At 51.7% G+C, this 1,148,101-nt stretch overlaps 5 protein-coding genes, 7 long non-coding RNA genes and 1 other non-coding gene across 46 annotated transcripts; 8 read left to right on the top strand and 5 right to left on the bottom strand.

Moving 5' to 3' along the window:
- Positions 1-23,205: 23,205 nt before the first annotated feature.
- LOC113596540 (uncharacterized) lies at positions 23,206-29,092 on the top strand. Its single transcript, XR_008295779.1, has 3 exons — positions 23,206-25,077; positions 28,022-28,177; positions 28,817-29,092. It is a non-coding gene; the product is annotated as an uncharacterized LOC113596540 (long non-coding RNA).
- Positions 29,093-33,793: 4,701 nt separating this feature from the next.
- On the bottom strand, positions 33,794-61,435 carry KBTBD11 (kelch repeat and BTB domain containing 11). 8 transcript variants are annotated; one of them, XM_027049991.2, is made up of 3 exons: positions 61,283-61,417; positions 46,995-47,275; positions 33,794-40,574 (listed from the first exon to the last, which is right to left on the bottom strand). In XM_027049991.2, the coding sequence occupies exon 3, from the start codon at positions 39,796-39,798 to the stop codon at positions 37,762-37,764; it is 2,037 nt and encodes a 678-aa protein (XP_026905792.2). In that variant the 5' UTR covers positions 39,799-40,574; positions 46,995-47,275; positions 61,283-61,417; the 3' UTR covers positions 33,794-37,761. The 8 variants fall into 8 exon arrangements, with proteins under 8 accessions (XP_026905792.2, XP_026905795.2, XP_026905796.2 ...); XM_027049994.2 differs by lacking the exon at positions 61,283-61,417 and adding an exon at positions 60,839-60,936; XM_027049995.2 differs by lacking the exon at positions 61,283-61,417 and adding an exon at positions 47,412-51,690.
- A 13,895-nt stretch (positions 61,436-75,330) lies between these two features.
- Positions 75,331-187,294, bottom strand: ARHGEF10 (Rho guanine nucleotide exchange factor 10). 7 transcript variants are annotated; one of them, XM_053216212.1, is made up of 29 exons: positions 187,078-187,241; positions 161,481-161,548; positions 153,698-153,847; positions 152,818-153,105; positions 150,418-150,481; positions 145,834-145,910; positions 143,710-143,766; positions 136,934-137,097; positions 134,706-134,822; positions 132,097-132,211; positions 128,827-128,933; positions 124,761-124,838; positions 124,353-124,532; positions 122,573-122,689; positions 120,569-120,661; positions 117,175-117,345; positions 115,406-115,551; positions 111,109-111,281; positions 106,213-106,328; positions 105,700-105,827; positions 105,438-105,538; positions 102,680-102,801; positions 100,680-100,766; positions 96,536-96,726; positions 95,873-96,030; positions 91,214-91,356; positions 86,991-87,165; positions 79,955-80,077; positions 75,331-77,113 (listed from the first exon to the last, which is right to left on the bottom strand). In XM_053216212.1, exons 1-29 carry the CDS (start codon positions 187,224-187,226, stop codon positions 76,602-76,604), a joined length of 4,170 nt encoding a protein of 1,389 aa, XP_053072187.1. In that variant the 5' UTR covers positions 187,227-187,241; the 3' UTR covers positions 75,331-76,601. The 7 variants fall into 7 exon arrangements, with proteins under 7 accessions (XP_053072187.1, XP_053072188.1, XP_053072194.1 ...); XM_053216213.1 differs by having other exon boundaries at positions 120,569-120,658; XM_053216219.1 differs by lacking the exon at positions 187,078-187,241 and adding an exon at positions 182,311-182,471.
- On the bottom strand, positions 182,918-183,001 carry TRNAR-UCG (transfer RNA arginine (anticodon UCG)). The gene has a single exon. It is a non-coding gene; the product is annotated as a tRNA-Arg (tRNA).
- Positions 187,295-217,531: 30,237 nt separating the features above from the next.
- On the bottom strand, positions 217,532-239,645 carry CLN8 (CLN8 transmembrane ER and ERGIC protein). Of its 5 annotated transcripts, XM_053216211.1 has the most exons (4): positions 233,525-233,675; positions 226,004-226,674; positions 224,075-224,208; positions 219,257-219,434 (listed from the first exon to the last, which is right to left on the bottom strand). In XM_053216211.1, exons 2-4 carry the CDS (start codon positions 226,544-226,546, stop codon positions 219,401-219,403), a joined length of 711 nt encoding a protein of 236 aa, XP_053072186.1. In that variant the 5' UTR covers positions 226,547-226,674; positions 233,525-233,675; the 3' UTR covers positions 219,257-219,400. The 5 variants fall into 5 exon arrangements, with proteins under 5 accessions (XP_026905806.1, XP_026905807.1, XP_026905808.1 ...); XM_027050005.2 differs by lacking the exons at positions 224,075-224,208; positions 233,525-233,675 and adding an exon at positions 239,281-239,645 and having other exon boundaries at positions 217,532-219,434; XM_027050006.2 differs by lacking the exon at positions 224,075-224,208 and having other exon boundaries at positions 217,532-219,434; positions 233,525-233,674.
- On the top strand, positions 233,783-239,645 carry LOC128314297 (uncharacterized). Its single transcript, XR_008295778.1, has 3 exons — positions 233,783-233,953; positions 236,613-236,821; positions 239,313-239,645. It is a non-coding gene; the product is annotated as an uncharacterized LOC128314297 (long non-coding RNA).
- Positions 239,646-242,497: 2,852 nt separating this feature from the next.
- LOC106969190 (uncharacterized) lies at positions 242,498-259,522 on the top strand. Of its 7 annotated transcripts, XR_008295769.1 has the most exons (6): positions 242,498-242,758; positions 253,301-253,663; positions 256,614-257,252; positions 257,969-258,215; positions 258,336-258,670; positions 258,787-259,520. It is a non-coding gene; the product is annotated as an uncharacterized LOC106969190 (long non-coding RNA). The 7 variants fall into 7 exon arrangements; XR_008295770.1 differs by having other exon boundaries at positions 256,614-257,306; positions 258,336-259,522; XR_008295774.1 differs by having other exon boundaries at positions 253,301-253,382; positions 258,336-259,521.
- Positions 259,523-259,722: 200 nt separating this feature from the next.
- Positions 259,723-1,030,264, bottom strand: DLGAP2 (DLG associated protein 2). Of its 9 annotated transcripts, XM_027049960.2 has the most exons (16): positions 1,030,116-1,030,264; positions 931,926-932,031; positions 848,786-848,840; positions 598,217-598,249; positions 421,378-421,443; positions 374,697-375,766; positions 364,768-364,979; positions 324,995-325,142; positions 316,203-316,422; positions 288,567-288,916; positions 287,541-287,582; positions 281,476-281,561; positions 278,611-279,026; positions 268,887-268,978; positions 262,875-263,027; positions 259,723-259,996 (listed from the first exon to the last, which is right to left on the bottom strand). In XM_027049960.2, exons 2-16 carry the CDS (start codon positions 931,938-931,940, stop codon positions 259,778-259,780), a joined length of 3,177 nt encoding a protein of 1,058 aa, XP_026905761.1. In that variant the 5' UTR covers positions 931,941-932,031; positions 1,030,116-1,030,264; the 3' UTR covers positions 259,723-259,777. The 9 variants fall into 9 exon arrangements, with proteins under 9 accessions (XP_026905761.1, XP_053072182.1, XP_026905760.1 ...); XM_053216207.1 differs by lacking the exon at positions 421,378-421,443; XM_027049959.2 differs by lacking the exon at positions 931,926-932,031 and having other exon boundaries at positions 1,030,116-1,030,255.
- LOC128314295 (uncharacterized) lies at positions 272,097-282,269 on the top strand. Its single transcript, XR_008295776.1, has 2 exons — positions 272,097-279,911; positions 282,065-282,269. It is a non-coding gene; the product is annotated as an uncharacterized LOC128314295 (long non-coding RNA).
- Positions 308,742-312,579, top strand: LOC128314294 (uncharacterized). Its single transcript, XR_008295775.1, has 2 exons — positions 308,742-310,053; positions 312,181-312,579. It is a non-coding gene; the product is annotated as an uncharacterized LOC128314294 (long non-coding RNA).
- On the top strand, positions 704,179-707,488 carry LOC128314296 (uncharacterized). The gene is made up of 3 exons (XR_008295777.1): positions 704,179-704,926; positions 705,063-705,607; positions 706,833-707,488. It is a non-coding gene; the product is annotated as an uncharacterized LOC128314296 (long non-coding RNA).
- A 5,332-nt stretch (positions 1,030,265-1,035,596) lies between the features above and the next one.
- On the top strand, positions 1,035,597-1,106,959 carry ERICH1 (glutamate rich 1). Of its 3 annotated transcripts, XR_008295767.1 has the most exons (7): positions 1,035,597-1,035,726; positions 1,054,161-1,054,307; positions 1,061,908-1,062,060; positions 1,079,924-1,080,418; positions 1,082,629-1,082,823; positions 1,095,284-1,095,541; positions 1,106,042-1,106,959. XR_008295767.1 is itself a non-coding variant. In XM_027049953.2 (6 exons), exons 1-6 carry the CDS (start codon positions 1,035,705-1,035,707, stop codon positions 1,095,289-1,095,291), a joined length of 1,020 nt encoding a protein of 339 aa, XP_026905754.2. In that variant the 5' UTR covers positions 1,035,597-1,035,704; the 3' UTR covers positions 1,095,292-1,095,552. The 3 variants fall into 3 exon arrangements, 2 of the variants coding, with proteins under 2 accessions (XP_026905754.2, XP_014921180.3); XM_027049953.2 differs by lacking the exon at positions 1,106,042-1,106,959 and having other exon boundaries at positions 1,095,284-1,095,552; XM_015065694.3 differs by lacking the exons at positions 1,095,284-1,095,541; positions 1,106,042-1,106,959 and adding an exon at positions 1,086,975-1,087,501.
- Positions 1,106,960-1,110,161: 3,202 nt separating this feature from the next.
- Positions 1,110,162-1,114,846, top strand: LOC106969193 (uncharacterized). Its single transcript, XR_008295695.1, has 4 exons — positions 1,110,162-1,110,729; positions 1,111,111-1,111,293; positions 1,111,435-1,112,036; positions 1,113,132-1,114,846. It is a non-coding gene; the product is annotated as an uncharacterized LOC106969193 (long non-coding RNA).
- Positions 1,114,847-1,148,101: the final 33,255 nt, after the last annotated feature.

The raw sequence follows: 1,148,101 nt of genomic DNA, 5'->3' as shown, positions 1-1,148,101 counted from the left end.
CTAGCTTTTAATGTAATAAATGTTAGTTAAATGGGTATCAAATAAACACAGGTAGTTGGTGTGTTACCTGTTTAGCACCTTCTCGAAGGAGACCAATCCTGCCCTCGTCCGTGAGCCCCGCAAGACGGTCCATCGTGGGCTCTGCCCCCTGCCCACAGGCACGGCCCCACAATGCGGAAAGGACGAGTACAGGGGCCCGTCTCCCATCAGATGGCATCGCAGCCAACTGAGTCCCAGGAAACTAGCCTCTTCTGAGAAAACAATCTCATTCCAGGGAGAGACCATCTCCTGACGGGACCAGAGGTGGACCAGCTTCTCATGCTCCTCACCGTCCATTTCAGAATTGCCCCGGCCCCTCCTATAAGGTAGGGGCTCACCTCCTAGAATGCTGCCCTAGGAAAGGCGCACCGTCTCAGCCACACTACGTAGGGAAGCCAAACACTCATCTGGACAGAGCAGGCCCCTGACGGGAAGAGAGTCCCCCTCACTGAGGGGTGAGACCCATCTGTCTCGGTGCAGCCATCGCTGTCCTAGAAGATGACGGGCACTGTGAGGGGCACTTGCGGGCAGGCTGGGACCCTGCCCGTGTGCTCAGACACGCCATATGGCAGTGGCCGCTAGACATCCCCTTCTACAGGACCACCAAAGTCTCTGCTGAAGCTCCCTGGACGCAGGCTCGTATCTTGCGCGACTCAAAGAATCCTGACAGACACATAGGAAAAACGATCAGCGATTTTATTTCCAAACCCACAGCTGGAGTTTGCGCCATGTAAACGATAAGCAAAATCGGCATCAGTGAGAAGTCTCAGATGATGTAAAAAAGGACACGGGACGCTAATAAGTGGCATCCGATATTTTCCATCAGAGGAACCGGGTACGGTGCGTGGTTCACGGGGCAAAGTCAAGTCCTCAGGATTTCATTAAATTCTAGTGCAGGGCCCAAAACTGATATTCAGGTCACAAAATCTATTTGAGTATTTGAAAAAAAGAGCAAAATTGTTCTTAAGGTATTTTACTAACTTCCATATACTCTTAGGAAGCAACAACCAAAAAAATGGCCTGATGTATTTTAGAAAATGTCTATCCGACAGGCCGGATATTCGTAACTGTTCTACATTACAAAGGATGAGGCCACACAGAAAAGGAGCATCCAGGGGGCCACGACGTGGGGGGTGGCAGAAACACGGGCCCTGGCACGCCAAGACTTGCGCCCAGCTTGGCCACCTGTGAGCCACGCGGCCCGTGGAACGCTCCTTAGCTTGGATTTCCTCGTCTCTGAAGTGGGTCCCCCAGTGCTGCCCAGAGACAGCATGTGTCCGATACGCGTCAAGGCCCTAACGGACAGCAGCTGCAGTGACGGGCTGGGGTGCCGGACCCCCAGACCCAGGCTTCCCTGACTCCCCCTCGACTGGTCATCTCTCTGGCACAGGGGGTGTTCATTTCATCCCAAAGAACTTGATCCCGGTGGTCTGGCTGCAGTAGGAAGGAGCTGCCCCCGGCCCGCCCAGCCCGCCCGGCCCTAGGCTTCGGCCGAAACGGGTGTCCTGCCCCAGCTCAGCTTACTGGCTCCGTTCAGCTCTCTTCCCAGCAGCTGCCACCTACACAGGCCTCACAGGGCCGTGCCCCCCTCGCCACGTCCACGAGGGTCCCAGTACGTTCGCCTCCTGGCCCGTGAGCATGCGGAGCTCGGGGCTGCCCATGACGGCTGGCTTCACTTCAGATCTGAGCTAGTGAAACTAGCCACAAGACACGCCACAAGTGCCACACGGCCATCTCTGCCTCGATCCCATTTTAATCTGCTTAAAATACGAAACTTCTGCGTGAAATCTCTTAAATAACAATCTGATTCTTAAACTGGGCAAAATCTGATTCTTAAAATGGGGGGGGGCTCAGTCGGTGGAGCGTCCGGCTTTGGATCTCATGGTTCGTGAGTTCAGGCCCCACCTTGGGCTCTGTGCTGACAGCTCAGAGCCTGCTTTGGATTCTCTGGTCTCCCTCTCTCTGCCCCTCCCCCACTGTTCTCTCTCTCTCTGTCTCTCTCTCTCTCAAAAATAAACATTAAAAAAAACAGGCAAAGGACTTGAATAGACATTTCTCCAAAGACAATGCACAGATGGCCAACAGACACATGAAAAGATACTCAACATCCCTCCTCATCTGGGACGTGCAAATCCAAACAAGATACCACCTCACATCTGTCAGAACAGCTAGCATCAGACAACAACCACAAAAACCCAGAAAACAACAGTCGGCGAGGATGCGGAGGAGTTTGAGGCCACACGCACTCCTGGTGGGTGTCTTTGTATTGTTTCCGCTGTGATCATTTCTGACAGTTTGTTCTCATCGCCCCAACAGGGACAGCCAGCTTGGAACACCTGGTGGAGAGGTTTCCACATCGCTTCCCTGGGCGTCTGGGTGTCAGGTGATCTCCCCGCGAAGGCGAATTACTAGTTCTCCCCTCCTCCAGACGTGAAGTAGACCACACTTCTGAACATACAAGTACGTCTCTTACCCCTCTATCCGTAACACAACTGCTCCTGTCGGGACAAGACTCTTACCCAGAACAACTACAAATTCAGCTTCAATACAAACAAGGAGGGGCGCCTGGGTGGCTCAATTGGGTAAGCGTCCAACTTCTACTCAGGTCACAATCTCACAGTTCATGAATTCAAGCCCCACATCAGGCTCTGTGCTGATAGCTCAGAGCCTGCTTGGGATTCTCTCTCTCCCATTCTCTCTGCCCGCCTCTCTCTCTCTCTCTTTCTCAAAAGTAAACATTTAAAAAAATTTTTAATATAAATAAGGAAAGAGATGAGAGAGAAAGAAAAAATAGATGTATGAGAGATCAGATAGCTGATAGATGATAGACAGATAGAAGATAGATAAGGTGGGTCAATCGATCGATCAGCCAGGATGAGAGATGCTAAGGCCCCTAGAGAGAACTGTGTCTTCCCGCACTCTGTTCTTGACCTTGGACATTTTCCAACTCCTGGCTGGCTGAAAGCTAGGAAGGCAGAGACCCGCTCTAAGAAGCTGAGAGAACAGTGGAGCTTTCTAGCAGTGTCACAGGGCTGGGGAGAGAGAAATTGGAGCCTGAGTCAGAGGACGCGTGCAGGACGTGAAAGGCCAGGATGCAGGGAGAGGGCGAGGCCCACGGATGTGAGCCCAGGGCGCAACACTGACTTTCACCACAATGCACCGTGAGAGCAAAAAGCAAACAAAAAGTAGTAAAGCGGCAAAGCAGGGTTTCCAGTGGGTCCATGGTGCTACTGAGACTAACACTGGGGTTTAGACCCTCCAAAAAGATAGGGCCTTCTTAAACAACCCAGGTTCTCCATGGGGACCCCGAACAGAGTGGGGGCACCCTGGAGGCAGAGGGCCTCCTGCTCCTCCAACCGGCTTTGCTTGTCCTCAGGACCCGGTGGATCCAGGTGCCATCTCCCCGCTGCCATTCAGGACAGGTGGCCCCATTCCATGAGACCAGCATCACTCCGAACCCGGACAATATCTCTAAGGCAACTTCAGTCATTCAGGCCAAGTTCACTAAACAGGAAGACTATTGTTTGCTGTGGGTGCTGTAATGACTGTCGTGATCTTGGTGGCTTAAAAAGACAGAAATGTAGCCCCTCCCCGTTCTGGAGGCCAGATGTCAAAACTCAGTATGTCGGGGGCCTGTGCTCGCTGCAGGCTCCAGGAGGGATCCTTTCTCCTCTCTTCCAGCTCCTAATGGCCTCCTGTCATCCACCACTGTGGACGCCTCTGTCTTGGGCACCTCGGTGTCTGTCTCCACGTCTCCTTTCCTGTTTCTGTGTCCTTTTCTGTCCCTCATCAGGGCACTCACATCGGATTTAGGGTCTACCATAATCCCGTATGATCTCAGAACAATCTTTAACTAATTATATCTGCGGGAACCTTACTTCCAAATAAGATCACATGGTGTGTGGCCAGTGGGTGTGAATGGGGTTGGGGGTGGCTATTCAACCCAGTATAAAGGCCTCCAGAATATGCTAATCACAGGGGGCAGCTACATCAGTTAAGTGACGGAGTCCTGACTTCGGCTCACAGTCTGTGGGATCGAGCCCTACCTCGGGCTCTGCACTGACTGCACAGAGCGTGCTTGGGATTCTCTCTCTCCCTCTCTCTCTGCCCCTCCTCCCTCCATCTTTCCTGCTCTCAAAGAAATAAATAAAAGCTTAAAAAAAAAAAAAGAATAACCCAATCATATAAAAAGAGCCCAGATTTCCAAATCGTTGGAATTATCATACACATTTTTTTAATATCTGTAATTACTATGTTCAAGAAAAAACGGGAATAAGATGGAGAATTTCACCAGAGAACTGTATTTTTTAAAGAACAGCATGGATATTGTTTGTAATTTACTCCTTATTCTTTTTGAAACAGACTCTATTTTTTAGATCAGTTTTAGGTTCATGGCAAACTTCAGTGGAAAGTGCAGAGGTTCCCATACACCTCGTGTCCCCATATGTGAACAGCCTCCTCCACTATCAAAATCCCCACCAGATGGTACCTTTGCTGCCACTGATGAACCCACACGGACACGACATCATCATCCAGAGTTTACATCAGGGTCCCTCTTGGCAGGGTGCTTTCTGTGGGCTTAGCCAAATATATAATGGCATGCGTGCACCATTACAGTGTCACAGAGAATAGTCCCACTGCCCTCAAAATCCTCCTGTGCTCCACCTGTCCAGCCCTCCTCCACCCCCACTGATCTTTTCCTGCCTCCACAGTTTTGCCTTTCCCGGAATGTCAGAGTTGGAATCACACAGTACGTTGTTTTTGCACACAGCCTCCTCTCCCTCAGCATCAACATTCAAGGTTCCTCCGTGTCTTTTCACTGCTTGAAGGCGCATTTCTTTTTAGTGCTGAATAATATTTCATTGTCTGGATGGACCACAGCGTCGCCATCACCTACTGAAGGACATTCCAGCTGCTTCCAAGTTTGGGCAAGGATAAATACAGCTGCTATCAACATACATGTGCAGGCTTTTAGGTGAACATAAAACTTTCAATTCATGAAACTTGTTTTCCTGAGTTTTCAACTCATCAGCACCACTGCTGGATCACATGGTAAGAGAATGTTCGGTTTTATAAGAAACCACCAAACTGTCCTCCAAAGTGTCTGCACCATTCTGCATTCCCTCCTGTGGTGAGTGAGAGCTCCTAGGGCTCCCCCTTGTCACCAACCCTGGGTGTGGTCAGTGCTCAGGCTCTGAGCCTCTCTAACAGGAGTGAGGTGATACCTCAGCGTTGTTTTACTTTGCATCTCTGTAATGACATGTGCCGCGGAACATCTCCTAGGCTTACTTGCCATCTGCCTGTCATCTTTGCTGAGGTGTCTGTTCAAGTCTTTTGCCCATTTTTAAATCGGGCTTTCCATTTTCTTGCCGAACTTTACAAGTCGGCACTTTATATATTTTAGATATCAGCCCCTTATCAGAGATGTCTTTTGCAAATATTTGTCCCCAACTGTGACTTTCTGCCCAATCTCTTCACAATGTTCTGCACAGAGCAGAAGTCAGTTTTTCATTTTAATGAAGTCCAGCTGATCAATTATTTCTTTCATGGATCATATCATTGGTGTTGTGTCTAAAAGTCACTGCTGTCCTCGAAGTCATCTAGATTTTCTCCCAGAATTGATTTTTTTAAGGGATAAAAAGAAAATTCTAGAACTGAAAAATACAACCAATGGTAAGAACTTAATAAAGAGCTTTAACAACACTCCGTTGCTCTCCCTCTCCCCCTCTGGCCCACATGCCCTCCCATGCATGGACTCCACGCCCTCATGTGTGGAAACTCCCGGAGCTCACAGAGAGTCTGGAACACTCTGGATGCCCCTCAGGCAGGAGGGCGATCTCCTGGTTCATGGGATGTTTGCACTGACTCAGCAGTTGGGCCACCATGAGCCCCAGGAGAAAGGCTGCTCGCACATGTCCGTGAGCTCCAGAAGGTGGAACACAGATCTAACTCACTAAGTAACACAGAAAATGTTAAAAAGATCCAAGTCAAACTTTTGTATGTGAAAACGGCCACGTCTGAGATATTTTCAGTGCGCTGATGGGGTTAACAGCATATTATTTCAGAAGAAAAGGTCAGTGAATATATTAGAGATATAACAACAGAAAATATGCAAAATAAAACAACCAGGCAAAAAAAGGCAGGAAAATAAAAAGAGCCCCCGCCCCCAGGACAAGCCTGGCCCCCACCACACACAGCAGTCAGGAGGCAGCAGACCCCTCTTGGGCCAGCATGATGACCTCAAAGTCCCCGTCACACAGGAGTTAAATAGGTTCCAGGGCCCCCTAACATCATGCAAAGTCCCTCCCCCTCACCTTATGCAAATAACTTCTCCTCCCCCGTGGGCCCCGCCCCCCACACCTGCCCTGAGGCTCTTCTCTCGCCCCCACCCTCTACACCATTGCTTCTCAGTGCCCCCCCCCATATGTCCCCATAGTCCCCAAATGTCCTCCAACCTCCCAGACCCTTTCCTCGGCCACACATCCTGCTGCAGCTGCTGACCTGTCCTTCCAGCCAGACCTTGGAAAGAGCTGCGTACGGTCACATTTTTCCATGCATTCACCGTCCCCAAACCCTTTGTCTAGTCCAGCCTGCCTTCCACTCCCACCACATCACACCCCAAAATAGCTGGATGTCACCATGGCCACCAAATCCAGAGTCTTTGTCCTGCTCTCCCGCTGTCCACCCGTCCCCATCCTCCGAGCCCGCCGACTGTCTTCCCGCCTGGAGTCCATGCTCCCTGGGCCCCTGTCCCTGCCTCCAGCCCCTGCAGGGCATGGCTCACGCCCCCTCCCTGCTCGTCCGCAGCTGGGCCACGGCTTTTGAGGGGCGAGGCTTCGATGTCAAGCAACCTCTCCGCCTTCTTCTGAAGAGTAAATGGAACCTCAAACGCAACAGGTCAAAGACCAAACTCGTGCTCTCCCTGCAGCTCCCCATCTGGCCTCTGGCAGCGTCCCCTACCCCTGAGTGGCACCAGCCGTAAGCCGTGGACACCTTCCTCAGGCCACACATCCCAGGCGTCGTCCCTCCTGGATACCCCGTCCAGCCTGCCACCCGCCTCCGTCCACACCGCCCGGGCGCCACCTCGCCCCGCCTCCCGCATCCCACCGCGTGCCCCAGCCGGCTGCAAACTGTCCTCCAAACCAAGTCCCACACAAGTGTCTCAGAGGGCACACCTGGAGAGTCACCCCGTGGCACCCTCGCCAGCACTCTGTCTCACCCACAGCCCCGCCTGGCCCTGCCTTCCTCCGCACGGTCCCTCCCGCCTCTTCCGGCCCCCGGCCTAACTCCCGTTCAGACTCCCCCTCAAACGCCCATTTCTCAGATGCCTTTTCCCACCCCAGTCTGTCAGGTTCCTTTGTGACACATTCCCGAGAGCCGTGTTTCCTTCTCCCAGGGGCCCTGCCTCGACTGGCAGCCACACATTCCTTACGGCCACCGCCCCGCACGACCGTCTCTCCAAGCCGACCGTGAACACAGGGTGTCTTCCCAACCCCCGGAGGTGCAGAGATACATACACCTCAAGAAACATTCGCTTCCCGAACCAGTAAACCAAATAAATTCGCTACTGTGCCTCCTTTTTTATCAATAAGAAACTGAGTGGTGATAAAACCGATAGCCTTCCCCAAACATCAAAGCAACTAGATTGGTCGGTATTTGGGCGTCGCTCAATGGCTCTGTACTGAGGCCCGAAGTTTTTCCATGTTTTGTAAATCAACACAGCCTAGGAAACCTGGCAGGCAGCCCTCGGCAGGTATCATATGTGCATTCTGCCCGGCGTGACCTCCGTCGTACCCGTCGACGAGGTGGGGTGTTGGGGCCCAGGGCCGTGGACACACGTAGCCCGGCTCACCTAGCAGTTACAAGTTCCTCTCTGACTCACAAGGATCTTCCGGACCAGGTAGGGGGTTAACATTTTCTCGGCAGAGAGAAACCCAAAGGGGGTGCGGAGATCCAGGCGGGAAGAAGAGAGGCCAAGACCGAGGTCACGTATGGTTTGCATTAGACCACCGCAGGCTTCTGCATCTCGGTAAAACTCAACACGAGCACCGGGTGATGTACAGAAGTGTGGAGCCATCATATTACACGCCTGAAACTAACAGAACACCGCATGTTGACTGTACTTCAATGTAAAGGGCGAAAACGTGGCCGTGGATGCGATACGCACGGTTATATTTAAAACCGTACGAATCGTCCACCTGCCCGAGTCAAAACCATACAACGGGCTTCTTTCTCCCGAACGAACTGTACCCAGTGACCACAGGGTTGTGAGAGACAAAAGTGGCTGCAGATCCCCTGACTTTGACTGAAACGGTGCCTTGTGCATCACAGAAACTCAACAAGTACCTTTTTTTACCCTGTAGATTCTATTTACAGGTTTCTATTTACAGATACGGCCCTCCATTAATGGGAAGTTTATCTCTGCGATGTCATTAAATAATCACAGCGAGGCTACAGAGGCCGAGATCTGGCCACCGAGCCCCGAGCCGGTCGTCAAGGGCACTGGCTCCGGGCCTGGCTGGTAAGTTTGCTAATCTGTTGTCAAAGCTGCGTGACCCGGGCAGAATCTCCTCGACCGCCCTGGGCCTTGGCTTTCCCGCTGGTAAAGTGAGACTTGGATTACATGATCCCCGTTTAAGCCCCAATACGCTACGATTTCAATCCCGAATGATCATGTCCAGGGAAGGGAGCGTCCCCGCACATGGACACAGTCACCAGCTGCCTGGCTCCAAATAGGATCCAGGAAACAGGAACCAGAGCACAAGCCGGCCACGCCAAGAGGATTCCATTCCGAAAGCACTTAATGGCTTAGAGATTACCAACAATGCGGCCCAGCCATGTGCTTGGAAGATGAGTGGTCGTAATAAAATAAAAATGGATGGAAGGCACTCGTGCGCACATTCAGCTGGCAGGGCCGGCCTGTCCTGGCGGAGAGGGAACCAGCCAAGTGCCCCTGGGCTCCAGGAGAGGGTGGGGCGGCTGGAGGCTGGGACAGGAAAAACTGTCCGGGGTCACAGGGCTGTGCAATGACTTTGAGCCAAAATTTAAGTATCTTGATGTCAAGGCCATCGCTATTCAGCCTCCAGGGAGGGGTGGTTTCCAGGTCAAGGTCAAGGTGAAGGCCATGATCCTGTTCTGCACTCAACTCTGGCCAAACCTCCAGGGGTAGTTACTGGGTCACATCTGCTGAGACCCTCCCTAGGCTTGATGCATAACGAAAGCAGGCTCTGGGGGCAAATTCTTCTTAAATCCGTGAAAGTCAGAAAGAGTCACTAGAATCCTGTGTCACTTCCCTGGCATTGCTACTCCCAGCGGGGTGGTCTGTTCCTGCTTCCTAAGGGCAGGCTGTGCTCGGGCGGGGGCCCCTGTGATGAGACTGGGCTTCCGCACCGGGCGAGGCACGGAGGCATCTCCCCCAGGAAGCTGACGCTGTGATTACTCCAAATCTACCGGCCCACGCAAACCTTAAGACTGTGCCCTTAACAGCTGTCCCCAGTTCCCCCGGGACAGCAGAGAGCATGGCTTTTTCCACCCGCATAACGAGGTGGGATGAAGGAAACTTTCTTCTCGGGGTTAAACGGAGGTCAAGGCAACACTCACCCATCATCCTCAGACGGCTAAGCTTTTGGATGTGCCTGGCTTAGGATGAGCCCTGCTCTCCAGCACATTCTCAGGAACTGGGTCCTCACGTGGTATCCGGCTCTTCGAGTCTGTTTGCCGTGGGGAAGCTGCCATCGCACAGCGGCCTCTTCTCCCAAGGGGCTCAAGCGCCAGCCTCCAGCAAGTCCCTCTGGGGCCACCGCCATCATGCCAAGACACCCATCAGGCCACAGGCAAACTGACTAAAAGGAGAGATAATGACGCCGAATAAGTGGCCGTACACGTGGTCCCGGACTGACACTCCAAGCGTGCATCCTAGAGATGGTCACTGATGAGCCCTGTGACATGAGATCACACAAATATGCAGCCTCCCACTAGATCGCAGGCGGTGAAAAGATAGTAGTCAAACAAAGCAATCACTAAGATCTACCTCACCCCCAAGCGTCCGTGGTTCTGTTACAACGCGGGGACCACCCAACCCATGACCCACACGGGGACCCCCTCAGCAGTGGGAGAAGGGACCAATAATCAATACGCTGCGACAACGGGCGTGTATCTGCCATCACCCTGTGAGGGGTCATTGTCATGTCAACTTGACCGCGCCCAGGGAGGCCCGGGGCGCTGGCGATTTCCGGGGTGTCTGTGGGGGTGCCCCCAGAAGAGATCAGCACGTGAGCGGAGAAGCCCTCTGAGATACAAGCGGGCAACATCCAATCCGCTGAGGCCCGAAAGGAGCCCCAATCCCCTCCTTCTGCGGGGCTGGGACAGCCGTCTCCTCCCTGCCTCGGACCTCACGTCCCTGGCGCCCAGGCCGTCGGGCTCGGATGGAGATCTACAGCGCCGCTCCCGGTGCCCAGCTCGCAGACGGTACACAGGGGGACTTGCCGGCCTCCCTCACCAAGGGAGCCGACGCCGTAATAAATCTTACTTCCATCGACCCAGCGACCGACCTGTCCATCTACCCGTGGCGGACCGGTTCTTTTCTTCCGCCGACATTAACACACAGCCTCGTTATAACCAACATGAGATGAGCATCCAAGAACGGGACAGTGCGGCCACCTCACACTTTGATCAACGGTCACCACCGCAGGAGGCACGCTGCATAAAAGGGAAACACAGGCAGGCTCTCTCTGGGCGAAGGACAATTAAAATGTTTCTCCAAAAGACCAACGTTTGTGCGGGGTCCACGTCGTGCTGCCTACTTTGCCCGTGAGCTCTGTACTTAGTTATTTTCTTTTATAACTACGCGGTGCTTACACAGAGTCATGTCACTGAACCTGGGCTTTCGATTATCATCCTTCCTTAAGTATTTTATTATTATTATTATTTTTTATTCTTGAGAGAGACAGAGAGTGGAAGTGGAGGGGGGGGAGGGCAGAGAGAGAGAGGGAGAGAAATCTCAAGCAGGCTCCACACAGCGCAGAGCCCAACGCGGGGCTTGATCCCACGGCCCTGGGATCACGACCCGAGCAGAGACCAAGAGAAGGACGCTGAACCGGCTGAGCCACCCAGGTGCCGCCGTCACCCTTCTTTAAAAGCACGTCTTCCATCAGAACAGACTTTCTTACTTGCAGAAGATTCTGTGGGGAAAACGGACACACACCACACCAATGGCATAATATCTTAAGTTAATGGAAAGTTTATGTGCACAAAATTCTCGTTACCACCAATTAGGCATAAAACCACAAGTCCCAATGCCAGGGGCCCAAGAACACTCACTTATTCATAAATTAAAAGATGATCTTTCTGAGTTAAATTTGGGAGTGATGTCAGGAAACTGAGCAAATTATTTTTAGATACGTACATAGATACGTTATTACTGTCTCACCCCGGGAGAGGTAGAAACTAGTCTCATTCTCTTGTTATAGTTCAGCGATGTCCCTGCACATATAATAGATACCCAATAAGTACTTTTTGATTTGGTTGTTTTAAAAAAATAATGAAATAAACTGAGCTAAGACATGTGGTCAAGTCAGGGATGGAACCTGCTTTTAAACTATGAAATGTAAAACTATAATTATCAACTACTAACTGTTCTGATATACCAAGGCGATGATATAAAATATCAACAATTAACAAGATATGACTCAAATTATTATAGTGTTTTTCTCATTTTTTAAATGTTTATTTTGAGAGAGAGAGAGCACGCACGAAGATGGGAGGGGCAGAGAGAGAAGGAGATAGAGAATCCGAAGCAGGCTCCAGGCTCTGAGCTGTCAGCACAGAGCCCGATGTGGGGCCCGAACCCACGCACTGTGAGCTCATGACCTAAGCCGAAGTCAGATGCTCAACCACCTGAGCCACCCAGGCGACCCATTATAGTTTTTGAATTCAGTTTTACATTTTATTTTTAATTCTCTGTAGATTATCAGGTACTATTTCTTCAATCTAAACATTCTCAAACGTTTTGGTCAAACACTCTGGAGCCCTACGCACCCTTAAAAATGACTGATAACCCAAACGGCGTTTCTTTATGTAGGTTGTATCTACCTACGTCGACCACACTAGACATTTAAACGGAGAAATTTTTTATAAAATTTGTGTGCTTTTTTCATTTTAAAGTAACAAAAACGAACCCATTATATACTAACACCAACAACATATTTATGAACAATAACGATATTTTTGAAGACAAGAAAACATCTAGAGCGGCACGTTTTCGTATTTTTGCCAATCTCTTCGACGTCAGGCTTAGGGAAAGACAGCTGGGTGTGTGTTTGTGCATTCGGTGTTGGGACCCAAGTGCGGGCTGAGATGTGTGGAGGAAACCCAGTCGGGAGCAGGGTCAGCCCCGTCAGACGGCTGTGGACGGTCTTCCTCATCGTGCTCTGCCACACGGCAACTTCCGGAGGATGAGCCGCGACGTGGGATCTGAAACCACACCAGCCCCTTCGACAGCTCCCACACGTGGGTAGATCTTCACCCACGCAGAACCTGGTAACGTCACACATTGGCCATTTGGAAAATAACAGTTCACTGAATTATGCAATCCACCCAAATGCCATCACCCGGAAGCAAAAACTCACATTGTTAAAACAATCACTGACCTTATCAGCATTATGCAAATGATTCGGACCCCTCGGCTCCCTAAGAGATATCAGAGATCTCCCGGAGACTCCTGGCCACACCTGGAGAAGTGCCAAGCCAGCCTCTTTTAAAGTTCTGCACTTTCCAGGCTTGGGAAATCTCGCCAAAGGGAGAATTCAACTTACATCCACTAGATGGAGCTCCAAACCCTCAAAACCATCTTTGTCCTTCTAAGGGGGAAAAAAATGTACCCATATCAATAACTTTGAGAAGAAATCCAAAAGCACTTTATGAGAGAGAGGGAAAACATTAAACAAATTTAACTAATTTTATTTCTGGGGTACCTGGGTGGCTCAGGTAGTTGAGCATCTGACTTGATTTCAGCTCAGATCATGACCTCACGGTTCATGAGATCAAGTCCCACATTGGGCTCCGTGCTGACAGCTCAAAACCTGCCTGGGATTCTCTCTCCCTCTCTCTCTGCCCCTCCCCTGCTTGCACATGCATGCTCTCTCTCTCTCAAATAAATCAACTTTTAAAATTCTATTGCCAACAATCTTTTGCAATTTTGGGAAAAATTATATTAATCCTAACTTGGCTCCAACTAGTCATAGTAATAGTATCTAACCAAAAACATATCAGTGTAAAGAACTCCAAGTTGATTAATGGCAGATTAGTTGTTTATAACAACTCTTACACTGAAAATAAACTTTGGAATATCTGAAGGTGTGTGTGTGTGTGTGTGTGTGTGTGTGTGTGTGTGTGTGTATGCTGTGATGGTTAACTTTAATGTGTCAACTTGGCCATCCCATGGTAACTAGATGCTTGGTCAAACACCAGTCTAGATGTTGCCATGAAGGTATCTCTTAGACAGGATTAATAGTTAAATCAGTAGGCTTGGAGTAAAGCAGATAACCCTGAATGGTACTGGGTGGGCCTCATCCTATCAGTTGAAGGCACCGATAGGAAAAAGACTCACATCCTCAGAAGAGGGAATTCTGCCCATGGATCACCTTCAGACTCAAACTGCAACTTCTCCCTGGGTCTCCAGCCTGCTGCCCAGCTACAGGCTTTGGACTTGCCGAAACCCCATAATTGTGGGATCCAATTCCTTACAATGAATCTCTCTCTAGGTCTGGTTTTTACATTTGATTTTATGTGTTATCTTCTGTTGGTTCTGTTTCTCTGGAGAACCCTCATTTTCTCTCTCTCTCTCACTCTCTCTCTCTCTCTCTCTCTCTCACACACACACACACACACACACACACACTCACACACACTCACAGACTCACACACACAGAAGAACTGACCAAGAATTTCACAAGGAATACCAGCCTAAACAGAAAAGAATAATAAAGTCCTACACGATGAGTATGGAAACAATTTTTCCTTGATGGCTTCTGTTAATCACACACACACACACACACACACACACACACACACACACAAAACCCTTTCATTTGACGGCCTCACTTAGGAAGGCAGAAATAAAACTCCCGTGGCTGAGAGGAGGTGAGGAATCTGGCGGGCGACCCCCTCCCAACCAGGAAATCCAGAGGGGCACAGGTCAGGGTGAACACGGGGCAATGCACAAAATCACAGCCTCGGGTCAACCCCCCAGTACCATCACGAGAACCTTGTGCCTTGAGCTTGGTTGAAGGGAGTCCCAGATTAATGGTTCCCACCCCCGCCCACCCCCACCCATCCCCGGCAACCTGGTGGAACTAAATGAAACAAAAAGGAAAAGGCACCTCATTGGCAGGAACAAATGGTTCCTACAATCTTTCAAACACAGTAACTAGCACATTGTCAAAGAGAAGGAAAGATCCATGACAACTACCCCATGCATCAGAGACAACAGACAGCGAAAACAGATTCTCAGAGACTTCTGCCGTGGCCGGCATCAGGCAGACACAATATGCTATAAACCGGAGAACCATACGCTCTTAACAGATGTGCTTACGGCATTCGCCATCAGGGAAATGCACATCAGACCACAATGAAACACTGCATGCCCGCTACATGGCTATGATGTTCAAGGCTGATGGTAACGAGCATCGCAGAGGACCCGAGAAAACAGAACTCACACACACCGCTGGTCGGGAGTTTAAACGGTGCCCCCGCTCTGGAAAACCGTCGACGCCGCTCCCAGGTACGCACTCCAGAGAAATGAAACCAGGGGCCCACACAAAACCCATGCATGAGCGCTCACAGCAGCATGGCTCGTCAGATCCACAAAGTGGAGACAGCTCGACCGTCCAACAGATGATCAACAGGTAAAATAAGACGTCGCGTACCGGTCGTGAAGACCCCCTACTGGGCGATTCCATTTAACGAAGGGTCCAGAAGAGGCCAATTCTTGGAAGCTGAGAGAACTTAGTGGCTGAAAGACTGAGGAAAAAAGGGGAGTGACCATTGGCGGGGACAGGGCTGATTTGGGGATGAGGAAGACATTCTAAAGCTGCCCATGTGATGGGCGCACAGCCCTATGAATGTGCTACACACCAGGGGATCGTACACTTTAAATGGGAGAAGTGTATGGTACGTGATAGATACAGATATAGATATAGAAAACCTTGGATTACGAGTGCTCCGCAAGACGAGCAAACATTTCTAATAAATTTTAACTTGCTAGACGAGCGATGTCTTGCAATTCGAGTCGTACATGACACCAAATGTCACATGATCACAACTGAGCCAATGGTTTTTGAAATTTGCTTGGATGTACAAGTGCTTTAGGTTAAAAGCATGTTTCTGGAACAAATTATGCTCACAAACCAAGGTTTTACTCTGTGTGTGTGTGTGTGTGTGTGTGTGTGTGTGTGTGTGTGTAGCCATGGGGCTAAAATATATGCTAAACCACTGAAATAAAAGGCAATCCTGAAGGTATCTAACACAACAGGAAACCATAAAAAGGCACACCTCAGATTTTAAAATAACCAACTAGAGCTCTCAGAAACAAAAATTAAATAGCCAAAGTCAACAACACAATGGGTAAACCTAACTGCAGATTCGTCACATTTCACGAACCGGAATATGAATCAGAATAAATTATCCAGAGACAAAACTGCTAAGAATATACAGAATAATGTGAGAGCTATACAAGGTAGAAAGTAAGACATTCTAAAATCTGCTTTATTAGAGATTGACACAGAGCCAAAATGTGAAGAGACGATAACATCTTTCCAGAACTGATGCATAATACCAATCCACAGATTCCAGAAAACTCACAAATGCCAAGCAGAAGAAAGACAAAGAAATCCACACCTAAACTGACTGTGACAGAGACAGAGAGGGAGGGCGAGCCGACAAAGAACCAAACAAAAGCGGAAAGGGGTCCGGGGTTACCTGCAGTTTGAGGACAGTGGACCCTCCACAGCAGCCACCGAGAACAGTGACGCCGGAGCGGTGTCCTCTGCGGCCATGGGGAAGCAGCTGCCCCCCGGAACCGTGTCTGACAACCAGAGAGCAGATCCCCTGAGAACAACAGCAGTGCGGGCGACGTTCCAGACAAACAGCCACTGAGAGACTTTCCGAGCAGCAGAAAACGCTAAGGGTGTAACGCAGACGGAAGGAAAAGGGCTCCGGGTGGGAAACGTACAGGACAGAGCTACAGGGCAAAGAAAGCGGTGAACCATCCCAATCCTATAGAAATGCTCGTCCATGAAACTCACGGAAAAAAAATTGCTTTAATTGGGTTGAGTTTTATAAGACCTCGATGACATCCTAATGGGACACGCACCGTGGCCCACATCACCGGCATTAGCCTCATCTCGGGGAAAGAGGGCATGCGTGTTTTTGTACACGGCCCAAGTCAAACGGCTTTTGTATTTTTAAAAGGTTGTAGAAACAAAACCAAACACAATAAAGAAAAATACGGACAAAGACCAGTAGGTCCACCGAACCTGAAATATCTACTGTCTGGCCCTTTATGGAAAACGTTTGCTGACTGTTGGTCTGGAGTATTTCGATTACAGGGTGGTGTTCTTTGGATTTGCTTTCTTTTCTTTTCTGTCCTAGATGCAAAAATATTTTCACTGAAAAGAGCAGCTTGTTTTTCTCAGGCAAAGAAAATGTGGTCATAATGGGAGAATGTGGCAGGAGGTGACTTAACAAATTAGACCCCAGGAGCCAAGGATGAGGTGTCACTTGAAACGTGATGTCCTTAACTTTGCTAACAAAGTCACCTGGGAGCTCCTGGCCACATCTGACAAGCAGCTTCCCCGTCGTGGGTCTGTCTGCCACGTGGATGGCCACGCTTATCTAACAAAAGTGAGTTTCTCCTAAAAACAAAATTTAAACCCCATGAAATTTGAATGACTGGACAGAATTGCTGGCATGTATGAATTTATATTTGAAAATTTCAAATGGAATTATTTAGAGATATACTTCTTTTTTTTTTTTAAGATGGATGAAGTCCTTTTAACATATGATGCTAGAACAGCTGGGTATCTACATGGAAAAATATATACCCGGCACATGCCACACATGAAATTTAGTACGGGGGCGCCTGGTGGGGCTCAGTCGGTTGAGCATTCGACTCTTGATTTTGACTCAGATCATGATCCCAGGTTGTAGGATCGAGCCCCGTATCAGGTTCTGAGCTGACAGCATGGAGTCTGCTTGGGATTCTTTCTCTCTCTCTCTCTCTCTCTCTCTCTCTCTCTCTCTCTAAAACAAAACAAGTAAAAATTAAAAATCTTAGTATAAATTTATATTATACAAAAATTTAGTATACACGCACAAAAATTGTGGAAGCAGAGATATAGCCCTAAATGTAACAGTAAAAGCTATAAAGCTCTTGAAGAAAATATAGAATATCTTTGCAACTTGGGAGGAGACAAAGACTTCTTAGGTCACAGAAAGTAACACCACGAAATAGTAAAATTGATACGTTTAGACTTCATCAAACGAAAATACTTCTGCTCATGACACAACATCACTGAGAAAACTTAATGGACAAACCTCAAATTGGGAGAAAATATTCCTTAGAATGTATATCTGACAAAGAATACATATCCAGAACACAGAAGAAGTTCTTACAACCCAGTAGTCACATGAACAACCTGCTGCGGTTTGAACGTTTCTATCGTTCCCCGCCCCCCCCCCACTCTCCCCCCACCCCGCCAAAGTCATGGGTTGAAATCCTAGTGCCCACTGTGTTGGAATTAGGGGCCTTTAGGACGTCTCAAATCACGTGGGTGGAGCCCTCATGAGTAGGATTAGCCTCTTAAAAAAGAGACCCCCCATAGCTCCCGAACTTTCCACCATGTGAAGTTACAGCAAAGAGACAGCCACTTATGAACCAGAACGCAGACCCTCACTGACCAGAACCAGACCAGCTGGTGCCTTGATCTTGGACTTCCCAGTCTCCAGAACTGTGACATTTTACTGTTCTTTATAAGCTACCCAGTTTATGGTATTTTGTTATAGGAGCCCAAATGGACACAACCCAGTTAAAAATTCAGACAACACTACACAGAGGGAGATAGAGAGACAGACATAGAGATATGTAGATATAATTAGTCATCAAGGAAACGCAAATTAAAACCACAATGATACCATTAATGTAATGATACCAGTAATGATACCTCATTAAAACTGCTAACATTAAAAAGACTGACAATACTGGGGCGCCTGGGTGGCTCAGTCGGTTACGCATCCGACTTCGGCTCAGGTCGTGATCTCACAGTTTGTGAGTTCAAGCCCCGCGTCAGGCTCTGTGCTGATGGCTCTGAGCCTGGAGCATGCTTTGGATTCTCTCTCTCTCTCTCTCTCTCTCTCTCTCTCTCTCTCTCTCTGTCCTCCCCCTGTCGCACTCTGCCTCTCTCTCTCAAAAATAAACATTTAAAAAAAATTTTTGTAAAAGACTGACAAATACCAAGTTTGGCAAGGATATGAGGCAGCCAGAACTCTCGGGCATCGCTGATAGAAATGTAAAACTGTACAACTGGGGCGCCTGGGTGACTTGGTCGGTTAAGCGTCCGACTTCGGCTCAGGTCATGATCTCATGGTCCATGAGTTTGAGCCCCGCGTAGGGCTCTGTGCTGACAGCTCGGAGCCTGGAGCCTGTTTCAGATTCTGTGTCTCCCTCTCTCTCTGCCCTTCCCCTGCTCATGCTCTGTCTCTCTCTGTCTCAAAAGTAAATAAACGTTAAAAAAAATTTTTTTTTTAAAAACTGTACAACCGCTTTGGAAAAATATTTGGACGTTTCTTACAAAGTTAAACATACACCTTCCCTTTGGTCTAGAAATTCTAGTCTTACAGATTTTAGAGGTAAATATTTCAAAAACATTTACAAATATGACATCAGAATGCTACGTGCCTATATACACACACCCACTCACACGCACTCACACATACATACACGTGTACATACAGACACACATACACACGCATATACACACACACACAGACACGCACACACATATACACACTGTAAACCAAGTTAGGAACACCACTGCTCACGTGATAAATCAGCATTGGCTCCAAGGGCATCTTAGGCTTTGTAAATCAACTGCTCCCACACATTCCCCATCACACATCACACTCTTCCTCCGCCCGAGGAAACAATACACACCAGGCACTACTAGGGGAGGAAAAGGATCTAGAATATTAATTCTTTGTTCTCTCCAGAATTCCAACTCGCCACTCATTAGTCTATTGATGTCATCCCCAACGCCCTCAGATGTACATATGCATCCATATGTCTGTATATCCCCGTATTTACAGGAAAAACTAGCTTCCAACGGTCTATAATGTTCCCGTTGCTAGTTGGGTTTTCCAGGGATAACCAGCACCTGGTACAGCCACAAGGCCCAGGGGCCATGTCCCAGTGCTGGTCTATTCCTGCAACAAAGGGAAAAGCCAGCTGGTTCACTAGATTTTTCCCAGCAGCAAAGTTCTGTGTTGTAATGGTTGATTTATACCAGTGAGAGCCACCCAAAATAGTACCTAAACTTTGTATCTACACTCGTGTAAAGCCAGTGACATTTCCAAAACCTACAGGTCTTTTGGGGCGCCTGGGTGGCTCAGTCAGTTGAGCGTCCGACTTTGGCTCAGGTCATGATCTCACGGTTCATGAGTTCGAGCCCCGCGTCAGGCTCTGTGCTGACAGCTCAGAGCCTGGAGCCTGCTTCCGATTCTGTGTCTCCCTCTGTCTCTGCCCCTCCCCTGCTCATGATTTGTCTCTCTCTGTCTCTCAAAAATAAATATTAAAAAAAATTTTTTTTAAGTCTGAAAAAAAAACCCAAAGCCCTACAGGTCTTTCTACTACAGGCTGCCCAGGGTCCCAGCCAGAGAAAATGCCTGAAGACTTGGCCGGAGCAGGTCCGTGCACAGATCGGGGAGCTGGCGCCCCGGGGACAAGCCCGGCGCACACAGCTCACGGCACCCACACCACCCTGGCACAGCGTCCAGGAAAGCCACAGGGACCCGGCCCCTGCCGCGTGAGTCTCCCACCCTGACGACCCCCATGTCCTCTGTCAAGTGTTACCCACATTGCAGAAAAATCTCCTGTAGGAGCCAGGGGTGGCCGTGAAGGGACGAGCCCGTGACTGGGGACAGCAAAACAGAGGACTAAGCTGGGTCTAAGCTGGCCTCGAGACTCCATGCCTTTCCACGCCCACACCTGTTCACCCAGCGGGTCCTGGGTGCACCTGCTCCGAACAGGGTTACTCAAGCGCTGAAGATCAGGCTATGTTCCAAATGCCCTCAGAGAGGCCGCAGGACCCAAGGGGGTTCACAGAAGCGAACAGCCACTGGCTGGTGACCCGTACTGAGGTGTGGACAGAGCAGGGAAGGCGCCCGGGAGCCCAGCCAGGGTTGTGACTGAGGCCAGGTGATCCCGGAGGAGCTCATGAGAAGGTGACTCTGGGGTAAAGACCCCCGGTCCTGGCTTACACCGCACACAGTCCTCTCTTCCTTCATATTAAATGATTCTATGGTTGCTAAAAATAACGTTTGATATGTTCTTCCTCTCAGATTGCTGATTTTTTAAATGTTTATTTTTAAGAGGGGGTGAGGAGGGGCAAAGAGGGAGGGAGGGGCAGAAAGAGAGAGAGAGAGAGAGAGAAGAGAGAGGATCTCAAGCAGGCTCCATGCCGTCAGCACAGAGCCCGACACGGGGCTCAAACCCATGAACCGTGAGATCATGACCTGAGCCAAAATCAAGAGTTGGACACTGAGTGACTGAGCCACCCCGGTACCCCATCAGATTGCTGATTTTTCACATTGTGAACATTAGGTGTGATTTTTCTGCCTGCTTATAACTCTAGGCTGACATCTGGGTTTCTCCAAAAGGCTGCTGATCAGAGGAATCCCCTATGTCCACTCATTATTGTGACTTCTGGGACATCACGGCAGGCACAGAGAGAGGGACCCACTGCGCATTATATTCTTAACACAAATACGTGTCACTATAGGACTTAAGTCATGCATTACCTTTGACAAAAAAAACGCACTTGAACTCTTTAGTTAACCAGCATTTATTACATGAAGCTACTTAACATAATATTAAATGTATGTAAAAGGGTTTTGAAAATACATTACATGCCCTGACTTGTTTCACAGTAGCTGTAACATGATTTAAAATAGTTTGGTTATTTCCCTAATTCAATGTCCTGAATATTTTCGGGCGTCCCAGAAGTGTAATTCTCCGTGTTCCCCAGAAGATGGAGGAATCGGAGGCACGCAGGCCTCTCGAGGTGGCCTTTCCAGGGCGAGACAGACCCCAGACTCACACCATCTCAGAGCCAGCAGGGCCCGGACCCAGCGTCGCATCTGACCCACGTGTTCTGCGGTGAGAATCCTGACCCCGAAATGCAGCGACAGGTGGCGGCGGGGTCATTTGGACCACGACGGACACAGGGGCAAACAAAACCTCTCGCGCCACTTGAAGTCGGGCAAGGTACCCAGGATGTGCACATCTATATGGGGACTTCACGTGGAATTCAAAAGGGAAAGGATACAAACTATTTTTAAAAGTAGAAAAGCCACCAGATGAAGCCCACGGCCGAGGGGGGAGCAGGTGGGCTCGGGGGCTCTGCCTCCCGGGGTTCACTCAGCCGCCCGGGCCGCTCTGGTGCTGGGACAGCTGTTTGCCCCGTGAGGGCTGGTTTTGTGTCCAGCGACACCTGGATGCCCAGACTGAGCGGTACTTGTGGGTAGTCCGAGGGTGCTTCCCAGAGGGGTGAGCACCGCAGAGGAAGAGCAGTGGCCGTGACGGTCCCCAGCGTGGGCAGGTGTCACCCCCTGCACGGGGCCTCCCTGCTCCAGCTGGACACGCGTCTTTTGCCGACAGCACGCCCGCCTCGTGGCCTGCCGGACAAGGACCGCAGGGCTCCCAGCCCCCGTAACGCAGCAGCCAACACGGCACAGCAAATCCCTCTCTGGCAATGTATGCGTTTCTCTTTGGTTCTTTCTCCGGGGAGCCTGACACAGCCTCCAGGTTCGCTAAGCAGAGATGACGAGTTATGCCAGGAGAGCTGGGCCGGGCGGGCGAGCAGACAGGGGGACGGACGGGGATGGCGGGACAGGGGGACGGACGGGGATGGCGGGACAGGCGGACGGACGGGGATGGCGGGACAGGGGGACGGACGGGGATGGCGGGACAGGCGGACGGATGGGGATAGCAGGTTACAGATAACAGATGTGCTTCCACACTCCTAGTAAGAAACACACGCATGTTCCAGGGTGGGACACGTGCACGTGTGTGTGTGTGTGTGTGTGAGAGAGAGAGAGAGAGAGAGAGAGAGAGAGAGAGAGAGAGAGAGAGAGAGAGACAACTGCCCGCCCTGACTGCAGGGGACAAGCTCTGATTTTTTTTATTCTTCTACTTTGACTTGTACCTGTTAATTCCTTACAATTGTGTTAACAATGAAAGGGTTTTGCAGGAAGCCTCCCCGCTCGTCCATGCTGGGCCCGGGCTGTCCTCACCCCTGCGCCCTCCCCTCCACAGCTCGTCCAGGACGCTGTCAGGCTCGGCATCTGTCAAAATGACATCTACTAATGCTTTTAATATCATCTCTTCCTTCCTCGAATCCAAATCTCTGATGCATTCAACCCAGAGAGGCATTTGTATTGCACCAAATAAATGATTAGTGAGCAGGCAGAGAGAGACAGAGACAGAGACCCAGAGACAGAGACACAGAGAGAAACAGAGAGAGACCGAAACAGAAAGAGACAGAGACAGCCAGCAGAGACAGAGACACAGAGAGACAGAGACAGAGACACAGAGACGGAAAGACACAAAGAGACAGAGACACAGAGAGAAACAGAGACACAGAGAAACAGAGACAGAGACAGAGACACAGAGACACAAAGAGACAGAAACAGAAAGAGACAAAGACAGAGAGAGAGAGAGACGCAGGAGGGGGTAGGGAGGCATCCATCCTTCAGGGCTGGGATCAAAGAACGACTTTCTGTCTCCACTTACCCATCACTCCTACCTTGACCTCTTTTGAAAAGAACGGAGGCAGCCACATCAAAGAAAACTCTGATTGTTAACAAAATGGTACAGAATTAACAAATAAGTGTTCTTTTTCTCCACTGCAGTGACCTCCTTAAGCAGCAGAGGCCACTAAGAGTCTTCCCGTTTGTCCCTGGACCCCGTCCCGCCAGAAGGCGGAAACAGTGAGGAGATTCAGGCCAGGGCCCAGAAGAGAAAGGGCCTTTGTTCTCCCCGGAGCCGAATCGCGCTGGCTTTCACACACACACACAGACACACAGACAACGGACACTTAGCCCTCTGTGTTTCTGGTTCTCAGTATTCACAGACGGTGACCCAGGGCAAGGACGACGGAAGGGGAACAGCATCTTGTGTGCAGAACCCGCCCGGAATTCAGTGCCGTCATTTGTAAAAATCCTTCCAGGAAGAGGAAGTGAGGGCCCCAGCGGCAGAAAGGCCCACGGGGGGAACAGGTGGAAACCACCAAGGCAAACGTCCGTCCGTGCAGCACCCGAGACGCGAGATTCTGTTCAGCCCCGTGCCGGCCGTGTGTGCGTGCCAGGCCGGTCCCCACCAGTGTTCGCAACCCTGCCGTAGGAGGCACCTCCAGGACTCTGCTGTCCTGACCGAAGCTACGCAAACCGGCCTCACGATGGATCGGCCCCCGGTGAGGCACCCTCTCGGATTCTCGAGCAGACGGTGTGCCCCCTGCCCCGCGGGCTGTAAGTCAGACTGAGTCGCCTGTTGAATCCCAAAAACCACCCAACATTTTCAAGAGTAAACATTTCCTAAACAGCAACAGCTGTGGGGCAGCATTTAGCTGAAGCAGGACCCGGGTCCTGACCTCGCAGTTCCCAGGATCGCTGCCTGAAGGGGAACAGCATTGTTAGCCTAACAGACTTTACGTGGAGTTAGTCCTGCATTATTCCAGACGCGGTTGTCTAAACCCGGGGGAACGTGGCAGCCTCTCGGGGCCTGTGCAATACTATTTAAATGGCTCTACGATGCTGATACCGTGGTGGACACGATGTGCATTTTGATAAGCGCAATGGTATCATTACTGCTCAGAGTTTAGAGAGTTTCCGGATTATGCCACCGGAGCAGAAGGAAATGTCTGCAGAATGAACTACCAAGGTGAGCATCCGGTTTGCAGAGACACCAGAGGACCCAGGTCTGGATCTCACTGCTCAATGTGCCTGAGAACTGCAGAACTCCGGGCAGATGGGACTACCCAAACCCGGGCACTGGGACCTGGAGCCTGTGAGGCTGTGTCCTGGGGGAGCGCTGGACCCACCCGCGAAAGTCCCGTAAGAAGCCGGGAGCCTCCAGGAGAATTCACCATCCAGCCAGCGCATGACCCCACTTAGAGCATTTACTGGAAAGGACTCGGAGCCCTGACCGCTATCTCTGGGATGTGTACGCCCCTCCCACCCACAGGAGCATCTTGCCCAAGGACCTGAGAGCCGTTCCTTAGAAACGGAATCATCAGGAGGGACCTCCGTGTCCTGGTCCCTGCAGAGAGGGTGGGGTCCCAACTCAGGTCACGGCCAGCAGGCAGGCACGCCCGTCTCCTCGCATTAACACTGTGCAGCCCTCTGCGGGTGGTCACTGTGCCCACTTCCCCATCCCTCCTCCCTCAGTGCCCCTTGAAAACACCATCACCTCGCACAAATGCCACTCTGTGCCCTGGCTCCTTCTCTACTGTCAGGAGGGACAACAAAACCTGGTGTCACCACGGTGATGTCCAGCAGTGACGGCCTGACGTGCTTCGGAGGTCAGCAGTTCAGGCACCCACAGCCGTGCCTTTCCCGTGGCAGGAGACCAGGGGCCCCCACCGTGTCTTCTGGGCTGCGCTGACAACCTGGCTTCACACCCACCCCCCTCACGACAGGGCATCAGCCTCTCTGACTGCTCCTTACGGCACACATCACATCCTTCGTCAGGTTTGTGCAGCTGACTTGAAGGTAGGTTAGACGGTGTATCAAGAGAACGTGTTTCAGTGTGGACTTTCTTAACACAGAATATGCTCGTGGTTCCTTTTATTAAAAGGAACTCGATAACACATTAGCATTTACACATCCTGTACCACTGTTAACAAATATTAGACACGCTGTTTGTGAAACTGCTAAAGGCTCATCCCCAAATAAGAAACCGTCAAGAAAAAAATTAATGGATTTAATTTCTCAAGTTAAAGATTAGTTACTACTCCGTAAAAGATCCCCACCCCCCCAAAAAAATGCTCACAGGTAGAATGTGAGAGAACACATTTAAAACCCCTAAAATAAGCCAAGGGGCAGTGCCTAAAATCTACGAGAGATTGTAACTCAACAAAGAAAAATGTACAGGGGAGCCTGGGTGGCTCAGTCGGTTAAGCGTCCGGCTTCAGCTCAGGTCACGCTCTCACGGTCCGTCAGTTCGAGCCCCGCGTCGGGCTCTGTGCTGACGGCTCGGAGCCTGGAGCCTGCTTCGGATTCGGTGTCTCCCTCTCTTCCTGCCTCTCCCCCACTCTCTCTGTCTCCCTCTCTTTCTCAAAAATAAATAAGCATTAAAGAAAAATGTACAGAGAAGGTAAACAGGTCACAGGTCGCAGAGTGGGCAGGTGACAGGGACACAAAGGGCCCTCAATCCCGTAACCCTCAGAGAAATGCAGATTAAAACAAGAGGGAGCCCTCTCCCGCCCGACGGTCAGACATGGGGAGGCCACACGCAGGCGAGTGCCGGTGAGGATGCGGGTAGGTGCCGGGCGCCCAGTGATGGCAGGACGCGAGCGCAGCCGCGCAGAAAGGCCTCTCACTTGAGCGGTATCTTATCACCGTGCACGTGCCCGCAGAGCTGCTGCCTGGGGTGTGGACCGTTGACGAGCAGTCCTGTATCGCGGGGGCACCCGAAGGGCTCATCCCGGGAGGGCTACTAGGTAAAGGACAGCACGTGCACAGGCTGGGTGGTGTGCCCGGCTCGGGAGGAGACGACGAGTAGAGAGGCACATCCCGGGAGGTGGAGACCAGGCGTGGACGGCAGCCTCGTGCATCCTCCTGGCACCGCAGCCGGGGCAGACCCTCGGGATCAGACAGCGGGCCCCGCGCCGCCCGGTCACCAGCCGGCCTCGACGCGGCCCCTCCTCGCTCACGCAGAATCCGTGGACGCACAGGTGCAGCCGGCGGCAGAGCCGTGCTGGCTGCAGGGCGAGGGGGCCACGCCGTCCCCCACGCCCCCCGCCGTGCCTCCCGGGAGGCAAGTCCCTTCACTGCTCCAAGCAGGAGGTGCCGCAGCCTCAGACGTGACAACGGCCACCGCACGCACCACGGAGACGGGCCAGCGGCCGACGGCGGCGGGACAGGTCGACAGCAAGCAACTCAGGCAGCTTTCTTTTTAAACGCGAGAAGACAGACAAGACCCAGTCAGTGCCGGACACGTCTGTGTGTCTGCACACGACAAGGACGCGCGTCTGCACGTCAGCGGGCGCCGAGGCCCGTTCACACTCCGAGACCAGCTCATCCCGGGCACAGCAGGACGTGGGACATGTGCCACCAGGACGGCGCATCGGATCCGCCGCTCAGGGCGCCCACGCCCCGGGACAGCCACAGGCACACACACGCCGAGGGGCAAACGGGGAAAGGAAAGGGCAGCCCAGGCAAACGGAAGCCGGGGGCACGTGGGTCTGACCCGATTTGGTTTGGGGGCAGACCCTCCTACAAAAGGACTGGGAGCCTGTCCGCCGAAATAACGAACTCTCACTGCTCACAGCTTCTTCGGAGTTGCCCTGACGATCGCACTCCTGGCTGGAAGTTAAGAAACAAAACACACGAGCAAAGGAAAAGGGAAAAAGGAAAAAGGGAGAGCGAGGCGAACCCGGAAACAGACTCTTCACGGAGACCACCGCCGGTTCCCAGGGGCAGGGGGGGATTCAGAGCACAATTAGCATAAGGAAGAATAAAATAAAATAACTAAAAAATAGAGGTTGCCCTGACACGAATGTTTCTAGAAAGATATAAACGGCCAGTGAAGGGCTGTGTCTCTGATGGCGCGGGGTCTGTGAGCTCCGTCGGCGGGGGGGGGGGGGGGGGGGGGGGTGCTGTGGGCCGTGGCTGTGCTCACGCCTGCCGGTGGGGGAAGGGGGACTCGTGAACGCACCTGCTCCTCGGTGGTCTCGGCAGCCGCACAAACGGGGGCTGGGTGCCCCCCACGGGCCAGGCACTGGCCGAGGGTCCGGGGACACAGGGGAAGGGCAGCCCACATCTTCGCAGGGCTCGCTCCGGTGGGGACAGCAGACACACAGGTGCCCGGCTGAATAATAACAGTGAAGACGTGACATGCGGGGCATTAACACAGACCGGGCGTCATCCACGTTAGGAGTGAGAACGCGGGGCAAACGGGTTAGGAACATGAGGGACGCTGACGGTGAAGTCACGCTTACAGGACAGCACACAGCGGATTATAGTAACACAGACGCCATCTAACTAGACGCTGATGAAAACCACCCGCGAAGGCAAGGCCTTCCCAGCGAAGAGGCAGTGGCCGAGGGGCCCCCAGTGCCAGTGCCGCGGGGGGAACAGCCAGGCAGCCAGAACGCCTGGAAAAGAGGAGGGAAAGGCAGGGAGAGGGTGCGGGGGGGGGGGGGGGGGGAGGGTAGCGGGATTCTCACACAGAGAGTCGTGACACAGAGGCTTTTTCTTTTCCAGAAGCAACTTTATTCGTGCCGGCCCTGCTCAGGTGGGTTCGTACCCGGAGAACTGAGCCCCGAACACCACGTGGTGTAGTGTTTTAAGCTTTTTCGATTTCTTTGTCTCCCATACATGGGAACACACAAACATGCAGTGAGTGGTCTCAGTTTACAAGTTCGTGAGGGATGTTGTCACGTGGGCACACGGCCAGGTTACCCTGAAGCTCTCTCCTTTTCTCTCTCCTTAGGGAGGGGACCCCACCACAGTGGGGGTGGACCGAGGAGCCCCTGGGCCGGGGCTGAAGTCTCTACTCCATGCTGAGGCGTCAGCATGCTCCCGGAGAGTCTGAGGGGACGGCGAGGGACGTCCCTCAGACAGACGCTCGGCGTGACAACAGCCGAGGGTGAGGTTCACGTCAGACCCTCTCCACTGATGTTTAAAATCCATGCGAGCCCAGCCTTTCCACTCAGCACCAGTTCGGGTCTGAAGGGGGCAGGAGATCTGGTCCTGGGAGTCGAGCAGGGGGTTCCGAGCCCTCACAAAGGCAGCCAGAGGCCGAGGCCTGAACGTCTGTGGAGTGGGGCCAGGTGGAGGCTTTGATGGCACCCAAGCCTTGGATGGCACCCCCAGAGAGGAGGTGCCTCCAGGCCACCAGAAAGGGGACGGGAGACAGAAGGGCCTCGGACGGGCCAGGGCAGGGAGCAAGAAGGGAATCCTCAGGGACGGGAGGACAAGGGGGTCCTGTGTGGAGCCAGGCCCGGCCCCTGTGTCCTGTCTGCCTCTGGGACCCACGGTTGGCGGGCACTTTGCTCTGTGTTAACGGACCGGCGGCCAGGGCAGCCCAGAGCTTAGGGCCGACCCTCAGAAGATACACAAGTGGTTGCTGAATGACTGACTGGTCGACGAGGCTCCAATGAGTCCAACGAAAGCCTCACCCGCCCTCACAGCCCAGACAGGACAGCATGACCCTCCCCCTGGGCTCCTGACTCTCACTGCTTCTGACACAAACAAAAACTCATCGCAACCGCTCTTTAAATTTTAGCCTCGCGGTCTGTGAACAGAGTCTGAAACCCCAGCGGTGTCTGTGCACTGAGCCTCTGGTCCGTGGTTCTCGAGCAATCCCTGCAGTGGGCCGCTCTGGGGGGCATGACTCCAGGCCACATCCACGTGAGGGGTGAGTCACCCCCACCGTGCGGGGCGGGAGGCCGAGGGCACAGGGGGCTAGTGAACGTGCCCACGGCCAGAGGACGGTCGGGCAGCCCTCACACGGTCTGGCCTCCGCCACGCTTACTCAGCCTGTGAGTAATAACCACACGACAGGGGGGGGCACTTCCGATTCACCTGCCGACCCTGCGCGGTGCTGACCGCAGAGAAGGCTTCATAACTGATGCCCAAGGGCATGAGCCCTTGACTGCAGGCGCGGCAGGTCAACGGCCGCTGGGTCACATCCTGGGAAGGAGAGCACGTCACCCTGTCTGTCTTCAAGACATCGTCAAGGAGGGCTGTGGGGTGCTGGCAGGGTTCATGCTGTGTCCCCACACCTGGAACAGAACCTGGCCCTTACGAGGCGCTCGCTCTTGTTGAGGGAAGGCACCGGTCGGTCGACACTTGGAGAAAGTTTCCGGGCACCGGGAAGGAGAGTCCAACCCCGGGGTCACCTTGGAACCGGTGCACCTGCACAGGGCCCGCATATGAGTGTGGGTTCACTCACACCTGGATGGCACTGCGGGCCACCCCAAGTCAGGACCCGAATCCGGGAGGGCTCTGCTATGCCGGTGGGCAGGCTGTCCTGAGCTCTGGAAAGACCTCACCGTGCTGAGTGTCACCTTGGGGACCATGAGATACCTACCCCACAAATGTCTGTGAGGCGTGGAGGTGATAATGTGTGCAAAGTGCCCGATGTGGCCTCTGCCTATGGATGACCCATCAGTGAAGACCGTTCACTTAAACAGTAAAGTATCTGATAGCTGGGTGCTCTTAAATGCTTTATAACTGGTGGTGACTTGCTTTGCAGAGATGGTTTGGTATAAAACTTAAGTGGCTGCTACGTGATCTGGGGAGCGAGGTCGCCCCAAGTTCATTTACAAGGTGGCTCGTGCCCCCTTTTGGCGCGGAATGATTGCGTGTGCCTTTACGGCTACCGAAAATACGACAAAAGGTCATGACTTCCGCCCAAGCTGACAGAGAGAAAGGACTGGGGGAGAAGGCAGGGTTACTGCCGACCGACCAGCAAAGAGCACCCATCTGACCGTGAATTTCACAGCACGCTGCACAAAGGGAAGTTACACGGCTGACAGCATGTGGGACCCAAAATCTGACAAACTGCCAGGCAGAATTTAGGTATTCGTGGCAGGACACAAGCATCCACGCTGTCACTTATCACGCAATTGACCAGAAATCTGGCTGGGAAAGTGCTGTCCTGCCCCCGAGACAGCCGTTATAATTAATCCAGTGTTCCCTACCATCACCCCTGCTGCCTACAGAGCTTCAAACACTGCATCTGTTTTGAGGAATAACCTTTCAAAAATAACTTGCACACACACACAAAAAAAGATCGACACACACAACATCTAGATGGATCTCAGAACATCGTGCTGAATGAGGGAAAAGGGATGACGACAAAAGCAAATGCTATATGTCTCCATTTCCATGAAACTGAAAAACGGGCAAACGGATCTATAGGGACAAGGGCAGGACAGTGACTGCCCGGAGCCAGGGCGCTGGGGTGTGGGAGCAAAGAGGCACGAGGGAAGCCACGGGTAAGGGACTATTCTGTGTTTTGCCTGTGCTCTAGATCCGTGGACACCTACGTGCATGTATGTATATGTTTTGTCAGAAGTCCTTGAACCGTGTACTGGAAAGGAGTATATTTGTTCTGTGTATCTTTATCTTAATAAAGTTGATCTTGGGGCACCTGGGTGGCTCAGTCGGTTGGGCGACCGACTTCGGCTCGGGTCATGATCTCGCGGTCCGTGAGTCCGAGCCCCCCCGCATCAGGCTCTGTGCTGAGAGCTCAGAGCCTGGAGCCTGTTTCAGATTCTGTGTCTCCCTCCGTCTCTCTCTTACCCTCCCCTGTTCATGATTTGTCTCTCTCTGTGTCTAAAATGAATAAACGTTAAAAAAAATTAATAAAAAAAAATAAAGTTGATCTTGGGGCGCCTGGGTGGCCCAGTCGGTTAAGCATCCAACTTCGGCTCAGGTCGTGACCTCACGGCTCATGGGTTTGAGCCCCACATCAGGATCTGTGCTGACAGCTCAGAGCCTAGAGCCTGCTTCAGATTTGTGTCTCCTCTCTCTCTCTCTGCCCCTCCCCTGCTCGCTCGCTGTCTCTCTCAAAAATAAACTTTAAAAAAGAAAAAACTTACACACACTTTACCCTAATTGCCAAAGCTTAGAGGCAACCAAGGTGTCCTTCAGCAGGCGGATAAATCAGTAAACTGAGGTACGTTCAGATAACGGAATAGCGAACGCTAAAAAGAAGTGAGCTATCCAACCATGAAAGCATGCAGGAACCTTAATGCGCGTCGCTCAGGGAAAGAAGCCGATCTGGAAAGACTACTTACTGTGTCATTCCAGCTCCAGGACGTCCTGGAAAAGGCAAAACTACAGACACACTGAGAAGATGAGAGGCTGCCAGGGGTCGTGGGAGGAGGGAGGATGAACAGGTGGAGCACGGAGGGGCTTGGGGCAGTGAGACCAGGCTGTGTTACTCTATAATGATGGACACGTTTGTCCAGACCCACAGAATGAACACCAGGAGTGACCCCACGTAGACTATGGACTCTGGGCGATGACGACGACGTGTCCGTGCAGGTTCATCAGCGTAACAAATGCACCGTCTGGTGGGGGTGCTGGGGGTGGGGGATTAGGGACTCCTCGGTTCTGCCAGAGGCGGCACGTATCACACCCGCCGGGAAGGTTCACTGGCGTCCCCAGATGCGGAACATTCCCTCTGGTTTCTCAGCCCAGTGTTACTGGACTTTGACATCGCAGGTCTTGGTAGCTGCTTGGGATTCCCTTACTGTAAGTGAGTTATAATAAAAAGCTCTTTCTTAGCTCCTTCCTTTACCCACATGTGGTTTGTGGCCAGCACAGGCTCACACCCCAACGTAACACCGCAGGTGGGGTCTGCCGTGGTCGTGAGTGACGAGGGGCGGGGCAGGCCAGGGAGACATGCTAGCAGAGAGGACAGCCGGCCCGGCACAGCCCTGGGCTCCACGGGGACCACCTCACTGTTCAGGCCCCACGTGTGCACACGGCCAGGAGCACCGGAGTTACCTGTGCTGTTTGTTAAAATGCGAATTCCTGGCCCCACCTCAGACATCTTGCCTGGGAATCTCTCATGCTGGGACCCAGGAACTCGTATTTTTAATTAGTTCCCAGAGGGGGGCGCCTGGGTGGCTCCGTCGGTTAAGCGTCTGACTTCGACTCAGGTCATGATCTAAGATTCGTGAGTTCGAGCCCCGTGTCAGGTTCCGTGCTGATAGCTCGGAGCCTACTTGGGATTCTCTCTCTCCCTCTCCCTCTGCCCCTCCCCTGCTTGCCTCTCTCAAAATAAACTTAAAAAAAAACCCAAAATTCCCGGAGCAATTTGCCCAGACCGTGGGGTTTGAGAAGCCCTGCCCTAGTGGGGCCCTGTGGCAAGTACTGCACACGCCTGAGCTCGTAAGCACTCTGGGGGGGGGGGGGGGTTACAATCCCAAGTGTTCAAACAAGGACATGTGATGGTTCGCGAAGCAGAGGAGTCTGTCCTGCATGTTCAGCAGGCGGGGGACAGCACTACAGCTCAAAACGAACTGCAAAGGACCCCCTTTCTGTGTGCTTTTCCCGCCGAGTTGCAACCAGCAGAGAGGACAGCTTCAGGGAGTGAAAGGGCAACCTGCAGTGACCCCTCGCCAACCACGGGTGCCCACCCCCCAAAACACTCCCATAGTGCCACTAGGGGGAATTCCTTGGGTCATGGTCGAGGGCATCCAACTGCTGCCCTTTGGTTGCTGGAGTGCTTGCAGGCACCTCCCAGGAGCTACCAGACCATTCTAAAGGCCACGCAGTGCCCAGATCACTGTTGTGTTAGCGCCAAAGGGCAAGGACACCACCACTGGCAAAATGGGTCCCCAAGGAAGGTCCTCAGCGGGCCTTTGTGGTCTCTAAAGAGTTGAGTGCAATGGACTCTCCTTTGCAAAAACATTTAATTTGTCAGAAGTGGTTAAAAAAAAAACAAAAAACCACCACCGTCCCTTCTCACTGAGCGAGAATCTTAGACTAATGTGAACTTTTCCCACATCCTTCATCGGCCCTGACTTAGTTACAAGAGTCATCACCTCAGTCTGAAAAGCCCATGGGTGTTGTGGCATTCCGTCTAATTTAAAAGATGCGAAAGGCCAAGAAAATCATTCCAATCTATTATCAAAATCCCAAAACTCAGGGGGAAAAGTTGCAGCTGTGGAAAAGTTCAGATCTAATTCTATTTTTGCAGGGGTAAAAAAAATGCTATGAAGGAAATTATAGACGGCAAGGTCGGGGTGGGGAGCATCTTAGTGCACCCTTGCCTCAGGATGTGCTTTTAGCAACACCGCCCCCTTCCCATGAAGAAATGTTTTTTAAGAGGAAAACACCTAAATTTTTAAAGAGCCCTTCCACATTAACAATAACACAGGTCCATGCTCATGGGGAGCACAAACTAGAAAGAAACCTTTGGGTCTATAAACCACATTCCCAGGAGGCTACGGGAGCACGGTGACCCAGCGGTGTGGCTGGCATCCCGACCATGATGAGCCACCACCCGTGGCCAAGGGGACAGGGGAGGGGGAGGGGGAGGGGAGGTGTCTGCACACATCCTGTAAGTAGTAAGAGACCCCGGTACCTGAACCTTGGAGCTGCAAACTCCTCCTTCATGAGACCCCAGCCCCAAGCCTCACAGGCAGGGCTAGAATCTTCCCAGCCCAGGTGACCACGTTTCCCACGGGAAGGTGCCTCACCTGCTGCTCTGCTCTGAGCGGGGAAAAGACGGGCAACTCTATCACAGACTTGAGGAGCTGGTTTATTTCATCTCGGCATACGCAGACACATACAAGGTTTTACAGCATTTGTGCCCAGGTGGTGAATACCAAAGCGTTAATAAATACATTAACTGCACGCAAGCATCAGCTGGCCTGAACCGGGCCACGAGCAGGGACGGTGGGTCTCTAATCAACGCCACACTGCAGTTGTTTGTGGCTTGGAAGAGTTTTGGAGGAGCCTCGGTATCACGTGAGAACACATCCAGCCTGCACTTCAGCTCATTGTAAGTGATTCACTGAGCACGCGCAGAGCAGCTGTGCCCGCAGGTGGGGCGTGAGGGCCGGTGGCCGCCGGGCATTTCCCCGTGTGCGGGTCGAGTGCCGACTGCTTACTGACGGGGAGGCGGGCGCCCCTGGACCGGGTGCTCATTGTGAGTGCCACCGTCTTCTTCGTTTCGTTAATGCCCAGATAAAACATTTTGTAAGCCAGGAAAGCATCTGAGATAAGACAACACAACACAGCACCTTTGCTTACATTCACCCCCACAAGGTGTCACAGCCGGCTGCGTCCAGAAACTACCTTGACTTCAGGAAAAACGGCAAAGGGCCTCCAACACATCCCGTTTCCAAAGCTTGCCCAGGAAGTTACCCGAGAGACCCACAGACGAAGCGGCTGCTACCAGCATTACTAAGGCAACAGTGGAAAGCGACAGAAATACAGCAGAGGGCTCCGCTTCTCAGGCGTCTGCGGCAGAACCCACGCTGTAAGATCTTTCACTGGAGCCAAAGCATGTCCACAGCTTCGGCTAGTTCTCTTAGAGAAAAAGAGAGAGGGGCCACCAGAGACGCAGAACTCCAATCAGCAGGTCCCGGACGCAGCTCCAGAAAGCTGCCGAGCCGTCCGCGCCGGTGCTGAGGCTGTTCCCGAGACCAAGAGAAAACCCAGGAAGTGAAGCCCGTGTCTCTGGCTTTCAAATGAACCTCGACGGACAGTACAAAACCACTACTGGTAACCAACCAAAGCATCAAGCTTTCATGTCCACCACAGTTTCCCCTGACGATGCCACCGCTCTCTCAAATCTGTAGAAATGTCAGCGTGCGGGGATGAATTGTATGAGAACTGTGGATGGTTGTCCTCCAGACACTGGCTTCACTTGCCGCTGACAGATCGGTCATCAGGAGCATGTCTGCACCTACACGGGTAACGAGTTACACCAAGGCATTCCCGCACAGTGCTGGGTGCAGACTCGGAACATCACGTGGTACACGAATAGACCCCCTCCTGGCAACAACAGCCCTCAGAGGCCAGTCCCCGCAGGGACTGCCCGCCGCCCCCTCCCCACGCAACCCTCCGCATCGGCGACCCCAGAGGGATGGCTTTTTGGCTCATGTGACTAGTACAAACCCGTGCGGCTGCACCTGCAAATACCGCCCGCCCCCCGAAAGCAAAATCAACTGGTCCTCCTGGCGTGCCAGGTCCTGCAGTAATTTTTATGAGGTATTCCTATTTAGAAATAAGACACAGAAGATTCTACAGCCCTCACTCACCCTTAGGCCTCCCCAGATGTCCTCGGGCATTCCACCGGGACGAGCCCCCAGGGCTCCACGGCCAGTTCCCCCCGGAAGCGCCGCAAGGTCTAGGACCAGCACTTCTTTATTAAATCAAGTCACAAAACAAAATACAGAGCTGCAGGTGGGTGTGTGATTGCAAGCCTGTCTGCACCGGACACCCGACGCTCCCCAAGTCCCCCGGTACCCCCTGTGCGGGTGACTCTAGTTCGGAAGTCCCCTTCCGTGGCATTTTGTTTTTGAACAGTAAGCATCACAGGAATGGTTTCTCAAGCAAAATCACAGTGATCATATTTCATGAATTCGATATTTAAGGAAAGAAAATATTAGCCTGGTTCCATGTCATATAAAAGCTTTAGCATAAATATAAGAACATTCTAGAGAAAAATGTGCTGCGATACATTTCTTTCAACGAACCTTGTGTCCTTTTGCTCTAAATTCTCTTTCTACTATCATTTCTGCATTCTGCTCCTATAAAAGGCCGATAAAGTCAGGCAACAGGATGTCTGTCTGTCTTAAGATGCTTAACCAGGCTGCCAAGCTGTCCTCCTGGTTGGTGAGCAGAGTCACGAGCAAGCACACAGATCACCAGAATGAATAAACTTGTAACCGAAACCGTAAACTTCATTCCTCTGGCACATGCATCAAGATGAAACCGGTCATTTCTAAACATACTTAACCGGTAACTTTCATAACCACAGACTCTAACCTGTTTCCCAATTACCCACTATTGCTACAGAGAGGTCAACCCCCATCACTGGATGAACAAGTAAGGAGCCATAAGGTGTGTATGATTCCATCTAATTACATGCCAGTGACTTTCAATGCAAACTTTTCCCGTCATAATCAAAGAGCGGATTGGGTTCGGAATCCAAATCACCTCGCCTCCATTTGTGAGCACGTATCGTACCCTTAAGTTCTTAGTAAGTAGTAAACTCAGTCTACACCGATCTGGAAAGTAAAATGTTATAACAAATGAGGATCGACGGATTTGTTTTTAATGCTTGTGATCCCTCAAAGTACTGAGCTCCACGCTAAGTCTACTAGGGTATTTTGGAATTCAATTAGAATTCCCGTAATTACTTACTATTTACGTTTTAAGTAGATGTTATTTTCCCTATGCTAATATGCTTTTTGTCACTCTGCTATGTTTTCTTAGAGTCATGCTTAAAAAATTAATTTCCCTCATCAGAATTACATAACATATATTGGGAACACCGTAAATAGCGGGTTCCAAATGTGCCTCCATGTTGGTCTTCGGAAGCATCAAAAGGAGTGGTTTTAACCTTCTTTCTCTGGGAGGGAGAGATAATCAATTCTTTGAGCCCATTACAATACATGAAGGTGGCTGAGAATATTCAGACACTGTCTATCAAAGGCTCCTCTTCCAACAGACAGGCGTCCTTGTCAGTCAGCTTTCCCTACTCATGATCTGCTCTTTGGGAAACACTCATTCACCAAAGATCTAAAATTCAAAAAAGAGCAAATCATTACTATTTCATCAAACATAATCATTAAGATCCTTTGACTTGAAAACATTTAACCGTCAGGGGATGCCTGGCTGCCTCAGTCGTAGAGCGTGTGACTTCTGATTTCTGGGTTGTGAGTTCCAGCCGGACCTTGGGGGTAGGTACCACTTAAAAATAAAATCTCAAAGTATTTAAGCATCGTAAACTGCTCTTGAGAGAGGGGTGGGAGACCCACCCTCTGTGGCATCTGCGGTAGACACGGGAAATGTCTCTGCTGGGTGCTGGACAAGAGACCCCACCTTCTTGCGAAACCTGGAACAAACCCAACCCACACTTGAGCTTATGATGACATGAGCTTTTTAAGTAATTAGAAAAGGTTTAAGAGTTCTACTTATCAGTTATAAGGGGCCCAACGGCAGGGTGGCCCTCTCTCGGTGGCTCACCAACACAGCTCACGGTGGCCGACTTCAGGGATCTCGCTGCAGCCTGGTGGCCCCCGAGCCAGCTACTGCGCAGGCTCACGTCCGGCCAGCTCTCCACTCCGCCCGGGAGCGCACGTGCCCCCGAGGACCCGGGCGCACCCCCGCCCACCTGGGCACGCTGTGTCCCGCCCACTGTACCCCAGGCCTAATCTTCCCAGTCCTTTTCCTTCTCCCTCAGGTATCCCGTGTCATCCTTGTAAGCCTCCCTATTTGCACACAGCTTACACCGCCGACCCCGTTAAGCAAAGCGACGCGAAAAGGAACGCGGAATGGGGCGGCAGACCTTAAGACAGCGCTGCGAAAAATCTTCAAGGCCGCGCGACAAGCTTCCAACTTATAAGCGTTTCAGTGGTCCCCGCGGACAGCGCCCACTCTCTCTCTCCCCGCCCCCCCTCCCCCTCTCCCCACTTGAATCTCGGCCCACGGGGGGCGTCCCTGAGGGAGATGCCCAGGTGGCCCCAGCCCGCCCTACGCGGCGCCCTCCTCGCCTCGGTCCGGCTTCTCGGGCAGGTTGAGCACGAACGGGAAGAGCGCGCCTCGGGCGTCCAAGGGGGCGCGGAGCGGCGCGGGCTCGAAGCTGCCGCCCTCGCCCGCGCCCACGTCCGCGCCGGGCTCGCTGTCCCGCGGGGGCACGAAGCGCCAGGTGCCCGCGCGGCTCACGCAGTAGATGGCGCCGTCCAGCGCGGCGCAGCGGAAGGGCTGCAGGCCGGACGGCGCGCCCGGGGGCCGCAGGTGCGCGGCGCAGCGGCTCCACTGCTTGGCCAGACAGTGGTAGCGCAGCACGCTGACGCCCCCCGCCGGCGCGGCGGCCGCCTGCGAGTCGCCGCGGCCCCCGCCCAGGTCGAAGCGGTAGATGAAGCCGTCCAGGGCCACCATGGCGGCGGAGCGCTCCCTACTGCTGCTGCACGGGCACTCCTGCCACTCGTCGCGCCGCGGGTCGTACTTGAGCAGGCGGTAGAAGAGGGAGCCCCCGGACACGTAGATCTCGCCGTTGCAGGTGGCGGCCTCGTGCGCCACGGCGAAGGCGCCCCGGGGCAGCGGGGCCACGGCGGCCCAGCGGTCGGCGCGCGGGTCGTAGCGCTCCACGCTGAGCAGGCACTCGCCGCCCACGGCGTACAGGTGGCCGTCCAGGGCCAGCAGCTGCAGCTGCGAGCGCGCCTGGCGCAGCGGCCGCACGGTGCTCCAGCGGTCGGTGGCCGGGTTGTAGCAGAAGACCTGGTCCGAGGGGCGCGCGCGGCCGTCGGGCCCCGCGGGCCCCACGCCGCCGGCCACGAAGAGGTAGTTGTAGAGCACGCACAGCCCGCAGCCCCGCGCCGGCGCGCCCTCGGGCAGCCGCGTCAGCTCGCGCCACTCGCCGGCCGCCTCGTGCAGGCAGTATACGGCGGCGTCGCCGCGTGCCTCGGCGTCCCCCGACGGGCTCTGCGGGCGGCTGCCCGCGCGCTCCCCGGCCGGCCCGAGCGCGGCGGCCAGCAGGCGGGCGCGGCCGGCGCGCAGGCGGCGGCGCAGCAGCAGGTCGCGCTCGGAGCCCGACAGGCGCCCGAACACGGCGGGCTCGCGCAGCACGTCCAGGTAGTGGTCGCTCATGAAGCGGTAGGCCGCGTCGCGGAGCTCCGCCAGCCGCTGCCGCTTGGCCGCGCTCAGCACCTCGTAGCAGTTGGCCAGGCTCAGCTGAGGAGCCACGGCGTCGGTGGCGCGCTGCACGGCGCACGGCAGCTGCAGGCGGCGCGCGCCGGCCACCACCTCGGCCACGTTGTCGGGTCGCACGCCCGCCATGCGGCCGCTGTACGCGTAGGCCAGCAGCAGGCGCAGCGCCGCCCAGCCCACGCCCTGCACCCGCAGCACGTCCCGCGACGCGCGCGCGCGGAAGTAGTCGCTGCGCGCCGCCAGCACCGCCTTGTGCGCCCGCAGCCGGCGGCCGGACACCTCGATGACCAGGTCGGGCTCCCCGTGCGCGGGCCCGACGCCGGGGGGCACCGGCGCGGGGTCCCCGGGATCCTCCGGGGACGCGGGCTCCTCCAGGGACGCGGGCTCCTCCGGGGACGCGGGCTCCTCGGCGGACACCGGCTCCTCCAGGGACGCGGGCTCCTCCGGGGACGCGGGCTCCCCGGGCTCTTCCGGGGACGCGCGCTCCTCGGCGGACGCGGGCTCTTCCGGGGACGCGGAGTCCGCGGGGGACGCGGCGCCCGCGCTGCCGACCTCCCACTGCCTCTCCACCACCCGCTGGCCGCTGCGACGCGAGGGCGGGGGAGTCGCTGCGCCCTCCGCCGCGGAGGCGCGAGACTGCGGCGGGGAGTCGTCCCCGGAGCTGAAGCACAGCGACGCGCTCAGACTGCAGGGTGTCTGCGCGTCCGGTGGCTGCAGGCTGCCCTCTCCCGGAGCTGCGGCAGCGCCGCCCCGGTCCCCGGCCTGGCCGCACGCTCCCTGCGCAAAGGCGTCCCCGGCCTCGGCCCCGCGGCCCTGGTCCTCCCGGGGGTAGAGGGCGCAGGGGGGCACCGGGTTCTCCATGGGCCTGCCTGCGCTCGCCGCCGCCGCGGCCCGACCCCCGCTCAGCAGCCCACCATGACCGCGCCCTGACTCAAGGTCGGCGGTTCCTCTGGGCTCTAGCTGCGCAGGCTTTTCCTGGCCCGCGATCAGATTTCACTTCTGCGTCCACAGCCCCCGTGGCGCTCACACAGCGCTGCCCTCTCCCGCGTGCAGGAGGGGGTCGGCCCTGGATGCACTCGGCTGAGCTGCTGAACCGCAGGCACGCTACCGCTGGCCAGCCGGGCGTCGGGGTCTCCGTGGCTTGGTCCCCAGGCCACAGCACTGATGCTTTGATGAGGGTCCCGCGCAGGCACCGGCCGGGTATCCGCGGCTCCGTCCCCAAAGCACTGGGCTACTGGGTACGGCTGACCCACCGGGGCATGCCCCCTCCTTCCGAGTCAGTGTTCATCACTCTGGGTCTCCTCACTGGGTCCGAGGACAAACACCACCCAGGCAGGCTGTCTCTAAACTTCAGAAGGGGGACTTGAACTCGGGCTTCGGTAGCGAGCCCCCCCACGGAGCTTTTATTTGTACGACTCCCATTTATATTAGTCTCGCCTCGCAGCATCAGCAGCAGTCCTGATGCGTCTGCGTGCGCACTGTTCACCCCCGGGGGGTGTCCATAATTCACTTGCCCAGGTGTTAGAAAAACACAATTACTGCCCTGAGAGCTGGCCTTCCTCACGGATCCATCAGGAGCCTCTTCCTTTGTGGAACATCAGGTGTTTCCATATGGTGTCACCACACTCTTCTTGTTCCTGTTTATGGGAGAGAGAGATAGAGAGAGGGCGTTTGAATGTGCACTTTTCAGTGGGGTTATTCTGTGTCAGTGGGGTCTACTGCGCTGCCCCTGACTTTCAGGTTAGGGGACTCACGTTTGGTGGGAAAGGGGTTTGTGACTTTGGGCTGCTGGAGAGTTTGATGGAGAAGATATACAGAATAATTTAGGGATTTTTGGAAGTGTTCTCTCCCCTGTTCCTGCCCTGACTGTGAGGCCCCCGAAAGAGAACCCAATTCAGGCAGAGGGCTTTAAACACATAGGGTTGATCTGAACAAAACTGCTCATTTTGCGGCTAAAAAGCAGTCAAATATCAACAGCTTATTTTCAAAGTAATGAGATGTATATGTAAAGAACGGTCAGTGAGAGAGCATAATTGACCTTATTAATTGTATTAATATGAGTTTTCCTACAGTCTTTTCCAGCTGATTCAAATTAAGTGGCAAAAGATACTGGGAGGAAGGACCTGCTCTGGAGCTGGCCTCAGAGGCCTAACTCCGAAATCGGTCTGCACTGCTCATTCTTGGAATCGTGTCTTTAAAACCTCAGGGAAGCAATTCCCCACAAACAGTCCATGCACAGCAAAAGAAAAGCCAAAGCAACAACAACAAGAAGAAGAAGAAGAAGAAGAATTAAAAAGGAAGTATGTGGAAGGCAGATGTGAGCACGTGCAGGTGAACCGTAAAGTCATGAAATATCTTTCCCAAGTTGGCAAAACCTTCTGAGACTCCCCAGCCTGGAAGGATCTTGGCAGTTTTACCATGAACGTAAAGGGACGGCCCGACCATGTCCCAGCTTTCTAAAGAAGAGCACTTACAGGGAAGGAAACCACATGCAGGATGTGTTAGCCTCTCCACTGAGATCCATGACAACCACCTTCCCTCAACCTCTCCTGGTTTCTACCTCGCCTACCTGGTCCTCATAAACGTTCAGGGTTCAGCATTTACACTTGCCTGCCCTGTTCCTCCTGCTGCTATTACTAAAAAACTATTCCCGGGGCGCCTAGGGGACTCAGTTGATTACGTGTCCGACTTCGGTTCAGATCATGGTCTCCTGGTTTGTGAGTTCAAGTGCCTTGTCGGGCTCTGTGCTGAAGCAGCTCGCGGAGCCTGGAGCCTGCTTTGGATTCCATGTCTCCCTCTCTCTGCCCCCCTCCTACTTGTTCTCTTTCTCTCTCCCTCAAAAATAAACAAACGTTAAGAAAAAAAAAAAAACTTTCCCATTATGTTAGCAGTAAATGTCTTCAAGTTGAAAATTCAAGACATTCAATTCTCTCTCTCTCTCTCCCTCCCTTCCTCTATCTCTCCTTTCCAGATATCTTTAACAGTAACTTTCAGGGTACGTCCGCTGTGTGCAAAGCAGAGTCCCGGGACACAGGGAAATGCAGAGTAAGCTGAAACCCTGGCCTGCCCGGGGGCGCGGGTGGTGGAGGAGGCTCTCCTGTTTACTCAGCTGTGGCCCAGCCCCGCTGTGGTGCAGGCTCAGTGCTGTCCATCCCGGCCCCAGCGGCCATGCCCCGGCAAGGTGGCCGTGACCGCTGGCCCACAGCGAGGCAGCGTGACAACGAACTGGAAACCTGTACGCACTGTGTAAGCAAAGCTCGTGGTGTCTCCCCAGGGACCCAGTGGTGCTTTCTCATCAGTGAGGTCACTCAAGGGAAGGTTGAGATGTACTGACAAATCGTACTCAAACTTCATAGATGCAGAGAACAGACTGGCGGCTGCCAGAGTCAGCGGTGGGGGAAACGGGTAAAAGTATCCACCTGTGAACCTTCACGTCGGGCACAAAGTCAGAGGGACTGGCTGTGTTCTCAGGCTCGTTCTTTCACACTTCTGCACTCCGCCTAAGACCGTAGACCTCAGAGAACCAAGCTAGTATTTTATTTCTTTTTGTGGCTGAGAAAGGGCCCCAGAACTTCCTGGTTCTTTCTCTGGCTGGACTCGGTTCAAAGAAAACCCTAAGAGTTGTCTTCTTGTAAATCATCACAGACTGAAAGGAACGGCAGAGAACAGGACGCATTTTTAAAGCTTACGCTTGGGGCTCTGTGTTTTGAAAGCCCTACAGCATGAGTGTGAGGCCCAAGAGACTCGGGCTGGGAAGCGTGGGGTATGTTGTAGCTACAAGGAAGCACGGGCTCTCGCTCCACAAAGGAACCAACACAATCCAGAGCAGCCCGTGGTGTGGCCCGCCGGGGCCGTCTGCTGGCCTGGGAGAGACGGAACTGGTTCTCGGCCCAGCCACCCAGAGAAAGATGAACAATCCTCTCGAAAATCCTGCCTCTAGAGTTCTAGTGACAATACCACGTCTACTCCTCGGCACACGTGAAAGTTGTGAAACTGTCCTTTTGAGGGATATTTGCAGCAGAGACGGTTTCATGCTGTTCCGCGGACGCTCGCGCCCCAGGCTCCCCGGGCACCCGGCTGGGGTTAGAGCCAGTGGGCAGAGGCCCCCTTGCCTGGATATCAGTGATGCGGCCACGAGAGCCCCTCCCAGCTCAGCCACGTGCCCAGCTGTGCACCCCGGGACCAGGTCAGTCCCTGCTCACGTCCAGCCAGCCAAGGCGATGCCGCACACGGGTGTTACCGGCCGGGCCCCAAGACGGCCTGCCACTCGACGTCAGGCACGGTGATGCCGAGTTAGGAGCCGGGAGGCCAGCCCTCCCCACCCACCCCCCACCGGAAGCTCCTGGCCAGCGCTTCTGGAAGACGGTCCCCGAGCACCACTTCGGGCCTCTTCCGAGTCTCTCCCAAACCTTGAAGCATGGGCGGGTCAGAGTCCACAGGAGAAATGAGGACATTACGCAGAGGGACCACTTCCTTTCCCGAAAGGTGTTAAAGAAGCTCCACAGGAGTAGCTCTGTCTTCCCTCCTCCCTGAATGGCCCGTTGCTGTGATTTTGCCTGAAAACAGATGGGGAGTAGGGACGCCTGGGGGCTCAGTCGATTAAGCGTCTGACTCCTGATCTCGGCTAGGGTCATGATCTCATGGTTCGTGGGATCAAGCCCCATGTCGGGCTCTGTGCTGACAGTGCAGAGCCTGCTTGGGGTTCTCTCCCTCTCTCTGCCCTCCCCTGCTTGTGTGCATGCACACTCCCTCTCTCTCAAAATGAACTTAAAAAAAAAAAAAACAAACAGATGGGGAAGAGTCAGCCCGTGTTGCATCTAACAGCCCTGAGGCCTCAGCAATCCTGCTGACGAGGTTATCGCCCAATTTCCGTGGGCTGGGAGTCACAGTTTTCCCTCCATGTGGTGGTTGGTTCTAGAATCAGAATTCCAGTAAGGGAGTCCTGCAGGACTCTGGGCAGGGTGCCCGTCCTGGCCACATGAAGTAACCGAAACCCCGCACCCGGTCGTGGCATCAGGAAGGACTTCTTTCCCGAGTGATCGCCGTCAGGTGTTGCCCCGAACACTGCTTCTGGGGGCTGCTGCGGCAGATGGTGAAAAGGGACGTGTCAGGGTGGATACGTAGGTGACAGTGACAGGCTCCCTTCTTGACTGTAGTCAGAAAGTGTTTCAAGAACAAGTCTTATTTAAATGTCATTTATGTAGCGTTTCTCCCTGAAGGAGTTTCTTCTTCACAGAAACCTTAACCAAAGTTTTACAGTTTCTTTCCATGAGTTTCTTCACTATGAACAATGAATTTTTTTTAATGATCGTACGATATCCTAATGGGAACATTATTTGTGTCTCTAACGTGGAAATTAGTTGATTTAAAATTAAATATGCTTCATTGTAATATAGGTTGCTAAAAAGAATCCTTTAAATGATTACAGTCAGCTTTTAAAAAAAAAAAATGTATTTGTCGGGGCGCCTGGGTGGCTCAGTCGGTTGAGCGTCCGACTTCGGCTCAGGTCATGATCTCGCAATCTGTGAGTTCGAGCCCCGCGTCGGGCTCTGTGCTGACAGCTCAGAGCCTGGAGCCTGCTTCGGATTCTGGGTCTTCCTCTCTCTCTGCCCCTCCCCCACTCATGCTCTATCAAAAATGAGTAAACATTAAAAAAAATTTTTAAAAAAACTGTATTTGTCAATCGACTTAGGAAGCTTATGTGAGTTTCCGTGACACGTACTGCTTGTAAGGAGCTCCTCCTGGGTGCTGTCCACGTCCTGCCCAGCCTGTTGCTCCATAGACGTCTCTATCCACACCCGTTAGGTCCCAGAGGCCCTGGGGACAGCGCCCATGCTGTCCCCACTGTGTGCCTCCCTCAACACCAGAAAGACACCATCCTCCTGGTAAGCAGCCAGCACTCGATGTGAGGTTCATCAACAAAGAAAGCCATAAACAGAACTGTCACAGAGTCTTACAAACTCATAGGAAGCTCCAGGAATTTTCTATTGGATTAAAGAATGTGTTGGTTTGCCTCGGCTGTTCACACCAATATTACTTTTCAAGATGATGTCTTCTTTGGGCCTCAATTAAAACAGTTGGCAGTTTTGGAGGGGGCCTAGAGCTGGTGGGTCAGGAGGGAGCCCAGGCTGTAGATGAACCGATGTTCCGCGAGGCTCTGATCTTCACCCCAATGCCTGGTTCATGTTTCCTCTTCGTAGTACAGAGTGGAGTTTTAGGAGGGCCATCACACTATGTGTGCAGAATTACAAAGTCCAAAGCCAGGTGTGAAGAAGCATCGATCCCAAGGTGCTTCTTCATTTTGAAACACATCCCAGTAACACTGTTGTCTGGCCACCAAGAGCACGGTGCTGCATGGTGTCGGAAGACGTGACAAGTGGTCCACAGCCAGTGTGTCTGGGAGAGAGCTACGAGGTCTCAAGCATGGATATACTCAGTGAATAAAAGAAAACTAAAACCAACTTAGGTAACATAGTCTGTGTAGTTTAGAAATGGACAGGGTAGGAGTGACTGGGGGGGGGGGTGGGCTCAGTCAGTTGAGCGACCGACTTCGGCTCAGGTCATGATCTCACAGTTCATGGGTTCAAGCCCCACTTGGGGCTCTGTGCTGACAGCTCGGAGCCTGGAGCCTGCTTAGGATTCTGTCTCCCCCTGTCTCTGTGCCCTTCCATGCTCGCTCACTCTCTCTCTTTCTCTCTCTCAAAAATAAACATTAAAAAAAAGAAAAGAAAAGGAAATGGACAGGGTGGCTGGTGACATACTTTGGTGAATAATTTGGTGAGTAAGTGGTGCCCTTCGGTAGGTCCACTGACATTGGGGTTTATGTGACCACACTACAATGTATGATTTTTACTTTTTATGAAGGAGATTCCTAAAAGCGCAGATGAACTGTAACACAGGCTGAGCACACACTAGTAGGGATAAAAACGATAACTAACATCTCTTGTGCCAGGCATGGTTCTCCTGTGATAAATCATGCAACCATGCACAACCCTCACCACCGTCCTGTGAGGCCCTTGCTTTCACTAGCCCCATTTTACAGAAGAGGGAAGGAGATGTGAAGCAATCTCACCCACATCATACAACGAACCAACCACGCGGCTGGTAAGTGGCAGAGCCAGAGTGGAACCAGCGCCCTGGCTCAAGTGCACCCGCCCCAGAAGCACCACGCCCAATGCTTCCGCACGCGCTACTGATCGCCCACGAGGGGACTTCCGTCACAGCTGCCAGCTGGGCGGACTGAAGCCCACACCGTCTCCAAACGCTCTGGCCGTTGCCCAGGGCGTCCCATCCCGGGTCCTAGTAACTCTGGGTGCCCCACCCAGCTCTGAGAATAAAGCAGTCAGCGGCGTGCGCGCACCTGCTCAGAGCACTTTGGCGGAAGTCATTTAGGGCAGTTACGATCTTTGTAACTTTAGGGGGTGAATCTTTGGCAGGGCTCACTTGCACCAAGTAAAATTTCAGAGAATTTCCTGAATAACAGGTGTATGTAACAGCTCTTCCTAAAGTCCTGAGGCCAAGGCTGGTGAAGGAGGCTCTGAGCTGTTCCCAGGACACCTGTGCCCTCGTGCAGGTCTGTATCTTAGATCCTGGGCTGACGGGTTCCCCCTGCCCCAGGCCAGCTTGGTCAGCATTTCAACTACAATCCCGATCCTTCTTGAGCTCCAGCCCCGTGCACCCCGTCCAGTAGAAACCGCTCGCCTCCCTTCCCTGTGAGGTGGTGTGGTCTGTGTTCCCAGAATGTCTTAATTTAGCTCCACCTAGTATCGCCCCCCATCTGCCTGTGCACCACCCTTTTCTAGAACGTGAAATTTGGGACAGAAGATTTCATTAGTCATTCTGCCTTTAGCACAGGGATGGGTTCTCCAAGCACAACCAGTAAACGCTGGATGGATGGATGGATGGATGGATGGATGGATGGATGGATGGAAGAATGGATGGATGGCGCTAACTAGGTAAACAACAAAAAACAAACTCTGAAAACACATGGAAGTTCGGAAGCTGTACCAAGGATGACACACATTACAGTTTTATCAAGGAGCGAGGATGCTGCTGACAAAAAGAGTTCTTGAAAGGGATTGGGGGTTGAAATAAAGATGGGCTTTCTAATCTCCTCCACAACTATGCCGGGTTCTCCATTTCCTAGATAAACGATACTGCTCTGTAATCCTAGAAGATGCGGGTGGGTTTTAATTACAGGGCTGCTCCGGGCCCGGCCCGCTCCTCGGTGCCGGGTTCAGCGGAGCACGGCCTCAAGCCAGGTCTTTTGCGGCAGTGACACATCAGCCTTCCAGTTGATGCAGGAGGAGAAAGGGCCTTGCCTCCGCGGGTCAGGGAGCTGAAATCAAAGGAAAGCTTGTTTTCAGTAGAAGAAAAGGAAGCCAACACACAGAGCAAAACCTAGGAGATGGAAAGAGAGGCCCCTGGACCGAGCCGTGCCCACAGCCAGCTGCACCCCGGGGCTTCTGACGTACGTGAGCTAATAAGTTCCATCTGTAGCCTATGCTGACTTGGGTGGGATTCCCGTCCCTGGAAACCACAGTCAGACTGGCTGAAGACAAGAACCGCAGCGCTGCATCGCCCAGGGGGTTAAGCGGGACGTTTAGAGAGAACCGGGCACAGCACAGCTCCTGCCGGGAAAGCAAGCACAGCGAGGTCCCCGCCCCGACAGCAGCACAGAAAGCCTCGAGCGGGACGAAGGAGCGCGAACAGCCCCACCCGTGTACCCAGACGAGCCCCCTCGCGATCCATGCGTGAGGACAAGTGTCACCACCGTCTTGATTCAGTAAAGGAGAAAATGCCTGAAGCCCAGACAGTTCGAGTTCCTAGTCTCAGAAAACCAAAAAAATTAGCAACAGACCCAAACCACGGCAGCCTTCTCTTTTCCCATGTCTGGAGCGTTGACCGCGTGGCCTCAGGAAAACCTTCCCCGGGCTCATTCCATGTGTTCACCAGCGGAGCGGGCCACGGGAGCCACGGGGGCCATGGGGGTGAGCACCCCTGCCGGTCAGCCCGAGGCGTCCTGCTCCAGGCGCTGTGCTCCCGGCTCTGAGGGCAGCTCAACAGCGCTGCGCTAAAGGCCAAGGCATCGCGGGCTCTCTGGGCCCACATCCTTGGCCGTGCTGGCAGCTCGGAGCCCGGAGCCTGCTTCGGATTCTGTGTCTCCCTCTCTCTCTCTGCCCCTCCCCTGCTCACGCTCTGTCTCTCTCTCAAAAACAAATAAACGTCAAAAAACTTAATAGAAAAAAAAGAATGCAAACTCAGAATCTGTTTAAATAGAAGCATCTCTCTTTCTTCGTGGGTCAAGATTCAAGAATCATGGATTTGGCCCAACATCCAAGTGTGAGCACTAAGGTTACAGAATCACTGACAGTCTGCAAATTGTAGCTATAAAATGCAGTTCTGAGCAGTATTTGGGTGAACCTGGCCCTTTCCGAGTAAATCTGTTCTGTGCCTCCACTGAAATAAAGTGGAGTGTCCCACAGTGACGGAAAGCCGGAAAATAAGAGACTCCCCGTGCCAACTCAATCCCGGTTTTTCTCAGTTGTGCTGTTAACTTCCCATGGATCCCTCAGCACCGATAAATAACGAACAATGTGCATTCGTTGGCTCATTCCTCGTTGATCACGTTGCACACCCACAATGTAGCAGGAAGTGTACGACATACCAGGAAGCACCGAGGAACACAACAGGTGTGGCCCCAGGCCCCATGGCCCTCACGGGCTCGTGAGGAAGGTGAACCTAAAGCCGTCACATGAACTCTAATGGAAATACAAACCGTGGCGGGTGCCATGAAGGAAACACACACTTCTGAGAGCTGATGATGGTGGACGGGATTCCTACTCTGGGATGGGGAAAGAGTCCTCCAAGAGTATGGAAGGTAGGCTGACGGCTGAGAGGGGTAGCAGTTAGCAGGGAAGGTGGGAGAGAGCAGCCACGGGGAGGTTCTGGGGTGAAAACAAGCCTGACCGGTTCTAGAAACAGAAAGCGGCTGGCTGTACTGCGGAGGACCAGCCACGTCCATGGAGCCCCTCCGTGTTGGTTACAGTGGAGAGCCACTGATGGTTTGTGAGGAAGTGCAGGGAAGGTGACCTGGCAGCGACCGTGCTCAGTCCTGTGTTTTAGAGAGAATGCTTTGTGTCCTGCTGCACAAATGGAATTCACTAGACTGCTTTTAGACTACTCTCGTGTCTGCCAAAATCACTATATACATGAAAATGAGCTAATTTACATGACTATGAATACATCTCAAAAACACAACTTCGAATTTTTGAGGGTTTGCAGTTGGTACAAAGATACCATGCAATACCGTCCACATCCTGCACATGAAGTAAAATCCTGTAGGTTGTTTACAGGATGTGAAAAGAAGAGGAAGGAATCTGGCATAGAGGTTACTTCCCAAGAAGGAAGGAAGGGGACGTTTTCCCAGCTTGGTATCATTTGGTTTTTCTGGAAATTTAAAGCATCCAAGGCAAAGGATAACTTGTCTATTTCCTTTTACACATCATTTATGGTGTTTGAGATATTTCACAACTTAAGATGTCAGATATTCCTGTTTGTTTAAATGGCTATCAGTCCTTATCAATTCGTGAATCTGGCTTCACTGAAAATTAATGGAAGCCATACGACCTTAATCATAAGCAAGCAGATTTAATCAACAGATAGTAACTTACTTCATTCCTAGTGCTGGAGTGCTTGATTAACTTATTCAGGATGCTTAAAATTGTACTGGAATTGAAATATGGTGACATTAAGTAAAAACTCACATTTTGTCATTTTCAAAGTTTTAAGCTCTTGGATTTATAAAAGGAAGCCTTGTCCAAGATCAGACCGGATACCTAAAGAGTTTAATTAAAACCTGTGCAGAGTCCTGGGAGGTGGGGGGCACCTGGGCGGCTCAGTTGGTTGAGTGTCTGACTTCGGCTCAGGCCATGATCTCACGGTTAAGTTGGTGGGCTCAAGCCCCGTGTCGGGCTCTGTGCTGACAGAGTGGAGCTTGCTTGGGATTCTCTCTCTCCCTTTCTCTCTCTGCCCCTCCCCTGCTCAAGTTCTCTCCCTCAAAAATAAACATTAAAAAAAAATTGTTAAACCCAACTATGCAGAGTCCTAACCCAGTGCCCTAGCTATCAATGTCATTGTTTATCTACCGTTGTTGATACACATTGAAAATAAGGTAGAAACCCTTCTCTCCAACTTCTGCTCTGGTTTGATTAAGACATAATGCAGTCTTTCCTTCCCACTGCACCTGCATCACCAAAACATCCAAAAACATCCTCAAAAAGAGGATGTTATTTAGCTTGTACTTCCTCCTCGGGCATGGCTGTTCCTGAACAGTGAGTGTGACTGCCGTGGGTCCAGGGAAAACGCCTGCGATGTGCTTCAGGTCACGGACGGCCACGCAGAACAGGCTTTCTGCCCAGTGTCCAGGCGGACGTGAAGTGCCAATTGCTCTCGCTGATATTTTAGCCGCTACCTTTGAAGGAGAAATCAAGACAAAAGGTCTGACGAGTGTGAGTTCACGTGTGTGAGCCACCAGACAGACCACTGGGCGGTCCAGACACAGCCAGGTGAGTGCAGATGCAGACGCTAAAGGTCAATCTGGCCTGAGATTGAATCTGAGGAGCCTTTGTGCTATTATCTGCTGTCTTTGCAAACGCTTTGAACATCGGACTGAATGTGGTTTCTAGATGAAAGTCGCCAACGTCTCGACGTGTCTTCATTTTGTCCCTGGGAGCATGAAGCTAACGCGAAGTGAGTTCAGAGCGAGAGAGGAAACCAGTCTCACGAAGGTGATGATTGTAGAAAAAAACAGTCCCACTTTGCAGATGCAAAATACAGTAAGACATCGGAGTGGCTCTGGGGAGGCTGCGACTTCGGTGTGTGACCGTGAGGCACTGGACAGCGTCCCCCGCAGTGTGTCCAGTGTTTGAAATTCCAGGAGGACGTGGACAGTTGCTGTGTGTCAGGCCTGGACAGAGGCGACAAAACCAGTGGCGATGAGCCTCCCCGCACAGAATCGCAGCACAGCTCGTGTCTCCTCGTGGGGAGGGTCAGCGCTTCCTCGGCAGGTGACCTCTCACAAGGAGCCAAGGCCACACGCGGGGCGTTCCTTCCAGGGACGCTCGGCCTCTTCTCCCGACACGTAGCCTGTGTTTGCAGCCACCCTTCTGTTCGGGGGTCTCTGCAAGCCGCCCGGCCCCTCAGCCCAGCCCCCAGCGACAGGAGCTCCAGAAAAGGGCTTTCAGCTTTTAGAGATGTTTCTGTGGACGCTAGGACAGAGTGTGGACCCCTTCGGAGCAGGAGAACGCAGTGCTTTGTCAAACTGCCTTAACCCAGAGTGCACGACCCGCTGAAAGCAGGAGGGGGGCGGGACGCGCCTGGGGGCCACGGTGCTCACACAGGCTCCCTGTGCGAGGACGTGCTGCTCAGAGACCCGATCACCTCGGGAGACCTGCGCCTGGCATGTCCGAAGCACTCACGACACGGACGGAAGCCCCACTCTGGAAAACCAGAGCTCTGAGCACAAGGACTTCCCACAGCATTCCTATCTGCAAAGCCCTGGGATAACAGACCAGGAATTTTACCAACAAATTCCGTCGTGTTCATAGGCCCTCGTTAAAAGCTACATTCTCGAAGTTTCCAAGCATTTGTGAGAACGCCTCGACCACAGTGACTCTAGAGACCAAGATCACAAGGCGGCACATGCCACTTACAAAGCAGTATGTGGGTGTGTGTGCACGTGTACATGTGTGTGCGTGTGCGTGCGTGTGCACATGTGCATGTGGGAAGGTGTATGCACATGTGTACATGTGTGTGTGCACGCGTGTGCACGTGTATGTGGGTGTGTACGTGTGTGCATGTGTGCGCACATGTGTATGTGGGTAGGTGTGTGCACATGTGTACGTGTGTGCACGCGTGTGCACATGTGTATGTGGGCGGGTGTGTGCACATCTGTACACGTGTGTGCATGTGTGCGCATCTGCATGTGCGTGGGCACATGTGTACATGTGTGTGCATGTGTGTGTCCTGTGTATGTGGGTGTGTGCATGTGTATGTGTATGCACATGTGTGTGTGCACACGTGTGCACATGTGTGTGGGTGTGTGCACATGTGTATGTGGCTGGGTGTGTGCACATGCATACATGTGTGTGCATGCACGTGTGTGTGTGGGTGTCTGCACAGGTGTGCATGCGTGTGCACGTGTACGTGTGTGCATGCGTGTGCGCACATGTGTATGTGGGTGTGTGTGTGCACGTGTACGTGTGTGTGCGTGTGCACATGTGTATGTGGGTGGGTGTGTGCGTGTGTGCACACGTGCACGTGTGCACACAGGGGAAACCACAGAAAAACATTGAGAAAAATACCAAAAAGTCTAAAAAGCTTGTTTGTGGCAAGATGATGTGTGACTTCTCTTTTCATAAATTTTGCTCCCCTCAAATTGTCTATCCTCAGCAGGTACTACTTTGGGAATCAGAGACATTATTCTACATGCACAGCCCTCTATGCACAGATGTGCACATATGCATGCCCGTGTGTGTGCACACTTGTGTGTGTGTGTGTGTGTGTGTGTCCGTGCACAAAATTAAACAACACTGACTCCGGAAGGGTCCCAAAAGGAAGGGCCCTCGGTGAAGAATTCAGTGAGATGGCCAGGCTTTCAGGCTTAGGGTCCTGAAAAGAAAACGTCACTTTCAAAAGTCAAATTCTGCTAAATCCGGGGCCTGCCGTGGGCTGCAGGTTTGCAGGGAAAACAGTCTCACACAGCCTGCTGGATGTCCAAATGTCCAGCTCCAGATCCCGTCCCCAAACCCAGGCCTCTGGGGACCCCGATGTCCCCAGTTCTTCAGGCGCCCTGCCTTTTGCTTCAACAGGGGAAACCTGAGACCAGACGGGTCAAGTGACTGCTCCAGGCCACACAGCGAATCAGCACTGATGCTGACCTGGACTCACGACCCCATGAGGAAGTGTGCCCTGCTTCCTGTGTGGTGTTCTCTCAATTTCAGGAGGGCGGAAGTCTAGGATCCAGCCATTTGTACAGATTCCTACAAAGCCCACGACACCACAGAAGACAGGCCACGCGGCCAGCAGTGCATCACACTGACAGCTCCTAGAGGCTTCGGGGCCGAGGCTGGTGCCTCCAGGAACAGGTGGTAGCAGGACAGCGTGAAAAGACGCTACCATGCCCCTGGGCCTCTGCCGCCGAATGCCACCTGCTGTAGCAGGGGGACCGGCGGGGGGCGGGGGGGGAAGAGCTCCACAGGGGGTGGTGGGGGCAAGCGCCTCTCAGTTCACACCCCGTGTCAGCACACCCAAGGCACCCACAAACCACCAACTAGAGCCACACCCGAGCAGCATGAGATTTGGGACCACGGCCTCCCCATGGCCTTGGGGCTGCTCGTGGAGACATACCCCAGGTGCCTGGAGTTCACTCAACGTTCCCCCTTGTGGTTCACAACCTTTGGTTCATAAACTGGGCTTCTTTCTCCCATCCCAGTATTTCTCCTTAAAATACCCAATGGGGTGCCTGGGGGGCTCAGTCGGTGAGGCGTCTGACTTCGGCTCAGGTCATGATCTCGCAGTCTGTGAGGTCGAGCCCCATGTCGGGCTCTGTGCTGACAGCTCAGAGCCTGGGACCTGCTTCGATTCTGTGTCTCCCTCTCTCTCTCTCTGCCCCTCCCACGCTCATGCTCTGTCTCTCTCTCTCAACAATGAAAAAACACTTAAAAAGTTAAAAAGAAATCCAACCTTCACATAAGGTCTCCTTAATAAATAACAAAAGTGCTCACATCAAAAGCGAATCATGCTGTCTGCCTGCCTTCAGGAAACGAAGAGAACTGTTCTTTACATCTCGGCTTCGCGATCAAAATGACAACACACGTGGCTAAAATTACCGAACCCAATCTCCACGTTCGGCCAAAGCGGCTTCCCAGCAGCTCTGGGGGCAGTGACCGTGCAGTGAGTGCCCCATGCAAAGTGCCAGGAGTGATGAATGACAAGCTGTGGCATGAACTAAGGCACAGACTTCTCTTGCCCCGGTCACGTTTCACAGCCGCTATCTTGTCCCGGGACAGAATTCCACAGCCGGCATCCATCCTTCCAGGGCAGAGGGCAGGGGAGACCGGCTCTCCCCTGCACCACAAGCTCCCCGCCCGCCGAGAACACGATCCTTCTGGCAGAGACACAGCCCACGCACTGTCCAGGGCCCTGTCGGGTGGGCTTCCTTCTCACTAAGTCATGCATCCGTTCACAAACGCACACTGACGGAAGCCCACGGAATGCCGGGCCACGAAGAATCCTGGCTCACAGGCTCCCGCTGCAGGGGGGACGCCCAGCCCTCATTCATCAGCCCCCCAAGCCCACCGGGTGCCACCCCACACAGGGCGGGTGCAGGACGGGTCTCCCGGGGCTTCTGGTCCGGGAGGCGAGACAGACCCCTCCCCCGCCACCTGTCCCCAGTGACTGAATGATCACAGATGGGGGGAGCACAGGGGACAGACCTCCCCGGCACGTCCAGGGATGCTTCCCAGAGGAAGCCAGGTGTACCTGGGGGCGAACAGGACGAGCAGGACTTGAGAGGAGGACAGGAGGCCTGAAGACGTGGTCCCTGCACACAAGCTGTAAGATGGGCACGGGGGGCACTGAGGGAGCCGCTGGCAGGCCATCAGGAGGAATGGGGCCCGAGGGACACACGGCTGGCACGCCCTGGCCCCCCCAGTCCAGCCCGTCCCACGCTGCCCTCCCCAGGGGATGCTGACCCCTTAGCATCCTCTGGACCTGAGCAGCCACGTTGCAAACAGCAGCTGCTGGTTCTCGTCCTCGTGACACCCACACCTGGATTCCCATGCCCACACGGTGGGGGGTGGGAGGTGTCACTGGAGCGCCCAGCCGGAGGGGCCACCAGAGACAGTGGCAGTGCTCGCCGGCAGGGGCCCCTGCCTGGGTTTTGGAAGGGCGTGTGCACCTGCGAAGGATCTGTTTGCATTTCCCTCAGCTGAGTGAGGCACAGAGGACCCTCCCTGCAGATCCCTGCAGAGTGTGACCAAAATAAACCCTGCTGTTTCGAGCGGGTCTTCTGGAATGACTGGTTGTGCACCCCACCCCCACCCCCACCCCGGGGCTCTCGGCCAGGCAGGGTGCTGGGTCGGAAGGACGTCCAGCAGCTGAGCAGACGCCTGGCAGCCAGCGGGTCCCCCGGGGGCCAGGCCCCTGCCCCGAGCCCCCTGTGCTGGGGCGGCAGAGGGGCTGAGGGCACAGCCAGCCTCGCCGAACCGACGGCCTCAGGGCGGTCTCCACGCAGGTCTCAGTGATGCTGCTGAGGTCTTTCTTGGTGTCGCAATGGAAGGAGAGGAGACAAGGTCCGGGAAGGAAGCAGTCAGTTCTCAAGTGACACTGGGACCAAGCAAATATCAAGGAACCGGGCCTTGCTGGGGGCTGGGGTCGAAAATAAAACGGGCCCGTTTCCCAGCCTCTCCAAGAGCGTCAAATTAAGGAGCTTCAAGTAAGGGTCAAACCCAGATCCTTTGTGGAGGCCTCGTAAATGTCGGACGGGGCGCCTCGGCGTCTCTCAGACAGGAGTCCCCTGAGGCGCTCCTGCCTCGTGGACACTAAACTGCAGCTTTTGGGAATTTCAGGGACTTTTTTTCCGAGCAGCCCTGGCCCAGCGGAGGTCCAAGGTAGACCGAGGACCCACGCCAGCGACATTCGTGACCGCTGCTTCTGTCAAACGGCACGAGTCCCAACAGAGCCACAGGCGGCCCCCCGCGTCTGCAGCACAAACAGGAAGAGGCACGACCGGCGTGGACTCCGTGGGGCAGAGACAGCACAAGACAGAAACAGGAAGCAGGCTGAGAAAAGCGTCAGCTGCACACACCAGGCATTTCTTCTGGACAAGAAAGGGTGACTTCCAAGGGAGCGCCACGAATCCAGAAGGCAAGGCCAAGAGCAATGGAAAAATCGTCCTCAGGAATTCGAATCGAGCCCTTTCCAGGAACTGCCAGCTTGGGCCGGACTGCAGCGCAGGACGCACGGGCCAGGCTCTGGGGGCCTCCCACATCCGCTGGGGAACAGGCGGGTGTGACGGGGATGTCCACGTGTCTGCGTGGCTGGGCCCCGGTACCCAGATGCTCCCTCAAGCACCCGTCTGCGTGGCTGGGCAGGCACCATTTAGAGGGAATGATCGCTTAAGCTGGTGGACTTGGCTAAAGGCAGAACCCCCTCCCTGATGCAGGGGGGCCGCATCCAACAGTTGAAGGCTCGGAGCGGGGGAAGGGCTGAGGTCCCCCAGGAAGAGAGAAGCCTGTCCCCGGATGGCCCTCAGGGTCCAGCGGCGGCCCCTTCCCTCCCCGATCCCCTGCCTGGCGGCCGCCAGCCTCACCAGCCCCACGGCCACAGGAGCCCGTACCTTAGCAGAAACGAGTCTGTCTCTGTCCAAGTACGAACATCCTGCTGGTTCCAGCCCCAGGGCCCGCGGCATCTGTCCCACACGCGTCTGCCACTGCATGTCCGGTGTGGGGCAGGTGGCTTGGGGCGTGGGTCCTCACGTGAAGAGCGTGTCCACGAAGCTGCACTCCTGACCAGCAGCCAGGACGGCTCACGCGCACCTGGGCCTGATTTCGGTGACGGGATGCTGGAGCCTGAGCCCGATGCCATGACAGGATGAAGTTGGGGGACCCGACGGGGGGTTCGTGACACTGCACGCGGGAGGAATAGGAAGTTAGTGGCCAGAGAGTGGGCTGCGACACAGGGTATTTTCCAAAGATGGCCCCACGGACGTTTCCCGTCCAGCACGATCTTCTCACCACGCGAGAGGACACTCGCCACGGGAGGTGAGGTCCACGTTCCCTGCCTTCGAACCTGGGCAGGCCGGGAGCTCCCGTGAGGTGACACGGGGGGACTTCCAAGCCTAGTCTGGGAAAGGAGGCACGGACTCCCCCCGGCTCTCCCTCCTCAGGACGTGGTCCTTGGGAACCGTGCCTCGACGTGGACGAGGTCCAGCGCACTGAAGCGGCCAAGCTGGGAGAGCACCGGGAGGGGCCGCAGAGAGACAGGGACGCTCCAGGGGCCCCGCCTGCCTGAACCAGCCCCACCCGGAGCCCAGACAACAGAGCTCAAGGCTGTGCGGGCTCTAAGCCACCATGTACCGCACCGCCCGCCGAGTGGTACAGAGACGAGCCGTCCTCACGCCGCAGATCTGTAAGCAGATTGTTCCCGTGTAAAGCCACCCTGAGTCTGCTGACGTTGCTACACAAAAACATCAGAGACAACAGATACTTATTTCTCACAGTTCTGGAGGCTGGGAAGTCCCAGATCAGGGGGCCAGCATGGCTGGGTGAGGGTCATCTGGGTGGCCGACTTCCCGCTGTCCTCACACGGTTGAGACAGACTCCTGTCTTCTCGCAAGGGCACGAACCCCATTCATGCGGGTTCCATCCTCCTGACCTGCTCACCCCGAGGCCCCACCTCCAAACACTATCGCAGTGGGGGTTAGGGTTTCGCATACAGCGGCGCATGCGGGCGTTTGTGGGACAACCAGAGCAACTGGGGTCTCACAGCCCATGTGAAGAATTGTGGGGTGCAGCTTTGACAGTGGGAAGCCACTGACGCCCCAACACGGTAAGATCTGTGTTTGTAAATGACTGCTCTGACCACCGTGTGACAAACTGACCAGAGGAGACAAGAGGAATGTGCAGAGCCCAGACGGGGGGCTCAGCCACAGTAAAAACGAGAGAAGACGGTGACTCAAAGGTAGGAGGTTCCTCATTCACACACTCGAGGGACCTCACAGCCTAAGACTTCGTAATACAATAGTAATAACAGCATTAACGCTGGCACTGTGCTTATCAGCTTATGAAACGTTTCGTCTACATCATCTTATTTGGTGATTTCCCTTTATGATTCGGTAGATCTCAGCTCTGCAAAATTAACCCATATCCTACTCCATTAAGCCCTAAAGTATGAAGCCCCATCAATTTGCATAAATGAAATATCACAATAACAAAATTATATGAAGTTACAAATTACGACTCTCTGCTCTGGCCTTCCTTCAGTTTTCCAGTGTGCCCTAGTCCTCACCACAGGGCCTTTGCACACGATTCCCCCTGGGACCTCACCATACCATCCTCCTTTGCCACTTCTCACCCTTCAGATCTCAACTCAACATTTCCTTGTTATGTGCTTTCATGGTTTATTCCTTTCCTTCAGAATACTTGTCTTGATCTGTTACTACACAAGAATTCACACGGTCACGTTTACTGACTTTCATCTCGTTAGAGTCTAGGCTGCAAGGGGTTGGGAGACTGGGTCTACTTCATTCATCACCGCCCCTAGAATTGTGCCTGACCCACGGAAGGTACTCAGTAAATATTTGTGAAAGGAGGAAATTAATTTTTAATTGGTCAAACATTGCATAAGACAGAGAATGGCTTCAATTTCCAAGGCACTGTTTATTTTAATATCGTTTCCAGCAGGAGCCAGGTTCTTGGCAAAGGATAAACTCCTAGAAGTTTTAATTTTATTACAAAAGTTATTGCTGCTCTTTGCGAACTATTTTGCAAATATGTGCTGGGTACCAACACTGTAATTTCAACATAATTACAATAACTGCAAGAGAAAAACTCCAATCAGGGCCACGGTGGAGACAATAATCCCTTGAACTCCAGAGAAGAGCAGATCTTATCCTGAGTCACCAGGGGAAGATGTGTGAAATGACACGGGGGCTTTCTGCCCTGCAAGCGGACGGCGTCACAGGCGCCCCTGAAGCCCAATGAAGCCACAGTCCTCTCGGGTCACAAAGCTCAGATGTAGGGAGGCTCGGGGGCATTACAGCTGCCTAAGTGATTCCAGATTCTCTGCAAAGCTATTATTACTGAGCAATTTATGCTGTTGGCATTCAGAAAACAACAGAAATATGATTCCAGATGGAGGCGTTCAGAGCTTGGAGAACCTCTGTTCTTCCGGAACAGGAACAAAGACTCCAAAGGTGTATTTTAAGCTAAAAAGAGACCTTTTCCTTCCCACCGCCGTTTGTACCGGGACTTAAGGAGGTGGAAACGGAAGCAGTGGGGACTGTGTGCAAAGACATTCATTGATGAGGCCAGGGCCTCACCACTCTTCCAGATTCTTCTAGAGTCAAGGCTGGGCCTTCCCTGAAGGGACGCCCAGATAGCAAAAAGGCCAGAGGATCGTATACAAAATCTCCCTGCAAGCATGTAGTCTCGGGCAGACATCCGCACTATTTTTTTCTCCCTTCCCAAACCGAGATTGCCTTAAACACAAGCAACATCTTACAATTTTGCTCATTCTGTTCTAATTATATTACCAGCAATATCTGTGCAGTCCACACTAAAAGCTCAAGAGACTTATCTCATTAAAATTTTTGCTTAGTTATCCCCAGAAGAGAGGCTCCCAACGCCAATTACCATAAATTTGCAGGCAAGGGCCATCCCGGGAGCAAATCTGGTGGCAGGGGAAGGCTGGCTTCTGTGGTTTTTGGGGTGTGGAGAGGAGTATTCTAATAATAGGACGCCATTAGCTCAGGATAAAAGGCTCAAGGGCAGCGCTGGCACCCATTAGGAGTTCCTAATTAGAGTCTGAGTAACTGCTATTTAATGAGATGGCGAGAGGTGCCCAGAGAACAGGCTGGGAACAGAGCGAACTCCCCACTCCCTCGGCACTTAAGGGGGAAGGGCAGGGAATTAAGAGCGGATGCTCACGCCTTCAGTGTTGTGCGTACAAATGCAGGTTATCATATTGTTTTTCCTTTTCCCTTAACATAAATGTGGGGGGTGGAGATAGAGAATACGGTTTCGTAGAAAACTAAGAGGTGCTGGAATTACTCAAAACCCTCCTTGTTTAAATGCTCTGGGAGCCTTGGCTCCCGAGCCAGCCCCTCCCCCAGACCTGCCCGGTCCCGCGCAGGGGGGTCCCCAGCACGTGTGGGTGCGGACGGGCCGCGCGGCTGGCATTCAAACTCCCCTCCGGACGTCTTCCAGTCGGTGGCGCAGGCAGAGCTGGTTCCGCGCGCCGGGTATTTCGACGCCGCTCCTTGTCATGCCCCCACCCCATCGTGATGTCGGGCACGTTCGCACAGGCCACCGGCGCTGGCACGGGGCTGCCCGGCCCGGTCGGGGGCACAGGCTCCGCGAGAAGGGAGCGCAACCGCGAGCAGCGGCGGCTGAGGGCGACACCCTCGGGGCGGGAGTGCGACCCCGGGGGCGGGGTCTCGAGGTCCCGACCTGCGGCCACAGGGCTCAGAGCGGCCGAGGGAGGAGAGACGGCGGGGCGCGTCCCTCCGCTCTCCCGGGTCCCCAGTCCGGGAAGGACCCCTCGCCTGCTTCCGGGGACCCGCGAGTAGGGCGCCGCGCACAGGCCCTGAGAAAGCGGGGATCCTCGGCCGCGCCGGCAGCAAACGTGGCCACAGCGCACTCCGCCCCCCCCCCCTCCACGAGCGCTCCGCGGGGGCGGCGGGCCTCTGGGGGGCCTCGGGCTGGGCCGAGCTGCTTGCGGACACGCGTTGGGCCGCGGCGCTCCCGGGCCTCCGGGGGCCGTCTCCTCGGCGGCGGTCACCGCGGGGACAGCGCGGGGCTCGTCGCCCCCGAGACCCAGCGCGGCCGCCGATTCCCAGCCCACTCCCACCGCACGCCCTGCGGGGAGGCGGCCACCCGCTTCCCGGGGGAGTCCCCGCGGATCGGACACCCGCCTCCACGCGGGCGCCCGGGGGCGAGACGGAGGTGCGCCCAGCCCACTGCCCACACCCCCACCGCCAGCAGGGCCACCACGGCCACCTCCCCCCTCGCCCACCTCCCCCGCCTCGGCAGCCACCCCCTTCCCGCCCCTGCTGCCCCAGTCCCGCGCCTCCGGGGGCGTCTGGCCACCGCCTTCCTTCCGCGGGGCCCACCCCTACCTCGAAGCTCCGCGCCTCGCCCTCCACCCCGGGGCCCACCCGAGCCAGGACGCTGAGCCCCAGTCGGTGGTCTCCGGCGCGCATGCGCGCGGGCATCTTCCCGCGCACCTGTGAGAGCGCCCGGGGGCGGGGCGGCCGCCTCCCGCGCACCTGTGCGAGCACCCCGCGGGGTCCCGAGCCTCTTCCCGCGCGCCCGGGAGCGCCCGGGGGTCTTCCGGCTCTTCCTGCGCGCCCGGGGGGAGGGGGTCCTCCGCTCCTTCCCGCGCGCCCGCGAGCGCCCCGGGCCCCTCCGGCTGCTGCCCGCGAGCCCCGGGGCCCTCCGGCGCGGCCGGGCCCGGGCCGGCGAGCCCTCCACCCCCCCGCCCCCCGCCCCCGCCGCTGGTCCCCGGGGAAGTGCGCCCAAGCCCGGCCCCCGCGGGGCGGACAGCGGGGCCCGGCACTCACCCTCGTCCGCGGACGCTCAGCCGCTCCGGGGAGCGCGCCGAGGCTCGGAGCCGCGGGGGCGGGAGCGGCCACAGCCTGGGCCGGGCGCGCGTGCACACGGGCGCGCGGCCTCCGGGCGGGAGCGCGAGCCCGCGCCGCCGCGAGTCCCGGCTCCGGGGAGAGGGTTGCGGCTCGGCTCCGGGGAGAGGGTTGCGGCTCGGCGCCGGGGCCTTCTCCGCGCGCCCCGCCCGCCCGCCGCCCGCTTAACCCTTTCCAAGAACCCCGGGACTTCCTGCCGAGACGCGGGCTGCAGGCGTGGAGGGCGGCGCCACCTGTCCCCACGACGGCCCCACGGCCGAGGCTGGGCCCCAGCTGCGCCCCGGTGTGAGTGAATCCCCGCAGCCACCCCGCGAGAAGCGGAGAGCGGGTTCCCGCCGGCGCGCTCGGGGTTTCTGCCCCCGACCACACTCTTTTGTGTCCTGCTTCCCCTCCCCCGCTCCTCCTCTACAAAACCGTGAGATAAAATGTAGTGTTTACATATGTTTGCAAAATTGGGGACGCTGCGTTGTTGGCATATTTAGTGGTTAAAAACCTATTGCCTACCTCCTTACAGATTCCAGGATAAAAGACAAAAACGTTGCGAACGCTCAGAGGAAACTGCTGAACTTTGTTCTTCTGTCTGGAAGTGTGGCCTCAACCATCTCCCGCTCCCTGCAGCTGGGACCTGGCGTAGGGCCACGGGGGACCCTCTGGACCTCACCGAGAACTTGAAGTGTTAGCTCCACAAAGCCAGTGGACAAGGGAGACACTTCCTCTGACTTCAGCTGCTTCTTAGTCCTACATACAGCTGCTTCCTGCCCAGGTCAGTTCTAATTAAGACTGGACCCCTGATGGCAAATGCTATTTTTAAAAGTTTTGTGCAAAAATTATGATGATTACATTTCCATAGGCCCAGAGAGCCTCAGACTTGACTTTTTTCAAATTTTGCTTTTGACAGCCTTTGCCGGTTTCATACACTGCGAGGCTTTTGGATTTCAGCGCCAGAGCTAACACCCTAAGAACATCCTTAAAAAACGTTTTCATTCTGCCAAGTGGAATACTTTACCTCGGGATTTGGATCAAAGGAAGCAGAAACCAAGCAAACTACTGGGATGTATATTTTTAAATTATCAGTTAACTATACCAGAAGCAGATCTTTTGGGGGCTGAACTCATTCCCATCATGCTCCATTTTTGTTTTGTTCTATTTACTCCAAAAACATTCCAAAATCTACTGGGATCTTTTTTCGCGGATGTTCTGTTCACCTTCACATGGAGACTGTGTGTCACTAGCTCACCCAGCTCCATTGGCTTAAAGATGCCTGGAGTGGAGTTTTAAACTTATTTCCCAGCAATGCCTCCAGCCCTTACCCCCATTCTTTCAGGGGAAGCTTTAGGCTGACCCACAGCTTTATAGCCTCATCCACGTCCCCCACCCACTTTTGTGGATTAGAATCCAGTGGCCCCTAAGTTTTCCCCAACCAAAGGTGGAGTACTGGCCTGTCTTCTCTACCACTCTCCAAACTTCCAGAGATCAGGTACGTCGCATTTAACTTTTCTTCCCGCGGGATCTTACTATGCTTGCCATATACTAGGTTCTTAGTAAATGTTTATTGAATGAGCGAAAAAGTAAATGAATTAACTTAAAATATTCATCCAACCCATATGCCATCTGGTAGATAAGGTGTGTGGGGAACCCCATCCATTTTCAGACTTTACATGTTTTATTTTTAAAAACGTACTGTGGTCCCAATATGGCCAATGGAAATTGCCGGGGAACGATCCATGCATTTAATTAGGAAGTCATTCAAACTACAGGGACATCCAGAGTCCCTGAAGTCAAACATGGGATCCAACAATACCCAGAAGAAGAAGGACTTGTCATAAACATTAAATAACGTCCATTCCAACAGTATTTCAAGAATATTATTATTTTACTGTTTTAAATTTTCCACTGCTCAGAAAGAGCCTTACCACGCATGGCACACTTGAAGAAGTGTATAAACGAGCCGTGCAGAGCTGTATGAGGTATAAATGAAAATGTAAGTGAAACTCAGAATTGCCCTGGGTGAGATGGTGCCCAGCCCCCTAATAAATGCAGCGTCTCCCGGCCTGGGCACCAGGCTTAGGGGACTCTGACCCCCATCTGGAAACTGCATGGGGAGAGCAGAGAGCACAGCTTTGGAATTCAACAGATGGGATTTCAAACACCAATGTCACCATTTCTCCATCTTAAGAAATTTGCACACAACCCCTGACCTCTCTGTGTTCTTCTGTCCTCTTTTGTCTGACCAAGGTGACACATGCAAGGCATTTAGCGCAGTGGGTCTTAACTCTAGCGGGAGGACAGCCCCACTCGTCACCTGTGACTTTGTCACTGCCCCTCTGGCTGAGTGTCAGCAAATACTTTCTGCGCTCCCAGTTCTGTGCTTCTGCGTGTCGTTTTCATCACACAACACCCAGTACTTACAGAAGATTCAGGAGGCTGGGCAGTCCAACACTGGGCCCTGTTTGGGTGCTGGACACCGGTTTTCTACTCGTGCTGATGCCAGAGAGCAGATAGTTTCCCCAAAGCTTAATAGCCCATAAGAGTTGACGCACTCCTGCCTTCCAATAAAAAGCAAATAAATTCCAGTAGCTGCCAGGAATCGATCCCGTTGCTACATAGCACTTTGAGTCTCTTGGCATGAAAAATTTACCAGAATATCTGTGTGTTGGTGTGGAAACATCAGTCCCCGCGGCCTTGAAAAATTCTGCCCGTGCTGTACGAACACGAAGCCGTCTCCTACACAGAGCTCCCCGAAATTCCCCTGGCCCCACCGTGACTACCCCCTTCGGCTCTGATGGCTCTGGGTCTGTTTGCAGTGTCGTGTAAGCCATTTCTTCAACATGGTGAATATTCTCCTCAGGCCTGAGTTTTCCCAAGCATCTAATTAGCCCGTGCCTGAGAATGTTACACCCGAAAAAGAGGAATGTAAGTGCCCTGAAATACTGTTGACGATTGGCCATTAACTGGTTGTGTACTGACCGTGTACTTGTGATGTCACTGCATACATTTTCTGTTACGGACAGTCCTGGGTTTAGGAGAATACCTGAGCGGTCCTGATCTGAATAGGACAGTGGAGACCTGTCTTTTTAGCCTCAAGCCCCAGGGCCAGCACTGTGAGCAGATGAAGCTGTGCTCGGTGCTGGTCCAGTCGGTGAGAGGAGGAAGCCTGATTGTGCTGAGTGTCTCCCTCCTGCCGTCCTTCATCACTGTGGGCAGCGGAAGGGGGGGGGGGGGTGGGGGGTTGCTGGCAGGCTACCAGGAGGCCAACAGTTCCTGTCAAGTGAGTCAGGACTGCAATCCCTAAGGGCCATGAAGTTCATTAGTGCTGATTCTGGTAAACCTTCTCTTGGAAAAGACATACCAACTGAACAGTTATTTTTAAATACTTTCAAGGCATGTGTTTATCCTGTTAGAGCAAGTTATTTACAATCAAATACGATCTCACATGAATCTTTGCGGTATACCGACACGTAAGCGTGCATGTAACTCCGCAAAATACCCAGGTGTAGATACACGCACTGCCAGAGGGCAGTTTTACAGTTGAGGGAACGAACTCTCTCTCAAAGAGTCCAATGTCACTTTCGTGTCACGTGCGGCCAAGCAGGGATGCTAGTCCTGCCCAACCCCGGGCCCTTCTTCACATTGACAGTGAAACACCGTCTTTCCGAATGAATGAGTCCGATCTTCCGAGTACAGATCAAGGAGGAGGCACAAAACCATACTTTGTGTAACGGGAATCGATATGTTAAAAATAAAATTGGTTTCCTAGTACATCTCAATGGCTTCATCCTGCCACACTGATTTCACCCCAAGCCCCAAACACTTTGTGCTGCGAGTGAAGGGTTCACTTTTCCAGCCGAAGCTGCCCGGTGCGTGAGTCGCCCGAGGCCGGGGCGGGGAGGGAGGGTGTTGGCCTTGCAACCTGGGGGATGGGTCCTTGTCTGCCTTAAAAACCATTCTGCTCAACACTCCTACTTCACACAGTGGGCCTGCAGGAACCTTCCGGAAGGGAATCTCCTGCTGCTTGCCCACTGCTCTAGTAGGTTAGGGCCAGGACGGGAGTTCTCTCCTGGACAAGCGGCACTGGGGACGCCCAGTGGTATGGGTGCAGCAGGAGGGCCCGGTGCCTTTACCGCCACGCCGGGAAGGCGGTCCCCAGAGCGGGGTGCCTGCTGTTCTCAGATCAGTCTCTTCTACAGCACAGTTCTCTCACTACACAAGGAATGCTCGTGGGGCATCTGGGTGGCTCGGTCAGTTAAGCAGCAAGGTCAGAATCTTGCGATTCATGGGTTCGAGCCCCACGTCAGGCTCCTTGCTGATGGCCAGGACTCTGCTTGGGATTCTGTCTCGCTCCTGCTCTCTGCCCCTCCTCTGCTCTCTCTCTCTCAAGATAAATAACTTAAAAAAAAAAATCCGGTTAAAAAGAAAACAATGTCAGCAATGCCTTAGGTGAGGTGCAAGGTTAAATGAGACAAAAACCAAAATCAAAATGGAAGCACAGTGTTACTGTCTCCCACTGATAACACAGGGACTGCAAAAAAAGGTTTTTTTTTCAAGTTTTCACACAGTAAAGGTCTAATTAGGAAATCTCAAAAGTATAAACTAAATAAGGACACCTTATCCAATTAACCCCAACTTAAAGGTTCTTATGGGTTAAGTTGTGTCCCCCCAACCCCCGATAAAGGCATGTTGGAGCCCCAGCCCCTCAGAGCATGACCTTATTTGGAGATGGGGCAGCCAACTGAAATGAGCCCCTTAGGGCAGGCCCTGACGGAAGGTGAGCGGGTCCTTCCAGAAGGAGACTCTGTCACAGACGTGGACGGGCACAGAGGGAGGCCGAGTGAAGGCAGAGGCAGAGGCTGGAACGATACGGCCACAGCCGAGGATGCTGGTGAGCTCCGGCCCACAGACGGAGAGGCCGTGACGCAGGGGTGCCAGCCTGGCCTACGGACCGTGGGAGGGCGCGTGTCCCCTGCCCCGGCCTCCCGCGGCCCTTCCTTACGGCAGCTCTGGGAAAGCAGGACAGGGGTCTGGGGTCTTCGCCTCTCAGACGGTCTGCTGTGGGGGAGCACGTGGCTGTTTTCCTTGTTTTTAACCCGTTGAGGACTGGCCTTCTCAAAATACGATACAAATGAATGGGTGGACAAAGGAGAGTTTGGCAAGGATACACAATACAGACGGCCACTTCCTCGCGATGCAGCTAAATGGGCACACGGCATTCCATCAAAATGTCACCTGCGTCTCTGCTCCGCACGCGGCCTGGGGACAGTCGGGGACCTGGCCCGGCTGGAGGATGTGGGTCTGAGGAGCAGCAGGCTGCCGGCTGGTCCTCGAGAAGCCCCGGGCCACGGCACCCAGGGCGGCACGGCTGGGCTCTCCCGCTCTGTCTGTCCGGACCTCGACTTCCCGTGGGGTTGGGCAATGGGCTCGCGGAAAAGTAGCCACGGGGTGGGGGAGGGGTGGTCACAAAGGGGCTCTAAACTATTTCCAATAAACATACACAGAATCCGGGGCGCCCGGGGGGGGGGGGCTCAGTCAGTCAAACACCCGACTCCTGATTTCGGTTCCAGTCAGGAGCTCACGGTTGGTGAGCTCGAGCCCCACGTCGGGCTCTGGGCTGACAGCGCGGAGCCTGCCTGGCATTTTAGCTCTCCCTCCCTCTCTGCTCCTCCCCCACCGGCTCTCTCTCAGGATAAATGGTTAAAAGTCTGTACGTGGACACGGAACCTGGCGGCCGGCCAGGCAGGCCTCCGCGTCTTCCAGCACACGGCCCCTTTCCCGCCGCTCCGGGGTTCGGCCGGGTGCCCGCCAGGAGAGCGCTCCTGAGGGACATCGAAGCCGGAGGGCCTATGTGAACCCTGGCCTTTCGGGTGCGCGATGCTCTGGTTTTGTGGTTACAGAGATGCTGGACGCTGCTTCCTCGGCCCCCTGCTCCTGCGCTCAGCCCCCCAGAAGCAGGGGACGGCCTCGGCCGGAGGAAGGGCCACCTGGCGCAGCTGCAGGGGACGGGACCCCGCAGCTCACAGTCGTTCTGTGCCGCCGCAGGAGGCCCGGGGCCACCAAGCCTTCCCAGCTTCCCCTGCCTTCCTCCCGAGAGGCCTCTGCCTCCTGCTGTGTCTCCCCTCCTCGGGCATCTTTGGGATCCCGCTCGGGAGGGAGCCTCCGTGGGAGGGGACCCCCGGGTAAGCAGATGACGGCACTGAGCTCCTGCGATCACCCGGACCCTTCCAGCAAGGCCGAGCCGGGCGCCTCCGGGAGCCGCCGGACGAGATGGGCGGAAATGTCCACGCACAAAAGCGGTTGCGTTACGGGAGCCTCCCCGCTGCACCTGTGTCGCACCTGACACGGTGCGCGTCCGGGGGCTGCTCCCAGCTCTGCGTCCAGGCCCGCTCGGGGCCGCTCCGAAGCCTGTCCGCCACCTTTCCCCAGGCCGGGCCCAGACCCCGCTGCCCGGTGGGCGCGAGGTCCCAGAGCCGCTGGCTGAGGGTCCGTCCCCACCCTGCCCGCCAGGTGTCCTGGGCCGGGACCAGCCTGTCATCAGAGACATCCTCGCCTGACGACTTTGTTGTTCGTGCCTTTTATTTCCCCTTGAACGTCTACTGTTTTGCTCTTAGAAAGGAAGAGAAAACATAAATGCGATTACTTTGGACAAGTGTGTTTGGGGAATGAGTTCCACAGAGACTCTGCTGAGCCTCCAGTCACCCCACTGTCCCCTCAGCCCGTCCCCCTCTCACGCCCCCTTCTTTCCCACACGTCACCTCTCTTCTGCCAAGCGAGGGGTCTCCCTGCCCGGCCACAAGGCTGGCCTGGGCCTCAGGCCTCCAAGGGGACGGGAGAGGGTTCGAGGAGGCTGTGTTCAGAAGGGACTGTGCCGGCTGCAGGGATTCACTGCCCTCGCCCTGTGGGGCCGTGAGAGTTCACGGGGTCCGCTGCAGAAAAGATGCCATGGGCAGAGCTCCGGGAAGGCCAGGGGACTCGGGAGACGGCTGTGGCCCCAAACCACACCTCAGCCGCCTTGGAGAACAGTAAGGTGTCATTTTCACACGGCCTGCGGCCGCAGGGCCTGCATCTGGCTTCTGCCCTGAGTCCTTGGGCACTGGAGGCCCACCAGGCAGCAGGCGTGCTGTGGGAACACCCGGCGGGCTGCAGGTGTCAGAGACCCCCGACCACCACCTGTTCCATCCAGGCAGAGCACAGTGCAGAAAACAGGAAGTCAGGACGCGGTCCCCACACCTGGGGAGCCCGCTCCAAACCACGTAAGCCCTGCTGGGTCAGGCGGTACCCGGTGACTCCTGAACAGAGCGCAGCGTGCGGCAGCCCGGGGGAGCTGCTGGGACACGGGGCTGATGGTCACTCCGCGGGTTGGTGCCCCTCTACCCGGCTGTAAGGAGACCTTTCAGACGGTCCGCTGTCCGGTGCCATCTTGCCCTTCGCCCCGGAAGGTGTCCCGCAGAAGACGAGAAGCCTCCGCAGGATTCCTCCGGGCCGCCAGCGTGGCCGCCATCTGACGGCACCTCTGCGTGGCCTAGTCCTGCACGAATAAGAACTCACGTTTTCAATCCACAGGACGGTGCGGGTTCCCTGTGGTCGCTGTGACATGTTGCCATAAAATCGGTGGCTTCAAACAATACACATTTCTTGCTTACGGTTCTGCAGGTGAGAAACCCAACCTGGGTCTCCCCAGGCTAAAGTCGGGATGGTGGCAGGGCCGGTTCCTTCTGGAAACGCCAGGGGAGGCCCCGTTTGCTCGCTTCTCTGGCGCGCACAAGCCCCTTCCTCGGCTTTGCCCCTGTGGCTCTCTCCCTCACCCGTTTCCTTCTCTGACCCGCCCGCCTCTCCCTTGCAAGGACCCTTGTGATGGTGCCTTTGCCCCCATGATCGAGTCTCGTCCCCTCATCCCAAGATCCTTAATTTAGTCACATCTGCTAAGTCCCTTTTGCTGTGTGAGGCAACAGGGGGTCTGGGCACTAGGATGTGGGCATCTGGGGGCCGTCGTTCGGCCCGGCACACGAACTCGCCGAGATGAGCGAGATCTGCAGAGGCGTGTGCACAGCACCGGAGTGGCGTGGCCCCGGGTGGGTGCCCCGGCCTTGGCCCTCCCAACCAGGGCCTGGCCCGCTGCAGGCAAGCAACACATCCTTGTGGAGAGAATGAACGTATCCAGTAAGTGAGAAAACCATGGGAAGATCAAAATAATCGTGGCCTGCAGGACGGCGTGGTGGAGACGGGTCCAGAGGGAAAGCGCTTTCCGGAGTGACGGCTGCCCGACCACAGGCCAGGCACTGAATAGAGACCTTCATCCGTTATTTTATGTAAATCTTACCAACCTCCTGCATTTTACAGGTGACAGAATTGAGGCTCAAAGAGGTAATTAGCCCGAAGCTGCATGGCCAGCAAACCTAAGTCTCAAAGCCACCGTCTGAATGTCAAAGCTTGTGTTCTCAGCCCCCCATCTGTACTTCCTGAAAGCTGAAAGAGGTTTCAGGATGCTGGCACAAACCAGGACAGTGGCTTCAAATAATCTTCTGGTCGCTAACTTTGGCAGAATGAATGCTCCAGCTGCTCCCGGGGCGGGAAACGCAGACACACACAGCAGCCGGCACACGGGTTGCGTATGCTTCCTGGCAATTCAGAGCCCCGATCGCCAACTGTGGCCCCTAGAGATCCACAAACCCCAGGTGATGGATCCTCGTCTGGAGAAATCCTGTCCTCTGAGGAATTCCGTAGCGGAGTCAGTCGTGGATCTTTGTGCGGAGACCAAAATTACCATTTGTGTAAATCTGGACGTGCGCACGTTGAACTGGCCCAGAGTAGGGTGCCGAGAATAGCGCCAAAGCCAGGCGGACGCAGCGAGACGACAGGGACATCTGGGGACAGAGCAGGAATCCCGTATGTTCACACCAAAAAAAGAAATCGAGCAAGCGACCTTCCCTGGAGACGGAGAACGTGAAGAATTGGTGTGGCCTCAGCTCCGTCGGCCGGGGGCCGTCTGCGCACGGGGCGTCCAGCGTCCCCCCTGGCCTCGGCCCGCCTGCCGCCCTGCCTGGATGAGAACCACCGAACTGGACACAGGACACGAGTCCCACACAGTTGGCACCACAGGAAAAAGAAAAGCAGTAACTTTTTGATGAGCAGAAAAACGTAAGAATAACTCCTCTACCACTCACCGACCTAGAGCAAGGCGCACAGGGCTCTCCATCTGCGTGCGCGCCATGCACCAGCAGCCCTGCACCTCAGAACCTTCTAGAATTTGCCTGTCAGCGGCTGGGACACACTTTACTGGGTCCCCCGGCTCTGCTCAGACGCTGTACGGGAGCAGACCTTCCAGAGCAGGACCCTCGGGGACCCCGCCCCTCCCCCAACCTCGCTCTGCCCTCCCCCTCGCTCCCCTCCCCCACATTCATCACTGCCTGGCCCTGGGCTCTGCCTCAGCCCTCAAACCGCACTCGAGAACACCACACGTGGCCTACGTCTGGTCATCCTCTTAGAAGGCGGCTGGCTCCGTGACACTCAGCTGATGCGCTCCATCCCGGGTGGTCTGTGTGAACCAGAACTTCTAGAGACCCCGTGCATCATAACCGGAGACAGCCTGGTGGGCACATTCAGCCAGCAAGCCACTCGTACGGGTGATCTGTTATCTCTGGTGTTGACAACCCAGCCGAGGGAAAAGCCCCTCAATCACGCGGGGCCTCGGGTCTCCGTGGGCACCACTGTGCGGGTACGCTGGCCGCCCTTCTGCCTGTCCGCTCCGCGGCCTGGCTGCGCTCCCGGCAGCCCACCCACACGATCCCGGCCAGCGGGGCCCCCGCCAAGGGTCTGCACCTCCCCCTTTCTCCCCACGGTTCCCACCCGGTCACCCCAGTGCCGGTAAATTCCGGTCCTGGCCGAAGGCCGACCCAGTCCTGCTGTCTGTCACCAGCGTCCGGCTTCCGCGGCTCCGTGCCCAGTCCCCTCTGGCGGGACGCCCGGCCTCTCCCAGCCGCGGCGTCCTCAACCACCCAACGGGGCACAGACCCCCTACCTCCCACGGCGGCTGTCTTTCATAAAACCACAAAGCTGTGCCCACATGGTGTCTGCCAACAGGAGGCGCGGAGAAATGCTGTTTCAAGAGTCAGACTCGAGAAAGTGTCCCGTACGGCAAGATGGCCTGTGACGCACGGACGGCTGCTCAGTCCCTGCGCCAAGTAGGCAGGGACCACAGCCCTCACGGCACAGGTGAGAAAAAGTCACCTGAGCTTCCCAGGCCGCCCGCTTCCTGCCCTGGCTGGGCACTCCCGCGCTGGGGGCCCAGGGCTCGGCACCTTCTCAGGAGGGACAAGGGGCCGTGTCACCGACTGCAGGTCCGGAGGGCGAGGGACACACCATGCAGACGCCTAGAAGGACCAACGCGGAATTCTCCCCCACGAAGAGGCGGCAGAAGGGTGCCTTCAACCCAACAAAAGCTGTCAGGCACCAAACAATTCACCAACCCGCTTTTCAAGGGTTAATTCTTTCTGAGGCTCTTTGGAGAGAGCCAGCAGCAGGGAGCAAACTCAAGCCAGACCCAGGCCGAGAGGCTGCCTCTCTCTCTCTCTCCTCTTCCGCCCGAATAAACATTGTGCAGACAGGCCCTCGCAGGCGAGCACAGAGGCGAGTGTGCAAGCTGAGTGTGTGTGCGTGCACGTGCCCAGGGACAGCAGGCGAGGCGTGAAAGAGATGCGGTCTGGAAAGGGGGGAAGCGCTCTGCGCCCCGAAGCAGAACCACCACGCTGGGTGTGGGAGGGGTGCTTTCCAAGGTCTCAGGCAGCCGGAAACGGTCCTGAAACTGTGCGGTCGGGGACCCTTCACGGACGGGTGGCTGGCCACCATCAGCAGCACACCTCGCTTCCCTCAATACACCTGCGCCCCGGCGTGGGACAGAACGCACTTCCCCGCACGTAAATCCGAAAGTCACCCGAAAACTATCTGCTCTCTAGGGCTTAAGCTGTGTCCGTTTTATAGGAGAGAAGACCGGCTAGAAACTACCCCACTTTCCTCAGGATCTAGGACACGCTTATCAGATTGAACCCATAAAATACTGACATACAGCAGCTTTGGGACACGATTTAGGAAATCAAATATGAGGACTCCATTTGCAAAATCCCATCTCTATACAGCCTGTGAGAAATACCCCAGAAAGTGGGGCATCCGGGTGGCTCAGTCGGCTGAGTGTCTGACTTCGGCTCAGGTCATGATCTCACGGTTCATGAGTTCGAGCCCCGCGTCGGGCTCTGTGATGACAGCTCGGAGCCTGGAGCCTGCTTCGGATTCTGTGTCTCCCTCTCTCCCTGCTCCTCGCTTGCTCATGCTGTCTCTCTCACTCTCAAAAATAAATAAACATTAAAATATTAAAAAAAAAAAAAAAAAAAAAGAAAGAAAGAAAGAAAAGAAATACCCCAGATAGTGAAGTGAGTCGCCCGTTCGTGACCAAGGAAACGCTGCTGGAGAGCAGGCCCCAAGCCGCCTGGAAAGCCAGCCAGCAGGCCCCGAGTTCACCACACCAGGAAAAAGGCACCGGAGTCTTGGAAGGAAGCCTCTCGCCCAGCTCTTCCCCTGTGTGTCTGCTGGGTTGGTGGCCGGGGCTTCAGAGGGCGGCAGCAGGCCCTGGCCGAGGCTGTTAGGACGTTTCCTCTCTCTCTGCTGGAAGGAGGGCCTCTCACGGGCCCGGGGTTTTTAGCACTTCTGCAGGGAACAGGGTTATCTCAGAAGCCAGGCGCCCCCAAAGGCTCAAACTGCGGAAAAGGCTGTGCTCCCAGCCAAAGGGGCAGACACAGGAGGTGGTGCGGGTAGAGTCCAAATGGATGAGGTCAGAGCTGGGTCCCTGCAGGGGACTCTGGGACATCTGCGTGTCAGCTCAGAGAGGGGGGCTCGGAGCCACCAGCCCTGCCCAGCTACCCGGGACGGGGGGTGGGGGTGCAGAGACAGGAGGTGGGGGCGTCCCCCACGGGGTGGGGGGAGGGAGACAGGAGGTGGGGGCAGGAGGAGATGGGGGTTGTCTCCAACCAGGATGGGGGGCAGGAGGTGCCTGTCACAGCCCCTGTCACACCCCTGTGTCCGTCTCTTACCCTAAGTTTTCCTGGCACGCCATTATCCGCTGAGCTTGTGAGCCGGGCTGGGCCCGGGCTGGGCCAGCTCCTGGAGCTGAGTCCCTCATCAGGTCCAGTCCAGGCTCGGGGCACGGAGACTCCGGGGGCTCCCTGCTGTGCAGGTGGCCGAGTGCCAAGGAGCCTGAGGACAGGACCCCTGGCACCACTTAGATTTGCAGATGTACTTGCCCCCCCCCCTCCCAGAACACAGAGCCCCCATCCTGCCTTAACTGTTCACAAGAACCAGATGTCCTCACTTCTTGCCCAAAAGTGCACACCAATCCTGCAGGCACACCGGTCAGAGTCAACCCCACAGGACGAGTCCACACTTCCGGGTTGGCTCCTGGTCCCTTTGGGGGAATGACAGCACCCACCTAACACGGGGGCACCCTGGCCGTGATGGAGGGTCTCGCCCCCCGCCCCGCCCCACCCGTACTGACGTCCCTCCCCCTCGGCCAGCACCTCGGCAGGCTCGGTGGGGGGAGCCGGGCCCCATTCCCCACAGCACGGAGCACGAGGGGCCTCCTGGGTGAGCCCTGAGCTCCCGAGGCCCCTGGGCGGCGGGACGGCCATGCAGGGGCAAGTCTCCGGGTGCCGGGTCACGGCCCACAGGGGCCCAGCGTGGGGTCGGCTGTCTGGGGAAGGGCCCCCTCTGGAAACGGGGCCAGTACTTCAGCAGCACATAAGGCTCCAGAGACAAGCACCACCCTGGGGGGGTGGGTTACGGGAGTGCCGGCGACTTGGGCTACACTTTACCCCTTGGGGCCGCAAGTCCAGAGCGGAGGCCGGGCGGGGCGGGTGTGCGGTGGGGGCTCCCTGGCTCACAGATGGTCTTCTCACTGTCCTCGCGGTCCTCACCGGCAGAGGGGCTGGGAGCTCTCCGGGGACCCTCTCCGGTGTGCGTTGATCGCGGCATGGGGCGCCACCCTCGCCACCTCAGCATCGCCCTCCTCCTGACGTCACCACCTTGCGGGGTGAGATTCCAACCTAAGAGTTTGGGGGCACCCATCCACGGCACTGGCCCAAACCTGGGTCTGACCCTGGCGGTCCCAGGATGCTGCTGGGGGCCAGGCGCCAACCACACGCGGAGCCGCTGAGGCCGCCGGGCCGGGGGTGTGAGGGGCCCGAGGGAACCGGGCCTCGCCCCGAGGCAGGGAGGCAGGGTGGGGAGCCCCAGTTGGAGGAGCCAGGGCCGTGCCAGGCTCCTTGCGAACCAGGCCCCAAGCACCAGCGGGGCCCTAACTCTTGGAGCCCAGGAAGAGCTCAGGGAGCCACAGGTGAATCGGGAGACAACTATGGCCCCAGAGAAAGGCCGCTTAGCGCCCAGAGCCCCTCACAGAGCGGGACCGCTACCACGGGAGCACCCTATGTGGCGTCACACGGGGTTTTTTCTAATGACGTCATCGATGTTACAACCTAAATGCAAACCTCCACCTGTACGGTCTCGTTCTCTCCTTATTTACGCCAGAATAAAACCTACTGGTTTGGAGTTTTCTGAGACAGTATCAGGTCAGAGTCCTTCCGTTCCCCCGGCCCGTGAAAAGACCGAGAACCTTCACGGCTCCTGCCGCACAGACGATACGGAGCTCAGTGGGCTGCAGACGCGGCCTTTGTGTTTTACACGAAATTCATTCAACCTGCGACGTCACTCAAAATGTAAAACGGCGAGTACGTGAGTCTCTTGGAAGTGTCTCAGCTCAGCACCCACCTCAAGTCACAGCACTGTTTTCCTCTCATGCTGGGACTGTCTCTGGAACTCGTACTAAACTCCCAGGCCGGCAGGTGGCCATCCTGAACTTGAAAGGGCCCCTCAGACCCCCCCCCCCCCCAACTGCCCCTTTGTGTTTTATGGGGAAAAAAGGCAATTCGAATACTGTATTTTTAAATAAAAAGACTTTATTTATGACTTCAGGTAGCAGCTAACAGTTTAAGAAAGCTTGGGGAGAGATTACTTTCGCGTGGGGGTATATGTGCACCTTGGGAAATATTTGGCTAAGGCATAAAATTAGCATTTTTTAGTCATCTGTAAAGTGCTGAGAAGTTTATCTCTGGTGATGCCCGCATTAATGTTCTCAAACCGCTCAGTGAGTACGACACGGAGACGTAAACCCACGCTGCACGGGACGGGGCCCACTGCTCGCCCGCACGCCTCGACCACGCGGGGGCTTTGTGACCACAGAATGCAAGCCTGCGTGCTTGCAGGAGGCACACTGAGGCAGTGTCCCCGGCCTGTGTCCCACCCCAGCAGGGACACACCCACACTCTCTAGCACCATGAGTAACCTCAGAAGGCATATTCGAAGCAGGCACCGAGGTCCAGGTCAGCAGGTGCGGGAAACACCCTGAAAGAGCTGAGGACACGCTCAGTGTGCATCTCCTACGAGAGGGAAACGTGCATTTCTAATGTGGGTATTGATGCTCCTTGCGAGGAAGAGGGAAGGATCTTCTGGTGTGGACGCTCGAGTCTAAATGTTGATAAGGTATTGAGCATTTTGGTTCAAAGCCGAACGTTATTTGTGAAACGTTACAGACGATATATTGACTAAAACATTAACTGTTAATCTTTAATAGAAAAAAAAGGCAGTACAAAAATACTACTTTGTTAAAATACACAACACGCACATTATGCCGCTTTGGAAAACCCACTTCACTTCAGAAAGCAAATACCACCACCTGGACGGGGGGGACGTTAGCTGGCTCTCTTCAGCGTTACGGACTCTGTGCTGGAATTTAAAGATATACAATATAAATAAAAGGAGAGACTCTGAATCGAGTAAGGTTACTCTAGGAATTGTTAATAAGTTTCTCTACGACGGAATAAGCTGTATTTCCCCATAAGTTCTGAGTCCGCGAACTCTCTAAGCAGCAGGGCCCGCGAGTGGGTGCGGAGCGTCTGTGTTTCCACGTGGTCTGCCGCGCTCGCGAAGCACGCGGTCACCCCCGGACGTCAACACGGCTGCAACCCGGCCTGGTCCTCTGTCCCCTCACGGGCGTCTGTGCTGGCTTCCGCTCCGGAAAACACCACCGCGACGGTATTGCACATTTCTTCCCCCAAGACGTGATTTACCCTCAACCAGTGTAGACACGGCTACAGCCCTCGGGTCGCCTGGCTTGGCCGCAAGGACGCGGCCACCCAGATGGGCCGCGGACTCACGCGTTCAGCAGGGGGATCTGCCAGACCATGATGGAGGCGGCCAGCTCCTCAGGGCGCTGCGGCCGGGCCTTCCTGCTCACCCGCCGGTGGCCCTGGCCCCCACACACCACCAGCACCGAGCTGGCTTTCGCCCTCCTGACCCGCCGCCCTCTGCTCGGCAACATGCTGGGGAGCCGCAGGAGGTCGTAGACGACGCTCTCCTCCGCTCTGGGCTCCAGGGAGCCTGAGCCCTGCGACGGGGTCAGGGACCCGGACGACGAGGAGAAATCGCTTCTGTGGGTCACGGAGCCCAGCGAGCCCCCCAGCCAGACGGCGTCTGGGCTGCTCTGACTCAGGCCGGGGCCCGGCCCCTCGCCCGGCAACACATCCTTCTGGTCTCCGTCCTGGGGGTCTGCGCCGGGTGGCGGGCTGCCCGAGGGCTTGTCCTTGTCTGTTTTGAGGGCGGCGGTGGCCATGACCAGGAACTTGACGGGCCCGTTGTGTGCATGGTAGGAGACCATGCCTCTTCCTGGGGGATGGTGAGGGGGGGGAGGGGTCATTCAGCAATCTTCAGCAATCACCGCGTGCGACAGCCCAGAGGGGGTCAACACGCATCTGCCCCCGTCTAAACCACAGAATCCCACACACGCCTGGGACACCGACTGACCAGTTAACACGAGAACAGCTTCTCGAAACCTCGTGGATTTTTAGTTAAGTCCACGAAATCTTCCAGAATGACGGGCTAGGATACAACCCTGGTTTTCGTCCGCAGCAGCTCCGCCCCGACACCCACAGGGGACTTTTCACAGCAGCGAAACAGCTATTTTCCTGTTCTCTGTATAAATGCCTTCTCACTTGCTCTACAGAAACATGTTTAATTTTTCTAAGTCTTGATTGAAAATTTAAATGCCAGGGGTGCCTGGGTGGCTCAGTCGGTTAACCATCCGACTTTGGCTCAGGTCACGATCTCGTAGTTTGTGGATTTGAGCCCTGTGTTGGGCTCTGCGCTGACAGCCCAGAGCCTGGAACCTCCTTCGGATTCTGTGTCTCCTCCTCTGTGTGCCCCTCCCCCACTCACACTCTGCGTCTTGCAGTAATAAACATTAAAAAAAAAATTAAAAAAAAAAAAAAAGAAAATTTAAATGCCAGAAATGTGTCAGTTTTAAGAACAAGATGCCTAAGTAAACGGCCAGTAGCTTCCTGCCATTTTCTGTTACAAAAAGGTTCTAGGAGTTACTTCTGTGGTTTTAATTACATTGGGGACTTTTTGATTTAAAAGTGACGTGAATTTAATTTTAAAACATCACCTAAGGGGCGCCTGGGTGGCGCAGTCGGTTAAGCGTCCGACTTCAGCCAGGTCACGATCTCGCGGTCCGTGAGTTCGAGCCCCGCGTCAGGCTCTGGGCTGATGGCTCGGAGCCTGGAGCCTGTTTCCGATTCTGTGTCTCCCTCTCTCTCTGCCCCTCCCCCGTTCATGCTCTGTCTCTCTCTGTCTCAAAAATAAATAAACGCTGAAAAAAAAAAAATCACCTAATCCAAGAGCACGTGTCAGAAACTTCCTATAGGTCTTTTTCGAAACAAAGTTTATTTCCCCCCGAACGTCCTGACCCTATGTTGTCAGGTAGGAACAGGGTGTCAGCACTTTTTAAGTGGTTCACAGGTGAGGGGACCAGGATGGGAAGCATGTGTCCCTTTGTCACCAGACGCTTTAAGGCTGACACGAGGCCCTAGCCCTCACCTCCACCCCTCCTTGGCCAAAGCAGATTAAATCACAGGATTCTTTAGCCGGTGTGAGTGGCAGTGGCCAACTAGTAGGTGCTAGAGGGAACCTAGAGGGGCAGGAAGGCTTGACCCCAGCTGGGGAGGTGTGATCTAAAAGTTACAGAGGGACAGACACATCATATGTTATGAGGCAATTATAGAAAATGGAAAAAAAACCAGTAAAATCACAAGTTTGGTTTTTTCAGGTACAAATTGGCAAAACTATACAGAAAAATCAACAGAACGAGGGTGTACGACTCAGGAGAATAGTCAGGTATGTTGTGAGGGAGGGGCCCCTGTGCCAGGGGCAGGGGCAGGTGTAGCGTGACCGCTTCATCAGCACGGTCCAACCTGTATGTGTTGGTTACGTGCAATTTCGTGTAAGTGCAATACAGAGCTCAGAATAAAAACTGAGATTAAGAAATGAATGACCGGGGCGCCTGGGTCACTCAGTCAAGTAAATGTCTGACCCTTGATTTCGGCTCAGGTCACGATCTCACAGTTTCGGGAGTTCAAGCCCCACATCGGGCTCTGCCCTGACGGCACAGAGCCTGCCTGGGATTCTCTCTCTCTCCCTCTGCCCCTCCCTGCTCGTGCTCTCTTTCAAATAAATAAATAAACTTAAAAAAAAAATCAACAAAATTGGAAGCCTTAGCGCCAACAGGTGGCTCCTGAACTTAGGGAAAGATAAGTCTGTTAAAGCCCGTGGAGAAAAAAAGGTTTTATCTGATGTCACATGAAATACTCTAAAGTTGTCAGTAGGAAAAAACTATAGAAACAGAATCTTTATTGACATTTTGGTGAGTTTCCTACAAATCTTTTTCTTCTTAGAGTTTTTCCCACATCACTGATGTTACATCATCAACGTAAAATTTGAGATCTTGGTTTTACTTATGGAATTGACGTTTTGTGTGTATCATTTAAAGCTCTCCACAAACACATTTCTACTGACTATATCATATACCAAAATGGCAGTGCAACCATTTTCTCAACTGTCTCTTTCCCCCTAATTTTAAGTTGTTTCCTATTCCGGGCTACTAAAAATTGAATGCTGTATCGAGTATCTTTTTTGCATCTGGTTTTTGTTCACGGACTCGGCTGCTTACCAAGGCAGATTTCTGAACTGAAAAATCCTGAATCCAGACACACAAGCCTTTTCAGGCTTGTGATCTAAAATGCCAAATTGCTTCCTGAAAATCCTGTACCCATTTGAACTCCTAGCAACGTTGTGCAAAAAAGCACACCTCACGTTGTCCAGAGGCTGGGCTTCCTTCCTGGCCACATAAAATAATAAAAAGCATCCACTCCCACTGAGCAAAACCATACAAAAACGACAGAAACTAACAGGTGGCAGTAAAGGTAACATGAAAACGTGTTTGGGGGGAAAGATTCTCCCTGGGCCACCAACAGAAACAGCAGAAAAACAAAAGCAGGAACTGATTCCAATTAGCAGACAGTCCAGAGTATGCCAGAAAAGAAGGGAAAAAAGAACCCCAGATAATCTACACGGTTTAAGCAGACCCTCCCCCCCGGCTGCAAAAGCGCAAGGAGGCAGACGGGCTCAGCGAGCTGACGGGATGGGATGGTGCGTGCGGAGGGGTCCACTCACCGGTCACTTTGGGGATCCCCTGCAGACGAGGCACGGGCAGGGCCACCACGAAGCCCAGGCTGGTGCCGACCATGAGCAGGCCATGGCAGACGAGCAGGCTGGTCACTGACAGGCGCTGGTGCCCTGCAGGGGGCGGGGGACGGAGTCCGGTGTCTGCAGCAGGTGGGGGCGGGGCAGGTGCTCACCCCCACCCCCCGGAGCGCTCCCCGCCCAGCCAACCCCCTCCCCACCGGCAAGTGGCTCTCCAGCTACACACTGCACTCAGTCCCTGCCCATCCAGGAAGAGGAAGGCCGCAAGCCGAGCATCGTTTCGGCCCTCCCCACCCCTGCCTCCTAGAAGGAGAGGCCTCGCCTCACAGGTGACACAGAACTAACACGTGATCTGTGTTCTGTGTTCTACGTCATGCGCCCAGCACGACTCCCCTACTAGTGCCCCTCGGCACAGCTCATCAGTGACAGCAGGTGACACGGAGCTAACACGCGATCTGTGCTCTATGTTCTACGTCACGCGCGCCCAGCACGACTCCCCTACAAGTGCCCCGCGGCACAGCTCATCAGTGACGGCAGGTGGCACGGAGCTAACACGCGATCTGTGCTCTATGTTCTACGTCACGCGCGCCCAGCACGACTCCCCTACAAGTGCCCCGCGGCACAGCTCATCAGTGACGGCAGGTGGCACGGAGCTAACACGCGATCTGTGCTCTATGTTCTACGTCACGCGCGCCCAGCACGACTCCCCTACAAGTGCCCCGCGGCACAGCTCATCAGTGACGGCAGGTGGCACGGAGCTAACACGCGATCTGTGCTCTATGTTCTACGTCATGCGCCCAGCACGACTCCCCTACTAGTGCCCCTCGGCACAGCTCATCAGTGACAGCAGGTGACACGGAGCTAACACGTGATGTGTGTTCTGTGTTCTACATCATGAGCCCAGCACAACTCCCCTACAAGTGCTCGTCGGCACAGCTCATCAACGACAGCAGGCCACACCCCAGGCTTCTGTCGGGATGGGGAAGGACGTGGGACATGGTTTGGGAAATGTCATATGAAATGGTGGCACCAGGAAGGCCTTCACGGCATGGCCCTTGGATCAGTTTGGGTTACAGCCACGGCCCTGTGGCCCAGAAGTGCACGGGGCCGCCTGGCTGGTCTCCTGTGGGCCTCTGCCCTGAAGGGTGCCGGGGGTGTCTGCGTGATCACCACCACTCCACGGGTGGCACCACTCTGAGCGAGACACACGGCGACCCCCGGCCTCTCTCTGCCAGCTCGAAAGCCGGCGCGTGGACCAGACGGCGTTCCTTGTGTGTGAGGCCACGGTGGCACCTCAGCTGACATGACCCCATCCTGCACAGACAAGGTTCCTTCCAACATCTCTGCATCGACCTCAAGTTCACCTCCCGTAAGAAACATGGCAACAAGTGGCCTGGTACCAAGGCCAAAGCTACATTAACACGACCGTTTTTACGAATTATTTTGCAACGGCAAAAAACAAACAAGAAGGGGCGCATGGGGGGCTCAGTCGGGTAAGCATCTGATCCTTGGTTCCGCTCAGGTCATGATCTGGCGGTTTGTGAGTTCAAGCCCCGCGTTGGGCTGTGCGCCGACAGCACAGAGCCTGCTTGAGATTCTCTGTCTCCCTTTCTGCCCCTCCCCACTGGTACACACTCTCTCTTCCACTCTCTCTGAAAATAGGTAAATAAGCTTAAAAACACAACATCTACAACGAACAAAGATCTGGTTTTGTTTCTCAACACAGACTTACATCCTGTTTTACAAGCTCATGATGGCTTACGTTCCCAGGACTTCCGAACGTCTGACTGAGGGACGTCGTTCTGGAGATGGGTGGGTGCTGCGTGAATTCTGTACACACCACAGAGCACAGGTGCACAGGCACCGTCAGACGTGATGGGGCCAGCGGACGCGGCTGAGGGATGAGATCCTCAGCACCGTTCACAACCGCCATCAACGGGTGACAAGCTGGGGGGTGTCCACATGCTCGCGGTAGATACTCCAACAGAGGCAGGGAGCGGGGGCAGCACAGAGCCTCTAAGAGTGGGACGCAACGCTTCAGCAGGGTCCCTCTCTCTGCACCGGCACCCAGAACACCCCACAGGCAGCAGACAGGGCCTAGCCGCTGGCTAACCCGGGATTAGCTGCTGGCTAACCCAGGACCACTTAATCCAGGATGGCAGCAGGAACCAGGATACCAAACCCCATCCTCAGTTTTGCTTCCTAATTCACAAATCATCTTCAGTCTGGTTTAATTTGCTGACTTCCCCTAGGATGTGGTCATTGAGTATTTCTTTTTAAATTATACTGATTTTACTTTTTTTTTAATCCTAATTTGGCCATCATACGTGGCCACGTCCCTCCTGGAAGGCAATGCGTTCGCTCCGTGGGGACACAGAAAGGCTGACTTCACGTGACCTCTCAGAACTTCTCCGTCAAAACAGTCTCCCTGGAATATTCTAGACAAAGCAGCAAAACGTGCTGCTTGCATCGTGGGGTAAGTAACTGAGTGGGAGCCCCAAGGAACAAGGCCCCGTGACACGCTTTCGCTGTAAATTCTACACCAGCAATCTGCTCTCCCAGGTGTGTGTGCTCATCCGGAGGCTGCGTTATCCCGTGTTCGACCGCGTGAGGGCCGATGTGCTGTACGTCACGGAGCCTGGGTGTGATGGTTTTCAGAACAGAGCTCTACCCAGAGGCAGCAGACGTGGCCCACTCAGCACAGCCACGTCCTCCTCCAGGAAAAGCACGCTGGGGCCTCCAAGAATTATTCAGGTTACGTGAAGTTCTGTTAACTCCCAAAAAAGGTGTGAATTACGAGTGCATCAATTTTGTGTTCGATTTTTGTTCTTTCTGGCTTGGGCAGTCTTCATCTCCAGAACCTACTGGAATTTCATCGTCCGGTAAGGGCCCAAAAGGGTAACTTCACATATTTCTGCCACGTGTACACAGCGAAACCCATGTGGGCAACCCATGAACACGACTCTCGGACGGAGGCTCCGGGTACGTGCCAGCACTGGACGTGCAGGAGTGCAGGCAAGCCGCCGGCAGTCACAGGCACCAGTGTCCAGAGAACGACACGGCCCAGCGGCCTCCAACCAGCGCACCTCCGTGCCTATAGCGTGAACACCGAGTCCCCCGAAGCCGCAGCCAACTAACGCTTGTCTCCAGGAAGCACCGGCCTGAGGGTAAGACCACCGGTAAAAGTTCAAGGGAAGACGTGGGGCTTGGGCCTTCTCATTCTCTACATCACAAAATGCAACGAGAATCAGACCAATTTGGGGGCACCTGGGTGGCTCAGTCGGTTGATGTGGGCTCCGGTCATGTCTCAGCGTCGTGAATTTGAGCCTTTGCATCAGGCTCTGTGCTGATAGCCTGGAGCCTGCCTGGGGTTCGCTCTCTCTCCGCCCCTCCCCTGCTCTAGTGTGCGCCTGCTTGCTCTCTCTCTCTCTCTCTCAAAATAAATAAATAAACTCAAAAATTTTTTTAAACATCAGACCAATTCTGGACCACGTCTTTCTGAGGACTGTACCCCACAGCCACTGAGGAGACGAGACAAAGACAACAACATTCCGAGCGTAGCGGACTTGGCTCTAACCACCCACCCCCCTCCAAGGCCGCTACGCAACCTTCACAGAGAGTCTGAGACGCAGGTCAGGCGTAAGCTGCCCCCGGACGTTGGTGAAATTCGGGAGAACACGCCTCACCCGAAGGCTCCCGCCCCGATCTGGCCTGGAGGCTTGCTGGCTCTCCACAGCCTGACGGCGACACGGAAATGAAGACCCACGACCGAGGGGACGTGTGCTGTGACCACAAGGACAGAGCCGAGCCCCGTCGGACACCGGCGTCCGGCCTGTGGAGGGTGGGCTCGGGGAAGCGTCTCACCGCACAGCCTCTCAGTCCCACCAGAGCCCAGGTGGGTCTGTGACAGCACAGGAGAGCCACGCAGAGGGAGGCGAGAGAGTCATTGACTGGAGAGTGAAACCAGTCACGAAAACGCTCGTGAGAAATGAAGGAAACACCCCCATGTGTGGGTCTGTAAACGCAGCGTGGACGTGAGGGCAAGTGAGGACAGGGACAGAGCTCAGCCCTACAAGAAGGGGCCCAGCCCGTGGCGCTCGTGGGCTAGCCTGTGGGGGGTCTGGAACCGCCTTGACCTTGAGCAACAAGGGCAAGATGGCAGCAGGTCCGGGGCTCCCCTGGGGCTGCTTGGCCAGTGAGGCCAGCAGGGCCGCGGGGTCAGGACTCTGGGGGCTCAGAGGGCAGTCCCCCGGACGGGCCGGCCGCTCACGGGCACGACAAGAGCCTGCCCGACACACCATCTGATACGACGGATCCAGACTTGCACACACCTGCTCCACCACCTGGCGTGCAAAAGGGAACACACCAGGTCCCCAGGGAAGTGCCCGTAAACCAGCGTTTTCTTATACGCAAGCTCATAAATTGTGTCAATCCGTGCTCCTCGCAAAACAAAAGCGCCCTATGTTACTTAAGAAACGATTTGTACACAGCTCGTCCTATGGATTAAATCTCCCGACCACCACACACGCGTGCACATGTGGAAACCATGAAGTGGAGAATGCGTTAGCTTGGTTGCGGCGAGCCCTTCACGACGTGCACACGTGTGCAAACAACAAGCCACACGGCCGGTGCGGTTTTACGTGCCAGTCACCCCAGTACAGACACGAAACACAACCAGGGAGCAGCTGTCCCTCGCTCGCCGAGCCCCAAACAAACGTGTCTTGTCACCGTCCCCGCTTCCCACTGTCCTCTCTGCCCCCAGCCGGCCCGGCCCACCTTCCAACTGCAGTGTACTTCCCCTGGTCAGAGGCCAGCCTTTCTGGAACCTGAACCCAGACTATTCATTTCTCAATGTGTCAACGGTGACCGTTCCTCCAGTACCTTCCGCTCAAGCTACAGACATCTTCAACACTGTCACTGACCCATCTGCCACCAACCCACCAAGTAGCCACCAACCCACCGCCAACCCACCACCAAATCTGCCCTGAGTCTGTAAGAATCTGAGAACTTGTTTCACTACCGACATGAGCAGGGGACCCAGACAACTTCTAAGAGCTTTTCTCCACGCTTACGTACTTGCAGAATTTAAACGTCATCCGACACGTAATCCCGATTAAGAGGCAACTTGATCGGGGTTCTCTAACCTGCTCAGCCTTTCGTGAACTTTTCCAAAGTGAATCCTAAATTCAGTGCCTTTACTATCCTGGTTCTCCCTGCTCTCAAACACCAGCAGCACAGCTCCTCCTTCACACGTACACACACACACACACACCCACACCCACGCACAGGTGTGGTGCACACACCACACCCACACTCACCCACACCCACACTCACGTGTGCAAAACGCTCACGTACACACACACACTCTCACCGCCTGCGAGCACCCATGCACACAACACCCCCAGGTGCATACAATGCGTGCACACGCGCACACGCCGGCACTCGGGCTGTGCGCGTGGCCGTCCCCCGCCCGGCGCTCCTCTCCTGGCCGCTTGGATACGCACTGCAGGGCTCTCTGCGCTCCTGACGCCCCCTCTGACTCTGCACAACCCTCTCACCTCCTGACGGTGGTACCTGACTCTGTCTGCCCTGTCCCCCTGTCCCTCATCGCTCGCCGGGAGGGCAAAGTCCCACACAGGCCCCTTTCCCGACTCGTCGTCCGCATGCAGCCCCTCCTTCCAATTTCCCACAGGGCTCCTTCGCTCAGCACCACACATGCTAGCTTCCTCCCAGCCGGCTCTGTGGGACCCAGTGTCGCTGATGACTTCACGTTCTTCCCGAAAACCCAGGCCCCAAATCTCAGGCTTTCTGGCCCTTCCTCTCCCCAGTCGGTCCCGCCGCAGGTGACTCTGCTCACTGCCGCTTGCCGGGGTGCGTCCCTCGGGACCACAGGACGGCCCACCACCCTCCCGTCCTCGCAGCCCGCTGCCGGGAAGCCCCTTCCACACTCATGACCGCACAACCTCCCCAGCCTCCTCCTTCCCTCTGCCCCTCCGCCCTTGCACAGCAGCCACCTGCTTACGCATGTCCGTCACACGTGGACGTGCCCCAGCTACAAGCCCGCACACACCAGCGATGCGTTCCGTGTACGACCTACACGCGTGCAGGCACCAGGTACGCGCTCACACACACTAGCTGCACGTTCGTTTATACATGACATACACACACGTTAACTACACACCTATATGTACCAGATATGGGAATACACTCTAGCTCCATGGGTGTCCATACCAGCTACACAAAATACAAACGTATACATATTGGCTAGAAGCTTATACACACTGGCCACACACCGGCAACATGGTCCTCGCATGCGCTAGGTGCCTGTTTGCACTTACTGGCTACACGCTTATGTACACACTTGCATATGTGTTTATGCAGACACATATGTATGTACACACACTAGCTACACGTTCACACGTGCCAGCCACGTGCACACACATACCAGCCACATGAATCTACCCACATGAGCCACATGCACACGCACACGCGAGCCACACATGTATACACACTCGCCACCCAGACACACACACACACACAAGCTACTTGCTGCCCCACAGCCGCACTCCTGCACCTTTGCTGGTTTTGTCCCCTGTCCCACCCCCCCCCCCACCCCCGCTAGCGGCATCCTTCCTGCTCTGTGCCTGGTGGCCTCCCAGCCGAGAAGCTGCGTCTCTGGCTTCCCTTGGGAGCTGTCCCCGCCCCAGCAGATCTTTTCCTCCTCTCTGTTCTTCAGCTTGCTCCCAGGGTGGAGTCTTACCAGGCTTAACTGGCGCACACGGGCTATGATCAACGGCTCCTGACCTACAAAAGTGGTGCTTGAATACGGTTCCATGCCAGCGCACAGAGTCGCGGTACGCACAGCGCCCTCGCCCGGAAGAACCGTGCCTGGAAGGGCCGCGCTTGCGCGCCAGCGCCCTCGCCTGGAAGGGCCGCGCCTGCGTGCCACGTCCCCCGCCGTGTCCTCCCTCGGGGGACCCGCCCCCCCGCCCCCGGGTGCAGTTACCTGGCAGCATATGGTGCACAGGCGTGGCTATGTTGATGTCCTGCAGATGCTTGAGCGTCTCCGTGTGGAAGAGGCGGAGCGTGGACCCAGAGGTGAAGGCGATCCAGATCCCCACGCCAGCGACAACCATGTGAGAGACCACCATGCCTTCTTCCTGGTGGGCGTCCAGCTGATTCTGGAGAGATCAAGGAGAAGCGGTGGACGGGGCAGCGGGTGCACCTGGAGCCTTGCCCACCGCGGAGGCAGAGCCCAGCAGTCCCCGGGTGGGGGGCGAGAGCAGGAAGGCGGGAGGGACAGAGGGACGGAAGGCCCGGGAACAGGGAGACATGATGGCCAAAGGAGGCCGGCCAGCGCCCCCGACTTTGGTGGGGAGTCAGCAGCCCTCCCCCAAATCCTGAGCAGGAACGGAGGTCCACACCCCGGCCTTGGGCGGCCCCGAGACGGCCTGTCTGACCCCACCGCTCCCAGCGCTCCTGGGCTGCCCACGGTGTCTGGGTTTGCAGTCGCCCCTTGCCTGCCCACAAAGGCCGCCCGCTACTTCTCTGTGTGACCAGGTCCTTCCCCCCGGGCTTCTGGCCGCGCTCTGTCCCGTCCACATCTCCATCCGGACAACCCTGCTCTATGGGGACCCACAGGGGCAGATTTTGTGACTTGGTCCCAGCGCGGATGGGCCAGCACTGGGCAGCTGGCGGTGTTGTCTGCTAGGTCTGGAGGAGAGGTGTGAGCCTGGAGACTCCGTGTGAAGACACAGGGTCCTCAGGGCAGACCAAACCCCACACGATCCTCCCCACACGGTCCTCCAGATGAAAACCCTGGAGGCTGAGCCACACGGGAAACAGGTGGGCTTACTTCTCTGACTCAAGGGCTGGTCCCAAAAGTCTAAGCACAGGGGGCGCTGTGCAGAGCCCACTGAACTGCCCGCCTTCCCCGGCTGCTCCTCTTGGGCTCATGACATGGTGGTCACTACTCCCTGGGGGAGGAAGGCACATCCGGGGGGAGGGTCGTGCACGTTACGGAAGCTCGGGAATCAAGGAGTACAGCCACGTTCTGTCCTTGCCGCGGACACTCCAGGAAAGACGAGATAGCACAGGTTGCTGGCCCTCAAATCCCGGTTTCTAATTCAGCAGGCTGAGGGTGGGGCCCAGAACTAGCATTTCCAGAATGTTCCGAGGGCCCGCCGCTGCTCCACACCCCCTTTATTCCACTGCTTTCCGGCAAGTTACTTTATCCATTCACTGCAGTTTGTCCTCCTTTCTGTCCCGAGTCACGTCACAAGCGGCCTTGATGTGCTCCCAAGATGCCGCGGGCACATCTCGGGTGCTGCTGGTGCACGCTGTCCGCGACTGCCCGCTGACGTGTCTCCTGCACTTCGCGGCCGGTGGCCTGTCCTCCCAGAACCAGCTCGTCCTGCAGGCCTGCGGGTCCTGTGGGCCCCCCGCCCATGTGCGTGGTCTCCAGCAGCACCCCCTTCAGAGGGGCCGGCAAACCGGCCTTCAGAGAGCACGGACTTCCTGACATCGGTGGCTCACGTGACATCCACCCGGCGTGGTGGTATCCCTGCCCCGGCCAGACGTGGCTGCTGTCGTGGGACGCCTCCCGCCCTGGCGGCCGTCTGCGATGCTCACAGGGACCGAGGAATAGCCCTGAGCTCGTCCGTAATGAACGTGAGGTCCCTTCCGACCCCACCTGTGCCACCCTCTCTTCCCACCAGGCTCTCAGGCTCCCCCGACCTTTCTCGCACGTGACGGGCCTCCCTCCTCACAGGCTCTACGTTGTCTCCTTCCAGGAATTCTGCTCGGCTGGGACAGCCGGCGGCATAGGGCTCTCGGGCAGAAATAATCCAGCGTTTCTGTCCTGCCCTGTGTGTCCCTGGCATCAAAGCCACGATTCCGCGCTTTCCTGCCAGCTGCCTGGTGCGGCCAGAGCCACCGCTGGCTGACTTTCTGCCAGCTGCAGGAGGTGGGGTCTTGCAGGACGCTGGACTGGCACATCAAGGACAAGCCACAGAAAAGCTAGTTGTGGTCCAACGGAAAGTGCATCGACCTCGAGCCCGTCTGGGACCCAGCGCGTCCAGGTGTGGCACCTGGTGACTTTCCGAAGGCCTGCTGTCCTATGCCGCCCTCGGGGGTCTCGCGCAGTCTAACACCGTCCACCCAGGCCCGCACGGACTCGTTGTTACTCTGACCGCGGTCAGCCCACACTCTGTGACGTGAAGGAGCTCCTACAACGGGCTGGAGGCTTACGGTCCACCTTCTGACGTTACAGAATCTGCCACCAAGCGTGTCCATGAACAGGTTTCACGAATGTCTTGAAATGTGTCTCAATGAGTGCTGGCAAAATGTCTTCAAGCCCCTGTCCTGGCTGAACCAGTGATCCTTCCTAAGGAGAGTCTAGACAAATATTTTTGGAAGTCCATGATGACTAAAGTTGATCACGAGTTTGTGGAGATTGGCAACAGTCATTCCAAAATGCCCTCAGGGCCCTCACGGGATGACGGGGACCCTCCCCTGAACAGATTCCTTTCTCTACCACCTTGGGTGTGATGCTCAGAGGAATTTTTATCTGTGACAGGATTTGTTTCATTGGTGGAAAAAAAAAAACCAAAACGTTTGCTATCTGAGTTCCTTTAGAGTAGAGGTGAGAAATGGTCATGTGTAGACAGAAAATAATTAGGTACATGTAACTTTTAATAAAAAAAGAAATATATAAAATGTGCAAAAAATTCAAAGGTATAATAAGTAGAATTCTTTCTCTCTCATCCCTGCTACCCTGCTTAGGACGGCTTTTTGTGTGTCTCTGAAAGTACACACACGTGCACGTGTTAAGCAACTGCTAACAACAGGTAATACATAAAGCGCTCTGCGGGCACCCTCTGTACGTGTATGTTCACACAACAACACTCTGCAACCTGCCCCTCCTCCGCTTAACTGAACACCTGCCAGCGCTGCCCGCTCTTTCCTAGTTCCCCCACTGGTGCTCGTTGGGTATTTTCAATTATTCGTGGTATCACACAACGCAGTGATACGTCACCTCACCCACACATGCATGAGCTTATCTAAGGAGCAAACGTCTAGCGGTGGCATTGCCAGGAAAAGGACTGAGCCCTTTGAATGCCAGACGCCAACGCGGGATTGCCTTCCAGAGACGCCGCACAGGGGCCTCCCTCCACTGGCTGAGTCCCGGAGCCCTGGACTTGCCCGGGGCCAGCCACGACGTGCCAACGCTGGAAAGTGAGAACGTTTCACCTTTCGCCCATTTGAAAAATGGCTCCTTGTTACAACAAGCGCTTTCTAGAGATGAGGCTAACGCACGTACGCCTGTACGTACGGGTAAACACGTGTGTGAGTACACTGGCCGGGTGTACGAACACATACATGTGCGCTGCAAGATTCTTAGTTTAGTGCCCTATTCGTATTTTCCTCTACGCTGCCTTATGTCCTCTGAACATTTTTTACTAGCTTGGCTTCTTTCTCTTAAAGTTAATAAGAATTCTCTTTAATAAGAACATTACCTCTCAGCCACAGATGTGGCATATATTTTCTTCATTTTCATTTACAGAAGTTTCTATACAAACACACACTTATTAAATGTGCACAGAAAATGTTCTAAAACCGCACCAAATTTATTTTCTTTATTATGGCAACTTCGAGGCATGTGTCATGCTTGGAAAATCTCTCCCGCTACAAAGTAATGAGAACATTATACTGCTTTCTATCTAAGTTTATGATTTTGTTTATGTTTTTAAAATTACCTCCATCTGTAAAGTTTACAAGGGAAAAGGCTCGGGGCCAGAGGCACGGCTCCACATTTCCACATGGCCCATTGTCTCCTGATCCTTTGTTGAATAACCCACGGATTGCACTGATTGGAAAAGGCCACTTCGATCAAATGTCAAGTCTGTCCATGTCCTTGAAGACTCTCTATTATGTTCGTACTGAGCACGTTTTTTAAAGTAACGTGTTTGTGGTCGTTAGCAGATAAACAAGCAACAGTTCTTTCATGGGCGCGTGGCTAGAGGACGGGTAGCTGAGTTATCTACTTAATCTGGTCTTTCCCAGATTTCCCTCCCAAATCTAGGAGGATTTTCTCTCCGTGCAGGGCCACATGCAAGAGGCTGCCAGCATCAGCTACAGGCCAGAGGCCCTCTGACCACCAGCATCGGAGGCTAACTGGGGCCAGCTCTAAGATGCGTCTCTTCTGTGCCACGCACTCAAGGGGCTTACCTCTATTGTGTGGGTCTCGGCGCTGATTGTAAAAACTTGACCTCCCGAAGCTGCCCATAACGTGTCCTCCGTCATTACGAGACTTCTAACTGGTAGCACGCCTAGTTTTATCACTGTCTGAGGTTCAGGACTCCAGGATCCATCTTGAAAAACAAAAATTTTACTTTCAAATTCAGTTATCTGTACACAGGGAGTAGGGACGGGATCCCAGCTCATTTTAAGTAACAGGCAAAATATCATCGGTGATCGTGACGTTCACACTTGGTGCTGGGCGTCCAGAGTTCCACGAGCACCATTTCCACGAGGCAACTCAGCACGGTGGCAGAGCCCGGAGTGCGCACGACCCCAGCCCGGCCACCTGGCGCGTGTCCCGCACAAACGGCCCGTGAGGTGGCTGTGACAGTGTGAGGCATGACGAGGTGATCGATCAGCTCAGCAAGGTGCCCGGCGCCCGGGTATCTCATATGCCCTGTCATCTACAACGCCAATACACGAAATGACCCCGTCGTCAGGAGGAGGGTCCACACCCACACGGTGTGAGCCAACGTCCACACCTCCCGCTGCCTGCTCGCTCTTTTGAGCTTTCCCTTGATACGCATCCTGTATCATCAGGATGGACCGTATCTTCCCTGCATTAGAACAGTAAGTCAGAACTGGGAGGAGAGGCTTTCGCTCGCTACGGTCCTGAAGCACAGGCCCTGATGAAATATGTCGCTTTGCAAATATTTTCAAGGATCTAAGGATGAGGTCTGTCATACTTCACATGAAGTAGAGTCAACAAACAACTTGGAGAGTGGTAAAAAATATGTAAAGCAAGACTAGACACACGTTTCCAACGTGACTACATAATTGTCCTGTGAAAATTTAAAATAAATTTTTCAATTTTCAAAGCAACCACTAATTAAGCCATCATGCCTAAAAACATCTTTAAAAAATTGTTTTTTACATTTATTTATTTTTGAGAGACAGAGAGAAACAGAGCACAAGTGGGGGAAGGGCAGAGAGAGAGGGAGACACAGAATCCCAAGCAGCTCCAGGCTCTGAGCTGTCAGCCCAGAGCCCAACGCGGGGCTGGAACCCATGAACCGTGAGATCGTGACCTGAGCTGAAGTCAGACGCTTAACTGACTGAGCCACCCAGGCGCCCCTATGCCTGAAAGCATTTAATGGTTCATCCACCAGTGCCTCTGGCTTCCTAATCAAAACAGAGCTTTGCTCAGGGGCGAGGGCACAGTCTTGGTTCCGAACCGAGTTCTGGCTTCTGTGTTCTAGATCTGAAGCACTGAAACTTTTAATCCAATCCCTCTTTATGAATAACTTTAGCTGAGGTTGTGCAACCACCAGGAGGCAACCAGGCAGGTTCTGAATTCCATGGCACACTTTCAAGTTGTAATTCAACTTAAGTGGAGATGCTTTTATGCTACAATTAAGGCAAAAGATGTTGCAGGACAATGACTGGTTCCCGTGGACAATGACCTGTAAAATCATTTGTAAAATCCGCACTGGACCCGGAGTGTCATCGCGCAGTTACACATGCGTGCACACACAAGCACACGCTCACTAGCAGTCACACGTGCACATACATACACACAGAAGCACACGGGCCTTTTCATCCGGGACTCAGAGCCCTTTGAGACCCCGCAGTCTCCACTTCGATGGGATCACAGAGGCTCCGAGCTGAGGTGCGATTCTCCCCAACGCTCGCACGGGACCGAGGGAGCAGGGCTGTGGATCCCTGCTGCCCCTGCCCCGCGGGGCCTGCCCCCCGATGTGGCCACATGCTCCGAATCAAGACGCCTGCTGCCAAGTTATTTTGGTTTGGGACTAACTTCCAACAATTGAACTTTGTTTTCCGACCCCCTAAGTCACTCCTTCTACAGATCCCGTGCACAAAGTCCTCTGAGGGCCATGGGGAGGGCACAATGTCGGTCCCTGGGATGCGGGCCTCAGCTCCGGCTGACACGCCACCCGTCTGGGGACAGCCTCTTTCTGCAGTCTTCCCTCCAGACCTGAGTCCTCAACCAGGCTGTGCAACCAAGCTGGGTGCAAACCCATGCCAATGACATTTCGAACCCACACTTAAAAATCTGGAAATTTCCTACAGAACTTTCCAGATTTCGAATGCCCTGAAAAGTCAGATGCTTGCAGCAGTGCCTGGCTGAGAAGCAGCCTTTCCCCCTCCGGCTAGGCACATCGTCACCCCTCAGAGAACACGACGGTGGGGAAGAGACACCTCTCCAAAGAAGACATTCAGACGGCGGACAGGTACGTGAACTTGTGGTCAGCACCACACATCATCAGAGAAATGGAGTGAAAGCACAATGGGCCATCGCTCCACACCTGTGAGGATGACATCATCAAAGACACAAGAAACAACAGGTGTTGGCGAGGATGCGGCGAAAGGGGGACCCTCGTGCACAGCTGGTGGGAATGCAAACCGGTGCGGCCGCTCTGGACGACAGTGTGGAGGCTCCTCAGGAGATTAGAAACAGAACTACTCTACGACCCAGCTGCCCCACTTCTGGGCTCTTACCCGAAGGACACGCGAACAGTAATTTGAAAAAGCCCGTCTGCCCCATGTTCACACGGCATTATTTACAATCGCCAAGACACGGAGAAGATCCAAGTGTCCCCCAACGTGTGAATGGACAGAGATGTGCTATACATACAACGGAATATCATTCGGCCATAGAAAATGAGCAAATTCTACTGCTTGTAACGTAGGAGACAGGTCAGACAAAGACAGACAAACCCGCTAATGGCCCTCGGCCGCCCTCAGGAGGGGCACAGACCCCTGCTCCCTGCCCTTTCTAGCCTGCGCCCTTCCCGGGGTCCCGCAGCGGCCCGGCCCCCTGGCCGAGCTCCACAGGACGGGCACCTCCAGGCTGGCTCCACGGCCTTCCCGCACACAACTCTGACCCCAGCACCCCCAGCGCTCTCTGGGTGCCCTGAGAGCTATGTTCACCTCTGGGTACTGTTCTGTTCGCCCCCCCGGCGTGAGGAGTAGGACCTGTGCCCATCTGCAGCTGCTGGTGACCAGCTCAGGGTCCCCTGAACCAGCCAACGCTCAGACTGTCCCTGAGATGGTGACTGACCCCAGTACAGAGCCGGGGGAGGGGGGTTCCCGAGGTGGACCACAGGCGGGCAGGAGCCAGGGCGGGGGTGGGGGTGAGTTCCCGAAGTGGACCACAGGTGGGCAGGAGCTGGGGGGGGGGAGGGGTGTTTCCGGGTGGACCACAGGTGGGCAGGAGCTGGGGGGGGGGGTATTTCCGGGGTGGACCACAGGTGGGCAGGAGCTGGGCGGGGTGGGGTTCTTGGGTAGACCACAGGTGGCAGAGCCGGGCGGGTGGGGGTGGGTTCCCGGGGTGGACCATAGGCGGGCAGGAGCCGGGGCGGGGGGGGGGTTCCCGGGGTGGACCACAGGCAGACAGGTGCCGGTGGGGGGGGGCATTCCCAGGGTGGACCACAGGAAGGCAGGAGCCAGGGTGGGGGATCCCGGGGCGGACCACAGGCAGGCAGGCAGGTATCAGGAACAGAAAGGACCCAGGGGGGCCAGGCAACCCCCATTCCTTAAGGGGCCTCAGCCCTTGGCTTCCCTCACTCAACCCTTCCGATAAATTTGCCATTTTACTTTTCCTCGTCGGGGACCCAACTGGACACGGGGCTGCCCAGTTGCCATGAAAACCAGCCAGGATGTGCAAACCGCCCGGACTGGGCAGAGGAAGGGTAGGTAGGGCGCTGAGCACTCACACGTACCGTGTCAGGTGGGGCCCCGTGACAGGATCAGCGCCCTTGCAAGAAGGGGACGCCCCAGAGCGCGTGCTCCGTCCGCCGCGTGAGGACCCTGTCCCGCGGTGGGGAGGCGCCCTCCACAGCAGAAAGCGACTCTCCCCAGGGACCCGCTGCCACACCCTGCTCAGGCCCCGCTCTGTGGCATCTGCTATGGCGCCCGAGCCAGCCAAGACACGACGTCTTAGTGCTGAGGCCCCGGGGCGGCAATCCCACATGTCCATGTAACCCCTGCTAGCCAGGGGTGAGGTGAGAAGGAGCCCCTGAGAACAAGAGCTTCCGCAAAGGGGCGACAATCCGTCAGATCAGTACTGGCAGGAGCAGGTGTGGACACAAGGCCCCCTGCCTCTGCCTCTGAGAGCTGCAGCCCGGGGGGACCCGGGGGCCCCGGGGGCCCCGGGGAAGAGACGCCCACCGGCCCCTCTGCTGTCACCGGAACCCACTGGAATGCTCAGCCAAGCCTGTGACAAGAGAAGGAGCCTGAGGAGGAGGGACGATGGCCGGGCTGGTGGGCTGGTGACAACCTCGCATAGCCGCTCACCCGGATGGCCTGCAGTGCCCCCCCTCCCCCGGGTAAGAGAGCCTTGCGGGGCCGGGGGACAGAATCGTGGCTGCGGGGAGACAGACGCACACAGAGGAAGGTCCTTGGCGGCCTGCTAAGGGGTCACCAGGAGACCGTCCTCTGAAACAGCTTCCCGCCTGTGCGGCTGGGGTGCTCCTTCCGGGGCTGGGAAGTCACGTGCCCGGGACAGGTGGGGGTAAGCGCTGGCGGGGATGTGACCCAGAAGCACACAGCTCACTCCACAGCAAATCCCCGGACACGGCCACGAGACCGGCTGCGCAGACGCACACACAGCCCAGACGCAATTACCTTCCGCCTTCTGGTAGACGGCCACGGCCCCGTTGACCAGGCCGGCATACAGGCTCTGGGCCGCGCAGGCAAGGCTCATGACCGTGGACTTGTCCGGGGTAAAGAAGTGCTGCAGACGCACCTTCTTGGAGCCTTGGTTGCTCTTGTAAATGGAGATGCTTCGAGAGAAGAACGCAAACCTTGTCAGTGCATTTGCTCTGGAAGGAAGGGCAGCCTCATCTCATCACAAAGTGCTCGTGACGACGCCCCAGCCCTTCCCGCCTCCTCCCGCCCTGGGCAGAAACGCTGCTGCCTCTCAGTCCCCTTCGCTTCATTTTAAAGGAGAAGGTCTGGGTTACACAGATTTTAAAAAATTACTTCTTTCAATCTACCTTAAAACTTCGTATCGGGAAAACCATGTTAACTTTCCTTTAAAAGGTGTCTGTGTTCAATATGTTTACAGCACAGACTCTGGCCGTGTTTTTCCCAAAACGTGAAGAGAAAGGTACTTTTGAAATCAGGGATAAGAAGAAACACGTCAGGGGAAGCGCCAGGCAGCACGGGCGCACTTGCTGGCCGTGTCAAAGGTCAGCAACCCCAGCCACTCTCGCCACGCAGTGTCACCCAACAGATGGAGCAGGTGACCGTCCGGCTCCTCGTCACGGAGCGGCACGCGGGGCTCACCTCCCCTCCTCAGTGCCCAGGCAGATGGTGGGCACGCCCGGCGCCCTCCCGGCCGCGACCCCGGGTTCCGCAGGGATGAACACCATGCACAGCGTCCGAGACTCCACGTTGAAGCACTCGATGACTTTGGGGCTGGAGCTTTGAAAGGAGACGATGGCGATCTGGCCCATCTGACTGGTGCAGCTTCCAATCTGAGGTAGGGGTGGGTGGGGGAGAGAGGAGCGGCTAAGAGCTTCCACAGCAGCTTCGGATCTGAGGCAGGGGTGGGGTGCGGAGGAGCACTGGGAGCTTCCACAGCAGCTTCGGATCTGAGGTGGGGGGCGGGGGGAGGTGCACTGGGAGCTTCCACAGCAGCTTCGGATCTGAGGCAGGGATGGGGGGGAGGAGCACTGGGAGCTTCCACAGCAGCTTTGGATCTGAGGCAGGGGTGGGGGGGAAGAGAACTGGGAGATTCCAAGGCAGCTTCGGATCTGAGGCAGGGGTTGGGGGGGGAGGAGCACTGAGAGCTTCCACAGCAGCTTTGGATCTGAGGCAGGGGTGGGGGTGGGGAGGGAGGAGCACTGGGCGCTTCCACAGCAGCTTTGGATCTGAGGCAGGGGTGGGGGGGGGAGGAGCACTGGGAGATTCCAGGGCAGCTTCGGATCTGAGGCAGGGGTTGGGGGTGGGGAGGAGCACTGGGAGCTTCCACAGCAGCTTCGGATCTGAGGCAGGGATGGGGCGGGGAGGAGCACTGAGAGCTTCCACAGCAGCTTCCAATCTGAGGTGGGGGGTGGGGGAGGTGCACTGGGAGCTTCCACAGCAGCTTCAGATCTGAGGCAGGGGTTGGGGGTGGGGAGGAGCACTGGGAGCTTCCATAGCAGCTTCGGATCTGAGGCAGGGGTGGGGGGGGAGGTGCACTGGGAGCTTCCACAGCAGCTTCAGATCTGAGGCAGGGGTGGGGGGGGGAAGAGAACTGGGAGATTCCAAGGCAGCTTCGGATCTGAGGCAGGGATGGCGGGGGAGAAGCACTGAGAGCTTCCACAGCAGCTTCCAATCTGAGGTGGGGGGGGAGGTGCACTGGGAGCTTCCACAGCAGCTTTGGATCTGAGGCAGGGGTGGGGGGGAGGAGCACTGGGCGCTTCCACAGCAGCTTCAGATCTGAGGCAGGGGTGGGGGGGGGAAGAGAACTGGGAGATTCCAAGGCAGCTTCGGATCTGAGGCAGGGGTTGGGGGGGGAGGTGCACTGGGAGCTTCCACAGCAGCTTCGGATCTGAGGTTGGGGGGGAGCACTGGGAGCTTCCACAGCAGCTTTGGATCTGAGGCAGGGGTGGGGGGGGGAGGAGCACTGGGAGATTCCAGGGCAGCTTCGGATCTGAGGCAGGGGTTGGGGGTGGGGAGGAGCACTGGGAGCTTCCACAGCAGCTTCGGATCTGAGGTTGGGGGGAGCACTGGGAGCTTCCACAGCAGCTTTGGATCTGAGGCAGGGGTGGGGGGGGGAGGAGCACTGGGAGATTCCAGGGCAGCTTCGGATCTGAGGCAGGGGTTGGGGGTGGGGAGGAGCACTGGGAGCTTCCACAGCAGCTTCGGATCTGAGGTTGGGGGGGAGCACTGGGAGCTTCCACAGCAGCTTCAGATCTGAGGCAGGGGTGGGGGGGGGAGGAGCACTGGGAGATTCCAGGGCAGCTTCGGATCTGAGGCAGAGGTTGGGGGTGGGGAGGAGCACTGGGAGCTTCCACAGCAGCTTCGGATCTGAGGCAGGGGTGGGGATGGGAGGAGCACTGGGCGCTTCCACAGTAGCTTTGAATCTGAGGCAGGGGTGGGGGGGAGGAGCACTGGGCGCTTCCACAGCAGCTTCGGATCTGAGGCAGGGGTGGGGGGGGGGAGGAGCACTGGGAGCTTCCACAGCAGCTTCAGATCTGAGGCAGGGGTGGGGGGGGGAAGAGAACTGGGAGATTCCAAGGCAGCTTCGGATCTGAGGCAGGGGTTGGGGGGGGAGGTGCACTGGGAGCTTCCACAGCAGCTTCGGATCTGAGGTTGGGGGGGAGCACTGGGAGCTTCCACAGCAGCTTCAGATCTGAGGCAGGGGTGGGGGGGGAAGAGAACTGGGAGATTCCAAGGCAGCTTCGGATCTGAGGCAGGGGTTGGGGTGGGGAGGAGCACTGGGAGCTTCCACAGCAGCTTCGGATCTGAGGCAGGGGTGGGGATGGGAGGAGCACTGGGCGCTTCCACAGTAGCTTTGAATCTGAGGCAGGGGTGGGGGGGAGGAGCACTGGGCGCTTCCACAGCAGCTTCGGATCTGAGGCAGGGGTTGGGGGTGGGGAGGAGCACTGGGAGCTTCCACAGCAGCTTCGGATCTGAGGCAGGGGTGGGGGGGGGAGGTACACTGGGAGCTTCCACAGCAGCTTCAGATCTGAGGCAGGGGTGGGGGGGGGGAGGTGCACTGGGAGCTTCCACAGCACGCGGAGGCCTGACACTCCATGGCAACGAGAGAACCGACATGCCCACGAGGGCCGGCGCGATTAAGAGGGTCGGGGGCGCCTAAACAATCTGCCGTCAGAGCACATTTCTCTTCAACTCACGGGGCTACTCTTCCCGTTAATTCTCGTAACAGGAGGGGGGTTTCAGCTTTTTACAATTCGTGTTTCCATCCCTGAAAACCCGCGTCCCCAGCACCACACAGGTGACGGCCAGCTCAGGCACCACTTGAGTCCTAAGTACATGAATACCGAGTCTCAGCACTTTAACACTAACGCTCACCTAGGAAAACGAGCGCTTGAGACGAGGCAGCGTCAGAACACCTCCCCACGTGGTCACCAGCGTTCGCGTGCGAGGCCGTGTGCGGGCGCCTGTGACACCTGTGTCACCGCGGGGAGGCCCACGAACCTATCTGCTGGGTCACTGAACACACTCGGCAAACTTCGTTTCCAATTTGAAGTTAAACTGTTGGTTTACTTATTATTTTTACTTTTGAGAGAGAGACACACGCGCAGAGTGTGGGTGGGGGAGAGGCAGAGAGAGGGAGACACAGAATCTGACACAGATTCCAGGCTCCCGATGCGGGGCTCAAACTCCTGAAGCACGAGATCATGACCCAAGCCAGTCGGACGCTGAACCAACTGAGCCACCCGGACGCCCCCAACTTAAATTGTTGTTTAAGTGGGAAAGAGTGGGATCTTGCTCTCGAAGAACTGACCCCACAGAGCTCGCGAGGTCCTGGAGGGGAAAGTTGGCCGGGTAGGTGGTGTTTAGGCTTCACAGACCCTTTGTCCTTCGCACCGGCTTTGCAAATGTTGCCACACTCCCCTGACCCCTCCTGAGATGTCTCCATGCTCACATAAGCGTCCTGCTCGGACAGCCTTCCAGGCGAACGGTGCCACCAGCTGGCCCTGCTCTGACCGGCAGGGGCGGGGTGCGACCAGGAGAGGGAGTGAGGTACCCATTCCACGTCGGACTGGTGGGAAAACTCTCTTAACGTTCAAAAACCTTAGGGAGATAAGCCCGTCCCACCCTCGGTGGCTGAGTGCACAGAACAGCCCGTTAGTGAGGCGGCCCCTTCTGCCCACTCAGGGAGGCCACTGACCACACAGAGGCGCTGGCTGGGGGCAGGAGAGGTCGCCTGAGCGCTGGGCACCTCGGAGCTGTAAGACAGCAGGGCGCCCGTCGGGGAGGAGCCCGTCGGGGGAGCGTAGGGAGCGGGGCACAGGAGACCTCAAAACACAGTGCATGGGGACGCACTTTGGGTGCAGGAACCAGAAACCCCGCTTCAACTGCAACGTAGTCCAAATGCAACACTTCATTTGGAACAAATTAACTACTAAGTTTCCAGTGTAAAGAAGCCAGCAACGGCTTGGACAGGGAAAAAAGAAATCTCGTGCGATTTAACTGAAGAAATATTTAAATTCCCACATTCGTTAAGTTGGTTGAATCTACCCTGGTAAAGTTTTAGATGAGAAAGAAAAGGCAGGGAGACTCACACATCTTTCCTGAAAGTGTTCAGTCCCCTCTCCTGGTCCATGACTTCCGTGTTTATAAACACAGCCCAGGACACGCGGGCAGCGAGAAGGCGTACCAAGTCTGAACCTTTCAAACCTATGGCTTCTCGTCACGCGGCCCATGGACCCTGATTCTTCAGGGACCCGCATTAAAGACACGCAGCGCGTCTTACCCACAGAAAACCGTGCGCCGTGGACGACGAATCCGGCTGAACCTCATTATTCACACAGGGCTCAGGATTGTAGGCGGCACATTCGATCTAGCGGGAATAAAATCAAATGCCCACATTTAACACAGGACCAGGTGGCGTCCAGATGCCACGGTACCTTGAGCGGATGAGACTTCTGACACTGAGACACAAAAACCGCAGGTGATTACGTATTAGAGATTAGAATGGGAGGAAAAAAACAGACTAAAATCGGCTTTTTGGAGGCAACCCTCTAAGGAGCCACATGGGTCATCACTTGAGTATCTTCGGACCCCAGGACATGCTGCAAACGTCTTGGGGCGCACAGGCGGCTGCGGCGTCCCGGATGCTGGTGGTGTGGGCATGCGGACGCACGGTCCTGCCCTCTGCCTGCCAGCCCGCCTCCCTGGGGAGCCGCAGGGGGCCCAGGCTCCAGACCCAGGTGTTGGCCTGAGACCAGGAAGCAGGAATGTCTTTACTTGTTTCTCACGGGAGGACACATCCACATGTCCCCGAAGACACCCGCTGTGGTGCCTCAACAGGCAGCACAGGACCATGAACAAAACAGCCCCTCGACCCAAACTAGCTTCAGCAAACAGTGTGCGACCCTTCAGGCAAACACGAGGCCTCTGATTGTGACCCACTGTAGGAAGTGGATGCCACCCTCTGACTGTGACCCACTGACCGTGACCCACGGTGGGACCTGGAGGCCGCCCTCTGTGACCCACTGACAGTGACCCATTTTGGGAACTGGGGGCCGCCCTCTGTGACCCACTGACCGTGACCCACTGTGGGAACTGGGTGCCGCCCTCTGACTGTGATCCACTGACCGTGACCCCCTGTGGGAACTGGGTGCCGCCCTCTGTGACCCACTGACCGTGACCCACTGTGGGAACTGGGTGCCGCCCTCTGACTGTGATCCACTGACCGTGACCCCCTGTGGGAACTGGGTGCCGCCCTCTGTGACCCACTGACCGTGACCCACTGTGGGAACTGGGTGCCGCCCTCTGACTGTGATCCACTGACCGTGACCCCCTGTGGGAACTGGGTGCTGCCCTCTGACTGTGACCCACTGACCCTGACCCACGGTGGGAACTGGGTGCTGCTCTCTGACTGTGACCCACTGACCGTGACCCACGGCGGGAACTGGATGCCGCCCTCTGACTGTGACCCACTGACCGTGACCCACTGTGGGAACTGGGGGCCGCCCTCTGACTGTGACCCACTGACCGTGACTCACTGTGGGAACTGGGTGCCGCCCTCTGTGACCCACTGACCGTGACCCACTGTGGGAACTGGATGCCGCCCTCTGACTGTGACCCACTGTGGGAACTGGGTGCCGCCCTCTGACTGTGACCCACTGACCATGACTCACTGTGGGAAATGGATGCTGCCCTCTGACTGTGACCCACTGACCGTGACCCACTGTGGGAACTGGAGGCCGCCCTCTGACTGTGACCCACTGACCGTGACCCATGGTGGGAACTGGGTGCCGCCCTCTGACTGTGACCCACTGTGGGAACTGGAGGCTGCCCTCTGACTGTGACCCACTGACTGTGACCCACTGACTGTGACCCACTGTGGGAACTGGGGGCCGCCCTCTGACTGTGACCCACTGACTGTGACCCACTGTGGGAACTGGAAGCCACCCTCTGTGACCCACTGACCGTGACCTACAGTGGGACCTGGATGCCACCAAGCCAAGGGCAGCTGAGCCCACAGGTCTGAGACGTGTGCCCTGGGAGGACTAAGGGTGCCCTGCAGAGGTCAGATGCACGACAAAGCCCCAGCGCCAGGCCGACGGCTGAGCAGAAAGGCAGGCCTCGCCTTCGTGCTCTAATGATCCTAACTGGCTCCCCGCCACACAGCCATGGAGAAGGGGAAACCGTAGTTGACTTGGGGTGACAACATGGGGCGCTGTCCCCACCCAGACCAAGAGGGCACATAGACAGTGGGCCCTGTCTCCCGGTCCACCCTCCTGTCACCTTGAATTCCTGCTGCTTGGCCACCGTCACTGCCATGTGTCCCACGAGGAGGGGGTGTCTCTCCTTCTTAATCTGATTCCCGTCATCCTCCACGCAGAACCAGCCCATGTGGTTCTCCTCCTCTGTGGTCAGGTCAGAGAGAATGGGGAAGGACAGCTGAGCCATCAGCAGCTTCCTGGGGGCCCTGTGGAGCCCAGGCTCGGGCCACCCTCCCCCCCCGCCCCCGCCTGTGTGCGTGGACCCCAGGCTCGCCGCCCCCCTGCCCTGCGTGCATAACCCAGGCTCAGCCCCCCAACCCCACCCTGCACGCGCAGACCCCAGGCTCGGGCCTGCTATCCTGCGGGCAGACCCCAGACTCGGGCCCCCTGCCCTGTGTGCGTGGACCCCAGACTTGGGCCTCCTCTCTTGAGCACGGACTCCAGGCTCGGGCCCCCCTGCCCTGTGCGCACGCACTGCATGCTCAGCGCCCCCCTCCCCTGCACTGAGCATGCAGACCCCAGGCTCAGGCCTCCTATCCTGCGCGCAGACCCCAGGCTTGGGGCCCCCCACCCTGCGTGCATGCACCCCATGCTCAGTCCCCCCCCCCCCGCCGAGCGTGCGGACCCCAGGCTCAGGCCTCCTGTCTTGCACACAGACTCCAGGCTCGGGGCCCCCCACCCAGTGCACATGCACCCCATGCTCAGCCTCCCGTCCTCTGCCCTGAGCGCATGCACCCAATGCTCAGCGCCCCCCAACCCACACACTGAGCGCACGGACCCCAGGCTCAGGCCTCCTGTCTTGAGCACGGACTCCAGGCTCGGGCCCCCTGCCCTGCGCGCACGCACCCCATGCTCAGCACCCCCTCCTTTGCCCTGCGCGCATGCACCCCATGCTCAGCACCCCCCCTGCCCTGCGCGCGCACCCCATGCTCAGCCCCCCCCCGCCCTGCGTGCACGCACCCCATGCTCAGCCCCACCTCCCCTGCCCTGCGCGCGCACCCCATGCTCAGCCCCCCCCCGCCCTGCGTGCACGCACCCCATGCTCAGCCCACCCCTGCCCTCGGCAGCCCCTGCCCCTGCCCTGCACGCACGCACCCCATGCTCAACCCCCACTCCCCTGCCCTGCGCGCACGCACCCCATGCTCAGCCACCCCCCCCCCCCACATTGAGCATGCGGATCCAGCCTCGGGCTCCTGCCCTGGGCGTGTGGACCCCAGACTCGGGCCTCCTCTCTTGAGCGTGGACCCCAGGCTTGGGCCTCCTGCCCTGGGCGCATGGACCCCAGACTCGGGCCTCCTGCCCTGCAGGGGATAGCAGAACTAAACATTCATCTCTGGACAACAGCACAATCTTTCCTCAAGGGAAAAGCAGTATGTTCGCTGCTTTATCTGAGAAAGCACGTCCGTCCCGCGTTCCGGTGTGCTCCCCGTGACCGCGCTGGCGCAAAGGGCTGAGAGATGTCACCTGTAAAGCACCTGAGGCTGTTTTTCTTGATCCCCCTTTTTTTTAAGCAACGGAAATGTCCAGATTCAAATACCACAGATACAGCGAGAGGGTTTTTGACAACGGGACAACAGTATGGGACAAAAAAAAAGTGGAAACGAGGACATATTTTGCTATAGACCAAGTTGCCCATCTCAGCTCTGGGCTCTTAATGAAAGCTCTTAAAGACACAGAGAGCTCGTTTCCAGGTTCAGCTCACTCCTCAGGGAGCGGGCCGTTTCCTGGGTTGTGGACTTGCTGAGGAGCCTGGCCTGATGAAGCATTAGATTATTCAGGAAGGAGGGGGGCTCACGCGGGGCGAGGGCGCTTCAGTCATCACAGCTCCGGGGGCGAGAGCACCACAAGGGCCCAGTTCCCTTCTGTGTCTAATTTTCATTTAACGACCACGTCTCAAAGAGAACTGCACACACGTGTGCACGCGCACGCACTATCCAGCGTGAGCTGAGCAACAGACCCGTGTGTGTGAGTCACACACATCTCCCTACGCAGGCCTAGAGAGAGAGGTCTGCCCGATAACGTGGATGGAAAGACAGCAAGGCTTTGGACAAAGGAGCAGGAAAGTAACCATGAGGTCAACTTGTCTCGGATCAAACTACAGGACTTCCTTTTTCTGCTGCAGGATTGTTGAGTGACTACTCGGTGCCACCCTATACTTTCTCCCAGGTTAGGGAGGGGGAACCACGGCTAGACCCAGACCCGACTCCCGACTCCCGGGCCACAGACTCATGGGCCTTTATCGCGAGTGCTGGCAGTCTCAGCTGATGTCAATGTTTTGTTACAATAAAAGGGGCGGCTTACTTTTTTCTAGGATCCCTAAATTATAACATAGAGGTCTTAAAAAATCACTCATCCTGGAGCCAATTTTTCCCGTTTAAAAACATTCTTTCAGGGACACCTGTGTGGCTCGGTCGGTTAAGCACCTGACTTCAACTCAGGTCATGATCTCACGGTTCTGTTCGTGAGTTCGAGCCCCATGTCAGGCTCTGTGCTGACAGCTCAGAGCCTGGAACCCGGTTCAGATTCTGTGTCTCTCTCTCTGCCTCTCCGCCGCTCGTGCTCTGCCTCTCTCTCTCTCTCTCAAAAGTAGATAAACATTAAAAAAAATAAATAAATACATTCTTTCAGGTGAATGGATGAATCTATCGTCGAGGTCATTCTCAACCTGGTTTTATCCTCTTAGGCACATATTTCACCGTCACGGAGAAAACCAGGGGACCAGCGTTCGCAGCCTGGTCGCGCGACCATCCCTCACTTAGCTCCCATCAGCCCAGTCTTACCCAGGGCGAGCTTGGCCATCTTCAAGTTGTTGGTCCAGGACTCTTTGATGGCAGGCGTGAACGTATTGAACACAGCCGTGAAGAACGTGGGCCGCCCGGACCTGCCAGGGACAGAGGAAAGGCATTCGTGTCCCGCAGTGTGCCCCATCCGGGACACTGCACCCTGCCTGCCAGGCGCCATCACCAGCCCATGAAGGCTGGCGTCACGGCAGAGCGGGCTCCCCGGCCGGCCAGGGAGGCCCCTGGCAGGGTCACTACTAACTTGTCCTGCTTCCCGGGAAGCTGTAACTGGAGTCTGCAGCAGTCCGCAGCCCTGATCTCCTCTTCTTTCTTCAAGATGAGCCTTTGTAAACCTGACGTCCAGTCGTGGGCTACTGACTGGTTTAGGTTCTGCCAACGAAACACATACGCGCACGCTTTACGTGCGTGGAAAAGGTGGGGCCGGCGCAAGGAGGACAGCAAGGCGGGACCAGGAAAGTTCAGAGGAGACAGTAACGCTCTGTTGGATTCCAAACACGAACCCGGGGCTCGGGCCGCGTGCCGGTCTGGCTCAGACATGTCTGAGAGGGAACTGCTACTCAAGGCCACGTGCAGACGGAGGACGGCGACCCTGAAATAGTCCCGCCCCACCCGAAACGGGAGAAAACACGCAGTCGGACTGGTTCTTAAAACCACCGTAATCGTCACGTCTGGTGGGACCCGGAGGCACGGCCACGCTCTGACAAGGACTCACAAGTGACAAAAGAATTCCGAGTCACGCGGCTTCGACCGTTACCTGATAGTTCCCCTTGAGGTTACCGATCAGCTGAGAAATCTGACCGATGACGTTCAGGTCATGTAGGAGGTTCTGCAGATCCTGGTACAGCTGTCCCGGCCCCACGTACACCTGGTCTGCAAAACAAGCAAGCAGCACGCACCTGAAGCGCCGTCTGCACCTACGCTGGCGGGGGGAGAAAGCACTAAAATTAAGATTCCGGTCGACTTAGAATGTTTTTAAAAAGTAGGTACTTCCAAGCACTTGGTGGTTGTTCCTTTTCTAAGTTTTAACTGTGGAACGATTTCAGACATAAGAAAGACGCACAGAGGTCCCCCGCGTACGCCCTTCGCCCTGTGTCCCGGGACGCCGCGATCTCACGGAGCCACGCAGACACAGCACTGCTAAGTAACCTGCAGCCTCCCCACTCACGTCATCTCGGTGCGCGGTCCCACGCGCACTTAGCTGCTGTGGTCTCCTTAACTCTCCTCCAGTCTAGGCCCGTTCCTTGGGCGTCTGTCTTTCATGACCTCAACTTTGTGACCCGAGCCAGTGAGCTGTTTCACGGAGCATTTCACGCTCTGGCTCTGACGGACGGTTTACCGCTCTGGGTGTTCTCTAAGCCTTGTTGATGTCATTGCGGTAAGCGGTGTCTACACATGGCACCGGACCCAAACCAAATTTCCCGTAACCAGGGTCATCCGACACCAGAGTGGGCTCCCCAGTGCGCTGTCTCTAATGTGAACAACAGGAACACAGACAGGACTCTCGTGTCCGGGGGGAGGGGGGAGGGGGACAGCGTCCCTCCAGGGCCCGCCCCCCTGCTGCCCTGGACTCAGGGCGGCCTGCAGGTCACAGGATGCAGTTCCAAGTATTCTGTCACTTCCCCCCACGGTCACACAGGCAGGATTCGCACACAGAACCACACTCACACCCCACACTTCGAAGGACGTGCAGTGGTAGCCACACTTCTCTCCCACGTCCATGGAAGTATACCGCCTCGTGTCCCCTCGACAGTAACCGGCAACAGGCAGAGCAGGAGCTCCGACCCAGGGACAAGGGGAGGCTCCGCTGGGTGAGCAAGAGGTGTCTCTCGGGGTTCGTGTTTCCGCGGCACCAGCTTCGTGGCGTCAGCCCGCGAGCCAGTGGTCAGAGCTGCCCTCAGAGCTCAGCACGAGGCTGTGCCGGGTTGGGCATCGACACTCGGTAAATGAAATTGAGTACGTGTGTTGTTAGCCAAAATTATCTTAAATTACAAACGTACTGTTAGGGAAGAACAGGATGTAAAGTTGACCCATGTGACCACGGGGACGGTTTTTCAGGCGTGGCCCAGAAGAAACCAGGTCTCCTGGTTGGTTCCAGGCTCCACTGACCGTGACTCAGAATCCTTAAGAGTTGTGAACAAGGTGCCCTGTGTTTTCATGGTGCGCGTGGCCCAGCACATGAGGCGGTGGGGGGGACAGAGATCTGAGGCAGGTTCCGAGCTGTCCGTGCAGAGCCCGCCACGGGGCCCCACAAAAATCTGCCGCACTCTGGGCAGGTGCCGGTCCGGCCCGCCCTGTGTGCCCCCGAGGACGGACAAGTACAGCCATGCCGGTGACTTTCACACTCATCTTCAGGGACGGCGACGGGACGGAATCCTACACAGTCGCACGCACTCCCCCACAACATGCTCAGCCTGCACCCATTTCTCCAGACGTCTGAAGAGCTTCTCCTAGGGACGTGTTCAAAGAGGCGATGGTGGGTCTCCTCCAGTGAAGACCCCATCCCCTCCCCGGCCCCCATTAGCACAGTTCCCTGAAAACTGGGGGTGCCCCAGACGTGCCGGTGAACGGACGGAGGCTGTAAGGACCCTGCATGAGGAAAACCCTGGGGCGCCTGGGGGCTGAGTCGGGTAACCTTCTGACTCCTGATCTCAGCTCAGCTCACGACCTCACGGTTCATGAGTTCGAGCCCCGCGTCAGGCTCTGTGCTGACAGCGTGGAGCCTGCTCGGGATTCTCTCTCTCCCTCTCTGCCCCTCACCTGCTGGTGCACGTGAGCTCTCTCTGTCTCTCTCAAAATAAATAAATGAACATTAAAAAAGAAAGAAAGAAAACACCTTGTCTCTGGCGACAGGTGAATTCATTCTCCTGTGAACGCACTCCCAGACAGGCTGCGGCCCTGTGCACGTAACCCCGCCGCTGGGGTGGAGGCGGCAACGGGGGCTCTGAGGTCGCCAGCTCTGACTCACAGTGTCCGTGAAAACTTTTCAGTCACCCCGGAACAAAGCACGGAATTTTGCGAAATACCTTCAAGAGGCCTGTTTTCTGCAACGAAGCCGTGGAGTCGCAGAGGACCCGGCACGCACCCGGGGGCACCAGCCCCCAGCGCAGACGTTAGCACCAATGAAACGTCACGGGTCGGGGAGGCGAACCCAGCGGCTCTTCTGGGGACGAGGCGTGTGTGCGGCTCCTGGGGCCCACGCGCGGCGGCCACGCCGGCAGCTCCCGACAGTGGTTGCTACGCAGTGACGCCCACACTTCATCTCCAGCACTGAATAACACACCGAATTTTCCGGGCTGGCTTTCAGAGCACAGCCATTCCAACAGCAGGAGAGTCATGGGGCTATCCACAGAGCACAATCGTTCCTACTTCGCAGCTCGAAATAATCGAGGCATGACAAATCAAGAGAATCAGAAGGAACACAAGCAGTGTGGGCGCATCTGAATCCGTTCTATAAAAACCCTGAGCCGCTGGGTACAGGCCTGCTGCACCGTGACTCGTGGACGGGCACGGTTCTATCTGCACGAAAACTAAGCCGCTCGCTGGCCGCAGGCTGGTGCGAAGGAGATCAATACTATGGATTGGCTACACAGACCGGGTCACTTTCTGGCCCCAACAACAGACTGTCCCTCGTTCCTGCTGAGTCTGGACCGGGCGGGATGACCCCTGCTGAAGAACTCGCCAGTGACCACATTCCTAGCCGGCGCCTCTGGAGCACAGGAGCCCAGACGCCCTGCCCGGAAGCCTGAAATTGCCCCGGAGAAGCCCGACTTGAGTTCGGTCTTCTAACGCACACGGAATCCACACGTTTTAATTTGTTAAAAAAAAATTATCTTTAACCTGGAAGGCATTTAAACCACCAAACACATTTACTCCACACCGGTCTTTTCGGAGCCCAGAGCTAAAATTGCAATCCACCCTGTGGACAGGGAAACCACGGGACTGACGGCCACACAGCAAAGCTGCACCCCTAAACCTGGAACCCAGCAAACAGACGTCCCACAGCCGTCCGTGTGTGGGGACCTCCTGAACTGTAGTCTCGGTGCCCACCGGACCCCCAGCTCTGGGCAGTGTCTGTCCACCGGTCACCGCCAAGGTAACGCCCACTGTCCACGTAAGGTGGGTGAGCCATACCGTAGGAACACCATGATAAAAACGTTAACGCTGAAACAAGTAACACGTCCAACACAGAACTGACACCGTTAAATGACTGTGTCAGGAAACCGGGACATCAGGGTGGGCAGTGACCCTGCCAAGTGCCCTTCCCAGGACTCCAGGGCCACGAACACTGCTTCCTGGAGCTTCCTTGAGGCCTTTCCATCTGGAAAGCTGCGTCCAGAAAATTCCCAATCAAACCCTTCCATGGCCACAGTCTATTAACGATGGGCGATTCCTCCATGGACGGACAAGCACGTTAACTCTTTCTCCTGGAGAAGCTGGTATCACCTGAACATCACCAGCCACCTTCATTCTGCTCTTTGTTGTTCTGAGAAACAGTTTACCAAGTAACCAGCAGTGATTCAGTTTTCCTTCTCTGACCCAATGCTTCGTTCTCCCGGCGTCTGACCGCACATGTAACAGAAGCCACGAGAGCAAGAGGAACATAGGATGAAACATGGGACAAGGACCCCTAGGCCCCAAAGCAGCGTCTCAGGTCCCCAAGTCCACGCAGCTCCACACTGACCTTAGAGCCCTTCCTTTCAGACGCGACAATCCCTAGGTTGCCTGGGTGGCTCAGTTGATTGAGCGTCCGACTTCAGCTCAGGTCATGATCTCACAGTTCGTGGGTTCGAGCCCCACGTTGGGCTCTGTGCTGACACCCAGGAGCCTGGAGACGGCTTCAGATTCTGTGTCTCCCTCTCTCTGCCCCTCCCCCGCTCATGTTCTCTCTTTCAAAATAAATACTTCAAAAGCATTAATGTTTAATATAAAGGCTCATTCCATGCATAAAAAGGCTTACTGAAAGTTCCCATTCATAACTCGGGCAGAGGCCAGCAAGTGACTGAAACTCAGCCAGGTTTTATTTGGATTAAAAGAGAGAGAGGGAAGGAGAAAGTCATGAATACTATGCTATGTCCAAAATCCACAGTCCAAAGACCACAGTAATATTTAGTAAGAAAGATTACACAACTGTTGAAGCATTGCCAAAGTTATCAGGACACCCTTGGCTCATCTCACCCCATCAGGCGCAGAGGCCAGCACCCCCTCCACGAGGAGCCTGGGGAAGAGAGAAAGGCCTTCCCGGGCTGGTCCATGCAGAGCTGAACCTACAACCCAGATCCACACACTCAAGGATGTCCTGTGTGGCAACTCAGTGCACACTCAGGAGACAGGAGCCAGAGCCCTAACTGCTTATGTGGGAAATGCAGAACAGAACAGAAATCAAACCTGGGGAGACTGAATGCACCCATGTGATGGGGCTTCCCCATAAACCCACAGGATGCACACCAGTGGAGACAAGCTCAAAGATGAGGGTTCAGTCTACACTTGTCAGCCAACATAAAACACAGGCGCCAAAGACGACATCATCCAACGGCTTGACCATCTACCTGGGTCCTTGGATTCATGTTGAGGCCACGGAAACAGGGTCTATTAGGTCAGTGCAGATGCCAGCCCCACGACGCACAAGCACGTTAGTAAAAGTGTCACTTACTTGGCTTAGCGTTGGCAACGACCGCCAGGCTCTCAGGTGGGTACACCGGGGGACACCTGTTTTCTCCAGCACCTTCATTATTGCCGTACTCTATTACTTCTACGTGTCCGAGAGGAACGCTCCACTTTAACAAATACCTTTGGCTGGTGGACATCGTGCTGCTGTCCGAGGTGCTGAAACATCATTATTTCATGGTTAATTAATTACGTGCGCAAGTCTTGATACTTTTTATATCCCTTAGTCAGGAGAGTAACATACACCTATTGAAACATCCTGCTCATGACCTTCTTACTAACAGTTACCACTTGGTTCCATAATGAGGCCTCCCCTTAGATGAGAGGGTAGGAATTTTTCACTGTCTAATCCAGGAAAACGGGAGAACACGAATGCTGATCTCCCAGAAAGCTCTCAGTTTCCCACAAGAGCTTAGAGGGAATGAACTGGAAGACCCCTGATGACTCTTTGAGCAAAGATGCTCGTGGATTCTGGCAAATACTGTTAACAGGGAAACTCTCCTATGTGCACAGAGATATTCTCTGGTCATTTCATTTGAATGAACCTTAAAGTTCCTCGTACTGTTGGTTGTGGTATAAGCATTTTAATAAGATTAAATTGTGTCATCATACTCCATGTTTATAATACTTATTGACTTTGGGGGCAGCTGGGTGGCTCAGTTAGTTGAGCATCCGACTTTGGCCCAGGTCATGATCTTGTGGTTCAGCCTGGAGCTGATTCTCTGTCTTCAGATTCTGTGTCTCCCCCTCTCTCTGCCCCTCCCCTGCTTGTGCTCTGTGTGTCTCTTTCTCTCAAAAGTAAACAAATATTAAAAATATTTTTTACTTATTGACTATGTAGAAATTACACACAAAAAAATCCCATGACCTACAGAGACTATTTTCTTCTTTAATGATAAAATGAAGCACGCAGAGAAACATACCAAGCATACTGGTTCAGGTAGGGGGAAAATGCCAGAGCAGACACCTGTGTGACCACCCCCCAGTCCAGGCTATAGGGCTGCCAGCACCCTGAGGCCCTCCATGTGACCAGGAAAACCCCACCCCTCTGAAGCAATCAATGTTCTTACTCCTACTGATAATCAGTTTGCTTTCTTTGAGATTTTTTTTTTCCAATCAAAATGTATTTGGGAATAACCAAAATGTCAGACAGCATGCTTTAAACTGAAATCCTTGACCTGATAGGAGTCAGCTGGGACCAAAGCTCCTGGACTCCTCTCTGCTATGAAAGGGTTTGCTTTTCAGCTTGTAGCCCACACGGGAAGGGGGAGAAGGCAGAGTTCAGACGCTGGTAGGAAATGAAAGACTGAGTTCTATGAATTAGATGTGCTTTATATTTAAAAATGAAGAGGTTTGTGAACTTGACCTCAAATTTCTACCCATCCTATTTGAATCAAAAATCTTTGCTTCTGCAGAGGTTTGGGATCTCGATGTTCTGAGGTTATCAGGGGGTCTCCTGGGGCTATTTTAACATCTCAGCCAGAGCAAAGTGGGTCCTCCTTCACCACCTTCCAGGAGAGTCGCTGATAACACATCAGTGGGAACTGAACTGTTCCTCTTTACTCACTTTGTAAAAAGGTGTCAAAACTCGGGATCTATGCCACAGCCCGGGCATTATTTTAAAAAATAGACCTGGCAGCTAACACAGCCACATCCATTTTTAAGGGTTCATTCGTTTCTTATTCGGCTTGAAATTTTTAAAATTACATACAAATTTCAAAAGAACCAAATGGACGCGGCTCCTTTGGTGGATCATGCACCTGGGCTGCCCACGAGACGCTGCATAATGCCACGTGCAGGGAGGGTGGCCCTCCCACTACATTCAGACAAAGGTTGCTTGCAAACAGCAAATACGTTGGGCAAGAAACACCCACATCTGCTCTGTGCTGAGCTGTCTACAAAGTCATCTCACTGTGTGACCTCATCTTTCATGGTGGCACCTCCTGGGCAGGCAGGGGGCGTCTGGGGCAGCCTCGCCCAGAGCCAGTGTGGGGAAAAGGCACTGGCTTCACCTGGCAATGGGGGGTGGGGGCGCTTCCTGGGCAGTTAAGCCTGGGAGCCATGCTGCTAACCACGTGCCATTAACTTCCGTGTTGCAGGAAGCAGCACACGGGCTGGGAAGCCAAGAGCAGAAAGGTCTTGCTGGGGAGACACACCCCGCAAGCCTCCCCGGGCGTCCAGACTCGGCACACACCTCACAATGCACGGACGCCACTGGCTGCTCCTTTCTACACGTGGACGAAGGCAGGGACCAGACCACGCCAAACGTGGCTGCTTCCAGAGGTCAAAGTGTGGCCACGGCAAATCGAACGATAAACGCTGAGCCACTGACAGGGACCAAACAAACAGGATTCTTGCCAAAGGGGGTGGTCGTTTAAAATCGGTAGATTTCCCAGGGGCGCCTGGGCGGCTCGGTCAGTTAAGCCCCCGACTCTTGGTTTCGGCTCAGGTCACGATCTCACGGTTTCGTGAGTTCAAGCCCCACATCAGCTCTGTGCTGGCAGCACGGAGCCTGCTTGGGATTCTCTCTCTCTCTCTCTCTCTCTCTCTCTCTCTCTCTTTCTCTCTCTGCCCCTCCCCCACTCATACTGTCTCTGTCTCTCTCAAATAAATAAACTTTAAAAGAAATAATAATATAAAATAAAATTGGTAGATTTTCCAGCCTTATCTCATAGCTGCCTCAGATCAAGTGTGGCCGAGGAGGAGCCCTAACAGAGGTGATGGCTACTGGGCAGGACCGTGCCAGGCGCTGAGCTGAAAGTCTGACGATGGTCCTGGGCTGGACCCTCACAGAGGTCCCAGGGGTGGCTGGCTTCCCCACCATATGAGCACGGGTGTGAGGCTCAGTGAGATGGGGTGGTTCCCAATGTCCTGAGAAGGCCGGGCTGGGACAGGGCTGGAACCCAGGCTGTGCAGCGTAAGCCCATAGAGACTCTCCCACCCGGCTGCCCGCTGGGGCCCCACTCAGCCTGTGCTGGGGAGGGCCTAATGCCTGGCTTCCGCTGGGAGGGGAAGGCCTCACTGTCTCCCTGGCCAGTCTCCACGCTGTAAACACACATGGTGGGCGATTTCAAGCAGGCAGTGGTTTGGAAACCATCTCCCAAGCTCCTGAGCGTGAATAGCAATCCCTCTCAAGCCATGACGAGCTGGCTCAGGATGTCAGCGTGTGTGACTTTATAAAACACCCGGAGCATTCAATTCAAAACATGCCATTTTACCTCAGTTCCCTTACAATCCACCTCTACGTGTAACTTCTCAGATTTCGTCAACCAGCTACAATATTCTAGGTGTTGGGGAGATTTTTTTGTAATCTTTATTTATTTTTCAGAGAAAGAGAGAGTGAGTGAGCGCAGGGGAGGGGCAGAGAGAGAGCGACACACACACAGAATCTGAAGCAGGCTCCAGGCTCTGAGCTGTCCGCAGAGCCCGACACAGGGCTCGAACTCTCAAGCAGTGAAATCATGACCTGAGCCGAAGTTGGATAGTTAACCGACTGAGCCCCCAGGTGCCCTGGGGAGCAGTTCGAATGATAAACAAATTTAAGTGTAGGAAATGCTGAAGCACTATACCCTCGTTTCCTTGGTTTCACAGTGAACATAAATGCCTCCAATATAATCATGTAAAATGCACTCATCAAAAATGTATTCACAGAGAGGCAGCTAAGGAGAAAAATCTGAGTGAGCAATGATACAACAAGACTGCAGAATGATTTAGGAGGCAAATAAAAGAAACTCAATGTAGCTTCTGGTTCCAACGTCGGCCTTACGTTTAAAGAGAAATAGACCAAACGTCCCTAATCTCCTCCAGCAGTGACCTGGCAACTTAACAATGGACCCCTTTATTATTTTTTTAATTTTTCAAGTGTTTATTCATGCTTTTTAAGGGAGTGACAGTGTGAGCAGGGGAGGGGCAGAGAGAGAGAGAAGGAGACAGAATCCAAGGCAGGCTCCAGGCTGTGAGCTGTCAGCACAGAGCCCGACATGGGGCTTGAACCCATTGTCCCTGAGACCATAACCTGAGCTGACGTCGGACGCTTAACGAGCTGAGCCCCCCAGGTACCCCAACACTGCACCCATTTAGCCCTCAGCTTCTTGGGGACCCGACTCTCCGCAAACCCTCGGCTTGATTGGGACCTGGCCCCCCGCAATCCCAGGAGAGGGGACGAAGACGTGCACACAGACCAGCGTAGCACGGACGGGAGCGATCACGGAGTCACCCACTCAGCCGGGACGCGCCCCGCACGCGAGCGTGAAGATACCCCGGTGGCCGCGGCGGATGCTCACCGTGTGCTGACCGTGGCACACACCAACACATCACTCAGCATGAAGATCCGACGCTCCTTGGTTTTCATGATCTCCCCTCTGTCGTTGTACACGGTTTCGATCATATCGTCAGACCGCACGAGGTACCGATTCCCACTGCTGAGAAGCTGAACATTCAAGGTCACGCTCGACACGGTTCCCACAACCAAGTTCATCAAAAGAAGAAAACAGGTGAGCAAAAGTCTTGCAACATATAGGCATATAGAGTGTCAACGTTTACAGATTTTTCCTCACAGAGTCCATGCACTTTCAAGGCAAGCATGCTTCATATGTATGCTATTAAGAATTCAGAAAGTGGCTTTTTTCTTAAGCTAAATAGTTGTATGGCCAGCGTCTGCAGTTATCCTGAACAGCGAGAGGAGACTAACCCTGTCCTCGTAAACACAATGTCTCCGGCAAGGAGGGCTCATTCGTTTCCACCTGGCGCTCCTCATATTCCCTTCTCCTTAGATGACGTGCCCGAGTGCCTGCTCCATTCCTCACATGCCGCCGTCCACACCTGGCCACCACTCTGTTCTTTACAACACCGCGCAGCCGAGAGTACTTACGAGCGCAATGCTACTTGGTCTTACTCTTCCCAGGGTAACAATTATGGAAACATCTTTGCTTCTTGTGATTCCCCACATTTTATTTCACTGAGCCAAACACGACACCCTTGGTCTTCGGAGACATGCTTTGTATTAATTAGTAAACTGAAGTAAGTCACACAGAAGTCGGACTTCTTCCAACAATTCAGCCCAAAAGGACATCTGGAACCCTCAGCCCAGATGATCAGTAGCATGTCTGGATTGTAAATCTGCAGCGGCCGAGCTCACCGCCTACCTATTCTTGACGTGCTCACAGGGTAACGGGGCTGTGCGCACAGGTACGGAATCGGTAGGGAGCGACAAGGCTCTGCCTCCTCGTCCGCCTGGGCTCACTCTGTGCCGCATGGGTTTGCAAACGCTGTGACCACAAGCGGGCATGACTCTGAACCACGCAAACTGTCATTTAATGCAATTTTTGGCTCATAGAAATTCCCATACAAATCACTTAGAAAATCAGGAAAACCCATTCCTTAAAACGTAATACAGTAAAGTTCTCGTAGTTAAACTGAGTGTCACTTTGTGCTCAGAAATTACCCCTAATGACAAAAACGAAAGGTGACATTAGCAATGATACATATGATAGATAACTATCTATCTATCTATCTATCTATTGACAGCTCCTGTCAATAACTTCTTCCGGGGGCCAGAGCCATGCACAGCTATGGAAAAGCCCACCTAAAACCAGCTTAGTGTTGCAGGAAAAGGACTTGTGAACGTAAAGAGGAAACAGAGCTCTGCCCAGGAGCTGCTTTCCTGCCATATTTTGGCCCGTTTCCATGACGAACACAGCTTAGGACACGCACAGACGGGTGCAGGTGAGAACATAAGCAACACTTCCTGATTTTATCATGACCATCCAAAAGGAAATACTGCATTCTGGCAACAGATTCAGCTACAAGAGCTGATGGGAACCGCCATGGCGGTCCCGGACCCGTCTGCAGGTCTAATGACAGTGGGAGCCCCTTCCCCGAGAAAATGTGCCACAACCCGCCTGACGCTCCCCACTGGCTTCCAGACCAGGTCTCTGGGTCACGGCGTCACTGCAAAGCGTCCACGAGATTAGTAGCAAGCAGGTGACATATGGGTGGCTCATTAGTACAAAGCAAACCGAACACCAGCCCAGACCGGGACGCCTTGGGCAACCTTGTTCAGGTATCGCTCGTTTATGGCTTTGGCCACGTGCTTGATCTCACAGCGCTGGTCAGCGTCCCTCTTCCTCTCGTTGAGCTTCTCCGCCAACGTCTCCAGCTCCGTCAGCGCCATCTGAAGGGGCAGCCGGTCAGGGTGCCCTTTGGACGTGTTCTTCAGCATGTCCTTGGGGAGAGGAAACACGGTGAATAGGGGGCACGTGCTTGCTGGTGTGGAGGCGCAGACGGCTGCACAGGCACGCGTCCAGCCAACACCCGCGTGGCGCACAAGCCGGCAGCGCTCGGGCTACTTGTGGGGAGGAATAGAATGAGCACGGCGGCCAGGATGGTAAGCTAGCTGACTCACGGTTTGGCTGAACACCAGAACGGCTCCTTGTGCAAAAACAAACTCACTCAGTGGCTTTGCTGATGGAGGAAGCCAGCGTTTTCCAATAACAGGCACCATAATCACAGGCACGCCACATCTCGGAAACGTCCCGTGCCCGGCAGCGGTGTTCAAGGTCACGCCTAGACCGTTTCCCTCCGGCGGAGCCGGACCAATGGAGCCCGGCCCCACGCACGGCTCCAGCTGCTGTGTTTCAACAGGTCCGCTCCCGAACGCCAAGTGGGCACGGCTGCTGGGGCGCCTCGGGCCGCAGCCCCGGCTTCCCCGCACATGGCAGGGCCTCGCCCCACCCCGGGCGCCCCACCCCTGCCAGAAACCTCTGTCTACGCCTGCAGGGCCACAAAGGGACGAGCAGGCTGCAGGAAGGATGTGCGGCAGGGAGTGACAACGTGGTCACCAACAGAATGACGTCACGTGGGTCAAACACAGGGGAGGCTCTCAAGAGCGACATCTAAGTGACACTCCTGACGTCACCACCTCGATTCCACACAGGCCCTACCGCGTTCCAGCTGCCACAGACGACGTGCTGACCTCTGCCGAGGGAGGCAGACGCGTGCGGACGTGCCCCCCTCGGGCCAGCCTGGCCCTCCGCCCGGCCTCCCCACGCTAACACCTGCTTAACCCGGGCTTGAACTCAACGGCACCCTCATCTTCTAAACCTGCTTTTCATTCTTTATCGGGAAAAAACAAAGCACCGCACAAATGATGAAATACTTCTGGTCTGAACGAACACTGTATGCTGAGCTGCGATACATCTGCGCCCCCGTGAGTCACATCAAATCCTGGCAAGGGAAGTCGACAGTCTCACGATGGGTTCTGGCTCCACCGTCACCTGCTGGCAGCATCTACGTGCTATCTGAGCGCCATCAGGACAAGCAGCAGGGAGGACCCGCCAGATGCCGGGACAGAACCATGTGAGGGAAGAGGGGAGTCCGTCGTTCTTTCCGGACTGTTACTTATTTGGGGACAACGCAGGACAGGAGACAGGAGCGGGATACAGCGAGACGAATTCCAGGAGGACCACGTGTCGGAACCCGCAGGCCCAGGAGACCCGGGAAGGTTCAGGGAAGGCTGTGGGGTCCTGGCGCCACAGGGGTCCGGGCCCAGGAGAGCCGGGGATCAGCACACAGACAAGGAGGGCAGGGTGCTGACGGGTCACAGGAGTGGAAGGAAGCACACCAGTCCCCAGGCCGTCCCTCCCCGCGCACTGACAGTTCAGGAGGGAGGGAGGGCACTGTCCTCCAGCTCCTGGGAGCCGGGTCTCCGGGCGCCCCCACGCAGCCCTCTCAGGTGCACAAACTTCACCCTGTCCAACTCCTGCTGTGTGTCTTCCTAAGTAACCCGGACCCTCCCTGAGCCGCCCCCAGAGTGAACCCTGAGGGACAGAGGGCGGGCCACCAGGGAGCCTGCTCACGCATCTGGAGACATCACGGGTGAGTCTCCTGGGTGCCCAGGTAAGACGGGGAGGGGTGGGGGAGGAACACCACAGCCCCAGGAAACAAGGGCGGGGGGGGACAGCAACGCGCCTTTTGTAAGGGGACTGCTCTTAGACAAAAATCAGAGAAACGTCACCCAGGACCATGTCCTTGCTCTCAAGCAGTACGAGGCTCAGAGCTTGTCCTGAGATGCTTTTGTTCTGTTGCCCACGGCCTTCTCACCCTTCTGGAAAAATTGATTTTGGTAAAGCCCTGTGCCAAAGGTTTGCCGTCGTTTATTAACGGCTAACCAAAAGCCGGAAAGCCAGACTGCAGACTACGTCCGACTTTAATTAACTAAGGACGAAACGCTACTCACGAGCGAGGTGTGATGACCCGACAGTACCTCAGCGCACGCGGAAATGCGGGCGACCGGCGATCACTTAGCAGCACGTCACTAAGCGCGGTCTGCCCAAGCACTCGAACATACACCGCACCGGTTACAAGTGCTTCCGTCTTTGCTCTTGGCGCCTGGGTCGTGACCTACCGACCGCCAGCACCTGTGGCCCGGGAGGCTGGTCCCCGTCTAGCTAAACAAGGAGCTAGCGGGTTTCTGGATGTGACACCTTTCTTCCTCACCACCCTCTGCCACCCTCTGCGGTGGACCGACGCAGGCCTGGAGCCTCACGTTCGGAGAGCCTGGCAAATACTTGTCAACTGGAGGAATAAAACGCGTTTCCCGGATATTCTGATCTCAGGGGGAAATCATCGGGCTTTTGTTATTAACATTCTGACCCAGGCACTTGGAAACCAGACACCTGATCTAACACGTTCGTGTGACTGGACACGCACCGGGAAACACAAGTGGAAAAGGAAGAAAGACGAGAGTAACCACAGAAGCAGCCGATGTTCACGTTTCACGTCTGTACCTTTTTCTTCCTATTTTCACGACTCCTCTGCATAAAAGGAGTCGGTAAGCCGGGCAAAGCCGCCCGACGTCCTCGGGAGGGCAAGCTGAGGGATCTAAGAGACCCAACGCCGCAGGGGCCAGCGGGACCGTCCTCAGAAATGCCATTTTCAGGCAGTTCCGGGAGGTAGGTGCAGAGCGCCCCCGTCGCGGGGTCACGGGCTTTGGAGTGGACAAGGGGTACACACGGACAGTGCGTCACACGGGAGCGGGCCGGGCTTCCCAGGACGGTATTTCCTACCCCCGCTCGGAACCAGTCCTGTCAGAAACAACACGTGTACTAGTCTGAATAGCGTTAGTCTGAACAAACGCAGGGTCCGCTGGGAAACCTCTTCTCCGGGGAACCTCCCGCTCCCTGGACCGTCTGTGCACCAAGCGCACGGCGGGCACGGTCGGTCTGAGTCTCCACTCAGTCTCCTGAGCCTGCGCCCGCCCCCAGGGCACAGAGGATGGGACGTTTTCCCGGCAACCCTGGACCCGACCCTGACTTGGCAGACGGAGCGGGTTCCTCTCCGCCCCGGGGAGTCCGGCCACCTCCACCCGCGCACAAGAGCGCGGGTGGGGCCCGGGGCCGTGTCCACGCTCGCTCGGGGTCCCTGCCCACGACCCCGCGTGCCCTCACCTGCAGCAGGAGGATGAACTGCGGGAACCTCTGTATGGGCTTCATCATCAGGCTGTAGAGTGTGATGCGGTCGGGGCTGCTTTCCTGGCACTGCTGTGAGGAGAGGCCTCGATGACCCGAGCTGCTCCCGACACGGGGGCCGCCCTCCCACCCGACACAGACGCCTCGGCAGGGCGCACGCCCCGACCTCGCGACCCCCCGACGCCTCGCACGCCAGCACACGCGAGCCCCTGTGCTTTAGGTCTGAGCCGGCCGGGGCTGGATTCCCGGCTGAAATCTCCCGTTTTGTCATCCGGTGCTTTCAGGGCCGCCTCTGGGGGCGCCCGGGGGGCTCAGTCGGTTAGGCTCAGGTCATGATGTCACCGTTTTGTGAGTTCGAGCCCTGCATCTTTGCGGAGCATACAGCCTGCTCGGGATCCTCTCGCTCTCTCTTCCTGCCCCTCCCCCTCCAAAATAAATAAACTTTAAAAGAATTAAAAAAAAAAAAAAAAAAAAGAACCACCTCTGATGCCAGGCAGCATTTATCCGTTTACCAATTCATTTAATCCTCTAAGTGCTGAGTTAAGTTTCTGGGACCCTACAATCACCGGAAAAGTGCACTTACAAAAAAAGAAAAAAAGAAAACCACAGAATCCCAAACGGGAGTCGTGAGGACCCTTAACGGTAGCCCGCCACGGGCGCTGGCGCGAGATCTCCGTGGTGGCCACGGACCCCCTGCATTCGGGCCCAACCTCCAAACTCCCTACTTCAGGCTCCAGGTGTGAGGGTCTCAGGGGTGGGGGTGACCCTGGGTCTGTCCTGTCTGAGCTGCCCCAGCTGCAGGCCGCCTGGTCCCTCGACCCGCCTCTCAGCCTGGGACGGACACCCCACCGGGCTGGACCATTGGCAAACCGGGGTGGGGTATCCAGCTCTTTCCAGCTGAGGGAGTTGTGCGGTCTGATGGCAGAGGGAGGGCTCAGCCCTCTCCCCCAACACCGGTTCCCGGGCTTGACCAGGAGGTCATGGGACAGTGGGGGGCTGTGGCCAGCTCCCCTGCTGACATCTCAGATACGGTCCCCAAGACAGTTCGGCCTCCTGCAAGGAAGGAACTGTCTGAATGGCCTATATATTTTCTTCCCCAGGAGAAGAAACGCCATGGTATAGAAAGACCACCGGGCACCGAGGCCACCAAGGCTGGGGGCGGATTTAATCCCTCGGCAAGCCTTGACTGGAGGAGGAGGGGAATACACAGCCTTGATCACACTGTGGTCAGCGAAAATAGTTTCGTGTTCGCTCACTGCCGGACAGCCTGAGCTTCGAGAATACGGTTCAAGTAACAGGACCAAACTCTGGCTGGCTCCAGTGTTCCAACAGGAACTGGAGCCTCGTGCAACTGAGGTCTGGGCTCGGTGGCTGGCCGCTGTGAGCATCTGCAGGGATCCCGTCGGTTCTAGGCACAGCAGCCCCCGTGGCCGTGAGCTAAATATCCCGGGTCAACGTCCCCCAGCAGGAACCCCACGACGTCCAAGTCAGACAAGCCTGGGGAGGGTAGCCCTCTCCACCTGACATCAGAGCCCCACTGGGGGCCACGTCCTTGCGGGTCAGCTCACTGCTCTGACTTGAAGGGGGCCAGAGAGCTCTACCCAGATCCCAAATGTTCGGTCTGCTGCTCCTGATACTATGCTCAAGGACAGGAAGCCAATGGCAGATCCCTGGGGGCCCGACCCTCACATTCTGTCCATCCACGTCTACACACATCCGAGGACCCGATCCTCGCTTTCTGTCTATTCACGTCCACACAGGTCCGAGGAGGTGCAAATCAAGGTTGTTTTCAAAGAGCCAAGCCACTGCTGAAAATTCATCTTTATTTCCAGCACTGACCCCACACCTTGGTGCCAAAATCTTTGTAGAGGACGTTACACGTTTAGAGGCAGGGTTTGGTAAAATCTCATTGTCAAGTGTTTTCGCATGGAACCTGTTATCAAAAGGTATTAAAACCTAAACGAAACAGCAGCAAGTTCTTACCTTTAGAAATTCAAGGAAAGCAGGTTTCGTGGCACACGTTTTCTTGAGGATTGCCACGGCTGTGCTGAAATTATTCACATACTCACTGTAGGCGTCCAGCACCATGGATTTGGAAAACTGAAAGACCAGAGAACATTGGGAAACATCAATGATGCACAGAGCCCAGACCCTCCCCCTTCCAGGACGGGATAAAAGGTTTGAAACCTGCCCTAAAAGCCACCTCTCGGGCACCACGATGTCTGCGCAGGACACACTTCATTATGCCTGGGTGTGATTCCTTTTCCGTCTTTAAACAAACTCGTCAGGAACTGTCTGGACAGCTGATCTTACTCTGCTCCCCCTGGTGCCTGTGCAGGCAACCCGGTTCACATCCCCGGCGGGCTGGCTCTCAGGGAATAAGAGTTCCTGACTACAGGCGTGTGGACATGATCATTTCCGACCCCCTTCTGTAAGCTGCGGCCGATCCTCACTGCGGATTTCCCCTGCGGGAAAGACTGGCACACAGGCCCCAATGTCCCAACGAGCCGGCACTGACTGTCCCCTGGAAACGCTCCGGGGCAAGAAGAAAATCAATCCCCTCCAGCCCTTGTGGCTGAGGTCAGTGTCCTATCCATCCGTCTGTCCGCCTACTGTCCTGTTTTCCTAGAAACACTAGGAGGCACAACCACCACCCTCCCGCTGGTATTCTTCTAAGATCCGGCAAGTTCTCAAGATAAACAGGAATATCCATAGCGGGTATCTGGTGTGACCATCGCTTACGGCAAAATGCTTTCACCTAAATTTTATATATATCTATTTTTTTTAAGTTTTTTCCTTTTAAAAAAAAGTTTCCAAGGTAAATAAATATTTTAAGAAGAGGAATAGAGTAAATGTTTATGCTAAACCCAGAAAATAGCCAGAAAATGCAAGAACAAAGTAAATATCCACGGTTGCTTTGTTTTGTTTTTCATAAAGGTCCCCGAAAGGGATCCTACAAATATCTCAGGAAGAGCTCTTGTTTCTGTGTTCAAGGCATCCTGTAATTTATATACATCATTAAGGACACACAGTCATGCAGAAAAAAGGAAAAGGTTTCTTCATCGTTACTACAGGGTTCACGTAGCGTTCGAGCACTTGAACCTCCAGCTTTGATGGCATTCTTGTCTTCACGCAGCTAGGGAAGCCGTTCTCCTGAGCTACAACCTCCCGCATCCGGAGAGACCGCTCCCTCACGCACGACACACGGTCACAAACGACCGAAGGTAAAACCTCTGGGTGAGACCAGAGGCTGGGCTTCCCGGGCAGCGCACGGCTCCCCCTGCCAGGAAAGGCTCATCCTGTGTCAGCGGCCGCCCGGCCACCGCATCCGCACCCCACACCCGGGTCACAGAGGACAAGCTTCAGGGAAATGGGTCGGTATTTTCCCACAGGGCGTTTTCCGCCGCCCCCTGACAGGGACAGGGCTCAGGGCGAGACCCACCTGACGAGGGCGTGAGCGGGACAAGGCGACAACCCTGTCAACAGAGCCGTGGCGTTGGCCACAGTCCACAGAAAGCACGCTCACATCGCCTGCTGGTGCACAGTCCGCCCAGACCTCCCCCGGTCCGCCCTTGGCCTTCGTGACCCTTCCCACTCCTGTGCGCTGGGCAGAGCGCCCTGTCCTCACGGTGGCCTCGAGGGGCCCTGCAGGGCACCAGGGCTCCCCGCCGACACCGACGCAGTGTCGCAGCCACGTTCACTGGGACGGGACGCGGCTCCGGAGCCCAGGACAGCATGGGGCGGCTGGGCCGCCGAGAATTACCGAAGCCACGAAGACGTCCCCGATGGTCTCCACGGAGTCCCACTCGGCCACGCGGCTGGCCAGCGCGATCTGGAACATGCCGTGGCACTGCAGCAGCTCTTTGACCCGGTAGAACACCGTCTTCAGCTTCCTCTCACTCAGGATCTTCGGTTCCATCTCCGACAGTGGCTTCTCGTAGCGCTAAGAAACACACGGGGAGGCGGCGTGCGCCACACACGGGGGGAAAGCCACTCACGACAGCGTTCACCACAAATCGCCGGACTTCACGTCAACATGCAGACACGGCACTTAGGGTCTTCTGAGGGTTCTGCAAGTTTGATTATGTCATGGCTCATACACACGCACACACACACGTGCAAGAAAGGTGAGTAAAACCTGCGTGTACTGTGTGACACGGTGTTTCGGTACCTCCAGAATCCTCTTGAGAGCATCCACGTAGTTCTTCTCACTGTCCACAACTGAACCCAGGATGTATCTTCTTACCACCTGTTGGCAATTTGAAAATACGATGGTAACAGAGAAAGTTTACTTCTTGTTGATTAAAGGAATTGCTTGTTCTGTTTTCTGTCTTCAGAATAGTAGGTAAATGAAACCTTGAAAGGCCTCTGAAATACTTTAAATTGTGCAGTAACTAACGTCACAGGCACGAAACATACTTGCTCCGTGGCTATGATTTTGAAATGTTTTATTTTTTTAATTAAAAAAAATTTTTTTAACCTTTATTCATTTTAGAGAGAGACACACACAGAGCATGAGCGGGGGAGGGGCAGAGAGAGAGGGAGACACAGAATCCGAAGCAGGCTCCAGGCTCCGAGCTGTCGGCACAGAGCCCGACGCGGGGCTCGAACCCACAACCATGAGATCATGACCCGAGCCGAAGTCGGATGCTTAACCGACTCAGCCCCCCCAGGTGCCCCCAATTATGAAATATTTTAAACCGCAAATTATAAACCGTAAGTACAGCAAGACAAGTGAAATTAGAGTGGTAACAACAAATGCATTCACTTATGCAACAATTATAAGCTAAATTAATTGTACTTGACGTGTCCTACGCTGACTTACGTGACACTTCACATATAAATTGAGTATAAGAAAGCAGTTCTAGTCTTGACTCAAAGAATGCTATTAGCAACATTTATCTCATAAAATTATTATTCCGAAGTCGGAGAAGAAGAAGAAGCTTTTGAAAGATAGAAGAATAGATTTTTCTTTTTGGCCAAGAGCTTCTGACCAAAGACGCACCCACGAGGCGGAGTGCACAGTGGGTGAAGTAACCCTCCACAGTCTGGGACGAGCCACTTCAGACAAGGACGTCACTGTTGTCGCTACGCAGGTACATACACGGACAAACGTCTGGCCGCACGATTCCTGGTAACGGCCAACGTTGATGCCTGGCCCTTGCATCAAGCCTACACGTATTCTGGCAAGTTATTTTCTCCAATAAACGGAAAAGAGAGCACCAAATTTCAGGAAGGCTGCCTCTCGACCACACACACCCGGAACAGCGCGGGGAACCACCAGCAGGGAGTCAACACTCACCGCAGGAGCCACACCGCCACCCAGTGGGTGGACATGGCACCTGCCACAGGGGAAAGCCCTCAGTCCAGAACATTCCAGGGCCACCAAGTCTTCCAAAACATGACTGAGGCGGGAGCAATTCTCTGCTCCACAAGAAGGACCGTTCAATTCACAAAATTAAGACGCAGATCAGTGCTTCCAGAACACGTAGAGAACAGAGGGATTACCTCAAGAGCCCAGATGTGTCTGGGATTAAAGCCAGCTCCCACGAGGGCGCCCACCCGCCCAGCCTGGTCGCCCAAATTTCAGATTCCCACACACTTCAAGTCTCCCGAGGCAGAATATTCAGGGTCAAACCCAGGAATTACAGACATTTTTAAAAGTCCTGAGAGGATCCTAATGTGTCAGTTCAAAGAATCGGGAGTCGGGCATAAACTTGGAAATACAAAAATAGAATAAAAAATGCCAACAGGTTTTGTGGCTCCTACAGGTTGGGTTGGCCCTTCTAGGAAGTTAAATCTAACAAAGTGAACAGTGTGCCCCACGTGGACACGGGTGGTGAGGCTCCAGGGTCGTCGGGCTCGTCCTGAGGGCCCAGCACCATGGCTGCGGACGGGGGAGATCCAGGCCCAAGTGGGCGTCTTCACCACGGCCAGGTGGACAGATCAGGAGAAACGCTGGCCAGGAGGGCGGACAGCACGAGGGCACAGCTGCTGGGCCCAGGAGACACTCAGTGGGCGGGGGGGGGGCAGAGCCCCGTCCCCAGGCAGGGCCCCCAGCCCGCGGCATCGATGGCACTTTTCGAGAAACAGCAAGCAACCCGTGAAATAAGAGAATTTCTTGTGTTTTTCTTCCCAAACAGGGTGTGAAGAGAATGCTGGATACGTAACATTTTAGTTACGTTACCTCGTTTCGATCTGGGGAGAAAACGATGTGATAAAGAACACGAGCGCCCCAGTCTGACGTCTCTCGGGACAAGTCCCACGGAGAGCACGCCCGGTTGCCAGAGGGGAAGGGGAGGAGTCTCCGTGAACCACGACCACAGGGAAACCTGGGGGGACACAGAGATCCTGAAGACAAACCCTTCTGTAGCCCCCGTCCTGGTGGCCTGTCCCCTGGTGCTGACCTCACCATGTCCACGTGCACCGTGCCCACGTCTGCGTCACTGTCCCAGGAAGAAACGCGCACAGACACGGCATCCCTGTCTCAGAGAGGAGAACGGGCCCGGGTGGAGAGGGGCGAACCTCACAGGACTGCCCAGCGAATCCCAGTGCAGGGGCTGGGGCCAGGCCCACGGGACACCGTCCTGGAGGCCCTTCCTCAGCACAGACCCCCTGTGGCCAGCATGCTCGTGGCCAGCACGCAGCCTCTACGAGCACCCGAAACAGACTGGCGGGAGCGTGCATCTAAGACCCTCCCGGCTCAAAACACCTTTCCACTCCTGTCTCCTGACAGACGCTCACAATACCCAGCCTCCACCACCGAGTCCCGGCCTGGACAGTGACGCCCTGTGGCCACATTCCCCCCCCCCCCCCCCGCCCCCGCCCGTCCTCTGTCCTCTGCACAGCCGTCCCCCTGTTCCATCACAATGTCCCATGCGTGACTGTCACCTTGCCTGGGAGTGCTCTGCGTCACACGTCCCCGACACCACAGCCTCGGACAGGAGGGTCCAAGGCCTAGTCGCCCCACGGCCCCCCAGGACTAGAGAGCACAGGAGCGGGGCAGGAGGCACCCAGGCACAGAGACCCCAGAGGAGCGTCAAGGCTGTTTTCCAACCATCAAGTCCCTTTCTCACACTTCTCTCAGTCTTGTGAGGCTGGAGAACAGGGGGCATGGGCACACGGGGCTACAGCAGAAAGGGCCCAGCCACACCCCACGGGGTCACGGCCACATCCCTCCGGGAGCACCACACAGCAGAGGATTTACGGCTAATCTAACTGACTTAGATTGGAGGATTTTAGGTTTGGGGATCAGAGATGTGGCTGGAACGTCAGGCCCTTCCTGCCCGTGGCAGGTGCCGCCCCGGCCTCCTCGGAGCCACGGTGTCCTCCCACAGGACGCGTGCACTCACGGAGGGACGTGCGAGGCTTTCCTGACGTCCAGAGCGCTCGTGGGGGTGCTGCGGGGAGCAGACGCAGTGGTGGCTACAGGGCGTCTCTGTCACCTGGTCGAGTGCTCTTTCGCTCCCGACATGCTCACAGGCCAACCCCTCGCCCCCGACACATTTCCTCATCACCGCAGCCCCCGCTGCTTGGCTCCCCCTTCACCTCGAAGCTCGAAGTTTCCCAGTCTGGCCCGACGATGATGAACAGCCCCAGGCCTCCTCCCAGCTCGGCTCCCATTCCCCAGACTCTAACCTTACCACCCACACCGGCCGCGCAGGCCCCTCCGTCCCGGCCTCCGCTCTGCCCCCCGTACGTGTCCACCTGCCCGTGCCCACAACGTGAGTCACACTGCGCAGGCACGCAGCGCCCCCCAAGAGCCCCTGCCCCAGTCCTCAGTGTCCTGAGGCTCGTTTCCTTTCACCCAAAGATAACCGAGAGGACACCACCAAATTTCTCTTCCCTCTGCTGCCTACTTCCAGACATCGAGAGACTCCTTTATGCGCAATAGTAACGGTATCAGTTGTTGGAAATCCGTGTTTTCATCTCTGTCAGAGGCACAGTTGACACAAACGCACGCGGCGTCTCTGTCAGTAAGAACGGGCGTAGATGGCGCCCACACAGAGGGCAGCTCCACACCCTTCTCACGCTTACTCTGGGGTGGGGACTCGAAGTGCTCGAGGACCACAGAGCCCGCGTCCAGGCCACAGCCGCCGACCGGGACCGCCGAGACCCACTGCTGTGCCCGAGGACACGGAGGGGCCGGGAGCGCGCAGGGGGCAGTCACCGGCCGCGCACGCGTTCGGGCACGTCTGCAGCCAGCACGGCCGTGCCGGCCAACAGCCCCGGCCTACCTGCTGCTGAGACAGACCCTCAGGCATCGGCGTCAGGATGGCCTCCGGGTGCCTGCAGTCCACGTCGATAAATAGATTCTGCTCCTCTTCGAGACAAGATCTGTGATCTGAAAAAAGGATGCACTCGTTTGACACCGAGACGGCACGCCCGTAACACTGTAGCGCGGTGAAATATGCTGTCGGACCGATGCGTCGGGCAGACACCTCCGTTTCCTGTGTTCTCTTCCCGCCTGGCAACGACTAGGTCAAAATTTTAACAAACCCAAGACGATATCCTCTCCACCAGAGGAACACCGGGTCCGTCAAAGTTCGAAAATTCCAATACCTTGGAAGTTTCATTTCAAAAGGCAGGGGGCGACAAATATTTGAGTACCCAGTCGGTGAAGCCGAAGTAAATACCTCAATTTCCTCGCCTATAAAATACGACACCCAGAGTCAGAGAAGGGCAGGTGAAAACAGCTAAGAACCCACAGTCAGTAATCGACGAAAGCTAAGTGGAGACTCCGTGTATTTCTTGACCTTCTGTGTGTCTTTCTCACTGGAAAAACACAGCTTCCGCCAGATCAAAACATTTAGACCAAATCTAAATTTATTTTTAAAAACTCAGCCGTAGCTAAATAAACGAAAGAATCTGGGCCGCCTGGGTGGTTCTGTCGGTTGGGCCTCTGACTTCAGCTCAGCTCATGATCTCACAGCTTGGGAGTTCGAGCCCCGAGTCGGGCCTGCTTTGGATTTTGTGTTTCCCTCTCTTCTGCCCCTCCCCCCCACTCACAATCTGTCTCTCTCAAAAATAAGTAAGCATTTAAAAAATTTAAAAAAATACATTAAGAAAAAAAGAAAAAAGAATCCACAAAACGGCTGGAAAACAGAAAAGCACAAGCATTCTTAGGTAATAGGACCCCAGGGATTATCGAATTTAAATATCCCAAACGCTGGCTGCACAGAAAAACTCCTGAGGGCTTTGAAAAACCCCCCAGTGTCCGCACACCTATGAGGATGGCCAAAATCCAGAGCACCGACCATGCCAAGTGCACCAAGTGCACCAAGTGCTAGAGAAAACGTGGAGCAGCAGGGACTCGCGGCTGGTGGTCGTGCACACTGTGCAGCTAGTGTGGTGGTTTCTCTCAAAATGAAACCTGCTGTGACGGACGTTTACGGCACTCTGTTCCCACCTGCCCAACCTTGGAGGCAACCACAGCGCCCTCCAGTAGGTGACGGATAACTGAACCGGTGCGTCCAGACGGCGCAAGATCATTCAGCGCTAAGAAGAAACGAGCCCTCAAGCCACAAACAGACACGGAGGTCGGTTCTCAAACACGTTACTAAGTGAAAGAAACCAGTCTGAAGAGTCTACACCATGGATGATTCCAACTCTGACCTTCGGGGGAAGGCAAAACCATGGACACAGCAAGGCGAGAGGCCGCCAGGGCTGGGAGGGACGAACGGTGGGGTCCAGGGGGGTTGACGGCAGTGAAGCTCTTCTGTGTGACGATGGATCCCCATGGTTGTACTTTTGTCCCAACCCACGGAATGGGCCACATCAAGACGTGCACTGCGGACCCTGGGTGGTAACAATGTGCCCGGGCGGGTGCATCAGCTGTCTGTGTGACAACGTGACAACGGGGGCAGGGGCGGATCTCCTGCTCAGTTTTGTTGTGAATCTAAAATCTATCTTAAATAATAAAGTCTTACAAAGAAATAGGAACAGAACCTTCTGGTGTCCAGACCCCTCCCTCGAGTGTCGCTGACTGGTCCCGGAGTGCTGGGCCCGGGCAAGTGCGTGCACATCCAGGCTGAGGAACCGCGAATTCAGTGTTATCTTCCCATGTCACAGCTTAGGACACGAAGGTCGTTGGGCTCAGGGACGTGCCTGACGACCTGCTGTGCCCCCGGGGGACCCCCGTGGGCCTCCTCCCTGCCTAGCTTGGGGCTTCAGGCCCGCCCTGCGTGCTGGGTCACTGGCCTGCAGATCCTAGTTCAAGGCCTGGGGTGGGCCAGAGTCGGCGTTTCTGCCCAGCGTCTGGCATCCAGGGCCCCAAATCCCAGGCTCAGCCCCTCTCAGACCCTGCCTCTGCTCTCCAGGGGCAGGTGCACGGCTCCCCCCACCGTGAAGGTGTTTCTCCTCGGGGTGCCCAGCATACTGCCAGCACCTCATCGGGGCCGTCCCCTTCCCAAGTAACCCACTGGGGCTCCGGACAACCTTTCCTCTGTCTTGTTTCAAGGTGAAGATGTTGTTAGCACTAAAATGTATTAAAAAAATCTAGTTTTGACTCCAATGACTTCCCCTTCCAGAAGTGTGGCCTCACCGTCCTTTCCAGGCACCGGGATTAGCAAATGCTACACTCACACCGGCACTGCGTTTGCCTCTTAGAACGTCTGTGCAAACAACAAAGTCCCGTTTTTACAAGAACCGGTCAGACGCCCCCTGGGAGCGTGTGCTCTCGTCCACACTGCACGTACTAGCCAGGCTGTAAGGACATGCCAGTGCGTAGACATTTTCTCCGACGTCCGAGAATCCTTGGCCCACAGCTGGGCGTCAGCAGGAATACAGCAGACACAGCCCATCTTCCTGACAGACAGATGGACAGCACAGGCTACACCCCCCCCTTGGTGAGAGTCTCAGAAAACCTGAAATTTCTGGAATCATCTCAGAGCTTCCCACACCAGCAAGAGCGTTCCTAACATCTCTGCTTAGAGCGAGACCTTCTTATAGCTTCGTCCTGGTGGGAAGCACACGTCTGTATGAGGATACACCGCACGCGAGATCACCCGTTACCACGCCTTACTGAGAACAGACTTGCTGAGAATCATGCCTGACTGAAGTCCCAGGGTACCCGAGGGGGTTTCAGGAGACACATCAGAGAGTGAAGCCCCCCGGGGCAGTCGGGGGGGAGTGGGTTTCACTAAGGGTCCACGACATGCTGGGAGGAAACAATAGACAGAGAAGTGATGTCTGCTACCTACGTGAATTCTCTTAACTTTCCGCTGCTTGTCGTGTGTGTGTGTGTGTCTGTGTGTGTGTGTGTGTGTGTGTGTGTGTGTCCCCGAGCTACTGCACAGGTCCGTGCAGGCCCTCAGCGGAGCGTGTGCACCCCCGCCCCCATTTGGGAGCTGACACCTAGGCGGCCCGCTGAGTCAAACACCAGCTGAGTCAAACACCACTGTGCTGAGGTTGTGTGTGCCGTGCCCGTGGCCGCGCTCCCCACCCCAAAGTGCTGTGTCGGGGGGACCACAGGCTTGGAGCACCTGTCTGCAGGCCGGGCCACTGACCTGGAGCCATGAAGGACTTGGTCCTAATGAGAGAGCGGCCTCTCTTCACGGCAGCCTTGGTCTTCTCAAGCCCGTCTTTAGTGCCCTCCTTCGCAGCCTTCATCAGTTTCTGCATCTGTAAAAAAAAGGGAGAACCATGAGAAGCGGACCGTCGGTAAAAACCCACTAGCTGCTTTTATTTTGTTTTCAAAGAATACTGTCAAGTAGCTTGGTCTTAAGACGTCGCCTGAAACTGGCTTTTTGATGTGGGAGCACTTACTTGCTTGGTGTGTGTGTGTGTGTGTATGTAACTTGGGCCACATTTTGTTTGTTTAAGAGAAAAAAACGAGGACGAAAAGCAAACTTGAAAGCCAGCCCTTCTTTGACCTGGTTTCCTGGTATGTAAACGGCAGCCTCCACTTTTCTTACGATCACTTACAAACACAGAGCCTGGCGGACATCAGAGGGAGCAAGTTAAACACACGCGCGCGCACACACGCGCGCGCACACACACACACACACAGAGTCAGGCAGCCGGCCCCAGGTCACAAGGCAAACGCAGGAAACCAGGAAACACAGAGCCCCGGCTGCCTTCCTGAGCTCCCCCGGGGGGCCAGGCCAGAGGCTCAGGGGGGCCCCACTGCAGGTTAACAGACGAGGAGGCAGACGGGTGCGAGTCAGGAACACCACTCCGCACCGTCACGCCGTGTAGGGAACCTGGCTCACCCACCCCGGAGTCCTGTGGGCACTCCCGTGGGCCATCAGTGCCAGAGCAGCATGGACCCGCTCTGGCACACCCCTTACGCTGGAAAATTCTAAGGTCTGAGGTGTGGGCTATTGGGCTCCAAGCGATTAGAGAAAACCCAAATGGCCTCCTACAGATAAAGCAGGCTCCCGCCAAGGGGACGTCCACGCTGCCTGCTGCCCTGCTCCTCCTGCAGGCTCCCTCCGGCACGCTCATCTGTCTCTGCCTCCCTCCTCAGCCCGCCTTCCCTGCCAGCGTGCCTCAGGATCGGACCATCAGGGCCACTGCCGGCACCGTGCTGCCCGGTTACAGCGGGGGACGCGGCTGTCCACGCTGCACTGTGTCCCCGCGGAGCACACTGGTGTCAGACACGCACCGCGGCCCAGCTGTTTCTGTACGTCCTCTGTCTCCCGCCACCCAGCGGGTGACCCCGAACCACGTCCACGCCGCCCAGCCGGGGCCCCGCCCCAGCCCCCACGGGCCACGGCCACTGCAGTCTCCCGGGAGACACAGCCACTCCAGGATTCTCTTGCGTCCCTTCCTCCCCATCCCGGGGACGTGCCCTCCACCACACTCGCCACCTCCCCGGCCACGCCTGTGGCCTCCGCCCTGCCCCACGCGCCCAGTGCTTGTCTGCCTGCAAGGCGTCTTGGCTTTGTCTCCTGACCCACACGGCCCTTTCAGACCCCTCCCTTTCTTACCCCACGCCAGACCCCTAAGCCTCGGCGTCAGCCTGACCCCCGTCAGGGCCCCCGTCCTCGAGCTGCGATAAAGACCCAGGTTCCGGGGAGCTGAGACGCCCGTCCAGGTCACACAGCAGCCAGGGAACAGCCGGGGCTCCTGACCCTCCCTAACGTCTGCTTCTCACTGGGTGAAGGGTGTCCGCCTGGCCCGGCCCTCACCCACTCACCCCATCTTACTGCTCGCTGCCCCCCAACGCACACTGTTCGCCCTGCCACGCCCTACTATCTGCACTTGATTCCAGACTCCTCCATGGAGCTGGCCTCCTTCACGCTTCCCCCACGGCCAATGACTGAGCTCAGGGCTCCCCAGAAGACCCCATCAGGCCCCAGACGCTCCCGTGTGGGAACCAGCCAGAGGCTCCATGGAAAGAAGTGACTGCCAGCATTTTGCTCCCACTTTGGGGAGCCCGGGGCTCAAGAACACTCTGGAATTGAGCAGGCGACCATAACGGGAGACACTTATTTCTAAGTGAACGTCTGCTTGCAGGTAGACGCCGTTCAACACACACGAACAAACAACAGAACATCAGACGGACAGGTGTAACGGGAGTGACAATTACTCGACAGTGTCCTTGTAAAACACATCTCTGAGAACTGACTGCCACCACATTCAAACCTCGTGGTTCTCCGACCTCCGGTCTCTGGAGCCCTTCGTACCCGGAAAGATGCCAAGGGCCCCAACGAGGTCCGTTTCTCTGGCTTTCACTCATCTACCCTTACTGGATGTAGAATGGAGATTGACAAAAAATATCGAACTTTTACGAATATTCATTTAAAAATACTAATAAGCCCATTCCGTGTTATCTAAGTAACGCATTCGTGAAAAATTACCGTGTTTTCCCAAACCACAACATAGGTGCTGTTTTACACGGCTGGCCATCTCTCGCGGCCGGGGCAGCACACACACAGTGGAGCCTCAGGGAAACTCCCGTCCGTGCGTACGAGGACGAGAGAGAGGAACGCAAACGGTGTCTCGGGATTTATCTGACCTCGGTGACATCTGGAAGCCCAGGACCACACGCTGAGAACCAGTGTTCACACAAAAAGGGCCAAACTTAGTTTCCTTGTGCTTCTGTTTAAAGTACGATCTGTTTCTGAACAAGCATTTTCCACGCGGCTGGTCGAGAAGTGAGCCACACTACCTTCAGTTCATGTTTCTGCTTTAGTTGCTGAATCTCTGTGGCTGCCACCGTGCTTGCCATCAAAGCTCTCATCGTTCTCTCATAGTGCTCCTTGAGACGGGTTAGGTCATGGGAAAGCTACAGCATAAAGAGACACAATCTTCTCACAAAAACGCTCCCTCTGGTACTTTGAGACGACCGTGCATGGCGAGGCCCGGGGGGCGGCATCTGGGGAAGCCCACGCACCACGGGGAGCCCCCGCTCTGGCCCACCGACTCCTGAGAGAGAAAAATGGGGCGGCTTCTCAGGAGCCAGACTGGAGACTTTTCTGTGCCAGCCCAGGACAAGAAAGTGAACGAAGGGCTGAGGGTTGTCATTCACGTCCACGTGGACGACGTCACAAGGATCAGACGTGTAAATACAATACGTATAAAACTATTCCTTATGTCAGCACCAAGGCACAGGACACCGGGGTTCACGACTGTACTACAGGGCATCAGAATTTGGAAATGGGCGGCACCGATTTTTAAGTCTCCAAACTGACGTGCCTGGGCTGACGGGGAAGGGGCGAAATCTCGTAAGACGCCGTCCCCCGTGATCACGCACGCCTCAGACGCGGAAACCCAGCCCTCAAGGCTTCTCGAGACAGCGTCTCCCATGTCAACACAGGCAAAGACACCGTGCGCTGTGGGCAAATTCTGACTAGAGAATGGACCCTTCTTGAATTGACCTCAACCACTTAGGGTGCTCGGTGTACCGTTCTAACACAAGACTTCAAGGAGACCGCTAGGTCCTTCCCCCCTCCCCCCGCCCTCCCTCATGCTGGCAGTGCTCCCAGAGCCCCCAGGGTGTGGCCAAGCTGGGGCCAGGGCGGTGGGAAGACCCCGCCCGATTATCCTGCACCTTGAGCCACGGTGTGGCACTTCACCTGCTGCCGAGCGGCCTCTCGTGTGGCACTTCAAGGGCCTGCCTGGTAACCCGGGTCCATTTGGAGGGCGAGGAAAGCACGGTTTGTTCAGTGAGCGTGCGAGCGGCTCGTCAGCGGGCACCTGACACCCTACCCGCCCACGGAAGGACACTCTACCCGCCCACGGAAGGACACCGGCGTGGCCTCACCACTCTTCCCGGCACCTGTGCTCGACTCTCTAATCTCAAGCCCAGAGTGTCGGGTGCATAGAGTCAAGCATGAGCACAGGATTAAGTGTCCGCTGTGCCAATGCCACTGGCAGGGGGGGTCTAAGGGACGGCTGTAGGACGGGAGGTGCTCGGGCCACCTTCCCAAAGCGGGAGGCTTGTCCTGAGCGTCACAAAGCAAGCTCACGGAGTGTGGGAACTAGGCCCCTGTAACCACCCGCCAGCCGGAGGTTCGTGGGGGCTTCAGCCAAGAACCCGCGCGTCCACGTACTGGGGCCCACGGCATCTACCCACGCTGTCATGGTGGCGAGGCAGCAACTACGGCCCGGCCTGCACCAACACAGAGTCATGCGGGCCAGGCTCCGTGCGCCTGTGGCCTGATGCTCGGCCTCACACAGAAACCACGTGACATCTGCAGACACGCGTGGGGATGTCGGTGCACAACAGCCCTTTCACTAGCAGCTGGAGCCCACGGCCAACAGCACGGGCACAGCCGCTCGACGCTGAAAACCAGAATCTCATTAAGATCATGTGCCTCAAAAAAAGCGCTTGTAGGTCCCATGTCTGACAACCACCCAATTCTAGAATTCACACTCCCGATCTGTGAAGTTCCTCCTCCGACCTTCACTTCCGGAGACCCCTCCCCGCCACACACACACCTTCCACTCAGGACAGAGAACGTGGGGCAGCTTAGGAACCCCGGCCCTCAACATCATTTTGTAACATATTCTATCTTTAGACCTTCCTTTTTGTGTAGAAAACATGGAAGTTCAAAATGCCCCTTAAAGGGAAGCAGGCTTGTGCCGCGTCTCAGAGAGACCCGATTCGGTCCAGTGAGCACAGAAAGCATGCTGTCTACACAACACAAAGAACGAGGGGACAGTCACACAGGACCCCCTGGGTGATTTCATTTATAAGAAGATAACTTCCCATCCTGCTACGATTACACTTACAACGTGAAATAAAGGAGCCTCCCCTGCAGCCAGGGTCTCACACCCTCCCCACACCCGGTACCAACGTCTTTGAGGGCACTTCGGTATTACGGAACGAAAATTCTGCAGTCCGTGCCTGTGCTAACACGAGACGTGTGTCTCTCACGCAGGCTGAACACATACTTGCTTCCTGTGGTTGCTGCGCAGGAAGGACCTGGGGACCCCATTCTTGCACTCGGAGTCACTCTGCTCCTCGTAACTCTCAAATTCACTGGAGCTCCATCCGTATTCCAAAGAGCTGTTTCCACCTTCATCTCCATTCTCGACGTCGTCATAAATCATTTCATCTGAAGGCCAAAAGGCCAAAAGGAAATAAAAAGAACACAGAATTCTCTAGTTATGTTTTACCGATCACCGAGAGCTGGGGTCTGGAAGCGTGTTGGAAACCCGCAGGGGCAGCGTGGAGCCTCGGGGTCGGCTCCCTATACAGGTGGTGGGGAGCCCCTCCAAGGTGCGGGCAGAGACGTGCGGGGCCGACAGCGCTCCGGTGAACCCCCAGCCCCAGGTGCATCCCGAGCGCTGCTGGTCTAGAAGAATCCACCATGACAATACAAAAGAAGTTGCCGGCCATACAAAGATAAACCCACGGAATATGAACGAGTTATGCAAGTAGGTGACAGAGATGCTCAAATACGAACACACGTGAGGCTCACGGGAAACAGTTCTAAGTTTTGCCTTTGTGCGAAAAACCGTCTCATAAATCTCATCTATTACTGTTTTTAAAATATTTTCATCACATGAGTCATGCAGAATTAGTGAAAAACACGTTTATGCCACCAAATACGATGACAGGGGCTCTTTACTTTAAAAATTCTGCAGGCTTTAATTCCCATCTTTTGTCTCACAATCTCTGTTCTGCAAAAGTGAATTCCCGGAGCAAAGCGGCCTTGTGGGCGGCCCCAGGGCAAGGCACACGTCTTACCAACTAGCCCACTTCCTTTCTGATACATGCAAAGGCCTCAGGTCCCAAGAAAGTAGTTCTGTGAGACTCCCTGACAATTACAGAACAATACTCAGTGGAAGTAGAAAACACACATGGAGTTTTGTGCGCTGGGACTTTCCGAGAACAAAAACATCATTCTACAAACTTCTGGAACATCAGTGTCTAAGTTCTCCTGCTTATTAAACACATGAGCATGAAGGGTTATTTCAGCTGGAGTTTCTCAGCTATAAATGATGTGCTAAGAGTGATTTCTGCTTAAACTATCACTGAAGGAGAGTACCATGTGAGATAAAGACATTTCCACACCTGGGAATACATTTTTGTTTCTCAATTAAATTTATTCTCTGGGCACCTGGGTGGTCTAGTCAGCTAAGTGTCCTACTTTTATTTGGCTCAGGTCATGATCTCATGGTTCATGAGTTCAAACCCCACGCCAGGCTCTGTGCTGACAGTGTGGAGGCTGCTTGGGATTCCCTCTCTCCCTCCCTCTCTCTCTCTCTCTCTCTCTCTCTCTCTCTGCCCTTACCCTACTCATGCGTGCACACACGTGCACACTCTTTCTCTTTCGAAATGAACACTTAAAGAATTTATTCCATATGCTTCTTCAGTCATTCTCTGTAATAAAACTTGCCCTTAAAATTTTTTCAGTAATTAAACCTCGATTAATAGATTCTCTAGGGCCAAGAGCAAGCTTTGTAGGTATAGTGACATTTAGAGGCAAATACTTGCTTTCACTGGAAATGAAAAGTAGATACAAGGTTGTCACTGAGGATCTCAGATTACTTGGCCTCACATTCTCTCTCCACTGAATTCAGATTAATTTTGAATATAAAACAGAAATCCAAACTTCTGGTTAAAGGCTCTGAGAGTAAATGTCATCTGGGTAAGAACATGCAACATTTGAAAACGAGCTCATTTTCCAGAAGCCACAGGAGCGTGGGTCAGTGTATCTGCCCTAGCTGACCACCAACTGGGCAACCGGGTCAACAGGACCAGGTGGATTCCAGGGATGTGGCCAGACCCTGACTCAGCTGCCATGCAGGTCGGGGCCGAGAGCCATCCTGATGAAGGCAAGTTGCCATGGGAAGGACCTGGTGACTTCCATGGCCTGGTCGGCAGGAGGCATGCAAATGCAGAAATGTGCCTGTGCACTGTCCCCTGGTGCGGCCCATGAATCCTGAAGCTGCCCGACTAGTACTCCCTCCTCCCTCCATGAACCCCTGTGGACATTGGGCTACTCTTTGTGCGGGAAACAAGTCCGGACACATAGCTGGGCGGGTGTTGCCCACACCTGCAGAGGGACGTCCAGCCTGTGGGGGCGGAGGCAAGCTGCAGGTACACCCAGGTCAACTGGGCGGCTGGTCCTGGCTCCGGGGAAGACGGCCGAGGGTCCTGCTCTACTGTGAGCCCTGCTCTCAGGCGGGCTGGATGGCTTGTCCATCTTGGGGAGGCAGGAGCTACCAACGCCAGGCACCATGGACCACCTCTAACTCAGGTACATCTCCACTCAGCAGTCAGAACATGGGAAAATAATGCTTCTCCAAGTTCTGGAAAAGGCAGTAGTATCTGGGCCTCACCCGCACACTGAAACTTTCAAGGACTCTGAAGAGCCTTGTTAAGGACAGATGACTGAGGCTTTGTGAATTACAATGCCCTCCTGAGCTCCCAGATGCACAGACTGGTGCTGAGACCAGACCGAAAAGCAAGCACAGCCCCAGGGCCTGTGTTTCTCCCACAAGGCCAGCGAAGGGAGAACTGGTCTACGTGGCTGGATTTTACTTGGCAGCAACCTTGCTACCTGCCCCGGGCCAGGACGGACCTAAGAAGTGCCACTGCAGTGGCAGTGGCCACACAGTCCCGTGAGTGTGCTTAATGCCACTGAACTGTGCACTCTAAACTGGTTAAAATGCTCAATTTTATGCAGTGGGCACTTTACCACAATAAAAAAAAAAAAAAAAAACCCAGAAAAAAGTAACCCTGGATGGTCATCATCGTATCTCATAAGAAATTCTTCAGTATCCTGCCAGTACCGTGACAGAACTTAACCCAAAACGACCATATTTTGCACAAAGCACACAGGCCTCCACTCTCCCTCAGACACCTCTGTCTCCCCAAGTTCACCAGCTGGACAGCTGAAGTCCTGAACAGCTGGAGGAACCTCAAAGACCTAGTGCCACCTACTTCACTAAAGAATATAGTTACTTATCAAATATCGAAATGCACCAAAAAGCATACAATAGCAGGCCTGTCTGTAGACCCCGCCCAAACCCTGCTTCAGTGCCCACTCCTGTAAAGGCAGCAGCACAAGGCAACATGCATACAGCCAGAGCTCTGGCCCCTCCGCCAGGCCAGCAAGAACCGTTCTTGGCTTGTGGCTGTCCACTTACCTCTGAGGTGTGGGTTTACCCGAAGGCCACATGCAGCCTACCTCTGTGTGTCTTGCTTTTTGCTCAACATTGCCTTTGGCTGTATACACACACACACAAACACACCATTTATTCATTTTTAACTGCAATATAATGGTCTGTTGTATAAATTCATTGCCATATGCTGATCCTTTCCCCGAGTGTGGGGCCACTATGTTCCCCTTCATCTTTGGCTCTTTACAAACGGTGCTGCAGATAAGCATCCCTGCACATGTCTCCCGGATAGCGGGCATGAATTTCTCCAGGAAACATACCTGCAAGGGAACCACTGGTTTGTATCACCATTTACACGTTAGCTAACTCTTACTAAAGTGTTTCTCAAAACAACTGCAGCACCAAGATGCTTAATGAGACAAAAGAGCAAAGGGCCACAGAGGGAGCCAGATCAACGTTCTGTGTTGGCAAAGGCCTACCTGGTAGCATAAATTACCCAAAAATAAAAATTTCAAGCTTGTTTTTACAGAAACCAGTCTTTAAGCCCCACTTTATTTGCAGCATGTATTTAAATAACTACCTAGGAGCACATTTATTGATAAGAACTTCCAGTTCTGTTTATAAAGGGACCCAAATGTCAACTGTTTGTCTCCCTCAACGTAGGAATCTCAAGGGCAGGGGTGACTCTATTAGCTGAAACTAAACCGGTGCTCGGTATGTAACAGCGTCCAAAAGCATTCTGGAATGAATAAACTACCATGTGCTTTTAACTCTTCATCAGTTAGTACGCTGGATGTGGATTATAAGAATGTATCCTTTTTAGGTCAAAAATGCTTCCTTCTATTATGAGTTTTTAACATTGAATGGCCACTGAATCTTGTCAAGCGCACTTTACGGAAATACTAAGATGAGCCTATGGTTTATGTCCAGAAGTCTGTTCCTGTGGAAAAGGTGGTAAAGGAACCTGCTCATGTTGAAGGGTCTGTCACCCCCTGGGACCAATCTGAAGGGTTCTGGTCGGCTTTTGCTGATTTGTTGGGATATTACCAGATTTGATTCCTTTACATTTTCATCAGGATGCTCAGCGTCACCCCTTTAAGCGAAGGGGGCTCTAAGTTTACACCAACACCCTAAGATGGGTTCCCTGCTCCTGGGTAGCTGGGGTCCGCTGGGACTACACGCAGAGCCGAGGAACTCTGTTCCCTGACGGTTTAGCAAATCTCAGACGAGGACACTGGTCCTAGTGGGCTGCCGGGCAGATTAAACAGCTCATTCTAGATTGTGAATCGTTAGACATTAGCGTGTTCTACTTCAGGTGCAGTCCACGTTTCAACTAGTTGGTATCAAGGTGTTTCTAGAATCCCTTCCTGGCGTTTGTCTCGACCACACTTTCTTGTTCCTGATCCATCCTTCACTTCCCTCTCCTCCCGACAATATCTTTCCTTCCTAACACTACCAGGGGCTTGTCTGTTTTTATATTATTTTTGGAGAACAGCTCTTGGGTTCTGTTGATACTTTGTTGTTTCCTTGTTTTCTGTTTTAACACTTTTGCTGTTATCATTTTTTGTCCTTCTACTTTTGCTGAGTTTGCTCCGCTCTTCTCTTACGTCACGGAGCAGAGGCTCGGCTCACTACTCCCCCACCGTCTTTTCTTAACAGGCGCCATCGTGACTGCAACTCTTCATGATTTTAAATCTTCCCCATAATATTTTATGCCATATTTTCATTATTATTCAAGTCATAATGTTTCTACTTTCCCTTCTGTTTTCACCATTGTCTGTGAGCTAAGTACTAGTATTATTTTTAACTTTCAAGTGTTTCTTCCTATTGATTTTTTCAACTTAGGGAATGAGGCCTACATGCCAATTGTTAGGCATTTCTTAATATTTGCTTTGAGGAATACTATATGGTTTTTATAAATATTCCATGTGTTTGAAAAGAAATTTCAATCTTTAGGTTAATCATATACTATATTCTTCCACAGTTTACTAATTTTGTATCCAGTATCCAAGACAGTGGAGGGAACGGTCTTAAAATCTCCCACTTTAATTATGTACTTAACTGTTGCTGATTATTTCTCATATTTTGCTTTCTGTATTTAGAGGCTGTCTTGTTAGGTACACACAAGTTTAGAACTGTTATAATTCTCTCTGGTGAAGGACTCTAAACCTAATGTTTTATGGCCTAAAATTCAATATGTTATAGTAATACTGGCTATATTTTGGTTGGAATGGGCCTTATATTTCTTTTTCCATCCATTTACCTACGAATGTTTTATATCCTTATATAGCTGTCACAAAAATATGTGGCTAGCTTTGCTACTTCATCCAGCCTGAGAATTTTTTTTTTTATGGGCCACTGGATTCAATTTATATTTACCATAAGTAGCAATATATTTGGACTAATTTTGCCATCTTTTTTCATACCATTTGCCATAGTTTCTTACTTTCCATTTTCTTGCTTTCTACCAGAACTGAGGTTTTCTCTACTGGTTTGGGAGTTAAATAATCCATTTCTGTTCTTTTAGTGGTTACCCATAAGATGCAGACCTGACCTATCACAGCCAAACACACACATCATTATCTACGCTCTTCCTGGAAAACGCACAGACTTTAGATGTTCAGGGTCAGTCCACCCTCCAGCTGACAGTTACCACAGCCTGGGGCTTTGGTCCCACCCTGCAAATGAAACAACACTATTACTGCTATCTTGGTCAATACTCCTTTCGATTCATTCACAAAGTTATTATTTGCTCACTGTCGTGTCTGCTTCTCATTAGGTTTGGTAACTTTTTCCTTGAAATGCAACGTGACAGTTTTTAGAGTCTGAGTGGTAAATCTCCCCAATCTTTATCTAATACTGCCTTTGCTTCCCTCTTTCTAAACACCTGTGTTTTGGTATGAGTGGACTGATTTGTGCCCAGCAGTTGTTAAGTGTATGTGCCTAGGTATGGATTCAGGCTTAACCCTGCTTTGAACTTGTATTTCTACAATCTGAGAACTTAGATCCTTCCTGAATTCTAGAAAAGTATTGGTACTTCCTTCTTCTACCTTCTCATTCGTATCATTTATCAAATATGTGCTAGTACTTAGCCTCCATATTTCTTACCTTTCCACTTATACACTCCACATCTTTAATTCCCTCTGCTTTACATGTATCAACTATCCTATTTACAGTTGTAACACAGGGGCGCCTGGGTGACTCAGTCGGTTAAGCATCCAACTTTGGCTCAAGTCATGACCTTCCTGAGATTGAGCCCCACATCGGGCTCTGTACTGACAGCTCAGAGCCTGGAGCCGGCTTCCGACTCTGTGTCTCCCTCTCTCTCTGCCCCTCCCCTGCTCATGCTCTGTCTCTGTGTCTCAAAAATGAATAAATGTTAAATAAAAAATAAAATAAGGTTGTAATACAGCCACACACATCTATGTGCTCAAATATTCTACCCCATGGTATTAATGAGGCACTATAAGACATAATAAAATCCGTAGGAGTTGTGTATCTAGGGTCTGTGTGCACAGTGACTAGTCATTTTTTACACCCAGCGGGAAAGACTGATAAACTGAACCTTCTAAAACTCAATTTCAGACAACTCAAACCTGGTTCAGAGTCTGAATTTTCTCTTGGCACGTCGTCATAAATGGCTTCTTCTGGATCTGGAATAAAAAGAAGAAAACTTTCAAAACCGACCAACACCAAGTACAATGTCCACTGTTCAGGGCCACAGTCTCACACGATGCTATAATGATGCAGAAAGCTAGTTCCAAAGGGCAGACACATGCACCTTCCCAAAGCAGAAGTTTTCTGGGGACTGAAGGATGACACTCTACGTGAGCCAGGTATGAATGGGGAATTTTATGGTTTCTAGGCCAATTTAGTCCATTATTTTGTGTTCACCTGCACGTCTCTATGTGGCTCTTTATAAATATTTTTCAGCTTACAAAGTTAACGTGTTCCAATGTACAAACAATACAGAGGTGCCATACACGGTTTCAGAAACAACGGGACAGCCCAAGAGGTGCTATGTTAACAGGAAACCTAAAATAAGTCGATCATCTATGATATCTTGAACTACTGGATATGAAAACTGGGCACACGCAAGGATGAGAATGTTCACCTGTTAGGATAAAGTCTCTCCGACTACACTATGTGGAACGTTCGTGTCCTCTGAGACTGTAACACGTTTTCTTAAGAAAAGGTCGGGATCCTTCCAGGCCAGACTACTGAGTGAATACGGTATGAAAAGGTCGTGTACGAGAGCAGCAGTGAAGCTAGAAATGCATTTCGGTATTTGTAAGTTTGGGCCTTCGTGGAAATCAACCACGTTATGAGGTCTTACTTACACACTGAAAACCGTGAAGGTCACCGCGACTAAGCAACAACAAGATGAGGTAAGTACTCCCAACTCTGCCTCTGCTCTCAAGCCAGTTACATTCTGGGGAGGGGGAAGGGGGAGGCAGCAAACTTGGGAAAGCCCCTCATTCTCCTCCTGCCGTCAGGCCCCCGTGTGACAGACACCCCCTTCCTTGTAATAAGATTAACTGCAACTGTGATATGCATTTCCACTCCAGACAATGTGTGGGATGCTCGACTACGCACCCGTGAAAACCACAGCCGTGAAGCCCACGAGTCCGCTTACGTGCAGATCTGATTGTGACACCTGCACGAACCTGTTTGTGATACTTTATTGTAAGAATGCGGTACGTGACACATACACACAGTATCATGGACGGTGTATGTGATTGGTAAAGCTTCCAGTCACCAGCAGGCACCGGTAGGAGTCAGAAGTTATACCCAGATTTTTTACTGTGGGGGGGTGTCAGCACCCCTAACCTGTGTGTTATCCTAATTAACTGCCACTTGTGCAATAAAACAAGTAATGGGAGAAAGTCACACAAATTTTACTCTGGAAATAAAATTGCTAGCGAACAGGAGGAAAATAATTTCATCCCTTAATGATCCCCATTTAGCGGCCCCCTAGCAGAATCCTCTACTTATGCTAGGTTCTTTGTTTGACAATGTCATAATTAAAACCAGAACATGACACATTCCAGGAGATAACTGAACAATCAGGAGACAGTTAGGATGGTTCTTCCTTGTAAGTCAATCATAGAAAATTACACAGAAATTAGTGAGCCAGTAGACAATAAAGGGATAATTGGAAAAGCCATCTTTACTTTTTTTAAAAAATTATAAGTCAAATCTAGTTAAAAATAGCTCAGCTTTCCAAGCCACATGTGGAACAGAAGGTCTGGTATGCCATCTGGACAGTGGGCTAGCTTAACCAGCCATCCACCCCCTTTCCAAAATGGTAGCCTGAAAAAGCATCTCCGTGAGAATCACAAGAAAATGCCTGGTAACGTCTCCGTGGTAACTTGCTGAGTGTGGGCCCGTGTAAGAGCATCAGTTCCCCGAACACGGGACCATCGTGACAGGACCCAAGGACTGTACTGGGAAGAAACAATCAGGAGAGAACCCGTGTGGGACGGGGGGAGCAGAGATGTTCTGACTGGAAACAAAATAAGGGCTTCAGAGAGCCTGGGGACAGCAGCGACAGGCAGCTCTGGTTGGTCCTTCAGGGAAACGAATGCAGTTCTGAAGGGACGTGGGAATAATCAGTGGGACCCGGCAAACACACATCGACCCCCGGGGCGGCGTCCACGCGGGGCCTGGCGAGGATGAGGGCACGGCCCCGCCGGCTTCCCGGAGGTCAGTGTACTTACTCTCCATCCACGCGGTGTTGGCCGGGTCCGCCGCCCACCGGGCGAGGGCACTGTCCTCCTTAGGCGCTCGCTCGTCACTGGGAGAAAACAAACCAGGAGACCACTAGGGTGAGCGTGCTTCCGGTCAGGACGCTGCCGAATGTCCCCAAAGGGTACGTGAGCTCCAACGTGTGCACGCTGTGCCCAGATGTTACTCCGGGCGTCCTGTGCTGAGAACGTCTTCTGAGTTGCTGCCTATGCATTTTACATATGACCCCGCCACTCACACCCACAACGCGGACGTGTGTGGAAGGACCCATGCCTGCGGCCCCCCCACACCTTCCCCCTTGGCTTTTTCGGGGCCCCTTTTACAATAAACACTTAGACTTACGCCCTGGAAAAGTCAGTGACCTCTGCCCTAACCATCTCATCAGGAACCAGTGCCTGACCTCGCTCTGTATCTACGGGGACAAGGGACGCCCTCCCCCGGCCCCCTGCACACACCCCATTTCTGGGACACGTGAGTAATACACCTGGGGCCTTCCCTTCCCTTGTGCGTGGGGGCGGGTGTACCGAGGCCGTGCCTTCGATCCAAACGCCCCGGGGGCTTCATCCCCCAGTGGTCTCTGGGACGCTGAGGGGGCCACTGGCTGACACAGGCGGGGGCTTCCGCCCCCTCACCCAGCAGGTCAGAATCTACATGTGCTCGTTTCATCGGACCAGCCGCGGCTTCTCAACACAGACGCCAGGTTCAAGCTTTCGTTCCCAGCGGTTTGTACGTGCTTCCGAACGCCCGCTACGTGCCCGGCACAGGTGCTCGCACAACAGAAACAGGAGAAACGAGGTCTCTGCTCCAGGGGGCCTGAAGCATCTTCCAGTTGTTCACCAGAACTTCTTGCGGGCCTGTTGTGTACCGGCTGCAGAGACACGCCCGAGTGACAGACGGGCCTTCTCGCCTCCGGGAAGGGACCTCACGCGGCCAGAAATAAAAAGTGCTCACGACTCAACTGGTGCTGTGCTCTAGTGCAATGGTCCCGGGGGCCAAGGCACAGGTCACACACAAGGATAGGAATGCTGTCCCGCGAGCTACGGCAAGCCTCTGGAATGCTTTATTCAGAAGAACGACAAGGTCGGCTTCATTCAACACAGCTGGGACAAGACCAACCTCAAGGGCCCGTGGTCTAGGGGAGCTCTGCAAGGAAGAGCCGAGCGCGGTGTGGAGCACTTCACGGGAAGGGAAAGAGGCTGGAACTAGGGTGAGTGCTCAGAGACAACCATGGGCAGCTCGGAAAAACACACACGTGCAAAGGAGAATCATTCATACGGAGCTAATGCCACACTTCACGGTAAGTGACAGATATGGCGGGGGTCACTGCAGCGTGGTCTCTTCTATCATCATTTTTGTTAGTTTTCTGAAAGTTCTAATGGTTGAATACAAGATTTAAAGGCCAGGGAAGATGGCAAAGGTCTTAAAAATGTCCAGGTCACAGACACTTTAGCTACGCAAGCATGTGCGACACAATACGCTACACTGTGGATGCGTGTAAGAAAAGAAGCTGAGTCCGTCCCCACACTTAGTTGAGGAACATGTCACATAAAAAAAAAAAAATATTCTCACACTTTTCAAGTCTAAAATTACATCAAAATGAAGTTAAGCAAAAAAACAGAAAATCTAAAGCAAAAATGGATGATATTTAAACTGCTCTCGAATGTTTCCGTAGGTTTAAAAAAGGTTGCTTTCTGTAGATTTAAAAAAGGTCGCGCTTTGGAAGAGAATCTGAGCTTGCCCTCTCACACCACTTCACGTTCTTTTTGTTCTAAGAAACGATCCTTTCAGCAGATGTGTTTTCCACCGTACGTTTCAGATCACCGGCGATAATGTGCCACCTGCTTGTGTCTCGTCTCACACACACTGTGATTCTACTGCGGGGTCTTGGTGGACCTGCTCTGCCACGTGTAATGTAAACCAGGTGGAAAGAGCTTGCACATCCCTTTCTGCAAAGACACCAGTCTTTTAGGGACGCGTATGTCTTTCTATGTTCAGAGGCCAGCCTACCACCCCAAAGAAAAAGCCAGGTGAGCGTGAGAACAGCAGGCCAAGGACCCGACACCCGAGTCAGGAGTCCGTTCTCGCTCTCCATCTCCTCTGCTGGTGCCTGCGCGGGCGAAAGGAAACACCGCAAGCTGCCATATGGGAGGGAGGGAAGTCCTCGCTGGTGTGCTGAGACCGGTTTACTTCCTCTCGGTCTCTGATACCGATCACAGGCCAGGCACTCGGTAAAGGCTTGGCGAACTGAGACATAACAACTAAAAGTGGGTAAACAAACAGAGCCAGCACGCACCAAACACAGGACCAGGCAAGGTGGTAGATATTCTAACGCTGGGTAAAGCCTGATCCCACAAAATGGCCTTTAACTCATAAAAGGTCACAGAAGGCAAAGACGAAGATCATATATTGAATAAAGGTCCAAAAGAACAAGAAGATATAACCATTACAAACATACAACTAACGAAAAAGCCCCAAAATAGATGAAGTGAAAATACACGGTACTGAACACAGAAATGGACCATCTCACAGTGACAGCTGGACACGCCAATGTAGCACTGTCAACAGCAGAACCACCAGGCAGAAGACGCTAAGAGCGCCACAAATCAACTAGACCTAAGAGACATGGCAGAACGTGGCACCCACCCACCCTCACGAGTCAAACTACAAAACTCTTAGAAGAAAACAGTGAGAGAGCTTCATGACACTGGATGTGCCAACAACTGACTGGACAGGACACCGAAAGCACAGGCAATATAAAAGAAACAAAACACATAAACTGGATTTCATCAAAATTAAAAACTTTTGTGCAAAGGACACCATCGAGAGAGTGAAAGGACAACCCACAGCATGGGAAGAAATGTTCACAAATCACGCATCTGATGAGAGATTAATATTCAGACTATATAGAGAACACCTACAACTCAACAACAACAAATAAACCCAACTCAAACATGGGGAAGGAACGTGAATGACATTTCTCCGAAGAAGACATACAAATGGGCGATGGGACGTGATGAGGTGCTCAGCATCATTAGTCATCAAGGAAATGCAAATCAAAACCACCGGGAGGTACCATTTCACACTCCCTAGAATGACTACAATCTTTAAAAACTGGAAAATAAATTTGGTGACCGTATTGGAAGCAGTTCATTGCAGGTGGGAATGTGAAATGGCGCTGTCTCTGTGGTAAAGAGATTGTGGGTCCTCAAAAAGGGAAATATAGACTCACCATAAGATCCAGTGCTCCGCTCACAGGTACAGAGCCAAAGGGATAGGGAGCAAGGACTTAGATGCTCCTACACCTGTGTTCCCAGCAGCGCGATTCACGACAGCGAAGAGGTGGAAACAAAGCAAGTGTCCTTCGAGTGGTGAGTGAGTGAAAAGGTCATATGTGCTTGCAAAGGAATATTATGCAGGCTTGAAAAGGAAGGAGATCCGGACGCATCCTACAACACGGGAGAACCTCGCAAACATGATGCGGAGTGAAACAAGCCAGACACAGAAGGACACGAGTTACCTAGATCGGGCCAATCCACGGAGGCAGGACGCAGAGTAGGGGTTGTTGGGGGCTGGGGGAGGGGGGCGGTAGATTACCACAGGAGGGTTAGAACTCCTATCTCAGGTGATGAAATATTCTGAAAGGGGAGAGTGGTGACACAGTATATGCACGCGATGCCACTACATGTTACACTGAAAAGGGTTCAAATGGTAAGTTTTATGTTGTATATATTTTAACACAGTTTTAATACGGACAACGCAGTGTACCAAAAGCCACAGGACAGTCCACCTTGAACAGGTGTGGATAATGCGTCAGTATGGCTGCACAGCCGCCAAGCAACAAGCATGACGGCGTGCTAAGCCTTGGTCAAACCTGCTCTCCCCCTTCACAGGATTCTCAGTCCAGCAGCAGAAAGGGACAGGGGAAGTCACAGTGAGGGTGCACTGTTTTAATCAGTTTTAAAGCCGGTGTGCCCACACAGCTCTGGATGGACAAGAGGGAACTTTATAAAACGAGACACTAAGGCAGGGTTTTGAAATGCATGCAGGAGTTTGCCTGGAGGACGGGCTTTTCCTGGGCATCTCAAGGAGGAGAAATAGTGTTTTTGAAGGCAAGTGGCATGAAAGAAAGGTCTACAATCAAATCAGTTTGAAGTACTCTTGCTGAAAGCTGGGTCAGACACACTGAAAAATCCCCTCCGGCCCCACAGGGTTCTGAGACCCTTCCCAAGGCTGAAGTACACACAGAATCTCCAGGGTGGAGGCCGAGGAGGGCCACCTCTCCGGGGCCTATCTGCATGTGCGTTTGTACAGTCTGTCCTTCTACACAGACAGTATGAACCTTCAGCCGAGTCCTCGTACTCTGACACCCATCCTGGGAGCCCCTGGGCGAGAGAGCAGATGGATGCAGGACTGGGAGCGGAGGGTCTGGGGCGGGGAGCAGGCGTGCTCGGTCGCCACCTCACAGCACCGAGGGCAGGCAGGACAGGTGTCCCACACTCCACATTACAGGGAACGGTCATGGACCCAGGGCACGTGTGTAAAATGAAAAAATTTACCTGTTTGCTGGATCCTCAGAACTTAAAGAATTAAATGGGCTGTCTTCTGCTACTTCCTGTGTCTCTGTGAGGAAAGAAAAAAAAATCATATGGTTTCATGCTTAGGGTAAAATTGTAGGAAACGGATTTTTACATTTAAAATGGTTCCCTATTTTCCATTCTTATGAATGATAGGCTTATCTTAGCATAAAAATGATTAACTGATAGATTTAAGGTTTTTTAGGTTAGATTCAAAATAAGATGTTTTCAAAACAGGATTACAGTAAAAAGTGATATCCAAAGGCTCCTGAAACAGCTGGAATTAAACCCAAAGAAAGCAGGCTACAGTAAGAAACAAATTTTCTCCTGTGTCTTAACTTTTCACGAGACTTTACAATTGTGATTTATTGGAAAGTATGTCTAAATGGGAGCCTCCAAAGATTCTCAAGGGAGAGTTACGTTCATGATATCTGGCAACCAAGTTTTTATATACTCACACGCACGTGCACACACGCACACACGCACACAGTCTGTCACACATGTCCAGCTGACTGCCGTTCTCCCACCTCTGGGTTTGATTTACCAAGGGGTGATGAGCTCAGGCTTAGCCACGTGCTCAACCAACAACTGGTTAATTGCTACACTGGGAAACTGTCCATAAACACCGTTTTAGAAGGAATTTACTGTGTGCTAGGCAAACGTTCGTGACCACTTTCAAAGTGCTCAGCAGTTAACTCAAGGTCCAGGAAGGCTGGGCTTAACGCAATAAGCTTGGAGATCTCACTCATAAAACTGGTCCCCTGATCCCGCTAAACAGTAACAAATACCCCTTACCCGGCGGTGGGATTTGCCTGGCGGGGCACCAGGAATTGTAGAGGCATGAACTCGACAAGTTCTCGAGGCCATGGAAAACCTCACTGTCTGCCAAGGAGCACATGCCAGGTCAGAGGCAGGGCCACGATCTGAACTCAGACCTGCCCGTTCCAAAGACTTCCCACCACACCACACTCCCCCCAAAAATGGCCCACATGACTTCCTAAAAGACAAAGATACTCGACAAAGTCAACGAAGAAAGGATGTGGACTGGCAGCGAGCACACTTCACACAGTGACTACCTTCCCTGCGGCTGTGTCAGGGGCCCCTCTCGCCACCCCTGAATGCACACCGCGCGTGCCTCAATGCACCCCCCCAACACCTTCCTTCCCGGCGCTCCCCCTTCTGAGAAAGCAGATGCACCCGGAGGTGATGTCTGCTAAAACGAGAACTCTGATGATGGTATGGTGAGCACACTCGAGATGAAGTTCTCCCGCTGGCCACACACACTGGTCATCTCTCACTGTTCTGGAAGGATCTGGAAGACCGTGCCACGAGGCAGAGCACCATGAGTCTCTGGCCACTGGAGGACCACTAATGAATGAAAGTGGAGGCTCAGTGTTGGTTCTGGGCAGTGGGGAAGATGACGGGTTCCAGCTGTCCCCGACTCTGAGGCTCGTGTCCCAGGGGAGCCTCTATGCGAGTGAGGGAGCCTCAGCGAGGACGTGCATGCTGACCGAGCCCACAGAGCCAGGCCGCCCTGTGTCCACGAGGGAACCACACGGTGCAAATGGTGAGGTAGCCGGCCAGGGCACCACAGGACGTATGTGCACACGCGTGTGCTCATGCAAGAGTGGGGGAGGGGCAGAGAGAGAGAATCCCAGACAGGCTCTGCACTGTCAGCACCGAGCCTGACGTGGGGCTCGACCTCACAAGCCTCGAGAGCATGACCTAAGCCGACATCGAGAGTCGGATGCTCAACCGACTGAGCCCCCCGGGCGCCCCCCCTTCTCCTCTCAATTACTTCCTTATTTTCACATTGTTCTTACTTGTCAGAGGCCACAAAACACAAATAGCATTGTTGACCACAGTTAATTTCCAAGATTCCAACCCATTACAAGAAAACATGTGAAAAACCTCAACCCTAAAAACCTGTGGTTTCCAAACAAATTCAAGAGCTTCTTTAACGAAGACTTTTTTTTTTCCCCTCAATGGTCACAACTGGGAAGGAGAGAACGTGTTTACTGAAATCTCGCACAAGCTCTGATTCCGTGTCCGAGCGGCCTCGCGTCCCTGAGAGCCTCTACACCTAGGACAGCGCCCGTGCTGCGTCCTCGGATAGGGAGCACACGCAGATCTCGGCAAGAGAACAAACACTTGGCTGGGCTGCCTCACTGGCCGCACTCGGAACGGAACAGGCCGCCCTCTGCTCAGGGAGGGCCGCACTACAACGTCCCGCTGCCCTCATGCACGCGGACCCACAGGCACCTGCCGGGGGAAGGTGACCCGGGTCGGCTCCAGAGGCTCTACCAGAACACGGAGGACTGCGGGACTCACGGACGACAGGCGGTCACGGCCCACAGTGCGCAGCGAGGAGGAGGACACTACCTTCCTCTTCCAGGGACGCGGCGCGGATGACGACGGGGCTGGAGTAGGCCGGCACGAGCAGCGGGAGGTTGCAGGGCACAGCGTAGCCGCAGGGCACGGGCACCGAGTACCCGCTGGGCACCGGCGGGCTGGCGCTCTCCTCCTCGGCATCCGGGTCGGCGGGCGGGGGCTGCTCCTCCTGGAAGGGCGTGATGTCGATGACGGAGTAGGGGTTCACCCGTGTCGGGACCTCAAGTGTCGGGCCTTCCACCGGGGCCTCCGCGTCCGTTCCCCTCCTGATTTCGCCTCCTGGAGGCAAACACACAGTGTGGAGGAGGTGAGGACAAGTGGAGCCACGCCCCCCCAAAGGGCACGCAACACCAGGGCACCCAGGAGACGCCCAGATCTGGGAGTACAGGGCGGAGCATTGCTGGGGTCAGCGTGGGACACCCCAGGGCCTGGCAGCTCCCGGGGCGGCTTCTCTGCCGACAGGGATCAGGTAGAAGCTGCTGGACCAGGGGAGCCACTGACTGTGCGGGGAGCCCTCGCTGTGGACAAGAAACCAGCCCTTGTGGTCGGGACAAAAGCAGCCACCTCCAGGACCCAACACGGACTCCATGCATCGCAAAGAGCGTTAGTGTCAGAAATGTTTCCCACCACGCAGCGACACGGTGCTGAGATGTGGCCGATACCCACCCCCGTCCGAGAGGCCGCCAGGGGCCGCCAAGCAGCCTGACACCCGTGGGAAATGCCAGGGACCAAAGGAGCGCGGCCAAACTCCAATGAGCCATCACAGCTCACGTCCCGCTCCAGGACACCGACTTCCCCCCACGTCACTCACCCGCGGTCGGGACGAGCTGGCTGCTGGGCCACGGGCGCTGGGGGCGGCCCGGGGACTCACCTGAACCAGACGCGGCATCCGCGCCCCCCCCACCGGCCGGGGCGCCCGCGGCTGGCCGATCCGCTTCTGGAATCTCGTCTCCGCTGTCGAAATCGAACTGCTCCCCCTCGTCCTCTTCGTTGTTGTTCCTGTCGTATTTCACCTCGCTTTCTAACGGTGAAAAGAACACAGACTCAGCCGCCGCAGGAGCAGAGACGCGCTAGCATTCAGTGCCAGGGACTGCGCAGGTGGCGGAAGCGACGGGCAGAGGATGAGGGAAAGGAAGCGCCAGGAAACGAGGGAGGCCACAGACTTCAACACTAGTGGATTCCGCTCAAGCCCCACGGGGCCCCAGGCCCCTTCGGTTCTGTCCACGCCAATCACCCACAACGTACATGCCACCCAAGGAAGGGGACCTCGCAACCCCTGCCCAGGCCAGGCCCACCCTGCGGTCCCCGTCCTGCACGCGTCCCCACGTGTGGATGTGTACGGGGCAGGATGGAGGCCACTCAGACCCACAGATGCCGTCCACCATCCCGTGAGAGGCCACAGCACCCTGGTGACCACGCCCAGGCTAGGGGGCTGGGGCAGGGGACAGCCCAGTGGGGAGGGAGCTTCTGCTGCTCCACGGCACCCCAACACTGGGGCCGGAAGTCAGAACACAGAAAACTCCCAAACCTGACGGCCTTCTCCACTGGTGCACAACTCACGCCTCTGTACCCAGACGGTCTGTGGGCATCTGGTGCTCACACAGATCACGGGAAGTTGGTCATGGGGACCCGTCTCCCAGGACGAGGACCCTGCACACCCACACGGGGACCCTCTCCCAGGATGGGGACCCTGCACCCTTGGGGTGTCCAGGGCGGTTTCCTTGCGAAGGAACGAGTAGGTGGGCACTGTGGAGAGGGAGAAATGACCCCAAGATGGAACCCACACCGCTCACTCTGCAAGCAAACCGGGGTGCTGCAGGGTGGGCCAGGGCATCAGGCGTCCCCACGGAGAGAGAGCTCCGGTCCCACTGGGCTGCAGAGGGATCTGCTGAGAGAGGCGCCCAGGGCCCGGAGCGGGTTCCCTCCTCCCTTCCAGAGGGTTCCACCCAGCGGTCACACAGGCCTGAGTGTGGGAATGTGGGATCTGAAGCAGTCATCTTAGAGCCAAAGACGCGTGAACACGGGCTGGGAAGCCGGCCACGGGGTGGTGGGGTGACAGAGCCAGCACCCCTGAGCCAGAGCCAGGTGGGTTCTGGGGATGGTGGGGACGGGGGGTGCAGAGAGGCTGGGGAGGAGTCACCTCCCCTGGGTCGGGGTGGGGGTGGGGTGAGTCGGGGCACGGACTGTCCCAGCATGATGGGGGCGGGGAGAGGGCCTCGTCCCCTCCAGGTCCACCCCCAGCGCCTCTCGCTCCTGGTGCAGGGCCCCGGTCAGCATCGCCCCAGCAGATGCAGATGCTGTGCCGGGGGCGACGTGTGCTCTCCAGGAAGGAAATGTTCCACAGCCACCTGGCAGCCGGGGGGCGGGGCCGGGGTGGGGGGGAGTGGAGCCGGGGGAGGGGGGGGGGGGCTGGGGGGTAGGACGTGAGACTCGGGCTTTCAGAGGTGGCCTGGTTTCTAGGGAGAGAAGGTGACAGAGCTGGGGCTACCTGAGCCAGTCTAGGACGCTCTTTCCAGCTGTGGCCTTGTGGGTCCAGATGAACCTTCGATGGTCCAGAAACAACGGTCTTAAATACCAGGTGCTCATTTTTCCCTTCGGTCTTTGGAACCGGCAACACGTCCTAACAGGTGTTTTGAAGGAAACACCTTACCACAGAGGTCAGGTGGACAGGCTCTGTCGGGGCAGGAGGGAGGGGCCCCTCAGCGAGGACCTAGGGGGAACGAGACTGCCGGGTCCACAAGCAGCATTCTAGGGCAATTTCTCCCCAGTTGACACGTGCTAAAAGCATGATGGGGCAAATACCGAAATGGAATCCGGAAAAGGCTTCAGAAAACTGTTCTGGTGAGAGTAGGCATTGGCGACTTTGTGGAAGAGAACTCGCCAACACGTACCAATGCCGGACAATTCTGTACATCCCTTGTTGCAGAAATCCTACTGCGAAACACTTATCTTAAGGAAATAATCAGAGACCGTCACGATACTCACCTGAATGTCCTTTAGTAGGAAAGAGACTCTACATATTACGCATTTATACAGCCAGACACTCACGAAGCCATTAAAGTTATCTGGTCGAAGCTTATTCGAGAATTTGGAAAGAGGTCTTGGCGTATTAAGTTAATAGCCTTTCTAATCGGTCTTTCCACACCCATTTAACTGAAAATAACACACACTGATGAGGGTCTGGAGAAACTGGAACCCCTTGCAGCGTTGGCAGGACCAGAAAACAGAGCGGCCGCCGTGGCAACCGTAAGGAGGCCCCTCACGAAGGAAGCACAGAACCAGAACCACCGAACGACCCCAGGATCCTGCTTCCGAGCCTCACCTGGAGGAATTAAAGCAGGCACACAGATCCCAGTGCGCCCATACAGGTGTGCAACCACACGAGTGTGCCACTGTGTGAGCGTGCAACCATTCAAGCAGGATAATTCACAACAGCCAAGAGACGGAAACAAGGCAAGAGTCCACGGCCAGATGAACGGCCAGATGGACTGTGGTCGACGCACACAACGGGGAGCATTCAGTCCTAGAAAGGACAAATTCTGACACCTGTCACCACACGGACGGACCCTGGGGACATTCTGCGGAGTGAAGGGAGCCAGTCACCATGGGACAGACACAGTGTGACAGCACCCATGGAAGACAGGACGGCGGGTGCCGGGGGCCGGGCAGGGGATGGGGGTCAGTATCTCGTGGGGACAAAGCTTCAGTCTGGGAAGATGGAAAGTTCTGGAGGCGGAGGGCACTGCTGGTGGTTTTCGTGCTCCCGAGGGGCACTGAAGAATGGTAAATATTACGTATATTTTACCACAATAAAGGGAATCATCTAGAGACTGTTGGTTTTACTAATTTCATCCCCTTCACACACAGACCCAAATACTAACCGTGGCTTCTGCAAACGACTGGTACTTTCTCCACAGTGATTCCCTGCATTCGGCAAACTCCCTACAACACATACGTTTCCTGCCTGCCGTGAGGCTGTGTTCGGGTTCAGACCACATTTCCACTTGGGCTAAACTCCAGGAGCAGGCTAATCCCCTGAGGTTCGTACTTAATAAACACAGACGCACAGCTCACCGCCGCCACCGAGTGAGGACGGCGTCACAAGAAAAAGCAGCAGACACGGACCGGACCTGGGGGTGAACGCAGCCTGTGTCCGCGGATCAGTCACGCGACGTGCGCTCTCCCACCAAGTCGGGTCTTGGGCCCAACGACAGGGAGGTCGGCGTGTGGGTTCTCGGCGTTACCGTTAGGGAGTCAGTCAGCTTACTCACAGGAGTAACCTGGGGAACACGTCCCAGGGCAATAAATCTCTTCAACAGAGAAAAACCAAAACGCACAGGATGCTTTCCAAATACAACTGTTCCCACGACTGGATTTGTGTCTGCCGGGTCAACGTGACAGGGAAACAATACGAGTTAAACACCCAGCCGAAGGTGATGACGGGAGAGCTCGCGTTGTGACCGGGCGACGTGACACATGGAGATCCCGCCACCCACACGTTCCACTGGGCGCAGCAGGGACTCAGAACCACCTGCCTGCTCTCCCTCCATCAACCCTCCTCTCGGAAGTCACAGTTCATCACTGCCGGACTTTAAGAAATAGATAAAATATACCTGAAACTGATTTTATGAACACTGCTTCAAACAACAGAGCCTAGGGCGCCTGGGTGGTTCAGTTGGTTAAGCATCTGACTCTGGCTCAGGTCGTGATCTGGTGGTTTGTGGGTTCGAGCCCCAAGTCCGGCTCTGTGCTGACAGCTCGGAGCCTGGAGCCTGCTTTGGATTCTGCGTCTTCCTCTGTCTCTGCCCCTCCCCTGTTCACACTCTGTCTCTCTCTCTCAAAACTAAATGAATATTTTTAAAAATTCAAATAACAAAGCCTGACAGGGTCTTCCCCTTAAAGGAAGAAGGTAATTCTTGTTCAGTGCCTTCAGCAAGGAAGATGGGCAGCACAGGGCCAGGCCCCCACGGACAGGCCGCCGTCACCCAGAGTCCACGGTTTCCATCCAGTGATGCGCACCGCACGGGTGTGGACAAAGGCACCGTGATGTGTGGCCACCATCACAGCGTCACACACAGCAGCCCAGAAACGTCCCCTGCACTCGGCCAGGTCACCTCCCCTGCCACCCCCGGAATGCCTGATGCCTCCCGACCAGCTAGTGACCTGGCTTCACGCGCTATTGGGTGCCTTGTCCCCAGAGCCAATGCCCGTGGTCCTTCCCCGCTGTCCCCTACGGTGACCTCACCGCCCCGTTTAACATGACCATCCTTTGGCATCAATGACACTACAGTCTCCCGGCTCCCTCCCACACACCCAGCTGCTTGTTTCAGTCCCTCTCGAGGACAGAACCGTGTCCCCCTACACCCTAGGCTGAAGGTCTAACCCCAGGACCTCAGAACACAGCTACGTGTGGAGACGGGGCCTCAAAGGTGATTAAGGTAGAATGAGGTCGCTAGGGCGGCCCCACTCCAGTACGACGGGTGTCCTCATCAGAAGAGGTCAGGACACACACGCACCGAGGCACGACCACGTGGGGACACGGGGAGGGACGGTGTCTGCACGCCAAGGAGAGAGGCCTCTGAAGGAGGCTGGGATCCCGGATGTCTGCCTCCAGGCTGTGACAGGTGCAGGCCTGTGGCACCGCCCACCGCACTCAGAACAGCTCCCCAAGCTGACTCTGCTTCCCTCCACGGACCCCCTTGCTTCTGCCCCCAACAGAGAGTTCCAGCGCACCTGACACTCTCCCTACGGGGAGGCCGGACCTGCTGGAGGCCCTGGTGTCCGTCTGCACAAAACCCCAAGTCCACACCCAGACCCCCTGCTAGAGCCCCAGACCCCCATCCAAGGAGCTCTGCTGGGGTTTCCATGAGGCCCTCCGACCCAGCCCTGCCCCCACCCCCCTGTGTCCCCGCCCACTCCCAACCTGCCCTGCCTCCCATCCCTCTCTGTCCCCGCCCACAAAGCCCTGTGGGTGCCCATCGCTAAGGGTCACAAGAGTCAACTGCCCACAAGGCTGTGCGGATCAGGATCTCGGTTCTTGAACTATGATGTTCTCTGTTGTCAAATAGCGGCCTTCAGTCCACACCAAAGCCAGAAGGCACACCCACAGGCTACCAGCCAGGAAGAAGCCATCCACCCACAGAAATGGGGACACTCTCCCCCCACCCTGTAAGGACGCTGGCCACACGCCCAGAGCTGCCCGGAGGAAATCTTCCAGGGGAACCGAGAACAGGGGTCCATGGGGGGATCCTTTCCACCTCCCGGCTGCCTGCCGCCCAGGGTCAGTTCCCAGCTCACAGGGCCTGGGGCCTGGCCCACAGATGGCTTGACCGAACCGGCTGGGCCCCACAGTGACAGGCCTTGCGGTCAGCCTGCTTGTCACTCTGAACGTGGAGAACAGGGTGGGTGTGGGCTTGCAGGGAACGCGGGGTGGTTCTGCCCGACGCCCTCAGCAGCCCCCCACTGTCCCGGCTCCTGCCTGGCCCTCTTTCCCTCCTCCGCTGAGACAGAAGTCACAAATAAAAACGTGCACGTTTCAGGAGCACACGGGAGGACTCCGAAATAACCACCCAAATGGGGGCTGGTTACCGTGCACCCCACGTTCAAGCACTACTTCTCTCCCGGAGAGCACACGTCTGAGCTGCCCCCTCAGCACACTTCCAGAAGACAGCCTTGCTGCCCCCCCAGCCCCGGTCACATCACTGCTCTCCAGGTATCGGACGTGCTCCCGCCCACCGAAGCCTCGCAGAGCCTGTCCGCGGCCCCCCGATGCCCTGGGCTTCACAGGCCGTGACTCCCCTTCCCAGGTCCCTGGCCCGGCCCACTAGCACAGCCACCCACACCCCGACCGTGTGGTCAGGGCCCCCCTCCCGTCCCAGACCAAGTGCAGAGGTGCATCTGGGGGCGAAGCCCGTGGGTGGACGGGCGTTCCTGCAGATCCACTCAGTATCACTGCCAAGGCTCCGTCACGCACGGGACCAGCCCCAGCCGGCTGCTGCCAGATGTTGGGACACACGGAACGAGAGAAGGGCGGCTTCCGGTTCCTTTGAAAACAGCGGACAAAGCGTGGTGGAAAAAGGCACGCACCGCCATCAGATTTTCAACAGTCACAAGTCCCACACACTCTTAACAACTGGTGCAGAAAGGGCTTCTGGGCCTTTTATTTTCTAGTTTTTCCCCAACAAGTGCGGCGAGCCCACCCTGGGAGCGCCACTCTGCTCTGCCGTGACCACGCTCCAGACACGGCGCGGCCCAGCCACCCGGTGTGCACACCACGGGTATCCCGGGGAGAGCAGTCAGCACGGCCCATGCAGGCCATGGAAACCGTTGACACAGGATACAGGGACCGTCCCACGGAAGGCAGCCCACAGGCTCCCTGAAGCTGGGTGTGCCAGCCCCGGGGACACGCCCGGCCACGTGTGTGTAGGCTACACCCAGCTGGTAGGGGAGTAAGCAGTGAGCGGTTCTGGGACCTTCCCAATTATGACAATCGAGTACGATCCAGCCTGGAGGAGCCTCAGTGTCACCCCAACACACGGCGGACACCTGCACGGGGGCCATCCAGGACCCCCCCCATAACCAAAGCCCGCCGGCCGCAGCCCGAGGAGGGAGCCAGCCCCCCCGGAAGGCGCCCCACAGAAGGAGCAGGTGCACGGCCTGGGCCGCGGGATTCCTGGAGTGCCCTCCAGCGAGCCACCCTCACCCCGGGGCTCAGGAAACTCTCCAAGGTCGACAGCTGGCTCTTAGGTCACACCCGAGTGCAGACTCTGGCTGAAGGTGTGCAGGGGTCCCTCTGGCCACATAGCCCAGCATCACTGGCTCCTTCTGGACCAGCCCTCCCCACAGGGCTCTCCAGTCAAGCTGAGCCTTCCTGGGGGGCCCGGCGCCCAGCAGCCCAGGCACCCCTCGGCCCGAGCCCTGCTTCCCCACAGGAGCGGCTCCACCTGTGGGCTGCCTTCCTTCTGTTCCGACTGGGAGCCCGAGGCCCAGAGCCACCTGCAGCGCAGAGCCGGGCCAGGGCACTTCCCCAGGGCCCACGCCTGCCGGGAGCGGGAGGGCATGGAAGAGCCACGGGCCCTGCGTGGGTTCCTCCCACACTCTCGCAGCTTCACATGCTGAGGGTTCTGCCTTTCAGGCCCTATAGCCTCCAGGTGTGCAAGGGACATGTGAGTCTGTCCACGGGGGCACGTCTGGGGAAGCCTCGGGAACGGGGAGCCCGGAAGGAGGCCCTGCCCCATGAGCGGGGAGTGACACCAAGCCCCCGACGCCCCACAGTGGCGAGGGGACAGGACAAGGAAACGTTAACTTGCACCCCTCCCTCACGGTCCTCACAGTGGTGGAGGGAGGCAGATAAGGAACGTGCCCCAGAGCTGGATGGGACGTCTCCCTTCCTCATCATCCTCCAGGCCACCCTCCATGCCGGAGGGCACTGATGGGTCCCCACAGGTAGGGCTCACAGCAGGCTGTGCTGGCCCGTGCCCCGCGGGGGGGCCCAGGGCCGGGGAGGCGCTCAGCCAGGTTACCCCAAAGTGAGGATGGGCCCTGGTGGCCAGGGGATGGGGGGGGGGGGGCGGCTGAGCTCCACCTCGTCGGTACCTGTGGTCACCCCTCCCCGTCCCCGAGGGGGAAAGGGCCCCCAAAGGACGCCCCATTACCTTCGGGCGTGGGGGCGGGCGGCTCTGGCTGGTCCATCGTGCAGCTGGGACGCTCACTCCTGGGAGCCCTGGGGAAGGAAAGACACCACGGTCACCACAGGCAGAGGCCGCCCTGGGCTGCAGGGGGCTCTCCAGGCCAGGCCAGCGGTCATCCACGGTGGCAGCTACAGCACCAGCCCCTCCCCCACAAGGCCTGCCAAGTGTCCTCTGAGACCACGCCCAGAGCACGGAGCACACAGTCCTGGTGGCCTCACTCCCCCCACCCCCCCACCCCGGTCCTCGCCTGGAGCTGCGTCTGCGCCCACGCTTCGGGGATGGCCCCTCCCGCCCTGCACACGTCTCCCCATCCCGTTCCCTCCGCTGCAGCCTCGAGTGAAGCCCTCGCCGCCCAGGACCGTGGGCCACGCTCACGATCTCCTCAGCCTTCAGTCTCTGAACCCTGGGTCTAGGCCACATCTCTGCACACGTTTTCCTCTCTTTTTTGCAGATCCCGTTCCCGTACATGCGATCAGAGGAAACCCAAGTCTGAGAATGAGCGTGAAACCAGCCAAACTGTGAGGAGGTCAGTCCCCGGGCCGCGAGGCGGCCGTCCCGTAAGCCCCCTCCCTGTTTACGAGGGTTTAGGGTATCAAACACCTGCCCGGCTTCCACCAGAACGAGCCGGTGAAAATGTCCAGGCTCCGATGCAGCAAGGACAGCAGCAAGGGACAGTGACAACGGTGACAGTGCCCTGGCCACCATCCGCCCACAGTGCGGAACATGCTGGAGGAACCAGGATGCAGCCCGCTGTCAACCCACGTGGGAGAAGGGACTGCTCGTGTGGGCTCTGGCAGGGCACCACTGGCACTGCCTGCCCAGCCACGCACTGAGCACACACAGGCCACACACCGGCCCCCACAGCAGCCACAACCTGGCCCCCTGCACAGGTCCCACCTGGGCCACACCCTAGCCATGCACAGGGCCCCACACCAGCCCCGCACGGGCCCCACACCGGCCCCCACAGCAGCCATGAACTGGCCACCACATAGGTCCCACCTGGGCCATGCCCTAGCCACGCACAGGGCCCCACACTGGTCATGCACGGGCCATGCACCGGTCACACACCAGCCACACATCAGCCACACATCAGCCCTGCACAGGCCACACCCCAGCCCCCGAAGTGGCCCCCACACGGGCCCAAGTGGGCCACGCACCTGCCATGTGCCGGCCTCTCTCGCTTAGCATCTCCTTGCTGTGCACTTGGAAACACCACACCTCCGGAAAACAGGTTCCCTTTATTTTCAAAATGAGAAAACCAAGGCTTGGGGGTCCTGGAGAAACCCACCCACAGGGAGACCCAGGACAGACATGGACGCACACGCTGGGGCTGTGATCTCTGCTCCCTGCTCTCCTGCGGGCCACCAGGAGCCCCAGAGTGTCCGTATCTCTGAGCCCAAGCCTCCACCTGGAACGGAGGGATGGTACGGGCCTCGGCGGCCATGGGGATCAGAACAGGGCCCAGCACGCAGGGGACACTCGGTGAATGGCAGCAGGTGGTGGTCCAGCTACACTGCCATCTGTGCTCTGGGAGACCATGTCCACCCCAGCCCCTCTCCAGAGATCTGATACGACACACACTCAGTGGTGTCAACAGAGGCCACAGCAAAATTTGGCCAGAAACCAGAGTTAGGTCTCCAAACAATTCAGACAGACGTGCACGGACCACAGCGAACCCTCGGGAAAATAATGTGGGAGGAAGCACGTCTGGCCAAGAAGCTGCGGCGACCTCAGGTGACCTGGTCCCCAGGGACGGGGACACAGGAACCGAGACGCTAACAGGAACACCACGCCTGCCACGTCAGCAAATGTCCCTGCAACGTCCACCGTGGTCAAGGCACCGAAGTTGAGTCTGCAGGAGGTCACAGCCCGCAGCCTGCGGGTCTGCAGCCCTGCAGGAGGTCACACACGCTCTGCTGGCCCAGCTGGCACGGACACCAGAGGGTCCACCTGCTCTGGGGCAGCGGTGCCAAGAGGGGCAGGGTACGTGACAGGCTGCAGGAATCACGCAGGCCTCCGCAGCACGAGGGGGGGAGGGCCTTCACCCTCAAATGCAGACACATTCCAGAGGTGAGCCTGCAAATCTCCCTGGAGTGCGCCAGCCGCGACCTGTCGTGACGTACATGAGGCTGTCGAGGGCGCGGGGGGCTCTCACCGGTGCTGCTCACACAGGGAAACGCCAGGCTGGTCCCAACACTGGACCCGGCCCCTCCCGGCGCACCAAGACCCCGCAGGCACCGGGGGGAACAGGAAAGAAGAGACATCCGCGGGAAGAGGGGCCAACGGATGCCACAGTCAAGGCAGGAAGCGAGGAAAGGAAGGGAAACTGGTATTTTTAGCCATCTGAGAGGTGAGTGGACCAGGGCTTCCGGCTTCTAGGCATTCTGTCCACAGACCAGGGACACACATCCTGCGCTCTTAGCTGCAGAGGATGACATTCCCACGTGGCAGAGCCCACGGGAGCCAGAGGGGCTCTTGGGCTTTAGAGCAAAGCACAGCTTTCTACGCGGTATGATCTCTGCACACGCTCTCCTCCCACGTGAGACGTGCTGCAGGCCGGCCATAAAAAGGTATCCTTCCCGGTGGGGACGGAGTGGTGGCGTGGCTGCCGGGGTCCCTCCTGGGGGAGCTCAGCCACATCGACCAGCCACACGCTCTTCGTCTTAACTCGATTCTCTTCTCTGCATCACACGCCCTACTCGGCTTCCAAACTCTTTAAACCTCGTGCACAAATCTCATTAATGCGAATCGTTTGTCCTTAAAATACATCAGAGCAGAGTCCAATTGGGCTTTTCCCCACGGGTAACCGCGGCACAACACGAGAACTGCCCCGACGCCCGGCCCGCTGACCAGCACGGCTCACGCCCACAGGGTACCTGCTGCACACAGGACCCGTTCCAAGCAAGCCCGGGGCTCGCTCACCGTGCGCCCGAGCTGGGGCTGGAGCCCGGGGGCCCCCGTGCCATGATCTGTGCTCTGGTAGCCGGTGAGCGCCAGGAAGATCGCAGAGTGCCCGGTGACGGTTTGCTTCCAAGATCAGCGTCCACAGGAAGCTGTGCTCCTGAGAAGGAAATGTTCTAGGCAGCAAACGCACAAGTCGGCTTCCGGAAGTCACAGAGGCACCGACCGTGCCTGCAGCCTGCCCGGGCACCGTGTCTGCACCCCCGGGCCCTCCGGGCCCCCCGCAGCCAAGCAGGTTCTGAAGCCACTTCTCTGCACCATCGGGTGCCTGGCAGTGGACACCCTCCCCGGGTGCCCTCTGGGCTGGCAGACGGCGTTCTGGGGGCTGGGCCGGGCTGCAGCCCACTCTGCCCGAGACCGACCCGGGGACACGGGACAAGCGTCGCTTACACGATGCCGTCCTCTGACGGACAGAGCGTGAGTAATTCCAGTCCAGGCTGTGTTACTGCTGTCACTCTCCAATTTCGGCATCCTAATGAGAGATTGCATCGTGCACCCAGATTGCGGTTTTCGACCAAACGATGACGCATCCAGTCACGGCAGCGGCCAGAGGTCAAGCGCTGCAGGAGGATTTTGTGCCACGGGTCTGGAGGCCACGTGGCTCCACGTCACAAGATGGTTTCCCAGGCCAGGGAACACCCCAGATCGCTTCCCTTGCCTTCTGCGACATCACGGAAATAGACTTGAACCTTTACTCCCGTGGCATTTTTGTGTGTGTGCCCTGCACGATCCGCGGGGACGCGCAAGGTAGCATCTGGGGCCGGTGGGTAGCAGGATGCTGAGGCACAGGGGGCCGGTGCTTCCTGCGGCTCGTACCCTGTGACCGCAGCGACGCTGAGGTCTGGAATCTGAGGACCGCGGCACTCTCGCAACCTAGGCCCCTTCCCCCGAGAAGCAGGTGAATCAGCAGCAGAGGGCTAGGGGCCGGACTCTGCCGACACCCTGCCGTCCTGACCCCTCCCGGCTGGACCAGGCTCTGCTGTTTGCGCCTCGGTGTCCTCAGCTGCGCCGCCCACCCGAGGGCCACTGGGGGTGAGACGACCCCGTGTCCACGAGGCTGGGGCAGCACCCCTGAGGGGACAGGCTCTTGGCACATCGGGCTCAGCTCTGCTAGCGCACGGCACCCCACGCACAGTGCACTCTGGGCTCGGCTCCCCAACACCCACCCCAACGGTCTCCCCACTCTCTGGGTGGGCCTCCACCCGAGCCCGCCGCCACCAATCGTGCCGGGATCAGAGCACCTGCCAGCGTCCCAGACTAAGGGGCTGGCTCGGAACATCGGCGCAGAGCCCGGCTGGGGCAGGGAGCCTCGGGGCCCCGTCCCTCAGGCCTAGGGGGAGGCGGCCCCGAGGACAGAGCCTGGGGCTGAGGGGCCAGGGGGCTGGACACTGAGCCATCGGCGTGAGCCAGGAAATCCCGGGGGCTCACAGCAGGTGCGCTCAGTTTGGTACTGGAACCAGGAGCCTCTGGGTCGGCGTCACGTCCGTAAGGCTGTCCCTCAACAGAGACCACGAGGGGAGAAGGGAGGGCACCCGAGAGCTCAGCGAGCACGTCCTGCTGGAATGGCAGGGTCTACATTTAACCAGATTCCACGGCACACCAAACACGTCAGCCCCCCGTCCTCACGTTTCCAGACTTTTAAGTAGAGATAATGCTCACAAAAAAGGGGAGGGGTGGGGAGGAAAGAGGGTCTTCTCTGACACCTGCAGGGAACATCGCTGTCACCTGGCACTTCCGTCCCGTGATCGCCTGGATTTTACCGCCGGGGGGACAGCGAGGCATCATCTCGTCAAGGCTACGCGGGGGGCGGGTGTCTGCGCATTTCTGACCCTAAGAAACGTGCCCGTGTCACACTGTCGCCAGCCCTGAGGCCTCTTCCCTCCCGCACCCACTGGCCCAAATGGAAGTAAGAGAGAAGCAAATGTACCGGGATCAACGGCGATCAGAGAACCTGAGGCAGCAGCCAGCCGCTCACCGGCTCCTTCCCACTCGCCCCTGCTCCAGGGAAGGGATGTGAGGTCTCCCCGGAGGGCGTGCGCCCCCAGCCAGAGCCGGGGCCCTGCATGCCATCTGCCGTCCCCAGCTCACGCCAGCCATCTCCACGCAGCCTCTCCCGGCACTCCCCCTGCAAACTCTGATCCCTCCCTCTGCCCTCCCTCCCACAGCTGCGCCCCTGCTGCGTGGCCTCAGCTCCCAGCCACAAGGAGAGGACACAGCTCCTCCCGGGGAAAAAGACAACGCCCAGCCTCAGCACAACGAAGCATCACCACAAGGAAATCCTAACAGGAGCAGCCCACTCGGGGGCCCGAGGACACAGAATCCAGGGGGTCCTGGGAGGGAACGAAGGACAGGGTGCGGGCCAGAGGTTGGAGAAGGAGGGCAGACAGCCCAGCCAGGACTGCACTTAGACTGAAAGTGTCCAGGACTGGAGCGCGGCCCACACCCGCGCTGCCCCGCTGCCTGCCCTCCAGGCCCTCCTGCCCTTGCCCCTGGCCACTGCAGCTCACCAGTTGGTTCGCCTCCCAGGACCTCTGCACCCCTGCCTCCTTCCCCCTCCCAGGACCTCTGCACCCCTGCCTCCTTACCCCTCCCAGGACCTCTGCACCCCTGCCTCCTTCCACCCACCCAGGACCTCTGCACCCCTGCCTCCTTCCACCCACCCAGGACCTCTGCACCCCTGCCTCCTTCCCCCTCCCAGGACCTCTGCACCCCTGCCTCCTTCCCCCTCCCAGGACCTCTGCACCCCTGCCTCCTTCCACCCACCCAGGACCTCTGCACCCTTGCCTCCTTCCACCCACCCAGGACCTCTGCACCCCTGCCTCCTTCCCCCTCCCAGGACCTCTGCACCCCTGCCTCCTTCCCTCTCCAAGGACCTCTGCACCCCTGCCTCCTTCCACCCACCCAGAACCTCTGCACCCCTGCCTCCTTCCCCCTCCCAGGACCTCTGCACCCCTGCCTCCTTCCCCCTCCCAGGACCTCTGCACCCCTGCCTCCTTCCCCCTCCCAGGACCTCTGCACCCCTGCCTCCTTCCCCCTCCCAGGACTTGTGCACCCCTGCCTCCTTCTGCCCACCCAGAAACTCTGTACCCCGCCTCTTTCCCCCTCCCAGGACCTCTGCACCCCTGCCTCCTTCCCTCTCCCAGGACCTCTGCACCCCTGCCTCCTTCCACCCACCCAGGACCTCTGCACCCCTGCCTCCTTCCCCCTCCCAGGACCTCTGCACCCCTGCCTCCTTCCACCCACCCAGGACCTCTGCACCCCTGCCTCCTTCGCCCTCCCAGGACCTCTGCACCTCTGCCTCCTTCCCCCTCCCAGGACCTTTGCACCCCTGTCTCCTTCCCCCTCCCAGGACCTCTGCACCCCTGCCTCCTTCCACCCACCCAGGACCTCTGCACCCCTGCCTCCTTCCCCCTCCCAGGACCTCTGCAGCCCTGCCTCCTTCCACCCACCCAGGACCTCTGCACCCCTGCCTCCTTCCCCCTCCCAGGACCTCTGCACCCCTGCCTCCTTCCACCCACCCAGGACCTCTGCACCCCTGCCTCCTTCCCCCTTCCAGGACCTCTGCACCCCTGCCTCCTTCGCCCTCGCAGGACCTCTGCACCTCTGCCTCCTTCCCCCTCCGAGGACCTTTGCACCCCTGTCTCCTTCCCCCTCCCAGGACCTCTGCACCCCTGCCTCCTTCCACCCACCCAGGACCTCTGCACCCCTGCCTCCTTCCCCCTCCCAGGACCTCTGCAGCCCTGCCTCCTTCCACCCACCCAGGACCTCTGCACCCTTGCCTCCTTCCACCCACCCAGGACCTCTGCACCCCTGCCTCCTTCCCCTCCCAGGACCTCTGCACCCCTGCCTCCTTACCCCTCCCAGGACCTCTGCACCCCTGCCTCCTTCCACCCACCCAGGACCTCTGCACCCCTGCCTCCTTCCACCCACCCAGGACCTCTGCACCCCTGCCTCCTTCCCCCTCCCAGGACCTCTGCACCCCTGCCTCCTTCCACCCACCCAGGACCTCTGCACCCTTGCCTCCTTCCACCCACCCAGGACCTCTGCACCCCTGCCTCCTTCCCCCTCCCAGGACCTCTGCACCCCTGCCTCCTTCCCTCTCCCAGGACCTCTGCACCCCTGCCTCCTTCCACCCACCCAGAACCTCTGCACCCCTGCCTCCTTCCCCCTCCCAGGACCTCTGCACCCCTGCCTCCTTCCCCCTCCCAGGACCTCTGCACCCCTGCCTCCTTCCCCCTCCCAGGACCTCTGCACCCCTGCCTCCTTCCCCCTCCCAGGACTTGTGCACCCCTGCCTCCTTCTGCCCACCCAGAAACTCTGTACCCCGCCTCTTTCCCCTCCCAGGACCTCTGCACCCCTGCCTCCTTCCCTCTCCCAGGACCTCTGCACCCCTGCCTCCTTCCACCCACCCAGGACCTCTGCACCCCTGCCTCCTTCCCCCTCCCAGGACCTCTGCACCCCTGCCTCCTTCCACCCACCCAGGACCTCTGCACCCCTGCCTCCTTCGCCCTCCCAGGACCTCTGCACCTCTGCCTCCTTCCCCTCCCAGGACCTTTGCACCCCTGTCTCCTTCCCCCTCCCAGGACCTCTGCACCCCTGCCTCCTTCCACCCACCCAGGACCTCTGCACCCCTGCCTCCTTCCCCCTCCCAGGACCTCTGCAGCCCTGCCTCCTTCCACCCACCCAGGACCTCTGCACCCCTGCCTCCTTCCCCCTCCCAGGACCTCTGCACCCCTGCCTCCTTCCACCCACCCAGGACCTCTGCACCCCTGCCTCCTTCCCCCTTCCAGGACCTCTGCACCCCTGCCTCCTTCGCCCTCCCAGGACCTCTGCACCTCTGCCTCCTTCCCCCTCCGAGGACCTTTGCACCCCTGTCTCCTTCCCCCTCCCAGGACCTCTGCACCCCTGCCTCCTTCCACCCACCCAGGACCTCTGCACCCCTGCCTCCTTCCCCCTCCCAGGACCTCTGCAGCCCTGCCTCCTTCCACCCACCCAGGACCTCTGCACCCCTGCCTCCTTCCCCCTCCCAGGACCTCTGCACCCCTGCCTCCTTCCACCCACCCAGGACCTCTGCAGCCCTGCCTGCTTCCCCCACCCAAGACCTCTGCACCCCTGCCTCCTTCCACCCACCCAGAACCTCTGCACCCCTGCCTCCTTCCCCCTCCCAGGACCTCTGCACCCCTGCCTCCTTCCACCCACCCAGAACCTCTGCACCCCTGCCTCCTTCCACCCACCCAGAACCTCTGCACCCCTGCCTCCTTCCCCCTCCCAGGACCTCTGCACCCCTGCCTCCTTCCACCCACCCAGAACCTCTGCACGCCTGCCTCCTTCCACCCACCCAGAACCTCTGCACCCCTGCCTCCTTCCCCCTCCCAGGACCTCTGCACCCCTGCCTCCTTCCACCCACCCAGAACCTCTGCACCCCTGCCTCCTTCCCCCTCCCAGGACCTCTGCACCCCTGCCTCCTTCCACCCACCCAGAACCTCTGCACGCCTGCCTCCTTCCACCCACCCAGAACCTCTGCACCCCTGCCTCCTTCCCCCTCCCAGGACCTCTGCACCCCTGCCTCCTTCCACCCACCCAGGACCTCTGCACACCTGCGTCCTTCCCCCTCCCAGGACTTGTGCACCCCTGCCTCCTTCCGCCCAACCAGAAACTCTGTACCCCGCCTCTTTCCCCCACCCAGGACCTCTGCACCCCTGCCTCCTTCCACCCACCCAGGACCTCTGCACCCCTGCCTCCTTCCCTCCTCCCAGGACCTCTGCACCCCTGCCTCCTTCCACCCACCCAGAACCTCTGCACCCCTGCCTCCTTCACCTCCCAGGACCTCAGCACCCCTGCCTCCTTCCCTCTCCCAGGACCTCTGCACCCCTGCCTGCTTCCCCACCCAGGACCTCTGCACCCCTGCCTCCTTCCCCCTCCCAGGACCTCTGCACCCCTGCCTCCTTCCATCACCCAGGACCTCTGCACCCCTGCCTCCTTCCCTCCTCCTAGGACCTCTGCACCCCTGCCTCCTTCCACCCACCCAGGACCTCTGCACACCTGCGTCCTTCCCCCTCCCAGGACTTGTGCACCCCTGCCTCCTTCCGCCCACCCAGAAACTCTGTACCCCGCCTCCTTCCCCCTCCCAGGATCTCTGCACCCCTGCCTCCTTCCCCCTCCCAGGACCTCTGCACCCCTGCCTCCTTCCACCCACCCAGGACCTCTGCACCTCTGCGTCCTTCCCCCTCCCAGGACTTGTGCACCCCTGCCTCCTTCCCTCTCCCAGGACCTCTGCACCCCTGCCTCCTTCCCCCTCCCAGGACCTCTGCACCCCTGCCTCCTTCCACCCACCCAGGACCTCTGCAACTCTGCGTCCTTCCCCCTCCCAGGACCTGTGCACCCCTGCCTCCTTCCCTCTCCCAGGACCTCTGCACCCCTGCCTCCTTCCCTCTCCCAGGACCTCTGCACCTCTGCCTCCTTCCCCCTCCCAGGACCTCTGCACCTCTGCGTCCTTCCCCCTCCCAGGACTTGTGCACCCCTGCCTCCTTCCCCACCCAGGACCTCTGCACCTCTGCCTTCTTCCCCCTCCCAGGACCTCTGCACCCCTGCCTCCTTCCCCCTCCCAGGACCTCTGCACCCCTGCCTCCTTCCCCCTCCCAGGACCTCTGCACCCCTGCCTCCTTCCACCCACCCAGGACCTCTGCACCTCTGCGTCCTTCCCCCTCCCAGGACCTGTGCACCCCTGCCTTCTTCCCTCTCCCAGGACCTCTGCACCCCTGCCTCCTTCCCTCTCCCAGGACCTCTGCACCTCTGCCTCCTTCCCCCTCCCAGGACCTCTGCACCCCTGTCTCCTTCCCCCTCCCAGGACCTCTGCACCCCTGCCTCCTTCCCCCTCCCAGGACCTCTGCACCCCTGCCTCCTTCGCCCTCCCAGGACCTCTGCACCTCTGCCTCCTTCGCCCTCCCAGGACCTCTGCACCTCTGCCTCCTTCCCCCTCCCAGGACCTTTGCACCCCTGTCTCCTTCCCCCTCCCAGGACCTCAGCACCCCTGCCTCCTTCCCTCTCCCAGGACCTCTGCAGCCCTGCCTGCTTCCCCACCCAGGACCTCTGCACCCCTGCCTCCTTCCCCCTCCCAGGACCTCTGCACCCCTGCCTCCTTCCATCACCCAGGACCTCTGCACCCCTGCCTCCTTCCCTCCTCCTAGGACCTCTGCACCCCTGCCTCCTTCCACCCACCCAGGACCTCTGCACCCCTGCCTCCTTCCACCCACCCAGGACCTCTGCACCCCTGCCTCCTTCCACCCACCCAGAACCTCTGCACCCCTGCCTCCTTCACCTCCCAGGACCTCAGCACCCCTGCCTCCTTCCCTCTCCCAGGACTTCTGCAGCCCTGCCTGCTTCCCCACCCAGGACCTCTGCACCCCTGCCTCCTTCCATCACCCAGGACCTCTGCACCCCTGCCTCCTTCCCTCCTCCTAGGACCTCTGCACCCCTGCCTCCTTCCACCCACCCAGGACCTCTGCACACCTGCGTCCTTCCCCCTCCCAGGACTTGTGCACCCCTGCCTCCTTCCGCCCACCCAGAAACTCTGTACCCCGCCTCTTTCCCCCTCCCAGGATCTCTGCACCCCTGCCTCCTTCCCCCTCCCAGGATCTCTGCACCCCTGCCTCCTTCCCCCTCCCAGGACCTCTGCACCCCTGCCTCCTTCCACCCACCCAGGACCTCTGCACCTCTGCGTCCTTCCCCCTCCCAGGACTTGTGCACCCCTGCCTCCTTCCCCACCCAGGACCTCTGCACCTCTGCCTTCTTCCCCCTCCCAGGACCTCTGCACCCCTGCCTCCTTCCCCCTCCCAGGACCTCTGCACCCCTGCCTCCTTCCCCCTCCCAGGACCTCTGCACCCCTGCCTCCTTCCACCCACCCAGGACCTCTGCACCCCTGCCTCCTTCCCCCTCCCAGGACCTCTGCACCCCTGCCTCCTTCCACCCACCCAGGACCTCTGCACCCCTGCCTCCTTCCCCCTCTCAGGACCTCTGCACCCCTGCCTCCTTCCACCCACCCAGGACCTCTGCACCTCTGCGTCCTTCCCCCTCCCAGGACTTGTGCACCCCTGCCTCCTTCCCTCTCCCAGGACCTCTGCACCCCTGCCTCCTTCCCTCTCCCAGGACCTCTGCACCTCTGCCTCCTTCCCCCTCCCAGGACCTTTGCACCCCTGTCTCCTTCCCCCTCCCAGGACCTCTGCACCCCTGCCTCCTTCCACCCACCCAGGACCTCTGCACCCCTGCCTCCTTCCCCCTCCCAGGACCTCTGCACCCCTGCCTCCTTCCACCCTCCCAGGACCTCTGCACCCCTGCCTCCTTCCCCCTCCCAGGGCCTCTGCACCCCTGCCTCCTTCGCCCTCCCAGGACCTCTGCACCTCTGCCTCCTTCCCCCTCCCAGGACCTCTGCACCCCTGTCTCCTTCCCCTCCCAGGACCTCTGCACCCCTGCCTCCTTCCACCCACCCAGGACCTCTGCACCCCTGCCTCCTTCCCCCTCCCAGGACCTCTGCAGCCCTGCCTCCTTTCCCCTCCCAGGACCTCTGCACCCCTGCCTCCTTCCACCCACCCAGGACCTCTGCACCCCTGCCTCCTTCCACCCACCCAGGACCTCTGCACACCTGCGTCCTTCCCCCTCCCAGGACTTGTGCACCCCTGCCTCCTTCTGCCCACCCAGAAACTCTGTACCCCACCTCTTTCCCCCTCCCAGGATCTCTGCACCCCTGCCTCCTTCCCCCTCCCAGGACCTCTGCACCCCTGCCTCCTTCCACCCACCCAGCACCTCTGCAGCCCTGCCTGCTTCCCCCACCCAAGACCTCTGCACCTCTGCCTCCTTCCCCCTCCCAGGACCTCTGCACTCCTGCCTCCTTCCCTCCTCCTAGGACCTCTCCACCCCTGCCTCCTTCCACCCACCCAGAACCTCTGCACCCCTGCCTCCTTCCCCCTCCCAGGACCTCTGCACCCCTGCCTCCTTCCCTCTCCCAGGACCTCTGCACCCGCCTCCTTCCATCCACCCAGGACCTCTGCACCCCTGCCTCCTTCCCTCCTCCTAGGACCTCTGCACCCCTGCCTCCTTCCACCCACCCAGAACCTCTGCACCCCTGCCTCCTTCACCTCCCAGGACCTCAGCACCCCTGCCTCCTTCCCTCTCCCAGGACCTCTGCAGCCCTGCCTGCTTCCCCACCCAGGACCTCTGCACCTCTGCCTTCTTCCCCCTCCCAGGACCTCTGCACCCCTACCTCCTTCCCCCTCCCAGGACCTCTGCACCCCTGCCTCCTTCCACCCACCCAGGACCTCTGCACCCCTACCTCCTTTCCCCTCCCAGGACCTCTGCACCCCTGCCTCCTTCCACCCACCCAGGACCTCTGCACCTCTGCGTCCTTCCCCCTCCCAGGACCTCTGCACCCCTGCCTCCTTCCATCCACCCAGGACTTCTGCACCCCTGCCTCCTTCCCTCCTCCTAGGACCTCTGCACCCCTGCCTCCTTCCACCCTCCCAGAACCTCTGCACCCCTGCCTCCTTCCCCCTCCCAGGACCTCTGCACCCCTGCCTCCTTCCCTCTCCCAGGACCTCTGCACCCCTGCCTCCTTCCACCCACCCAGGACCTCTGCACCCCTGTCTTCTTTCATCCACCCAGGACTTCTGCACCCCTGCCTCCTTCCCTCCTCCTAGGACCTCTGCACCCCTGCCTCCTTCCACCCACCCAGAACCTCTGCACCCCTGCCTCCTTCCCCCTCCCAGGACCTCTGCACCCCTGTCTCCTTCCCTCTCCCAGGACCTCTGCACCCCTGCCTCCTTCCCCCTCCCAGGACCTCTGCACCCCTGTCTCCTTCCCTCTCCCAGGACCTCTGCACCCCTGCCTCCTTCCACCCACCCAGGACCTCTGTACCCCTGCCTCCTTTCCCCTCCCAGGACCTCTGCACCCCTGCCTCCTTCCACCCACCCAGGACCTCTGCACCCCTGCGTCCTTCCCCCTCCCAGGACTTGTGCACCCCTGCCTCCTTCTGCCCACCCAGAAACTGTACCCCGCCTCTTTCCCCCTCCCAGGATCTCTGCACCCCTGCCTCCTTCCCCCTCCCAGGATCTCTGCACCCCTGCCTCCTTCCCCCTCCCAGGATCTCTGCACCCCTGCCTCCTTCCCCCTCCCAGGATCTCTGCACCCCTGCCTCCTTCCCCACCCAGGACTTCTGCACCCCTGCCTCCCCCCACCCAAGGCCTCTGCCGTGGCTGAGATGAATTCATGTGCATGTCAACCTTCTTGTTTGTTGTTCTCTGAGCCCAGCTCAGGCCCCCCAATCTGGAGTCCAGGAGGAAGCACCATCCCCCTCCCCTAAAGAGAGAAAGAGGAGGGAAGGAGCCTTGTCCAGCCCTCCCCACAGGGAGTGCGTGTGGCTCGGGGTGGGACACATCCAGGCAGGCTCCCTCTGGAAGGGTGCAGGCTGTTGAACGCTGGCTCAGAACAAGGAACACACGTTTCCTTGGCTGATGCCCAGGCCGTACGTGCACGTTTGTAGAGCTGGGAAAATACTTCCTTATTTAGGACCTGCTAGTAAGGAACAAACTCCAGAAAGGGGTTTTGTGAGGAAGGAGGAAGAGGAGGGGAAGAGACACAGGAGCTCCTGGTGGGTCACACTGTGGGCAGCTGGAGGCCCAGGTCGAGGGGAACCCCCTCCCCCGGGGGTGGGGTCCACACGGGCTCTGACCATGTCAGTGACATGGCTGTGCCCTCCTGTCCTCTGATGGTCAGTTTACCAAGAGGAGACTCACCACCCAACCGCACGTCCCCCGGAAAGCTCCGGAAGGCCCGTCCGCACTGAATGCACAGACTCGAGTCATCTGAGTCAGAGCAATCCAGACTTTTCTCTAAACCTCAACTTCACCTGCACAAAATCACAACTGCTTCACATGATCAAGACTTACCGAGGAGTAAGTGAGATCTGTCTTTATCAGGCCAAGTCTTTGAGAAATGCTTTCTTTAAATATCAAGCTCGGAAAACAAAATAGCAGAAAGTTGCTCATGGAAGCGAACGGTCTCTAGAGCTGCCTCTGCTCCCGGAGCCCACACCCTGTGCCCCATCAGCCCACCAGCGGGGGCGCCGCTCTCTCTGATTAATTCTGGGGCCGGGCGCCCTCCGCAGCCTCTCCAGGCCTCCCTGTTCTTTCCCACGCCACACTGTGCCCGACCCAAGGACAGGGCAGAGCATCCCAGGAAAGGGTCAGCTCACAACGTGACCCAGAGTAAAACCACAAGCCCCTCCACTAAGACCCACGTGCCCAGAAGTCTCATGCATAAAGTGAACTCCAACTGTAAGAATCATCCTCAGAGACCAGGACAGGCAGCCTCAGAACAGGGGTCACCTGGGACCCGGGCCAGAGTCTGAGCCCTGCACCCCCAGCAGGACAACCTCCGTGCCCAGGGTGCAGGGCCTCCAAGGGGTGGGGGCCGCCCAGGAAGGGAGTTACTTACAGGAAGCATAATCAGATGCTCCCACAGAGAAATGTTATCACATTGGTCAGACCCAGGATAAGAGCCATCCCCCCCCAGGGCACAGCAAGCCTCCTTCCTCACACATGTGGGGAGGGGAGTCCGTGAACCTGCTCCGTCCCCCGGGACACGGCCCCCAGGGTGCTGGGGTGCCCACACACCCAACACCAGCGGAGCCACACCGTGGACCCTGGGAAGAGGAAGGAGAGGGTGTCCAGAGGGCGCAATCACTGTGCCCACACAGCAGTCCTGGGCAAGGAGGCAGGAGAGCGGGCTAGGACTCTGCCAGTACGGCTGAGGCAGGGCTGCGAAGAGAGTGCTTCCCGGAGGAAGACAGAGGAGGGCAGCACAAGGGGAGGGAGGCCCCCCACCTGCAGGGGGACCCCCCCCCCCATTCCAGAGCAGGGCCTCGTGCTTGGCTCCGAGGAGATCCATGGACGTGTTTGAGCAGGGAACTGATGTGGCCAGAGAGGCCTTTTTAGAAGGTTACTCAGGTATTGGGGTCCACAGGGCACCGGGGAGGAGGGCCAGGTGGATGGAGGGTATCTCCGAGACCACGGGGCAGGAGCAGAGGCTCATGACCATGAGACGATGCTAATTAGGCAAGTGAAGACTCCTTAGCCTGCAGCCCTCCAAAATGGTGGGCATTTCTTTTAATTTTTTTTAAATGTTTATTTATTTTTGAGAGAGAGAGAAAGATTCAGAGCACAAGCAGGGGAGGGACAGAGAGAGAGAGAGGGAGACTCGCAGGGAGGGAGACAGCACAGAGCCCGACGCGGGGCTCGAACTCATGAACCGCGAGATCATGATCTGAACCAAAGTCGGACACCTAACCACTGAGCCAACAAGGCGCCCCCAAAGTGGTGGTGGGCATCTCTCCTTGAACCCCACCAAGTCTTAAAGTACGTGTGACAGGTGGCCAGACAAAATCAAACAGGAAACCCCAGCCTCAAACGGCACATCAGACAAGACGGACTTCACATACAGAGCATTCGTTTCCAAAGCAGAATACACGCTCTTCTCAAGTGCATACAGCACATTCTCCAGGACCGATCGCGTGTTAGGTGACAAATCAAATCTCGACAAACTTAACAAGACTGAAACCATATCAAACGTCTCTTGCAATCACACTGGAATGAAACTAGAAACCAATCACAGGAAAATGGGGAAAAACACAAATATGTGGAGACCAAACGACATCCTAGTGAACAACCAGTAAGTCAAACAAGAAACCCAAAAGAAAAAAAAAAAAAAAATACCTTGTTTCGTTTGAGACAAACGAAAATGGAAACACAAAACTCCAAAATCTATGGAATGCGGCAAAGCTACTCTGAGAGAGAAACCTGTAACCATAAATGTCTATGTTAAGAAACAAGAGGCTCCTGGGAGCTTGGTCGGTTGGGCGTCCGACCTTGGCTCAGGTCATGATCTCACGGTTCTTGAGTTCGAGCCCTGCATCAGACTCTGTGCTGACAGCTTGGAGCCTGGAGCCTGCTTCGGATTCTGTGTCTCCCTCTCTCTCTCTGCCCCTCCCCTCCCCTCCTTCTCTCTCTCTCTCTCTCTCAAAAATAAATAAACATTAAAAAAAAAAAAGAAAACAAAGAAACAAGAATGGGGTGCCTGGGTGGTTCTGTCAGTTAAGCATGAAACTCTTGATTTCAGATCAGGTTGTGAGATTGAGTCCCCTGTCGGGCTCCATGCTGGGCATGAAGCTCGAGTAAGACTCTCTTTTTTTCATTTTTTTTTTTCTTAATTTGAGAGAGAGAGGAAGCACACACACGAGTGGGGGAGAGGGGCAGATGGGGAAGGAGGGAGGGGGACAGAGAGAGAATCATAACCAGGCTGTCCGCTCAGTGTGGAGCCTGATGAGGGGCTCAATCCCACTCTCCCTCTCTTTCCGCCCCTCTCCCACTCATATATGCTGTCTCTCTGTACATAAAAAATAAAAAAGAAACAAGAAAAATCTCAAAGGAACCACCCCACTCTACATCTCAAGGAAGAAAATAACAAAGATCAGAATGGAAATAAATCGGACAAAAAGCAATAGAAAAAAATCAATGAAACTACGAGGTTTTCAAAAGATACAACTGGCAAACCTCTCACCAGACCTACTGGGGAAAAAAACCAGAGAGGACTCAAATAAAACCACACGTAGCAGACGAGCCATTTCATCAGACACCAAAGAAATACAAAGGATCATAAGAAACACAGTACGAACAATTTTAAGCCAACAAACTGTACAACCTACAACGAATGGAAAATTCTTACAAACAACTTACAAAGACTGAATCAGGAAGAAATAGAAAATCTGAACAGACCCGTTGCTAGTAAGGAGATAGAATCAATCACCAAAAACCTCCCAACAAACAAATAGCCAGGGCCAGACAGCTTCACGGACGAGACCTACCAAACATTAAAGTTAGAATTAATACCAATCCTTCCCCATACTCTTCAAGAAAAACAGAGGAATGGGAAACACTTCCAACTGCATTTTAGGAGGCCAGCATTACCCTGATGCTAAAACAAGACAAAGACAATATAATTAAGGAAAATTACAGTCCCGATGAACAAAGACGTAAAAATCCTCAGTGACATAGTGGTGAACCATAATGAACGCCGCACTGAAAGGATCGAACGCCGTGACCAAGTGCAGCTCACCCCAGGAATGCCAGGCTCAACATCGACAAGTCAACGAGAATCACCTACCGACAAAAAGAAAGACAGAGATCACAGGGTCATCACCATCAGTGCGGAAAAACCATTTGACAAAATTCGACATCTGTGTATGACTTAAAAAAAAAAAACCCTCAACAAGTGGGTATAGAGACAACGTACTTCGACCTAATAAAGGCCCCATGTGGCAAGCCCACAGCTGACATCACACTCAGTGAGGAAAGCAGAAAGCGTCTCCTCTAAGATCAGGAACAAGACAGGGATGTCCTCTATCACCACCTTTCTTCATCATGGTGCTGCAAGTCCCAGCCTCAGCAATTAGGCAAGAAAAGAGACAAAAGGCATCCACACTGGGAAGGCAGAGGTAAAGCTGATACTCTGTGCAGACAACATGACACTGTCCATAGAAAACCCCAGAGACTGCACCAAAAGACTGTTAGAAACAAATTCAGAAAAGCCGAAGGACACAAAATCAAAGTACGCACAAATCGGCTGTACTTCTACACAAAGTAACAAGTTACCAGAAAAATTAAGAAAATGGGCGCCCGGGTGGCTCAGTCAGTTAAGTGTCCGACTTCGGCTCGGGTCAGGATCTCACGGTTCGTCGGTTCGAGCCCCACATCGGGCTCTGTGCGGACAGCTCGGAGCCTGGAACCTGCTTCGGATTCTGTGTCTCCCTCTCTCTCTGCCCCTCCCTCACTCTCTGCCCCTCCCTCACTTGCACTTGGTCTCTCTCTCTCAAAAATAAATAAACATTTAAAAAAAGTGAGGGAGAGGGGTGCCTGGGTGGCTCAGTTGGTTGAGCATCCAATTTCAGCTCAGGTCATATTTCCTGGTTCGTGGGTTCCCCGCATCGGGCTCTGTGCCGACAGCTCGGAGCCTGGAGCCTGCTTCGGAGTCTGTGTCTCCCTCTCTCTCTGCCCCTCCCCCACTTGTACCTTCTTTCTTAAAAATAAATAAATATACATTTTTTAAAAAACCGGGCAGAGGATCTGAAAAGATATCTTTCCAAAGAAAACATACAGGTGGTGCAAAGGCACATGGAAAGGTGCTCTCACCATCAGGGACCATCAGGGAAATGCAAATCAAAAGCACACTGAGAGATCGCCTCCCGCCTGTCAGAACGGCTAAAATCGAAAAGACGAAAGGTAAGGAGTGCTGACAAGGATGTGGAGAAAGGGGCCCTGGAGAAGGCACGCAGGTTCCTCGAAACATTAACCCTAGAACTCGCCCACGGTTCGGCAATCCCACTTCTGGACAGTCATCCTAAGACGCGTGTAAGCCACTGAAGTGTCCACGGAAGGAAGAACGGGAAGAAACTACGGTGTGATACACACGCCACGCAGACTACTACCCTGCCGTGGGGACAGAGGTTCTGCTGTCCGCAGCGACACGGACCGGCTGGCCGCGTCACATTGGCTGAAACAAACGGAGAGAGACAAGTATCAAGTGACCTCGTCTTACGTGGAGTGAAAACGAGCTCATAAGTACAAAGAGCGGATTGGTGGTTGCCGGACGCAGGGGTGGGGGTGGGAAAATTGAGGGGAGGGTGTGAGAGATCCAAGATCCCACCGACAAGATCAGTCGGTCCTGGAACACTCCATAGGCAGGGACACTAGCGCTAAGAGCACACTATGGCACGCGGGTCCCCTGCTGTCCGAAAGTACAGCGTTCCGACGAAATCCCTCAGAGCAGAGATAGAAGAAGGAATTATCATTCATTTCTATGGGAAAATCTGTGACCGTGAACAGACCCCAAAAATTATTCTCTCAGGCTTTTCTTGGGCCACAGGAACACACGCGCTAACAGACGCCCGAAATAAGGGGAGAAGGCACAGACGGGGACAGGCAGCTGCACGCAGAGCGTCCCTAGGACAGAGCCGGGCCGTGCCCCTGTGGCTGGAGGACACACACGTCTATTTTCACGGATCGACTGGTTTCACAGAAGCGAAGTCCTCCTCGGGCTCTTTGGGCGAGGGAAACCAGGTCCTGACGCGGGTCTTTCCAAGGAGCCAAGTGGCTTAGCGTGACCTTTCAGAAAGCGGGAGACGCTCGCATCTGAAGTTGCTAAGGGGGTATGCAAAATGTTCTCCCAGAGACATTGCCGGCCCCAGCGGGAGGCACCTTGCTCAGCATATCGAATTGTGAGCACTCCCACCCCCAGAAACCTCCTTCTTGCCCTCGCTCAGGACAGAACTTCAACAGCTGGGAGTTACCCCGATCCCCCTTTCTCCTGTTCCCAGAATATAACCCATTGGGAATCGGGGCACTTCCGTCTTGAAATCATTACCGGAATATGACCAACCACTCCCTCCAAGGCCACCTGTCTGGCCCACACTGGCTCCTGTCTCTTGCCTGAGTTACTGGAAAAGCCTCACAAGTGATCTCCCTTCCCCATCCTCAATCCTCTGTAAACTGTTTTCAAGACTGCAGCCAGGATGGCCCAGTTAAACAGGGGTCACGTGTGGTCGCAGCCCTGCCATGGCTTTCTGTCACCCTCTGTCACTTCCCTGAGGCCAAGTCCTACCTCTGTCTTCCACAGCCACGGGCCGTCTTGCTGTTCCTGGATATGCCTGGTAAGCTCCTGCCTCAGGACCTTTGCACGTGCGATTCCTTCTGCTTGGAAAGGTCTTATTGCCTTATCACTCACCTTCTTTAGATCTTTACTCAAGTATCGCCCTCCTAGAGGCCCTACCTGCTCCCGTGTGAACAGCATCACCCTCTCCTCACCTTCACACCCCCAGCCCTGCCTCCACCTTTACTCTTCCAGAGCATTTATCGTAGTCTCTAGTCCATTTCAGCAGGCCTATCACGTCGGCTTAGTAGTTGAACCCATTTGATTCCTGGTGCGAAGCCGGGGGGGGGGGGGGGGGGGGTGCCTGGGGCCCTTCCGCAGCCCAGGGCCAGAGAGCAGGCTCCCTGGCCAACTGCGCCCCCGAGCACCATCAGGAGAATGGGCCTTACTAGGAACACACCTGCGTGTGAAGCCACAGCCGCCTCGGTTACAGGTGAGCACGTGCACGTCCTGTCCCAGCCCGAACGCTGAGCAGGGACCCGTCCCGGGGTGCACATCTCCCTCTGGCCGGGTCCTGCCTAACAGGGCCATCTCCTCGCTGCCGCGAACACCTGTGCGCGGTTCCCACCTACCCCTGCGGCCGGGCAGAATGGGACACCTGTCACTCCCTCCTGGTAAGTCGCACAGTGCGCAGGAGGGACAGCAGACCGCCTGGGCTCTGCCTCACTCTCACACATCAGGCCCGGACCGAGGCCCTCACGGAGGCCGCTGGCCCATGCAGTCCTGGGAACCTGGCGGCGGGAGCGGGATCTCAGCTGCAAATGACAAGTGACCCCCTCCCTGCAGCACAGTAGTGGTGGACAGGATGCCCCGGCGTGGCCCCGTCAGAAACACTTGTGCCGCCCGACTCCCCAACACGCCCACGACATTCCTGCAGCTCCCGGGAGGCAGGTGGCACGCGGGGCATGAGTAAGCCCAACCCCCCCCCCCCCCCCCGCCCCGCCGAGCCCAGGCTCCAGAGCAGTCTTATCACTGCTGCAGCACAGGGCCGGGGGGGCGGAGCCCAGTCCCTGTCCTTGAGGCGAGCCTAGCGACAGCCCACAGCCTCCCGGCCGCCTGATCCACCCGGCCTGCAGGCCCAGACCTGCTGGCACAAGTGACGAAAAGACACGCGGGATTCTTTCCGCTGGAGCTCAGCGCCAGCCTCGGTAGCGCGATCCTCTTGCTCTCCGGGACTCCCCGGGCTGTGTCTACACTGGCCCGTGCAGGCCTCCCATCCAGAAGGCTCAGCAAATGCCCTCGGGGTTCAAGTCACTTCCCAGCCGCTGTTAAAAAGGCAGAGCAGCCAACAACCACGGCTGTGCTGGAAACTCGGACGACAGCCCTCCTGAACACAGCCCTTCCAAGCCCTGGCTTCAAACTTCGCCCGCTGGCCACGGAGGACCACGTCAGCATCAACACCTCTTCCAACGCACTCGCCTCCCGGTCCTTAAAGCCAGGAACCAAGCGCAAGTCACTGCTCTCTTCTCCGCTCAGAGAAATGAGAATAACAGAATGAAACCCTCAGTGTGCCCAGCACGCTTGTGTCGAGATGTAATGCCCGGGCCTTTCTCACACGGGCAGCATTTCTTACTTCAACGTTTATTTATTTTTGAGAGAGAGACAGACAGAGCACAAGAGGGGGAGGAACAGAGAGAGAGAGGGAGACCCAGAATCCGAAGCAGGCTCCAGGATCTGAGCTGTCAGCACAGAGCCCAACGTGGGGCTCGAACCCATGACCCTGAGATCAGGACCTGAGCCGAAGTCAGATGCTTAACCGACTGAGCCACCCAGGCACCCTAATGTTTTTGTTTTTATTTATTTTTGAGACAGAGACAGAGAGTGGGTGGGTAGGGGGCAGAGAAAGTGGGAGACACAGAATCCGAAGCAGGCTCGAGGCTCCGAGCTGTCAGCACAGAGCCTGACGCGGGGCTCGAACTCATGAACCGTGAAATCACATCCTGAGCCGAAGTTGGGGGCTTAACAGACTGAGTCACCTAGGCGCCCCGTCCCATGGGCAGCTCTTAATGACCCACACTAACAAGAGAAGCCAGAAGTTCAGAGGTCACGTATATATCTGACATCGTGGCTTTCCTTGTAACATCCGTATCTCAGAGTAAATGTCTACGTTGCCTTCTTAAAATAGTAACGATGATCATGGCACTGTCACGTAAGGGTCTGGAGCTCCACAGCCAAACCATGTGGCCGTGGCCCGGATAAGAATGAAGACACACCCTCAGCCCACAAAGCAAAGCCCACATCCTCAGGGACCCCGACACGCCTCACGCTGGAAGATCCCTTGCTTTGCGAGGTTGTCCGTGTACAGAATACCCAGGCACCCTCCCCCATTCCTTCTGCTTTCTTCATGAATTCTCCAGTTTGGAACTTGTGAGTGGTCACTGGGTCAAGCTTCCGGAGTCTAGGATGGGCCAGCAGGTAAGCAGACCCCTCGGAGCCCCCGCGGAGAGCCGCTCGATTCCCTCCGGACGTGCAATGCGCCACCGCCCCCCGGCTCCTGCACAACGTACCCCCCTTCTCCGTGTCTCCCTGTCACAGAGGCCACCCCACACAGTTTTAGCTGAGGCTGTGTTTTACTGTAACCAATTTCTGATACTGGAAGGCGGTTCATGGGAGAGAAAAACATGAACACTACAAAAGATTCAATATTTCAAAAAATCTTTTTCACGTGAAAATATGAAATAAAAACACACACAGCCCCTCCCACCAACAGGTATAGATCACTTCAGTGACTCAAAGAAAAGCAGGGGGGAAAGAGTACCAGTTGTTCTGACAACCATTCCTTTTCATGATCGGAGCTTTGAAGATTCACGAACAAGAAGCGAGAAGAGTAAGCTGTGTGTGTCCGGGAGGCTGGGGGCAGAGAAGGTCCCGGGTCTGTCACCTGCTGTCAGCCAGGGCCGTCACCTGTCACAGGCGAGGCCCCGCCACAGCCTCCCACAGATGCACTCAGCTCTCATCTGGGACCCCGGGTCAGACTCACCCAGACCTGGAGCTCCCGTGCCTACCGCACAGGTCCAGGATCTCCCCTGTCCTTCCAAGATTACACTTGCAGGAGGCTTGGGTGAGAAAGGTAGGATCCCACCTAATCGAAGTTTCACACCTACTCTCCCTTTCCATCTTCTTTCTCTCCACTCCCCTCCTACCCATGCAGACTAGGAGTAACGTATCAGCTGAACACCAACACGCTCTGAGACCTTTCTACCACACCCTGTGCAATACAGCAACATCCTACAACTCGGGTTTTTAAACTATTATTTACGGAACAATACAGCCCAAATCCCCCCATTTTCATTTCACTCTGCAGACCATTTTCTGTGTAAAAAGCCTTTCCATAGAAACTGTGTTCCTGCAACTTTGTAAGTGAGTAGACTTGAAACTCTGTGGCATGACCTGACTCTCCCCGGGTCAGGTGAGTGCTTCCAGACCTCAACCCAGGGCTCCTGACATCAAGCCCCTTGCTGCAACCGGCCTGCCTCTATCCAGAATTCCCAAAGACTTTCCTCTTACCTTCACTGCAAAGAAACTACATAGAAAACACAGCAGATCAAAATATCGAGATGATAAATTTAGTAAAAGTAGAAAGGTCAAAGGTAAAAAGTGGGGCGCCTGGGTGGCTCAGTCACTTAAGCGTCCAACTTTAGCTCAGGTCATGATCTCACAGTTTGTGACTTTGAGCCCCGCACTGGGCTCTGTGCTGACAGCTCAGAGCCTGGAGCCTGCTTCAGATTCTGTCTCCTTCTCTCTCTGCCCCTTCCCTACTCGCTCGCGCTCTCTCTCTCTCTCTCTCAAGAATAAACATTAAAAAAAACACAAAAGAAAACATTTTTAAAGGTAAAAAGCTATTTTAAATAACTCTCAATTTCCCTCTTCCCTAATTGTAACCCCTGGTGGAAGGTTAATCAGTTATGACACAGCACCTTAGACAAATGACAAGGAACCAGGAAATTCTGTATCTGACTACAAACGGACCCCGTCCCTAACCATAGACGTTAGCCACTCAGTCATATGCTAGGGCCAATCAAATAAACACTGTTAGTTGTGAAGCAAATTATATTTCAAAAATACAAACACCAAACCTTATCTTTCCTTTCTAATAAAAGTTATTTCCTACGAAACAGATATGCGAAATAGATTTAGTAAGCAGTAAGTGAACAGTGAAAACCTCACCCCTGCAATGTTCCACCTGGCGGGGCACTCAGGCACGCCTGCACCGAATCCGCACACTGACAGCTTCTTAGGTTGTACTTTGCGGCTCAACCAGAGAGGAGAGAACAGCCCGCGAGGTTTGGAGTTAATGAGAAGTTTCACCTCTAGCAAAAGTGAGTCACTGACATGAATACTGCATTGCGCCAATCTGCTGCTTTCTCTGAACACGGATGCGTCGTGTACCCAGATGTTGATGCTCAAAACTGAGGGTCGCACAGAGGCGGAGTGCCGCCAGCTGGGGGTGAGTAGGTGCCTCCTGAGTATGGCCTGCACCCCTGCTTCAGTTTCTGGAGCCGCGATACTCTGAGAGGACGGGGACACATACTTGCTTCCACGATGTAACTACGTTCATCACGTTCATCCTAAAGCAGACCAATGACTTTGTCTTTACAGCAAAAGGGAAATTACTGTTCCAGATAAACACCTCAGTTCCTCCCGTGACCGGAGTGGGGTCTGGTTGACTCCCGCATCCAGGCCCCTACCTGGAGGACCCTCCCACACAATCCTGACAGCCCATTACCACTATCCCGTGGGGGAGGACCCCAGGCACCCTGCCGAAGTTGGGGGGGCTGCTCGTGGGCTTGCTCCCTCCACATCTGTGCACGGGGTAACAGGAGAAATTCCACCCAACTTGGCGGCCACTCGTGGTCTGTTACCTGTACCCAGGAGTGTCTGTACCCAGGAGTGACAGGGAGCTGGGGGCTGCTCATGGACCCCCTTACACATGACCTGTATTGTCTGTGCCAGGGGACAGGGGACACCCCACTGGGTGGGGCGCTGCTCGCGGTCCATCACCTGCACTGTGGGTGCTCAAGGGTGCAGGGGACACCCCTCTGAAGTTGGGTGGGTTGCATATGAACCACTCCTTGATGTCTGTGCTCAGAGGAGACAGGACACTCATCTGAAGTTGGGTGGCTGCTCATGGGCCTGTTACCTGCACTGTGTGCTGGGCTGAGGGCACAGGGGCACCCCACTAAAGTTGGGAGGCTGCGTTCAGTCCTTTACGTCCACTGTCTGTGCCCAGGGGGAAGGGCACACCCCGAAGTTGTTCAGGGCGGGGTGGGGGGGGGGGGGAAGGGGTGCTCATGGGCCGGTTAGCTTCACAGTGGTGCTCGGGGTGCCAGGAACCATCCCGCAGAAGCTGGGTGCTGCCCGTGGTCCATTATTTGCACTGTTTGCTGGGGTGAGGGCACAGCGCGCACCCCACTGAAGCTGGGGGCTGCGTGCGGTCCGTTACCTGCACTGTTCCTGGGGAACAAGGCCCCCACCACCAGGGGTCTGCGCCTCCCGTAAAACTCCGGGTGGGCGGGCAGCCCAGAGTTCACGGATCTGTGGGATGTAGCGAGTTTAGGGGGCAAGAGAGACTTTCAAAGGAAAAAGCAAACTCGTCCGAGACCCGCGATTAACTCGCTGGACGCGCCCTTCAAGGACCCCCGCCTCCCATTCCTGGGCCCGCGCCCTCCCCACCGGAACCCCCGCCTCTCCCCGCAGGACCCCCAGACTCCTTGCGACCGTCAGTCATCCCTGCCCCCACCCCCCACAGACCCCCGGACCCTGCCCCTGGGCCTGCACCGTCCCCCAGGGATCCTCACGTCCCGGCCCGAACTCACCCCCCAAGGACTCTGGCCCTCTAGCTTGCACTCACCCAGGCGGGACCACCACCAGCCGGCCCTCCGAGCGCCCCTCACCCTGCCCCGCTGCTGCCGCCCGGGGATGCGCCCCGGCCCCGCCCACAGGGAGGCAGCTCCACCCCCACAATCTGATTGGGCGGCTTCGACGGTGCCGGGAGCCCATTGGATTCTACGCCTGCCCGTCCTCGGCCACGCTCCGCCCACACGCCCGCGCATTCCTGCGGGGCCACGTGGCCGCCCGCGGCCCCTCCTAGGCCCAACGCCCCGCCTGGCTGCGCACGCGTGGGCGGGGGGCGGGGGCACGGTCCCCCAGACTCCCGGCCCTTCCTGAGGACGCTTAGACTGTGCACATGTGGGCGGGGGGCATGGGGACGCCCCCCCCCCACCCAAACGCCAGCCCTTCCCGAAGACCCTTAGACTGTGCACGCGTGGGCGGGGGGCATGGGGATGCCCCATCCAAACGTCAGCTCTTCCTGAGGACCCTTAGACTGTGCACGCGTGGGTGGGGGCAGGACCACCCCCCACTCCCACCCTGCCCCAGATACAGGCCTTTCCCCAAGCACCCATAGACTGTGCACGCGTGGGCGGGGTCGTGGGTAGGACCCTCCCCCCACCCCCCGATGCCCGACGCTTCTCGAGGACTCTTGGGCTGTGCACGCGGGGGAAGGAATCCCCCTTCCGCCCACTCCCACCCCGCCCCAGACACTTGTCCTCCCCCAAACACCCATAGACAGTGCACGCGTGGGTCGGGTCGTGGGCAGGACCCCTCAAATCACCTGGCCCTTCACGAGGACCCTTGGGCTGTGCACGCGGGGGCGGGGGCAGGACCCCCCCCCCCATACAGACACCTGTCCTTCTTGAGGACCCTTGGGCTGTGCCTGGGCAGGGCCCCTGGGCCACAGACCACCCCCCAGAGCACCGCCCCTTCCTTCCAGTACTGGTCCAGCCTGCAGGGCGGTCCTGGCCCCTCAGGAGGTCAGCTGCTCTCAGACCCGCCAGGGCTTGGGCCTTAGGAAATGCAGCGAGTTCACACGTTTCCCAGCCAATTTTCAGAGGCAAGGAGTAGTGCTCTGAGAGACACAAGTGCGCCTTCTGCTTCCGCCCCCCAATGCACAGCGCGTCCTAGGCTTTCCAGCCTTCGCAGACTTTGAGTCCATCTGTGGTGGAAAACGGGCGCACGCTGGGTTCCGCAGGGAAGCGTCCAGCCTGGACAGGAAGGTCGCCCCCGTGCTGTTGGGCTTGTTAACCAGCGGCGCCTGTTTCATCATTTACAAAGAAACGCACTATTGTTACCATGACCACTGAAGGGAGGAACCGGGGACCCAGGTGTCTTTAACCAGACTACGAAGAAACCGAACTCACGGCTGGAGGATGTTCCCTGGTACACGGGCCTCACAGGTAGCACGGGTGTTCTTGTTTTTCCAAGACGTGGGTCCCTCCCCTCTCCTGCCCAAATCTCTGAACCCCAGAAGCCATTTAAGGTCAGAATTTTAGAGCTGCCAGACATCTCAGAGATCTCTGGCCCCACTCACTTGGCTTAGAGAATAAAACCAAGCAGCTAATTGTCATAATTAATTGAAACATTAAGTGCCCCTACAGCTTGGCTGCTCTGTGTAAGTTCATTCGCTGACAGTTCTGACTAATGTAAATCGTGGTCCTAACACACAGCGACTGTGGTGATTAGGAAGTAAATAGTAGTAGGTCAGGCAATATTTTAGCAATATTTACTTTTTTAATGTTTCTTTATATTTGAGAGAGAGACAGGCTAGGGTGTGAGCGGGAGAGGGGCAGGGAGAGAGGGAGACACAGAATCCAAAGCAGGCTCCAGGCTCCGAGCTGTCAGCACAGAGCCTGACGTGGGGCTCGAACCCACGAACTGTGAGATCATGACCTGAGCCGAAGTCGGAAGCTTAACCGACTGAGCCACCCAGGCGCCCCTAGCAATGTTTATTATTAGCATTTGCTCCTTTTGTAGAATAGGCTGAGCTATTTTTAAATCCTATTTCAGACCTGTCTTACTGCACGCTCTGAAGATACTGGCGCCTGAATCAATGAAAAAACATATTTCCTGTCAGTGAATTAATAACAGAAAAATATTATAATGTCTGTATTCCTAGGGTTCTTTCAGGACCTTACTCAAAGGTCTTCTACCCAGACAATTACCTTATTGGTCATGGTGAACAGACGTTAAAAGATGAACTGAATTAGTTCTAGTTTGCCACACAGCAAGAAAATCCTGATGCTTGTTATGTTTCCGGATCAAGAAGGCCAGCAGTAAGAGGGAAATAGTAGCATGTATAGAATAAACAAAGGATTTGGAGTCCATTTGGGGGATGCTGTTCTGGTTTCTGACACTGAGAAAACCCTGTGACTTACACAGTCTCTAACCATATAAAAATGTGACTAATAATATCTACATCACAGCTCAGAAGCTTAAACGGAGACCTTGGGGTGCCAGCGTGGCTCAGTCGGTGAAGTGTCTCTTGATTTCGGCTCGGGTCATGATCCCAGGTGGTGGGATGGAGCCCCGCATCGGGCTCTGTGCTGAGCATGAGGCCAACTTGGGATTCTCTCTCTCTCTCCCTCTGCTCCCCCCCGCCCCTTTTCCTTCTCAAAATAAATAAACATTTAAAAGGGGGAACTCTACAAAAAGGCACTGGGATGTCTGGCAAGAGCAGGTGCTCAGTAAGTCATAATAATTATTTGGGTCTATTTTTTTCCCCAGAAGAATGAAAACATATTGAATCAACATTTCTAATAGATGGCTCACAAGCTTACTTTCAAAAACTTAAGGACAATCGCAAAGCTACTATTGTGTCATATTTTGCTCAGAAATTGTGTTCAGGGACCTATGAGGACAATGTAGTAGTCCCGTCGTAACTAGCAGTACGGATTGGAGTTTCCCATTTCCAAATGGTGGTGTTGACACTGTAGCTCGGGGCCGCCAGAAAGGGCATGTGGGGGGTGGGGGGGGCCACAGGGCAATGCACCCGGCGGGGCTGGGTCAGGCGGAACTCGGATTTACGGCTCCAATCCTTCTAGCTCATTCCAGTGTTCCTCACACATGTATTGCCACTTTCTGTGAGTCCTGATATGGAAAAGGTTGCGAATTTCCACTGAGATTCCTTCTTTGACCTTTAGTGTATTTAGAACACTTCAGTTTAATTTTTAAACATTGAGAGACTTTTTGGTTTTCTTTTCATTATGACTAAGGCTTAACTCCCCTGTGGTCTAAGCATATAATCTATATAATTTCAGTGTTTTCAAGCTTGTAGACTTGCTTCATGGCTCAGCGTATATAGTCTATTTTGGTAAATGCTCTATGAGCACTTGAAAAGAATGTATTCTGCGTGTATTATGTAATGTTCCGTACGTGTCAGTTAGGTCATGTTTGTTACCAATTTCCGGGCTGCTTTTTCTATCAGATATTAAGAAAGGTGTATTGAAATCTTCAAACATGCTATTCTATTCAACATTGTATTGGAGAATCTACCCAGTGTTATGAGGTAAGAAAAACAAAAAGTACGAAGAGAGGAAAAACTTGATTATTGACAGATAATATGATTGTTTCCATAGAAAATCCAAAGTAATGTGCAAATAAACTGTTAGAATTCAAAGGGGAATGTAGACATTTGAGTTGGATCATAGCCTTAAACTATAAAGTTTCCGGGGAAAAACGTAGAAAATACCCATCTTAGGGTAGAACACAAAATGCACTTACCATTTAAAAGGATTCAATGGGACTTCATACAAATGTGACATTTATCTCATGATCATTAAGAAAATGGAAAGGCAATGGGGCGCCTGGGCGGCTCAGTCGGTTGGGCGTCCAGCTTCGTTTCAGGTCATGATGTCACGGTCTGTGAGTTCCAGCCCCGCGTCAGGCTCTGTGCTGACGGCTCAGAGCCCAGGGCCGGCTTCAGAATGTGTGTCTCCCTCTCCCTCTGCCCCTCCCCCACTTGTACTGTGTCTCTCCAAAAAATAAGTAAAGAAATAAATATTAGGACCAATTTTAAGAAAAAAGAAAACGGAAAGCCACAGCCTGGAAGTTAAGATGTGCAATATACACACTGAATTCCTACGCATCAGCAATAAAAAGACGGTCTATTCAAAAACGAATATTTCACAGAAGATTTACTGACGGCCAAGAAGAACCGGAAAGAGTACTCAACATGTGTAACTTTCAGAAAAATCCAAATGAAAACCACAATGAGATACCATCACGCCCATGCAAGGACAGCGAAAATCAGACTGACCATAGCAAGTGTCAGTGAGGACAGTGAGCAGCGGGGACAATCGTGTCTGCCGAGTTCTCCAGGGACAGAATAGACGGGAGACACATCTGCAGAGTCAGAGGCTGTCCTCAGGCCAGGGGGCCCCGACAGCGGCCTCCCAGCCTGCCCTCGGGACTGCTGACTGCCGGCCATCCTGACACCCCGCCAGCCAAGTGCCTACAGCCAGTCTCTTCATGTGTCCCCTAGTGCCTGTCCCTGCCCCTGCCTATGGATGGGGTTCCTGGGCATGTTCCTCAACTCAAGTTGGCGGCCACTGCTCTGGGCGGGAGGACAGAACAGGCTTTGGAACCAGACCGCCCAGGCTCAATCTCTGCTACCTCCCAGCTGGGTGACCTTGACACATTCTGGACTTCACTAAGCCTCAGTGTTCTCCGTGTACGCAGGCTTATTCTCGGTCCCCAGCGTGGGAGGCCCTTGGGAGTGAAGATTAACTGTGGCCGTGGGCACAGACCTGCCCACACTGCCCAGAGCTAGGAGTTCTAGTGTTTGCTAACGGTTGTGTCAGTGGTCAGGGGACAACGTGGTGTGATGGGAGAGTAGTCAACCAGGGGGATCAGAGCCGGTGCCACCGGCAAGGACCGGGAGAAGCCTGGGGTTGGCCGACGTCGCTGCAGGGAGCTTGCTAGGGCAACGCGAGGGTCTGATGTGGAACAGACGCAGAGGACACACTGCTGGTTTAAGGACAGCTCCCTCCGGCGCCCGGGCTGTGCTCAGCTAACTGAAGTCTTGGGCCACCAGTGCTCCTGTGTGTCTGCTTCTTCCCCTGCAGGCTCTGAGCCACGGGGGTGCTCCCGCTTCCTCTGGGCCTCCCGACACCAAATACAGGGCCAGACAGACGCCACTTGTTCAGTCAGCGTGCGTGCGACAGTATACGGATACCCTATGTGTCTCACGTTCTGTCCACAGCCCCACCTCCTTCCATTCCCTCCAGCCACCCCTCCTCCCAGGCCGGACCCTCCCAAGCTGTGTCCCAGGGACACTGCTCCCCACTGTGTTTGTGCCCAATCCCCCACATGCACTCCGACCCTTGCTAGCCATGCCTGGCACGCGATGGGTACGCAGGACCCACTGGGGAACAGTCCGGCCCGTGTGGGCCACCAGAGGATGCACCGGGCTGATAAGAAGGGGCTGTAGATGAACTTGGGGCAGCCACTCCTGGTGAAGCACATCCCGATCCCTGAGGACAGAGTCAAAGACACATAGTGAGGTGGACCGCTTTGCACACCATGCACGGTTCCTTTCCAGTCAACTGATCACTGTGTCTTTATAAAGTTCTGAAAGTAAAACGAAAACAAACAACTAGGTTAACACACACACCCTTCAAGAATTGGCCAGGATTGGCTTCTAGGCGGTCCTAGTGGGGGAGGGAGGCTATGCTCACTTTCCTGACTGTGGTGATGGTTTCACAAGTGCGCACAGACGTCCAAACTAACTTGTAACTTTGATTACACACAGTTTATCGTACGTCAGCTATCCCTCGACAAAGCTGTTAGACACAGATCAGCGAGAGCCGGGAGCAGCCTGGCCTGAGACCCCTTGGCTTAGGTCTCACACACAGCAGGTGTGCCCTCTCTTGATTTTCCTGGCTATACTCATGGGGACTCCAGTTCCTGTCCCCACAGGTTGGACGGAGTTGGGTTTTAGGATAAGATGGTCATAAACGTCTTCCCACTGATGTGGCAGCCCAGAACACCGGGGGGCCGGTGGTGTGGGGTGTCGACAAGCCCCGCCTCAGGACTACACCATGATTGCACAGATGGCAGGATGGCAGGCGTCCCTGGCCTCCACCTGCTGAACGCCCCGCACTCGCAACAGGACATTGCCCGCCTAGCTCCAAGGTTCTCTCTAGTGGCCGTTCTCTCCTTGAGTTGGTGTTGGGGAACTTTCTGCTGTTTTTGCTCCGGGAAGCTGCCTCAAGGGCATTTGGAGGTCACTGGTCTTTGCAAATTGGCATTGCATATGTCCATGGCCCACGGAACATGTTTGCAAAACTTAATTGGAGGAGACAGAGCCAGATGCAAAAGATGGGCCAATGGCTAGGTGGCAGGTCTCCCGACGAGGTCCCCAGTGAGGCTGCTGGGGAAATGCCCGGCACCTGTTTCCCACAGGACGGGGTCTGCCCTCCTAGCTGCAGACCTAGAAGACCCAGAACAAATTCTTTTGCTCAAAACCGTCCGTCCTCCCGTGCACAGATGACCAATGGGGCGCGTGTGTGGACGGGCTAACTGGGCCCGGATCCCGTCAGCTGCGCCACCCATGCACGTTGGCCAGTGCAAGACAGCCGTCAGGAGAGCAGGAGAAGGGAGATGGTCACGTGGACCCCCCAGCAGGGACATGGCCTTCTCTCCGCATGCCCTTCGCGGTGCTGGCCCGACACAGGGGCACTTCCCACCCCGCCCACCGGTGCCCCCTTGGACGGATGGCGAGCCAAGTGGATGACCTGTGGGGGGAGGGGAGGACAAAAGGGACAAGAAGCCCAGCGGAGGGTGGAGGGGCCTGGCGAAGCTGGGGGTAACACTGCCCCTCTGTTTCAGATGGGTCGCTGGAATCTCGTGGGGAGAAGGAAGCATTGTTCCAGGCGGGGAACAGGAACGTTTTTGTTCCCAGAGAACTTGCAACAACGACTAAGCTGTTTTCTTGCTTTGCGCTACGTCCAGTGGAGGAGAGGCCGGGGGTGGGGGGTGGGGGGGGCTCTCAGGACAGCAGGCGGCTCCATGTCCAGACCCCTGCAGCACCGGGGAGGGGCCGGTCACATGCCACACATCCATCTAAACGCTCCAGGTGGCTCCTGGCTCCTGCGGGGCTGACGCTCGCAGTCCTGAAACCCATCCGCAGGGCCGTGCCCCTCCTCACGCGGTGCACACACACCGCACAAGCTCTTTTCCTCCCCCACGCCCTTCCTCGGCCTCCCTCCCCCACTTCCAGACCAAGCCTCTGGCGGAACAGTTCCAGGCTGGAGGGGCTGGGGCTGGGAAGGAATGTCGAAGAAGGGAAAGAAGAAGAAGACTCCTGTGGATGATCTAGAAGGTTCTTTTCTGTTCTGGGAGCCATGGTTCTGCCCACAGCAAGCTGCGGTTCTCAGTGCTGCCGAGCGTAGGAGTCATCCGTGCCTAGCGAGACACACGGCCGGGATGGGCCTGCGCCCCAAAGCTGTCCCCTTGGCCTGAGGCCCTCCATTAGTGGGAAGCAGGGCATCTTGTGCCCCAACCATGCACACTCATACTGATTCTGTGGTCACCCCGGTCCCCGCTGCCGTCTGAGGGCCATCCGGAGAAGCACAGGGAGACCGTGGTGCTGTGTGAGCCGGGGCAGAGGAGGCCAGGCCGTGGTGCCCACCATGGGCTCCGGGAATTCGGTGCCAGGAGACCGCTGAGCGCAGAGGAGAGACAGCCGTACCCACGGCAGAGGCTACGGGAAGCGTGGCTGGAGCGATCCCACGCCTCGCAAGAGTGTGCTCCCCGGGTCCCTCGGGTGCAAGCTGCACCGCCCATGGATGCAGAGTTTCCTTCCACCAGGTTCACGGACGCTCCCTCCACGGTGACTCCTTCTTCCAGCAACCCCATGGGGCTGACCGGCACCTTCCCTCTCCTCCCATCTTACCCAGGAGTCCTGAGGCTGGGGGGCGACCTCGCTCTGCCCCTTCCTATCCACACGCAGGATATGTAGTCCTTGGCTCTGACCCGGGACAAGGTGCCCCTGCTCCTGCCCAACCCCATCTTGGCGACTCTGTTCCCCAGAGTTCAGCCTTGTAGTCTGGCTTTATTTCAACACACCAAACAGGCCAATCCTCCTGACCCCACTTACCCTCACTCAAACTTGCAGACGCACAGCGAGGACGGGCGGGGCTGCAGCCCAGCTCCCCAGGGCCCTTCTGGAAGGCAGAACCCAACCTAGGATGTGTTCTCATTCCCAGCTGCCCTGTCTGCTCCCCCACCTTTTGCAACGTGGTTTTTGTTACACTTCTGCGATGTAATTTTTAAAAAGCGTTCACGTATCTGCTCCCAATTCCTGACACAGAGCTCCAAAATTCCTTGCACTCTCCTGGGTGGTAGGAACACATTTGTTCCAATGAGGTGACCCAGCATAGCATCAGGGCAGGGGCTGGTCAGCGGCAACACGGGGCCACGATCTGGGCCCTCCAGCCCCACCCCCACATCCCGAGGAGGGGACAGGGGCCCGACACTGGGCTAACGACCATCATGTCTATGTGAGGAAGCCCCCATAAAATAGTGTCTCCCACTAGTGGGGGGCTCAGGGAGTTTCCGGGCGGGTGTACGTGTTACGTGCTGAGAGGGTGATGCCCTCCCCACCCCCACCCCGGCCACGAGGACAGGAGCTCCCAGGGGCCCTCCCGGACCTCAGCCCACGTGCCTCTTCATCTGGCCATTGGTCAGCACCCTTTGCCATCCAGGTAAGTAGTATCTTTATGACAGAACAAACCAGTGCACACAAGGGGTTCCCGGAGTTCTCGAGCCACTGGGGCAAGTCACTGAAAGCTGAGGCGGGGGTTGTGAGAACCACGCGGGTCAGAAGCACAGGACAGGATGGAGCCCTTTAGCCTGGGGAGGTGACACTGAACGCCAACAGGCTGTAGGACCCCCGGGCTGATGCCGGGAGAACTGGCTGGTGCAGGGCTCCACGCGTGTGGTGTCCAAGTGCTGGGAGTAGAACGTTGTCCTTTGACATCCCTCTGCCGAAGCATCCCTCAGGGACACCTCGGGGTCCCACGCTCCCCCCCACGGCTTGTCTTCCTCTCTCTACTACAAAGCAATTCTCCCTCTGCCACGGCCACGGCCCTGCGCCCTCCTGAGTCAGGCTTCCCCAGACCTGCCCTCCCCTGCCGCGCGTCCCCCCACCCGGGCGGAGCCTCTGAGATCGCCAGCCCGGGGGTTCCAGGAGCGCCTTCCTTCTGAGCGCGCTCCAGTCCATCCGCACGCGGCCAGCCTTCCTGCAGAGCATGCGTGATCTGACCCGACTCCCAGCTACCCGCGGGGCTCCCCCTGCTTCCAGCACATTCAAGCCGGGGTTCTGCCTCGTAGAGATGCGAGGTTACGGGATTAACAGAGGCTGAGGCAGGAGGGAGGGGGTCTGTTGCTGTTCCCGTCTCCGGTTTTTATCCGCAGGCTGGAGACCAAGGGAGATTTGGCTGGGGTAGCGCCTCACACTGCGTTTTAGGTATCGCCATTATTCAAAAGCTTGTCCCTAAAAGAGGTATTTCTCGCAGATTTCTGGGATGCGGGTCATTACAGGGCAGCAAGGCGGCGGTTGATGAGACTTTGATCAAACCGACCCAAGGGAGGTTGTGTTCGAGCTGGCCGAACAGTCTCACCTGGGCCGATGGCTGCCCCTCATCCCACCTGCTCCAGAAGGTTCAGCTCCTGGACCAACCCTCCAGCCTGCAGGTGGACAACCCCAACCCACCACCTTCCCAGGACGGCTTCCGCTCCCCCAGAGGGACCCCTGTGGCTGAGGAGTCATTTCCCCAATGACCTGAGGACTCCCTCATTCCCGTGCGCCTCTCTTCACTCTGCTTGTGACCCTCCGGCCCTATTCTAACTTAATTAAAACGAGGTGGGGGCTCCCGGCTGGCTCAGTCCATAGAGCATGCGACTCTTGACTTGTGAGTTCAAGCCCCACATTGGATGTAGAGATTACTTAAACAAATCTTTAAAAAAAAAAGAAATACAATGAGGTATTCACGCTCCAGATTGAGAATGCGGTGAAGTCTCCAATACCAAGTGCCGACAAGTCCGTGGAGAAGGTAGGATGGTCACACGTGATTACAGGAGCCCAAACAGGCCGTTTGCACTGGGTGCAGTCTGTCACACATCACGCCTACACTCACCGCCGACCCAGGATTGCCACTCTTGGTGCTTACCCCAGCTAAATAAAAATGTGTGTGCACAAAAGTCTTATAGAAGAATTAGCCTGGAAGCTTTCTTCCAGAGAGCCCCTGGGTAGAGACAACCCATCCATAGGTGAGCAGATAAACAGATCTATCTGGTTATATTCAGACAACGGCACGATACTCAGTAATAAAAAAGAACAGTATTGATAAATCTCCAAACATTATGCCAGACGAAAGAGGTCAGACATGCGGGAATGTGTCTTCCCACTGACACGAAGCTCTAAACGGCTGACATGGCCCGGGGGAGCTGGTGAGTTGTCTGGGGAGACATAAGAAAATCTGGGGTGAAGGCGGTGTTGTCTGTCGTGGTTGGGAGGGCGCATACATGGCATATGCGTTTTTCTCAACTCATCTGGCTGTTAAGTGAAAACGGGTACATTAATTTTATAGCAGGTAAATTGTACCTCAAGATGGTTCATTTTTTAAAATTTTTTTTAATGTTTATTTATTTTTGAGACAGAGAGAGACAGAGCATGAACGGGGGAGGGTCAGAGAGAGGGAGACACAGAATCCGAAACAGGCTCCAGGCTCTGAGCTGTCAGCACAGAGCCTGATGCGGGGCTTGAACTCACGGACCGCGAGATCATGACCTGAGCCGAAGTCGGCTGCTTAACCGACTGAGCCACCCAGGCACCCCAAGATGGTTCATTTTTAAGTTGAGTGGATGACACGGAAAAGAGGTACAGTTGGAAGAGTTTTACATAAACACTGAGTTTTAAATTGTCTTTCTTTTTCCTGCTTTCAGATTCTCAAAGCATGATCCTTTGTTCCTCTCTAGTTAAACCTACATCTTTTGGGGCATCAACATTTAATGTAAAATTTAAATAATTTTACAGTTAGTTCTATTATTTTCTATCACTTTTTAAAGTATTTTTTTAAATGTTTATTTATTCTGAGAGAGAGAGAGAGAGGCAGAGAGGGAGAGGGAGAGAATCCCAAGCAGGCTCCTCCCTGTCAGCAAGGAGCCCAACTGGGGGGCTCGAACTCACAAACTGAGAGATCATGACCTAAGCCGAAATCAAGAGGCGGGCGCTTAACCGACTGAGCCACCAACATAAAAAGTGAGCCTATGCGTCACAAGCCACCTTCACAACAGGGCAGCCAGCGCCCTGGTGACTGCCTGCGATCGCCGTGCTGCCACCAGGACCATCAGCTTCCCTGCCTTGACCCCGAGTCAGACCTTTCAGTTAACCCTGATCACTTTGAGTTTTTTTTTCAGTTTTCATCTAATTGTCCCCCAGATTATTTCTGGCTGTGTCGTTTAACAAGCGGACTACCGGGAAGCTTCTCTGAGACACAAACAGCCCCGCCCTTCCTGGCGCTGAGAGCTGGGCCCTGCAGGGTTAGGTCTGGCCAACATGTGGAGCATTTGTAGATATGACTCAGCGTATGGTCACGACATTGTTGTTTTAATCCCTTTTCTTCCTTCCTTCCCAAGTGATACTTAGACAAGACGGCTATGTTGGGGAAGATAAGCAACAATGACGTCTGAGGGGAAAATGGTACCGTTTTCTAAAATCTCCTAAGCAGTTCTTCTTCTGAAGACAGACATTATTAATTGAAATAACAGGCCAATTAAACAGCATTCGTAAGAAGCAACATCCCGCGGTAATAAAACATGCATTTGGCTGCAAAGGTGTTCGCCTTTGTCTTAGCCATGCTTCAACTCGCTGGATGACTGTGTAAAACGTTTAACTCCCGGGGTCTGTGGGCTGGGTTACGTTACCTCCAAGTCCCCACCCGTCTACAGTAATGGGCAGATCACAGGTTTGATTACACAGAATTCTGCTGTTTTGACCGTCTGCCATTCGTTCCACATTAGGCACCGCGTAGGTTTATTTCTACTAAGAAACAGAACAGATCAGTACCTCCTTTGGGACCCCTTCCCTCCCAGTGGTAACTGAAGTAACCTAATTTTGTATTTGTCATTCCTTTGCTTTAGTTTATTGCTTTTTTTTTTAAACTTTTTAAAATGTTTATTTACTTTTGAAGGCGGGGGGGGACAGGCAGAGAGAGAGGGAGACACAGAATCTGAAACAGGATCCAGGCTCCTAGCAGTCAACACAGAGCCCGACACGGGGCTCAAACTCAGGAGCCTTGAGATCATGACCCAAGCTGAAGTCAGACGCTTAACCCACTGAGCCACCCAGGTGCCCCTGAACTCTGTCATACAGTTTAAACACACTGAGATGTTTTCATCACATGGCCGGGCTCAGGATTGCGCAGTATCGTGCTTTTTACATCATTTAATATTGGAAAGAAAGGATAAAACGGTATCTTTCCCATCACAAAGCTGACCGACGCGTTGGTGCTGAGATTTCACAGGGATCAGAACTGATCCCCAGTCTGGCCTCCCTCACCCCCCACGACTGGGTTCTCCTCGAAGCGCCATCAAGTTCTGATGAGAGGCAAATCACTTAGCCGACATCCTCAATGCGTCCACAACCACAGTATCTGTTATCTTATGAATTACCTGTCAGAAAACAGGGCCTGAGGAACCGAAATACTGGAGGAGAAGGGGAGATTGCCTTGAGCAGAACAGCTCAGTCCTCCAGGCGCTAAGCAGCCCCGCTTTCGGTATAAGACCGGCAAGAAAGCAGTACGAAGGAAGCAGGCATTTTTTTTTAATGTTTCTTTATTTTTGAGAGAGACAGAGACAGAGAGAGAGGGAGACCCAGAATCCGAAGCAGGCTCCAGGCTCTGAGCTGTCAGCACAGAGCCTGACATGGGGCCCGAACCCACGAACTGTGAGATCATGACCCGAGCCGAAGTGGGCCGCTTAACCAACTGAGCCCCCCAGGCGCCCCGTCTTTATTGTTTTAATTACCAGTCCTTCCGGCCCTCTCTCAATCTCTCATATACTGCTTAGATTTGCATGTTCTAGGTATTGTACACAAACATGTATTTTCCTGAGACTTTCTTTGTTATCCTACACGCAGTTCACTCATTTTCACTACTTTGAAAAAATTAAGTTCTGAATACATCTTATGTGACCCCCAGGGGGCGGGCGTTCTGGACACGCTTCCGCGGATGTTCACGTGCGTGTCTGCCTTCCCTCCGAGGATGGACGCCCAGGACCGGAGATGCTGGCTCACAGGGCACACACGTCTTCAGTGTCACTAGGTGACCCAATCCCTTCGCAAACAGATGCACCAACAGAAACTCCCGCCAGCTGTGCTTAGCCTCCTGGGGTAATTTTTTTTTTTTTTCCTATTTCATACAAGTGTAAATGCCTTTTAGCAGATTAAGGAAGTTCACTTTCACCCCCACATGCCGGGCGTTTTTACTATTAATGGGGTTTGAATTTTACGAAGTGTCTTCCCTGTAGTTATTGAACGAGCATGCGGTTTTTCTAGTGGGGATTCAAAAGTAATAGATTTTTGGGGTGCCTGGGTGGCTCAGTCGGTTAAGCGTCTGACTCTTGATTTGGGGTCAGGTCGTGATCTCATGGTTCATGAGTTCCAGCCCCGCGTGGGGCTCCCTGCTGATGGCACAGAGCCTGATTGGGATTCTCTCCCTCCCTTTCTCTGCCCCTCCCTCGCTCATGCACTCTCTCTCAAAAATAAATAAATAAACTTTAAAAAAAGTAACAGATTTTCTAAATTTTAACAATCTTGGCTTCCTAGGATAAAGGATTGCTAGATTCATTTGCCTGATTGTCTCAGGGATTTTTTTAAATCTAAGTTCATGAGATTGGAATTTCATTTCTCACACGGTTCTTATCAAGTCTAACCTCATAAAATACATGGATTCCGTCCACTCTCTGGGACAGTTTAAAATTCGAATTCTCCCCAGGGCACCTGGGTGGCTCAGTGGGTTAAGCATCTGACTTCAGCTCAGGTCATGTGAGTTCGAGCCCTGCGTGGGGCTCTGTGCTGACAGCTCAGAGCCTGGAGCCTGCTTCGGATTCTGTGTCTCCCTCTCTCTCTGCTCCTCCTCTGCTTGTGCTCTGTCTCTCTCTGTCTCTCAAAAATAAATACATGTAAAAAAAAAAAAAATTGAATTCTCTCTTCCTTGAATATTTGGTAGAACCAGTCCACGAAACTGACTGGAGCTTCTATTTTCTTACCGGAAATTTTTACTTACTCAACTTTTTAAATGCCATTTGGACTTTCAGGTCTTGTCAATTTCCTTCAGTCCGTATTGGCAAGTTAGATTTTTTTTTTTTTTTGAGGAATGTATCCACTGATTCTAGGACTGTAGAGCTACTTATGATGTGGTCCTGTTATGGTTTTAATCTCTGCCACGTGCACAGGCTTAGCCCCGCTTGTCATGCCCGCGTTGGTCTTCTACTGCTCCTGTGATACAGGATCACACAGTGAGTCTGAAAACAACACAAATTTAGTGCCTTATACCTCTGTGGGTCAGAGTGCAATACGGCTCTCACAGAGACACGATCAAGATGGTGGAGGGCTGTGTCCCTTCCCGGGGACTCCGGGGACAAGATCTGCCCCTTGCTGTGTGCAGCTTTAGAGGTCATCCGCATTCCCCGGCCCAATGTCCTCCCTCCAGCCTCAGAGCCAACGGCAGTGAGCAGGGTCCCCATCACACTGCCTAACTCCAAACACTTCTCCTCCCTCGGCCAAGACTAAGGACACTGGAGAACACTTTGGGCCAGGATAACATCTCCATCTCAAGGTCCTTGCCTTAATCACATCTGCAAAGTCCCTATTGCCGTGTGACGTCACGGAGTCCCTAGCTCTGGGGATTAGGACATGGACACTTCGGGAGACCCTAACTGTGCTACCACAATGTCTGAGATTATTTATTTATGCCTTCTCCCTGGCTCCCTGGCCCACCTCTCTCTCACTTTTCCTTTGATCAGTTTTGCCAGGGACTTTCATTTTTTTAGTCTCTTTGTGTTCCATCTCTGTGGTATTATTATTTTTCACTTTATTAATTTCCACCCTCTCATTTTTCTTTTCTCCCTTCTCTTTACTTTTGGGATGTTCTGTCATTCTATTTCTAATTAGCTGACGTTGTAGAGACAATAATCTTGCCCCCCCTTTCTTTCTAGTGAAAGCACATAAAGGTACACACATCCCTGGAATTACTGCTTTAACTGCATTTCGTGCTTTTTAAAACAATTTTTTTTTCGATGTTTATTTTTGAGAGACAGAGACAGAGTGTGAATGGAAAAAGGGCACAGGGAGAGGGAGACACAAAATCCGAAGCAGGCTCCAGGCTCTGGGCTGTCAGCAGAGCCCAACACGGGGCTCAAACTCACGAACCACAAAATCATGACCTGAGCTGAAGTCAGACGCTTAGCCCACTGACCCACCCAGGAGGCCTTGTTTTGGTTTGTTTTTTAAGAGAGAGAGAGCGCTCAAGAAGGGGAGGGGCAGGGGCGCCTGGGTGGCTCAGTCGGTTAGGCGTCCAACTTCAGCTCAGGTCATGATCTCACAGTTCGTGAGTTCGAGCCCCACGTCGGGCTCTGTGCTGACAGCTCAGAGCCTGGAGCTTGTTTCAGATTCTGTGTCTCCCTCTCTCTCTGACCCTCCCCCGTTCATGCTCTGTCTCTGTCTCAAAAATAAACGTTAAAAAAAAAATTTTTTTTTAAAAAGAAGGGGAGGGGCAGAGGGAGAGAGACAGAATCCCAAGCAGGCTCCAAGCTGTCCGTGCAGAGCCCGACTCAGGGCTCGATCCCAGGAGCGGTGAGATCCTGACCTGTTGACATCAAGAGTCAGATGCTCAACCAACGAGCCCCCCAGGCCGCATGCAGGCAGGTGCATGTTCTCACACCATCTCCTCACCCTGCACATTGTTCTCTTGCACACACAGACCTCATGCCCGGTAGACAACACTCAAAAACAGCTCTTGCTCAAGTTGGGGGGCGGGGGCGGCCCCACCCGCACACACACCCACAGAAATCACAGCTCAGCCACAAGTGGCTGGTGGTGAACCCAGCATAGGGTGCACCCCTGCAGTACCTGGTCCTGAGGGCCAGGGGGCAGCACACTCCGCCTGCGCAGGAGCTCTGCACAAGACTTCAGGCTTCCAGGCCAGAAGACAGCTAACTCCCTGAGGTACACAAACAGTAGGACAAAATCTCAGAAACTCAGAACCAGTCTACATGATAAAGAGTTCAGTTTCTGGAGCAGTGATACTCCGGGAGAAGGGGAAACACGTACGTTTTTAGGTAGTAATTATCTTCACCCTAAAGCAGATCAATAACTTCGTCTTTATAAGAAAGGAGAAATTATTGTTCCAAACACTTCAACGCATCAACGGCACGTGGCTTGAACGGGGTCTGGGTGACTCGGGCCTCCAGGCCCTCACCTGGAGGCCCCTCCTGCACAATCCTGACAGCCCTTACCACTGTCCCCGGGCACCCTGCTCAATTGGGGGGGGGGGGGGGGGTTGCTGCTCACGGTCCTATACCTGCACTGTCTGTACCCAGGAGATAGAGGCGGGATGGGGTGCTGGTCACGATGCATCACCTGCACTGTGGGTGCCCAAGAGCGCAGGGGACACCCCTCTAAAGTTGGGGGGCTGCCTGTGGTCCTTTTCCTGGGCTGTCTGTGCCAGGGGACACCGGCACTTCGCTCCAACGGGGGCCTGCGTGCGGTCCTCTAACTGCGTCGTTCCTGGGGAACAAGCGACACCTGGAGCTCTACACTCCCCGTCCCGCAAATCTTCGGGGGGGCGGGCCGCCCGGAGTTCACGGATCGGTGGGAGTTCTGGGGGCCCGCCCTTCAAGGACCCCGGCCTTCCACCCTGGCCCGCAGTCAGTACGCCGCCTCTCCCCTGGAGCCACAGCATCCCTCTCCCCAGGTACCCCGCCCGCGCCCCCAGCCCGCGCTGGCCACCAAACTCGGACCCCGCCCCCTCCGCCTGGGGACCCCAGCCTCCCCACCCCGGGCCCGCATTCATGTCCCCGCCCCAGGACCCCCGCCCCAGGATCCCCCCCTCTCCTGGCCCGGAGCCGCACTCACCTGGCAGGTGCCAGAACTTGCCCAGGGTCTGAGCGCCTCTCCCGCCGCCCAGCCTCAGCGAGCTAATTGCGCGCCCCGGCCCCGCCCCCAGGGCGGGACCACCTCCACGCCGCGATTGGCCGGCCCAGCCGGGGCCGGGTGCCCATTGGCTGACCTTTCTCGCCGCGCCCCGCCCCCGCCTCGGCACCGCCCAGTGGCGGCCGGCTCTGCCCGCGACTACCAGCCCAACGACCTGCCGGCTGCGCACGCGTGAGCGGGGGGGACGCCCCGAGGCTCCCCCGAAACCACACCTGTCCTTCCTGAGGGTCCTTGTGCTGCGCAACCCCAGGCGGGGGCCATGAACGGGACGCCACCCCCCAGGGACACTGGCCCTTCCTGAGGACACTTGGGCTGTGCACGCGGGGGCAGGACCCGCCCCCCCCCACTCACCCTCACCCCGCCCCACACACCTGTCCTTCCCCAAGCACCCAAAGACAGTGCACGCGTGGGCCGGGTCGTGGGCAGGACCCCTCAAATCACCTGGCCCTTCACGAGGACCCTTGGGCTGTGCACGCGGGGGCGGGGGCAGGACCCCCCCCCTCCCACCCCACCCCAGACACTGGCCCTTCCCCAAGTACCCAGAGACTGTGCACGCGGGGCGGGGTCGTGGGCAGGGCCCCTGGGCCACAGACCACCCCCCAGAGCACCGCCCCTTCCTTCCAGTACTGGTCCAGCCTGCAGGGCGGTCCTGGCCCCTCAGGAGGTCAGCTGCTCTCAGACCCGCCAGGGCTTGGGCCTTAGGAAATGCAGCGAGTTCACACGTTTCCCAGCCAATTTTCAGAGGCAAGGAGTAGTGCTCTGAGAGACACAAGTGCGCCTTCTGCTTCCGCCCCCCAATGCACAGCGCGTCCTAGGCTTTCCAGCCTTCGCAGACTTTGAGTCCATCTGTGGTGGAAAACGGGCGCACGCTGGGTTCCGCAGGGAAGCGTCCAGCCTGGACAGGAAGGTCGCCCCCGTGCTGTTGGGCTTGTTAACCAGCGGCGCCTGTTTCATCATTTACAAAGAAACGCACTATTGTTACCATGACCACTGAAGGGAGGAACCGGGGACCCAGGTGTCTTTAACCAGACTACGAAGAAACCGAACTCACGGCTGGAGGATGTTCCCTGGTACACGGGCCTCACAGGTAGCACGGGTGTTCTTGTTTTTCCAAGACGTGGGTCCCTCCCCTCTCCTGCCCAAATCTCTGAACCCCAGAAGCCATTTAAGGTCAGAATTTTAGAGCTGCCAGACATCTCAGAGATCTCTGGCCCCACTCACTTGGCTTAGAGAATAAAACCAAGCAGCTAATTGTCATAATTAATTGAAACATTAAGTGCCCCTACAGCTTGGCTGCTCTGTGTAAGTTCATTCGCTGACAGTTTTGACTAATGTAAATCACGGTCCTAACACACAGAGACTGTGATGTAAATAATAGTTTGAGGTTATCTTTTAGCAAAGTTTGCTGTTAGCATTTGCTGGTGGAATTGGCTGATCTATTTTTAAATACTATTTCAGACCTTACAGCACACTGACTAGAGTCTGAATCAAAAAAGGCAGTTCCTTCTAGTGGTTTTAATACAGAAAAATATTGTGGGTGTATTCCTAGGGTTCTTTCAGGACCCTACTCAAAGGACTTCCACTGAGATAATTACCTTAATGGCCACGGTTTAAAAAAAAAAAAAAAGCCGGCTGAATTAGTTCCAGTTTGCCACACCAGAAAATTCTGATCTTTGCTATGCTTCCGGATCAAGAAGACCAGAAATAAGAAGGAAATAGTACCAAAGGATAGACTAAACAAGGGATTTGGAATCCATTTGGGGATGCTACTTTGGTTTCTGAGACTTTGAAATCCTGCGTGACTTACACAGTCTGAGCTCCGGTCTAAACGTCTGGAAAACGGGACTGCTAATATGCACATCACAGCTTAGGAGTTTACAAGGGCGAACTCAACAAAGAGCCAGCGTGATGTCTGGCAAGAGCATGGGGAGCTTGGGCCCGGAGCAGCCAGGCAGGAATATTCTGGTATTGTCTGCAGTGGCTGATGCACGTGATGGAAGCCTGCGGTGAACGCTCTGGCCCTCCCAGCGGATACCCCGGGGAGCAAAGTGCAGGTGGCCGGCTCTCCCACACCTGTGGGCATCTGCCTCCAGTCCTAACGCTGTTTTGCGGGAACTGCCCCAGGACTTGCAAGTCGCTGGAAACACGTCTTAGTCCTGTGGAGTCCCCTACATGCTGCTAAAAGGACTAGTCTGCTCGGAACAGGACCCAGCAGGGCTGCTGGAGGTGAGTGCTCGAACCCCGTTCCTCCCTGGGCTGTGCAGCACGAAGGCGCGGGGGAGTGGGTGGGGCAGCCCGATGAAGAATGAGATTCAACAGTGAATTGTCTTTCAGGCCTGGAATCAAATTTGTCTTTTAAGACTGTGATTTTTGTGGTTTTAAACTTGCCTGTTTCAGACACGTAAACATCATCAGTGCATAGAAACACTGGTCTCTGGGTACAACGGCCCGCTCAGGGGAAGGGAGGGGATCCACCTCATGAAAGGAAGCTAAATAACCAGAAGCCCCTGTCTAGACACGTGCAGGTACTGCATGATCCGGCACATGGTACTTTTATGCTACTCAGAAACAGTAATCATAAAAGCTTTTCCTACTGGCCCCAAGATCTCTTGAAAAAATTTCCAAGGAAATCACACTGTACCTTTCCTGCCTCTTCTAGTTTTAAAAACTGACATAGTGTTGTGAAATAAAATATATAGAAAATTCATGAATCGTAAATCGAATGCAAATGTAACCAGATAAGAAATTGGAACGTTGGTGGCAGGCAGCACAGACTCATCGGCTCCCACTCTGATCCCAACCTTCTCCTGACTGGGGCATTACTTTCATTTGCAAGCTAACCACAGCCTTGCCTCATGTTCTGACAAAGTCCCAGAGCCAGAGAACACAGATCCGCTCAACTGATTTTATTTATTTATTTTTTTAAGTTTATTTTGAGAGAGGGAGAGAGTGTGGGGGAAGGGCAGAAAGAGAGAATCCCAAGCAGGCTCCACACTGTCAGCACGGAGCCTGACAGGGGGCTCCATCCCATGAACCGTGAGATCACATGACCTCAGTCCAAATCAAGAGTTGGACTCTCAACCGACTGAGCCGCCCAGGAGCCCCCCAGAGGTGACTTTTAAAGCTCATTTGTGTGGTGTTTGGAAAGAAATGTAAAATTAAGTAAAAAGAAAGTGTCAGTTGCCTGACAAAAAATTATAAAACAGGCAACAGTAAAGGTGAATTCAAGGTATTTCAGAAAAGTTTCCCAATGAATTCAAAGTCATCTTGCCAAGGCCAACCCACAGATGGGTACACCTGTTATATATATAATATTTCATATAATACATAAATAATATATCCATTCAGATTTGCATATGCAATAATGGAATGCGTTTTCTCTTTTTGCTCTATACGGACCTCCTCCACAAGAGATGATGAAAGGTTAGAGCTGCACTTTTAGAATGTAATAAGACTGTCATGTTCTCTTTTTTTTTTTAAGTTTTTAAAAAAATTTATTTCGAGTCAGACAGAAAGCATGAGTGGTGGAGGGGCAGAGAGAGAGGGAGACATGGAACCTGAAGCAGGCTCCAGGCTCTGAGCTGTCAGCACAGAGCCCGACGCAGGGCTCGAACCGGTGGACTGTGAGAGCGTGACCTGAGCCGAAGTCGGATGCTTAACCGACTGAGCCACCGGGCGTCCTGTCTTATTATCTCATTAGAGTCAAAAGACAATCTCCATCTTAAAAGTAAATGCAAACAGCAAAGCCAGAAAGTTAGATGGAGGGGGTTGCCATTGTTTTCCGGCCTCCGGGGGGAATCTCTCATGTAAGATTACTTTCTCCTGTGACTTTCTAATAGAATTCCATCAAACCCTCTGAAAACACGTTCGTGACTTTGGTTGTGTGGCTTTTCAGGCCACTTCATTCCTGACATTCTGATTCTCTGAAGTGCTGGCTGTCACCTTAAACTAAGAGCTCATTTGGGGGAGGGGAGTGGACGTAAAACACTGTCCTCGAGGGCCACACTCTGACCTCGCACACTCACGGCGGGCAATCAGCGTGTCTGGGCTGATGTATTCCTGTAACCAGTCTCATTTCTAGAACCTCCTTCTGAGTCAAAGCGTGGCAGCACCTTCCTCTTGAATTCTGAACTGCCAGAAACTCTCCACGGGATGGGACGCATCACCGCACGACGGGCCCCCCAATGCTCCGTCCTCAGAAAGCCACTGGCAGGAAGGCCAGTCCAGCAGTGTGACCTGCGTCCTGACGCGCTGGGGCTTCCCAGGTGGTCCTCGAGCGCCACCCAGAACTCAGAGGCAGCTCGGGCTGGCCATCCTCCTTCCTCCCCCTTCCTTCTGGTCCACAGCCCTTCCCGAGTGGGAGGAGGCCATGGGCGCCCGGGGCACCAGACTAGGCCACTGGCACCGCATGTGGGGATCCAGACCCCTCCTTGGACGGCGAGGAGACAGTGACCCAGACGGGGACCGTGCAGATACGGGCCAAGTGAGGAGCAGGGTGAAGCCCGCTGGTGCAGCAGAGCATACAGAAGGCAGTCCCAGGGGGCACAGTGAACCCACGACCTGCGCCTGACATCACCTGGCCTGAGGGCCCCTCCCTGACACCTGACACCGGCCCTTCGCTGAGCTTCCTCCTTTGTCTGTCTGTCCCCGCTGGACCACGCAGGTGTCCTACGGGGCGTGCTCTCTGCTGGGTGCGGAGGGCAGAGGCCACAGAGTTTCTACACCACAGCCACAATGCTAGGGCCGCTGTTCCCTTTCCTGATTCAGATGCTGCTTACAAGAGAGCATTTGCTTTGTAAAAATTCACTATTAGGTCACAATTATTGTCCTTATCGTCCCTGTTTAATGGGAAAGGAAACCAGGGCTTGGAGAGGTTGAATAATTTGCCTGAGGGGGGAAAAAGAAAAACGATGTCACTATTAGAATCATGGCTGTTTACACATGAAGAGGAGAAGCCTCAGTAAGTCCACAGCCCGGGGCCATGCAGCCAGTGAGGGGCCTGAGACCCACACCCAGGCCTCTGCTGAGGTCTGTGCACAAGGCCTGACAGGCTCTTAATCTAGGAACAGAGGGTCACGTTCATCCCGGGCTTTCCATATTAAAGAAAGCGTTCGTGGGCTTGACTGGATGGTGAGCATCTGAGACACGGGACTCCCTTTCCCTAATTGTACACTTTTGAAGAAAGCCGTGGATTTCATATTGAAATACGTATGCCTGTGGTTTCTATTGTTTTCCAAGCTCTGAGAAAACGGGGCAGCCCTAACATTGGCATAATTGAGTCACCTGTGATGCCTGGCGAGTGGGAAGGATGTGCAGACACTGCAGAGGTGAGGCCTGATACTGAACGAGGACCCCGCACTCCCCAGCACTCGAGTGTGATGACATCTAAAGCTCACGGGATGCTATCCAGCACCTGTTGTTTCCACATCCTGGGTAGTTCTGGGCACGGGCTGCCCCTGTGACTGGCAGGACGGGAAAGTAGAGCTTACACTGCAGTCTGGGCCCACCACAGCACGGGGCCACACTGTTCTGAAAGGAGGAACAGCGGACAGCACCTGTGAGCACCAGCGCCAGGGTCCCTCGAGGTCGGAGCAGCTGGCTCCTGATTCATCTGCGGTCAGGCTGACGGCCTTACATGGGCCCCTGGTGTCCCCGGGGCCCTGGGAAGTCGGCAGGCAGGGCAAGCAACCGTCAGGCCAGAGGGCAGGCTGCAAACCTGAACGGGAAGGGCCGGCTCCCCGAGCGACCTGGCCCAGGGGAAGGCAATGTTGACAGGGCCTCTGCGAAGGAGCCCCCAGGGTGCAGAGGGCAACCTGGCCTGTGGCACAGGAGGACCCTCCACCAGGGCAGAGGTTTGTAGGGGGAGCAGGGCACGGGATACTGATGCCCAGGGCCGAGGAGGGTGCTGGCTGCGGCGTGGACTTGCTTTTTTTCTTTTCCTTGTTTTTTTAAGGTTTATGTATTTATTTTGAGAGAGCAAGAGCGGGGGAGGGGCAGAGAGAGAGGGAGAGAGCGAATCCCAGGCAGGTTCCACACTCAGCACAGAGCCCGATGTGGGGCTTGAATTCATGAACCGTGAGATCATGACCTGAGCCGAAACCAGGAGTTGGGCGCTTAATGGACCACGCCACCCAGGCGCCCCTACATCTTACATTTTAAGCATGATTTCATTTATCAGAACTCCTTGGCACACGGGGACCATGGGAGACAAGAAGGAAGATGGTCACCGTGGGGCTATACGCCCAGCCACAGTTACCCCCAAAGCCCTCTTAAAATTTGAACTCGAGTTTTCTCCTTTGAGTCACTTAAGAAACTTGCCGAGACCTCTATGCAAATGAAGTTGGAAGCTTAGATGAAATGAAATACTTTTCTGGAAAAAAAATTTACCAACATCAACCCCGAAAGAGCTACAAGGGTTAAAGGGACCAATTCCATAGAAGAAACTCAGATATTCATCAGGGAGCTACCCCCCAAAAAAGCACCAAGATGGCTTCATGAGAGAGCTCTACCGAACGGTCAGAGGCCAGCTCACCTAACACCTCTCACGGTACAACAACATACATGCCCGTGGTTCTTCATTGACACGTCATCTATCATTGCCAGCACACCGGAAACTATCTAAGGCCCGAGCATGGGTGATGACAGAACGAAGGATAATTAACATGTAGGTCGTGTGGAGAAGTCATGCAGGGCTTTCTGGATGTAACGCATCCAGGAAAAGAGGAAGTGTCTGTGCAGTAGGAAAGAAGGGACAATAAGAAAGCATATGCATGTGCCTACCTCTGAAAAACACCTAAGTGGAGACATTCCTAGGTCATATGTAGAAACATTTCCAATTGTACAACATACTGAAAAGCTACAGTAACGAAGACACTGTGATATTGGTGCATGGGTAGATGTACAGAGAAACAACATCCCGGGGACACAGGGTGCCTACTGATGAGTGCGGTCTCTTCTGGGTGATGACAGTGTTGTAAAGTGCACTGTGGTGATGGCTTCACAGCCCTGTGAATACCAAAACCCACCAAACTGTACGCTTTAAGATTTTATTTGCTTACGTATTTATTTTGAGAGAGAGTGTGTGCATATGTGCAAATGGGGGAGGGATAGAGAGAGAGAGAGAATCCCAAACAGGCTCTGAGCTGTCACCACAGAGCCCAACGCAGGGCTCAAACCCATGAACCGTGAGATCATGACCTGAGCTAAAGTCGGACGCTTAACTGACCGAGCCCCCGAAGCGCCCCATCACATGTTGATTTCTAAGTACCAACCCCAGTGAAGAAAACCAGGGTCCTTGGAGAGATGGCTGAATCCAATACAGGGACGATACGGAGAAGGGACATCCTGTTGCAACAGAAAATAAGGACGCACTCAAAAGCAATGATGGGGCAAAGGAAAGGACCCTGGGACCAGTGCGAGGGGCTCCCCCTCACAATCTGGGGCGATCTGAGCATCAGAATGTACACGGAGAACAGTGCATTGTAAATTACTGTGAATAAACTCATAGCACAAAGAAGCCAGGAGCCCATGTTGATCATGAACACAAGATGGAAAGAAGGTTAGTCTCTTCTTCGAGACGGATTTCTGGCAAACGACTACAGAAGGAACAATGGTGTCAGGAGATTAACAGTCTGCAACCATCACGGTAAAAGTGGACTCGGGAGAGCAAGCATCGCATTGGCATCAGTGGACGGTAAAGCCAGAGCGAGAGGCGGTGCCGTGGAGATACAGGACACACACGGTCCCGACCCATCCCCGCACATCACCTGAGACAAGGAGGGCGAGATACAACGTGTGCAGCGCAGCCCAGACAACACCGTGATCGGGTGACCAAAGTTAACGCTACCAACAAGGGGCCGACTGGTGCCTCCGGACCCGATTCGCCAGAAGGACAGCAACATGTATGTGTTTTCCAGCCAGAAAGGTCTGGTCCAATCCTGACATCAGACCAACCCGCACGGAGGCATGTCCTGAAACATAAATGCCTGCCGGTCCTCACAAATACCAATGTCCTTAAGGACGGGAGCAGGCCGAGCGGCCAGCAGAGCCGTGTCCCCGGCCGTGTCCCCAGCCAGGAGGGGTGGCGGGAGAGGGCATGTGGGGGCAGCTGGCAAGGCCAGGATGCGAACGGCAGATCCCTAAAATGCGTTCACTGTGCTGAGCATCCTGGGGCCTCTACGGCGGTCACTTCAGACCAGACCCCTATTCTGAGGAATATCGCACCCTGCGGCGTGGGGCCGAGGGGTGTGTGGTGAGGCAGGGAGGAGGGACAGCACACAGTGTTTCCCCAACTTTTCTGCAAGTCTGAAATTCGTTCGAATTAGAAAGTTAAAAATAAACATGAACTGAGTAACACACGTGAAACAAAAAAGCTTCTTTCTGGGGCCGTGGCGTCGGGACGAGGGGCTCAGGCCCAGGGCGCCTGCCGTCTCTCCTCCTGTCAACAGGGATGATTTTGAGAAAGGTCTACGGTCTCACACTGGAAATGTCTTCCCGCGAGGGCTGATTACACCTGTTCGCTTGAGCCCCAGATGAAGTCCAGACACACGAGTATGGACACTCTGAAGGTTAACGCGTGAGCAGTGTCCCCTGGCTGACCCGCTCTATCGGGACGGCAGCTCTGGGGCTGACACAGCGTGTCTGTCTCACCTGACATGTGATCCGGACGCAGGTGGCCAGGGGCCGTACAGCAGCGAGAGGCCACAGGGCTGTCCGTCCCGCTGTCCCTGGTCCGCGTGCCCGTCCCCTCTGTGACAAGGGCAGGTGCATCTATGGGATCATGACTGCACTTGAGGCCAGCAGGAGGCAGGAAAGGGGCGAAGGGCCTCTGCTCTTGGGGCTCGTGTTCACCTGGGAAGGAAATGCCCAGACTGAGGTTCACGGGGATGGGGACAACCCACAGTCTCCATGATGGACTCTGAAATCAGAATGTAGAAAATCGCTTTTGATGAGTGAGGTATGTTTCTGAGCTTTGTTTTTTTTAAGTGACTCCATGTTTTAGATCTGACATACTCAAGCAATCACCAGAAGACGTAAAATGGGGGTCCTAGTGTGGTGGGCCTCCAAGTTTCTAACCTTGGCTATCCACACACAAAGCGCCCCTGGCCCCAACGTTGTGCACTCTGGGTTTGCTCGGCATGGAAATAAAATCTCTGGGGTGGACCAAACGGGCTCAGGAATTTCTTGGGCAAGAACCGAGGGTTATCTTAATATAAACAAGTGAAACTGTGGCTGAAACGTGCCATCTGACGATGGCTGGTTTTGCTTTTTATAGATTTTTGCAAGTGGGCGAGGTAAATACTGAGAAAGTTACAAGGTGCTGTAAACGTTTTCCATGTTATGGGTCAGCAGGCAATTCTGAGATTGAAGGCGTTGACATGGAATAACTGAGGACTCTAACTCTGGCTTAATTTTTTACGTTTCTTGGCTGCTTCGGGGCTGCAGACACGAACCACTAATGTTGACGGGAGGCCCAAGTGTCTAGGTCAGGTCTGGCTGCTGTGACCGATCATTGGGGACCAGGAGGCTGCAGTCCAAGGTTATGGTGCTGGCAGACTCTGTGCCTGCTGGGACCACTGCCTGTCTTCCCCTGTACCCTCACCTGAGGAGAGCGGGGGAGGGTGTCGGAAGGTCTATGGAAAGACGTGACCACTGCCGGGTGACCTGTGAGCTGGGTGCTCGGAGGCTCCTCGCCCCCACCCTTGCCCTTGGATGTGGGTTCTGCTTCCCTCCTGCTCCAGGGACACAGCCTGAGAGAACGACGCGGTGTGGTAACAGCTGCACGGTAGGCATACGTGACCGGACCCACTCAAGGCCCCTCTCGATAGAAACTTAAGACCTGGCTGGAGGGAGCCCGAGTGGCCTGCCTCTGTCCTTGGTCTCTCTTGCGCTCCTCGTACGGGTGGCAGACTTGGGTGGCACCCGGGAGGGTCCCAAGGGAGGCTGGTCTCTTGACTCTTCAATAAGCGTCCTACTCCCATCACAGAGGCTCTGCCCCAGTCACCTCCAAATGCCATCGCATTGGGGGTTCGGGCTTCACGCAGACACGCTCCACAACACGAAGGCTTCCATGGCACAGAGTGAACACCACCCGGTACGAAACAGCACAGCGCTAACGCGAAGAGCTACACAGTGAGCAGAGGCCTGCACTCCCCTGGCGGGGCTCCCAGGGCGGAGGTGAGGCTCCCATCTCATCCGACGGTGTGTCCGCGAGGCCAGGCGCCTGTGCTTGGGGCTCCGCGCTGTCCTCAGAAGGAATGGAGCGGCGTCTTTCACCTCCACGCCGACACTCGGGCAACGCGAAAGGAAGGCTACCAGGCCCTGGATACCTGGGAGTAGGTTCCAGAACATTCTGTGTTCTGAGTCAGTAGCAGGAAGAAAACAGAGATTCCCCAATTCCTCCCATCGCTGTATTCTAGTCAAGCTGAAAAAACAGCACATATCACCGTGTGTTTTAGTTCCTGACAAAGGGGAGACTTATTTAAAAGGAGAAATACTGAACCAGCAAGCTTTCCCATTAGAGCAGAACAGATTGAGCAAAGACAGAGGTGAGGTGATTCACCAGAGTCTGGGGACCCTTAACGTGTACTCACTCTTAGGTGGGCGGCACCCTCACTGTTAGAAACCAGTCTGCGGGCGGCAGGCATCGGCCTGCATGTGCCCCCTCCGTGTGCACAGCCGCACCCCTCCTGCCAGCACAGGAGCTCCAGGAGTTCGGTGTGGCAGGGACAGAGTAGGGTGAGCGCGCAGTGGGCACCGGGTTCAGGAGCCCTGAGGACGGAGGTGTTCGGATCCCCGACAGCAGGGGTGGCCCTCCGACTGGGGGCCGGCCCCACTCACCCCTGCAACCTCCTCCTGGGAGGCTGGGGGGTCACGTGCATCTGAAAGCAGTTCTAACAGGTGCCGCGACCCTGCCTCACTGGGAACGGGAGGCTACGGGGTCAGGAAGGGACCCAGAAGTCCCCAGGACGCGTGACGGTGACCTGTAGGTCAGGGCCATCCTGACATCTGACCGCATGAAGGGAGGATGACACAGCTTTCTCCGTTTTGCTGTTGTCTGTTCAAGGGCTCAATGGAATAGGGAAGGTTTTTATCTGCTCGAGGGCTCACACGATGGAATAAGGGAAAGTTTTTCACCTTGCAAAACACTTAGATTTAACACGATTTCCGTGTGCCGTGAAGCAAGCTGACACAGACACACTGAAACCAACACCCCCAAGGCAGAGAGAAGGCTCGGGGACCCTGACGGGTGCCGCCCCTGGGGCCTCCACGGGCTCTGAGAAGCAGGAGACCCTCTCGCAGCGGAGCCAGCTTTCATGACGGGTTCCCCACCAAGAATGTCCCCTACGGCCACCGGCCTTACCAGGTACCTCCGAGCTACCTCCCAACCCTGCCTTTCCCACAAAGATCCGCCACGACCCGTCCCGCAAGCTGGTGAGCCCTTCTCATCCACATTGGGCTTTGTCCCCTCCCTGGCTCCCTGTGGCCGAGCGGCTGGCCCATGCCAGGCACCGTGGGGACGTGCAGTCAGCCGTGGACGGACACACACAAGGACAGCGTGAACACGGGACGGGGCTCCATCAGGGGCTGTCCTACGCTCTGAGCGGACCGCACGTCGACGAGCCTCGGCTCTGACACCAGAGGAGTGAGCCCCAGTACGGGGAAGGCTGCGTCCCAGCCCGTCACCTACCAGCAGGAAGGCAGCCTCCGGGACTCAGGTGCCTGGTGTAAATAGGACCGCCGGCACGGGGTCGTTCGCGCAGGGACGGTGAGAAGCTGCAGGTGACTCGGCACAGCACCCAGCACAGGGCAGTGGTTGCCGGCTGCGGGGACACCCCAGGGTCTGAGGAGAGAGGAAGGGGGCGGGGGCTCGGCCTCCCGGCCTGCGGGGTCCTGGGAACACACACGAGTAGGGCCGGGGCCGTCTTCCTTCCACAGAGAAGACGCTCGCTGGCCCACTGTCTTTCCCTCCCGCCACCCCTCGGCCAAGGCCGTTCTGAAGAACACGGCCTGTGCACAGAGAAGTGTGTCTATGCCAAAGCACGGAGTGCGGTGATGGGCGATAACCGATGGTACTTAACCTCCCCACGGGCCACGCTGGAGGGCACGGCTGGCTCCTGCCTCCGACACCTGCGGCAGGTGAGTCCAGGCTGCTGCGGCCAGATCTTCCCATTTCTCGAGATTCCAGGATTTCTTTTTTAAGGTTGTTATTTTTTTTATTAAAAAAAATTTTTTTTAATGTTTATTCATTTTTCGAGAGAGAGAGAGAGAGAGAGAGAGACACAGAGCGTGAGCAGGGGAGGGGAAGACAGAGAGGGAGACACAGAATCTGAAGCAGGCTCCGGGCTCTGAGATATCAACACAGAGCCTGATGCGGGGCCTAAACTCACGAACTGTGAATCGTGACCTGGGCTGAAGTCGGACGCTTAACTGATGGAACCACCCAGGGGCCCCAGTTTTTTATTATTTTTAAAGAATCTTTTATTTTTGAGACACAGGGAGAGAGGGGACAAGGGGGGGCCACAGAAGGGGGGAGGCCAGAGGGTCTGAAGCAGGCTCTGTGCTGACAGCAAAGAGCCCGACGTGGGGCTCGAGCTCCCTGACCGCGAGATCGTGACCGGAGCTGAAGTCAGACAGTCAATCGACAGAGCCACCCAGGCGCCCTGAGATTCCAGAATTTCTGGCTGCTACGTGCACTCGCCCTGTCCAGCGCCCACCCGCTCTCTCTGCAGACAGCATGGGAGTCACACGGGGCTCCCCTGCTGCACGTCCAGCTGCAGATGCCTGTGTCCTGGCAGCCTTGAGCCACGCCACAGCCGGTGCCGGGTGGCCTGGCCTGGCGCGGAGCCCGGAAAGCTCCCTAGAACTCGGAAGGCCCTACCAGCCCCTGAGCAATAAAGGTGTGTGGGTCCTGGATCAACAGGGTTCAAAAAGCCTCTTCTACGCACACGCCTGCCTTGCTGCTCCTTGTGGGAAGTCCCTGGTCAGAGGGAGCACGAAAGTGTGCGCGGGCCAAGCTCTCGTGCTATCTGGTCCTTCCCTCTCCACACACGACTACTGCGTCGTTATAAAGACGTGGAGTGTAAGGGGGGAGCCCTGGGAAGGTCAAATCCTGATGTGGGTCACGTAAAAAGTAAGCTAAATATTTCATACTTTAACCTGAAGTGTGAACAGACATGGGTCATCACCCGGTGTCTCCAAGACAAGCGACTCACACCGACCAAACAGTATGGAGAGACAAGAACGGACATCCTTTTGGGTCCATAAACATAAGTTACTTTATTAAGCTTCTGTGCCATCAGAAGACACCAGCTACGTCTGTTCCACAAGAAGGGCGGGGGCCGCAGGATCGTGAGTTAGTCGTCTTTGGGGGACGCGGTTTGCGGGGTACCTTTGAGGCTTCAATCACTCCTTACGAGGAGATAAACGGGTGTTACGGATCTTGACCTAAGCATAAAGCCGAAGCAGCAGTAACCAAGATCGCCGCCATGAGCGCCCTGTCACTTAAACACGAGTCGGACATTTCCGTGACCAATAAACGCATGTTTTTTGCAAAGACGTCAAAGAGGCTTTCAAAAGAAAAAAATAAACCTAATTTTAATTGCACACCCCAGGCCAGAATCAAATGTCTGTACGTGTGTCCCCCACTGCCCACAGTAGGGCGGTCCCCTGAAACCTCTCGTGAGCTGGAATGACCCCCTTTGCAGCACTTTGCTGTTACACAAGACCTACTGGGTGCCTGTTCTCGCGGACTAAAGGAAGTCGGGGCAGGGGGACCCTCACTTTCACAGGAGAGGCCGTTACTCGGCGGACACATCTCTGCTAACAGTGGAGGCACGCACCTAAGCGAGCTCTGGAAGCGGGGGGCCCCCGGACCTCCCCGCACACGTGCTAGGCTGGTGCCCGCCTTCCCGAGGAGGCGGCAGGTGAAGGCGGCATGCCTGCCCTCCCAGCTCGCAGGGCAGAGTGCCCAGTGCCTGGCCCTGAAACCCTCAGGAACGCCAGCCACGGAATGAGGGTCCAGTTGGGAAGCACACCGGCAACTCGGTCCGTTGAAAACGGCTCTAAAATCCAGACAGGTCTGATTACCGAACATCTACCTTATTTTACCAAGTGACCAAGAGAGTGTGAATACACGCTTCTGGTTTTACTGGAGATCCCCTGCTGCGTGACCCCACAGCCTGCACTGGAGCACACACACCCACCAGGCTGGCTCCGTCCCCCAAGGTGGGGAGGGTCACTCCTGCAAGGGGCCCGCCCACGGCTTCGCCACCAGATGGTGCGACCGCAGCCAGGCTGGCCTCTCCATCCACGGAGATTCTAACAAGGGGCCCAAACAGGACCCCTTCTGTCCGAGGACAGTGCCCTGCGGCTAAGAAGGTCACCACCACCAGATAGGACACACAAACTGCTGACCGTGTGACCGGACAGACCGGATGCTGACGGCCACGGCGGCGGGGAAGGGGGGGCGGGGGAGGGTTGCTGATGCCGAGTCACGCCCGGCACTGGGAGCGCTCCCTCCTCCTGGACAGGTGGCCCGGCCGCCACCGTGACGCCCTCCCTGATGGTCAACAGGGCTGCACACGGTTAGGCGCGCAGGAGCAAACCACAGCAGGCGACAGGGTCGCGACGGCAATAATGTGCCCCCAGAGGCAAAGCCGGGCTTTGCACACCCTTTGCGGCCACCGGGAAATCAGCACAGTCAGTGTGACTCGGAAAGTGCGCCAGGGACAGCGCGGTCCCTGCCTCACTCTGCGGGAGTCTGCGGCGGGGACCTCGCGGAGCCCGTGGACAGCAGCCGCCTGCGCCCCGGGGCCCTGGGCTCCGAGCGGCTACTGCCCCTTCTTCTGTGGCACCTGGCCATTGGCCCCCACGGGCCGCCCGCCTCCAGGCTCCGGCTGTGCGAAGTTCCAGTCCACCGGGGTCAGGAGCTGCTGAGTCTTCTTATGGGTCCAGTAGGGGTTGAGGACGAGCGTGAGCAGACCCAGCCCCACGAGGAACAGCGCCAGGTGCGGAAGGTGCAGGCTGCTGCGCAGGCCGTCCCAGTGCCAGAAGCACACCCACCACATGTGGTAGGTGAGCACCATGCGGCAGTGGAACATGTGGATCATCAGCCACTGGTTCAGCTTCCAGAACAGGGAGTCGGAGCAGCCGGCCTGTGGGACAGAGCATACGCGTCAGGACGCGGCCGCCCAGACGTCACGCCCACCACGAATTCACCACCTGGGTGCGCCCAGCCCCCGTGCCCGCAACAGCCGTGCCCCCCCTCCCCCGCTCCCCCTCCCAGGGGCATCGCTCCGGAGCAAGGCCACCCGTCCGCGGCCCGTCCGCTCCCAGATTCGTGCTCCCAGGAGCCAAGGCCAGACCTGTTTCCAGTCTCACTTCAGTCTCCTTTCTAACCCTGAGTCACACACACTGGCCGCCAGCAAGCCCTGGGAGAAGGGCCTCTGGGGACAGGGAGGCTGAGGATGATATACACTTACCTCCTGGTTTGATCTTGGGTCCTTTACCCCCGGAGCCCACGGACGCAGGGACAAGTGGACTTTCCTTAAAATTATTCTAACTTTACACTAAAACCAGTTTCCAAGACTTGTAGCCAAAACTGAACAGAGAACTTGAAGATGGCCCATCAGATCCTGGACGCGAAGGCAGGGCCTGGCCAGCACCAGGCCACTCCGGTGCCAGGACGGTGGGCACCCAGCCAGGTGACAGAGGACATCCAGCACCCCCGCATCCCCGCACCCCTCAGACCTTCCATACACCAGCCTCTCCGACCTCGTCTCCGTTGACCCCAAGCTGCACAATCTCCCTCGGGAGCTCTGGGCCACAGGTGGCCCCTCCCCGGGTGGGGACACTGTGTTGCTTCTGCACAAGGAAAGTCAGCAGTTTGAGGCAGAGAGGCCCCAAGAGCAGGCAGCAGAAACGACCTCAGGAAAAGGATCAGGCTTCACTTGAGCCACGTCTGCCAAACCCTGAGGAGGATGCAAACCAATTTCCAAGAGTGAGTCTGTTTTTAAAAAACAGGAAAGGAATCCTAACTCTGAGGTCATAAAAGTGTCATCACAGCTCGGACAAAGGAAAAGGAGACTCCGTGGAAATGATGACTTAGGACAAAGAAAGTCAGAAAGACAAGAAATTTCCTTGCTGTCTGAAATACGGTGAGCTTGGCCCAAAACTAACGCCACAAGAAATGTGAATGGCCTCCTACTTTCAGATGGGACACACCCAGGCATGTTTTCTAGTACTGCTGAGAGTTAAGTTAGGCGTAAACAGCGCCCAGAGGAACATTCTATTTATTCCGGCAGAGTTTAAATTTCCTCTAGGTGTAGAGGAAAGCACCTATGGGAAGAGGAGGAGAGAAAAGAATCCGACAGACTGGGAGCCCCGTGGAGGCTCTAACAGACTGTCCGTCTGCAGGCACGTGGGTTCTTGAGGCCGGAGCCTCGGGCCTCCCGCAGACAGCCTCCCTGCCTCAGTCTCTAAGTGGTGAGTCTTCCCTCGCCACTAAAAGCGGTCTTCTTAAATCATGAATACTCGTATCACAAACACGAACTCTTCCCCATGGAATAATTAGGTTACGTTTGGAAGGCTCGAAGCTGGGGGACCGAGCGTTCTTTGGCATTCCTCAGTGTCACGAGGTGACGGAGCTCCGAGAAAAGCCGGGGACAGGAACGAGCTCTGTGACAACGCACACAGAGAGGGCTTTGTGCGGCCCCGGCTCCCGGCGGTGAGCACTGCATAGGACACACGCACGACAGCGACGGTTTCTACCTCACCCACTTCGCGTCATGGGCCGGTGTGTCCTAGATGAACCGTATCACCCAGTGTGCGAGTCCCGTGTGAGTCCAAGCCACACTGCGGAATCCCAGCCGAGGGGGAGACGCTAAGAACGGGCCCCTGCTTTTGAGATAGAAACCCGTCTTACACGACGGTGACATTTTTGGTCTTGATTCACACCCTTCAGTGTGCCATCAAATCAGACCTGGATGGTGCGCAGATTCTTGAACAGGACGCCCAACCGTGTGTGAATTTGGCGACTTTATTAAAAGCTAAAAGGATTTCCACACGTCAGGTGGCACATACATACAGCAGCGTGTGAACTGCAAGGAAACAGCTAGAGTTTCTGACCTGAGCTACCGCGTTTTAGGGCACAGTTCTGTCGCTGGGACCTGCTTGCTCCGTAGAGTCAACACAGCGAATGGTGTTGAGAAGCGACCACACCAAGACCCCCTTCTCCATCCTGCGTACACAGCGCCCGGCAAACCGCAGAGACCGCAGAAAACGGCCCAAACCAGGCCTGTCGCCCGCGCCCCCCCACGGCTGGAGTCCGCCTTCTTCGTGGGGATGCTGGGGACCGGAGGTCGGGCCTCCCAGCACACCTGAGGAGGGAGACACCTGGAGACCCCCAGCAGCCCTGCTCCAGGCGGGGCACAAACAGGTCTGGAAAGACACCGTGAAGCCGTTCGACACCGACCGCCCGAGCACAGGAAAGAGAAAGATTTCATTTCTTCTTTTTAAGAGCATCCTCCAAAAAATGACAAAAATTTGACATAACTAATAATCTATCTTCTTGGAACACGCGAATCACAGCCCAAGCTCGCGTGTCTTGTGGGTTGTGGTGCCGGTCACCGTGGGGCACGGTGTCCCAGCGCACGGACGGACGCGGCTCCTTTCGGGGACATCCCTTCCCGCCGCAGCCACGTCTGCTGTGAAGCCTGGTGTTCTCACGTGTGAGGGGGCAGAGAAGACAGGACGGCTGGGCCACCGCCTGTCTGACCCGCACACCCTCCGTCCACACCCGGCCACGATGCCACCGGTGCCGTGCTCACAGCCAGAGGGCACAGGGAAGCGTCCGCCCTGCCCTCCGTCCTCAGGAGGCCCCGCTCCGTGGGGAGGACACCCACGAGGGCAGCGCCGAAAAGCCACGTGGCGTGAGTGGGTGGGTCCCAAGTCACAGCACCTTACCTAAAATGACCCACACCCGGACCAGCGGCTTCCATGACCGTTCAGAGCTCGGCTGAGTTGAAACGCTCCTTCACTCCATTAACGGTTTCCAGCCTCCCCCCAGATCACTCCTGTCCAAGGACCTCACGCCATCCCCAAGCCCCCCATCCACGAGCAGCTGTCCAGGTGCTTAAACCGCCCGGCTGCTGTGGCGCCCCGTGCACCTGCCCGGTTCACCTGCCAGCCCGGCCCCCTGTCCCCCTCCACGGCACCTGCCCCTCTGTTGCCACATCCTCCTGTGGCACCAGGTGGGGCGGCCCTGGGGGACGACGGGACTGCTGGGCACGTGGCCAGGTACGTATGAAAGTCTGCACACTTACACTGCTAATTCACTTCCGGTGTGCGTACAGCATCGACCCCCAAGGACCCTGAAGGCAGTGTGGTGTTTCCTACTTCTCTGTTTTCTCCCAAAGCTTACCACAGTGTGCAGGAGTGACACAACCCATGTGTGCTGACTGCAGTAGACGTTTACAAAACAAAAAGCTGTATCTCAAGTTTCACGTAAAACAGGCTGTGAACGTATCATACGAGATGGCCAGAATCTGTGCTACGGTATAATTCTAAGAGTTTAACGTGAACATCTTGATCTCAGAATAAGAATCAAGATGTAGACAGACGACACACATTTTTTAAAAACACGCTTTTAAAAACATAAAGGAAACAAATACACAGATAACAATTCCAGGTCCTAAACAACCTTATTCAGAAACAAAAACACGAGAAAACCATCCCGATGTGTGACAGCCGCCAGTGAGACGGCGGGCAGGAAGCCTGGATCCGCCCTCCCCACAGACACTGATTTAGCAACCGTTCACACACACAGTCCCTCCGTGAGAAATGCGACACTGATGGAGACGCCCCTGTGCAGGAGAGCCCACGCTCACCGCGGCCGGGAGGGGCACTCAGGGCACCCTCCCGCACCACATGATCGGGAAGAGACCCCAGAGGAGGAAGGAGCTGCGGCACGCGCCCAGCACCCCAACTTTTTCGAGGGGCTCCCGGAGGACTGGCCTCGAGCTCGCCAGTCCTGGAGTTCTGACAGTCCAGCAGAGCCCGGCTGCCCATGGGGAGCAGCGGCAATGGCTTGGCTGGTCGACCCCACAGCGGCCTGCTCTGCCCCAGAGCCTGGGGCCAGGCTGACCAGCGGGGTCGTGTCCCATGTGAGGAGTGTGTGCAGACCTGGAGAGGTGCCCTCCTGGTCTAATGCACAGACAGCAACGGAGCCGGGAGTGGGACCAGGCAAGGGAGCTCTGAACCAAGGAACAAGGAGAACCCTCCAAAAGCACCCCCTGGTGAGACGGGACTGAAGGGTTTACGTGACAGAGAATTACACACAACTGTCACGAAGATGCTCACTGAAGTCACGAGAACAACATGCATGACCACAAGCGAGAATTTCAAGCCAGACAGAAGAATGTTTAAAAACAAGTACCAGACAGAAATCAAGGAGCTGAGAACACGGTGAAGAACAGAAAAGTTCACTAGAAAGTTTACCAAAGTGATCTACAGATGTAACGCCATCCCTACCAGAATCGCGATGCTTTTTTACAGAAACAGAAAAAACAATTCTCAAATTCACAGGAAACCACAAAAGACCGCAAATAGTCATGTCACTCTTGAGAAAGAAGAACAACGATGAAGGCATCACACTTCCTGATTTCAAACTCTATCTCAAAGCTAATCAAAGTTGCCCGGCACTGACACGCAGTCCGATGGAACAGAACGCAGAGCCCAGAGAGAAATTCACCAGGTATGATCAGTCCATTTCTGACAACGGGGCAAGGGACAGTACCTTCGACAGGTGCTGCTGGGGAGACCGGACAGCCACGTGCAAAGGAACGAAATGGGACCACGTTCCCACACGAGACACAAAAGGCAAGTCAGAATGGACTCAAGTCTTAAAAATAAGACCCAAAGCTGAGACTCCTGGAAGAAAACATGGGGGAAAAACCTTCATGACGTTGGTCTTAGCAATGATTTCATGGATAGACACCAAGGGTAGGCAACAGATATAAAAACAAACAACTGGGGCTGCATCAAACGAATATCCTGCTTTAAGCAAAGGAAATGCTCACTGGGGTGAAAACACAACCTACAGAGTGGGAGAAAATATCTGTGAACCACATAACTGATAACAGATTAGTCTTCAACATACATAAAGAACCACAACTCGATAGTAAAAAACAAAAAAAATCAGATTCAAAAAATGGCCTAAGGACTTGAACCGTTTTCCAGAGAGGCCAACAGCTGTATGAAAAGATGCTCAGCATCACTCGGAACCTGGACCCACAGGGAGGAGCCGCCTCGCACCTGTCAGGACGGCTGTCGTCAAGCACACGAGACGAGTGTTGGTGGGTGTGGAGAGACAGGAAGCCTCGCAGTGTGGGGAGAGTGAAGATGGGGCAGCCGCTGTGGAAAATGGTTCGGAGGTTTTACTTTCTAACACCGAGCTACCTTATGATCCAGCAAACCCACTTCTGAGTAGTTTTCCAAAATGACCGAAATCACGATCTCGAAGAGCTGTTAGCTCCTTCCCTGTGACGCACAACAGCTAAGACACACAGACAACCGCAGCGCCCGCGGCAGGTGCACGGACACGGAAAGTGTGCTGTACACACAGAACAGAAAACTGTTCAGCCTGAAAAAAGGAGAATCTTTGATATGCAACGTGGATGAGCCTTGAGGACGTGGTGCTCAGAGCGGCGAGCCCGTCACAGAAGGACAAACACCGCATGGTTCCACGATACGAGTTACCTACAATGGTCAAACTCACAGATCAGTGTGGAATGCCGGGTGCCCGGGGCTGGAGGAGGGCGGCAGGGAGCTACTTATCACCAGACATGAAGTGTCGGCCACGCAACGGGAGACAAGCTCAAAAGAGCTGCAATAATACCGTTACCTAAAAACTGGTTAAAAGGGTAGATCTCAAGTGTTAACATAAGATGAGATAAACATTTCAGAAAGATGTGTGTATTCATATACACACTTTTGGACGTTGTTTCAAAAACATTTGAAAGAAAGAAAAACAAAATCACCTTTTCTGGGGCTTACAGAATACGATCAGCTCAGATCCACTGTTTTGTTATGGAGCCAGAAGCTTAAAACATTTGTTTAAAATTAGCAGGGGCACCTGGTGACTCAGTCAGTTAAGCATCCGAATTCGGCTTAGGTCATGTCAGAGTTCGTGGGTTCAAGCCCCATGTCGGGCTCTGTGCTGACAGCTTGGAGCCCGGAGCCTGCTTTGGATTCTGGATTCTGAGTCTCCCTCTCTCTCTTTGCCCCTCTCCCACTTGTGCTGTCTCTCTCTCCCTCTCTCAAAAATATATGGCATTAAAAACATTTTTTTAATAAAATAAAATAAAATTAGTAACACGGAGGGGCGCCCGGTGGCTCAGTCGGTTAAGCGTCTGACTCTTGGTTTCTGCTCAGGTTGTGGTCTCACGGTTCGTCGGGCTCTGCTCTGACAGCGTGGAGCCTGCTTGGGACTCTCTCTCCCTCTCTCTCAAAATAAATAAACGTTAAAAAAATTAGTAACACGGAATTCAACAAAATGAGAGGTTACTGTGGACGCCATGACGTGGTCTGGCGGGGACCCCGAGCGTGGCGCACAGGGAAGCCATGGCACGGACGCGAGACGGGAAGGGGGCCCTGCCCGGCTCCCCAGGTTGTGCTGACGAGGGCAGAGAGGACAGGTGAGCCCCACGCCCACGGAAACACTCACCTTCAGGAGCATCCAGGAAACGCAGGTGAAGGGGGTGCTGACCTCCAGGAGCAGCGTGATCATGGCCAGGTAGTGGCCGGCTCTGAGGTTGACCACCGAGCCGAGAAAGCCCAGGAAGGCAAAGAGGTGGTGGACGACCAGAAACCAGTCAAACGTCCGGAAGAGCACGTTGGACACGTGAACCGCGACGTTTTCAAAGAGAAAGAATCCCGTTGCCGTCGCCACGTGAAACCAGCACCAGTTCTGCTGGCCGCGCGCCTTATCGGCCTGGAGCACGGGGTCCGCCAGCAAGGCCCACAGGCCCGCGGCCGTGCTCTGAACGCCAAAGACCGCGCGGGTGGCCGCCAGGTTCCAGAAGACCTTCTCTCTGGCCACCAGGGAGCGGTAGGTGGCATTCAGGGAGGATGACAGCTGGTGGCAGACAACGAAGACGCCCACGTAGAAGACGAAGCCGGCGACCACGAGCGTTGAGCGGATCTTCCAGGACGTGTAGTCCAGGTCGAAAATGCTCCCTGCTGTGCCGCCATCGCTCACATGAGTCATCGTCCTAGGTGCGGAGGATTAAAGGCGTCCCAGGACCAAAGCAGGGCTCGGGCGCCCACGCCACGTCTCGTCCCACGAGGCACCGTCCGTGCAGGTGCGTCTGGGCTCGTCATGTATTCGTCTCCGACCTGAAGAAGGAAGACAGGCTCACATGTGTGGACGGGATGGGGGCCCCCCCACTTCTCTGCTCCTGCAGGACGCACACAGTGCTGGGAGAGGGAGTGTCACAAGCCCTCTGTCCTCATGTGCTTGCAGACAGGCAGGCAGGCAGGCAGGCATGCGCATGCGCGCGCGCACACACACACACACACACACACACACACACACACACACACACAAAGCAGGGAAGCGCCACCGGCAGCACCTGAGGAGGAAAGGAGAGGGCATGGGAGCCGGGAGGTGGGACGGCAGCAGTGGTGAGGCTGATGGCACACACCATCCGGGACTCTGCCGCGGGGACGCCCCGCTCACAGCCTGGGTCACACTCCACAGGGTGAGACACTTAGGCAACCACACCGGGATATGCTTTGTGAAAGCTTCTCACACCCCTAAGGGAGAGCCCTGCCCTGCCCTCTACAGGCTGCACACAGTACTGTGCAGGGTACACGCCCCGGCCGGGCTGCGTGCAGACTTCACACTGTCTGCGCTCGCTCTCCGCACGCAGAAATCACTGTCGGGAGCACAGGAGCAGGGGCAGCTGTGTAGACGGGCTGCAGTAATGTCTGGCACACAGAAAGTGTTTGCAGGACTCAGCACAAGGATTATCATCACCCGTCACGTCAGGGTCCTTATAAACCGGAGGAAAACCCAAGTCCCCAGTTCTAGTCTGTTAACCTGCCTACGGCGTGAAGCCCGTCCACACTCCCATCTGAAGCCAGTGCAAGGCCTGAATGGGAAAGGGACGAGGCCACCCGTGTGTGCCTATCCCCGCCCTGGACACCGGGAAGGACAGCGTGTCCCGCCCAGGCAGGGGGCTATGCCGAGTCCTTGCAGGAGGAAACCCACCTCCCACCCTGGACCACATCAGCTCTCAAACACAAGGTGGGAATTCTGATTCCAACCGTGAAAAACATCCCCTACGCTCAGTACGTAAAGACACAAAGGAGGGTGTGGGTATCGCTTACCACTGCCCCGTTTCCAAATCCTTTTCTCCTACACCAGCGGCTGCTACACGCAGAGAAGATAGTACAAACATACTTACCCACTCAAACAGTAAGTGTAATTGAAATAACCCAATAATTTCTCTGTAACAATGTAAAAACAAAACTTCATTCTTTGCCCAGAAATAAAAAACAAAAAAATATTTCTTCTTTTCACAACCGGCCCATTTGCTGTTGCTGACCTCAAGTCCGGCAGAGTTTGGAGACTAAGAGGAACTTCTGGCTGGATTTCCAATACATTTAAGGACCTTCCCACCTCCACGTTAGAAGACGGCTGTCATACGTTTTATACTAGTTAGCACGACAGACTGCACTGTGGTGACCACTAGAGGAAGGTCACCAAAACCCATGCTCCTGCCCTTCACACGCGTCCCCACAGGGTCTGAGCACCGTGCTCCCAGGACGGGGTCGGGTGGTGGCTCTTGACCTGCCCCCTGCCCCACCCGACGGCCCTCCTGCACAGGCAGCTGTTTGAAAGCCCGTGTCCCTCACCTCTGGGCTCCTGCTGGCGCTGGGTCCTCTAAGAGTCCTTTCCCCACCCGGCCCCACCTGTCAGCCCTTATCCTTCCGATCTCGGCATCAACGCCTTTTCCTCCAGAAGCCCCCTCTGGAAGCCCGGCCTCCACGAGACAAGCAGCTCTCTGTGGGCGGGGCTGGGCCACCTGCCCGCCGCTGTGCCCCCACCGCCTGATACGGCGCCTGGCACAGAGGACGGGCCCAGGAAACACTTGTTGAATATACGCTCCTATGGTCACATTTACGTAAGTTTGGACGCGTTGTCTGTGAAGCTGCCAAGGCCAGATTCTCGAGTCCTCAGAACAGGAGGAAGGGACCTCTGAAGCGTTCTGTGTCAGCCTCGCAGCGCGGGACCCCAATGTGCAGGAGGGAACCCCAGGATCAGGTGCTAGCAAAGTGGCCAGAGTCCCCCCTGGGTCCCTTCCTGCCCACACCTTCCACATCCCACAGCCCTGCAGGGGGCTCACCAGACAGGGCACCTCCTCAGGAGCGGAGGGCTCTCCCACCCACATCTGGGCAACAAGGAGCAGGACTGGGCAGGGGCCACGGTGCGTTCCAGCTGTCCATCCTTGCGGAGGTCACCATGTCTAGCTGAACTGTGGGCTGTGAGCCCAGAGCCACAGCTGTCCATTTGTGACTACTCGGCGAAAAGAGCTACTCTGCCCAGTCACGGTGACCACTGTCGGGACGTAGGAAGTACTAGCTCCTTTAACCCAAACCACAGAAGCACCTTTTCTAACTACTGAACTCGTGGATTTGATAATGGTCCCGTAATCAAAGGCAAAGATCATAGAAGCATTTGTCTTCCTACTTCTGAGTGAACCAAGCTCTATGGCAGGCTGGCTCTTTGTGGGTATGAATCGATTCAGGGAGGAAAGACAAAAGCACACACGTACACACACGTCCCCCCGGGAGTCCCGAGTCTGCGCCATCGCCCGTGCCCGTGCCCAGGAGTGCTCTGTATCGGACAGGACTGAAGGCGCTGAGGGGGCTGCGCTGGCCGCTTCACGGACTCGTTCTCTGCTCCTGTGATTCACACGCCCCCAAACACACGTACAAGTGCACGTGCACACAGGTCAGTCTAATAGATGACAGGCTGGCGAGAGCGCCTGGGCGTCCGTGCGCTGGTGTGTCGCGTTTGTTCCCCTGCACACTCCGACATCGTAAAAACCTTCCTGGCTGGGCAGCCCGCCCCTCCCAGGCCAGCCCATTCTTGAGAGAGCAAAGCAGGGACCTAACCCATCAGAGTCCTGCCTCCCCATCCAGCCCCTGCACCTGGAGGCACTACTGCTCTGCCTTGACCGTCCCAGGGTCCACCAAAGCCCACCGAAATCGTTCAAGGGAGCCAGTCCTCGCGTTCACGCTGACCTGCCTGCCTTTCCCATGGAAACCCCAACAAAGGCTGCAGCCTAAACCTTGTCCTGTCTCCCGACCGGTACTTCCCCATGGGGCCCAGCATGGGGCGGGCAGGGCCCGTCTCCAGGGCCCACGAGTGTGATAACCCTGGTTCTCCCGAGCCTCTGCTCTGTGTCCGCTGGTGCCCACACCTGTCTCATAAAAGCACACAGAACAATCTGGTTCTGGAGAGTCACCTCCTGACCCCACAAGGGTGGGGGAGGCTGAAGTTTACAGGTGCAGGTCAACTTCCTGCAGATTTCCAGGGTTGGGTAGAAAGGAAGCCTCACCTCCAAGCATGTGATGGTAACCATTACAAGAGTCACCCTGCACAAAACTGTAAACTCTGCTAAACTATGGACTCCCCCGAAGACTTCTTGTACTCTCCCACGAGCCAGTCACGAGGTCTGGGTGACAGTTCCCATTTTGCCACGATTGCGTGAATATGCTCTTAGCCAAGGATCCCAGCTTCTGTGGCTCCTCTGCTCGGGCCTCTAAGCCTCAGGCTCGGCCCACTGGTGAGCCAGGACAAGTGCTGTATCAGGAAGTTTGGGCTCAGGATCGAGGGACCCCAGGGTGCCACGGCCAAAGGAATAAGAACGGTGGAATCCGACCGTGGTTCCACTATTTAGGGCCATGCTGGGCCTGTTTCTGACTGTGAGAATAAAAAATCTACATAAATGCGGGAGAGTGGGCATTGGGTACTAACAGGAAGCACCTACCACGTGCCAGGCATGTTCGACTAGGCCGTCTGCAGGAGAGCCCAGGCGTGGTCACCGATTCAGACTGCACTGGCATGTGACCAGACGGCCCTCAGAGCCCCGGCCCGTGGTGCACAATCGATCGCCTGTGGTGTCTCTTCCACGCGCGTGGAAGATGCCTGTGACTGGGCCCACCTCCAGATTCTGCCTTTATGGCCCTGGAGGGACGGCCACGCTTGGGCATTTCCTAAGCACGCGGGTGCCCTGAGGCAGGTGCGGAGCCACTGAACTGGCATGACCTCCGCTCCCCATCTGGTTGTGAAAACCCAGGAAATCTCAGGTGGGGTGGCCCAGTCTCTTCCTTCTTCCAAACAAGGTCAGCGGAACTCAAAGGCAGCACACAGCGGCAGTGGCTTTAAATGTGAGCCACACACAATCAAAGAAAAGCTGATTATCCTGCTGGAAAGAAACGCTCAAAGCAAGCCACTGTGAGTCTCTCTTTTCTACTGCCCCTCCCTTGACGCTCCTGCCCCCTACCAAGCAGCATAGGGACCAGGGGGTCCTGAGGGCCTGGGAGGGGACGGCCTCAGTGTGCCTCCAGGGTGGAGACGTGCACCGTCCCGGGTAAAGGGAATGGAAAAGCGGAGGTTCTGAGACAGGGATCCGCTCACCAAACTCACAGTCCTCTGGAGGATGGTAGGACACAGGCCCGTTCCTGGGTCCACATGTTTCAGAACCACATGCTTGAGTCGCTGACAGTAAGACCACGTGAGGCAAGGACGGAGGCACAGGGCTCCTGAGGAGGCCCAAGTAAGGCGGCCGGGGGCGGGCCAGCTCTTCACGTGGGTGATGGGAAACTGGCTGCAAGGGCTCAGAAATCCGAGAAAAAACACTGTCCTTTAAGGTACATGACAGAGGGGTGCCTGGGGGGCTCAGTCGGCTAAGCATCGGACACTTGATTTCGGCTCAGGTCATGATCTCACGGTTCACAGGATCGAGCCCCGCGTCTGGCTCTGTGCTGACAGTGCAGAGCCTGCTTGGGATTCTCTCTCTTTGCCCCTCCTCCCCTCACTCTCTTTCTCTCAAAATAAATAAACTTAAAAATTATTTTAAAGTACACCATGGGAAACGTGAGGAGCCTTCTAGACCTTTTTGAGGACAGTATCATATATATACATATAAATATATATTAAAAAATAAAAACAGCTCCAGACAGTAGAGTCAGACATTGAAACAAAACAGGAGAGCGGAGCTGAGGCAGATGGGTGCCAGCAAGGCAGTGCAGACAGGGTGGGGCCGACCTCCAGGTCTCCTGTCCTTCCCTGGCCTGTCACCCTGATCACATCCCTCTGAGATGGCAGAGGACACTAGGGTCACCACTGTCCCACTGCCATGTGCCCGCCTCCCAGACTGGAGGGCTCCTTTCTGGGGCTTGAAGTCTAGCGGGTGGTCACAGCTGGAAGTCCCTGTTCCCTCTCGGGGACAGGGGAGGCCCAACAGCTCACCTCAGGCTTTGTTTCCATCTGGAAGGCGTCCAAGTCCAGGTGGCTGAGGAGCTGTGGGGGTCGGGGGGGAGGCACTGGTTCCTAGAGAGGGGCCCAGGGTCCCCCACCCAACTCTCTGCAGCTGTTTTCTTTTGGAAAAAAAATCTATCTACAAACCTCGTCTTTCTAAGATTCGCTGGTTTCAATGGATGCATTGTGCTGAACCAGCCATTTTTTAAAAATTTAACAAGCATTAGTTTCAGGGCCACAGTGTGACGTGTCAGCCCTGTCTCCGGGGATGAGACTCCGTGGCCACCAGGACGCTGAGAACTCCATCTGACGCCTACTGAAGAGTTCACCGGGGGCTAAATTGCTAAACTGCCAAATACTAGCAGTTCTGTATTTGGCTACGATAATTGATCCAAAACTTGGAAATGAGGAAGGGTGTATGCTTTCTACATCATGCTGGATGACTGCTTAACAAACCTCGTGAGGGTCACTTGACTTGGGAGGTAACTGTCACCCTTTCCTGGGGACTGGCCATTTCAGTCAGAGAAGTTAGAGGTTAAACCATGACACTGATAAGGGGCTATCCTCCCCTTTCGGCCCCAGGAAGAGATAGTGCGCGGTTGTGGTTTCAGTGCGCCCAGACACTCACCACTGCCCTGCCTCACCCGGCATGCCTCTCTGACCCTTTCATTCACTCGTTTTTGAACCGGCTTTTCATCCTGCTGGGTCCATAGTCAAGGAGACCAAAGTCACCTGACACGTGTTCACTGTCTGTGTGAGACCCATGTGTGTATCACTTTGAGAATGATGGTTTGGTCGTGTGTAAAAATGTTTCTTCCAAAATCAAAAGAAATTCAGACTCCAGGAACAGAACAAAATTCAGAAAATCTGACCAAGCATATAAATACAAAAATAAAACCCTGTAATCCTCCAAGCCAGCTCCAGGCCGCATTACTATTTTCGATTCAATCGATTCACTAAATATAAGCTCTTACTAATTTTTCCCCTAAAAAAGGACCGGGGATGCATACTGCCTGGCGCCTGCTCTTTTCCCGTCCACAATCCTGCCTGCAAAGTTAGGTCTCCCTGGCACGGAGACCACCCCGCAGGGTGCACCGGCCCATCCAGCGGCCCATCAGGCTCCCCGTTTCTCACAGCTCCCCACTGCCAGGCAGTGCACGTGGTCCAGGCCACCCGGAGACCCCAGCACAGGCGCACAGGCGCAGCTCCAGTGTTTAGGGACAGGAAGCGCTCGGCGAGAACGCACAGCGAGCGGGCCCTGGGAGCTGCCTGAGGAAGGCTCACAGCCGCGCCCTGCTGCTTTCCGAGCTCCGCGGCTCCCCGGCACAGGGCTCCCCTGCACAAGCACAGGGCTGCCCCGCACAGGGCTCCCCCGCACAAGGCTCCCCAGCACAAGCACAGGGCTCCCCCGCACAAACACAGGGCTCCCCTGCACAAGCACAGGGCTGCCCCGCACAGGGCTCCCCCGCACAAGCACAGGGCTCCCCCGCACAGGGCTCACCTGCAAGCGGGGCGGCCGGAGCCCTGTGCAGCGCATCCCCGCCCCCGTCCAAGCCGGGACCTCGCTCCCGGCCACGCCGTAGGGGAGCGCAGGCCCCGCCCCGACGGAGAGGACGCCCACCCCGTCCACGCGGCCCCCGCCCCTGCCCGTGCGCCCACCCGCCCACCGTCCTCCCTCATCCCGGCACTCACCGCACGGCCGCCGTCACGACCTCGCCGCAAACACGGCTGCGCATGCGCACGTCCGGTGGGCGGGGCCTATCGCGGGGCCGAACGGAACCACGGGCGCGGGGGCGGGGCCTAGCGCGGGCCGGACGGAACCGCGGGGCGGGGGCGGGGCCTAGAGCGGGACCGAACGGAACCAGGGGCGCGGGGCGGGGCCTAACGCAGACCTAACGGAACCGCGGGGGCGGGGCCGCGGGGGCGCGGACCTGGCCCCGACTTGCGGCCCCTGCCCTGCCTGCCCTGTACTCTCGGTTGTGCGCAAACCCTCGCCGCCCTCGTCACGCCCCAGTCTGACCCCGGGAGAGCAGCGGCTGTCCGAGGAAAGGGGTCGTCTGACAGACCCCACCGTCGCGGGGGTGCTGGGTCCCCGCAACGTCTTTGTGCCCACCGCCCACGGTAGGGCCCCGGGGATCGCGCACTGCAGAGACAAGCCCGCGGAGCCCCCCCCCCCCCACCGGGACCTCACGGAGACCCCACGGAGCCCCCCCCTAAGAATTCACGGAGACCCCATGGAGCTCTCCCCCACCCCGGGGACCCCACCGAGTCCCCTCGGACCCCCCACTGAGTCCCCGCGGAGCCACACCCCCCCCCCCCCGGGAACCCACCGCGACCCCAAGGAGCCCCCCCTTGGGATTTCACGGAGACCCCACACAACCCCCACTGGGACCCCTCCCCCGGAGGCCTCCTCCCCTCACCCCGAAGCCCAGGGATGCAGCTCACAGCTGGGCCGCAGCTGGAGGCCCCAGCTCCATGCCACACCACCACACCGGGGTGACTCAGCAATCAGGCTTGGAAATGGGGAACATTCAGATAGTTTCACTTCCCAACCGTGGCCTTTGGCCAACAGGGACTTTTCTCGACCCTAGTTTCTGGTCTGCAAAGTCCATAAGACTGCCCCACTGAGTGGCCTGTCCCGACTGTCACTCCTCTGTGTGTGGTTTTGTGAACCCCTTGAGGCAAAGCTTGGGCACACGGTGTTAATGTCATCCCCTGGGAACTCCTTATCTTCCGGAGAAAGCAGTTGTTTTAGTCTCCCCAGGACCCTGGTTGCTTATGGTGGCTTGTGGTTTCCAGAGCCCCTCTGGGCATGTGATGGATATCCAGCAGGCCCCCTCTCCTGGCAGTGTGCCCCCCACATCACCTCATCACCTGGGCTCCTGGCCCTCAGAATCTGCTTCTGTGAAACGGAAACTAGGACAGCATCCACTCGGAATACTGCCCAGGGAATTAGATGTTATGATGGGAACAGTGGCTGGCATTATATTGGCATTCAGTGCCTGCTGCTTAGTCATACAAAGTCATTAACTGTAGGAACTGCCAACTGGGTGTCAAACTCCCCTGTCCTTATCTTCACCGACCAGGTGAGGCAGCCTCCAGAACGAAGACTTCCATGGGAAAGGCAAAGCTTGCCGGCCTTGCCTGTGCCCCTAGTTTCTCCCGTAGTTCAAGAACCAGCCCACAGAAGACAGAGCCTAGGGGCTTAGAATTGGGGGTTTGGTTTTTGAGTGAAGATGGCCAGGCAGCCTGGCCTTGCGTAAACCCCCTGGCTTTGGACCCAGACAGCCCTGGCCTCCGGGACCACCAGCTTCGAGAAGTTGGCGTGCAGCCTCTCAACCCCTGAGCTCTGTTGGAAAATGTGGGAACAGCACCTGGTAGGGGGCTCTGAGGTCTCCAGGGGCGCTGACTCATCCGGGCACAGCTCCAGGTCAGCACGCAGTAGGGCCCTTGCCCCTGAATATTCCCCTGAAGCCTTTTCTTCCTTAACCACATCTACCACCACCGGACACTTTGTGTTTTTATGTGTGTGTTTCAATAATTTTTTGTTTTCTGTGTCTTTCAACTAAAATGTGCCCTGCATGAAGAGGGACTTGGCCCTGCTCCCTCTTTTTTTTTTTTTAAACCATTTATTTTGAGAGAGTGAGAGTGGGGGAGGGACAGAGAGAGGGAGAGAGAATCCCAAGCAAGCTTTGTGCTGTCAGCAGGAAGCCAGACGTGGGGCTCAGTCTCATGAACCCTGAGATCATGACCTGACCCCAAATCAAGAGTCAGACGCTTAACCCACTGAGCCAGGCGCCACCCCACCCCCCACTCCCTAGAACATCCTCAGTGACCAGTGACTGTCTGCTGACTTGTGAAAAGCCATTTAACCCGCACCCACATGCCTGCACCCATCCAGCCTCCTACATGAGAGGCCCTCAAAAACTTTATTGAACTAAGAATATGACAGATCCTGAGTCACACGCTTTTGTTTTGTTTATTTTCCCTTCCCTGAGATGTGTTGAAGGTAACCACTGCCCATGTACATCTGAGGCCAATGTGGGGATAAAGTAAGGCGTTTTAACTGTGAATGTTCTTTGAAAGTAAGGTATCAGAAAATCAGTCTATACCTTCAGCACACCAGGAAGAAGGTTTCCATTCCCATTCAGGTTTTCAAGTTCGGCGCTTTTTTTCTGGTGTGTGCCACCTTGCTTTAGGTGATATCCTGGTCCTGAGTGTCACATAAAAATGTAGCTATAGGGGCACCTGGTGGCTCAGTGGGTTGAGCAGCTGACTTCAGCTCAGGTCATGATCTCATGGTTCGTGTGGTCCAGCCCCACATCGGGCCCTGTGCTGACAGCTCGGAGCCTGGAGCTGCTTCGCATTCTGTATCTCCCTCAGTCTCTGCCCCTCCCCTGCCTGTGCTTTGTCTCTCTCTCTCCCTCAAAAATAAGTAAAGATTAAAAAACTTGTTTTAAATGTAGCTGTAGTGGTGACTGTGCGCTGGTGCGGTGTGCGGCCTCTCGGGGCGCCTCCCTTTCCTCGCCCTCAGTGCCACCTTATGAATACAGAGCTGAGGCTCATAGAAACCAAGCGACAACTTGCTCAGTCAGTCTCATAGGCAGAAACCGCCTCAGCTAGAATTTAAATGTTCAAGGACTGTGCCTTTCCACTCTGCCCTATTTGATGCATCGTGGTAAGATCAGTCATTTGGAAAACAATCCAGGGACAACCAGTAATAAATAACCTGGTGCAACTCAGAAGACAGACGGCACTGCAGCCTTATTTCTGCTCACAGGGGACCCGCGGGACTGTCCTCCCGGTGAGGCCACAGGGATCCACGGACTGTCTTCCTACTGAGGCCCCTGTGGGTCCAAGCGGGTCACCGGCCCCTCCCTCCAGCAGATGCCACAACATATCTGCTGTGTGTGACACAGCCTGGCAGGTGCTTTCCGGAAATGGTTCATTCACAACCATTTGGCTGGCCTGGCACGTCCTGGGATACACGTAGGCATATTCTCGCACTTCCTAGGTGAGAAAGCCAGGGCTCCGGTGTGGTAAGGTCAAGGAACCTGTCCCCTCCCCTCAGCTGCTGAAAGATGAGGCTGACTTTTGAAATTCAAGGCCATGAAGTGTTTGGAGGCAACTGAAACTGATTTTTTAGAGGCGGTGGGTAGGGCAGTTTTAATATTACCTTTCCTTTCTGATCGTGTAAGCAATAAGGCTCATTGCTTGCTTAAGAACAAGACAAATTTTTTAAAGATATTAATTAGCGGGGGTGGGGTGGGTGCAGTGAGATTTCTCCTCTTCTTTTTTCTTTCCTTTTTATTTTTTATGCTCACTTCTTTTTCCAACAGAGTGCAAGTGGGGGAGAGGCAGAGAGAGGGAGACCCAGAAGCTGAAGATGGCTCCAGGCTCTGAGCTGTTAGCACAGAGCCCGACGAGGGGCTCGAACCCACGAACCATGAGATCATGACCTGAACAGAAGTCGGACGCTTAACCTACTGAGCCACCCAGGTGCCCCTCTGGTTATTTCTCGGTAAGAACCAAGAAATAAGTGGACGGGCTGTCATGGGGGGAGGGGGAGCTTTCCCCTTTTAAATCCCTGTATTTGTTACCAGAGAACACAGTTAGCTGAGGAGGAGAGATATTCCAAACATTTTAGGGGTGCCTGGGTGGCTGAGATGGTTGAGTGTCCCACTTCGGCTCAGGTCATGATATCACGGTTTGTGGGTTCGAGCCCCTCATCAGGCTCTGTGCTGACAGCTCAGAGCCTGCTTCAGATTCTGGGTCTCTGTCTTTCTCTGCCCCTCCCCTGCTCATGGTCTGTCTCTCTTTCTCTCTCAAAACTAAATATTAAGAAAAATTTTTAATACATTGGACCCCAGTTCACGATCTGCAGACCACAGATCAGAAATGAACACGGGATTCTCTGGACACCTGCACTGCCAATGAGGAGGTTCTTGGCCCCGCTGTGACGGAGACGCTCCCTGACCTGCTCTCCTGGGGCTCCTCTTACCCTCAAGGCCCCGACCTTGGGGCTCTGCCCTTGCACGCTCCGTCCAGTTGTGGCAAAATCCCTACCCTTGACACATCTCCTCAGCCTGCTTTGGCAAGAATGCTGTTGGGCTGGTCTGGTGGGAATGCCCCAGCATGAGGCTTCCCACCCACCGGCACCCCAACACACACCGCCTCGGCTATAACCCACTTTTCCTTGTGGTGGACTTGCCCACCACCCCGTCCCCTACTGCAAAGCCCACCGCGGGGACACGCATCAATGGCTGTAGTTTCCTGAATAATGCCTGTGTCAGCACTCTTCAAGTGTCACGGGGAACATTTCTTCAACAATTATGGCAAAATGAAAGCTTCTTAGAAAAAAAAAAAATGCCAGAGAAGAATGCATTCTCTTGGAATCATTCCTGCCTATATGAGTATTCACTGCATCTGACTCTTTTCTGAAAAGTATGTGTTTGAACCACGAACCATGGTTTTGATGGCTCACATCCAAGATTTTCAGAGGGTCCTGAACTGGGGTCCCTTTGCTTGGGCTGGTGTTGCGACCTGGGAAGGTGTGAGTGACCTCTCTGAACCACAAACCTACAAGGCTGGAATTCATCTCAAGTGTCTGGGAACATCAAGGCTTCTGCTCCGTGAGTGTCAGCTGAGCCAGGGCGGGGCTCTCTCTGCAGGACAGGATGATCTGGAAGATGAGGGCTGTGATTATCTTGGCCCAGAAAGAACCATGAGTCTCGGTTGGCCAAACACACAACCAAAACAACCAGCGTTTAAAAAAGTGCCTCGATAAGAGTGTGTTTGCTCAAGGACCAGGAAGCCAGGCTGTTCCAGAGCGGCCCTGCCCAAGCCGAGCCTGGGCTAGCCGACCCCTCCTGGGGGGCACGGGGGCGCGTGGGACACTTGGGTCTTCGTAGCTGGTGGGGGTGGGGCTGAGGCCCTTCCGGGGCGGAGGCTGCTGCACCCACAGACACAGAACAGCACCCACAACGAAGGCAGGCAGTAATGCAGAGGCTCAGAAACCCTCACCAACTTCGAACTCACAGGAGCCCAGGTTGCGGTGTGCTCAGCGAGCCTTCCCCGCCCCCCCCGCAGGTCTGCCCGGTTCCATCCCCTGGAAAGGGGGGCAGAAGGGGCTCATCCACTGAAGGAAGTGGTGCAGCCTTGAGGAATGTTTAAGTCAGAGCCGCAGAGACAGGATCCCTGCGATCCCTTGGGATTTTTTTGTTTTACCTCAGGTACTAGTTTGGGAACAGACTTACAGGCTCAAAAGTCAACCTCTCCCCTGCCCTCCCCCCAGCACAAAGTATAATGCGACGCACAAATCAAATATCTAGGCACAGAAAAGGAAATGAGAGGCAGTGTGTTTCGACTGTCAGGTCGAACGTGACACAGCAGGCAGATCCCCACAGCAGGTGGGCCCTTCTCGAACCTGCCGCACAGTGAGAACTTACCTGAGTGTTCTTTCTGCTCTACCTCCCGGCAGGTGCACATTTACAGGGAGAGGCAGGTGCCGCCAGAAGCCACCGGCAGGAATCAGGAAACACTCCCCCGGTTCTTGTCTCCCTGTAATAAGTCACAGCCCTCGTGAAGGAGCCGGACCCGGGTCTCAGGCTCGCCCCTTCACGTCTGTTTGCAGGCCCCCAGGAACCAGACGACCTTCCGTCTTCTCTGGTGCTGGCTGCTCAGTGGCCTGGCGCACGGCCTCCTCTGACGGTGACAATTACAGGTCTGAGTCACTGAGGGCGGAACACGATGTCTATAGGGCTCCCACTGGCTGGGGCTGTCCACCCTCACCCCTGAGGGAAGCTGGTGCGGGGACCTCGTGCTCACACCCGAGCCTTCTGGCAAACCTGGCCGTCAGGAGCCTACCAGCCAGACCGGCCACACCAGGGTCTGACCTGAGCCAAAGCGGTGCTCGGCCATGACTCTGGAGTTGGGGGTCACATGTCTCCACCAGGAGTACGGCCGGACCTTCATTTCGGCACACTGGCCAAGAGGGCCGTCTGCTCTTTTCTGCCAATAAACATTACCCGTGGAAGTCACTTAGCTCTGACTCCCAGGCGTCTGGGAGCCAAATTCTTGCTATTACACAACCTACTGATAGGAGATAACAAAGCGGTACTTGCTGGAGTTTACAGATAGCAGGAAAACAGAGATTGCTCTTGGGGCAGTTACTACCTGTAGAAAGCAATACTACCCACATATATAACGCTTTTGTTCATAACGCATGCTTTATAAACATTATTTTACTGGAGTATGTGCTCAAAGAAGATTAAAGTAAATAAACAAACATGACCGTTTCTCTTTGCCTTGACACATTTCAAAAGGAGCAGAGGCACTGCTCTAAAATAGAATGTGTTCCCGGGGTGCCCGGGGGGGGGTTCAGTCGGTTAAACATCTGACTGTTGATTTCCACTCAGGTCACAATGTCACAGTTTATGAGTTTGAGCCCCGTGTCGAGCTCTGTGCTGACAGTGTGGAGCCTGTTTGGGATTCTCTCTCTCACTCAAAATAAACAAAAAAAAAAAACGTGTTCTCAACTGAGAAACTAAATCTCGGTTCAAATCGTTATGTCTGTGTGGTTTGTGTATCAATCCTGTGTTTTCCTTTCTATGTTTTAGGATGCTTTGATACGTGGGGGCCTCCCTGACGTCACAGGGACTGCATCCCTAGGGTGGTGATGACACCCCACCCACCCGCCTGCTTTCTCTGGCTCTCAGCCGTGGGGCTCTGACCCCCGGGGCAGCCCCTGTACCCAGAGGAACTGAAATTACTCAGACCTGCCAGTCCCCGGTATGGTCAGCTGTCCCCTTGCTGGCTCAGTCCCTCCTATGAAAACCACAGTAAGGCTTCCCCCCTCACTTCTTCTGCCCCTGACCGACCCCAGGGCCTCCAGGGGGGTGGCCCCGTGGGACCTGCCCTGCCTCCTGTGTCCAGGAATCTGCGACCTTCAGCTGCTTCCTTCAAGACGATCACTTCGTGCCTGCGTGTCTCACGAGGCCTGCGTCCAGCAAATCCCAGGCATACACCCTCCGCTCAGCTGTGTACCTCCATTTCCAGAAGAACCAACAGTTCTTTCAGCCGGGTCGAAAACTAACAAAAAACCAAACACCAAAAGTCGCCTAAAAACAGAATGCAGCTGACAGCAGCAGGAACAAAACAGTGAGTTTACAAGGTGTCTGTGTTTAAAATCCTCGTGGGTAAGAAGATGTTGGGAGACCGATGCTGCTTTCTCTACCTGGCGTCCGAGGCTCAGAGCTGAGGGCCGGATGGTTTACTGGGCCCACAGTCTGAGGTGGATAAGAACATCTGAAGTCAGCTCTCCAAGGACTTTGCTAAGAGACAGCAGCCCCCCGACAGGAAGGCATGCGGGCCCGTCTCTCACCTGCCCTGCGCCCTCTTGGTGTTCCCCGACGTGAAGCCATTCGCTGGCCAACCGAGTCTCCGTCGGTGTAGACGGCACTGGAGGCATCTTTGAATTGCGGGGCCCCGCCCGCCTGCCAGAGAGTCGTCGATGCGGCCGGCCTCGGAGGTGGCCGGTGCCCCAGAGTCGGAAGGGACCCGGCGCGGGTCGGCCGGAAAGACGGCCGCAAGGCTGCCGGGCTCCCTTTCTCTGGCGCTCAGAGGCTGCGACAGACACCTGACCGCACAGGCCGCCCTGTGACACTGCCCAGTCCTTCCCGCCAGCAATGCCAGACCTGAGGGCGGGCTCTTCCAGGCGGAAACGGGCAAGCTTTGTGTCCGGAATGAGCACTCTCGGGGCATTTAGGTTTGTCTTCTGTGCCGCCGGCAGTGTCCACAGGGACCTGGTCCACACGGGACCTCACTGTCAGCAGGGCCACTAACACTGGACTTTCTCGGCTGAGTGTCTTCCGCTCCACGTTTTCGACCGGCATTAAGGCGCGTGGGGTGCAGGCTGGCGGCTCTCTCCTGTGTCATGCGGTCGGTCACACTGTCACCTGTGAGGTGTCCCGGGCACCGAGGCCCTAGATCAACACCCTGTGTTACACGAGACGCAGGCCCCAGAGGGACAGTCCCCGGGACACGTTGACCGGAGCCACAGAGAAGCGGCTGGGGCCAGTCGGGAACGTGGGACACTGGGCGGGACAAGCCAGCGAGCCGGGAGTGAGGAAAAGGGGTCCGGCGTCCGTGGAGGTCACAACGGCCCAGCGTGCTGCGTGAACCCCGGCCTGCCGTGACCAACGCAGAGCGCCCGTCTTCCCCGGACTTCCGCTGATCTTCCTGGGCGGTAGGGGGCGTGGTGAGGTACAGGAACGGCGGCTCACGGGAGAAATGGGCGGAGTCGAGTCGAGAGTCCATAGCGCCTGCGCAAAGGCTCAGCGGCCTGGGCGGGGCGCGAGCGTGGGCACGAGCGTGGGCGCGAGGGCTGCTGGGTGACTAGCCGAGGTGACGACGGCCGGTCGTCTGGAATGTGGGTATTCGTCTTCTCATTTAAAATCCTGTTCTGTGCACTTAACCGCCCTCAGTCGGCGGGAAAACGTACTTGACCGCGAAACCGTTCTCGCAACGCCCGCTCGCAGGGTGCCCCTCGGGCTCCCGAAGACGAGCCAGAGCGGAGGTGACGGAGACTGCGCGGCTCCCTGTGCGCAGGCTCCGGGCCGGCGCGGGACTTGTCTGCCTCGGTTCCTTTTCCTGGACACGGGGCCGGCGACCTTCCTGCCACTACGCTGCAACCAGGCGGCCCACGGTGCGGCCACTTTGGGTTGCTAAATATCTAGATACTTCCGGCCCGCATTGCCAGGTCCACTAGGCGTCCCCACCGTCCGGTAATTACCGTCGCGCTGCCTGGCGGCCGAGTCTTCTGCGTGTGGCCCCCCTCACCTCCCGGCCCCGCCGTGGGATCCGTCAAGCTAGTACTTTCCACGAGCCAAGCCCTTGGGACGGCGCCTGCCACCGGATGAACACTCGGTAAGCGTTTGCGACTAGTCGTAAGTCTCTCATTTTTCCCGAAGATTCGATGCGCAGTCTCTGTTTGTTTTATGTTTAAAAAGTAGGCAGAAGGTCAATGTGGAAGTAATTAAGTTCTTAACTGAAGTGCGTAATTAAATATTAATTGAAAAGAAGAGTAGACAAGGTCTGTGAGACGTTCAGGTCTCTGTGCCCCGCGCTGACATGTTACTTGCAAATTCAGGGGGAGAAAGAAAGTTCTTGGAAAGGGGAGCCTGCGTGCAAATGAGTGTGCAGGTTAATCAGGTGGGCCCGTTGCGGGCCAACTGGGGCTGTCACTGTCTGTTTCAAATCCAGGCACGTAGCTTCTTAATGAGGACTTTGGTGAGAGGCGTTAAATTCTCACGGGCATTTGCAGGGACCCAGCAGGAGATTTGTGGAGCCCAGGAGGCCGCCCTGGAGGTGGGGTGCAGCGGGAGAGGCGGCTGGGGGGCCTGGGTGGGGGGGTCAGGGAGGGCAGGAGGGGCGCCGCGGGGCCCCAGGACAAGGGTCCTTCCTAGTTGAGGCTCATCACTGTGAACTGAATCCTGTGAGGTAAGCACTGGGGAATTTAAACACTGGATTGTAAACTCTGTGTGAAGACGTCTTGAGGCCTGAGAACTGACATGGTGGCAGTGGGGGGGGGGGGGTCCCTAAGGCACCACGTCCCACTGGTGCCTGGGCCCACCTGTATCCATCTAACAGGCACCTAGTTAGGCCGACCCTGGGGTGGAAGTGTGGAATGACCTGGCGTCTTCTTAGCCGCCCGCCCCGCGACAGCTCCCAGTCCAGGAGCAAAAAAGAGGGGTCCCCTCCACCCGTGTTGTCCCAGGGAGGTTTCCAGGGACTGAATGTCTGCATCCTCCCCCAAGGTGACGGGACGGTGCCAGGGGGTGGGGCCCTGGCAGGTGATCAGGCCTGGAGGCGGGGGCCTCATGAGGGGATTAGCGTCCTTAGCTCTCTCCCTGCGTCTGCCGTGCCACGGCCCCGTGGGCACCGGGAGGAGACTTCTCCCCACACACGGGCTCTGGTGGCACCCGGATGTCCCCCTTCCGCCTCCAGAACTGTGAGGAATGCCTGTGGTCTAAGCCTCCGGCTGTGGTTTTCTTTGCTGTGGACGCCCGGTCGGACTAAGACACAGGCGTCCCGGTCACATATGTGCATCTGTTTCTGTAATGACACGGGCGCTGTGTGCGTGACGCATATTTACGGGAGCTCCGAGGAATGACGTGTACAGGCCGCTAGCAAGTGTCGGGGCTGGGCTCTGATGCACAACCTGTGCCTTCCCACGCCCCGGGTCTGGAGGACCTGGCCCCTCATAACTGGGACGCTTGGGACAACAGAAATGTATTTTCTCGAATCCTGGAGGCTGGACGTCCGAGGTGGGGGTGAGGGCAGGGCCGGTTCCCTCTGGAGGTGCTGGAAGGGTCTGCTCCGGTCACTCTCCCCGCTTCTGGTGGTTCCCTTCACGTGCCGGCTCCCCACGTGCGTGCCTGCCCGCTGCGCTGACTCCAGATTCCCCTTCGTACAAGGAGAGCTGGCGTCCTCCACTCGGAGCCACACTGATGGCCTCGTGTTACCTTGACTACCTCTGTGAAGACCCTATTTCCATAGAAGGTCACATTTTGAGGTCCTGGGGGTCACGACTCCCAACGTACCTGGCTTGGGGGTTGGGCACCTGAAGGGATCCCCCCCTGAATCCACAACCCATCTCTTAATGGCTAATTCCACTAACTCGTCACTAGATGATGCTCGAGGGTAGGTTTCTTATCCAGGAGACTAGCTTTACCACTGAATTTTCATAGTTGTAGACATTTGGCAAGTTTTAGAAGCATCATTACTGGGTTTCAGTTGTATGAGTTAGTTCACCTCCGAGACATTTAACTAATACCGTGTCCTTGGGATATACAGAATTTATACAAATTTAGGGAAGTTTCTTTTCTTGGGATTTGTATTTGATATAAAATACACTTTATAAATGCATTTTGATGCACATTGATACCGGTTCTTGGTACGTATCTGGGCAGTACGTGGTACGTGTCCACAGGGCCCCCCCTGTGCGCGCTTACTCGGGAATATAGCAACAGCGCCAGGAGGGAGGGCAGGGAGGGCCAGTGACTCACAGGTCACAAGCCGGGGGGGGGGGGGGGGGGGGGGGGGGGGTGGAGCAGAGGAGGAGGAGGGCTGAGCACGCCGTCCTCACAGTCACTGTGCCTGTATTTACTGTGGGGGGAGGGGAGGGACTGGCTGGTAATTCCTACAGATTCAGGCAGAAAGCTTTGTAATAAGTCAGAGAAAACGAGATGCATACCAACTTCAGGGAACACAATGAGGGGCTTGTCCTGTCCCCTGCCCTGCCCCCCCACCCCCCAGTTTGCCTTGGCAACCCGATTCTCTTCTTACTTCTCTTTGTTTGGGGGGGGGGTGGGGAGCAAAAACAAGCAAGTGTAGAAACAGAACCTACCTGAGAACTCATGGCGCAGGAGGCAGGGGTCCTGGGGGTCCTTCCCCTCAGGACAGGGGAGGGAACCTCCAGATCCCACATGCTAGGGAGGCCCTGGGGAAACTCAGTGTGGCAAGGGCACAGCTCGGCATCGGCCAGACCCAAATTCCGGGGGGGCAGGACCCTCCGTCCTGCATAGGCATGCCTCATCCAGCCATCCGGCTCTGGTTGCTGTGACAAATCCCACAGACAGACAGGAAGTCCTTGTGGGGCTCTGCTTAGGACAGCAAGGCACCTGGCGTGGAGAGCAGGGGGTCGTGCACGGGCAGAGAGGACACCCCGGAGTTTGGATGATGACAGGTAGGGTGGCCATGGTCACCCTTGCGAAACGTTGGGACCTGGGGAAATCGGGTGTGGCTGGCTTTGTCTCCGTGCTGCAAAAGCATTCGGTCAGACGGAGTTGTTTGTAACGTTCTTGCACTGCAAAATGTGAACGATCTGAACCTTAAGATTTAAACATCCTTAGGCATTCAAAATAAGGACCAGAAGCCACAGATGACACGTGGACTGTCACTTCAGCATTCTGTCGCCCAGCAAACCACCAGAAGTGAACAGACACCAGTTTGAAAACTCAGGGTCTCAGGGTAGAAACTTGCAGCTGTGAGATAAGTCAGCCCTCGGGAGGTGGGGGGGGGGAGGGGGGGGCTGAAATCGGGATTCCTCAAGATCCACATGGGAGTGAAAACACGGTATCTGTCTTTCTCTGCCTGACTTATATCACCCTCCAGTTCCATCCATGTTGTGGCAAAGGGCAGGATTTCATCTTTCTCGTTGTCAAATAGTATTCCCTGTTTATATAAACCACTCATCGGTGATGGACGTTTGAGAAACTCAATAGAAGACCATGGGGGAAGGGGAAAAAGTAGTTCAAACGGGGGGGGGGGGGCGGCTAACCATTTAAGAGAATATTGAATACTGAGAACAGACTGAGGGTCGATGGGGGGTGGGGTGGGTGGGTGATGGGCACTGAGTAGGGCACCTGTGGGGACAAGCACTGGGTGTTGTATGGAAGCGATGAGTCCCGGGAATCTACTCCTGAAGCCAAGAGCACACTGTCTACACTCTATGTTAGCTAACTTGATGATAAATTCTATGTATAAAAATAAAATAAAATGTAAAAATAAATAAATAAAGTGAAACCGGAGGACATGAAAATGCATGTGCCCTCAAAAACACAGAACTTACGGATTGAGACACTGTTTTCCCATAAATGCCTGCTTGACAGGAAACCGAGGTAATAGTAGAATTTTCTCAAGTGACCCTGGTGGGGCTGGTGTCACCAGATAAGCTGAATTGAGCTTTTGTTTGTGTGACTGCGGTGGTTTTGTCGGCTGGGGGAGGTTTCTGGGCTGGTCTTCATTTGTTTAGATTTTAACACTCTGGGTAAACTCTCCCCTCTGGACACTCGCTGCCGCTCACGGCCCCAAGTCCCCGTGGCCTCGCCTGTGGCTGGTGTGCTCGTCCCGGTGGCAGGTTCCTGCTGTTCCCAAAGACACTCCTCCTCTTGACAGTTCCGCTCGGTTTGCGTCACTTTCAAGGTCAATTGAGTATAGTTAGCAATAGTCTATGGTAGTCTTAACATTCACTATGAGGGAAGACAGAATTTCTCGTCACATGTGACACTTTTGTAGTACCGAACTTACGGTGGCCATCCCGTCACAACTGGGCACGTAGCCAGTCCTTCCGCCTGATATACCCAACCTGCAACGTCACATGTCCACCTCAGCTCGATTAAGAAGAGGAATTCGGGAGACGGAAACTCATCCCTCCCGTTACTGTCTTCATGATGGCTCACCTCTGTGCTTGGATCTCTACCTGGGCAGCCTCGGATTTAAGTATCAGCATCAATGGTTCAACTTGTCTCCATCACTGCTGCCCATCTCAGGACGTGGGTCTTTACGGGGAAGAGAGTTTTCCATCCTGGAAAGAACCTGCGCGTTTCATTTTGTAGGTCACAGAGCCCTCCTGCACTGTTTACCAAGTGCCTTCTGTGTACCAGGCTGGTGCCCAGTGACCCTGAGGGGCTCTTCCTGAGGATTTTCCTTCCTGGCCCATTAGGGGGACGTGTTCATGCTTGGGGCTCACTTCCCTGGGCAGGGGAAGAGCTGGGCCCTTGGGGGGGAAACCTGAGGCCCTGGGTGGGGGTGGGGAGCTGGGCCTCTGGGGGAGGAGATCTGAGTCCATGGGGAGGAGACCTGAGCCCCTGAGTGGGGAGCTGGGCCCCTGCGGAGGAGACCTGAGTCTCTGGTGGGGGGGAGCTGGGCCCCTGGGGGAGAGACCTGAGTCCCAGGGTGGGAGGAGCTGGGCCCCTGGGGAGGAGACTTGAGTCTCTGTGGGGGGGTAAGCTGGGCCCCTGGGGGGAGAGACCTGAGTCCCAGGGTGGGGGGAGCTGGGCCCCTGGAGAGGAGACGTGAGTCTCAGGTCAGGGGTGGGGGAAGCTGGGCCCCTGGGGAGGAGACCTGAGTCACTTGGGGGGGGGGGGGTGCTGGGCCCTTGGAGAGGAGACCTGAGTCCCTGTTGGGGGTGCTGGGCTCCTGCGGGGGAGACCTGAGTCAACTGGGGGGCCAGCTTGGCCCCTGGGGTGAGACTGAGTCTCTCAGGTTGGGGGGGAGCTGGGCCCCTGGGAAGGAGACCTGAGTCCCTGAGGGGGGCAGCTGGGCTCCTGGGCAGGGGGGCGGGGGGGTAGACCTGAGTTCCTGGGGGGTGAGCTGGCCCCCTGGGGAGGAGACCTGAGTCCCTGGCGGGAGACAGCTGGGCTTGCCCTCACTCAGCTTTGGCAAGATTTACTTCGAGGTGCAACACAATTGCCTACGAGGTGTATTGTTCCCCTGTCATAAGAACAAAGCAACTGAATGAAACCTAGGATGCTCCATTGACCCCCCTGCTTGAGTCCAAGCCCAAGGTGGGGGCCAGTGTGAACCAGATGATGTTTACATTTCCGTCGTGTGCATGCAGGTAACCAGGTAACTGGCTTCTGCCTCCCTCCCGCGCTTCTCTCCCCCTTCCCTTTCTTTCTCTTGTGTGTAGCACGTTTAAAAGGTGTGAAACAGGAAAGTGGACTGGGAATAATGAAATTGTGCGTTGCAACAAGAATTAAATCTAATTATATAACCCATGAGAGCTACTATGGAAAACTCCCCACGCTCCCCATTGGTGCCTGATTGACTGATCCTCATGGTTTACACCTCCCGACACAGAGCTTCCTGCCAGGGATGCTCGTCATGTCTTGTTGGGCTCATGGCCGTGGAGGAGCGTCCGTGCAGAGGACCCACGTACAGTGACACGCGTCTGTCCACCCGCCAGCGGTAGTTGGCAAGTATTTTGCAAACACAAAAATACCTGGCCAGAGACAGCAATTATTGGTTGATTTTAACTAGGGATTAAAATAAAGAGTCATCGCTTCCCGGTCCATTTGTGATGCCAATTTTCTTCCTGAGTCGTACCCTGTGGGTGAGTTCAAAGGAGGATTGCTAGTTACAGAACAGAATAATTGCTCTGTGTTCCCAGGGCCACTGTCATTTTGTGACGGCTTGTGTCAAACTGCTCACGGTTTCAAGTACAGTGTTGTCTGGCCGATTCCTTGAACAAAAATCGATGTGCCCAAACAGCATTGACTCTGTGTGTTTGTTAACTTAAAAATCGGTGTTTAACGATGGTACTTACAGTTGTCACCGTCGGCGGCCAGAGCCGAGTCTGCGAGGAACCAGCTCCCAAACGCCACCCTCTGTGCCAGGAGCTCAGGGCCCCAGCGGTCTCCACCGCGTGGATTCTGAGGAGTCCAGTTTCTTTTGCCTGAAGCCAAAATGTCCCCGGGCAACTCTAACAAAAGATGTTTTACTTTGGAAACAAAGTTGTTGCTCAAGTCTGGCGGCCACTTGCGGCTCCTTGTTAATGCCTGAATCTGCACAACACATTTGCCGCGTGTCCATTACTTACTTCAAATGAAGGCTCCCTGTTCAATTTCTTTTACTCTCTTTTCTTTTTTTATACTTTTTAAAAAATGTTTATTTTTGAGAGAGAGACACAGAGCATGAGCAGGGGAGGGGCACAGAGAGGGGGAGACACAGAATCTGAAGCAGGCTCCAGGCTCCGAGCTGTCAGCCCAGAGCCCGACACGGGGCTCGAACCCACAGACCGTGAGATCATGACCTGAGCCGAAGTCGATGCTCAACGGATTGAGCCACCCAGGCGCCCCAATTTCTTCCTGGTTATCATGGTGAGAGCAGGCTGGCACTCTACAACCGGGTGTGTCCAGGGAATTGTTGGCCTCAAAAGCCCAATCTGTATCTCACGTCTGGAAGCTTCCAACAGTCATGTTTCAAATGAAGAAGGAGAGTCTTTCTCAGGGACATTGCTCACTGAAGATCAAGGCAAAAGCCTCTAGTATTTCGGTTTGTTTGCACTATGTCATGAAACCAACGTTTTCTTTGAATACAATTGAATACAATTGGCCATTTTGGGATATTTCATAAGTTTTTACCAAATTACAGCCAGATCTCATTAGTGAGTATAAGATCACTGGGAAAGGGCAGGGGAGGATTTAGCAGATGCCTGAGAAGATTCATTAGGATTAGATTCCAATGTTAATGAAGGAAAGTCACCTTGGAGTCTGTCCCCATGGGGGCTTACCAGCTCTGGGCAGGCTGACCTGGGGTGCACCCAGCACCTGGGGTGCCTCCCTCCATGTGGCTGGGGTCACAGCGGCAGGGACAGACCCTGCGCTGGCAGCGAGTGCAGTGAGCAACCACGCAGAGCGCGGGGCTTCGAGGCAGAGACGGGCAGTGTGGAGAGAGGGTGATCTCTCACTGGGCATGGGCACCTACGGTCTCTGCAGTTTCAGAACAAAATCTCGCAGCTGGCAGGGAAAGACATCCTCTGGGGACTCTTCCCCCTCTGCCCCTGTCTTTGCCAGGTGTGAGAGCCATTTCTTAGGCTGACACTGGCTGTCGGCAACCCTGAGGAGCAGGTCAGGTCTCCTCCTGGACCAAGAGCAGGCGTCCTTCCTGCTGTCTGTACCGGGGAGCCCCCAAGTTCAGGGATCCCCAGCCGTGCTGCAAACACAGAGCGTGCACGGCCTCGGCCCCCACGGCAGCTCACGGGCCCCTGGGAAGTCGACGGTATGAAGGTTTTCTGATCCCAGGTTCCTACCTTTGACCAGCATGAATGCAGCAGTAACAGGCCGGCTCGTCAGCTTATACGTAAAATAAGAACATCTATGACCCTTCACAGACCAACGACACTACTGTAGTTGAACATAAGTGTGAAATCACAACTCTCTCAACTGCGGTATCTCCAGCACAGTGCCCAGGACCTAAGTGGTGTTCTACAAATATGTAGTGAGTCAGTGAACGGCGGATAGGGACACAGAAGACTTAGGTCCCTTCGTTCACCCAGATGCTCACTGATAAGTGTGTGTAAGAATACTGTGAGCATGTGGTCACTGTCACATGCTTTTTTGGGAGCGGGAGCCAGAGATGGAGAATGTCAGTATATTTCTTGTGCTCAGAAAGCTCACAGTCTGATCTCAGGCCAGTGAACAGGTGCATTCTGCTTATGTGGCATATGATGATGGATTAGATGCAAGGTTGAGCACCGTTTTGGGAAAAGAGAGAAGAAAGTGATCAGCTCACTTGGGAAGCATGAGGGTGGCTGTCCAAGGAGATGGCTGGGGTCACGTGAAAGCGTGGCAGGAGTCTGTTAAGTCCATGGAGGCGAGGTCCCAGGGCAGAGCTGTGACACTGAGTGCTGCAAGAATTTGAAACTGCTGGTGATTGTCCCAGCGGGAGCCCCGGAGATGGGAAGGCATTTGATGATGGAGAGTCCCACCAACGTGAAGAGGAGTCTTCGGATGTTTCAACCAGGAGCCGCCCTTGGGGGATCTGGATCATAGAGACAGCATTTCGGCAGGTGACAGGGAACAGCCCAGTGGGACACAACGGGAGCATGCGGAGAGGGGGTCCTGGAGGACTGTGTGACTGGTCTGACGAAAGCCAGAGGGAGGGACGCCGGCCACCAGCACTGCAGAGTGGTGTCCCCGGTGCTTCCGGACAGGGGTCTGTGTTGGGAGACACAGGGGAAGGCTGGTCGGGGAGGCTGGAGGAAGGGGCTTGGGGGCCGCAGGGTCCCGAGGGATCACTGGTGTTTTGCATCCCAGTGGGGTGTCTGTCACAGGGGCTGGGACAGGAAGACCTGCCCGTGGAAACACACACGGAGGTGCGTGTTTCGAGCGTGGCCTGCATGGTCACTGAATCTCGGCTTTGCAAAGCGTGTTGTTTGTGGAAAATTGAATTTTTCACACTCTACGTTGTCAAAGCCCATAGCGGTGTAATGAGATCACATGCAAATGGACTTTCATTGGCACTGGACTCTGATTGTTCAGAGAAAATCCATCTAGTCCGTTTGAAACCACAGCAGTCCCATGGTGCACTCCCAGGAACTCGAGGTGGCGTCATTTGGCGGGATGCCAAAGTTTGAAGTCGTGTCTTCCGAAATCATCACTTCTTTCCTGGTACAACATCTGTGCGATGCTCTTTGCCATAATTGGGAGTCAAGTAACAATTCTCTGAACATACTAAGTGATGCTAACTTAAGAGCTCACGAAACAAAAATAAACAAAAATAAAGAGCAGAAATCTTTCCAATGTCCTGATTTTCAAAAGGCAACTTGTTTAAAATCTCACATAACAGAAAGCAAGTTGAAAACATCCAAATGGTTGCCTCTGACTTTTCCAATCGCCGCTTCTTGTTTTGAGGGTGTTGTTGTTTCTAGTCAATGGGCCGTTTGGGGGGCGCGTTGCGGCTTCTAGGGAGGCCGAGGGGACCAGCCAAGTTCTCACCATCACCCCACCCGCTTCCCTTCCTTTGTATTGGGCTGACTTCTGGGAAAACAGCGTTAAACCACTGTTTAACTGTTAAACGATTCGTGTGGATCGAAGTGCAGTTTTCAGTCTAATGCCAAGTAAGTGAAAACTTTCACTGAAGCATTTTGGGACTAAAACGCATATATATACAGGAAGCCTCCTTTTTGCTCTTGACAAGTGTTACAGAAACAGGGCAAGTGGACAACTGAAGTATTAGGTGTGTGCCTTTCTTTTAGAAATGGCTTCTCTGAACAGACAACTGCTGTAAATGGTGGCGGTTGCCCAGTGAGTTCCGCGGGAAGGGCCCTGTGTGGAGTCAGCCCCATCTCACCCAGCTCCACGTGCTGCCACAGGGTTCCTCCACTGATTGTCACACGCACGGGGTTGCGGGGTGGGGGGGGGGTTTGACTCAGCACCATCACCTCACCTACCAACCTCAGCGACAAGAGCAGGGAGAGGGAAGGAAACGGTGCTGAGCATGGTCCCCAGTGACCCCAGGGGCAGGGGTGCCAAGCTGTCCTTCCCCGGGACCTCTGCTGGTGCTTCCTTGGGGCTCGGAAGGGCAGACTCGAGAAGGAAGCCCAGGCACGTCTGACCATGCAGGTAGAGGGGAACTGGTGCCTGACCAGCGTGGGGGACGGCCTGCTCCACCCCAAGAGACAGAGCACACTGCATCTCTGGCACTGGCTGCTTGGTGGCGGCCAGGGTCTCCTCCTCCAGGCAGGCTTCCGCCATTCCAGGCGGGGCCCCCACTCTTCCGGGGTGGGGGGCTGAGTCACTGCAGACACAGCACCCGGCTTCTCTCATGGAAGCCTGGGTCTGAGACTCAGCATCATGACCTAACAACGTGTCTCCTCTCGTTGCAACTCAAGAGAGTCTAAAACAACCATTAACTAAATACCGTAGTATTTATTAATTTTAAACTCATTTCAATCTGTGTCATTTTTGCATACATATGAAATCTGTAGCCTTAATAAGTGTCCATTTCTTCTTAGTAGATAGAGAAACCGAGGCTAGTTCAACAATGAAATTATATAATGGGGGAAGGGTGCCCTTGTCTGTGATAAAACTCTTTGGTCTGTATCATTTTTTTCTGAGTTTAAAGTAACACGAGAATTCAATAAAAAGTAAACATTGCTTTTCTCAAAAAATTTAATTGCAGAACTATTTACAAGAGGTGGACATCAGCAATACAGAGATCAAATGAGAGAGGCCTCATCAGAGGGGAGTCGATGGAGAAAACGGTGGGCACGTTTTCCTTATAATCGGCTGAGCGTGGGGAAAAAAAAGTCACGAACAAAGAGAACTCAAATAATGCAACCTGGTGGCATCTGAAAGAAATGACCAACATTCTGATACGTTATTAACAAGAAGCAAGACGAGGCGGTGACGGACCGTGGGCCGTACGTTCCCGTCGGGTATTCTGCATGCTACTAAACAGAATTTGTCAAAAGAACCATAAAAGCATGAGAGAGAGAAGTACATAAAATAGCTGGGTCCCAGTGAGGTGTAACTTTGCACAGAGGTGAATATTTGGCACTCTGCTCATCCTCGTTGATATGGTTTCATATGTATATATATTTATATATATATATGTGTATATATATATATATTTATATACTTCTTTTTAAAACTTGAACTAAACAGCTAGTTTCCTGGTTCTAACGTTCCTTGAACTTCTATAGGAGGCATTGAATTTAGTCCTTAGGCCACCCCTGGGTATTTTGGCACATAACATGGAGGTGGGTATGTGAACTGGTCTCTAGACAGGAAGGACCTGTACAAGAGGAAAGTGGCTTAGCGATCGGAAATCTGAGTTCAAAAGTAGCCTAGGATTGTTTACTACTTGTGGGGGAAACCTTTGAATTCAGCAAACCAGTTGTAACGTGGAGGGAGGGAGACACATGCTGAGCCCTTTTACCGTGATGTGGTCCTAACGCTGGGATGGCAGGGGCGGGGCATGGGCGTGAGTTGGGGGAAAACCAAAGAATGGTGAGTGGCGTCCATAAAGGACCACAGACAGCCTCTGAGCTCCCTTCATGTGTGTTGGCTGAAGCACAGAGCACACCGTCTACTGGCAAGAGAGAGATTTGTACTTAAATTGGCACAAGAAACCGGGCCGACGTCGTTCGTCATGACCCCTCCCCCACTGAGTACGTGAAAGCTTGGACTCCCAAGCCTTTCAGGTTCGGAATAAGCACCCATGATGAAGAGTCACATAAAATCTAAGAAAGTAGGGCGGTAAGCCTCTGTTACCTTAGTTGGTGTATGTACAAAATCTCTTTAAAAAGTACTGGTGGAGTAGGTAACTAACGTTTCCTCTGCAAAGAAGTCATCTGTCACGTGTTTACACTGAAACTTGAAATAATTTCTTCTCACGCTGGATAGAAATGCGAGGGTTAGGGTTAGCGATTCATAAAGTTACGGACACGTCGCAATGTTGCAGGGATGAAAAGATGGGTGTTTCTTGGAGCGTTCCCGTGGACCACTTCCGCCTTCTCTGAAGCCTGAGCTAGAACAATCACAAAGAGTTGGAATCAGAGGGACAGATGTCGCAAACCTTCAGCAATTTCGGTCAGTCTGTCTGATTCCATTCTTGATGTGCTCCCAGATTGTGTTCCTTCACCCCTTGAACACTGGGCTTGATATCCATCCATGCATCTAAGATGCCGCTGACCTTAAGTAATGGCGAAGACATTGCCTAATTCTGGGCGGCATCTGGTTCTCTGAGATATTTATGAACGGACCTGACTTTTGCCAGCGTCCCACACCTGGTGGGGAGGACTATTGGCCAGAGGGCCCTGGGCCTCATCTTGAGCGGTAATTCAGGCTTTTGCCACCAGTCCGCAAGGAGCTTGGAGGACTTTGGAGCCCACATGACATTGATTTTCATAATCTGTCTGCGAGTGAGACAAGAGACAGGAGGAAACAGACGTGAAATGAAGTCTGGCTGATGTATGACTGGGAGCCAGGTTGTTTGATGGGTCAGCTAGTGATTTTCCAAAACATTGTGCGGCCACTCTGTGCTGACGGGCGTGTTGTCAGGCGTGTGGAAGGGCACCTCTCCTCCAGCACTCGGTCACCTTCCCTGCCTTACTACGACCGTCAGCACAGCACAGGGGCCCTGATATAATAGACACGGGAGGGGTTCGGAGTGAAGCAATATGCCCAGTGCTCCAGCCAAGCGGTTGAACGTGTTCCCACTCAGCAGCGGACCACATCCCCGATCTCTTCTGCTTGTGGTTTTCTGATCTGTTTTCAAGTTTTGGCATCCTGTATTCAACCCAAACTTTCAAAGGGTAAACAGATACGCAAATGAAAACAAAAGAGAACCCTCGGGAAGTTCCAAGGGCACGTGGCTTGGAGACCACAGTTTGCAACTACCTGATTAGTGTGTTAAATTTGCAGTAGAAAAAAAAAAAAAAATCAGTGGTCTTGAGAAGAAAGGAGGCGTCTGGGAAAGCAGCAAGGAGTACACAGAAACGTGTCGAATTTGGCTTGAGGCGGGTTTCTGGGGGGACCAGACTCAACACTTGTTGACTTGTTGGCAGGACTGTTCTGGTTTTCAGCAGTGGGGGGTCAGATGCCGCACGCAGGTGCCCTCCCACGTGGGCACACTCAAGTGGGACATGCCACGTCTGTACGCTTCCTGCTGACACCACCGAGATGTTGGGGGCCTCTCTCATGAACAGCAGCCCAGCCACTCTGTGCAGCCTGGGGACGCGCCAGCTCCCAGGCTGACTCCAAACAGCGGCACCCGACCTCCTGCCCAGTGAAGGTTCTGGTAACACGCTGGCTGCCCTTCCCAGCAAAAACCCAACTCGGTGTGGGCTGGTGGTCCTCTAAGAGGCTCCACGGGCCACACGAGGTCCGGTCTGGCTGTACCAGCCTTCTGGCAAAGACCATGACCCCTCTCACCCCTTCCTACTCGCCAGCAAGAGGTCTGGCCCAGAGCAGACAGCGGTTCCGACGGGCGAACACACAGTCACCACGGGAACCTTGGCCAACGGCTGCCGGGTGACGACTTTCCGGAAAGTCCATTCTGGGTGGGGCTGGGGCAGGGTGTCTGGCAGGGCTGAAAGTACGCAGCCTGGGGTCTTTTGACTGGCGTGCGGGGACCGTGTAGAGAAAGGCAAACATCTAGAAGACACAACCCCAGAGCAACGATCGCGGCCCGTACGTCTGAGTACCCCCTTCGTTGCCTTCCCGCTCTAAGTCTGGCTTCTCCACGGGAGCCGGTGGGGGGAGAGTCCCCCCCACTGGGGAGGTCACTGACTTCGTGGCTATGTCTTTGTGTTTGCTTTTTTAAACAGGGAGCCTTAAATGTGATTATTTTCTCTAACGGTACGCTTTTCTATTTAATGCTAGAAGTCTTTAGTATTGATCTTGAGGTGAACACATCAACGTTTCCTTTTAAACAAAAGTGTAAATTTTTGGTACCCTGCAACAGTTCCATTCTTTATCCACTGTTCTAGGGCAGTCCTACACGTTTGCGGAGAGGAAGTGGTAACAACCGTTACCGGTGACAACGCAGACGGTGCACGCGACGACGACAAACGAGGATGGGGAGAGGAGTTATGTGCAAAGTGCTCTTGTTCCCAAGCGACATTCACCTGCTCGGGCTTCGTGGAACTTACGGGTCCTGTTTATCATACTTGTGTTTTGATTTTGAAAGTTAAACTGAAGCCTTCAGCGTGGCGATGCTGCCGTGAGCAAAACGCTGTGTCAGCTCGTGTCTCAACAGTTACGCGGTGTCTTCGGGGAAGAACGCTGTCCGATCTGAGCGTCTCCAGCATACGCAAAATCTCTTACTGAAACTATCTCCATAACGTGGTGAGACGGCCACACTACAGGTCTGTGGTGCGTATCTGCCAGAAGTGCCAGAAACAAGCTGGTTTGATTGACTAACACAAGTATTATAAACAGTTTTATTTTTCGTTACGTGTACAATATGTAAACATGGCTTATCTGCATTTCACGGTGGGATGTCGCCTGTGTGAGAAGTGAAAATATTGCACTGAGTCATGGTGGCAGGTGACACTGCCTGGGGGCCGGCGGCAGGCCCTGGCTGCGTGTCACACGACCTTCTTTGGGACTCGGTGGACCGGACAGGGGTTCGTACGCACCCCCCACTGCGAATCGGTGGCCACTGTCACGTTTAGCTACAGGTTAATCTGCTCACCTAGGGGTGGTTCAGGCCAAAACTTTTGGGGGATTTTAAGATAAAAATGAGTATACAAAACATAAAAAAAAAAAATCTAAATTCAGTGAACACTTTCATTCAAGTCAGGGTCAGAGAAGCTGGGATCTAGAATAGTTGTTGTCTAATCTTAGAATTTGTCGTTAGACGTTTTGTATAAGCTGCAGGAAATGAGGTAAAATGCATCAGCGGCCAGTGGATTTACATGTGTCAGCAGGTCTGGGCGCATATGTGCATTTTACATTTCCTCTCCCTAAGGGGTCTACACTGACTTTGCTTTTCTGTGGCTATTTCTAAAGAGCAGTTCATCTTAAATAATACATCATTTTTAAAGTCTAAAATGCCAATACTTGCAAATACATTTGTTTGTAACATAGTATAGTGAGTATAGGAAGAAGTGTCGTTACTGTATACTACTCAGGATTTAAATATTTATTTAGGTAGAAAAAATGCTTTGAATACTCTGGGGAAATAGGATTCATTTATAGAAGAATATTTCAGGGAATTTTTTTTTTTTGCATTTTTCAAGGATATACATTCGTACTGATTTTTGCTTCCAAATATATTTTAAGGCTGTTTGGTAAAATATACCAGATATGAGGCTCAATTTACAGGGTTTTGTTCTTACAGGGAATTCTTAACTACTCAGCTTTAAAAAAGTAAGACTTGGAAGGCCAACATGCTTTAGTATCAACTGTGCTCCAGTGAACCCCATGCTTGGTTGGATGGAGAGTATGAGGAAAAGAAAACACTGCAGGCCGAAGCAGCACCCCCGGGGGATGACCTCACTGGATGTCCTGCTGGTGTCACCAGGCTGCAGGGGGACCTGGGGGCATGACAGTGCCCGTCAAGCTGAGGAAACAAAGTGCCAGAGGAGGTAAGCCAGGGCCGTTCCGCCAGCCGAGTACACGGTACCTCTCCGGGCAGCGGGAAGGCCCGTGTTTGGGGAGGAAACACCTGTCCCCAGGTGCCATCCTGTTTTCACCTTGCGTTACAGTGGGGACTCCGAGTTTGGGATCCGAGGGAGAGATTTGACGGGCTCTTCCTCTGCAGACGCGTCTGGACAGGGACACAGGAAAGCGATGCTGGGATGACGGTCACTGCGTCTAAGCGTGATTGTACAAGTGGAAAGCCTTTTCATTCGAATCCTTCCTGCTTTGCTCTGGTGCCAGTCAGAATCCTGAAACCTAATTACTTTTCTCAGAGTCCACAGCTGGAAATCACCACATGTGACCTTTTTTTTTTTTTTTGTCATGTCTAAAACAGGCAAGAAATATATTCTTGACTTTAGTGATACTGCATAGGACAAAAGAATTCTGGAAAAATACAAATGTAAGCTACATTTCTTCTTTACCATTTAAGCTGAGAGATACCACTCACATTCATATTTCTTAAACTTTTTACATCACAACTGTCATTTTAAACAAGCAAACTTTTTTTTTTTTAAGGATACCCTGGAAAGTCAACTGATAGAGCAGTTTGAGAAAATATATACATCCATAAAAAAAAAATCACAGGTACATAAATGGGGACACTTACAGACAAGACCGTGTGTGGTAGAAGTTATGAAGGAATAAAACATACGATGACTCTTTCATCGGAATAAGGGCAATTATTTTTCTCTTTACACGCCTGCTACAGGCCAGCCAGCCTTCTGTAAGACTCCAACCCTTTTCATGTGTCACTCCCTTGGGTGAATGAACACTCAGCTTATTTTGGGACTGTTAGGTGCTGTGCCGGAGATTCCTATCGGGTTCAGACTTGTGAGCCACCCCTCCCTCCCCCCGCTGGGGGGTTTCTGGAGAACCACATGGCAGGGAGTCGGGTGGCTGGAGAGATGGCTTCTCATAAACTCTGCACAAGGACCCTGGCGACAGGGGCCGGCTAGACTTGGGGGCGGGGGAGGCGCCCCGGGTGACAGGGGGTGGGGGTCTTTCTTGCCTGCACTTCGAGCTGAAGCAGTTTCCACTGGGGTGTCTGGTGAGTGGCAAGATGCACCCGTATCTAGTTATTTGTTAGTCTTGCCTCGAATTGTCACACGCTTTATAAAAATATAAATAACAAAAATGTGAGCTGGGCTCCATCTCGAGAGGTGTTTCCTGTGATCCTCTGAGAACAGAGCGGATCAGGGAGGTGTCCCCACGCCTAGCTGGCACAGCTGACCACGGGTCAGACCATTGGAGGGGAGGGGGAGGAGGAGGAGGAAGAGGAAGGGGAGGGGGATGGGGAAGGAGGAAGAGGGGGGGAAGAGGAAGGGGGGGAGGAGGGAGGAGGAGCTCTGGCCGGGGCTTGGCGCACGGCAGAAATGAACGCATTCCGGTGTGTCTATGGCACAGAGAACACAACGGTGTATTCGGTGGAGAAATGAGACTAAAATTAGCGGGTGGGTGAGAAACTGTACACGCATCTTGTTAAAAAGAAAAGAGGGCAAAGGTGCCCCTAGAGCCGCGTCTGGGCCTCCGGGATGTAGATCTCTATGCTGTCTGCGCGCTCCGAGGCCGAATTCTGGCGGAAGGAGGCGGCCCTCTTGGCAGCCATGAGCCGCCTCCGGGCTTCTTGACGCTGTCTGTCCGGCAGGTCCAGGGACTTTTCTCTCGTGACAGGAAATTTCCCTCTGGGGGGCTTCTTTGGTATTGGAGGGGGGACCTTTCTTTCTTCCTGAAAAGGATCACAGGTCAAAATTGGGGACATCAGAGGGGAACGGCGCCAGTCCACGGGCCTGGTCTCTGCGCAGGGTGACTGAAAACTGCCCGGGACACCACCCCAGTGCTTGACCGGCCCGGCCCCACACCCCCAACAGTGGCCTTGCCGCCTGCCTGCTGGACACCGTGACTTCCCCCACACCCTCCAGGGCAGGGAGAGGGGCTAGGTGACAGCCTTACATGTAAGGAACCAAGTCCCGCACAGTAACATGGAATGTGTCCTTGGTCTCAGGCTTATTTTTGTGCTGTTGCTAGATTTTTGCCATCTCTGAGCATTGGCAGATATTCACAATTTCAGTTCTTGAGTATCCCAGGTATTTTGGAAGGTGTCACTTGATATCCCTGTCCTATGCTACAGACTTTTCAGACTCCGGATTCTAAGGACCTTCATGGAAACCATCTTACATGGGGGAGCTGTTAGCCAAATTTGCTGTTATGGGCCTAAAACCCCTTGACATTGACTAGATAGATGATAGATTAGATAGATAGATAGACAGATAGATACATACATACATACATACATACATACATACATATGGTGGATGGATAGATGGGTGGATGGATGGATAGACGGATAGGCAGATAGATATGCTGGATGGATGGACGGACAGACTAACAGATTTGGTGGATGGATGCATAGGTAGATGATAATAGATTAGATAGATGATAGATAATAGATACATAGATATGATGGATGGACAGTAGATAGATAATAGATATGATGGATGGATGGACGGACAGACAGATTTTTCACCTGCTTGGTAAAAACATGCAAGTAATTACTTCTGACCTTTAGCTCATATTCTTAAATAAGTCACAAAAGTAGGTGTAGGCCTTTTCCAGAAGGCTAAATCACACAGTTCTGCAGCAGATATAATATATAATGTTATATTGCGTCTTTACTGTTTTGGTGAAAGGTCTGTGTCCCTAACCCTGCCGTGTTATTTAACGTGCATCCTAACTAACAAAGCTGGACCCAACATGGACTGCCCTTCCCAGCGGGTGATGACAGGGCCCTGCATAGCCGACTACCTCCTTCCCAGGGAAGGATGCCTGGCAGAAGGCGCTGGAACCTTTCCTTTCCTGGGCAGGGATCCAGTCGTTGGGGGAAAATGGCACCCCTGTGTCTCCTTCAGCCTCTGCAAACATGCAAATGGGCCAGACGTGCTAGGACATTGTGGGGAAGGCACAGCTTGGGCAGACACGTGTGGCAGAACCCCACCCACTGGTTTTGGCAGGAAGGTTGTTTTGGTGTCTGACACTTTATTCCCATGGCTTATTTTTAAATGACTTGGCCAGAAGCAACGACTTCTTACTCTTTGGCAGGCATCCACAACAGTAGGGTAATGGGTTTGTTAAAGATTTCATTCAGCTCTTTCAAAAGTTAGTTCCTAAGTTAAGCACATGACTGTATCTACCTCCCTATTCTTTTCTCTTTAATTGGTAGCCCCTGAAGTGTGGGGCTGTAAGAAATACACAGGGGCAATTCTTGTGGGAGTCTCCTGTTTAAAGGGACTCCTGGCCTCCAGGTGTCCTGTGGTAGGAGAGGGTTGACCAGGTGGCCTTGACGATCGACAGGGTAGAGTGGCTCCTAAGCACACGGCCTGGGGCCTCAGTGGTGTGAAAGAGCAGTTCATGTCTGCAGTGGGGTGTATACCCTCGGCAAGTGGATGGATAGATGGATGGATAGATAGTGTATACCCTCAGCAAAAGGCTGTCTTAATTTTGAGGACCATTCTCTCTGCATACCTTAGGTAGAAGGGGTTGTATTAGTTGTCAGTTACTGAAGAATGAAAAATAGGAGGGATCATCGCAGGTCTCTGGGATGGTTAAATGGGTTCTATTTTTAGTATTTTATTAGAATGGCATTTTCATTGGCGATCTTAGGATCTCCTTCACTACAAAACCAGACCATAGATAGAACTTGCTAATGTACCATTTATGGCTTACAGACAGCCTACACCTTCCCACTCCCCTCTGCCCCGTTGTCTAGTAAAGAGGGGGTATGACAGTCATCTGCAGTGGCGTCTATGACATCGAGCCCAGAACTCCACCGACACAGTCAGTGGCACCTTTGGAGGAAGATTGAGGATGGCAGTGATGGCTTTTGTTCTAAATATCTATGTAGACATCCTCCGCTATATAGTAACACCACTGCCCTAAAGTGTGTTGGATTAATTTCATCATTTTATTTGAATCGATAATGTCTACCTAGAAATTCAGATTATGATTACTTAGAGCGTCTTTCAAATGTGTTAGGAAATCAATGTATTTGTTGCTGATTCGGACCTACCTGTTAGCCCTACTATGGATGGTATCTGAAGGGGAGAAAGATCACAGGCTCAAATTTAATGGAACCTTTCAGCCTGTTTAAGGGCGAAGGCTGAGAGATCTACAGGAAGTCTAAGTAGAGCCCACAGTGTCTTCATCTTCCACTGGAGATAAACCACCAGAAAGTTAATCTGAATCGGTAGTTACTGTAACCAGACCTCATGCCTTCCTTGTGGAGAATCATTTCTGTATAATCCAGACACAGGTTTGGTGAAGGCACAGGGTAGGTCCCTGTAAGGAATGAGACTCTCGTCTCCATGTGATTTTCCGTTCGAGTCCCAGAGATACGGCAGAAGGACCTGTTACCTGTACCCCCCGCCGGCAGCGTTCGTCCCACGTCAGCTTATCGCGGGCTCCGCGTGCAAGCATCTGCACACCTGATCGTGCGTTGCCGACTGGAGACCATGAGGCACGACACAAAGGAGCACCTGCCGCGTTAGGGTTAGGCCCCGGGGGCCTGCAGGGAGCAGCACGTGGGGGGCGCGCGGCCCGGGCAGGGTTACCTTTCTCTCCGGAGACTCTATTATCTTCCAGTCTTTGAGCTTCAGCTGGTGCAGCTCGTCGAACTTCATGCTGACGTCCTCGACGGAGAGCTGCAGCATGTCCCAGTAGCCCGCCAGGTCCTGGGACGTGGGTCTCGGCATGGCGCTGGGGTCCTGAGAACACACGGGCAGAACTCAGAGCCATGAACACCCCCAGCTGGCCCAGGGCTCGGGGGGTGGGGGCCCCGCTCCTTCCTGCAGATGCTTTTCAAGGAACCAGATTGGGGGAAAGCCTGAAAAATTCATGCTCTGACAAAACATTCCAGAAAGCCCACAAAGGGCTGCCGACAGTTAACGCAAGCATTTGCCAAAGGTTAGAGAATGTGCAAAGGCTGCATGATGAGTGACTCCAACTCTGTGACAGTCTGGAAAAGACACTGTGGGGACAGTAAAAAGATCAGTGGTTGCCAGAGGTCCAGGCGGGGGGATGGATGGACAGAGCATAGGACTCTTAGGGCAGTGAAACCACCCTGCAGAATTCCATGATAGTGGCTACATGTCACTATACGTGCGCCCAAACCCAGACCACGCACGACAGCAGAAGTGCCCTGATGTGGACCCTGGATGCTGGGTGATGACGTGTGTCGACGCGGGGTCACGGATCGTGTGAAATGTACCTGCTGTTGGGATGTTGATGGTGCGTGTGGTGCCACAGGGTGGGTGGGAACTCTGTACCTTCCCCTCAATTTTGCCACAAGCCTAAAACTCCGAAAACATATAGTCTGTTAAAGAAATACACTTGGTGCATTCACTCACTGTTTTGTTTTGAAGAGGCTTTCTTAGACCTTGAAAACGGTGGCAAATATTACAGTTTTCAAATGCTTGGCCATTCCTAAAAGCAATAGGGCTGCTCTGGTTTCCGTCTCCCTGTGGGCTGTTCTGCAGCCAGGTGCCTGGGACAGGGACAGGGAGGTGGCCATGAGGTTGGGCTTGGAGCCAGGTCTGTTTCTGTTCATTCCAATGCCGTGTATTTTTATTTATTTTTATTTTTTTTTCTTTTATGTTTATTTCTGAGAGAGAGAGTGAGCAGGGGAGGGGCAGAGAGAGAGGGAGACACAGAATCTGAAACAGGCTCCAGGCTCTGAGCTGTCAGCGCAGAGCCCGACCTGGGGATCCAACCCACGAACTGTGAGATCACGACCTGAGCCCAAGTCCGACGCTCAACCGACAGAGCCCCCCAGGGCCCCCCACCCCCCCCGCCGTGCATTTACTTTGCTCCCATGTAGAGGGAGGACGACTTTTATGAAGTCAATTTTACGAAGGTACAGAAAGCTCGCCGACTGGTCCCTGAGCTTAGAAGAGCAGACAATGCCACGGAGCCACAAACTGGCAGTCCGTGAGCTGTGTGTGGCCCAGAGACCTGCTCTGCTCCACACACACGGTGCCCCGCACGCACACGGTTTCAGTGTGTTGCCTACGGTTAAAATCAGGTGACTTCCCAAGGTCCGAGGGCACCTGCCCAGCCCCTTCCCGCACCGCCTGTGGCTGGCGAGGGACCGCAGCCCTGGGTCAGACTCTGCCTGCCTGGGTCTGCATCCCTGGGGGTGAGCGAATGGGCTTTTCTACGTGTGGTTCCTTTGATGCAGTGTGAGGCCATCTCAGATTAAACAGAGACATTTCTGTGAATTTGCTTAAAATGTGCAGCTTTCAGCCCACTCCGTTGCTCACGTTAAGCACAACGTGGACTTGTGTTTGGTTTGTTTCAACTCGCTTTAAACCGCGGCTTAGTCTGCCGGGGCTGCTAGATGAGCCCCAGGGACTGGGCATTTGCTGCTGGCAGCTCTGGAGGCTGGCCTCACGGCCACGTGCTGGTGGGGGCGCGTTCTGGGGGGCCGCTCCTCCAGCTGGGGGACTCTGGCTGTGTCCTCATGGGGAGGAAGCGGCTGGGGGCTCCCCTGGGTCTCTCTTACAGGGACCCTGACCCCATTTGCCAGGACTCGGCCAGAGGCACCACCTCCTGATGCCATCACGTTGGGGGGTGGGGGGCCGACGTGGTTTTCGGGGGGAGGGGGACACACACATTCAGTGGTTTGACATCCACCTCAAAACGATCACTTTGGGGCCCAATCCCACCTGCCGCGTGCGACCAGCCGGTGGCCTGTGCTGAGCGAAGGCCAGAGGGAAGAGAGTCGCTGCCCCCAGGGGATCCGTGTCCTCTATTCTGTTTCGGGGAGTGGCTCCATCTGGCCCACTAGGCCGTCGGATCCCGGGATATGTTTATGAAATTGTTTCTAAACGTCAGCGGTGAGCGCCGCCCCTCCCCCAGCAAAGTGACACAGTGACATCCCTGGTGAATCACTGCCACTGAGAGTTCGCGAGACTTGCTGGCCCGGCCATCGGAGGTCCCCGTGACATGGGCGCTGCTCGTCCCAGGCTCTGGGGCAGTGTCCTGGGAGGGCTCCAAGGGCTGGGAGCCCTGGGGGGGCACGGGGGTGGTGGGACTGGCTCCGAGTAGGTGTGAGTGGCACTCAGACCTGGCGATGCGGTGCGGTGGGCCCAGGTGGCCCGTGTGCACCCTCAGGTTCACGGGCAGATCCTCCCATCGCTCTTTGCATCCTTGTTACCCCGTGAGGACCCATAGGTCCTTGCCTTGAGTTCGGTCCACCCGAAACATCTGGATAGGACCCAGCAGGTTCTCTAGGGTCTTCCCTTTGACTTTGAACTGGTTGGGCTGCACCTGAACCTCCAGCAGCTGCCAAAGCTTCTCTGAGCTGCCAGCACACATACCTGCTTCATCCCAGCACCTCCCTCTGGTCTCAGACACCCCCCCCCAAATTCTCTCCAGCACCTCTCTCTGGTCTCAGACACCCCCCCCCCGCCACTCTTCACTCTAGCACCTCCCTCCAGTCTCAGACACCCCCCCTCTTCAGTCCAGCACCTCCCTCTGGGCTCATACACCCCACCCCCCTCATTCCAGCACCTCCCTCCGGTCTCAGACACACCCCCCAATTCTCTCCAGCACCTCTCTCTGGTCTCAGACACACCCCCCCACTCTTCACTCTAGCACCTCCCTCCGGTCTCAGACAATGCCCCCCCACTTCACTCCAGCACCTCCCTCCAGTCTCAGACACCCCCCCTCTTCAGCACCTCCCTCGGGTCTCAGACACCCCCCCACTTCACTCCAGCACCTCCCTCGGGTCTCAGACACCCCCCCCCACTTCACTCCAGCACCTCCCTCTGGTCTCAGACACCCCACCCCTTCCTCCAGTACCTCCCTCCGGACTCAGACACCCCCACACCCCAGTGCATTCCAGCACCTCCCTCCGGTCTCAGACACCCTGCCCCCCCACTTCTCTCCAGCACCTCCCTCTGGTCTCAGACATCCCCCCACTCTTCACTCCAGCACCTCCCTCCAGTCTCAGACACCCCCCCTCTTCAGCACCTCCCTCGGGTCTCAGACACCCCCCCTCTTCACTCTAGCACTTCCCTCCGGTCTCAGACACCCCCCCCCCCCACTTCACTCCAGCACCTCCCTCTGGTCTCAGACACCCACAACCTACTTCTCTCCAGCACCTCCCTCTGGTCTCAGACACCCCCCCCCACTCCTCTGCAGCACCTCCCTTCGGTCTCAGATACCCCCCCCCACTCGCTCTAGCACCTCCCTCTGGTCTCAGACACCCCGCACCCCCAAGTCTCTCCAGCACCTCCTTGTCGTCTCAGACACTCCCCCCCCATTCACTCCAGCACCTCCCTCTGGTCTCAGACACCCCCAACCTACTTCTCTCCAGCACCTCCCTCCGGTCTCAGATACCCCCCTCCACTCGCTCTAGCACCTCCCTCTGGTCTCAGACACTCCCCCACCTCTTCAGCACCTCCCTGTGGTCTCAGACAACCCCCCACCCCACTTCGCTCCAGTACCTCCCTCTGGTCTCAGACCTGCCCCCCCAATTCTCTCCAGCACCTCCTTGTGGTCTCAGACACCCCCACTTCACTCCATCACCTCCCTCTGGTCTCAGACACTCCCCGCTAACTTCACTCTAGAACCTCCCTCTGGTCTCAGACACCCTGTTCCCCCCCCCCCCCCCCCCACTTTGCCTCAACACCTTCCTCTGGCTGGTCTCAGACTCCCCCGCCCCCCGTTCCCCCCCTCCGCTGAAACAAAGCCTGCAGATGTTTGTTGTGCTTTTGTCCAGTTCTAGATAGATGCCAAAGAAAAGAAAGCAGCAACACCACATATTTCGAAAGGATTATTCTCTTACAGTTGGGATAAAGTGCCATCTGACACGTGTAAGAAGCATCAGAAATATTAGGATGGGTCGTTTAAAAATCCAACGTCAGCTGCTTCTGGGAGCGAGGACACGGGCATTGTATAAGCTTGAACAAAATCTGTACGTTTTTACTGCATGTGGCGGGTGCTTTAGATAAGGGGTTCCTAAAGATCGTGACCACCGGTGCTTAACCCGACTCAGTGTGACAGAGGGTAGGGAGCCCTGCAGCGGCCTACATCCACTCCTTCAGGGACAGTAGTCAAAGAGATATGACACAGGAGGCAGGAGCACGCTTGCTCAACATGGTAACTGAGCGTCTCACGGCTCTATGTTCCTTCCAAGCAGCCCTAAACCATTCTGTTCCCCCATTTTTTTAAATTAAAAAATGTTTATTTTTGAGAAAGAGAGCACGAGCTGGGGAGGGGCAGAGAGAGAGAGAATGACGCAGGTGCCCCCTTCTGCCAGCACAGAGCCCGACTCAGGACTCAAACTCACAAACCTGGAGAGATCATGACCCGAGCCGAAATCAAGAGTTGGACGCTCAACCAACTGAGCCCCCAGGCGCCCCTGTGTCCCCCTTTTTAAGTGATGGTTATAATTTCATGTCACAGGTGACATGGTGGTCACTTTACACATTTCGTGCTGAACTTCAATGGGGTTAACTGGAAAATATTAGAGAAAACGTACTTTTTAACGACCCTACTTAAAAGGGATGATTTGGCAGCTCTAGTGCTATGCTTCCTCTGATGTGTAAGAACATTCTGTAAATTCACGTCTTGTTGCAATTAAAAAACAAAACAAAACAAAGTCAAATCACCAAGCACCATGGTTACCACGGGCCTAGGACAGACTTGCATTTTTTTTAAGGTTTACTTATTTATTGTGTGTGTGTGTATGAGAGAGAGAGGGGGAGAAGGGGGGGGGGGAGAGAGAGAGAGAGAAAGAGAGACTGTAAGGGGGAAGGACAGATTGAGAATTGCAAGCAGGCTCCACACCGTTAGGGCAGAGCCGACAGGGGACTCGATCTCATGAACCGTGAGATCACGACCTGAGCCGAAATCAAGAGTCAGACACTTAACCGCCTGAGCCACCCAGGTGCCCCCAGACCTACTTGTATTTTAAGGAACTGTTTGCTCTGAAAATGAATGCATGCATTTATAAAAGAGCCTATACGGTAATGTGAATACTCTTTAGTTATTTCTAGAAGTGATATTAAGCAGATGCTTCGTTCAGTCACAAAGGAAAGTGTGTGTGTGTCTGTTTACACAGAGATGTGGCAAATATGCACACCTAAGTATTTACAGACATATGCACAGGCTTTCTTTCTCTTTGGTTCCCAGGAAGATCAGAGCCAAGTTTTAATGCCAACTGTGTTAACCTGGTGCATTCATTTTGCTGCTACGGAACATGCAGCCCAATTACCCTACACTCCCTGCTGAATCTCTTTAACTGCAGCCGTTTCTGCCTGAGTCAAGCCGCCTCCCACCACGGCCTGCATCGGTGACACCTGGGTGACACCTGCCGTCACACCTGCTCACCTCCCACCTGCCTCGTAAGCCTGGAGGGGGATGGCCCGGAGCTGCGCCAGTGTCCTACAGGTCGGGGGCTATCTTTCCGCAACCCCCTCCCTGGCCCCCGCGCTGTGGCCCCCTCTCTGGGCTGCACCACAGTGACTCCCATTCACTCACTGGGCTGCAAACTCACAGAACGTGAGACGGCCACTGAGCATGCCCTGAGGAACCGGGTTACCTGGGGGTCTGCTCACCATGTTCTGTTGGCACAGCCAATAGAACTGCTGGAATTTCTGGGACATCAGAAGCTGTGCACTCCCCACGGCACTCCGGATCTTCCCGAGAACTGTGAACCAGAAGAAAACCAGCTTGAGACCCGGTCAGTTGAAAAACAGAAGCAGAAGCATTACACAAAGGGAGTGAACTCCAAAAGGTGGGGGCCGCTCCTCCTTTTCCGGAAGATTAAAACCTTGAATTTATTGTGCAGAATATGTCCACTGATGCAAGTTCTTTTCCAATCTGTTCTGTTTCTTTTTTTTCCATTTTAAAAAATGCTTATTTATTGGGGCACCTGGGTGGCTCAGTTGGTTAAGCACCTGACTCTTGCTTTCGGCTCAGGTCATGGTCTCACAGTTCATGAATTTGAGCCCCGTGTCAGGCTCTGTGCAGGTGTGGAGCCTGCCTAGGATTCTCTCTCCCTCTCTCTCTCTCTCTGTCCCTCCCCTGCTTGCTCTCTCACTTTGCACAATAAATAAATAGAGTGAGAGAGCAAGCAGGGGAGGGACAGATGGAGAGAGAGAATCCCAAGCAGGCTCTGTGCTGTCAGCACAGAGCCTGACACGGGGCTCGATCCCACAACCCTGGGATCATGACCTGGGGTGAAATCAAGAGTCTGACGCTCACCCGACTGAGCCACCCAGGTGCCCTGGCCTGTTCCTTTTCTGATTTTTGAGGGAAACTCAAGGAATACTACATAGTATCAACAATTAGGAGATGACTCTTCAGTGTTAGGAAGAACTAACTTTGGAAAGGCGGTCTATACTGCAGGAGGTTTTCCTGTTTGTGGCATCAGGACACTTTTATCATGATGCTCACATGAGCTAGAAGATGACGCAGAAGGATGAATACAAAGACGTTAAGTACTTATTTTTTACGGATGCCTGAAGATGAAGGTGTTAATTCCCAATTTCTAGAAAATCACAGTGATACCAGTTATCGCATTCAAGTCCTGCAAACAGTGTTTCAGGACTGCTGGTGGCCCTGGGGCGGTGCTCTGAGAGCATCTCCCACAGGAACGCAGGGGACGTGACAGTCTCCCTGCCTCGTGCTCGGTCCACGGCTCCCACCACCGGCCGCCACCTGTCACCACAACAGGCTCACATCACGGACGTCCGTGGTGATGATGTCCCTCCCACTCCTGTGCTCCCACCGTGATGTGGCCTGAAGTTGACAAATGATTTATAAGTTGTGGGACTTGAATTAATCAAATGGCACTTTGTAAAAAGGTAAGTGATAATGGTTTTGTCAACGGAAAGGACTCCTATTAGCAAAGGGCAGGAGCGACCACTTGGTACGGACAGTCGGCAAACAAAAGACTTGGTGTGTGAAACGTGGGGGCCCTGCCGCAGTCCTGTAACCTCCAGGCGCCTTGCCGGCCCGCCCCCCGCTTTCACACCCAGTCCATGTAGGTGGCAGCACCATCAAGATTTTGGAGATAATAGCTGTGCTAGATCCCAACTCGCAGGCCTCTCAACAGCACTTAGGAGCCTGCTGGAACACGTTTCCCGCTGCTGGGCCTGGGCCCGGGGACCTCTACGTTTCGTTTGCCTGGGAGACGAAAGAGAAGTTATTCCCTCGGTTTACACGGATCCACCCGTCTGGGCCGGAGCAGATGGTTCCCTCCCTCTGGCTTTTGTTGTCTCTCTGGCTCTCTCGCAGACTCCCAGGACACGGGCAGCGAGGGGCCGACCAAGGCATCTCCTCGGGCTTTGAAGGGGAAGACAGTGGTGGGAGCTTATATTTGCTGACAGCAGGTGGCTAGGGAAGGGGGTGTTACGCCTTAGCCGGGGATTTGCCCATCGGGGAAGAGGAGGAAAGAACCCCCCCCCCCCATGTGTTTATGCGGATTTATCTACATCAGGACATTTCTGTGCTGGAGGTTTGTCTAAAGAGGGGACCAGCGCTCCAGCCCATGGTGTTGTCCCGACTCAGCTCCTCAGGGGCACCCGGGATCCCTGGGGCACGCTCCACCATCGGGGCCTCGCAAGTGTCCACAGAGGCGGAAACTGAGGTCCGCGTTCCCACACAGTTTCCCAAACGGTACTGATTGTAACAGGTGCTTCCAAACCAGCGGCTGTGAGACTCACTCAGTGCGTGCTAGAGACAGGCATCAAAGATTCTGACACCCCGACAGCCAGGCCGCACAGGTGTCGTGTCCCCTTCCCTCGGGCTTGCTCTGGAGGAGACAGTCACAGACCAGAGTTGGGAAGGGCCTCAGTGCCCATGTGACAAAATGCCGTGAGGCTGTGGACACAGATGTCTCACAAGTAAACCCACGGACGTGCCCGGGACACGTTGCAGTGTGTGGGTCAGTCAGCTTCAGGGCAGTCGGCGAAGCACAGGGTCCATTTGCTGAAACATGAGGACCTGGGGTCCTGCACAGCGTGTTCCGACAGTGACTTTCTCCAGGGTAACACAACGAGCCGAAACACTAATTAGATTTGTCTGACTTTCTCATCTGTGTACAAGGAACTCAGATTGCCGACTGCTGCTCCCCAGGGTTTTGTTGTTAACGATCTCACACATACAGAAGATCTAAAGAAAAGCATCCGCATCACTTAGAGTCAGCGAGTAACAGTTTGTCACGTGCCTATGTTTGCTTTTCTGAGCCATCTGACAATAAGCCATAGCCCGCCTGTCACCTGCCATAGCCCGCCTGTCACCTGCCATCGCCCTGGGCAACCACACTCTCCTTATCCTTCCTAAAGAGTAATTCCCTCACACAACTAATTCTGCACTGTTTCCAGAATTTTTTTCTTAAGCAGGCTCCACGTCCAGCGTGGAGCCCAACAGGGGGCCTGAACTCACGACCCTGAGATCAAGACCTGAGCTGAGATCAAGAGTCGGACGCCTAACTGGCTGAGCCACCCAGGTGCCCTTGCTTCTAGGATATTAAAGAGGAGTTTAACACATGTGACTTCCCATAGAAGCGAATACATTGGATAACACTTTGGCCTCCCTTCAGACTTGAAAGTATCGTCATGCGTCTTGCTACCTGGGCCCACCCGTCTTCTGCAAATCCATTTCCAAGAGGGGCTTGCCCCCTCCCACACCCACCTCCTTGACCTGATCTGCCGGGCAGCACGGGAGGAGGAAGCTGGCACCAGGGAGGGGAGGGTGCCCGCGTTCAGGACTGAGTGCCCTGGGGACGGGGTGGGGGGGGGGGTGGGCAGGTGTGGGACAAGGCAGGACACAGTGTCTCCCGGGAGGGGTGAGAGCATCCATTCACAGTTGGATCCCCCAAACTGAACACGTCTCTCTGGCTCTGGTCTCACCACCACCAAGTGGAGGAATGATCTTGAAATGTTGAAGTTCCACCTGTGAACCCCTATCACCTGCAGGACCAGTGAGAACATTTAAAGAGACTTGTTTTGAGCGAGCTGTGGCTGCAAGAATAGAAAAAAGCGGTGGGTCCGTGTGGTTTCCTGCACTCACTGCTCCCTCGGCGGCTAATTACAAGTCAATCCGTTTCACACAATTTCAAGTTTTAATTCCCAGCTTTCACGGTCCTCTTAAAACGTGATTCAGCAGAAGTATTAACATAAAGCACTTCACTGTAGAATCTTTAGCACATCGTGGAGAGATGGGGTCATACCTTGGTGCTGGTTTAGTGTAGTGAAGAGATATTACAAAGGGCGTACGTGGATTCTTGCTCGGGAGAGTTGGCGGACGTCAAAGAGCAGCTTGCGACGTGATTGCTAATGTGCTCATGGCAGGAGCGCCGGGCGCTTCAGTGGGCCGATGCTCTATCCAGTGCCTTTAATGCAAATAGCTTCCCATACGGCAATGAAATTGAAGTGAAAAATTCAATTTATTCTCTTCCTCTGCCCTTCCCTGATGTTGTCCTAGTTTGGACACTTTCTTTCAAGAGCTACCGATAAGGCCTAATGCTCATCAGAATGCAAATTTACAAAGAGCCTTGTATGACGATTGCCTCTGACGTGCATGGAAATGTGATGAACTCACTTGCTCCCGTTAAGTTACTTTTCACGTGTCTACTACAATTTCCAATTCTTGCAAATTTTGGTATGACATGCCAGCAGAACATTCACATGATCCTTTTCTTTCACAATTTGAGGTGGGTTTTTGTAGAATTTGCAGGTAGTTTGAAATGATCATTTGAATATTTATTCATCCCTGATCTCTGGGATCTTCCGTGACTGCGGTTGTGGAGTGGGTGTCGGAAAATCACTGCCCCCACAGGTGTGTCCCCCTGTAAGGTCTCAGCGTTACTGTTTTCATATTTATTGAGCACACATTTCTGGTTATTTTTTTTGAAATCATATACTTAGTATTTAAAAGTTATTTAAAGAACAAATTGATGAATGGAAAAGTATAATCTCCAGATTAACGGTAGATCACAGTCAACTATGAAATCTAGCATCATTCTCCGTGGATTTGAAAACAAGATTTCTCTTTTTCTTTTTTTTAAAATATAATTTATTGTCGGGATGCCTGGGTGGCTCTGTTGGTTCAGTGTCTGACTTCGGCTCAGGTCATGATCTCACAGTTGGTGGGTTCGAGCCCCAGGTCGGGCTCTGTGCTGACACCTTGGAGCCCAGAGCCTGCTTCAGGTTCTGTCTTTCCCTCTCTCTCTGCCCCTCCCCTGCTTGCAGTCTGCCTCTCTCTCTCTCTCTCTCTCTCTCTCTCTCTCTCTCTCTCTCAAAAATAAGAATTAAAAAATATATATACCTTATTGTCAAGTTAGCTAACATGCAGTGTATACAGTGTGTTCTTGGCTTCAGAGGTACAGTCCCATGATTCATTGCTTTGGAGCGCACGTTTCGTGTCCATCCAGTTTCACGTGGCTGTGTGGCACCTGGGATGTGTGGGACCTCCCTGTAGGCACCTGCCCTTGGCAGCAAGGACCTGGACACCAGTCAGAAGGCCGGGAGCAGCGGCTGTCCACCGAGCTGTATGGTGGGTAGGTCCCCAAGGTGCGCGTGGCATCTGCCCCCCTCAGGGCCGTCTCCCTTATAGCTGATACTTGTCTGTTCTCTGTGGCTGTGCGGTGTCCAGGCAAACTGCGGACTGCAGGGCCCATGTCCTCCTCAGCCCCGTGTTATGCTCTCGTAGGGTAGCTCTGAGCAATCTCTCTTCTTCCCTGTGCCCGCCACACAGTCTACGAGCCAGGTGTTGTCCCATCCAGGGATCACGGCCGGAGTCCTGGGGGTTACCCCCCGTCTTCTGGGGTGGAAAGCAGGTCCTCGAGTGAGGAAATCGCTGAAGCCCCACCCGCAGCCCCGGGAGTCTGTGCCTCCACACATCTGACCCAGCGGTGTTTAGATTATCAGCTAATTGGGCAGAGTTGTTTTGGGCAAGAGAACCTGTCAACACCTGTCCGAAGACCCTACCGTTGAGTCCCTCGTGTGGCCCATGTCTCTGTGGACCTACTGAATGAAACTTGGTAGCTTTGGAACAATTGCTTTTATTCAAGAAAAACACCTTATTTGCTTTGTTTCACTTTATGCCATTTACCCGTTGGGCTTAATGTAACGGATACAAAAGTCCAAAAACGCTAGCACAGGAATGGTTTACATTCCCTCTGGAACGTATCTTTGAATGATTTAACAACAGGAAGCCTGCCTGAACATGACTTAACTAAACCAGTATTTATTTGGGCTCATGATACTTTTTATTAATCATAGAGGGCTGAACGGATCTAACTTCGCTCAATCGGTTCAGTGAGCTGTGATTATAAAATTACAGTTTTGGGAAGAAATTATTTCGTGTGATGGAAATTTCAATATTTGGAGCTCAGAGTTCTGGCTTAATGAACCACTTAACCTAATCTTTACTTTTTAAAGGGCGCCATCAGCAATAACCCTATACTTGCTCTTAAAATCAGGGCAAGAACCACAGGTTATCTTTCCTGTTTCAAATTGTTAGGCAAATATCTAATCGTGATTAATAGGGTGCTAGTTTTAGGTGCAAAGTGTACAGAGGAGACACGTAATAAATGTGTCCTCTTTGTCCACAAGAAGATCAAGGCATCTGGGCAACTTCAGTAAAGAAATCAAGAAAACCACAAGAAGCAGATCCAGTGGATCTGTTCTCTGCTCTCTGCGTCCAAGTCTCGCAGCAGAGCAGTCATCTTAAGTCATTACAGAGGCCTGGGAAAACCACACACAACCCACATTGGTAGACGGTGTCGGTGTCTATAGAACGGGGAGCGCCCAGGGCACTCCCAGCCCCGAAGTGCCACCGAGGACCTGGAACTCTAGAGGATCCAGAACTCCAGAGCATTCTAGATGCCATGGTCTTACGAGGGGCGAGGGGGAGCAGGACTGTCCCTGTTTATGAAGACTGCTCCTCTCTTCCCCCGCTCCACCCCCTCTTTCTTTGTCTGCCCTGCAGAGCACATAGGGCTGGGCGCTGCTGGGGGATAATAAACGTATCAGACATGATCACTGCAGCAGGGCGCCGAAGGCCTCCCGTGACAGCAGACGGACAGAGCTTTGGGAAAACACAGGGACTGTCCTGTCCTCCAAGAAGAAACGCTCGTCCCAGGGTGTGGAGGTGACGGAGCAAAGGGGCTCCTTCCCGCAGGCAGGTGCACGGTCCGCGTCAAAGCAAAGGTCTTCTTACAGAGTCTTGGGACAGGGGCTCCTGTGCCACTGCCCTCCCTCTGCCCCCTCTGCTGCTCAGCCAAATCCAACTCCCCCTCGAGGCCCTGCACCATGCCACCTTCTCCACGAAGCATCCTGGAATCTCCCCCCTCGACAGCATCTTATACCTCTGAGTTTCTAACACACCTGCCTGCCTGTCTCCTACTACACGTGATGTTTCCCCCTTGCGATAGTCTTGTCCTGGTCTCACTTCTCCATCCGAGGTAACTGCAGTCTGGGTCTACACTGTACCCTGGTCACTCTCCACTAGCCTACATTCTGTGCGGTGGTGCCTGGCTCACAGCACACATCCGGTAAATATCCGTAGGATGTTTACGTTAACGACACAGTCCAAGAAGAAGGCCCCAGGGGTTCAAAGCAGGCTTTAAAAAAGGTGTTTAGGAAACGCAATTGAAGGGCAGCAGAAAGTCACCTTCTGCCATAGTTTGCTGGAGAATGTGCTCTCCAACCGAAATTTAAATATTGTGTATCCTGAGATGATGTAATCTTACAGTTGATTCGGGTCATTGCAGGCCATCAAACTGACTTTCGTATATGGTGCCCTTATGGCACTCTTCCCAGAATTTTCTGGAATGTCTCCTATGACAAGACAGTCATGACTTATTGCAATGCTGTTTCGGTGCTGAAGCCTTGAACTGTCGGATCTTTCATGTTTAGTTTGAGAAAGAACTTGTGCCCTTTTTTCTTTGCTCTCTTAATCTCCAGTGGCTTATTAAGGATACCCCAGGTCTGTATTTTATCAGCTCAGGAGTTCTCTCTGAGGACAAATGGGTGTCCCGGCCAAAATGGACCAGAATGAAGCAAATGGCCAAGGATGGGACTCAGCACTTTATAAGACACAGAAGAAGTGATTCCCGAGAACACAGATGGGAAGGACGCAATGTAGGGAGGAAGTTTCCAGTAAAAGAATCTCGTGATTTAAGAAATTCAGACAGCACGGCCCGCCCTGAAACACAGCTCTTGACAGGAGATGCCCTCTGACACCTCATTTCACCTCTTTACTCTGTGGGGCCTGGGGAAAGAGAGTGACCCCGAGCCTTGGTTTACTTTGATAATGGAGATGATGCTCTCTACCCACCACCCACGGTGAGCCCTTGACGAGGTACGTGAAGAACTTAGCGTAAGATTTGGCACAGGATACGTGCTCGTACGTGCTCGTACGCCTTCGTATGTGCTGGCTTGGAGATTTCTTCCTTTAAAAAATACCCATTTTAAAGCTGATTCTTGGAAAATAATGACTGGGTTAAAAGGACACATGGAATATGGGAAATTCGGATAAGGGAGCTCTTGTGCTGGACCACCTTACAAACATCAGTGGCTGGCGACCCTGGTTGCTCTGCACACAGAGGGAAGCCAGAACTTCTAGGATGTGTCCTGAGGGTGCAGATTCGGAAGATGACAGGATAAAATTGGCGGACACTCGGTGGAGCTAAGACTGACAACTGTTACCGCTGCGTCTTCCTCCTGTCTCCTCCTCCGCGGTGCTCCGCTGCGGAGCCACGGGACGGGACGGGGGACGTGCGTCCTGACTGACCACCCGGCAGGTCTGCGTGCCCCAGGCCCTGCAAGAACTCACGCCGAGCACACACACACAGTGGGGACGGCAGCCCGGCCCCGATTTCCCACCAGCATGCACAATTTAGTTTTCCTGTGTCTTTGGGAGAACGATTGTAAGTCCCTGTGACGAGAAAAACAATTTTGCCAAGCCGACGCACATACCGATGAGTGAGAACAACGTGCGGGAAGTAAGCAAGTATTCAGCACCACAATTGTGAGCAAGCCCTCCACTGAATGTGCCCCAAGCAGACAACAGATTGGGACAACCGCATGGGGATGGTGCGAGACACCAGCGGCCAGAGCCGGCCAGGGAGCAGGTTCAAATGGTTTACCCTGGCAACGCTTCCTCCAAAATACTCAGGGTCTGATGGCGGCCCAGGTAAACAACATGTGGACTTGGATGACTCAGAGAGAAATGTGGGGGAAGGAATTAGTGATTTAAGGGCAATCTCTCTCTTTCCACATAGGTTAGCACCATAAGTTCTAACAACTAGAGATCCATACACCAATTATTTTCTTGGCTTCTAGGATCCCAGGGCCATTTTACTCTGTACGTTATGTGAAGTCCATATAATTTCATCACTGCATTTCCATTTCTAGATTACTGACGCATTCTATTACGGCAGCCATCTAGACATGTAACGCCAGGGCACAATTCCCAAGGACGTCAGCAATCTTTTTGAACTTGAGAATTTGTAGCTACCTAGCAAATGTACCAAGGAATTCATGGAAAGTGAACAACCACTTTAAAGACAACATGATTTGTCGAGTCAAGACACTCAGAAATGCCTTTGAGAAACTGTACTGTGCTAAAGACCAGGGGCTAGTTCTAAGTACGTTGCAATTATTCTCATGGTAATCTTGTTCCAAAAACAAAGATGGCGGGTACTTGCTTGGAAGTCACATGCAGTGATTTGTGAAGGAGGCCGCTCTGACAATCCTCAAGATAGAGTTCTTCAGGGAAATGGGGAGGAGGTGGGCAAAAAGGGACGCTGTCCCTTCCTGCACAGAGAGGCAGAGACCCATCTGAGCCATTAAGGGTTGGAGCAGATCTGCTCTGCGGACCCTCATTCAGGAAGGTCAGATCTGCGCACGGCACTGCGGTGGGAACGCACCGTCATGGGGCCGGTTCAATCTCCTATTCGTCTCCAACTTCTCTTTGGCATAAAGCCAACTCCACTCCATGTAAACACGGGGCAGGAAGGACTCTAGAAAACACTCAGAGTGCTTCACGTGGAGAGAGCTAGCACGTGGAACACGAGATTAAGGATGCTAACGACACCACAATCAGCACCACTGGGCTCACGATCTAACAAAACCCAGGAGGAGCCCCTGGAACATGTTACCGGTTGCTTTTCTGTTCGTTCTCTTGTCTGTTCTCTTGGAATTGAGTGGGATGCAGTTTCAATTTGCCCAAGTATCAAAGGACATTCCCGCATTAATACTGGCACCTGCCCGTTCATGCTACTGCCCAGGGACGGGGTTAAGAAGCCACTGGAGGCTGTGCTCTTACTTTCCTCCGAGAGGTCATTCTCCTCTGCCTCTCTCTCCATGTCCTTACACCAGCCTTCCATCCTCTTGGTCTCCGTGTGTAGCAGCTTCACAAACCACGAGCCGTCCCTGCGGCACGGAGACATCCTCCCGGTGTCTGCCGTCTCGACACACGGCTCCAGCCAGGGCTCGGGAGGGGGCAGGGTGGCAGTGTCCACGGGCGCCCTGTAGTCTTCTCTGTAACTAAAGACCCCCTGGGTCCGGACAGTCCTGACCGCCCCGTACTGGGTGGGTGTGCTGGGCTCCGAGTGCCGCTGGAAGGCGGGACCAAACTGCAGGCCCTTGTCCTCCATGGTGACGCGTCCCGGGAAGCCCTCCAGCTCCAAGTCTGCTTGGACGGCGGCTGTCACGCTGTTCGAGCGCTTAAAACGTCCATGTCTGCGGAGGCGGGAGGGAAGAAAAACGAAAGGCTTTCTGAGATGACTTTCTGCGGCACACCTACGGCGAGCTCGCACACAGCACTCCTGCGAGGCAGCGAGCCAGCGGCTCAACGGAAGGTGAGCGTTTTCACCTCTACTGCCGCTGCTCTGGGGTCCCAGCTATGAAAGCACATTGGGTTTCGCTCATAAGCAACCTCTGACATGCACCTACGTCTCAGTGCCTACATAATGCCCACTAAAGACGTAAGTGTACTGGAGGGCACCGTGAGGAGAGCGGCCCGTGAGACCCCCCCGCCTTGGAACAGTGACCTCCCTTTGCAAATCCGCCACAAGTTTACGAACTCCCGTGTGTGGCATGCAGGTAAAAGTAAGGCTGCATTGCTTCTTTCATATAAATAACTTCTGTACCCTCTGACTTCTGGGGACACATTTCAGGACGTGAGTTTCTCCTCCTTTCTGAATATCTTAATATCATCTCCATTAAGTCTTTTATGCAAAATAATGAATCTGAGCTCTGACTTTAGCAGGTGTTTGAAAAACATTTTCATCGTATGTATTTGGAGGCCACCCATGCCTGCACAGCCAATTACTGAAATGATGGGTAGGAAAGGGCTTGTAATTGGAGTCCAGACATTGCCGGGTGAGAACTCTGTGTGTGTGTGTGTGTGGGGGGGGGTGGGTGGTACATCCACACTGTACCCTAACTAAACATTCTGGCTTCTCCCCATTTGAACCTGCAGATGGCAATAGCTGTGAGAGCAGCTGGTTAATGAATGTGCCACTTACTTTCTTTGCTGGAGGCAAACAAGAGAGCAAGCCAGGGATGGGACGGAAGGCAGCAAGCCCAGATTCCCCAGTGCAGAAGCCATCCAGCCTCTGAGAGGTCTATTGGGAGCCTGGGAAGCCATTAGTTTGTGGTCTGAATATCTCCGCAATCAAAACCTTTATGGGTTGGGTCCTAAAACCCTCCAATGAGAATGTCACCCAGGACCTTACCAGCTAGATGTGAACAGAAGTTGCAGATATAATGATGCTCTCATTAAAATTCATTTTTATGAAATTTATACGATATGTTATTTTAAATACAAAAGAATCATCCTGTTCTTGTTGCAAAATAACACTATCCTAATAGACATCTCTTACTCTGTAGTTGAAGTCATGGTGGCTAAGGTCTTAAACATCTTTCCTTATCTCTCTTTCTTTTCCTTTTGACATTATTAGGTGAGAAGGCATGCATCTGGTCGACCCTCAGGCTGATGTACTCTTCCTTTGGGCGAAGAACTTGGCTTTCAGAGCCATCAGATTTCATAGGCAGTAAATTACTTTAGAAAGAATTATTCCCTTGCCTCTTGCAAAAGCAAGACACAGGCGGATGCTAATTCATACTTGAACGACATATTGAAAAGTATAAATATATGACCCTATTTCCACGAGAGGCATGAATTATTGATGGTCAGCATGATCTAGGTGTTTGCAGTCAGGTTTCTAACAGATGGTTCCTGCTGGGGAACCTCATACCCCTAACAGATCCTTCCTGCTGGGAACCTCGTATCCCTAAAAGACCGTTCCTACTGGGGACATCGTATCCCTAACAGATCGTTCCTGCTGGAGACCTCATATCCCTAACAGGTTGCTCCTGCTGGGGACCTCGTATGCCTAATACATCGTTCCTACTGGGGACCTCGCATCCCTAACAGATCACTTCTTCCTGCTGGGGAACCTTGTATCCCTAACAGGTTGTTCCTGCTGGGGACCTTGCATCCCTAACAGATGGTCCCTGCTGGGGACCTAGCATCCCTAACAGATGGTCCCTGCTGGGGACCTCGCATCCCTAACAGATGGTTCCTGCTGGGGACCTCGCATCCCTAACAGATCATTCCTGCTGGGGACCTCGTATTCCTAACAGATCACTGCTTCTTGCTGGGGAACCTCGTATCCCTAACAGATGGTTCCTGCTGGGGACCTTGCAACCCTAACAGATGGTTCCTGCTGGGGACCTCGTATCCCTAACAGATGGTTCCTGCTGGGGACCTCGTATTCCTAACAGATCACTCCTTCCTGCTGGGGAACCTCGTATCCCTAACAGGTCGTTCCTGCTGGGGACCTTGCATCCGTAACAGATGGTTCCTGCTGGGAACCTTGCGACCCTAACAGATGGTTCCTGCTGGGGACCTCACTTCCCTAACAGATTGTTCCTGCTGGGGACCTCACATCCCTGACAGATCGTTCCTGCTGGGGACCTCGTATTCCTAACAGATCACTGCTTCCTGCTGGGGAACCTCGCATCCCTAACAGATCGTTCCTGCTGGGGACCTTGCAACCCTAACAGATTGTTCCTGCTGGGGACCTCGTATTCCTAACAGATCACTCCTTCCTGCTGGGGAACCTCGTATCCCTAACAGGTCGTTCCTGCTGAGGACCTTGTATATTTCAAAGGGGCTGATTACCTCTTCTCATCTTCCACCTGGATGCCGACAGAGTGGTATTCCCGCAGGCCTCGGCTCTCCGTGTCCGAATCTGTGGCTGTTTCCACCTAGTATAACACAGAACATCTTATTTTAGAACCACGACAGGGGACCTGGGTGAGGGACTGTTTTTTGTGTGTGTTCATTTGCTGTAATTAATTGCACATGTAATTAATACAGAGTTGCACTTGACCCAGTAAAAATCACAGAGAGAAGGAAATGCATTGTACTGGTGTAATTACATTGCTACTGCGTTTCATCAAAGTTTACATAACTCCTTGAACTCAGCGTTGTGCTCTGATCTCTTAAACCTATGCAAATACAACTGCTTAGCTCAGCTAAGGCAAGAAAGAGGCTTTGTTGGGTTGCATTATCATAGGGCTGAAAAGCTCCTACCACACCCTACAGTGGAGAAAGTAAGTACAGCACGAACCAGAGAGAGCTTGCAACAACATAAGCAATTTAATGGAAGTATACTGGTGGCGGTATCCACATACAAAAACACACGGCAAGGACTTTCAGTGTGTACCGGGGACAGTGAGGCAACGTCTCTGACTGTTCCCACCTGCAGGTGTCTCCTGTTTGCTACGAGGACTGTGTGCAGCTAGGCCATGTCAGAACACAGCAGAGACTGCATTTCCCATGGAGTCCTGATCGTGGTTCTCCTTGCCAAAATCTCTCCCAAACCCAGAAAGCATTTCAGGACCATGAGCAGGGACACACGAGGGAACTCTGAGACACTCCGTTTTGTGGAAAACAACAACAACAACAAAAACCTTTCGGTGCGAAAAGTCTGTGAAACCAAAGGTTAGTTTAATCGTAAATATTATCCTGGCTACTCAAACATCCCTTTCCTTTTTCCCAGAAAAGATTACTTACTATATCAGTAGGATTTTGACCCCAATCTAAAATGCCACAGCTAAGTTGTAAAACACATTTTTTTTTCTTAAAAGTATTAATGATTGCCACAAGGGTAAGATATAACCCATTAAACAAACAATTGTGACATTCTCTTCTGTGATGATGAGAGACTGTCATTGTAATTTGTGGCTGTCCTATGGCTGAGCTCATACCATCGAGGGCCAACTAAATTTGTGGCAAAGAGAAATGATCTTGATAGCTGATACTTGTTTTAGGCTTACCCCGCACCAGGCACTGTGCTAAGAGCATAGGAAGCATTATTGCATGGAGTGCCCACGATACTCCTGCTGTTACTTCCTGCCACACTGGACAGCTGAGAATCAGAGAAGGTGAGAAACTTGCCCAGGGGTGCACAGCTCACTAGGACAGAAGGAGGGTTTACACCTGAGTCTCTCTGACTGTAGCACCAGGCTCTTCCTAATTGTTTGCGGCTGGAATAAATCCGGCCGCGTGAAGACTCTGGCACCCCCAAGAATCACCGAGAACACCCCCTCTTACTGCTGGAGTCCCGAACATGTGCACACAGGTCGCACCTCCTTTGTGTCGCATGGTTTGACATGGAGTGACCCCTGGGGGAGGGACACTGTTGAATCAAAATCCTATCCCCGCTACCGTCTCTCCTTCCCTCTCCAGTTTTAAGGGGGTCATGGCTTTGATGAAGTTCACCTTCCTGGTCGTGGAGACTGTTACCACTATTATCTTACACAAAGGATCACAATAAAAATTAAAGTATTTTGAACGTCGTCCCCGTCAGAGCAAACAGAGCTGCCTTGTGTCTTACCTGCTTGCTATTCCGTTTTATGAACACGACCTAATTTATCTGTAATCAGTCTTCGCTGGAGGGGTAATGTGCTTATTTCTAGTTTTCTGCCATTATTTACGCTGCTGCTATAGATATGGGTGTGCACGTGTGTGTGTGCTTTTGTGACTGTTTTCACAGCACAGGTGATTTCTGGGTCAAAGGTATTACTGTGCTTGACGATTTTGGTCGATGTCGTCGAATGTGATAGACTCATAATATGGGGGAGATCACTGCGTACATATGCTTTTAGAAAGACTTTTGTAATGGAAAGAGCACAGGGTTTTATCACCAAGATGTTCAGAATATTTGCTTCACTTCTACTTTAGGATTTTGGTCTACCAAATTACCTTACTCTGGCAAACGTGTGAGGCGTTCATCGTAGCGGTATGTAGAAGGTGAAACACAGCGGGTAGTCATGGAGGAGAACGGTGACATGGGGTCGGGTATGATTTGCTCAAGACACGGAACGCTATGCAGTTGCGACACGGAAGATGCTTATGGTCCAAGGCACACTAGCAAGTGGCGTGGACGGTGCAGTCGGGAGCTGTGTGCGTACACACGAAACACGCACATATTCACGGGCATGTGAACACGTTGCATAAGTGACTAACGCATACAAGCAGACAGTAAGACATTTTCTCCCCTTGTCCCATCTGCACATCCCCTCCGCTGGACCCCTCTTACGTTCCTAGCAAATGAGGAGAGTACAGCTTCTGGAGTCAGGTTCTGCTACTGCCTGGCCCTGTGACCCTCCGGTGAGTCTCTTAGATTTGATTGAATCTCTTCTTCCTCGTCTCAAAGATGAGGGGACATCGGACACTTCATTTAATTGTAAAACGCCACAGGAAGCCAGAGTCACGTGTGTCTGTCCACAGCAAGTGTTAACGCTCTGTCTTTGCACCTCAACTGTTAACAGTCAGGTGTGTATGATATGGACATTAAATTTGAGGAATTTCACAGATTTACAGTGGTTGTCACGTGTAACTTTCTTGAGGGAAAAACGTAGTTATCCCTATTTTCAGATGGTAAGGGCTGAGGGGGATGGTAAAATCATGTATCGCCTGGATGAGCTAAATACTTATCCATTTTGGAAATCCTGGGACCAGAGACCCTTGTATAGATGGAAAAAAAAGCAAATTTAGGACACAGGAAGGGAATTACTACTTTACACAGTGGGAAGGAAATGAAAGGAATGTCTTCCCAAGAGGAGACTCTGGCTAGAAGGGTCGAGTGATCTTAAAAGGTTTGAGAACTATAGACCAATGTTCATTTTCACAAGACGGGCCATGGACTAGGCTTCGAGAGGAAAGCTGTATTTTAAGCGAACTCTTTCTGAAGGGCTCCCTGATGCACGGGGACAGACGCCTCCCCAGTCACCGCAGTAGGTGGCGAGTGCCGTCACGGAAGACTGTCCTGGCTCTGCGCACCCCGCAGCGGCTCTACCTGCGTAAGGCCAGAGCACTGGAAGCAGAGCCGTGTGCCGTGGGGAGAGGCAGGGAGGGGGGCTTCTAAATACGGTCCATGCTGTTGCGTGCGTGTGCGTGTGACTGTGTCCGTGTGTGTGTGACTGCGCGAGTGTAGTGTGTACGTGCAAGAGTGCATGTGCATGTGTCTGCGTGTGCATCCACATGCCTGGCTGCTCATGGGCGCACACGTGTACGTGTGGCCATGTGTGCTCCAGCAGGTGCACAGTGAGTCTATGTGAGCACACATGCACGAGCGTGCACACAGCACATGCACGAGCATGCTTGCACATGTGTGTGGGTATGAACACGTGTGCGTGTGCGTGTGTGAGGTGTGAGCCCACGGGTGCGTGCGTGTGTTGTGTGTGCATGTAGGTGTGTGCAGACACGTAAGCACAAGTGTACACAGGAGTGTGTGTGTGTGTGTGTGTGTGAGCGTCCAGGCACACACGTGTGAGCATGTGTATGTCAGGGAGTGTGAGCTGGACGGGAGGCGGCCCCCGTGCGCCCTGGCCCCCGTCTCCTGCACGTAGGGGTTTGTGGGAAGTCAGCTGACGAGCTGCTGTCTGAGCCTCGCTTCCCCAGGACCCAAGAGAAGGGTCCAGGCAGGCAGCTGGAACCGCCGTGGGCCGCGGCTCCAAAGGCGCGTCTTTGGCGGCTAAACGCAGATCGCTTCCGCTCTGCCTTCAGGACCTGGCGTGCGGCTGGGCAGGCGCACGGTGGCTGTGTCTCCCTCGGGGACCTGTTCCACGTCCAAGAGAGAAACGTGATCTGCCGGCTTGCCTGCTGGGAGAGGCTCAGCGCAGCTCTGAGAGCAGGTGGCGGTGGTGGGGGGGGGGCTTGCGGGGACGTGCGGCGGCTCAGGCTGGCGAGGGAGAAGTCTGTGCCGGCGGGCAGACCCACGCTCACTCAGCCGGACGTTTGAGTGGAGTAACGAGGGGCCTGCATCGATGCCTCCGTCCAGTCCCACAACCCGGGGCTGCAACAGACCGTCACCGCTCGCGCGTCTGGCCGGGACAGCTGAGGCAGGGGGCCTGTGCGTGGAGCCGAGCCGTGGCATCCGGGGACAGGAGACACCTTGCGAGGACTCGCAGACACAGACGCAGACGCACAAGCAAAGAAACCCCGTGGTGACGGACCAATCACAGACACGAACAGAAGGGGAACACGAAGGAGAGAGGCACGCATCACCGTCGAGTGAGGGAAAGGGGGGTGGGGTGTCACGGTACTGCCTCTCACGCGGCTAACGCTGAGGAAGGCCTGGGGTCCTTTCCCCAAACCCGCAGAAACGGCGGGAAGATGTCGTGCGGTGTGCGTTATCTGGTGTCCTCGTGCAGACGAGAGCCCGCCGTGGTTGTGGGAGAGTGGTCGGTGGTCAGGCGGGCCTCCCCCCGGGAGCCGGGCCGAGTGTGTGCGATGCTAGCCACCTTCCTCTACAGGCGACGGGACAGACCGGGGCAGACTGTGCTCGTCCACGCGAGTCGCAGGAACCGAGCCCGGTCAGGCTCGCAGAGGGCACCGTGCGGCCCTTCCCTCGTTTCTCCCGCAACGCCCCCCTCCGTCCTTTGACGCTCACGGCCGTGTACCCGGAGGCAGGTCCCGTACCCCCGAGCCTCAGTCTCCCCGTCGGTAACTTGGATGTGGTGACAACAGCTCCTGGGGGTATGAGGTGAGAACGGGCACGTACTGGGGAGCCAGGGGCACGGCGGTGTCGCAAGCTGCGCCTTCACAGCGCGGCCAGCCGGCTCCTCCTCCGTGCCCTCGGGGGTCTTTGGGGTCTTGCCCTCCGCTTAAGTGGCCCCTCACCCCGTTTCCTCGTGCTTTCCTCTTTGAGTGAGCTGCCTGCACTCCCACCTGTCACTTCTTTGACTTATTTACGCTAAGACGGGTTTCTGTGACGACGTGTCCTCTTGGCTCCTCCGTTCTTTGTTCTGACAACTGCCAGGTTACAGGCTCACAGGATATTGTGCATTTTTTCTGCCACAAAACAGAGCTGAGTCCAGCACACGCGCACACTCACACTGGTTCTCACGGACCACTCGGCCACCGTCACCCGCGCGCCACTTATCCGACATTTACCGAGCACTTGCTATGTGCCAGGCGCTGTGCTAGGCGCTGGGGTGTGAAGAGGGGGAGGGGCAGCCCTCCCAGACACGCGCTCCGGGGGCAGCTCCAGGAAGGGCTTCTGGGGAGGGGTTTACGCGGGAACCGCGGGAAGCAGTGAGTGGTGGCAGCGGGAGGAAGGACGTTCCCGCAGAGGAAAGGCGTGCTTGCGAGAAGCACAAAGGGCCACGGGGCAAGTAAAAGTGTGGGGGCTTCGGGGGGGGGGGTGAGGCGGAGGCAGGAGGGGGCACTGCCGAGCGGCCGGGTAACCGAACGCGACACGTGTTCCTGCTCTTAGCAGACAGTGTCAGAGGCCGACATGCCCCTCCTTGTCCACGGCTGGCGTGGGCAGCCAGTTGGAAGCCGGTGGCAGGGGAGAAGGCCAGAGGGTGCAGGGGCGCCCGGGGGTGTGGAGTCAGCCTCCTTAACTCAGGGACCACACACGTCTTCCCTGGAGACGTGACTTCAGAGCCAGGACGGCCAGGGACCCTGGAGCCCCACGTCCCACTGCTGTGGCCCCGGCAAGCCCGTCGACTGCGGCGTTACCGGCCTGGTTTGAGCCTCATCTTTGCCCTCATCAAAGTGGCATTAATTGCACATCACTGGGGAGGCGGTCAGTGGGGAGCACCTAGCATAGCGCCTGGCATATAGAATCAGGACAGAGAGAGGTGACAGAGCGTTTGTATGAATAATCCAAAACAGGGAGAGAAAATAAAAATTCATGCGTACTTGGCTTTGGAGTATATCTTGGTACTTACATCTGACCTTGGGTATGGCTGATGTTCTGGGAATTCAGAATCCTAAACAAAACAATGAAGCCACAGTGTGGAGACCTGGTTCAGACGACCTAGTCGAGCGGGCGGTCTCCCCAGCCTGCTCTCCCGTGTCCCTGGGATGCCCGACACATCATGCCCCCTCATGTCAGTGCCTGGCGCGCGCGGCCCCCGGTCGGGGCTCCATTCACCCTCTCCCTGGCGGCCAGGAAGTCCTGATTTTACAACTTCCGGCTGCACACAGGCTGAATGGAGGCGAACCGTGCTTGGAGAGCCTCGCCGTGCGGCGGAATCTTGTGGGGAGAGTCGCCGAGGCAAGACAGGGTCGGCGTGAGGGTGACCTGTGCCCCTGACTGAAAGGGGGCTCCTGGGTCCTCACCACGTGCCTCCCGCCCCCTGCCCGGAGACCGCGGCACCCTGTGCAGGCAGCGCGTCGGGATTTCGGGTGGGAATTGGGGCCTCGGGGTGCCGTGATCCCTCGGTGGTCTGAAACTACGGGCCTGGCTTTGCCTCCCCCACTATAGGCCCAGAGCGCCCCACGGCCGGCGCACAAGCGCCTTCTGGGGGCCGTGACCTGAGCAGCTGTGGGCTCACCTCAGTCTTTCTTCCTTTTACCGTTTTATTCCCAATGCCCTTTCCCCCCACTTACGTGTCTGGCCAAAAGACTGAAAGGCTTTCAAAATACCAGGGTCCACCAAAAATACCATCCTTCTGCAGCATCAAAATGCGCTGTCTACACACTCTCTAAGCGGCCGGTGGCCCCTAGAAATTGCCCTGGGGGTGGGGGGCCCAGGGTGGCAGGGGTGGGTGTGAGGCGGGGGCCCCAGCTGCCCCCCGGGGGGGGGCACCGCCTGGCTGCAGACTTGCAGGCTGCGGACAAGCTGGGCCCGGCTCTCGCGTCGGCGGCCCTCGGAGGCCGCGCTCCCCGCCAGGGCCCCAGGGCGGCCGGGCGCCATGTGTTAGCCTACGCTAGTCGCAGAGCCCGCTGAGCAGGCGGCAGAGAGAGTCTACCTGGATCCCGATGGAGGAGCGCCGGCTCTTGAGGAAGTCCTCCGCCTTGGACACCAGGACGGCCTTGTCGCTGGTCCGCGTGGAGCCGCTCTGGCCCTCGGCAGCGAGGCGCTGGGCCGCGGCCGTCTCCAGGGCGAGGCTCATGGCCTTGTTGCTGTCCAGACTGTCCGTGGAGTTGTAGAGGCCGCGGCCATCCTGGGGCCACGGGGACGCCCTCTGGGCGCGGCTGTCCTGGTAGGCGTCCTGGGTGGACTCCGTGCTACTCTGCGCCGTCACCGAGATCAGGGGCTTGGACGTGGTGCGCGGGGGCACGGGCGGCGGGGTCTTCTTGTAATTCGCGTACGACATGGCTGCGAGGGAAATCAGAGTCCCATCAGCAGAAGCACCTTCCCCTCCCCCGCCCGGAAACTGGGTCCCCTATCCGCCCCCCTACGACCCGCCGGGCCTTTCGGAACCCGGGGCCTAAGAAGTGGCGCAAACCGTGGCGGGAACCGTGTGCTCACCGAGTCTGCACAGATACACTCATAACAGAGGAAAAGGGTGAAGCCCCCCAAGATGCAACAATGGCGACCGGACTAAGGGAGTTCTGACTCAGCAGGACAGACGGCGAGCATCGTGGGCAATGCTCGTGTCTTCGCGCCCCGCTAAGAAGCACGACACGCTGAATTATGTCCAGATGAAGGAGGAATGTACTTCAAAGAAAACCTGTGTACGGAAAAAAGGTTAGAAGCACAGAAAACCTTCGCCAGGTCATCACCGAGGGAAAGCGTGGCTGACTGTTGTCTCCTTCGCTTCTGTGTTTGAGGAATGTTTGTGATGAGCAAGTTCTATTCTTCCAACGGACACGAATGTGATCTGAGAAGCTTGCTCCCTGTAAGGACATGCTTACTGGGAGTAAGCATAGGCATCGGTGGAGAAGGGACACCGGGATCCCATGATCAACCCCCGGACCAAGCCTCGCTCGTGTGTGTGCCCCTCACCAGCCGCCCATCTCCCCCTGTCCTTCACATCGGGCTTCTCCACCCCCAGCCACAGTCCATCCACCGAAGAATACAGACGCATCTGGACGTGGAGTTAAATTAAATGTCTCTGAACTCATTAGACACCTTTGCCGGGCTCAGCGTGTTACTTATTTTTCAAGTGACGACGAACTAGTCCTTTTTCACATGAATGTGTTTTCCATTACAGCTGATGATTTTCCTTTTTTAATTAAAAAAGAAGTTTAATTTTTGAGACACAGAGACAGAGTATGAGCAGGGGAGGGGCAGGGAGAGCTGGAGACACAGAATCTGAAGCAGGCTCCAGACTCTAAGCTGTCAGCACGGAGCCTGACGTGGGGCTTGAACTCACGAACCGTGAGACCATGACCTGAGCCGAAGTCGGACGCTCAACCGACTGAGCCACCCAGGCACCCTGATGATTCTTCTTTATGTGGAAAGAAAAGCCCACAGAAGTGCTTCTGAAACAGACTCCTTCACCACGGTGCAGTGCAAAAACGCACGCACGCGGTCCATAGGCAGGTGAGGGCTGCTGTGTGCCCGGCCGCATGTGCAGGGGAGCATCTCCTGGGGAGCACTTGGCATCCCCCCCAGCGGGGAGAAGACTGGGCAAGTTTCACCTACGATTTTCAGAAGCTGTCCCGAGTCACCGTCCTGCTGCGGCACTTGGGAGCACAGGATTTCCCCTGTTCTGTTCCTGAGGATTTCAATGCCCTTCCCTGTTCCCGATCCTCTCCCCCAATTACTGCTTAATCTGTGTTAATGGGTTTTCCTAATAAATGAAACCTCAGATGTCATTCCAAATAAAAGTCGGCAAATGACAAAATAAAGCGAGTTTGTCACGTCAGGATGATCTGAGTTTAAAGGCATCAAAACTGCACGTGAAAATTTATGAAACGGACACATTTTTAAACGAATGCATCAAAAGAGACTCTGGAAGGTAGGGAACAGATGGAGGGAGACAGTTTTTGGAAACACAGGCTTTGAACTCTGTCTACACAGAGGAGCATCTAAAATCACCTTTCTTATTTTAAAGATTTCCCCCCTAATGTGGATCAAGCTCTAAAGGAAGATTATTGAACACAGACCATACTCGAGGCGTTATCCTAGGAGATTCAGACATGCACGCAGTATGGTTCCTGAGCTCAAACACAAACTGCGTGACCTGTTGAATATAAGGGTGCGGGCCTCGGGGGTGGAGGCTGTTGGTGCCTTCTCTGTGCTGCCGGGCACTGTTCCCTGTCCCGGGACATCCCTCTCATCTCGTGTCCTGGGGTCACCTCTGCCGAACCCCTGCCTTCCCCGGAGGGCTTGGACATCCTCCTCCGGGAGTGTCCCGCCCTTGCTGTCAAAGTGGCTGAAGTGGCTAGGTTGGTGGCAGAGGGCTCGGTCTCCATCGGACCACAGGGAATCGCAAGGGCGCTCGCCCCTGCACCTACCCACTGACGTGTGGTGGGTCTGCTTGGGTCTCTGCCTGTGAGACGCTCACTGCAGCCGCCTGCCCTCTCCCGCCCTCCCTGTTCCTTCTCTTCCTCTCTGGCTCCCGCAGCTTCCCTGTCACTAAACTTCAGAGGCCACCAAGCCCTTGCTCTGCTGGACTTTACCTCCTTCCCCGCTCACCAGCCGCCTCTCAGCCCCATGCTCCTGAACCCTGTGCGGCTCCCTCTCGGGTCTGTAGGGATCCACAGGAGGGTCTCTGTGGGACTCACCGCAGGTCAGCGGGCAGGTATCTGCCGAGGGCACCGTGGGCCACGGTGGGGCTGCTGCCGGGGAAATCCACAGAAGTGGGCCCGCTGGCCCCACAGGCTGTGGTGTTCAACCTCAGAGCTGCTAGGAAGCCCCTTCCCCCCCCCCCCCAGCTCTGGCCCCGCCCTGCAGTCTCAGCGGAACCCTCTGTGTGCGGGTACCCCCGCCTTGGCTGGCCCTCCCCCCGCTTCCTGGCCACCCTCTTTAGAGGCTTCTGCAACAGGTGGTCGGCGACAGATGCCTGGGTTCGGACCCCAGTGCAGCCTGCTAGCGGTCGGTGGGACATTCGGCAACAGCAATTTCAACAAAATCTCGCGCATCTGCCAAGTGGGGATAAAGCAGCCCCCGCGCTATGATTTGTTTCGAGGATAAAATGTGTGAGCACACTGATGGCACCTGGACTGGCCTGCGCCCATGTGTGCGGTCCTTTGCTGTGTCCCGTCCCTCCTCTGTCCCACAGTGTCTGTCTCCTCCCGGAGCCAGCCCATGCCCGCCCTTCTCCGTCCTGACCTTCCGCGACCTAAACGTTTGTTCTTGATCCTTAAACAGCCCACTTGAAAGGGTCCATCTCCCCTTGGGAGATCACATCCAGCCTTTGTCTTTACCGTGTCCTCCTGTGTCACTGCACCTCCCCGCCCTCTCACCTGCACCATCTCCACCCCCCTCACCTGCACCTTCCCCACCCACCACCCCCCTCACCTGTACCTTCCCCGCCCCCCTCACTGCTTCAAGGGCCTCCAAGGACAGCATGCAAAGGCCCACTTTCAAGTCCCCAAGCCTGTGACTGTGTTGAGCCCCATTTCCCCTCTCACATTTACTGTTGGATCGCTTCATCCTATTTCTCCAACACGGCAACACATTCCCTTCCGGGCTTCAACTGTTGCCCCTGAGTGGCCCCGAAGTCACACCCTCCTGAGCTGCAGCTCCCATTATGGATGGGGACAGCTTCTGGTCTGCGGCCCAGTTCTCTCAGACTCAGCACTCAACTCTCTCTGTGGCTCATCTTGCGCAAGGGCACCCCTTGGGTTTGTCCTCCAGACGGGACAGTGATCCTCCCTGGCCCCAAGCCAGTCTTGTGCAAGCTTCCTCACTGACGTCTGTGAATGGACTCTGGTCTGCTCCCCTGGCTTCGCTCCCATGCTCCTGAGTCCTGAGCGCCCCATCCTTCCTCCTCGTGGCTGTTGCTGGCCTCAGTGATCACCACCCTCTCCAGCCCATCAGTCCTCTGGACCACACACGTGGATGCTCCACAGACATCGCTGCGGGTGCCCCTCGTGGCACCTGTCTCTCTCAGGCTCTCGCCTCCTTCCTTTTATTTCCATTTTGTGTCTCATACGGGAGCCCTTCCCTGGGCCTCTCCTGACTCTCAGGCCCAGGAAATCTCCGTCTCGGCCATCCTGGCCCCAGGCCTACATCCATGGCAGCATTTCTTTGGGCGAATGGTAGATACCAGACTCTGAACTTGTTCGCTCCAGGGAGACGTGTGGTACCTGTGATGCCTGGGGCCATGCCTGGCACATAACTGGCCTGGATGAGCTTATGGAAGAATCCCGTAGCTTTAGGACATGGCCATGGTCGCTGGGGAGAAGACATGGCTGAGGTCCCGGGAACTGTGGGGTCCCTCCCCCATCACCAGGGGCTACGTGGTTTCAGAACAGGTGAACTGCAACAAGTGAAATGAAAACCGCGGAAGACCCACCTTCTTCACGAAGCTTATTTTTGGTGATGGAAAAACAAGCTACGGACATGTTTGTGCTTCTCAAACATCAACACAGAGGAAAATAACTTCTGCCATCGATAAACTTAATTTACACGTACCGTACAGGTGCACGGAGGGGAAACACCAGTGGGTTCTGAGAGGAGCAAGGCCCCAGGGCACAGAGAGGCTTGGCCGGAAATCACTTTGAACGTCTGGAGGGAGTTAAGCTGTGAGATGCAGAATCCCCAAAGCTGTGTCGGGTCGGAAATCCCCGCTGACCCCGCTGACCCAGGAGGAGGCATGAGGGGGCCTGAGAGTCAGGGGCGTGAGGGAGGGAAGAGCAGGCAGGACTCCTCCCGCCCAAGGAGCACGGGGTATGAGGAGTGCCTGCGCTCACAGGGCAATCAGAGGGCAGCATTTGGGAGAAGGGCTCCAGGAAGCGGTCCTGGGGCAGGTTTTTAGCACAAGGGCAAAAGGGCGGAGGTCTGAGTGGGCAGGAAAGGAAGACACTAGTGAATACACTGGCATTCGGGGCGGGACCCCAGGCCTGGGGGAAACGGAGAGTCAGAGCAGCTGGACAGCACCCTCAGCAGACGTCTCCATGGGGCTGAGTCCATTTTCTACCTGATGCTGTTGGCGGACGCAGGGCTCAGATGGGACCCGGTCAGATCTGCTAACGGCCAAGGCCCCTGCAGGGAGACCCTGGGGGAGCCTGGCCACCAGGCCTCGGCAGCTGACGCTTGCTCCGGTCTCTGACGGATCACAGCTCGCTCTGGAGGCCGGCGGCACCCACTCTCCTTGGGAGAGCATGCCGTCCTGTGTCAGCGAGCCGCTCCACTCTGGCAGCCACAGGGCCCTGGACCAGGGGTACGGATGCATCAGCCCAGGGGAGGCTGGAGAGGGGCCAGGCTGTGCCTGTCTATCCGTCTGAGCGGAACCGAGGTGCAGCGGAAATGTGCAGCGGCGGGCGCCTCGCCCTGTTCTCGGTTCCGTCCATCACCGCGCGTTCAGCCGCAGCCGCCTGGCAATGCTCCGCACGGACCACAGGTGCATGGTGAGCAAGGGCCGTGCCCTGAGGATTCAGATTTGGGGACTCTCAGGTCCCCCTGTTAGACACTTCCGTGCGTTAGCCAGGGCGCTCCGCTGGGGCGGCCTGGCCTCCGCTCTCTGCCAGGGACGTGCTTGATGGTGTCACAACTGGGTGGGCACGGGAGGTCTGCTGGTATGTAGCAGGCAGAGGCCAGAAGAGCGCCCCCCCCCCCCCAGCTGGGAATGCCATGGTGCTGGGGCTGCAAGTCATCTCCTGCTTCCCAGCGGGTCTCATGTGCTCGTCCGTGAGATGAAGGGACGCGCGTGTGGGTGGCTCACCAGGCGAGAGCTCGTCATTTCCTTCTACTTGGTTACCTGTGGTGGCAATCCCGCTTCTTCCCAACCTGGATGAGGATTCAGAGTGCACTCCTTGTCCCAATTGAGGCGGCCCAGTTAAACATCAGTTTCTCACGGAGCTTCTCTTACTACTACTTCATAATGTTGACGTTTCAGGGTACTAAGTGTGGCATATACACACGAATAAGAGAACTGAGCGGGTGAGAGCGTGAGGAAGGCTCGCTGACAGACCATGTCGTGTGACAACACGGACACTGGGTCCTTGCTTCCACGCTGACCTGCCCGGCATCGTCCACCTTCCGCAAGGACAGTCTGTCTGTAATGCCCTGTCCCCAGACTGCACTGGGCCGGCAGAAGGTAAGCACGGCCCCCGGGGCTCTGCGTGACACTCAAAGCACACAGGTGGCTGTGCTGTGGCTCCCGGGTGCAAATGCTGACTGAAGAATTGTCCTGACCTGGCGGTAGCGGGGGTGACAATGAAGGACAACAGAGAAACACAGGACTGCGGTTAACAGGCGATGTCGGCTGTGACACGGGCACACTTGTCCTCGCCACGCTGGCAGGAGCTGGAAGGTGCTCAAGAAATCCCCAAACTGGCCACGTTCTGCTGCTGTGTCCATCTCGTGGCGCTCAAGGACCGTGACACCCCGGGGCCACGTTCTGCTGCCGTGTCCATCTCGTGGCGCTCAGGGACCATGACACCCTGGGGCCACGTTCTGCTTCCGTGTCCATCTCGTGGCGCTCAGGGACCGTGACACCCCGGGGCCACGTTCTGCTGCCGTGTCCATCTCGTGGCACTCAGGGACCGTGACACCCCGGGGCCACGTTCTGCTGCCGTGTCCATCTCGTGGCGCTCAGGGACCATGACACCCCAGGGCCACGTTCTGTTGCCGTGTCCATCTCGTGGCACTCAGGGACCGTGACACCCCGGGGCCACGTTCTGCTGCCGTGTCCATCTCGTGGCACTCAGGGACCATGACACCCCGGGGCCACGTTCTGCTGCCGTGTCCATCTCGTGGCGCTCAGGGACCGTGACACCCCGGGGCCACGTTCTGCTGCCGTGTCCATCTCGTGGCGCTCAAGGACCGTGACACCCTGGGGTCAGGCACAGCAGAAAGATCCACCCAGGACGTGGGAGCACAGCCACTCCTGGAACCCACTTCCAGCCTGGCCGCTAAATGGTCACAGTCATCCTCAGACATGTCCCTAACCCTACCCCCAGATGACGAGTCTCCCAAACGTATTGAGTGCCATTTGGCAAACCAACTGGACTTCCCGTGTGGGTGGCCTGTAAATAAAAACGAAGTTCCGGAGTGTTTTAACGTATGTCCACGACCACGGGAAACCCTCACGTCGCACCTTCCCACCTCAGGATGCTACAGGGGGTGATACGAATTCTCGAACGGGTTTCTGTGTAAAGGTGCGCAGGTGAGCAACACGCTCCGTTGAGACGCTGGCTAAGGCTGGGCAGTTCTTCCCAGCCTGCATAAGGACCGTGGGCTGCACGCAAGAGCGACTTTTTCTGGGTGGCCAGAGAGAGTTTACGCCATCTTCACGCTGTGTCGTGTGCCCGCACGCGGTTTGAACGGCCGCTGCGGCGGAGGCGTGGTTCGGCGCCATCAGCGCGGTGTGTGTGGAGCAGCGGACCGCGGAGCCAGCTCGCTGGCCGCCGGAGAGGCTCTGGATCAGCTTCGGCGAGTCACATTCTGAGCGCGTCTGGAAGACTCACGTTCCTCCGCTCGTCAGCACAGCCGACTACCGGGGTGTTCGTTAGGGCTGCTCTCGTCTCCTAGTAAACACTGCAGGAAGTATGTCCAATCTGACACTTTTCCTGTTGCTTAAAAAAAATCAACTGCTTCCAATATAATCACACATTTTCCCTGTCAGACCACCGAGTTAATTGTGTAACAACAGAGTCAGCTTGAGGTGTTCTATGGATGCTGGGCCCAAGGACACCCCAAAAGCTGGGCCGGGGCAGGGGGTGCAGAGACCTTGCAGCTCCTTCTGTGTGGGCACCGAGGTCACATGCATTCCAGGCATCGTTTGAGCGGCCGTACCGTCAGATTCAAGGTTCCAGTGAACACTGAGCTTGAGCCTAAGACTCTGGCGCCTCCGTGCTCACCATCAAATTGAAGGGAAGGGCAAAAAGACCACAGTCGGCACCAAAGCCTCGCGGAAGCCTGAGGACAGACTGGCCCCGGGGTGACAGGGAGGGCTTTCCGGAGGAGATGGGCTTGGGTGGGGTCTTGGCGGAAGGACAGAGCGGGCCACGTGGGAAAGGCACAGCAGGTGTGCCCCGAGGGTGCGCGTGCCCCTGCGTGGACTCTCAGTGCTCGATACTGGAAGCCGTGTGGAGTGGAATCAGAATCAGTGGGTCAGGAATTACCGATAACACTGCTCTCATTTAAAAGGTACTCTACGGGGGTGGGGTGGGGAAAATGGGTGATGGGCACTGAGGAGGGCACTTGTTGGGACGAGCACTGGGTGTTGTATGTAAGCGACGAGTCCCGGAATCTACACGGTCTAGGCTGTATGTTAGCCAACTTGACAATAAATTATACTAAAAAATAAATAAACAAAAGGTACTCTACGGTTTACTGTGGCTCTCCCCAGTGGTCTGGAGGCTCTCACTCAGGGGACAAATTGACTAATTACATTAGTTTTCTAGGGATACTATCTTGTTCCTTTTTAAGTGTCAGAGTTTTCTTCGAATTATTTATTTCCAGGGGAAAATATCAAATGGCCATTCTACTGTTCTTTCTTCCCCCAAATGGAAAAAAAAATGTGCTTTAACGTTCATACACTTGCCTTGATACACTTTAGTATTTTAGTATCTTGACGTAGTAATGCGGTCCTGGCCGGTGATGCTCATAGCTGGGTACCCTAAACTCGTGGTAGCCGAGCAGTTACAGAATCTTGGGACTCATAGACGAGGATACACCGGCATCTCTCCCACCAAGATTTCTGCAAAGGGAAATTCCGTTTCTAGCTTCCGTTCTGGTCTACTAGAGCTGAACTAACTCTTCCTTGCTTCCGACATACAGTTGGGTAACCGTGTGATCTTGGACAAGTTAAATTCTCTCGGCCTCAGCCTGCTCATCTGTGAAAGGGACTACTCAGGATGTCTCCTTTTGTGCTGTTGTGGGGATGGAAACACACAGAAGGCACGTGCAGACGAAAGCGGCCAGCAAGGGCAGCCGTTGTTGCGTCCATGCTCAGCGGACAGAAACAAGTGCTAACAGCCACCATGAACTGGGTGCCATCCCTGCTTTCTCTGCAGATTGTTACCAAGTGTCCATACGGATATTCAGGAGATCTGACCGGGGGTGTGCGCCCGCGACCAGCCACAGCTGGGGGAGGGGGCTGCAGCAACACCACACTGAGCACTTCACTTCTCATGCAGGCTTCCGGAAACCTCGCCAGGTAGGCGGCATTTGTATTCCCATCTCCCAGATGAGAACACAGAGGTAGGTTCCAATGGGTTGAATCACTTCCCCGAGGTGAGCCAGGAAGCCGGTGGCAGAACTGGGAGAGAAGTCCCCCTCCAGTTACTGACGGTAATGAGCCTTTTTTCTTTCTCGGACCACGTACAGAGCTGTCTGATTTCTCACGGCTTGATCTGACTTTATTCCTCCACAGTGCACGGAAGCCCACTGGCATCCTTGCCTGTCGCAAAGGGGACTGGGAGAATCATTTATTGTTTCAGTGAGAATTTCCTCGTAACTTAGTCAGTTCCAAATTTTCGAAAAAAAAATACATTTGGCATCAGAAGACATTGTAGATTGTCTTCCCACTCTGTGATGCAGATTGTTTGGAGGGACTGTTAACTAATGGGATTAAGACCAGACAGAGGAAATTAATTGTAATTATCTCTCAATTCTTCAAGTGATGGGAACCAGTGAAAACTATTTTTGGGAAGAAGGCCTCTTGTATTTCCTTCATCGCCTAATGAGAGATTTCCGTGGTTCACGGGAAGTTCGGAGGGGACGCCGAGAACGTTAGAGCATCCACATCACAGTAGCGTGGGAGCACAGCCACGCAAAGTTGTTTCTGCCCTTCGGCCAGTCACCCTTCTGGCAGAGCACGAAGGTGTGGCCTCCTATTCAGAACTGAGCACGGGAAAGTTTCGCTCCCTGGTCTAGCTGAGTAACAGTGGTGTTTAATGACTGTCCCGTCTCAGCACCGACCGGCCATCTGGATAGAGGGAGACGATGCTGTCACTCTGCTGGCACGTGATTTGTGGTCACAGGGCTGGGACAGCAGGTGCCACTGGCGGCCCAGAGACCCAAGCCCAGCCAGCTCAGACCACAGCGTTCTTTGCTGCTTGAATGTGAATAGGAAAAAAAAAAAAAATCCTTGAACGCATATGAAAAGATTTCTGTTTGTACAAAGTTTTTGTGGAAATAGCTCACATTTGATAAACTTTTACTAAGCCTACACAGTATTATTATTTTTGATGTGGATCACTGTGTTTAATCTTCCTGAAGTCCTAGGAAGTGGGAACGGGTTGGCAGCTCTCAGCCCCACAGATAGTCAGTGGATCCCCGTGGCCTCGCTGCTGGAGTTTGTGAGCAGCCATAGCGAGGGGGGCGTCTGCCATCCTCTGGGACCTGCTCCGCGAAAGCGCCCATGGTGACTGCCTGCCAGAACATCACTTCCCTCAGGACATCTAGGATGGTTACCGGAGGGCCCGGGGAAGGTTCTGGGGGAATAATTCAGGATCTGAGGAACCCACACCCCCACGCAGAAGAGACACGTGCGCTGGTGGGACATTGTTAAGCCCCTGAAAATACTTATACTTGTCCACATGATTCCTTTCTAAGGGCCCCATGAGAAACCCAACATAGACTTAATAGAAATAAATGGTACTTAATGTTTTGAGAATAACAAATACTGTATAAATTAATATCATATGAGGAAACAGATTTAGAAATACACATAAAAACTTGCACGCACCCAGATATCAGTCTTATTATCACGTTAGTACGGAAGTCAATGAGATTTGCATTTTAAGGCATAAGATAGGCCTTTCGTGTGCATTTTCAAAGTCCCTACAGCCTCTCCCAGTGGTTCTATACCCATATGCGTGTTCCCCCAGAGGGTCCTGAATGGGAAGTTTAGTATTCAGAACAATAAGTTGCTTTTATATTCCTGGTTAATTGAATGCTTTTTAATTTTAAAAGTTAAAAATTACCTATGAGTCGTGAGCTTTTGGTAAATAAAACTGCAGTACATACAGTATGTTAGGTAAAGTAATATTGAGACAGAATTTTTTAAAAACGGAAGTAAATCAGTGTTTTCATTGCTACATCGATCTGCTCTAGTGACAAAGATTTGTTGGTACCTACGATCTTGTGGGCTAGAACCGTGTGTCCTAAATGGTGTGTCACAGTGAGAATTAGAAGCTTGGAAATATCGTCGAAGATTTAAAATGATCATCGGATCATGTTACTTTACCGTCAAGAATTACAATAAATAATTAAAGAAACAATCTTAGCCACTCAAGAAAAACATTCAGTTATTCAGCTGGATAGTCTGGGGATAATAATTGACTCTGTTCCGTGTGTGGGAATACACAATTAGAATATACTCACCGGAGCTAATAATTATTAATTATGGGCATTGTTACCTATCATTTTCTATATGTATGTCAGGCAAACCTTAAATACAACTGAAAACTGAAAATTTAATTTAGCAATACAATTCTGCTGAATTCTCTGCCAACAGAGAAAGGTTTCCAAACAACCGCAGAAGATTTATTTAAATATAAGTGACCAAGTAAGAATTTTGAAATAAAAATGAAATGATTACTTAACTTAGTATCTTAAGGTATCTGAAGACCTGACTACTCTATTCTTTTAAAAAATTGAGTTCAGGCATGATGTCCTTTTGTGTTTTAAAAGCCTGTCATGGATTTCTTTCACCACGTGCATAACACTCTGAAAATCTGTGGTTGTTGTTCAAGTGGCTTCCTAAGTATAGGGAGAGAGGTCACTATATATGTTTTCTAATCCAATCACCCAATTAGTTGGGTTTTTGCTCATGTCCCAGAGATCAGGTGAGTTGGTGAGAGTCACCCCCAGACGCAGGGGGCCGGGGAAGGAGGCTGCCCTGAAGTGCCTCCCCTCCCGAGTGCACCGTGCCAACACAGGCCTCTGTGCCACGCAGAAGAGGCTAACCACCTGATTTAATATGGAAGGAGCCATGCACATAATTTCAGTAAAATTCCATTAAATGCAAGTAGTGAGGCCTGATGGAGATTGCCTCGGGTGGACTTGTTCTTCCTGCTTAGAGGTGAATAAACGAGGCATGTAAAAATGTACTTTCCCAGATACATTTGGGGTTGAGTTAACCTCATTTGGAAACCCTTTCAAAAGGGACTTCCCAGAGCCCTGGGTGTAAAACGGCGGTTAGCAGGGAGGAGAGGGCAGCGGCTGCAGTGCTGACCCTGGCAGGTGTGGGGGGGGGGGCGTGCCCACCACACCTGTGTCCGCAGACTCCTGGCTTCCCTCTCGGGCGGCCACATGAGAAAGGCTGCGTGCCAGCCTGCTGCGTCCAACAGTACAGCCACTAGCCACTTTTAAGTGACCTAACTTCTTAGGGCGCCTGAGTGCCTCAGTCGGTTAAGCATCTGACTTCGGCTCAGGTCATGATCTCAAGGTGCCTGAGTTCAAGCCCCTTGTTGGGCTCTGTGCTGTCCGCTCGGTTACCGGACCCTGCCCCAGACAGCACAGCTTTGGGACATGTACACTGGGCTAGAAGATTTTTGCCCCGCAAAGTCACGTGAGTACGCGTGCAGCCATCTGTTCAACAGATGACTTGAAGCAAACGAAATCAGTCATCAAGATGTGCCCTCAGGTCTTCAAAGTGTTGGCTTAGCAAATCTCTGGAAGGAGAATCTGGGGAAAACACCTTCCCGTTGAGGTCCGCTCACGAAGGAGATGCCCTACACTGTGGTGTGGCTGCTGAGTCATCTCAAATGTGGATACATCGTGACTCCAAACACATGCCTACTGACCCACCCACACCTGGCGTCCCCCACACGTTTCCGAATGCAAGCCAGGCAGGCCATTTGCAAGCCAAAAAGGAAATTTAGAAATCAGCTTTCTATAGTGTAAAACACAAATACGTAATCAAGATGAAGTATATCCCACACGGCAAGCAGCACCGGTCTGTCCGAACGTAATAGCCACACTTAAACTCACCGCCCTCCGTTAATTAGAGCTTCAAAGATAACAGCATAAAAAGAATCACAGCAATCAAGTCCATGAATGTCTAAATGAGAGTCTGGATGTTGGAGAAACTAAACTTTGAAGGCGAAAGATTCAACATAAAAGATGAAAGCTATTTTGACACTTTAATTAACGTCAGTCTCCAAACATAAGTGTAAATCCAACAGGACGCAGAAGCCATATCCACACCCACAGGCAGCGGTTTCCCTGAAGTTACCAAAATGATGTGGGCCGCCCAAGTTCTGGGGCAACGTTGATGGGCTGGCAGCGAAGACATCTATTTCAAAAGTGTTAATTGGCAAGAAATTATAGTCTAACCAGCACTTAACGTCTCATAGACAGGAACATAGTGATGACAGCCGTGTCACTGTCCAAGGCAATTCCTGTGTTCATTTTAAATATTTAAAATTCACATTACATAATGAGAACTTGGATTTTCCGCAGAAAATGTGTGTGTATTCATTTCCACTTGGGACGTTTAATTGTGAAAGCCGTCTACATTAAAGTCCCACCGGCATGACATTTTTACTGTCAAAATTTGGAGAGCGGGGAGAGATTCTCAGACGGCGTTTTGTTTGACGGTGAAATTGTGGGTTTTCTCACCTGCACGTGGAAACAACGGTGTGTGGCTGACAGCCTATCTCAGTTAATATATCCAGAGGCGCTGCTGTCTCTGTTCAAGGAAAAGAAAACGACCTTCCATGAAAAAGTTACTAAACCGATAAGGCAAATGCCATCTGCAAGCGTAAAAATAATACCTGACTTGTGACTTGCTCACACTTGTGGGTGCTCAGTGAACACGTGCTAAACACTGCCTGCTTCCCCCCAGAACGGTTCGGTAAGAAAGTCGGAAGGCCCCCACTGCATAGGTAGGGGTGACATACTCACAACCTCAAGGTGACTGTAAGGAAATACGGTCATCCATCCTGTAACACGGGCCAGGCATCGACAAGTGCCTTCTGTGCGCGTCTCGTTGACAGTGAACGGTCAGATGGCCGATGTCGGCCGTGCCAATAAACCAGAGCTCCCCGGCCAGGGAGCTTCTTCGTGAGCTTCCCAGCTGCTGAAATCCATCGGCAGCACTGGTGTGAGCTAGCCGAGCACGCACGGCGCGTGCGGCCAGAGAGCTGGTGGGGCACAGGGCACTGAGGGGGATGGTGAGCTCTGTCGCCTGAGCCGGACCTCTGTCTGGCGGCTCTGTGCGGGGGAACAGAGTCCGGCGGCTCTGTTCTGGCACCACCGTCAGGAGCCCAGGGGCTTCAGGGCGTCCCAGTCGCCTGACAGACTCACAGACCCGGTGCAAGGAACACGGACGGTGCAAACATGAGGTTGTGTGCAAGCCGGTCAATGAAATGCCTGCTCCAAATCGGCCCTGGTAATGGTGCCCTGGAGAGCACAACGGAGGGGCGCCTGGCACAGCCATCTGGCGTCTGCAGGACAGCGTGTCCTCCACGGCCCCGCAGCGAAGGCACATGGAGAGAAAGGCCGGCATGGAAACTGCCGGAGGAGTCGTCAGGGAGCACGGCCTCCAGACGAGGGCACGGAAGGGAAGGTGTGCAGGGGCCCGAGTGGCGAGGTGCTGAGCTTTCTGGAAACTGCTCCTAACACTTCCTCTGTTTGCCGGCTGACTCCCGTCCCTGTGTCCCCCTCATGTGTTATCCTTCACTAAGGAGAATAGCCTGACCTTGCCTTCTGGAACTGGAGAAGCAGTGATGCGATTCTGGGGTGAACCCCAGAGACGTCCTCCAGGGGAACCCAGGCAGGGGGCTTCCGTCACGACTGTCCCTGACGTGGACGCGTCACCTGCAACACGCCAGCTGTCAGGACACTACAGAACAGACTGTGTCCCCCCGTCCCTGCTCTCCTGGTGGCTGCGCTCTCCCAGGGGCGGGGGTGATACGCCGAACCAAAGCAACATTAGAAATATACATTAGATTCTAAGGTCACAGACATGACGTCTCCAGACGGGCTCCAAGTGCAACTTCATTAAAATGTTGGAAAACACCACACTGTGTATAAAACCTGGCCTAGTTTTCTGCCTAAACTTAGCGTGCAGTTTAATAGTCCATTAGCACCAGGTGAGTGCAATTATTAAAGAAAATGAGAAGCACAAACGTCTCTAAATTCCACACCTGCCTGTTAATGAATGCAAGGCTAGAAACAAGACCACCTTAATTCTCGAAGGAGGAGGGCAGATGAGCGGGCTAATGGGGCCGGACAAAACACAGCCCCCCGGCCCTGGAGGAGGCCCTTTCGGGGAGGCCAGGCTCCCCAAGCGGCCTGTCAACGCTGTCTTGCACCAGGTGAGGGGCTGGTTGAGCGTGAAGCCCAAGCTCTCCCGCAGCCTGACAGCCCCCCAGAGAAGCAGACACCCCCCATACTCTCACCCTGGGGGCCGTGCACCTGTTCGCAGTGAAGAGGTACAGCAGGGCCACCTGTGGAGCCCCCGGAGGCCAGGGCCCCGGGCTGGAGAGGGACAGCTGTGCAGACCACGTTCACGAGGAACTGTGTCCCGCCTGCCACGTGCTGTGGTTCCTGCTGCTTCCACCTTCTGGGCAAGCGTCCCAGCTGGGGCTTCCTGGTCTACACTGTCCCCAGGGCTCTGCCTCTCTGGGGAGGCACTGGAGTCCTGACTGGTGGCCCGGGGGAGCTGGGTTCCCTGACCCAGGGCTTGAGCCGGGCTGAAACTGCCGTTCACACGACACCGAGGGTTCTGGCTCCACTGATGTGGCCACAGTCCTCTCTTTTGGACCAGGGGATGCCCATGAAGACGTGCCACACAAGGCTAACGGGCTCCAAGAGTCTCAGCCGCACGCTGGTGCCCTAGGCTCCGGGCCCTTCTGAGAGGGCAGAGGTTGGGGATTCGAGTGTCTGCAGAGTCTGATGACCTTCGTAACCCAGAACGGGGACCTCGGGCTGTACACTGGAGATCGTGAATGCCTTTCCACGTTAGCACCGTTCCCCCAAATACCGGCCACGTGATCCCGAAGTCATGCTGAGTGCGGATTTTCCTGCTGGGCATGCGCGTCTGAAGCAGCAGTATCAGTCCCAACATCTGTACGTCCGCCTGCACCTCTGCAGACGGAGACTCCCTGAGGATCTCTCGAAAGCACACAGTGTCTGTCCCTTGCGCAGCCCCAAATGCCAAAGTAACTCATCTTTTTTTAGTGCCATTTGCCAGAAGGTAGGTCTTTTAGGAGTACCCTTCCAGAGACAACCAAATCTGAGGGTGCAAGAAGGAGCAGGAGGGAGCAGGTTCCTGTGTCCTCACAGTTAGGATCTAAGATCCAAGCTCGTGCTGCAAATCTTCAGAGAAGCATTCGACTCTTCCATGAATCATAGAACCTTTTGAGATCACTTAATATTTATCATGAGCAAGGACTGAATGCTGTGCAGCCAGTGTTGGTGGCAAAGTTCTGAACACGATCATTATCCTTCCATCTGCCCACGAGTCTGGACTGTCTCGCTCTGCTTCACCTTCTGTCTCCTTGCACCGCACGAAGCGCCTCTCCGGTATGTTGCACAAGTTAGACACAAGGTAAATCCTTGTGGGTTTGATTCAGCTGCTGGTGTGACTGACTGGACGGAAGCCAGCGAATGGCCTCCTGGAACCGGTACGCTGGCCAAGAAAGCGCCAGGTCTCCAGTATAGATGGAGACAGTTTCCAGACGACCTGAACACCGGAAATGGAACCCTCTGGGTCTTCTCCGCGTGCGGTTGCTGCTGGGGCCGTCAGCGGCCCTGTAGGTGCCCACGCCAGCACGGGGCTTCCCCTTGATCCGCTGATGAGTCTTTTCCTTCTAGGTGTCTTCCTTACACTCCTGAGAGCACCTGATCCGATCGATCACTTCAAACCTCCTATCTCTTTCCTCCGCAGCATCCACAACACCACAACGGAGCAACAGAGGCATAAATATTCCCCGGGATCAATCCTGGGCCTTTCCAGCCCTTCTGTTCATCACTGATGTTTAAGAAGCGCAGCCTGGTCCTAGATCCTCATGGCTGTGTCAGGAGGAAATACGGCAATGTGATGAAACATTGTAAAGGGGAATGCTTTACGCACGGGAGCATGTTTCCTGTCTTCCATTTGACGACTTCCTCACCACGTGTATCCACAGAGGCACAAATCTCATGATCCAAGTCCTTACGCCTAAACCCAGTTCACCGTGTGTGTGTGTCTGTGCGTGTGCAGCACTCTACATTTTCAGCGTCTGAACAACAGTTCACAGAGTAAGCTCAAAAATAATCCACCGCATTCAACCTTTTCCTCCAAACTGGGGACCATTAAAAAGAGCAAACATACACTGTGTGGCCTGATCCCACTGCTAGAAATAGGTGATAGGCAGCTAACACTCGCAGAGTTTTCAATGTCTCTGGAATCTTCCTGAAGGCAAAAGGAAGTTAGTGATGGAATTTTTTCTTCACTTAGAAAAATTTTTTGACATATGTGTGTTTCCCTTTTGGCCATCTGGAACTTTAGAGAAAGGTGGTTCCCTCAAATTCGGTTCACATGCCTGAGTAATTCTTACTGTGCAGGGTCACAGGCAGTGTTCTGTAGTTAGGGGGCCATGGAGGGCCCGTTCTCAGAGGCGTCAGATGTCGTCTGAGGAAGGAGTCACCAGCATGGCTGCCCATCCTGGAGAGGCCTCTGCTTAGGCCTTCTCTGCACAGTAATCTTTAGGGTATAACTTGCTTGTCTCTCTCCTACAGTCCTTCCCACCACAAACCAGCTCGGGGTTCCACTTCTTGGGGGTTTTGTTGGGGGAAGCCAGCTCCAGGGTAACCTTGGCCTGATTTCTGTGACAGCCTCGATTCAACAGGGAGAGTGCCTGGGGGTCTGGGCGGCGAGGCACGACAGCAGAGGCTCGGAGGAGGGCAGTCGGAGCCGGGGAGAGGCCCCCGTGGGCCTCTGGGTAGCCGCAGTCCTGACGAAGCCTCGTGAAATCCACGAGACTCGAGGGGCCCCCTCTGCAGGGACACGGGGATCTTGGTCAGCTGGTACTGGGATCCCAAGGGCCTTGCTGCCTTGTGGGAGCCGTGCCATTGTTTCGGCCCTGGGCTCACCCCAAAATGACGGAGGCTGTGTTTCTTGGTGTGTCAGGCACGAGGGTAAGGCGCTCAGAATTGGGGTTGGATTTCTTTAAGAAAATAAATGACTGTATTACTCCTTGCACGTCTGTGTCGCAGATGGTCGAATCATATGTCACACAGACCATCTAGAGGATGTGTGGGTGCCTGTCAACTGGGGCTGCCCACAGCAGCAGATCTAAAAGAAAAAGACCCATCTAGATGTTGGAGATAATAGCCAAGTACATGGGGGGAGGGCTTAAATATTGAATTTAAAATATTAAGTCAGTGCAAACTGTTCATATAAATGGATTTAAATATTTTATAAGCTGTAGATTCTTAAGTCCATTATTTATGCATTCAGCAAATATCCATGGAGTCCTGTGCCGCATGGGGGTAGATGAGGAGATTGGGGGGCCCTAAATTCACCTGGACAGTCTCCCCAAGGGCCTCCAGCACAGGCGTGGCCTTCCGTCAGTCCTGGGAAGTACATTAACTAAAGATAAATGATGGCCTGTAACGGAGTTTGTGACTGCTTCGGGCAGGATGTCCCAGCTTGTCAGTACCAGTGCTGTTGGAAATAATAATGGGATTTGTGGTTGCCAGCTGGTGTCATTGGAGCTGCTGGGTTGAGCCGGAGACGCCTCTGTGACCAGCTCACCGTGACAGACCCCCGCCATGAGCAAAGCATGGGCTTTCCATGCCACGGTGCTTTGCTGCCACACTGGGGGTGATATGACACCTGGGACGAGGCATGTCCTGTGGGACCAGCAGTGTCGGGGGGAGGAAACCCACCCCTGAGACTCCTTAGGGTCCATGTTGTTACCCTGGTGTTGGGTGTGACACAGCCAAGGGAAAAGCTATCCTGCGAGGATAATCTGTGTGAGTCCGACAAATCCCTCCAGCCATGGAACATGCAGGGTGATTCTCGTGTGATGCATGCAAGCCCTTCTACGTGTGGACCCTGTTCTGGATGTTTCTGACAGCACGTCTGACCACTCCTAACAGGTGCCTGCTCTCATAGCCCCTACGTTTTAGTAGCGGAAGACAACACACAAACAAAAAGCTCTGATAGCAATTATCTACAAGAAAACCAACGACTACAAATATGGAAAACTGAGCATATCTGGCCTCGCTGCTGTGGGGAGAGACACCCCACCGTGACGCCTGGCGGTCAGAGCGTGTCACACCCACTGTGATGCGTGGTGGCCAGAGCAGGGCCCCCGACCTTCCCGCGAGCTCTGACCCCTCAGCAGCGCAGTGCCCACTGACTCCTTCTCAAGATAATGTTTTAGCCCCAGAACATAAAATGCAGAGGATTAAAAAGCCTACGCGGAAATACAGTCGTCAGAGTTACCGAACCTTTGCGGTAACGTGCGCACCGGTGCAGTAACGAGACTGGCGTCAGGACTAACAACTACTGGGATTTCAAAGCCTGATGAACGCAAAGGATGTGTTGAGACAGCGCCCAGAACTGAGGGTTGTTGCCGTCTGAGTCCCGTGCTGACCAAGTCACGGGGAGGTGGGTGTGTTGGTGCGTAACCGAGGGGACTCCTCCAGTCAGAGGTTAGTAAAGATAGAAACCCGCTATTTAACCCACCTACGTTCACTCAGCCTCGAGTCTTGAATGTATTAGGGACGCTTCGGGCCCTGGCCTCCACATGGGACATCAGCTCCGGAGCAAGTGGCCGCCAACAGAGCGACAGGGTGTGGCCACCTTCCTCCTCCCAGTGTGGACGCATCCGGGAGAGCGCGACGGATGCTGTGTCCCTGGGACACAGGCCTTTAACCCCACAGACCTCTGCAGCCCCGACCGCCCGCACCGGTCGAGCCCCACAAGCCGAGGCTGTGTGCCCTCTGAGCGTTGGGTCACTTCTGAAGCTTGACCTCTCTCTCCCTTCCCTGCGGGCTCATCCAGCACTCACCCCTGCTTCTCCTTTTTAAACTGGAGTTTCCTGTGCCTTCTGGCTCCCGCTGCTCCTGACAGGCCTGGCTGACTAGCCCCCTCTCGTGGCACGCAGTCCTGGTGGCCGGGACCCGATCTCAGGCCCCGGTGTGCACAGCCAGGCGGGATTTCCTTGGCTGGTTGGTGCCCACGGCCGCGGGGAGAGTGTGGGCTCTGGAAGGTAGCAAACATTAGCGCCCCGTCTGAGCCTCGGCCAGACTTTCCCACGGGGAGCCTGTCGTCCTGGAGGCCACCTCCCTGTAGCCGCGTAACACCTGTCACCTGGATATTTCTGAAATTAATGGGGTTTTTAACACTTTTGGATACCTGTTTATATCACAAATGTAGCTTTTTGACATCCGTGACACCTTTCACTTTATTATTTCATTTTTTACAGTCTGTTTATTTATTTTGAGAGAGAGTGAGAGAGAGTGAGAGGGAGAGAGATAATCCCTGTGCTGTCAGCACAGAGCCCCCTCGGGGCTCGATCCCATGAACCAAGATCACGACCTGAGCCAATATCAAGGGTCGGACACTTAACTGACATAGCTACCCGGGCTCCCTGACATCTTTCATTTTAACGAACCCTCCCCTGTCCCCAGCCATGAGGACAACAGGTTCTGATTTAGCTTTTTAACATCTCAGTCATGTGCCAGAGTGAAGGGCTGTTGGTAAAAACCCTTTGAGCTACTAGTCTGACCATTTTAACTAGGGAGCCACGGAAGTATGCTGGGAGCCCACTGTATGGGCTGGGGCTGTGTGAGAAGAAGAACCACAAAGGGAGGTCCATGTACGTTCACCCAGAGATTTGGCGCAAGGAGCCGGCTCACGCAGTATGGGGGCTGACCAGACCCAGGGTGTGCAGGGAGAGTCAGCACGCTGGCGCCCCGCGAGAGTAGATGCTGCACTGGCCCGAAGCTGGGGGGCCAGAGACCCAGCAACAGTCCACGTATCAGTTCAAGTTTCCAGGGAGCAAAAAGCTGATTCCCCAATTTGAAGACAGTCAGGCAGGAGGAATTCTCTCCTACTCATAGGCGGGTCAGCTTTTCATTCTAGTCAGGCCTTCAACTGATTGGGTGTGGCCCACCCGGAGGGCCCTCTGCTTTCTCCGTCTACCGATTCAAATGTTGACTCAGCAGAAAACAAAAAACAAAAAACACACCCTCACATAAGCACCTAGAATAGTGTTTGACTAAATGTCTGGCTCAGTCAAGGTGACACAGAAGGTTAACCGTCAGGTGTCATACTTGTAATTTTCCAACATTCCTCAGAACAACTACGCTTTCGTCCTCAACCACCAGCACAGAGCAAAACTCCACCGGGTGTGCACGACACAGCGGGAGGGCCGGAGTGGCCAGGACGGGCTGGAAGCGAGAAGCCTGATTCTCTTCATACACGGATGATGCTTCAAAGGGTAATTTTTTGAACTACGTTTTATTTTCAACCTAATAGTTAATACAAAGTGCATGTCAAATTCGTAATAATTAGGGGTAAGAAACTTCCATTTAAATTCATTTTTACAAATGGGGCACCTGGGTGGCTCAGTCAGTTAAGTGGCCGACTTCGGCACAAGTCATGATCTCACAGTCTGTGAGTTCTAGCCCCGCGTCGGGCTCTGTGCTGACAGCTCAGAGCCTGGAGCCTGCTTCAGATTCTGTGTCTCCCTCTCTCTCTCTCTGCCCCTCCCCTGTTCTCTATCTCAAAAATAATTTAAAAAAAATAAAGTGAGCAGTTCTAACTAACACTGACATCAGTATTGTGATTCAGTTCATCCTTTGCTTGGGTATTTTTTTTTTCAAATTTTAATTTAAATTGCAGTTAGTTAACATATAGTTAACTAACCAAAGGATAATTTTTTTTAAAAAAAGGCTCATTCTCCAGAATCTAGGAACTCCTAATCAGAAACCATACCATTTTTGAGTAAGTCCAAAATTGTCACATTAAGTTGTCTTAAGTGTCTCTTGGAACCCATAAGCAAAGAAAGGAATCTGAAGTTACAAAAGTAACAAATGAATCATAATTTTTAAAGTGCGTTTTAAAGATAGCATATGTGAAATTATTAGGTCTGGATAATCATAAACTCAAAGGTATACATAGGACTTTCTGATCAGATTCTTCTCATTTCTAACATTAATTTATATCCTACATCATTGCACAGAAAGAAAACTAAATACTGACTTTTGGAGATGTGATTTAAAAGCATTGCATTGCTACAGTATTTTCTTTCCTGAGAGAGGAAAAGTATTTTCTTTTCAACCTTCTCAGGATGTTTTATGAATTTTATGAATTTTTATAACTTGTCTCAATATAATGCTTTTAAAACTAACATGTTATAAGGAATAAAAGCCATAATATCAATGTTTTTCAAATATATTTATGAGATGTTGTAAGTATATGAAATAGTGAATATAACCATAGCCTCAAGTTTTGGGCATCTAACATCTCTACATCTTTAAAAGGAAGTTCATTTTAAAAATAAATGAATGCTGGGATTTCTTGGTTTTAATAAATACTTTTTTGTTGGAACTTGTGTGATCAGGGAGTGGGGAGGAAGGAGTTTATGTGGCACCTAAACTGATTAGGAGAATGAATCACGGAAGGCTTCCTGGAAGCAAGGATTTCACAGTTGCATCTTAAGGCATAGCTAGGAATTACATACAGAAAGCCAGGGGAGTGAGTTCTGGGCTGGGCAGAGCGTGTGCAAAGCTCGGCAGTGAGAGGGTCTCAGGTGAGTGGGTACCAGCCGAGGTGACGGGGAGCTGTGGGGCAAGCCTGGGTCAGGTCACCCAGGGTCAGACGGCCCCACAGGGAATGGCCCTTCACTCGCTGCTAACAGGAAGCCGAGAGAGAGGGTGCCAGGCGGGTATGTTTGCATTGGGCTATGATTTATATTGTATTTAACTCTGTTCCATTAATTTTGGGGGGCCGTATTTTTAGAAAGAAGATCCTAGGAGTGTGGAGTGTGGGGTGGGCAGCGGATGAGAAGTCCAAGAGGGGGGCCAGTTAGAAGGCCATGCAGAGGCCCAGGGAGCACGCCAAGGGCGTGCAGCACAGAGGGGTCACGCGGTGGAGCATGTGGCTATTCGCAGGGCACGCGAGGCAGCTTCCGTGGCCCCCACCGTGTGGTTGAATGACTCCCTGGCCCAGCTATCGGCTTACGCACGCAGGCACTTGCTTCCTTGTTCACCCCCGGGTACTCATTTTACGGGGTGTGAAGGGACCAGTTTGGCTGGCTTCCTTCCAAGAAGTTAAACAACTCTTAGAGTAACTAAGGTTGTCGTTGCTGTCGTGATGGCGGCACAGAATTTCCCGCGTGGATCTCTGACTGAGAGGGAAGAGCACATTGCGTTCTTGGGGCTTGCCCGCCACCAGCCAGGTAAACTGAGGGCCCCCTCCTCTGTGTCCAGGTAACTGCACAGTTTCGCTCACTGGTCCTGAGGGTGGAGGCTGTCTTTCGCTTGTTGACCCGGAGGTTATATAGTCCAAGGAATCACAGGCAATTAGAATCGCACAGACTATGTCCCAACGTTTCTGTATCCAGGCGGCGTATCCTGACTTCTTCTGACGTGCAAGTCCACAGGCCAGGGGGAGCCGCCACGTAAGAGCTCTGCAGACACAACTGCTAACCTCCACGGATCTCAGCACCACGGCCAGACCCACAAAGGATGCGAACGTCCCAGTCTTCATCCCTTGTCCCCGAACCTCAGATGCCACACGTGGCAATGAGGTCAGAGACATGGCTGTGGCAGGACGTCCGCTTCCAGGAGAGCATGGAGGAGAGCCCTCCACGTCACCTTTCCACAGGTCAGGGGATTCACGACACTCCTGGCCAGGAGCCTCGACTGGATTTGGTTTCCCGTCAGCAGGAGGAGCTTGGATTTAGTACACGCCCAGCAGAGCAGTGGGCACCCCATGCGTCTGTGTGACTGAGAGGAAGATCTCCTGGCGTGGTTCCAGAGAAGACCCCCTCCATCCATCTGTCCATCCGTCCATCCGTCCATCCGTTCACGCATGCGCCCAGCCAATATTTACTATAATGATGTGGTAGTCCTGTTAGGGTGGTCTGGATGCCCACACCCCCAGATGTCCACATCTAATCTCTGGGACCGTAACTATGTCACCTTACACGCCACCCTTGGGTCGTGTGGGGCCCGATGGCATCACAGCCCTTATGTGAGGGAGGCAAGGGTGCCAGAGTCCGAGAAGGAGACGCGGTGGGTGACGGAAATGGGCCGTGTGGCTGGGGGCGTATTGGGAAGGCGGTCAGACCCTAGAAGCCAGGACATCTTGGAAGCAGATTCTTACATGCCCCCCTGAGGGACAGGTTATTATTGAAATATAAACAACAGGATAAAAATAAATTTATGGCTGTTTCCTCTGTTCATGCTTTGTATGGATTTTCCCTTTGTTTTAATGACTTCTAGAATCAGCTGTGACACTTGTTGAAAGAACTTCTGACCCAGAGAAAAATCATTATAATCTAATGTCATAGCATTTTTCTCCATAATATCAATGACACGCTCTCCCTAGAAAAGTTGGGTGAAATGCATATTTAGACAAGTAAATCTTTCTGATAAATCATTTCACCGACGAGAAAGAAACCATGTGTGAAATGAAAGTTAGATGTTTTGAAAACTGCTCCGTTTAAGGACAGGACTAATCGATAGGTGTATTCCTTATAATGAAAGACAGCGCAGGAGAAACGTGGTCCACGCCTATCGGGGGTCCCTGGACAGCACAGGAACGGACTCTGTTTCTGAATCTCCACGTGCCTTTAAGGGCCGAGGGAGAAAACAGGTGACATCCAGTCACTCCTAGCCAGCCACCCATTCCTGATGGCACCCACCTGTCAGTGTTTAAAATAGAATGTCTGACACATATTTTCACATTCTTAATAAACCTGTCATGCACATATTTGATACTTAATGGCTACTAGATGCATATTAAAATCACACGTTCATCCTTGTTCAAGGGGACATAGCCTCATGACAGCAGCTTCCACTTTTCAAGCCGCAAGAAGAAACATATTTAAATACATCTGAGACTTCCAAATAATCACTGTGAATGATTTTGAAAATAGCTTGTTTTGGAATTATTTTCAAGAGAGTTTTAGAACCATAAAAGAAAATCAATTTGTCAAAATAATCTGTCTCTCTCTCTCCACACACACACACATACACACCTACCCATGTAACTATGAAATGTCAACGTTGCTCTACGGTCTTCTAACTATTTTAATATAAAATGACTGAGATCACATTTTGCCTCGAAGATTCAGACACGAAGCTCTGAATCAGATCGGAAGCTTAGCGGGCGTTTACATCCTGTGTCGTTTGATGGTTTTCCCCCCAATTTTGTATTTCTATGATGTTGCAGGTAGGGATTTTTCATTCATCTTATTAACCAGACAACTGCTGCATACCCTCCCAATTCTATCTGGGAAGTGAGATTATCAATATACGCAGTGTGGGGCACCTGGGTGGTTCAGTTGGTTGAGTGACCGACTTTGGCTCAGGTCATGATCTCACGGTCTGTGAGTTTGAGCCCCGCGTCGGGCTCTGTGCTGACAGCCCGGAGCCTGGAGCCGGCTTCGGATTCTGTGTCTCCCTCTCTCTCTCTGCCCCTCCCCGACTCATGCTCTGTCTCTCTCTGTCTCAGAAATAAATAAACATAAAAAAAAATGAAAAAAATATATGCAGTGCTTAGGGTAAAACCGGAAATGGTGGAATAATGACCCCTTTTCTGTGTCTGCAGAATGAGATTCCCAGCAGGTCACCTGTTTCTCAGACCCTTCCCCAAGTCTGCACCCTGTCCCCTCTGGCCTGGAGGAGATCTTGGCTCAATAACTAGGCCAAGGTCTGGTAGAAACTCTGGAGGGAAGTATGTTTTGGGACTTATTTGGTGCGTACATTTTGGGAACACAACAACATGTTCGGGAAAATGACACAAATCAGAATTTTAGTGTGAGTTCTGCACGGGTTCTTGCGTGATCTCTATGAAAACTATCTTATTTTTATTCTCCCATAACGACAAACACGATAAAGTCATTTTCTGCCAGGTAATTATCGTTTCAAAGCATTTCTGAAGACCGTGAAAGGGCCTGTCGCTTGCTTATACGAGACATTCAACAAATATTGGCGAGTAGATCAGTAAAGATCTCCAAAAGTGTACTTTTTAAAAGGCAGTGCTTGTGAAGTTCATTACCTCCCTAAGTTCCTAATGTGGCCATTTCCCACAAAGGCCACAGTGTGGGGGGTGGTCCATGACCTCGCTGCAGGGTGTCACGGACTTCCTAAGATACAGGGCACCTAGGAGGAGGCCCGGTGGCTCAGCCCCACCACCCACAGGCCCCATCACAGTGGCACATCTGTGACAGATGTCACACGGGGTATGCCCACGGCACTGCCCTATCATCTCCACAGAGTTGTGCTTTGGGGACGCAGCACCCCACGGTCCTGTGCGCCTCTTCCGAACACCCCAAGGCTTCACGGTCAAGAAGTGTCACCAACCCTCCACTTGGGTGCCCCTGGCCACACAAGAAGATCACTGAGGACCCACACACACATGCCCTTTGATGAATTATTCACAGCTACTTCTGAAATCTGAGAGTCAGCAAGTCGACAAGCCTAGGTGCTCGAGGGCCAGCATCCTGAAACAAGGCTGGCGTCCAGGGTGTCCTTTCCCGTCTGCTGCTAGCCAACCACGTGCCGTCCTCTCCCGAAGTGGCAGGACGGTGGGGATGCCCCACAGCCCTCCCTCCTCCTCACCCTGCTCCTCGTCACCACCACGCCCCCACAGCTCTCTTCTCAGACTGTCCCCTCCCTGCTCTGACAGTGTTCAGATGACCTCGCTCCCCAACTCTGCCCGTTTCTGACTTTCTCCGCTTGGCCTTTATGTGGGGCTCGGCGAACGTTTATTGCTTGCTGTGTTTTATGGTTTCTCCAGGCCATGTATATTCATTATGTTACAGAAACAGTAACAGCGCAGGGAAATACTGGGCGCTGATATATCGTGTAGGTGCTAAATTTTCAAAGGGGTGGATATGGTTTTCCATAAGAATGGAAGCAAACTGTGACACTGAAGGGGATGATTAGTGAATTTACATGAAGGAAGGATCTGCTCCAAGTGGTGAATCATGTTTATGGATCTGCCCACCAGGCGGCACTCAGAAGGGAGGAGAAGGTGAGGGAGCCCCGGAGTCACTGCACGTCTGCTCGAGTTTTACTGCAATCTATTAAACCTTGGTATTTAAAGCACAGTCACTTTCTAAATGTCAGCCCTTAAACTTTTTTTCCTGCAGAAAACTTTACAGAAGTTATACCTGATTATTTGCAAGAACTTTGATACCTAAGAGATTGCATTCTGAGAAAAAGAAAGGTTATCGACAAAAGAAGTGTTTCAAAAGACCGTTGCAAATAGGAAAATGGGACAAATGCAATTTGGGAAAGTTACCAAACGTTCGGAGAGTGTATCGTGTGTGCGGCGAAGGTGCGCCTGCTCCTCTCGGATGGAGACCACACCCCTGCATGGTTCTCACCAGGAAGGCAGAAAGGGCGGCTTTACCTGCTGTGGACCTGACAGTTGGGGTGGTGTTGGAGGGCGTCATCACGGGAATACATTCGTCGTCCTGGGAGTAACCAGCTTGGATGGCTCGGAGGTAACTGTGGCTGCGCGTCCGGAAGCATCCGGGAAGGTCCAGGGCGTCCATGGCCTGGGACTCGACTTCACTGAAGACAGATTCACACACCGACTCGAACTGCCCGTTCATCTCTGCCTCGCTCATCTGGAACAAGAATGCACAGGTGATGGCGAGATGTGGCCAGGTCACGGGAGAAAAAGAAAGAACAAAACTCACCCTGACCTTGAGGTACTGTCTCTTCAGCAGAGTTAATTGGAAATTGGCCTTGGGGCTCCATTAAGCTGAGGGAAGGGCTTTTACTGGGTTATTTCTCACAAACACTAAGAAAAATGTCACTTCTGAGATGTTACTGAAATTCTGAGGGCCCCTGAGGGTGGCTGAAAGGGTGGCCTCCTGGAACCGCCCAGGACAGAAGACAGGACGCGGGTGGAGCTCGGCACCTGGGCGGTGGGTGAGCACACGCTGCTGGTCCCCCCTCCGTCCTGACCCCGGCGCCTGTGTCACCATTCCAGGCTGTCCATGGCCCAGCAACTCTAGGAGCTGAGCCTGCCTCTATGCATCGTCGTGGAAACCAAGCACACATCTGGCAGGAAGCTCATCTCCTTCTCCCCAGGGGAGCAGCAGGACCGTGGGTCCAGCAGAGAAAGACACGGCCAGCGGGCTGTCCATCGCTTCGTCACCAGCCTGTGCCATGTGCGTACTGCCCATGCTGCTGCTCGGCCTGGGATGTTAGGAGACTCACTTCCTTTGACAATTTAGCAGGTGAAGTAATAGTTTTCACACCTGCAATTTAATTTCCAGGTATAGAGTCACCCTGGGAACCTAAAAGGTCCAAATGTGTTAAGAAAACATCGAGGCTTTGGACAGGCGCGGGATTGCAGGTGCTGGGCACACAGGGGCACGCCCATTGGGTTGGCTAGAGGGACTTTGCATGGGGTCAGTGAGCGCTAGCAGGGGACACACTTTTCCTGCCATTCCTGGGTAGTGATCCTTGTGCGTTTCCCAAGAGCCAAACCTACAGGCTTCATCTGGGTGCCCAGTGAAGGGAGGTGCGCTGGAGAGCCAGGATGAAGAGAACAGGGTGCAGAGCAGATGAGACATTAGGAAAGAAAAGCTTAACGGCTTAGCCACTCGTCAGTGAGGACGGGAGGCTCACGGGTCCGCGGGCAGGGCTCTCGGGGTGGGTCACGTGTTAGGCTGAAAGGGACGTTGATAAATGAACCCTCCCCGGCTACTCCTGTGTTGGGTACACCCCTCGGGGGAATCACGCGTGGGTTAGCACGTGTGCACGGGTGGGATGCTTGCTGGTGAAGTCCCCGTGCACCGGCCGGGGCTGGGAGGGGAGGCTCAGTGCACAGGGAGGCGGCGAGGGCTGAGGGGGCACCCCGTGGCCTCTGCTGTCCCTCCAGATCAGTCCCCGGCCCGTCCCTCCTGCCCTGGGTGTTGGGAGGGGCCCACGCCGCCCGGGACGTCTGCCCTGCTTCTCAGGTGGCTTCTCCACGCCCAGCACCCCCTGCTGTCATCGTCCTGCCTCTGTCCTGCACCTGCTGTGTCTGCCTCTCACACCCCAATGTCCCAATGTGCTATCCCACTGCCGGGAAGGCCACCCACGACTTCCAGAACACCCTGCGTGATGCCCACAGATAAAGACACCAGCTCAGTACCTGTGCTCTGCCTGTTTGCAGGGTGAAAGCGGGCGAGAGAAGCTGATCTCCCCTCCAACAGGAAGGAAAACCTGCTTTCTTCCAGAATCTCTAACTGCAGACCTGGATGTGGCCCTGCCTGGCACCACGTGGGGCTCCTGACATGCTGGGAAGTGGCCCCCTTCACAGAGCGAGCATAACCCTCTCTGGTTCTGGAGATGGCTGAGGAAAGTGTGTATGTGTGTGTGTATGTGTGTGTCGGGGGGGAAGAAGGCAGGCCGGCTGCCTGGCCCCCAGTGTGAGGAGGAGAATCTCTGGGTCGCATCGACAGAAAAGACCAGAGGAAGGTTTCTGAAGTTGGAGAGGGGCAGACAAATCAGGGTCAGGACAAAGCAAGACACTCCCATCGTGACAGCCTCACGTTCCCAGTGACGAAGCTTGTGGGACACACACCTGCTGGGTTGAAACATGACATTTCCTGACTACACATTTCTTACACTCTGTTTTCCCTTATGGGGAATTATATCAAGAAGCCTCAGGTCGTTTCATGCCATTTATGTCAAAGACCCACATCAGACAGCCTGAAAAGGCCAAACTCTGAGTGATGGCGCCGGCGTCCCCAGCACCCTGGCCGCGGGGTTTCGCGGACCCCCTCCTGCAAACCCACCGCGGGCCAGGAGCTCTGTCCTTGAGGCAGGACACCATCACACCTGCTCGTGCATCTTAAAGGCTAAAATCTCAGCGAGGACCACTTGGCTAGCACTCACAGCTACAGAAACACATCCGTGAGGTTCTAGAAATGAAGGTGACTCATTTCTCCCAGACAAACAGAAGTAGTTGAGAAGGATCTCCAGACTTGGTCCAGAGAGGACCTGAAATGCTCTGTCCTCTGAGAGCTGATGCATTCACCGACCCTGAGGGGGACTGGGAAAAGTGGGTGTCGTTTTACGTTGGGACTCAAACCACGGCTTGGTCCCCGGGAATCCCAGGAGGGTGCCAAGCCAGTGGGGTAAAAGCTATGGAAAACAATCAGTGTGGCCTGAGGCTTCCTCTGTCTCCCTTCGTGAACCATGAACTCAGAACACAACCGGGCCTGCTTCTGGAAAATGTGGGCACAGAACAGCCAAAGCGGGGCAACCTGGGGAAGTGGGGGTGACAGGGTGACTGTCCAGTCTGTGGCAGGGCCGGGGGTGGGCTCTGCAGAGGTCATGACGGATGGCGAGCAGACACGGCCCCGCACGTGGCCGCCATGGAAAACAGGGTGGCGGTTCTTCCAGAGATTAAACGTCGAACCGCTGTGGTCCGGGGAGGCCACTTTGGGGTATTTGCCCACAGGAACTGAAAGCAGGGACTGGGGAGGACATATACTTGTAAACCCACGCGTGCATGGTGGACTGCCACTGTGATGTGGACGGACCGTGAGGGCACTTGCCGGGGGAAAGAAGCCAGTCATACAAGGAAAGACGCCGGGTGAGTCCGCTGGCTGGAGGTCCAGGGGACTCACGTCCACAGAGACATGGAGGTGGTGGCACCGGGGACACCGGCCAGTGTTTGGTAGGGACAGAGTCTGCATTCTGCCAGATGGAAGAGGTCTGGAGATGGACGGTGAGGGGCACTGAACGAGCGTGTGACACCGCTGGCCCGCACACTGAAACACGGTCAAGATGGAAAGTTCTGTCACGGATATTTTACCACAATTTTTAAGAATTTCCTTTAAGAAGGAAGCCATCACCGTGCCAGAGGTTTTTAAAGAGGAAGAGAGAAAAGGGGGCCGCATGACAGTGGTGTGGCCGGAAGATGTGGGGAAGGCAAGTGTGCTTCCTCAGCCAGGATGCAGAGGTCCCAGAGATCCCACCACACCGGACCCCAGCACCACCTGCAAGTTCTAGGGCATGCCGGACCCCCAGCACCACCTGCCAGCTCTCAGATACACCGGACCCCCAGCACCACCTGCCAGCTCTCAGATATGCCGGATCCCCAGCACCACCTGCAAGTTCTAGGGCACGCCGGACCCCCAGCACCACCTGCCAGCTCTCAGATACGCCGGACCCCCAGCACCACCTGCCAGCTCTCAGATATGCCGGACCCCCAGCACCACCTGCAAGTTCTAGGGCACGCCGGACCCCCAGCACCACCTGCCAGCTCTCAGATACGCCGGACCCCCAGCACCACCTGCAGATTCTAGGACAGGCCGGATCCCCAGCACCACCTGCAAGTTCTAGGACACACCGGACCCCAGCACCACCTGCAAGTTCTAGGACACACCGGACCCCCAGCACCACCTGCAAGTTCTAGGACACACCGGACCCCCAGCACCACCTGCAAGTTCTAGGACACACCGGACCCCCAGCACCACCTGCAAGTTCTAGGACACGCCGGACCCCCAGCACCACCTGCAAGTTCTAGGACATGCCGGACCCCTAGCACCACCTGCCAGTTCCAAGAAACAGAATTACCCTGATGGTGGATGCACTGAAACAAAGCAAATGTGCAGCCTGAGCAGTGATGAGCTCAGGAGGCTGGGAGGGCATCAGAGCCACCCCGAAGGTGAGAACAGCCGGGGGTGGGGGGAGAGTGTGGCAGATCCCCGCTGGCTGGAGGCTGTGATTTCACTCCTGCTGAGGTGCCCTTCCTGCACCGCAGCTCGGCTGTGCCTCCCCACGTGTGCCTTCCATCTGCAGTGAGGGGCCAGGGGAAGGTCTGGGGACCCACTTCACAGCCTGAGGATGAGTAGGGATGTGTCCTTGCAGCTTGCTTGGAGGGGGCTGGGACTCATAAGGAGCGCCCGACCCCAGGAGTGCCAGCATGTGTGGGCAGTGGGCATCTGCATGGCTTTGTGACCCCTCCAGGTGGGACACAGGCCTTCCACATGGGGTGTGGGAAGATGACAAGGTGACACAGGAAAGGAGGCTGCTCGGTGTGGTGGGGATGGAGGGGATGGGAGGGTGGCACAGAGCACGGGGCTGGGGTGCCGTCTGCTCATCTCCATGGGTGGCCATGGGACATGCCAGGTGTAGACACGAACCCCTGGTTTGCCCTGGCTGTCAGACAGGTGACTGCTGCGAGACCCAGGGCCTCCCTCGCTGCTGTGTGTCCCCAAGTCTCTGTGCAGCCAGGAAGCAGCTCAGTTCATGTGGCTGGGGACTGCGTCTGCCAGGAAACCACAAGGTCGTGCCCTGCTGGGTGGCCCTGGGTGACAGTCACTGGCAGAGCTCATCACACTGATGGGGACCACACTGCCAGCACACTATCATTTACCAGATGGTGGAGGACTAGGTGGTCTTCAAGCCTATCGCTCCCCGTGCGTTTCTGGGAAATGGAGAACGTGGTCATTCTTCCGGGTAAGGTCTAGACCCAGCCGGACAGACATTACATGTGGTGGGGGTACAACCAACAAGCCCACTGTGTTCTCTGAAACCACAGGGATGTCGTGTTGAGAATAAGAACAGCGCTGGGGTCCCCTGTCTGATGGGCTGACAAACTGGTGAACCCCAGGGAGATAAGGAAAGGCCAGGGAAGGGTCGGCGCCGAAGCGATGGCCCAGACGGCTCAGGCACACAGCGCGTCTGCACCCAGGTGGCCTGTGTCATGCCGACGCCTCCCGAAACGCAACATGTCAATGTGCGTTTCTAGCGTTTTCAGTGCGATTCCTCCAGGTAAGAACTCTCATGGTTAAAAACAAATTCCATCCCTCAAGCTGGTCACTGGGCAGGTGTAACCGCACGTGTACTATTACCGTCCTGGACGCTCACCGCCGGCAACCCCAGGGCATCATCCCAGACCCTCCAAACGCCTACGCGGACTCTTCCCCGGTTCGTGAGCTCAGAGAAGCCGGACCTGAGCTCAAAGACTCAAGCTCAACTCACAGCATGGCTCAGAGATAAGTAAGTCTCACAGGGGCTCAGTTAGACTTTTAATTTCATGTTTGCTGCTCAAGAGATGTTGAGTATTAAAGACGATGGGTGAACTTCTGCAGCTTGGCAACCAAGCCAAGTGTCTCAGGGACACGAGGGGTTCACCAGAGGCAGCACCCCAAAGGCATCGTCCTCGGTTACTGGGAACTGCCTCTTCCTCCCTGACTTGGAGTGCACTGGCCAGGGTGGGACACACAATGACTATAGATCGGTTCCCACGTGTGAAACGGCCCCACCCACCACCAGGGTGCCGGGAGTATCTTAGGGAACTATATGCTTTTTTCAGAATTAAAACTGGAGCGCAATTTAAGTTCTATCCTAGAACTCAGCAATCGGAATCAAAGTCATCAGAGTCTGTAAAACAACCAACTGGTCTACTGTTGCTATTATTTACAACGACGAATCTTTTCAGATACAGAAAGGTGTGAGAGTGTGTTTTTTTTTTTTTTTTACCAACGTATTTTTGGAAATCCCAGCTTGGGTTCACCAAAAACACACATACTTGAGGGTAGTACATGGCTTATGTGTCTGGAAAATAATGATGAGGAGCCCCAGGGAAACTGTTTCATAGGAATGTCTGAAGAGGTATGGTGTGTGTTCAACTGGAATCTGTTTGTTGAGAGCAAGTGAAAACAGAGAGAAAGCGGAATCAGACCCATAAACAGGGAGAACAAACATGGTTGCTGGGGATGGGGGATGGGGAGGGGGGCTGGGCCAAATGGGTGAAGGGGGCGGCAGGTGCAGGCTTCTGATGGAGCAAATGAGTCACAGGAATAACAGGCATGGTGGGGGGGAGGTCATTACATTGTACCAGCAACGTAACAGGACAGATGGTGAGCTCCGCATAGTGTGTGAGAGTCAAATCACTATGTGTAGCCTGAATCTAAGGTAACATCCTGTTGACTGCACTCCAGGAAGGAAGGAAGGAAGGAAGGAAGGAAGGAAGGAAGGAAGGAAGGAAGGAAGGAAGGAAGGAAGGAAGGAAGGAAGGAAGAAGGAAGGAAGGAAGAGAAAGGAAGGAAGGAAGGAAGGAAAAGGAAGGAAGGAAGGAAGGAAGGAAGGAAGGAAGGGAGGGAGGGAAAGGAAGGAAGGAAGGAAGGAAGGAAGGAAGGAAGAAGAAGAAGAAGGAGGAAGGAGGAAGGAAGGAAGGAAGGAAGGAAGGAAGGAAGGAAGGAAGGAAAGAAGGAAGGAGGAAGGAAGGAAGGAGGAAGGAAGGAAGGAGGAAGGAAGGAAGGAAGGAAGGAAGGAAGAATGAAGGAAGAATGAAGGAAGGAAGGAAGGAAGGAAGGAAGGAGGAAGGAAGGAAGGAAGGAAGGAAGGAAGGAAGGAAGGAGGAAGGAAGGAAGGAAGAAGGAAGGAAGGATGGGAAAGGAAGGAAGAGAAAGGAAGGAAGGATGGGAAAGGAAGGAAGAGAAAGGAAGGAAGGATGGGAAAGGAAGGAAGAAAAAGGAAGAAGGAAGGAAGGAAGGAAAGAGAAAGACAAAGCATCTGCAGTGCAAACCTGGCCCTGCTGCAAAGCTCGTGGGTCGCGTGTGACTCTGAGGCCCACTTTGGCGATGCGGCTGCTGGAGGCGGAAAGGCTGCTGGCCTCTCAGGACAGGTGTGCGGGCATGGGGAAGGGTGCCTCTGGGCACAGCCGCTCTCTTTAGCTACCACCTCCTGCCGTCACCTTGGGGTTTACTCTGAAACGGGGTGTGTCCCCGATCAAGTCGATAATTACAGTGGTCTAGTTGCTGTCCGTCTGCTGTCGTTACTGCTGTTTTCATTATTATTAGCAGGGACATTTGAGTTGGGACCATGGCGTGACCCTCTGTCCCGGTTCGCCCAGGGTCGGGGTCTGGGGCTAAGGCCGGCACGGCCCCGGTGTGCAGACTCAGGAACGGTCCTTTCCTTGTCATGGGGGGACAAAGGGTCACTGGAATTCTCTCTGCGGCGGATGGAGACCTCATCCTGTGTTTGAGGAGGAATCGCGTCTGAGCTGATTAACGAGTAAGGTCTTTCTTTCTTCGGTTGCGGGACAGGAAAAACCCGGACAGGGTAGGAGAAGAGGTCCGGAGCACGGCTTTCTGACGAGACAACAAACGGCAAGATGAGCAGGCTCTTGCTTTACGAGGCAGCGACAGCCTGGGCAAGAGAGTCTTTGGCTCTCTCGAGCCCCCGGCGAGGTGCCGGAAGCCCGCGGCACGATCCGTGAGCAGGGGGGACCGCGTACTTACTGCCACTGCTGCTATGATCCTGCGGTGGCACTGAGGGCGTCACTTCCTGAGGACTCAGCACGCGCCCCTGTCTGCCAGGCGATGCCCAGCACCCTGCAGCCACCGCCCCGCGCGCTGTGCGAGCTGGACTGCCTCTCCCTACCACCCTGGGTGGCCGCCTTACTCTCCCCACCGACGGGAAAGAAGTTCGCGATGGTCAAGGGACGGCACGGGCTACGGGTGTCAGAGGCAGCGGGCCGCCCTCTCGGCGCCCACCCTGCAGTGAGCGGAAGGAGGCACGCGGTGGAGCCCTCAAAAACTCCGGCGCCGCTTTTAACGGCAGGTGAAACCAGCAAGCCACCTGTTTAGTCAAAACTTAGAGATGCAATTCCTAACGATTCTCCAGCCCACGGCTCATCTTGCTCTGGCGCGTTCTTCGCACAGCTCAAAGCAGGGCGGGAACGCCTGTGGGGTCCCTGACTCGCCGGCGGCCACACCCGCCGCTCACCCGGGGCCACGGATCCCACCGGGGCCGCGTGTGAAGCCGGGCACGGTCCTCTGAGCCCGACAGACACGACTCTGGGGGCACCAAGCACCCCCCACCACTTTCACCTCTTCTTATTGGACCCCCAGCGTCCGCGGTGGAGGCCAGCACAGACAGCCTGACTGTCACGGCCCTGCCCCACCCGTGTCAGCGGGGAAGCCGCCTGGGGAGAGGACAGTCCGAGCTGAGGCGGCCGAGGCGCCACCCCTTACACAGAGGAGGCCGGCGTAGGGGGCGTGGAGAACGAGTCTCACAGGGTCCCTGCGTCTGCAGCCAGACGATGCCAGGCAGGAACGTCACCTGCGCTCGCTGCCTTCCTCTGACACGGGCGGGGCCGCCGTCCCCCGAGCAGGCGACTGCCGTGAGGACGTGGCCTCAGAGACCGGACCCGAGGGAGAGGGGACGGAGAGGGTTCCCAACCTGGCTCACACAGCTGGCCTGACTCAGGGTGCTGACGGCTCTCATGTAGCTCTGGTTCCGGGAGCGGAATTTCGGGGAGTTGTACTTGGCAGAGGGGTCCAGGCTGTGGGCAGCAGACACGTCCCTTGCGGCTTGCAGGTAGCTCTGGCTAAAAGAGAAAAAGAAATGAAGAGAAAGGCGTTCCGTGAGCATGCACCGAAGGGGGAGAGCAGGTGAGGGGCGTTCCAGCCACCGCCGAGCGGCTGTTAGAAAATTTCCAGCCACGTGTTTGTCTTTTCACGGACAGCTTGGTCTTAGGCGAATACCCGCAGGTTCAGCTACAGAAGTAATGGCGGGGAGGGGGTGGTGCTATTTACAAAGCTTCTTGGAAAGCTGGCTTTTTATGGCCAGGTAGGGAAGTCCGGATCGTTCCGCACAAACGAAACAGGGCGCTGGAAAGCACTGGAACCGTTCACACAGCACAACAGCGGACCTGGCTCCTGAATTTAAGCCCAAACCCCGAGAGTCTCATAAAAATCATGTTAGCTTCTGGCAACTTTACGCATTCGGAAAAATAAAGTTAAAAAAGAGGCTAGCCTTCCGTTTTCGCTTGTGCAACGTCGTCCAGACTCTGGGATGGAGGGACAGAAAGAGCAGACTAAGAAGTCAACTGCGTCTCATTATCCTAACGGTCATCTTCCTCCAAATGCTCCTAAAAATCAATGTTCTCTGATCCCCTTTCTTGCTATTTTCTAAAATGTTAAAAGTATGGGAAGACCGTCAGGGCGTCTGGCAGATGGAAAGGTCGGCTTAGCTTAAACTCCTGGCCAAGTGAATTCCCTTTCTTTCAAGTTCTGTTGACAATCTTTCCATAGTAAGAACTCAATTTATCTGAGCAAACACTGGAGTAGTAAGAAGGGAATTAGCCGTTCTTCTTTGCTGTGCTGGGTCACACCGGGACACTCGACAGGGCCAGCACACCTGTCTGCATGTAAACAAACATGTACCCAAATACTGGATTGCCAGAGTCTGGCTCCGTGGCCGGTTAAAGTAAGCACCTTGACATTCAGAGCAAATTCCAGACGCAATTTGTTTTCTCTCTGATTTACTTCTTTCTTTGAAAATGGGACAGCAGACAAGGGCTTGGGCTCTGTGACACGTGCAGATTAAACAAAGCCCATTTATTATAGATTTGAAGTCGTTATTTCTGCTAAAATCAATAACACTCATTTACATATAAATAGAATACAATTTATATTACGAATTATTATTATGGTGATTTTTGCTTCAAAACCAGGTGTGTAACATTCCAGCTCCCTTCGCTCAAAACAAAACAAAGACAGAGAAGGAAACTGGCATAAGGCAGGTCTGGTGTGGGCACATGACGGGGACAGCGGCTCCGCCTGGACGCCTCGTGTGACCCCCCTGCTTCAGCCTGGGGATCCACACCCACGCCAGGGCGGGCGCCGGGCCTGACCACCAGGAAGACGGGTGAGCAAACCCTCACGTGTGGCCACCCGCTGTGGATGTGGCAGGGAAGTGGCCAGAGTCCGTGGGAGCGGCAAAAAGCCAACAGACGGCAGCCAGGACTGTGTGGGGGCGAGAGGGCCGGGCCCCCTCATCAGTGTTTGTGTGTGTGTGCTGCCCCGCGTCCTGTGTGCGCGTGTGGGCACAGCCTCTGCGCAAACCCCTGACTTAGGCTCCTGGCCTCACTTCTGACTCTGCAAAAACGCAAGCATTCTGCATTTCTCCCTCCTTCTGTTTCCTTGACGTGGCTCATTTCACACCTTGCATTTCTGCCGGGTGGTGCTGATTTCTCACTTGCTTCCTATAGACTAGCTCTCCCCTGTGACTGACACGACCACCTCGCGTGGTGACATCCTCGGGTCTCAGAGCCCCTAAAGAAGGATTGGTGTCTGTCTCTGAATCGGCGCTCTTAGCCCATGCCGGGCGCCGTGAGTGAACACGTGTCCTCGGAATGAGAGCAGATGACCCTTTTGGTGGCTTTTGGATGGCACTCACACATGATTTGGTACATGTTGCGATTCTATGTTTCAAACACGTTTTCTAACTCCCGTGACCTCTCTCTTCCCAAACCGGGCATGCCACTTAGAGAAAAGCTGCCATTGTAGAATGCTGAACACATTTTTTTTTTCTTTTAAACAGTGACTCACAATAGTTACCACTGGCTGCATGCTCTTGTGCTGTGATCATTCCACATTGTAAAAACGGGACACGACGTGGCTGCAGTAGGCTCACACAGAGCGCATGGCCCAGCCAGACTCTGTGCATGCATCTGGCTCCAGAATTCATGCCTTCAGCCCCAAGATCACAGCTACGGAATCATAGAAGCAGAGAGCCCCAAAAGCATGGTCCTCCATTACTGGAGGACCAACTTCAGCCTCATTAGGCTTAATAGAATATTTTTATTTATTTTTTAATTTTTTTAATGTTTCTTTATTTTTGAGACAGAGAGAGACAGAGCATGAATGGGGGAGGGTCAGAGAGAGAGGGAGACACAGAATCTGAAACAAGCTCCAGGCTCTGAGCTGTCATCACAGAGCCCGATGCAGGGCTTGAACTCACAGACAGTGAGATCGTGACCTGAGCCAAAGTCGGATGCTTAACCAACTGAGCCACCCAGGCGCCCCAATACAATATTTTTTATTTTTTTCATGTTTAATTTATTTTTGACAGAGAGAGAGAGAGAGAGAGAGAGAGAGAGAGGGGCAGACAGAGCGTGAGTGGGGGAGGGGCAGAGGGAGAGGGAGACACAGAATCCGAAGCAGGCTCCAGGCTCCGGGCTGTCGGCACAGAGCCTGATGTGAGGCTCGAACCCACGAACCGTGAGGTCATGACCTGAACTGAAGTCGGATGCTTATCTGACTGAGCCACCGAGGCGCCCCTTGAATTTTGTTTTTATTATAATGGTTTAGCATTTTATGATACAGTGTCCCGAGGACCAGCTGTCTTTGTAAATCACAGACCTGGAGGCTGAAAAGCAGGAGTCAAGACGAAGAGGCACACTTGGGGTTAGAAGCCAGCATCACGTGTCTTCTGCGCAGGACATACGAAGATCCCCGGGAACCCTGACTCCAGGACGTTCCCGTTCCTCCCTAGAAACCATCCTCGGGAATCCTACAGCATTTTGAAACCCCTCGAAGCCCCTTGGTTACTTCCTCAAATCGACAGTTTCCACCTTGGGACGCTCGTTGTCAGGGGTAGAGGTTATTTTCACGCATAGGTTGGCAGCAGCTGAGGAAATGTTAAAAGGAAACCATAAAAAGTTTTCCAGAATAACATGAAGGTATTTGTTCCAGTTCTTTCCCTTCCAAACTACACCCACACTGCACAGTCTCGTGTGCACAGGCACCAGGGAGGCCCATGTTGGAAGGCTGCGAGAGGGACGGTGACCACACAGCGGGGAGGAGGCTTCTAGAATTCCCACGTCTCCCTTCCTGCCCGCGGCCATTCTGGGCCCATGGGCCGCATCCCAGGCTGACAAGCCTCTTCTGCGACCTCAGATGCTTGTAACACAGGCTCACAGAACGAAATACATGCTAACCAGGCCTCTGCTTTCAGCTGGGTGGATCCATATAAACAGACTCGAAAATGTAGCCAAAATAAACCACCCCTTTATGTTGGTCTCCTTAGGAAAGTGGTGAAGACTGACTCAGATTGCGTGAGGGAGAAATAGAAGGAAGCCATTTTATCCGTCCTGAACGTGTCCGCTCCACACGCAGAGGGCATCGCTCCAGGCTATGAAGAGCTGCGTGGTGCTTCTGTGGTCGTGGATTCATTCTCCTGCTTGGGGCACAGTGTCCGCTGATTATTCGTCTGAGGGGCAGAAAGGTGGAACAGGCGTGAGCCCCAAGGCCGGAGGGTGACGCGGAGCAAGGTCACCGGTCACCACAGGGGAGCAGGGATGGAGAGGAAGGGCCACCTGGGTGTCGGGGAGCCAGCGAGGCCGAGGCGAGGAGACCAGGCTCTGGGGGCGGCTCTCAGCGCAATCAGGGGTCACAGAGGCCACCGGGGAAATGACTTCGGTGGATTTGGGGCAGAAACTGACCGCAGCAAAGACAAAAAAGTGATAGTGTAAGTGACCATTTCAAACAATTTGTTGGATTTGTCCATACGGAGGACAGCGCCGGGGTCATCTGAGAAAAGTCGTGAGTTCTGGGAGGTGAGAAGATGCTGTGGGAAGGACACTCGGGCGGGGGGAGGCAAGAGAGGCCCCCGTGTGAACACAGCTCTGCCTGGGAGCTGGGTCCGGGGCGGGGGGCGGGGGTTGGGGGCGGAAGCTGGCCTGTGTTCCCTTTGCTCAACCCCTGCTCCTGCGTCCCCAGAGACGGGCTCCTGCGTCCCCTCAGACAGGCTCCCACATCCCCAGAGATGCTCCCATGTCCCCAGCGATGGGCTCCCAAATCCCGGGAGACGCGCTCCTGCGTCCCCTCAGACGGGCTTCCGTCCGAGTCCTGTCCCCAAGGAGGACAGGCCCCCGTGTCCCTGCGGACGGTCCCTGCTCAGGGAGCGTCTACAAGGTGAGGATCAGGACTTAACGCACAGCGTTCACTCAACAGTGAGGATGTTCTCCACAGTAGGCTGAGAGTGGGGCCCTCACCTGGCGAGTGCTTGGTTAACAGACGTCGCGTTGAATCTGTCCCTCAGGAGGCCTGGACGCGGCCAGGGGGGCCCAGAGTGGTGGCTCTCCATTGTCTTCCAGGGAGTCTGGTGAGGGTGTCTCCTGGGGGCAGGGGCAGCTGATAGGGGAGGGGCTGCCCGGATGGGACCCCATTTTTCCATGTGAGATTTTGCCTCAAGCGAACATTTCAACTGTTTGAACAGTTCCGACAAGAAGAAAAAGATTTTTTTCCCTCTAAAATGGAAATCGTAGAACAGAAGTAGAAATACCCACTACGTTTTTATTAGTGGAAGCAGAGTCGATACGCAGCAAGACGCACGGGTCTCAAATACAACCTGGGCAGGTTCTGCCTGCCCTCTGTAAGCCACACCCTCACTGGGATCTTGTGTCCTCACCCTTCCTCGTTTAAGCCCCCTGTAGCGGCACTGAAGCGCTATCTCACCAAAGCTGTACTTCTCATTCCCGCGGTGACCATTTGTGTATCTTCTCTTGCGACGGGACTTTTCAGCATTCCTATTTTAAAAATTGGGTTACTTGGTTCACATTTTTGTTTTGTGGGGGCTCTTCCTACATCGGGCATTCAGCGCCCTTGTCAGATACGAACGCCCGACGTTTTCCTTCACTCTGGGGCTGGCCGTGTCCAGTTTCTCACTGGTGTCTTCGGATGAGCACAGGTGTCACACGTGCCGGTGAGATCCACTCTCCGGCCACACCGATGTAATCTCTTTGGTTCTTAACCGAGGGAGTTTCCCCCTCCTGTGGGACAATGTCTGGGGAAAGTTTGCGTCGCCACCACTTGGGCGAGGGGCACGTAATGGCAGCAGCCAGAGATGAGGCTGCACGTCCAGCAGGTGCACAGAAGGCTCCCGAGGGAAGAGTCGTCTGACCCCAAATATCAGTAGTGCTGTGGCCGAGAAACCCTGTTCTACTCTTGCTCCAAATCACACTGTCTTCCAACCAACAACAGCCTCAGCCGCACGTCCCTCAAGTGCACACTGCACAGTCACCACAATAGACTATACTTGGGGCCACGAAACAACATGAATTCACGCTTAGCCCGATGGAGACGCCAAAATAATCTCGGACGTGTGTGTGGTAGCCCTGCCTGCTAAGAGGGACCAGCAATGAGCCCAGGGAGCGCCTGCCTCTTGGCTTCCAAACACCATTCCCTACAAGGGGAGGGGGTCCTTGAAGAGGTGCTGTGTTCTGCGTCTGGACTGGGACAAAAAGCCAAGAACACAAGTTGCCCAGTTTTGTTCTTTGTCAACATTGTTTGGCTCTTCCAACCTTGTTTGCATTTTGATGTATATTTGAGAATTTTCCTGTCAGTTTGTCCAGGAGCAGTGTTTGTGGTTTCTGGGGTAGAGATTCGATGACGCTGTTGAGATATTTAAAACCCTTTTACAAATAACAAGTGTTGGCGAGGAGGTAGAAAAAAGGAAGACCTTATACATTGCTGGTGGGGACATAAGCTGGTGTGGCTGCTCTGGAAAACAGCATGGAGGCTCCTCAGAAAACCAAAATGCAACTACCATAAGATCCCATAATTCCACTACTGGATATTTACCCAAAGAAACTGAAAACACGAATTTCAGGAATACATGCTCCTCTGTGTTTACTGCAGTATTATTTACAATAGCCAAGACAAGGAAGCGACCTAAGTGTCCGTCAATAGATGACTAGATAAAGAAGATCTCTCTCTCTCTCTCTCTCTCTCTCTCTCTCTCTCTCTCTCTCTCTCTCACACACACACACACACACACACACACACACAGCCATGAAAAAGTATGAAATCTTGCCACTTAGACAACAGGACTAGGATATTAACGTTAAATGAAATAAGGCAGATAGAGAAAGACAACTAGCACATGATTTCGTGCATATGTGGAATCTCAATAAAAAACAAATAAACAAACAAAAACCAGAAATAGACTCTTAACGCACAGAGAACAGCTGCTTGTTGCCAGAGAGGAGGGTGGCAGGTGAATGAGCAAAATAGGTGAAGAAGATTGCCAAGTACAAACTCTCCAAAACCCCACAAATTTTACATTTCCAATTGTTCATTGAGAAATATGGTTGATTTTTACATTATTTGGCTACTGACCTGGCCTTGGTAAATGCCAATATTTGTTGTAGTATTTGTTTTGTATTTTCCTTAGGTTTTTTTGTGTGAACGGTCTTGTCATCTGAGAATAAACAGAATGAAGTTCTTTTTTAGTCTCGGTTTTGTCTTGCTTGCCTTATTACTGGCTATCCTCCGCTCTAATGTTAAGGACGAATGGTGAGGGTTGATGCCCTATCTTTTACCCAATCTTAGATCATTTTAATATGTATATTGGCTCGTCACCCGACTGGAGAAGTTTCCCTTTTATTCCGGAGTTGCTGAGATTTTTATTTTTTTCCTCATGTCTTGGTTTCTTCTTTATTTCTTCTTTAAAAGGTTTCTTCTTTATTTACTAATATGGTAGATCCCTTCATTGATTTTTAGAGAGAGATTAAGCTAACCATGCATTCCTGGAATAAACCCTATTTGGTCATGAAGAAACTGTACTTGGTTCTCTTTATATATTATTGGATTTGGAATGTTAATATTTTGTTATTTTAAAACAATACATTGCTCAGTAAGTGCCTTTTTTGGGTAACACTTTTGGTATCAGAGTTAAGCAGCCTCCATAAAATAAGTTGAGAAGTATCATATTCCTTCACTCTCCAGTTAATAAGTTTTTACATGATTTGTGTTCTTATTTCCTTTAGGATTTAATGGAAATTTACCAGTGAAACTATTGTGGCCAAAAATTTTCTTTGTGGGAATGTTTTTAATAGTGAATTAAATCTTTGAAATACATTGTAGAACTATATGGATTTTCTATTTCTTCTTCTGTGGATTTTTCTATTTATGTTTCTATGAAAAACTATGTTTTTGGAGGAATTAGTCCAATTCATATAAGCTGTAGAATTTATTGGCATAAATTTGTTCACAGTTTCCTCTTATTTCCTTTTTTTTTAATGTTTATTTATTTTGAGAGAGAGACAGAGAGAGAGAGCATGAGCGAGGGAGGGGCAGAGAGAAAGACAGGGAGACACAGAATTTGAAGCAGGCTCCAGGCTCTGAGCTGTCAGCACAGAGCTCAACGTGGGGCTTGAACCCACTAATCATGAGATCATGAGATCATGACCCGAGCCAAAGTCAGACGCTTAACCGACTTAGCCATCCAGGCACCTCTGCCCCTTACTTTCCTTTTCGTCTCTGTTGGATCTACAATAATTCCCTTTTATGTTCCTAATATTTATAATACGTGTTTTCTTCCTCTCCCCACTCCCCCTTTTTTAGGTGGTCAGTCTTGCTAGGGGTTTATCAACTTCTCAAATTACCAAAACTTTTTCCTTCTGCATTCTCAATCTGCCCTTGAGCAGTGAACTTCTCACTCTTCTGTTCCTGAAATGTCAGTTGGTTCTTTCCACAATCTGCTCACTCATCAAGACCATCTTTTCCTTTAAGACCTAGAACCTTATAATAGCTGTGTTTATATTACATAGAAGACCTTATCATAGCTGCTTTAAAGTTCTTCTTGGCTAAGCCCAACATCTGGGTCATCTCAGGTGTTCATTTTTTTTCTTGTTAGCGAGTATCACTTTGCTACAACTTTGCATGGTTTTTTTTTTTTTTTTTTCCTCTTCTTTTTTCTTAGGTATAATGGACACTGTTGATGGAGACTCTGGATCCTGTTATCTTCCTCTGAAGAGTATGGATTTTTGTTCTGGTGGATCCTCCTGAGCTGGTGGGTGTGTGGTTAGACACATTCACAGGATGCGTCTGCAGAAAACTCAAGTGTTCGCGGAGTTCAATGTTCACCGTGTTCAGGTCTCTTGCTATTTTTGAGACACCGTGATTTGCTGGGCTTCAGTCCCTAACTTTTAATCACCTTCAGTGGCAGCAGCTGAAAACTAAACTCAGTTTAGGGGTTGCCAGTGTTTATGCAGATTTGGGGGTTCCCTCACTACGGCTCCTTTGCTTCTGTGTTGTCCCTTCGCATCCCCCAGCCCGTACCTCCTTCCACTCTGGAAGTTCCAAATCCTGTTCCTCAACATCCAAGGTCATGACTGAAGCCCTTTGCTTAAATCCTTACCACCTCATGCCATGAGGACTAGATTCGTCTGTGTGTGGACTTCACTGAACGTGCTCCTTTGGCAGTGTTTGAGTATTATCCACTTCCTGCCCGCTGCTGTTTGCTGTCCTGTCCTGTTGTTTTTAGTATACATGTTTATATATATTGCATATAAAACAGATAGGTACGGCTGATCCTTGAACAATGCAGGTTCAGGGAACCTAATTGAGAATCCATGTTTTGACCCACCCCAGCCTCTACTAATAACTTAATGTTGACCGGAAGAAAGACTTACCGATAACATGAACAGTTGATCAACACACATGTTATATATTAGATGTATTATATACCATATTCTTACAATAAGATAAGCTGGAGAAGAGAAAATGCTGTTTTGAAATTCACAAAGAAGAGAAAATACATTTACAGTACTGTATTTATTTAAAAAAAAATCTGTGTATAGGGGCGCCTGGGTGGCTCAGTCAGTTAAGCGTCCGACTTCGGCTCAGGTCGTGATCTCGCTGTCCGTGAGTTCGAGCCCCGTGTCGGGCTCTGTGCTGACAGCTGGGAATCTGGAGCCTGCTTCGGATTCTGTGTCTCCCACTGTCTGTGCCCCTCCCCTGCTCACACTCTGTCTCTCTCTCTCTCTCTCTCAAAAGTAAAATAAATTAAAAAAAAAATCTGTGTATAAGGGGATCTGCATGGTTCAAACCCATGTTGTTTCAGGGTCAGCTGTATATATTTGTAGCAGATATACAACATATTCCAGAATTTAGAACTGCTTTCTGTAGGAGAGCCAGTTCTCGAGAACTCTTACTCATTAAGTCTTATTTTTGAAAATCATGTGGTCATGGTGGCATTTGTCCTTCGTCTGGCTCACTAACATCCCAATTATTTCGTTGTTATTCGTTTAGGGAATTCATGACTGTGAGAGGCAGTCTGGCTCCTGTCACGGGACCAAACAGACCCCCTCAGGCCGCGGTGTGGACACACGGCGTACATTCCTTCAGTGAGATGCGTTTTCCAGAGGCTCGAGGTGACGGCCAGAGGGAGCCCATGCTGTTGATGGCGCACGAGTTTACCGAGCAGCTGTGGCAGCGGTTCACGTCACTGTCCTCGTCCTGCCCCGCGGTGTCAACTGTGAGGTCTCGCACAAGGGGTTGGAAATGACCATCTTCACGAAACTACTTGGTGAGGCTCATTCCCCTGGTGCAGAGCCTTGGAGCTGGCCGCTTGCCCTCTGGAGATTTGCAGAGATGTCCCACGCTCTTTTCTGAAACTTCCTTTCTGCTTAGAGCCCACTTTTGGCGTATGTAGGGGGTCCTGCGAGAGTGTGCACACGGTCCTACGAGCACCCCGTGCAACACTGGAGCCTTGCAGCCTGGGCGGTAAGTGCTCAGAGTGACCCCTGAGGCCACACCCGCATTTATAGGGAGCGGTGTCTCTAAGGTCTTCTGGGTCTGCCACAAGTCTCCCTCAGGTTCATTTTCACTGAATGATGCTTTAAGTCTTTTTTTATTTTTTTTTTATTTTTTTAACGTTTATTTATTTTTGAGACAGAGAGAGACAGAGCATGAACAGGGGAGGGTCAGAGAGAGAGGGAGACACAGAATCTGAAAGAGGCTCCAGGCTCCGAGCGGTCAGCACAGAGCCCGACGCGGGGCTCGAACTCACGGACTGCGAGATCACGACCTGAGCCGAAGTCGGACGCTCAACCGACGGAGCCACCCAGGCGCCCCCTTTTTGTTTTAATTTTTTTTAACGTTTATTTATTTTTGAGACAGAGTTTAAGTCTTTAAACTGGTCTTACTGCCAATATTTGTAATAGAAATTGTGGAGTATAGCCAGAATAAAAGGTATCAACTTAATTCCTGGACATTTAACATTTCTGAGGTTATTTTTTAAATTCAATCTGCTGGCGTCCTTCCCTATAATTTACTTTTCTAAAGAGACACAAAATTGAGGCCAGTATTAGTGAGCTTCTATGAAGAGTTGACATCAACAGAGAGGAACCCAGAGGCACGGAAGTCAACATCACGGAATGAAGTAAACCCTCTAAAAAGGTTTTCTCCGGCATTAAAATGCTTTCCCCAAATATGTTCATCCATCAAAATGAGTCATTCATCTAACAAACATTCACCGGGCGCCTGTCACAGAAACAAGGTGACTGAATCATTTCCCCCCTGTCCTCAAGGAGCCCAGATGCCACACGTAAATTTTAATGGAGTTCGATTTTCTGAAGGATGTATTTAAAGAGACCCGATGTCCTCCTGAAAATCTTGCCTTTCTCCTACTTAAATTGCTTTAGAGTTCAACTTCTGAAATGTATTTTTAAAAAATGTTTGTTTATTTTTGAGAGAGACAGAGCAGGGGAGGAGCAGAGAGAGAGGGAGACACAGAATCCAAAGCAGGCTCCAGGCTCTGAGCTGTCAGCACAGAGCCTGACGTGCGGCCCAAACTTGTGAACTGTGAGGTCACGACCTGAGCCGAAGTTGGACGCTTAACCGACTGAGCGACCGAGGCGCCCCTGAAATGTATCTTAAAGAAAAAGTGGCAATGTTGTGCAGAGAACTACAAATTGGGTTGCACTCTAAGAAAAGCAGGGAGGTTAAAGAATCAGAGAATGATCAGTCTGAAGGAAAAGCTCCATTAATAACTTATCTCCCATGTTATGATTATCAATATATCAATATCGACAGATGTGAATGTGTCAAGATAAACGAAAAAAATCTGCTCTTATTACAAAATTATCTGTCTGTAAACTTTCAGAGATTAAAGTAATGAATATAAATAAGAAAAGTTCTTAAATAAGGGCTCATTTTTACATAACTATGTGAATGATTTATAAGTCTAGTGTAATACGTATGGGATACATTGAAACTTTGTATCCTGAAATACTGAATGCGGTGCAGCCACTTTAAAAAATTGTCTGGAAGTTCCTCAACAGGTAAATGCGATTCCACATGTTCCAGCAATTTTAGTTCCAGGCACGTGTCTAAAAGAAGTGAGAACGTGTCCACCCAAAAGCTTGTCCGAGGATTCATAGCAGAATCACTCATAACATCCCTGAGTGGAAGGGAAGCCGACCCAAACGTCCATGATTGACGGACGGGTGCTCACGGCGTATCTGCACCACGGGCATCACTCAGCCATAAAAGGAGACGAGACACGGACAGACTCTACCTGTTCGTATGCGTGAACCTTAAAAACATGATGCTTAGTGCAGGGAGCCAGACACGAAAGGCCACATATCACATGATCACATTTATAGGAAACTCCCAGGCCGGGCAAACCCAGAGGCAGAAAGCCGATGGGCAGTTGTTCGGGGCCGGGCGAGTGACTGCCAGTGGGTACGGGGTTTCCATTTGGTGTGAAGAAACGTTCTAGAATTGATCGGAAGACACACAACTCTGAATATACTGAAAGCTATTGAACTGTGTGCTTTGAACGGAGGAACTGTGAAGTGTATAAATTGTATCTTCATAAAGCTGCTAGAAATCAGATATGAAAAGTACTGTATTAAGTTTCACATAATTTGTAAATTGAAGTGAAACGTGTGTCCATCGTGAGGATGTGGAAGGAATTTGCAAAAACCAACTGAGATCCCACGGGGGCCTTTGGGTCGGAGGCTCTCAGCAGCGCTCAGAGGAGGCGCAGTGCAGTTAGCAGTAAAAAGGAACCTTCCACAAATGCTTCTGCTGTCCTTGATGCTGGATAGGACTCTCCGAGGAAGGTGTGACAATCCACCTTGTTTCATAAAGGGATCTCGATGGAGGGGTGACAGGCTGTCTACAGGTCGCACAGCTGTGATTCAGCGAGATTCAGGGACAAAGATCTCAACACCCCCCAAGTGTACATATGTTACTTTGTATCATATATAAGCATTTCAAACAGTTGCAAAGGATTGTTACAACCACTTGAGAAGTTAACAGCTGAGATGCACAAAAAAGCTGTGGGCGGTCTGTTTCCAGAACAGAGAGCTGCCTCTGTGGGGCTGTCACTGGCTTTGGGGCCTCGTGCACCATCTCCCTGTTAGAAATCAGAACGTGAAGTCATCCGGGGCCCTGGGTTTGCAGGGGGAGGGGATGGCCACTGATACGCGCAGGGCATAAAAGCCTTAAATTGCTAAATAAAAAGTCCTGTACCGAAGGGACATTTTAGGCAGGGAAAGACGGGGAGAGTTTGCAGAGCAAGTGTAAAAAGTATGGGCGGGTCTCAATAGATGGTCAAATTCGGGCATTTGGGAGAAATTCTTGCCGCCGTCCACTTTCGGTCGTGAACAAGGAAAACTCAGGGGAATGTGGCGACAGTCTCGCTTCTCAGGGATGTCCTAAATCCTACCCTCTGAAAGGAACAGTAGTTCACCATCCACAGGAGGGGGGGGACAGAAATGCCAATTAAGTGTTTCTACCAGCTTCCCCTTAAGTTACTCAGCTCCCTTAAAGAGGGAGGGGATAGATGTTGAGAAGAGCAGATTTGAAGCCGCAAGACCTGGGTCTCAAGTCTGAATTCCATTCGTGTGCGTCCGTGCAGTGGGGGGCCGGGCGGGCCACGAGTGTCCTCCACATAGACTGTCTTCCTTTGGCAATGAGGCCAAGGGTTGCGCCTTACTTCAGGGGCTCGCTGCGAGGGTCCTGTGAATTCGGGCAGGGCAGGTGCCTTCCCCGGGGGAGAGCAGGGAGGCTCGCTGCTGTGTGACACTCCCCTGCCCACTGCTGTTACTGGGGCTTCTGAAGACACATGTGGCCCCGCGATGCTCGTCCTAACCAGGTCACAAGACCCCCATGGCAGTGCTGGGCGAATGCTGAGCTCAGGGCCTAAACAGACAACTACTCTGTGCCCAGGTCCTTTCGTTGGTGTTCCTTCTTCTTCACCTTCTTCTATGTTTGGGCTTTTCTTTTAAAAATTTTTTTTAAATGTTTTTATTTATTTTTGAGACAGAGAGAGACAGAGCATGAGCAGGGGAGGGGCAGAGAGAGGGGGAGACACAGAATCCGAAGCGGGCTCCAGGCTCTGAGCTGTCGGCACAGAGCCCGACGCGGGGCTCGAACTCACGGACAGCGAGATCATGACTTGAGCCAAAGTCGGACGCTTAACTGACTGAGCCCCCCAGGCGCCCCATGAGATTTTCTTTTTAAACCAAGGAAGTAGGTTTTCTTTTTATAAAAATTTCTGACAGTTACTGGTTGACATTTAAAGGCTGGTGTCAAGGCAACGAGAGCACATCCATTCAGTGGTTTTGCAAATGTTAACCTACACCAAAATCCCCTGGGTGCTTGTGATAATGCACATTCCCAGATCACGTTCCCGGAGATGGGTTTAGAATGCCTAATAAACAAACTGGGTGGTTCTGTCGCAGGTGGTCTGTGGACCAGACCACAGTTGAGAAACACACATCTGCTTGGATAGAGAGATAGGGGACCCCACCGAAGCACCTTTTCAAGAATCTGGATTTTTATCCATTTCACCCACAGACAATAAACCCACTCATGAGGCATCTTTCCTGTGGTGTTAGGAGACAGGGTTCGTGTGTGCATCAAGAGCTATGATGCATTTGCAGCAGGTTATAGACCGTGTTTCCTAGAAAAGAAGCCTCCAGACGTAGGCACTGGCCACGGGAGAGTAGAGTCAGCAGCGTCTGGAAAAGCACGACCCAAGCTTTAGTTACTCGTCCTCAGCCACGTGTCCCGTGCCCCCTTCACTGTGGGCACTGAGAACCGGCCGCGCAGCTACGGGGTGGCCGACATCAGTCATGCCGGAGACGTGGATCGGGGGCCGCCCCCGGACGTCCCGAGTCGGGATGGAGAGGCAGGATCGGGAACACTTCTCTCCAGGGGGACCTGCCTCGAGTAATTTGCACTGGACCTCACCAAACATTAAACGGCCGCATACTGAGCAGCAGCATCCTGCCCGGAGAACACTGGGACGCTACAGAGGCTGGCTCAGACGTGCCCTAAGCCTCCCGCAGGCCGGGTCCCGCCGACAAACAGCCACCAAGACCGGAAACGCCGATGCTGGGCTCTGCACCGGGCACGGCGCCCCATCCGAGCGTGGGCACCACCCCCCCCACCCCCACCCCCGACGTCACTGGGCGCCCCAGGCAGACCTCACTCCGCACAGGCCAGGATGTCAGGGCGAGCCGCTCAGAGAGGCCCCTCCCACTCGGGTACTGAATGGGCCGTGCTTTCCAGACACCAGATTTCTGAGTCCCCGCAAGATAACGCGAACGTTCGGAAGAAGCCTGACGGGGAGGATGAAAGGAACAGTGCTGGCCAGGCCGACCGGCTGATGTGGCTTATAAGCAATAATGGCTACACTAGTGATTCACTACAGGAAAACACATCAGTTAATACATTTAATGGACACATCACCATCAGTTAGCTCGTTGCCCATTTATTCAACTACTACTTACAGAGCAACTACAGTATGCGTGTCAGTGACCCAGGCACCTGGGAGACAGAGGACGCAGGGCCGGCGCGCGTGGGGCTCACACTCCTGCGGTCAAAGTCAGCTGACCAACAACAAAAGCTAACTGGTTCGGATGTGATGACCACAGAAAAGTTAGAGCCTCCGGCAAGCAGGCCTCCATGATGCAGTGGACAGAAGGAAGTAGGATACGGCCACCCAGGGGATAACGGAAAATCAGAAGCTCCCTGGTGACGAAAGCACAGCGGCCCGCGGCCTGGGAACCCGGGTCCTTCAGGTTCAGAACACGGGGTTCTGGAATACACAGGGCGGCTCCGGAGAGAGAGCATGGTCACCAGGGCCACGGAGGCCAACGGGCCAGGTGAAGGGAACACATCAGGCCCCGCCGGGACTCAGCTCAGGTTCACGAGCAGGAGCCCCGGGTCCCTAAAAGGTCCCTGTCGTGCCTGGCCAGTCCACAGTCCCTCCTTCCCCGGCCTGTGTCCTTAACCCTCATCTCAGCCTCTCCCTGCTCTGCGTGCCCCGGGCATTTCCCATCGCCGACCTGAACTCCCACCCTCCCAGTGAGACCGGGTCCTCATCGGGCCAAGCCATGAGCGACTGAGTCCACACCTGCCCCTTGGAAGGCGTGGGGACTGGATGCTCTCCTGGGTCTCCCCGCCCACCGCTCCCGCCACCAGGCTCCCCTCTGCATCGGAATCTCCTCGCCTCTCCACCCACTACCACCCGCTCCCCACTCTCCTTCCACCAGTCACCTCCCGCCCAGTCGCCACTCCCACCTTCCTCGTGGCTGTAAATGACCACTTTTTTCTCGTCTTGAGAGTTCAGCCCGACCCTCCCTCACAGCAGCACCTATCGCCCGGTCCACACACCTTCTCTGACGGTCCTTAGCAAAGGCTTCCTCACCATGTGACACGCATCCTGAGTAATTATCCCTCAAACGCTGTTAAAATGGACCCAGATTACGTTGCTCTTCTGCTCAAAGCTTTGGGCCTCCCCTGTCCCTGTAAGTCATATGCACTAGAGTTAGAACGGTGTGACTTTGGGGCTCGCCCTGCTCTCCTTCCCCAGTCTCCTTACCTCCCGTATCCCCACCTCCCCCTCTGGCTGCTGCTTCTCCTGATTCTGAGGTTTGTTGCTGCCCCAGGCCATTGGTTCCCTTTCCCTCTGCCAGGACCTCCCTCCCCCGCAATATGCACGGCTGGCTCCCTTGTCAGACGCCCCCAGGCTTCACGCGGGATCTCCCGACCCCCCCGCACCCTCCCCCACCTCCGCACACCCTAACCCTCACCCCATGCCGTTCGCGGGCCCGCCTGACCCCCACCTCGGCTCGTGCTTGCCCCACGGCCCACGGCACCTTCTAATGCACCGCCCACTCCCCTCTCTCATCGCTGGTTTGCTGTCACGCCTGCCGCCTGTCTGCCTGGGCTAGAGCCAGAACCAGCGGGGCTGGGGCTCCTGCCCGTTGTGTTCGTGACATTGGAAAGGTGGCTGACACATAACGGGAGTGCACGAGTCATCTGCTGACTGAATGTACGAATCAACACGTTGCTGCCATCAATGAAGAAACGATGTCTCTCTCTACCGCGGTCACCGAGCTGGACGGCGTCAGCCTGGACTGGCTGGGTGCCGGCCCGCCACAGCCCGGGGACAGTCTGAACGAAGCAACACCGAGCACAGCAGAGAGGACACGCTGAGCTGACAGTGACATTGTCTGAACCTCCGTGGACTCGGGCTTGCCTCCACACCCAGCCCCGGACCTCTGGTCTCACCCGCCAGCCAATTCCCTACGTTCCTTGAGGCCTGCGCATTGAAAACCAAGGATTCTGGATAACGTGCGACCTCTAAGCGGTGGTTTGCAAACGGATGGCCGAAGTTTGGCAGAGGAGCCCAATTTCAGTGACTTGTGTCAGCCATGCTGTGTCACTAATCCTAAGTGTCAACACGATCTGATGCTTTTTCTAACAAACAGCATTTTGCTCCTTACGCTGCAAAGGGTCACTCGACAGGCACTTACTGAGCATCTAACACACGTTAGGAACGGCGCTGGGCATTCAAATTGTGTCTGTTCACCGACTCACTTCCCGGTTTATCCAACAAGTATTTCTCAAACGCTATGTGGCCCGCATCGTCCCGGGACTGGGGGAGGTGGCAGGACGACCCAGAAGGGCTGGTCAGGGACAGACAGACCATCATCAAGCGAGAAAGCAGCAAACAGTGCTAATGACCGGAAAGGCAAGTAAGGTTTCACGCAAAGTGATGGATTTGGGGACGAGGAAAAGTCTCACCGGATACACGCCAGTAAGCTGATAGCTCAGTACAAATCAGCTACACGGACAGGAGAGGAGCCGTTTCAGCGAAGGACACAGCAGGCAGCAGGTCCACAGACTCTGCCCGGGCGTAAGGGTTGCACGTTTGAAGGAATTAGGGACCAGAGAGGCCAGTAGTCAGGGCTTGATAATATGCACATTTGGGTCAAGTCAAAGGCTCTATTTCACCCCGAATGTGGTGAGCCTGGGTTACAGGGCTTTCGGCAGAGCGGTGGTGTGGTCTGACGTGTGTTTAAAAAGACCACTCGCTGCGGTGTGGAGACGGGCTGCAGCTGATCAAGGTCGGAAGCAGGGAGGCCAGGCAGCTGAGAGGTGCTGCCACGGTCCAGCTCAAAAGCGGGGCTGGGGGAGCGCGCTCTCGGTGGGGGGGCGCGGGTGCTCAGGACCTAGCCCTGGCTGGACGCAGCGGGCAGGGACAGAGCAGCGTCCAGAAGCACTCGGAGGACCATTCCAAGACTTAAACTGTATTCGTTGCTGTATTGGGGGCGTTTATTCTTTAGTTTTATTACACTGCAGTCAGAGAATGTGACCCGTATGTTTCTATTTCTTGCAAAGGGTTGAGCTAAAAAATAAAAATGTAAGTTTCCTAGCTCCTTATTTTGCAATAGTTTAGACCACAAAAAAGCACCACAAATATTGCAGTGTCACCTTATACTCTTTACCAGCTTTCCTTGATGTTAGCATCTTAAGTAATCAGGGTACAATGAGACATACAGACCGGACTAAAGTTAGTGCAACACGCTTAGCTACACAGCAGACTTGTCAGAACTGTAGATTTTCCCACTGATCTTTCTATGGTCCAGGGTCCGGTCCAGGATTCCATGTTGCATTTGGTTGTCCTGGCCTCTTACCACCTCCCACCTGTGACAACTCCCCCGGATTTCATCACCCGGATGCTCTGGAAAACTACTCGTCACTTATTTTCTAAAATGCCCCTTTGCCGGGCTGTGTGCTGTCTCCCGTGGCCACCTGGAGGTAATGCCTTTTGGGCAAGAATTCCACACAGTGATGTTCAGCTTTCTCACATACGCGGGGTCCACGGCATCACCGAGTCTTAGAGGTTGGATGGGAACCTGCCTAGGTCCAGGAGGGGTCGCCGGGTTTCTCCCCGGTGGCATGTCTACTGCTCCCTTTGCGATGAGCACGCACACAGGATACAGACGCTCTGAGACTATGCGAACACGCTACTTTTCAGCTCGCTGCGGCTCGTGTGTTGGGAGCTCGCGCTGCGTTAGTTAAACGCACGGTGCGGGCCTAGTGGTGATTTTCGGTCCCCGTTCCTTCTGCCCTAAGTATTGTGCTTCCAGGAAGAAATGCCCGGCTTCCCCAATTGATTAGTCAATAATTTATTAATGTCAGCATGGACTCAATGAGCTGTGGATCACAACGCAGTATCATTAACCCTTGTCTTGCTGCTTAAATTGCCCCAGGCGTGGCCACCGGTGGCTCCCTCTTTTTGACCTGCCCCCATCCTGCATTGAGTGCTCCTTTACTCTCTGAATCCACTTGATATCCCACCCGATTTTGCATCTTCTCTGTCCAGGACCGGGGTCAAACGTTTCTCCAAAGAACACAGGTTCCTGTTACTGGAGACTGGTTGTTAGACATCAGGACCTGGGTGCTGGGTACTCCCCTCTCCAGGCACGTGGCTGCTTCCAGACCCTCAGCTGATGGAACACGGACAGTGAGGGCGTGCACTGAGCCACGGGCAGACACACATGAGCACATATCTCCCTGGCTGTGTATGTGCAGGAATTAAAAAGTTCATACCACTGTCTCTGATTCCAATGAAACGCCCCACGCCCGTTTCGAATATTCACCTTTGCTCATTTGTAACCTGGTTCTCTGGCAACGACACACATACATCTCATCATCCGTCACGTGCTTAGTTATCTGTTCGACCCTAGCACTCAACCCACCGTGGCCAGAACCGCTAGCCCACGTGCCTGTGGGGAACAAAGGCTCTAAGTGGGTCCGGAATCCGGAGGCTCCTCTGTCTCTAGCCTCACAGCAGGCAGTCAGTCTCTGGCTGGTTCCTGCGTCTCCCCCCGAGCCATCGGCTTTGTCACTCTTCCACTTCTCATAACCTCATCTGCTTCTGTTTGCATTCCATTCTGGGTCCTTGTGGATTTCGGCGAAGTGTTTATTGCTTGGGGTACGTGAGTCATCAGCACGGCTCTACAAATCGGGGCTACTGACAGGTGTGCCCCTGGAGGAGTGGGGGGGTCCCCCATCATCCCCACTGCCCGTTTCTGTTCCTCCTTCTCTCCACTACCTCCGGGGGAGGGGGGTAATCGTTATCCCAGGAGCAGGGTGGATTACTGTGTCCTGTGCTACGATGGGGGACCGTGAACATGGCAGATTGGGGATAATAACCCAGAGTTATTTTAGGGCCAAGCGGAATTGCGATGCTTATCCGGCATCTCCATGGAACCATCCCCAGGCAATTTCATTTCAAGTCTGGAATCCAGATAGAAGCGGGAGGTCACTAGGAAAATGTGGGAGAAGCAGCCCAAGATGGTAACTGTGGCCACGCACGTGCATCTGGTCATGCAGAAGACTACAGACAGACATGGGAGCGAGGGGCGCTGACGGAGCCCCCGGGCGCTCGGTACTTACGGGTCCAGCAAGACAAACGGGTGGAAAGCAGATCAACATCATTCAAGCTGGAGGCTTCATTTGTGCAGAAGAGGGGCGGTTATGTAACACCGAGCCGTGGGAGAAATCCTCCAGTTCAAGCAGGGGGACAGAAGTAGAGGCACACGGAGACCCACAGGGGCCGTGGGCAGCCGCCTGTGCGGGGAGGGGCCAGGGAGCAGGACCCCCGGAGGAGGAGCCCCCGGGGGGAGCCAGCGGAGCCCAAACGGCTCGGCACCCCGGCTTGTGCGCTGCGAGCGACGGGGGGAGCGAGGCTGCTCTCTTCACGTGGGAAGAAACGCACCCATGTCAACACGTGTCCTGTCTCCACTTCCCTGCCCCTGCCACCCGACAGACGCGTCCCTTCCGTGGGCGTCCGGACGGGCTGACCGCACTCCAGCCTCTCCTGTCTGCCGTCCCCACGGCCACGCCGGCCGCCTCCTGCTGGCTCCGCGCTCCCCCCAGCCTCGTGGGTGACTCCTTCCCGAAAAGCCCATCCTGCCTCAGTCTGCCCCTGGTCCTTCTCCGTGCTGCCTCGGCACCGTCCAGCATGCTCCCCCGGGACCTTCTCCTCCTGCGGCTGCAGGGGCCCCGTGGCTCCCGGCTCCGGGGCGCTCTCCGCACGCCTCAGCCACGGTCTCCTCTTCCATGTCTCCGGACAGTCCCTGGCAGGCAGTGTTCTCGCTGCCTCCCGCCTCTGCTCCTCATGTTCCCGCTGGGCCTGTGCACCACCCACGTGAATTCATCCCGTAGCTCTTTTCGTGATTTCCCGGTGCACATCTCTGGCCACGTCTACCGGGACAGGCCACGTGATGTTGCAGCAACCGCTCCAAATAAAAACGGCTTATTCTCACTCACTCCCACATGCCCACCGCAAGCCATCTGGGGACTCTGCTCTATGCCGTCCTTTCTCTGGGACGCAGGCTCATGGAATTGCCACCACCCAGAAATTGCCGGTCACCGTGGCAGAGGGAAAGACGGTTCTGGGTGTGGGGGGCCGTCAGGTTCATCGAGATGTGACTTGCATCACTTCCACTCAGACTCATTGGCCGTAACTCGATCACATGGCCCTTTAGCCGGAAGGGCAAACGGAGCGCGTCCTCCCCCGCCCGGACCCAGAGGGTGGCAGGTGCTCAGTCGGCAGCGCTGGGCCTGGTGGGTCTGGGCCAGGACGACCCATCTGCGACCTCTCTCCTCCCTGGTCAGCAGGACCGTGGACGCCGCTCGTCTCGGGCGTTTCATTTTCATTCACTTATTTTTAATTTTTGAAACGACTCTTACTAACTTATGTTTTGAGAGAGAGGGAGCAAGTTGGAGAGAGGCAGAGAGGGAGAGAGAACCCCAGGCAGGCTCCGTGCAGCCCGCACAGAGCCCGACTCGGCTCCCGAACCCACGAACCGTGAGATCGTGACCTGAGCCGAAACCAAGAGTCAGACGCTCGCCCGACTGAGCCCCCAGGCGCCCCTCAGCCACTTGAAACTCGATGTGCCCGGAGCAGGACCGAGCATGTGTGCTCGGCTGTCCCTCCCGTCCCACCCACTAGGGGCACCTCCGGTCCTGCCCAGGTCACGGTCCTCGGGGCCTCCTTTGCTGGCTCCTTTGGGGGACTGTGCACTCACCATGTCTTGGCCGGTCCCACCCCCCAAATGTCTGCCGCATCCCACCCGTGGTCTCTATCTCTACCGCTGCGGCTGCCACAGCCCCCTTTCGTGACTGACGCTTCCTCGTACCCATGAAGTCAAAGAGCTCTTTCCAGAAGAGAGCTCTCCTGGTCTAGGAGAGTTTTCAGGGGCTCTGTATGACCTTCAGGGAAAAAAAATTAAGGAAATTATCAGCCTAACACACAAGAGTTCTGCAACACAAAGTTAGGGGAAACACAGCACTCTACCAAGTGCTCCCCGGTACTAACAGCAGTAACCCCACGTGACCGGCCCCAGGTAAGATTTCCTTAGAGGCAATTCAGGCCCTCAGGTATCATATGAAGCACTACTCTGTGTCAGGACTATTAAGACGCCTTCTCTGCCCTCGAGGGTGAAGTCTGCTGAGCGAGGCAAGCGGACGGCCAGGCGGCTCCCCGCGATGCTCCCTGTGGCGGATCACGTCCCGTCCTTTCGGCAACAGCCACCTGCCTCGGGATTCACCGGGTACCCCTGAGATTCCACAGGGCTTCAGCAGAGAAACTGTGTTTCCATGCTTTCCCCCTCCATCTGATTTTTTGACTGTTGGTTTTATAGGCTGAATACCTGATTACCTACCACTCTACAAAGAGGCATATGCTACTTAACTGCGAGATGTGAGTCCGTCCGAAATGAGAGTAACTGTGTAACAGTTACGAGAGTGTAACTGTGCCGTGTGAGGTATGACAGGTGCTGTGGCGGGCGGTTACGGGGGACAGCACAAAGCGATGAGAGCACAACGCCCTCCCGCTTGGGGAGGGGGTTGTAATTTAATCAGGAAGCAGACAAGAGCACAAAGGAAAGTGAGAACCCCGGGGCGCCTGGGGGCTCCGTCGGCTGAGCGTCTGCCTCTTGATCTCGGCTCAGGCTGGTGGGTTCAAGCCCCGTGTCGGGCTCTGCACTGACACTGGGAAGCCTGCTTGGGATTCTCTCTCTCCCCCTCCTCTGCCCCTCCCCCATGTGTGCACACGCGCGTGGTCTCTCTCTCTCTTTCAAAACAAATAAATAAACTTAATAAAAGAATCCCAACATTAAATGCGCAGGAAGATGGCCTGTGGACAACCCTTACTGTGGGGACTTTCCAGTCCTTAGAAGTCACCCCACGATGGAATGGGGCCCCGGGGGCATCTGTGGTGGAAAAGCCAGCTTTCCACAGCTCCCCTGGCGGACACCTGGATGGGACTCTGAGACCCAGGGGCAGGTCTGTATGAGGCGCAGCAGTGTGAGCAAAATCCTAGAGCAGCGAGGACTTCCTGGAGCGGACAGACGGGGGGAGATCGGAGGACGCGGTGTGTTCCAGGGAAGCAAGTGCATTTCAGGCCGTCACTGACGCATGAAGATTCGAGAAGGTGGTGGGGAGCAGCACGGGAAGATTATTCAGGGTCTTCGTGATCCTGGTGGAGATTACTGAACGCAGGGCAGCGGGAAGCAGCAGAGAGGTCTGGCCCGGAAGCAGCTGCCAGCGTGCCCCTGACCCTGCAGCCACCAGAGCTGGGCGCCCGCCACATCTGGGCGCGGCGAGAGCTGGGGCTCAGAGGAAGGGTCCCAAGCGAACACAGGGTTTGCTTTGTAAACATTTGCAGTGTTCACAGTAAAACCGGGTGTCCGGCGGGAGAAAGCTGGAGACGTGCTGGACTTCCCGGCCTATTCAAACACTGCCCCCCATCTTCCCACCACCCGGCTAGCTGGTGGGGCTGGGGGGTGGGGGTCACCACGAGAGCCTGTCGCTTTTGACCGCGTCCTTTTCTGGATATGTTTGCCTCATGTTGCAAGCTTCTAGTGTGCATCAGAATTACTTATGTAGAGGCAAAAAGCATGAACTCCAGAATCACAACAAGTATTCACACAGTCAGATAAATGGTCCCCCCTCTGCTGGGGACTGGGGAGTGTCCCTCCTCTTCCTGAGGAGCCAGGATGCTTCGGGGGCATGATGCGGGGCCAGAGAGGGGTGGTGGCTGAAGCACTGGTCTGCACCCTCCACTTTGGTACAGTGATCACGAGCAGGTCAAGCGGGCACTCAGGGTGTCTGGCTCTGAGCCATTTTATCCTTGCTGTCCCCCCACGGAGCAGGATCTGAGGACGCTGTGGGAGGCGGTGCTGGGCAGGAAGAGGGGAAAGCGGGTTGTGTCTCCCATGCTGGACGAGGAAGGAAGGAGCAGACGGGCTCGGGATCTTCTAAGGAGTGACAGGTGCACCAGCCAGCAGGCCAGCTGTAAGGGAAGGGACAACCAGCAGATGGGGTCCTTCCATCTTGATGGGGCAGGTAAGGGACCTCTCCCCCTTCCTCCTTCCTTCCACCCCAGGGCCAGGGGGCCAGTGTTGGAAGAGCCAAGTGGGGGGCAGCATGTGCGGGGAGGCCCCCATGCTCTCTGCCCTGTCCCTGCAGGCTCCTAGCCTGCCCAGGGTGAGGGGAAGAAGAGAGCCCCAAACCGGAGAATAGGTGGAAATTTCAAAAGAAGCAAGACCGTTGGTGTCCAATGCCTGTGTGTTTAGGGACCACACTCAGGTGGCCTCAGCCTGCCCGCTGCTGGGAATAGGGGGCAGGGTGGGTCCCATGCACAGCGGGGCCAGAAGCTATGAAACATCCCACGATTACAGCCCAGTGTTTTGAGGACCCTTTGACGCCACCCCCCCCCCCCCCAAGACTAGAGTCATGTCTCTTTTGCTTGAGGAGTGGTGGAAAGGGACAGGTCCTGGAGCCCCGAGTGGTGCGAGTGGAGGGGGGCTCAGGGACGTGCAGGGCAGAGCGAGTCACTGAGGCGGGACGGAGAAGGACCAGGGTCTACCAGCAGGACGCTCATTACATGGGTGGGATCTCAGCGGAGCCAAGGGGCAGAGGGAATTTGGGCAGCTGGTCTCTTCAAGAAAGATGATAAAGTCAGTTAAATATCAAACTCACTTCTGTGTGCGATGTGAATTTCTCCTTGTTTTAGGCACAGTTATTGTGTTCGAAACGAGTCACAGCCAAGGCCTGTGGAAGTTGATTTACACACAAATCGCCGAGGGAGAGAGAGGAGACCCAGCTGAGCGGTTCGGACCTCGGTGCTGGAAGGCACAATCGCAGCGCTCACCCAGAGAGGGAAAAACCGCTCCGTGTTTGGCCAAAGACGCCAGCATGGAAAAGTAACGGGGGACGGAAATAACTTTCAGAAACAGCGTGTAGCAGTCTCCAATCCGGTCAGCGCTATTTTACGCGTACTTCCTCGTCTTGGCTACGTGAGGGTGGCCTCTGTCACGAGTGCGACCGCGTCCCCCCCAGAGATGGACTGAAGTCCATACCCCCCCGTCCCGCAGGGCACGCGACCACATTTGAAAATAGGGTCGTCCTGGATGTAGTCAGCGAGGACGGGATCGTGGGGCGGACCCCCCTCCAGTATGAACGGTGTCCTTTAAGAAGAGGAGAGACCACGCAAGAGGGAGGCGGTGGCTGGAGTGATGTGGCCCCAAGCCAAGGAGCATCTGGGCCACCGGGAGCAGACGCGGGAGACGCAAACCCTAGATGCTCTGGGGGGGAGGGGGGGCCGGCCCCGCCCACACCTTGAGTTGGGCCTTCCAGCCTTGGGACCCTCGAGAGGATGAAGCTCTCCTGCGTTAAGCGGCTCAGGGTGTGGTGCTGTGTGAAGGCAGTGTCTCCATTAGGGCGGCTCCAACCCCACCCCACAGGCCGGGGGCTTTTCAACAACTGGACAACTCACACCGGCTTCTGACCGTTTGGAGAATGAGAAGTCTGAGGTCAAGTCCAAGTCCGAACGTGCAGACCTGGCGTCTGGTGAGGGACCGGCTCATACGTGACCGTCTTGCCGTGCCCCCACGTGGAAGGGGCGAGGGGCCTCCGCAGCGATCCTTGAGAAGGACGCTAATCCATTCCAGAGGGCTCGATCCTCGTGACCTCGTCACCTCCTCGAGGCCCCACCTCCTGACACCATCCCCTTGGGGTTAGGATTCAACCCATGGACTTGGGGCACACAGACACGCAGTCCGTTGCAGATAGCCCCTCGAGAAGTAAAACAGAGGGTGCACCCCACATGTAAACAACGAGGCTGGAATCAGCAGGGATTTTCGAGAGCCTCGGTTTAGAAATGCTTGAAGTGAAGCTCGCTGGTGTCCCTCCATCAGAGACAGAGGGGCCCCGGCGACACCGACCAACCCCAACCACTCCCAACGGCCAGCGCATCACAGGCATTCTTGTTCCACAAGCCTCTTAAAACTGCAGACACGCAACGTGTGGGAATACCGCTGGGAATAATCTCATTTCTGTGGCTTCAACACACGCACAGTTACATTTCCACTCATAGCTGAATGTCTAATAAAGCTGTTGAGCATAGATTTATTACTATGGTAACTTTACAACACAAGTATAATTTGCTTTTAAATGCAGTATTATTATGGGAAAAACAACACTGAGAGATTATGAGGGCCTTAAACACAATGAAATAGTTTTCAGGATCTTGTCTTATGTCAACACTAAGATATACTTTTGCAAATCACTTAAAAAGTATTTAAATGAAAATAAAATTCAGCCACAAAACCACCACCCAGGGATGATCATTACTAATATTTTGGTGGCTTTCTGTATTCGATTTCTATTGCGTGCCTGTGATGGTTACTTGGCTAGGCTGTGGTGCCCGGATATTTGGTGAAATAGTAGTCGGGGCACCTGGGTGGCTCAGGTCATGATCTCACGGTCTGTGAGTTCAAGCCCTGCGTCGGGCTCTGTGCCGACAGCTCAGAGCCTGGAACCTGTTTCAGATTCTGCGTATCCCTCTCTCTCTGTGACCCTCCCCTGTTCACGCTCTGTCTCTCTCTTCTTCAAAAAAATAAATAAACGTTAAAAAAAATAAATAAATAAAAAGAAATACTGGTCTACGGGGTGAAGTGAAGGCATTTTTTAGATGTGATTAACATTTAAGTCAGTAGACTTTTAGTAAAGCGGATTGCTCTCCACAATGGGGGTGGGCCTCAGCCAATCAGCTGAAGGTCTTAGGAGAAAAGACTGACCTCCTCAAGGAAGAGAGATTCTGCCTCTGCACTGTCTTCTCAGTTGGGCTGAAGTACCAGCTCTTCCCTCGACCTCCAGCCTGCCAGTTTGCTCTGCAGAATTCAGACTTGCTCACCTCCAAATTCACGTGAGCTAATTCCATAAAATCGGTCTCTCTCTCTCACTACACATGCACACGCACACGCCCTGTTGGTTCTGTTTCTAGGGACGATCCTGGCTAATAACTGCATAACACATTCTCACAAACTTAGTGGCTTCAGGCAACCCTCACGTGTTAGCTCACGTTACAACTGTAGGTCGAGTCTGGCACACGCGACGGGTTCTCCGCTCACGGTATCACAGTCTGGCATCAAGGAGCCAGACACCCTGAGCTCTCATCCGGACGCTCTGGAAAGAACCCAGGTCCACGCTTACTCAGGTTGTTGGCAGAAGGCTGCTCCTTGTGGTTGCAGGAAGGGGGTCCGCTCTCTTTTCTGGCTGTTGGCCAAAGACCGTCCTCTCCGAGAGGCCGCCTCGGGTTCTTTCCGGGCGGACCCCTCGGAGCCACGAATGGCCCGTCCACTCTTTCTCCTGTATCAGATCTCTGGCTTCCCTTCCTGCCGCCAGCCAGAGGAAACTGCTATGAGGTCCGGCCTCGGGGATCAGGTCCGTTTGCCACATAGAGTCACGTGGCCAAGAGAGGGCTACGTCACGGTACGCACTGGCCACCCACACCCACAGGGAAAGGACGATACACAGAAGAGGGTCAGCTTGGACTTTTGCACACCACATAATCTTTGCAGATTTTGCTATGACTTTTCCAATGTTGGAGTCTCAGAAATTTTATAAACATAATACCATAACCATTTTGTTATACAATGAAAAATTCTTTGTCAACATTTATAATTGGTGACAGATAAGTATCATTTTGCACGTTAATGGATATTTACTGTTTCTAATTAATTCTTCACTACAAATAATAGCAAACAATTGGAATTTCTTCTAGGATTTCCTTTTGTTTTGATTAAACCTTTTATTGAAATTTGACTATTTCTTTAGGGTTCCATTAAGTGGAATTGATATAAATGTTTTTGATATACATTGCCAAATTTCTCAGCTTCAAACATTTTTATTCTAATGTAAAGTTATTTCAAAAGCAATTTAGTTCCTCAAAATCTCACTTTCTTAGCTCTGTGAAAATTATGTCCGTAATTACTAATTATTTAGTTTCAGGTGCCTCATTAATGTCCTGGTGATACATCTATTTATTCATTTACTTGATAATTATCATATTTATATACTCAGTCTTCAGCACATGCCAATTTATTGTATGAATAAATGAACGAATTCATATGTTATGTATCATGCACCAAAGAAGGCAATGAATTCCAAAGAAGAAATTCTCTTTACCACATTGGGGCAGTTATACAGAGTGAGACTTCCTGCGGCTTCAAGTTTAGTATTGGGTTTCATGTTGTTTAATGTTGCCCCCACACCTTACAGATTTGCCTCTGCTCTTTTCTCCTTATTCAGCCCGTTCTCTGGAAACAGCCCTTCAGCAGCTGATCGATTCTGAGTTATTAACAGAAATGCTCTCTGACTTGTCACAGGAGCACGACGGATGCTTCTGTGCTGTTAGACATTTTGAAGTCTACAAAAGTGAAGAGAGTTACTCGCGTTCAGAGAACAATGCTTTCAACACCCTTCGCTGATCGAAGGGGAACAATTCTCTGTCCATTATGCTGTCAGAGCTCTGTCACAAGCCGAGAGGTGAACTGAGAGAATGCTTGAGTTCCTGAGCAGGAAGGCACACACGAAAGCTAGACGAACAGCAGAAAAGTGCACGAAAATAGCTCATGAGTAGACCGGAGAGTGCATAAGTGCATTTTGCAGCTTTGAGAGTTAGTGGGAATGACTTGACTTTTTGGAAAGTTGAGAGCTCATATAATCAGAAATGGGAAAAATGGCGGAAAAAGGAAAAACGATAATAACATTTTATCACTATCTCTAAATCTAGTTTCCTGCCAAAAGGGCTAAGAAGGAAAAGTGACTAAAATTAAAGAACATCCTAAATTATAAAAGTTTGGAAAAGTAATTAAAAGGAAGAAAAAGACTTCATAGTGGCTCTCTTTATCTAGTAAGTGTATCTTTCTTTCAGTTAATTCACTCGGTCCTGATCAAAGTGGGGATCAGAACAAAGCTGCAGAATATCTATAAAGTAGTGAAAATGAAAGAGTCACATATCAAGGTATACGAGATGCAGCAAAAGACACACTGTTAGGAATATTCGTAGTCTTATTAAACACTTATTACTAAATAGGCATTCAGCTGAAAAATGAGAGAAATAATGAAACGGATCTAAGGAGACAAAAAGGAAAAAAAATCAACAGAAGCATAAATTAATGAATCAGAAAACAGGAGAGCTACAGAAAATTGATAAACCAAAGCAAGAGCTGATTGGACAACCCGGCCCTTACAACATTCTCCAGCTGCATCCCAGATGCCCACCTTCTGTTCTCAAGATGACCCCTAATATTGACATTGCAGCCTAAATTATTTTCCCAATAAGCCAATCCATAAGAATACTCTAAGACCCTTATTTCCTGATGTTTCTAGAGATGCATGGATTGGCGATGGACTTCCACAAAGGCGCCAGCATTTGACATAAGGCGGCGGTCTAAATTGGGAGATTCTCAAGGTATTCTTCAGAAGTCTGATCTTTTAATGTGCTGTTGAATTCTCTTTGTTAGCATTTTGTTGAGGACTTTACATTAATATTCATCAGCGATTTCGGCCTGTAGTTTTTTTGTTTTGTTTTTAGTTTCTTTGTCTGGCTTTGGTATCAGGGTAGCGTTGCCCACAGAGAATGAGCTTACAAGTATCTCTCAGTATTCTGGTTTTTGGATCGGTATTTCAGGTGTTTCTGAGATAGTGTCCTGATGCGGTTTTAGAGAAACGCAATAGGGCAGTGTCAGCACAATGACTACCCCTCAGGACTGTACAGACATAGATATTTAAACTATTCATAGACTAAGGGCACCAGTAAATGTAAAAGCTAATTTGGAGTTACTGCCATTCTAGTCAGATTCTCCGTAGCCATACTGTGAGGATGCAGGTTCAGAGGCACACAGGTCCCAGGGGATCCCCCCGTGGTGCCATCTTGGCAGTAAGCAGGTGACACCCTCACTCACTTTCTCCGCACACTACATGCAGGAATGAAAACCCAGAGGCAGTTCCCCATATATATATATATATATATATATATATATATATATATATGTATGTATATATATCCCATATATATATATATATACACACACACACACACACACACATTATACATTATATGTATACATTATATGTGCATATATACATTTATGTGCACACAAGAATGTCCGGACAGGGTGTGACTGTCAGAAATGGCTACTCCCCAAGGCACGGGAATGTGACAGAGAGAATGACGTTCTACTTCATATAATTCTGTCTTGGGGTAGCTTGTAAAAGGAGTACAAATAATTTTGCAATTCAAAAAATCAATTTAGTAACTTAATTAATGGATTGATGGTATATTCTGAGGCTGGCCCCCGGACCACACAGACACCACTCTCGTCTGGATCGTGAAGCTTCAGTGTCCCCGGCTTCTCGAGACACAGGCCACCATGAGGGTTTCTCACTGCAGAGGACCACCCAGACCTGCCTTCCTTGTCTGCATCTGCAGCGGCGTAAGCAAAATTTGGTTAAGCAGAATTCTGTGTTCTGTAGATTATGGATTTGAATGTGTGGTTCCCCATAAAAGGGCTGGACAAGCCCTGTGCTGCAGCCCGCTGGGCTGATGGTCCTCACGGGTTTTCAGGGGCAAAAGGAGGCGGGGTCGCAGGAACAGTACTAGTTGGTGTAGGCTGCAAACCAGCTCTTGGAGTCAAACACTAGAAATACAGGAGGAGTAGACGGAATAAACAGAACATGAAATTTTAAGGAGGAACTTTGCACTTGCCTTTCCTTTTACTTAGTTCTTGATTTGACTTTAAAAACATCAAAACAACAGGAAGAGAATCAGAATGAGACCAGAGTCAGTGTGTGTGCTGAAAACCTAAGAGATGAAATCAGGTAAAGCTGGGAACGTACTAGACAAACATAAAATAGGTGAGGATGTGTGAGGCCGGGTCCTTGTTCTGCACGTGAAATGGAGAACTAGAACCGAGCAGCGAAGCTGAGCGCACCCCTCCCCCCCCCCACCCCCCGGGACAGTGGGGTCACTCCCCTCCTGGGTGGGGACCTGGGGGGCACGGCGCCCCCTGGCGAGAGAGGCTGTAGGCTGCCTGGGAGCCAGGAGGCGGGACTCAGGAGAGCAGCCCCAGAGACGCAGAGCTCCCTCCCGGGTTCCTCCAGCTGAAGGAAAGAAACGGAGCCACCAGCCCATAGGTGGCAGCGGAAACCGCGACAGAGGGTGCTTTCTCCGTGGGGGCACATGGTGTCCTGTTAACGTAAGAAGCGCAGCTTTAAGGTGTGCGATATTCTCCAGGAGGCTAGCATCTGGTCCCTTCCTGGACTAATGGAAGAGTGTAAGGATCTGGGTGGGTGTGAATCAGCTTTACACACATCTTGCCAGCTGAGGATCTTCATTTTTAGAATCTGGACAAACGATTCCTTTGACGGTGTCCTGAGAGCCGCTCTGTAATTAAGCTGATGAGCGAGGATTCCTCAGAAGTGGCTCCTGAGGCGTTGGCTTAGCTCACTCACTCTGTGCACGGAGCAAGGGCAATGAGACCTAACGCTTCTCTTGCCCTCACGAGCACACGAGTGACGGGGGCAGCAAGCAAGCGTGTGGCAGTGGTAAGCACGGGGCACCAAGGGAGCACCCTACAGGGGCACCTAACCCGGGGAGACTCCCCAGAGGAGGTGATCCTGAGCTGGGCACTGAAGCGTGAGCAAGAGCCCAGGACTGCTGGGGCCCGTGGTGCATTCGGGAACTCTGAGTGGTTCCGGAGGGCCGGAATGTAGACCCAGGAGTTCGGGCCCAGTGGGAAGTGAGGCCTCACAGGCTGTCCCGGGGCTGGACCATGAAGCACCTGCCACGGGACTCGGCTACGTTAACTGGGTGCACGCTAGAAAGCGGAGGGGGAGGACGGCGTGGGGAATGCGAAGTGGGTTTCCGGGCTGCTGTTTGAGACGTGCCAGGAGCTGAGCAGTCTGAAGGAGACTCTGAACCCAAATCCAAAACGGGGTCCCAGGATCAGGAAACAGAAAATGCCAAGACTCATGGTGCTGGTGGGAATGAGGGAAGCGGTTTGAGAGACCCCCAGTCACTCTCTCTAGATGGGTTCTGAATATTCCGAACACCCCGTGACTTCTCTTCTTTTCTTTTTAATTTTTTTTAACGTTTTATTTATTTGAGAGACAGAGCATGAACGGGGGAGGGTCAGAGAGAGAGAGGGAGACACAGAATCCGAAACAGGCTCCAGGCTCTGAGCTGTCAGCCCAGAGCCCGACGCGGGGCTCGAACCCACGAGCCATGAGATCATGACCTGAGCCGAAGTCGGACGCTTAACCGACTGAGCCACCCAGGCGCCCCTCGTGACTTCTTTCAAAGGTTTCTCAGGTGGCTCCGCTGTGTCTCAGAAGGGGGCCCGACCCCTCCCCAGTAGCCCAGTGATATCACCGTTTGTCACGGGCCAGTGGATTCTGGGAGACTCACAGCAATTAGCCAGCTGACCCACATGACCAGGTTACTGTATGTTTGGGAAAAGGTAGCTTTTCCCAGGCTGATGAGCCGGGAAGGACGCCCGAGCCCATCTTCTGAGGCAGGCCACCCGGCAGGCAGGTTCTCTCCCGCTCCTCCCCCAGGTCTCCCCACCCCACCATCAGCCAAGGGGGAGTGAGCAGGTGCTGGGCTCATCTCACATCTCAAGTTGCCTGGACACGAACACTTCAGAAAAAGGCAGTGAGGCTGACGTCCATTCGTCCTCTTCCTGTCCCAGAAGAAAGTCCGTTTGTCACCCCAGAGGAACTGCTTGCACAGACTCCATGTTGGCTCTCCCACTTCTGGTTCAGTCGCCGGATCTGCGGGTGCCTCCGTTTTGTGTGCAGCTCTGTGCGTTTTGGCAGATCGTGGAGTCACGACGGAGACACGGAGCTCTTCCTTTCTCTGAAGGGTTGCAAGTGTCTGCCGTTGTCATATGACTTCATACGCCCGCTCAACGACCTTCCTTCAATATTTCTTGTGCTACTTGTCTGTTGGCAACGATTTTCCAGCTTTGGTTCTTATAACATAGCCCTTATTTCACTTCCACTCATGAAAGCCATTGTTCTTTTCTTTTCCTTCTTATTTTGAGAGAGAGAGAGAGAGAGAGCATGAGTAGGGAGGGGCAGAGAGAGAGAGAGAGAGAGAGAGAGAGGGAGAGAGAGAATCCCAGGCAGGCTCTGCGCCATCAGGACAGAGCCCAATGTGAGGCTTGAACTCCCGAAACCGTGAGATCGTGACCTGAGCCGAAATCAAGGGTCAGACACTTGGCTGACTGAACCAGCTGGGTGCCCCATGAAAGACATTTCTCAGTCTAGAATTCTGGCTGACAGTTTTTTTGCTTGTTTGTTTTGTTTTTTTCCCTGTGCTTCAAAGATGTCACTTCCTTGTTTCCCAGCTCCAGTAACTTATGGTGAAAAGTCTGCCCCAAGTTTTTTTCCTCTGTATGTAGCGGCTTTTATTTTTCTGCAGCTTTCCTCAAGCTTTTCTCTGTCTCCTTGGTTTCTGCTAGTTTAAGTACGATGTCTGTGTACATGTGTGGAGTTTGGTTTCTTGTATTTCTCCTTCTCGAGATTTTCTGAGATTCTCCAATCTGGGATTTGTGTCACTATTTGTGGGCACTCTTGGGACGTGCTCGCCTTCCTCTGTTGCTCCCGGGGTTCCGATCCTGCGTGTGCGAGAGTGTCAGGTATTTTCCCGCAGGCTCCGGAATGTTCTTTTCTGCTTTTTCATCCACTCTTTTCCCCTCTGAGCTTCTGTTCGGTAAATTCTGGGGACCTATCTTCAAACTCCTGGGTTGGTTACTCAGTTACGCTATGTCCACTGATGAGTTCGTCGGCAAGACGCCTTCTTTCTGACACGGGTTTTATTGGCAGTATTTGGCCGCCTCTTCCTAGCACGTTCATCCCTCACCCTCTTCCCCTGGGTCTTTTGTTATGTTAACCGAGCATTTTGAGGTTCTGATAGCTTCACTGTCTCTAAATCCTCTGGGTGGCTCTGCGTCTTGAGAGTGGGTTTTGTCGTCCTATGTCTAAATTCTGGGGGATGCTGGCCACCATGTGCACAACGGCAGAAACAGAGGTAAGTAGGGTTCGTGTTTGGGAGCGGACGTACCTCGTATTCTGCCAGGTGAGATCCGGCCACCACTGCCTTTGTCTCAGGGTGAGGGCTGGACACACCACGTGCCTGGGCCACTGACAGGGCTTCTACCCAGCTGTCCTCCCTCCCACTGTTTGCTATCCTGTGATGATGGCAGCGGGACGTTCACTGTGTGGAACAGGCGGCCACTAGAAGCCCTGCGTGTCTAACGCAGGGAGGGGGAGTGCTTTCCAGGGCCCCCGCCACCCCGGCAGCAGCTGCACCCTGCCCCGGTCTTGTTTGGGGAGCCTTTCCTGGCCCTCCTGGTGCAAGGACAGCTATTCTGCTCTTGGATGAGGATGTGAGCCAGGACTGTGGGTGGAGGGTTTTCCCGCTACCTTTCCCCTGCGTGTTTGCCCACACCGCCTCTGGCAGCTTACGGCCCTGTGCCACAGGAAGCTGCGGTCCAGCCAGGGGCCCCAGGGTTCTACGTGTTCCCCGAAGGTGGGGAACCGCACAGCTGCTCCAGCGGGTGGGGTGAGGGGCTCTCCCATTTCCAGCCCTGTTCCCAACAGCGGAGGGCTGTTGAGAAGAGCAGGGGCTGGGCGCTCCCCGTGGGCCGGGGGTTCCCATGGATCCACACTAGCAGCTGTGAGCAGCTGCTGACACTCAGGCCGACCCTGCCTCACGAGACACGGCTTGCCAATCCAGTCCCTGCCGGAGGGTCTGAACCTCCCCAGCTCTGTGGATGGTGGTCTTGCAGGGGTCCCGGCTTCCCTCTAGACGTCAGGGTGGCACGGACGGACTTTCCCTCGTGCCTACACCCGAGGCAGGACTGGGACTCCGTTCACCTGCCCACGCTGCTTTTCCCAATGAAGGATTAAATGGACATCCTCCTATGCGAATTCGTAGAGACACCTCGCTATACAGACGGGCTGCCTACCTAGTATCCTGCCATACGGATGAGACAGTTCAGTTCACCTTCTCCTTTTATTTAAGATGCATCTCATACACTGTTGAGTAGAGCGCACACTTGCATGAGTGATGGCGTTAACGCCAAGCAGGGAAGATGGACACCAGGCTGTTCTCCTGCCCCCATGGTGTCTACTTCCTTCCCTCCTTCCTTAGACATAAACTGTTTTCATTAGTTTCTTATGTATTCTTTCATTGTTTCCTTATGTAATAGAAACCTATAGGAATTTCATCCTTATTTCTCCACCTTTATTATACAGGAAGTGCGTGTTTCATAACGTGCTACACTTTGCTTTCTAAAATTTATACAACCTGTATCTTGCCACATCAGTACGTGCAAGTCTGACTCATGTTTACGGCCGCATAATGTTCTAGTATATTCTATAAACGGCATTCTAGTGTTGGTATATCTATTAGTCAGTCCGATAGCAGTGGACTGTGGGTTAAACTTTTATGCCCTAACAGCGTTATAAGGAATAGTTTTGCACACATCACTCCCTGCAGGAGCGGGTGAGTCAGGGGACAAGTTCTCCAAAGTGGGACCCAATCCCTACTGATGGGTGTTTAGGTGATTTATAGTTTCTTACAACGACCTACGATGAAACAGTGAACATCACTGTATTTTTGTACAGCTTTGTGCACTTTTCAGGAATTTCTTTAGAATGTGTCTTTAGATTTCTAGTTTCAAATGGTATGCTAAAATACGCTCTGGAAAGTTTTAGTGATTTCTAAGGTATGTGAATAATCTTTTCCTGGCTTTACCCATATCTACATCATGGTGTTTATTTTTTCTCATTAATTTGTAAGGCGTCTCTATGTACTAAGAACACAAGTGGGACACTTAATGGCAAAACATTTCCCCCGTTAATAATAAAACATTATTAATTAAAATTAACAATTTTAATTATTGTTTTACCTTCATGATGATACTTTTAATTTGTTGGTAGGTTTGTTCACTTTGACTATGAGTCAGTTGTTAATGCTATGAATTCAAATCTGTCATTTTCTTCTGGTTTCTCACTGTGGAATAATGTTTGGATATGTCTTCTCCATCTGAAAGTCATAAAACATTCACACACACATACACGCATACGTGTGTAAGTGTGCACACACATGATACACACCCACATACACTGATAAGATTCTTATGCTTATACCTCATTTCCACCTGCGCTTATCTTTATGTATAAAGTAGTTCTTGAAATAAGTCCTTTCTCCATAAATTTAAAATGCTACCCTCCTGAGAGAGGACTCAGAGATGTTCAAAATTATAAGAGCTTTGACTTCTCAATTCAACTAACCAGAAAAGAAAAAAGAAACAACTTAAATACAACTTAAGAACTATCAATGTTGCTTCACAGTCTGGGTGTAGAATAGACCAGAATAGGGACGCTCTATTTGTGGTAAGGGACCGCATATCAGATTAAGTGGACGCAAACGATCCTCGCGGGACCGGGGTCGTCCCCAGTGCTCAGGGCAGGTCCCCAGGAACCACAGGCAGTGGGCACAGGGGTGAGGTGAGGGACAGGTTAATGTTCTCCAGGACGTGGGTCCGCTAATCTGGGGGTCCCCGGCCACCGCTGCTCTTAGGATTCCACACGTTCCTTTGTCCACTTTCCCGTGACACCTGCTGGTCTCTGGGCGCGTGATCCTGCCATCCACAGGCAAACACTCTCTGGGTGTGGGGTTAAAGCCACTACTTTCATTTTAAACCTGTGGGGGCACTTCTGTGACATTCGTCACCTCACTTGTCTGAGTCGGGGGTTCTGAGTAAATAGTTGAGCTTTTGTGACGCCGCTTAAAATGGCAAGAAATGAAATCACGCCAAAATCTATAAGATTCTAAACAAATGCAACATGGGCGAAGATGCTGCTAGGCAGTAACAGCAATCACTTAATGGATGTGCGTCCCAGTAACAGAACTTCTACAGACGACGGACTCACGGGGCCTCCACGGACGTGGCAAATCCACAGAGGGCTCCTATCGGGCACGGCACCCTGGGGTCACCTCGCCACACCGCCCTCCTTGTCTTGTTTGCTCCAGGGCCGTGCCAGATGAAGGGAGAGAATCATCCGCACGCTTATGCACGGAACTCAGCTCGGTGCCCCAGTGCTTACTGGAAGCCTGGATGGGGGAACGGAGTGTGGGGAAGTGCAGCCCAACAGCCAGGTTATCTCTGTGGCAGTGTGGATGGCGCCGTGGGGGCCGAGGGCGGAGGTCGGGCTAAGTCTGGAAGAGGGTCAGCGGCTAGGTACCACTGATGACTCATTCCCCCAACTTCTACCGGGGCAGACGTGGCTCAGGCACTCAGGAACCAGCTGTGCGCAAACGCCCGGCCTGAGTTCCACCTGTGGACGGTCCACACCTGGGTTGTGACGTCAGGCGGCCTCGGCCCCTTCATGGCTCTTGGGTTTTGGAGGGAATTTTGACTGTTTTGGGTCATGGTGCGGGTTTTACAAATGTAAACTCCTAACGCTGTCTGGTGGGCACCCAGTACCAGACCCCGGGCAGTCTCCACCCGCGGGAGAATGAGGTGGTCTCAGGTCCCGAGGACAAATCCAGGGTGGACACGCAGGAGGCCGGGGGAGGGCTAGTCCCCGGGGGCCGGCAGGGCAAACGGGAGGAAAGTCATTAACACGAAAATAAAGTTCGTAATTCTGAACACGACCTGATCCCCGCCCACCATTAAAACACAACCTGCCTTTCTTTTTCTTTCCTGTGGTTTGCTTTAAATGTATGCAATCGTGGTATGAATCACAAACTTTCCAAATGCCAGCCCACGCCAGTGGCCACATGCCCAGTTGTTCAGAGCCCCCAGACCGTGCGTGACTGTCCCCAGCTTGAGCCCCCAGACCTGCTCAGCACAGCGGTTGCCTGTGTGAGTCCTGATGCTTCACGATCGTGAAACGTGACCCGAAGCAGCCCAGGGAAACAGCTGGTCGGCTCCCTGCCCTGCTGCGGAGGCCGGCCAGGTTTGCGCCTGGCTCCACGGCATCTTAAGTCCTGAGGACAGCTTTCCAGTAATGGCGCTGCCTGACTGTGTCTTTGCTTATGCACGCCTCCCTTCCCCGGCGTCCCTCCAGCACATCAGTGCTCGCCCCAAGCTTGTCCCCGACAAACCCGACAGTCTTCTCTGTGTGAGGCAGAGCGGAGACCCGTGTGGAGTGAGACAGGCCGCGGTGTCTGCCTCCACCCCACTTCCCGTCCGGCATTCCCAACACGGTCACTGACTTTAACCGAACCAAGTCGCAAAGACGTGGTTTGTGCTGGTGAAGTGTGAGATGTGGCTGCAGCTTACAATTTGTGCACCCTGCACGCTAACGTTAGTGACGAGCTGCAGGGGATGGGGGGAGTCACAACACTGTTTTGCTGGTCACCGCATGCACCAGGCACGGGCAGGGACGACACAGAGATCACACCTCAGTCTGGGGCTTTGTCCCCACGCTCACGGGTTATGGTGAACGACTCTGCGACACCAGCAAGACACGAAGAAGCGGGTCCCCGGGTGCCGAACCTTCACGTGGGAAACTAACAGCTTGCAGGGGGAGGAGCCAGACGGCTGAGCCTTGAGTAGCACGGGTCTGAACTGCGTGGGTCCCCTTCTGCGTGGATTTTTTCCAATAGATACAGTGCAGCACAGTAAATGTATTTTCTCTTGCTTAGGGTTTTCTTTTTTTAAATTCGTTAATTTTTTTAACATTTACTTATTGTTGAGAAAGAGACAGAATGCAAGCGGGGGTGAGGCAGAGAGAGAGGGAGACACAGAATCCAAAGCAGGCTCCGGGCTCCGAGCTGTCAGCACAGAGCCCGACGTGGGGCTCGAACCCACCAACTGTGAGATCATGACCTGAGCTGAAGTCGGACGCTGAACCTACTGAGCCACCCAGGTTCCCTGCTTAGGATTTTCTTAATAACATTTTCCTCTAGCTTATTTTATTATAGGAACATGGTATATTGTACATACATCATATAAACTATGTGTTAATTGACTACTTATGTTATTGGTAAGGCTTCCAGCCAACAGTAGGCTATTAGTAGTTAAGCTTTTGGGGGAGTCAAAAGTCGTACGCAGACTTTCGACTGCCAAGGGGTCAGCGAATCCAGAAGCCCGTGTTGCCCAAGGGTCAAATGTGCATCCAAACTTAGCTGCTGGGACTGGACAGACAGAGCAAGGCGAGTGGTAAGGGCCATGTTTTGCACAGTTCATATGAATACCTCTTTCCCACATAGTTTCCCCTGCTTATATTTTGAAAATCCGTTAAATTTATCAGCCATCTATGTTTGGACAGTATCATAAAGCATATGCTATTGTACTTGTGAAAGTCATACAGGTTCTGTCCCCTCCCCCGCAAACAGAAAGGTTGCCTACAAACGCACTTACAAAGTTTCAGCCGACAGCACAGCCCCTATCGTGATTTTCACACACAGACACACACGTGTGCACACAAATACGCTCCTGGAAAACCAACCCGCCATCACCTGAGAACACAGGATGGATCACACTGGCTATGACAGTGGCTTTAGGATTAACTGACATAGAAATCACCCAAGTAAATGACCAAACGTATGGCTTTTAAAAGAACTAAACAAAACATTTTTTGAAGGTCTTGAGACTGGTGGCCATCCATCTAATATTCGCAACTCAGAAAATGTGAAGGTGGCCACGACGGGCCTACGGCCGGACAGGGAAGCAGGGGAGGAGGGCTTACGTTTGGAGATCTGCCAGTGGCCTCGGTCCGATGGGCTTGAGCAGGGGCTCTGGCCGCATGGCCGCCGTGGGTGATGTCTTGGGGCTGGAGTCGGACTCCGCACTCTCCTCGTCGCCCATGGCTTTGATGTAGCTCCCACTCCTCATTCTCCGGCAGGGGATCTCCTCGTCCTTGCCGCCCGTGGGGCACCCCCCCCACTCGTCCTGAGGCACCTAGGGGAGAACAGACACACGCATGCGTCAGGGGCTCTTCGCGGGGGACAGATGCTCTGTGAATTCTGGAAGACACGCCTCGTATGGCCGCTTGTCACCGAGAGCGGTGTGCGTGAAGACACGTGCTTCCTGGAGCTGAGCCCTAAGGACATTAATGGACAATTGTTGCCTTTCCCCATTAAAAGGCTGATACACAGACACGGAAAAAGTGAGGGCACATGAGGAACGGCGGAGGAGAGGAAACCACTTGGAATCTCAGCACCCAGAAAACAACACTGCTCACATTTCAGATTTACTTCCTTTTGGCACAAAAGGAAATTGAAATCGTGTTGAGCAGGCTGGGGGGCACAGAGGTGTCCGGGATATGGAGGACAAGGAAGACTAGAGGGCGGGACAGGGCGACGTTCCTGGGGTTCGCCCCGGGTGCGGATACAGGAGCCGGTGAGGCTGGAGGCCAAGGGGCGTCGGCGTGTGGGATCCTCGTGCTCGCTCACAGACCCGACAGGCCCCACATGCACCGCCAGCTCCAGGCTCTGGGCCTGGCCCTGAGATGGGAGAGCAGGCGGGCACCTTGGGACCCACCTGCCACACCTGGGACCCGAGCACCTCCCTCCGTAGGCAGCGAAGTCCCAGCACCACGGGTGCATCTGCTCCGTGCCGCCAGGGTCGGGCGCTCCTCACCGTTCACCCCGCTTGGTCAAGCACCCTGCCGGCTCCCGCGCACCAGCTTGGAAAAGCAGCGCGCTCGGGGGAAAGCGCCTTATTCAGTTCCTTCAAACGCCTGACCGTGGCATCGCTCCGGCACATGACGTCTGGCACAGATAGCCCAGGACAGGACAGCGGCCAGGACCACAGCTCCCCCACGGTCCCTGTAAACTCTGCAGGCACGGGCATCTGGACAGCCCCGGGGGCGATGGCATACATGGGTCCCGTCTGCACATTTGTTTTTCTAAAACAGCACGTTCCTGGACCGGCTCAGGTACACGGGAAGCTCGTGGAACCACGGCAGGAGTACGCAGCGGGGCAGACCCAGACGCTGTGATGAGGGGCGGCTCCAGCAGAAACTTCCAGGTCGTCAGGTCCTCACTCAGCTCTGACCGCACGGCGCTCTGTGGCTGGGGGCCTCACACGGGCCAGTCCCTGTGGCTGCAGAACAGCAGTTGGCCGGGTGGCCTCAACAGCCTTTCCAGGGAGTGTCACTAAGCTCCTGTGTGCAGGTCCCCACATGGTGCAGACAGGCATGAGACCATGTCCACAGACCAAGACAGCCAAAGATCTCGGCCTGTTCATGCTCTCTGGCCCAGCAAGTGGCTTCTGTGGAGGTGTCCGCAGACTGTCAGATTCGGTGCCAGGGGTTGGTGAATTAGCCACTATGGGAAAGGAGGAAACACGGAAGCATCCCATAGGAAGCAGCTTCGGTACTTACCACAATCACACAATGCCTACTTCAGCTCCCAAGATAACTGTGCAGAGGAACATGTATTCAGCCATGGAAAGAGGTTCACAGGGGAGAAAGAAAGCAGGTTTTAAAATACAGTCTGCACTCAATTTCTTTTATACTTTAAAAATAGATACGCCTGCATTATGCATGAAGACACAGCTGGCAGAATGTGGAGTGGGGGTCATCCCTGGGAGAGTGATTATGGGCTCCTCAGTTCTCTTCATTCTGGTATTTTCCAGATTGACCACTTGGAACATATACTGCAATTACAACAGAAAATAAACTTATTTTTAATTCAAGAAAAAAATCGGTCCTCACGGCCCCTGGGTGGCTCAGTCATTAAGCATCCAACTTCAGCTCAGGTCGTGATCTTGCGGTTTGTGAGTTCAAGCCCCACGTCGGGGTCACTGCTGACAGCTCGGAGCCTAGAGCCTACTTCGGATTCTGTGTCTCCCTCTCTCTGCCTCTCCCCCGCTTACGTTCTTCCTTGCTCTCTCAAAAAATATATACAAAAATCTTTCTGGTGTGTTACAGCATCAAACACCTGCAGCAGGTGCACAAGAGTGGCCAAATGTCCAGCCACAAACATCACACACCTCTGTGTCTTCCAGCGAGTGAATGCACAGATGGCTGTCTCCTGACAACAGCCACCAGCCTCTGCAAATCCGAAGGTCACTTGCTGCGTCTAGTGACCATCATCCACCCGCATATGACGAGGAGCAAGGTTGATCATTTCTGAGTAGGTGTTTTCCTGTGGCTGACCTTAGGAGCCTCCTGTTTTCGCTGCAAGGATACTTCAGCTCCGCGTATTAAAATACATCCTCCCTTCCTTCCAAGCAGTAAGACATGGGTGAAAGGGCCCAGGGCTCTGAACAATGTTCCCTTTCAGGTGTTGAAATCAAGGAAGAAAAATAGCATCGAATGCTGTTTGTCCTGCAGGGAATGTCTTCTTCACTCAGTCAACAAGTTTTTTGTTTTAAATGTGTACCAAGTACTTTAGCCAATGGGGATATCGTTGAGAGAAGACAGCTGGGCTTCCGAACCCCGGATTTCCACTGAACAGGACTACAGCTCTACGTGGGGGTGGCCTCCAGGGGCCATCATGGAAACATGGGACAGTTGTGACAGTCACACACTTGGAGAGCATCACAGCATCCCAGGGCCAGAGATGCTAGTTTTGGGGAAGCACGAAGCAATCTCACCCAGTGAAGACCGGGCTCACGTCCTGTATGACTCTGAATGTCTCTTCCCATCTAGTTACTTAAGCCTTGAATCTAACCCTGTGTGGTATATAAATCAAGGGGTTTTGTGCGTGTGTGTGTGTGTGTGTGTGTGTGTGTTTGCAATTTTAATGAACAATGAATTCTTCAGGACTGCAAGTAACCAGGTAAACCAAGGGAAGGGAGAGCTTTGGTTTGATGTTTCACCAAGAATTTTTTACCATTTCCAAAAACCCCACCAGGTGGGCGAATCTGGTGTCTTTGTAAGTGCCCCCACCGGTCTAACCGGTAGCCCTCAATGCCCGTGAATCCGAAGCCAGGAGGGAACACGCTTCCCAGCACTCCAGTCTGAACAGCGCTTGCCATTAGAACTCACGCTTTCTGTTGAAAGTGATCCTCCCTTTATTTCTGTCACGTTAGCGTTTGGGCACTTAAAGACATGCGTGTCTCAAGTAGTGCGTGTAGACCACAGTGTGTAAGTTCAGTTTACAACAGTTGAGGGGACATTATGAAACTTGTGATAAACGGGACACTTGTTTTGCTGAGTTCATGAGCCATCGTTACGGGCAGGAAAGCTGTTTGAACGATTACACGGATGCGTCATCAGTGCAAGGAGTGTGCAGAGAAGGTGGGGAGGTCATCACGATGGGGGCGGGGGCGGGGACACAGGGCGCAGGGAGTGGTGCATGCGGACCCCCTGCTTGGTCACCAGCCCAGGGGAGAGAGCGGGCAGCTGAGCATCCCAGGTCCCTCTGCCTCGTGCCATCTGGTCACACGGATGCTTCTCAGCTGGAGGTCCCTCTGGGACATTCGGCAACATCTGGAGACAGGTTTCTGTCTCCAAAATGGCGGCACTGCTGGCGGCCAGTGGGCAGAGGCCAGGGATGCTGCTCAACGTCCAGGCACACAGGCCACCCCCACAAGAGAGACAGCTGTCCAGCCCGGCATCGGCCCACCGTCAGCCGCGGAGAAAATCTGGAGGCCAGGGCGCTGCCTGCGCTGGGCCACGTGCATCCAGCCAGGCGAGGCAGGGGCGAGGCAGCCCGGATCGGCCCCGGGACCCAGGTCTCCTTAGCGTGGCTGGGGACTGACTTTACGTTGGCTCACTCCTGTATGGCCATTTACCCCGTGCGCCACCGTTCAGTTGCTGAGTTCGTTTTCTTCAGGCCACCGCGGTTTCCGTTTCCTTTGCCACGACCAGGGCAGATGACGGACAGAAGCCAGACACGGCCGGGAGTCCTGGGCCACTGGCCAGACTCTGGCCCGCCTGTACTCATGCTGCCCCGAGGGCTGGGCTCAGCACCCCCTCGCTCACTCAGTGAATTCCCTGCTGCCGCCTGCAGGCCACGCATCTGGACGCCCTCTCCCGGGAAACATGCGGGCCGGGCCAGGGGAGGCCCATGCCCGCAGGTAGGGAAGCAGAACAGAGAGGGACCTCACCGCACGGAGGTGCCCGATGACGCCGCACGAACAGTCTCGCCTCTGAACCCAAGGAGCCTGAGACCCCCGGGCCCTCCCACTCAGGCACGACTGCTCTTTGACTTCCTGCTGGAAACGCCACAGTGGCCACACGTCATGTGGGTGACGTCACTCCTAGCTGTAAACCTGGATGAAACAGAATGTTCGCTCAGGCCGCGGCGTAGGCTAACGACCCACGATCTTCAAGGGGCTCGTGCTTTACTGTCAAATCTAACCGCAAACTCTGACCAACACAAAATCAGCCTCAGGGCTGGCAAACACTTGAAACCCCAACTTCCTCCCATGAAGAATTCATCTCAACAGACATGTCCTGAAAGCCTGTCGCTGTGGGATGGGACAATTCCAGGTACGAAGGCTGATGTCCTGCCGTGGGACCCAGTGCTGGTGGCCGTTCTGTGGGCCTGTTACTCATTATTCCTGCCCCGAGGGTGGCTGGGGGATATGCTGCTTGGCTCTTTCGGGCTTGGGCTCTGTGGTCCTCAGGACTCTGCCTCCTAGAGGTCCCGCCTCCAGGTTCCGTCTCCCCAGACCTGCCCGGGGTGGGGTCTCCTGTCATGCGGCAGGCAGCACCCCCACAGCCCCGTGAAGAAGCCCTCCAGGTGAACCCTTCGCAGGGGATGCTGTTGCTCCCAGACTCACCAGCCTGGTCATGGGGACACTGCACGGGACAGGAGTGACAGGCTGCCTAGAAACTGCCACATGCGTGAGGAGATGTGACCTCTTGGGGGAGTGGGCCAGGAAGCACACAGAAACCCTGTGAGAGGCAGGGGATGGGGAGGGGCTGGGAGAAGGACCAGCCGTTTCCACCAGGACGAGGGGGCAACAGATATGAGCACAGGGCGCACGTCACCAGGGACACAGCAGCTCAGCAGTTGCAAAAGTGGCCCGAACAACCGAAATTCCTGTGTGGCTGCAATGCCAAGCCGTTTCCTGTGGTGACGGGTCACTGGGGACAGCCTCGGGGGGGGACCGGTTGTAGGGGCAGTCACGTGACCCCAGCGGCTCTACAGTCCCTGAAGCTCCTGTGGACGGTCTCAGGCAGATCACGTGCTGCCCGTGTGTGGACAACACCCAGGAGCCACTCTAAGTGAGCCCATTGATGGGGGGGGCCGCAGGTAGATCCACAACCGAAAGGCATGACCTCTCTGGCCCTTTCAAGACTGTGCGTTTGTGTCCAAAGTGGCTTCGGACACGCCTCCCGGCCTGGTATTTCATTCTGGCCTTGGCAATGAGACTGCTGCCTTGGAGTGACCATGACCTAAGGTCTTGAGCAGGTCCCTGGCCAGGTTCCCAGACTGGAACCTGCCTCCGGCACCGTGGTGTGCACACACGGAGGGCAGAGTAGCTGAGCGTGGGCTCCTCCCGCCGGCCACACCAGCTGTGCTCCTACTAGAACCGAAGGGCCTTCCGTGAAGCCTGTGGGAATAGCCGCTTTCATGAGGAGGCAGGAGTCCAGTGAGAACATGGGAACATGGGGTTGGGGGCTCGCCTACCCTCCAGTGCTGGGATCAGCCTCCTCTTGCTCAGGGGACACCGGGCAGCTTCCTTTCGTGGTTTCCAAGTGTCCTCCGCGATGTCACGGGACAGGTGCACCTCTTGCCCAGGCGCGAGGTCTCTGTGCCGCATCAGGGCCGCAGGGGGAGGGCGGTCTGCCGACTCCAAGCCTGCAGCCTGTTGGGCACCCGGGTCACAGACAGCCAAGCCGACGAGCACAGACCGAGGGGCAGACCGGCACGGAGTGTGGGAGTCAGGCAGGAAGGAGACGCAGACACGGTCGGCAGCCGCTGGGGAAGGGGGTCCGGGGCGGGCAAGTCTTGAAGGAGCGTGCACGGCCCCCGGCCCTGAGTTACAACAGACCCTTCGCCTCCGATCGCGTGGAAGCCGATGGCTGGTACTGAGATTCCTTTCAGATGCTTGATGAAGAAACAATAAACAGGCTCTCTTTGAAAAAAGACGGGTGGTTTCTCTAGACCACGTAACAGGACCCGGAAACAAATGCAATTGGGAAACGTGGCATTAAAATTTTTTTTTAATGTTTATTTATTTTTGAGAGACAGAGAGAGACAGAGCGTGAGCAGGGAAGGGGCAGAGAGAGAGGGAGACACAGAATTGGAAGCAGGCTCCAGGCTCCGAGCTGTCAGCACAGAGCCCGTATCCATGAACTGCGAGATCATGACCTGAGCCAAAGTCAGACGCTCAACCGACTGAGCCACCCAGGAGCCCCACGGGAAACGCAGCATTTTTAAGAAGCACTTTTGTGTGCATGCTTGATCCTCCCGCTGAACTTCTGCTTGGAGGCCAGACCCCCAGAGCCCGGGGAAGGGAGTCTGAGGTGCTCCCCAGCCGTGTGCAGACGACTGCACTTCATTCTGCTGCTACTTTTCTCTGGTTGCTTCCCAACACGTCAATATGGAAGTGCTTCCTGTGTAGACGCCAGACACCGTGGCCACCAGATCTCCGAGGCCACCGATTCACCAGGAGGGACCCACAGGCCGGGTGAAGACACCCAAGAGGGGAGACAGGGGGCGGGAGAGGGAGCCTGGGAGGGGAGGGGCAGTGGGGACGCTGCAGCCATGGGTCAGGGGCCACGGAGCCACGGAGCCACGGGCAGGCCAGGCCCACATTCCTGCCGGGGAAGGCAGGTGCGCCTGCCGTGACTGCCCTCCCCCAGGCACCTCCCGCTTCGCACATGGAGAACTCCCTGAGCTCAGGGCTGCTGTCAGCCCCCCGTCAGCGTGACATTCATTAGAAGTTTGACCTCAGGTGCTTTGTCTGCAGAGGTAGAAAAGATGAAAACATCTGTTTCAGAGCATAAAATGCCTCCTAATTTTCTTTCAGTCCTGTCTATTGTCTGCTTCGATCGACTTAGGAACGCAAAGAGCCTTCCTCTGGCATGAACTCGGCGTCCGTAGGGACCGAAGGTGGAGGAAAACGCAGCTCCCTCTCTTAGCTCCACGTCTGCCTGGTTTTCGGGGGAACGAACGTGAGCAGAACTTATAAGTGCTTATTCCTCCCTTCTTGTCTCCTAAGTTTTATTCTGTAGGGTCTGCAGACACGTTCCTCCTCTTCCCCAGCTGTGGCTGGGAACGAAACCTGGGCTCACAAGGGTCCGCAGATTCACATGTCCACAGGAAAGGTAGTGCAGTCGGCAGGGGGAGACCTGTGTGAGGGCTGGCTGTGGGTCCGTGACGTCCCGGGACAGCAGGACAGACAGCCTGGGGAGACAGGGGCATCGCTTGTGAGGTCACCGCCGTATTCGCCAGAGTGACCCACAGTGACGGAGCAGATGATGGCGGGGCAGGAAGCAAGTGCTGAGCTGCGTCCTCCAGAGGGCACTGTCCCCGCCCTGGGCTCACCTCTGCTGTAGCACAGGTGTGGGTCTGTGCACTGAGACACAACTTCTTGAGGTCCTGGTCCTCCTCACCACCCGCCACACATGTGTGTCAGGACCGCGTATCCCAGGGGTCTAGAACTGGGCCAGGGCAGCCCCCGCTCACCTTCACCCCTGAGGCACCGGCTGCACTGGGGAAGCTCTGGGAGGGAAGGGGGAGGACGGCTGAGGAGTGGGTTGCATGAGCACATGAGCAGAGGGACCACAGGAGCCCGAGGGGGGGACAGACGGGCACCTGCACCGACACCGTGAAGCTGGCGCAGATGGAACCAGATCGAGGGACGCCGCTCCTCCAGAGCTGGTTCCTCAACAACACGCACACACACACGCGCACACACACCCACATACGCACGCACATACATACATGCACTTTAAGGAAAGAGAGAGAAAATGCAGAAGGAAACAATGGGCTTTAAAGAGACAGATGAACCGGTTTCCACGTAGCCCCTTATCTGGATCCAGATCCAAACCGTTAAAAAGAAATCGGGAGCAATGGGGACAGTTGAGTACTGAGCACATGTGTGAAGCTAGCACACCATCGCTGTTTCCTGATGTCTGAGGACGGTATTGCAGTTATGCTTCTAAAGACAGAGCCCGTATCTTCTGGTGTGGGTCCTTTACAGGTGAGTGCAGGAACGGGTCCTTGGGATGCGGGCATTTCCTTCCATCCGCGCGGGCGGGCGAGGGGGTGTGGACGGGACAAGACCCTCTGGGAACCCACCTCCCTGAAGGGAGGTAGTGAGCATACAGGGGTCACTCTACTACACTCCTGCCTTTACAGGGGCTTCGTATTTTCCATAATGAAAACAAATTAAAACCAGCAGCTGGCGGACAGAGAAAAGATGTTTGGTCAAGGGCAGGAAGAGCCCAGGGTGTGAGGCACCACAGAGGACGTGTGGCAGGAGACGTGTCCTGGAAAGGGGCAGTTTTCGGAGGCAGACACCCGGGGGCCCACACACCGGAGACACAGCTTTATGGTGAAGTGTCCAGGAAGCCGCAGAGAGAAGAGCGGGAGACTGTGCATTTCCAGCAGGGGCCGGCATGAACCCTGAGTCTGTTTGTCACGTTCCTTTAGACGGGCAGGTAAGACTCGTACGTCATCCAGGACTGGGGCTTGCTAACCACAAGCAAAGCTGAAGCCTCTCCCACGGCTCTACAAACAACATCTCACCCCGCTACCGACTCGTGTCTTCGAGTCGATCTGCCTGTGAAAGTGACTTGTTAGCATTTCCTTTCAAAACAGAACCGCTGTTTTAGGCAGTGTGCCAGGGTGGCATCTTTGCAGCCACCTGCATTCTGGAAAGACCCACAGTCGTCCACCTGCCCCGTGAGTCCACTGCCCGGTGACTCAGCTAGTGTCCACCAGCGTCCCTCATTCTAGGGGTCCGGTCTCTCCAGGCGCACAAGGGACTGGGAGGGGAACACCGTCCCGTCCCTACCCAAGACAACTCTCCCCGTTCTGAGCTCTGCTAAGGGCACCGGCAGCCGGTAAGAGGGATTGGGAAGCATCTGTAGAGGAAGCAGGCGCCTCCTAATTGTAAGCGTGCTCAGGGATGGTGTCAGGAGGAGGCAGACACTCAGGGACGTCACAGAAGCATCCCACCGTGAGCGGCTCTCGCCCTTCGCCCCGTTCACTTGTGAGTGTGTCTTTGCCCGCCCCGGACAAAGGCCCAGAGGCCGCCCCGGAGGAGCAGATGCGGGTTCCAGGCACGCCCAGTGGTGCTTTAAGGCTCAGACACACTCCAGTCGGGAGAGGTTGGGGGCCCTGCTGGCTGCAGGGCACCTTCCAAGGAGGGAACAGACCAGGGGCTGATGTGCTTTGTAGTTGGGGCCACATCCTCCAGCCCTGAGGCACCAAAGGAGTGGCCCACCGCGCTTGGGGCTGAGGACTGATGGGGGATGGCATTGAGAGGGCCCCAGAGGCCAGCCCACCGCGTTTGGAGCCAAGGACTGACAGGGGCGGGGGCACTGGGAGGGCCTCAGAGGCCAGCCCACCACGCTTGGGGCCGAGGACTGATGGGGGGGGGGGGGCACCGGGAGGGCCTCAGAGGCCAGCCCACCACGCTTGAGGCCGAAGACTGACGGAGGGGGGGAGGGGGTGGCATTGGGAGGGCCTCAGAGGCCAGCCCACCGCCCGCGATTGCCTGTCAGAGAGACCGTGCCGGGAGGCGGCCCGGACCCCTTACCTGCAGGTAGTGGCACGGCCTCAGGGCAGGCTTGGTGTCCTGGGGGAGCAGAGGCTTGTCCAGGTTCAGCGAGCTCTTGCGGTAGGCCTCCTTGGCCTGGCTCACGGTGAGCGTGGACCAGGAGCTCCGCTTCATGTACTTGGTGTCAGGTGTCATGGTCAGGCCCTCGCAGGCCGAGCACTTGACGTCGCTGTTGCTCTTGGACGTCTTCAGGGACAGGTCCCCGAAGGGGCCCGGGAGCACCTCGGGGTAGCAGTGGGAGACGTGGTCCACGTGGTGCCTGTTGACCACGCTGGACGTGCGGCAGGTGCTGTCGCTGTCCAGGTTGTCGTCGGAGCTCCACCAGCTGCTGGCGCCCGACCGGGGCTTGCCGTCGGGCTTCCGCTCCTTGCTTTTACTCCTCTTGCCGTGCTTGGGGTGGTGGGTGTGGTGGTGGTCCTCCGCCCGGCCGTCGCCCTTGGTCCCGTTGACATGGCCCTTGGAGGGGCCCTCGAGCGAGTGCGACTTGGTGAAGAGTTTCTGCACGGAGTGCACGAGGTGCCGTATCCTGCCCGGGCTCTCGCCGCGAGGCCCCGCGGCCGCGGACGTCCTCTGGTACTGCAGCGTGTGGAACCCGTCCCTGTGCAGAGGTCCCTGCTTCTCGAACTGGTCCAGGAGGTTGGCGGGGATGCGGTTGGCCCTGGCGCCGGCGTGCGGCACGGCGCAGTCGTCTCTCGTGTCGTAGTGGGAGCTGTAGTGCATCCTGGGGAAGGTGCTGCTGGACACGTGGTCGCCCAGCACCACAGGCATCATCACGCACTCCGAGTGCACGGAGCTGCCGGGGGAGCAGCGGTGGTGGTCCAGGGGGCAGCCGTCCACCGGGCTGAGCAGGTAGGGCTGCCTGGCCTCCTGCACATGGTGCAGGTGGTCGTGCGCGCGCTCGCAGTCCTCGGGGCCCGCGAGGCCGCAGGTGTGGGCGGAGCACAGCGGGGCTGGGGCCCGGCCCCCCGGCAGCCCCTTCATGTTCCTGGGAGCCGGCGAGTACCTTCCCTCATTGAAGTGCTGCGTCGGGGACCATGAGTACTGCTGGTCTGTTGAGAGAACACACAGAGCCGTTTCAGCCGCCACCCTCATTGACGTTCTGGAAGAGTCAATTATTGCACACCCCACGCGGGCACTGTTTTATCCGGTCCTCAGGGGTCAGTTTTGGGCACTGGAGAGGGGAATCATTTTTCCCTATACGCTGACTGCTCCAAAGTAGGAGACTATTAAGGAGCATGAACTCTCAGGGCGCCCAGTGGCTCAGTCGGTTAAGCATCAAACTTTGGCTCAGGTCATGATCTCGCGGTTCATGGGTTCAAGCCCCGTATCGGACCCTGTGCTGACAGCTCAGAGCCTGGAGCCTGCTTCGGATTCTGTGTTTCCCTCTCTCTCTGCCCCTCCCCTGCTCGCACTCTGTCTCCCTCTCTCTCTCTCTCTCTCTCTCTCTCTCTCTCTCTCTCAAAAATAAATGAACATTAAAATAAAAAGAAGCATAAACTCTGGTTATCCCTAAATATAGTTCTACAACCACAAGTATGTATTGTCTGCAAGATTCATTGGGTCTCTGGACAGCAAGACTTTGTGCTATTAAACAAATCAACAATTTGGGGGCAAAATGAGTTACATTTCAATTAGATTTGAGTATCGTGGTTCAGTTTCAGAAGTTTAAAAAGTAACATTTGCTATTTAATTAGCAATATTGCTCAGTCAGCTCATGTGATACGCACTCATGCATTAATCCTGAAGGGTCTAAAGCCACGTCCTTGTGGCTCAGGGGGAGAAGAGGTGGCTTTCTGGAGGCCATCTGTCTGTGTCAAAGCAGGACTAACACAGGATGTCCTAACTTTCATTTCAGATACTTGCCTTTCCACTGTAAGATTCTACCCAGGACAGAAAAACATGGTTTGCTTACGTGAGATGCAATATTGTGCACAGATAAGTCCTAAGGAGTCGTCCCTCAGAGGGGGCTGGCTTTGTTTTCAGGCAGGTGGCTACGTGCTGTGGACACGAGTCCGGACACTGAACCGTTCAGGTTCAGACCCCAGCTCTGCCACCACGTGGTGTGTGACTCCACGGGCCGGTCAGGGTGCAGGGACCGCTCAGGCTGCCGTGTCACGACCCTCGACCCCGGGTGGCCGGGCGCCTTCTGCTGGCTGTCCCGGAAAGGCTGTCAGGGGCTGGGAAGCCCCGGAGGCAGACCTGCTGGCTCTCTCCCGGCCATGCCCTCCAGGGCTGGCACTTGCTCCCACCTCCTCCCTGCCCTGGCTCAGACCCTGAGTGCCCGTCGCCAGCCAGGGCCACAGCAGCAGCCTCCTGCCTGCCTCCCCTCCCCTTGTCCTTGTCCTCATTCCCTCCCTCGCTTGCCCGTGCACATGCCAGCCTGCTCCTCCCTGCTCAGCGGCTCCCGGCTTACTGCTGAGTCCTCACTCGTCAGCCTGTATCCAAGCGGCCCCGGGGACGGCCTGCTTGGGGGATGGCCGTGTGCCAGTGCGGAGCGCGTGCCGGAGGCCAATGCTGACAGGGTGGGCTGGCCAGGCCCTCCCTCCCGCCCCTCGTTGTCGGTGAGGCATGCTGCTTTAACCAAATGCAACAAGCCCTATTTCTGGCCATTATTCTGTGGGCTCCTTCCCAGGCAGCATGCACTCTGCAAGAGCCCCGCAGTCCAGGCAACCCCGGGGGAGGCGGTCCCGCTGTGTGTCGTCCTGGAGGCAGGACAAGACTCGGGCTTCCGCGAGGCACCTGCGCCCCGCTTCCTCAGGGAGGAAGCGGTCTGCTGTTCCCTTGCTCCCGCGCTGGCCCAGCCCCCTGCCCGGGCTGCTCCAGCCTCAGGCCAGACCAGCCAGCCGGCCCCGCCCACCCGCCCCCGTCCCGTCCCGTCTCTGTCCTGGCAGCTCCTCACCTGGGAGGTGCCACCTGCAGCCTGGGGTCAGGGACACCCGACAGCAGACGCCAAACAGACATTCGGGGCAATTGTGGGAAATAGGAAAGAAACCTAAGAGATGCCCGTCGTCTCCTACATCATTTCTGACCAACTCTTCTGGTGACTGACGTAAGGAAGCATCATCCCCTGCGAACATCTGCCAAGTGCCTGCTCCCAGACATGGATTCAAAATGTCCCCTCTGCAGGCTCTGGACTGCCACCTGTCCAGGCCAGCTAGACGCGGACATATCCTACAAGGCAGAGGCACAATCTCGCAGATCCTGAAGGAGTCGGGGCACGACTTACCCTACTGGGAGCGACGGACAGCGGCCGGGACCGGACGCCGAGCAGGGGTGGGGCTGTCTCCTAGGAAGGGCAGCACAGGGGCCTCTCCTGCACGTCCTCCGGAGCAGGGACCCCGTGTCTCCAAAGAGAGCCCGACCTCACTGGTGTGAGGGGCGCCACCGCCTCATGGGAGTGTCTGCCCTGGAAGAGCTCCTGGGCGCCTGCCTTTCTCAACAGCCAAATTATAACCAGAGCACTTTAATATATTAGGAGAGGATAGTGTAGATTATATTATGTTTTAATATAGTTAAAAGCAAGTTTTCAAAGGAAATTCAATATCCAGCTGATAAATAGCAAAACTATGTGCTGTAATCTAGACTTTACAGCAGCATAAAGTTGTCATCCTATTATCTTTTGCTTTATTTTTCCATTAACATGTAATTTAATACAATTCTAATCTTCCTCTATATTAAAAAGCACAACCATTATGGCTCCACTCACGTATCCTATTTCTGCCTCACGTTCGGCCCAGAAGCTACATTATGAATGTGGCCACATGAAAGAACAGTACAAAAGATAAAAGTTTAGCCGTAATGAATTGAATTTGATTATGTAACACATCGGAACACATTCTCATCTCTGCTCTTCGGGACTCAGTGCCTTGACGTAGGCATGGAAACTGACGCACTGCCTGGTAAAAATAATATCACTCCCAACGACAAACAACAAAACAATGTTCTGTAAACAATGGCGATTCTAAAACGTGCATTAGAGACCTATATTACAGGTTGTTGTTGTCTTAAGTCTCTGGAACACGGAATAGACACTCGGGGGCTGGCAGTCTCTCTGTGTTAAGTGAGGTAACAGACACGGAATGTGGGGGCACCTTAGCTCCCTCATTGCCCGGTACTCACCGCACCGTATTTCGTCCTGAGGCAAGAGAAAACGGCGGTCTAATCCTCCTTATCCATTAGCTGTCTCCCCAAATTCAAACTACGGGCTAAAGGCACATTTTACTGTGGGATTTCACAAGACTGTTGGTGTTCTAATCTGAAAAAGTATGTTTTGAGTGTAGGGATAAAAACTTTAAAAAATACGCACGCTATCTCTGGGTGCGGGCACCATGTGCAGGGAGCCAGCGCTTTTCACACGCAGCTGATGAAGCCCAGGCTGGAAGGACAGGTGGGGAAGGTCACTGAGGTCGTACAGGCACGCAGACCTGCACGTACACGCAGCGTGCGCACAGCTCCAGGTGGCCTGCTGCCAGCACGAGCTGCCACCAGGTGGGAGAAGGCACTGGGTGAGGGCCCCATGGGCCCTTTCTCATTAAACCGGCTGCTGGTTGCACGCCAAGCCCAGGAGTGAGCCAGCCAGGCTGGGCACACATGGCGGCAATGGGCTCAGGCCCGAGTCTTGGAGAACGCGTGGAACCGCCCCTGCACCCCAGCCCTGGAGGCAGGCACCCCTCCCCGAGGTCCCGCCGCACTGAGGACACCAGTTGTGTCTCCCGGGGGCCTGAAGCTCACCGAGTCAGGTGAGGTGCCTGCCTGCCTTTCATCTCATTTTATTCCATGTGCCCACCGGGCAGACGTGTTTCCCCGTCATCGTCACTGCACTTGCCGTGCACCCTAAAAGGAACATCCTCACTAAAGGTAGAAGCTAAGAGTAAAGAGCAGCCCGCACAAGATGACACCAAACAATACGGACTTGGTGAGCGGGCTGTGGAGCCGCTTGCCGAAAAACGAAATATTCTGCTATCGTGTATTTTTCCCACACCAGCTCCACTTACCATCGTGTCTTCTGCCCCCGTGCAGAGCTGTGAGGTGCCCCCACTCCGTCCCTGGGGTTGCCCTGGCTCCCTTTCTCTTCTCTGCTGCCTTCACCCTTTACATACCCACCCATCCTTCCTGCTGAGGCACCTGCATCAGCCTCCTTCTCTTGTAAGTCTTCAGGCCCACGGTCCCATCTGCATCCGTCGGGACCTTACAACATACGCATGAGCTGGGGGGTGTGATAAGAAACAGCCATGTGAACCTACTCCTGTATCTACCACGTGAAGGTAGGAAAGATGTCTCCCGCCATATGTTAAGAGGACCCTACCTGAACCCCCATCAACAAAGAGTTTCCTCAAAAATTTAACAAGTACAAGGTGAGTATGTGGACCACCGCAAAACACGGCAGGAGGAGTCTGTGATGCTCTGGACCAATGGACAGGTGTCCCTTATTCGTGGACTGACTTAGCACAGTGAAGGTGGAGACACTTCCCGAACCGATGTGCAAACTCCACACAACCCCTATCAAAATCACAGTTGGCTTCTTTATAGAAATTCAAAAGCCGACCCTAAAATTCATACAGATGGAAAAAGAAAACTAAGTGTGAAGCTAGAGGTAGGAAGGAGATAGTAAAGCTTAGAGCAGAGATGAATGAAATGATGGAGGGAATCAATGAAACCAGAAGTTGGTTCTTTGAAGAGACCAATAAACTGACAAGCCTTTGGCTGGAATGGAAGAGAGACCGCTCAAATGACTAAAATCAGAAATGAAACTGGGGAGTTACCTCTGATGACATAAATAAAAAGGATTATGATACTATGACAACTTACACTAAAAAATAGACAACCTAGATGAAATGGGTGAATTCATGGAAATACACAAATTATTTCCAGAAGAAACAGAAAATCCGATCAGACCAATAACAATAAGGAGACTCAATCAGGAATCAAAACCTCCCAACAAAGAAAAAGCCCAGGACCCGATGGCTTCACTGGTGAATTCTGCCAAACATTTAAAGAAAAATTAATGCCAATTCTTCCCAAACTCTTCCAAAAAGTTGAAGAGGTGGGAACACTTTCTAGCTCGTTCTATGAGGCCAGCATAACCTGATATGGAAGCCAGATCAACGCATCACGAGGACAGAAAATTACAGACCAATATCTTTTATAAACACAGATGCAAGCATCCTCAACAAAATACTAGCAAACCTACCCAGCAGTGTATTCCAAGTATCATACACCATGACCAAGTGGGATTTATCCCGGGAATGCAAAAGAGGTTCAACATAGAAAAATCAACATATTGGGGCGCCTGGGTGGCTCAGTCGGTTGGGTGTCCGACTTCGACTCAGGTCATGATCTCACAGTCCGTGAGTTCGAGCCCCGCGTCGGGCTCTGTGCTGACCGCTCAGAGCCTGGAGCCTGTTTCGGATTCTGTGTCTCCCTCTCTCTGACCCTCCCCCACTCATGCTCTCTCTCTCTCTCTCTCTCTCTCTCTCACAAATAAACATTAAAAAAAAAAAGACTTAGATAAATGGAAAGATATCCTGTGTTCATGGATTAGATGACTTTCAATACTACCCAAAGTCACCTACAGACTCAACATGATGCCTATCAAAATTCCTGCTGGCTTTTTTGCAGAAGTGGAAAAAAAACAGTCCTCAAATTCATGTGGAGACGCAGTGGGTCCCAAACATCCAAAACAATTTGCAAAGCAAGAAGGAGGTCGGAGGGCTCAAAGGTCCTGTTCCAAAACTTACTACAAAGCTATGGTAACGAAAACAGTGTGGCACTGTCCCAGGGATATACATATAGGCCCATGGAATAGCGTTGAGCATCCAGACATGAAACCACACATCTGTGGCCAGTTCAGTTCTGATAAGAGCGCTAACACTGTTAAAAGAATAGCCTCTTTTATAAATGGTTCTGGGATAACCCAGTGGCCACGTGCAAAAGAACAAAGCTGCACCCCTTATACTATATGCAAAAATGAACTCAGAATGGATCAGAGAACTAAAAGTAAGGAATAAAAGCATACAACTCTTTAAAGAGAAAATGCACATCTCTCCTTGGTCATGTGAATTAGAAGAGGTTTCCAGACATGCCATCCAAAGTCCAGGAAACAAAGAAAAAGACAAAATGGATTTCCTAAAATTAAAAACTTCTTGCTTTAAAGCAAACTACCAGGAGAGTGAAGAAACAACCCACAGAATGGGGAAGATTCTTGCAAATATGCATCTGATAAGGAAATTATATGTAGAGTATATAGAGAACACTTACATCTCAGTTATAAAAAAGGCAAATAATATCCACATAAAAATGGGCAAAGTTGCTGAACAGATATTTCCCTGAAGAAGATACATAAATGGGGGGCTCATTTGGTTAAGCAACCAACTTTGGCTCAGGTCATGATTTCATGATTCGTGGGGTTGAACCCCGCACTGGGCTCTGTGCTGATAGCTCAGGGTCTGAAGCTGCTTCAGATCCTGTGTCTCCTTCCCTCTCAGTTCATCCCCCTGCTTGTGCTTTGTCTCTCTCTCAAAAATAAAGAAGATACCTAAGTGGCCAATAAGTATGTGGAAAGATACTCAACGTCATTAACCATCAGGGAAACGGAGCTGAAACCACAGTGAGATACCCTTCACACACACCAGGATGTCTGTAACAGATGGACGGGAAGAAGGGTTTCAAAGCACACAGGGAGGTAAAACCTGACACACCGCTGGAGAGGGGAGAACGTGAAATGGTGCAGCTGCTGTGGAAAAGTCTGGCAGTTCCTTACATGACCCAGGGATCCAACTTGCAGGCACACGCCCAACAGAGATGTAAGCCTGTGTCCCCAAAGCTTGTGGACGTCTGTTCTCAGCAGCACCGTCCACAACACAGCCCCAAAGTGGAAACAACCCCACTGTCTATCACCTGATGAACACACAAAGGGCCGTATCCATTCAGTGGAATGTTAGGAGGCAACAGAAACCAAGGACTGAAACACGATCCCACTTCTGTGCAGTGTCCAGGACAGGCAGGTCCTCAGGGACAGACAGCAGCTTGTTGCTGGTCAGGGGCTGGGGCAGGGAGGATGGGGAGTCACTGCTGAGGGTATGGGCACTAAAAATGCTCTCAGTGGATGGCACTGTTGGTTGCATACGTCTGTAAGTACACCGAAAACCACACGTGGATGGGCAAAGTGTACAATGTGTGTACGTCCCCACAAAGCACGTCATGAATAAACACCATAATGGGAGGAGACATAAACAAAAACATGAAGTTGAACACATTCAAACTTTAATTTACAAAATTCTCCCCATGTGTGTTAGAACCCAGCAAAAAAAAACCTGCTGAGTAAAATTTAGGGAAGCAGTAAGCTTGTTGGTTTGCTCCTTAATGGCTTCTGTCTAGGGCACAACACGTGTGGTCAAAGCCGTCAGGCTCAGAGGCAAACTTGGGGCTCTTGGGGCTCAGTGCAAAGGTCCTGAGCATGTTCACACGCATCCTCCTTTGTCCCCCGTCTTTGCCTTCCTGGATCACGTGTCATGATCAGATTTCTGTTCCGTCAGGATATTTTACGTAGTTTGGTTATTCACTGTTCTGCCTTCTTACAAAATCAGACAAATCTGATGACAATGGTTCAAGTTGTGCAGTGAATGGTAGCTTTTTGGTGCATCGGGAGCCCCCTGCTTGGGGACCGTAGGGGGCACATCGGGGCAGCCTGTCTGGGGACCGTGGGGGTCACATTGGGGCAGCCTGTCTGGGGACCGTGGGGGGCGCATTGGGGCCCCCTGCCTGGGGACCTTTGGGGGAGGCGCATCGGGGCAGCCTGGCCGGGACTCCGTAGGCTTCACTGAGTCTCCTGCGGGGACAGCAGCCAGCACCTGTCCTGGGACACTCACATTCCTCACATAGCGAGGCTCTGCCTTTATCCACCCAAGATTCAAAGGTCTGGAGACCAAGGCTTCACACCAGAGTCACTTGGGAAGCATTTCGAGGGCAAATTCCCAGGCGCGGTCCCAGGTGTGGTGAGACTTCATCTCAGGATGTGGGTCATCAACCTGCAAATACCTCCGTGGCCCTCGGGTCCGTGCCCCTCACTGCTGATTTGTCACGTGCAGCATCACGCTGCCCAGCTGGCCTCCCGTCTCTCCAAGTCGCTCCCCGTAGTTAGTAGAGTCCCTTTGGCCACCGTGGTGCATCCTCCTTGGCGTCTGGCCGGCTGGTGACTGTAGAAGTGAGCGACACTTGACCGCGCGCTGTGAACGCTCGTGTCCTCCCAGGGGTGGGGGCCGCTTGCGCATCTCTCCGGATGCCGGGCACACTCGTGTCCTCCCGCACGTTCCCAGCCTGCCGTCGCTCAGGAGAACTCCTCATCTTCAAGCGCCCTGAGCCCCCTTGAAGGAAAGGTTCTGCAGGAAAGGCCTTGCTGCGTCCTGACCGTGAGGCCCCGGGCTGAGTTCAGTGGAAAGCATCCGGCTGAAGCACCTCTCTTCACTTCCTGTGCTTTCCTTCTTTAGATGTCCTTTTAAAAAGATCCTAGTGTTGTAACATCAGGGCTCCCGGTGGAAGAAACCCTCCACGTTTGTGCGGTTTCACACCATTTTCAAAAGCATGAGTGTGTTACCCACAAACGGTTCCAGCGTGGCGGTATCTCTCAGTTCCACAAGCGAGCACAGAGGGAGGCCCTGGGAGGAGGCGCGTGGCCGTAGCGTGTGGCTGCCGCCTGACCGGGCTCTGCAGCTTCTGACACGAGGCCGCCCAAGCGCGTAGAGTCCGTCAGAGGCTGTTCTTGCCACCGCACGGCGTGGCCTGCCGGATCGCCATGGGGTCCCCACCGCCCCCTCTGCAGATGAGAGGCTCGGGAACAGCACCCAGTCAGTGTGTACAGAGGCCGCTGAAGGGTTTGCACGCCCCACCTCGTTCTCGCACCGCTGGTGAGGTTCTGCCCGTCGGCACATGGCGCGAAGCACCCGCTGGGAAGCACGGGCTATGGTGTGGTGGGCAAGACCGTGGGGACAAGGGAACAGGCCCCATGCGCCTCGGTGGTGACAGGTACTGGGAAAGTCAGGTGGGCTTGCTGGGAGGCCCCGTGGGGCAGAGCCTGGGTGAGGCGTGTGCAGGCCAGCCAGCGTGGGGTTCCCCGGGGACTTGCTCCACTTCCGATAGATCGGGAGGTCGCGGGGGCAGGAGGCAGCAGGACAGCCGTAGGCTGAAGGGATCTCTGTACTGTGAGCGTGGACAGGGCATCTGGGGCCAAGGCGGGGAATCCGGAGGGGACTTCGCGGGGATTCGGGCGGTGGTGCCAGTGGCTTCCACCACGTCTCCCCGACGGGATGGTGACAAGCAGTGCTGTGCACTGAGTGTCCCCCAGACTCACAGGGCAGGGCCCCAGCCCCCGTGGGACTGTGTGGACACAGGGCCTGGAGGAGGAGACGGAGGCTGAGTGCGGTCCCGGGTGGGCGCGCTCACAGGAAGGGACCCAGCGCGGGCTCTCCGCCCGTGAGGACACAGCCGGTCGAGGATGCGAGTCTGCCGGCACCTGGACCGTGGATGTCCAGCCTCCAGCGTGTGAGGGACGAGCCTGTGGTTTGAGCCGGTGTGTGTGGTGTTCCGTCTCAACAGTCCGAGGGACAGAGACGAGCAGTAAGTATGGACATGAGTGCAGCGCGTCCTGTGTGGACAATGCTTCTTCCACGACACAGTCTGACCCGCAGAGCAGCCTTCGTGTGGTAGCCGTCAGCACCAGCTCTTCCAAACAAGGAAAACGGGGTCAGGGGGCAAATGGCTTGCCCAAGGTCAAACAGCCCCAAAGCAGGACCCCAGCAGGACTCAAAAGACTGCCGTGTCCCCTCTGAGGTTTGCTTGGGTTCTAGGTACAACCACATTATGACCCCTAGGGCTCTAGGTATAACTATGTTATGATCACTGTGACTCTAGGTACTACTGCACTGTGGCCCCTGGGGTTCTAGATACGACTATACTGCAGCCCCCCTGGGGGTCTAGGTATGGTGACGTTGTGGCCCCTGGGGTTCTAGGTATGACTGCATTGTGGCCCCTGTCGATGGGATGGTTCTCAGTCCACAAACTGTGCAGTCTGTGATCCGAGGAACGCCCCCTGTTTCAAGTGTGTGGTCCCTCCAGTCACCACATGGTCGGGTCTCCTTCTCTCACCAGCCCCTCCCTAGACAGCTTGAACAATCGTCTGCAGGGCTGTGACAGGCTCAGAGGCCCACTCCCACCCCCTTTACATGGAGTTCACCAAGGGCCCTGGAGAAGGTCACTGTTTTTAGTTCCGGAGGGTCTCTTTGGACACCTGCTGCTTGTCGCTAAACAAACACACAGTGAGGGTCAGCTCCTATCCTGGGGCTAAAAGATGAGCGACCCCTTCCACAACAGGGGCTGCACAGTGGGGAGGCTGTCGTGCTGCTCACCGAAGCGGCCACCAGAGCCTGAAGCTTCATCCCTCTGACAGCTGTAGGTGACTGTCATCCTCATTCCCTGGGGGGCACATCCAGGGCCTTCCTCTCACCGGGAAGTAGGCTGAATTATGACGGCAAACCCCATTCCTAGAAAAGCAGGTCACAGAGCTCAGAAAGATAAGCCGTGGGGCCCCCTGGCCCCCAAGGAGGAAGAAGGGCGACCACACCACCTCCCCAGCTCAGGACGCGCACCTGCACAGCACGAGTGTGTCAGCCTTCGGCTCCTCTCGGATGTTTTATCTTATCACACAGCCACCCGGCCGAGGGGCCGAGTCTCACAGAAGCCAGCCCAGGGACCTAAAAGGAACTTAACATGCTTTTCTTTCCCCTGCATTCAACTCTGGTCGGGTTTCAGGGACTTCCGTGTTTGTGAGATGTGTTTGGAGGTTAGATCGGGCCGAGTGTTGCTGAGGCGTGACGGGGGATACACCGATCGCAGCAAGGAGCTTGGGGTGCGTCGCAGAGATGTGAGTTGGTTAGGGTGCGTATTGGGGTGGATCTTGAAGAAGATAAAAGCAAGAGAGACTTGAGGGTGAACAGCGGGCAGACGGGCAGGAAAGGCAGAAGGGAGGAGAGAGGGGAGCGGCCACTGGAGGCGGCCAAGTGCGTTGCTGGCAATAGCGATGCTCCTGGCTCCCCGGGAGCGGCTGCAGGCCTGGGGTCCCGCCGCCCAACCTCCACGCCTCTGAGCTGCAGCTGTTGAGGCCACGGTGCCTGAGTCCCAGCCGCAGTGAACCCCTCTCTTTCCTCCACTGCCCCTGTGCCCCCTGCGCGGTTTCTCAGAGCTTAGCCGCCTGGCCTGCCAAGACCCTACCCTCTACAAGGTCCTCTGCTCCCCCCACCCCCGGGTGCCCTGAACTCTCCCACAAAAACTCAGTCTGTGCCTTCTCCACACAGGCAAGAATGCTCTAGCTGTGCCTTTCTACCCATTCACTCGTGCCCCACCCACCGGTCCTCACACGCACACGCCGTGCATTCAGTGTCTGCAGTGCACCATGCTGGCGTCAGGGGTCAGGTGTCGGGAAGGAAGCAGATGAGACGGTCCCTGTTCTGAAGAGGCAAGGTCTGAAACTCACGGTCTAGTGGGAGAAACAAGCATGGGGACCAATCACTGGGGCAGAGCGCGTTCTGTGCACAGAGAGGCATGTGTGGTACAGGCAAGCGTCAGGGGCAAGAGGGCCAGGGGGCGGGCCAGGAGGTGATGCTGGGGCGAGGGAGACAGGGGCGGGCCAGGAGGTGATGCTGGGGCGGGAGGGTCGGGAGGCAGGCCGGGAGGTGATGCTGGGGCGGGGGGGCTGGGGGGCGGGCCGGGAGGTGATGCTGGGGTGAGGGAGACGGGGGCGGGCCAGGAGGTGATGCTGGGGCGAGAGGGACGGGGGCGGGCTGGGAGGTGATGCTGGGGCGGGAGGGATGGGGGCAGGACGGGAGGGAGGTGATGCTGGGGTGAGGGAGACGGGGGCGGGCTGGGAGGTGATGCTGGGGCGGGAGGGACAGGATCCTCGCCTGTAGCCCTTGCGGTCCTGTCCTGCCTGCCCACCTCCTGGGTGAATCCGTCATTTCCCAGTCAAGTGCCAACAGTGGTCTGACTTGGAACCCCATGGGAACACGGACAGGCTCAGCCACCTGCCACCTCGGTGTGTGGAGTGGAGGTGATGAGCATTTTCAGGACTCAGCTCCTCTCCAACACTGTGACTGTCTTGTTCAGGTGATAAAACAACGGTTTTGTACAATCGCATCAAGGAATAGCGTCGGAAGCATACCTTAAAAATAACCCCAAATTTGCTAAAGTAAAACCGAATCTCTGGCGTATTCCCCGAATCACACATATTTGGACGAGAGCTTGAGACAACGTGTGTGTCCAGCAGGCACGCCTACCTGACCCTGGTGACCTATGCACATGCCATTAATCTGCACCACAAACCCTGTATCCCGGTGGTCCTTCAGAGGAGGGGGGTTAAGGGTGGCTCCTGGTCCATCACGGGACCATGTGCATTGGCGATGGAGGGAGAAAGTGCATCCTCTTCCTTGGGGAATTTGAAATCCAGACACTCAGGGACAGTGGTGCAGGAACAGCAGAGAGGGGAACGCCTCAGCTGTCACATGGGACGACCAGGGCCCAGGGCACGATGACCAGAGTCACAGGGGCCCCACCTGCAGCTGGTTGTGGAGGCTCCCACTCTGCCTGAATGTTCTGGTCACAAGCAGCAGTCAGGCTGATGCTGGCAGGTTGCCATGCACCTGTCCACCAAACCTCCCCTGCAGGCGGCCCACGGCACCTGTCCCCTGCAACCAGAGAGGGCTGAGAGCGGGACCACGTGGGGACAGAAGCGCACACTTCACCGGATGGAGCCACGTGGCCAATTTGGAAATGGAATTGATGGAAGGAGGACTGGATCCACTCAAACCACAGTCTCACCGTTGACTCTTGTCACTGGTTCCACAGCATAGCACGCACACTGTTGAGTACACACAAAAACAAACCAGACGCTAGGGATTTAACTTGGCTCCTTGACCAGCAGTAACAGTAGCATGATCAATACTCCGTAAGACGCACAAGTAGCTTTTTCGTTGTTCTGACTCCCACTGATTCCACGCAGCGTATGTAGGTTCTAGTTTAAAAGGAAGGCTGCACACAGATGCCTCCGATGTGTCATGTGGATGTGAGCTCTGGGATCCAGGCTCAGTGCTCCCGTCTTTAGCTCTTTCACAGACTTTCATCATATTTTCGATGAAGCATTTACGGTGAAGACATTTGCAGCTTGATTGCACTTAATTACCAAGTGACTTCTCATTTATGGGCCAAATAAATAGCTTTTAAACCCATCTTGAGTCTACCATTCACAAACAACGGCTTCAAAAGCACCGAAGAAGATCTCTATTAGTTGTAAACCTAATCCCGTTATTCAAGGAGCCAAGTCATTTCTGGCACTTTCTGTCCTACAACATCTGCCTTGTGAAATACATGGTTAGCCTCACAAAGCAGTTATAATTTTTTCCCAAATCTCTTTCTTCTAAATTTCCTTTGGTACAAATCAGAGAGACTCCTTGATAAATAAATCTTTCTTACCTTCTCTATAGGTGATTATCTCATAGGTTTGCTTTGACAGAAATTTATAACCTGTCACAAGCATCTGTTGCCAATTCCCAAATGCAAACCTCAGAGTCTTTAGAAGAATGATTGTTCTATGATTTTTGACAATCGTTTCATGAGCAAACATAATTTTCAAATAGGAACTCACAGTAATTTTTAAAGTAGTATCAATGATGACTTTCTCATTTTATAAACTTGAAGTTTAATGAAAGTTAATTTTAATATTTTAGGTGATGGAAACTCATATTTCATCATTTTATAAACATTTTAATCTATATATTTTTTATATATTTATTTTTTATTTATATATACATTTATATATTTATTTAAGGCGGAGAGAGAGACAGAGAGAGAGAGAGCAAGTAGGGGAGAGAGACAGAGAACACGTAGGCGAGAGAGACAGAGAGAGAACAAGTAGGGGACAGAGACAAAGAGAGAGAATCCCAAGCAGGCCCCATGCTCCGCGTGGAGCCTGACGTGGGGCTCGATCCCATGAACCATGAGATCATGACCTGAGCCAGAGTTGGATGCTCAACTAACTGAGCCACCCAGACGCCCCAACATTTTAATTTAAAATCCATGCTACCTGGGTACTTGGGTGGCTCAGTCGGTTGAGCATCCGACTTCGGCTCAGATCATGATCTCACGGTTCGTGAGTTTGACCTCCGTGTCGGGCACTGTGCTGACACTTAGAGCCTGGAGCCTGCTTCGGATTCTGTGTCGCCCTCTCTCTCTGCCCCTCCCCTGCTTGCTCTCTGTCTCTCTGTCTCAAAAATAAATTAAAAAAAAGCAAACTTAAAGTCAACATATTTCTGCGCATTTCTTTGAATCAAACAGGTCTGTCAAGAATCAACATAAGCTGTTATAGTTAAGACGTGGTAACACGTGAGTCCCTTACTACTTGAGGACGCTTATAAATGAGCATGACCTCCTGAGAAATAAGTGAGCCAAGTCTCAGAAGGCACAGAAGTCTTTATCCCTGTAGCCAGGTACTTAGAGTTTCGGTGTTCAATGTACAGAACAGTCTGGAATGCAGAAGCCACTTTTGCGTGAGGATGTCTCTGGTAGTATTAGAAAACCAATCTCTTCTTTGTTTATTTATATGCTGACATGTTCCAATAAGGACTTGGCTTGATTTATAAATACAAATGAGAAAGGTAAATAAAAATTAAATATAAAGTGTAGGGACAAAGAGCAGACTGCCCCCAAGATGGGCCACTTTGGCACGATCGTGATGGTGAGTTAAAGGCGATGAAACCCCAGCACGTTCAGGAAAAGCTCTTCCCCTCGGAGTCCACCGCCTAGACTTACACTAGAAAGCCTGCCCCCGGAGGAGAGCTATTAATAACTGACTCCTCTTTACCTAAGAAACCTCTCTGCACAACAGGGCCACCTTCGTTTTCCAAACCCCTCCTCTTACCTTCCTGCTCATGGCCTTCCTCCCCTTTGTAGCCCCACAGGATGTCACAGAAGTGTCACGTTGTCTGAGGAATTTGGAATTTTGCCTGTCTTTGGAATGTCCATGTCTGTGTGGATTCCCCACCCGTGGCTCTCACACCTGATTTTCTCCTGTTCGTCTGTGTCATGTCCACATGACTCTTGGTCAGCTGGAAGGACCCAGGTACGGACAGGACATTTTTGCTTCATGACAGAAGCGAGAGAAAGAGGCGTGGAATGGTATGAAGCCGGAAGGGAGGCTCATGACTCCCGTGAATTAGCTCCAGGCGGTTCTCACACCCACGCAAGGGGAGGGACAAACCTGAAGCGTCCATAGGCTCAAGATGCATTGGTCACAAAAGTGCGATTTCAAAATCAAAAGAGAATTTCCCTCTCTGTGTCTCCTGAGAGAATATTTTCTAGCTGCATTGAGAAACAACTGACATATCACCTTGCGTAAGTTTAGGGTATCCCACACGATCTGGTAAAATGAAAACAATTTCATAGACACAAAAATGCAAATCACTAACAAAAGGTTTTAACCTCACAAGCAACTTTAACCACCAAACTATATGAATAAAATAGATCCAGGAACAAAACAAATGAGCCAAGGAAAAAAAGAGAGCGTGGCAAACCACTAAACAGACTCCTAACTCCAGAGAACACGCTGGTGGTCACCAGAGGGGAGGTGGGTGGGGGACGGGGGTTATTACCCAGCACGCTAACTGAAATGTAAATAAAAACCTAATTAAAAAAGGAAGCACAGATGTTTCACCAAGAAATTTACCCAAAAAGGAGGATGGGCTCTTCTCAACATCACCAGGTCAAGAGTATGAGAACATATGCACACACACCTGCACACGCGGGCACACACACCCGCACCCTACCCACACACTCCCATACCGTAGACCACACACACACACACACACACACACTCACTCTCTCTCTCTCTCTCTCTCTCTCTCAAAAACAAAAATAATAGTTGGAATAAACTTCCAAGTGAAATGTGTTGGAAAACAAATGCTGGTCCCTAACCAGCTATACTGGAATGCAACGACGTCCTTCCGAGTGGGCACGTTTCTACCTCCTGGATGGCAGGCCCTGCGGGTGTGCGGTGAGGAAAGGCCCCCCGCCCTGAATGCTCACCGCTGCCGTCCGGGGAGGGACACCTGTGCTCGCAGGACACCATCGTCAACAAGTGCCACAGTGGTTTTTACACTGGCCAGGCAATTCTTGGACATGCTTCCTGTCTGCTCAAGGCACAAGTATTTGCGGCTTTTCCACGCAAGCTCGTCTGGATGCATTTAAATGCTCGGCAAGCCAGCGCGGAAGGAACGTGCCTGGCCCCCCACCTTACTTGTGAGAATGCCTGGGGACTCGCATAGCACATTCTGGGTAAGAAATGTTGGATTTAGTACTTCTTGTCAATGCAAATTTATCTCGGCATTAGATGAACACCTTGGGCTCTACCCTGTCGTGTTTCTTCCAAAGCCTGGGGTCCATTTCATTGCCCACCACTGAGAAAGCCGACAGAGTGGAGGACATAACAGAAATGATTTTCTGCCCTCAAACTTTTATGAAAGCCGGGAAAGTTAAAGTCGCATGAACACTGGAGGGCATGGTGGGATCGAGAGTGTGTGAAGACTCTTTATGAGCCTGGAAGTGACCTAAGAAATTCAAGCTTCTGTTTGTCTGCTTTTTTTAAACATTTATTATTTTTGAGAGACAAAGAGACAGAGCATGAGTGGGGGAGGGGCAGGGAGAGAGGGAGGCACAGAATCCGAAGCAGGCTCCAGGCTCTGAGCTGTCGGCACAGAGCCCGACACGGGACTCGAACCCACACACCATGAGATCATGACCTGAGCTGAAGTCAGACACTTACCTGACTGAGCCACCCAGGCGCCCCAGTCTACTTTCTTAAATGGAGACCACATCCTGCCCTCTTCCAGGAGACCACAGGCCACTCCCCTCCTGGTTTTCTGCCCCTCTTCTCTGCCTCCACTTCCATCTGATGGGAAGCCTTGCTTGTATCCCTTGCTCTCAGACCCTGTGGGGCTCCCTGCTGCCCAGAGGACGAAGGAGCACCTGCCCCACAACGGAATCTGTGCATGCTCCCCCATCTTCTGGAAGATTCTTTCCTGCCCTCCTGGCTCAGTTGGCTCCCACTGCCCTTTCCATCTCTGATGGCTGCCTCCCGGCTGACCTCTGCTGAGCTGCACAACTCACCCTCCTCAGAAAGCCTGTGGGTCTCTACATGCCTCCCACTCTGGTGGCTTAGAGCAGATTTCTCTCACTGCAGACTTCTGAGAGAAGCAAAGCATCAAGGATGCACGTGCCCCATCTAGGACCACTTGGCCATTGCAATTTTGCTTCGATGGAGGTAGTGATTCAATTCATACTGGTCACTCCTGTTAGACTATGAGCCCCATCAGGACGAGGGTACCTGTGACAAATTCTCTCCTTTCCAGACCCCGCCAGGGCAGCCCGCACCTCTGCCCATGAGGCATTGCCCCCCCGACTGTAAAGATGTGAACAAGCAGGGACAGAGGCTCCAATAGCCCAAGGCCACACCCCTAAGGGACCCCAGCACCCAAAGTGCCTGCCTGAGAAAGTCCAGCTTCAAAAAACTGCTCATGTGTCCAGTAGCACCTGGGGACACCCAGTTCCTAGCCTTGGTGGCAGGAGCCTGACTGCTAGGAGCCCCATCAGGGAGCCCCTACACCTGCCCTCCTTGAACCCACCCTCCCTGTACCCGCCTACCAACACCTGTCCTCAGGCACTGCCCTCCCTGCACCTGCCCTCTGGCACCTGCCCTCCCCGCACCTGCCCTTCTCACACCTGCACTTTCCACACCTGCCCTCCCTGCACCTGCCCTCCCCGCACCTGCCCTTCTCACACCTGCACTTTCCACACCTGCCCTCCCAGCACCTGCCCTCCCCGCACCTGCCCTTTCCACACCTGCCCTCCCAGCACCTGCCCTCCCAGCACCTGCCCTTCTCACACCTGCACTTTCCACACCTGCCCTCCCAGCACCTGCCCTTTCCCTGCTCTGTCTGCATCCCCAACTACCATTCCTGAATGCCTTCAGGAAGGAGACGGTGCTCCGTCATCTGCCCACAGGCTCTTTGGTGACAGAAGCTTTCACTTAAAAACTTGGCTGTTGGGTTGAGTAGTGTTGTGAAAGTGCAGCAGAGAGGAAGGTGTTACAGAGAAGGAGTGGCGCTAGGTCATGGCCGCGGCTCAGGCAGGGTCAGGTTTCTCGTTCCCTGGGGAGGGCTTGGGAAGGGACTAAGCACAGAGGGGGTCCAGGGAGGGGATGCTCTGAGGCCACAGCCCTGAGTGGGCCTGCTAAAGGAGCCTCATGGAGGGGGGGATGTGCGCAAAAGAACACAGGGTTCTCTTCCAGCTCCCTCAGTACAGACCCAACTGTGTCCCCCAGTCCGCATACAGGAACCCTGATTTCTAGCATGTCCCAATGGGGCTGTATCTGGAGACAAGTCCTCCACACAGGGGATTACGTTCAGACGAGGCGGCTGGGGTGACACTATTCCCTTAGGAGTGGTGTCCTCATAAGAGATTAGGACACAGACACGCACAGCAGGGCCACCACATGAGGACACGGGGAGAGACATGTCTACAGGGCAAGGAGAGAGGACTTGGGAGAACTGGCCCTGCCCACACCTGGATCTCAGACTTCCTGCCTCCAGGACTGGGAGGAAATAAGCTGCTGGTCCCTGGTCTGGTTACGGTGGTTCGGGCAGGAGCCATTCTCCGGCAGGGGGCAGGCGTGCAGGTGTGGGGAGGGCAGGTGCCAGAGGACAGGTGCAGGGAAGGCAGGTGACAGGAGTGCAGGTGCGGGGAGGGCAGGTGCAGGGAGGGCAGGTGTGGAAAGTGCAGGTGTGAGAAGGGCAGGTGCAGGGAGGGCAGATGCTGGAAGGGCAGGTGCGGGAAGGGCAGGTGCGGGAAGGGCAGGTGCGGGAAGGGCAGGTGCAGGGAGGGCAGGTGCTGGAAGGGCAGGTGCAGGAAGGGCAGGTGCGGGAAGGGCAGGTGCAGGGAGGGCAGGTGACAGGAGTGCAGGTGCGGGGAGGGCAGGTGCAGGGAGGGCAGGTGTGGAAAGTGCAGGTGTGAGAAGGGCAGGTGCAGGGAGGGCAGATGCTGGAAGGGCAGGTGCGGGAAGGGCAGGTGCGGGAAGGGCAGGTGCGGGAAGGGCAGGTGCAGGGAGGGCAGGTGCTGGAAGGGCAGGTGCAGGAAGGGCAGGTGCGGGAAGGGCAGGTGCAGGGAGGGCAGGTGTGGAAAGTGCAGGTGTGAGAAGGGCAGGTGCGGGGAGGGCAGATGCTGGAAGGGCAGGTGCGGGAAGGGCAGGTGCAGGGAGGGCAGGTGCCATTCAGTTCTTGAACTATCATAGGCATCTGAGGACACTCGGAACCACTTTCTCGCCCTTGTACCCATGGCGTGAACCCAGCGGTGCCTGATGCCTCCACTGCCCGGTGAAGCGTCTGCCAGCAAGAAGCCACTGTGGGTCACCCTCCTCATGCCAGGCTCAGACAGGCCTGGGATGCGAGGCTGAGAACAACCCTATCCTTCAGCGGTTTCCCCATTACGACTCACTCTGACTCTTCTGCATGGGTTCTGTGATCCAGAACACAGATGCCGCCACACCCTGAAATTGACAGGTCGTTCCTACAGATAAGAAACAACTTCCGGAAGCACACACCGTGGGACATGGTTGTTCCATCCTGAGTGTTTGTGGGCTCTCAGACCACAGTGTCCCCGGGGATGGAGGCCGGCTCTCAGCCTCAAGCGTGTGTTCATTCTCCTGACTGCGCCATGGTGTGCACTCTCGTGAGCCCTGACCTAGGGGCCATTCGCCCTGATTCACAGCGAAATCCAGGTCAGTTCCTGATTTCAGTCAGTGCACTCCCCAGATTTGTCTCACATCCCGATCATGTGTAAGAACTGCTGGGAGGTGGGGGTGGGCCCCCAGGGGGCTTATCCTTCCAGTGCAGATGTGGGCGGGGGGAGAGGGCGTGCGGGAACACTGTGATCCAAGGGTGTCAGGCCAAATCCAATAAAAAGACCGAGGGCCCACCAGAACTCAGACCACCCGGCTCCTGCCCTGCACACCCGCACGCCTCCAGGGTTTGGAGCAGAGTCTGAACAAAATTGAGGCTTCTGCCTCAGGCTTGTGCGGATGGGCTGGCACTGAGGGGTCCTCCCCATTTTCTGACGGCGGCTGTCTGCCGTGCAATCTGCGGGACGGCCCCAAGACCGCCTGGGACTGTGGGGGGGCACGCACCCCCACCTGTGTGGTGAGGCAAGGAAAGGACGTGGAGGCAGGCGGAGGGTGGAAAGCGGCTACGGGCCGGTGATGGCCACGAGCGGGGCACCTGCAGTCCATCCCTGCACGGGCTCCCGGCTCCCTGCATGCATGGAAACCAGGAGAAGAAGCACCGCCTCAGATGTTTGCCGCAGGGTTATGTCTCGCGGCGTGGTCCCCTGGCAGCACCACAGACTCTGGGCACCGACCGGGACAGGCGACCTTGGACACACAGCCCCTCCCCCAGCTTATTTTACAGAAGGAAGCTCCAAGGTCTGGGAAGGTCATCTTCAAGGCCATCCTGCTGGAGTCTGGCCTGGCCGGACTGGACACCAACACTGGCCACTCTTTGGCCAGAGGTCTTTGCACCCCACCCGTCTGGATTCTGGTGGTCGCGGTGAATCCCGGACGCAAGAAGGCGAAGGCGTCCCCTCTGTAGTGCACACGACTATCCCCTAGTCTTTGTCCCAGGATTTGGGACATCGCATTTCCTCACACAAGACAATCAGGAAGAAGAAAAGGGCACTGTTGGCTAGCCAACCTCATTTATCTGCTCGGGAAGCACTCGGTGCCATAGAATTTGAAAGTGTTTTGAATTATAGTCCAAAAAAGTAATTTCCAACTCCTACTTTTGCTCGCTCACTTTTTTTTTTTCCTTTCTGCTAAAACAGCAGCTTCTGCGTTAAGCCTCTGTGTTTCACTGGCTACAAACCAAACACTACCTGTAATCTTAATGGTAGCCATGCTGGGAAGGCACTGGTGTCCCCACTGCCCTGATGACAAAGCTAGGGGATAAAAGGGATAGATAAGAGACTCACTGATGGCTGCATGGCCATAAAGTCACAGGCACAAATCCTAACTCAAGATCCGTGACCACGGTTTTGATAGGGGTTCTTGGCAGCCGGCATGAGACCCACAAATATTTCCCAGCTGAACAAATGGTAGGTCCCCAAGCCACAACTGCCGTGATACCTGATCTGCTCCCCACCATGCCTCTGAGCCCATCAACCCAATGTGGTCAGCTGTCCCGTGTGTGCAGGGGATCCAGCTCACTCTGGGGGGAACTGGGCACACTGAGGAGGACGGTAGAACGCAGCCTCCTGGAAGAGGAGACCGGCCCGTCCCCAGAGATCCCATGCCGTGGAAGCACGGTGAGTGCACGGCAGATGGCGTGCAGCCCGGCCAGCATTAGCATCCCACGGCTGTGAGTGGTGCTCTGTGAAATGCTCTATGTTCACCCCGCTTGGTAAATTCCACCTGAGCTATCGCCATGCAACTTAGAGCATATCGATGGTTCCGGGAGTCTTGTGATGTCCCTGTAGTGTGTCTGCACTGTCCCATCGTCCTGCCTCTGCTGTGGACCTCCTGCAGCCCCTGCTGGGGTCCCCACTGCCAGCGGCCACCGCGCCCCGGCCATGGTGGGCATCACGGCCGGCGTCCTCTCCCCAAAGCACAGCTCCGATATTACCATTCCTTCAAAGGAGGGACAAACCAACTCCAAGGTCTCTGAATTGTTTCAGTGTAAAACCCAGACTCTCCGGGCAGACAAAGCCCTTTGGAATCTGTCCTCAAGGACTTTCTTCCACATTTCTGGGGCTTCCTTCGGTTCAACCTACCCCCTGCTCCTCCTCAGGCAGGGCCCTGGAGTCCTGACCACTGGCGGTGCTTTCTCTCTTCCTTGTGTTCCAGAGCCTTCTCTATGCCTGGTCCCCACCGCCCCCGTGTCTGAATGTCCGAGTCCTTCTGCCGGTCTCCTGTGGACACTGGGGCAAATTATGGCAGACGCAGGTGCTTATTAAAACAGCATTAGACTTCTGGTTCCTGGCCCGGCCAGCGAGAGCCTGGAGGTACACACTCCACCTTCACAACAAGCAACCAGCTGAGCGAACTCAAAGTCCACAGCTCCCCAGACGCAGCAGAGGACCGGGGCACAGGGCAAACCACGGCTCCCCAAACTGCAGATGCACACAGGAGGAGACAGAGAATCAGCCTCACTGGGCAGAAACCAGTGCCCAATGGGAGATCCTAACCTGTCGGTGGGAAATTACTGGAGGCTCAGTGGGAAGGAGTCTGAGAATTAAGAACTCTGGGGGAGCCACTGTCAGGGCCCCACACACTTCGGTGGGCTACACCTGTAGGAGCCCCACCAGGCTCTCACGGCGAAGCCTGGAGAAAGGTCCCGTGTGATTCCAGAGGGGGGAGAGGAAAAATGGCTATTCCGAAATATTCCAGAGCACTCTTCCTCTTAACAAGGCCTCCCTCAGGGGAAACTAGTGAACCAGAGCTAACTTACTTCGGTTTTATCAGAGCCTAACTGACCTAGGAGAAGGGAAACACCGACCCCAGCCCCTGCTGGCAGTTTCGTCCCACCCGAGTGTGGAAACAGAAGCAGTGTGAGGTCACAGCTAGGGGCACAGGCTCACTGGAAGCCTGAGACCTATTCACAGGCCCACAGAATGCCTCCCCTCCCCACACCAAGGGGCTCCTGCATATCAGGGACAAAACCAGTCACCAGAGGACATTATAATCTCTGACGCCCACAGCTTCAGCAAACAGTAAACACAGCCCAGCTGCCGGTGGAAAAAATATAAAAACTCACACTGAAGACTTTTACTAAGGACATCATGTCCAGCTTCCAGGGAAAAACTGCAAGGCATCCTTAGAGACAACACAGTCTGAAAAGACTCAGAACATCAGGACCAGGGTCAGACATGGCAGGAAGGTTGGGATGATCATACTGGGAATTTAAACAACTAGATTAATATGCTAAGGGCTCCGATGGACGAAGTGGACAGTATGCGAGAGCAGATGGGTAATATCAGCAGGGGACAGAAGCTTTCAGACAGAATCTAAAAGAAGCACCAGAAAAAAAAAAAAAAACAAACCAAAAACGCTGTAACAGAAATTAGGAATGTCTTTGATCGGCTCATCAAGTAACTAGATGCAGCTGAAGACAGAATCAGTACACTTGAAGAAGCGTCGATAGAAACTTCCAAAATTGAAATGTAGAAATGAAAAAAAAAATTTAAGAGGCAGAGCAGAATACCCAAGAACAGAGAGACAATTACAAAAGGTGTAAAATGCTCATCACAGGAATACCAGAGAAGGAGAAAGAAAGGAACTGAAGAAATATTTGAAGCAATAACGGCTGAGAATTTCCCCAAATTAATGATGTACAGCCAGAACAACAAGGAGGATAAATGCCAAAAATCTACTCGTAGACACATCGTATTCCAACACTGGAAATCAAAGAGTGTGAATATTTTAAATAAGCAGTAGGGAAAAACCCTTCCATAGAGAAGCAAGGGTAAGAATTGCATTGGACTATTCTTGAGAAATCACGCGTGCAACTAGAGAGTGGAGTGAGATATTTAAAGGGTTAGAAGAAAAACAAAGAACCCCATTCACATACAATTCTACGATCAGTAAAATGAGAAGTAAGATAAGGACTTTCTCAGACAAAAATTGAGGGGACTGGTTGCCAACAGACCTGTGTTGCAGGAAATTTTAAAAGAAATCCTTCAGAAAGAAGGAAAACGACATGGATGAGAAACTCATTCTAACAAAGGAAACGTCATTTGAAGATGAGTAAATAAAGGCATAATAAAATCAGTTTTGAATGCATAAGTGATCTAGCAGACAACAGTTTGCTCGGAATAATAATAGCAACAAAGTACTCAGCGCTCACAGCTTACGAGTACGTGAAAGGCAGGACATGAGGGTAAGACAGGCACTGGGAACACTCTTGTGAGGCATGTGTCTTGCATGTGAAGCAGCACGGTGCTCCCTGAAAGGAGACTTGGATTTCTTGTAAATGGATATTGTGAACTTTTTAACAAAATAAGAAAGGAAGCACAGTTGATATGCTAAAGAAGGAGAGAAAGTGGAATCATAAAATATTGAGTTAAAACCAGAAAAGGCAGAAAAACAGGGGAAGACCAAAAGAAAGAAAAAAGGCAAAATAGATAACAGTAACAAATATAGTAGAGAGCAATCCAACTGTGCCAGTAATCACTGTAAATATCAATGGTACATGTGGCACTGGGTGGCTCAGTCAGTTAAGCATTCTACTTTTAATTTTGTTTCAGGTTATGATCTCTCTAGCTCTCACTCTCAAAAACAAACAAACAAACAAACAAATAAATAAATAAATGGTATAAATGTGCTAATTAAAAGACAGAGATTGTCAGAATGGATAGAAAACAAACCCCAACTGGTATATTGTCTACAAAAAACTCACTTTATATTAAACGTAAATATAAACAGGTTAGAAATAAAGGGATGGAGAAAGAAATACCATGCTAATACTGATAAGAAAGAAAGCTGTCTTAGGGGCACCTGGGTAGTTCAGCCAGTTGAACATCTGACTCTTGATTTCGGCTCAGGTCATGATCTCATGGTCCATGGGATGGAATCCTGAATTGGGCTCTGCACTGACAGTGTACAGCCTGCTTGGGATTCTCTCTTTCCCCCTCTCTCTGCCCCTCCCCTGCTCGCACCTGTGCTCTCTCTCTCTCTCAAAATAAATAAATAAACTTTGAAAAAAAGAGAAAGCTGTATTAACTGTGTTAATTTCAGACAAAGTAAATTTTCAGAGATAATGAGGGCCATTACATAATAAAAAAGGAGTCAATCCTCCAAGAAGACATAACAATTCTTTACATGTATGCGCTTAACAACAGAACATTCAAAACACACAAGACGGAAACAGATAAATTCACTATTACAGTTGGAAACTGCAACACCTCTCTGTCAGAAATGAACAGATCTAACAGGCAAAAAATCATAAGGGCATGGTTGAATTGAACAACTCTCTCACTCAGTCTTCTGGATCTAATAAGCATCTGTAGGCTAATTCATTTAACAACAGCAGAATACATACTCTTCTCTAGCTCAAAGAGAACATTCATCAAGACAGATCATATTCTGAGCCATAAACTAAACTTAATAGAAATCATACAAAATATAATCTGAAACAATGGGATCTAACTAGAAATCAATCAGTCAACCGATCAATAATTACTTACCTGGAGATTATACAACATACTTCTAAATAACACAGATCAAAAAAAAACCCCTCAAAACAATTTTATAAGTATTTTGAAATAAATGAAAATACAAATCAACATTTACAGACCATAGCAGAAACAGTGCTCAGAGGAATGGTCATAGCATTGCATATATTAGAAAAGATATGAGATCTAAACTCAGTAATCCAAGCTCCCACTTTTGGCAACTGGATAAAGAAAGGAAATTTAAGTATAATGTAAGATCAAAGAAATTATAAAAATTAGAGCAGAGAAATGAAAGGGAAAGTGGGAAATAAGATAAAATCAATGAAACCAAAAGGTGACTCTTTGAAAAATCCATAAAATCAATAAACTTCTAGTCTTTTTAACTAAGAAAAAAAGAATACACAATGTGATACCATCAGAAGTGAAAATGGGGCCATCATTACCATGGATATTGGAAAGATAGAAAAAGAAAATTACAACCTTAAACCCACAATTCAATAACCTGGATAAAAATGGACTAATTCCTTGAAACATATAGTCTACTAAAACTCACACAAAGAGAAATAGATAATCTCAATAAACCTTTATTTATTAAATAAATTGAATCAATAATTAATAACCTTTTAAACAGAAAGCACCAAGCTCAGGTGAGTTCACTGGAGAATCCTACCAAACGTGTGAGGAACAAATTATACCAATTCTGTACAATCTCCTCCAAATCAATATAATCAGTGAATATACTCCCTTAAACCTTCTATGAGGTTAGTGTTACGTAACATCAAAACCAAAGACATTACGAAGAAAGGAAAACTACAGATCAATATCTCTCATGAATCTAGATCAACAAAATATTAGCAACTTGCACCCAAAAATGTATAAAAAGGTTTGTACACCATGACCAAGTGGCATTGATTCCAAATAAGCAAAATGGATTCAAAATTTTAAAATCAATGAATGTACTCTATCACATGAAAAGGCTAATGAAGAAAAGTCATATGATCATATCAACAGATGCAGAAAAAGCATTTGACAGAATCCAACATCCATTTATGGAAAAAGGAAACTTCCACCTCGTGGTAGAAAGCACTGGCTGATCACCTGCAGCTGTCATCATACTTACTGGTGAAGAACAAGTTGTTTCCCAGCTAAGGTCAGAAACAAGGCAAGGGTGTTCCCTCTTAGCACCCCTGCTTACCACTGCACCGGACGTCCCGGCTAATGCAATAAGACAAGAAAAAGAAGTAGAACGTATACAGACTTGGAGGAAAGAAACAAAATTCTCATCGTTTACAGATGACATGACTATTTATATGGAAAATCCAAAAGAATCAATAAAAGATTCTTGGAACTAATAATTAATCGTAGCAACACTGCAGAGTGCAAGGTCAACGTACAGAAGTTAACTGCTCTATTACTTTTTTAAACATTTTTTAAAAGTTTATTTATTTATTTTGAGAGAGAGAAAGTGCATGAAAGCACACACATGAGCAGGAGAGGGGCAGAGAGAGAGGAAGAGAGAGAATCCCAAGCAGGCTCTGCACTGTCAGCATGGAGCCTGATGCAGGACTCAAACTCATGAACTGTGAGATCATGACCTGAACCAAAATCAAGAGTTGGATGCTTAACCAACTGAACCACCCAGGTGCCCCTTAACTACTTTCTCATTGGCCAGCAGTGAGTGATTAAATTTGAAATTAAGAACACAAATCCATTTACATTGGTGCCAAAACCTGAAAGAAGTATACATCTGACAGAATCTGTGCAAGGTCTGTATCAGCAGAACTATAAAATTCTGATGAAAGAAGTCAAAGAAGATGTGAAAAATGAAGAGATATTCCATGTATATGGATTTGAAGACTCAATATGGTCAAGACATCAGTCTCTCCCAACTTGATCTATAGATTCAAAGCAATCCTAATTATACTCCTGGCAGGTTATTTCATGGATATTGACAAACGGATTCTAAAGTTCATATGGAGAGACAAAAGACTGGTACAGCCAATACAGTACTAAAGAAAGGCAATGGAGAGTGACATTACATGCCATCACGCCCCACTACAAAGCCACAGTCATCAGGACACTGAGGTCTAGCACTCCAGCTGCTCTGAAAGGTTAACTTGCTTCAGGTGAACACACTCCTCCCTCGCAGTAACAACTCATTTACTCTCTGTGAGGTTATCAGACCAGTGGCCTTGAGGCAGAGAAGGACCAGAATGTTCCCAGGCTGCAGAAGCCAGCAGGACCGTTTGAAGCCGCCTCCGCCTGATTAGCCCAGCAAGTTTTTAGCAAAATGTTTTTCTTTTTGTAGGTCACACAAATGACTTTACTAACCTCTCTTTGTTCATCTGTAGACGTGGCCCTCCTTTGCAGAGAGAACAGAGTCCTCCTGTCCATCGTGAACCAGGAACCACACCCCCTCACACAACCCTCTCGCACCAAGAAAACGTTTGCAGCTGGCAACCGTGGAATCTGCATGAAATGGAGGAAAGTTGTAGACCCCTGCATTCCCTTTGCTGATTAACTGCCCTAAACCCCTTTACAAACCCCTGGGCCAGGCAGAGACCTCGGGGTTGGCTTTTGGACAAGAGTCTGTCTTCTCCCCAGGTGGCCGGCCTCCTGAAGAAAGCTCATATTCCTTTCCAACCAAAACTCGCCTCTTGAGTATTGGCGTTTTGAGTGACGGGCAGTTGAACTGGGGTTCGGTGACAGTATTGATGAAAGAAGAGACAAATAGACCAACGGAACAGAATAGAGAGCCCAGAAATAGACCCAAATAAACAGTCATTTAACCTTGACAAAGAAGAACAGGCAATTCAATGGAGAAAGGACAGTTTTTTTGTTTTCTGTTTTTGTTTTTGAAATGGTGTCAGAATAACTAGATATCCATATGTTAAAAAAAAAAAGGTGAATCTGGATATAGACCTTACATGTTTCACCAAAATTAACTGAAACTAGATTAGATCACAGACTTAAATGTAAAGCATCAAACTATAAAGTCCTTAGATGATAACAGAAGACAAGGTAGGTGAGCCTGTGTTTGACAATGAGTGTTTAGACGCAACACCAAAAAGCATGATCCATGAAAGAAGAAAAAATGGATTGGGTAGATTTAATTAATATTAAAACCTTATTCATTATTCTTAAAACTTGGAGGCAACCAAGGTGAATGGATCAACATCTGGGCAGTGGAATATTATCATTGAGTGACAAAAGACACGCGCCCTGGAGCCACACAAGGACACAAGGACAGGCAGGAACATCAGATGCATATCACTAAGTTAAAGAAGCCAGTATAATAAGGCTGTGCAACAGGATTGCAATTATATGACATTCCAGAAAAAGGCAAAACTATAGCAACGGCCCCACGATTGGGGTTGCCAGGCTTGGTGGGGGAGGGAGGACTTCCAGGGCAGTGAGAACGCGCATGTGATGGTGGGCAGATGACACCAGACGTCTGCCGAGATGCACAGAATACACACCACCAAGAGTGGGCATGAGCTCAAACCACGGGCTTCAGCCAAGGATACAGGGTCCACACCGGCTCATCAACTGTAACACGTTCCACACTAACGCAAGATGGAGTGATGGGGGAAACTGTGGTGGGGGACTCTATACTTGGTCTGACTTTTAAATCCACCTAAAATTGCTCAACATGATAAAACTTACTAACTGAAAACAAGCCCCTCTCCCCAAAACCAACACACACATTCATCTCAGCAGTGGAGCCCAGAAGTCTGACAGATTTTGGGGCTAAAACAAGATGTCGGCAGCACTGGGCTCCTTGGGGACAATGGTTTTCCAGCATCAAAGGCTAGCTGCATTCCGGGCTCCCAGACACAACTCCGTCTTCAAGGCTGGCAGTGGCTGGCTATGTTCCTCATATCACTTCTATTTGGACCCTTCTGTCCCCCAGGGACCTTTATGACCACACTGGGCCCACCTCATGGTCCAGGACAATCGCCTAACTTTAAAGTCTGCTGATGAGCAACCTTAAAACCCCTATCCGGGTAACCTGATGTGTTTGCAGGTTCTGGGGACAGGACAGGGATGTCTCTGCAGCTGTCATGCTGCTGGCCATGTCACTGTCACATCATTGTCTCCACTCATTTGCAAACACTTTCTATGTCCCTCTATCCCTGCATGACCTCCTCATGCCACAATTCTTCATTGACACGTTTATGTCCCTCCCTCCACCCTGAGCCTCAAGGGCAGGGTCTGGCCCTTGTTTGGCCACAGTATATGACTCATCGGCACATGATGAATTGCCAACGCATTCAGACGTGGCCAAAGGGTTTCCTTGCATAAATCCCATACATGTTCATAAGATTTGCAGCATCTTGCTGCGTGTCCGAGAGAATCCAGGACAGAAGACACCAGATCGTTTCCCTGTGTATTTGCCTGGTGCTCAGGTGTCACAGAGGCACAGCATGACAGTGATGGTCCACACCCAACCCGAAGCACTGGACTCGAGTCTGGGATCTTGGTGCCAGCCCAGCTCAGCCCCCACCCCCGATCTGCATAAGAACGACCTGTCATGCCGGCCAAGGGAGTAAGCAGGCATCCTGGCAGCTCCCAGGACCTGCTCCTCCAGCCTGAGAGGCAGGCACGGCATCCCACAAGCCACATGCAGAGCATCTTGACAGTGAGTCTGCTCGAGGTAAGGCTGGCGTATGAAACACGGGGAGTGAGGCAGGGACTCAGCAAAGGCAGAGTGAGGACCCAGTGGCATCCCTGGCACAGAGGACGCAGGGCGGGCCTCTCTGGCCACAGACTCCACTTAAACATGAAATTAAAATATCGAGCCAGAAAGAGACTTCAGCAACCTTTCCAACTTCAAAACTCAGGGTCCCTGAATCCCGAGCCTGCCTCGCCCACTCCAGAAATTGGGTTAATGAACCTCATCACGCACAACACCAGAATTGAGCCACCAAGTCCACCTGGAGCCATTGTTCGGCTGGCCAAGCGTAGGTCTTGAGATTTGAAACAAAGATTTCCATATAGACAAGGATTCTATTTTGGACAGTTTGGTTTTTGGGCGTAGGATGGAAACAAGCAGCCGAAAGCTAAGTTAACTTCCGCGTTCTTTAGTTTACTGGAAATCCCGTCCGCTGTCCACACGTCACAGGGGACGTGCTCTGAACCTGGGACAGCTGATAGACGGATCTTACCATTTAAACGTCCACATCTCTTCCCCAGACGGTGGACCTCATCACAGCAGGAACACGTGCTGTTTGTCTTGGCTGCTATCGCCCGAGTGCCTGGCAGCTGGTACAGAACTGAATGGCTTTCAGATGCAGGTGACCTTCCAGCCACGGTTGGTCTTGTTTGAGTGATTCTAAGTACGTGGTGATCGTCCAGCACCGGAAGTGTGTACATGCACACACACACGTGCACACACACATACATACAATAACTAAAAATTATCTTTCGTAGTCAAAAGAGGTGACTAGAATAAATACAGCTCACTTTGGCCTAATTTGGTCCTCAGGGCTGCTGCAGAATTCACATGTGATTGTGACAATATTTGGAAATTAAGAAAAGGAAGGCTCAGAGATTCAATAACTTACTTAAATCCATGATAAACAGCAGGGAGGGATCAAATGTCTATTATCTGACCCCAGATCCACTGGAAACCCTAATGCTTCCAAGAGCCCTGGGTCCACACCATGGCTCGGTCATTTATTAGCTGATCCGTTCGTTGACAATTCACTTGACTGTTTGAGACTCAGTTTCTGTATTAGAAAACGGAATACTACCCACAGCTGTCATGAGTCTCCAGGGCAGTGACAGAGCCTGTCAGCTCTATTCCACGTACCTTGTGTGTTTATAGCACCAAAATGCGCATCGCGTGATAATTTGCACTTTCCTTTTACAACGCGTAGTTTAAAAGTCCATTTTAAGCACATACTTGTCTGCCACACCAAGGAACACACAATCTGAAGACAAAAGCAAACCCCAAACCCCCCAGAGCTAATATTCTCTATCCCAGTAAATACGAATGAAGCAGACAGATCTCATTATGAGCAGAACGCGATCTGGGACAGTGGCCCATCCTGCTCAGGCCGAGCGTCAGCAAACGTGATTTCCTGTCCCAAAGGAAGACTAAGGGCTGAGGACAAGTCACATGAGGATGTAACACTCAATATTCCGGACACGTCCACGGGACCACCCCGCGTCAGCACTGTCTGAGATACAGCAGCCTCTAATCTGGCAGCCGCTATCGGCAGTCATCACTTCTAAATTTCTCCACAGATGTCATTTCGACAAAACAGTCCACAAATCCGTCTGGAGTGAAATTCAGTTAAGTGTGTTGTTACCAACGACAGGCATTCATTCTGGCAATTTCCACACCACGGCACGGTCATTTCATGTAGTGCTCCCCGAGTCCACGTCTGGGCTCCACCCCTGCCTCAGGGACACATCAGAAAGCCAAGGCTTATTTTTGAAAACGAAACACATACGCGCATCTGTGGCTCCCAGAGCAACAGGTGGACGGGCCCAGACTGCTTGCCGCGTCTGCGCTCCTGACGACGCGCGTGTGAGCGCATTGGCTGCAGGTTGGCACGGCCCCGCCCCGGGACCCACAGCTCCTGCCCTGGGCCGGGTCGCTTCAGCAGGTGCATGTGCGCACGAGGACAGGGATAAGATCTCAGTGTCTCTGCAAGAGCAGCCGGGATTTCACCTTACATTTGGTTGAGAGGGCACAGGCCAGGCGGGAGGGGCTCCCTGCCCCGGATGGGGGGGCAGCCTGTGTGCTCTGGGGAGGGGCTCCCTGCCTGGGGGGTGGGCAGCTTGTGTGCTCTGGGGAGGGGCTCCCTGCCCGGGGGGGGGGCAGCTTGTGTGCTCCTGGGAGGGGCACCCTGCCTGGGGGTGCAGCTTGTGTGCTCTGGGGAGGGGCTCCCTGCCTGGGGGCGCAGCTTGTGTGCTCTGGGGAGGGGCTCCCTGCCCGGGGGGGGGGCAGCTTGTGTGCTCCTGGGAGGGGCACCCTGCCTGGGGGTGCAGCTTGTGTGCTCTGGGGAGGGGCTCCCTGCCTGGGGGCGCAGCTTGTGTGCTCTGGGGAGGGGCTCCCTGCCTGGGGGGGGGCAGCTTGTGTGCTCTGGGGAGGGGCTCTCTGCCTGGGGGGTGGGCAGCTTGTGTGCTCTGGGGAGGGGCTCCCTGCCCGGGGCGGGGGGGGGGGGCAGCTTGTGTGCTCCGGGGAGGGGCTCCCTGCCTGGGGGGGGCAGCTTGTATGGTCCAGGGAGGGACTCCCTCGCCCATCGCTGCAGCCGTGGCTCCACTCTGGGTGTCCTCCCTGGCTTTCTGCCCTCACGGCCAAGGTCGGGACCTCCTAACACGCCGTCCTGTTCTCTTTCCTAACCTCCAACCCCCACAGAGCCTTCTCCCTGGCCGCCTACTGCTACAGACTGGGTGTGTGTCCCGAGTCACATGTTAAATCCTTACCCCAGTGAGAGTGCTGACCTCGGGCGGTGTCTACCTGGAGAGGAATGTGGTCTGTCCCTGCCCCTCACAAGAAACCACCCGCGCCGCGTGCTCTCAGCAGGGTCTCTCTCGCAGTAAATGGAGGGAAGGTACCATGCAGCACCGACTTCCGTGCCTCTGGTGAGTCATTAGTCACCCACACAGGTACATGACCCAGGCCCTCTCCAAGGCTTTCAGCGTTGACCTCTCCCCTGCTGGATCCACGTGAGGCGTCACCTTCCCCACCTTTGAAACCCCGGCTGACAGAGGGTTGCGGAGAAGACAAGCCACACGCTCCCAATGGGGCCTGGAATGCAGATGTGCCCGGGAAGTGGGCACACAGATTCTGAGCACACTCCCACCCGAACCACGTTTTCAGTAGTCACTTAAATATCAACGCTTCGTACGCTGTCCTGTTAGATCTTCCATACAGCACAAGCTACTTCTCCTGTCCTCTTGGTCTGGTTACAACCCAACTGCATTTTCCATAATTTCATGGAGTCTTAAAAATGGAGTTTCAGCTGCATTTGCAGATTCTTTACCAGGAGTAAGAGAAGGCAGAAAGCTCATAAATGCTATTTAAAAATACCTAGGCTGCTCAGAATTCACTTCATTCTGTAGGCTGGAGGTGGCCTCCTGGGAAGACTGGCGAGTGAAGAAAACATACGAGGGATGAATGTAAAATCCGGGGAGGAGAGGACATTTTATGCTGCACGGAGCATCTCATCTGAGACTCGCAGCGGGCACTGTATCCCTTCCAATGCCTCCCACCTCCCTGCTGGCTGCCTCATTAGGTGCTGGGTCTCATGCCTCCCTGACGCCGTGCACACGGCAGTGTCTGCTCTCAGCAGATGCCCGCCCGGCTCTGCTCTGCACGGAGGCGCTCCGATGCCTGTTAGTTAAGGCAAACCTACATGCTCTGCATGGCCTAAAACAACCATTCTGAAAGGAGTTGGAAAGAATACACAGAGTTCTTTGCATCTTTTGGCTGAAAATCTACATAGCGTTTTGTGGAGGCGCCTGGGTGGCTCAGTCGGTTAAGTGGCCAACTTCAGCTCAGGTCGTGATCTTGGGGTTCATGGGTGAGCCCCGCATCGGGCTCTGTGCTGACGGCTCAGAGCCTGGAGCCTGCTTTGGACTCTGTGTCTCCCTCTCTCTCTGCCCCTCCCCCACTCACACTCTGTCTCTCTCTCTCAAAAATAAAAAACATTAAAAAAATTGTGTTTTGTGCATAGCAGGGCTTTAATAAATACTTGAATGAGCAAATGCATGGCTGGGTGGCTGGGTGGCTGGATGAATGAATGAAGGAATGAATGAGTGAACAATGGATCTTTAAGCCTTCCGGTCACGTTTGTAGCGTGAGACATCCTGCCAGGTTTATTTCCATGTCGTCTTGGGAGTGGGATCCTTTCTACGACTTCCTATGGATCTGTGATGGTTTATTGATAACTGAGGAGCGGGGTATACTTGGGGATCTCTACGTGAGGAGGGCTGTAGCACCTGGGAGGGGAGGGGTGGCTCCCACGGCTCCCTGGAGGCTTGCATGTGCCAGGGGCTAGGGTGCACACAGACGACCCCTGTGACAACACTCCCTCCTGCACTGCTGTAGTCCGGGAACACACAGGCTTGCATTTCCACCGTGACTCTACACAGGCCGGGCCCGGCCCACGGTGACCCCTGAGACGCCCCACATTCTCAGCAAGGAGGGCGTGGCCACACGCCAGGTCCCAGGCCAGAATTCCCAGCACTGGAAGCACCGGAGACATGTGGATGTCACTTTTCTCCAGGAATGTGGGTGATGTTCACACGGTTTGTCTGACTAGACTTCAGATCAGTGAGGAAGAGGTGTGAGGGCTGGGGACCTGTGCTGGGCGGGTGCTCCCAGGCGTCCATCATCGGCGGGTTTCCAGAACCCTCTCCCAGGAGGACTGCTCCACTGGACACACAGCCCTGTGCTCTGTTGTTCGTTGTTCCTGGCCTGCAGTATGGACGTTTTGTGACCATCTTTGCTTTGCTGCCAGATGTTGCCTGCGCTCAAGAGTATGTCCCGGGCTTCGGGACTCTGATTTCCTCATACCAGACATGAAAGTATCAAGGCGCCAAGGCTTAAGAGAGAATCACCACACACTCATGGCTGAAGCAGATACGCTTGCACCTCCGTCCCTAATATCTCTCGTAATTTATATCACAATTTGTGGGAACAGCGACATTTAATTTCATTGGTGACATCCTGCTTAGGAAATGATGTCAAATAAATAACTTTGATTACATTGTCGGGGTGAGTATAATACGATTCCTGGGTTACTTTTGAGTTTGGAGGGTGTTATTTTGTTAAGACACTCTGTGTATAAGCGCATAGTCCTCTCCTATAATGTAACCATGTGTTTGGCATCTGTTTGCGAGCAGCTGGCCGTCCGCTACACGTGTAACGAGTTTTTCTGTGGTGTCTGGACCCAGTGCTCTTCCCACTGGGAGCCTGGGGACCACCGGGTGCATGCGTGAGTCTGGGGCCTCTGCCCTGCCTGCGTGGGCTGGCACCAGATAGGTCTGAGGGGCCCTGATGCAAGGGAGCTGCCTACAATGTCATTAGCTAAACATTTAACGCAAATTACAGCCAGTACTCGTTTTATATCAAATTCATGATTTGAAACATGCATGTTTTTTATTCTACCTCAATAAGACTTGGGCCACATCGCTTCTGTTTTTATTACTAAACAGATTTCGAGGTCCTGTTCTGCCTGTGGACACACTGCCGTGACCACAGCCATCCTCTCCATGGAAGGTCTGTGTCCACATGGACATGTATGTTTCAGTTGTACATCGCAGTGAAGAGGGCACACTTGGATGTGAGGAAGGCTGGGCCCTGAATTAACTGGTGGCCTGGGTAACAGGTGCAGAGAGGACGAATAAGTGTGGAGGAGGCTTCTACAGATTAAAGGGGAGAACTCCCCTTGCTGACATCAGAAAGGTGTGCAGGTCTCCAGAGAAGACGTCCAGATGGCCAACGCACAGATGAAAAGATGTTTAACATCACTCACCATCAGGGAAATGCAAATCAAAACCACAATGAGACATCACCTCACACATGTCAGAACGGCTAAAATCAACAACACAACTGGTGAGGATGTGGAGAAAGGGGAACCCTCTTACACCGTTGGTGGGAATGCAGACTGGTGCAGCCACTCTGGAAACAGTGTGGAGGTTCCTCAAAAAGTTAAAGATAGAGCTAACCTATGACCCAGCAACTGCACTACTAGGGATTTATCCAAAGACTACAAAATACTGATTCAAAGGCATACATGCACCCTGATATTTACAGCAGCATTATCTACAGTAGCCAATGGAAAGAACCCAAGTGTCCACTGACTGATGAATGGCTAAAGAAAATGTGGTGCACATACAACGGAATACTACTCAGCCATCCAAAAGAATGAAGTCTTGCCATTTGCAAGGACATCTAGAGAGTATTATGCTAAGTGAAGTAAGTCAGAAAAGACAAATACCACAGGATTTCACTCACATGAGAAATTTAAGAAAAAAACAGCAAAGGGGAAAAAAGAGAAGAGAGGCAAACCAAGAAACAGACTCTTAGCTACAGAGAACACACTGATGTTGTATCACCAGAGGGAGGTTGGTGGGGGGGAAGGGGGATATAAGTGATGGGGATTAAGGAGTGCGGTTGAGGGGAGCCCGGTGGCTCAGGCAGCTGAGCGTCTGACTTCAGCTCAGGTCATGATCTCACGGTTCGTGGGTTCGAGCCCTGCGTGGGGCTCTGTGCCGACAGCTCGGAGCCTGGAGCCTGCTTCGGATCCTGTGTCTCCCTCTCTCTCTGCCCCTCCCCTGCTCATGCTCTGTCTCTCTCAAAAATAAATAAACATTAAAACAATAGGAGTGCACTTGCTCTGATGAGCACTGGCTGATCTACAGAAGGGACGAATCACTGTATGTACACCTGACTCAAATACAATACCATAGTGGCATTAACATAAAAACGTAATAAAACGGAGTGCAGGCCAGTTAAGCAAACGGACATACGCTCACATGCATGCTGGCCCGTGCTTATTCGAAGTGCAACTTGTTACTATTTACCTAACACTTAATCCCATCTCAGGTGTCAAATGCACATGCCTTTTGTTCGAGCATTCGGTATACGGGGCCAGACATGAGGTCTGTGACACATGGGGTCCTCCTCAGGGAGGCGGGACCCAAGCTGCGGGACGACCTCACCGGGCTCGGCTCTGTTCGGACAGAGTGGCTGCTCCTCACCTGCACAGAGGCTGGCAATCAGGCAGCTTGGCCAGGAGACCGGCCCCGTCGCCCGAGGGGCAGGGAGTGTGGGCAGCAAGTGCTTGGAGACAGTCCCTTCCTGTCCGACATCTCCCACACTTCTCTGTCCTCTGACCTGCCGAGCGGCTGGCACCCCCTCACTCTTGAAGCCACCACCACAACCGTCCGGAGTTGGCAAAATGCCCCGAACCTCGTGCATCCTCTACTTCTCCTCTTTCTCACACTACCAGGTCCCCCAGCTGCCTAACATTTGGTCAGGTGACCCCCGACAGCGGACCTTTCATACACTGGGTCCCGGAAGCCGTGCTTCACCACCGCGGGCTAACCTCCACGGGAACCAGGGAGATCCCGCCATTCTCCAGACCAGCCCGCCCCACTGCCACCGAGTTCTCCCACCCAAGGACTCACACCTCCTGGAAGCTCCTTCCCTTCGGTCCCAAGCACGTTTCCAGCACGCAAGCACTCCTAGGCGTCACGTGCACTTGAAGAGGCAAACCCTTCCACCCGAAAAAAGCCTTCAGAATCTGAAAACAATCCCAGAAGTCCACGTCTCTGTTACTGAAACTTGCAAATGAATTTAGTACTCGTGGAAATCCTGTTCTGAAATGGCAGGAAAGAAAGCCCGGGGCCTGCCTGGAGCGTCTCGCCCGTCCTCCCTGTGTGTGATCCCTGCATCCCCCAGATTCCCCAAACTCATTCTTTAATACCCGGGTTTGGTTTAATACCAATGAACATTGCAATAATAAGAATTATGGTAGAAGCTAATATTCATCAAACACTTACTGTGATAAATCTTGCTAAGGTCATCAGATTGAATCTTTACCATCTTTTAATCTGTTATGAGGTAGGAAATAGTCTTACTAGCTGCCCCTTTTCTTTAAAAAATAAACAAACAAGTATTTAAGGGATCAAAGTCACAGGGAAATGAGGCGAATTGCCTGGGCACTGGGGTCGGCCCTCAGAGCCTGCCTCGGTATCCCTGCCCCACATGGCCTCTCATTCCCAAACACTACATGTGGCACAAATGTAACTTGCTCTCTTTCTACCACCCTGGTTTTATGCAAGACAGTCTTTCAGTGGCTGAACTTTTTGTAAAAAAAGTTTTGTAGAAACAAGATGTTTTATACCGGAACCTCACACACACACACACACACACACACACACACACACACACACACACACACACACAGTTTCCTTAAGTGATAGTTGCCCTTATTGTGTGTGATGTGCGTTGATTCTGTTCATTCTACACGTTCCATACATTCCTGTTCCTTTTTCTTTTTCAGTTAAAAATTACCGATGAGGGGCGCCTGGGGGGGCTTAGTCGGCTGAGCGTCCAACTTCGGCTCAGGTCACGATCTCACTGTCCGTAAGTTCAAGCCCCACGTCGGGCTCTGCTGACAGCTCAGAGCCTGGAGCCTGCTTCGGATTCTATGTCTCCCCCTCTCTCTGTCCCATCCCCACTCATGCTCTGTCTCTCAAAAATAAATAAACATTAAAAAAAATTTAAAAATTGCCAGTGCACTTGAATTCATGGCCTATCAGCGCATTGCAAGCCACCGTTTAAAAACCAGTGTCATGTCAATATAGATGAGGAGACACAGGAAATGAAGCAAAAATCTCTCACTGAATTAGGAAAAGGTCAGATGAGCCACACCTTCCTTCATTAAACAACACGTCTGCCACCTTATCTCTGCCCTCCTGATCTATTTCCACCCACGACCACTTCACTTGGTGCGAGGCCATCACACATGGATTTTAGACGTTGCTGGCCCGAGGTGCTATTACGGAGAAAGTGGTGTCTCAGAAGGCACAGCTCTGAAAGGTGAGCTGAAGGCTTCTGCGTGTTGTTGCTTCCATTCGCAAGTGTGTGCACACGTGTGAGCATGTGTGTGTGTGTGTGTGCAAATACACGTATGCAAGTAGCTCGCTTCCTTACGGATTCTCTGCGGGAGGGACCTGCTGGGCAGGCTGTGGCAGAGCCTCAGGGAGGGAGGTGGGGGGCTGGCCCCCCATGAGTCTGGAGGTCCAGACGGGGGTGGAGGGGACTCCCACGAGTCCAGCCGGGTGTCCGGAAGCGAGGTCCCTGTGGGGGGGCGTGGGCGGGGCTGCTGTCCACCCTGGCTGTCTCTGTACCTCCGGCTGGGCGCCAGCCCCCTCTCCTCCCTCACATCCCCGGTCCCTGGTGCCCACCACACGTGCTTCTGGGGATCATGAGGCCAGAGCCCAACATGATTCTGCTTTTGCCATTAGCCTCATGTTTGGATGCTTATTTTATTTAGGAGTTCATCTAGCTACTTTTTGATTAGTACTTTGTGGGATTTTTTTTTAAACGACTTCAAAACTAAAATAGAATCTTGTGAGTGAAGTGCGTTCTTGTTTTCTAATAGAAACCCCCGGTTTCAGTGCAGTGCAGGGGCAGGACAGCGGTTCCCAGGGAGGGAGCCTGGGCCCCCAGGCGGCATCTGGCGATGGCTGCAGAGAGCATCTTGGATGGCCACACATGGGCCTGGGTGTGTGTGGGGCGTCTCGTGTGCAGGGATGCAGATGCTGGGACACAGCGGCCTCCCCGCGGGGGACAGCGTCTTCCTGGTCTGGGTGACATCGTCTCAATGGCTATGGGCACGTCGCGACCCTCAGGCCCTCTGAGGCCGTAAGGCCGGGGACAGCGTCTTCCTGGTGTGTGTGAGCACTTACACACCGTGCGCCCTGCTGAGTGCAGTGCATCTCTGCGGGATGTACACCCGACCTCACAGCTGTGCTTCACTGACTCTCGCCTTCCAGAAGGAGCCCCACCCGCACAGGCCTGCGGCGCTGGGATCCTAATCAGGGCACACTTTTTCTACACGGGTTCTTTAACTACCCATTCACACCCTGATGTGTTTTATGCCCCAAGGGCAGCTGTCAGATTTCCAAGTCAGGGTCGACAGTGGGCTCATGCTTTGCTCCGGACCAGGAGGGCTGAGTAGCAGGTGCACATGTGGCCTGTCCTCCGGTGGCCCTGCCCCACACGGCTGCTGAGCTCAGGCCTGCCTGCGTGGCTTCTCTCTCACCTTCTTCACCCTCCTGTCTGGTTCTTTGCTCTGCACTAGTTTGACACCTGTTGCATTTTTAGGGAACGTTGTCAGTGCTGTACTGAACTCACTTTCTTTAGCCTATACACCAGCCTGGTTTGTTTTTTTCTAACTCCTCCACCGAGTGGAACTAAGTCAGGGAGCTTGGTGATTGTCTGCGTGGACGTGGGAGCACCCTATGGAGCAGAAAACACTGAACTTTGTCACTTGAATGGATGAATAAATGAATGAATGAATGAAGGCTGCTACAGTCTGAATGTCTGCATCCCCCAGAATGTATACATTGATGGCATTGGGAGGGGGGTCCTTAAGGCGGTGGTTAGTTCATGAGAGATTAATGCCCTTATAAAAGAGACCCCAGAAAGCCCCCTCACCCCCCCGGGGTGGGGACTCACAGGAAGACAGAGTCTATGAGCCAGGAAGGACCCTCACCAGACCCCAAATCCCCAGCACCTTGATCTGTGACTTCAGCCTCCAGAGCAGGGAGATATAAATGCTGCTGTTTACAAGCCACACAGTCCGCGGTCATTTGTTACTGTGGCGTGAACAAGCTAGGACAAAGGCATGTGTGCATGGAAGCATGAATGAGTCAATAAAGATTTACTGCTTGAGGAAGGGGGCCGGCCCAGGGAAAAGATACTGTAATTCACTTGGTAACAACCAGGCTCGGAAATTGTGCAAGTTAAAAATTGATATTTAGGGGAAAAGCTAGGGAATGCAATTCAGAAATTTAGATGTAAATTCCTAACATCCTAATTTCCACAAATAATAAATATTAGCAATTTTAAAACTAATTTTGATTTCTTTGTATAGAAATAAAGTTTTAACATGAAATGGTTATATAGTCTTTTGGAATGCTCTCTTGACTGATGTTTAACCTTTCCCCCTATCCTGCCGCATGTGATGGTAACTGTGGATGTCACACCCTGGGGAGGATTCTTGCCCCTGTGGCCTCTGGGCTCCCACGGGTACTGGTGCGTGGCGGTGAAGGACAAGGGGAGGACAGGGAAGGATGGAGAGAGGGCTTCACAGCGCTTAGGGTGCAGCAAATGAACACACTGTCACTGCACAGAAACATGGCACCATTTCCACTATTTCTAGAAACTTCTAGGAACCTCCCTTAAGGAAATAAGTGTGGATGTCCATCCAGTTACAAAGCTACGTGTCTACAAGATGACCAGGGGTGTTTATAAAAGGACACAAAATATAAATCTCTAAAGAGGGAGTTTTTCTTTTAAAAAAAAAAAAACATTTTCCTTTAGAAAGAGAGCAAGCATGTAAGTGGGGGAAGGGCAGAAAGCAAGAGAGGGAGAGAGAGAATCCCTAGCAGTCTCTGTGATGTCACTGCAGAGCCCGACTCGGGGCTCCCTCCCATGACCCTGACATCATGACCGGAGCCAAAATCCAGAGTAGGACGCTCAACCAACTGAGCCACCCGGGCGCCCCATCTAAAAAGGGAGTTCTTTGAAAATAAGTTTTGTGTAATTAAATACTGTGTGACGTGCAAGTGGTTAAATGGTGTGCAGACCAGAAATGATAACGGGGGGGGGGGGGCACTAGACAAGACTATATCCCCACATATGCACCTGCCCCACAGAAAGCTGTGTCGGTAATTATTGCTTCAACATTCAAGTACTTTCTTAAATTGCAGAGTCCACCCCTTTTCCTTGTGTCGTGTCTCATATAATATGTACCTACTCTTCTTTGATCATTTAATGTCGCCTTTTAAAAAAAAATTCACTTTGCAGCTGACTTACCAGCGTAAAATCTAGGCCAATATTGCAGTCCTCATAAATGCTTATAAACTGGCAACTCTCTACAACTGATTTAAATATAACGTTCAAGAGAACGGTGTCACGAAAATGACCGGCAGAGAGAGCAATCTGATCTCAGTGTGTCTGAAGGTCTTCCCTCAAACCCTTTCCCTGGGAGAAGTGGGCTCTTCTCTTGTGGTCACTGAGAAGGTGCTAAATCAATTCGCGTTTACCGCTGACTTCAGATTAATTCTAAAGCAACCTGCTTTATCTTCCTACTTCCATACGCTGCGTTATGTGAGCTCTGCAGCACACATGCACCCTTAATGGGGCTCAGGAGGAGCCGGAGCCGATTCTATTTCTTTACCAAATTGTCTGTCACGAAGGACAATTCTGGGATTTGCAATGAGTACTGCTCACCCCTCCTGTAACCTCACCGCTGTACAGGCGTAGCCCGAGCTGCCCTGAGGAGCGGCCACACGTTCAGAAACGATACGTCCTCCTTCCACAGCCACGGCCGTTAACGTGGATGCAGGGCAGGAGAAGGGGAGACCTGTGTGTTCAAGACAGAAGACCGGTAAAGACCCATCCGCTTCAGGGGCTACAGGCAGAGGGGATTTGAAAAAAAGAAAAAGTCTATGAGTTGGCATTTGTTCCTGATTAGCAACTCTAGCAGCAGTGGGAACGTGACTCAGCCCTTCCCCCCTTCCTCCCGATGAGCCGCCCTAGCTGCCTTCCTTGCTGTCGAGTAGAGTATCGTTTGTGCCCTTGACACCAGCGTTCCCTGCCCCGGGCCACACTCGAGTCACGCAGGGAACCCTCAGAGGCAACCACGCATTGGAACGTCCCGGCGTGGGACCGGGTCTCCATATTTTCTAAATACTCCCCAGGTGGCTCCGGCTAGTGAGAACCACGGTGGACACCCAGTGTTTCCGTGAACGGGCTGAGAAGGATGGCCGGACCCACTGGTGCATGTCCCCGACCAGGGCCACCTCCGCGTGGGTCCAAGTCACACCATGCCTGCTTGTTCAGCACGACGCGCGGGAAAACTGGATGTGTGTCTGCGAGCTCCTTGTGGCCAATGCTCCCCAGATCCTCATCTTTCTTTCTGCCTCTAAAATCCAACTGTCTTGACATGCTTGTAATTGTCATCCCCTCACGGCCAGACCACACAAGCAGCTCACCAAACACTTTCTGTCCCTAAACAGTACGGAGGTTCCTCAGAACAAACTAGGATCCAGCAATTCTAAAAGACAAAGGCAAGGTCCTGAAGAGAGTCTGTGCGTCTGACAGCATTACGCATCGTGGCCTAGAGGTGGAGGTAACACATGTGTCCATTAAGGGATGAAGGGGCAGACTGGATGTGGTCGATTCATACGACGGAGTATTACACAGCCTTAACAAGGAGGGAAGTTCTGTCACGTGCTACGATATGGCCGAATCCTGAGGGCATTCTACAGAGTGAAAGAAGTCAGTCACAGAGCAACAGATACTGCATGACCCCGCTCAGACCGGGAATCTAAAATAGTCAAACTCACAGAAGCAGAGAGGAGGATGGGGTGGGGGGGCGGGAAGTACCTGCTCCTGGGTGCAGAGTTGGGTTCGGGAAGATGGGAAGAGATCTGGGGACGGGTGACAATCACCCTGTTGGGTGACTGTGAATGTATTCCACGTCCCCGAACACACACATTGAAAAGGGGTCAAAATGATGAATTTTACGCTGTGCATATTTTACCAACACGACAAAATACCTTGTGTCTGTACAATGCAGCCCATGTCATGCTGCCAGTGAGATGCTCTGACCCCTTCAATCCCTGTACTTACCTCTCCGCACTCCGTTCGCGTGACCAGGAACATATTTAAACTCCCCGTCTGGGACTCGGCAGTAAGAACACGGTGGGACCTGTGCTTCCAATGTGATCCCCACAAGCTTTTGGCTTTGTGCCGCTGCTTGGTCATCTACGCCCCTCCAGGACACCGTCCCGTGTTACACAAGGCCCAGCGTGCCGTGATTTAGCCGAGAAAAGGTGTCTCCCCCAAGGTGGACCAGCTCTCAGGGATGTGCCCTGGCTCTCCCCTGAGTTCCTCCTGGCTGCTGACTGTCGGCACCAAATCCCTGCCGGCCACAAAATGTGGCTTAAAGATGCACACCCCTCCTCTGTTCTGGCCCATGTCCCCTGTTCTGAGGTGGTCACAGAAAGGAACCGGCACCACGGGCACGTGGTGATCTAAAGACGTCCAGACACAGCACGAGTGCAGGTGAACCGCCAAAGTCCCAGTGACACAAGAGTTGACGGAATCGTACATTCACCGGACGCCTCTTTAGACCTGCTTCCTGGTGATTGCTCGGGGCGGCGGAGAGCGCCACCGAGTGGAACAAAAAATAATGCACGCCCATCCGCACGAGCCAGTTCGCTCTCTAGTAAGAAGTAAAGATAACCTGGTTTGCATATTTCTGAGTAAAGAAAGGCTTGTTTAGAACGGCAACTTAGAAGTAAATTTTGAACTTGACCACAGTGGAAAATAGTTACTCTTCTACAACTAAATCTGTATTTATAATCTCACTGAAAAGAAAATTGTTTTTGCTTCTGATTTTCTTTAAAATTTTCTTTTAATACTTATTATTGAGAGAGAGAGACAGAGTGTGACCAGGGAAGGGGCACGGAGAGAGGGAGACACAGAACCGGGAGCAGGCTCCAGGCTCTGAGCTGTTGGCACAGAGCCCGACGCGGGGCTCGAACGCACAAACCACGAGATCGTGACTTGAGCCAAAGTCGGACATTTAACCGACTGAGCCACCCAGGTGCCCCTAATTTTCTTTAAAAGAAATCACAGCTTTATACAAATGGCCTCTTTGACTTTCCAATATTATTCTTTAAGCCAATCAAATGGGCACTAGATTCACTGGCTAAAGGTCTGAAATAAATTAGGAAAAATTCAAATTCAAGCATAAACCATCCTTATGTTCCATAATTCAGCCCCGAGGGCTGTGACAGCCCAGGACCATCGGTGACCTGTGAGAACAGCTTGGCATCTTTTAGGCCATCGCACAGCGTGGGGCAGACAGCATGGAGCCACGGGTAGGGCGTATTTTCTCAGTTGCTGTTGGATGTTGAATTTATTCAACACTCCACATGTCTTACAGAAATACTGGCCCCTTTTCATGTAAGCATGATCCACGTCAAGTGAAGATGGCCAAAAAGAGCACTGGCTCGATTGTGTCTGTGATGTGGCATAAAAAGAAAATCTCCACAGGAAATACGCTGTGACGGTAATTTGGAGCTTACGGGCAAGAGGGCACGTGCCACACTCAGCATCCACACCCCGGTGCGCGCTGGGCTGGCCCACAGTAATCTGCTGTCTCAAGTCGGGTGAAAGAGCTCGTAAGAACCATAAATGAGGAGCTCTTCCCTTCCTCAGATCCACTGAGAGCAAGTTTTAGTCACAAGGGAGCAAAGGCGAGAGGTGCCATCTCACACACGTATCAATGATGCCAACAGCTTGATGATTACTAATAATAGTTAGCTGCCTCAGTGATTCATCTGTGGTGATTTGGAGCAAACGTGTTCTCACCTACAGCTTCCATAATGTTTACAAACTATTTAAAATGTTCACCACATCTTACTCCGTTCTTGAAATTAGGACGTGCAAAGTCACACGCTTGCTTAACCCGTTTTTGCGGTGGGGATCCCGTCTGTGAGGTGCAGAGCGCCACCCGGCCCGGGGCGTGCCCGCCGTGTCTGATCTGTGCAGTCACCGGGGCCGAGCTGTGTACTCTACCTAGATCCTCCTCTGCCGGCCCCGGAAAGCTGATGCCCGGCTGGACCAGGTCCCCGCCCTCTTCCTCTGCAAGAGAGAGAGAGAGTCACTCTTTAATACATTTCAGGAGTGGATGGCAGTTAGCTCAGCGCGTCCCCAACACGCCGCACCCCCAATGCCCAAACACGAGAGATTTGTGCCTCTTTGCTCCAAGGGCACTGCTCAGAGGTCCCTGCCAAGCTGTAACCTTGGCACGGGCGCCCCCTCTATGAACACAGCACTGGAACGTGGTGCATGGCTGTCCCATGCAGGTGTCCACCCGGGCAGGGCGTCCGTGAGTCTCCACTATACCTTGGGTTTAATAAATAACAGATAATAAGTCTGAGCTCTTCTGCGATTTATTAGACTTCGTCTGCAGAGTCGGCCACACTCTGCTTCCATTACCCCCCCCCCCCCCGGCCACCTCCAGCCCCTTGAATCCTGGATGAGCGTTGCACTGCCCAGGATGACACTACCTCTCTTGTCCATAAAGTTCTACACTGAGGCTCCTTCAGCAATATTCAAAGCCTGCAGTTACCGTGTTCACGCCTAACATTAGTTAATCTTAAGGTCGACATCCCAAACATGAAATCTGTCTCCTTCTGTTGGGAGACCATGTCAGGTCACTGGCACTGATGTTCAGTTGCTCAGTGGCATATACTGCAAAAGCAGACAGCATGTGCCTGCAGTGACATCATCATGTGGGGGTAAAAGGTCTTGGGGGTCATCTAGCACTGCCCTTCCTGCCCAGATGGGATGGCAGGGCCAGGGAGATGCAGGGACCTGGGTTCTTTACCCAGCTGGCCCCTGGGGCACCAGATTAGAGCAGTCTGCTGCCCTAGCCTCCACCTGGGTTGCCCTAGCCTCCACCCGGACCCCCACACCCAGTCAGAGGTGAGAGGCATAGCTGGCTAATCTCCATATGGAGACAGGCAGCTTCAGGCAAGGGCTCTTCTGGCAATACATTACGTATGTAGTAAATACATACTTTGGCACATATCCCATAAATATAATTTTTCTACGTGCACTTATGCAGGCTTCCGGTGTTCATGAGTAAGTTTTAAGGCAAATAAATATTCCACGCTTAGATCCTGCTAGTAATATTAAATATGGTTAACCATGCTGTCGCCTGCAGAAGGATTCATTCTAGTACATTGTGATCAAACCCACATGGGCTGTCACCATCTTCGGTTCAGCAAATCAGCATTTGCCGTACGTTTACAGGACGTTAAGAAAGGCAGATGCAAGGCTGGCAATGAGAGATGGTCCCGAGGCGACGGGCACTTCTCACGCAAACCTGCAGTGGAATTTCATGTTATGGGATCTTCCGGCCGTTGCTTTAAAAGTGACATGTGTTATACTTTTGTATATGAGTAGTGTGTGAACTGGGTCAATCAAGTATTTACAAGACAGCTCATTAAAGTCATTTAACGTGATTTGACCACGCCCCATTTTCCCACAGCAGCAGCCACTTTGTGCACTTTGGAGCTGTGTCTTCCTGCTCGTGACTGGTCTGCTCCAGAGCTGGCCCGTCAGATGAGCACGTTAGGTATAACATTAGACCAGACACGGCTGTGCTTTCGTCTCTTTAGAACTCGAATGCAACAGAATGCACACTTCTAATTAAATACAGTTGCCATGGCGACCGTGGTCACGCAGCCCGGGCGGCCAACTTGGAAGCAGTCTGCATTAGTTGGGGAAGAATGGAATTAGGGGAATAAACCAAAACAGCCAGCCTCCGCCTGCAGACCTCGTTCGCCTTAGCTCAGACACACATGTACACAGCAGAAAGCAACATAGGGCAAGCTTCCGCAGAACGGACTGGAAGGGTGAGTGGACGCTGAGCCGGCTGTGGAAATCAAACGCACGAGAGGCCGGCCTGCAAACACACCAAGCACACACAGGCCGCTGACAGAAGGCTCACACGGCACTCACAAAGCTTTAGCCGCAGCTGAACACGGGCCTGTCGCATTATTTCGAGAACGTTCCCCGGATGACGGTGAGTGGGTTTGAAGGTCGGTCCTGACTTTTTTTTTTTTTTAATATTTATTTATTTTTAAGAGAGTGACAGCACGAGCAGGGGAGGAACAGAGAGAGAGGGAGACACAGAATCTGAAGCAGGCTCCAGGCTCTGAGCTGTTGGCACAGAGACCGACTCGGGGCTCGAACTCACAGACCCTGAGATCACGACCTGAGCCGAAGTTGGACGCTTAACCGACTGAGCCACCCAGCGCCCCAGTTGGTCCTGACTTTTAAAGGTGGGAATGATTAACTGCCGATTTTGCCTCTGCTCTTGTTCTTTATCAGACCAAAATTGAACAAGGCCTAGAAGCAGGTTAACCAGGCGAACCCTTCACGGTTAGAAAACTAGGATATGGGTTGGGGGTAAATGCATTCAAGCTTTCTGGCTCTGGTTTGCCTCCTAGCTGATAAGGCTTCGCTTCAAGTGTGTGTGGGCACAAGCAGTGGCTCCGTCCCGCCTCACCCAACCAGGCCTTGTCTTTCAGCTTAAATGTGTTTTCACCGTATCTGCACCATCTCCCAGCCAGAACCTGACCCAGACGGCAGTGCCGCGGAGATGCACGGGCAGTGCCTGTGTGCCCGCCGCCCTGCCGTCCCCAGCATCTACCCTGGGCGCCATCGGACGTGCGACGGACGAGCTAAGGGGGGCGGGCCACACCGTCCTGCTCGGACACCCGCTTTCACAGGCCTTGGCTTCGATCCCTGGGCCCGATCCAGGGACACCTGCATGCACATTCTCTTGGGGATCTTTCTTCTGGCCCCGTCTGTGCTCAGGAAGGGAACCCTCTGCCTCACCAATGTCACTGAGGCAAATGTCACCTGAGAAAGAAGCGTGGGCAGCGTGTTGGGCCAGCGGCTCTGCTTGCTCTGCACCGACCTTCTGAACCTGGTGGCTGTGGGCCGCCTTGGCCCAGCGTCCTGGCTTTGTGCCTTCCACGGCCAGGGGGGGCCGGAGCGGCACAGGCTGCGAGAGTGAGAGTGGTACTCAGTGCTAGAAACGAAATGCCCATCTGACATCACGTGAAAACGTCCGTCGCGGTTTCTTAGCAAAAACAGAAATGTGCCACAGACTGAAAAGTTTTAGAAGCCCTCCACCGACATATTTACACGCACGTAATGAAGTCGGTCTTCACTGCCATGATCCCTGAAGGGACACCCCTAACTTGGGGCTGTGAGCCTACAACCTCTCTGACTAGACTCACCTCACAACTTATTTTTCTGTCATCCTGAAAATGACACCCAGATCAGTGCCATCTGACACGGGACCCAGTTTCTGCTGCGACCTTGGGGAGAATCGTAATCAGGCCTTTGTGTGACCCTGTGTCAGTCATGCTTCTCCAGAGCCAACACTTAATTCTACGTGCACGAGGTGTGTGTCTAAGATGAGCACCCCTTGGGTGCAGCCACTGACGCAACGCGACATGGGCAAGTTCCCTCACGTCTCTGGAATCACCTGCGGACAAGGGAGGGGTCTGAGATCATTGGGGGCAACATGCAGTAAAACACAGGGCATCATGGCCATTCCACCGGGCATTCATGGCTTCTACCTCCCCAGTCACCGCAGGAGTGGTGTCAGCACCGTAAGACTCGCTGGAAGGGAAACTGAGGCAGCACAGCATCTGCCCACAGCCAGTCCTCACAAGCAAGGTCAACTGGTCGCAGCATGGACATTTTCCAATGAGGAACATGAGGCCCAGAGAGGCTGAGTACATGACCTGAGGACACACAGCCCCCGGCAGCCCCAACTGGTTCTGCTCCCTCTGTCATGTCTCTGGGTCCCTTCATGCCTCCGCCATGACCTGTGTCTGATTCAGAGGTGCTTCTGCGCTGACCTTCCTCAAGAGGAAGCCCACTGTCTTGAACTGGTATTGGAATGAGGTAACCCCCCTGAACAAAGGGGCTGAAGAGGTGAGAGAGATGATTCTGGGCGGGTGAGGGACACTTAGGCTCAAGGGTGCCCAGGGAGACAAACTCCAAGAAGTCCAACATTCACGGAAGTCAGTGGACACCTGCTCATTTCTGCTATGATGGATGCAGAAATCGGGGTCTGGGGAGGGTGGGTGATGTCCCTGGAGAGTCCCGTTGAGCCCAGCCTCTGGCTCTGCAGTTCAGGGATCTCTCAGGCCGCGGCGTGGGGGCAGCTGGTTGGAGGCGTGAGCCATGAGTGACCCTTCATTTCATAAAGACCTGACCTGTGAATTCTTACTGCGAGGCTCAGAAAAGACACATGCGTTCAACCTCTGGGTTTTAAACCCTTGTAAAGCACAGGTACAAATTAGACCTTTGGGGAAGGGAATAGTTGTCTCTGAATCATGCTAACTCGGAATCTACAATAAGGAACAGGAAAGGCTTCAAAACAGTAGGTAGAAGGGAAAACAATGTTTGTATATGAAAAGGGAAATTGCTCATAAGAAAATATTGGATTTCTCTGCATAAAGGAATCCAATACTGCATCACCTCATAAACAACAAGGAAACAAAATGCCACGTTTTTATCCACTGTGCTTGGCACTCTGCCCCATCTCCCACTCCGTGCAGTGTGTGTGTGTGTGTGTGTGTGTGTGTGTGTGTGTGTGTGAGAGCCCTGCAGCTCCCCAGTGGCGGCGGGAGGGCAGACGTGTGTCCTGACCAAGATGACAAAGGCCCAGAGCAGTGAAGCAACCCTCCTGTCCTCACCAGAACCGTGACTCCATGCTGCATGTTGGAGCACAGCCCTTTGGTGGGACAGCCCCATTCCCAAGTGTGACCCATGCAGAACCCCAAACTACAGAGCAGCACTGGGGTGGGAAGCACGTGAGGAGGGCTGTCCGCTTCTGAGCCCTCTGCGCTGACGCCCACGAGGCTCCTCTGCACAACCACAGGGTTGAAGGGCACATGTGGCAGCCCAAGAGCAGCCAGACATTGGAAGCTGACTTCATCTAAGTGTCTGAAGAAGACATTCACTTTCTTTTATTGCAGGGACAGGAGGCTTTGCTCTGATGGGAGTGGAATTGGAAGATGTGCTGTTATGTCTAAGTTTCAAACTCTGGCTCATGTCCCCAAAGGCCATGCATTGCCCCCACACTGTGCTCAGCTGACCCCAGGTCATCCCTTGGGGTCAGCCCTACTACAGGGCTGTTCTGTTCCTTCTGCAGCCCAGGGGCCCATCCCAGCTCACAGAGGCCTTGTCCAAGTCATGGGGCGCCTTGCCCTCGGGTACTGCTGCCTCTGTCCATCCAGAGCCTGCAAACTTGTGCTCTCTCACTGTCTGGGCCCCCCGCCTTCTCCACCCCACCAGTGTCAGCCTCCCTCCGGAACGCCACCCGCGCATTAAGGGATGGGGCCAGGCGAGGAGGCCGGCGGTCAAGCCAATGAGTCTCCCTGTGAAGCGGAGTTTCCTGGCCATGTGGCTGCGGTCAGGAAACTCCTCACAGACAGAAAGGGCACAGCACAGGGCCTCGCAGAGTCACTGGTGTTACTGGCACGGGCGCAGTGACACCCCAGAGTGCGAGGCGGTCCCAGGCTTCAGGCATGACAATTGGCAGCTGCTTCTAGGACCCCGTGAGCTCCACTGAGAAAGTGAAGTAACCACAAAGTTCAGCAATCCAACAGTCCGCCCAGTTTCTAGAGTCTTCCAGTCTTTAAAAGTTTACTTTAAAAAAAGCATACTCAAGCCTACATTTTAGCCGTTTCCCTAATGACAGGATTTGAAGGCTGCTTAAATTAAGAATTCATTTCTGCTCTGTTAGGACAAAGACACTGATTAGCCTGAATGCTCGCTTCCCCTTCTTCCATTCACAGCTGTGCCATCAGCCGCTACCATAGTGATTACTAATGGCTTTTCTTTGAAAGCCATAGAAATGCTCACGATTTTATTTTGGACCAAGGATCAAGTCTCAGCAGAAGCTGCCCCTAAAGTCTGCAGAATTTTCACTAATAGTTACATGTCACCTAAGTCAGGCTAAGAGAACAACTCAAAGTCACTAACAAGGCAACCCCAACTCTGCCCAGGATAATAAAGGCTCTCAAAGCAGGAGGCAGCTGAGCAGACCTTGTGTGGGTATTAGCACTCACAGCCCTGGCTTTCAGGCCTGGAGGCTTATCAAGTTAAGTTCACCACAACCCCACCACCGTGCACTCACATAAATCACAAGACCATCTTCCAAGGAGTTCAGTTACCACCAACTACAACATCCACTTAACGTTTGCATTTCTCTGGACTTGGGGGGAAAGATTTAAAAATGCTGAAGTGAAAAGCAGACTGTTTCTTATTTAAATATCTGAAGGCTTTGAGATGAAACTATACCTGTCTGCTGTGAAAGTTGAACATTACTCACTTCAAAAGTGACATTAATTATGTTTTATATAATATGTTTGAAGTCTACATTCCAAATGCATGCGGAGTTAAATCTTTTGCACCACCTTCTGTATTTAATAAGGTTTTATGCCAAAGTTTGCATGAAGATTTGTCCATCATGTTTAAACTGGAAATATTGTTTTACAGACAGAGTGAGGGGCATTTTTATAAAGCCTAGAAAAACCTGGCCTTCCTCCCTCAGGTTATTACTGCCCATACCTACATTACATGAAAGTCTCAGAGACCAGCATGAACACTGCGGGGACCAAAACTTGTTCTTTGTCTCTGACGGGCAGCTCATTCTGACGCTGGCTCATGAGGAGTCCCTAGCCAGGGCCACCACGTAATATACAGGACCCCCCATTACATTTGAATTTCAGATAACAAAGAGTAATTTTTTTGTTGTTCTGTCCCATGCAGTATCTGTTGTTTATCTGACACTCAACTTTACCAGGGCACTCTGTGCTTGCATCTGCTAAATCTTGGCTTGATTCCCCCGAGGGGCTTGTAGGAGATGCTCAGCTAATTCCTATACTTGTAACTATTGAGGCGGTCAGCCTCTTTATCCAACCAGTAGCCCTGGCTGTGGGACTCACAGCTAACCTACCGAGGGCCACTTATTAACCCACTGAGCCGGCGGGGCCACCCTAGCTTCAATGAACATCAGTACAGCTGTCGCCCTCATTATCTTCGCCACCTCGTTTTACCAACAACCCTGGCATTTGCTGTGGCCTGAATTCCAACCTATGTCCTCACCCTGTTAGTAAGTCCACACTACATAACAACACGTAATGACCCACCAAACCCACGCACACCACAGAGTTAACCCAAGTCCATGACCACTCACAGGAGCCCTTTCAGCTGCTCTAATGACTTCAGGACTGGCAGGATGATTCCACCTCAACTCAACGTCACCATTGAGTCTGGGATTAACAACCTATCTATTAACCCTAACTCAACGATGATGAGATATCATCTGAGAAAGTATATTCCAAGGCCCGGGCGGGTTCATTTCGTGGCACCAGGGGCCAGTCTGGTGGGCAGGCAGGGTTGAGAATCACTAACTTAGTGGAATGAACAAAAGTAATTCATCCAAGGCCCTGATCCCACCCTTTCCTTCTCCAACTAAAGCCAACAGAGCGGGCATCCAACCCCCCATAGGTCAGCTGTGGCCAGCGTTCCTGGGCTGCAGGGACACCCAGCCCAGCCCCACAGTGTGCAGGTGCTCCCGGAATTATTGGCTTCATGTGAAGCTGGGGAAGGGGATCCTCTGCCTGTTACCACCTCCTCTCCCTCTCTTTGTGACACCACCAGCTGTCTGGAGAGTAGTTTTCTAGGCATTTTAACATTAAAAGAAGCCATGATATTAACTTTCAAATACTCTTAGATTGTGTATTTGGCATGTTGTCTTAATCTTCGATACCGGGTGACTATCTGGTGTCTCGCTTTGCCTGTTCACCCCCCGTAGGATGACTTCCATGCCAGCTGGAATGTGCTGTGATGTGCAGGAGGGGAGAGCAAGGGGTCTTTGCCCTGGGTTTTGCACGAGGGACTGCAGGGAAGCAGTGATGCTCGTTTCTTCTCTAAAAACCTCGGCAGCCTTGGCTTTTGGGTATCTGATTGCAGCAGAATGGTTCACTATGGCACAAAGTGTAGACCATTAGAGACCTTGCAAGTACTTGAGAGATTCCTGATGTAACGCCTGCGGGAGAAGCATTGCGCAAACCCTGTGTCCTTCGAGGTCCCCGCTTTGCTCAGAGGGCAGACTGGAGGCAATTTACCATGATGCTGATTGGGACCATCGCTGACTGGAGGGATGACAATAGCGACATTTTGTCGTCCTCTAAACCTCCTGGGCTTTCCAGATCTGGTCCACCAGCCCACAGTCTTTTATACGTATGAAAGAAATGATAAAGATAGTTGCTGTTCCACAGTCTCTGGTAAAGCCTACGTCTGAATTTCTCCTTGTTCACTGGAACGAGATGGTCTGGACTGAAGACGGCAGGGCAACGATACACAGCTTCTGTCCTCCTCCGTCAAACACCGGCGTCTACTCAGTGTCGTCCTTCGTGCATACAGTGGGAGAATCAGTGCTCAGGAAGATGCCCGCTGAGAGCGAGCCACTGGTCCGCTCGGCTGGCCGGTCTGTCTCTGAGCGTCTGCCACGTGTGGCTGTGAAGCTGGCAGCTCGTGTGGCTCCTGTCGCCACAGCCCTCTGAGGTGCCGGCCCATGGTTCGGCACAGAAAACTGCTTTCTAGATATTTACAGTCTGTAGGTAACGTGAAAAAGGAGTAGTTTTGTGTGTTTTCTTACCTTCTGTCTGCAACACACAACACACACGTAGGGCATCCTGGCATCTAAAGCGGCAGCTTTTGAGCATAACTCTGAGAATGGGTGCGCCCGGGCTCCCTGCAGACCCTGAACACGGTGCAGGGGAGGGGGGGGGGGAGCAGAGACGTCTCACACTGCGCATCGGCTCAGCCTGTGGCACCTGCCCCTCGAGCTCCTTTCCAAGAAAGGGGTGAGGTGGTAGTTGCACGGATGGCATGCCCGTGGTCCCTCACCCACCCCAGACTGGAAATCCAGGCCCCCAGCCCCTGGCGCCCCTTTCCCCCTTTATCTCAGACAGTCAGCCTGCTGTCTCACTCACTCCCTGCCTGCAGTTACCTCGCCTTGGAGGAGGGTGCTTGTTACCTGAACACGGAAATGAGGAGGGTGATCTTCCGGGGTTTTCGGTAACTAACCTAAAACCCTACAAGGCACGGCTGGCATTTAACATTGTATCAGCTTCAGACCCACAACGTAGTGAGTCAATATTTGCACGCGTGGCCACACGGTGGCCACGGTAAGCCCCTTTAGCAGTCGTCACCGCATGCCGTTGCAGAAGTCCTTTTGTGAGATGAGCACTTGTACGAGGTGCTCTCTTAGCGACTTTCAGACACGCGACACGCTGTGACTGCCCACGGTCACAGTGCCGTGCCCGCGATACCTCAGCTAGAACAATCTCACGACCACTCTGTGTGGGTGCGGAGACCAGGCAGGCCCCACCTTTCTCTCTGGCTCTGAGTCCCCCCTCCCTGTGCTGCACGCCAGCATCAGCCACCTGTCTGTCAGCCTGAAGCCGTGCAGACACTCGGGAAAATACTGGGGAGACAAGTGGGTACTGGCACTACCTCTCCCTGGCTTCTGTGCTGTTCTTAGGCGTTCATGTGCCCACAGCCTTCAGTATCATCCTTAGGAAATTCCTTTCTGGAATTGAAATCCGGGCTCAGCAAAGAGCTATGCCCAACTCGTTCATACTAACATGTAGACGGATGCCAGGAAGCCTTCCCTGAATGCTTGCTCTGCATCCAGTTCTGCCTGTGAGTAGCACCAGGAATTGTGTCCTGCCCCAGAGCCACCGGGCGTCGAGTGTAGCCTGTGATGCAGTGGCCTCGAGTCTTCCACACTTCCACCCCACCCCACCCTGCACAACAGCCACGTGAGACCTGGGCCCGTCGGGAAGTCCTCACCTTGCCAGAGGACCAAATACCTCTGACCGCATCATGTGCTGGTCCTACATTATTAAAATTCCCCCAAAGCATCATTGAAGAGATGATATTTTCATGCGTACTACTTCACTGAACCGAGTATTTTCCGTCAGCATTGCTGCCTCCTTGTTATGTACGAACACAACCCCTGTGGACCTTCGGGGCTGGAGATTCCCACCCAGCAGACACTTGCTGACTGACACTGAGAGCTCGGGGCCACGGTCTGGAGGAAACTCACACAAAAGCATGACTTCCCTACAGTAAAGGGAGTTCAGAACCCGCTGATGCACCAGCGGGCGTCCTTCACGTGGGCACGGGACGGTCGGACTTCACCGGGAGAATCACCATAAAAAATGCATGTCAACTCCAGTAACGGTTCATGATTTATGACGTTTCGTTGTTACAAAGACTTGAGGAAACCCATAACTGCATGTAAAATTTATTATATAAATCTATACATTAAAATATTTCATAGCCAAAATGTCATATTTATTTTTATTTTCTGAAAGAAAGCAGTTTCAAAGGTTTGATTTGTGGGTGGTTGTTTCAGACCCCGAATCTTTGTAAATACCCGCTTTCAGGACTACTTAGCCATAAACTGAACTTTGATCTACAGCCCCAGGCCTAGCCATTGTTCACTATTCCTCTGGGTATTAATAACAGTGAACACCGTTTGTGAAAACACGAAGATGAGACTGGTCACCTATTACTCGCTGACAAACCGTGCCGAGGGCATTGTTCCTCCTGTCCGAATACATCCCGCGTCACGGGGACTAGCAGGCGGCCTCTACCGCACCACCGAGGTGGCAATTCGTTGTCAAAGCCTCGGCTTCCGGATCTGTTCCGGTTTAGCAAACTCTGTGGCCCCTGACCTGGGACTAGGCACAGAAGGACAGGGTCACGCTTTGGCGGTCTGGTCACCCAGTGTCACTCAATCACCCAAAGGGCCGGTCCTATGGGCTCCCCGGCGACACCAGGCAAGTGGGGCAGCGCCGACAACCGCCGGGTCTGTCTGTCCCCTGGTAGCGCATCCCAGATCAGCTGCCACAAATGCGCGTGTTCTGACACCGTGCCGTGGAGGGACGGTGCTCACACGGCGGGCTCACGGGCAGCGTGTCTGCCTCAGCAGTTTATGTCCTCTAATGGGAATCCGGAACATGACAGGCTTCCTCCCCCGAGGCACGGAAACCTCAGGAGCTCAAAGGCTGAGCAGCCACCAGACCTGAGGTTTCTGTCTCCCACCTCGGGGACTTGAAGCTCCACCTGCCTGGGTCCAGGTGTGCAGTCCGCACTCCCACCTGGGGGCACGGCTTCCTGGCCCCTGTGGGGTGAGCGCAAACCTGCCCAATCAGGAGGGAGCACATCCCAGCCTCCATGACTGGGGTGAGTAAGCTGAGCCTCGGTCCCCCGTCTGTAAGATGGGGGCAACATGAATGTCAAAGGGGTGTGTGATTTTTATTATTTTTTTTTTAGTTTATTTATTTTAGAAAGAGAAAGAGAGAGGCAGAGTATGAGCCGGAGGGGCGGAGGCGCAGAGAGAGAGGGGGACATAGAATCGGAAGCAGGCCCCAGGCTCCGCCGAGCTGTCAGCACAGAGCCCGATGCGGGGCTTGAACCCACGAACCGTGAGATCATGACCTGAGCCGAAGTCGGGCGCTTAGTAACGGCGGACTGAGGCACCTCAAAGAGATGAAGTAAGAAAAACCTATGTAACATCCCCGAGCAGACTATGCGACACTAACACACCCTCAACGTCCTGCCTTCTCCTTGAAAATCCAAACAGCTCCCGGGCGAGGCTATGCCTGCGTCCCTTCCCTTCCAGCATGACAGCTGACCCACCGAGGGAGGTCTCGGGCCACAGCACGGGGTCTGGGAAGTGAGGACCAGGGGACACTGGAGGAGCAAACAGGGAGCGGAGATCCTGAAGATAAAGACTGTGTATTTGCTGATTTTCTACAAGACACTCGAGCCTTTAAAGGCTCACTCTGTCCCTTCATCTGCGAAATGGGCCAGTGTTTCAGACCATACCCGTCCATCAGGAGTTGAACGTGGGTGCTTTCAAGAAGGACCAGGGAAGTCCCAGCCCCTCTGCCCTTGGGACACGGGGCCGCTGCCAGGTTTCATTAGCTGTCTCCACCAAAAAAGCGTTTACTCATACAATCTCCCACTCAGCTACATGCCATCCTTCTCTTCTCCTCTGAAGTGGCGTGGTCCTTGTATCTCTCCACCGCTTTCCCGCAAACTCTCGAGAGGTGTGACCGCTCTACGATACGGGTTCTGCACTTGAGGAACAGCCGCGTCCTGCCTGTGCTTTAAGGTGCAAGATCTCAGGAAAAGTCTGTGATTCATTAGCTGTGTTTATACTGCAGAGCAGGTCTGGCTAATCAACCTAATCTAAATTATACTAAAAAGGCTTATGATTAACTGCCCAGATGAGAGAAAAGGAGGAGAAAAATAAGTTTTTACTTATTTTACAAAAATAAGGATAACGGGGCCACTGCATTATAATCATCCCAATTTCAAGCTCCTTTCTAAAGCCTCCCGTCAAGGCATAGTCTTCAGTGTCCACATAAACCCTACGGCTCCAGACAGGAGACTGTGGGAGTGTCTGGGGTTAATGTATAATGTCTGCCCCAACTTACTCTGTGTCACCAACACTCGGCATACCATTTCCTTAAGGACACGGCAGCCGTGGTGGCAAAATACAGTTGCGACGGGGCAGACGTCATCCAGGGTGCACGGTGAATCGTGAAGGGGACACACCTGCTTTCTGGTGCAGGGAGAGTCTGGGTGCAGTCTGCAGACCTGGGGTGAGTGCCAGAGTCTCGGAAACCACACCACCCTCTGTTACTGCCCCACTCCTCAGATGTATGGCCAGGTGGGGCTGGGCTCACTTGCCATCGATCTCCTGGGAGAGATTATGAACCAACACCATGAATGTTTTTGCATCAAACCGATGGTCCCTTGAGAACGAAGTCCCATCAGCACACAGCTCATGTCCGCATCTGTGTTACCAGCTGGAGTGTGCACGAGGACCCAAAGACCCCCAAACACTTCACATGTGCATGGAGGGCTCCATGACCCCCAATCATTTCACGTCTGCACGGAAGGCCCTATGGCCCCCAAGCACCTTGTATCTGCACAGAGGGCCCCATGACCCCTGATCACCTCACGTCTGCACGGAGGGCCCGACGACCCCCAAACACCTCACGTCTGCACGGAGGGCCCCATGACCCCCAAATACCTCATATGTGCATGGAGGGCCCCATGACCCCAACCACTGAAAGTCCTCTGAGTTTCTGGACTGGGCTCTCCACTATCACCAAATGGTCTGCCCTCAGGTAAGAAATTCATGTTCCACGAAATACGGCCAAAGTCCTCTGGCTTAGGGACACAGCCTACCGTGTGTAGGACTAAGCCACCAGACTTTGAGTTTCTTCCAAGCGTCTCTGGGCAGTAAAGATCTACACAACTCGTTTTGGAGCCTTCCAGTAATCCCACTGGACTTTCCGTTTCAGCCCTGCGAGTGCTGAATTCGGGAGCTTGTGAGGGCTGGCTGGGCCGGGCCAGGGCGAGGCTGCAGGTGTAATGCTGGGGCACGGAGACACTGTAAGAGCTGTAACGGTGGTAAACGTTGCCAGGCAGCTGGTTCCGAGGCCCACGGTGTCCGTCAGGGGCCCCTGTGCCTGCTCTCTGTGTGGCCTCCACGCTGCCTAGGCCCAGACGCTCCAGGGACTGGGCCTCCCCCTCCTCCTCTCCTTCCGGTGCCCTCCTCACCACGCCAGCCGCCGAACTGGGCACAGCCTCTGCTCCCCATGTGGCGCCAGCTCCGTACGCGAGCATGTGGACGCCGACCTTTCCTTTAAAGGAAGGATCTTAGTTCTGATTGCTGTTAACAATTGCTACTTTTGAATCTAACAGGCACTAGTCAGTGAACGATCTTGAGCAAATGATGTTTTCTAGACCCACAGACACGTCCTGCTCCGTGACAGTGCGTGGGAACTCTCTGGCCTCTCTGTGTCCGTCCTCTGGAGAAGCCCCTGCACGCCCGCCCCCCGGCCTCCCGGAGGAAAGGGGGGCGCCCGGTGCACACGGCCTCCCCACGGGCGTGCGGAACTCTGAAGATGTGCAGGCGGCCCATCCACGTGTGGCTGGAGTTCTGCCCGTGGTGGCCCCTCCCCCACTCGGGTGGCGCAGGTCCAATGTGATTCGTTTTCAAGTTCTGGTGCGTCATTTCCTCCTGAAAACCCTCTGAGATTCCCACAAATGTGCAAATCCCCAGGTCATCACACATGAAGCTTGACCCCTACTGATGCCTTGGAAACGCCCCAGGGAAGGAGCCACCCTCCTCGCTGGTCCCTGTGCCCCAGGCTCTGCAGGCTGGATGGGAGGCTGGCTGTCCCTGCAGGTGCCAGGGACCCACTGGAGCCAGAGCCAGGAGGGAGGGGGGTGTGGATGCAGGAACCCAGGCCAGCTGCTGGGGGACAGATGGTCCCAAAGGTGCCTCACTCCTCTGCTGGGTGACCATCCCCGGTTTCGTCCATACACTGGAGGGTGTGTGGCCGTGTGGTGGCTTCCAGGAGCCATGGGGCTGGGAGGAAGCCCGGACAAGGCAGGCAGACCCCAGGTGACTTGGCCGTCGGAGTTAAGTACGGAAGCGTTAATCTCGTGGAGCCTTCCTTATTAACTACAAGATACTTTATGGGGCTACTGTGAGCTATTGGGAGAATCATAAAAAATGATATAAATCGCTTAATAGAGCAGACATTCCATAGATTCTACCATTATATCTATAAAATCTTTAAATAGTAACGCAATGAGTTTCAGCACATGCCAAACTACGTTTTAGATATAAAAACTTCATAAATGAAGCACCAAAACCAGGGTTGAGAACCACAAACATCATGCAGGTTCCTAACAGATACTAATAACTGACGGTAACGAGTCTCAGTTCGGGCGTGTCTAGTATCAGCAAGCAGATCGCACGGCTCTTCACGTTTCTCTAAGAGGAAAACTATGATCTGGAAAACCAAGTGCTCTGGATTTAAAAGTGTCTTTAAAACCCACGTATTCTCAGGCACATACCTTGTAATACAACTAGCTTCCCCCAAACTGTCAAGGTGGCAGGGGACAGACACCACACAGCCACAGGGGCCTCTCTGTTTTATTTTTATTTCTTAATATTTTAAAGTTTATTTGTTTTGAGAGCACGAGTAGGGTAGGGGCAGAGAGAGAGGGAGAGAGAGAATCCCAAGCAGGCTCCGTACCGTCAGCACAGAGCCTGATGTGGGGCTCGAACCCACTAACCCTGAGATCATGACCTGAGTTGAGATCAAGAGGTGGACGCTTAACCGACAGAGCCACCCAGGTGCCCCATCGTCTCTGTTTTCTGAAGGCTCGGTTACTTGGAGTCCCGTCTCGAAGACGTCAGCAGCTTCCTCCTGAGAAGACAGACCTGATCCCCCCAGCAGGTGTGCGGACGCTGTGGGAGGGGGCAGAGCTTCAGGACCAGCCCCAGGCATCTCCTCCTGGCCATTCTCCACACTGCTGGTGACATTCTACAGCCAGGCGATGGAGACAGAGCAGCCCGGGGTGACAGGTGGTGATGTCCCATGGCCAGGGGACAGGGACAGAGCAGCCGAGGGTGATGGATGGTGACATCCCGCGGCCAGGGGATGGGGACAGAGCAGCCCAGGGCGACGGGTGGTGACGTCCCGCAGCCAGAGGATGGGGACAGAAGAGTCCAGGGTGACGGGTAGTGATGTTCCATGGCCAGGGGATGGGAGCAGTCCAGGGAGAGGGGAAGCTGGAGCCCAGCTGATGCTCGGCACACGGAGGCGCCCTAAGATGAGTGTAATTCTCTGGGCCAGCTGAAGAGTTGAAGCCTTTAAAATTCATCTTCTAAGAGTTTAGTGCCTTACAAATAAAATCTTGTAAAACGTAATCTAGTTTTGACTTTTCTTCCTAAGATTTTTCTGGAAGAAGTCTTTGCCAGTGGAAAGAAAAGGATATTTCCCGTCAGGCCTGATGCGGGAAGGGCCTCGCCACCCAGTCACTCAGCTGCTCGTGTGCTCGCGCGCCTGTGCACGGACAGTGTGGGAACGCGAGGACACTAGACCCCGGGCAGGTTGGAACATACTGCTCAGCTTTTTAACAACAACTCTCTTATTTGGCAAACCGTTTATAAATGATGCAATGGGCAGCCACAGCACCAGCTGACCTGGGTATTCACTTCAACAACTATCTTCTCTCCTGGTTTAAGTCGTTTCAGAGCAAGGGGTAAGAATGCATTTGCCCCGTCCCTGTTTGTGCATAGTTACTGCTCCGTAGTAACATGTAGCTGAACACAACAGAGGGATGACATCCGTCTCCTGGTCTCTGTCCAGGAAGCACGGGGCAAATTCACGTAAGTCACGTGCCGGCTCGAGAGCCAGAAAGCCCTACATTTTGAAGACTTGGAAACCCCCGCCCCACCTCACGGGGCTTCTCCCATGATCGAACGGTCAGCAGGGAGACGCGGGCTTAGCACAGTTTTGCTAAATGTGCAAGTTGAGTGTCTGCTCACCGCAGAGCGTCCTTGGGAAATTACCGTCCCCACACCAGCACAACCCAGTTTAGACAGGCACCTGAGATACTTCCACGATAAATCCCAAGCAAATAATTACAGCTTCCAAGCCTTCCTTCCAACCAAAGTTCTGCTGTCTGCACCACCTGACTGCAAAGCACCACGGAGTGCAGACACCCATCAGCGTGGGCCGTAGGAGCTGTGGATGAGGCCCCAGGAAGAGACTCTCGCAGAACCAGTGACTGTCTCCATCTCAGGGCTGGCCAACCCGGCGCATGATTGGAAGGATGAGGGGGACAGAAATCAATGATTTACCAAAACGATGATACTGTTCATTGCTTTCAAGAATCAATACGCAGTGGAAGGCACAGCTTTCACTTTTGCTTCATGAAGCACATCCCCATGGAGTCAACTCTGTCCCCACCCCTTTAACGATGGGTCTGCTTTTCGGTCACCCATTTACGGTTCCTTAATGGCTCGCGGTGCCTCAGAGTTCTTGCATGCGGGTGGCAAATCCTATCAGCTACTCAGGGCAAAGCTTCCTCCTGCAAAAATGTGTTTTCGTCCAGAAAACAGCTGGGGCACAGGTGATCTGAGCAGGGGCTAATTATCACTAGGATCAGCTTCTTATTACATGTGCCCCTTACAACTCCCATTTGTGGTTTTGGGTGACTGAGCAAAGCTTAGGAAGTCCCTTCGGTCTGTGAAACGGAACCTCATTTTAGACTCATTGACTCTGACACCCGCGGTCACCCAGGTCACTGGGAAGAACCCTCCCGCTTACGGGCGCCCACCTCACCAGGAGCGTCACTAGTCTGACTTCCCCTTGGGTTCTTGGGGCCATGGCTTGGTACTACGGGTCCTGGGAGGTCATGAAATTCATCATCCCAGCGTCATTTGTGGATGCGGGTCAGTACGTATCGTCTGGAGGGTCTGCTCTGTGAGTCCTATTTGGGCTACGGTGCGCCTGACACTCGATTTCGCACCGTGCCGAAGCTGTCCTTCCTTCATCTGTACCTGGCTAGCAACTCATCTGTGCTGAGGAAGATGGAGGGAGGAGGGATCAGGCCTTCCTGGTCAGCCACGTAACCGAGCAGGACGCACGTACACGGACAGAGAAACAGAGTGAGCAGTCTTGAGGCGGAAGAGTGGCCAGGGATGGTGGGCAGCTGAGGGCTCACCCAGGCAAGCTAGGAGTCAAAGCCTGGTCTCAATGTCTTGAAGAACCTTTGAAAATCTTCTAGAAACCACTCGCTGAGAAAACAGGCTCTGCCTGCACACGTCACATCTCACGTGAGCTGAGGAGGGTCTCACAGCTTGCTAACCCCTGCTTGTATCCTCCGGGATGCAAATCCCCAGGGGAGGGAGGCCTGGAAACCGCTCCCAGGACGCCACCTGGAGCCCCCGCCAGAACAGGAAGTACACACTGCCGGCCCTGAGTCTGTGAACCCATCATAATCCACATACGTAAACGTGAGAAAGGAAACGTCAGGGTCGGAAACGAGCCGGTTGTTTGGGGTCCACGGCCCCCTGTGCACATCGGTACACGGGTAAGGTGTGAGACACCGGATACCAGGTCAGACGGGCGCTTGGGACAGACTGCTGTGGCCCCTGGCGCTCCAGCTTTCAAGCCGTGTGTCTGAGCCAGAACTTCCACACAAGAGCCCCACTCCTCAGTTTAAGAGCAAGTGGCGCGGGGGATCTCACAGGGGATGTTTACAGACGGGGGCGGGGTTAGAACAGGGTGTGGGTGCATGGGCAGCAGGCATGTGGGGGCAGCCAGCGTCCCCCAGGATACCCGCCATCCACACAGTTACCACAAAGTGGCCAGGGGAGCAGCACTTCTGCTACATCTGTCTGGTATTTTACGCTGTGTTTGCACCTGTCGCTCGGTCCAAATACCCAATCTAAGCTGATAGGCTGGGTCTCCGGTCATGCCTCCCGTGGGCAGATACGCATGCGTCCTGCCCCTCAGGCATGAAGATCTCGGAACCCCTTTCTCCACCCCACACCTCCTCCAAGGAACCCGCCCAGTGGAACGAACCAAATCCTCCTAGAGGCAAAAGGCTATCAGTCTAGCACAAGCAGGAGGAAAAAGGCAAACTCTGCATACAGTAGGTGCTCTGTTCTGCATGAATTCCCTAAGACTAAGCCAGTGTTTGTGTATATTGGCTTCCTGAGCACCACCAGAAGCAAGCACATTATGGTGCATAGTGTCACTTAGCAAACATGGGCAAATAAGTTGGGTGAGAACACACAGCCTCACGAATAGGGTCCTCCTCAAAGGCACGTCACTGGGAGGCAGACTGACTTCTCTGGAGTGTCACTCGGAGAGTAACGAGACCAAATCTGCACCAGGGGAGGGATCAGGAGGAAGCGTGTGATCAAAACACCAAGGCTGGTCTCCGTGGAAATTAGCTGGACTCAGCCAAACACACGTGCTGGCTCAGCTAAACTATACAAAATTAAGGAGGCCATAAGGGAGTAGATCAGGGGACATTCTGAAAGCACAGAGGACAGAAGGCCAATTATTCACATTATAAGAGGAGATTTGTCTCTCAATATGGGGTTTATTTCTATTTCAAATTTTTTTAACATTTGTTTATTTTTGAGAGAGAAAGAGACAGAGCATGGAAAGGGGAGGGGCAGAGAGAGAAAGGGAGAGAGAGACAGAGCATGAGTGGGGGAGAGTCAGAGAGAGAGAGGGAGACACAGAATCTGAAGCAGGTTCCAGGCTCCAAGCTGTCAGCACAGAGCCCCACATGGGGCTCGATCCCACGAACCGTGAGATCGTGACCTGAGCCGAAGTCGGACGCTCAACCGACTGAGCCACCCAGGCGCCCCTCTCGATACGGGTTTAAATGTGTAAGGGGATATTATTAGGATTGCACTGTTTTTCTCACATGGGTGTGTTTGTAAGTAAGGCTTCAGGATGATTTTTAACAAGCACCTGAATGTCTCCTCAAAACCTCACTATAACGAACCAGAAGCATCTTATCCCAAGACACAAAGGCACAGCGTGCATTCACGGGAGCGTCTCCCGTCGCGAAGGTCGTGAGAATGGCTGTGGCACAGAATGGATGATGCTGCGGTGTGTTCTTTAGATGCTGCTCGCGCTGCCCCCGCCCGTCACAGCTGGAACCGAGAGGCAACACCCCCTTTTGAAGAATGCTTTGGGCCCCTAGTCCTTCCATTATTCCAAAGGAAGATCGACCAGCTCTGTTGACTGCGAGATCAGACTTTGGAAGAGTAACTACAGACAATATTTTTCTTTTTAATGAAGAAAAGGGACTGCTGAGATTTTCTGCAGAAAAACAAAAGGAACCTGCTAATTGAATCTTTCCACTTGGTTAGCAAAAGTAAAAGTTCTATAAATCACACTCTAGAAATATCATCAAATAGTGGGTGAAAGTAATTCATTTTGGGAAACATTTCCTTGACTTCCCGGTGCCAGCGGAAGGCCACCCCCGTTCTTCCATCGGACAAGAGGGTGCTCTGGACGTACCCCTGCCTGGCTTGCTGGGGTGGATTGGAGATGGCCGGGAGCCCGGCAGAGACTCGGGACAGGCAGAGACTGTTCAGGACTCGGGCGTGGGGGTCCCCCAGCGGAGCGGATGGGAACTAACCCCTGCCCTCTGTCGATCCACCTAGAATATCCAGCAATCCATCGGTGGTGCTCATTTCAAACAGAAGGCTGGGGCAACAAGGACTCTCGTCACTGTGACTCACCTTCGATACGCTCTACTTTGCACAGACAGGATATTTACTTGTCGGGAATAAAGCAGCATCAGGCTAACCTATATGATTTCTCGGAGATGCCACTGAGTTCGCTGAAACCGACTTTCTGAGTTAAATGCATTCGGCCACAAGAAGCCACTGTTTATTGACAACTAAGGGGGGTGCGTGTAGTAGACGGACAGACCAATTTGTACTCAGTGAGTTTATACTCTGGTAGCAGGATGAGGCCAGGACGGCGGCACCCGACACAGAGCTTCACCAGGCCCTGTTACCAGGGCACAGATACGGTGTGACAACACACGTCTCCAAGTAAGTAAGTATGACGGGCTTCGTGCTGCTAAGGGAATTTCTGAGTCACAAAAAAGATTATTCAGACTTTGTGTGGATCTGGGTAAGTGGAGAGCAGGTGCCACAGGGCCCCTCTCCGAGGGCTCACTCGCAGCCTCAGTCCTGAAATGCTCTCTAATGGGCTGTTTTTAAAACTGCGGCCAGTGACCCCCTAGTGCACATTCAATTCTGTGGCCCTGTGGCCAGAACTGTGTTTAGAAGCAGAGCACAGAGCAGGGCAGGGAGGAACAGAAGGCCCCTCGTGTAGTGAAGGCGACTGTTGTTTGCAGAACTATTCTCCTCTGTTCTGGGGACACAGGTGTCCTGTGAGCTGGCCCCTGCTGCTGTTCTGGGTCCTCAGGGAACAGGCATCTCTTAGCATGCACTGCAGACCAAAAAGCTTAAAGGCTGGGGCAGCTCCGAGAACACGGGTTAGGTGCCCATCACGCAGGGTGGCCTCCAGCCTGGTTCGGGGGGCCCTGAGGTGCACGTGCAGACGCTGCACCCATGTCTGCACCCAGAATAAAAACGGCTCCTATTTCAAAGACAGCCGTGAATCAAGTCCATTATACTCAACACGTGGCTGTGACCCCACTTAACACGGGAAGAAACCTGCAGTCTGGAGAGTGCAGTGACGCTGACAATTGTCAGGGGCAACCTGGCCCCAAGTGTGGCCCTCCTCCTGCGCCACAGGCCGAACCCTGAGCAGTCTCTGCCTGTTCCCGGGGCCTCTGTTGGCTTCTCTGGGCCCCAACCATGAGGCGAACCACTTCTCTGCTTCCCTGGCCAAGAATACAGTGCGTATGCGTTCCCTTATTTTTGAGGAAATTATCGGGAGGAATAACACGGTTTCTTGAGCATAAGATCGTCAAGGCGTAATCTGCACAGAGAGCAGCGCACGCAGCAAAGTCACCGAAAGCACTGTGATCGGGACAGGGTGCCCTCGATCACCCCAAGAAGTCCCTGGGCCCCCGCACCGATCTGCAGCCCCCGGCCAGCACGGATCTGGTTTCACCTTTTAAAGATTGCAACATAGATGGGACTGCACGGCGTGCGCCTTTGAGTCTGGCTTCTTCTACCACATGCGTGAGGCCATGGCCACGCGTGTGAGGCTCACGCTGCTGTTGTGTGTGTCCCACGCTCCCTCCTCTCTGTGGCCACGCAGGATTCTGCCGTGTGGACAGACCCCAGCTTGTTAGCCACTTGCCCAGTGAGGGACACATGGGTGTTTCCAGATTTTAGCTGTTACGAATAAAGCTGTTATAAGTTTGTGTATCACGGATGTCACATGGACCCAGTTTTCACTGGGTCAGGGAGGCACCCAGGAGAGAAAATGCTGGGCCGTGTGCAACATGTGTGCTTGGCTTTTACCGGACCGACTCCAGATGTGGCTGCCGCACGATGTGCTCCACGAACGGTCAAGCTGCCCCCACTTGGTGGCGACGCATCCTAACAGGCTGGGACGAGCGTTCCTTTTCAAGGAGAATCTTAAACTGTTGGGCGCCTTTCAGATGGCTTTCAAGACGTGGTCACTAGTCCCACATTTGCCTGATGCCATGGGAGCCCCTGGCTTGTGTCTGGAACGGCCTTACAGACACGCATGAAGCTGAGAACCCGTGAGCTGGCCTGACCCAAACCTGGGGGTGGCCGGGTGCTAACACCGCTGTGAAGGACACGGCTCGAGGCAGCAGCAGAGTATTCGTGCTTCCCCTCTCGTCAAATCCGCACTGTGTGCTGTGTGCTTCTCAGGTGTGTGCGTGTCGGGTGTATGAGTCAGGTGCTGCTCTGCCCTCAAGGATGAAAAGCAGTGAGCACAGACACGGTCTCCGTACTGCTGGTGGCCTCTGCCGTGGCTGGTGGTCCCAGCGTTAGAAAGCAGGGTGGCTCCTGGAGGTGGCCTCCAGCCACATGCTGGCTGCCCTGCTCTACCTTCTGTTCCATTGTTCTTGGAAACAGGGGCAGCCTGGCCGGGGCCCTGGGGAAGCTGAGAGCCTGTGTGTGGCTTTCTACAGAGTCTGCAGCTGGACCCTGACCCATCTCTGCCCCCTGCAGACAACACGTGTTGGGCCTCACAACTCCGACACCTCGCATGACAGAGACAACTGTTTCGATTATGGGTCCTGCCATTCTGCGTGATGGGATCACTTCTTAGCCCTCTAGGACACCATCCCCAAGACGGCGTCCTTTCTGCCTCAGCAGCTGGGTCTGACCTTATCCTCCCTATTTTTGCTGCATCTGCTCTAAAAAATAAAGTTGGAGAGGTTCTAATACGTATAAGTCAGGCGACGCCATTCCTTGCTGAAGACAAATACCAGATATCCCAAGTGATGTCCAGTGATTGCGGGGCTGACCTCCCCCATCTGCACCTGCTACCCCCTCCCACCTCACCCCCTAACCCACCACTAGGCTGGCGCCCTCTCGGGCACAGCTCCGCCCCAGGTCCCCACGCGGCTGCTTGTGGGGTCTTCTGCCCACCAGCTGCCCGTGGCCGGGTCACCCGCCTACAACCGCGCTCAGCTCTGTGCTTCTGTGGTCCTCTCCGTGCACCCCACTGCACAGACTGGCTGTGGGTTTGCTCCTCCCGTCCCTCGTATGGCTCCTGCCCTAAACTATAACTTGCCATGAGAGCAGGGAGTTTTTAAAGTCTTTTGTTCCCTGTGTTACGTTCGGGTTCTGGCACAGAGCGGCTCACAAGTACATGCTTGTGAAATGAAGTTTTAATGAAGGAGTTCACGATGTGGAGCTGGACACAAATGTGGGTAAAGTGGCAAATCTCCAGAGAAGCTCATTCAACCGTCACAACCGGTGAGGCAGAGGACGAAGGGGAGGCCTAGACAGTTGGATTCGCTCACGTTCACTGAGCTGTAAACCACAGAGGCTGAATTTGGACCCGGAGGTGACAGGCACACGGGGGTCACCTGAAGCCCCGGCTTTCCCCTGAGCATGTCACCTGTCACATCTTGCACATCTTGCTGCTCTGAATGAATCCCTTCCTGTCCAGAGGAAGAGGCTTCTTGGTCTTCGTAGAAGGGACGGGGAGGACTTAAGGCTGGGGTGGGGCTGCGGGCTCACCTCGTCATAGGGGTCAGGGGTCGGCTGCGGTGTCCGTACGGGGGGGAATGCAGCCTCCAGCGAGGTCCTCCGACCAGGCGCTCTACGCCCTCTGGGGACACGTGCTGGGGACACGGGTCAGGGAGCAGCAGAGGCCTCGCAGAAGGAGGGGATGGTCGCCAGCTGCTTTTGTCACAGGACACGAGGACACTAGAGTGGAGCTGAAGCTAGTGAAAATGGCAGATGGTGCTGGAAGGTTAGTCACTTCTGCTTTGATTCTGCCAAGCTTTTTATTCCACCTCTGGAGGATTTGTCAGGCATCAAATATTTAAGAGAAAGCAGAAGAAGCTACCGACCGATACATGCGCCTCCGTTCGCTACCAATCCACTGCTTTGGTCACCTCTGAGCTACTCTTCAGAGATAGGAAGGAGGGGACACACGACAAAATATTACGTTTCAGCAGAGGTGATATTAAAAGTATTTGTCAAGTGTTATGTCACAGCCTCAGCCGCTTAGAACGAACTCCAAGTCCCGTGGGGGTGGATGTGGGTGGGACGAACCAATGAGGTCATCTTGGGGAAGCGTGGGGGACGGACTGGACTTGGGACAACATCGCCGCAGAGAGACCCAGGCCACCGCAGGAGCTGAACAGCACACGCAGCCATGAGCTCTGCCTTTCAGTAACCAGCTACGACGCAGTTTCTTAGGATTCCTTACTGGGGCGATGCCTAGGGAAATAATCGCGGGCCGTCCCTTACGGAGCAGGGTCACAGATGACGTCTCTGGCTCATTCCTCATGCACAGCAGACATGCTTCGATGAGGCCTATTGTGGGTTAGTCTTATTCAGGGCAACAAATCTTAAGTGTAGTTCAGTCCAGAACTCCCGAGTAGATGCCTCGGACCCTGAGCCCAGCCCGGGGGGGGGGGGGGGGGGGCGGAGCGGAGCCTGAGAGCATGCGATCCTGTAGCGAGGGAACCTTGCTGCAGACCCTGCAGTGACAGAAGTCAGCGGTCTTCTGAGGGCGGTCAACCTGGATGACAAAAAGATGAGGCGAAAGCCCCAGTAGCAGGCATGAGCCCCGGGTGCTGTCCATTAGTCCTGAATAGAAACGGTTTGCTATATGTGGTCGGCCATGCTCCTGTCTCCTGACCGGGGAGGCGGGCTCTGCAGCCATGCTGGTGGGAACCCCGTGATGCATCCTTCGTTCGTGGACGGTTTTTCCGTCCGGGCACCGGGCTGTGTGTCTGGAGCCGGCGAAGCTGTCGGGGGCACGGCTCTCCCGTCCTGTGCAGGGCTGCTCACGAGGGCAGGGCTGTGTGCCTCGTCCTCACATCCCGGAGCCTGACGTGCAGGACAGCTCTCTCCCTCAGAGGATGTCACAGCGGCCGCCGTGCCCCCCGGGACCCTCATGTCTGACCTTGGTCTTGGCAGATGAGGTGAAGTTCAGATAAGGGAGGGGCCCCAAGTGCAGTGACTGGTGTCCTGACACGGAGAGAGATTTGCACAGAGACACAGGGAAAGGCCGCATGAGCAGCAGGGGTACCAGGGGACCGGAGGACACATCTATGAGCCAAGTGACGCCAAGGACCCTGTAGCCACCAAGAGCCGGATTCTCCCTAGAGACATCAGAGGGGCCGGCTCTGCTAACACCCAAGTTTGGAGCTTGTAGCTTCTGGACTGTGGGAGAACAAAGTCCCTGTTCAGGGCACCTCTTCAGTCACTTGTCACGAAGGCCCCAGGAAGCAGATCCCACCATGAGGGCGTTGGTCCTGGAACACCGGTCTTCCTGGGGTCCCTTTGCAGGACCGAGACCACACTAGGGTCCTGACCTGTTGGGATGAGGCATCTAAGGCTCATCTAAGGTTCAAAAGATCCACATCGTTTGAATGGATGTGGTGATTCTCAGAACCTACCGAGAGTGCTAGAGAAACACAGGACCAGCCCGCATTTACCTGCCATTCTGACCCTGGGTTGACTCCTTGGGCCAATTATCTCTGAAGGCAGCTCTGCAAGGGGTCGAGCAGTGAGCCAAAGCAGCCACCACTCAGCACCTCAAAGAAGCATGTGGGCAGTACGTTCTCTCTTGGGGGGGGGGGTGGGCGCAGGTGCCGGAAAGATTAGCGTTCCTCCAGCTGGGTAATGATTTCCAATAATTTTTAACAGCAGGATTCTGATTGTGTTGGCTCTGAGGCCTCAGCACCACATTAGGTCTACACTACTGAACGGAACCCTGGGGCTCCACGGAACACGCTTTGAGAACCATGGCAGTCTCCCCTCTCTGCCTCTTGACAGTGAGCTACACAGAGCAACCCCCCCCCCCCGCCCCCTGCCCAAGCCCATTCTGTCAGGAATTCAGAGAACGTCAGGGCATGTGCATACGCAGGCCACATGTGGCACTGGGCCTAGGACCGAATCCCTGGGCCTGGGCTTGTCTGTGAGCAGGAGCGACGGTGAACAGGTGAACAGAAGGCCAGCACCCACGCCTGTCTGGGGCTCCAGAAGCATCCCGAGCAGGACGCGGTGACATGGGTGGCTGGGGCGGGGAGGGGGGGAGGTGAGGAGTGTGGACAATGGCAGGTGGGGCCACAGAAAGGAGGTGTGGGGTCTCAGGAGCAGGTGCGTGGGTTGGGGGTCGGCTTGCGGAGCTGGGTGGAGCTTCAGCTGTGCAGACCAGGCTGCAGAGGGGCCTGGGGTCTGTTAAGTGGGGGAAGCGCTGAGGTCACACCTGGCTGAGGAGGCCAAGTTCAAGGAAAGGAGAAATCCAGGAGCCCATTACAAGGTCCCCACACAGCCCTCCTCCTCAGCCGGACGGTATCTCTGCTCTTCCCTTTGGACCCAGAGCCCATCTCTCACTTGTTGCTGCAGAGTGTTAGACCAGCCCAGGGTACCCCCAGTTTACGTAAGCTTCAAAATGTCTAGACTTCTCGTCACCCTTTAGAAATCAGTGGGAACGTGAGCAGGTGCAGCCGCTACGGAAAGCAGCACGGAGCTTCCTCAGAGATCCGAAAGCAGGAGGACCGTGTGACCCAGGACTCCACTTCTGAGTATTCGGCCAAAGGAAACAAAATCAGTATTTAGGAGAGACATCTGCCCCCCATGTCCACAGCATGTTAGTCACGAGAGCCAAGACACCAGGCCCACCTAGGCGTCCGTCGACGGAGGGACTGCAATGGGGTGGGATGGGACTCGGCCATAAGAAGAAGGAAATCCCGCTGTTCCAACAACATGGATGGACCTTCAGGGCGTGAAGCTGAGTGAAGTAAGGCAGACAAACACAAGTTCTTTGTGACCTTACTAATACGTGGGATCTAAATTAGCAGAATTCAGGGCGCCTGGGGGCTCAGTCAGTTAAGTATCTGACTCTTGATTCCGGCTCTGGTCATGATCTCACAGTTCATCGACTCAAGATACATACACACATGTATGTTTCTGACTGGTTTTCCACAGAACTCAAAAAGTGTGCTCCAGCTTAAATCGAAACGTGATAAAACACAGGTGGCTAATTACCAGAAAAGCAACTTAAGCCAGACGGTGTAAGGAAACTCTACCTTTTCTTTTCTTTTCTTTTCCTCTTTTCCCTTTCCTTCCTCCCTTCCTTCCTTCCTTCCTTCCTTCCTTCCTTCCTTCCTTCCTTCCCTCCCTCCCTCCCTCCCTCCCCTTCCCTTCCCTTCCCTTCCCTTCCTTGTTGTAAAGCATCCTCTAACATCTTCCCCTGAAACTCTTGCTTAAAAGCCACCAATTGTTTTATACTATAATTGTCATCTCTCTGCTATTTCTGCCACTAGGCTTGGACGTCTCCCTTGAAGGCCTGGAAAGTACGAGCTCTGGTAGCACGCTGTTGCAGGTTCCAAAGCTTGAGTCGTGGTGTGCACGTGTTTGGGGTGAAGAAAACAGGGGTGCTGGGAATGTTCCAGGAAGCCCACTAGCCCCTTCCTGGAACCCCCTCCCCCACCGGCCCCAGCCCCATCCCCTTCCTCAGTCTCTGGGCACAGGGGCACCACAGAATTATTCAATTGTTAAATAACTGTCAATTACTGTTCTGAGAAGGTGGCTCTCACTGACACTCAGCGGCATCTATACTGACTCACTGTTTTCCTGTATGACACTGGGGTGTCTCTAATTATCACGCAGCCTGAAAGATTTTTTACTGTTTCCTCACAACAGCCACCAGAAGTACCCCTGTGTCCCTGGGATGCTAACAGCCCCTCTGGAATTCCGAGGTCACAAAATGGAAGGAAAAAAATCACAAGAACTTGGTGAAACAGCTCCAATCGTGGCATCAGACCCATCACTGAGGACGTGTCTCTTGCTTCTGCCTGCTTTCCCCTCCTTGTCCCGGGTGTTCCAGGCGTCCCCGTGAGGGGCTGTCTCAGCGGAGAAGGTGCTCACACCAGGCTGGCTGCTGCCACACTCACTGGAATGCCAGCAACACTTGCTGGGAAACACAAGCAGACTTGGGCATCCGATGGGACGTGACGCCTCGTGGGTCCAGGTCCTGGACTGGGGCTAAGACTCCTGCACCCACCCAGGTGATGCCCAGACCGCCCCCCCCACCAGATGGTCACTGGGGGCAGGAGCATCAGCAGGGCTGGCCGGGACCTGTGTGACCCGGCACGGGACGGAGGAGCAGCATGGTGGGCTCCCAAAGGGTCCCGGGGACCACAGCCATCTTTTGGATGTGGAAGAATGAGGCTGGCACTTGTCTTCACGCGTGGCTTTTACAGAGCACACAACATAGCAGTTGCTACTGCGTGTCACCATTAATGAATAAAACCAAGTGGGCCCTCACATTGAGTCTGTGGTCCTCTGGACTGTTACTGTCGCTTAGAATTTCTCCTGTGACAGGATGAGGCGCAACACTGGTTTGAGTCATTGGCCGGGAAGTACCATTTTCTCCTTGGATCAGTCCTTTGACAATAAAATGGATCTTATAAATCCTATGCCGCTGGGCCCGTGGGGCAGGGGGCCTGGCGTGTGTCACGGAGATAAGGTTTCTCCGGAAAGTAGCCCAGCCTCTCGCCCGCCGGCCATCGCTCAGTCCTGCTGCCTCCAGCTCCCTGGGCACCTGTTGCCAAGCAACCCATCCTGCTGGAGCCAGTCCTAGGGGCTGGACCACGGCAGAGGAGGAATTAAGTTAATTTATATCTGCCTGATACAACAACAGCAGGTGAAAACTGTTTTCTTTCCAACATGGACTCGGCCGGCTCCCTTCCTCCTCCTTCACCAAGTTCACCCAGTGGGTCACTATTCTAGTTCATGGAGACAGAAAGCAAGAGTGGGTTTCCAATTTCGATTCTTTCCCAAATATTACCTTGCCTTTTATGTTCTACAGAGCGTGTTTTCTGTGTCCCTGCGAGCTCGAAGACTCGTGTGGAAAGTCTAGTGAATGAGAAACACACTGGCTGTCCAGTTCCCGGGGAGGGGGGCTCGCTGCAGCCCCCACCAGAAAGCGGATTCTCCGATTTAAAAAACTGATGCTTTACTCTTCACTGCACCTCACATTTGCCAGGAGACGCTACCACACAAGGGTTTCATCGTTTTACCGCCCTAACCCAACGTGTTAAAAGAGGGAGAGAAATTATCTACAGACTCTAGAGAAAGGAGTAAGACTCATCATTCCCCTAAGTTAAGAACCCAACATTGAGTCCCCTCTTGTACAGTGCAGAGCCGGGGCGGGGTGGGGGGGTGCTCCAAATTTCGGGACGCTGCTCGCCTTGTCGGCGAAACTCTATCATCTCAATCCTTAGGGGCTGCTGTGAGGAGAATGTAAAACAAGACAGAGCCCTCACAAGGGTGCAGGTCAATATTTGTTTCAATCCTTTTTTTCAATTGAAAAATTAAAAAGCCCATTCATATCTGTTTAAAAAATCAGAACTAGAAGTGTGGTTTCTTCCCAGCTAATGCAAACAATCAGTTATGAGACACGAATTCAGTTAGAAGCCACCTGGCTACTGGGAGATAGGTGTGGTGTGTTTGGGTAAGTGTCCTCAAATAGAAAGTAACTGTAAATGGATGGACTCTGTTCTTTCACTCATGGCACCGGGTTTCCAGGGAGCAACGACAGGGAAAGACGCCCAGACCGTGGGAACCGCCTCAGGTTGGGGTTAGAAGGTTCTGGAGGGTCTGCACCACTCTTGCCACCCCCTGGTCGCCTGGGACCCGCACCACTCCCCCACCGTCTGGTTCCCTATCAGACCCCCCCCCACCCCGCCCGCAAAGAACCAGGGGGTGACAGTGCTTACTGACTTCAGGCCACGAACGCGAGCAAGTGTCGAGATACTAAACCTCTCTCGGCACTTTCTGCCCCCCCCCCCCCATTAAGGAAACAAAAGAATTTAAAATGCCAACAGAGAGGCACTAACTGAAGCAGGCAGATTCTGTCAGGGTGATAGGCTTGTCTAGATGCGATTAATCAACTTTACAAATAATACACGCTTGGTATTAAGAGCTAATTGCTAATGGGAGGCAGAAATGAACCCAAGTCCAATGAGGCTCTCCTGACAATGACAAACAAGTGTTCTCAGAACAGAACATCTTTCAGGGATACCTGGGTTACAATATTAATTACGGATAACGAAGATCATGCCTTCAAAAGAGGAACGAGATCTGGTGACCAGCGACAGTCTCTCAACACTTACAACATGGAGTCTTAGCAGAGCACGGTGACCTGGCCCACGTGTGCCTGAGGCAGTGGGGTCTCTCTGGTGCACAGTCTGCTGGGAGGGGGCCGGCCCGTGTCACAGGGCCTGGGTGCACTGCAGACCTGAAGACGGCTCTCTCCCTCCCCTCTGCCTGGGAGTCCCTTCCAAGCGCCCCTCTCTCCTCCCTCTTCGTGCCTGGGGCTCAAGAAGCCAGCCAGGTGCCCATGCTAGCCTGCACACCAGCATCATGTCTGTGGGGCTGAGTGAAAACCCTGCCTTCCCATGAAACACACCCGTGACCTTGAGCCCTGACACGTGGCGTCCGGGCCCGTCCAGGTACGTTGTGCGGGAGAGTCTGAGCTTGCTTAGAGACTGACGGGAAGTCTCAGACAGGCTGGCACACCACTTTGCAGAAAGGGCTCCACCGGTGCCCAGACGCCCAACCGCTGTCTGCACTGCCACCTGGCAGACCTCGTCGGAACGTTCTGGGTTGAGCCACGGGACGCAGCTGCTGCAGAAGGTTAGAAACAGCAGATATCGGCTATCTCATTGGGCTCAACACAATGAAAATAAAGTATAATACACATGGGAGTGACTCTCCCCTAAAGCCACAGAATAGATTTTCCAAACTCTGGGAAAACACTCTGTCACTTAGGACAGTAAGCTAACCTGAATGACAAGGTTACTAAAAATTAAAAAATTCTCTACCTTTCAAAGCCATTCTAGGAAGAGAGCCCAGGACTTATTAAGACCGGAGAACAGAGCAAGTGTCCAGGACTGCCCAGCTGTGCCACTGAGTTTAGAGCCATTGACTGAGCGAGAGAATCGTGCGTGTGCTCGAGAATGGGACTCAGGAAGCAGTGACAGACGGGGAGGCCGGCCAGGCTGCAGGGGTCGGCCGTGTATCGCCGTCACCCGGACAGATGGAGGAAGAGTGAGCCCTCAGGACGGAGACATGGGTGCTGAGGGACTGCGAAGTCAGCTGCTCGCTAAGGCAGCTAAACTTCACGTTAGCAGCGAAGGCAAAACGGGCAAGTAAGCTCGGAGTGGAGCACCTGTACGGAAGATGCCATTTTTAGTAAATATCAGATATCAGTTTACTGCAAAGCGAGGCTGCTCGAAGCTCTGTTTGCAGGGGACCATCTGTCCTGTCAGAACGGAGGCTTTGAGTTGCTGCCATTGGCTTTGCCTATTAGTATTCAGAATGGTTCTCGCAGCTACTATTTAAGGATCCAAACCTATGTTTCTAGGAGACAGGGCACACGGAATCACGGGCGGGACCACATCTCTCGTTCCGATTTCTCTCTTCGTGGCAGAGGCAGCCCGCACGAGACGCAGAGTACCACTTCAGAACCAGAACCGGGAGCTCGAAGCTCTGGGTTTCTCGCTGAAACTATTCTCGGGGCTCCTGGCCCGTGACCGTTTTTATGGGCTGGAACTATAACTTGAGGACAAGCTTTTGGATTTAGATTAAAAAAAAAAAAAGTAAATAAGCAAAACGAATAAAACAGGGCATAAAAGAACGCAGGCAAGTGCCTGATGGAACATATTTAACCTGCTTGTACACAGGACACCCCTAAGAATCTTGCAACTCCACCGACATGAGAATTTCTACATGTTCCCGGGGCTCAAGAAACAAAGACCACAGTTTACATAGAGCTGGGGGGGATCCAAGGCCTCTGGGCAGAAGGAAGTGGGGGCTGAGCGTAGACACCTGTCAACACACCCTGCCCCGCACCCAGACTCCTCCAGCCTGACCCACAAATTCCTGACGTTCAGACACACCCGTACTGGGCAACTTTTAGGCCCATACGCACTCTGGATCATCGCATGATCTGTCTCATTTTTATTTTGAAACAATGTGATTTATGTTTCTTTGGTGGCACTATTTTTTTTTTTAATTAAGAAGCATACTTTGCTGCAAAACAGTGATGCTTCTGGCAATAATTTTGAAAGTAGTTTTGACCATTAAATCGGCCATTTCCAAGATTATATTGTAACATCCCAATCAAGAGACCCTTACTTACAAGCAACAAAGTAGACACTGAAGTCAGCCCAAACAGTTACATGACCCCGGAAGACACTTTGCTGTACCACCGGCCAGACACTTTTCCTTTAGAAAGACTGACAGAACTTCAGCCACGTTGAAAAGGGCAAAATGAGCATAAGCCGCTCGGCAGCTGGGAGGAAGCCTGCATATGGAAATGTTTCTCTCTAACCTGCAACACTGTCTCCGATAAAAAGACACACCCTTCAGGGTAGCGGAGTGGCTGCTGGCACATGGTGCTTCTACGAGATGAGAAAGCTTCCTATTTGCAAAATACCGCGGAGTCTACAGCTTTTCTTGGGAAGGGCCTGTTCCAAAAGCCATCAGGTTGTTTCCAAATGAAATGCAAGCTTCATCCCTGGAAAACTGCTACGAAAAACTACTTCGGTCAACAGCAGCCTCCTCACAATAAAGCTGAAGGGTTACAGTCAATACAGAGCGTTGTTCCTGTTTTACAGTCGGGGACCAGTGACAGATCTGAAGGCCTCTGGTCTCTAAGGGAGCCTTCGAGCTGGCACCCAGGGGGGACCGTGAACCAGACAGACCTGCCACCTGCCTTCCTGGCACTGACTGTTCACCTGGGACACTCAGACCCAACAGGAAGTAGTGAGGGGGCGCCCGGCGGGCTCAGTCCGTAGAACACTCGACTCTTGGTGCCAGGGTCCTGAGTTCAAGACCCGCCCACTGGGCGTGGAGCCTATTTCAAATAAAAGATACTAAGGTGGGTTTTACTAGGAGGATATTTTGCACACTCACTCAGCAACTCTCCAGGTGAGTCTGCTTAGGCTAGGGGTGCAGAAATGCTTCCTTGGGGAAGTGACATTTAATGAGACAAGAAATGGGTTCTGTACCTGTGGGGGGAGGGATGGCCCAGGGAGCACACAGGTCAGGGGGAGTGGGACACAAGGACTCAATGCATCCCAAGACTGCCGGTGAGAAGGGAGACAGGTTGCAGGGAGGGGTCTCTCCTGGGAGGAAGACGTGAGTGGTCATATTCTAGCATCTAACTCCTCTGTGCACCTGTAATCAGGCCTCAGTATGACTGTCCATAGACTCACATCTTGTTTTTAGCTGTTTTCCCCAAATCTGGGATCGCAGCAGGCAAAGAGGGGTCTGGGTGTGGGGTTACCTTGGCTCTTTGCCCACACCCTCCCCTGTCACTTGTGGGGTTGGACGTGCACGGGCTGTGGAAACCGGCTCTCCGCACGCCGAGCCTCCACAGGCAGCCCTGCCCCTGCCAGTGTCCTCCGCCTTACCCCTGTGCCCTCCGCCTCTCACCGCTGCCCACTGTCCTGACCAGGCTGGCAGCCAGGAGCTGAGCACGGCACAGTGCCTGGGGGCTCACCCTGCGGCAGTGTCCCTCCTGCATCGGAGGACCCGAGCTTCTGCACATACACACACACCTTCAGGCTGCACCTGGAGACACGTCTCTGCGTCCAGTTCAGAACCCTCCTTCCCCAGACTCGGACCATGAGAGAGTAGTCACTGAGGACTGTGCTTGCTTTTTCCTTTAAGTTTGTTTGCTTATTTTGAGAGAGAGAGAGAGAGAGAGAGAGAGAGAATGAATCCCCAGCAGGCTCTGCACTGTCAGCACAGAACCCAACAAGGGGCTCAATCCCAGGAACTGTGAGATCGTGATCTGAGCTGAGATCAAGAGTCGGAGGCTCACCCGACTGAGCCCCCCATGCACCCCGTGATGGCTGTGCTTTCTGAACACCTAGCGGCTCCAGAGAGGGGCAGCCCCTGGTGGTCCTGGTGCAGCTTCTGTGACCAGGAACACCCAGTGTCCCCAGGACCGGGGGACCAGGTCCAGGACGGGTCCGCAGTGGACCGCTGGCTTCTGACCATGCTCCGCTCACTCTTCTCACTGTGTTCCCGTGACCGCGGGCCTGCTCCTTGCTGCGCATCCCAGAACGGGGCCAGCCTGCCAAACCCACAGCAAACACCGTGGAGACAAGGTGCAGTGAAAGCCGCCCGCCTGCGTTTGGACAGGATTCACCTCCTGGAGCCCAGACACGTGTAGGCGCTTCATCTGAGAAAGATCTGGTGTCCGTGAAGTGGATGCTCCCCCGGGCACATCCCCACGCCCCCGGTGCAAAGCCAGCAACGCTCTGCCGCTGCGTCTGACGCTCCTGGTGCTGGTTTGAGTTCACTTCACAACTGGTACTGAAAGCCAGCAGGACTGTCCCCGGGTGCGAACAGCCAGCCTCCGTCCTCCTGAGTGGAGGAAGTGATGGTTTGAAGGCAAAGAAAATCTTTGCCTTCAGCGCACTTAGGAAAAGGACGTTTTGCTCTAGTCTAAAAAGAAACGAAGGCAGCAAATCCCCTCTGAAGACCACCCTGTCTTCCATTACGCGGCTCAGGACACGGGCCCCAGGTCCTCGTGGCGGAGATGCTGCTGACGACCCTGAACAAGGTGTCCTGCTCACGCCTCTTTGGCGATGTGTTTTTCACACACACACACGTTTGCAATGCGCACACACACATGCACACACGTGCACGTGCGCACGCACATATGCACACACACACACGTGTCAACACTTGGTTTATAAAGAAGACTCCAATCCTCTCCCCAGCCGGGAATGTCAGACCCGCCCATTTTCAGGAAGTTTCCACGCTTTTGTCACTCTGCAGGTTCAACTCTGAATCTGCCACTCAACAGTGGCAACTTCTGCTTCTGTTTCTCACACACGTCTCACTGCCCAGCGTGACACGTCTCCAGACCATGTCTCAGACACTGGATGAGGCATCTGGCTTTTTGTTTCCACACATGCCCAAATTCCAAGACATATAAACACTCCCAAAGACAAAAATATCTTAACGCATCTGAATATCCCGTCTCTATGGAGACTGGAATCAAAGTGAGCTGTCTAATGAGAGGGTTTTTTTGGTTTTTGTTTTTTTTTTAATAATTTGAGCCTGGTGCTTTACAGTTTTGGAGCGGGCTGAAATGTCTGCAAGCCGCTTATGGTTACGAACACATACTGCTAATATGGAATTGCATATTGTAATGAGAGTGGTTGCTGACAGCTAATCTCCATTGCTGTGCCCTCACTGACCCTCCCAAATGCTCTGATTACATAGTCAGGTGGTGGTTTCAAACCTGTGCACTCTGAGAAAGTTTCGTTCCTTCTCAGGCCTGGACATGATGCTAAGGTAGGTCAGGTGGGGGCCACAGACACAGATGAGATTACGCTTGCTGCTTCCCAGGGGGACCCAAGAGAGGTTCTATGAAGTGTCACTAAGTTCAGGCTGCAAATGGTGGTCCTCTGGAATAATCCCCCTAATTTCTGGGTCTTTCATTCAGAACACATAGCCATTTTCAAAGCAATCACACACGCAGGCTGGTGTACATTCAATTTTGTCACTCATGTTACAGGCAATTAGACTGACCTGATGAGAACCCAGTTAGAAGAGTGGGTTTCATTACGGCCCGTGCTCTCTCGGGGCTGAGTGGGGGGGGCACGCAGGGAGGGCCGTCTTCACGGTGGAAGGCACCACAGTCTCTGTCACACACGGACGGTACTCACACAACGCCTCCATGTGTTTGTCTCCAGGTGTCCGGTCTCGCGGACCTGGAGCCACCCCGCGCGGTCCCACGTCTAAGCTCAGCCACAGACGACTCACGACTGCCCTCAGTTCCCCGAGTTAGCGGGGCGCTGCCCATCCATGCCCTGGAATGGCCTCGCTGCAGACGCCTGCACACATCGGTCCGTCCTCAGCGGCTCAGCCCCAGGCTCATCTCAGACAGGACCTCCGACTTGTGGCTGGCCTGCCTCCGTCTGGCGGCTTCCAACACTGTACGACGTGCGACTGTGTCTTTTCTCCGAACGGCGGACGCCCATGCCTCCCTCACCTTTGAAAGCCGTGCCCAAGCACGCTGCCTGGCAGGTTTGGAATCTCTACAATCTGTGGCACACACAGACATGGGCACCCACTGAAAATACATCCAGCCACCCCCTCCTTGTACCAAAACTGGTTCTCAAACCTGAATGGGTCCCCTCATCAGGGAGTCTGACTCAGAGGGTTGGGAGATGGCCCGTGAACCTGTATTTCCAAGACGCTCACAGGTGATACTACAGTTGCTGGTCTAAGGGAAACACCTTAAGAACCACTGACTCTAAACCAGGGCTCAGACGTGCTGCTGTGACCACAGTTCGGCCTCCAGCTCAGAATCGGCAGCTTAGAATCAGCAGTGCCTTTGCTGGGACTGTCCCTTGTCTCCTGCCTTCTAGTTTGTCTCAACGCGCCAGATGCAGGCCACTGGGGCAAAATTAGTTCCAGATTCTGCATGCTGCTGGGTGAGTCATAATGGGATGGTATAAACCCAGCTCCCCCTACAGAGGCCTCATGTGACTCCCTGTACAGAGGGCTTGTCCGACCCGCATGCCGTGCGGAACCAGCCTCCGTCCTCCAGCTCAGCCATTGTGGGGGTGCTGGGGGACAGATGTGGACACGGAGGTGCAGGTGCGGGATTGAGCTCCCATACTCCCTGGCCCTGGTGGAGGCTGCCTCGGGTTTGGTCCGGGGGAGCCTACGTGGTAAGACTTTCAGACCTGAGGGGCTCCCCGCCGACAGGGGCACGCGAGCGCGCCTGTGGCTCCTTCCGTCAGGAGGCCGGAGCCTTTGCAGAAAACAGGACACGGTGAGTGCCGTGACTTGGGTGTTTCGTCACCACTAGGGTCAGCCTGCAGCGAGTGGGTTTCAGCGGTCTGTCATGCTTGTTTACACCGCCAAGAAATACATAATCCTGGACGGCAGACGGTGTGGGCTGGAGCCCCTCCGCGTCCCCAAACCAGGGTTCTCAGGCCAGGGTGGTGGGGATGATAAATTCAGGGAGGCCTGGGCTGCTGTCACAGAGTGGCCCGGAGGTAGGTGACGGGTCCCCGTGGTCAGGTGTCCCTGGAGGTCAGTCATGGACTTGGCAGGGGGGAGGGGCAGTTCTGAGCTGATGTCAAACTCTGGATGTTCTCCACGACGGGGATTAAGGAAGCATCAGTTTTATTGACGCAGAAAATCTAATCTCGAAAGGGCTCCAACTTGTATATAAAATCATGTTTCAATAACTTCACCTCAGATGATAAGGATCCAGGACTCAAAACAACAAACGGATTACTTCGCAGACACTGCACTAAGCACATACTGTTTATCCCACTTGATCCTCAAGGAGACCATAAGTGCGCTTCTGTTCTTGTTCTGGTTTTGTTGAATTTAGGACTAAAAAGATTATGAAACGTCGGTCCCTTCCCCCAGGTGGAAAGTGACGGAGGGGGACACCCTGAGGCCGTCCCGGATGCACTGTGACACGCAGGGGGGGCGGGGAGCAGCACGGGTTCGGAGCCAGCCCTCCCGGGTGTGGCTCGGGGTGGGGGGGGCACGCAGGCGGTCAGCGCCCCCATGCTGAGTCCAGGCAGGACCCACTTTGCTCAGTTACGCCTGAGGTCAGGTGACGAAAAGGCAAACGGTGATCTGCTTGTTCTTACGCCCTTCAGATGAATAATTTCGATTCTGAGGTTAAGTCCTTCTTACTTACGGGAAGGATTCAAAAGGAGTCGAACAACACAGTCTAAGGAGAACAGGCACATCGGCCGGCTGTGTTTATCTAAACCCGAGTAAACAACGCTCTCAGAGTGACAAGCTTCCCTTCCTCTGGGTCAGCGCATGTTCTCTAACCTCCACGGGGATTCAGCAAATCTCACGAGAAAAAGCCCCAGGGCCTCTCTTTCGCTCCACGTGATGTGTGGGGCACCGTGAGGCTGGGGGTGGTGAGGTTGACGGCAACCTGGAGATGCTGGTCCGTACCGTCCTCGTACCGTGACTACCCCTCGGCTGCGTGGGACAGAAGAGCCTGCCAGCGGGCAGCGTGCCCCTCGCCATAAAGCCCACCAGCCACAGGATAAATGTACGACAGAAGGGGAACCAGTGTCTGTGGGCTGGTCTCACCTGGATGACCTTACAAGTGCGAGGAGGAAAGAAGTGATGTGAGGTCAGCTCCACAGGAGCTCCACAGGAAGAATGGCCTATGAACTCAGAAACACCAGCTCCTCAGACATCTCAACAACCAGGCCCGCTCAGTCTTTCTGTCAGCCAATTCCCAGCACACACAACTGAGCGCAGCGTCCTAGGACCAAACAGCGGGTGGAGTAGAGACAGCCCGGAAAGCGCAGTGATTAAGGGCTTTGAGTCAGATGTGACTTGAAAGGATAGCTCCTCCGTTCATCAGCCACCTAAACTTGCAGCTCTGTCTCTGAGCTCTACCTTCGCTGGATGTAGAATATTGACCATCACTAAACTTACTTTGATGGGTGATCAAAAAAATTAAAAGAAATAATGCACATAAGTACTGTGTATGAACTGTTAAATGAGTGTTGGGTATTAAGATCATCAGTGATTTAGAAAGGTTATCTTTTTAAAAATTTTTTTTAACATTTATTTATTTCTTTGAGACAGAGAGAGACAGAGCATGAATGGGGGAGGGTCAGAGAGAGAGGGAGACACAGAATCGGAAGCAGGCTCCAGGCTCCGAGCTGTTGGCACAGAGCCCGACGCGGGGCTCGAACTCACAGACCGTGAGATCATGACCGGAGCCGAAGTTGGACGCTCAACCAACTGAGCTACCCAGGAGCCCCAGAAAGGTTATCTTTTGTAACCAATGTCCACTTCCTGGCATAAATGACAACCAGTGCAAAGCTTTTATATATATGAATATACAAAGGCTAAGATAAAGATTTAGCAAAATATTAACAGTGGTTATCTCTGGGATGTGGGAATTTGAGCAAACTTTTTGCTTTTTTTTTTTCAAATTAAAAAAAAAATCCACAGAGACAATGGGAAGTAGTCTGTAATTCACAGACACTGGATCTTTCACATCAAGTTCACAACGTGAAGGTATGATGAGCTTTCAAATAGAGAAGGAAATTACACAAACATAAATCAGCACTTTAGCTTAAAAATCATGAGAACATGTTTTACTAAGCAATTTTTAAAGGACTGGTTATTACAGTGTTTCTTTTAAAATAAAAATTATTTTTTTTACTTTACTAGTTCCAACACTCTTCTATTTTCTTAAATAGGATTTTTTTTTCTGTCTCTCAAGCTTTTGAACATGTGAGCATAAAGACACAAACATCAGAGGAGGGAAAATTTTTCTTTGCTGTTCAGCTGCAGTGACAGCTGGCATCCTCATACAGCTTCATTTTGTAGCATTTTCCTCATCCCAGAAACTTGGTACATCCATTATTTAGAACTGCAGTGTCAGATAATTTTAGCGAGAGAGAACCATCAGTAGGAAAGACAAAGTGTGGAAGGGAAAACAGGCACCAAGATATGGATGGACATGAGGAAGTGCTCCCTAATGACTCTGAGGAAGATGGACATGAGGAGGTGCTCCCGAATGGCCCTGATGAGGATGGGCATGAGGAAGTGCTCCCTGTGGCCCTGATGGAGGTGGAGATGAGGAAGTGCTCCTAGATGACCCTATGAGGATGGACATGATGAAGAGGTCCTGGAAGTCCCCGTGCGGATGGACATGAGGAGATGCTCCCGAATGGCCCTGATGAGGATGGGCATGAGGAAGTGCTCCTAGATGACTCTATGAGGATGGACATGAGGAGGTGCTCCCGAATGGCCCTGATGAGGACGGGAATGAGGAAGTGCTCCCGAATGACCCTATGAGGATGGGCATGAGGAAGTGCTCCCTAATGACTCTGAGGAAGATGGACATGAGGAGGTGCTCCCGAATGGCCCTGATGAGGACGGGCATGAGGAAGTGCTCCCTGTGGCCCTGATGGAGGTGGAGATGAGGAAGTGCTCCTAGATGACCCTATGAGGATGGACATGATGAAGAGGTCCTGGAAGTCCCCGTGCGGATGGACATGAGGAGATGCTCCCGAATGGCCCTGATGAGGATGGGCATGAGGAAGTGCTCCTAGATGACCCCATGAGGATGGACATGAGGAGGTGCTCCTGAATGACCCTATGAGGATGGGCAAGAAGTGCTCCCTGATGGCCCTGATGAGGATGGGCATGAGGAGGTGCTCCCTAATGGCCCTATGAGGGTGGGCATGAGGAGATGCTTCCTAATGACTCTGAGGAAGATGGACATGAGGAGGTGCTCCCGAATGGCCCTGATGAGGATGGGCATGAGGAAGTGCTCCCTAATGACTCTATGAGGATGGGCAGAGGAAGTGCTCCCTAATGACTCTATGAGGATGGGCATGAGGAAGTGCTCCTAGATGACCCTATGAGGATGGACATGAGGAGGTGCTCCCGAATGACCCTATGAGGATGGGCAAGAACTGCTCCCTGATGGCCCTATGAGGATGGGCATGAGGAGGTGCTCCCTAATGGCCCTATGAGGATGGACATGAGGAGGTGCTCCCTAATGACTCTATGAGGATGGGCATGAGGAAGTGCTCCTAGATGACCCCATGAGGATGGACATGAGGAGGTGCTCCTGAATGACCCTATGAGGATGGGCAAGAAGTGCTCCCTGATGGCCCTGATGAGGATGGGCATGAGGAGGTGCTCCCTAATGGCCCTATGAGGGTGGGCATGAGGAGATGCTTCCTAATGACTCTGAGGAAGATGGACATGAGGAGGTGCTCCCGAATGGCCCTGATGAGGATGGGCATGAGGAAGTGCTCCCTAATGACTCTATGAGGATGGGCAGAGGAAGTGCTCCCTAATGACTCTATGAGGATGGGCATGAGGAAGTGCTCCTAGATGACCCTATGAGGATGGACATGAGGAGGTGCTCCTGAATGACCCTATGAGGATGGGCAAGAACTGCTCCCTGATGGCCCTATGAGGATGGGCATGAGGAGGTGCTCCCTAATGGCCCTATGAGGATGGACATGAGGAGGTGCTCCCTAATGACTCTATGAGGATGGGCATGAGGAAGTGCTCCTAGATGACCCAATGAGAATGGGCATGAGGAGGTGCTCCCGAATGACCCTATGAGGGTGGGCATGAGGAAGTGCTCCTAGATGACCCAATGAGAATGGACATGAGGAGGTGCTCCTGAATGACCCTATGAGGATGGGCAAGAAGTGCTCCCTGATGGCCCTGATGAGGATGGGCATGAGGAGGTGCTCCCTAATGGCCCTATGAGGATGGACATGAGGAGGCGCTCCCTAATGACTCTATGAGGATGGGCATGAGGAAGTGTTCCTAGATGACCCAATGAGGATGGGCATGAGGAGGTGCTCCCGAATGAGCCTATGAGGGTGGGCGTGAGGAATTGCTCCCAGATAGCCTCTGTTAACCCAAAGGGCGAGTACAATAGCCTTAACCACCCCTACTTCGGTGGGTCTTTCCAGCCCAGCATGCCTGCATCGTGCCATTAGATCTTCATGACGACTTTGTCGATGAGGTGTCATGTCTGAGCAGCTTTCACGTGAGAGCTGGCTGGGCTCGGGGCTTCTCACAGTAGAAGCCTTCACAGTGAGGCCGAGCAGGGCTGCTGAGTGCGTATCCATGCGCGTGTTCCCTGTTTCCACCGTAGGCTGAAAACCTTCCCCTTTCAGAGTGTTGTTCCGGGACCTCACAAGCACTGCCTGGGGGCTTGTTACAAATGCAGAGTGTGACTCAGCCGCAAGGGCTCAGGGCCCAGACTCTGCCTCCACAAGAGCAAGACACGAGGAGTGCTGCTACAAGCGTGGGGCCCGCCCCAGATCCACGCACGGGCCGTGCTTTTCCTTTGCCGCCTTTCCTGCTCAGTCTTCCTGAAATGCTGAACTCCACGCGGGCTTTGTCAGTTTCAGCCACCCTGGAAGCCTGGCCTGCGTCTGTTCTGTGAAACCCTCTTTGCTCATTCAGGCTGAGCCATCCGACCCACCTCAGCGCCCTGACGCACCTCGCTCATGGCACCGCTCGTCACACTGCTCATTATACTGGCTCGCAGCCCTGGCTGCACCTGAGAACCATCTGGGAGCTTCGAACACCGTCTGGGCCTGACCCCATCTCAGACCTGTCCGCTGGACTCTGGGCTGAGGGCAGACCCCCATCCGCGTGAAAACCTCCCGGTGCTTCTCAGGCTCAGCCTGGGCTCTGAGCATCCCGCTCCGCTGCAGGGCTGGGATGACTCATTTACTTTCCCTGTAGGGCAGTCGGGAGAGGGGAGGGGCAGGAATGATTACCACCCCAGGACAAAGGCAGAGCCAGACCACCCTGGGAGTGGGGGCCCTGTCTGTGCTGAGACCCACAAGATCTCTGCTCCATTTTCAGTCCACATATCAGCTCGTGAACAGGAGTAGGCGCTCTCTGAGGGCACACACCCTGTTCTGTTCCCACCTTTGATGCCCAGCACCTACCGTGATGTTTGAGGCTAGTGGACACTCCAAAGATATCCGAGCGGTTTACACAAGGCAGCACACTTGTAAGTCAGGTGCACAGAACCCCGGCTTGCCCTGTGCCCCTCCCCCCATCTTTCCGTTACTATCTCAGGGTCATCAACGCAATGCACTCAGCCTGAAAGCTAGTGATTGGGAACAGTAACAGAGAAAGTTGCATCTCTAAAAACAGATTTAAAAAGAACAGCAAAGAAATGTCCAGGTTTTCAAGACAGTTGCTCAGAAGTTTATTATTTAAATGTACTTCCTTTGAGCCACAGTGTTTATTTGAGCTTGTGAGTATTAGCGGTCTGGAGGGTGACCCTGAGGGGAGTCCACAGGGCATGGGGTAAACACACAGGAAAGGAGACTGTCATTCAAATCACGGTGTCATGGGCCTGAAACGTGAGAAGGAACACCCACGTAAGGGTGACGGCAGAGACAGGACGGAGGGCTTCTCAACACGCTGATGACGGGGCTCTTTGAACTTAAGAGGGAAGGCAGTGCCAACATAGAAATGATGCCAGATGAAGGATGTCAAGCAAAACACGACGAGGGAAGACATTAAATATGGAAACGGTTGAGACACCGATCTCCGAAGATAGGAAACCCCACAATTTCCCTTTTAATAACGTAAGAATTTAATAGTGTTGTGGCTCACGGCTGAACCCTCGAATACGGCCTGAGCGTCCACTGACACGGGCCTGGCTGAGCCTGCTGTGTCCCGGCCCCACTGCCGGAGAGGATGGGGATCCCGCAGATGACACGGGGTGGGGGGGTGCGAGGGGTCGTGCCCTCCCCAGCCCCCCACACGCTGCGTGGGCACAACCATCACAGGCACGGGGAAAGTCACAGGACTGTCAGAAGTCCGTCAGCCATGCAACCGGCCCACACCTCCATTTGATTGAAAATGATCAAGATAGGCTTTTGCATTGAATTAGTGCCACTCCTCCCTGATCTGACCTCAACACTTTAGTCAGGCTCCCTGTGTTGCAGAAAGAGATGCAGTGATATGAAAAGAAATTCGTAACACAGTGAGCAGTTACAGTAGGAGCAGAGAAGAATGTTGGATGCTTACATATGTGTGTGGGAGGGAGTGGGGGCGGGAAGAAGGACACCCAGTGTCCACCACGGTCATCTCTCGGAGGCGGCATTATGTTTTAGTATCTTGCCTATAATGACCGTGAATTGCTGTTGTGACATGAGAAAAGCTGTAAGTTACTTTGTAAAGTTTAGAGCTACCCGTATATCTGCAGTATTAAGATGATAATATCATTCATGGTTGTCTAGCAGAGAGAAATGCACTAAGTATTAAATAAATGGTCAAGAGGTTAATTGAAATCACAGAAGAGTAACTTCCACCAATGCAAGTGTTGCTTTTCAAACACTACCCGCCCCCCGCCTTCATTTTAATGGAAAGAGCCTTAAGCATATCTGTCTGATAAAAATAACCAGATGCAGGATGGTCTGGGTTAGTGGTATCATAACAATCACTGAACCAATCAATAGCACACAGATCAATGTGTTGATAAATCACCTCTTTGAGGAAGCTGAGAAAAAGCCACATGTCCATCCACAGCCCCGGTAAGAAAGTTCCCACGTGTGGACAGCTCCCCACAGAAACCGGCCAGTTAGTGAAAGCCCGCTTTCGCCATACGTTATAAACTCGGGAAGCAAACTTCAGCTACGACAGTGACCACGGATGGGAGTTTCACTTTGCACGAGGTCTTAAGTAAATCAGTGTCTGAAAGAGCAGACACTTGATGGGAACGGAGGCACGAGGACATTTATATTATTTAATCAGCGCAGATGTTCAGAAAGGTGGTAATTTTATGCAATTTTATAATACAATGGTAAATAGCATATCCATAATTAAATCTCTAGAACTTATGAACATTCAGAATGCATTTTAATGAAGAGATTAGCACTAAATAAATACTACACATCAATTATATTAATGCATCTTTTCATCCAAGCTTTACTTCCTCAAAACTTTGTTTTTTGGAGCTTGATTTTTATTCTCAGATTACATTCTAATATAGAATTTTCTGTTCTTTTCACATGCTTAAACTGTAACCATGGAATATTTCATTTTTCTGCATAAGCCCCAACCATTTGGCTACAAAATCACAGTGCTGGGAAGCTTGTAGTGTAGACTTAGTGCTTTTACATTCGGTTCCTTTTATATGAGGTATTTCAGAAGGTACTCCCCCAACCCGGGCACAACCATAGCCATTCATTTATGTATTTAAAAATATTTTTTTAATGTTTACTTATGCCTGAGAGAGAAAGAGAGAGAGAAAGAGACAGAGACAGAGAGACAGAGAGAGACAGCATGAGTGGAGGAGGGCAGAGAGAGAGGAAGACACAGAATCTGAGGCAGGCTCCAGGCTCTGAGCTGTCAGCACAGAGCCCAACACAGGTCTCAAACTCACAAACCACAAGATCATGACTTGAGCCAAAGTCAACACTTAACCTACTGAGCCACCCAGGCGTCCCTGTAGCCATTTAAAACGTCCAGTTATGTGAACGGTTATCAACATCTGTGCTATAAAAGAGTACTAAGCACTTCGATGAATTCTTCAGTTAGAAGCATATTGAAAGAACTACCCATCACTATAAATCGATGACTGCCTAATACCGAATCTACAGAAATGGGTTTGTCGGTTGTACAAACGAGACGAGATCTCGCACAACTGTGGGAAGTGTCCAGCCCCCCCCCCAGGACCACAGAGGGAGCAGCCCCCCTCCCCAGTCCAGTCCATGTCGACGGGTTCAGCCACCTGGTTATTAGGAATGGCTCATGAGCCTCTCCATTTCTGCTGTTTCCCCCACTTTGGTCCTATATTATTCTCGTGGGAAATTCATGCAGTGTCACGTTGGTATAGCTACCAAGTTTCTTTCCCCCTGTTCTCCTTTCCTTCCTGCTGAGGGGCTTCTAGTACTTTCTGCATGGAGGCCAGCCCCACACACAGTTAAGCAAGGCTGTGTGCCATGTAGCTGGTTTCTACGCATACTTTGGAAAAGCTGAATGCAAATTCAGGGCAGAGTATATTTATAGAGAGAGTATATTTGGTCGGGTAAGCCCCCCTTACCCTCAATCAGTTAAGCCCCCCAATCTAAAGTTAGATTAAATGGGCCTCAAGCACAGAATTTAAAAGTGTGCTAAAAGGGAAACTCAACTCAAAATAGGAACCCACTTTATACCACAATTTGGGATGCTGTTTTTAATCTATATGGTGGGGGTAGTTGTCCTAGGGTTTTTCCCCCTTACTCTAACAGACTTTTCCTTCTTCACTTGAAGAGAGGGAAAATCCAATTTGCCACTTCTGAGAACAATGACGGGAGAGGCAGCTTTGCTCGTGGTTGAGAACCAGCTCTGAGCCACGTGCTGGTCTCCATCCCAGCCCCACCGACCAGGTGTTCCATCCACAGTCACGTGACCAACCTCAGTTTCCCCACCTGTTCCAAACAAGAAGTCTGTGCAGCTTACGCTTTCTTTAAAAAACTGTTTCAGGGGCACTTGGGTGGTTCAGTCGGTTAACCATCCGACTTTGGCTCAGGTCATGATCTCGTAGTTTGTGGATTTGAGCCCTGTGTTGGGCTCTGTGCTGACGGCTCAGAGCCTGGAGCCTGCCTCAGATTCTGTGTCTCCCTCTCTCCCTGCTCCTCCCTTGCTCATGCTCTGTCTCTGTCTCTCTCTCTCTCAAAAATAAATAAACATTAGAAACAGGCGCAAGGAGGTGCGCCTGGGTGGCTCATTCTGTTACACGTCCAACTCTCGGTTTCAGCTCTGGTCACGATCACATGGTTCGTGACTTTGAGCGCCAAGTCAGACTCTGCACTGACAGCGCGGAGCCTCCTTCGGATTCTCTCTCTCTCTCTCTCTCTCTCTCTCTCTCTCTCTCTCTCTCCTCTCTCTGCCTCTCCCCTGCTCATGCTGTCTCTCTCTTTCTCTCAAAACACATAATAAAAATAAAACAAAGAAAATTAAAAAAGTAAAAAGCTGTTTTAGTACCTGAACCTGGCCCACATGTCAATAAATTATCGGAGATGATGCTGTGAAGTTTCCCGACTGGCTCAGGTAACCATTACCCACTCAACCCTCTTGCTGTCTCCACCTAAACCGGCCCTTCCTTTAGAACCAGGGATGATTAAAAAAATTTTTTTAACGTTTATTTATTATTGAGAGACAGAGAGAGACAGAGCATGAGCATGGGAGGGGCAGACAGAGGAGGAGACACAGAATCTGAAGCAGGTTCCAGGCTCTGAGCTGTCAGCACAGAGTGCAACACGGGGTTTGAACCCATGAACTGTGAGACCATGACCTGAGCCAAAGTCTGACGCTTAACTGACTGAGATACCCAGGGGCCCCTAACCAGTGGTGGCTTTTAAGTGGCTGACTGTGCTGGAACAAAGCGTCCCTATTTTCATGTTTGTATTTAACAATTGTGAAAATGATGCTGTTTCTGAAAAGGAAAATTAATATTAGGGTATCAGTATCAGACCCCGCTCAAATCCTGGCTAGACTGGGCTCATGAAACACTCGTGAGCCATGGTTCCCATGGCAACAAGCAACACATTTTTAGCGAAAGTGGCTCCTTCCCATTCTCTGAAAGAATCTCCGGACAGCGCTGCCCCGTTAACGCTCATCCACACAGAACACTTCTCATTTCCTTCTTCGTTGCTAGTTTCACTAAAATATTTTCTACATAATTAGTTCTTTTTAAAAGGACAAATTATTCGGCTGAAAGTGAGTGGTGAGTCACCACCTACATGTATGCATAGTGAGTTTGCTTCACAAACCACCGCTCAATGGGCCTTGAAACAGACGGTTAGGGTAGGATGACGATGTTATGTTTTTAGGAGAGCTCTCTCGGCGGTCCATGAAAATGGCCTCCCGACTACAGCAGGGGATCCAGGAGGGTGACACAAAAATGCCAGCTGTAACTGGTCTTATGGTTTTAATTCTCAGAGACAGAAAGACTAACATTCTTCCTTGCGCTAACAAAAGGGCTGGGCCGCAGAGCCCAAGCTGCCGGGGGGGCGGGGGGGACAGAGAGAAACATGCATGAAAATACGTATCAACCCCGTCAGCCAGGGCTTCTCCCCCTGCACGTGGGGCTCAGACGGGCGGGCCCCTTCCTCCCGGGGCCTGGTGGGAGGGGCATAGTGGTGTCCAAGGACAAAACAAGTATTTTCAGAGGGGAAACACTTAGCTCATAGTTTGGCAGATACTCTGCACGAAATAAGTATTTTAACCCAAGCTTCTTTCCCCACATCCAGCAAAAATGCCCCTTTTCCATGTACAAGTGGGGTGCACACGCACCAGAGGAGCTGACACGTACCCGGCGCTGCGTACCCCCCCCCCCCCACCATCTATTCCTGGCAAGAGGGCAGCCCCCACCCATTGTGGGCTCGAGCCCCACCTCTCAGGAACTCGGTGAGCTCACACAGCGAATGGGCAGAACCTGGGGCCTGGACTCAAATGTCCTGACCCTGCGTCACACCTGTGTCTAGATAAGAGACTTGAAGGGCAGTGGGTCGCTAAGTCAGAAATGGCCTGAACGCCTCGTAACAGGCAGGAAGACGGGGGCGGACGTGGTCCTTCCATGTTGGCAGCGCTGACGTCTTAGAGGAAGAGGAAAGGCTACTTCCCGCCTGTGTGTCTAGACACAGCACATCAGGACACCCCTGGTGGGGGCTGAAGTGGGCATGGGCGGCCCCTCTCCCCGCCGCTGGAGCCTCTTGGTGATGGGGATGCCCGTGGGACGATCCATGATCCACACAACTCACGTTTATAGAACATTTTCTATTTGTCATATGCCTTCCCTTGAATTTACCGAGCAGTGCTTTCTGCGGCCCCAGGACGGATGTGGGCCAGAGCCCTGAGCCCTCTGCCGTGCACGGAGATGGACGCTGGGGTAGGTTCCGAGCTCCCGCCTGACGTGGAGCCCTCCCCACATCTAGTCTAGTTTCTCTGACCACCCATCCTGGCAACTCTCTGGAGACTGATAATTTTCTAGGGAAGCTAAATGCACTGTGCTCAGAGACACCCTAGAATGTTCCATGTTCACCAAGAGAAAACATGCCCAAAGAGCAGTACCAGTGAGCTACTGAGGTCTGACTAATCCCCCAGAGCCAGCAGAGATGGGCACATCCCACGCTCCCCACGGGGTGGCCCCTCCCCCAGAGCAGACTCCCCACAGGTGCTGGCTCTCCAACGGTCTGCAAAAAATGTTTATTAGGGGGGAATGGATGGGCCCCATTTCCTTTTCTTCTCTCAGATAATATTTACATAAAGGATCTTGGTTTGTGGTTTTCAGAGAGGTATTATTCTCTGTTTTTGAGTACTTTAAGTCCCCTGGGGATGGAAGGAACATTTGTTAAACCAGATTCCATATGCGTGGAGAAGTTACAACAAATAAACAGACATTTATGTAGTTTAATAAAACCCGGGTTCCTACAAATCCGACCTTCTACCATGCAGGACCCCAGCATTCTGGTGCCTGTGTTCCTGGATCGAAGAAGCCGGGCTTCATGCATCTATGTCTTTACTGTAGCGTCTAGGACCTAACGGGGATCTGTGGGTTGCCGAAAGCATGTTTGTGGACACAGGAAAATTGCCAGATCAGATGGTCTGCTGGTCTCGCTGCCCAGCGTTCAGTAATTCTACCATATTGATTATGGCTGAGTTTCAAACATGCCATCTAACGGATGCTCCTGGGCTGGCTCACCAAACGGTGCAATTTGTCCACTCCAACCAACAAGCCAGCAAGAGCCAAAGCAACCCTACAAGCTCAGCGACAAGTCCCTTTGCAAAGGTTTATTTCCAAAACATGTTGTTATTCAAGCACTCAGCGTCTGTGCGTAAGGAGGTCACCAATTGTTCGTGCCCTGCCACAGATCACGTGCATTCTGCGACCCACCGTGTTTCACCCCAAGTGGTGGCTGGGCTAGTCTGGGAGCAGATCATTTGGAGAGGACTCCCAGATGGGCTCTGTCACCAAAATCACAGAAGGTGTCTTCAGTGATTTGTTTTCAAGGCAAACTCCCTGGAGAGCTCATGGAATACAGCAAGCCCAGCAAATTTTCCAGAGGAGATGTGAGCTTGCTATTACAGCCCTCCTTTATCTGCTGGGTTCCGACACATCACAAGTGGAACGCGTGGTCAGCTAAGGTAGTCCCAAGGCGTGCTGTCAGTCATCTTCCCACTGCCCCTTGACTGAACGCAGCACAGAGAAAGGGCCGTCGGGGTCCCAGATGTGAGAGTCCAGAGGTCTGGCTTGGTGCCACCTCCTATGGGCCACGATCCCTCTAGGTGGAAATGCTGGGACTGAGGCCGTGGCCCTCCAGATCTTCCACGAGGTTCTGCACCTGTGCTCACCGTTCCCACGAACACACGTCTGCCTTCACCTGTCTTCCCTACACTCCTGGCCTCAGCCTGAGCAGGGGGTCTAAGCTTTGGGACCTGATGGCTCAGGGTCCCAACACGGAACGGGACCAGTCAGCTCCCTCTGAACCCAGCTTAACCAAAACACACTTGGAGGGGAATTACGTGGGCTCCCTGGGCTGACAGTCCAGGTGTTTATTTCCAGAAGTTCATAGCATGCAAGTATAACAGACGTAGAAATGAACAGCTTTGTATAAGTGCTTCCAATGTGAACTTTTCAAATGCATTTTTACTATTAATAAAAAAAAATCCTGACTTCCTAGAAACAAAAATAAAGAGATAGTTTCCTAAATTCAATACCCAACGCACTTTAGACCATACCCCATCTTGTCCCCCTACCCCCTACCCCCGGCAACAATTTTGGTGGCCGTTGGATGAGAATATGCCCCATGAACCTTTACGGGACAATTATAAATAAACATTTAGACAAAACTGCACTTTCCTTGGCTGGACCAATGTCCTGACTCTTCACCCCTCTGACTCAAGTTGGTGTCTCCTCGTCTCTACCTCTTTGTTAAGGCACGCAGCATTTCTGGAACGCAAACACAGTCTCTCAGATTAAATTTGGCAGCTGCTTTTGCAGAGAAAGGGAAGCGAATCAATGCAGAATTTTAAATGCTATGATCTTGATCTTGGCAACTGGCCTTCGCAAATTGTCGACTCCAGTGGAATATGGAGGGGAAAAAAAAAGCAGAAACACCTGTTCCCATAATGAATATGTGGTGAAACAGCACCAGATGGTCCAAACGTCGTGTCTCAGCCCCCATGATGACTGTGCTGGTGACTAGCCAGCGCGAGGCCGCTGCCACTGGCCGCCGACTCGGGGCTGGATGCTGCCTCAACGCAGCCTTCGGAAGACGTCATCTCCATTCGCACCAGCTCCAAGGAAGGCAGATTAGGTGAGCGCCTGATGTCCCCGGGAATGTGGACAGGGACCAGAAACCCACCGTGCGCCAGGCAGGAGTCAGACCCACCTGCCAGCCCCGTCCCGTGAGCGGCGTGGTGGCCCAGAGGTACCTTCCGGGGGGGAGCCTGACCAGCTCTGCCTTCAGAGGGACAGCCTGTATGTGATGGGCTGGAAAGACCTTTCTTCTGCCTCTGTTTCCACCCCTCTTCGTACTAATGTTACCATGGGCTCACGGGCGGAGCTGCTTGCCTGGCAGATGGGGCTCACACCCAGCAGGGAGGGTCCCACCTATGAGGCATGCAGTCAAGGTATAACGAAATCAAACTCTCACTCTACTAAATTACTAAAAAGTTAAATTTAGTGATTGTTCAGCCTTTAAAAATTTTTTAAAAATGTTTTAGAGCTTAAACACCATGATTCTAATCCTGTGTGAGACTGACACGAGACATATTTTTATTCCCGGCCTGTAACACCTCCAGGGCAGCTCCCTTCAGTGATCTACACACTGACAGCAAGCATTTCCTGGAGCTTTGGGAACAGAGACCTTTGCGTGGCATTCTGTGGTTTACAGGTTCACCTCTAGATTTGTCTGGAATATCTCCCTTGCCCCTCGTGGTGAGTGGGGCAGCCACACTGGCTTCAGGCTACAGAGGCAACAGCTGGGGTGAGCGGCCAACACAGGCTTCCGAGCCCCAAAGGTGGCAATCTGCGGAGGCAGGATGGGAAGCTGGCACTTGTCAGAATCATCCATTAATCCTCAGCCCGAATATGTAAGAAGTTGCTGTTCCTTTCTTGGCTGACTGTTGTCTTTTATTTTAAAAACTAATAGCTTTTTTTTAATGTTATTTTTTGTAATTCTTTATTTTTATTTCGGAGGGAGAGAGGGAGGGAGGGAGAGAGGGAGGGAGGGAGAGAGGGGGAGAGAGAGAGAGAGAAAGAGAGAGAGAGAGAGAGAGAGAGAGAGAGAGAGAGAGAGAGAAAACGAGAACAAGCAGAGGAGGGGCAGGGAGAAAGGGAGACACACATTCTGAAGCAGGCTTCAGGCTCCGAGCTGTCAGCACAGAGCACGACACGGGGCTCGAAATCACGAACCCTGAGATCATGACCTGAGCTGAAGTCGGACGCTTAACCAACTGAGCCACCCAGGTGCCCCTAAACAGCTTTTTAATAACCATTAAGTTTTTTTTTATACGACAGTTTAAAGCTGTTTCTGAGTAGAAACAAATCATAAGAAAAATACATCAAATGATTAACTTTAGTTTTTCTTCAGCACATTATGGGAGGCAGGCTGCCCTCTTTTCTTGATCTTATAGATGATCATGTACTGAGAGCCACAGTCCAATGCTCACATTAAGCACTGACATTCTGAGGCCGGGAGGTGCTCTGGGCTGGTGGGAGGCACCAGCCACGAAACATGTGGGACACCAGCAGCCCCAGGCTCCTTCCACCAGGAGACTTCCCACTTCCCACAAAGGGGAGCCTGGGTGGCTCAGTGGGTTAAGTGTCAGACTTTGGCTCGGGTCATGATCTCATGGTCTGTGACTTCGAGCCCCGTGACAGCTCAGAGCCTGGAGCCTGCTTCGGATTCTGTGTCTCCCTCTCTCTCTGCCCCACCCCTGCTCATGCTCTGTCTCTCTCTCTCTCTCTCCCAGAAATTAAAAACAAAATGAAACAAATCAAAACAAAAAACAAGTTCAGAGTCCTCTGTCTCTTACGGTTCCACCCAAACTAGCCACACAAGAAATGTCTGCCTGGGCTCCTTGTGTTCGAGAAAGCACACGTATGTTCACATACCTGGCATAAACATGCTATATTCCTCCAGTAAAAGTAATGAAGGCTCTTAATATTTAAAATGTATTGTGATTTTATTAGTTGTAGCAAGAATGATCTCTAATGCTTATTTCCAATGCAATTAAAATCTAAGCAAAGGAATCTCAGGCCACTGATGACACAGAGGGATTAAAATCTCTTTGCAGAGAACGCCCTCTTCAAAGTGTGCACTGGAACCTGTTAAGGAGTCATGAGATGATCCCACAAGGCAGGTCCTACCGCCATCGCTCAGTCTGCCTTACTGTAACGTGATCGTGCTCGCTAAGCACGGGTTGTATCTTCCCACGTACGTTGTCCGTCCACCCATTTGTTCTCATTCCACAGTGCATTGTGCCGCACAGCTGAGGATCATCTAGAAGGGCGTAAAGAATACATCTGAAATGTGTTCTGATGCAGTGAGCAGGAAGCGGTGCACAGTATGGAGATGTAGACAGCACTCCGTCATCACAGTCATGCTTGCCGACAGACCAGAGCTTAGTGATTCTAGCCACTGAAAAGAGGATAATTACGTAATGCAATAGAGGTGCTAATTATCGCCACGATTAACAAGGGCACCAAATTAACATGTCCGATACCGCAAATGTGCACAATGTTCCATGTCAAACGTATCTCAGTAAAAATAAATAAACAGATAAAATGGACTCTGAGCATATACTTTTGACTCCATAAGTAACAGGCGGGGGGGGGGGGGTCACTGAGGCCGAGTTAGGGGAGTATTGCTTGAATCTTTTTTTTTTTTTTTTTGTGAACATGAAAACGCTGCTGTTCTGCCTTAGAGGGGGTGTCCCAGGGAGGAGGCATTGCCTACTTTCCCTTTATGGAGGGAACACATGACAGACTGAACCGGTTGGGAGAAAACTCAGGAGGAGGACTCCGCTCTGCGTTGATGCCTGCTGTGTGCGGCTGCACACCCGTGTGACCTGTGCCAACAGCCTGGTTTTAACCACATCCATCTACTACACACTGGGGCATTTTTCTCTAGTCATCTCTGTGGCTACAGACGATTGCCTTCAGGAAGTATTTTCTAGTAAGCTGTTATTGTAGGAGCATTTCACAAAAGGGCAGTGTTCAGCATCACGGACTCATCTGCTTGCACGTTATCAATAAATCAATGCAGCCCTTCATTCTATCCACACTCCCCATACACTCAGTACCTCACTTCCCCAGTATCTTGCCAAGTCCTGAAATCACAGAAACGAATAAGACTCCGTCCAGGACCCTGTGAGTGCACGGTGGGGACCATCAGGGGCGTGCCTGGGTCTCAGTTAAACAAGAGGAGGGTCAGGCTGGGCAGGTGCTGCCCCTGGGGAGGGAGTGACAGCCCCCAGGGAGCTTCTGGATGGAAGCCCTCAGCACCTGGTGTTGGGGCAGGTAATACACCTGTAGCATAGGCACCCACTCATCTCCTGTTTATAAAGCTTTGCTCTGATGCATTTTCTGTGCCCAGCCATCTTTCCCTTCCTGAGATAACCCGCCCGCGGTCAAGAGTGATCACCATGAGAAAACTAAGACTACTCCTATGTATTGCATAGACACCCTTATTTTATCCTATACCACAGTTTTCTAACATCTGGCTATTTCCCATCTGTGATCACAGATAAAACGAATTGGTAATCTTCTTCCCTTGTATTGCCCTTGGCTTGTTTTGGTGCCAAGAAAATATTACTCATAACATTGGCTAGCTTTTCCTTTTTTTAGTATTTTCTAAAATATTTGCCTTCAGCTTTCCTTCCTTTTCTATTTATATTTTTCGCCTCCCTCCCCACCTTTCTCTGCCCCCCTTAGTCTCTCTAAGAAGATGGGAGTTGGGGTGCCTGGGAGGCTCAGTCAGTTGTGCGTCCAACTTTGGCTCAGGTCATGATCTCATGGTTCATGGGTTCGAGTCCCGCTTCAGGCTCTGTGCTGACAGCTCGGAGCCTGGAGCCTGCTTTGGATTCTGTGTCTCCCTCTCTCTCTGCTCCTCTCCTGCTCGCACTCTGTCTGTCTGTCTCTCTCTCAAAAATAAATAAACATTAAAAAAAAGAGAAGTGGGAGATGCAATTTTTAAATGATGGATCCACTTACAGATAACTGGTTTATTTGGTTTCTCAATTTATTCTTGAGCCAGTTTTATTTTTTTAATTGTCCTTTTTATCTAGATTTTAAAATTTATTATCATGAAATTACTCGTGTTATATTAGGATTTTTAAAAAAACTGGATTTTTAAATTTTCCTGATTTATCCTGATCAATTCTGATAGAGATTTTTCTATTTTCAAGCAACCAGCCATTTCTGCTTTCCATTTTGATTTCGTTTTTCTTTGATCTTGATCATTTTCTATTTAGTGCAGCACTGTGACCCTTTTCCTAGCTCATTTCACTCTTTATATAACTCATTTACTTTTCATTATCCTTGTCATTTTTCAATAAATGCATCTACAGAGTTTTAAAATTACAATCTAAGTACCATTTTTAGTTCTGTCCCCACAAATGCTGATATTAGTGTGTGTGATGTTATTTACTCCAAGTATTTCATAATATTCATTGTGGCGTCATCAAGTCATGAATTACAGAGATATTTCCTTCTGGCATCTGATTGTTCCTAAATGTACAGATGTTTGTTCGTGTTATGGTTTCTAATTTAATCGCATTATATTTAAAGCAAGTAGCTTCATCATATTCATTCTTTAAAATGTTTGTGGTTGACTTCTGTAAATGCTGCACGTGTGCTTGAAAATATTTATTCTCTATCTGTTGAGACACAGTTACATTACCTCTGTCACTGCATTCTTCAGATAATTTATATCCTCATTACTTTTATTTTGGTCAGCTGGAGCTACTTGTTTCTAGAAAATATATTAAAATCTATGAATGTAAACTTGTCAATTTCTCTTTTCTTGCTTTTTTTTTGATTTTTTGTGATATTTCAAGTATAATGAAAGGTTGAGTTTTTGTATAGCTGACACTATTATTATTTCACAATAAGTGATTTTCTATGTAGACATGAAAGTTTAGATGGGGAGTGCCTGGATGGCTCAGTCAGATGAGCGTCCGACTCTTGGTTTTGGCTCAGGTCACAATCTTACGGTTTGTGAGTTTGAGCCCCACATCGGGCTCTGTGCTGACAGCATGGGAGCCTACTTGGGATTCTCAATCTCTCTCTGCCCCGCCCCCCCCCAAACAAATAAACTTTAAAAAAAGGGAAGTTTTGATGGGAAGTAATTTCTCTTCAATACTGGGAGCTCTGACCTCAACCATTCTTGCAGGACTCCATCGTGGGTCTGAGCCTTATGCCTGGGGAGACTGAATTTCCAGCCGATGGTAAGAGTTGCTCTTGGTGTTGGACAGCCTTGAGCTTAACTACAGGCTGTTCAGGTTGGCATTCTGGTCCTTGCTGGTCGTAGGCTGCAGGTTCTGTCTAGTGACAGAGGATGTCTCCTGGTTACTTCCCGGCCACCACTCTCTGGCCACTGCTTCCTTGTCATTTCCAGGTATCTTTTCTTCTGGGATTCCTGCTCTACATACGGATGACTCTCTAAATGTCTCCTCCTTATTTCTTGGTCTCTGTCCGTGCTTTCCACTATATTCTGGTCAACAACTCAGAATTTCCTCCCCACACAGATCGAGGGTCCAGAGTTTACCCTGCCTAGTGCATTATTTTTAAGTTTCAGTGACTATATTTTAAAAGTATTTGCTTCCTCATTTTTCATGAACATCTGCTCTCGATTCCTATCTTTTCCCTTGTCATTTGGATGGATAGGTATCTTTCTTTTCTTTTCTTTGTTTTACTTCCATGTGGCTTTTGGCCGGATGTATTCTAAAACCATCCTGTGATTGTCCTGTGACTTGAGGGCACCTGCAGGGCATTTCTCTTCCGTTGGTGAGTCTGCCCGCTCACCACCACCCCCCCCCACCACCTCCCTGTCCTATGGCCCCACGGTGCTTCCTCCTGGGACCTTCATCTGACAGGCTGCCCCTCGCCAAGGTGGCCTCAAGCTGTTGGAATGAGACCATCGACGCCTGGTGTTCAGCTCGGAGGCCAGGCATTTGCTGATCCTGTCTGGAGGAACCTGCCTTAGCTGTGTCTGCTGTGTTCCGTTTCTCGGTCTGTGTTCTCTCCAGGTTTTGGACACGGGTCTAGGTTGGCGCCTTGGCTTGCATCCATGTTCCTTCCCACGCCCTGAACTTCTGGCTGAGTTCCCGTGCCTTGGGTCTGCACTGCAGGAGTCCCCTGGCCTTGTCCCCCGCAGTTAGCGCACTAGGGGGTTATCTTCCATGTGTTCATGGAGACTCTTATCCCCATTCAATAGTCCACAAAGGCCACTTTCCAACACGGGGCAGGAACCCCGGCTTGCCGTCTACACAGCCCCTTGTGTTCAGGTGATGCTTCAGGTGTAGAGACATCCCCCTCGGGGCCCCCAGGGTCTGCCAACATCTCATGGTAACACTGCACATCTACAGCTTCCTGGGTCCTGGCAGGGGCACGCCCACTGACCAGTGTCACCACACTCAGGAAAGAGCCACGCGTGCTGCCCCCAGCAGATGTTTCTCCCTCCCTCAATTTGCCAGCCAGGCTCACTGGTTCCGATACTGCCTGAAAACCCAGGTAACGTTCTGACACTTAGGAAGTTTCCAGGGGATGACAGCCAGACAGTTAATGCAAGGCCACATTCCCACCTACCAGAGAACAGGGATTTGCTCGTCCTCTATGGACAGGGGGCACGGCTGAGCCATCACATTCTTTAATACACACACATGTACAAGCTTTCACTGACATCGGTTCAAAGGCTGAATTCACAACGTCATCACATCCGAAGCTACGTGGTTATGTATAATTTATATTACCTTGTTCAGTGCCAAAATACAATTAAAAAATTAAGTACCTTATTTTTCAAAGTGCTGTAAAGACTGGAAAACAGTAGGGACATTCCTCAAATTATTAAACAGAACTGCCATGGGATCCAGCAATCCCACTTCTGGGCATACGTTCGAAGGAAATGGAAACACGAACCCCTGTGTTGACAGCAGTGTATTCACAGCAGTTGGTATGGGGACACAGCCTCAGTGTCTGCCGATGGATGCATGCACAGATAAGAGGACACTTACATGTGGGCTATTATGCAGGTTTAAAGAAGGACTCTATCTGTGACAACATGGATGGACCTTGATGGCCTTATGCTGAGTGAAGGAAGACAGACAGACAAAGACTGCACAGCCTCACTTATATGGGGAATCTACGAAGGTCAACCTGATACAAACAGGGAGTAACGTGGTTGCCAGGGGCTGGGGAAGGGGACTGGGCAGGTGTTGACCGCTACGAGCTCGCAGCTGGAGATAAGTGAGTCCTGAGAATGAGCGCACAGCTTGATTATGGTCAACAACACTGTATGATGAACGTCATCGTTGCCAAGGGACTGGGTCTCCATTGTTCCCAGCACAAGAGAGAACTGATGATTATAGGATGTGATGGAGGTGTTAGCTAACTCCGTGGTGGTGATCATACCGTAACATAAACTTGCCAAATCAGCACGCTGGACACCTTAAACTGACATAATGTTATATGTCAATGCATCTCATTAAAAATAAACAAATAAGTGCTTTAGTTTGCAAAGTGCTACACAAGTTTACTAAGAACTGAACATTTAAATATTATTTTAAAGTTTACTTATTTTTGAGACAGAGAGAGAGACAGCGTGAGCAGAGGAGGAGAGGGAGGGAGACACAGAATCTGAAGCAGGCCCCAGGCTCCGAGCTGTCAGCAGGCCCTGATGGGCTCAAACTCACAAACGCTGAGATCATGACCTGAGCCGAAGTCAGACGCTTAGCCGACTGAGCCTTTAAATGTGGTAAACTACACGTCACAATCCAGTTACCATCTCACCCATTTTTAAGCGTCCAGTTCAGCAGCATTAAGTCAGAGTCATGCTGTGAGACCATCACCACCGTCTGCCTCTGGGACCTTCCCATCTTCCCAAACTGAAGCGCTGTCCCCACTGGACACTCCCCCACCCTTACGCCTAGCCCAGTGCCCACTGTCCCCGTCCTGTCTCCGTGCATGTGGCTGCTCCAGGGACCACCCGTAAGTAGAAACACACAGTGCTTGTCTCTGTGTGTCTGGCTTCTTTTCCTCAGCATTGAGTTGTCAGGTCCATCCCTGCTGTAGTAGGTGTTAGAATTTCCTTCCTTTTTGAGGCTGGCTAATATTCTCCCGTGTGGATATAAAGAACTGACCATTTTAATTTTCATTATTTCCCTTGGAAATCACAAGCACCCTCTATCTCACAGTGTCAGTATGTTCTGGCTGAAGGAAAACGATGTAGGGGTCTAATACGGCCCCAAGCACTAAAAGGTACTCAGTACATACGTGTTAGCAAAATTTATGGTCTCCTTTAAATTAGGAATTAGAACACAGAGAAAAGAAAAGGCCTCCCTAGGCTTTAACATACTTCTTACCTGTGTCAGACAATCAGCCTAAGAATAGCTAAATGCCCCCAATTCTCTACATTTGGTCAAAGAGAGAAATACTTAAAAGCTACACTACATTTCCTCTCCAGGGGCTTCTGGGCACCTGTCACCCTCCTGGACATGCACATGGGGTGGCTGCCGCCATAAAGTAGATCGTTAAACAGGAAAAGCTCTGTCCAGTTGGCTACTTAATGTGTTTTTTAATTGTCTGGCTATTATTTTTGTTGAACTCATTGAAATCACGGTGTTTACAGTAAGAGCATGTCTATTTTCCAATACTTCTTGGTCATTTCAGGTGAGTTTGGATGCGTTAGATTCTTGTCTTCCTAACCCTCACTCTGGGGAGCATCACATACATGCAGGTCTAACTTTTGCAGAGATTAATTTAGGATCAACGATAATCGCTCAACAACCAGAAATAGCTCAAACGGCGTGGCTCCTTGCTCCTGCCGCCAGCTCTGCCCATCCTCCCTGCCCCCACTCCGTCCTCCAGAGCATCTCGCACACTCAGTGCCTGTGAATGCTGTCTACAAGAGACCAACGGGGAGAAGCAGGTGCCACCCACCTCCACTACGTGAATTCCTGGTCAGTCGGCTCGGGGTTAGCACTCCGAGCGAGACTGTTTCGGAGCCGAGACGTGGACGCTGACATGTCCCAGGGCAGGGAAGCCGATAAAGGAAGGAAGGAGCGGTCAGCCGTCAGCGCCATGGTTATCAGTCGTGTATGGGCACAGGGGTGGCCAAAAAAGCAGGTCCCATCCCTCACCCACCCCAAGGTGGGGGTCCCCAGGGATGGGCACCCCCAGGAGCTCCATCTCATGTACAGACACCCTGGGGAAAGGAAGTGACAGAATGCACCTGTTTACATGAAAACATTAAATCTCTGTCGATCAAACTCAAAAATACATGTTAAACCACCAACTTGCCACCTTGGCATTAGCTGTTGACATTTATGGATTCGTTCACTGTCCCAAAAACAGATCTCCCTCTCCCCCAAAAGATACAATGAATCTATGTTGTTAGGGTCGTCCGTCCCAAACATTTCATCTTTTTTTGTGTCTCAAACTCTTGTCAGGAGGGTCACTGGTTTCGGTGTGCTATGATGTTGCTGTAGTTACCCACATGCTTAGGCAATTTCCAGCTCTCCCTGGAGACGGCCATCTGCTCATCCTTCACCCACAGGGGGCACGGCGTAGCCATCCACGTTCTTTAACACATACACACGTACAAGCTTTCACTGACATCTGTTCAAGGACCGCGTGCCCTCTGGGGTTCTCTGTAACTGTACCACTCATATTACAATGAGCTCTCTCAATTTCTTGTCTTATAAAATATATAATAGTACTTTCAGCTGGCATTATCTGGAAATGAGATCTTCCTCAAAAGGGACGTTACCACATGAATAAAGCAAATACTATAAATCAAGGAATCAAAAATTCAGAATTCAAAATCTTTGTATCTACAAAAAAAGGAAAGGTTCTTCTTAACAGTCAGAAGCTAGCTAATAAATCTAGAGGAAATGGCCCAAGTAGAACAATCACCATTTTCCAAAACAAGTGTAATAACCGAATCAGGCAAGGACCTGCATGGAAATGCACATGGAGGTAAACCATCACCCCATGTGTTATTTACTGACTGAAGATGGGGAGACACCCCTTTGCGATGGAGAGATCAGTCACTCACACTCTGATGAGAAAGTTTATCATCACCTGTAGTGAAACCATGTGCCACATGTGCCTCGAAATGGGACGCTGTATCCCCCAAAGAAGACTTCTTGCCAAGTGGCCTAACGTGAATCTACCCCAGACATACTCTCTCCATTCATGGGCCTCTCTCGTTCCTTTTCCTTCCCATCGGCCTTCCCGTCCAAGGGTGATAGCGGTTTCGATGCAGATCCCTCAGATGCTGTGGCCTCACCCGGTCCTCCCCGGCCTCCGTGTGGCCCTGGTGGCCCGGCAGGTCTACACTCTGCTCCAGGACCTCTCCGGCTCCCTAGCAGCCCCATGTCTCTGTCTCCATGGCAGTCACCACTAACCTCCATCATGCTCCTCAGCGGTGGGCCGTGCCCCGATCCTCCGCAGTGACCTTGCCCCACAAACTTACAAGTTATCTCCTCCAGGAGGCCCCAGCTTCACAAGATCTGGGGGCCCGGCCCTGTCCATGGTCCTGAGCTCTGTGTATGTCCAGGGCCAGGGCTGGTTCCCTTTGGGGCGCAGCGGAGTCCCTGGAGGGTCATCGGTCCATGTGTTCGGGAGCGAGGGGAGCCAGCTGCCCCACCTCCTGCAATGTCATTCCAGTTCCTGGAAGGGTGTGCTGTCATGGATGGAACAGCCCCAGCACAGCATTTCACAAACCTAGTTGGACTCACTCTGCCTTCCAGCTGCTCATTGCATCACATGTCTGCTGACTCGACACTGTCACTCACCTGACTCCCAGACAGCGGAGTGTGCGTGTAATCCCTTGGCATTTCTCATGCTTGAGCACATTTCTGGGCTGAACTGTTTCTTCAGCTTTCCCCCAATTGATGATGGAACACGTGCCCCTACAGTTCTGGCCATTTGCACATTTCCTGAGTTCCCTGGAAACTTAACGAGCACTTACTGTATACTCCACAACGTGGGGCAGTGAGCACACACCAGCCCACACCCTTCCAGCCACAGGTGATTCAGGCCCTCAAAGCCCCCCTAATACCTGGGGACCCTTCCACCACCCGCCCCTCTCCTCCCAGAGGAAGTCTTTTTCAAACACTTCTCTGTCTTCGTGGAATCAAGACACAGATTTGTGTTATGCCTATAAAGACAGAATTGGAGTTTCTCTGAAATTATTTGATCCATACTCAATCACAGACGTCACTGTTTTTCTTTCTAAACACTCACCACCTGTGTCCTTGAAAGTCTGGTTGTAGAATTCTGCCTGCAATAAACAAGGATTGCACCAGAACATAATGGATTGTTGGAATCCATTTCTTTCCTATGTTGAAAACCAGAATGGTATTTCCTACCCTAGGTCTTCTAGCATCTTTTCTATTTTCCAAAACTTCTCAAGAATTACTGCCAGCGTGTTAGCGATCATATGTGCAAGTGCCTTCGCTTCCCTGAGACGGAGTTCATCTGGGACTGCAAATTTAAACTAATTTAGTGCAATTATGTTCTCACCCATCGCAGACTTCATTTCTCTCCTCAAATATGCGTGCTACCCTTTTTGTCAGAAGATCACTCTTCTTGACAGATAAAATGGATTTAAATAGATTTGAATAGATGTGCTTTCTCTTTGCCATGCCTCAGCAGCAAGAGCAGCAGACCCAAACGTCTCTGTCCCCTTGTGTCAGATTTCCAGAAGTCAGCAGAGGGACACAAAGCCTCATCTTTGTGCACCGCTCTGATTCCAGCCTCTCTGGTCTCAATGTCAGGTGTGCGGGTGGGTCTGCCCAAAGTTCATCTCCAGGAAAGTCCCAGCTGCTGTCACGGTGCTGATGTCGAGCACTGAGCAGGTGGTCTCTGATGGAGCCTGTGTGTGGGGTGGGCAGTGGACTGAAGGAGACTGTGGCCGCAGGACTGTGGGTATCAGTGAAACCACCCCTCAGCTATAGCCACCCACAATTCTGCCCTTGAATCCTGGGAAAGAAAGGGCACAGGAAAAGCAAAAAGAGCCACATTCCAACACTTGGTGGGGAAAGGTACTGGGACATGCCAGGAAAGCGCCGCGTGGCTCAGTGCACGGGGCCTCCACTGGGCCCCCCTGAGGGTAGGGGAGCAGCCCCCACCACAGCCTCAGCAGACACTGTGCTGGTGGCTTTGGAGAACCCTGTAGTTTGTTGTTGGAGCCACAGGAAGCCCGCTTCCTATAGATGGGAAGTCTCTCCTTCCAAGTGGCCTTGCAACCTCCGGAAACTCCATCAAACCTCAGCTCTGCCACCTGAAAACCGTGGGGGGCAGGGGGGTTCCTACTTACCCTATCGGAGTGTTCTGAGGATTACATGGAATAATGAATGCAACCTTACCGTCAGCTCCTGGTGCATATTAGGGGTTCGGTAAATGTCAGCCATCATAACTGCTAATATTTTTATATGCCATGTTTATTGTATGTACTAAATCTATATGCTTGCCTCTTGGTCACCATTAATCTCTATTCTGCTTTTTTAGTGAACTCAGTCTACGGAAATACAATTTTCATAATATTTGCAGCTCTAACAGGTGAAGTTTCACCCACCTTCAATGGAGTACTGTGACATCATAGTAAGACTGAGAGTATAGCATGAAACTGATCCTCTCTTTCAAGCCTTGTTGGCCTCTGTATTAATGCTGTGTAGACTGCTCAGGTGTTCTTATTCTGGGAGTCGTAAGATTTGATGTTGATGAACTGTAGTCAAAACTATATTCTAAACACAGCTGCCAGATGCTAATACGTGCACGACACAGACACGTATTTTTCTGTTTAAAAAGCACTGGATAAAAGCTCCAAGATGAGTGAATGGCAGGCCGTGTCCCCAGATTATCACAGGACGTATCATATGGCACGAACCAGCTCTCTCCCAGGGAGGAGGAACCAGGTTCCTTGCTCATGAGCCATGGCGTTCAGACATCTGAAATGCACGCTTTGTTATTTTGCCATTTTTGTGTTGCCACTTTTTGGAGGGGTTTCCATTTTCTCTCGGGTACTCTCCTGAGCTGGACAGGGTATGAGACAGCACACATCCTTCTCAGGGGAGTGATCGCCCATAAGAAAAGAATCTTTCCCTTTGGAAGCTGACATCCAGGCTGGCCTTAAGGCAGCCACTCAACTCACTAAAACCAAGATGGCAAAGTTCTCTGCTGGTGACAAAGAGAGCACACAGCATGGAGCTGTGGGAACAGTACCGGCAGCTCTAGACCCAGATGTGTGGGAGGCTTCAATCAAGGTAGACGCGGGGAGGGCCCTGTTAACCAGATTAACAAAGAACCAGAGCAAGCAAGTGATATTTGGGAAACAGCAAGCGGTATAATTTGGTTAGAATAAAGGGTGTTTTGGTAGAAAGGAATGCAGTTGGAAGGACAGATTGAACCCAGAAAGTTTTGGGTTCAAGGCGAAGGTACCTAGCTAAATATAGAACTTAATAATTTTTATATATTCAGGATACACTACTGATAACTTACATGGTTCTGAATCGGGAAGTGATGTGCATGAAATTGTAGTTCAGGATATTTTACATAGAATGAATTGGGAGGGAAAGAAATTCAAAATGTTGAGATGGATTGGGATGCTTACACATGATGGGGGGGGAAATGATCTTAAAAAGGTTAACAGAAATAGATTTTTTTTTTCAAGTTCATTTACTTAAAACACTGTGAAAGAAGACTGAACTCACAGGATTTGGAGCTTGACAGGAAGAGAGAAGTCAACAGGACCATCCATCAAGCTACGTGACTGGAAAAATAATTACTTTTCCAAAAAATCCTAGAATAAAATCCATTCACTGTATTTCTAAAAATGACCCAAGAATGTTCTAGAACTTAATAGTTTTCAGGTGTCACACCATTTAAAGGGAGTTTATATAACTTTTTAACCCACATAACCTAACAAATGACTTAGCTATACCTACTGGATATCCATTTCTTCAATATCCAGCAGTGGAGACCTTACACAATAATTTGGCCAGCCAAGGTCACAATTTCTGAAGATGGATTTCAGGCAGAATATGGTGCACGTGGCTGCATGACCGGAGAGGCTTCAATTACTGGTGGAGCAGACTTTGGATTGTCCCTGCTAATGAGGTCGCAGTATTCTTGGGGGCATCTGATGCTGCACTGCCCACACCTGGACTCAACTGAACACATTCTCCCCACCCCCTGAACACACGATGATCTCAGACACTGTATTCTTCACTTCACGACAGATGAGTGTGAGTGGTAGCTACGCTTCAAAATGTAATATTTGGTGAGAACACAGGCTCCTGGTGTTCAAACTTATGGGCTGCGAACCTCTGAATTCTTGCCAGGAAAGATGAGGCAGTAATTGAATCCTTCAAATGCATTAGCTGCACGTGGGTGGACCTTGATCGATTTCTCTGAAACTGTTCCAGGACACCCAGGGGTCTGTTCAAAGGCCTCCTTGGGTTCCTCTGCACAGACCCTTGCCAAGTGCATGTGGTGGGCGGCTGCCCCACCGAGCAAGGGGAGGTGGGCCGCCAAGCCAACATCATTTCTGCTCTGTTTCATCCACCCTACATTTCTTTCCTCTCCTCCTGCTGTCTCCCTTTTTCTGCTTTCCCTCCTCCCTTCTGATTATGTCCATGCATTTACACCTATAGTTTATCTACCGCACTGACCCTGGCCAAGGGACCATGTTCTAAGCCTTCACAGCAGAAGGACAGAAGGACGTGAAGCCAGAGACAAGTTTTGCTCAACTACCTGCACCCCAGATTTCTGTACCAGCACTAAGGCAGCGATAATAATGCTTGATGCAGGGTTTTGTAGGAATGAAGGGAGGAAAGGTGTGCAGAGCATTTGCACCGAGCAGATGACAGGTATGAAGTGCATGCGTCTCTCCCCTGCTCCCCCCGGGGTTCCTTGGTTGAGCTAGCATCATGGACGTGAGAGGGGGATGGGGACGCAATCTTCTGTGGCATAAACTGCATGGAGCCCTCCAATGGCAGCCCCAACAATGGCAGTCCCTGGAGTCCTGCATGGCATCAGAGCCGGGCGGCTCTCTAACCAAGCAAACCTATTACTTGGAACAAAAGCACATGCTTTATAACTCCACGAGCATTTGCACTAACAGGCTTTGTGCAGGGATGGATTCATGTTCACACTTCGGAATAAATACCTGAAGAGAGACAGGACGTGCAGAAAGCGAGCCTAGGGCTGCCTGTTTGCAGAACAAAACCCAGCCGCTAGAAATGTTCGTTGTATGCACACGTCTGACCGGGACGCTGCCAAGTTTTTAATTCCTCTTTCACTTATCAAGCTGCCTAACAGGTGCTTGACTTAACTGCAGTGCTGTTTGTCTCTCTGTCCACATTTTCACAGAACGGGGCGGGTGGGGGATGGAGATGATCTTCTTGACCTTGGGAGGAGCATCCGGTGTTGCTGGAGCTCTGTCTCCTCATCCACAGGACACCCAGTGACAGAACCCGACTCTGTGACCTCATGGGAGGATCACAGGTAGGAGAGAGTGCACTACACCACACAAGCGTGGTATCCGGTATGGTGTCGCTGCCCTCAAGACGCCTGAGACCACATGGGCACAGAGAAGAAGGCATTAAGCACAAACTCATCAGTTTCCATGGAGGTCATGATGAGAACCTAGGAAATGCCATGCCTGGCCAAGTGGGTAACCATCGTGCATCTGGCACGGGCATGGGAGGGTCATTTGGGTACAATACGGCTGATGTTCAAAGGGAGCATTTGAAATAATTTGAAAAGAACCAATAGTCCATCTGGCTTCCATTATGCAATGTCCATGCTATATCTACCACGTAAAAAACATCTCAAACTCCTTTGAAGTTATTTTTACTTTGAACCTTTACCACATTTGTGGGACATCATTTCAATCCCGCTGAAAGATCACACAGCACCCCATCCACACTACTTCTCCTTTTTGCTCAGCCCATCTTCCCAATGTAAGCCCATTCCTCTTAGCTGCTTCTCAACAGACAACTCCTTCCAACACTGAATATTTTGGTTTTCTTTCTCTGACCGGCGTTAACTGGCTTTACAGAACCTTGCAAGAACATCTGTTCCCAACAGAGGATATGACAATGTTTTCAGATATGTCACCAAGTTTTCTTCATGGTGCCCATATTTGGTGGAGCCTTTTGATTATCTGCTTTAAATCATAGCATCCTATTGGTTGGTGCCTTCGGGGAATGGCTTATTGTAATTTAAGGTTCTTTTTGGAAAAAAGTGACAAACACAAACTCGTCATTAGTAACTATATAGTTGCTGTTACATACCTGCAGGCGTGTCCTGCCCCAGCCTTCCCGAGTCCTCTGGACGCACTCACACAGCCTCATGAGAACCTCATGTGATCTACCTCTACTGTCTCCATGGCACCAGACAAGAACTCCAGCATTGGAGACTTTGTGGTGCCTTCCTAATTCAAGATGATTTATAAAAGATAGTCAATCCAGTCACTGATTACTGGGGATTTGAGTCCCTGTTTTATCATTTCTCCATCCAGAGAAGGGCCTTGAAACACTTCATAGTTCCTGACTTCAAGACAGTATTTTTGTGTGATAAACATTTTTTTTTCATTTCCAGTATAACTGTACTTGACAGATTTAGTGGGAAATAGTCAACAGCTCCTTTGAGAATCTAAATAAAATATGCATAATGATTTTTGTTGGCCCTTAAATTTACCTGAGTCATCTTGGAAAAATCTTATTTCCATGTTATTTCCCTCCTTCTGATAGGTTAACCTCATTTATATTACAATGAAAAGGCATTCCTACCTACGTCTTTCTCCTTTACACCCATCCATTTATTCATTCTTTTTATGGTTCTTCTCTTATTTGCTTTATTTATTTCAAAATGCTATTCACAAGTAGGCAACAGCAGAGGTACTGAACACAGCAAAGGGCGGCAAAGATAAAGAAGACTTGCCATTAATTTGAAGAAGCCACAGTCTAGGGAAGAAGACAGATGGGTGAATGGGACCCAATGTCATAGACGCTCCATCGAGATTTGCAAGGAGACCGATGGGAGGCCAAGCACAGGACCAAGCAACCACACAGGAAGGGCAAAGACTTTCCCGGAAGTGCAGCTTTGAGGTAGCTGTTGGAATTTCCCCAGTTGGGGAGAGGGAATTCATGGGATGGAAAGAGCATGAAGTCCTGTGCATTTGAGACACATGGGTCGTATAGGGGGTGTTGGGATGTGGGAAGGGGGTATTAGACCCTGAAACTTAGGGTTTTCTCCCATGTGCCCAAGAATTGTACCAAGGATTCAGTAGTTACCTGTGTGAACTCACTTGGTCTTGACCAGGAACCCTGAGGAAGGATCACTTAGCAGCATTTCCCAGATTAGGACACTGAGGCAGAGAGAGGTGGGGGGACTTCACCCGGAAACTCACAGCTGGTCAGAGATTGCCCGGGATGTGCAACACCAACCGAGGAAATGTCTTGTTCACTCAACAGGTCAAGAGCAGCACACCAGCACAACAGAGAGCTGAGATGTAGGCGAGGTTCCCAGAATCCTCCAGAACCTCCAGGTCTACCGAAGATGGACAGGAAGAGCTGACGACGGAGGGAGGGTTAAAAGAGACGGTGGTGGATGGGGCCAGGGAGGATGTGGCCTAACGGGGAGTTCACAGCAGAGTCTAGGCCGGCTCCCTGGGAAGCAGGGCAGGACACAGGCGAGATCGGGGGCAGGGAGCACGGCCTCCCCGAGGATGTGTGCGGGAACACAACAGGTGGCTTCACAGAGAGGGCAAGGTCTCACCAGGACACAGGCCCCGGATGTGCCGCAGGCAAGCCCGGCCCCCGCACGTGGCCTGCGAGAACGTGGACATGACAAGAAGCAGGTAGCACTGAGGTGGCCACGCACACAGCACACTTCGGTGCCTGAGGATATGGTCTGGCAGGACACAAACACATCTCACGGGTTAGGAGGGCAGAGCCCGTTGCGTAGGGCTTAGCTTGTAGCATTCTGTGAAATTCAAGTTCCAGAAAGTTGATGAAAATAATTCTGGAAGCTGCTTAAACGGAAGCAGGTGCAGCCCCCTAAGGTGTGCTACGGGCACCGTTGGAGGTGTAGCGCATGGTTCAAAGCAGGAAGGAGGTCAGAGGCGTGGTGCACCGGCCAAGGTGAGGGCCTTGCCAGCCTTCCACAGCCCTGGGGTCTGGTACTGGTCACCTTGTGTGACCCTCCAAGGCTAGTGGAGGGGAAATAACTAGGCCAAAGTTCCAGAGTCATTAAGTGCTGGCCTCCAGGGGTCAGCCCATTGTCACCTGGCCTCCGGTCACCTTAAGGGTCACTGTTTTCTTTTTCTCTTGTTTCAAGTAGAAAGCCTGTATTCATGAACACTAAAACTCACTGCCTTTGAAACCATGTAAACGCTCTGATTTTTAGATTATACCTGTTTTCTGAAAGCTATAATAGTATATACTTTGGCTATTGTGCACGGTTATTGTACATGGTTGAAACACATGATGGGCACTGATTTTTCAATCAAATGCTGGAAATTGGCCGAGATGCTTCTCATGGACCAGCACTGGGTGGCAGGCCTTCAGTACATGTTTCTCACGGCTCGGGTCACACTTGGCACACGTCTGCCATGCTGAAGGTCGGCAAACAAGAGCTTCATGTAGCTGCTGAACCAGATTAATTTATAATAGCATAGAATTATAACAAGATAATTATTAAAACACCTTAAAATAATTATTTCTACGTCTCTGCTAGCACTGACTGTTCCTTCCAGGAAAACACTGCTTAGGACAAGAAATAAAGAAACCGGCTGGAGAACGCGTGCCCGGAGGCATGGGAGGAGTGGGGGCATCTTGGCAAAGCCCTGAATAAAATACAGGTGGGCTGCAAATGAGCAGCTCTTGGTCTGTGTTCCTGCAGGCAGGTGGTCAATGCTGATGCTATGTGTACCGCGGGGTGTGACCTCTTCTTGTTTACGAGATATGCAGGGCGTTTACAAAGGCGACTTGGCGAAATTCATCCCAGCGAGAGAGCTGACTCAACACCTGACTTACAGCACGTCCGGAGCCGACCGGCTCGGGAAATGCGGCATTCTGCGGAGACGCGCCCCCAGGAAGGCATCCTTCAGCCATCCCGTAAACTGCAGGACATTAAAGTAAGTCATTTCCACAGAGACAGTTGGCGGGGGCGGGCAGAAAATAAAGAGGATGCCCCTGTTCTGTGTCTCCCTCTCTCTCTGCCCTCCCCTGCTCACACTGTCTCTGTCTCTCAAGAATAATAAAACGTTAAAAAATTTAAAAAAAGAAGATGCACCTAAATAAATATTGTAAAGGGATAAAAGTTGAGCAACCCCTGAAACACACTGTATTTGCTTCACCGTGACCTCTTTCACCAAGAGGCTGGCCGGACCACAACACAGCGCTCTCGTGGTTTGTTTTCTGTGTCCCTCCTATTGGTACCCTCATGGCCACCTCCCTCCATGGGCAAGGACTCTGTGCCGCCCTGATGCAAGCAAGATTCTGACAAACCCTCAAGGACAGGCACTGGGTGAGGCTCCTGGTCTCCACAGGACGGTGTGTCCTCTGTGTGTCGCAGTCTGAGTCATCCGGACCGAGCGATGTCTGGCTCACAGAAAAGACAGATTTCTTAGCTGGCCATGGTCTGCACGCTGGGTGACAGGCACACAGAAAGAGGTCCCTGCACACCTGACTTGTGCCTCTCCCTTCTGGAGCCAGTGCCGCCGAGTTTCTGAAATGGGTCTTTATTCTGGATCTCAAGCTATCCCAGACAAACAGGTGCACGTGATAATGACTCTTCATATAGGAAAAATGCTCCCCGTGGTAGGGAGGTGCTGGATAGCATTCCAGGGGTGGACTGAATTCTGGAAATGAGACCATGTGGCCCCCTTTCTCACACGTGGATTTAGTTTTCAGACAACTGGCTGATGCTTTGCCAATAGACACAAATAAAATGTCTACCTTCGCACACCAGTGACCCCGAGAGACCAGGAGGCCATCAGAGTCAGCACTGGGACCCATGGCTGCCACTCACTGCACTCAGAGCCTTTACAATCTTAGCATGAAGACGGCCAATCTGGCTGTCTAGTTAACACAGCAAAGTGGCCACAGCGCACAGATGAATGGCTGCTCCGTGTTAGCACTCCCGGGATAGGCTGACCAGCATTTCCTGGCTTTGATTTCACTGGAAAGTGAAATCACATGGATGTTTACAACCTAATGATGGAAGGTCGTCACATGTCTGAGATGCATTTGCAAACTCGTAAATGAAAAATGTCGGCTCTTCTAGGCAACAGGTTTAAGACTTTAAGATGCTGAAAGGTCAAAAGTGTTCGTGTCTCTGCCTGAAAACACTGACATCACAATGGAAAGCAGCAGCCTTGTCACCAGGACCCTACGACTAGAGGGGAAGCCACCAATGCCCTCATTATATCATACCCGGTTCCAGAATAGTGGGGAGGACAGATGGGGAGATCACAGTCCTGGAGACCGGAGAGAAGCCTAGAGTGTGGGACAGGCTTATCAGCCAAAGAGATCGTGGATATGTTCCCAAGGGCAAGTGGAAGCCATCAGGAGCTCTTAAGAGGGAAGGGACGTATCCTGGTTACCGGGAAGGAGAGTTGACTTTGAAAATGGCATTAAGGAAACCTGCATCTGGGCAGATTCTGCATGAGCACAAGGGTTCCTGGATGAAAACTTTATCTGTCGGCTCAGGAAAGAAAGGGTGAATTGGAGAATTGTCTGGATTGTAATAAAGAGCAGCCATTCTACGGGGGCATGCCTTGCTCCCCCGGGGACATCTGGCTGCACTGGAGATGGTCTGGACTGTCATTTAGTGGGTGGGGTCCAGGCCCTCTGTCAAACAGCCAACACACCAGGCAGGACGGCCCTTCCCTCACCAACACAGAACTATCTGGTCCAAATGTTAGTGAAGCCACTGTTAAGAAGCCCTGAAATAGACCACTCAGTACCCACCAAGCCTGCTGCCAATCATTCTGAATGACAACAGTAATAGTACCAGGAGATTCTGACAAGCCCAAATGCCTTACTCTTCCATATTTGCAACAAGACCGGTCTGTCTGCATTTTGGAGAAATTATTGTGCAAAAAGGGGCTTATTTAACGAATATGCAAGCCCCGTTCAGATGCACACGTGTGTCCACTTTGACCACATCACATCAGGGACGCCCAGTGGCACCAACCGCATTCGTCCACAGTACAGAGCAGGATGCATGCAGCTCGCTTCTGTGCAATTACAGGGCCCGAGTGCAGCCTATCTCCTCAAATGGAAAGTGCTGACCAAGTCACTTGCTGAGTCCCCAGAGCTGCAGAGAAAACCTAACAGTTCATTAGCCGGGCTGTGTGACTCTCAACTCTCAATGCCACATAAGATGACAATTAAAATGCAAAGATACTATGAAAATAATCAGTCGATTTTAGGCATTCTGGGACAAGGACTATTTGCTTTCACTGCATTGCCCCCTTACATGTGGCAACAAAGCACAGGGGGATAACGCTGCTGAAGAGAAGGGCCAGACGCGGTAGGGTCAGCAGGGGGAGTCTGGATTCCCGCTACCCAACAGCAGATGGGAGCCAGTGGGGGCTCCTAGTGCCGTGAGCTGTCGCCTCCTGAGAACACAGAGGAAAAGCAGAGCCCGCAGACCTATGTCTCTACAAATCCAGTCCCAGATCTGACCGATGATGGCACGATTTGTCTCCTTGCCCCCCCCTCAAAGGCCACGGGGTCAGCAAGCCAGGTGTCCCACCGGTGGGTGCGGGCAGCCTGGCCTGGAGTCAGGAGCCTGCCTTCCAGACACTTCCACACTTCTGGTTTTAGTGCCTGTCCTGTGGAGACGCAGAGGCCTCAATAAGACTACAAGCATCACTCCTCATGCTCCCAGACCCACTGTCCGTGTTTTCCCAAAGACCTCAGTGTTGGTGCAATCTGTGAGCCATTTTCCTCACAAATACCCAGGGCTGCACTGGCCCCTCACGGCCCCCCGAGGTGGACGTGTGACGGGCGTGGAAGAGTGGGTAATGCGGCCACTGCATCTGCTGGTAGAAAGGTTACTTCCAAACTAGACCAGCTGGCTTGAGAAGGGTCTTCAGGTCAATCCAGGAAAAGAAATTCCTCTACTACGTGAGCTCCTTAAATAATGCAGTGAAAGAAAGAGCAGAAAACACGCCAGCAGAACCACCCCCAGATGCCATTTCTGACTTCATCACCTTCCCTCTTATGGGGCGTGGCGTCTGGACCTGTGGACGGCAGCGGCTCCGCGAGACGGGGCGCAGACCGTGTGCAGGGCAAGTCCTGACCGCTGGCAACGCGGGCACTGCTCCCGTGCAGGGTCAGGACCCGCACTACCACTGTCCTTTGTGCCCTTCCTTCTCCGTGCCTCTGTGACTTGTTACTCATGGTGCCTGCACTTGTATTCCACCCTGGAATCCCGGATGAAATACACATCTCTGCTCACAGGGAAACTGGCCGCCTACGTCTACACTCGCACTACCTCCAACCCTTTGTGCATTTGATGCCACGCCTAAATGTCTCTCGTTCCCTCTGCTCCAAACCTTTAATATGGTCCCACCGCCCAACCTTGAAACTCAGAGCAGACAGCCTTGGGTTCATAGTCCCAGACAACCGGTCCCCTGGACACCTCGGAGTTCGGTCCCGGACAACCGGGTCCCCCAGACACCTCAGGAGTTCGGTCCCGGACAACCGGGCCCCCCAGACATCTCTGATTTTCTCTCTCCCAGTTTCCTAACGTGAACGTTCCAATCTAGTCGGTGGAAATTCTCATTGTCCCCAGACGTTCCTGCCCTAAACGTTCTTCCTGCTCTTGGAAGGTGTTCCCTTTTATCCTGATTATGCCTAATGCAGCTGTTTTTCAAGGTCTAGTGTAAGTTGATCTGTGGGTGCTGCTCCACATACTCCCAGCTGCAGCAACCGGGGCCCTTTGGTGTCCTCTTAAACATTTGCTGCCAGTCCACCCACCACAAAGCTCCTACTATCTGCCACCTGCCTTCCTAGTTGTGTTTAAATCTGTCCCCTAGGTCCTAGCTACATTGGCCATTTATGAGGACAGGGATGTTGTCGTAGATTTCTATCTCTCTTACATAGAACAGTATGTTTACATTCACTATGGTCTCAGTCTGTTGCTGATAGCTTTGGATAATAGGTTTGTAAAAGGGGTTAGGGTTTAACCCTGCCTCTTGACTTCTAAGGCAGACCCTCAGCCAAGTGTCAACATCCCTGATCACCACATCCAGACAAGAGCCCCCAGACGTGGAGGGTGGTCACGGAGAGGAGGTGAAAAGGTGGGCAAGAATGCAATTAAAGGGCAGAAACCCAGTTCCCTCGGCCAGCGAGGGGCGGAGTGAGTCCGATGCCCGCGCAGAGGAAGGAGCACAGTTCAGACAACTCATAATCTTGTAATTGCAGTGCAGAATGCAGAGGTCCCAGGACGAACAGCAGGGTCTGAGGTGGGCTCACAAATAACAGTTTAAGTTCATGGCCAGCTGCTTCGTGGTAAGCCTCCACACAAATACATTTATTTTGTCCGGTGGATAGGATCAGAACAAATAAAACCACAATTATTCTAATAGATAAAAGGAGATTACGTGTAGGGTTTGATAAAGGAAGTGAGACGCCATCACAGCACGCAGGTGATGGCACGTCATCTGCACCTGCTGCAGGAGTGGGGGGGGGGGCAGGGGGGTTGCCTGTGTCTGGTTTGTCACCCACGTGACTACTTGTAGCACAGAGTGTTCCAGATTAAATTGGCTTACATCTCTGTAGCCCACTTACTGATTCTGGAATAGCTTTTCCTTTAAACTACATACTCCACAAAAGGTACCCTGAGCCCCGACGCAAGTGGCTGCTTATTCGTTCCTGCTTTGAAACATTTTTAGGCAAAGTCAGTCTGGGTTTGCTCTGTGCTTAGTCTCAAACGCTGTGGCTTTGTTGCCAATGCCTTAGGGCTGTCCCTGCCTTCCATGACTTAGTGCCCAATTCTGTGTGCTCCCTCACTCTCTACCTGAGTGCAAAGTGGGTTGGTGTCCTTTGGCAATTAGGATCAAGGTTCCTGGTTTCCAGAAAATGATGCCACCCAGAGGGCATAGCTGCTTTTAACCCCCAGGGGACCTCCACTCTGGTCTTGGCCTGCCCGGTAAGTGCAGACCCCCTGCTATCCTGCTGTTAACTAAAGGCAGGCTTGAAAAGCTGGCATCCACGGAGAGTGTTCTGGCAGAGAACATGTCCTTGTCTCTCTGCTGTGCCCACTCTCCACACTCTTAGGCCTCAAGGCCACACTCTGCAGTCACTTGAGGTTTCCTCTCCCAGTGGATGAGGCCAGCTCGGATAAAAGCTAATGGACCACACAGACCAGAGTCACTAGCAGTCTGAGCCTCTGAGCCCTCACCGTCCTTCATGCAGTCTCCCTGTCCATCTGTGTCCCTGCGTCCACCCTGCCTCACACACACTGAGACTCCAAGTGATGACCTCTTCCTTCTTTTTCCTTTTTTTTTTAATGATTTATTTATTTTTGAGAGACAGAGACAGAGACAGAGTTTGAGCAGGGGAGGGGCAGAGAGAGAAGGACACACAGAATCTGAGCAGGCTCCAGGCTCTGCGCTGTCAGCACAGAACCCGACGTGGGGCTGAACTCATGAACCATGAGATCATAAACTGAGCTGAAGTCGGACGCGTAAGCGACTGAGCCCCCCAGGCACCCTATGATGGCCTCTTCCTTCCGCAGTCTTCCTTCTGTGGATCCTCCCCATGCATCACCCACCAGTGCCCCTCTTCCACTGCATCCTGAGAGGAGGCCAACTTCCAACCACTGTTCTCCCCCCCAGGTCCGGCTTTCCAATAAAAATGTTCACACTCTAATCCACCATGAGAAAACCATCTCCTCCCATCACCCCTCCCTCGTGTTCCAGTGAGAGTTCTCGCCCACCGCGCACCCTGACTTCTCACAACCCTGCAACCTGGAAACCACAGACGCCCGGACCCTCTCCCCGAGGGTGCCTGCCTGGCCTCCTGAGCTCCACCATCATCTCTGGGCTGGCGGCCTCCCTTTACGTTTCTGCTCAGCTGGACTCCTAACCTGGCTGGGCCCCAGAGCTCGCGTGCAAAGCAGCCTCCTGTGCAATATGTATGGATCTGCTTGAATGTGCCCTCAGTGGCTCCTTAAAAAGCTCGCTCCCTCCCCGGGTTCTTACCGCAGCGAAAGGTCAGACCCTCTGCCCAGGTGCCCAAGGAAAAACTGGCACTCTTCCCCACCCCCACTCCCGTGCCATTTCCAGCCAGCCACCAAGCAACTCCAGCTGAAACCCACTGACTTTTGCCCTTTCTTCCTTCCTTCCGACATTCAATCAGATAGCCCGTCTTTAAAAAACAATTCTGGTAAAAGCTACCACTTGACCACTGAGCACACAGCGCAGTGGTATCAAGTACATTTGTGACGTTGCGCAACTACCACCACCGATTCTGGAACTTTCCCATCTCCCCAAACTGAAATCCTGCACCTGTTAAATCAGATATCCAGTGCTGATTTCTCTAATACATTTCTTGCAGATATTTTTAAAAAATTTAATTTTTATTTACTTTTGAGAGAGTGAGAGAGCATGAGTGGAGAGGGGCAGAAGGAAGGAGACACAGAATCCGAAGCAGGATCCAGGATCCCAGCTGTCAGCACAGAGCCCGACGCCGGGCTCGAACCCACAAACCATGAGATTATTTACTTTTGAGAGAGTGAGAGAGCATGAGCAGGGGAGAGGCAGAGAGAGGGGGAGACACAGAATCCGAAACAGGCTCCAGGCTCTGAGCTGTCAGCACAGAGCCTGACACTGGGCTCGAACCCACAAACCACGAGATCATGACCTGAGCCCAAATTGGGACACTCAACTGACTGAGCCCCCAGGAGCCCCCCAGATAGTTCAAACCCACCCCTTTCACTCTATTCCCAGTCCCACTTGCCAAGGTCTAGGTGTTCCCACTGTCTTCAAATTTATTTCAATTTTTTCTAATAAAGACTCCATCTTTATAATATCTTGATATGTAAAGTTTTATGGAAACCAAATACCAAAACTCTTACTAAGAAAATTTGCAACCCTGGGCCCTGCCCTACTCTCATTGTGAACACTCTGCCCAAAAGCAGCTACTGTCAACTCTCCCAGCTGTTTTCCTTAATATTATCCTCTTTATTTATAGCGATCATGATTAGACCACTATTTTGGTATAGTTAAATTTTAGCCTTTGAGCTACATCTGTAATACCTACTATACCTACTTTCCTCTTCGCCATTTTTCCAATATCCTAACATTTGTTAAAATCAATTTAAAAATTTTTTCATGTTTAATCATTTTTGAGAGAGGGAGAGAGACAGAGTATGAGCTGGGAGGGGGAGACATAGAATTTGAAGCAGGCTCCAGGCTCTGAGCTGTCAGCACAGAGCCCGACGCAGGGCTCAAACCCACAAATGATGAGATCGTGACCTGAGCCAGAGTCAGGTGCTTAACTGAGCCACCCAGGTGCCCCCAAATCAATATTTAGTATAAACATTATTTCTAGGTAAACACTGTTCACAGATAACTTGTATAATAAGTTAACATGACATTTCCTTTGTTAAGAAACTTTTTGCTTTCCCTGGAGTTATTAATTACTTTTCAATGTGTGGAATTTCTAGGTTCCTCTTATTAACACAGTCCCAAATTCTCAACATAATCATAATTTCCTCTCCATGAATATGGTCAAACCAATCTAACACCCACCAGATGTTTCTCTTTATCTCTTTAGATCCCACCTTCTTGCTTTCTCTGCATCAGATGCTGTGTGAACTTTCTTCCACTATCCTGAGCATCACCTTTGCCCTTGCCCATGTGGAATCTTGTCTCTAGGGTTCCCAGACTTGCCTGTTCATTGCTTTCCTGTCCCATTTTTGGATCATCACATGTTCTGACTCTTCTTCAGAGCCTGTACAACAGAAAAGACACTTTGGAAGTTTTGCATGGCTGACTGTTTTATTCTGCTCTTACACCGGGCAGGTAGTTGTTCTGGGTATAGAATTCTGGACTTGATCTCCTTCTCCTCAGAACATGGAAAGCAATTGTGCATATTCTTCCAGCTGCTAGTGTCACCCTTGAGGAGCATGCTGTCATTTTGTGTATTCACCTGTCTTTTTTTTGCCAAAACCACGTGGGCCCCTCTGTTTATGCCCAGTGCACAGAAATCTCTTGGTTGGCATAGGTCTGTATTTCTTTCATTGTTCAGGAAAGCTGATATGCCATTTACATCTGGAAACACATATATTTTGGGTCTGGTCATTTTTCTAGAATTTTTTTTGGGGGGTGGGTATAAGTTCCTGCTCTGTTTTCTCCATAGTCCCTTAAGAACTTTCTGGTCATATATTGGAGTTGCTGGAAAGATACTGTAGGCATGTTGTCTTTTTATTCTTCAATTATTTTGTCTTATCCTACTTTTCAGGAATTTAATTTCAATTTTATCTTCCAAATCTTATGTAGATTAAACCATATTTTCTGCAATCGTATATTTAATTCATAGGAGTTCTTGCACATTCATGAATATTCCTTTTTCATAGCATCCTGTTCATGTTTGAGGATTTTTCCATCATTCTGAGATGTGGTGTTTGTTAGTGTTGCTCTGCAATTTTCAGTTACTCTTAATTGTTTTAGTTTCTGTTTCAGGCTCACTCAGTTCATTAGAGGCTTTTCTCAAATGTGTGGTGGGAGCTACAAGCTGACTTCAGTAAGCATTGGAGCCACAGGCACCGAGCAGTTTCCACCGGGTCTGCAGCCGGTCAGTCGGGAGTCCCTGGAACCTCAACTGAGGATGGGAAGGTGCTGGCCTGCTTGTGTGCCAGGAGAAGGGGGCTGGGCAAGGCTGGCTCACAGCACAGCTCTTCTCCTGATTCCTTTTGTTACCATGGAATGCTCTGCTCCTCCTGCCCCAACCCTGCTCGTCTGCAGAACCCGGCTCTCGGGCAGATTATTCAGCCGCTGCAGGCCGGGCAGGGCCTCGCTCCTGAGCGAGCTGGGATGTGGGGTCCAGCTGCTGTTTGCCAACATCCCCATCCTCCTGGCTGCCTGCTATCTTCCATTCTGGAATCTTCCGAGGGAGAACGTCCCCCAGGTTTGAATCCCTGGCTTCTTGTCCATTTCCCTCTGCTGGCTTAGCATTGATCCTGCCGCCCACATCTGCTGATTCCCACTGACCTGCTTCCCTCCTTCCAAACTGCCGTCATCCCCACGGATGGAGTAGGGATCCATGTGTGTATGAAAGGCACACATTTGGCCCCCTTGCACACCTGAGCTACATCACTTGCAGCCAAACTCATTTTCTCATGGGTCGGTTTAAAATGCAAATCAAGGAGCTTCTCATTTTCGGGTCAGAATCCTCTAAAAATGCCCCATGTGTTCAGGATACACCTGAACCTTCCTCGCATCAGCCCCTGTGCCCTGCTCCGCACACCCTCACCCTGCCTGAAACTCTCTCCTCTCCTCTCTCACCCCTGGGTGGGGGCTACGGTCTCCCACTTCCCTCCCTGAGCAGCATGAATGTCTTCTCCTGGGAACCCTTCCCCGACCTCCGTCCAGCTTGGAAATCCCTCTGGGCCCCATAGCGGAGACCCTTCCTTCTATTTCCCGGGGCCCTCAGGAGACCACAGCTCTTGGACAAGCAGGCCAGGGGAGCATTTACTGTCTGGTACTTTCAGTTTCCACCATAACGTCAGATGTACAGGAAGCCTCACTACAGTGTTTTGAATGAATAGATGAAGTTTTTAGTTGCTGTTGGCTTTGCTCCTTCTTTAGTCCCACTGATGTGGCCTCCTGCAAAGATGGCTTTTGAGGATTTGCATTTGGACATCCTACTCTTGCTGGGAATCGAGGGCAGGGGCTGTAAGAACCTTCCCCCAAACCAGCTGCAGTGTTTATTCTAAGAACAGATGGAGGGGGTTTCTGATAACATGGTGCTGTTTCTCTCACATGAATTCTGTGTAGGAAATTTCCTTATGCCTCAGAGTCAAGAAAACCTCTGCTTCCGTTGAAGAACTGCCATGCTTTTTATGAGAAGGGGCCGTAAACAGTTTGTGATTGAGGGTCGGGCCGCCCCTCTCCTGCGCCCTCAGACTGAACAGCTGTCATATCCGGTTAAACCCTCCTGCCCTGTCCACATACCCACTTCCTCTCTCCCAACTCTATCCTTTGTATTGTATCAGTCCCATGACCAGTGAGAATGTTCTTCCTCTACACTGCCTCAAGTGGTCTGTGTGATGAGGTAGACAGGAGGCGTTGCAAATGCTGAGGCAGGCCTCCCTCCAGGGCCTCCAAAGCCAAGTCTGGTGGGACCCCAGCCTCTGTTAAGGGTTGGGGTCTCACGTGATGACACACGATGTGGATTCCTGTCGGGGTCTGATGCTTCTGAACTTGAATGTGAAATAGCAAAACAAAAGCAAGGTTGCAAACCTCACCCCTTCCCAAGGACAGGGCTGTGGGCACTGGTTCTCACGGCTCTGGTGTGGGGAGCGGGCCCCCGCACGCAGTCTTCGTGGGGGACAGGGGCAGATGAGGACCCCAGCCCCAGCCCTGCCATCCACACTCACACAGCCGGGCTTGTAGCCACGAACCCTACTCTTCCCCAAACAATGAGACCCAGGAAAGGCCACTTCATCTGACGTTCACGGGTCCATAGGTGGTGGTAGTCATGGTCACGTGTCCCTTTTCACAAATACAGACTTGGAACACTAGTTTAAGGATTCTGATCTAGTCCTTTTATTAATTAACACCTGGATCAGAGTATTTTCTTTCCCAACATCTGAAAGCGCCAGCGAATGGCAAAGACCCTTTACCCTCTGTTCACACATCTCCTCACCACGTGCAGACGCTGGGTCTCAACACAGACTGGGCCCCTCTTGTGTTATGAACATGTTACATCAGAACCACCTCCTGTCCATCAGAATCTGTCGCCAGAGGCAGCAGCTGCTAATGGGCTCTGTCATCCGTGAAGAATAAGTAGATTTATTAGTTTACTCAGCTGGAAAATGCTTGCCGGGAACTGCCAATGGCCATCTGACCACGAATTTAACTCCTACTTCCTGCCGCCACGAAGCCAATATGGGTTCAGAGACTGAGTAGCACCCAGCACAAAGGGGTGGGAGAGAGCACTATTTTTTTTTTTTAAAGGAAAACATTTGGCAATTACTGTAATATAATTTGATATAAAGCTATTTAATTTCCTCTGGAAAATCAAACCTCCCAGACATCAACCTGAGGAAGGCTACCAGAGCCTGGGGACCAAGGTAGACAGCGGGGACCCAGGTCCAGGGGGAAAGGCCCGCGGACCCCACGTGGAGCAGACCCACACCCGTGTGACACCCGCACCTTCATGACGGAGGGGCGGGGCGAGGCCCATCCCATTGTCTAGAGCAGCACTAGTGTTTGAATACTTTTTCCACATTTGAGAGTTTTAAGTACTTTATTCCCTAAACCACTCAGTAAGCACTTCATTATTTTTTCAAAATAAAAATAGTCTATTTTTATGGCTACAAAATCCATGAGTATACATGATAAAATAACTAAGTTTGCTAAAATACCAAAAACATGTCACAATCTTACAAACTAAATATGGCATGGCTCATGCTGCGATTAACACTGTTCTGTTTTATGTACATATAGATATTTAGATTCATGTTTTACATAAACAACACCACATATGCTTTTCTATCAGATTAACATAATATCATGAGTGTAATTTCTTATCGATTAGAGTCTCCCTCGTGTCTCCACACAAACACACGTGTGAACACACACATCCCACATACATATGTCCCTCCATAATTTCAACTGCCCACAAAGAAGCTTTACTTTTTTGGAAAAACTGAAGTTTATTTAGTTAATCCTCTTTGACGGGACATCCACAATGCCATCTAATTTTTTGCTATTATAAAAATAAACTTGGGGTGCCTGGGTGGCTCAGTCGGTTGAGCGTCCAACTTCGGCTCAGGTCATGATCTCACAGTTCGTGAGTTCCAGCCCTGTGTGGAGCTCTGTGTTGACAGCTCAGAGCCCGGAGCCTGCTTCGGATTCTGTGTCTCCCTCTCTCTCTGCCCCTCCCCCTCTCATTCTCTCTCTCTCTCTCTCTCTCTGAAAAATAAATGTTAAAAAATAAAAAATAAACTCGGGGCGCCCAGTTGGTTGGGCAGCTCACTACAGCTCAGGTCATGATCTCGTGGTCTGTGAGTTCGAGCCCCACGTCGGACTCTGTCCTCAGAGCTCAGAGCCTGGAGCCTGCTTCCGATTCTGTGTCTCCCTCTCTCTCTGCCCCTTCCCTGCTTGCTCTCTGTCTCTGTCTCTGTCTCAAAAATAATAAAGAATAAGAAAGCTAAAAAAAAACCCTCTGCCTATTTCTGTACATGCATCTATGTATTTGTTTTTTCCAGATTCCATAAATACATATGTGATGCTTCTTTGTATTTTACTATTCTAAGAGTTGGACTGCAGAGGCGAACAAGAAATTTATATTTTGCATTTCCTCATCATACATTTTTTAATGTTTATCTATTTACTTTGATATATATAGAGACAGTGTGAGAGCAGGGGAGGGGCACAGAGAGAGGGAGAGACAAGCAGGCTCCACACTGTCAGCGCAGAGCCCGACGCAGGGCTCCCTGCCCCATCTAAACCTGGTCTCCTCTCACAGCCCCCCTCCAGGACCATCACACTGGGGGTTACAGGCATGTTCAGGGCACACACGTTCAGTATATCACAAATAAGATCACTGAATATGGACAAAGTCACATCTTGGTAAGGTGGATGTGGGCAGATGTGTCTCCAAAGGGAACACAAACTTGCCGCAGACACCCAGGCTGCACATGATCCCCGACGGGGTCTCCGGACGAGGCCCTGAGACAATGGATGCTGTTTGCTGGGCTGCAGGCTGGGATCTGAGAGCCACAGGCGCCCCGAGCCCCCCACCCTGCAGCCAGCGGACGCGTCGGTGCATGGACCTCTCCAGGAGCGGGTAAGCCCCCCAGCCCCCACTGTGCCCCACCTTCATTACCGCAAGCTTGCTCTGTGGGATGTACTCAGACTGCGTGATTGCTAAATCAAATGGAAGTCACTGCTGACGCTCAGACGGGCACAGCAAACTGTCTCCTCAAAGGGTGTCTGTGTGCAGACCACGTCCCCTGATGCGTCACGGGAAGCCCTCCCATAGCACAGAGGAAAATCTCCAGGAAAACCACAAGGACAAACACAAATCTGGTCCTAAAATACAATTAAAATCTGCACCCCACTATTACCATGCATGCATTACCATTTCAGTTCACGGGTAACTGCGTGCTTCTTCCACAGAAACGTTTAATAGCCTACTCAGAATAGCCGGGAAGAATGTTTCCATTAGGCTCCTATGGTTCCACACCAAAGAAGAAAACACACATCAAGGAATTCCTGTCCTGGAACAGATTCTGACTCGGTCATCTCGACCTCCATGTTCACTTGGGACAAAGTACGGTCTCTACTGCGATGCAATAAATACGAACTGCATCATAAAAATATAAGAAATACTGTCCTCTACCTCCTCCCACCTGCCCCACCCGTAGTCCGTGAAAGCGTTCAGACACTTAGAAGGTAAAGACGTCTGGCTTCAACACTAGCCCTCCACTAACAGCTCTGGGACTTGAAACCTACAGAACTTCTCTCTCTCTCTCTCTCTCTTTTTTTTTTTTTTTTTTTACAAAGTGCTTCTGGGATGTCACGGGCAGAAGCCAGGGAGGCTCCTGGACATGCTCCAGGGCGTGGACAGCCGCCACACGGAGCACTCGCCACCCCGTGTCAGAGCACGGAGCTGACAGCCCGTTCCAGAGTGGCCCACCGTCCGTCCCCCCACCGCCAGGAGAGGGCCGTGCACGGGGCAGGGGTGCGTCGGCTTTGCTCACCTGCAGAGACGGCACCAAACCGATGCGTATAGAATGGCCAGGGCTCCCCCAGTGGTCCTCCTGTCCAGACTTTCTCTCTGGAAAACCTATCTTCAACAGGGAAAACGGACTGTTTCAAGTGCAAAACGAACCCCATCACTCTGTTACTTAACCCTCGGTGCTCACTGCCGGGAGTGCCGTTTGCAAAGTGGGGTCCCCGGACCAGCAGCACCAGCATCAGCGGGGAACGAGCTGGCCGCTGAGGCCCCTCCCCTGAAGCACAGGGTCTGGAGACAAGGGCAGGGCCAGCCGTGTGCCACACCACGCCCTTCCAGTGATTCTGATGCTCACGGAAGTCTGAGAACCTCTCACTGGAGGCAGGGGCTAGACCCCGATGTCTGTCTCCTCCCTGCCACCGTGTGGTTCCCACCACGTGTTCTAACGTCAAGGGCCCACGTAGCACGATGCCTTTCTGCCCTGCGTGTGCTGTGCTCTCTGCCTGAAATAATCCTGCTTTTTTCCTTCTTAGGGAATCCCACCTTTCTTTAAAGAGTCACCCCAAAAAACGATTGCTCTTTCTCCTAATTTCTTGTATTTTGCTTTGCTCTAACATGCTAAAGTGAAGGCACAAAGGAAAACCACCTAGGGTCAAAATTATTTTTATAAGTCCTCTGTCCTGGCACCCGACACGCAGGCTCCCAATGTAATTCAGGCAGTCAGATGACAGACATGCATCTACAGGTAAATATTTAGATTTAGAGGCGGATACACAGACATGACAGGTACGGACACACACGTGCTGCTCTCTGTGAGTCTGCCTCTCTGGGAAGGGCGGACACAGGAAAGGATGAAGGGAAGGACAGAAGAAGACTTCCATAAGTATCAAATTTAATTGGGCGGCTTTTCCTATTTAGCAGCTATAGCTATTCACGATCTATTGTGCACAAAAAATATTAAAAAGAACCACTCACCTGAAGTATTTAGGAAACGCACAGCAAAGGAGCCCTAGCAGATGGTTATTATAATTTTCAGTTGGAAGAAGGGACGGTGGAGGCTGCTGGCAGGGGGCCAGGTCCTGGAGCTCCCGCAGCTGTGGCCAGGTCACCCAGCAGCTCCCCTCCTCACCAGGGGTCACACTGCCTCACCTTCAGGGTCAAGAGGCTGCACCAGCGGGCTTACTTGTAGGTTACACGCCAAGTCTATGTTTGCAAGAAACTCTTCCCTTCCCTGCTGTCACCTGCTTCCTTTTCAGAGCTAAGTGGCACTTTCGAGGCAATACTGTGCTCTGTCACCAAGCTGTGCGATTCTCTGGGGCTTGGTTTTCTCAAACAGAAATGCAGAATGTCTTATGAGTTGGTGTGACGATGGCATGATCCACAATAAAGCATTCAGAGTATTGGAAATAAAGTCTAGAGAGTAAGAACAAACACCCGCTTCCCTTTTCCTAACCTGGTGGTGATCCATCAGCTGCGGACTCCACATGCAGTTGCATTCTTCCCGCGGGGAGCCCTGAGACCGCCTGTTGGCAATGATTTATTCACCTCAAATTTCAACATCCAATCTTATTACCATCAAATTTAAGAAAACACACAAGATCTTTAAACTCCTCCTTTTCCGAGCAAGCCACACTAAGTGGAAGAATAATGGAGTTCGGCTGAAGAGATTTCCAATTAGGAAACCAAACTCCCGCTGAATCTTAACCCTGTGGTGGCCGGGCAGCGGACGTTTGGGCAGAACATCAGCCTGAACCATCTCGCCCGTGCTTTCCGGGTTTCTGCTGTGAGTCCAGGAAATGCACAGCCGGACCCGGCCAGCATTTCAGGCCGGGGACAGGAGGTCAATGAGCAGTCCCCAGGGGCTGCTGCAAAAGCAAGAATTAAGTCAGTTCCGCTTGGTGCCTAAAGGTCACCTGGTAGATGTTGCAGCGCTCTGGGCACAGGACAGACAGAGAGAAAAGTACGCCTTCGCTCTCCCTCAGGAGCTGATGCGCACAGTAGGGAGACAGGAAATGCACGTACAACAACTAGAAATAAGGTAAGTCAGTGTGTAAGCCAACTTTGCTTCAGATGACAACTGTGGCAATAATCAAGTGAGAGACGGGGCTGATGTGCGGTGCTCGCCCCTGGCAGCGTGCATGAGCACTTAGACTAATTCGCTTAATCTCAGAACAATCCCATGTCCTGGGTCACTCACCTCAGCCCCATTGTGAAGCCGGGGAAACCGAGGAAAGGAGCGCTTCGGTAGCTCGCAAAGGCCAAGCGGCTGCTGGCGGGCAGAGCCTGGGTGCCAGCTCTGTGCGCCTAGCTTACGACTGTGCGTCAAAGACACAAGAACAGACGGAGACAGAGGTATTCTGCGGGAACGACCCAGGGACAGATGCGCTCCAGACGGCGTCCACGCCTCGCTCCACGCGCCTGCTGTCTGCGTCCCTTCTGCCACGGCCACCAGCGATGGCCCGAGGCCGCTTTTCCTCTTTTTAATCTTTACCGTTCATATTTTTAGCCAAGCCAAGAGGAATAAACATGTGGCTTATTCCTTGAATAAAGACATCTACTGTTACTAGAAGGGGAAGGAGAATTCCTCAGCACCACAAGTTTGTGACTGTATGAAGGGGAAGGTCCCTGGGGAGGGGGTTCTGCAAGGCCCAGCTGGTGGCAAGCCCCGGGGAGCCCACCCACCCATAGCGTTGGGGTGACCCGTGTGCGCTGACTAGGGAGGGCCTGTCAGGGCCGGCTCGCCTAGAGGCCTCACCTGTTTTCTGGTAAGGGACCAAACTCGCTGGCTATGCTCTGGATGGCAGTACTGAGAATGGGAGGGGGAATTCAGGGCAAGTTTGGGGTCAGCTCCAGGCAAAGCTTTCCACTCGGACAGCCCGGAGAGGGGCTGCTCCAGGACTGTGCTCATCACCCTGGAAACGGCCAACAGGCCCGGACCCGGATTTGGAAAGGATGTTGCCCAACTGGCAAACCCAAGGGGAAAACTGGGCGCAGAGAGCTCTACGGCCCCTCCACCCTGAGGGCCAGGGTCTCATTCTCCACGTCTGGTCCTTCGCTCCCCCTCCCATTGCCATCTTTGGTCTATGATGTGTGTGCACCTTTCTCCCTGTTCTGTTCTGCCTTATGATTTCACTTCTGTCCTGTTTGTTTCTCTCGTGCTTCTTCACTTTGGGAAGTCAGGTCTTACACCTTCCTCCGGGCACAGAGTCCCCGAGCGTGGATCACGTGTCCTGTGAGAGCGCGTCACTCAGTAAATGGGGTTAAAGGGATGCGGCGGGTCGAGTGTCAAGTTCCCTCCGCAGACCTGTGGTCGGCTGTGTGCTGGGTCTGAGCCTCGGGACCTGGTCTCCCCTCTGGCTCGTGTCTTGACCTCGTCCAACCGCCCGTTGTGGACACCTAAATGTCTGGACGACCAGGGCACTTTCCTCCGTCACTGCCTGATCCGTGCAGATGCCAGCGTTAGAGGGGCTCAGAGAATGCCGGACTTTGTGTGGCCGGGGAGAGGCTGGGAAAGGCGTTATGACATAACGGCGCAGAGACGGGAGCGGGCCTGAGGGAGGGCAGGGCTCAGATAAGGGAACAGGTGCTGCACACAGTCCGCCCAAGAAGAACACGCCAGCGCGATGTGGCTCCATGCGGTGTGGGCACTCCTGCAGGGAAGCCCGATGCCAGACAGAACAGACGGGGGGAGAAAAGACACCACAGCCTTAACCAGCTGCCATGGACTGGACCGAGTCCCCACCATCCACAAGTCAGGGTCCCAACCCCCAGGACCTCAGAATGTGACTATATTTGGCTTTTAAAGAGGCGATTCAGGAAAAATGAGGTCACTAGAGTGGTCCTAATCCATTAGGACTGGTGTCCTCATCCAAGAGATGGTGAACAAACAGACATGCCCAGGAAGACTACCGTGTGAGGAGACGAGGAGTGAGGGCGTCTACATGGCAAGGAGGGAGGACTCGGGAGAAGCTGGCCCCGCCCACACCTGGGTCCCAGACTTCCCGCCTCTAAGACGTGAGAGATGAGGGCCTGTGGTAGGTCCTGCACAGCCAGCCCCTCAGGCAAAGTAATACACCACCTAGAACACTTGGATGAGAATCCATGTTACTTTTTGGGTGTTGGAGGTGGGATGCCGGATCGTCAACGAGCCTTCCTAGCAATCAGCCAGTTTCCACTGTCCATGCAGGCAGGGGCTCCGTGTGTAGGACCCACCTCAGTACCTATCACAGGTTCCCTGTGCTGGGTTCTCTGTGCACGTGGCTCCGTGTTCGGATGCCCCTAGGATGTCTCAGGGGCCAGTGCCCAGGGAATGAGTGGGTAAAGCACCTGTAGAAGCCACATGAAAGGGAAGGGCAGCTGGAGCCTTTGTAGGAAATAAGAAAGAAGACACAGAAGGAGCAGATGCGTCCTGGCCAAGGGAAGTTTATCCAAACGCTGAAAAGGAGCCTCGGGCCCCAGGGCCGGACACACCAGCACGGGCTGCCAGGGGCGTTGATTTGGACTCCCTAAATAATATGTAGTCACGCCACAGCTTCTCACGTGGTTTATGCGACATTAAAAAGAAAGGTACGTGTGAGCTCACAGGAAAGGTGAATAGGTTAATGAACATTGCCTTCATCTTGAAAGGTTTACCTGTTTTCAATCATTAACTGTCCCCCAAACAGGCCCATGCTTACTACAGGGAGGGCTAGAGTGGATGCCATGTGTCACATCCTCCTTGGCCGTTCACAAAGGACGCCTCGGGAGAGATGGCGGGATTCAGGTGCGAGCACGTGGACGCTGGTCTGCAGTCCCGCCCCAAACCTGCCCGACCAGAACTTCAGTTGGACCGGAGCCTGAGGTGAGGTCTGCACACGGAAACGGCAGGGAAATAACCAGTAACACAGAACACTGCCACCCCCTCCCGACGGCCCCCACCCTGGGCTCCAGGCTGCTCACGCTCCTGGTGGAAGAAACCAGAGAGCATCGGGATGCACACATCTCCTTCCTGCACCTGGCTTCTCTGCCTCCTCCCTCTCCTCCGAGTACTTTATAAATAATTTACGTATAGACGTGGGCCCAGTAACTTGGCATTTCTGATGGAAACTTGACATTTAATCTCGATATGCTGTAAATACTTGCACAAGTGAGCGGTCATCTGAATCACAGTGAAGAATGCATAAATCACGGCCCATGTTTTTTCTTTTTTTTGAATTGGTGTTGAATGAGATATTCATTAAACCCTCTTTGCTACAGGACTAAGGTTTAGCATAGTTTCCAAGCACAGCAACAAAAAACCTACCTTCCAAAATGCTTTTTATTAGCAATGTGTGAGTTACCTACACCTTTCTGGACTGTTTCCTAAAAAATGCTTATTTATTCATTTGAGAGAGAGAGAAAGCAGGAGAAAGGCAGAGAGAGGGGCGGAGAGAGAATCCCAAACAGGCTCTACATGGTCAGCACGGAGCCCAGCATGGGGCTCGATCCCACAACTGTGAGATGGTGACCTGAGCCGAAATCAAGAGTCACCCAGGCGCCCCACCTTTCTGGACATTTTAAGACTGCAAGAGCAGCTGGGGGAGGGGAAGAGAGGCAGTGATCCCACCATCCCGGGTCACTCCCTGCCTGCAGGTGGGCCTGGACGTTGGGGACCCAGGCTGTGGCCCAGGCTGGCCGGGGCTCTGAGCCTGACGTGAGGTTCAGTGAGTCTCGAAGCCCCAGAACAAGCATGCTGATTTTTTGTGTTACTGGTTGATCTGCGAATTTTCCCAGGCAGTAACATGTTTTCAACAGATTCTTAAAGAAGCGTGGGATCCAGTAGAGAATCCAAGAGAACAGTCTTTAGACTTGAGCTCCTGGAGGGAACGTCTGAGCTCACGCACTCTGTGTGGCACTGGTGACGGAGTCTCACACACGAGGACCCCACAGCGGCCGCATCCTCACACATCGGCTGTACAGCCACCCCCTCGTTCCTTAGGAAACCGTTTATCAAAGTGTGGCTCACAGTTAATCAATCCCACTGGTAACTAGGTTCCACGGTCCAGCGAGCATGTGGGGGATTAAGTTACATAAATTTCAGTGATTTACTATCGAATCTCGTCCATCTCGAAGACTCAACCCAAACCTGATTATTTTGTTCCTATTCACAGGTGTGTGCTACAGGAACCTGGGAGGAAGTGGGAGCCTCGGGTGAACGTCGGACTGCCCTCCAGGCTGTCGGGAACCCAGGGCCCTTCCCTCCTAACTTCTTGCCTCCCTGGTCTTCAGTCCCGTTTTGGCTGAATCCAGTGGTCCCCAACTCCCTGCACATGCCACTGGGTCACTGCTCTTGCCCCGTCCTGTGCCTGGAGCGTCTCTATGCCCACACACACACCTCACCGGCCCATTCTCTTCACCTCCTCCAGGCAGCCTTCCCTGATTTATCCTCCTGCAGGCTGGGTTCTGTCTACCTGCAGAACACCGTGGGCACTGTTCCACCACGACAGGCCCTCGCCAATGCCTACTGACCAGTCGCCGGGCACACAGCCCCCTCGGGAGTGTGAGTCCCTGAGGACAGGACACGCGGCTCACATCTCTATCCCATGGCACTGACCCTGCTACACATTAGGTGGCAAATATTTTATGAAGAAATAAACATGTGAATATTGACAATTCAGGAAATGACTTTTTTAAAAAAGAAAAGAAAACAGGAAACTTCTAAACAGTGTGCGAGCTTCATGAATTCCCGGAGCGGGATGCCCTGGTCAGGCCAGCCCTCAGGCGGACTCGAGTTCACGGGCCGCTCTCACGCGGACGCAGGCACACAGCTGCTGCACGATGTCTCGGCCGCATCCCACACGAAGCTCTCGTCCCGCGTCGGGCGCGTGGGGCTCCTGCAGCCCATTCCTCCTCCTGGACAAACATCTATCCCGGGCGGTGAGGGGAAGGGGCCCACATTTCCATCCGAGCCCCCGCCCCGCGTGCGGTCTCCTGGGCATTCCGGCGGAGTGTGCACCTGTCCCCGTGTGCCCGACCGTGGCTCTTCCTCCCGTGGCCTCCTGCAGTCTGTGCTAATTCAGGAACGCTGGTGGCAGTGGCTCTGGCTGCGGGGACTGGAGGGTGATTCTGCTGGTGTGGCTGGGGGTGTGTGCACGCTCAGTGTTCAGGTCAGCGCTGTTCATCGACAGAACGCTCAGGTGGCGGGCTAGGATTGGCCATGGTTGTTTCAGCGGGGGCGGGCCTCCTGCACACGCACGGGCGCCTGTTCGGTGGTGTGCACTTTCTCCCCGAAGACGGGGAATGCATGCGGCCCGCCCCTTCCTGGTCCCCAGGGCCCCCCACCAGTGCCTGGATGAAGAGGCAGGACTTCTGTCTGTGCAGGGAAGGGTCTCATCTATCAGACCCCAGGCTGTGGACCAGAAGGAGCTATCCAAGCCAGCGGTCATCTCCCCTCAGCTTGACCAACCTCTAGACAGGCGTCTTCCTGACACCGGCCCCCGACTCCCAGTTCTCAGAACCTTCACTTTACACACTTGTCATTGGCGACCTCTCCCCTGTGACATGGGACGGCCATCCCTCAGAAAGGCGCCCCTCGCAGAGATGGGGGCGGCAAGCAGCCCAGTCTCGGCCGACACCTGCCATCCTGCAGGGACCAGAAAGCCCACTTCCCTCGGCTACAGCCAGCGGTGGGGGCAGGAGGCGCCTGTGTCCCTGTGCGGCCCACTCCCTCCCAGCCTGTGGCACAGCCTCGCCCAGTCTGCCTCTGACAGCTCCTGCCGGCCTCATGCAGCTGCCTGCACGACTCTAGGGGGCAGTGCAGTGGCCGTGACGCAGAGAGGGAAGTTCCCTGGCAGGCGCCTGAGCTCCGTGGCCGTGGCCTTCCTGCCAATCCCCGCCTGCGGAGCTTCTCGGGGTGATGTGCTCGGTGCCACAATCCCACGGTGAAACCCACCCACGTCTCCCGCTAAGATTTGTTCCCGTGAAAAGAGGCATCACTGGGGAAAATATCTGGGAGGGCAAGACAGCACTCGGTCCCCTTTCCCACCCTTTCCCGCAGGTCCAGAGAGGGCAGCTGTGAGGGACAGAGGGAGGCCCGCTGTCCGAGGATGGTGAGGCTGTGGCCCGGGGCCCAGGCCCCCTGCCCTGTCACCTAGCCTGCTTTCCTCCCTGTGGGGAAGGCTGGAAACCGGTGGGCTGGCAGCAAGCCGCACCTGCTGATGGGATGTGTTCAGCTCCCACAGCATTTCTTCTAATGAAATTCTTGCCAACATCTAAAAATGAGAAGATTTCAGACAGAAACCAGATTTCTGGCTTCTCCAATGCTTACAGGATCTGGCAGCGTGGAGCCTGAATCTGGGTGGGGCCCGGGCCATCCCTCTGGGTGCCGGCCCATCCGCTGGGCCTCTGCGGTCCCCCCTCCCCAGATGCGAGAAGGTGGCACCATAAAGAGAGTTTGGAGATGAGAAGAAAAGGGAGACTCCTTATGTATACTTTCAAATTTCACACTGAATTATCAGAAATTTAGAAACTCACGGGATCATGTTTCTGAGACTAAAATGAATACTATTGAAAGAGCTCATTGCTTTGCTCAAGATGAAGGTTTTAGCTTCTGGACTGGAGAAACAAACCGGCAGAGGACAGACTTGAATTATTTCAGCATTGGGCGGCACCGTGAGGAAGCAGGTTCCCCGAAAGCCAAGGCCGCACCTGTGCTAGGCTGATGTTAGACCCACCATCAAGGGACGCACCCACCGTAAGGGCGCACTGGCCAGACTGGCTGCCACCCATCTGCGGGGATTCCGACATGGAACGGGGATGACCAGGAGCCCAGCGCACTGATGGGGCAGCTCCCGAGGTCCGCGCTATCCCCGCCACGCGGTCTTCCCACGGAACTCCAGACCCTGCAATGCCACAGTGACTGTCTGCACTCACACTCTGACAAAGCTGAGCTCAGAGACATTGGGAGCTTTGCCTCAGGTCGTGGGGCACAGCTGGAGCGTCAAACCCAGGTCACCTGCTTTGAGGGCAGGACACCGCCTTCTCTGTGCAGCCTGGCCCACGGACGCACACGCAGCCACGGTCTGCAGCCTCGGGCCGGCCTCACGCCTGTCACCGTGCACGGTCTGGTGGTGGGTCTTCTTCCCAATTCTTCCAAACTTCAGCTGGGACGCTGAACTTGGCCACAGAAGCCAAGAACAGCCCACCCACCCGCTTCCTACCTGCGCCTCCCTACGGAGCACGAAGGAGGCAGGAAGAACAAGAAACCTCCAAAAAGGCGAAGGAGGAGTTGCCTGCCTTCACACTCACGTGTCAAGAAACTACTCCTTGGAAAAACAGTGCACTTTTAAGAATTTTATTTGAAGAGGCAAATTCTGGCAGAATACTCCGTCTTGCATTAGATTTTTTGATACGAGTTCAGTCACAAACTAAGTTGGCTCCCACCCGTGCCTTCCACAGAGAAGATGCTTAACGCATATCGATTAACCCGAGAAATCTGAGAAGCGGATGCAGGCAGCCTCTAGACTTATTTCCAGTTCTGTGTATTGAGTCAAGAATACGAAGCCAAGGAACGAAGTTCGTTGGATACCATTTACCTGAAACAATGGTGACCACACAGTAGCTGCAGGATGTTTGCGTGTCACAGCACCAGGCGGGCGTCAACGGAGCTGTGCACTAAACAAATCCTGACGATCACAGCAGAAGAAACATCGGGAGAAATACAATCTTCAAAGACAACGCATAGGTTTCTTATTGTTTCACCTTTAGAAACTGAAGAAAATCTGTGTCCTTTCATGTAATCTGAAGTAAAGGCACGGACAGGTCTTGGCACTCGGAAGCCTGCCTGGGGACAGTGGGATCCACCAACATCAGCCCAGAGAGTCAGCCACCTGTCCTTCAGACGCCGCCCCCTCAGAACAGCCACTCCCGGGCAGTCGGCGGGTCGACGCGTCGGAGTGCGCGTGAGGCGCCGGCAGGACCTGTCAACAATCTTGCTTAGCGTGTCCCCGGAGGACTTTTCTGCCCCATTACTAGTATGAACCCGGGTTCCGGCCCAAGACACAGGGGACCACGCATGCTGACTGACGGAGGGGCAGACGGACGGCCTCCTGCCTGTTCTCAGGGTGAGGTTTTCAATCTGCCCGTTTCTTTTTCTTTTTTTTAATTTTTTTGAACGTTTTATTTATTTTTGAGACCGAGAGAGACAGAGCATGAACGGGGGAGGGTCAGAGAGAGGGAGACACAGAATCGGAAACAGGCTCCAGGCTCTGAGCCATCAGCCCAGGGCCTGACGCGGGGCTCGAACTCACGGACCGCGAGATCATGACCTGAGCCGAAGTCGGACGCTTAACCGACCGAGCCACCCAGGCGCCCCTCAATCTGCCGGTTTCTCGTTGCTGCACGTGCCCGCCGCCCTTCGAGGCACAGCTTGTGCGCGTGCAACACGTGCGATTGGTGGGAGACAAGAGGACACCCTCCCATCCGCTGGGGCCGGCCCGCGCCGCGCCAGACTCGCACAGGAGTATGGGCTGTGAGGCTGAGAGCGGTGCCAAAGCCGTCCTCTCTGCCAGTCACCGGCCGTGTGTCACGGACCTGCATGCACGGTTCCACACTGACAGCACGTCTCTGTCCGGCCCCCACACAGAAGAGAAACTAGTCAGCTACGCTCCAGGAACTGTCTAAGCAGGAGAAGGTCATCTGGGTCCCCTTCCTGACACACACACCTGCACACCTGGCAGAGTCCTTGCCATCGGCAGCGGTGGGAGTTGCAGGGATGGCCTGGAGCCCTGCTGGGTCCTCAGCCCTGCCCTCCACGGCCTCTGCCACACCAGACCCCCTGGGAAGCGCCAGCTTCGCCCCCCAGCCATGCCCTTGAACGGCACACACCCCCCCCCGCCACGCCCTCGAACGGCACACTCCCCCCTTACCCCCCCCCCCCCGCCATTCACTGAACGGCACGCCCCCCCACCCAGGGATCTCCAGAACCTCCCCTCCCACCCTCTGCCTATGCTTCCTGCCTCCCGGTGGGGAACCTCTCAGCAAGGGTGACTAACAGTAATGTGTATGCTGGATGGAGGTGGATGGGAGGGGGTTGGGGAGACAGGAGGATGGGCAGGACGGACAGGCTGGGGGAGGACAGGAGGGCAAGGAGGGAGGGCCAGCGGGCTCCCTCACACTGAGCAGTGCACAGTATTAGGAAGCCACTGAAGTCACTGATAAAAACGGGATCAAGTCATTTAAATCACGATCACAGAGGCAAAGCCCAAAGGCATTTTCAGTAACAAACTGGGGGGGGGGGCACTTTATCTTCATGCAGCACTCCCCAGACTTTTGCTAGGAATGCAGATTCCTGGCCCGCCCCAGACCCACCGAGGGGAAGTTCTGCGGGGCCCTGCATGCAATGCCACAGCACCAGGAAAGCCAGGGTCCCGCTGGCCCGGCTCTGCCCTCTCATGTGCACTGAGGAGGAACCCCGTCTCCGCTTGAATCTGGTGCCTGCGTGGGACCCCCCTCACCGCCGGCCCGCCAGCCCCCCCAGGCGGCCTCGTCACTCAGGTGCGTGGCCATGAGCACACGGGCCTGACGGGAGTCTGCACGCGGACCCCCAGCCCTGCACGTTGAGGGGAGCATGAGCCTTTCCTGGGGACACACTGCCCGTCACCACTTCCTGCACAGCTACGACCTTCGGGTTGGACCTCTAGCCCCCACCGCAGAGACACCCAAGGGCTTTTCTGGCTCCGGCGCCGCATCAGACATACTCCCAACAGAGGCTGCTTCTGGGGAAGGAGGAGCTGGACGGATTTAATGAAAGCGCGAGATCTTCGTGGAATTCTCAACAAACCCTCCGAAGCATTCCTTCACACTCCATTTTACTGCACCTGTCTCCGTTCTTCTATCTTGTATTTGAAAAGCGACTTAAAAAACAGGTCAGTGTGTGTTGTACATGTGTGTAAGTTATGCGTGTGCAGTCATGTGCGTGTTTATATGCACACGTGTGCACGGGTGCACTTGTGCGTAGCCGTGTGCACACGTGTGTGTGCATGTGTTCTCCCTCTCTTATTTGGGCTGTGGTCTCCACTACGTTTGAGTGACCCCCCTCCCCAGAGGGTCAGCATCCCGGGCCCGCACACACTGCCCGTCTTCTCCCTCCCCCACTGACTGGCCGTGCCCTAGGGTTTTAACCACGGAGCAGAACCACACGGCTGACACGAGTCGCCCCGAAGCCGCGACCCGGTTTGCACCCAGGTCCCGTGTGCAGGGGCGTGCGCTCCCTTCGGAGAGGCACCTGAGTGTCTCCTGGTGCTTCTGAGTCCAAGAACCTGAACTGCAAAGTTCCCACGCGCCGTGCTGGGCAAACAGCTGCCACGGGCGGCTGCGAGCACGGCGTGTGGGCGCCAGGCCGGTGCTAGGAAGCTGTCCTCGAACAGACAGAGGTCGGGGCCAGGAAGCGTCAGGCTCTACCACTCGGGAGCTGGGGCGGGAGCTGAGGACTGGCTCACATCTTCTCCGTGAGACCTAAAGACAGTCAAAGACCAGAGTTGGTCTTTTCTTGCAGCTATGTGAGAGTTTATCAGGTGTGCTCTCAGGGGGGACATAGGACGCTTTCTCCACTCACTCAACAGCAAGGCCGCTGAGAGGTGGAGCCTCTGCTGTGACTGATACTCGGCTATGATCACTCTTGCCAGTAGCTGGAACAGTGAAGGTGACCAGGCCGTGAAGGACTAATGACAATCACTGTGACCACTGTGACAGCAGCAAGCTCAGAAGGTCTGACCCCAGCAGATCCCCCAGGAAGGGGCTGCGTGATTCCGTGGGTGCACGGTGGGCACGGCCACGACCCTCCGGTCCACGAGCCCGACTGCTCTCACCCCAGGAGAATGTCTGCCAAAGCTCGCTCCTTCTCAGAGGACCACTCACACCCCACACCCCACACCCCAGAGAACATGCGAGGCCACGCCCAGACTGATAGGCCCAGGGGCTCCAATGGGGACAATGCGTCTGCTTGTCCCCCAGGCCACCGGTCGGGGCACATCTCATTCCCCTCAGACGACATTCCCCTATATACTTGTTTGGATTGCCCATTTTTGTTAATGCCACGAATCAAACTCAGGTTGTACAGGAAGCTCTCACTGTGAGATACCAAAAGGAATGACTACGTCCTTCATCAGATATGGGCTCAGGACCCTGTCGCCCCACTGGCTCCCAGCCCCGGCACGTCCCACTGGCGTTCGCTCCGTGCGTGTCTGCCGCAGAGGCTGGGGAGGGTTACAGGCGGCACCTCTGTTTGGACGTCCCTTACTGTTACCCGTTCTCAGCCATTCCAGTCCGCCTCTCACCTTCTGTTTCCAGCACTCGCCGTGTTCACGGGGCTGACGCCTGGGCCCTCCACGCCCTGCCCGGCCTGCCTGGTGCCACATGCCCTGTGCGGGGCCGTGAGGACTGACGCCCCGCTGCAGGTTTCGGGCCCTTCATGAGGCCACGCCAGGAGCCGGAGGCATAGATGCAGCTGGAACCTGGAGCCCTGGGGAGACGGTCCCTGCTGACTGCTCAGCTACGATCCCCCTGAAACCTTCTCTCTCAGTTTCAGACGCCTTTTTTTCTCTCTTTTTATATTGATATTCTGAACTTAATAGGTTTCAAAATCTAGAAAAAGAGACTTTGTTTCACTGCCTGTGAACATCCAGTCTCTGAGGCAAGCAGATGAACATGCCTGTGTCACCTAAAATAATTTTTTCATCTTAAACTACACACATGGGCTTGGACGGACAGACAGATCACCTCCTCCAACCTCCCTGGGGACAACCTCTGTGAGGGCTGGTGCTGCGTTACAACATGGGTTCTCTCTGCACAAACCACACGCGGTTTCACACAAATGCGATCATACGGTCATAATTCTTTCTACTAAAAACTTCAATGTACATGTTTCCACCCTATTCCGCGTCCATCTACAACATCATCATGGTGGCTGTGCTGGATTTCATAATATTTTCTTTTACTTTGTGTGCTGAGAGAACTTCCTTTTATGGAAGATTTTTAGAACTAGAATTTGGGGGTCAAGTCAAATGAACATTTATAGGGCTTCTGATACCTAAGTTTCCTCCAGAAGACAGCATCAATATTCATCCTCCATAAAAACTGATGGCCGTTGTCATGCAAAAACCTAACAGTATGATAAGTAGCAACAAAAACTTTTTTTCTAATTTTTTTTTCAATTTCTACTTATTTTGTTGCTAAGAATACTGACATTTTTTTCATGAGCTTATTAAAGCTGTACTTTGTGAAATAATTGTTCATTCCTTTGTTGATAATATTACCTCGTGTTTCCCAAACTGAACTGAGATATTGTTTCCTAAAGTTTTTATGAAAATACGTTGCAAATATTTTTCCCATTGTGTTTCTGCCTTTTAATCTTGTTTATGATTTTTTTGATCTATAGAAATTCGATTCTCATGTTAAGTCAATTATTTGTATTCATTAAAACCCCAGTGTTCAGTTTCATGTTCATAAAGGCTAACCCCAAGAGTTGCCTCAAATTTATCATAGTGCTTCTGTGTGCGCGTGCCTAACAGAAACCTCTCCGCGTGCCAAAGGTAGGCGATAACTACGGAAGCCAGATTGTGCGTGAAGCTCACAGACACACTGGGGACACATGGCCTCTTTGTCCCTGACACGAGGGTGCTGGGCAGCACCACACACTTCCCAAGGCAGTTCACACCACAATGGGACAACGGCAGAGGCCAGGAGGCTCCCTGTCCACAGGGCAATTCCCACACCCTGCTCCAGGTCAGAGCTCTCCACCACGCAGGGTCTCCCAGCCCTGCTGGGGGTTGGGCAGGATGCGGGACAGTGTTCCGCCATGCAGCTGAGATCCCATCCCCGGGGTATCCTAGCCCTCCACGTCCTCCTCTCCCCGAGACCCTGTCCACCTCTCCGCGGAACTGGTTCCTAAGGTAGGGAGATGGAAAGGTGCACAGACGGTAACATGTCAGGGCCAGGGTGTGGCAGGTGGGGCGTGCGGGGGAACTTGCGTCCAGGGTCCAGCGAGGGGACCACAGACTGGGCAGAGGACTCCTACAGGAAGGACCTGCAGAGAAGGTCGCTGGACCAGGGTCAGGGTTTGGATCCTTATCCCAGCCACAGAACAGAGAGCGGTGGAAACTTCTATCTTCCTGGAGCGACAGAATTGTTACAACATGCGTGAGTCCGAATTAGATACTCCGACAAACATTTAAGAACATTAACATCTCAGTGGAGGTACCGGGATCCATCTGGGTGGAGGACCTTCAGGAAGAAAGGGAAACAGGGCACCAGGAGCATAGCCCCCTGCGGAGAGACCATCCTAGGCTGGGAAGCCGTTTGCACCAGGTACGGGGATCACAGGCGCATACTTGGAGAATTTCCCGTCTGTTCCCTCACTCGCAGCTCTGCTGTGAACGTGCGTGCTCGAAGGAAAGCCACTTCCCTGGGACGTCACACCAGCTGCTCTGATGGCAGATGCATGTCCAGTAAACCCGGACAGATGGTGGGGAAGGTGGAGACGGGGTGGCGAGATGGGGCAAGAATAACCACCCTGCCCTCCAGCCCTCACAAAGCCTCCTTTACTAACAGACAAATGGCCCAGAAAGAGCTTACAGTTTCAGTGAGAACCTGAGTCAAGCTGCGTCGGGAGGGCCAAGGAACCACAGAGCAGAGCAGAAAGGGCCAGGCACAGGGCACCCTCCAGAGAGGAGCCGCGGCAGAAAGCACAGCCTCCGGGAGCCGAGTCCTGGTCCTTGACCACACATCACAAGAGCACAAGGAGGCTGCGGGTGCCGTTGATTTCTCCCTGTGTTTTAAGAATCAGCTGGGTTTACACATTCAAAGCAATCGTTGCCACTTTACAAAGGACCGTTTTCGATACGAAAGCCACATTTTTCCCATTTATATTCACTTTAAGATAATATGTGTTTTGGTTGCTGGCAAAAAAAAAAATACAACATCTATAGGCAATTGTGTTTGGAATAGTATATGACAACTATGTAAAGAATTACAATTTAATGGGTCTATGGAATTTATAATAGAGCGATACAAAGTTTTGAAATGGTCAAGGTGTGTCCTGAGTTTATGCTCCTGTCTACGGCATCTGTGGAGCCACGGCCCAGGGTACTCCGCGTGAATGCAGACGTGGGCAAGAGGCTGAGCACGCGGTCCCTACAGCAGCCCTATTTCCTTAACTTCTGGTTCACAAACCCCAACTATCTTAGGGTTGAGGTTTAATATTTAAAGGCACAGCATACAGTGTCGTCACATTCTGCGGATGCCACATCTGTGTGAGGTGACTGGACGGAAGAGGGCACTACTGGACCCGTCAGCCCTTAAAAATGGTAACTCTAGGGGTGCCTGGGGGCTCAGTCGATTGAGCGTCCGGCTTCGGCCCAGGTCATGATCTCACACTTCGTGGGCTCGAGCTCCACGTCAGGCTCTGTTGCAGACAGCTCAGAGCCTAGAGCCTGCTTCCGATTCTGTGTCTCCCTCTCTCAGCCCCTCCCTCATTCATGCTCTGTCTCTCTCTCTTTCAAAAGTAAATACATATTAAAATTTTTTTAACTAAATAAAAATAAAAACGGCTACTCTGGTCAGAGTGGTGCTTCCTTCAGGTGGCCTCACGGGAGTGAAGCATCACATAACTGCTTTCCGTTACATCTCATTACAGGTTCCAGAAAGAGTAAATGAACACCAATGATATGTCTCCTATTTCCACCTATTCCTAAGCCAGGTGACAGACCTTGGCAGTCATTTTCCAGGGAAATTCGGGGTAAATGCAGAGGCTCACCCAGAGATGGCTCCACAGATTCTGGAAGAAGGGGCAGGGGGCCAGGGGGCACCAGCAGAGAGGCGGTGTAGGGAGAAGTTGGCACGTGTCCGTGGGACAGAAACCAGCAGCGCCCATGGGCTGTGCTCAGAGTCTCTCAGGTCCTCCTGCAGCCACTGTGTGTGCATGGCGGCCGAGACCGTGGACCTGGCCCGTCTGCAGGACGCACGACGGGAGCAAGGACGGCCCAGGCTGGAAGCTGCCCCCAGAGGTGGCCCACGTGTGCATGCGGTCGGGAGCACGTGCCCTCTCCACACCCAGCTTCCTTCCTGGAGGGCTGTAACTGCCACGATGCCAAGTGCACTGTGAACATGCTCTCTTAATTTCACTGCAGCTCTGGGGTAGGGATTACAGCATCATTATACCAGCAATAACCAAGAGGCTCAGGAAAGTCAAATACTTTTCATTTGAGGCATCTGTCTGGTTCCAAGGCCTATGGCCCTAACCATCACGCTGTCTGCCTCTTTATGAAATGGAAATTATCATCTGTCCATTCTACTTCCCAGGATTATTGTGCACAGATCAAATGAGCTAATGCACATGGAGAGCTATGAAAGCCACAAATTATATAAATGCAAAGTGCTATGTTTTAGCTACAATTCTACCACTAAGGGAAAATATGCATTTATTATGTTTTTATAATGTTTATCTATTTTGAGAAGAGTGAGCGGGCACGTGAGTCAGGGAGGGGCAGAGAGAGAGAGGAGAGAGAGAGAATCCCATGACCTGGGGATCAAGAGTCAGATGCTCAACTGACTGAGCCATCCAGGTGCCCTGGAAAATATACACTGAAAAATAATCAGGTTAAAAATGCATAATCTATTTTCTTGAAATAGTTGAGAGAGCTTATCATGTCAAAATGTATAAAACAGGAGACTTCATATAAAAAAATGGAAGTACTGACAGAAACTATTTTCAAGGAACGGAGAGATACTTTGATCTGGGTGAAATGTTTTTTATAATTTTGAACTAAATGTAACCTCTTTAGATTTTAGCAGCCCAAAGTAGGGGAAACTATATAATGTAGTTTTCTGTGGCTGATGAAAGAAATCTAACAAGTGTATCTGTAGAAGAAAAACAACAAGCTGACAGTCGGCTCGGGAGGAATCGTACCTGCATGCCCAAGGAAGGGGTGCCAAGCATTCCTCCAAATTCCATTTCATATAAAGCACACTGAACCCCAGTGAGTTCCCTTGGTGTAAACATGGCATCAAAACTCAATCACTCGGGGCAACTGGGGGCTCAGTCAGTTGAACGTCCGACTTCGGCTCAGGCCATGATCTAGTGGTTGGTTTCTGAGTTCGAGCCCCACGTCGAGCTCTGTGCCGACAGCTCAGAGCCTGGAGCCCGCTTTGGATTCTGTGTCTCCCTCTCTCTCTGCCCCTGCCCCGCTCATGCTCTGTCTCTGTCTCTCTCTCTCTCAACATGAGAAAACAATATAAAAAAACTTAACGGCTCATTTTCAGGGGCAGCTAAGCTAAGTTCTCCACAGCGAGGATCTCTTCAAAGAGCTACGTAAAATGTGCCTCTAAATTGTTCTCTGCAAATCAAATCGGGAAGCCGCTAAATGTGATTACTTAGAGCTGAGCCCTCTTAGGATGTCTGATGTGCTGAGTCATCTGAACCAAGAACACATCCTCGACAACAACATGTATCCCAACAGAGAGCCCAGCCTTCATTCTTTGGTCTCTTCTTTATTCATTCAACAAATGTTTGCCCTGCACCTGCTTTGAACCAGATGGCAAGCTGTGCAGAGATGCACACGGACCCAGGAGCCCTCAAGATGGATGGCTGTGACAGCCCAGCCAAGGTCACGGTGTGGAGGGAAGAAGAGTCGCTAACAGGTACCAAGCAGACACTCGGTCTCTGGCATGCGCTGCCTCCCTGCATCCTCAGGACAGCCTCATGAAGGAAGCGTGAGTGTTTCCATCCCACAAATGAGGAAACTGAGGCACAGCATGGTTTGGTAAGTTGCTCAAGGTCCAGCAGGTCAGTAACGTGCTCAGGGTCCAGCCACTAGTGGGTCCTGAAAGTCTGAGGGCAGAATGCAGACTTTGAGCTGCACTGGAGCCCAGTAGAGAGGGCGGGCTCAGCTCTGTCTCTGTGGTGACAGGAAGAGCTTCCCGGAGAGGATGTCAGCTGTCCCTGAAGGACAGATAGCTGCGCCCCAGGCATTCACACAACGTGAGGGGAATGTGGGCTGGCACATGGGGAGAGTAGATATCAGAACGGAGCACAAGGTGTGAAGGGCTGAAAACGTCAGGAGCCCCCATGGTGAGGGGGAGGTGGCTGGGCCGCGCTGAGGCCAGATTTGTGCATTTCAGGAGCAGCCCATCAAAGTCCCCTATGTAACGGGAGCCAACGTAGGGTTATCAATGTCTTATTTTGTTAAGGAATAAAATAAAAACAAAACCACCATTTTTATATTAATATTATAAAATAATATAAAAATGTGGAAAGGAAATAATCTCAAAATAAAGACCAATCCTTTAACATGAATGCATTGAGCATTTTGTTTTTTAAATCTTACCACACGATTGCATCAAAGAGAACGAAATACTTGTGAATAAGTTTTACCAAGGAGGTGGAAGACTTGTATTCTGAAAACTGTAAGACTTTGAAATAAATTGAAGACAACACAAATAAATGGAAAGATATTCCATGCTCATGGTCTGGAAGAATTAATATTGTGGAAGTGTCAATACTACCCAAGACAGTCTACAGATTCAATGTAATTACTTTGAAAATATCAAGTAGTTTTCACTGAATTAAAACAAAGAATCCATAAAAGACCCTGAAGAGCCAAAACAATCTTGAGAATTAAAAACAAAACTGGAGGCGTCACAATTCCGGACTTCAAGCTGTGTGACAAAGCTGCAGTGATCAAAACAGTATGGAACTGGCACAAAAACAGATACCTAGATCAATGGGACAGAATACAGAGCCCAGAAAGAAACCCATATTTATATGGTCAATTAATCTGACAAAGGAGCAAAGAATATCCAATGGGAAAGACTCTCTTCAATGACCGGTGTTGGGAGAACCAGACAGCAATGTGCCAGAGAATGACCCTGGAGCAGTCAAGGTCCACCACCCACAAGAACAAACTTGAAGTGGATTAAAGACATGAATGTAAGACCCGAAACTATTAAAGTCCTAGAAGAAAACACAGGCAATAAGCTCTGTGACTTCAGTTTCAGCAACATGCTTCTGGACCAGTCTCCTCAGGCAGAGGCAAGTGAATCTCAAATCAACAAGTGGGACCTCTCCAAACTCAAAGCTTCTGCCCAGCAGGGGAACCATCAACAAAGGGAAAATAATGAGAGAAGATAATTGCAAAACATACATCCAAATAAAGATAAATAATCAAAATATGTAAAGAACTTAGAACACTTACTAGACAAAAATCAGTCCAATTTAAAAATGGGCAGACGACACGAACAGACACTTTTCCAAAGAAGACATCCAGATGCAACAGACCCATGACAAGATACTCAACATCACTCATCATCAGGGAAACACAAATCAAAACCACACTGAGATACCACCTCACACCTGTCAGAGTGGCTACAATTAACAACTCAGGAAACAACAGATGCTAGCGAGGGAGTGGAGAAAGGGGAACCCTCTTGCACTGTTGGTGGGAATGCAAACTGGTGCGGCCGCTCTGGAGAACAGCATGGAGGTTTCTCAAAAAGTTAAAAATAGAGCTACCAGTATGATCCAGTAATTCTACTTCTGGGTATTTATTTGAAGAAAATGAAAGCACCAATTTGAAAAGGAACATGCACCCCTATGTATAGTACAGCAGTATCTACAATATCAAAGCTGTGGAAGCAGCCTGAGTGCCCACCAGCAGATGAATGGGTAAAGGAGATGTGTGTGTGCAGTGGAATCTTGTCCAGTCATGAGGAAGAGACCAATCCTGCCATTGTGACAACACGGATGGACATAGTGGCTATGGTGCTCAGAGAAAGACAAAGACCATCTGTTGCCATTTGCATACGGAATCCAAAAAAACAAAGGAACAAACAAAACAGACACAAAAAGTAATGCAAACACAGGGAGCAAACTGGTGGTTCCCAGAGGGGAGGCGGGCGCAGAGGGGGTGAAATCAGTGACGGGGATGAAGAGCTACAAAGTTCCAGCTACGACATAAGCAAATCATGGGGGAGGAAAGTGCAGCACAGGGAACACGGTCAGCAATACTGTAATCACCTCGTGTGGTGACAAGACAGTGACGGAACTTTCTCTGGGCATAATTTCATAAAGTACATGAGTCCTGAACCACTGTGATGTGCACCTGAAACTACCAGGATATCCTGGTTTCTGCATCTGCTACAGGCCGGTGAAGGCTTTGTTACAGGTGGCCCAGGTCCTGACCGGGGCCGGACGCTGCTGCTGGAAGCAATGTGCCGTGCCGGGGAGTGAGGGGCTCATCAAAAGTGGATTGCTGTCGTGGGCTGGACTGTGGCCCCTGAACTCATGTGTGGAAGCTCTCACCGCAGGACCTCGGAACGAGACTGTACTTGCAGACGGAGACTTGACAGAGGTGACTTAGGTCAGAGGAGGCTGTTCACGTGGCCCCAGTCCAACTGCTGTCCTTCTGTGAAGAGGAGGAGGCTCAGCACACTGAGAGACCAAGGACACACGAGGATGAAGGAAAGACCAAGTGAGGACACAGGGCAGGAGGTGTCCACTCGCCCAGGAGAGAGGCCCCAGGAGGACTCAAGCCTGCCCACGTCAGGATCCCCAACTTCCTGCCATGGGAGTAAATGTCTGTTGTCTAAACCACCCAGTCCATTGTCTTAGCCCATTCAGGTGGCCAGACACACACCACAAAGCGGGGGGCTCATAAACAGGGGCATCACAGGGCTGGAGGCTGGGAATCCCACGTCAGGTGCTGGCACGTTCCCTGTCTGCTGAGACTTGCTTTCCGGGTCATAGACAGGGTCTCCTCCTTGTCTGCAAGTGGGGCGGGGGTGGGGGGCGGCTGAGGGAGCTCCGTGGGGCTCTTACAAAAGCACTAAACCCACCATGAGGGCTCCACTCTCATGATGTTATCATGTCCCAGAGGCCCGAGCTCCTTTGACCATCACATTGGGGTTAGATTCTAACATACGAATGGGGGGCCACGGGGTCAGTTCACGGCATGTGGCACTTCATCATGACAGCCTGGAAACTAACGTGGTCAACCCACGTAACGTGAGTAACTGCAGCTGTGACAAGAGGAGAGCACATGTGGTCCCAACGAGCTCCCTTGTTCCTTGTTCCTATGGTCACCACCGCCAGACACAGGAGCCGGCACCTCTAACACCCCACGACTAGTGCTTCCTCATTCACGTGACTTTTGCAGGAACTGAGTGGCATAAAAATGGACATGTGCTGAAACACGCGGGAAACGTTTCTAAATACAAGGTTTCTTGTCCCTACTGTATTGCCCTCACTCCGGCCATGGCCTGCAGGGAGCTACGGACGCTGACCGGCTGGGAAACGGTACTTGTGCCAAGCAGAGTGAGGCATGTGAACACACGTGGAGCTGGAACCCAGTCCCTTGGCCATGAGCTTGAGGACGAAGCACACGATTTTGTGCCCAGTGCACAGAGAGACCTCAAACAGCAGTGCCCCTCTCCCCCACAGCATCCAACACCCCTCTTAGGGCACAGCTGCTCATAAAACATAGATGTGCCGAAATCCTTGCCTTGGGATAAGCCGGGCATGTGGTGGGTGTTCAGTAAGGGGTTGATTTGGCAGGTCCGGGAGCTCCAGCCCCACATGCTCCAGAGAAAGGGGTGGCCCTTTAAGGCTCCTGGGAGTCAGCCTCTGAGCCCTTGAAACGTCCTGCCCGGTCAGAGCATCTGTGTTTATCTGGGACCGGGCTGCACTAGATCCTTGATGCTGACAGTGTGATTTCTGGTGAATGCCTATCTTTGTTTGCCTGGGCCCCGGGCCACGCGGCGCCTGTTTGACCTCTGGGGCTGGAGGTGGGGTATCTGGGTCAGTCACATGAGTGCCCCACGCCTTCGTGACCGGCCCCCCAGCAAAGCCCCGCACACGAGCCGGGTGAGCCCCCATGGGCAGTACGCTGTACGTGTCCCTCAGGGCTGGTGCTGGACAGTTACGTGCCGTGGCTGCACCGGCCCCCCGGGTCATCTGGACTCTGCCCTGTGCAGAGTTTAACGGTTACCCTTTTGCTGATAAAACGTAACTATGCACCTAACAGTTTTTCTGGGTCCTTCTAGAGAATCATTGAGCCTGAGGGTGGTCCTAGGACACGTGAATAATAAATACGCTATCATCTACCAAGAACTGGTCAAGGTCTATGTCTCAGTTCAAGGAACATGAGGAAAAAGTAGAAAAGCGAATGTGGTAAGAACAGATTTCTCAATACCCTGTGAGCTCCTCAGTGTGAATGCGTGCCAAAACCTGACATTTAAAGGAAAAGAAGGAGCAGCTGGGCCCTCAGCACCTGTTTTCCCATCTCAATTTCAGAGCTAAGGTGGCACTTAGGAAATAGCTCAGGATAAATGCGTACAGGAGGAAAGAGTCGCGAACGGTATTTACACTATTGCTGTCCCTTCATCCACGGAAGAGAAATGCCACATACAGAGTGGATGACACTAGCTGGCATTTCAACAAATATGATGTGTTTTACAGGCTCGCTAATTTCCACCGTGAAGCTCCATTTGGTCACTTCGGCTAATGAGAGGACAGGGAAATAAAGCTAGAGAGGAGCGACCTCATCTCAAAGTTCAGCGTTCCTCAGTGATGAGGCGCTGGCTGAAATTCTAGCACAGCCTGGAATCCACCTTTCTGTACTTGTACATATCAGGAAGCAAACCTCATGCTGAAGCTCCAAACATGCCAGCCTATCTGAAAAAAAAAAAATGCAACACAAAACCACAATAGAAAAAACAAAAAACCAACCCCTGAAAACTCAATTTCCTTTCACTCATCAACGCCTGAAAATCACATACCAGATAGTGTGGTCCTCAGTCACAGTCCCAACTTCCGAGCAGGATTATCTTTTATCTTTTTTTTTTTTTAATGTTTATTTATTTTTGAGACAGAGAGAGACAGAGCATGAATGGGGGAGGGGCAGAGAGAGAGGGAGACACAGAATCGGAAGCAGGCTCCAGGCTCCGAGCTGTCAACACAGAGCCCGACGCGGGGCTCGAACCCACGGACTGCGAGATCGTGACCTGAGCCGAAGTCAGACGCTCAACCGACTGAGCCACCCAGGCGCCCCTCTTTTATTTTTTTTAAGTGAGAATTGTGAATATGTACAGTGTACAACATGACGTTCTGAGGGCCGCACACAGAGGAATGATTCCCGCGGCCAAACGAATTCATGGCTCCCGTCCTCACGGTCAACCGCGTGCGTCCTGAGAGCACCTGAGGTCTGCTCTCCCACTAAGTTCCAGTATTCAATACAGTATCGTTCACCATGGTCACCGTGCCCTGCAGGAGGTCCGGGACTGACTCCTCCCCCACGGCTTTGTCCCCTTTGGCCAGCGCCTCCCCCCGGTCATCACTGTTCTATGCTCTGTCTCCATGTATCCGACGCTTTCAGAATCCACGTATCGGTGAGATCCTGCAGCTTTTTTCCTTCTCTGAGTGACGTATCTCACTCAGCATAAGGTCCTCCGGGTTCATCCGTATTGTTGCAAATGGCTGGATTTCTTTTTTATGGCTGGGTAATATTCCATTTTATGTAACAGTTTCTTGTCTTTGACCACTTGCTTTTCTCCATTCAGGCAGGAACGTGTTTTCTTCTGTCGATGCCCAGTCTGTGAAAGCAGGGACCACCTTGGCGGACACTTAGTGAGTTGTGGGATCCATTCGCCCCACCTCGTGTTGCCATCTTGAGTCCGTAAAGGAGCCCGATGGCTGCACGATGGGCCCACAGGACCATCCACCAAATACTCACTGAGCACCGACAACATGCCGGGTGCGTGCTGGGCTGTAGGGAAATGGGAAAAGACCCTCGTCCTCCCCCCGCCCATCCCAAGCTTGCGTCCTGTCTGAAAGAAATTGGGACGCTGATGGGGAACCAGGTAGCTAGGTGGGCGAGTGCTAATTTTTAAAATTTATATTGGGAGAGCTAGAGATCCTCGTAGTGGAGCTGAGCCACGTCTGCTCTTGACCCCATGCTTCCGCTGCCCAAAATCAACCCGTGAGTGTGAGGTCTGGCCTTCAGCGCCTGCTCTGGCTGCCCTCCTGGAGCGCCTCACTCACAATGGCTGCACTTTCTGCCGATGCTTCTCCTTTGTGGTGTCAGCTCCCTTTCACAGGCAGTGAGGTCACTGAGTAGGACCAAACAATTTTACGAAAGTTAATTAATTGCAAGGATCAGTTTGGTTAAGAGAAAATGCTCACAAAACTGTGTAACTTATCATTATTTCATTGTTGCTACTCCCAGCGCTCGCCATGCAAACGGCCACGCGTTTTCAGCCCAGCTCCCAGCACATCCGAGTCCTTCCTGCATGACGCTGGCCTTGCCACTGCCTCAGTCCACACCCGCAGCATGCAGTATTATTCCAGGACCACCTCAGTGAACAACCCCAAGGGATGATAGCCACAGCATGTTAGTAAATGGCCCCTGGTTAGCACACCTTGTTCATGTACCCTGAAGCAGTTACAAGATGAGCCACTGAGGGCCACCCTAATTCACCTTTGCTTCTCTGGGAGTTCTCCTGGTCAAGACTGGGCTATCGGATGGCCTGTGTGTCCATATTTACCTGCAAGCTTCTGGGAATGAGCACATGGCACAAATTCTTTTAAAAGGTCAGCGATACTCATTCTCCCTGTCTGCGCTTTCTGAGATACACTTTAACTAATACAGCAAGCCTATCCTGTTTGCAGAGCTGCTGACAGCAGAATCCTGTTTAATACACCTATGTGTATTGCAGAGAAGAGTGATTCAGGAAGACAGTGTTCAATTACAATTTGGCTACAAAGTATTTTTGCGTAAGAACAATCTAACAAAATTAAATGTACTGTAAAACGAAAATGTGCCAAAAGAATTAAACAGAGCTCTCCTGGAAAATGCTGGTGGATGCAAAAGGCACTTAATTTTTTACACAAAAAGGAGAATATTAAAAACTTACTTTGTAAACACCTCTGGATGTTATCGTGTCTGCACCTCAGGAGTCTGGGTGCTTTTCCATCGTTACTTTAAACCAGGTAACATGACATTGTTTATGCAGCTTCCCGCAAATACATAATCTGTCACTGAATCATGGGATCCCAGAAGATAAAAAATAGGTTCTACTTTTTATCAATTATCACAACCTCTTCTACAGAATTCCTTCCAACAGTGCTGAGAGATTAAGTTCCATATTTTCCAAAGCACTGAGCCAAAGAGGCACATGCTCGTGGGGAAGAGCACTCTGAGCTCAGGCTCACTGTATTCACAGCGTCCCCATCACCTGTGGATGGCCTTGTCACTTAACCCCCTGAGAATCAGGATTCTCATACACCAAGGGAAGGTGACAGTGTCTTCCTCCTAAGGTCATGAGAAGCATTAGATGAGATAATGCGTGTGAAGCTCCTCTTAGGGGTTCTGTATCAGTAAAACAGACAAAATTGCGTGCGCTGAGCCCTGAAGAGTACACGTGTCTTCATGAAGCCTGGCTCGTGGCAGGGGCCTCCACACAGAGCTGACATTCTAGAACTGATCCCTGAAAGACTCCTTTCACCAAAGTCTCCAGGTCCCTGGAGGCCGGTCTCCAGAGCACCCTCTTGTCCTGTTTCTGATGCGGATGGAATGGCTGCCTTGTCCTGATATCTCGGTGCCCCCCTTATCACGTCCTCGTGGGACGGACCCTGTATTGTGGTCTATTGAGGTGTCCAGGCCGCCCCGGCTGGACTGGATGCTCTTCATGCTGCACGGATGTCAGATTTTACTCCGTTCGCTTGGCCTTTGGTCTGTTTGTTTAGGTTTCTTGAATCGGGATACAATGAACATGTTACAAGGTGTGCTCCTTCAGGGTGTGCGATTCAGCAGTTTCAGTATATTCCCGAAGCTGTGCTAACGATCACTGTGTGGGTCGAGCGTGTCTGCACTGACCTAAGGTAGCTCTGCACCTGTTACCCATTACCCCTCACCCCAGCCTGCCCCAGACCCTGAGGGGTTTGTCGGTCTCATCTAAATGGAATCACACAGTTTGTAGACTCGCAGGCCTGGCTTCTTGCTCTCAGCAAAAGATTTTCAGCGTTCGTCCACGGTGTCACGTGAGTAAGAACCTCGGTCCTTCCTTGGCTGAACAGCATTTCGTTGTGTGCCTCATCTGTTCATCTGTTCGCCAGTCCATGGTGTTTGAGTGTTCCCACTTCGTGGCTACTACAAAAAACTACAAATACCGCGTTCGTGCACAGACATGTTTTCAATTCTGTTGCGTGTGTACCTAGAATTGGAGTTGCCCAGTGATAGTAACTCCATGTCTGACTTTCCGAGGAATCGTCACACTGCTCTTCAAGGTGCCTGCATCACCCTGCATTCTGGTCAGAATGTGGGCGAGGGCTCCGGTTCCTCCCCATCACTGTTTGTTGCTGTGTTTGCAATCACAGCCACGCTAGGTGAGCGTGAAACCGTGCCTCGCGGTTCTGACTTGGATCTCTCCGATGACCAATCACGCTGACCTTGTTTTCATGTGCCCACTGGTCATTTGTGTATCTTCTTTTCGAGAAATGTTTATTTCAATTCTCTGTCCACTTCTAAATTGGGCGGTCTTTCTTGCTGGGTTGTATAGCTCTTTATATATCCTAGATAAAGGGTCTCACACCATATACCGTTTGCAAATATTTCCTACATTCCGTGGGTTATCTTTTCATGTTCCTGATGGATGATGTCTTTTGAAGCACAGATTTTAATTCTGAATCTTTGGTTTTTGTGTGTCTGTGTCATTTGTCATATTTAAGAAATCATGGCCTATCCAAGGTCACAAAAGTTTACAGCTACTTTTTCTCCCAGGAGTTTTCTAGTTTTCTCTCTTAGATTTAGATCTCTGATCCATTTTGAGTTAATTCTGGCATACAGTGTGAGGTAGGCCCCGTTTGCCCCCATACACCTGACAATACTTCATACAGGGCCAGCACACCGGAGTTTCTCATTCTTGTTTGCTGAATAAACGTGCATGCATGAAAACATAAAGACGCACAGAGTCAGTTTTTATGAGATCTGTGATATGTTTTAAATAGCTTAACTGACTTAGGTTTTTGAGAGTTTAGAACAGAAAGCACACGTATCCAAATTTACTATTGATGCACAATTGCGTTTCCTCCCGGTAAGCCGGTCCATAAGTGAACCGACACTGATGAGACGCTTGCTTAGTACCGGACAGAAGAAGCTTCCTCTGATGATTCAGCCTCACAGACGCCCTTGAGGGAGGTGATGTCACTCCCATTTTCTGAGTGGCGGTGAAGGGAAGTTGGAGTACTTCCTCCGTGCCTTAAAAGTCGAACACATACCCAGGCATCTCTGGCAACAAGGGCAGGAACAAAAGGCTGCTCTTTTACTAAGCCCTTGTCATCTTCTCAAATCCCTTCGTCTTAAAGCTGAGGGCGAGGGTTCGCAACCTCATGCCAGGAATCAGGGAAACCCAGGTTCACCACAGGCACGTGACTGTACGGCCTTGAACACACGGACGGCAGGAAAAAGGAGTCTGAAAGGCGATCGGCCTAAACACCAGCGATGCTTGGGATGGTGGCCTGCGCCAGGCAGGGGGCTGTCCCCTCCCGTGGGCATCGGTCACAGCACCGTCATCTGTGAGCACAGCTCCCCCCAGGGTGTGCACTGGGCACGTGGCAGCCCCAGGGCCCGAGACACACGGAGTGACCCCGGTGCTCGTTCTAGGGGGCGGCGTCACGGGGGAGGGTCTGGGCACACAGCAGCTAGAAGTGGAAGTGTCAAAATCAAGTGGTCCGAAGGCATTTTTATCCTGGAAGGAGTTCGCACTGAGAATCCTTCGCATCTCTGCTGCTTTCGGTCTACACGTTTCAGTTTAATGGTGTATCGTCTCCCGGAGAACAAGCCAACGGCGCCTTTCAGTTTGTTGTGAGGTAGGAGGGGGCCTGTGAGACGGGAGGTGACCTGAGAGACAGGAGGTGACCTGAGAGGTAGGAGGTGACCTGTGAAATGGGAGGTGACCTGAGAGACAGGAGGTGACCTGTGAGGTAGGAGGTGACCTGAGAGACGGGAGGTGACCTGTGAGATGGGAGGTGACCTGAGAGACAGGAGGTGACCTGAGAGGTAGGAGGTGACCTGTGAAATGGGAGGTGACCTGAGAGACAGGAGGTGACCTGTGAGGTAGGAGGTGACCTGAGAGACGGGAGGTGACCTGTGAGATGGGAGGTGACCTGAGAGACAGGAGGTGACCTGTTAGGTAGGAGGTGACCTGAGAGACAGGAGGTGACCTGTGAAATGGGAGGTGACCTGAGAGACAGGAGGTGACCTGTTAGGTAGGAGGTGACCTGAGAGACAGGAGGTGACCTGTGAGATGGGAGGTGACCCGAGAGACAGGAGGTGACCTGAGAGACAGGAGGTGACCTGAGAGACAGGAGGTGACCTGTGAGATGGGAGGTGACCTGAGAGACAGGAGGTGACCTGTGAGATGGGAGGTGACCTGAGAGACAGGAGGTGATCTGTGAGATGGGAGGTGACCCATGAGACAGGAGGTGACCTGAGAGGTAGGAGGTGACCTGAGAGACAGGAGGTGACCTGTGGCTTCCTCCTGGTGCAGTTCCCTCCAGAAAGGGGGTGAGACGGCGCAGCCCAGCGAGCTCCCGTCGCAGCAGGGTGAGGACGGCAGGGGACGGGAGGGGCAGGGAGCCTCTCCAGCTCCACCCAGGCCTACCTCCCCTGCCCACCTGCTCGTACTCACCACCCTGGCCCCGCATTTTGCCTTCAGCTCTTCTCTGCAACTTCTGTCTCCACTCACACGGGTGGAAACCGGACCCGCCTCTCAAGCCACAGCGGCCGCCCAGACGGGACCTGCAGCCCGCCCGGCCGCCTGGACCGCTGGTGCGGAACCCCGGAGGCCCGCCGTTATGTACGATGACGAGGATCCCTTCAAATCAGAGGAACCCGTCCCCCTTGTCTGGGGTTCACGCCCTGGGAGTTATCCCCGGGACTCCCTCGTTGGCCGCGAAGAGCTCCCTCTGAGCGACAGACGAGTCACCTGCTGCGGTTTCACCTACGACTCACCAAGGAGACAGCACACGCCTGGGCGCGTCACCCGAAAATGCCGGGGGCTATTGGAAATGATGCCTCTCCCTGCACCCACGCCAGCCGGGTGCCGTGGCTCTGCTGACCGCCACCAGGGCTGCAGGCTTTGCGGGTCTCTAACCCTGTCGTGGAGCGGGCCCAGCCGTGCTCCCAGGGCGTCGCACCAAAACTACTGACACCAAAAACACTTTTTTTCGTGACGAACGAACGAGTGAATAGACGGGGAACTCAACGTGCCTCCTGGGTCAGACTGACTCCCGTTTCTTCCGCAGTGAGGTGTCGCGACAGCAACAGACCACGCCCTCCCCTTCCTGCTGCGGTGACTGTCAGGACCAGGTAGGTCTCTGGTTTCCCACGAGGCTGCTGGCCTTTGTCATAAAGTCCCCCCCCTCCATGTTACGTTGGGCGCACGATGGAAACGTGGTGGTTTCTGAAAATCGTTGTTCTCTAGGAGAGCTTTCAACATTTAAGTGCAAATAATATTTAAAAGGAAGGGAGAGCAAAATTTACATTCCCATTCGGGAGAGGCCGTGCTATTTTCCCCATTTCCGCTATGTTTCTGGAACTAAGGCAAGGCAAAGACAAGGAAAACAGAAATAAAAAGAAAACAAAGCAAACCGAAGAAAGCAGCGGTGAGGCGCATTACTGGCCAGGTGGCCGTGGCTTTGTCACTCCCGGGGCCTGTTAAAAAGGGGACCGCAGGCCCCAAGCAGTGCTACGTACCCCGAGTTTCCAAACCAGGGGGGGATGCTCCATTCCTGTTCTACGTGCAGCTTCAGCCCCTCCCCAACCCCTCGCCCAAGCACAGTCTTCCCGGGTCGGTCGGGACCCTTACTCGGCCCACTAGTCTGCCCGTGGGTCCCCACCGTCCTCCAAAGCTTGGTGAGGTCACCACAGGGCAAGACCCCTTGCTCCTCCCCCGAGGGGCAGCATGCGAGCCCGGAACATTTTCTCTTGCTAATGACTTTCCTGCACCCCCCGCCACTGCCCCGGCCCCCGGCCCCGTAAAAGCCTTCCACTTGGTAGTCCCGGAGCCCCTCACATGTTGGCCGGGGGCTGCCAATTCATGAACCACGTATAAAGCCGGCTCTGTTTGTGAGGTTTTTTGTAATTTCATGACTGGAGGGTGAAGGGCACTCCTGACATGGCTGCAGACAGGAGTCAAAGCTTCTTCACCTCCCGGGCATGTCCCTGAATTTTCTAGCAATTGCACATTACTCGCATTTTACACACTTGAGAGAAGAGCTCAGAGTGCTGGTGGGCCCCAATCCTAGGTCCCCACACTTCTTCCCAAGGGCCGGGTGCAAGAAAGCACTTAGTGCGCAGCGTCGGGAACACTGTGGCCCCGCCCATCAACCCTCCCCTGGGGCTCAGGAAGCGCGGCCACCACCACTGTCACCATCTCCCTCCTCTGCCACCAGCCCTTGACCCCAGCAGCCACCGGCTACCACGCCCTGACCCCTGAGGACTGGCCGGGACCCCCATGAACAGCTCGTTCTCAGCACAGCCCCATCAGTGCTGGGCGGTCAGTGACCCCCTCCATGTCGGGATGGCCGCACGAGGCTCTGGAAAGCTTCAGTGAGTTGCTCAGGGTCATTTTTTTTTTTTTAGTTAAAACCATGTTTTTCTGACTGTACAATCTACACTTTTTAATGACACTACACATTTTGACCCTGCAAGAAGATAAGAGAGACAGTATCCTTACGAAGCGAGCGGATGCCAGCACCTAGTGGCGCATAAAGAAGAGTGAGAGCCCGTCACCCTCCACATCAGCTTTGAGGCCACCGTGGCCATCACCTCCTTCGGGGGCTGGCTCAGAGGTCTCCGTGTCATGCCTGCAGGGTCCCAGGCTGCTCCCGACCCTGAGAGGTGCAGAAGCGGGGGGCGGGGAACGGTGGTGGGGTAGCTGCTGGGTGCACAGGGCCCCATGGGGACGGTCAGCCAGTGACAGGATGGGCTGGACCGAGTGCAATCTCCCCTCCCTGGGCATACTTGGCCTGGAGAAGCGTCCAGAATAAAGACATCCAACAGGAAGCTGTCCACACAGCAGACGTCTGCCTGACTCTGCACCTGTCGCTGGAAACTGTGTGTTCCCACTGTCTTCCTTCTCGCACCTCCCTCTCCCCAGAGGGACGAGCACCTCAGAGCTCAGCTGATTCTCTGTTCCCACACCAACACTGAGCCGGTGTCTTCAAAAGAAGTCTGGATAATAAGAACAGCAGTGACATGCTTGGAGTCTGTCCTTTGATGCTGGGAACACGTCCTCCAAGAGGAGCGGGAGTCAGCCCGACTTTATCCCCCGGGCACAGAGGCAGAAGGGTTCGGTGCCCTCAGGATCTGGGATCTGGCTTCTGGAATCGTCCCGGAGCACAGGGGCAGAAGAGCCGGATCGCAGGACAGAAGACCGGCAGCATCGCTCGGGGTTCAGGGGTCACTCTATCAGGTGACGTTTCTTCCCCAGAGGCTTGTTCATCCGGAGCTCGTGTGGGACTCTCCCGGCAGCTACACTCCTGCTCCTGACGATGCTCTGTGTGCATCAGTCACTTGAGGTTCCCTCCTTCTGGGAGCCTGAGTAAGAAATCATGTTCTCTGGGTCACCTTTGACTTTCAGGAGTACTGGGTTTTCCTTCTCTCTCTAGTCTACTTTCTGCTGAGCACTTACCCTAATTTCTGTAACACCGGCACGGTCTTCTCCAGGGCCCTGGGCCCCATCGGCAGCAAGCACACAGAGTTCGTCTCACCGTGTACGTGTTTACGTGTGCTCGGTCCACTCTGGGCTCTCCCTCAGGGGCCTGGGGTGACGTTGCGGGAAAAAGACCAAGCCTCGTCCTCAGAGGAGCGTGACCCACGGCCTGGCTCCCTCCTATTTCCTTTCTTGTCTTTCCGTTGCTCCAGTTTTCTGATCTGAAACTGGTTTTATTTCACCGTAAGAAATCCTTTCTGGAACAAGACAGGATGAAAACAAAGGGGGCAACAGAGCACACAAGGAACCCCGGGGCTCGCGAGCATGGCGCGTGCCCCCCTCGGGCATTGCGTCTCCCTCCTGTTGCCCGGCAACTGCTCCTTCTACTCCGTCTACCAGGTTCCTGCTCATCCACCGAGACACGCCGTGAGCGTCTCGCTCTGCCACACCTTCTGTCCCCGGAGGTCAGGTCTCGCCTTCTGGGTTCTTATGGCCCCGGGCACACCTCTCTGTGACAGCACATTTTAGGCGGCATCATGACGGTTCACTGACCACCTGTGTCTCCAGGTGAAGCACGACATCCTCTCCGCTCTGGCCCTCCGGGTGTCCCGTTAAGGTGGGTCAGAGGGGCCACACGCCACACTACAACTGCTTGTCCGTGCCCGAGAAATCCACAAGTCCTCTGGGCGAGGGGCTCCCACGCACAGACACGTCATTCTGTGGTCCCGAGGACTGGCTGTTCCTTCAGATTTGCCCCACGTGGGAGACACCTCAGCACTAGCCAGAATCTACCCGGAAGCTCAGAAGATTTCTGCCTTTTCAAAGTTTAGTGAAGAATCTGCGAAGTCTGGGTCCTGGGACTCCGTCTGATGGGGACGTGGGGGTGGGAGGGGCAAGCCAATGCCCTACAGCAAAGCGGGGAGAAGGCTGAGGGCACAGGAGACACAGGGAGGCACAGGACAGGAAGGGACATGGGACGGGGGGGACACAGGGAGGCACAAGAGTAGACAAGATGGGACAGCGAATCAAGGAGGAGAAGGCAGAGAAGCAGGAAGGGGACGCAGTTCACGAGGCATCTTTAGTGCCCTTTTTCTCTACAACCTGTGAACACACGGTCCGTTTCAGACCACTGCTCCCCGGCAGTGAGGGCATCGGCTCTGGTCCGGAGACAGAACAGGCAGCAAGCAAGGGCGCCGAGGAAGCCACGAATTTCAGACTGCACATGACATGGACGAGTCTGTAGGAAGCAGCATAGGGGACTCGGCACAATGTCTCACACACACGTGTCTGCACGCTTTCTCACCGGAAAGCCACTTCCTGGCCATACTTTTAAAGACTGAGCACGGCAATCAAGTAAAAATGGCGAACTCACGGCAGGCCTGTGTGCCATGTCCTCAGAGAATATGTGATTTTATCCCCGGAAAGTCTCCACATTTGGAGGCAGAGTTTGCAGATGTGGTCGAGGGGGCGAGAGGTGAAGGAAGGGCGCCTGGTGAGTCCTGAGTCCTGCCGGTGTGAGCGGCTCGGCAGCTCCGCGGCTTTCTTAGCAGAAACAACGTGGGTTTGCAGCTGGAAAGCTGCCGGCTTTTCTCATGGGCAAACTCTTCCTTTGGTTCAGCTTGGTGGCTTGTAAGGCAGCCCGTGGGAATTTGCAGCGCAACACCACGGAGCCCTGTGCCTCTGACCCTGGCACCATGCTCAGCGAAGTCACCTCCCGCAGGTGCGGCTCCCGAGGCGGGCACGGGCCACAGGTGCCTGGGGCCGGCGTGGTGCACAGGACACCCATGCCGAAGGTGCCTCGGGACGCGGCCTCAACCCACGGGCCCCCGGGCCCCCTTCACAGAAGGAACCGTTTCCGGCGGTCGTGCTGACCGCTCACTGACAGCATGGCAGCCTCTGCAGCTTCCACAGCCCCAGGGGGCCAAGTTCGCGGACGGGAGGCAGGAGGACTGGGTCCTGCGTCGCCCGCGTGGCTGTGGAGTCTGGGCTGGGAGGTCCTCACTCTGGTCTCCCCTGCTCTCAAAGGGAGTCCAGGCTGACCTCGGCTGGGGCAGGAGGGGCGCCCGAGACTGGATTTATGCCCAAGGGCCACAGACGCGGTTCACATTCCCCTGTAGTGCCGTGAACACGCCCGCTCTCCAGCCTGACAGCCTCGCCTCCTGCCTGTTCCACCTCACGACGTCACGATGTCCACTCCGTGGCGGGTCCCCGACGGGGCTGATGACACATCTGGACGGCAGGTAGGCCGTGGGGGCATCACGCGGGGAGGAAGAGAGGCCCCACCCATGGCTGGAAGACGAGGCAGACGGGAAACCCCAGGCGCACAGACGATGCCCTGCGCGCTCGGGGACCCCAGTGCACACGCCTGGCTCCCTTCTGACACCCGGGCCAGGCGGTGAAGCCACAGGTGGCCGTGCCGTATCGGGGAGGTCAGCCTGGCTGTGCTTTCCTGGTCCAAGCAGAGACATGTGAGCACGCGTGTTCACGTGTGGACGTGCTCGTGCCCTGACACACGCACACGCTCCTACATGCATCTAAGTAGCGCCATGCCCGCCAGTCATGTTTCCACATGCCGCGCCAGCATGCCCACGAAACAGTCTCTCCTGGTGAATGATTACTGAAGCCACGATGTTTTATCTGCTGGGAAGCCTTCCTGTGGCTTTTACAGCAATTCTTTCCGTATGGCGGCACGTGTCCAGGGCTCACCGCCCTTTCTCTGTCCCCGTAAAAACCTGAGCGCCCTGTCCTGACCCCAACCCTGTCTTCCCTGATGCAATGCCTTCCTCTTTCTGAGGCCACCAGGAAAAATACACAAAAAGGCTTTCTTTGTTGGGTGGCTCCGGGGTCCTGGGCAGAGGGAGGGAGCTTCTAGCACGTTCCTGCCCCCATGAAAGTTCTCCGTAACAGTGCACTGACTGACTGAGGGTCTTCTCCACCCACGCTCACTGGTTCTGCAAGGGCTGAATACTGTGTGTGGACAGCACCACGAGGATGCCGGGTCTGCTGGGATTCGGGAGGCCAGGCCCCCCGCGATTCCAGGGCTCTGTGTCCTGGGTCTGCACAGTCCGCATCTTAAACACACACCTTTGTCCCGTGAGGTTAGCCAGAGTTTTGTTCCAACACAAATGCAACTGCATGACCCTTCCCCCACCTCCCGCTGGGTCCCCCTCCTTGGCTGTGTGTGTCCCTGCCCTTCCCATCTGGGCCGCAGGGCACGCTCCCGGCAGCCCCTACTGGTCAGCCTAGCTGTCCCCTCATGTGGCTGTGACTTTCCTAGAACACACACTCTATGCAGGAATTTGGATGAAGGCCCGCCGCTCTCTCAGGCAGGAGCCTCCACGGGCAGGCACCACGGCTCCTGTGCATCCCGTGTCCTCGGGACCTCCCGGGATGCATCTGCTCAAGAGCAGGATGGGAACACTCACTGCAGCACGAGCTCGGCGCACATGATCTGCAGGCACTGCCGTGAGCCATGGCCTTCAGGAGCCCCGGCCAGGGACCTGCTTCATGAATCCGTGGCAGTGGACACCCCTTATTTATATAAAGTGGCCATGCATGGAGTGATCGTGGGGAGCACAGCCGTGCTTAGATTGTGTGTGAAGTGCCCACTGCCTGGACCCTCATCACGGACTCACTCTGAGTGGCTCCCTTTACCACCTCTCGCCTTCTCCCCAGAGACCTCACCACTCTGTGCAGCCAAAATGGACATTTTCCCCCAGATTCAGCCCTGAGTCTGCACACCCTTCTCATCTCCAACAGTTGAGGATTTGTCCAAAGAATGCGGCACTGCCGTGACTTTGCCCAATACCCTATGGGAGCCCCTGCCGGTCCCCAGAGTCTGGCCGCACCCCTAGCGGGTCCACACCTGTGCCTCAGGCCAGCCTCAGAGGCCCCTGGGGCCCACACACAAAGGCTGGGTTCTTGGAATTGATTTTGACTCTTTGTTTCTTATTTCCAAGCAATTTCATCAAGTTCAACAGATTTAACCCAAAATTAATACCTCAACTTTTTAAATTACTTTTAAAACATTTATTTAGCTTCGACAGGGAGAGAAACAGAGCATGAGCCGGGGAGGGGCAAAGAGAGAGAGGGAGACACAGAATCCAAAGCAGGCATGGGGCTCAAACTCATGAATCTGTGATCATGACCTGAGCCGAAGTCAGATACTTAACCACCCAGGTGCCCCAATACCTCAACTTATTCACAAAATTGATTTAAATATTCCACGTTCCTTTCCATTGCAACCCAGATTACTGCATTCTGCTTTTTAAAAATAGCTCATCGGGGTGCGGCTGATCTATGCAAGACTGTGCATATTTAATACACCCACTGTGATGAGTTTGGTCACAGGTGTCTGCCCGTGAAGGCATCGCAGCAACTGAGGGAACAGACAACCCCCCATCACCTCCTCAAGTCTCCTCGTGTCCCTGTGCTTCGCAAGAGTGTGTGCGCATGCGTGTGCACACGCCTGTGTGCAGTAAGAGATGCTCACATGACACCCGCCCTCCTAATGAGAGTTAAGTGCCCAACATGACACTGTTGCCCACAGGCTCCACGCTGTGCGGCCAGCCCGGAGCCCCTTCGTCCTGCGTGACTAATGTCCAGCTCACTAGCTTTTCGTGCATCGCCCCCCGCCCCTGTGACATCCAAACTTAGTCTCTTGTTCAGATCCAGTCATATGTGGCTCGGAGCCAGGGCTACCGATGGTGATTGTGGGGAGGGCAGGGCCTGTGGGGACAGGCATCTGGGGCACAGACACACGCAGATCCCCTCCTGCTCAAGGAGGCAGGGGAGAGCCCGGGATATGCGCAAGGAGGGCTCGGGATGAGGCTAAATAAAAGCTACCAGGAAACACTGGCGGCTCTTAGGCCCTGCGTGGTCCGACCCCCTCTCCCAGAGGGCACTGCGGTGGCCCAGGAACGCAGCTGCAGATCCCTGCATCTGCCAGGATGTGATCTGGAAGGTTCCAGAATATTCTGTGACTTCTTTCACGTTAGTTCTGCGTATGGAGACCTGTCTGCTTAAGAGGAGCAGACACCCACTCCTTGAAGGGGTCTCTGTCTACACAGGAGGCATGCTGGGGAATGACCTCAGAGGTGCCTTTGCGCCGTGTAAGATGTGACACAACAGCCCCCACGTTCCTGCAGCTGCACTTGACTCAAAGGGCAGTGGGTGTTGCTGCTGGGTGACGGGTGCTTTGGGAAGGAAGGCACTGCTGGGGGTCCTTTTAGGAAAACAGCAACAAGGCTGCCTGATCTCGCCCACGTCTGGCAATTTTCTCCAACCCCAGCCGCTGCCTGCACCAGGCACGGAGCTGGCGTCTTTCTGCAGCCACGGATTCACGCCTGGCCACGAATAGCCCTGGGCTGTGGCGAGCCCTGAGACAGTCACTGGTCCGTGCTGCTCAGGGCGTGACAGTGAACAGACTGTCTTACCGAGCACCGCCGGTGTTGTGACAGCAAGCACTTTAAATGCTAGCAGGGTTCACGAACGTGGCAGGACCACGGACATCCCCAGCCACCAGAAAAGGCTGCAGGGGGAAAGAGGAATTGAGCGTTCACTGAGAACGTCGAGGGACGAAGGCAAACTCAACGTGGGGAGAGGAGGAGCAAATACACTGCGGGCTGCAAGCTTACAGAAAGCACCGCTGTGCCTGTCACTGGGTTATGAACAAGTGTGTGATTATCCATCAAGTGGTGAGCCAGCCACGGTGAAGACCAGCTATTCCAGCAGGGGCTCCCTGCAAACGGGCTCCCATCCTGATTCCCAAGTCCCAGGGGTCAGTGTTGTGCACTGGTGCCCGCTGGCTGCCCAAGCACGACCGTGTCCCTAACTAGTCAGAGACGCATCTCCCCCTGGAGACACATCACTTCACAAGCCAACTGTGGCCGCAAATGGCCACAAGGACCTCCAGACATGACGTGGAATAAAGTCACTTCAGGGGAGCCTGTTCTGGCCACGGGAGAACCAGTTGGGCACCAGATGGATTAGACCAAGAGGGGAGGTGGCCATGTTCTAGAGCAAGATCACCTCCTTTCTCAAACTCACAAGAAAACGGTCCTTGGGGAGAATACATTTGCTCGGCAGAAGCCTTTGTAATCTGGGGGAAAATAATGAGGATGAGACAACATACCCACGTTCTCCAGGCACTGGTGGGTGCCTCCTAAGTTCCAGACATCGTTTCGGGTGCTGAGAACACGGCAGCAGAAAAAGTAACACCTGCCCTTTCATGAAACTACCATTCCAATAAGGAATTTAGAAAATTAGCTATGCACCTGCTTGAATATGTGTATGTGTGTGTACACACGCCTGTGTGTACAGGTGACCCCGGAATAACCAACCGCCCCCACCGTGCACTCAAAAATCCACGTACAACTTCCGACTCCCCCCAGACTCAACCACTAATAGCCTACTGTTGACTGGAAGCCTTACCAGTCGATAACAAAGTTGATTAACACAAACGTTGTGTGTCGCATGTATCACATATCATACTCTCACAATAAAGTAAGAGAGACAGAGGAAAATGTTACTAAGACAACCCTATTAAGGAAGAGAAAATGCATTCATAGTACTGAACTGCATTTATCAAAAAAAAAAAAAAAAACCTGGATGTAACCGGACCCGCATACTTCAAACCCGTGTTGTTCAAGGGTGAATTGATCCCATTTGCAAGATGGGATTGTTTCCACAAAGGCAAATAAGGCAGAGTGGCTTCACTGCCCTCAAAATCGCCAACACTCTGCCAGTTCCTCCTTTCCCCCCACACCAGGGGCATCACTGATGTTCTCGCTGCCTCCATAGTTTTATTTTCTCCAGGATGTCATGGGGTTGCAATCATACAGTATGTGGCCTTCTCAGAGTGGCTTTTTTCACTCAGTGATACACATTTAAGTTTCCTTCATGTCTTTTCATGGCTTGATGGCTCGCTTCGTTTTAGCTCTGAATGATGTTCTACCGTCTGGACAAAACAGTTTATTTACCACTCACTTACTGAAGGGCATCCTGGTTGCTTCCAAATTTTGGAGTTCTGGATAAAGCTGCAGGTTTTGTTTGGACATGGGTTTCGGCTCCTTTGGGTAAACACCAAGGCACATGCTCCTGAGTCACTGGTAAGACTATTTCAGCTTTGTGAGAAACCACCCAGTGCCTTCTCAAGTGGCCGCGCCGTTCTGTGACCCCGCCAGCGGTGGGAGTCCCTGTTGCCCCACATCCCGGCCAGCACTTCATGGGTTCCGGATACTGTTTGCTTTGACGCGTGCGAGCTCTGAGAGGCATGCTGACATCAAGCAAAGACCTGGGGTAGACTGCAGGATGTACGTGCTTGGGGCTCGAGGGGACATTTAAGAATCAGTTGAAGAATCATCAACGTATACCCTTCGTTTAAGACTACGAGAAGGATGGGGTGGCCTGGAAAATAAGTGCAAATCCAGGAAGGTCCAAGGATGCAGCTCTGGGCACCAACACATTTAGAAGCTGCAAAGACAAAGAGGCCCTAGGAAGGAAACTACAAATATGCAGCCGGTGATGTGAGAAGGGAAGAGACCACCATGCAGGTGGTGGTCCCACTGCGGTCTGGCTGTGACCACCGAGCGACTGCTCGCGGGGAGGCAAGGGGCAGGTCAGTGGCAGTGGGGAGGGAGGCCCCGAGGGCCGCATCACTGCAGAGAGAGGGCCAGTACACCAGGCGCTAATCTCTGCACGGAGAGGGCGGGCCTACAACATCAGCCACATGCTGTGGCCACTGAGGCAGGTCCCAGCCTCGAGGGGCTGGGGCTTTGTGTTGTTATCTGCTTTAAGAGGGGCTGTGATATTCGGAGGGACTCTGCCATCTTCCAGGCCTCCTTGGTAGGAGACACACGGGAGAAAAGACAGCCTCAAGTTAACAGGGCTCACGGGGGTGCTAACTCGGGTTCCAGGAGGTGCCAGCAGCCGCTTGGCTGGTGCAGGATCTACACTCTGCCTACGACCCCCAAATCCTCTCTGTTGCTCAAAAGTGACCCCCTCTCCTTACTCCCCTGATGTCCCCAGGACCTGGCACAGAACTGGCCTAGAGGAGACACTCAGTGAACACCTGCTCAACTGGCATTCCCTGGAGCCCCAGAGTAGACCCTGCTAGGTCTTCAATACATGCGCACATACGTACACTTTTAGGAAGGACAGAAACGTAAGGTTTCATAATCGTTATACGTTGGTCTAAAATGAACTTTCAAAAATAGAGCTGGCTTAATCCAACTGATTTATAAGACATTCAAAAGAGAGTATTGATTCTAAAATGAAATACCATTTAATCTCAATTGGCAAGGATTTTTGGAGACTGGGGCATTCTGGCATACTTCCGTGACTAGTTAAGAGCTAACTTCTTAAGGGAATTCCAGAAATTAAAAGTATCTTCAAAGACTGACTAGAAGAACCTTCTTCTTCATTCTCTTTTCTTCCATAATCTGCAAAGGTTTCTCTATCCCTTGAGCCCTTGGGGCTGATCTGGGCTCACTCTGGGCTGGAGACTGGCAATCCAACTTCATCACATCACTAGAGTCCCACTTCTTCACCCTTCTCGGGACTTTTCCTCTGGCCTTCTTGCTTGCGTATTTAGGCACGTCACCACAGACGTGGGTTTTCTAGCTGTCCCGCTGTGCTGCCTCTAAGCCTGAGAGGCCACCTTTCATGCAAAATCTGCAGCAAACCTACCAAGCTACTCCAAGTATTAATGTTTAGATAACCAGACACTTCATCCTTTATTGTATCTAATTTCCCAAAAGCCTCCAGGAGGCTTCTCAGCCAAATCACTCAAGTGTTCACGGCAAATATCTATTTTCTGTTTCCAAGAAATGTCTCGAGAACACGAAAATCCAAATATTCAACTAGTATTCTGACATTTCCATTGTGTTTTCCATTATCATGGGACATTTATTTTATTTTGTTGTTGTTCTGTCTTTTCTAATAGTTTTTAAGAAGACGGAACGATAATGATCATTCAAGTTACAAAGGAAATATGCTAATTATAAAAGATTGTCATAGCAAAAGAGTCTCCTGTTCCCCCATAAAAGTCTGAAGGGTCTGCTATATCCTATGCAGACCTCAGGTTCCTAACCAGAAATCCCTGTATTTATGTATAGTCTAGGTAAGGACACCCACAATTAAGAAAAATCTGCAGAATGGATGTTTGCAATTTTAACAACCAAATAGCATCTTAAAAATCTTGCATTCATGCAAACAGGCATGAATATAAGGTGTGATCACACTAAAAAAATACATAAAAAATTATCTTGTACAGAATGCACCATTCTTACCAGGCCATAATTTGCAGGGCTAAGAGCAGAATGAAAACGGAGGTCCCCTTGCTCAAACGGCAAGAGTGCAGCCTTAAACCAAGCACAGAGCCCTCCGGAGTGTGAGGCCCTTTGCACCGATGGAATGCCAATGACTGTGGGCCAGTGTCCTGGGGATTGGGGCATGTCCTAAAGGAAGATGCCGCCTCCAGCATAAGACACCCCACCAAAGAGATAAACTTCACCTCCTGCAGGTAGTCTGATTCAAAATGATCAAGCCAGAAGTCTTAGGCTGGTCGGCAGCAAATTTGTTATTATTCTACTAACTAAAGTCATAAAAATTTATTACTAGTTCTAACCTATGCTCAAAAACAATGGATATATGACTTTCAAATAAGGTTCAAGATAATTTCTACTGGAATTCAGTGATTTTTCTGTTGCTAACAATGGTGAGGTCCCACGGTGAGGGGAATGTTTCCTTTTACTTCAAACACGAGCATGGCCATCTCTCCTCATCCAGATTATTTTTATGTATGCATAAGAGCAGTTTATACTGAAATATCTCATTTCCTATAATCATGTATTATAGCTACTTTGTAAACACATTCATTCAAATTTGTTGTATTTTTTCTTTTTATTTTCTCGGGTTTTTTTTTAACTGATGAATTTGCTTTGCCTAAAGCTTTTATATCAAATTAATTCAATTTTATGATATATTTCGTTTGCCTTTTAGTTACCAGAATTTACTGAAAAACACTTTCAGATTTTGCTTACCTAGTACTGCTATTATGTTAGAGGGTGTCATGTACCATTGTATTTCTTGTCTTTGTGGCCAATATTTCCCGGTTGGTATACACTGAATGTTTGCGTCTCCCTGCAAATTCATACGTTGAAACCGAACCCCCAAGGTGATAGGCGATTTGGGAAGAGATGAGGTCATGAGGGTGGAGTCCCATGATGGATTTGTACCCTTGTCAGAGACCCCAGAGAGCTCCCAGCCCCTCCCAGAGGACACAGCAAGAGGACACCATCCGTGACCCAGGAAGAGGTCCTCACCAGACCCTGGATCCCCTGAGCCTTGATCTCAGACATCCAGCCCCCAGAACCAGGAGAAGTAAATGTCTGTGGGATACAAGCCACACAGTGTGTGATATTCTGTTATGGCAGCTCACATGGATTGAAACCAGTGTTTCGGGATTTTTATTTTTTTCTCTGCGTGAATAGACAATTAGTGTCTTAAGTCCAGGTGGTCCTCCTGAACTTCAGCTACCTCAAACAACACGTAAGTGAGGAAAGCACGTCTATCCACAACACGTCTCGAGACCCACTTCCAGTATGGGTGATGGAAATTATCCTCTCCAGACAGGGATGTGTCTGAGGTGGCACCCAGAGGCTGTGCCGTCGCTACGGAAACCAGCAGCCCCCCCCTCCCCCCGCTGGGCGCCAGCCAGCCTCCAACAGGCTTAAGTTGCTGAACATCCTATGGATGCAAACCTTTCCAGGGGACTTAGCGACAGTCCGTTCGATGTTCTCATGTTTTCCTCCGCTTCATTTATTTACCCACCCCTGCGAATATTTAAATTTTTCAAGAAGGTCAAGTTCAGTTGCTCTGATCGATTTTTCACAAACTATAAGCTGGTGATAAGCAAGTGAATTGGTGCTATTCAGCCAGTAAGACAAGAGAATAAATGGTGACTTTTGCATAAATAGGGATTTTGCACTGGAGGCAGCATCGCACCACGTAAAGTTAAAGAAACCGAGTCGGTTTGGGGCAACGTTTCCACTATTCTGGCAGAAAGAAAACACACAGGCGTATATTGTAAAATTTCAGTCATTCTGCACTGAAGTTAAATGCTCTCTTATTTCCATGTAAAACTGTGATGTACGGCGTAAAGCAGGGTTGGTAAAATTCATGCTGATGGTTACAATTTACATTTTTCTTTACTCGGGATGACATTACAGAGCAAATAAACAAAACCACGACCGAGGAGACGGGGAGGAAATGGAAGCCTTCATATTTTAATAGCACTTCTTCCCGATTATTGAACAAGGGCTCGTATTTTCGTCCTGCACCAGGCCCTGCAGATGAGGTCTCTGGCCCAGGGAGCAGCTGACATTCTCATGGGCCTACAGCTCCCTGGGAAGACGGGGATCTGCCTGTAATTTGTACTGGTGGGTGTTACAAAATGGCAGCATTGGGCTTTTGTGGCGGAATGTGTCTGGGCAGCTGAGTCTACAGGGAATCTTTGGAGAAAACTGCAGGAGCCCGGGAAAACCCCAGCACGGTAATCTCTCACTTCACCTTTGCCAAGGGAACAGATCTGAGTTTGGCCATGTTTCGAGGGCAAGGCGGACCTCCCTAGACTGCTACCCACTTTGCAGATGCCACTGCCCACAAGCACAACGAGCAGCAGGTGCAAACCCTTGGTGGAGGGGCTCTGTGTAGGTTCCCTTTCTGTCTTCTTAACCCATGTGGGGAGAGGCCCCTGTTTTATCCCAAATTTGAACGAAATGTCAATAAGATTTAACTTATAGCTGGGCTACCAATTTACATATGAAGTCTGTAAAATACAATAAATTCATCAAGCATCCCACATCTTGAAACCGCAGAAGATCATGAAAGCTCACGTAAATAACAGCTCCCGCATTTCCCGCAGCAGCCTGGCTGCGGTGTGGCAGGGCCCACACCAAGGACCAGTACCGCTGGAGGCTGGAGAATGCCCACTGTGAGGCAGAAGGCTGCATAAAGGATGGTCCCCTCTGTAAGTGCCTGGGCCCTGCCCTGGGAAGGAAGTCAGCTCCTCACTGTGCTGGGCTGTTGGGCAAGGTTTTGTTTTAGGTACTGAAGTGCCTTCTTCCCTCTTCATTGGTATCTATGGGAGAAAGACAGGGAAAGAGCAGTGCGCCTGCCCCAGCATCTGGTCCCTGTCGGCTCTCAATGAGTAAAGGGCCAACACTTGACTAAGACTCATGCAGCACAAAGAAGGAGGAATTAACCTCCAAAAAGGAAGTTTTGATTGGGTGACACTTTTTGTTCCCCTTATCAGACGATTTGGGGAAAAAAGCTTTTATGGAAAATGTACATAACACGGTGCCTCAGACAACTGTACATTTGGAGCCATATGTTAATGACCTAAGATCATCTCAGAAGAGCCTCCTCGCTGTGGACACTGAATTATGCAAATGTGAGTTGTGGAATAATTGCCGACAGTGATGGAGACATAAAATCATATTCAGCTTGAAAAGGGCAAATGTACCAGCAATCCAGTTTGCTTCCAATTTTGTAAAGTCGGAGCAGGGCTGGGTTTATAATCCATACAAACAACACGGGACAGAACCCACGTGTGCTCTTGGGGATAAGCAGTCGGTGGATGCACCGAGACTCTGCTGTTACTGACTTACAAACATCGACTGGGTGTTATTGAGCCCAGATAGTGGCTTGTTCTAATTTAGAAAACAATAAATAATGCTCAAAAGCAGTTCAAGAGCAAAGGATACATATTCAAAGTACAGAGAAGACCACAGTCATGTCTTGCCTCCCTCAATTAACACTTCTCATTTGATGAACACAAGAACCCCAAAGATTAGACATCATTTCCAATCTCTCCTGTCGGATATTATGGCAAATATGTACTTTACTTGATAAATAAAACTGAATCCATCCACCTTAAGGAAACATCAAGTCCTTACTCTACTGAAACCACCCTCCAGTGCTTTCTAGAAAGATGCACAGCAGAAATAATAAAATAATTATGAAAATCATCATCATCATCATCATCATCATCATCATCATCATGAAAAGCTGTCTGCTCAAGATAGGTGTGATCAGGAAATGAACCAGGACGTGAAACCTCTTTCTCCCTGAGGAGCTCTAAGGCATCCGAGATGTCAGACAGCAGCCTGATCATCACAGCAGACGTGGTGTGCTGGGTTTCATGGACAACTTTGTGATTGCTCTAGGAAGCGAATGAAGATGAAAATATGATAGTCCAAACCCTTTGGGATGCAGCAAAGGCAGTCCTAAGAGGAAAATACATTGCAATCGAAACCCATCTCAAGAAACAAGAAAAATTCCAAATAAAAAATCTAACAGCACACCTAAAGGAACTAGAAGCACAACATCAAAGAAACACCAAAGCCAGCAGAAGAAAAGAATAAATATTAGAGCAGAAATAAACAGCACAGAATAAAAAAAAAAAACAGTAGAACAGATCAATGAATCTAAGAGCTGGTTTTATGAAAAAAATAAAATTGATAACCCCCTAGCCAGACTTCTCAAAAAGAAAAACCCAAAGAGATAAAATCACAAATGAAAGAAGAGAAACCAACATCACAGAAACATGAACAATTATTGGAGAACACTATGAAAAATTATATGCCAGCAATCTGGACAACCTGGAAGAAATGGACAAATTCCTAGACACCCACAGACTACCAAAACTCAAACAGGAAGAAATAGAAAATTTGAACAGACCCATAACCAGCGAAGAAACTGAATCAGTTACAAAAATCTCCCAACAAATAAAGAATCCTGGGCCAGATACCTTCCCGGGGGAATTCTACCAAACATTTAAAGCAGAGTTAATACCTATCCTTCTCAAGCGTTTCCAAAAAAAGAGAAACAGAAGGAAAGCTTCCAGACTCATTCTATGAAGCCAGAATTACCTTGATTCCAAAACCAGACAGAGACCCCACTAAAAAGGAGAACTACAAGCCAATATCCCTGATGAACATGGATGCAAAAATTCTCAACAAGACACAAGCAAATCGAATTCAACAGTATATCAAAAGAATTATTCACCATGATCAAATGGGATTCGCTCCTGGGCTACAGGGCTGGTTCGATATTTGCAAATCAAACAATGTGATACATCACATTAATAAAAGAGAGGATAAGAACCATATGATCCGGTCAATAGATGCAGAAAAAGCATTTGACAAAATTCAGCATCCTTTCTTAATAAAAACCCTCAAGAAAGTCGGGATAGAAGGAACATACTTAAACATCATAAAAGCCATTTATGAAAAGCCCACAGCTAATATCATCCTCAATGGGGAAAACTGAGAGCTTTCCCCCTGAGATCAGGAACACGACAGGGATGTCCATTCTCACTGCTGCTGTTTCACATAGTATTGGAAGTACTAGCCTCAGCAATCAGACAACAAAATGAAATAAAACACATCCAGATTGGCAAATAAGAAGTGAAACTTTCAGTTTTCACAGACGACACAATACTCTACATGGAAAACCCGAAAGACTCCACCAAAAGGTTGCTAGAACTGATACGTGAATTCAGCAACCTCTCCGGGTACAAAATCAATGTACAGAAATCAGTTGCATTTCTATACACCAATAATGAAGCAACAGAAAGAGAAATCAAGAAATTGATTCCATTTACAATTGTACCAAAAACCGTAAAATATCTAGGAATAAACCTAACCAAAGATGTAAAAGATCTGTATGCTGAAAACTACATAAAACTTATGAGAGAAATTAAAAAAGACAGAAAGAAATGGAAAAACATTACATGCTCATAGATTGGAAGAACAAATATTGTTAAAATGTCAATACTACCCGAAACAATCCACCATTCAATGCAATCCCAATCAAAATTGCACTGGCATTCTTCTCAAAGCTAGAACAAACTATCCTAAAGTTTGAATGGAACCACAAATAAAGACCCCGAATGGCCAAAGTTATGTTGAGAAAGGAAACCAAAGCAGGAGGCATCACATTCCCAGACCTACTACAAAGTTGTAATCATCAAGACAGTTATGGTATCGGCACAAAAACAGACATACAGACCAATGGGATAGAATGAATTGGACCCACAAATGTATGGCCAATTAATCTTTGACAAGGCAGGAAAGATTATCTGATGGAAAATTGAGAGTCTCTTTAGCAAATGGCACTGAGAGAACTGGACAGCCACATGCAGAAGAATGAAACTAGACCACTTTCTTACACCATTCACAAAAATAAACCCAAAATGGATGAAGGACCTGAATGTGAGACAGGAAACCATCAAAACCCTAGAGGAGAAAGCAGGAAAAAACCTCTTTGACCTCAGCCACAGCAATTTCTTGCTCAACATGTCTCAACAAGGGAAATAAAAGCAAAAATGAACTATTGGGGCTCCGTCAAGATAAAAAGCTTCTGTACTGCAAAGGAAATAATCAACAAAACTAAAAGGCAACGGACAGAATGGGAGAAGATATTTTTAAATAATGTATCAGATAAAGGATAAGTATCCAAAATCTATAAAGAACTTACCAAACTCAACACCCAAAAATCAAATAATCCAGTGAAGAAAGGGGCAGAAGACATGAATAGACACTTCTCTAAAGAAGACATCCAGATGGCTAACAGACACATGAAAAGGTGCTCAATGTCACTCCTCATCAGGGAAATACAAATCAAAACCACACTGAGATACCACCTCACACCAGTCAGAGTGACTAAAATTAATAACTCAGGAAACAACAGATGTTGGCAAGGATGGGGAGATATGGGAACCCTCTTGCATTGTTGGTTGGAATGCAAACTGGTGCAGCCACTCTGGAAAACAGTGTGGAGGTTCCTCAGAAAATTAAAAAAATAGAACTTCCCTGTGACCCAGCAATAGCATTGCTAGGTATTTATCCAAGGGATACAGGAGTGCTGATTCATAGGGGCACTTGTACCCCAATGTTAATAGCAGCACTCTCAACAATAGCCAAATTATGGAAAGAGCCTAAATGTCCATCAACTGAGGAATGGATAAAGTAGATGTGGTTTACATACACAATGGAATACTACTTGGCAGTGAGAAAGAATGAAATCCTGCCATTTGCAGCAATGTGGATGGAACAGGAGGGTATTATGCTGAATGACATAAGTCAGTCAGAGAAGGACAGGTACCATATGTTTTCACTCATATGTGTAACAGAAGACCAGGGGAAGGGGGAAAAACAGTTACAAACAGAGAGGGAGGGAGGCAAACCATAAAAGACTCTTAAATACAGAGAACACACTGAGGGCTGATGCCGGGAGGTGGGCAGGGGAAGGGCTAAATGGATGATGGGCACTGAGGAGGGCACTTGTTGGGATGAGCACTGAATGTTGTATGTAAGTGATGAATCATGGGAATCTACTCCCAAAGCCAAGAGCATACTGTCTACACTGTGCGTTAGCTACCTTGATGACAATAAATTTCACACAAAAAAGAAAGACAATGGCACCCAGAAGACAGTTTCAGGAAAAGAACATCAGGGTGGCATGATAGCACCCCTACCCCCAGCCCACACTGCATCTGTGTCCTCGGCATAGCCGATGCGGTACTGAGGCTCACCTGCCCCATGCAGATGGACCAGGACAGTCAAAAGGGGCACAGAGCACAGGTGTATGGGTCTCACCCCCTGAGGGATGAAGCTGTGTTCAAGAGTCTAAAAGGGGGGTCCTGGGTGGCTCAAAGCATCCAACTTCGGCTCAGGTCATGATCCCACGGTTTGTGAGTGTGAGTTCCACACTGGGCTCTTTGCTGACAGCTCAGAGCCTGGAGTCTAAAATGTTTTTAGTTTAACACAAGCAATATTTAACAAGTACCTATTGTGTGCAGCATGGAGGGGACAATGTTTTTTTCATATTTGTTTTTTTAAGAATGCTACATTGCAACATTCAAGGAATTCCCAGTCTCCAGGGAGCTCTCCCCGTGAGGCCCCACGTGGCTGCTTTTCCGGCATGAAAAGCAGATCCTCCCTCCAGATCACATGTTACTGGCTTTCCAGTTGCCTGGGTCTCCAGTTCTCATGTTTGTACAGACAATTAAACTGGAGTAAACTGGGGCGCTTGGGTGGCTCAGTCGGTTGAGAGTCTGACTTTGGCTCAGGTCATGATCTCACGGTGGTGAGTTCGAGTCCCACATCGGGCTCTGTGCTGACAGCTCAGAGCCTGGAGCCTGCTTCAGATTCTGTGTCTCCCTCTCTCCCTGCCCCTCTCCTGCTTGTGCGCACATGCTCTCTCTCTCTCTCTGTGTCTCTCTCTCAAAAATAAATAAACATTAAAAAAAATAAATAAAATTGACTAAAGTTACATTTAAGGCAAGCCATTTGGTTTTCCTTTAAAAAGTGATAAATGTTGACATTAATTGCTAGATGGAGTGGCCTTGCGGGCTCAGGCTGCATTTTGGTGACAGGAGAGCCACTTCCCGCAGGAGAGGCTCCGGAAGAACGAGGTCACGGGCAGCTCTCACGCACTGGATGAGTATGGTGGGTGACAGGACTGGAGAATCAGCCAAGTGCCGTTGACAGCAAACCCAGAAAAGTGAGAGCAAAGTGATAACCCCATGTTCCTGGTCCGTCTACACCCCAAACCGCTGTCAGGTGGTTGCTCTGGTTTCCAGAAATCAAAGGCTGACAGGAGACTGACCACGAGTTACCGGAAAACAAACAGTAGAAAGGATGGGCACTTCCAGCCTCCTGTGTGGAGGCCCCAGTTTTAAAGGGGTGGCTTTCTCTGGTGCTGGCGGTGACCCCGGCTACTTCCCGACTTGCTTCAGGGAGTTCCGCTCATCTCCAAACGTTACCCACCACAGGTGCTGCGTTTCCGACACACAGCTCACAGGATTTGGAAAATGGCCGGGGGAAGCCATATTCCGCAGCAGTGCAGGAAAGCATCGCTGCTGCCTGCAGCTGCCCCGGGAAGCCCGCCTTCCACGTGGCGCGCCTCGTCCTTGGCAGGATCCACAGGAGACAAGAAAGTAACAGTCTTTTTCTTCAACAGGCTTGGAATTTACCTGGAGAAGTCCAGGGGACACTTGGAAGTGGACGGCAAGTTCAGCCATCACCGGAACCATGATGTTTTTCCCCAGAAATACAGGGCATGGTGGTCGGAGTCAGGGGCAGAGGCAGGCTGGACCCTGACCGCCGAGCGTCGGCTGCTCTCCTGAGCTGTGCTAGGTGCCCTGAGGGATGCTGTTCACTCCCTCAACACAGAGTAAAATCAGGAGGCGGTCTTGGAGGATTCAAGCCAGCAAAGGGAAATTATGAAAAGACAGTAAAGCAGCCGAGATCTCCCCGAATGTGCAAAAAGATGTGATTTTTGAAGGAGAATCCCTCAAATTATCAGACAATGGAAGGATCTACAGCGTCCTGATTTTGACAGATTAAAAAAATGTATGACTCGCGAGTTTCTACCACTCCAAAATGTAACACTTGAAGGCAAAAAGCTGCATGATACGGTCACTTCCAGGCTGAAAAATGAACTTGGCCTTCAGTGTGAGGAGAAGGTCTCTACTTCCTAAGGGTTATTCAGCAAACATATCGCACATGGTTAACTTACTAAGAATCACATTACAATAGGTGATCAAAAAGCTTGTGTTGCTACAAATTCTAAAATAAATATGTTTCTTACATTACATTTCTTGGTTATTATTTAATTTTTAAAGTCTGTAAACAAATAGCTAAGTTTTACCATCTGATGTGGGAAAGCTACATTTCGGCAGTTTCAGGAAATGAGGTGGATTAGGAGCCCTTCTCTGATGTAACTAATGAACCGGAGGGAACAAATCATTATTTGAGCTTAAACTTCAGCGCCGACTGACCCCGGGCTTTGCCCTCTGTGTTCCCATCCTCTGATCGGAAAATACTTTGCCTCTTGGGGGACTGGCCAGTCAGGCCAAGCCGCCACACTGCGGGAGGGACCAGGTGCACCCGTGACCCCTCCCTGAGGGCCTGTCTGCCCAGGTTCCCCCCGCCTCCCCACTGTAACCCGACGGCTTTACTCAATTCCATCTTCCTTCAATTCTAGTAATGTTTTGCTTTATATGTGTTAAGACTGTTTGGTGCACATATTTTTTAAATTATTATAATTTCCTGGTAAATTGACACTCTCATCAGTATATAAATACCCTTTGTTCCTCATTTCCTCCATTACTGTGTTTTGTGTTTATTTCATTTTTTTTTTTTGTAGTGAATCATTTTGATTTCTCTTTAATTTTCTTTTGTGTATATATTTTTAGATATTTTCTTTGTGGATATATGTAGGGTGTTAGGGCTATATTTACCATCTTAAAAGGTAATAACAGTCCAGGTCAAATTGATACAAAATTGACTTCGATGGCATGCCAGAAAGTTCTCGTCTCCTTCTTGTTGGTTTTCACAAACTAGACCTTCAATGAGATCGATTTGTAATTAGCTTTCATGTAACGGTCTTTAATCACTGTAGGAGACAAAAAATGGAGTTACGAGCCATCCGTATGATCAGGTCAGCTTTCATATTTACTTGACATTCCCTGGTGGTCTGTTTCTTCATATGCTTTGAGTTACGGTCCCCACCCTTACGTCTACTGGATCTCCCGCAGTATTTCTTGTAGGACAGGTCTTGCGGTATCAAACTCTCTCATCTGTTGCTTGTATGCAACTGCTTCATTTTGTCCTCCTTTTGGAGGGCAGGTTTGGTGGATACAGACTTTCCGTGTGACTTCTCCCAGCACTTTACATATCATCCCCTGCTCTTCTGCCACACGGTCTCTGATTAGAAGGCGGGTGGTGAGCTCTTACAAGTCCTTTGCAGGCGATGAGTCGCTCCTCTTCTGTTTTCAGCATTTTATTTTATTTTTTTGTCTTTCAGCGGTTTAATTGTAGTGTGTGTCTGCATGGGTCTCTTTGTGTTTAACCTACTTGGAGTTCATTAATCTTAGGTTTGTAGATTTTTTTCCCTCCAGAATTTATTATAACTTCTATCCATTAATATTCTCGTTGTGTTCATATACTATCTTGCCAATTGTCTTTAGCTCTTTGAGAATATTTAAGACAATTGTTTTAAAAATCTTTGTCAGTAACTCCAATGTCGGGGCTTTCTAAGGATCTTTTCTTTCCATTTACTCTGGGGCTTTGAATGGGTAATACGTTGCTGGTTCTTTGTATGCGTGTTGATTTTTTGTTGAAAACTGGACAGTTGAAGGCTATGATGTAACTCTGAAAAGCTTTCTCCAGGGTTGGCTGCTTTTTCTTTCTTTTGAAGGCTACAGTAGTCTAGTTGGTAACTTTAACAACTTTTATAAGGACTGTCTTCTTTGTGGTGTGTGGTCACTAGAGTCTCTGCTTCAGTTTTGTGTTCAGCTAGTATTTGACAGACACTTCCTGGAGTGACAGGAGCTAACAAACAAAAAACCAAAATGCTAACAAACAAAAGCACTTTCCCCAGCCTTTGCAGGTGTTCTGTGTGCTAGGGCACCCTTCATCTCTTGGACAGGGTTGCCATGAGCCTGAAGTGAACATTTATAGTCTCCGTAGGTCTTTCATGAACATATGTATTGATCTGAGTACACATGGGGCTTTCTAAAGTCTCCATTAAAGATGGGTGCCGTGTGTGTGTGTGTGTGTGTGTGTGTGTGTGTGTGTGTGTGGTGGTAAAATACACATAGTGTAAGGTTTGGTGAGCGCGTGGGGTGAGGACAAATAACACTTCCACAAATATTTTTTTTAATTGAATTAAATTAGTAATAATTGTTTTTAAATTAATTAAATTTAATTTTTTTCCATTTTAAAGGTTAAATTAAATTAAATTAAATTAAATTTTTTACCGTTTTAAAGTCGCCCTCTGCTTGATTCAGCTTGCCTGATAAGCACTAAGCTTGCTGTAAAATTCTGACTATTTTGTAAGGTTCCATTTACTTTGCTGTTTCCACAGGTAGGCGGGCGCTAGGAGCTGTCACCAGTTCCTGTCACCAGTGTGCATCTTACACTTCCCTTCAGAGAAACTATATCAGCCATGGGGGAAAGTATCTCAGGCCTTCAGCCTGGTGCCTTAGAAATATTTAGATCTTTGCCAATTGGATGGGGGGGAAAGCACCTCATAAAAACTTTTCTTTCATCGTTAAAAAGCCGGAGTATCTTTTCATATGTAGAAATCGTGGCTATAAATCAATACAGTGAGATATGCACCATTCAGCAACCTAGCTAAGCACAGTGAATGTACAAAGACAATCACGGAGCCTGGGGCAGGGTGTGCTGTCGCACCTGCCTCATACACCGGTGACTCTAACGTGGGCAGGGGGTGTGGGCACAGGAGGGAGAGCCAGGGGCAGGAAAGGGCTCTCGCGGGCACTGGGCACAGCCTACACAGAACGGGAGAAGTCCCCCTGAGGCAGGGGCACGTGAGGAGCCGGGTGAGTATTATTTAGACTCACAGCTCGTTCTTTCAGCCCTGTTTCATCTGACTTCTACTGACTTCCTTCACTAGAAATTTTAAAGGGTGGATTAGGGCCGAGTCACTGTCTGTGGCAACTGCCTCCCACTCCAGCTGAGAACCAGTGTGCAGAGTCATAACATGAGGTAAGGGGGTGTCCTTACCGCAGAGGCTACTTTCTCCGAGATACAGAAAGGAAGGTCTCAGTGTCTCTTGAGACAGCAGGGGACGCACCCGCAGGACACGGTCCCCTATGTCCTCTGGCAAACTGGACTTCCAGTGTCTGAGGTCAAACCAGTGACCTCTTCAGGCCCGTTGCTGCAGCCTCGAGTGTGCATGCCGTCGCCCTCATGAAGGGTCTGAGCTGCCACCTGAGTGCTTTAAAACTGCAATTATCCTTGGAAGTAACTTGTAAATGCTCATGACATGACTCACCAGCAAACAGTTTGATCTAATGACTGTGCCCCAGTGACACGGCAGCTATTGGCCATAGAAGCGAGAAAACACAGAGAACGATCTCTGAGCCAGTGAAGAAGACCAAATTCCGGGATAATTTGCTAACTTCCTGGTCATGATCAAGAAAACTGAATTTAGAAGTTAAAAACTCTATTAAATAGCAGTTTTGAACACCACTTAATTGCACGCTGCTTCGCCAGGATCTGGGAAGAGTGCTGAGGAAAACAACACACTCTCTTTAGAGGAACACAAGCAGAGTTTGCGACGTGCTCACAGAGAACCCCACGTGACAGCGCTGCCCGCGGCCAGTTACTCGGGCCACGGTACGCGCCAGACACACGGACGTTCTTTCATGCAAATCTTGTATGGTACCCATTTCCGGAGAGGAAGCTGAGGCCTAGGGAGGTGAAGGGCCAGCAGAACTTGTCAAGGGCACAGACGGAATCTTGGCTGGTTCTTGCTGAGGCCCCTGCCGCCATTTCAAACAAAGTTATACGGTTATATTATAGGCTTACCCACCAGGAAAATCTTGAGGGCCCGCTATTTTAAGTAAAGCATGAAATAAACATACGATTTGCATGAACTCACAGGGCAACGCTGAAAGGCTGAGCCTCACGACATCAGAGAAGCAACGGCTACTGTGTCCTGAGACCGCCGAAGCCTGGGCCCCTCACACTTCCTCAGATACACACATTCTGTTTTCATTTTTTTTAAATTTTTTTAAGGTTTATTCATTTTTCAGAGACAGAGAGTGAGCACGGTAGGGGCAGAGAGAGAGGGAGGCACAGAGTCTGAAACAGGCTCCAGGCTCTGAGCTGTCCGCACAGAGCCCGACGTGGGGCTCGAACCCATGAACAGTGAGATCAAGACCGGAGCTGAAGTCGGACGCTTCACCGACTGAGCCACCCGGGCGCCCCTCTTGTCCTTTTTAAGGAATGACACTAAGTGCAGGGTCGTTAGATCCCTTGCCGTGGCGAGCCGCAGGGCAAGCTTAAACCCCAGGATGTCTGGCTCCAGAGTCCAGGCACTTCCACCTGGCGGGCGCCCCACGGCGTCAGCCTGGCTGGGACCAGAAAGGACACGGTGTACCCTTGGGCTCACCCCTATGGCAGAGCGCCTGCCACGTTCTACCCTCTGTCTCACCGCTGAAATGGAGGAAACCGCTGAGGACCCCCCACATACGTGTTCTGTCATAACTGCCCGGCTCACACGCGTCTTCCTTCAGGTGGGTCTGTGTGTGACTGTCACCTCGCGCCCATCTCTGCGTGAACGACATACGACTGCATCAAATGTGATTCCAGGGGTGTGACTTTCCAGCGTGTGCTTGTGGTGCTGGGGGTGCTCCGTGTCTGTTGGTTAGTACCGACGTGATCCACAGAATACTGGTGCACACATATAGGCCCCAGCGTTACGTGGCTTTCAGTAGCTCATTCCCCTTGAATTGACGTAACATCTCGCTTCCTTATCTCTCCTGAAGCTCTGTTGCTCTGTTAGAATTATTTAAAGACTTAAAAAAGATTTAAAGTATAGTCATACGAAGTTAAATTACTTTATTGAATTAAGAAAAGAACATGTGCCACTGGTCCCTTCCCTTGCTCTATTTTATTCTTCCTTTTTTTTTTCTTTAACATTTTTTAAGTTTATTTATTCATTTTGAGAGAAAAAGCACGTGCAGGGGGGCGGAGAGAGAGAGAGGGAGAGACAGAGAATCCCAAGCGGGCTCTGTGCCATCAGCACAGAGCCCAACGTGGGGCTCGATCCCACAAACTGTGAGATCATGACCTGAGCCGAGTCAAGAGTCAGACATTTCACCGACTGAGCCCCCCAGGCGGCCCCTTTCCTTCTTCTTTAAAGCAAAAGCGGGCCATTAACGTTCTCGGTTGTTAGTGAACTACCACTGTGCTCGTCTTCCTCAGATGTCCTACTTCGGCCACGAGCTCTTCGTTGTTTGGTTTCGGTGCAGATGTGTTGTCGTTATTTTAAAAACCTCATTTACTACCTTCTCTGTGAGGAAAAGCCCAGGAACCTCAAATTTCTCCCCTGTTGCATCACGAACAAAGGTCTGCCTACGGGAGTGACCCTTATCCCTGCCCAGTCCTGACACGCACCTGCCACGGCGGGTGGGGCCCGCGGGAGCCAGCGCTGTGTGATCCGCCAGCCCGAGTCCCCGCTGACCCCTCTGGCAGAGCCCAATGGCCGACCCTGCACAGACACATCCTCCTTCCTGTCTCGGATACACTGACGCCACAGAGGTGGCCTTTCTCTGGGCTTCAGCTACAATTTCAGGAACGTGAAAACGGCCTCTGCACTGGAAAACACACACGAAAACTTCTCTCCATTCCACCTGCTGAACTTTGATAAGTTGCTGCGCAGTCTGAGCGGTGAAGGCATCCGCTGGGAGTCGTCTCTCTCCTCACAAAGGGCTAATGGCCACTTTCTTTCAGAGTGCGTTAGCTCTTGTCTCTATTTAGTGGGCTCACAGACATGCCTTGGAATCCCATCCTCTCAACTTCTATGTGGTTCTAGTGAAGGAAAGAGGCCACTGGGGAGGGTCAGCAGACATGCCTTACGGGACAGTCGGGGCAGACCATGCGCGCCAGAGATAGTGCTTAAGGAGCCCATGGAAGAAACAATCCCACACCCCGGAGACTGGGCAGGGGAGCAGAGTGGCCTGGCCCTGGGGGTCTCCCTTCTCCTGGGGTTCCTGCCTGTGCTGGGAGTCACCACTATGTGCTGTCTGTGGCCGTCTGTGTCTAAAAGCAGAGAGGAGCACTTTACTCACTCCCCGTTAAGAAAAAGTTGGACCTTGTAAAGGGAAAAATAAATCCCTAAAGCTAATGAATCCTACGAGGGACTAAACACCAAGCATAAAGATCTAGACTTAGCCTTTGAACACACTTTGCTGTTCAGGTCACGGGTCCTTCCCCTTCACGTGAAATCCTGACCTTCCTTTTCATTCCACGGGCTGCCCCCTCTTCCAGGGACGCGTGCTCCCCGCTGAAGGTAGAGCCAACTGACCGTCATTTAGTTACAAGAGGAACATTCTCTAGCCCAGCACAGAGACAGCAATGACAGAATTCAAAGGACATGGATACCTTATGTTGAGTTTACTAAAAGCATGGCAGAAATGAACTAACTATAGTCAGAAGGTCTGGGGACAGATGATAAGGAGTATAGTCTATGAAGGTGGGTCGATGTCAGTGGGGTTTCCTGGGGTGTGCGGCCCTGGGGATGGTTGGGAAGAGCACAGGCTTTGTGGTGACACCTGCCCGGGGCCCCGGGACCCCGGGACCCACAGCCACTGGTGCCTTTGGAACGGGACGGCGTCACTGTGTACTTTTGTAGGACTGTGATGAGCAGAGGAGGAGCTCACTCATGGAAAATGTTTAATCCAGGCTCTGGCAAGTGCCCCACCAGGAGAGCTGTGCCCCCTGCTCTCTCCCCTGCGTGCACACACACATCGGTGTAAGCTGTGGGAGACAGTGTTGAAGAAAGACTACCTGGCCGTTACTTAACAAAAGGAATTGTTTAGCTTTGGTGAGGTGTAACTGAAACACACAACACTGTACGTGCGAAACGTGGGCATTCCGATGAGTGTGGGTATGTCTACACCCCTCCAGAAATGTCCTTGTGTTTTTGTAAGTTTGTGTTTGTCTTGGTGACAGCACATAAGGAGATCTGTCCTGCTAATGTATTTTATTGACAGTGCGCGGGACAGTGTCGTCGGCTGCAGGTGCTCTGCTGCTCAGCCGGCCCCTCAAGGACCCACCCATCTCGCCAACAGAGCTTTGGACCATGGAGCTGCCCCTTCCCCTCCACCAGCCCCCAGCAGCCACCCTAGTTGTCATTAATTCCTTGCAAACTATGGTTTAATGATTACCTAACTGTTTGGACCAACGCAGGAGGCTTTGCTAAAACACCCTTTCCGTTCCTTCCCAGCCCTCCCCGGGGCAGCGCCGTAGCCATTCAGCAGACGGGTGTCTGAGCAAGACTGGCTTCTGTGGGGCCAGACGCACCGATCCAGGAAGGACACAGCTCTGGCTCTCTGCTGATGCGGGAAGGGACCAGGCGAAATGGGAACGCACACAGTGCGATATCCCAATCAGACGGCTCTTTCTGCCTCCTCTGTAGTCCGTGGCATTCGTTTGTGATAAGGGGGCATCTTCCAGGTCCTGGCTTACACTCCACATGCTCCCCGGCATAGGCAGAGGTGCGTGGACCAGGATAGAAGGCAGATCGCTGTGACAGCGGCACAAACAGAAAGCCAGCACCGCTGTCAAGCATGGGACTCCCCTGGTGGCTCTGCAGACATCTGGACTGTCACTTTCAGTGACGGCTTTGATGAGAAAGAAAGGTGGAAAGAAAGAAAGATTGCAAAGCTTGCTCATCTGCATAAGAGCACAGCCTGGAGAAGAGAGCAGGGTCTACTGGGAAAAAATGCAGAGGCTTTCCAGCCTGAGAGAGCAGTGGGGAGGTGGGGACCCCCGTGGGAGGGGGTGCGGAGCTGCATTCAGTGGGGGGGCAGCATGGCCGGGGGCTGTGGGCCCCCTCCTGGAACTGGAGCACATCAGGGGCAGGACCAAGCCCAGGAAAGCCACTGAGCTGGGTCCACGTCGCAAGTACACCTGTCCCGTCTCCCCTAACACCTCGATGGGGATGAAATCACGTGGGAAACAAAACCGCACCAGATTCTACTGCTGGAGTTGTAGGGCCCCCTCCCCTCGTCACCTTTTGTTTCCCCAAATTTGAGGCCTGTGCTGTCCATGGTGTGGCCCCAGAACAGAGCAGACTCTCCTGGTCAGCGCTCAGTAAATATCTGTTGTATAAATGAGTGGTGGTCACCTTTCTTGTACCCTGGGCCAGTGCTGGCAGCTAGGGTTCTGGACACCAGGCAGAACCGTCCAGAGACAGCTCCCTTTTCTTACAAAAATTTACGCTGCTCCCCACTCTTACATTTAGTGAGCAAATATGTGTTGTGTGCTGACAACGTGACAGACTGAACAGGATGGAGGTACCTCCACCTGTCAGTCAGTCTCTGGTGCAGCTGGAACAGGGCTCTGTGTTTTCCAGACATTTGGTGGTGGCAAGGCACGGTGAAGACCCTGTGAGTCATGTGGCAGGTGCGGAGCCCTGTCTCAGCAAATGCCAGTGGAGGGGGAGCACTCTCAGTGGCAGGAGTCCAACACAAGGTCCTGACTACCTTCAAAGGCCCAGATGTTGCCCACGCAGGGGCCAACTCGTGTACAGGTTATGGAGGTATCGCTATTGAAGGTTGCAAGGGACTCTTCATATATTGATGACTAACCTCAGTGTAACCGGTGTGGAGACGGGGGTTTTGAGGGGTAATTGGGGTTAAGGGAAGCCAGGAGCGTGGGGTCCTAATCAGATTAGCATTGGTGCCCCATAGGAAGAGGCACAAACCACCAATCTCTCTCTGTCTCCGCCTGGTGAGGACACAGACAAGGTGCCCTCTGCAAACCAGGAAGAGTCCCCACCAGGAACTGAGTCAGCCGACTCCGGGATCGCTGGCTCCGGGATCTCTGGTTCCGGGATGGCCGGCTCTGGGATCTCGGACGCCCAGCCCCTGAGCTGTGAGGAATATGGGTCCCTCTCTGGTGTTGTGTTAGGGCAGCTGAGCGAAGACCAAAGTCATCTGAACAGCCAGGACATTTTTACTTACACAAGAAGGTCTCTCTAGACCAATTCTTGACCTACTTTCACAGCGCAGCCCAGCGGGAAATGCAGATCATTGTAATTATGATGTCATTCTGGTTCCATAAGGACTTTTCTTCTGAGGGGCTTACATAATTTAAAAAAATATTAGGTAGGAAATAGCGTTATTACTCCTAATTCACAACCAGCATCGGAAGACAGGCTTTCAAGTAAACATCCCAGTAGGAACAAAGCTGTTGGTCGCTGAGGGAAAGGTAAAACCTAATCCTTAGAACGGCGGTTTTGTTATTATGGAGTACTTCCCCATATGCTTTTTTAGGCTAAACTGGGGTAGTTTTGTGTTCCGCCAGTGGGGTCAGATGCAGGCTAAGCATGTCTGAGCCCCAACACCCTGTGGGGCCCATGGTGGCACACAGCCTCCCACTCTGCACTTTGCAGCCACCAGGCCATCTACCCCACACCACGGGAGGGATCACGGGACGCATCCTTTGGATGAATCCAAAGGGTGCTGATTCATCAGGTGCTTTCTTTTTAAAGCAGGAGTGAAAAGGCTGTTCTTTGTTCATAGGATTTGTCGGAGTTAAGCATTCAGTAAGACTTCACACAGACTGGGAGACCAGCCTGCATGCTGCTCCCGGCATATGTTTACTTATGTAGAATCTCAAAAAGAATTGAATAAAACGCACGCTTGGCAAGAGAGGCCATGGCGAAGATTAGCAGACGTTCAGATGTGCACATAGATAGAGGCTGAGAAACGTCCGATGAGGACGCCTGCCTCTGACCTTGACCATCACTGAGGAAATGTTCCTGGAAGGTACAGAGTGCGTGCAATCAGAATTCCACAGGAGGTTGCGGGTGCCTGGGAAATCTCTCCCAAGCACACGCTGGGACGCATTCGTATTTGTAACGCTGCAGCTGAGGCTCTTGGAAAGGACTCAAGGTAGCCCAAGACCACAAAGCTAATGTGCGTCCAGGAGAAGCGTCGGATGTCACGGACGTTTTCCCTCAGGCTCTCGCTCATTGAGGGTCCCAGCCCACCTGCAGTGTAGGACAGAAGCCACAGGTCCATGGCCAGCTTGTGTTGGCCAGAACCCCATGCCCTAGGCGTATCCTTGGGGAAACTGATACTTACAGGAAAGGTGTAAAACCCTTGTGCTAACAGCAGACGAAAAAAACCCCAAAAACCAAAAAATCCCACAAAAGGCAGATACGTTTCCAAGGATTTCGTTAAGTCACGGGGTAACCTTCAAAAGGTTGGGCCCACTCCTCTGCAGGGCTCTGCCTACCAGCCAAATTGGGATATTTCTCAGCTAGCCCACAGGCACATTGTGATGCGTCCTTAATTAAGGCTCCTAAAATGGTTTTAACTTCCCAGGTGGGTACGTGGAAAAGGTGTGTAACTGATGGATTTTGCTTTAAGCAAAACGGCACACCTCTCTTCTCGTCCTTGGAATAAAGGCGTCAGCACACGGAGGTGCCAGGACAGCCCTTCTGCAGAGTCACCTGCCATCAGATCGATGCCTGCGCCAGAATAAAGGCGGTGCGCCGTGACAAGGCTTTTTCCCCACTATTTTCAACAGACTTAACTGCCTTTTGCAAAAACATTTCAGTCCTTGGGAGATGTGTATGTGTGCGTGTATTAAATATGTGCATGTATACATATATATGAATATCGATCTATGTCATACACACACACAGATGTGTACAGAGGTCACTTTTAAACACAGTAAACAGGCAAAGCAAAACACATGTGGTCTGCACCATAACGCTCCAGAAAGCACCCACAGGGTAATAAACTCTTCACCTCGGGTGTTTGGTTAAATGCAGTAATAATGGCGCCCACAGTTTCTAGGAACGGGAAGGAAAACAGGTGTTCAAGAGCTCACCCGTACAAACGACTCACACACCAAAATATCTTCTGCAAAATCAGCTAGTCCAGGGAAAGTGCCTCGGAGACTCACAGACCATGGGCGGAAGCTGACGCAGCCTGGAGGTGGCGGGTCAGCCCCTGGGGGCAGAGTGTCTGTGTGCAAGGACCGTAGGAAGGTGGCACACCGCCTCCCCTGCAGGGCCACCCTGGACCGCCATCGCCCCATTCCCTCTAGTCCCCTGGGGCCAAACCACCGGTGTTTACCAGTGCTCGGGGCACAGTGACGCGTGCCGCTTCCTGGCCGAGGTGGCCAGGACCCAGCGTGACTTTACTCCCGGGCAGAATGGTTGCCGGAGGAGAAGACCTCCAAGGCCACACGGCGGATGGCAAGGCCCCCGTGTGCCTGGCTTGGGGGCTATGTGCTCTGAGGCCCAGCAGGACCCGGGCTCTGTCATCTTCTGCACGTGGCTTCTGAGGTCACCGTGCGTGCCTCCATCTTGCCAACAGGTGGGAACCACACAGACAGAGGGTTTGTGGGAGGTCACGCGCCGGCTTGGTGGTGCTGTGTCACTGCCGTGGCTGGCTGCGGGGAGGCTGGGGACAGGGAGGACGAGAAGGGAGTCCGGCGGCCAGCTGGCCGGCCTCTGCCCGCTGTCTGACCCTCCAAATCTCTGGTTTGAGGTCTGCCTTTCCCAACCATTCCTTTCACTTGTGTGTACTAACATCTCCCTCCAGTAGCTTCGGTTGTCGGGTTCTTCCCTCTCACATGGATTAAGTTAACCGTCTCTCGGTAAAGTCTCCATGTATGTCCTACTCAATGTATACATTACGTATTGCTGCATAAACTACTCCAAAGCTTAGTGACTGAAAATAAAATGAAACTTCTATTATCTTGCACACACACATATGCACACAAGTACTTCAGTAGGGTGGCTTTGTATTTTAAAAATTTGGTGGCAGATAGTAAGCAGCTTCTCTACTCTCTTAGTTTTAAAAATTCAAGTCGACATTGACCCAGTGGCTTCTGTGTTCCGGGCACCACGCGGGCGGAGGGGACGCAGAACCACGGGTGAAATGCACATCCCTCCCAGCCACACTTACAGCCAGTACGCAACAGGTGAAAACGTCTTCGGCACAAGGTCCCATTTACTCGTCGGAAAAGTGGGGAAACAGCTCCCAGAAGGAGACGCCATAGCAACATCACGGCGGTCGTGGACGACAAAGCAGGATGGGAGACACAGCTGAGGTGAAGAGGGTGTTTCCTGCCACCAGGAGACACAGCTCACCAACCCGAGCGTGCGGTGGGCGGCCTGTGGGCCCTGCCGTGCGCGTGGCAGGAGGGGAGGGGTGCTGACCCGAGGGGTGTCCGGCTCCTCCGTGTTGCTCCGTGTGGACCCCGGGGAGCGGGACGAGGCAGGGAATTCTCCTCCTCCCCCCGGCGGGGTGGCCCTGGGGTAGCAGGCATGGGAAATTCCTCTTGTCTGAGCCGGGGTTAGCAGCCACGGAGGTGACGACAAAACAATTCAGCACAGGATAAAACGGATAAATACGTACATTATTTCGGGAAAGATTCCAGACCCGATGGGAGATAACGGGGAAAGTCCCTGCACCATCAATGCTGCTGAGATAAAAAGCACATAATGCAAGAGAAGGCAGGAAGCGAGGAAGGAAAACCAGGGAGAGGTCTGTCCTGTGGGAGAGAGGTCTGTCTGTCCTGGGAGAGTGGTCTGTCTGTCCTATGGGGGGGGGGGGGTCTGTCTGTCCCGGGGTCAATACGAGGCTGGAGGACAAGCCAGGAGGACGGGTGGTTCTCTCTGTGGCAAAGGGGCGCCCTGAATAAGTTAATGCCACTGAACTGCACACTGACAGTCAAAATGGTAAATTTCATGTCTTGTGCATTTTGTCACAATAAAAGAAACTGATGCCATTTCTCTTTGCCTGCAACTTTTTGTGTGCTGATAACAAGCCATTCAGGCCGGAGCATGAGCTCGAAATCTTGTGAGTCCACGCTATAAACTTTAATCTCAGGAAACACAGGAAAGCAGACAGGAGAGAATGACCTCCGACCCCAGAGCTCTCCAGCCTTCCCGTCTCCCACCTGCGCCCCCCTTCGTCCCGCATCAGCCCCTGCCGGTGAATGCTGGCTGCATGTGACTTTTCCCCTCCCTTAACAACTAACTGTGACCCATTATAAAGCGTTTAGAGCCTCGCATGGTTACCATATTCAGAGAGAGATGAAAAACTTTTGAAGAGAAGGAAAGTCTGGGAAGTAGTTTCGTGGGATGGAGGGAGCAGAGATTAACTGGTCAGACAGTCCTAATTCAACCGTTATCAGTAGTGACAAAAGGCGTGTGCTTGGCAAAATGTTAACTGCTTCTGAGTCTCGCTCTCCTCATCTATAAAGTGGGGACAATAATATTCAACTAGCGGTGTGTTTTTAGGTGGCAATTAAAGAATTCAAAAGCAAAAAACTGAAGACAGTACCAGATGTGGTAGACGTGAACTCTACTGTGTGAGTAATAACGTGGAACACCAGTGGTCTAAATGTACAAAGTAGAAGACAGAGGTTGTCTGAGTGGATCACGCAACAAGACCTGATCATATGCTGCCCACAAGAAACCCATTTTAAATATAAAGACACAGATAGACTCAAAGTAAACAGATGGAGAAAAATACACCATGGTAACAAAACGCAAAGAAAGCAGCCAGTCGGAGGGACTTCAGAGCAGGAAGGTCATGAGGGAAGAAGGGCATTCCAGAATTCTCCAAGAAGACACGGCGTTCCCTCACGCACACATCTAACAACAGGACTCTGTCTCTCTCTCGGAGGCAGAAACCGATGCAATTGCCAAGAAAAGTAGATCGGCCCCCGATTCTAGTGGGACGCTTCAACACCCCACTGTCAGAGACGCTCCACAGGCAGAAAATCAGTGAGGACACAGTCGACTCCACAACACCCTCCATCGAGGGGATCTCACTGGCATCTCTGGGCCACTTCACCCAAAACAGTGGAGTACACCTTCTCCCCCCCATCACACTGACCACAACCCCCATTCCGAGCCGTAAGACACATCCTGACAGGCTGAGGTGAGAAATGGAGCTGAGCACATGCAGAAGCCCACCCACAGCCTTCCTTCCAAGGCTTTCCGCAGCTTTCTTGTCTCCATGGCTTCTTTCACTAGATCCGCCTAATTAAATCTGCTCTGGGGAGGTATGTGGCCGCTCAGATTAAATAGTCGTTGTCTCCTGTTTCCCCCAGTTTCTGTATCTCAGGTAGGAGTGAGTTCCCAACATGAACCATGTCAGTGAACTATTATGATTGGGACCCTAAAATCTGGCCATAGAACACTTCCCCTGCTCCCACCCCATCTGGCTCGGTCCCTGTATTAGGTATTATTATGTCACATCTTCTCTCCCCCAGAATCTATCATGTCATCTTTCTTGGGTATCACAGATGGTCAAGAAATATGTAACTGAATAAAACCACTTTAAAACCATCTCACCTCTCTTAGGAGAGAGGCTCCCAAGTTACACTTGCTACTGAAACTGGAATATGGATTCGGAGCTCTTCCCTCGGGTCCTCGGTTAGCACACGGCACAGGTGTGATGTCCTGAAACCACCAGGGTGGGCACACTCTGCTGGGGTCTCCTGATCTCATGAAATTTTAGCTCAGGCAGGTACTTTTGTAAGAACGCTGCATGAGGGGGACTTGGAAGTCTGTCCTGAGGCATCAGGAGGCGGGGTGTATGAATAGAAATCCGGGCAAACCCCACACGAGCAGGTGCTCCCAGGGTGTACCGGGAATGGGGTAACGTGACAAAGATTGGCCGTGGACACACACTCTGACTTTAAGTCCACAGGCATAAAAATGGTGAAGTATGACCTTACGGCTCTCAAAATAAATAACTACATAAATAAATAGTTTGTATTCGATGCCGTCCCACATGCACAGGGGCCTCCAGGGTGTAAAGAGGGTAACCTTGTGAAAGAAAGAGGCAGGCTCGGCCGCTTGCAGCCGTAACAGCAGAGTTAAAATGGCAACTCCAAGTCTCAAACCCAAATCACCATTTGTCAGAAATATGACTTTTACATGTCATAATATGCTAATGACTTTTATTTCCTCCAACTCGTTAAAAAAGGAGATGTTTCCATCTTTAACAATTCTATGGCAAATGTACTGCTGTCTTCACCTCGTCCAGTCTTCCCCTGCTTTCCAACAAATCTTAGCTCCTAACACCAGTTACTAAGACACACACACACACACACTCGGATCCAGAAATGAGCTCCATTCAGGCCAGGAATGGTCGGGATCTCACCTCCAGGAGCCTGCCGAAGGGCGTTTGCATCACTTGTACCAGAGCAGAGCAAGAGCGGCTCTAGGTCAATGTCAAAGAGAGAACGATTCAAAAGGAATTTTGTTTTCCTTGGAGGCTTTTTTTTTTTAATTCAGCAACTCTAATGCATAGATGGCTAGAATTTTCTAAGTCCAGATCTTCATGTTGAAAATCTTACATGATTTTCCAAAAAAGAACCCAACAAGCAGCAAAATTCATCTGAATGTTAAAGAACAGTGAACATCCTACAAAATCTACCCCTCCCTACACTAAGAGAGCTGTATGTGCACACACACGTGCACACGCATGCATGCACACGCACATACGCACACGTGCGTGCACACGCACATGCACACACACGCACACACGCACTCACATGCACACAAGTGCACGCACACATATGCACATGCAGGAATGCACTTGTGTGCACGTGCACATTCACACACACACGTGTACACACACTCACGCAAATGCACACATAAATGCACACACATGCAGTCACACACGCATACATACACATGCACACCCACACACGTGCACACTCACAAATGCACTTGTGTACGCATGCACACTCGCACGTGCACACGTACACATTCATGTGCACACATGCACACTCACACATGTGCGTGCACACACATGTGCATACTGAACCCAAACACAGGCAAACAATGTGTCAGGCTATTAGTCCACATTTTATGACCAACGTTTCTAAGTAATTTACTGAGGTTACTAAGTGTCTCAATCAGTCACCAAGGGTTAATGGAAACACAGGCCCCCATTGTGAGCATTCGATAGTCGTGTCGGAGTGGAGAACGAATGGTTTTCCCCCAGAACGTGTTTGTGTGAACCAGGGCACCTTCATCATATTGCCTACGGCCCCTGGAGTCCACCAGAAAGGGGACAAGCCGGGAGACTCGGGGAGGTGTCACGGTGCACAGAGGATGAGCCCTGTGAGGGACGGACGTCAGGCTTCTGAGACACGGTCACGTTCGCGCAGGACTGCATGCGGCCCCTCACCCGCGAATGCAGCCCAGGACCGGTGGGCCTTCATCGGCGAGGGGATGGAAACAGAAGGCCGGTGACCCTTACTGAACACCTGCAACCACGGCCCCCCCACCCACGCGGCTGCTTTCCTCCAGCTCAGAGAAGGGGAGACAGACTGGGAGCCCAGCTCTCACAACCGATGCTGCTGGGCAGATGTTTGAGCCCTGAGCCTCTCCCTAAACCTTTTTGACTCTGACTCCTACCTACGGTTTGCTGACACATAAAAATAACATGAGCAGACAAGTAAAAAACGGGAATGTCTAGGGCACATTTATCGCATCTCACGTCTTTAAAAAAGTTCCTGTTTACAAGTTTATTCTTCTCTGTTTTAAAAAAGCAACGAATCAGAGAATTGAGTCCTCAGAAAGGTATGTCTTGTTGATGTCACGGGACACTTGGCTGTGGTTCACCAGCAGTACTGAGGTACCAGATATTTACGTCGCAAAGTCAAAGCCAGTCTCCTATCATCTCTAGGACAATTTCTACTTATAAGCGTGTTCCAGTATCTTGTTTTAAAGTTTATTTATTCATTTTGACAGAGAGTGCACAGGTGTGTGTACAAGTAGGAGAGGGGCAGAGAGACAGAATCCCAAGCATACTCCTTGGGCACAGAGCCCAACGCAGGGCTCGAACTCATGAACTGTGAGATCATGACCTGAACTGAAACAGAGAGACAACCCACTGTGCCACCCAGGCGCCCCTCAAGTATCTTCTTTAAAAAAAAAATTAATGTTTATTTTTGAGACAGAGAGAGAGAGCATGAGCAGGGGAGAGGAAGAGAGAGAGAGGGAGACACAGAATTGGAAGCAGGCTCCAGGCTCTGAGCTGTCAGCCCAGAGCCCACCATGGGCTTGAACCTACAAACCACAAGATCATGACCTGAGCCGAAGCTGGACTCTCAGCTGAGCCACCAAGGCGTCCCATCCCTCAAATATCTTCTTAAAGTGACTCTAAATGCACAATGTTACATTCATCCGTTAGTGTCGTTTTGAAATATGATTGAACTTACTGAGAAAAATGAATCATGAAACATTGTTTAAAAATACACATATCAGCTGCTTTCCAACTATGAATACTGAGACAAACCATTCAGATGGTAGACGTCAAGAAGTTTCACCTAACAATACTTCTTTCATCTATTTCTATTCTTATCCCACTATGGAAACTATTGAAAATGTGATCGATGAAACAGAACACAGACATCTACTTTGAAAACATAAGTTCTCATGACAAAATTTCAGGTGGAAACTGCCTTATCTGGTAGAATCTGTGCCATACATAACTGTAGCAAAATTTTGGCAAAACACCAAAAGCAAGATAAAGCAATCTGTAGGTCATTAAGTCCTGGGACTCTGGGCAGAGAGATGCACAGGCAGAGATTAATAGAAGCGTGGAAGGTCAGGAAGAAAAGGACAGAGTTTTCTTGAGGAAAGGAGAGGCTTTCTTGAGAGAAGGAGAGGAACGAGCAGACACAAATAGGGGTGAGTTGATATTCCTTCACTGGCATCAGGACATTATTTCATCTTGGAGCAAATCCCTTCTTTGTACTGACGCAGAGAACGGTACCAGGATGGGTTCGGTGAGCCTCATTATACCGAGAGGATCATTTTAACGGGCTTCTTTGAAGCAATTTAGAAAATCTCCCCTCGAGTGCCAGCCTAGGATGGGCTGCTCATGTGACCACTAGCAGCCATGACACCATTTGTCCTGGGGACAGGGCATTTCACGGCTTAACTGAAGAAGCCGTGTATTCACAATGCATGCAGTATCGCCTGCTGGTCTGAAGTCTAGGCAACAGCAGACTTTAAATAGTATTTCCTGTGACCAGAAAGGCCACAAACCAGTTACAGAAAGTTTAGAATATATGGAGGAGGAGGAGGAAAGCACAGGAATGCAGAGCTCTATTTTATGTTCGCATCTATGTACCTTCTCTATGGGATGGCTTTGTGGCGCTCGCAAACAGGTGCTCACTGCCGCTCTCCCCACAGGTTTCGAAATGTAACGCATTACATCACAAGGCTGCAGAGGATTTCGTCACATGGGAGATACGTGGCTCAGTAGCATCCCCTTACTGTCAGACTTAAGGCCGTTTCCAAGTGTTTGCTTGTATAAAGTAAGTTGCAAAACAAGCCGGTATGGGAGCTTTTGCTAAATTTTTACTTATTTTCACAGAGGGAGTCTCAGGATTAGAATTATAAGACCACAGTGTACAGGCATTTTCAAGATGATGGTTAGGTAATAAGAGAATTTGTTACTAAAAAAAAAAGTTGAATATTCAATAAAAGTTTTATCAGTATCATCACTATTCCTTTTTGGAATTAAAAAAGAAAAAAGAAAAAAGAAAAAAAACAAAACAAAACACAACCCCTGGGGCACCTGGGTGGCTCAGTCACGAAGTTGGTGTCCAACTTCGGCTCAGGTCATGATCTTGCAGTTCATGAATTCAGGCCTCTCATCGAGCTTTGTGCTGACAGCTGTGAGCCTGGAGCCTGCTTCGGATTCTGTGTACCTATCTCTCTCTTCCCCGCCCCCGCTTATACTCTCTTTTTCTCTTTCAAAAATAAATAAACATTTAAAACATTTTTTTAAAAACACCTAGCACAAAACCAGAAATCAGAACAAAGCAAAACAGCATCTGGGCTGAAATAAACTGCCTTTTGCGGCCACCAAATAATTCATGTTTTTAGTAGAAAGGAAGATACGCTAATATTTTATTTTAAAATAACTTGTATTCTGTAAATAAAAAAACAAACCTGTTTTACTCAAAAAAAATCATGCTTTCTCTTTTGTAAAATGAAAGGTCTGGGGCTCTGGGAAGGGAAGCAGACCAGATGATAGATCCAGGGCGACAGGTGCGGAACCCCGTGTCTGTCTGGAACCTTGTAGCCCTGGTGCGCTCACCAATGATCACCTTTAGGGACGCTCTTGTCCTTCTCAGGTTTCTCCAAGAGAAGGTCAAAGCAAAGAGTGAAGAAACAGAACCTCTTCTATGCCTCTACTACCATTTCGCCCCGTGGACTCCTGGGACAGCCTGGGGAGGGGGCTTCTCCCAGGTCGGTCTTCCTTGTGGTCTCATCTGTAGGTGGACACAAGGGATGCTCACAACTGCTCAGCCCTGGGATGTACCTCTGTTCTTGGATGCCGGTTCAGCCCTGTGGCCCACCTTGTGTGGGGGCTGATGGGTGACAGTCTGCAGCTGGGACGGGAGGGCTGGGAGGGGGTGCAGGGGGGACTGAGCATCAAGCCGGGAGCTGTCTGGGAGTCTAAAGGATGAGGAACCATTCAAGATCACGATGACGGGAAAAGCCAATGTGTATACTGCCTTTGCCATAAACTAGGGACAGACGCAGTTGGCTCAAAACCCAAATCCAAGACTTGGCAAGTGTGTGCTTTCTGGGGGTTGCTAAGTCAGCACTGCTTAGCCATTATAGTATGCAGACTAACTGGGAAAAAAAAATATTTTTTATATTTATATATATTTGGACTATTACTCTGTGTCGGGCATTATGATAAGGACTTTACACACATGATCTCATTTAACGCTGACCACACTTGGAGCTGGGGACTGTTACTGTCCCAAGTTTACAGGGAAAAGTCAGCAAGGCCAGGCCTTGCCCAAGGTCACAGAGCTATCTGTAGGCCTCCCTTCCATGTCCCAGGGAGGCTCCCCAGGCCTCCCTGCCACGTCCCACAGGCTCCAAACCTAAACTCCCCTGACAGCTTCGAAACATAAAGGCAATGGATCTGTTCCTGAGACAACCACACACAAAACTATGAACGTGATTATAGGGTAGACTTCACTTCAAGACACCCCGAGGATGTCCTCGACGGTTCACTTAAGGATCTTCAGACTACCACTGACATCTGCAGACATGAAGGTGGCACGAAGACCTGACCCCAAGCCGCCCTCTGGCCCTGTCGCCCAAACGCCCCTACGTCCAGCCAAGGACCACACCTGGGTGCTCCTTTGTCCTTGGTGTCTGTGACTCGTGGTTGACTCCGCGGTTTCTACCCCTTCTCCACTGAACAAGATCCTCATCGCTCACCACAGGCATCAAGTGTCACTTCTGCCAGGAAGTTTGTTGTTTAATCTTTCAACTGCAATCAACCCTCCTTCCTTTATATGCCTCCTAAATATCACCTTCTCTTATTAAATCCCTTCCAGTCTAAACATGTAGAATGGGTGTTTTGTTTTTTGTGCTGTTGGTTTTTTTGGTTCAGGGAAAATCAATCTATTAACTAAATGGGTATAAATAAATAAACATTGTGACACAGGCAGGTGTCTTGATTCTTCCCAGTTAAATACTAACGGGTCACTCTTGACCACAAGCAAAGAGATGGGAAGGGGACAGGAGTGTAGACAGACTGCAAGCTCAGAGCACTGTGGCTTTCAAGTCAGTAGCCGCAGACCTCACTGAGATTTGATCCAGCAAACTGGCCGACAGGGGGGAACCCCTGGAGGGGTCTAAACTGGCTGTGAGCAACTACCAGAGGTAGTCATGCACACTGTGGAATCAGAAAGAAGACTCACGTACAGAGGAATCAGAAACTGCTGAGCCCTGCGTGCCTGTCAAGGTCACTAAACCATAAGCTTCTCAAAGCAGAGAAGTTCTGTTCAGGCCGTTTCTGGACCCTGGCACGGTGGACAGAATCTAGGTGGCGCTGGGTGTCTCCACATTCTGGGGGTCATGCCTCTGTGGGACTCCCTCCTCTTGCATGCAGGCAGGACGTGGCCCTAAGCAGGGCCACGGTGTCACTCTTGTGACCGGGTCCATTAGGAGGACCGTCAGAGGCTCTAGCCTCTCTGGCCCCACTGTGGGCTTCGAGGAACACCACGGCCCCAGGAATCCTGCCACCAAGCTCAGTGACCCTGGGAGCGGGCGCCCACTAACACAAGCTGACAAGTGAGAACACTGCCCTGGCCAACATCTTTCCTGAGGTCTGGTGGAGATCCAGCTAAGCTATGCCCAGACTCCTGACTCACAGAAATTGTGACATACTAAATGTGTGTCCTTTTAAGGCATGTGTCTGCAGTAATTTTTCATGCAGCCCAAAGCTAATATTCCTAGAATTCCAATTTCCCTCCAAAAGCATGCTCTTTATATACTCATTAGGACCCTGCTTCTCTCTTGACTCAAGATTCTCAACATGTCTAACTTTTCCTATGTTTTGATCAGTTCAGTTAGGACGGGCCTCACGTTTATATGTCTACACGTTCACACAGACAAAAGCGCAGAGTAGATCTTCACCGACAGCAGGTATAAAATTTTATAAACTGAAATTGAGTTGAAGAACATTCTAGAGCACAGAATCAGTGAGTTGGCCAATCCTAGTATCCAAATAATCAAAGGACTTTCAAGTTGTTTTCACAAATCGCTTTTGAGATAGGGAATTTCTAATTAAAAATTGCTACAGTCTGGCTGTCAAACCACAGAGATGTCACACATCTCTTACTGCAATTACACGCAAGTCCCAATTAGGAAAGTATCTGCTTTTCCAGGCTTATTGAGATCTAATTGACAGGTAAGAATGTGTAAGTTTAAGCTGTGCAGACGGTGATTTGACACACGTAGGTACTGCAGCATCACCACAGCCAACATTCACCACCTCACGGTTGCCTTTTTTCCTCTTTGGGACCAGGTCTACTCTCTTAGCAACTTTCAAGTAGGTAATGCCGTATTTTAAGGCGCACTTATCAGGCTGAACACTTGAGCCCCGGGACTCGCTTGTATTATAACTGCAACATTTCCCAGCCCCTCCCCTGCAACCACCATCTACTGTTGATGAGTTAGGCTTTCTTAGATTCCAAATATAAGTGGGATCGTACAGTACTTAGCGTTCTCTGACTTACATCACTTAGTATAATGCCCTCAGGGTCAATCCATGTTGCCAAAATGGCAGGACTCCCTTCTTTTCTGTGACTGAATAATATATATAATGCATATATATAAAACAGCATCTTTATCCATTCATCTAACAGTGGACACTTAGGTTGTTTTGCTATCTTCCCTCTTGTGAATAAGGCCACAGTGATCATGGGGATGCAGGTGTCTTTTTAAGTTAGTGTTTTCATTTCCTTAGATAAATACCCAGAAGTGAATTTGCTGGATCCTATGCTAGTTCTGTTTTTGTTTTTCTGAGGAACCTCCCCACTGTTCAGAGCGGCCGCACCAGTTTGCCTCCCCACCAACAAGGCAAGAGGGTTCCCCTTTGTCCACATCCTCACCAACACCCGTTGTTTCTGGTGTTTTTGATGCTAGCCATTCTGACAGGTGTGAGGCAGAATCTCATTGTGGTTCTGATCAGTATCTCCCTGATGATCAGTGATGCTGAACATCTTTTCATGTGTCTGTTGTCCAACTGGACGTTTTCTTTGGAAAAAATGTCTGTTTAGGTCCTCTGCTCATTTTTCATTTCAACTGTTGATTTTTTTTGGCCATTGAGTTATAGAAACTCTTTACATATGCTGGATATTAGCCCCTTATCAGATATGTGGCTTGCACATACGCCCTCCTACTCTGCAGCTTGCTTCATCATTGTGCTGATGGTTTCCTTTCCTCTACAGAAGCTTTTTAGTTTGATGTGGTCCCACTCGTTGATTTTTGCTTCTGTTGCTTGTTTTGCAAATTTATGTAGTTAAAATTGATTCCCTGTGATGAACAAAGTTTACTTCTTCACAACTGTTGTTAATTTTCTAGATGTTCTTTCTCCCGGTGTGAACAGGAAGAAATCACGTCTGCACAGCGGGCATGGTTTCATCGATGTGAAGGGCACTTCTGCGTTAATAGATCTCCTCCGAGAAGACTGGAAAGTGCCCGTCTTTTACTCAAATGAATGACTGAGGCATTTTCATGGCTTTATGCCTCTCATTATCCAAGGGCTCTTCATCACATCACTTATGTATCCCATGTTATAACCACGTGTACATAAAATATAAACATAAAAATTGACTGTACCAGTGATTAGGGAGAGAGTAAGATGAAGCTTTTTCCCTTATATACAATCAGCTACACAGGGATCTCTTTTCTTCCATAAACCCATAGTTTGACTAGAGAAATATATCATCTTTATTAAAATCTGAATTTTAAAGATTCATCAAGTTACTGACAGCACTAGTAAGCAAATAAAATGGCATGAGGATCTCTCTTTTTTTTTTAAGTTAGCATAAGGATTTAATTGCATTGGAATTCATTTATTCTTCCTGGCATTTATTCCTTCTGCCAACAGCACAGAAAGTAATTGAGTATTGACCACATTCAGGATTATGTAGGTGACCTGAAGAGCAGAGTCTCAGGAGTTCAGCGCATCGCGGTCAAGGATCACACCTCTCACCTCTGCTCTCTCAGTCACACAACTATAAGGCTCCAAGGGGTCATGCTTCTTTTTTATTTCTGTACATAAATAAATTGAGAGCCCTGAGGATTAAGTGTCTTGTGCAAGGTCATCCTGCCCTTTGGTGGCAGAGAAAGAACTAGAACACAGCACCTGCTCTGCTTGAGTGTGGCTCCTGTGAGAGACCTGGTGTGGGTATCTTCCAGAATGATCATGTCTCCTGCATTCTGGAATTGAAAAAGGCCATTAAAAATGACTGTTGACTAAGACAAATTATGAATCGTCATTGGTTTGTTTGTTCTGCAAGAAGTTTGATGAGTTCCCAACCCTGTCAACCTCCCAACACCCAGTTCAGAACCACATTAAATTAACTGAGATTCAAGAGAATTTTTCCCGCACAATTTTTATAACCCACCAGACATCTCTATTTGACTTTCTTTCTGTATTATTGGCCCCGGCAGCTTGGGGAGATGCTCACCTTAAATGAATTTGAGGCAGGGGACAAGGGTTGGGAGCAAACTGACCCTGACCACTGATTTGATGTGACCCCAGTGAGTTAGCTCTGCTGGTTCCTGTCCCTGAGTATTACAATGGTACACCCTGCCTGGAAGGCCCCCACACTTGGATACCTTTCACTACTGAGTTGAAGATTCACCTCTCTTATAATAATTTTTTATGATTCACCTGCTTCCTGATAAAGCTGGCCATTCCCTTTGGGCACTAAAAATCTATAATGGTATATACTTATTTTATATATTTCTTGATATATGGATTTTTTTCCTACAAAATCTCCCTACTCCATTACTTTCTGTATCCCTAGTGCTTAGTATAAAGTCTAGTGAAAACAGGTTGTCTGGATACCTGCAAAATAATAATAACAATAATAATAATAATAATAATAATACAAATTAAAGTTCCCAAACATTTGGTGAAGTGATCATATTTGCACAGATAGGTCTTCCCCTTCAGGATGGAAAGGAAACATATGATATGAATCACTCCTGTGTTCCAAAGATTCATTAAGAAAGCAACCACACTTTGAATTAACAATTATATTTCTATGACGTCTAGAATTTACCCCAAGGAAATAATCATGAATGAGCATACAGATAAAGCTATGAATATATTCATGAAGGTATAATTTATATTCATAAAAAGATTAGAAACAGCTTAAATTTTCATTAAAAGGGAATTAATCCAATAAATCACAGTGGACCAAGACAATGGAATAATACATAACCACTAAAAATGATATTTAGAAGCATATTTAATGTTATGGAATAGAGTTCACAATTCATAGCCAAGCAAAAATGCAGATAATAAGGAAAGATGTGTGGTATGATTCAGTAAACAAATACATCCATTCCCTTGCCTAGGACATTCCTGAAAACCCTGCTACAAAGTGAAAAGCCATAAAAAGAAAACTTAATTTTATTCATTTTAATGAGCTAAAATTATATCTTCTTCCAATCCAAGGTATACAAATATTTTCACCTATAGAAAAACGTATCAATTAAAGGATCCAAACAAGTTTATGTTTGTCATAAATACTACAAAGTAAACCAACAAAATTGTGCCATAAAATGTAAGTGACACAGCTTGCTACATTCAACAATGTGGCCTTGCTATGAGGGTGTGAGGGCATGCTTCTGTGGAAGGCGAGAGAATGTCAGAGAACCAAGCATCTGATATGCAACGTTTGGGCTCCCAGTTCTCCAGCACCTAAGATGCACTTAAATTACAGCAAGAGAAACATGTTCAGGGCAAAATGAAGGACCAACATGTGTCAACAACACGGTCACACAGCAAGGTGAGGGTCGCAGCAAAGTGACCTCAGCACCCCTCCCTTCTCAGGATGCCCCAGCAAAGCTGTGCAGGCTCGCCGAGACGTGGCATGTGGGTCAGATCTGATCCACAAGCCACTGTCTGACCGTTACCGCTCCGAGTGAACCGACGTGTTAGTCCAAACTCTGATGTTGAAATATCACTTCTCTCAGTGTTTTGGGGGTGAAAAAGCAGTTGCATGATTTTTTTTTAGAAGCTGTCAGAAAGAGATGCCACATTTCAAGAGCCACGGTGGTGGATGGTTGTTAATCAGAGTGTCGAAGTAAGAAGTCTGTGAATGCACACAGAGGAGAAGCCTGCACATACCGGGTCCCGGGGGCAGTCAGATGATGGATGGTTTCTGTTTTCATTTCCCCTAGTTATATTTTATTGTTCTGTTTTGAAATAAGGCCAAAATAAAATGATGAGAAAAATTAAAAAACAGCATTTATACACGACAGATCTAAATTGATGGATGCTTCTAAAGAGTAATATTGATTTTTTACAAAAAGCATGTTTTATTTTAGTCCTTCCACAGTTCTCTAAAAATCTTTATTCTATATGGAATTTCCTTTGCTCTTCTCTTTTTGGATTGGGGGTAAAGCCCCAGAATGGCAGTCATCCACTCTGACCCTTTCCTTAGGAACTTCTCATCGGCAGAGGCTTTGCATGACCTTTCTGGCCTCATGTCTCCATAAATATCTGACAAGGAAGCGTAATTTCATCCACATGAAAATGATGCTCTGATGACTTTCACGGCGCATGGAATTTAGAGTCTCACAGAGAAGCGAATCAGCGCTACTGTCCAGGCATCTCGGTGAGCGTGATGTCCGCACGCTCCCTGCGGCATCTGGGGCACAGATCTATCACGGTGCTGCTTTTCTTGTTCCACATCTTCTGCCACAAGCTACAAAGTGTGCTTGCTTCTACCTGCTCCATGAGCTAGCACTCTGACTTGCAGCTGGCACTTTGCCTTTCGGAACCCATTTACTTACTGAAAACTGAGGGGTTTGGACCACGTGATCTTTAAGGTCCCCCCTCTCCCCCATCCTCAATACCATGACCAAATCATGTGTGTATGTACCACACCGCAGCTGCTTCTGTGTGATTCAGGAACATATCAGAGCCTGGTGTTGTAGTCAGAGGCCTCCAGATTCAGGTCTGATCTATCACAGGTCATGGAAGACTGAGCTGCCAACTTTACTGATGTATTTATGATGGCAAATAAGAAGTAAGCAGAGAGGAGCAAATCAAACAGATGGGCATTCTGACCACAATACAGCAGACAGCACCCAGTCGTGGCTGCTACAATTATCATTGCTGTAGAAGGAAGGAGTCATGGAAAATATTTAATAGAAGTTTTCTAAGGAGGAAATTAAAGAAATACAGAGAATTTTTAAGTTAGAAAATTAAGAGCAAGGGAGTTACTTCTCTGCTCTTGTCAGCAGCCTGAATATTTGGTGTAAATTCTTAGTTTTAATTGAGCTGAATCACTGTTTTAAAAAATAAAAGTGGGCGCCTAGGTGGCTCAGTCGGGTCAGCCTCCGACATCAGCTTAGGTCATGATCTCATGGTCTGTGGGTTCGAGCCCGCGTCGGGCTCTGTGCTGACAGCTCAGGGACTGGAGCCTGCTTCAGATTCTGTGTCTCCCTCTCTCTCTCTGCTCCTCCCCTGCTTTCTCTCTCTCTCTCTGTCAAAAATAAACAAACATCATAAATAAATAAATAAATAAATAAATAAATAAATAAATAAATAAATAAATGTAAAAACAACTACCTCAGAAAATAAATCCAAAGACACTTATCGTATGTTTTATGTGTTTACAGATGTTGCGCTATTCCTGTTTACATGAGCACGCGTGTGTGTGTGTGCGCGCGCGCTCACGTTCAGCACGCTGACATTTGGGGAAAGAACAGTTCACTTTTAATCTACTCTCTTACATAAATTAAAACATAATTCAGAAATGCACTCTCCATAAATGTAAAAACACACGTAACTCATGTGGAGCGGGAAGTGACAAGCAGGCCTATCATGCTGGGGCACCACAGCCTAGTACGTGACTTTGTCTCTCATACTTGAGAGCTGGCTGCTGACTGATGGGTTCCCAGCTGATTTCCAAACCAGAAGTTGTACTTGTAAGTTGCTGCCCTAAACGGGAAGTTGTACTGATAAGCATGCGCCCCAAACGGGAAGTTGTACTGATGAGTATCTGCCGCGAACCGGACATTGTACTGACTGGTGAGTACCTGCCCCAAACCGGAAGCTGTACTGATGAGTATCTGCCCCAAGCCAGAAGTTGTACTGACGAGTGCCTGCCCCGAACCGGAAGTTGCACTGATTAGTATCTGGCCCACAGTCCAAGGTCAGAGCAGCCCCTCAGTCTCACACAAAGGTATTAACAATTCATCGCAAGTTTCCCACTTGGAATCACATCCATGTCTCTCCAGCCTCATCTTTGAACAGAATCCTTTCTCCCTCACTGGGGATTCTACAGCACGTCTATCTTAATTTCACATGCGGTATACATCCCAGCTCAGTACAAACAGCTTCTGAGTGGACACCTTCACACTGGCTGGAGAACCTGGATTAAATTCACATGCAGACCGATGCCTTTGTGCAGCAGACTCCAGCGTCCACGCAAAGCTAGGGTGCCTCCGGAAAGGATGGCGGAGCCACGGCGAGGCTGCAAGGCCAGCACGTCACCACTCTCCCGCGCCACCTGCCCGCTTCCGTCTGCGCTTGCATCCACCCGTGGTGGCTGGATGGGCCGGTCCTCCACCTCAGGTGTAAACCTAGGTAAGTGGCACCAGGTATACTTAAAGCCAGAAGACCAGTCGAGCAAGATCAAGATGGGAGACCGTCCAGGACCGTGTGTCGCCACAAGCTGCGGCACAGTGTGTGAACGGGAGCCCCTGATCAGTGCCTCACGCTCCCCAAGCAAGCACTGGGCAGGTTGGTGATTGCACAATCCAGGGAGCTTCCTGTTGCTGCCTGTTAGTCCTCGCCCGATTCCTCAGAACCGGAGTTAATCAGGATTTGGTGTTAGGGTGAAGTCCTGTCTCTAAACTCACCCAACTGTACCATCCAGCCTGGCAAGTCCCTTCCACGCATGCGCTGCCCCCCTCCCCCCGCCCCCGCAGCTCTCCGGAGCTGTCATCTACTCATTCTTATCATAAGGGCTGGCCCTGAGTAGGAATCCAGAAGCAGAACCAAGGTCACTTCCCAGGGGCCAGGTGGATTTTGTCAGAGACAAAACCTGTAGCACTGAAACGTTGATAAACTGTGATTTTTCCTTCCAGGTTTCCCTGGAAAGAGCAAGAGAGCTGTTCTTTTTACCTTTTCATGGTCCTAAATCTCCATGAGATATTGACAAAAATGATGTATCCTTTTGTCCCTAAGGAATTTACAGACACTTCCAAAAGTTCTGCATATAGTTGTGGGCTTGTGATAGGCCTATGGCTCCTGGTCTGTCTTCAAGAGATGCAGGAAAAAAAATCTGCAGGGTGACATGGAAAGTCGCCCCCCCCCCAAACCTGAGTCCCACAGACCCGTCAAACCTCAACACCATGCTTCCCAAGCCTTGTCTTCTTCTGGGGTCCAGCTCATCATTTATTTCAGACACTTTTCCCACATCCAGTGCTCATCATTTGATGACTCCTTCCCACAGTGACATTATTTACTTCTTCTCCGACATTACTATAACACAATGTTTAAAATGTTATGGGATTTATACGATGCGCATGCCTTTCTTTCTCCACTAGACGTCATTGGTCTGAAGCCCTCGTCACCTGGCTCACCTCCCTCACACATCAGACACTCTCCATATATTGATCTACGTGAACTTAGCGCTTCAATGGCAAAACCTGGGAGGAAATGCTAATTGCACACATATGATACATCTTACATTGTATCTTAAACTGGGGTGTTTCAGTAGCATCTGTCATCACATTAACTTTCCTTTTTTCGCCTTGCAATACCTAAGTAACTATTTTAGAATTTGGGAAAATGGAGAATACCAACATCATTATAATTTCATTGTTCAAGAGCAGTAAGAAGCGTGTCTGTTGGAAGAGCCATCTTAGGTCAGCTTTCTGTATATAAACCACTCAAATTTGTCAGCAGCAACGTGGAATCCATGTCAACGCTCTGGAACATTCCTCAATGTTGGTTTAGTTTGTCCCTCTAAGGACTGCTCTTAATTATATTCCCAAGAATTCCCACTGAATCATCCCCACAAGGACTCAAAATAAAATTTACATTTTGCTCAGGAGTCCTGAGCAATTTCTCAAGGCAAATCGTGACCCTGTTCTCTCTTCCTTCCAGTCGCCTCCCACCGTATACCTCTCCCAGTTCAAGCGCTCATGACGACAATGCTGAAGGGCTGGTACAAGGTCCACCCGTGTGTGAAGATTCTCTACTTCTCTCTCCAGGCTTTAACAGAATCAGGATAATGCACCTGGGAAGTACCTACTCTGTACAATTCCCTGTGCTTTGGTCAGCGAGTCAGTGGTGTGTTAGCCTGACCGCGAGTTCACAAATCTCCTCTGTGCTCCTACTACCTGCCAGGCACTAATGCAGACACTGCAGGTACAGTGACGTACCTATCGGCTGTGGGCTCTTGGTTTCCAACTGGGATGAGAAACTGTCATTGCAGACAGACAAGAAAGGTTTCTACAGCTATGTCTCACAAGACTCCTAAAACGTGAAAGACAAAAAAAGAGCCCTCCCTCTCTCTTCTGTTCTTTCCTTACCCCAAAGTCCCGCTTTGCCTTCTGAGCCAAAGAAGCCTGGATAGAAATCATTCATATGCAAAGTCTGACTGCATGTGAGAACCACTTTTCGCAAGACCACATTGATTATCATTATCGCTACAATGCCACTACTGGTGTGCTTGTAACTATTATGACTATCGTTTTAATTCTTACGTTTTCTTTAGATGCATAGCCGGGCACGTCCCCGATACCTAGGATAATAATGCCTGGCAGACACCAATGCAAACCACAGAAATGGAATCAACAACTGAACAAAGAAGTAAGCAGCAAAATACAGCACACACCTCCCTGAGTCCCCACTCTGCACCAGGCACTATGCTCAACACTGTCATTTTCAGAACGGCCTTGAGATGAGGGTACCGTCTTACCCACTCTATACATGAGGACTTCAGACTCTGTGACGTTACATGATTTGTTCAAGGTCTGCAGGTTCTAAGGGGAGACAGCAGGATTTGCACAAAAATCTGTTTAGTTCTAGTTCTGTCTTCTTAACGTATGGTCTTTTTTAACCTCTTCACACATTTTCATTTGTACATCTCTCACTCGTTCATTTAATTGATAACTTTTTACTCCGGTAGCAGGTAATCTGCCAAAATTAACCACCGCGGACTTTGCAAAGATGTGGGGGAGGAACGTGAGTGGGCATAACGGGACGTGGCTCATCCCTCAACACAATTTTGAAAGACTGGTTCCCATCTGCCTTGTTCGCGTCACGTCTAATAATAAAACACAGAGTTTCGCTAAACAGCAGGTCAATGATGCACAGCGTCATGGAAACCAACTTGTGCGTATGCAGAGCACCCAGAAAATAGCAGCCAGCCTCTGAAGGCAGACTTCACTGTGCAGGCATACACACGTGTGCAGACACACAACTGTAAGACGCGGAGCGTTTCCGGGTGAGAACTCGTGCCCACGGGGTTGAGTGCTACTGAAAGCCCACACTCTGAATTAACAGCAAATGCTGGGACAGGGGCTCCTGGTTCCTGCCGACTCCCTTTCTACCAGACTCAGAGCCTCGATCTCTCCCCAGAAACTCAGTAACCTTAAATAGAAGGCAGGAGTCCACATAGTAGACATGTATTTCAAAACTATGTTTTAGAGCAAAAGCAGTGATTTCGTATCTTATTCGTCGATAAAGTCTTGACAATGAATAACATATGCACTGAGGTGCCACACTATGTGTCCACCTTTCCATACATTTCTAGCCTGACAGACATGTTCTGACAAGTGTGACTTCTCCCGACCAAAGTCACCTTGCACGTACATCCAAGTAGCTGGTTCCCAGTCCTGTGTATCCGGCATCCCGGCCCACACACCGCCGCCCATGTTGGGGAGTCGAGGCCCGCATAATTTATAAACTGTAAAACCACCCTTGCTCCCCAGGGGAAGGCTTTGTATGAGGGTCCGCTGTGAGCTGAGCTCAGAGGGGACGATGGCCTGTCTAAGGGAGAAAAGGGGAAAGTCCATCATCTGTGGCATGTTTACAGGTGAGGCCATTCCTGAAAACTCTCCCCAACCCAGGAACACATGGATTTTAAGATCTGCAAGTCCTTCCACACATGTCATTTCACGTGAGCCCCTCAACAACCCCACCAAGAAAGAACTTTGGCTCATTTCTTTTCAGAAAAAGGAGTCCTAGACCCAGCTTGCTTTTGTGCTTCCCAGAATGCTGCTGGCCTTGCCACGGTGACCTCATCCTGGGCAAGCACCCAGCCCCAAAGCACGGGGCTGACATCCAGACCCACAGCGAGCCCTGGGCCATCGGATGGGAGGCTGGGTGGGGGGGGACGCACACTAACTGCATGTCGGACATTCCCCTCCGAGGCTGGCACACGGAGGCCGATGCTGCAAAATCCCCAGGCATTTATGATTCATGCGTAGCTAATGAGATGCAACAATCAGAGAGGAAAGCGAAATTAGGAATACATATCACTAATCATAACAAGGGCTTTCGGAGAAAATGGTTTCTCCTTTCTGTCAGCCACTTAAAAAGATGCGTGCTATCTAAAACCCAGTCACATGTATGAGCTAGAACACGGGTGTGTGCAAGAGAGGTCGCCGGCCTGACCTCGGGCTCATGTCCCCTCCTTTGGAGACGCTGCGGACAGACAGGCTGGGTGACAGCCTGCCCAGCAGGAAGTGAGTCGGAGGCCCCAGAAGTTGAGGCCTGGTTGTATCAAGGGTCAGGACCCCTCTCAGGCCGACAGCAGGGCCGCACTGCAGAAGGGCGCATCTACACGGGCTGTTGGCCTACGAAGCTCTCCCAGCCCGCAGGCGCAAGGCACACAGATGCCTGCTTGTCCGTGGGCCGTGGTGGTACCCGCCAACCCAGAACGAGCCTCCCCACGGCATCCCCACCATGTTTGCCAGGGGCTAGCCTAAAGCACGCGGTTAGCCACTAGGGGAAAACGAGTAATATGCGGAGATAATATAACCTCTGTGTGGACACGTCGTTATCGGGACCAGGAGCCACTCAGCCTCTCATTCCTGGAGCTCCAGGAGCCGCAAGGGCTCTCTTAGGGACACGGGGCTCGAGGCAGACCAACCCAAGACACCGCGTGTGGGGTATTTCATGCCGACATCATGAGAGCATGGACGAGACTCAAATTTGACAACAAACTCTTCCTTTCCAACAGGCAACATCCCAACGTGGAAGATGAACGGCGGACCCTGTCCTCATGTGAAACTTCCCTCGTTAGCCCTTCTCCGGAACTGAAGACGACCTATTTTCAATTCCAGGGGGCTCCAGTCGGCTCGTCCTCTACGTCGGACTGCACATATTCCATCTGTACTTTCTCTTCCGAATATGCTTCAAAATGCAGCCAATAGTCATGAGTTTAGCAACAAGAAAATAGACAGTACTTTACCTAAACATACTAAATCTGCAACCTGATATTTAAATTGGTCGGTGACCAGAAAGATAGAGCATTTACTTATTCCTTGAGCACATTAATGAGGTAAAATTGCTTCAGCGCCAGCTGAATGCCTGAATCTCAGATATTGAATAATCTAAAAAAAATAGAAATGTGCAAATTAGGGTTCATTTGTGCATTTTATATCATTCTGCATAAATGCATAATTGTGACCGAGTCTCAGACACCAGATGGTCTATGTAACTCATCCCCACGTTCACTCTATTTTATCATATTTAGTAGCTGTGGCCTCACCTCTGATTCTAAGCGCGGCTGACAAAACTGCCTCCGTTGGTAATGAGACCAGATATCGGAGTGGTCAGTTTTATGCATTTGGCTCAGAAACACACAACTGTGAAGTGCACCCCCCGGCTGTGGAGATGAGAACGGCACGGCCCCTCTGCTCGTGGTGCCCCGTCACGGGCCCAAGGCACATCAGGTTCTGACAGGCATCCGTGGAGAAGGACCTTGTATGGAGCATAAGACGAGGCACAACAGAGGGTGTCTGATGGGAAGGACGCGGCGCTTATCGCAGATGGTGCTGGGGCTGACCTTCAAGTCTCCTCCTGGACTTCTCTGTCTTTAATGAAAAGTATCACGTGCCCCTCTCCCCCCATCCATGCAAACCCTAACCTCTGCTAAGATAACAAACGTAGGCCACTCCTTGTGTCTTTCTCCACGTTCGCCTCACACATGCTCACGCACACGCATATACACACGTACAGATATATATAGGCACACATGCCCACACACACAGACACACTCACACGCACATGTGCATGCTCCCCACACACTACTCTCCTTCCTCTGCCCACCGCACTGCAGAAACTCCTTCCACGTCCAGAATGAACTCACGGAGCCCTAAGTCCCCAGGTAGGGACCCAAAAACGGGTATGTGTTACCTGTCACAAACATGGGTGGAAAGGCACATTGTGGCATGTTTGAAAGACTCTGCATGTGGCGTGCACGCAGCGCACGATGAGGGATTCTGACAGCATCTGAAGCAGGAGACAATACAGTTTGACACGGGCTTTGGGAGCAGATGTTCACAGCTGGCTCTAGACGCTGAGAGGGGAGTCTGGGTTCTCTGAGCGCTTGGAGACCCGGTGAGGGGACAGCAGAGACGCTGCTTCCTCCTTCACACTGTCCCCACCAAGAGAACGTGCTCCAAGTGAATCTGTGTCCATCTAGAAGCCAAAAGGATCCTACATTTCTGCAAATACTCCCAATAAAAGCATGGTTGGTTGCATAAACACCTGCGGAAACAGTCACAAGTGTAGGAGAACCATGGCTGAACAAGAGTAACCTTCCCGAATGCGGCAGGAGCCCCTTGGCAGACAGCAGGCCGCGTTCCCACTCAGGGTGCCTGGGCCACAGGACCCCCTCTGAGTGCTCGTCTGCTCTCACCTGGGTGATCAGCCCCCCAGCACGACCCTGTGCACGGAGACAAGGGCTCTACGACTGCGGTTTGGGTTTGGCACCTTCCCCTGGAGATCCCCAATTTATTTCACTGTTTTGCTTTACATATTTTGAATCTATTCGAAAGCACATGATTGAGCTTCTTGGAGTATCTTTTTTTTTTTTAATTTTTTTTTAACTGTTCATTCATGTTTAAGAGAGAGAAAGGGACACAGTGTGAGCAGGGGAGGGGCAAGAGAGAGAGGGAGATACAATCTGAAGCCGGCTCCAGGCTCTGAGCTGTCAGCACAGAGCCCGATGCGGGGCTCGAACTCACAAACCGCGAGATCACGACCTGGGCCGAAGTCGGACACATAACTGACTGACTGAGCCACCCAGGCGCCCTGGAGTGGGTATCCTTTTATCAGTAAGTAGTGACTTTATTTAAATCCTGGGTCATTTCCATCTTGTGTTTTGTGGTATCAGAGCCTTTTTCCTTCTGTCTCTCCTCTCCTCTTTTATATTCCACTTTACACTGAGCATGTGGTGTTTTTCTGACCCCCGTTTATTTTCTCAGCAACTTTCAGGTGTTATCCAAAGCCATCCGGCATCCGTGTTGATGAGGAGAAGCCCCCTGGGAGTCTCTGCAGTGTAAGTCCTATAAGTCATCTATACATTCTCTTTGGGGACATTTAAGATTATTTGTCTCTTATACTCCAAAGTTTCACTTCATTGGATGTGCACGTGTTTCTATTTGCCTGGTTTAGCATTGCAAGTCTTCAGATCACAAAGGCACAACGAATTTCTTCAGTCCTAAAAAAAAGTCCCAGCCTTTACTTAAGAACAATGCCTGTCCTGTCTTCATTCTCTTTAATTTCTCATTTAACTGCAGACACGTGTTTGGTTTCTCAGGCATCTTCAATCTTGTTTCATATCACCCTTTATGTTTTTATGTGACGTTCTGGGTAATACCTTTACCTCTGTTTTCTGGTTTGCTCATTCTCTGTTCAGCTCTGTCTAATCTGCTTTACAACAGATAGACACAGCAGTGAATTTAAATGACATTTCTTGTCTTTAGATATGCCGTTTGTTCTTTCATCGTTTTGTTGTACTAGGTAGCTATTTTATCAGGACTTCTGTTCCTTTTCAAAACCTGGTTAGTAATTGAAACACAGCCAGTATCTGTACAAGCCCACCCTTCTATCCTGTGTTCTCATCCCCTTAAGCTTTCTTTATGTGGGTTAAAATCGTTTTTTGTATGCTTGTTTATCTAAAGTGGTTTTTTTTGTTTGTTTTTAGGAAAGGGGGAGTCCCATGTTGTCAACGATTCCGTAGATAATTTGTGATTTTGATCCCACCGTGGCTCTCAGGTTCTGACAGAACCGTAACTGATTTGGGAACGATTTTCACATCTATTTCACCAAGTGGCCTTCTGTGGCACACAGGCGCGGGGGCTCAGATCTCACGTCCACGCCTGGAGTGTGCATTCCTTGCTGGTAACTTTATACTCTTCCCATGACCCTGGAACCGTGCTGGGCTTCCTCTATGCCTTCTAGGTCAGGGTTCTCTAGTCTTCTCTCACATGGGGGAAACCCGTTGAGATTCTGCAGTTTCACTCCGGGGCAGGGTCCCAGCACCTGCACCCCACACCTGCCAGGCTGTTCTGCCTCCACCCATCCCAGCACCCCCTTTGGGTTTTATTTCTCAGGGGCTACTGCGGCTTGAGTCTTGCCTCTCCTCTGGTTTAAAAGTGTTTCTTATCTGGGGCCCAGAGCTTTGTCTGCCTCCACTCAAGCTCAGGTGCACACCCAAAGCAGCTCTGACCTGCTGCACAGTTTGGTGTGTTTACGACACGGCGAGAAGAGCTCCTGCCACCCTCCATCCTAACCTGGCGAGACCAACAGTTTTCCTTCTTGTATCCTCAACAGTATGTTCTGATTTGTACTAAAACACTAACCATTCGAAGGTCCCAGAACACAGATCGGCTGGAATGGAATTCTGTTTTCTCTCAAAAACCAGTTGAATTCTTCGGTTCCTAAGCAACGCTAATTTTTTCTCCAGTGCCTGGCACATGTTCAGAACTTACTAAATGCTAGTTATCTTCCACAAACCTCCAAGAATAGCAATCAGAAAAGACCATTTTTACCCAAAGCATACAATTAAAGAGGTCTGATCTGCACACAAGACAGGGCAGCAGCTACAGGTGAGGCGCTGACGCGCTCGGCTTCCGTGAGCGCAGAGGTGGGGCCAAAACATTTCTTTTCAAACCTACGATGCCCAGGCCTTGAAAAGCAGCCTTCCTATTTTTCTCCAATTGTTGACAGATCGCAAAATCTTAGGAAGATATCTACTCAATTACGGCGCAAAAACAGAATGGAAGTTTTACAGTGTTTGGAGTCATTTGGGAGGCAAATCTTCAACACTTATATTAAAAAATCAAGAACAGGGGCGCCTGGGTGGCTCAGTTGGTTGAGCGTCCGACTTCAGCTCAGGTCATGATCTCACAGCTCGTGAGTTCGAGCCCCACGTCAGGCTCTGTGCTGACAGCTCAAAGCCTGGAGCCTGCATCGGATTCTGTGTCTCCCTCTCTCTCTGCCCCTAACCCACTCGCATTCTGTCTGTCTCTCTCAAAAATAAAATAAACATTTAAGAATAAATAAATAAACAAATAAAAAATCAAGAACAGAATGCTAGTAAATCCAGGAAACATTTTCTACTTTTTCTTTGTCATGAGTGAGGAAGAGAAGAGGTAGCTTGGGTTCTGATGAGGGAGCCTGTGGTGGGCTGAGGACAAAGTACAAGCTAGCCCCACCACCCCCACAGGTGGGATGTGTGTGACATTCCTCAGGCTCTCCTGGCTGCCCACGGACAAAAGAGAGGAAAGAAAACAAAGGATTAACCGACAGAGATCACAGGCAGGACGTGGGCCTCCATAGTTTACAAATATCTTAGTAAATTACAGGAAAAAGGCAATCTTATCAATAACCTAATCTCCAGAAACCTCCAGACTCAGTTTCCTGGAGCCCCAACATCACCCTCCATAGTGATGTGGAAACAAAGGCAGAAGGAAATGGCAGATAAAACTAAATGTCCTTATAACCTGCAGCCCATTGATAGATACTTGGGGCCAGCAGAGCAAAATGTTTCTCCAGGAACTTAGCATGTCTTAATGCTAATCTCTGCTGGAGGGAAAACAGCCTTAGCTTGACAATAACTAGGCATCTGGGATCCTGGGAGTCTTCTATAATGTGTGAAAATCTCATTGCAAACTTCCCCTGGACTTTATTTCCATTAGTATATAACCAGCCTCTCTTCAGCGTCCCAGGGCAGCTCTTCCTGCCCACAGGTCCTGCCCCTGTGCTTTAATAAAATCATCTTTTTGCATCACAAATGTCTTCAAGAATTCTTTCTCTGGACCCCATCACCCCACCATCACCCCAAAACCTCATCAGGTTCCTTCTATTCGTAGTGAAATATAATAGTCTGTATGTCTGTCCAAAATTCTAAAAGCAGTATGCAATTTGTGTCCTGAAATGATCAAAGTAGAAAACAAAACAGATTTTAAAAGAAAGTCTCTTATTTTGTGGGTTTTTTTTTTTTAACTTGAATTTTGCTCTGGGACCAGAATTTTTATAAACAACATTTTCCAAATAATCTACTATATATCGATGCCTCCATAAATGGTCTACTTTGGCTCTTAGGGCAAGTATCGCTAAAAGTCTTTCAGGCTAAAACCCATTCAAACGTTTTTGCAGCATTATTCCTTTGCACCAAATTTATATTAAGTAGCTCAATTTATTCCTTAGTTTTAATTGGGTTAAGTAATGTAGATGGAAGGCACTGTTATTCCATTGCAGGGGTCTCTAATCAGTCTTCCTAAACCCTTGTAGGCACCATTATCTGTCTTCCCATATCAGAAAATCTATTTGCTGGGAGAGCAAATTGAAGCATAAAAAAGTAAACAAACAGGCGTGTCCAGGAATTGACGTGTGTGGTTCTAGGCAACGTTCCCTGTGGTCTGGTTAAAAAGCAAGTGTTATCATGTGTCCGTCAATAAAGTCTGAAAGGATCATATACTCTTCAAGTATTTTCCTGCATCAAACTGATGGGTTATATCACACGAAGCCCTCTGTCATGCTTGCAGCATCAACATAGACCGACCGCGTGATCTTGCCAGTTAAAGTGCAGTCACTCCCGTGTCTAAAGACAGCAGGAACCACTCAGAACATGATACAAATCGGGACAGTCTTACTACTCAAGGACTATCGCTAACTATTATAACAAGAATGCCCTTAGCAGATTCTAAACGTTGTTGTTTTTTTAAATTGGTCTCTAGTGTGGCAAAACACTATGGTCACCGTCTCCCTGCCCATGGCACGGTGAGTCTGGCTGAGTAAGGAGCCCCTCCACCTTCTTGCAGCCCCTCCTCGCAGCTTTCAGACTTGAACTGTCTGTATATTCTTGCTAGGAAGAAAGATACCCACAAGTAACAAGAAATTCCATTAAACATTTTCCTGTTGAGAACATAGTCATCCAAATTTCAGAAACCTTGCAAGGTAGAAAGTATAAGCAAATTTGCATACTGAAATTGTGGTCTACATTTCATGTACAATTACAAATGTATGTTCTCTGAGAAACAGGGATCCCCAATTGTGGCATCCTCAGGTCTCCAGGACCCCATAAACTTTGTTCCTAGTCTGGCAGCCTGACAGATATTATCATCTGAGACAATGCTAATTATTCAATCTGAACCCTAGCTTCCTCCAAGAGAACTAATCATTAAAATGCAAATAGGTGTTTCCCACTTCACTGGTTTAGCAGAGAAAGACTGTTAACAGCCTTCTGACAAGAAAGAGAGAAGCTTAATGAGTTGATGCCTTAACCTTGTGGATGGAATGAGCACAGTGCACCGGGATCTGACTGCGTTCTGCACCAGCCTCCGGCTCTGATCCTTTCTGTGCAACAGCCTTTATGAGTTAACTCATAGAAGCTGCAAGAAATTACAGAACAAAAAAACTGATTTCTGATTCCACTCACTGCACTCAGGCAGCTCTCACTTAGACTAATTACTTAAACGATTTAAAAATGTATGAATATGCATGATAGTGCCTTTCAAAAAGTAAAGCCCAGCTGAGACCATGCCATCAAATCTTCCCTCCCTTTCTCTGATCTACGGATACCATGCTTGCCTATCTGAGACGCTGATGGGCTGCAGAGACTGGGCTCGCAGAGAAGGGGACAGGCGGCAGCCTGTCCCATGGCCCCACAGGCTCGGCCTCAGTCTCCCTGCCCCTCAGTCTCCTGGGGTTGGACAACTGGGATTGTTCTTTGAGTAAAGCAGGTCTTGTTTCACATCTACAGCTGGAGCTGCCCCCAGACTAAGGGCATATCTCTTCCCTCTTCTCCTGACATCGTGACACCTTGGGTGTGCATGGACAATGTCTGTAATGTGAACGTGAGGCAACAGCAGGCTGCTGGGGGCACAGGGGCGACTGTCCAGGACGGGCAGACACAGGGCTGATGTCGGACAGGGTGGGGCTGGGACGCTCCAGGTGAAGGACCCCACCCCAGCCCGCAGTGCCGAAGGCCCCTGCGTGGAGGTCAGCCCCGGGGTCCCACGACCGGGTGTCCACAGAAACACACAGACACCTATCCCTGAGCGAGGACTCCCACCTTGATTCAACCGCACCCTTGATTCAACACCACCTGGATTCAACCGCACCCTCCCACGTGAGCTCTACCGATTTGTGGCAACCGAAATCTGCTCTTTCAGGACAGCGTGAAGCAGCAAAGAGCTGAAGACCACAGGACGCACACAGACCGCAGACGACAGACACTGTGAACAGGGCCAAGCAGACGAGAAAGCATGACGCGGCGTGGACAAGCCACGAGGTACAGCTCTCTTATATCTCAGGGTTTCTCCAGAGCACGGAGCACACGGAAAACGTTCAGCAAAAAGCGCATATGTTGGGAGTGGGCAAAGGGAGTGCACAGGGAGCAGTCGCGTGACGCGCACGTTCCTGGCGTGGGAAAGACAACAGAAATTGTACAAGGAGAAGGAATAGAATCTCCGAATGCCGGAAGGACACAGACACGCTGGAGAACGTTGTCAGCACCCACCACACCCTCAGCACCTGGGAGAGGGGTCCTGGGAGAGCAGTCAGGAGGCAGCCGCTCTCATCAGGAATCTGCCCCGGAGGGCCCTCTGCGACCCCCAACTCTGACACCCGACTCTTCAGTGACCCTGGAAACACCAGGGGTCCAAAGTCGCGTGTTTTCTGTAACAGTGACACTTAAGACTTTACACTTTAACTTAGTGCACTTTGTCACGGCCGTATCTGTGCGTAATAAATTCCATAAACAACACAGCAAGAACTCTGAAAACTTAGCCATATCTCAACCACAAAACTGAAGAAACAAGAGTGTTTGATGGAATTTCCAAGTTAACCCAATATTCACTTTTTTTTTTCAGCTTGTGGGTAAAAATCTTCCCAGTGAATATGACTATGCTTACATAGCTCCGTGCACTTATCACAGTCACTTTGGGGTCGTGGACATACTTCAGAGGCCATCGTGAGGCTTCTGCTTTGCGCCAAGCGAGAAGTTACTGCTCTGACCCCGGAAATCAATCCCCCCATTAGCGGAGGTCCTGTGCTGACTACATTTTATTTTTTATTATGACACTGAAAAATGTGACAGATTTTGGCCTTAACAATTTTGGAAGATAGTTAAATCATATAACCAGGAGCTCTACTTTGAAAAGTATTGTAGACACATAAAATTCAAATTATCGTTCATTGTTTAATATTGCTGATCACCAGCAAAGTTCATGCTGTGTCTCTCAGATTTAGTCACTAATACTAAGGAATGGTTTTCTGAGGTCCTATTTCATAGGAGGCTCATCAGGACTTTTGCTAATACATTGAAAGCCAAGAAATACGTATTTCTAATGCTGGCATTTATTACCCGGAGAAACCAGATGAAAATCTCTAAATCCAAAACAAAAAGGAAAAATGCTGTAATTTGGTCGTGATTCCACTTTCCTAGGGAAATTACCTCCTCCCTACCCTCCTCCCATACACCACACAGATGATTTTATCCATTTTCCATCAAACACCTTGAAGAATGCTTCCAATTTGTAACACGCGCTTGGGCGCGCCTCACCGCCGTCTGTCACCGTCCAACACAACATATGAGCCACCGTGGAGCCCCCGCCATGCCCACGGGAGGCAGGGGTGGTACGGACGAGTACACTCACCTTCCGGCTCCCCGCAGAGGGTGCACTGGGATTCTGCAAACAGAAGAGAGAGAGAGAGAGGCCGTTACTGAGGGGTCTCCAGCTGGCGCCACAGGTTAAACGACAGAGCAATGACAGACCGCCCGCTGGAGAGACGGGTGCCGTCCAGCTGCGTCCACCTGCCTCACAGACATCGGTGGCCATCTCCACGCCCACAGCCAGCACGGCTCCCGCACCTGAGCAAACTCCGTTTTAGAGAAACTACCTTAGCAAATACTTCATATATGACATTTTAGCAGAATACTGATCTTTGTCATATGCACATGCACACATTAAACATGTTTTCATGACTGTGTATGACTCAACACAAATCACTTAGCTGAAATAAATGTTATGTTGTATCACCTAATTTAACATCTAAACCTTTACTATGATTACAACTCTTGTATCTGCTTCCAGGCACACACAATTATGAGCGAAAGGATGATACTATATCTCAGTAAAAACACGAAGCCTGTAAGCACTGAGTGTCCTCACTGAGCAGGACCATGCCGCTGCGTCAGGCCCTGCAAAACACACCAAGACACTTGGGGGTTGTGGCATTCACGTAGGGAAATGACCGTAACAAACACAATACAGTAAATGTAGGTGCAAATGGCTATAAGATATTTGTCTTTTGGAGGAAGAGGTCAGACTTTGGCTCCAGGTCACTGTCCACCTTCCTGAGTAACTCTGGGCAGGTGACTCACCCCCGTGGCTCCAGAATGGGGACACTGGTATCCTCCACGCAGGGACGGGAGGGCTGAGTGACAAATGTGTTCATTCAGCCCATCAGGCACCGGGCACTCGGGGGAATGTGGCCTCCTTCCACTCCAACCCCAAGGAGCAGCAAAGGGCTCATGGAAGAGACCGTCTGGGCTGAGTCGTGAAGGACACGTAGGATTTTCAGTAGAGAGGAATATAGCACAAGAGCATCCAAGTCAGAGGACAGGCTTGGGAGAAGGCAGACGGCCAGTGACAAGTGACAAGTCTGGCTGCAGGACAGGACAGGGCTGGCGGGCATCAGCATCAGATAAGTGGGGAGGAGACAGTTTGGGAAGGGAACTGAAAGTCATAAAAGGAGCGGAGAGGTTTTTTTTTCCTTTTAATGTAAAATTAGGAGCCTGGAATGGTTTCTGAAGTGGGGAGTGTGGTGTGTTCATCAGTCTGTGGTAGGACCACCTTGGTGGCCAGGACAGGCTGGGCGGGGACAAGTGAGGGAGTCCAGAAAACGGGGGAGCCACAGTGTTCAACGGAGAGGCCACAACTAGGTGCAGGGGCCCCGCTCCCTCGGACACCACACCAAGGTCTAGAAGCACACAGACGTGGGCTCAGGACTTAGGCCTGGGGTCAGGACACAGGGCAGCTGGCACAGCACTGAGGCCACATCCCTGCAGCCACAGGAGCGGACGCCAGTGATCAATGCAGAGATAAGCAATGAATTCACAGCACCACCGATCGGGGATCCACAGGAAACAGGAAGTAGGGACCTCTTGCCCAGTGCCCAGCGACACCCCAGGAGCATCACTCAAATCTCAAAAGCCAGGCCCCCCTTGCACAGCACTATCTGCCTTCTCCGTGGCGCACCATGGCTATGATGCTGAGCACACCCCAGATGATGCTGGAGACCCCTTGTTGCCTCCCCTGTGGGTGAGCTGCCTGCACTAAGGGACCTTTTCCTGGCCACACGATGACACAGGAGCCTGATGTCCCCCAGCCCCGGCTCTCCTCATGGTGACAGGATAGACAGAAATGGAACTTCTCCTGGGGCCTCTGGGAGGCATGTGTGTCTATGGGGGAGAAAGAGGTGATGGCTCAGGTCTCCCTAGTAGACCAAGGAGCTGGGGAAGGGGACCAGGGAGGTGGGCAGCCAAGGGCGGCCGTGAGTTCAGAGTCACTCACATGGGACAGCCGGGTTTACCTCTCAGCCCAGCCTCAGCCAAGACCTCCGTCCACCCTTCCTTCCCCTACAAGAGACCGGAACTCGACACCAGGCTGCTCAAGTAGGACGTAGTTCAGACACTGGCATCCCCACTCATCCCGAAGTGCTAACCTGATCCAGGAATATAGGATTTCTCAGTACATCTAATCCCCATCACAGGTCAGGTGTCAGAATTATCGACCAAGTTCAAGGCACAGTGATCACACAATAATGATCAGAACACAGTAACTGACAATGAATTCAATTCTGTGAATCAAAGATCACCAGGCGCCCGGAGAAGCATGTCAGTTTGACCACGGGCAACATTAACTTCTCCAGAGTCCAAGGCTTAAAGCAAATGCCATTTTGGAGTTCATTATTAATGCACCTAGGCCTTATCCTTAAAAAAATTATTTCCAGCAAGATCACAGGTAAGAAACCATCATCCTCTGTGTTCTAAGCCCAGGCAGGACACAATGTGACTAACTCGTCACTCTTTGGTATAGTCCAACTATTTCCTGTAAAGCTCCGTCGTGGGCCTTCTGCCATGAGCTGCAGGGACTGTTAGCAGGGTGGTGAGGCCTTGCATTTGTCTGTGACAAATGCGTCCATGGGGGACCCTGATGCCACACTGATGAGAACGACCCCAGGGAGCACCGGAAATTCCATGTGCCCCGAGTCTCAAGCACAGGTTTTCATGTGAGGGAACCAGCCAGCCTGTGTGTGGAAGGCGGCTGGGGCCAAGTGCTGTTCCCCACTTTACATGGATCATAGACATCATCATCCTCACAATCAGGAAGATATTCCAAGATGACAATTTAAGCTGAGACCAGTGACCCCTGTCAATGGTGGCCTGTTGACCTCATTATAATGACATTTCCTCCTAAGTCCCTGACCGTCAGGGCACCAGACTCTCCCCTCCCTAAGCGCCCTGGGAGCTGACTGTCCGGAAACCCAAGGACAGCAGGCCTGTCCAGCACTGGGGACTCTACCTGAACTCACGCAAAGCACAGTGAACATACACGTTACAACCATTTTTTCTGCCGGAAATGCGCTGGGGAAGTTTCACAGAAAGGTGAGCCGTTTGATGAGCCTAAGTATTTACCCAACGTGGGCGGGAGGGAGGACCATGTGATCTACGCCAACCTGTCTTCCCTCAGGAACACCCATTAAAAAAAGAGACACAATGTAGAAGGGAATTAAACTGGATACACTGTGAATTCATCATCATTAGTACAGAGTCTCATTTAAATTAGGAGAAGACTACACTAATTTATGCTAATTGACATAAGGTAGAGAAATCTGCCTGATGATCTTATGTGCCCATAATCTATACCTGAACCAGACGCAGCCCTGGAAGGATCGGCGTATTCCCCAAACTACAAAACACGAACCGTGAAAGCCTAACCCACTCTTGCTTTGGCATAATCTTCCCAAAGTGAGGGGCGGCTACGTCTCCCGTGTGAATCCGTAAGGCATTTAACGTGTGGAGGTTACTCTAAATTGCTACACGTGTTTTCAGAGTGGTGGCTTTCAGCGTAAGTGTGAAGCATGCACACATGTAGGGTCTCTCCCGCTGGCCGTGGGCTGGGCGGTGTGGGTGGTGCTGGCCGTGAGCTGGGTGGGTGGACAGCGCTGGCCCTGGGCTGGATGGTGTAGGTGGTGCTGGCTGTGGGCTGGACAGTGTGGGTGGTGCTGGCTGTGGGCTGGGCGGTGTGGGTGGGGCTGGCCGTGGGCTGGGCGGTGTGGCTGGACAGGGGACAGCAGACCCAGGTTGGCAGCAGGAAGGCAGGCAGGGGCGGTAGAGGGCCCGGCGTTGGGCTGCTGTGCCAACTGTATTTTTTTTTTAAATGTTTGTTTATTTTTCAGAGAGAGAGACAGAGTGTGAGTGAGGGAGGGGCAGAGAGAGAGGGAGACACAGAATCCGAAGCAGGCTCCAGGCTCTGAGCTGTCAGCACAGAACCTGATGCGGGGCTCGAACTCACAGACTGCGAGATCATGACCTGAGCCGAAGTTGGACGCTCAACCGACTGAGCCACCCAGGCACCCCTGTGCCAACTGTATTAATTTGCCGCTCCTCACATACTCCCCTGCCTCCCTCCAGCTGGGGCCGTGACTAACAGGGGCCAAGACCTCGCAGCTTATGTCTGTCCTCCCGAGTCTCAAAACTGCAGGAGACCCCATGGTTCTCATCCCAGGGAAATGCTGCAGCACAGGGGCCACCAGAGGTGGAGTGCGAAGCCATCCTCTGGATGGGGGGTGGGGAGCGAGTCAGACCTGCAGGCACCATGCGGGCAGAGCAGCACTGCCACCACTAGTGCCCCCCAAACATGCACACAGTGTGAACACCCTCCACAAAGATCACATGAACAGGATCACCCGTCCACATGCTTAATGGGACTGGGACATGGAACTCTATGATTTCACGGCTATGTGATAATATGATGGCACAACAGCTCAAGTAACCTATTCATCAGCCAAGGAACAGCTTAACTGGGTCCCGACCATTGACACCAGGGGGTCTTAGGAGCTAAAATGGGAATATCTCAAACATTCAAAAGTAAAAAGAGGAAAGCATAGAATATCATATCTCATTTCCATTTTTGAAAGAGTATTAATATTTTTCAACATGTAGAGAGCCTACTGTGTGCCAGAGCTGCTGATACGCACTGAAAATACTGTTACGATACACTGGGTGCTGTACACAGATAAATGCAGAGCAAAGCCGAGAATGACAAACAGTGGATTTATATCAGATGATTTCTAGGGATATGTGGCAACAGGAGTGAAAGTATGGGTTACGGACAAGGCGTATAACTTGAAGCTCTCAGCAAACTTAGGCTAACTTTTCATTTGAAAAGCATTTTAAAAATGCAAACAGGTTAAGTATAAAGGAAAAAAATTTTCTGGCACAAATCTAGTCCCTAAATATTAGCTGTTAGTATGACAATCATCCGAGTTTGCCCTCGTTCCAATTTCAAAATAAACAGGACACGATTACACTATCTAGGAGAGTAATAGATTCTACTCCAAGGGTGTTCCAAAAGTAAATGGGATAATCATGAAGATGCCTTATCCCCAAACCTAGCACACGGTGATCAGTCACCAAATGTTAGCAGTTCAGTAAGAATGTTCACTGATCATTTTTCTACAAAGATAAGAATCACCTCACGCGGGCAGACACTGACAATAGGAGCCAGTTACAATACTGTAAGAGCTGTGCCTGAGGGAGGAGAAATGTAGCAACACACATGTAGCCCCGAAAGATGGGAGCACTGGCAGGGACAGCAAGAGTGACCGGGGCTTTGAAGGATCAGTAGGAGTTCTCTAGGTGAGGTGTGGCCCTCTTGGGAAAGGAGTCTGCATAAGCGTCTGGGGAAGGAAATTATGCAACTTCTATTTCTAACCATTTTCAAAGTGTTCCATTAAGCAGAATATTGTTCCATGCTATCTCTTTCTCATCTCTTAATGTGCACCCCCGTTAAATCTTCAATACTTGAGAAACACGAGAAGAAATCCCACGAGAAGCCATGTAGCTGGGCCACAAGCTGGCTGCACGTATGCCCCGCTGTTAAGTGGTGACTGGAGGGTAGGACCATTCATTCAATCAAATAATTGAATGTCAACAGAATTCCAATGAGATTTTATTATACAAAATTTAAAAATGTGAAGGCAAACCCAGAAATCAGTAGCTTTAATAAAGCAATAGGCCATAGGGAACAAAATATAAAGTCCACGGACAGATGTCTGGAAGCCCCTGTTTGCTGGTCATCGACCTCTCTCCACTCTGGATCCGTCATAACACATACGATCACAACTTCAGGATCAGCGCTAATGTGGGATGCTCACATATCTCCAAGGACGCCTCCCTCCATCCTTCCCCTCTCCCTGAGGACACAGTTGTGACCAGAACAGCCAACGGCTGTGTGGAGCACTGGACCGTCCACAACTGTGGGAGCGGCAGGCACTCAGCAGGTACTCGGCAGGGCCGGGAGGCCCTCCAGCTGCCTCTGACCTGAGTCACCTGTGAGTGCCTGCTTCTGCCCCTCCCGTTTCCAGCCGTCATGTCCCTAAATGTCATCTTTGACTCCGGAATGCTTCTGGGGAGCTGATTCACCTTCAGAGTAAGTTTGACTTAGGAAAGTTAAATAATCGACTGGGATCTCTGAGCAAAACCAGGGTCCCGACATCACTTGCTGGGATGCACGCTCACTGCCGGCAGAGGTATGCCGGGGTGAAGACTGAGCTGCAGAGTAAATGGCTTGTCCGCAAATAATCCAAGGGTCACTCCATTCTGTGCCAATTTTATCTACGAAATTTCAAGCCCCTCATGATTCCGATCTTATTAACTCCTGTGACAACTATATGTAAATACCAGCATTATTATTTCTTTCATTCAGTCAGGAAAAGAGAAGTCTAAAGAAATGAAGTCACGGGCCAGCCATGCAGGCAAGTTAATAGCCAGGACCAGCAATTTATTTCAATTTATTTGTGTGAAATTGCTCCTGAAATACATCCATGGCACCCACGAATGCTGAACATGATGTGCTCTTGGCATTTCCGTTCTCGCCAACAAAACATGCACAAGCCGATCTCCCCGTTAAATCAGCCACTGTCCCTGCAACCGCATGAAGGAAGCTTGTGTCGAACCTGATTTCTGGTTCCCAAGGATGTATCCCAGTACAGTGACTGCGACATCACAGCCAATACAATGGACAGCTCTCCTAAAAGCTAATGCCCCCAGGGTCCTGCTCTCGGTCCACTGGTGCCTCATCTTCCGTGGCCTCCTTGGGGGAGCTCCCCAAATTCATGGCTCAACTGCCACTCCCTTATGCCAACAGCCTTCCCCGAGCCCAGATCTGCAGACCCCAGGCCCAGCAGCGGCCGCTGAGACCCACCGTTCGGGCAGAGACGCCCCCCGCCCCTCAGTCTGGGCCTGAGCAACCCGGCGTTTGCCTTTCCCCCGTATTCAACCATACCCACCACATACAGTGCCATGTCCCCAGCGTCCGAGTTCTCACTCTTGCCCAACATACCACGGCCTCCCAATGGGCTGTTCCTGTGGATCTCCAGGGGTTCTCGCAGTGCACGGAGGGTCTGTGCTCCCTCACTTCATATGCTAAGATCCTAGCCCCCAAGCTCAGCTTACTGAGCACAATGTCTTCACAACTCGTCCACGTGTAGCCTGTGGGTGAATTTCCTTCCTGTTTAAGGCTAATGTTCTACTGCAGGGACAAGCCACTATTTGTCTATCCACTTGCCCATCCTTGGACCTCTGAATCACTTCCACCTTCTGGCTACTGTCAGTAATGCTGCCGCGAACATAGTGTACCAGGGTCTGGGTCCTTGCTTTCATTTGTTCTGTCCATATACTCAAAAGTGGGGTTGCTGGGTCATATGTGCAATGGACTGATTGTCTATGTCTCCACCCCTGCCGCCCCCTAAATTCATATGCTGAAATCTTACCTGCAAGGTGATGGTATTAGGAGGCCAGCCCTTTGGAAGGTGATGAGGTCATGAGGGTGGAGCCCCCACGATGGGATCAGTGCTCTTATCAAAGAGACTCCAGGGCTCCCCTCCCTCTTCCAAGTGAGGACACCCCGGAAGAGGTCCTCACCAGGAGCTGACCTCACTGGCATCTGGTCCCAGACTCCCAGCCTCTGAAACTATGGGAAAACACATTTCTGATGCTGATAAGCCCCCCAGTGTGCCGTACTTTGTTATAGCATCCCGAACGAAGAGAGTCCTTCATATCGCCACTAAAGTGAGCCATCAAAAGTGCAGATGATTCTACCATAGATAATATGACCCATGAGTGACCTCCTCTGCATGATGACACCAAGCTGATCCTGCCTGTTGCACAAGCCCAAACTGTAAGAACCACGTAAATCCTACCAATTAAATCTGCAACATGTTAAGACAGATGGACTGGTTGTTTGGCCTTGTTTTATTTTGTATAGATTTTACTTTTTAGAGCCTGTTTTAGTTTCACAGCCAAATTGAATGAAAGGTGCAGAGACTTCCCTTAAGTCCCTGCCTCCCCCGCCGACACAGCCTCCCCCTCCACCAGCATCCCCGCCAGATAGTGCATTTGTTACAGCTGATGAGCCCACATGGACACGGCATCACCCAGATTCTGCAATTTACATCAGGGTCCCTCTTGGTGTCATACATTCTACGGGTTTGGACAAATGTACCATGTCTTGTATCTGCCGTTACAGGATCCTACACAGTAGATTCACTGCCCTAAAAACCTTCTGGATGCACAGGTTTTCACTCAACCTGGAGAGTATGTTTGGGTCCCTAGTGGTCAGTATCTCAAGACTTCACTATCTCATCATGATCCACATAGTTAATCAAGGCTAAAATATAGGTATAGTTTTTGATGATTTCCTTTCCCTCCTACATCCAATTAATCATTAGTTCTCTCAAATTGTAACTCCAAAATTCACCATGAACCCACTCCCTGCCTCCATCCTAACTGCCAAGACCATGTACCAGAGCTACCCAACATGCCCTCCACCGGGGTGAGCCTCCTGGGTGCTCCTAGGTCCAGCCTGGTGCCCAGCATGGCAACTCCACAGCGTAAGTCAGACCATGCTGCACCCTCTGAGAGCCCTCTGGTGGGTCCCCCTCACACTTAAGAAAACAGCTAAAGTTCTCCCAATGCCTGAGAGGTTCCGACCCCTGTTCCTTCTGACGTCGGCACTGGCTACAAGGCTCTGTCCTCAACGTACTGGTGGCCAGGAGGACTTGTATCTGCTGTTCTCTCTCAGGAATGTTCTTCCTTCAGACCTCACCACAGGGCTGCCCTCTCTGCTCTGAGAAATTCAACCTTAACAAACTCCTCTGCTGTTGTCTCTATCCAGTGCCCTATCTCATGTTCATCCTCAAACTCATTACTGATTTATTTGTGCATCTGGTTAAAGACTTGACATTCATCTCTTTCCCACCCAACAGAATACAAACACAATGAGAGCATGATTCTTGTTTACTGTGTTCCTCTATCACCAGATCTAAAATAGTTCCTGTCACACAACAGATACTCGATGAATGTGTGTTAAATAAATCACAACACTCACGATTCTTATCACCATGAGGAGTTTCATCACCAAAATGCACAAAATGTACATAATAATATGTACCAGGATCCATTAGCCAGCAGCAAAGGTGGTGCCCTTTGCAGTGTCTCGGGCAGGACACAAGTACCTGGTATGCCCCACATTAGAAGATGTGCCAGGTATGGGTACGAGGTAAAACAGGAGGGTGGGAGCCATTGGAACAAACATGGCGATGGACCAGCTGCCACGTGTGATAAGAGACAGAACTGGGTGAGGCAGCACTCACTGAGAGGCCACTTGGTCTGGCCAACATGTGACATCCCAGAACCAATATATGCCACACTGACTGCTCAGCATCTCTGCTGGGAACTCTGCCCCCTACCCCGAGGACCAGCCTCATGGAACGCAGCCCTGGCTGGCAGTTGCCACCAGTGCACCAGGCAGAACTAGTTTCTGCTTCTTCCTTTTGGATCATGAAGTTCTTTACGTGTGAATATGTGGCTGAAGTGGTGTTCTCTCCCCTCTAGACTGGGGGTGTCCAGAGGCCAAGGCTGGGTCTCCCCAGAACTTGTACCCAGATAGGTTTCAGCATCAGAGCAGTCTTTGAACACAAGGACTCAATTCCCCCTCTGAAAAGGAAGTGTCCCTAAGATTTACATTGTACTATAAATAATTCCAACTATAAATAATGTCAACATTATCTTGTCAACATCTCTTACACATTTTGTGCCATACCGACTACATTCACATGAATGTATAGTCATTTGCCTACTATTTCCATAGGGATCTCATTATAAATATACAAATACATGTATAGATACATATAGATATATAAATATTCAACCACAAATGTAAATACATAGAAACATACATAAGCATATGCATGCTTCTATTTATATGCCTCACACACACATCAGCACAAATATAAGACTCATACGCAGAAGTATGTGTGTGCAGTGTGTATCCTTCCAATGTGGCATGGCATGTCCACAGGTGCTCATGTTTTTAAAAATAAGCATTCATATTCCATATATATTTCTGATAATCATACACAGAGAATAAGTATTAGCCTCAGAAAACTTGACCTAATTTATTATCGCCAAGTTCACGTAAATCCATACAAAATGACAAAAATACCACACAGTCTGCAATACTGGGATGACATAAGTAAACCCAGGACAAGAGCCTTATTAAAGCCCCACGGGTAATGGAAGGTCCAAGATTGCTTCAGGGCTAACTTTCGCTTCCACAAGCCATAAATATTTCCACTAGAGCCTTTTGTACCAAATATCCTTTCCCTGGCATCAGTGTGTCCTTGGTTTGTTCAAAAAGTGTCAGCAAAATATCACTTAGTTTTAAGCCTCTTTCTTTGTTCGTGGCAAGGTATTCATTTATCATAGCAGGATTCACAAGAGTTGATACGCACGGCGTTATTTAGTACCATGGACAGCGGTTGTTATTTATTTGACATGTCTGGGATCATTACTCACACTGCTGTACAGAAAGAACTCCACTGTAAAATTTAAAACAATATTCGCTAGGTAGTGGCTGTCATACTTTAATTTTACTTGAGTTTGTATTTTCTATTTTTTGACCCATCATAACCTATTTCTTTTCCATTTATGTCACTTGTAAGCAGTGGATGAAGTTGAAAGGCAGTTACACCTACCTGACAAAGTATAGGGTCTTTACAAATGTTTTTGAATTTATCTTGAATTTATTTTTCAAAGAGAGTAAGTCCTTGTGATGGTTCAGACTATATGAAGTATTACCTTGAGTTGGAGCCAAACACAGCTACAGTGGAAGCTTTGTCTCCAAGTCTGAAAGTGATTTAAAATATGGACTCCTAAACTCATACTTCATGATGAAATCCTGTGTAGAACAGCAGCAGTGACCCCCGAATTCAGAGGGTCAGCTGAGGTGAAATGTGGCTAAGAGATTCATCAAGATTTTGGCAGCCGTGGACAAGTTGTATTTGCAGAAAGGCATGGAGAGTATTGAGGGATGAAAACCTGAAAAGCAGTAATGTAGCCGAAAGCATCAACTCAGTTTCTCATGGTCCGAGTGGAACTGTTATAGGTGGGAAACTCATTTATACAGTTCCAGATTTGGCTGACAGCTTCTAGAACTCTTCCAGATTTAGGATAATTTCTCTCCTTAATTTATCAATTTTGGGATGCCTGGGTGGCTCAATTGGTTAAGCCTCCTACTTGGTTTCAGCTCAGGTCATGATCTCATGATTTCATGAGTTTGAACCCTGCACTGGGCTCTGTGCTGACAGTGCAGAGTCTGCTTGGGATTCTCTCTCTCCCTCTTTCTGGCCTTCCTCTGCTCACACTGTCTCTCTGAAAATAAATAAACTTAAAAATATTTTTAAATTATTGATTTTATTTGGGCGAAATATACACACCCTGAACATTAAAGTGACCAAATTTAACATGGTGACTACAAAGTGTTTAGAAGACACAGACAGGGACCCTATCCATAACACATTTACTATATTTATGGAGACAAATGTGCTCATTTGAGTTGAAAGGCAGTCATTGATAGTACACAAATAACAGGAACAAAATTCAACACAAAATTTTAATGCGAAAGTTAAAAGTGTCATTACTCCCCTGCTCTGACCTGTCAGGAGATCGATTTCCTAAATTATAACAGCCTTCACTTCTCAGCGAGGAACAGAAGGCACCTCTCCCGCCCTCCGCTAGGCTGCACTACACCCACCCAGGACCACACAGCCCTCTCAGATCAAGCCAGGCTGTTGTGTAGCCCTGGGTCTTTGCACACTGCATCATTCATGAGTGCATCCTTCTGCCCTTGTCTGGCAAATGACTACTCCTCCTTTTTCCTTAGTGATTTTTAGAAATAACAGCTCTGGGAGTGCCTGGGTGGCTCAGTCAGTTAAGTGCTGACACTTGGTTTCAGTTCAGGTCCAAGCTCGTGGTTCACAAGTTTGAGCCCCGCATCAGGATTTGCAATGACAGTGTGGAGCCTGCTTGAGATTCTCTCTTTCTCTCTCTCTCTCTCTCTCTCTCTCTCTCTCTCTCTCTCTCTCTTTCTCTCTCTCTTTTTCCCACTTCTCTGCTTGCTTTCTGTGTCTCTCTCTCAAAATAAATATATAAACTTAAAAAAATGCAAATAAAAAAATAACAGCTCTTTTCAGATACCACTTACATACCATACAATTCACCCATTTAATGTGTACAATTCAGGGGCACCCGGGTGGCTCAGTCGGTTGAGCGTCCGACTTCGGCTCAGGTCTTGATCTCATGGTTCATGGGTTCGAGTCCCACATCAGGCTCTCTGCTGACAGCTCAGAGCCTGGAGCCTGTTTCGGATTCTGTGTCTCCCTCTCTCTCTGCCCCTCCCCTGCTCATGCCCTGTCTCTCAAAAATGAATAAGCATTTAAAAAATAATAATAAAATAAAGTGTACAATTGAGTGGCTTTCAGCATATTCACAGAGATGTGTGACCATTGCCACAATCTGAGAACATTTCCATCCTCTACCCTTTAGCAGTCCACCTCCAGTCCTCATCTTCTCAGCCCCTGGAAACCACTCTGCTAATTTCTGTATATATTTGCCCATTCTGGACAATTTATGTGACTGGAATCCTATATGCTTGTAATATGTGACCAACTTCACTTAGCAAGATGTTTTCAAGGTATATTCTGCTATATAGCATGTGTCATACTTCCTTTTGATCATTAAATAATATTCCAATGTATGGATATTCATCATTTATTTACCCATTTCTTGGTTGTTGGATACTTGGGTTGTTCGCACTTTTTGACTCTTACGAATAATGCCCCTCTAAATATTCATGTTCAAGTTTTTGAGTGGACATATGTTTCACTTCTCTTGGATATACATCAAGGAATGGAATTTCTGGTCATATGGTAACTCTACGTTTAGCATTTTGAGGAAACACCAAACTGTTTTCACAAGTGGCTACACCATTTTACATTCCCAAACAACAGTAGAGTGTGAGGGTTCCAATTTCTCCATTGTCTGGCCAACACTTGTTACTAGCTATCTCTGATGAAAGCCACCCTAATGGGTGTGAAATAGTATCCCAATGTGGCTTTGATTTGCATTTCTCTGACATAGAGTGATGTTGTACCCCTTTCCTTGTACTTACTGGCTGTCTGCATGCCTTCTTCGGAGAAATATCTATTCAAAGTCCTTTGTTCATTCTTTTATTGGCTTATTTGTCTTTTTATTATTGAGTTGTATATATTATATGATTTGCAAACATTTTCCCTATTCTGTGGGTTTTCTTTTCACTTTCTTGATGGTGACCTCTGAAACATTTTTTATTTTAATGAAGCTCAATTAGTCGTTTTGTTGCTTGTGCTTTTGGTTCCCTAAGAAACCATTACTTTATCTTCTTAAAAATTTTATTTATTTATTTATTTATTTATTTATTTATTTATTTATTTATTTATTTTTAGAATGAGCATGCACACACACACAAGTGGGGGAGGGTGCAGGGAGACAGGGAGAATCTTTAGCAGGCTGCATGCTCAGCACAGAGCCTGATGTGAGGCTTGATCAAGAGATTAAGAGTCAGATGCTCAATCATTACTTAATCTAAAAGCTCAAAGATTTGTGCTCATTTTATTTTATAATTTTGGCTCTTACATTGAAATCTTTGCTGCATTTTACTTTAATTTTTACGTATGATGTGAGGTAAGGGCCCAACCTTATTCTTTTGTGTGAGGATATTCAGCACCATTTGCTGAAATTCTATTCATTCTTTAAGATGCATTGTAAATGTCAATCCTTTCAGGAAGTTAGCTGTAGGGCTCCATAATGAATTAAATGGCTCCTTCTCTGTGCTTCTGCAGCAACTTTTGTAATACTTGAGTCTCATTAGAATCGTCTCTCTCCCTCAGGAGATTAAATATGTACACACACACACACACAAATTGTATACATATGTATAAGTATATATAATCGTATAATGAATATATATGATTATGTACATATATGTATACACACACACATATATATACATACGTACGCACAGCCTTTAGTGCACATCTACAATCCACGTTATGCAATGTTAAGTGAAAATGGTCTATGATGCATCATTTGTACAATGATTATTTGAGCGCCTGGCTACAGTGTCCAACACGGGCTGCGAACTGGAGTACAGAGTTAGTTGTGCAGAAGACGCATACGTGCACGAATAAATCCACCCTGTACCTGCATCATGTCCTCTGAAACAAGAACGAACCTCCAGCATATAGGCAAGCCTAAAGATGGCTGGGCATATCTGAAGCAGAGCTTGAACCAGGAAGGGCAGGCAGGGTCACATTCTAGGGGCCTAATCAGCTTGCTTAATTTGCTTAATAAAAGAATAAGTCCCAGGGGTGGGGCTCCACCCTCTGGGACAATGAAGCTACTCAGGGGTTTTAAGCAAGGCTGCTACATAAACAAACTTGTGTTTCAGAAAGACTTCTGTGGTAGCAGGTGGACGAGCATCTGAGAGAAGGTGCAGAGGTAAGACAGTGACTGCTGAGGGCTCCTGGAAGACAGGAGGAAAGCAGCGGTCGTGGGACGGAAGGCCCCACACAAGTAGGCTGTGGAATACGAGGAAATAATGCCCAATTGGTTTGTTTTAAATCCCACTTAGGAAAGTAACAGGGCCACACAGGGAAAATCCAACGAGCGATGCAGTTACCCAACTTCTCAAATTAATGTGAGGAAAGTGGAAAGTAACTGATTTCATGACTTATCATGAGAGGGAACCAGAAACCTGAGATGGGAATGAGCAGCTCTCAACAACAGAATCACCATCAGAGAAAACAACTGCAGGGAAGAACAGAAAAAAACAGGAGGAGCGCGGTCAGTTCCTGGTCCAGCAAACGCTGGGCGTGTGCACAGGCCTCCTCGCCAGATGGGGCGTTGGGGGCTCCCTCTGAGAAACATGGGTACCTCTGGGTCCTTCTTCCCAGGGTGGTTGCTGCCAGCCCCCACCCCCGCCCCCCACCTCTCTGACCACCTGTGTTCCTCTTCTCAAGGTCTAAGACTTGAAAGTCCCCAAGTCACGTGGCCAGCCAGTGCCCAGTCTGCTTTGCCCCAAAGCCAATGCTCCCAGCTGGGGCTCTTTGTCCTCCACAATCCAGTCCCCATATCTCATGACTCAATGTAGAGTCCTGGGCAGCTCAGCAGTGGAAACGGCCATAGTCTGCAAGGATGTGGGTTTATGGGTATTTGTGGCAAGGGACGTAGTGCAGCTTTACTAAAATATACAGGTGCCAAGGCCTGGCAGCATCCCATTTCCTCCCCACAAAAGCTCTGCCGGCCAGTGGGTTCCCACTTTGTGAAACTCAGCACAGAGTGTATTTGTGTTAGGGTTTGGAGGCTCCCACCTTCTCCCCGCTCATTGGTCGCCCCCTCTTCATTTAGTGCGAAGATTGTGAGAGCCCACCGTGAGGCAGGCCCCACGCTGAGTCGCTGAGTGCGAGGAGCCCATGTCCGTGGAGGAGGGAACATGTACGCACAATAAAATACAGTAATGGAAAGTGGAAAATAGGGTTAAGAATGCTGGAGTTTGCCTGGGGACAGGTCAGGAACACGTTTGCAGAGAGCAGAATGCTTGAGATGATATTGAACCAGCCGGGGAGATTTTCCTTCCTTCCTTCCTTCCTTCCTTCCTTCCTTCCTTCCTTCCTTCCTTCCTTCCCTCATTCATTCACTCATTCATCCATTCATTGCAGGTTTCTCTCCCCCACACCCAGGGCTTACCTTCAAGTAAGGGAGGCATGTATTAATCAGGGAGTCCCAAGGACAAATGTAACATGCCACCTGTGGTCAGTGCGCCCAAGGAAAGCTGCACAAGACCGGAAAACTAGGACCTACCTCTCTAAGTAAGGGCAGCGCCTTTGAGGAAATGACCTTGAGCAATGTTTAGAAGGAAACAGAATGAGGAGGCATTCCAGAGAGAGGAATGTTCTCTAGTCTACAAGTGATGTCAGCCACACAGGCCCGTCCCCACCGTGTGGATGGGAGACAGACAGGTGATACAGGGAGCCGACGTTCCGGCTACAAGGTCAGGGCCATGCCCCTAGCTGGCGACCTCATCTGGGCACCAGTGCCTCCTCCAATCTGTGGACAGTAGGCTTCACGGCCCCTCTCCTAGCCCGCCAAGCCTCCCCTCTGCCCCTCTCCTCCACCCACCTCCCAACACAGAGCCTCTTCTCCTCAGTACCTCAGTGCCCAGAGCTCTGCCAGCAAATTGGATAAACTAATTAGTGCTTCCATGTTAATTAATTTTCCGTTGTTTATATAAGCTATGAGATTTCTGTTCTTGTGTTGGTCCCTTTAGGTAAGTTTATCTACAAATAAATTAAATCCCATTACACCAAATTACACTGAAATGCCAATCATCAAAGCAAGTCTTAAATGCACATCTTTCCCCATAGAACTCTCAGAGATAATCTCGTATCATAAAGAAACATTTAAAACAGAGGTAATGCTCCTAATTGATGTATACTGTCATATTAAAACTTCAAAAACATTTATTAGAAAAGTCACTGGAACAGTGTGACAGCTGTATTTTTTTCTGTATTTCTAGGTTGTGAAAATTGAATCACCAGATTTAACAGTTGTAGGTAGCACTGAACTATAAAATTAAATAAGGACAATCTGAATGTTTCCAGGATTGATTACTTTTTTTTTACCACCTACATATTTTTTGCTGACCTGAAATCTAAATCACATTCATGCTCTGAGAAATTAAAATTATGCAGTTAGTACAAGTCATTTCCATTAGTTAAGATGAAGCCCATTACAAATGACTGAGCCCAATGCAGAGCTAAAGATTTTAGGAGCTGACTGTTCCCCACCCAGGATGGAAGTGCATCAGAGGACCCCCAGATGAACCAGATTCTACTTCCTGCAGTGTTCACATAGGTGGGCATCGGCAGGGACCACCTGTAATGACTCCAAGGAAGAAATGAGGGGTCTCCTAAACCCAGTATTATATTAACAGAACATTAAAAAGTGTCCACACTGCACCTGCTATAGACATTGTGGCCTTACTCACTCGAGAACATACACAGAGCCCCAGCCCAAAGATCTCTTCATTCTGGGTTAATTCTCACCATCTCACACTTTATGTCAAAGTTAAGTAAAAAACCAAATTCATTAGCAGTCCCAAAATCAAATTCAGATCGAGGGATATAATTTTAAGCCTTGTTTTCAAACCATTCTCTGACACGGGATTTTAGAATTGGAATCAAGATTGAACTATGGCCTTCAAAGCTCACATGTTGAAACCCTAACTTCCCCACCCCCTCCCTGCCACACCTCAGACCAGGACCTTATTTGGAAATAGGGTCACTGCAGATGGAATTAGTGAAGTTACAGTGAGGTCATTCCAGGGTCCCTACTCCAGTATGACTGGTGTCCTTATACAGAGGGGATACGTGGACACAGAGGTACAGACGGGAGAATGCCGTGTGAAGACCTGCTCGAGCCAGGGGACCGCCAGGGCGAGGAAGGCCTGTGATGGACCCTCCTGTGGCTCAGCAGGAGCCGCCGCTGACCCCTGGGTTAGACCTCTGGGCTTAGAATGTGACACAACAGGTCTCTGCAGTCTGAGCCCCCAGGTCCATGGTACTTTGGTACAGCAGCCCCAGGGAACCAATACTCCACCTGTGACCAGGCCCTTGTAGTACCTCCCCCTTGGAAGGAGGGGAGAGCCCCTTTTCACTCAGTTTTTCTCAACCATTTTAGGCTCTATAGTAATGAAGAATTTCTCTCTGACGTTTTGTCTTTGAAAACATGTAGATGTTCATTTGGAAGTTTCAATAGTGTCATCAGCGCGCACCAACTGACCAATCACATTAGAATCACCCCAGTGGAGGCCCTTGGGGCATATTGAGTCCCTCGTTTCACAGGGATGATTTTTATAGTTCACATGCATCCGTAGGACACCGTCTTATCTAGGACACAGAGCACATAGCTTATGCTGCAGTCCTGTGGGTTAACACAGCACTTTTCACATCTCCGGTATGTAACATGCTTTGTCAAGTAGGAAGTGAGATCCTTAAGGCGACCTTATGTTCTCCCTATTTTCCTTTAGTTGCTTAGAAAGACACTGGACAGGTACTCAGTAAGCTCTTGTTGACAAGATCATCTGTTAATAACCATAAACTGGAGCAAAATTAGAGTAGAGCCTTCAGACACGGGCTTCAGAAGTTCCGAGGCTGAGTCCTGCCTCAATGACTTCCTAACCTCAGGTTCTCTTAAACGCAACCCAGATGCTTTGTGACCCCGCTGCTACCCACCCTGCACTGTTTTACACTGAGCTCAGTCACACAGCCCCCCACCCAGGATCTCCTGGAGATCCTGATGTTACGCAGGACATTCCAGTAATTAATGACACAGTCACAGGGCCTGTTTTCATGGGACCACAGCTTACCCCACTATTAAACGGAGGACTCCTTCAAGCAGAGGCAAGACCAGATCTACTTTTGTAAATATACCACGTGGCATGGGGTGAGCCAAACACGCAACAAAATTTAGTGGAACACATACAAAACTCACACAGCAGTATTCACAGCATGTGGCTCACCAGGGCCAAAAAGAAGACACAGCTCAAATGCCTATTACTCGATAGATGGACAAACACAATTGAGAATATCCATACAGTGAAATTGCATTCAGGCATGAAAATAATGAAGTTCTGATACATGTTACAGCATGCATAGACCTGGGAAGCACTGTGCTGGGTGAAGGGTGCACAAAATGTTGACCACTAGTCCTGTAGCATTCACTTTATCTGAAACGTCCAGAGCAGACAGATTTGTGGACACACAGAACACAACAGTGGTTGTCCAGGGCCAGTGAATGGTGGGCATGGAATGGGAAGTGATGCTTAATGGGCCTATGCCCCCAAGATTTCTTCTGGGGGGGACAAAAACGTGCTAAAACTAAGTAGGGGTGGTGATGGTTTCACAACCCTATAAATACACTAAAAAACTCATTAAAATGTATGTTTTCAAAGGGTAAATTATATGGTTTGCTAATTACATCTCAATAAAGCCGTTCAAAAGTGTTAGTGGAAAAAAGAACAGATGAGTGAGTGGCCTCAGGTAAGTTCCTGAACATGCTGCATAAATTCTTTCTCAAAGAGCGATCATCTCCACTTTACAGGAGTTTTGAGAGAGGAAAATGAAATGCTATATATGGCAGCACCTTGTAAATGAAACACTCAATAGACACAAATATCCGTAATCAATTGTAAAGGAACGAATTTTGCCTGAACATCACAGTCCCCACCTTATTACACCTCATACCGGCCCACTAACAATCCAGCCTCGGACATGCAATTCAAGGGACAAGACCAGTTGGGGCAAGGTCAGGTGACCCAGAGAAGACCACGCTTTCCTCTTCGCCACCCACAGGTCAATGTGGCAGTCACGACCATGAGAGGGTTGCAGAAAAGCCCAGAAATTGAGAGCCCGAGAGAAGGGGGCAGAGGAGTGTTCACAGCTGGCAGAGAAAGTCAGGTTCCAGGGGCAGGGCTCCTCAGAGTCCTTAAGGAGAGGAAGGACATCCCAACGTAAAGGCCAAGCCACCAAGCTCCGGCCTGGAGTGCCCATTCCTGATGCTAGCTCCTCACTTCGATGGACCGGCTCCCACAGCCTGGCAGCCCCTGGAGGTCAAAATGGGACGCCTTATCTAGTTGACTGGTCAGCCACCACCACCTGTAAAAGTGATGATGCTGCGTTGTAAATGTCCTAAATAAGCATTCTGGACTCTCCTTCAAACCGAAGAAAAAGTAATTCAAAATTCCGATTCCTTGCTTCTGTAGATACTTTCCAATTCCTGTAGCAGTCCTTTTGTATATAACGTAATGCAGACTAGGAACAGAATGAGGGTTTGGATTAAAGACTGGACTTCATGTCCCTCTGTAGCTACCCTGACAGCTTTAGGCTCACAAACAAGCTGTTACGACACCCTGGGTCTCAGAGCCCTTGTCTTTAAAATAAAGGTAGTGGTCAGTCAGAGTGCTTAAAATTAACAGCTCCGGAAACAACAGATGCTGGTGAGGATGTGGAGATACGGGAACCCTCTTGCACTGTTGGTGGGAATGCAAACTGGTACAGCTGCTCTGGAAAACAGTATGGAGGGTCCTCAAAAAATTAAAAATAGAACTATCCTATGACCCAGCAATAGCACTACTAGGGATTTATCCAAAGGATATAGGAGTACTGATTCACAGGGGCGCATGTATCCCAATATTTATAGCAGTACTTTCAACAATAGCCTAATTATGGAAAGAGGCTGAATGTCCATCAGCTGGTGAATGGATGAAGAAGATGTGGTTTACATATACAATGGAATACTACTTGGCAATGAGAAAGAATGAAATCCTGCCATTTGCAGCAACGTGGATGGAACTGGAGGGTATTCTGCTAAGTAAAATAAGTCAGTCAGTCAGAGAAAGACAGATATCAAATGTTTTCACTCATATGTGGAATGTGAGAAACTTAACAGAAGACCATGGGGGAGAGGAAGAAGAAAAAAATAGTTACAAACAGAGAGGGAGGGAGGCAAACCATCAGAGACTCTTAAATGCAGAGAACACACTGAAGGTGGATGGGGGGTGGGGGAGACGGGAAAGTGGGTGATGGGCACTGAGGAGGGCACCTGTGGGGACGAGCACTGGGTGTTGTATGTAAGCGATAAACCAAGGGAATCTACCCCAAAACCAAGAGCACACTTTACACACTTGACAATATTAGCCACCTTGACAAAAAATTAAAATAAAATAATATAATATAATATAATATAATATAATATAATATAATATAATACAATACAATATAATATAAAGGTAATGGTGATTACATGTCACAAAGTCGGCTTTCTGGGGGATTACAGGGGATAGCTGTACTGAGATATAATCACATATCACACAGTTTACTCAATTTAAAGTGTACAACTTGAGGGTTCTGGGTATATTCACAGATACATGCAACTGTGACCACCATCAATTTTAGGACATTTTCATCACATCCCAAAGAAACCCCATGCCTTTTAGCAGTCACCCCTCCCAACTTCCTTATCCCCTCAACTGTGGGCAACCACTCATCTACTTTCTATGAACATTTGCCTATTCTGGGCATTTTATAGGAACAGAATCCTATAACATGTGGTTTCTGTGTCTGGCTTCTTTCAATGAATGTAAAGTTTTCAAGGTTCATCCTTGTAGTGTGTGTTCAAATCCCATTCCTTGTTATTGCTGAAAACTATTCCATAGTAGGAACAGTGCAATGTATTAATCCATTCACCCGTCAGCTAGTTGATGGCCATCGGGGCTGTTTCCACACTTTGGCTATTATTAGTAACACTGCTTTGAATATTTGCATGTAAGTCTTGTGTGGATATTTATCTTGGGTACATACCTACGAGGGGAAGGATGAGCCACATACTAACTCTGCGTTCAGTCACCTGAGGAACCGCCAGACTGTTTTCCACAGTGGCTGCACCATTTTGCATTCCCCTCAGCAGTTTACAAGTGCCTGATTTCTCCATGTCTTTGCCAACACTCGGTGTTGTCCGTCTGCCTTTAGTATGGACACCGCGGAGGGTGTGAAGTGGCGCCTCATGGCTGTGCTAGTCTGCGTGTTCCTGACGATGAATGGCGGCGAGCACCTTTCCATGTGCTTCTTGGCAACTGTGTATCTTCTTCAGAGCGAGAACTTTGAAAAACTGAATTGGAGGAGATCTGTACATACTCTAGATAAACCTTGTTAGATGACGTGCAAATATTTCCTACCACTCTGCAGGTTGTCCTTTCCTTTCTTGATGGTGCCCTTTGAAACACAAGGTTTTAAGAATATTTGGTGAATTCCAATTTATCTTCTTTTCTCGTTGCCAATTGAGCTTTTGGTGTCACATCAAAGAGAGCATCGCCTATTCCAAGGTTGTGAAGATTTGCCGCTGTTTTATTAATAGTTTCAGTTATTAATCTTTAAAATTTGATTCCTTTTGAGTTACTAATTTTTGCATATGGTGTAAAGGAGAGATTTTGCATGGGGATGTCCAGTTGTCCCAGCACTATTTGTTGGAAACGTTATCCTTTCTCCACTGAATTGTCTTGGTGCCCTTGTTGAAAAGCAACAGATCATAATTGTGAGGGTTTATTTCTGGGCTGTCGATTCTGTTCCAATGATTTATATGTCAATCCTTCTGCCGGAACTATACTACGTTGCTTACTATAGATCTGCAGTAAGTTTTGAAATCAGAAAGTGTGAGAACTTACAAATTCTTTTTTTCAAGGCCATTTTGGCTGCTCTGAATCACCAAGTGAATTTTAGGATCAGTGTATCAATTTCTGGGGAAGAAAATCAGCCGGGATCTTAATAAGGATTTGTTAAACTTGTAGACCAATTTGGGAAGTACTGCCAGCTTAACAACATCAAGTGTATTGATCTGGCCCATGAACTTAGCCTGCCTTTCCATTAATTTAATCTTTAATTTCCTTCCACGATAGTTTATAGTTGTCACAGTATAAATTCTGTACTAATTTCATTACGTTTTGCTCATTGTTGGCTTGTTCATGGGAAGTCTACATAAATGAAATTAATTTTTGTAAATTGATTTTGTTTCCTGTAGCCCTGCTGAACTCAGTCATTATTTCTAATATTTTTTAGGGGATTATTAATGTAACCTCTCTCTTTCTTATAGGTCTATTCAGATTTTCTATTTCTTACTGAGTCAGTTTTGGTAGTATGTGTCTAGGAATTCATCTCTTTCTGCTAACTGATATTTACTGGCTTACAATTGTTTATAGTACTGTCTTAAAATTCTTAAGTTTCCTTTTTTTTAAATTGAGGTGAAATTCACGTAACATAAAGCTAACCGGAACAATCCAGTGGCATTTAGCACGTTCACAAGGCTGTGTAGCACCACCTCTGTTTGGCTCCAAACATTTTTATCATTTCTGTCAGAATACCCTCATATATTCTGGATGCTACCTTGTAATTTTTTTCTTTCTGGAGGTTGGTTGTAATGTCTCTTTATTCACTCTGGATTTTAATAATTTGAATCGTCTCTCTTTTCTTTCTTCAACAGTTAGCTAAAAGCTTAACAGTTTTGTTGATCTTTTCAAAGAACAAAGTTTTGCTTTCATAGACTTTCTCTATTGTTTTTCTCTTCTGTATTTCATTAGTTTCTGCTCTATTATTACACGGGGTTTTTGGGAGGGTGAAGTGAAACCCTGGATGTAAAGAGGCCTTAAAAAATGAACTTGTGGGGTGCCTGGGTGGGTCAGTTGGTTGGGTGTCCGACTTCAGCTCAGGTCATGACCTCACAACTCGTGAGTTCGAGCCCCGCGTCGGGCTCTGTGCTGACGGCTCAGAGCCTGGAGCCTGCTTTGAATTCTGTGTCTCCCTCTCTCTCCGCCCCTCCCCCCTCATGCTCTGCCCCTCTCTGTCAAAAATAAATAAACGTTAAAAAAAAGTTTTTTAAATAATAAAAAAAATGAACTTGTGTATAAATATTTATTAATTCATTAACTTCTTATTGGACACGTTGTATCTGCCAGGCAGGCTGTGTCTTAGGTACTCAGGATGTGGCAGAGAAAATTCTCTCCAGACCGCAGTACTCACAGCAATACTCAGATGTACTGCTTATGTGGAAGAACTCTGCCTTCTCCATCTTTCGCGCTTTCTCCCTGGCCCCTGGGAAATGCTCCATGAATGCCGGGCAAATGCCAACAGGAAAGTAAGATAAGGTATTGGAGAGTAGAAACCCTATTTTAATTATCCTTGTAATTTAAACTCTGCCCACCATCATGCCTCAAACATAGCACCCTAAAACGACCATTTTGATTGGTTAATTTGGATCTGCCCTCATATTAATTAACATTAAGGAGACATAAAAAAAGAAGAAATCAAAGCTGACAAAGTCATATAGTTAAGGTTAAGAAAATATTCTGAGTGTTTAAAAAAAGTTTTTTTTAACGTTTATTTATTTTTGAGAGAGACAGAGCATGAGCAGGGGAGGGAAAGAGAGAGAGGGAGACACAGAATCTGAAACAGGATCCAGGCTCTGAGCTGTCAGCCCAGAGCCCCACACGGGGCTCAAACCCATGAACCATGAGATCATGACCTGAGCTTCCTGAAGTCGGAAGCTTAACCGACTGAGCCGCCCCACCCCCTGCCCTTGTGCCCCCTGAGTGTTTTTAATGACAAGGACTATGCAACTTCTTTCCTATCTCACATGTTGCTCACCAGAAATGAGCATACAGTTGGTGCTCAATCAGTATCTGCCTATTGTTCAACTGATTTTGTTCTTAGAATTCCAGCAGGTAACTGTCCTGCCCCAGTTAGGGAAAATTAAACCATCATCTCAAAACCCTCCATAATGACAGCAGGGGATAACTTAACCATGGGGGGGGGGGGTGGGGTTCCCTTTGCAAAACAATGTCCTTCCATTTGGAAAGTCTTACTGTGGGAACCAGATAAACCAGTGTCACTGACTCTATGCAGCCATCTCTGGTGTTTGAGCCACACTGAATTTTAATAAATCATATTTTAAAATGGTGTCATCCTGTCAAGAAGCAGTTAATAAATATTATTTTAACTTGGATTTCTCTCCTGCTTACAATAAGAGAGGGGAAGCAAGGATCAGCAATTCTGGTCATACTATTTTTTTCAAGCAGCCCTTATTATGCAATGATTTTTTTTCTTCAATGCTTTAAACTTCCACTAGTAGTCTGGTAAAGGAAAGAGAAATGTCATCCACCCACTAATTGGTTCAAACTCATCCTTTTCATTCCCACCCTCTAGTCACTGCTTAAAAAATGCAGAGGTATTATCCTGTTATGTCTCACTGTAAAGTGACAAACAGCACCTTTGGTTGAAAAAAACGTATCCTCTTTACGTTGATTTTTCATTACCTTCCATCAACCAAGACAGAACAGAATCTATCCTCTAATCATGTTACCACTGCTTACATCATACTGTTTACTTTATATCCAATTCAGGGAAAATACGAGCTTTTTGGTGGGGAAGACAGGATGATCTATGCACGACGGCAAGACAGAAGGTGATAGCTGGTAATGTGAAATTACACACTGCAGTTTAAGGAGAGAATTAAATTTAAAAAATGTTATCGGTGGTTCCATAACAATTAGGACAGAAGCCTAATTCACTCAAGGGGTGATGTACCTTTCCAGAATGCCAAGGCTTCCAGGATGAGGCGAAAACATGGCTGCTTATAATTATCACTCGTCCTTTGGGGTAATTGAGACTTTTTTCATGCAATACCTGAAAACTCCAATCTGACAAGGCTAGGTGCCCTTTATCCATCCCCATGGACGGATGTAAGTCTGAGACACACACACCCATCTACTCATGCTCCTTAAGACCAGAAAAAAAAAACAGTGAAGAAACTCCCTTCACAAATGAGAAGGAAATCACCCTCTGCGAAGGAGCAGCACCAGGGACATATGATACAGGCTCCTTCCAGGACATCCTTGGCATGTGTGTTCCCACACACATCAACCTACTCATGTACACATATTCATCGTGTGGGGTCCCATCCAGGGAAGGCAACCTGTCAAGAGGACAGCATTACATTAACTCAAATTTCTGCTCTCCTCTCACGAATTCTTTGTCTTAATTCCCACTTAGGTGTCGTGATCCTGTTCTTCTCACTAAAACTGAGATACTCTGTTCTTAATTTCCTTCCACTCTGCCTCTTTGCCCCACGTTTTTATTAATGGTACCCACTGTTTCCTACACCGGCATGGCCCTCTGGGTTTCACCTACGTCCACGGAGCACAGCAGGCAGCAGAATGTGGGGGCAAGGCTTCCACGTGTGGATTGCACCGCGACTCTAAGTGTGAGCTCTAGTGGGTTGTAGTCAGAGGAGATGTGCATGTGCCCCAGTTAAGTTCAGATATGGCCACGCACATGGAAACAACAACAGCACCAGATGGTTCTTAATTCATTAGAGAATATTGTGTATAATCCAAGGCTAATTAGAGGGTCTCGATAGTGGCAAGAATAGCAAATATTTATGCACGTATCCACTGCAGAGATGTCTCGAAAGCCTCCCGGACGTGTGCTAAGGACCAGGTCTGCAGCCCTGAGTGAAGACGCCGTGCCCTCGCTGACGTGGTGCGTGAGACCTGGCTGCAGGTGCAGACATAAGGAGGACCCCACAGACCTACGAGTATCTGGAAGCTAAGGAAAAGGTGAGGAATGAGTGAAGAGGGGGCCGTGTAAGAGGATAGTGGAGCCCCCAGGATCAGATTCCCAGGTGGCTCTCTGCCTCACTTCTCTGCAGAGCAGACATGGCAGAGTAATAGGGCAGGTGGCAATGGAGCCCACGTGACGTCCCAGCATGTCCTCCACAGCGCCGGTCCACATGACGCCGCTGGTTCGCCTAGTACAGCCACCATTCCCTCTCAGGACGACCCGGCTGAGGGGACAGAGGATGCCACCACCAGCCCCAGATGCTGGCTCATGTTAGGATGCACCCCGACCCCGAGATGCTGGCTCATGGTAGGCACTGGGTACACAGTGTTTATCGCCACTACTCTCATTCAGATTGGTCAGGAAAAGCTTCAGGACATTTAAAATAAACATTGAGAACTAAAAAAGGAGCCAGCTGGGTGAGGTGGGGCGGGGGAAAGTGGTGGTGAGGAGGGCAGGCAGCGGCAGGGAGGAAGGGGGTCTGGAGAAGGCACAGCAGGACCAAGGGGTCCCTGACAGCCTGTGTGGAAGCTGTGTGCCTTCCAGCTGCAGCCACAGCAGGGCTCCCAGGCGGCAGGGGGCTCTTGAGGGCAGCAGGAGATAGGGTAGACAGGAGACCATGACCGATGCTCGCGGGGCGGGGCGGGGCGGGGGGACGCCATCTCCCAGGGAACACAGATGGGCCAAGCGGGACAGGTGAGGCATGCATACAGTCCGGAGACTGAGCGTTTGCTCTGTGCTCATTCTCCCCGCGAGCAAGGATCCCAGAGCTGACTCAGGGACAGGCAGGGGCTCAGCCAACCCAGGGCTGTGGGAACGACTGGCCTCAGAGTCCAAGGTCACCGCATGAAAGCTGACAGTCACAGGCACACTTACGGTACTGTTCTCAGGGGTGAGGGGAGACATCATTCCCGTACCATTTAAAGTGCACAACACAGGGGAATTTGCCTAGGACACTGGCTCACCACTGCTACCGAAACCTGAGATCCGCATCACGAGGAACTTCCATACCAATCTTACTCACAGATACAAATTCCTAAGTAGGATAGAAGCAACAGAAATTTACTGATACATAAAATTAATAATGCCACTACCACAATGGTGATTTACTCTGGGGAACTCAGAAAGCAATATTAGGGAAATGACGAATGTCATTATTTTCATAAGTTAATAGCAGGATATGGCAGATTATCACTGCAATGCAGAGCAAAAAGATATTTGACAAGGTTTAACTTGCAAAATTGATCAAAACTTTTATGAAAACCAAACAGACATAAGTTCCTTAAATGAGCTTCAAAATCTAGTATAAAGTAATGATCATGAAGCCTGCTGGTTATATGTAGATATGAATCCATTTATGTAACAAACCAGTAAACGCTACGTCAGCCGGATAGTTAATATCACTCAGTAAACAAAAAGGATGCAAAACCATTACTCAGGTGAAACGATTTTCTTTCTAGAAAAATCAAGAGATCTCAGAAAAAAATGAATAGTTTATTAAGGTGCTGAGTACACACTGTTGGGTGGCTTCCCAAATTCTTACCGTGAAACAAAGGAGACAGTTTAAAGGCAAATATTCTAGCACAAGAGCAACAATACATTATAAACAGGAGTAACCTTCCAGTGGTTTCAGATGAAAAGTTGAGCAAACTGAGAGACACAAGGTATGGGAGGGAAGAGTACAGGCTGTATGCGTGGTCCTTGTCAAGGGTTAGGAATTGAGAACGTTAATCAAAATGCCAACTACAGGAAAAGGATAGGTCTGGACAAAATGACACTGGAAAAGTAGAGACCTCAGAAAATGTCTTCAAAGAAATGCAATCAGGTGTGGCATTCCGCGCTGGCACTTGTCCTTTACAGCCCGGCTCTCGGTGACTTCTCCAGGCAGCCCTCCATGATCGCACCCTGCCTCTGCCTCTAAACCATGCGGGGAGGCACACGGGCACGGAGATTCTGCCCATCTCATGTCGTTAGAGCCAGCACCCTGTGGCTCAACCATGTCCGGTACAAGCTGACCAGACCCTGAACCAATCTTTGTCAAGTGAATGAATGAGGTGAAAATGTGAAGGGTGGTATTGTTTGCCATACAGTCTGAGATGCCTGTTTTCAAGCTCCCTGGGTGTCAACCACAGAGAAAGGGGGCTTTCTTATTCTGCCTCTGCGGAGGAAGCAACGTTCCCCAGCGGCACGTTCTACTGGCACTGAAATCTGCTGCAGATCCCTTCCCTCCCTGAGGTGGTGGCAGGGACCCAGACGCCCCAGAAATGACTTCTAGTTTCTAAAAGACGGTCATCGAGACACAGTTCCTGTGAATTTTGAGCATACGTCATTGTGCTCATTCCACTGCCTTCGTATTTTCGCACCGTCCCTCAGTCATCATACCCCTAAGTCCCAACTCTTTTATTTATGCAGAAAATAACTACCGCCCGCCCTGCGGTTTGCTCCAGGGCTGTGAGTCAGGTGCACAACGGAGCAAACCAGGCTTCCTCGGAGCAGCCTATGGGGCCGGGTCTACTGCGAGAGATGAACACTGATGAACCGAAGTGGCAACTTACGAGCACATCACCCAAGCTGTGTACGTATCCCGAAAACAGCAATTTGGATAGGAGAGTAATTTACCTCGTGGTTACAGAATTTTTTATGAGTTTTTGATCTGCTTCCAACCCCAACAGCTCTAGGTTATAAAGTAAAATCCTCTTTTTGCGATGCAAAGATCCTTTATACTGTTGTTCTCTCTTTTCAGCTTTATTGAAGTATAATTGAGGGTAGAACTTTTCTATTCAGCTATTGTATAGAAAACCAAAAGAGCCCAATGGGGGTGTTTATCACCACTGGAAAACCCCTTCTCCTGTCCCACTGACCAGATTTTTCACTTTCTAGATTGTTGTCTGCACTGCCGCCCGTCGGGGCCCTGAAGGGGAGAAGCCAGTGGATGTGGGCCCAGCCGTGCAGGAGCGGGGTTCACTGAGAATGCGTGCAAAGTGAGCAAACACTCCTGTGTAAGACCCAGCTTCTCATAACCCCACTCCCACCCAGGACATAGAGGAATCATCAGTGTATATTCTACTCTCTTCTGTTCACTTTTATAATCTCAAGACTTCCGTGTCCTCACTGATCTCAAATAACCCACCTGCCCACTGTCTTCCTGTTCCTGTTTTAGGAGCCGGCCAGGGTCTCAGTTCTAAGACATGCCCGTGCTGGGTCCTGTACGGTTTTAAGGTCTGGTGCCGGCGGGTGGCCGAGGCTCCGCGAACAGTCTTCTGGATTCCCAGGCTGGTTCTGGGGGTCAGGCAGCCACGTGCGGTCCTGTCATGACTGTGACACACGGCCCTCCCTCCCTCCTTCCCTCCCCAACAATTTATTCTATTTTTCAATCTCATGAGGTGACCACCCATCTGGGGAGAAGGGGGCTCCCTTTTCTTCCTGTTTTCCCCCCCCACAAAACACGATGCCACATTCAGCTCACACGTGTGCGTGTGCGGGCAGAGTGAGCCTTCAGGGAAGGGAGAGAGGCTCCAGAGGGAAGTGGAACATTCACACCAGTGAGCGTGGCCCCAGGCCCTGGAATGAGACGCGCCCCTGCCCATGGAGGGTCTCGCTTGGTGGTAAAGGAGCCAGCCGTGCACACAGAGCATCCCCGCACGACCCAGCGCGTGCTGCGCCCACCCACACGCGACACTGCGGGTCCCACTGAGTCTCTCGAGATTAAGCCTCAGCTAGACATTGAAGGATGGGGACAGACATGTGAAGATAACGTGGTGCGTGTGGGGAAAGATGGGCAGTTGCGTGGGGGTTGCAAAACGGGCACAGGAAAGGATAAACAGAAGTAGCTCGGGAGGCGTTTTATACCGTGCTCAAAGCTGGGACCTCAGCCTACATACTTAACATTGGTTTCTCTGGCACACTTGAGGGGGTTTAGGAGGACACCTCCTGTGCCGCCCGTGTCCCCGCCAGGAGTGGGGACGCACAGAGGGGCTGGGAGGTGGCTGACGTGGCGCTTGGGGCGACGCAGACGGACCTCGCCGATCTGCGCGCCCCTGGGGAGGCAGCTGTATCCTCCCCAGGAACCTGCCTGAAGTCACCGACCCAGGATCTGCAGCACTGGCAGTGACCGCACAGAACTCTTCGTTTTAACACGCACACTCGATTTGAAGTTGGTCTCCGTGTGAACCTGGGAGTTCCTCCTGCACTGTTTCTGTCACAGACTTTTATACTTCCCTTGAATAAACTCCACGTGCGATTAAATCCACCCCCCTCTCTCCAATGAAGGTTGGTCAAAAATCTGTCTTGAGGGGCGCCCGGGTGGCTCAGTCGGTTAAGCGTCCGACTTCCGCTCAGGTCATGATCTCACGGTTTGTGGGTTCGAGCCCCGCATGGGGCTCTGTGCTGATGGCTCGGAGCCTGCTTCGGAATCTGTGTCTCCCTCTCTCTCTCTGCCTGTCCCTGCTCGTGCTCTCTCTCTTCCAAAATAACTAAACATTAAAACAAAAATTTTTTTAAAGAATGTTGTAAATCCTTATGCATTAAAGTGCATATGTGTTTAACACAACGCCAAAGTAAGAAAGTAGGTAAAATATACATGGTACAGTCATAGTGGAACCTGAAAAAATGAGTATCTCAAGGATGGTTATAAACGATTATTGGTTGTTTAATGTTTTTTCCTTATTGGTGATTTTTAAAATTTTTCTCTGCAATGAGCTTTGTATGAAAACAAGTAGAGCTGAGTGTCCCGGACACTGATGTCCCTGAAGGGAGATAAGCCGGCCCTAAGTCCACAGGGAGAGGGTGTGTCTGAAGCTCTTTCAGGACCCGCCCCGACCTCACCCTGCACGGGTCCTTTGCAACAATCTAACCATGAGTTTCAGTGAATTATCATATCCAAGGGTCACCGCAGCCTCCATATCTGCAGCCAGCCAGGGGCAAGCTCAGGGGACTGGGAGCCTGGAGTGTGGCAGCCTCATGGGGACCACGCCCTTCCGCCCACAAGTCAGCCATGTGTCTGCCAGGTCGGTGCTGAAACCAGACCGTGGCGCGTGCAGCTGGCCTGGGGTGGAGACACAGCGAGAGCTTCGGGCAAAGTCCAAGGAGTGTGTGGCCAGCCGTGCGGGCTCACAAGGTGGAGGAGGAACAGGTCCTTAGAGACAGGAAGGTGAGCCCCGATGGCCACTGGCCGGGAGTTCAGGGCGCACCCCTTCAGCATGAAGTAGGCAGATGCAGGAAGTAAGTAGGCCCAGTTAAGCGTGAATTTCAGATACACCACAAACGAGTTTGTAGTGGGAATCTTTCCCATGCAAACTTGGGACCTAACACCAAAATGCCACTCGTTTACCTGAAATTCAAAGCACACCAGCATCCTGCGTGGAACGGGATGGCCTTCCATGGCGGGCTCGCCCTCGCCCCGCGGCATCCGCTCCCCACCATTTTGCTCCCAGGTGAACACAGGGCAACGTGGTGCCCCCACCTCAGAGGGGCTGCTGGTCCCTCCCGGAGCGTCCTAACCAGTGCCTGCGGGTCCCCAGCTTTGCAGGACCGCTCACAGGCCTGACCTCTCAGGCGGACAGCCACGTCAGTTGTAAAATAAGGACACCTGTAAAAAGCTGCTTCCCTGAGCCCTGCCCGTACCCCCAGGCCTGTGCAGCCCCCGGCTGCCTCCTCGGCGCAGCCCCAGCTCTGCGGATGGCACCCCCAAGCCTGTCCAGTGCCTGTCGCGCCCTCGTGGTCAAGCATACTGAATGGTCACCAGTCGTCTTTCCTGCGCTTGTGATTTTAAAATGCTTCTGTCCAGGATACGGTGAGGTCAGCATCTACCGTGGGCCACCACACGCCACAGGCCACGTGCAAGGCTCCACCAGGCACTGACGGTCACAGCCGCCACGTGGGGGGGTCCCGGCAACTCATTTCCACGGCACAGGAGGCCCGAGCTCAAGAAGCACGCGCAGCCTGTCCACACGGAGCCTGGAGCCCAAGCAAGCCTGCGTCCGAGGTCAGAGCCGGGGCCTCGAGGGGACGCCGCCTCCTGCTCCCAACTCTGCCAGCAAAACCCAGGAAAGAGCTCGGTGAGGGTCTCCCTTCCTTTCTAAGTTTATTTACTTATTTATTTAGAGACAGAGAGAGGGTGGGGGAGGGGCAGAGAGAATCCCAAACAGGCTCCACACTCAGCACGGAACCCCATGTGGGCTTGATCCCACGAGCTGTGACATCATGACCTGAGCCTGAAAAGACGCACAACAAATACGTTGTGACCGTGACAACAAATACAAACAACAACGCCGTATTACAATTGTGGATGCAAACAGATAAACACCACAGATGGACACTCCCATGGGTTGGGGTGGGAGGGATCCTCGCTAATTACTTCTCTCTCTTTAGTTTAAAATTGTGAATTATTGCTACGATGCTGGCTTCACTTGGATGATCATGTGGGGAGAATGGAAGCATTTCAGGGAGGGGATCTACTCTCCCGAGGGAGGAAGCCCTGGACACCCACCTGCAGGGGAGGGTCACCAACGAGCTGCCATCTGCCTCCCCCGAGATGTTCCCAGGGAGGGACACCACACCCTCTCAGGACCCACTGTGGACAGGGGCACAGACCTTGCTCTTTGTGAGAAACACACAGTTGACAGAAATGTGACCCGAGGGGCAGCCCTTAACCTAACCTTCTAGGACCGGCGACCCAGTCAGTGAGCACCCCCACCCTCACAACGCACAATCCCTAGGATTTCAGTCATTGGTCTGTGCACACTGAGTGTCACTGTGTGTGTATGGTGGGGGTGGGGGGGGTGGGGGGCGTATTTTACTCAGGATGGAAAATCCGGCCCCCTTCTCCGGGTAGCACTTACTCCCCTCTCTAGACCTGCGTCCCATAGGTGGGCTGTGGCCTGAGCAAGTGGAAAGACGCGGGCTTTGGTGGAGGCAGCCCGTGCCTGTCTCTGCTTGCTACAGCACGCAGCCTGCTCGTCCTGGACGAGGGAGCCCAGCAGCACGTCCAGCACAGCTCCCTGGGAGGCTACGACGTCAGGCTCTTGAGACAACACTCCTCCGTGGACGCCGTCCCCACCTCTTCCACGCACGGGGCCGTGAAGCCCTGGGAGCACGGCGGCCTGAGTGTCCCAGGGCCACAGCCCCAGATGAGTCCACAAGGAGCTGGGAGCCATTTCTGCGGAAGGAACTACATGGGATCGTAGCCAGAGTGGCTCCCGTGAACCAAAATGTGAGCGTTCGGACTATGTGCAGCTGCCGGTGAGCGGCCGCCTTCCCTCCCCTCCCGTGACAGCAGCGCCCAAGGGCAGAGGGCAAGTGACAAGAGGAAGGACTTCCCTGAGCAAGCCCCACACGGCGACCCTGGTGTCTGGACTCGGACAGCAGAGCATGCTGGGCACCAGGCACGCGGCTCAGTGCAGGGCCCTAGGGGACGGCTGGCCCCGGGACCAGGGGCAGATCCACGGAGCCTAAATCCCGTCACCTCCCACCCCTAGAACCGCCTCCAGAACCACAAGACACGCGTTCATAAGACGAGGACACAGGACTGACTGCTGTCATGACACCACACCGGACTTTTGGGCAGCACTTCACAGTTTACAAAAGGCCTTTAGACCGAAACGGTAAACAGAACAGCACCAGGCAGGGGGAGGCCTCATCGTCAAAACTTTGCATTTACTAGGGCAGAAACTGATTATTAGTTCACTGGATTTAATCAGAGTTTCGGAAGCTGACCCGAGAAATACTAATTGGACCCCTGCATATAGTCTGCGCCCGCACACAGCAGGGCACTGCATCCACCGTGATACTGACGCACCCACTCCCGCCTTCCTCAAGTTTAACATCTAGGGAGGAAGCAGCCGAGAAACCATGAACCACCCCTGAGTGAGTTTGGGGCATGGCGGCCCCGGCAGAGGGAAGGCCCAGGGTGCAGCGGTCCCGACAAGGACAAAGGAGCAGGTGTGTCACGAAGGGAGGCCCTGTCCTGGGGAAGGGACGAGCACGTGTAAGAAGCCCCAGGCAGGAAAAGGCGTGCCGTGCTCGGGGTCCAGAGCGAGGCCAGGGAGCAGGAGCCTCAAGGAGAAGCGGAGACCTGGAGCAGAGCAGACGGGCAGGCGGGGGGCCTGGTGGCCAGCCCTCCAGGCGTCGCCAGAGAGGGAACCAGGTGATCACCCCCACCCGGGACCCTGAGCGCTGCCCAGGGACGGTCAACCACAAACCGTGGCCCCTACGCACCTGTGCGTCTGCCCCTCGCTCACAGGCAGCCGCCCCCTTCCCCGCCACCCCCCGGAATCATCAGAAGCTCAGCAACACCTCTCTGTCCCCACTGCGCTTACAGGATTTCCGGCTCTCCTGTGCACCCCGGCTGAGACAGCAGACGGATTTCTAGCTTCCACATGCCAACAAGTCCCCAGGGCCACCCCTCCTGTTGGAAGGGAAAAGGACCGATTTTGTCGGTCCTCCTGAGGTGAGCCCAAGCTCTCCATGGCCGCCCAGAGTCGAGTCACAGCACAGCCGGGCTCCCCCTCCCCAGTCCAAAGGACTCGATTTGAAACCAGAGACTCTGGAAACACATTCACAGCCTGATGCCTCTGTCAGCTGCTCACGGCCTGGCCTCCCGAGGACCTGGCGGGATCCCACATGTGGCTCACCACCAGAAGCGGTGGCTTCTCCACGAGGACCCCACCTGGCCTGTGGGAGGGGTCTGGTGGCCGCAGAGGGTCTTCCTGATCCCCAAGCCTCCCACCCCAACTGCCGAGTGCACGATTCCCACGGTGTTCGGGTCTGTTCTGGCAGATTCTGCACTTCGGGATCCATCCTTTCCTCCAGCAGCCGAGGCCGTCACAACTGTCAGCCCCACAGGGATGTCAACCCCACTCTGCCCCGGTAGGGATGCACCTCGACGCTAGCTGCCACAGGGATGCCTGCCGCGGCAAGTCTTTGGACACGGCTTCACGCCCACAAGTCACAGAAAGAATAAAAGCACTCCCCTTAGGCGTGAACAGTGGGATGCGTCAGGGTGTTTCCCCGGGACCAGGGTGTCAGCCAGTGACATGCTGGTGGGCCCGTGGCTCGGTGGCCGGGAAGCACATGAAGCCCAGCGACATCCTGACGTGGACAGCACACGGCAGACCCTGCAGGCTGCAGTCACGGGCCTGTCTCACCCACGAGTGACAGGAGCTGCCAGCCGGCCCACTTCATCCTGCTGGAGGACCACCTCAATCTGTTGCTCCCTGTTGTGGGCAACATGGCCCTCGTCGGCTCTGAGACGAGGTCCAGGCTCTGGGAGGGCTGGTGCCCAAGGCCATGTACAATGTAGTTCAGTCTCGTAAACCCAAACTTCTCTTTCTCCTCTGTGCCCACAGAACCTCTCATCCTGCCTCGTCTCCCACCCGGCTGTCTCCCCACCTCATGCGCTCACAGCCCCCTGTTTTGCCGGGCGAAGTCAGGTCTTGCCCAAGGGCTGGGGAGTGTCTTGTACAGAGTTTATGGGACCAGCCACACTGTGTGCTGGCAGCCCGCACATCGTTCAGGACCCAGAACCACAAACAGATATGAGGTACAGGATATAACGTTACATAAACGTGTGTGTGTGTATATATATATATATATATATATATATATATATATATGTGCGTGTATATATAGTATACACACACACACACATACACACACACACACACACACACACACAGGAAGCTACCTCTACCGCATCTGTGCATACACATGATGCACGTATACAGTAAGCTAACTGTACCGCATTTGTGCATACCCACAGGATGTATATCACATGCTGGATGGTGTGTATATATACAATATATACACATATAATACATATATGCACATACACATATACCTTTTATGTACATATCTTTGTTCTGTTTCCCCACAGGTAAAAACTAAAGTCAACTACATAAAGTAACTTGCTCAGTGTTGTTGAAATAACCCATGAAATTTCACTTTATTCCAAGGTCCACAGCATTGTTGTTCCTTTTGTTCCTTCTTTATTCCCAAACACTGCATTGCTCCCACACACCGGCTCCACAGTTGTCCCTCCCGTGTAGTTCTGGTCCAGACTCTGTATTACAGTATTTTTAATCTCTCATTATATCTGATAGTGAAGAACACACAGCGGAAGCTAATCAAAATATGTTGAGATATTCTCTAATAAATGTTATTGGCTTCCTTGCTATCCAGTGCTGATCCCCAGATCAGCAGCACTGCCATCAACTAGGGAACGTTCTAGAAATTCAGAATCTGCATTGCACTGGAAACACAGTAGGTCCTACCTCAGACCTACTAAGTCAGAATCTGCATTTTAACGAAATCCCTAGGTGATTCATAAGCAAGTAGAAGTTTGAGAAGCAGTGATCTAACTTATGTTTTTAGTTAAAACCTTTTTCAAAGGCGACCAATTTTTTGAAAATGTTTATTTTGATAGAGAGAGAGAAAGAGAAAATATGCACACCGACAGGGAGGGGCCAGAGAGAGGAACCCGAGCAGGCTCCAGCTCAGCACAGAGCGCCCCTGCAGGACTCGATCTGGAGAACCACGAGATCGTGACCTGAGCCAAAATCAAGAGTCGGACGCTTAACTGACTGAGCCACCCAGGCACCCCAAGTCGACCAGTTGTTTGACCCTTCCTGGCAGGCCTGCGGGCAAGTGAGGACATCACTGAGGTAAACATATCCACTCCTGGCCCAAGTGAGTGGCAGGTCCGGTCTCTGTTCAGCCGGCTCCCTGAACGGGGAAGGTGGGGGGACAAGGAGCTAACTGTTGGGTGAAGCTGGTGATGTGAGGATTAGAGTGATGTCTCCTTACCGCGAAGGGAACAGCAGTCATCTGTAGATAGGAAAGGGACACAAAATAAAGGGATTTCTGTAATCTTAACTCTTGGCTCGGTTCTCCACTCCTCCTTTGATGTAAATACAACTCCATGGGAAGGCAGGGGCGTGTTCCAAGGACACAGTGCAGGGAGGAGTGGGGAAAACACCGGTAGAAGACGCCCTGTTGACACGTCTCTGCAGGGGCCACTGGGAAGGGCGTCCCTACTCAGGACGCGAGAAACACGGAACGGGTAGTTCAGAAAGGCCTTTCTTCCTTGAAATCTCAAAACCTCAGGATTAGACATCTCACGGGTTCCAAAACAGAGGTACGGACAGTTGCATCACTGAATGACGCACACAGATACGTGTAAATATATTCGAAGTGTGAGGCACGCGTGTGCTCCAAGGGCCCGCTGACCAGTACTCCTCCCGACCACAGTACCTGACACCGAGTCAGTTACCCAGAGGGGACAGCTGAGGCTCCAGGAAAGTCATGGACTGACCCCACACCACAAGCCCCTCACCTCACATCTGCAGCGTCACCTGGATGCTGAGTGCATCCTTTACTGCCCACCTATGGAAGGCTTTGGGAAAGGATTTCCACCTTTGCCTGGAATCTCCCCCAAGAATGAATAAATCCAAGAAAGCAAAGGCCACCCTTGCTGACAGGATCCGGGAAGTCCCCAGCCTTCCCGACCTTACAGATCTGGTAGAAAGATGGGGATTCTCCCAGCTCTGGGCGGGGGCTGTGTCCGCTGGAAAGGGGTCACACACAGCCCCACTGCGGTCCATAAAGGCCCTGAGACCAGGAGAAGCAGCATCTGGCTCCTGGTGGATCCTGATCGCCTCCTGAAGGGACAGCAGGCCCAGTGGGAGGTGTGGGAGCAGAGGGGACAGGCCGTGTGGGCACAGTGAGGGCAGCAGGCGGACCGGGGCAGGAAAGGAGGCCGCCAGCATGGTTCTGGGGCCACTGGAGACCACCCCTCATGTGGGCCTGGTGGGGCGCGTGGGCAGTGGTGTCGGTGGACACGGGTGCACGTGGAGGCAGCAGTGGGCAGTGCACACAGGCCACTCACAGGTTCTCCACGAGGCACGGGAGCTGTTGTCCTAGGACCGCAGCCCACTGGGCTCATGCAGGGGCTTGGCCGCCCGGATGCACGTGCAGGACACGGTGGGAGGGACCAGCGATGCTCTCCCATCCAGGGCATCGTTGTACGTGCCTTGGCCCTGAGAGCTGTGGGCATGAGCCTCGGACCCTCACCTCCTACAGCCTGTCACCACCTCCAGTCCGGCTACTTCCCGGGGCATCTGCACATTTCCCAGCGCCGGGAATCCCTATGCATTCAATCAGTAGGTTTGGAATACATTTCCTGAAAAGTAAATTTGGTGTGTCTGACATTTCCCTCTCCCTCTGAAGGAAACAGCACAACTTCCCACGATCAGTAAACCCCAATTCAAGATGTTAGCTTGAATCTTGCCCGACAGGTCCCAGCTTCCAGCCCTTTACTAACACTGCTCTCCACGTCTTCCTGCTTTCCCCCAGACACTGAATTCAGGTTTCCTCCCCCGTGATTATGTGGTACCTACGCCGGCCAACACCATCACTGCTGCCTTCCACGGGCTGTCAATCACCATGTGGGGCTGCATATGTGTCCCCACCTGGGCCCTGGGGTCCGCAGGACCAGGTGCCTCTGGAGCTTCCACAGCCATGAGCCTCTGAGCACACTCAGGATACGGTGTGTGAGGGACCAGAGATTAAGGGGAGAACCTTCCGGTAACATTAGTGGACAACATGAGGCCCATGACGGCAGGGATGCAGGGAGGTGCCCTTCCTCCCACTCATGGAGCACTGTAGAAATGTGCTCCCTCCTATGGGCCAGAAGGCACGTGAGCACATACCCAGAGACGGGCCCGACGCCCATAACCAACCAGCCAGGAGATGCTGACTTCTTTCCTTTCAGGGATGTGGCTCCTAGAGTCAACACCGCACACAACACTGAGTACTGGCAAGGGTGTGCAGCCACAGGGACCCCACTCCCTGCTGGTGGGAATGCAAGATGGTGTGAACGCTCTGGAAGACAGGCTGGTGCTTTCCTGCAAAACTAAACATACAACCCTGGTATTTACCCAAAATACTAGAAAACTTATGTCCACACAAAATCTCGCACACGAATGTTTACACAGTTGCCAAAACTTGGATGCAACCAAAGTGCCCTTCAGTAGTTGATGGATAAATAACTTGTGGTCCATACAGACAATGCAATATTATTCAGCCCTAAAAAGAAAAGAGCCTTCAAGCCATGAACAGCCGTGGAAGAACCTTACATGAGTCTTACCAAGTGAAAGAAGGCAGACTGAAAAGGCTACTCACTGTATGGTTCTAACTCTATGACCTTCTGGAAAGAATAAAACTACACAGACAGTAAAAAGAGGAGTGGTTTCCAGGGGCGGAGGATGGGGAGTGCAAACCCACAGAATGTACGACACCAAGAGGGCCCTGATGTAGACTGTGGACTCTGGGCGATGACAACATCATCAGTTGTAACAAATGCACCGTCTGGTAGGGGTGCTGGTGGAGGGGGAGGCTGTGCGTGCCGGGGGGTGGGGGAGGATATGAGAAATCTCTGTACCTTCTTCTCAATTTTGCTATGAATCTAAAACCGCCTGAAAAAAATTTTTAAAAAATGCACTGACTGTACAAGATAAGAATAAACACAAGAAGTCCCCTCATCACACCCTCCCTTGGGCGGATGGACAGTGAGACAGAGCAGGAGGGAACAGGCTTGCCAAGGCCCCCAGGGCAGAGCTGGGGTCACTGCCAGCATCCCGGCCCTGCCAGGGCCGTGCACTCAGAAGCACTCTGCTGACAGAGCTCCTGGTTGCACCCGCCGCAAGGTCTTCAAGGCGAACTGAACATGGGAGGCAGTTGGTGCACCTGCCTCTCCTGACACGGAATCAGTCCCTTGCACGTAGGAAATTTTAAGACCACCTAAAGGTCCTCGTGCTGCGGCCAGGTCAGCTGAAGCCTTTGGCGTCTACCATTTACTCCCCACAGCAGGAAGCCAGGCTTTACTTCCATTATTTAAAAGGAAAAATGTTTTATTACATTCGAGGGGTGCCTAAAAGTTATTGGACTCCGGGTTTTTGTGTCTCCACCGGCACCATGAAGACCCATTGGTTCTGTGCTGAACACCAGGTGAGTGTGACGGACACCAGGCCAGTGCACAGGTGTACCCACTACAAAGGAGACGGGCATCCTGGGCATCCCGAGACGGCGTCTGTAGACAGCTGACCCCCAGGGCAGCCAGATAGCTCCCAGGGTTGCAGAGCACCCCCAGAGGGGGAAGGCAGAACCACCCAGGCAGGTGTGAAGTCAGGAAATTTAAGAGGCTGGATGATGAACCACTAAATCCCACGGCCCTCAGGAAGAAGGACGGTGAAAGTAAGCCGTCTGGAGAGCGGGAAGCAATGAGCGGGGGCTCAGCGTGAGCGCGGAGGCGGTCAGGCTGACTTGACCTCTCCCTCTGGGATGGGGTCTTCGGGGCCCGCCTCCCCGGAGCTCATCTGCCTCCCTGCATGACGCCAGCCATCAGCCTGCAGGCAGACACGAGGGAGTGATGGCTGGGATGATTAATTGTGCTTCTTCTGGCTCAGTTAAGGGTAAAGGCCACAGAATCATCATAACCCAGACCTAGGAAGGTGCAGGACCAAAGAGGAAAACCACTGCCCAGATCTGGCTGTGGCAAGTCCACGGTCTTCCAGGGAACTCTTCTGGGGAATGGGGCCACGTGTGGGGACCCAGGGGACACAGACCAGCACTTGGTCACTCCTGTGTGTCAGCATTCAGAAAACCCTGGTGGCACAGGAAAGTGGATTCAGTAATACTGAACGACCACTTGGAGTGTTTGCACAAGTAAGCACCACAGAGGGTCTCGACACACAGGAGGAGCTTGTGTGAGAAGGGGCTTCACTGGGGCTAAAGAGAACACAATTCACATGCCTGCAGGGTACCCATGTGCACGGCCATGGCAAAGGGGGATGGTCACAGGCTCCCCTAACCAGTGGTTCTCAGGGAAACAGACCAAATGAAACGGTTTCCTATGAATCCCCTCTAAATCCCTGCCAGAGACCCAGCAGTTAGGGCTGGCTGACTGTTGTTTTCTGTTTTTCTGGTATTTTATCAGGGTGAACCTCACAATGTCTCTTGGGATTACCAGGGCGCCTAGCGCAGCATCTTAAGCTATAACAAAAAGACGGGAGTTACTCCTTCCTTTGCCATTTCAACTGTAAAAATACATTTAAGCCAAACATCATGGATCTGGTTAATCCTTCCTTCCCATGTGTCCTGGGGATGCCTTAGTCTGCCCTTCAGAGTGGAGCGTCCAGCTCTGACTTCTCAGTGGGGATCCCACGGGGCTCTGAGAGCAGCGGGTCAGACAATCTGGCCCTGACTGTGGATGGATACAACATACGTCCCTTATTAGCAGCAGGGGGTGGTGAGTTCATGATTATGAGGCCGTAATGAGCTTACAAAACATCCTTAAATGTAGCGCATCTTAAAACTCAGTCCTAATTTAGGATCAGAGATTGAATTATGCCTTTAAGAATGGAAATGGCAGCGTCTACTTAACAACAGACACGTTTCCAGGCCGGTGCCATTCAAGCCAAAACCACCACCTGGGGGGCAGCTCATGTCAGACGCGCTGAGCACAGCCTCAGAACACCTAGAGGCGGCCCAGGACACAGCCATGGGGAGACAGCAGCTGCCACAGGTGGGCATCCAGGACCTCACACAGGACAGGTGCCTGCGTGGGTCCTGAGGGCCCCAAGTGTCCTGGGATATTTACTCCAGACGAAGGCCCAGCTCAGCAAAGGGGTGGGAGGGGCTGACCGTGGCTCAGGGCGGGTGGGCCGAGCCGCCTCTGCTCCGGGTCTGGTCCTAACCCGGAGGTGGGATTCGGCAGTGGAGGTGGGTGGTGCAGGGGAAAGGGGAAGCCGAGGGCAGGCGCTGCAGGGTTCTGCAGGAAAGGCGAACCCTGGCAGGGACGGGGACCAGGATGGAATGGACGGGGGTCCACACTCCCACTGGACCTGGCTGCCTTTCTGATGGCTCAGTCCCAGACCCCGGACCAAGGTCATCACTGGCATTTGCTCTCAGCTGGTTCTCACTTGTATGTAATGTTAAAGGAGGAGGAGAGCCCCCAGTGGGATTTGTTCAAACCTTCTACCCACACGAAGCCAGCTGTGGGTTCCAGCTGTGGCTACAGCCATTCTATTGGTCTCTTTCTAGTTCCACAGCTATGGCAACAAATGCTCCAAAAAATTATTTGGGTCACAGGATTTGTGGCTATTTCTCCCACAGCTTCACACCTCCTCTGACCAGGACCCCATCCCAGGGCATCTAGGGCAGTCATTTGCAAGCACAGAAAGCAGCCCGTCTACCCTGATGAACCTGTCCTGTGCTTATGAACACCATCCATCCACCACCACCTGCTGACGGTGAACTCAAGAGCCGTCTGTTCCTCGGCACGTCCTGCCTCCTGGTGGGATCTCCCAGCAGCAGAAGGGCAAGCACAGGGCGTGGCTCGCATGGACCTCGTCAGAAAGCCAGCTCCCATCAACATGACATGTGACTCCAGCAGTCCATGGAAGTGGCACTTGGAGAGCAGGCCCGGGAGGCCGCCAGACTGTGTGAAGGTGTGCAGGGGAGCGGAGTGGGGAGGCAGGGGCGCGGGTCCACTGTGACCTTCCATGTGTTTCCGCATCAGCCTCCACATTCTCTTCTGCACCGCGAGCATGGATCTTCTTTGTCCCCCACTCGCTCCCCCGCCCTCTGTGACTTGGGCCCGGGGTCACCCCACGCTCGTCAGCAGTCCACTGACCTGGCAGCAGGAGGCTACAGGCTGGAGGCTGGGAGTGACCTCCCTGTGCTGGAGGACAGCTGTGCCTGAGTCTCCACACAATGAGAACTTCGTTGGGGGCCGGGTAACAGCTAATTGTATTGTCAACATCACTGGGCCATGGGGTGCCCAGCCATTTGGTCAAACATTCTGCATGTGTCTGTGAATGTGTTTTGGGGTTAACATTTAAATCAGTGGGCTGTGCATCAAGTCGACCGCCATCCCCAGGATAGGTGGGCCCTGTCCAACCAGTTGAAGGCCTGAAGAGAACCAAAGAATTCCCCCACCTGACAGCCTTTGAACAGGGGCTCAGCTCCTCCAGCGTCTATGGCAGCCCGCCAGCCTTCAGAGTCGAACTGGGACATCGGCTCTGCTGGACCTAGACTTGCCAGCCTCCGTAACCATGTGAGCCTGCTCCTGTACATAGATTCCTGAGGTCTCTCGCCATGGGCTCCCCAACACTGCTCCTTTCCCCATGCCTCCCATGATCCCGCCGCTGCTGGCCTCTGGGTGCCTGAGCATCCCGCTGGCCCCACATCCTCCTCCAAGCGGTCGCTTCCCTGAGGTTGGGTCCCTTACTGGGACAGGACCCTGGCAGGTAAACATCACGCCCCTGCCATGCCCGTGCCATTAGTACAGCGCCACGGAGCTCCACATGTGGCTACTGGGCGGACCCGAGCTGCACCATCACTCGGAGCTGAGGGCTGGCACAAAGGTGTACTCGGCAAAGATGTGCACGGACGGAAAACAACGCTGAGGGCACTGTTCTCTCTGAGTCCTCCTGAGGCTCTGGTCCCGCACAGGCAGGAAGCGTTACAACAACAAAAGCACTGCATTCTGAGCCCAGGCGCCCTGATCTCCTGCATCTCTAGACAGACCCAGGTTGTGAAGGTCAAGTGTGCAGGCTTCCCCGAGGGGCCAGCACGACATCTGCATCCACGGCCTCACTGAAGGGGATGCCGTGGAGGCCCCTGCACGTGGCACGGCCCCCCAGGTCTGAGAGGGCGAGTGGCCCGAACGTGTCCGCCCGGCAGACCCGAGGACGGCCACGTTACTCCAGCAACACTGTCCCCGAGGAGCGAGAGTCCAGATGGATAGTTTTATGATGAATGAGCATCCTGGTAGGAATGGAAGCACAGTGAATCATTTGAACATCCACTGGCTACTGTCCTTGAGGACAGGAAATGAAAAGCATCGTTTTAACAAGCACCGAAGATAAACTAGGAGGGAGGCATGGGCCACGCTCAACGATAAAAGGACAAGCAGGAGCAAGAGACCAGAAACGTGTGAAAAACACTCACTGCAAATGGAAGGAAAGACACCAGGGGAACACGAGGAAGGCAGGGCTGCGGCCAGTGTAGATGGCTAGCTGCACAGTCTGCCGGGTTCCTCGGCCTTCCTGGCACAGAGCGCTGCTCACCGGACTCCTCCAGACGGTCCCAACTTCCCCGACCGCTTCCGGGAACCGACCGCGTATGAACCAAAGAACCTTTAGTGCCACTAAAGACCAAGTGCCACGGAGGAAGGAGGAGACTGGGCCCTGCTGGCCTTGATACCACGAGTTTTCCAGGACTTCCTGTTTCCTCTTCACCAACTCTCCACCACACCCACCTTCCTCACACAGAGCGCTTGGCGCTTCCGTGTCTTGGCTACAAAGAGCCGTCGCCACACGCGAAAGGTTCCCCACCAGAACGCACTGTTGTTCACTGCAAAAGATGGGATCGCCTTCCGGCACTAATCTGACCGAGGTCAGTCTGGGTCATGAAGACGCTTCTCCCAAGACCTCATGACCTTTCCAAGCCAACCGTGAGTCTTCAGACATGGCGGCCTGACAAACAGCTGACCATCTGAAGACCACTCCCGCATCTTTCCATACCTTGACTCTGCCATATGCGTACCTTTTCTGCGTTCCTGTACCTCGGCTTTTATCCAAAATTTTAATACAATGTCTGCTCGTTTATAACATGTACTCACTTTTATTTTTCTCGTAAGAGAACAAGAAATTGCTACACAAATAAATGGCGAAAATAGATTACAAAGGAAGAGCGTAACCTGCTCAAATATTGGTATATGCTTATTTATTCATTAAAGCAGGTTCCTAAATGGTATCTGTTCAGGCGTGCTTTTAATTATTCCTACTCAGAGTGAAGACATTAAAATTTTATTTCTAGAAAATTACTCAATAGTCCAGAATGCTTTCCAGTAATTCAGACTGTTGTGTGTGTAAGCATTTAAAGTTTTCCATAACTGCTTTAGAAAAGAGTCTTACTATTTCCGGTGGCTTCGCAGTGCTCCTAATGACTGGAACATCATCTTTATTCTGTCCCCTGACATGCTGTGAAAAGCTGCAGGAGCAGATCTGCAACAGCTCCAACGATTAGCCCGTTTCAGGCACAGGTTTCCAAGGACCCTGCGTATGTGGAGAGCTGAGTCCAAATATGTGTTTCTACTTGCTGAGCTGCTGGGCACCACCAGCGTACCCACTTCTTTTCTGTACCTCACCTTCCAGAGAAAGGACACGGGGTGAACAGGTACTGAGTGCTGGGCGAGGCAGACGTGGCCACCGCCACCCATGATGTCACAGCAGGAGCCCTGATGTCACAGCAGGAGCCTGTGACGTCACAGCAGGAGCCCTGATGTCACAGCAGGAGCTGTGATGTCAGAGCGAGCCCAGCGATGTCACGTGCGCTGCGGTGGCCGCCATGTGGAACCCGGGCCCGATCCGCTCTGAGCATCAGCTATAGATCCAAACGCGCTCTGGCCACCGACAGCCCCAGGCAGTCCGTAAGCCGCCTCTGTCCTGTGGGCCTCGCCTTTCTCAGGGGAAAACAGGGATCGCGGTGTCTACCAGGCGGCGCTGGAGTGAGGATTAAAGGAGAAACCACGCAAAGGGCTTCGTGCCGTGTCCAGGCCCGGAGGTCGTCCGTGGTGGCAGCAACGAATGCTCCAAGGGGAAAACTACGGCCATTAGCAGGACTTGTCGATTTAAAGCAACAAAATAAAAACAGAGCAACAGCAAAACCGTCTGAACCATGGTTGAAGCAGACAACGTTTTCTGCAGCTATTTCCACCGTATTCCTTGGCAACACGGGTGTGCCGAGGGGGGACCCTGAGGCCTCGGCCGACACTGCCTCCACGCTCCATGTTCCTGCGCCCTGGGTCCCCATCATTCCCTTAGCTGGGCTCACACTGCCTGCAAATAACTGAACCGAAGGTCCCCGTTGAGCCCCAGTGGCCAGCAGAGTAATTTTTATCCATACTTAAGCCAATCAATTGTCCATAAATGGATTAATCAGATAGAAAAGGCAGACCTCCAGTGAAATCACTTTGCAACACTCAACGGTAACCAGGCTGTGCTTTTCCCACATGACTGCGTGTCCAGGAGGCTCGGCCTTGAAAGCACAGCCTAGAAGTACAGCAATGGGTCTGAGAGCCCCCGTAGGGACCTGGAAGGGCTGTGGGGGAGGGGAAGGGCAGGCAGGGGCAGCCGTGAAGCCATCTTCCTCCCTCCCGACACACCTTCACCTGTGCTCTGTCCAGTCCCTTAGACGACTACTCCTTCTGGTCCCTTGCAGGGATGAGCAGCCCAGTTTTGTATGATGCACTTTGCACCTCAATCTCATGTCCTTCTCACTGGCAAGGTCACGGCCTCATGGTTTTGGAGAGAGGACCAGGGTGCACCTTCCTACCGTGACTTGTCCTCTCTTGTGCATCTCTGCCATGCACCATGGGTCTGTGTCCCCAAAACTCTTAGGTTGAACCCTCATCCCCAGTGTAATGGTACTGAAAGTGGTGGACCCTTGAGGGTGATGTGGTCATGAGGGTGGGGACCCCACAGGATCCCTGCCCCTCCTCCACAGGAGGACACAGCGAGAAGATGCTCTCGTGAACCAGGAAGAGACCTCACGAGACACCACACGGCTGGCGCCTTGAACCCGGACGCCTGGCCTCCAGAGGCGCAGGATTCATCCTGCTGTAGATGGGCTGCCGGGCCTACGGCACTGCGTGTGCACGGCCGGCCATCTGTTCTCGCCCGAGGGGCACGGGCGGCAGGGGGGTGCTGCCTCACTCGCTCCTGGGGAGCTCCCCGAACGCCGCTTGCTGGCTGGGGCTGCGGCCGCCCTGTGCACCTGCACCTCTCCCATCTCCACTCACGGCTGGCGGGAGTCCCGTCCTCGCCTGGAGCCGGTCGGTGGGAGACGGTGTGTCACTGCCTCTGTGCGGGAGTGCGTGCTACCCCCCCAGCCGGCTTCTTGCCCCGTCCCCCTCTCCCACGTATCTCTTCTCCCAACAGCTCTGGCCCAAACCGAGCCTGAGCAGAGAACAGGTGCCACCCCTACCACAGAGTCCGAGTCCTGAGTCTCCCTTCCCCCAGCTCCCCATCCTACCAGGACAACACCTGCCGCTGTCTCCTCCTGAACAAGGCACAGGGGCTGGGAAGAGTGGGGGGGAGAGGAGGGGAGGGGAGGGGGCCTCAGTGGCTCAGCTGCTGCTCCCACCTCCCCCGGGGTCTCTGTTCGCAGAGCAAACCTTCCCATCTGCTCTGGGCCACCCAGCGGACCGGGCTTCGTGCCCACGGGCTGCGACCTTGGCCGCAAGGTGTGACTCTGCGGATCCTGGGGCAGAGCTGAGGGCTGGGGGCAGTGCACGCAGAGCTTGGCCCCTCCAGCCTCTGTTCCCGCTGGCCGGCTGTGCTCCTCGTGAGTGTCCCAGGCCAGGTCAGGGCACCGCCCTCTGGAGTGTGGTGGCACAAGGTCCCTAAAGCCCCGGCACTGAGGCTGCAGGCATCGCTTCAAAACAACAGGAAGCGTCCCCAGGCTGGTTTTAAGTCAGACCACAAACTGGATGCTTATAAAAAAGCCTTTTCCCTTTCAGGGTGACGGGCAGTTCACGGGGCTGGATGGGGGACGTGCTCACTAAAATAAGTCAACCCGTCCAGATGCACCATGTGAAGGTACACGAGTTTGTGCATGTGCAGCCTGTGTGAGCGTGTACACGCACACACACGCACACAGACAGCCAGGCATGCACGTTCCCAAAGCTGACATCCGTGTCCTCATGGAGGTTCTGGGGACACGTTTCCGCCCTGGCAGCTCATCCAGACCAGCCGCTGAGCAACATACTAAGCAGAGTCCGGGATCCGGACACCTCACCTCTGGGACCCCGCCTGGACAGAGGATGGCAGGTGGGCACTCTGCTCTCAGACACTCCCGTCGGGGGTCCCTGTGCTCCCAGAAGCCCTGGGCTCACTCCAGCGCCCGCGTGGTCCTGGCCATCTGTCCGTCCATCCTGACCATCAGCACCACCAGGTTCACTCTCAGACACAACACATCGGGCTTGGGGTACAGGAGCTGCTTCTCCCACAGCTGGGAGGCTTGTGGTTTTATTTGTGTGTTCCCACCCTTCAGCTGTTCCAGAATTCCGGAAATTCCAGCCATCCCCTGGACGAGCGTGTCTCAGACTGTGGACCAGTGTCACCGGGAGCCTGCTAGGCGCCTGTTCCTGGGACCCCCCCCCCCCACACTCCTGGGCCTCCCCCTGGAAGGAGGTGGCGCTGCTGGTCAAAGACACCCGGAGGAGAAACTTCTGGAGTTTCCGGGTCGGACTGTGCGTTACAAGGATTCATAGGTTAAATCCCTGCCAGCTGCCTACTGAGCCAAGCTGCACTGAGAGCAGGTGCTCTCTGCCCCGGGTCAGAGGAAGAACAATCAAACCAGCAGAGCAGCAAACGAGTGCAGTCGCCCCATGGAACCCAGTCCACTGACTCGTGCTAAGCAGCTCCGGGGCTCAGGACACGCACGACGGTGAGAAGCGCCTGACCCGCATGCCTGCCTCTCCAGCCCCAGCGACTCTCACACGCAAACACAAGGGGGGCTCTGGAGCTCCTCCCAAGGCCGGCTTGTTGTCCGTGAGGGGATGGGCAGGGCCCCACCCAGAAGTGGGTTCTAGATGGTTCTGTCATCCCTGCAGCTGCCCCCCAGTGGGGCCTTCCGAGGGATGAGGGCTCATCAAGGAGGTGCCTGCAATCAAGAACAAATCAACTCCCCAAACTCGTCTTTTGGCAAGACGTCTCATGATTTAGAAATCAGCCCTGGAGTTAAATCCAGCGCCGCGAGATCCAAGCACAATGAGCCTCAAAAGCCTGGCGGTGGTTCTAAATTCCATCTCCACACCCAGTGCAGACTGTGGGGTCATGGTGGTGAGCCGCAGCCCAGGCTCGGTCTCCAGGGCGGCCACACCGGAGGGAGGTGAGATTCTGCCCTAGAGGGCAGCCTCCCAGGGTCCCCAGGTCACCCTGGTTGTCAGGACTGCTCCCCAGAGCTGCCCCTGCTGGGAACCTCAGGAATGTGAGGTTGCTGTATGCAGACGGGCCTGAAATTCCCCCAAGGGGGTGGCAGGGGGACAGGGCACAGATGGTGGGAGACACATGACCTCTGCCAGACCCCAGGCTCCTTCCTCAGGAGACCTTAGACCTCCTGGGTGGAGCAGAGGAGCCCAGGAAGGCTTGGAGGCATGAGGCATGAGGCTTTCATGGGCAAAGAGCTTGGAGCAGAGGCCCGGGGCTCGCGGGCATCGGCGGGGGGGGGGGGGGGGGGGGGGGGAGGGGGGTCTCCAGAACGTGGCCTGCACAAGTCAGCCCCGGGGAAGGGCATGCCGCATTCGGCCATCCTGTCACCAGGACACATCGGCCACCTGTTTCCCATAAGCTCACGTTTACCCAGAATGTGACATAAGGGCACGTGGCTGCATGTGTTTCCATCATCACCCCCGCTCTGGGGACTCTCCAGCATGACCTCAGGGGGGTACCTCCTCCCCAGGGCATAGATGCGCATCCCCTCTGTGCCTCCCTGTCTACTGCCCTCCAGCGCTGTCATCCGCATATCCGCCCACCCCGTGACGGTGACGGTGCCTGTGTCGGCCAAACAGCAAACTCAGCACTATCAGGTGAGCAGCCCGCCCACACCTTGGGCGCCACGGAGGGATGTCACCATCCACCTGGACCACCACGCAGGGACGTCACCGTCCACCTGGACCACCACGCAGGGACATCACCGTCCACCTGGACCACCACGCAGGGACGTCACCATCCGCCTGGACCGTCACACAGGGGCGTCACCGTCCACTAGGAACACCACACAGGGATGTCACTGGCCACATGGGCTGTTGCACAGCCCCTCAGTACCTCCTGCATTCAAGGGTCGTCCAATCTGATTCTACACACACAGGACATACACAGATTCTCCATCTGTGTCAAGCTCCGTGATGCAGAAGACACGGTCCAGGCCGGAGCAGGGAGTACAACACAGCACGAGGCGTTCGGGGTCTACTTTCGCAGCTGAGGAACCACAGGGGAAAAGGCCAGCCTCACAGAAGTCGGGAGGCAGAGCCGTGTCCCTCAAATTCCTACATTGGAGCCCTAAACCTAGCACCTCCCCAAGTGACTAGATGGAAGGAAGGCTTTTAAATGGGGTTGGAAGGCCCCAACCCGACTGTGCTGTCCCCACAGGAGGAGGTGAGGACACAGAAAGGCAGAGGGACGACCACGCGAGGACACACGACACACCATGTCTGCAGGGCACCAAGAGGCCTCAGGAGGAACCGGCTGGCCCACACGCGGATCTCAGGCTTAGGTGCAGGTCTGGGATTTAAGCCACCCATGTGGGGTCTCTGCTACGGCGGCCGAGCTGACAGAGATGCGCATCATAGGAGAGGAGGACGCTCCCTTTCTCCCCTGGCCTGCTCTTCCCTGCTCCCCTTTCTTCCTCTGCTCACGTCACCGACACCCTTACGTTTCATGTTTTATATTCTCCTGATATTCACTTTCCTCGTCAAATTGTGACTCCATGAAAACAGTTGCTTTTGGGGAGTGGAGCCACAGCCCTCGGCCTGGAGCAGCTCGTGGCCCGCTTGTAAGAGCTAACACGGCCCCGTGAACAAGTCAATGAGAACGGGACACTTTTCCGTCTAGGAAACACCTTCACCCCGCGACACTCAGAGCACCAGGTGACTGAAAGCCGGGTCCGTGCTTGCTGCGGTGTCTGGAAGCCAACCACCACACTCGGGCTGCCGCTCTGCCCTTCGGCCCGCAGCCCGGGAGATGAGGTTTTGCTGGCGGGACGCACTCGCGGCAACCCTCTGCGACCTCCGGAGCACGAGACTGCTTTCCCTTTCCAACACCTGCCTCTGCCATTCAAAGCAAAGTCTGCACAGAGGGCTGTGCTCCAAAGGCCCACCCGTCCTGGCACCAGAGGCAAGCCCTGGAAAGCCACTGCACTGTAAGCAGGTGTTTCTGCCTGTCCGGGCCAAAAGCCTGCGCGGAGGGACCACCGCGAGGGGAGTGTCAGGCCGTCGGGAAACAGCTACCGCTGCAGACGTGTGCGCGCGTGCACACGCTGTCCTCTGTGCAGATGCACTGCACGCACGTGCACACACACTCAAGGAAACTGAGCCCATTACGAAAGACTTTGAGATAATTTACAAAACCAACAATGCAATGCCGAGACCCACTATCTAAAAGGTGACCGACAGCACAGAACGGTTACGAAGAGGAAGAAGCGACAGGGCCCCTACTCAGCAGCGACGCCTCAGTCACGCTGAGACGGCGAGGGCGGGGCCTCACCTTCAACCTTTCTCCTATTGTGAGAGTTTCTTCACACCAGGTTAGCTGATGCTCCCACAGATGCCTGGTGGAAAACTCCAGAAACGGAAGCAAGTATTAATCAGGCTGGAATGAAACATTCTTGTGCTTTCTGGGAGAATCAGAAATGCTAAAAGCTTCCCTGAGCCTATCGGACTCATTTGGAAGCATTTTCACTGAATGACACGTGTCCCTTCAAACCTGACGTGGCGGTCCTCGGGACAGCAGGAAGGGTCGGACGTGGGCACCTCCCATAATTAAAATGTAAGCAAAACACACCCGCTTCCAACGTCTGACAAGATGCCTGTCGAAAAGTAGAATCGAATCCTTTGGAAGAGATTTTACAAATGTTTTTCTAGAAATGCCTTAAGAAGAGTTATTTCTTTTGAGATTGCTGTCAATTATAAAATAAGCCAAGTCCTAGGGATGTAAGGTGGCTCTATTGATCCCACCATACTGCACAGCTCAAAGTGGTGAAGAGAGTCAATCTCAAAAGTTCTCATCACAAGAAAACAACGTGCGACTACGTGTGGTGATGGATGTGAACCAGGCTTACTGTGGACACCGTTTTGTAACACATACAAACAGCGAATCATTCTGTGGCATGCCTGAAATTAGTATAATTCTGTATATCAATTGTACCTCAATAAGAAAAAGAATTATTTCTTAAGAAGGTACTGTATGACTCAGATATGTAGAAAGCAGTTTTCTTAGTGCGATACTTAAAAAAAAAAAAAAAAAAAAGCTTTCTGTCCTTATAGGCCAGGCAGCCCTAGGATTTACTAAGGCTTCCCTTTAAAAAACACTTCACAATGTTTTTATTAATGATATAAATCCGCATATATCAATATAATAAATAAATAAATCCATACGCTCTGAGGCTATACTTGAACCCTAGGTGATCGCATACATTTTACCGCCGTCACACTTGGTAGAAACACCGTATCTGAGGTGCACTCTTGCTGCTTTGTGCAAGCTCACTTGGACGGGTGCCTCACAGGCAGAGGCAAAGGGAGAACCATGGGCTGTGGACCCATCTCTACAGCCCAGGCTGAGTGAGGGATGTCTTCCCTGTGAACGCTTCTCTTCAGCCCTCACCATTCCGATGCATGTGCTACGGCTGACGCTTCCGTGGGCACCTGCCAAAGGCACCAGCAAGGTGCACGCGTCTGGCTGCGGTTTGCTGGTTCACGACACGGTGGCGCTCCCCACCGTGGCTCCAATAGGAGAGGGAGGGATGCGGAATTCCACAGATGAAGACCTCTGGAACTTTCCCCACGTAAGGACACAGGAAGGCCCCGTACACGGAGAAGTGACAGCCTTGTGCGGCACGTGGGGCAGCGCAGGACCAGAAGCCACGGACGCCCTAACGTCTGGGCGGGTGACAACCCCACAGCAACAAGAACAGAAAATAACCACCAAGTGCAAGATGAGCACGTGCACAGAATGAGTGAATTCCGGGACAGTCACCCTTCACAGTGGTGGCCCGGAGCCAGAAAGGGCAAACATAATTATAAAAGAGGAGTCTTTGAGAAGCAGAGGATTCTAAATTATAGGTCTAAGTCGTTCTATTTTGTTTCTAGCAGGATAAAACAGCACCTACTGGGGAAAGACCCTGCACCTGCCTCTAGGAGTTTGTGGCCCACGGGGCAGACCAGACAGAGCCCCCGTGAGCTCTGGGATGTGTCCTTCTCAACACAGCCACACCAGCGGCCAGCAGCAGGGCGCTGTGACACACGTGGTCCCCTGCACAGAGGAAGGAGGCCCGGGGCAGGATCTGGAGGACCTTCTGGAAAATGCTAGCCCCGGCCCAACTCTGCCCATCTCCCTGCCTCCGCACATGCTCCCCTGCCTTCTGGTTAGCCACTCACCATTCAAAGCCCAGGCAGTTGGCCCTGACCTTGCACCTACAGCCTCCATCTGTCCCCTGCCCTCGGGCTGCATGACATTCTGGCTCGTCTCCTTACATGTCTGTCTCCCTGTTGGACACGGGTCCCGAAGGGGTTTGTCGCTTGGTCACGATGGTCCCCTCACCTCATCAGGTCAGACCGGAAAAGAGCTTGTGGGATTTTTCAGTTGTCTCTAGATTATTAAAAGTGTAAATCCTGAACCCTAAAATGTTACTTCTATGCCAAGGACCAACAAATAGCATGGCCTACATCATCTGAAGCAACTGCTCAGACTCTAGACTCCGTTTCAGGATCCCAATCCTCTCGCCTTGAAAAAAGCAGCTGGCAGGATGGGGCAGATGACAACCCCTCCCTGCGACTATTTCCAGTCTCTCTCGTCTGCGGCTTTTGCCACCCACAGTCCCTTGCTCTGTGGCCACTGCTCCTATCCACCTGAGAGGAAGCATCCAGGAAGAGTCAAGATGCCCCATCCCACTCGTAAGGGAGGACGTTTATCACACAAGGTGTGGGCACTGAGCCAGGCCCTGCGCATCTCGCCCAGTTCCCATTTCCACTCCTTAGACCCCATCACACAGTGATACTGCTGTCAACCGCCGTCCCATCTCACAGACAAAGATGCTCCGGCTCCAGGACGGGCGGGCAGGCGGCCTGGCCAGCACCCCTAAGCACAGGCACGCGATGACGCTCCGCAGGGGGGAGTCCGGCCGCTCTGCATCCCAGGAGTATCCGGGCAGCTGTGTCGCAGACACCTGCCTGACACAGCACGTGGGAGCATCCTTGTACGGCAGCGAAGTTGGCCGCGGCCACAAACCGTGGAGGGAGGTCTGTCCCGTCGTTTGCACGCCCAGACTGCCAGACACGGCGCCGTCACACGGCATCACCACGCGTGCCTGAAGGACCACAACCACCGTTTCTTCATTACTGGAGGTAAAGGCTTCCGCTGGCCTTTTCCTAACGGCTGCAGATTGCAGCGAATGAGCGCAAATGAGCGGGACGTGACGCCGTCTGTGTGCGGAACGAGGTCAGAAACTGTGAGGTGCCCGCTGGGGCTCTGGCACGAATCGTCCCCTTCCGCCAGTCTCTGATATGCTGACCGTCCCGGGTAAACGTTCCCATCTTAACTCCTAGCTACGGGCCTGTCTTACCTGTGCTCACCTTGGGACTTCCAGTCCCCACCACAGGCTGTTGGGTGTCCAAACGCTTGTGCGTGCCATTGTCCCCTAACGCTGGCAGAAACGTCTGCTCAGGTTTGAATTCCGTGTGAAATGAATTCGCACGGTTGAGAATACCTTGACAGGTGACCCACAGAAGACTATCTGTGTGACTGAGCGTATTTGGCGCCACCTATCCTTGGAGGTCTGTTGTTTCGTTAACCGTTTGGAGTGACAAGTTAGTGGTTCCGAAGGAGGTCCCATCCTGATGACGTGACAGGGGACACCCCCAGGCCTTTCTTCACTGCACGACACGGAAACGTCCTTCCTGACGCTGACGGCTCAGACACCGTCCCGACAAATTACGGCCCAACTGCTTGCCAAACGGGGAAGCAACATATACTTAACTCCCTCGGGCTTGCTTGTAGGGTGAGTCACTGGGCCTGTTGGGAGGTGCTGTGAAATTTCACGAGGCCTCCAATGCTGTTATTATCGTCCCTGTTTTACATGCAGTTACCACGTGGCCTGTGCTATTCTGGTGACACGATGGCATCTTCAAAGTTACTAAAGAGCTACCCCTGTGGCTGCATCTTGACAGAGCTGCTGAGAATAACTGCCTTGCACACCGAGACCACGACCCCCCAAAACCCACTCCTGTTTCCTTGACTGTGGCCTGAGCTTGCTCTGTTTGATTTGGGAACAGGGTGAGAATGAAAGGAAGACACACAACGTCTCTCGAGTACCACGTGGTATCTGGGGCAAACTTCTAAGATGCTGGGCTGCGGGCCGCGGGGTGGGTGCTGCAGGCAGGCGTGGAGGCTGGAGGAGGAGTCACGTCCAACATCACAGGAAGACTGGGATCAAGTGCAGTCCGGGGACCCTGCGGCTTGCTCCTCAGAGAACCTCCAAGACGACGTCGACCCCTTAGGGCCAGTGCAGGGGACGACTTGCAAAACTGCCCTGCAGACATGCTCACAGCAATCCCCCGGGACTTTCCTTCTCCCTCAGGGTTATTGTGAAGCTCCAACAGCTAAGTCTGTGGGCGCTGCTCTAAGGCCCACAAACTGGTTACAGTGCGTGTGGCCGAGAGCATGACCGCGTGCACAAAAAGGTGATGGAGAAGCACCCCAAAACTCCTTCTTGACGTGGTCACACTTCTGCCACTGCAGATTGTGATAATAACAAGGAGCTACGTTTGCTATTCCAAGAGCCCCCATATTTTCCAGATGCTCTGACATCATGGAACCTGTGTGAATAATCGCCACGCCACGTGCTCCGTGGCCAGGCACTGCCCTCAATGCCTCGGACATATCGATCCATTTTAATCTTGACACCAGCCCTGCCAACGTGCCCTCACCAAACCTTCCATCTGACAGATGCAGACACTGAGTCACGGAGGGCAGTGGTCCGGGAGGTCACCCAGCTGAGAAGTGGCCACGGCAGGACTTGACCCTGGAAGGTGGTCTCCAGGGTCCCAGCGCTCAGCCGCCAGACCCTCGTCAGCACAGGGAAATGGGAAAGGAAGTGCTGGGGTGGGGACCCGCATCTGGGGGACATGGTCGAGGGCAGGTCCAGAGGGAGCCAGGACTCCATGCTGTCTGGTTCCGGAGCACTGTCCATGGCTGGCTTGAGCCTGTCTGTGACTATTTAAACTATGCACTGGGTCTCATGGCATTTCCTCATGAGCTAGCTGCTGATTTTTCTCCCATGAATCTTGTATTCTACTGCTTTTCCCTGTGGTTTGGTGTTTTGTTTCCACCATCCTATTCTATTGAAATAGGGATCCAGTAAGTGACCGACAGACATCGGGATGTTCCCCTCACGATCAAACAACTTCTGTATCAAAAGACTCTCACAGCCACTCAAGTGTCCTGTCTGCTTGCGTTTAATGGAAACGTTTGATCTTACGTTCGTGGCACCGCTGGGAGTCACCCGTGTCTGCGGGAGACCTAGTGTTGCTGGAAATGCCGTGGCACCGAGAACGACTCAGGATGACGGCACTGAGAGAAACTCAGCATCTCACAAGGCAGCGCACTCACTGACCCGCACCCCGTGGTCTGGCAGACAGAGCCTCAGAGGCCCCTGTGAACTGATCCACATCACAGGAAGCCACCTCTCGCAGGTTTGTGTAAGGACATGTGAAGTAAGAGGACAGCAGACAGAGTGTGGCTCACAGGAGGCGCTCGGCAAACTGCAGCCACCACTGTGATGACGGACAGCAGCGCCCTGGTGTTTTCCTGGGAACCAAGTCGCTTCAGGACCCGCTGGGCCAAGCCCTTCGCTCTGCTCTGGCTCCAGACAGACGTTTACCTCCTTTCCACAGCGTACAGGGCTCTTGGTAATGTGAGGGGGACACGCGTAACTCCTGCGGGGGATTCTGGCGCACAGGGAAAGGCCCAGTGCGTTTGGATTCAGAGGGAAGAGCCTGGGTCTGTGTCTGCCTCTTCCACGCTCGGCTCTAGGATTTGGGGCCAAGCAGGCAACTTCCGCAACGGCACGAGCACGTGTCTAAACGGAGCAGGGCCTGGAGCTTGGCCAGCACTCACCACCGTGGGGTGTCTGTGGCGTCACGAGGCCCTGCCTCTCTCCCAGACTTCGCTCATGCCATCTCTGCTCCTGCACCGTGCTGTCTGTCCCTTCTATACCATGTCCGCTCAGCCCCTCTCACTGCCTCCAAGGACCGTGCAGCCCACCCCCAGCCTAGGGCCCAGCTGGAAAGTCCTCACTTACTCTCCAAGACTCAGTCAACCCTGCTCTAGAAAATGCTCATGCACGACATCCCCCCCCACCAACTGCCCAGAAGGAGGGGACACTTCTCCCCATGTGTCCCACGGGCCCCAGTGGGCAGTGGTTTCGGCCACACCATCTGGTCCTGCGTCCCACACAGCAGCCTCTGCTCAGACAGCCCTGGGCGGTAAGGGAGAGAGAGCCCAGCTGAGACATGACAGCACGACGTCCCATGAGCTCTCACACTCGGGGTCACATTCATCGTGCCGTCCACCTCTGCCAGCCATGCCCATTTTCACGGGGTCTCCCATCTTGAACGAAGGAACCTCAAATGCCTCGTATCTTAATACATGATGTCATCACTAGTTTATCTTGAGATTTAAATTTTCAAGTACACGTTCTAGTATAGTTTTAGGTTCTGGAGTGAGCGATACACGCCTCACAGGCTCCTGGACAGCACGGCGAGGTGGCGCAGCTTCAAACGAAACGCAAACACACTCCATTTCAGTTCGATGCCCGCCACATAATAGTGACGTGAAAAATACCAAAGTGACATGAATTAGATGCTCTTATTTCTACTTTATGAGTAAATAAGTAAAGGCCCGGAGACGTGAAATAAATTCACCCAAGGTCACACAGCTAATAAATGGCAGGGCCAGGACTCCTGTCTCCTGGAAGGCTCGCAAATGTTCCCTGTTCCGTGCATCTGTTAATAACGATGCCACAGCATGAACAGGGACTGAGCGCAATTTGCTCTTCCTACCTCACAGGGGGCCCAGGGCCTCGCTGCAAACCCTCCCTCGGCGTGCCCCCCCCCCCCCCCCGTGTGTTGTTCACTGTTTCGTGTACAACAGGAAGGTACCAGCGGCCTCTGCCTCCATAGGCTGCTGCCATCACTAAATCAGAAGTATATTTTTAGCACTTGGAATCCGTTCTGGTGCATAAACATTGACAACTGTTTTCAGCAGTGTGCCGTGTAGACCAATGGAGTCCACTAATTAGATCAAATGTTCCTATCAGGAAACACACTTGCACACACACACCAAACACCAACCAATCTGCAATCTAAAAATAAATCATTAGGCAGATTACAAATTGGCCATCTTGGCCATTATAATTATTTTCTTTGATCTGTGAATTAAGACAGCTCTGAAGTCCCTGCTCTGCTGAAACCCCACATCTTGTGTGGCTTTCGCACTGGGGAGCCCTCCGTCCTAAGCCCCACAGCCACTGCCCTACCAGGTGCTCCTTGCTGGGTCCCCAGACCACAGCCCCTCAGCCAGCGCTCTTCCACGTCCACCACAAACGTTGTGTCTGCCCCCATCTCCACTTGTCTCTTCAAGGACATCAAGCCTGAATGCTCCCTGTAGCATCACTGCCCCTGCCCCAGGCGGAGCCCAGGCTCCTTGCACTGACACCTGACCATGGCCACCGTGAGCTCCGTTTCTCTCCAGTTGCACCCTGGCAGGTGCACCAGAGAAGTCCTGCACCTGTGCGCTCACTGATCCCGAACGTTCCTGAGCCATGACCTTTCCTACTTTGCTAATGCTGTTCCCACCAGTCTGTGAAACCCACTCTCCCCTTCCACCCTGCCCAGGGTCACTGCTCTTGAGACTGAAATTGTCTCTGTCTCTGGCACACACTGAAAGCACATCACATGCTCCGTGGCTGGGATCACTGATTTCCATCTTACTTGGCTTCTAATATTATACACATTACTTTTCCCAACAGACTGTAAGATCCATGAAGATAGGAACTTGACCCTGAAACATTTCTTTAAATTTCTTTAAAAACAAAATACTGTCTCATATATACAAAGTGTCCCCAAAATGTCTTTTTCCCCAAAATAATAAGACAAATGACCTGAGAACATCTACAGGAGGCCTGCAGGTTGGTTACCTGGGACGAGCTGGGTCAGGAGCTCGGGGAACTAGCGTGGGTTTGGACAATGATCAGCTGTATCCTAAAGACTGTGATGGACTGTGGTCACATCACATGACACAGCCACATTTATACGTGTGGGGATGTCATGTGGCTAAATACTAAAGCACCATGGTGTTTCTGGATTTCAACTCAGCACACTTTAATCTGGGGCTACGCCAATGTGCACCCTGTATTAGTAACGCTGTTAGACATTTCTAGAACCAAACCAGAAACCTGAACTTCTCTTCATTCATGCCTAGCCCATCCACTAAACCTCCTCAGCAATCATCACCTGGGCAGAGCATCTGGAGACTGGGCATATAAGACCTGTTTATCTTTGGGGTCCAGCTTGTCCATAGGACAAGGTCTTCAGTCTTCCCTCCTGATGGTTAACTGACTTGTCAACTCAACTGAGGCACGGGGAACCCAGACATGTGGTAAAACACCCAGTGAGTGTGTCTGTGATGGTGTTTTTACATTAACATTGGATAGGTAGACTGCGCAAAGCAGACTGTCCTTCCTAACATGGGTGGGCCTTGTCCAATCAGATGAAGGCCTGAAAAGCACAAAAAGGCTGAGCCTCTCTCCAGTAAGAGAATTTGCCCTGCCCACCAGCCTTCAGACTGACGCTGCATCATCGGCTGTCCTGGGGCTCCAGCTTGGTGACTCACCTTGCAGACCTTGGAGCTGCCTCCCTCCATAATCGTGTGAGCCAAGCCCTTATAATAAACCTCCTTCTAAATATATACACTTGCATGTCCTATGGCTCTGTTTCTCTGGAGAACTCAGACTCGCATGCTACTCTATGGCTCAGAGAACTCAGCAGACACGTCCATTCTCATAAACAGTCGGCTCTACAGTAATGACTTGTCTGCTGCCATCTTCCTGCACACCAGCTCTCAGATCTGGGTCAAAGCCTTGTTTCCCTCTCTCAGCACCCATGCAGAGCCAGCATCCGACACACACAGTTGTGCAATGGGCAGCTGCCTAAGCAACCAGAAGCCTCTGAGAGCAAGGACTGTGTCCTACAGACAACAGTCCTCTCACATTGTTCTAGCTGGCCCTCAAATATCTGCTTCCCCAGCTGCTCTCCCCCAGCATCACCGGTGAGCTGGTTCAGGAAGGCCAGCCAGTGAGCCGGGAGCCGATGCCACGCGCTCTAAGTGCCCGCCTCCCAGCCTGGCCCCTCACCCACAGTGTTACTCCCTTCCCGCCGGGCAGAAGGCCAGCCTGGCTGGCGTGGTGTTGTGACCTGCACAGCACCGCTCCGCTCCCCCTTGAGCTCTGCCTTGTGTGGCAGCAAGACCCCAGTGGCCTGTAGGGAGGGGAATGCCCACCCTGCCAAGCAACAGCCATGAAGTGAGGGCAATGGCAGCCTACTGCACAAGTCAATGTCCAGGAGCTCAGCGGTCTAACTGATGCTGTGTGTGTGAGGAGGACGCTCCGTTCCATTTGCCACAAACAATCAGGGGACCTCAAGGGACTAATGTCAGGTGCCCTTCTTGCACATTTGTATCCAGAACAGGGGGATTCACACACGCTTACACGGTACCTGGAACAGGACCGTGGGAGGTCACCTACGTGAGCAAGGCACTAAGGGCACATAACCTAGCATTGCACGTGCAGAGTGCCACACAGAAATGCTTCTGAAGATCAGCTCCTCGCCCAGCACAACCCAGCAGGGGGATGACTCTCCCCTCCCCCACCCCTGGCCCCCAGGATGCATTCATGAACTTGCAGCCATGAAACTCCTTCCTGTCCTTCAGCCACATTATTCCACAGTATCTACATTCACCTAAAACATGAACTTCTATCAACTCATCGCAAATGAGGAACAGGAGAAACACGCTCTGGGTTGCACAGGAAGTACCAGAGTCATGGGCCACCACGCGGCCAGGAGGAGGCAGAACCGAGTGGCCACAGTCCCTCCACATCAGCCCATGGCGCTCCGGCCACGATCCATCAGCAGCTTCCTGCTGAGGACGCGCTTTCCAGAGCCGCGGCCCATCTTCGTGGAAGCAACGGGCTTTCTCCCTTCAACGTGGGTGTTTTCGCACCGTGCATCCTCGGGACCGGGTAATGTGATGTAGCTTTCATTCATCTCACTGCAGACCACGAAAACAGTAGTAGGACACCTCCCGCATGCACCTGCGCTAAGTGCAGGCTCGCTTGGGGAAATCACAGCCGGCTCATCCGTGGTGACCAGAAGGCCCACGCGGGGGTTTCTGGAGTGTAGACAAGCTTGGCACCATGACTAGTGTGTGTGTTGTGGGCACAAGCACAGCCAGTATCTGAGCACTTTGCTGGATGTAAACTACATACCACTAAACAGAGCACATTTGGCTTTACAAGAGAAACGAATCATAATTTCTGTCCTCATTAGTTTGGAAACAATGAAGGACATTTATGTCACTGGGAAGGCATATCTGTTTTGATTTGATTATTCAACTTATGGAACTGATAGGAATATAATCTCAATACTCAATAACCCTTTGTGAGTATTTCTTCACTCAAATCAAAACAAACGACGTGATTCTTCACTTTTATTTTGAGAGAGTGCATGAGTGCAGGACGGACAGAGAGGTAAAAGGGAGAGAGAGAATCCCAAGTGGGCTCGGCACCGTCAGCACAGAGCCCGACACGGAGCTCAATGTCACAAACCATGATGACATCATGACCGGAGTCGAGTCGGGCACTTAACCGACTGAGCTACTAGGCGCTCCGTGATGTTTTCACTTTTTTTCTTAATGTTTATTATTTATTTTTGAGAGAGACAGAGCACGAGCAGGGGAGGGGCAGAGAGAGAGGGAGACACAGAATCTGAAGCAGGCTCCAGCCTCCCAGCTGTCAGCACAGAGCCCGACGCGGGGCTTGAACTCACGAACCGCGAGATCATGACAGAAGCCGAAGTCGGGCGCTCCACCAACTGAGCCACCCAGGTGCCCCTGTTTTCGCTTTAATTGGCTAGTAACAAACACCAAATATTGTAGTTGCATTTCCTCAAACAAGAATCCAATCTGTATTTCTAAGGGGATGCTTCAATTTTCCATCCACCAGTCACTGTTTTCACATACTGATGTGTGCGCAACAGCCAGAATTGCTTAGCCTAGGCTAGGATCCTTAGCTTATTTATTCTTGGCGATCGCAGGGTGCACATTTAAGGGCATGCTACAGACCCAAAAATACTTTTCGCATTCAGCTGAGAAAATTTCATACGCACACTTACATTGTATAAAACTATTACGACTGCCTAAGTGTATGCTAACGTAGTAATTGGCATTCTGGTATCATTTCGTGTATTTTAGTAAAGCAAACTCTGACTGCAAGAGACACAGGAAAGCAGAATTATTGAAGACGATCCTGCATAAGCACCTTGGAGAGTTAATTACACAATACTGTATTTATTTCACCTTCCTGAATTAAGGAGAAAATATATTTTTAATATTAATAATACCAAATGAATATTGATAGGATAGTAAAGGTGCAGAACTCATTCTGTCAGGGGACTCCTATGCAGGACCGAGACTTGCAGAATCTTGTTTAGAATCAGGGGAAGGTGTGAAGAATGAGCTGTGGAGTCCTTGGAAACAACAGGCCATGTCTTCTCACCAGAGCTACCAATTGACGTATTCCCTCAGATGTTGCGTGCTCCACGAGGCCTGGCAGGAGAGGATCTCTCTGGAAAGCTGGGTTCCCATCCTGACGCTGGGTGTACCTTCTCTGAAATATTAAGTGATCACGGCAACAAGGATATATGCATTGCCTTTTGCTTTCTTTGGTCATTCAGGGGATTAAGAGAAATTAAGTATAATAAAACACTCTAGGCTCTTTGGCACAATACCAAGGTATAGAAAAGTCACCTGATACTTCTTTTTACCACCAGTTTAAGCATGTGTGTGTTAAACTTAACTCCTGACATAAACTGGCAGTTTTATTCAGAGGCTCAGAATAAATGTATAGGGACATCCGGCAGGTGAAACGGAGACATAAGAGCAGGCAGGCGTGTCTGCAGGAGCAGAGGCTGGCTCGGGCCGTGCAGACCACCCCTCCTAATATAAGGAGCAGTCCCAGGGCACTCTGGAGGGCTGGGCAAGCGGGGAACTTCCTGTTTCTCTTGTAGCTAAGGACCAAGTGCTGACAAGGGTACACTGTGACCCAGGGTCTTTCCCAGAATTAACAAAGCAGGGTCACAGTAGGATTCTTGGTCACAGTGGAGAAAACTCACAAGCCTGAAGTTGCAAAGTGTCCCATTTTGTACCTTTCCCCAAAACGATTTGAGGAAGTTGGATGGCAACTTAATTCGTGTTTAGAATCAGGGCAAATGACGCGGTCCTTAAAACTCTACCTGGAGAAGAACAAAGGCAGTGCCCAAGCCTACGTAAGTGTTTGTCTCTCTCTAAATGCCACACGAAACCCCACGCTGTTCTGGTCTAACCCCATCACTAACTGGTCTGCACATCTGGCTACGGCAGGAAGGGTTTCCACACCAAAGCAATGGCACACAGGCAAACTGAATGGGCATCTGCCTGTGAATCCACTCGACCTGATGGAGGCTCACCCTCTGCAGGCCACCAGCTGCTCTAGGGACGGGCAGGGTTGTCCTATTGGGAAAAGGATGATCACAGTCCTTGACGGCAAATGCCAGGAAGTGGCAACTCTGTGAATTACCTCTGAGAAATCACCTGGGCACGCACTCCTGGGCAAACCATCTCCCCAAAATTCACCTTTTGTCGCCCCCGAGCAGCCCTCTGGGGTTCACGATCCTCTCCAGTGAGGCCCTGGATCCCTACTTTGGTAAGCACCCCCGATGCTGATATTCGCTGGTCCCTTCGCTGGCATTTGGCCCACGTGCCCTGTGATGAGATGCCCGGGCCCCAAACCATAACCACAGCCCCTCACGTACAGACATTTCCCTTCAAGATGCAAATCACCAAAGCATCAGGTAAGCCTCTAAGGGCTTTATCCGTTTTCTCTGTTTGAGACTTAAATGTAATGGAAATAAACGTTGGCCAGGAGGAAAGGCACAAAGAAACAAAGCCAATATTTGCCAATAAACTGCCAATATTTGACATCACCATCCTGCGTCCAGAAGTGCGTGGCCACGGGCACGGACTTCGGTTTGCATGGATACCGGGGGAGAGTGAGGCTGCCTCCTGGCGACAGATGGTACAGCTTGGCCAGGAGACCACGTATTTCTCTATCTGGACCTGATAAAACACTGAGGTTTGCCGATGTAATTCCTCCCCGGAGCAAAAAATACTCCAGTAACATACGGAGAACAGATAAATAAATATGTGGCTTTGGCAAAGGATCCAAACTAAAGTGCATTCGTGGGACACAAGGCATCCAAACAGCTGAGCTAGGGGAGAAGATCTAAATGCACCCATTCAAAATCTTAACTCACTGAGCAAAGATCATTCACAGGACTGGGGCGTTTAGACAAAATAGATATACATATAGTTACCAGATGATAAAGGACATTTTCAATGCTCCAATGTTTGTGGGCCCTGCTCCTGGGCTCCCACGGAAGCCAAACTCCAACATTTACCAAGGTCAACATGACTCGGCAAAACGTCCAGGCACGGGCTCCATTGGTGCCCTGAGCACATACTGTGCATCTGCTTCGTTAAAGAAAATAACCAAAATGGAGCATTCTGAACACAAAAGATAAGAAAAAGGAAGACATTTCCCAGGGTCCGTAAGATTAAAGCATACAGTCCTGCAAATACTAGACATGGAAGGACTGCAACTTTCCCAGACATCCTTTGTGCAATGATTTTTAACCTTTTGTGGAAAAAACTGTATCACCCTACACCAATTATTCCCTTTCTGAAGCACTCTCCTCCTTGTGATGGTTGTCTTCTGGGCAGCTGTCCTGATGGGCTCAGAAGGAAGTCCCTTCTGTCCTTTTAGAAATTCTAAAAGGTTTGTTTTTCATCAACACAGATGTAATTACTTATATGTAATCATATGTGATTATGTATTGGACTATTATATTATATAGATTGTATGTGATATAATCCCACATGTAATTACATACTATTTACATACAACTAGGTCATCAGACTAGGTTGACTATATTGCTATACGCCTAGGAAAGTAAAATTATAAAACTGTTAATACAAGGTCAGCATAGCCTCCAGGGCTGACTCCTCCTAGTTTCTACAGCCTGCCCACCACGTGTGTGAACCTGACCTGCGAGTAGGTCCAAGAACCCGCCAGGTGCCGCCCTGCTGGTCAGCTTTGGAGATGCTTGGCCGCATGTGGTTCTGAGCCGCGTCTGGTCTTCCTGCCCCTGGTATCTCATAAGGATGTGGGTGAACGTGGCCACCATATCCATCCCAGCTCAGAGAGCCCGAACGGGACTGGGGTGACTGTCACACACCCCACTTTCTGTCCTGCTCTGCACGTAGGCATCACAGACACCTCCGGGCCATGTGTCCTTACTACTCTCAGCTTCCAGCCCCTCGAAGCAGCCCCAGAGGAACCAGAAGGGACACAGAGTTTTATGGGGTCCGAGCTCTGATTATGTCACTAAACCGGTTACCTTCACGAGGACCCTGGGAGGGCAGCATCTTGGAGAACCATCCCTTCCAGCTAGAATGGTTTATCGCTTCATCCGTCCGTCTGCGCCTTAAATACTCGGAGCAGATGTGCAGAGTGTGACCTCACAGCTCGCAGTCGGGAAGACACGCTGAAACCAGCTCCCCTGGGGTGATGTGTCCTGGTGGGCTCTCCCACATGGCCCCACTCACAGCTGTGCCGGCGGGAGCCCGCCACACGCCCATGTCCGCACGATAGCCCGCGTGGATGCCGTGTTTGCAGGGATAAAGGCTGAAAACATGGTCTGAGGCTAAGCTTGTCTACACCCGAAGTCCACGTGCCTCACAGGCCACCACACGCTCAATGACTGTAATTCCCGGCTCCCGTCAGCACAAAATCCGGGGAGAAGGGCACATACCGTTCAGCACTACCTCAAGGTGGACCCAGTGCCACGTTCTCAAAGGTGCCCAGCTTTAGCCACACACACGGTCTCCGAGAGCTTGACAAAACGAAGTCATGGCAAAACACGGGGATGGATGTACTACCAGCACCGTCTAGATCTCTCGGTCCCCCCTCACCCCTGCACTGAGGGACTCACAACCAGACTATCAAGTCCCCGCTCTTTACGGGAGCCTAAGTGACACGTGACATGCCACTGTTATTGCCACGAGTACATCAGGTGATCAAATTAAGTTTGATAATAGGCTTTTCTTCTGTAAGTGAAGCCCGTTTTCGCCCCCAAATACAATGCTAATGCGATTTTTACAGCTGTTGCTGTTCACCCAGGTCTCTGGGGAGACGTGCCACAGAGACTCGCAGAAGCCACGCCCCACACGCACACGCACGCCTGGGTCTGTCTTGACACGCCAGGGCTGAGCCTCACTCTGCTTCTGCAGTTTAAAAAAGTCAAGGACACAAAAACATTTCCATGCTCATCCTAGGTTGCCAGTAAGTAATTTATGGCCCGTGGCCTAAGTGTCATTACAGAAATTTCCATAGTCAACGAAACAGATTCTCTGAGACCTACAGGCAGGAGGTGTTGAGCAGGTTATATGGGGGGGGCGAGGGGGGGCCTTGATTGAGTTCATGAATTTATTTTTGTGCTTTAATCTGAACTGTCTACTGTTATCTGGCTACTCTGTGGAGAAAACAATGCAATTTCTGTTCCCAGGGAAAAGAGAGACATTGATGTACTTGTCCCCACAACAAGGGTGGGTGGGCAGCAGGGCTCTGAGCGCCACCTCCTGTGAGCGGCCACAGCCTAGTGTCCCGCCCCTCACCCACGAGGGCCCCCCGCCGGCTGCGCACCTAGAGGAAAAGGGACAGCACGCCGGGTCGCCCTGATGTGTGGAGAGTCCGCACCCCCCCCCACCCCACCGCCACCCCGAGAATGCACTTCTTCCTCACATTGTCCCGTCCCCCTAGATTTCTGGAAAACCTGGTTCCCAGTCAGCCTTCCACACTAGCTCAGGGTCCACTGGGTCTCCCTGACCCGGGGCCACTGTGGTATTCCGACTGCAACTCTGACCCCACACGACCGAGGAATGTCTCCTGCACCAGCGCGTCCCTCGAGACGGGTGCCCCATAACCGGCCCACCACAGACACATACTCCATACCCGACCTGGCGCCCCAGCCCCGCATGGCAGACGGCGGAGGTCTGTCAGGTGAACGGACAGAAGCCTGGGAGGCAGCAGCTGCAGACGTCCCTGGACCAGGAATTCAGTCACTTTGCACAGCAAGTGCCCTGAAGAATGCCACCACCATACTTACAAGGTAAGCTTAAATTATGTCCCGTGTACTTTTAGGTTATCAACTCAGTGTGGGTCATTTAGAATCATCTAAGTCCAAGGAAACAAGGTCGAGCTTCATGTTGAGGACGCCCGGGGGCTGCACTGTGCTCGAACACCAGTCACGCAGCCCAGCTGGCTGAGAGCCGGGCCTGTGCCCTCTGCTGCCCGGCTGGGGCCGTCTTGCTCTGCCGCTCCCCACGATGGCACGGCAACGGCATGTGTGCGTTTCCGTCCACGGCCAACACTGCGGTGGCCAGAATGACTGAGGGAAAATGGATGTGAGCAATCGCTTTAAAGTGCCTGTGTGTGTCTGACTCCAGCAACCCACATGTGTGTTCCAGCTCCTGAGATCTCTGGCTTATGATCAGTCTCCTGGAACCAAAACCTTCGAGTGATAGCTTCCTGCATAATCGACGTACATCAGGAGGCTTTCACAAACGCTTCTTCTTTTCTTCAAAACTCAGAAGCTGCTTAAATACCATCATCCATTCACGGAAAGTGAGGAAACTATCCTGATCATGACTGGAGACGTTTTGTTTTTGACCTGAAAGATTGCACTGCCATATGATGTCCTGGAACCTAGTGTTCCCAGAAAAGATAAAATAATTAAACCAGACACCAGCAAACGGGAGAAATGTTTCTTGTGAGTGTTCTCGCTGTCTATGAGAACGCCAAGGCAAGCCATAGCGTGAGGTGGTTCCCCCCGCCAGACGAGACACTCCTGTGAAGTCTTCCCCCCACTGCACATTCAGAGATGGGAAAACCCAATAGTCAGAGGGTGAACCACATGGTGAACTCCAAAATCAAACTGGCCCTGGGCACAGGGCTGGGTTCGGGCCGAAGAGCAGGTCTACAGGCAGGTGCACTATGAGGGGCAAAAGCTGGTGACCTCGCCTCCAGCCCGGCCCCCTGTGGGGAAGAAGGTGGGGATACAGGCCGTGCTTTAATCCAAACAAGTCCTGGGAAGGGTGGCAGGGACCCCGGGCAGCTGCCTGGCCATGGGTGCCTGACCAACAAAACTGCGGGGTCCCCTCCTCACATGAACCCCAGACAACAGGGGGTTCATTAATTACCTGGGGAAATCCCTCGGGAACGTCTCCTCCCGGACTGGCCAGAAGGAGAAAACCCACAAGGACAAACCCCGGGACAACAGTCACAGGCTTGCCCGATACAGTAGGTTGCCATCTACAAAGTAGCAGAAGTGTTAAACTTTCCTGAAAAAAATTCACTTTCTAAAATGTAACAGAGGGAGATACGGCATTTTAGAACTGAAAACCACACAAGAAAAATCAAAGTAATAAGAGCTACAAGTTGTGAAAATCTGTCTTTTTTAAATAAAAAATATTCACGATATTGTTTGCAAAATTTGTGTAGGAAATAACTTCGCTAGAAACATAATTTTGACAAATAAAAGTGAGAACTTTAAATGAATGAAAGTCCTGGGGCGCCTGGGTGGCTCAGTCGGTTGAGCATCCGACTTCAGCTCAGGTCATGATCTCACAGTTTGTGGGTTCGAGCCCCACGTCAGGTTCCATGCTGACAGCTCAGAGTCTGGAGCCTGCTTTGGATTCTGTGTCTCCCTCTCCCTCTGACCGTACCCGGCTCACGCTCTGTCTCTCAAAAATAAATAAACATTAAAAGAGATAAAAATGAAAGTACTACTGAGCGCCAACGTACAGCATCTAAGTGATCCCATTAGGGCAGGGCTCACGTCCTATTTCCTGCGCTGAGACAGTACCCGGCGACAAGGATGCACTTGAATAAACACCCGAGGAATGAATTAGTGAGTTAATTTCATTAGCACAATGTAGTTCAGGCCAATAACAAGCAAACAGATGGACTCTATGAGAGTTCACAGTGGCTGTGCTCTAAGTCCTGAGCCCACAGCACACCCGGTCAGAAGGTTCTGGGTCCCACTGGCTGCGCCGAAGGAGGAGGCCCCCACATAAGGAGCTGGGGCGTGGAGAAGAGTGGAAATCAGCCTGTCCAGACCGCTCCTTGCGCACCCTTGTGCGAACCCTGCAGGCCCAAGGGTTTGTCAGGCTGAGGATTTGCAGCTTTGTCCTTCCAGAAGCCAGGGATGGGTTAAAGCAGAGGGCAGGCTGGTTCTGCCCGGGGTGGGGAGGTCCCACTTCTTCCCACCCCCACCGCACCTGCACTGTATTCTGGCCACCAGGAGTCGGAATGAAAACCTTTGCAAGATACGTGGTGGAGATGCGCAGACTTGGGACCTAGCTTTCAGGTCGTGTTGTGTGCAGACATGCGTGGGTCATTTCCCTCCCTTCCCCTCCCTTCATCCTAACGTCCAAGTCCCTCTGTCACTCAGGCCCTAAAAGATGCCCCATGGACACTTTGGCAGGACCCACGGCCCCCTGTCACCTGGGCTGGCTCTGTCCGTGGAGACCCCTCCCACGGGGCTGTGCCCAGGTCGTGCACACATACAGGAGAAGCTTGGGTGGTTGGAGTTCTGGGCTCCCACCGAGGACGTGGCTCCAGGGGCCAGTGGGGATGGAGTTCCTGGGGAAGCATCTTGTGAAAGGACAGCACAGAGTAGTAGCTGATGAAGTGAGGGCGGGACGGCGCTGAGGTCCGTTCGGGGCGTGCAGCACAGACAGCACCCGTGCAGAGCAGATCCGAAGCCTTCCTGGCTGTCGTCCGTCTGCGCCTCGTCTGCAGGGGCACTGATCCCCTACTCACCCGGCCACTGAGGGACAGAAGGTGGAGTAACCCTGCACCTGGGGAGGCCACGTCACTTTCACAGATGGCATGAGATGTGCATGGTCTGTTGTGTGTCCCCCGCCAGGCCCTCCTGCTGCCCGCTCCTGGCACTCCCTGCTCACAGAGCGCCCTCCACCGGGACCACTGCACACATCGGGGTCACCCTGCATCCCGAGTACGTAACGCCCGCTCACATCTGGAGCTCGCCCCCACGGGGCAAGGTGCCCGGGCGGCTGTACAGAGACCCGGCCCTGGGAAGTATTATGGGACTGGCCCTGGGGAGGGCAAAGAGGCTGTCACACTTACAGGCGGCAACGTCACTTGAGATTCTCCGGTTCCAAAAGTTTAATACCTGACACTTTGATCCCACTGGTAAGAGATCAGACCACTGATACCACGAAATCTGCCATCAGCACTTTCCAGAGGCCGCCACAGGTCCATGTCAGCACCCAAGTGAGAAATTCTGGCTCGTGGGCTCCACTTTGGCAGATACTGTGCATAATCCAGCCGTACAAACCACACTCAGACCGTCATGTCAGAATCAGGTGCTTCTGCACAGATGTTCGCTTCCTAAGCTACATTATGGCTCTAATGTCACGAAATAGAAAAGAAGTAACACACTAGAAAGTCACTGTAAGCTTCGTGAGCCCTAACACGGGGCTGAAATGTGTGTACCCTCATATTTCAGATTTATACTAAATATCGCATATGATCGTGAGATTATTGTATGGTTTCTATTCTGAAACTTTTAAAACTCACTTAATCTTTCCTGTATTGGGGGTTTCCTTTCCTAATAATACAGGTGAGTGAGTCACCTATTTTTCCTCAGTAAAGAGGAAAGTGATCGCTGTAATTGATTGGTTTTCCATTGATGAAAACACAGCTCCTCTCCCTGACGTTAAGGCATCTCCACCGTGGTTGTGGGCGTTTCGGCCATGGCTGGATTTACAGCCGTGGGAAATGACGCCCGCCCTCGACAGACAAGCTGCTGTACAGATGCTCTTCCCCCAGAGCGGACGACCCGCAGCCTCCTCTCCGCTCTGCGCCTGTCACCCGTGCCACCCCCGACACGCGGAAACTGTAGCGTTAGCTCAGGCACCGCAAATGCTGCCTCCCGCCTTGCCCTGGGGCGCGGGTTCAGCACCTGCAGGGCAGGCCGGCCCCATCACGGTCTCGCGTACCTGCCTGCGTGTCTGCCCACAGGCTGGCACCCCGGAAGCATCGACGTTCGGGTCCCTGCAGAACAGTTTGCCAGTGGGCAGCACCACGTTGGCACAGGGGTGGCTGGTGGGTTTTTCAATGTGGATTTGAAAGTGTTTCCACAAGGGGGTTGGTCCTTCCGTGTGTCCAGACCCTGACCCTCCCAACCTCACGCTGAGGCCACCTGCACCGTCTCTAGCAGTTTTGTGGGTGTTCCCGCTTCTGGATCCTATTACAGACCATCTCTGATTGTTAAGCTGAGAGGCTCGGCAGAACTGACAGCCATGACCCCACCGGCCACCCACGCCCCAGCAGCACCTAGTGCGTGCCGGCTGCATCTCAGGCCCCGGGCATGTGACATCACTTCGTACATCTGTGAATCAGCTACTGGTCCCTCCACGAGCCCATCTCTGCACAGCGGGGGACACAGGTGTGCTGACAAATGGCCATCGTGCCGACCATGTGTCGAGCTAAGACCTGATTTATTATTACTGACAATTTATAACCACCACCATAAAACTAACCCTGTCCTCCCAGGCCAAGTAGAACCCCGATCACTTCCTTGAATGCCATCAATAAGACACTGGGTAGAGATAAACCCATCAGATATTCTACAGTTATAGAACATTTGATACCCCGAGTGAGAATCCTAATACCGTTGTCTATTTTTGTGATAACACTGGGGGGAAAAAAAATAACGTGTCAAGTGAAAAACCTGGGGTGTTACTCAACTTACCTGGTTGGTGGAATGAAATTCAAAAACAAACGTGACCAAAATGGAAACAAAATCAAGGCTGGTCCTCAAGACTGTGGAGAAAGTCAAGCCTCTGTGCTTCCCAGAGAGGTTTTGTCGTGAGAAGCCCCAGGGCTGTGTGTGGCTTTGTGCTTTGAAATCTGCGCCACGCTGACTTCGAGCCCCTCACAGCCCCGTGGCGGGCCTTCTTCAGCACAGACTGAGGCAAAAACTCACGATGCCAGGTGGAGAGCCACCGTGGCTTCTAGAATCTCTCTGTGTAAGAACTAAGTTGTTGCCTCAAAACTCATAAGCTGATGAGCGTAAGATCCAAAGCAAAACACATACGTACTGTATCCTTCTCGGTTTATAATACAAAACAATCACAAAAGAGTCCCCTGATGGAAAAGAAATCTCCAAGGCCGGAGAAGATCTCTCATGTACACTTCCCAGAAAACCTGGAGGCACGGCCCAGCTCCTCCTTGGCCTGGACCCCGGAGGGTGGCTGCCCCGTGGTCATGCACAGAACGGGGGCTTGGTGAATCTGGTGAGGGGAATGGCCGTCATCGGACTCCCCAGAGCACGGGGGAGCCACTCTGGTGTGTCAGGAAGGGTTCCCTCCAAGGTGACACACGTCTGAGTGAGTGCTTGGTACAACCGCCACCCCCCAAGTGACAGCCTCCATCTATGCTGCCACATGGTGCTCGATGGCAGGAGAGGGCGCAGGGCTCCCGGGGGCTGGCTGCACTGGGTCCGGCCGCAGGAGGTGGAGGCTGTCTTGTGGTCAGGCCCACGGGGAGCCCTGCCTCTGTTATCATCATAACAGACACAACATGAGAGGCGTGCCATTCACTTTTACACACTTCCACACTCACACAATGCGCTTGAAGACTTTCCAAGTACAGAGGCCCCATCTGGGGCCAATGACCCCTGACGCCTTCACAAGGGAAGGGTGGCACCCTCAGTCCCACTAGTCCCACTGTGAAGTGACACGGGGCATCTCAGGTCCAGTGACCCACAGAGTGGCCCGCAGAAACTACCAGAGCCGGGATACTGCTCACTCCTGTCTGAGGTCATCAGAAACCAGAGGGAAAGGCTTCACTTGTTTGCTGAATGCTTCACTAGAATTTCCAATTCATGACTGAAATCACGTACGCACAGCTCAGTACAGCTGTACTGACCACGTGTACGATGACAATGTATTTAAAGTGGACAAAGGATATTCCCAGTCCCATCTTGGGGGACTATGGATGCTTGTGAGTAAGCCGTTTCCTTCACTCAACCCTAGATGGGACACTGACCATGCAGGAGCTTGCTGGGTATGAGTGGTTTAATTATCACCTACAACTTACTAAAAACTCGGATAAGGAGAAACACTGAGTCACGTAAGCTCTGCACACACTAAATTCTTGATAACTTTGCACTGATTGGTTTGCTGGTAAGTGATACATCCCAGGAACTGAGACACATTCTCCTTCTCACAGGACAAACCAATTCTGGAAATAAACAATCTCCTTAAAAACTACTTCATTTGGGGTGCCTGGGTGGCTGAGTCAGTCAAGCATCTGACTTCGGCTCAGGTCATGATCTCGCGGTCCGTGGGTTCGAGCCCCATGTCGGGCTCTGTGCTAACAGTTCAGAGCCCGGAGCCTGCTTCAGATTCTGTGTCTCCCTCTCCCTCTGCAACCCCCCACCCCCCCAGCTCATGTTCAGTCTCTCTCTCTCTCACATAAACACAAAAATAAACGTTAAAAAAATTTGTTTTTAATGGTATCTTTTGTTTTAATTCTCATTTCTCTGGCTGCTCAACATTTCAAGGTATTAAAACTCACTCTCAGGGTGCCTGGGTGGCTCAGTCGATTGAGCGTCCGACTTCGGCTCAGGTCATGATCTCACAGATTGTGAGTTCAAACCCTGCGTTGGGCTCTGTGCTGACAGCTTGGAGCCTGGAGCCTGCCTCACACTCTGTGTCTCCCACTCTCTCTGCCTCTCCCCTACTTGCTCTCTCTCTCAAAAATGAATAAATATTAAAGAAAACCCAACACCTTCATTATTCCTGATACCTTTTCTTCACAAAGTTTACCTGTGACATTTTCTTTAAAGGGCAAAGGAATAAGAGACATGCGAGAAACATAAAGTGACCATTTCATTTCACAGATGGAATAAAAACCAAGAACAATAAAAAAGTCCAATTTACGAGAGTTTCACAAGTAAATTTAGGGAACCCCGACATGTTCTGTACTCTTGATATTGGATATCTTTTTAAAAGTCATACACGTCCCTTGAAGGTATAAATGACAGGTCTACATCCTTCCCCCAGAGGGTCCCGGCACTGGCTGCCTCTCCCGGAACAGACCGCTCGCACCAGCACCAACACCTGCCCGCTCCCTCACGCACACAGACACACAGATAGGAACACGGCCTCCGTGGAGAGTCCCGTACCTTTAAACAGGGTCAGTCCGCGCAGGTTGCCCTTGATTTTAGTTAGCTTCAGCTCCATGGGGCAGGCCAGACCTTCTGCTCATGTCCTCTGTTAAATGGGAAGGAAACGTTCCACTACAGTGACCCCTAAAGTGATTGATACACAAGAAAATAAACTTTACAGTTGTCGGCGTGGACCACATCATGACACACTTTCAGGGGCTGGTGTGATTCTGAGCCACTGGCCTCCACGTGGCTGCTCGCGCGTGCGGGGGCACAGGGCAGTGCCACCGCCCTCCGTGGCATCGGCCAGTACCAGGCACCAGGGACGGGCTGTGGCTTTAAGCAACTTGGCAAAGAAATGGAGTGACTTCTATAGAAAGCCAATCGTTAAATTGTTGTTGTCCAAAGTCACGAAAAGAGCAATTTCTACGTGTGAAAATGTATTTCTCGAGTAGCTCATACCTATCCCCTGAAATGTATAATCACATATTAAAGCAACCAATTACCCAAAGCAACCAGGGTGTGGTGGTATCACTTGTAAATCAAGTATCAATTAAAAGTTGGCATTCTCAAGCACAAATAAAACATTCGACACACGTGTTATCAGGGTCACAACGGGTTACACACACACACGCATCACGCACACACGCGTACGCGTGCATACACGCACACGATGTCATGGGGCACCTGCTTTCTGCTCAGTGTCATGCAGCCTGGCACGGCCAGTTTCGTGCAGCGCCTCATGTTTTAAATTCCAAAATGTTGGCGGCAGCCACAAAATAATCGTATGGCTTACGACTGGGGACTCAGACTGACCAAGCATGGCGTTAGCGGCTCGGTGCCAACAGCGCGCTGGGACGCAGCAGCAGCACAGCCCGTTAGGAGGAAAAGGACACAGACTGAGTCGGAGCGAGTGTCTGAGCCACGGTCCCGCGGCTCCATCCTGGGTGAGCTTGGATGGCAATTTAATTTCTTTAGTGTCCAGCGTCCTCACCTGTAGAAGGGGAACCTATCCCCGTGCTGGAACCTATCTCCCCTGAAGACCGAAAAATGTGGAGGATAACGTTTCACCCCCCCAGAAAACCTAATGAGACTGAACTTAAAGGCACCTAACAGAGGCCCGGGACCCTCCACTCGCTAATAAATAGGAAGCCCCGTGTCCCTTCTGTGATAGAAAGTGGTTTTACTGGACGTGTTTCAGTTACGAAAGGCCACGCACGTGCTGGCAGCTGGTACTCTCTGCGATGCCGTTGTGTCACCTTTACTAAGAACCTGTCATTCAGCACCTTTGCCAAAGAGAACCGGCCTCTGGGAACGGCCGACACAGATGTGGTGAGCGCACGTCAGCCCCGCCCCAAGGGCCGAGGTTCACAGCAGAGCCAGCAACCTCTCTGCGACCTCCACGAGAGTTACTCTGAAGCGAAGATTGGTCAGTGGGGCCTGGGAGCGAGTAGAAGCAAACTGTAGACCTAAGGGGTTGACAGCGCACAAAGTTGGGATGCCTGGTTTCCGATCATGACCCCAAAAGTGACACTGAATCTCTCTAGACACACCGCGTCCTCGAGGGTGGGGCCCACGGCCATCTCAGAGATTTCTCTAGGAGCTGGTGGGTGTCAGCGGAACCACCAACCGACCTCACAACCGCACCACGTTGTTGGGACGCGGGCGGTTCATCGTGTGGATGCACCGAGTGTGAATGTTCACTGGGCACGTAGTGCCGGCTGGTTCTCCTGCCCCCGTGTGTGTGGCCTGGGCCCGTCACAGACCCAGGAAGACCTTATTTTTTGCTACTCTCAGTAAATCCAAAAGCCCCGGAAAGACTGAAGGATAAGCAAAGTGTGTCAACACGTACTTGAGTAACTGAATGCCACCAAGGTCTTCTGCAAAGCCTCACAGACAGGCCAGAGCAGCATCCAGGTGCGGCCACAGCCGGGCCTGGACAGGGTCTGGGAGGTGAGAACCCAGGAAAAGGCTGTCAAGTTGGCTGACGATGACAGAACAACTGGCCCACTCAGGACTTGGAGTGAACACTGTGACCTTCCTGAGACTCAGCATCTCCGTGCTGAGGATGGCAAGCAGGAGGCCTGGTCTACCAGCACCATGTGGCTCCACGTCTACACCGTGTGGCTCTTAAGGAGGCGCCGCAGTGAGACGGTCCCGGCCTCTATCAGCAGCACTAAAGCTGGAGTGCAAGGACCAGATCTCAGGACTCGGGGGCAACGTTTTCTCTGAAGAACATGGGATAAATGAGCTCTACCGCGGTGCCATGGGGAAAAGAAATGTGCTTTGGAAGTTGGTACACCTGCCCTCTGCTCCTGGCTCTGCTGGTCACTGTCTATGCAACTGGAAAAGTTACTGCTTTTCACCAGTTACAACATGGAGACGAGCCCACGCAAGCCATGGAGCCAATGTCAGGATAGAGGACATTAAGGCGTAGCGTGCAGGCCAGTGATTGACTCAGGGTGGGGACTGGTCCAGAACACATGGAGGCACATGTGGATGCCACCTGTGCCCTCCTGGGAGGAACCCCACGCAAGGAGCATCCTCCATGGCCACTCTGGTCTTCTCAGTGAGGCAGGGCCGAGTGGGGAAGGGGAACAGACACGGAGTCCCTAGAACTCGCGGGAACCTGGTGAGGTCAGCTCCCAGGGCCCTGCACAGCAGGGCTCCCCTGGTGCAAAGTAGGATCACAGGATGGAGATGACAAGGAGGGGCGCTGTGCCCCGGCGTCCGCCTGGATGCTCCTCCTGGTGGAGGCTCCAAAGACAGCCCTTCACACCCGCACGGCCGCCCCCTTCAGAGAGGGCTCGGCTATTTTAGGAGTGTGACTCACTGAATGGAAGACGAGTAGTCAGGGCTACAGACGGCGAAAAACCGCAGCTGGGGAAACAGCCCCGGGCCATGCGAGCTTCCGGAACCAGGGCGTGGGAAGGCCACAGACTGCGGCTTCCCCAAGTTTCTCCCCATCGGGATGTGGCCAAGGGGACAGCCCCAGCAAAGGACTCAGGAGCCTGTGTCGGCTTCCAGGACGTGATCCTTCACGGCCACACCCTTGGCCACCACCTCTGTGTCCTCTAGTCCCTGCCATGTCTCTCACGTGCCCCAGCCACCTGGCCCAAATGTAGAAAGGAGAGGACTGAATGCAGGAGACAGAAGGGGGAGGAGGAGACAGAGAAAGCAGGAGGAAGCAGGGGAGGTGGGAGGGAAGGGACAAGGTATGTGCAAGGGGGCCGTGGTAACCCAGCACGGAGACCCCCAAAAGGGGCCATGCGTGTGAGATCGTGACTAGGACAGGAGGCACAGAGACGTCAAGAGGTGTCTTATGGAGCCAGAACTGACCCTCTGAATGGCCCTCTGCAGAGCCGGCGACCGCTGAATGGACTTTGTTGGATGGCTGGGTGGCTAATTCTGTGAACACAGGGGTCTTCAAGGGAAGCCTGGCAATGTGGCCGTGTGTGGGCCATGTGGGCCATGTGCACACGAGTCCACATGCAGGAGGGACCGGGGTGAACAGGGTGCCGGCCAACTTCACTACCTCTTATTGTTAGCAATGGAGACGGCCACAGACCTAACGTGACCCTCAAAATGCACGTTGACACCTGACTCCCCCGTGTGCTGGCGCTGGGAGAGGGGCCTCTGGGAGAGGATGAGGGTGGGGCCCCTGTGACAGGACCCCACAGCCCCCGGCCCCGCCTCCACGTGAGGACACAGTGAGAAGACGCGGCGTGTGACCCAGACACGGGATCTGCCGGCGCCTCCGTGTCGGGCGTCCAGCCCCCAGACCACGGAGAAGCACGTGTTGTTGAAGCCACCCATCTGGGCTGTTATAAGACTGGGCTCGAGGGCCGAGCCTCGGAGATGCTGGTGGGCACGCGGTGCGCACGGGAAAACGGTGAGTGACAGCACCTGTCGAAGGCAGCCTGGCACGTGGACGGAGGCAGACGGTGTGGGTGGCGGGGTGGGAGGAGAAGACAGCGGGCAGGCCAGCGGGTCTGGAGCTGAAGCAGCTCCAAAGCCGGGTGGAGGTGCTGGCTTTGTCCTCGGGCTGTGACAGGGGCCACGGCCAGGCACCGAGGTTGGAGGCACGTCTCATCCGTGCCTACGAGGAGCTAATAACGGAGCCGCGACAGTAGGAGAGCAGGTGAGCTCACCCGGGAGCAAATGCCACCCTGGAGCAAAAGCAGGGGCTGAGAACACATCGCCAGGGAGCAGCTCTGCGCAGGGGACAGAGGCGGAGAGAAATACGGGAGAGCACAAGCCGTGCAGGGTCACAAATACTGCACCCTGACAAGGAGGGGTAGTCCGTGGACACCCAAAGGGCTGGACGCCAGGAGAGTCTCCAGATTGGCCAGAACCTCCCAGGTGACCAAACGGAGGCAGTTCTCACAGGCAAGACAGAGCGCCAGGTCAGGGTCAGACAGGAAGGTGAGGCAGAGAGCTCACTTGGGGACCAGCTTAGGGGCAGCCAGCCTCCTGCCGTCCCACCTTCATCCTGAGCCCTGATGGCCCTGCCACAGAGCCAACTCCGCCTCGGCTGTGGGGAGATGCTCCCAGGTGCACAGGGCCCCCACACGCGACGAAGCCTCGACGGGAGTGTGTTAGCAACAGAGCCCCTCTGAGTGGCCCGGGAGACGGACCGTCACATCCCAGGGAATCGTAGGAGCCGGCGTTACACGGCCATTCTTAAAACTGGATTCCGCGAACTTGCGACCAAATACACTACGTTTAAACAGAGGTAACAAACCCTCACACTCACACCCCCTCGTTACTCTGCATTTTATTGCTGGCCGCACCCCGCGGCTGTGTACCCCAGTGTGCCCATCTGTGCCCGAGCCGGTGCTCAGGGAGGCCATGCTGTTGGCCGGAAAGCGGCAAGGGCGGGAGTGTTTACACCACAGAAATGGGCAGAGTCGGGGCTTTCTCCATTATGGAGACACTTGCTCCGGGCACAGGGACCAGAGGCCCGTGCAGCTCTGTGGCCAGCAGGGAGCTCACGGGACGCTACGAGACACAGCCGAGTTTAAATACCGCTTGTCACACAGGGATTTTACAGCCTGAAAAGCAAGGCCTCCTGGCGGGGTGTCTAACCGCCTGCCACGCAGAGGCCCCACCGGGTCCCAGGGATGCCTGGCCAGGCCCAGGGACTCGGCGCTGCTTCCTTCCTTCTCTGCTGATTTCAGCCCCGCTTGGAGGTGGTTGCCTAGCAACCTGCCTACACCGCAGCGCAAATCCAGTGCCTTAAATAAATTCCTGCAATACGTGCTTTTTTGGAAAGTTCCGCTGGACGTTTTTAGAATGATTTGCCTACGGTTTCTGAATGACATCACGGGTGCTGTAGGAAGTGCAGGTAATGGTACCCGCTCTGTCTCTGGTCTGAAAAAGCCTGTAAGGCCACCCCATCACTTGTCCTCACCGGCCTCACCCGGCAAAAGCCCGGTGACCTCCTGGGGAGACAATGTCCCAGGGAGGCTGCAGCAGGGCCAGGGGAAGAGTCAGGGGGGCCTGAGGACAATCTGCTGGTGCACGCGTTCACTCCCATGTTCTCAGGACGTGTACCGGAAGCCAGGACACTGACCCGGGGCAGGCAGAGCAGACACTTGGGGTGCACGTGGCCGGTGCATCTCCCGACGGTGCAGCCAAGGGGGCTCCCCAGGGGCAGGCCTGGGGCAGAGTCCGGGGGTGTCAGGAAGGGCACCCAGGCCACAGGACACGGGGTACCCATGGGCAGAGTCGCGAGGGCTGGACTCTGCTAGAGCGTAACAGGCTGTTGAAGGGCCGCGGTGGCCGCCGCGTACAGAGACCCGTTGTGAGAAAGCCCAGTGGGCTTGCCTTTCTCCCAGTGTGGCAAACTAGCCATCTGGGGCCTTGGTAGGTCAGCAAGCTTCCCCAGAACCTGATGAAAACACCTCCCTCCTCTGCCCTCCCATGGATGTTGAGACCTAATAAGAACGAGCACTCTGCGACCTTGAGAGAAGGAAAGCCAGTCCTCCAGGGCAAACGACGTGGGCTCTGTTTCCACACGTGATGGGGGAACATCCTAATGTCCCTCAGAGACGTTGAGGACAAAGAATATACACCCTTAGTATCACCATTACAAGGTTCTGGCAGCACCGGAGGAAGGAGCTATGGGGCAGCGTTGCCCAGAGCTAGATGCCCCGGTGAGAAGTTCCCAGTAGGCCAGTGCTGGGCAGGGGCCCCGGGGAGCAGAGCCCTTGCCTGCCCACAGGCAAGGGCACCTCCTGGAGGGGCTGCATGGGTGCCATGGCAAAAGATACTCTGTCACTGACTCTCTGTCCACCTGCATGGACCCAGCTGTCTGAGCGTCGGGAACGCTGTCTGCTCCCCATGCAGGGCCCCTCGACGGGGCTGGGGGCCCCGTGTGGAGCTCCGGAGTGGGGTCGGCACCTCGGGTGAGGGCCAGAAGTGCTCACTGAGGGGGGACAGCCTGGGCTGTGGCACCCACCACGCATCCACACAACCCAAAGCCAAAGCTCACAGGACCTGGTAACCACCAATCATGACGTCAAGGGATAGGGGAATCCTGGCTTGTCCCACCTACAAAACTGCATGGAAGGGAGGCTGCTGTTCCAGAGATAAGACACGGAGGTGGGTGGGAGGGGGCGACAGGCAAGGAAAATCTCGAGTCTGCCTTCAGACACATCAAATCCCACGTATGGCACCCGGAGGAGAGGTACCAACAGCAAGGGCACAATCGCACTTCACTCCTCAAGCCACGTGCCAGGGCCAGAGCGGCAGGAATCCCAGAGCAGACCCTGAGGAGCTGACTCTGCTCACAGAAGCTGAGAGACCAGATGGGGGCCAGGAATTTGCCTTATCGCCCCATGTGCTGTGCCCTCCTGCTTGGCCACGTAGCCCCAGTGCAGAGACAAGCTCTTGTCTTGCAGAAGAAAAATGACATTTCCAGGTGCCCGAGCCGCAGAGGGCAGCTGTGCGACCAGGTTCTAGGCAGTGGGGAGTAAATACAGCAGTGTGTGGAATGTTCCAGAAGTGATCAGAGGCAAGGATGTGCCATCGGGGACATGGATGCGGTGACCACAGCTTGGTCACATCCTGGCCCACTGGGGCCACATGGATGAGGGCCACTCCCTCAGGCAGCAGCACAATCAGTGTCCACGAACAACTAACGTGCCCAGCCTGGGGCGTGTGAGTGTAAAACTCGATGATGCCTTCGCTACTGTTAAAATGAGTTTTCCCTCACAGCCAGCTAGTAAGGGCAGCCGGTTTGACATGCATACCTAGATTCTACGTGTACGGATGAAAGCCCCTTAGTGATAAAGTGCGTACCTAGATTCACCACGTACAAGTGAAAGCACGTTGGCTTAGTACTTCTGACATCACAGCATCCGACAACCAAGAATGAGTTACAGAAACAGTGATTATTTGTATCTCTGAGAAACATCGAACTGACATCAAACCTGCTAGGTACTGCCACACACGCTCTGAAAATGTCTTCCAGTCAGGGAACAAATACCAGGGTCCTAGTCATCCACCTAGGGAACTCTGGGCCTCTGAATCTCAGGAGACACTTTCCTGGAAGATTTGTGTAACTTAGTGATACAAATCAGAGCAGTCCAAGGTATATGTGTGCGTGTGAACGCACATGTGCACGTGTGTGAAAGCATGAACGAGCATGTGCATGTGTGTGGGTGTGTGCTGTGTGCATTAAGTGCATGCAAGAGTGTATGTGAGTGTGGGTGCACACGTGCATGAGTGTGCAGGTGTGTGTGCATGCGGGCAGGCATGCATGTGAGTGCGTACATGTGATAGCGTGCATACATATGTGCACGTGAGTGCGCATGTGTGAGTATGCATTATGTGTGTGCATGTGTGTGAGTATCAGTGTGTGAGTGTGTGTGTGTGTGACTGGAGCGCTCACCCTATTGCGTGGTCATCTAGAGGCCGGCGTGGCCTCAGGCAGTCTTGGCCTCAGCGCCTACACCCATTCTGTGCGGGAATGGAGAGTAGCCAACCCCCCACTCCTTGTAGCTCATGTGGGGCCGCATTGCTGGGCTTGGAAAGAGGCAGGTTTGACAAATGATGGAAATCACCATGAGGAATCGCCTGACAATCTTGGAGAGGCAAGATTCATGTCTCCAAAACAAACTAAATTCTGTTGAAAAATGCTCCGTTTGTACAAGAATGTCAGAAGAGACTGGAAGACCCCAGGCGGCACTCAGGAAACACCTGGAAACCCGCTGAAGATGCAAGCCGAGCTCTCAGGACGGCACAAGCACCCCGCACGCAGCACTCCTCACGTGCCAGGGGCCACAAGTACCCTCGTGATTCTTTGCGGAAAAGACGAAAGGCTGTGACTTTCCATGACAACATTCATTCAGACCTCCAGACCTCCTCCTGTGGTCAGAAACTTCTGAATCCCAGCAGGCTTGCTGGACGTAATAGAAACGGTCATGGAACTGTCCTTCCATGGAGGCAGAGAACCCCCCACGGGTGGGAATGCGTCTGCATACCTGGGGCTGCCTTACACACTCACCCCGCCTTGACGTGATTCAACTCTATCAAAGGTGGCCAACCCTGACCCGAAGGGGAAGCATTCACACTAGGGGTGATCCAAAACCAGGTGGCATACTGGCGCCCTTTGAACAAATCCATTCTTAAGTGTCATAAACGCAGAGTAATTCGGCCCATGTAAAGGTAGGGCATGCCCAAGTACAGCTTTGATGACCTCTGTTTACGCGTCGAAGGCAGAGGGAGAGCAGGACCAGCTTCTCTTTGGACAGAAGTCTACTGACCCGGCTTACCTTCAGCAAAAGCTGAACATTCTAAATATCTACATGATCCTAAATACGTCCTCGTATTAGGACCAGTTCTAATGTCACTTATTGGCCTTTCTGCGGGAGTGTGTTCAGCTTTATGCACCAACAGGGGGAAATTCTGATTTCATCTGCCTTCTTTACCTACGATCTCCATGCCATTCACGTGTTCTCACTGCCACCCAAGCATCTGTCGCTGAACCAGTGCCCATCTTCCTCCTGGCACTGCGACCATCCTGCTCCCGTCACTGGCATTTTCTGCACGCATCACATCAGAGGGAACCAGGCAAAACTGCTCGAGCAGAATTTCACATGCTCATGTTCCCGGCCTTCCTGAGGGGGACACATGCTGCTCTGGGGGCACCCACCTTTAAGAAGCGTCATGAAATATGGCAAAGTGCAAGAAAGCTGACAGGAAGCGGGGAAAGGCTGCATCTGGAAGAGCGATCAAGTGTACACTTCGGAACAGCAAGCTGCAGTCAGGCAGACCCAGCAAGTGAAGCAAACCACTGCTCATGTCCATGGAGGACCTGCTGGTGTCACAACGAAATAGAGGAGAATGGCAGCTGTGATTCAAGCCCCGCAAGTGTAACACAAAGGCTAAGGAAATGCGGCTTTACTGCGGACATCTCTCGAGAGCCAGGACTGAAGACTGGCCACCAGCCACCAGTGCCTCCTCGGCTGTAATGCCAGGCAGTGATTGTGTCCCCGAGCCCCAGAGGGCAGAGGTCCCTGGTGCCTCCTGATGCTGCTACATTCTGCTCTGTCACACCTGCTGGGATCAACATCCCTTTGCCCTATGGTCCAAGTCCGTCTGACTCCTGCTGATCTTCTTACACACAACAGCAGGGGCTCAAAACTTAAATGTCGAAGAAGCAGAAGCATTAGGATTTCAGAGAAGGCTCTGCTTTAAACTGGATATTTCCAAATCATAGCAACAACTGATAAAAGTGAACTACTCTGGATGCCCCCACTCTGAAGGATGATGTCTTATTGTGCATTGAAAAAGGAAAGAAAATTGCGGTCACAGAAGAGAGAAACAGGTTCGCCGTCTACGAGAGTCCAGCAGCCACGTGCATTTGTAAGGTTCAAGGTGTCTTCCAGTGAGGAGTACCCCACAAACCTCCACGATATCAAACCAGATGGCTGCGTCTGGACACTTTAAGGGCTGAATGCATCAAAGCAATGTGCAGGGTAATTACCAAGTCATTCGATCAGCATAGAAAATGCACGACAACAAAGCAAATGAGAGCAATCCTGGGTTTAAAGACGCAATTCTCACTGTGGACCTGATTTATCAACTTCCCTATTTTCTCTTGACCAACACCTGCGTAAGACATCTGGACATATTTGCCCCCAAACACATCTATCAGAACATTATCTTTTTGCACGTTCCTCTGTTCTGATCAAAACAGCAGGTGTGACTCACCTGTTCGATGAGTTATCTCCACATGACGAACTTCTCTGATTCCAAGACAAGGCAAAGAAAACTAATCAGAAGAAAATGGACTAAAATACTCAATTAAGCACATTTGAACTTTCTGGTTTCCTTTTTCTGCTTCTTGCTCATTTCTTTCCCTTCTTTTCTTTCTTTCTCTCTTTTCAAAGGGTATTTTTTTAAAGAAAACAAAAGAAGAAAAGCACAAGAAGACAGGATGGCTGGTAACATGGAGCTGGCCGTGTGCAGGGAGACGACAGAGAAATGTATGCAGTCTCTCACCAGTTGGACATAATTTCATACCACTGACATCTTTAAACCTTGTGTTTATCAAGATTTCACTCTGGAGTTTTATCATTGAAATGGATCTGAAGAACATTACTCTGTTTTTTAATAATTACGACTGTAAATGTGTGCTATTAAGCAGAGCTAATGATGTTAAAATAATGGTAATGGTCTGGCAAACAAGAAAAGCCTAATTTTGATGGATTGGTTCTCATTAAAGTCAATTCCAAAATGCCTGTGAAAAGTTAAGACCAAAGATCTCAGTTTGTGACCTTCACTTACTATTGTTTGATACTTTCACTCATGAGCAAAAAGAAAAGAAAATGAAATGCAGGCTAAGGAATTCTGCAGGAACCAGACATATCAACTTTTCTAGAATGACTCTGTGGATTCGGTTAGTCGCGGAAGAGGGTTTGGTGATAATCACACAACTGACGGGCTTTCCGCTCCACACACGGAGAGAGTAAACTAATATATTCTTTGCTAATTAAATCAATGGCCATAAAGGAGACAGACAGCGTGTTGTCCAGAAGCCTGGCCTGACCGTCTTCAAAGGCCCGAGGTACACAAGTTCTGCTGTAGACACTGCCAAATCAGAGGCTTGATTTTTCCCTCTGAAGAAGATGGTGATCATCTGAACGCATTCTACATTAGGACCAATGTCTGTCTGCTGAGACAGAGAGGCACCAGCTAGTCTGGCTAATGTCCCCGTGACCCTGGAGCCTGAGCAAGAGGGGCCCCTGCCCCTCAGGCACAGAGGGGACAAGAGGAAGACAGCCTCAGAGCAGAAAAAGGAAGCATTTTGTCCAACACAATACTCTTGAAATCAAATCTTCTAAAAAGAAGTTTGAGAATGAGAGTCAAGGAGGTAAATTTCATTTTTAACTTTCTTTAGAAGACATGAGTTTTTGGTGAGTGCCAAGTATATTATCAAGGAAAAATGTTTGAGTGGGCATGCATCCATACTTTAAAGACATGCCAATTCACTTACGTTGTCATCTCAGAAGCAAAGGCAGAGCGAGAAGGACAGCCGTCCCACGCAGGCACACAGGCCCTAAGAGACAAGCAGTGATGGAGGCTGGCTGCCGGGTTTTGGATGGAGCCACTCATGTCCTCACCAGGGAGAAAGTTGGTGCTGTGTGAGCATTCAGTTTACAAAGACATAGAGAGGTGGGTGACGGATCTCTTTGCCTCTCAGCTTCAGATCTGCCTGTCCTCCTGGTCACATCCTCCTGCAAACCCTTCCTGGATGGAAGATGTCCAACATCCATCAAACACTTCTTGTGCTCAACCATGGCCTTGCTCACTGCTGTGTATTTCACATGTCATTCAAAGAATGGTGTCAAGGGCAAGTAGCAGAAGATGCCACCCCAAAATAGGACTGTAGGGGTTTGGGACACAGCACCCCAAAAGTTGCCACTTGGGTCTACTGATTATTTTGAGCTGAAGATGCTGGAGAACCAGCAGGTGCCTGGAGGGGCTTTCTCTGAACAACTCCCATCTGCTTGCACACAGACTGCCTCCCCCAAGGAAGCACTTGGAACCAATCACGTCCCTGGAGTCTAACCAGCTGGGAGGATGGACACTTGTCACAGGACCCACCCCAGACTTTGTCACATGACTCATGGTCTGTCCTGTGTGCCTACGAAATGTGCATGTTAATAAACGTCTGTGTTTCTCTCCTTTGTCAGTCTTTTATTACAGGGATCTCGGCCAAGAACTCAGAAGGGGAGAGATAAAATTATTTTCTTCCCCGCAAGGGAAAAAAACAGAAGACATGGTTTCCTGTTTCACCAGAACCAGGTAATAGACTACAATAGAAATCATTCTTATTCAGCTTCTGAGACTCTATTTTATTCCATTTGAACATTTATTGTTTCTTTGAGGCGAGATGATTCATTTACTTTTGCATTCTTAATGCTCAGGAAATAAATGGTGCATTCCAGGGGATAGGTTAGGAATATATCACCATTCATATATGTTAAAAATAATATTTACATAATAAAAAGACACAAGGGCAACTGAAACATGTTTTGAACAATAGCAAATATTAATATCAACATTTTACAAAGAACTGTTAGAAAACAGTAAAAAAAAAACCCACTAACACTCTGATGGCAAAACAGTTAAACGTTTGCAAATAAAATTTACAAAGGAAATATAAATAGCCAGTAAATATTTGCACACGCATGTGCCTCTCTAGGAGGAAACAAAGGGATGCAAATTAAAACAAGATACAATTCTCACATTTTAATTTGGGAAAGTTTAAAAATGAACTACAATTTAAAGCTAGTGAGATTGCAGTAGAAAAAGTCTCAAAAATTTCTCAGGAGCATCATGTGTTCAAATAATCAGAAAAGTAATTTGTCTTTATAGATCATGAGCCTTAAAAATGTTTGTGACATTTGACCCGTAATTTTACTGCTAATAGGGCATTCTTTTAATAAAATTTTTAATGTTTATTTGAGACAGAGAGAGAGCAAGCAGAGGAGGGGCAGAGAGAGAGAGAGGAAGAGACAGACAGAGAGTGAGTGGGGGAGTGTCAGAGAGAGTGGGAGACATAGAATCAGAAGCAGGTGCTGGGCTCTGAGTTGTCAGCACAGAGCCCAACGTGGGGCTCGAACTCACAAACCGTGAGATCATGACCTGAGCTGAAGTCAGGCACTTAACCAACTGAGCCACCCAGACGTCCCTATTAGTTTCTGATAATTTAAAGATGACTCTGGCAACTCTCGGGAACGCCACCAAAGGTGCAGCCGTGGGACGTGCCAATTACAAGTCAAGAGAGGAAAAAGATGCCACAATAAAACCAAATCTCGATTAACAGAAAAAAGGAGGGGAAACAACATAAAATGGGTAGTGCAGAGTATGAATCCCCAGATGGCAGATTTAAATCTGAGCATACCAGGACCTGGATTTAATGCAAATGGTCAGACCAGGTGAAGATAAAAACCAGCATGTGTGCAGAGAGAACGACTTAAATATGAGAACAGATGGAAATGATGGAAGGAGATACCCTCTGCAAATACTAACCCCAAGAAAGCAGACACATACTAACATCAAAGTAGACTTTAAAGCCAAAATCACTGGCAGAGATAAGAAGGGTATCTTGTAATGATAAAAGGGTGAATCCACAAGAAGATAAAGCAGTCAGAACTTGTATGTCTCACTACAGGACTTCAAAATATAAGAAGCACAAGCTGGTAGAAGAGAGAAAAAGAAATACATCTAGGTAAATTTGACAGGTTAAGTTCACAGATTAAATGAAAAACACCATAAGGATTCAACCGACACATCAGAACAAGGGGATTAATAATCTGGAGCTGCTGACAGTTGCGGAGCCCTGAATCCAAGGATTAAATAAGTCCACTTGTAAGGGACTGTGCAGAACAATTGCCAGAACTGTCTGTACGTGCTGAACCTGAAGTCAAACCCCAGCAAACCTCCGCGCCTGAGGACTCAGAAGACACTCTCCAACTACAGAGCAGCTGAATGTGAACTTGGTTATAAAAGAGCTAACAGTAAACGGACAATGAGGCAGAAGGAAGTAGTACGCTTCTAAAACTTCCTAGCTAAAGAAAGAGTCAAGTGGAAATTAGAAAACATTTTGAGTAGAAGGCTGGGGAAGTCTACACATCGAAACTCAGGGGACACAACGAGACTGAGCGCCAGAAGCGTCCATGCCTCCAGGGCGAGCTGCACCAGGGACAGAAGGCCAGGCGCCAATGGTTTCTCACAACGCCACAGGATGTTAGCCTAGCAGATGGAAACCAAAAGGAAAGTAATGGAGATAAGGGCAGAAGTTAAACAGAGAAAAGCAGTGTCACGAAAATTCAACCAAGTCAAAGAATCGTTATTCTTTAAAGGCTAACGCAATTCATAAAGCTCTGTTAGGTTTAATCGGGAATGAAACAAAAGAGGGCTTTTTCAACGATGATACCAGAAAAGGAGAAGAAAATCCGCCCCAGACTGCGCAGGCATTAAACAGTTCTAGGCCAATGTGAGCAACTGTATGTCCCAATTTGTAAATTAACTGAATTGGAAAAATTCCTTGGAAAACACAACTTATAGTAACTGCCATAAGAAGAAATAAAAAATTTCAACAACTCTGTGTCCAGTAAAAAAATTAGATCTGGAATTAAAATCCTTCACCTAAAAGGATCACCTGGAGCAGATGGCTTCTCCAGAAATATTTCCAATGTTTTAGAGAATAAATAGTCCTGAGAGTTTGTGTTTGGAGGTCAGACTAACATTCGTTCCAAACAAGGGGGTTAAAAAACGAAATCAGGCAGTTGTGTTATGAACAGACAAATGCGTCGTAAACTTTAGCACGCAAAAGTAGTAAACAAAATATTACCAATTATTATGCGGTATTTCAAAGGATATAAAAACATCACAAAATACTGTATTTCAGGAATGCAAATTTCATTTATCATTCAAAAATCAATCAATTTAATACCATATTAAAGAATAAATTGGGGTGTCTTGGGGCTCAGTTAGTTAAGCATCTGACTCTTGTCTTCAGCTCAGGTCATGATCTCACAGTTCGTGAGTCTGAGACCCACATTGAGCCTGCTTGGAATACTCTACCTCTCTTCCCCTCCCTGTTCGTGTTCTCTCTCTCTCTCTCTCTCTCTCTCTCTCTCTCTCTCTCTCCCTCCCTCCCTCCCTCCCTCCTTCTCTCTCTCTCAAAAAAACAAAACAAAAAACCCAGAACAAAAAATAAAAATGATATAATCTTCATGATAAATAAGAGTAATAGATAAAATTAGATTTATGATACCGACTTTAAACACACCAGAACTAAAAAGAAGTTTTCTTCACCTGACAAAAGGTATATACACACCCTACAGAGAACATCATGTTTAATAAAGAAATACTGGAAGTTCTCCACCCCTAACTGAATTTAGGAATACGACTTGGATGCCCAATGTCACCACATCTATTCAACATGACCCTGGAGGTCCCACTGGTACAATAAAGCTAAAAAAATGAATAAAACACCTGGAAAAAAATAAAACTGGCATCTGCAACCAACTTACTTTGGATGTACGAGGTCTAAAATATCTCCAGAAAAAATAAATTAGAATAAATTAGTAAGTGAATATAGCAATGTTACTAGAAACAAGGTTAATGAAAATTTTATTGTTCTGTAACAGCAATAAACAATTAGAAAATTCCGTTTAATCTGTATCTTTGAGAAACTGCCAATCCAGTCCCCGTGAATTATTCTTTGTAAACTAAATCTCACATGGAAATGCAGAGCGGCGAATGGAAAGGCGTCCACATAATGGGCTGTGCTCGCTCTGGCTCTCCCACAATTTGCCCCCCTGGACACTCAAAGTCCTTTTCTTTTGTCTGGTCACCTCTGTACAAATTCAGTGCTACTTGTTCAGAGCCAGCTTGAGCTGGGTTCCAGCCACTCCTCGGAGTTTTCTCTGTGCCCCTGTGTGCGTGGGTGACACACATGGTTACTGACTCCTGTTTGCACTGCTCTTCCTGATCTGTCTTCCGTCCATGCAGTGCTGTAGGGCCCCAGCCGGAGAGCCTGATATGGGCAGAGAAAATATACTTCCCTCCCTGACACGGATCGTTTGGACATCCTTCTGGAAAAGGAACAAATCTAGACCCTGACCTCACTCCCGTGTGCACACACACACAAGCACACACACACACACACCACAGCCCCAGGTATATCACAAATCTAGATATAAAGGTAAACGGTAAGTTTCTAGAACACAACAGTAATGCGCTGGGGCTACATTGCACTGAAGAACCCAGACCATCAAAGATGCTGTTAGAACAAACCCCACAGAGTAGGAGAAGATACGCGAAAAACGCGTCCTTTAAAAGGTCTCCTTTCTAGACTCGTTTAGAAAAAATCAGAGAACCTATAATAAAAATGGTAGGAGGGGGCTCAGTTGGTTGAGCATCTGACTTTGGATTTCAGCTCAGGTCATGATCCCAAGGTCATGGGATCAAGCCCTTGCATCAGGCTCTGCACTGAGTATTGAGCCTGTTTGGGATGTATTCTCTCTCTCTCTCTCTCTCTCTCTCTCTCTCTCTCTCTCTCTCTCTCTGCAGGAGATTTGCAGGCATTTCCTAAAAGAGGCTGTCCTGATGGTCAATAATGACAGAAAGAGGAAGCCGATGTGACTGATCGTCAGGGAAACCCATCTTGCAGGCACAGTGAGGTGCCATTTGAGGCCACCTGGAGTGGCCTGAACGGCAAGGTTAACATCAGGCACTGGTGAAAGAGTGGGCAGGGACTCCACCCTCTGTGTGCAGGAGTGCACACTGACCCCGTGAGTGTGAAGCCTGCCGGTGGGACGCCTTGGAGCTGGACGTGAGGACGCTGCAGCCCCACCCCCACCCACCGCAGAACGCATTGGACTCACTGGAACATGCAGGTGATAGGCCCAGCAGTGCTGTTTGCCAGAGTCCCAAGCCAGGAAGACAGGCAGAGGATAAGGAGAAGGTATAAGGAGAGGAGGAAAGGAAAAGGCATCCAGTGACAGTGGGTGACAAAGACAGTGCAGCCACACGCCTATAAGGACACGAACAAGCTGTGCAGGATCTCGACACAAGGAGGCTCACACGGCAAACAGCAGAAGCAAACAGCTGTGCCCAAGTCTGTGCTTGAGGTCCTCCGAGGCTGGGAACACTAAACTGACAGGAGACGAACTACAAGTGGCTACTCTTGGGGACAGTGACCGGGGGGTGCTGATAAAGTTCGATCTTATGGTTCACACTGTGCATACACGGCTGTGTTCACTTTATCAAAATTCCTACGTCCATAATCTGGATGTTTGAATTCTTCTGTTGGCCCTTTTACTGGAACATTTACTTGAGAGTAGAGACAAATAGAAATGTAAGGTAGAAAAAGAGAAAAAGCTACATTTGTTCAAAACAGACCACCTGTGAGCTGTCACAGAAATGCTTTCCTAACACAGTCTGCAGACATCTGAGCTGGAACGCCCCACCCCTCTCTGGGACAGCGACGGAAATGCTGGGAAATCACATGAACGGCGTGTCCAGGAGAGACACAGTGCGGAATTTCAAATCATTCCTTGACAACAAAAGACCTTCAGATGACGTCTGTATTTACAACAGAAAGGAAAGGAAAGAAAAATGGGAGCAGTGGAAATAAAACTATTTGGACCTAATTTTACTGTATGTGTGTGGGAAAGAGACACTCATAGGAAAAGGGTCTATTATTCTATAACGTCTGAAGCTGGCCACAGGGATAAAGACAGGGCAAAGACCCTGTACTGTGATGGATGTGAAATACAACATCTGGTCCAAGGAATACACAGACTCGGAAGAAGCGCTTGGAAGTGGAGAAAAAAATGTCTCGTGAAGGTTCACTGTAATCTTTATCGATCTTTATAGCCTTAACAGCGTCTGCGTTTCCCTACAGCATCCTCTGAAACACAATTCCACCAGACCTCACCGCAGAGCCTCTCTGGCCCCATACACAGTCATTTTACCTCCTGATTTGTTTTTCTCTTTAATCATCCACTCGAATGCTCCACTGCACTTTCTATCTGTTTTCGGAGGGTGTAAGTTTATATTCATTACCTTCATAAACGCCTTCCCGGCACATGGCCGCAAAAATGCGCCCCGCTGGAAATCATCTCCCCTTTTCTCTTTTTGCCTCATCTTTACTCTTCCGTGACCTCCTTCGTTAATTTGCTTGATATAATTGCTCCTGTTCTGGGTGTCTAGGAAAAAGCGTGAATGCTGGCGATGCTAATAACGGCTCCACAAAATGCCTGCACGAGAATACTGCCCCAACGCTAAGTCCTCGGGAATTCTGCCTGATACCCTTGTGTCTCCTCATCTGCTCGGGTCTCCGTACGGCACTGGAGTGGGCCCTCCGAGGTAGACCACTTCGGCGTAAGGACTATTTCGAGCTGAAGGGAGACGGGAAGTACCAGGAAGGACAGAAGTCAATCATGGGGGACGCCACAGACCCTTCTCGGCCGGAGAGGAAGTGGCACCAACAGAATCCACATAACGCACTCTGCTGAGCGTGGCCCTCATCCCCCACCACGTCTGTGTGTACTTGCCTTCCCGCCATTTGTGACCCCAGACGCCCAAGGTCCTCTTTCTGTGTGCTGTCACTTCTGTACAAAACACTGGTGTTTGTTCAGATGCAGCTTGAGCCGGATCCCCACCCGCCCTGTGCATCCTCAAGCTCGCATGATCCCGCCTGTGAGCAACACGTGTGTTAATAAACGCCTCTGTGTTTTTCTCACCAATCTGTCCTTTGTCCACCTAATTTGCCCCTCTCAGACAGAGGGTAGGAGAAAGAAGGACGTTTTCCTGCCCTTTGCAGGCCCTAGTCGCTGAGCCGGGAACTGGAACAAAGCTGGATGTGCACACAGCTCCGCCACGGCGCTCTCGCTGGCGGGTCCAGAGAGGCCACACGGGAGCGCCGGGGGCTGCTGGGATGGTGAGAGGCAGGGCCACAGACAGCGTGCCTGAGGAGACACAGGCACGCAGTGTGCCCATGAGGCCACACCCAGGGCACAGTGGTGGGAAGGCGCTGGTGAGGGAAAGCAAGTGCCCAGAGTTCCCGTCCTGCTGCAGGCACTATGATCTGAGACCCCAGGGACTCTCAGCACCACTCACATGTCACCAGGACTTTCACTGAAATCGACTGCATACTTACTTCCTTTTCTAATCCTGTAATCACAGACACCACACACTGGATGTCTGTGTCCCCCCAAATTCATATGTTAAGCCTCCACCCAAGTGATGGTGCCAGGGCGGAGGCTTTGGAGTGATGAGGTCATGACAGTGGAGCCCCCACAATGGGATTAGTGTCCTTACAGAAGAGCCCCCAGCCCCTCCTCCACATAAGGATGCAGGGAGAAGACACCGTCTGCAAACCAGGAGGAGCCCCTCACCAGACCCCAGATCACTGGCACCTGGATCCGGGGCTCCTAGCCTCCAGAACTGTGAGAAACAGAGATCAGTGGTTTATACACCACCCCAGCATGTGGTCCCCCGGCTGTGGTCCCCTGGCCCAAGGTCCCCACCCAGTGTGTGGTCCCCCAATGCATGGTCTCCCAGCTCATGGTCCCCCAGCTCATGGTCCCCCCAGCCTGTGGTTCCCCCAGCGTGTGGTTCCCCCAGCCCGTGGTCCTCCTAGCCTGTGGTTCCCCCAGCGTGTGGTTCCCCCAGCCCGTGGTTCCCCCAGCCCGTGGTTCCCCCAGCCCGTGGTTCTCCTAGCCCGTGGGCCCCCAGTGCATGATCCCCCCAGCCTGTGGTCCCCCAGTGCATGGTCCCCCCAGCCCATGGTTACCCCAGCGCGTGGTTCCCCCAGCCCATGGTCCCCCAGCCCATGGTTCTCCTAGCCCATGGTCCCCCAGCGCATGGTCCCCCCAGCCTGTGGTCCCCCAGCGCGTGGTCCCCCCAGCCTGTGGTCCCCCAGTGCGTGGTGCTCGGTTATGGCAGCAGTGCTCTGACAACTAGGTACACATCCCCTACAGCTTTAGGGAGACAAATCTTGAAGCAAAAACACAGTAGTTTGGTGATGATATGAAGTGAAAGAATCACAGTGCTGAAGCCATGGATTAAAAACAGGAACTCAGGAGGTTTGGAGACATGGTCAGTCCAGCCCACCCCCGAGAAACACCCACCGAGGGCACTGTGCTGCACCACGGGGGTCAGAGCCGCTTACAGAAACTTCCTAGCCTTTCCGGTGCCTGTGTCTGTGCTTTCACTCTCATAACAACGTGTGCAGGGCACAGTGGCAGAGAACAGGTGGGGTAATTTTCCCTGATTTACTAAGGAGGAAGGCACTGGCTTAGAAGGTGGGGAGAGCAGGTGTCTCAGGGGAACACAGGGCTCCGGTGGCCTGTGCTGGGCCCCGCACTCCAGCCGTCATCCCCAGTGGCTCAGGGAAACAGGCCCTTGCTTCTAGCGGATCTCCACATTTCTGAGGAAAAGCTTCCAGTGGGAAGGGACGGGCCATGTGGAGGGGAACCTGGCCTGCACATCCCCAGCCTCTCGCCTGCCAGCCTGTTTCTAGAGGAAAGTGCGGCTGTCCACCCGTCATGGCATCGGGGCTCCGAATCCCCAGTGCACCTGCCGCAGGCCCACCAGCTGCCTGACCCCCGCGGGACAGGCACACAAGCGTCTAAGCCCCCCAGTGTCCGGCTCAGGCCATTTGAGGGCCTGCAGAGGGCCCCGGCCCCTCACCCAAAAGTCCCTCTGCGCCTGGAGAAAAAGGCGCTTTCCGCCATCTGCCCCGCGGCTCCAGCTCCGAGAGTGGCTGGCGGCATCTCCTTACAGTCCTTTGGCAAGAGGCGCCCTCCCAGACTCGTCCTGAACAGCGCAGGACCCCCCACCAAAGTCAGCAGGGAGGACTATGTGTCTGGGCACCTGGGCACCTGCTCTGCCCCCGCTCTCTAGGCGGGGACTTGCTGAGCAAGCCTACTGCTGTGGTGGTTATTACATTTTAAATTATCAGGCATGGATGGCTCACAACCCATGGCTTATTTATTGTACTTTTTTTCATAAAAGAAAGAAAAACTTGTATAACCTTTCAACTTACCGGTGAACTGCCTTATAATTCTTACTTTTATTATTCAGTTAATATAACTCTCTATGGCAACCCCCCTGAACTTCAAAGATCTTCAGAGCCTTAAATTTAAAAAAATAATAATAAAGCTATTACTCCAAGGTTTTGAAAAGCTTCCTTGTGTAGGATTATTGTCTGAATTGGGAGACCACGGCAAACGAATTACACGCAGAGGCAGAAAGTGGAAATGTGTGTATCTCCTTGGCAACGTCGAATTACTTTGTGATACACTTTTTTGAATCTTTTTTTTAAATGAAAAAAAAGCTAATTATAAATTCTTCTATACAAAATGTTTATAGGATGCTTACTAATTGTAAGGTTAGTATCCCTTCATTTTGAAAACCATGGAGAATATTCTTAGAAGTAAAAAGAAACAATTTAAAATGCAAAACAAGTATCAGTCTTTTGTAGTCTTCTTTATATTCAGCCTTGAATCTTGTATTTTTCAGTTAACCTTATGCCCTAACCATTTTACTCATACTATTAAATATTATTCAAAAATAATCTTAGCTGCCAACCTCTGGCACATAATTCATCTTACGTTCCTCTATTTTAAAATTTTAAGGTTGTTTCCAAAGTTTGGCTGATATAAATATCCATCCGTGTCTTTGATTATATCCACAGAAAAAATATTCTGGAATAGGTGTATCTCTTACAAAGGTTACAGCTCACTGGATTCCCACTGATCCCGTAAGAAAGATCCCATCAGACCTCATCACCAATACTTTGCAGGACTTTTCCTTTTTCCATTCACGTTTGTTTCCTCTAAATACCAGCACGTCCTGTACCTGCCAGTGTGGACCTGTGTGCCTCAGAGGCAATCTCCTGGTGGATCTGAACTCCCAGGTGTCTCCCATTATGTTTCTAATCCGCTTGAACCATTGCCAGAACTTCTGGCTTCTTCTCTTATACATTCCAGAAGCCCAGAGTAGCCTCCTGAGCTTGGGATACACCCAGGTTGGATTGGGAGGCCATGCTGCCAGCTTGTGGGCTACTGGGCACCTGCAAGGTGTGTCTGCCAACGGTGGTGGGCAAGCCTCCCAGCGCCACTCACACGGGGAGGGAGGCTCGGTGTGGCCAGCCCCTCCACCCCCCCCCCCCCAGGCCGGACCCTCTTCCCCTCAGGCTCAGCCTGACACTCACTTCTCGGGCCTTGGGCTCTCCTGGGAGCCCAGGGGAGCAGACCCTCAGTGTGGGGGCCCAAAGGGACACCAGTGTCACCGTGGCTCCCTCCCTGGTGACAGGGGACTCTCGGCAGGCCACAGAAAGCCCCCCGGAAGATACACTTGCCAAAGCAGGGTAAGAGTGAGCTGGGAGTGCCAGAGGGAACCAGACACATGACATCAAATCCTAAACCCATTTTCAAGAGCGCTCGTGAAATCTGAGTGATGGAAACTGTCCTCTCCAACATCTGACACAAGGGTTGTAAACTTCACTCCAAGAATACAGCCTTGGTAGTTCTCATTTTCTAATGGAAAATGCTTCCACTTGGGCAGTTCACACAGTAGAAAGAGCACTTGTGGAAAGCTGAGGCCGGTGTTCTCAGTTCAGATGGCTCAGGTTCTCAAAAGTTAGGTTATCAAGAACCCTAAATGCCATGAAGCATTTAAACAACATGATATTAGGAAAGCAGTTTTATTAAATCAAATACCACGTTAAAAATTACCCATTGTGCTAATTTAGAAGGTTTTGCTCTCAGGTACCACGTACTACAATACAAACCTCTAAATTATCTATTAAATTTTTAAAACAGATTTTACTTGACCCAATATATCCAAAATATTATCATTTCAACCTGTAATCAATATAAAAATTGTGGGCTAGGTGGCTCTGGATGATGCTTGGAGGTCACGGGATTCCTACAGTGACGGGATAGTGAGGAAGGCCGGTAGCCTCACCGGTAACAGGATTCTCGGGATCTTGGTCAGGCCTATGGTTTGGTGGGTGCTATGGACTGAAATATGTCCCCAAATTCTTTTCTTTTCTTTTTGTAGTGTTTATTTACTAAGAGAGAGAGAGAGAGAGAGAGAGAGAGAGAGAGAGCAAGCCAGCACTAGCGGGGGATGGACAGAGGGAGAGGAGAGAGAATCCTAAGCAGGATCTGCACTGTCAGCACAGAGCCCGATGTGGGTCTCAAACTGATGAACTATGAGATCATGACCTGCACTGAAACCAAGAGTCGGACGCTTAGTCGACTGAGCCATACGCCCCATGTGTCCCCCAAATCTAAGCCACAATCACAGCGTGAATGTGTTTGGAGATGGGACTTTTAGGGAGGCATTACGGTTAAATGAGGTCTTCAAGGTGAGGCCCTGGTGTGATAGGACTAGTGTCCCTATAGGAAGAGACACCCAGGGTCACTGGGGTCCATGTGCACAGAGGAATGACATGTGCGGCCACGGCAGGAAGGCAGCTGTCAGCCACACAAGGAGAGAGGCTTCTGGAGAAGTCATCCCTGTGACACCTTGACCTTGGACCTACAGCCTCCAGAGTGTGAGAGACGAATGTGTGTTGTCCCAGCAGAACACTGGGCGACCTCCGTTTCAAAAAAGAGTCACAGTCATCCAAATACTCATTTCTGTTCTGATCATTAGTATCATCAATCTACGTAGAGAAGGCCAGGCATGTGCATCAGGGCAGGAACCATACCACTGCGTCAGGCCTCAGATTTCACAGGTGTCACATGCTAGCCTCAGGGATTTCTCAAGTCCCTCTGCAGAGAGCTGGTGAAATCCCTCTTCTGTTTGCAGAACATGGAGAAAGTAGCTTTTGTTGGTGGTAAGTTCGGTTTTGTTCATAGCTGTGGACCTTCTCTGTGCCGGAGATGGGGTTGGGCGCTCCACACGTCCTCCGCATAACCACGCGGGGCACGTCGATTCCGCACACCAGCATGAGCAGGGAGGACATCCATGCTGTTCGTCTGCACATCTGGTGTCCTGGCACGGCCCTCAACTGGCCTAGGTACCTGCCAAGGCTGAAATCTCCCACCACAGCTGGAGACAGGCTTATAGGAGACTGAAGTCTGACAGCTCCAGAAACGGAGGCCAGGCCTCTGAGGTCTACGGCCAGGCCAGAGCCGAACAGGTCCCTCCACTTCCACATGATGCCGTCCTGCTCGGAAACACCCCTGGAGGAGGGCAGTGGGGGTCCTCACACTACTCCAGGGGGCTTTGTGAACAGGTGGGAAAGGTTGGTTTCAGGTTCATAAAGGAGATGAGACTTGAATCAGCTGGGATTCTTGGGGTGAACAGCTCATTGGTGCGACGTGTGTGGCAAATTCTAACTCAATTTCTTGGAACACTGGCCTGTGTATAAAGGGACCGACCTTTGTCTCTCTCGAACCAGCTGGGCCTGCCCGTTTCATCATGAACACATCCTTCTGCGGTTTTCTATGAGAAATTAGGACTGTTTCTAACCACGGCTGGAAACGAAAAGTGGGAGCCTACACATTCATGGTGAGGTCCAGCTTTTTTAAACCAAAAGCTTGGCGTCTAACAAGCCATTCGTGAAAACAGTTCCAAGCCCCCGTCCCAGGGTCGTGAAACATCCGCAGCATGTCGCTCGCTCACCGTTACTTTTGGGAAGTCGCATTTTTGAAGCATCCTCACACTCTAAGCATCTAAGACCTAAGACCCTAAGCCATCTCCCACTGCTTAGGAAATGGGCCACAAGGAAAACACTCCCTTCCGTCATTCAAGGTGAGGAATTTGGAAGTGATTATCTCTACGTGGTTCATAAAAGCCACTTCAAACTCTATCAGCCCACTGAAAGGCCTGTCACTTGAGACAAGACGTTCGTTCGCAGCTGTTAAGACTGCTCAAGGCACAGTCTCCTCTGCCCAGCTGGCTTCTGTAGCTGCCTTTTCATTCTCGCAATTGGCTTTGGAGCTAAAGGTTTTGCTCAGGTGCTCCCAGAAAACAATGACTTACATCTATTCGTTCAAATGCAAAACAAAACAAAACCCCACTCCTTTGCCTAGGAGAAGCTCCCGCGTTAAGGTTTGGTTCCAGCTTTGTTGAGCTGTATTTGAAAAAAAATCGTGCATATTTAAAGTGTACAGCATGATTTAATATGCATGCACACTGTGAAGTGATCGCCAGGACCAGGTTAACTACACACCCATCACCCTACACGGTTACCTTCCTCCTGTGGTCTCCTCGTAATGTCTACTCCCTTAGCAACGTGCAGCTAAACAAGGCAGCACTGGGGTTTCAACAGTCCCCAAGCTGAGCGTACATCCCCACATCTCATCCCGTAGCCTCTGGCCAACACCTCCTGACCCTCTCCCCTCTCCAGCCCCTGGAAACTCCCATCCCCTCTCTGATTGTATGAATCCAGCTTTTTAGATTCCACATGTAGGTGAGATCATACAATTTGTCTTTCTCAGACATATCTCACTTAATGTAACACTCTAGCTCCATCCATGTTGTCACAGATGGCACGATTTTTGTCTTTCTTACGGCTGAGTCATATGTCACTGTGTGTTTACACCACAGGCCTACAAGACCAAGAGCAGGAATAAAACTTTTGTAAAAAAGAAATGCAAGAAAGCTATATATGTAATGGTGCTAAAATCGCTGGGGAAGGGAATCTTTTGATGCTGGATTAGGAAAAACAATGGATGGTCAAATTAAATCAAATCAAATTCAAATGAGGGATTACAGGATGATTTTATGAGGAAGTTCTTTAGTCCGAAAAGTCATAATCAAAGTTTAATCAAACAGAGTTCTTTCCTTTCATTTGATTTAAAATTCTATCTTACAATATTCTAAACTTTCTTCACTGTAATGTGGTTAATACAATTTCTGACATTTGTGATGCTGGAATAAAATCTGGGTAACAGACCAACTATATACAAACCACATGACTTTGTCATCAGCATGACTGGGTCCAGGCCCTTCTTAATCCCAAATAAGCTTTATTTTTTAATGTTTATTTACTTACTTTGAGAGAGAAAGCACAAGCAGGGGAAGGGCAGAGAGAGAGGGAAAGAGAGAATCCCAAGCAGGCTCCATACTGTCAGCGCAGAGCCCAAAGCGGGGCTCGATCTCACAAACTGTGAGATCATGACCTCAGCCAAAATCAAGAGTCCAACACTTAATTAACCAACTGAGTCCCCTAGATGCCCCTCGAATCAGCTTTACAATTTGGGAGGGGCAGTCACAATCCCAGAGATCTATTTTTTTATTAAGTTGGACTTAATTTTTCCAGAAAGTAAATATTTATTAGGTGTCAGCCTAAATGCCTTTTATAAGAAAAAATAAAACAGTTTTTTGTTTATATATGAACGCATATTTCTCAGGATGATTTCTCCCATCGATAACACACAGAATGTTACAATCATCCTAGTTCAGCTTCCTTTTACAGAGAGATGACTTTTTTTTAAATTTTTTAAATGGTTTTGTTTATTTTTGAGACAGAGAGAGACAGAGCATGAGCAGGGGAGGGGCAGAGAGAGAGAGGGAGACACAGAATCCAAAGCAGGCTCTAGGCTCTGAGCTGTCAGCACAGAGCCCAACGTGGGGCCCAAACTCACAGAGTGTGCGATCATGACCTGAGCTGAAGTCAGACACTCAACCGACTGAGCCACCCAGGCACCCTGCAAGATGACTTTTTTAGTAATCTTCTAAGTATGCTCTAATACGGAGAGCTACACACATATAAATTACGTGTATAAACGTGTTGCCAAGAAACCCACCAAATCGGTATTGATTGCTGAAACCTGGACGTGTTTGGATGCCTATTAGCCTTTTACTCATCTTTGAACCACCAGGAATGTCCAGGAACTTACTGTACTGTCAGGACCTGACAGTAGGACTAGCTCCACCTGTCCACCAGAGGCTCCACACCGTGATGCAGGAGGTCCAGGATTGGGCACAGGCTACAAAGTCAGCTGATTATACGAGATCCTGCAGTAAATACTACCAACAAGAAAATAAAGATCCTACGAAATTTACAAGTCAGTTGTCAAAAGCACCACTTTCTATTTCTACAACTTATGTCTTTTAGATACCACAGTAGCTTTCTACTCTAAGGCAAATTGCTTGTTGCAATAAACACATAATCAAAAGCTGTCCTTCACTGTGAGAGATCACTGTACTACCCTTCTCACATCATCTGGGAACAGCTATTCAATCCTTGTTTTAGTCTATGTTGACAGTTAAATGCAACCAATATTCTTTAATTGTTGGCCAAGCTTAGATACAACTGATACTCTCAAATCCACAACAATCTGGCTTCTGAACAAACATGGAAACATTCTACATAAAATATTCGTCAATCAAAACCAGTAGGCTATTAAAAGAGCATCATAACCAAGTAGGGTATGTCCCAGAGGCAGAAGAATGATATGGCATTAAAAACAAAACAGCATAATTGATCAATCAAGGGGGAAAACATGCTCCTTATAATAGATTGTCCCCGAGAAGCATAAAATTCAAAACATATTCTTGATTTAAAAAAAAAAAAAAAACAGAAACCTCTTCGCAAGCTGGAAATCAGAAGAGACGTCTGCAACAGAAGGGTGACCTACCAGAACGCCAGCAAGCGCTACGTTTAACGTGAAATGCTGGGAGCAATCCTCATGAAAGCTGCTCACTTTCCTAGGAGCACACACACGCACGAACACACACACACACGTGCGCACGCCCATGCGCACACTCGTCCACATGCACACGCTACCCCTTACTCAGTAGAGGCTGCTGAGGGAATCTCTGAGATCCAAGGGAAGCAGTTGAAAGGTTCGAATTTTCCCTTCCAAGATTGGATTCTTGCTTTTATTCTTTTACAGGATGAATGTATTTTATATTTCTTACATAATGAAAATACATAAATTGCCTCAAAATTAAGGAAATCAGTGTGCACATCTTCTTCGGGAATCATGAGCCAGTGCAAACATGCGGTGCGAAGGTCTTGGGAGCCCTGTGAAGGTCACGTCCCAGGGCGGCAGAGGCCCGGCAGGAAGTCCACCCACCCAGAGCCTGTTGGCAGCGCTCTGCAGGGAGCCTCTCCGAGGGATGCGCGCGGCCGGCCAGAGCCACGGGGGTCCATCTCCAGTCTCCTCAGGGTCAGGAGGTGCTGCTCCTGCCTGGCTTCTCCCCAGAGTGGCCGCATCCCGGGCCACCGACTCAGAGAAGATTCTGGGCCCCTGGCTGCCATGGTTACAGCCACGCTGATGTGGGTCTTGGCCCTGCAGCACTTTACAGCTCCCAGGGAAGACCCAGCGGGGATGGTCCCTGCTGGCCTTGCAGCCAGGTGTGGCTGCTCGCCAGGGAGTTACTGGCGTCCGCTTTTACATAAAGGACACAAGGAACCACAGAACTGACCCTGTCTCCCTACCCCGTCCAGGCTGGATTCATCTCAAACCAGCGCAGCGTTCTGTCTTGTTAGGTCAGTTCTGTCCATCTTACACACTGCTTCCCTTTGAATGTGAACCCTTATCTCTGGGCTGTCCTTTATTACTTTTTGAATAAGGGATAATTAAAAAACAAGTAATGTGGCATAGCCATACACATATAGAAACGGTGTAACATTAAAGCTCCCGCCATTTGAAAATCTACTTCTGCAAATGATTCTTTTTAAAGCAAGGGAGAGAAGGGTACACTCGCCAACTATAAATATTAATCATAGGTAATTCACGGGTTTCACTCTGTGCCAGGGAGACTGCTCCCTGTAAATCTCGCCGGACTCACATGAAGTACTCCAGACGCAGGGAGCACAGAACACAGGTTGGCTATGGTTTCAATTAGCAACGCCGTGCGATGGATATTCTCCCCTTATTTTACAAATGTGGGGTTCTGAGGCTCAGGGAGTTTTCGGCCTGTTGACCTCAGGGTCAGCATGGAAATCAAGACTGCTCTGACACGTGCGTCTGTCCATCGCAAGGGATGTTTCTCTCCTATCAATCAGGCAGGACAGCCATCCTCACGTAAAAACATGTACACACAAACATGGGAAACACAAAACATGCCAAAACCCAAATCTGCCCGTGCTCCCAGTTACAGACACAACTGTTTGGTTGATCTGGGAAAATAGAATACAATGAAATCAATGGCACATGTGTTTACCCACCCAGGCGCACTGACGATGTCTGCACACGGTACAACAGGGCCACTAAGGCAGCAACCCTCGGCAGTGAGAATATTAACAAGATGTTTCCCTGCAGTAATTCACGAAACTTCATTAGAATTATAGGTGCAAATGTTAGTGATGGTTCCTGAGTTCTAAAAAAGCACAAAATTGCCTTTAATTTTTAATCACTTTTACCTTCTAAGAGTAACCAAAAGAAACACTTGACTCGAATTTTCACATCTGCGCACAGAGAAGACGGGTCAGGAGGTGGACTTCTGAGTTCACTCGGATCTGCTGATTCTAGAAACATGCCTCTGATGCTTGCCCGAACCTTGCAGCATCATGGGGGGCATCGGCATTGCTTACCTGCACATAGCCTGGCCAGGCTTGCGGTATTTCCAGTATTTCTGCCCAAGAGCAACCTACGTTACGCTTTCAGGGCCTGTTTTCAATAATGACTGAGCAGGAACTATGAAAGCCTCGGTCCCCCACTCTTTAAAACAGTTAACTCTTAACGCGCTCTTTTTTTAGACAAGCTCAGGAGTGTTGAGTATTCAGGACTCTGGAAAAGGTCGCTAAATTCTAGTGTCCCAAGGTCTCTGACACACACCCTTAAGTGTACAAAAGAGCAAGCAGCTAAACATGAAGACGGGGCCGCTCCTTTCTAAAGGGAAAGCTATCAAAACAAAGAAGCAGGTTGTTCAAACAAAAGAATGATGATATTCTGAAATGTTTTGGATGGTTTATTCATTATTGAAAGAGTCAAGGGGTGCCTGGGTGGCTCAGTGGGCTGAGCGTCCAACTTTGGCTCGGGTCATGATCTCACGGTCCGTGGGTTCGAGCCCCGCGTCGGGCTCTGTGCTGGCAGCTCAGAGCCAGGAACCTGCTTCGGATTCTGTGTCTCCCTCTCTCTCTGCCTCTCTCCCATGCTCTATCTCAGTCTCTCTCAAAAACAGATACGCATTACTAAAAAAGAGTCAAAAAAAGAATTCACATCTTTTGACTCAGCTTAGACTCTATGGAGCCTCAAATGAGGAACCCACCACCCCACTTCCTACCTGCGTGGCCCCCCGGTCACAGACAGGAATAGTCTGCCCAGCTGTCCCCGTCTCAAGTCTCACTAGGTCTGTTCCACACTGCTAGCCTCCCCACGCCCAGACCCCTGGAGACCAGCTGCCTTGGACTGTGTGGCCCCCAGCCTTCCCCCAGCTTCCAGAAGCTCCCGGCCAAGGTCTCCATGCGGGGAAACCATCTGCAGTCCACCGTGCGCGGGCTTTGCTTCCCGTGATAGGCAGGATCCTGCACGCGGCACGCATCCATCAGTGGCGTTTCTCATTGATAACCAGCTCTCCCTCTGTCCTGGGGGTGCCGTGAGAGCCAGCAGTGGCCAGCTCTGCACACAGCTGTTGTCCAGCAAAGTGCTTACAACACGGAGCTGCTTAAAGAGTTTGTGGCCAAACTGGAGACGAACTCCACCACCATGGAGACAGGACTGACAGACACCTGGGAATTCCATCTGCCCAGGGACTGAATGCTTTTCAACAACATGCAATAGAGCCTCTGTACACATTTGTTAGGAGAAGGAAGGGAGAAAGGAGGATGGATGGATGGATGGATGGCAGGAAGGAAGGGAGGGAGGGAGGGCAGGAGGGAGGGAGGAAGGAAGGAAGGAGGAAGGGGGGAGAGAGGGAAGGAAAGGAAGGGAGGGAGGGAGGGAGGAAGGGAGGGAGGAGGAAGGGGAGGAGGAAAGGAGGGAGGGAGGGAGGAGGAAGAGAGGGAGGAGGGAGGAGAAAGGAAGGGAGGAAGGGAGAGAGGGAGACAGGAAGGAAGGGAGGGAGGAAGGAAGGAAGGGAGGGAGGGAGGGAGGGAGGGAGGAGGAAGGGAGGGAGGAGGAAGGGGAGGAGGAAAGGAGGGAGGGAGGGAGGAGGAAGAGAGGGAGGAGGGAGGAGAAAGGAAGGGAGGAAGGGAGAGAGGGAGACAGGAAGGAAGGGAGGAAGGAAGGGAGGGAGGGAGGGAGGGAGGGAGGGAGGGAGGGAAGGAAGGAAGGAAGGAAGGAAGGAAGGAAGGAAGGAAGGAAGGAAGGGAGATGTCCACAGAGAACCTGGTTTGAAACATGGGTCCTGATTCTTCAGGACACCTGTGAACATGTACACTACACGTAGGGACTGGGTGGGCTACTTTTGCTTTTTGTTTTATTTTCCTAATCCAGCATCAGGTGTCAGACCAGAGCCCTCATGATACAAGTTACGACTGCATATAACAAAGTCCAGAGGCGAGCGGGAGGTGGGATCAGTAAACAGGACCACGTCACCAGGCATCCCCTTGTGCTGGTGCACATGGAAGCTGCTGTCACATGTCCTGCACGTGTATGTCACTCAGTGGCTATCCATAAAGAGACGTCATAGGTGGAGAACCCCAGAAGACCTCGATCTTTTAAAGACCAGCATCTTTTTGAGAATGAAGAAACCATGTGGTGAAAAGTCATGGGCCTCCCATAGCCATGCATGTCTGAGTGGGCAGTTCTTCGAGCTAAACACGGAACCCATGGCACCACTTGTGCCAAGAATTTGTCAACTTGTATCAAACATCCACACGACAGTCAATTTTCTTTTCTTGTTCATCCTCAGACGTGTAAAATAAAACCACGGACCTGTAGAGCTGGAAGGATCCGTGAACTGAGAGCAGTATCTGGAGAAGGGTGCAGTGGGCGGTGGGATGCCATCCTAGCTCACCCGTCCCACCCCTGCCTGCCCATCCATCCAGGCCTTGCAGCCCGCACACAGGGCTGTCTCGCTCCCTGCACTGCTCTGCCTGCAGATCTCCAGAGACTTACAGGTGAGGCAAAAAGGGGATGCCTTGCAAGTCTAAAATGTGTAAATGGATCAAAGTACATTCCAAATACAACAGCCACTGTTTTATGATCTTTTTCTGATAACATGTAAAAACATAAACTACTTTGTTTTTATACTAGATTTGAATGAGACCGGACAACAAGAGGAAACGGTTCTTTCCAGAGCTGAGCTGGCTTCATTTGCATATGATTCGGGGCAAGGGGTTCCGCTGAACCCCAAGACAATCTAGGGCTTGTGGTTACTGTGCCGTATGCAGTGCCTAACACTGGCTGCAAAAGAAGTGTCATTCTGTTACAGGAAATCCACTTCAAGTAATGGAAGAGACTCATTTTTCCATAAGAAAACGTTTGATCAAGAGCGGAGTATTCATCAGGGATGCAGTTGAATTTCAGTTCCAAAGCTGTCACCGTAATATTCTGGAGCCTTGCAGCCCCAAGTGGACACGTACATTTACAGATCTTGCGGGGGATTTTGCAAACCACAATGGTAGTAATGGACGACGCTCACGGGAAGTCATAAAGGAGCTCAGTGTGGTCACGGCCCAGGTGGGATGTAGTACCACGGAAACGCTAATGCCCATCTTGGGAAAGTGGACCCCATGTGCCAGCAGGGCAGCCAGTGACGGGAATCCAGGCCAGCAACCGGGGCACGCGGACAGCAGACGGTGAGAAATGGCCCTTTAGCAGGCGGGCCTGAGGACGGGGACCCGGCAGCATCACCGGGAACGTGTCTGGGGACCAGGGCTCCTGCTCACTCTTTCTAAGGGGCTGTGCCCACATCACAAATGACACAACATGGCCAGACGAATACAACATGCGGGACACGCAGGTGTTTCACGTGACACAGATGGAACCCATGAGACGCACACGACGTGTCAATGATGAAACCCACACACTTGCTCACAGTAACAGCACAGATTGGCAGTGCAGGCTCTGCTGATGGGGGGACACCACAAGATGATAGGGTCAGACGATCCAGCTCACAGCTACACATGGTAATGACTGAAAGCTGGGGGGATGTACTAGTAATCGCTCAGTGAGCACAGCTCACGTTATAGGCCCACCTCTCAAACACCTATGGGGGGCATCCTGTCTCCGGCCCGCTGGGAAGCCCCTGGGAGACTGATGATGTCCCGGCTACCCGTGAGGCACAGTGGGGGCGGACGGACAGACGGACACCCAAGGGTCTCCCCACGCAGACACCTGGAGCCCCGCATCCTCAGGCCTGGCACCCCCTTTGTCTCGGCACAGGATGACAACCCGGGGCACCTGCGTCCTCACGTGTGTGGGGGTCAGATGAGCTGTGGCATGTGCTTTACAAGTGTCAATGCTCAGACTCCAAAGGCAGAGAGGCCTGGAGACCCCGTTACCAGTTATTAAGCAGCCAGGGGAAATCAGTGCTGATGCTGTTAAGCGTCATTGCCGCTCTCCAAAAAACAAGACGAGAGAAACCGTACCTTCCCTCGCTCTACCTGGGAACATATTTCCTCATTATATGGTCTTCATTTCAGAGGAAGAAAGTTCCTTATAAAAGAATAATTTTACACAAAAGAGAGAGAATAGAACCAGTGTTCTGAGGAAAAGGTGATGTTAATGCTTAACACTGTTATTAGCGGGGGGGGGGGGGGGGAATTACTATTATTAGTGACTGTTAACACATTTACAAAGTATCCAAAAGAAACTCTTTTAGGCTGTATTCCAAAAGACCTGGAGAGAGACACAGGGACCCAGAGAGAGACAGAGACACAGAGAGACAGAGGGCAGCAGAGGAGAGAAAGAGAACAAATACAGAACTACTCCTACTCTTGTTTTTTCTTTAGGGAATGAATACAAGGTAATTTGCAAAGTACTTGAAAGGCTCACTCAAGTTTACGATGATTGTTCTTGCAGGCTTCAGTGCAAATATATGACACGTACTATCTTCAGCTCGGAGTCATGGGGGATCGCAGGCGGCCGCCTGGCCCATGCTCTGGAAGACCGTGGAGCATGTGCACCTCGCAGGGGAAGCGCCTGGGCTGTGCCTGTCACCCACCCCACGGGGACAGAAATCAAACAGAAGAGAACCACCGGATGAGATTTACGGTAACAGAAATCACTGCTCGCTAACTTTTAAGTTAGGCTCTGGAATACAAAACACAGTTCTGATTGAAATGGGTATAAAAGCAGATTAACGGGGATGCCTTTTGGTCCCCGGTTCACAGAACCATCAAAAGCACTCGTTCAAAGATTTCAGGTCAATACCTCTTTCCTGTTGGCCAGTTTGGACAGAAAAGATTCAAATCCACCTGGAACCTCTGGCCCCACCCAGTCTGCGTGACAGAGCGGAGGGCACAGGTGCATCGGGCTCCCGCGTCTGTCCCTGAACCACGAAAACTCCGTGGTGTACTGAGTCCTCCAGAGTGGCTGTCACTCTTGTCCCCGGGCTCCCCCCAGTTCAATTCAGAGCCTGACAGATGTTTGCAATCACATGTGAGGGGACGGCTGGTCAGGGAAATAGAGAAATTCTGTTTTCAAGATTGAATTAAACTTAAAAAGAAAGTTTCTCAAAAAGGCGGGGGGGGGGGGGTCCCACCATCTTTTACCCAATAAACACTTGTCACAGAGGATTCGTAGCTCTGGTGAGAGGCAGAAGCCAGCCAGGCGTGTTTTTGAGAGACGAGGGGACCACGTAAAGCAGGGAAACACGTGCGAACGCACGCACCAGGAGCAAATGTTTCCTAGGACAAAACTGCCAGAAAGGGAGAAAAAATATTTTCCCTAACTGTAACTCAAATAAGCAATTCACTGTGGGGCAGGGAGCTGATCTCTGGGTAGGATCCATCCCTGGCAGTGGCTGTGCACACAGCTTCCCAGCGTGCCACCTTCCTTCTCTTCCAAACGACCCACCAGTGAGGACCGCCGCTCAGGAAAACAATCCAGAATCTGCTATGTCACCTGCCACCCCAAGGCTTTTGCCACCCTGACCAAGGTATCCGATCCCTGACCTGGGCGGAGAGACCAGGATGTGTCATCTTTGTTTCAGAATTTCATATTCCTTCTCTTTCTGGAAAAGCACGAACATGCGTTGTTTTCTGTACACACGTGCGTGGAAAGAGCAGGCACGTGGGCTTCAGAATGCCCGGGGAGGCCAGCGCCACCGTGGCGCGGACCCCTGTCCTCAGCCCACCGAGCAGAGGAGCCAGGCTGCCGCGGTTTACAGGAAGAGCCGGCACTTCATCACCACTCGACGCTCTCACGCAATGCAATGGAAGGGGCGACCTGGGCTCGTCCACTGTCCCACTGGGTTCCTCCCTCTGAACTGAAAGTCCAGGATTGAAGGCAACGACCCCTACGGCCGGAGCACCGTGCACGTCCGGCCGGTGACAACAGCAGTGGGGGGGGGGGGGGGCAGATGGTGCGACTGGAACAGCTCTGGGTCTCACTCAAAGCTGAGCCCGGGGAGCCAGCCGCTGGCCCTGTGCAGGGAGCCTTGCTGGAAACAGAGCATTCGGCCCCTAGGCGGTCAGGCCTGCTTTGCGACCGATTCCGGGCCACCCACCAACACCCGATGGGCATCAACAGGTTCTGAAGGGAGGCCTATCACGTCCTCCTTGGCCGTGGTGGCCGCCAGGAAGGGAAGACGGCCACCGCGTGGGGTCGGGACGGCCCACGTCCCTGCCGGCCAGAGAGGCCTGCGGAGTTGCCTGACCCCGCAGAGGGTGCGTGGGCCGGTCCCCCCCCCCCAACCTTCCCCTCCCGGGGGGCTGTGTCAGCGCCGAGCCGGCAGCAGAGACCAGCCGGGCTGAGAGCCGGCAGGTACGTTCCCCTCGGGCCACTATGCCAGCAGGGCTCCGAGGACATGGGCCCTCACTTCTCGCCCCCGGGAGGGGACAGCGGCGCCCGGGGGAAGGAGCCGGCCGGCAGCATCCAGCTCTCCCCTCACGGAGCCACAGCCGCGGCCGCAGCCGTCGCGGGTCGTGTCGCCTCGCGGGCGCAGCTCCCCCTCACGTCCAGCACGGGCCCCCGTGGACTGCGCTCACCACACACGAGCCTCCGCGAGGACGCGGAGAAGCCGGCGGCACCTGGGGACAGAGAGCCCGGTGGCGTCGGGGAAGCCCCCCAGCGTACATGGCGCTTTCGACTCGGGAGCTCCCAGGAGACAGCAGATGGCGGCGCGCGGAGACTGCGGCCGTGACTGTGCCGGGGGACATCACGCCACGGGCACGTCCCCGGGCCCTCCCTCGCTTCCCACCCGACGCGCCCACGACGCGCAGGCCGGTGGGACGGCGCCAGGCTTACTGCCGACTCCGGATGCGAGGAGCGCAGACGCCCAGCAAGGCCGCGACGGCACGGACCAAAACGGGCACGTGCTCCGCGCACCAGCGTGGCCAGGCATCGTCCCCGCGAGGCGCGGGTGAGCAGTCGCACGGCTGAGACATCCGCAGGTGACTTGGGACCCGACCATGGCTCCCGCATGCCATCTACGCACAACCGGAACTCCGTGCAAAGAATCGCAACATTTGCAATGGGACCGATGGCAAGGGGTCAGAACCGCTGACTGGACCGTTGTCCCTCACACTGTGTCTGTTACGTGGGGTCAGCCGGCCAGGCACGTGCATAGTCGCTTACACGGTCTTCGCGAATGGTTATTTAACACCCGACCAATTCACCTCAGTAGATGTGAGTCGATTCCTCACGAAATAAAACTCGCTGGAGGTGTCAATGTCGCTTCAAAGCAGATCTGGCTACCGCGGAAGGCAGCGCCGTGACGAGCTCACCCAAGGACGGCCGCGCACAGCTCCTCACTTCCGACAGCCCCAGGGTGGAGCGTGGCTGCGGTGAAGGAGGCTGGGGATCCGTGGACTCGGGCCCGGGGAGCTGCTCTCCTGTGGCTCCCGTGGGCTTGTGCTCGGGGCTTGCAATCCCGCCCTCCTGAGGAAGGAGCTGGAAGAGGTCCCGCCCCCCTGAAGAAGGAGTAGGAAGAGGTCGTGCCCTCCTGAGGAAGGAGCAGGAAGAGGCCCCGCCCTCCTGAGGAAGGAATAGGAAGTGGTCCTGCCCCCCTGAGGCAAGGTCCCAGAAGAGGTCCCGCCCTCTTGAGGAAAGACAAGGAGGCGGCCCCATTCTCCTAAGGAAGGAGCTGGAAGAGGTCCCGTCCCCCTGAGGAAGGAGCAGGAAGAGGCCCCGCCCTCCTGAGGAAGGAGCTGGAAGAGGTCCCGCCCCCCTGAGGAAGGAGCAGGAAGAGGCCCCGCCCTCTTGAGGAAAGACAAGGAGGCGGCCCCATTCTCCTAAGGAAGGAACTGGAAGAGGTCCCGCCCTCCTGAGGAAGGAACAGGAAACATCCCATCCTCCTGAAGGATGAAGAGGTGGTCCCGCCCTCCTGAGGAAGGAGCAGGAAGAGGCCCCGCCCCCCTGAGGAAAGACCAGTAGGCGGCCCCGCCCTCCTGGGGAAGGAGTAGGAAGAGGTCCCGCCCCCCTGAGGAAGGAGCAGGAAGAGGTCCCGCCCTCTTGAGGAACGACAAGGAGGCGGCCCCATTCTCCTAAGGAAGGAGCTGGAAGAGGTCCTGCCCCCCTGAGGAAAGAGCAGGAAGAGGCCCCGCCCTCCTGGGGAAGGAGTAGGAAGAGGTCCCGCCCTCCTGAGGAAGGAGCAGGAAGAGGTCCCGCCCTCTTGAGGAACGACAAGGAGGCGGCCCCATTCTCCTAAGGAAGGAGCTGGAAGAGGTCCCGGCCCCCTGAGGAAGGAGCTGGAAGAGGTCCCGCCCCCCTGAGGAAAGAGCAGGAAGAGGCCCCGCCCTCCTGAGGAAGGAGCAGGAAGAGGCCCCGCCCTCCTGGGGAAGGAGCAGGAAGAGGCCCCGCCCTCCTGGGGAAGGACCAGGAAGCACTGGCTCCGTTTGCTTCCATCTGCACAATTTTATGTTTTCCTGACACTGCTTTTGGATTATAATGAAGCCATTTGTCCCAGGCAGGAGTTTTGCCCTGAAATGAATTATGCTTTTTTTGACAGCTGAATGAGCACCGTGAGCCAGCAGAGCCCCCCCTCACTGCACCCAGACGGCCGTGGAGGAGCCTGAACAGAGAAGAATAAAGCAGACCCCCCGAGGCCTGCACCCCACCCAGCCCAAGACCCCCCAGGGGACCCTTGCCTGCACCGCTGGCAGTCCACTTACGTGGAGCCGCTCCTCAGAATCCACAGCCCTCACACATGTGTCAGGGATGCATCTTACGGAGCAATGCAAGGTCCACCGAATTGTGGTTGGGGCCCTTGCTCCAAGCCCCCTACTCGGCCAGCTGAGCCTTAACGCTGAGGGCTGAGCGATAGCATGAAAATCAAAGCCACTGAAGATCAAATTAACCCATTATCCTTTTCAACATGTATCAAGATTAGGGAATTTGCTTTAAAATTTCATTGGGTCTATTCCATCTGGAAAAGGGTATGTACTCATTAACCTTGATTTTAAAATGTCTTTTCCATGTTTGCATTCTTGATGTTTATGTCTGCCTTTCTAAAAAACAACTTCAAAATTGAACTGAACAAACGCTACCCACGACGGTGACCTGGGATGTCATGCGCTGAAATGGGCGCTGAGGGGCTCAGGTAATGACCGTGCGCGCCTGCCCTCGTGCAAGTCATCTGCCTGGAGTCGCCGTGTACACAACGTGCCCCTGGCTCTGCTCAACGCCCTGCCCTCACTCTGGCAACCTCACCAGGAGGAATTACAAAGCCCCGGAATCCAAGCTCACCCCACACGGACTCCGTCCAGAACGCCGGTTCCTGATTTTACTCTTACCTACTTGGCTCATGCGTTTATTGCTAGTTCCTGCCACCTTGTGCGTGTGTGCCCACCTGTATTCTCCCTGGGTCTGACACTTATAATCCACGTTTTATTACATGTTTCCAACCTTGAACTTCGGAGCTCTTGGTGGAGAGAAGCCTGTGCATCCTAACATTTCAGTAGAGGCATCCCCACATTGCAGGACGTTGTCACGTATCTGCTCAAGAGCACGTGGATGGCTTCTGCCCTGGGAACATTCCTGCAGCACCATGCTGGAGCCGGGCTGTGCTCACAGGGCTGCTTCAAGAAAACAGGTCAAAGAGACGATGTCAGGTTTTCTGAAATCTCTTCTTGATGATGGGCATCAAGAAGGTAAAATGGTCGTGCTGAATTTTCAAACCCCGTAAAACCTTTTAGATCCTGTGGGAAAGCTCCGGGTTTATTTGAGGACTATACAGCAGGTTTATATTTCAGCTTTCCTTTGGCAAAAGAAATCCTGGCATTTCCCTTTTGCATAATAAGCCAAAAGCTACTGGCTGGCTGATGGGGTTTGCTTTGGTTTCTGTGTCTTCCCATCAGCCATATTTAGATTCAACTAATTTTTGTTCAGTTCCTAGCATGCCCCAGATATTTATTGGATATTTTCAAATACACTATCTGCCCCATTCTCACTGTGGAAAGGGAACTGAAAAAATAAGGCAGTGTTCAGAGCCTCCTGTCTGGGGCACGGCCCCCAGATTGTAAATTTTAACTCAAACCCAGGCTTTCTGACTCCCAAGTTTGCCTCATCCCCAATCCACCAGACGCCCATTAGAATGACATTGTCGACTCACAGAAGCAAGAGAGTCAGTGGGACATGTTGTGAAGCTGCAAGGGGAGAGAGGAGCAATCACCCTGCAAAACGGCGGCAGGCGCCCCTGCGCACCACACATCACACGCTCTGCGTGCAGGCCCATGATGCTTCTGTGCGGGGCTGGGGACTGCGGAAAACTGTGTGTGGTCGGGGACCGCAGAAAACAGTGTGGGGCTGGGCACTGCGGAAAACTGTGTGTGACTGGGGACGACGGAAGACCGTGAGGGGCCGGGGACTGTGGAAAACAGTGCGGGGTTCGGGACCGTGGAAAACCATGCAGGGTCAGGGACTGTGGAAAACACGGCCATCTGCTGACAGGCTCAGATGACCTGAACGTTCCCCCATCTCTCTTCGGTTGAGGCCGAGGCTGGCGTCCATCAGTGGACATGTGTCCCATCTGGCGTCTAATGGACTCCCCTACTCAAAGCTGTGCTCTCGGGCACCACAAAGCCCAAGCAGGACTCAGGCCTCCAGCACTTCCAAGAGCACTGCACAGTCCTGCTGCCTGCCCGTCTGGGGAGGCTGATGATTCCTTCGGTGCTGTCCACACAGGGGTTCCCTGGCACTGAGTCCACAGGTGACACTCCCCAGGGGGCTCTTCTGGGATGTCTGACCCATCGTGCCCCACTCTGAGAAACAGAAATGTTGAGCACACCGAGGACATCCTGCGTAGATGACGGGGCCACAGATGTGACCAGAAAAGGACCCAGGTCAGATCCCTCTGAACGGAATGGTAACGGCATAGTTTTTGTCATAAAATCTCAAAACCACCAGGTTGGCCACTGGCTTGAATTCCTATACAAGGAGCACCAGCCCCGATTAAACGTAGCCAGTGGTCTCTCTCCTGGGAGTCTCTGGGCAGCACGTGTATCTCAGAGTGGCTCCTGCATTTCCTTAATTATTTGGATTCTATCACTGCCCCCAAGTAGGATTCCTAAGACCTCCCCTGTACTTGCAGCATTTTACAGAGTTTCGAATCGCTCCTGCAGGCTTAGGTGCTGCTGCAAGCTCTCTGCACACACGCACTGCCTTAACCCTCACCACCACCTGGAAGGGCAGGACTCTAGTCCATCGGGCCACGGGCCAGGTGGCTCACAAACAAAAGAAATTTGTTTCTCGCAGTTCTTGGGGCTGGAGGTCATGGGGTGAGACCCTCTTACAGGCGGCAGACTCTGGCTTTGTCCTCACATGGAGGAGGGCCTGGGGCTCTGCCAAGGTCTCTTCTCTAAGGACACTGATCCCATCACGAGAGCCCCACCCTCATGACCTCATCTTCCCCCCAAAATCACCCCCTCCTGACACCATCACATGGGGGGCCCCACCCTCACGACCTCATCTCCCCCCACAGCCCCACTCCTGACATCATATGGGGATTTAAGATTTTTTTATGAATTTTGTGGAAGCATAAACATTCAGTCTATTACAGGTTACTATTATTATCCCAATTATCAGAAAAATCAGAGTCTCCCAGAGGTTGAGAAACTTGCTCAAGGTCACATGGCAAGGAAATGGTGGCAGGACTTGAACCCAGGTAGCCTGGCCCCAGGATCCATGCCCTTCCCTCTCTCCTATGCTGTTCCTCCTCAGAACTGAGGGAAATTCTTTCCAATATTGTTCTGGGGAAGCAAATGGGCACTGAGACAGACACTGTGCCAAATCCTTCCACGTTTTCCTTATGCTTAAATCATTTTGCACAATTCAGTCACCTCTGTGTTCACAGTGCCTGCCATGGACGGGTGCGGGGACCTGTGAGGCGCAGCAAGACAGAAAGCTGTGGGCACTCATTCTGAATGAGCTGAGCCTATTCAAGGGGCTCCCCTTCCAGAAGGGGCGGCCCTGCGGTGTTGAGACACACGCGCCAGGACCGTGATCCAGAACCCGTCTCACTGGCGGTGGGACAAGTGTGCTCAGTGAGGTCCCTCTCAGCCGGCGGACCCAGCATGGCTGTGCCAGCACGTGAGCCAGTCACCCGGCCAGCTGCACAGCCACCAAGCCTCATGCACCAGGGAGACCAGGGGCGGGGTTGTGCCCGTGCCCGTCCTAGGCTCAGACAGCAAGGCGTGAACTCGTGGGTCGTCACACCTCTTGGCAGTCACCAGGAGAGGAAAATTGAAAGCTACAATGAATAAGCCAAGTGCCCAAGAAGGTTCCTGCAGAACCTCAGTGGAATTCAGCTGAGAGTCTTCCTGAACACTGAAAGCAGGTATTTGCCATTGTCTGTACTTGTCACTGTTTTCCCCTAATTCGATGGACACCACGGCTGTCAACCTCCTCGTGTATCAGATGAAGACTTTTCAGACACGTGCTCACTCACAAAATCACCTCACGCTGTCACCGTCAATTACAAAACTCTGTCATAACAAACAAGTGGAAAAGACTACTCAAAGGGTAGTTATAATACGGAAATGCTTAACTTTTGGGAAAACTCACTTTACTTTCTTCTTCCCGTTTCCCCATCAACTAGCAAAAAGGCAGAAAACCTCACCATGTCCTTGAGTTTGGGGACCACCTAGCGGAAAGTGTCCAGACATAGATGCAATGATTAGACTGAATATTTCAGCAAAGTCACCCCCCGAAATTTCTTCAGTCCCTTCTTCCCGCCTGAAATCCTGACTCTGCATGGTGTCCACAGCTGTCTTACAGACCCATTTCCCATCTTCTATTGTGATAAAATACATATAACATAACAGCTACCACTGTAGCTTTTTTTATTTGCCGTGGACGGCTCGGTGGCAGCCATTTCATCAGACAGCTGCCACTGTCCATCCACAGAGCTCATCTTGCAGGACCAGCACTCTGTCCCCAGTGAACCCCCAGCCCACCTCCTCCCCAGCCCTGGCGCCCCCTGCCACCCTCTCTCCATCTCTGCAGATGTGCCTCCACCAGGGGTCGCCTGTGGGTGGAATCACACGGTGTCTATCAGCCTGTATCTGTCCATTTCCCTTGGTGCAAGGTCCTCGAGGCTCAGCCTTGTTGCAGCAGGTGCCAGGATTTCCTTCCTTTTCGGGGCTGAATACCAGTCCACTAGGCATACATACACATTGTGTTTATCTATCCACCCTGGGGAACACAGGCGGTTTCCACACCTTAGCTCCTGCGCACCACGTGGTTGTGAGCGTGGGTGTAATGGACACCCTTCATACAAGTGCAAAGGATGGCCTGACATTAGGACTGTTTCTTCAAAACACAGCAATGAACGGGCAAGAAAATCAAGCTGGGCTTTGCGGCCATCTTCAGAAAACTCTCAAGAAGCCACGATGCACTCGAAGTTCACCCCATCAAGGGGGTCACCTCCGGAAGAGCAGAGCTGAGCACTGGTTCTGTGGGTGACAGCCCAGGTGCTGAGCTTTACAGAAACCACAGCAGGTCGCCCTGCAGGTGGACATATGGCTCTGGCCCCCTCAGGAACGTGGGGTCTGGGTCGGAAAGCTTCTCTCCAAACCTAGTGAGGGGACAAAGCCATACCAGAGGAGTGGAGGGGAAGCAGGGTTCTTGGCACAATTAAAGCAAAAAATTGCAAATAATACACATGACCAACGAAAACAGCCACCCCAGGAAAGAGTCAAGGGAGAGAAGCCTGCAACAGAGACCACATCCTGCAGAAAGCTCACTCAACAGCAGACTCACCAGTCGGCGGCCTTGGCAATCCCACCTCACATCGCCTCTTCAAACCAGGGGACCATGAGAGTTTCCACACCATGGACGCACTGACGGTCGCTGCACAGGGCTGCGGCTTTGCCAAACCCCAGCTCAGACGTGATCCACACAGGATGACAAGCCTATGCCTCCGGGCTCCTGACAGCCTTGCTGAGCTCCGTGCAAGGGGCACTTGTGCCAGGCTGCCCCATCTGATGGGGTCTCAGCAATAGCAAGGATGCCTGTCACAGCACCTGGATGCCCACAGGGCACATGTCCCCAAGCTCTGACCCTCCTCTTGGCCTTTAGTGAAAGGGGCCATTGACGCAGGGTCAGCTCTGTGCCAGGCACAGTGACGGGCACCCTCACCAATGACCCTCCTGGCAGAGATTGTCTCCATTTCACAGATGACAAAACGGAGCCAAAGCCACAGAATGGTCAAGCTGCTCCTGGTCACCATGCTTTAAAAATACACCAAACTTTTATTTTTGAGGCACGTGTGATAATTCCCCAAGCTGAACACTTTATTGGGAAGGAAAATCCATTTGGGGGCACATTTAGCTCTGTGTTCTGGATGCAGTGAACAGATCTGGTTTGATCGACGGTCTGCCCTCATTCTGCCCAGAGGCTAAGACCCGTCCCAGAAGAAAAGATGTCTGAGATGTTGAAGAACATGTGCTTCAGGAGCCTCCCTATCGTATTCACCGTGGAGTCCCCATGGCTGTGTTCTCATTTTAAAGCTTCCCCCTGAACGCGGCCCCGACAAATGACAACGGACAGATGCTGCAGTGATGCCCTCCAGGACAGGTATGTTCTAACCCTGCGTGTCCCCCCACCGGCCACATCCAGCTCCTGCCTCTGCAGTTCCCTCCAGTGTCCCTGAAGCTTGCTAGACAAACCACAAAACATGAGTGTGGCAGTGCACAAGATGACCTTCTGCACACAAACTACTTGGAGACTCAAGAGCGAGAGGGAGGGCACCATGGACGTGTCTGTCCCACGGCCTCTGTGGTCGCCCTGGAGGATGCCTGCAGGGCACTGGCATCTGTAACTGCCAATTCATTGATGAATTAGAAATGCTGTGAGCCTTTTTATATTAGCTACTTTGACCTCAGAGAATGATCTGACTTTCTAGGTTATTTACAATTAAATCTTATTCTCTGTCTAGAGAATAAAAAAAAAAAAAAAAAAAAAAAAAAAAAAACCCTCTCAATCTCATTAAGAGTTAAGAGAGTCATCTATCTTCTGGAACCGGGTAGGATGGAGTGGCCCTCATGCGGCGGGGTGCAGCGACAGCCCCCTCCCTGCTCAGGAGCTGGGGAACCGCCTGGAGTCACAGATGATGGCATAGAGCCGGGGACCACAGAACGTGCCCAGGTCCTCCAGGCGTCTTCAATGCAGATCATTACTGGATGGCTCCCAGGCTGGGGAATTCAGGGTGGCCCTGAGGCACAGTCCACGGGCAGGGCGAGGACACTCAGGCCCGCGTGTCTGGGTTCCAGTGCAGACGTGGTGGGAGCCTCTAAAGGAACCCCCGGTGCCTGGACAGCGGTGGGGAGGACGGGAGCCCCCCGCCTAGGAGCCCTGCAGAAGCATTGCTATATGGAGTGTGTGCTCATGTGAAACATTCACACAGTTGCACTCGGCCTTGTGTGTACAGAAGGTCAGCGTGAAGCGTCCCTACAGGCACTTGGTGAATAAACAATTCTGTTCGTTTCACTATGTGTGTGCCTGCCAGCAGCCCCCCATGCAGGCAGTGTTCCCTCTCTGCTGTTCTCCCTTGGCCACAAAGTGCCCAGAACCAGCTTCCCTGGGCTTTAGGACACAGGAAAATGACAGCGGTGCCTTCCTCAGGCTCAGGACTTCTCAGCTCCACGTCATAACGGGCAATATCATTCCCACGGGGAAGGGCTCCCTTGTGCAGTATGGCTGATGTGGGTGAGCACAGGGCCGTCCGTCCATCTCAGGGTGAAATGCAGGCACGGCCAAGCGTGGTGGCCCTCCAGCATGCCCTCAGCCACGCCACTGTAGCCTCGGCCGCACCCGTGACCTCCTCTCCCTCCCTCCCAGGTGAGCCAGCAGCGGGGACTCTCGCTCCGCCAAGGAGGGAGCCCTCACTGGTCTTCAGAGACCCTGCAGACGGAGGAGGCACTAGATGTCTCTCTCACTCTCTCTCCAGCAAGGGATGCAACCTAATTAAGGGTAATTAATCCAGCAGCAGACACGGCTGGTCCCTGAGGCCACGTCCCCGGCAAGCCTGGCCTGCACAGTAACAAGACGTGGAAGGAGATGGCACTATGGGCTTCGGGATCGGTGTCTCCTGAACCCCATGCCCTCAGTGCGGCCCATCAGCCCTGGGCCTTTGTGAGGCACAGAGCTCTGTCAAGTGGCCACGTGTGATGCCCTCCTAGAGGGGTCTGGACTGCTTCCCGACCGGGCACGCAGAGGCTCGGGAGGCCAGAGCACGCGGTCCAGATACCGACGTGCTCAGGGTCAACTAAGTGATGGTTCAGGTCCCTCTGACGGTGCTCCTGCTTCCACACGCACCACGAGCCTCCGTGGCTACAGGGACTGTGTGACTCAGCCCACCCTGGTTCCGGACGGGACCCACCACCAGCCACTCTGTTCTACTTTCAGGGCAAAAACCTCCCCTTTCATCCAACAAATAGGCCTGATGGTGTAACAGCGGCTGCAAGTTTTTGTGACCTCTGGGCAGGGAGGCGCCGGGGGCCAGGGGACTGCCCGCCTTACCTGGCTCTGAGGGCCTCCTCTCAACAGCTTTAGAAAGGAGGCTCCGGGATTTGAAGGTTTCAGATTCTGCAGACAAGTTGTAACACGAAATGGCGTCGCTCAGAGCACGTGATACTGGATTTCCTGACAATTTTATCAGGACCTCACAGAAGGAACACGTTCCTGTGCCTACCCTTCAGGAGAACTCAGGTCTACAAGATGTCAATAGCAACAAAACTTCCGAACAATAATACGGTATTAAGAGAAATGGTTCACCATCTCTGAAATTATACTTATGGCTCATGTTGTCATTCGAGAGACTCCATTTCCCTTCCCTGATTTCATAGCTGACACACCAATCACACTGATGTAAGACAGATACGTATCTGTTTCTATATGTATATATTTACCAAATACGTGATTTTATAATAGATATGACTTTATAACGTTTAATTTTAGAACATGATTTTACATAGGGATATACATTGTTTTTTTACCATTTTTCTCAATTTTTTTTGACAATTCAATTATTTCTCTGTCATGTGATACATGCTGGCTATTTTTGTTTGTTTAGTTTTGCTCCTGAACATTTTGTGTGTGTGTGGTAAAGTATACACAAAATTTACCATGCGAAGCCATGTTTAAGGGTATAGTTAAGCATCATTACGTACATTCACACAGTCGCGAGACCAACCCCACCATCCATCCACCTCCACAACTTTTCCATCCAGAACTGAAACTCTGTCCCCCCAGACATGGACCCCACCCCCATGCCAGCCCTAGTGCCACCATCCCCGTCCTGGTCTCTGGGGACGTGCCTGCTCCAGGGACCGTCCGTGAGTGGAACCAGATAGACTTGTCCTTCCCTGGCCTGTCTGTCCCTGTCCGGTTTATCTCACCGATCACAACATCCTCACAGCCCATCCATGTCACAGCAGGTGTCAGAATCCCCTTCCTCTGCAAGGCGGAGTAATGTTCCGTTTGTCAAGACTGGCTTTTAATGCCCATCCCATAGACACGGACATGCCATTTTCTTACTCAATAAAAGAGAAACCACCTTTGAAAAGCACTAACATTAAATGTTTAATAAAAACCCTTCACAGGAGCTTTAAGAGGAAGCAAAGTGTCAGTGTTGGCCCTCGGGATTTCCCGACAACGGAAGAATTGCGCGTTCGCTCATTCAGCACTCACAGGTGGGCAACCCGCCCCAGACAATACAACTCCACCGGTCCCTGGCCTGGGACCTTCCGTGCCCCCTGCCGGTGTGCCCAGCAGCCCCGCAGCCAGCCCCTCGCACACGTCAGCTCACTCGGCGGGAGCATCGTGCCGTGGCAAACCAGGGCAGACCCCAGCCCTGGGGTCCGAGTGACAGCCACGTCTGTGTTCCCGCCCTCAGGAGGCGGATGCGCTGACTGACACTCGGGAATCCTAGAGATGCCCATGGGCAGAGCCAGCACAGAAAACCGCCCCCACAGCAGCGGCCACCGCAGACGGTGCAGGGAAGAGAAAACGTTGTTTTGTGTTGCTCAGTTTTAAAACAAAGTTCACACCGACAGCTGTGAAGCAATGGAAACATTTTGGTTAATATGGGCTGCTTTAAGAAATTGATTTTTATATGCTATTGCCTGTAAGAAATTTGAATCATTTTTCAAATTTAGTCTGTCTCTGCAGAGCATGTAATTCCTCAAATGCACATCTTTGTGGCCTCTCTCCTGCTTAGTCACGTACAAGCAGAGGACAAGGTCATGGGAGCCAAACTACTGCGCTTACCTCCACAGGTTACTACACCTGTCAACCGTGATGCCTAAGCACTACCCTCCAGAACACGCCCTCTGACTTCCTGCTGCACCTTTGTTTTCTTGTATCAGTCTTGTGACAGAGCATAAGCGATATATTTTTATTGAAATAAGGGCCTTGAATGCAAGTCGATGCATATTAGAAAGACGTTATCTAAGTTTAAGTGAATTATCTTCAGAATGCCAAAGATCGGGTAATGATACAAGACCTGCACTATTGCTAAATACCCTATGCGCTAATCATCACTGTCTAAATGTCAGGCTACCTTTGCTCAGTGAACCGACTGATGTAAAACAAGCTCTCTGCTCAGTTCCTATGGGAAGCCCAGTGGCAGGCTGGCAGATAATGTTCTGCACCCCTGGAGCCTGCCTCCACGTCTCACATGAAAGCATTTCATCAACCTATTCCTTCGTGTCCTTCTGGAGTTCTCTGGGGAAGGGACATCGGGAGGAAGTGCCACTGTGAGCACATAGCAGCCTACACCGTAAGCTGTTTACCAACGTCATCTCCAGTGCAACCCTCGGCATACAGCAGGAGCTCAAAAGTAGACACGGCTTCAGAAGTGACCAAACACCCCGCTCTGCACAATGCACCAATCACTCCTTGTTTGCTTTTTATCGTTGTGAAGCTTTTCACGCTGCTAACAGAAAATATTAATTCCCAGAAGCACTCGGGGAGAATTTCGTAGCAGCTACTACAAGGTCTAAAAGAAAGAACAAATCGAATGAAAATTTCAAGGCACAAAAGAGCTTGAGAAAGCTAGGTACCAGGAATGTCAGCAGTGCTAAGAACTTATTTTCTTAAGTTTTTGGCTTCAAAGAATCTCTTTAAAATGTCATACTTATAGTATTTTCTACGATGCGCATTAGCCCCAGAGGAAATGGTCATGAAGTGTCCCCCTCTCTCAAATGGACAGCTGTTAAAATGCACGCCCTCCCACCTACACACTAATCCACTAAAGTCACATTGGTGATTTCTATAATGTCCGGAGCAAGAGAAGAACAAAAAGGTGCATGTGTATAGACTGGAGGCAGGTCACGGCAGGTGCAGAGGCCGTCTCAGTGTGCTGAGACACTTCTCCCCAAGGGCCCGCATGACCCTGGCGCCCTTCCACACTTTCTGTGCCTTGGCAAATATTCTCAAATCTGTCTACGAGGGTGTGAAAGTGCCTCCCTGCGTGAGATGCCCTTTCAACAAGGAAGGGTAAGCCAGAGGCACACCCCTGATACCCCTGCATGTTCTAGAAGTCCAGTCTAGAGCCGGAGCCGAACGAAGATTGCGCTGGCGTCTTGTCTTATTTACCGTTTCACATCTGAAATGACTTATTCCAATTTAGTTTTCTGAATCTCAGAATGTTTTTGTAAACAAATTGGTGTGGGTAAGCTTCCCTGAGGCAAGTGCAGAACAGCTCTGGCATTGGGCTGGTCTCCAGGGCCTGTGCGCTCCCGGGGAGGGAGGGGCTCCTAGAATGTTCCAGATGGTGTCGGTTTAAAAGAGAGCCAGATCTCTGTTCCAACGTGAGTGTAAGTCATTGAGGGGTCTTCAGGCAAAAACCAGTGAGAGCAGCAAAACAGGAGGCAGGAAGGTGGGAGGCCAACTGACTGCGTTACTACCAAGAGCTCAGCCTTCGGCCAACCGGAGAAAGAGCGTGGCAGCGAATACCTGCTCAGGTCTGTGCGTTTCATGCAGGCTCCATTCTGTGCATGACGCGGGCTTGGCTGCAGCAGGAGGAAGCTCTCCAAGACACAGCGGGTGGGCGTTTCTGCTTCACCTCTCGTGCCGCGTAACACGGGGACTCCCCGAGCTCCTGACGACACACATGACCCGGAACACACGGGACACATGGGCTCTGTGGAGTCACAACCCAAGTGTCCGGGGAGGAAGTCTGAGTTGACAATCTTTTAATCTTGTAATAAACGTCCCAGGTGTTTCTTATGATACGAGTTTGGGAAATAATCAGTCTACTCGTTTGGAAGCAGCCAAGGAAAGTCGGCCAGGATGCACAGTGGACAAAGTGCCCACCAGCACCCCAAACCCAGCGCCCCCCATGCCCTCTGTGTATTAGGGAGAAGAGTCAGGGTGACATCATTTCCAAACAAACCTGTTTTTAAAGAAAAATGTGTCAGGGCATCTGGGTGGCTCAGTCAGTTGAACGTCCAGCTCTTGACTTTGGCTCAGGTCATGATCTCACAGTTTGTGAGTCCGAACCCCACGTCGGGCTCTGTGCTGACAGCTTGGAGCCTGCAGCCTGCTCCGGATTCCGTGTGTGTCTCTGTGTGTCCCCTACTCCCAATGTCTCTCTCTCTCTCTCTCTCAAAAATAAAAAAATCAACATTTATTTTTGTTTCACGAAGCATTTTCTTCATTTAACATCCAGATCTTGATGACTGAAAAATAAACTTTTCTTTTTCAAAATATGCAAGGTTCTCTGAAGTTGTTACACATTCTTGGTGTCAGATTCACCTGGAGCACACTCCCCGGGAAAGGCAAGCAAGTATTTGTTCTACAGACACTGCTTAGACGTCTCATGCTTAACATCCATACAGAAGAATGAATTAACTCTTACTAACGTATGTAATTGCTTTCTTACCCTTTTACTCTGGATTCCAGGATTAGAACTTTGTTTTTAATACTGAAAGAGGAAAGAACATTGAAGAATGTAGGCCCGTGAGTTTCCTTCCTCAGCGTGGGACGATTTTGCCTGGACACCTGATAAAGGTGAGGATGACAATACTAATCCCAGCTTGCTGTGTGCGGTCACATGGGGTGTCCTCAGCCATCTGACCTCCAGAGCTATCTTCAAAGGTGGGCACCCACACCCAATCCTAAAGTCTAAGTACGTGAGACTCCCAGGAAGAAGTGGCCAGGAAACAAGTTCCAAATTGTTTTCTATTCAGGAACCCCTGTGACATCAGCCCCAGAGCCCTGACAGAGGACCCAGCAGATCCCCGACCACGGGAGGCAAGTGTGAGCAGTGAGTGGGGGCGGGGGGAGTCTGCCATTAGACACAGGTCAGGTGTCAGTGAGTCCAGACAGAGGGGCAGGGCAGAAGGACATGTGTGTCCTCCCCTCCATACAGGGACTCTGATAAGACTGTTCCGTTCTTCCTAAAATTGGTCCAAAGCCACCATGGCTTCTGTTCCCGTACTTTTGTGCCCGTTGTCTATAAAACACCAAGAAAAGGAGGACCAGGAGCCCATCTCTCTCCTGAATCAATGCCAAGGTTACTGCTCTAGACAGCACACCAATGCCCCCAAATCCGTGTGTTGGACCCTAATCCCCAGTGTGATGGTATCAGGAGGGGGGCCCCAGGGAGAAGATGAGGTCATAAGGGTAGAGCCCCTACGAATGGGGTCAGTGTCCTTGTAAAACGGCCTCCCCTAGGAGGGTCTCACCAGAAGAACCCACCCACGCAGGCACCTGAATTTCTACCTCCAGCCCCCAGAGCTGTGAGAAGAAAATGTCCGTGTGGATAAGCCTCTGGCCCGTGGGTTCCTGCCAGTCTCCCCAGGGGATTACAACAGCAGTCTGCAGATACGTCCTCACAAGGTGGCCGCAGATGGGGGCTGACCGGCCCACGAAGTCCCTGCTACGTCCCAGGGGACCCGCAATTCTTTCTTCCTGCCCCTTGTGGGTCAGCTCCTCCCACGTAAGACAGAACACTCACAGGAGCACAACAAGCAGAAACACTGGAGGGGCCAGGAAATGTGGTGAGACGGGGCTGTGGGGGCTTATCTGTCACGTTCTCTGTCCTAAGATGAGCACCTGCCTGTGGAGGGGGGCACGGCGGCCCCACTGAGGGGGTGCGCCTGCAGACGGGGCGCTGGCCACCCGTGCGCTCACCCAGCGCTCCAGAAACGCACGCGGCGGGGATTTCTGATGCTCTGGACAGAGCCCACAAGGAGCCTCTGCTGTCATGGGCCAGAGAGCCAGGCCACAGCGCACGGCCATCGCCATGGAAACCAGACTTGTCGGAGGAAGGGATGTCGTCAAAGGACTAAAAAATTTAAGCCTCAGCAGAAAACAGAGAAAAGCGCTTGAAAGATTTTTTTTTTTTTTTTTTTTACCCAGAAAAACAAAATTAATTATTCATTCTCTGTCCTGGAAGCCTCTGGTTTCACCGTAACCGATTTGTCGTGGACCCACCTTACAGCTTCCAGATGCTGCTAGAGGGCTGCAAAGAAATCCACATAATTCCAGTAAGGACTCCCGACGTGATTCAGCCTTCAGCTGTACAAGGTCTCGCCCTTGCTGCCACCCCAGAGTCTCTCTGGAGCAGAGATCTGCCAGTCGGGACCACCTCCCCGTGGGGACCATGTCGATGGGGCCTCAGACACCACTCAGCCTCAAGCCTCATTTCAGGCATGAATGCTCCAAACCACAGAGCAAGTACCGCCCACGATGGTTATGTCCACGTGTCTGCGTGGCTGGGCCCCGGTACCCAGACACTCCCTCAAGCACCCGTCTGCGTAGCTGGGCAGGCACCGTTTAGAGGGAATGATCGTTTAAGCTGGTGGACGTGGCTACGGCAGAGCCCCCTCCCTGATGCAGAGGGCGGGGGCGGGGGGCGCATCCAGTCTGCATGGGACAGAGCTGGCACAGGGACCCGGCCACAGACCCCTCCTTCTGCAGGGACCCCCTCACCAGAGCCACCTTCAGCTCCTGGGACTTCTAGGTCTTCCCCTCAACAAGACCACAGCTGAACAGAGAGCAGTGAAGCCTGGTCGTCTGCCGGGCAGGCTGGCTGCAGGCACTGACAGGCCTCAGGGTGCCAGGCCAGCCCGCAGCCCATGCAGAGACCCTAAACACCACATCCGCCAGACTGGTACAGGATGTGTGAGACCCAGGAGAGAGGCAAACGCGTGGCTCCTTGTGGGAAAATTGCTGGGACGTGTGACAGCGGAGCCCCAAGCCAGGCACAGGTGGCGAGCGAGGCAGGATCAGCACCACAGGACAGGTGCCCACAGGCAGAGGGGGCCCCTCCCCGTGGCTCGTGTCATGAGGCTGGCCATGCGTGTCTCTAAGGAAAGCGGACACGGAGGCTCGGCCACTGGCGCGGGATGCACTCGCTGCTCTCCGAAGCCACATGTTCTGTCATCACAGCCGAACAACCAGCAAACAGACCACGGCGGGGAAACCACGGTGAGGAAGCCACGGTGGGGAAGCAGGCATAGAACAGAACGTCCAGGAGCATCCAGCGTGAGGCCCATGGTCTCGGGCAGTTGAGGAGGGAAAGAGAAGGGGCAGGTGGGGAAACAATGGGAGGCTGGGAGCATGGCACCGCAGGGGCGGGGGCTCGGGCACGAGACGCAGAACCAACACAGCAGCTCTTCCACGAGAGACTCCCACGGAGCCGCGAGTTCACATCCAGCGAGACTGGTGGAGCCAACAATCCACAATTCCCCTGTGGCCTCGACGTTCTGATGCACGTGTCACGTAACACAGAGGGGGATGGGGTGGGAAAGAAAATAAAACCCTATAACACAGTTCGGCGAATTTTCAAAACTTTTGTTAAAAAGCAAGCACGGAGGGGCACCTGGGTGGCTCAGTCGGTTGAGTGTGTCTGACTTAGGCTCAGGTCATGATCCCACGGTTCATGAGTTCGAGCCCCATGTCAGGCTCTATGCTGACAGCTCAGAGCCTGGAGCCTGCTTCGGATTCTGTGTCCGCCCCCCCCCACCTCGCCCCACCCCTGCTTGCACTCTGTCTCTCTTTCAAAAATGAATAAGCACAATTTTTTTTTTTTTAAAGCAAGCATGAGCACATTCATGCACACATGTGAAGACATCCAAGCATTAGCAGTCTGGGCAGCAAACACGGATGACCTTTCTCGTTTTTTTCCTTCCCACTTCCTTTATCTGTTATGGTTTATAACAACTGGCTGTGTCTCTAACCAGGAACAGACAGGAAGCTACAGCACCAATAAGCCCGTCCCACGCCTCCACCCATCCCACACCTCGCTGATCCCAAATTCAGCACTGCATTTGAGAATCTCTGTAGATTCTTATTATAGACGGTTGTGTGCACGGGTTGAACCCCTACAATTACCCCTTCCGAACCTATTCTCTGGGCTTCCAGTGATCAATGTGGCCTCAGTATTTCCAGAGGTGATGTTTATGATACCGGAACAAACGCGCTGGCTCGCAAAGACAGCCCACGTGAGCTCCAGCCTCCCTGTTCACCATCCGTCAGGACGGTCCGGCTCCCAACGCTGCCCAGGAGCCCCAGCCCTGTAAGTCACAGGCCGAGGGGGAGACCCCGAGGGAACCCTGGCCAATATGCAGTCCTTGAGGCTACAATCAAGTGACGTCTTGGCAAAGGGAGTTTGGAATTCCAGAACAGGAAAACATCCTTCAGAGGCAGATGGTTGACATTAGTGCCCTGGTCACCAGAATGTCTAATTTTGAACCGATTTCAATAGGAGTATGAATGGACCTTCACACAAAATCTCCATTAACAAGAGCCCTCAATAAAGACAGAATTATTTCCCCCACCTTCAGATTTAGTACAAAACTAGAAACACAAATCAAGAGAACGAAAACAAAAAGCCAGCTCCACAGTGCCCTGGAGTCAACACACATTGTGCTGAAGAAGCTCCCCTGCTTCTGCCTCTACAGCTGCCTCCCAGTGCCTGCGGGAGCTCCGGCAAAGCCCCCGCGTGGGCCTGCAGCCTTCACACCCTCCCGCCCAGGCCTAAACTCCCAACCTGCTGCTGGGCCTCCGCTTGGGGGCCGCCATACACTGGCCGTGCAACTGGGACAGAGGCCAAGGGTGCACACCCTGGCGGAGGGACAGGCCTGAGGGCAAAGAGGCCGCCGGCGAGTGCCCTGGGCCCAGACTGGCCCTCGCCCTCTCCCTCTTCCCTCCCTTTACCACCAGAATCACCCCAGGCAAGTGTCCAACGCCTCTGGGACCCAGCACAGTGTCAGTGGGGCTTCTGCTCCTGAAGGGAGAGCCTGCCTCACGTCGTCGTGGGCTCCAGGGCCGGGTGGAGAGTCAGGGCTCCACACAAGGCAGTAAATCAGGGCACAGGACTCAGTGAGCAGCCTGGCACGTGGGGACATTCTCCACACTGTGCCAGAGAGAAATACTCCATTATACATACCAACTCTTTGAGCTAGCCATGATACATGACAGGTCCTAAACACAGCACGGCTCCTTTCTTCTGGGCCCTCTCTCTGCTTCCTCATTCTGCTAATTCGGTATTAATAGGAACAGCATTTGTGGGCCTGGAATCCACACAAACGCCAAACCTGGGTGAGCAGGAGGTGCCAGGGAAGGTGGGTGAGGCCCCAACAGCAGAGGAAAAGTGCCGAAGCTAGCTGGGCCATGGTTACCGAGGAGGGCAAATCCCTCCAGGCATTAGCGGGTATCACAGGAGACAGAGAGACATTTGTTTCAATAATGAAATGCTCCCCTGCCTGGCAAACCTGGCAGGGCCTCAGACCCTCTTCCAGAGGAGGCCGGTGACTGGTCTCAGGGGCTTTGGGCTTTATTTTCTTACTGCCCAGGGTGGCCATGGCCACTGCACGGGAACATCCGTGGAAGAGGGCTGGGCGGAGTGAGTGGGTGACATGGCTTGTTAGCCCCAGAGGAGGCTGGACTAAATCCTCACAATCTTCAAGGATGCACTCACGCCCGGGACCTCACCACTCCATCAGGTGTAGAAAACAGACTCAACACCCAGCTGCTGTCACACTGTCCAACAGTATCACTGGTCAAGTGCTGTGAAACTGGAAACAAGCCAACGTCGCACAGAGGAGAAGGAAATGAGATTTCACATCTGGGTTAGAAGCTGGCCCCATGTGCCATCCCAAACCTCCCCACCAGACAGAAAGATGGGTGGATGCAGAACATCCAGGGCCAGCCTGGAGCAAGACCACAGCCACCTACCTGTCATCTCTGTGCCTCCCGCTGGTGACATGGAACCAGAGAAGCCTCGCAGCAGGTCCTGGGGGATAACATCCTCAGTTCTAGAGCAGCATGGGGAGGACTGGGCTGGGAGGGGCCGGGAGGCCATCAGCGGACAAGAGGCTCTATCCAGCCCACGTCAAGGTCACAGGCAGCACAGAGAGAGGTGACCGAGGAGCACAGACAAGAGACCAACCACAGGGACAGGGCTGGGGAGAAGCAGGGTTTTGAGCTTCAGTGTCTGAACATGGTGGGGCCTCAAAGAGAAGACTAGACCAGGGGTTAGAAGACAGGATGTGACAGATCGTACTGCACTGACAGGTCCCCAAAGTGACATCGTCCAGATTCCAGAGCAAAGCTCTGGCCATCTGGAGACACGTCAAGGCTGCCACTGACCTTTGGGGTCCAGCTTGTTGAGGTGACAGCAGGAGAAATGAGAAGGAAGAGCCAAAGCAGAGAAGACAGAAGGGGAAGAGCAGCCAGAGAGAACACGGAGAGGAACCTACACTTTGAATGCAGAGAGAAAGAGAGGCTGTGCAAATAGCTGACCAAGCCATCGTCAATCCCTCTAGCTGCTACGGGAATCAACGAGAGTTGAGCTGTGCCCACCTCTGAGCGGGCATCTGTGGTCCAAGAGGGAAGCTCGCTGAGGAGGAGAAGTGTGCAGAGTCTACACAGAACAGTGGGGGAGGAAAGGAAGATAGCCGATCAGGGGAAAGAATCAGGATCTCATGTTCGTGAGAGCAGAGGGCTCTGTCGCGGTGGAGACGGTAGAGAGTTAAGAGCTAAAAATGCAAACATGGCATAACTTAAGGTCACAATCCCAGGTGGCGCAGGGGAGAATGACCATCCAGAAGAAAACTTTGGGCACTAGCTGGGAAGAGCATGAGCATCATCTCCACTACTTTCATGCTCATGACATGATCAGGAAGACCTACATAGAACATGCCGGCAACCATAGATGCTTAAAAATATATCTAAGTTCTTACTTATACCAGGAAGACTTCCGTGAAGTAGAAATGCTGCTTTATTTTACAACTAAACATGATGCTTTCACCATTTACTAAAATCAGACCCCATAAGATTGAGAAGAGACCTCAGAGTGTTAGGATTTTGCTTTTGCCGGGAGCACACTCCTTTATTAGCCACCGAGATACATGAGTCACTTTCTATATTAGGAAAAAACTCATTGTGGCACAAAAGAAGACCTTCCTTTTCTCTTGAAGGTACATTCATAGTTCTGATTTCTAACTTTAAGAACTCGGTGTAATTGGTAAGTCATGTGCTGGTGCTTGCACATTAAATTAATGCTCTTAAATTTTCTCTTTAATGATCTACTTTAGAAATGCGTGCCCTAACAAAAGACTAATAAACACCACAAAAATTGTCCCAGCTCAGTCAACCAATGAAATCTGATTCTCAGTGAATCGTGATGTCAGCCTAATTATGAGGGAAGTAGCCATTTCTAAATTCATACATAAGACATTTAGAAGACATTAACAGATGTATACTTTTCGGAGCAAATGAGCTAAATTCAAAATATTCAGAGTATGAATTTGGGTAACGAAGTCAACACAAACTGAAACTTCATACAAGAGCTAAAAGGACTTCAAAATCCCCTATAATATCTGGTAGTTCCTGAAATGGAGCAAAGAATCGAAAATAAAGAAGATGGCTGCTCTCCCCTCCACGGGCTCTACACAAGGGCTGGGCTTCTGTGGGCCACAGAGAATCCTTACTGACAGAGGAGCCAGGTGTCCACGGTCGGCTGTCACTGAGGGTCTACAAGGCACAGGAGTGAGAGAACGGCCCGTGCCCTTGCAGAGAACCAATGTCTGTGTCCGCAAAAGCCCTCCATATACCACCCTACGTGGACCAGTTCATTTAAAATTTAGCATACTCCTCTCCAAAAGTGACTTCTTTTGAGGAAGAGAGAATTATATAATTGACTACATTTCTACTAGTAAACATACAGTCAAATCTCACAACTAAGTAATTAGTTGTGCTTGAGATAGATCTTTTTTAATGAATGCTGATATATATTTTAACACTTCAATCTGATGTAGCAGAGGCCCATAACAAACCCTTTTAAAAAGAACTTTTATTAAAAAAAGGTTTAAATGAACCAGACTAGGAAATAACACTGGAATTCTACCCTGCCCTCATTTTAAATGGTTTCAGGGATGGCCTAGTTTGAATTCTGCTTTTCCCAAATCAAATTCGTCACCACTGATTATCTCCCCAATGTGGCATTTTGTTCCTACCACGGTTTTTAGTCTAGGTAAAATCCTACAAAAAGGAAGAAAAGTATGTACACTGCTCTTGCATGATGAATGCCTCTGGTTACCCAGCAGTCCTTAAATAAGCCATTTTAATCTTTTCTAGGAGACAACCCATGGATGGAAACAGATTGACACAGCTTGGAGCCAGCGTTGTGCCGAGCCTCACGTGTGCCAAGTGCTGATTCTTTGGCAAGCGTGTTTCAGGGGCATGTGCCTCTCCTTTTGGGTGTAATTGTCCATGAGCATGTGATTAGCCTGCCCCGGAGAGCCACAGTGTCCCTCAGAGTAGACAGGATATTTTCTCCACTAGTATCCCAGATTGATGTTCCCACCCCAACCAGATCCACAGAAACTATTACCACCCCCGCCCCTGTAAAGGACATTTTTTTAAAATAAAGAGCATGTAGAAGTGTGAAGACCAAAGTCAAAGAACAGAAAGGAAAAAAGTAAGTTTACAAATATTTTTTTCTTATTTTTGCAAAATGTCCACAAAATTGGTTTTGAATTGTGCACAGAACACACATAAGTATAGCTTTGAACCTACTACTTACTTGAATTCTATCTCCAAAGGGTTAAAATAAAAAGCAACAGGACGTTTATGCAAACTGTACAAGCACCCGATGTGGAGGGCTCTCGGCACAGAGCTCCACCCTGCACACTGCCCCTTTCGCAAGAAGGGAAGAAGGTCCCCTTGTCTTCTTCTCTTTGCAGTTTGTCTTCTGACACAACATGGGGGTGAGTGAGCATTCACTCTCCTGTCATCCTGATCGAGGCTGGAAAGCCCAGCGATGGCTGTGGAACCCACTCACTGCTGTGGAGACCAGACTATCTTTGCTCACAATTCTTTTTCTTGTTGATACCATGGATGAGACTAACTTCAGATGTGGCGGTATTTTCAACTTTACAAATTCCTAGTGCAGTGGGCAGCCTGCACACGGGAAAGGTTCAACTAACCATGAATGAATAAAATGGAACCAGTAATGACAGAAACATACTAGCAGTGAGTTTTTTCTTAAAATATGTACTTATCCTATAATGAATCAGAAATTTCGTAACAAATAACAATGGCTAACAATGATCACTGAGTTTTCAGTATGTCAGGGAGCCTATGATTTTTCCATCTTCAAAACCATTCTAGATCTAGGTATTCAGAATTCCAGTCAATATATTACTCCCCGAAAGCAATACTTAACACAATATATTTCCACTACAGTAAAATAAACTGGACAATTCCTCAGAGCACTGTATAAACGGATGTGGCCTAATATAAATTCACCACTTAGGAGTTATGTCGTTTAACCTTGATAATATTAACATCTGTGATTCATAACTGGAACTGAGGAAAGTGGACCCCAGATGCAGCATGAACTGAACAAGCACCCACTTCCAGGAGCCTTTACCAGGCAATTAGTGCACGTTCAGCACCATGGACAGACCTCCATGGGCGTGACCTTTCTCTTGAGACTCCATGTTTCATAGGACACCAGTTGTTACTTCCTTAATATTTATCTCACTGTGGACACGCTGCTCCATGGCTGATGGCGATTTTCCAAGCATGACTAGTCTACCTTCCTAAACACATCCTTCATAAGAGCCCCGCACGGAAAGTGGACCCACGAGCTTTACAGGGCACTTGAGGAAGGGGATCAGCCCCAGGGGAAGGGCAGCTCTGCCTCGCTCAGATCAAGCATTTGCCTCACCTCGTTGAGAGACTCTATGCCTGCCTCATGGCAAGCTCAGCATGTTGTGGAGAGCAAAGCTGTAAAAAACTCTATTGTGGACGCCCACACCTACGACATGGAAGTGCCAACCTGCCATAGGAAGTATTCAAGGCCACGTGGTAATAAGGTGCAGAAGTTGGTTCATGCACTCAAAACCTGTGTTCTTAACAAGTCTCTCTCTCCCTTAGGCCCCCATCTCTCCCTCAGTAAAATCAGAATAATAATATTACAGTATTGACAATAATACCAATAATGCCAGCCCACACTAACACGAGGGGAGAAATGATGCATGTGCAAGCCTTTGTTAAACTGTCATTTAGCCACCTCCTGGTCCTTCACAGCCCCAAGCAGTAGTGAACACCTTCCCCAGTGTCTTTCAGCTTGAAATGACTTCTTTCAATTCTGGTATAAAAATGCCAGCTGTACTTCTAAGTCCAATTGAAAGCTGTTCCCTGTGTGAAACTGTCACTGATCCTTCAGACCTAATTTAAACTGACTTCAGAGCCCATGTTCTTGTTGCATTTATACCTTTGTTTTGAACACTTTCTTGCTTGCTGTGTTTTGCTACTTATGTCTATGACTATCTTCCCAAATGGATTACAACCTTGTTCAACATATGAATCATATTTTAATTGTCTCTGTATCTCCATCACCTAGGAGAATTCCAATTCATGGCTCATAGTCAGTGAATGTTCAAGAAATAAATGCATGACTATTAGAGCTTATACCCTTGTTGGGGGTCCTAGCTATAAGAATAAAATCACAAATAACAGAAGACAGTAGCTTATAAAAGCCAAATGAGTGCTTAACACACCATCTGTTACTCAGTAGGTGATTGATAACTTCTGCTAACCTGATTTTAGATCTTTTGAAACAGTTTCAATAATCTAGAAAAAACTAAGGCATTATTACTTCTTATAAATACACACACACACACACACACACACACAATACTGAAGAGAATGAAAACAAGTCACAAAATCAGAAAAATAAAATGTTTGCAAAACATGTTAAAGGACTGGTATCCAAGGAATTCTTAAAACTCAACAAGAACACAAACAAGCCAATTCAGAAATGTGCAAAAGACCTGAACAAACACCTCACCAAAGAATGCACACTGATGGTAAATACATACTATGAAAAGATGCCAACATCATATACAGAGCTACTTTGGAAGACAGCCTGGTAGTTTCTTGCAAAGCTAAGCATACTCTTACCGTAGGATCCAGCAATTACACTCCTTGGTATTTGCCTAAATAAGCTAAAAACTTATGTCCACACAAAAACCTGCACACATATGTTTTCAGGAGCTTTATTTATAATTGAAAAAAACCTGGAAACAACCAAATGGATAGGTGATGGATAGGTGATGGGAGGGACACAAGGTGATGGATAGGTGATGGATAAATAAACTTCAATAGGTGATGGATAAATAAACTGTGCTGCATCCAGACAATGGCTATTACTCAACACTAAAGATAAATGAGTTATCAAGCCATAAAAAGACATGGAGGAAATGTAAATGCATCTCACTAAATGAAAGAAGCCAGTCTGAGAAGGCTACACACTGTATGATTCCAACTCTATGACATTCTGGAAAAGGCAAACTATGGAGACAGGAAAAGGATCGATCAGTGGTTGTCAGGGTTGGGGGAAGGGAGGGATGAACAGGTGGAGCCCACAGGGTTCTAGGGCAGTGAGACTACTCTGCATGATACTTTAATGGTGGATACGGGTCTTCATACATTTGTCCAAACCCATGGAATGAACACCCAGAGTGACCCTAATGTAAACTATGGGCTTTAGACAATAATATTGTATCAGTGCTGGTTCATCACTTGTAACAAGATGCACACCAATGCAGGATGTTCAAATAAAGAAAACTTGTGGCACCTGAGTGGCACAGTCGGTTAAGCATCTTTTTATTCTGGCTCAGGTCATGATCTCACAGTTTGTAGAACTGAGCCCTGCGTTGGGCTCTGTGCTGAAAGAGTGGAGCCTGCTTGGGATTCTCTCTCCCTCTCTCTGTCCCTCCCCACCCTGTGTTGTGTGTGTGTGTGTGTGTGTGTGTGTGTGTGTGTGTGTGTGTCTGTCTCTCAAAATAAATCAATAAACAAACATGAAACAAAAATAAGAAGAAGTGGATGTTGGGGGGATAGGTAGAAACTGCACTTTCCGCTCAATCTTTCCATAAATCTAAAACTGCTCTTGAGAAGAGTCTATTAATTTTAAAAACCAGTGCCAGCTGTTCTTACTATCATTATTAATATTATTCAGGACGAACAGATGTTCTGAAGTAGGAGAAAATCCCTGATGAGCCAGCATGTGGACAGGGCTGGCAAGGTGAAAACCTAGACTCATCCCCATTTCAAAGTTCAGGAAAAGGTGGACAGAGGGTCACCTGCCCAAGGACCCAGTGGGATTCAAATTGATCTTGGCTTGACCTTCAAGTGCAAATTCACCCCCTGAGTGGGTAGCGGCCAAGAAGAGTGCTGTGTGACAACAGCCTCTGGGTTTGTGAATGAGTCTGCTGTGTGAGGAGATGGGGAAATGGTCATGAGCCCACGTTTACCATGTGGGAAGAACCACCCAAGCAGATGTGTGTGGCACTCGCCTTTTGTGGAGGAGGCAGTTCTGAGACATCGAATCATCCAAGATAGCAAAGCAGCCGCTATGTGAGGCCAACCTCTCCACAGAGACAGCTGAGCAAAAATCTGAAAGGTTCACGAGACCATTTTTAGGACACAGCTCAAATGTGAAATTCCAGCATGTTTCTCAATAAAGCTGGCACAACAATGGTCAGCTCTCACGTGAGCACGCGAGTCAATGCTGCCATCATGATTACGCTGGGATGAGTGGAAGGGGCCCAAGAGGGACAGTGTTTATCCAGAGCCTCAAGCCTGGAAAACAGAGGAGCCAAGGGCTGAACCTGGATCGAATCACTTTCTACTAAAAGTGTAATATCGCAATGACACTCACAACCCAGATCGTGAGTGGCTGTCACAGCAGAGGCCCTACCACCACCACCGCCACCACCGTCACCTGGCTCCCAAAAGCCATGGCAGCCACAGCACAGCCACATCCTAAGACCAGTTCTTACTGAGTGTGATGGCAGAGCTGTGCCCCCAGTTTATGTGCTGAAGCCCTAATCGCAGCCCCCTAGAATGGGACCTGACGTGGGAACAGGTCTTTGCAGATGTAACTGGTTAAGATGAGTGTCCATCCATTGACTTGTGTCTGCATAAAGTGAGGAGTGTGGAGGCAGTCACACAGGGAGCGCACGGGGTAAAGATGTAGGGATGATGCCCCCACACACCAAGGACACCAGCAAACCCTGGAAGCTGGGAGGGAGCTCGCTCCACCGACACCTTGATGGTGGCCTTTGAGCCTCCAATGTGTGTCGCTCAAGCCTGCTGTCTGTGGCGCTGTTATGGCCACCCCAGGAAGTTAGCACACCAAGGGGGAATGGCCTCTAATGGCAAGGAGGGGCTACCATTTATTTCCCCAAATCTACCAACTGCTCAGAAGGAGAAGGAGACAACAAAGCTTCCAAAACGCATCCCAAGTAAAAGCTGGAGGCTGGGGGAGGGGGGGCACACGCAATTCCGCACCGCTCACCGACAGGGAGGGCTTGTGGGCAGCCAGCTCTCTGCACAGGGGCCAGCAGGTGCGGGATGTTCAGTCCACCTGCAGGTTTTCAAGAGAGCACTTCTGTTAAACCCTCCTCCTACCTTTTGCTCTTTGTAGGGAACACGTCTCCTCTTCAAGAGGTGTACTTCAGATCAGTCCTCAAGCCACTCTCTGGAGGAGCCCCACAAGGCCGCAAATAAGGACTTGGCCCAGACCCTCCTCTTGGGTAGTTTATGAAGGTGTAAGTGCCAGACGCGGAGTGCTGGGGAGTCAGGGACCAGCCTCTGCCTCCAAAAAGCACTTACTTACAAAGTAAGACTGCAGGTCCCCAGAGCTCATTTACCTCTAACGCGCCCCTCTGACTCCACTGGTGTGCAGAGCTCCTGCTGTTTACACAAACTTCTGTCCCCTCCCCCACAGGAGACGAGATGGAACAGTAGGGGGACGGGCAAAGGACAACGTGTGGCTGGGTCACACGTGCCACAAAACCCACAGGAACATGTGCTCCGCCGGGCAAGAGGAGACCGCCTGGAAACTGCTCCCAGCCTCCAGAGCGTCAGGGGCAGGCCCCCCCAGGCCACCTGCAGCACCACACACGCCGGCCGGGGCAGTTCCCATGGAACATCCCACTTCAGTGCCCCTTCCCACGAACACTTCAGCAAGGTGACCCGACTGATAAACTAGGCCAGAAATTCCCCCAAAGTTTGCACAGCCCTCTCATCTGAAAAAGACTCCTCTCTTTGCCATGCCCACCAGGATGCATGGCCTTTTCTTGCTAAACCCTGGGTCTTTTCCTAAAGGGAGGATGTCTTTCGGGTCTGAGGGCATCAGTGGAGAGCAGCAGAGGAGCGACAGGTGTCCAATGACACAGCCACAAGGATATGCTTGGCCTCTGAGGCCCCCAGTCACCCAGCCACAGGGTAAGGGCTACGGAGGGTGGGGGGGGGGCACCCATGTGCTTCTCACATGCAATGGACCAGAGCGTGGCTTTGGCATTCTGAGTCCACACAGGATCCCAGTGACAACCCATTGGTCACTGGAGGCGGAGGTCCCTTTGCTAGAGAGAGTTGAACCTTCTCAGGTGGAAATGGACCAAGACAATTTAACCCCCAAGAATGAACCAGATGACATCTCAAAAATCACCCCACGCCTTACTCATCTGATTACCACAAGGACAAGCACCAGGAACCTCTCCTTCCTCTCCCAAAAGCCGCCTGCTGCCCATCCCCCGTGGAGTCAGCAGCAGATCCAACAGGACAGCTCTTTCCAGCAAAGGGGGTCCCGGGAGCCGACACTTGGCCTGGTTTCCTCGTGGTGAGGGCGTCAAGGCACAGGGACATGGGGCCAGGAGCCACGGGCTGGCCCTGAAGTGGAGGGGGGCTCTCACCCACCCCACTACCACGCCACATTTCTGACGTTCAGCAGGCAAACTGCGGGCAAATGGTGAACAATGCAGGCCAGAAAAATGCCCCCTTTCCTGCCTCCTGTGACAGCCAATCCCAACTATGGATCCGGGTGCATTCGTGTTCACCCTGAAGGGTGACTGTGTGGGTGGTAACTAGAGCTCGATGTGGCAGACGATGAAACCTTTCCGCATGCACAGAAGGTAACGGGTCTAGGTAAACCTGGTGCTCTCAGGATTAGTAACTACGTGTGTGGAGTCCACGTAGGCACAAGGCTTGTGGGAGCCGTCTGTCCGAGGAACAGTTCCAGCTACTCCACAAACTGGCCTGCAGGTACCACACACGGGCCCACGTCCCACCACCTCCTCCAAGGAAAGAAGACACTGCAGCTGTCTGCAGTGAGAGGACAACAAACAAAAGATGTTTAGGAAAGTGAGACGTAACACATGCACGGTCCCCAGTTCTGAGCTCAGGGGCCAATGTTCACCTGCTTCTGAGCCACTTACTCCCATCTATAGATTCTAGCACTGGTATAAAAATGTTTTTATTATAGAAATTTCTATAAACAAAGGTCTCATAATCTCCGTGGTCACTAGAAGGAAATACACTTTAAAGTGATGATTTCTTGATTGCATTAGCTACAAAACTGTACAATTCCACACAATTCAATAAAGCAGATGATGTGGCTATTTTTTTTAATATCCGTTATGGCTTTTAGAATTTTTGATATTCATGGTAACATTTAGAAGGGAATGTGAATTGACACAGCTCAAAGGCAGGAGAGAAAAGTGATCTGGGAGGTTTTTCTAGGGTTTCTACTCAAGAATTGTTTTGGAAGGCTGAAAACCCACCTTGAAAGTGGGTATTGCCTTAACTCGAAATAACGGCTTTGTTATTGGCCTCAACTGTGGACCTCTCCCTCCTTAGGTAACGTAAGCATCTTTCTGTGATGATCCTGATGATATGAGCTCAGAGGTTCAAGTGGAGAGTGATAATTAATGGAACAGGCTTAAAAGGCATAATGTGTCACACAGAAACTCCCTAATTGAATTAATACTGCAACAGCACATTCCCTGAGAAGTCACTGCCACTCAGCCAGCAGAGAACACCTTCCAGACAGCTTCCACGGCTGTTTTCCTTCATCTCCAGCACATGCCTAACACACGCCGTCGGTCACCTTACACGTGTGACATCAGAAGCCAAGATTCCCTGCACTGGCCGGAGCCTGCTAGTGCAGACCGTGTGTGTGTTCTGATGCACTGTTAGTGACAATCCCTCTTCTCCAAGATGGCACAAGGGCTAGGACGTTTGTTGGCTCTGATATGTTGCCCGAAGGAAGGCAAGGAGAAGTCACATCAGCGCACCTGCTCAGACACTGGGCGCCCAGCTGGTGGAGGCTGGGGCCTGCCCTGGAGCGATCCCTGGGGAAGCCTGAATATTAACGAGGACTCTGGAGTTCAGCTTTGAAAAACACTCCTACGTTTGAGGACACAAACATTGATTTCAGTACATCGGGTGGGCACTGGGCGAAAGCGTGTGGGACACCCACAGCAACGAAGGCTTAACAGTGACGTGGACGGAGACTATTACAGCAGGCTGTTTCCTCTCAAAACTGACACATACCACACAGGTCATACAGGAAATGGAGAGGAGGAGGGAGGAGAGAGCAAGAATAGGCACCTGGGACCGTCTCCTCTGGACATCGCTGTTCTCCAGTCCGAGCACCTGCGCCACCTGCCTGGGCCGCAGCAACGGCACGACCTGAACGGTAGCACGGCACCTCGAGGATCCCACCCCCGGCCCGTGTGGCTCCCAGCAGCCATTCCTGCCGTCAGCACCCATGCAAGTGCAGACGGACGGGTGTCCTGCAGCCCAGCAGGAATCAACACCTCCCTGCCGGGTCCACACCTAGCTCCCTGTGCCCACATGCATGCCACCTCATTTGGCTTCTGGAACAACATCAGAAGAGCACCCTGCTTTTTTGAAGAATCCCTTCCTTGGTTAAATACGTGGGTGATTCACTGAAGTCTGCATGTATATGAAAGATGAATAAGGAAAACATATCTAAAGTACACACACACGCACACACCTGGAGCCTGTATGCCACACACTGTCCTAGAAGGCTGGGAAATATTCAAAGTTATTTAAAGAGGGATGAATTTTAAAATTGGAATAGGTGCAAAAGGAGGTGGAATAAGAGGAACGGGAAAACGAGACGCAGTGAGGAGGGAACAGGACGCTTGTGGCTCTATTTGTGGAAAGCGCCTAACGGGGAAGAGAATCTGAGGGGCTCTTTCCTTGCGCACATCCAGGAGCAAATGTTCTGCTGAATCGGATACTGGACGACTCATGCTTGGCCCACGGCCTCCAGAAGCAGCCGCAGGTGGGTCAGAGAGGGCAGGGTGGAGCCTCCCACGCCCACCCACAGAGAAGGGGTGTCACTGGGAAAGTCAAGGAGAGTGGAGCTTGAGCAGAGCACTTATTTGTGTTAGATTTCTTCAGGCTTCAAGCAAAGGAGTGGATGCTTCTCTCCCCCACCAGGAGAAGGTGATGGGTGGGTTCAGTTAGCGCTGGGTTGCTCCAGAAGATGACAGCTGTATCATCACACAAAAGCTGAACTGGAGACCACTGCTCATCACCCCCTCCACCTCTGCTGTGCAACTGGGCCACGGGCAGTGGAAAATGGAGGCCATGCACGGCCAGCCCACGGTGCCCATGAGAAGGCACTGTGCCTCGCATGCAGACCCACCAGGATGCTCGTCGCGTGAATGACATCCTGACCTTGACTTCCCCTGCAACACACTGTCTGCTAGAGTGTCTGTGATGATTTTAGAGGCGTCCCTCTGAATATCAGCTGAATTGCAAAGGGGTGCCCATGGTCCTTGGTGCCGGGACAGCGCACTTCAACACTGAGTGGCGGGTCCTGGCTCCTGGGAGTGATGGCACATGGTTCCGCCCGGCCTGGCCTGTCGCGAGCTGCAGAACCATTCCCCTCGCAGGAAAGGTCAAAGCCATCCTTCCTGGGATCACGTCTGTTCATTCACCCTGACTTCAGCTGGGGGGAGCAGGGGGAAGACAGTTACAGGCTAACTTCCCCCAGCCCCCATTTCCTTTTCTGTGAATGAAGGGAAATTGAAACAAGAGAAGAGACTTGTGCCTTTTCCTCCAGACTTTTATTCAGAGTGTGAGGAACCAGAGCCAGAGTACAGAGCACAGCCTCAGCCTGCCCTCCGGCCATCTCCACGGCTCACCAGGGACACAAGCCTGAAGGCCACGTCTTCACCGCAGATTGGCAGGGTTCCTGCCAGCAGTGGGTGGTAGGGGAGGGATCGCCCCCCATGCTGGCGGAGAATCCACACGGCTTCGTCTACAGCAGAGCACGCTCTGCCCCATGGCTGGGCTCGTTTCCCCGTCGCTGGGACTTCTCAGCCCCATTTTTGCAGTGTTGTGTCTCCTCCCTGGAATCTACCACCAGTTAAGGAGGAAGGGGAGGCTCTCCCCAGGAGCCCTAAAACCACCTCCAGTAAGTCACCTCCTCCCCCAAAGCAAGGACACAATCCAGCAGGAAGGCCAAGGGAAGGACTGTGTGGTTTACCAATCTGTCTGGGTGCAGAGGCAAGACATGAACCAGCTCATGACATGAAGTGATTTCAGGAAGAAGCTTCTGGATTTGCAAAGAGTACCAGAACACGCACAGGGTCAGAAAGACACATTATCAAGTACAAGAAGAAAACATCTGCAAAACTAAATGTATGTTTATTGTACTTTGACTTGAAAACCCTTGCTTCCTTCCCACGGCTACAACTGTGTGTGTGTGCATATGAATATGTGTGTGTACATGTGAGGTATGCATGCATGTGTGTGTGGATATGAGGTGTGTGCATGTGCCTTGAGTGTGTGTGCATGTGTATGTGTGTGTGTACATGTGAGGTGTGTGTGTACGTGTGCATGTCAGATGTGTGCATGTTTGGGTACAGGTGAGGTGTGTGTGTGCATGTGAGGTGTGTGTGTGTGTGTGTGTGTGCATATGGATGTGAGGTATGTGTGTGTGCATTGAGTGTGTGTGTTTACATGTGGGCATGAGGTACGTGTACGTGTGTGTGCGTGCGTGTGTGTGTGTGTGTGTGTGTGTGTGCATATGAGGTGGGAGGTCAGTCTGGCAAAGAGGCCGCCCAGCCAAGGTCACGTCTTCCCTGAATGCTGGTGGGCTCCCACTCAATCCTACATAAATACCGAAAGCGCCACATCACACGCCATGCCCTCGGGCAGCACTTGGCACTAACCAAGTAGCAGTGAGTGGAGAGCTGGTCGTTCCCGTATTGATCATATTTACGGTACATAGTAGCCTATTAAATGTAAGGCTCAAAATATGACACATCGCTATGCACGAACAGTGGTGTTTTTAACAAAAGACAGGGCCATGGCGAAAAAACAGTAAACCTGCAGGGAGGAGAGAATGAGGCTCGGTGTCTCTCCAACACTTTGATCCCATCATTGTCTCTCTAATGAAACTCCAAGTCCAAAGTCACTTAGCCTCACCTTCCCCAGTCCCTCCAGCTCCAACAGGTTGGAGGACGGACCACGTTCTTCTCCGTCCTTTGTGGACCCTCGTCTGGACAGACAAGCCTGGGGGCTGGGAAGGGGGTGTGGACAGTGTCTAGGAGGCCGGTGCGTGCTGGGAGGGGGGCTTCCCGCCCTCCCGGCGGGGGCAGGGTCCCCATGCGCCCTGCTTTCTGTGTCTTCTGCTCACCTGTGTGTCCACACCAGCCTCCCCCCGTCCCCACGTCACCACCCTCCATCAGCAGGGACAAACCAGCACAGCTTCCGGAGACGGAACTACTGCTGCCCAGTGATAAAACATTAGGCCGATTGAAGGGGCCTCGGTTTTCTTGTCTGCAAAATGGGCATGGGCACAGGGGTGGGCAGGACTCATGGGTTAGCAGCTGGGTGACAGCGCAGCACGACTTTGCCATCTCGGGATGGTCCTCCCACAGCCACGCATGGCCCCACTGCCCTGTCCACGAGATGCAGTGCCCCCAAGGATGGACCCCACACACATCACCTCCCCTGATGAAGGCGCTAGCTGGCCTGTGACAACTGAGGAACCCTGATTCACCAGAAATCCCACACTGACGGGGCTGAGCTGGCTGCTGTGACCTGACTCTCAGTGGGCGTCCCGTCCTGAACCCTCACTTCTGCATCATGGAGAATACTGAGGGGAGCGTCTCGGCCATCTGGATTGACACCTCTGGCAGGACACGGAGACGGTGTGTGGTCCAGCACACCCAGAAGGTCAACAGAGAGAGGCCCCATCAGAGCCATCCACCCGCTGTGGACAGGACAGAACGGTAAGGGGCGAGACGTGATGAGCCCAACGTAACCGCCACACAAAGGCCGGCGTGGGGCGTGGGGCGTGGGGCGTGGGGCGTGATGCAGAAGCGACGGAACCACGGAGCTACTGCCGAGAGAGGCTGGTGCGGTCGAAGCAAAAGAAGTTTGCACGTTTCACGGGTTACAGACTGGATGGCGCGGGTGGGGGCAGAGCTCACCACGGCCCGATTGGGACCTGCCAGGGACAGTCCCCTCCCTCCCCTGCAGCCGCTGCAGACAGCAGCTACCCCAAACCAGCTGACCTGCAGCCTTCCCAGCGGCGGGGACACAGCACGCCACACGTGCGGCCTGAAGGCGAGGTGGGGTGTGTGTCCTTCCCCACTCCATCCTGACGGGGAGCCAATGCACAGAGCCGGGCCCCCGGGCAACCCCAACTGCAACCGCGGGGAACACCGCCTGCACACAACACCTATGGGAGCCTTTGAGGCGGATGCGACACCCCAGCCGAGCCCGCCCGCCTGCCCCTCTGGGTTCTCAGGAAGGAACCCCACAAGGTGCCACCCTTTACTCAGACCAGCAGGACGGCTGACAGTCTGCAAAAGCGCAGAACTCTGGGTTCCCTGGGGAACCCTGTAAAAGCACTTGGGGGCTCGGATAACAAAGACTCTGTAGGAACAATCAGGTCCTTAAGAGGAGAGCCAGGATGGAGACAGAGGGCGGTCTGTCTGAATCTGGAAAGTGTCTGTGAGTGTCTGTGGGGCAATCGGATAAAGACAAGGCAGACTCGAAATCCTTCCCATGATCCCCTGTGCACATCGTAATTAATGAGAGGAGCATTCTTAAGGCACGGGACTGCAACCCCCAGAAGCCCTCCTCCCCTGCCACCAGATTTAGAAGCAAAACGCTTCATGGAGTTCGATAAATGACAGAAACAGAAGATTCCTGCCAAAATACGTCGCTCTCCCTGAATGCAGTGCGTTTTTAACAAACCTATGTGGACAAGAAGGCCATTTCACAATTAGTTTTCTCTAAATAGAAATGTTGACTTTTTCCTGAGGCGAGTCAGATGAAGATTGCTAATTTTACTACCAGTGATTATCCCGAAATAATCACGAATAAGATAATGACCCCACGATCAAATTTCTGGCAACTGCTGTATCTTTGAAAATAACTTCCTGAGTCAGAGTTTCAGACACAAGCCTTGCTGAGCACTGGCTATGTGCACAGATGCCAGGAATGAGTAACTTTGCGTTTTAAATGCAGGGGGTGCAGAAAGGAAGCCCCGGGTAGCATGTGGACGTGTGTTTATTCAGAAATACCCTGTACGTGTTGTGCACGCTGTGTGGAGGTGTCTACTTTCAACTCAAGGTCCACACACACCACGAAGACGGTGAATCCATAGCACGCTTTAGAACTTCCTTCCGCACCTCCTGGGGCGCGTGCAGGGCTGTCCCGGGCGCTCACCCCCTACTGCCCCATAGCTGGGGTCTCTAAACGAGGTGCGTGGACGTGTGTGCAGGTGCGTGCGTGGTCATTTTATTCCCCCTAATAGACATTTGTGCCACTGCAGCATACGGAGGCTGAAAGGAGAGAGGAGATGTTCTCCAAGAACCGTCCATGCGGCTGGCGTCGCAGCAACCACATCCCAGCTGCACTGACACTGTATTTTCTGGAGAATGTCAGTCTAATCCACTAATGCAAAGACTCACTCACTTAAGAAAGCTACCAGATTAAACAGTATTGAAATACAAGTGACATTGCTTTGGAAAACAGAAAATGCTTTGAGGTTATTGATGCTGGTTTAATAAAATCAGAGTGGAGAACTAAAGCTTCTCTGCCAAAGCACACTACCCCCAAACGGCACTCAAGTTGGGGAAGATCTGATGCGGTCACCTTTAGGGAACTGGGCGTCCATCTCGCAGTGACGTGTTTCCAATCTGAACACCGCTACATCGCTTATTTTTAGGTTATTCGCTTTTGCTTTAGCCGTAAATAAATTGAAGCAAGTTGTTTAAAAATGCGGTATTCGATGCTTGCAAAAACTTACTGGATTAGTGCCAAGGATGGGCCAGGGTCAGGCTGGGCAATCTCCTCAGCCCCGGGCAGCCGTCTGCTCTCCCTGACTGAGACCTTCCCCCCGGTGCAGCCACTGCCAGTGAGAGCCCCGCTTCCTTGCTGTGTCCGGGGAAGCGTTCCACCCTGCGTGCGAAGCCCCCGTGCAGTGACGAGTGGTCCTGGGCAACTACCTGTTGCTAAGTACAGCGTAAGTCACAAAGCCAGGGAAGTCCCACTGACGGGTTCTCTTGTCTGAACAAATTAAAGGGCACGAAATCTTCCACATAACACGAAGTCTGAGCTTTGGGGGCAGAATTATGAATGAAGAAGTCAACATTCACCTACATGTGGGCAAACCAATAACATCTGAGTGGACATGCTCAGTTCTGTAGGGAGTATAACACCCACAGAGTAGGCGTCGTGGTCATTTATGAGAGGAACTTTCAAAACCAGCTACTGCCTAATGCCCGAGTTAATAACATACCCTTTATGGACGCTCTCTTTCACTAGGAAGGAGCCGGCCCCTACTATTTAGAGGTGTGCGCGTTTCCGCACAAGGTAAAGAAAGCACATAAAAAAATGCTAGCAAAGCAGGACAAGAAACAGAAGCAGCAGCAGCCCCCTCAGGGGACAGCTCGAGCCGCCCGCTCAACGCGCTCGAGGCACGTAGTCCCCTGGCTTCAAAGTTCCCTCTGGCGAAGCCTCCTCGGGGGTCAGGGCGGGAGGCCCAGGGGCCCACGGGGACCCCGGTCAGAGCGCGTGCCCGGGGGCCTCCTCGAAAACCTCAGCAATTCCCACCACGGTCCAACGCCGTCACCTCTGAGGGGACGCAGGACCGCTACCTGCTCGGCACTCAACGCCGGAGTCTCCTGCCTTTGAAGAGGTTTCGGTTTTCATGGCACGCAGGGCAGCTGCCTAGCACCTCCCGGAAAGCTCTCTCCTGCAGCTGGTAAGCGGCACAGACCCTCGCTGCGCTAGGCATCACAAAGGAAGCTGTCTTCACAGGCTTCCTTCTCCCCCTCGCTTGCACACGAACGCACGGGTGTTAACAACCACAGGTCCCTGGATTCGCTCATTCCCAAAGGGGCGCTGAACCAGCGGCGAGACTGATGCGTCCTTGCTGTCATAAACGGGGGCGACCAGAGTAGTTCCTGCATTACAAAGTGCTCTGGGGCTCGGCCACGACGGGAATAATGGGTAACTGGAGACTGAACTCGCGCTCTAGGATTACAGCGGTGTAGTTGTGGACTGCTGGGCGAGACCTCTCCCCCACACCCTCCGTGCCAATTAAGACGCTCCCGGGATGGCAGCGACTGTGTCCCCAGCTGCTGCCGGCACGGCAGCCGAGAGACAGGAGCATTTTACTTATAAAGGCAGGTGCAGCCCGGGGCCCGGAGGGAGGGCAGTGAAAAGCCGTGGTGCAAAGTACGGAGAGGCGAGCCGCTCCCGGAGGTGAGCCACCACATCCGTGCAAGCACACAGCCAGGCAGGAAAAGTAAGAAATGAGTCATCCTGGACTTACCGAGGCAGGGTTCCCGCTGCTCTGCTGGCCGCATCCAAATGCAAACAGCAGGCGGCTTCTCAGAAAACGGGGAGACGTGCGCTCGGAGAAAAGGTCCGAAATCACCGCCACGGGAGAAGGCCAGAGGCGACGGAGTGTGTGTCCGGGGACCTGGCCAGTCACAGCCGGGGCTGGCCGGCCACAGGGCTCTGCCAGACAAGTGCACTGCAGCACGGTGGCCTAGGGTTGCAATGCATGTCCCATATATTCAGGCATAACAGAAAACACGGATCTGGAGTGCTCTGCATGTGGATGTGGGGGCCGCCTGGCACACAGCAGCAGAGGGAGGCTCTCTGCTCCTAACGGAATTAGCCACGGAGACGGACGCCTTAATTCCATGCAGTGCTATCCCCCAGGATATCAATTACAGAAAGCAGGTGCCTCTATCTCCTGTTTTTTCAGATAAATGTCTATAATCTCATTTCACAAATGATCCCTATTTAGACAGGAGCCACCTATTGTGATGATATCATTTGCTCTAGTAGCCATAAATGGACAACTTCCTAGGGAGCGTCACTGCTCTGGCGACACGGGTCTTTATAAACATGAGCGTGCGTGGCGTTCGGAGGCCCGTCCGCCAGGCAGCTTCTACTCCTGACGCGGAATGCTCCCCATCTCCAAAGTTACAGCAGGAGAGGAGAGCCTCCCCTCAAATGGCTTGTGCGCCTCTGGACACCTCCTCCCGGGGGACAGTGCCAGTTCTGCCAGGGAGGGGAGGGGCGGGCGTGGGAGGGGGCATACAGGCACCTGTCTGTCACACGACCCCTCCACCCACCTCCACGACAGCCCCCGAAAGAGAGGAATGGGCCACTTTCCGCTGCAGCAAAGGTCTGGGCCCCGTGGCCGGTGCCCTTTAAGGCACCGGGACCGTGTCCTGCTTGGACACACCTCACCCTCCGAAACTCCAGTCAGAGGTGGGATCAAAACCCGGAGAGGTAGTGTCCAGGGAGGCTGAGATCCCTCCAGGATCCATGCATGGAGACTATGTCACTAAAGCCGGGTTCCCACCCCGCCAAGCGGCTGTCGGGGAGCGTGTGGAATCGCCCCTGAGAGACTATTTATAAAAACCTTCGGCTTCGTCATCACGTGTGCCCACAAAGAGAGGATGGCAAGAATCCAGTGCAAAGGAAGATGCCCGAAGCTGAGTGGCCACGTGGAGATAGTAAGGGAGGCATTCAGGCAGATTTCATAATACAATCTCCCGAGATTTCCCCTGCTCTACTCTGGAGACAGGGACAGGGCAGCGGGAGAAGACAGGGTTTGCACCACACTGTTCACCGTTAATAAGACTGATTAGCGAATGAAGACCTCAGGTTTACTAAATTACACCAGCATATCACTGCGAAACGTCCCACGGGCCAGCGTGGATGCTCTGGGGTGCCAGGGGTTTCTGTCAGCATGAGTCCTGACCAACTCCCAACCCAAGTCTCCAGGGATGGAGACAGAGTGAGCCTGTGGTGGGCCTGCCTGTGCCCCCGGGAGACAGCGCTGAGGGTCCCACAACACAGGGGTGTCCATGACGCCGAGTAGGATTACAGGATTACCCAAGTGGATCGGGACTCTGAGCCTCCTTCCCAAACGAGTGAACTCCCAGTAAGCAAACCCCACCAGAGTCTGCTCCAGCAACGTGCCGGGATGCCTCAAGGAGCAGCAGCATGGGGCCTGACCTCGGCGCGTTTCTGGAGCCTGCATCCAGAGCCGGGAGAGCCCTGCAGACAGAGGGCGGCCTCCACGGCTTACTGACGTGTCGAGTGAATCACCCTGCGGGGACATCACCTGTACCACTGGGAGGGGTGGACAGCGTCCCCCAAATCTACATCCACATGGCCCTCAGAATGTGGCCTTATCTGGAAGTAGGGTCTCTACAAATGTAATTAAGGATCTTGAGATCCAGTCACTGTGTATTAAAATCCACTGTGCACTATATGCCATGGCAAGCAGGTGGGCATCCTTCCTAGGGAAGAGAGGACACAGAGAGGAAGGGACAAGCCAGGGGAAGGGAGAGCCTGGTCCTCCCCCGGGGCCTCAGCAGGAAGCAGAGCCACCCACACCGTGACCCCTGCCTTCAAATGCACCCATAGGAAACATCTGTGGTTCTCAGCCCCAAGTCCCAGCCTTGTTAGGGCAGCCCCAGGAAATGAAGGCAGCCGCGTATGTCCCGAAAACACTCCAGTGTTTACCCTGCAGCCGGTTCCTGACCCAGAGCCTTGATCGCTGATGTCCTGAGGGGACTCTGCAAGCCCAGGCCCAGGACCCCACAATGGAAGCTGCCCCCTGGATCACCAGAAGTCCCAGCAGCTCTGCCGGCCGTCCAGCCGTCTTTCCTGCCATCTTGCTGGCCCCCCAAAGCCTGTAAGCACCTTTGAAAACTCCCACTTTGCATACAAGCGATTTATGCTGCTAATGCCAACAGAATCATCGTGACCCGTGGTCCCTGTACCTGTGTCCGCCAAGCCCCTATGTCCCCACCGGTTACAGAGGCGAGTCCACAGCTCCTGCACCAGCACAGGGAAGCACGTGGCACTCAGGTGAGGGTCTGCAGCCCACTCCCGATGACACACACAGAGGGCACATCACATGCTGGGACAGTGGTGCAGATGAGGAAGCAGACAAATGCTGTGGCTCTGAGGACATCACGGCCTGAGCTGCGCAGCCACTCACCCGCAAAGTTTCTACTCTGTGAATGTGTCTTCTCTTCCATGTGATTTTCTTAATCACATTTCCTTTTCTCTAGCTCACTTTATCGTAAGTAAACAGAGCATATGATATATACAGCACACAAAATATGTGTTCATCGGCTGTTATCATCAAGGCTTCTGGTCAATAGTGAAATGTTAGTAGTTACATTTTGGAGGAGTCAAAGCTGTATGTGGGTTTTCGAATGCACAGGGGCTGGTACCCCAGCCTGCGCACTGATTAAGGGTCAGCAGACGTCTGCCCACAGGCTGAAGTGGGAGGGCCAGGGCAGCTGGCAGGGCAGCCTTTGGGGCCAACGCTGGGACCACAGGAGATGGGGTGGAGGGAACATCACAGGGTGACAGGTCGCCCCCAGAAGCAGATGGAGATGGGGTCGAGGATGGAGGGGAGTGTCCCAGGAAACTTGGGGCTGGTCAGGGCCCAGCCTGGGGCATAGGGAGCCCTGTGGCAGTCCCTCCACAGGACAGGAGCTCTGTGTGTGTCCTCAGAAGGAGAGGCTGTCTTGAGTGAGACCGTCGACTGCCAAACGAAGGCTCGCCGCAATGGATTTATAGTTTCCGACTTTATTAGCGCTTTTGGGGTAGACACAGGTGGGATCATTACCACGGGACACGGGCGTCCAGCTGTGTTAGGTCACCTGCATGCGGCACAGCCAAGTCTGAGGAGGGGTCCTTAACTGCCACGTCTAAGGCCGTACGATCTTACATATTGTCCGAACACCGAGCTTTGTCACAAGGGACTAAGGCACTGTCATTAAGACCCAAGTCAAGGACAGGTCGAACCCCCGCACATGAGGACTAGGAAAGTCCATGTTACCATGCCCTCTCCATCAGCGTGGACTCACCTTGATGGAGCACACATGGCCACCAGGTTGTGCCAATGCCACCCGAGACGTGAGAACAGCCGTCCAGACGGACGTGCGGAGAATGGTGCCCACGGACCCAACTGGATTTCATAACCTAATGTGGGCCACACTGCCAGCCTGTGGCGTGTGGCTAGGCTGGGGCCTGTGTTGGCCAGCACTCTCCAGAGACACAGAGCTGGCAGAGAGAGACAGAGATGTGGGGATAAGAAGAACAGATTTGTTACAGGAAGGGCTCACATGGTTATGGACCCCGGAAGTCCCACTGACCACATCTGCAGACGGAGAAGTCAGCCCGAGTCTGACGGCCTGGGAGCCATGGGGGGCGGGGGGGGGGGGCAGGACAAGGTGAATGCTGCCCCTTCCTCTGTGTTTCAGTCCTATACAGGCCCCCAGCAGGTGGGAGGCCAGGGAGGCTTCCTCCGCACAGACCACCGATTCCAGCACTGGTTTCTCACAGACACTGCACAGCAGGCCCAGAAACACGGTCTCACCAGCAAGCCCGGTCCCAGGCAAGGTGACCCATGAATCGAGCTTCACGGGTCCATTCGGGAAGTCAGGCCTATTCCCTAGCTAGGAGGAAACAGCAACAACCTTGGACAGCACCAGCTACATTCCAAAAGGAGGGATTTAACAAAACACCAGAATGACACCCATAGCCAGTCAGTTAAGCCAATGCCCCAGGACAACTCGGGCCAGAGTCACTCCCTGGCCCCACGGGACCCTGACTGTGGACACAGAGAAGCTATGTGTGCAGCTCTGTCCTCTCAAAACTGCCACGATTACCCAGAGCACGCCCTCCCTGGACTTCCCTCCACAACCACACACTCTGGGGCTTTACGCCCGAGTCCTCACGAGGCGCCAAGGACCCAGAACTGGGAGAGCAGCGAGACTGGCTGCCTGTACCTCTTCTGCTACTCCAGCCTCCAGCAGCAAAGCGTCACAAGTACTGCGTTTCACCCCATTAAATGAGAGGTTATCTCTCCTTCTGTTTCCTGTGTAGTGCATGTTAACCCCTGGTGTTAGTATCAACCGCATGGTCACAATTCTCGAAGATGAAAGGACACCAGCCGTCTGCAAACCAATCTCACTCAGAGCCGATCAGACCCAGAGGCTGTGCTGTGTGTGGCCCCAGCCACCACCCCCAGGGCTCTGCAGGTATTCAGAACAGAGATGCCTCATCTTCTTTCAGAGAGAGACACAGGCCGGCTAGCAAGTTATGGAGACAACAGAGACACTGTGGAGTTTTGAGGCACGTCACTTATGTCCACAGAAGGGAAGACTGGGCCATCAATGATTACACTCTTGTCTACACAACGGTCATGACGGACGACAGTTCAGCCAAACTGAAAACAAAGGCAGAGCCGGGACCTCTGGGTTAACGCGAACCTCCATCCAGATCACCCCGTGAGGGTTCGAACCGTAACTCATTCCTGTTGTCCAGTTAGCTCTGCCAGTGCAAACCGCTGACTTCGATCTGTCTTCCCACACGTACACCCACGGGGGACTCTGCAGCTCCCGGGTGAAGACCTGCACAGGCCCGAAGGCGAAAGTCTGCAGTGATAATGTCACAACTCCAAGGCACTGTCCCGGTGCAGACGCGGCTCCGGCAGCCACTTATCACACGGGATCTGGACGATGCTCCCAGGCTCACGAGTTCTCAGCTTCAACAATCACATCATTCGCTTCTTCAAGGGGATTTGTCCTCATGACATTTTACCTCCATGCTCTGGTCGTCTTCAGTAGAAAACGGAGGCACAAAGGATTAGTCAGGGATTATAGTTCACCTCCTAGGTACCGTCGGGCGTCACGGCACAGCCAACATCGGCACAGGGATTTCTGAGCTACGGGGGCTGGGCCCCGTCAGAGCTCAGTACTTCTGGAGGGCCTGTCCGCCACGCTCCGATGGACTCCAAATTCAGTGTTAACTCCAGCACAACGCTCGCAAGACTCCCACCGTCAAAGCCAGGGTGGCGGCGGGGGGGGGGGGGGGCGGGGGGAGCGGCAAGCGACCTGGAGGCCGCTGCATCATGCACGTGGGGGTCCTGCTCACTGGGAGAAACGCAATTCTTTTCCCCAGCTTGGAAACAAGATCTATTTGGAAATGGTAACATAAGTAGGAAGTGATCATCTTAATGGCATCTATAAAACACGTTTTCTTTATCTGGGGGAAAAAAAACAATAGCCTTCACAACACAGTTATTTCTCGGGTGTTAAATCGCCAGCACCAATTTAACTCTGCTAGCACTATAGCAAATGGAGAACAAAGAATAACTCCTTGAAGTACATATCAAGACACAAGAAGATCCTAAAATTAAAACAAGAAAAATAAATACACACACACACACACAAAACAGGATGGGGCCTCTGGGTGGCTCAGTCGGTGAAGCGTCCAACTTCAGCTGAGGTCATGATCTCACAGTCCGTGAGTTTGAGCCCCGCGTCGGGCTCTGTGCTGACAGCTTGGAGCCTGAAGCCTGCTTCAGATTCTGTCTCCCTCTCTCTCTGCCCCTCCCCTACTTGCACTCTCTCTCTCTCTCAAAAATAAATAAACATTAAAAAAAAATTTTTTTTAAGCAAGAGGAAAGGATAATGAGAGACAGCTGTAGTGGGCAGAAGAAGGAAGGACAGACGGAGGCCCCAGAGCCCCGTCCCCTCCTTAGGTACGGGGGTAGTTGAGTTAAATAAAATTCAAATGTACAGACTCACAGGAGTGACCCATAGGGCCTCTTGTAAAATGATTCCACATAACGCATTTGATTGAAGCCACTTAATCAAAAAATTGTAACGCAAAACAGTACAGGCAGATTTTCTTAAAACATGAATTCGAGTTTTTTTAAAACCTCTAATGTTCTAACAAGCTGCCTGAGGAAGCGACTGCATTGTGATGAACACTCCCTCCTGGCCGGAGCAGAGCCCATGTGCCCCCAGGGCCCCGATGCCAGCTATCGGCTCACCAGGATCGCCCCAACCGGCACCCTTGCCCCTGACCTTGAAATATGAAGGAGCTTAGGTCCACGGAGAGTAAGTATTTCACCTCAACCCAGGATGTGAGAATCCGGGCTCAAACCTGATTGTGTGAGACTCTGGTGCCATCCCCCCCGGGACCCCCTCAGTGGAGCCACACTGGGGTTGGTTCGTGGAGCACTGGGACGGTGGCCAGCCAAAGGTGAGAACCAAAAAGGGGGTTTCTAAGGGTTGTAGGAGAATATTTGGCGTAGGGAAGAGTTTTGACAGGAATGTCTGCCAACAGGACTATTAAATAATGCATTACGGAATCTTAGCAGTGAGTACAAAGTGGAAAAGTATATTATGTGACTCGAAAACTAAACCAGATAAAGCCCTAACATATCATGGGTGCAAGAGCTGGGCCGTGTCACATTCTACGTGGGGAAGAGGAGACTCTGAGAGAACGGACGACTCTAAATCACCACGCTTACGGCTGAAAACGAAAGAGAGACACTGGTTTGCCAAGGCAGCAAGCTGAAGTCCTCGACAGCTCACCATCCTCTGCCTGCCCTGAAACCCTCATCAGTCCCTGACGCCAGGAGAGTCGCCCTGTGCTCACAGACTGCCAGAGCCCCATCAGGTGGCGGGCCTGGTCCGCGAGCCCCTCAGCGAGCCCCATCAGTGACCCTTTACATGTTCCGCAGACCGGATTCTTGGTAAAACGTTTTGGGAAGTGAATCCTTACAAACGGCTCAAGCGCACGTGCGTCTTGTACACGTGTAACTGTGTCTCCCAGCGCGTGATGCCTGGGCGCCTGGCTGTGGGAGCTCACCACTCAGGTCCATGCGTGCACTTAACGCTTAGTGAAGGAAAGCCGGGGTGTCATGGGCTAAGGATACTGGTATGATTTTGTGACACAAAACACATTACTCAAAATATCTAATAATGAAAAATCTTTCTAGGTCAGATGGGTTTTCCTCACCATTTGATTACTTGGGAGGAGTTTACTCTCTGTTCCCAAAAGAGTTTTAAAATCTTGACCCTAAATATAATAATACAAAACAGAGCGCAAAACCATAAACCCAAATGTTCTACATAGTTTTAGTGTCTGAGGAGAAAATATTTGAATTAATAAATTAAATAAAATTTAAATTTTATTTAAATTAAGCAGTCATCATGATCTGATCATTCCTAGGCAGGCAGACCAAGAGGGGAAGGCCAAATTACTGTGTGTGTTTTATTATTCGTTCAGGAACTCCTTGGAAAAATACAACCATGTGCAGAAACACATCTTCTAACACGGTGACTTAGACTACCAGAGTGATAGCACTGATACGAAACTCTATGCTTCTGAGACGGTAAAACAAGGCCCAAAGGCCTTACCATGCAGCCAGCCACATGCCTCACACTCTTGTTAAGAACGGAAGCCGGTCATTTAACACAGACAGGAAAACAGCAACACGGTCTGTCAGCCCTGCGCGGGAACGTGCTCCCAGGTGTGGGGGGGTCTACGCTCTGGTTTTTCTGTGTCTCTCTGGGTGCTTGTGTAGGTGTTCAAACCGGGAAAAGAGAAAAACTAATCAATACAGAAACCTTCCAAGAAACAACTTTGCGGCAAACCATCAGCTCCCGATGTTGGCACTTTTGATGATGAACAGGTCCCAAGAGTCAAATGTTAAACCTGAAACCAGGAAAACATGGAAGTCTAACACCAAATTTGTTGTAGCACCAACCACAGACTTCTTTACTCACGAAATCCCAAATAAAAGTTAAATCCCTCAAAAGGACTCTTTTCATCTTTTGGAAAATACAACCCCAACAGCACTCGGCTCTGAAAGCCTCGCAGAACAAGTTTCTACAAATAGAACAAGAGCCTATTCTGTCAAGAAGGGGAAACTACAGCAACAATAACGAAAATAAATCATTAAAATTTTGTTTCTTAAACAGTTTCTTAAATATCGTAATGATTTTTTTTGCTGCTTGCCAGCCTGCTATGGTTATTCCTTGGTTGCTATGGCGACATCCCGCTAGCTCCCAATATGTTCGCAGGAAGGCTCTGTGCCCTTTACAATTCCACCCAGGGGCTGCCCTGTGTCCCGGTGCATGTGCATTAGCCAGCCTGCCCTCGGTCAGCGGGGCCTCGCGTACTGCTCCTCTGAGACAGCGTGCATCCGCGATGGGCCTTCGGGACAGAGTTTAACGTTTGCGCTCACCCTCCAGACTCCCTCTGGGCAGGTCAGACTTGCACAGCTGCTGATGATCACGCTTGTTTGGAGGATGTAGGAACCGTTTATGTCACCTTGACCCTCACCAGAGTTGCAGGATGAAGGCATTTTGTAGATGAGGAACCTGAGGTCTCAAAATACTAAGTAATTTGCCCAAAGGGACTGGGTGGTCAACAGGAGAGAGAAGATCCCACGTCAGATGTGATGTGGTTCCATATCGTCCATGTTTCTGTTCTTAGTTTTCTGAATAACCCAAACTCACAAAACAAAACATAAAGCATCACTTTGCTGTTGCAAAGATGCAAACAGCAACATACGTTATGTATGTTCCCTCGTGTCTGCAAACATACACACGTAGAAAGCTGAGGCTTGATCAAATAACAAGTCTACAATGAAAAGAAACACAAGCAAATTTATTGATTATGTCAATTTACATTTCTCTTAATAGGTTCACATATTTGCTTAACCCAGGCACTCCTTGCTTTGCTGCACAGACAGGCATGTGGGGAAAGGCACAGTTTGAATACAGAAATTGGATGAATTACAGCATTTCCAGTTTCCTGCTGGACTGTCATCACTCAGGGTTTCACAGGACGCCTCCCAGAAATGCTAACAGCCTTTTGGAACTGGCGTTGCACATTTCCAAGTCCATTACATGTCCCTGAGGCCACCAGGGCGCCCCTCCCTGTAAGTAACCAGGAGAAGGGCCCATGTTGCCCGTCAGTCAGAAAAGGCAAACCTCCCAAACAAGCCAATTAAACACCCAAGTGGTGGTTCCCAGGCGAGCACCTAGTCCCCTCTGCCACCCTTCAGGCTCTTCCCTATGACCTCCGACCCTACTTCCGGGGTAAATCTCCTCCAGGAGGTGCCCCCGCCCGAGTTAGTCCTTCCGCACAACACCTGGGCTGGGGTCACCACCAGTGCCGTCCTCTCTTCCTCTCTGTTCCCTCCTCGAGACCCTCCTGCAAACTTTCCATAACGGTACACCCTCCACTGCTGGGCATCCTGGTCACCTGAAAAGTGATTTCCCTCTCCTGTTTTCTTTGAGGTCAGGGGACTTCCCCCAGCATTGGGCATGCCCCTCATGCAACCTAAGTCCTTGGGTGTGTGGAAAGGAGATGGAGGAGAGGCAGAAGAGAAGGGAACAAAAGCAAAGGACAGAATTCCTCGGCAGTCAGGGGGGCCTGTCAGACACCCTGGACAAACTCTCTCCTATAGACTCATGGGGGTAGGGGTGGAGAGCCAGACACACAGGTGCAATGGGTTGAGGGGACCAGCGCTCCCTCTGCCCTCACTAGGATGTCCCGGGAGCTCCGTGCCCCACGCAAGTACTCCAAGCTGAGTCACCAGGCTCCAGGGACTGGGGCCCGGCCATTATTTGCAGGATGTATGTGTTGGGGGTGGGGGGTGGGCTGGTTTCTCCCTTTGCCTCCTCGGGGGGTGGGGAGGGGACCTACCTTGGGTAGGAGGTGAACAGTGAGCATCCCACGTGCACAAATAACGTAACAAATGTATTTGTGAACCACTTGCTTAAGCTCACTTGCTTTCATGAAAACAAAGCTTGTCAGAATTAAAACACAAAAAACCCGGGGCTCCTGGGTGGCTCAGTTGGTTAAGCGTCCAACTTCAGCTCAGGTCATGATCTCACAGTCTGTGAGTTTGAGCCCCGCATCGGGCTCTGTGCTGATAGCTCAGAGCCTGGAGCTTGTTTCGGATTCTGTGTCTCCCTCCCTCTCTCTGCCCCTCCCCAGCTTGCACTCTGTCTCTCTGTCTCTGTCTCTGTCTCTCTCTCTCTCAAAAAAATAAACATTAAAAAAAATTTTTTTTAAAAGAAGCAAGCATCACCTGGGGCACCGGGCGGGTGGGGGTGGGGGGCTCAGTAGGTTACGCGTTCAACTTCACAAAACTCGGGTCATGATCTCACAATTCGTGGGTTCGAGCCCCACGTCGGGCTCTGTGCTGACAGCTGGGAGCCTGGAGCCTGCTTCCGATTCTGTGTCTCCCTCTCTCTCTGCCCCTCCCCGGCTCGTGTTTTCTCTCTCTCAATCTCTCTCTGTCTCTCAAAAATAAATGAACACTAAAAAAAATTAAAAATAAAAACAAAAGAAACTTTAACAGCCTTCAGGCTGAGTCTTCCCTGTTCAGAAGTAAGTCAAGGCCCAGCGAGCTGCAGGCTTGCTCAGAGGTCCTGCTAGTGCCTGAGCAGAGGTGGCCCCAAAACCCCTTCTGTGTGTGTGTGACAACAGCCTAAAATTCTCTGTTGTCCTCTTAAACATTCTTATTACGCCATCTTAGACTGAACCGTATTAAAATAAAACCTGCACCTACGCTTTGAAAACCACACGGATTCCTCTGCATGTGCCTGTGGTACGTGCCCACCTTATCCCCAAGTATAAAAAATCTCGTATCAAGAGGGGAGGAGGCCGCATCCAAAACTACACAGGCAAGTGCTTCTTTCGGCTGAGTGCCACTTGAAAGTGCTGTCTCTACATTCCCAGAGCAGCCGGACTCTCTGGGAGGAAGAGAGTTGTAAGAACAGCAGGTGCCCTGTGTGTGGCAGTGCGCAGCCCTGACATCCTCCGGGGGCCGCGGCTGCCATGCTGCCCACGCCCGCCCTGGGACACCTCTTCCTCTGAAGCAGGGGTGTCACTGTCACCTCTCAGGCTGCAGCACAGTGTGTCAGAAGCACATAAAAATGGAAGCCTCTTTCCATCCCCTCCGCGGACCTGCTGAGAAGTCCCCAGGAACCTGCACTTTAAAGGAATTTCTGAGAAAGGAGTGAGGCATTTCAACACAAGTATGTTCTTAGATGTTGTTACTCTGAACAGCGAAAAACCGAAAGCAATTTAAATATCAAGAACAGGGACTGGGGTGAAAAAAATACTACCTGTACATGAAATACAAAGTAGCTACTAAGAACACATAAAATATTTGCAGGTATACACTTACATGATTCAGTGTAAAAGTTGGTTAATATGACATGCATTCCAGAAACTCAAGCTTGCTTTCTGAAAGCGTCAGAAACGCCCGTTCATGTCCCTGTGTCCACGCACATCTGTGTCTGTGGCTGTGTGCGCAGCGGGAACGAACGCAGCAAAGTATCGGCAGTGCTGTGTTTCAGAGAGGTCGGAGAGGGAAGGCCAGATTCATTGCTTTTTCTAAATATCCCGTATCTCCCAAAGGAAACACTATTTACATAACCTGAGAGACAAACACAGTTAATTTAATTTGAACAAATAAAAGAAAAAAGTTAAGTTCCACCCTCTTGTGGCATTGGGTGAGGTGATGAGAGAGAGATGGGCGAACGTCTTTGCTGATGGCGTCCTGACCGGGGACGCTGCGGAGAAGCTGTGGCAAAGAACGTCCAACTGGGAAGACACGAAATTACAGAGGAGAACATGCCTTCACATTCAACATTTACCTTTGTTTAATGTTAGTTTGTTTGTTTTGCAGGGGGTGAAGGGGGGAGAAGGGCAGAGAGAGAGAGAGAGAGAGAGAGAGAGAATCAATCCCAAGCAGGCTCTGTGCTGCCAGCACACAGCCCAATGTGGGGCTCAAACCCACAAACCGTGAGATCACGACCTGAGACGAAGTCAGACGCTTAACTGACTGAGCCACCCAGGCGCCCCTCAACATGTAAATTTTTAACATTACTCACAATGTCACTACAAATTTTTCCCAGTAATTTAAGAGACAATGAATATAAAATCCTTACAATATAAAAATTCAGAGACACTTGATAGTCTTTGAACGAATCATTGATGATATCCTGCTCAAAATCGTCCCCCGAGGATACATTTGTGAGAATTTACCCTGAAACAGGAGGGACTTCATGATGACAGACACAGAACTATGTCAATCTCTTATCAATCTCATTCAGAATATTCTACGGTTTAATGTACTTCCTGAAAAACTGAGTTCCAATTGTGACTCAGGCAGTAACACCGTTGCTATTTTTCTAACTTTCAGTCTGTTCGTGTCATTTCAATACAGTCGTGAAAATCACTTACTCGTATTTACGGGCACATTGAATTTTAAAGTCAGAGAGAACCTAGGGGAATACGTAACCCAAGCTTCTCATCTTATAGAGCAAAAGGGAAGGCAGGCAGGACCAAGCACCGAGGCAGGGCCCCTGCTGCTGTGACAGCGTCTCAGAGTGCTCCCCCCATGGACGTGGCCCAGCACGTCCATCACTGTCCTCCGCTGGCTAAAGTCATGTCCAGCAAAGACGGTGGGACACCGCCCTGCCTCAGAGGGAGAATCATGGCTTTCCCTTCTTCCTTCACGCTCAGGGGGTAACTAAGCAGACAAGGCTCACGAGCGTGAGGTCTCAAAGTCAGCGGTCACTGTAACAAGAGGCCCAGGGCAAAACAGAGGGAATAGTGTGGAAGTAGACTCAGATTCTGCCTGCTTGGCTTCCCGCGTGATCCAGGACAATGATTTAATTTCTGTGAGCTTTGTGTCCTGCTTTATAAGGCAGAGATGATGACCTCACGTGAAGAATCAAGTAACACGCAGTAGGCACATTCTTAGCAATTTGCACACATGACATACAACTCCTCACTTAACATCATGCCTACTCTTTTAAGTGCATTTTACTTCGTAGATGAAGAACTTGACCCTTAGGGAGCAGGACAACCAGACCTACAGTTTCTAGTGGAAACATCACCCAGGCAGGTGGGCCCCTGACCCTGAACTGCACACAGTAGAGCCCACCCCACATGACTAAAGGGTCTGTGATGTTCAAGCACAAAGGTGAGGTTTCATCTCCTTACACAGGATGGATGTGTAGATCAATGGAATAAAACTAAGCCTGAAAATAAACCCCTATAAGTGGTTTTTAACCAGGATGCCAAGACAGTTTTCAGGGGAAAGACGAGTCTTTTCAACAAATGGTGCTCCGACAACTAGAAATGCATGTGCAGAAAAATGAAGCTAGATCCCTACCTCACACCACATGTAAAATTAATTCAAGGTGGATCGCAGGCCTAGCATAAACTCTCAGAATACAGTGTGGGAGCGGTCTTCATGACCATGGAGTCGGCAAGGTTTTCTTAGGTATGAAACAAAAAGCACAACTTATAAAAGAGAGAAATAGGTCAGCTGGGCTTTGTCAAAATTCACAAGTCCTGTGCTGCAAACATACCACCAAGAACGTGAAAGTCAATCCACAAAATGGGAGCAAATATTCACCAATAACAAACCGGCAAGAAACGTATCCAGACTATATCGTTCTTACAACCCAATAACAAAAAGACAAATCACCCAGCATGTTAAATGGGCAAAGAATCCGCATAGACAGATCTGAATGAACACGACATTCAAATGTCCAGTAGGCATGTGAAAAGATGCTCAACGTGAGAGAAATGCAAATCCAAGCCACAAAAAGACAGCTGTTTGTAGCCATCGGATAAAAGGACACAGATGATAGAAGCGTTGGCAAAGATGTGGAGAAATCAGAACACGGTCACGTTGCTGGCAGAACGGAGAATGATAGTACTCTGGGGATTCCACAACACAAGAGGGATTCTATGACACAGCCATCACACCCCCGCTCACACCCAACAGAACGGAAATCGTATGTGCACATACATGCTGTCCAGAGTAGTGTTACTAAAAACACAACGTCCATCAGTTGATAAATGGATAAATAAAGCATGGTATAGCTATACAATGGAATTTTATTTGGCAAGAAAGAAGTACTCACGTATCCTAAAACACACATGGGCTTCGAAGCCTTACAAAGTGAAAGAAGCCAGACCCAAGACCACGTATTGCACGATTCCTTTTGTACCAAATGCCCGAAACAGGATACGTTGTGGAGACAGTATGCGGGTTGGCGGTTGCTGGGGGCTGGGGAGGGGATAGCGGGCACCGGCTACTACTGGCCCCCAGACTTGTTCTGCAGGTGACGAAAATGTTCTGGAATTAGACACTGGTGATGGTTGCCAAGTCTGTGGATACGCCAAAATCCAGTGAACTGTGGATCAGAAATGAGTGAATTTTACAGCATGTGAATTATGCCTTAGTACAGCTGTTGTCAGAAAATTATATATGGCTTTAATAAAGCAGACAAGCAGATGCAGAACAGGTCTTTCCAATCTCGCGCACAGCACTGCACGCTTGCTCTGGACGAGGCGCTGACACCGATGCTCGGGCGGGCCCCGGTGGGGGCTTCAGGTGGGTTCCACACCCGGCACGTCCCAAGTTCCACAAGCCTCTCTGTTCGTCGGGAGCCGCGGGGAGGTGACGCCGCTTTCACATCCGCAAACTGGCTTCAGGCAAGGTACTAATGTGAGGTGGAGAGGTGGTGGCTCGCACGCCTGTCGGCTCACCCGACACGCACTGACACGCTGGTTACTGTGGTGGAGAGAGAGTGTGCACGGCAGGCACCAAAGCGTCGGAAGCCTGCGCTCAAGCGTGGCATGACTTGGGACCTCTGCAACGTTTGTTACTTTCTTTAGCGTTTTAGCAGAGGGCGTTTCAGTGGGCCGGCGCTGTTCCACAAAGCACCGCGGAATCACACCTGCACAGCAGCTGGGGGACTGGGCGGGGCGTTGGGGTCACAAACCCAAACCAAAAAAAGAAACTACTTCCCGCCTCGCCACGAAACAGAGTGTGCACCATGGTCAGACACAAAGGTTGACATTTTTATGGAAAACAGCAAAGCAAATGTTTTTATAATGCACAGATTCCGTTCCGCAGAATTAGAGATTGCATTAAAGGCACAGCAGAAATGAAAGCGGTAAGGAAATAAAGGTAATTAAACTCACATTATGCTTCAAAAATAATGTTTCTGTTAATAAATGCCTGGTTTTATTCTATTTGCTACTAATTTACTAGTAACTGGACAGCTTTTATACTGCTGGGTTGCTTTTCATTATTTTTAATAGAAAAACCTTCAATAAAATCGAATAGCCTATTATTGCATACTCTCGTCTACTTCCTCCTTACCAGTTAAAACCAACGAGGGTTTACCTCTCGCACCCCTCCACCCTGACATGTCCGGAACCCAGCACCATGAAGCCTGGGTCACACACTCGGTCGGGCCTGATGGCGACTCTCTGCAGGATCCTGGGCCGGTGAGCTCTCCCCGAGGGCCCCAGGGTGCCTCGCATGCCTTCTTCCAACAAGTATGTGTTGGGCATTTATCATGCACCTCTCTGCTGGGTGCTGCACGGAGAAGGGGGCCAAACAGAAAAGGCCTGTCTGGTGGAGCGGACATCCATTTGAAGGAGCGACGAACAAAACCAATCCGCTCACTTCCTCATGGGCAAGAGAGAAGATACTGACACCCGCTAGGATGAGTCAAACAGCGATAACAGCATCGGAAAGGAAAAGTGATTGGCATGCAGACCGGGGCTGCACGTGGTGTAGACGAGAACACCTGTGGGACCGGGCCAGGCGTGCACACAGGAACACCAGGGCCAGGGACCAGCCAAGCACACCAGGCTGGAGAAACACTATGGAAGCCGGGTGCCTGGAGCCCAGTGAGAAGGGAGGGGGCACCCAGGTGAGGGTGCGAGCTGGGTGCGACCGTATCAGCCTGGAGGACACTGGCCGCTAGTTTCTCCAGGCTTCTTCACGGGAAGCCGCTTGGGTTTTATTCAGAGGAGTGTTAACCCATCACACTGTTGAAGGATCCCAGGGCTGAGAAGCCAGGGCATCAAGGATCTGGACCGTGGGAGGAGCCAAGTGGCACGTGGACAGCTCGAAACGAGGTCAGATGGGATTTCCTGATGGGCGGGGTGGAAGGCATCAGACTCCCAGGCTGTCCTTGTGTAGTTAACCCTGGTTAGTTAACCTGGGTCAACCTTAGTCAACCTTAGTTAACCTTAAACTTGGTTAGTTAACCTGGGTTAACCTTAGCGAGTCAATCTTATTTAACCTTGGTTAGTTAACCTCAGTTAACCATTTAGCCTTGCTTACTTAATCATAGTTAACTTTATTTAGCCATGGCTAGTTAGCCATAGTTGGCTAACTTTGGTTAGCCATGATTTGCTAACATTAGTTAACCACAGTTAGGTGGTCAAGTCAGAGACATGCCGTTTTGGGGAGCCCCAAGCCAGTCTCCGCCTGGGGCGTCTGCATCGTGCTGAGAGAAGTGTGTTGAGGAGAGTCCGAAGAGTCAACTCTGACTAGAGTTAATGCCACACGGCCGGGCCCATGTCAACGGGGGAGAGCAAGCGGGAGCGGGTAGGAAGGGGCGAGGGGAGGGCCAAGCGCTGAGGCCGCGGCAGAGCCCAGAGAGAAGGGAGCGACAGGGGCGAGGGGCAGCAGGACCCCACACGGTGTCAGACGGGAGCCAGTGGGGATCACATAGGATTTAACAAGAGGGAGACCTCGGTGACCCTCAGGGCAGGTGGTGCAGGACTGGAGGGACAGCAGCCCAAGAAGCAGAGAGGAGGCAGCAGGAATGAGGGCCGGCTGGTCCAGAGAGGTCCTTCCAGACTGACCACACATCGGCGGGGTGGTACAGTACAGAAGGCAGACCTGAAGCTTCACAAGTGGGGGCTTGGACGTCTGGGAATCTGCGGTGGGGGGCGTGCAAGCCAATGTTCCAGAGAAGCACGGGAGCCGGTCAGCTGCTGTGAGGCTGCATTTAAGGCTGGAGGCCACATGCACAGATCTGGGCCCGTCCCAGCCTCAGGCAGCTGTGTGGAGGCAGGGGCCGAAGAGGGGCTCGGCTCACAGGACTGGGTTTTGCCACACGAATATGACAAATCCAGAGGTGGGGAGCCTTGCCAGAAGGGTGTGCAATCTTGGACACCCCTGAGCTTTCACAGTCGTAGGGACTCCGTTCTCTTGGGATCACACCAAGCTACATAATTTAAGGGCTTTCTGCATGTCAGGTTCTAGGACCAGCACTCTGCCCGACAAACTTACGTTGAGCCTCTACTCTGGGCGGAGTGCTGGTGGGAAAGGGACACGTGATGAGGCAGAGTCTGACCCTCCTGAACTAGAACAACACGGACAGAGGCCCCCGAGGTATACAACGTGACTGCGTAATGCAACGGCCACTGCCCACAGGACATCCACAGCCAGCTCTGTCCTCGTGGCTTCAAGGAGAAGGGGAACAAACAGCCCGGCAAAGCCACGGTGGTGAGTGGTGGAGCCTCTCCCCTGACATTCTCTCAGCCCCGCTACAGACACGTGCCTTCCGTGCATGGGCTTGTTCTCGGGCAACTGCACCGGCCCGTCATGTTGTAGGGGCAGGAGCATCACGGGCACAGAAGACGCCCGGTGCCACTGCGCACCCGAAACACGGGCATGGGCACATCTCATGCCTGCTCCCGTGACAGGCTTCTGCTCTGGCCACGCACACCTGCACCCGCTAAGTCCTCCCTGCAAAGGAACCCGCGTCTGCCCCCTCACGTCCCTGCCCCCCGAGCAGCACCACTGGCCACCACCCGCTGGGGCTCTGCTGGCCCGAGACACTTTCCCCTGGGACCCCGGCAGCCGCGGGGGCCCTCTCCCACCTCCGACACGGGGCTCCCGTCATCCGTCTGTCCGCTCCACCTCCTCTCCCGTCAGTCGGGAAGCGCTCACGCGTCTTTCAAGATCCTGGGACAATGTCCCGTCTGTGGTCTCCTCGGACTGCACTGGCAGCACCCTGGTCTCTTCCCCGCATCGAGCAACGTGCTCTAACACCCCGTCCACTGGCGTGAGAAGGGACCGCGGTCGCCACTTGCGTGTCCACCCCGTCCACACCTCCTGGGGCTCACTGAGAAGCACTCCCTCGTGCCGGCTGGGCCTCACCCGACGGCACCCCAGGATTTTCCCCTCGGCCATCCTCCACACGCACCGCACGCAGAATACCCCTTGGAGGGCTCGCTTTTACCAGAGAAGAGGTGACCTGACAGGGATTCAAGGTCGGAAGTGAAGCCCTGCGCAGGCCATGAGCCAGGAACCCGGGATCCAGCACAGACCTGGCTCTCGCAGGAATCACACTGCTGGTCTGCTACCACACGGATCACGACCTCGGGGACGTGGTGCTGTGCACGGTGGGCACTGCATTCCCCACCGGCCCTGACGTCCGGAGCCCCTGCCAGGTGGGCTGTCGGTCCCAGGTGGCGCATAGGGACAGACTTCGCCCACGTGGGGAGGTCCACACCTGGGAGGCACCGGATTCCCCACAGCAAGTGAGTGCAGACCCCCGCCGGTCAGTGTCCGCCCAGAGTCTGCAGTGTGCGGGCACCCAGGCCACTGAGACCCTGCGTGACATATCTGGGTCCCCACACTTCACAAGGCAGGGGGACGGCTCCATCTAGGGGACACGTAGACACTTTAGCAGCTAACTCTCAGAGGATCAGCTTTCCATCCCTGAACTCCCACAGACGGTGCTCACTCTGGGGCCGGGCGCTGACATCATGGAGATTCTCCCTTACTTGCGAGGGCCCAGCTGCACCTACAGCAAGCTCCCCTGGGGAGCAACCAAGGGGCAGCAGAAGACGCGCTCACCCTCCAGCAAGGGAGGAAGCGCGTCCCCCCACAAGGCCCCACCTGCCAGCCAGCACTTCCCAGCTCTGCCCACTGGCTGCTTCAGGGAACCTCAGATGGGCACCTGCCACCGAGGCCTCCGCTCCCAGCTCAAAGGCCAGGGCTGTGGGGGAGGCACATCTCTGCTCAGCCACGGTCGTAATGGGTGTCACTGGGGTGTCACGCTCAGCATCACTGTCTGCTTGTGTCACCCACGGCCAACGTGGCAGGTGGAATCTCTCAGCATAACAATGGCAACAAGAAAGGATGTCGAGTGTGAGCGGGAAGCCGGACACAATGGACACACAAGGTCCCCAAGTGTGGCGATCGGACAGGGTGGCCAAGCCCCCGACACCTTCATGGCCACGCTGTCTAACCCTTCCAGACTCCGTGTGCTTACGAGACGAGGGGACGAGAAGGGCTTCACAGATCTAAGGGAGGCAGTGTCTGTGCATCAGGATGGGGGTCAGTCCTGAGCTGGCCAGCCTGGGGGGCGTGTGGGGACAGCTCCACCTGGCCTCCCCCACAAGCGGGCACAGAGGGCCTGACCCCACCCACCCCCGAGCACACACTGCGGGTCCAGAGATCAGCAATGAGACAGGCCTTGCCAGGAGGAGCTGGACCGGGTCACAGAAGCAGCATTTTCTTCCTCAATAAATCAAGTAAATGAGATGCAAATGCTATCCTGTTACCGTCCCAAAACTGACGTGATCCCACGGTTGCATTTAAATTTTATTTTAAATGAACCGTAATCAAGGGTCAAGGATAGATTTCTCCCTAAAGAAGACAGATTAGTTCTGCTCCATTCCCAAATACAGGGAAAATTCTGCTCTCTCAGTGTGTCCCGAGTGCAAAGTAACTCAAGTAGAGGCTCCCGTGTCCTGACCGTTTACTGTTGGAGGTGTCACACCCCTTCGCACATGAGAACACACACGAGTCACGAGCAGGCAGTTGGCAGAAGGCAATTCAGCCGGGACAGAAAAGGCTGGTCCTGGAGTCAGAAGGAAGGGCGGGAAGCGGGGCTCCTCGCGGGGCTCACGTCCTTCCTGTCCGAGGGTGACCCCCCGGCACACAGCACCTCCAAGCCCTGCCGGTCGCCGATTCCACGCGTGTTAGTCACACGGGTTTCAATCCAAGGCAAGCGCTGTTGAGTGCGCTACACAGGCGTGATTATTTCTCTTCATGGATGAGGAAACCGACTGAAGCACATTTCTGGAAGACCCCAAGTGCTGTACCCTAAGACCCCTGCCAGCCTAGGTCCTCAGGGGCACAGAGCTGGACGCAGCCCACACAGATGTGCACGTCCCGTGCAAACGCGGTGGTGTGCCGAGACCCTGCCTTCACGGCAGCCGCAGGACACAGCAGCTTGCCACGTTCACATGCAACAGCATGATTTCCTGGCCGAGAAGCTGCTGGTGGGTGAACAAACACGTCTGGGGTCGTGTCCACACACACAGTCCTTCCACCTGCATGGACGCCGGCCCTCACCTGCTTCCGGCCTTTGTTGGAATCGCAGGATTCCTTCCACGCACTCCTCAGAACAAAAACCAGAGGGACGGCAGCAGTGAGGTTAAACCACTAACCGCCTCGGGGCGCCTGGGTGGTGCAGTCGGTTGAGCGTCCGACTTCAGCCAGGTCACGATCTCGCGGTCCGTGGGTTGGAGCCCCGCGTCGGGCTCTGGGCTGATGGCTCGGAGCCTGGAGCCTGTTTCCGATTCTGTGTCTCCCTCTCTCTCTCTGCCCCTCCCCTGTTCATGCTCTGTCTCTCTCTGTCCCAAAAATAAATAAACGTTGAAAAAAAAAATTTAAAAAAAAAACCCACTAACTGCCTCATCCCAATTAGCACACTCAGAATAGGGTTACTTTTTGGAATCATAGCCAACTTAGTATTTATGGCCCATAAAATGCTGTTTAAGAATTCTCTCGCTCTCCTGCTTCAGATTTTGTGTCTCCCTCTCTCTCTGCCACCGCCCGCCCCACTCGCACATTCTAAGACGAATATTTAAAAAAATTTTTTTAATAATTATCTCACTCTGCCTCTTGATTTCTGATTTGGTGTCTAACAGAGGCCCCAGGGGAGGCGAAAATCATAATGCCGCTGGAGCCTATGGCATTTTTCTGGTTTCTTTTCCTCAAGTCCAGGGAGCGGTCACAGTGGCATTGCTTCCCATCACGGCAAATCCCACCCAGCTATCCAAGGTCACGCTTGAACAGAACACCCCAGAATTGAGCCCAACAGCGTGGAGAGGAGACACCGTCCGGCACAATCATCTACACAGTGACCCGCCCACAACAAGACAAGAGCCTCAAGCGTCTGATGAAGTGACCTTGGACACATGCCGGGGGCCAGCCCTGCACTCGAAGAAGCAGAGCACCCCCTGCATGTACATGAACTCACTCACCACACTGGACACAACACGCGCACAGCTCATGATGATAATAGAGTCAAGCTGCCTATTCAAGCCCACACTGGGCTTCCCTCGCCTCTGAGTCAACTCGCCTGATTACTACGTACACTGGAAACAGGCCACCATGCTGTCTGCAAAGCCTGGGCTCACACCCATGGCTGTCAGTCGTGGCCACTGGCAACATCAGTGTCACCTGGGGACTCCTTGGAAATACAATCAATCACCTCCCCGCCAAGGCCCCCACCCCACACCTGGTGAATCAGAAACCCGGGCAGAGGCGGTGATCCGACTTATGAGAACATCTCCCAGTGTTCGTCACGGGAGCAGAAAGCCTTCAGCTTGATTATTTTAATGGCCTGAAGTGGCTACAAAGGGGCCACGTCTGCACATTCCCCTCTGGTCAAACTCAGGGATAACACGTCTTCGAGGGAAGAGATACTCCCCACTGCTTACTGTGCGCAGCTTCCAGAATTGCGGGCCTTGAAAACACCGTATTTTGCGGGGTGCAAAAGTGCACCAAATAACGGACGCTTGGAGAACAGGGCTCCCCCGACCCCCAGGCCCGGGTGCGGACCCTGACGTCACTGGCACCCCTTCACCCACCAGCAACACAAGGACGTGGACGCTGACTGCCCGTGACACCTGCATAAGGTGAGCACACATTCTGATGTCCAACAAATGGAAACTGTTTTTCCACAGACAATTAAGAATACGTGATCTACTATTTTGAGGGCACTAAAACTTTACACAAATTACTGCATTACCCTGTTCACACCTTCCTTAGCGACCTGGCTACCATCCCGGCTCCCACCACATGCCCCTCCAACCCGCTGTCTCCTCTCGGCCAGGTTGGTCGTTCTGCAACACAAGCCCACTGCCCCCTCCCCTGTAAACTGAGCATTCGATGGCTCCGTGAGCACCAAGTACAGTGGCCGCTATGAGCGTGCCAGGCCCAGGCCCACAGCCCTCCTCAGGTGCCCCGGGAACAGCCGTTCCAGACACACCTGCCAGTCCCCAGGCGGAAAACCCTCACGCTCATTCACATGCCTTAGAATATCCTCCGCCATCACCCCAACTCCACATTTAAGGGGGAGCCTGTCCTCCCTGGGGGCCTCAGCAGGTGCAGGGTCCTGGGCACTGGGCACACTGTGGCGCTCTGTTGGTCCACCCGGGGTGGGAGGGTGGCATTTTCACTTCCCCAGCTTCCGTCGTGGTGTTCGTTAACCCCCATAACTGATGCGTGAATGTGTGGGTTTGTGCCAGGAGAGCAGAGTCTGAGTGACGGGCTCTGTCTGGCCCCAACTTCAGAGCTTCGTAGTCGTGTGGCCTTGGCCAGGCCTTCCTCCTCCCCTGCTGACCCGAGTTTGCTGTGGAAGCAGGTTGACATGAGACCTTCTAAGCCACAGGAATGCACACTCGCCATCCCTATAACCGGCTGCTCCTCACACCTGGGGCTCACCAACACCATCCACCGCCGTGTGTGTGTGGGACGCACCCCTCAAACGCACCCAACGGACACAAGAGCACCTGCCACAGCTGTCGGAACACAACACACGGCAGCAGATGGAGGCATGACCGCGTTTTAATTGCCTTAAACATCACCAGCTTCAAGCACAGCCCTGTGAACAATGCCTCTCTACTGTCTGACGCCTGTGTGGTGACTCGGTGTGACGGTGGGGACTGTGGCGCTTTGGGGACAACGGGGTGCTTCCCAGAGAGGTGCCCTCCACTAAGGCACTGTCCACGTTCAGTGGCGATTCAAGAGCACAACCAAAGCCAGAGGGGTTCACGGTGGAGAGCGAGCGGCTCAGGCACACGTGGGCTGTCCACTCCAACACCTCACCTCTTGGGCACGGTGACATCTTTCAGCACAGGCCTAAAAGAAATAGACCAGGAAGCATTTACATCCACAGAATAAAATTGTGCGGTGAGTCTGCGTGCCGTCAGCCCTCTGGTGTGAGCTGAACGGGTGAGGACGTGAGGGTCACTGTTACCTCGTCTGGCTCAGAATGACTCAGAGGTGCCCAGATGCTGGTCTGGGCCTTTGTTCAACAAGGAGGGAGTCTACCTTCCAGGAAAACTGGCCCGTGTGAGTCCTAGGATTTGCTGTTGGGCACACGGGCTGCGTCCTGCATGCAGGTGCCTGCTGTCCCTGCACAGCCATCAGGGATGTCCCCACACCACAGGCACGCCCTTCACCGTTTCAGTAAATGAGCTAAACCTGACGCCTGGTCTGTGCTGAGTCAGGGGGCATCCCCCCTGCAGCTGGCCAAGCCCCCAGGACATGACATGACCACCGTCAGCACAGACCTCCGGCGATGGCTCACAGACTCAAAGCTGACAGCAAACTTGCTTCCTTGGAGTTAAAGACTTGGATTTGGGAAACAGCCACACAGTCTAACAAACTTTGGCGATTAGGAAACTCGTTTCTAATCATGATGGACTGTTTTAGGAGGGCTGGTTTCAAATGTAGTGGAGAAGTCTATGAGCCGTGACGTTTTTTGTTTTGGTAAAATTACTCTTAATAATAACATCTTCGCTGAAATAATTCCAATCTAATCGCACCACCTTGTACAGTACGGGATGTCAGCATGCCCGACTCCAGGGTTCTCAGCCGGCTGCTGGGACGGGTCCGACAGGAGGCCCGGCCACCACCAGCTGGCACCCTTAGGAAGAGATGCCACGGCAGCCTCTGCTCAGAAAACAACACCGGCTTCTCCACCAGTGTCAGGAGGGCCCTGAAAAATCAGGAGGCTGAGGACTGTGGCCACGAGGGAGAACCACCTTTTGTAAATACTACTGTTTTTTCAAACAACAAAACAACTTACACACAGTGGGATGCCATGGGGTCCGACAGCAGACATGCTGGGACCACCGGCCCTTTCTTGGACTTGTCTTCAGGGCCTCTAGCGCCCGAGGCCTGAACTTTGTTCTGTTTTGACTGTTTTCCTCCAGGAGAGACTGAAGATGCCTCATGTGGCCGAACTGCCGCCGTGAGCAACTTTAGTGGACATTAGGTGAACAAACAAAACCTTAACAACGTAACCTCTCTAGATGCCGCCTTGCTTTCCGCCACGTGGATGGTGCCACGGCAGCTGCTTTCACACATTAAAACAGCAAAGAAACCAAAACAAAATATAGAATAAGTGTCCTGAGCTAGTCTAGGGACACTCTCAACAGCACGTAAATTAAGTCACTGGAAGCACACAGTACTGCAGATTAAAAATTAAGAAGTGTTTTTGAAAGAACATTTGAGGGTAGAAGTTATAAAAATAGCACGAGTCCACATTCTACAGACTGAAAGAATACATAGTATGGCGTAGCCAAGACTAAGAAAGCCTGTGAATCCAGCGAGGGGACATCTATTTCAGCTGCCCACATGTTACAATCTCATTTCCTGCAGCCAGCACCAAATTTTAAAAGTGTCGGTATATTTTGATCAATGTATTTACTCCTCAATGGCATCCCGTGTGAATATGTCTATATAAACACTTTCATAACACGTCAGGAAGAAATACAAGAGAACTACAGAGTTTGGGGACTGAAGTGTGGAACACACAACTGTTCCGTTACTTCTGGAAGGGGCCACCAGGAGCGGGGACCCGCATGTCAATAGGCCATAAAGGGGGGGCACAGGCGGGAAAGCAGGTGCAGGGCCTGAGAGGCTGGGGTGCGTATAACAGACTGTATGGAGAAGGAACATGAGCCATGAAGACGATTATTCCACGTGGTCAAAGTATCTCTTTCAGGAAAAAGAAATGACTGGGTGGATTTTTTAGATTTCTGAAGTTGAAGAAAAATGACGGGCTAGCCCCCCACATCACGACGACGGCCCGCCTCAGCCTTCCCACGGCATCGTATCAGAGCATCTGCCAGCCTCCGCTCTGGCACTCCATCATGGTCTTCACGCTGGATTCCACCGGAACTCAAACAAGCTCCCACTCGTCCAATTCGGAAACACACCCCTCCTCCCCAGCCCCCCACCCCCACCCCTGCCCCGAGAGCCCCCCGCACCTTCGAAGACAGTGCAGTTTGTGCAGAGTGGGCACAAAGGCGACCCTCGTGTGCCAGCCCTCCCTGCCCTTGAGTCGACTCTCAGTGGCGTCAGTGAAACTGCTGTCACCAGGGTCTCCTGCCACCTCACCTGGTCCTGCAACATCATCCAGCCACAAAGGAGGAAGGGACCCCCCGGCAGTGGGACGAGATAGCCACAGCATCCCTCCAGCAGCTTCCCTGACACCCCACTCCCCTCTCACACCGATTCCTTCCCAGCATCCCTCCCTCCACGTCTCCCTGCCTTCAACGATGGTCTCCATGGAGTTTGGTTCTGGGCCTCCCCTTTTCTCACCAGAGGACTTTCCCAGAAAATCCCAGCCCCCCTCCCACCCAAATTAACATCCAGATGTGAATCTGGACTCACCAGGATGCACCTTCCCAAAGCAGCCCCAGCCCAGACCCTGTCCATGCCCCACGGCCCCACCTGAGTCCTGGACGCAGATGACCCATAAGCACCACATTGGCACCAGAACCAAGAGGTCATACGTGCACCTGCCCCCGGGCTCGCGGCTTGTGTCCTGCTAGCACAACCCTCCCAATGGCTCAAGCAGGACCCAGCAGCCAGCCTGGGTCCCTCCCTCTCCCGACCCATGCCTGCTTGGCCGTGAGGCACCACTGACTGTTCCCCGCTGGACCCACCTTCCCAGGACTCTCTGTCTCTGCTCCTCTCCATGCCAGCCACCACCCGGGTCACAGGGGTCTCACAAGCCTCCCCTCCCTTGCCCTCTACTCACACCTATCGCACACCCCCTGCAGAAGCAGCCCTAGGGAGCTGCCACAGTGCAGGTCTCTGCAGAGGACTCCCAGCTAATGCCCTGCCACCAGGGCCTTCTTGCGGCCTTCCACTGCCCGAACCCTCCTTGTGCCCCGGCGCACCCCAGGTGTGGGGGCACATTGTGCTGTCCCATGCCACGTCCACTGCCTAAAACCACTGCACCAAGCACCGTGCCTGGACCCTAATGGGTGGGCCCTCCACCAGTCTTGGAGTTAATGCGTATTCACAACCTGCTGGTTCGTGGTCATCCTCTTGTATGAGTCACGTAATGGTGACATGGGCAAAGTCTCCGTGTCCTCCTGCCTTACTACCCTTGCCCAGAAGTAGCTCACGCTGAACAACTGTAACTGAATTCTGCAGCTAAAGAGGAGGCCTGTCCACCACAGACACACACATCACCTGCCACAAAACACTGTGGGTAATAATCACCTCCAGCTTCTCAAAATAGGATCCTTACTGGGTAATGTTAAAGCCCAAAACATGGATGATTCTTAATAATTTATACAGAGAGCATACATAAAAGACAGACGATATTCCCAACGTTCAGTGATAATCTTTGAATTTCAAAAATAAAGAGAAATGAGAATGTATTTGTTATGGGAGGACTGGTTACAACATACTTTAAAACCTGTCAATAATCTTGTGGGCATGTTCATAAATAGATAAAATACCTAAAAATAAATACACATGACTAGATACACACTGTATGCTAATTTATATGTAAACATAAAGATTTATAGGTAAATGTGATGCTTTGCTTGGACAAGAAATCTGAGCCATTATGAAACCAGTGTAAGTGCCCATCAGTAGATGAATAAAGAAGAGATAGTGGATGTGTAAATACATATTTACACACACACACTCACACACACCCCAGCATGTTGTCACTCAACCCCAAGAAAGAAGGAAATCCCGCCATTTGCAGCCCCCTGGATGGACCTTTGGGGGCCTTACGCTAAGTGAGGTGACAAGAGAAAGACAAATCCCTCAGTATCACGTGTATGCGGAATCTAAGAATCTACGACAGAGCGGCACAGGTCAGCGTCCCAGACACAGAGCCCTGGGGCGGGAAGAGGGCACAGGTCGGTAGAAAGCCGCAAACCTTCAGCAGTAAGGTGAACGACGCCGCACATCTAATGTCAACACGGTGGTCACATCAGTGACACGAGTGTGTGATGGAATCTGCTACGGGAACAGACCTTAACCGCCCTCACCGCAGCGGTAACCGACCAGATGGTGGGGACCCTTTCACGACACATGTGCACATTGTGCCACCGCGATACGCACTCAAATATCTGACAACTTTACGTCAATTATCCCTTAATAAAGCTAACGTTAAAAACAAATCCCAGTGGCACCAAATGTTTCATATATGTTTAATTTCAGTTTTAACATTTTGATACAAAATGACAGAATAACTAAACAGCGACAGAATTTCCTGAGTCCTTCTGCCATTGTTGTGAACTGTTTTCAGTTTGCAGATACAGAGCTGCGTGTGGTGACAAACCGTCTTCTGTAAGCGACCTGTGAAGAAAGGGAGATTGTTAGGAAAGTCTGTGCAACAGCAGAGGTTTAGGACATGGGCAGGGTGGCCAAGAGCGCACTCACCGCCAGGGCCCAGGGCGACCACACCACGTGCGTCGGGAAACAGCACCGCCATCCACGCACCCAGGGAGACATCAGCCTGTCCCACCGCCGGGGCCCAGGGTGACCGCCCTGCGTGTGTCACGGGGGACGGCACCGCCATCCACACACCCAGGGAGACATCAGCCAGGCATGGCTCCGGTGGGGGCGGGGGGGAATGCTCCATCCTCGCTGGTGCAAGTGCCCATGGTGGAGGACTCCACGGATGCGCGTGCCAGTCACTTAAACCAGAGACTCCCTCCCAAAACCATCCTGACAGCTGTCTCCATCCTGGACCCATTCCTGTCACATGAACGTTATTGTCTAGATAGCCCTCTTCCAAGTAGAAAATGAGCTCCTTTGGAAAGGACCGTATGCTATGAATCTCTGCCATCCCAGTGCCTGGCACACGGCGGGTTTAGAGTGAAGATTTGCTAAACAGACAGGAATCCAAGAGAAAAGCATCAAAAAACAGCCTGTAGACGCGGGTCTGTCTGCCGCCATAACTGCGCAAGAAAACACAGAGATGGGGCCAGGGAATGGAGGTGAGGACAGGAGCAGGAGGATTGCTGGTTAGAAAGCGGCATGGGCCATGCCTGGAGAATGTTCTAGAAGAACCCAACAAGGGCAGACATTCTGATGAAAATGGGTTCTCCCAGGGACACAGAGCCCACAAAATCAGGATGCCACCTGGGGCCCTTTCCAGTGTCTGGGGATGGTAATTATGGCTGCACGTACGCACACAGACGTGGGACTACATGCACACATACGTGCATAAATGCACACACACGTACAGTAACTGCATCTCTGTCCACACGTGTATGCACGCGCGTGTGTGTGTATGCGTCCACAGAGAAGGAACCGCTGTACATCTGGAAAGAAGCAGGACCTGATAAAATGCGGCCACCTACATCAGCTGCGTTCTGAATCCCACTGATCTGCCCAGGCATCCAAGCACATTCCGGAACTCTGCTCTGGCTTCTCCCTAACTTCAGGGAGCCACGCCCCAGGTCGGGAAGCAGGGTCAGTCTTTCACCTCGACCATGGGGGCTTTGGGGATCATCTGGCCTAATCCCCCCGGACACAGGATACTTGCAAGGCTCATCTTCTTGCACAGGCAAGCTGGGCTTCTGAAACACTGCATGCCCCCCCCCCCCACCCCTTCAGCGTGAAGCATCTGTGGTCTCATGAGCACAGAGAACACACCCACACCGCTGCCCCCCTCCCATCAAGGGGCAAGAGCATGGGTCACCCCTTTTCACTTCGGCTCTGCCCCAGCAGGAGAAAGGGATTCTGGTCAAGGCAACCGGGACTGCTGAGGTGCCCACGTCACGGCCGCGTAAAGGGAGAAGCCCCTGGTCCAGAGCTGGGTCGCCAAGGGGAGACCTGGTGATGTGGGGAGGAGCTCAAGCATCTCCCACGGGCGCTCCTTGTCAACCGGAGCCCCAGCCACGAGGACTTCGTCCCATCCAGGTGGGACGTACACTGTCCCTGCCACGTCATGTGGCACCTGGGTGGAGGCAAATCAGACTGACAGCCGCAGACACAGACGCAGGAGGTGGAGGTGAGGCGAATCGGAACAGAAAGCGGGCAGCCAGGGTCGCAGAGCTTTTGGGCAGCAAACTCTTTATCCAAGCTGTGAGGTTGAGCACTCGTGGGTGGAAGGAGGGAGCACCAGCTGGAATCAGGAATGCGGACACGGCTGCCACGGGAAGTGGCATCTCGCTGCAGTCACGAGAAAGTGGAGAACAGGCCCCGAACGGAAGAGACGGGGCAGGCGCGGGATCTGGCTACAACAGAACCAACAGGCCCCCGAGCAGAAGGACTGGAACCCGCCACACGCACACGTGCAGTCACACACGCACATGCAGTTACACACAGACCTGCCACACACACACACACACACACACACACGTACTCCAAAGCCTGGGCCTTATTTCCAATGGGTCACTCTGTCGAGTATGGACCAGCCTCAGGTCCATTACTGCAGACAGGAAAGTGTGTCCCACGGGATGTGCCCGGCCAGCTACAACCACAGAGCCCGAGCAGCTGGGAAGGAACACCTTCTACCAAACATAACCAACAGGACCCTGCTTTCTATCTTAAAACACGCCGACCTTTCTGGAGGTGAATCAGGACAACCTTTTGGAAAGAATCATCCAGAACTTCAAAGAACTCTTTATCTGTAAAAGCTGAAGCTGCACCTTGGAAACGTCCCATCTCTGGCGCTCTGCTAACAACCTCATCGGCGGTCCCTTCGTCCCCGGGCATCTACACAGATGGTACCACTGTTAGCGGGGCTGTGTCCTTGCAGAACCCGACACCTGAGAAGGAACTGCTGGTGCCCTGGTCACAGTGACGGTGTGGACACCGCATGGGTTCCTGGGACTTCACCGGGTGTGAGGTTCCTGCTCTAAACCTAAGCACATCCAGCACAGACCAGAAGGTCACTACAAGCCTGCCACGGTGACAGCCTCTGATCCCCTCCACAGTGGGACGGGCACACTTCTGGTCGACCTTTCCTGCCTGTAGGGAAGGGGCGTCTATTTCCTCATCTGATTCTCTGCCCTGGAGGGTGAGGGGGACGGGTGGGGGACAGCACTCAGCACCTCGTGCATTGTTCTGGATTTGCCCCCGCACATCTCGCTCAGGTTGACTCCCTGGGATCTGGACGGCTCCCTCCTACACCCGCAACCTGGCCACACCAGCTGGGACGTGAGGAAGGAGGTGTGCCCAGAGGCTGCCTGGAGGGAGTGCTGACCTGGCAGCAAGTCGGAGAGTGACAGGTCCACACCACCCGTCACAAACAGAGGACACCCCATGATGCCCGGGCATGTGACAGATAGATGGTCAGGAGACACAGCAGGAGAGGACCCTGGATCCCCGGCCTCTCCCTGGGAAATAAACTCTGGGTAAAATCATTTGAATTTAAGTCTTGTGTAGTCTGCAGCTGAGTTCTCACCAATTTAGGGAATTACTTTGTCTCCTTCACTCTTCTTATCATATGAATAGACAGTCTGTCCAGGCCTCTGACTGCCTGAGATCAGGACGGCCAAGACAGGTTTCTGCCTGCCCGCAATTTGTGGTTCTATAATCAGGGGGAAATCAGTCTGGTAACTGGCCCAGAGATGTTAGCCACACTCAGCACAGCTAATCCACCCCTACAAGCAACAACGTCTTTGCTGGAATCCAGACAAGAGGACGCCACAGGCTCCCCAGCCCCATCCTGTATCTCACAGACCACCTCCATCACCAGGACATGAGATGGGTTCAGTGTTCTTCTCTGAGCAAATACGAGATACAAAATATATGGCATTTTATGCCTGGTTGCTTAATGATGCCTCTCATGCCTGAGAAAAATCAGCAATTCCACACGTCTGGATCTCCTTACGAAGCTTCTGGTGGGAAGGGCACGCTCATCTTCTCAGGACCTAAGGTGCTTCACCTCGGCTGGTACTGTCTGTCCCCAGGAACACAGTGAAGGTGACACGGATTACTCTAAACACATGTGGCCATCACAGCGGCACACGGATTTCCACCCTCAACCTGACACTTGCTGATCAGCTGACTTTTGGTAAATCATTTCCACCTGCCTTTCAGGGTCTCCATCTATGATCTGTGGACAAGAACCGAGCCCTCCTGCAGCGGGATATTGGATACCATTCCTCCTGCTCCCAAGGACCGTGACCAGCAAGCACGTGGATGAGGAGTGAGGAGGGTGGACGCTGGTCTCCACTGAGCCGGACAGACTCGCTCTGCCAGGAATCCCGAGTCTGCAGACTGACCACGTTCAGCCTCTCAAGTACGGATCCTCAGTGAGGCAAACCCAGAGCCGGATGATAGTGCCGTCCGCCATGCTCTGGGTTCGGGAAGGTCTCTCCCAACGGCTGGAGAACCAACCTCATTTTGGCCTGGGACACTCTGATTGGGTTTCGGCTCCTTTGAAACCCAAGGGGTCCTAAGCTCAGGGGGTCACACGTCCCGTATCATCCGTACAATCCCAGTTGGTGTCCACCGTCCTGGTAACTCTGGTTAACACGTTGCTCTCACTCTCAAACACACGCTGACTCAGCTAACAAATCATGTGGTCACAACTCCAAAGACCTCGACCTGTTCCGAGTATAAAACGAGGTGAGGTGGTTGGTACATGTGCAGACCTCGGAACGCCGTAGCACTGTTGCGTGCAAACCCTCGCTCCTCAGAGAAGGTTCTGGAGCACTACACTCAGAGAAAGAAACTGGCAAACACTTGTTGACTGAGAGAAGCCAGTGTTCCTGCCGGCCAGGGCCTGACGGTTGGAAAACACACGTTCTTTCGGGCCTCTAACCTGCCTCCTCGGTTCACGTCAAAACTAGAGCTCAGCATTTTTTTAGGAACAGGATGGCCCCCTTGTACTTTGAAAGCAAATAAATAAACAGGTCGCCTAATTGCAAGACCATTGACCAAGCCTGCTCTATGACACAAATACGCGAACAACTGTATAATTTATCCGTCCCTGGGAAATGATGCATCGACTTTACAGAGACAGGCTTACAGCCATCACGCCTTAATATCCACGTCTGCTTCCTCACGTGTGTCTTACTTGCTGGCGACTGCAATACTGAACCAAAGCTCACAGAATAACTTTACGGCGCTCCCAGAGAAGCAGCTCCCATGCCTCACTCCCTCCCCCATTCCTGCACACAGGCTGTGCTGGAAGGGGCCCAGCAGTCCATGCTGTCCCTGTAAGGCATCCCTGCTCACACCCCAAGGCCGGGCATCACTCAATTTACCCTATCCTGGGCCAAAGGCTGGATCACCGACCCCACATGCATCCCTGACAGATGCCAGCAGCTAAGAGAATATGGCCAAAACAGATCCCACCCATAATCACAACAAAGCAAATTCTAGAATAGTCCGAATCGGAAGCAAAAGAAGCCACATTCCCTGCAAACATAGGATTACTAAATACTGTGGGAACAACTCACCTTCAAACCCAGACACGGCCTCCACCACCAGAGGACGCTCATCTTGAACCCTGTCCGCAGAGGGCAGATGTTACACTCAGAACACAGAGAGAATTCTCTCCTATAGGAGATTCTGGGTGAAAATCTTACTTTGTGGAGTTGTCCTGGGTGGTGACTCTGCAGCGGAGGCCCGCTGGTCCGGGTACTGGCACTTGGTACAAGCATCTCGGTACAGGAGGGGGACGGGTTCCTGAGCTCCAGCAGCGAGCGGCGAGCTGTGCACGAGCCACCTGTCGTCCGCGGTGTGTTTCTCGGGTGTGAAGAGTGCTTCGTGCTCACTAGGAGAGAACAGCGCGTGCGTGAAAACAGCTCTAACTCGGATGGTGGCACATCGCACACAACAAAGGACTCCTCCAAACAGGACAGGCCAAGAGCACTTTGACAGCACTGACCTTCTCAGCTGCTTCCTCCCGTGCCTCGAGGGTATCAGACTGTGGACGGTGGCCGTCACCCGCAGAGACGCATCTGTCTCTGCTCCGGGAGCGCAGGACTGCCTTCCGACCGTCCTTCCCAACAGCCGCGTCAGCTTGTCATTGTTATTGGATTTCAGGGTTTGGAAAGGAAATCACATGCAACGCGGCACCAAATGTTCTTTAACGGACAAGAAGATGAAATCTCAAACAGTGATGTTTTAGTTGAAGTGACAGTTGAAATGTGTCTCCTTGGAATTAACAAAATACTTCCAAGAATAGGGTCTACAACTAATGTAAAAATTACGAACTTTGGTTAAATATCACGAGTTAGGAGTCTTCAACACGATCGTGAGGGTGAACGGATTTTAATTTCTGCCAAGGGGAACATGTGCGGGGCAGGGCAGGGCGAGAACCAGGGTCCGCAGGCGCTAGGGCTGCTGGGGCTGCTGATCAACCTTGGCACGAGCACATATACCTGCAGGGCAGCCGAGAGCCGCTAACTAGCAAGACAGTAAAGGTGATGTCTTCACAGAGAACGTCCTGACTTCATGCAAAGCAGAGTCACAGGAAGATGCCCTGTGGTCACATTAACTACTCCTGCTTCTTCAAGCCCAGTTTATTTATGCTACCCACCACCCTAAATCAGTGACAAAGCCCTGACCCTGTGTCTGGACCACGCCTCCGCCCGCCCACAGCAAAGCACGGTAAGGGTACAGGGACAGTGAGGGAGGGACCATTCTCCACAAAGGCAAGATAGAAAATACAGTAGCATTTGAGGAGGACACGTTCTCTGCCACGATTATCACCGCAGCAGGACAGCAGCCCGGGGAGGACGGAGCAACGCGGGGCGGGGAGGGAGCTGTGTGCTGATAAAACTTTATTTATAACAACACGTAGTGGCACACGGACTGTGGTTCACTGGCCTGAACTGGAGCCATGCAGAGTCAGGACGGGATGAATGTGCGGGACGTCCCCTGCACGCCAGAGACCCCGTGGAGACTCAGGAGGTCATGACCCCAGGGCTCCAGGGTCATGCCGGAGACCCCTTTGAGACCCAGGTCCAGCGCCAGCCCCAGGGCACACATGGTGAGTTCTCCATCCCGAAGTCTGCAAGATCGCAGCCAGCACACAAGCCTCTACTCTCTTCCCCTGTTCTTTCATCTGCATTTACGCTTCTTCCTCATCAGTTTACCAGAGGCTAAAAGGCCCTACTCTATCCTGCATGCGGGACGGTACACAGCAGGCACTTAACAAACACTTGTTAACTTTTTCACACCAATGATTTAGTTCAACAGTTCAAAATGTATACAAAGAGCTCCTGACTCCTCACAAACAGGAAGAGAATTAGTAGCAGGGGTCTGTCAACAACCTGGGATGAACCCTGGCGTTGCAGAGACAACACGAGAGTGCGGGGGGCCAGCAGGACCCAGGAGCATTGCGACTCGGCATTTATTACCCCCACGAAGATGGAAAGTGTCTTCCCAGCCCAGGCTTCTTCCTGTGTAAAGCTGGAACGACACTGGCAGGGGCCCCCCATGGGGCCTGGGGGTTGAACAAGACACACGTTTAAAGCATCAGGCATCTGGGGCGTCTGGGGGGCTCAGTTGGTTAAGTGTCCGGCTTCGGGTCAGGTTATGAACTTGCACAGAGCCACGTCGGGCTCTGTGCTGACAGCTCGGAGCCTGGATCCTGCTTCAGATTCTGTGTCTCCCTCTCTCTGCTCGCCCCTCCCCAGCTCACGCGCTGTCTCTCTCTCTCTCAAAAATAAATAAAGATTAAAATAAATAAATCAGTCGTCAGGCATTTAACAAGCACTTGGGTGTTAGCCTGAACTGCACCGTGAGGACGTGGCGGAGAGAAGCTGTGGTCAGAGGAAGCTGGGGGACACACAGCGCCCACCCAGCCCGGACACAGCTTCCCAAGAACACAGACACAGAGCTCCCGGGAGAACCAGCCTCGGGAGCCAGGATGCATGTGTTTTTATCCCAAAGATAGTATCAGTTTTGAGAAAAGGCTTCATTCCATCAGCGTTTTCTTTAATTCCAGGAACAGAGACAACTATGTGGAGAATACAGGCAGGCGTTCAGGCTCGTCAGGGACCAAAGGTAAATGATGTCAGAGGAGCAGGTCACAGGATGGCAGCCGAAGATCCACGTTCAGGACACCACAGAGCTCAGCTCGGAGGTGGATCTGAGGGGTCTGGCAGAGGGTGCGAGGTAGACAGGCTTGCAGGGGCTTGCCAAGCCCCTGGCCCTCGTTTGCAGAGCCTATGAAAAGGTCTCCAGGCCACTTCTTCTATCAGAGTCATGCTTCCTGGTCTGAGCCACCCCAGGAACCAGTATGGAGCTTAGAACGTGTTTCTGTGTCCACCTACACATGACCAGCAAAGGACAGAACAAGAGAATTCCCGTGACAAAATACACAAACCCCTAAGCAAAACCGTCTGTCCCCGGCTCCTGATTCCTTGGTCAGTGAGGGACCCAACCCTGAGGATCACTTGTCCAGGCTCATTCTTTTGGGTCCTGCCTGTACATACACCTTCAGGGAAATCACAGCAAAACAATGAACAGTGTAGATTCCTAAGATGCGATCCAAGTGTAACTGCAGGGGGTTAAAACAGAGTCTCCCATAACCTCAGGAATTCATCTTCAAAGGAAAAAACCCAGTAAGTATGGCAGGAAATTGGGAAGATAATTTTCTCAGGTCCCTCAAATCACACCCCTGAGGTGGCCACCTACTAGCTAAGCTGCTCCCAGTGGCTCAGATTTTTTTTTTAAAGCTCATTACGCTCCACTGAACGTCTTTAACAGAACAGGAGTTGCAGACTGCCTGTAAGTCAGGGGCACCACTGACTTTTCAGACAGCATGTACACATGTGTCTGTGTTTGAATCTGCACATGTGTGTGCGTGTGTGTGCGTACATTGTGTGACATGTGTTTTCATGTATGTTTGTGTGCCGTGTGTTTGCGTGTGTGTGTGTGCGTGCATGTGTGTGCACGGGCATATGCATGTGTGCGTGTGTGTGCGTATATTATGTGCCGTGTGTTTGCATGTTTGTGTGCATGTGTGTGCATACGTTGTGTGCCGTGTGTTTGCATGTGTATGCATGCATGTGTGTATGTGTTTTGGGTGTGTGCATGTATGTGCATGTGTGTGTGTGCACGTCTGTGCACGCTTGTGGGTGCACACATGTGTGTGTTTATACCTAAACAGCTGGTGACCAACCAATTAAAACATATTCTTAAAACAACAGTCTGTTGATTCTAAATAATTCATTCGGTCTCTGAGAGTAACCACAAGAACTGCAATGAAGCCCTAACGCTCATTTTTACTTTATTAAAGCAGTACCCAGAAACCTGTTTTGAAAGACAAATTACACTAGTGTTCTTCAGTTGCATGAGCTCCAGTGTGCAAAAACGCAAGCACCCCAGAGGCTTGTTAGTGGCAAGCCAGGTCTGGTACAGTGTCTCACAGTGCTGCTATTGACAAGACGGATGGGCCTTTGCTACTGATTATTCTCTAGTTTAGATAATAATCTCTCAAGTCAGTCCCACCTGGCTTTGCAAAGCGCCAGGGTTACGTAAGCAAGGACTACACGCCTCAAGACAAAGGAGACGTGGCCCATTTTGCACACAGGGCGGGTTGACATGATCAGGGGCATCTCTGGTCCTTGACAATGCAAATTCGTAGCAGAATAAAACACCCGGGCTCTGTCAGGGTCACGGACTCCACTTCCTGCTGACACAGGGCGTGAATACCCTACTCCACCCCCTCCCCAGGCTGGGCACTCAACCTGGGAAAAAGCCCACCAGGGAAAGCTCACAGCCCCACTCACATTTAGACATCCCACCTCATCCTCCACACTTACGAAGAAACACATCAGCACATCCGTGAAGGTCTGTTCCAGGTATTAACTCTGGATGACAGCCAATTCTCAACAGTTAGATCCTCCTTCAAAAACTCGGTGTGCTCCTTGGGTGAAATAAGCCATTATAAAGACAGCCAGTCCTGCTCGTTACACAGTGAGCTCACACAAGGTCCATGAAATTTCTAATAAAATGGAAACTGGGTATCTTCCTGCTATGCGTGTGGACTGGGCCTTAATGAACAGAAGTTGAATCTACTTCATGAAGGCCAGGAGGGTGAGCATTAGGGAAAACAGGGCTGTGCGGGCAGTGAAGTCAAGTCGGCACCCGAGGGCTCTTGAAGAGGCGGCACGTTTTATAATGAGGACGGCCGTCTGACCAAAGTGAAGAACAGGATCCTGGATGTGGGCCATTCAAGACCAAGCCTGCAGCAGGGCCCCAGCGTCCAGAGGACACGTACCCCCTAAGGCCTCAGGTAAACAAGGCATGACATCACAGGGTGTCTGGGAGGTTTGGCGGCAGAAGCCACAAGGACGGTCTGGGGACAGAATGCAGTGGGGGACTCTGCACCCTGCCCTCCCCTGCTCCTCGCCGGGGCTCCGGCCAGGGGTGGACTGGAGGTTGTGTGGCTAGTGGTGTCACCCACCTGGTCACCAGCATCCCTGCACGGACGGATGGGAGGGACAGGGCTCCCCCAGAAGCAGGCAGGGAGCAGACCCACTATGCCGACATGTCACAGGTGGTCGGGCGCCCAGCAAGCTGATGGTCAGGAGCACGCGGTCTGTCACTAAGAGTAGCTAGTGGCTCCCTCACTCAAGATGCAGGACGCACAACCAAGGGGACAGCAGAGCTGCTCCAGTAACCACGGCCACATTAAGCATCTGGTAGGATTTCAAGTCATGTTTCTATGCGTTAAACTTTACCTCATGTGGGAACAGTCACCCATCTAAGTTACTGTGAATCAGTAAGAAAGTATGATTTTATGTACAAATATTCACTGTTCCCTTTTCAAGAACATAATTCCTTTTAAAAATTGTTACAAATTAGAATATGATCACAATCATGTTAAAATCACACAATATGATTAGTATCACTTCTCGCTATGTCATGGCCTTGTATATACTATTTGAAGTATAAATTTCCAAGCGACCTTTTCAAATTTTTGCAATACTTCTAAGTGGCAACTGACATTTACTTCCTGATCAAAATCTTGACCCAGAATTTAAAATTTTTCCATTTAATGTTTATTCATTTCTGAGACAGAGAGAGACAGAGCATGAGTGGGGGAGGGGCAGAGAGAGAGGGAGACACAGAATCCGAAGCAGGCTCCAGGCTCCGAGCTGTCAGCACAGAGCCCCACACGGGGCTGGAAGTCACAAACCGTGAGATCATGACCTGAGCCGAAGCCGGACGCTTAACCGACTGAGCCACCCAGGTGCCCCTTGACCCGGAATTTTAAAAATACTTTCTAATTTCAGAATAAATATGTCTGATGGTGAAATAGATCAGGATCTGGCTTTTCTAATCAATTTTGGTGAAAAATAGGAAATACTTAAAAACTTATTCTAGCCTGGAGAATATATGTCATTTTCGACTACATGAAAGCATATATCCGCAGCTTCCGTAACCCGTCAGATTAGAGAGGACACATCTGCTCCCATGCACAGGGCATTTTATTGCCAGGGACACAATGCTTCTTCAGAAACCGAGCACCAGAGAATGGGTATAAGCCTCTCCCCCATTATAGCACATTTTCTCTTTTAAAATACGTTTGCTATAAATCTGAGAAACACAAATTCTCCTATTTCTGAGCTCAAAATAAGCCAAAAACCCTGTTCCTAAAATCACAACTTCAGTTAAGACACAAAACAGATTTTACCAAATGAAAGCCATAACCAAATCATCTGCCTGCCTATTTGGGGCTCCTATGACACTGCCAGGCACTGCTCCCGCTTACGCCCAAACAGACGGCGTTGGAGCCGGCCAGTCCGTTAAGTATATTTTGCCCCAAAATACCGCTAGCATCCCAGAACACCACTAGCATCTTTACAGGAAACACCCTAGACATAAGGCAGCCACACTGACCGCACGGATTCAAGGCAGATCAGGGGGCTCTGTGTCCTTAGGCACAGCATCTGCCTAGCGGGACGTTTTCCCTTCTGACATGTAAACTAGTCACCTGACTCTGTCCACGACTAAGATGTCTAGTGAAATCGATCCTGAGCTATACCAACATTACAAAACAGCATAGTATCAACTTGTCGAATCCCTACGTTTACACCTGAAACAACCGTAACATTGTGTATCAACTGTACTAAAATTTAAAAAGCTAAAAAAACAATTGCCCATAAAAAATAGAGAAATAAAATGCAGCATGAAAATGCCAGTTCTGTCCCTTCACCCCTCCTCGGTAAGCTTGCAGCCAAAGGCATGCGAGCAGGACAGGGTCCTCAGGACAGCCACCGATCGCATCCCCCCGTAGTGCACCTCCAGAAATCACACAGCACTGGAGACAATGAAGTGAGAGCCGAGCATGCCCCCCACCCCTGGCCCCGGGACGGGCTGACCCAGGGCCTCACACATTCCGACACACAGCTCGCCAACATTACCCTGCTGCCTGTGATCTCCACGAAACCCGGGTTCTCACTGTGCTGGCCAGAGACGTCTGGAGCACACTCCCAGAAAACACCATCTGGGACCACAGTCCCAGAGAGGAGCTGGGTAAGTATGTGACGAGAGAAATCTTCGAAGCTGTAGGGAAGGAAATTCCTGCCACACGGGCACCGTTTCAACATCAGGATGTGTAGCCAGCATGGTACAGGCATCAAATATTTGAAGGGCTGCCTTACAAAGGAGGAGGCTGACTTTTCCATGGCATCCTTTGAAAATAGAACTTTCTGGGCGGGAGTCACAGGACGACAGCTTCACTCCAAGAAAATCAAGGTCAGCAACTGTCCCCTCAAGACCTCGAGCAAACACCCTGTGAGGGAGTCGGCAGAAAGGATTCCTACCTGCGTGTGACGTCAGCGATTTTCAACCATGTGCTATGAACTCCTCACAGAGCTGCCAATAAGACTGTTCTTATTTTTAAATAACTACAGACGCACTTGAAGATACGGGAGAAGTACAGAATGGCCTTGCGTACGCCTCCCCCAGTGTGGACACCTTATTCAGCTGTAGGACAACACCACACAACACGTGCAGGAGATTGGTGTGGGCACACTGTATGGACAGTTCTACCACCATATTTTCAGGCACACACACATTTTTGTAACCATCACTACAGTCAAAACACAGGATCACTCCCCAGGGCGGTGAATTTTGTGCACTATGTGATATTTATGTTCTCACGCAGTTGGAGGATATAAAACACGACAGCATGACGATTCATGCACGATATCATGTCAAGTGGATCTTACAAAGTAGGGGACAGAACAACGTGGAAAAGGGTTCAATTTGCTGGTATACCGTCTAACTGGCACCAAACAAAACTTCTGCATTTACTGGAACATGGTCATAAACCCATCTGATAGTGAAATTAGGTTGATAATTAGTTCTCGCCATAACTGGCCCACAGGGTCAGCGGGATGACTGTGGACAGACTCTGACTCCTTCAGGCGTGCTGCCCTCTCCAACACACACATGTCACGGGGCTAGAAGGGTGAAAGCATGCATCCGGATTCCAGAATAGTGCTTACAATACATGCCCTCCAGTTCTGTATGAGCTAGCCCTAAACCGCAGGTGCAATCCAAGTCAACACCAAAACTGCACGCATGTTCGGTCAGCCAGAGCCCCCCTACTTATGTCACAAGTAACCATAATCTCAAAATGCGACTCACAGGAATAGTGACCTGCTTCTTTAGCTTAGCCAGTTTATTTAGACAGGAGACAAAACGAAAACGAGCCAATGCTGGGGAAGCTGCTACAAAGGGCTTGCTGGGGCTCGCCCGTGGAGACATAAATCTGTGCCGCCGCGAGGGGAAGCAGTGAGACGCACATCAAGAGTCACAAACACGCGATACCTGCAGCCAGCGCCTCCATTTCCAGGGATGGTCCTAGGGAGATTTTCGCTAGCACAGGTCAATTAGAAATGACGGTTTTAATATTCTAGAAGCCAAAAAATTAAAAACAACTTATATGTCAGTTCTGTTCTCACAGGCGCTGGGTGCTTGCTTTGTGTCAAGCATCTCCACGGGAATAAAACCCGGGGATAAAAGATTTAAAATATGTTCCTGGTACTTGACAAACTTATAACGGCGGGGATGGGCACCAAACAAAAAGATAGTTTCAATACAACATGACGGTAAAAACACACCTGAGAAAATCTTGAGTGGTCTGGGCATCGCCCCTGATGGCTGTGCAGTCCAGTCCCACGCGGAGCCCGGCTACACCAGATGGCGCTCCCTGGAGGAGCCAAGGGGTCAGGGCAACAGCCCTAAGAGGGGGGGAGCTGCCAGCCCCGTGAGCAAGCACCTGAGCCATCCCAGCCTCCACAGAGTCCGGCGACCACAGGCCCGTCACACGGCAGGGCCAGGCACCAGCCCACGGAGCCCAGCTCTCCCTCAGCCTCTGGAAACGATAAATGTTGGCTGTGGTTTCAAGGCACTAAGCTGTGAAGCGGTTTGCTACACAGCCATCCGTCAGCACCAGAGATGACTCCATTAGAAAGTGATGTGGCCAGAGAAATGCTCCATCCACCCGCAGACACGTCAGAGGGGTCATGCTAGCAGCCGCCGACTGTGACATCTGTAACGGGATTCACGGGCCCCGGGCTCATCAACAATGTAACCTGTGAAGTGTTTGCACGGTCTTTTTCCAGGCTCCCATCAAAACTAGCATCCAGGAATGCCAGCCAAAGGGGAGGCTGCGGTGAGGCCTAAGTATGAGGAGAAGGTAACGAGGGCAGTGGGATCTTGGGCGCACGGCTCCCTCGTGTGCACCTGCTGCCTGCTCCCATAGCCGTGGCCACACAGAGCAGCTGCTGGGAGACAGAGCCCGCCCTCCAGGGAGTCTTTGGAGGCCACGTGGGCTGAAGCAGGGGTGGATGCGCTGGCTCAGGACCGGGTCTGCCTACCCACATGGCCAAGTCCCTCCAGCACGTCCCTTGGGAGCACACAAGAAGGCTGATGTCAAACTGGGATTCCCGGTCACGATAAAAGCCCGTGTGCCATAGTGGGAGCACAGAACATACCTTACTGAACAGCGAATTAGCTCCATTTACCAGTTGTGGCTGTGTAGATGGGTGGGGGAGGGGGAGTGGCACTCACAGGAGCCACAGCAAACACACCCTCCCCTGTCACCTGCTGGGTGCTTCTCAAGGCCATGCCTCCCTCTCAGCCACTGGGCACTTCCCTGTGTCATTTAGGACCCATCTTGTTTTTCTTTGTCCCTTTTAAAAGTGGTGATGGGGGGTGCCTGGGTGGCTCAGTGGGTTGAGCGTCCGACTTCGGGTCAGGTCATGATATCACGGTTCATGAGTTCAAGCCTCGCATCAGGCTCTGTGCTGACAGCTCAGAGCCTGGAGCCTGCTTCCGATTCTGTGTCTCCCTTTCTCTCTGCCCCTCCCCTGCTCATGCTCTGTCTCTCTCTGTCTCTCAAAAAAAAATAAATGTTAAAAAATTTTTTTAAAAATGGTGATGGACTCAGGAATCAGGGGACACTGCTGGGAACAAGTGCACTCAGGCTCTAAGCCCCACATCACAGCCCCCCACAGGGCACCCAAACCCCATGGGATACAGAGCCCCCCTCACAGGGCACCCAACCCCCATGGGACATAGAGCCCCCCCTCACAGGGCACCCAACCCCCATGGGACATATAGCCCCCCCACAGGGCACCCAACCCCCATGGGACACACAGCCCCCCCACAGGGCACTCAACACCCATGGGACACACAGCCCCCCCCACAGGGTACCCAACCCCCATGGGACACACAGCCCCCCCCACAGGGTACCCAGGCCCCCCCACAGGGGCACACAGCCCCCCCACAGGACACCAGCCCCCCACAGGAACACACAGGGACCCCACAAGGCACCCAGGCACCCCTCAGGGCACCAAGGCCCCCCCAGGACACCAGGCCTCCCAGGACACCAGGCCCCCAACACAGGGCACCAGGCCCCTCCACAGGGGCACACAGTCCCCCCCCCCCCACAGGACACCAGGCCCCCCACAAGGCACCCAGGCACCCCACAGGGCACCAAGGCCCCCCCAGGACACCAGGCCCTCCAGGACACCAGGTCCCCAACACAGGGCACCAGGCCCCTCCACAGGAACACACAGGGACCCCACAAGGCACCCAGGCACCCCACAGGGCACCAAGGCCCCCCCAGGACACCAGTCCCCCCAGAACACCAGGCCTCCAACACAGGGCACTCAGGACCCCCCCCCCCAGGACACCAGGCCCCCCCACAGGGCACCCAGGACCTCCCCAGGACACCAGCACCCCCCCAAAGTGTATGTATGCCCCCTCCCCTGCAGGCACCTGACCCATCCCCCACCTCGAGGGGCCTGGCCAGGGACACTGCTGACCACACCCCTCCCACGCTCAGAAAGGGAAAGCAGATAGGCTCCCCTGTTACCTTCCTGACCTTCCTGATGCCGCCCCTCAATGCCAAGGACTGTTCCTAAGTGCCGCTAAATACGTGTCCTACTAAACTCTGGCCTTTCAAAGCTTGGCTCTTTTTAGTGCAAACCACTCATTTCTTGTCGACAATTTCCTCAGCATGGGTTTAGTTAAACACATTCACTGTGACCATCTCACTAAGACCTCTTTCCCCTTAATTACAACAGGTCACAGGACCGTAAGGAAAGGTGGAAAAGGTTTGAAAACCAGCTAGAAACACTGTGTTTGTGTAGTAGTGCCTTTTTTTTTTTTTTAATGTGGTGACAAAGAGCCCTGGGGTCTGACGGCCAAGGTACAGAGCCTGTCATCACGCCTCGTTAGCTGTGCAGCCTCCGCAGGGACCGTGCTCAGCACCTCAAACTCTCCATCTGTAAAACGGGGTGATGACAGCAGCTGAGGCAGGTGCACAGAAGTGCTTAGCAAGGTCCCCAGGATGAAGGGGAAGGGGAAGGGCCATTACGGTTTACCACACAGGGAAATGAGCACCTGCCACCATGGAGTCAACTCACTGGGCTCTTAGGGCCGTGTTTTAAGCTCAAACAAGTTCTTACACGGATCACCTTCCCAGCCAAGCCTATTGTCAAGCCCAAGAGCATCAGCCGATTGTCCAGCCTTCAAATCTGCTTCGGTGAAGTTCCGAATCAGAGACTTTTTCTCGCTTCTTGGTGTTGAAAGAGCCCCAGAAATTTGGAGGGAGATTACCACTTGCATATACTCTAGAGGAATCGGGAAAAGATGGCTTGCTTCCCGCCATGCTCATGAACCCAGGTAATGCTCAGAGCTTCAGCATTATTTTGAAAGCTAAAACCAAACAGTGATGCTTAAATCAATTCTAAAACATTACTTGTGTTTTACCCTTAAGAAAAGCTCAGCTTTCCCCCCCTTTGTCTCTAGAACTTACTTTAGAAATTTCAACAAACTTAATATTTTTTAACACAGTACCTTCTAAACATAAGCACTTTCATAAGTAATTGTGTGTCATAAAAGCAGTTTTATACAAAGGAAATATCTGAAAAACTATAATTATTATTTAAATATTTTGTGGCCAAAGATTGGGCTTAAAATAATAAACATTAAAAACAAACCCATGGAAATAACATGAAATTATGTTTTTGTCCAAAAGTCACTCAGCAAGCTTCTGGCTGGACCACCATCAAGTGATGTGGCCTCTGGACCCGGACAGAGGAGAGGCGCTTTCTGGCACCGTCCCCTCTGGATCTTAATGACGTGAGAAGAGACGAGACGGAGGCAATCGTTCCCTTGTAAAAAAGTCAGGGGAGGGAATTAAACCAGCATCACGGAGCCAAGAAGTCAGTCAGGACGAGCAAGTATGCAGAGATACAGGCAGAAACCCCGTTCCTGCCATGGAAGAGTCAAGGTGAACACAGAGAAATCAGAGAGGAAATGAGATCAGACGACCATACACAGGCCAATGCGGGTAAGCGGCTCGGCTGGAGAGGAAGCACCACACACCCTCACGGGAAAGCAGAAACACGCGGGGCCGAAATAACCCCCAAGACCGTCGGAGGAGGGGCCTCTGCCGTGAAGGAATCACTGCAAACTCCAACAGAAAAGGACTGACGACACTCGACGCCATCCGTACACAGTACAAGAAATGCATAGGTAAGATTTAAGTCTAAAATTTTAAAAAAACATCAGCCGTGCAGATGTGATACGACACTAGACTCTGGCAGTTCTGTGGGAAACTGCGGCCCGAGGACGCTGCAGGCAGAAAGGCTGTCGTCGGCCCTCTCCACCGCCAACAACTCAGGGAACACGGCCTTGTGCACCTTGGTGGCAAGCACGTCAGCCTCGTCACAAAATCTGGCCATGGAAAGGAAAGGGGAAAGGGCCAGGTGGAGGAGAACGGAATGTCCAGGGCAAGACGACGAGGGAATAGTGTCTGGTGAGCTCCCAGAAGTCGTACAACCCAGGAAGGTGAGATGAGCCAAGTGTTCCCTGGAGAACGAGAGCAGGAGACAGACGTTCTCATCCAGGAGGAAAAAGCCGCAACCCCCACAGCCGGTGCTAAGAAGAACCCCTTCAGCCAACCAGGAATCAGAACAGATCTGGCCAGAGAGAAAGGCCACGGTGAAAGGGGTGGTGGGGAGCACCGAGCCCGTGCAGAATGGAGAGGAAGTCTCCGCGGGGCTGGTTCCATGGCACAGACACGTGCGTGTGCACAGGTGCACGTTCCAGGTCTTGGGACAAAGGAGAGACTATAAAAATACTACTCATTCTCTCAAAGCTTCCCAATATTGTTCAATTTTTTTTTCTTTTATTTTTTATTCTTAGAAGGCCTTTTAAGGGATTAAATCTGGGGCACCTGGGTGGCGCAGTTGGTTAAGCGTCCGACTTCAGCCAGGTCACGATCTCGCGGTCCGTGCGTTCGAGCCCCGCGTCAGGCTCTGGGCTGATGGCTCAGAGCCTGGAGCCTGTTTCCGATTCTGTGTCTCCCTCTCTCTCTGCCCTTCCCCCGTTCATGCTCTGTCTCTCTCTGTCCCAAAAATAAATAAACGTTGAAAAAAAAATTCTTTAAGGGATTAAATCTGTTGGGACGAAGAGATATTTGTGTCAAGAATGGCAACAACTTCAGCATCACATCAACTTACTGCTTCTGTTAAGACTGAATAGTTACATTTCATATTTTTGTAAAATGGACCAAACAGAATACAATCTCATTTGCTCAAAGTATTCCTAGAGTTTGCACTATTTGGACTTGGTGTTTAATGGTGGTTATTCCCCAGAGGCAGGAGTTCTCACGAACACCTTCTAGTTTCCTGTAGTGGTTCAATGCCTTAGAGCATATATATATATGTACATATATATATATATATATGTACATATATATATATTACTTTGCTTTTTAGTAAGATAAACTGAAAAGGAAAACCATCAAGTAAAAATATCCAGATTTTCCAGATATTTAAACAGTCTTTTGAGATTTGTAAGATTTGCTTTGTAATTTTCATGAACTAATTTCTGTATTTGAGTTCATCTTCCACGTGAACTGATGGGGACCAATCCCTCAATCTGAAAAACCAAGTCGTACAGCATGACGCCTTGAAGTACACGTTCCTCAGAAACAGCTGAAACAGTAGCCAAAGTCACGAGACAGTTTCACAAAATGAGGATCATACGATCCGGACTCTTGATTTTGCTGGGGTGACCTGCACACAGTGAACAGAACAGTCCATCGCAAGGGTTCTGCAGGCCACCTAACCACTTACTTCTGCTGAAGAACGCGGCAATCAATACCTCCGAACGTAAACTCCACCCAGGTCAAATGATACTCCCTCTGGATAGATTCCAGGCCCACGAAGGGTCCCAGAGAGAAATTCTGGAAAGGGTATAAAACAGTGCGATTCCCAGGGAGGCGACCCCTTTTTATGTCGAAGTTCCAGGATGCTTGTTTCGAGGGAAACCGGGCACAGTACTGTTTACATACACCCCTGGGAGGTGTGCTTGACCTGCCCTTGGGATTTTCTTCCTCTCCCTGGAAACTACACAGGCTGGAGGAGTATCACAGTGCATGGCACTCCGGTACGAGTATGATCAGTTCGTGCAGATCAATGTCAGGCAGGTTCTTTGCAGAACACCCCTGAACCCTACACCTTCTGCGAAGACCCACCTCCACGTAATGGCTGGTAACAAAGCTCATCTTTCCAGTGTTCTGAGGAGGGGTAGGCTCACTCACAGGAGGCACTTTGCTAACGTGGTGAACTGTATGTCCCAACACTCCGGTCCCCGCGGAGGGTGCCTTCAGCACCCAAACCAGTCTCCACGCTGCTGCCCAAGGCCCCACGCTGAGGACACAGGACCCCAAAGCCTCAGCCAGATCTCACTCCTCCGTTCCCATCATGACCCCAGACCACCCAGGAAGAGCTCTGTGTTCTCGGATCCCCCTAAGCAGCTGGGCACTCTGGGGGAGACCCCAGCCAGCGCCGGGCGAGAGGAGCGGGAGGCCGTGGGGCAGGGGCCAGGGAACCTCCACGAACGGACTGTTTCCTGGCATGAAGCCTGTGTGCACCTGCCAACAGGCAGAGGCGGGAGGAGACTGTGGGTGCTGGAAGGGGCCTCCTGGGTGTCAGGTCTTCAGTGTCCACACGGGGGTGACAGCTCTGGCTTTCCAGGGAGACAGACTCCTATCTGCCATCTCTCCAAGGATGGCAGTGCTACTGACACCTCCCTGAGAAACAAGGACTTGAAGATTCTCCTCACTGCATCGTCACAGCTGAGCCTCATGTGCAACACATCAGTCAGACTTTTCATCAGTGATTCGAGTTATTTCAGTATTTTCCTGAAAGCATCGACTTTGGCTCAGGTCACGATCTCCCGGTTCTTTAGTTCGAGCCCCACGACGGGCCCTGGGCCGACAGCTCAGAGCCTGGAGCCTGCTTCCGATGCTGTGTCCCCCTCTCTCTCCGCCCCTCCCTTGCTCACATTCTGTCTCTGTCTCTCAAGAATGAATAAACGTTAAAAAATTTTTTTAATAAAAATAAAAAACCGAGCGTGCACAGAAACACCAACACTTCATAAATGAGTACAATCCCCTCCCCAATTCCACCCTGACTCCCACCAAACTGTTCTCTTACATACTTAAATCTGGTTTTCTACATTAACCACATAAAAGTGTGTCTAAGGCAATAAAAATGCTTTATTTTTGGGGCGGCTGGGTGGCTCATTCGGTTAAGCATCTGACTTCGGCTCAGGTCATGATCTCACAGTTCGTGAGTTCAAGCCCCGTGTCGGGCTCTGCGCTGACAGCTCAGAGCCCGGAGCCTGCTTCAGATTCTGTGTCTCCCTCTCTGTCTCTCTGCCCCTCCCCTGTTCATGCTGTCTCTCTCTCTCTCTCAAAAATAAATAAATGTTAAAAAATTTTTTAAAAAATGCTTTATTTTAATTGCATGTAATACTCTTCATTTTTTCAATCATTTCCAGGCATGTTTATGGACTTTGAGATTATTGCACAGAACAAAGCAGCACTGGACTTGTTCTCAGCACCTCGACAGAGGAGTTAACAGGTGTCTACTTCAGGTATAAATACAACATGAGCCATGTGAGACCAGCCACCCCATCGTCTCATTGGCTTTGGACATCTGTTTCCTAAGTCGCTACAGCAAAATGCACTCACATGTAGCATAAACTGGTCGTGCATACAGTGAAACGGGATGGCTTTTGAGGTCTGGTGTCACCTGTAACAAATATACATTTGGCCTGGCTTCAGCACGCTGTGATCTCCTCTGAGCTGTGACTATCCTGGGCTCCCCAGTCCTCTAACCATCCCTGAACGGCAATGGAGATACAGTGTCTGCCCCGTGTGTAAATGCAGCTTGCGAGGCAACCGTAGGGCTGTCCAAAATTCACACACATCCACTCGGACTCACAATGACACAGGCATCAGAACTAGACAAGTAACGTGGGATCCTGTCCTTCAGAAACTCAGAGTCTTTTAGGAAACTTCCCAAGGCACATGAAGGAGGTTTAGCTGGGGGAGATGGGGTGGGGAAAAGGAAGGGGGGATGGGGTAGGAGGAATGGAGGAGGGATGGGGCAGTGGATGGAGGGGGGGACGGAGTAGGGGGCAGAGGGGGGCGGAGGGGGGACAGAAGGGGGACAGAGGTGGTTATGAAGGGGGGGACAGAGGGGGGGGACGGTGATGGAGGGGGGACGAAGAGGGGGTGAGGGGGATGGAGAGGGATGGAGAGGAGGTGGGGGGACGGTGATGGAAGGGGGGACATAGGGGGGCAGGGGGGATGGAGGGAGGGACGGGGGGACAGTGACGGAAGGGGGAAGGAGGGGGGATGGAAGGGGGATGGAAGAGGAAATGGGGTGACAGAGGGGGTGATGGGCAGATGGCGGAGGGGATGGAGGGGGTGATGGGGAGGGGATAGAGGGGGAGCAGGTGACAGGGGACGGGGGGGAGATGGAGAGGGGGACGGAGAGGGGGCAGGGGGGATGGGGGGACGGAGGGGAGATGGAAGCGGGATGGGGGGGCGGCAGGCATAGGTGGGAGGGGATGGGGGCAGAAGGGCGGCTGTGGAGAGGAGATGCATAGCTGTTTGGGACGTAAAAGTTGCAGTGCTGGTGGGCTGTGGGGTCCGAGGACAGACAAGTGGGGACAGCGGGGTCCTTGGCACAGTTGGGAATGAGGCAGAAGACCAGGACTCGTGCACTGCGCAGGCCCAGGTTCAGGCCGGGGACGGGGGAGCAGGGCTGATGCATGACCCCTGAAGCCAGAGGGGGCACATCAAGCTGGAGGGTCAGAGCCCAGGCACGACGGTATCTGAAGGTCAAGAGGAGGCCAGGCAGGCAGTGTCCAGGAGAGAAGGGGGCGCACGTGGCCCAGGGGACACCAGCTTCTGGAAGGACTTTGAGGCCACAAACTATAGAGGGGTCAAGCCAGGTCAGGACAAGAGAAAGAGATGTACAAGGAATCTGTTGATGATCTCCTGTGTTGCCAAAGACGTTTTAAGTTGAGACCAAGAAATCACATTTCTAGTCCTTCACGCGGAATGAACAGCTAAGAAATGAAGTTAGGCAGTAAAATACTCTTTGGCTGAGCGTTAACCAAAGCTTTGGAGCAAAGAATGAACGTTACACTTTGCCAAGAGACTTGGAGGGCCTCAGTCTGTGGACACTGATATTTCCGGGTTTCACGGTGACCCTGAAGCTAAAATCTACATTCTCATTAAACACACACATTCATAAAATCCCAGTACATGTTTGCAGGTGATCTGGTGCCTACTTTTTGGTCTGAATACTAAGGGCACCAAGCAGGTGAGAATACTTAGGGCAAGAGAACATACTCCATCTGAAGTACCAACACGCGACACCGTGAGGCCACAACGCACGGGTCATGGCAGAGTCTGCGAGAGCCAAACGGGTCCAGGACCCTTCTGGAGGGGTTCTTCCTACAGCTGTGGGCTAGCTTCCGCACGAAGCTGTATCGAGGGCCAGAAGTCCTTCTGAGGAAGCTCGCTGCAGCCACAGACAACATCAACTCCTTACCATAACATACACTACGTGTGCTGTTACAACACCATACAGGTGCACCGGGGATTAGCAGATAAACATTAGGAGAACCCGTCTATCATCTGTTCATCCACACTGGAAGGAAGCCAGCCTCAAAGCACAGCCGAGCTCCACGGACATAGCAGCAGCGTTGCAAGTGGAAATGAAGCTCATTGTCTACTGGGACCGATTCCCAGCCCCAGCAGGAAAGGTGAGGACAGCCTCACGGGGAAGACAGCGAAATTCCCAAGGTCCACAGTAAGACCAGGGAGCAGAACATCTGGGCAAACATGGAGTTTGCCCTGGTTGTCTGCTGGCAGGGTTTCCGGGGCAACCACAAAAGCCCACAGTTAGACACTAGATGCTGGGAAGTGGCGGGGGGGGGGGGGGTGGGGAGGAGGAGGGAGTGCAGGGGTCCCCAGGGTCTTCAAGGTGGCTGTGGGGAGGGAGGGGAGCATAGGGGTCCCGCGGTTTTCAAGGCTGAAGGTGGCTGCGGTGGGGGGAGTGCAGGGGTCCCTCAGGTTTTCAGGCAGTGGGCTTTGCTTCTTGCCTGTGTGGTCACTGGAGATGTGACCTGCATGGAGCAAGCGGGGAGGGAGGTGCAGATGTGGAAATGTCCCCCGGTTAGACCCCTGCAGGTTTGCAGAGCAGGACCTCCCTCGTCTTTCTGTCACTCAGGAAAGACACCGGACACAGGGATGCCTTCCTGTATCGTGATGCCCTCAGAGCCAAGTGCCAGGGGCATGTGCCACCCGGGTCACAGCCAACCCCCAGGAGGAGCTGCCCAGCAGGGACAGCAGCTGAGAAGATCTGGAACAACGGGAAATGTCCAAGGTGCGTGCGGTAAGAAGACCTGGAGGGCTGAGGCAGGACGAGAAATAGGGGTTTGATCCCGATTTCCCCATGTACTTGCTCGTGATTGTAAACTCCCGCCTAGGGTGTCGAGACGTTAAGCCACACAGTGCGGGACAGGCCGTGGGGCCTGATGCATACAGGGCCCTTCTTCTTTCCTCCAAATCAGGTCACCTAACGGCTGTTCGCTGCTGTGGGGACAGAGCCCCTTCGTCTCCTGACATTTGGGGGAGTTTGGCTGTAAATTGTCCTTGGAGAAGGAAATCCTCGCCAATGCTGCCCAGGAGACCAGGCAGTCATAGGAAAGTCACATGGGCTGTCAACACATGGACCATGGATGAGGTCAGCTCCTGTCAGCGTCAACCCAAAGGAAATCTACCTGGAAGGCATGTGGTGGAAAGGGCCGCGCAGACTCCTCCCGCCAGCCCTGCCCAACCCCACATCCTGGGAGGACAGCACCAGGGCAGGGTTCGATCAAGGTGCTAAAACGCTTGGGGACTCATGTCAGGGCACCCATGGACTTAGCTCCAGGACCCTGACCCACACGGCTCCTGCCCGTCATGAACACGCTTCCCTCAGTCCCACATCTGGGGACGGACAGGAACCATAAGGCAGAACAGAGCCGTCTCAAACCATCTTCCCTTGACGGATTATAGATTTTCAGGGAATTTAACCAAATTCTGCCATTCAGGATGCTTGTTCTCAGATACGCTGTAGGCTTTATTAGGGTCTCATTTTATGAAACATCATAAAAAATCCTATATAAATTTGATTGGTCTACTCTCCTTTGAAACATTTCTCTCTGCAAAATTTTCTCCACATGAATCACCTTGACTCACTCCGTACCTGGGGAATGGACAGGGAAACTGATGTTTCAGAGATGACCCGTGTGCTAACCACATGCGTTACTTCGTTTAATCCTGACAACGCTGTTCTCCACCTATGTAAATTAAGGTTCTAAGGGATTAAATAAGCGGTCTACACAGCATTCCATCTGAGGCCCGAGCCTGACTCTGAAGCTCATGTACCTGTCCCACCCATAACCAACACTCGGCACTAAAACGTACTGAAGGGACAGTCAGGCCAGGCAGGCCTCCTGAGCCGGTTCCAGAATGCCCGTCTCCCAGATCAGAACGAGAGCCCAAACGGCGCCATATTCCGCCAGCGTTGGCAAAAGCCCAGACCAGCCTCAGCGCCGCCATGGCTGTGGCGGAGATACGTGAAACGTCACACAGAGTACGAACTCTGTAAATACTTGCTTTACTTCCCTCTTACTTGGAAGCATGTCTGGGACACTTGGCGGTTGTTCTGTTTCAGCTCAAAGTTTAGACACACGCATGCAGTCAGCATCACGGTGCCGTGCGGTCTAGCAGCCTGCCCGGGGTCAGACGCGGCACATTCAGGCTGTCGCTGTTGTAACGGCCAATGAAGAACACGGACACTTGTCTTCACGGCTTTCGTTTACTTCTCACGTCGGTCACTCACACCACACGCGGCGACCCAAACTAAATAACAACGACGATGAAAACTGACCCAACGGTGGCAGCCTGTTTCCAAACACCCCCGTGCTCGAGTGAGTCTGCACGCTGGCTGGGTCCCGGGGTGCTGACGCTCGAGTTGAGCGCTGTCCGCACTGGCTCTCTGGGTCAGGCCCTTCCTCTGGATGGTCCACGCGGGCAGTCCCAGGTCGGCGGCTTGGGCTTGGCTGTGGTCTGGAGCAGGGCGAGCCGAATCTGCACCCACACCCTCAGAAATAAGGGGGAGGGTGCTTCCCGATGGGGTGGGGGGCGCTTCTGGTCTCCAGCTGCCAGCTGGGGTGTTTCTGCTGTGGATGGTGGACACGGGGTCGGCACACACTGACACCTGACAGGGGCAGAGAACGTCGGCATCGGAAGGCACCAAGCCCCCGTCCACCCACCCGCCTCTATGTGCGAGGACACGCAGGCCGGCGGCGCCTGGGGCCGTGACCGAGGCCGCCAAGTCTGAGCCCAGGGCTCTCTCCACTGTGTCTGTCAAGGACATGCTTCCGACAAAACCCGGAAACGACTTCTACCCCGGGTGGGAACTGGCGCCCCGAAGCCACCTGTGGGACACGGGGTGAAACGGGCGCGCCCGGTGCCAGACGGCCTGTTGCCGCCACTTCCTTCCATCCAGCACAGGCTTCTGTACGGAGGAGACGCCCTCGTACGGCTGCGCACCTACCGCACCCTCAGAGCCTCGCGAACACAGGAGGAAGCTGAGGCTCAGAGACGTGCAGGCGGGTCCAGGCAGCGCGGTGAAGCGTCTGCTTCCACGCCCGGGTCTCCGCATCAGCAAGCTCCAGGTCCATCGGCAGCTGGGTGTTGAGGGGATGTGCTGACCGTCTACCGCGTGCACCCAAACCGGCCAGACCCCAAGGCCCACCCTCTGCGCTCCGAGCCACAGTATCAGTGAGCCGCAGCTCTTGTTTTCCAAACAACTCACTGCCTTAAAGGAAAGGTGTAGATAGAAACAGGAGACTAGAGCAAATGTATCCACCCGACAAGTCCGTCTTAAGACGGTTCTCGGTGTGAAGCCGGGGGAGGGTCAGAGCCGCATGTAAGGGCCCCACAGTCACGAATGGACGTGAGTGAGTACTCGGCTCCCAGACCAGGGGTGCCGGCTCTGACGCTGAGTACAAGGCCACACAGAAGAAGGATGAGGGTGCCCCGGGTGCCTGGCAGAGTCCCACGTGGTTATAAGTGTTAGCAGGTCTTCAGTACTCACAGGGGTGAGGTGCTGAGACTCAGAAATCCTCAAATTTGCAAACACGCCCGTGGCATTTATTTCTCAAGATAATTCTACATTCTAGCAAAGAACCCTCGTTTTCTTAAACCTCCTGGCCTTCACTTCCGTCGAGAGCACTGCTGGTTTTCTTTATAGGGCTATATATTTTTTTCCCTACAAAGAGACAATCTGTATCACTTCATAAAAATCCTTTATAAACCCTCCGTGGAAAAAGCCCCTTGCAGTACAAGCACGAAGCAGTAATTCACATCCTTGGCTGACTGCTGAAAACTCCTCGTACCTGGGGTAAAAGAACTCAGGAGACAGTACAAACAATCAATGCTTCCTCCAGTCCGACTGAATATAAAAAACACCTAGGTAAAAACAGCAGCAACTATCGAGTGCTTGCTGCATACCGGGTGGAGCTCTGCGTGCTGGTGTGCAGCACACCAGTAACTTGCACACACCCCCCATTAGGCGCCACCACGCCCACTCCGCCAACTCTGCGGCTGAGGCAGAGGCAGTGCCCATGGGAGCCAGCCAGGAGGTGGGGGTCCGCTCTCAAATGCTCTGCGCACTCTCCGTGCCGAGGGGAAGCGGTCAGACAGGACCAGGCAAGCTGAGAAGGGGGTAGCTAACTTCTAAGCAGCAGCAAGGGGCACGCCTGGACAAGAGAAAGAAGGCTTTCTGAAGAAGAAACACTGGCGTCTGATTGGGCTGAATATGGCAAGAAATAGATAAGAAATTTGGGATATCAAGACTTACTATATTTCTAGTCAATAATAAAATCCAGCCTCCTCATGAAAGACAGTCCATGGAACGGGAGAAAATATTCTCAAATCATCCGACTGACTGAGGAGGGATTAATATCCATAATATACAAAGAACTCCTACAAGTCAACAAAAACAAAGCAATTCAAAAATTGTCAAAGGACTTGAAGAGACATGTCTCCACAGAAGACCTACAGGTGGCCAGTGAATACACAGGAAGCCGCTCACCACCACCTGCCTAGAGAACACTAAGTCAAAGCCACCGTGGGACCACCTCACATCCACTTGTTCAAAAGAACAAGTAACAAGTGATGTGGACAACTGGAATCTGTGCGCACAGCTAGTGGGAACATAAAACGCTGCAGCCATAGTGGACAATTTCACCGTTCCTTAAAAAGTTACACACGGGATCAACCTATGATCTGGTAATGCCACCCTGGGTGTAGAGAGCCAAGGGGGTGAGAGCAGGGCCTCAGGCATACTGGGGCCAAGAGGTGGAAACTCCCCAAACATCCACTAGAGAAATGAACAAGATGCAGGGCACACATACACAGAAACGTTATTCTGCTGGAGAAGTGAATGAGGTTCTGACTCCCGCCACAACGCGGATAAACCCTGCAAACGTCATGGCACGTGAGATGTGTGGACACAGAAGGGCGAACACCATATGACTCACTCAGGTCAAGTAATGATAATGTGCCTGGAATGGACAAACTTATACAGAAGAACATAGAGTGGGGTCCCCGGGGCTAGGGCGGCGGTGTAGGGTCTCTGGGACTATGAACAAGATGAAAATGATGTTCGCACAACTCTGTGAACGGACTTCATGCTGCCGAGCTGTAGACTGAAGAATGGTGCAGAGGTACATTTATGCACACTTTCCACAATAAAACCCTGACACTTCCACGGATGCACGCTTTCCACAGTAAAACCCTGACACTTCCACGGATGCACACTTTCCACAATAAAACCCTGAAACTCTTCAACAGAGAATTCAGTGCCTTCTGGATGTTAAGCACCTGCCCGTGGGGCCTTCCGGCCATGAAGGTCCCTTCCTCCAGCTGACCCACACTCGCACCCGCCCTCTCTGCAACGCAGTTCCCTCCACCCGCTGACTCCAGACCTGCCTTCTCCACGGTGTCTCCTGGCTGCTGGCGGTCTCCTCCCTGAGCCTGGCCGAGGGGTGCCCGAGGGACCCTCAGAGCTCTGTGCTTCAGACTCTACCCACCGCCAGCAGCTGCAGGGCCAAAGCTCCGCCAGAGCCCCCCGTGTGTCGAGTTCACCCAGGGGCAGGCACACGGTGCATGTGCCATAACCCCAGACTACACGACTCACAGGGAGACAGTGAAAGTGTTAGCATCACAGTCCCCGGACTGTGCTCCAGGGCACCTGGGGGACAAGGCCACCAGATCACGTAAACTTTCAAGGAAAAGAGACCAGTCCTCAATATCTGTTGGGCCACCTAAACCATCACCTTAAGAGAGTTCAGTTTCTTCATTAAATTGTACTATGTTCCTTCCAATGGGTCATATCATTGTGAGGCTGGGTCTCTGGTCGGCCCTTCATTCAAGGCCCAAGGAAAAACTCAGTATGGGAACAGGAAATAGCAAGTCGGGGAAGCTGTGAGAGTCCACGGGGATACGTGTTCCATTAGTAAGTGCACACGGCTGTTTGACAATGAGATGTGAGTATCTTTGTTTCAGTTTACGTGCATTCTCATTGAGGTACAACTGACATATAACATTAGTTTCACGTGTACAACCTAACAGTTAGATAGTTGTACATATTGCAAATGGTCTCCACAATAATTGTAGTTAACTTCTGTCACCACACGTAGTCACTAATTTTTTTTTCTTGTGATGAAAACGTTAAAGATTGAGTCTCTTAGCCACCTGCAAACATACGACACGGTGTCACGAACAATAGTCACCGTGCTCTATCTTGCACCCTCGGGACTTACTTATAACCGGAAGCTCGTGCAGTTTTTAAATAAGTACTACTACGTTAGCACTGAAATACTCAGCAAATTGTTCAAACCTAACAACCTGATAAAATGATCAGGTAGGCACTTCTTCTGGCCAGGGGCACTTCGAAAACCCTACTGAGACACTAAGGTGGATTTCTGGCTTAAAGAAAATTTCGAGGAGGGTTGGCCTTACCAACCAGGCGGACGGCTTACTGTTCCTGATCACAGAGATGGACCGAAAAATCAATATACAGACTTGAACCGATGCTGTCCGTCAATCAAGGTGGGTAAGGCCAAAGCCCCTTCCTTTTTCTGCGAAACAATCTTCTGACTCGATGTTGGAGTCATTATGCTGGTTTTCACGGTGCATTTGTCGAGGGCATTCGACGGAGCAGATGCGTGGAAGTGCACAGTAAAGACACACTGAGGCAGAGCCCGCTGCACACATGGAGCCCACGCGGAGCCCACATGGAGTTGGCCGCATGCCAACTGTCACGGCCTGTGGGAGTCCAACCAGAACACCTGCATCAACAGAGCATCTGAAAGAACAAAACATACCGAGGAAGTGGTACACGGATGTCAGGCGACGACCGTGAGGTAAACGTCAGAATATACTCCTCACGCAAACCAGCATTTCTTAACCCTACGGTCTGATGGTGACCCTAACGCTCTCATACGCATTCTCTCAAGATCCCGAATACGCTATGCAGACTTTATATAAATAAGTGTAAATTATTACCACAAGCGTATATAGGTATAAAGTAATTTTATTCTGAAACAAATAGACAAAAACATTATGTAAGATTTTTCTGAAAATAAAAGCATTTGATTTTTGATCATTTTTACGGGTCCTTTTTTTGAAGTTTGAGACGTGGGGCCTCAGGCCTGGCCTGTGCCAGGCGCTCCGGTCGCCTGACACCTTCACCTTCAGGAGCAACGGGCTCACCTCGGGGGCAACGCCATTTCTGCCTCAGACGCCATAAAGCAAGTCAAGTGAATTTTTGGTTTCCCGGTGCACATAAACACGTTTACACTACCCCGTCTCACGTGTGCAATACCATCACGTCTGCCATAATGCACACACTCGAATTCAAAATACTTCATTACTAAAAAATGCTAACCATCACCTGGGCTTTTCAGCGAGCTGTAACCCCAAACACAGATCACCGTAACACACGTAACAGTAATAAAAAATCTGAAGTATGGGGAGAGCTGCCAAATGTGACACAGAGACACGAAGTGAGCTCCCGCCGTTGGGAAAACAGAACCTCCAAGGGCAACGCACAAAATCCGCCAAGCACGATCAAGCAAGGGCACCTGGCCTCAAGTCCCTGCACCTGGCCTGAAGACACCTGGTCTTCAGATCAAGTGTCAGCAGAGCCTGGTCCTTCCCGATGCCGATGGGGCAAACACAGGTGACGTGACAACGGAAGACCGCCATCACCAGGCGCAAGCATAAGCCGCTACTGTAAAAACCAGGAGCACTTCCTGCTCAAATGTCAAAGCACAACACCTCCCCTCCCCGGCCGCAAGTCAGGTGCATGCTACTAAGAAAAGCGTGACGCAATCACCTGGTGACAGCACGTTTTTGGGAAAGAACGCACACACAGATCCCCTACGCCTGCTTCCGTGAGGCTCAAATACCATTTCTTTCCTCGTGGGCTATTTGGAGATCTGTATGTTTAATGCTCTCATCTCCATTTGCTTAATGCTTTTATTATTTTGTCATTATAATCCCATTAGAGGAGACTCTTGTTGCCATCAGGATCCTTTGTGGAGTTGTCCTGACTGCTTTTTGAAGGATTTTAATAATACGGGCCCCATCCAGATGCTGGAACGGCGATCACCACACCCAGATTTAAATTTCTTCTGCCTCAAGAAGTCACGTCTGCTGACTCCCCCTCAGACGCCAGGGAGTGCAGGAACTGGTCCCTCACTCATCACGCTGCCCGGGGGAACACCACTGATTCTACGTGAACCACAGGCTCACTGGCGGGGGGCGCCAGCTGCAAAGTTATTTTTGTAATAAGACGTCTTGTACACTTTTTGTTATTAACGTTTCAGAGCTGCGTTATTCTCATTTTGGAACGTTTAAAGAAACCTCGTTCAATAAAACACACAGAAGTTAAGCTGCCTTGCACAAAGCCTCTTAAACGTTAGGAAAAGCAAATACAACTTTGAAATGCCCTGCCAGACAAAGATCCATGTTGAATTACGACCAAGCCAAGATGAGAACCCGGCTGTTCCCTCTCTTCCGGACCACCCTCCCCATGGCCTTGAGACCCAATAAACAGTCTACAAAAATGAGAGAATGTTCTCTATATCCTGTAAAGAATAAAGACAGTTTTACAGATTTTGCCAGATATGAATGAAAATATGCACCTCCTTCCCCAACAACTCAAAATAACCCAGCAAAGGCAGGAGCTCAACAGTGAACATGTAAAACCAACTGGCAATAACCTGGAGCAGCAGCTTGAAGTGCGCCCCGTTGGGGAGAGAGGTTTCGCTCCATCAGAACATGTCACATCGTGGTGCCAGACACCCGCAGTGTTGACCGTGTCACCCTGATGTGAGCCATTTGCAAGACCACTCCCCCACCCACCCACACACAGACTCGGCGTCCTGCAGTCAAGAAGCAGGTGTGGACATAGGTTGTCACCAGAAACACTAAAGGTAGGAGGTATTCTTCAGGACAAATCTCCGGGGGTAGAATGATTTCGTTTTCTCAGCACCCAGAAGTGGAGTAGAAGAGGGAGGAAGCTAGTACACCTCTACCCACTCTGGTCCACGAGGAATGTTTACAAACCACCGGCAGAAGAGGAGACGAGACAGGAACACGCAAAACTGCCTCGTTGTCACGGAGAGGGTCTGGCTTTTCGGCATACAAGTCATTGATCACGGCCACCTATCCAAGTCATAAGTCATGAGTTTTTAACAGGTTTATTAAGCAATAACACACTGACGTAAAAAACCACTCAAAGTGCACACTGGTTTTTAGCACATTTATAGACAAGGGCAACCACCACTGCAATAATTCTAGAACACTGACATCACTTCGAAAGGAAACCCCACACCCAGGGACGGCCATCCCCGTGCCCCTCCACCCTGGACACCACGTGACCTCCTGCCTCAGTGGGTCTGCCTGCTCCGGACGTTCCCCATACACACACTCACAATACGTGACGTCCTGCGTCTGGCGTTGTCGGAGCACCGTGTCTTCGTGGTCCATCCATGCCGCGGAGTGTGTTAGATCCCTTCTTATCCCTAATTCCCCACCTCACTGGAGTGCCACGTCTTACCCCTCCGTTCACCTCCCGACAGACACCTGGATTGTTCACACTCTTTGGCTGCTGAGAACGATGCGTGTGAGGACATTCCAGTACAAGTTTTGCATGGATGTGAGCTTTCCTCTCTCCTTGCTGGGTGTGCACCTCGAGAGGAACCGCCGGGCGGTACAGTAATTCACCTACTGAGCGACCGCGAGCCGCCTTCCACCACGACTGAGTCTTCACACTCCCACCAGCAACACACAAGGGTCTCAATCTCTCCACACCCTCACCAGCATGTGCTATTTCCCATGGTTCTTCCTGATCCCTGTAGGCACCCTGGTGGATGTGGGGTGGCACCAGACCGTGGCTGGCACTCACTTGCATTTCTCCAGTGGCCAAAGTGTGGGGCATCTTTCCACATGCTTGTTTGACATCTGAGTATCTTTGGAAATCTGTTTATTCAGAATCTTTGTCCATTTTTAGAGCATTTTTAGGCTCACAGAAACACTGAGCAGAAAGTACAGAGACCCCCATGTCCCCGCTGACGCCCCCAATGCCCCACCCTAGCATCCCATGGTCAACGTGCACCACTGGGGTGTGTCTGTGAAAACTAACAAACAGCACTGGCACGCCCTTATTAAGCCAAGGGCACCCCTGACTTCAGGGCTCACTCAGTTGCTCTGTTGTACGAGCTCTGGTAAACACATAACGTCATGCGTCGACTATCACACGTACGCCAGCCTTTTGTAACTACCCCATGGGGCTTGGCCGGCCCGTTCCTTTATTTTTCATTCTCTCTGCCCTTGATTTCCAGTTGGGTAAGCTTCCATGGACGACTCCTCCAGACCACAGATTCTTCCCTTGGCTGTGTCCAGTCTTCACCCATTACGGAATTTTGATTTCTGGCATTTCCTTGTATTCTTTTGCTGACTTTCCATCTCTCTGCTGACACCACCCTGTGCAGTTCACTTTTTCCACCAGAGCCCTCAGCCCACCCCATCTGATACTCCACAACCAGCTGAACCCAAGTCTGCTTCCGACGCACGTCTCTTCGGACTGTGCCTCCTGCCTCTCAGCATGAAGGCCAGAGCCCCGCACAGGCTGCACCAGGTAAGGGCTTTGACGGGACGGCTGACGCTCACCTGCATAGGAGTTGGGCTGTTCCGTGTCTGCTGTGCCTTCAGGCCAGGACGCTAACATTTCCTCTGGTGTTCTGGTCTCTCCTGCTATTTCTGGGCTTCCCTCAAGACTCCTCCTCAAGTAGGGCCTGGCAGAGGCAGAGGCAGGCCTGTCACCCTGCAGAACCCCAATGCTGTGCCGGGAAGGCGTGTGGTCGGGGAAGCCTCTAGGTGCCGTGGCTCCGTCTCCGTCTTGCTCTGAGCCTGCGTTCCTGGGCTGCGGCTTCTCTGCCATGTTCCCCATACATGGCAAAGGGAGAGGAGACATGCCAGGGCTGGGTATCCCCTCAACCACATCATATGTGATTTGCAAATATTTTATCCTACTCTTTGGGTATCTTTTCAATTCCATGATGTTGTCCTTGGGAGCTCAGAATTTTCAGTCTGGATAAAGTCCAATTATATACGGAAGTCCTGAGTCTTGACTGACACTGCCTGGTTCTGAGATAATCATTTAAGACCAAGGCAAGATCCTGACATAGAAGGAAAGACACATCAAGAGCGTGTACAATTTGAAGTTTATGGTTAAACATGCTGAACGTAGGCAAAAAGAGAAGAAAATAACTTGCTTATACCTTAAAAGAATTTTGCACTAGAATTTTATATTTGCTTATGAGATTTTAATTGTATTAAAGTCAGGGCACTCTGGAGTCTGAGATCTATCATAGAAAATGCACTGAAAATCTCAGGTGTGTTAGTAAGCCTGGAATCAAGGCCACAGAACGTACTAGGAACTCAGCACAGCTCAGGTCTAGAATACCACTGATTTAATTGAATAATTAAAGCATTTTCATATACTAAATTTTGAGAGCATTTTATTAAAGTAATTATATCTTTTCAAGGACATAAAAATCACATATTCCCATTTCTTAGTCACAAGGAGAAAGCTCTTCTTGGTTCGAAAAAACAATGACATACTTTTCCTTGCAAAGCTTTTCTGATAAACATCCTTTTAAGTCTAATCCAATCGCACCTATTTACTCCAGTCCAAACAACAGTCCTGTTCTCTTCTATCACAGAGAAACACAACTAAGGTCAAACAGATGGGTGTCTAGGTCCCCAGGCTGTGGGTGCCAGTTAGTGTTTAACAGCTGCTTCTAGGGGGTGTGGGGGGAGGCTGTGTGACCAACAACCATCACCACATAAGACCACAGAGAAATGTTTGGTTGCAGCCTGATTCGCCAAAGAGCTCCAGTGTCACCGACAAATGAGTGCGGCTCCAACGTGAACGTTGGTGGGTATTTTTGCTTGTGTTAGCGAGCAAGACAAAAGAGGATACAATGAAGACGTGTCAGAATCTCCCTCGTCTGTCAGTCATGTGAGCAGCTTCCTTGCTGAACCACGTAATGGTGTCTAAACATTTAAAGAGCATTTCCTCCATGTTTGCGCTGTTTACAACACACTGGTGAGACCCAACACGCTTTCAAGTTTAATCCACACTAGTAACAGTTGTCGGCTCACACAGTTGATGAAGCAGTCGATCAGGCCCTGATGGGATGCGTCAGTTCCCAGGGCAGGGACCCCCCCGACACTCTGATCTCACACCACTGAGAGGGCATCACTGACCAGGAGCCCATGTGCAGGACCCCCTCCAGGTGCCACAGACACAGCTTCCAGAGCCCAGGTGACAGTAGATGGGACATGTGTTCTGGACAGTACCTGTGTGATAGTGTTCATGGTTCTGAGTTCACATCATCCATACCTTTCAGCCCAGTTTGTACTCTAGGGCAGTGTCAGGTTCATGGCAAATCTGAGAAGGCACAGAGACGGCCTGTACCGCTCTGGCCCCCCCAGGTGCACAATCACCACGATCAGCGTCTCCACCGGAGGGACATTCGCTACCACTGATGAACTTGCACGGACACATTGTCATCACCCAGAGCCCACGGTTTACACCAGGGTCCCTCTTGGTGTTGGGCATCCTGTGGGTTTGGGCAAATGTATAGTGACATGTATCCACCATTACAGTATCACACAGGGTAGTTTCACTGCCCCCAAATCCTCTGTGCCCCACCTGTTTGTCCTTCCCTCTCCCCGACCTCTGTATCATTTGATGTGTAAACTGACACGCAAAACGCCTGCAGAGGCGGCACCTGCCTCGCGAGGGCGGTAGGAATCCACTCCTGCGCACGGTGGCCCTGCTCCACTCCAGCCCTGCCTGCGGCCCGGCCCAAGACCTCCACCGGTTACCGCAAGCGTTTTCCCCTGGACTGCAAAGGGAAGGTGGGAAGGCGGGGCTGCTCCCCGCCACCAGGCTCCCTGGTGGGGGCTCTGGTGCCCAGGCCTCTCCCAGGGGAGACCCTCAAGCAGGCGCCTCAAGGGAGCAAGCAGAGGTGTGCACTGGGTGGGGGCGGGCTCCAGAGGCCCCCATGTGGGCCTGCTGTGAGCTCGTCCACCTCTCACCGAGTACTTCAGGGGCTCTGCCTGTGCTGCGCTCCTGCTCCATCACACATGTTCAGTTATTCCACCAACTGTACATTTCCTATGGAATTAAGTGAGTCAGCACAGCACAGCCATTGGTAAAGAGCCTGGGAGGAGGTAAGCACTCAATAACCACCGCTGACACCATTATTCCATTATTTTTACTGCTTATGTGGGGGTTGTATTCAGTAAAAAGCCTGCTTTTCCAAGTTACAATATAAACGAAAGTTGCAATTCAGATGCTGTCTGAAGTCACCGAATTAAGATTAAATACTCAAGGATTATCGAAAGAAAACGTGAGTAAAACAAATGAATTTCGGGGTATGTGTGTGTGTGTACATGTCTGTGTGTATGCAGATGTGTGCAGATGTGGGTGCACATGTGAGTGCAGGTGAGAGTGCAGGTATGTGTGCATGCAGGTGTGGGCAGGTATGTGGATACAGGTGTGTGTGTGTGCAGGTGTGGGCAGGTATGTGGGCAGATGTGAGTGAAGGTATGTGAAGGTGTGAGTGCAGATATATGTGTATACAGGTGTGGGGGCAGGTGTGTATGAATGAAGGTATGTGTGTACCGGTGTGTGTGTGTATGCAGGTGTGAGCAGGTGTGGGTACATGTGTATGGGTATGTGTGCAGATGTGAGCACAGGTAAGTGTGTGTGCAGGTGTGTGTGAGCTCAGAGGTGAGTGTGCCCCCATGCATATGCCAGCAAAGAGACTAAATGAGACTCGATCATACTAAATTGGAATAAGGAAGCCTAAACAGAGAACATATATGTCCTACTCATCATGAAAAACCACCTCCATGTTGAATATACCTTTTTGGATTCCTCAGGATCTTACAAGCTAACAAAACAAACTTCCTTCAGTGATTCTGTGAAGCAGATCCATACAGATATTTGTGCCTCTCCTCAGAAGTACATCCCATCCAAGAAAAAAATCCAGCCTGAGACAACTGTGCAGTTAAATTCTAAAGCACCTCTGCCAAACTTTGAATCTTTCCTTGTTCCACACTGAATTACAGGCTATCCCACCCTGATCTTTCCATACAACTATTACTCACATAGAAACCCGGAATTCACGAAGGTATCCAGAGAGTTAAAGACATTCTCTAAGCTTCAGCAACCAGTGACTCTTTCTCAGATGAAATGCATAAGAATAACCCACTTACTCTCAAAACCACAAAGACTGAGAACACAGTTGGCACAAATTTCTCAAGGCTGTGTGGTATCTGAGCCATTTTAAAAGTGAAACAGACCCTGATCTGGGCACACCCCCACTTGCTCAAGGGTAGGATGCACCTTAAGAAACACTAAGCTTGTGAAGAGCCTGACTGCCATCAACTCAGGGTGGTAGGTAGACCATGCACCATCAGAACATGGCGCAGGCAGTGAAATGAAGGGTGTCACCTGGTCCAGCCACCTCTCCCAGAACCCACCCGCGAAGGCACCTGCGTGACGGGGAGAGACAAACATCCCGAGAAGTTTATTTCAGCATCACTAAAGAGGAGATTGTCTAAGTGTCCACGATACAATGTATCATGATGCATCACAAAACACGTGCTCCTCACCTCTGGAAAGTTAATTTTCTTTGTAATCATATTGCCTTCTGAAATTACATTTTCACGTGATGCTACATGTGGACTATGAGGTAGCCGCACAACAAAATCCCTTGCCCTCTGGCACTGAATTTAATCAAGTGACCATCTCCCCGGAGACCATTCTGTGATATTCCTTCCCCCTGCTGTCTGCTGAATGTGTGTGTCCCCGAAATCCAAGGTGATGGGTTAGGAGGAGGGGGTTGGGAATGAGATGAGGTCATGAAGGTGGAGCCCCCATGATGGGATCAGTGTTCTCATCAGAGATTCCAGAGCCCCCAGCCCCTCCTCCGTGACAGGACACCGTGAGAAGATGCCGTCTCTGAAGCAGGAAGAGACCTCACCAGACATTGGATCCGCTGGCACTTTGATCTCAAACATCCAGCCCCCAGAACCATAAGAAGTAACTATCTGCTGCTTATTATAAGCCCCTGTCTGTGATGCCCTGTCACAACCGCCCAACGGACCAGGATACCTAGGGCTGGACCCAGGACACTAGGATTGGACCCAGGACACTAGGATTGGACCCAGGACACCTATGGTCAGACCTGGGACACTAGAGTCAGACCTGAGACACCTAGGGCTGGACCCAGGACACTAGGATTGGACTCAGGACACCTATGGTCAGACCTGGGACACTAGAGTTGGACCTGGGACACTAGAGGCAGACCTGAGACACCTAGGGCTGGACCCAGGACACGAGGATTGGACTCAGGACACTTAGGATTGGACCCAGGACACCTATGGTCAGACCTGGGACACTAGAGTCGGACCTGAGACACCTAGGGCTGGACCCAGGACACTAGGATTGGACTCAGGACACTTAGGATTGGACCCAGGACACCTATGGTCAGACCTGGGACACTAGAGTCAGACCTGAGACACCTAGGGCTGGACCCAGGACACTAGGATTGGACCCAGACACTAGGATTGGACTCAGGACACCTATGGTCAGACCTGGGACACTAGAGTCGGACCTGAGACACCTAGGGCTGGACTCAGGACACTTAGGATTGGACCCAGGACACCTATGGTCAGACCTGGGACACTAGAGTCGGACCTGAGACACCTAGGGTTGGATCCAGGACACCTAGGGTCAGACCAGGATACCTAGGGTTGGACCAGGACATCTAGGGTCAGACCGGGACACCCAGGGTCAAACCCTGTGTTCAAAAATATAAGTTTGCGGGTGTTCACTGCGGTCCTGTGATTCCAATGCCTGTGCCATGCACTGGCACCTACAGCCTAGCCATCATCCTGTAAAAGGTGTTGGAGGGTGTTAGAAATTAAGTGTGGCCTGTTCTGACAGCCACCCTGTTCATCAAGTTCAGGACTGTCAAAGTAGAAGGAAACCAACCTCCCTGAGGCCAGAAGGACAGGCCAGGAGTTTCACCTGCATGTGCTCAGGTCTTGTATCCTGTACACCTTCTACAGTGGATGGGAGCACATTTACAAAGACAAGCATGAAGACTGTTGATACACAGACTCTTAAGATTCTGTTTCTAGGGGCGCCTGGGTGGCTCAGTTGGTTAAGCGTCCAATTTCAGCTCAGGTCATGATCTCACAGCCCGTGAGTTTGAGCCCCGCATCGGGTTCTCTGCTGACAGCTCAGAGCCTGGAGCCTGCTTCAGATTCTATGTCTCCCTCTCTCTGCCCCTCCCCTGTTCATGCTCTGTCTCTCTCTGTCTCAAAAATAAATAAAAACATTAAAAAAAATAAGATTCTGTTTCTAGGCTCATAAGACCGGTCGCTGACAGCGGGTAAATGCCCTTTACCAGATGGTGTGGGGTCCAGCATGTCCACGACTGTGCAACTCAGGACAACCATGGGTCCAGCCTATGACATCACAATGGGTCACATCTCCACAGAGGATTCTTCTCTCCTCCACCTGACATTGCCACTGACTGTGACACCTGAACGGAGCCACCTGCTTTGTCATATTTCCTCTCTCCTCACCTCTGCCATGCACAGCAGGCAGCCTTTCGAAAGAAGGGATGGGAAAGCTCCCCATAATGGCTGCAGCAGGAACGTGACCCGTGGGCAAGGGCTCTGCACCCACAGACAGGCTCACAGTCACCTGGATGCTTTACAGCACAGGCAGATGACCCCCAAAACCTGACTGCCGACCAAAGTCAGGGTGAAAAAAAGTATGAGGCCAGGTAGAACCCATGAGGGTACTTCAATGTTAGGTAATGTTCTATGTTCTTTTTTCTTCTAAAACCACTTTATCAGGGCATGATAGACATGTAAGAAGCTGCATGTATTTAACATGTACAAATCCATGAGTTTGGGGAAAATAAAGCCATGAAACCATCACGACCACCAAGGCCACAGTTTGCTACCAAAATGTCCTGCTGGCCCCCATTACAATGACGAGCAGTGTGTGTGGTTAAGAACGTCTAACGCCGATCTACTTTCTTTGTGGATCTCAAGCACACAGAATGGTGTTGTCAGCTGCAGGCAGCTGGATCCCATAGCAGATCCCCAGAACCTACTCATCCTTGATGACCTGGACTCCTTGCCCTGTGACCATGACTTCTGCATCCTCCTCCCCTGGCAACACGGGTCTGCTCGCCACTTCTCCCGGGCTGTTTGAGATTTCCCATGCAAGCGAGACGATGCTGTTTCTGTGTCTGGCCCATCCCATTCAGCATGACCGTCCATGGATCCCACTCAGCATGACCGTCCACAGATGTCATTTAGCATGACCGTCCATGGATCCCACTCAGCATGACCGTCCACAGATGTCATTTAGCATGACCATCCACGGATCCCACTCAGCATGACTGTCCACGGATCCCACTCAGCATGACCTCCCACGGATCCCACTCAGCATGACTGCCCACAGTCTGCTGGTCAGGAAAGGGAGCCTGTTTCCTCACTGCTCCGCCTGTCCCCATCCTCTAACTGTAACTCTGCTAACTGGAATGCAACACTCTCACTGGTATCTTGTTCAACAAAGCCCTCAGAATTTAGTAAAAATATCCTACGAAAAACTCTCAGCACAAATTACAAAATAATGAGCCATCAGGGGAACGTAAGTATGGCAAGGACTAGAATAATCAGAAGGAGTGCACTCACAAGTATCAACCTCAGAAAGCTCATCAGTGCCCACATTTAAGTCTCAGTCATTCAAACTACCCTGTGTCTGCGGACAACACGGTCTCCAGTGACAGCAGCCTACTGGCCCAGGTGAGGATGTGGAGAAGTGGCCACACATGGGAACTGGCCTTGCGTGCATACCCATCCTTCACACTGATCAAATGGCACAGTTTCTTTACCGAGTCTCATCAGTTTCCATGATGACACAGTTATCTTCATAGTTTCAATAGGAATCTGCCCTTCCGCCTCCCAGGATAAACAGAAGCATTTGGATAAAAAACGTATTTGTAATGTTACCAATGTTGGCATCTGGAGATCAATTTCTTCCTCCAAATGTTCCATCACCGTGAGGTAGTTGCAAGTGAAAATGTGAAAGTGCGGGGAAATACTGAGCGCACACACCGGCGGGCAGCACCGTGGACAGCTCCCTGCACAGCTTGGTCCCTGAGGGGGTATCTACTGGATTACTGAACACGTTAGTATAAATCGGGACAAATTCATGAATACAATGAAACCACACGAACTACAAGTCTGCTTACCCTTCGAGTCAGAAATGCACTACTTACCCATCAGTCTACCAGGGCATCCTGAGGACACAGGAGATGCGCAAAGACATTACTTGTGGTACTTTTTCTTAGGTAGGAAAGTATCAGAAATAAGGTAGAAATCCTACAATTGTTGAATAATCCTTTAGGCACACGACGGAATATTATAAATAATACATTAGAAAAGAGAACCACAGGAAAATATTTACAGTACAACATTAAGGAAAAGAAAAATATTTACAGTACAACATTAAGGAAAAGAATTACGGAACAGTATACATAGTCTTCTGTTTATATAACTGACGTACAGAACACATGAATAAAATGAGAATCCAAATAATAACAGTGATTCTGTCTGGGAAGAAGATGTAGATGAGTGTTTCCTTTGGCTTAACTTAATCTCTTAATATTTCCACATGGCACATGTAGAGTTTTGGTCAAACGTACAGATCTGGTTTGGATTTACTTTTTCCTCTGCAATTTACCAGCCCTGTTCTATGTCTCCTCAAACGTGTTTTCTCAACTATATAACACAGAAAAGGCCCCTATCACAAAACTGTGCTGTGAAAATACAGGAGATGATCGAAATGAAGTGCTCAATAAATAGTGTTATCTTTATGTGTTAGTTGTATAATTTAAAAGTTGATTTTTAAAAGGTTATTAAACGTTTTCCTCCGGAAAGCGCCCCACTGTAAGTCTGTGTCCCTGTCAAATTCTATCACGTCAGGGAATAAAACAAAATTGGCCATGTCGTATTCCTTCATTTTTGATAACATGGCATCAGAGCCCCATCTTCAGATCACAAATCACGTCAGCTGGGCACGGAACTGGAAATCCAGCAAGGGATCACCATCCGGGGCCAGATCGCTGACAGAACGATCTTCCGTGCAGCCACACGGACGCTCGAGGGCATGGAGGCCCTCGTGGAAAGCTGGGGTCCTCTGGAGAAACCATGAGGGAAGACACTGCAATGACGTGTCCATCTGCCTTGGTTACAAGATGCTATAAACGCGGCTGTGCCAGGAGAAGTATCTTCCATGGCTCTGTTTTCCATTAGCAGAAAAGCAACAGTTCCTAGTACTCTGCACCCGTGGGGCCGGCCAGGTGGTCTGCAGGTTCGGACACCAGAGAGTCGTCACCCGTACTGTGTGCCAGCATGCTCTGCTGAGCCCAGCCCTTCCTGACCGAGAGCCCCCTCCTCCTTCAGTCCACTCTGCACCTGTGGTGTGGCATGGACCATCTGCCCACGGCCCTGAGGTGACCCAAAGATGGTCCCAGACATGAGACACTGCTCCCTGGGGATGGGCAGAGGTCTCAGGAGGACAGTGGGGCAGAGAGAGAACCTGCCAGAAAGAACACAGCTAAAGGAGGCTGAGCTCCAGGATGGGAAACACAGAACCAGATGCGTTCCGTGAGTGTGAGTGCACACCTGCACGTATGTGCCTGTGGTGTGCACAGCTGTGTGACCTTCTCCCACCTGGCCCGGCACTAGGCCTCCTTTGCCCCCCTCGGCCTCCTTTGCCGGATTTCCTCCATCCTCCTGAATTTTTTGGCCCCAGGGCTCATCTCTCAGGCCTGTCTCTGCTCCTCTCTACCCACGCTTGCCCACTGAGGCCACCCAACCCCTCCTCTCTACTGGGGCCCCACTGGGGCCACCCAACCCCTGGCTGCAGACACCGCCTACATGCCGACAGCCCCCAGGCCCATCTCCAGACTCACACCGGTGGTGTGCCCTGCTCTTATGCCTGAGCCTCTAACAGGCCACTGAGTGCAGCGAGGGCCAACACTGAATTCCAGATTCCCACCACCCCTGCACCTCCTCAGGAAATCGTGAGTCTGTGTTTATGACAGCAGGTCACCATGAAGGTCTTGGGGAGTCCGGGGAACCTCCCCACGGGCCTTAAGGGAGGGCTCCAGGGTGCAGACCCTAGAAGCCTGATCTGTGGGGAACCTCCTCTCCAGGCTCCTCCCCTCCCTCCTCCACCTCCCACACATGCCACCGCCACCAGCAGCAGGTCCTTCCCCCAGAACATGCCCCCGCAAACCCTCACACCTGCAATTAATTACACACTCACCTTGCGGACCCTTCCGTGATCATCAAGGTCACAACACAAGCTCACGCCCTTCCTGGCTCTCACAGGCTCACCTGTGCCTGAGTCTGAGGCCACGGACAACATCCGCCCTCCCCCAACCCAGGCTCCCTGTCTGGCTTTCACAGACCCAGCTCCTTCTCCACCCGCCAAGGCTCAGTTTAAATGGTATCTCACAGAAGACCACACCTGCTCCAAGGGTGACCCTCCATGTGATTAAAGCCAGGAGAGCATTAACACTTAAATCCACCTAGACACCAGCATCACCAGGGCCCCGCTGACCAGGAGCTGGCCCTTCAGGGAGTGCTGACTCCACCAGAGTGTGGACGCCATATGCTGGACGTCTGTCCTTCCTCCTGTACTGACCACACAGAGCCTGTGTGCATACTTTATCTCCTTCTTCCTCAGTGTCCATCCTGTTTTCCCAGGTCCACAGCATCCACAGGAGAGCAAGGACTGAGTACCGGTCCTGGTGTGGCCCAGGTGTAGAATGCATGATGGACAGCGTCAGTGCTGGTGAAGTGGCCTAGGCTGGGTTCTGGGAGTCACGGAAGCCAAGGTGAGGGGTGACCTTTAACCCGCAGATCAGGACTCCGCAAACTACATTGGTCATCTGCTTTTATAGTTTTATCAGAGTGCACTCACACATATTTACAAGTTGTCCTCGGCTACAGGGGCAGAACCGAGGGGGCTGAGGCAGGCCCGGTGGCATCATGGGTGGATGAGGACACATGGCCCCTTCTCCCAAAATTAAGAATCTCGAGGTGGTGACAGCAAAGCCTGCAGCCTGCCTCCCGTGTGACAAGGGGGAAAACGCCCGTGTCTGGTATCAGGGACGGGGCCCCGGCGTCTCCCAGCAGAACACCTGTGGCAGGGCTCCGTCCTAACCCTACCGGGGTTTTCTTCTTCCTATCGGGTGTCTGCTCGCCAGCCACAGGCCCTTGCTGTCTTCCAGACACGTGCAGGAGCTCATCTTGGTGAGGAAAGCACCCTAGAGCAGGGGGCCCCTCGGGAGCACAGGAGCAGGGCTGGGAGCTGAAGATCTCCTGCCTGGGCACCTGCTCCTGTCCCTCCCGCCACCCGGCCTCCTATGCCCACCAGGTGGCGCTGCCGTGCAGACCTTGCAGAGGGGTCCTGCCTGACTAGGGCTCAGGTCCCAGCCTGCAGGCCAAGAGGGGTTCCTGCCTCTTCCCTGCATTTCGGGGAACCGAGGGACCAAGCCTCAAGACTAAGGGTCCATTCCTGCCTGGGAAGGGCGGTCACTCAGAAAACCTGCTCGATGTGGCGCTGACTCTTCCCGCGAGGCTACGATTTCTCAAACCAGACACAACTCAGCTCAGACAGAGGAGGTGTTCACCCTGCAGGAAAACCATGGCTGTCTGCTCGGCTTTTGCGTGCGTTTACTTTAGGTCCAGGAGGCCCCCAGTGTGACCGCAAGAGTAAACCAGGCTAGTGATGGGAAACTTACAGATGCCACCAGTGTTTTCAGGTTCACCGGTAGAACTTCAGCAAATCCCTGCACACTTAACCCTGGCCACAGAAGCTCCTGTCTCTTGGCATCACTGTCTCCGTATCCCTTCTCCTTCCCTGAGGCTCTGACTCCCGCTTAGTGGCTCTCAGTCGGGGCTGATGCCTGCTGCCCACATGGGGACAGCGGCAGTGGTTGGAGGCTTCCCTGCTGGGTGACTGGGAAGGTGCCAACTGAGCGCCCGTCACACATGGGACGGCCACAACCACAGTTATCCCCAAATGCCAACAAGGCATGGCTCGCAAACCTTGCTCCAGAATCTCCAATTCCCCATTCTTTCTTATTTTCTGGAGGGTTAAATTAAATTAACATGTGCAAACCATTTAGGAAATTGCATGCAACCCAGAAAATTTTCAAAACATCGCAGTTATCAATGGGGATATAACATCTAACACTGTGTTTGCATTTCTCCCCATATGCAGTTGAGGTTGTGAGATCGTCAACAGGAATTGGCTCTGGGTCTGCGGAGTTAACACTCAATTCTCGAAGACCATTAAGGAGGTCACATCTACGGACGCTCGGGATGCTCACACAGCTTATGAAGCTGTAACCACTTCAACCACCTGTCTTTCTAACATTACCATTTCAAAAATTCATTTAAACTAGGAATCACAGCAGAAAGAAATCCTGTCTCGTCATTCATTGCCTTGAGCACTGTGTGAGCACTTAAAAAAATACCGTTTTTCTCAGAGAAGGCTTTCGTCATTCAGGCAGAGCCCGACCAGAGCTTCAGGGCATCGGACACACTGTCAGCCAGAGGACGGCATTCTGCAGGCCTCTCCCGACCCCCAGGCCACGAAGGTCACACACAAGAGAGCACCTGCACCAGCTCAGAACCTGAAGCCACGGCAGCCACAGACCCGGCTGCATGGTGGCAAGACCTGCGTGTTCATGTCCAGTTTGGCCACCCAGTGTCCCGGGGCCCCGGCACATGTGGGAGGACCCCCAAGGGGGCCAACAGAGGCCTACTTCCCATGATGGGGACGAGACGGTGCAGAGACGAGAGCGCACGGGGCATGCTTACTGACTGACCTCCCGTGTTGTCCCCCCGACACACGGGAGTGTCAACACTGATGTCACAGACCAGACGCCACGGGAGTGGACATGCCTCAGTGGCCCTTAATGGAGAATGTGGAAAACAGCATCCGTGAAGTTCCCATCAAAGACGCCACTAGAGAAAGGCCTTGGAATGGCCCCTCCTTAAACACAGGACGCAAGGTCACTACAAGTCTTCTTGGAAAAATGAATCCCTCACAGAATTGGATGCACTTTACACATGATGCTGTTCACTCCTCAGGGGAACAGGGAGCAGGACAAGGGGGACGTGGCAGGCAGCCACGGCCCCGTGCAGCAGACACCCCCCTGTCCCGACTCCTGTGTCTCACGCTGCAGGAAAATGAGGAAACTTCAGGGTGTCACAATAATCACCCCATGGCACAACCCACGCTACTCAACGTCAAATATGCCACTTTCAAACAGGGTCTGGAAACATACTCTCTCCGCAGGGTTTTGACCGGAAACAGAGGAATGCTTCCCAAAAGGGAGGCGGAGGACGCAGCCCCAGGCCAAGGGCAGGAGCAAGGCGACCCTGGAGGGAGGATGGTTTGCGAAGGAAAGCATGTCAGTGCTTGGTGACGCGGCTCTGAAATATGGCTCAGACTTCACATAAATTAGCCGGATAAAGGAGGTCACGCTCCTAACAGGGCATTCTGTGCGCAAAATCCTATTTTTTTAGGGTTCTGCCAAGGAACCCCGAAGGACCTGGATGAGATGAGAAACTGGACAATTCTGCCCCCAAATGAGTCACCTGCAGGTACAGGGGGTGTCAGGTTGGCTCCTGCCCCCACACCAGCCCCAGGGTCCCTGCTTATCAGTAAGCAATCCTGTTACCTTCCCAATTAGGGCAAATTATGCAACAGAGTTCAATACCGTATGGTATCTGGGCCCAAATAAACCTGTGAGGACAGAGTTGCATCTATGTCTGGAATCCCAAGATTAGTCCTTTGCATGGAGGTATCACTGTTTTCACCTGGGGATTCAACACAGAGAATCAGACACAGAGGCTGATGTCCTGGAGGTCAAGGTGCGAAACATAATAAGCACAGAGTTCAAATATTTTCACTTAGCGTTGACCACTTAATCTGATCCATAATTTCTCACCACACGATATCTTAATTTATGATGTGCCGCCAGCTCTCCCACGCGCTCTGACGTGAGGAGATGCTCCCCATCCATGAGCCCGTGCATGCACACACAGTACACCCGCTAGGCTGCTGCTGACTGCCGGCGTGGCTGGTCCAAACGAGGCGTCCCACAGGTGGAAATGCACGCCCGATTCCACACACAGCACGCACACAAAGCGTAAAGGTCTCCTTAAACATTTTTCTATCGGTCACGTGCTGTGCAGGAAGGCGTGAGCCCAGCATGTTGAGGCCACTGTCTTCAGAAAGGCCTGATGCAGAGATGACCCTTGCTGGCATCTCGGAGAATGACTGGGAAACAGTTCTCTCCCCCTTGCACTGATGGAAACTTCCCTAAATGGAAGAGTCGCTGGCTGTGCCCATCCACCTCTACGAGCATTGTGTCTGCCAAACACCTTCTTTCCTTCCGGGAGTCCAGGATCTGAGTGCCTGTGGTCAGTCACACGGGCACGATGTGGCCAGCCCCCGGTCAACACTCAGACTCCTGGCTCAGGCAAGCACTTTTTTTTTAATTTTTTAATGTTTATTTATTTTTGAGAGAGAGCATGAGTGGGGGCAGAGAGAGAGGGAGACACAGAATCTAAAGCAGGATCCAGGCTCCAGGCTCCGAGTTGTCAGCACAGAGCCCGACGTGGAGCTCGAACCCACGAACTGTGAGATCGTGACCTGAGCCAAAGTCAGATGCGCAACCAACCGAGCCCCCCAGGCACGCACTTCCGACAGACAACACTCACCGTTGCAGGGATTAAATGTGTCCCAGCTTCACTGGGAAAAGATTCTGAAACCCAGCCCTGGTTTCTCCCAGACTTTGCCCCCACACACCCTCCTCTTTGCAGACCTTATGTACTGTTTCCCTGCACCAAACTGCCTCTGGAAGACCACATACGGTGATATCACGACCTGGGCTGAAGTTGGACGCTTAACTGACTGAGCCCCCAAGGTGCCCCGGGCACAAGCTTGTTTTAAAGGGACAAAGGAACAGAAGGGTCAAACCTCAGATGTCTGGGAGGCTCCTGAGTCACTGCGGGCAGTAAACAGCACCTCAGCTGTCATCCCAAAGGCCAAAGTCACCGATGCAATTCAACAGTAACAGGTCCAGACCCAGGAAGGGTGCACTGGGTGCCTGGAATGTTCTCGGCTGCACTGGCTGATGCAGGCAGGACAGCACAGTCCCGGTGATGTCTCTGGGTTTTGTGCTCTCCTCCAGTGGGGGGAGAGAGACCTCACACATCCCTCAGGTGAGCCTGGAGGTGCTGCAGGTGTGAGGCCCGCGTTATGCTCTTTGTCAAGTGGTAAGAATGAAGGTTAAATCAGGTCCCAGAAATGGAACCAAGGCTTAGAAAAAAAAAACAGGAAAACAGGAGAGAAAACACACCCACTGTTGCTGTGGCCTCGCCCTCCTTCCCGGCCAGCACCCCCTGGCAGTGCTGCCCCTGTAGACGCTGCCTTCCAAGCCACGGATCTGAGGAAACTCTCGAAGAGCATTCTGACTATTAGGAACATAACAAATCTGCACCACTGATGACAGCTGCCCTAATCTTGTCCGTTGGAGCCCACGGAAAACGGAGACGGGAGAAGAGAGAATCTGCAGTTGGGGACACACTTTTGGAGTTTTGACAAGTGGTTTTTAGCTTGCTAACAAGCTGTCTTAAATCAGAGGTCTCCCTTAGAGCCTGATGTGCATACTCCTCGGTGGTGACTGAGATCCTAAGCTGGGCAAGACAAAAGGGCCTGGGAAAGGGCTATTGCCACTCCGGCCTGGGACACAGCCACCCGGCCACCTCAGCTTTGTGGCTTCCTGAGAAAAGCCACTTTTTTTGTTTGTTTGTTTGTTTGTTTGAAGTAAATCCTGGAGTCACAGATTCTGGTCTTAAGACCTCACACTAAGCTAAAACCTGAGGGTCTGCTGTGAGCTGTTTCGTTCTCAAAACTCACGGTATTGGGCTAACACCCAGCAAAATCACTGCTTATACACACGACTCAGACTCAGGGACAGCGGGTGGAAGATGGAGTCTGCAGGGGCCTGAAAACCCGGAGGCTGGGTACACGGCCAGTGTCCCCTCCCTGCCCATAGGAAAGGGCTCGCTCTCCGGGGGGCGTCCGGCCTGCTCCACATTTACCACACAGAGACCGGCTGCGACCCCTAAGTGTGATTCCTGCAAAACCTGACTGGGGCCTTCTGTGCACTCCTGACACGTGGTCCCCAAGTCCCTGGGACCTGTGTTGGGTCTGAATCTCCCTCCCTTGCCTCCCACTGGTGCAACCCCACCCGGGCAGCCAAATGATTAAAAGGCAGGTGTCTTTCCTAGGATGCTTACTCAATCAGCGTAACAAGAGGGGTCAGAGTGTGCAAAGCTATTTTAGACTTCCATAAAAGATCAGGAAGTTGCCCTGACCAACTCCTGAAGGGGATGTCCTTTCTGGTTATGTTGTGTAAGACACACTGTGTCAACATGCATCTGTCCCCTCTTGCTCCCGACTCACCCTCACAGAAGGTCTGCACGAGAATAACAAATGACAAACAAAATGTGCAGCGTCAGGATTACGAAATGGGCCACGCTGATCCTGTGATAATGGGGAGAAGCCCAAGCCCGGCACCTGGAGACACACGGGGAGCAAGGAAGTCCTTTCCAAGCCGCTCCCTGGTGCCCTGGGTTCACCAGGCAGGCCCAATGCACCAGCAGCACTGCCCACATAGAACACACACGTCCAGCCCACCTTCCACGAACACCACCTCTGATGTTGCCTATACTCGTGAACTCAGGTGCCACGGTCAAGGAACACGGGAGCCGACCTCAGGCAGCCTCGGAATCCAAGCACCAAGCTTACAGGTGAGGACCGGACAGGGTGGTGTCTGGGGGAGACCATGCAGGGCTGCTACCCTGACCCCAGGCATCAACTGCATGGTGAGACTGTGCCTTCCTGCTGGGACTCAGGGATTGGGGCACATGTGAGCAGAGGGCAGGAAATGCTGGCTCCCAGGCTCCCTGGTGGATGCTCCACTGTGTGGTTGCAGTCACGTGCAGCCTTTGTGACCCCGGGGACAGCTGGGGAAGCCTGGCTTCCTCGGGCTTCGCTGATTATGCCCTGTGTCCTTTGCTGTGATAAATCACTGCCATGAGCACGACTGTGCGTCAAGCCCTGGGAATCCCAGTGCCTGGTCAACCCTGGGGGTCCACCTGAAGACCCCAACACACATTCAGAAATGACGTTTTTGGGTACACGAGGATAGGTAAAGCGTATTATCAGAGTTGGGTCTCACCCTGCACCCCTCTGGCATGACCACTAGCTGGCTAAAAGTTACACGTAGCTCACACGAGGTGTGCACCTAGGCTCTGTGCACGTGGGTCCCGCCCTCCCACCCACCACCTGGCAGGGTGCCTGATGTTCCCACAGTGTCTCCGTGCCCTGCACACTTCCTGTCTACACAGCGGGGGGAGATGAGGGCTCTCTCCTAGGAACACTAAGGGTTAAACGTACTTATGCACACACGGCTGGTTGAACAGCACCCGACATGCGGGAAGCCTAAATAAATGTAGTCATTGTTAGCATTCCTGTGTATTTAACCGAAAAAATAAGAGCCACGACACTGACCACTTCTCACGGCTAAAAGTAGGACCTGAACCCAGGTTTGATTCCAAAGTCGTTTCTTAAAAGGCACAGCCAGGGGCGCCTGGGTGGCTGAGTCAGTTGAGCGTCCGACTTCGGCTCAGGTCACGATCTCGTGGTCTGTGAGTTCGAGCCCCACGTCAGGCTGTGGGCTGACGGCTCAGAGCCTGGAGCCTGCTTCGGATTCTGTGTCTCCCTCTCTCTCTGCCCCTCCCCCATTCGTGCTCCGTCTCTCTCTGTCTCAAAAGTAAATAAATGTTAAAAAACATTAAAAAAAAAAAGGCACAGCCAGAGACTTAACTCTTCTCATTAGTATTTTTTTCTCCATGAGAGCATCACCAACTCCTGTGGAAGATGGGAGCCACTCCACCGTGATCTTCTGAAAATTATTTTGCAAACAAGCATGTGCCCCGTTTCATCAAGAGCTCGCGGCTCTCTTCCTAAACGGTGTTATCCCGGCAAATAGCCACTTGACTGGGGAATTGACGCTGATATTATCTGATGGTGTGAAAGCTTGTTTCCGCCATTATCAGGGATCTACTGACAAACACGACGTGCTGCCACACGCATATACGCGCTCGGTGCATATTCGCACTAACCCCTCATGGTGCTTACGTACCACGTAGCGAATATACGTATCGTATGCAAGTGCATATACGTGTGCATGACCCCCATAGGTACTTGTACTACATGACGGATTTACACACAGACGGCACCTATGTATCGTATGTAAGTGCATACGTGTGCATGTCCCACTCAACGTATACGTGTGCACAGCGCTCACGTGTGCTTGTCCCACACGGCACACGTACACACATGTAATTCCCTGCGTTCACGTGTGCAGAGTGCATCTATGTGCCCGGACTGCACAGGTCATACCCGTGTGCACTGCACACACACACCTCCACTGCATGGTGTATGCACGCAGGGTTCACGGGTGTGAACGTACTGCATACACCCCATAGATGAGGGAGTAACAGAGCCCGGGGGCACCTCAGGGTCATCAGTGAGCTGCTCACCTAGAGCAAACCTGGCTAGGGCCCGGGTCTGAGCCGCTGTGTTCCATCCCGGTCCCGGATCCCCAGACCCACCGAGCCACCGTGAGGCACACCTATGGCACAGGAAGCGTCTTATCTGCACTCCCTGTTCACGTCACTCAACCACTTTCGCTGCTGCTGCTGTGCTGTTGTACCAATTTTAAAGGTGAGATGGGCAATCCAGAATTTAAGTAAATGTCAGAAGAGTCATAAAGTGAGCGGTGAAACTCAAACAGGAAGCCCCATCTTTAGCCCCAGGCCCAGAGCCTTTCCACGGCTCTCGTGGCCTTCGTTTAAATTCCAAGCATGCTGCTGCTCTAATACCGGCCAGAGGCACTCTTAATCTTCAGGATGAAGACCAAGATTCCTTCGCTGGTGGTTGCAGGGCCTGGCCAGTGTGTGCTACCGGTGAATCAGCGTGCGTGTCAGCAGCCCGGCACCATCTCCGCCGTCGCCACCACCCGGGACCCCTGTGTTGGCCACGCACGCTGCTCAGCAGCAGGGTCTGGGAAGGGTCTCCGCAGCCCCGAGGCCGGGACTCTGTGGCTCCTTCAGAGAGACACTTGGGGGGTTTCTGGGCACAATGGGTGCAGGTGTGCAGGACAAATGTCACTGCCTCTGCGCCTTGTTCCTCATTGAGCTCCCACCACGTTTGCTCACATCTTCCAAATCCGCTCCGTGGCCTCTGCTGTATCCCATGCTCATTCACCCTGGGTGCCCGTGGGGGCCTCCTCCTCTGAGAACCCCATGGGCCTGAGGCCAAACGGAGGAAGAGTGGGACAGACCCCTGGCCACGGCTCTGGGGTGGCCTCACGGCCGGCTTACAGCTTCTGACCAGAATGGCCACACAAGCCACGTAAGCTCCTTCCCTGCAGTGTGCCGAGAAGGTGGAGGCTTCCTCACGCAGCACCAAGGGCCCTCCTGGACCCCGTCCCGGCCCGACCACACAACCCCAACCTCCCTCCCTCCACAGCTCGCTTCCCTCCACAGAACGTCTGCCGTCCTCAGTCCTCAACGCCTGCTGGACCCCCTGGGAGAAGGTCTGTGAGTGCTCCAAACACGAGTAATTCCAGGGTCCTCTGCTCTGCCACAGCCACCCCCCATGCCCTGTGCTTGAGGGAACTGCTTCTGTTCCGTCTCCCCGATGGGCCCTGCGTTCCTGGAGGACAGAAGCTGCCCTGTCTGCTTCTGCTTCCCCAGACCCTGGGACAGCACAACACACGTAATTAAAACTCGGCCTAAACTTATAAACACGAACTGAGCTCTCCACAAGAACATACAAATCTCGCCCTGGCGGGTCTGCATCTCAACATGGTCCGAACTACAATGGGCTTTGCATTTTCTCAGAGAATAAACTGAGTCTAATCAGTCAATTTCACAATAATCTCTGGGAGGAAATGCAGAGAAACGCTCCCCAGGGCCCCTGCCTCCTGGGCTCTGTCCCCCGCACGACCACAGGGTCCTACGGGGAATCCACACACCTGATGCTCTCGGCGGTGTGACATTTGAGACCTTCAGGAAAACCTGTATTAGTGAGCGTCTCTTCAAAGCAGCTTTCCTTAGGTAGTCATGGAGAAGACAGTTTTTTGAAGAAAACAAATTAACAACTAGACCAGATTTTTGAATAATGAAAATAATTAAAGGCTTAAAACATCGCTTCTGTTTTGACCTTAATAAGGCTTTGGTTACAGAAGCGCATGTTTCTGAATCAGTAATAAAGACAAAGCACACGACTGTACCGTCACCTAGCGGCAAGGTACGGACTGTCCACCGGCCAGTGACGTGCCCTGCGCGCCCTGCTAGGCACAGGGGCACAGTGGGGAGGAAAGCAGCTTAAGTACTTCCTTGCCTCCCTGTGAGTCGCTGCCCCATAAACCACAGAACCACTGTAACGATTAACATGTTTTGCAAAACCAAAACAAACAGGAGCATCACCCTGAGGTCATTAAAGGCTTGAAGAACATGCCTAGGGGGTCTCGAGAGAACAGCACAAAGGGCTGCACCAACTGCTGTGAGTGACTGATGTTCAGGGATATTCGGGGAGAATGTCAGCATGCCAGGGGCTGCACCATGGTCTAGGAAGCCTGACTGGTGCTCGGGGGCTGCAGGAAATTTAAAAATGAGTTCAGACATTTAGAAAGGGCAGTATTGATGGGCTGGCATCACGTGAACACTTAAATAGCCCGAGCTGGCGGGAGCCCTGACAAGAGTCCTCCCAGACACAGCCGGGGGGAGCCCCTCCTGCCGGGACTTTATTCTGTGGGAAAGCTGGTGGAAAAGCTGACTGGGCGTCCCCTCTGCCCATCCCCAGGAACCAGCAGACTCTGCACTGATGCCTCCACCACATGCAGACAAGTTCGACAAGTCTTCTGTAACGACCTCCAACTCCTGCACCTGCAGCCCAGTAACTCTGGGAACACACGGGGGTGGGCACGCCTCCCTCCCCAGCTGTGGTCCTCGGGAAGTAAGAGCATGCCCACCCAGCAAGTTTGCTTCTGGGTTGCCCCTGGGTCCTTCAGCCCTTCCCTGGGAAACACGGGCACCTGTGCAGAAGCCAGAGCTCAAAGCAGGAGAGGAAGGGAGGAGGGGGAGGGGAAGGAAGTGGGCACATGCCAGTGCGGCTCCCCTGTGCTCCGCTAGGCGCCAACCACCCAGGGCTGAGATGGCATATGGGGACCATGTGAGTGTCAGTTCAGAGGCCAGGGGCACAGGGAGAAGTGTGGCACCAACAGACCCACCCCTGGATCACAGCCCAACCAGTCTTCGTGTGCAGCGAGGTACCTACGAACCACCCACGAGCCAATGCTTTGCAGAGCAAAGGGACGCACCCCCACCAAGCGGCTCCTGCAAGAATTAAGTGGAGACAGTCTTGTGGACGCCCTCAGAGGCCGACACAGAACGATGCAGTGAAAATACCAATTCCTCCCCACATCCTCCATGAGAGGAAAAAACGCCCTCGCCATGACAGTCCCAGCGTCCTGCACCTTTGCCGAAACGGTCCAGGGTCAGGCAGAAGGATCAGAAAACAAGGCCGGGTGGGTGACGAACGCTGATGGCATTTCTTCCAACCTAGCAGTTACCCTCATTGTCTTCATCCTCTTACTTTTTAACTTTTAATTTTGCAATGATTTCAGACATACAGAAAAGCTGCAAACAGAGGGTCTCCAGATTGCCCACACATTACGTTTTATTACGTCTGCTGTTCTTAATCCATCTTTCCTGTATGTTTTTTTCTGAACCACTTAAGACTAGGTTGCAGACAGAACAGCCCTTGGTGATCCGGCATGTTTCCTAAAACCAGGGTCACCTCTGTGATCACCACAGGACAGCCGTTAAAATCAGGACACGAAACTGGCAGGCCTCAAATTTGTCATTCACCTCCTCCTGTGCACCACAGGAAAAATCCCCGGTCCGAGACCACACGTCTCGTGTACTTGTCACATCTCTGGTTTTAACCTGGAAACATTTCTCAGCTTTCCCCTCTACAGCCTGAGAAATTTCCCCCTTAGAAATTCTAAGAGGAACATCACGTCTGCACACCGCTCCCGTGAGTGTGAGATCCCAAGCTGACCCTCACAGGCCCCTGCCATCCTGGACGGCGTGCAGCGGTCTGGGTCAGGCACTGAACTCATCCGTTCACCCAAAAGTGACCGAGAAGCCACAGGTGGGTGGGTCCGCCGACAGAGAAAAATCAGGAAAACCTGCTTGCCTCACACAGAGATCTCGGGATGTGTGTTTCCCTTCAAGTATTTCCTAGAAGGCATTTCTGGGAAGAGAAGGCTCCCAGACAAAAGACAAGTCACAGAATATGTGCAAGGTGTATAATCCCGTAACTTCTTCCCACCCACAGGGACCAAACGGAGCTCCTCAATCTTTCTCTCTGACCAGACCGTCCACAAGGATTCCGGTGAATGGAGTCGCAGCCTTAACAAGTGCCCGCGGCTGGAGGAGAGAGGCCACGTTTAGGCTCTTACATACACCTCACCAACCGACACTCCCAAAAAGTGGACATGAGTGGTATAAGGGGATTATAAAGGTCGTTAAAGGAAAGCAATGCCAAGCAAGGCCAGTTCTCCTGGATGGACACAGCGTCGTGCTTGGGGGACCTGGGGCGGCTGCACGGCCAGGGTGAGGACAGGCCCCACACTCAGTCCCAAGTGCAGCTGGCGGCAGGTAGAAGAGGGGAGGCGGCACGAACACCAAAGGGAACCCGGGTGTGGGCCGATGGCTGAGCCGGGTGTCAAGTTCTAACCACAGGACGAATGTTCTCAGGAGCCGCGGGATGTGGAGTCCTTAGGGAGCCAGCAGGAGCCCCGGCATCTCCAGGCAGACTGGGAGTTCAAAGAGTGACAAGGTGGCATCGTGCTGCCCGTGCCGGTGACTCTTCCCAGAGCTGGGAGGCAGGAGAGGGGCCGCGTCCCCACAGACCCCAGGTGGCTGGTGTAACCGTCACGGGAATACGCCTGCCTGGTGTCAGGGGCACACGCCGCCCTCCAGCCCTCACACACGGAGTCAGCTTGTCCCCAGGACCCAGGTCCAGGAAGCTCGAGGCCCTCGCCCCACGGCCCGCGGGCACCTGCTCACACAGTTCCTGTCCGTGCACACACGGTTCTGTGCTTTTGTCCCCGCCCGCTCCCCGGGAGGCCTTCCACAGAGAGAACTCTGTGACCCTGCGGCCTTTCCGGGGATGGCAGGAGGGTCCCTCTTCCGTCCCCCCACCACGGGCAGAGTAAGCCCCCTCCTTCCATCACATGCACCAGACACACGTCTGAGCTCCTCGTCTTCACAGGTTCTGCTCATCCACGAACGCCTCCCCGTCACGGCCACAGCTGCGCACGTCTCTACCGCTCTCGACCCCACGAGGCTGCCATCCACACCGACTCAGACGCCTGCTCCAGACATCTCTTCCCCCTCTGCACCCCACGTGAATGTGTGACAGTGGAGCCCCAAGTGAACGACTGCTCTGAGTGTCTGAGCCCACGGGGCTCCTCCAGGACCCGGAACGTCCTGGCGGACCTGGCTAAGCTCCTCCTCACGTAAAACGCCGCTTCAAAGCGTCCTCCGCCACCTCCCGCGTGGCACGCTTTCGCAGCCTGGCTCCTGACCGGCATCAGCACGTCCCCACTGCGGGCCCAGAGCACGAGGGCTCATCGCGGGCACAGGAGCATGTGCTCCCCAGCCACCCGCCAGAGCACTGGGACCTCCCCAAAGCAGAAACGAGGTCCCACAGCACCCGGCCGCGTCCACAGAGCGCCGCGCCGGCTCAGGAGCCATGTGAAGATCTACGGGACGCGCTGCACCGTTGTCTCCATTTCCTTCAGGAAGGGAAGGGGCTGTGCAGCTTCAGTTTGTGCAGCCACCTCCGTAAATGCTACAGAAAGGAGACGCCAGGATTGGCCTGTGTGCCTCAGAACCTTTGGCCTTCAACCCCAAGCAGATGCATCCGGTGGCCTGTCTCAGGTGGAAACACGCAGGAAAACCACGCTGCAGAGGCACACGGACCCATTTCTTGGAACACGACACGGAAAATCAGAATTGCAACAGAAGGAAAGATTAATTTCCAGGGGAAGACAACACCAGGCAGACCAAACTAATTGGCTCAATGCATCGCACTCACGTGGGGCACAGACGCGTCCTTTCACGGCAACCCGCTCGAGAATGGAAACAACTCACCGTAGAAACCGCGGCAGCCCCTGGCAACGTCTCCCTGCAGGTGTAAGTAGACTCAGGCCTCAGAGTCACCGGACGGCCGCAGTGAGTCAGGGCGAATGCCGGAAGGATATTCACGGGTTTCTACTCAGGGAGTCAAGTCTGAGGACCGGGCTGAGGGCAGATGGCACCCACGGCCACTGCCCCCACGTGTGCGCAGGGAGCTGTCCGTGAAACCAGGCTTTGAGACAGATCCCGTTCAAGGCCCTTCCACGTCTGGCGCCCTGTGGCTTCGGGTTTGACCTACGCTGAGGGGAGCGACTCATCTAACCCTAGGCCCACACATGGAGACACTCGCGCTGGGTGCAAAAGGGGCGCAAGGAGCTCTTCGAGCCTCATCACCAACCGACACCTCCGTGTGTTTGCGCAGGTTGTTTTACCGGCTCCAAGTGAGCGTCACGCTGTGATGTGAGTGTGTCCCACGCTGCCCAGATGCCCGCCCTTGCCACAGGCATATGGCACCAAGTCAGGCCTGTGAGCATCTGCTGAGCACCAACACACCTGCCCTCTGCTCCTCCTCCACAAAGCCCGCCTGCTCGGGGCCACGCCACAGACCTGTAGATCCGTCCCCATAACGCCCTGCCACGTTCCCCCAACCTTAGCAGTGCGAGAGCTCACCCCAGACGTGTAACGTGGTCAAGTAGAGCCGACCTCTGGCTTGGGGGCCGCGCACGTGGTGCGGTCCCAGTGGATGACCAGGATTCCCCGACAGACCCCAACACCAGTTCCTTCACTCGGCCACCAGGATGCAAAGGCGCTGTCCTAACCATAGCCCCCAACGCGCCCAGCTAGACTGCACCTAACGACGACCCGGGGAGGCGGCCAGGACTCAGGAGCAGCAGCTCACAGCCCCGCAGGCACCCGGGAGCTCCAGGGCCACCCTGCCCTCCCCACCGGCGGGCACAGTCACAGAGGGTCCCACGGCCAACGGCCACCCCTTCTCACTGACTTGCTACGCCCTGAGTTACACTGAGCCCTGGGCTCTGAACAACGGTCTGGAGGGTGTGGTCCACTTACAGAGACTGCTGTTCATTAAATACAGCAGTTTCCCCCCCTCCTTAGGGTTTTCCTCAGGACATTCTCTTTCCTCTGGCTCCCTTCACTGTGAGAATATGGTACGTAATAGACGAAACCCACGAAATCTGTGTTAACCAACTGCTTATGTTACTGGTGAGGCTTCTGGTCAAACGCAGGCTGTTAGTAGCTAAGTTTTGGGGGAGTCAGAAGCTATACGTGGATTTTCGACCGCACGGGGTGTGGGGCATCTCTAACCCCACGCAGGTCCAGGGCCCGTGGATCCACAAGCACGACAGTTGCAGCTGAACCTGCCCCCTGACACACACGTGCTCCAGTCCCGTAACCGTGCAGACTGTCTTCCTTCCCTCAACTCCACCTCCATTTCTCACGCATTTCTCAGAACAGCAAACCCTGACCCCGTGCTCCAGTGTGCGACAGGACCGTGACCCTGCATGGGTACAGCAACCACGCGCTGCAGCCTGCCCTTCCTCTTCACAGTGGTGGGGCCCACGACCCCCTGAGAAGGACACAGAAGGGATACTGTTGTCCCACTGATGACAAGGATGTCCGGGCCGCAGGACGGCTTTCACTCAGTCCCGATCAATCAAGTGACCACTGGGTTCTGAGGTACCCACTGTCCTGCCCAGACTTCTGGGCCAGGACTCAGCCCGGCCGGCCTCCTGATCCCCCTGCTCCCCCTCGCCCAGCCCAGCACTCAGGGCTCTCACTCCTCGGGGACACAGAGGACTCCCCCCTGGGGCACAGCCCATGCTCCCTTATCTGACTTCAGAGTTTCTTGAGGGGCAAGCCCGAGGCCCTCCTGGAGGAGGGGGCCTCTTCTGATGCCCTGCCCCCTATACCAGGACCCTCATGCTTAATTTCATCTCTTGGCGGGGCCCTGGCCCCACTCTGGCCCCACAGCCAGCACCCGCTTGCCTGACTGCCCCCAGCCCACCTGGGACTACTTCTTGCCCCACTGGCCCGCCCACCCCCACAGCACCTGCTCTTGGAGGAGAAGCAGAGCCCACACACCTGGCACTGGGAGAGTGTGGGGCCCAGATTCTGCTTGTGTCCAATACGCCCAGGATTGGTTTTAACCAGGTGTGACAGACACGCAGACACAGAAATGAACCATCCTGAGGACAACGTTTATACCCACACATTCCTGGACACAGGGGCATAAGGGCCACATGGAGAAGCACAGGGTCCGTCCGCAGGCAGAGGGAGAGGAGAACATGGGCAAGAGCCTTCACTGTGGTTTCCTGGGAAGGAACAGACGGGGCTGGGGAGGGGGCAGCCTTGGGAAGGGCCAGCAGCTCTGATCTCAGGGCCTGCGCTAAGCAGGGCAGGTGCTCAGTGGTCCAGACACAGGAGCCCGTGGAGGAGGGGGTCAGGGTGTGGGCTCTGGGTCTGCAGGCCTAGGAACTGGTACCCCAGGAGGCACGGGCCCTGCAGAGCACACAAGGTCCCAGATGTCACAGCCTCAGAAACAGAAAAGACACAACTAGTACCTGTCCCTCCCTCAGAGCCGAGTCCAAGTGGCTCCATGGGGTGAAGGCTGTGACCTCAGAGGGGAGGAGACTGCTTCCTTGGCGCATCCTGTTTCTCTGACCTCCAGGGTCTCCGCGGGGTAAGGCTCCCCATGAGGAAGCTGCCAGCAGAAGCAGGGAGCCCGAGGTAGGTGAGCCCCTCCATGCTCCAACCTCCATTCCCGCCCAGCCAGGCTTGTGACCTCACCCAAGACCACCCTCCACCATACAGGGAAGCAAACAGTAATCTATAGTTTATATTGGCAAAAAATTAACCACAAGTGCGTTCTTTCCAACACAAAGCAGGACCAGCTGAGCTGGGCCTTCTGTGCTCAGTAAATTTCTCCTGGACACTGCCCTGTGCCAGGCAAGCCCATGGGTACTAGAGGCCCGTCAGGGAACCAAAGAAACAACCTCCCAACGCACGGAGTTCAGATCCCACGTATGTTCCTTTTGGTTTTGTGGACAGAGACCAAACTCCAGACCCAAAGGGGCTGGTCTCAAACACAGTCTTCACTGCTTGTGCATTTGTTGCAAGCCGTGCGCGTGAAACCAGACCCGCCTCCCAGGCTCCACGAAGAGACCAGATGACCTGTGAGTCACAGGCTCACAGGTGCACACGTGGCAGTCAGCAAGCAAGGGAGACAGGTCTGTTTTCTGTCACTCACCTGTTCTACCGGTGAGCCCAGCTGCAGACGTACAGGAGGAAGAGGCCCGAATTTGGTCCAAGATGGCAAACTCGGTCTGACCCCAGCACTTGAACAGGTGCCAGGGTCTTCCGGTCTCCTCTCCAGATGGTGCCCGGGCAGGTGGAGCTTCCACCACTTGGCTGGTGTTGGGGGCGTGGAATGCGTGGCCTCGGCAGACCGTGAGCGGACGCCTTCTTGGCCCCAAGAGCCTGCGTCACCGCCGAGCCCCGGGGCTGGTGCTGCCCACGGGCCGCCCCCCTGGCTCCTGCCTCAGCCCAGATGTCTGGGCTCCCAGCGGGTCCAGGAGAGCTTGCTCTGGGCTTCCACTGAAGGTGTGTCCTGTGATGGTGGATTTTCTGTGTCAATGTGACTGTGCCACTGGGTGGCCTGACAGCTGGTAAAGCATTGGTCTGGGTGAGTCTGGGAGGGCATTTACAGATGAGAGTAACATCTGACTTGGTGCCTGAGAAAACAGACTGCTCTCCTCAGTGTGGGTGGGCCTCGTCCAATCAGTTGAGGGCTGCACCAGAAGACAGAGAGGGGGACTGCACCTAACTCCACACTGGGACCCCGACTCTCCCTCTGGGACTTGAACTGAAACATAAGCTCTTCCTGGCTTTTTGGCCCGCCAGCCTTCAGACGTACGATGCCATCCAGTCTCCCAGAGCCCCGGCATGCTGGCTCTCCCTGCAGATACTGAGACCTGAATGCTTGCATTACTGCACAAGCACATGCCTTGTACCCCAGCGCTCATGCTCCCTCTGCTGTGTGAATGTGTCAATGTGTGTGTGTTTACATGCATGTGTATGCATGTTTGTATGTATGTGTCTGTGTACATGTGTATGAACGTTCACATACAGGGTGCATCATGTATCTGCATGTGTGTGCGTGTGTGTGCATGTGTGCACACGTGTTTGTGTGTGTGCATGTGCATGCATATCCATGTATGCACACGTGTGTGCGCGTATGGGTCTACACATGGGTGTGTATACCTGTGTGTGTGCACGTAAGGAAGCATGTGCTCACATGTACACAAGTGTGTCCGTGTGCGTGTATGTGCACATGCATGTGTTCACGTGTATGTGTGTGTATATCCACATCCTGCTGGTTCTGTTTCTCTGGAGAACTCTTATGCAGCTTCAGACAGAGGCCACAGAACTGCTCCGTGCACCAGGTTTACAACCTAGGAATGCTAACCGAGCTCTCTGCCCATCTGCGATGCTGCCCGTAACTGACTCCTGGGCCACCGCAAAGCCTTCCCAGCGCCACACAAAGCACAAGCGTCCTTCCCTCGACTCGTGTGACCCACCTCCATCCAGAGAGACGAGGCAAGCTCATCCCATGAATAAAATGCAAGTAAGTACATCCACAGCATTCCAAGTGGCCATCTACATCACGCTCCTCTGTGACCGTCATTGTCAAGACAAGTATAAATTCACCTGCTGAGGTCTTTGGAGAGCCAGAATTTCACAAATCACTAGGGACAGTTCAGAAGGAACAGGCAGTGACCACATCTGGAGGTCTCTGAAACGCACCCGCATGACCGCCCATCCACACCTGTCCAGGCTGGCTCACCTCTGACGGTGACCGCAAGCCAGCCCCTCCTCAAACCACCCGGACAGCCGCCACCACCGAGCCCCGACCCAGGCTCCCAGCCCCTCTGCAGGCCCGCTTCCCCAGCTCGTGGGCAGTGATGACCCACCTGGGAAAACAGGACCCCCAGAGACAGGAGACCCCATTTTTGTGCTCTCACTGCCAGCACAGCACTGCCCGCAGATGGGACGGAATCAGTGTCCCACTTCAGAACACACGCGACCACTGGACAGCTCGGGACCGATCGCTAACAGTGTCCCCAACGAACACTCCACGTGTCACCACACACTGCAAAGTGCAGCAACACTGTGCGAGCCCCTCTCTCCAAACCCGCGTCCCGGTGCTTACACCCTCCCGTCTGCACTGTAATCCCTTGTGCGCTGGCACCCCCGACTGAAACAGCATCACCGCACCGCTCACTTACCGTAGGGCACTTAACTGTCGGTCTCTTCAGAAGAGAACGTTTGCTGGAACGGACCTGATGTCACCTACAGGCCGTTGCTGCCTGCCGTGCAACTTGTACACTACTTGGGCACACAGCTAATGGACTTGAGACCTTTGGCAGTCTCTGACTGTTTAATTATTTTAAACGCCACTCTCTAAGACATTTCCCTTTAATTAGTTATGCTTTCCTCCTCTGTCACTTCCCCCGTAACAGGGCAGCAGCCGTCTGATAAAAGCCAACGTTAAGTTCGATTTAAAACTTGCTTTTACCGACCGTCCTCTGTGTAGCCTGCATGAGAGGGGCACCCAGATCGGTCAGGAGTGCTCCTGACCCAGGGGAAGCCCACCCACCCCCCAGGGGGCATCACAAATCCATCCTGGCCCTCGCCCAGCAGAGAGGCTTTCTGCACATCAGCCCAGAACGATGCTGCCATGGGACCCGGCCCCAAAACTCAGGTGCCACCGTGACGTAGGGCCAATTTCTCACTCAGGGACCAAGCCATTCTGACATGTAAAGGACGTCTGGCTTCCTGCAGAGCACAGGGCGCACCAGCAGCCAGCTCTGGTCACCGCACGTGGCCCTTGTGCGCGGCCCAGGTCCCTGGCTTCGTTCCCCCAAAGAGGCACTGTCTTCCCTTTCTTTCATCATCTGTGTGCCGGTTCCTAATATCCCCACACATTAGCCGCCTCACACCCGAGAGAATGACTGCTATAAATCAAGTCACCCAGCATGATTTATGTCCCACCTGAACAGCTGTTTAGCAATGAAATTGCACTGCTAAATAAGCAAGCCCTTGTTGGAAAACTCAGTCACTGTCCTTATCGGAGGTGTTCATTCCACTTTAAGACAAGAATATTAAAATACATACTAAAGCTATTTCTATTATATATGGCTGTGGGTGCAGATAATAAAAGGTTCTCAGACATAGAGCACACAAAAAAAATCAGCCAGAACCTTCTATTTGGGCAGTGCTTAACACTTTATTTTTAAAACTGTGTAGGGGCACCTGGGTGGCTCAGTCGGTTAAGCATCCTACTTCGGCTCAGGTCACAATCTTGCGGTTCATGGGTTCGAGCCCCACGTCAGGCTCTGTGCTGACAGCTCAGAGCCTGGAGCCTGCCTCAGATTCTGTGTCTCCCCCTCTCTCTGCTCCTGCCCGGCTCACTCACTCTCTCTCTCTCTCTCAAAAATAAACATTAAAAAAAACTTTTCAAGAAAAGAACTTAAACCAAATAACCACGTGGGTTAACACAATGGTCTTCCTGAAAACAAATCTATAGCAACGGCCAGTTTATCCGCCAGGTGTTATGACCAAAGTACTTGCTTCAGAGAACAGGAAGGCCCACCAGGTGCTGGTGCCCACCACAAAGCCAAGCACACCGTCCTTTCCAAGAACCCTCACCCCACCCAACCCCCACGAGGACGCTGGCACGCGCTAAGAGCGGGCTGTCCTTCGAGCTCATCCACCGGCACCGGACGACCAGACGACTCTGTAAACCCTACTTTCCACTAAGGTGATGAAAAACTAGCAATCCTCTAAATTACAAGGAACCCTAACCAGCCACACTCAAATGGCAGAGGCACATCTTAAAACAGGAAACTAAATCAAAATTGTTGACTTCATACATCTCACGCACAGGCACACACAATACCAGCACCACTCAGAGACGGAGACGTAAAAATCTGGAAAGACCAGGAACCTTGAGAAAATTCACTTGGATTTTAAGCCCGTGACTCCCAAACGGCAGCACCAAATATCTCAGCTCCACATCACCTGCAGCTTTAGATCCAAAAGTGACCTGAGGACTCATCCTGCACACGAGGAATCAACAGTGACAGGTCCCAAAGTCAGGACAGTCACACGGTCATTCTGTACGGACTCATTTTGATCAGGGTTTCTTCACAAAGAGCACACCTTGGAGATGTCCCACGACAGAGATAAGACAAAGGATTGTGGTGGGAGTAAGGTTTCCTGGGGAAGCACGTTTTCCTCACACGGGAACTGGCTCCAGGTCAGGTCCTCACAAGGAGGGTACCGTGCTTGGCGCACAAGGGACTCCAGTCAGTGGCGATGGCCCCTTCTTCCTGAGGACGGCAGTGGCCACTACTGATGCTCCACATGAACCGATGCATCACAAACTCAAGGCTGCTTGCTAGTTTGCCAGTACCTGTGCAAGGGCACTGGGGTCCTGCCCGGGCCCCACCCAGCAGTGGGAAGATCCCAGGTGGTTTCACACAGGCACCTGGCAGGCACAGCCTTTCTCCCCGTGATCGCTCACCCTCTGGAAGGCTACCCCAGGCTTCTAAAAATGGCCACGTCCAGAGGCCATGCTCAGAATTAGGACAGTATCATTTCCACTGGGTTCTATAGGTCAAAGCCAGCCGCAGAGCCAAGGTTAGTCTGGACTTGAGGGGTTGGGAAACAGACCCTCCTCATCACGGGGAGGGTCAAAGGTTGTTGGTCAGCCGGCCTCGCTCCACAAGAGAGCTTCTCTCACTGGCGGGTTTCCTCCGTTGGCAAAGACCAATAACCCCACCAACCTTCCGGCACTTTAAAGATGAGAATTAACGGTTTCGAGGGGAAGAGCACATTTGGTTAAGTGTGCAGGAGCTCCGAGCAGGATTGCTACAGACCAGTAGTCTGTGCCCCCAGGACACTCTTCTACTGAAGCCCACCCCTCAATGTCGCAGTGTCAGGAGGGGGTCTTTGGGAGGGGACTTGGTCATGAGGGCGGGGCCCCCCGCTGGGGTCAGCGACCTTGGCAAAGAGGTACAAGACCATGTCCCTGCTCTGTGCAGGCGAGGGCACAGCAAGAGGGCAGTGCCTGCCGGGCCTTGCCCGCGGACGCCCAGCCTCCAGAAGGGCAAGAAGCCCTCGACTAAGCCCCGAATGACTAACACAAGGGGAGCTAATGTTCCTGCGGAGAAAGGGTGCCACGATCGTATCAGGAATGCGGGCGCACCTGCACCGGGCACCCTCCCTCCACCTCCCGCTCCCTCCTCGGACCTACGTGTGGGCAGCAGCATCCTGGGAAAGAACATGCCCGTCCAAACCTGAGTGTTCCTGGCGGGGCAACAGACAAAACCTCTTCTGGATCTCACTCTCAAAACGCCTGCGTACGCGGCTCACTACGACGCACTCTTCAAAAGAACGGTGGGCGAAGGAAAAGCTGGCAACCCCACAACCCTCCAGCCATCCTCTGCCCGGCAAGAGACGAACCCGGAGGGGACTCTGCAGGCCAGAGGAGGGCCTAGGGCACCACCCGGTTCTCACAGGGATGGTGAGCCTGGGGGGAGGGTCCAGACCCTCGAATCCCCCTCAGCATCAACCCTGACCTTGATCCAGTTCTTCAGGACCTTAATTCCTGGCTTCCGGAACCAGATTCCCACCGCAAGAAGCAAAGACCCTGGGGCCAGGTCACCCGTCTTGGTGCCACACCAAGTCAGCACTTACAACAGCAACTCGAGGGAAGCTTCAGGCCTCTCCTCCTTCAGTTCCGGTGGCTGAAAGGGGTTAGGTTGGATTTAACGATCAACCACAGACTGATACCTGCCCGTCAGTTTTCTTTCTGTACGAATGCACGTGCGTGCTGTCTCACACCGGAAAGAACTGAAAGTCGCTTACGAATGAACTGCCTTGCCTTTGCTTTGGTGGCAGCAACACAAAGTAACAAGAGGGCAGGGAGGACGCAGTAAAGCAGAGGTGCAGGTGGACAGGACACATGGGGCGGGGGGGGGGGTGCGTACCGCGGGTAGATGGACACACAGACGGGGCGCTGGACAGACAGCAGCTAGACATGTACCTTCGCACATGTCCTCAGTCAGGAGCCCCGGAGCCCCTGGGGAGCAGGTGGGCGGTTCACACTCCAGGAACAAGCAACAGGCCTGCTCAGTGGACACGGGGACGTGGGGCAGCTGTGCACTCACAGTCACACAGTGCACACACAGGGCTCTCGAGACGCGGGGGCAGACGTCGGGGCCACTCTCCTCCACAGATCCGGCTCCTCCCCACAGGGCTTTGGACACACAGCTCACGGCATGAGCAAGGTCACACCGCTCGGCACCCGGAGCCCTCTGTGCTCCCGTGAAACGCAGTCCCAGGGTTAGTGGGCAGACGAGCCCAGAGCCGTGAAGATGCTCCCAACACTCCCAGGGCACAAACCCTCTCACAGGGCTGAGCATTCCCCGTGAGCAGTCATTTCAGGTCCCCTCGCCCTCCCAGATCAGTACACACAGGGCGGTCCCAGTAAGTTTTCGGGGGATCTTGAGGCCCCCAGTGGAGACACATCCAGACCACGTTCAACCCTGAGCCACAGAGCTGGTGTCTCCACATTAAACTGCCACTAAACATAAAACTCAGTCAGTAAATACGTCCACCTGCTCTGCACAGAAGCGCCTGCTCCCGGGGTGAGCAGAGCAGGAACCCTGCTTCCGTTCATTTCCATCTCGCTTTCCCCAAGGGGTGACATTTTTCTACTTGGTGCAAAGATGCCAGCTAGGCTAGAAGCAGGCCCTCAGGGTTAGGAATAAGCCACGTGGAAAAAAAAAAAACAGTTCTGGCCTTAAAACTATTGATCCATAACCTTTCATTCTGTCAGCAATTAAATAGCATGACTTGGATTCTAATAAAGTAATTTTCAGTTTATGAAATAAAGTCCTTTTTGGCAGATGAGGATTTTTGTTTTTTGTCTTCAGTTGGCGGACAGGGAAGGAAACGTGTCACTAGGCCACGGAGACACAGGCTGGGGCATCACCAGGCCACAGAGACACAGGCTGGGGGGTCACCAGGCCACAAGACACGGGCTGGGGAGTCCCTGGGCCACAGAGACACAGTCTAAGGTATCACTGGACCCTGCAGATGTGGGCTGGGGTGTCACCAGGCCATGGAGATGTGGGCTGGGGCGTCACCAGGCCATGGAGACACAGGCTGGGGCGCCACCAGACCGTGCAGATGCGGGCTGGGGAGTCACCGGGCCACGGAGATGTGGACTAGGGAGTCACCAGCCACAGAGACACAGGCTGGGGTGTCACCAGGCCGTGGAGACACAGGCTGAGCACAGAAGGCTCTTCCTGGCTTCTCCTCTGTCGTTCCTGCCGTGAGAGCCACACAGCAAGGCACCCCATTTGCACACCTCAGGTTGTGTAAATAATTTCAGTATTTGGGTAAGAGAAACTTATGAAATATTTGGTCTTTGAAAGAAGTGACATTTTACCCTTAACCTAGTCTTCAAATGCCATTCACCTGACATTTTGAAAATGGTTAAGCATCCTGTGGAGGTAAGTTTCCCACTTAACTGGACATCTTTTTGGCAACAAAGCCATCTGGAGCACTTGCCACATCATCCTGAAGCTCCACAGGCCAAGCTCATCTCCCTCCACTGGCACCCTGGTCCATACTGCTTGCCTGGAACCGTATTTGGTAGGGAAGTCTACACACAGGGTCACTGTGGTGTCGTGTGCTGACTTAGAGGGAAAACAGATATCTGCGTCCCAGCAAAGTAGTTAGCAGCTGTGTGACAACACGTGAAGTCACATGTGCCTGTGGATCACCCGCAAAATGGCGCCACATTCCCTATCTCCCAAGAACATGGAAGGACTCCCCAAAAGTTACTGTGATCTGAGAGACTTTTAAACCGAGACACCTTAGGAACACAAGGTGCGACGCCCACGGTTACCGCAAAGCTTAAGTTTAACAATGGTGACACGGCTGCATGCAGAGCTTTGGGGAATCACGCCCGTTGGGTGTGAAAATCACAAACTAGAGTTTCACTCCCACTCGCAGACCGTGAGCCTTCTTCTGCCATCAGTTACTGGGAACCCTTTACTCTTGAGACAGGTCTGTGGCAAACACAGCAAACTCACTCACTGATTTTCCTGTATGTGTCCATCGCAAAAATAAAAGCTTTTTAAGGGGCACCAGGGTGGCTCAGTTCGTTGAGTGTCCGAGTTCAGCTCGGGTCACGATCTCACAGTTCGTGGGTTCGAGCCCCACACAGGGCTCTGTGCTGACAGCTCAGAGCCTGGAGCCTGCTTCCGATTCTGTGTCTCCCTCTCTCTCTCTGCCCCTCCCCCACTCACACTCTGTCTCTCTCAAAAATAAAACGTTTCTCTAATTCCACATGTGAGTGAAAACATAGGACATCTGTCCTTCTCTGACTGACTTGTTTCACTCAGCATAAGACTCTCCAGTTCCATCCATGTTGTTGCAAATGGCAGGATTTCATTCTTTCTCATTGAGAAACTTAACAGAAGACCTTGGGGGAAGCGAGATAACAAAAAAATAGTTACAGAGAGGGAGGGAGGCAAACCATAAGAGACTCTTAAATACAGAGACCAGGGGCGCCTGGGTGGCTCAGTCGGTTAAGCGGCCAACTTGGGCTCAGGTCATGATCTCGCGGTCCGTGAGTTCGAGCCCCACGTCGGGCTCTGTGCTAACAGCTCAGAGCCTGGAGCCTGCTTCGGATTCTGTGTCTCCCTCTCTCTGACCCTCCCCCGTTCATGCTTTGTCTCTCTCTGTCTCAAAAATAAATAAAAACGTTAAAAAAAAAATTACAGAGACCAAACTAAGAATTGATGGGGGTGGGGGTCAGGGGGAGGGAAAAATGGGTGACGGGCACTGAGGAGGGCACTTGTCGGGACCAGCATTGGGTGCCGTGTGTAAGCAATGAATCACAGGAACCCCCAAACCAAGAGCACACTGTATACGCTATATGCTAGCCACCTTGACAAGAAATTATATTTTAAAAAAATAATAAAATAAAATAAAACATTAAAAACAATTTTAAGCTTTTTAAACCCTTGGCTCTGAAGACACCGGGGATTTAGATGGAGCAAACACAAACGCCCCTGCCATTTCGACAACTACGTTCCCTCTGCCATTTGAGCTCAGTATGCAAACGACCCCAGCGGGTGTCCATATTCCAATAGCCTTACTCACTGAAGAGTTCAATAATGTGTAATTAAGTCCACCGCCCCATAGGCTTCTAAAACCTTATGTAATAGTGCATTTAGACTCCACATCCAAGTATACAGGATAAAGATATTTGTCAACCTATGTAGGTTTGGAAAACTAAATGCCCTCTCACAAACATTAAGCTCAATCCAAGATTCTATTTGGCCAATACACAACTGAACACATGGACCCCTGGCCCCTGGATAAGACACCTCGGGAAGGACGCATGGGCACAAAGGCAGGAACCGGTGGGACAGCAGAGCTAACTTGTAGCAGCTGGGGAGGGCAAGCAGCTGAGAAGTCCTCGCGGACCCACACTCGCCCACAAGAGGGGTGGAGCACATCCAGCACAGACACCTGGGCCTCCTGGCCCCTCTCTCACTGTCAAACACTGACCAGCATCTCACTGGCAGGGACCCAACAACAACCAGAGTCAGTAACCCTTATGGCCTCAGTGAATGACACAGTACGTATTTGCAAACACAAGAATCGGTTCCACAAAATAACAGAAATACTTAACATCTTTCCACCCCGATTTTTATATACAGATTATTTCACATTTTCCATTCCATCGAACAGAGGCATGACGCAGCCCCCTCGCTTGAGGCTTCGTGACGTAGGTGTTACTACCAAACTTGGTGTGGGTGCAGCCACTGCTTCACTGCAAACCCAATTCATTCCAGAAAGTTCTCATTAGTCTTAGCAGTGGAATGGGCTGTCTCCTGACCACACAGGATAAATGCTGCGGGACAGTGGAGCTCGGAATACCAATCCCTGCCTGCTGTGTAGCCTGAACAAAGGAGAATCTGCCAAGCTCACGACTCCCCAAGTGGCGTGGCACTTCTGAAGCAACCACACTGATCAAGATAAGGAAGCCCAACTGTCCAAGAACTAAACATCTCCCAACCTCCTCGCTGCTCAAATCCTCACTGTTGGGGAAACCTGGATTCCTAATCCACATCTCTTTCATGGAGGGTTGCCCCCGACGTGTTAGCCAACAATGGTTATGGGTAAACCGTACCCTCATGTGATGAGACATGAGATACTGTCAGAGAGGTAACGGGCAGCTTGGGCTGTGAGTCACGTACCGCAAGGAACGAACGTGCCGACGTCCGCCAACCTCACAGCGGAAACTGCCTATCACAAAGTAAAGACGGGTTAACTTTAGTGCGGAAAATAGCCACTCATAATAAAATGATGTTTGTGAAGAAGTCACTGCTCAACTAAGATTCCAACCACACAGGATTGAGCACCACCTTGGACTACCTTAACTGCACAGTGTCCAGGGGTCCCACCAAAGACCAGCCATCTGGGGTTCAGACACAAGGGTTCCACGCTGAAGGGAAGCAGACCATAGGACACCTGCCCTCGTTCCACGTGCAGGTCAGAGGCAGCTCCCCATACCGGTGCTGAGAGACGGAGGGGCCACGACACTTGGCGGCCACTCCAGGAGAGGCCGGTAAGCGAGCTGAGTACCAGATGCCGCTGCTGTGCCAACCGTCCACCTCAGTGGTCCGCCGGGCATCTGCCACTCCTCCCCAAGCCAGTCCCGTCCCCCCGCGGGTGCTGGATCCGCACACACGCTCCACAGAGGGAGCACACCGAAGGCAGACGAAGGGTCAAACAGGGGCCCCAAAACAAGAAAAGAGAGAGTGGCTAGTAGCAAAGCTGACGTACCAAAACACAAAAGGGCCTACGGGCGCATTTGGTTGTGCAGGCGCATCCCCATCACGACGTGACACATGCTGCCTGCCTGACGCTCTATTGAGAGCAACACGGAAAATAAGGCAGTTTGCGGAGCTGGTCAAGAGAATTCACTCAGCTCTGCATATCATCGGCCAAAACTATCCCAAGGAGTCGAAACACAAAGAGAAGATGACGTCTGTCTTTCCTGTTTAATCCAGAGAAGGGCGAAGTGTACCATCCGATGTTACTCCTCGTGCTTTTCACACCCAGTTCTGTTAAGGACATCAGCTCCATGACAATGACAAACACCTGAAAATATGTGCATCTTCTTCCGGGTACGCAGCTACAGAATTTCTAAAATAACTAAAAAGCAAAAAGCAAACAACATGACAGCCATGGCTCATCCCAGAGCTGTCCAATTTTTTAACTGTGGCAAAACACACATAAAATTTACCATCTTAACCATTTTTAAGTGCAGAGCTCAGTGGCACTGGGTGCATTCATGGTGCCACACAGCCAACAACACCATCCAGAACATTTTCATCTTCCCAAAATGAAACGCTTTCCCCATTTCAACACTGACTTTAATCAAAAATGTGGAAATGCTTCTATACAACTACTAACACTACAAAAAAAACCCATTCAAGTTCATAAGGAACCTGTATGTCATTAAAATGCAAAGCCAATAAACCATTCCATCTGAGTCTGAAGAAATTTCCAAACAACATCTCCTAAATAATTAAGCAGCTTCAGACATATTGGATCACATTACGTGGTAAAAACCAGAATTCACACATCTTTCAGCTCTGAATGAGCTGACACTTTGAAAGAGTTATAATTTCAGCCGACTTTTCTTTCCTCTCATTCGATACAATTCCTTTCGTTTTCCGCACCTAATGTCATAGCCTTGGGTCTTCAAGAACTGACTTCTATAATGTAAAAATCTTCAAAAGAAAATCCCCTAACAAACGTTCTCAGTATTCAGGTCTTACTGAAGGGGATGCTTTCTGGGTTCTAAAGGCTAGTTCCTTGGATTCTTACAGAAAGCAAATAAAACATCTCAATTTGGCAGAATTTCACAGATTAACTTGAAACTTCTTATGTAACAAATGGTCTAAAAATACAGAAATCTCATTTCAACACTTAAAATCCAGTTAGATTCCCAGAGAATGGTACTTAGCCTTTAGCGAATTTTATCATTATTTTTTGATGTGGCTCAGAATCAGAGACTCGCCTGGAAGACAGAAAGTAATGTGCAAGAATTAATCACTCCTTCTTTAACTTGTGTGCCACTCACTATTGTTGACGGACACAGTTTGCAAAAATCTTTGTTCCTTCACGTGGGACCTGTTCGTATATTTTTGTTACTAACCAAGACTTCTGAAATATAAAAAGAGGCTCAAAAAATACGTAGCCACATTCCGGACAAACTCCCCTGTAAGTAAGTGTGCTCTAAGTCACAACCAGGGTATATCCAAATGGGTGATAACAAAACAGGGACCACTCTATGGACTGTTTTTGAAAAATAATACAGGTGGTGATACAGTCTGTCCATGATCATAAGTAAAAAAATAAATAAAGATCCTATTTTCCCCAAATACTCGGTGTTTTTCACTGGAATGCATAATATAAAACAGTAACTCATTGATCACTTAAGAATGAGACTCCAAAACCATACTAGCTGGTTAATATGCTGTTAGAGTATATCCCAACACGTTAAATTCTTCTGACTCTCAGAGAGTCCGTTATGGCTCATTTTGTTAAAGCTGTAAACCCTAAGGGGACGGCAGCGTGCCTCCATTCCGCACCCAGCACCAGCACCCTGGGAGGCAGACATATCTGACGGGACACAGCTTATCCCAGGAAGGAGCAAATTCTCACAGAACTAGCCCTGGGAGGAAAGACAGAGCATTCTGTATCTTATCCTCAGGTCCTGCAATTTCTTTGATGAAAATGCTCTAAATCAGAAACCCCACCGGGGAGACTAATTAAGACAAAGACCCATAGGACAACACACTCCGTCATGTGATCTTCATGTTTGTTCCTGAACTTTAAAACTATTAATAAAGTTCCAAAGGTTTCTTTTCAGGATATTCCCCCCCTCCATCATGTTTCCTAAGAGTAATACAAACCACCTCATTTACAACCTCCAGACGCCAAATCTGTGAGAAATCACACAACACACAATCTCCCACGGCAAGACACCCAAACTTTGTTTTCTCATTGAGACCCTCAAGGCTTTAAGAACAGAACACCTGGCCAGTTCCTAGCCTGGCTGCAGTAACGCCCGGACAGCAGACTGACCACAAACACGTTCTGTGCCTGCCGGTCCTGGCGTTCTTTCTTAGTAAGTACAACCAACAAAATAAACCACTTTGAAACTCAGATATTCAACTTTAAAAGACAACCAGTTTCCCTTAAAGGCCTAAGACAACAATCATCTAAATATATTTACTCTGTCAAAGAGAAACAGATCTCCGAGCTCAGGCTGTAACTCACCGCAAAACTGAACAATCCAGTTTTTCGCTTGTTTCAGTCAATATACAATCTTGCACTAAACAACAGCTAAAAACACAAGGTGTCTAAATTATGCAATCATATTTCTCAAATTTTCCACCGAGAGAAAACCCGTCAGCTCACATCAGAAGAACAAAATATATTTACCTGTATTCCTGTCTGGTAAGATACAGCAATGCTTCTGCAGAATGCCAGGCAAAACCTGTTTCAAAACATACAAATAAGATACATCTGGTTATCACTCAGGTGGAGAAAGGTGTCTCATTAACTGTAGCAGTGTTTCTCTAATAAGGTCGCTCCGTGTCGCACAGGGTCATCACGCCCAGAACGATCTGACAAATTAAACAATTCAGGAAAATTTTGATGACACACATTCTGCATCAAAAAGGTTAATCAGGTAGGTGTGCTGATTATATATGCTGTTCCAGAATGGTAATGCAGTTCTATTTCATGGATGCCCCTAATGGGTCCTGAGAGGATCTTGAAAGCTGCACTCAAGGGACTCCTACAATAAGGCAAATGGGCCCACCAATTTTTGTGATGGCTTTTAAAATATTAGATGCAATTAGAGCCTGAAAGTGGAGAACCATACAGCGGCAGTATATGGAGCCTGTCTTGTGGGATCCAGGCACAGATGCTTTCATCTCGGATGAGTCACAAAGAGGAATGTGGCAGAAAAGGCTCTATTTACAGTCATGGTTTGGTCGTAAATGATGAAGGAAGTATCTTATTTGATAAGTGAAGGGAAGGTGAAAATAACAGAAAATAGCTTTCTCCCCAGAAAACAGCAGTGTAAGGCGACGGCAAAGCACAGACTGAAAGAAGCTGCACTGAAGAGACCATGTGGGGATTTACGATTCTGCGTTCTAACTCAATCACAGTAAAAGCTGGACTTCCATCCTGAGTTTTCCACCGATGAAGCTGCAACCATTCCTCAACCCTCTGTGATTACACCCATCCAAGACTCTCAGCCCAGAAGCAGGCATTACTTATCTCGGAGCAATTACTTAGTGAAGAGAGAGGGAGAGGCGGGGAGGGGGGAGAGGGAGAGAGGGAGGGAGGGAGGGAGGGAGAAGCAGGGCGGGTGGGGGGGGAGAGTTAGGCAGAGAGGGAGGGGGAGAGGCAGGGAGAGGGAGGGGAGAGGGAGGGGGGAGGGGGAAGGCAGGGAGGGAGGAGAGGCAGGGAGGGGGTGAGAGGGAGGGAGAGGCAGGGAGGGGGGAGAGGGAGGGAGGGGGGGGAGAAGCAGGGCAGGTGGGGGGGGAAAGTTAGGCAGAGAGGGAGGGGGAGAGGGAGGGGGAGAGGAAGGGAGAGGGAGGGGGAGGGGGAAGGCAGGGAGGGGGGAGAGGGAGGGAGAGGGAGGAGAGGCAGGGAGAGAGGGAAGAGGGGAGAAGCAGGGAGAGGCAGGCGCACCGAGCCCAGGGTCTGCCCTTGATCGCCTTGCGATCCAGTCAAGCGCACAGCCTGTTGTAATAGGTGGAACGAACAGTCACGGAAGCTTCGCTCTGAAAGAGCATCGGCCTTCTCTTCCATGCTGCCTGCCATCCCTCCACACCAGGGAAGGAATAATTCACGCCCAAGTATCACCAGCTGCAGACAAAATGGTATTCCCAATTTCCAAGTCTAAACAAACCTAAGAGACACCACAAGTCTGTGGTTCTAGGCAGTGCAGGAACCAGTGGGAAAGACCGCAGTGGTGACAAGGGCTTCCTCAGAATCCGTGATTCCCGCCTGGGGTGGGGTTGGGGGGCTGCACGCTCCACAGGGACTGTCCACAGACAGGAAGACCCCCTTCCAGGCCCCGATACGCCACGGCAATCACACCCCACTGGGGTCCATCCTGTGGCATCTGTGTCAGGGAAGAAAGACCTCGAGAGCCACACAGATGTCCACAAACACACGTCAGCTTATTAGACGAGTGATTCGAAAAGCAAGCCACAGGAACTCCCATGCATAGCACCCACACACACGACTAAGCCTCAATAGGCCTCTGCACCCGACCCCGCCATTCTCCCCATCCCAGCCCCCACCCTAGACGCCGCCCCACGCGGCCACCAACGGGCATGGCCCCTTGCTCATTCCAGGGTCCCTCCGAGGCAGTGCTCAGCCCACCCTGGCCACCGCGGTCTCTGTGAACAAGCCGTGTGGCTCTTCTCACGTGACCCCAAGCAAGAGAACAACACATGGGTCCAGAGAAATCACAAGCAGCCATAGAACCCACTTGTGACTTTCCTGAGGGCAGACCATTTGAGTTCAAAAATAGCACCCATCCCTAATCTCGACAAGCTCCTCCTCGCTATGGCCACAGGTGAGACACCAGTGCTCGATCCCGGCAGGTGCCACAGCCTCACGTCTCTCCCTCGCCACCAGCTCGGGCTGGGCCGGGGACCCCACAGGAGCCTCGCTCCCTCCCTGAAGCCTCCGCAAAAAACAGCAGAAGGGAATGAAATCACCCTGCCTGCCCAACGGCACTTGTAAAGGCTCAATGCCACTAACCTGCCTGTTGCAGGAGAGCATTTACTGAGAATACCTGGGGGACACCGTGCTCTGCACCCCACAGAACACATCCACGGGCACCTGCCCACATAATCACGAGCATGACACCCACAGCACGTGCTCTTGGAAACCGCTGCTGCCTACGTCCTCTGCGTCCTGTGTCCAGAGTCTTCCAACTGACAATCCATTCCCCAAATGTCAAGTTCAAGCTTTCACTCCTCCCTGCATCCTGACTCCTGGTGGGGCCAACCTGAGCAGGGTTTACCTAAGGCGTCAGGTCAAGAGAGCCAGAGCCTCAGATCCAGTGCTGCTGACCCAATACGGCGCTGACTGGCCACACGGGCAAAGTTAAGTGAAAACATAAGTGAAGTCAATTAAAATTCGGAATTCTGGTCCTCGGTCGCACTGTCCACATTTCAAGTGCAAGCGTGGCTGTGGCCGCCGTATTGAATGGCGCAGACCTCAAATATGTGCATCATCTTTCAGAAGAAAACAAGGTCTGGAGGCGACATCCTGTGTCAACTACATTCATATCTAAAAATAAAATTTCTCAGGGGTGCTGTTTTGTCCTCGCCCCTTCTCCCTCCATCCAGGCAGAAGCCTCTCCATCCCCGTGTGGTCACGAGAAGCTGGATGTGGACTCAACGAGCCACGTGAGCTGGAGGCCCTCACAGCCTTACTTCCTACGGCCCAGGTAACGAGCTAGTGCCCTTTACATCTGCAAACTAACACCGCGCAGCGCAATGTGCTCCACGGGGCACGTGAGCCTCAGACACGTTCTGCAGCGCGGGGAGCACAGGGTACACCAAGCTGCTCAGGCCCCTCTTCCCGGCCAATAACTGTTAGCCAAGAGCTGCAGGCAGATCCCGACAAGAAGCCGTGTCCGTGGCTCTCACGAAATGAGACAGCCAGGCTCCCGCTTCCCAGCCAGGACCACGGATCTGCACACAGATCTGCACACGGCCCCCCGCGTCACAGCCAGGACCACGGATTTGCACACGGATTTACATGTGGCCCCCGCTTCCCAGCCAGGACCACGGATCTGCACACAGATCTGCACACAGCCCCCGCATCACTGCCAGGCCCGTGGATCTGCACATGTCTGACAGGCTTTCTCTCCTATGCCTCCCTCCCAAGGGGAGCTGAGCAGCAGTGACCAGCTTGGGCAGCTGCTGCAGGGCACACGGCCACACAGAGGCTGGCCCCCGGCCCCACACTTGCCCTGGGGCCCGGCACACCTCCTGTGTGCTCAGTCGAGCCCTGTGCCCGTGGCGGCCCCTCACAGCAGCTGGCCAGGGAGGCGGCTGCCGCACATGCACCATGCCCATCAGCTCGCATCTCCAAAGAAAACATGTTCAGGGCGGCTGTGGGGATGAGGGGAGTTTGCACGCACTCCCACACTGGAGGGTGGACTGGAAGAGGGGGATTCACAGACGGAGACGTCCCTATTCCTAGTGATACAGGCCACTGTTACACCCTCAGGGCACACGCACGTGCACAGGGCAAGCCTCAGCCACCGGCAGCCTCGGTGGTCACATGTTGAGTGGGGCAGGGGTGCGTCATCACACTCTGCCTGCATCAGCGCGATGCAGGGGGCTGTAAGCACAGCCCCCCCCCCACCCCGCCCCACCAGCCCTGCACTCACCCATGTTTCCGGGCTGGAGAAGGAGCTCGGGAAGCCTGTGCACACGCAGCACCTGCCATCCGCGATGCTATGCCGAGCTCCTGGAATGTGTGCAGGCAGACGGTATGTAGGGGGTGCCCACCACACCACGAGGAGGGGCAAGGGCACTTTGGGAGGCGATGGACACCTTCACGGCCTTGACTGTGGGGACGGTGTGTGTCCACATCCCAGTGCCTCAAACTGGAGTTTTTGTGTGTCAATTATACCACAACAAAGCTCTGGAAAAAGATTTTGTTCCCAATCTTCAATAAATCTCTCCTATGCCTTTAAACACACAGGTGCACAGACACACCCAGAATCTACACTTCTACTGAGCTCCCAAGCGACACTGATGCTCCCTGGACAGGAAACACACTCGGCGAACTGAACCAGCCCAGCATGCAGCTTATGCTGTGTAAACACAGCAACACCATCAATTAACCTGTCCCTTCGACGCACACAGACATGACTTTAAGTCGGCAGAGTGGCTGAGATAAAAACTCACACACAAGAACCGAGTGTCTGGGCACGTACGGAAAGGATTTCAACAGGAGCCTGACAGATAAGGAGCAGAAAGGGGCATCTGGGGGGGGGGGGGGGGCTCAGTCGGTTAAGCATCTGACTCGTGATCTCAGCTCACATCAAGATCTCACAGTTTGTGGGTTCGAGCCCTGCACTGGGCTCCATGCTGACAGCTCAGATTCTTGGGATTCTCTCCCTCTCTCTCAAAATTAACAAATAAACTTAAAATAAAAAAAGATAAGGAGCAGAAAGAGGAGAGCCATAAATCTAGGGTCTGACTGTCCAAGAGTTCTCGGCAAGGACTCAGCACCAGAAGTGTGGGGCTCAGAAGCACATTGTGTCTCCAGGGAGGGCACAAGCAGCCACGCCGGAGTGTGTCGTGCCCAGGCCCCCCTCCCATACCCAGAGACATGAACCAGAGGGAGCACAAGCACACAGGTGCTGGGGAGCAGTCCCGGGGCTGCACAGAAGCGAGACACAAAGCTGGCACGCCCAACGGTTCTGCCTCCCAACTGCTTCACCTTCTTCTAGAAGGAGAACCCTGGCCTGTCACCTGCCCCACCCCCGTCCTCCCCAAGCAGGAGACCAGAATATTCTCCTCTGAAAAATGAAAAAGGCCAAGAGAAAATACTTCCTATTAACGTAGGCTTTCCAATTAAAACTGGCTTGCACCAGATCTGTGTGGAAAATTCCACCAGCCAATAAGCCCCATCTACTCACCAAAAACCAACTCCACATAAATGTTTAATGTCTTGCACTTAATGAAAACTCACAGTTGAGGATTGTCATGCATTTAAAGAACCCCCCCACTCTGACAGTGACTAAGAAAAACAAAATCAGAGGAAACAGAAGCATTACCAAAACAAGAGAACATTTTAAGATAATGATGATTAACATTGCAGAAAGACGGAGGAGAGATTTTGTCCGTGACCCAAGAACAGGATGCTATTCTTATAAAAGGGAAATCTACAGAACAAGAAACAGCTTTTGGAAATTTAAAAAGAAAACAAAAATGAATATAAAATTTTAAAAAGTAGTTAAAAAAACAAATTCAAGGAAGTCTCCCAGAAGGTTTAGAGAAAAATTATATAAAGAGGGGAAAAAAGGAGAGAACAGAGGTTATGTGGCCATCCCGGGGGCACACCATTCTGGCCAGTGGGAGGTCCAGGATGAAAGGCCACGAAACAACACACAGCATCACACAGACGGTCATGATCCACAGGTCTGAACGACGTAATTTCGGACTCAACAGGCCCACTGAGCTCCTGGCACAGCCAGCACAACGTGACGAGCCTAAGATTCACCATCATGAAAATCCAGAACAAACAGTCCCAAACTCAACCAAAATACTAAATACTGGAAGCTGGAATATGCAGAAACGGTGTTTTAGAAATTCCAAGGGAGAAACAGAAGACACCATGAGACAAGCAAGGCATCAAATGGGTCACTTTCTAAAATGACCCCACAAGACCTGTGGCAGGAGCAGACAGCCCGAGAGGCCACCCCCCCACCCCCCCACCCCCGGGGAGGCAAGGGCCACACTCAGGTGGAGGGTCCCCACGTGACACCCGGCCATGGCCCCAGGGAAGGAGGGAGTGCGGAGGACAGATGCGGGCTGAACACACAGGAAAGAAGGATAAAAATGTTAAGACAGTAAAGAATAAGGCAATTAACAAACAATAAAAGACGTTACCAAAAAAAGAGGTGTGATCCTATAAACTGAATGTGATAGAAGTACTGACCATCGATTTACCCAAAAATCAGGACATAAGGGACACTGAGCACAGGGGGAGGGGCCGGAGAGGCCCCGTCTTCCACACACGCCAGCGGGGCACTGGGAGGGGACAGGGGTCTCCAGGCAGCAGGACAGGGCGGGGCCGCTCTTCACACACCTCCTAAAACCACTTCACTTTTTATAGTGTGTACATGTAGGATTCACATAATTAAAATTAACTCACATAAAATAATGTACGGCCAGTCTGCACAATGATTTTTACAATTATAGGAAGGCAGTATTAAATTGTCCTGAAGGATGTTTATTCATTTAATGTTTATTTATTTTGAGAGAGAGAGAGAGAGACAGAGAGAGACAGAGAGAGAGAGAGAGAGACAGAGAGAGAGAGAGAGAGAGAGAGAGAGAATAAGTGGGGGAGGGGCAGAGACAGGGAGAGAGAGAATCCTAAGCAGGCTCCACACTGTCAGCACAGAGCCCAACCTGGGGCTCAAACTCACAAACCGTAAGATCATGCGTGACCTGAGCCGAAATCAAGAGGTGGACGCTCAACCAACTGAGCCACCCAAGCGCCTGCCCCCATCCTTAAGGGCATTCAAAATGACAAAAATGAGCAAAACACCTATTTGGAATTAAAGTGCTTCCACACATTTTTATAGCTTCTCATTATAAGTCAGACACACCTGAACTCAGTCGTTACCTCATACAAAACCCACATCCAGCAAACCCGGATAAGGCAAACGCTAGGAGCAAGAACAAAACATGAGCACAGTCTGGCCCAATCCAGAGTCACTTCAGGAAAAAATGTTTACGAAGGGCTGTAAGAGAAGGACTCAGGTCAAGTGCTTCTATTTAAACACCAGTCATCAAGGCAGCATGGTATCAGCCAAAGAACGGACAGACCAGTGGAACATAAGCACAGACAACTCTTCTCTGGCAAAGGGACCCCAGCAACACAGCGGAGCAGACGGATGGTCTTCACAACAAAGGCGTCCACGTGCAAAATGATGAATCCAGACACAGAACTTGCAGCCTTCACAAAAAACAGCGTGAAGTAGATCACAGGTTAAACGTAAAGGACAAAACTATGAATCCCCTAGTGCATAGCACAGAAGAAAACCCTAGACGCACTTCCTCAGGGAGGCGCCCTTTTAGGTACAACACCCCGGGCACGAGCCATGAAAGAAAGAATTAGTAAGCTGCACCCGATGAAAATTAAAATCTTCTGCTCTGTGAAAAGCACTGTCTAGAGAAGACACAAGTCACAGGCTGGGAGAAAATACCCGCATAAGACACACCTCATAAAGGACTACTATCCAAAATGCGCACAGAACACCCAACGAGAAAACAGACAACTCAAGCCGTGGGCCAAAGACCTTGACTGACAGCAAAGAGGCACGTGAGAAGACACGCCACATCCCGTGGCATCAGGGAAACGCAAATTCAGACAAGGAGACGCCACCCACACCTGTGAGGACAGCCCAAACCCAGAGCACTGAGCACGCCAAGTGCTGGCGAACGAGGACGCGGAGCAACAGAGGCTGTCCCTCTCCCTCTGCAGGGGACGCAGGATGGCTGTTTCTAAGGGACAGGGGGTGGCTGTTTCTTTTCTTTTTTTTTAATTTTTTTTTCAACGTTTATTTATTTTTGGGACAGAGAGAGACAGAGCATGAACGGGGGAGGGGCAGAGAGAGAGGGAGACACAGAATCGGAAACAGGCTCCAGGCTCTGAGCCATCAGCCCAGAGCCCAACGCGGGGCTCGAACTCACGGACCGCGAGATCGTGGCCTGGCTGAAGTCGGAAGTTTAACTGACTGCGCCACCCAGGCGCCCCAGGGGGTGGCTGTTTCTACAGGATGCGGGATGACTGTTTCTAGGGGACCCAGGGTGGCTGTTTCTACAGGACACAGGATGGCTATTTCTAGGGGACAGGGGGTAGCTGTTTCTACAGGATGCGGGATGGCTGTTTCTAGGGGATGCAGGATGGCTTGTTTCTTACAGAACTAACCATACTCTTGACGTACAATTCAGAAATCCTGCTCCTTGATATTTCCCAAAGCAGTTGAAAACTCACGTCCACGCAAATGCCTGTACACAGAAGTTTACAGCAGCTTTATCATAATTGCCCAAACTTGGAAGCCCCTCAGCACATGAATGGATAAAATGGTCCATCCATCCAAACAATACAATATCGTTCAGCATGAAAAAGAGGTGAGATATCCAACCATGAAAGCAGGCAGGAACCTTAATGCACATCCCTCAGGGAAAGAAGCCGATCTGGAAAGACTACTTACTGTGTCATTCCAGCTCCAGGACGTCCTGGAAAACGCAAAACTACGGACACAGTGAGAAGATGAGAGGCTGGCTGCCAGGGGTCGTGGGAGGAGGGAGGACGAACAGGTGGAGCACAGAGGGGCTTGGGGCAGTGAGACTAGGCTGGGTGACCCCGTAAGGACGGACACAAGTTATCGCACATTTCCGCAAACCCACAGGATGCATGACACCAAGAGGGACCCCGGTGTAGACTGTGGACTCCGGGCGACGGCGACATCATTAGGTTGACAAATGCACCGTCTGGTGAGGGTGCTGGGGGAGGGGAGGGTGGGAGAATGCTCATCGATGCTGGAAACTGGAAACTGGCTTGTATTTCACACAAAATGCAAGCACGTCTGGGGGACCGTAGGGACTTCACCACACAGTGAACATGAGCCTCCTGCAGGTGCCCCACCTGCCCGCTGAGGGTGTGGGGAGGGCAGGCTCTCTGGCTCTGTGCCCACGGCTGGGCCTCCTTGGACCCTCCCTCCCTCCACCAAGGGACTGTTCTGTCGGCAGAACGGCTGTCATCTGTCACACACAGGAGACCCGGGGTGACCGCACGCCTCTCCTGGGAGGCGGGTGCATCTCTGCTGGTAGAAGCATTACCACAGAGCACGGGCCGCACAGACAACAGCCCCCAGAGACACTGCACGTGCAGGGTTCGTGCGTGCACATCATGCTGTGTGCTGGAAAGATGGATGTCAACACAAGGATTAAAACTCAACCCGCCAGACGGCGTTAATAGCCCCTCTTCACTGCTGTGGTGTTCCAAACAACAAAACCGCACTGAACGTTCCTCGCAAACCACAAAGCATCACCTCCGTGGCAACAGACACACAGCTCAGGGCGTCCGTACAAAGTGAGGTCAACGGTCCCCTCCTCTCAGTCGGGTGGCTGGGGCGACAGCTGAGAAACCCATGTGGGGGCTGCCGATGCCGGCCCACAGCAGCCCTCAAACCCTGTCCTGGGAGCTCGTCCAGATGGGCCCTTGCAGGAAGGAGCCCATCACGGTTCTGATGTGAATAAGCAAACCCCGTGACACCACTGGACATGACCATGCAATGAGAACGTCAAAATAAAAAGCCGTGCTCAACGCTGTAGTGCAAGCATCTCACTGAAGCCGAACAAGGTTCTGCCTGTGATTTCAGGGGGAAAGAGGGAAAACCCCAAAGTCACCTAGCTGCAGGGACCTCTCGCTGAAATGGCACTGGATGGGCAGAGGCCACATGACCAGAACCACTGGCGGGTCAAGTTCCACACGGCTGTCCTCATCGGTGATCTGCCGCACTGGCACCTAACACCCTGGAGATGGAGAGGCCACGACTCCAAGCCCAACATCACACCCAAGTGAGGCAACGGGGGAACCACACACTGCAGCTGGTGAGCTCCCCACCGCCGCCAGCTCAGGGGGCCTGCGGGGCATCCAGCACATCCACAAACTGAGGGGCGATGTTCGAGGCCGAAAACCACGTACTGAGCGAGCTGTGAGGAGTGTTTCCAACGATAACAACCGCTTCTGAGTGCACGACGTAGGTCACTGCCCAGCCTTACAAGAGCTGTTCTTTGAAACAGGCCAGCAGGGAGCCAGCCTCTGCACCCTCAGCAAACGGCCAGCTGAGAGGCACACGTCAGCACACCCCCCACGTTCGAAAACGAGAGCGAGTAGAGCACCAGGCTTACAGGACGGCTGTGGTCAGAAACGCCGTCTTTGCTCCTCGACGCCCTCAAACCCCTTCCTCCGGGTGATCACGGCCGTCAGACCGCACGCACGGCCCACCGTGTGCCCCCCGGCTGGAGATGCCCACCCCGCTGGCTCCGTGCCGGCCACGGTTAACTTCGTGCGTCCCGAGGCGTCCCTGACCGGCCTCAGGGTGCCGAGACGAAACCCCGTTTCTGGGCGCGTCTGAGGGTTTCCAGAGCACAGACCACCTGCACCGGCAGACCCGGCACCAGACCGGCAGCGTGGCGTTATAGTTCGGTCCCCTCGGGGCCTGAGCAGGACCAAAGGGGAGGAGGAAGGAGCTGCCCCCGCTTCTCCGCCTCAGGGCCGGAGCCGGCACCACAGTGTGCCTGCTGCCCTCACCCTGGGAGATGAGCCGGCAGCTGCCTGGTTCTCGGAGCCCCTGGGCCTCCAGCCTGCGGACGCAGCCTCCGTAATGCGCGAGCCACTTCCTCACGACAAACATCCTGCCACAGAGACACAGAGAGGGGGACAGACGGACACACCCGTGAGCCCTGTGGCTCTGTGGCCCTGGAGCACCCTGGCTGAAGCCAGAGACCAGCACCAGCCTCCTCGGCATCTGGAGGCCCAGAGCAGGGGTCCTCGGCCACGAAGCCTGGCGCAAACCTCCCGCGGGGCAGCCCGCGGAGACAGGAGATCGTAGGGCCCTGGAGTGGGCCCAGCCCCTGCGTGCCGTCAACACCAGCAGGTGACCATGGGAGCACCGGGGTGAGGGACCGCCCCGGCGGTTCTCGGAGAGGTTTTCCTCAACCAAAGATCTCGTGCTCCACCCCCGTGTCTGCACAGCCCAGCCCGGCTCGCAGCGCAGTGGGGCTGTGCGCAGGGGGCTCTGGCGACTGCCCGGGACCACCCTGTGAGGACATCCTCTCGGGCTCTCCCCGTGACGGACGGGGACACAGGGGAGGGGCCAAGCCACCACGACAGGGGTGTGTGCTCTTGAGCATGTGTGGCTTCCAAATTGTTCCCCAATTCTCACTGGGCGACACTGAGCATCTGCCAGAGTAATGCCAGCTCCTGAGTCCTCATTACTGTGGGGCGGGGCTCCCCCCCGGGGAGAAGGACGGGGTCCCAGTTACTGTGGGCTGGGGGCCCCCCAGGGGGAAGGATGGGGTCCTAGTTACTGTGGTGTGGGGGCCCCTGGGAAGGACGAGGGGTAGGGGCAACCTGGGAAGGATGGGGTCCTAGTTACTGTGGGGCGGGGCCCCCCCAGGGAGAAGGATGGGGTCCCAGTTACTATGGGGTGGGAGCCCCTGGGAAGGACGAGGGGTGAGGGCCTCCTGGGGAAGATGGGGTCCCAGTTACTGTGGTCTGGGGGTCCCCCGGAGGGAAGGATGGGGTCCTAGTTACTGTGGTCTGGGGGCCCCCCGGAGGGAAGGATGTGGTCCTAGTTACTGTGGTCTGGGGGCCCCCCGGAGGGAAGGACGGGGTCCTAGTTACTGTCGGGTGGGGTCCCCCAGGGGGAAGGACGGGGGTCCTAGTTACTGTGGTCTGGGGGCCCGCCGGAGGGAAGGATGGGGTCCTAGTTACTGTGGTCTGGGGGCCCCCCGGAGGGAAGGACGGGGTCCCACTTACTGTGGGGTGGGGACCCCCCGGGAAGGACAGGGTCCCACTTACTGTGGGGTGGGGACCCCCCAGGAAGGACCTGGTGCAGGGGAGAGGCCCTGTTATGGGAACAGGCAGGCAGGGCAGCCATGTGGAGGGTAGAAGCAGTGAGACAGGGTGTCAGCGTCAAGCCCTAAAGCCAGGGAAGCCAATGGACTTACATTCTGCTCAACAAGAAAGTCGGGGGGGGGGGGACCGGAGGGCTGGCCCCACACTGGGAGAGACCCTCACCAACCACCCCGGCCCTGCTCTCCCTCAGGCATGCACTCCACTCAAACTTCCAGAAGCTTCCCTCAGTGCTGCTGTCAGGAGAGGCCGACCTCGGGATGGGGGTGCCTCCTCATACCGTTCCCTGAGACCATCCTTGGTCTGCAGTGAGGACCTCGAGCCCCTCATGCTGCCCCTACCCCAACGGCTGGCACAGAACAAACGCCTGTGATCTGGAAAGGTGACCCCACGCTCACAGGGTGTTCACAGGGTTCTGAGGATTTAGAAAACTAAACCCCCTCAGGACAGCCTGCCTTTCGGGTCTCGTGAAGGAGTCAAACACCTCATTTCTGCAAGTCAAACGATATACTTGTATCTTGTAGACGGGGTGGGGTGGGGGGGGGGGGCACGCCTGGAACCAAGAAGTGCCAGCACACACACTGCACAAATTGTACCCGTTACAGACAGAAAAGGACCAAGAAAAGTTGCAGATATTTCCATTCTTATAGAAGAGACCATTTAACTTAATTTTACAGAACAGTTATCTGAGTTTAAAAATAGAAATTGGCATGTAATGAGTTTAGACTGGCTGTTTCACAACGCTGGCCCACAAGCTTGTTAGTCTAAGTTTCAGGAACTATTGATTGACAAAGTTAAGAACTCAGGAACTAATTAGGAGCTTACAGTCCTATGAACAGCTTTGAAAAGGCGTAACAACTTAAATTACGAGAACAAACATCATTTCTCACTTTTTGTAAACAAATCATCGGAAAAGCAAAGAGTGACTTAAATCACAGGTCATCCAGCCTCACCACCAACGGGCTGACCCTCCTGACTGTAGGGTGAGGGGTCCCGGAGACTTCAGTCCACAGAGGTGAAGGGACGTGGGGGCCAGTGACGACCCACAAACACTGGCGCTTTAAAGAGCTCTGTTATTCGCACAGAAACGCTGGTAATTGTGTCAATTGTGTTCTCTGAAAGTTCAAGAACGGTCAACGCCTAACGCTATAAAATAAGCACCTTACCCAACACCCCACTCCTACCACGTGCGCCCCCAGGAGATGTGAGTGGAGCACTGAGGGTCCACGCCAGGACCCCACAGAAATGCTTGGTTCCACGTCACCTGTGAACCTTCCCCTTAACCGAGCCTCCGTCTGAACTCATGCCCTCTGACAGCACAGGAGGGCCCCGCCTTGGCTTCCGGCTCCTTCCCAGTCTCCTGTGCCGAATCCTCGCCTCGCCTCTCAGCTCTGGGTGCCGAGGACACGGCTTTTCTCCATCACCACCCGGGCCCTGGTCCAGAATCCCTGAGCCCTGCACACTCCCCTCCCTGGATCTCAGGGCCACACGTACAACTGCCCACTTGTTACCACTCAGACGTCCAGTGGGATCTCAAAATTAACGTGTACCCCTAACAAACAACCTCCCCGTCCACACGTGACCACATCTCTGCAAATGGTGCCAGCACACTGTCCCCGGCAGGGGCCTCAGACCTCACTTGGAACCCTGCATCAGACTCAGGCAGGGTCTCACGCCCCCCACTCCTGCCCCGGCGGTGCTACCACCGGCCCGATGAGTCCAGCATCCTCCTGACTGGCCTGCCTGCTTCCGCTCTTGTGGCTCCAAAACTGGTCTTCACACACAAACCAGTCTGACCTTCTAAGCCAGTCTGGATGTCATCGTTGGCCCAGAACACTGACGCATCCTCAGAACACTTGGTCCCTAAATGCCCCAAAGCCCCCAGAGCTCTGTGGCAAGAGCTACTGATCTCAGCCCCCTCAAGGGCTCCGGCCGCTCGGGCCCTTTGCTGCTCTCCCACCTGCCAAGCATCCCCCAGGGCCTTTGCCCGTGCTGCCCTCTGCTGGCAAGCTCCCCTCCAGGACGTCCTCACCGATGGCTCCCTCCAGATTCCCTGCGAGGTCCCTCCAGCCTTCTCAAGGTCATTTCTCCGCACCGGCCCCTCTGCTCTCCCCACACCGTGCTCCCTCGTAGTTTACACGGCCTGGTGCTACCTCCTGCTTCTGTGCGCTCTCCCCCTGCCCCGCTAGAGCAGGAGCTCTGTGCAGGCAGGACAGTCTGTCAGGGGGCCGTGCTGTGGCCCCAGGGCCCAGAGCCGGGCTTGACGTGGGCCCTGAGTCAGTGTCTGTTGAGGTACTCGGTACAGTGACACACGCGGGAGCGGTCATCAGCCTCAGACCACTGACCCTAACAAACAGCAGGTGCAGGGGTCTGCGTCTGAGTTGTGGGGTCCCAGGACACCAAGGGCTCCTTTCCCGCTGCTCCCAGCAGGGCCCACGAGGTGGGACTGCCCCCCAGATGAATACAGGGCATGCCAGCTGCAAGCAAACCCGTGGATATCAGGATGCACAAATCCAACAGCACTCACTGTCCGGGCCTCGGGCCACATGCTTGCCTGTCGCGCTCTGATTCCATATCCGTGGCGATCTCAGGAAACCTGACACGATTCCCCCACTTTAGAGTAAACTGAGGAATGGAGATGTCATGGGACTGCTGGCCGTTTCACAGCTCAGATGGACCCTTCCGGCTTCAGAAACAGAACTTCCACCACTGTGGCGTGAGCTGACCTGGTCTGCTGACTGCCTGTCAAATGCCCACTCACAACCGTGGCTTCAGAACCCTGCACAGAACATGCAAATGCCCTGGTTGTGCCGTAGCGGCAAAAAGTCCCCCGGTGCCTGGGTGGCAGACACACAGATGAAGCTCACTGACTGCGTCCATTTCAGGGGGGACACACGGAGACCACTGTCCAGAGCCCACGGCCACGGGGTGGGGGCAAGCAGTCACCCACTGGCTCCTCAGGGTCACCACAAGGAATGCAGCACCTCCACTGGCATCTCTTAGGTACAAAGTGCAGTCCTACGGCCACCCCTGTGATGAGAAGCACATGTGGGCAGGAGGCAAGAATCACTTAGCACTGCAACCACGCCATCCACCACGTCACTGACCACACCATCCCTCGTGCCACCCACCACGCCATTGACCACACCATCCATCATGCCACTCACCATGCCATTGACCACACCATCCACCACACCACCCACCACGTCATTGACCACACCACCCACACCACTGACCACACCATCCATCACACCACCCGCCATGCCATCCACCATGCCATCCACCACATCACCTACCACGCCACTGACCACATCGTCTACCACACCACCCACCACGCCATTGACCACACCATCCATCACACCACCACGCCATCCACCACACCACCCACCACGCCATTGACCACACCATCCATCACACCACCACCATGCCATCCACCACACAACCCACCATGCCATTGACCATGCCACCTACCACGCCACTGACCACAACACCATCCACCATACCACCTACCACACCACTGACCACACCGTCCCTCATGCCACCCACCATACCACTGACCACACCATCCAACACGCCACCCACCACACCATCCACCACGTCACCTACCACGCCACTGACCACATCGTCCACCACACGACCCACCACGCCATTGACCATGCCACCTACCACGCCACTGACCACACCATCCCTCATGCCACCCACCATGCCATTGGCCACGCCACCCACCACACCATTGACCACACCATCCATCACGCCACCCACCACGCCATTGACTACACCATCCACCACACCACCCACCATGCCACCTACCACGCCATCCACCATGCCATCAACTGACAGCCAAATCTCCAGCACAGCAGTCAAGGAAGCTTCAGGGCAGCATTATACACGCAGGTGGGATCCTCTATGACTTAGTACACGATGAGGGGAACCCCACCTTCCAGGAGCGGTGGACCCCCGGGCAGGTGAGGAGGCAGGCCACAACCTGGCCCCTACTGAGGCCCCTGGGGAGGGACGCAGGGGACATGGCGCTGTGTCACTCACAAGCTGTCCCCGAACTGGAGCACCTCGCACAGAGGGGACTCGATACACATTCTCCCCAAAGACAGACAGAAATGAGCGCGGAGACACACACACAGACAGGCGGGCAGGTGCTCAGCCACAACCACGGCGTCCCCCCTTTGAGGGCTGAATCCACCCAGGAGACTCCTGCCGCAGCTCCCCGGGGCCCTGAGGCCACGTCAGCCCGTCCTCGTCCAAGACCGTGGGGCCGTGGCCTCCAGCAGCCCTCTCCTCTCACATTCCTCCTGCTTCTCTGCTGTAGACAAGGGCGCATACTGGTTCCATCCATTTAATTAAATTTAATTAAATTTATTTGCAGCGTAAGAAAATTTGAGTGCACTGAGCACATGTAACTAAGATAAATCACAAATACACGTTCATTTAATCGATCATCTCGGCATGGTTAAGACGCATGAAACAATTCTTCTTCAGGATTATTCCAGTTTTTCTTCCTGTCTACTGAACGGAAAACGACGTTGTGTAGTTGGGAGTCTCTGGAGAAACGCTGCACCTACATAACAGGACACACGCGTGCACGCGTGTGGACACACCTGCGGACACATTTCAGCCCCTCTCTGCACAGGAACACACCTGCTGGCCGCCGTGAGCGCAGCCGTACAGGACCCAAGTCCCTGCTTCCGCCAGGAGGCGTGTACACTTAGTGAAATTCTGGCCCCGGTGGTGGCCCTTTTCTTACCTCTCTGGACCTCCACATGGCTGCGGGACTTTGCATTCCCACCAGCAGGACACAAGGTGCCCCTTTTCCGTGTGCCCTTGCCCGCGTCTGCTGTTCTCTGGGTTCTGACAGCAGCCAGCCTGGCGGCCGTGACACCGCCTGCGGCAGGGCTCGTGAACAAGTGCGCATGCGCTACCACGTGCGGGCGCGGCACTCCCCAGACCACCAGGGGCCCGGGCTCTGCTCTCCACCCCGGGCGGGCGCGATGCTCCCCAGACCTTCTGGCGGCCAGGCTCTCCGGAATGTGCCCTCCCCATACCCACCCCGTGCTGCACCCTCCCCCACGTTTCCGCGGGCCTTCCCGGCTCCTCATGGATGGCAGCCGCGTAGCACCTGGCGTATCATGTGTGGTGGACGCTCCCAGGCTCACAGCAACCGCCACGTGCGCCCTGAATGGTCTTCTTCCAAGGTCAACCCTATGCCTGCTTGCACAAGGGCTCACACGCACAGAGAGGCCCCGTGTGCACCCTGCGCAGGCCTCCCACGCCTGCGTCTGGCATAACAGCAAAGGGCTGCCCTGTGGAAGCTTTCCACCCACGGCCACCCAGGAGCACAGTCATGGGCGAGCGGGGCCGGGCCTGTGGATGCTCTGTCCTGCCCGGGAGCATTGGCCACGGGTGAGCAGAGGGCGCCCGTGGGTTCTCTGTCACGCCCAGGAGCACAGTCACCAGGAAGCAGGGAGCACCCATGGGTTCTCTGTCCCGCCCGGGAGCATGGTCATGGGCAAGCAGGGGGCGCCCGTGGGTTCTCTGTCCCGCCCGGGAGCATGGTCACAGGGAAGCAGGGAGCACCCGTGGGTTCTCTGTCCCGCCCAGGAGCACGGTCACCAGGAAGCAAGGAGCACGTGTGGGTTCTCTGTCCTGCCCGGGAACACGGTCTTGGGCGAGCAGGGGGCACCTGTGAGTTCTCTGTCCTGCAGGCACCAACCAAAGGCAGCACTGGGTATAACCCTGTGCAGCCTGACCTTTTGGACATTCAGTTCCTCAGCCCTACCCAGTGACCTTTCTTCACTTTCCTATTGAAATACTGTTCCAAATTAAGTTTGAATAGAACACCCTCCTTGACTCCTTCATGCCACAAACGCCCCGTTCACCTTCAACTTTCAAAGGTTGTCACCTGCCAGCAGTGCCTCACACCATGCCTGGTGACAGGTGCAGCCCCCGCGGACGGGGTCACGTCCTTCTCACAAATCTGCCCCAGAGCATCTGATGGGAGGAATAAGGCAGACACCCCCATGCCTGCCCCCAGAAGTGCACCACGGGGCCGGTGGGCTGCAGACCCACAGAACCCCAGGTACAACAGTGGGAGAGGGGCAGATGCCAGCAGAGAAGCGTCGGCTTCGAGGGCTCTGCAGAGCTGAACGAACAGCGGGTTTTTAGGCACAAAGTCTGAGGGGACAGGCCGAGCGGTAGGGGCTCCAGAGTCCATGGCAAGGCCGGGGCAGACCCGGTGGAGCAGGCAGGAAAGAGCGGTCACATTCTCACAAGCAGGGGACAGGGTGAGGGGAAGCCCCGAAAACCCGAGACCACAACCACATGTGACCTGGGAACAGGCACCTAGGGAGATAGGGGGTGTTTGCAGGGCGGGAGCGCAGGGAACCACATGTGATCTGGGAACAAGGACCTGGGGAGACGGGGGTGTGGGCAGGGCGGGAGCACAGGGAACCACACGTGGCCTGGGAACAAGGACCAGGGAGATGGGGGGTATGGGCAGGGTGGGAAGGTCCCGCCCGGTCACATCGCTCTGTGCTCTCGGTGTGGAACACACGCCGTGGGCTGAGTGAGGCAGCAAGGTAGGGACAGAGCACAGGACACAGGAACACACATGATCTTAAACAGGGCTGAGTACAGAAATAAGACAGGAAGCGTATTTACCCGAAGAAAAGATAAACACTAATCTGAGAAGATACATGACCCCCTGTTCCCTGCATCATTATTTACAGCAGCCAAGGCGGCTATCCATCCATACGGAGCGTGTCCATCCATCCAGGGTCCATCCGTATACAGTGTCCATCTGTCCGTAGTGTCCATCTGTCCATAGTGTCCATCCATAAATAAGACGTGGTGAAATATATATGCAATGGAATATTAGCCATAAAACAGAATGAAACCTTGCCATTTGCAATGACATGGATGGAGCCAGAGGGTATAATGTTAAGCAAAATAAGTCGGCCAGAGAAAGACAAATACCCCATGATTTCACTCCTAATATGGAATTTAAGAAACAAAACAAGCAAGCAAAGGGGGGAAAAAGGGGGAGACAGAGACAGAGACAGAGAGAGAGGAGCAAGCTGGTAAACAGACTCTTAAGTCCAGAGAACACAGTGCTGGTCACCAGAGGGGAGGTGGCTTGGGGATGGGAAGACAGGTGATGCGGACGAAGGATCACCTGTCGTGATGAGCACCGGGTGTGATGAATCACTATATCTACCTGAAAGTAACAGAAACAGTGTTGGTTAATTATGCTGAAATAAAAACAAAAAAAACCCACAGTTAAGATTTTGAGGTGACTCCTATTTCTAATCTTCAATGAGCCTTGAACTCTATTTTCCAAATACTATTTCCATGGGGAAAAAAGAGAGTTTCAAGGTCAAAGCAGATGAGGGAACACTAAATATCAATCACACGCTCATCTTGGTGACTGACGACAATCAGCATATTAAGGACTCTAAAAAGTCCTACGCAAAAAAGGTCCACCCTGATGTGGGATGTGTGTGAGGTACGTGCTTTTTTGTTTTTTAATTTTTTTTAAACGTTTATTCATTATTGAGAGACAGAGACACAGAGCGTGAGCAGGGGAAGGGTAGAGAGAGAAGGCGACACAGAATCCGAAGCAGGCTCCAGGATCCGAGCTGTCAGCACAGAGCCTGATGCGGGGCTCGAAGTCACAAACTGCGAGATCACGACCTGAGCCAAAGTCAGTCACCCAACCAACTGAGCCACCCAGGTGCCCCGGTACATACTTTGTTATTGGTTAAACTTAGGTAAATTTCCTTAAATGTTTCTATCAGAAACTGTCTCAGGATCACTGGTCTCAATTCCTGCACAGCCGAGTGGTGGACATGGGGTGATGGTCACGGTGACCCAGGCCAGGCCAGCCCCGCCTGGCTCCGGCTCCTGCAGACAGACACGACACCCCACAATGGGTTTGTGAGAGGCAAGCAAGGGGCCCAGGGCGGCTGCAAGGGCACAGCCTTCGGGCCAGGGGAGGGCAATGCCATCAAGGCTCGCCTGACGGTGGGAACAGGGTTCCTGCTCAGACCACAGTCTGGAAAGCTAATTCTTCTACAAAGAGGAACAGAATGAAGCCACCCCATCAGCACGGTCTACACCGCTCACAAAATCAGCTAGTAACACGGCAACACACACGAGACGGGGGTTAAAGAGGGCCGTGCGACACAGCCATACAGTGGCTGACAAGAAGGAGGGGCAGACCCCGGCACCACCATCTACGAAACTCGACTCAAAGCATCACTTCTGAGCAGCTTTTCTTCTACAGACTGAGGCAGAGGCGCTGACAGAAGTCACAGCTGCGAGCCAGGGCGGGGTCACTGAGGAGGGTGGCCGTAGGTAACCAGCGAACCGAAGGAAATCAGTCCTACCGAGTGTCAGTCCATCTGCCGCGGGCAGTGATACTTGGGTTAACTGAAAGTCTAAGTCCACGTAAGTGCACATATGCATACGGGTGTTCAGGTAGGTGTTTCTCACTCAAAATTTTTTTGACTGCCTTCACTAGTTTCTCCATTAAAGAACCATCTCAACCATTCCAGAGAGATGTCTAGACTGCAGGATATTACTTGACTAATGATACCAAGATTTCAGTGCCCAGAATGAGCAAAAAACAGCTCAGTACTTCTCTTAAGTAATACTTACACCACGAGGAGTTTGCATATGGGACGAACTCAAACATTTCTGCTGAATAAACTCAGTCAGGGAAGGGAGGAGGGGGGATGCATAACTTGGGAAATGGGGAACAGAAGAGAAACCAGATACTCTGGTGAAGTATCCTACAACCAGCCAAATTATAGGGGACAAACGTCTCATATAAAACTGAGGGACAAATGAGACTCATGGTCACATTAAGCCCATGTAGACCTATTACCACTGGAGAGAATTTTATAGCTCAAATAAAGATTGTCTATTAATTTTCTGAAAAAGTTAAAATCCCCATTCTAGGTTGTGTAACTTTGCTGAATTGTTTTAAAAAGGACTATTCTACTTTAAAACATGTAGGATTAAATTTATGACCGAAGTCACACCGCATGTAATTTCTGCAAGTTCTTTAGAGCTTTAAAGAGCACCCTGCGAGAGCGTGCCGTGGCACAGGTCCTGCAGACAAAAGCTGGCCATCCAGTTAGAGAGGACATGGTGTGCCGGCCACAAATTAACACCATGCATGCTGTTCTGGAGCAGCATTCAGAGCATCACGGCCACGCTTGAAGAGCCACGTACCCCAGTGTAGGAGGGAGGGGCTTCTCCGAGGAAGCCGGGCCTGTGCTCCAGAGAAGGTGTCCAGATGAGGGAACACTACCCTCGGCAGAGGCCCCTACGTGCAAGTCACCAGCAGGACCGACCACGTCACCAAGACTGTGGAGTGGTCACCACGCACGGAACCCTCTGCTGAGTCTGAATGCTATCCTGGCGTGGCTGACTGAGTCTCACGCAAAACACAGGCAGGTCCGTACCTGCGGAGCACAAATCCGGCAGCAGATCGCAGGAGGAGCTTAGGAAGGAAGGACACTAGAAACGCGGAAACGGGCCAAGAGGACGTGGTAAAATCCCGTCAGAAGGAATGAAAAGAGGGAACAGACCTGATGCAGGAGAGGAGCCAAGAACACAGTGAACAGAAAACCCCCTGGCAGGAAGGACACATCCCCCCCCACCCTCCCAGAGTGAGAGCACAGGAGGAAAACAGAAGAGCAGCCTGGGGACAAGGCACGAAAAGTGTTTCCTTTGACCTCGGTGTTCTTTGTGTGAAATGGAGCATGTTGCTTGCGGACAGTAAATGAGTAAGGAAGTAGGTGGGGAGCCTGAGGAGGGCTGAGACGCGGAGTCCCACCACGGGGAGAGACGGGGTGGGAGAACAGAGGGGCGTCTGGACAGGGCAGAGACGAGAAAGTGCTGGTAACAACATGGGCGCGAAGTGGAGACCGTTGCGGTGGGGGGCGGGGGGGGTGCTGAATTTTCATCAGCAGCATCAGCACAGATATACGGTTTCCTTAGCAGAAATGCTCTCGGGTACTGAGTGGACAAGTTCAGTCATGGAATTAACCCACACTTGGAATCTTGCCAAGGAGAACAATGACAGACCAGGAAGAGAGAGGGTTGAGGAGGGGCAGCCAAAGCCACGGAACAACAGATCCGCAAGGGCCTGTGTCCCTAGGAATGGCCCTGAAGATAAGAGGGGACCGATGGAGGGAGACACCACAGGTGTCCAAGGACTGGGTTCTGTGTCAACAGAGAGCGTCTCCCAACCAAGTCACAGCTGCTCCTGGGGCAGGAGGAGGGCCGCACAGGACAAACTGAAAGTAGAGGACAGAGCACCTGTGTGGGGCAGGCAAGGGCTCACAGGGAAAATCCCAGGCTCCCTGAGGGCACCTCTGGGCACTTGGGTGTCCATCCTGGAGCACAGCCTGACGCCCTGTGAACATTCCAACGACACAACGGCCACCTCCTCAAAGGCTGACGATCATGTAACCAGACTCTGCAAATGACTTCTGGGAGAGTGAGGAGTTCTGCGCCCAGCAGCCAAGGGGGAGACAACCTAGGCTCCCCCAGACGTGTTCCTGTCCCTCAGCGAGTCAACTCATCAAGCCCACGCCGAAACTGACCTACATTCCCTGTGGATCCCACATAAAATGTATTCAGATGGTATCTATGTCACTGTAAAATATTTTAAATTAAATTTTTACACATTCAAGTTCTTTTTAACACATAACCTTGCCAGATTTGGTCAGTAAAGACACAGGAAGCCCCTCAACCTATTTTTTTTTTTTAGCTCTATTGAGGAAGACTGACAAAACTGTATATATTTAAGGGGTACAACGTGAGGATTTCTTATACACCTATACTTGTGAAATGATCACCACAATCCAGTTAATGAACATATCTATCATGTGGCTTAGTTAACTCACATGTGAGCATATGGTGAGAATGTGTAAGATCCACTCTCAGCAAAGCACCCAGTACAAACATGCTCACAGATAATGGAAAACCATGATTGAAGAAATAAAAGAAAGTATGATGTCAACGCTAGAACAGAGAACAAGAATAAAGAGAAAGAAATTTTTTTAGTATATGTGCTGCCGAAGCAAGCATGAGAAAGAAATTTTTTTAATAGAAATTCTGGTGCTAAAAAGTGAAATGACTAAAATAAAAACTTACTCGAAAAGCACAACAGCAGCCCTGAACTGAGAGAAGAAGGAATGAACAAACCTGAAGATCCATCAGTAGAGATGACACAAGCTGAGGAACACCGCACAGCCTCAGAAAGGTGAGACGCCGCCCAGCTTTCAAACACATGCAAAACAGGATGAGAAAGAGAGGAGAGGAACAGAAAAGATACTCAAAGAAACAACCACTGAAAACCTCCCAAACTTCTTGAAAAACAACAACCTACGTATCGGGGAAGAACTCAAAGAGATCCACAAACAGGCATAGCAGAGTTAAAACTCTGAAAGTGAAAAGACAAGGAGAAAAGCATGAAAGCCCCAAGAGAAAGGACTCCTTACTAACAGAACCCCCTAAGATTAACACCTGGCTTCTCAGCAGAAACGAGGGGCCAGAAGTCAGTAGGATGACATATTGAAAGTGCTCAAGAAAAACACAATCAAGAATCCTATGTGCAGCCAGTAAGTCTTCAAAAGTGAAGGCAAATGAGGATCTTCCCAGGAAACCAAAAAACTGAACGAACTTATTGCTAACAGGCCGACTTCACAAGAAATACCAAAAGTTCTTCAGGTTGAAAACAAGTGACCTCAGGTAGTAATTCAAATGCATATGAACAAAATGAAGAGTGTGGGTAGTAGTGGTAATTATGTAATTATAAAAAACCCAGTATAGATGCACATTTTCTCCTTTCTTCTCTTAACAGAATGACATATATTTTGTATAAAACATATATTTTATATACATATACTATATATAAAGCATTCGTGGGCCTGTAACATAGAGTAACATATGTGTTAAGATATTTGCCAATAACAGCACAGAGAGGGTGGGTGGGAGCAGAGCAGCAATGTGCTAAAGAAACAAATAATTATAACAATGTGCCATGGAGTTTGTAAGGGGGAGATGTAATAGAGCTACAAAGGAGTAGTGTTTCTATATATGACCAGAACTTAATTGGCATAAATCTAAAGCTGATTCTAACAGGGTACTGTGCACAAGGCAAGCCCCAAAACAACCACAAAAGAAATAAAGCAGTAAGGAGGAAGAGCAGAATGTAAAAGACTCAAGACAACTGAAAACAAAAACTGGAAGGGCAGATGGAACCCAACCATGTCAATAACATTAAATGTGAATGGACTAAACCACCCGGTCAAAAGCAGAGTGTGTCAGAGGGGATTTAGCAGAAACAAACCATGATCCAACTTAACACTGCCAGAGGAGACACACCATAGATTCAAAGATAACAATAGAGTCAAAGTGAAAGGATGGAGACTATATCAAGCAGACAGCAACCGCAAGAAAGCTAAAAGTGGTTACATCGATCTTAGAGAAAGCAGATTAAGACACCAAAGTGTTACTAGAGATAAGGGGACATTTTATAAACAAAGAAGGATCAATCCACCAGAAACATGTAACAACTATAAACACATATGCAACTTAACAACAGAGCACCAAAATCCCTAAAGCAAAAACAAACAAAAATGAAGGACGACATTTGACAACAACAGTTGGAGCCTTCAACACTTCACCTTCAATAATAGGCAGAACATGTGGACAGAAGATCAATAATGAAACAGAAGACAAGAACAACGCTAGAAATGAACTAGCCCAACAGACATCTGTACAACATTCCACCCAGCAATGGCAACAGAACAAATGATGTTCTCAAGTGTACATGAAACATTCCCTGATGACAACACATGCTAAGCCATAAACAAATCTCAAAAATGTGAAAGGAGAGAAATTATATAAATTATGTTATTCAATCACAATGGAACAGAATTAAAAATCAGTACTAGGAAAAAAACTGGGAAACTCACAAATATGTGGAAATTAAACAATGCACTCCCAAATAACCAATGGAACAAAGAACAAATCCAAAAGGAAACCAGAAAATATTTTGAGATTAATGAAGACACACATACCAAAACTAAATGGCTGCAGCTACAACACTGCTTAGAAACATAGAGCAGTTAGTGCCTTTATGAAGAAAAAAGATAAGCTACTCTTCCAACATAAGATGCTGGAAAAAGAAGAGCAAACTACCCCTAAGGCAAGGAGAAGGAAGGAGAATAACAAAGATTAAAGCAGAAATTTATGGCACAGAGAATACAGAAACAAAAGAGAAAAACAAAACCAAAAGCTAGCTCTTGAAAAGATCAACAAAACTGACAAATTGAAAATAAGAGAAGGTCAAATTACTAGAACCAGAAGTGAAACTTGGGATAGTGCTACAGACCTTGCCACAGACATTACAGAAATAAAAAGATTTATAAGGGAATACAATAAACAAGTGTATGCCAAAAAATTACATAGCTTAGAAAAAAACAGATAAATTCCTAGAAAGACACAAACTGCCAAATCAGACTCAAGAAGAAAAAGACAACATGAACGGACCTATAACAAGTGAAGACAGTGAATTAGTCATCAAAAAGTATCCACAGACTCCGAAGGCTTCTCTGGTGATTTCTGCCAGAACCTTACAAATTAGTGCCAACTCTTGACATATGGTGCATCTGAACCCCTTTGATCTCACTGCAGTGCACTTCTGTGTGTCCTTTTCTCCTATAAAATCTGTGCACCAAGGCCGGGATTTTGTGGAGAATATCTGTGCAGCTGCCACGGATTGCCCTCCATCCTGCCCACCCCCCAACCGTAGTGACACCGAGTACACTCTGTGTCAAATATACCGAGTGGCCTGCTTCAGTTTCCAGGCTCAAAGTGCCTTCTCAGTTTGGGAGGTACTTTACTGTCCCTCCTCCACCTCCTAACATGTGATCCTGTATATAAAATAGTCTAAGAAATCCACCGAAAACAATTAGAATAAATTAGTCCAGCAAAGTCAAAGGATACAAAATCAATATTAAAAAATCAATGGTAATTCTATATACTTGAGATGAACAATCTATAAATAAAACCAAGGAAACAATTCCAATCACAACTGTATCACATAGAATAATATACTTTGGAATAAATTTAACAAAAACAGTGAAAAACCTACACTCTGAAAACTACAAAACATTGTTGAAAGAAGTTAAAGACCTAAAAAATGAGAAGACATTCCATGTTCATGAGGCAGAAGACGTCAAATGTTAAGGTGGCAATGCTCCTGAAACTAATCCACAGATTGAATGCAATGCCTCTCAGAACCCTACCTAACTTCTTTGTGGAATCAGCAAGGTGATTCCAAAATTCACAGGGAATTGCAAGGGACCCAAAATAGTCAAAACAATCCTGAAAAAGAACAACAGAGTAGAGGACTCACGTCCGGACTTCTAAACTTATGACAAAGCAGCCGTAACCAAGACTGTGGTACCTACACAAGGACACATCAGTGTAATAGAACTGAGAATCCAGACGCAAACTCATGTACTTCATGGTCAGCTGATTGATTTCCAACGAGAATGCCAAGACCATCGAACGCGGAAAGGAGACTTCTCAACACACACACTGCAGCGACCAGAGGGCCACACGCCAGTGCATGAAGATGGACTCTCTGATCGCGGGCCAGACACGAAGACCACCTCAATATGCAGGAGAGACCCACGTGTGAGAACCAAGCCTGCACAGCCCTTAGAAGGAAAGGCAGCGGTGAAACTTCCTGACTTTGGTGTGGCATGAACAGAGGACAAAACACGTCTACAAAGGGACAGAGGGGACGGCTGCACGATAAGGTGAATGTACTTCATGCCACTGAGCTGCACACTTAGGAACGGTTAAAATGGCCAAATTCCAAATCTTTAAGGCTGGAACAAAAACCAGTTACAATGGCAGATTGTATGCTATACATATTTTGCCACAATAAGAATATTTTTTAAGTTTTTTAAAATTAAAAGAAATAGGAATTTTTAAAAGGAATGGCATTCTGACACATGCTACTTGACGAATTCAACCTTGGATACATTTTTCCAAAGTGACAAAATCCAGTCACCAAGGACCACATGTCTTAAGACCCCACCCACAGGAAATGCCCGGGACCCAGGTGGGTGAAGGGGCGCCTCAAGCAGAGGCAGGGGTAGGAGCTTGGGGGTGATGGCAGAGGTGACAGGATATTCTAAAATTGGCCATGATGATGGCTGCATACAGTAAAAGCCACTGGGTCATAAACTTAGTGAGTGAATTGTGTGCCGTGTGAATTATATCTCAATAAAACTGTTTCTATTTTAATGAGAGGAAACACTCCTTGGGTAGAAAGACAGTTTAGTCGTGGTTACACGTGTGAGTATAATGTTGTTTCTGCGTCTTTCCTAACAGTAATGGTTTTGAAACTGAATAATCAAGAAACACGGATGTCAACATATCATTTAAAATATAATTTAAAAGCAATAGAATAAATCCCTTTAAATTTCTGAGGAAGAACGAGAAGAAAGCACATAAAACACACAAAGTATATAAAATATTTTTGAGTTTTTAAACAATAAAGGCAATTAAATAAATATAAACAAGAATAGCACGAAACACATGCTACATTAAATAGGATAAAATCACCTAGAAAGACTCAGATTGTGTCAAAAAATAAAATCTGACTCTCAGGTCTCCAAAATAAACAGACAACAACAAGAGTTGAGATGTTAATGCAGAACAGTGTTGAGTCTGGGGCGAAACTGTCAAAAACAGCAAGGAGATTTCATCACGGGTAAACAGTCAGAGTCAACATCTGTCATGAATCCACACGCGTCAAAATGGCTGAAGCAAAAAGTGGAGAAAACCAAGGAGACAGCGGGGCCCGGCAGTGGGAAAGAACATCCACGTCCCATCGTGGGTCCCACCGCGGAGGCGGAACAGGGAGGGCGGGAAGACTGTGGACACAGTAGTGCTAACAGATCACTACACGCACGTTCAAGGGGATGAAGACGTGCACACCGCCACGGGCAGGTCAACACCCAGGAAGCACCAATTCTTACCAACTTTGTCTGCAAATCCAACGCAAGCCTGGTCAAAATCCCAAACATAAATGCTCTTTAGAAACTGGAAACACGATTTTAAGGTTGATCTGGATGGACAAATGTGTCAACAAGAGGGGATCACGCCGTCAGATGTTACAAAACAGTCCTGTAACAGTAAGCTGTTGCCACAGTGATGGAAGAAAAGAAAGATCCAGGAATAAACCAAAGTAAGCATGGAAATTCAGTGCATGCTAACGGCTCTGTGCAAAGCTTGACTGAAAAGTGCACAAAAGACAGATTAATTGGTTAGTTTAGGTGTGAGCCAAGTGGGGAGCCACTGGAAGAAAACCACAGTGGGTCCTGCTGCTGGCCTGTGGCCTGAGTAGAGGTGGAGACCTGAGGAATCCTGTTTCCGTGGGGAAGGGATACTGAGAACCCAGGGCATGGGGCAGAGAAGTTCCTCAAATTATCCCAGACACTTAAAATCCAGGCTCGGTTGAAGAAGGGGCATGAGGTGACTCCATATTCTCTGCCACAGACCATCCCGGAGAAAATAAATGGGGATGTTTGGCCGCTTCTGTTTACTCTGAAGGACGTAAGGAAAGATGAGGGCCTCCGGTGGTGTGTCTGCACAGTTGGGGAAGCAGCCCAGGTGGGTCCAGGGACCTACTGGGCCCTCCAGGTAGCAGGCTGGCCTGGCCACAGGGCACTGACCTGCAGCCCCCGGCCCGGCCCCCACCCAGGTCCCTCCCCTTCCGGTCCTTGCGATGAGTACTAAAGGCACAAAGGCAAGGCCATAGACAGAGACCCCACCAGAGGCAGGCGGGGGTGCCAGAAAGCTGAGGGCGGTTCTGGAAATCTTCCACCAAGAAGCAGTCAGCCAAAACGCCAGATATGGGCCCAGACTGGGGCAATGACCACGGCAAAGCAGAAGAACAAGGCATGAAGACAGGACCCCTGGACGGGCTGGGCAGAGGGTGCAGGAGGGGAGAGCAGGGACACAACGAGAGTCTTCCAGGGCTTGCGTCTGCTGTCACGGAGACAGGGTAGAGGGGCAGAGGAAGAGCGCGGTGGTAAAGGTGCAGGGCAGCTCCGGGAGGCTGCCCACACGGGAGAAACTCGGTTATAAACGGAAGAGAAACACAGTTATAAACTCTGAAAGACGTGCATTTGGGGGGGAACTAACAAAGAAACAGCCACGGAACCAGGAAAACCAGGGTCGTGTCCTCCCAAAGCCAGAGAATGTTTTCATCACGCCTAGAGTCAAGACCCGAAACCAGGCCCAGAATTTCACTTTCCACATCAAATCTGTTTTGTAAAATGGTAACAGTGTCTTCCTCGCTGGTGCCCAAACCCTCTGCTCCGCTGAGGAAGCCGCCACCCACCCCACACTCTGTCATCAGTCCCTTCTCTGGAGCGGCCCTGCTGTGGGGACACGTGTGGCCCACCGGGTGCCACCCCGCCCTGCACTCTGTCATCAGCCCCTTCCCCGGGGCGGCCCTGCTGTGGGGACACCTTGGGCCCACTAGGCGCCACTGGGGGCCACTCGGCGAGCAGAGGCCCGCGTCCAGACAGGGTAACCCAGACTCCTGAATGGCCATCCACACCACCACTGTGGATTCGCCGCCCAGACCTTGGTCCCTTCATGTTCCAGCAGGACTGAAAAGGACATGTGCATATTCATTTCAAAGACAAAGGAGCCTTTTCGTTTTCTTATTATGTTTATTAAGTCCAACTTTATCCCGCCACCGGCCTGGGAAGAGACACGGAGGTCTTGGCATAATTAAAAAGCTGGTGCTGGAGACGTGCTTTTCCTCCTAGTGATTAACGGTGACTGGCTATCCCTTTCCAGAGCAAAATCAGGAAGCGTCTATTTTAATCACTGACTTTCAAGCTCTCAGAGCACAGACAGAAAGGGCATTTTGTTTCTCTAAAGAAGGAGATGTGCAGCACTGGCCTCAGTGAGAGAAAGAGGGCCCTGAACAAATGAGCTGGGGGCAGGGACAGGGTAGGGAGGGCACCACTTCTCCGTGAGAAAGCAGGGGGGTGCGCTGGGGGGGGGGGGGTGCACCGCAATCCAGTTCGGTGCTGTGGCCGCTCTGAGGGCACCAGAGGAACAACCATCAACAATAAAAGAAAGGTTCAGACAGTAACTCCCAAGCTCACAGGAGCTCGTTGGGTGGCTCATTGCAAACCAAAGGGAAAATAAGAAGCTGGTCCAGGATTATGCGAAGCTGCACACGTACATCAGGCAAGAGGAGGCACAGGAGGGCCCCTAAGGCGGAGGAGATGCCACCGGCAGTGGGACCCGGAGGGCAGGCGCACGGCCAGGGACGGGTGTTCACCCCGTACTCAGCCGGCCGACGGGGACGTCTGCAGAGGGGCCAGGCACCTTCTCCTGGTTATCAAATTCAGACCAAATGGTAATCAAAACTTCCCTAAGGGGGAAATTCCTTCAGACTCTTCTGTGCCACCGTGATCACGGGGACCCAAAGTACCAGGAGGCATAGTGGCAGAAACTATGTGAAAACCCCCTGGAACACCATTTCCAGACTGACTGGTCGAGTCCCCAGTTATTTACTCCTCAGGGCTTCCAGACTTGGGATGGCATTAGACAGACACGTCTCCCACGCAGAAGGGGGACAAGGTGTTCACGACGCATACGATTGAAGATGGTAAGCTGAACGTGTATCAGACATACGGAAACCTACACGTGCTTCCCTCGGAGCTCGTGTCCTCGGGGAACAGGCTGACAGTCGTTATCGTGTTTCTAGAGCCCTTCTTTATAATCACCTTCAGAAACTACAGCACATTTTTCAGATTATCCACCATGGGGACCAATCTTGATTCTCTCCAGCAGCTTTGATCTCCAGATAACTGGGAGCGCCGTGGGGGTTCCAGAGCCATGAAATCAGGTACCTGTTTCACGTGGCCGTGCTTCGTAAGGGTTTCAGAAAATGAGTCAGATGGTTTGTTTTTCTGTAGGTAAGTGTCTTACTCACAGTTACTAGACTTCCTGAATCAAACATTACAACAGGAATATGCAGTCTTCCAAGTACAAGGGCGCAACACATGAACCCGTGAGCACCCCCACTAAGGAGGGCAACTACAAGACAAAACACCTACACCTAATGGGGAAGTCCCGTGGATATGCAATCACACATGTGACGACGCCTCACACAGACAGAAATAACGGCCTTCGGGATAAACAAGAACCATTTTCTTTCTCTTATATGCCTTTCCCATCGTATTCTTATCCCCAAATATAAAGAAAAAAATATAAAAATGTTTTTAAATTAGCTGGAAATAAATCACATAACCATCTTGAAAACTGACACCTTTAAATAATTTATACATATTTGCATTTGAAGCAATGGATGTCTGGCCGATGTAAGTGATAAGAAATTTTAAAAACAAACCTGAAAACTTAAAACTATCTTGCCAGGTACTAAGTTTTTTCAAGTGAGTATAAAATTAATACAAGTGTCACAAGAGAGTAAATATGTTCATAATAAATATGAGTGGACACAAAAAGTACCATTTACTTAAAAAATGCTGCGCTCACATTCTAGAATTTGACTCAAAGCAGTATTACCCAAAGCTTCATCCCCCCCGCCACACACACACCATGAGAAACGAGTGTGAACAGAGATACGTGGTGGAAAATCTGAGGCAGCCACCCCGACATAAAGCACAGATGACAGGGAAAAACAGAATCTCACACGAACAACACTAAAAGACAGCCAGCATCAGTGTGATTTATTCATACTCATTAAAGCCCAATTCTAAAACTGCAGATTCGTGTACATCACTGAAGATTATGATCACCGGGTCCAGTGTGAATATGAAACAGAACAATCCATGTGACATAACTTTGATCACACTGTACTTCTTCTGTCCTATAGTTTGGATATCAAAATGAAGTAACACTTCCACGAGACTCAGCACCTGTTAGAGCTTGTGTGGGACCTCAGACCTTCCCCCTGCAACTGCTCCTTCTCCTTCCCACCAAACAGGAAAATCAGAGCTTAGAAGCTAACGTTTGCTAATGAAAACTAGCAGGTGCATGAAGTTTTGATAATTAAACATACATAAATTCCACACATTCCAACAACAACAAAAAAAAACTATGAAAAAATAAAAAAAGATGCTTTGTAGATGGGAAACACACAAAGAAAACACAGTGTTTCTTTCCCATGGAACACAAGCCCAGCCCCGGTAGACAAAGGTAAAATTTAATTTGCAATTCTGCCTTTGAACCCAGAAGCCAACTGTGACTTTATCAATGATGACGGCAGGTAAACAGCATATAAATTGGAGTCACACGGAGTTAACAATCCACAGGTGAACACAGGACAGAACATCAGAATTTCTTCACTCCTACTTCACATCGGTCTGACCTATAAAGAGAACGGCCTTCATGCTGCACAAGGAACCAAAACAAACCATAAACAAGCAATCACAGCACCAGGTCACTGAGACCATGAAAACTATGAAGACGTGCTTGGCCTTCAGACCCAGGGCGGTCCCCTTAGCGCTCTGGAGCAAGAGGGGAAAATCGTCCCTGAGCGAGTTCTTCCAAACACTCACACGGGATAAGGTTACGATCCAGAACACAAAGAATAGCAAAGTCTAGATTAATTCATAGGAGGAAAGGGCACATCCTAGAAATGAACGGGATTTATTAATTCGATGTTCATACTTAACAACGCCTGGGAAACATACTTAGAATCCATGGTCGCGATCACCAGGAGCTACACCAGGCTCTCTATGAACCAGTCACAGCTAAACGCACCTGTTCGGACAGGCTGTGTTAGTAAAACTCCATTTTCTTGGGCACACAGAAGACCCACTATCAGCACTGTGGTCTGGTGCAGACAAGCCCCATCGGAGCTGACGGAGCAGGCCTCAGAGAAGCGGGTTTGTCAGAAGACGAGGGTTGGGCAACCAACTTATGTGGTTGGGAACGAAAAACGCAAGCACTAAACCAGCAGACAAGACGGACGGATGCGCTGTCCTGGAACTTCTGCAGGACCCTTCCCAGGCCTTGTGCCCCTACTGCTGTGCCCCCCACCCGGAGCGCACACACAGCCGGCGCTCCAGGCACCTCCTGGGTGTGTGTGGCACCGGTGCAAACGCCGTGAGCAGCAGTAGCGGCAGGCAGAACGAGCAACACAGGTTAGAGCAGGAGCGGTGAGATCCCGGAGCCACACTGAACGACTCTGGACAGCACAGGAGAAGCCTCACCAGACACTCATGCCCAATTGGGAACAAGGATAAAGGGAGGAAAAGAGGAACCGACCACCCTCCCTCTGCCAGGAACGCCGACCCTGCTGCAGACTGGGCGAGTTCTGCAATTAAGTAAACACTCTAGGCCCCAAAATACGGTCCTAAGATCATATTTTTTATTCTATATAAAAATTAAGAAGAAACCGCGAGAATACGTGGACTAGAAGATTCTACCCTCCTAGGCACTTCCTCAACCTATCGTCAATGGAGACTCAACAGGGAAGGCCAGAAATTTTAAAGCTGCTCTTGTCTTAGGGATCAAATTCAACTGTGTGCACACAGACCCCACCGCTCCCCGAGAGAACACACATAGAACCGGGAGCTGCAGAGACCAGCTGAGTTCAGGAAATACCAGTGAAAGCCCCTCCCACCGGGACAAAGGCCTAGAGACCCACGGAGGGGCACTGGCAGCAAGCTTTGCAGAAAGAGCAGAGCATTGTTAAGGCAAGCAAGCTGTTCCCATGATTATAAAGCCCTATTTAACCAGGACTTCCTCCCCGCCCACGAATAAATACCACATACAGATGTATACCGGTGAGCGAATGCACACAGTTACAGATGGAGAGTCAGGCGGGGCATCAGGGACCGGAGTGCTCACGTGGTGGTGTCCACACTGAACCCGGCCCGAGGCCCATGACACAATCAGATCAATACAGAAAAGTGTGAAGCTTACAAGGAAGTCTGGATACAGAACTGATGGTGCAAATCGAGACGAGTCCCAGAAAGTCTAACTTTAAAGTACAATCTTAAAATCAATCTTAACGGCCGGAAGCTAATATAGAAGCATTAGGCCGGGAGCATGAGCTCAGCATTTGGAAGCAGTAATAACTCCCCAGTGGCCTTCTGTATTATCCGGACTCCAACAGGGACGGCCGGAAGATCCGCGGAGGGAAATTTCCATACAGCAATCGAGCTGCAGCAAAGCGACTGCAGACAGCACACGAACTGAGGGCGAAAGCTCACGCCGCTGTGCCTTCAAGGGGCTCCGCTGGCTGCCCAGAGGTCAGCAGAGTGAGAGCGCAGAGGGATCGGGGCCTCCCCTGTTGCAGGAATACTGAAAACTGCCGTTTCCAGATTGGAGAATGGATGCCAGGCAACTGTATCTAGAAGAGATTCAGCTTTTCAGCAAGTTTATATTTGAGATTTCTAAATCTACTTTCCAATTTTCCTATGTCTGGGAATACATACAACTTAAAAATTCAAAAAAGGAAAGAGGTGTTAAAAGATATGGCTGTTGAATTGGTTGTATCATCCTAAATGACAAGAACACTGCCTAATATAAATTTTTATTTTAAAGTGCTTTCCATAGGCCTTCACTTTATTGCTGGACTGCACTTCCCAGATGTTGCTTTTTTAGCAAATGGGAGGTTCGTGGCAACTCTGTGTTGAGCAGGTCTGTCGGTGCCCCCTTTCCAATAGTACTTGCTCACTTCATGTCCCTGTGTCACATTTCGGTAGCAAGTGCAATATTTCAAACTTTTTCATTACGGTCACATTCGTTATGGTGATCTGTGGTCAGCGATTTGTTCTACTGTAATAAGTTTGGGCACCACAAAGAGCGTCCATATGACGATCAATTTAATCAATACATGTTATGTACGTTCTGACTTCTCCACCCTCAGGCCTCCCTATACCCCCAGACACAACAATATTGATATCAGGCCAATTAATTACCCTACACCGGCCTCCTAAGTGTTCAAGGTCTGTCACGTTAAATCAAGAGCTAGAAATGAATGAGCTTCGTGAGAAAGGCATGCTGAAAGCAGAGACAGGCTGAAAGCTAGGTGTCTTGTGCCAAAAAGTCAGCCAAGCTGTGAATGCAAAGGAAGAGTCCTTGAAGGAAATTAGAAGTGCAAGTCCAGTGGACATATGGGTGATAAGAATGTGAAGTGAGGGGAGCCTGGGTGGCTCAGTCGGGTAAGCGTCCGACTTCGGCTCAGGTCACGATCTCACGGTTCATGGGATCCAGCCCCGTGTCGGGCTCTGTGATGACAGCTCAGAGTCTGGAGCCTGCTTAGGATTTTGTGTGTGTGTCTCTCTCTGCCCCTCCTCTGCTCGTGCTCTTTCTCTATCTCAAAAATAAATACACATTAAAAAAAAAAAGAAAGTGAACTGAAACAGACCTATTGTAGATATGGAGAAGGTTTGTGTGGTCTGTATAGAAGGTCATGATTCCCTTAAGCCAAAGCCTAATCCAGAGCAAGGCCCTGACTCTCTTCAATTAATTCTCTGAAGGATGAGGGAGGTGAAGAAACTTCAGAAAAACATCTGATGCGAGCAGAGGATGGTTGGTGGGAGTAAGGAAAGAAGTCGCCTCCATAACATAAACTGCAAGGTGAGGCAGCAAGTGCTGATACAGAAGCTGCAGCCAGTTATCCAGAGGATCTGGCTGAGACAATTCATGCTGGTGGCTGCACCAACCAACAGCTTTTAAGTTGGAAAATCTACTGGAAGCCTTCTGTCGGAAGAAGATGCCATCCAGGACTTTCATAGCCAGAGAGAAGTCAGTGGCTGGCTTCAAAGCTGCAAAGGACAGACTGACTCTCTTGTTAGGAGCTAAGGCGGCTGGTGAAGCCAACGCCCATGTACCATCCTGAAAATCCTGGGGCCCTTAAGAATTATACTAAGTCTACCCTGGCTGAGCTCCATCAACAGACAACAAAGGCTGGATGATAGCGCATCTCTTTACAATGTGGTTTGCTGAGTATTTAAGCCCACTGTTGAGACCTACTGCTCAGAAAAAAAATCCTTTTCAAAATATCACTGCTCATTGACAATGCATCTGGTCACCCAAGAGCTCTGATGGAAATGGACAATAAGATTACTGTAGTTTTCATGCCTGCTAACACGACATCCATTCTACAGCTCATGGATCAAAGAGTAATTTCAACTTTTAAGACCTACAATTTAAGAAATTCATGTCATGAGCCTCCAGCTGCCATAGATGGGGATTCCTCTGATGGACCTGCGCAAAGTAAATGGAAAACCTCTGGAAAGGATTCACCATTCTAGATGCCATTAAGAACATCCGTGACTCAGGGGAAGAGGTCAAAATATCAGCATAAATAGGAGTTTGGAACAAGTGGACTCCAACCCTCATGGATGACGCTGAGGGAGTCAAGACTTCGTGGGGAAGTAGAGGCAGACGTGGTGGAAGGAGCCAGAGAACGAGAGTCAGTCACAAGTGGACGAGGGGCCGCGTCTCACGATCAAACTTGAACAGATGAGGAGACGCTTCATGTGGACAAGCAAAGAAAGGGGTTTCCGGAGATGGAATCTAGTCCTGGTGCAGATGCTGTGACGGTCACTGAAATGACAACAAAGGACTGAGAACACGACATAAACCGAGTTGAGAAAGCCGCGGCAGGGTTTGAGACGGTGGCTCCAAAGCCGGAAGAAGTCCCACTGTGGGCAAAATGCTGTCAAACTGCCCCGCGTGCTGTGGAGAAATCGTTCATGGAAGGAAGAGCCGACCAATGTAGCAAACTTCCTCGTCGTCTTATTTTAAGAAACTGTCGCGGCCACCCAGCCTTCAGCAACCCCCGTCCTGGTCCATCAGCATCGAGGCAGACCCTCCACCAGCAAGAAGATTACAACTCACTGAAAGCTCAGATAATGATTAGCATTTTGGGGCAATAAAGTATTATTTAATTAAGGTATGTATATTTTTGAGATATAATGCTAATGCACACTTAATAGGCTACAGTATAGTGCAAAGATAGCTTTTTTTAACGGAAAACCAAAAATTCATTCCACTCACTTTATTGTGATACTTGCTTCACTGCAGTGGTTTGGAAGCAAACCACAACATCTCCGAGGTATTTTATTTTAAATGATCCTTTTTTAGAAATAAACTATCAGTGTTAGTGCAGGCCTTGGCCATTTGTCACTAAGTGCCATGAGCTCCCAAAACACAGATAACACTCACCATTTTATGACCATAAAATATTTACTGAAAAGAATATTGTTTGACTACCATCGCTGAATGCAACATTTTATCGTCCTGAACTCCCAGTGGGTAGAAAGACATTAATTTAATCGAAAGTAAGTTAGAATTGTGTATCAAAGCATCCTAACAAATGATCAGAGTTTCTCCCGCAACCACTACATCAACCCTCATCTGTTTTTCTAGCCAGAACCCTGAGGCATTATTTCCAAGACACATGGACACTGGCTGAACGCTAGAACATAGCATGGCACAGGATCATCTACACTGAAAAGAGGGTTAAGAAATTACTCCTCATACAGAGCCGAAGGGCATCAAATCTTAAACACTGGGGATTTAACCATTATTTGTTGTTCACACCAATCAAGCAATCAGTGGCACGGGGACTGGTTTAGGACCAGAGCACCCAAGCCAGAGAGAAAGTGATGACACTGGCATCACTACATCCCTGGGTGGCCCCAGTCGCCACCGAGGGAGGCAGAGTGGGACCACTCCTACCTTCACTCCAAATCCCAACACCCACCTGACCAGTGAACTACACTGTCACTTCACTGTTCTGGGAGCAAGGGGAACCACACCAAAGAAGCCCCACAGGAGCTGCCGCTCAAGTATCACAGCACGTAAATAAGCAACTCATAAACAACCATGCCCAGCAGGACTGGGAGTGCACACCTGAACGGTTGCCTTGTTCATATCTAAACATGCGACGGGACACACACTGGCTCGGACTCTCGGATGACAATGGAAAGTACGCGGATTAATTGCCCCAATTTTATCAGTTATATATGATAACAGGTAAAATACAACGTCAAGTGACCACTCACAGTCTTGTATCGGTGAGTGCGCCAACACCAGACTCCTGGAAACATGAAAAAACTGAGGCTTCAAATTCAATGTGGATTCAGAAGCAACCCTGGACTGATCCATTCTAAGTCACTTACTTACAGATGAAGAAACTGAGGGAAAGGTAGAATCGTGTGAATTCCCAGGGCAACACAGCTACTTCCAGAACTAAAAATTGGAGTCCAACACTCCTGATGTCCAGTGTTCCCTCCAGATGCCCAAGAGAAGGGCCAGCAGCCATAGGAGGCAGCACTTCCTGCCCAGAATACTACAAGAGGCGATGGCCCAGGCTTGGGTGCACCCTGGGTGTAGAGTCTTCTCCTGCCCACAGCATAGTCCTCTGTCCTCAGCTGTTTGCTCTGATTATAGACAGAGACGAGCTAGTCAATGTCTCAGCACGTCCGCCTCTCAGCACCCATGTATCACACATCCCCACGGTTCAGGCAGTACTCAAAGGACAGGTTCTCATTTATTTCAAATTCGATTATATCTGGATCCACAATCACGATAGGTTCAGAAAGCTGTGAAATTATTGTTTCTACATATATTTCAGAAGAATTATAGAAAACTGTGTTGAAAACATTGATGCAGGAGGCTGGAATTTCTTTCAAAAGTCTGCTAATTTAAACAGTTGGTGGGATGAGAATTTATACATAACTGCCTTTTGAAATAATTTCCTAATGATTTGAAAGAAGACAATTTGCATTTATTTACACTGAGCCAAACAGTATTATCTGAGGAATAAAATGGCATGTGAATTATCAGCAGAGAATAATCTCCCAGCAAAACAGCAAAGCATCCAGCAGCAAACACGTCTCCACTTGGAGGGTAGACATACCCTCCTGTTCCAGTGACACAGATGCAGACCCGATGCCACTCCGTCCTGAGCCAGCACAGAACACTTATCAGGCTTGCCAGGTCAATATTTTTAACGAATGGTTGCCATGGTTAAGACTGTCAAATACATTTCTCGTAATTTTCCGAATAATTCCCCAGCTTGTTTGGAATTCTATACTTAGCTTCACATGAAATGGTGCCAGGTTTGCAAAATTCCTATTTATAATAAAAGGTGACCAGCTATCTTTGAACTTACTTATCATTCTTTCATTCAACAATACCTATTGTGTAGCAATGAGGATTGCTGCAACTAGAGATACAGGAAATATTTGCTCCTTAAAAGAAATAAATGTCCAAAGCAGGTTTGGAGTTAAGGCTTCAAACTTCTCACACGAGTATTTAGAAATTCCACTGCAAGTGTGAAGTCCACGCTGTGATTATAAGAGCATGAGTGACAGTGACAGAGTTAAGTACCCATCCCCAAGTTTTCCTTCATTTTCAGTTCTGACCACAAAGATTACTTTGGTCATAAAAGCTGCCTCCAGAAGAGCAAGGTAACTATACCACGTAAGTCATGCCCACGTAAGAACCAAAGAGCAGATGGCCAACTTCTTCCTCCCAAGTATCTATGTACTAACTGAAAGTGAAAAAGCAAACCTTCTGTACAGCAAAAATATTAACAGACTAGAATTGATACAAAAATATGAGGACAAAGAGATAAAATTTATTTTGCAGATAACGAGCCACATAGAAGATCCAAGAGAATCGACTACCAAACTACAATAGTTGCCAATATTGCTGGGGCAGTAAATCAGTAATAAAAACCGGGTAGAGTACATAACACGAGGAATAACCAACTAGAAAAGGCAAGAGATATTTTTTTAATCTCTTTTAGGAGCTAAAACTCTAAGATGATTTTCTGAGTGTAAGTGTAACCTAACCAGAGATGCCCAAAATTGAAATGGAAAAGATAATATTCTTTAGAACATAAAAGAAATCCTGAATATATGGACACATATACTGTGCTTGTAACATAGAAGACTCAATATTGTAAAGCTACCACTTCTCCATTAGTTAATCCATAAATTCAAAACGATTTGAATCAATCGTGTTTTGGAAAATTTAATAAGCAGTTTTCATGTAAACAAATAAATGGCCTAGAATAATTAAAATAATTTCTGAAAGAAAACTGGGAAGATTTACTCTACACCAAGCATTTTGTTTTGAAGATGTAATAATTAAGAACATGAATCATTACCAAAAGTTTTAATAAACAGACCAAGGAAACAAAATAGAAAGCCCTGGAAGAGACACATACCCCATGAAACACTGCCATGTAACAGCGATATATTTCAGAGTGATGAGAAATTTATTTACCCAGGAAAACAGATTATCCATATTGGAAAATAAAATCAGATCTCTATCTCATCCCATACCCAAAAACCTAATTCTGGGTAAATTAAGCATGTAATGGTGAAATGCAAACTTTAAAAATCTTTAGAAGAAAATAATTAGCACCCTTTATATCAAGGTGTGGAAGTAATTCTAAAGCAAAAATAAAAAATAAAAACTGTGAAACAGAAAGAAGTAGGTTTTAAATTTTAACTAAAATTAATGTTTTTAACACGACGGGTGACAAGAGACACTATAAAACAGGTTACAAAAGAAGTCATAGATGACAAGGATTAGTATCTCAAATATATAAAGAACATCTATAAATTAATTGGAAAAAAAGACAAATACACCAATAGAAAAATGAGCCAAGGATATGAAGAGGCAACTAACATGAAAGGAAATATGAAGAATCAATAACCCTTAGAAAAATATGTGCAATGTCATTAGTAATCAAGAATTTAGAAACAAACAGAAATGATGAGGGAATACCACATTTTACATCAAACTGAAACTAAAGTCAAGTTGAAGATTCTCTTACCCTACAACTCATAAATTCTACTTCAAGATATACCCTAGAGCAGATTCTCAAACTTTAGCTTAGATCAGACTCACTTGGGGTGCTTGTTAAAACCCGGGTTTCTGGGCCTCAAAGGCAAAGTTTCTGATTCAGGAGGTCTGGGGCAGGGCTCAAGAATTTGTATTTCTACCAAGTTCTCAGGTGATGCTGACGGTGCTGGACCTGGGACCCCACTTTGAGAACCGCTGCCTAAGAGGGACACCGTCTAAGCAGAAATGGGAGCTATTCATTGCAGCTCAGCTCCGCAATACTGAAAACCCTGGAAAAAAACCTAAGTGCCTTAAATCAAGCTGAAGAAAGATAAACAGAGTCATTTTCAAGAATGCAAGAGCCATGCAGCAGCTTAACATTTAAGCTAAACACAGCCATACAAATGGACCTCCACCTGCAAATACCTGCAGATTATCTGTGGACGCACAAAGATGTCATCTACAATACTGAAGACCTGGGAACATACAAACCAGAGACGCGACAGAGAGCAGCTCCAGGATGCGAATGCAGTGATGGGATTGAGGAAAGTAAAAAGATTCCTTAAGGAATCACATCTTTAAGTGCTTTCTTAGAAAAAGTAAAATATGAAACAGACTTGGCATGACATTAATATTTAATAAACATGAGTGGTACAGAGGTGAGCATTATATTTTTCTCTATTCATAGGTGTGCATTGAAAGAGTTTATAATAAAATGAAGAACACAGTACCTCAATGTTAGCTGTTTAGGAATTAACTGTGCGTAAGTAGATGAATGCTTTAAAGAAGTATTTTATTCAGATAAAACCTTATGTCAAAACACCAACACTTGGACTTGACAGCTAACAAAGACTTTCTCCACCAGTGACTCCCTCATTGGTCAGCAGCTAGACCTTTGTTGTCCGCGAGGCACCCCAGGCCCTGGCCCTCCAGGAACTCCGGTTTGTCCTTAGCCAGGTGCGCCGGGTGCTCTGGGAGGCGGAAGCTTGGGGAAGAACTGGGGCACACTTACAAGGACGAGCTTTCAGTTGAACTTGAACAAAGAGGAGAGATTGTTGTCAGGTCAAAGGGGAGAACGGTGACCACACGCAGAAGAGACACACTGTGCACAGTGGTCACGGAAGGGGAAGCTGTGCACCTGGAACCCAGATTCTGATCCAGGGACCACTGGGATAGACAATGGCAGGTGACACAGCAAACTAACAAAGACCATCGGCAAAGTCGGACTGTTTACCCAGCTGTAAGGCCACAAACCCCAGGGTCACCCACGACTTCCCTCTTTCCGTCACGCCCACATCCCATTAACCCATCATTCAATTCTGCGAGCTCTACCGCCAAGATGCCTCCTCCAGCCACACCTGCTGTAAACCATCACCTCGCCTCTGGATTGGCCAAGGCCGCTGTCCGGCCCCTGGGCTCAGTCCACTACCGCCTCTGCTCTGCAGAAAGCAGCTGAGTGATGCTGCCCAATGTAAATCAGACCGTGAGCCCAAAGAGAGCCAACAGCTGCCCATCAAAACGAAAACAAGACTCAGCGTCTTTCCTGTGGCCTGGAAAGCCCTGGGCCACTTGCCCCCTCCCCCCACTCGCTCTACTCCAACTGTTGTCTGGCCACATCATACGCGATGCCGCCTCAGGGCCTTTGCACCTGTGGCTCCCTCAGTCTGGAATATTCATCCACCATGAGAGACGTGCAGGTTCCCACCCAGGACTCTGCTCAATGTCACTTCTGCTCAGTGAAAGAGGTCTTTTTATCTACAATAATACCCCCCCCCCCATCACTCTCTTTACTCCTTCTCCTGTGTTAGTTTTTCATCCTGGAAAGTACTGTTTTGTATAGTATTATCTCATTGTTTGTTTACTTATTTTTTGTCTCAACAGCTAGACTTTACACAGGGATTTTTACCTGCTGGGTTTCCATGACGCATGCCTGGGACATACGTGAGACAAATATTTGTGGAATGAACAAACGAGTGAATGAACATTCATTGTGTTTACATTTTTGCAAAGAAACGAGGGTGAAAAATGACTTAGACACAGGGTAAGGGGTTAAGGATTGAGTGAAGAAGGAAGAACACGCATTTACCCTAACTCAATCACAGAGTGAGTGCTTGGCAAAAGGCTTCAGTGGCTCCCTGAGAAATACAGATCTTTTCCAGGTTCACCACAAGCCTCACAAAGCTATTTGTTCCTTGACAAGCAGTATTTATCCCATTAGGATGGAAAAGCCGAGGTGATAAACAGATGGAGAATTTTGGAGAAGTCTGTGAAGTACAGGACTCTCTTTATTTTTAAGTCACAGCCAATCAGTCAAGAAGATTTGCTCTTTGACGGTATCAGTGGAGTTCGCGGCAGCAATGAGTTGTTGGTAATTAAAGTGATTTTTCTGCAAAACCTGGGAAGTCGTCCCAGAACCCCATTCTAATTTCTAGGCAGAGGCTTTGAAAATTTACCTAACAAAGGTCACACTCCAACTGTGGTTAGGGCGACTTCCGGGAACAGTGGAAAACTCCTGCAAGTCATTATAGAATCTGCATCAAAAGGGCAAAAAAGAGAACAAAGAAAAAAAAAATCAAGGAATATTTACCCTTCCTGGTTTCTTTCTTTAATTGGGAAACAATAATCTAAAACAGAAACAAAATCATCTTGGCTAACGATAACTTTAATCTATTTTTATCACCATTAACACTAAAAAGATGAAAAGGCAAAAACCTCAACATTGGGAAGTCTCTGAGAAGCGCCTTTCAACCCCCCCTTCCCCCCCCCCCTTTCTGCGTTTACATGTGTGACATGACCATCCTGACTCCATCTGAGCCACGCGCCCTTTCTGCCCCGGCATCTACCGCCACTGGAGGCTAGGAATGAGCCCTCAGTCCTGCTGCTGAGCTCCCAGGACCCGCTGGACCACAGGCCGGCCGAGCAAACAGAGTAAGTCTGAAATCTCAACATCACTGCGGTCTTGTTATTAATGCAGTTCATCACTTGGGCGGTCACGTGCCCTGATGCCAAGACCTCATCACAAGAGCCACACGTCCAGGAAAGTAACTCACGGGCAGAATGCTTACACACGTGGTCACTGGCTAACAGACTCCCGTGCTGCAGAAGGCGTGCTGAGCCCTGAGGTCAGGTCACCTTTGCTCAAACCTCAAGTTCTGCCATTAACCAGTTCTACTTTTTTAGTAACCAATTTTTTTAAGAGATAATTTTTAGAGTAGTTTTAGGGTTATAAAAAAAATTGAGGAGAAAACACAGAGTTCCCATATAACCCTTCCTCAACCTCTTCTAGTTCCCCTTTCATTAACATCTTGCACTGCTGTGGAACATTGGTTATGTCTGCTGAGCCAATATAGATACATTATTATTGACTAAAGTCCCTAGTTTACATTAGGGTCACTCCTGGTGTTGTACATCCTATGGGTCTGGATAAATGATGACATAGTATGACACAGAGTTTGATATACAGTGTCATAAAATATCACAGAGAGTATGATACTATCAAAATCACACAGAGTAGTTTCACTCCCCTAAAAAACCTGTGCTCCCCCTATTCATCCCTCCCTCCCCTCAACACTGGCAACCACTTCTCTCTACTGTCTGTGTACTTTTGCCTTTTCCAGAGGCAAATACAGGATATAGCCTTTTTAGACCACTTTCACTCAGTCATATGCACGTGAGTTTCCCCCATGTCTGTCCATGGCTTGATGGCTCCTTGATCTTTAGTGTTGAATAATACCCACTGTCTGGGTGGACCAAGGTTTCTTTATCTACCCACCTACTGAGGGACATCTCAGTTGCTTCCAAGCTTGGGCAATTATGAATAAAACTGCTATAAAAATCTGGGTGCAAATTTTTGTGAGAACACAGGTTTTCAACTCTTTTGGGTAAATACTTTAGGAGCAGGTTTATCGAATCAGATGATAGAGTATGTTCAGTTCTTTCAGAAACTGATAAACTGTCTCCAAAGTGGATGCCCCATTTTGCATTCCCACCAGCAGTGAGTGAGAGTCCCCAGTGGTCCACGTCTCCACCAGCACACCGTGTGGTCAGTGCTCTGGATGTTGGCCATTTTCACTGGAGTGTGGTAGCATCTCGTCGTTTTAACTTCTGTTTCCCTAAAGACATGTGATGAACTTGCTTTCCTATGTGTTTCTACCATCCATATACAGATGTTTGTTCAATTTTTGCCCATGTATTTCTCCTTTAACGTAGTATCTGTTAAATTTATCTGTTAAATTTATCTGTTTAAATTTATTGTTGAGTTTTAAGAATTCTTTGTATATTTCAAATACTAATTCTTATCAGCTGTGTCTTTGGCAATTATGATATCCCAGTCTGTAGACTGTCTTTTCATTCACCTGACACTACCTTTCACAGAGCAGAAGTTTATTTTAATGAAGTCCAGTCTATCAATGACTTCTTTCATGGATCATGCCTGGGGTGTTATGTCTAAAAAATCATCAACATAGCCAAAGTCATCTGGAGTTTCTGTTATCTCCCAGGTGTTTTTTTTAGTTTTGCATTTTACATTAGGTCTGTGGTCCATTTTGAGATAATTTTTGTAAAGGACGTAAGTATGTGTCGAAATTCATTGTTTTTGCATGTGGACATCCAACTGTCCAGCACGGCTCATTAAAAACACTATCTTTGCTCTGTTGTAGTGTTTTTGCTACTTTGTCAAAAGCAGCTGAATATATTTATCCAGGTCTGTTGTGGGCTCTCCATCCTGTTCTACTGATCTATTCGTCTGTCCTCACACCAATACCACACCCTCCTGATTACCGTACCTGTATTTTTAATAAGTCTTGAAGTCTGGCAGAATAAGCCCTGCAACCTTGTTCTTCTCCTTAATTCTTGCACCGGCCATTCCAGGTCTTGGGCCTTTCCATATAAATGCCAGAAACAGGGGCGCCTGGGTGGCTCAGTCGGTTAAGCGTCCGACTTCAGCTGAGGTCACAATCTCGCGGTCCGTGGGTTCGAGCCCCGCGTCGGGCTCTGGGCTGATGGCTCAGAGCCTGGAGCCTGCTTCTGATTCTGTGTCTCCCTCTCTCTCTGCCCCTCCCCCATTCATGCTCTGTCTCTCTCTGTCTCAAAAATAAAAATAAAAGGTTATAAAAAAAATAAATGCCAGAAACAGTTGTTGATATCCACAAAGTAACTTGCTGGTATTTTAACTGAGGTTGCAATGAATCTACAGATTAAGTTGTGAAAAAATACCATCTTAACAACGTTGAGTCTTCTTATCCACGGACATGATGGAATGTCTCTCGTTTATTTAGTTCTTCTTTTATTTATTTCATAAGGGTTTTGTAGTTATTTCTATATAGATCTTACATATATTTTGTTATATTTCTATGTATTCCATTATTTGGGGCTAAATTAAATACTTTGTTTTTAATTTCAAATTCTGATTGTTCATTGCTGGTATGTAAGAAAGCAGTTCACTTTTTTTCTATTATCCTTGTATCCTGCAACCTTGATATAATCACTTATTAGTTCTGAGAGGGGTTTTTTTTGTTGTTGATTCTTTGTGATTTTCTACATCAACAATCATGCCAGGTCAAAAACCATCTTACTTTATCCTTCCCAATCTATATACCTCTTTTTCCCTTTTCTTGTCTTATTGCATTATCCAAGAATTCTAGTATGAAGTTGAAAAGGAGTGCAGCGAGGGGGCATCCTTCCCTTGTTCTTGATCTTAGAGGAAAAGACTCTCCTTTATCACTATTACATATGACATCAGTTGTGGGGTTTTTGTAGATTTTCTTTAGTGAGGAAGCTACCCTGTATTCCCAGTGTGCTCAGAGTTTTTACTTATCAGATGTTAGATTTTGTCAAATGCTTTTTTCACAACTACTCATAAGATAAGACTTTTCTTCTTTGGTGTGCTAATGTGATCGATTCCATTAATTGATTTTCAAATGCTGAACCAGTCTCCCATACTTGAGATAAATCTTCAATTTGTTACATATGCCTCAAAAATTAGTAACTAACATCCTTCCTTCTGCCATTCCACTTCTATCCCCAATCAAAACAAACCTGACTTTCCTTTCAGGCACCTGAAACTTATCTAGGACCTTTACAGTACCAATTTCACACTCTTCATTATCCTCCTCTTGCTAAGTCTATCACAGGAGGCATTAGTATGCATCTCTGTCTTCTTCAACTTGTCTCTGGGCTTCCTCAATACGCCAACTTCCTGGTTCTCCTTACACCTGTCTGGTCACTCCTTTTTCACCCATTTATTCATTCAACCACCATTTCTGGAGTTCATACTAGATTTCAGCCCATGTCAAGTGTTAGGTATATAGTTCTGCCCCAAACATACACACTTTGCTAGCAGAGTACTCAAGTTAGTGGAAAACAGAGGCATTATAGAGAGAATGCTCATAACATGGCTCTATGGGTAATGTGCCCCCCCCCCCATACCAAAGTATACTAAAGTCCTAACCTCTGATACTTCAGAATGTGATGTTATTTGGACACAGGGTCTTCACAGAGATAGTCAAGTTGAGATGAGCATGAACCCTAATCCAGTATGATTGGAGTCTTAAAAAAGGGAATGGACATTTGAACAGAGACAGACATGCAGAGGGAACAAGAGGTGAGGAGACACTGAAGATGGCTATCTATAAGCAAAGGAGAGATCCTCTCTCACAGTCCTTAGAGGAACCACCGCTGATGACTCCTTGATCTTGGATTTCCAGCCTCCAGGACTGTGAGACACTACATTTCTGTTGTTTACACCACTGGCTGCGAGGTGTTTCATCACAGCAGCCCCAGCAACCCAGAGCACACGGAGAAAGGCACTGGGGCAGAGTGATAAGAAAGTGCAAAGCCCTGAGGCCACAACAGGCTTGTCACTGCCATCACACACAAGTGCTGGTCTCGTGGACAGAGGATGAAGCCCATGTCACAAGACAGCACGCTAGACGTTTTAGGTCCTGGCGGTACAGCCTTTTGCTGAAATCAATCTTAGCTGTTGAGTTCAACCGTATGCCGAGTGCTCCCACTGAATCACTGAACCCGGGGGCTCTTGGGGAACCCCCCCACAGCTGAAGCGTTCCACTCCAGCCCCCCACTAAGCTGTCACGAAAGCTCTGAGCACTGAATTTCCTCTCTGTAGCAAGGACTTACCCATAACAGTGAATGTGTCATCACCACGACATCTCTCCGGATTCTTAAACCACATGCCATCTACATCTGGCGACCTGCTGCCCAGCACTAAGTCTGTACACAGCAGACACATGACAAGGCTCACCAATGTTTGCCGTGGAGATACTTAAATCAACCAGCAGACTCGTGGATGAAAAGAGCACACAGGGCAAGGAAGCCTTCGGTAAAAAGCAGCAGGTGCATGTGAGGAGGCAGTTTCGCTCACGGTAAACTCACGGCCCTCGGGTTTCCAAGGAAAAGCTCACCAGCAAGCCCACGAAGCCACAGGGCTCTGGAGGGTACTTTACCCTTTACAAAACTACTGCAGTGTCAGAGAGGCTGACGTGACAGCAGGCAATATAATCAGCACAAACCCTGCTCGCTGGGAACATAATTCTGTTGGCAATTTATATCAAAGCCCAAGAAGCCGACGGATTTTGATTTGCTTATTCATTGTAGGCAGACAATCAATTAAGCTGGCGGGAGAAAAATGAGAATGACCCACAGAATCTTAAGTAGAATGAAGCTGATAATCCATTACAATTTACGGCCAATAAACAGATAAAGGGGAAAGTATCATGACAGTTTGATTGGATTTGCCATTAGTCTTATCTTCTTGCAAGAGGGCTAAGGACTGAGTGAGAAAACCCGATCCGAGGTTTCTGACGGGAGGTCATGGTGACTTCATTACACGCAGGACGGAGGCAAAGGAAGCAAGTGACAAAGCCCAGGACCATCCACAGTGCCTTCTGTTCAAACTCGGAGACCCAGGTGCACAGAACAGAAAGGAGTGTGGTCAGTGGGACAGAGCTGGCTGGGGGAGAAAGGTGGCTTTATCACCCCATCAGTCAAGTCAAACCCCAAAACCGTAAACTGCCGAGATTGGCTTTAGGCGCATAGACTCGCTGCACCCGCTGCTAAGAGGTCCCACCTCCACCCCATGCAAATCACCGTGGTCTGAAGGGGGTAAGTTGTACGTGTGCAGGCGTCATCAGCAGTCGGCGTGGTTGTGAGGGGCTCAGGCTTGGAGCCAGGCCCACCTGCCCTAAATCGCGGCTCCCCACACACAGACAGAGTGGCCTGGAGAAAGTCAGGGGAGCCTCCTAAGACTCAGTGTCCTTGCTAGCAACAGAGGGGCGGCAGGAAAAGCCCCTCCAGGCATGCACACAGGCTCAGCAGCCCACCCACCACCAGCAGACACCCAGCCTGCGCTGGACGCTCGCAAAGCGCGGCCCCGCAGAGCCCAGCATCTGGTGCTGTGTGACAAACAGCGTGTGCTCCACAAGTTTTGTTCAGTGAACGGGGAGATCCACACATCCTCCTGTCCACTGCCACCGACGGTAAATAAACCTCTGCTACAATGAACAAATCAGGAGGCTACAGATGCCGGCGAGGATGTGGAAAAACAGGAACCCTCTTGCACTGCTGGTGGGAATGCAAACTGGTGCAGCCTCTTCGGGAAACAGTGTGGAGGTTCCTCAAAAAATTAAAAATAGATCTACCCTATGACCCAGCAATAGCACTGCTAGGAATTTCCCCAAGGGATCCAGGAGTGCTGATGAATAGGGGCACTTGTACCCCAATGTTTATAGCAGCACTCTCAACAATAGCCAAGCTGTGGAAAGAGCCTAAATGTCCATCAACTGACGAATGGATAAAGAAGATGTGGTTTATATATACAATGGAATACTACTTGGCAGTGAGAAAGAATGAAATCCTGCCATTTGCAGCAAAGTGGATGGAACTGGAGGGTATTATGCTTAGGGAAATAAGTCAGAGAAAGACAGATACCATATGTTTTCACTCTTATATGGATCCTAAGAAACTTAACAGAAGACCATGGGGGAGGGGAAGGGGGAAAATAGTTACAGAGAGGGAAGGAGGCAAACCATCAGAGACTCTTAAATCCAGAGAACACACTCAGGGTTGATGGGAGGGGGAGAGTGGGGAAAGTGGGTGATGGGCATTGAGGAGGGCGCCTGTGGGGACGAGCACTGGGTGTTGTATGGAAACCAATTTGTGAATAAATTATATTTAAAAAATAAATAAATAGGGCGCCTGGGTGGCTCAGTCGGTTAAGTGTCCGACTTTGGCTCAGGTCGTGATCTCACGGTCTGTGAGTTCGAGCCCCATGTCGGGCTCTGTGCTGATAGCTCGGAGCCTGGAGCCTGCTTCCGATTCTGTGTCTCCCTCTCTGACCCTCCCCCCATTCATGCTCTGTCTCTCTCTGTCTCAAAAATAAATAAACGTTAAAAAAAAAATTTTTTTAATAAATAAATAAATTAATTAAATAAATAAATAAATAAATAAATAAAAGTAAACCTCCGTGAACCTTCTGGGAGCACGTCTGAGTATTTCAGCAGGTGTATGAGTTCATGCCACAGAGTGCTGGGCTGACTGGTCGCGCGAACCCACACACCTTCAGAACGGTGTTTGTAAATGCATGTGACACAACACACACAGAACGGTTATACTGAAACCATCAAATACGTTCAGTCATGAGGTAGTAACACAGGAGGCTTGTTATCACATCACGTGTGTGATCCACTGACACTAACTTCAAAGCATGGATGAGCTCGCTCACTCACGCTAAGGCACTGACCTGATATGAGCAGCTCCCTCCTGTCCCTACTGGTGAGAGGCCACAGTGCTGTCACTTACGCTGGGGTGTGTTGCCTACACTGATACTTACAGGAAACGTAAATGCCCATCAGAAGCAACTGAAACAGGCTTCCTATTCGAGCCTATGGGGCCATGCGAGCCCTTACCTGCCAGCCCGTGAGGGTCCACACACCCCGTTAAGAACCTCTGCTCCAATTACAGTATGACGTCTTCATGCTCCCAGAAACGTTTCACAGGATGTGAACATGCAGCTTTGTGTCCCATCTTCCTTCAGGTTTTTCACGAACGTTACCACAAAATCGTAGGTATCCGCCAGGGTCCCGGGAGCTGCACGGAAAGGTGGGGGCAGCAAGAAGAAAGGGGCACCAGCCTCGGACCCGGGCGGACAGCTATGCAATCTCAGATTCCATATCTGCAAACGCAGGGATCAAAACAGGTGGTGTTTGTGGGGGGCACTGCGGGGTGCTCCCCAGAGGCGTCTGTGACACGTGGCAAGGTCTTCAACGACCCCTCACGCCTCACTCTGTGTTTTAGAAAAAGAGCCGAATTATGTGGATGACAGACGATGCAACACACACACAGGACGTCAGGGCAAGTTTCCGGTAACATGCCCACCTCACAAAACCCACAAAAGGGGAGGCTCCAGACACAGATTCCTAGAAAGGGTTTCTATGTTAAAGCTACCAAAGTATCGGCCACCACGCTCAATCACTAGTGGCTCACCCAACGAAACAGCATTTCTTAGAAGTCTCTACGCAGCCAAGGCCTTTGAGATTTACGTCAACATTAGCAACGGACATCCCTTTGGAAAACTACTGCCTATCCTACCAAGGTCTTGATGGTTTTTACTGACGGACATTTAGCAAACCAGCAGCTCCTCTGAGTGTCGCTGTAAACAAAAATAACACGGCAGCCAGTATGTTACAAACAAACCTCTTACGATATGTGCTCTGAAAAGAACTTTTCAAAGTATCTCCAAATCTGCTGAAGGCCCTGGAGGAAGCGAACATACAAAGATGCAGGGCGTGTGCAGAAACACCAGGTTTACCACGGGAGGGCTGCAAACTCCACGTCCCAAGGGTGATCATGAACTACAAATACATGAACTTAAAGGGGGAGGGGTGGGAGCGTGGCTCCATCAGCTAAGCATCCGACTCTTGGTTTGGGCTCAGGTCATGACCTCTCAGTTTGTGGGTTCAAGCCCCACATCATGCTGTCAGCACAGAGCCTGCTTGGGATTCTTTCTCCTTCTCTCTCTGCCCCTCCCTGCTTGGGCTCGCTCGCTCTCAAAAATAAATAAACAAACTCAAAAAAAAGAGTAATCAGAAACCTAACCAAAGCAGGAAGACTCTCTCGTCACTGAGCCGGCACCAGATATCCTGGGCTGCTGCAAAATACAGTAAATAAATGCATCCAGCCCAACTAATCACTTCAGGGAGTGGAAGAAGGGGCACAGGAGTCAGTGATTGACTCCCTCCAGCTTTGAAATTAAAACCTTGGCTGGGTCACCAAGATTAGTTTTAATACATGCATTTACACTTGCCTACAGTGGAAAGCCACTGTCCTGTGACAATTTCCACCCTATTGGTTTTTTTTTTTTATTATTAAGGCAAGGAGAAAGTTGGAAAAAAAATTAATAATAAGAGTAAGTTCCAGAAATGTGTCCTGAGAACCAAGTGGGGCATAAACTTATAAACCTTTTTGTGAAGAAAAAAAAACAACAGCCCTTTGGGCTCAAACACAATAGGGGGACTTTAAAAGCTTTTTCATTAGGCTTCCCTCAAATGCAAAACATCTGCTGCAGAGAGATACAAAGAAGTCAATATTTTTAAAAATGTTGTTTTGATAAAGAAATGCTTCTGGAGTCTGGAAAGTGTATCTCCTATCATTTGCTCTTATCTCCCAAAATTTAATAACATGACTCTGTAAATTCTCTGTTCACAAAGAAATGTGCTAATGGTATAAACCTTGGTTATTTCAAGGATGAAAAGATAGCAAAAGATGACACTGCATGAGAAAAAAAACTGTTACCAAGTTTTGTTCACTTATCTCTGAACTCCTTAAAGAGAACAAAAATGATGTTTAACGATCGCTTTAGCATCACCAAGACAGGTTTTGTTCATCGCTAAGCCACACCACCCTACAGCACTACAGCACTGTGGGAATATGTCAGTATTACGGTAACAGTGGTCAGTGCCACAGTATTTAAAATTTCATGCTGCTGTAAGATCATTTTCAAAACAGATAAAGCCTGGGGCGCCTGGGTGGCTCAGTCGGTTGAGCGTCCGACTCTGGCTCAGGTCGTGATCTCGCGGTTTGTGGGTTCGAGCCCCGCGTCCGGCTCTGTGCTGACAGCTCGGAGCCTGGAGCTGCTTCGGATTCTGTGTCTCCCTCTCTCTCTCTGCTCCTCCCTGGCTTTCTCTCTCTCTCTCTCCCTCGCTCTCTCAAAAATAAACATTAAAGTAACCTTTAAAAAAAATAGATAAAGCCCAATAATGCACATGTTGGTTTCCGTTGGGAGTCTAATCTCATTGCTTACATATAATAAAAATGCCAGCATCTACCTGGGTTATAAAACAACAAACATATTTCTATATGTGCACGCACCCACTCATATATGTATATATGCAAATATCAAAATGTTCAAATATTAGCTGCCCTATTCTAAAATATTCTTACATATTTATCTTAAGCTTTCCCCGAAACAGTAAAAACAACGTAACTTAAAAAATTAAATTAAATTAATTAATGGTAGAATGAGTCAGGATGGCAACAGCAACATTTTACTTCTACAAGCAATAGGTTAAAAGTTTAAAACAACTGCTGACCCACATTCTTCATCACCTCCTTTCAGGAAATCAACCCCATCTGGAGAAGTAAGACAGTTTGACCCAGACAATATCCCACTGACAGAGGATAGCAGCCACTTTAAAGAGTGACAGACAAGAGTGACTGCCCCACGTTCCTGCTGCACATCGCACCAGTTCCCTGGGACTTTTCTTGGGCTCCTGTCAGAAACCACTGGCACCGTTCTGGTAAACACAGACGGAGGGCTTGCAGCGGACGAAACCACACAGCAGACACAAGTCAGGTGCAGAAAAGGGCAGGTCAGTGAAGACATGACCAAGCTTATAATCTCCCTTGTCAACTCAGTCTTAACTGGGAGCATCCGGCAGCCACCTGTACCCTGTGGTGCTCAGGTTGGATTGTCTACTGACAGTGTCCCCACTTCCTGAGACAAGAAAACATCAGAACACACGGGAAACATACTGTTGTTACCAGAATGCAAGGGTAACCTCAAAGGTGTTGGGCACTGTGCTAATATCACAAAGAGCCAACATGAGGTAGGGAGGGGGGGTTTCAGTGAGCCATCAGGAGATCAAAAATTAATAGGGGTGCCTGGATGGCTTAGTTGGTTGAACGTCCCACTTTGGCCCAGGTCATGATCTCCTGGCTCATGGGCTCGAGCCCCGTGTCAGGCCCTGTGCTGACAGCTCAGAGCCTGGAGCCTGCTTCCGATTCTGTGTCTCCTTCTCTCTTTCTGCCATTCCCTAACTCACACTGTCTCTCTCAAAAATAAATACATATCCTTTAAAAATTAATAATAATGATGATGTAAGTAGAAAAAGGGAAGTCTATATAAAAGCCTGATTTGATAATGAAATCCAGGCAGGAAGAATGAATAGTGTTTTAAGAATACAGTTGAAAGACCACTGTGAATGTATGAATGTATCAAAATACCCACCTGTTGATTAACACAAAGAAACAACTAGGTGTGTGATGATATCGTGTTTCTTCTGGTAAGCATTAGTCTGTTCCTACTGTCTAATTTCTACTAGTCTTGATCCTATCTTTGACAGCAGAAAACCAGTAACAGTGTAAGGCAAGCCGACCCTGCCAAAGCAGGGGCCACAAAAGAACAGAAAGGATCAGCCAGCAGGGATCATATAATTCACCAGAAAGGCTCTGATGATTTAACGGGGACGAGCTGTCACAAAAGGAGGTTTATTCCAAAACGATAAATTAGTCAAATCTCCTAAGGGAAGAGCTAAGTGCACAGACCCAGCCCACCTCCTAACGAAACCTCCAGTCGTCCCACTCAGAATCAAAGTTTTTAAACGAACATACAGTTTTAGCAATAATAACTAACCAGGTCAGTAGGTCATAAGAGATACAAAATTCCAAACCTTTAAAAAAAAAAAAAAAAACAAAAGACAAAAAACAAACAACTCTCTTCCTGGAAGTAAAACCAAATCTCCAAAAATCTACCATGAAAAATAGAGGCATTCACGTCGACTGACACAAAAGATAATCTCTTGATTTTGTAGAAGGGACTCACTGGGTTGGACATCAATGGTTGTGCCTGAATGGTTCTCATCAACGGAAGTGGTCCCCACACACCCAAATCCAATATCCCAATATCTGCCATGGTGGCTCACGGGAGACAAGATGCCTTCCTCTGGGGCCAGGAAAGAGTGTGAACATTGTAAAGGTTGTAGGGGCATAAGTTCCAAAATTATAGTAAGTAGTGAACCTAGAATATATAGAAGAAGAAGGATTTTCTTAAAATGTTTAATTGAAAGCATGACGTTTTACAGTAACTTAAAATATAAGGGTTAACAGTTTTATAATCACCGTGGTATTTTTGTCTGTGTTCATTAATAAGTTCAGTTAGGAAAACGGAGAATGAACTTAAATGTTCATAAACATTTAGACACTTTTTAAATTGGCATTTAAATGTTCAGAAACTTTTCTTTGTTAAACCCACAGTGCAGTAATTAACTACGCATATCATCTCCAAGTACGTAAGGAAAGGTTGACTATTCAATGCTAAAGTAAAAGTTATTTAATAAATGCACAAAATCAGTTAAGCATTAAACCAAATAAAAACTGAGTAAAAAATAGTTCTCCCTCAAAACTCCCTCAAACATGAAAGAATCCATGAAGAACTCGGGAAGCTTCTCTTTGAAGAATAAGAGCAGCCAGATGCTGTAACTACATCCGTGCTGGAAACACGCGTTCAGGGTAAAATAACTGTGCACGTGTTTGGAAATACACTGATGGGCTGAAAATATTTTTTAAGATTGAAAAAGCAAGTGATTGACAATGCACAACACAAGCCTCAACATATCTGACAACTTCATCAATGACAATCAAAAATAAGATAGAAAGAGAGACAGAGTGTGAGCGGGGGAGGGGCAGAGAGAGAGGGAGACACAGAATGTGAAGCAGGCTCCAGGCTCTGAGCCATCAGCACAGAGCCCGACACAGGGCTCGAACTCATGAACCATGAGATCATGACCTGAACCAAAGCCACACACTTAACCGACTGAGCCACCCAGGCGCCCTGAAACTGTAAGAGTTTTTGCAGAATCACAGGACAAAGTATTTATGGCCTTGGGGAAGGTGCAGTTCTTAGAACAACCCTAAAAGCATAATCCATACAAGAGAAAAATGATAAACTTCACATGACTGAAATTAAAATAGTCTGTTGTCCAAAAGACACTTTAGAAAAAAAAGAAAAGAAAAGAAATAAATTCAAACCTGAAAGAACAGATCTGCAAATCACAGGTCTGAGAAAAGACTCATACCCAGGATACATATGGAAATCACAAAACTAAACATTAACATACGAAGAGCCCGGTTGTTTAAGTGGATGAAATATTCGGAGGCACCTCATCAGAGAATTAAAGATGGAAAGTAAACATACGAAAAGGGGCTCAATGTCATTAGTTATTGGGGAAGTCTGGTAAAACCCTGAGATAAGCCAGGAGAAATACAACCCCATTTAGGGGCTGACACCCATCAGCCCAGCCAAGCGCAGTGGGCAGACGCCGGGCCACAGGCATCTGCACGCACTGCGAGGAAGGCCGAGGTGCAGGCGGGAAGAGAGCCTGGCTGTTGTTAGAACACCGTGCGCATCCTGCATGTGAAATGAAGACCTGCTTTCACATAAAAACCTGCACATGACGTTTCCAGCAGCTTCCTTCATCATTGTCAGAAGCTGGGAACAGCTCACACATCTGTCCACACGGAACCGATCGGGACAGGAGTGCATTGACACGATGGAACATTACCCAGCAAGTGTTCCTACGTGGACTGTGGGTGCGCATGGCAGCGTGGGCGAGTCTCGGAGCCTAAGTGAACGAAGCCAGGATCAGCAGGGAACACACTGTGGAATACACAGCATTCTGGAGAAAGCAAACATGCAGGACAGAAGAGAGGCCAGCAGGTGCATGACACAAGGGGACACAATCCTCAGAACAGAAGAGGGTTACTGCAGTACAACTGAAATAACATCTTCACGGAAGTTTCCATCCCTTGAAAGTTCACATTAGTGAAAGCAGCATAAATCAACAGGCTGGGCACCCAACCTAAAATGCTACAAAGAAAGAAAAATGCAGAAGAGAAAGGAACAGAAATCAAATAGAAAAAAAAGGGGGGCACAACAGGGATGATCCAACAGCAAAAAGACTGGTTGGTTGAGAAATTCTGGCCAGTTACAGAGAATAAAAGAAAGAGTCTATGAATTATATCTCTTTTCAAAATTATACTACAGCTCAATTAAACTGGAATTAGAATTGTTTTTAATTTTAACTATTAAAAATAAAAGGCACTAAGAGCCAGTATCAATGCAGAACATAACTGAAAACAACACAAAGATCGAACAGCTCATGAGACACCGGAAGTCTGTCAGCAAATTGAAAAACTAACATGATATGGATAAGTTTAGATATACAAAGTTTCCCAGAAGTGTGTCAAGAAGCAACAGAAAACCTGATATTCCTAAAATTATTACGGTTATGGAGTTAGTGGTTTTAAGCCTACCCACAAGGAAAACTCTAGGTCCACACGGTTTCAATGAAAAGTTTTACCAAATATCTAAGGTAAAAGACTTCCAAATGCACAGAAACTATTCCGAAGTAAATAAAAATCAGCAACTTACGACTCATTTTATCAGGCTGGCACAAATGTAACAGTAAATCCCAGCGAGGAACATAGGAGAACCAATTACAAGCCGGTGTCCCCCATGGGGCATGGACAAAATAATCCTGAACAAATAAAAGCCTATGAAAAGGTCAAGAAAACTGGTACAAATTGAGCCACATCCAAAAAATGCAAATCTGAGATTAGAAAACGCATGAATATCCACCAGAGTAACAGACTAAAGGAGAAACGGCACAGCTGACCCATGAATGATGCTGCACGGTCCACCCGTACATGGAGTTTCTGATAAACAAGGTAACCATTCTGTACATGTATTTTCTCTATTTTATGGTTTTCTTAATAATATTTTCTTTTCTCTAGGTTACTTTATTTTTTTTTAACGTTTATTTATTTTTGAGACAGAGAGAGACAGAGCATGAACGGGGGAGGGTCAGAGAGAGAGAGGGAGACACAGAATCCGAAGCAGGCTCCAGGCTCCGAGCTGTCAGCACAGAGCCCGACGTGGGGCTGGAACTCACAGACCGTGAGATCATGACCTGAGCTGAAGTCGGACGCTTAACCGACTGAGCCACCCAGGCGCCCCTCATGCACTGTATTCTTAAAATAAAGTAACCTAGAGGGGCGCCTGGGTGGCTCAGTCGGTTAAGCGTCCGACTTCAGCTCAGGTCATGATCTCACGGTCTGTGAGTTCCAGCCCCACGTTGGGCTCTGTGCTGACAGCTCAGAGCCTGGATCCCACTGTGGATTCTGTGTCTCCCTCTCTCTCTGTCCTTCCCTGACTTGTACTCTCTCTGTCTCTGTCTCTCTCTCTCTCTCTCAAAACAAATAAACATTACAAAAAAATTTTTAAAAGAATAGAGTGCATGATACACACAAAATACAAAACATGTGTTAATCCACTGTGTTACCAGTAAGACTTCTGGTCAACAACTCACTGTCAGTTAAGTTTTGGGGGAGTCAGAAGTTATATGTGGATATTTGACTGCGTGGAGGGTTGGCAAGGGCCAACACACTGTACTACAATTCCAACAGACAAATAAAAACCATTTGTAAAAATTTAACATCCATTCAGGATTTTTTAAAGTACTTAGCAAATTAGGAACAGAAAGGAACTTTCAAAACAGTATTTTACGGTGACAAGAAACCACACAAATGTGCCCACGGACACGACTTCTTTTCACTAAAATAAGAAAATGAAAAAAAAAAAAAGCTTAAGAAATAGATTCCAGGTGCTTAAAATCAGGTAAAAGGTATAACAGGGTACAGCTTCAGAAGATAACACGACAGAACATGCGGCTGTTCTGTGTGCATGGTGCACACACACCCCCACCTGAGCCACCCGCCCCGGAGCTGAACTCTGGGGCCTCCACCCAGGACCCCCTTCCCTCTCCTTCCAGCAATGTGTCCATGTGACCAAGATCAAATGTAGGGAGGCAGTGGGGTTGGGGTTTCACGACCCTGTGCCCTCCCCGTGGACAGTGGGAAGGCAATGTTCAGGTTCCAAACATATTTTGAGTTGTTCAAAATGGTACCAACCGCCATGACTGCCACCTACAGCTCCCTTCTGACGCACGCACCTCTCTCCCTCCAGCCGGAGCAAGCAGTGGTTTCCTGGAAGCCTGCCACAAAGTGCTCCCGTGGCCCCCTTCACCGGACCCCTCAGTCACCCCACACAGGGTGCCGTCTGTCTCCCAGGCAACATTCACGGGCATAACCACTCACCAAAAAGAACGAGACCAACGGATGGACGTGAGCAAACAGGAACATCTGCTCATTAAAATGAACTGTAGAGAATGTGGAATGACATACCCAAACTGGGAAAATAAATTTGTATCACACGTAAGCGACACAAGGTTTGAGTCCAAAGTATTAAGAACTCCTTTTTTATTTATTTACTTATTTATTTTGAGGGAGAGAGAGAGAGAGAAGAGAGGATGTGCAACAGAAAGAGGGAGAGAGACAGAATCCCAAGCAGGCTCCAGGCTCTGAGCTGTCAGCACAGAGCCCGACGTGGGGTGTGAACTCACAAACCGTGAGATCATGACCTGAGCCAAAACCAAGAGTCAGACGCTTAACCAACTGAGCCATCCAGGCGCCCCGAAAGCATTAAGAATTCCTAAAAAATCAGCAATATAAAGATAACCAAAAAGAGAAATTGACAAAACTCTTCAAGAAGTACTTAACAGGAAATACTTATGGTCAACAAACATAAAAAACATCCAATCTCATTAGAAATCAGAAAAACAAAAGTTAAACGAGAGATCACTTCACAGCCAAAAGACTGGCAAAAATATTTCAATCTGACCATGTCACCTACTGCCAAGGACTGAGGAAACCAGCCCCTGACACAGGGCCAGCGGGACTGAGCCAACCAGTTAGCATCAGCTCACGATGCTGCAAACAGTCTTCCGCAGGATGGGGGCCACAGACGCGCACGCTCAGGGACCCGAGGACTCTACCTGCAGAATCCCTGTTGGAGTAACAGACCTGCAAACAGTGCACATGTTCACGCAGAGGAGGAGGGAGAAACAAATCGGGCCACGTTCACATATTCACGAAACCGCGATCCCTAACAAAGCACCGCCAAACTACTAGTGAAAGAGAGGGAAAGACGACAGTTCTGTGAATACAAACTTCAAATACTTATAAAACTAAGCAGTGTTTGTGGAATAGGAACATTGTTAGTGAAATTATTTTTTAAGGTGTCTTTTTAAAGGCAACAGATTACCTCTATGAGGCTCAAAGACCAAGCCCCAGAGAGAACTTCAAATGAAATCATGAAGGGTTTTCATCATAGTTATTTTTCGTAAACAATTTTAAATGAAAACGAATGCTACTGCCACTGCAAAAAAAGTCTTAACAACCAAAAGCCTGGCGTCAGCCCCTACATGAGAACCTAACACCAGTTAGAGGGGAGTGCAGGTTTCCACCATTCTGATTTCTTTCATGATTTATCACCAGCAGGAAACATTGTTAACATCCGAACAGGTGATGCTGCAAGTTCTGCCCCTGTTCACAGCGCGATGCTAACTAGCTTCCCAGGCACCACTCAGGGAGATCAGCCGAGGCAAACGGAACTCAAGCACAGGGAGAGAAACCAGAGTGGAAAGGGGTGGGCCGCATGGCACGGTTCCTCCAGGGTTCTGAAAACCACCCACGGCCAGCGGCTGCATCCTGGCCCGTCTGGGGACGGTCCCCTCGTGAGGTGGGCACTTAACACGTGCAAGATCAGTGCCTCGCGACCAGGTCCTCAGTGGAGACGGAAAAATCTGTTTGCGGCGACTGGGGTCTTTACCGGAATTTAAAGAGCAGGACCAGAGATGTCAGGTTTCCAGTAACGCCCAGGACATTCCTGCACAACACAGGACGCTCCTGCCTCACACCCCACTTTGAAATGTTCTGCCAGCCACTCATGAAAGTCAGTCAACCAAATGCACAATTAGCTGAGCTAGAACTTGGCTCTGCCATTAAAGAAGAAAAAAAAATACTTGTTATGATGCAGGCTCATATATATACAAGTAGGACTGCAGTTCTGTTTGAAGATTTAAGCGTCGTTTTTTGTTGTTGTTGTTTTTACTATTTTGGAAAACCATTTCATGGTGGATAAAACGTTAACGCGGTATTAGAGCTGCCAAAACAGCTCTATTTATAGGGATTCTCCAGACATACGAGCTACCCCCATGTAGCCCTTCCCTTTAAATGTCAACTATAAATGTGCCATTAACATTTACTTGAATATAAAACAAATGCATCCATTTTCAGCATACACAAGCACCTGCTGTTTTCATTAAGTCATTGACTGCGGTCATACCTAAGCATATACTTATTAAAATACGTATGATTTTTTTATTATAAAGTATTTTCCTTTGTTTCACCTCCATATCAGAAGTGGGCATTACACCAGTATTTAATCATGTGTATAGGAAAGTTACATTAGCTACAGGTTCCTTTCCAGCATTACGAAAAGAATGCAGCGAAATGCTTATTTGGCAGCAAAAGGGAAAGCATTGAATTACTACCGGTTGGAGACCATCCTCCATCCCGTGCGGCCACGCTGCTCCTCTCTACTAACAGCTAGACTTGCCTGGATTATTAATCGTCACCAGCATGCTTACAGGCACATCTTAAATACATTCCTAACAGGTTGCATACACAAAAAATATTGTATTATTCAGCTTGGTGTAGTAGAAATATGACCGATAGAATCAGGAACCTGTGCTGCGAGCGGGAGTCCAGCACAGGCACGGACGGACCCAAGAAGGCAAGGCACGGCACTCACGGCTCTCCCTCTGGGCCATTTCTCAGCACCGTGGCTGCACCAGAGCCATCTGGGGGGCTGATGTTTCCCTCCAGGACCAAGGATAGATGTTCCGCTGCTTGAACTAAAAGCGGGGGTTCCCCAAGCTCTGTCCCCCGGGTGATACCTGAACCCAGTGCATACGCAGCAGTCACGCACACGGTACTTCAGATGTAAGTAACGAAGTCATCGCTCTGAGCCAGTAGCACCTGCCTTCTGCCAGCATCTGTGACACGCTGACAGACAACTCTTATCAGCGTGTGAGAAAGTACAAGCAAATGCCAGATCCAACCATGAGGTCCAAGCAATTTGCTTACTCTTCACAATTTCCCAATCCATAAAACGGGGAACATGCTACACAAATCATACATGTAGTGTGTCTACCACAGTGTCATGACGGAATATGAAGCCACAATCACCAAAGCGTTCCCTGCTACTTAAAATAATGCTTCTGGGACGCCTGGGCAGCTCAGTCGGTTAAGCATCCGGCTTTGGTTCAGATCACGATCTCACAGTTCATGGGTTCAAGCCCTACGTCGGGCTCTGTGCTGACAGCTCAGAGCCTGGCACCTGCTTCAGATTCTGTGTTTCCCTCACTCCCTGCCCCTCCCCCACTCATGCTCTCTGTCTCTCAAAAATACATAAACATTAAAAAAATAATGCTTCTAATTTGGAAGCAGGACTTTTCAGAGTAAATTCACACATCATTTGTCAGATCAACTCTAGAATGGGAGCAAATACAAATGAGGAAAGTGAAAAAAAAAAAAGGGTTAGAAGACAACCCAGGAGGTCATCTTAGGACCTTGGAGTATAAAAACACTTCTTAAACAGCATAAAAAATAATGCTAGCTTACCAAAAAAGATAATTTAATTGTATTAAAATTGCAAATGACTTAATATATTATTCAGAAAGTGAAAATCACAATGGCCAAAAAAATGGAATCAAAGATAGATTTACAGAATATATAAACTATTACTACATAATTTTTCTAAAAACCTAAAGACAACTCATTAGAAAAAATGGGTAGAACATTTGAATAAGCATCTTGAAAACAAGTCAAACAGCCAAAAAACATATATAAAGGTGCTAAACTTCATTAGTCATCAAAGAATGCAAATTAAAACTATAATAAAGTACCATCATAAGCTCCCCAGGATGCCTGAAATGAAAAGCACAGAAAATACTGAGTTTGCTAAAATAAGAAGCAGGAATTACCAAATCCTGCTGACGGAAGTATTAGCTGGTAAAACCACCTTGGAAAACTGGAAATTTCTATTCAACCTGAACACAGGCAAACCTAGGAACTGGCCCATTCCAGGAATGCACCAAAGAAATGCAAACATATGTTCACCCGGCGACAAACAAAACAATGCTCAACGCAGCACTACCCATAACAGACAAAACCTATAAGCCAACCAGTATCCACCAACAAGAGAATGAGGAAATAAGTAGTGAAAAAGTCACACGATAGAATACTATACAGCAATGAGGGTAAGCAGCCTTGAATTAATACAACACAGCTAAATGTTAAGTGGGGAAAAGCAAATAAAACAGAAAATATTCTAGATTTATCGTAGGAATGAAAACTTGGTTTAATATCCAGAATTAAATAATGTAACACACCATATCAAGAGAATAAAGGACCAAAATACATGATCATCTCAATGGACAGATGACAAAATTCAACATTCTTCATGTTAAAAACACTGAACTGGGGCTCCTGGGGGGCTCAGTCAGTTAAGTGTCTGACTTCAGCTCAGGTCATGATGTCACAGTTCATGAGTTTAAGCCCCACGTTGGGCTCTGTGATGACAGCTCAGAGCCTGGAGCCTGCTTCAGATTCTGAGTCTCCCTTTCTCTCTCTGCCCCTCCTCTGTTTGCACGCTGTCTCTCTCTCTCTCAAAAATAAATAAACATTAAAAAAATTAAAAAAAACAACAACAGTGAACAAACTAGACATAGAAGGTAATTCCTTCAACCTGATAAAGGGAAGTTATGAAAACTCAAAAGACTGACTGCTTTCCCCTTAGATCAAGAACAAGGTAAGTCTGTTCTCACCACTTCCATTCAACCAGGACAATTAACTAAGCAAAAGATACAACAAATATACAAATTGGAAAGGAAGAAATGAAATTACCTGTCAGTGGGTGACACAATTTCTACAAAAAGAAAAGCCTAAGAAATCCATTTTTTAAAATGTTAGGATGGGGCACCTGGGTGTCTCACTCAGTCGGTTAAGCCTCGGACTTTCGCTCAGGTCATGATCTCACAGTTCGTGAGTTCAAGCCCTGCATCAGGCTCTGTGCGACAGCTCAGACCCTGGAGCCTGCTTTGGATTCTGTGTGTCCCTCTCTCTCTGTCCCTCCTCCGTTCATGCTGTCTCTCAAAACAAAATAAACATTTTTTTTTAACTTAGAATGAGTTTAGTACATTACAGGATATAAGATAAATCAACAAAAATCAATTGTATTTCTGTATACTTGTAACAAACAGTTAAATAAAATCAAGAAAACTCTATAATGGCATCTAAAAGAATAAAACACTTTGGAATAAAGTTAATAAAAGAGGTACAAAACTTACAGTGAAAACTGTATGACATTGTTGAAAAAAAACAAGAATCTAAATCGATAAAAAGGCATCTCATGTTCACAGATCAGAAGACCTAATATTTACAATATGGAAATGGATGTACATTTTGAATGGCATCACTGTCAAAATCTCAGATGACGCCTCTGCAAAAACCGATAAACTGATCCTAAAATTCGTATGGAGTTACACAGGACTCTGAACAGCCAATCTTGGGACTGAACAAAGCTGAAAGACTCACATATCTAATTTTAAAACTTACTACAAAGCCCTATGAAGTACCCAAAACAGTGCGAAGCTGCCATAAGAGAGACTTATAGATGAATAGAATAAAATTGAGAATCCAGAAACAAAGCCATATATTCAGGGTCAACTGATTCTCAACCAAGGTTCTAAGACGATTCAGCAAGGAAAAATAGTCTTTTCAACAAATGGGGACACATGGATCTCCACATGTCAAAGAATAAGGTTACCCTTGTACAACATACAAAAATTAATTCAAAATGGATCTAAGACCTAAAAGCAGAAGTAAACAAAATATAAACCTCCTACAAGAAAACAGACAAATCTTCATGGCCTCAACTAGGCAACGTTTTCTTAAATACAACACCAAAAGCAGAAGTAATGAAAGAAGAAAACAAATAAACTGGGCATCATCAAAATAAGAACTCCTGTGGTTCAAAGAGCATATCAAGAAAGTGAAAAAGATAATTCACAGAACAAGGTAAAAATCTGCAAACCATGAATCTGATAAGGAACTTGTTTCCAAAATATATAAAGAGCTCCTTCACCTCAAAAAGAAACAACCTAGTTTAAAAACAGGCAAAGGATGTAAATATTTTACCAAACAAGACACACAAACAACCACCAAGCACATGGAAAGATGCTCAACCTCGTTAGCCATCATAAAGCCACAGATGTGGGGCGTCTGGGGGGGCTCAGTCAATTAAGCATCTGAACTTCAACTCAGGCCATGATCTAGAGGTGAGTTCGAGCCCCGCATCGGGCTCTGTGCTGACAGCTGGAGCCTGCTTCAGATTCTGTGTCTCCCTCCCCCACTCACTCGCTCTCTCTCTTAAAAATAAATATTAAAAAAAATTTTTTTAAGAAAAAAAAAACACAGATGGGAACAACAAGGAGATAAGTGTGACAGGGATGTAGAGGAATGGGAACCCGCACACCCAATGGCCGGAATGTAAAATGGTGCTGCACTTTGGAAACCAGTGTGGAAGCCCCTTAGCGTGTGTAGTTCCCCACAATCCAGCAAATCCACAGTTAGGTGCACACCCAAGAGAGTAACGATGCACATCCACACAAAAACTCTCCACACAAATGTCGGCAGAATTACTCAGAATAGCCAAAAGGTGTATACCTGCCTAAAGCTTAGCGACTCGTGACTGGATACATGAAACGTGGTCAGCCATACAACTGAACAGCATCCCGTCATGAACACAAAGGAAACGCACGCTGCCAAGTGGGTAAACCCCGACAGCACCGTGCTAAGTAGAAGGCAGACACAAAGACCACGTCTCCTAGAATCATCTTCGTATCAAAAGTCCAGAAGGCACATCAGTGAGCGGGAGGACGGGACGGGGGCGGGAGGGGGACGGCTAAGGGGCGTGCCGTTTCTTCTCTGGGTAATGGAAGGGTTCTGAAGTTGACTGTGGTGACGTGCCACATCTCCATGCATATACTAAAAGCCAGTGACCTGTGGCCTTTAAAGAGGCTCGTTGTGTGGGATGCGAAATCGATCTGAACCGAGTTGAACTGAATCACTCGTGATTCCGGGCACGTGAAGGTCACACAGAAACAACACTCTTGTATGCTGTTGGCAGTCAGCCCAATGGTGGCCGTCGGTGGGAGAGGAAGAGTGTAACGTCAGCACCGAGGAAGGGGCTCGAGGGAGCCTCGTGCGCTCTGGGAATATTCCACTTGCCGAGGCAGTTGCTGATCAGAAGGGCTCATTCCCTTCACGAAAATTCAGGGACCTGTAAACTTAAGAATGTACAACTTTCTGAAGATACACTGTACTTCCATCAAAGGTTCCTTTTTAGAAAGGTAAGCAGACTCAGACAAGGGCCAGCCCTGTCACTTCTACTGAATTCCTCTTCTTGACCTCTGGATGCACCTCCTTCTAATTCACTGATCTCCGTGGACAAGCCAAAGATGCCTGAGCATCCAAGCTGCACCACAAAGTGACAAAAAACTTTAAACAAATGAGAAATATGGATGAATACTCAGCATCAAATACCTACATCAACTGGAACCCATAACTGTCAAACCCTCTTTAAAGTCATTTGGATCTGACGTACCGAAACCCATTACCAAAGTTTTAAGACATTGCCTCCACCAAATAATCCACTAAAATAGGTCTAAAACAATCCAGGTAAAAATCAATGTTTAAATATATTTTTAAAATAAAGTTCCAGATACTGAAAGGTCTTATTTGTTTTTAAAAGAACACATATGAAAGACATACAGACATTATACCGCAAGGATATAAGGGACTGGAAATATCACAAGGCTATTGGGTTTTAAAGCTTCCATATGAAAATGCGTTAATGCCCTGTTACAAACAGATGTGTGGGAAACACAGCAGCATACTTTTCACCATGCCCCAAAAATCCCCACACCAAAAGATACAAAGTAACAAGTTAGCCAACAGGCACTCATGAACACCATTTGCAAGGAAACTGCATGAGGAGGCAGCCCCAAGAAGCACAAAACTCAAATAGGGAAAAGCACCGATGCTGAGAGGAGCCGCATGGCACCAGGGACGCAGGGACAGGAAGCCAAGCCAGTGGGCACTCCCTGCACACGTAGGGGGCCAGCCCAGGCACAGGGGCACCCCTGCAAACGTGGCAGGTCAATCTGGGCACAGGGGCACTCCCTACAAATGTGGGGGGCCAGCTGGGCACAGGGATGCTCCCTGCTGATATGGGAGGGCCAACCCAGGCACAGGGACACTCCCTGCTAACATGGGGTTCCAGCCCAGGCACAGGGGCACTCCCTGCTAATGTGGGGGGCCAGCCCAGGCACAGGGGCACTCCCTGCTAATGTGGGGGGCCAGCCCAGGCACAGGGGCACTCCCTGCTAATGTGGGGGGCCAGCCCTAACACACAGCCACTGCAACAGAAGGGATCCACCCAACCCCAACAGCCAGGGAGCAGGGGGTCTCAGGGCACAGCCCCTACACTCCAGAGACTGGTCCGCAGAACCTCCCCTCCGGGACAGGGCCCCACAATCAACACTGAGCAGGATGGGGAAACTGAGGCTAAGGGAAGAGAAGGTACAGATCAAATTGGGGAACGGAAACAGAGCCAAGAAACCTCAGAAATCACGCTGTTGTATTTTTAACTCCACATGCAAACAACAGCAGGCAGAGCTCATGGGGTGAGAAAAGCCTCCTTCAGACGCTCAGCAAAAGCCAGGTGACAAAAATGAGCAGTGGAAAAGCATCAAGGTCAGGCCCGACAACATTATTGTAAGAGGCAAAGGAGCAGTATCTCAATAAAACTGAAAAAATAATTGGTTTTTTTAAAAAAGGAACAGAATGACACCCCCACACAATGACAGCACCAGAAACGCAGGCCCACAAAGTAATTCAAACCCACCACCCACTATGCTAAACACGTTATAACCCATTAAGAAAGTGATATGACACATAAAAGAGCAGGCAAATCAAAATTAGAAGAACTTAGGAATGAGGAGACAGAAATACATGATAGTTCATTTCAGAAAACCATGAATCTAGAAACAAGAATAAATAAACATAATAAATGATGCATTGAGAGAGGTGGGAAGAAAAGGAAACTTTAAAACAAAAAGGGAGTTCCAAATATTAAAGGCAGGCAAAGAAAATGCAAAAAAAAGGGACAACGGAAGTCTGCAAAAATGAAAATTAAAGCCACGGAACAGACATAATTCATGAAAAGTTTACTGAGTTTAACCAAAAAACGGGTTTGGCTACATATTGAAAGAACCAGAGAAACCGACTCAGAACAGCTAATGCCATGATATATAATTCCATCATGGAACACTGAGAACACTGAAGCCCTCTGGCATCTGGACAGAAAGATAAGAGACTTGGAAAGGAAAGAAGATTCTGGGCCAGCGGCCTCCACAACAGCACCACCAGTGGAGGAAAGTGGAATAACACTGTAACACCTCCGGGGGAAAAAGTAAATATGCCCACTTTTATCTCCAGCAAAACTGCCCTCCGGGTATAAAAGACTCAGGAAAACTGGTAGCGACACGGACTAGCTCGAGGATTGTAGTTTCCGTGAGCTTCCTGCTGGACAACGTGCTGCAGGAAATCACGACCGGAGACAGTGAGGCAAAGACAGGCAGCCAGAAGTAGCACGTGACGCGGAGAACAAAGACAGAAGGAGGGTGGGAAGAATACACTGTTTAATGGACAGGTGTGCCGACAATACTCGTCATCTAAAATGGAGAAAAGTGAGGGCTTATGAAAAAGACTTTCAGTGGTGTTTGGCAGTCATGATGGCGGTGGTATTCACCTTGTTGTTTTAATACTGCTGTATGTACGGCATGAGGTAGAGTAGATACTGAATTATAGGTTATTCTAACTGTCATCTCCTGTGCTCTTGGAAATCAGGACTCTCAGCACGGAAGAAAACAGATACGTGTGCAATACAGAAGAGGCGTAGTAAAAATTCCAGAGTCCTGAACTTGAATTTTAAGTCTCAGTATAAATACACAGGGAGTCTATCATTACAACTTAACACATCCGTCCTAGCTTTGCCCCTACAAACCTGAAATGACTAACCTGTAACAACAGGCATCCTGAGAAGACAGTATTCTCGAAATGCCACTTTCCCTAAAAAAAAAAGACTACTTAGACACTGGCTAATTCCAAGTCTGGGACAGAAAAGGGACAGCATGAATATCTGTCAAAGACTACAGAATTAGGTATTTACCCAAAGAATGCAAGGACACTAATTCCAAGGGGAACATGCACCCCTGTGTATACAGCAGCACTTTCAACAACAGCCAAACTCTGGAGAGAATCCAAATGCCCATCGACTGATGAGTGGATAAAGACGATATGCTGTATATACCACGTATGTATACACAACGGAATATTACTCAGCCATCAAAAAGAATGAAATCCTGCCATTTGCCAGGACACGGATGGATCCAGAAACTATAAGGCTAAGCAAAATAAGTCAAAAAAAAGACAAATACCATCTGATTTCACTCCTATGTGGAAATTAAGAAACAAAACAAATGAGCAAAGGGAAAATAGAGAGAGAGGCAAATCAAGAAACAAACTCTTAACTGTACAGAACATACCGATGGTCACCAGACAGGAGGTTGATGGGGGAGGATAGACGATGGAGGTGAAGGGTGCCTCTGTGAGGAGCACCGGGTATGGTGTGGACAGGCAGAATCACTACATCGCACACCTAATATTATACCGTTAACTGGAATTTAAATAAAATTTAATTTTATTAAATTAAATAAAAATTAAATTAAACTAATATTACACTGTTAACTGGAATTTAAATACAAACTTAAAGATACAGACTCTGGAGTCGTGTCAAAGGGCTCACAGCCCAACCTGAAGAGGTCCCACTCACCCCAGCCAAAGACGGGGGAGTCCAAGCATCTCTAAACCACCACAACAACTGAAACACATGACACGTATTTAATCCGTGACTTTATAACATTTCTTAAATGCAAGTTAGTTAACATACAGTGTAGTCCTGGTTTCAGGAGCAGAACCCGGTGTTTCATCATTACATACGACCCCCGGTGCCCATCCCCACAAGTGCCCTCTCCGTGCCCATCCATCACCCAGCTAGCCCAGGCGTGGGATCCAGGCTGCAGGACAGAATCTGGGTTGAAGGGCCCCAGAAGAGACGTGTAAGAGAGACACAGAGACTTCTCGAGGGGGAACAGGCCAGGGCTCCACTGCAGAGTGCAGGACGCACAAGTGGAGGCTGACCTGAGGGACAAAGGAGACAAGCTTACAAGTCAGGACAGTGGTCACTGTGGGCAGAAGGCATGTCACGGAACAAGGAACACAGCAGAGGCCAGAACATCCTGGTAATTGTCTCCATAGGGTAATTCTTCAAACCATATTTCTGCATGTTTATCTTCTGTAGCCTTCACTTTGCCTCTGTCGTTCTGTTCACAGTGTGGTTCCGACAACTTCCTGATCGTTAGGCCATCGGTGGGCCTCAAGGCTTTATTGACATACAACCACATGCACTTCCTATCATACCATCGAGGAGGACAAAGTCTACACAAGGCCAGTGAAGGGAATGTGAGCTTTCCCAGTGACCCCAGGGCTGCGTACATCATGGCTGGGCATTTCTCAGCGGCCGACGAGACAACGAACCCCAGCTACTGCTCGGCCTAACAGCAGCACCAGCCAGCGGCCCGCTCCTGCTCGGGAAACTCAGCAGCCACGACCACGGCCCCTCCAGCAGTGGCCCCCATCTCCGCTGTGCAGACAAGACCCCTGCTCCCTCTTGCTGACAGTGTTTCATGGCTGTTCTTCCAGGTTGCAAGTGGTCCCTCAGTGCTCACCCCAACTGTGACAGCTAAATACAATGGGCCAACAGATATATATTTTCTTCTTTTACCTTAAGCTTATCAAACACTGTATATTACAAATTAAATGAAATTCCCAAAGATCTCTATTTCATTCGTGTGCGGTGGTTCACAACCCTCTTTTTTTTCAAGTTCATTTATTTACTTTGAGAGAGAGACAGAGAGCGAGCATGAGAAGGGAAAAGGCAGAGGGAGGGAGAGACAGAATCCCAAGCAGGTCTGAGCTATCAGCACAGAGCCTGACACAGGGCTCAAACCTACAAACCACGAGATCCTGACCTGAGTTGAGATCAAGAGTTGGACGCTCAACCAACTGGGCCACCCAGGCGCCCCCTGCTCTAGAATTTTCAAGGAGGTATCAAACATGCGGATGCCGGGGCCCCACCCCACGACAGGTGAACCAGAATCTGTGAGTTATCCTGCCCTCACCACGGGACTCCTGAACACGGTTAGGGTTGAGTGTCACCAACGCAGATTCGGGACCACTTTTCCTATTAAAAAATCAGCAACGACTATAAAGTAAGAGCCATAATTAACATCAGACTTTAGCTGGACTTCAGGGCATCTGCACTTTATTTGGGGGGAGACACAGGGAAGAAGTGCAGGAGGAGGAGGACAAGGAGACGTGACCGTGAGTGTAGCCTAGACTCTACCGAGTGTGTCTGGGATCCCTCCAGGGGCCTGCGTGCGGCTGGCTGTTTCCATCACCCGCCACAACAGCATCTCTACGTGAGGGAAGCTCTCCTAACACATGTGCAACACACACACACACACACTGAATTCCCACGGTGTATGTGGCTCTTCTCCGGCAGGGGAAGGAAGGCACACCAGGGGGACGTGGCTCAACCTCAAGCCAACTAAGCAAGTAAAACTCCGTTGCACAGCGCCATGTTCTCAGGGGGAGTGATGATAAACACGCGGCATGCATTTTGCAGGAAGGACCCTCAGATGTTTAAATATTACATTCTCCAGTGTTTTCATGGAGTTTGAGTTTGTAGTCTTGGTCGAAACTGGTGTTTAATAAATTCAATGAGAAGATTTATGGCGTGTCAGGCGCCAGGGAGAGTGCCAAGGATACAAACACAATCAAGTCCAACTGTTGTCTTCGATGAGCCCGCCCTCTCATTCTGCGGGAATCCTGGTTCCAAGGGAGCAACAGAGCGGGCCCAGGACAAGCTGGTAGGGCTTCAAGGGAAGGCGTCAAAACTGGGAAGCAGCAGCTGGTTCCACAGCGCTCGACAGCATTACAGGAGCCCTATAAACGCTGTAGGCTCACGGCCTCCACTCCCCTGACAGCACCCCCATCTCACAGCCACAAACACACGGCAGACAGGGAGCTGGGGGTTCCTGGAGCTCACACGTACACGTTCGTTCTCGGGTTAACTGAGCCCCACACAGGCCCGATTCCTCCCCCATGACTCAGAGGAGTCCCTCGGGCACCTGCTGCCTCAGTGCCCATGGGAGCACACGGCCCGGGCACAGCTGGTGAAGGCCCCTCACAGGGACTCCCCCAGGGTCCCCTCCCCACACACTGCAGATGAACCTCCCAGCAAGAGGCCTGGAAACACAGCCCACGTGTCTGCGTGTCTGTCTGCACGTCTGCCGTCTGCACTGAGCTCCAGGCAGGACATTAATCAAAGTATATTCAGGGCAAAGGCCTAATCCAAAGTCTCTTTAGTGACGCCACCCACCATCTACACTCCAGCGAACACATTTACCAGTCCAAACAGCAACCTACGGTGACTGACCGGAGGCCAGACCCCTCACAAGTGCAAACTTCACAACTGTTATCATTCCCAGCGACGTGACAGGTCACAAGACCCATCTCAGGATGCCGATGGCTCTGCTGTGAGCGGCAGGACCAAGGGACAGGCATGTCGCATGCTGGCCACCCCACAGGAAAGACAGGCGAGGCAGAGGCCATCCGTCTGCCTCGAGGACTGTGGGTTCCAGGAGCATGAGCACCATGGCATCTAGCTGTGAACGCGAGCCGCGTCAAATGACCACAGGGCCGGGCTCCTGCCGTGTGTTCCATTTCCTCCCAGTTAGTGTCTGTGGGGTAACTGTGTCTAAATTTAAGACCAGAGAGAAAAGTTCTTAAGAACAACACAGCTGTTGTGTTACTGGTCTGTTCTGTTGTTACAGATGGTTCTTTAAATCTAGGTGTTTATTTTCTTATGTAAGTACAGACGTATTTGTCCTGCTGGAGACAGAGTCGTCAGAGGAAGGAAACATGTCCCGAACAAAACGAGAGCAGGTCTGCGGCTAATACACTCACGCGGGAAGTGCATAAACATCGCATGTGAGCACCGTGCACCAGAACGAGTCTGGGGCGTCCTGTGTAGAAGTCGGCCTGTCACAGGGACCGGCTGGCACAGGGAAGAGTGTGTGCAAGCCACAACCACAAACGTGCTGATCATCTTATCATTCTCTAAGCATCTGAAGAATCTGGCAACTCGACCAAGCATGGAGACAGGAGCTCTCAGTCCAAGCTCACACATGGCAAACCCAAAGTTCCTGGGAAGCACCGGCACCGACCACATCCGGAAATCATACCAAATGACTCCCCAGGAGGAGCCATGGCTTTCTTAGCCGTGCGGGCCAGAAAATGCCCTCTGCCTGCTGTGGGTCTCGGGAAGGCAGATGTGAGCACGCGGCTCTATGTCACTCATGTGACAGACACACGGGGAGAAGGCAGTGGGGAGGGGACGCAGTGGCCGGGCGAGGGCGTGGCCAGGGTCCTTTAACATCACCTCGATTTTTCATCTGTTTCTCCAGAGCGTGTCTCGAGAATGACATTTCAAACCTCACACACTGCTTACCAGACTTGAGAAGTAAGCAATATGCAACAGAAGTAGGGAACACTTCAAGAATTTAAAGGAAAATTGAATGCTTACGATACTAGCTAATATTTTCGATACATTCCTCATGTCACATGACTACTCACTTGTGTGGACGAAGTTCATCGTATACTAACGGCCCTGATCAGAGATCTCGCGCCTGTCCTCATGGCGCACACGCATGTATACACACACACACACAGATACACACCTGCTCACACAAATAGACACACAGCTGTTCACACAAATGTTGACATTCATACACAAGGATACATACCTTCTCACACAAATACACAAACACACACAACACTGAATGTGACAGCCATGCCTGAGTTTATGAAGTCTCAATCTTTAAGTTCTTTGAATTTTTTTTTTTTTAATTGAGAGACAGGAAGACAGAGAGCAGGGATAGGGCAGAGAGAGAGAGAGAGAGAGAGAGAGAGAATCCCAACCAGGCTTCATGCTAAGCGTGGAGCCCAATGTGGGGCTCGATCCCACAATCCTGGGATCATGACCTGAGCTGAGATCAAGAGTGGGAAACTCAACAGAGTCACCCAGGCACCCCAGTTCTTTAAATATCTTTAGAAAAATAAAGGAGAGCACATTTGGGAAGAACCAACAAACAAAACCATCAGGATGATAGTGTTCTAACCCACACAGGCAGGAGAGCTCGGGCAACAAGGATATGATCCCAAAGCTGTATTTCTGAAAGCTTTTCTTTCTTTACAGCAATTTGGTAGAGGAGGACAGATCTTTTTTTAAGGCAAAAAGACCCAACTCCTCTAAGGAAACACAGCTAAAATGCAGATACGCGGCACAGAACAAGGAAATTTACAACCATTTTTTTAAACTAAAAATAGTTCGTTCGTTCCAACAACAATGTCCTGAATAACATGTTCGTGGCGTTAGAAAACAAGAAAAGCGCCCCTCAGCCTATATCCGCCCAGAACCACTCATAGGCTTCCTAAAACGAGACTGGTTTGTTCCTCCCGTCTGTCTTTTTTCTCCGCTGCTCATCTGCTTGCACTTGAAGCGCCCCACATGTGCCTGCAGCTCTGTCAAACCCAAGTGGCAGGCACCAGCCCAGAACGTTCCTTCAGTACCTAACACGCTGTTCGATAAACATGTTCCTGTCCTGACTCCTCAGCCTGTGCTCCTGCGGTCGATCCAAGACTGTTTTGAGGGGCAAGTGACAAAATCACTAAATATAACTCCATCCGGAGATGGATCTTCATGTGCTCACCAACCTTGATGGATCGGGGGCAAGTAATTCACACCGGAATTCTCTTTAACATTAATGAATTAATGTTCATTAAAAACATTAATGAATCCTATCCTTCAGTTATTTCATTCTTAATCAGGGCAACATCTTAATTATGTCTATACATGTCATAGAAAAAGGTAAGCCCATCACACTGATAATAAAATTACAAATCCAGGTCCTACTGAAGGATCATCAGCCTCAATAAACAATTTTTTCTACTACTTTAAAAGTGCTAAAGGGGCACCTGGGTGGCTCAGTTGGTTAAGCATCCAACTTCGGCTCAGGTCATGATCTCACAGTTTGTGAGTCCGAGCCCTGCATCAGGCTCTGTGCTGACAGCTCAGAGCCTGGAGCTGCTTCGGAATCTGTGTCTCCCTCTCTCTCTGTTCCTCCCCCGCTTACACTCTGTCTCTCTCTGTCTCTCTCTCTCTCAAAACAGAATAAACACTAAAAAAACTTTTTTAATGGTAAAGAAGGTAACCTTGTTACATCCTGAAAATAGATAAATACAGATAAAAGATAAAAAACTTACACTTTGCAACTATTTTTCCAGGAAATGTAGCAATTTTATTCAAGGTCAAGGTAAAAAATAAAATCTCCAGAGAGGAAAGTGAAGCACAAATTTAAATTACACATAAATATCATGGCAACACAATGATGGCCCCAAGACGCCCACAGGCTAATCCCAGAACTTGCCAACATGGTACCTCGAATACAAAAGGGACTTTGCATGTGGGATTCGGGGTCTTAAGGTGAGGACATAATCCCAAGATAATCACAGGCGTCCGTGAGAGCAGAAGCCGTTTCCTAGCTCAGAGGACCAGAGAGAGGGACGTGTGAGAGGTGTGAGGCTGCAGCCAAGAGGCAAGAACCAGGGAGTGCATGTGGGTGCCTCTAGAAGTTGGAAAATGTAAGGCATAGATTCCCCACTGGAACCTCCATAAGGAGCCCGCCCTGTGGACATCTTGATTTCAGCCCAGCGAGACTGTGCCAGATGCCTGACCTACAGAACTCTGAGACAACAGATTTATGTGTTTTAAGCCAACAAGTTCGTGGTAATCTGTTACATAAAAAGACCCAAATTCACTCTGGATAAAGGCAATAAAATGCTTACTCTAGTGCTATGCCTACCCAAAAATCCTATGAGTAATTTGGCCATATCACCGCTACAGAACACTGTCAGGTATCTGCGTTGATTACACATGTAGCATTAGAAAAAGAAATATGGTAAGAAGTACTCCCACATGGACCTGTCTAATCCCCATCTTGCCTGCTGCAACTACAGGGTGGCCATCGAAGATGCCTGTTGAGTCTGTTACTGTGTCTACATCAACCTGAGAGTCGGGTGAACGCCCTCACGTACAACACTGGAGCGAGCAGGTGCCCTGTAGACGTCACTCATCACAAAGAACTGACTTCAGGAAGAAAGAGAAGCCCGTCTCCAATGGACTGTCCTGGCCAGTTCCTCCAAACAACATGATCACACAGTGTTGTCACAGTTAGAATTTTCCCAGAAGCCAAACACCATCTTTCAGGGATCATCGTTACAGCATGCATGCATACACACACACACACACACACACACACACGTACACACACACACACACACACACACAGTTGTTGTGAACTCAACAGGCACTTTGCAAACAAATAAACAGCTTTCACATAAATGTTTACCCACAGAGGTCAATGGAAAGGGGATAGTGATAGAAGAGTCTACCTCAATTAGCATTTTCCCCAAATATAAAGATAATCCGGTATGAGAAAATGCAACAGCATCATCTCTCAGGAAATTATATTCCAAAGTCTGGTTAGCCACTTAGTGGCAGACGTACAGCCTTCACTTTATACGGAAACCAAAATAAATCCAGAAGAATTAAAGAATGTAAAAGCCGAAATAAAATGTGAAAGTGAAATATGGCTAAATGTTTATGCAAATTTTGGCAAAGAAAGGCTTTTTAAGTGTTCCCCAAAGACAGAAATCATGAGGGAATACATTCAAAGACATGACTGCATGACAACTTCCTCTTATATATATAAAAAAAATATACATCATAAGAGTTGAAGGTGAAATGGCAATGTGAGAAGCAAAAAACTATTTGGGGTGCACCTGGGTGGTTCAGTTGTTGAGCCCCAACTTCAGCTCAGATCACGATCTTCCAACTCATGGGTTCCAGCCCTGCATCAGGCTCTGTGCTGGCAGCTTAGAGCCCACTTTGGATCCTCTGTCCCCCTCTCTCTCTGCCCCTCCCCTGCTCATGCACATACACGCTCGCTCGCTCACTCTCTCTCTCTCAAAAATAAATAAAATTTTTAAAAAGTTTAAATAATATTTGGATCATAAATACATGAAAACAGTTAATATCTCATGGTTTGGATTTCAAAATAGACATCCTAGTAATACTGGCATGAGGAAAAGACCCTATGCCGTGCCATTTACACACCAACCAAAAGGGAAAGTAGGAAAAAAAATACGTGCAACAGAGCCGCTAACCTAAGTAAACAAACTGCCAAATGCAGATCACCTGTCAAGCCCGTAATTATAAAGAAAATGTAAAAAGCAAACGTTGTTGAGTGTGTGCTCTTGGGAGAGGACATACAGGTGTGTTTTTGTAAATACCACATTTGAAAGGTATGCTGAAAATCTTTAAAATCTTCCCACCTTTGGAAACCTTTTAAGTTCACAAATTTATTCTAAGAGAATAATTAGGCGAGGCATGGTAATTTGTGCCTACCTTATTTACGTGACCAGAGAACCGAACACGTCTGCCGACCTGAGAGGCTGCCTGTACCATGGCATGCTTCAACACCATTAAAATATTTTTAAATATTGTTATAGACAAGGAGAGTTGCCAATAATACACTGCATTAATTTGTTAAGACATCTGCTATTGAAATAATTCGTACAATCATTTTATTAAAACAAATTGTGGTTACATACATATAAGGACATAGGAAAATATGAAAAGTAAACCAACATGTCAACAATGACCATCTCTGAATTTTTGTTTTACTTATGCTAATTTTATTTATGCCAATTTTTCCATGGTAAGATATATTGCTGGCATCGTTTTTAAAAAGGAAGAGACAGGGGCACCTGGGTTGCTCAGTTGGTTGAGTATCCAACTCTTTTTTTTAATTTTTATAAATTTTTCTTTTACATTTATTTGAGAGACAGAGAGAGACAGAACATGAGCAGGGGAGGGGTAGAGAGAAAGGGAGACACAGAATCCGAAACAGGTTCCAGGCTCTGAGCTGTCCGCACAGAGCCGGACGCGGGGCTCGAACTCACAAACCGTGAGATCATGACCTGAGCCAAAGTCAGACGCTTAACCGACTAAGCCACACAGGCGCCCCTTGAGTGTCCAATTCTTGATTTTGGCTCTGGTCATGATCCCAGGGTCGTGGGGATCAAGCCCCATGTCAGGCTCCGTGCTGAGCATAGAGCCTGCTTGACACTCCCTCTCCCTCTACCCCTCTCCTGCTTGTGTGTGCACATGCTCTCTCTCTCACACACATAAATTTTTTTTAATTAATATATAAATAAAAAGGAAGAGACAAATACCTTAAAACAATTTACAATTATGGCATTCATAATTTCTACAGGTAAATCTCTGAATTAGCTAGATAGAAGGTACTCCCACAAATAATCTGTATAATTTATGTTTAACACAAATATACTTGCTGAACTAAGAAGGTTAAACTAATAACAAAAGTGCTAGATACTCATCATCCATGTGTGAAATCCTGGCAGGTGTGTGATCTGACCGTGAGAACTGAGAACTCAAGCCCCCCAGTTACAGGAATGGTGAAGGGGGACACACACAGGAAGGGAGTCTGCCACAGACAAGGAAGAGTTATGGACGAATCTGAACGAGAACCTGGGTTTCCCACTGCCAAGCAAACACTGGTCACCTGTCCACACCCCACCTCCATTCACCCTTACACCAGAACTGGATTCTCCACCAACAAGACAGGGGATACGAGTGCCCTCCTGGCTTTCTTGCTAATAAGGGAGGAAGGAAAGAACAAACCAGTAGGTTTAGCCCAGTAAACAGTTAAACCAAACTGAATCCATATGCTTAATAAAGAAAAACATTGGTTAACCAAAACCCTAGCTAAAAACTGATAACTCTACCCAAAGAAAACGAATAATGCTTTAACAGAGGGCTGTTTTGTGAAGCATGAGTGTACTGCATATACACATTTAGGACCATTTTGCTTCCCTTCCTATAAATCTTTGTCTCAGAGCAACATAGATCTATTCATAGTTACCTTGAGAAGAGTGAGTTTTCTTTTGCAAAATAAACTAGATTCCTACATTCAGAATTACTGTGGCTTGATTCAGCAGCAAAGCTAAGAACCCTTTCTATAATTTTTCCCTGACTTTAAATGAGACAAATATCAAACCACAGGCTGCTCTTGTCCTTGTCTGAGAACAACATAAATGTAAATACTGTTCCAAATCCTGCGTGAGTGTTGCAATAGTTACCAATGTCAGGGTTACCGATGCGATTACGCGATTACACGATGAGAAGATAAGCATGTTAATAATTCCAATAGGTTGTTTCAAAAAAAATTTTATTGTTATCCCAAAAAGTCCGAGTGTACATTTTAAATATAATGTATCTGCACGAATCTGCATGCAAACCGATCAAAGTCCTCAGAGCTCCTGAGCAAATCCTCCCCCTGAAGAGAAGTGGTTCTCCACAAGACCACATTATTCGTCTCCTTTAACATCCAACCTCTCAAAGACACCTAAGTAGGACAGGTTAGATCATAAAAGTAAAGCGAGGTTCCTGAGCCTTGTCTCTTACGACGTTTGGACCAAAGCAGTCCTCATGATGCACTGAGGGATAATTATAGCATCGTGGCTTTGACCCACCAGATGCCAGCAGCACCCTCCCCGTGTTGTGAACATCAGAAATCTCTCTGGACACTGCTAATGCCCATGGCCATGGGGGCAAAACTGCCCTACCTGAGAATGATCGATAAAAAGGGAGGCAGAGGCCTCCCCGTGGAATTTGGAATGGCCACCTGGGAGGGGACACAAGTCTCTGCACTGGCAGAACAGAGCAGCTGAAAAAGACGGGACCCAGGTGGGGAGGAGGAGTCCCCATTTGGCTCCCTCTCCTTCTGCAAATCCATAGAAAGGCCAGGGGTGGGTAAAAGGGAATAAATCCCAAACACAGCTGGAAAACAAGAACATTCCACCTACACAGCAAAATCATTAAGGAAATTCTAAGAACACAGATGGGAGCCACATGGCCGAGTGAAACCCAAGGCCCAGAGAGTGGACAGTGGGCAGCTCATCTAGGCCAGGGCCAGGCCAGTCCCACGGAGGGGGCAGGGGAGAAAGGGCTTCTGACAGCTCACCCCGCATAACCCGAAGCGCCATATTCTTTCCGTGTGATTCACCACCTCTCAAGAACATTTATAGAAACACAATCTTCGGCGCCCAACAAGGTAACATTCTCAGGGAAATTCACAACACTAAACGTCTATCAGGGAGGGAGGAGTCTCAAATCACTCACCGCATCTTCAATCTTTAAAAAAGAAAAAAAAAAAGCGAATCAATCAAAGCAAACTGAAACCAAAGGAAGTAGAAGAAAGGAAAGAATCACAACCAGAAGGCTTACGGGAGAAACAGAACATGTAAAAATGATGCTGAAAATCAATGACGTAAAATCTGGTTCATTGAGATCATTAAAATTGGCAACATTGATTGGGGAGGACAGAAGCAGAGAACATTCAAACTCACGGCATCCCTAACAGGAGCAACACACAGTCACAGGTGCTCAGATACTGAAAGCAAGATGAGGGAAGGTTATGAGCAACCTGACTCCAGCAAACCCGAAAACCTCGGTGCTTCTCCATGGGGCGGGAGGGGAGGGCCGCCCCTCAAGGCCACTCGGCAATGTCTGGAGACAGTTCTGCGTTCACGGCTGGAGGGAGAGTGCGGCTGGAGGTCTGGGGTGCTGAACATCCCACCACACCGCAGGACCGCCCCGACCACGAGAATTACCTGGTTCAGAATGCAGAACTGCCCCTTAAACATCATCACTGCACCTGTACAGGCTCCCACGGTTAGAGCTCTGCTCTCTGAAGCAGAACCCACGAAAACTACCTCATCTAGCAACCAGGTGTCTTGGCTGAAGGCACGTGAGCCACAAGCCAGCGTGGGTGCTGGTCTGATGGCACAGGCGGCAGCAGCAGCAAAGGGGAGTCCCAGGGAGGGAGGAGCCCTGGCAGCTCCCTCACCTCCAGTCCCGTTTGGGGATGAAGGCTAGTGTTCTCACCTCACATGGGGGAAGCACACCCTTAAGGCAAGCCGCTGTTCCTTGCAGAACAGGGGGTGGAGGAAGGTGGGGTGGGCAGGCAGCCAAGTGGCTCCAAACCCACGTCTCAGCAGCTGCCCTGCACCTCCGAGAAGCCCACGCTGTGAGTGACCCCTCCCCGGGAGCAATGCCAAGACACAACCACCGACGTCAGAACTGGTTTTCAAGCTTCCTGGCGCCCACGTTGTGCCCACGCGGCCCTCCCCCACTTGGGGAGCGCGCGTTCTGGGGGAGGTCTCCTTGTCACGAGGGGTCCCAGCGGTGGGGCTGACAGCCTTTATCCAGCCCCATGTAAAGGTCTGTGATGGCCTAATATCCTTTGTAACAAACTCCTTTTCTGCTCAAACAGACCAGAATGAATTCTGTTCTTCAACCAAGAACCCCAGCTAGCCCACAGAGGAAGGGGGCACCGCCTGTTTTGAGCTTCGAGGACTCTAACAAGTTAAGAGCCCTGAAGAGGCATCATGGATGGTCCCTGCGGGAGCAGAGGGACAAGTAGATTTTAAGGGGAAAGCTTGCGGCACCTGGCTGGCTCAGTCTAAAGAGCGTGCAACTCTTGACCTCGGGGTTGGGAGTTTGAGCCCCATGTCAAGTGGAGAGATTACTTAAACCAATAAATAACCTGTACAAAAAATAATAAAAATAAAAATAAAAATAAAACGACAGGTTCGCCTCATATGTCCCCAAAGGCTCTTACACAAAACTGAAGTCCCACCGCAGGGCAACCCGTGCTCCTGGCTGTGAAGACTGACGCCCAAAGGCAGCACGGTTTTCTGAGAAAACCACATAAGCAGAAGAAGATACTAGCAAAGGGAGATGTGAACATGATAGGGGCACTGAGCGACACACGAGGGGACAAAGGAGCGTCATGGGAAGTGCCAGCCACACTTCCATGAGCCACGTTCATCCAGGCTCATGTCTTGTGGACAGAGAGACGAGACACACTGCATGCACCCTCTGTTCCCAGATCAGACGGAAGGCCCTACTAGGGGGGCTGCAGCTGACGGTGTGGTCTACCCGCTGGCCCTGGCAGGGGAGGGGGGGCTCCAGCTGATGGTGTGGTCTACCTGCTGGCCCTGGGGAGGGAAGGCCACAGCCCTGCCCTCACGTGTCTCCAGCCGTGTCTGCAGGCGGGTACGTGGTGGGTGTGGCCGTTGGGGAGTCCTGGAACACCGTGAACCGGGGATTTGGGGATGTGAGGCAGTCCACGTGCTGTGGTTCGGACCTGTGTGTACCTGCTCACTGTCACCTGCTCTGTGGACCTGCTCCCGGGTCCCTCCACACACACACACAAACGCAGAACCACCACCACCGATGCCACATGAAGGCGTCCACCAGGAACCACTGCGAAGGAACCGGAGCCCTGCCGGGGAAGCTCCATTCCAGAGGAGCTGGCTTCCTCCATGGCTACCACTTGCTCATGCGGGACACAGATGCGCTGCTCTGAGGCCACACTTCCAACAGGCCTGACCTCATCAGAGCGCTCACCACGTCCCCAGGTACGACAGAGCAGCCAGCCATGTGCCTGGAGCGCATCCTCCCTCCCGCCGCCCGCCCAGAGGACAGAGGACAGAAGGAAAGCAGGAACATTACCTGAGCGGTCCCCATGGCGGCCGGGCTGGGTGCAGGCCGAGCGTCCCAGGGCAGCTGTGCTGAAACCGGGCCGGGCTTACGGCCGCGCCTCAGGTGCAGGGAAGGCCTAAGATGAGGAACGGATAGAAATGGGGAAAATATGATAAAAAAAAAAAGATAACCAACCTCCCCCCGGGAAAAGAAAACACATGGGAAGTGCCTGGAAAACAAACCACCGAGCAAAACTTCTGTCACCTGAGAACAGCACTTTGGCAGAGAAGCCACATAGGAAAAATGACACAGGATCCCAAGATGACACGTCGTGTAAGTGCAGGTGTAGGCTTTCATGATGAAAAGTATTTCATTTCTCAGTCGGGGCCCGAAATTGCGAGACGTCAGCTTTCCCCTCTTGAAAATACGCAACCAGAAATCACGCAACGTACTCTGAATCAGAGGTATGATCTCTCCGATAACCCAATGGCAGAAGCAGCATTTGCAACCTTGGGCTAGCTCCGCAAGGAACCAGGCAGATTCCAAGAAACAAGAGCAGTGCCAGGAACATTAACAATTGCTCATCCTCTTTCCAGGAAAAAGAAAATAGCACTATACCCGATAAATATGAGGGCAGCATTTTGAAATGCTAGAACATACATTTTGATAATTCTAAAATTCTCTGCTTTTTTTCATTGCACATGGACACACAAAATGATGACTGCCCCCAACCATCACCACCAAGTGAATCAGACGAAATAGGAAAAGGAGCCTCCAGAGGAGACTTGTTTATACCATCACGCCAGAAAAACACGCGCACTTTTTCTCTTAGTAAGCCACTGTGACCACAAAATACTTATCTGTGTACACTTGACGTGGCCCTCAAAAACCCTGATCAGGTTCTATAAATTTCCATGAAGGCCAGAGGTCCTGCTTAGATGCACCCCATCTTCCAAAATTTATTCTGTCACCAAACTCTAGCCAAATTACAAAATGCTGTACTTACTTTCAAATGTACGAGTCCAAGAAGGTAAGAAAATCAGCTGTTTTTTTTACGTTAGCAAGGACAGTCTGCAAATACAGATAATAACACACAAACTGAAAATTAACCCCTGGTTTCCGGGAATCACTTAGTAGATGTCTGCTGTGACTGTCACCTAAACTGTGTATTTATTTCCAGGCATTTCCTGTTGAAATTCTGCCTTTCCAGAACTGACACACTGCTGTTCACTCACTCGCTTCCTGCACCAGGATCTCCCCGTATTTTCCTGCCTGAACACTCACACTGACCCCACAAACCCCTTACTTTTGGGCATCTGAGTTGTTTCCAATTTTCCCCATTTGCTGAGAATTGTGCACACATTTTCATATGCTTCTCGGTGCGTTTGTGCAGAACAGATTTCCAGGAGTGGAGTCCCCGGGTCACGGGACTTGCACGTTTTTAGTCCACAACACTGCCATGTGTATGCCAGTGCTCACATCACACGTCGCCAGGTTTTCTGCATGCCTCTGGGGGAAGAAAAGCTTCCCGCTGTTTCTGTGGATTTGGAAGAACTTTTGTTGTGATTATTGATCAAACTTCTTTCCGTGCAAACTGCCTGTTCTATAGATTTGTCCACTTCTTTTGGGGGAAATTCCTAATTACCATGTAGTATCCCTTTACATATTCCAGACCGTCTGTCTGCTCTATAGGCTGCAACGATTTTCCTTCTTTCTCACGAGTTAACTCCCTCGGTGGCGTCCTTCCAACAACCTAGGTGCATTTGATAGAATTCGTGTCCAAATCTACCAATCCCTTCTCTAAGGGCTTCTGTCATTACCCAGATCTTCCCAACTCCACAATTTAAAAAAACACATTCGACTAAATTTTGTTTTAGCATTTCTACAACTATTTCTAACAATTAGATCATCAATGTGTTTGGAACTTTTTTGAGTTGCCAAGGAGAATTGTTACTTTCTCTCCAACGGCTAACCAATGATCCCAACAAATTTGCCTAATAATCCATATTTTATCCACCAACTTGAAAATGCCACTCACACAGAAAAGACTGTCATACAGATCAATTTATCTCCCACAGCATTTGTACATGTGTTTCTCTCTAGCAGACCAGAACTCCCACTACACATATCTTCCTTAAAACTTTACTGGACACCTTGTGAATTCATTCTCCTGTATTAACTTTATCATCCCTTAATCAAATCCCACTCCCCACCTCCACTGCCCCCCCCTGAAACAGGTTTTCATTGAAGTTCTCTCTCTCTCTCTCTCTCTCTCTCTCTCACACACACACACACACACCTGAAGTGAAGTGATAGGTTTTAATACTAAATTTGCCATTAAAGCGTACTTCCCTACCAAGCCCTAGGTAATGTTTTACGTCCTTTCCACGTATTTCAAAGTCTGGTTTTTTTCCCCCCTATAGACCTCAAACATTCCTGTTTTCTCCCAAGGTGTTTTGTAGGGTTTATTGTTTCTGATACTGGACCTATTTTGCCATTACTTTATCACATACAGTACAGTTCATGATTTTTATTTTACTGATCTTGTATTTGTTCTACATAATCCATGTTCCTACTTATCTAATAGATTTTGTATGGTCTCTTCCTTTTTCCACTGAGCATTTCTAATATTTTGTCTCTTTTACTTTCCTATATAACCTTAACTGGAGACCCCAGAATAAGAGGGACTAATGGTGAGATTCCACACTTTAGAATTTCCCAATAACTGCTCTGCTTGCTTCAGGGTTTCTGATTACATTCTGAACCCTATTAAGGAACTGTCCTGCCATCACTCCCTCTCAGAATTTTATCCTAAGTGACTGCCATATTGTTTCAAGGTCCGTCAGTGTTTATGATACATCCGTGTTTTTTTTCTTTTAACATGCTCATCCTTCAGATTACTAACATAGAGGTCCTATTATTGAAAGAATCCTGCTTTTACAGACTAAGCCATTTGGTCATATTAAATGTACAATTAGATGCAATTTGCCAATATTTCGCTTAGGAAATTTATATTTATATTCTTAAGTAAAATTAGCCTTTTTCTACTACATTATCAAGTTTGGTAATTACTCATTAAAAGAGAGTGATGGTGGGCGCCCAAGTGGCTCAGTCAGTAAAGAATCCAACTCTTGATGTCAGCTCAGGTCATGATCTCACAGTTCATGGGATCAAGCCCCACATCAGGCTCTGTGCTGATAGCATGGAGCCTGCCTGGGATTCTCTCTCCCTCTCCCTCTCTTGCTGCCCCTACCCTTCCTTCTCTTTCTCTGTCTCAAAAAAAAAAAAAAAAAAAAAAAAAAACCTCAAAAAAAAGAGAGTAATGGTTATAACTCTGAACTAGTTTAGATAACAGAATTATCAATTCGTAGATATTTGTATAGAGTTCGCCTATAAAACTGATCCAGCATCTTTCACAAAAGTACATCTAAGGAAAATTTTAATTTTCCCGTGGTTACTAGTCCATTCACATTTTCTAGCTTTGTCAGATCAACTTATTTCACTTATATTCACCAAGAAAACCAAACATTTCATCTTGATTTTCAAATTTCAGCAAAAAATTTCTGCTGATAATATGGTCCTTTTAACTGTGATTCTATCACATTCTTTATCCTTAACTCTTCACACTGTTAAATTTTCTTTTTTTTTAATTAATCTTGCACAAGTTTATTCGCAAGACATTTTTTGCATCTTCTTTGTTGTTGAATATTGAATTAATGCTTTTTTGTATTTTTAATTGAAATACAATAACATGTTATGTTAAAGACCCACAGGATTCTGTATTGTATTCAATCTGATCTGACCGCTTTTGTTTGTAATGTCTAAGTTTCACCCTCCCATGTTTACTGTGATTACTGATAAACTGGGATTATATTGTCCTGATAGTTTGTGTTTAATTTGTTTTTCTTTGTACTTTATTCTTTACTCCCTTACAACAGGACTTTTCACTACTTTCTCAGTGCCTATACGTCCTATTTCTCCCTTAACAGTTTTAACATAGGCAATTAAACATGTATTTTTCTAGCAAAGCCACTGATTAAAACAGTATCTCCAATATCCTCTTGAATAAAAGAACTTTAGGGTGCTCACACTTCCCCCAAAGTTCAGAATGCCCTCCCCATACTGCAGCTGCTCTGATATTACTACTGTGTGGATACCAAATATGATTGCTCATTAAACAAAAGAAAATAAATTACTTATTCTGAAATCAATACTTATAAATTAATGTGCCCTTGATCTCTTTGTTACCATCCTTCTGGGTTCATTTTTCCTCATGCTCAAAAATATCTTCTTGTTTTTCTTTCAACATGGTCTCTGTGTGGCAAACTTTCCAGGTCCTTATAGGTCTGAAAATGTCTTTATTTTGCCCTCAGGATTGAATGACAGTTACATAAGTATGGAATTCAAGAAACCCAACAGATAGCTTCAGGCATCTGTTGTTACCTTTGAGAAATTTCTCATCCATCTATAAGCAATTTCTGTTCTCTTAACTAGTAAGTCTTTCAGGATTCCGTCTTCACCCTGGATACCGCTGTGTTTTACAAGGATGGCTCAAGATGTGTGTCTTGTTGGCCTATTCTGTCCTAGAAGGCGGTACAAGTTTTCTGTATCCATTTTTTCACTTAAATTCCAATTTTAATTTTTTATTTAAATTCCAATTAGTTAACATACAGTATAATAGTGGTTTCAGGTGTACAAATAGGGATTCAACACTTCCATACAAAAACTGGTGCCCATCACGACAGGTGCGTCCTTAATCCCCATCACCTGTTTCCCCCATCCCCCACCGACCTCCCCTCTGGTGACCGTTGGTATGTTCTCCGGAGTTGAGTCTGTTTCTTGGTTTGTTGTCTCTCTCTCTCTCTCTTTTCCCCTTTGCTCATTTGTTTTGTTTCTTAAATTCTACATACAATTGAAACCCTGTGGTATTTGTCAGGCGGTACAAATTTTCAATCTGAAAACAGTTTTCCTCGATTTGGGAAGATTATTGGCCATTTTATCACAAATACAAACTCAACCCTACTATTTATTTCTTTAGCTTCCATCAGATGCATGTGTTGCCTTTTAGATCTATTCACTAACTGTGGTTTCTCATCTGCTCTCTTTTTGTGCTTAATACTAGGAAATTTCTTCAGCTTCATCTTCTAGTCCACTACTTTTTTTTTCAGCTATGTCTGATCTGTGAATATTTACTGAGTTTTATTTTCAAGGGCCATAATTTCTATAATATTTCTAACTGGTTCTTTCACATCATCTCCTACTTTTTCTGTACAGCTGTCCCACATAGCACACGGGCTAAAAACAGGGATCTGAGCACAACCGAATCCAGGATCCAGTCTTCATTAGGAACACTTCCTCAGAACGTCAGTTACATAAGCACTTTGTGCTGTTTCCTAATGTGTAAAATGGAGCTAACAACAGGACCAACGACATACGGTAGTTGTGCGGCTTGAGGGAGTCCTTCCTGTGGAGTCCTCAGAACACTGATGAGAACATCTTAAGACTCAACACATGTTGCAAACATGGTCTCTGGGAAGAAAGTGCTCATCCACAGAGTTTACACCCGGTGCACCTGTGGGCCTGTTACTTCGGTCACTCACACTGATCCAAGTGTGCACGATGTCTATTCTAATCTCCACTGCTTCTAACTTGAAGGAAAAAGAAAACAAAATCTTGTTCTACAAATCTTCCCTTTTCATGGCCTCCCACTCCTAGTGTACAGATGAGCCTTGGCATCTTTTTCTGAATCTTCTTCCCGTTTATCCTTTAAATTTACTTCACCAGGAGGCTGCCCTCTGTACTTCAGTGTGTCCTGTCTTCCAAGCGATGACTGCATTTCGATGGCCTATTTTTCCTCACCTGTTCATCCTCCTCTCTCACACTCTAAGCAGCCAGGAGTCGTTCTTCTGGGGCTCCAGAAAGCCGAGAAGCAGGGTGACAAGCATCTCCTTCTTGATTCGCTGGGAAAATGTGGACTCTCCATCAGTGAGGAAAGCAGGGACCTCAGACTTTTAGGCTCCTCTGAGGATGTAGAGCTGGGGTGGCGTAAAGGCCTGTGCTCCCCCAGCTCCCGAGGGAGAACGTTCAGGGGGCAGGCCCCTGGATGAGGGTCCAATAAGCAGCTCCTCTGAGCTTTTTAGGCCCTCAACCTCCTTTAGGACCACACTGTGTAACTGTAATATGCATTTAACTTTCCATTGTTATTCTTCAGTGCTGAAAAGAACAGATTTTAAGAAATCACATATACACACACACACAGGCTTCAAGGATGCAAAGCAGAGCATGGTCCCTATTTACATTTTACATGGGTATTTTCCCAAATAAAAAAAAATTTTTAAAAAGACAAAATTATAGGAATCTACTTTCAAAATCACAAAATGTTTTCCTGATTATAGCATACATATATGAATATAAATATTACACCAAATATTACCTAATTTCTCATATCTACAACTATTTTAATTGACCATCCCAAAATATCTCAGGTACTTTTTATCTTTCAAAAAGGAACATGAACCACCATGTTATATCCTTGTGATAACAGGAACTGAGCTCACCATATGTTTGCTGTACTGCTCCCTTAGTATTATGAGAAAATATAGACATTTCAAATTCTATTTAGCTGGCTGGAAGGTAATCAAGTCAATAGCATAAAAATGTCTTCTATTATAGTTAAGAAGTGCTTATGGCAAAGCATAACCGAGTAATGCAAAATAATTCCACATGCAATTCTACTGATCTCATTTTGCCACTTAAATGATACACAGAGATCAATCATTCCCTCACCGGACCCCGCCAGCCAAAGCAATCATCATCCCTATTTTCTAGCAAACATGAATTAACCACTTTCCACATTTCCACACACATGGAGAAAAAGTAGAATGTGTCCATAAAGATGTGTACAGACCTTCACCTTGATGGGATTCTTCTACTAAGTATCACAAATTGAGGCTCAGGTCCGAAAGTATGAACAGAATGATGAACAACTTGAAAATAATTCATTCAACATTATCAATTCAGGTAAGTATTATGATAGCATTGTTTTTCCTCTAACCATTAAATTAGAGGTACCCACGTAATAGCAAGCTTCTATGTTTACAGAATGAGATTGTCTAATAAAATTTGTATATACAAAAATATCTACTCAAAAGGACTATTAAATTCCATCAATATGTTGTAAATTCGAATTTCACTGTACGCATGTTAGCATAATCACTATTGTTCCTTAAATTCAACTTTTCCCGTACTCCAGAGTTACATGTCTTAATTTCAATCTGATTTCTCCACCCAGATTAGAAACTTAGTTCATATATTCATTTGTCTTCTAAATATTTAAGTTTATTTTTTTAGTCATCTCTACACCCAACATGGGGCTCGAACTCACGACCCCAAGATCTAGAGGTGGATGCTCCACGACTGAGCCAGCCGTGTCTTCTAACTGGTAGTCTGTCATCACCACCTTCATCAAAGTCTGCTGAAATTTCCTCAGCACCAAAACCAATGGCACATGGTTGATTTAATCCCATCTGATTCCTCTATAACATATTACTCTAGGACTACAGACTTTTTAATATTTATTGGGCGGTGGGGTGGGGGGAGCCGAGAAAGAGAGAAAATCCCAAGCGGGCTCCATTCTGTCAGTGCAGAGCCCAATATGGGACAGGGCTCAAACTCACAAACCACAAGATCATGACCTGAGCTGAAATCAAGAGTTGAACGCCTAAATGACTGAGCCACTCAGGCGCCTCTAGGATTACAGATTTAACTGAAATGTCATAGGCATCTCATTATTAAAAAGAAATCAAGGCTAAACTGCCTTCTCTAATACATGACATCTCCGACACAAACTGATCTTTCCTTCGTCTGAGCACCTGCATCCTATCACCTGAGCTGCCCCGTCTTCCACGTCAGACTCCTCTGCAGGAAGAGAGCAGAGCGGTCACTGTGAGCCCAGGGCAGCAGGCGGCCAGAACACAGAACATTCCTACCCACCGTCCCACAGCTGCACGCAGTGCACGTGACACACGGCGGGACCGGGACACATCCCATCATTTGGAACAAAGTCACGCGCACGGGCTGAGGCTTGGGCTCAGACGGCCTTCGGGCTCAGGCCGCAGCAACCTGTGCCTGGTCTCCGGCCTGGCAGGCCGCCTGCAGATTTCAGACGTCCAGTCTCTGCAGTCGTGTGAGCCCACTTCCTGCATCAATCAGTCTCTCTCTAGATAGAGAGAGACACAGGTAGAGATACACATCCTATCAGCTCTGTCTTAGTAGCAATCACATTGTGTCTGGCGGCAGGTAATAGAAAAATGAAGTCAGGACGCCTGGGTGGCTCAGTCGGTTGAATTGGCTCTTGATTTCGGCTCAGGTCATGATCCCAGGGTTGTGGGCTGAAGCCCTGCGTCAGGCTCTGCACTGAGTATGGAGCCTGCTTGAGATTGTCTCTCCTTCCCTCTTTCTACCCACCTCTGCCCCTTGCCCCTGCGTGTGCTCACTCTGAAAAGAAAGAGAAAAAGGGAAGAAAGAGAGGAAAGAAGGAAAGGGAAAGGGAAAAGGAAAGGGAAAGGGAAAGGAGGAAGAACTCAAACTCACTTAACAATAAAGGCGATTTATAGGCTCACAAGGCTGCACAGTCCAGAGCTCAGAACTGGTCTGACTGCCTGGCACCATGACCCCAAGCACTCGGAAACCCTCTCTTCCCCTGGTATCTTGTGATCACAGCTTCAGCTGAAAGCTGATGACACCTCACAGTGGCAGGAGGGCTGCTCAGAGCTCCCGGAGATTTCTTTGCTCACTTCCAAGGAGTGTGAGTTCCAGAAGAGGAAGCCTCTCTTTCCCAGAAACCGCTTTTCCAATTTCAAAGGCTTGGGTCAGGTAACGTGCCCACGTGATGGACCCAGCTTCCTCCACGGTTCCTGGGATGCCGCGGGACACTGGGAAGAGCGGCGGTAACACAGAGGACATCGCAACAGACATGAGCGTCCTCATCGGGACAGCAGAGGTAAAGGCGTGGGCAGTTCCTGCTCACTGTGCACGCTCACACTACCAGTCCCCCCCCCCCCCCCCGTCAGCCCCTCACTCCTCACAGGTGTTCCAGCAGGAGCCCAAGCCCGCGGCTACCTACACGCCGTCATTAACGGAAGGTCCTCTAATCACGTTTGCTATTCCATTTAGACATGTGTCCCTAAGCGAAACAAGTGCAATTCTAAACGCCGGACCCCTTTCCGGTGGGGACTGAGTGAGTGCCGCACAGGTCGGCACAGTGAGAAAACCCACGCACGGCAAGACTAAGCCACGGGTTCACGAGTCACTGTCAACCACCTTCCTTCTGCCTTCAGTTTAAAAAAATCTTCAATAAACAAAGTGGATAAGAAAACTCAGACCTTTTTAGATTCTTGTGTTGAAAACGGTGTTAAATTTGTTTAGTAAACAAAGGTTCTGGAAAACTGTGATGTGGCACATGTCATAGATTAAGAACTCCACAACGGTTTACAGTGGAGTGACGTTCATTTGTACAATGTACTTCGAGAACAGTAGGTGGCAAAGGGCTTTGTGTGAAATCCAATCATCAGGGCATCAGGCGTTTACATCTTCTTATCTGCAATTGTTTTATAATTGCTGTGTTGCCATTAGCGAACGATGGGTAATGGTGTGTACCAGACGAGCAACTCTGTATTTTGCTTAATATTTTAACTAATGACCAAAGAAGAGAATTTCATTATAAAATGCATTTTGAATAATATTGAATGATCACGTGTTGCAAGAACCAGAAGAACTGGAGGAACTAAAAGAGGTCAGAGGTGGAGACAGTAAGCTGTGTTCGGTTCGCGGTCAAGTCCAGACCCTGCACACAGACAAGGCCGACCTGGGCTCAGAGACGCCTCCCCAATCGCGAGTAGACTAGTGAAAGGGTCTGAGAGTGCATCACGGTAAAGCCCAATTTTACTGAAGGGCCCAACCCTACTGGGGAAAAGGGTTTTATCCCACACATCACCACCCACAGAGGCTCACAGCGGAGGTCTCCTCCAGGGCATCACAGACCAGAGGCCAGCACCACTTTCCTGGCAAGTCAGAAGGACAACCAGCCAGTACTCCCCACGACAGAGTCCATTCCAGAGAACAAAACAGGACAGTAAGAGGCATCCTGACACGCCCTCCGCATGCTTGAGGAATGACAGGCCTTCTGTTCTCTGGTGGTGCCCTCAGTGACATCCAGGGTGAGACCACCAACGAACACACCTACCTCATATTAACAGATCTACTCACAGGAAAAATGCCTCCGTTTTTTACTGAGGTCAAGTTCACTCGCAGCAGTAGACGTGTTCTAACTCGTAATAACAGGAAGCCCTCCTATCCATAGTCCCGTTTTTCCCAACGCTCTGCTCTGAAGCACCCCCTTCACACCAGGCAGGACTGTGCTGGGTGGGAGAGAAGCTGGAAATGGCTGGGACACCTGGGGGGGGTGCATGAAATAAGCCGCCAGCACACTGTGTGAGAGGGCACGTGTGTGCCCACGCTCAGAAATGGACTTCCTAAGCAGGAGAAGTTTAGATCACATCACAGGGCCATGAAGAAGTGAGAAGATCCCCGGACAAACGCTCAGATGGTGAGAGAGAACCTCACACGGGGACTTACAACCCTTTCCAGGCACGCTCTGATTCAGGGAGTCTCAGCACACCCGCAGAGGTGGCCCCACATGAGGACACCACAGACACATATAAAATGGGAAGAAGATAGTCTAATTTGAAAGGCACCATCGTGAAAGGTACTGAGTGTTAAGTACGAATGTTAGGATGGGGTAAATCAGGTATTTATTTATCTAGGGTAGGGTAATATCCACTACAAACTTACAGTAGCCTGTGTACCTCTGGTGTGGAGAAATCATACTGCCTCTTACCTACCCGTGCACCCGTGTGGACAGAAGGCCGCTCCGCTGGGGCACTCACTGACACACCTGAGATCGCACCTGGGGACCACTCAGGGGTTAGCTCTCCCGCCCACTTCCCGTCCCCCCGAAGGCACAGGTCCCAATCAGCAGCTCTCTCCTATTCTCCTCAGGGAAGGGGTGAAGCGGCCTCCCAGGGGCCCATTCCCTCCCACAGGAGAGAGGAAACCTCCCTGGGGCTCGGCAGACCCAGGAACACATTCTGATGACCAAGAAAGAGGAATAGACCTCATACATCTCTGCCTCTGGGCCCTTCCGCCCTCAGTGACATTCACCATCACGCACAGGCCCTTCCTTTAAGATCCACGCGCACAATCCCAACCCTTCCCTCACCCAACACCTGCACACAGAAGGACGTCACCAACAGATAATGTTCAACCAGCGCAACTCCCATCTGTCAACCCTGGTGACACGCAGCCTGAGGACCCCTGTGTCACTTTGTAACACATGGAGCACGTCATCTTCTTAGGGCTCCACACCAGCCACTGGACAGGCAACCTTGAGATGGATCAGCACAAAACAACACACTTTACAGGAGCCACAGCCAGGACTCCATTTCCGATCTGACTTCAAGTCGGTCATGTGTTCCAAAGGACCTACTAAGTCACCATCCACACTCTGCTTCATTTTACAACAGAGCCCAGGTCCTACCTTCCCTCCTGAGGCTCCCTGAGGCTCCCCCCACCCCACCCCCCCCCCCGGGGCTGTGTGTACCGCCCCCATCCTCTGAGGCTTATTCCCTGCCCTTTCCCCTTCCTTCATTTCCTCTTAACCACTGTCCTCTGCATTTCAAAAGGAGCTTTATGTTCAAAGGGAAAGAGGTAACAGGAAAGATGGCTAAGAAACTGCCTTTTGGATATGGGGGGAAAGAGATCAGATTGTACAGAAAACAGACCTACCTTAATGGTAATCTCTCTCCTCGGGCTTTTGTCCAGCATAATACAAGAGAGCAAGAGCTTAATGTTTAGGGAGGAAGCACGGATGCTTTGTGCTCCCAGCCCAGAAGGAAACCTGAGGTAACCAAAAGCCATCACAGAGGAAGCAAAACTCCAAAAACAAGACATTTATGAGAAATAGGACATCTGAAGGTACTGAAACTCTCGGAGTCGAGAATTATCTGAGGTCCTCCGCCCGAGCCCGGAGATGCACACATTACAACTAGGTGCCTCCACTCTGGGGCAGCATGAGGATCACAAATCCCCAATCCTACCACTGCGACATGAAGTGTCTCTGCTTCTCGTTCCTGCCAGCCTGGCCCTTCAGCATCCTGGCCATGATGTAAGGGGAATAATCTGGCATCCGTCCTTTTACATAGTGCTAATTTATAAAACCTCTTCAGAAAGAGCGATGTAACACTGACAGGTGTAGCTGAGTAGGACCACCCACGGCCTCACTGACTGAAGGCTACAGACACAAAGATGCTTCATCACCCATGATTTCTCTGAATTGCACAAGAAATGGCTGACAGAGTAAATGGAGCTCTGGCTTCCAAGTCAAGCATCTAAAACTATAGCATGTACCACAGTGGACAAGAATTTAAAAACAACCCACACATTTATTTGTCTTTGCCTGTGGGGCACCTATCCCTCATCCCCTGGCTCTGCCTTGATCCTCCTTTGGGACTAGCCCCCACCCCCATCAACCCACAAGGGAACCTGCCCTCCTGCAGGGCTGGGCCCACGATCCAGACCCGGTCAGGCCGTGCAGTCTGCCTCCCACACACGCAAGGTGTCCAGAGCTAGTCATGGACCAGAGGACAGTCGCTACTATGGGCTTTGGTGGAATGACTGGGCACGACTTCCAAGATAATGTAAGGCTGCAGGTGCCACAGGCTACCAGGTGGAGAAGGCCACCCGAGAGAAACCACAAGGGCCTCAGGCAGGGGACAGAGAATCCACACCCTAACGCCATCATGTCAGCCCTTAGATCCAGCCTCCCCTTACATGACCCTGTATACGGGTCTCATACACACCCTGAGTGTTTGTAGACCATAATGAGCTGAGAATCTGTCACCTGTAATGAAATAAACCCTACCTGATTGAGGAAGCTACACGTCTATCATAGTAAAATGTTGCCTCACATCTTCTGGTTCTAAGATCTTACCTTATGCCCAATTTTCCATGGGGTTTCCAAATGGTCTTGGCAAAGTAAATTAGCAAAATATAGCATCCTGTCTTTTTTGTCTTTAAGATGGAAGGGCTAGAAGGGGAAACCCAGCAAGAACTAACAGTCCAGGTTGAAATCTGAATGTAGTTTCCCACAGAAATGTAATTATAAGTGTTGGTTAGGTTCCCAGCTCTGTTCGTGTCCAAACAAATGAGAAAAGATGAACTCAGAGTGGTATATAGGACATGGGGAACTATAGCTTAAAAAAATCATACTGCAGATCCTTCTGGAACCCTAGAAACTGCAGGTGGTTTTGGAGTTCAAGACAAATAACACTAAGAACACACCAAAACACGGCCCTCCTGAAGCTGGGAACGACCAGCTCCAAATGCACTCCCCCAGCAAAGACCCACACAGCTTTGGGGGCAATCACAGAAATGGCTTCCCAGACCTCGGAAAGTACCCTGATGAGATGAGACAGACCTGGGAAGGACCACAGGGAGCAGTGAGGGGGCGAAAGTTGGAGCTGCCATTTCTAAAGCTCCACTCCCGCTACAATTCCACCAAGATGTTTATTCTTGGCATTTAAAAGGCGGAAAAATGGCACCTCGGTGTCTCAGTTGGTTAAGCATCCAATTCTTTTTTTATTATTATTAAATATACTTTATTGTCAAATTGGTTTCCATACAACACCCAGTGTTCATCCCAACAGGTGCCCTCCTCAATGCCCATCACCCACTTTCCCCTTTCCCTCGCCGCCCCCCCATGCACCCTCAGTTTGTTCTCAGTATCTAAGAGTCTCTTATGGTTTGCCTCCCTCCCTCTCTGTAACTTTTTTTTCCCCTTCCCCTCCCCCTGGTCTTCTGTTAAGTTTCTTAGGATCCACATATGAGTGAAAACATATTAAGCATCCAACTCTTGATTTTGGCTCAGGTCATGGTCTCACGGTTCATGAGTTTGAGCCCCGAGTGACCGCACGGAGCCTGCTTGGGACTCTCTCTTTCTCTGTCCCTCCCCTGCTCATACTCCTGAAATAAGTAAATAAACTTTAAAAAATAAAAAGGAAAAAGGTAACTTTTGACAACTGCAGTCCACTTAGCAAATCCTACCCACTGCAAATTACGGGAGTGTCTGAAGGTTTAGGAAAAGGGAGACAAGTTTACAGAAATTAGGACACACAGGGCCCTTTTGGGGCAACTTAAGCTGAATTACAGTGAAAACATTCCAAGAAAGTGTCCAGTATCCTGAGCGATAAGGAAGGAAATAATTAACTTCACACCCTCAAACACATTCATGTCAGACTTTTCCTGGAAACCTTACAGGCTGCTGAGGCAGCGTTCATTCCTGCAGCTGACCATAAACTGGGAACTGTAGAGCACAGGACAAACGAGGACGCACGCTGCCCCCCGCCCCTTGCCACCACACTCCTGGGATTTACTCCGAAATGGAAAGACATATGTGTGTCAGGAGTGGCTTCCTGAGACCCACAGAGAATGTGATCTCACTGCAGAACAAGCCGGAGGGACAGAACATCTGAGGAAATTTAGCAAAAACACAGACTTCATCACTGTTCACCTTCCCTTGAATGTACGCAAGAGTCTGAAACCAGAGGCACACCTAAGACAAAGAAGAATGTGGTTTCCTTAAAAATCCCAGAGTCCTGGCACTAAAACAGACTGCAAGGAGTCCTCTAGAACAGCTCTGCCTTTAATTCAATAACCCACTGTTAAATATGTGACTGTCTCCTGTTTCTAGAGATTTCTACACAGGCAAGTCCACGTGTATGCTGTGTATGGAGGGCTCTGGCGTTCAATCACCTACAATGTCGAGACGATGATTTCTTATTCCGAACCAACAGCCCCCCTGCTGCCTCTTAAATTCACCACAGACACCCCTCCTAACCTACTAAGAAGGCCACTTAACACTCACATTAGAGCTGGCAGCTGGATGTATTCAAGGATAAGCCTTTTTATCCAGAATTTAACTTCAAATTTAACTTGAAGGCCGTGGAGTTATATTTTCTTCCCAGTGTTTGAAAAACACTATTTCCAATCGATAGTGCAGTACAAATACAACACGCTCAGTTATGATGCTCAAAGTTCAGCATGGGTACTGCAAAGTGGGAACATGAGATTCAAAGGGGCGCACTTCTCTGGCTGAAACAGGACAAGTCCCTGTGGCCCAAGTATTTCTATTTTCCAGGAAAGCCTAATCTATTGAAATGGCCTCTGGACACTAACTGTATAATGGGATTTGAGTTTTATAAAAGGCAGAATTGACAACTAACGAAAAGCAAAGTTCTGGATGTGCACATCGCATGGCCCTTCTCCACCAGCCCTGCTGGGCTTCCACAGTCCCATCCTCACGAGACAGCGAACCACATGCCTCAAAGGTCCCTTTCACCTTCAATCAGAAAGATGCATGTGCAGGAGTTACAAAAGCAGATCAGATGCTGATTATTTTTAGACAGTCTACACTCTGTGTAGCAAGGAATAAACCATGAGCAAAAAACCCACAACAGCAGCAGGAATACACTCTGATTCTAGGAACAGAGAAAGGGATCAGTGGAAAGTGAGTCCTAGGTTGGGAGACACAATTCCGCGCTGGAGAAACATGGAAAGTTCCGTATGGAGGATGGGACATTTGGGCCAAAGCCACTGAGACCTGAACAGGCAGGTCCAGGGACAGGGGCCAAGGTGGAGCCCTGACAGGGTGAGTGTGCAGGGAACAGCCAGTGTGCAACAGTGAACAGGAAAACCGAGGAGGAGAGTGGGTTTGCGAGGGTCGCGAGGACACTTGAGCCAGGAAATACGGACTTGTTCCAGGACCAGAAGGGACGCAGTGATGACTAAGTCCAACAGTGAGGACGGGGCCAGCGCGGAGGCAAGAACAGCACAGAAGTCAGGCTCAGTGCAGGGCCGGGGACAGTGCAAGGGGTCAGCACGAAGGTCTGGGTCAACACAAAGGTCATGGCCAGCATCAGGGTCAGCACAAGGATCACAGTCAGCACGAGGGCCAGGGCCAGCACAAGGGGTCAGCACAAAAGTCAGGTTCAGCATGGGGGCGGGGACAGCGCAGGGGGTCAGCACAGAGATCAGGGTCAGTGTGAGGGTTGGGGCCAGCACAGGGGTTGGCATCAGGCGTCCGAGTTACAAGGCAGATTTGGGAGGCAGGAAGCAAAGCGCCAGCCATGGCTGTGGCTGGAGTGGAAGGCGCAGTACAAAGCAGACAGCCTGTGGCACCCGCCTCATCCCTTCCTGGGGGACAGGCAGTGAGGAGGCATCTGGGCTCAGCCACACACAGAGCTGGGCTGGCTAATGGCTCCAGAACAGCACTGGTTCTTCCAGGTTCTTCCAGGTCCACGGTCACACTACACTGGGCCGTGCCCTCCAGCACACTGTCCCCAATCCCCGGAGAATGACCCGAGGCCAGCACAGAGCTGGGGCCGCAAGAGCTGGGGCACAGGTTCTCACGGGACCACCTTCCGAGGAGCCTCCTGTGGGCCGTCCTCTAATTCCCACAGTGTCTCCCCCCCTCTCACCTCCTCACACCCTGCAGAGTACTTAGCGCCCTGCCGTAGCCCTACCTTTTCTTTGACGCCTTCCCTACCTCTTCTGATCCCACGCATTTCTCCTCGCTCTGAACTGTCCATGTTGGAAATGACAACAGCGGGTCTGGCCTCCACTCGCGGTTGCCAGCGTCTTAGTCTCCAGCCTCCGCCTCTTAGGGGACAGCGTCAGCCCTTCGGGGTCAGCGCTGCTCCCACCCAGATATTACAGCGGTTGGAGAGCCTCAGACACCAATCTGCAGTCACAGGTTCACAGAGAGGCTTTCGTGAGCCGTGAGCTCGCATAACAGCTAACGTCATCCTCGCCTGGACCCCAGAGCTCGGCACAGAGCTGGGCACGTGTGAGGGCTGGAAAAATCACGTGGACAGGTCAACCCCCACGCGGTCGGCACCTCACAACCAATGCAGAGAAGGAGGTGAAGAAAACACGGCCCCAGAGTGGCCATCCCCCAGACACTGTCCCAGAGCGAGAAGGAATCACGGACACTGTCCTGCCGCGATCAGGTCACTGGCTAACCGCAGCTTCCGCCAAGGGACCCTGATTCAGAACAGAGGCAGACACCCCTCCCCTAAACCCATTTACACAACGCTGTGCTCAGCAAGGCCCGTCGTCCACGGCAGCTCCTCTGAAATCATCCGTCACTGACATGACGTGCGAGGTCAGTGCGTCCTTCAGCATTTCGCAAACGCTACCACTCACGTCCTTAATTTAACGTGTGCGTATTCTCCAGTGTTTACATCCCTTCCTAAATCAGGGAAGAGATGCATCCTGCAGGGATGAGACCCCAATATGCCTCAGTTTCTCTTCACAAAGGAGATAATATACATCTAGAAATCAAGATTGTAAGATCCACCCTTAAATTCCTCCAACTGCTTCCTCTTAGAGATGCTTTCTGCTACATTATTTTCCCAAACAGCTTCGTTAATTCAATAAAGATATGTTAATAATAATTGCTGTTTAATGGCTGTTTCCTGAGGGTCAGAACTATGCATAGTCACAACCAAGCATGTGCCCAGAGTTGTGGGAAGGGAGGAAGAAATGCCCAGGAGAGGTGGTGGCAATGTCACATCAGTAACAGTTTATTTAGGTAAAGTCAAGGGTCTGTGGGGGGGAAGAGCTGGCAGGGAAAGGCTTCAGGAGAGTCACAGTCGTGACCCAGCTTCTCAGGGACATCACGGTTCAGGCAGGTGACACGAAGACAGGAGGTCACCCAGGAAGAGAGACAGGAGGAGCAAAGCAGGGAGGGGGAGGCAGCAGACAGGAGGAGTGGGCAAGGGTCTGTACCACGTGGCAGAAGAAAGAAACAGGCCTGCCTAGGAGAGGCAGGACCCCTCACTTCCAACTTCTTGACAAAGATCATCTGCCCCAAGGCACAACCCACTGCGAGAAAACACACGCGCTTTCACGCACGCCTAGAGGAGTGCACACAGATGTGCATACCCAGACTTCGCATATGCACACACACACATATGCACACCTACATGCATACATACCCACATGTGTGCATGCACATGTCTGCGTGAATGCACAAACATGCACACACGCACACAAGTGTGTACACATCTCCGTGCAAGCACACCCACACACATGACCATGAACATGCATGCATTCGTATACATGTGCAGACTTGTGTTGGCACACATATACACATGTGCACACACATGCCCATGCACACCTGCATGACTGCACACCTGCATACGTGCGTGCGCCCACCTGCGACCGTGCACACACACACACAGTTTCTCTACTGTGGACACCGAGCATCTTGTCATGTCGTCTCAATCTCAAGCAGCAGGACGGTGTTCCTCCCCCTGGCCGGGAAGGTAAGGTCCGCTCCCAGCAGATGATGCTGCTGTCCATGTGAGCAGCTATGTGGGTCCTTCGTGGCAGCTTCATGGTTGTGTACAGCTGTGGGACCTCCACGAGCAGTTCCCAGGTCCAGCTGATTCCCCTTCCAGAGTCAGCACTGAGCTGATATCAGAGGGTTGCCTAAGTGTCCCCAACACGCCACCTTATCGTCTTTAAAGAAGCAGTGTCCTGAACACCTTTCACACACACTTCAACAACTCAGGCACTTTTTAAATGCAACACAACACTCCTCAACGGGTTTGGGGCCTCTGCAGCGTCTCCTGTCTGAGAGTAATATAATGAGATCCTCAGAAGGTCAAGCTGGCCGCGCTGGGGCAGGAGATTAGTGCGGGCAGACACAAAGAACAGGCTGAGGTGGTTTCCCTTAAGAGTGGACCTGCTTTAAGAGCTTCAGAAACATCACCCAGAAGTGTGATTTTCCCAATGTGCTTCTTCTGTGTAACCACAGTGCTAATTAAGGCAAGCAGAAATGCTTACCCAATTACTGTAATTACAACATTAATTCACAATGCTTAAGTGCTTTTAATAATCTAAAGTGAGTTCACAGTTAATATCAACTATTTGGTATGCATCATTAGCAAAATGCATTTTTGCAAAATATGCCTTGTCACTACGTTGGCTGTGTCAGGTACACAGAGCCAGCCCCAGACATAACGGGAAGTAAGCTGAATTTGAGAATTTCCTACCTATCTTCCAGCTCTCACCTCGGCCAATGGCAGATTTCCTCTATTCTGGAGCTTCTAGTCCCAAACGCCCAGGACCTTCCTGCTGCTCATGAACTATTTAAACACTCCCGCTACCACATGAGCCTTCTCTCCGGCGCTCCCCACCCCCCCACCCTGCCCCAGACATCCACCTGACCCTTCTCCACACCCTTCTCTGGCACCCCCTGGACCTCCAGCACGGTGCGGCCACACCCCCTGAGCACAGAGTGAAAGCAACAGGTGCATCTCCGGGGAACGGACCTGAGAAGTGGGTCCAGGATGAAGGGGACACTGAGAGAAGGTGTTGGTGTCAGCGTCAGCTCCCCAGAGAAACCGTTTTCAACGGCAGGACCAGCTCGCCTGAAGGAAGGCGATACACAGTGCTGGGCTGTGGACGGGTGCCTTTCCCTGTAGGGCTCCTCCAGGAATCCCAATCCCAGCACACTCACCTGGAATCTGAGGTCAGAGCACACCACCAACCCAAGATTCTTAGCAAAGCGTCCAGGGGGAAGCCAATCAGGAACATGCACCTTCATCATCGATGGAAACCAGTACCTGCCATTTGTTCAGCGTGGGGCACACACTACCAGGAGCCCTGAGTATGGCGTGGGGACAGCATCGAGAGACCCTATCTGGAAAGTTTCAGATCTAGCAGACAAGATTCTGACTGAAATAACCACATGGAGGCAGAACAGGGCCCCCGGGAGAATCCCAAAGGCAAGCACCACAAATGTGGGTGGGCATCTGGAGACCTAGAGTCTCGGACACAGCTGGCGGGGACACAGACACATGAGACCACCATGCAGGACACTGGCAAACTTCCTGAAGAGTCACACCTACATCTGTGGTCCGGGAACCACCGGAGAGAAATGAAAACATATGTCCACCAAAACACACCTTACCCATGAGAGCCAAACACTGCTCATGACCCAGGAGTCCTTCCACAGAAGAACGGACAGACAGAAGTGTGGGATGTGCATATTCGTACAAGGGAACACCAACCCAGCAATCGTGGGAAACAAAGTACTTATATGTGCAACAACAGGAATAAACCTCAGATGTTCAGACACAATGGAAGGCACCAAGCACAGGAAACTACAGAAGACTGGACTCCAGTTGGTTTCCAAGAACACATGCAACTATTCCACGAGAGAGAGGTCAGGAGTTGCCTCTGGGGTGGGTAGGGGACTTCCCAGAAACAGCACAAAGGTTTCTGGGATCCTTTGTCCTCTGTGGGGTGATGGGGACACCATTACCTGCACCTGTTGAAACTCACTGACTGTGACAGTGAATGCCTGTCCATTTTATTGTATGTAAGCTATTGTTATTCCTCCATACAAACGTACATAAAAAAGAGGAATACTGGATGCCCAGACGGAAGCAAATTTAAGTTCAAGACAGCATCTGCAGACAGAGTTCCTGGCAGTTAGGAAGGCTTCACAGGCAAAGGGATCCCTGACCTGTGCTGTGAAATGGTAAGTAGGTATTTGCCATCAAAAACACTGTGGTCAGGAGGGAATATTTCATATCAGGCGGCTTCGGGGGAAAGGAGGCTGGAGAGAGACAATGGGTCCACAGACAGTAGGCATCCAAGAGGCTGGAAGGGGGCTGAGCATGGGCAGGGGGCAGGCCAAGGAGTCTGTGCTGCCCTACTGGAGGCTGGGAGCCTCCCGGTGAAGGATTTTAAATAGGAGACATCACAATGGGACCTGTACTGTGAGGCAGTAACAAGAGGTCAGGCCAGCTCAGAGGACAGGAGAACAGTCCTCTTAGACTGGAACAGCCACCAGGGAAAACCAGCCAGAGTCTGAAGTCAGGCAGCAGCTCTGGGCATGAAGAATCCAAGGAAGAGACTGCTCCTTCCACATTTCGTCCTCCCCAGACCCCAGACATCATGTTAAAGATTTCTTCAAGAACACCAGAAGCCAAGACAGAGTCCTATCAGTTGTACAGAAATCTTAAGGATTTCCTGAAAATGAGAGGTCAACAGGGACGGAGGGAAGGCCACGATAAAATCACTCCCAGGAGTGGCCAAGGCGGCCGCAAAGACCCTGGGACGCGAACCAGGAAACACGGAGTCCAGAGACCAGGAGGGTGCCAGGCAACGACAGCCCATCCTCATTGTCGGGGTCTGTGTGCATGCATTCACCTACTTGCCATGGCTCATCCATACCCCACAAGTCAATACACACATCAGGGCTGTTTGCAGAGTGACAAAAAACATGGTCCTCAGTGCACTCGATTGCAGCTCAGGTCAAAGAAGACCCGCACTGCCTCTGTTCCAACTCCTGGGCTGTAAACACATCTGTTCATGGCATTTTTTGCATGTATCTCTACTGGTGGTCTCACTGTTCAGAATGCCCCCAGGCCAAGTGCCAGACTGCTGCCCAGTGCTCCTAAGGTCAAGAAGGCTGCAAAGTGCCTCACAGAGATAACATGTGTTAGGGAAGCTCTGTTCAGGTGTGAGTTCCATGGAAATGAATCAGTCACGTGCAGTAAATGACAGGTCTTTAAACACACACACAGACAGGAGGAGGCTGTGTACTGACTGGTTGATGAACATGTTGTAGCCAAAGGCTCACAGGCACCTGACGTGGTGCTTCTCCAGGAGCAGTGGTTCAACGTTCACAGACGCTGAGGTCCAGGGGCCTTACAGAGCCCAGGACAATGAATAACGAGAACCAACTGCAGTGCGACGTTTAAACGAGAAAATGCACTGGGGGTTTCTAAAGCGTGGCCGCTCCCCTCCCACGGGTGCTATGCTAGGTCACAGGTGGTGCCAGAGAACCTGAGACAGGAGGCAGTGGAGCGGCCCCACTAGCCAACGTCACCCAAGGCAGGGGAAAGAGTCACACCACACCACAAGTCACCGGCACAACATGTACCCTCTCTCAAGTCACTACGAATGAATTCTCGTGATTAGAAGCAACTGCGCCTGCCATAAGGCCAGCTGGACTTCGGAAACAAGGACAGACAGATAACTAGAATCGTCCCGCTGGGGAAGAAGGGCACCCAACCAACCAACAGAAAAAGTCACAGAGAAGCAGCCTGCATACAGAAGCATGGCCGTGAGAAGTACCGGGAAATGCTGGCCGGGGAAAGAACTGTGTGAAGATGCACACTAACTGTCATGAAACCGAACGGGCCGAGCATGCGCGTGATCACGGAGGAGCAAGTCAGTGGCTGTAAGACCCCCTTGAGGATTCTACCAGAAAACTGCACAAAATGCAAGGACGGGACAAAGGTTAAAAGACATCAAGGACTATTCCGGGAGCTCAGGTGTTTCCGATGCGACCTTCGGAAGAAAAGCCAGAGAGAACGCGGAGGAAAAAAGAAAGAATAAAAATTCCCCAAAATAAAGGAAAAGCAGCAGCTTGAGCTCGGTGGAGCCCACTGAGCACCCAGCGGCAAGAACAGGAAAGCAGGCCACAGCAGGAGGAAAAGCTCACAGGGGCACCCATGTGCGGAACCGGGTGGGGGCGGGGAGGAAACCTGACCCACGAGTCAGGCCTGCGGTCAACAGGACTCCGCTGGTGACGCCACGTACGTGTCAGTGGTTTCCAAGGAGAGTGGTTACAGATTTTGATTCCAATGCTCAGTAAAATTAGACTTTATGTGGGAATAAACATATTTTTAGTCACCAAGGACTCTAAAAGCTTTCCCACTCACAGATGTGAACAAAGAGACTGTTTAGAAGAGACAACAGCAAAGGGAAAATGAATAAAAGCTGAGGAGGAGACATGGCAGAGGAGCCCGTGTGGCAACAGGGGACACGCAGCCAACGGACCCACCACGTATAGCCGGGACACATCTGCATGGCCGATGCTGCGGGGGCCGGGAGGAGGGGTGGCCTGGGGGGATCAACTGCGTCCCAGATCCTCGACTGGGACTCTGACAGAAAGGTGCGTGTCACACATGTTCGATGTGAAGATACTCTGCCTTGTGCAGGGAAACGCAAAGATCTCAATAAAATATTAGCACGCTGAACCCCACAGCATGTCACAAGACGACACTCCAACTGGGAAATGGATGAATGGTTCAGTATGAGAATAGTTACTACCTCGTTCCAAACGTATTGAAGACGAGACCTCTTCATACAGATGCTGGCTAAGCGCCTGATTAACGTCAACACCATCCCTCATTTCTTATATAATGTGAACATTAAGATTAAAGGGGAATTTATTTCTTTTGTAAAAGATTGCTTACCTTAAGTCCACTAGTGATTATCTTGGTAATTAACACCATGCTACCTGTCCTAAGCCATGCAATAAGACAAAAAAAAAAAAAAAAAGGGGCGGGGGGGGGAATATGGAAAGGAAAAATAAAATTTTTATTTATTACAATTACAATTTGTCCACTTAGAAGACCCAGGTTGACACCAAATTAGCAACCCTTCAATAAGGAAACAATACAACAGCACAATTTAAAAACTTGGAAAAGAATATGAAAATGTGACTTATTTATTAAATGATACCAACGCATCCTACAAATAAAAACTTCCTATATGCAACCTCCCTAGTCGTCTTGGAAATTTAATGAGAACGATGGTACGATGACTCCATCAGAGTGCTAAAATCTGAGTTGGTAAATATGATGTCTGTCAAAGTCATACATGAATACTCACTGACTCAGCAATTCCACATGATGAGCAATTGCGCATATTCAAAAAGACGAGTATGCAACAAAGATTATTACAGCAATGCCTGCTCTAGGAAAAAAACCACCTAACCTGTGTGCACAACAACAGGGGAACGGTTGCCCAGACGACGACACATCCACTGTGAAACATGGGACACACGCAATACAGTGAACTAAGCAACTGAGCAACATGGTAACTATGCAATTCCTGACCCCAAACCGGAGTCTCTGCAAAAGGGAGACACGACATAAAACACATTACTGGGTCAACGGACAAAATAGGGAGTATGGAAGGTACAAGAGATAAACACATTGCATCGGTGTTAGGTTTACGGGTGATGATGCACTGGGACTAGGGAATGAACACCCACGTTCATAGGAATACGCACAGCAGAACACAGAGGTGAAGAGCACAGGCCCATGCAAGGTGCTCCATGTGGGTCATGGGAACGTACCGTGTGCACATGTGTGCAAAGGGGGAGGGAGTGCAAGTGTGAGCTCAGGTGATAAAACAAACAGGGTGAAACAGCAACGATGGGTGAATATACACACGACTATTCTCTTCTTGAAACTTGCCTAAAGTCTGAAGTTATTCCCAAAAAGGTTGTTTTTAAAAGAAATGCAGATTTTTATACACATACGTTAAAATACAAAGATCTATTTGGCTCATTCAGTGAAAAAACTAGCTGCAGAACTCTTTGTAGCCTGATCTCAATTATGTTAGAAATGTACACAGGGGCACTTGAGTATATATTCAGGATAAACACATTTATCCATATAAATGCACAGAAACACCAAAGTCCCATACACAGGTATAGCCAGGGAGGATAAGAATTTTGAGGGTTAAAATTCTGCATTCAACTATGAATTACCTGCAACATTCTAAATCTTTTAAAAACACGTTTCTTGTTTACATTGTTTCTACTTGGGTATACCAGCAGGAAGGGAGGAGAGGCCAACATTTCCAGGGAAAGTCATCAATCTCGAATTCTCCGAGCTTCTCAGTATAGGGAATCAGCGGGCAGTCCCACAAATCATGGGAAGCATCCGTCACTCAGAAAACGACAAAATACCAGCAGTGGTTACATGTGGGTGGTGGGGTTACAACCCATCACTACTTTCTTCGTTTTGCTTTTCAGTACTCCTCAAGCTTTCTACAATGTGCTTGTTATTATCCTCAAACTTGGGGAAATTATATAAATAATGTTTACTTTACAAATTTAAAAATCCAGTGTTAACAATAACATGGAATGGTTGGAGAATGTGTGTCCAATGACAGTGAAGAAGTGGAGAAAGTCACTGTTTCGTTTCCCAGACAGAAACAGAGACATGGGGAAAGAAACAGCTTCCTGCCAGCACTGACCGAATGTATTTCCTTGCAATAGAAAGGCCCTTCTGAGTTTGGTGTGGGGATAATCCGTGCACAGCTACTCAGTGGAAAACTAGGAGTAGTTCTATGTGACTCTGTCTGCAGAGTGATCTGCGACCACGCTGGACCATGCACCTGGAACACCCTCATTCTAGAGAGACCCACGACCACATCCGTGGGCCACATCTGCAACCACTGGACCACTCACCTGGGACATGCTCATTCTAGAGAGACCCACAACAACATTCACGGGCCACATCTGCAGCCACATGACCACCCACATCCAGGCAGGGTCTGAGTCCGGTTCACCTTTCACACAACAGAACAACTTACTCCCAAAGGGCTGGAATGCAGCAGTGACAATGTGTATCTGATCAATGACGTGGTCTGTCCCACTCTGGGGGCCATCTAAAACACCACCAGTGTGTTCCTGAAAACACAATGAGAACTACCCTCTTGAAGATGTAGCCTTCTGCCACCGAAAGCCAGCTTCTGCGTGAGAGACTGTTCAGAGAATAAAAGGCAAACTACAGATGGGGACTCTCTGCAGTTACGTATCTGACGAGGTTTTATGTGTCCAGGACATATAAAGAACTCCGGAAGCTCACCAGGAAGAAGGCAAACCTCCCACGCTTGAAATGTGGAGAAAAACCAGAACAGTCGCTTCACCCAGGAAGATAAACGGGAGCAGAAGGTCTGTGCGCACCTGCTCTGAGTTAACAGACCAGGGCCCTGTGTCACTGGTCCACAGACACAGGACTGACCGTGCTCATTCCCTGAGGCTCACAAGCGTTTCACAATGAAGCCACACCGAAAACAGGAAAACTAGGGGAGGGGCACCTGGGGGACTGAGGCGGTGGATGGACCAACTTTGGCTCAGGTCGTGACCTCACAGTTCATGAGCTCGAGCCCCACAGTGGGCTCTGTGCTGACAGTGCAGAGCCTAGTTGGGATCCTCTCTCTCTCTCTCTCTCTCTCTCAAAAAAAATAAACTTTAAAAGAAAAAAATGAAGGGGTGTCTGGGTGGCTCAGTCAGTTGAGCATCTGACTTTGGCTCAGGTTATGATCTCACAGTTCACGGGTTCAAGTCCCGCGTTGGGCTCTGTGCTGACAGCTCAGAGCCTGGAGCCTGCTTCGGATTCTGTGTCTCCCTCTCTCTGTCCCTTCCCTGCTCATGCTCTGTTTCTCTCAAAATAAATAAACATTAAAAAAATTTTTAAAGGCTTCTTATTGAAATACTGCTAGGAGTAAAGGAAGGATGCCGGATTCGAGGATAATATAGCTTCTGCTCCCTGGTGGCACCTTCAGGTCTCGCGTTCCGCTCATGCACTCCATGCCGTCGGAGCCTTGTCCTCGGCTGAGATACTTCACCTGGTAACGTCGGGTTTATCAAAGGTGTAGGTGACATGTACACAACTTGAATCTCCTCCATAAGACACAAGTGTGCCCGTGAGTCCCCACACAACACTATCGGGAACAGCGTGGGACCAGCAAACCGGACCCAAGGGGCTGGGACACCACTCACCTGAAGACTGGCCCCCAACACCCCAGAAACAGCCATTTCTCCACAGGACAACAACAAAAGCTGCCATGAGAAAGACGTAGAGTTGGATTCAAGAACTGGGGCGGCAGAGGGACACAAAACCCTCAGATCTGCTCGACTACAAGTACAATGCACTTCTTCACCAGTGACCACGCTTCTAACCAGATGTCACCCTACTGATATAGAGAGACGCAGTCACTGTGAAGTACATGGAGTGATGTCTAATACGATCCACTTATACAGAGGGGCAGGCAGACCCTGACATCATCTCCTCGAATGAACATGTCACTCCGTACGCACCATCCAAAATTCTGAACCAGCACACTTCTGGGTTTCGAGGTGATGATCTCTGGTTTCACCAGAGCTGAGTGGCTGTGGCACCCAATCGGGCTGATTTCGGTCAGTAAGACTCAAAGCAGACAGCCCCCACCTCACCTCACGAGGCTCCCTAGCTTCACAAGCTGCCCGGGATGCCCAGGGAGCCACCGCAAACCCAGGCTTCGCGTGCAGACCCCACCCTGGCACGTTGGCCCCGAGGATGTTCTTGTGAAAACCCGCTCCTGTGGCAGAAATTCTCATGCAGGCTGTCACCCCATCTTGGTCGGCCTGGGCTCCTATGACCAACTTCTCACTGCTCTGGGGCTGGGGCCCAAGATCCCAGTGCTGGGGAAGGCCTCTTCCTGGAGTGCCGATGGCTGCCTGCTGGCTGCACCTGCCTCTTCCCACAAAAGCACTGATCCCATTGTGGGGCCCAAACCTCATGACCTCATCTAACCTTAATTATGTCCCAATGGCACCACCTCCAAATTCTATCTAGCTGGGGTTAGGGTTAGAATTTTGTAGGAAAACAAACATTTGATCCATAGTGAGTCCCCTGATAAAATCATCTACAATATTAGGACAGAGCCATCTGGCAAGACAGGGCCTAGGGCACAGAGCAGCCAGGTGGGGCCGACCCACAGAGGAACACAGGCCGATTGGACCCCACACTGCGCCGGCTCCCAGCTCCTGCAAACCAGCCCCTGGTGCCAGGTTCACCCAAATGAGGGGATGCGAAGCAGGTGGAGCAGTGTCTGTGAGCAATTCCCACCCTGAATCTGAGCTGGTTCCAGCTGAACGGCCACTTAACGACCCGCCCCACTCTGCCTTCGAATAAGCACAAACCTGAAGAAAGGGTTTTGGGTTTTTTTTTTTTTTTCAATTTTTTTTTTAATGTTTATTTATTTCTGAGACAGAGAGAGACAGAGCATGAGGGAGGGAGGGACAGAGAGAGAGGGAGACACAGAATCAGAAGCAGGCTCCAGGCTCTGAGCTGTAAGCACAGAGCCCAATGCAGGGCTCGAACTCATGGACCACAAGATCATGACCTGAGCTGAAGTCGGACACTCAACCGACTAAGCCACCCAGGCTCCCCGAGGGGGTGTTATCTTTGAAAGAGAGAGAAGAAAAAGAATTTGTCTTTCTTTCTTAAAAACTACAAGTGTGTTGTCTTACAGCTCTGAAGGTCCCAAGTGGAAAATCAGTCCCACCGGACTACAGTGCCTGTGGGGCTGGCTCCTCCCGGAGGCTACAAGGAGAAATATTTTCAGGACTCTTCCTCAGCTTGACGTGGGCACGGCTCATTAGTGGTTGGTGACGGGCACTTGCACGGGGTTCCTACCAGTCTCAGAACGTAACTACCACCGCGGCACAGAAGGAAAGAAGACACACGCACCCATCAGGACTCCGGTGTGCTCGCGGATCCTACAGAGATCTGAACACAGGCAATGCAGGAGACAGTTTATCTAAAATCTTCAAAAGAAGAACCCAATCGTACAGATGGGGTAAAAACTCTATCAGGCGGGAACAGAAAGCAGCAAGTAAGATGTGATTTGTGGAAAAAAAAAAAAAAAAAAAAACGTGAGCCAATGAGATCAAAGAACCTGTTTATCTAAAATAATATCCAAGTTCTATAGCTCCTTTGATAACAAGAAAAAAGGAACAGAAAGAAAGGAAAGGAAAAAACTAAAGAGAAAGGCACTGTTTATGCTTATGATCTGACAAAGAGATCCCCCAAAACATGCTGTCCACCCTCTGCTGCAGGCAGCTCCGGGGCAGAAGTGGGGGGACAGGGCTGCATGCACACCTTCCGCTCACTGGCTCTCCCTGACAAAGCCATTTCTCACTGGCCTCACAGAGACGGTGTTAAGAAAATTAAGATGAGTTTTATGATTTTTTTCAACATCAATTTTTTAAGAGCATAAGCTAAGCAATCATCCACTTGAAATGAGCTGATCCCACGGAAATGCTCTTTCTCACGCATTTCTGATGCCTCGATGTCAACCCACAGCTGCTCCTCAGCACCCCTCGCACGGTCTGTGCAGTAACACGCCCGTTTTCTGAGAATTGGTGGTTTGTGTGTGTCTACCCTTCATGAATGGCACACACATCAGGGATCACATCCACCTCGCAGGGCCTTCGAGTCGGGTCAACATGCCCGGAAAGCGCCCCACGTGTGCAGGTGCCGGAAGGTCCATCCACATCTGGGCTGGAAGACAAAGCTTTGGACCCTGTCACAGTTTCCAAATCCTATGCTAACCCTTCTACAGTTCTTTCAAGAATCACAACGTGGGGTTCAGCCCAGGAAAATACACCCACGAGCAATGGCACGCTGGTGACTCAGCTCGGAAGGTGGGGGGCTTGATCCATGGCACCTAACGCAGTCCACACTCCACCCAGCCAGGCGACTGTGGCGCAGCCAACGTGAAATCATGGAATGTGAGATCTTGGAACCTGAAATCATGGACTGTGAGATCCTGGAACGTGAAATCCTGGAACGTGAAATCACGGAACACACAAGCAGAAGACCAGCCTGGCTGTCTCCCTGGAGCTCGGAGGAAGAGACCCCACGCCACTCAGCCCACCTGACAGCACAGTGAAGGCTACAGGGTGCAATAAGCGAGACAGAGATCTACGAGAGAAACAACACCCCGCCACCGAGCGAGGGAGCGCCACGCGTCTCTCACGCAGGTGTGGCCGAAGCTGGGGAAGGAGGGAGGCAGCGAGCTCACCGCAAGGCCGGCGGTGCAGGCGCACTTTGCAGACAAGCATGGTGCTGCCTGCAAAAGCTCCGGCTCCAAGCCACATCATTCCTCGGTTGGGTCAGTCTTCGCTGAGCCAGGAAAGGCAGCGAAGCCCATGCAGAAGGGGGAACATAGCAGGAAAAGACCCGAGGTGATGCAGGAGGAGTCTGGGCAGCGGGACAACGGGGGAGGGCCCACCTGGCACAGAAAGAGAGCGCATCTGCCTTTCAGCTGAGGAAAACCGAGACCACGCAGGGCCCCGAAGACGGCACACAGGACCCACATTGAACAAACACACTCGGCCTCCCTTCCTCTCCTTGGTACGTCACGTTCCCCAGATAAAGTACGTTGTACGCGGTCAGCTGTACCTTCCCCACGCCGGGTGTCACAGTGCCGTAATCAGAGATGCAAGGTGGACAGACGGCTCTGGCCCCCAGAGATATTCATCCACCAGTCTCCCATAGGGCTCAAGATGGCCGTCGCACGTACGTGTACTCGTACGCGCGGCGGGACCACCATCACAGGTACATGTGGCAGGACGACCATCACACGTGCATGTACACGCGGCGGGACAATGACCACACACATGTACATGCAGCGGAACGACCATCACACGTACACGTGCAAGACGACCATCACACACGTATACATAGGCGTGGCGGGACAACCATCACACACATACACGTACGCACGCGGGACGACCATCACACACGTACACGGATGCACGGCGCGACGACCATCAATCACACATACATGTAAGCACGGCAGGACAACCATCACACGTATGCGCGGCGGAATGATGCACCTGCCCGTGGCAGGACGACTATTATACGGTACACCCATGTGCAGTAAGGCGACCGTTATATACGTACACCCATGTGCAGTGACGCCTAGAATCCTTGTCTATAAGTCTAGTGGCACATGACATAATATCTTGTATAATTTACATGGAAATTTTGAGATAAAACTTTTACATCATCCCCTCTCACATGTATCAACAGGAATATAAATGCCACACCAATTGTACGCCAACCATCATCCATCATCCACCGGAAAACATATGAACAAGTTCATCTGAAAGGCTTAAAATGTTACATTTTGCACTTTTGTCCTTAAATTCTTATTTCCATTCTCCCTTCCCCCACAGAATTGTATTCTACTGTAAGCATATTTAGGTTTAAAAGACTTCTCTCTTGGGGCACCCGGGCAGCTCCATCAGTTAAGCATCCAACTCTTGATTTTGGCTCAGGTCATGATCTCATGGTTCATGGGTTCAAGCCCCTCATTGGGCTCTGCGCTGACAGCTCAGAGCCTGCTTGGAATTCTCTCCCTCCCTCTCCCTCTGCCCCTCCCTCATGCTCTCTAGCTCTCTCACAATAGATAAATAAAGCTTTTAAAAATAAATAAATACAAGATTTCTTTCTTGGGTGCCTGGATGGCTCAGTTGGTTAAGCATCCAACTCTTGCTCTCAGCTCAGGTTATGATCTCAAGGTAGTGAGTTCAAGTCATGCTGGGCTCTGTGCTAGGTGTAAAGGGTGCTTAAAAAAAAAGACTTCTGTGTGTACACACACACACATTCATGTGCTTATATACTTGTATGTACGTAAAATCATAAATGTAATTTTTAATTTTCTGTGGTAAAGATTCTAAATGATTAAAAATTCTATTTGACCAAATTATCATTACTCTTAGAGGTACATAACGGAGCTTAAAATATAAATACACTAAAATTTTTGTTAAGTATTAAATATTAAAATTCAATTGGAAATACATCTTTTAGTGAGATGGATAGAGATTTTTCACAATCCTTAATGTGTCCATGGGTTAATATTACTTGCTAGTGAAGAAGACAGCTGAGTGCCAATGACCTTTGACTGCTATAAGCACTGAGGAACTTAGATGACATTTTAAGTGGACGATGAGGTAGCATCTTGTTATGGCAACAACTCTCAACTGTTGTACCTCCTTCAGAAAGCAGTATCTGCCACCAAAAAGTATTATTAATTGTCTTATTTCAGTTGTGTTGAAAGCAAGAAATTGGCAACCAAAAATTTTAGCTATTCATTACAGCCATCAACTTCCTCAACAGCAAGTCCCACACAAGTACTGCCCTTTTCTCTTCGAGCCGCTTCTCACCTGTGCAATGTGCCTCGGGAAGACTCACGATGGGGCCGCATACGCACACATGCGTTTTATAAAGTGGAGGAAGGGGGGCAGGAGAACAGAGGGGAAAGATGTAAAAACACAACTCAGACACTTTCTCGGAATAATATGTCTTAGGTAGGGCGCTCAGTAGGTTAAGTGTCCAAATTCAGTTCAGGTCATGATCTCACAGTCCATCAGTTCAAGCCCTGTGTTGGGCTCTGTGCCCACAGCTCACAGCCTGGAGTCTGCTTCGGATTCTGTGTCTCCTTCTCTCTCTACCCCTCCCCTGCTCACACTATCTCTCAAAAGTAAAATAAAAACATTAAAAAGAAAAGAATAATATGCCTTAGGAAAAAGCACACGTGAAACCTAAGATCAGGGAATTAATCTCCTAAAAACTATCTTGTATCACATACTCCAGAAATGGTCTTGATGCTCTAGAAGAGTAAGCACTGTGCTTTGAAGATTCATATTTAGATAAAGCAATAAAACAGAGTCCCTGTCATATTCAAGATATCAAGAAACTGTATCTCTTTTGTACCCAGCTTTTTAAACTCAGAAAATGATCATATTCTCCCATGTCCACAAGATCGTGACATTACTTTCAAAATTTGAAAACAAAGACTGAACCAAGATAGAGAAAGGAAACATCAACACACATTTTAATTCCTTTACCAGTGTTCTCTCTGAAACAAGGGCTCAAGGGCATAGTGTGGAGACAAACCATATTCTACACTGCCTCTGAACAACTCAAAGTGCTGGATTATAACAATCCTCACGGCCGCTGCAGAAGCACATTGATTAATATTTGGGGTATTTCAGGAGGAAGTTATAGAAAACATCTGGAAGCAAGCAGTGTTAGGACCTGCCTCCGTCAAAGGATTCTGTCACTGTTAAATTATGTCCTAGAAAAAGCGGACTCTGTAGTCCACAGTCACTCCAGTGAACTGTGTGCAGCTTTACTTAATCATGGAAAACCGGAGAACCTCCCCAATTGTTACAGGCATCACGCTGTGCTCATGCTACTCTCTGGAATAAGATAGCGGAGCCCATCACAATCTCTGTCACTGAAGCGTGCACTGGGATGTTTGGGGTGCACACCTCGTCTCTGGTCATCTGAGAGCTGACCTCACAGTGAAAGCTAGAGAGGCTCCAGAGTGTCCTTGAGGAGGACTATACCGAAGACATATTCCTAAAAGAGTCAAGGGAAGCATGTGACTGGCAGACAATAAATCCTCATGAGTTAATACACTGTAAGCAGCACAAATAAGTCAGAAGCCATAGGCTAAGAAAAACAGTTGAGAAAATTAGTGCTCCGGAGGAGCTCAATCACCTGGGGATAGAAGCCACAACTTCAGGGCTCCTGGATGGCTAGTTGGTTAACTCTCTGACTCTTGATATTGGCTCGGGTCATGATCTCAAGGTTGTGTGAATAAGCCCCGCATCAGAATCCCTGCTTGGGATTCTCCCCCCTCTTTCTCTGATCCTCCCCCACTCGTGTGTGTGTGTGTGTGTGTGTGTGTGTGTGTGTGTGCGCGCGCGCGCATGCACTAGCTCTCTCTCTCTCTCTCAAAATAAATAAACACTAAAAAAAGGAACCACAACTTCAGTGTGCTGACATGTATTGGAGTTTCAATAATAATTTAACCCAAATTTCTCAATTCTATCAAGAATTAAACTGTTTTATTGGGCATTAAAATTAAGTGGTGCAAGGAGATTAAGAACTAAGGATGCTTAGCTTTAAAATATTAACTCACATGAAATAACACAAAGTATCTTAAATTACAGTATTTAGGTATCCATACATAATTGAAAGTCTGATGAGACAGAATATTTATGATTTGTCATCAGTTCCAGAGACAGTGTGGGACTTGCACCGTTTCAAAGGAGAATGTAAGCTAAGTCTATCCATGTATCAGCACTTATTACAAGTTATTTGTGGTATTCCACAGAAATGAGCAGAAACCAGTGTATCCCATCTTTTGAATGACAGTGACATTATCTCCTAAATGCATTCAACTTTTTAACAAAAGAAACAAAAATTACAGCACAAAATTTGGGTTAAGTAATTGTTGCTGCAGAGAACCCTAACACATCAAGAAGAGAGGTCTAGTTCCCATAGCAACAATCACACAAGTCTTTAGACCAATTCCGTACCTACCATTCTGTGGCTCTAGAAAGGAATTTAATTCCTTACCATGTCATTGAAGTGTTCAGCCAAAACACTGTGTCCCATTGAATTCCTTTTTCCCTTTTGTGCTAACGATCTTAGAACCCATTAGCACCTTCATTTTCTGTCATTCACAGTATCAATGTGGTACTTTGGCAACACTCCATTTTTAAGAGGGCTGTAAACACTAAAAATATTAATTACAGAACTTAATCATTGTTGTAGTGAGTCTCAAATGTTTTCATATCTTCACTCATTGTTTGCATTCTTAAGCTATTTAACACACACACACACACACACACACACACACACACACACACAATCCCTGAGGTAATATTAATTATTTTCTTGGATGTTCTTTACTCTCCTGTGAGTATCATTCAAACCAGTTTATTACCTAGACCCAAGAAATAATTACAAAATATGTTAACAGCATTTAAACAATGGAGAAAATATAAGCAAAAATTCTGAACACGGAATTTTAATATCTAGTTAATTTAATGCATTTATAAATTTGACACTATTAGGTGTACTGTGCCCAGCAATATATTACTTATTAATAATAAAGTATTACTACAAAAAAAAGACTAGTAGAAATCCTTAACAGATACATGATTTACTTTTATTTAAATAAGGACTGCACAATAAAAGTTAAAAAAATTGTGCATGCATTCATTCTTATGGGCTGAAACAAGGCTAAAAAATGTTTTAAAAATCACGAGTCACTACACAGCTGCATGGAGAGAACTCTAATTTCTCCCCAAAGGCGAGTTTCCTCACACAAAGTTTAATACTAGTGAACTGACCTTGGTATACGCTGGGGGTCTCCTCTGCTACAGGAGCGACGCCTTCTGGGTCTGAGAACAAGGTGTGATATATGTGACAGAGTAAGAAATACTTGCTTCCCAGCACCAGAGCTCCCAGATCCTTTGGGATTCCTGACTGATGGGGCGAGAGGGGCATCTGTTGTTATGCCTACAAACCCCTTTCAAGCGCACCAGAGTTTATGCTAAGGAGGTGACCAGTTGCAGGGAGGCTCAGGCTGCCAGAGAAACCTACCAGGGGACTAGAGACTGGGAACATTCAGCTCCACCCCCACTTCAGAGGATGAGAGGGGGAGGTGGGGATCCAGCCCACAACCAATGGCTACTGATTTAATCACAACATAAACCCTCCAGAAAAACCCTAACAGAACCTCCGGGAAAACTGTCACCTAAGGGGTTTGGAGAGCTTTGTGGCGGGTACACACACAGTGCCAGGCGAAGGTGCGCCCACCGGGAGAGGGTGTGGCAGCTCTCCCTCCACCCTCCTTGCCCCTGCATCCCCCTCCACCTGGGGGCTCCTGAGCTGTAGCCTTTATAATAAACCACAAAGGTAAGTGCCTTCTTGATTTCAGTGAGCCATTGCAGCAAAGTGTGGAGGGTCCTGGGAACCTGAATTTGTAGCGGGTCACTCAGGAGTACAGGGGACAATGTGGGGGGGGGACCCTATGGGCTGAGCCCTCAACCTGAGGGCCTGCGCTAACCCCAGCAGCTGGTGTCAGAACTGGACTGAACTGGAGGACATCCACTGTGTGCCCAGAAATTTGGGAGAAATGCCTGGTGCTGGAAACCCCTGCATATTTGGTGTCAGAAATGCTGTCGGGGGCAAACAAGGGATCAGAGGTACAAAAATGAAAGCAAAGAGGAACCGAAGGCTGTGCAAGACACAGAGGAAGAAAAGTAACCCCGGTGGAAACATCTCTGGCTGCTAGTGAAGGTTTGCAGACGGTTGTACAGCCCAGGATGGCAGAGATAAGATTCTGGAAACCAATGACCACAATCACAACCGGCTTGTTAAAACAGCAGATCTATCAAAATACATAATGTGTATTCACCTTCACCTATTATATCAGGAGATATTCATGGCTGTGCTGCAACACCAACGAACCAGAAACTCCCTGAACAGTGTGTGTTAACAGCCAAAGAAAGCAGTGCCTTGCACGCTCTGGACTCTAGTACTGTGCAGCCACGAAAAGGAGAAAGAGGATCCACATGTACATTCGTAGAAACCCTGGCCACGTATATGGAAAAGTGAGCGAAGTTACTCGCAGGACACATAATCTCATCTACGTTGCAAAAGCCATTTGTGGGTAAGGAACCAGATCCAGAACTGCTTCCCAGTACGGTCCCCAATAACCCCGTGCTTCCTGAGCCGCTGGGGTGAGCTTAGTCCAAATGAGATGGGGTGCAATGGAAATCATGTCGGATTTTGCAGCCTCAGGAGAAAAGAACATGGAAGATACTTTAATAATTTTATAAGAATTCTAAAATATTCTAAATATACTGTCTTAAATAGGCTGTTCAACATAATTTCACCTGTTTATTTTTACTTGTTTCAATGTGAGTACTGGTGAATTTAAAATCAAGTATGGGGGCGCCTGGGTGGCTTGGTCGGTTGAGCGTCCGACTTCGGCTCAGGTCATGATCTCACGGTCTGTGAGTTCGAGCCCCGCGTCGGGTCGGGCTCTGTGCCGACAGCTCAGAGCCTGGAGCCTGTTTCAGATTCTGTGTCTCCCTCTCTCTCTGCCCCTCCCCTGTTCATGCTGTCTCTCTCTGTCTCAAAAATAAATAAATGTTAAAAAAAATTTTTTTTAAATAAAAAAAATAAATAAATAAATAAAATCAAGTATGTGCCTCCCCTCCTATTTCTGTGGGACACTGCTAGATAAAGGAAACTACCCCTGGATTGGACGGGACTGACTTGGCTGCACCAGGTGGGGGGATTCTCATTTTTTATATACTTGTGTACAGGAAATGTAAACCACTTCCCTAACTTTTAAACAACATGACTTTTAAAAGAAAAAAAGGCTTTTGAAGATAAATCTGTTTCCGCCAATGCTAGGACAGGTCCACGGAGGCAGCCAAAGCTGTGCCAAGGTCGGCAGTGCGGGCAGGTGATGCTGGTGTTACCATCACCACCACCTAAACTACACCGATTAGAGTAGTACTGAACACCTCTGAATTCAGGACTGGGAGAGACCCCTATCATCCACATGTTTGCATAGGAAGCAATTAAGTGGCAAACACCCAGTGACAACCAGCAAAACCGTTTTAAACTCTCCTACTATGGGCACCAGGCCTTGAGACAAACTGTGAGGGTTTCCCAAAGTGTTCTCTGCTCAAAAGGGAGACCAGCATAATGATCCTAGGAAAGTGATTTTGATCCAGGTATTAGCAGAGACTCTCCGTTCCTTTTATGACAAGCATTTGCCAAACATGTGCATTACAGAGTTACACCTTCGAGTTTTGAGTGTTTGCACGACAGTCTTCGGAGGCACTGTCAAGGAAATATGGCCAGAAAAGGAGAAATACACATGACGAAGTCTTTAGATTATTTGGAAACTTAAGGGATTTTGCCATGGCTAATCAATGCTGCCACGGATGCAGGAGGAGGGAGTGACCAGCCCCTCCATCGAAAATGAATGAAGAGCTGGAGCAGGACAAGAGCCAGGGCAGAGGGCAAATCCTGGTGCTCACAACTACACTTGTATAATCTCCTGTGCTGGGTTCACATCATAATGCTTCCCCGATAATATCTATCAACTTTGTTCAAAGCCCCAAAGCAAACAGACCATCTGTAGGTAAGATGTTTTAACAGTCCTCACTTAGGAATGCTACACAAAATACTGACTCAACTTCCATTTGGGCATGAGAGAGCCCTTGTAGAATTATTCATATAAATTGTTGTGCTTTCTTACAGAGAATAGTTTCCAAATCACATTAGGCTTGTGAGTCAAATGTTATGTTCCACAATGGGCAAGAGAAATTAAGTCCTTATCAAACCACATGACAGCTGAGCCCAGTAACCACAAGCTGCCCCACCCATTAACTGCTCTGATGGCGCATATGTTCACGAAGCACACACAATTCGGCGAACTTGTCAAAAATGTCAGCGTTCGCCAACCTGGCCAGTGAAAGGACTTCCACATGGAGAAGGTCCTCACAGTCAAAATGGAAACAGAGGTAGAGGCCCAGAACGTTTTCAGAGTCCACGGAAATTGCTAAGGAAGCACGCAGGGCGCTACAAAATCAGCCGAGGAGAGCACAGGGTGTTAGTCTGGTGCGGCACCACAAAATCAGAGAACACAGGTCTTCCCGCGGTCTCAACGTGCAGCTTCCATAATGAGAAAAGCCTTTTGGTCACCAGTCAGAAAACCTGCAGTTGTGGACAAATTGTCACTGTATGGGCTGTAATTAAATCAATCAGATGTGTGACCTACTTCTCCAGGTGAGGAGGCAAAGGTCACTGTGCAGGAGCAGCTGTTCAACAGCCAACTGTATCTTTCCTGTCCGTGTGCTGGGATTCACCGTTTCCACGTGAGTGCTAGATAGCTCAGCATTAACTCCCTGACTCTAGACAAATCGTGAACAACCCTGTGCTGGGGAAATTAATTTGAATAAATTGGAATAAAGCATATTTCTTGTTTGCAATTACACACAAAATAGGGAAGATCTCGAAGGTACCAGCAGGAAAAGGATACACAAATATCATTCACACCTGCAAATGTTTGCCTTGGTGGTTTGCTAGTGTAGACGCGGAGGACACTCTCAGCGTGTGGAGCTGCGTTCGTGACTCAGCGTCGCACGCACACCTGCTGCTGTGGAAGCCCCCTTGACTTCAGCCACATTCCATTAGTGAGGCTTCCCCATGTCCACTGTGTTTTGTGTAACAGCCACGAGGCTGCCAGTGTTACCTGTGGACGCACAGAGCATGGCTCCTGCTGCCATTGAGCTGCCCTATCTGATGGGATGAACTCCACGGAGTATGACAGGCTCTTGTCCCTACAAGGATATGGAATGGAAACACCAGTCTTTTCACTGTCCCCAATCTGGATGATCCCGCAGTTCATGGTGGCTGCCCAAACACACTCTGTAGAACCCGAGGTTTAAGCTTCATCTAAATCATTCAAATTCTGGGGGCGCCTGGGTAGTTCAGTCGGTTAAGTGCCCAACTCTTGGTTTCAGCTCAGTCATGATCTCATGGCTTTGTGGGTTCAAGCCCCACGTCGGGCTCTGTGCTGACAGCACGGGGCCTGCGTGGGATTCTCTCTCTCCCTCTCTCTCTGCCCCTCTCCCACTCACACAGTCTCTGTCTCTCAAAATAAAAAAGTAAAAAATAAATCATTCAAATTCTAATAGTTTCACTCTAGATATCTGTAACTCATCAAGATTCTGGATGAATGTCAGCTGAAATTTACTCCTCTGCTCCTTCCCAAACTTCATGAAGAACTACTCATAAATTAAAACACAAGACCAATATCAAAACACGGAGGCTTATGTAGAGTATCTACTGTGTCATTTCACTAAACAAAGTAGGTCACGGTCTTCCTGCATTTGAGGTCCAGGGATACACTTCCTATGTCAGCCAGTTTTCTCCCTGAAGGACTGACACCTACCAATGGCCTATAAACAAGTTCTTTTCAACATTCTCTGCTGGGTATCTGCATGGAAGTCCCAGAAGCCAATACTTCTTGCTTCTGAGATCCAACACCACAAATACTCCATAAATCTTCATCTTGTAGAAGCTTAACTTCAAATTACTACAAGTTACTCTTTGATATTTTGCTGTTTATCATTATTCATTAACCTTAAGAGATTTTTATGCCGATTTCCTTTCTCTGGAGGGTCTAGGTGATAGCAGTTGCCATTCCTGATACGGACGGACTGCCTGCTAGGTGTCAGGGTCCACACCTAGCCATCTACGCACCATCTCCTCAATATTCAATGCTATTCCTTTGGTGTCACCCTCAGTTTATAGATGGGGAGGCCTCATCAGAGAGGGAAGGAGGGACAGTCCCCATTACAAGTTCAGCAGATGCCTGGGTTCGGACTCCATCTCACCTGAGGCCAGCATCCTACAGGCCCCACAGACCACTTTCCTCCCGCTCCAGACACAACCCAGGACATAAGTAACAACACAAGATGATTCATGAATCTTCTATTTTAAAAACATCTTAATTTTAAATCTAAAGTTTTCAAATCCACGTAGGTCTTAAGTGGTTAGTGGTGCTAGGTTTGCAATGTTGAGGTGGCTTAGTAAGAGGTTATACCAACGTTACCGATGCATGTCATTTCTGGCTTCAGGGCTAAGTCACTATAAACCGATAAAAAATTGTAGAAACATAAAGTAAATTAACCCAAATAGCAGTGATTTGCCTGTGTTATCATAATCGTAAACGGGGATGATGCTACCATAACACAGTGGTTCAGAAGTGAAGCCCACAGAAGATGCGGGCCTGCAGACAAGCTCCAGCAGGGCTCGGCGACTGTGACCCCCTCTGAGAGGTGCACGTGGCAGACCACCTCCCATAGCTGCACCCAGTGCTTTTATGGAACAAACGTCCACTCCACCTTCCCTAAATCAGGTGACAAGAAGGGGACCTCCAGAGGACTGAAACACACCCACAGTGATAGGCACTGCAGCTTTACTCCTGACTGCATCCCCAGAGCGGGAAGGAAACTAGAAACGGAGAGAATGAGCATCCCCAAGTCCAGGTGGCACAGCGTAAGTACAAGTCAGGCAAGCAGCGTGTTTCCAAAGGTATCAGTGTTGGATTGTTTCTTCCATTGTAAAACACACTTTAAATAACCATCCTGTTTATTTTATTACCACGGGGCACCAGGAAACATTCTGCTACCAGAAATGGCTCCCAGATGATTGAGTTTACAGAATTTGATAAAAACTTTACAGGGACACCTGGGTGGCTCAGTCAGTTAAGCATCTGACCCTCCCCTGCTCGTACCCTCTCTCAAAAATAAACAAACATTAAAAAAAATTTTTAAACTCATAATCAGTTGTTACTATGAAAACTGTTCATCAGTAGCACCCATCCCAAAGCTCTGTTTCAGTTACAAAAAATGTCCTGTGTTTCCTGTGTTCTCAACGTCTACTTTAAAGATGCTTTGCAATGTCTCGTTACTCTTACAACTGGTGTGTAAGCTCCTCACAGGTACAAGAACTGACTGACTAGCCAATTGTATCTGTGCATTTCAGCCTCCTTGATGCCTGGCCTTACTCCAAGGACAAGGTTTGAACATGCTGCGTGTCCTTGTCTCCTTGCTGGGAATGAATCAAAGTTTGTCGAGAGAACACGCACAGTCAGTTCCAGGAGCAGAGTGGGGGAAGGTGTCCTGGCAGGGGTTAAGTGTCCTTTGGGAAACACAATTCACAAACAGGAACACCCACGTGAAAAAGAAGAAACACACCCAACAGAAGGGGCCTGACCAAGCTCCTTGAACTTAATATCTCTTTTGTGGAAGCTCAAGTGCCCAGGAAACTTCATCGTCCACAACCTCGCAGCCCCGATGCCGGTTCTCATCGGCCTGCACACGAGTCGTGGCTCCAAGATGAGGAAGGACTTCTCCCGAATCACTGGCCTCTTGTGTTCCTTTGCTACAGTCTCCCCCGCCGTTCACCCCTCACAGTCTGGACCATTCAATTTACTGATAAAATGGCACATAAATAAGAAGCTCTCGAACGCTTTCCTGTGAGCCTGCAGGAAGAAAGCGTCCATTCCCAACTGCATCTGCGAACGGTCAGAAAGCAATCAGCGAGTTTCGGGATCACATAGTTCTCTGGAGCCTGATTCTGGGAGGGCAGAATTTGGCTGGTTAATTAATGAATCTCGTCCTCCACAGAACCGCAAGGTCTCCACCAACACCTGAAATGACCACTCCTGAATATCATGCCTGGTTCTCCTCACCCAGGAGGAAACGTGCACCTGAAAACCTCAGTCCACACACACAGCATATGTAGACAAAAGACTAACATACAAGATGGTCATCAATCCACAATCAGCAGATATTTGCTGTGCAGATTCAGGTCATACCACAGTCCAATTCTGGAGGTCATCAGAGTCATCTATTTGACCTCAAGGAGTGCTATGATCACCTGGAAAAGGATGTCCAACATGACCGTGAGTTTACTGTGCATGAGTGTTTGCATGGCAGCCAGCCCACCTGATCAGCTAACTGGGAAAGGACTGTGTTCTAGATCCCATGCCCTGGGCGCGTACGTGCATGTGCAGGTGTAGGCGTGTGCAGGTATGCAAGCTTGCAGGCCTGTGAATGCGTGTGCATGTGTTTACATGCACGTGTACACATGCACTGGTGTTCGTGCAAGTGTGAGCATACAGGCACGTGCCAGAAGTGAGGATGAACAGAAGGAATTTCTCCCCTAAAGTTACCCCTCCTACTTCCTCAGCCTCCTCAGCCTTCACAAATATAGTACAAATCCATCACCCCTTAATGCAAAAGTCCAAAATTCAAAAGGTTCTGAAAATCACAAGTGTGTTGGCATCTCATCTGGCAACAAAGCCTCACTTTTCTGCCCTTCCCAGAAAGGCAACGACTGATGGGCACTAGTATGAAGGAATGCATCTTTCTTCACCTTGCTTAGCACGAACATCCAGGCTCCAGCGCAGAAATATTAACGTGTGGGACAACAGGATACTGCCCCAGTCCCCATGCAGCATGGGCGTGACACACTAGAAAGGTAAGTCACCTCCGAGGGGATAACTGAAGGGTACCTGGACCATTTCTCCTGAAAGAGGAGCCCCTACGCTCTCGTGATACTATGTTCCTGACATCCTTTTGTTCACAGCGTCTCTACCACCTGACCTATTTACCTACGCACTCGTTTCCTTACACTCCTGCCAAGTGGAAGCTCCCCATGGACAGGAACTAGGTTTGGCTCACACTGTATTCCCAGAGTTTGGTGCGTGGCAAACACTGCAACCTCATCAACAGCTACTGACTACGCTTTATTTAATCCAGAGATTTAAAACTACACAATTTTTAAATTGGCTTACAGTATACACTACCTAAAGAAGAAAACATGGAATACAGGAATAGAATGTTCCCATGTGTAGAAGGATTCTGAATGAGAAGAACTTCTCCTGAGTCCTGCTTCTACCAAATTTCACCTGTGAGTACTTGAAAATGTCACATGACTAACACGGTCCTTAGTTTAAATAAGTATATTTATTTAAACATCACACAGATAGGAAAGGATATTTCAAACCTTAAAGCAGTACAGAAATACTACTCTAGTCATTTGTGTGATATAGTTGGAGAGGAACATCAGTTTTTTGAAGCCCCAGGTGCTTAATTTCAATATTTGCTACACGTGGCTTATTTAAGCCCCTAGTCTATGACAATTTGTTAATGCAGCACAAACTGACGAAGACAGAGCAAGCCAAGAAGGCCAGATGCAACTGTAGCTGCCCGCATCTGGCCCATAAAGCAGGCACATCATGCAGAGGCGATCAGGCCACCCCACTCCCAGCTCTGGAGCTACAATTCACGGATTTTGCCCCAAGGGAGAGGCAGTCCATAAGAACAGAAAACCCAACGCTCTCCCCAAAGGGAGTGGCTTTATTTGAAACAGTACGAGCAGTTTAAGCCCAAGAAGACTCTCAGACAATGGATATTTAGGAGGAGACCAATTAAGAGGAGAATGGTAGCTCTAGGAAAGCACGAAGTTAAACTCAAGGCAAACAAGTACCAGGAAGAAGCAGAGAAACACACAGCTAAGAAGAGCCCTTCCGAGGGCAGACAAAATCCCAAAGACTGGCCCCAAAAACGATGATGAAAATGGGGTCCAAACAAAATTGGATCAGACTATTGCGCAGCTTGTACCCCTGGGCATTACACAAAACAACAGAGCAGTTAGCTGACAATTAGTGGAGCCCAACAGCTCTGTGTGATACCAAACGAGGCAGAAAAAGAGGCAAAGCAAAGAGCACTGAAACCACTCTTATCCAAGTGACCGTGTGCAAGGCTGTCCACTCTAAAGAGCAACTTAAAAAGCTTCACACAAGAGGGGTGTAGACTTCATGAAAATGAAGTTTTCAAAAAATTAAACAAGCAAAGAAAAAAACAGAAGCAACCCCCAGAGGGAAGATGAAATATTCAGGGTTGGCACAACACATTATCTGAAATATCCAGGTCTTAATATAAAACTATGAGACATGCAAACAAGAAAATGCAATGTATACACAGAGGGGAGAAAAACAGACGAGAGAAACTACCTGTAAGAGACCTAAATGTTAGATTTAACAAAGACACCAAGGCATGCCTTACAAATTATGTTCAAAATATTTCTAAAGGAAATCACGCTTAGGGACTAACAATGCCTCATCAAATGCAGAATATCAAAAAAGGCGCAGAAAATGTAAAAAAAAAAAAATTTTAAAAAAGCACTAAGTGGAAATTCTTGACTTGAAAAGCACAGTAAGTGAAGTGAAAACTTCAACTTCAGTGTCTCAACAGATCTGAGCTGGCAGAAGAATAAGCAACTTTGAGACAGGTCAAAGGTGATAATGCAATCTGATGAGCAGATAAAAAAGGGAAAATGAAGTAAATGTAAAATGAAGAGAGCCTTAAAGAGATGTGGCACATCACTAAGTAAATCAACAGATGTGTTATGGGAGTACCACAAAGAGAAGGCAGAAACAGAAAAAATACTTGAAGAAATAATGGCTGGAAACAAATTTCCAAGTATTGATGAAAAACTACTTACACAATCAAAAAGCTCAACAAAATTCAAGTAAGATAAATGCAGAGATCCATATCCAGATACATCATAATGCTAAAAGCCACATACCAAGAGAAAAATGATTTCAGAAAACCTGAAAATGATTTCAGGAACACCAAAAAGAGGAGCAGCTGAAATCACATCAGAAACAATGAGTTCATGGGGAAATGAAATGCCATTTTCAAAGTACGGAAAGAAAAAACTGTCAACCGAGAATCTTCCATTCAGGAAAAACACTTTTATTTCAAGTTTATTTATTTTGAGAGAGAGAGAGCGTGGAAGGGAGGGGCAGAGAGAGAGGGAGACAGAGAATTCCCAAGCAGGCTCTGCACAGTCAGCACAGAGCCCAATGAAGGGCTCAATCCCATGAACTGTAAGATCATGACCTGAGCCGAACTCAAGAGTCAGTCGCTTAACCAACTGAGCCACCCAGGCACCCCCAGCAAAACGACTTTTCAAAAATTAAAGTAAAAGAAAGAATTCCCAAATAAATAAAAGCAGAGAATTGATTGCTGGCAGAAGTGCCTTAGAAGAAACACTCACTTTTCCATCTAAAAGCACATGACCCATGCCAGTAATACAAATATATGAAAAACAAAGCAAAACTACCGGTAGTATGGCAGGCAAAATTACAGTTCTACCACACACACACACACTCAAGTCTCCACATCCAGAACCTGGGAATATGTTAGCCTATATGGCAAAGAGGAATTCAGGTTGCAGATCAAATTAAGGTTGGTCAGCTGACCTTCAGATGAAAAGATTATCCCAGATTTTCTGAGTGAGCCTAATATAATCACAAAAGTGTCTAAGTGGAAGAGGGAATCAGAAGATAGAGAACTGGAGAGATAGTACTGTGAGAGACCTGGCCAACACTGCTGGCTCTGAAGGTGAAGACTGGAGCCATGAGCCATGAGCCTTCCAGAAGCTGCAGAGAGCAGAGAAATTGATTCTACTCCAGCATCTCCAGAAAGAACAGTCTTGATTTTATTGATTTTAGCCCAGTGACACCCCTTTCAGCCTTCTGAACGCAGAAATGTAAGATAATGAATTTGTGTGTAAGCCACTCAATTTGTGGTAATCTACTACAAAAGCAATAGAAAACCAAACCATCTAAAGAAGATAACTATGTAATTATAAAATACAGTATGAATACATATTTTTCCTTTGATTTTAAAAGAAACTGCACAAAACATATGTATATAAATATATATATAAATATTTACGCATACAGTTGTGCACACACACAGGGTATACACATACAAGTTATCTGCTTTTTCTTTTGCTGTGCTTCTGGTGTCATATGTAAGAAATCAGTGAGTAATCAAGAGCCACAAAGATTTATGCCTAAATTTTATTCCAAGAGTTTTGTAATTTTAGTTCTTGTATTTAGGTCTTTGATTTATTTTGAGTTAATTTTTATATACGCTGTGGGAGAGGAGTCCAACATTGTCTGCTTACATGTGCTGCATGTCCAGTGGTTCCAGCACTATTTGTTAAAAGACTGTTCTTTCTTCATGTAACTATCTTTGCACCCGTGTCCAAACACACACACACACACACACACACACACACACACACACACACACACACCTTGTAATTTTGGCATACAGACACACAAACAGACCAGTGGAACAGAAGAGAGCCCAAATAGAAACCACATCCAATGATCTGTGACAAGAAGCTGAGACTACACAACTGAGACAGTTTCTTCAACAAAAAGTGTTGATAAAACTGGAAATCATCATGCAAAAGAATGAAGCTGGACACTTACCTTACACTATCTACAAAAATTAACCAGAATGTCTGGTTGGCTCAGACGGTTGAGTGTACAACTCTTAATTTTGGTTCAAGTCATGATTCCAGGGTCATGGGATCAAGCTCTGTGTGAGGCTCCATGCTGAGTGTGGACTCGGCTTGAGATATTCTCTCTCTCTCTCTCTCTCTCTCTCTCTCTCTCTCTCTGCCCCTCCCCTGCTCCCTCAAATAAATAAAACAAAAAATAAAAAAATTAGTTCAAAATAATTAAAAACCTATATGTAAGACCTAAAACTATAAAACTCCTAGAGTAAAAAATAGGTGCGAAACTTCATGACACTGGGTTTGACATGATTTCTTGGATAGGACACCAAAAGCATACGAAACAAAAGCAAATACATACAAATGAGAATATGTGAAACTTGGAAACAACCAAGATGTCATTCAGTAGTGACCCATCCAGACAATGGATTATTCTTCAGTGATAAAAAGAAATGAGCTATCAAGTCATAAAAAGGCATTGAGGAAACTTAAATGTATATTACTAAGACAAATCCAATGTGAAAAGGCTGCATACTGGATGATCCCAACTATACAACATTCCAGAAAAAGCAGATCTATGGACAGAGTAAAACTACCAGTGATTGCCCAGGATTAGTGATGGTGAGGGGTGAATAGGCAGAGCACAGAAAGTTTTTAGGACAATGAAAGGACCTTGTGTGATACTATAATGGTGAATACATGGACTTTGGGTGATAAAGATGTGTCAACATAAATTCATTAATTGTAACAAATGTAACACTCTAATAAGGATGTTGATAATTGGGGAGGCTTATGCATGTGTTGGGGCAGTGCATATATGGGAAATCTCTGTAGTTTCCCCTCAATTTTCTTGTGAATGTTAAATTACTTTTAGAAAATTTTCTTAATTTTTTAAAAAACTCTTTATTTTGATTTTCTTAAAAAATGTTGAAGCTAGTAAATGCATTCAATAAAGTTCCAGAATACAAAATCAAAGCATAAAAATCAGTTGCATGAGCAATCCGAAAAATTACGAAAACAATTCCATTTACATTAGCATCAGAAAGAATAAAATAGTTAGAAATAACTTTCATCAAAGAGGCAAAAGACTAGTACACTGAAAACAAGAAAACACTGCTGAAAGAAATTAAAAGAGATTTAAATAAATGGAAAGATATCCCATGTTCATGGAGTGGAAGACTAAATATTGTTAAAATGACCTTACCCATCCCCAAAGTGGTCTATAGAGTCAATGCAAGCCCTATCAAAATTCCAATGGTGGGTCTTTTTGCAGAAAGAGATAAAATCAGCCTGTAATTTCTATGGAATCTCAGCGATCCTGAATAGCCAAAATGATCTTGAAAATGAAGAATGAAGCTGAATGACACACACTTCCTGATTTCAAAACTTACTACAAAGCTGCAGTAATGAAACACTGTGGTATTGGCAGAAAACATACAGACAAACGAAACAGAAAAGAGTCCAAAAGTCATCCCTCACATATATCATCAACTGATTTTCAACAAGGGTATCATGACCATTCAATCCAGAAAGGCTAGTCTTTTTAACATAAAATCCTGGAAAACTGAATATCCTTATGCAAAATAATGAAATTGGACCCTCACTTTATACCACATTCAAAAACTAATAACCAAAATGAACAAAAATCTAGAGTTCAAAATGTAAAACTCTTAGAAGAAAGCATAGGGTCAAAGTATAAAACTCACGTATAAATATACAACATCAAAGGTGTGAAAAAAACCCACACAATGGGAGAAAATACTTGCAAATCATATATCTCATAAAGGATTAATATCCAGAATATATAAAGAACCCCTAAACAAAAACACCAAAAAACACACACACAAAAATGGTCTAAGAACTTAAATACCTATTTCTCCAAAGATGATATCAGATGGCCAAAAAGAGCATGAAAATATAGTCAACATCACTAGTCACTAGGAAAACGTAAATCAAAACACGATGAGATACCACCGCACATCTACCAGGATGGCTATTTTCACTCCTGGTTACACACACATTATCATCGCTTCCAGGTACATACACATTAAGGACGGAAATCAGGGACTCAGAGAGATGCTTGTTCACCCATATCCACAGCAACATTTTTACCGATAGCCAGAAGGTGGAAACCCAAGTGTCCAACAACAGAAGAATGGATTAAGAAAAGCAGTAGCGGGGCGCCTGGTTGGCTCAGCTGGTTGAATGTCCAACTTCAGCTTGGGTCGTGATCTCGCGGTTTGTGAGTTTGAGCCCCATGTGGGGCTCTGTGCTGACAGCTCGGAGCCAGGAGCTGCTTCGGATTCTGCATCTTCCTCTCTCTCTGCCCCTCCCCTGCTCGCAGTCTGTCACTCTCTCAAAAATAAATACACATTAAAAAAATTTTTTTAAATAAAAAAAAGCAGTAGCTACACAAAACAGAATATTCAGTGTTAAAAAGGAACGCAATTCTCAGACATGCTACAACATGGATGAATCCCCCAAACATGCTAAGTGAGATAAAGCAGACAAAAAAAACACAAATATCAAATGATCTCATTTATATGATATAGCTAGATTAGGTAAATTCAAAGAGTCAGAATGTAGAATAACGGTTATCAGGGGCTGGGGGAGGAGGAAATAAGGAGGTAGTGTTTAGTTGGATACAGTTTCTGTTTGGAATTACTTTTTTAAACTTCTGAAAATGGATAACGGTGAAGGCTGCGTACTGAACTGTACACGTAGAAATGGTGAAAATGGGGGGCGCCTGGGTGGCTCAGTCGGTTAAGCATCCGACTTCGGCTCAGGTCATGATCTCACAGTTTGTGGGTTCAAGCCCCGCATCAGGCTCTGTGCTGACTGCTTGCTCAGAGCCTGGAGCCTGCTTCAGATTCTGTCTCCTTCTCTCTCTGCCCCTCCCCCGCTCACGCTTTGTCTCACTCCGTTTCTCAAAAATAAATAAAATGTAAAAAAAAAAAAAAAAATTAAAAGAAATGGTGAAAATGGTGAGGTACGTGGGTGGCTCAGTCAGTTAAGCATCTGACTTCAGCTCAGGTCACAATCTCACGGTTCATGAGTTCGAGCCCTACATCGGGTTCTGTGTTGACAGCTTGGAGCCTGGATCCTGCTTCAGATTCTGTGTCTCCCTCTCTCTCTGCCCCTCCCCTGCTCTCTCTCTCTCTCAAAATAAACATTGAAAGAATTTGTTTTTAAAAACGGTGAAAATGGTAAGTAATATGTCATGTATAGTTTACCACAAGTTTTAAAAAAGGACTAAGGTCTGATCCATTGTACAACATGGATGCTAATTGAAAGGAACCTACCACCAAAGACCAAATATCATATGATTCTATTCCCATGAAATGTCCAGAGTGGATAAATCCATAGAGACAAAAAGTACGTTTGTGTTTTCCAGGAGATACTGGGGATGGAGTGACTGCTAATGGGTATGTAGTTTCTTTGGGGGGTGATGAAAATGTTCCAAAATTTACAGTGGTGATGTCTGCATAATTCTGTGAATATACGCGCAAGCATGGAGTTGTACACTTTATTTTTTAAGTTTATTTATTTTGAAAGAGAGCGCACGCATGCATGAATGGGGGAAAGGCAGAGAGAGCGAATCCCAAGCAGGCTCCACTCTGTCAGTGCAAGCCGCATGTGCAGCTCGAACTTACAAACCGTGAGATCATGAGCTGAGCCGAAATCAAAAGTCAGACGCCTACCCGACTGAGCCACCAAGGTGCCCCAGGATTTCCACACTTTAAATGAATTGGATGGCATGTGAATCATATCTCAATAAAGCTGTTATTTCTTTAAAAAACGAAAAGATATGCCCAATCTATCCTGAGTGTTTGCATATTCCCAGGACAGCGTTGTGCACATGGTTTTTGCACACCAGCTGAGAAGCACAGAATTCTATAATTAATAACAGCTGGTGTTAAGGCATGGAATCAATCATATGCTCCTTGTAAAGTTGATATTTATATGGCCCTGTTTCACCTGATGTTAAAATACGATCACAGGGAAAACAGTGTCTAATCAATTCTTGGTCTATTAGTTGTAGGTATATAAAGACCTTTTATGTTCAGAAGGAGACTTTATAAGGTGCCTGCATTACCTCGTGAAACCAGCCAGAATTACGTGCTTGGTCCCAGGTGGGAATAAGCAGTTTAAAGATCTGTGATTAAGATTCCCAGCCTATTTCACTGAAGTCCATGGTACAGATAACAGCTTTTTTTTTAAAAAAAATAAATGAAGAACAGGATTTCAAAAACAAAACAAAACCCCAGAAGACCACCTGGTCTCCAACACTAAACTCTTGTACCTAACTGGAGGCTCGCTCATATTAAAAAAATGAGCCAGCTGCATGCACACCTGATTTAGGCACAGCCTCCTGCAACCTAAAAACGTCATTTTTATTTGAAATTCTTTCCTGTGCATATTGCACAAGGCCACCTGTGTTCCAATTATACTCAGCAACTCTATCTTTCCACCACACTGAGACTCTATCGCCACCACTGAGTTCTCATCTTTCTACTTTACACTGGAAGTGTGTGTCCTGGCAAATTCATACATTGAAACCATAACCCCCAGTGTAATGGTATTGGGATGCGGATCCTTTAAGAGGTGATTAGGTCATGGGGGTGGTGATGGGATTAGAGCCCTTGTGAGAAGAGACGCCGGAGAGCTCCCTCACCCCCTCCACCAAGTGAGGACATAGACTGAAGAGGGCCTCTTCGTATACAGAATCTCCTACTGCCTGATCTTGAACTCCAGATCCATATCTATGCCTAACCTATGGCATTATAAAAGCCTGAAAAGACTAAGCCACCTTGTCAGGGCAGAACTAGCCTAAACCCTTTCTAGCCAAAACCTTTCTCTGATCTATAACACACAGTGTCAATATTTGTTGAAAAACCATAAGAGACTCTTGAATACAGAGAACAAACTGAGGGTTGATGCAGGGAGTTGGGTGAGGGATGGGCTAGATGAGTGATGGGCATTAAGGAGGGCACTGGCGGGGATGGGCACTGGGTGTCGTATGTAAGAGATGAATCCCTGGGTTCTACTCCGGAAGCCAAGACTACACTGTATGTTAACTAACAAGAAAGAAAAGAAAGAAGAGAAAGAAAAGGAAGGAAGGAAGGAAGGAAGGAAGGAAGGAAGGAAGGAAGGGAAGGAAGGGAAGGAAAGGAAGGAAAGGAAGGAAAGGAAGGAAAGGAAGGAAAGGAAGGAAAGGAAGGAAAGGAAGGAAAGGAAGGAAAGGAAGGAAAGGAAGGAAAGGAAGGAAAGGAAGGAAAGGAAGGAAAGGAAGGAAAGGAAGGAAAGGACGGAAAGGACGGAAAGGACGGAAAGGACGGAAAGGACGGAAAGGACGGAAAGGACGGAAAGGACGGAAAGGACGGAAAGGACGGAAAGGAAGGAAAGGAAGGAAAGGAAGGAAAGGAAGGAAAGGAAGGAAAGGAAGGAAAGGAAGGAAAGGAAGGAAAGGAAGGAAAGGAAGGAGGGAAGGAGGGAGGGAGGGAGGGAGGGAGGAAGGAAGGAAGGAAGGAAGGAAGGAAGGAAGGAAGAAAGAAAGAAAGAAAGAAAGAAAGAAAGAAAGAAAGAAAGAAAGAAAGAAAGAAAGAAAGAAAGAAATTCTTTAACTCTTTATTTCAAGATGAGAAATCCCACTATGGATGCCAGGATCTAACAATCTACTTTCAATGCAGCTCCAAGACCCACACAAAACACAACTAATTTTTAGCTTGACCCTTCCAAAGGACTGAGGCTGAAGCTGTAGGCATCCGCCCACCACATCTGGAATCCTGCCAGCTGGGCCAGTGACACCCCAGTGTGTCCTAGGCAAGTGGAAACCGGGAAGTTCTGCTTTGACAGTCATATCCAATCAATGCTCAGAGGACCCTAAGAGACTTCTCTTCTACAATAGCTGAGGCTTCCTCAATAGGTTTCCTGTGGTGCAGGCTTTGGGCTGCCCTGGGTGTTTCATTTCTCAGGTCCTTGCTGCCTGCCTCTCTAATGAACACACTGGCTCCTGAATTCCCCCAGAGAGAAGACCTTCGTTTGAATACTCCTCTCTTGACTGAGGTCCAAAAACTCGTTTCCCTGGGTTTCCCCGAGACTTGCCCACTTCCAGATATACTCAGCAGTGTGGCTGCCTGATTTCTCAGGGGAGCCCCTGCCTCCTGATAACTTCCACACTGACGGCAACCAGCTGCTCTCTAGGACGCGTCCAGGCTCAGGCAGCACCGAAGCTTTGCCTGGATGCCCACAGGATGCCCACAGGACCCCTTTCCTCACCAGAAGTAGTTCTGGTCATCTTCCCCTGGAACCGACTCTGAAGAGGCAACAGGAACTTCTCTCAACTCCTTCCTTCCAGGGAGTCAGCTGTGGGCTTCCACTGGCCTCAAATCCTCTACCCTCCAGAGATTCTGGGCCGAGTCATGAGAACCTGCCTCCCCTCCCACAAGTAACGGGATCCTACATTCAGTGGCTGTCTTCCCCCCACACGTCCCTACAGGAGGCAGGGTCCCTACCTCCCCCATCCTGCTTCCTCCTGTTTCACCTAGATTCCCGGTGAGACCACTCACACATGCTGCTCAGCATCTTCTGTACAGGAAACTTGGCTGAGGGGCAGCCCTTTATCCTCCAGCCTCTAAGTTCAGGCTCTGAATGAGAGCACAGATTAGCACTGGAGTAAATCAAAAGCTAAGACAAAGAGAGGAAATCCATAAGTAGACCCAAACCTCCAAGAAACAGAAATTTCACCGTAAACCACCGTCAGGTGTTGAATTTTGAGAACCCACAGTTTACCCAATTAGACCCCAGAAGCCTTCGCTCTGAACCAGAGTTATAATGACTTCAGGGAGGGGAGGGGTTGGCAAGGAGGAGGGAGAGAATCAAGGGCAGAAGAGATGTGGCCATGCACCCCGTCGTGGGACCTGATGGCAGGCAGGTGCCCAAGAGAGGCGCCGCCCAGAAAAGGAGAACAGGGCTCACGAGCGGGCTTCGTCTGCCGAGCCACCAAGTGTCCCACCACCGCAGGCGCAGCCACTAGTGAATGTGCAGAATTTTTAGATTTGTTCTCCAATCAATTTTTAATGTAAACCTACTGAGATTTGGGTAGTACTGAGATATCACTTTGAATTCATGAATCTATTTTTATCAAGCTTTGAATAAATAAGCATCCACTGCTTAATGCATCATAACAGGGATGCACTGTTGTTTTGCAGAAGAGTGAGGTCTCCCACCTCTCGGCGGTATCTGCCCTTTGAGCTGTGTTCTAGGAACACCGTAAACTACCCACAGCCATCTGCATCCTCTTACCTGGTCTCCGTGGAAACCAACAGCTTGTAGAAGCTTGTCTCGTTTGTCATAAATTCTGCAACACGCCTCTCCTTGACACCCAGACAGAGGTGCAAACAGAACGATACATACAGAACAGGACTAGAGGTGCCATATTGTGAAAGACAGATGCATAATAGATAAAAAGAATTCACTTGAATTACAGTATTTCTGATGCTAATTTTAAGGTACTAAAATTGGGTCTTCTATCAACACACAACTGTACCTCCCTTAGGTGAGCTTGGACAAGAGGCAACCTCTCTAAGCACTGGTTCCTCTTCCATAAAGAGGGGGAGACAGACGGACATCAAACAGAGCGACTCATCAGGTACCTGCCATGTTAGTGAACAGTCTAAACACAGTAGCCCTCTGCTTGGTTGTCCTTGAAGATACTGAGTAACACCCAAGGCTAGAGACACAGTCTACGGTTTTGAAATATCTTCTCACAGAAATGAGCTAGCCTCTCTGGCATCTCACCTCCCAACCTTTTTAATCATGTGCATGATGCTTACGACAGCTCAGCTAACTCAGCCAGACAACACCTGTAAATTCAAAAAACTTAAAAATAAAGGCACCACTGCTTGTGAACTTTGCTATGTGTGCATGTGCTATTATTTTATAAATACTTCTGCTGAAACACAAGATTCAGCAAAGTGGACCATGACGAACATACTTGTTTATCCACAATTGAACTGAGTAACAATTTAAGTTGCAAAAAGATTTACGTGGATGTTGTAAACAGCAGTATGGCCTGAACTGTGTCCCCGCAATCCATACAGTGAAGCCCTAATGCCAGTATGACAGTATTTGAAATGGGGCCTTTAAGGAGATAATTAAGGTCAAATGAGGTCATTACAGTGGGGCCCTAATCTGATGGGACTGGTGTCTTTATAGGAAGAAGAACAGACAGCAGGAGCAAGAGTGTGCAGAGGAAAGGCTGCGTGAGGACTCAGTGAGAAGGCAGCCGTCTGCCATCCAGGAGGAGGCCTCCCCAGCCACCAACCCTGCTGGCACTTTGCCCTCAGACTCACAGCCTCCAGAACTGTGAGGAACAAATGCGTGTGGTGTAAGCCCCCAGGCTGCTATCTTGTTACGACACCCCAAGCTAAGACAGCCAGATAAAAGATACACAAATACACACCCCCTTATGTAACCTCCCTCTGCAGGGAAATCTGAAACACCCTGCTTCGAACAATGAAGTACTAAGAACAAGTGAAATCTGGAAGGACAAAGTGAAATTGTTATTCGAAAAAAATATTAATTTTATTATCATGATCTCAATTATTAGTTTTTTCTCAAATTCTGTGCCCAAATCACCATAAGGCAAATAGATTGAGGATCACTTGAAAAGAAACCTCACACCTTAGGCCAATAAATGCAGTTTTTCATTAAGAATTAAAAATATTTTGGGGGCACTGGGTGGCTCAGTTGGTTGAACTTTCGATTTCACCTCAGATATGATCTCCCTGCTTGTGGGTTCAAGCCCCGAATCAGGCTCTGTCCTGACAGTTTGCAGCCTGGAGACTGCTTCAGATTCTGTGTCTCCCTCTCTCTCTCTGCCCCTCCCTTGCTCGCTCATTCTCTCTCAAATATAAATTTTTTTAATTAAAATTTTTTATTAAAAATAATTAACAATATTTTTTATATAAGCTTTTATAGGTTTCAGCATATAGATCTTTTACCTCTTTGGTAAAGAAAGAAAATGAAGAAAATACAAAGAAATGGAAAAACATCCCATGCTCATGAATTGGAAGAACAAATAGTGTTAAAATGTTGACACTATCCAAAGCAATCTACACATCCAATACAATCCCAATCAAAATAACATCAGCATCTTCACAGAGCTAGAACAAACAATCCTAAAATGTGTATGGAACCACAAAAGACCCCAAATAGCCAAAGTAATGTTGAAAAAGAAAACCAAAGCAGGAGGCATCACAATCCTGGACTTCAAGCTGTATGACAAAGCTGTAATCATCAAGACAGTATGGTACTGGCACAAAAACAGACACTCAGATCAATGGAACAGAATAGAGAACACAGAGATGGACCCACAACTATATGGTCAACTGATCTGTGACAAAGCAGGAAACAATATCCAGTGGAATAAAGACAGTCTCTTCAGTAAGTGGTGCTGGGAACACTGGACAGCGACATGCAGAAAGATGAACCTGGACCACTTTCTTACATCATATACAAAAATAAACTCAAAATGGATGAAAGACCTAAATGTAAGACAGAAAGCCATCAAAATCCTAGAGGAGAAAACAACCAACAGCCTCTTGACCTCAGCCACAGCAATTTCTTATTCGACACATCTCCAGAGGCAAAGGAAACAAAAGCAGAAATGAACTATTGGGACTTCATCAAGATAAAAAGCTTCTGCACAGCAGAGAAAACTATCAGCAAAACTAAAAGGCAGCCCACAGAATGGGAGAAGACATTTGCAAATGACATCAGATACAGGATTAGTACCCACAATCTATAAAGGACTTATCAAACTCAATACTTGAAAAACGAAATAATCCAGTGAAGAAATGGGCAGAAGACATGAGTAGACATTTTTCCAAAGAAGACATCCAGATGGCCAACAGACACATGAAAAAATGTTCAACATCACTCCTCATCAGGGAAATACAAATCAAAACCACACTGAGATACCACCTCACACCTGTCAGAATGGCTAAAATTAACAACTCAGGAAACAAGATGCTGGAGGGGATGTAGAGAAAGGGGAACACTTTTGCACAATGAAAACTGGTTCAGCTGCTCTAAAGAACAGAATGGAGGTTCCTCAAAAAGTTATTAACTACTCCGGGGTACCTGGGTGGTTCAGTCAGTTAAGCATCCAACTCTTGGTTTCAGCTCAGGTCATGATCTCAGCTTCATGGGTTCGAGCACAGAGCCTGCTCGGGGTTCTCTCTCTCCTCTCTCTCTGCCCCTCTCCCACTTGTGCTGTCTTAAACAAACTCAAAAAAAAAAAAAATAGAACTATCCTACAACCCAGAAAATGCACTACTAGAAATTTATCCAAAGGATACAAAAATGCTGATTCGAAGGAGCACATCCACCCCAATGTTTATGGCAATGCTATCAACAATAGCCAAATTATGGAAAAAAGCCCAAATGTCCATCAACTGATGAATGGATAAAGAAGATGTGGTATCTATCTATCTATCTGCACACAGACACACACACACATACATACATACATGTATATACATACACACAATGGAATACTACTCAGTGATTAAAAAGAATGATATCTTGCCATTTGCAATAACGTGGAAGGAACTAGAGTGTATTATGCTAACCGAAATAAGTCAGAAAAAGACAAATATCATATGATTTCACTCAAATGTGGAATTTAAGAAAGAAAACAAATGAACATAGGGGAAAGGAAGGAAAAATACAAAAAACAGAGAGGGAGACAAACCATAAGAGACTCTTAAACACAGAAAACAAACTGAGGGTTGCTGGAAGAGAGGTGGGTGGGGGTTGGGGTAAATGGGTGATGGGCATTAAGGAGGGCACTTGTTGGGATGAGCACTGGGTGTTGTATGTAAGTGATGAATTTTCGGGTTCTACTCCTGAAACCAATGCTATACTGTATGTTAACTAACTTGAATTTAAATAAATACATCTTTTTAAAAAGTTATTTTTTACACTCAGATAAAAAATGACAAGGCCCATTGCTAAGTGCTGATCTTAGTGTTGAGGCCTTTCCCTGCACTGGTGGCACCTAGAGGAACTTGCTTTTAGGCAGTAGAGGGCACCAAGATGTCCCTGGTCACCTGCTGGAGCTCAGACATCCCTGCCCCTGATTACACAGCACTCTCACCAAGATCACAGGTGGTCCAGCTGCACTCAAGGGCAGCTTGACCCACAATAACGACAATGCAGTCCAGTAGGTAAGAGTTGTCATTTATCAGGATTTCCAAGGTTGTCACAAAGCATCACTCAGTAAGTACCAAACTTGAAAAGAGATAACTTGCAAATAGTGAGTTAGTGTATGTTAAAAATGAAAAGGTGAAATTGGTATTTCTGAAATGTGGCTTAATCCAAATAGAGTGATGGATGCCACTCATTTTCAATTGTATGGTGGCAAGAACACTTACCACAGGATCTCTCTCTCTTCACAAATTGGTAGGTGCGACACAGCATTGCCGACGACGGGCACAATGCGGTACAGAGCTCTCCAGAGCGTACTCACCTCAACTGGAACTCACGTCCACCAACCAATAAGTCATCGTTGCCTCATTTCCCGCCCCAGCAGCCACCATCCCACTGTCAGATTCCATGGGTCTGACAGTTTAGGTAGCCCGTACACAGGAGGCCATGCAGTGTCTGTCCTGAGACGTGAGCACAATGCCACCTTAGATGCCCCCTGTCTCCAGGCTTCCTTTCCTCGGTGGGCTAACGGGGGCCTGATGGTGAACAATCGGCCCCAGCAGGGCCCAGAAGAGACGTCCCCTGTGGTGTCTATAGTGAGGGTGTCGCCTGCACCAAAGCCAACCCTTCCTATAACTGGGGCAACGGGGGAAGAAACAGGGACACGCTCCACCCACCCCTGCTTATTAGTCAGTGTAGCTCGTGGACATGTTGCTCCCACCGGAGGTGAGAGGTGCACTGAAGACGAGCTGGCGGGGAGGGGGCACTGGTGGCTCCTGACCCAGGCAGCACATGGGCAGGGGCTTCTCCGGGTCACCTGGAGGTGGGGGTAGGGTCAGGGTCACCCTGCTGTGTATGGTTTGATCACATTACCTCCTGGTCTGACCTGATGTTGGTAATAATTTAGAGTTTAGAAAGTCAGTTCTTAAGTGGAATGAATAGTGTTTCATGATGTTAACACCCTATGTCTAGGAAAGATAATTTGCATATGACACTTATGTATTCACGTTCTACATTATGTCCCATTTCTGGTATAATTTAAATCTAAGAAGCTTCAATTATGATGAAACAAAGTTGAGCACCTTGTCAGCACATATGCCGTCGTGTTCTTGAGGGTGAAAGATGACATGTTGTTTGAGGAAGGTCTGAATGTACCTCATTTCCGGGCGGCTCGTTCTCCCTCCAGAACACGCTTCTGACAATCCGTCTTCCCCAGCATCACAGCAGACACTGTCGTGGTGGCCATGCCTGGGATGCTTCTGGCCCCTGCTACGACGCACACTGACCACGGAGGGTTTAGCGAGAGTGTACCAAGGTGTCAATGATGAAAGCTGTGCGCCATCTTGCACACGATCCAGAAACAAAGAGCTGATTTCTAGCTTCTCTTCGAAAATAAACAAGCAGGGCGCCTGGATGGCTCAGGCTTAAGCATCTGATTTCAGCTCAGGTCATGATCTCACAGTTCATGAGTTCAAGCCCCACGTTGGGTGAGCATGAGCTGTGCTTCTCTCTCTCTCTCTCTCTCTCTCTCTCTCTCTCTCTCTCTCTCTCTCTCTCTCTCTCTCTCTCTCAAAAAAAAGAAAATAATAATAATAATAAGCCAACCAGACAAACATAACAGAACATGGCAAATGAGTGTTATGGCCTCAACACAGCGATGCTGTGAGCTGGAGAAGGGAGAGATGGAAGGAAAAATGAGGGGCCCGTTTCGGAGCCCATGTGGAGGACCGAACACCCAGTTCTTTTCATCTCTCGCTATAGTCTGTGAAGGGAGTAGGATTAGGGTCCTTTGCAAGCAGGGAAACCAATGTTTAAATTAAGTGACTTACACCAGGCTCTTAAGGCAGTAATCTATAAATCTGAACTGAGTAAATCTGAATTAAATCTAAATTCAGCGAATCTGAATCCGATTTACATGGTTTATGCCCATGTTCACCACTCTTCTTCCCAAGAGCTTATACCGCACGAGGACACGGTGTGTCACTGACCAAAACAGGACCACAGAGGGTCCCCGGCCCACAGGCTCTGACTGCTGAATGGGGTTAGAAGTGGTGGGACAATAGACTGTCTAGGAAGGGGAGGGGAGAATCTCCAGGGAAGGCGTCTGCAAACAGAAACCAAGATGCTGGGGGATGCTCGTTCTCCACTTTAGGGCACAGACAGATCCTTTTCCACTTTATTTTTAAATATAACAGGAAAAGTCTATGTGGCAAGAGTTGCCTGCCCTCATACTCACTTTACATTCTGCGCTGCGGTGGACAAGCTGGGATTACTGTTCCCCTCGGCCTGCAGCACACAGCATCTTAATGAGGCCCACATTATTTCTGGATCTCCAGGCAAGAAGGACCCACAAACCCATCTGTGATAACACACGTTCAATGTGATGCTGTGTGATGTACTGTGTGTGAAAAAGTACTTAGAGACTACAAAGCATACATTTTTTTAAATTGTTTTCATAATTAAATGCGGAAGGTCCCTAACATGGATGTATGTCATTAAGCTGCAAGATCACGTGAAGAAAACTTATTTGAGGAGTTCCAATATACCAACAATTATGTATTTTAATCCTTTAAAACCTAAGACATAATAGGAAACATTAAGTGTCCCACTCACATAGCCTCTTCAAAAATCTCCACCTGTCATCAAAAAATTGCTACAGTTATTATAAATGACAGGTGCAAAGTACTATCTTCAAGAAAGAGAAAGCATTACTATGTTGGCTTTTCTGGTATCAGTTTAAAAAGAAAGTCTGTTATTCGGGAAACCATACACTCAACATCTATCTACACGCTTTGTATTGTGGTAAAACAGACATAACATAGTGGTGCCTGGGTGGCTCCGTGGGTTGGGTGTCCGACTTTGGCTCAGGTCATGATCTCACGGTTCGTGAGTTCATGCCCCACGTTAGGCTCTGTGCTGACAGCTCAGAGCCTGAAGCCTACTTCGAATTCTGTGTCTCCCTCTCTACCCCTTGCATGCTTGCACATGCAGGCTCTCTCTCTCTCAAAAGTAAATAAAAATTCAAAAAAAATTTTTTAAACATATATAACATAAAATTACCATCTTAACCTTTTATATATGCATATGTATGTGCGTATATATATAGATGTGTGTGTGTGTGTATATATACATACACACACACACACACACACACACACACACATACATACACACAATTCTATCTCCATTTTTTTTAAGTGGGCTCCACACCCAACATGGGGTCTGATTGAGAGTCACGGGCCCTACCAACTGAGCAGCTGCCTGCACCCCATCTTAACCCTGTTAAGTCTACCATTCGGTGGCACTAAGGACATTCACAGCGTTGTACAACCTTCTCCACTACTTACGTACTTTTTAAGGTATTAGTGGCAAAGAGGTTCGGCACACACAGGAATAAGAACACATCAGGTACAATCCTAAGCACCTCCATTTCTGTTAAGATCACAGGGACTGCACCCAGTGTGGATTCAGAAAGCCCCATCAGGACCCCAGACCATGTCCAGCCTGCATGTGACCTGTCTGCATGAACATCCCCCCCACCCTGCACGAGCTGACCTGTCACAGGGGCTCAGTGTGCAGCACCTCAGTGCAAGCCTAGCCTCTCACGGTCGCTCGAACCAGAACTGCAAAACAGGTAGCACTGAGCCTGCTCAAAACAGCCAGGCCCTTCGTGCCAGCTCCGTGACCCCGCCTGCTGCCCACCCTGCTCCCCCACACTGCTTTGCTTTACTCTGGTTTCTACGTCATGTCTCTGCTCGTCTACAGGCCCCATGGCTGCGACGAAAACGTGTGAAGACCGAGTCCCTACCTCACCCAAGTTCTCCACGTCTCCTGGTCTGACCAGGACATACCGCTGTACCCAGGCCACACTCTCAACGGCCTTAGAAACATGTTTTCCTCCTACAATCCACTGTATGTACTGATGAGCATCAATGCATTCCCAACGACACAGAAAGGTACCACCTGGCAGTTACACACCTGTGGCAAAGCAGCACTAGGACACCAGCGTCCTTAAGAGTCTCACGTCCCACGCGACTGGAGGCCACAGACCAGCAAGCTCTGGTTTTCTTCTAAACACATCCTCCTCTCCCAGCTTTACTGACATATACCGGACCTAGCACACTGTGCAAATTTGTGCACAGTGTGATCATTCAGTATGCATGTACCCTGTGAACTTTGTGCCACAATAAGGTGAGCTAGCACAGCCTTCAATGCCATTCAAGCACACGACACGTGTTAGGCCAACCATATTAGTACTGATGACCGTGGTCACCATGCTGGACTCATTCACCTGTAACCGCGTGTCGGTTCCCTCAGACCAGCACCTCCCCAGCCCCCCAGCCCTGGTAACTACAATCCTCTTGAGTTCACAGCTTTCGCGTCCACATACAAGCGAGACCATCCTCTGCCTGCCTTACCTCACTTAGCATAGTGCGCCAGGGTCCATCCTCCTGGGTGCACTGTCAGAAATGGCAGGGGTCCTTCCTTCTAGCGGCTGCTCGCTATTCTGTTGTGTGCACGCCCTTCTTAATCATCGGTCCGTCGGTAGACACATTGTCGTGTCCATGTCTTGGCCACTGTAAATAATGCTGCAGTGACCAGGGGAGTGTGAATACCTCCATGGCACAGTGATTTTATCTCCTTTGCGTATGTACCTTGTATCTTTTTTTATTCTTTAAAAAAATGTGTATGATGCAAATATGCAAAAAAACACACACACACACATTTAAAAGTATCGCCAAACTAACAGGACATTTGGGGTTTTTTTGTTTTTTTTAATTTTTTTTTCTTTTAACGCTTATTTATTTTTGAGACAGAGAGAGACAGAGCATGAACAGGGGAGGGGCAGAGAGAGAGGGAGACACAGAATCTGAAGCAGGCTCCAGGCTCTGAGCTGTCAGCACAGAGCCCGATGCGGGGCTCGAACCCACGGACCGCGAGATCATGACCTGAGCCGAAGTCGGACGCTCAGCCGACTGAGCCACCCAGGCGCCCCGACACTTGGGTTTTTAAAGAACGAATAGTAAAAGCATAGCTATTATCATCCAAGGCTCTAAACTTTCTAACGTTGTCATTGTATGCTGCTTTTCAAAAGGAAATGACACACCTAAATAAATCCTAATATAAATAAATATTTATTTATTTAGTATTTCAGTATTATTCAGAAATATTTAGTATTTCATCTAAATAAATACTCATAGGGCAGACATTATCAGAAGACTGCTGAGTGGCCATGGGGGGATAGGAATTTGTGGAGGCACGGACACTTGTCCCCTAGCACCCACTCTCTTTTTGTCCTTAGTAACACAACCCGAGTTTAACTTCTTCATTGTGCTGGTGGCAAAATGTAGGTAACATAAAATTTGCCATTTTAACCATTTTAATGATTTTTAGGTAAAATCATGACATTCACAATACTGTGCGGCCACCAGCACGAAATCCAAAATTTTCCAACACCCCCAACAGAAACTCTGTACCTAATATGAAGTAAGTCCCCATGCCCTTCCCCATCTCCTGACAGTGCCTGTTATACTGTCTTTATGTATTTTCCTGTTCTATGCATTTCACGTAACTGGAATTGTACTGGAAATACTTGTATTTCACTGACTTATTTCACTTAGCATAATGCTTCCTTTTTTAAAAAATTTATTTATTTTTGAGAGAGAGAGAGAGAGAGAGAGAGAGAGCATAAGTGGGGGAGGGGCAGAGAGATGGAGACACAGAATCCAAAGCAGGCTCCAGGCTCCAAGCCATCAGCACAGAGCCTGACATACGGCTCAAACCCACAAACCGTGAGATCATGACCTGAGCTGAAATCGGTGCTTAGCCGACAGAGCCACCCAGGAGCCCCACATAATGCTTTCGAGGTTCATCATGTTGTGCAAAATGTGCCAGAACTTCACTCTTTTTCAAGACTGAATAATATTCCACTGTGTGGATAGACCACACTGTATTTATCCACTCTTGCATGGATGGACACTGGGGTGTTTCTACCTTCTGACTACTGTGAATAAGCATCTGTTAACATTTGCATAGAGATATCTGTTTGAGTTGCTATTTTTAAATCTTTTGGGCATATACTTAGGAGTAGAATTGCAGGGTCATAGGGTACTTCCACTAACTTTTAGAAGAACTTCCAAACCTTTTTGCCGTAAAAGGTGAACCATTTTAAGATTCTCACCAGCAACGTATAAGGGTTCCAATTTCTCTTAACCAAAACTTGTTACCTTCCTTTGCTGTTGTTTTCGGGGCTTTTTTTTGTTTGCTTGTTTTTGACATCTTGGTAGGTGTGAAGTGATATTTCATTATGGTCTTGATTTTCATTTCCCTAAGGACTAACAATATTGAGCATCTCTTCATGTGTGTGCTCACCATTTGTATATCACTTTTAGAGAAGTATCTGTTAATGTCTTTTGCCCATTTTTAATTGTGTTGTTTACTTTTTGTGGTTGGTTGTAGGATTTATACATTCTGGATATTAAACCCATACCAGATATGTGATTTGGAAATATTTTCTCTTATTCATGGACTTTTTATCTCATTAGTGCCCTTTGTGCAGGAAACAAAGCCCAATTTATCTTTTACTTTGTTGCCTGTGCTTTTGGTGTCAACATGAAGAAACCACTGTTGTCAAATCCAAGGTCGTAAAGATCTGCCCTTGTGTTTTCTTCTAAGAGTTTTCAGCTCTTACAATGGTACTGATCCATATTGAGACAATGTTTGTATATGGCGTGAGGTAGGGGTCAAAATTCATTCCTTTCCATGAGGACATGCAGTCTATCAGCAACACTTTTTGAAGGTCCAATTCTTCCCCCATTGAATAAACTTGGCACCCTTGTCAAAAATTAATTGGCAGTAAACATCAGGGTTTATTTCTGAACTTGCAGTTCTATCCCATTGATGTACATGTCTATCCATATACCACCACCATGTTGCTTTCATAACAGTTTTATAGCAAGTTTTGAAACAGACAGTATAGTCCTCCAACTTTGTTCTTTTTTAAGTCATGTATCTTAGATATGTGGGCATCACTGAAATTCTATATGAATTTTAAGATAGATTTTTCTATTTCCGCAAAAAGGCTGCTGAAATTTTAGTAGGTATTTCACTGAATCTGTAGATTGCTTTGCGTAGTGTTGTTGTTATAATAATATTAAGTCTTCCAACCCACAAACACAGGATATCTTTCCATCTACTTGTGTCTTTATCTGTTTTACCCATGTCTTGTAGTTTTGAATGAACAAGTCTTTTGTTTAGTTAACTTAATTCCTAAATACTTCATTTTCTTTGATGTTACATAAATACAATTGTTTTAATTTCCTTTTTAGATTCTTCATTGTTAGTGCACAGAAAATACAACTGATCTTTGTATGTTAATTTTACACACTGAAACTCTGCTAAGTTTATTTTCCTAGGTTTATCAGCTCCAGCAGTTTTCGGTGTGTAGGTTCTTTAGATTTCTTCTTTAAAACTTTTTTAACATTTATTTCCTTTTGAGAGACACAGAGAAACACAGCACAAGCAGGGGAGGGGCAGAGAAAGAGGGAGACATAGAATCTGAAGCAGGCTTCAGGCTCTGAGCTGTCAGTACAAAGCCTGAGTCAGGGCTCGAACCCACAAACTGTGAGATCATGACCTAAGCCAAAGTCGGAAGCTTAACCGACTGAGCCACCCAGGTTCCCCTTTAGATTTCTACATGCAGCATCACGTCATCTAGAAATAGATTTATTCCTTTCTGATTTGAACAGTCAACAGAAATGATGGAAGCAGGTACTCTTGATTTGCCCCTGGTCTTAGGGGAAATTTTCAGTCTTCTGCCACCAACTTGTTAGCTACAACTTTTCATATGTGACTTTTATCATGTTCAGGAAGCTCCATTCTATTCTTAGCTTAATGAGTGCTTTTATCATGAAAGAGTATTGGATTATTCAAATGCTTTTTCTGCATCAAGATGATCATTGGGCTTTTTCTTCATTCTATTAATGTGGAGTATTACATTGATGAATTTTCACATCTTGAACCACACTTGCATTCCTGGGATAAATCTCATCCGGTCATGGTGTAAAATTCTCTTACTGTGCCAAGGAATTCTCGTTTGCTAGTATTCTGTGGAGTATATTTGCATAGATATTCTCCAGGAATAGTTACATATAGTTTTCCTGAAGTATTCTTGTCTGACTGTAGTGTCAGGTTAATGTTGACCACATAGAATGAGACAGAAGTGTTCTCTCTTCAATTTTTTGGAAAAATTTGATATTAACTCTTCTTTAAATTTTTGGTGGAATTTACCAGTGAAGCCATCTGTTCCTATGCTTTTGTTGTTGTTGTTGGAAGGTTTTACTGATTCCATCTCCTTACTTCTTACAGGTCTATTTAGGTTTCCTACCTCTTTACATTCAGTCTTGAGAGGTTACGTATTTCTAGAAATTGATACATCTGGGTTATCCAATTTTTTGGCATACAGATAGTTCCTGATTTATGATAGTTCAACTTATAACTTTTTGACTTTATGAAAAATAGTGAGAAACTAATATCCATTCAGTTGAAACCAAATGAACGTCAAGTTATATTTCAAACTTACAAGGGGTTTGTTGGGATAGAATTCCACCTTAAGTCAAGGAAGACTGGACAGTTGCTCATAGTTATGTTATCTTACAATTCTTTTTACTTCTGTTAAGCCACTAACATTCAATTTCTGATTCTAGTAACTTGAGTCTGTGTTTTTCTTAGTCAAGCCAACTAAAAGTTTATCCATTTTGTTTGTATTTTCAAAGAACCAGCTTTTTATTTCATTGATTTTCTCTATTGATTTTCTATTCTCCCTGTGTTTATCTGTACTCTAATTGTCATTATCTCCTTCCTTCTGCCTACTACAGGTTTAGTCTGCTCTTCTCTTTCTTGTTTCCTAACACGTACAGTGAGAGTTATCAGGGAGATGCAAATCGGAGATCACCTGATACCTGCCAGCATGGCTAGAATAAAAAGGACAAGAAATCACAAGTGTTGGCGAGGATGTGGAGAAAAAGGAACCCTTGTGCACTACCGCTGGGAATGTGAATTGGTGCAGCCACCATGGAGAATAGCGTGGAAGCTCATCAAATATTTAAAATACGATTACCATGTGATCCAGTAATTCCACCACTGGGTATTTGCCCAAAGAAAACAAAAACACTACTTTGAAAGATATATGTGCCCCTGTGTTTACTGAAGTATTACTGGTAACATCAAGCTACGGAGGCAGCCCAAGTGTCCATCCATAGATGATGGATAAAGAAGGAGTGATACGTATACACAATGGAATACTACTCACCATAAAAAAGGGATGACATCTTGCCGTTTGAGACAACATGGATGGACCTAGAGGATATAATATTAAGTGAAATGACTAGAATAAAAAAAACAAAAAGCAAAATCAGACCTATAAATACAAAGAACTGACAGTCGCCGGGTGGCGGGGTGGGGGGGTGCAGAATGGGTGAAGGGAAGCAAGAGGTCCAGGCTTCCAGTTAAGCCATGAAGAAGCCACAGGATGAAAGAAACAGCAGGGAACAGTCAGTGGGGCTGTAATGGCCCTGTGTGGTGACAGACAGCAGCTACACTCATGGTGACTTGATCACTATGCTGTACGCCTGAAACTAATGTAACATCGTGTGTCAATGGACAACTAGGTGACCGATTTGAGATCATTTTCATTGTGAAATGTAGGCATTTGAAGCAGTAAGTTCCTCTCTGAGTGCTACTTCCCCTGCATCCGATGAGTCTGGGCATACTGTGGTTTTCTATTCATCTGTCTCCTGGCTTCTGACTTCCCTTGCAATTTCTTCTTTGACTCATTCATTACTTAGGAGTCTGTTGCTTAATTTCCACACTGTGGTCTTTCCTTTATTTCCCTTCCATTACTGATCTCTAGTTTCATTCCTCTGTGGCCAGAAGTTACTCATGTTATTTCAACATGTTGAAATTTACTGAGGCTCGTGCTGTGGCCCTACATTTGGTGCATCTGGAGAGAGTCACATATACACCTGAAGAGGCTGCGGTTGCTACCGGATGGCGGCTCTGCACACGTCTGTCAGGCCTCCTGGTGTTCAGTGTCACTCAGGGCCCTGGCCCCGTACCACCCTCCTGGATGTTTGCTGTGCGGAAAAAGGGTCACTGACGTCTCCAAATATTGTGGTAAAACTGCTTATTTCTCCACAACAGAATATACGTTTAATTCTGTCACGTAGTCTTCATATATTTTGGGGATCTGTTGTTAGTTGCCTGTATGTTCATAATTATTACCCTTTTTGAAGGACTGAACCTTTTATCAATATGTCATATCTTCCTTTGTCTCTAGACCCGCTGGGTTTCAACGGGATTCATGGCACTCTAGAATGAGAGCCCAACAAACTCTGACCAGCAGGCCAATTGTTACAGCCTGTTTTCATAGGACTCTCAAGCTGAAAACGTTTATGTTGTTAAATGCTTGAAAAAAACATTAAAAATAATAATATGACATGACACGTGGAAATCATACGGAATTCAAATTTCAGCGTCCATCGTGTTTTACTGAAATACGGCAACGCTCAGTTACATGCTGTCTGGGACTGCTTTCACGTGAAAATGGCAGGCATGAGTGAAGAGGCCATGTGGCCTGCAAAGCATAAAATATTTATCATCTGACCTCGTACAGAAACCACAAGTGTGCCCTTGCTCTAGGATAAAAACTACCTCTCCCAGTTACCTGGAAGACAGGAAGAGCCCCTGGACTAAGTTCTGAACAGTAAGATGTCAGCAGAAACGTTGTGTGTGACTCCTGAGATATGTGCTCAGCGATAGGGGGCATGCACATCTTAGTTCCCTCTGACTTTGCTTAGAAAGCAGGTAAGGTGGCTGGAGCTCCAGCGTCCAACCCAGCCCATGAGATAAAAACACAAGTTCAGGATAGCAGAGCAAGAACACATAAGCCCGTATACTTGATGATGAGGGAATTCTTACAGAGCCCAGCATAGCCCCAGTGTGGCCCTTGCTTACATTATGGAAAAATTAATCACTCTGTAAGTCACTATTTCATTATCTTTTTTGGATATGTTAGAACCTCATCTAGATGAATATTCATCTGCTCCTAACTGCTGGTTTCTTTCCTTTTTTTTTAATGTTTTTATTTATTTATTTTGAGAGAGAGATGAAGAACAAGCAGGGGAGGGGTGGGAGCGGGCAGACAGAGGAGCCAAAGCAGGCTTTGTGCTGACAGCAGAGAGCCCCATGTAAGGCCAAAGTCCGAGGCTTAACCAGCTGAGCCACCAGGCACGCCCCTGCTAGTTTATTGCAAGGTCAATGGCATGGCAATTCACCCAATGTCATGTATTTTGGCAAATAATTATTTGTTCCTAGCACAAAAATTAACAGACACTACCTCTACCAATGATGGGACCCACACTATTGGAATCACTTGGTGAGGGATTTCTTTCCTTTTTGCATCCACTCTGTAACAGATCTAAGAATATTCTCAACGATCTATATACATACAAAAGGAAAACAAGGTCTTTACCAAAAATAGTACTTGAAATTTATCTATTATCGTATCATCTTAGTCCTAGAAGGATGCTTGAAAATCATACTGTTCATGTTATCACTTGTTTTTTTGCCACTGAATTATATTTTAAATAAACTAGTACATAACCCCCCCCCCCCCGTCATAGAAAATACAGATAAAAGCAGAGACGTTCACAGTGAAATCTAGGTAAGGAGGCTGGAGCACCTACCCACTGGGGCGCCCCCCTGATTCCTAAGTCCCATGTGCAATGCTCAAACACTCCCATGACACCTGCTCACCACCCCTAGTCACTAGTGCATTAGTAACGGCCACAAACTTTACTTCATCTACTCTGGTTACTGAGAAGTATTTTTTCCCTTCTAAAGCTTCACTCTTCTCTGAATAGGTTAAATCACCAAATATCTAGACCTATAGGTGGATTTTAATACTATTTCTTTTCAAGTTCTGTGTTTTGTACTGGTGACAGAGGAACTGCTCACTGTCTGGGTCATGCTCCTATCTCCGAGGGGATCTGTGATGTGTCTGCACCAGACTCACCTGCTGAGCAGACAGCACTGGTCACTGACCTACGGTTACCAACAGGCTGTGTGTCAGGACCCTATACTATGGAGCATGTGGGACAGGTCACCCTGTGTGGAACTGGAAAAGTAACCGGCCAACAGCATGTGGCTAGCATTACTGCCTAACAATAAAAACAGAAAAAGCTGAACTCAGGTAGTGACACCAGGCCTCAACGGCACCGGGGCAGCCCAGAGGCTCCAGCAGTCACTTCCTAGTCATTCTTCTGTCAGGGGACATGCTAATATTTTTAGAAAAAAACTCACAGTTCTTTCTTTAAACACCAGCATGGCAAAAGTATATGGTACATGTTTATGGACCTTTGATGTCATATCTTTTCCCAGATGGACTAACTCATAGGAAGAAAAAAAAAATTAAGGATTCAAAAGGCATTGTGATTAGAAGTAATTCTCTAAACAGAAGCTAAAATAAAAATCTTGCACCACTCACTTGCTCATTTTTCTGCAGAGAGAACCCTTTCAACACTGTAACCTTAATCCACACCTCTGACTCGTCTTTGTCAAGATGAAGCGAATGGATGGCGACTGCCTGCAGAGAACAATGAGCCCTAGAACTCTATTTAGATACCATGTCAGGATTTCTGGAAGAAGGGATCATGACTCAGTATCTTGCCAATATATTTAAACCATAAGAACTAAATCTGTTTATAGATTAGGAAGCTGTAAGACATCAATGTCCTATTGGAATGAACTCCCAGCCTCTCAAAAGTGAAGGTTTCCACTTAAAAGCTGGAAGCACGGCCAAATAAGGTATAGATCCTAACATTCCAAAAACCACTTCATTTACTTTATGAGACCGTCATTTTTGTTTAATTCTCAATGTTGTTTTACATAAGGAAATTATCAGTTAAAGTTCAAAACTTCAATTAGAAAGAATTTTCTTATTTCAATGTCCCTGATTCTTCTTACTCTCTTTAAATCCAGCTAATGAGTCTTGAGTTCTTTGTGTCTTACATGCGCGCAAGGCAGCATGGTCAGCATGGATTTTCGCCTGCAAGAGCACATCTGTCTCTCTTTGAAAGCATATACCAAACAGTCTGCTAAGTAAGCACCTGTTCTTAACCAGCATCCTGTCTTTGGATTGCTACTGACCAGCCACCATCGGCTCATGTGCCTAAATCATCTCTGACATTCACCATGGATTCATATCATTATAAATTTTTTTAACGTTTATTTATTATTGAGAGACAGACACAGAGTGTGAGCATGGGAGGGGTAGAGGGAGGGGGGACACAGAATCTGAAGTAGGCTCCAGGCTCTGAGCTGTCAGCACAGAACCCAACGTGGGGCTCGAACTCACGAACTTATGATCATGACCTGAGCTGAAGTCAGTCGCCTAACCGACTGAGCCACCCAGGCACCCCGATTTGTATCATTATAAATGGTCACTCCTTAACTCCTATTCTCCATAGATCCTTTTAAGCAAATTCTACTAGGAATGGTCTATAATGTGGGAATCACACCATAAAACTCCATTTCAAGATGCCATTTATATGCCATTCCTTTCCAATGTTCCCTTCTGAACAATCCCTAATAGGACAGTAGTGTACTCCAGAGGGTCGAGTACAGCCCTTCAGATTCAGGTGATTTCTCCAACGACACCTGAGCAGAGAACACTTATCTTGATAACAAAACTATTACTTAAGAGGGTAATACTGTACTCTGCTTAAATGAGATACCACTCCTTAAAACTTAAGTTTCTCAAGTAAGTATCATAAGAGCACGCAAAGACAAGTGGGTGTTAAGCCCGGGCCTGGGGTGGTGAGGCCATCACCCTGCCTGGGGTGGTGAGGCCATCACCCTCGCTGCACCACTGACTCTCCACCCTTGTCCCCAGGCATGACCAGCCTGAGCTGGATTTCCTGGTGTTCCCTTCTATCCTCATCCTCAGATTCCTGAAACGGCCGGATTTCCTGATTCCACATTCCCTAAACCAGCGGTTCTTTCACATTTGTTTCCCCACTCGAGGGGCCCTTTGAAGACTTTTGAATAACTACCAAAGCATTGCAAATGATTGAATTCCTGGAATATTGTAACAACTGCCATTTTAAACTAAACCATTAGCCTGTTCTCTTAAGTGTACCCAGTGGCCTGGAGATGGCCATGTCCACGGGAGGCCCCCACCCTCAAGGCCAAGGAGATTGGACAGTGCCCCGGGGCTGCTGGCGAGGTAGCAACTAAGAATCAACCCTCCTTAAATAGTGAACCAAGCAGTTAGAAATCGTACATTGTTACTTTTACTCCTGACTCTTAACTCTACTCCATTGACCCCAGAGAATTTCATCCTCAACTAATATATTTTACGCATGAAAGTTTTTACTGACTACTGTTTCATCTGTCCCTATAGCAAAGATTCTATGTGAGCGAATTAAAGTGTACATTTTAAGACATCCCATGCCCATGGGGTCCAGGTGTTTACACAGATTTGGGGTTTTTGAAGTAAGCATGAGAAACTATTTTTGCAGAGACAGCGGTTTGTTATAGTAATGTCACCCCGGCCATGGATTCCCATGATGTCACATGCCAAAGCTGACAGCGATCTCTCACCTGTTCTCAGTGATCCACCAAATGGCAATATGATTAGGTTCTCCTTCAGTTTTGTTGAAAACAGAATTCAGAACCTGATACACACCAAGACCTTACCTGGTCCTTAGAACCATGGACTCTGTCACTTCTCATACCAGTGTTCTGAGTTCCCCACAGATGTGCCCACCAGGTGCAGGTGGGGACGTGTGACAAGAACACTGTGACGATGGACTCCTCCACTCGAGGCTCCTTCTCAAGCATTACTGCTAAGGCGCAGAGAGAACATGGGAATGGGGAATGTCGTGTGTCTTGCTGAGCTCTGTTCTGTGATGCAGGACCCTCGCCAACGTGTAACACAGGCTCATATACGCAGAAGGAAGTCTCTGCCCCCCGGGCTTGCGAAAACACCTGCTTTCAAATATGACACGGAAACGTTCCCCACGGCAGACACACACACAGGACTTACTGCTTCTCTAGCTCAAAGCCATCAACACTGATTTTTCAAGTATGTCTATGTCTACTTGTGAAATACTAAGATCCACAGATTTTCGTAAACAATGCCCTGGAGAAATTTTTTAAAAAATGATGATCTTACAGAATGTGGGCACAGACCTCCCAGAGCAATGGAGGAAGGCCAGCATTTAAGGAACCCACGTGAACGGTTCACAGCACGCCTGGAACACAGCGAGCACCAGGCAAAGCTTAAAGCATCACTAGGGACCTCATATCCCTTCACATAAAATGCCTATCAGCCTAGCAACCAAACTCACAAAACAGGGCCATTCTTTTTCAAAAATAAAATTAATTTACTCTAAATAAAGACCTGAATTCTAGAATTTAGGGGTTCTCCAGAAACATGGCCCACTTCTGCCCATCACCCTCAGGAGAAGGCCTGGGTGATGAGTTCTGTTTGCAAACTGAGAGCTAGAGCCAAAATTAACAGAATGAGCAGCCCAGGGCAAAGGAGGAAGTTCAGAGGATAAAGTAGCTATCTGAATGCCCACCCCCCAAAAAGAAGGCAAATTAGTCTCCACAAAGAAACCTGAGATGGGCGCCTGGGTGTCTCAATTGGTTGAGCGTCCCACTTCGGCTCAGGTCATGATCTCACGGTTCACAGGTTTGAGCTCCACGTCGGGCTCATTGCTGTTGGCCTAGAACCCGCTTCAGATCCTCTCTCCCTCTCTCTGTGCCCCTCCCCAACTTGCACGAACATGCTCTGTGTCTCTCAAAAAATAAATAAAACATTTTATAAAACAGTAACCTGAGTAGATAGATATTGGGTCATTCAAAAAATGTTTCTATAAAAACAGAAATAGAGATGTTTTGGAAAATAAAAATAAATTGTAAAGATTAAAATTTGATCAGAAATGTTAGGAGACAATGTTGAGAAAATCTGCCAGAAAGTAGAACAAAAAAATATAAAAGAGACCTAAAAACATGTAACAAAACACACAAATCAGAAAGAATAGATCTAGGATGAGTTCCATATCTAAATAACAAGAATTTGGAGGGAAAAAACAAACAAACCAGCAGGAGAAAAAAAAGCAGATGGGAAGAGATTATCAAACAAACACTACATGAGAGTTTACAAAAGCCAAAGGCACATAACTTTTAACCAGAAGAGTCCACACAGGCACCTTGACTGAGAGGGGAAAAAAACCTACACCTGCATACATCTTCATGATTTTTTTAGAACACAAAGATAAAGAGAAAAATCTATTTGCAGAGAGAAGAAATCACTTAAACAACAAACGAACAAGAATCAGACTTGCCAGCAACAACACTGAATTAAAACAAAGGAAAAATGCCTTCAAAAGTCATACGCAAAATTATTTTGAGTGTAGAATTCTATACCCAGCCAAACTTTCACACATATGAGGGCAGACAGGCAAGATCAAAAAATTTACCTTGTACTTTTATTTTCTTAGGAAATTACTCGAAGATGCACATTAACAAAGTGAGGGTGAAAATAGAGACAGAAAAAGGCAAGAAATTTACCGAGCAATAGGTCTAGCCAGGAGAGAAATGAAAGAGACGTAAAGGGTGAGGCTCACCCTCATGGCTGGAAGGCAATGAGTTCTGAGTGAGCAGAGCTTCAGGAAGTAGCCCTTATAGATGGGGGAAATGAGGTGGTTTCAGGAGAAAAATGGACACTACCCCGTGAGCATTTGGAACAACTGTAAAGGCAATAAAGAAAGAAAATGCAAGAAAAGTGAACACCATCAGAAACTTCAGGCAGAACAAGCAACCACCTGAGAAAGAAAATAATCGACATGCACCAGGCAGCCCTGCCCTGAATAAGATCTCCATTCAGATAACAACACACACTCCTTTATTTTCAACCTACTGAAAAGCACCAGACGTAACCATGATCACTTAACGCAATTTAATGGTGTCAGTGATGCAGTGATGGACACGTGTCGGCTAAGTGAAACGGGAAAGGAAGGAAGTATCTCCTTACAAACCAGGCTGTCGATCTGGCAACCTAGAGTTGACAGGGTAAGAAGTAAAAGTGGAAGCTGTTAATTAAGCAAATGAGCGAGCTAAGAGAAGAATCTAAAAGGAGTAACTTCCTTAAGCTGAGAGAAGGGGCAGATGTGGTGCGTGGTGAGTAATGTCTAAAGTGGATTAGTCAGGACCCAAGGAAATCACCCTGCAAAGCCCTGAAAACACAGCAACAGCTAAAAGCGAGTCACATGGTGAAAATACTCTGGGGGACACCACAATGGTGGATATGCGCCCACCCCATTCACCAGACCCAGAGAACACACCACACCAGGAGTGACCCCAAGGTCTACTGTGGACTCTGGGTGATAAGGATGTATCAGTGCAGATTACCTAGGGGTAACTACTGTCAACAGAGGTTGATACTGACAATGGGGGGAGGCGGCCATGGGGTCCATGAGAAATCTCAGCATCTTCCTGTCTACTTTGCCACGAACCTAAAACTGCACCAAAAAACAAAGTCTATTCAACAATTCTGAGTTACTCGTGATTCTGCCGGGCCTGGTTACAGGGAGAAGGGGAGCAAGATGCTATTGCTTTCACAGTCATTCCTTCCGTGCTGAGTTTTTTTTAATTATGTGCAAATGTTACTTCAAAATATATGCAAAGATATACATTAACATTAAAGTTTTCATATCAAACAAAAGAAACAAGTGTTAAGGTTTTTCCTGACCTAAAGAAAGGCCTTCATTATTGTTTCAAGGTTTATGCAGAAAGTACCAAGACACAGATGATTTTTATGAAGGAAACACTTGGCAGGCCTTCAGTACAGCCAACCTCAGTACGGCATCCTGCCTTCCCATCCCTCCCAGCTCCCACATCCTCAGAGCAGGGCAGACCCCATCCACCCCAATCTGCTTTGAACCTTTGGGCAGTGATAGTCTGTGGCTCTGGTTCCCTCACGGTTGAACCAGACTGATCACAGAGATACAGCCTGTGGCTCTCTTTTCCTGTGGGATCTCGTCTGGCTTTGGTGTAAGGGTGATGCTAGCCTCATAAAATGAGTTTGGAAGTGTTCTCTCTGCCTCCGCTTTTTGGAAGAGTTTAAGAAGAACTGGTATTAATTCTTCTTTGAATATGTGGTAGAACTCAGATGTGAAGCCATCTGGTCCCAGGCTTTTCTTTGTTGGGAGACTTTGATTGCTATTTCAATCTCCTTGTAATTGGTCTGTTCTGGCTTTCTCCTTCTTGACTCAGGCGTGATAGGCTGTATGTCCAGGAATTTATCCATTTCCTCCAGGCTACCCAAAGTGCCGGCATGTCATCACATATGATACTCCCACATGACCCTCTTATTTCTGGACTTCCAGGATAAGGTGTTCTCTTTCATCTCTGATTTACTTGAGTCCTTCTCTCTGTTAGTCTAGCTAAGGGTTTGTCAACAGCAGGACGACTCTCACAACGACATCATGGAACTCAGCGAGCTGCTGTCTACACAGCATCTAGCACCATGCCTGGTGCACTTGCTCAGGAAATGGTAGCTTAACCTCTACTATCTTTAATGGTCAGGGTAAGGTGGCCCTTTAAAACCACAGTGATTGGGGCACCAGTCCCCCTGTGCAGTCTAAAATTCACATGTAGGGAAGCCTGGGTGGCTCAGTTGGTTAGGCATCCAACTTCAGCTCAGGTCATGATCTCACAGTCCGTGGGTTCAAGTCCCACGTTGGGCTCTGTGCTGACAGCTCGGAGCCTGGAGCCTGTCTCAGATTCTGTGTCTTCCTCTCTCTCTGCCCCTCCCCTGCTTGTAGTCTGTCTCTCAAAAGTAAATAAAACGTTAAAAAAAGTAAAAATTAGGGGCGCCTGGGTGGCTCAGTCAGTTGGACGTCCCACTTTGGCTCAGGTCACGATCTCACAGTTTGTGAGTTCGAGCCCCGCGTCGAGCTCTGTGCTGACAGCTCAGAGTCTGGAGCCTGTTTCGGATTCTGTGTCTCCCTGTCTCTCTGCCCGTCCCCCACTTACACTCTGTCTCTCTCTCTCTCTCTCTCTCTCTCGCTGAAAAATGAGTATTAAAAAAATTTAATAAATAATTAATAAATAAAATTCGCATGTAACTTCTGCCTCCCCAGAAACACAGCTACTAATAGCCTACTTTTGACCAAAAGGAAGTCTTACCAATAACACAAACAGTCCATTAACATATTCTGCATGCTGTATGTATAATATACTATATTCCTAAAATAAGGTAAGCTAGAAAAAAATGCTATGAAAATCAAAGAAAAATATATTTACAGTATTGTAAAAAAAAAAAATAACATATTAGCAGACCATGTAGTTCAAATCTATGTTGTGCAAGGGTCAAATCTATAAGTAAACCAAATAAAATCCTGAACAATTAAACCCAAATAAATACAGAAGTAGAGAAATTGATGTTCAGAACTGAACTGTAGAAATTATCTAATCCAGTTCCACATACTTAGAAATGGGGACCGCAGAGCTAAGGCTGATGTGCACATAATCATGGCTGTTTGGCCGAACAGGCAACAGCAAAAGGAATGGGGATTTAGTGCTAAAGTCAGCGACCAGTAAAGTCATCAATGAATGCATTATAGGAGAATGACCTGTAGGCATAAAAGAGGCATGACTATCAGGTGGACAAGTCGAGTGACTCAATTCTCAGGGGACACCCAGCAGGACTTCGCTATGACTCAGAGAGACTGTCAGGAAAACAGTGTGGAATGTCTGCACAGTGGCACATGGCCGAGAGGGGCCGACCTGTGATCAGGTGTAGCTGGGGACTCACCTGGAAAAGACCGCGTGACAACAAAGCTGAAGGAACCAGACAGACGTGACATGAGGTTAGCGTGGACAAAGCCGAGGCTGCCCCCCGCCTGGTCCATCTCTCTGCACATGGATGAAGTTTATACCAGACACACACACAGCATCTGGGGCGACCAATCTAAGGCAGTATGAGTAATTTGTGGTTAATCCACCTTCGTTGCCTGTGTGCAAACGGAGCTGGCCAGGATGCTACATGAGGAGGGACACAGAAGGTTTCAGTCAGGTGCAAAGACGCAGGGAGGGATGTCAGTCCAGGCTGCACTGAACCTCTGGCTGGTCATCCAGGCTCCTCGGACCTCGGGACCCTCAGTTTCGCTCTGCTCTCCATGCACGTGTGCAGAAAGGATGAAGCCATCCTCACCCCCATTCCACGGAGAAGATGACTGAAGCTCAGAGACACCGTGATGGGGGCCAAGTGCGCTCAGCCAGGAGGCCAGGAAGCATCAGAGCCACTGCCGACCTCACCCACTCCCCACCATGCCCCGTGGTCACCCCACACTCATGAACGTAATAGAGCTGCGGGCCACCCGCTCCGGAGAGCACCTGGTATAGACGGTCTGACGGCTTTGAAATCCACAAAGAGAACAGACTTGGCCTCTGATTACATAGTGAATTTCACAGAGTTTCTGGGGGAAGGCACACAGCTTCCCACCACGTTCAGCACTATCTGCGCTCTGCTGAAATACGACTCTAAAATGGGAAAATCAAAGACATCTGATCTTAGACACAGCAGTGTGGGGTCCACAACCCCACCGGGGCCCATGGACCACACAGCCTGGGAATCAGCACCATTTCCCAATTGACAAGAACAGCACAGGATGCTGAAGGAGACACTCCCAGGCCCAGATTAGCCACAACCTCATTCTGAGGAGGGTGCTGGAACATCCTGTCAGCCTGGAAAACACAGCTATAACTCACATCCCTTAAAACCTGGTGTGAAATAAATCTCATGTCACTGCACCATTGACAATACATAATGGAAACAACTTATTTAAAGCAAGCTCATTGTGGGGTATCACCCTGTATTAATTTTACAAATCTAGCTAGCCGTTATATGATGCCTGGTTTGCAGATTAAGGTATCTTGCATAGGACATCTTCTGCAGATTATAAGCTGAATAAATAATTGCGAAAGGGAACCACAGAGGACAGGAAAGACTGAAGGTGGAGGAGGGAAGCATAGGAGTTCCAGGATAAAAAAGGGTCTCAGAGTCAGATAGCAAAGAGAAATGGACACAGATCAAGGGAGAAATGTAACACAAGAAACAGGCTGATACAGAAATTTCCCAGGTGGGTGATATGGCATGTGCAAAGACCCAGTGGCAAGCAACAGTAAAACATGAACAGGAATCCCACAGGAGCAGCACCCTGTGCAAACGCTCCATAAAGCCTCATGTGGAATGCTGTAGGAAAGACGCTCTGAGAGCCAGAAGGGAGAAATCTGGATTTGACAAAAGGCAACAGAAAACAGCACGCAGAGAAGTGACATGATAAAAATGGCCTTAGAAAGATGATCCCAGCAGCTGTGTGTAGGATGGTTTCAAGCCGAGGGAGACTGGAGGCGGAGACCTGCTAAGAGAACGTTCTACTAATTCAAGCACAGTGGGGGGAGGGTGTGGTCAGGGTGCAGAGCCTGGCGGAGGGAAAGAGCACTCCTACGGAAAGGCCATCCTCAGTTTCTCCATCTGTAAAATAGGAGGCTTGGCCAGACGTTTCATCTAGAGCACTTTGAGATCCAATACGTTCTAGATGATCCAAAAGGTAAGATCTGCAAGTGGGCTGGATAGGAACAGGGATCGGGGGAAGAAAGAAAAGCAAACCCCGAGCCACAGCTAAACAATGAGACCAGTTTGGCAAACTGGGTTCTCGCATTTAGTACTCTCCTAAGAGCCTAACTATACGACTGCATCCCACTACCTCAGAGCAGATGAGGGAACGTTCGCAAGTAGGGGGTTAATGGTTCCAACCTTACCAGACCCTCGACATGGCCCAGGATGGCACCATCTTCCACTGGCTCAGGCAGAAGCCACAGAGAGTCCTTGATGCTCCCTGCACATCCTTTCCTTGGGCCAGAAGACAATTACCTTTGCCATCCTAACAGTGCTCCTAATTCCTACTTGGTCTTCAGAACCCGCCTGAAATGCCGCTTCTGCCCCCAGGCTCCAGGCCACCAAACATCAACCAATGCTTCTCCTTCAGAGCAGTCCCCAGGGTAGACTTGGAATTGTAATTGCAGATACACTCCTAGGAACTGTTATATATTTATTTAACATTCACCTCCCTCCACAGACCATTACTCCAGCAAGAGCTGTCCTGTTGACTAAAATACACATAATGCTGAGCACGGCGCTTGGCCCATTGGGAGTTCAGAAATCACCACATCAAATGAATGCATAGACTGTAATGTTCTCTCTTGTACCCACCAGACATGCACCAGAAAGTACCTTCCAAAGGACCACATAATCACCAAATGTCTAGAAATTCAGCCTAAGTTCTCCAGATTATTACAAACTGCTAGGAAGATTTACCAGACGGAATAAAAATACATATCCTGCTGGCAAAGACATGTGTCCACTCTGTGGCTGCAGACATCGAATTGCTGAGTATTCCCTTCTCTGGGAACAGAGACTGCGAATACTGCAGCCCTGGTATCTAACCTCTGTTCACTCGACCCTCCATGAAAGGCTTCCACACACACACAAAGAGAGCTGAGACACGCAGAAATCCACACTGAAAGTTTCTTTGGTGTGCAATGGCCATCCTCCTGAACGTGTGATTCTCTGCTACTTAAGGAGATATCTTTCCCTTTAAGATACAGTGAAAGGTGCCAAAGTCCAGTGGAGCTGCGACTTGGGGAAACTCCACAAGTGTTTGCAGGTGGAGCTGGCAGCTCGCTACGGTAGACATCCATCGGGGCCCCAGGAGAGCTTGGACGTATCATTCAGACACTGCTGCCGAGAGCTGGCTTGGAAATTCCTGTGGGACCAGCCCACCTGCTCCTGACGCACTCGTGCCATAGCTCAGGACCATCTCCTCCCAGCACCAGGGATTGAGGGCAGCAGCTCACTGGGGCACTGAGCCCACCCCTCAGGAAGAGGGCTGGAAACAATGAAGGCTGTTACTGGGGCATCACTTTAAACAGGGAATCAAAGTCTATACTGTACTGTCTCCATAGCTCTGGCTCTCAGGAGCCCTGAAATGCCCACCCCCCTCACAGTCACACGGACAGGGCCACTGTCCCTCATTTGCAGCAGACCCTACAACTTGCCATGCTTTCTCCATCACTCATCTATAGATACCTCAAGGAAAATAACGATTATTTATCTCATTTTATTATCTTGGATCATCTTAGAGGTCACACAACCATGTTTAAAAACTGGTAAATCTCCATCTGGTGCATTGATAAATTCTTTATGCCTACAATATTTGAACAGATGAACAAAGATCTCAAAGAAGCTTCTGGGCTCATATGCTGACTGCACTAAGTAGTAATCTCCTCTATTCTCTCTCTGTGACTCCCTTCAATTTTGTGAGCACCTTCCACCCTCCCTATTCCTCTGGGGTTGCCTCACCTAGAACTTCTCACTCCTCACAGACCTGCCCATAATTTCTAAAGACCTTCAGTGACACCTGCTATCTCACAGATATTCTTGACTCTTCTTTCCTACAAGGAAATGTTTACTGAACATACTGACGACTTAAATAACTTTTTTCTTCCCAGGCATTGAATGCCCCCATTTTCCTACAGAGAAAGCTTCCTTATAAATAAATTGGGCCATATTCGCCCAGAAGTAACACTAAAGAACACCGAGACTTGAATCCAACAATACATGAAAAGGGTCATTCACCACAATCCAGTAAGATTATTCTAGGGTTGCAAGAATGGTTCAATATCCTCAAATCAATCAGTGTGATACAACACATTAATAAAATAAAGGATAAAAGAAACACATGACCACCTCATGGGATGCAGGAAAAAAAATTGACAAAATTCAACATCTGTTCACGATTTAAAAAAAAAAAAAAAACAACCTCTCAAAGTTGGTTTAGAGAAAACACACCTGAATGTTATAAAGGCCATCTATGACGAACCCAGAGCCAATATCACACTCAATGGCGAAAAACTGGAAGCTTTTCCTCTAAAATCAGGAACAAGACAAAGATTCCCATTCTCACCACTTTTATTCAACACAGTACTGGAAGTTCTAGCCACAGCAACCAGACAACAAAAAGGCATAAAAGGCATTCAAATTGGTAAGGAAAAGTTAAACTTCTGCTATTTGCAGATGACTTACATAGCAAACCCTAAGGACTCCACCAAAAACTATGGAATTAAAGAATTCAACAAAGTTGCAGGACACAAAGTTAACACACAGAAATCTGTTGAGTTTCTATACTCTAATAATGAAGTAGCAGAAATAGAAATAAAACAATCTCACGGACAATTACACCCCCCAAAAAATAAAATTCCTAGGAACAAACTTAACCAAAGAGGTGAAAGACCTATACTTTGAAAGTTATAAAATACTGATGAAGAAACATGGTGACAAGAATGGAAAGACATCCAATGCTCATGGACTGGAAGAACTAATACTGGTAAAAAGTCCATAACACCCAATGCAATCTACAGAATCAACGCAATCCCTATCAGAAGATGAAAGCATTTTTCACAAACCAGAACAAATAATACCAAAATTGGTATGGAACCACAAAATACCACAAAAGGCTCAAAGCAATGCTGAGAAAGAAAAACAAACCTGAAAAAAAAAAACAAGAAGAAAACAATGACAGACTTCAAGAAATACTGCAAAGCTGTAGTGAACAAAACACTATGTCCCTGGTAGAGAAACAGTCACATAAATCAATGGAATAGAACAGAGAGCCAGGAAATCATCCCACGCTTCCATGGTCAATTAGTCTTTGACAAAGCAGTAAAGATTATCCAGTGGGAAAAGACTGTCTCTTCAACGTGTGATATTGGGAAAACAAGACAGCAACATGTAGGAAAATGAAACTGGACCACTTTCTTACATGATACACAAACTCAAAATGGATTTAAAGACCTAAATGTGAGACCCGAAGTCATAACACTTCTAAAGAGAGCAGAGGCAGTAATTTCTCTGACATCAACTGTAGCAACATTTTTCTAGATATGTCCCTTTGGCAAGGGAAACAAAAGCAAAATTCGACTATTGTGACTACACCAAAATAAAAACCTTATGCACAGCAAAGGAAACCAACAATGAAAAAGTAACCAACTGGATAGGAGAAGATATCTGCAAATGATACATCCAATAAGTGGTTGATATTTAAAATATATAAAGAACTCATCCATCTCAATACCCCAAAATAATAATCCAATTAAAAAATGGACAGAGGACATGAATAGACACTTTTCCAAAGAAGACAAACAGATGGACAACAGACACATGAAAAGACGCTTGACATCACTCATCATCAGGGAAACGCAAATCAAAACCACAATGAGATACCACCTCACACCTGTCAGAATGACTACACTCAACAACGCAAGAAACAACAGGTGTTGATGAGACTGTGGAGAAAGGGGAACCCTCGTGCACTGTTGGTGGGAATGCAAACTGGTGCAGCCGCTCTGGAGAATAGTATGGAGATTCCTCAGAATTAAAAACAGAAAAGCCCCATGATCCAGCAATTCCACTACTTGGTATCTGCCCAAAGAAAACAAAAACGGTAATTCAAAAAGATACACAACCCCTATGTTTATAGCAGCATGATTTACAATAGCCAAGATATGGAAGCAGCCCAACCATCCATCACTAGATGAATGGATAAACGTATGATATACATGCACACACACAATGGAATAGGTCTCAGCCATAAAAAAGGATGATGTCTTGGCATCTGCAACAACATGGGTGGACCTGGAGTGTATTCTGCTCACTGAGATAAGTCTAAGGAACACAAATATACAATTTTACACATATGTGGAATCTTAAAAAAAAGGAACTGAACAATCAAAAAGCAGAATCGGCCTACAAATACAGAGAACAAACTGATGGTTGCCAGAGGGCAGGTGGTTGAGGGGATGAACAAAATGGATGAAGAGGAGTGGGCGGTACAGGCTTCCAGTTCTGGAATGAGTAAGTTAGGGAGGGGGGGCGGAAAGGCACAGCACGGGGAACACAGTCAGTGATGCTGGAACATCTATGCTGACAGACTCAGCTGCACTTGAGGTAGGCACAGCGTGACATATAGCTGTCCAATAACTATGTTGTACATCGGAAGCTAATTAACATTGCGTGTCAACTATACTCAAATTAAAAAAAGGAAAAAACACCGAGCCCAATATGCCCTGCTGTCACTCACTGTTCCTCCCGAGAGGCACGTGTCAAGTCCCTACTCTGACCCACGGGGGAACGATGCAGCACATAGGGAAACCTCTCCCCACTGCAGTCACAGGTCCTCGGCTACACCCCTGCTCCCGGACTAAGTTTTCTGGTTTGTGTCCCACACTGTAAAGGACTCCAACTTTCCGAAGACACTGTTTGCATGTTTGCAAGAGAGGCACGATAACACTTGACCCAGATAAGTCAAGTTAAACACGCACTCTCAGCTTGCAGTCTGTGCTCTTCTAAGGTGGGGGTTCAGGAGAAGACAATCAGAGTGGAGTGACTGTGGCTTTTGCCTATATTTCTAAAAATAACCTTGAGAAACAAGGTAAGCAGGAGTCTCCTTGAACAAAGAAATGCAAAATTCGAGAGGAAGACTGTCCTGAGAAGCCCAAGAGGCAGGCCGCATGCAGAGAGGCCAACAGTGGGGCGACTCTGGGCTGTGGGACGAGGGGACCCAGCCAGCCAGCATCCCACTCCAGAGGCTTAGTCCTGAGGTACCTGCCACCCATCAAACTCCACATCTGCCTGACCCTTCAGGGTCCGCTGCCAGAGGCTGGGTGGGTCTTTATGGATCCCACGCTTGATGGCCACCACTGCAGCCCCCCCACTCATACAGTTCAAAAGGAGATCCAGTCCTCCTTACAGTGGCATCCGCTGTGTTTCTTGCTGAATGAACAGGCCCAAAGTGTGAAAGCAGGAAGACTGGCAGGAAGCACAGCTCTGGGCACACACCTGCAGCCTCAGCCCACGTTCCTGCACGACCACACCAGACGCATCCCAGACAGATGCTCAGCAGGCCCCACGCGCACCTGACCCCCTGGGGTCCCTGCACCAGCTGTCTGCATCAGATGCCATTGCTGAGTGCCATTCCGTTTCCATGGCTCCCACCAGACTGGGAGCCTCTGGAAGGCAAGGACCGGGCCTCACGATCCTCTCTGACTGCAGCACATGACTCGACACAACGCGTTTCACAAAGGACGGCCAGTGAGTGAAGTGCATTGGGAGGAAATAAGAAGCTCGAGAATGTCAGATGAAGCAGAATTTTAAACTTGCCCTAAAGATCAGGAGTGAGTTAGGAAATCCAGAAAAGAGCTGGTGTGTTTTAAACCTTATAGTTCCTTTTTAAAAGTCTTCACAAGAGAAAGCAGCAAGGACGAGTAGGGAGGACGCTGAGCTGGCAAGTTAAAGAATGGGGCAGGAGAGAGACCCCTGAACAGGAACCAGAAACAGCCAGGAGCTTGTATCCCACCAGACATTTGTGTCACAAACTATGGGAAGGGACAAGACTGCACAGCACACAGATCCTTCCAGGGCGCGGTGGCCGGGACACCATCAGCATCGCTAACAGCACCTGTCTGCCGGCTGAGGTTCCGGGAGGACCGAACTTCCAGGCTCCAGCACCTTCGCCGGCTCACCTTGTCCATCAAGACAGTGCAGCCCGTCCGACAGTTCAGTAAAGGTCTATTTTGGGGCTGGACATTTTTCAGACACTAAATTTAGCCAGCTTGAATTCTTCTTAAAAAAATGCTATCCCATTCAGTCTTTTGAAACAGGAAATCCACATTTCATTATAAAGTCGGAACACAGTGTTCTCTGATCAGCTGTGGCGCGCAGGGGAAAGCGAGCGTTAGGGACCGCACACTTGGCAGATAAAAATGCCCCACGGGGGTATTTTGGGAAAGTCGAAGGCATACAAACTAATGGGCTCATGCTCAGATGCCTGATAATCAAATATTGAAAATGTGTGGCCATTCATTATTTTTAAAATAATAACCTATTTTGCAAGTTTAAAAGAGTGATTTTGAATTTACCTTTTTGTGACCTTTTATTAGTGAGTTTGACCATTCTTGAATGCTTATTGACACCATGAACTCCTTTATTGACTTCCTGGTAATCCTCGCCCATTTTTATGCACCCATGAAAATAATCTTTATATATGAAGGATATTAGCCCATTAAGGATGAGATCAACGTGCTACCAAGCTCAGCATGGTGAGCACCGAGCTTTTCTGATGTTCCTTCCCTTGGCTCTCAGGGCTCTTAAACTTGCACGGCCCTGTCCTGAGCCACAGTCAGCACATGCTTGCCCCCTTTTCCCAGAATGTGCTGAGCACTCAGGCCCATGCTGGTGGGGGTACTCGGCTCTGCAGGGAGGGGGCTCCACTGGCTGGAAACTGGTAGCCTGCCCTCATTTAGAAGCACATCTCTGAGGGTGTGATTACACTGGGGACCCTAAGATGAGGCAACACTCCTGGGTCATCTGGGTGGGTTCCAGATCCGATGACAAGAGTCCCTCAAAGAGAGAGACTGGAGAGAGACAGGAGTCACAGACAAGAAGCCACATGAAGACAGAGGCAGAGACCAGAGTGAGGGGGTGTGTGCAGGGCGCACAGCTCGGGGATGCCTCCATCTCGGACTTCTGGTCCCCAGAAATGCAACAGGACACACGTCTATTTTAAACCACTAGCTTGTGGTAATCTGTCACAGCAGCCCGAATCAACTACATACACCCTTTAATCCAATCATTCATTTTCTGGGAATTTACTAGAGGAAAATTACCTAGATTTCCGGAAAAGATCAGAAAAGCTATTAACTGCAACATAATGGCCAAAAATTTTGGGAAGCCACTTTAACAACAGGGGAATATCTGAATAACACTGCACACTGGATTACTACACTTCAAATAAAATCAACTCAAAAAATGTTTTGAAAATATGGGCACAGTCTCAGAAAAGAGTATGAAGTGAAAAACATGCTATAGCTCCCAATTTTGACTTAAAAAACAGCAAGATAGGGGCACCTGGGTGGCCCAGTGGGTTAAGCGTCTAACTCTTAATCTTGGCTCAGATCATGATCTCACCATTCATGAGTTTGAGCCCCACATCAAGACTCTGTGCTGACAGCGCAGAGCCTGCCTGGGATTCTCTCTCTCTCGTTCTCTCTCTGCCCCTCCCCCACTGTCTCTTCTACCCCTCCTTCTCTCTCTCTCTCAAAATAAATACATAAACTTGGAAAAAAATAAAGTTAAAAAATAATAAGATGGGAAGGAAGCATGTAAGACAAAAACAATGATTGTTTCTAGGTCATGGAATTATTGGTAACTTTTAAGTCATTAATATGTGCTTCTCTAAAATTTCTAAATGTCCATCCTAAATTATCCAGTGACTGGAAAAAGAAAGGAGAATGTATGAACGTCACCCAGCTAGCCTCCAATTTCTCCACCAGCTAAGGGAGAGGAGAGCCTACATCATAGTAGAGGTTTCAAAAAGTGGTAGAAATGTAAGAGATAACAGCATCCGGCAGCCAAGCACACACGTTACTGAGGTTGACGATAAGACACTGGCCCCTGGGTTCTGCCTGTTCTTGCTCCCCGAGAAAATCCTACATACTTTACAAAGAATAACCTACATCTAAAATAGAAGGAAACTCTGGGGCCCCTGGGTGGCTCAGTTGGCTAAGTGTCTGACTTCAGCTCAGGGCATGATTTCGTGGTTCATGTGTTCGAGCCCCGGGTCAGGCTCTGTGCTGACAGCTCAGAGCCTGGAACCTGCTTCGGATTCTGTGTGTGTGTCTCTCTCTCTCTGCCTCTCCCCCACTCGCACTCTGTCTCTGTCTCTCAAAAATGAATAAACATTTAAAAAATACATAAAATAAAATAAAATAAAGGGAAATTCTAAAGTGCTGGAACGAAAGCTCACAGGCAGAGCCAAAGGAAGAGACTGTGCACTGCTGACAGTAATCCAAGGCGTCCTTAGTGACACTGCTCACGTGGTCACACTGTGGCCCCTCATTCGACCCAAGGTACCTATGTAGCTATGTGTTGTAAGCAGTACAAGATCTTAGGGGTCTCACCTTCTCCGCAGTTTGGACTCTGGTGATTTATGGGCAAAAGCCAGGTCTTCTCCTTGGCACAAAGAATAGGACAAGATGCACTTGCCTGGCCGGCGTTCCGCATGGTCCGCGGCCACCCCAATCCAGGGGCCTGCATGTGCCCCGGGGTAGCTGCACAGAAGCTCCATCCTGACAACTAGGCTGTGATGGGGTCCCACAGATCCTGCTAGTGAGCAGCCAAGGCTCCTGTCTTCCTGAAGCCTGATTCTCAGCTTTTCTTAGGTCTGTAAACCGGTCCAGGTCCTTCCAGTGGATTCTCTCCTGCTTAAATTAGCAGGGGTTTATTTCCGGTACTTGAGAGCAGAGAACTCTAACTGGTAAATCCACTGTTGAATGAACATATGATCGCTGACCAATGACGGGCTAGGTCCTGTGGCGTTAGTGGCTTTTCACAGGGGTCCTATCGTTCCCTACTTGCAATCTTTTACTGGACAGACGCATCGAGAATTCCTCTAAGACACTATTCTACTATGCAAGTGTTATGTGGAAAAGCTATCGAGTCAGAAGAGCGGTGTATTTGAGGCTGTGCATAGAACACGGAACAGCCACCCGCCTTCCTGGTTTCTGGGGGAAACCAGCTTCCTCCCCCAACCTCCCCCATGTAGCCTCATAGCAGCCAGGTGCAGCCCACCCCACGATGGGTAGGGTTGATGTTAATCCAAGTGATGGCCCTGTCATTCTCTCCAGTAACTAGTCCAGAGGGGCCTGGAGAAGAAGTCAAATCTTCTGGAAACCCTCCAGGCAAGATCTCTTCAGTCAGTAAAATGAAGCAAGGAAGGGGTCTCAGAAGTGGTCAGCTGATCACAAAAACTTCCTCCTCTTTCTGGACCTGCAGGTCTCTGCACCCACCACCAACCTTGCAAGCGACCTGGCAGGTGACAGAGGCCAAGGGGAAAGAGAGGCGGCAGGTGGTCTGAGGCCCTGCCCCCCAGCTGTGCCCCACGAGGTCCTCCAGGTGCCTCGCTCTCCTGGTTACATGAGCACAGAGACCCTGGAAGCCTCGAGTGAGGACAGCAGAGCCACAGAGAGAACCTGGGTCCAGAACCCCCGGTCTGGGGAAAGAACTCACTGATCCAGAACCCTGTTCTGACCTGACCTGAGCTAGAAGCCAAGCTCTGCCACAGAGCTGACGAACACTGTCACTTTGTGACAGCGGTTGGCGGGGTCCCCAACGGGGGGGGCCAGTCCTCTCCTCCCACCAGCTGTGGTCACACCTGGGAGTGACGGCCACCTTCACCATTCAGGCTCAGACCTACACAGTGAAGACCCCAAACAGGACAGGCACAAAGCACGATCCCTGGTGACATGCTGCCCGCCACCCCTTGTGACAAGAGAGAGACACGTCCTGTTTCAGTCATTCTGTGTGGGACTTTCACCCGAGGCCAAACGCATTCTGATACAATCAGAAAAAGAGAAACCAAGAGATCATCAACCCAGGCGGCATCACGGACGACAGTCGGAGCTCTGATCAGTATTCACCTGTCAACAAACACGGAAGGAGCAGCAGGGGACAGGGAATGTTAGGGGCTCGGGACACCGCGGTGACCAAAATTCACAGGACCTTGTCCCTTCCAATCCTGTCCCCTCACACACCCCCATCCCCTCACACACTCCCATCCCCTCATACTGCGACCCTGTCCCCTCACACTGTGACCTCGTCCCCTCACGCACTCCCGGCCCCTCACACAATTCCCGTCCCATCACACTATGACCTTGTCCCCTCATGCACTCCCGTCCTCTCACACACTCCCATCCCGTCACACTGTAACCCCGTCCCTGCACACTGCGACCCCGTCCCCTCACACTGTGACCTCGTCCCCTCATACACCCCTGTCCCCTCACACACTCCTGTCCCCTCACACACTCCCATCCCATCACACTGTGACCTTGTCCCCTCACACACTCCCGTCCCCTCACACTGTGACCCCGTCCCCTCACACTGTGACCCCGTCCCCTCACACACTCCCGTCCCCTCACACACTCCCGTCCCCTCACACTGCAACCCCGTCCCCTCACACACCCCCGTCACTTCACACACTCCCATCCCCTCACACTGCGACCCCGTCCCATCACACTGTGACCTTGTCCCCTCACACACTCCCGTCCCCTCACACTGTGACCCCGTCCCCTCACACTGTGACCCCGTCCCCTCACACTGTGACCCCGTCCCCTCACACACTCCCATCCCCTCACACTGCGACCCCGTCCCATCACACTATGACCTTGTCCCCTCACACACTCCCGTCCCCTCACACACTCCCGTCCCCTCACACTGCGACCCTGTCCCCTCACACACCCCCGTCACTTCATACACCCCCGTCCCCTCACACTGCGACCCCGTCCTCTCACACTGTGACCTCATCCCCTCATACACCCCTGTCCCCTCACACATTCCCGTCCCCTCACACTGCGACCCCGTCCCCTCACACACCCCCTACCTTCGCAGAGCTGATATTCCAGCAGAGGCACGCGGGAAGCGTCCAGCTCCCCAGCTCCGCCACACCACACGTGACCCTCGGCACGTCGCCCGCCCTCCCTGCCCGGTCTCCTCATGCACCACGTGCGGGCGCCGACCTCCCGGGACCAGAGCAGGGAAGACGGGTCCGTGTGTCACGCGCTCTGCACGGACTCGGCACTGGTGGTTGTGACAGGCCGGGGACAAACACCCCAAAATAAAGAACTCACAGCGCGTCGGACGGGAACTAGGGAGCACTCCCTGACAGGGCGCCGCGCGGGAGGGGTGACCGCTGGGTCCGGGAGCACAGGGGCAGGGGCCGAGCTGAGGCCCCGACGGCAGGACACAGCCCAGCCTGGAACCAGGCAGAGGGGTCCGGCTTGAGCAGAGCAACGCGGGGCGAGGACAGCGACCCGGAGGGCCCACCGAGTCGGGCGGGTCTGCGGCGTAGATCGTAGATCGCAGTGGGCAGCCGCCCCTCTCAGGACACCAGAGCTGAGAAGGGGTGAGGCGGGGCCCCCCCACCGGGACCGCTGCGCGTCCTTCCCATCCTTTTTCTCTGCTCAGGCCAGGGACGCTTCGGGGACACAGGGCGACGGTGTCCCCACTCCTCCTAATCCGCCTCCTTCACTTGACGTGCCACGGACGCCTTTCTGTGGTTCCAAGTACTCACTTTCGTCTTAACGGGTGTTGACTTTTCTGTCCCGCGACGGTAATATAGCGAATCTATCTAATGTCTTAGTATTCCTGTTTTCCAACATTTGACCATGAAACGAAGCTGGACTGAACATCGCTTAGCTGATTTCCTATAAATCCATGACTATTTTCTTAGGATATGTTCCCAGAGGTGAAATTGCTGGCACTAGTTACACACAAAAGAAGTTTTGGTTTTCAATGAGGGCCGTGACTGTTAATAAAATATCATTAGAGAAGCAAGTGGATAAATTGAACGCTAAAAAATACCGTTCGGTGGCTCGAAATACCTATACGATCCGTCTTTCGCAACAAAAACAAAACTTTTGAATCTAATGACAGCGATGACCTAGAACGTTAGATCATACAGCCAGGAATGTTTCGCTAAAATAGCCACAATGGAAGTTTGAAGAAGCAATATTCAACTGTTTATGAAAAACTCTAAGTTATCACACTATATATATTCCACACTTAAGTGTCAGCAAACAGATGCTCAAAAGTTTTGTTCAGAAACTGCCAACTACAAAGAATGTCAGAAAAATGGAAATTATTTTTGAAGAGCCAAAAGTTTCACTATTTTGTCAAATGAAAAAGATAAACCAATCGACTGATGTGTTTGTAAATTCCCCAGCTTGGTCAGCCTCATACCCTCTGAGAAAGAGGATGGAGCCTCTCCTGCAGGGCACCAAGGAGGTAACTGGTTGTGGATTCACTTACTCAAACATCTATTGAGCGATAGGACCTAAAACTCTCTGTAAACCGCGGCAGGGAGGGGGGGGTCCAGATCCCCCCTGTGCACTGCTTCTCCTCCACACTATGGACAGAGCTGGGCAGCTGGCACATGGAAGCATGAGGAGCACAAAGCATGGTCTTCCATGAAATAATCCCTAAGAGAGGCACCAAGAACCACAGGGATAACTTGCTTCCAGCATCGAAAGAACCCGTCAACGGGGAAGCTGCAGTTCAAGGAGACCTGAAAGGATAAATCGAGGACAGCACACAAAAGAAACAATGGTTAAGTGTGGGCAGAAGCCTGGAATCATTCTGCTCATGGCCAAGTCAGGAAAGAGGAAACCAAGCAGTGACGGGATCTGACAACAGAGCCTCAAAACCCATGGGAGGAGCCATGGGGGCGAAGGAAGAAAAAGAGACATAAGGTCAGATCTGGGACACTCGTTGTGCCAGGCTGGGTCCCCCCATTGCACTTTCAGGCACCGTCACAGATAGCTAGATTAGATGGGGAGGCAAGGACGCATGAGACCAGCATCCTCCTTCAAAAGCTGTCATTCTGAAAGGGAAGTAAAGGGTTAATCACAGAGCAATCTGAGGTTTACTATAATAGTAGATGCACAGGGAGAGTTACCTAGCCGATGTCACAGGGTCAGGAAAGTTACTACAATGGCTTCTAAGCTCTTACATGGAGTCTGAGTACCACTCCCCAAAACATGGGGGGAGGACAGAGACAGGAAGTGGCCTTGGGGTTGGAGACCATACCCACGATGACCGCATTCACCTGGGGTCACATTTGGACAACACAGTCCCTCATCTTTGACTAAGACATGTTCACTGGGCATGTCTATGCAAGTATGAAGATACGGAAGAGCTAAGAAACCTGAGATGTCCACAGGATATTCAACCCACAAACACTAAACTACAGCAGGTTAGGGCATGAGGCAAAGTCAGGCAGACATGGCTCCTGAACCCACACCTCTCCTCTGTTAATGGAGACAACATGGAAATACTGGAGGAGGTCACTGTGGCCTCCTGTAGGTCAGGTCTGTACATTCTGCTTTCCATGTCTTTCACGGTCTACTGAAACACGCACTCATGAAAACACTTCTGTATCTGTACAACTCTTACATCTGGCACAGCCTCGAACCCTTGCTGTAAAGTCTACCAGGAGAACATCGTGATTTAGCACTAAGGACAATACTTTCTTCACTGAAAAACAAGTATGCCAAGTCCAGCCCATAAGGTGATCATGTGAGGTCCTGTATTTTCTGGTTTTCGTTGACTTGGTAAAAAGGAAACTCTGTCAAATTGTATGCCCAAAGAATCATGCGAACCTTCGTAGTTGCCACACTTGTTTGCTCTAATTGTCTATCAGTATTTTTAGCCTTGTCTTTTGTGGTTAACTCAGGTGAAAACATTTTGGAAATAAGTAGCAAAACAGATACACAAGTAAGAGTAGAAATAATAAATACCTAGGTTATGGGAACTCAGAGAGTCGCTTGATTGCACCCAACAGAGGATGGTGCGAACTGGGCTCCACTGTGACTTCATGACGCAAACAGTCAACACTCACCGAGCACTTACGGCACACTGTTCTACATGCTATACGGCCATCAATTCCTTCAAACGTCAGGACAGTCCCACAGAGTTACTTGCATCTGTACCTCTCCTAGGGACAAAGGACTGCCATAGACTGAAGTCAAATCAACTGGCCCTGGGCTGCCCAGCAGGTGGGACTCCAGAGCCCGCACTCTTCACCACCATGTACACTGCCAACATGGACCCTGTCGGTCGGTGCCAAGCTAAATCAGTAGGACCCACGTTCCTTAAGCACAAGAGGATGAGCTTATTTGCCCAGCTTATGTTCTCTATGGACCCCAAAGAGATCATTGCAGCATGGCTGTTTTTGTGCAGAGTATGTACATCGTCGTAAAGATTATGACCAATTACATTGACAAAGTTACTTTTTAAAATATTTGCTGCAATTTTATGGATGGAATGACTGAAAAGGCTTACTCCTCTTTGGCAAAGATTTTCTTTCTTTTTTCTTTTTTTTTTTTCCCGTGGATACACATGAAAGGGTCTATCAGACAAAAATATCACCTCAAGATGGACCAATCTTACACCACAAGGAAAGCTTTAATGTAGACATTTTGGAGAAGCTAAAAAATCCTCACATCTCATCTTGTAGTCAGGGACAGAAAACCCAATTCAAATTGGGGTAGATTTCCTGGTTTATATAACCAAATATCAAGCAGTAATGACGCCTCATGCACAATACGCTCTTGAGACCAAGTGGTCTCCACCCACAGCCAGAGCCCTGCTGTCCCTCACAGACTGGTATTCCCTGCAAGGTGGCTTCCTTTTCAGAGAGGCCACCCCTCCAGGTTGTGAGTTATGGCAAGGACTCCAGGGCCCACATGTTTTTAGCTTGGCTTCCTAAAGTTTCCCACTCCTCACAATGCATATGCCAGTTCTGGGCTCAAAGGAAAGGTCAAGTTCCACAGGGATGCTCTTTCTCCTGAGGCAGGGCTGGGGCTGTGACTTCCTTTAGGCCACGGGGAGCCCGCCTCTAAACAGAGGGCAGACCACCCCAGCCAAGCCCTCAAAGTGGGCACAGGGGACCCTCCAAAGGAAATAGATGGCCTCACGGGAGGGTGAATTCACACCGCATGGCAAGTACAACAGAGGCTGGTCTAGAGAGTTTATCTCCTTCAAGATGCACCCAGAAAGACAGAGAGCTCAAGGTCCAATGTGACGGTTTAGATATCCGCTGACAAACACTCGCGGGGAGACACGTTCTCTGAAGCGCTTGGTGGGAACTGTCAGAACAGCCAGAGAAACGGGCAGGCACCGCTCCAGGGCTGAAAGTCAGGAGACGCCAAGGGGCCCACGGGAAGCTCACCGCCAGCACACACGGGAATGGCACTCACAGAGAAGAACGGGGTTTCACTCACCATGTCCACTTGCCTAGCCAAGGAGACGGATGCTGACGACATCTGTGACCTGGCCCAGCCAGCACGCCCAGGGAGGGAGAGGGGGCTGGAAACGTAAGGGCTCTTCCACGGGCAGATGCAGGAGGCAAGCGGGAGGCAGTACACCCTGCAACCCCACCCTCTTCACCCAGAGCACACGGGCCGGCTCCCTACACACGACTGCTCTGGTCATGAGTGAACACGGAGCACCGGGCCCATTCGCTGTTGTCACAAGCACCCACCAAACGAGCACACACACGTGAGAAGCTGGTGTTCAGCTAGGTCCACGGTGAGAGGACACAACACACCCATAAAACTGTGGTGGACAAAGAAGGACTTTTAAGTTCCTGAAGTGTTTGGCCCACTAGCTTCCTGTATGGGAGCCTACAGTTCTCTTATAACCAACATACTGGCAATGCTCTAAAGAGACTCCCATCTGTCCAAAACGATGAATCACAGTTCTTTTTATTGTATCCACTGAATGAATGACCCTGGCATATCCATTCCAAGGGCCAATAAATAATACTTTAAATTATTTTGCCTTCAAAATCTATACTCCAAGTATTCATCACTCAGCTTCTTCAGTAATCATGAAGTCTTCCTCACGTAGGCACAAGATGTAAGATAATCGCTAAAAACAGACATAAGAAAACCTCTAATGATATTAAACATATGAGAACACTTTTGTTTCAGACCTGGTGTGGTTCTGGACATCTGGGATCCAACGAGACCCAAATGCTGCAAAGCATGTTTTTGCTCTTAATATTTAATTTGGAATTTCCCCCAATTTCAAAAACAAAGTAGACAAAAATAAGAGAAGAGATTGCCATAGAAGGACATATTTCTGTCCCTGGGGAGATATAATGCAAAGTGTCCTGAATGCTATAAAAATAAACGCTTTTTAATTCATCTAAATCATCAGGACATCAGCCATGCCAAACCAGTGGTGAAAGAAGACATGTTTCCTTCTGTCTCGGGCAGAACTACTTTGGACAACTCTAGCGTAAGTACCAAGTTTCTTGGAAGGAAAGGGAATACATGATTAACAGAATGAAAAGTTGGCTTAGACAGCTTTTCTGAGCAAACATCTCTGTGGTGAGAAAACACTCATTTGAATCCATGGTCACCTTGGATTACCATTTGGGGCAGTATCTGGCTTGCTCAGCGTACCCTGTAACTGACAGTGATCCTGCAGATGTGACATCACTAGAGGAAGTCACTCAAGGCTTACTGACTTCTTCACCAGGAACAGAGGGTTTCAGGAGGAGAGTTCATGAAGGGGCAGAGAGGCTCACAGATACAGAGTGGGTCTCCCCTGACAGGTGATTGGTGACAGTAAACCACGCTTTACAGACCTTCTCAAGCTGGACAAGACATCCACAGTGCTCTAGAAACAGGCAGTGTGCTTTAGGACAGGACTTCCTCCCCTACCTTCGTTCATTAGGTCCGTACTTTGCCCAGATGTGCCCGAGCAGACCGTATTCCCCAGTGCCGGCTAGTCGTGTTCCCTGATGTGAGGCATAAAATATTCCAATTTGTTCTCCTCCAAGCAATGAAAAAGTCACATCATCTAAAAGGACGTGGTACATGCTCCACAATTATGCTGGAGCCAAGTCTGTGAGTCACCCAGTGCCTGCACAAGACAATTTGGCTACTGGAAAACCCTGATTAATGGCATTTTTTGAACACAAGAATAACAACATGACCTGCCAACAATCACCAGTTTTTCATCGATTCACCATTTTCTGCCTCAGTTATTACCTATTGCCTTACCCTGAGACTATTTAGGAAGCAAAATGAAAATGGCATTGTAAGGCATATGAACCTCACATGTAAATGTGGCTCCTTCCAAAGTGGGGAGAGGGGGTGTGTGTGACGTCAGCCTTGTGACTGGAGGAAGAGAGTCCCCGCTGGAGGAGGTGCATGGACTCCCCTAGGCTGCGCTGGGAGCCTGGGGATTCTCTAGTCACTAATACAACTAATTTAATTCACCATCGGCAATTAAGTACCAGGTCCCCGAGTTCCAACCACATGCCATGCTCCCCAAGGACACACTGCCAGCAAAAGCCCAAGACCCCAGGGATGAGGCCCCCAGAAAAGTCCTTGTCTGAAGTCCTCTGAGCTCCCCTGCCTTGGCTTCCAAGGGGACAAAGCACTGAGTTTACATTCCGAGCTCCAAAACCACACCAGCCCTCGCCCGCAGCCTTAACACCACCAACGAAGAATTCATTCGCTACCCATCGCCTGATTTGTAATCAATACAAGACAGCCCAGGCTGAGAAGTCACGAATTCCTGATTCCAAGCCCCGGCCGGGATCGCCATTCGTTAGGCAGAAGAGACCACAGGCGGCTGGAATCACAGCAGCTGACAAGAGTGGAAGAGCGGCTGCTTGGAGTTTCCCATGCAGATCTCCAGCCGCCCACAGGCTCTCTCCCCTCTCCACCTGCGCCCCCTCCCATCTCCACGCGCGCCCTCTCCACCTGCAAGCCCCTCCCCTCTCCACCTGTGCCCTCGCCCCTCTCCACCCACAGACCTCTGCTCTCGCCACCTGCAGACATCTCCTGCCTCCACTTGGGCCCTATTCTCTCTCCGCCTGCACCCTCTCCCCTTTGCACGTGGCCCTCTCCATCTACAGACCTCCTTGACCTCTGAGATACTCTGCCCGGTGGCCCCCTCCCGACCTCTCCTAACTCTTTCTCCTAACCTTCCCCCCGCCCCCGGTCCCCCGTCCAGCTGGCTCCAAGCCTCTGGGCGCAGCACGCGCAAGAAGGGCTACCAGGTGGGCTGGGGCACCCTCCCCAGCCCGGCCCCACCTGCCCGCGCACGCAGAGCCCGTGCCTGCCGCCCCCACCCCTGGCAGCGCAGGATGCAATAATTACATCCTCATTATTTCTCTGCGATCGTTAGCGAGCGAGCCGAGAACAGCAACAGCCGCTGCCGGGGGAGGCTTGGTTACAAAACCCTGCGCCGGGAGCTCCGCGCTTAGCAACCGCCCCGAAAAAAGCCCGGTGCTCGCGCTCCCACTTGAAGAGCGGGGCGGCGGCCACCCCCTCCCCGCGCTGCAGCCGCTGCGACCGGCACAAGTGGCCCCTCCGCCCAGCCCGGCCCGCGCCCCTTGCAGGCGCAGCCCGGGCTCCCGGCCTCCCCCACCTCCGACCCTCCCTAATCCCGACCAGCGACCCCCTGCGCCCCGGTGCCCTGGCCGCTGCCCCGCGGGAGCCGGACGCCGCCCCCTCCTCGGGCTCCCGCAGCTTGCCGGCCGAGCGCAGCCCGTCCCGCCTCCGCGGTGCCCGCACCGCACCCACACCCCGAGAGCCCAGGGTCCGGGGACCCCCGGCCACCGCCGGCGACGCGCCCAGCCCAAGCGAGGGACGAGGCCGCCCGCGCAGCTCGGGACCCCGTGCCCAGGCTGCCCTGGGGTCCCTGCCCGCGCCCCACGCAGAGCCCAGACCCGCCGGTTCGCACCTTCCTCAGCGCAGACATCCTCGGGCGCTCAGAGTTCAGTAGGTCCGGAGCGACATGGCGCGTGGCCCGTCCGTCCGCCCGTCCGTCCGCGGGGCCGCTGCCGCCGCCGCCGCCGCCGCCGCGCGCTCCGACCGCGCTCGAGCCCGGCGCACGGTCGGAGCTCACCGCCGGCGCCTGCGCACTGGGCGCCCGGGGAGGCCGGGCGCGCTGGGGGGCGGCCGGCGCGCGGCGGCATCTGGGGAGGGGCCAGGCCCGCGCCCGGGGGAGCCCAGGCCCGCGCGCCGCGCCCCCGGCCGCCCCGCCCCGCCCCGCCCGCCGGCGCGCAGGCCACGCCCCGGACGCCACCTGTTGCGCCGGGCGCCCGCAAGGGCTGCGGACGCGAGGAGCTCGGCCTGCGGTCCCGAGGTTCCGGCGCCGCCCGCGGGAGAGTGCCCGAGCGCCGCGAAGTTAGCGCGCGGATCCCACACGTGCCTCGGCCCCCGGCGAGCAGCACCACGCGCTCCGGGTCCCGAGGAGGAACGCGCGCCCAGGTGAAGTCGGCTCCGGACCCAGATGCTCCCTAGCCTGGGAGGACTCGGGAGAACATGCGTGCTCCAGCTGCTGGCAAGGGTGTGTCGCCGTTGTGTCCGTCCTGCGGCTGGGGGTGCCCCGAAGCCGAGCCTCCTCCTCCCTCCGTGGGCGCACTGTCCTGTGCAGTAACTGTGCGTGGTGTCCGCAGGGAAGACGGGGTTCACCATGGCGGCCCCAGGAACAGCCTTCTCTGTAGTTGGAAACCTGGGCGCAGAGCGGCGAGCATCATCCGTGGGGTCTGGCCGCCTCCGTGCGTTTGCTCTCAGCAACACCGAGAAGACAGCGGCCAAGGGAGGAGGAAGGATTAATTCAGCACAAGTTGCATCGACAACCTGAGCGATCTGGACAACTGAGCGACATTGGCCGTATTTCGATAAACCTTCATTAAATACGCGGGAATGCCTTTCCCAAACCAGATGGCCGGCAGACAAGGAGGGTCACCCGCCAAAGACCTCTCTGCTCCGCTGGGAACCGGAGGCCAAGTGTTCTTACTCCCTTTGCGCCCTTGCGGTAATGTGCCTGGAGCAGGTCAGGGGGGCCCCTTGTAACGCTTCTGAAAGAACACACCCCTCCACATCTCCCCCTGGGTTGTCGGCAAGTCTGAGCTGCCAGAACAGTGGGGCCGGCAAGATGAAGGTTCATAGGAAAATGGACAGGGACCAGAATAGGAAGCAGGTGATCAAAAATGTTTGGAGAGGGATGAACCAGCCTTTTCCAGAAATTCCAGGACCTTTAAACAAAAGCCCTGTCTCCATAAGAGTTCTTCTTCATAGAACTGATCACTCCTGTTAATCCATTGCATTTTATTTGACAGCAAAGTTCCAGGTGCCAAGGGTTGTGGATACAAGATGAATCAGAGAAACCTGTTCACAGTCGCATTTCTCTGCAGTGTTTCTAGCATCTTCCAATTTGTCTCTGCAGTCAAAACCCATGAATCATGTGTGCCAATCTCTACCAGAAGTCTAGATTCTACATCAATTTTTTAACAAAAAAAATTTCCTTCCCTCCTCTCCATATTTGTCCCCAACCGTTCCTCTTTTCGAGATTCATGTATTCATTCATTCATGCTACAGCAACGACAAAAATAACGACAATGTGCTGAGTGTCTGTCATGTCTCCGTACGGGAGCCAAACACAGAAACAGCCACTGGTCCTTGGAGCTTGCGGTCCAGGGAGGGCGTCAGTTTTTAAAATTGAACAGTAATATCATTACAAATTACAACTGCTTCTCAGAAGGACAGATGTGGGGTGTTGGTGGAGAAGGTAAAGAGGGCAGCTCCTACAGCGTGGGGTGTCAGGGAAGAACTCTTTGAGGAGGCCACAGTCGGGTTCAAGTGTTACTTTGCCCCAGGTTCACCCGCAAGCAGGTCCTGAGACATCGATCTGGGTGCAGGTAGTTTATTTGGGAGGTTGGTCCAGGAAGCTGGAAGAGAGCACGTCAGGGAGGAAGGGAAAGTGTACAGGATACGATACCTAGCCGGCCATCCCTGTAGATGTCTGGGGCTCAGTCTGGCTGGGGTCCCTGGGGGAACTCTCTGGAGTGCACCTCAGAACTGCTCGACCATGGCTTGGAGGGCTGGACATGTGTTCATCTGATTTCCATCCCCCAGACTCAGAACTGCTCGACCATGGCTTGGAGGGCTGGACATGTGTTCATCTGATTTCCATCCCCCAGACTCAGAACTGCTTGACCATGGCTTGGAGGGCTGGACATGTGCTCATCTGCTTTCCATCCCCCAGTCCTACAGTTCCATCCCCACTGGCCTAGTGCGGGTTCCTCTGGCCGAGCAACTCCTATACCTTCTAGAAAGACCGAGCGGTGGGTTTGGGCTGCCAGGAGGTGAGTGCTGGGGACTGTGCAGCAGAACCACAATCCAGAGGACTGCTTGTGCCAGAGCCTGGGACAAGAGCAGGGAAGGGGCTCTAGGAAGGAGGAAGAGCAGGGAGGTGGAGGGAAGGGCATGTGGGTCGGTGCTCTGACCAGTCAGAGTGAGGGGGACAAAGTGAGCAGAGGAAGAGTGGTGTGAAAGTGGGAGGAGGATGAGTCCGGGGTTTAGGAAACCTCTTAAGGTCTCTGAATATTATCCTGTATCCCTGCTCACATTTGAGCGGGGAAAGATACTCTCCACCGACAGTCATGACATTTGTGGATGAAGCAGTTTTATCTCTGCCTTCCCAATCTGTATACCTTTTATTTCCTTTTCTTCCTGCATGAGCCAGGACTCCGTCCCGTGCCATGTGAGAGAGAGAGTGTTGGGAGGGACACCTTTAACCATAGGGTTAACATGACCTTAGCCGCAGGGTTTCCATGGATGCTCTTTATGAAGTTGAAGAAGTTCCCCTTAGTTGCTTGTCTGATGAGAGTTTATATCATGACCGAATGTTGGATTTTGTCAAGTGTCCTTTCTGCATCTATTGATAGGATCATGCAATTTTGTACTTTAGTTTGTAAAAGTGTTGGATTACCTTCACTGGTTTTGAGTGGCAGACATTTTGGCTGCAATGAGAAGAGACGGACGGAGGCGAGAGTGAGGAAGAACGCATGGAATTGGGGAGCTCAGTCTAAATACCCCGGGGGGTTCCAGTGAGAGATGGTGGAGACACGAAGGCAGGGAAGGCCAGAAATGCTGCAGGGAGAACATCCTTGGCTGGTTTTCCTGGGCAAGTTACAGGGGGGAGAAAGAGAGAAGAGGCTCAGTGATGAGCCACGCTGGGCTCTGCACGGGGGCCGATGGCACTTCAGGGAGATCACCGAGTGGTCAGCCTGCATGGGCAAATGGGTGACCTGGGGTCCTGTGGCATAGGAACAGGTGCAGCGAGGGTGGTGGCAGAAGACACGCTGCATGTGGCAAAGTGGAGGCTGATGTCGTCATCAATTCTTTCAAGTCTGGGTGTGAAAGACATTATCACCTTAGGACAGGAGGAAACTCTGGTTTCTGGGGAGATTTTGTTGTAAAGCCACCATGTCCAGAGTGGGCTTGAAGTCCGGTGGGGATGTTGCCAAAGAGAAGGAAAAGTTCAGGATGCAGCCTCATTGAGGACATGATTCCCGCACACATCCCCTCCTCCTGCACCAACATGTTTTACTTTATTTCTTGGAGCAGTTTCAGGTTTACAGCAAAATTGAGGGGAAGGTGCAGAGACTTCCTACATACTGCCTGCCCCCCCCCACAGCCCCCCACTGTCCACACCCCCACCAGATGGTGCCTCTGTCAAAACAATGAGCCCACATTGACCATCATCACCCAGAGTCATAGTGAGCCCCATCAGGGTTCACTCCTGGTGCTGGACACCGTGTGGGTTTGGACAAGACTCACCATCTCCTGAACTCGAAAGTCCTATTCAGCTGTTTAACTGATGCCTACATTTCTGTGTCTCGTGAGCGTCCAACCTCACGTGTCCCACCCCACAGGCCCCACCCAAGGGTGCTCCTCTTGGATGTTTCCCATCTCCTCAGTGCGGCTGCAGCCTTCCAGTTTCCCGAACAAAATTGTGTAGATGTGTCACTCTCCTCTTCAGCCCACACTGGTCAACACAAAAATCTCTTGCTCTGTCGTCGAATAGAAAAATCCGAGGACTTCTTCCTGCGAGCCCGGATGCTGCCGCCCTGACTGGCCACCAAGGTCCCTCTAACTGCAATGCCTGACACTGGTCTCCCTGCTTCCTCAAGGCCCCTCTGTGAGATGTATGTCAGATATCACACCTCTGCTCTCCCGGGCTGATGGTTTTCCTCCCTCGCTGGAGAACGCAAAGTAGTATGATCCCCTCTGGGTCTTGTCCCAACACTGAGGCCTTTTTCCTGACAGATGGCATCAGTCCTTCTGCCCCCTCAAGAGTCTCAAGGGACATTGCTGCCCTTCTGCTGAGTGATCTTTGCCCAGCTATCACCGAGCCCTGCTCCCAGCCTGGCTCACACGACCTTCCTGACCATCCGCTTCCCCACACTCGTGTCCGTGTGACACATGACATGCTGTGTGTCTCACTTCATCCTCTCCTGTCTGCTGTCATCAGGCCATTCACGACATGTTCTCAGCATCTTGAACAGTGTCCTGCATTGACAGACTCTGGGGAATATATTTTCCAAAGAGGTAAATTCAAGAAGAGGAGAACACAATAAATCCAGGCCGCAGAGAGGGTGCAGTAGGGTTGGACAGGGTGCCCAGGGAAGAAACCCACCTGGGGGAAGTGGACCGGCGGGGAAGAGGACAGCAGAGGTCAGGGGTCTTCCCCACAGCAGTCTGCGGGCTCTCTTCCTCCCCTTGGCCTTCACACCCCTAGTGCTGGAGTACCTGTGGACACCTGGGTGCAGGGTGGGCGCTAAGTGGACCCCTGCACTGCCCCCACCCCTGCAGCACTGGCACCCCTGATTTGGGGCCACAGAACCCCAGGTAACACCTTAAGTGGTCACAGAGCCACAGGACCAAGGGGCGCCTCCCACTGAGTCTCCTCTCCCCTTGACCCCCTCCTGCTGACCCTTCTCGCTATCTTCCTATGACCACGTCCCTATGAACTCCTTCCCATGACCCCCTTTCCGTAGCCCCTTCCCCCTGAACCCCTACTCATAATACCTCCTTAAACTTACAGTGTTGTCTTTCAATTATATTTTAATAAAACTGGGAAAAAATAAAAACTTCCATTTTTTCATTTGAATATTGATAGTTAAACGGTAATAAGGAGAGGCTATAGCTTAATAGGCTTTATATAAGACTGGAGTTCCCTGCGTCTTCTGACTTTCTTCTAAGGCACCAAAACCGGGAAGCCGGCTCACCCAGTAGTCAGTCACTTCCCTCTGAGCATGCTCCAAGCACTAGCGCCCTTGGTCACGCCCACGGCACCCGCAAAAACCAATCCACAGCCGGGACTCCGCTGATTGGCATCCAGCGGGAAAGACCCTGGATCCCGATTGGGCACGCCTATTGTTGTGGGTGGGCATAGAGGTCGGAATCCGGAAGCGTCGCAGCGCTACTTTGGCCCTGAAGCTGTTGGCGCCGGGATAGAGCTGGGGGTCGCAGCATCGCCATGGCAGCGCTGAGACGGCACGGTATGTTGGGTAGGGGTCTGGGGGCGCGGGCGGGGGGCGCAGGTGGTTAGTGGGGAAGGGGACGCGGCCCTCCCAGTTCCTGCTCTCGGACCCAGACCCCGGACACCCGGCCCACCCACCGCCGGGAACCCAGAGCACGGGCCACCTCCTTCCGGGACCCCCAGCCCACTCTCCGCCCTGGCTCCATAGCCCTCCCTGTCCACCTCTCTCCCGAACCCCCGGCCTACCCCCCGCCCGGACCCCAGAGCCCTGTCCACCTCCCTCCCGGACCCCAGAGCCCTGGCCACCGCCCTCCCGAACCTCAGAGCCCTGGCCACCTCCTTCCGAGACCCCCGGCCCACTCCCGGCTGTACCCCAGAGCCTTGTCCATTTCCTTCCTGGATTGGGACCACCCACCACACAGACCCTAGAGCCCTGTTCAACTCCCACCCAGACCTGGGACCCCAGCCTACCTCTAGCTCGATCCCTGGCCCACCTCCTACCTGGTCCCCAGACCCTGACAGGTGTTGGGGAGGGTGGGGGTGGAGAACGGGGATCACTGAGGGCCAGAAAGATCACCAGGAGCCAGGAGGACCCCCCCCACCCCCTTTGGGTCCCCGGTGTCTCTGGGATCCTCATCGCAGCCCTGGGTGTCCAGGGGCACTGGGCAGAGGCAAGGAGGCCTGTGGGACCCCAAAGGAGCGAGGAAGGAGCACATTTCCATGAGTGACTGTGGGATTGCAGGGTGGAGATGGGGCGGTGGACACTTCCCAAAGCCGATGCAGGGACCTGCGGCTCATACTGAGCAGTCTGCTTGATAACTGGAATTCCTCCCTGGGAACAGGTCAGAAGCCTTTTTGAGCCTCATTTTCTTCACCTGTAAAATGGACATAATTCTGTACCTCGTACCCAGCCTTTGTTAACTGATAATATTTTCAACCAGCACTCAAGGGACGGAATACAAATGTATTGGTTAACATTTTGGAGTCTTAGAAACTGTATCTTCTCATTACCACTTAATCCTCAGCATTCAAAGGACAAAAGGGAAGGTTTTGTTTATCCCCAGTTTTATTGAGATATGGTTGCCATTCAACCCCGTACCTGTTCCACGTAGGCAGCACAGTGATGTAACGTGTGTGGACGCTGCCAATGGTCCCCGTAAGTTAGCACCTCACATAGTCTCCTTGTGATGAGAACTTGTAGGATTTCCTCTCTTAGCAACTTTCAGCTCTACCACAGAGCATTGTAAACTCTGGTCGCCGTGCCGTACGTGACTTTCTGGGAGTTACTAGTCCTACAGGACTAGAACTGGAAGATCGTACCTTCTGACCTGCTTCTCCCAATCCCAGTAACCACCTCCCCTTCTCTGGTAACCACCAGCCTGTTCTCTGCACCTGGGAGTCTAGGGTTTTTTAGACGCAGCAGATAAGTGAGATCATGTGGTATTTGTCATTGACTTATTTCGTTTAGGGCAAGACTCTGAGGGTCAACCTATGTGGTTGCAAATGGCAAGATTTCCTTCTTTCTTAATGGCTGAATATACCACTGCGTGTATACACCACATCATCTTGATTCATCCATCCTGGAGGGACTCTTAGGCTGTTCCATGCCTTGGCTCTTGTAAATAGCACTGAAATGAACGTGGGGATGCAGATATCTCTTCGAGCTCCAGATTTCATTTCCTCTGAATAAATACTCGGAAGTGGAGTTGCTGGATCATAGGGTAGTTCTGTTTTTAATATTTTGGGGAGTCCGCCTTCTGTAGTGGCTGCACCAACTTACATTCCCGCCAACAGTGCACACAGGGTTCCCTGTCCTCCACGTCCTACTATTTCTTTTTTTTTTGCCTTTTTGATTACTGCTGTTCTAACAGGTCTCTCACTGGTTTGGATTAGCACTTGGTAAACAGTGGTATCGAACATCTTTTCATGTGTCCTTGGACCATCTTTATGTTTTCTATAGAAAAATTTCTATTCAGATCCTCTACCCACTTTCTAATTAGGGGGTTCGCACTTGTTGATTTTGGCTTTTGTCGCATGCGCATCAGGTGTCATTTCAAAAAAATCACCAGGACCGTCACTGAGAAGTTCTTTGCCTGTGTTTTCCTCTAGAAGTTTTATGGCTTCAGGTAAAAGTGAAGGTTTTTGAGACATTTCTTATGTTGCTTGGACTGGTTCAGGCTGTGGTTAGTTTTTTCTTCTTTTCTAAGTTTAGAATGGATGATTGTGGTTTTGCCCTTTGAAATGAAAAGTCAAGTGTCCATTATAGTTAATAAGTGCTTGCTTAAAGTAAGCAAAGGAAACTAATTTCTCAAAAAGGCAGAATGTGGAGAGTACTATAGAGTTCCCTTCTCTGTGGCTTCCTTTATGGGAAAACACCATGCTGGTGCCTCCCTACTGCACCGCATCCTGCTGAGTTTTGACTTCCCCGTAGTGAGCTCTAAAAATAGATCATCATAGGTTAAGATGACTTAATTTCTAACCGGTCACATGTTAGGCTCCAAAAGGAACATTAAAACATCTTAATGAGTACTCAAAGCACTGTTTTTACACACACGCGCGCGCACACACACACCATAAGTAGGACTAGAGAACCTGCAGGTTAAATTGAGGTTCTTGGGAGCAGTCCCGAGCCAGGTGGCACTGTGGTTCTTTGTGGTTGGCTGATAAGCCCTGAGGGTTTCTTCTCCCTCACACAGGAGTCCTTCCTCCTCTACGGTGCGTCCACCCCTTCTCTTCACACCTTCTCACCCCGTGTGTGTGTGTGACCCTTCCAAGCCTCACATTGAATGCTCTTCCCTCTGCAAGAAATCATGGTCCTCTCCTGTGCCTAGTCAATTGTAAAGGCCTTTCTCAGCTCACTGAAGAAACCTTTCATTGTTTTCCGCAGTCAGGAGTCTTCTCTGAAAAGACCTCCTTTTCCCATTGGATCGGTGATAAAATTGTCAAACAAAGTTAGGTTGTTTAAGACGTCGCGGTTGGAAGGGTGGATTAGTATGTATTAAATGTAAGTGGGAAACAAAATATTAGCTTTCTGAGTCTTTTTAACGAGATCACTGAAGAGCGTGTCTCTGGGATAACACTCCCTCTTCCAGAAACACTTACGGGAGATTATAGTTGGAAAAACGTCTAAGCACTTGTAAATTGTGGAAGCATACGGTTTGGGAAGTGTGTGGTGCATGGAGAAGGCCGGGGCCGGTGCAGACGTGCTCTGGCATCCCTGCTCTCTCGCCGTCCAGCTGCCCTTCAGAGACACTGCTTCCCACGGTGGCTGCATCAAGTCAACTTCACGCAGAACTCTTAACACTGGCTCGCACGGCAAATGCATATTGAGTCTGCTGAGTGTGTGTGGCATCTCGTTCAGGCACTGGGGACACAGCAGGGAAGCAAGTGCTTTGCTTCTAGGGAGGTTCCAAGCTGTTCCCTGGGCTAGGGTCACGGTTGCTGATGAGGACACATCCCAGGAGAAAGGTACTCAGCTCTGGCACGTGACACGGACGGGCTGGCAGTCTGTCTGAAGCGGTGGTCCTAGGGTTTTTCCCTGAAAGGTTGCTCCCACTGGGCTGTGTATCCCCCTGATACCCTAATTTCCCCTCAGACAGCGTGTCGCAGAACTCTGCGGCATTCACGGGGACGACGCTTTGCCTTTGCAACAATACTACTTGAGTAATTTTTTTTTTTTTAATATGTTCTATTTTATGTGGGAAAATGTGTGAGCAGTACGAGCAGATATCTCCGGGGCCAGACTCCGCACGCCTCTGTGAGTGAGCAGACAGACGTGAAATGCACAGCCCTTCCATGACTGATGTGAACCGCACGGAGGCCCACACATCCTATGTGGTGGCTGGAGTGGCTTCCTCCCTTCTTGGGGAGGGCGGGCGCATATCCAGCAGGGAACAAAGTCAGGTGGGGTGGCCGTGCTCACGGGAGCCGGTGTTGGAGGAAGCCGGAGGCAGCAGGACAGCACTTGGAAGCCGGGAGGGTCCCCGGCGGATCAGGGATCAGGTGGTAGCTGCCCTGAGGGCCGGCTTCCCCGGGGAAGAGGTGTGCGGCGGGCGAGCTGGGTCCCCATGTCACACAGCGCCGCCCCTCAGCAGCTGCACGGTTAACCCTTCAGATGAGGGAGCAGGGTGAGTGTTCCCGCCACCTGCCTGACAGGCACCTGTTCGACCTTTCCGGACAGCTTCTTGTAGCAGGTGCACAGCATCTCAGGAGGCACCTCGTCCATCTGTAGAGGACCTCACCGCTGCACTCGCCCGGGTACGGCTTTGCTGCTTGGAGTGTGGACGGTGAGGATGGCGGCTCCTCAGACGGCGCCTCCCGAGAGTCTAGAGCGCCCCATCCTCACCCCTCCCAGCTCATACTGCGTGAGGCTGTGCGGGCTTTGGCCCGCGTCTTACGGGAGGTGAGCTCCCCTGGCCCCCAGGACAGGGGGTGCTTACGTGCTGGGGCAGGGCAGCCTGGTGAGAGTGCGCTGTCCATTTTGGACCGGGAGGAACACACTCAGCTCCTGTCCCTCACTCCCTGCCACTCACGACCGCACCGTGGACGCCCCTGTCCCTCCCTGCTCCTGTACTCACAAGATGAGTTGTAGGTGGAGAGGATTAAAGGAATGGATGCAAGTCAAGACCATGGCAGAGTGCCTGTCCCCCAGCAGCGCACCTGTCTCTCATCCAGCACCCCCACCCTTCAGTTAATTTTTGTTAATCCTAAGATGTCTCATCAAGATGAAACGGTCATCTCAGCCTCTCATGTTATCAGGATTAAGTGAGTGAGTGCCCGTGGCCCTGGCTTCCCACCTGCACGTGCTTGTACGTTGGTTGGGATCCTGAACCTGGCCCTGACCTGTCTCTGCCTGCACCTGCCTCCTGTGTTCATGAGGCCGACTGCCAGGTTGGGGAGTGCCTGTGTGATGCAGATGGTCCATTGCTTTTTTTTTTTTTTAACGTTTGAGAGACAGAGCACCAGCCAAGGAGGAACAGAGAGAGAGGGAGACACAGAATCCAAAGCAGACTCCAGGCTTTGAGTCGTCAGCAGAGAGCTTGACACGGGGCTCCAAGTCGTGAACCACAAGATCACAACCTGAGCCAAAGTTGGGTGTTTAACCAACTGAACCACCCGGGCGGCCCTCCAGTTGCTTCTTAATAAGAATTTGTTCCCGCCATGACTGGTCTTCCCAGGGCGCACCTCGCCCAGGAGCCAGGAGTGCGAGCCACAAGATCCTTGTCCTCCAAGGACTCTCCTTGGATGAAATCTGAACTGTGGTGGCCTCAGTTCCAGATGACCGAGCTCTTGTCTTCATCCCTGTATCCATGACTCTGTGGGAGGGCTCTGTGGTCAGCATAACCTACCCCTCACCGTGGTGCTCTCTGTGGCCTGGGTGCTGAGGATAGCGTTCCTAGACCAGCAGGACTGGGATGGGGCGTCTATGTGTGCATGTCTGTGTGTGCACATGTGAGTCTGTGCGCATGTGTGTCTGTGCTCGTGCATGTACATGTGTGTGTCTACCTGTGTGCATGTGTGTATCTCTGCATGTATGTACACATGTGAGTCTCTGTGTGCATGTGTGTGTGTGTGTGTATCTCTTTGCACATGTGTGTCTGTGTATCTCCGCGTGTGTGTCTGTGTGTGCATGTGTGGATCTCTGCACGTGTGTGCACGTGTGTACACATGTATCCATGTGTGAACATGTGTCCATGTATGTGTGCCTCTGTGTGTGTGCGTGTGTGTCTGTGCATGCGTGTGTGCACGTGTATCTCCACCGTGCACACACGTGTGTCTTCTGTACGTGCATATCCACGTGTGTGTGCACATGTATGTCTGTGCGTGTGTATATCTCTGCATGTGTGCGCACATGTCTCTTTGTGTTCGTGTGTGTGCACACGTGTATCTGCGTGTGTGCACATGTGTGTCTGTGTGTGTGTGTGTGTGTTCATACACCTGTGTGCACGTGTCTCTCCAGTCATACCTTCAGCCTTCTCAGTGCCGACGAGGTCCTCTGGCATCTTAGAACCTCAGGCTCTGCTTGGGTTGCACCTCGGTGGGAAGGAGCCCCCCGTTTCTTTGGGCAGCTGAGTGCTCGGTGCCAGCTGGCACAGGGTGACTGCTGGGGCACAGCTTCATCCTTATGCCTGTGATGCTTCTACAGGAGACATGGTCTGGCTTTACTGATCACAGAAATTGCCCAGGCCAGAGCCAGCAAGGCTGGATTAGCACCTCCACCCCATGGCGCCAGCTCCCCTGATGGCGTGCTCTCTCCATCACACACGGCTGCCTTCTGCATCGTCACTGCCGGATTCCTGTCTGAATCCTTCTACCAGGCAGGCTTCCTGTGCTCAGTAAGCATTTCCTGAAGGAACGAATGAATGAATAAGTGTGCTCAGTAAGCACTTTATGAATGAATGAATGAATGAATGAGCTTAGTACTTCCTGAACACATGAATGAATGAGTGTGCTCAGTAAGTACTTCCTGAACAAATGAGTGAATGAGTGAGCTCAGTAAGTATTTCCTAAGCAAATGATGAATGAACTCAGTAAGCACTTCCTGAATGAATGAATGAATGAATGAACTTAGTAAGCACTTCCTGAACAAAGGAATAAATGAATGAATGAGCTCTGTAAGCACTTCCTCAACAAATGAATGAATGGATGGGCTGTTAGTACTTCCTGAATGAATGAATGAATGAATGAGCTCAGTAAGCACTTCTGAAATGAATGGCCCAGCGACCAAATGCACAAATGGCTCCATGTAAACCAAGGGGGTTGGGTGAATGCTGGGTCCTGGCCGCCCAGGGCACCTGTGCTGGGGGTAGGAACCCTGAGCTGCAGGTTTCAGGCACCACAGGGATAGTCATTTGCTTCCTTTAAGGACCCACCCGAGACTGGACAGCATAACTGTGGGAAGGGGCAGTTACAGTGGCAGGAGGGCCAGCTAGCGTGTTGTTGGGGGTTTGTGGGTATGTGGAGACGACGGGGAGTAAGGCAGCAGCTGCGGGGGACAGAAGCTTCCCAAAAACCCTGGATGTGGGGACTGACCTTGTAGGTTGGCAGTTACAGACTACTTTCTTTGGGATCAGACACGGGTCTGGTTGGGGTGTGTGGACAGCAGGTTCCATCCCCCAGGGTGGGACGCTGCTGTTCAGAGGGTGGCGGGCCCCTGTGATGGCACTCCCTGTAATCCTCAGTTTTCCCCTCCATCTGTGGGGGCCGTCTGGGGTTCTTGCGTGACACGGCCAGTCAGGTGCAGCCACAAGAGGACCCGGAGCAGAGGCTCAGGAAAACCAGGGTTGTTACACTCCTGGGTCCTAGAGACAGGGGCACGACATGGGGATGCCCCAGGAAGGCCAGGAGGCAGGGAAGGATTCACTCCGTGAATGGGCTTTGTTGGGCTTGGCTGGGACAGGCCGGCAGGGCATGGTAAACAATTTAGGACCGGCTAGTTTGAAAAATTTTGGTGAGTTTTGAGCAATAAAGTGGCCCTTCTTGCCTTGCACCAGGGCCCAGGATGATCAATGCTGAGGGTTGCTGCCCCTGGGTGCAGGATCTGACGGGGGAGGCAGGTGGAGGGGTCCTGCTCCTGGGTGCAGGGACAGATGGGGGAGGCAGGGCGGAGAGGTCCTGCCCCTGGGTGCAGGATCAGACAGGGGAGGCAGGGCGGAGGGGTCCTGCCCCTGGGGGCAGGATCAGACGGGGGAGGCAGGGCAGAGGGGTCCTGCTCCTGGGGGATGGGACAGATGGGGGAGGCAGGGAGGAGGGTGCTGCTCCTGGGGGCAGGGACAGATGGGGGAGGCAGGGAGGAGGGGTCCTGCTCCTGGGGGCAGGGGGCAGGGGGACAGATGGGGAGGGAGAGTGGAGGGGTCCTGCTCCTGGGTACAGGACAGATGGGGGAGGCAGAGTGGAGGGTTGCAGCTCCTGGGGGCAGGGCAGATGGAGGAGGCAGGGCAGGGCAGAGGGGTGCTGCTCCTGGGGGCAGGGACAGATGGGGAAGGCGGGGCAGAGGGGTGCTGCTCCTGGGTGCAGGATCAGATGGGGGAGGTAGGACAGAGGGGTGCTGCTCCTGGGGGCAGGGGGCAGGGGGACAGATGGGCAGGGAGAGTGGAGGGGTCCTGCTCCTGGGTACAGGACAGATGGGGGAGGCAGAGCGGAGGGGTGCTGCTCCTGGGGGCAGGGCAGATGGGGGAGGCAAAGCGGAGGGGTGCTCCTCCTGAGGGCAGGGGGACAGATGGGGAGTGAAAGTGGAGGGATCCTGCTCCTGGGTACAGGACAGATGGGGGAGGCAGAGCAGAGGGGTGCTGCTCCTGGGGGCAGGGCAGATGGGGGAGGCAGAGCGGAGGGGTGCTGCTCCTTGGGGCAGGGCAGATGGGGGAGGCAGAGTGGAGGGGTCATACTCCTGGGGGCAGGATCAGACAGGGGAGGCAGGAGGGAGGGGTCCTGCTCCTAGGCGCAGGGACAGATGGGGGAGGCAGGGTGGAGGGGTGCTGCTCCTAGGGGCAGGGGGCAGGGGGACAGATGGGGAGGGAGAGCAGAGGGGTGCTGCTCCTGGGCCAGGGGGACAGATGGGGGAGGCAGAGCAGAGGGGTGCTGCTCCTGGGTGCAGGACAGATGGGGAGGCAGGGCTCTGGATGGAGCAGTTTGCACATGGACGTGACTGCCCTGCTTTGCTCTCTCTTAAGAATGGGCTGCCCTGGGAGTGGTGGTCTCTGCAGCCAGAAAGTTTTAAGATGTCAGAACATCATCACCCAGCTCATCCTGGAACAACACGGGTTTGAACTGCATGTGTCCACTTGTACGTGGGTGTTTTCCGGTCAGAACCGTGCAGTGGGATGAGTGTGTTGTCCCTTCCGAGCAACTTTCCTAATGACCTTGTCTTCTCTCTGGTTTCCTTTGTTGTGAGAAGGCACGACAGGATACATGTAGTGTACAACGCAAGTGTTCATCGACTGCTATTGGCCAGACTTCTGGTCAAGTTTAGGGAGACTCACAAGTTCTCCTGACGGGGAATTTCAAGGACACAAAGGTCCATGCCCAAACCCCACATCATTCAAGGGGCAGCTGTACCCTGAAGGTGAACTGCGCGCAGCGTGTGGTGACACTGGCCTTATCCTAAGGGCTCTGCCGGAAGGCACACGTGAAGTGCGTGGTCCACAGCCACAGCCCGGCTGACGGTGACACAGAGCAGCACCGACAGCCAGCGTGGGAGGGCATTGTTTGGGGGGAGGCCCACGCGTGCCTGGCTCGGGGGCTGGAGAGGAGGCGCCTGGAGGAGGCCCAGTCCCCAAGTGGAGGTGGCTTTAGGGACACCCGTGGGGTAACGTTGGGCAGTGGAGGGAGCAGGCACTCCCCAGTCTGCTTTTGCGCAAAGCAAGCGGTTAACCTCCCTACTTGTGCCAGTGACCCGCAGCCAGTCTCACCTTGTGCGCTTTGGGCAGAATTCGAGATCTGAGCGACGAAGAGCCACTCTTCATCGAACTGGGAGTGATAAAAGTTCTGGAGTAAACGTGACGGGTTATCCTGGGTCCCCAGGATGTTGAAGCAAGTTTCTCAAGGCCCTTGCTGGGCCGCGCCCTGGTCCGCGGCGTGTCCTTCGGGGTCCCGCGTGGGGCAGGGCTCCACCGTGCCCACTGGTGGCTGATCCAGTCAGTGATGTTGACACTCTGCAAGAATTAGAGACAAACTTTGGACTTTTCTTTAATGTGAAAGTTTGGGAGAAAATGAATATTCGGTGTACATCAATCCTTACACGGGAGAGCACGTGTCAGTCATGGTGTACGTTCTAAGTACGTCCCATTTGAGAGCAGTCTCTGGTTTTATTTTGAGTACTGTTTCCCTTTTAATGAGTATTTCAGAAAGCTTGCCAACTCTTGCTTAAATCTTAGCTAATCATTGTTACATTTATGATTCTATTATGAAACTCATTAAGAAAGTATCATTTATTAAATTAACATATTATACTGAACTTTTCTATCTTGTGAAGTGATATAGTGCTATTATCAATTTATTCCTTTATTCCTTGATTACAGACAGTGGTTAAATACCTTGCTTCATTATTGGGATAAAATGGAAAAATAAAACATTGAACATTGTTGAGAAAGCTATGGATAGGCTGGCAGGTACCAGGCAGGCATTTGAACGCAGTCTTTATGGCAAAGATAAAATTCAGAACATGAGATCCCAAGAAATACAGTAACCGTGAGAAGTTTAGATTTAAAGCATCTGTTAAAACAAGATACTCAGAAGTCATCCATTTCAGGATGGAAAGGGGGGATGGCTTGACCTGGCATTTGCTGAGATGGGAGATTTCTCCCTTCTCGCTGGAGCCGTGACTGGTGCGTGTGTGTCTGTCACTAGTGCACTCTGGACGGTTTTCCTGGCGTCAGGCCAAGGTGAGGACAGGGCACGGTCTCTCAGCCACGGCCACCGAGCTTCTGTTTTCAGTAGCAGTGTTTCTTGAGTATGATTTCAGGAAGCCTGGCAACCGTCAAGTTCTAGATGATCACTTTTCCACATGTAAGTGTGTTCACCAGAAACCTAGAGAGTGTCGTAAACCTATTCTGTTTTCCTCTCAAGCATTTTAAAGTTATGTGGATATTTGGGGTCCCTTCCATTTTTGTGTAGTTCCAGTGAGCATGTAGTCTCGTTGGCTGTGCTCCTTCCCAGTAATGTCCACCCTTTAAAAGACTGCTTTTGAACTAATTGCCTTCCTCATGTCCCAGACTAGCCCCACACACGTTTTGCTTGTCCCCTCAGAGTCCCGCTTTTCCAGGAGACCGTGGTTTGCAGGGATGAGAACATAGGTTCTGACAAACTTGCCTGTAGAATCACAAATGAGTGAACACTTCCATTCCGCAGCAGACAGCTCTCCAGATGTATGGCGTATACTTAGGAGGACTAAATGCACAGCCGCTCCCCCACTTTAAATAAAGTAGACTGTGAACACAAATATTCAGGGGAACCTGTATTACTTGGTGATCCAAGTGAACTTTTTTAACAGAAAGAAAAACATTCCTGATATTGATGGGGGGGGGGGGTAACATCCTCAGTGGTGTCAAAGGTCATGGGGTGCTTTTTCTGTGCCACCTTTTATAATTCTCTTTTGCTTTTTTCAGAATGGAATATTCTAAAAGAAAATGTTCCTATTTCCTTTCCTTTTTTCATAAGAGCTGTTTCAAATGGAGCACACAGCCGTTTTCCCCTATTGTGAGACTGCCTGGCTAGGAAGTGCTGCAGAGTGCAGCCAGCTGTCCTGCAGGAGTTCACCTGGGGGCGAGGGGGGACTCACCTGCGGGGGCTCACCTGGGGGGGCTCACCTGCAGGGACTCACCTGTGGGAGCTCACCTTCGGGGGCTCACCTAGGAGAGCTCACCTGCAGGGACTCATCTGTGAGGGCTCACCTGGAGGAACTCACCTGCAGGGACTCACCTGCGGGAGCTCACCCGGGGGGCTCACCTGCAGGGGCTCACCCAGGGGACTCACCTGCAGGGGCCCACCTGTGGGAGCTCACCTGGGGGAGCTCACCTTCGAGGGCTCACCTAGGAGAACGCACCTTCAGGAGCTCACCTGCAGGACTCACCTGGGAGACTTACCTGTGGGGGCTCACTTGTGGGAGCTCACCTGTGGGCGCTCACCTGCGAGAGCTCACCTGGGGGGCTCACCTGCAGGGGCTCACCTGGGGGACTCACCTGTGGGAGTTCACCTGGGGGGCTCACCTGCAGGGGCTCACCTAGGAGACTCATCTTCGGGGGCTCACCTGGGAGAGCTCACCTGGGAGGGCTTACCTGCTTGCCCTCCAGAAGCTTGCTGCACACCGCACTCATGGCATTCTCGGGCTTCTGCTCTAACATCACAGCAAATGGGAAAGCAATTCCTTGAAATGCTGCTGTTAACACCTTTGTTAAAAATGGAATATACTCTTCCCTTTTTATGCCCGAATGTCAGATTTAAACCCAGTAATTGCACTGAAGAAGAGTTAACATTTGTAGTGAGTAAACGCACACACACACAAGGTCAAAAGGTGCATTTCAGCAAACCAGAGATGAAAGACTTTTTAAAAACGATGCTTTGCTATGTACCAGCATCCTGAAAGACATAATGATATGGTAAAACCTTGGTTTGCGAGCAAAAATCATTCTGGAAACACGCTTGTAATCCAAAGCACTTCTTCGACGTGAAAGTGAATTTCTCCAAAGAAATAATGGAAACTCAGATGATTCGTTCCACACAAAAATATTCGTATAAAAATGATTACAATACTGTAATATAATACAAAATAATAAAAATAAACCAACTGACCTGCACTTATCTTTGAGGCCAGCGTGAGGAAGACCGGAGAGAGGAGGGTTACTATGTAGGATGACTTTCACTGTCACTGACGGAATGACTGCCATCTGTTGGCTCAACGGAATCTTTTTCTTTTCATGCAGCTTTAACAAGGAACCTATCCAATGACACTTGCCTTTGCCTCCTTTTGAGGATTTCATGGAAACGTGACATTGCATTGACGATCATGCACAATCCTGCAGCAAGAGTGAGAGAGAGAAGAACCATCGGCTCAGTTGTGATCATGTGACGTTTGTTGTCACATACGGCTTGTATTGTAAGACCTCACTCATTTATCAAGTTAAAATTTATTGGAAATGTTTGCTCGCCTCGCAGAACACTCACAGAACAAGTCACTCGCAATCCAAGGTTTTACTGTACTTTCTTTCCTGCTCTGCTTTTAACATGACTCACTAAGTAGATTTGGCCAGTTGGAAGATGTGCTTTGTTTACAGAATTAAGTCCATATTTGCAGGAAACCATCAAGCGGTTCGTCGAGTACATGTTTCATTCATAACTCCGTAGGCTCTGAGTAGCAGTGAGAGTTTAAGTGGCTGTACAACATGTTGTTAGGCCTGAAATAGCTGGCTACTTCTGTTTAAATAAACTACGAACTCTTTTAGCGACAGAAGAGTCCATGTGACTGCTTCCATGCACCGTGGCCACATTGTCCCCTAGAACTGCAGTGTTGCTGTGTGCATGCGGTGGACCGAGGGCTTGTTTGTCTCAGCACAGCTGTGCGGACCTGAAGGTCAGGCACCCCACAGAGTCTCATTCCCGACTTTATCGTGTAGTCTCAACACTGAGATAGAGTGAGGCACGTGACTGAATCTTCCAGCAATATTAGTTGCCAGAAAGTAATTGTTATTTTGTTATACATTGCTCTTTAAAGCTGATTTTTTTTAATTAAAGTGATATTTTTACAAAGACGTTATGCTTTAAGTTCTGGCAATTGAAAGCATTAGATGTGCATTTATTAGCAAAATGATTTCATTCTGAGATACCTGGATAGTTAGATTGGGTTCAGACTTATTAGTTAAAATTCTCATTGAAGACAAAACTCCCCCTTGACATTGAGAAACCCATCATGACATCTCTTAGATCATCTATTCTTTTGCCTATTGATGGTGCACTTTGTAAGTAACTCATGGATCATGGACAGTAGGACATAAAGCCAGCATTTCCAGTGTTCGGTATCCTCGTCAATCCCAACGACTGTCAGGAATTGTGTACCAAGTACTCATTCTCCTGTGACAGTGCTGTACCAAGGAGCGGGGGTAGGAAGGAGTCTCTCGAGCACCTCCAGCTTCTGGAGAGCCAGCGTGCCATGGTGCAGTAGCCAGATGCCAGCCTTGTCCTGAGAAGCACCTAGTCCCGCGGGAAAGGACGTTTTTGCTTATGAGGTTTTAACACCTGCTAGTGTAGGAGAGAAATCACATTCGCCACTTGGGTTTACGAGATTCTTAACCCAGCTTAGCTTAGGGTGCTGAAAGGTTTTCTTTCTGTTCTGGCTGTTGGACCACTGGGTTGAATTTGTTTGTTTGTTTTTAGTGTTTATTTTTTGAGACAGAGACAGAACATGAGTGTGGGAGGGGCAAAGACAGAGGGAGACACAGAATCAGAAGCAGGCCTCAGTCTCTGAGCTGTCAGCACAGAGCCCGACACGGGGCTCAAACCCATGAACCATGAGATCATGACCTGAGCTGAAGTTGGACCCCTAACCGACTGAGCCAACCAGGTGCCCCACTGGGCCCAGTTTTAAAGGCAAAGTTAGGGGAACTGTGTCTGTCATTTGCTAAAATGTAAACTGAACAGACCTTCTCGACCTTTGTGAATCGGCACATCTGAATCTGCACTGTTCTCCCTCCACCTCCACATGGTCACATAGGATTTAAAGCTGAAGTGCAGAACTTTTATATTTAAGTTGTGTTTGTGTTTACATTTGTCTTCAAGCCTTGAGTACGCGGCCTCTTTTCCTGCGATCTGAGGTTGCCTGGAGGCTTGTTCACAGCGGCTCAGGTCACTGATGATCACCCCAGGTTTCCTAGACAGACGAGGTGCACTGCATGTGCCCCTGTTCCTCACAGGCACGCCCAGGCCCTGCTTCTGACACCGGCCGCTTGTACACGATGAGGCTGGAGCTGCTTGTGGTGTCGGGAAGTGGCCCTGGGCATACAACATGGGGTGGGAAAGGCGAGTTCAGTTCTGCGTCATTGAAATAACAAGTGCTGTGTGTAAACACCAGCGTGGGTGTGGAGGTTCGCCCTTTAGTGGCTGGTGGGAAGTGTGTGAGGGGGAGAGGCATCCCAGAGAGCCCTACTCGTGGGTGAGGTAGGGCCACATGTGGTAGGTACAGCCACATCTGTCACACAGCCATGCCTGTCTCAGTGCTGCCATGTCAGGGGCGTTTCTGCCCATCTTGTGATGGGAAGTGCTGGGGCTCAGCTAGCCTTAACCCGGGGTCCTACCTAACAGGGGCAGAACAGAACATTCCTCTCTGCCCTTTAAGGAATCACACGGCGATGGAATTTCTAACTGATATCATTGAGTACCACGGAACATTTTTTTTTTTAATGTGCAAAACAAGCTGCTTCTCCCCACAATCCAGTTTGGGTGCTGCTCCGAGACACCCTGCCTGTGAACGTGTTCTACAGAAGGCTCTGGGAACACTTCCCCTCAGCAGATTGTACTGGAAACACGCTTTGTGCCAGGTCCTATGCCAGTGAAGATTTTGTAGAACATTCAACAGAAGTGCATGGGGAATCTTTTACTGCTAGGACCTGTGGCCTTAAATGGTTGTGTCACTAGCACGGACGGTTTTCCTTCCTCCCTGGGAGCCACCAGGCTGCACAGGCTCCCAGTGCCGGCCTGGTTTTAGTAGATTATCTGAGGAGCCATCAAGGTGGAGGGCACCCTTTCGTATTTTTAAACCCTAATTGTGTTTTTATAACTCGGCCAGGTCAGTGGGAGTCATTTCTAGTAGGGACACTGCCCGAGAGTGTGATGAGATTGGGAGGGTCTGTGACTTCAGGGTCCTGTCCCTGCCGAGGGCCACCCACTTCCAGTCCCCAAGCACCCAGCGATGGAGGGATCTGGAAGCTGGCCTGCCTGCCCCGAGCGCACTGACTCTGCCCCTGACTGCTGGCCACCCCAGAGCAGCTCTCTCCTTCATGCACCCGTTTCTACATTTACCAAGGTTAAAACAAACTTACTTTATTACGCTTTCCCTCACCTCTTCCAAGATGCCGTTTTGAGATTCAAGCCCGTTCTTTATCCACATTATATCCGGACAGAAATGCTTATTCATTATGACAGCTTTCTCCCCGGTTAAAGCAGAATGTCAACTAAAATAAACAAAGTGGAAAATCTCCCTGTACTTGCTGGAACCAGGCTTGTCTTCCTAAGCGCAGCGGGGAGTGTGTGCAGATGCACTTCCCCAGGGAGTGTCCTGTGCTGCGGGCCCCCCAGGCCCTGCTCTGTCTGCCCGGCTCCACCCCTCGCCCCAAGCTATTCTGTGTGAACCTGTCTAGGAGGACACTTTGCATCCAGGACCTGGACCCCAAAATCGGAGACTGGTTCTCAGTCTGTACTTTACACAATTTCAAAGAGAGAGAACATTGCAGGGAAGAAAGATACTTGTAAACCCAGTCATGAACACCTGAGTTCGTATGCTCCACTCTCCAGGCCTGCTGCCCTCTCTTCCCAGCCTGGCTCCTGTCCCCACACCTGTGGACATCCAGGCTGCTGGTCCTGTAGGGAGTGGGTCCTCTGATGGACCAAGCTGGGGGTCCCCTGATGGAGAGTGCTAGGGGCCCTTGGAAGATGGTGCTGGAGTGTCCTCTGATGGACGGTCCCAGGGGTTCCTCTGATGGACAGTCCAGGGGGGTCCTCTGATGGACGGTCCTGGGGGTGTCCTCTGATGGACAGTGCAGGGGTTTCCTCTGATGGACAGTTCTGGGGGTCCTCTGATGGATAGTGCAGGGGGGTCCTCTGCTGGATGGTTCTGGGGGGTCCTCTGATGCATGGTCCTGGGGGGATCCTCTGATGGACGGTCCTGGGGGTCCTCTGATGACCTCTAATGACAGTGCAGGGGAATCCTCTCATGGGCAGTCTGGGGGGTCCTCTGATGGACAGTCCTGGGGGGGGTTGTCTGATGGACAGTGCAGGGGTTCTTCTGCTGGACAGTCCTGGGATTCTCTGATGGACATTCCTGAAGGCCCTCTGATGGATGGTCCTGGGGGTCCTCTAATGACATCTAATGACAGAGCAGGGGGGTCCTCTGATGGACAGTCTTGGGTATCCTCTGATGGACGGTCCTGGGGGAGTCATCTGATGGACAGTGCAGGGGGTTCCTCTGATGGACGGTTCTGGGGGTCCTCTGATGGACAGTTCAGGGAAGTCCTCTGATGGATGGTCCTGGGGGGGTCCTCTGATGCATTGTCCTGGGGGGATCCTCTGATGGACGGTTCTGGGGGTCCTCTCATGGACAGTGCAGGGAGGTCCTCTGATGGACGGTCCTGGGGGGATCCTCTGGTGGACGGTCCTGGGGGTGTCCTCTGATGGACAGTGCAGGGGTTCCTCTGCTGGACAGTCCTGGGATTCTCTGATGGACATTCCTGAAGGCCCTCTGATGGATGGTCCTAGGGGTCCTCTAATGACATCTAATGACAGTGCAGGGGGTCCTCTGATGGACAGTCTTGGGTATCCTCTGATGGATGGTCCTGGGGGGGGGTCATCTGATGGACAGTGCAGGGGGTTCCTCTGATGGACGGTCCTAGGGGCATCCTCTGATGGATGGTCCTGGGGATTATCTGATGGACGATCCTGGGTGGCCTCTGATGGACGGTCCTGGGGGAGTCATCTGATGGACAGCGCAGGGGGTTCCTCTGATAGACGGTCCTAGGGGCATCCTCTGATGGGTGGTCCTGCGGGGGGGGGGGGGTTCCTCTGATGGATGGTCCTGGGAATCCTCTGGAGGACGGTCCTGGGGGTGTCCTCTGATGGGTGGTCCTGGGGATCCTCTGATGGACAGTGCAGGGGTTCCTCTGGTGGGTGGTCTTGGGTGTCCTCTGATGGGTGGTCCTGGGGGGATCCTCTGATGGACGGTCCTGGGTGTCCTCTGATGGACAGTCCTGGGAGAGTCATCTGATGGACAGTGCAGGGGTTCCTCTGATGGATGGTGCTGGGTGTCCTCTGATGGACAGTCCTGGGAGAGTCATCTGATGGACAGTGCAGGGGTTCCTCTGATGGATGGTGCTGGGTGTCCTCTGATGGACAGTCCTGGGAGAGTCATCTGATGGACAGTGCAGGGGTTCCTCTGATGGATGGTGCTGGGTGTCCTCTGATGGACAGTCCTGGGAGAGTCATCTGATGGACAGTGCAGGGGGTTCCTCTGATGGACAGTTCTGGGGGTCCTCTGATGGTTAGTGCAGGGAAGTCCTCTGATGGATGGTCCTGGGGGTCCTCTGATGCATCGTCCTGGGGGGATCCTCTGATGGACGGTTCTGGGCGTCCTCTGATGGACAGTGCAGGGAGGTCCTCTGATGGACGGTCCTGGGGGGGTCCGCTGATGGACGGTCCTGGGGGGATCCTCTGATGGATGGTTCTGGGGGGCCTCTGATGGACAGTCCTGGGGGGTCTTCTAATGGATGTTCCTGAAGGTCCTCTGATGGACAGTCTTGGGGGGATCGTCTGATGGACAGTATAGGGGTTTCCCCTGAGGGACAGTCCTGGGGGATCCTCTGATGGATGGTCCTGGTGATCGTCTGATGGATGGTCCTGGGGAGTCATCTGATGGACAGTGCAGGGGTTTCCTCTGTTGGACAGTCCTGGGGGGTCCTCTGATGGATGGTCCTGGGATCCTCTGATGGACGGTCCTGGGGGTCCTCTGATGGACAGTCCTGGGGATCCTCGGGGAACAATGCTGGGGGATCCTCTAGGGGATAGTACTGGGGGTCCTTGAGGGGACAATGCTGGCAAGGCTTCAGGGGATGGTGCTGGGGGTCCGTGCTAGGTTGTCCTCACGCACATTCCCTTTTCTCTCTGGTGGTAATGTCAGGCTTTGTCTTTATTTTAGGTAAAATCCATTTGCAATTTAAATGAACCCCCGTGAATAATTCTTTCTTCCTTTTTCACTTGTAGTGTTCGTGGAGAAAGTTCTGAGGAGGCTTTTCCCTAGTGTTCCCTGTGGCCAAGAAAAGAGGGTACCCGTGGCTCCAGCTTCTGGAAACCCAGCCGAGAGGGTGGCCACTACAGACCTCAGGGGCAGGAGTGCCACCACCTTGACAGGTGAGGGGCTTGCGGGGGGAGGGGAGGGGGGTGGTCAGTGACCTGGCAGTTGTCATGTTTTGCCCTGGAGCAGGCAGCTCTGGCCTGGCTGTCAGGGGTGGTGACCCTGCACGTCCTGTATCTGGCAGTGCAAGGTCACTGTGCCCACACTGTGGACTTCAGCGTGCTCAGTGCGGAGAGAAGCCGGTGCTGGCACCTCCGTTAAAGACCAGCTTGAGTTCACTGTGCTGGGCAGAGACTGTCCTCGTCCCGGTGCAGGTGCGGAAGCAGTGTGAAGAGCTGTGGCCCGGGCGCGGGGAGGACCCCTTGTGAGAGCCAGGGAGCGCGGGGCAGTGGCTGGGGCGCGGGGAGGACCCCTGGCCATTTCCATGTCGTTGTCCACACCCAGGAGAAGTGAAAACACATGTTGCACAAACATTTTCACGTGGGTGTTCGCAGCAGCAACGTGTCCTTACCGTTGTCCGTGCCACTGTCTACAGTGTTGTCCTCGCCATCATCCACACCCTTTTCTACGCCATTGCCCACACCACTGCCTGCACCGTTGTCCACACTGCTGTCCATGACACTATCCAGCTCCTGCGCCAAGCAAGTGCCCAGAGTCCTGCAGGCTTACTTTGCTCAGCTGCTGGTCCCCCATTTGCAAAAGGAGGACCTACCAGGCATAGACACCACCACGGTGTGCCCACCAAAGGGACAGTTGGGAATACTGGTCTCACAGAAAGAAAGCGAATTATTCTAAGGACACGCAACACATCTCTTTCCAAGTCACGTATTTGACATTCCTTTGCGTTCAGCAAAATTGAAGGAAATAGTTGAGTTATCAGCCGATCGTTAAAAATAGCTTTGTGAAGGGACGCCTGGGTGGCTCAGTTGGTTAAGTGGCTGACTTCAGCTCAGGTCATGATCTCATGGTCCGTGAGTTCAAGCCTCGCATCAGGCCCTGTGCTGACAGCTTGGAGCCTGGAGCCTGCTTTGGATTCTGTGTCTCCCTCTCTCTCTGCCCCTCTCCCGCTCGCACTTGGTCTCTCTCTCAAAAATAAATAAAGATTAAAAAAAATAGTTTTGTGAAGGGGCGTCTGGGTGGCTCAGTTAAGCATCGAACTCTTAGTTTTGGCTCAGGTCATGATCTCACAGTTTGTGGGTTCAAGTCTGCTTGGCACTCTCTCTCTCTCTCTCTCTGCCCCTCCCCTGCTCACGCACTCTCTCTCTCTCTCTCAAAATAAATAAACTTTAAAAATCTTTAATAAAAAGTAATAATTTTGTTTGATGATGGATTTCTCTGTGATTTTTGGCATATTATTTACAAAGAATTCAATGAATCAAGTAATATTGCTATTTTTAAAAAGCCACATGCTGTCTTCTACCTATTTTTGTGTTCAGAGTTTCTGAGCAGTTACCTCTGTAAAATGAAAACGGGTAGTGTTCCTGTAGGACCCTGTCTCGTAGCAGTGACACATGTGCTTCCACACTCCTTCCCTCTCAGCAGAGAATCTTGGCCCAAGGGACTTGCTCTGTAGTGGGTAATGATTAAAAGCAGTAATTGTTACTTTGATCAGTTGCCTTTTACTAATTCTAATAATGTAGAAAAATTATGTTTACCATCATAGACATTTTTTAAAGAAGACGGTTTATTTGAGAAGCATGATGCGATACAGTTATTATATTAGGGCAAACCTGTGGGGGAGTTGGAGTTCCAGAGGACAGAAGGGTGAATGAGCCAAGAGCTTGATCGCGTATCTTATTTAAGTGGCTGTGGTGCGTTGGATCCCCCTTAGACACAGCACAAGTAAGTCTTCCATATGGCGGCTCTCAAGCTCTATAACTTGTATGTACGGAGGCACCAGTTTTAAAACTTGTTTTTAGGGAATACGTGTGCCAGAGCAATGCCCACCTCCATGCTGACAGGCGGGCTAGCAGGTGGCTGGGCGTCAGTCAGGTGGGTTCGTGCTGTTGAATCTGGGCTTTTTATGGGTCCGTGAAAATCAGTATGTGGAGACACATCTATGAATGCCTGGAGATGTCATGAAAACAGACAAAGCTCTTTGGTAAAAACTGCAGTTTTCCATTAAGATGTGAATATTTTCTTATAAAATCTTGATGATACGACAGCTGTCTCGGAACCCCTTCTACCCAGGTCTTTCCCTTCTTAACCTTTGCCACTTCCCTGAAAGCCTGCTGTTGTATAAAAAAAATGTAACGAATGGAGCTCAAGGGCCTTATACCCAGTGAGTAAGTCAGGCAGAGAAAGACAGGCACAGCATGATCTCACGTTTCCGTGGACGCTGAAAACCTCAAACTGAGAGAGAATGGGCAGAGGTTGCTGGGGGCTGGGCTGGGGGACGGGGAGATTATGGTCACGGGAACCGACCTAAAGTTATAAGGGGGATAAGTTCTGGGGGCTAATGTACAGCATGAGGACTACAGTTAGCGATTCTGTACCGTGTACCCAACAGTTCCTGAGAACAAATGCCGTACTTATGTGAGGGGAGTGGCCATCACCTTGCAGTGTTTAAGTTGTCACATCAGTACACGGTACACCCTGAGGTTTCACAGCGTAAGTGAAGACTTCGAACACCCTCTAGCCACGTCTCCCTCTCGTCTCCCTAGAATTTGGAAGCCCCGGTTCCCATGTAGTTTCATGCTTGCTGATACAGTGTGTATACTTTAGTATATATGTGTGATTCCTAGGGGGCTTGTGAAACTTTATATTGATGATGGCGATTGCTGTCTATGTAGCCACTGTCCTGTGCTGTTGTGTGACTGTATCGGGATGTACCCCCCCACCTCTGGTGTCTAGCAATCTGAGTTTTCGGAGCCTCCTGTGGTTTCCTCCACAGCTCTCCTTCGAGTTTCTGAGCGTCTTGGGTCTCTGGGGTTGTGATTTTCATCACGTGGGGAATGTTCCCTAACTGTTTCTTGGAGGGCTTCAAGTTCACATACGAGGCCACCTGGCATTGCCCCACAGCCTACAGATGCCCTGTTGGTCCCATGCCTTGTCCTTTTCTGTGGGTTTTGTTGGACTTCCATGGGGCTAAGATGTTCTTACATCTCGGCCGGCTGGGTGCGCGTGGCCAGGCGGCAAGGCAGAAGTCCACGTGGCCGCAGAAGCTGCCATCTGTCATCCAGGGGTGCCCCATGGAGGTCGGAAGGGGCCACCTCTCGTGTGCTCCTGCCCACCCTCCCAGCTCTGTCTGGCCCTTCCCTGAGGCTGCTCTGCCCAGTGCCAGGCTGTGAGCCCCAGCCCCCGCCTGGCAGCTCCTCACAGGGGCACCCACATCACGCTCAGCAGAACACACAAGGGTCTCCCCCTAGAGCCCTCGGCTCGCTCAATGCAGCCCGCTTCTCCCGAGGACGCTGCCCATGGCCTGCAGGCGTCGGGCCTCCCTGGACCCCAGCTGCCAGGCCCCACCCCCAATCCTCGAGCTCACTCTGCCCCAGGCCAGCATGGCCACAGTCTCATGGCTGGTTCCCTTCCTCAGAGATCAGCATCTGGAACTTGTTTCATCAGGTTGGCCTGTCTTTGTGGTTGTTCTGGGCAGGATGGTGCACGCTTCCCACCACCCCGTCTTGACTGGAGAAGCACATCGTACGTTCTTCTGGCTTTTCTAGAAGTAAGGATACGCTGGGTCACCATCGACCTCTCCTTTACACACGGGCGTTTCCCAAGCACGTGTCCCCAGAGAAGTAGCTTCAGGTTTATTGTTCATTTTGCCAACTTGCCTGTCAGACATGCACCACTCAAGTGACCTGCTAGTTCCTGTTTCCCCGGGTCCTACTCAACAGTTATTCCTGTTGAGTCAAGCTGACCCTTGAACGAGCCAGGGGTTGGGATGCCAGCCTCCAGGCAGTTGGGACTCCCAGAAATTTACCTACTGTTGACCAGAAGTCTTACCAATAACACAGTCAACTAACACATGTCTGTATATGTATTATATACTGTATTCTTACTACAGAGTCAGCTACAGACAAGGAAACGTCATTAAGAAAATTATAAGGAAGAGAAAATGTATTCATGTTATGTACTGTATGTATCAAAATAAATCTCCATATCAGTGGACCCCAGCAGCTCAAACCCATGTTGTTCACGTGGAGGGAGTCTGCACCTCATTCTACTGATGGTTAGTGAGGTAAGCTCGGCGGCTTGCGCATGTGCGTAAACCATACTGTTTGCCCATTTTCCTCTTGGGTTTTTTTTGGAGTTTATCTTACAGATTTCATTTCTTTTTGTATTCCAAATCCCAATTCTTGGCCAACTGTACACCTTCTCTCCATGGATTCTCTTAATTTTTGAAAACAACAATGTGTTCTATTGTTTAGAAGTTCATAGAATGTGGTTTCTCAGTCTTTAAGTCTGTGGTTTGTGCTGTTTGTGTCTGGCTTAAGAAGTCTTCCTTGTGGCGCCTGGGTGGCTCAGTCGGTCAAGCGTCCAACTCTTGATTTCAGCTCAGGTCATGATCCCAGGGTCGTGAGATGAAGCCCTATGTCGGGCTCTGTGCTGGGCATGGACCCTGCTTGGGACTCTCTCTCCCTCTTGTATGCTCATACAGCATTATGTCCGTGGCAGACACCGCCCCGTCTCTCCCCATCCCTATAAATGTCGAAGCCCAGAGCTCGTCTCCTTTCTCTGCTCTGTGTAGGTACCAGCCGTCAGCCCATCCTGAATCTGACCCCTTCCCAAAGGAAATCATTTGCTTGACTGATGTACTTCCCTTACCTCTTAGGAGGAAAGCCTGCCTGAGTTGCATGGGCACAAGTATTGGTGGCCCCGAGACTTCCAGAAAGGGTAAAAGAACTCTATTTGAGGTGCAGGAGGAGGGGCCAGTGATACCAAGATGGCAAAGATTGTGCAGAAAATGATCTGACCCCTCACCCACCCTCAAAACTCCATTAAAATAGCTCAACTATTGTCCACATGAAACCTGCAACAGATGTTTACAGCAGCTTTGTTCGTAATTCCCAAAATGTGGAAGCAACCACGACTCCCTGCAGTGGGTAACAGGTACACTGAGGTCAGTTCAGACCCTGCAGCGGGTGGCAGGTTTGCTGAGGTCCGTTCACACCCTGGAATATTTCATGGCCTTCAAGCCGTGAAAAGACACAGAGGAGGCTTAAATGCAGATCTAAGTGAAAGAAGGCTGTCTGAGAAATCTACAAACTGCATGATTCCAACTACATGACATTCTGGAAAAGGCAAACCAGGTAGACAGGGAAAACGTGAGTGGTTGCCAGAGGCTGGGGGCGGGGGATGGCCAGGCGGAGCACAGAGGGTTTTTAGGGCAGTGATGTGAGTACAGGGAATCCTGCATTGTCCAGACCCACAGAATGCACAACACCAGGAGTGACCCTCACGTGGACTGTGGACCCTGGGTGATGACAGTGTGTCCGTGTCGGATCTCTGACTGTAACAGATGTGCCCTCTGATGGGGGTGGGGGGTGCCCATATTGTTGGGGGGGGGCAGTGTGTGTGTGCAGAGGGGTATAAGGGAAGTCTCTGTACCTTTCTCAATTTTGCTCTGAACCTAAAACCTCTAAAAATGTAAAGTCTTAAGTATTTTCTTAATTACTCAGCTCTTGAGGTGCTTGGGGGTGAGTGGACAATTTGTAGAAAAGGAGGATGCTGAATTTTGCATCTGGAATGACAGGGACAAAGGAGAGGTAGGAGCCAGGCCCAGGACTGGGGCCAGAGTAGGGAAGACAAGGTGTCCCCTCCAGGATTCGTGGGGGCTCTAGGAGGGCTCTGGGCCGACCGTACCGTGTGGTCGGGGGTCAGAGCCAAGTTTCGATCATTCTACCGGAGACAGGAAGGCGGAGCTTACAGCCTGTTACTTGTGTGGGGACTGAAAGTCTGAAGTCTGAACACCTAATGGCCACACCTGCTGTGTGTGTAATGGAAGGAAGGAACTAAACCAGTTTTTGATGGTGGCACGTGGTGTGAGGACACTGTGACAAACGTCTCTCCTTCGGTCAGTGACAGCATTTACTTGAACGTTTCAAAGCCTGGCTATGCTGCTGGCTCTGTTCTGAGATGCTGGGTTGGACATCCGGAACCGGCTCGCACGACCGTGACCACCATTAGGAAATACAGGGGTCAAGTGTGCAAGCTTCTGAAAGCGCGTCTCCATTACGGACAGGCCGAGGGGCCAGGGGACCCTGTAGGGACGCCTGTACATCTGAGCTCCTGTCCCGAACACATCTTCCTCCTCATGAAGTCTGTGCTGCTCCTCAGGCACAAGACAGAGTCATGGCCCCGGGCCTCTCCTCTGGCCGGCTGCCCCTGTGTCCTGTGCTCGTTTCCCTTGTGGCTCTCTGTGTGGCCATGAGCACCGCGTTATTGGCTCCCTCCCGGGCAGAGATGAGGCTGCTGTGTATCACAGTGTCCAGTGCCCCGCGGGAGGCGCTCAGCGACCTCAGTGTGAGCCACTCCAGGTCCGAATAAGGAGCTAAAAGGACAGGACGACCAGGCACGTGTTGGCAACCACCCCAGAATGGGCTCCACTTGAGTCACGCGGGTCCCCGGAACTCCCCCCAACTGCACCACTGCCCCCACACTCTCTCTGCTCACACTCCGAGTTTATTCAGAGTTTGTTCCTGTGCGTGGTCCAGTGACAGAAATGACAGTGCAGCACGGGGACCAGGGTCTGTAGTGTCATACTGCCGTGTGCTGACAGATGGTGACCGTGCCTCTCGCAGGAGCAGGGCACTGTGCGTACAGTGGTCGAGTCCGTATGTGGTACGCGTGAACGGATACAACACGCTCTGTCAGCTGTACACGAATCAACTGTGGCCAACGCCACCCAATGTCGGAAAGAGAATGGCAGGAGGCAGGGTGGTGGGGATGCTGTTCTGGACCACGTGTATCAAGAGCCAGCAAAAAAGGTGCTCATCCTTCGGACCAGCAGTTCATCTCCAGGACTTTGTCTGAAGGAACTCCGTGGTCAAGTGTGCAAAGTTTGTGCAACAAGGACGGTTGTAGAAGCTGTCTGTGATAGTGAAAATTTAGAGTCAATCTCCATGTGCGAAATCTAGGACAATGGTTGAATTATAATTAAATTATAATTTGCCAAAACATGGCGTATTATGTAGCCGTTAAAAGATCGTGTAGATGTAAATATATCTTAATATATTTCCTCATCATGTTCTCTTAACTTCTGAATGATATGATACACGTAATATACAAATGTGTGATTATCAAATGCATGTGGCAAGATCCCATTAAGGTGTCTGTGTACACAGCATATGTGGGTTGTTCGCACACCTGGAGAAATCCCAGATTGTGCACCAAAACGTCAAGAGATTCATGTTGTAACAGTGGAAGGTATGCTCTGTAGAATATTGTTTTTTCTGCTTAGTTATACTTTTACATCATTGTAAAACACAGAGGTTAGTTAATCACGGATCCTTCCTTTTTCCTGGCTGGATCTTGGGCTGTCCTGCTGCTCTGGCCAAGTGCTTGGTGTCCTGAGATCAGTGCTGACAGCAGTGGCTGGGCTTTGTGACCTGTTGGGTTTCGTGTCTCCAGTGGATGTGGTTGGGGAAGGGCCAGGGCCAGTGAGGGTCTCATCACAGTATGCCATGTTCACAGCCCCCTTGTCTCCTGCAGGTGGAGACTCCAAGGTCCCTCCTCGAAGGCGGCTCTACACGGCGAGTTTGCCTCCTGAGGGGTACGTCCCAGCCCCCCCAGAGCCGCAGGCCAGCCTGGCCTCCGAGGACAGCTCGGGCAGCGATGACGCAGGAAAAGGATGCCCCCTCTCAGGTGAGGCGTGATTCTGCAGCTTAACTTCACCCAAATTTACCGCGACAGGGCCGGGGGAGCAGGTCACTGGACGGCTACCCAGTGGGCTCGTTTGTGTCCTGCAGTCATTAAAAGTGACATCACAAAATTCATAGCAGCAGGAAAACAGACTTGAGGCAGGAGGAGATTTAGCTGGGACCCGACCGTGGCCGTAATCACTCGTGCTGCTATTAAATGCGTCACATGTTAATGGTAGTTGTTGTGGTTTAAGTAGAACTTTTTTCTTGATTTTCCATTTTATTCAGCATTTCTGAGATTGTATATCAGTTTTGTAATGATGGAAATAACTTGCTTTGCCTCACTTTTGTGAAAGAATTGAATGTCTGTCTTGCTTTTGTGGTCGAAGGTCGCGTGAACAAAAGACATACCTGCTTTGGTGGATGTGCCGATGTTACGTTAAATCCGCAAATAAGAGGTTTCACCCAGACGAGTTTCAACAAGTATAAACTCAGAAACTCTATCCTACAAATGTCAAGAGAATGTGGTTTCCTTGTACATTGATCTTTCCAAGTCTCTAATTAAAGGACCAGAAACCATAGAACCAAAAATGGGGTAGGTGAGGAATAATCTATTCATCTTTTCAAACCCTGTTGAAAATCTTTGGAATGTGATTAGTAGATAAAGGGATTATTTCATTAGGAAATTTAACTGTGTTCTTACAAGGATGAATTACTTTGGGGAGCACACTTCACGGTGTGCTCAGTCTATTCAGTAAAAACCATGTGTCCCGTGCTTCTGTGCTCAGTCAATTCTGGTTCACCCACAGCTGCACACAGTCGGCCCTGCCGAGGAGGCCAGCACGGGCTGGGCCACGTGAGGGACCCCAGTGCCAGAGGCTTGAGTCTGTCCTGTGACCGGTAGGCTCCGAGCTGTAGGGATGCCCTCCTAAGAAGTCGAAGTGTTTGTACGAGGTGGACGGATGCCCTGCGGGAAGCCAGCCAGATGGCCCTGTGGTGCCACCCTGACAGCTGTGCACTGACGAGAGCCAAAGAGAAAAGACCAGGGAAACTGAGGACCTGGGATGCATTCCTTTTAAGCTCCACGGTCACCTCATAGTTCAACACAAATTGTATACCGTTGACTGAAGCGTTATCACAGGGCATGTCTCTGTGAGGTGTTTGTCAGGAAAATTTGTTAGTTTGTCTCTTTCTCTGTTACCTGTTGTGGGCGTGGCCATTGTGGAGAGAACCTTCCGTGGGTCTTCCTTTCCCCGGGAAGGGAGTGATGATGTGGGGGATGGTACTTGGCCCATCACCCACCAAGGAGAGAGTGGACAGGTCTGTACCCGAGATCAGTTCTGTCCACGTTGCTCTGTCTACTGAGACTCACCCTCACCTTCCATCTGGGCTCCCATCGACTTGGGCCCTGATGCTGTGTGGCCGGCCGTCTGCCACTTGGGTCTGCAGTTCCTCACCGGCTCCACCCACCTCCATGGGGACCACGGCTTGGCTTTAAGAGGCGGCTCTTTCTAGAGGCCCTGTGAGTCCAGGGTCCTATGGCCACTTTTCCAGAAGAGCTTTGAATACAGATCCAGGCCTGGGAAGTCCTTGTCTTTCACTTTTGAACACTTGTAACTGACGTCTAAATGTTTCCAACTACTTTGTTTACTCCCTGTTCCTTGTCAGCCCAGGAAGCAGGGTGTTGGAGGTGATAAAGTTGGAGAAGGCCTCCCACCAGTGGTCTCTGAAATGAAAGGCCGTGCTGTGCTGTGCGGTGGGCGTGTGGGCTGGGGTCTCGCCATGGCCTGGGGCCCACGCTGCTGCACAGCCACACCTAGCTCCCTGTGGGGCCAGAGGACGCGCCAGGCAGAGGTATGCAAACCTGGAAGCTGGGAGGAATCCTGAATCTTTTCATTTGCGATTTTAAGCAAAGAGAACATGAGAACTGAGATTGGAAAAAGAAGAAAAAGTCAAATCGTTACTGCTTTTCAAAGAACCACTTTAGACTTCCATTGTGAATACCCAGGACCAGTAAGTCAATTACATAGTGACTTAGAGAACACTTAAGGAGAAAAGGGGTGACCCTGTCTTGCCTTTGTGCCCACTTGTGGCCGCTGGGCCTGCTGCTGCCTGCATGCTCTGGGCACCCTCACCAGGACTCCTGCAGGACAGAGCTTCGGCCCAGAGCACACGGGAACCGAGGCACGTCCAGGTGTGGTACCAGAGCCAGAGTCCCCAGGCCGCCTGGGGAGCTGGCGGGAAACCCTGGTCCTGGTCACCCCACACTGCCCCGGGAGCCCTCGTCAGGGTCGCCCCGCACTGGCTCCATTGCAGGTGTCCCCTGGCCCTGGGGTATATCTGCACTCGGGGCTTGTGAAGTGTTGTCATTAGATCTGTTCCAGGCACACGGGTTTGCTGTAGAGACAAGAATGTGCTCTTGTCAACCCAAGTATCAACTGTGTGCTCCTTGCTCTCTGTGCGGCCTTTTTCTGTCCTGTAGGTAGTGTCTGAGTGCAACAAATACAGACTTTGAATTCTTTTAGGCTTAATATTGGTTAGGAATGGGCGGGTGGGTGGGAGCTGTCGGGAGAGGAAGTAGTGTAATCAGACTAAATGCGTACCGTCCCGTCGGCCTGTAGGACCCCCTTGCATGTGAGTCACTTCAGTACCTTCTACAGCTTTAGATAAAAAGAAATCCATGTTCCCTGTGCTCCTTACTGCCTTAGACACCCCAGCTCTTCCCATCTTGTTCACACCGTGTTGCATGTTGTTCTCAAGAAGCTGGTAAACGTGTCCATTACCGCTGGAGCGTCCCGCCGTGTCCCATTACCCCTGGAGCGGCCCGCCGTGTCCAGTACCTGTGGAGTGGCCCGCTGTCCTGTTCTTGGTTGTTTGTGTCGCTGTCCCAATGCTGAGGACACCTTCCCCAGCCTCAGGACAGCTGGGGCCTCAGGGGAAAGGGCCCCAGGTCTGCAGCACCATGTCCTGTGCGAGGGATCCTTCTGTCCTCTGGACTCACTTCCCTCACTTGCCTCATGGCGGTAACAGCCCGGATTTGTGTGCCAGTTAAAGTGGGTTTACTGCAAAATTGCGCCAACATAAGCACAGCCAGCTTTTGTTCCCCGAGACACCGGAGCCTGGACTTGAGTCTTTAGTCAACGTTGGGAAGTGAGGGCAATAATTACTTATAGAAACAGCCCGTGAGGAAAGTCTGCTCTCCGAGTTCATAATCACCAGTGGTTTCGGCCATATGGACGTGGTTTTGTTCAGATGAATCTGCAAAGTCGTTAACATGAAGTCTTGCGATCATTATTCTAATAACATGCACGAAAAGAAATACTGACCTCGTGGCTTTTGGAAGCAGGAGCTAACTGCACGGTTCCCTGCAGACTCACTGTGAGCCAGGCATCTGTCCCTTCCATGTATTGGCAGGTGGCTTCAGACTTGTCGCCTGTGTCTGGGCTGAGGGAAGCCCCACCCCTGGCTTCCTTGAGGCCTGCGAGGGCGTCACTGTAGCACGTAGCCCAGCACCCCACCTTGTTTGACTACCAAGTGCAGTTTTTACCAAATGCAGATGGAGGCCAGGGGGAGGCCTAGGAAGGCACTTGGCCAAAACCTGCTGACCAGGGGCCACGTCCCACCTGCTTGAGGGTGTGTCAGGTGGCTGGGAGGGGCAGTGGAGGTGGGGTCGATCTGCTGACGACCTGAGCACCCTCACCAGACGTGAGGTGGAACGAGCTGCCAGCCCCTGGAAGGCTTTCGTGCATCCTTGGGTCCCTGAGAGGCTGGAACTCTTGTGTGCACTCACGTTGTGTTCCTCTGGTGTCTTACCAACGCACCTGATGCTCTGGGTCCCTCCTCAGCGAAGTGAGCCAGCACAAACCTGATGAATGTTTGGTCATGGGCCCCGTGGCACAAGGTGTCAGAGTGTTATTTTGAAATCATGTGCTGATGCACTCAGTTCACCTCTTCAGCCATGTTTGTTCTGTTTGCCCTTAATTTTCTTAAAGTAGAGCCACTGACTTTCCAGCCATCATTGGCATATACTCATAAGAAATTTGGATTAGAGAAATATGTAGATTTCTACTTTAGCTTCAAGTGAATGCATTGCAGTAATGGAATGAATTGTAAATACTTTTATTAGATATTGATTAATAGTTATTCAACTAATAAACGTTATAGAAGGAGACCCTGAGAAAAGAAGGTAGGACATTATTTCAGACAAGGACGTCTGTTCTCACACCACATGTACTCAACACAGCATGGGAAGTCCTGGCCAGATCAGTCGGGCAAGAGGAAGGAATAGAAGGCATCCAGATTGGCAAAGAAGAAGCGAAACTCACTGTTTGTAGATGACATATTACATAGAAGAAATCCTAAAGGCTCCACAAAAAAAATTGTTGGAACTGATAAATTCAGTAAGGATGTAGGATACATAGTATACAGAAATAAGTTTCGTTTCTATACATTGACGACAAACTGTTAGAAGTAGTCAGGGAAACAGTCCCATGTACACCTGCATCAAACAGAATAAAATATCTGGGAATAAACTTAACCAAGGAAGTGAAAGACCTGATAAAACACTGATCAAAGAAACTAAAGACAAATGGAGAGACCTCCACGCTCATGGGCTGGAAGATTAATATTGTTAAAGCGTCCGTACTGCCCAAAGCAGTCCACAGAGTCAGTGTCAACCCTATCAAATTACCAATGGCATTTTTCAAAGAAATAGGACAAACGATCCTAAAATCCATATGCAACACAAAATACCCTGAAGAGGCAAAGCAATGCTGAGAAAGAAGAACAAAGTTGGAAGCAACACAATCGCAAGTTTCAAGTTCTATTACAAAGCTGTGATAGTCGAGTCAGTGTGGTACTGCCACAAAACAGACACGTAGATCAGTGGAACGGAACAAAGAGCCCAGAAATCAACCAGCTATATGGGCAGTGAATCTGCAACAAGACAGGCAAGAATACACAAATGGGGAAAAGACAATCTCTTCAACAGATGGTGTTGGGAAAACTGGACCCCTTTCTTACACCATACGCAAAAATAAATTCAATATGGATTAAAGACCTAAATATGAGATCTGAAACCATGAAAATGCTAGAAGAAAACATGGGGGAAAGCTCTTTGACACAGTTCTTGTCAGTGATTTTTTGGATTTGACACCAAAAGCAGAGTCAATAAAAGCAAAACATAAACTATCTGGACTATACCAAGATAAGAACCTTCTGCACAGTTAAGGAAACCACTAACAAAACAAAAAGGCAGCCGAGGGAATGGGAAAAATATTTGCAAAGCCTATGTCCAATAAGGGGTTAATATCCCAAATATATAAAGAATTTATACAACAGTAGCCCAGAAACGAAAAATCTGATTAAAAAATGGGCAGAAGACATGAACAGACATTTAGACACTTTTCCAAAGAAGGCCTCCAGATGCAACGGACCCATGACAAGATGCTCAGCATCACTCCTCATCAGGAAAACACAAATCAAAGCCATGAGGAGATCCCACCTCACACCTGTCAGAGTGGCTACAGTTAACAACTCAGGGAACAACAGAGGTCGGCCAGGGTGCGGAGAAAGGGGAGGCTTCTTGCTGATGGTGGGAATGCAAACTGGTGCGGCCGCTCTGGAGAGCAGTGTGGAGGCTCCTCACACAATTCGAAGAGCTACGTACGACCCAGCAATTCCACTTGTGGGCACAGAACCTCAGGGAGTGGAAACAAGATCGCCGAGAGAAACCTGTCCCCGTGTTCACTGCGGGTGGTTCGCAAAAGCAACACGTGGAAACAACCCCTCGTGTCTGTGGAAGGCTGGGTGGATGAAGTCGCCATCATGTGAACGTACACTAGTTGTTGATCAGCAGGAGAAAGAAGGAAATCCTGCCATTTGTGACCACATGCATGGACGTGGAGGCGAGTGAGCCACGTCTGAGGGAGAACGTGAAATCCCGCATGGCATCCCTTATGTGTGGAACCTAAACAAACAAAAGGCCAAGTCCTGGAAAGAGAGCACCAGGGAGGGGTTGGGAGAAATGGGACAGGCGGGTAATCACAGACTCCAGCTCTGACAGGAGAGGAGTCCGGGCTGTTTGAGAAGAGGACGGTCACACCCTATGCGGCAGGCAAGGACAGACACAGGGCGTGCAGAAGCCCAAGCACCGGCCCCACCAGTGCATGCCGAGGTTTCCAGAGGACGGCCACGCCTCTGGGCCACGCCTCTGGGCCACGCCGGGTGTCCCGGCTGCGGCATCCTCACCAGCACCCACAGCCTCTACCACACGGGCCTGTGGAGTTCTCCATGCACGAGGTCACAAGTCCACGGCCAAAAGGAGGGTTTGTGCTGCGCTCCCGGTCAGGGCCTCGCACGGGCACCGTCTCCCTCGGGGCCGGGATCCCAGGCCTGTTTGTGCATGGAGCTTCGATAGCGGCAGCAGGCGAAGGTGGGGTGTTTGGCCGCCAGTGCGGGAGATGCCAGGAAGAGGGACGTGTGGGGGTCTGAGGCCCGAGTTCTCCAGCCCTCTCAGCCACCTGACCGGCCTTCTGACCGTGGGGGTCACGTTTCTCTCGTCTGTGCAATGAGGGTTTGAACTAGACGGTTCTCTGAAGACCGTGCCACTTTGAAACGTTAGTGCACTTGTATTTGCTTGAATTGACTGTCCCGTAAAGTAATAACAGATAAAGAGTAGCCATGGAAATACTTTTAACTCTGAAGCAGCGTCTTGGAGCCACCAGTGAGGGGGTGTGCCAGCATAACACGCGATACTGGTGGACGGGGGGCAAACTGTTCAGCAGACAGTGTATTCTGGGGAGACCAGCGTCAGCCAGACGGACAGCATGACGTCGGAGAGCAGGGAGCGAAGGAAACACGAGGAGGCACCAGGCTGAGCCCCGTGGGGCCACCCTTCACTCAGCACGCGGTCCCTGTAGACTGACAGCTGGTCCCCCGCCCGGCTGTTGTGGACGGCAGGGTCCCCACCCCACTGCCTAGCCTGTCCGCGCACTGCAGATGGTGCTGAGCGCTGTCGAGAGGTTTTCTGAGGCTTCAGGGAAGTGAGGTGCAGACAGACCACGTTCTCCCGGGTGGCGGCCTGTGACCTTCCTGTAGCACCAGCCACCAGGTCACTGCACTCTCCCGTGTCTACACGGACACAAATTTGGTTTCACGTGGGACTTCACAAATCCTTCCTAAGAGCAGTTGACACCTTCTAAATTATTCAGGAGATAGGGAATGAACAGTAAACAGGGACAAGTTGTGTGGTTATTGCAGACTTCAGCTCAGGTCATAATCTCACAGGCCGTGAGTTCAAGCCCCATGTCAGGCTCACTGCTGTCGGCACAGAGCCTGCTTCAGACCCTCTGCCCCTCTCTCTGCCCCTCCTCCGCTTACACTTTCTCAGAAGTAAAGAAAAGGTTAAAGAAAAGTGGTCTTTTGGAATTAAGGATTTCCATAGCTCTGCTGTGCCCTGAAACAACGAGGCAGCACGAGAACCCCGTGAATTCTGAACGGAGGTCCCATTATATTCCCACGCCTGTCACTCTCAATCTCAGCGTCCTCGGACCCTCAGGAAACACGAGTTTGCCCCAAACGGGGGCTTGTGAGGGAGCAGGTGGCCGCAGAAGAGCCAGTGATGGCTCCACCCCCAGCTGCGCGGAGGACAGTGTGGAGGCGCCCCACCCCCTTCCCCCGGGGTGCTCTCGTCCGTCTTTGGGTGGCGTCTCTGAGAGTGTCCCAGCCATCTGGACCCTGAGACGCACTAGCTGGTAACCCAAGGAACCCCGTTAGTAAGCAGTTAAGGAGACCCAGATCTCCTCCCAAATCCACCCTAATCACTCTGATGGAGAGAGAGAAACCCTGGACAAGAGAGCACCTTCCTGGTGTGGGATCAAAGTGGACCACAGGCCACGATACTTCGGGCTCCAAAAGACAGTGGATTCATAAGAGAAATCACGGCTTTTGCTTTTGACTTTGAGGGCGCAAGGAGATCTGGCCTCCCCAGTGTCCTTACTTCCTCCTCGAGGCAGGATCTGAAACACGAACTGTTTGCTGAGAACCTAGAACATCAGACACGGAGAGACAAGCACGGCCGAAACACAACGCTCTCGCGTGTAAGGCCCTCGGCCTAGTAAGTGGAGTAGAGCCTGTGACGAGTTTTATCCTCACTTGCCGATGTCGTTAGTGGGAGGGGAGCCCTGGGGTCACAGGTTTGAGCCTGGACTCAGCAGTAAGAGAAGGCTGGCTCATAAGCAGGAAATAAGTTAGCTTTGGGCACAGGGAATGAAGAGCCATAAAAAGGCCTGGTATGTTGATGTGAAAAATGTTGTAAAGGGTCAAATTTATCATTTCACCATTTTTTTTCATTGTACTTTACTCAGAGCTCTGCACATAATGCAGCCGGCAGCTACATTCTGTCCTTCTCGGAAAAACGATGACGTTCATTTACGTGTAGTCATTGCCCAGTGGACACAGGCCACAGGTTATTCTGGAAATGCTGACACCTAAAACGATGCTTATATCGCTTATGTTGCCTGCATATCAGATCTAATTACTAACGTGCATGACTCTTTTTCAAGAGAAGTGAACCGTGTCTGGGGCGTATGAAATTTGCGAGCTAAGTTGCATCAAGACGTTACCCTTAGGAAGCAAAGAGGAGCTGTTTCCTTGGGCGAAACCATCCCTGAGCCCGGCAGCCGTGCTGGGTGTAAGCGGTCAGCTGACAACATGGTGTGGGCTAGTTCAGTCTCCCCGCAGGGACCACTGTCTGTCATCTGTAAAATGGGCACAAGACGCGACACAAGACCCGGCCTCCACGGGCTGCCGGGGCAGAGAGTCCTGTTGGCTTCAGGGAACGAGGCGGAAGAAGGATGCGTGTCCTGGGAGCCAAGTCCTCACGCTTGGCACCTCATGACCAGTCAGCCCCCTGGAAGCTTCTGTCTTCAGAGAACAGGTCCACACGAGGGCTGAGACCAGGCACTGAGCGAGTCTGCGGACGTGTGTTCAGAAGCCACCGGTGCGGAGTCTGGTGGACAAGGATGGACGGTGACCCCATGACCCCATCCACCGTCGGGTGGATGTGTGAGGGGCTGAGTCGGGAGAGGGTTGGTGTGTCCACACGGGCCCTTCCACACCCAGTGCCCTGTGTGGACGCACGCAGGCTGTCAGTGCACACCCGGGCTTTGGCCTGGAGCCCCGGCTGAGTGTCCTGGGGGTGGAAGGCAGGTGCCCAGTGAGCCCACAGCTTGCAGCCCGGCGGAACCTGTGGCAGGGACCACGTGCCCGGCACACGCCTGCCTGCTCGGCCTGTGACTCCCCCCCCCCCCCCCCCCGTTCTGTTCTTGGAGAGTATATTTCAGTCCATGTAAACCTTTTATCACTTTGTATTTATTGAAAATTGAGGTGTCTTTTCCTTGTTTGTGTTTTCATCACTTTCCTGACTTCCCATCCTTTAAAAATCCCCCTTCACCTAATCGTAACTTCAGTGAATCGTGTTGGTTTTAACCTTTTATTTAAGGGATGTAGCATTTTGTTGCTGTGTATTAAACCATTTATTTTTTTACTTTGAAATTTTCACCATTTTATTGGTCATTTTATTGAAAGTTATCATAGGGAACTAATGTGAATTGTTTAGAGAAGAATGTATCCGAATCTTTTTGTGGGTGAGGCCGTCCGTCCACTAAGCACCTGTTCCTCAGTTTTCAAGACCCAATAAATGGACATGAAAAGTAGTTTCATTTTCTGAAAACATAGAATTTAAGCCTGTTGGAAACTAACCCAGAAAATTTGGAGATCTTTTCAGTGTGAAAACCTGCTTCAGGAAAGAACACAGGAAGTAATGAGGCTGAAGATTATTAAATGTGTATGTTGACCACGTGTTTGTTACGTTCTTGCAAAGTCGATACTTACATAGTGGCAACAGATGGGAACATTGTTGCTTATCAGAGCAAAGTTCCTCAGCTGGCCATAGGCATACAGACTTACAGTCATGAAGTATTTATTATCTGGACTGGTGTTTTAGCCAGCCACCCTTTCTGTGACATGCAGGTCTCGTGTGCTCTTTCAATTTTATTTGGAATTAAAAGCTAAATTATACATTGGGACCCAATGGAAGCTCAGGCAGAACTCTGCCCTGTTCCTGATGTCACGGCCGCTTCCCCCACCACTGCCCCCCCCCCCTTGGAAGTTTCTGCTCTAGATACCCAGAACCAATACAACAGAGAGAGAGAATCCGTTTTTAAAGTTGCAGGGAACTCTTACAGCCCCCTTTGCCCGAGATGCCTGCTGGGCTGTGAACCCGTCCCTCCCTGGCTCTCCCAGCATTCCCCTCGCACACCCCCTGCTCTCACCCGGCTGGGCGTGTGCAACCGGCACAGATTACTACCCAATACTGTGCTGAGTTTTAGGCACCCAGACTATGAAAGTGACCAGAAGCCGCTCATACCTCTGTATCTTCACAATGACTTTGATGTAAACGGGGTCGTTGAGCACTAACTATAAGCTCACTGCTTTGCACTTAGCGCTTAGGGACATTGATCGCTGAAGGGTAATTATCACAAGTGTTTGTAGCCTTAGCTTTGAGTCTAGAATAAAACTCACATTTCCTTTACAGTATTTAGCCCTTTACAAGCATTTAGCCTGATGCAACACGATACTCTGTGAGAATTGGAATAATCTGGAGACTATGGCTATTTTTAGTATCTAACTATTTCTATTACAGCAGTTCATCAGGATGTTGGTACCAAATAGTAGCCGCAAGAATTCGGACAAATTGTGATTATTTTTAAAATTAGCATGTCTGAAAGGTATGTTTTGGGGATGGCAGCTTTTCAAAACTAGTGTGCTTCTCAGAGTATAAATAGTCAAGCCACTGGTTCCCTAATGTAAATGTTCCTATAGCTTTAATTGTGGGTGAGGGTTTGAAGAAGGCAAGATGGTAAGCATGTAGTGGGCCCATGAAGATGGAACGTTCTAGAATCCATGGAGCAGCATATTTGGAGAAAGTCACTTCAAAGAGCTGCACCTCAGATTGTCTTGTGAAACACAAGGTCAAGGTGGGCGAAGTTGGTAGAAGATGAGCATTAATGTACTTTGCATTGTAAAAGAACCTTGTTTTGAGGGCAGGGACCTTTAAAGAATGGAAAAACGTGATAAGCTGCAGAGTGGAGAGTCTTCTCGCTGGGTCCTTATTGTGACCTCCCTCAGGTGAGCCCTGCGTGGGGCGCTCCTCCACCAGCCTGAGCCCCGGGGGACACTCACACCAGGAGTCTGTGACGGACTGTCCCCACTGTGTGGTGACTGGAGCCTGTCGGCCAGACTGGGGGGCGGTGGCCTTGTTCTTGAGGGCCTAGATGGACCCTTGGATCGTGCTGGCCAGCTAGGCGGCAGGAAGAGGGGCCAGCCCTGCATCACAGGGCAGGGTGGCCACAGAGCTGATGGTGGCCCTGCGCGCAGCTCAGAAGGCCCTGCAGACCAGGGGGCAGACCTTGGTCCTCCCGCCTCCGTCCACACCGCTCCTGGGTCCCCAGGGCGGACCACGTAGGGGCTGCACCCGTCCTCCGGGGGTGATGGCAGCAGAGGTCCTAACCTTTATGCTCCTCGTGCTCGGCGCTCATCTGCCTCGATGTCCGGTTGGGACAGCGTACTCCTGATGGCCTCCTGCCAGGGGCCGGTGCTGGCGTTATGCCTGCAAGAGAAGTGACACGTGGCGGGATTTGGGGCCCGCGGTGAACACCCAGGCGCTCGGGCGACTGGTGGGACGCGCTAGAGCACAGGCTGGGCGAGAATGTGGGGCCGGTGTGCCCAGGGCCCTGCGCTGGGACAGGCCTGCCATGTGCGGTGTGGGCGCATCGAATCAGGCCGCGGCGTGCCTTCCATGACGCGATTTTTGTGTGTCGGTTGCGCCTCAGCAAACCAGGAAAGGAATAAAAATAAAACAGGAGCCTGGGGCTATCAGGCCTCTTTTCTTTCTGCCCCTTCCCTTCACCTCCATCCATCATCCCTGGAAGCCCGGGAGGTCGCCGTGCATGGGAGCCGCTTACAGGTGTAACATGGGAGCCCGCATTGTGCAGTTGTCACGTTCGGGGCAGTGCAAGGGTCCTGAGACAGAGACACAGGGGCACAGAGACAGGCACAGAGGCAGAGACACAAGGACACAGATATAGAGACAGAGAGAGACAAAGATAGAGACAATCACAGAGACACAGAGACATAGAAATAGAGAGACAGACACAGAGATGGAGACACAGAGAGATAGACACAGAGACAGTCTCTTACTTGACACGGCAACGGCCGCAGAGCCCTCACTTTGGCCGGCGTCCAGCGCCAGGGTTTCCGGGTGAACAGGCCCAGTGTGGCCTCCATGAGTACATTACATGTCACTGAAGTAAAATAAAAAATCCGGTCACGCTGGCCGTTCACCGAGTGCCCAGCCTGCAGTAGAGTGGACATTCCCCTCGGCAGGATGCTGTGGGGACCGCAGCATCCAGGGGCCTGTGACGTCCAGTGAGGGCACACAAGAGCCCTGTCTGGTCCACAGGGTCGGGGAGGCCGCCTGAGGAAGGGCCTGTGTAGGGCCGAGGGGCGCTCGGCTGTGGACATCCCCCAACACAGCGGGCAGGTGGGGCCAGGCCACGGGCCCCGGTGCCCCAAGGCACGAGCACTTCAGGTGAGGGAGCTGTGACAGCCTGAGGACAGGGGTCGAGAGATCAAGAGGTCAAGCTCAAGGTGCGGGGTGGAGTGGCCCTAACGCATCACAGAGTGAGTGGCCACCATGAGCAAAAGGGGCTTCCTTCCATCAGCTGCCCTGGCCAGCGTCCCCCGGGAGCTCGCGTCCCCACCCGGCCGTGGCCTGTCCTGCCTGCACCCCCTCCTCTGTGTGCCCTCTCTCTGCCCCTCCCCCACTCACTCGTGCTCTCTCTCCCAATAATAAACTTTAAAATGCATATATATTTAAATCCCAAGCCAGAGGCTGTTAGGGATCTACATGCAATTTATGTCAGTTCTTGTTTCGGGAAACTCATCGTTTAGAGGAGAAGGCAGCTACCACAGACTAATTTAAAATTTAACTGCCACAAGCCTTCGGTGTCTTAGTGCCAAATAGTCTTACTGTCCACTGTCCTCTGCTGACGCTGAGGACATCATCACGGTCAGCCCAGCAAAGGGGCTCTGATGAAACCATGAGGTGTGTAAGCCGTGTGTTAGGTGTCTTTCCGCCAAGATGGAAATGCAGCTTTGTCTAGGAGATGCTTTCTGCCCTGGCAGGAAGCCAGGCAGGGTGGTAAAGACAGGCTGCGTCTGTCCCATGCCCCTGGCAGGGCGCACTGAGAAAGCCTCTCTGTAGGTTACACTGGAGACATGACTCCGAGGCCGTATCTGATTTCCTTCATCTGAGTCATGACTGCCCCTGCGTGTCCAGGAGTTTGCATTTCGCTGGTGGTGTTTATTTTTTTTAATTTATCTGCTTTGAGAGAGAGAGAGCACAAATGGGGGAGGAACAGAGAGAGAAGGAGAGAGAGAGAATCTGAAGCAGGCTCTGAGCTGTCAGCACAGAGCCCAGCGCGGGGCTGGAACCCACGAACCGAGAGATCATGACCTGAGCCGAAATCAAGAGTCCGACGCTCAGCCGACTGAGCCACCCAGGCGCCCCTGCTGGTGGTGTTTTTTAACTCCAACCCCCAAGGAAGTTTTCCTTCATCTCCTACGTGAAAGTTACTCACAAACGTCTTTTCTTCTCAGTCGCCAATATGTGTGCCTGGGTGTGGTAGCTCTCACAACCTGTGTAGCTGTACAGGTTGTTGTTTGTTTTGCTTTTCAATGTTTATGTTTAAGCGAGAGGGAGAGAGAGAGAGAGAACGCGTGGAGGAGGGGCAGAGAGAAGGAGAAAGAGAACCCCAAGCCGGTTCTGCACCGTCAGTGCAGAGCCAAACTCGGGGCTTGACCCCACGAACCGTGAGATCACGACCTGAGCCGAGATCAAGGGTTGGACGCTCAAAGGACTGAGCTCCCCAGGTGCGCCCTCCCCCCCACCCCGGTCTAGGTTTTAAATACGGCATTTAAAAAAAATTTTTTTTTAATGTTTTTATTTATTTTTGAGACAGAGAGAGACAGAACATGAGCAGGGGAGGGCCAGAGAGAGAGGGAGACACAGAATCGGAATCAGGCTCCAGGCTCTGAGCTGTCAGCACAGAGCCCGATGCGGGGCTCGAACCCACAGACTGTGAGATCATGACCTGAGCCGAAGTCGGACGCTCAACCGACGAGCCACCCAGGCGCCCCTAAATACGGCATTTAAATAAGCTGTGTTGTTTTCCTGTATCAGCTCCTACAGAAGGTGCCCTGCCCCACACTTCACCTTCCAGAAGGTTAGGAACTCTTTGCCGCCTGGTGGCGTTACCATCTAGGAGCGTGAAGAAGCGTGTGTGCACAGACGCGGGCGGGGCTGCCTGAGCATCACCCCTGCAGTTGCCATCTGCACCCTGCGCGGGCGCCCCTCCTCCACCTGGGTGCTTCACCGTCTTCCGCAGGGAGACCAGGGAACGGCGTACGGGGGGAGGCCCGGCGTGGCCGTCCTGCCCCAGCTCCATACGGTCGTGAGACCGCGGTCTGCGTGCCCTAGCTCGCCGTCACCGTTGTGTGCTGTTTGCTTCCCTGGTGCGCAGGGATCCGCCCCCGCCCAGTGGAGCTGTGTGCTCGCGTGCGCAGGGCGGCCCATCTGCGCGGTCCCACGGGTGTTCTGTGTTTGCACAACCGCCGTCTGTCGGGGCGTGTGCCACTTCTGTTACGCCTTCCCTCCCGGCTCCAGCACGCAGTTCCTCGCCTCACCGCCCCACCAGCATCTCCAGCAGGCGGCGTCCCACACCCTTCCCGACCTCAGAAAGGGATTCTAGGACGCCACCCCACGCACTGGGCTCACTGTGGCTTTTCCGTAGCTGTCCTGTGTCAGATTCAGAATGTTCCAGTACCGTTTCTGCTTTGCTACAAGTTTTTATCGTATTTCCCTGGAATCTGTTTAGTAATGCTTCTTCGTGTAGGGTCATGGGAGGGACTTCCCGCGGCTGGCCCCTCTCTGACGGTCCCCATCAGGGTCTGGAGTGAGGACAGATCTCACTGTCTGTTCTCTGGAAACGTCTATATGTAAGTTGGGTGTCGTTTTCTCCTTATATGCTGAATAGAAATAACAGGTGAATCCACATAGACCTGAAGTGCTTCCGCAGGATTATTTTTGACTAAAGGTTCTATTTTTTAAATAGAGACAGAAAATTCTCTGTTTCTTCATGTGTCCATTTTGGTAAATTATGCTTTTCTCAGGATCCTGCATGTCATAAAATTAATTAGTTGCATAGACTTGTTCAATGTCTTTTTATTCACTTAACGGTGTAGGTTCACCGTCACCTACACCTGTCACACCCTGGCTGGTGACTCATCTGCCTTCCCTCGTCAGCCAGACTTGCCAGCTGTTTGAACTTGTTGACGTCTCTCTACCGCATTATTTTCTTTCTTTATTTTCTGCTCTTATGTATATTTCTTCTACATTCATTGTGTTTAATTTGCTGTTGTTTTTCTAGCTTCTTCTGGTGAGTGTTTACATCATCGGTTTATAGCTTCCTTCTTTCCTGATACAGTTAAGAGTATAAATTCCCATTTAAGTAGGATTTACTGGCATCCCATATGTTTTGAAATGTTATAATTTCATCAAAGTTAAAATGAGTTATTTTTTTATGGCAAAAACAGTGTCTACTCATTGCCCTAAAGTTGGAAATCAGGAAAGTACAGCAGGAAAAGCCAACCTATGCTCGCACCTTCCAAGTTAACACCGTTAACGCGCCAGGTGTGGACTCACGCTATCATAATGTGCGTCGTTTTCCTTTTTAAAGGTACGCACACAACGCATACACGCCTGTGTGTGTGGAAGAGTGTGATGTGCTGATCGTTTCACGGCCTCTCCATTCCTGTTACTATTTCATACTCTTAACACGGAGAACCAATAGCGTGCTTGCACTACGCACCCAGAATAGGAAATAAGCCACCAGGTACACGTGTGGCTTCGCCAAGACCCAAGGGAATCAGTGACCAGCTCTGGGCGCAGCGCGGCTGTCAGCGAGGACGCCCCTGGTTACCTGCCTTGTGGCCCCCCCCAGGCGGCTCTCCTTTGAGATGGTAAGATGATAGTAAAACACAGTATGGATCACTTTTCTCCAGATTAACGAAGGCGAGCACATATATTTTGAATGGACAACAGTGAGGAGAAATTTATGTATTTAGTTAGTTAGTTTAACCGGACCTGGGAAATCAAAAATAAAAACAAGGACTTCCATAAGCAGCGGTCACCTCTCAAACATTGACATTTTGTAAGACCAGCTTTGGTCTGTCAGCCATACCTCGCAGTTCCCCTGCCAAGGCACGCTACATCAAATAGAGTAGAAAAATACCGTGTTCAGTTACTCCCTGGTGATTGAGGGGAGAAAACACACTGCTCATGGGACTGGACAGCCGTCTATGTCATGATTTCCTGGGGAGTGACTTTGGCCCCATGCCAAGTTCAAGGTATGGCCATAATGTGTATCACGAGAAAGAGCTGTCATTCAGAAATCAGCAGTGACATTTTTTCTCCCGTTTCCAGGACACGGAATCTAATTCGGCAAGGGCACAAAGCTGGCAGGGTGGGGGGATCTGTGTCGCCTGAGAGAGATGGGGACTCAGGCCCATCTGGACAGACGCTTCCAGCGAGCAGTGTGGTGTGGCCGCCCAGCCGGGGACGCGGGGTGCAGGCTGCGCAATGGATGCGGGGTGTCCGGAGCGCTGGAGGGAGTGACCTGTACCATTGAGGTGCCCACAGTGCCATCCCCTGCCGGTTCGTGTCTCTGACGCCATCAAAGGGCTCGTAGGAAAGCCACCCGAGGGACCACCCCGTGGAGCACAAGGTAGACATCTTGTGCCCAAGTTCAGAGGTCAGGGTGGATGCCCTTGAGTAGAAAGTAGAGGGAAAGAGATTTTTATTCAGCCTACTAATCGTGTTGATTACAGCAAATTTCAGCTCAGTAAAGTTGGCTCTTGTGCCGTGTGTCACCAACTTCACACACAGTGTCACCTCCCACCCGTAATCCGTCACAGGCAGTAGAATGCTGCTCAGACAAATCTAACGAGAACTGGCTGAACAGGAGACTTTCTGGCAAGTGTTGGGGTCCCAGGTCTGCTCAGGCAAGGCCTGCAGGGTGCTTAGCTGGCCATGATGCACTGTGGCCATGACATGGTGCGTATGCACTTGTGGGCTCTGTGTTTGCAGGATTTCCAGGGTCACGGTTTCCGCTCGGTGGCCGTGTCCACCATCAGGGCGCTTCCAGCCAGAGACCCAGTTGTTAGCACTGTCTGCCCACCACCGACCCATTTCTGCAGACCAAGAGCCCAAACGGAATACCTCTTGCTGATTCCCACGGGCAAGGTGCCATTATTTATTGTTTATTCTCACATCCAGTGAACTCTTACAAGGCACCAAAGTAAAATTAAAAAAAATAAATAAACAAGAATTAAGGTTTTTTCCCCCAAGGCCACAGTACTGAAAATTTACTCCCAGTAAAATTGCAACAACTCTTACATCCTTGAAACCTCACCATTTATCCTAATTATAGCAACAGTCAATGTGTGTGTGTCTGTATCTATACAGGACCTTCTAGAAGAACACGTCAGCTATTCATTTAACGGTAAGTCCCAGGTTCCTTGATCACATAATTAGTTGAGATAAAGTTGAGAATCACTGAAGTAAATGTTTTAAATTCCTTTTCTACCGAACTTGCAAGATTCCAAGCGAAAACTTTTTTAGCTTCATCTGTTTGTTACAGTTCCATCCACAGAAAGTGGTTGTATTTGAATTTTTGTTTTTATAGATCAGGATTTTCACGATCAACCAAAGAGAAGAAGAGCTAGAAAGCATAAATCAAAGAAAAATTCTAAAGATCCCAATAATATTCATGGAGAACAAGAAGAATTAGAGAAACAGCAGAGTCTTTTGCAAGAAAAATTGCAGCCCCAGTGCACAGATGGCCCCAGCATCAGCAGAAATAAAAAAAGGAAACTGAAAAAGAAACAGCAAATTAAAAGGAAAAAAGCAGCCGGCGTGATCACCAAAGCTTCTGGCGTCAACTTCCTGTACCAGCCTGAGCAGAGCGACAGCGAACGCGACGTCGAGCAGCAAAGTGATGGCGGGGACGGAGCAGACGCCCGCGGGGGGGATGGCGCAGACGCCCGCGGGCACTGCAGTACAGACACCGGTGAGGAAAACCATAAAGACAGCAATGAGGAAGGTGTTAAAAGTATCAATGAAAAGGCGGCTGGTATCCTGAACTTTCTAAAGTCAACACAAGAAATTTATTTTTATGACGGTATGTTTTTTCTGTTCTTTTGAGTAGCGGCATCCACTTATTTGGAAAAGTAAACAAAGAGGGTAAAATATTTAAGTGTTTAAAATACAAAACATTAAGATATTCAATAGTCAAAATAAATCATTAGTTTCGAGGCAAAAATGAGAACATTTAAGTTCCCTCCCCCAAAGCTGGGGAGTGGCCTCGTCCTCGCGAGGCAAACGACAGAAATGTCAGAGTCCTGGCAGGGCTGTGGCCCAACCATCATTGGCCTCGTCGTCCCGATTCCTCTAGAGCCCGATCGCAGAGCAGGGTGGCATTCTCGGCTGTATTTCCCAAGCAAAGGCAAGTCCAGACTGCAGTCCGACGAGCTCACGTTCCCTCCATCAGCTCAGAGGGAGGGCGGGAGGCACGGCCGGCTCCTCTAGGACACACTTCGTGTCACCCCCCACATGTGACTTGCTGATTTGAGATCCTCGGTGAGCGGCTCTCTGTGTTGACCGGGGAGACGAAGGACGAGAGCCGATATATTCTCACGGACGGTGACTCCTCCCACTAGTGTTGGGGTTACCGACAGCCGACTTCCGGACCAGGAAGGGACAGGTACACACGCAGAGCCCCGCGTTCACACCAGGGACAAAGCGCTCACAATGAACCGTTGCCTGAGTCAGGGCTGGGGTGGTTAGTGCTCCCCGTTCCCGCAAGAATCTGCCAGTGCTGTATGCGCGAGGTGCAGACAGACCGGCTGTGGGATGACCTGGGAGGCCAGGGACTGATTTAAGCAAGGATGTGGAAGGACCCCTGTCAACAGAGCAGCGGAACCATGTCCCCCCACTAGCACGTGTGTCGGTACTTTGTACGAACAGGTTGAAAGCATACTTAACAACCGTCCAAATGACGCTAATAGGAAGACCGTGAACACAGTGCAGAACGGGAGGCTGGAAAGTTCTCCGTCCAGGATCTGTTCCGTGCGTGGGACAGTGTGTGTGGCAGGCAGCCTGTCCTGCCAGGGAGCTGGGACAGCCAGGTTAGGTGCACAGGGCATCCGCGAGGTTCTGGGGAAAAGCGCCTCAGGGGACAGATCCTAGAGGACATGGCAGCACGTGAGGGTCGAGCCAGCATTCCACAGCCACCCTTTCCTCCAGGCAGTCTGCCAGGTCTGCACATGGGTCCGAGTCTGCTGAGAAAGGGGAGCGGGAGGACCACGCGCTCTGTTGGTCTCTCTCAGAATCTGCCAGACTGCACACCAAGGGATGCGAGGTGGCCAGGAGCACAGACGTCTTGGCAGTTTTGAGGTGCAGACGAGGGTGACCAGGGTTGACCCCTGGGGCACCACAGATGGCCACGGGTAGGGCAGAGGACAGGAGCGTGTGGCCAAAACCACGAGAGAGGAGAGCAGGGGTGTGTCCACAGGCGTGGAGGGCACGGATGTGACCAGACAAGGAATGCAGAGGGCTTGATTAAGGAGCTCACAAAAATAGGGGGAAATGGAGAAAAACAGTGAAGAATTAGAGAATTTCACCAGATAATTGTGGTCTGCTAGGATAATCACACGGAAATTCTGAGAAACAGAATCGCTGAAATGACGAACCCCATGCCGGGTGTAAACAGCCCTTGGGTTCAGCAGAAGAGAGAAGTAGCAGCCGGAAGCAGACCGGAGCAGTGTCCGTAAGGGAGGGTGGGAACAGCAGACAGGAGCGCACTGGGTGCCGGGACCCAGGAGAAGGGGTGACACTTGTGGTTGGCGTCCAGGCCGGGGTGCAGGGGCCGTGTCCAGACGACAGTCGGGAGCTCTTCAAAGTGGGTAAAGGCCGTCAAGTCATAGACTCAAACAGCTGTGTGAACTCCAAGCAGGATTGAGGCAGAAAACACCACCCCCAGGGGGCAGTGGGGTCTGACTGTTTGCTGCTCAGCACAAACGGGGGGCCTTTGCTCCCGGGCACCTCGGCCACCTTCAGAGCTCGGCCGTGTCCCTGCGGCCCAGCTGCGTGTCTGGAAGGTGTTGCGTGAGACCCGTGCACACGGACACCGGCCCCCACTGTCCTTCAGCAAGTAGCGTGTTGTGTGCGGGTCAGTGCTCTGCTCTGATGATGGCTCCTACATCCCAGATGGCTCGTTCCAAGTAGAAGTGGGTTACACTTGAAGCTTTCCTTAGGAGACGAAAGCTTACCTTCGGTTTAAAGCATAAACATAAAAGTGTGTTTCTAAGTGCTCCTCCTGGCTTCGTTTAGGTATCTGCCAGGATCCAGGCTCGGCCGTCCTCCTGGAAACCACTCAGGAGCTATTTAAGCATCTTGACGGTCACAGCCTGTCCCCCTCAGATGTGCTCCTGCTGGATCACATGAAAAGCCTGTTACTTCTGCAAGATACCCAAGGGCTGAAACGAGCCCTCGAAATGTTCCCGGAACGCTGCACACTGCCGCCAGGTATGTATTGACCGCTTAGTCCTTATGCTGCTGCAGATGCTTGTGTCCGTGTTGGTCCCGAAAACTTACGCTCCACCAGGGCGGTCAGGAATCAGAAAACGTGAGGACGCACGTACGGCTTGGGAGAATGGAGGAGTGTGGTCCTCGTGTCCCTGCTTGCTGTAAAAGTAATTCACAAGTCAGGGGCGCCTGGGGGGCTCAGTCGGCTAAGCATCGTGATCTCACCGTTCCTGAGTTCGAGCTCCGCATGGGGCTCTGTGCTGACGGTGCAGAGCCTGCTTGGGATTCTCTGTCTCTGCCCTTCCCTCGCTCATGCTGTGTCTCTCAAAAATAAATAAATAAGCTTAATAATAATAATAATTTGCATGATAGATGCAGAAATGCCTGTGCAACCTAATTTTCCAGACTTGTGAGCTATGAACTAATAGTTTATTGGGGCCAAATATTGTCAGAGAAAATTTCTCCTCTCTTTCTTCTTTCTCCACCACTGCATTGCTAGAAGGTAAATTTTTTCTATCCTCTGAACACCTTGAAGAAGGGTGAATTGTAGGGTTTTCCCTGGTTGCTCGCTCTGCCTCGATTGCTGATTCCACACCAGCTGTTGGGTGCAGGAGCCACCTGTGCGCAAGTGTTCCCGACACCATGGTCGTGACTTCTCGTTAGTAGCTTGAAATGGGCTGAGGTGGGGACGCTAGGCCACATGAACGTGCAGATAGCAAACCCCAGAAAATCGGGGTCTCTCGAGCGCCCCTCCCGTGCACACCCCAAACAGGCACTGGACATGTGTTCAGACGCACGAACGAAAAGGGGCCTGCCGATTTCTTTGCGGGAATGCCAAAGTAGCCGTGATGGTGGTCCCACCAGAAAGCTCGAAAGCTCGGGCTGCACCCCGGAGCCCAGACATCCCATCAGGAGAAAGGACAGGCGAGTGCAGGGAGGCGCCTCCGAGGTCGGGTGAGTGATGGGACCGCGAGCCTTCGTTCTCACGTTGAGGGGCTCGGTCACCGAGCCCCGGTCCTGGTGGAGCTGGCTGCTGGAGCCCCTCCCTGCCCCTCTCTGCTCCTCTCTGCTCTCAGCTGCCGTAGCCTCAGAGACCTGGGCAGGCGAAAGCCCGCCCTTGGGCACGGTGTCCCGGCGGGGAGACGAAGACGGGATGAGGACGTGAAACACGTCATGTATGCACTGGGGCCGCAGCCGGCAGAGAAAGAAATCCGCAGGAGGGGACATTCTTGCAGCCGAGGACAAATGCGCAGGGATGGAGCGCGTCGGGCGCCATGTGGTGGGAGCAGGTGGTGGCTGGGGACAGGCAGGAGAGAGGCCTGCCTGGCCGTGGTGCCGGCCCCGGTGCAAAGTCGAGCCAAGGCATGAGCAAGACCCCAGCTGTCGGGTTGAGACCAGAGTGAAGTGTCCGGAGTGGGAGGCCGGGGGCTTTGATTGTGCTCTGGCTGAAAGAGGCCGTCCGGAGGTGTGGTAGGTTCAGGTCGGCTGTGCAGGTGGAACCCACAGCATCGTCGGCCGACCAGGCATGGGGCCTGCACCCCCGGAAGAGCCTGGTGGCTGGTCATGAGCTGTGACACTCGGGGTGAGACAGGGACCCTTGGGAGCCAGGGTCACATGCTGACTGGACACCCAGCTGGGGGACTTAGGATGAGGCCCTTCACGGAACAGAGAGGATGGAGGCTGGAGACCCCGCCCAGGGCCACTGCAGGGGGAGGCCAGGGGGAGCCTGAAGGGAGGGGTTTCAAGATGGCAGCATCGCAGCGGAGGAGAGGCTGACAGACCTCAGGGCCCTTCTGCTGAGGAGCCGGGCTCGCGGGGCACGGGGCAGCCATAGCTTCCTCGGAGAGCTCAATCCAGGGTCCGCATTCATTGTTGGTTGTCCTATACTGAGCATTTAACTAATTTAAATTTCCAGAAGTTGTTTCTCAAATTGTGAAAAGCCAGTTTTATTAAATTAAATATGAAGTTTTTGTGAGATAAACATAAGTCACTTAAAAATTTTTTAATTTTGGGGGGCACCTGGGTGGCTCAGTCGGTTGAGTATCTGACTCTTGATTTCGGCTCAGGTCATGATCCCAGGGTCGTGGGATTGAGCCCCAAGTCAGGTTCCATGCTGAATGTGGAGCCTGCTTGGGATTCTCTCTCCTCTCTCTCTCTCTCTCTCTCTCTCTCTCTCTCTCTCTCTCTCTCTCTCTCCCCCCCTCCCTCTGCCCTTCCCCCACTCCCATTTATACTCTTTCTCCAAAATAAAAAAGAAGAAGATAAACTACATTTAAAATGTTTTTGTTACTTTTTTGTGTGTTTCTCTCACAGAGGCCTTTCTTATGCATTGCCCTGAAACGTGTCAGAAGAGTTTTCGGTAGTAATTGGGGATTTAGCAGAAATGTTTCTCTCGGTTTCTTACACTGAAACCATCAGACGTGTTTTGTCTACAAGTGCACTTACTTTAAGTGATTGGCAGAACTAAAACTTACATATGAAGCACTTTTCTTAAAAATGGATTCCCTTTTGTGTATGTAGGATATACATTTAAATTTTTTCTTTTTTTTTTTTAATTTATTATTAATTTTTTTTGAGAAGGAGAGAGTGTGAGCAGGGGAGGGACAGACAGAGGGGGAGAGAGAGTCCCAAGCAGGCTCCACACTGTCAGCACAGAGCCTGACGCAGGGCTGGAACTCACAAACCGTGAGATCTTGACCGGAGCCAAAGTCGGACGCTTAACTGACTGAGCCCCCAGGCACCCCTGCATTTAAAATGTTTCTATTTCAAGCTATTTTATTAAAATTAAGAAAAAAAAGAAGTGGGGTGCCTGGGTGGCTCAGTCAGTTGAGCATCCGACTTTGGCTCAGGTCATGATCTCACGGTCTGTGAGTTCAAGCCCCGCATCGGGCTCTGTGCTAATGGCTCAGAGCCTGGAGCCTGCTTCCGATTCTGTGTCTCCCTCTCTCTCTGCCCCTCCCCTGCTCGTGCTCTGTCTCTCTCTGTCTCAAAAATAAATAAAAACATAAAAAGAAAAATTTTAAAAAAGAGAAGTTGTAAACGGTGAAGCTTTGTTTTCAAACACGGCATGTCTGTCCCCGACTTTTCCCTGGAAGTAGTGTGGGAAGTGTGGGGAGCGGGTGCGTGGTCTGTGGGCTGGGCGTGGGTGGCGGTGTCCTGGAAGCTGGCGTAGGGTCCTCCCTGAGCTCCCCCGCCAGCTCAGTCATTACTGTTCCTGACGCTGGGATGTCTCGTGTGGCCAGGCCCTGGACAGTCTCCTCGCAAGCTCAGTGTGTGTGTTTAGTGTGCGGACAAAGCACATCTCACCATATACGCGTGCACACGTTACCACCAGTATCAGCTGCCACTACTGTGTGTCTGTCACGCACCCTGCTTTATGCCTCGCAAGGGACTGAGGGGCCAGCATTGTCACTGAGGAGACGAGGCTGCAGGGGTCAGGCTGCCGTCCCAGGCAGAAGGGCGCCTTCAGAATGGCCTTGGCCGTGTGCCTCTCTTTGCTCGAAGCAGCACCTCCCGGCAGCCCCGGCTGCGTCCGACTTGGCCTGCGGCGGGGGATGCTCCCTAGGACAGCGCCTGCTTGGAGAGGGTCAGCTGGCCGCTGTGCATGGCGGCCTGCGACGTGTCAGAGTGCCTAGGAGGCCTGGCACTTGTGAAGAACCTGCACTGGAAGACGGACCAGCCCTGAGGCGGGAGACGGGCCCGTGGAGCCAGAGGCAGGCTGGGCGCCAAGGTGTATGGGCCGGCTCCCGCGTCTCAGCACCTGTGTCCCCGCGTCCTCACTTAGGATCCTGCTTCCGACCTGCCAGCAGCCCTCACCTGTGACACACGGCTGTCTACACTGGGTTCCAGTCTGCCTTGTGGTCTTGCTGGAGCCCGGGTGGTCAACATGATATCGTACCCGGATGTTCTGAAGGCGCGACAGCTTGTAGACCAGCGGGGCTCTCACCCACGTGAAGTTCGGACGTCCAGATGTGCCGTGTCCTGTAGGACTCACGTGCGGCATGTTCCTTCCAGCACTGTTTTCGTGCCAGAGTTGTGCTGTTTTAGGCCCATCGCAGGTTTTATGCCTGCAAAACGATAAGTCACCATTTTTATTCGGGGGCTTTCTTGTTTGGTTTTATTTTTGGTTTTGTTTTGTGTTTGCTTTGCAGACCATGCCAGAGTGCTCGTGGCCTTCTTTAATTACTGGATCACACACGTCCTTCCTGAGAAACAGTGAATAGAATCGGTGCATCTATTTGAGAAGAGCTAACATTTGGCCAGAAACTGTAAAAGGCAAACATGAAATCGACAGAGACATGATTCCTGCGTACAAAAAGACGGAATCCCCTAAGTTTTCTTCACAGCCCAAATGGAACGTAGCCCAATGGGAACGTTGAAGACCTCACCGCCATGTTATTTATTCATGTGTTGTGCACAGCGGGCAAGATGCGATCTGAGACTTTAAGTGAGAAATTGGGATAAAATGGAAATTTTTCACTTATCTGAAATGGCTTGTCTCAGATTACTACACAGTGATCCTGTTTTTCTGATTCTGCTAAAAATTGAAAATGGATTTTCTATTAAATAAACTACAGTTTGAAGTTGTTATTTATTTTTAGGAAGCTTAAATTGCTTTGTATTTGCAAGTCTGTGTTCTAAGAACACCTTGTAGACATTAAATGCTCTGGTTTCAGTAGCTTGGCTCTAGTTGAATTTGTTATTTTCTTCCTTGTTTCCTCTTCTCTACTTTGAGAAAATCCCGAACATCATCCTGCTGTTTGATCTTTCCTATTGTTCTGGTGACAGTCACCTATGTTTGGGATTACTGGGTTTTTAAAACATCTGTCAACTGACACACATTTTTTTTTTTAATGTTTATTTATTTTTTGAGAGACAAAGTGTGAGAGGGGAAGGGGCAGAGGGAGAGGGAGACACAGAATCCGAAGCAGGCTCCAGGCTCCGAGCCATCAGCACAGAGCCCGACGCGCGGCTCGAACCCACAAACTGCAAGATCGTGACCTGGGCTGAAGTCGGACGCTCAACCGACTGAGCCACCCAGGCGCCCCATCAACTGACACACATACTAGGAAATCATTGGCTGTCTATGAAAAACTATTTTTTATTGTGGTAAAATAGACACAAAGTCACCATACTAGCCATTTTTAAGGGTGGGATACTCAGCCACTATTTTAAGGCTGGATAACGCTCCACTGCATGGATACACCGCATTCTGCTGGTCCGCCATCTGTTGATGGACATTTGGGATGTTTCCCCTGTTCCTGTTGTGAATGATGCCGCCCGAACATCACACACACAACCGTGCGGACACTTGTCTTCCCGCCTCCCGGGGGTAGAAGTGCCTGGTCTGACGGTCACTCCGTGCATGACTTTTCAAGGAACTACCAGTCTGCCGCCCACAAGGCTGCACCGTGCCACATCCACTAGCCCCTCGCCGAGGCACCATGGTCTCCACATCCTCACCGACACCGTTACTTCCTGTTTCCTTGATAGTGGCCATCTGGACAGCTGCACAGTGTCTCGCGGTGGTTTGGGTTCACGTTTCCCTGATGTTGAATGCTTCTCATGCCCTTGTTGGCCATTCTCTTTTTTGGAGAAATACAGTTGATATCATTGTCCGTTAGTGAATGGGATTATTTGTCTCTTTGTCATTGGATTATAAGAGTCCTTTCATATTCTGGATATTCATCCCTTATCAGAGAAATGATCTTGTAGTGTTTCTTTCCCATTCTGTGACTTCTTTTCTCTCTCTTACTACTGTTCTTTGATGCACAAATTGTTTACATTTTGATGGAGTCTAACTTAGTTATGTTTTCTTTTGTTGCTGGTGCGCCTGGTGTTGTATCCAGGAAATAACTGCCAGACGAGTATCCTTTTTCCCTCATGTTTTCTCCCAAGAGTTTTGTAGTTCTTTATAACTCTTACATTTAAGTCTTTGATCCGTTTTGAGTTAATTTCTATACATGGTGTGAACATGTATAGAAAACTGAACATCCACACACAAAAGAGTCTAATTTCATTCTTTTGTGTGTGGATGTTCAGTTTTCCCAGGATCATATATTGGAGGGATTGTCCTTTCCCCATCAAATGGTCTTGCACCCGTGTTGAAAATCATTTGACTGTGTATGTGAGAGTTTATTCTGGGCTCTCTGTTCGACTCCATTGGTCTGTGTGTGTCCTTATGCCAGGGCCACACTGTTTTCATTACTGTAGCTTCGTAGAAGGTATGAGATTAAGACGTGTAAATCCTCCAACTTTGTTCTTTTTCGAGATTGTTTGGGCTATTTGGGGCCCCTTGAGATTCCATGTGAATTTTCGGCTGGGTTTTCTATCTCTAGGAAAAACACCTTTGGTATTTTTATAGGGATTTCATGGGATCTGGAGATCACTTGGGGTGGTATGATCATCTGAACACTGTTATTTAAGTCTTCTACTCCATGAACATGGGACATCTTTCCATTTATTTCTCTACCTAAATTCCCTTTACTGATGTTTTGTAGTATTCGGTGGACTAGTCTTTCTCTCCATTAAACTTATTGCTAAGTTGTTTTCTTTCTGATGCGATTGTAAATGCAATTGTTTTCTTAATTTCCCTTTCAGATTGTTCGTCACTAGTACAGACTTGCAGCTGGTTTTTGTATATTGGTTTTATATCCTGCGGAATCCATACATTAGCTCTAATCACGGTGTGTGCACACATTCTTCAAAGTTTTCTGCGCATGGGATCATCTCATCGGTGAAGGAGATCATTCTTTCTGTTCCTTCCCTTCCAGTTTGGATGCCCCCATTCTCCAGAGGTCCCCTCCCCTCACATCCCTGATGTCCTTCAGAGACACCTGTTCCACTAAGTAGAACCTTCTGGAGGCAGACTGGGACAGCCAGGATTTGCTGCCAGTTCTGGAGCTCCATCGGCTTGCAGGTAGCTGCTGTTAAGCTCCCGAGCTTAACAAACGTCAGTGAGCGGAGCCACCGACCAGGCCGGGACACCTGCATGGGCCCCCACACCCTCGGTCAGGAGTGTCACCTGTGTGGGCGTCCCCCCCAGCCCCCCACACCCTGGGACAGGAGTGTTACCAGCATGGGTGTCCCGCCCACCCACTGCATCCTCTCCCCCTGACACCCAGGAGCCAGGCCCCTTCCTGCAGGGACAAGGGACCTCTCAGCAGGTGGGTGTCGGCTGCTCGCCTTCAGGGACCCCGTGGCCAGCCTCAGGAAGCCTGACTTTCTGGTGTGCCATTTTGTAACCCTCTCCACAGGCCTGCAAGTTAATAACTGTGTCTGCCAATATGAAAATATGGACAAATTCATAATTTTCCTATTAATTCTCAACATCCGATTTGTGTCCTTTAATCATGAACAATTTACATTTAGCATACTACTGATGGAGAGGAAAACCCTGCAACTGGCAGACAGGGCCCTTTACTTGGTTCCCTTCTCCACACACAATCCCTGTAAACTGTCCCCCACCTCCTGCCACACCTCGCTGGGTCTCACGTTCTGTGTGCTCCTGACCACACCCGGAAATGCAGAGAAGCAGGGACAGAATCTGACAGGTGGGATGGTCAGGGTCAGCCAGCTCCGTCTCATTCTAATTCCAAACGGAAGAATGCCTCTTCCAGAAAACAACAGCAAATAAATCCTGTCTCTAATGTGTCAGCATAAATACGATAATCTGTTTATCCCCATGGGCTGAAGTTGGTTAGTAATTAGATCCATTTATCTTTTATGATAGTGCACAGTATTCGTGGAGTCCATGTAATTTGTTTTCTGTGAACCGTACCCATCATGGCAAAGAGAAGGAAGCTCTCAGGAAATGGGAGGAATATTTATTAGCTCGTTAATATTGAGACAGTGGTGCCTGGGAGAAAATCCCACCCATGCTTTCCTGCAGTCCTGAAGCCCGAGAGCCTAGAGGAGGCCACGACGTGTGCGTGTGAGCATTTCTTGCCCCCCACGACCCCGGTGCTGCAGTGTTTTCAGAGAAAAGCTGTCCTGAGCTCACCTGCACCCACCTAGCTGATTCTGGATTTTTCTTCTGCGGCCAGCACTTACTCCAGGGAACGGATCTCCTCATGTGGGCCACTCACTCTTCAGAGAGTCTGATGAAAGCATCAGACCATCTCCAAAATAAGGAGTATACACATTTCCACCCTACCCACCCCCACACACAAATATCGTGTGCAACTTTAAAGAGGCATATTCTCCAGTGTGTTAATGTTCTACTTCTGCACAACAAACTACCACAAACCAGTGGCTTAAGACAGTATCCATTTATTCCCTCCCAGTGTCTGCGGGTCAGGAGCCTGGGCTGCCTGGGTCATGTGCTCCAGGTCTCACTGGACCTGGACTGTTGGCAGAGCTCTGTTCCTGTGGTTTAGGACCAAGGTCCTGGTTTCCTTGCTGGCTGTTGGCCAGGACATCTCTCAGCTCCTTGGGGACCCCCAGGTCCCAGCCACAGACCCCTCTGAGTCCCTCCCAACCTAGCAGTGGCCCCTTCAACCCTGGCAGAAGAATCTAGGAAGAGCTGAGCTTTCTCCAAAGGGCTTCCCCTGATGGATGCAGCCCCACCCCCCCCCAACCCCCCAGGATGCTCTCCCTTTTGACCAATTTAAAACTGATGATTGGGGACCTTCAGGACACTGCAATAAATGCGGGCAAGTCTTTATCATACTGACGACTGCCCATGGGACACCCTGCCACTTCTCAGTGACCGCCACACAAGATGCCTGGGTTGTGCACACATAAGTCAGAGAACACATGGGTGTCCTGTGTATACACACACATGAGTCAGCACACACGGGTGTCTGGTGGGTACACGCATGAGTTGGCACATGCAGATGTCAAGGACTGTTGTAAAAATTATGTGATTAACCCAAGGGACGCTCCTGTCACGGAACCTGCTGCAGAGCGGAGGTGGAAAAGAGTATTTACTGACCTAGTCCCGGGAAGTTGAGATCAGTGAGTCAGCCTGGGCAGGTGGTGTCTCTTATTTGAGGAAAACACAACAGCACTCCAGTTCCCTCAGCCCAGATTTTTTAAACCCTCCACAAATGAATGTCTTTCTTACACTCCTGATTTTATCTTCCTTTCGGCTGTGTAAATACAAATTTCCAGAAAATAATGTTATCATCAACACGGACTCCAAATATTAAACCCTCTTCTTCCCCTTAGTGGGTTTTTCAGGGAATACATTCCTAGAGGACAAACACCCTGTGCAAAAGCCCCCTTGGCCCCACCATGGCAATGCCACCCTCCGGGACGTGTCCCTGTCACCGTTACCACCTTCCTGCGCAGCTGGCTCGCTGGGTTTCCTTCCCTCCAGCCCCCCGGCCTCGACCTTTGCCCTTCAGCACTGGGGACAGCTGTGGGTTCACAGTGACTGTTCATACTTGGCACGGAAGGGGTCCGATGCAGAACACGCCGCCCCAAACACGGCTCTGGCATGTCAGCCACCGGGGGCCGAAGGCGCTAGAGAGGCAGCAGACGGACGGACACGCTCCCTACCTCCGCCTTCCCCCCCGGAGGCAGGCTGTGGCATTTCCCAAAGGAAGCCACCCTCCCTGCACCAGGGAGAGCGGAGACTTCCTGTCATCAGAGACCGGCTGACACCCAAGTGCATGTGGACAGACACCCCCAGCAGCCCGGTCGTCCCCCCGTGTCTCCCTGTCTCTGCTGCCTGCTCACCGCCCCCCCCACCCCCGCCGTCTTCATTTTCCCGCTGCAGACTCCACGCATGTGTACAAATAAATACTAACACGTGCGTCAGCCTAAGTCCTGGGCAGTGTGACCGTCCACAACCAGCCAGAGCAGAGACGGAGGCCGCAGGAGGTCAGAGCAGCCACGAGGAACGTGAAGGGTCGTGCAACACACGTTCCTCGGGGCCGCTCTCAGTGTTCTAGCACCTTCTGGACCAGGAGGATGATGTCTGTGCTGCTGGGTAACAGAAAGTCCATTTTAGGCAAACTGTGTGAGTGGCATCAGCCATACGGGACAGTGGGTGCCACACAGAGGGTGAAACAGCGGGGACGAGGTCTGAGGAGGGGTCGCCAGGCCTCACCCGGGTGGCCAGCAGGCCGAGACCGCTGAGGAAATGCTGTACGCAGTCCCCATAAGATGCCTGGAAAGGACGGTCATCTGTCAGCCGTTGCGACAGTCGGCTTTACAGAATAAATAGCCCACGTCAGTTCTTGTGACATAAGAGCTGCTTTTAATGGTCTTGTTATTTGGCTGCCGTACGCTTGGCAAACTGACAAAAGACAAATGGGACTTTCCGGCATGTTCTATCCATTAATAAAATGTGGCTTGTGTCTCACGATTCCACTGAACTTGACTCAGTGTGGATGCGCGGGTGCGGGTGCGTGGCGAGGGAGAGGACGCCCAGGCTGGAGTGAGGAGGCCCGTGGGGTGCAGGAGCAGAGCGGAGGGGCCTGCAGAGGAGGCCAGCAGCTAAGGAAGAGGCGAAGGAAGAGGGCCCCACGGGGAAGGGCTCTCAGCCTCTTGCTGTCCTGGCCAAGACACCATGGCAGGGAGGCCGGAACAGGTGTCTGTTCCTCACAGCCCTGGCAGCCGAGGTGCGGCTGGTGTGCGGTGAGCCCTCGTCCAGGCCTGAGTTCAGGGACAGGGGCTCTGTCGTCCCTCCTCTGCGCACAAGGACACCAGCCCAGGGGCCCCGGCCCCACCCTGTGACCTCACTCTCTGGCTCCTCAAAGACCCCACCTGCAAATACAGTCACACTTGGGACGGGCCTTCAGCGTGGGCTTTGGGGGGCAGGGGGCAGCCCGTAGCGGGCAGAGAACAATTGGAGAAGAGGGCTGGCCCGAGGTGCCGAATGCCCAGAGACCCAGGAGAAAGCTCCGCAGGGGCCGCAGGCGCCTCCCAGCAGAGGGGACGAGGGGCAGCCACCACATCTCTGGCCTGTGAAGTATGGAGCCCCCGCCCTTGGTGCGTGGCTGAGGGTGGCACATAGAGCTGGCAAGGCTCACCTCCCAGGGGCCACGTCGTGGAGCTGTCGCAGTGAGGAGGTGCCTGCGGTGTTCAGACCCTGCCGGGGACACCGATCCTTCCGTCAAGAGCAGGGCGACCTCATGCCCGAGAGATGGCTGGAGCAGTGGCCCAGCTGGGCGGGGCCTGGGTGCTGTCCCAGGTGCGGGGGGCCATCCGGCTCTTCCCACTGCATGCGGTGTGCTGGGTACCTGCACGCACGGTGGGGGGGGGGGGTCTCCTGACCCCCGCGGGACCCCAGCGCCCCGCCCACTCACGTGCTGTCGCCTGTACAGGGCAGGCTGCACTGAGTAAGCTCCTACTGTGTGCTCACCCATTGGAGGTGCTGAGACCCTGAGGGTTGGAGGCAGGATGCCCATGGCCATGCGTGACCGTGGGCTTTGGTTTTCCATCTTCCTTCCACTGAGGATTGTCAGGTGGGACAAATTAACCCAAGCGCAGAAACGCTTTGGGTCGGACTTTAAACCTTTACAATTTCATGTCTTGTTTTCTTCAATGGAGAAAATAAAATGTAGCGAGAGGCTCAGAGACCCATGGGAGTTCTAAAATGGACACGGGATGCTTGACTGTCCACGCAAATGTGCCCCTGAGAGCAGGACTTTGTGCAAACATTCGTGCGCTGGGGGCAGGTGGTGCATGCGGCCTGGCAACGGGCTGGCCTCTGTTTCCTATTTTTGTCCTGACTGGGAGTCCTTCCACAGAAGGTCACCTGAATGTCTTCAGTGCAGGTGGAAAGGAAACTATGAAAAATATAATTGTACCAGTTTTTCTGTTGGTTGTCCGGGAGGGAAAAATACACAGAAGGAGCAGTTTGCTCGAACCTGATTGCAACTTCACAGACCAGACTGGAAAGAAATCAAAGAGCTTCACACAACAAAGCTTTGATGACGAGCCTTTGGAATCACACAGCACAGCCCCCAAGATAATCCAGAAATACCCAGCAAACAGCCCCGCGTTTACTATCTTGCCTGGCCTCTACTCTTCTAGGAGTTCATCCTGAATTTACATCTCCAACAACCGTTTTAGCTACATCTCCACACACACGTACATGTTATGGACTGTGATACATAATTACGTGTGATAATGTGTAATATGCAATGCACACGGACAGCGTCTGTTGCTAGTGATAAACTTCACATTTTCACCTGGAAGCTTGAATTTTGGAAAACCTGTATCCATCATTGTTATTGACATGGTTTCCTATTCCGCTTTGCAACTGACTTGTAAGAATCTGCAACTTACTGGGTTTTGCTGTTGCCTAAAATTATCCATAATTATTCAGAAAGGCTACTAACATACTCCTCACTTTTCCCGCTCTATAGTAAATTTGCCAAAGAGCTTGCTTTTGAAAATGAAAGTTACTTGTCATTAAAATGTGTTATTTGTGTTAACATATGACGGGTTTGTTATTCTTTTAAGTTAACTAACATATACTTTGTATCTCCGTTGCAATTTCTAGCGTGGTGAGTACTGACGGCGTCCACACATGCACACAGCACAGCCCACCCTGTTCCTCACGAACTCTCAGGCCTACGTTCAGGAGCCACTGCCGTCTACACATCTGCGCCAACTCCCCCAGACTCCTTGGAGAAGGACTGATTCCAGGCCCCGAGCAGAGGTACCCGGGGGTCGGAGTTTCTTGTTCCAGGAAGCACGTAAGGGCTCAGACCTTGCAAAGGACTCACCAGAGTGACACAGAAGCCAAACTGGGAATCAGGTAAGCACCCAAGACAGCAATGACCTTAGTGGATCAAACAGTCGGAGTTTGGGGAGGAGGGGGGTCACGTGGCCCCTGGCAGGCCACCCCGAGTCCCACAGTAACCGCCAGTGGGGAGGTGGGAGGCCGGCCCCCTGCTGGGCAGAGCCGACCCTTCCCCAGATGGACTGCAGCCAGTCGCTGGGGGCTCCCACGAGGGGGCGCTGTTGGGGGGGGAAGGAGTGGGCCCCACGCGAGGTCCCAGCGAGTCCACGAAACCTTCCCCAGGGACGGCGGGGGTGTCCTCGCTCTCCGGCAGTGTCTGGTTTTCCATATGGTTCGGGAAGAGGGAAGGCATGTGTGGTGGGGGAGTCTAGGTGAGAGGCACGCGGTCTGTTCTTGCAGCTTCTCTGCGGGAGGGAGCGTGTTCGGATCCGCGGGAGGGGGAGCGTGTTCAGACCAGAAGCTGGGAGGGAAAGGGGTTCACTTACGGAGGGCCACCTGGAAAGCGCTCCGCTAAACAGCTTGACGTCTGAAACAAGCTGGGCCTCACCGGCTGGTTGCCCTGCTGGGAAGGCCGGGTTCAGAGCCCCCCTCTCCCCCCCCCCCCCGCCCCCGCGCGGTGAGAGGGGCTCCCCAGGCCCCTCCCCTCACTCGGAACCTCCCGCATCAGCTGCCTTCCCACGAGCCCTGGGGCGCTCCTGCCTTCCTTAAGGGCAGTGGGTGGTGGCCCTCTAGGTTCTGGTGGGGGAGACGCTCCCTGGCACTCCGATCCCAGGGTGGGGGCGGCCCCGGGGAGGGGAGGAGCCCCAGGGTGGGGGGCGCACCGCGGCCTACCTCGAGCCTCAGGAGGTTCCTCTCACCTGGCATTCGGGTCAGCAGCCCTTGCAGTGCTCTACACACAGAGACCAGCCTCCACCTTCGCGTCTCTCCCTGACCCTCCTGCTCGGGAATTGCCACCAAGGCCCTTGGGCTCAGTGACTGCCCCGTAAGGGGGCTTCTTTAGACGCATAAACTCACAACTCACGATGATGAGGAGAAGGGAGAGGAAGCAAAGCCCTTGGGCAGATCTGGAAAATCAAATCCTGGTCTATTGGTACGAAAGACAATGAGCAAGAGAAAAGGCCGTGTACAGACTGAGTGTGGTCACATGGGAAAGAGTGAGCAGCGTGATTAATTCAGCAACTGGAGTCCAGGAAACAAAAGAACAGCAACCAACTGTCCAGCCAACCACACACGAACCAACCAACCGAACAAGCACACAACCAACCAAACCACAAAAGAGCAAGCTACCCACCGTGGTGGGCGTGTGATTTACAAGCGCACTCACAGTTTGAGACGCGAAATCTGCTTTTCTGAGACTTGGAAGTCTCTGAGAGAAGGCAAAAGAAAACTAATGAAATGCGTGTCAGATTTTTCAAATGTCAGCAACTCCGAGAGAACCCTGGACGTGCTAATACACACACACAAAGCTCTGCACAGGCCTAGTGACTATTTCTTGTGTCTGCTTCACCGACAGCCTGTTGCTCTCGCTGTCTGCACACAGGGTAGAGGAGACTTCGGGAAGGCACGCCGTCTGCGGACAACAGCAGGTGCCAGACCTAGACGAGGGGCGGAGCCCAGCACCACCGCTCTCCCCAAGACGCCCACACCCGTGCCTTGGACTGGGGCGGCCGCTGAGTCCCGCTGCAGACCCAGGCTCTGCGGAGACACTTCCGAGGACACGGCGAGAGCGTGGCTCCTGGTTTCCGCCCGTTGACGAAGCTTCTGTTGGGAGTGTGGCCAATAGGCGTTTCTTACTGAAGAGAAGGTGCCCAAGTTGGTGGAGCTGGAAAATCGTTTACTTTTGTACTAAAAAGCTCCTTCAGACACTCACTCATGATTTTACCATTGTATCCTCTGTCTTCCCAATAGTAAGATGCATTTATCTACGCACGTGCCATTTTCCATTAGGAAAAATGCAACATTTATGCATAAAATTATTAACCGACATTGAGAAAGGGGTTCAGGGAGGCACATGTCAGGAACAGAAGGAGACGGGAGACAGGGGACGTTCCCGAGGATCCCCCACTAGGCGGACCCTCTGCAGCCGAGCCGCGGGGCGGGGCGGGCGGGATTACTTCCCCCCACCCCAAGCTTGCTGACGTTGGCCTGTGTGTCTCAAGCTCCCCCACGCCTTACTCTGTCAGTCTCCTGATAGCAGGTGCCCAGGAAGGGCCTCACGGGGGGCGTCACGGAGACACCACGGCCCAGCCGCGGAGGACGTGGCTTGTGAGCCAGGCTGCGCAGGGCGGGCCGTCTGCGGGCTGAGCGGCCGCACCGGTGCCGTGAGCACAGTTGGAGCCTGGACCGGGCTGAGGCTCCTGTGGGACAGATTCGGTATCACCAGCTCACACTTCCCAACACCCCACAGGAACACCCTTAGGATGCCCGTGTGGAGGGTGGAGCAAAGAAAAAGCTTCTCCCCCACCCCGGGTTCCAGGGGGGGCCCTGAAGTTCACCTGCGGCCACACCGTGGCACGTGCGTCTCCCCCCACCACCGGCTTCTCTTCCCTCCCCTCCGGGTTCTCTCCCCGCCTCCCCCCAGGTTCCAGGCGGGGCCCTGCAGGTGCACATGCGCCGACACCGAGGCACGTGGAAACCCCGGAGTCTGCTAGCAGTGGAGGGCCCCCCCATCGCAGGAGAGGCTCCTGGCATTGGGACCGGCCTCACCAGCACCACGAAGAACAGAACATTGGCAGCGGGGTGGTGACCCAGAGGGAGGGACTTGGGCTTTTAGGGCAGCAAACCTGGTGGGTAGAGGTTGGGGAACCAAGGAGGTCACGGTGCCCACAAGGGCGGGCAAGGGTCTAGCACGACCCCTCCTCTTCCTGGCCCGGGAGAGGGGAGCCTTTACCCATGGCATTTCTGTCCTTGTTCTAGGCCCACGGGTGGAGCAGGGAGCAGCTGTGTCTCGTGCGTCTTCTCAGCCAAATGGCCTGTGCTGGGGTGGGTGTTGTGGCTTCCGGCTCCTCCCAGGGCCGTCCAGCTGTGGTTCAGGGTGCTAGTGGCCTGGCAGGACACTCGGGAAGAGCGGGCCAGGGCTTGAGGGAGGAAACACGGCGGAGCGGGTGGTGAGTGGAGACCCTCGGAGGACTGTGGGCAAAAGACAGAAACATTCTGTCTCCTGGGAAGGTCACAGCCGCGGGCAGCCTCCTGGAGGAGAGGCGTCCTCGTTCGCCACGGTGTCGGTGTCGTTTCCTCATCTTAGCTGGTTAACAACCAGAAGCATCGACCGCGTTCCTTGCCCTGGAAGCACGGGCAGAAGGGGCGGCCGCAGGGTCAAGTCCCTTTCTGGAGCAAAGCCCACATCTGCGTGCCTCCCCCGCGAGAAGTAGCCATTCAAGTCCTTCCCGCATTTGTTTGTTGGCCACACGTTCTTATGAATCAGTTCTGTTTCATCTGAGCCTCGTGGCCCTGGTCAGACGAGGCCACTTGAATTCCCCGGACCCAGGCGTCCTCGGGGAATAAACACCACACCCTCATTTATCCCTAAGAGAATTAACGGTAATCCCCTGATCTCCGAATGACTGCATAAACCGCCTGCCACGCTCTGGCCCTGTGGGACAGCAGGCAGGCAGCAGGCCACCACGGTCACCCCCACCCCTGCTCCGTCCACAACGCGCGCCTTGGCCTCCCAGAGACGCCGTGCCCCAGGACCTTCCCTCGGCATCTGTTCTGGAGAGACGGGTCAGTTCTTCCCAGGGTGGCCTGCGTCCTCCGCCAGGCCGCTGTTTGCTCCCTTCCGACCCTGTACTCCCTGGGGCTTCTGTCTCTGCGGTCAGCAGGTAAACTGGGTGACACTGCTCACCTGCGGTCATTCTGTTCCCTAAGCCTCCCCGAATTGCTCACGTTGTCTGTGACGCTTTCCTGAACCAGCTGCGAGAAAGGCCTTTCCCGTCACCCTCAGATGACCACGGCTCCCCTACGAAGGCAGGGGAGAGTTCCATTTATCCCCTACCCGGTAGGAGCCAGCTTCCGGGTGGAGACTCCACGGGGACAGCTCGGTGTGTGTGTGTCCATCTCTCTAGCCGGTTAGGGACTCGCAGATTTTCCTGGGGCCAGCGGGAGCCCCCCGAAGCTTCCCCTGTGTCCTCCCACTGTGCTGTGTTTTCGAGTTACCACTGCTGTCTGAAAGCAGCAGATGGGGGGTGGGGGGGGGGGGAGCCTCACACTTCCTGTGCCCAGAGCAGGGATCAGCTGTTTCTCCAGGGATGGGTTCAGAATCAGAATCAGTATTCTTCAGAATCCTTCTTCCTCACAGACGCCCCCTGCCGCCACCGCCCGTGTGGTTCATAACATCAGGTAGGTTTGGGGTACCTTCACCCCTATAAAACCTGGCACAGTTCCTGGTACACAGAAGGCGCTGAATAAAAAAAAAAGAAAAACAGGATGTCAGCTTTCTTCCTGCTCCTAGACCGACAGCCTGCACTGAACCAGAGCATGAATTTAAGCCCAAAATAACCCACATTGACTTGCGGCGTCTCGCTCAACGTAGCTGTCAGTCTCAGGGGCTCCTGGTGGCTCAGCTGGTTCAGCGTCCGACTCTTGGTTTCGGCTCGGGTCCTGATCTCATGGTTTGTGAGTCTGAGCCCATCGTGGGGCTCTGTGCTGGCAGTGTGGGGTCTGCTTGGGGTTCTCTCTCCCCCTCTCTCTCCGCCTCTCCCCCACGCACAACATCTCTCTCCCATAAACTTTTATTTTATTTTTAATGTTTATGTATTCTCGGGACAGAGACAGAGCGTGAACAGGGGAGGGGCAGAGAGAGAGGGAGACACAGGATCCGAAGCAGACTCCGGGCTCTGAGCTGTCAGCACGGAGCCCGACGTGGGTTTGAAACCCACGAACCATGAGATCATGACCTGAGCCGACATCGGACGCTCAACCGACTGAGCCACCCAGGCGCCCCTCTCTCATAAAATTTTAAAAAGTACATCGGTTTCGCATCGAATCTAGCCATTGAAAAGAAAACGTGGTAAGCGGCTCCCAGGTCGTGTGTTTTCCGGAGATCACCGATCTTCCTGTGAGCGCGCCCGCCCGGGACCGCACTCAGCCTCCGTCTCCTCCTCCAGGCCCTGTGTCCACACAGTCCCACGGGGGCTGGGGCCCTGCCCTGTGAGTCTGGGGGACACTCAGTGCACAGCACTGCTTGTCACCATCCCGTCGGGGAGACGTGGTAGAAGCCACTGGCACCACCGCCGGAATCCCCGCGAAGTCCCCTCCGGATTCCCCGCCTTGGCCCCAGACGCCCCAACGACACAGCCGGAATGCCCGCCTGCACCTACTTGTCTGCGGACTCTGCCCACCCACACCTGCTTGTCCGCAGACTCACAACCCGCACAACTGTGCTCTGCGTGCTCCCTGCAGACGAGAATGTGCCCTCTGTGCCGTCAGAGTCGGCCTGGGCCCCGGTACCCACACTGCTCTGAACAAGGCTGTCAGGACAGGCAGATGTCCCCCAGGCCCACCGCCCGTGCCACACGCTCCCGTGAGCGTGTGGCCAAGTCTCACCTCCTCTTCGGACCTCACTCTGTCTGACCCCTGGGGCACCTGGAGAGACCCCAGCGTGTCGCGTCAGCTCTTGATCCCCGTGTGTCTGCTGTTAGCTGGGCCTTCTACACACCCTGCACCCCCAGAAGGGCCCCTTGCAGCCCAGGGTTGGCCAGTCCACACGCTCCAGGTGGGTGATGCCCCAGGCCCGTCTCCCAGGCCGGGAGCTGGCGGGTCTGGGTCCGCCTTCCTGTGGAAGGACTGTCTGGCGATCTGGAGCTGGCTCCCGGTGCCACAAATGGGCTGACCTGAGCTTCTCGGGTGCATGGCTGCCACAGAGCTCAGCTCTCGCCCGGGGGACTGAGAACGTTCCACAGACAGGCAGGGCGCCCCTGTGGGCGCTCTCTGTGCTCGACCTCGAGGGGGCAGAGCACAGACGGGAGGAGCTCGTTCCCAGCCAAGAAGGCGGCTTCCTCACCGAACACAAAAGCCACTTTGAGTTGTGCTATTTTCTCTGTAAGCTCCGCTCACTGTGCACGTTGTGGTAGCAAAACACCTCGGTGCCCGAAGGAAGCTCCGTCTTCCGATCTCCCCAAACCTTGGGAGACAGCAGCAGAGCGCTCTGGAGAGTTCAAACCCCCTTTGTCCTCACTCATGGGGTCAGTCACATGCGGCCAGTGCTTGTGCACGTGTGCGGAGACTCGGGCCAGCGCTTTCCAAGTGACGCGCTTAGCGCGGAAATGCAGGGGTCCCTAAATCTTTCTGCTGAGCTTTACATCACGTGCAGCCGTGTGCAGATTTCCAGAACAGACTCACTGGAGCAGGTCCACTGGGACGCGGCAGACCTCGCAGGCATCGAGCACGGGGAGGCCAGGCTGTTCCTGCTCGCTCTGCTCCGTTCCACGTGAACCCAGACCAAGGGCCACGGCCACCCGGCACCGGGTCAGCCCAGGGGGGACAGGGAGACCCAGCGGGCAGCGGTCACCCCTCTGCGCCCTCAGCTGCGGGGAGGACGTGTCCTGCTCTGCCCCAGGCAGGGCCCCGCTGCGCGTACCTGAGCGTGCACACTCGGTAAATGTGCGGTGGTGTATGCATACAGGGGGCTGGTCCTCGGCCGAGGGACGCTATCACATGGGGAGACCGTGGTGGCGTGCTCGTTTCTGTTCACGCCCTGTTTCTAAGACTGAGACGTCTCACTCTTTGCGCATCTAACCGTGGATTGCAGCCGCCGTCCGGTATTCCACAGTCTGAGCTGACGGCCCATTCCGTGAGCCCCACGCCCCCATCTCCCTTCCCTGGTCAGTAACGGGTTTGCTCTGACCCGCTGGGCCGGCCGCGTAGCTGTGTTCTGACGGCGAGGCTCCTGGGGGCGGCGAGGGGCTTCACTCCCGGGCCTCACGAAAAGACCACGGTCGCCACATTCCGTGCCTCCCTGGAGCAACCTGACGTGGCCACACACACCAGCCCCAACCCGCAGAGGCTGGGTCAGGTGGTGGCAGGATGTCCGGAACGGAAAGAAGGAGGGGTCCCACCAACCCTGGGCCGGCCATATCTCCCTGGAAGGTGGGCCTGAGGAAGCAGGTGGCCATGCCCATCCTCACCAGCCCACTCCCCACGTGGGCTCGCCCGACACAGCACAGCACACCCAAGGTGCGTGAGGCCACGTGCAGGTGCATCTGGGTCTGTACAGAGCAGGGCCACCCCATCCCCACCACCCTCTGCCTCACTGGCTCCAGGACGCCCACCCCATGGGCGCCCCCACCTGGCGCACACGCTCCTTGCCGGCTCCCCCTTCGGGTGGGTGTCTCGTCCCCTCTGTGACTCGAGCAAGTATCCACGCACGCTTCCTCGGGGACCGCCCCTGCGGGATCAGCCCGTCCCTCCGTTTCCTAGGGTTCTGTAGGGATTCCGTTGTCCTCGAAGCCTGGTGGGAATTCGCTGAAGGTTCTGGATGCATATCCCTCCTCTGTGAGGACATCGTGAGACCCCTCCGGCATCTCAGATGTCCGTTAGCTGCGCTCGGTGCATCCTTACTGAACTGCCCAGCCTCCCCCAATTTCCGACCCATAAAAAATCCTGAGTGGTGCCATGGTCTTCGTTTGTTGTTCACCAGCAGTTACTGGAACATGTGGCTGATTTATGGATAGATTTTCCTTGTTCGTGAACCCTTGCACTGACCCTCACTTGTTCACAGTGCCCGGTCTCCCTGTGGTCACGGATTCGGTTGGTCAAATCCTCACATTCACAAGCAAGGTGGACCATACTTCCCTTGCTGTCTTCACACCGTGGCCACCCACCTGGGCTGCTCCGCTGACAGCCCAGCGTGACAGGAGACCTCTCCCCACCCTGCGGTGCTGTCTCCTGTTCTTTCTGCCCCTCCTCCTCCTCAGTCTCCGGTCGTGGCTGTTAGACCTATGTGATCTGAGGCTCCCTCTGCTCACCCCCTGTTCTTTTGCCCCATGTTCTGGTTGCGTTGCGCTGAAGTCCTGATGTCCAGGCCTCAGAAGGTGACATTTGGAAATAGGGTCATTGCATATGTGACCTGTTAAGCTGCGGTGAGGCTGTACTAGAGGAAGGTGGGTCCCCAGCCCAGTGTGACTGTGCCCTTGTAAGAAGGGAAAATATGGACGCCGACACGCACATGGGGAGAAAACCACGTGAGACAGAGGCAGACGATGGGGTGGTGTATCTACAAAGCCACGCAAAGATTCCTAGCCACTGGAAGAGAAGTCGAACATTCTTCCTCACAGCTCCCAAAGGAGCCACGCCCCCTGGCACCTTGATCCTGGACTCCCAGCCTCCAGAACTCTGAGACAGATCATGCTTTCTATCGTGTGGGCCTCCGGTTCATGGCATTTCGTCACAGCGGCCTGAGCAAACTAACACACTCTCCATCCGTCACACACGCCTCTGGTCCCTTCCTGGCGTCCGCTTTCTGAGGACCTACGCAGACGCACCGGGACTCCACATGACAGTGGAGTGGAGGACACTCGCAGGGTGGCCCAGCGAACATCCACGCAGAAGTATAAACAGATCTGCAGGTAATGTCTGATGACCTTCATGAGTCCTGCTAGTCTAGTGCACTGACAGGGAACACTGTGAGGGGCTGGAATTTTCTTTGTACCACTCACCCAAAGAAAATCTCAGTTGAGGATTCATGTAATCAGAGTAACTTAAGTTGGGTTTTTACTTGATAAAACTGTGGTATATTCAACCTGACTGCCTGCATTATGGTTCCCCAGAGAAACAGAACGATAAGAGATATATTAAAAAATATTTAGCATAAGGAAGTGCCTCACGTGGTTGGCCCAGCAAGTCCAAAGTCTGAGGGTAGGTGGGCAGATTAGAGACCCAGGACAGCCCGTGTTCCAGTCCAAGTCTGAATGCCACACCCTGGAAAATTGTCTGTTGCTCAGGCAGAGGATGGCCTCTTTGTTCTAGCCAAGCCTTCAACTGATTAGGATGAGGCCCACCACAGTAGGGGGGGCACTCTGCTTTCTGGAAGTCCACTGATTTAAATGTTAATGTCATCCAAAAACCACCTCACAGAAACTGCCAGAGTAACGTCTGATTAAATATCTAAGCACTGTGGTCTGGTCACATGCACACATAAAACTAGCCAACACACTGCATTTCCAAGGAATCAGAGAGGATTCCGTTTCCATGCGATAAGGACAGTGGCAAACAGCGCACAAAACTGTGTTTTAGGTGTTGTCAGTTCAGAGATGGAGACGGGAGGGTGGGGAGGGTGGGGAGGAAGCAGACGTTCTCCGAGGTGAGGACACAGGACCCCGGGGTGCATGACTCCCGGCCATCGGTGCCACCCTGACAGGTCAGTTTTGTTCATTGTTGGTTGTTCGCCTCGGCAAGGCCAGCCTCTCCCCTTGAGGGGAGGTTGAAATGGTCGTGTGGCTGTTGGGGGTCAATGTCATTCGTGTACCCGGTGAGACCCAGTGTGGACAACCCATGCCTGCATAACTACTGACAAATGGAAGTCAGCTTTTAGGGGCTCCCATGGTTTAGCTGCACAGCACTTACCTGAGTTCAAGCTGGAATCGGGCCCAACGTCACGCTGTCCGTGATGAGCGTGACACAGAGGAAAACCCAGCTGGCTTCTTGGGGCCCTGATTTCCACCCTAAACTGAAAACCTTACTGGCGGTGCTAATTCCTGAGGTTTGCTTTGTGGGTTGACACGGCCCCGACACGCCCAAAGTGCTGGCGGGTGGGCAGTGCTCAGTGCTCAGTCTCTCCCGGGCTGGCGGCTGGGCAGTGCTCAGTGCTCAGTCTCTCCCGGGCCGGTGGGTGGGCAGTGCTCAGTGCTCAGTCTCTCTCGGGCCGGCGGGTGGGCAGTGCTCAGTGCTCAGTCTCTCCCAAACTGGTTGGGCAGACACAGGGGCCGCTGCCCTGGCCACGTCCCAGCTGGCTGAGCCACGTTCTTTCTTATCTCTGTCCGCCTCTTCGACCTCATCACGAAGCAGCTCCCCAGGGCTGTGTGTCCGCATCTATCCAGGCTGCACCACGGGAGCTCACCCTGTGTTTTCACGGGCGGTGGCCCGCTGCGTCCCTGAGGCCGCAGCAAAGATGACACATTCACCCCCGAAAGGAACAGAGGAGGAACACGGCCCTCTGTCAGGAGACATTGCAGAGAACACGGTGTCATGTGACTGGCAACGTAAATTATTGTTGACAACCCGAAAAGCGTTTATAAAGAGCCCATCGGAGCTTTTTAAAATCCTCATAAAACACTGGAAACTGACGAGGGAATACGTGTGACCCGTGTGACCCCGCCCGAGTGTCCTGTGGTGACCGATGTGTGGAGACACCCAGGCTGCGGTTAGGGACGCACAGCAAGGAAAATGCCTCTTTCAGCTAATTGTTAAGGTATTTAATGTTCCAGGGAAAGTGTTACAGTTCTCAGGGTTCGATAAATGATGATGGCATTTTTCGCACTGAAAATGCTGGAACAAATCCTGTTTATGCTCTTTTTTCAGGAGGCGGGTCGAAGGCTTTCTCAACAGTGGGCCAGTGGTTTCGGGGAGACGAGGGTCGGCTAACGGCACAGGCGTGCTTTCTGCCGGTTGCGAGATGTGAAGTCGTGATGTAACGGCCACTCGTTTATGTCCACGAGGGTCCTCGGTGAGATGCGCGTTGTTCCGCTTGGTCTTCTGCCGGATCAGCCTGAACGGTTTCCCCGGTCCTCCTGCAGGTGCTCTGTGTCCAAACCTGGCATGGGCTCAAGGTCAGGGCACGTGAGCCAGAGCCCTGGGCGCCCACGGGACTGGGCTTCCCTGCTACTGTGGAGCTCAGCCCTCAGGCGGTGGCCGCCCATCCAGTGGCCTGTGCGTCACCGCTAGGGGCTGTCCGGATGGGTGTGGCGGCATCATCAAAGCCCTTCTTAGCTGGAACATGTGTGACCCAGAAGAGCTAGGGCAATCCCCACCCCCGCGTGGTCAGCTGGGGAACAGACACCCCCCCGAGACCAGCAGCAAGTGGCCGGTGTGCCAGCGGGGCTGCTGGGGTGTTGTGCCTCCGGTTCCTCACCCAGGACCAGGTGACAGCGGCAGGACTAAGGGAGACAAGCGCCTTGTGTCCTCAGGAAGCCAGACCACACCTCCGGGAGCCCTCACGCGGCCAGCGAGTAGGAGGCAGAGGCCGGATTAACTTCCTGCCCACGTTGCTGCCGGTAAGTAGCCTGAGGCACCGAGCTCTCCTTCCTCACTGTTTCTCTCCCAGGCAGGCGGCGTGGACGTTGTGACGGGGAGGCCCGGGGCCCCGTGTTTCCTGGCGGAGTGGCCCCTCGAGGAAGAGTGGGGTCACGGCAGTGGGGGGATGGGGCTCAGGGACAGAGCCAACGGTGGGAAATGTACCTACTGGGACCAGACATCCTTGGAACAGAAAGCACTATGCAAAACCCCACGCTGGGTTCCGTGTTTCATTAAATGTCAATTTAAATTTTTTTTTTAATGTTTATTCATTTTTGAGACAGAGAGAGACAGAGCATGAATGGGGGAGGGTCAGAGAGAGGGAGACACAGAATCTGAAACAGGCTCCAGGCTCTGAGCTGTCAGCACAGAGCCCGACGCGGGGCTCAAACTCACGGACCGCGAGATCGTGACCTGAGCCGAAGTCGGACGCTTAACCGACTGAGCCACGCAGGCACCCCTCATTAAATGTCAATTTAGGCAAATTTCCCAATTTTAGTCTTCGTGAGACCTGAAGATTTTGCTGGCACTTTCTCGTCACTCCTGATTATCTTTTTCAACCTGTGGAGGATTGCTCTGAATATATAAGGTTGCTGTGATAGGGAAAAAATTCTAATGTTTCTCCTTTTAATTACAGCTTTGAATGCAATATCGATTTTGCTCAAAGTCCTTCTAGCCTGTAATTTAGTAAAACTAATTCAAGTGAACACAGACTTCTCCCCGTTAGGTCTCATAATGGTTCGTGAAAGTCTTAATTAAGCATCTGCTAAAAGGTAAATGAGTTACGAAAGTGAGCATGGCTGTCACTCTGGACTAGCTACTACCAAACATTTGAGAAAGAGCTAGACTAACTCCTGCTTTAATTAAATGATGAACATCTCTGCATTAGACTCTGTATGGGAGTCACCTCGTGTAGGAGGCAGTGGGGACACTTGAAAACGAGGACGGCCCTGTGCCCAGTCACCGGCGTGCAGTCTGGCGTCCAGAGGCGCAGTCCACAGGTCACGTACAATTCAAAGCAGCACAAGGCGACACTTCCCCAGGGTAAACCAAGCTTGACTTGAGACATAATTGGAGGCAGAGCCACAGTAAGAGACACCACGAGCCAGTGTTTGAAATATTCGGATTTTCCACTGCTTCCTGCGTCTACATGCCTGAGCACCCACGTGCCACCAAGGTCACGCAGCGGACGACGCAGGGAATCAGGGACGAGAAAATGCCCCGAGATCCCGGGAGGCCTTTGGTGCAGGCACCGGCAGGGAGCAGTCTGCTGCGGGAAGAGTCACAGCTCAGGGAGCACACGGGTCCCGCGAAGGAGGTGCTGACACGGACTTCTCCTGAGGCCAGCGCCTACCTCTCCACGGGCAAGCGGGGGCCGTCTGTCTGCTGTTTGCCCCCAGTCTTTGCACCTAGTCGGGCCTCTGGCACAAGAGGGGTGGTGGTTGAGCCAGCCGGTGGGAAGGGGGCAGGTGGGGCCTCGCGGTAACACGGGCCACTGCTCTGTCTCAGAGGAAGCCAGTGCCACGTGTGGTGTCACGGCTCCCGGCACGTGTGTGGGTCCTGTGCAGAATACTGGGAAGGGGACACAGGGCTGAGTCCAGGAAGTGTAACATGAAGGTGGCCGATCGTTTTCGGGGGAAAGCAAGCCGTGCCAAAATTCGCGCACACGTACGCAGAGACCTGTCTGGGAGCCCGGGAGACCTGCTTGGGGAGGACGGGAATGTTGGGACACATCGGTGACACGTGCACCACGGAACACGTCGGACCAGATGTTTTCTTCCCAAGAACAACAGCAGCGAGAATGCAGCCTGTGCCCAGCCCCTGGGAGGGCATGGGCCCTGCTATCGTGCCTGCCTGGGGACCCCAGAGACAGACTGAATATGCAACAGCTGGGCCGTGTGCAATAGAACTCTGACCCAGCCCTGCAGCCGCCAGCCGGAAACCAGCCTGTCTTCCAAGGTCACCAGCCCTGGGGGCCAGCCCATCCTCAGAGGACACTAGCCCTAGGAGCCCATACCCATCCTCAGAGGTCACCAGCGCTGGGGGCCCAGTCCTGTCTTCAGAGGTCACCAGCCCTGGGGGCCCAGCCCATCCTCAGAGGTCACCAGCCCTGGGGGCCCAGCTGGTCCTCAGAGGTTACCAGCCCTGGGGGGCCCAGCCCTGTCCTCGTAGGTCACCAGCCCTGGGGGCCCAGCCCTGTCCTCAGAGGTCATCAGCCCTGGGGGCCCAGCCCTGTCCTCCGAGGTCACCAGCCCTGGGGGCCCAGCCCTGTCCTCGGAGGTCACCAGCCCTGGGGGCCCAGCCCTGTCCGCGGAGGTCACCAGCCCTGGGGGCCCAGCCCTGTCCGCAGAGGTCACCAGCCCTGGGGGCCCAGCCCATTCTCAGAGGTCACCAGCCCTGGGGGCCCAGCCCTATCCTCAGACGTCACCACCCTGGGGGCCCAGGCCTGTCCTCTGAGGTCATCAGCCCTGGGGGCCCATACCCATCCTCAGAGGTCACCAGTGCTGGGGCCCAGTCCTGTCTTCAGAGGTCACCAGCCCTGGGGGCCCAGCCCATCCTCAGAGGTCACCAGCCCTGGGGGCCCAGCCCGTCCTCAGAGGTTACCAGCCCAGGGACCCAGCCCTCTCCTCTGAGGTCACCAGGCCTGGGGGCCCAGCCCATCCTCAGAGGTCACCAGCCCTGGGGGCACAGCCCTGTCCTCCGAGGTCACCAGCCCTGGGGGCCCAGCCCTGTCCTCAGAGGTCACCAGCCCTGGGGGCACAGCCCTGTCCTCAGAGGTCACCAGCCCTGGGGGCCCAGCACATTCTCAGAGGTCACCAGCCCTGGGGGCCCAGCCCTATCCTCAGACGTCACCAGCCCTGGGAGCCCAGCCTGTCCTCAGAGGTCAACCAACCCTAGGAGCCCATACCCATCCTCAGAGGTCACCAGTGCTGGGGGCCCAGTCCTGTCTTCAGAGGTCACCAGCCCTGGGGGCCCAGCCCATCCTCAGAGGTCACCAGCCCTGGGGGCCCAGCTGGTCCAGAGGTTACCAGCCCTGGGGGCCCAGCCCTGTCCTCCGAGGTCACCAGCCCTGGGGGCCCAGCCCTGTCCTCGGAGGTCATCAGCCCTGGGGGCCCAGCCCTGTCCTCCGAGGTCACCAGCCCTGGGGGCCCAGCCCTGTCCTCGGAGGTCACCAGCCGTGGGGGCTCAGCCCTGTCCTTGCACCAGCCCTAAGGCCCCAGCCTATCCTCAGAAGTCACCAGCCCTGGGGGCCCAGCCCATCCTCAGAGGTCACCAGCCCTGAGGGCCCAGCCCATCCTCAGAGGTCACCAACCCTAGGGGCCCATACCCATCCTCAGAGGTCACCAGCCGTGGGGACCCAGCCCGTCCTCAGAGGTCACCAGCCCTGGGGGTCCAGCCCATCCTCAGAGGTCACCAGCCCTGGGGTCCTTGCCCTGTCCTCAGAGGTCACCAGCCCTGGGGGCCCAGCCCATCCTCAGAGGTCACCAGCCCTGGGGTCCTTGCCCTGTCCTCAGAGGTCACCAGCCCTGGGAGCCCAGCCTGTCCTCAGAGGTCACCAGCCCTGAGGGCCCAGCCCTGTCCTCAGACATCACCAGCCCTGGGGGCCCAGCCTGTCCTCGGAGGTCACCAGCCCTGCGGGCCCAGCCTGCTGAAGCCAGACGTGTCTCTAGGAAGTCAGACCTCTGTCTCTAGCAACCCATCCAGGAAGCCCAACAATCATGCTGGGACAGCGGTCCCCACAGCCAGAACTTGATCAGTAACTGACAGCTTCCCCGATTTTGTCCCCACTTCCCTCTTAGGACCAACCACAGAAAGACAAACACGTTCCCCAAACCAGTTCTGAGGACGACGCTCCAGGCCTGCCCAGGCCCGACTTCACAGCGCCCACAGCCTCCGTCAGTAGACGGACCTTCCTCCCCCTCCCCCCGGCGGAGGCCCCGCTCCTGTGCCTGCCTGTGACCTTCTGCCAGAGGCAGGTGAGCCGGCTGACGGCCCTGGGACAGCAGGCTCTGAGTCAGCAGCCCCTGCCGGTCCTCCCGCGGTGCATCCCGGCTGTTTCCACACCAGCAAAGAGAAGGACCTCACGTGTTGGCGAGGCCACCAAGCCCAGGGTGTGTGCGTGCGCTGGAGGAAGCCCATGCCCCCCATATCGTGCCAGGAGCCCCTGCCCTCTGCTGAGGAGCCCCTCGACCGCCTGACCTGGGTCTGGGCACCGGGGGTGAAGAGGGCGGTGACTTCCTGGAGCTCACAGGTGTCCGCAGGCTCCTCAGACCCCTGGCCCTGCTCCCCACATCCCCCCCCCCCCCCAGCGCCCGTGCGGGCCTCCCCTCTCTCACAGCTCGGACTCTGCTCTTCAGGAACGTGGCCCAGACGCTGAATTCTCTCTGGCTATTGTACAGCACACAAACATCCCTGAACCGAACAGCTTTGACGGTTCAGGATCTGCAGAGGTTATCCAGAGTACAACCTCGGACCAGATGCACCTTTTTGGAATTCCCTTCCAGAAGGTCCCCAGAAGGCCGGAACGGGGGTGCCTGCAGGTAACCGTATGGTGTGTGGGCAAACTTGGGAGCAAGGCTGGAAATGAGAAGGGTCAGCCCTGGCCCCCCTTCATCAGCCCCTTGGAACCGGTGCTGGGGAGTTGCCTGGAGCTCCTGAAAAGCTGTGTTTCTCACCACCAGGCCAGCCTGCTGCAGCCCAACCCCCAGACGTGTGCAAGGTAGAGCCCCAGACAGGAGCTCCCGGCCTGGCCCACCGCAGAGGAGGTCAGGAGCACGTGTGTCCCAGCCTCTGGCCCCCTGCCTGTGACCTTCTGCCCCGGCTGCGTCTTGGGCCGCAGTGCCTCCCTCGTGCTCAGCCTGGGTGGGCTGGTTGGAGAGGAACTCTGTTGACCCCCTCCAGGGCTGCAGGATGAAATGAAACAATGTGTCCTCTGAGAGCTCCCTGCTGCTGAGTTCTGGGTCCCAGTGCTGACTCGGGTTGGGGCTCCCAAGGGAAGGGGGGCTGGACGGTGGCTGCAGCGGCTGAGAGGAAGCCAGTGGCCCTGGGGTCGTGCCCATAGGCATCCGGAGCCTCCCCGGTTGTCATGACCCTCCTGTCTCCCCCTCCTCGTTCCCCAGATGCTCCAGATGATTTGCCCCATCCTGCAGGCGCTGGGAACGGATGGCGGACGGTGAGGCACCCCTGCAGTTGTGTTCTATTGAAGGGGTGCAGAGGCCCCACACAAACACGCGCTCGGGCACATTGCCTACTTTGAGCCGAAGTCATCGGAGAAGCAGAGCAGGTGGGCTGTCTGACTTTATGTAAAAAGGTGGATGAGGTTGGGGACTGGTGAAGTTTTAGGGTGATGGGAGTTCACGGGGTCCAGAGCCGATGGCCAAGAAAGAATTGTTGAAGACGTCTTTGGTGCAAAAAGGTGATTTTATTAAAGCAGGGGACAGGACCCATGGGCAGGAAGAGCGGAGCTGGGGTTGTGAACACTGTCAGGTTTTATACTTTGGAGCTGGGGGGTCAAGTCAAAAGGGTCAAGTCACAGCCCCCAGAGGGACTGTGATCCTGCTAAGCAGGACTCAGAGATGCCAGAGGCCCGGCTGTTGAGGAGTTCAGGTTGTTTTCCCTCCAGGAGGCGTTGACATCAGGACGCTAGGGCGTCCTGGAGAGATGTTCTGCTCTGAATTTGCCACAAGTCTGGTCGATGGGCTGCAGGTTATGAGGGCATTTAATTTCACCTGCCATTTCCTTCTTGCTTTGTTCCCACATCACTATGGAGGGTGATGGTGGGGCTCCAGGAAGCTGAGCCTACAGGTTTCTAAAGATTAGGCTATTGATAATATTGCCTTTTTCTTGTAATATACTAAGATATTTGTAAACTGATGGAGACTCAGTCTTGCAAGACTGCGATCTCTATCAGTTAACCATTTGTATTCTTTGCTTTTCTTTGTTCTTGGGTGGCCAGGAGTGCCTGAGGAATGTCACACGTATCCCACCTGGGGGGTGGGGGGGGGGGGTATTAGCTTGTGTTTTGCCCTCAGCTTGCCCCAGGCCCTCTCATCAGGGACGCACGGGTTTCTGGGGCCTCCCTTTCCCCCTGCAGACTCCACACTCAGTTCTCAGGCAGCCTGTGCCCAGAGGGCAGGGGGAAGCTGGTTTCCTGGTTCCCTGTTTGGTGCTGCTCCTCACACCAGTGCTTCTCCTGTAAGGGAACAGATGGGAACCATGGGAACCACGGACCGTCACCCAGAATTTTCAGCAGCGGTGGAGGCAGGCGCCCAGCAGCACAACAGGGGCAGGCGTGGACAGGGCGCCCCCCTGTGCAGGTGTGGAAGAGGCCCACAGGGGCTGTTTAACCAGCTGACGTGGTTTTTTTTCCACTCACAAGGGTGACTCAGCAGAATTGCCCGATTCTTGTGTCTGGGGGCTTCCTCACCTCTAACCACGCGAGAGAACCACCTCTGGTCTGGCTCCAAGGCGGGAACTGTTCCTGTTAACTGGGTGGGGCTGCTGCACGCGGCCCCAGAGAGCAACAGCCGCTTCGCTCCACCACCTAACACCCGACCCCGCGGACGGGGACACGTGAACTCGCTCGAGCTGACCGCCTCTGAGTGGGACTCAGACATCAGTGGGTGAGTGATCTCAGACCTAATTACAGCGCAGTCACAGGAACTAATGACTCGGACACAGGCAGCTGTGGTTTCTGTAACTAAAACAATCACTTGCAGACCTTGATCGTTTTAGGGAATTCTTATTAGCACGCCCTCCGCCAAGGTGAATTAAGGGAAGGGCACACGCATGTGGACCAGGTCACAGCTTACGTATTTGGCTGCACGTGCCGAGCTCCAGAATCTTACCTGCCAGTGTGATGTTCCCCTCCCAAGACAGGCTGTGCGGAAAATACTCAAGTAACGTGGCAGATGCCTAAGTGGTGATTTTTGAAAACACACACACACACTCACACACACACCCCTTCCTCGTACGCAGGCTCGAGTGAAATCGTCTGCGTGAGCTTTCTCTGCTTCAGAAGTTATGTCCCTCCTCACAGAATTACGGGCTCACACACGACACCCTTCTCCCTGCACAATTAATCTGAAAATATTATTACAGTATCATGTGAATGATCTTTGAAAAAAGGTCTTGCAGATGTGGAGCGAGAGGGACCTTTCGGAAGACGCCTTGGGGTACAAGCTATTAACCTTTACCAGGCTAATTAGAGCCATCCAGAGTTGTAATTGTACGTAATGTAACTTTGCCTTACATCAGCTTCCTCCCCCAGGGTTTTAGGGGGTCTTGGGGATTTTTCTTTTTTAATTTTTAATTTTGCAAAGGATGCCCTGCCCATACCATTTAGTGTAGACACTCAGGGACTTGCTACACAGGATGATTGTTGTAAAGGATTTTTTCAAGGGTTATTTAATCCTTTCGGCATTATGAAGTACAGGTTTATACCATCCTGAAGACGTTTCCTACACAAGAACTTGTTTAAGGAAATTTGAAACATAAACTTGGGCAGGTTCTGACCCAAACCGCCCCATCAGCTTCCACAGGTCCGTGTATTTACCTGTACAAGTACTGACTGGACTGACTTCGGGCCCCTGCCCCCACTCGTCCAGGGGGAGAGAGGGAACGCCGGCCAGCCACGTCCACACATAAGGGGCCAGAGGGGCTCTCCAGCGAGGCGGAAAAAGCAAGTGTTTTGTGGAATTTCACATCTCCCTCAAAACTCACTGACGCATGTAAGCAGCACCTCCTTGGGGCTGAGGTGGGCGTGCCCTGTCACACTCAGGAGGACAGGGCCAGTGACACGTGCCCTGGATCTGGTAGTTTTTCAGAATCACAAGCGAGATGACTCTACAAACGGGGGGAGCCCCGCTCACGCCCAGGGTGTTTGCGTACATTGCTTCTCGGGAGGTGAGCTGGAAGAAAGAGAGTCGTCGTGGCCACAGAGGCATGCTGGCCTGGGCCTGGGTGCAGCCCTCGGCGGTCACCCCTCAGCGGCTCCAGACAGGAACTAGAAAGTGAAAAGTTCCCCAGAATACTAAGATTTCATAATTTTGTTACAAAAAGAGGGCACTGCTGCCATTTCACGAGCACCCACCCTGCGGGCTCTTTAAGGGAAGTTTTTTTCTTTTAATGTGTATTTATTTGGGGGGGGGGGGGAGAGCAGAGAGAGAGGGAGACACAGAAGCTGTCAGCACAGAGCCCGACCCAGGGCTCGATCTCACGAACCCATGAACCGAGAGATCACCTGGCCACGCGGGTGCCTGATCTCAGACGTCCGGCCCCCGAATGGTGAGAAACGATGCTGTGGTTTACAGTCCCAGGCCATGGTGCTGTTAGCAGTCGCCCCAGAGGGTGAGGACTTGGCCTTCTGGCCCCTTCCGTGGGCTGATGGGCAGCTGGGAGAAGCCATCCGTTCTCTGCTGTTCCGTCACCTTGCGCCCCAGAGGCCAGGGCCCTCCCGCCCTGCTGCCATCTCGGTCTTCCCCCTGAAACAGGGTGCTGTCGAAAAAACCCACCAGACGCCGAATAGAAGCGAGGCAGGATTTTATTCACGGCCGGGCCAGACCTGATCTCCTGATCTTAAGGAGAAGAGTGCAGAGAATGGCCCCGAACAAAGGCAGCAGTGAGCTTCTGTGGATTTTAGCAAGTCAGAATAGGTCATTATTTGGTTAGCCAATTGCGATTTACAGCATTTCATGGTAGCCAGATTGTGACACACAGACGTTAGTGTTGGCGGGAACCTATCAACTTAAAGTTCTTTGTCCTAAGAGGGTTTAAAATGGCCAGTCATAGTTAGACACCCAAGATACCGTGGGGCAGCGAGTTGGTGACTTTTTACGTGTTGGTCTTGCCTAGGCCAGATCTTGGTGGAAGGGGTGGGGGAGCGTTTTGCCACCTAAGTTATCTATTTAGCAAGCAGGCGAAGTTACAGAAGCGAGATAGGGCGGTTAGTAATTTCTGATAACCCTAACAGGGAACTCCATAAGCTTCCATCTCAATTATTCATGAAAGGTGAGTTTAAGCCGAATTTACATACAATAAGCTTTCTGATATCTTATAAATTGACCTATTACACACCCACCTGGCCGGACCCAGCTGGTGCTTCCGGCAGCTGTTGGAAGATTGCAATTCCACTCGCCCATGAAATACTGTAACTCTTTTTGTTCTTGTTTGGGGGGGTGGGGGGCGGAAGGTTTTCTTTTCAGCTTTGTTGAGATGCAACATACGTGATGATGTGATACACAAACATATTGTGAAATCACCACTACCGGGTAAGCTAACATGTCCATCACGTCACACAAGTGCTATTTCTGTGTGTGGTGAGAACACATAAGGTCACTCCCCCCCCACCTTCCCGGTGCACGTGCAGCACAGTCCTGTTCCCTGTAGCCGCCGTGCCGGCCCGCTAGGTCCCCGGGACTCATTCATACCCAAGCTGATGAAAGGGCGGGCCTACGCCAGCCGACTCCATCTTGTTCTGTGTCCTTCACCTTGACCACACCTCCTCCCCTTGAGTAACCCCCCCCTCACCTGCCTAACTGGACTCGGACCCTTCCCCAGGACCCTTCCCCAGCCAATCGGCTGAGGCCACAGCCATTACCTCACCAACTGCCCCAGGCCCCAATAAAACCTTTGTCCTTTTGAAACTCGCTCTTTTTCCCTGGTATCTCACCGCTGCGTCGGTGCAGGTAGGGGATTGAGCTCGAGCTAGCTCGAATAAAGGCTCTTTTGCTTTTACATCGGACTCGGCTCCCTAGTGGTCTTTGGGGATCACGAATTCTGGGCATAACACTGACACGTTGTGCCGCTTGACCAACGTTTTCCCGTCCCCTCACCCCGGCCCTGGCCAACCCCGCAAACGCTCCTCTGTGAGTTCAGCTCTTTTAGATTCCGCACGTCAGTGAGGACACACAGCTCTTGTCTCTGGCTTATCCCTCCCTCAGGCTCCATCCACGTTGCTACAAATGGCAAGATTTCCTTTGTTTACGCAAAACGATAGGGACTTTTTTTTTTTTGCTACTGCGTTGTAGTAACTCCTTATACATTTTCTTTCTTTTTTTTTTTTTTTTTTTTTTGCTACTGAGTTGTAGTAACTCCTGATACATTTTCGAAGTTACCTCTTTACCAGATCCTTTGTGCAAGTTCTGTTGACAGTCTCCTCTGCTGTGCGGAGGAATTTTAATTCCATGTGGTCTCACTTGTTTGTTTTTCTCTGTTGTGTGCTTTTGCTGTCCTCTCCAAAAAGTAACTGCCAGGACCCGTGTCAAGGAGGCTTTTCCCTATTTTCTTCTGGTGGTTTTATAGTTTAACATCTTACATTTAGTTCAAGTCAAATTAACTTTTTTGTGAATGGTGTAAGATAGGGAATCCGTTTCATATTTCTGCTAGTGACTACCCAGTTTTCCCCGCACCCTTTATTGAAGAGACAGTCATCCCCCCACTGTTCACTTCTGACTCCTTCGTTATAAATTAAGTGACCATACGTGTGCGGGGTTATTCCTGGGCTCCCCGTTCTGCCCACTGAGCGAGGTGTCTCTTTTGTGCCAGTACCACATGGTTCATATAACCCCACCTTTGCCGTAAAGCGTGATGCCTGCACTTTGTTCTTTCCCAAGACTGATTCTGCATGAACCTCGGGATCGTTTTCCACCTCGATGAAAAATGCCACTGGAGTGTTGAGAAGGATCGCATTGCGTCTAGGGATAACTCTGGGAAGTGTGGACACAATAACGACGTTAACTCTTCCTGTTGACTAGCACGAGAGATCTTTCCACCAACTTGTGTCTGCTTCAGTTTCTTTCATCAGTGTCTTGCCGATCTGCTACCGCCTTGGCTAAATTTCTTCCGAAGCATTTGTTACTTTTGATACTATTGTAAATAAGATTGGTTTTTTTCCCCAATTTTTTAAAAGCAGGATTCATGCCCAGTGCAGAACCCGATGCGTGACTTGAGACAGACCCAAACTGAGGTCTAGAGTCAGACATTTAGCCGACTGAGCCCCCCAGATGCCCCTGAGGTTGTTTATATTTCTTTCTCAGATACTTTGTTCTTAGTATACAGAAATGCAATTGATATTTGCATGTTGATTTTGTATCCTGCCACTTTACTAAATTGATTTATTTTAACAGTTTTTTGTGTGTAAACTTTATTCCAAATATAAGCTCATCTGCAAATAGGGATAATGTTTTAAATCTCTTCCTCTGTGATTTGCATGCTGTTTATTCCTTTCCTTGCCCGACAGCTGTGGCCAGGACGTCCGGTACCGTGGTGAATAGTGGTAGTGAGGCCCCCGTCTTGTTCCTGACCTGAAAGGAGCAGATTTCCACCTCTCACTGAGCGTGATGTTGGCACGGGCCTTTATTATGCTGAGGTGGTTTTCTTGTATACTCAATTTGTGTCTTTATCAGGAAAAGATGTTGGATTTTGTTACATGCTTTTTCTGCACCTATTGAGATGATCACATGACTTTTACGTCTTGTCGTATTCCTGTGGGGCATCGATCCCGCGTACTGATTTGTGGGTGTGGAGCCATTCTTGCATCCCAGAGACGGATCCCTCTTGCCCATGGTGTATGATCCTTTTAACGTGCTGCTGAGTCATTCTGCTAGTATCGTATTGAGGGTTTTTGCATCTGTGTTCGTCAGGAACGCCGGCCCGTAGCTTTCTTACAGTGTCCTTATGTGGCTTTCATGTCTGAGAAATGCTGGCCTCGTACAATGAGTTTGGAAGCGTTCCCTTCTCTTCCGTTGTTTGGAAGAGGTTGGGGAGGACCGACCCTCAGGGGCCAGCCTGTAGATTGGGTCTGGGAGGCCGGTGTGGCGCTGGGGTGGGCCAGGGGCCGAGGTCTGGGGAGTTCAAAGCCTGGGTTCATGATAGTTGGCCTGTTGCCGGACCCAGCGGGCCTGGGTTCGGGGGAGCCCAGAAGGAGCCTGTGGCTGCGGGACCCAGCCAGTGCCGGGAGCCTGCGTTTGCTGGAGTCCACGGGTGCCTGGTGCCACAGGAGCGAGCCCCCGTGGGCCAAAGGAGCCAGTGGCATTGTGGTGGGGGGGGAGGCCTGGGTTCATGGAAGCCCACTGGGCCACAGGAGTCAGCCTGGCGCTGGGTCCCCGCTGAGATCGAGCACCCACTCCCGTAATCGTAAAACTCAGTACCCGCACAGTGGCTGGCGTGGGAGAAGGTCCCCGCGGGTCCACAGGAATGCACGGGGTCTGTTCCCAGGGAGCCCCTGCTTAAGCCAAAGCTGCAGGTGGGCTTGCCGAGAGGGCCTGAGAGACCCCTAAGTGCTTGAGAGAGAGAGAGAGAGAGAGCGGGACCCTCTGTCAACACAGTGGTGCTTGCCGGTAAACCAGGGCTTAATCTAAAAAGGACCGGTCATGTCTACGTAATGAAATTGACTGCTAAGGAAATAAGCAGTAAGCAGGCAAACGTGAGGGATTTCTGTCCTGTGTGTTCTTAGATTATGGTCTGGTGGTCAGACATGCGCATTTAGAGCGCATCCAGCCTGCAAGCCTGCAACCGTCCTGCCTCTGAGTCGTCCACAGGTGGAGAATTTCTTCTAAAGCATCCAACTCTTGATTTGGGCTCAGGTCATGATTTCACGGTTCATGGGCTCGAACCCCACCACACTGGGCTCTGTGCTGACAGCTCAGAGCCTGCTTGGGACTCTCTCTCTCTCTCTCTCCCTCTCTCTCTCTCTCTCTGTCTCCCTCTCTTCCCCTCCCCTGCTCATGCTCTGTCTCTCTGGTTTATTCTGCAAGGGGGTGAGTTAGATTCTACCCACGGGACTCACAGATGAAAGAGAGACCGTCAGAGGGGAGGGACTGTTACCCAAGTGACAGTGTCAGGGCCACTGCTGGGGTCGGCAGTCCGGGGCTGCTGGTGACCCCCTGGTCCAGCAGCAGATCGCATGAGGAGGTGGAACAGCCTGGTGCCTTTGGGAGCGACCTGAGGGACGCTGATGGGTATTTCCTGGAGCGAAGGAGCCAGAATCTACTGCTGGAGGCACAGCATCCCCGGGAGCTGGTCCCAGAACACTCAGTCACGTGTCTGTTCCAGAGGCCAGCTAGGGCATTGTCCATTTGTTTGTTTATTTAATAAACACATATAAGGCCCCTGCCTGGTGGCAGGCCCTGGAGACAGAGGCGAGCCTGACCCGCACCACCTCCAGGCTGACGGGGGAAGGGCAGACAAGAGTCAGAACTTACAGCACACACCATGGTGCATGCACAGCTCCCTTGAGAAGGACATGTGGCGAAGGCACATGGAGTAGGTGGGGAAGAGTAAGAGTCGCTCACGGGGCAGCCTCTGGAGAGGGATCAGTCTTCGGGAGAGCCAGCAGCCCCCTGGCGTCAGGGCGGAACTGCTGGGAAGTCGCGTCTGTTCTGCAGGGCTGGGCAGTGCTAAGGCTGGCAGCTGGAAGAGGGACATCGTGGGGTGGGAGGACTAAATACTCAAGTGACAGGAAAGCAACTGCATAGGGCAGCCAGAAAACCACGCAGAAATGTGTCTGACAGCAAAGTCATAGAAGCCCCAACCACACGGGACTGTTTTGGTCTCACCAAGAAGTTGACGAGTAGGTGACTGCTTATGCCGGTTTAGCTCGTCAGCAATGGCACTGGGGGACCCGAACCCTTCATGGATTTCTCTTCCTCTATCTGTAGTATGTTGGCTCTTGCTTAAGGCTTCATGGTCACAGGGTGGTTGCTGTACTTCCTGCCATCACATCTGCATCCCAGACAAGAAAACTGAGGAGGAACGGTTGATCCAGGCACACCCACCCTCTTTTATCAGGAACACCTACCTCCAACCGGCCTTTTGGTTCTGTTAGGGGAAAATCTGCCATACGACAGCGAGACGGGACTGATAGGGCAGTTGCAGCCCCTGCCTAAAGGCCTCCCTTCTGTGTTCCTGTTCCCACCCTGCTTGCCTCAGGCGCTAAGTCACTCCTCGCGAGAAACGCGGAAGTAACAGACTATAAATTGTCCCCTCTGTAGATGCCCTGGGCTCAGATCTCTGGAGAATGGTCTCCTCCGGGCCCACCCGTGTAAATAAACCTCCGTCCTTCCAAGATCTCCGAGTGCCGCTTGGCTCTTCTGCCGGGTGATCCAGACCAGTTTCTGTAACAGTCCCACTGGCCATACCTGGGTCACATGGCCACCCTTAGATGCAAAAGGGATCAGAATGTGCCACACTACAATATGTCGCTTTGATATAGGAATTATTAGAAGCTAAAGACAATGGCAAAAAAGCAGACGCAGGAAGAGCTCTCTGTCCCCTCCCTGTCTCCCTAAGAGCAGAGCATACACTTCCTTTGTCCAAGTGTCCCGCTCTTCGATGCCAGGAAGAGGAAAACAGCCCTAATCACTGGAGGTGGTACCAAGACGGGTCACATGAAGAAACTCTCCTAAACTCTCCTTAACGACCATTAGTTTCCCGCATGTTTTTGTTAGCCATCTTCCCATAATTTATCAGCCCGAGAAGTCCAAGCCTCCTTTCCACTGTCTGGTCACTTCTCCACAATGTATTGGCCTTTGTTAAGATGGTACTTAAGTCCCTGAGTCTAACCGATTCTTTGGGGTTTTCTCTTCTTTGCTGTGGAGCCCCCAGGCATATAAAAATATTAACAAAAATTGTATGCCTCTTCTGCTGTTAATCTGTCTTTTGTCGGTTTAATTTGCAGGCCCCAGGTACGTTGCTAAGAGCGTAGAAGAAAAGCTTTTCTTCCCCCTACAGCTGCAAGGGAAGCTGGGAACATTGAGAACAGGTCACTGTGACTTTCTTAGACCAGTTACTATCTACTAGTTAGGTCTGGGCGCAGTGCTGCTCCCATTTCTAACAAAAGGGGGGTGTTGTTTCAAGAAAGAGAGGCAGCAGAGGTGCTTGGCAGCTCAGTCCATTGGGCGGCTGACTTCAGTTCAGGTCATGATCTCACAGCTCTTGAGTTCGAGCCCCTCGGCAGGCTGTGTGCTGACAGCTCAGAGCATGGAGCCTGCTTTGGATTCGGTGTCTCCCTCTCTCTGCCCCTTCCCTGCTCGTGCTCTGTCTGTCTCGGTCTCTCAATAATAAATAAACGTTAAGAAAAAAAATTTTTTTTAAAGAGGGGAAGTACGGGTATCAGGAAGGCACTGAGGACCATTTGCCTGCTATGACGTCATGCCAGGAAAATCCTATGCAGCCTCGCCGTTTTATAGAAATCTAGGAAGAACAGAGACCTGCTCACAATTCACAAACGTTAAGCCTGCTCGTCTCTCAACTGCACTTGGCTCGGCATGCAGGGCCCTTGCCGGGGCAGAGGTTTGCGGGCCAGGCTGCGCGTCCGCGTCGGGACCCGCAGACTCGCGCAGCTCCGAGAACCCCGCCCTCAGGCAGCGGCTCCTTGCTGTTTCACCTGCAAGGATCCGGGAGTTCCCTGCTTCACTCCACTGGCCCCATATTGTGCGAGAGCCACCCACCAGACGGATAAGTGGCGTCCCCTCTGGAAGGACGAAGCTGCAACTGACCAAGACCCTCACATCCAGACGCTGAGCCGGATCACAATAAGCTGAGGCGGTAACGAGGCCTCTCGGGGAGCGAGCGTGCGCTTACAGGTGTGCATGTGACTTGCATCAAGCTTGTTAGGATCGGTGCTGCCCACTACGATTACCATTAAGTTCTCCGTTGCTACTGACTCAGTTGCCGGAGCCTGGATTCCCGGGTTCGTCTCCAGCCGCCCGGGTGCCTGCGCGCACGCCGGCCCCTCTCCAGCCTCCCGGGTGCCCGGGTGCATGCCGCCCCCTCTCCAGCCGTGGTCCTGCCGGTGCGCATGCCGCCCCCTCTCCAGCCTCCCGGGCGCCAGGGCGCACACCGCCCCCCTCTCCAGCTTTGGTCATGCCGGTGCGCACGTCGCCCCCTCTCCAGCCGCGGTCCTGCCCGTGCGCACGCCGTCCCCTCTCCAGCTGTCACCTCCTCTCCTTGAAGGTGAGTGTGTTGAGGAAGACCTCGCCCACACACCGTGAAACCCGAAGACGGGAAAGTGGGGAAGAACATCTCGGTGTGATGGTGGGCACTCCGCCTGCCTCCCTCCCTCTGCTCGGCGCCAACTCTGACAGGCGAGCCAGGGCGGCTCAGGGCCCGGGTCCCAGGCCGGCACACCGTTCAGGCAGTCACATGTCTGTGCTGCATCAGGGAAACCTGAAGCAGCGGAGGGGCGTGCTTCCCAAACTGGGGCAGACCCGTGGGAGCCCGCCCTGCATCTCCGACCCCTGCTGCCTTCTTCCCTCCCACTGCCGTCTGGCTCCCGATTTCGTATGAGCCCCGCGACGCTGAACAGAGCAGGTGTCCCCAGAACTGAGTTTCCTCCTTGCATCTTGAGCCGAGATGTGAATTTTTTCCTGCTCGTTTGGGACTGTCAGAGTGGGATGTCACCGCAAATGCTTGCAGGGGAGAGAGCCTGAGACAGACGCACAGACACCCACTCTTGTAGAAATGCTCCTTTTTAGACAGGTTGCTCTGGCAATCCACATGTCAACTTCTGGGAGTCTCTGAAGCCTTAGGCCGTGCTGAGCCCAAACCCCAAATGCACTTGGAAGCAGTGAGAAGCAGGTGGCTGTGGGACAAAGCCCCAAAGGCTGCTTTCTTCCTTCTCCCCACTTCCTGCCCCAGAGGAACCCCAAAACCACATGTGGCCCTAGGGCCAGGGTGGTTCCTGAGGGCCCTGGTGGGACCCATTCTGTCACCCGATTCCTCCTGGGTGCAGGCCACGGAGCTGCTGAAACCTGAGAGAAAGAGCCTTTGTCCTCCATTGCTTCCCCCGCTCTGCGGCTGGTTAGTGGGACGGCGCACGCGGAGGGCTCTAAAGGCACGGGCTCTTTCCTCTCTTTCCTCGCGGGGGGAACTGCTCATTGCACTTGTGGCCTGCCGGCGGCCAGCTAGAAGCTCGCTGTGTCCAGCCCCGTGTCCGTCCCCATGCTGATTTCACTGCTGGGAACACAGGTTCCTCCTCAAGCCCTGCGTCCTCCCTCCTGCACACACTGAGCACCTGTGGCTGCCTGGCACCTTGCTTGGCACTGTCGGTGAGTCAAAAACAAATGTGCTTCAGAAGCTGCCAGCCCAGCACGCCTCCACTTGGTACACGTGGCGTGTACGTAATTAATATCACAGAGAGTAGAAGACGAGCTGTCTCACTCCCCCTGGGCAGCCCCCACAGGACACCATAGACCTGGGCTTCTCATGGCTCTGGAGGCCGGACGTGCAAGATGGAGGCGCTGGCGGGTCCAAGGTTGCGAGGTGGTGCGAGGCCTCCTCCTGCTTGGTAGACGGTCTTCTCCCTGTGTCCTGGCTGTGAGGAGTGGCCATCCCAGTGGGTGTTAGGCGAGCATCTTTCATGTGTTAATTGGCTGTTTGTGTGTCTTCTTTGCAGAGATGTCTGTTCAAGTTCTTTGCCCATCTTTGCCCATCAGGTTGGTTGTTTTTTTTGTTGAGTTTTAGGAGTTCCCTATAGATTCTGAGTATTAATCCCTTACAAGATACACATTTGCAAATATTTTCTCCCATTCTATGGGTTGCCTTCTTATTCTGTTGATAGTGTCTTTTGATACACAAAATTATTCAATGTGCATGAAGTCAGTGTGTCTGTTTTTTGTTGTTCCCTGTAACTTTGGTGCCCTATCCAAGAATAAATGTCAAATCTGGTGTCATGAAGTTTTTGCCCTATGTTCCCTTCTAAGAGTTTTATAGTTTTGGCTCTTACAGTTAGGTCGTAGATCTGTTTGGAGTTAATTTTTGTCTATGGTGTCAGGTGAGGGGCTAACCTCATTCTTTTGCATGTGGACATCCAGCATTCCCCATGCCATTTGTTGACAAGACTGTCCTTTCCCCTTTGAATGTCCCCAACACCCGTGTCAAAAGGCAGTTGACTATATATGTGAGGGTTTATTTCTGGGCTCTCTCTTCCGTTCCATTGACTTAGAGGTCAGTGTCACACTGTTTCAGTCACTGTAGTTTTGTGGTAGGTTTTGAAATCAGGGGCTCTCATTCCACGAGCTCTTTTATTTTCAGGATTGTTGGCCACTTGGGTTCCTTGATTTCCCGTATGGATTTTAGGATGCATTGTTCTATTTCTGCAAAAAGTATTATTGGGATTTTGATAAAATTTTATTTTTTATTTTTATTTTCTTTAATGTTTATTTTTGAGAGAGAGAGAGACACACACACAGAGTGTGAGTGGGGTAGGGGCAGAGAGAGAAACAGACACAAAATCCCAAGCAGGCTCCAGGGTCAGAACTGTCAGCACAGAACCTGATATGGGGCTTGAACTCATGAACTGAGAGATCGTGACCTGAGCCTGAGGTCAGACGATTGACCGACTGAGCTACCCAAGTGCCCCTTGATAAAATTTTAGATAACATTGTTCTTAGGGTTGTAAAATGTCCTATAAATGTACTTTTTTTTGGCAGGTGTTAGCACTCGGATCGTGGGATTCATCCATGTCGATATGTGCGTCCTACTTTGCTCACTCGGATGCAATACAAAGTTACACGAATGCATCCTTCTCCCACTGATGGATGTGCCAGTTTCCATTTCTCAGACAACACTGCATGAGCATTTTTAACCATGTCTCCTGGTGCCGGAGTGAGTTTTTCTAAAGTATAAACCCCAGTGCAATTGCAAGGTCATAGGGTGTGCACATCGTCACCTTTACGAGACAGTATCAGTCGGCACCTGTTCACAGTCCCACCAGCAAGTCCCACATCCACATTGATCTCCATCGCCTCCTGTGTGTCTCAGGATTTCTTATCTCAACACTGTTAACATTTTCAGTGGGCTAATTTCTTGGGGGGCGTCGCGGGCCTCCACCCACTAGATGTCAGTTGCACCTCCCACTCATGACAGTCAAAACTGACTCCAGACATCGCTGAATGTCCCCTGAGGGGCAATGCCACCCCACTTGAGAACAACCAAAGATCTTAACTTTTGTCAACTTCGTGTTGATGATGTCACTCACCTCCCTTTTCCTCTCTCCAGGCGCCAGTGAGATGGAGTGCCGCCATGGCCTTTGGCCACCATGTTTCCTCTTCTGTGAATTTTCTGTTCACAACTTTTCCCCATTTTTCTACTGGGTTTTTCGGTTTATTCTTACCAATTTATATATCTTTAAGTATTTTGGATGCTTGTTTTTTTGCTACTTATTCTAATGGTCTTTCTGTAGCAAAAACAATGTTCATAAATTTATCCTTACAAAGATGGGAAATATAAAACATATTGAGTTGATAAAGCATCGTCTAGTTTTAAACAGAGGAGCTTTAAGAATCTTTGGTCAATTTCACTGCTCACTTTCTTTTAGTCTTAAGTAGGAAGAGACGGTTTTTTTCAGAATTTCTTTCTGGTTTGGCATTTACTTTTCACTCGAGTTGTGCTGCTAATTAGGAATCAATTTTGCCAAAATCAGTCATAGCTTGAGAAAAATTATCTCACGGATGTTTTTCTCTGAAAACACTAGCTAGTGAAAGTTATTAATTAACTCAAAGTGTTACACATTTTTCTGTAAGGATTTTGGTGGTATTTTTTAACTGAATTTCTTTTATTCCTTTCAACAGAGATTTACTGAGGAATGGGATCTGTTCCAGGGAGGACGCCATAGACGCGATCAAGTTGAACAAAAAACAGTCTCCACTTGAGCAGTTAATAACTCGTTGGAATTAACGAGTTAATTGGGGCTGGGACAAAAAACTATAACATCAGGATTGAACAGCTTGTTAAAGAAACACCACCCCCCTTGCAGCCAGACGCCAATGTTTACGCAGTGAACCATGTCTCTCGCAAGGATGGAGTTCTGTCTATGCCTCTCAGGAAGTCCCTGCTCCATGGAGGGAATCACGGTGTGTGTCCTCCGGATACAGAAATGCGTCCTCTCTTTGTAAAGCTGTGGGAAGTGTCCAGAAGCAGGGAGCCACCGCCCCGGCCCTTAAAGAAGAGGTGGGTGTCCCGGGAAGAGGGAGCGTGGGCATTTGGGGGCTCCCCACAGATTGTGGGTGTTTGCTCACAGAAGCAGTCGCGGCACTGACCCGGGGGAAGGCCCATGTGGAAGCCACACTGGGAATCACCGCCTGGGCCCGTCCCCCCCGAAGTGTCCCGGCAGCCTGTCCCCGAGGGCCCCATAAAGTCAGCCGGTATGGCACGTATGAAAATAGCAAGTCTCGTGTGGTTTTTAGAAGAACTGCCAAGAAATGTGTTTCTCTTAATCACCCACAAATTAAAACCCAAGGAGCCAATTTGCTATCTGATGAAGAAAGAGCTGCAGCTGCTGGGTGTTGGAGGGTCCCTTTAGAGGAAGCCTGATCTGGACATGCTCTGTCTCTCCGTGTGTCTATCTCTCTGTCTCTGTCTCTCTATCTCTGCATCTGTGTCTCTCTCTCTGTCTCTGTCTTTCCATGTGTGTGTCTGTCTCTCCGTGTGTCTTTCTGTGCTGTCTCTCTCCTACCCTCCTTTCCTCCCTCCCTCAGGGTCCTGGGTGCTGGCATGGAGTTTACTCTGCCCTGGACGTTGGGAGTAGCTGAGTGAGGTGTCTCTCCAGTGAATTCCAGGGGCCAGGAGCAGGCGTCCGAGTGGCCACACAGGGGGGCCAGATTGGCAGGCACTGAGCCTGGAAGGGCCAGACACAGCCCCCAGTGCAAGACCGCCCCCCACCCCGGGCGGCCGGACCCCAGCCCCCGCTCCCCAGCCGCACACGGTCTCGCAGCTGATTCAGAAACAGGATAAGCAAGGAGCGAACACTGAAGGGAATCTGGCAAGGTTTTACAGGGGAAGGGGCTGTGAAACTAGTATTTTGGTTTTGTTTTCCTTTTCAAGGAAAGCTCCCCAGTGGGCTCTGGGTTTGATCTTGACTCCTATGAGAGACGCAGGTGAACGCCTCCTCCCCTCACCCCTTCCCGCGTCCGCAGTGAATCTGCCACCAGCATAATGGTGGGGGGACGTGCTGGGCTCTGCCCACGCAGGCTGGTCACAGTGAATGTGCGGCTTTGGGACCAGTGGCCTCTGGGCACCATGAGTCCCCCAGGGGCCTGGGCAGCCAGCATCTGTGGCCGGAGCAGTGGACGAACAAATGTGGTCGGTCCACATGGCCGTCAGGAAGGCAGTCCTGACGGGCCGCGGGCGGTGCCTGGAGGGTCCGATCCGCGGAGGACGGGGTGGGCGGGCGGGTGCAGGGGTGGGAGGTATCCAGTGTGGACGGAGCTTCAGTTAGGGATGACGGAAGGTTCTGGAGGTGATGGTGGTGAAGGTCGCACAACATCATGAATGTGCTTCATGCCGCTGTACCGCGCCCTCAGAAATGGCTCAATGTTAGTAGTTTAGCAGAACGCATGTGGGAGGCCGTTGCAGGACTAGGACCAGGAGCATAAATCGGCCTCGTTGGCTTCCCGCCCAGTGTCCCTGACTGGAAGCCACGTCTCCCAGAGACCAGCCTGGAAGCTGAAAAGTCCGGGTGCTTCCCCGAAGTCCCTGCCTGACTCGTCCCCAGGGACCCAGAGCAGTGGGGACAAGGTGGGTGCCCTCGTAGCCTGTGTCACACCCGGGGGGATAGTCTGCAGGGCAGATGGGCAGATGGGACCAGAGAGCCATGTCCCCTACTCATCTGCAGAGACCCACACTCCAGGGAGGTAACTGAGCCCAGGTCCGGATGGCCGGGAGCTGAACCGAGCAGGAGGTCCCCACACAGACAGTGGGGGCCCATCGCCTGCCCCCCCTGAGTGTGCCCATGACCCGTGTAGCCCTGCCTGTCACCTGCCCCCTGAGGGGCACAGGACCCGTGTAGCCCTGAGTGTTGCTGAGAAGACCTCAGCCCCCAGGTGGGGATCCATGAGCATTGGGCCAGGACGTGGGGCCCTGGCTATGGCAGCTCACGGGAAGGGAAGGGGCCTTGCCAGGACCCCACCAGGGACCTCGGCCTGCACCATGGGGCCCTGGAGCCGTTGTCCGCCCTACACTGCCTGCTGCCCCCCAGAACAGAGGATCTCGGCTCCCGGTCAGGGGGTCGCCCCAAAGGGCAGCTCCAGGCCAGCAGCTGCCTGACAGTGAGCTTGGCCTCCTTCAGGGCCCACCTCCCCGCCTCACCTGCTGGCTTTTGGGAGGTGATGTGGGGTTAGAGAACCCGAGTCTGTGGAGGGCGGGACGCTGCCTGGAACCTGTGCTCCTCAGGTGCCCACACCCTCACCTGGTCTGTCTCCTGGGCTCTTTGCTCAACCGTGCACGGAGGGGGGGCCGACTCTCTTCCTCCTGGGACCCCAGGGTGCTCTGCCAAGGACAGAGCTGAGGAGGGAGTGTCAGGCTCAGGGAGTGGCCAGTGAGATGGTCTCCAGGGGCTTTTCCAGAGCTCATTAGAGACGTTTGACAAAGACAGGCGACTCCGCACTGCGTCCTGCCCTCCTCCCTCTGCACCTGCCGCAGCCCTGGGCTTGTTCTCTGCAGGGCCTGGCCTGGCCTGTTGGGGCGGGGGAGGCGTCACTGCCTCTGCCCACCTGCTGGGAGGCCCCGGGGGCGACCAGAGCCACAGCTCCCCCGGCCACACGCTGTCTCATAGCCGTGGCCACACGAAGGGACACCTGATGACGTGCTCTGCAGAGGGCGGGGGCCTGGCTGCCCTGGGGCCTCGCCGTCTGGTTCCCACTGCCCCGGGCCAAGGCAAATGTGGTGGGGCAGGGCATGGTTTGCCATGAAAGTCTTCTTGTTCGCTAGCAGTTTGGTTTTAAGCAAGTTAGTGAACTTTTCTAAAACTGACTTTCTCTGTGTGAAGAAAGCGGGGCTCCTATACCCTGCCTCAGAAGGGTGTGATGGAAATAAATGAAATCACTCAGTGCGAAGGCCAGGCCCGTGGAAGGGAGGAGGGGAACAGGAACGACCACTTACCCTCACATGCTGTGGACGAGGCCCTCGCGTTGTTCTCCTAGATGAGTCTCCTTTGTCCTCGTATTGTCTCCAATCTTTCTGAGAAATCCGAGGCTCAGAGAGGTCGAGTGAATTGCCTAAGGGCACGCAGCAAGGAGTGAGCAAATGTGGATGCAGGCCTGGGCCTGTGTTGTCTGTTCTGGTCTGCCTGGTACCACGACCTTGACTGGCCCCTGGTGTCCAACAATGCGTGTGTCCCTGTCCAGCGGGAGCCCCATAACATACGAGTGTGTGTGGTCCCCCAAGGAGACCAGGTGTCTCCAGGCTGAGTGCTTAGGAACTACTGAGCTGAATTCCTCTTACCTCCTCTGGAGCGGATCTGAGCCTCGTTTTGGCCTGTCCCGGAGGATCATGTATCGCCCTTGGGAAGGACCACAGGAGCCGAATGCCACTACGTCTGCTCCGGACGATCTCCCAGCAAGACCGGGACCGCCGTGTGAACGAAGGTTTGTCTTTGCCTCAGATGTTGACTCCTCGGCTCGGAGGCTGGGAGTCTGGGATGACGGTGCCGGCGGGCTCCGCTCCTGGTAAGGACCCCGTCCTGGCTTGGAAACGGCACCTTCCCTCCGAGTCCTCATGTGGCGGGCAGAGAAGCGTCTCCCCTGGTCTTGCGAGGGCCCTGCTCCCATCGCAGCCCGATCCTCATGCCCTCACGGGACCCCAGTCACCCGGAAGCCCCCTCCCGACAGCACCCCCTTGGGGTTAGGGCTCCATCGTGTGTCCGGGGGGCGCACACGTTGGTCCCTAACAGCTGGCCAATGTAGAAAGCGGGACGGAACAGAACACCTTCCAGGACTTGAAGCTGAGTCCGACGCCACCCCTCGAGGTGGGCCCGGCCTGGAGGGTCCCCAGGCAGGGCAGCCGACCCCTCAGGGCCACGACTGGGCTGTGCCCACCAAGTGTCACGTCTGACCCCGTGACGCTGCTCAGAGCGGCACCTTCTCAGCCCCCGACAGGTCGTCCAGTGACAGTTTCGTCCTTGTGTCTGAGCAGAAGTTCCGTGTACTTCCTCGCGCACACGCCGTCCAGTGGCGTTCAGAAGCGCCCCGCGCCCTGCCCCACACACGCAGCCGGGGACCCGGAGTCGCCCGGAAGGAGGGCACGAGGTCTCCGGAGGAGCGACTGAGGTCCTTCTCTAAACTGTGCTGAAGTCCTCGACGCCTGGCTCTCAGAAGATGGGCTTTTCTAAAACGTCACAGTTTCTCAGCAGACGCAGACGGAAGTACAGGTAGTTCGTGCGGCGAACTTGAGCCGCGCGTCTGCTCAGATTCCCTGAGATGACGTCAAACCCAGACCAGCCTGCTATCCCCGGGAAATCTCTCCGGGAAGGCCGAGGTGGGTGGGGGGGCTGTGGAGGTGGTTTGCGCGCCTGCAAGATCTGTGTGCAGGGGTGGGGGGCGGCGTGGAAGTCTGGTTGGCGCTAAACCTCCACCCCCGATGGGCCGAGCACAGACGTTTCTAAACAACGTGACTGACGGCTATGGCATGGAAAAGTCTGCGTGAGTTTTCTTGTTCAAGGGCATTTTTGGCCCCAGGCGACATCCATGTGGCCTGACCAGAAACACAGGGAGAAATAGCCTGTCACGGGGTGAAGAGAAGACATAAGTCAGTGAGTCTGGAAACTTGAGGAAGGGGCCTAAGGTGATGCACGGCTCAGAGGCGGGTTTTACACACATCTGTCCCCCGAATGTCCCCTGGGCTAAGGGAGACGTGTGAGCGCCGTGTTCTGTTCTGCAGCGCGTGTTGGCTCATTCGCTCAAAGTCCGCACCTCGAAGGCTCCCCTGGAACCACCGCGTTGTGCAAACACTGCCTGACGGGGTTGAAAACGCTTGTTGCCCCCAGAGAAAGCCCGTGGCTCCGAGACTTTAGCATCGGCCGCGCTGTCTGCTCACAGCCCCCGGCAGCCTGTCCTCTACCTGTGGGTCTGCGGACGCCCCCCGGGAGTGGGCCCCCTGTGGTCCTCGGCCCCGGCCGCGCACCTGCGTAACCTGTTCAAGTTTCCGGTGGTCGGCCCCTCATCCCTTCCCAGGCCGAGTGACGCTCCAGCGCGCACACCGCAACCTCAGATGAGGGACGCGGGCCCGCCGCCACTTGGGGCCGTTAGGAGTGATGCTGCTGGAGCGTGCACGCTCTGCTGTGTGGACACCGCCATCCCTTCTCCCGCGGCGCCTACACCGGGAGGGACGCGCACACCTGTGGGTCAGGGGGCCATTTTACGTTCGACTGTTTGGGGAACCGCTAGACTACTCCCCCAAGCGGCGGCACCATCCAATTGTTTTTTAAAATTTCTTATATAAATTTAAAAACACCTTTTTTTAACATTTATTTATTTTTGAGAGAGAGAGTGTCAGCAGGGGAGGGGCAGAGAGGGAGGGAGACACAGAGCATGAACGGGGGAGGGGCAGAGAGAGAGGGAGACACAGAATCGGAAGCAGGCTCCAGGCTCTGAGCCATCAGCCCAGAGCCCGAAGCGGGGCTCGAACTCCCGGACCGCGAGATCGTGACCTGGGCCGAAGTCGGACGCTTAACCGACCAAGCCACCCAGGCGCCCCACATTTATTTATTTATTTTTGAGAGAGAGAGTGCGAGCAGGGGAGGGGCAGAGAGGGAGGGAGACACAGAATCAGAAGCAGGCTCCAGGCTCCGAGCTGTCAGCACAGAGCCCGACGCGGGGCTGGGACTCACAGACTGGGAGATCGTGACCTGAGCTGAAGTCAGATGCTCAACCAACTGAGCACCCCTCTACCCCCCTTCCCCGCACCCCGTGGCAGCACCATTTTACGTTCTCGTCAGCAATGTGTGCAGCTTGTTTTTCCGTCTTAAGGGCTCCAACCTCCGCGTGTGTCTGACACTCCATGTGGTCTGAGTCTTCGGTTACAGCCGTCCTAGCACCTTGGAGGGACATCTCAGTGTGATTCTGCTTTGCATTTACCTGGCGGCTACTGAACTTGAACATCTTTTCGTGTCTTATTGGCCATTTGTATGTCTTCTTTGAGGACATGTTTATTCAAATCCTTTGCTAATTTATGATAGGGTTTTGTGGGGTTTTTTTTGCCTTTTTGTTATCAGGTTAAAAGAGTTCTTTATATACTTTGGAGGCCAGTTCTACCTTAGATCTTGCAAATGATTTGCAGTATTTTCACCCACTTGCAAATATTTTCTCCCATTCTTCTTGGGTTGTCTTACTTTGTTGACACCACTTGCAACAAAAAGTTTTAATTTCAGTGTGGTCTAATTTATCTATTTTTTCTTTTGTCGCTGGGCTTTTGATGTTGAATCTAAGAAACCATCACTGACCAAAGGTCATGAAGATTTACACCTGTTTTCTCCTAAGAATTTTACACTTAGGTCCATGGTTCACATTTAGTTAGTTTTGTGCGTAGTGTAAGGACCAGGCCCCAACTGTTGTTCCTTACGGGAATATCGCACTGTCCCAGCACCACTGGTGTGAAAGACTGCCCTTTGCCTGTGGACTTGTCCTGGGACCCTTGTCAAAAATCACCTCACCAGACATAAGAGTCAGGCTGTGGAAGTTTCCTCGTACTGTAGTCTGGCCAGCATTTTTGTAATGGTGGAAAGGTGATGGGTTTTGTCGGGATTATTTTCTGCATCCATTGAGATGCCCATTTGGGTTTTGTCCTTTATTCTATTCATCACACGGTGGATTCCATTGATTGCTGTTAAACCAAATGTACACGGCTGGGTAAATCCTGTTTATGCATGTTGTGTCGTCTGCCTCCGTGCGGCTTTCCTCTGTGCTGGTGAGCAGATGGACATTCCGTGTCTGTGTTCCTAGGGGACATCAGGCTGCACTTTTCTCCTCCCCAGGGGTCCGTGCCTGGCTTTCGTGTCAGGGTGGTGAAGAGCTGGGAAGCATCCACACCTCTGACTCGTTGGTAGAATTTGGGAGGTATTGACGCCAATACCTCTTAGATGTTCTCAGGAAGTCACAGTGCAGCTCTGTGGCCTAGATGCTCATAGAAAGTTTGCATTATTAATATCTCTACTTGTTTTATATCTTTTCAGAGTTCCTCTTTCCTCTTGAGTCTGTTTCAGTGTTTGTGTTTTCCTAGGGTTTATCCACTTCAGTGAACTTTGCTGATCACACTCAATTCTAAACTTCTATTATATTTATAAGGTCATTATTTTTATAAGACATCCCCCCTTGTTCCCGATTTGCTAATTTAATCGTTTTCTTTTTTCCTTAGACTCGTGAGAGGATTGTCATTTTATCTATTTTTTCAAAGAAATATTTTGGATTTGTTGGTTTCTCTAGTCTCTTCTCTGATTCATTTTTCTGCTTTAATCTGAATTATTTCCTTCCTTCTGGATTTGGGCATTCTCTTCTTTTTCTAGTTTCTCAGGGTGAGAAGTTATTGATTTGAGGTCTTTTTTAAATATAGGCATTTGTAGCTGTGATTTTCCCTCTGAGTGCTGCTTTAACCACATACCGTAAATGTTAGCATGCTCGCTAATCTCAAGGGTTTCTAATTTCCCTTGGGATATACTCTTTGACCCAGGATGTGTTGTTTAATGTACATATTTGTGAATTTCACAAATTTCCTTCCATTATTTATTTCATATTTAGTTCCACTGTATGCAGACTGCATACTCTGTATCGTTTCCAGCCTTCTAAATGTACTGGAGTGTGTTTCATGGCGCCTGACACAGCACCAGAGAACGTTTCGGTGTACTTGCCCACGTTTTCTGCTGTTGGGTGGAGCATTCCCTGGACATCGGTTAGGTCTAGTGGGTTTGAAGTAGGGTTCCCTTGTGCTCGCTTCGGCAGCACATATACTAAAATTGAAGTAGGGTTCCCTGATGATCTCTGGCCTGGCCGTCCCATTAATTATTGACATTGGGTATTGAAGTCTGTAACAGCTGTTGTTAAATTGTCTATTTCCCCTTCAATTCTGTCAGTTTCATGCACTTGGGGTCCCACTCTTCAGTGCATATAAATTTAAAATTGTTATGTCTTCTTTATGAATTGACCCTTTTATTATTATAAAATGTCCCATTTTATCTCTAATAACATTTCATGATTTATTTATTTATTTACTTATGTATTTATTTTTGTATCAGAACAAAGTAATTTTTCTTTTCTTTATTGAGGTATAATTGACACAAAATATCAGTTAACAACATGGTGATTTAATATTTGTGTACATCACAAAATGATGATTAGCACAGTGAGTCTACCTCTTGTCTCCGCCATACAAAATGATTACAATATTATAGACTACATTCCCCATGCTATACATTACATCCCCATGACTTATTTATTTTATATTAGAATTTTGTATGACTTGATCTCTTTCACTCATTTAACTGCCCCCAACCACTCTCTGACAACCACCAATCTGTTTTGTCCCTAATAGTATGGGTTTGGTTTTGTTTCTTTGTTTCGTTCTGTAGATCACACCTGTAAGTGAACCCATGCGATCTTTGTCTTTCTCTGTCTGACTTATTCTACTTAGCAAAATAGGCTCATGCATGTTGTTGCAAACAGCAGATTTCATTATTTTTTAGGACTAATATTCCATTGAATACTAAACCACATCTTTTTTATCCATTCATCTATCAAGGGAAACAGTTTACTTCTAAATCTTTACTATTGTAAATAAAGTGGCAATAAACATAGGGGTGCATATATTTTTTCCAAATTAGTGTTTTCATTTTCTTTGGATAGATAACCAGTAAAGGAATTGCTGAATCATATGATAGTTCTATTTTTAATTTTTTGAGGAACTTTCCTACTATTTTCCATAGTGGCTGTACCAATATACATTCCCACTAACAGTATGCAAAGTGTTCCTTTTTTTCCATATCCTAGCCAATACTTGTTATTTCTTGTCTTTTTGATAATAGACATTCTGACAGGTGTAGGGTGATACCTCACTGCAATTTTGATTTGTGTTTCCCTAGTGCAAATGACTAGTGATGTTGAGCATCTTTTCATGTGCATGTTGACCATCTGTATGTATTCTTATGAAAAATGTCTATTTAGATGCTTTGCCCATATTTTTAAAATTTTTAGTTCAAGTTTATTGTTTTATTTTATTATGTATTTTTAAATTTGCATCCCAGTTAGTCAGCACATGGTGCAACAATGATTTCAGGAGGAGATTCCTTAATGCCCCTTACCCATTTAGCCCATCCCCCCTCCCACAATCCCTCCAGTAACCCTCTGTTTGTTCTCCATATTTAAGAGTCTTACGTTTTGTCCCCGTCCCTGTTTTTATATGATTTTTGCTTCCCTTCCCTTATGTTTTTCTGTTCTGTGTCTTAAATTCCTCATATGAGTGAAGTCATATGATATTTGTCTTTCTCTGACTGACTAATTTCACTTAGCATAATACTCTCTAGTTCCATCCACATAGTTGCAAATGGCAAGATTTCTTTCTTTTTGTTTGCTGAGCAACACTCCATTGTGTATATATACCACATCTTCTTTATCCATTCATCCATCGATGGACATTTGGGCTCTTTCATACTTTGGCTGTTGTTGATAGTGCTGCTATAAACATTAGGGTGAACGTGCTCTTTCAAAACAGCACTCCTGTGTCCCTTGGGTGAATACCTAGTAGTGCAATTACTGGGTCATAGGGTAGTTCTATTTTTAATTTTTTGAGGAAACTCCATACTGTTTTCCAGAGTGGCTGCACCAGTTGGCATTCCCACCAGCAGTGCAAAAGAGATCCTCTCTCCACCTCCTCGCCCATATCTGTTTTGCCTGAGTTGTTAATGTTAGCCATTCTGACAGGTGTGAGGTGGTATCTCATTGTGGTTTTGATTTGTATTTCCCTGATGATGAGTGATGTTGAGCATTTTTTCATGTGTCGGTTGGCCATCTGGATGTCTTCTTTGGAGAAGTGTCTATTCACATCTTTTGCCCATTTCTTCACTGGATTATTTGGCTTTTGGGTGTTGAGTTTGATAAGTCCTTTATAGATTTTGGATACTAACCCTTTATGTGATATGTCATTTGCAAATATCTTCTCCCATTCCGTCAGTTGCCTTTTAGTTTTGCTGATTGTTTCCTTCACTGAGCAGAAATTTTTATTTTGATGAGGTTCCAATAGTTCATTTTTGCTTTTGTTTCTCTTGACTCCAGAGATGTATTGAGTAAGAAGTTGCTGCAGCCAAGGTCAAAGAGGTTGTTGCCTGCTTTCTCCTCTAGGATTTTGATGGCTTCCTATCTTATGTTTAGGTCTTTCATCCATTTTGAGTTTATTTTTGTGTCTGGTGTAAGGAAGTGGTCCAGGTTCATTTTTCTGCATGCCTCTATCTAGATTTCCCAGCACCATTTGCTGAAGAGACTGTCTTTAGTCCATTGGATATTCTTTCCTGCTTTGTCAAAAATTAGTTGGCCATATGTTTGTGGGTCCATTTCTGGGTTCTCTGTTCTGATCCACTGACCTGAGTGTCTGTTTTTGTGCCAGTACCATACTGTCTTGATGAGACAGCCTTGTAATACATCTTGAAGTCCAGGATTGTGATGTCTCCAGCTTCAGTTTTCTTTTTCAGGATTGCTTTGGCTATTAGGGGTCTTTTCTGGTTCCATACAAATTTTAGGATTGTTCTAGCTCTGTGAAGAATGCTGGTGTTATTTTGATAGGGATTGCATTGAATATGTAGATTGCTTTGGGTAGTATTGATATTTAACAAGATTTGTTCTTCCTATCCAGGAGAATGGAATATTTTTCCATCTTTTTGTGTCTTCTTCAGTTTCTTTCATAAGCTTTCTATAGTTTTCAGTGTATAGATTTTAAACCTCTTTGGTGTATAGGTTTATTCCTAGATACTTTATGGTTTTTGTTGTAATTGCAAATGGGATTGATTCCTTGATTTCTGTTTCTGTTGCTTCATTATTGGTCTATAGGAATATAACCGATTTCTGTGCATTGATTTTATATCCTGTGACTTTGCTGAATTCATGGATCAGTTCTAGAAGTTTTTGGGTGGAATCTTTTGGATTTTCCATATAGTATCATGTCATCTGCAAAGAGTGAAAGTTTGACTTCCTCCTTGCTGATTTGGATGCCTTTCATTCCTTTGTGTTGTCTGATTGCTGAGGCTAAGACTTCCAATATTATGTTGAATAACAGTGGTGAGAGTGGACATCCCTGTTGTGTTCCTGACCTTAGGGGGAAAGCGCTCAGTTTTTCCCCATTGAGGATGATACAAGTGGTGGGTCTTTTCATATATGAGTTTTATGATCTCAAGGTATGATCCTTCTATCCCTACTTTCTTGAGGGTTTTTATCAAGAAAGGATGCTTTGTCAAATGCTTTCTCTGCATCTGTTGAGAGGATCATATGGTTCTTGTCCTTTCTTTTATTGATGTGATGAATTACATTGATTGTTTTGCAGATATTGAACCAGCCCTGCATCCCAGGTATAAATCCCACTTGGTCATGGTGAATGTACTGTTGGATCCAGTTGGTTAGTATCTTGTTGAGGATTTTTGCATCCATGTTCATCATGGAAATTGGTCTATAGTTCTCCTTTTTAGTGGGCTCTCTGTCTGGTTTTGGAATCAAGGTAATGCTGGCTTCATAGAAGAAGTTTGGAAGTGTTCCTTCTGTTTCTATTTTTTGGAACACCTTCAAGAGAATAGGTGTTAACTCTTCCTTAAATGTTTGGTAGAATTCCCCTGAAAAGCCATCTGGCCTGGACTCTTGTTTTTTTGGCAGATTTTTGATTACTAATTTGATTTCCTTACTGGTTATAGGTCTGTTCAAATGTTCTATTTCTTCCTGTTTCTGTTTTGGTAGTGTATATGTTTCTAGGAATTTGTCCATTTCTTCCAGATTGCCCATTTTATTGGCATATAATTGCTCATAACATTCTCTTATTATTGTTTGTATTTGTGCTGGGTTGATTTTGATCTCTCCTCTTTTATTCTTAATTCTATGTGTTTAGGTCCTTTCCTTTTTCTTTTTGATCAAACTGGCTAGGGGTTTATCAATTTTGTTACTTCTTTCAAAGAACCAGCTTCTCATTTCATTGATATGTTCTACTGTTTTTTTGGTTTCAATATCATTGATTTCTGTTATAATCTTTATTATTTTCTATTTTCTGCTGGTTTTTTATTGATTTGCTGTTCTTTTCCAGCTCTTTAAGGTGTAAGGTTAGGTTGTATATCTGAGTCCTTTCTTCCTTCTTTAGGGAGGCCTAGATTGCTATATACTTCCCTGTAATGATCACCTTTGCTGCATCCCAGAGCTTTTCATTGGCTTCCATGCACTTTTTAATTTCTTCTTTAACTTCTTGGTTAGCCCATTCATTCTTTAGTAGGATGGTGTTAAGTCTCCAAGTATTATTTTTCCAAATTTTTTCTTGTGGTTGATTTCAAGTTTCATTGCGTTGTGATCTGAAAATATGCACGGTATAATCTCAATCTTTTTGTACTTGTTGAGGGCTGATTTGTGTCATAGTATATGATCTATTCTGGAGAATGTTCCATGTGCACTGGAGAAGAATGTGTATTATGCTGCTTTAGGATGAAATGTTCTGAATATATCTGTTAAGTGCATCTGGTCCAGTGTGTGATTCAAAGCCATTGTTTGCTTGTTGATTTTCTGTTTAGATGATCTGTGCATTGTTGTAAGTGGAGTCTTGTAGTCCTCTAATATCAAGATATTATTATCAATGAGTTTCTTCATGTTTGTGATTAATTGATTTATATATTTGGGAAATACACATTTGGAGCATGAATATTTACAATTGTTAGATCTTCTTGGTGGATACACCCCTTAATTATGTTATAATGCCCTTCTTCATCTCTTGTTACAGTCTTTATTTTAAAATCTAGACTGTCTGGTATAAGTATGGTTACTCCAGCTTTCTTTTGTTGACCATTACCATGATAGATGGTTCTCCATCCCCTTCCTTTCAATCTGAAGGTGTCTTTAGGTCTAAAATGGGTCTCTTGTAAACAGCGTATAGATGGGTCTTGTTTTCTTATGCATTGTTACCCTATGTCTTTTGATTAGAGCACTTAGTCCATTGACATTTAGAGTGAGTAATGAAAGATATGAATTTATTGCCATTATGTTGCCTGTACAGTTGGAGTTTCTGGTAGTCTTCTCTGGTCCTTTCTAGCCTTTTTTGCTTTTGATCTTTTTGGGGGGTGTTGTTGTTGTTGTTGTTGTTGTTGTTGTTTTTGTCTTTTCTCCCCTCAGAGAGACCCCTTAAGATTTCTTGCAAATCTGGTTTAGTGGTCACAAACTCCTTTAATTTTTGTTTGTCTGGGAAACTTTTTATTTCTCTTTCTATTTTGAATGACAACCTTGCTGGATAAAGAATTCTTGGCTGCATATTTTTCTGATTCAGCCCATTGGATATATCCTGCCACTCCTTTCTGGCTGCCAAGTTTCTGTGGATGGGTCTGCCATGAACCTGATCTGTCTTCCCTTGTAGGTTAAGGACTTTTTTTCCCTTACTGATTTTATAATTCTTTCCTTGTCTGTGTATTTTGTGAATTTTGCCATGATATGCCTTGTTGATGTTCAGTTTTTGTTGAATCTAATGGGAGTTCTCTGTGTTTCCTGGATTTTGATGTCTGTGTCTTTCCCCAGCATAGGAAAATTTTTCTCTAGTATTTGTTAACATAAACCTTCTACCCATTTTTCTCTCTCTTCATCTTCTGGGACCCCTATGATTCTGATGTTGTTACTTTTTAATTAGTCACTGAGTTCTCGAATTCTTAAATCATGCTGTTTTGCCTTAGTCTCCCTTTTTTTTCTACTTCATTGTACTCCATAAGTTTGTCCTCTATATCACTGATTCACTGCTCTGTTTCATCCATCCTTGCCACCATGGCATCCATTTGAGATTGCAGCTCAGTTATGGTATTTTTTATTTCATCCAGTCTAGCTTTTACTTCTTTTATCTCCACAGAAAGGGATTCTAATCTATACTTTCAACCCCCGCTACTATTCTTATTATCATGATTTTAAATTCTGGTTCAGACATCTTGCTTGTATCTGTGTTGGTTAAGCCCCTGGCTGTCATTTCTTCTTGTTCTTTCTTTTGGGGTGAATTCTTTCATTTAGTCATTTTGAAGAGAGAAAAGGAATTAATAAAGTAAAAACAATATAAATTTAAGAAAAAAAGGAAAAAAGAAAAAAGAAAAAAGAAAAAGGACATTTGAAAATTTGAAAAAAATGAATACAATAAAATAGAATGAAATGAAATGATGAAAGTGGAATAGAATTTTAAAGTTTTATGAAAAGGTAAAAAAATAGAAAAATTAAAGGAAAATCTTTTTAATAAAAATGGAAAATAAAATTTTTTTTCTCTTTCTGTATTCAAGAAAAACAAAAGAAAAAGAAAAAAATTGAATAGACAGACCAGTGAACAGAATGAAGTATGATTGAAATTATATCCAGTTTCTCCTAAAAATTGAACTATCAAGCACTTTATAGTCCATAAACTAAGCAGGCAGAGATACTTGTGGTGTTCCTGAAGAGCAAGGTTGGCCCAGTTGGGCGGGGTTTATTTAGCGTAACATCTCCGTTCTCCACTAGATGGTGCTGCTTAGCTTACTGGGGTGGACCGTTCTGCCAAGTGTAGGTATGTATGTGCATGCACGTGAGGGTTGAAAATGACGTCACCCAACTACCCAGTCTCTAGTATCAGAACTCTGTGCTCTCCCCCACCAGCGATCAGGCACTCCTCCTTTGTCTCCAGCTTCTGTCCACTCACTGCTTCTACACTGTCCCTGACCAAGCCATCAGGCTGCCAGGCAGCACCTCCCTCCTGAGTTTTATCTCAGATGTGGCTGTGTTTCCCAGCCCCTCACTTCTGAACGACTGTGTCTTTGACCCGTTCTGACCCTCTGGGGGAGGGTCTGGCTGAGCAATGGCTGGGTGCCGGCCTGCCCCCAGGAACATTCACGAGTCTGTGCCACTGCTGATGCCCAGACACTAGCCGGGTGCCGGCCTGCCCCAGAAGAAGTTCACACGATTGTGTAGCAGCAGCATTTCAGGGATTGTGGGAAATCACAATATTCATCTGGAGCCAGGCTTCCCCTCAACGTCCTTGTTCCAGCACCAGCAAATGTGTTGTTCTCCAGGGTCTGCTGGGACCTTTGCCTGTGGGATGGCCACACAGCCTCTACCAACGGTCCTCCCAGCAGGGGAACTGCCTCTCCCCATGTGGCCTGAGGATCCCTGGACCTCACTCTACTCCTGGGGATTTGCCTTTGCCACCAGAGCACCGCCAGGTATCGAGCTGCAGAGTTTCAGACTCTGCTCTCCTCCTGTGTGTAGAGTCTTAATGGAATTTAAACCCTCTCCTTTCTCCTTTCTCCCTTGTTAGTTCAGTCTCCATGGCTGTTTCCACTCTCCCCTTTCTCTCTGGCTGTTTTTTGGGAGTGGTGGATGCTTTTCCTGTACCCTCCCCCCATTTCTCTGTCCTCTCTCCACAGAAACACCTGCCTACCCTCTGCAACCTCTCTCTCCCCCAGTTCGCCTCTCTGTGCCGTGTACCTGCCGAGTTCTGTGGTTCAGGTTGTGCAGAGTGTTGTGTCAATCTTCCACTCAGTTTTTGAGGTGTGCAGGATGGTTTACTGTTGATCTGGCTGCATTTCAGGGACAAGAGATGCAAAAAACCTTCCATGCTGTTCCGCCATCTTGGCCCCTCAACTTGTTCTGTTTTAAAGTCTATTTTTTCCTGATGTTAGTATGGTCCTCATACTAGAGGATGTCCTCATCTCTCTCACGGCTGTGGTTCACATGGCCATCTTTTCCCACTCCACACTGGCCTCCTGTGGACAGTGTGTATGTGTGGACGTGCGTATGTAGACCCAGTGTGTGCGGTATAGATGCACGTCTATGTGTATATGCTTCCCTTTGCCCAGTCTGATCACCTCTGAGTCCTGAGGACCCATTCCAGTGATTCACAGACAGTGTCACGGTTGGTGTAGTTGGATCCACATTTGCCATTACTCTCTGTTCTCCCTGTATCCTGCTCCTCTGTCCATCCTGCACCACCTTCCATGCTCAGTGGCTCTTTCCTGGTACGAACGTTTCCATTCCTTTCAGACTTTTGTACCGTACTATTGAGTTGTTTTCTTAGTGGTTGTCCTGGGGCCTACAGGATACATGTTAACGCCAGGATCTACTTCAGATGTGTACTGAGTACCCATGAGATACAGAAATGTCACCCTGCACAGCAGCTCTCATGACTGCATTTTCATGCTGTCGCTGTTGTCTTTGCCAGTCTGTGTCTCAAATACAGTGACACATTGTCATAATTATCATTTTATATAATCTTAATTTCTTAAAGAAGCTGAGGGAAGAGAGCGCGGGTATGTATTTACAAAGTTTGCTAAATTCAAGTTCTCATTCGCCATCTGACCCTTCGCCCCTTCCTGTGGGCGGGGGCAGCTCTGTCACCCCGTTTCTCCACTGCCTGCCTCCTCGGTGCTGTTTTCAAACGTATTACATTTCTCTATGATACAACCAAATAATACAATTGTACACATATTGTCTTATGCAATTATTCTTAAATCGGTTAAGAGAAGAAAGGGGGAGAAACAAGCCTGTACCATCTTTTTAAAACATTTTTTTAACATTTATTTATTTTTGAGAGAGAGACAGAGTGCTAGCGGGAGAGGGGCAGAGAGGGAGACACAGAATCCAAAGCAGGCTCCAGCCTCTAAGTTGTCACCACGGAGCCTGACGTGGGGCTCGAACTCACGAACTGCGAGATCGTGACCTGAGCCGAAGTTGGACACTTTAACCAACTGAGTCACCCAGGTGCCCCAAGCTGGTACCATCTTTCCTAATTATAGATGCAGTGGCCTCTGTTTTACCACATGACCTTGAATTACTCTCTGGAGCCGCTTCCTTCCAGCCCGAAGAGCCTCCTAGTGTATCTCGTAAAGCGATTCTGCCAGCGACAGGATCTGTTTATCTTCATTCGCGGCATTTCTGAAAGACCGTTTTGCTGGATGTGAGATCCCTGACTGACGGCTTTACCTTCAGCACGTGGGGTGTGTCCTTCCACGGCCTTGTGGGCTCCTTTGTCCGCTAACCCGGCTCTTAGCCCTGTTGGGGTGTGTCGGCGGCCTCGGGAGGGGAACGGGACGGCTTCCGAGTCCAGATCAAGTGCAGCCTGGTGCTTGGGGCTGCTTCCTGCCAAACAGAGACAGAGGAAACACGGACACAGTCTGAGGAAGACAAGGAGGTGACGAACCCTCTAGCGTGTCCCAGCCCATGGCAGGGTTACCCCGGCCTCGCAGGCTCAGAGGAGGCTGAGGGCTGGCGTTGGTGCCCAGGGAATTTTGGCCGCTTGACCTCAGCCGGAAGGCAGAAGTCCTGCAGTGGTGGTGCTGTCCCCAGAGGCAGGTGCCTTCATTAAAGGCCCCGCAGGAAGTGGGGACCCGCCAGCACTGGGGAAGGTCCCTGAGCGGGAAAGCCCAGAGTGTCTCCTGACAGGCCTTTTAGCCTCAGTTCCTAAAATAGATGCTTGTCCTACCCTTCCTCAGGCCTACGCCTCATCCTCCCAAATACGAAAATCAAGCGCTACCCGGATCTGTGCCGCCAGACACAGTTGGATGTAGAGAAACCATCGTTAATCATCATGTCCTTAGTGTAGCTACACTTGGCTAGTTATTTCCTTCATTGGTACCCTTACATGTGACATTTAGGACGTATGAATGTACCCACGCAGAGAAAAAATTACCAGAAACACGACGTGCACGTCGTGGACTTCCTTCCTGTGCACGTTCCTGGACGTGATGTAGAACTAATACCAGCAGAGCCGCTCGCAGGTCCCTGGTAACTCCTGACCGTTTACATCTTTGAGAAAACAACATTCTACAGTCATCTGGACCATCTGAACTTGGTCATTGAAGAGGATAATTTTCTTAGCTTCTCTTTATTGCATGGGACTGCAGCATCCTCGTGGAAGAGGAAGACTAAGGATTGACAGAAAACAGGAGTTGGAAATCTGTAACAAGGTGAAACGTCACTTTCTGTCTCATGCAAGCTGTTACCACACAGATAACAGTGGGCGCCTGCCTGTCGTTTCTCTTAATTCACACCCGAGTCGACCCCAAAGAAGCAGAAAATATGTTCTCTTGCTGTGTGGACCACAACACTGACACAGCATTCCCAGGACACACGCGTCTGGCTGGCTGCGTTACCATGGAAATCACGGGGACCACTTTTTGAGCACAGCCTTTTGCAGGAATGGCATCATCCTACCCAATGCTTGTACAGGTTAAGAGCCACCCCGGATGCTGTTGGAGTACTTGGTCCTGTCATCATCCTCACTTTGTGGTGGAGGAAATGAAGTTTAGCAGGACTGACCTTAGGGTCCCTTCCGCCCCCGTGGTCAGCACCTGTCTGTGGATCAGTAAATGTGGAATTAAAGCCGAGACAGTTCATATTCCCTAACCAGCTATTTCTGGGAGTCCCAGGCAGATCTAACACCGACACAGTAGGATGATGACGGACAAAGGTAGCAGCGAATTGACTTACAGAGCTGACCTTGGCTGTTTCAGGTCAAAATCGACACTGTCTTCCTTTTACTGAAATTATTCTGTGTAATGAGTAACTTTCTTAGGAAAGACCCAGGCGCCCAACACTCAGCGATGCAGGGACTTGCGGACAGCTGAAATCTGCCGTCCTTCTGCCCAAAGTGGCGTGAATGCAGGTGCGGCTGTAGTCCTTCTGACTGGAAGAAAGCCCACAGCTCAGACCTGTCCCTTGTCCATCTCCCGATACGTGTGATCCACAGACGCCTGTCTCATGCAGGCGAGGCACTCTACTGGCTGCGTGGGCTTCCTCCACCCGACTTCCACCCAACCTGAAGGATGCCCTTTTCAGATTAACCAATCTCAACGTCTAAACACCCCTTCCTACTTTTTATTTAGTCCCATCTGAAATCCAAAAGGAAAATAAATTCCAGCCCTTACCGGAAAGCACTTGGAATATGGAAGGGGACACACGCGGCCATCAGTGCTGTCGGCAGGTTACCGCCAGCAACGTGACAGATCTGGTAAGACGCTGCCTGAGCAGCCTTGCATCATCCACACTAATGCAAAGGGGGCTTTGGCAAACCTGGAGCCACATGACCAAGCGTGCGAATGTTAACTCGATCCCAGACCGGAGGAAGTTAAGTGTCTGTGGGCATACGAAGCCTGACCAGATGGCCCCCTTTGGCTTTAAAACAAGGGGGTGAGTGCTGCTCTTTATTTCTGAAAGGTGTGGTCCCAAATCTCAAAGCAAATGAGTTTCCAAAGGATCTGACCGTTCTGCACACCCGTCCCCAGCCAGCTGAGAAGCCACGTGCAGGACGCAGGTGAAGACAGGCCCACTGCACTGTGGCGGCAAAAGGGCAGCTGGAGACGGTGGAGACGGCGGAAGGCGAGGCATGGAGTCGCCCCAGAGAAACGTACGACCGTCCACAGGTTCTCAACAGCAAGCAGCCTGTGGTTTGCAGGTGATTCGGGGACAGAAAGGCGCCGGTGTTCAGACGCCGACTGAGCGGCCTAGAAAGGTGTGCACCGACATTGGCTCAGCTGCCCCTGTTGCCTTCCTGCCTTCTGTCTGTGCTGTGGGGACACTGTTCCTTCTGGGCACACTGCTGGAGAGAGCCGGGCCTGTCCTCTCCCCCAGGGACACATGCCTGACAGCCACCACCGCCCCCACTCGCCTGCACTGCTTCAAGAACTTGACGAATATTTAAGGAATAAATGACCAGTCGGGGTGCCTGAGTGGCTCGGTCGGTTAAGTGTCTGACTTCGGCTCAGGTCATGATCTCTCGGTTTGTGAGCTCGAGCCCCGCTTAGGGCTCTGTGCTGACAGCTCAAAGCCTGGAGCCTCCTTCGGGTTCTGTGTCTCCCTCTCTCTCTGCCTCTCCCCCACTTGCTCTCTCTTGCTTTCTCTCTCTCAAAAATAAACAAACATTTTTTTCAAAATTTAAAGAATAAATGACCAATAAACCAACTCAGCATAGATTTAAAAATTTTCTAGCCAATTTGGGACTTAGATCACATGTCAGAGAACAAAGGCAGAGAGAAAGGAAGGAGGGCCTTGCTGATCTCCTCAGTCAGATCAGCTTTGACCAGGATTTCATTACTCACTTCAGTCTCCTGTTCCTTAGATCAAGTCTCGCGAATTTTTCATTTCTCCTTAAAAACACGTGGTTGTGTCTGCATATGTGAAATTCAACCAAGCAGACTTAAATTTTCTCACAAAAGATGACCAATGCAATTAAAATACACTTGGGCGCAGTATTTCGGCCGTGTGTGCGCCCATGCTTTTGGGCCACACACTCCATTTACAGTCATGTCATTTTAAGCAAGTATTGGCAATTACATGAAAATAAGTCTTTTTACTTAGGAGAGTGATTGTTAGTGAAGATGTAACAGATCTGCAAAGATTTTAGTCGTCCTGGGAAGCAGGCCCCGAATGGCTGAGCCGCGTCTTCCAAACGCTGTCATTTTGCCTTCTGTCATTGCTCACCCTCCATCTTCAAAGTCAGCATTAAATTGTGCCACTTGTGTGTCATCAGTTCTGTTCTCAGTCGCCTTTGAGTCTCTCTGCTTAGAATAGGAAGCTCATACTTGACATTGACTGGAAAGACCCAGTCTGGCTTCTCAAATTGACCAACACTGATCTCGATGCCTCTGCTCCTGCCTCTACTGATGGCAAGAAATGGAGTTCAGAGAGAAAATAATGATAAAACATAAGCTTTTCTTCCCTGTTTTTTAAGAGTGAATTTCTGTGTGCTACAGAGAAATTACCCATTTTGTACATCTGCTGGGATTGGTGATTGAAATGGATCGGGGAAGTTTCATTCCTGTGAATTCAGTCATTTGGTGGAAGTTCATGGCTGTAGACTGGCCTGACCTCGGATCATGGCTTCAGGGAGCTGAAATCCTTCACACCCTGGATGGCAAGCATCACCCAGGCTGCTTTGAGGAGCTTGGAGGGAAGCTCAAGCTTGGAGGGCTCTTGAGTGCCCACCTGTCCTCCAGGACGCAGCCCCTGGGGTCCTGTGGGCTGTGTGTTGTGTACAAAGATGCCTGGGGGCCTTATACGCGACAGAGACTGAACCCCCATGGTTCTGGAGGCTGGAAGACCAGCATCAGGGCACGCTGGCAGGTCCGGTGTCTGGTGAGGACAGTGTCCTCACTCGTCTTCCTGGGAGTCTTCTCGCTGCCTCCCCACGCGGTGTGGGTGGGGGATGGCCAACCCTCATGACCTCATCTCCCCCCCACATCACTCAGGGAGTTACTTTGTGGGGACACAGACATTGGGTCCATAGCAGCCTTGAACAAGTCAGTGCACCCTACTTTCCATAACTGTGACATGGGGATGGGACCAGAGGGTCTCTAGGAGAGTCCCTCTGTGTCATTCCTGCCAGGACTCTGTTTCTTCAGGGATAGCAGATGCCAGGAATCCCACC

Source organism: Acinonyx jubatus, chromosome B1 (assembly GCF_027475565.1).
Source record: "Acinonyx jubatus isolate Ajub_Pintada_27869175 chromosome B1, VMU_Ajub_asm_v1.0, whole genome shotgun sequence".
Classification (NCBI taxonomy): Eukaryota; Metazoa; Chordata; class Mammalia; order Carnivora; family Felidae; genus Acinonyx; species Acinonyx jubatus.
The sequence above is the reverse complement of the archived record's forward strand: the minus strand, read 5'-3'. Positions and strand labels throughout refer to the sequence as shown.

Coding starts and splice junctions, on each gene's coding strand:
- ARHGEF10 (XM_053216212.1), bottom strand. CDS start 187,226: ATGGGCTCCCGGCACCGTCGAAGCCGCCCAATCAGATTGTGGGGGTGG. Junction 161,549..187,077: donor CTGGTGGTGGTCCCGCCTGG/GTGAGTGCAAGC, acceptor TTCCTTCCCCAG/GGCTCCCAGGAGTGAGCGTC. Junction 124,533..124,760: donor CTCTCAAGAGGATTCTGGAG/GTACCGAAACAC, acceptor TGTGTTTCTTAG/CGCTACGAGAAGCCACTGTC.
- KBTBD11 (XM_027049998.2), bottom strand. CDS start 39,798: ATGGAGAACCCGGTGCCCCCCTGCGCCCTCTACCCCCGGGAGGACCAG.
- CLN8 (XM_027050005.2), bottom strand. CDS start 226,546: ATGACTCATGTGAGCGATGGCGGCACAGCAGGGAGCATTTTCGACCTG. Junction 219,435..226,003: donor TTTCCTGGATGCTCCTGAAG/GTGAGTGTTTCC, acceptor TCTGTCCCACAG/GCCGGCTGCTCCGACTCCCT.
- ERICH1 (XM_015065694.3), top strand. CDS start 1,035,705: ATGGCAGCGCTGAGACGGCACG. Junction 1,035,727..1,054,160: donor GGCAGCGCTGAGACGGCACG/GTATGTTGGGTA, acceptor TTTCACTTGTAG/TGTTCGTGGAGAAAGTTCTG. Junction 1,062,061..1,079,923: donor AAAAGGATGCCCCCTCTCAG/GTGAGGCGTGAT, acceptor TTGTTTTTATAG/ATCAGGATTTTCACGATCAA.
- DLGAP2 (XM_027049959.2), bottom strand. Junction 598,250..848,785: donor CTTACCAGACAGGAATACAG/GTAAATATATTT, acceptor TTCTGTTTGCAG/AATCCCAGTGCACCCTCTGC. Junction 316,423..324,994: donor AGGCCAGCTGTGTGAGCCAG/GTTGGGAACCCT, acceptor TTCTTGTTCCAG/ATGAGCGAGGCAGAGATGAA.